The following is a 1,088,828-nucleotide window of genomic DNA, read 5'->3' on the forward strand; positions in this document are numbered from 1 at the left end:
ATTAGATCGCGACGATGAACTTAATTACCTCGCCTTGGCAAGTGAGAAAGTTCTCAGAATTTAGCGGAGTTATTGATTTAATCAGCATAGAGATTGGGGAACGCCGCGGCTTCGTTCGTTTGACCCGACCGCACAAATAAACGATTCAATGGAATTAAGGAAGATCTCTCTCAATATGAACTCTGGTATTTACGATTTATTCAACAATAAACGTGCTAATTATAGTCTCGGGCCACTCTCCGTAATGGGGATATCTGCTTACGTACGTTTGGGTTTTCTGTAAATGAGAAATTTATTAGTCTTCTAAACCATGACTCATTTATTTCCTTGATTGTCACTAATGAATATAAATGAAATCTTGCGCCAAAAATATTAAATAAATGAATAGTAAAAGATGAAGACAAGATATGTATCTATATTCCCAGATTGTCATTAACTGGTATAAATAAAATTTTATAGCAAGACAAAGATGTATAAAAGATAACAAGTACGATATAAGAATACGATCTATAAGAAACCAATTTGATATTGGCAGAAGATTGACTATATAATAATAGGTTATCTTAAACATCAACTATTATGACATACGATGTTAATTTATAAACATGTTAATGGCAAATAAAAGACATAAATGGTACAATTAGGCAACTCTCCTCTCTATCGTACAAATTAATTCTTACTATACCATGATCAATTTTCTAATATCAACTCGCTTGATGTCACACTACGAACGAGATTGTATCCAATTTAACGATTCATCCTCTATTAATCAAGATACCGTTTACTTTGAGATCGCGAGAATTGAACGAGATCGTAGTCGTATCGTATCGATTGGACGCGCAGCCTTGAACTCTAGTTGTCGGAGCAAATGTCAATGGCATTTCCGGTTAGGTATGGACGCGTATACCTTCCAGCATAGTACAGGCAGAGCATATTTCCTCTAGTTTACACGTTCCGCGATGTGGTATAATAACCTTCGGATCGGAAGACTGCTGCTGCTGCACATTTCCATTCGAAACAGCGCGAAATATAAACGACCCGGTTGGAACAATAATTTCTCCATGCAACAATGCAACCGTCGAACTGATATCGTATCAGATATAATCCTTAAGGATAAATTGTGCGATAATATTGCAATAATTCTCACGTAAGTTGGTATCTACTGAAAGGGAAAGATTGGTCTTTCTCGGATGAAACTTTCGATCGTTCGACCAACAACCAACCCAACGAAACTTTGGGTTTTGATCAACGAAAGACCAAATTTGGGTTTAAAGGTATAAAAACTGTTTTCATTTGAAGATAACAGAAGAAACACATGACAAGTACATTTCTTCGACGATTTTCTGATTTTAATACCACTTTATTATTAAACAGTAAAATTGTAAATGACATATTTGAAAATGAAGATAACGTGTTAGGTTCAAAGATATCTTGCAAGATACTGTCTTGGAAGAAGCCTTTTGAAGATATCTAACTGATCGATTGGGAAATCTTTATGAAAGACGAAGGTATAATTATTAATACAAGCAATGTTCTAATTTTATATTGCGATGAGTAATATTAGTAAAAAATTTGAAAGGAGTGAAAGAACATATTTTTAGCTCAAAAGCTAAATATAGAAAATTTTGGTAATATTAGATCCACCAACAACTTCAATAAGCCTGCTTTCCTATAAAAAATACAAAATTTAAGTTATCTAATTCTATAGCCTTCATCTACATTTTATCCAAAATGTACAACGAAAGAACATTTACAAAATTAGTATAGAAAAATAGTATAGTAAAATGAATTCAATTGTTGAACTGAGTATAATAAAGTTTTCTATTTTCTACAATTTTCATCTTTCGCATTCACGGTGGATGAATCATCCGTGATGGACGTCCAAAGTGTAAGAGAGTAAATTCGTCTTAATCTATAATAAAATCGATGCAAAATAATTACACTCTCTGAACGTAATGTTCTTTTGTAGGGCGGCTGGAAAGATGGTTTCCGCGATGCTCGCAGCATGCTTCCTCGAGTTCGTTGCCGCGATGTCGGATCGATATTTCATCGAATAACAGTAAACGATGTTTCGTCGCGATGGAATGCAGCCGGGAAGCGGTGGAAACGTCGCAAGGTCGGTCGTCGACATGCCCGATCGCTGTTACGTCTGTGCAGAGAGTACGGTGGAGAAAAGTGGCGTACACGAGGGCCGCCACTTGCACTTGCTTCGATTACGTTCAGTTGCTTAACCGCCCATGCGTTTCGGTTATATCGTTATATTGCAGCCACGTTATGTTTACGCTAGCCGATAAAACTCGAGATTAGATCTTGTGAAATTGTATATTGCGTGTATATGAGTGTTGTTGCTTTGGTAGAAGACTGACATATTTTTAAAAATTGTCAATTCTATCCATAAAGGATATTTATAAAGTTAAGTCTAAGAGTGTGATAGTTATTACACAATTAGATATCGTCTAATAAAATTGTAGAATTTGATAAGGGAATGTAAGAATAGAAAATAGAATTGCTTTAATTACCTATTTACCTAAATGTCTATATAATAATACTTTATAATAAGATTTTTTTCGTTTTATGTTGCATCATTAATAAGCTTGTTAGTGACATCATTTGAGACACATGCTATATGTAATTACATTAGATTAATTTATTTTTTTATCTACATTAGTCCCATTAATTTAGTTTTATTATTTATTATTTTATCGCGCAATTTGCTTGCTCTGGTAAATTTCAGAAAATCATGTGGTTTGTAAATAAAGATTACAGCAGATATTATTTCCAATAAACAACCGGGAGACAGGCAATTTATATTAAAAGAAAATTACATTGAATTATCTTGGTTCAAGAAATATTTTCTTCCATTTTGAATTTCCTCAATGTCTGTCGAACAGTTCCATGAAACGATAATGTGATAATAATACTTTGTATCAAGATCTTAGATAAAAATTCCAATATTAATTCCAATGAATAATCGGTATTAGTATTCAATTACTATGAAAAATGTTTTCCTAGATTCTCGAACTTCCTCGATTCTTATACCACTAATTCTTCGATTAATATTACGAACTGCTTCGCAGTACGGTCTTCATCTTATTATTTCCTACAGAGATCACGAAGGCAGGGCTCTTCCTTTCCGCAATATCATTCGATAAAACAATAGGGAACAATGGAACATAGCATCGCAAACTTTATGAAACATCATACAATAAGCTCCACGTGAACTCGTACGAGCCAATATAAAAATCGACGAATTAAATGCCTGGAGCTATCCAACCTACGCCTGTGTTCTATCGAAAATTTTGCCTCCCCTTTTAAAGAGGCATACACACGATTAAATAATATCGTCAATTAGCTTCAATTTGTTTGAGACTGCAAACGATCGATAATATCACTAATACCTTGCAATATTGTCAATATTATTCTCGTGTGCGGGTTCCTTAAGACTCGATCAACATTCTCAGCGAAGATTCTCTCTTCCGAAAGTCAAATTAAAGTTGAATCAGAGAGACGAAATGGAACCGATCCGATTGAAAGTCACCCAGAAAATCAATCGATTGTGAACTTGCCGCAAGGCCGGGGTCATCGAAGGTGCGGCCTTGACCTGCGGAAGAGTCACGTAACGACAGGCTGACCATGGCAGAGGAGGAAGGAAGCGGCGACGACGACCTCGCCGAGGCAGACACGAGGGAGAAAGTGTAACCGATCCCAAGAGTTCGAAATCGAAAGTAATTTCCTCCATCCCGCTCTTTCTCTCCTTTCTCCAGTTCCACGGTGCCCACGACGATGATTCTTTCTCCCAGCCCGTAGATTCAGGTCAAGTTCACCGACTGTCTGTCCCGACTGCCTGTCCTCTCCTCTCTTTCTCTCGTCTCACTTTCTCCAGGACGTTTTCCCCCGATATCGCCACGATTCTCCCTTTTCTCCTGCTTTCTACCTGATATGATTGATAGAAAAAGTACCAGACTTTTGGATCATTGGCTTGAGCTACTAGCCGGGGGAGATATGTTAAGTCATCGCTCGAATTTCTGATCTCTTCAATGTAATAATTTTTTTTATTTATAGATCTATTATTTTTTGGATGCGTTGTACTATATCTCTTAAAACAATGATATGTATATAATATTTGTAACATCATTATTTCTGTGCTTCTTCTAATTTATAGAATTAACCACAATAGCTTTCGAGTTTGGTTCACGTGACTGTATATAGTTCATCATAAAAAATGAGAAGTTCGTAAGAATAGTGGTAGGAATGACAAAATCATCAATCAGAGAAATTTGCAAAGTTAAACTTTGACAGAAATATCTGTACATCTCTGAACATTAAAACACATTACTATACAGTGACGTGCAAATATCTTCGGCCACAATGAATTTTTAATTTTATACTAATTTCATATTTCATATTCGAAAAGTAATATTACGTAATAATGCTATGATAAATAAAATAAAGATATGAAATGATAGAAAGATATAAAGAAAGAAATATTATGTAACAGTATGGTATGATAAGCAAAAGAAGATAATATAACACACAAATGCTACTGTATGGTTAAATAATATCGTTTAAAATTCATTAAAAATCACTTTCAAGCTTTCAGCAAAAAAATATATCTGCCTGGAAATCTTTATACACCACCGTACGAACTTATAAATCTTTGAAAAGTCATAATAAAATTCTTTAAATAAATGGAAATGATACATGCCGTGTTGAATCTAACACGAAAGCGTAGATTTCACCGGTTACACCAGCCAGTCGTAACTGACGGCCGCGTTTATTACGTCAGTGTCAATGGCACTGCGATCCGCGGAAGCACGACGGAGTTGGAGGCTCGTGAGCACAGGTAAGAGTCGCGTCGTGTCCGCGGTTCGCTGAACCGAATTCCCCCCTGGTTGGCGAAGAAACGCGAAGCGAGGTGAACCCAACTGGAAACGCCGTGTCTCGGGTGTCCCCAGCGTGCTCCAGAGGGGACCAACGACTGCTTTACGACAGCTTCTATACACTGGCCGGGATGAACTTCCTCGCGTCGCGAATACATTAGGGGACGGACACGCACGTATCCAGTACTTTCGGACGTGGCACTGCGTCACGTTGCGTCCAATCGAGAAAACGCGACATTAGGTGTCGAATGCCTTCTTCAACAACGTAGAAACGACTGATAAAGCGACATTTACATTAACTTCCTTGTCCTATCAATTTTTCTATATAAATTCGTGCTATTGCATTATTTAAAAGCTTCCAGCTTAATTACTATTCCTATTTTTTCTAAATGTCAATGGGTAGTTGCTTTCTAAATATCCAAGAATTTGAATGTCTTTTGAATCGATAAGTTTCTTACTTCATCCAGCAAATTACGAATTCTGCCTTCATCTATCTGAGATGGATGTGTAGAATGTGACTGATCTTCGAAATCAAACTTATGTCTTCGGAAGCGATTGGATCACTTTGGGCAAGTATAAAATAGCCAAATATCTCTATCTGATTAATTATAATCTGTGTGTCGATCTTATGTTGTTTAATTAAAAAGTTTATAATAAAATCTCGTCTTGTTGCAGTTTTATCGTCCAGAGTAATTAGTACGCTGCTTAAAATAATGTATTTATTATTTTGTCTCGTCATCAAAATTACTTACTTATGAAAGGCATTAGTATAAACTTTGTATAAATTCCATTAAGAAACGAAGCTTTGATACGATGGGAATCGTTTCCATTTAATGAAAATTCTATTTATACGTGCGGACGACGAGCGACGCTGAAAAGACTGAAAGTAACGTGGGAACAGAACTTGCAAAATTTTATGACTTCGTGGACCCAGAGGGAAATCTGCGGCAATCGTAAAGTAGAAAGAAGTACCGAAAGTTGGGCGGCAGAGCAAATAAACAGAAAAGCTTGTGACTCGTGACGGGGACGAATTCTCCGGAAGCCGGCCTTCCTAGACTCGTCGAGGTTTTCTTAGAACGGTTTTACGAGAAACTGAATTTCGAATCATCTGGCGAAGCCACGCGTTCTTTCGCGTTCACGCGCTGACCGATAATGAGTCAGCAGATTGTGGATCCAATGCGGCATTGACCACTCCGTCGAACAAATATCTCGAAACGAATTGTCGGATAGACCTTAACATAATTTCAACATCGTCCTTATGTGCCGGATACGCGATCTATGAATCATTTGACGATATACCGTAATGGTGCAATTAAACATTCAAATATTCGAGAGTGACGTATTTCGATCTAATTTCTTCGTAAATCCGGTCTCTTGCTTACCTTTCTGCACTCTGAATATCGGTCATGGACCTCGCTTGAGACGCAATGAAACGCTAGTTTGAGTGTATGCGCACAGTATGTCATAAATTGTATTAACATTCATTTCTTCGTTCATCGTAATATGTCATAATTTGTGAATCGTAAGCTTCATACTGTGGCATTCTATTATAGTCATATGTTGCTACATATTAGTTCTACATATAAAATTCGCATCTCTCTAGTCTACTTATGTATCACGTAAAATTGTTTCTTTCTTCACTGCAACGATCAATGAAGATATTATTGGGAAAAAAATTCCATGTCGATCGAATCCACTTATATGGATGTAAGCTTGTATTATCTAAATAAAAAATCATGAGAAGAATCTATTACATGAACCTTTCCCGCTCAAAGTGTTCAGATATCTAAATGAAGTTGTACCAAATGTTAGCAACATAAAGAAGAGTCAAGGATTAAAGAATCTTCTATTGTCTCTAAAATTACCACATTTCAAGCATATGTTCTTTCAATCTGGTTTTCCTTTAAGAAAAAATTTCGCACAAAATCGAAACGAGAAATTTCACATATCATCTTCTGTATTTTTCTCAAACTTCTGAAATCTTTCGATAATACGAATGAGTGAGAAAAAGAAAATAATTCAAAGAACGCAGCAGAGTAAAATCTGCATCGTGAAAATAAACTCTTATCATATTCACTAAAACAATTCACTACGCGTATATCCTAAAACAAAATCACTTACGATATCTCCTCCTCCATCACACGTTACACTGTAGGAATGAATTTCTAAATTCAGCATATCATTTCATTACTCTTCTAGGAAAATACCCTTCCAAACATTCTCGCATTATTGTTATATCTACATGAATCTTCAAATAGTTACTTCAACTGCGTACCTGACGATTGCAGCCAACAGTTCGAGCATCGTTGGAAGGATAAAGAAAAGGGACAACTCCACCCAAAAAGTAGATGCGCTCTCAAAGACGTGCGAAGCGCGAATGCGCGACGGGAGGCGCGCACCGCGGCTCCTGCGCCTCTGCGCAGCGGCTTTCGCGCACCGCACTTGTACCGGCTCTACGTAGCTCTTCCTCGTCCTCTTCCTTGGCGGCGCGCCGCGACACCGACCCTCGAGGATTCGCGCGACCGAGTCCAGCTACAAGCTGCATCGCGTGCATCCAAATCCATACACCAAAACCACATTTCTCGATAAACTTTAAAATAAAACCGCGTCCATAAGAACGCTACCCTCTTAGATGCAACGTTCCTCCCCATTTCGGGGAGATTTTAAAATGAGCGAAAGCAGAAGAAGAATAAAAAGAAATTCGAGTTCCTCGCACGTACGCGTGTTAAAGTCCTACGGATACGCTAACTCGGCGGTTGAATTACCGCGAAGGGAAATAGAAAGAGAAAGAGAATCGTAAGAGAGGGAGAGTTAGTCGCAGGGAGGCGAAAGAAGAAGACGAACGAGATGAGAGAAACGAAAGCAGAAATCCGGGGGGACAGAGAAAGAGGGAGAGAAACGTTTACAACGATGAGACGAAAGGGAGAGGGGAGGCAGAAAGAAGAGAAAGAGAGACTGAGAGACAGGATGGCGCGAGAGAAGAAGAGAGGATGCTCTGATGTAGCCGGCGGGCACACATCGGCTCCTCTCCCTCGCCAATCGGCGCGCGCGGCGTGGGGCGAGTTTGAGGTAGGGGGCCGCACGACGCACAGCGGTGGTGGCGGTGGCGTGCTGCGGCGGTGGCGGCGGCGGTGGCGGCGGCGCGGCTGCCAAGGTATTTAAGGTACCGTGAACCGGCGGCGCACGAGTAGTTCACTTCTGTTCGGTGCGGTGTCGCGGTGATTTTGAGGGGACAGAAGAGAAAGAAAGGGAGAAAGAAGAAACAGGGGACCAGGGAAAAACGGGAGAAAAGAACGGTGCTCGGGACTCGCACATCGCTCGATCTTCGAGGGTGCGAGAGACCAGCCAGAGAAATAAGAATTTCGGTGTGCAACTTGGATCCTTGTTAAGAAAAAAAAAAAAAAAAAGAAAAGAAAACGATAGTTAACGATAGTTTGTCGATCGGTAGTTTTTAGATCGCGATCTGCCGAACCCGTGTTCACCACGGGACATCCCCGTCGAGAAACATTACGCTATCCTTTCGAAGAGTGAGACCGAAGGTTCATCGACTCTAATAACAGTTCCACGGGAAGATCTCGAAGCACGATTACAACCGCGACACGTAAAGAATTTTCGAATCGAATCGAAACCGGCCACGCGTCCATCCGGAAGAACACGTCGCCGGACAGGATCGTCAGGGTCGTCTGCCGTTGACGACCGTCCTGGATAGGTAAGTCTTAAAAACAGTGTGGTTTATTCGTTAGTGCGATGAAAAAGCCGGCGAAAAAGGGTGGAATATAATTCTGTGAGCTCGATACGTTCGGTAACGCGCGCGCTCACGGAACGGCCTCTCCTCGATCCTCGATGGTGATACCAAGTGATCAAGATCAGTGATTCTGTTGCACTGTGCTCTCTCTCGCGATCAAACGGACCATGCTTCTCGCTGTTCTCCTGTTCTCGTCTTCATCGCCGTCTTCGTCGTCGTTGTTCGACCGTGGATTTTATAAACTGTGACCAAAAAGTAATATGTGCCTCGACGCAGGAATACGTTGATCTCAAAGTGCTCTTTCAATGGAAGTATGTATTGCTATGTACAAGGGATAAGGGAGGTCTTCGAAGAGTAAGGCTCTCGTTCGCTGTTGTCGAGCAATGATACGAACACGAACGTGCGAAGTGATCCGATTAACTTTCGAACGCGATCGCACGAGTCACGTTGAGTCATCGGAAAGAGATCGATAAATCCGCGTCGAGTGTAAAATCACCTTGTAACATCGTGGCCGGTCGAACTACACCTGTTATGTATCGGTTAAACTCGATAATTACGAATGAGTAGCAACGTAACAACGAAATACACCGGTCACGGTTAAACATTATCTTATGTCAAACGATCGCCTTCGTTCTTTAATAATAAAAAAAAAAGAGAGAGGGGAAAGGGAAAACGTATAAAAAGGGAAATTCCAACTTCGCTACGGGAAAACGGGTGACTAAAGGCGTCTTTCCGGCGTGGGTGAGTCGCTCGCAACAAGTCACGCGAGGATGGACCGGTTCGTCTCCGGAACGGAGTCAAAGAGGCCCGGGCCTAAATAATTCAACGCAGCGGTATAATAGGTATGCGTGTCGACTTGCAGCCGTGAAGGCTAGTCTCTGTCGTGCACGAACACCTCGTACAATTAAGAAACCGTGTCTGAATACCGAGGCAAACACCGTCGATACGTGAATACCAAGAAGCAACACAGCGAATCTCGACAACCTGTAACATCCGTATAATCGCCATTGATTAACATTACGAAACCTCGAAATCGATCGAAAGAAAACGAATAACAAAACGAACAATGAAACAGGAAAGAAATAAAGATAGAAAGTTCTTTCCTGATTCTGCCAACTATTCGCGGAAAGTTTGCTTAGAACGAGGGATCTTCAGAATCTATATAGTCGAGAGATCTGATCGTTCCCTTCGCCTCTGAACAAAGGGGAGAATAGTCGAAACGGTATCGATTTTCCCGTGGCGGGTCCGCCGGTTACGGAATATAAAATAGGGTCCGCAAAGGTAGAACGCGCGTCAGCATAATGAGTTAGAAGGAATTCCAAGAATCGAAATAATGGATCGTTCCCGTGAGCGACACGCCGGCAGAGACGAAAAATGTAAACTAGGAGAATCTATAGAGGCGCACGGGCTCCTTTGTATCCCGTCGGCGTAAAACAGACCTCGGGTTTCCTTTCCTCGAGAGCGCGACACGGTGTAACGCGCGTGAATGAGCCTCAAATGCCTCCGTTAAATCAAATTCTCAATGTTATATGCAACGACGACGACGACGACGACGACAAAATGAAGACGAAAATTAGCATGATATTGTACCGTTGCGGAGAGCAAAGATTAAAGTCGAAATCTCGCGTAAAGCTTTGATTTCAGTTTCGAAAATGTAAACATTTGCGATGAATGGTTCGCGAATTGAACGAAAAATCGTTCTAGAAGAAACGATCTTGTTTCTTCATCGAGGATAAAGAGAATGAATTTGTCACGGTCGAAGTACGTCGGAGAAGTTACGATTGCATTATGATCCGTGATCATTACGTTCAGCGAGCGTGCGCGTAGCCGATCCGTGGCATCCATGAATCACCTTTGCCAGGAAACGCGGGCTTTTTAATCAACGATTTACTTTGCTCCTGCGTACTATATAATAACAACAACCAAATTAATTATGCGACCGTGTGTTATCCGTTAATTATCGCCGACCGTGGAAGCCATCTCGATGTTTCTACTTCACGCTGTGCTACGAGTCTTCGTGAACTCCTTCTTGGGAGAGTTCGATAACCGATAGTGCTTCGTGCGCTTAATGAACGATGGCTTATGATATTATTTTTCATGACTTTGAATTTTTTATTAAAAATTTCAAAATCTTGAATTTATAACTCTTAAGGATTTCAAGATTTTCAAATCTTACCTTTCAGTTTATGCATGATGATCTCTGTTAAGTCTAATGCAAATAAGTGATGCTAGCGTATGATTAGACAGCTTTATGTTTCTGATAATGCAATAGCGCATGATCGTGTTAGATATATTAGAAATATGTACAAAGCTACCGAATTGTACAGTACCACTAATATATTGTGTAGATTATATTTATAATGATGGTATCATATACTTAGGTGCACCCACTGAATTGCAGAGATTCATTGATACTAAATGAGACATGAATCCATGATTTTGCAATCCAAAAGCATTAACCGCATTATCAAATTTCTTACTTCTCGTATGCATGAATCTTTAGAAATTTGAACCAATTGAATTGTAAAATATCACCGATGCGAAATAGCAACAACGTCGCATCGCTAGTGTACTAAAACGTTACATGTTTCTGTGCATTGCTTCGTTAAAGGTATACACGCAAAAATATAATCACGAAACATCACCAACGCGAAATCGTAACATCTGCAACAATTGCTCGTTCGCACTGATTTCCAAATTAAACACTTGAAACATCAATTTCGATAACTTACAATATTTACGAATTTCATCTCCAAATTTCTCATTCCTATATAATTCCAATATCACATGCTCGTTAGGAATGTATATGGAAAAATATGATTATAAAACGCCACAATTGTAATTCTATATCGCATAAACGTTTCATCGTTCATCGTGCACCGAGGTCCTCTACCTCTTCGAGACTCGTAACGGTTTTAATCGATGAAGAGAAAGAAAAAATATTGCTTCCAAGAAAAATGAAGAGTTAAACTACGTGAGACCTCGATTACATCGTACCATTTGCATGCGTATTTTCTTCGCGACGGAAGAAGGATCAGCGTATTCGTCGTACAATACGTTGATTACCCGGTTTCTTACTTACGGCTCGACCAGCTAATTGCTAATTACTAAACGCTAATTACCAAGACCATCTTCTGGTCGTGTATTGCACGAGAGGGCAGCCACGGTTCTGGCTACCTTGTTAGACACAGCGACGAAAATGAAATAGAGTAATGGAGTGTAAGTAAGGAGCTATCTCAGGCACGCGATCCGCGTGCAATAACCGTGGAGAATCGATCCTACAAGGGAGAGCTTAATTGCGATCGATCGCGGAAGAAGAAAAGGAGAAAGATCCTTTTTACGTAAGCCGTTTTCGTACTTAGGTATAACGTGTAATACAAAATCGAGTACTCGGGACATCTCCGTGAACATTAGAATTATTTCTGCAAAGTATCGTAAATAAATCATTTAAAATTACATCTAAATGACGGATACGATCTTAATTAATAGTCTTGTGCAGTTTAGGCTAAGTTAGTTTGATTATTAATAGATTTCTATAATGAAAAGTGTCGATAAAATGATCGATATACTATTGATAATTTTGCTCTATCTAATTTACTTCCATCGACTTTTTGACGTACGAAAATAATTGCTTCCATATTTATCGAATACGATATTCATATTAAAGCTTCAATATCATATTGAAAAACATTTTCTTCAAAGTGTATGCTTCGTAATAAAGCAAACATTTTTTACGAAATTTGCATCGAAAAATTGACATAGAAACCATTAATCTTAGAACGAAACCTGTGAAAAATCAGCTGACGCAAATTTATGACAATGTCAGTCATGATTGAAGTGCTAAAGTGCTCAGTGAATAATCGAATCTATTAAAAGTCAGAATGTATAAGCTGAATTATTACTTCACGTGATTGCTCTCGTCGTCGTGAACGAATTGCAAGACGAATTAAACATAATTGCAAAGGAAGAATAAAAACTGAGAAAAAGGTAATAGGAAAATGGAATGGTTCTTGTTTTAGAGAGAAAAGCCAACCGTGGCAGGTTTTGAGTTAGGTGTGCCACGAATTAATTATGGACGGTAATAGCTGGCTGGACTATAGTTGGCTGTGAGTTTTTCTTTTCTTCTCGTCTGCTTCGTAGTTCCCCTTTCGCATAGGTAGACGTTTTTGCTCGACCAGACGCACACAAGCTTTCTTTCGTTGTCGTTAGCGCCGTCTAGCTTTTCAAACAGTAGGCAACGCGATGAACCGATGTCGCACAACTTCTTGGTACGACACGATCACTTTTACACCCGCTTCGCCATTTCTTGCTGCTGCTGCTGTTGTTGTTCTTGTTGTCGCTGTTAAATAATTAACCGCTGATTCCCGAGCAAGCGGTGCGTGCATGAATCGCACCACTACCATTAAGAAGGGAGGCAATCTTCGCGCATTAAACGAGTCAAAACTACTCGATATTATCGCAGTGAAAGTAGCCAAAGTAAGACAGAGATCATTGAGCAAGAATTCGTGCTCTGTTGCTTGCGCCGTCATTGGGCCTCTTCTATTCGGCTCCTCGCTTGACCGACCGTTTGAATCACGTACCAGACCCACACGAAACGGTAAAAACTCAGAGATGCGGTTACTGCCGCGCCACGAATTTGGGTCGTGCGACCGACAGGCCGCCTTTGTCCAGAAAAAGGCGATCCTCTTCGATCGACCGCTTTTGTATAACATTCAAAAGTCCTCGTTTTAATTGATCTTCATAAATATCCTCTAAATTTCAGGGTATCCTGAAATTTAATTATCGGATTTTTATCGAGGCTACTGGCTTCGTGATGCAGCTTCCAGATATTCAATTCTACACGACAGGAATTTTAAATACTTCGAATCTTTATTCAAGGATATGCAATCGAAGGTTCGACGATTATAATAAAACTAAATATAAATCGAGGCTGTATTTATCTCCCGACTCGACGCTTCTAATTTTATCCATTATTCGATAAACGTATTATCCAATAGACTAAAATGTAGTTCGTTAAATTTAGATTCCATTTATAGAATCTCAGAGCGCGTTCGATCGATCATTTTCAGCAACTCGAAAGTGTCACTGAACGCTGTATACCTAGGTGGTATAACCGACAGCCAGGTTATATACCGTTTGACGAACTTAGTCGGGCTACATCTTTTGAACGTCAAACTATTTAGAAGCGATCGAGCATTAAAAGAGGCAGCGCTTCCTATCGACCAGGCTACAACGCTATATAGCAGTTCAAAAAAAAAAAAAAGAAGACGAACACCCCGCGAACGGCCGGCTCGTCGGCCACTGGCCTCCGGTCGCTATCCAAAAAGGGCTATTAAAAATATCGAGCACGAAGACTCGACCTATCGGCCCGTGAAATCCTGTATTCAACGTGTGCTAAGGCTGCTCAAAAGACACGACCAATTATTCATTCTCCCTAAACGTCCAGCAAACTTCGAAAATTCAACCGATCCGCCGGGAATTCCCCCAAATTACCGCAAGTTCTTTGAATTTTTCACATTCCATCGTGAATATCCTTTCTGTCGGCTAAAACGTTTACATTAAAACTCACCTAACCCTCGTAAATATTTTTACCAATCACAGGAACAGGAAGATCCGAAGTTTCCAATATTGGCAGATTTACCAATTCTATCGTTAACAGTTCCTTTACAAACATTTTTGCAATTCCTAAAAAATCGCTATATGCATACAAAAAAAAAAAAAAGAAATAAATTTACAACGAAGTGATGTTAGTCTACAGTTACCGATGATTCGAGACTCAAAGTTGGAAACACTACAAGTCAACGACTTGCAATCGTAAAACAGAGCGACAATAGAGTTCAGAAAGTTCTTTCAAACGAGGAATCGACACCGATCACGTTCGAATTCTATTCGCACGGAGCTTGCGGTACCGACAATGCGACCACCTCGTATTCCAGGCACGCGTGCCTCGTACACGAAGTGCTAATTCAACGTCACGCCTTGTTCCCCGTAGCCGAATCTTTCAAAGAGAGACCAACCACGATACGCTCCTCCGTCAACATACGGTTTCCTCCTACGATTATCGCGGAATTTGGATACGCTCGGGTTCGCATACGTGAATGCGAATGAACCAGCCCGTCGAAAAATCCGCCGGACAGGCCAATGACTCGTACAAGGGAATAGGAAGTTCAACGATTTTCATTTTGACGGCCCTGGTTCTTTTCGTGGATGGAATCGGTTCCGACGCTCTGCCGAGCCGTCACATACGAAAGAACAAGAAATAAAAATAAAACGAAAGACTGGATATATCGACTTTCTGTCGGAATCGTGGATTGCTCGCATCGTGTTCCATTCCCGAAGAAGAATTTCTAGTATCGCGGAAATGAACGTTCTATCAAGGGGAGGACAAAGAAATTCAATTACAGAATTGTCTGTTTTGCGAACGTTCCTGTCAAAGAGTTTTCATTTTGATGTTATCGTTCTGGGGTTACACGAGATGATACGATCTATCGATTGCTGTACCTAAATTGTGCTGTGTATGCAGCGACAGTCTACAATTGACACTTTTTCCTATGTATTTAAGTACTATGCAGCATTTATAGTTTTTTACATTATGATATAAATACGAATTCTTTTTTAGTCCTTGATATACAGAATGTTAGAAATAGAAGAAGAATAATACTTACTGTAAGGACCTATAGTGTGCACTGAGGGTAACAGAAAATGTTTAATCTAACGTAGATCCCTTTCAGTGTAGAATATAATTCTTAATTTTCTCGAAGAGATACTTTATCAACATAATTTTTAAACCATAAAGAATAATCGTGATAGAATATTTCTGTTAGACTTTTTCAGTGACTTTATTTTTAGATATGTTTCTTCACTTCGGAGATTTATTTGTGTATTTAAGTTATTGGACGTTTCCTAAAACAGAATTACAGAATTACATTTTTTTCTGAAAAAAAACAGATCCTGAATGAACCAATTCTTACATTTTCTACTATACCGCCTTACAGTCTTACGCTCTTATTTCTCAACACCCAGTATACAATTCTTTCGTGAAGAATGTAAAAAGAACACAACGAAACTTGCTTCGAGATTACGTTACTCCAAACGTTACACGACTTTTCGCAACCCTCAACAAACGATCGTCAACCCGAGCGTATTAATAGCCCAGACCACCTATCGATAATGCTCGTGATCAAAATCCGATACAACCATGATATTCACGATTAATAGCATGATTATCGTGGGGTTGTCGGTGACACGCTACTATCGTGCTGGAATTCACGCGGCACGGTTTCACGGTCGGCGTGTCGGCGCGTTCGTGGATTCGCGGTCTGAACGGGTTTCGAACGGTTTCTGTCTGGCCGATTGAAATACCACGAATGAATTTACCTTGTGATACTTCGTATTCCTTACGTGGTTACTCGTGCCTCGATGTCGAATGCGGTTTATGAGGTCTGCCCGGTAACCGGTCGTGTACTCGATAAAAATCGGCTACTCTGTCCGACGAGATCCAAGAGAATTTCAATGCGCGCACGAATCGACTCCGAGCTTTGGACTCGTCGCACGTATTGCACGAGCGCACGAACGGTTTTTAGAACGTTAATCGACGAGAGCCGACTCGATTTCGTTCGCTCCGAATTCTCCCATGGTGGCTGTCAATATTTTCGATAGCTGAGAAATCTTTTATGAAGCCGCGCAATCAAGTACGTTTGAAATATCATCGAAATAATTGAAATCTCTTTTAAATAATTAAATTGGTTAATAAATTCTTGCGTTCCAAAATACATGAATAATAATGCTGGTAATCAATCGGATATTGGTTTTGTAACTTTTGTATGAGTTATATATAGAATTGTTTGAAGCTGAAGCATAATCGAGGGTTGGTTAAAGTTTGAAGTGATTGTAATGAGAGGTTATATTAAAATTAGTGTAGTATAAAGTAGTTTGATTTTTCAGGCAACATAAATGTTCAATTCGTTAGATGCGTTTCAATGTGATGCAGAGGCAAACTCTTTTACATAGAAATAAAGCAAATGCGTAATTAAATCGAATAAAATTGAAAATCAGAGAATAATTGTATAAAATTCTATGAGTTATTAAAACTGTTCCTTTAGCTGATTTTGAAATTAAATATGCATGTATTTTCCTCACACTTCTTGAGCATTTAGAAAATACTAATTAATTATGTTACATGAAACGTGCTGGGCTTATATCGTTTCTTTTGACGCAATAAATTTATTCCTCTTATCAGCAGTGTTATGTTAAATTAGTCAAATGACATAAAATTTAGAAAATGAACAAGAATGGATATTTTTTATCCATGTGTGGTCTACATATATTACTTAGATAGTTCTTCAAAATTCTGTAGGATCTGCTTTCGTATGTTGATGCCATGCTTTTTTTATGCAGAGTTCAATGAACATCGAGAAGCCAATGAACCTGACTTTATATAATTACGAAAACATAAATTTCTTCCTTTAAGAATACATTAGTCGTTTTTAGAAGTTTATGCAAAATTCGCATTTCAGAATAATTCACGAAATACTGGATTCTCTGGAAACTCTTATAACACAGTTTACGTCACCCTCAATACGTAACACGACTCCGAAACCGATTACCATTCGATCGCCGTGTTGGTTCCTCATTAAATAAAAGTCACAATCGAACGTTCTTTCCGAATTGTCCTTCGCTGAATCATTCAACTGATTCACTCGCCTCGAAAAACCTCTGCCAAGAAAAACAAGAAAGAGAAAAACATCGAAATTCGTGAATCGTGATTCGTGCACAAAACGTGTCCTCTTGGATGACTAACACGATGCAAATCAGCTGTCGTCGGGTTTTACGAAATTCGGTTGACGGCTGACCTAAAACACTACAGATCCTTTGTTGTTCCAGAGCAAACGAAAATAAAGGTGTATAATCCAGTTCGCGGTGGTTTAGTGAACCTGCACTATTGGCCTAGTTCCTCCAACAATGTAGATATACCTGGACAGCGGTTGTGTATCGCGCGTTGGAATTGTCACTGACAACCGGTCGGTGACCTATCCGTCTTTGTTTCACCTCTTGTTCCCTTCTCTTTCAGCTTGTTTCCTCTTCGACGTATTCTTTCTGTCTCCGGTGTGGTATAAAGGCGAGGCACGAACATGCACGCGACACACGTCATTTTATTCACGAAATAATCCGGTAACCGGTAACAGGTTACCAGGGGCCGTTTTATTGAGCTGTGTAATGGCCTTTATAGATCGTTCCATTTTATAACACCGTCGACCGTCACTCTTCGTGAATCGTTAACAGGTGGTTCGATCGTAGATAAGACGCAATGCCTTTCACGCTTCTATATGGAATTTTCCGCGTCTTTTACTTATCCTATCGGTGTCATTAGTTCCGACAGGTCTTATCAAACCGTTCTCGATTTGTCACATATAACCGGTGTTAACTTTCGCGCATAAAACGATGGCACTCGTTGGCTAACCTGTAACACGGGCTGTAACATGTTACTGTTTAATGCTATTCTAGATTATATCGGATTAACTTGATACAAGTGATAAAGTAGAATGTTGGATTATCTTTTTAAGTGCTGTGTAGAATAAACGAATGTAAACGAGAAAATATCCACCTTTTTGGGTCTTCAACTGCTCGTAATATGGAACTCGACCTGTTATTTACTTATACCTATATTTTAATATCGTGCATGTACATTGTACATAGCTTGGTTCTTTAATATTGTACTTATTCTAAGCACTCAAAGGATTAAAATTCAATAAATTAATCTACTTCATTGCTTTCACACATTTTCTCGACTCTCTTGCATGAAGCTACTCTTTTCTGCACATTATCAGAAATTTTATAGCAAATTACCATTCTCTGAAATGTATGAAATTTAAGAAAGTCGTTTTGCAAAACGAACCATGACCAAAGCAGCTCGAAATAGTCCTGTTATTTTCCAAGCAGAAAACTGACGCGCGACAAACCGCTCGAAAGCACAGGCAGGGCCGAAAGGGAAGAATCGACTCGCTTCGCTATCAGCGAGAGAGTGCGATTCAATTCCAGCGAATCTTCCATATCCGGAGCATCCTCGAAGGCTGCTAGGTTTATTTATTAGAGTTGGCAATGAAAGAGCGACGTTCGCGAAGGGACGATGCCGATGCACGCGGTTCTGGCAAACAGGGTACCGTAAGAGCGCTGGAATTAAGTACAATAGCACGTAACATTATACAACGAATCAAAGGAGCACGCGTACGCAATCAGATCGACCAGGCTCCGTTTATATACAGGGTGTTTCGTCTAACTGTATCATTTAAAATATCCCTTGTATGAAAATAAAAATTTCAAAACAATTTTTCGCACACAAGTTGCAGAATTTTTCGTACACAGTTGTTTCATAGAAGCTAATATATGAGAAAAAATAATTATATTCTATAATAAAAATTTTTAATGAGATGGAAAGGCCAAGTATATTTTATTTGTCTCTATAATTTTGCCGATGATTACATAATTCCATTTTTCGACTTAATAATTTGACTTTATAGAGTATTATACAAGATTCTCAGAAAGATAGCGTTCCATAGAATATTAATTGATAAGTTTGCTTTCCGGGTGGCAATCCCAAACTCTTTTCAGTAAAATAAAAATATCGTTCCAACATACTGGTCTCAACAAGATTATACAAGTTCAAGTTAGGTGAAACACCCTGTATATCATTCGTTCTTCGCCTCATCGATTCATCGTGGGCTCGCTTCGAGGTCGAACGGTGTTCAGTTAATGAGAAACGAAATCGTGATTTCGTCCTCTTGGCTTTTTCTCGCCACACAACATGCGCAGCTTGACGCAAGTCATCGCGATCCTGGGAATTTTTTATGACGTCATCCTTTATCGAATGTAGGTATGCCACGAAACCGGTTTAACCGAGTGATATAAATTAAAAAAAGAAAAGCAGAAGAGGAAGTGGAAATAAACCGAAGAGAAAAAGGGGAAAGAGGAAGAGAAATAAGTGTAATGTAACTTTGTAGTAGCTCGTTCTTCCTGTAACCGACGTCGAAGAATCATCCGGCGGAAAGAAAAAGAAGAGGAAAAATAAAATGCCCGGCGTGCAACTCGAACTCTGACTCGATTACAGAATTTATGGTTAATTCGAGGCTCGAGAAAGATCGATGAGAACGTGGAGCAACGATTTATAAACTGGTCGGGGCTTTCGTGATACGATATCGTGGCATGCAGCAGATACAAATTCCCCGTGAATCGATGGAACTTTACCGTTGATGAAACGCACGCGAGGAGAAAGAGCGTCGGCCGATTTAATCGAGTTTAGAATGAAAAGAAAAAAGGAAAGGAGGAATGGAAAAAAATGGCAAGGCAGCCCCTAACATCTCGAAGCTGAAGCAGATATAAACGCGATCTCGGGCGAGAACTAATCTCCAATGGTAATCGGCCGGTGCTAACGGTAAATTTTCTAACCGGTGCTTAGTTTCTGCTTTAACGCTATTAGCTGATCTCGTAGAGCGATCCAAGAGACTGATTTCGAAGTATGGAGGCCTTAAGAGACTTTTCTGAACACGCTCGACCGTATTTCGCCGACATTATGTACTTCCTTCTTCGAATTGCTAACTGACATTTTTATCATCTCGTACGAACGAGTGAGATTGAGACAATCGATAGATATCGAAATATTTTAAATTAACGTGTCTATCGCTGAACAGAATCGATCCAAGTTTCATTTTTACTGGAAAAAATAATTACGGTATTGTTCACTGTCTTTTTATTTTAATTTAAAACCTAATTATTTTGAAGCCTGGAAGTCAAACGAATGGCAATTAAGTAGACGAAATAAGGCTTAAAATTTACTCAATATTTGCTTTCCATTTTCATCGTTCTTTACTTTAGCCTCTTGTTGTTTCATCTTTTTGTCGTTTATAATTTCTTCGCTGATTTCTTATTATCCATATTTAATGAATCATTTTAAAATCCAAGTACCTTTGGAGTAAGTTTGGTTTCTATCATCATCGTTCTTTAATCTTGTCTTTTGTCCTTTACACTTTTCATGGTCAATGTGATTTCTTCGCAAATATTTTTATTGCTTATCTTTAACCACTTATTTATTCTGCGGTTGTATCCCGTATTCATCCTATTTCGTCACGAGAAGAGGAGAAAATGGAGCGGAACCGTGACACATAGGAAATCCCCGTGATCAGTACACGTAGGTGATTGGTACATGTTGGCCGATCTTCGTATGCTCGTCTATACCCTACCCATTACTTCCTACGATTGTTGTCAGAATTTTCGCACGATTATTTGCGCGGGAGAAACGAGAAAAACTCGCTGGCAATGGGCTAATTGGAAATTATGTAACTGTCGGTACACGCTTGCCCGACCATGTTCTATTTTCTATAAATCCAATGAAACCGTTATCCGATGGGACGATATTCCTTTTATGCTGCAAAAAGAGGCAACTCTCGATGCAAACTATATAAACTAATCGGTATGACATTTTTCTCATAAGAGTGAAATTTCGCTCCTTTATAGAATGTTAAAATTCCAATTGCTAATTTCATGCACAGGTAAAAGATAGATGGAATTGCTACAACAAGTTTCGTAAACGAATAACGATCTGCAGTTATAAATGGTTAATATGAAGCAACGTTGATCTCGCGTCACCACTTTCACCAGTTGTCACTCTGAAATATAGATCAACTTGAGTAACCATATATATCGTTCGACGAATCCACGAAATATCGATGTGTAAGTAATAAAGGGAGAGAGAGAGAGAAACTGTCGCGTAGGACTCGTATCGTGGCGGACAATCAACCCACATCTTCGTCCCGGTTCGAAGGCAACCGGTCGTGATCCATGGGGAAATCGATTCCTACCTACCGACTTATTATTAGTCGTACGACCTTGGCTCTCGAGGACCTCTTTCAGATCGCCATCGTCGTCACGTACTCGATCCACGATTCTACGAAAGTGTCGCCCGATGCTCGTGCAGCTCCTTTGCCTCGTACACATGGCGATAATGTATCCAGCCCAGAGTCCGGATCATTCGTCTTCGACCGAAGGGATGATCTCGGTGTACCAGTTTCATCTTCTTCTCCTTCTTCTCATTCTTCTTCTTCTTCTTCTCTCTTCATTGGAATGGTTGCCTGGCCGCTATACTGGTTCATCTCGAAGGGAGAAGAAACTGTCGCTTAACGAGCGCAACGCGAGGTACGATCGTTAATCGTCCGGCATTCGCATATACGCAAAAGTCACCCATGAAGAATGAACTGTGGAACCCGTAGGCCACTTCGGTATCTACACATCTTGATGACCGAACTATCACGGTCATGGCCGCGTCTGAGCGCCATTCTGAGATTAATAACGTCGAATCGACTCCCTTTCGTTCGCGTCTTCGATAACTCTTCTTACGATGCTGTTCTCCGTGGGCCACTAGGAGCCGAAGTCCATCCACCTTCGTCCTCCTCTCACCAAGAAAACACGCGCTGAGTATAGTATAGAAACGATGGATGGAAAAAGGTCGAAGGGAATGAGCGAAAGAAGGCGGAGGGAGCATTAAGCTGGTAGAACACGGCCTTACCCTGATGAAGATCATTTGTAGAGATTCGTAATAAGATAGTAGCAGAATATGCTTCGTCTTGGTCGTTTTATTCGAACCAGCTAGTGCCACATTTCCTTTCCTCCCTTCGAATCTATTATACAGCGGTTTTTTCTTTTCCCTGGCTTTTCTTCGTAAGCTTTCCTTTCGATTCACTGCACACCTTTGCTTTTCTCGTCCTATCTGGCTTTCTTACGCTCTCGTCGTAAATCAACCATAGACGACGAGGGAGGAATCGATATTAAAGCGTAAATTCATATGGTTTCGATGAAATATCGAGATGAAACTTCTCGCCGGCCTCGTAAAGCCCCGATTGAGTAGAATCGATAAGGATTCGAGAGCAAAGAATCGAATAGGAAACTATAGGATTTGGTAGGCGCTTCTTAGAAATAATTTTCTCATTCATACAATACCACGATATCCGGCTGGTAGAAATTTCGAAGGAAGAAATCACGCGGCGAGGAAGATATTATTACAGCCCGGCGTCGCTTAAAGCATTACCTCTGCCGGTATCTTAAATCGGGTCGAAGGTTCGCCGTAAAACTTAATTACTATCGCCCCGGAACAGGCGTACCCTCTCTCTAGGGTCAAGCAATAAAGGAGTGGAAGAGAAAATACAGAGTATCGTACCACGATACCATTTATAAACGTATCGATTACCAGGCTTGATTGTCTAACGACCGCGACCCGTTTCGTGGGTGTCCTCGTGAAGCGACGATTATCATTCTTTCAAGGCTGACGCGTCGACAGTCGACAGGTTTTGTCTTCGCGTTGAACCTGTCCCCGAAGGTGGGCTCCGATCAAGGGGGACACGAATCGACGACGAAGATCGTATCTGGTTCTCTTACACGGGGTAAGACAACCACGCTACGGACCTATAACGTTGGGTGGCTGTTCGTGGTTCGCGCGATTCGTATCCGGTTCACCGTCTCCAACATTATTTCCCGTGAGTCTTGTCCCCAGGCCCTGCAGAGAAGTCGATCTTCACCGGTCCGGTACACGGTGTTGCCTGCGCTCTTCACGACGAGCGAGTAACCTTTCATTCCGTGGTGTTGGTTGCTTGGTAAACGGAGAGGAGGGGACGCGAGGGTGGCCCTGCACCTGGGCCACGGGGACACAACAGTGTCCCGCTGTGTGGCTCGTGCACGAGCCGACCGTTCTGTGCTTCTCTCTTTATAGTCCACTAACACCTCCGGTTGCCTCGTTCAAGTACACCGACAGGCATTATTCTGATCGTGCGCGGCCTATCTTCTCTCTGACGGTATATATATGCCGTTCCCTAGTCAGCCTTCTTCTCGCCGTAACAATGAGGCGTCTGGCGCGTTTACATACTCCTCACGGCAGGAATTCCTTGCTACGACTCCTGGAAATCACAGAGACACTGTTATACGTCAGCTGATGATTCTGCTACCGTTTTCGAATTCGATCGTTGTATCGTGTGCATTATCATTGATTCTTCCGTTTTAAGATTTGACGAAGTGTTAAGAGATAGTAAGATTTATGTAGGGTTTGATAGATGATTTTGTAGAATTGAATATAGAATTTGAATATAAAAATCGTCGGGAAAGAGCGCGATAGATTATATTTCTTATCTTCTATAGCTTAGCGATGTTGAAGAACCAAGTTCACATTATGAAAAGTATATTTCTATACTCGATATTCACGTTACAGATGAACTTTTGTCGCTCTTTTGGATAATTTCAAAATATTAATTGTCGTAACAATATCTTGTCCTAGATTCGTTTACCTTTGTGTTTATCGCTAATTTTGAAAATTCTAACGAAAGTCTAAAAATCTCTGAAACAACTTTCTTAGTTCGTGATACGCAGAGTATATTCACCGCAGACTCTTTTATTCCATGCGGCCATAAAAAATATTTACTTCTTATGAAATACAAGTAGGAATATCCGTCGGATCGTTCCAGCCAACCGGATGTACGAATATTGATCATCAAGCACTCCGCCATTCTATTTATAGAGGGCCACCGGAACAACGTTCCCGTTGGCCAGTTCGTACACGAGAGCTCGTCGATCTTCTCGTTTTCTTTGCGTGTCACTGACAACGCATCGCGCCGGCATAAGCTTCGTTACAGAACGCGCGCCGGTGAAAATTATTCCAGCCAGCCGGATGCGCGTATATTAATCACAACGCTGAGCCCGTCGTGCCTTTCAACAAGGGGGAGAAAGCTCACACCTGGACCACGAGGACAATGGCGAGCAAACGCGGTTGTGGCTCGTGCTCCAATCCCATACACATGTACCTTTTCCGCGTCTTTCTCCTTTGTACATCGCCGACTGGTCCCACATAAATCAGAAAATCGTTTATCGAGTTAGTTAAACCCCATTTTCCATTCCCTGCCAATAACCCGGGGATAAGTGAATCATTTCCCTTGGCACATGCCTCGTTACATCTGATTTACATACTCCCCTAGTTTACATGTTTTACATACGCGGAATCTATTTACGGCTACTTGTAACAATATTCGAAAATTTTTAATGAAGTTCGTTCGGAGCAAAACCTTGTTAGAATTTCGAAACGAAGGTGGAATGATTCTATTTGAAATATGGAACTTTTCGCGTACAGGCTACCATATTTGGAATGTATAGAATAGAAATTGATTTAGCTTCGAGAATTCTTATCACCTTCGACTTTCTGATGCATTTATCATATATATTACGGAAAGAAAGGAAAGAAAAATAGTAGTTGGCGTTCTAGATGACGGCAAAACTCGGCTAGTCACGTTCGATTCCGCGAAATCTCATGTACATTCGACGTAGCCACTTCCTAGGAGTGCAAGCTCTTCCAACGATCGTTCTATACTTCCTTGTACTGGTTTCCTAGTCGGGATGTCGCGTCGATCTGAAAACCTTGTACAAGAAGGTCCGGCGATCGTGACTCGCTAAGGGATCGGGCACGTTACATCGGTAAAGCTCGACACAGGTGCGCATGCCTGTTCCAGGGAGGACAGGATCACCGTTTCTTTCACTCTTATCCCGTCCCCTTTCTATCCAGTCATTAAGGTTCCTTCACCCCGACCTTACGAGGAATCACTAGACGAATGTGATGGTCTGTCTGTCCGAACGCGTGGCTGGATCAGACATCCTGTCATTTCCACGTTCGTTTCCTACGTCGATGATCATATCAAGCGTGATATTACCTTAGGACACGGTAACTTTAGCAACGAAATTGAAATACATTGTCCTGAAGGCCGAGTAGATTTCGTTTAGAAGGTAACCCCGGAAAGAAGGAATAAAAGACTAACAGACCTACCTAACGACCAAGACGTATTGATTAATCAACTTTATAGTCTCTCGCAAGATTCCATGACTACAGCACGTAGGTATGGCAAAACAATTGTACAATTTATAGATAAAATTTTATACCTGCCAGAATCTCCGACTCTTTGTCCATATTTCGTTTTCGTTTCAACAAACAAAAGTTTCAATGTTTTAAGAAGAACTATACTATAAAATTGGGAAAAGGAATCAGCAATGCTCCTCAAATCCTTCGTATGTTTCTCAAATTCAAGAAATAGTTCAACGTTCATAGAACACGAAAGGGTTGGAAATATCTCATAGGAAGTTAACAATCTGTTGAATTGTATAACGAATCTCCAAAATCGAAGGAAACATACATAAAAACCCTTCGCGATATGCAAAATTCCACAAGCTCGATGTTCGCGCGTTCGCCATCAAAATACCAGAGCATCAGGTGTCGCGGCTATTGATTCCCGTTGTTTGCAGAGTTGGATAATTGAAACACGGGGATTAATTGTGCCGGCCGAGCGAGACAATCCCAATATTAGCTTCCGCATCCACGCTAATCCAGATTAAGCAAATCCTATATGCAAAGGGGTATCTCTACACAATACATGCTTGCATACCTTGGCAACTTCGTCATAGCAATCTGCATACAACAACCTCTAAAGTGAAGTTTCGTGGCCGTTGTGTCGCGTGCATTCCCACGGCGAAGACAAACGCCGTGTCGAAAGCATCGGGCAAAAGATGCGTAAAGCCTTGTTTACTCTCAACATTGTCTCGCTAAGTGGCACGGTGTCTTGAACTTGGATATGTTCGTCTCGAAGGCAGTCACGTCGGCGACGAAACGCATGGAACGCCGCGCCCAAAGCAAACTCGGTATTTCAGGCTTTCCACGTAAACGCAGGGCAAACAGTGCGGCGATGCAGCAAGTTCGAGGGTTTCCCGATGTGCAAACACGGGTTGAAGAACGAAGTTAAAGTCACGTTCGATCCTTTCTTCGTTCATCGGAGGAACCCGTGGGGGCACGCCTCCATTATTATTCTAATTATTCCCTGTTTGGATACGCGATGCCTACGCCCGCTGTTATTTGCATCGAATCCCGTCTCGCCCCTGGACATACGTTCGCGTATCGAGTACGCCTCTAATTAGAGAGTAGCTCGACACACAACCGCCGCGTCCGAGACCGAGGCATCGGTACTTTGGGGGGAACGGTACTTTGAAACAGTATCGAGGTCCTCGTAATGTCAGCCCTGCACTCTGTAATCTCTCGAAAAACGCGAGGACGGTCCTTCCAAGTCGGTTGCCGACCATTCTCCGAGCTTTGCCATCGATATCTCTATCCGAGCAGCCTGCATGGTGAACGTGGTATTACGGATGAGAATATTACAATGTTCTTCCAAGCTCGATGAACATTGCAGGGTTTATCTGGCGGAGAGATTGGAAAGAATTGTGGCTGTAGAAAGTCAGCTTCGTTTTCCAGCAATTTGCGCTTACAGTACTCGTCGACGGGGGTAGAAAATATCTACTGAACATAGTGTAAAATCAATCCTTGTGATAAAAATCATAAAAATTTCTACAACAACCTGTGTACTACTAAATGCTTATACGAAGCAGAATTGTCTTCTTATTGCTACAATTCCTTTATTTCATCACAATACACTCGATATCCTTCAATCTCTTTATCGTAAATCTCGCGTTACTCAAACTCATTTTATAAGGAAACCTAGCAAACTTTCATTTGCGTATTTTTGTTCTAGAAGAAGATCAAAGTCATTTTAGTAGCTGTCCTCTAATTATTTCGAGCGTTATGTTTCACGTTATCCAAAAGAATCCAAATCAAACAGTCCACGAGTTGTTCGCCAGTTTCCGTGTTGCGTCAGCAGATATTTGCAATTATCCGTTTATTTCGCTTCGCGCACCCTCTTTCGTATCTCCCTGACTCGGAGGTGAAGCCAAAGGCGTCAAGAGACTCTCGACGCCCTGCTGTTGTACTTACTACCTAGCGCAAGCAACGACCAATCGACATTCCAGAATAGAAGGATGGTATGCTTTTCTCGACGGATAAGTCCCGAGAGCTCGGATTTGTCATCCTCTTCGAGGCTGTACCAACGTAGTCAGCCATCCTAACGTAAATCTTGCGTCGGCCCTCTGAGACGCATCGATTTAACAGCGAGAGAGCAATCGAGGATGTTACGCAACGAATCAACGTCGACGCGAATCCAATCGAGCCAGAGAAGATACAGAAACGATCCTCGGAATACAACCATTGCAGTTGTCGAGTTTGTTTTGGAACGAAGTAGCATGTCATGGAGAAAGATTGCTTCTGATCGTTATATCGCTACGTTCTCGTCGGTCGTCGCATTAAGCAACTTTTTATCGCGCGGAACGGGGTAAAGAAATATTGTGTTACGCTTTGGTAGTTACACCGTGCATAGCAGTTAGAAAAAAAATTAATCAGAGTCGAGGCTGAACGATGCAAGGTGTCAAACTATTAGCTTTTTTGTCACGGTCGAGTAAAAAGTTTGCTTAATATACCTGTCGATCGTATAATCTCTTCCGTATATTAAATCATCACTCGCCAATATCACAGACCACTATCCGCTATATTTAGTCGTTAGAAATCTTTTTCTGTTGCCACGAACATAGAACACGGATATTAACGTTCGCCTGAAACATGAGTTACCTATGAGGATAATAGTCGCAACAAACTGTAATCGCGAGCATAACGCCGGCAGGATTAATTGACAAGACATCTCCTTCGCGATACCATTTGCCTCTGAATAACCGTAACATATTGCCCATCAAGTAACGTTCTACAGTCTTCAAGGATCAGAGACGACAGGCTGCAATTGAACCACGTAGAAAAGCCCGTCAGAATGGCATTCCACATTCTTCTCGCCGTGAACATCGGCTATATGCTATTTCTGTCAAACGTTGCGGCCCAGCCGTGCAAGTCTAAGACACGCCATTACACGCGCTGCCGCAAGAGGATCAGCGGCATCTTAGAGACGCTTAAAGGATGAGAAACACGGATACCGCTAGTTTGCATAATAATTAATCACCGGAGCTCCTCATAACGGACAATTTCCGGCGCTCCCTGGATCGTAACTGGCCGCATCTGCCAATAATAGCAAAGGAAGAGAGGGAATACTTGATAACGGAAGAACGCGGTTCAAGTTGTCGAAGAGCGAGGAAAGAGCCTAGATAACTCACGAGGATTTTTCAACGAACGATCCAACTCTTAGTCCCATTACTTTACCGCATCGATTATTCAGACGAGGATCAGATCCCATTTGCATGGACGACGTTACCCTGTCGTTCGATTAGGGCTTTAGGTTGGAGCATTATCCCCAAAGAAAGTTAAGATAGCGGAGAAAGGACGTGAAACATTACGTAACGCTGAACGAGATTAGCCTGGTGATGGCATTGCGTTCGCATTACACTCGCCGAACGTAAGGAATGGCTTAAATGGCGTTATATCTAAATCCATACGACAATACTCAGGGGAGATATAATGACATTGAGAACCAGGAGAGACGAGAGTCGATCCCCTGCATATTTTTCCATCCAAACTGGATTCCTTAGAGATTTCGCGGCTAGCTTTTATAGAGATCGTGGAATAATCTCCCATCGTTGTAGAACAACGACGATTTCCCCTACTTCCAATATATTTCGGACTAACGCAAAAATATTCGCAGGGGGAGCAAGATATACTTGAACGTTCACATTTAAATGCGACATTTTAGTATCCATCGCATCACTTTAAATTCCGCTATAGACACTTCGTATTCAGCTTCGGAATATCAAGTATTCGTCTGTTATGAATTTATAGTGGCAATAAATGCTTTGAGAAGCGAAATAAATTTGCCATGAAAAGCAAACATTGCCAATTCTCAATCATAATCGAACGATATGAGATCGTTGCCACTTTTCAACTTTTCGTTGACGCTGTACAGTTTAATTGCTTTCGATCTTTAGCAATTGAATTGGTCACAGTTGCAAAATTAAGATAATATCGTATCGTTTGTTTGCATCGAAACTTGAGAAAAATCACTCGTATCGACGTGAACAAACGCGTAAATCGTTACGTTCACTATAGCGCTGCGAATCTATTGCCATGAAATCGCTTCAACGTAAATATTTTACATTCGTGCAAGAGGTCCCTTAGGAATGAAAGAAACGATCGCGTGAAAAATTGCTCTCGGTGGCAGAAAAGCTGTTTGCAGATAAAAACTGGACTATCGTCTCTACCATGTTATATCACCCACGGGAATAGACCTTGCCCCTGTCAACTAATTTCCTCGAAATCCAGCTACGATCAGAATCCATTATGAGAGCGGTGCTACCGCGATTGGATCATTAGGGACAGGACACAGACCACGTAGCAACAAAAAATTTTAATCGAGAACGGACCAGAGGAGAAGGATTCGCGAGCTGCTCCTCTAAATCACGTGCCTTTCCAGGAACCTATCGATTCATTGGCCATCCAAGGGACCATTATCGCGAAACACGTCCTGAATTATGCACTACAGATACCGGCCAGTGGATTCGCTTCAAGATGCGCCTGGTTAAGGGAGGGGAGGTTGTAATTGATGGGCTCTAATGGACTGAAGATTACAACGTGGTGTGTTTTAATTACCGCGATCACAGTGTACCTTCCTGTTATTACGCGATCTGATCGGCTGCGGCGCGTTCGAAACGCCCTGATCTTTCCGATCACAGGGTTAAAGAGGAACAGAGAAATAATGAGGAAGGGCGCGCGTCCAGCTCAAACAGAGCAAAAGAGATCATGAAAAAGGAAGAAAGAGAAAGAGAACGTAGGGAGAGACTTGGATGAGCATTCCTGTCCATGATCGCGATCGCGACACAGGGCTACACATCTGCCACCAATCATCTTCCTCGCCGATTACCTAGCCCCGATTAGCCCTCCCTCGCTCGATACCTCTTCTCTATACGTGGATCGTTGCCACTTTAATTTCGTGCAAATTGCCTCTTTGATCGGCTCTCCCGATCAGTGTTTCAATGCTATTTACTTACGTAGCTCTAATATCGCGCCTCGTATTATGCGGACCACGCGCAACTTGACAAAAAAATGTCCATAATTGGATTACTAGTCCTTTAGGAGGGAGGAGCCGGTAGAGAAATATATCGTAAAAAGTGGTAACCGAAGGAAAAGGGAAGACAGGATGGAGAGGAGACGTCAACCAGAGAGTCGCGGGAACCTGTTTTTCCACGGCTTTGCTTCACTTTGTGGTAAAATTAATTTTACAATTACCAGCGTCTCGGATCGTAGTCATCCGGGAAACGGCTCGAGGGGGAAATCTAAAATTACAGGGAGAGGCACGATCGACCGACCGGGGAAGAATCCTCTGAAATTACGACAAGACGTTGCGCGAATAAAGCGGAGCGCGTTCGCGGATGCGTGCCACGAGATCCCGGGAGAACTGCAACGCAATAGACACTGGCGTAACAGCAGCAACAACAACAACGGCACACGGACAAGGGGCCGCAGCCACTTATGGATTATCCGTGAAGAAGTCGTTGCATTCCCTAGCCGGGGCCGTATACGAACGGGCGTTGTTCGTGTTTACACGAGCTCTGGGCACTTCTCGCGCCGGAAACTCAGACAGCTCGGTGAGTTTGCCCCGTCCAGGCTGCCACCACGAAGGATGGAGAGGCATCTCGCATGGGAACGTGAAAGACGCCTGTGGAAAAAGGCTCTCGTCAAACAAAGAAGGGACCCTCGCTTTTATCGCGGCTTCTAAATTCCCTCTCTCTTCGGTGGTTTCGCCTCTCTGTGTTCTTCGTTATACACGCTACGTAGAACGATACACAGATAGAGAAGTGGAAAGCTGACAGGGTGACTAACGACGAATGACGGGGAAGAGGAAGCTGAGTCAAAGGAACTCTGTCGATAACGAAGCTCGGGCAAAGGAAAAGGATGAAAAGTGTGTTCGTGGCAGAGACGTTAACGGATTGTACAAACGCCAGACCAAAAAGCAGGAAGTCTTCGCCGAAAGGGGAAGACAGGGACTACGAAGGAGAAATTAGATAAGGAGCGACTTCCGCTATAAAAAAAAGACGAGCTGCGAACGGAAAAAGAAAATAACACGAGTCTTGAGAGAACATCGCGATAGACGAAACGGAAATTGTTTCGTCGTTTTGCATGAATTTTACCACGATCTCTGCCGAGGGAAAACACGACTTTCAAGAAGATGGAATCGTAAACGAGGAAGAAGAATAACGTCTGGCGTTGAAGATGGGATTAGGCCTTTATTACTTTTTCCAGATATATAAGGGAGATATACGGAGGCAGGATGCGAAGAATGCGAGTAACTTACGGCCGAGTTATGTGTGCGCGGTAATAATATCAACTTAATTGTACGCTGGCGTAAAGTTGTTTCGCATAGCAACTTCGTGCTGCGTTCGTATATAACGATAAAACTTTGCGATCCTTACAGGAACGGTGACTTCCTAGATCTTTCAGGTACACCGTGTTAAATTCTTTCGGTATTTTTTTTTTTCTATGATATAACGTTCATATATGAATAATTAATTAAGCATACAGAACAGTGAGAATTATAGCGGTGTGATCGTTCCATCCTAATGTGTAGCCTTTAAACTGAAACATTTTCTCGCAATTAGTGAGTAATTTAGCACACATTTTAGTAACAACATACGACAGAATAGTATGTTTCTTATGCAGTATTCATTGATAGCATATTGATCGTGATACTGATCAATATCTTCTTTATTATGGTATTCGCTGACCTCTATAATTGGAGTTGTTCCCTACTCAACAAAAACGTATCTGTAAAACTTCAATTTTCAAACACTCGTTGCCTCCATGATCCTTCGTTACGCTCAATCTTCTCCGACATGGAACATAAATGTCAATCGATTTGTTCGTCTCGTTACCTCGTGCGCTTCACCAGAAACATATCCGCTAGTTAAGTCGAAATTCCTCATCAATTCGGTTCAATTTTCGTAATCTTCCTCTTCGCGCAGGCAGCGTTCCGCTCGAGCAACTCCGGTCTAGCGTAATACAAGAACACGTACGCCGAAATAATTTCCCTTTCGTTTAACGAAAATGAACGCGCGGTGAGCGAGCGTATCTGCGCGCGCCTCTTAACGCGTATCCATTTTACGATGCGCGGCGTGTACCACCGGCAAATTGCTCAAATTTAATAATCACAGTAATGAATGTACACCGCGGCTTAAATAATAACAGTAACATTACAGTACGAAAAGAAGTATTTCGATGCATCGCGTTAAACGTGAGCGTAGCCGCGTGTTCCGTGACGAGGCATCACAGGGGATGAATCGAGAGATGGGAGAGGAGAGAAAAAGAGAGATACCTATCGAGGTTGCAGGCATCCAGCCCCGATGCGATCTTTCGACAAGATATTATAATACCAGGGGAATCGCCGCATCTTGCGGTAATACTCGTTATTACGTGCTGCTGAGCGATCGAACGATCGATCGACACAGAGGGGACGTTTCAATCGCGACGCACAACTCCATAGGATGGGCAAGATAAATGGGGAGGGGGGACTTTGAATAGCCTGATGCGCTCCTCCAAGACTCTCTTACGACATGCTCCAATGGTTTCGCGTCGTCTTCGAAAAACGGAATGATAGTAGTTCGAGGTTATTACGTCGAAAACGATTAGACTGTCCGGCCAGTGAAGGAATCTCCCCGTGCCTCGATTCGCGTATCCTGCAACAATCCATTCTACTCGTTTCGTGTTCGATATCGACTGGTAATTTGGTGATGAAATGTCTTTTTTCTATTTAAACGATGTTATCCGAAAGACTACTGAATTGATATTACACGGTATCCAAAATTACTTGATTCGTATGATTTGTTCAAAGTATATTTTTTGGGACTTACGTAGTTAAAGTGGAAAAATTCTTGAAATATTCCTAGAAACGAAAATACTTATCTGAAAATGTATTATTAACATCGATAAAAACAGACGATGTTATTTGCCTTAAAAATTTACATCCAAAACGTATAATTATCAAGAATCCTAAGGGTAAGGAACGCTAATGGACCAGGTAATCTTTTCTTCATCGTGGTTTATAGGGTCTCGCATTACTAGACGGTTACGTAGCCAAAATTCTGCGAAATTCGCACAACGAAGCTCCATGGAACCGATAAATTTCTGGAAGTCCATGGCGAGATAGAAGATGGGGAAAAACCCGGGAGGGTGGAATAAAAAAATGCGAAAAAGGAGTAGAACCGGTTGATCGGTCGGGGCGAATTCCTAAGAATCACCGAGTGAAACGCGATTTGCCGGTGCGAACGAACCAAATATGGCCGAAGAAGGGTAGCGACGAGAGCCTCGCAACAACCTCGTCGTGGATTCAGGTGAAGACGAGGAGTCGGCAGGCTTATCCTCGACCCCACGTAATTCTAGCTCAGGTAGATCTATAAATAGAGGCCCGTGTACATGATGCCGACCTGTTGCTCGAGCACCCTCGTGTGAACGTCGAGGCCCTGAGTAATCGAACCCCGTTGTTCCGAGAGTGCCTTCTCCGACCGTGCCGCTGCCGCCTCACGTTCCATCGTTTCATCGTGCCCAAAAGCACTCGCCGCTTCGAGAGGTCATTAGGCGTAATGAATACCCGATAGCCCCTTAACCCGCAATATAATCGCCTCGCGGAGCTCTAAACACGGCCAAGCCGAAGCTTGCCTCCGCTCTTAGCCACAGCTTAGCCCCGTGCTAATGATTTCTCCGGCGTAATATCCGCCGTACGGATATCGTGCTTTGCTGAACCTTTCTGCGAGGAACCCGCGTTCTCAGACTGACTTTTCTTCGTTGCGTGCAATTTGTGCCGTTTCATGCCAGCAGTCGGATGATTCTACGTTTTACAATAACGTTGATGAATCGGACGGACGGTCTCGTCGCTTGATGCTTCTTTGTGTCGGAGAGACCAGTCGTATATTCATCGATGATGGAAAATTGAATGTTACGCGAACTTTGAGAGGCACATAGCCAATGTAATATCCTTTACGTGGGGATCGGACGATCAGTGGTACGCAGAAGCCACTGCTAGCTACGAATCCTCGTTTGTATCGAACAGAAAGGGCCGTACGCAGCTCCCTGTAGTGTACGGCTCCTTTCGAGTTCAGATTGCCCGCCGATGATCGCGTAACGAGCCGCTCGCCGTCAACCTGTCGAGAAGCCTCCGGGACCAGTCTGCAACTGTTCAGTACTCGCGGCATGCGGAAACGAGATGGCTTGCAGGGGTGAGACGAGACAGGGAATTTTCTCCAGACCAAACCTTCCTCCTAAACACGCGACAAGTAACAGGAACGAAATGAACGGAGATCGCTGCAAAAAGGGAATTTTCATAATTAATAGCGCAAATAACACCCGCGAATAGGGAAGATTAGAGGCGTCTATTGGAAGAGTCCAGTGCTAATGCCTGGTGCAGAGTCCCTGCTAATGGTAGCAGAGTCACGGAAGTTTACAGTATACCTGACAATTTACATAACGTCATTTACTAGCTTCGACTTGACCGAGTGTTCACCTTCACGCCCTCAAAGAGAAATAGAGAAAGACAGATCCCTGATCTTTGAACCCGTTTGCGCCCATAAACTGAAACGTGCAGATCACGACGCAGCCGCTTTTGCATTCGGTCCACTCCCGGTTACCGGCTCGACCAGGATTCTTGTATCAGATACAGCGGCACGGAGCTTGTTGCCTGCTTCTTTGAAACTTCCTCCGGTATTAGCCATAAAATTACTTTTTCCTAGCGACCACGTTAAACCTCGTGTCTCTTTAACCTTTGGCCGCGATGTGCAGTGAACCTTGAAAAATTAATTTGTAATGTTAGCTTTGTCTCGTACGGTACTCTTGTATGGTTTAGAATTATAATATTTTCGAGCTGTGTATGTCCACAGATTATTTTGTCTATATATACACTACCGTTATTCTAAGATCTTTTAATGGATGTTTGAGCTTTTACGCATTTTAAATTAACACGCATGACAGCGAATGGATAGATTATTAACCTGTATTTGACGCTGTCGTTTAGACGATTCGATTCAGAATTCGCATTTAATCCTCAACAGCTAAAAAATTGCGAGAATTTCAAATTAGACAATTCTGTAACGTGTAGAACTTGTTGCTTACCATTTTTATCAAATATTGCTGCATTGAAAAATGAAAAAACGATAGAGGCGAAATCTAAGAAACCTATTGAAAGCCAGAAATAGCATACTACGTAATTTCCTATTTTATTTTCGTTCATAAACCGAGAATACCAGAACTGGCTCCAAACTCTTGTACCTTGCAAATAACCATTTGTCAAGAGACATAATAATCTCGACTATGGTTTGATTAATGTGGGAAGCACACATGATTCGAACAGGTTCCCAAGGACACTTTATAGCCAAAGCAGGACAACCAGTTACCGCGTAGGATTCGAGATAACCGACGAGCCTGGCCTGTCAATTATCGAGCTTTTGGACGTCGAATCATCATGTTGTCCCTCTAAGAAGATGAAGCATCGTTTCAACGGGCCAGTCTGCCTTTTAGGAGAGGCGGACAGGTCCGTTAGTCATTGCTCGATCGGCCCGATACTCATTCAGGGTATTACCATGTCGGAAGTAAGAACCTCGCATCGTGTCACCGTGCCACGTCCACTTCTTCCAGCACTTTATACGAAATATCACCGTTATGCGCACACTACCGATAACAAGTTAATAAAAATAACCCATTCTAACCAAGTCATCACGATTAAAAAAAACTTCGGTAGCCATAAAACAGGAATGGACAAAAGTAAAGAGAAGCTCTTCTGGTTCTCGAAAAATTATCGAACGTAAATTATTGAAAACGTTTCAATTAATAGATAAGAACGGTAAGGAACGTTTTATCGCGCGCTTCTCGAACTGGGACCAGTTCCAATGTCGCGATCTCGCTCGTTGCACGCATGCGAGTCCATTTGCATAACATACAACGCATACAACATAACGAAATCGAATTAACTGTACATGTAAACGATGCCGTATTTGATCTGATTTGTTGTCATATTCCGAAATCTATGATCTCTGAATTTCATGAGGTATTAAGGTTATGCTCGTTGCCGATTGTAATCGAGGAAGTTGACTTAGGTCAAATTAATTGTGAGTTATAAGTTCAAGCGTGAACCAATGTGATCTTGAACAATTCACTCAATTAAATTACTGATTGAAGAATCTTGCTGTGTTCGTACAAGAAAACATTTCTATATTCGCATTTGTTCGCTATTGCTGGTGTACAGAATGGTGAATATTTAATGTCTTTTATTAGATTCTGCGCAAAGTTACAATATCCGCGTGTTAAGACTGTGACGATCTTCGAGTTACAAAAAGACAACTTTTGGCAACATATTCCGCTCTATTGTTCACGGTTTCGGAACTTCTGTCGGAGAAAGATACCTTTCCAGAACAAAAAAGATCACTTTTGCTTCCAAAATTAAAACTATCCAAAAATAATTGACGAAATTTTACGCAACGTATGGATCAATGTGCAATACCTTAATTAACACTCGACTAAATTTAATAAATGATACGCGTGTTATAAAATCAAACTTCAGAGATGATATTTCCTATGCACGAACCTAATATAACGCAGACTTAGAGTCAGACCGCATGATCTCAATCTCACGGCCTGGAACGTCGGAAATCGTGCGGAGGTCCAGTCTTTACCTAATCACGATACATCGTCGAGTATCAACGGCTAACCGGGACACGGGTTCCGTGGTGGAAACTTCGCCCACGGTCTCCGCACCGGAGGGGATACGAACAGTTTGTTCCCAGGTGAAGGTAATCATATTCCGCGTTCCACGGTAATGGTGAACGAACGCAGCCTCCGGGCTCTAACGGAACCTCTGGCACCAGGCACCCCATTTCACCGGACCTGTGGGTGCATCTACCTGCACCTTATACTCAAACCAAACTCCTATGTTGTTGCAATTATCGCGCGAACAGCTGTTATCCGGGATAGAGGAGATCATTCCTTGATCGTTATCAGCCTGTTGTTTCTAACTGCGGTTTCTAACAGTCCTCTCCGTGCCCTCTCGATCTACTTCTAAATTTCCTGGTTAGCCTCAAATTTATCTGTACTTGGGCGCCTTATCGAACCACAGTTTCTATCAGCTCGATAAGAGAATTCTTCTACTTTAAAAGAGCATTTATTGCTCTTACTATCGACTACTACTTATTATCGAATTTGAATTAGCGTAATGAATACGCTTTTTATACGGAAGTGATATAATCTTATTGTTTGCCGTGTCAGTAAATGCTGTATGTGTCAGTAAATTACAGCGAACAATATGTTACTTACGAGGAGCACGAACTTCAAAATTCCATTTTTGAATCTTAAGAAATTATTGTAACATTAAAATCTGGCACATTCACAAGAGACTAATTATACAGCTAACGATGCGTTATTTAGAAACAACAAAAAATGTAATGAAAGAAAATTTCAAACTCCTAATGAGGAGCTCCCGTATGGAGCTCCATTCAATAATGTTCCACATATAGTGAATGACTTCTTAAAGAACCTGATCTAGTGATCCTAATTCGAATAATTGCCCATGACTCGCTAATTCCATCAGCGTTCCTATTTAAAAAATCACTTGCTTCTCACTATTGGAACGTGATTACGCTTATTTAGTTGTCAGGTACTCATCTGTATCCGTATCGCTTCGTGAAATCGGGTTTTCGGTTGCAGCACGGCCGTATCGAGAGCGTAAGTGAAATTAGTCGCGGTTCGGCGAGTGTGGCTGCAACCGGGTCCTGCAAGAAGGAAAGTAACGCGACTCGCGACGAATGAGGGTGAATCGACGCGAATGTCGATCTTACGACGAAAGGGAAGTAGACAAGACAGTGGGGAAAAAGGGGAACGATGCTATGAAAGAGAAAGAACGATCGGCCGGTGAAACGAGGTGTGCGCTCGCATTTTCATTCACGACGTGTCATCGTGTGGGCGTGCCGTTTCTAGCCTGCTAGAGCGTAACGGCGTCTACCTTGTCGTCTGTGTTAACAAACATACGAGCACGTTTAGCTAAGAATGCGATAATAGGACAATGGGACGTGAATTCATTGAATTTCGAAGAAAATAGGCGCGAGTAGAAAGTGGCGGCCCTTTTAATTTTACGGAATTTCGGTGGTTAGCATACATATCGTTGCGACGTGTCAAACAATTCCTCCTTTTCTTTGTGTACGCGTACGCCGAAGGGTTGTAAGCATTACTGAAATAATTTGTATGATCCCTGCTTTCACGCTTCTGTCAATCGATTATTCATTGAAAATCCGATAGCCAAATTTCTGCGTCAACTACAAAACTGTATAATATTAACATATTCACGATTCAACAAAATCTATAAATATTTACATATAACATTCATAAGAATCAATTATTGAGTTTCTCATAACGTTATTAAAATGTTGATGCTCATTTAGAGAAAGGTAGAGTAAAGAGTACACTGAACCACATATGGGTCAACGGACTATGCACTTGTTAAAGAAGTTCTGTCACAATACATTTGTCCAACTGTTGAATTTTCATCGACAACCACTCAATACAAACCGCAAAGGCTAACCCCCTTCCACTTCAACACTCGACAGTGCGTCTGCATTTATTCACCGATGAATACTTCGGCAAGGGATCGAGACGCTCGTCAATGCATGTTCATACCCATTCACCGAATTCCTTGGTTCAATGGGCCGTATCCTGAATACGCAATGACACGCAGCTTTTGCCGGCTCGTGAGGAACCAGGATTTTCGCATCTAGCCTCTGACGGTTGACTCCCTCGGTCGTTCGTTGCATATGCAAGGGAAAAAAAAGATTAGAGGAAATCCATCCAGCAACGACGAGGATTCATTACGATACTTGCAAGATGTAATTTACAGCGTCGTTAACGAGCAGGCACGAGCTTAGGTGTCACGAGTCGCGTTCCTTCCTCGCTTCCATCCTTTATTTTTCTCTGTCTCGCTCGTTCGATCAACAATGAAATTCCAGCGGAGGGAGTACGTAGACGACGAGAAAAGATGAAGTCGAAGACTTAAAAAGAGAAACTACCCACGCTCTTTTATCTCGGTGGCCCTTTGTATTAAGCCGCTGTCGCAACTGGTATGCGCCGGCTTCACCAAAGTCCACCTTCTCTTCCTGTCAATTCTTCCTTTTGTTCCTTCTCTCTTGCTTCGTTCTCCCTTCGATCCCTCTCTCTTTTCCTCTTTTTTCTCTCTTTAAATGGTTAGTCCTGTGAAACGCGTTCCTAACATACGTAATTCGTTCTTCATGCCGGCTCTTATCACATTCGTCGTTCGTTGACTCCGGATGATGAAATACTGAATCTTCTCTGACCTCTTGCTAAATCTTCGCAATTAATTCGCAATGTAAATTTTTATAGATTATTCAGCTACGATATTATCGATTTCGTATCTTTATTTTTGTATCTTTCGCAGCGCAAAGATCTGCAAAACACATCAAACGAGTTCCAATATTTCGTTAACATATTCTTCGATTCCAGTATATCGTTAAATTCTCATCTTTATCCTTGAATTTGTTAAACTTTAACCAGTTAACAGTATGTAAATTGTTCAAAACTTATGTTTTACCCAAACGCATAAATTTGGTCAGACTTTTGCTGAATATTATGCGAATCTCAACAGCTCCACGACAAATTCTTCGACTTTAGTACATCACCGGATCTTCATCTTTAATTTCAAATTTGATATTTTTCTCGTAAAATTTTTCCATTATCTACGTCATCTCTAACGAAATTCAAGCAATTAAAATTCATACGAAACACTGTACTACGTCATTCGGACACCCAAGTACTATATCTTCTACAATTTCTTATTTTTTTATTGAATCGATTTTGATTCCAATGCACTCCCGATTTTTCATGGTTATCCTTGAACTTGCCCTTGAATTTCACGAGAAATTCCTGCACACATCACCGTGAAAAGACAGCCGGAAATCACGCGAATCCAAACACGCATTCCCACGCACCCACATCTCGTAAATTCACGCCCCACGTACACACGTGAAAGGGACTTGGTATTTAGTAATGTGAATCGGTTTCACTGGCAACATACAAGTCGTTCCTCGTGTTCGTGAATTTTCACGTCTCGGCTGACACCGAAATACGCGTGCTTATTCATCCGTCAGCCTGATCTGCATACCACGCCGATGTATCGCGAGAACTAGCCGGTCGAAGTGCGAAGGTATGCGATTGGCTCGCTTCCAAGCACGTCCAGCTGTCACTGGACGACAGTTACACTAGAATGCCACGTGACAGGATAAATATGACCTTAACATTCAGCGGAGAAAAACGAACAATGGCTTATTACATTTTGCTGTTGGTACACGGTCGAGTTCATAAGAACGAAGAAACGCGATCGACCAATGTGCCAAGGTATAATACTTCTAACCGACGTCTGTTTACGGAAATCGCTCTTCACTGAATGCTTGAAAGAAATTGGAAGAATGACAGCATCTTCTTTATAGACATGCCGTGAAAAGAAATGTTTAAGGATGTTGAGTAATCCATTGGTTCGAACAGTAGTACACGTACACTTTTGGATTGTGTAATGCGAGAAAATAATGGTCTTTAAATATCATAAATTTGAGAAATTCATGAATGTACTAATTCTTTACTTTCTAATATTCATAGTTTTCCCTGTTTTTTTAATTCTATATTATTTACGTGTGCTTTGTGATAACTCTCTATAATTTTGAATGTAAGTCATACAATTTATGAAATAATTATTTTATGCTTATATGTAGAATAAAGATTGTGGCATTTTTAGCTGTATATTTTATCAGATATATAGTAAACTTTCAAACGTAATAAATTTATATTCTAAAGAATAAAAAAAATTCAATGAAATAAAAATAATAAAAATAATATACAATACAATACAATATAATACATATACAATACAATAATAGCAATAAAAAAGAAATGATAGAAAAATTTCTTCGTTCGAATTAAAACAATCAAACTTTATAGAAAAATATATTCAACTTTCGTTATATATTTTCGAATTAAACTTAAGTTTCAAACTTATGCTTCGTAGTATAAAGAATATCAAAAAGAATAAGAAATGTTATTCAAGAAGTTAAACACCCGAATAGAACAGATGTAGCTAACAATACTTCTTTCGTGGTTTCAGGAAACGGAAAAAGACTGCCGACATGTCGGCCTTGAACGCCGGGCCTTGTCGACCCGGGATTATACTCTGCTTGGCTGTTCTACTGGCATCGCAATCCAATTCTGGTAAGTTTTTGAGCGAATCCACTAGAAAAATTTTTTCACAAAAGAACCCACTCGCTCCACAAGACTTTTATCTTCCCTTCCGTCTTGCTTCAACCAACTGCATGTACACGCTCAACGCGTCGGAACGTAACTCATTTGGCGGGGAACAAGTGTACGTGAGATGACACGAAAAGGAAGTCCTCACGAGGAAGAACGCTGACTTTCTTCGATCAGACTTTCCATTCTTCACGCGTTCATTTAAAAAAATAGAATAATATCGGTAATACGCGATTATACGATTACGGTGATTTTTTGATTAAAAATTGTATTAACGTCACTATAAAAATTTTTAGATATCGTAAGAAAAGCGTACAAATAGCAGTTCTGAGAATAGCTGCTTCTAAAGAAAAACATTACAGTTGCACTATATTTGGATCATAATGAGTTAAAAAAATTCAATAAATAATTGTTACTTATTATTTACGTTACAATTATTTATATAAAAAATAGTAATAAAGGTAGTATTAACATAAAATTAAAAAAATACTATCCGACAAAGCGATCTATCCAGATAACCAAACTAAACACCTTCTGATAAATTTTCAAGGCACATCGGATAAATAACATTGTCGAAAAACAACAAGATACAAAAGAAAAGTTTCTCACGGTTGAATTTTGCCCGACATTCAACTTACACAAACACGCAAGGATAGAATTAATTCTTCGTCGACTATCAGCCCGATCGAATCTCTCCTTAATCTTCTTTTTCCAAACCACCGCTATGACTAACCCAACCAGGCAATCTCTGAATGAACAAGCCAGGCTCCGCCAGGACATCGAACCTATCTTTGTCCTCCCTTTCCCTTCGAGGAGAGAATAGTCTTACCTCATAATGCTCACCTCTGGCATCAGGCAAGTCGAGGGCCCCAGGGTGCTTTCCCATGGACCTGGCACACCATATTCGTTCTTCGACGGCACTCGGGTCGTCCCAGTGCGGCCACTCTTCTCCATCACAAGAGCCATGCTTTCTTCGGGGATATCGTATACGTTCTCTTCCGTTTACGTCAAGCCGGTTTCGAATTACGTATATACGCAGACTATCCCTGACCGCGCCTGCTATTCACGGTCAACGATAGATCGAACGTGGTCGACTGACAGATTCGATCGGGGACCGATTAGTCATCTCTGCCCTGTGGCCATGATGCCGTTGCTGCATCAGAAATCATTCCAAAAGGCAAGCAGGCAGAGACCACTTTCACCTGCATCAGGGTTACGTCACGTGAAACTCAAGGTCAAGTTCGTAGGAAAATACACAGTGTTACGTCGGTAAATTTATCTACTTCATTTGGCCCTGTACCAATGTTGAATTAAAATTGGTTCAGATTAATGGTTGGAGAAATAAATCGATTTTATTTGCTATCTTTTTTCGTTATTCGCGTACTCAATGCTAAATCTATAGAGGCCTGTTTCAATGAACGATCAAATGCTGACAATCTGATTTTGACAATCTTCGTATCTCTTAGTTTGCTAGATTACTCGTTTCGCTGATACTCCATCACTCCATCCATACTCAATCACTACATTTTTTATGAGATCATTGTTGGGTGATTACCTAGTCATCAATAAGATAGGCAATATACTCAAGATTGTTTCTTCTAAAAATTAGTCTAAGATCATACAACCGAGTTAATTACACTGTGTTCAAGAGCTAGACAGCTAAGATCACAATCTCGTCGACTAAAACACAAAATCCGTGGTAAGAAAGTCAGTAGAGAGAGTACTCTAAGAGCTGTTAATCCTCGAAATTATACCCGGACAAAATTATTACATAATTGAATTATGTATGTTCTGTACTATTATATCCAACACTATTACAAAGAGAGATATAAACTCGAACCTGTAATATCTGTGTGCGTCAGAATCTTCTATTTCTTCCGTGTTTGATCAATTTTAATTTCACTGACAAACAACTATCGGAATACAGAATTAACATTCGTCACTTCCTGAATTGGATCTCTGTTACGTTGATTTTCATTCTGTGCATTCAACTACCTTAATAGACACCTGTATCGAATTCTAATCAAGCGCATCGCACTTGATTCAGAATTTCTATTAACCTTCTCACAAGGGTTGTTGCAACATCTGATCAATCGATACATCTTCCGGTTTCACTCAAACGGTAAAAACGGATGGTAAAAAAATACGAACAACCACGATCACTTGCTGGATCTTAGTCATCCTTCCCGCGATCCATCAACGCCACGATTCAGCATCGATCCTGTTTCCCGTCGCAACGCGTAGCCATCGGGAATCATTCTCGGAACAGCGTGTTACCTCGAACGCAGCGACGTGCAAAAACGTTGCATCGTCAATGAGAACTCATTAGAGATGCAACGTTTTTGCCTCGAACCTGCCACTCCTCCACCCCGCCGACAATTGGCTGGTTCGACGAACAGCAGGTGTGGACAAATGGTCGTGGGGAGCGATTGAATTCCCCACGACTCCGTACATTTCTCTCTCTCTCTTTCTCTCCCTCTGTTTCTCTTTCCTCTCGCGATTCTTCCTTTTTTCAACTAGATCACTGGGTGATCCTGTCCCTCGTGCGCACCTATCGTCGCCGTTTTCGCCACAGCTTCCCTTTCGAGCGAGCGAGCATCCATCGAGATCGACGCGTTCTTCGATCCAATTCGATCCAACCAGCCGACGTGGTTTTCTTCCATCAAATCGGCGCGTTTGAGGGGCGTTTGCGGGGCGTTTGCATTCGAGAAAAAGGTCGATATTCTCGACGTATCGCCATCACCATGAAACGTTCCTTTGATAAAAAGCCACGAGTTTCGTTAACTCCTGGTTGGCCTCGGATATTCAAAGAAATCTTCTTGTCTTTCCATTCCGAACGACAATTTCGTTGAAATTATCCCCATCCTCGAGGGATTCGCCTCGATCGTTTCAAAACGAGACCGCGTGGAAAGACATTTTGTACGTATCTCGAGTAGCAAATAAGAAAAAGTTTGAATTCAATGAACCGAATCCAGTTCCCAGTGTAATTCATCGACCGCACGAGTAAGCCGTGATCATCGATCCTCGATCGATTCGACGTCTCTGATTGACGACGCGTTGGACGAGCGAGCTCGAAAAAAAGTTGACAGGAAAGTGATATCCGTGTCGTAACCGGGAACGAGATTTCGAAATCCTCGCGGAAACGATCTGTGGAACGTGGAGGAGGGAAGAAGAGAAAAATGCGTGTCGTTGCTACACAGCTGCACGAATAGCGGTTCCTGTACTTGCCTGCATTCACGTGATGCTGTGAATTCTGGTCAAACCTGTAGGTCCCGAAGAGATGGCTTCACGGATGTCACTGACCGCGTACCTCACCACGTTGCCCACTTACGGTCCATGTCGCCGCACCTGACCCTCGTTCCATATTTATGCCTTAATGCCGGCCAAAGTGTCGTTATCTTCGAGTATCACTCAACCGTCGGACCATGCACGACTTCTCTTCGACAGCTCTCGAACCATTCGTCTGACGTTTCCTGAAAATATTATCGAATAATTTAGTTGCTTCAGCGAATGCGACGTCATTCTTGGAATGTCTGTTACGTGAAAGAGTTATCTCATCGTAATGTTAGCGTAATTGCTCGATTTTTTAGTTTGCTAGATTTTTTAGATTTATTCAGTTCTATCGATAAATAGAAAATTCCTTGGTTATGGTTTTGTTAAGTTTGGTAGTTAACTTGTAATAGGAATGAGATAAGTTAGAAGGATAGAAGAAATTGAACCACAATTTGGTATTAAAAGAAATCTCAAGGTTTCTTTCGTTTAACTCTCACGGTAACAAAGAGATAACTGTGAACGACTACGGAATTAACAAGGGGAATGCAAAATCTTCAAACTTTACACATTACTAGATTTCCATTCTATTTATAAAAATACTGCATTGTAAGGATAGATAATTAATATACTTCATGTTTGTATTATTTTTAATTTTATTATTCACTCCTGTAATAAATAATCGAAGTTATTATTTTCGTTCCGTTGAGTTACTTAAACTCATAATTCAGTCTCAGAGTGCGACAGATAAAAATGAAATTTACTTAACATCGATTCATCTGTACAAACGTCTAACAGTAATAACTTTCCGGCTAATAATAACAAAATCGATTTTACATCCTTGCTGTTGGACACGGATATCTTTAATTAAAATCAGAGTAATTTCAAGACTCTTGGTCTTGGTCGTGTACATTTGCCAGACAAATAACACGCCGGTATCAAACATGCTCGGGCAAACACATTCGGTTTATTTGCCTCCTGAGGAGGGTCTCGGCGCCTGTTTGAGGATACATCTATCTTTCCTCGTTATCGCGGTAATTAATTGCTACCCTACTGTCTAGCAGCAAATATTCGAATCTTAAACGCGATTCGAAATACCGAGAGAAAAGGAAAAGGTTTTGAGGTTGTTCGCGCGTTTCAAACGGCGAATTCGAACGTCACTTAAAATTCGGGACGTGTAAAAGAGCGGTAAAGTAAACGTAGCGGTCAACCGTCATTAACAAGAGTACACGCACGCTGCGCTTGTACAAACACTCCTGCATAATTAGCTGGTTTTCCAAACGCCTTATTTTTCTTCTGGTACACGAGGGTTACATAATCCTTGTCGAGAATTCGTTGCCCCGGCAAAGAAAAGGGCATCGATCTGAATTAACCGTAAAAAGACCAGTTAAGGTATGTTGACCTATTAACGTTGGGATTTCTTCGGAATAACCACAACAATTAATCATTTTATTATAGAAATTTCAGTCGATTCACAACGGTGCATGTTTTAGGATTCCAATTCCCATAAAATAAAAAGTTAAAAGCATTTATATGTTGTATCTGGTAGCAGAAGTGCGAGGAATCTTGACGATAAAGTACCGCTCATAGTAAATTCTTCATTTTATTACACTGTTAAAAAGCCAACAACTGAGTGATTCTCACGAAGCTGAGTGATGTTTTATTTAAAATAATTGCATGTGATTCTTTGACGATTATTCCAACGGTATAAAAAGCAAACTTTAGTATTTCTGGCGTTAAAAACATCCGCCTACCGCGATAATTTCATTCCAATTACTATTTTCATTACCGCCATGAAAACTCTGTAACAACATAGCTCCAAGGTTTCTATATACCGTTCCCTATACACCCTCTCTATCGCGCCAGAGCATCGTCCCAACAAACGTTTACTTTCCTCTACTCTATTTGCGAACCACGGCTCCTTATCGTTGTCGTTTACGATCATCGTCACGGGCGTGAAAACACATTTCAAGACGGAAGTAACTCCTAAACGGGGAACAAGAACAAATGATGGAACAGCCCGGTTTTACTATACCGGTCCGAAGGATCCTCTTGGAAACTGGCAGGACTGAGAAAAGGGTTCCTTGTGACTGGTACGTCCTAACAGGTTCCCATATTTTCCGTCTTCGTTCATTCCTTCGCTTGATTCTCCTTTTATCCTCCTCAGCTCCTTTCTTCGCTACCTTACCGGAGGTGATGAGGTCAGCGGCGGTCATTCGACAAAAGGTATGGTATAACGGAACGCGTGGGTGCAACTTCGTCGTGACACGGATTAAATGATCGTATTAATTTCTCTCTGCCTCTGGCACGGGTCCTGGAATTCGAGGCTCCTCTCCTGGGAAACGGTCTTCGTGCTTTAAACGCGTGACACCGGACCTTTCTGCGAATTTGCCTAGTTGAACGTGACGCGCACAGGCTCACTAAAGTATTCGAACAGTTACGAGTACATTTTATGAATATATTATGCGCGCTGTAGGTAACATTTGAAATTTCATCAACGTCGTTACGGGACTCGATTATGATGATTATATTGGTAAAGTTTGGAACATATTATCGGAAAATGTACTTTGCAGTCGATCATATCGAATCTTCCGAGATTTTTCAATTTTGTTGAAATGCTTTCTTGAAATACCGTCCTTTACAGATCACAAATGATAGCTTGCACTTCGTTTCAGCTCAATCAAACAATCACATATTATTTACGATGAAGCGAAACCAATATTTCGTTGTGAATGGATTGAAACCATCGCTATAGCAAATCCTATGCCTCCATTAATAAAACATTATAAATCATTTCCTTTGAAGTTATTATCTCTAAGAAAACTTGTTTGCTAATAACCAAACGATGTTTCGAAGATAAAGAATAATACGTAAAACAGGAACCGATGAATCGATAGATTTACAAGCAGAAGAGCTTCCGAATCTTACGAAAATACGTTTTCATCTTTGTTTTCTGAAGTAACCAACGACGATGAACATCTGCATTCAGTAACCACAGCTGTGCCATCGTTCATAACAGAACCGCAAGAAGAAGTTGCACTTGCTACCAGTTATTCCTCTAGCCACCTGTCTTCGAATCTCATTCTCGTTTTACCGTAGCTTGGCGATATTGTAAGCGGCAATAAACTCGATTGAAAATAGGAGATAATTTATAATTGTCCTCGAAACAGCCCCGTTGCTGCGAGCGAACGTTCGCGATATTACGCCAGAACCGGTTAGTCAACTTCTCTTAATGCAACACGCTCGATACCAATGACATTGACATTGAATGTCGGAAGAGCACAAGTAGTGATACTTTCCGACCCATTAGGGAAGCTTTAATTTCTCACGTAAACGCTAACGACGATAGTCATTCGTCATCATTTGCCATTCGTACAATTTATCGTCGCGTGCGAAGAGCTTGTGTATGTTAATGTTAGAAAGTATCGTTCTAAACATGGGATAATGAACAAGTTAATCGAGCCTCTTTGCGAAAAATGGTAAACATAAATGCTAGAAATTGAAAATTATTAATCATGTTGATTTACGCGAGATTGCTAGATGATTTTTCACTGTTTTTGTAGCTTCTGTTGAGAGAAGAGCTTCCTTCTATGGACGACCTAATTATTCAGGCATTAGTGGGTATTTGATAAACGAGTAGCACACTGATGATTAATGAAACTCGCTAGTTAACCTAATCGTAGAACTTATCCTAATCTAACTATAAATATCAACTCTTCCATAATAAAGTGATTACCTACTTAAGGAAAATATTAGATCTCATCAGAAGGATGCAATAATTATGTATAAAATGCACATCAATGTACCGCCAAAAAGTTTGGCTTCACTTTTATCATCTCCGATTTATGGGAAGAATATGAAGCACAAAATATATTGTAGAATATAGTTCGCTATTTCATGTTTCTTTTCTACTACGTTATCATGTCCAGCTTTTATTTTAGTACAAACAGTAACATTTCATTACTCTTTCGTTTCCCATTTGAAATTTTCTTAATTCAATAAATCTTCCAAATCGCAATGAACCATAATGAACTTTCCAGAATCGTAACTTTATACATCATCCAAATGTCAACCAACAAACCAAATACTACCGACGAAATACTAATGACAGAAAGTTACGAAGTTCTCGGTCTTCCAGTTAAAGAGTCTGTTCGTAATAGAGCTTTTCATCTGACGCAACAAGGGTTGCAATTACTTCATTGTGTTTTTCATCTTCCATCGCCATGAAGAGAAATCCTCATGGCGGTTGCGGTGCAGGGTAACCGCGACCTTGGGAGACACGTAGTGCAGAATTTCGTGCACGCGATACGCGCCGGGAAGCAGAAAGCCAGGTGCTCATCAGAGCGTGTGCGGTTGATGGTAATGAACTTTCGCGAGGCAAGGCCGCCGGGATGATTTCATAACGCGCGCGCAATGCCTTTGCTCTCGCTCGCCTGACCAACCTCCACAAACTCTCTCTCTGTCTCTCTCTCTCTGGCTCTCTCCTCTTTTCCTCTTCCGAGACCGCAACAGCTCGTTGTACGAGCCGTTGAACACACGCTCGACCGAGAGGGAAAGAGAATCATAAGACTCGGCAATAAAAAGCTCGATCGAAGGAGCGAGTAAGAGCTAAATAACCGGAGAACATTGACTTATATAATGAATCGTCTCTGAGGATGAATAAGAGCTCGGCCTCGATTACCGTTCCTACGAGAACGTATGAATTTTTTCCTCGCCGCACGAGGCGAGATCGCCATTATTGTTCAGAGATAATTCAAAGGCCGTCTGTTTGTCCTTGGTTAATTACATGCAATGCAATTCCGTGGTCGAAGAACCTGTACGTGGAACGAAACGACCGGAACTTTCCTTCTTCGAGAAACATATGTACTTTGCAAGTATCTCAATTAATTTATATTAGTTTCTTGATCGAACTGTTACATATTAATGATAAATTAATAAATAGAGGCAGCAACGATTTTTTTTTATAGATTACAGATTGAAATGAAATATTATTGTTGTTAGAGTTCATCTTTCCGGGAACAGAAATATCTCTGACAGTCAATAATGCCGTTACTCCGTCAATTTATTCCACTTAATTCGATCGACTCTTTAAATCGATCAGGATCGAACCACTGGACAAACGGGTTACTTTTTTCGATCTTCTGCATGAAAATTGAATACAGAAGAAATTCACAACAAAAAGAACCGGTTCTCCGATATCTTTCGCCCTGCTGAGCGAACAAATTGTTTATCCCAACAATACAAAAACTTTCTTTGTGGCACCTGTCGTCCCTTCGTCCATTTACATGGCCGGATAATGTCAGTAAGCAGAGACAATGTAACGGGTCCTCGACAGACGTTCATCTAGGTTCTTGCAAATGCGGAGAAAAAAACCGGGCACAGTTGCCGTAAATTTGCTCGTTCATCGGTTGTCCGTTCCTGTTGAATGAATACAGAGTGATCCAAGATTGTAATCTCGTGCGACACGCCGACACCACGATGAAGCCTTACTTGCTGGCAAGGGCCGAACGAGCCGTAATAATTTAGCACGACCATCGTGCAAGACAAGAATCGTCTCGATGGAGCAACTTATATATAGTATGTATATGTAGATATATATGTATACGCGTAGTACGTGCTGGGTCCGTGTAACGTGGAGGCACGCGGCTGGGATCCGTTCGTGGGACTCGCGACAGAGACACGGATGGCCCTTCCATTCACAGACCACGGTGTGCTTCCCAGTACAATTCAATTCGCTGGAAACCGACGCCTGCTGCACGCTCCGCACAGCGCTGGAATGCTGATTCTCGAATATGCCTTGGCTTGCCGAGCAAAGCACGTAGGATGGAAACGCGAATCTTCTACCGTGGCTGGCCGGGAACACCGTGCGGAAACGCACACGCCGCGCATTTCAACCTCGCGCCTTCGAGTCGCGGATCGACTTCCGATCGAGCGGTCTCCACGTCGTAGTGCTCGTCAGCTGGGATATAGGTTTTTTGGTCGAATCTGGAACGAAATGATTCATTGTGAAATAGAAAGGAAAATTTTTGTATAAAGAAAATCATCTGCATTCGTTACGTTCTTTCGGAGTGAGTGCATCTTAACGATGAATGAAATAATGTAATAATAGAGTTTATGGAACATGGAAATTTAAATAAAAATGGATTGAACGAGCATACAATTTCATTCATGTTAGAAAAGTTATACCAATTCGGCAATTGTTTTCTATTTTTTTAGATATATAAGATTTGTAAATGTTTAAAGAACTATTACATCTTTTAGGTCTATTATGTTCTAAAGAAGTTCTAAGATAAATGTCAATGTTTGAAAGGAAGCTTGAAATTAATTTGAATTTCAACGTTTCGAAGCTACGTCATATGATCAATATTCAATGAAATATTGTCTGTCGAAGAAAGATTCCACTTCGCACTAATCAGGTCTATTCGACTCCAGTCTCCGAGATGATGGTATTAAAATTTATCAAGGTAGTCGATTTGAAAAAAAGGAGATCGTAATATGAGCCATAAAAGAGTTCGCGAAGCATCTTCAGCGCCATATAATAAATCTGCCAGCACGGTTCGTTCAATGAAGGGATCATGCTGGACATTCGAATCCTTCGCCTCGCAATGCACGTATCCGCGTACGGAGACGTTTTGTGCATTTCAAAGAGTTCCTGGACGGTTTTCAAAGAAAAAAGTACAAGCAGAGACTTTCGAAAAGAGGACGGCGCGTCATTTGCGAATTCGTACATTCTCCACATTCACGTCAGTAGCTTATGAAACAAGTATCTCGAAATCAAAGTACACACACAGAATAGATAGAGAATAGAATCACCATTATTGAAATATTAGAAACATTCGCAGTTCAAAAACTGTATAGCACAAAAATATTCTAATAAAGATTTATAACAATAAATTCTGAAAATATTCTGAAATATGAAACGATCACAGAAAGAAACAATTATTCCTCTATTCAGCCTATTGTATCTTTATTAATCTCAAATACAAATTCTAAGGAATTCAATTTTCAGAAAAACCACCTATCTAATATTAAACAGTAAAATCCTGTATCAAAAGACTTCTGTCTTTCCGTTCTATCTAAAGTCTCTTGCAACTAGTTCCGCCAATAATAGCTTCGTACTTTCCAAATTCTTTCGTAACCAATATCCAACTTTCATTCTAAGAAAATCTGGCTTCGTTGAAATTCGCAATAAACGCGAGTCGAAGACGTAAACCGGAAAAAGAGAACATCCTAGAAAGAGAAGATCCTATCGGCGAATAGAGAGGCTTATTGTTCGAGTAGGAAGAATGGCGAGAAGCGATTGTACCTTGCAAAGGGTGGCGTGTCGCGTTTCACAAACAATCGAACTCTCGAGTCGCGCGCGCAGCACTTCAATTCCGAAGAAATTGCGAAAACGACGCCGTGTAAGGCGAACGATAAAGACGAAACGAAAGCGAAAGATAGAGATAGAACGAAGCTTGTGCACGTGCGTTTCTACTATGGATTCGTCGACGGTGAAAACTAGCAAGGATATAAGGATAAACGAATGGCAAAGACAGAGCAAGAGATAGAGTGAAAAAAATAAAAGAATTCTGTATTCCATGCACACTCGGCATACAATTCGTTCGACTGGGGCGAGGGTGTTAACGAGAATTCGCCCACGTACGCTCGCGCCATATGACGCTTTGACTCACTCCGTTGTTAAAGCCCGGCTCACCCTCCGGACAAACGCATCCCGCCGGTAATTACTATGATAAACTGCATGCAGAGACACGACTCGTCTCCCTATGAAATTTCATGGGAAATAGAGTTCCTTAGATTATTTAGCCTCGTACATACGCTATTTCAACGTTGGAATTTCCATAATGAATTCCAGGAAATGAATATTATTTTCGTGCTATGCACAACTCTGTTTATAAGTATTTCCATGCGTCTGGAAAACTTAAGAAAAATCTGAGAAATCATTAAGGAATTATTAAAATGTTTAAAAATTGAAGAGTTCGATACGAGTAAAAAGATATATATTTTGTTAATTTTGATAAATTGATCGATAATTTGAGCGAAATATGTAAATATAGAAACAAAATTAATATTTGGTACGGGATTTACACACTTTTCCACTAAATCAATTATTTCCTATTTACATGTTTGGCACGCGTACTATTCATAATTTAAGCGCTGCAAGTATTATCACCTTTGAAATCTTAGAGTATTTTTAATATAGCTCTCAAATCAAAGAACTGTGGGAACTAAGTTGAACTATAAATACAAACTCCTGCTAATAATTTGTGTGAATTATTACGTTTGAATAGGAAATCATTGGATCATATAATGAGAACATGAAATGAAATGTATATATTTTTCTGTTACAGCGCCTGTATATGACCAGGATAGCACACAAGTAGCAGAATACGATGGAGGTATGTACGCCGTGACGACTTTCATTACTCCTAATCTAATCAATGTACACGCACGTTACCGACGACGTGAGGTTAATTGTAGCTTCTATCGGAGTAGAACAGACAACACGTGCCATTTTAACGATTCAATTCTTTCAATGAATATTAAGAACGTCGTGCACCGTTTTAACCTTCAATATCACATATTCACATAACTCTGTAATGCATATTCTTTAATAGAATGCAATCTTTCATTCTCTTTAAACTAATTAGAAAAATTCAATTATTCTCTTTAAATCCAGTTCAACTCAAAAAATTTAATCTCTATATAAATTTAAAAGAAAAACACAAATAAGTGTTCCAAATAATTTTGTTAATTTACAGCCACAGCTGGATGCTACTATAACTTTCAACACTATGCGGAGGGCGATAGAATCATAACGAACGAGCCATGCCTGAACTGCACGTGTCACAATCGAATGCTGATGTGTTACTTGAGGGTTTGTCCCTTCACCAAGGCGATTGGCCAAGACTGCACGGTTGAAAAACGCCCGGATCAGTGTTGTCCTGTCATCACCTGCCCAGAAGTGCCGGTACAACTGTTGACCTCGACTACTAGCGCGCCAGCAATTTCCGGTTCTACGGCGGTCGGTTTCCACGACAATTATGGATGTAATGTTGACGATCGGTTCTACGCGGATGGTGCCCAATTACCCACTGACCCTCAGAATCCTTGCGAACTCTGCTACTGTATCAGGAATAGGACTACTTGCGTCATGCAGGAGTGTACTTTACGTGTCGCTGGATGCAAGCCTGTTTATCAACCGGGAATTTGTTGTCCTGTCAAATATAATTGCGGTAAGTTTCTTGTAAACGGCATTAAACAGCGAAACATTGTGATAAAAAAAATGTGAATTTTTGTTACACCATGTTACTTGCGTTATGAAAGAAACGTAAGATATCGACAAAATTTTGAAAAGCACTAATCCTCCCAAAGCATTTTCGTCGACTATGTAAACTATAAACTCTAACTAAGCTTACTTGAAAATTTTCTCCCTTCATTTTTTTTTTATTTAATTGATACAATAAGATTATTTGTATAGTAAAGATTCACTAATTGTATTGATCAGTATTCGGCAATTTTGATCATTCATCAAGATTAATTTCTGTATATGTTTCATTTGGATTATAACTGTAAATCTTCAACAGAATACGACGAGGAACTCGCCACGACGGTTGAACCAACGCCCGGTCTAATTATGACTACCACGATAGCCCCAGGAGCAACACCGCAGTGCTACCACGAAGGAAAAGTTTACGAGGACGGTGACTTGATCTACTCGACCCAGCCCTGTCAGCATTGCTATTGTTTCCGCGGTGACATCGCATGCGCTGTGCAAGATTGCGGAACACCGATGAAAACTCATGGAAAGAATTGCACAGCCTTGCCACCGCCGGAAGGAGAGTGTTGCCCGACCACGTATCAGTGTGGTAAGAAACAACTTCCTTTATTACACTGCTTAAACGCAGCGAACATTCCAACGTTCGCGAAACTAGTTCTATATAAACATTCTTTATTGCATAGAAGAAGATGGACATGGTGGATTCGTTACATTACCTAGAGGTGAGGAATCATCTACCGAGGAACGCGTTCCAGAAACTACAGCTGCAACTGTGACAATAGCTGAGAAAGAAGCACTGCATCCTGAAACAGCAGAAGAGACCTTCCCAGGTTCTGACAACGTCATTCCTCAAGATCACGAAATTGTAACATCTCAAGCGCCAGTTGAAAACGCGCCGTCTACAGAAGAACCCAAAAAAGAAGAAGTTCCTTCTCTGGAAGAAACCGCTGCTCCAGAAACTCCAACAACTCAAAAAGAAACTGAAGATACTGTAGCAGTGACAGAAGCATCTAGCGCAGCACCAAAATTAACCGAATCTCCCGAGGGAACAAAAGCCGAAGCGACGGAAGCACCATCAGTAGAAGAAAAGGGCGAAGAAGTGGCCACTACACCTGCAGAAGAAACTACTCAAGAAGTCACCGAAATATCAGTTCCAAAAGAAGTACCAGAATCGTCACCAAAACTGGAGACTACACCGCAAGAGGTAACTACGGCAAGAGGGGAAGAAAGACCAGAGGTAGTTACTGAACAAGCAATGCCAGAAGAAACACAAACTGAAAGTAAAGTGCCTGAGGAAGCACAACCTGAATTGCCAAGCGAAGAGAAACCAACGAAAGAAAGTGTGACTGTTTCGGAGAAAGAGCCAAGTGTTACTGAAGAGACAGTACCTACAGAGGAGCATCCAGTGGAGGAAGCTAAGATGCCTACGCAAGCACCAGAGTTTCCAAGCGAAGCACCAGAAGTTCTCAGCGAAGAAAAGGGAACATCTCCAGTTTATGAAGCAGAAGCGACAACAGTTAAAACATTGGGCGAAGGGGAAGTAACTGAAGCAGTCAAAACGACTAAATCTCCTGCCACTGAATCAGAACAGGGACTGTCTACAGAGGCACCCATTGAAGAGAAACCAGAAGAAGCCGCAACGCCTGAGACTGAAATAACAACTGAGAAATCTATTGAAGAGGTTCCAAGTACAGAACAAGTTCCCCAAAAACCTGAGCAAGTTCTCGAAGAAGAAAAGGAGAAACCAATGGAAGTGAGCACGGAGCAATTACCTACAGAAGTGCCTGCAGCGCCGGTAGAACACGGTATAGAAGCAATACCTACAGAAGTTCCAGTGGAACAGAAAACAGAACTACCAATATTTGGACACAAGGTTCCTGAAATGCCTGGTCTGGCTCCCAAGAAGGAAGATATGATTCCTCCTGAAGTACCGGAAACTAGTGAGCATCCAGCTGTAACAGAAGAGTACCACATGGAAGAGGGAACTCCTGTAATTCCAGAACGTGGTCCACCAGGTATCTCGATTACGGAACGTGTACCAGAGAGCAAGGCAGAAGATAAGGATGCAGTAACCGAAATTTACGTTACGGAAGGTTATGTTGACATGAAGCCACCAGAATTCCATGTACCAAGCAGTCTCGTAACTGAAGCACCTGAGCAGAAAGGTTCGTCCATGTATGTACCTACAATTCACGAAACAACAATTGCTCCTAAACAAGAAGCTGTTCCTATAGAAGAAGGAACTACAGTGGAAGCGCAATTGCCCGAAGAAGCGCCTTCGTCCACTTCGATTGCGCCAGAGAAGGCTATAGAAGGTGTTCCTCCAGTTACGGAAGCTGGTGAAGTTCCGGGTGAAGAGAAAGAGGTAGCAGAAGCTGCTGCGAAAGGCACTGAATCTAGCCCTGCAACAGAGATTTCAACATCAGCCCCGGAAATTCCAGAGGAAGTACCACAAGAAACTGAACGACCTAGTTTGCCAGAGGAACAAAGTACGGAGACATCGTCTTCCGAAGTTTCACCGGCAAAAGAGTCTTCTGAAGAACGAGAGTCACCGACAAAGGGACTGACTATCGAAGAATCTGGAGAAACCTCTTCCGAAGAAGTGAACGATTCAAGTGAAGAAATTACTGCTTCCAAAGAGAAACCGGCTGAAGAAGCCGAGAAAGCACCTCAAGAACACGTATTTGAAATATCGGTTCCAACTCCAGCTATAACAGAAGAATATCCAACTGAGCAACCAGCCATCGAAGAGCAAACCGTAGAAACTGAGAAAATAAGTACAGAAGTCAACGCAGTTCCAGAGGAGAAACCTGCTACAGAACAAGAAGAACAAGGTACTGTTGCGCCGGGAGAAGCTTTGCCAAGCGAAAAGCCTGGTATAATTTCGGGAGCTCATGAAGAACAGGCTACTGAGAAACCAATTACTGAAGAGGAATCTCCAGTTACTAAGGAAGCTGACAAAACAATAAGTATAACACAAATACCCCCCAGCGAAGGTGAGCGACCTGAAGCAAGTGAAAAACCTGTCGTTGAAGAAATGCCAAAAGAAACAACGATTTCAGAACTCGAAGGTTCACCAGTAACTCAGGAAACGACGGAGGCTGAAGAACCAACGGAAGGCACTCTAACAATTACAGGTCACCCAACCATAGAGCCAGAAGAACAGAAAACAGAAGCACCAGAGGTTAGTGAACAACCAGCTCTTGAACAAACTGAAGCACCGATAACCAAAGAAACATCATCTGAAGGAATAGTGCAAGAAGAACAAAAAACGGAGCAGCCAACGAAGGAAGAGGGTCCAACTGAAGGACCAGTGACTCCATCTCCGACAGAGGAATCAATGACTGAAGAATTAGGAAAGGAAGGAACACAAATTCCTATAGAGGCGCATCAGCCAACTAAACCTCCTATTACTGAACGTAAAGAAGATGAAATGGGTGCAGAAAAGTTGCCTGAGCTGGAAAAAGGCATTCAGAAGCCATCTCTTGAAGAAGAGAAGCCAACTGGAAAGCCTGTAGAAGAAGAAGAAACTGCTGTGGCAGGAGAAGCTCAAATAACTGAAAAACCCCTTGAAGATCATAAACCTGCTGAGAAACAACCAATCGAGGGATCCGCAGAAGGAGAACAACCAGCGGAAGAAGAGAAACCAGCTGAAGAATCTGTTGAACAAAAACCTGAAGAAGAAGAGAAAACAAGTGAAGAAAAACCAGAGGAAGAAGGAAAGACAGTGGAAGAGGAGAAACCAACAGAAAGTTCTATTGAGGAGGAGAAACCAACTGAAGGACCTACTCTAGAGAAAAAACCATCTGAAGAGAACGTTGCAGAGGAGAAACCAACCGTGGGTCCTATTGCAGAGGAAAAATCAACTGAAGGACCTGCTGCAGGAGAGAAACCAACTGAAGGACCTGTTGCAGAGGAAAAACCAACTGAAGAAGCTGTTGTCGAGGAGAAACCAACTGAAGGTCCCGTTGCAGAGGAAGTACCAACTGAAGGACCTGTTGCAGAGGAAAAACCAACTGAAGGACTTGTTGCAGAGGAAAAGCCAACTGAAGGACCTGTTGCAGAAGAAAAACCAACTGAAGGACCTGCTGTAGAGGAAAAACCAACTGAAGAGCCTGTTGCAGAGGAAAAATCAACCGTAGGGCCTGTTGCAGAAGAAAAACCAACTGAAGAGCCTGTTGCAGAGGGAAAACACACTGAAGCACCTGCTACAGAAGAGAAACAAACTGAAGGACCTGCTGTAAAGGAGAAACCAACTGAAGGACCTGTTGCAGAGGAAAAACCAACTGAAGGGGCTGTTGCAGAGGAGAAACCATCTGAAGCGCCTGTTGCAGAGGAGAAACCAACTGAAGGACCTGCTGTAGAGGAAAAACCAACTGAAGGGCCTGTAGCAGAGGAGAAACCATCTGAAGGGCCTGTTGCAGAGGAAAAACCAACTGAAGGTCCTGTTGCAGAGGAAAAACCAGCTGAAGGACTTGCTGTAGAGGAAAAACCAACTGAAGGACCTGCTGCAGAGGAGAAACCAACTGAAGGACCTGCTGCAGAGGAGAAACCAACTGAAGGACCTGTTGCAGAGGAGAGACCAACTGAAGGAACTACTGTAGAGGAAATACCAACTGAAGGACCTACTGTAGAGGAAAAACCAACTGAAAGGCCTACTGTAGAGGAGAAACTAACTGAAGGTCCAGTTCCAGAGGAAAAACCAACTGAAGGACCTGTTGCGGAGGAGAAACCAACTGAAGGTCCTGGTGTAGAGGAGAAACCAACTGAAGGACCTGTTGCAGAGGAGAAACCAACTGAAGGCCCTGGTGTAGAGGAGAAACCAACTGAAGGACCTGCTGAAGAGGAAAAACCAACTGAAGGACCTGCTGAAGAGGAAAAACCAACTGAAGGACCTGTTGCAGAGGAGAGACCAACTGAAGGAACTACTGTAGAGGAAATACCAACTGAAGGACCTACTGTAGAGGAAAAACCAACTGAAGGACCTACTGTAGAAGAAAAACCAACTGAAGGCCCTGTTGCGGAGGAGAAACCAACTGAAGGCCCTGGTGTAGAGGAGAAACCAACTGAAGGTCCTGGTGTAGAGGAGAAACCAACTGAAGGTCCTGGTGTAGAGGAGAAACCAACTGAAGGTCCTGGTGTAGAGGAGAAACCAACTGAAGGTCCTGGTGTAGAGGAGAAACCAGCTGAAGGACCTGTTGCGGAGGAGAAACCAACTGAAGGATCTGCTGGAGAGGAAAAGCCAACTGAAGGACCTGTTGCAGAGGAGAGACCAACTGAAGGACCTACTGTAGAGGAAAAACCAACTGAAGGACCTACTGTAGAGGAAAAAGCAACTGAAGGACCTACTGTAGAGGAAAAACCAACTGAAGGACCTGCTGTAGAGAAAAAAGCAACTGAAGGGCCTGTTGCAGAGGAGAGACCAACTGAAGGATCTGCTGTAGAGGAAAAACCAACTGAAGGACCTGTTGTGGAGGAGAAACCAACCGAAGGGCCTATTGCAGAGGAGAAACCATCCGAAGGGCCTATTGCAGAGGAGAAACCATCCGAAGGGCCTGTTGCAGAGGAGAAACCAACTGAAGGACCTGCTGTAGAGGAAAAACCAACTGAAGGGTCTATTGCAGAGGAAAAACCAACCGAAGGGCCTATTGCAGAGGAAAAAGCAACCGAAGGTCCTACTGCAGAGGAGAAACCAACTGAAGGACCTGTTGTAGTGGAAGAACCAACTGAAGGGCCTACTGTAGAGGAAAAGCCATCTGAAGGGCCTGTTGCAGAGGAGAAACCAACTGAAGGACCTGCTGCAGAGGAGAAACCAACTGAAGGACCTGCTGCAGAGGAGAAAGCAACTGAAGGACCTGTTGTAGAGGAAAAACCAACTGAAGGGCTTGTTGTAGAGGAAAAGCCAACTGAAGCACCTGTTGCAGGAGAGAAGCCAACTGAAGGACCTGCTGTAGAGGAAAAACCATCTGAAGGGCCTGTTACAGAGGAGAAACCAACTGAAGGACCTGCTGTAGAGGAAAAAGTAACTGAAGGACCTGTTGCAGAGAAAAAGCCAACTGAAGGACCTATTTCAGAGGAAAATCAAACTGAAGGGGTTGTAGAAGAGAAACCAAGTGAAGCCACTCCTTCTCAGGAAACTGTACCAGTATCTGTAGAAATTCCAACTGAAATTCCAATCGAAAAGAAACCTTTTGAAACTCCTGAAACAGCACCTACGGAAGTTCCTAGTGTAGAAGAAAGTTCTAGTTCGTCTGCTCCGAAAGAGGTACCTGAAGTGTTGACAGAACTTCCAGAACAAAGTTCAGAAGCTGCCATCACCACAGCTACGGAAGAAGTTTCGCACACCGAGGAAGCACAAACAGTGAGTAGTATGTCACAAGAGCAAACAACAAAAAGTCCCACTATTCACGAAGGAGCTTCTACGGAACCAACCATACAAGCTTCAGAGCAGCCTACCGAGGAAGAAAAACTACCAGAAGGAATCACTCAAAAACCAGAATTACCTGCTGAAGCATCAACAGCAACTATTCAAAGTGAAACAACCGAGCAAGAAGCTAAAGTGCCTGAGGTTGGTATCATGACTGAAACCCCTGAAGTCTCACCGGTTGAACCTGGAGCTGTTAAGACAACAGCAGCACCACCTGAAGAAACGAAATTACCAGAAGAGGAACAGAAAGTATCTATTCCAGAAAAAGCTCAAACTGAAACTCCATTGAAAGAAGAGGGAACGACTCAAGCTTCTCAAAAGAAGGAATCAGAGGCTCCTATTACAGAAGAAAAAGTTCCAGGTGTATCGCTTGCAACACCCAAAGAAGAAGAAATTCAGGAGACCACACCTTATGCAGAAATAGCGCCGAAGGCTACAACTGAACAAATAGCCGAACAATCCACTCTAGCTGAAACAATTCCAGAAAAAGGACTATCTACAGAAGCTCCTTATATACCACCAGCAATTCCAGGAGAAGGCAATTGTCTCGTCGAAGGACAATCTTACAGCAACAACTCTATAATTCCTCCAGCCAATCCTTGTCAGCTTCAATGTCGTTGCATCAGTAGCATCATTCAATGCGACCTTGTTCAATGCCCACCGCCTCCCAATCATTTATCGAACTGCATGCCAATTTATACTAGCAAGGATGCCTGCTGCCCGATGTACACCTGTGACTCGACGCCTACAGCAGGGTTAGAGTCCGATAATCATATGATCGAACACGAAACGCCTAAATACGAAGAGGAACAGAAAACTGTATCACCGACAGCTGAAGTTCCAGTGAAGGAAGGCACAACGGAAGCTATCAGGGAACATTCGACTATGGCACCAGAAATGCACATATCCCATGAAGAAACGACTGAACAGACACATGCACCTGGTTTCTCCGAAGAAAAGCAAACGACGCCGAAATCTGCGGAACCTGAACACGTACAAACGGCTACCGTTGGAGAAGCTGCAAAAGAACCTGAAGAACAAACTCTTAGTCCAGTATCTCCACAGATAGAGTCTTCTAGTCAAATACCTCCAGGGGAAGCGAAAGAAACTTCACCAGAAGTATTAAGCACTCCTATGAAAATCCCAGAGGAACAGGTAACCAAGATTCCATCTACGGAACAGCCGATCGAAGGGCAGGCTCCTGAAGAGCAACCTTCAAGTACTGCTGCGGGTGGGGAACAGACAGTTGTAACGACAGAAGGAGTCCAAGAAGAACAAACTTCTGTTGGAATTGAAAAGGAAGCTTCTACCACGATAAGGCCAACGGCTGAACAATCATCTATTCCATCTGCTGAAGAAGGAGAAAAATCTGTAGAAGGCGAAGAACAAATAACTGTTTCACCTGCAGTTTCAGAAGAAGGTATAAGCAAGGAACCTGAAGTACCAAGCTCTTCCATATTGCCAGAGGTTGCAGTGACGGAAGGTCAACCTTCAGTGAATGTTGAAACTCAAGGACCACTAGAAGAAGGCACTACTGTGGGCCCAGAATCGGTAACACAGCCCGAAGAAGAAGGAGTAAAGGAAACTAAGCCAGCTGAAGAGGAAAAACTTGCTCAACCTGAACAACCTACTACAGAAGGTGGATTACAGACAGTCCAACCTGGTGAAGCAGAATCTGAAAAAACATCCATACCACCTGCTGAAGTGTCTACTTCACAAGAAGGTGTAACAGCAGGCGATGAACATGAAGTGACTCATGTAGAACAAGGAACTGTTAAACCAACTGAAGGTGAAACACCCGTAACGGCAGAAATGGAAATGACTGCGCCTAGTGTGACTAAAGAAGGACCAAGTAACACAGAAGCACTCGAAGAAGGAATAACCACGCCGTCAATCATGGGTGCAGAAACTACAAGGGAACCAGAAACTGTTTCAGAAACTACTCCGGAAGAAGAACATGCCGTACCCGAAAGAACTGAACAACCTTTGATACCTACTACTTTAGCAGAAGACGGAATTAAGGAAACCGTAGTTAAGATGACTACGACAACGCCCGAAGAACAACCTGTGAAGTTACCCGAAGAACAGTTATCAAGTTCTACCGAAGCTGCTGAGGTAAGCACTGAGCAACCCTCAACATCCACTAAAACGGAGGAAACGGCAGAAAAAGAGGGGGTCACTGAAGGACAACTAAATATCGTTAAAATGAAACCTGAACAGGAAACTACACCGCTACGTGAGGAGCAACAACCTGAAGTAACACCAGCAGTGAAAGAAACAGCAGGATCTGTTTCACCTGTTGCAGAGGAAACTACACCATCGTCGGAAGCTACGCAATCTCCTGTATCTCAGGAAACTATTACAGAAGCAACACCTGAAGCTAGTACAGTGAGAACAGCTCCTGAATTGACTTCTCCTCAAACACAAACCGAACAACCTTCAATGGAGAAGGAAACCGGGGCACCTGCTACTGAAGAAGTGACTACAGAAGGAATTAAGGAACAACCTATTGAACCAGAGGAGCAACCGGGTACTGAAAAAATAAATATAGCTCCCGTTGGAGGTGAAGTGCCTGAAATTACAGAGCCAACTGAAGTTCCAGAAGAGGTAACAAAGAAAGAAGAGCAAGTGACAGAATCTGTGGTACCATCTGAGGAAACTACAATGCCAGTTGTAACTGTGGGAGAACAGAAACATGAAGAGGGAACTGAGGAACCAATTGTAAAAGAAGGTGTGACACCTGCAGAGACGACCAAAATGCCTGATATGGTAGGTGAAGGAATCACAGCTACAAGAAAAGAACAACCTAGTGCAACACTACCTCCAGTTGTGGAAATCAGTTCCACAGTAGCACCAGAAGAAATTCCAATTTTGCCAGAACAGACAACGGAAGGGCAGAAACCTCTAACAGAGGGTGTAACAGAAGAGAAGGGTACGACTGTGCCGAGTGAAATGGGTTCAACTCCTGAAGAACAATCTTCTGTGACGGAAGAAAAACCGGAAGAAGAAATGACGCAGAAGACTGGTGTACCGTCTGTAGAAGAAGCAACAGGCAAACCAGTGGAAGAAGCAGCAACGAGCAAACCAGCGGAAGAAGCAGCAACGGGCAAACCAGCAGAAGAAGCAGCAACGGGCAAACCAGTCGTAGAAGAAGCAACAGGCAAACCAGTTGAAGAAGAAGCAACAGGCAAACCAGCGGAAGAAGTAGCAACGGGAAAACCAGTGGAAGAAGAACAGACGACTGTTGAAGAGCAAACAACTCCAGTAGAGGAAATCGTAAAGGTAACTGAAGTTGTTTCTAAGGCACCTGCCGAGGTTGGTTCTACTGAAATACCAGTGAAGATAGCGACTGAAGAAACAACAGAACAAGGACTATCTGCGATACCAGAAAAAGCACTTCCTACCGAAGGACCAGTGCAAGCTGCTGAAGGTCCTATGCAAGCTACCGAAGGACCGGTGCAAGCTACTGAAGGTCCGCAAGTTCCCCTTCAAGCTCATGAAGAAGAATATTCGACCGAAGCTCCCGAAAACGTAACTCCTGCAGGAGAAGTCCCGACACCAGAAGTTCCAGAGAAAGAGATTCCAACTGCAGTACCAGAAGAAGCAATTACTACCGAGGCAGCAGAGAAAGAACTTCCTAGCGAAGTTCCAGAGGTAGCTCAACCTACCAAAGCACCAGAAGAGGTTCTTCCAGAAAAGGAGAAACCGACCGAGACAACAGGGAATGCTCTTCCTGAAGAAGAGAAGCCTAGCGAGGTAACTGAAAAGACACTTTCTGAAGAAAAGAAACCCACTGAAGTAACTGAGGAGATTCCTGAAGAAGGAAAGCCAGTCGAAGCTGAACAGCAAACAGTTGAATCCGAAAAAGAAGTTCCTCAAACTACTGAAAGTATTTCATTCCAAGAACAATTCCCTGAATTAGTATCAAGTTTGACTAAAATTCCTCAAGTTGAAGAACACACAACTAAGCTTCCTATCACTGCCGAAGAAGAATTATCACAATCAACTACACCAGTAGCTAAAGCTGAAGCAACATCTCTTCAAGAAGGAGAAGTTCCAGTGTCTCCAGTTGAAGCTACGGAAGCTACAACAAAGGAAGCTGAACCAAGTCAACCTTCAGAGGAAACACAGCCTGCAGTAACAGAAGCACAGCCTGCTGTAACAGAAGCACAACCTGCTGTAACAGAAGCACAGCCTGCTGTAACGGAAGCACAGCCTGCGGTAACAGAAGCACAGCCTACCGTAACGGAAGCACAGCCTGCTGTAACAGAAGCGCAGCCTGCGGTAACAGAAGCGCAGCCTGCGGTAACAGAAGCGCAGCCTGCTGTAACGGAAGCACAGTCTGCGGTAACAGAAGCACAGCCTGCGGTAACAGAAGCACAGCCTGCGGTATCAGAAGCACAGCCTGCGGTAACAGAAGCGCAGCCTGCGGTAACAGAAGCACAGCCTGCGGTAACAGAAGCACAACCTGCGGTAACGGAAACACAGCCTGGCATTCCAGAAGCACAACCTCCTACCAAACCAGCAATCGAAACTTCAACACAAGAAGCAGAAGAACGCCCAGGAACTGAAAAGGCTCCTGAGGAAGAGCACGCAATTTCAGTGTCAACGGAACAGTCTCAAGAAAAGAGTACAATTGAACCACCGCTTCCTGAAGAGCACAAAGAAGGAGAAACTCACGAGCTGCCAACGGAACCATCGGTTGAATCAGCCGAGGAAGAAGAAGAAGAGGTAGAAGAAGCTGCATTGCCGGAAGCTCCATCGACAACCGAGAAAGAAGAGCCATCTGAAGGTCAACTACCTAGTGGATTTGGCGAGCATCTTCCACCAGTGAATCACACCACTGAACGACCTGTACAACCAAGTCTATACGAACGACCTACGAGTACTCTAGCTCCGCAAGTTCCTGAATATCCTGATCAATCGGTAACTGGAGAAGACAATCCACACTTCCCTCCACATGGTGGCAGTTACTTGAGTCCCGACGAAGATTACGACGAAGATGATCAAGCTATTTACGGACCAGGAACTTGCCGATATGGCGGCAAAGTTTATGTATCGGCGCAACAGATTCCAAGAGATGATCCATGCGACTTCTGCTTCTGCTTCAGAAGCGACATCATTTGTCTGCAACAAAGCTGTCCACCGCCGATCCCAGGTTGTCACGAGGAACCGATCAGTGGATTCTGTTGTCCAAGATACGAGTGTCCTGTGTCAATGGCCACGTCGCTTAATATCACCACAACGACAACCACGACGACAACCACGTTGCCACCGCACTTCCACGCTCATGCATATAAGGGAGCTGCGAAACGAAGCGGCTGTCAAATTCGCGGACAAGCGTATCGTGTTGGAGAAGTTATTAGGTCCGCATCAGGACCTTGCCTTCAGTGCACGTAAGTTTAAAGTCTCTTTTTAAGTAATCATTATCATTTAAGGCTACTGTGTGTAAGTTATACTCAATAGGAATTACATATATCCCAAAAATATTATATTTTAATCAAATTCTATGTCATGTTCTAAACCGTATGTTTGCGGCTAGATTCTTTAGGAATCAAGCGACATACTGGCATGATATTAAATTATACTTCCTATTTAAAAATAACTACATCCGAAAACTCTACATTCTAACTATAGCAATATATGGCATCAAATGGTCCAACTACCAATCACTATCAAAAGTAAAAAAGCCACGAGCGAAATACTCATTGTCTTATAAAAAATTGTCCTCAAACCAGTAGTTTATCTCGAGCATATTCACAATCCCTGATTTTCAATGTAATCGTATCACGAAGAGTAATCTAATGAAAGTCTAATTGTTTTATAATCCGTGAATAATGAGAATTTTGCAATAGGTGTGACAATAATATTAATGAAACGAACGATTTTGAATTTCAGTTGCGGTGGTGATGGCAACATGAAATGTGATCCACGAGTGTGTAGTCCGGAGCCGATGTTGAGGCAAATGATCGCAGCAGCTACGGCCAGAAGGAGGAGATGAGCCGACCAACACGATCCCGGGGATCCGTCGAACAAACATACGCACAAGGAAGTCTAGAGCAGGATCAGTGTTGTATAAAAGTGAATTAAAAATATTCTAAACTATCTAAATGTCGCGGAAACACAGACTGTAATGTGCTTCGGCGATCACGAACTGAGTGGCCAAAACCGTAAACGTTTATATTATAATATTATATTATGTTATATAAAGAGAAAAAAAAAGAGAGAAAGAATGAGATAGAGATAGGAATAGAGAACGAGAGAGAGAGTGAGAGAGAGCGCGAGAGAGGGAGAGATCGATGAGCACGTGTAATGGAAGGGACTAAAGGAACAAAAAAGAAAGAAACGAAGAATTTAGCTATGTAAAACAAGGCTCGTTTTTAGTGCCAAACGTGAAACAGAAACAAGCAAACCAGTGGAACGAAAAGGGATATTAGTGGAGAAATATTTCGTGATAGTTCCATGTCTTACGCCATTATCTTTTTTCTTTTTTTTTACACGTAAAAACGATGGTTATAAAGGAAGAGAAAAAGCGATTAATGAAAAAAAAGTTGCTGAACGTACGAGACTTATGACTGTGCCTTCGTCAGTGCCGACAACAGCGGCACTAAACTTTCGTTCCGTGACAGCCAGACACGGCGCTAATTTTAGCCACGATCATCGTCGTTGAAGCTTGATATTCTCGAGGAATCGTCGTTAGGAATTAAATGTGGTGATGGGATACAAACGATAAATGCGTTTCAATCGAACGCGACCAAAAAAAGAAATAAATAGATAAAAAAGCGAAGAAAATATACGAACCTTGGTACATACGAAACGATTTCCTATACAGTGACATTGTAACAGCAATATCAGAGATTGTACGAGGGATAACCACGAGATCTTTTTCTTAGCGTAAAGCCTTGTTGATTTCCCGCGTACGATCGAATGCGTGAGAATTCGATTCACGCGACAAGAAATGTAAGCGCCACGTAGCACATTGCTCTTGTAATACCACTGTAAAAACTTGAACAACGATGATCCAAGGCGATCTGCCGTACGATCGCGATAGATCCAAATCGTTTCATGGCTGACACGCGTCGTGCGCTAACGATCAGTCCACATCTACTCACGTCTGCTGACGTTCACGCGTGTTCGAATGCGATCGATAAGATACTAGAAATATCAACGCCGCAGATCCATGACAAACTTTCCAGTCAATAATTTCTTCCAACTATTTTTTACGCAACAACATTCCTCTATAGAATTTTTATAATATCCTTCGTCTTCCTATAAATCACGAACGCGATAATACACCGAATGTATAGAGTTGGTGGGAAAGACGTATTAAAATTATAAAATCCACTAACCATTAAAATTTAAACACACCATGTCAACTGAAAATTATTTCTTGCGATATATTTCAAAAAGTTTTTACAATATGCATATAATTTAGAATATAGATTCCAGACATACGTAACTTGTTATTCTTTTGATACATAAATTTGAAATATCATTTTATAATGTTTAGAGTTTGAGATTCAAGGCGACGTCAGTCGTCGTTTAATATATCGATTCCACCAATTGTACATACGAGTAAATCCTTTCCTTATCGCGATAGATCCGTGTAATAAGCTAAGATCGTATTCAAGCACGCGCGCCTGTATGTGTGCGTGCGTCTGTGTGCATGGTACATTTATATGTTTTAAAGATAAAATGAAAAGAAAGAAAAAGCCACAAAGACAAGACGAAAGGTACGCGTATCTCAAAGCTCAAACAGCGGCTCGCGCGGAGGACCGAACGCGAATTTGCTTCTCCGGCGAGCTGGCGTCATTATACATATATATATAAATATATATATAAATATAAATATATACATTTATACGATTCTTTATACACACTGTACCCCCTAAAATAATAACACTTAACGATGTTCTATACGTTTGTATGAAAGCATATTAATTATATCTATACGATGATTGTTCTTCGTTCTCTAGTCTCAAAGTGTCGCGGGGATTGTGGTTCTACGATATAACGTGTCCACCACTTCACTCCTGCGATTTATCCGTAAACAGTCAATTAGAATTTGATACCCATTTTACTAAGCCATACCGCGTGGAAAACACCCGAGGAACAAGCGGAAAGTGTTCGTTCACATATACAAGGAGTCGAATGTGGAACACATTGTCAGAAACGCTTTGAGACTCCGGAACTTGGGGCCGTTTAGGTGTAATAGAACGAACGCTATTATTATCACAGAAAGTACCGCGCAAGATAGCTGTCCCTGTAATTTATAATACGAACGATAGACCACACGTATTAAAGTTCTGTCTTCCTGAAAAAATTCTGTCTTCAAGCGAATCCCGTCGAATACTTTTCTGTATATGCGTTCGTTAATTTAGCTCGTAATTTTCGCGGACAAACAATCGAACGTGAAACATTCGCGAGTAAACGCGGTCTGAAAAACACGAGTATGAATAGGGAAGAAATTTCTGCCGGAAGGAATTAGGAGAACGTAGTGTAACCATAGTGCTTCCAATGGCAACTCGATCGTGATATAAATGGCCATATTATTACTGTCACTGTCTCGAAGATTATCTTTACATACGTAAACACATCCGATAATAAAGTTAAAATACATAGAATTCACGAAAACCTTCTTTATATCTAAACTGTCTATGCGTCGATTTAGTCCAAAGACGAATATTTAAGGAGCATTTAAAATTAAGTAGAATCTTTGTACATGAACCAATGCATGACTAATGAGATTAAACATTCAAAATGAACGATTTGGTTGGTGATGTAGAATCCAGGTTGGTCGATTGACACGTTCAATGCATATCTGAATTGACCTACTTTTACAATATGTACATAAGGGAATTGTACGTTTTTTTAAGATATTTTCCTAATAATTCATATTAAGCAAATACTTGAATTTTACGATATAGAAATAGATTTTCTAAAATAATTATTTGTGTATAATAGTTAATGAGAAAAGAAATCATGTTAAAAGTCACAAAATTTGGAAAAAATTTTTTTGGGATAGTCTCGCGAAGAGCACATACATAAAGTTTTATGATACCGAAATAGGACTGAAATGAAAATGATTCATTAGCATATGGCATTACAGGTAGTGGAAATTGAATCATCAATGAACGTATTAATGATATATTTTTTATAATTAAAACACGGTCGGGTGGCCACCTTGCGCTATCTATTCGAGGAATGAAAGTTTTTATTGCTATTCATAAATGCAGTCCATTAGGATAGTACGATAGCACAATATCTTTCTATAAAAAAGTTGAAGCTAACAGAGCTCGACAATCTTCAAATATAATTTCCCCTGCGATTAAACGTGAACACGTTTCTCGCGTACGAACCAATCGTAATTTCAGTACTTACGCGCAATCGAATCGGCTCTTTTTTAAACTAACGATTTTAGTAATTAGTCGAGCCTAGTATTTATCTTAATATCCACTCATAGCGATAGTATATTATACGGGCTAAGATGCAACAAGGTCGTAATTTGAATCGTCGAATAGTGTTATCGACTAATGTTTTAGGACTGTAGGTAGAACCACATAGAACCCTATACTAAATTCAAAATTACACAATAAAAACAAATGACGAACTATGACTAATCTATTTCATTTATTAAGTAGACAATTAAATGACTTTTTAATAATTAGAAATTAGATTATTATTAATCATCATCTAATATTATTAAATAAAAAGCTAAAAATACAAATTAGTACTTTAATATATTAAAAAACAGAGGGTTTTAACATATGTAAATATAAATTTTTATTCCATGTATTACATACATATACATACATGGCCATGACAGTGGGTCCTTATGTGGTCATATTTCTATCGATTCCTTCGTCTCAGCACCATCATTACTGACTAATGAATACTGTCGACTACTGATAAGTTTCACAATCTCATTATATGGTGGTTCGTACTATACCGAAGGTAAAACGAGTATCGAGTTGTTACGACGGTACGTTTATATGATATAGATGTGTAACTGTAACGTAAGATATATTAATTATGATGAACACATAGGATGCATGTAATTAATTAACGACTGCGTGCTCAGCGTTGGTAAAAATCTTCCCCGTCGTGTCACAATCGATCAATCCGTCGCGGCTGACGAACGTGTTCTTTGACAACGCAAACGAGCCACGCACCTTTATACATATTATATATATAAATATAGATATATATAAATATAAATACATGATATTTATACACAGAATGACCAATTTTTATCTGGTGCCAATAATCTTCTAGCGCGAACGTTTACCGCGTTGCGATAGTTCTTCGATTATAGAAATCGATTTTCAATGGAAGCCGAATTGTAGATTAGAATTGATCATGCTGTGAATAGCGAGACGAATATTAACTATGCACAGTACGCGAATATACTCAAGATGCTCGTGATAAATTTCTCGGATATTTCTTCTTTTTGTTTTCTCTTCTTTCATTTCGTTCGTTCGTTTACTTTCTTCCTGCATCCTCTATCTGTTTCATTTTTGTAATCAATTACGAACGACCACGATGACAGTTATCCCCATTATTATCAGCATAATTATCCATTATTCGCCACGTGTAATAATATGTGATACATAAAGAAACGAGCGAGCCGAGGGTATCTCGGTGGTTCTGACTGTATGGAAGTAGGTTAGATTTGACAGTACGTGCTAGTATAAAGTGTCCTTTTATATAGAATAAACGATTTTGTATGTCTAATTTCGATCTACTCTCTGATTCTCACTACCTTCCCTTACAAGGGGATTTTAATGATTCGAGTTAAAGAATATTTGAATAAAACATTATTCAAAAATGATACAACATAATTGGTTGTATGTAGTAATTATTAAAAAATTTGCTGATTTATTTCACACACCTGGTTAATAGTTTTGCTAAAAATAAACAGCCAGGAAATAGCAGCTAAGTTCAGTTACTTCTTCTTTGTTACTCCTGCCCACTTATTTTGTTTTCATTAAAATCGATCGTATTCCAGAAGTTTATGTTCGCGAAGTCGTTACTAGTTTCCATCTTTATGTTTCGCGGATTAGCTATATGAAGATATTGAAATTCTTTTTCATTGGGATCTAATGTTTGCCATTGAACATTGCCGGCACGTGGTTTACTGTATTTTGAAATTTGTATTAAGGATATATTTAAACAGCAAATCGAGATAATTAAAGAAAAAGTAAAAATTTAAAGTAACATACCCCTCTATAGCAAATGACGTGTAAAAATCGAGCAATATTTGTTGCATTTCCAAGTCATTCGGCCTCGAAACGTTTGAAATTCTAGTATCAAGCACAAGAAATGCATCATCTCCATGGCTTACCCCTAATCCATCCGGTAAATTTAAGAGAAAAATATTAACTTAATAAATACTAGTAAGGTTTAAGCTCAGAAATATATAGTATAATAATATGAAGTTTTAATAATATTAAATTTTACTAATACCATAATCTCGAGATTATAAAGTAACTTACCAAAGTTCTTGGTAGAACCACCACTCACAATTTCACTAAAACTATGCATAGATCTGTAACTGTAGTAATAAGTCCACACCGGACTTTTATTAATTTTCGCGTGCAAAATGACAGCTTTCTGCAAATCAACGCCGAACATCCGATCACCTATCATATGTGTCACCGACAATGATGTGTTACTGTCAATAGGTTTAGATCCCAAATAATACTTCCTAATTTTTTCCGCAACCTCTTTGTGTTGATTAAGAGGAAGAGTATCGTTATAGTCAAGCAAATATGGTGCAATATTATCCCAGTCATCGTTCAACTGCTTCAACAGTTGATCATTACCAACAAATGCTACTCGAACAAAACTATGTATTTTACATGGCAGTACACATAGAATTAATACTATTATTGCATAAAATCAGACCTGCAGAGATGAATAATCCTTCTTCGCTAACTACTCCAGAAATCCAGGGAGCATCGTATGCTTCGCCACTAACGATAATATCGATTGGCGAACGAGTGATAAAAGGGTTGGGTCCATATTTGTCAACAACTGGTCCAAAAGGTACATAAAGATTCTGTGACTAAGATTCGAAACTTATATGAAAATAAATATAATTGTAATTGTACAATATCAAGACGAAAAAATAGTAACAATTCACCAGTTCGCCAGTAACTTGCGATATAATTCGCGCAGGGCGAGTTTGAAGACAATCGATCATTTCTTTTGTATTGCGTGTTGGACATCCTAAGGTAGCTGCGAATCTTCTAGCCTTGTCAGGAGCATATTTTGTCTGTGCCCAAGGAGTGAGTGCCACGCCACTTATCGATATTCCTCCTATATAAAATATAAGATATAAAATATACAATATAAAATATAAAATTTCTCTTGTATTAACTCAACAATAACATAAAGAAAAATAACCACATACTTTGGAAAAGACCAGTACTTAAGCGTGACAAATAATGATAATGGACGCTGGCAGCACCTGCACTCAAACCAAAAATACTTATTTGGTTCGGATCGCCACCGAAATTTCTAATATGATTATACACCCAACGCAAAGCCACGTTCTGATCTTTCAATCCCATATTTCCAGGTACTACACTGTCACCGGTACTGAGAAAGCCTTAAACAAACATATTTTCTAGATCTTGTTATAAGTATAACGTGTAAATACTTTTAGCTTTTCGTGATCGAAAGGTCTACCAATTTGAGTAAACCAACAAAATCAATTAAAAATCAAGCGGCTTTTAAATTTATTAAATTAATTAAATCTTTTAAATTAGTTGTCAACTAGTACTATTAATACTAAATTTTTTGAATAAAACCTTTCCATTATTGTTTTTACCGAAGGATGCTAGACGATAATTAAACGTGACCAGGATAACATCACGGTCCATTACAAGCGTTTCGTTAACTTCGTTTCCGCTACCAAACTGATAAGCTCCTCCGTGAATCCAAAACATCACTGGTAACAAGGATTCATTGCCATTCCTAAACGGTCTATAAATATTCATATATAAGCAATCCTCACATCCCGTAACTTTGTCTCCATTTTGAGGGGTAGATAATATAACATATTGGGTGCAAACAGAACCTTTCTCCACGGCGGGTAACTCATTTATCCATTCTTGCACTGGCTGCGGTGGCTGTAATTTCACAATATTCTATTTAAGTATTGCGTTTCGTTAATCAAAAGGATTTTAGTTTCTTGACATAATCTTCCACGATTGTTCTACGTACTTTGAACCTAAGTTTTCCAACGGGCGGTTGCGCATAGGGAATACCTTCGTACGCCTCGTATTTCCTACCATGTCGAGAAACCTTATAATATCCGCGTATGTCCCCGAGAGACGTCCTGACTCTGGGTATCCGCTCATTCTGCCACGAAAAGTTCACAAATCCCAGCAGGAGCAAAGCGATAACTGATAGTTCCATTGTGTTCCTTTTGAAGTTACGTACATATCTGATCGGTAGCAAGCGTTTATAACCTCCACACAACTGCCGATAAGCATATGAAAATGCACTTTTTAAATTAACGATATGTTTTTACCGATTTACCAATATGTAAAGCATGTACATGAATAAATGTATAAATAGTATAGTATAGTAGTATATCTCTAATATATAGTATATTTTTTACTAAAATATAGTATCAAAATGTATTATACATAAATTGAAGAATGATTGAGCAATTACCGATAAATGATTGAAACATTGTTCTGCCGTGATGCACAAGCTAAGAAATAAATACCGCGGATACATAATCTTTAATAAAGCGAGCATTTTCTCCTACTATCGCCATTTTTCCGGCTGGCAATGCATTCGTTGCAGCCAAGTCGCAATTTTGATGTGAAACTTCCACCGGAATTCGGCTAAGTACCGTACAATACTATTGATGCAAGGTAAATATTTAGCGCTCGCATTCTGATGATAATATAAATACATCGGAAATATAAGAATTTCCGCTCTCTGTATTTGAAGTTGAGAAAACGAACATTCTATTCTAGCAGAAAATTGGAAAAAAGGCATAGCGAAATTATTGGGAAAAATTAAAACATTTCTTAATATACACATATACACTTGATATACACACATTTCATATATATATATATATGAAATTAAACACGAATAGCGTGAAATTTTTAAATCTTGGACACTTCCACTAAAAAAAAAACGAAATATGAAGGAAATGATCCAACTACTCACTGCTAGAAAATATATATTAATTTAAATAAATTGCCTTGATTGGTTTTATTACCATTTAGATTATTCAATGCGTGCATTCTGTAGATAGCATATCTTCAAGATAACTTCCCAACATTTAATGAGTTATTCATACAATAGTTACGTTACAACTGCGCAATTAAATTCTAACAAAGAAATTAACATCACACTACTAAAGATTATACATATGAAGAGGCTCCACTATTACTTAAACTTTTATAATAAATATCACTTTCCCGAAAATCGACTTCGTACGAAATATCTAAAAATTAGTTTTCTATGCGAAAAGATATGGTTGATGAACAGATCTTCACAATTTAATCGTCGTTACAATAAACTAATTGCGATCTATTATCTTGTGCGAGGGATCTTAAACCAGATACATAATTTAGATTGACAATATCGCAGCAGAAAACCCAACATTAATTGTAAGATCTGCTTCATTGCTTCATGAAACATACATCAAATATAATTTCAGACATAACTAATGTTATTCTATAATTTGTATTTTTCACAGTTTGGAGACATATTACTCTTTGTTACCTTTCTTTATATTAGTTTTTTCGATGCTAATACTAGTATGAATAAGCATTGAAAGCCAAAAAATTATCGTACATGATTCATATTATCGTTCAAAGTCAATAGTACATATTCAAGGTAGCTTTAAGCATATGTAAGTGCTTAGGCTGTAGATGTCGCTGCCGGGTACGGCCGCTTTTCTTCTCACTTTTATATTGTGGAAGAAAAATCGGACTCCGGTTGCTGGGATTCGAACCCGGGTTCCGAACGTTCGTAATCCGGTGTCGACACCGACACCGACGCCGAGGCTGCCACCGTGGCCGATGCCGCCTCTACCATCCGTGGCGGTACTGACAGCGGCGACGACATGCGGAGTGACGAAATGAGGATCGGACCGGTCGACAAGCAAGCAACCGTGAAGGACGAGGAACCGACTCACGATCAGGAAGAGGAGGACGTCGCATACCTACGAAGAAGGGTGCGCTTTCTGGAGAGAGAGGTCAGTCATCTTCAAGAGACGTTGAAACGGCTGATCAAGGAATGCACAGAGAGGGCAGCCAAAGTTGATAACAACGACGGCGAAGGACAAGAGGTGGGGATCACCTCTACGAGGGGGACGAAAGAAAATGCTCCCCGGGCCCCAACGGGAACGATTATGGGTCCCCCTCCCCCACCTCCCCACAACCCTGGTCGGCCGTTTCCGCTGTCCCGACGGGACGGGGAGTAACACACAAGAGAATGGATAGGTTCGGTGATCCAAGACCTCGAGATCCACTAGAGGATCTCAAGATCCTGTTCCACCGCAAGTTGGAGGAGTGTTGGCGAGAAATAATGCCAGAGGGAGCGATCCCCCCGGCTACGGACGCTGGCGCCACCTCAAGAACCGTACAAGCACGATTGCGGTCGGCGAGAGACACCTCGCGGTCGACCGTGGAGTCGTCGGCCGACGAGGCAGGATTTACTACCGTCATAGGAGGAGGAAGAGGGAGAGCGAGGCGAAAGAACAGGAAGCCCACGGCGCAACCTCTTCCAACGGTCCATGCGCCGATCGAGGACGTAAGAATCAAGTGACGGGTATCGTTGTCTTTTCCGTCGTCGACATTCCGAACAGGAGCCTAGGCGCCCGGGACGGCGACCGGAAGCGGCGGAACGAGGGCAAGGAGAGTGGTGGAGGTGGCCGCTCGGCCTCCGGTACGCCCCCGCACGGGAAGGGAATCCATGAGAGAAACGGGCAGCGGCGATGAACCCGGAGCTATAGGGGTAGGAAAAAGACGTAACGCTAGTGGGCGAGACGCGCACAGCGAGAAAGTGCCGGGCCTTCCCCGACCCCCACGGTGTGCTGTGGTATCGCTCACCGTGAGGGACGGCTCGGGCTTCACGTACAGAGATGCGATGTCAGTGGTGAAGAGGGAAGTCAAGCTCTCCGAACTCGACATCACGGAGTTAAGACCGAGGAGGGCGATCACGAGGACGCTGCTGTTCGAGATCTCAGTTCGAGATCGCCACCAAAATTACTAATATGATCATGCACCCAACGTAAAGCCTGGCTCTGATACTTCAGTCCCATATTTCCAGGTACTACACTGTCTCCTGTACTAAGGAAACCTTAAACAAATACAGTAATTAATTAAAATTTTTTTCTAATTACTTGCTAATTACTCTAATTATTAGCTACCGTACCGAATGGTCCTAAACAGTAATTAACCGCGACAAACACAATATCACGGTCCATTAAGAGTGTTTCGTCTGCTTCGTTTTCGCTAGCAAACTGGAAGGCGCCTCCGTGAATCCAAAACATTACCGGTAACAAAATACGGCTGTCATTCCTAATAGACGCGTATATGTTAATATACAAACAATCCTCGCAACCCTTAACTTTGTCGTCGTGTGATTTAAAAACCATAACGTATTGTGTGCAAACTGAACTTTTATTTATAGCGGGTAGTTCGCCTTCCCACGGTTTTACAGGTTGAGGTGGCTAAAAGTTCGTAGTATATTATTATTATTTTATTACGTCATAGTGAATAAGATTTTATTTTCTTGCAGACATTGTTCAACATACTTGGAATCTAAACTTTTTAAGTGGAGGTTGCGCATATAGGACGCCTTCGTAAGCTTCATATTTCCTGCCATGGCGAGATTCCCTATAGCAACTTCGAATTTTCCCCAGAGACGTATTGGCTATTAGAGGCTGCTCATCTTGATACAAAAAATTCACAAACGCTAAGAAAAGTGAAACGGTCGGTAGTTTTATCGTGTCCATTTTAAAACTGTTTTAAAACCTTTTATTACCTTTGCCATAACTTCCGATAAGCATGTGTGAATGTTTTTTCAAACCAGTACTGTATTTTCTGTATCGGTTATTAAAAAAAAGTAAGCATTAAAAAAATATATCTTTGGTGTAGATAATATTTTACAATAAAATCTTGTTAGATTTCAACGTACTGCGTATAGATTCACTGAAAAATCATTGAACAGATATTTATAAATAACTTATGTACTATTTATTTTCCCAAACCTTTACAACGTAAAACATATCTAAAGGCCTCTCTTATAAGAGAAAAAATATATGGTTACAGAACTGAAACATTATTAGTATAAATTAATTATAATAAATCCATTACGAATTCGACTGAAACTTAAATCAAAAGACAAACCTACTTACATTGCACATTGGTAATACTATAGGAGAAAATCAAACGAATAATTAAAATAGATAAAGCGATAGACGTAAAAGGTGAATAATTCGTGCATTCAACATAAAAATAAAGCTTCAATTTCAATTAAACCTATATCTTTCTCAACCTATCTCCATAACTGACATTACGTGACAAGCGTGTTTTTCTTTTTACATCTTCAAATGCAAAAGTTTAAAAAATACGAACTCTAAATGTTAGAATTTAAATGCGAGTAAACATTGGAAGACAACATATTATCAGGAAAGATTAGTATAATTGGGCATTACTGTAATCGGAAATATCCAGAAATCCAAGATAACGTACATGGAATATCCAAGAAGTGTATATAAAATATCCATTAGTTTCAAAACATCTTGTTTTATTTCATATTGATGCAGACCAATGTCAAATGTAGTTTTTTCTCCTTGTAATTATCTTTGACTTTCCTAATTATAAATAAGAAGATTTAACAAATTAAACGGTAATATACATATGAATATTGGAAAAACTAATCTATTTTATTATGAAAATATGCATATTTTTCAGAATGATTCAATGTAAATATCTATAGGACTACTTCATTATTTAGAGTTATAAATATATTTGCACCACCGTATTTGTTTATAAAATCAAATTTATTAATAATGTATTAATATAAAACATGTTCTTTATGACTAAAAGATAAGACATTATACATACGTATATTTACTTCACTTCTTCTTTCACTAAAATTATTGAGGCAACCATTAATTTTCGTGAGATTTTATTGTATCCCAAAATTTCTTTTGCGCAAAATTTCCATTAGATTCCATTTTCACATTTTTTGCATCAGCTATGTGTAAATAATGAAGATTATCCTCGCCAGATTTTAATGACTGCCATTTAGCATCACCAACACGTGGTTTTCTAATATAATTATAAATTCTTTGTCAACGTGATATTCAAACAATAAAAATTAATCATACATAAATTGTATTTCCAATCTCACACATACCCTTCAATAGCAAAAGAAGTGTAAAAATCAATTAAAAGTTGCTGCATTGCTAGGTCCTCTGAATTGGTCATATTCGAAGCGTCTTTATTAATCACAAGATAAATATCGTCTCCATGGGCTACCCCTATTATTCATTCATTTTACATACATATATTACTCCACACATTTTTCTCCGCTGTTATAATAGAACTCTACTTATTTGAACTCGTTAAAGATATACAACTCATATAATAAGAGTTCATTTCGGAGATATTTGTTCACAAACTTCTTCTTTATTAATTTATTACTTTTTGTTCACTGTAAGTCTACTGCTAATTTTCATAGAATAATATACTGTATTTATTAATATAAAAAAGCTGTTCCAATAAATGAAGTTCAGATAAATGAAGTTCTACTGTGATTATAGTAAATGGCGCAACAAAATTACCGAGTTTAGTTGTAAAGCTAAGGTCTTCTTTAATTTTGTATGTATAGTAATAACTCCACACCGGATTTTTGTTAACTTTCGCATGTAATTTAGCAGCTGTCGCCATGCCAACACCATATGATCGATCGCTGAGCATTTGTATCAGTGGTGCCACTGTATTACGGTCAATTTTTTTTGATCCCAAATAATACTTTCTGATTTCTTCCGCCACTTGTTTATGCTCGCAAAGCGAAATAGTATCGTTATAATTAATCAGGTATGGCGCGATATCGTCCCAATTATCATTTAGATATTTCAATAAATCGTCGTCTTCAACAAAATCTGTGCAAGTAAAACTCTTATTTCAATAATATTTTAATAATATTAATAATTTCAATAATATTACTGTTACACGAAATCAGACCTGCAGCTTGAAATATTCCATCTTCGCCAACGACTCCAGTAATCCAGGGAACATCTTGAACCTCGCCTGAAGTGATAATTTCAATTGGAGAGCGACTAATGAAAGGACTCGATCCTTGCTTCTCCACAACTGGTCCAAAAGGACTAGCAGGATTGTTCAACCAAACCTACAAACAGATTTTGTGATAATAATATCACATCTATAATACTATTCGATTGCAAAACGCAAATTAAAAACTACAGAGAAAGAACATCACAACAATTTCTATAATATATGTACTTAGTATAATATAAATACATAGTATCAAAAAAAGTTCAATCGTAAACACGTTAAACAGATAAAATTTCAATCTTGAAACTATACAATTTACCAAAAGCTTGTCGACGTTTTGTGATATGAGTCGTGGTGGACGCTTTTTTAAACAAGCAATCATTTTACTGCTACTATCAGTTGGGCACCCCACTGCCGCTGCCAATTTTTTAGCTTTCTCTGAAGCTCGTTTTGTTTGTGCCCTAGGATTAAGTGCTGTACCACTTATAGATATACCTCCTATGTAGTAGAAATTGCGAGAAAAGATAAGTATCATACAGTGATATGAAAATTAAAGAGTAATACACTTATAAAGCATCTTTGGTCTGAATGAATAGCGTGCTGTTATGTATTGAACTACCACGCCAAAAATTTAAAAATTCAGCTATTCAAATTAAAGTTACTCTATCAAATCGAACAACCTCCTTATGAACATTTTTCTCAATAATTCAAAAAATAATAGTCTGTGTACGTTTAAGTTGAACATATTGTATACGTACATATATACTTAATAAACTTACTTTGGAATAGACCAGCACTCAAAGGTGACAGATAGTGATAATGAACGCTCATGCCTCCCGAACTGAAACCGATTAAAGTTACATCTTTCGGATTACCTCCAAAATTCTCAATATTGTCGGATACCCAGCGCAGTGCCATGCTTTGATCCTTTAATCCCATATTTCCAGATACTACATTGTCTCCCGTACTAAGAAAACCTTAGGACGAAATACTGAATTTAATTTGAACCACAAAGAATATCTTTTATAATTTATTATTCTTACCGAAAGGTCCTACACGATAATTAAACGTAACCAATACAATACTCTTATCCATTAAATGACTCTCGTCTAGATCATTTCCAGTACCAAATTGGTAGGCTCCTCCATGAATCCAAAACATTACTGGTAATAAAGTCTTAGTATTGTTTCTAAGTGATACATAAATGTTCATGTACAAGCAATCTTCACAGCCTGAGACTGTATCTCCGTCTGCACCAGGCTTAATACGATACTGTATACAAATGGAACCCTTTTTCTTTGCAGGTAATTCGTATTCCCATTTCTGCACTGGTTTGGGTGGCTGTAAATTCACGAAGTACTTAAAATATTGACAAATATTCTATTATGATATACACATATTTTATTATATTATATACGTATATATTATATTATATAAAGTGCAGTTGAAAGTGTAGTATGTATTTTGATATTAATTTACATGAACATTATCGTTGTACGTACTTCGAACCGAAGTTCTCCAACAGGAATTTCTGCATAGGGGATACCTTCGTAAGCCTCGTATGTTTTCCCAGATCGAGACTCTTTATAATAACCACTGACGCTTCCTAAAACTGTTTTGGCTTTTGGAATTTGTTCATGTTGTAACGAGAGATTCGTAAATTCGAGGAGGAAAAATATCACTGATAATTTTATTGTGCTCATTTTGATGTTATACACAAGTAATTCGTCGTAATTCGAATATTCGTCTTTTATAGCATTTCTCACAACTTTTCAGCTGAATGTACATATACGCGCAAATATGTAATGTAAATATTCTTAATCTCGTGTTCGTTAATCAACTGTTGAAACAGTTGCCAAAAACGTTATATCGGACGTAAATATCTGTTTTCTTTTTATTTTTAAGATAGGAAACTTCACGTTTTGAAGAGTGAAGCATATGTTAAGGAAAATTTTAGTTTTAACTAATTATAAGATAGATATACACATTCTGTATATTGTTAAAATTTTTCTCGATTCACTTGAATCGTTCACTTCTCTCTTTTGGTTCTTGTTTTTCTTTTTTCAGGATGATATTCTTTCGCTGGTGAAAAATTGTCGCTATAAAATGTGGGGTTTGCCAAACAACAACAAAGAAAGTGTAGAAGAATTTAAAATTGTGTAATGGGTGCTATTTTATAACTCTTACTCTATTTCTGTTTTATCGCTATGATCTAATGGAAAATCGTACAAGCATTTTTCTTCGAGTATTTTTAATTGTAAAGGTGTATAATAAATAAATATGTATAGAATATGTTTGGAGTTAATGAATGTTATCGTAGTTTTTTCACGATTCATTTGAATTGTTACAATCCCTAACTACACATTGATTGATTCCAAGAAGAACTTGACATTTTATTTTATTACTATAATCATTCGTTACTGTAACGAAGAAATTTAGAAGATCTAGTATTTTTAAAAGAATTTGTCAAGTAGATACATTTGAAAAACATGTCGGTGCCTCTATATCTGTTGAATTGAATTCAACAGAAAAATGAAGCAACATAGACTAATTTTTTTCTAATTTTATAACGAATCATTCAGCAAGAAAGTTTTTATTTTATTTTTAAATCATATTTTAAAGTCACGCTTTAAAATTCTGTGTAAGCATGCTTCTCTTTAAAAGTTCTCTTTAAAAGTCTAATCATCAGAACCGTTCTTAAAAGTTGTTCAGATCGCTGATAAATCTTCCTTAGGTTTAAGATTTTAATCCTCAATTGATATCCTACGATGGTTTGGATGAAGTTATTTAATTCTAGTATACTCCAATATTATTTATACTTTACTCAATACCAAAAGTACTTATTATTAATTACACTTCCCAATTATATCTGAATTATATTTCACTAATGTAACATACCATAGATGCATTGATATGAACACCTAGTCAGTGTCGCAGCCAATTAGCTCATATTATTTGCCATGTAATTAATAATTATAGCAGTTATACAGCTAATTGTTTTACTGTATAGTGATACAATTAGTAATTATATATCAAATAATACTGATTGCCCAGGTCTCACCACGAGGATGTGCTGAGAATGGAGGCCCACCCTATCCGCGACCCATCCACCCTCTTTTTGCAAAATAAAATCTTAATAATTCATCATTAAATAAATGCTCCTTTTAGTGTGCGTTTGGATAATGTTTAAAACAAACAGCAAAAGGAGCTTTAAGAAGAAAAACCGACGCGAGAATTAGAAACCTGACAAGGATTCATGAAAACGTGAAATCTAAAAATTACATTAAATCTTAAGAATTAAACGAAAAAAACAAGATAATAAGATGAAATATGTGCCATATATAATTAACTAATACACAATATATACATTCTACAATGCCATGCTTTTACACTACCACACCATACTTCTTACTACCTATACTTCTACTTATTTTCTACCGGCATCTTACCCCATTTACTTAGATTACAACCTCAACCTTAGCCTACCTAAGCATAAATTGCATTTACATAAAAATCTAAATATTTGCTTACTCTCTATGTACGTAATAATCTAAATGTAATAAAGGGGAAGGGAAGGGATATTGTATGGAGTATGATAAGAGATGACCACAAAAGATCCTGAAACAAACTCAATCTGTAAAAGGTTAGTAAAATTCTATAAAATATATATAATTACTCCTTGATTCATATAAGACTCAAACATTATTTCATAATATTAGTTTCTTTCTTTCCTTTGTTCACTTCCTTTATTTCTCCCATTCTTTTGAGCCTTAAGCATACTACATATTTAAGATGCTATGAAATATCCAAATATATTTTAATATATTTAAAAAATAAATTTGAAACAAACTCATTTACAAGTGGATTTGATATATGAAAGAAACAGGTATCTCTAAAACGAGAACATTTTATACATGAAAAATATACTACTACTAATGGTCAATTATAGATCAAATTACTATTGATTAAATTTTTGCAAAATTAGAGAATCATTTGTATCTTTTTAATCGAAACTAGGGTTAAGTTGAAGACAAGAATTTTAAGTAATTGAATTTAAACTGAATTAAAACTTGAAAATTTCATTTGAAGTAACTAAGATGAGAGAAAATCCGATTATTATAAAATCACTTGCTTTGTCTCTTAATTTTTAGCACTATCTGTTATTTCCTACAACATAGTGACTCGCAACATAGTGAACCGAAAAATATGCGCATAAATTATTTTTTGCTTACAAACGTGACGATGATCGCGAATGAACTTTTGCTTCATGCAAATGAAATTCGAATATTTATAAAATTCTACATTACTGTTAAAAGATTGAAAATATCATGGTCGAAAAAATTCAAAAAGTCATGGTTCTAAGAACGAACAATCACCAGCATTAATTCTAATAGCAATGAATTAAATTTAACAAAATATTTCAAGCCTTCGTAGCAACATTAAGATATTTCATTATAATATTTTGTTACGCATAAAATCGCTCACGTATATATATACGTGAATGAAATTGTATATATATATTAATATATATATATATTACATTCGTAATAAAGTTCTGTATTTTAGCAGTCATGGCAACGTTAGCAATGACAAAGGAATATGTCTTATAGCAGTATTTTCAGTAATAAACGTAGTAATAAGGAGCGCATTAATAAGGGGCGTAGTATTAAGGGGCGCTGAAAATTCTCAAGAAGCAGAAAATTCTCAAGATCAAACGCGAAGAGTGCTTTGTTATATCTGCAATATCAATTAATCTACCATTAAAAAAAAAAGAATTCTGAAAATTTCCGAAATTTGATGCGCACCGCTAATAAATTTAAATCTACGCACTCGTATTTAAACAATACGCAACACTAATAGCGAGAGATCGCAGTGCAACCATTTAGGAAATTGCCGATAAACGATCACACTTGTACAGCTCTTACAGCTGTATCTTGTGATCCAGGAATAGTGTCCGACAAATGCAGTCGGAGGATTTGGGCATTTTGTATACGCAACTCTACTTGACAAAACGCGATCATTCATTATCGCAACGCTAATTATTACAGTGAATTCAATGAAAATTACTATTTACTATATGAAAAAGCTACTTCAAATATTCTGGTAATGCTACTTGCAATACTAATAAATTAATTAAAAACTAACATTTTTATAATGTAATTTCAAACAATAGAAAACAAGATAAATTCTGATACGTATAGTTCTATAAGAAATTATAAAAATTCATAATAAAAATTGTAAAAGACAATCGCGACATCGTAATTCGCAACTTTAAAGCAAACGCGATTATCATTTTATCGCAGCTATAATTCAAACCGTAATCATTCTCTCGCCACATTAATGAAAAGCCGCGATATTATTTCGCAACTCTAATACAACCCGTGATTAATTTGTCGCAACACTAAGAAAAATCGCGATTTGCCCAATGGGACGATGGACCGATATATACATCAGTCAAAAAAGAAAAAACTACTACTACTTCTACTACTACAAATACTAAAATCGAGCATAGTGACAAAGTAGTAACAATAATGACTTCCCATGCTCTGGATGACCCAGAGGATGGGCAGCCATTAGTAGTTGCCCTCTTGAGTGGCAGTTTGCCGGGCCTCTTCGGCTTATAGCCTCTTCTTTCTTCGGGCGCAATACCCGCTGAAACTCAAATCTAAGCTCGAGACTTCTAAATCGCAAACAAAAAAAAAACTTATAAAGGTAAAATAAAAGTATAAACCGCGGAAGCTGATTGAAGTGCACATGGACTGACCAACGATCACAGCAGTGATCGTTGCCCACTCGCATGTGCGTGCTCGAGCAATAAACGTTCGTTTCGACCCATTCGCGACCGCGACCGCGAAATTCGAAAAATCAGAAGGCAAAACCAGAGACGAGTGCATGCTCTACTCGTGCCAGTTTCGCCGTCGATTTTTCAAATAAATTTCCAGAAACAGGTTGGTCACACGAAAACGCGCCTACCCGAACAGAGACTGTGCCAACCTGCCCGGCCCTACCTACTTACAATTAACAGACATACCAGAAAGTATACTACCTATCCTACCTAGCGCTATATTTAAAAAATGGCAAAACAGGCACACCAACACATTCGCTCCACGGTTCTCACACAAACGCTCGGGCGCAAAGGTCCTACACTAGAGAGGACGTCCCGGGACGCCTCCGACACCCGAGCTTAACACACACCATGCACACTCTAAGGTACGTACCGTTTTCCTGAAATCGACTGACGAAGGCTAGTGACCATTGCGTAAAACGTGATAAAACACGTCTGAGAAAATGATATCGTTAAAATAAACGTAAGTAAACTTGGAATTATAATTGTAATTGACGGCAATATTAAAAGCGCGGGACCGATATGTGTCTCGACATTTTTAATATTTAAAGTTGTGACGAATGAGAAAAAGCGACGCAATTCCACGGCCTATCAACACACACACACACAATGTGGAAAATACGTCGTGCACGATACACTAATACATCGTCAGTCGCTGAGAAATTATTACATTACTTAATTCTAGATCATCGCGCCCAATGTCTTTCTGCCATTCAAGTAGCACCTGGGCACGTGAATGAGGTCCTGACAATGGGCACGGAAAGGGATAAACCTGAAAATCCTGAACTAAAAAGATAATTAGTTTGTGTAATTTTTATTTAACGGACTAACGTTCTTTGATTTTATATTTTACTACTTCGTTTCTGATTAACTCTACTTTATTAATTTAATAGTAACGAAGTAACTGTACTATATTAATTTAATAAATCAGAACAAAACTTTAATATTGCAAAAAAGGTAGCGTTAATTCTAAAAGACTGAGACTCGATCAAATGGAATAATTGACTCTAAATATATTACTAAGAAAAAAATAATCTCAGGCGATCTTTTTATCAAAGCACATACTCGAAAATGCAGAAGCAGTGTTCAAAATTATTGCTTTGATTCAAAAATCTGCCTGTCGCGAAGTGTCTTCTTGCACGTAAAATTTCACACATTCTTGTACGGATAAAAATGAATTTTAACTCATATTTTAAATTCTAGCCGAAGTGAAATAAACGAACATGACTTAATAGTGTCACGATCAATTCATTGCTTAAGATCAAGTATATTCATGTCGTACAGATATATTCGTGTAGATATTTGCCATTTGCAAATATTCATACGGAATATTAATATGCATATTTATAAATAACACGAATATATTCTCAAGTGTATATGTTTAAGCTAATTATTAAAAAACTAATTACTATAATCGCGCTGTGCAAGAAGACCTATCCTAAACTAATAAATTTAGAAAAGAATGTTACTACTCACGGGTATAAGAAATACCCGCGGTCACTATGCTCGCAACAAAATTCTACGTAATACAACCGGTCACCCGTGCCGATTCGGACCTTTCATCCTACGACATGATTGAGTGACCGGAGGAACAAAAATGCATGCGACTCACCGTTCGATGCGGAGAAACAGAGGACGTACCATGGATGCTGCGCCATCCCAGCGAATATCATCAGGGAGACTAACATCAGGCAGGAACCGTGTAAAGTCCAGTGGTGGAAATGGCGGTTGTTTAAGGGCGGGTGGGGGTGGGGGGGGAGGAAGAAGCGAAACGTCATTTCGACGATTTTCTTCTTTTTCCTATCGAACGTTTATTTAGAAAATACTGCTATCTTTTTACACTTAAAAATTATTATTAAGTGATTGGAACAAGTTTGAAAAATATTATTTAGTTGAAAATTGTGAGATATTTCTCGATAGCGAACAAATGCTTACGAATACCGTGAATGCAATGCAATCGTTTGCAAGAATTATACTGCTCGCAATTCGAATATATACTGTGAATTTTCGTTGTTAGAATACGAAATATACATTCCACTAATACACTATAGTCGCGTGTTATAAATATTGGAAAATATTTGCAAGAATTCAAAAGTTCGCCACTAAATATACTTAAAGAATACTGCACAAACGCGCGCGAAAACTTGTTTCGAGGTATTTGAATCCAACTGTTACTAAGTTGCAAGTTTATGAAGTTATAACTCAATTTGAAACAATAAGATACTTCGTTAAAAATTGGTTTGCAATAAGAGAATGATTTCATACATCGGGATCTTTCAAAGGAATCAATGGACTCACGCGACGCACTCCTGTGCACAAAATAAGAGCAAGATTTAGTGGAAAAGAAGAATAGATTTTTATATCTCGTTCCAAGTCAGGTAAGTATCATTGTACAGAATGGTCTCAGAATGGATTCGACATAGTCAAGACATATCCCACGGTGTCCCACGATGTCCAACGCCGTCCAACGCCGTCCAACGCCGTCCAACGCTGTCCAACGCTGTCCAACGCTGTCCAACGCTGTCCAACGCTGTCCAACGCTGTCCAACGCTGTCCAACGGCGTACAACGGCGTCCAACGGCGTCCAACGGCGTCCAACGGCGTCCAACGGTGTCCAACGGTGTCCAACGGTGTCCAACGGTGTCCAAAGGTGTCCAACGGTGTCCAACGGTGTCCAACGGTGTCCAACGGTGTCCAACGGTGTCCAACGGCGTCCAACGGTGTCCAACGGTGACCCGCGGTGCAGTCCAGTCTAGATCATCCAAAATTCTCTTAGAGGCTTTTGGTGTTCCAAACTGGACTGTTGCGTAGTTCTTAGCTTGGCATCGCTTTGCAAAGATTAATCAGCTGATTAATTTTTGGAAAAGGATGCCAATTACCAGGTCTCACCACGAGGAGGTGACTACGCACGAGACCCGCCCATGAGTTATTCAACATTATGCATCGGTCTCGACATTCAACCTACTGGCAAGAATGTCGAGTTCTCACTCTACTTCATGGGCCTGCGTAAAGAGATAATTGTTTCGTAGCCTAACTGCGAAACACATATCTCCAACGCAGCGCTTACATGAATCTTTACAAACGTAGAACAAAGCCTACGTAACGCAACATCCATCTCCCACACAACGATTACATCGATCAGTACAAATATCGTACAATAATTCGCATCCCTACTGGCATCATTCGGTATCAAACACACATTTATCTAACTTGGAATGAAAGGAAGAAAATGTAGCTACTGACACTGTATATACCATTTCGTGTCTCGCAGAAGGGGCATACGAGTCGCTGTACTAAACTAGTTATCGTTCTATTTTTGCGACACTGTACGATATTGAAGATACTGAAAAGTTATAAACTCTAACGTGATCTAAATACGTATCCCTTAAAAATGGGTAAACAAGAAAATGCCCGATGAATCAGATGATAAAGGAAAAAATCGCGGCGCGCCCGAAACGAACGAGATCGCGATCTCTCGAAAGAACTAACAAACCTACACGACGTACCCCCGTACACGAGATAACCCCGAGGTTCAGCGGAAAGCCCAAGAATTGACCGTAACTCGATTCCTGTTTCGCCGTTCGAAACTTACACGAGTCGCGGTCGATGCCGCCGACCGATGATGCTAGTGATCCATGGGTAATTCAGCCGTGGATCCAGCACATAGGCCAGCAACTTAACACACTCCAACTGAACATGTGGAACCCGGGGATGGACCGCTGATCAGGATTACAAAGGCAAGAGGCCTCAACTGAACAGTGGGGTCCACTCACGGGGAGGGACCGCTGAACAGGATTACGAAGGCATTAACCTCAACTGAACAGTGGGGTCCAGTCCCGCGGGCCCGAACAGAATTACGGAGGACGTGAAATTACAGGTCCCTGACCGAGTACCAAAGTACCAATCGGACAGGACTGCGGATCCACGACTGAATCCCCAACAGATTCGCAAGCATCACCGGCGCGACGACAACTCCCGCGATCCGATGCGAACGTCGAGCAGTCGTCGAGCAGTCACCAAGACAGAGGTTTCCTTGCGGCGACTTACGAATCCAAGGAGTTGTCCAGTGTACATTGACCCGCACGTACCCGGAATACGCACGAGCGAGTACGTCACGCTACGGTTTGAAAGAACTGAGTGATCGCGAACCGATAAATCGCGAGTACAATAAGTACTGTGTGGTAAGCGAGTGAAGGGAGACGAGATTTTTCTTTTTTTCGTTCTAAGGTGGATAAATGTCGTTGTACAGAATGAGCACACAATGCACTTAACATTGGTATCTACCTTATGATTAATTAAGGCTAAAACGCTCGTATCCCACGGTGTCCCGCGATGTCCCACGATGTCCCACGATGTCCCACGGCGCCCCCGCGGGGGGGTCTTAGTCCGGTCTAGATCACCAAAACTATTTTGGATGATCAAGACCAGGCTATGTTGAAGTAGTTTTTAGCTTGATATCGTTTCTCAAATAATAATACTAATATTCAAAATAGTACTTGGTTTATTATTATTTGGGAAACGATACCAATTACCGGGACCCACCACGAGGAGGTAACTACGCTCGGGTCCCATTTACATAAACAGCTTTTAAGCATTGGAAGCAGAGATGTAAAATTATTTTATAATAAAGCGATACTGTAGCGGCGATATTGTTTTGCCGATTTAATACGATATCCATTTTTATCATTTCAATAGCTTCTGCAAACTAAGACTAAATTCACACTTCTTTAATACTAGTTTCGACTATCACTTAGTTTGAACAGAATTCTCTTAGTGGCTTTTGGTGTTACAAACTGGACTGGTGCGTAGTTCTTAGCTTGGCATCGCTTTCCAAAGATTAATCAGCTGATTAAGTTTTGGAAAAGGATGCCAATTACCAGGTCTCACCACGAGGAGGTGACTACGCACGAGACCCGCCCATGAATTATTTAACATTATGCATCGGTCTCGACATTCAACCTATTGGCAAGAATGTTGAGTTCTGACTCTACTTGATCATGGGCCTGCGTAAAGAGATAGTTATTTCGTAGCCTAACCGCGAAACACCTATCTCCAACGCAGCAGGTACACGAATCCTTACAAACGTAAAACAACATACATAACACACCATCCATCTCCCACACAACGATTACATCGATCAGTACAAATATCGTACAATAATTCGCATCCCTACTGGCATCATTCGGTATCAAACGCACATTTATCTAACTTGGAATGAAAAAAGGAAAATGTAGCTACTGACACTGTATATACCACTTCGTGTCTCGCAGAAGGGGCATACGAGTCGCTGTACTAAGCTGCTTAACGTTCTACTTTTGCGACGCTATAAGATATTGAAGATACTGAAAAGTTATAAACTCTAACGTGATCTCAATAAGTTTCCCTTAAAAATAGGAAAACAAGAAAATGCCCGATGTATCAGATGATAAAGGAAAAAATCGCGGCGCGCCCGAAACGAACGAGATCGCGATCTCTCGAAAGAACCAACAAACCTACGCGACGTACCCCCGTACACGAGATAACCCCGAGGTTCAGCGGAAAGCCCAAGAATTGACCGTAACTCGATTCCTGTTTCGCCGTTCGAAACTTACACGAGTCGCGGTCGATGCCGCCGACCGATGATGCTAGTGATCCATGGGTAATTCAGCCGTGGATCCAGCACATAGGCCAGCAACTTAACACACTCCAACTGAACATGTGGAACCCGGGGATGGACCGCTGATCAGGATTACAAAGGCAAGAGGCCTCAACTGAACAGTGGGGTCCACTCACGGGGAGGGACCGCTGAACAGGATTACGAAGGCATTGACCTCAACTGAACAGTGGGGTCCAGTCCCGCGGGCCCGAACAGAATTACGGAGGACGTGAAATTACAGGTCCCTGACCGAGTACCAAAGTACCAATCGGACAGGACTGCGGATCCACGACTGAATCCCCAACAGATTCGCAAGCATCACCGGCGCGACGACAACTCCCGCGATCCGATGCGAACGTCGAGCAGTCGTCGAGCAGTCACCAAGACAGAGGTGTTCTTGGGGCGACTTACGAATCCAAAGAGTTATCCAGTGCACGTTGACCCGCACGTACCCCGAATACGCGCGAGCGGGTACGTCACGCTACGGTTTGAAAGAACTGAGCGACCGTGAACCGATAAATCGCGGGAACAATTCTTCCAGTGTGGTAAGCGAGGGGATCACGAGAAACGAGATTTTTTTCGTTCTAAGGTGGATAAATATCGTTGTACAGAATGAGCTCACAATGCACTTACAATGGTATCTATCTTATGATTAATTAAGGCTAAAACGCTCGCATCCCACGATGTCCCACGGTGTCCCACGGTGTCCCACGGCGTCCAACGGCGTCCAACGACGTCCAACGGTGTCCAACGACGTCCAACGACGTCCAACGACGTCCAACGACGTCCAACGACGTCCAACGACGTCCAACGACGTCCAACGACGTCCAACGACGTCCAACGGTGTCCAACGACGTCCAACGGTGTCCAACGACGTCCAACGGTGTCCAACGACGTCCAACGGTGTCCAACGACGTCCAACGGTGTCCAACGACGTCCAACGGTGTCCAACGACGTCCAACGGTGTCCAACGACGTCCAACGGTGTCCAACGACGTCCAACGGTGTCCAACGACGTCCAACGGTGTCCAACGACGTCCAACGGTGTCCAACGACGTCCAACGGTGTCCAACGACGTCCAACGGTGTCCAACGACGTCCAACGGTGTCCAACGACGTCCAACGGCGTCCAACGGCGTCCACCGGCGTCCAACGGCGTCCCACGTTGCAGTCCAGTTTAGATTATGCAAAATTCTCTTCGTGGCTTTTCGTAATCCAAACTGGACCGTATTAGCGTGGTTCTTAGCTTGGTATTGAATTATTGTGGAATGTTTGTACTTATGGATGTTGTGGTTTTCCAAAAGTTAATCAACTGATTAATCTGCGAAAACGATTACATCTATCAGCACAAACATTGTACAATAATTCGGTACCGTACTGGCAACATTCTGTATCAAAGATACATTTGTCTAACTTGGAACGAAAGAATGGAAATGAAACTATTGACACTGCATATACAATTTAGAGTCTTGCAGAAGAGACATACGACTCGTTGTACTAAACTTATGAAAATACGAAAAGTTATATACTCCAACGTTACCGCAATATGCTTCTTTTAAAAATGGGGAAACGGGAAGAAGCCTGAACAATCAGACAATGGAAGAAAAATCATTTCGGTATCTAGCATACATATTTAATATGCTATGAAATGTTTATGTATGTAATTGAAATCTACTTTCTGCTAGTTGATAAATTTGAAACAAACTCATTTACTTGATGTGGTATATGAAAGAAACAGGTATCTTTAAAACGAGAACATTTTATACATGAAAAATAAACTACTAATAATGGTTAATTATAGATCAAATTACTATTGATTAAATTTTAGCAAATATAGAGAATCACTTGTATCTTTTTAATCGAAACTAGGGTTACGTTGAAAACAAGTATTTTAAGTAATTGAATTTAATCTGAATAAAAAATTCAATATGAAATTCGAATATTTATAAAATTCTACATTACTGTTAAAAGATTGAAAATATCGCGGTCGAAAAATGTAAAAGTTATGGTTCTAAGAACGAACAATCACCAGCACTAGTTCCAATTGCGATGAATTAAATTTTAAAAAATATTTTAAGCCTTGATAGCAACATTAAGATATTTCATTATAATACTTTGTTGTGCATGAAATCGCTCACAGATTCATATATGTAAATATATATATATATATATTATACATTCGTAATAAAGTGCTGTATTTTAGCAGTCATGGTAACGTTAAAGCTGACAAAGAAATATGTCTTATAGCAGTATTTTCAGTAATAAACGTGCTAATAACGGGCGCTGAAAAGGAAACAAAGCAGTAGCCAGAAGGGCTACTAAAATTCAATCGTCTTCCACTCTATGTAAACCCGATCAACACGCCGAGAGTGGAACTGAATATTCTTATTTCGCAACACCAATTTACTACTAATATTTATGAAGCAGAAAATTCTCAAAATCAAACGCGATGAGTGCTTCGTTATATCTGCAATATCAATTAATCTACCATTAAAAAAAAAAAAAGAAGAGTCTGAACATTCCCGATATTTGATACGCAACGCTAATAAGTATAAATCTATGCACTCGTATTTAAGCAATACGCAACACTAATAGCGAGAGATAGAAGTGCAACCATTTAAGAGGTTGCTAATGAACGATCACATTTGCACAGCTCTTGCAGCTGTACGTGTGATCCAGGAACAGTGTCCGACAATTGCAGTCGGAGGGTTTGGGCATTTTGTAAACGCAACTCTAGTGAACAAAACGCGATCATTCATTATCGCAACGCTAAAGGGAAAAATTAATAGAACTCGCGATGGAACAATATCGCAACGCTAACTCTTATAGTGAATTTAATAAAAATTACTATTTACTATATAAAAAGGCTACTTTAAATATTCTGGTATTACTACTTGCAATACTATAAAATTAATTGAAAACTAACACTTTTATAATCTAATTTTAAACAATAGAAAACAGGAAAAATTCTAAAAATTGCAAAAGACAATCGCGATATCGTAATTCGCAACTCTAAAGCAAACGCGGTTATCATATTATCGCAATTCTAATTCAAACCGTAATCATTTTCTCGCCACACTAATGAAAAGCCGCGATGTTATTTCGCAACTCTAATACAACCCGTAATTAATTTGTCGCAACACTAATAAGAAAAATCGCGATTTGCCCAATGGGACGATGGACCGATATATACATCGGCCAAAAAAGCAAACTACTACTACTACTACAAATACTAAAATCGAGCATAGTGACAAAGTAGTAACAATAATGACTTTCCATGCTCTGGATGACCCAGAGGATGGGGAGTCATTAGTAGTTGCCCTCTTGAGTGGCAGTTTGCCGGGCCTCTTCGGCTTATAGCCTCTTCTTTCTTCGGGCGCAATACCCGCTGAAACTTAAATCTAAGCTCGAGACTTCTAAATCGCAAACAAAAAAAAAAAAACTTACCAAGGTAAAATAAAAATATAAACCGCGGAAGCTGATTGAAGTGCACATGGACTGACCAACGATCACAGCGGTGATCGTTGCCCACTCGCATGTGCGTGCTCGAGCGATAAACGTTCGTTTCGAGCCCACTCGCGACCGCGACCGCGAAATTCGAAAAATCGAAAGGCAAAACCAGAGACGAGTGCATGCTCTACTCGTGCCAGTTTCGCCGTCGATTTTTCAAATGAGATTTCCAGAAACAGGTTGGTCACACGAAAACGCGCCTACCCGACCAGAGACTGTGCCAACCTGCCCGGCCCTACCTACTTACAATTAACAGACATACCAGAAAGTATACTACCTATCCTACCTAGCGCTATATTTAAAAAATGGCAAAACAGGCACACCAACACATTCGCTCCACGGTTCTCACACAAACGCTCGGGCGCAAAGGTCCTACACTAGAGAGGACGTCCCGGGACGCCTCCGACACCCGAGCTTAACACACACCATGCACACTCTAAGGTACGTACCGTTTTCCTGAAATCGACTGACGAAGGCTAGTGACCATTGCGTAAAACGTGATAAAACACGTCTGAGAAAATGATATCGTTAAAATAAACGTAAGTAAACTTGGAATTATAATTGTAATTTACGGCAATATTAAAAGCGCGGGACCGATATGTGTCTCGACATTTTTAATATTTAAAGTTGTGACGAATGAGAAAAAGCGACGCAATTCCACGGCCTATCAACACACACACACACAATGTGGAAAATACGTCGTGCACGATACACTAATACATCGTCAGTCGCTGAGAAATTATTACATTACTTAATTCTAGATCATCGCGCCCAATGTCTTTCTGCCATTCAAGTAGCACCTGGGCACGTGAATGAGGTCCTGACAATGGGCACGGAAAGGGATAAACCTGAAAATCCTGAACTAAAAAGATAATTAGTTTGTGTAATTTTTATTTAACGGACTAACGTTCTTTGATTTTATATTTTACTACTTCGTTTCTGATTAACTCTACTTTATTAATTTAATAGTAACGAAGTAACTGTACTATATTAATTTAATAAATCAGAACAAAACTTTAATATTGCAAAAAAGGTAGCGTTAATTCTAAAAGACTGAGACTCGATCAAATGGAATAATTGACTCTAAATATATTACTAAGAAAAAAATAATCTCAGGCGATCTTTTTATCAAAGCACATACTCGAAAATGCAGAAGCAGTGTTCAAAATTATTGCTTTGATTCAAAAATCTGCCTGTCGCGAAGTGTCTTCTTGCACGTAAAATTTCACACATTCTTGTACGGATAAAAATGAATTTTAACTCATATTTTAAATTCTAGCCGAAGTGAAATAAACGAACATGACTTAATAGTGTCACGATCAATTCATTGCTTAAGATCAAGTATATTCATGTCGTACAGATATATTCGTGTAGATATTTGCCATTTGCAAATATTCATACGGAATATTAATATGCATATTTATAAATAACACGAATATATTCTCAAGTGTATATGTTTAAGCTAATTATTAAAAAACTAATTACTATAATCGCGCTGTGCAAGAAGACCTATCCTAAACTAATAAATTTAGAAAAGAATGTTACTACTCACGGGTATAAGAAATACCCGCGGTCACTATGCTCGCAACAAAATTCTACGTAATACAACCGGTCACCCGTGCCGATTCGGACCTTTCATCCTACGACATGATTGAGTGACCGGAGGAACAAAAATGCATGCGACTCACCGTTCGATGCGGAGAAACAGAGGACGTACCATGGATGCTGCGCCATCCCAGCGAATATCATCAGGGAGACTAACATCAGGCAGGAACCGTGTAAAGTCCAGTGGTGGAAATGGCGGTTGTTTAAGGGCGGGTGGGGGTGGGGGGGGAGGAAGAAGCGAAACGTCATTTCGACGATTTTCTTCTTTTTCCTATCGAACGTTTATTTAGAAAATACTGCTATTTTTTTACGCTTAAAAATTATTATTAAGAAATTGGAACAAGTTTGAAAAATATTATTTAGTTGAAAATTGTGAGATATTTTTCGATAGCAAACAAATGCTCATGAATAACGTGAATGCAATGCAATCGTTTGCAAAAATAATATTGTTCGCAATTGGAATATATGCTGTGAATTTTCGTTATTAGAATACGAAATATACATTCCAGTAATACACTACAGTCGCGTGTTTTAAATAATGGAAAATATTTGCAAGAATTCAAAAGTTCGCCACTAAATATATTTAAAGAATACTGTGCAAACGCGAGCGAAACCTCGTTTCGAGGTATTTGAATCTACCTGTTACTAATTTGCAAGTTTATGACGTTATAACTCAATTTGAAACAATAAGATAATTCGTTAAAAATTGGTTTGAAATAAGAGAATGATTTCATACATCGGGATCTTTCAGAAAGAATCAATGGACTCACGCGACGCACTCCTGTGCACAAAATAACCGCAAGATTCAGTGGAAAAAAAGAATAGATTTTTACATCTCGTTCCAAGTCAGATAAGTATCATTGTACAGAATGGGCTCAGAATGGATACGACATAGCCAAGACATATCCCACGGTGTCCCACGATGTCCCACGGTGTCCCACGGTGTCCAACGTTGCCCCACGGCGTCCAACGTTGCAGTCCAGTGTAGATCATCCAAAATTCTTTTCACGGCATTTGGTGACCCACACTGGACCGACGATGTCCCACGTTGCAGTCCAGTGTAGATCATCCAAAATTCTTTTCGCGGCATTTGGTGACTCACACTGGACCGACGATGTCCCACGTTGCAGTCCAGTGTAGAACATCCAAAATTCTTTTCGCGGCATTTGGTGACCCACACTGGACCGACGATGTCCCACGTTGCAGTCCAGTGTAGATCATCCAAAATTCTTTTCGCGGCATTTGGTGACCCACACTGGACGGACGATGTCCCACGTTGCAGTCCAGTGTAGATCATCCAAAATTCTTTTCGCGGCATTTGGTGACCCACACTGGACGGACGATGTCCCACGTTGCAGTCCAGTGTAGATCATCCAAAATTCTTTTCGCGGCATTTGGTGACCCACACTGGACCGACGATGTCCCACGTTGCAGTCCAGTGTAGATCATCCAAAATTCTTTTCGCGGCATTTGGTGACCCACACTGGACCGACGATGTCCCGCGGTGCAGTCCAGTCTAGATCATCCAAAATTCTTTTGGCGGCATTTGGAGACCCAAACTGGACCGACGGTATCCCACGGTGTCCCACGGTGCAGTCCAGTCTAGATCATCCAAAATTCTTTTGGCGGCATTTGGAGATCCAAACTGGACCGACGGTATCCCACGGTGTCCCACGGTGCAGTCCAGTCTAGATCATCCAAAATTCTTTTGGCGGCATTTGGAGACCCAAACTGGACCGACGGTATCCCACGGTGTCCCACGGTGCAGTCCAGTCTAGATCATCCAAAATTCTTTTGGCGGCATTTGGAGACCCAAACTGGACCGACGGTATCCCACGGTGTCCCACGGTGCAGTCCAGTCTAGATCATCCAAAATTCTTTTGGCGGCATTTGGAGATCCAAACTGGACTGGTGCGTAGTTCTTAGCTTGGCATCGTTTTCCAAAGATTAATCAACAGATTAATTTTTGGAAAAGGATGCCAATTACCAGGTCTCACCACGAGGAGGTGACTACGCACGAGACCCGCCCATGAATTATTTAACATTATGCATCGGTCTCGACATTCAACCTATTGGCAAGAATGTTGAGTTCTGACTCTACTTGATCATGGGCCTGCGTAAAGAGATAGTTATTTCGTAGCCTAACCGCGAAACACCTATCTCCAACGCAGCAGGTACACGAATCCTTACAAACGTAAAACAACATACATAACACACCATCCATCTCCCACACAACGATTACATCGATCAGTACAAATATCGTACAATAATTCGCATCCCTACTGGCATCATTCGGTATCAAACGCACATTTATCTAACTTGGAATGAAAAAAGGAAAATGTAGCTACTGACACTGTATATACCACTTCGTGTCTCGCAGAAGGGGCATACGAGTCGCTGTACTAAGCTGCTTAACGTTCTACTTTTGCGACGCTATAAGATATTGAAGATACTGAAAAGTTATAAACTCTAACGTGATCTCAATAAGTTTCCCTTAAAAATAGGAAAACAAGAAAATGCCCGATGTATCAGATGATAAAGGAAAAAATCGCGGCGCGCCCGAAACGAACGAGATCGCGATCTCTCGAAAGAACCAACAAACCTACGCGACGTACCCCCGTACACGAGATAACCCCGAGGTTCAGCGGAAAGCCCAAGAATTGACCGTAACTCGATTCCTGTTTCGCCGTTCGAAACTTACACGAGTCGCGGTCGATGCCGCCGACCGATGATGCTAGTGATCCATGGGTAATTCAGCCGTGGATCCAGCACATAGGCCAGCAACTTAACACACTCCAACTGAACATGTGGAACCCGGGGATGGACCGCTGATCAGGATTACAAAGGCAAGAGGCCTCAACTGAACAGTGGGGTCCACTCACGGGGAGGGACCGCTGAACAGGATTACGAAGGCATTGACCTCAACTGAACAGTGGGGTCCAGTCCCGCGGGCCCGAACAGAATTACGGAGGACGTGAAATTACAGGTCCCTGACCGAGTACCAAAGTACCAATCGGACAGGACTGCGGATCCACGACTGAATCCCCAACAGATTCGCAAGCATCACCGGCGCGACGACAACTCCCGCGATCCGATGCGAACGTCGAGCAGTCGTCGAGCAGTCACCAAGACAGAGGTGTTCTTGGGGCGACTTACGAATCCAAAGAGTTATCCAGTGCACGTTGACCCGCACGTACCCCGAATACGCGCCAGCGGGTACGTCACGCTACGGTTTGAAAGAACTGAGCGACCGTGAACCGATAAATCGCGGGAACAATTCTTCCAGTGTGGTAAGCGAGGGGATCACGAGAAACGAGATTTTTTTCGTTCTAAGGTGGATAAATATCGTTGTACAGAATGAGCTCACAATGCACTTACAATGGTATCTATCTTATGATTAATTAAGGCTAAAACGCTCGCATCCCACGATGTCCCACGGTGTCCCACGGTGTCCCACGGTGTCCCACGGTGTCCCACGGCGTCCAACGGCGTCCAACGACGTCCAACGGTGTCCAACGACGTCCAACGACGTCCAACGACGTCCAACGACGTCCAACGACGTCCAACGACGTCCAACGACGTCCAACGGTGTCCAACGACGTCCAACGGTGTCCAACGACGTCCAACGGTGTCCAACGACGTCCAACGGTGTCCAACGACGTCCAACGGTGTCCAACGACGTCCAACGGTGTCCAACGGTGTCCAACGGTGTCCAACGACGTCCAACGGTGTCCAACGACGTCCAACGGTGTCCAACGACGTCCAACGGTGTCCAACGACGTCCAACGGTGTCCAACGACGTCCAACGGTGTCCAACGACGTCCAACGGTGTCCAACGACGTCCAACGGTGTCCAACGACGTCCAACGGTGTCCAACGACGTCCAACGGCGTCCAACGGCGTCCACCGGCGTCCAACGGCGTCCCACGTTGCAGTCCAGTTTAGATTATGCAAAATTCTCTTCGTGGCTTTTCGTAATCCAAACTGGACCGTATTAGCGTGGTTCTTAGCTTGGTATTGAATTATTGTGGAATGTTTGTACTTATGGATGTTGTGGTTTTCCAAAAGTTAATCAACTGATTAATCTGCGAAAACGATTACATCTATCAGCACAAACATTGTACAATAATTCGGTACCGTACTGGCAACATTCTGTATCAAAGATACATTTGTCTAACTTGGAACGAAAGAATGGAAATGAAACTATTGACACTGCATATACAATTTAGAGTCTTGCAGAAGAGACATACGACTCGTTGTACTAAACTTATGAAAATACGAAAAGTTATATACTCCAACGTTACCGCAATATGCTTCTTTTAAAAATGGGGAAACGGGAAGAAGCCTGAACAATCAGACAATGGAAGAAAAATCATTTCGGTATCTAGCATACATATTTAATATGCTATGAAATGTTTATGTATGTAATTGAAATCTACTTTCTGCTAGTTGATAAATTTGAAACAAACTCATTTACTTGATGTGGTATATGAAAGAAACAGGTATCTTTAAAACGAGAACATTTTATACATGAAAAATAAACTACTAATAATGGTTAATTATAGATCAAATTACTATTGATTAAATTTTAGCAAATATAGAGAATCACTTGTATCTTTTTAATCGAAACTAGGGTTACGTTGAAAACAAGTATTTTAAGTAATTGAATTTAATCTGAATAAAAAATTCAATATGAAATTCGAATATTTATAAAATTCTACATTACTGTTAAAAGATTGAAAATATCGCGGTCGAAAAATGTAAAAGTTATGGTTCTAAGAACGAACAATCACCAGCACTAGTTCCAATTGCGATGAATTAAATTTTAAAAAATATTTTAAGCCTTGATAGCAACATTAAGATATTTCATTATAATACTTTGTTGTGCATGAAATCGCTCACAGATTCATATATGTAAATATATATATATATATATTATACATTCGTAATAAAGTGCTGTATTTTAGCAGTCATGGTAACGTTAAAGCTGACAAAGAAATATGTCTTATAGCAGTATTTTCAGTAATAAACGTGCTAATAACGGGCGCTGAAAAGGAAACAAAGCAGTAGCCAGAAGGGCTACTAAAATTCAATCGTCTTCCACTCTATGTAAACCCGATCAACACGCCGAGAGTGGAACTGAATATTCTTATTTCGCAACACCAATTTACTACTAATATTTATGAAGCAGAAAATTCTCAAAATCAAACGCGATGAGTGCTTCGTTATATCTGCAATATCAATTAATCTACCATTAAAAAAAAAAAAAGAAGAGTCTGAACATTCCCGATATTTGATACGCAACGCTAATAAGTATAAATCTATGCACTCGTATTTAAGCAATACGCAACACTAATAGCGAGAGATAGAAGTGCAACCATTTAAGAGGTTGCTAATGAACGATCACATTTGCACAGCTCTTGCAGCTGTACGTGTGATCCAGGAACAGTGTCCGACAATTGCAGTCGGAGGGTTTGGGCATTTTGTAAACGCAACTCTAGTGAACAAAACGCGATCATTCATTATCGCAACGCTAAAGGGAAAAATTAATAGAACTCGCGATGGAACAATATCGCAACGCTAACTCTTATAGTGAATTTAATAAAAATTACTATTTACTATATAAAAAGGCTACTTTAAATATTCTGGTATTACTACTTGCAATACTATAAAATTAATTGAAAACTAACACTTTTATAATCTAATTTTAAACAATAGAAAACAGGAAAAATTCTAAAAATTGCAAAAGACAATCGCGATATCGTAATTCGCAACTCTAAAGCAAACGCGGTTATCATATTATCGCAATTCTAATTCAAACCGTAATCATTTTCTCGCCACACTAATGAAAAGCCGCGATGTTATTTCGCAACTCTAATACAACCCGTAATTAATTTGTCGCAACACTAATAAGAAAAATCGCGATTTGCCCAATGGGACGATGGACCGATATATACATCGGCCAAAAAAGCAAACTACTACTACTACTACAAATACTAAAATCGAGCATAGTGACAAAGTAGTAACAATAATGACTTTCCATGCTCTGGATGACCCAGAGGATGGGGAGTCATTAGTAGTTGCCCTCTTGAGTGGCAGTTTGCCGGGCCTCTTCGGCTTATAGCCTCTTCTTTCTTCGGGCGCAATACCCGCTGAAACTTAAATCTAAGCTCGAGACTTCTAAATCGCAAACAAAAAAAAAAAACTTACCAAGGTAAAATAAAAATATAAACCGCGGAAGCTGATTGAAGTGCACATGGACTGACCAACGATCACAGCGGTGATCGTTGCCCACTCGCATGTGCGTGCTCGAGCGATAAACGTTCGTTTCGAGCCCACTCGCGACCGCGACCGCGAAATTCGAAAAATCGAAAGGCAAAACCAGAGACGAGTGCATGCTCTACTCGTGCCAGTTTCGCCGTCGATTTTTCAAATGAGATTTCCAGAAACAGGTTGGTCACACGAAAACGCGCCTACCCGACCAGAGACTGTGCCAACCTGCCCGGCCCTACCTACTTACAATTAACAGACATACCAGAAAGTATACTACCTATCCTACCTAGCGCTATATTTAAAAAATGGCAAAACAGGCACACCAACACATTCGCTCCACGGTTCTCACACAAACGCTCGGGCGCAAAGGTCCTACACTAGAGAGGACGTCCCGGGACGCCTCCGACACCCGAGCTTAACACACACCATGCACACTCTAAGGTACGTACCGTTTTCCTGAAATCGACTGACGAAGGCTAGTGACCATTGCGTAAAACGTGATAAAACACGTCTGAGAAAATGATATCGTTAAAATAAACGTAAGTAAACTTGGAATTATAATTGTAATTTACGGCAATATTTAAAGCGTGGTTACACTTAATCGCGTGGGTGATATTATCACAAATTGTGATTGTATCGAGACGTAAATTGAATCGATATATATTTCGACATTTTTAATATTTGATGTTTTAACGAATGAAAAAAAGCGACGCAGTTCCACGGCCTAACAACACACACACATAACGTGGAAAATACGTCGTGCACGGTACACTAACACATCGTCAGTCGCTGAGAAATTATTACATTACTTAATTCTAGATCATCGTGCCCAATGTCTTTCTCCCATTCAAGTAGCACCTGGGCACGTGAATGAGGTCCTGACAATGGGCACGGAAAGGGTTAAACCTGAAAATCCTGATCTAAAAGAAATGATTAGTTTGTGTAATTTTTATTTAACGGACTAACGTTCTTTGATTTTATATTTTACTACTTCGTTTCTGATTAAATCTACTTTATTAATTTAATAGTAACTAAGTAACTCTACTTTATTAATTTAATGAATTAGAACAAAATTTTAATATTGCAAAAAAGGTAGCGTTAATTGAAAAAGACTGAGACTCGATCAAATGGAATAATTGACTCTAAATATATTACTAAGAAAGAAATAATCTCAGGCGATCTCTTTATCAAAGCACATACTCGAAAATGCAGAAGCAGTGTTCAAAATTATTGCTTTGATTCAAAAATCTGCCTGCCACGAAGTGTCTTCTTGCACGTAAAATTTCACACATTCTTGTACGGGAAAAATGAATTTTGACTCATATTTTAAATTCTAACCGAAATGAAATTAACGAACGTGACTTGATATTGTCACGATTAATGCATTGCTTAAAATCAAGTATGTTTATGTTAAACAGGTATATTCGTGTACATATTTGCCATTTGCAAATATTTATACGGAATATTAACATGCATATTTATAAATGACACGAATATATTCTTAAGTGTATGTATTTAAACTAATTATTATAATCGCGCTGTGCAAGAAGACCTATCCTAAACTAATAAATTTAAAGAAAGAATGTTACTACTCACGGGTATAAGAAATACCCGCGGTCACTATGCTCGCAACAAAATTCTACGTAATACAACCGGTCACCCGTGCCGATTCGGACCTTTCATCCTACGACATGATTGAGTGACCGGAGGAACAAAAATGCATGCGACTCACCGTTCGATGCGGAGAAACAGAGGACGTACCATGGATGCTGCGCCATCCCAGCGAATATCATCAGGGAGACTAACATGAGGCAGGAACCGTGTAAAGTCCAGTGGTGGAAATGGCGGTTGTTTAAGGGCGGGTGGGGTTGGGGGGGGAGGAAGAAGCGAAACGTCATTTCGACGATTTTCTTCTTTTTCCTATCGAACGTTTATTTAGAAAATACTGCTATTTTTTTACGCTTAAAAATTATTATTAAGAAATTGGAACAAGTTTGAAAAATATTATTTAGTTGAAAATTGTGAGATATTTTTCGATAGCAAACAAATGCTCATGAATAACGTGAATGCAATGCAATCGTTTGCAAAAATAATATTGTTCGCAATTGGAATATATGCTGTGAATTTTCGTTATTAGAATACGAAATATACATTCCAGTAATACACTACAGTCGCGTGTTTTAAATAATGGAAAATATTTGCAAGAATTCAAAAGTTCGCCACTAAATATATTTAAAGAATACTGTGCAAACGCGAGCGAAACCTCGTTTCGAGGTATTTGAATCTACCTGTTACTAATTTGCAAGTTTATGACGTTATAACTCAATTTGAAACAATAAGATAATTCGTTAAAAATTGGTTTGAAATAAGAGAATGATTTCATACATCGGGATCTTTCAGAAAGAATCAATGGACTCACGCGACGCACTCCTGTGCACAAAATAACCGCAAGATTCAGTGGAAAAAAAGAATAGATTTTTACATCTCGTTCCAAGTCAGATAAGTATCATTGTACAGAATGGGCTCAGAATGGATACGACATAGCCAAGACATATCCCACGGTGTCCCACGATGTCCCACGGTGTCCCACGGTGTCCAACGTTGCCCCACGGCGTCCAACGTTGCAGTCCAGTGTAGATCATCCAAAATTCTTTTCACGGCATTTGGTGACCCACACTGGACCGACGATGTCCCACGTTGCAGTCCAGTGTAGATCATCCAAAATTCTTTTCGCGGCATTTGGTGACTCACACTGGACCGACGATGTCCCACGTTGCAGTCCAGTGTAGAACATCCAAAATTCTTTTCGCGGCATTTGGTGACCCACACTGGACCGACGATGTCCCACGTTGCAGTCCAGTGTAGATCATCCAAAATTCTTTTCGCGGCATTTGGTGACCCACACTGGACGGACGATGTCCCACGTTGCAGTCCAGTGTAGATCATCCAAAATTCTTTTCGCGGCATTTGGTGACCCACACTGGACGGACGATGTCCCACGTTGCAGTCCAGTGTAGATCATCCAAAATTCTTTTCGCGGCATTTGGTGACCCACACTGGACCGACGATGTCCCACGTTGCAGTCCAGTGTAGATCATCCAAAATTCTTTTCGCGGCATTTGGTGACCCACACTGGACCGACGATGTCCCGCGGTGCAGTCCAGTCTAGATCATCCAAAATTCTTTTGGCGGCATTTGGAGACCCAAACTGGACCGACGGTATCCCACGGTGTCCCACGGTGCAGTCCAGTCTAGATCATCCAAAATTCTTTTGGCGGCATTTGGAGATCCAAACTGGACCGACGGTATCCCACGGTGTCCCACGGTGCAGTCCAGTCTAGATCATCCAAAATTCTTTTGGCGGCATTTGGAGACCCAAACTGGACCGACGGTATCCCACGGTGTCCCACGGTGCAGTCCAGTCTAGATCATCCAAAATTCTTTTGGCGGCATTTGGAGACCCAAACTGGACCGACGGTATCCCACGGTGTCCCACGGTGCAGTCCAGTCTAGATCATCCAAAATTCTTTTGGCGGCATTTGGAGATCCAAACTGGACTGGTGCGTAGTTCTTAGCTTGGCATCGTTTTCCAAAGATTAATCAACAGATTAATTTTTGGAAAAGGATGCCAATTACCAGGTCTCACCACGAGGAGGTGACTACGCACGAGACCCGCCCATGAATTATTTAACATTATGCATCGGTCTCGACATTCAACCTATTGGCAAGAATGTTGAGTTCTGACTCTACTTGATCATGGGCCTGCGTAAAGAGATAGTTATTTCGTAGCCTAACCGCGAAACACCTATCTCCAACGCAGCAGGTACACGAATCCTTACAAACGTAAAACAACATACATAACACACCATCCATCTCCCACACAACGATTACATCGATCAGTACAAATATCGTACAATAATTCGCATCCCTACTGGCATCATTCGGTATCAAACGCACATTTATCTAACTTGGAATGAAAAAAGGAAAATGTAGCTACTGACACTGTATATACCACTTCGTGTCTCGCAGAAGGGGCATACGAGTCGCTGTACTAAGCTGCTTAACGTTCTACTTTTGCGACGCTATAAGATATTGAAGATACTGAAAAGTTATAAACTCTAACGTGATCTCAATAAGTTTCCCTTAAAAATAGGAAAACAAGAAAATGCCCGATGTATCAGATGATAAAGGAAAAAATCGCGGCGCGCCCGAAACGAACGAGATCGCGATCTCTCGAAAGAACCAACAAACCTACGCGACGTACCCCCGTACACGAGATAACCCCGAGGTTCAGCGGAAAGCCCAAGAATTGACCGTAACTCGATTCCTGTTTCGCCGTTCGAAACTTACACGAGTCGCGGTCGATGCCGCCGACCGATGATGCTAGTGATCCATGGGTAATTCAGCCGTGGATCCAGCACATAGGCCAGCAACTTAACACACTCCAACTGAACATGTGGAACCCGGGGATGGACCGCTGATCAGGATTACAAAGGCAAGAGGCCTCAACTGAACAGTGGGGTCCACTCACGGGGAGGGACCGCTGAACAGGATTACGAAGGCATTGACCTCAACTGAACAGTGGGGTCCAGTCCCGCGGGCCCGAACAGAATTACGGAGGACGTGAAATTACAGGTCCCTGACCGAGTACCAAAGTACCAATCGGACAGGACTGCGGATCCACGACTGAATCCCCAACAGATTCGCAAGCATCACCGGCGCGACGACAACTCCCGCGATCCGATGCGAACGTCGAGCAGTCGTCGAGCAGTCACCAAGACAGAGGTGTTCTTGGGGCGACTTACGAATCCAAAGAGTTATCCAGTGCACGTTGACCCGCACGTACCCCGAATACGCGCGAGCGGGTACGTCACGCTACGGTTTGAAAGAACTGAGCGACCGTGAACCGATAAATCGCGGGAACAATTCTTCCAGTGTGGTAACCGAGGGCATCACGAGAGACGAGATTTTTTTCGTTCTAAGGTGGATAAATATCGTTGTACAGAATGAGCTCACAATGCACTTACAATGGTATCTATCTTATGATTAATTAAGGCTAAAACGCTCGCATCCCACGATGTCCCACGGTGTCCCACGGTGTCCCACGGCGTCCAACGGCGTCCAACGACGTCCAACGGTGTCCAACGACGTCCAACGACGTCCAACGACGTCCAACGACGTCCAACGACGTCCAACGACGTCCAACGACGTCCAACGGTGTCCAACGACGTCCAACGGTGTCCAACGACGTCCAACGGTGTCCAACGACGTCCAACGGTGTCCAACGACGTCCAACGGTGTCCAACGACGTCCAACGGTGTCCAACGACGTCCAACGGTGTCCAACGACGTCCAACGGTGTCCAACGACGTCCAACGGTGTCCAACGACGTCCAACGGTGTCCAACGACGTCCAACGGTGTCCAACGACGTCCAACGGTGTCCAACGACGTCCAACGGTGTCCAACGACGTCCAACGGTGTCCAACGACGTCCAACGGTGTCCAACGACGTCCAACGGCGTCCAACGGCGTCCACCGGCGTCCAACGGCGTCCCACGTTGCAGTCCAGTTTAGATTATGCAAAATTCTCTTCGTGGCTTTTCGTAATCCAAACTGGACCGTATTAGCGTGGTTCTTAGCTTGGTATTGAATTATTGTGGAATGTTTGTACTTATGGATGTTGTGGTTTTCCAAAAGTTAATCAACTGATTAATCTGCGAAAACGATTACATCTATCAGCACAAACATTGTACAATAATTCGGTACCGTACTGGCAACATTCTGTATCAAAGATACATTTGTCTAACTTGGAACGAAAGAATGGAAATGAAACTATTGACACTGCATATACAATTTAGAGTCTTGCAGAAGAGACATACGACTCGTTGTACTAAACTTATGAAAATACGAAAAGTTATATACTCCAACGTTACCGCAATATGCTTCTTTTAAAAATGGGGAAACGGGAAGAAGCCTGAACAATCAGACAATGGAAGAAAAATCATTTCGGTATCTAGCATACATATTTAATATGCTATGAAATGTTTATGTATGTAATTGAAATCTACTTTCTGCTAGTTGATAAATTTGAAACAAACTCATTTACTTGATGTGGTATATGAAAGAAACAGGTATCTTTAAAACGAGAACATTTTATACATGAAAAATAAACTACTAATAATGGTTAATTATAGATCAAATTACTATTGATTAAATTTTAGCAAATATAGAGAATCACTTGTATCTTTTTAATCGAAACTAGGGTTACGTTGAAAACAAGTATTTTAAGTAATTGAATTTAATCTGAATAAAAAATTCAATATGAAATTCGAATATTTATAAAATTCTACATTACTGTTAAAAGATTGAAAATATCGCGGTCGAAAAATGTAAAAGTTATGGTTCTAAGAACGAACAATCACCAGCACTAGTTCCAATTGCGATGAATTAAATTTTAAAAAATATTTTAAGCCTTGATAGCAACATTAAGATATTTCATTATAATACTTTGTTGTGCATGAAATCGCTCACAGATTCATATATGTAAATATATATATATATATATTATACATTCGTAATAAAGTGCTGTATTTTAGCAGTCATGGTAACGTTAAAGCTGACAAAGAAATATGTCTTATAGCAGTATTTTCAGTAATAAACGTGCTAATAACGGGCGCTGAAAAGGAAACAAAGCAGTAGCCAGAAGGGCTACTAAAATTCAATCGTCTTCCACTCTATGTAAACCCGATCAACACGCCGAGAGTGGAACTGAATATTCTTATTTCGCAACACCAATTTACTACTAATATTTATGAAGCAGAAAATTCTCAAAATCAAACGCGATGAGTGCTTCGTTATATCTGCAATATCAATTAATCTACCATTAAAAAAAAAAAAAGAAGAGTCTGAACATTCCCGATATTTGATACGCAACGCTAATAAGTATAAATCTATGCACTCGTATTTAAGCAATACGCAACACTAATAGCGAGAGATAGAAGTGCAACCATTTAAGAGGTTGCTAATGAACGATCACATTTGCACAGCTCTTGCAGCTGTACGTGTGATCCAGGAACAGTGTCCGACAATTGCAGTCGGAGGGTTTGGGCATTTTGTAAACGCAACTCTAGTGAACAAAACGCGATCATTCATTATCGCAACGCTAAAGGGAAAAATTAATAGAACTCGCGATGGAACAATATCGCAACGCTAACTCTTATAGTGAATTTAATAAAAATTACTATTTACTATATAAAAAGGCTACTTTAAATATTCTGGTATTACTACTTGCAATACTATAAAATTAATTGAAAACTAACACTTTTATAATCTAATTTTAAACAATAGAAAACAGGAAAAATTCTAAAAATTGCAAAAGACAATCGCGATATCGTAATTCGCAACTCTAAAGCAAACGCGGTTATCATATTATCGCAATTCTAATTCAAACCGTAATCATTTTCTCGCCACACTAATGAAAAGCCGCGATGTTATTTCGCAACTCTAATACAACCCGTAATTAATTTGTCGCAACACTAATAAGAAAAATCGCGATTTGCCCAATGGGACGATGGACCGATATATACATCGGCCAAAAAAGCAAACTACTACTACTACTACAAATACTAAAATCGAGCATAGTGACAAAGTAGTAACAATAATGACTTTCCATGCTCTGGATGACCCAGAGGATGGGGAGTCATTAGTAGTTGCCCTCTTGAGTGGCAGTTTGCCGGGCCTCTTCGGCTTATAGCCTCTTCTTTCTTCGGGCGCAATACCCGCTGAAACTTAAATCTAAGCTCGAGACTTCTAAATCGCAAACAAAAAAAAAAAAACTTACCAAGGTAAAATAAAAATATAAACCGCGGAAGCTGATTGAAGTGCACATGGACTGACCAACGATCACAGCGGTGATCGTTGCCCACTCGCATGTGCGTGCTCGAGCGATAAACGTTCGTTTCGAGCCCACTCGCGACCGCGACCGCGAAATTCGAAAAATCGAAAGGCAAAACCAGAGACGAGTGCATGCTCTACTCGTGCCAGTTTCGCCGTCGATTTTTCAAATGAGATTTCCAGAAACAGGTTGGTCACACGAAAACGCGCCTACCCGACCAGAGACTGTGCCAACCTGCCCGGCCCTACCTACTTACAATTAACAGACATACCAGAAAGTATACTACCTATCCTACCTAGCGCTATATTTAAAAAATGGCAAAACAGGCACACCAACACATTCGCTCCACGGTTCTCACACAAACGCTCGGGCGCAAAGGTCCTACACTAGAGAGGACGTCCCGGGACGCCTCCGACACCCGAGCTTAACACACACCATGCACACTCTAAGGTACGTACCGTTTTCCTGAAATCGACTGACGAAGGCTAGTGACCATTGCGTAAAACGTGATAAAACACGTCTGAGAAAATGATATCGTTAAAATAAACGTAAGTAAACTTGGAATTATAATTGTAATTTACGGCAATATTTAAAGCGTGGTTACACTTAATCGCGTGGGTGATATTATCACAAATTGTGATTGTATCGAGACGTAAATTGAATCGATATATATTTCGACATTTTTAATATTTGATGTTTTAACGAATGAAAAAAAGCGACGCAGTTCCACGGCCTAACAACACACACACATAACGTGGAAAATACGTCGTGCACGGTACACTAACACATCGTCAGTCGCTGAGAAATTATTACATTACTTAATTCTAGATCATCGTGCCCAATGTCTTTCTCCCATTCAAGTAGCACCTGGGCACGTGAATGAGGTCCTGACAATGGGCACGGAAAGGGTTAAACCTGAAAATCCTGATCTAAAAGAAATGATTAGTTTGTGTAATTTTTATTTAACGGACTAACGTTCTTTGATTTTATATTTTACTACTTCGTTTCTGATTAAATCTACTTTATTAATTTAATAGTAACTAAGTAACTCTACTTCATTAATTTAATGAATTAGAACAAAATTTTAATATTGCAAAAAAGGTAGCGTTAATTGAAAAAGACTGAGACTCGATCAAATGGAATAATTGACTCTAAATATATTACTAAGAAAGAAATAATCTCAGGCGATCTCTTTATCAAAGCACATACTCGAAAATGCAGAAGCAGTGTTCAAAATTATTGCTTTGATTCAAAAATCTGCCTGCCACGAAGTGTCTTCTTGCACGTAAAATTTCACACATTCTTGTACGGGAAAAATGAATTTTGACTCATATTTTAAATTCTAACCGAAATGAAATTAACGAACGTGACTTGATATTGTCACGATTAATGCATTGCTTAAAATCAAGTATGTTTATGTTAAACAGGTATATTCGTGTACATATTTGCCATTTGCAAATATTTATACGGAATATTATCATGCATATTTATAAATGACACGAATATATTCTTAAGTGTATGTATTTAAACTAATTATTATAATCGCGCTGTGCAAGAAGACCTATCCTAAACTAATAAATTTAAAGAAAGAATGTTACTACTCACGGGTATAAGAAATACCCGCGGTCACTATGCTCGCAACAAAATTCTACGTAATACAACCGGTCACCCGTGCCGATTCGGACCTTTCATCCTACGACATGATTGAGTGACCGGAGGAACAAAAATGCATGCGACTCACCGTTCGATGCGGAGAAACAGAGGACGTACCATGGATGCTGCGCCATCCCAGCGAATATCATCAGGGAGACTAACATCAGGCAGGAACCGTGTAAAGTCCAGTGGTGGAAATGGCGGTTGTTTAAGGGCGGGTGGGGGTGGGGGGGGAGGAAGAAGCGAAACGTCATTTCGACGATTTTCTTCTTTTTCCTATCGAACGTTTATTTAGAAAATACTGCTATTTTTTTACGCTTAAAAATTATTATTAAGAAATTGGAACAAGTTTGAAAAATATTATTTAGTTGAAAATTGTGAGATATTTTTCGATAGCAAACAAATGCTCATGAATAACGTGAATGCAATGCAATCGTTTGCAAAAATAATATTGTTCGCAATTGGAATATATGCTGTGAATTTTCGTTATTAGAATACGAAATATACATTCCAGTAATACACTACAGTCGCGTGTTTTAAATAATGGAAAATATTTGCAAGAATTCAAAAGTTCGCCACTAAATATATTTAAAGAATACTGTGCAAACGCGAGCGAAACCTTGTTTCGAGGTATTTGAATCTACCTGTTACTAATTTGCAAGTTTATGACGTTATAACTCAATTTGAAACAATAAGATAATTCGTTAAAAATTGGTTTGAAATAAGAGAATGATTTCATACATCGGGATCTTTCAGAAAGAATCAATGGACTCACGCGACGCACTCCTGTGCACAAAATAACCGCAAGATTCAGTGGAAAAAAAGAATAGATTTTTACATCTCGTTCCAAGTCAGATAAGTATCATTGTACAGAATGGGCTCAGAATGGATACGACATAGCCAAGACATATCCCACGGTGTCCCACGATGTCCCACGGTGTCCCACGGTGTCCAACGTTGCCCCACGGCGTCCAACGTTGCAGTCCAGTGTAGATCATCCAAAATTCTTTTCACGGCATTTGGTGACCCACACTGGACCGACGATGTCCCACGTTGCAGTCCAGTGTAGATCATCCAAAATTCTTTTCGCGGCATTTGGTGACTCACACTGGACCGACGATGTCCCACGTTGCAGTCCAGTGTAGAACATCCAAAATTCTTTTCGCGGCATTTGGTGACCCACACTGGACCGACGATGTCCCACGTTGCAGTCCAGTGTAGATCATCCAAAATTCTTTTCGCGGCATTTGGTGACCCACACTGGACGGACGATGTCCCACGTTGCAGTCCAGTGTAGATCATCCAAAATTCTTTTCGCGGCATTTGGTGACCCACACTGGACGGACGATGTCCCACGTTGCAGTCCAGTGTAGATCATCCAAAATTCTTTTCGCGGCATTTGGTGACCCACACTGGACCGACGATGTCCCACGTTGCAGTCCAGTGTAGATCATCCAAAATTCTTTTCGCGGCATTTGGTGACCCACACTGGACCGACGATGTCCCGCGGTGCAGTCCAGTCTAGATCATCCAAAATTCTTTTGGCGGCATTTGGAGACCCAAACTGGACCGACGGTATCCCACGGTGTCCCACGGTGCAGTCCAGTCTAGATCATCCAAAATTCTTTTGGCGGCATTTGGAGACCCAAACTGGACCGACGGTATCCCACGGTGTCCCACGGTGCAGTCCAGTCTAGATCATCCAAAATTCTTTTGGCGGCATTTGGAGACCCAAACTGGACCGACGGTATCCCACGGTGTCCCACGGTGCAGTCCAGTCTAGATCATCCAAAATTCTTTTGGCGGCATTTGGAGATCCAAACTGGACTGGTGCGTAGTTCTTAGCTTGGCATCGTTTTCCAAAGATTAATCAACAGATTAATTTTTGGAAAAGGATGCCAATTACCAGGTCTCACCACGAGGAGGTGACTACGCACGAGACCCGCCCATGAATTATTTAACATTATGCATCGGTCTCGACATTCAACCTATTGGCAAGAATGTTGAGTTCTGACTCTACTTGATCATGGGCCTGCGTAAAGAGATAGTTATTTCGTAGCCTAACCGCGAAACACCTATCTCCAACGCAGCAGGTACACGAATCCTTACAAACGTAAAACAACATACATAACACTCCATCCATCTCCCACACAACGATTACATCGATCAGTACAAATATCGTACAATAATTCGCATCCCTACTGGCATCATTCGGTATCAAACGCACATTTATCTAACTTGGAATGAAAAAAGGAAAATGTAGCTACTGACACTGTATATACCACTTCGTGTCTCGCAGAAGGGGCATACGAGTCGCTGTACTAAGCTGCTTAACGTTCTACTTTTGCGACGCTATAAGATATTGAAGATACTGAAAAGTTATAAACTCTAACGTGATCTCAATAAGTTTCCCTTAAAAATAGGAAAACAAGAAAATGCCCGATGTATCAGATGATAAAGGAAAAAATCGCGGCGCGCCCGAAACGAACGAGATCGCGATCTCTCGAAAGAACCAACAAACCTACGCGACGTACCCCCGTACACGAGATAACCCCGAGGTTCAGCGGAAAGCCCAAGAATTGACCGTAACTCGATTCCTGTTTCGCCGTTCGAAACTTACACGAGTCGCGGTCGATGCCGCCGACCGATGATGCTAGTGATCCATGGGTAATTCAGCCGTGGATCCAGCACATAGGCCAGCAACTTAACACACTCCAACTGAACATGTGGAACCCGGGGATGGACCGCTGATCAGGATTACAAAGGCAAGAGGCCTCAACTGAACAGTGGGGTCCACTCACGGGGAGGGACCGCTGAACAGGATTACGAAGGCATTGACCTCAACTGAACAGTGGGGTCCAGTCCCGCGGGCCCGAACAGAATTACGGAGGACGTGAAATTACAGGTCCCTGACCGAGTACCAAAGTACCAATCGGACAGGACTGCGGATCCACGACTGAATCCCCAACAGATTCGCAAGCATCACCGGCGCGACGACAACTCCCGCGATCCGATGCGAACGTCGAGCAGTCGTCGAGCAGTCACCAAGACAGAGGTGTTCTTGGGGCGACTTACGAATCCAAAGAGTTATCCAGTGCACGTTGACCCGCACGTACCCCGAATACGCGCGAGCGGGTACGTCACGCTACGGTTTGAAAGAACTGAGCGACCGTGAACCGATAAATCGCGGGAACAATTCTTCCAGTGTGGTAACCGAGGGCATCACGAGAGACGAGATTTTTATTTTTCGTTCCAAGATAGATAAGTATCTTCGTACAGAATGAGCTTACAATGCACATAACATAGGTATCTACCTTAAGATTAATTAAGGCTAAAACGCTCGCATCCCACGGTGTCCCGCGATGTCCCACGGTGGCCCACGATGTCCCACGGCGCCCCCGCGGGGGGGTCTTAGTCCGGTCTAGATCACCAAAACTATTTTGGATGATCAAGACCAGACTATATTGAAGTAGTTTTTAGCTTGATATCGTTTCTCAAATAATAATACTAATATTCAAAATAGTACTTGGTGTATTATTATTTGGGAAACGATACCAATTACCGGGACCCACCACGAGGAGGTAACTACGCTCGGGTCCCATTTACATATACAGTTTTTAAGCATTGGAAGCAGAGATGTAAAATTATTTTATAATAAAGCGACATTGTAGCAGCGACATTGTTTTACCCGGAGTTTATTTGTTCTTACATTACTTGTAATCTAACGGTCTCGATACTCCGAGGCAAAAAAACAACATGATTTGAAATGTCCTCTGACTGATGTCCAGCTACAGATAAGATGTGGCTGCCTTCGGTTAAATTGCACTCGCTTCCTTGATTCCATGAATATGGTGTTGTTTCCTTAGTTTCGAGCAGACATGGAAAATTACATCTTAAGATTACACTCTGTGTTAAGACAGGTTTTATACGAAATAGTGAAATGAGAAATTAAATACTGTATTTAAAATTAAAAAATAATGCTATATAGAAATAAAATAGTACTTCAAAAACTTGATAGATTTCATTAATAAAATGAAACAAAATAAATCATTAATTCACTCACTACGAATTGATGGTATTGATTTAAATCAATGAATGTAGAGCTACAACCGATTAACGGTACAACTGTTATAAATTAAGAGCATAACTACTTTGAATTAATGGGAGAATGTGGTTATAAATTATTGGTATAACTGTTAAGAATTAATGGAGTAATTGTTTTAGATTAATGGCTCAAATGTTTTAAACTAATGGCTCAGATGATATAAATTAATGGTCTAAATGTTATAAATTAATGGCTAAATGTATAAAATAACAGTTTAAAAGTTACACATTAGTGGCCTAGACGTTAAAAATTAATAGCTTAAATGTTATAAATTAATAGCATAAATGTATACAGTAACAGTTTAAATGGTGTAAATTAATGGCCTAGACGTTATAAATTAATAGCATAAATGTATACAATAACAGCTTAAATGTTGTAAATTAATGGCCTAGAAGATATAAATTAATAGCTTAAATGTTATAAATTAATAGTTTAAATGTCGTAAATTAATAGCTTAAATGTTATAAATTAATAGTTTAAAAGTTACAAATAAATGGCTTAAATATTATAAATTAATAGCTTAAATGTTATAAATTAATAGCATAAATGAATAAAATAACAGTTTAAATGTTGTAAATTAATGGCTTAGATGTTGTAAATTAATAGCTTAAATGATATAAATTAATAGTTTAAATATTGTAAATTAGTAGCTTGGATGTTGTAGATTAATAGCTTAAATGTTATAAATTAATAGCATAAATGTTATAAATTAATAGTTTTGGCGTTATAAATTAATTCCTTAAATGTTATAAATTAATGGCTTAAATGTTATAAATTAATAACTTAAGTGTTGTAAATTAATGGTTTAGACGTTGTAAATTGCTAGTTGCAATGTTGTTATTTGATATTTTTTGTTTTATTTACCTTATATTTAAATTCTTCTTCGATGTTCACTCTCCGGAATTTCAGGCACAAAAGAGCTCGCGCGCGACTTCCGTGTTCCTTATATACCTTGACAAGATGCCGGTTTGTTAATCAAACGGTAACGATATTTTCACATAGCAGGCGACGGTTTTTCCATTATAACAAAATCAAATTGAACGATTTCTTAATTTTTATCGTAAATTGGCATCTTTAAAGATTTAATACGATATCCATTTTTATCATTTTAATAGTTTCTGCAAACTAAGACTAAATTCACACTTCTTTAATACTAGTTTTCGACTATCGATTAGTTTGAACAGAATTCTCTTAGAGGCTTTTGGTGATCCAAACTGGACTGTTGCGTAGTTCTTCGCTTGGTATCGTTTTCCAAAGATTAATCAACTGATTAATTTTTGGAAAACGATGCCAACTACCAGGTCTCACCACGAGGAGGTGACTACGCACGAGACCCGCCCATGAGTGATTCAACATTATGCATCGGTCTCGACATTCAACCTATTGGTAAGAATGTCGAGTTCTGACTCTACTTGATCATGGGCCTGCGTAAAGAGATAGTTGTATCGTAGCCTAACTGCGAAACACATATCTCGAACGCAGCGCTTACATAAATCCTTACAAACGTAAACCAACATACATAGCACACCATCTATCTCCCACACAACGATTACATCGATCAGTACAATAATTCGCAACCCTACTGGCCGCATTCGGTATCAAAGACACGTTTGTCTAACTTGGAACGAATGAAACAATATGGGGCTACTACGGAAAAGGAGCCCCAACAATCAGACTGTGAAAGAAAAACCGCGGCGCGCCCGGAACGAACGAAACCACGATCTCTCGAAAGAACTAACAAACCTACATGACGTACCCCCGTGCACCGGATAACCCTAAGGTTCAGCGGAAAGCCCAAGCATTGACCTTCGCCCGATTCCTGTCACGTCGTCTGGATCTTATCACGATCGATGGCACCAACCGATGATACCAGCGATCCAGCAAATAGGCCTGCGATTTAACACACTCCAACTGAACAAATGAAGGCCCGGGGAGGGACCGCTGAACAGGATTACAAAGGCAAGGCCCCAACTGAACAGTGGGGTCCACCCCCGCGGGTTCGTCACTTGAACAGGATTACGGAGGACGTGAAATGCAGGTCTCTGACCGAGTACCGAAGTACCAATCGGACAGTATTGCGAATCGCAGGCATCACCAGTGAGATGACATCTCCCGTGATTCGAGGCAAACGACGAGCAGTCGTCGAGTAGTCATCAAGACAGAGGTGTGCTTGGGGCGACTTACGAATCCAAAGAGTTGCCCAGTGCACGTTGACCCGCACGTACCCGGAATACGCGCGAGCGAGTACGTCACGCTACGGTTTGAAAGAACTGAGCGACCGTGAACCGATAAATCGTGGGAACAATTTTTCCAATGTGGTAACCGAGGGCATCACGAGAGACGAGATTTTTATTTTTCGTTCCAAGATAGATAAGTATCTTCGTACAGAATGAGCTTACAATGCACATAACATAGGTATCTACCTTAAGATTAATTAAGGCTAAAACGCTCGCATCCCACGGTGTCCCGCGATGTCCCACGGTGGCCCACGATGTCCCACGGCGCCCCCGCGGGGGGGTCTTAGTCCGGTCTAGATCACCAAAACTATTTTGGATGATCAAGACCAGACTATATTGAAGTAGTTTTTAGCTTGATATCGTTTCTCAAATAATAATACTAATATTCAAAATAGTACTTGGTGTATTATTATTTGGGAAACGATACCAATTACCGGGACCCACCACGAGGAGGTAACTACGCTCGGGTCCCATTTACATATACAGTTTTTAAGCATTGGAAGCAGAGATGTAAAATTATTTTATAATAAAGCGACATTGTAGCAGCGACATTGTTTTACCCGGAGTTTATTTGTTCTTACATTACTTGTAATCTAACGGTCTCGATACTCCGAGGCAAAAAAACAACATGATTTGAAATGTCCTCTGACTGATGTCCAGCTACAGATAAGATGTGGCTGCCTTCGGTTAAATTGCACTCGCTTCCTTGATTCCATGAATATGGTGTTGTTTCCTTAGTTTCGAGCAGACATGGAAAATTACATCTTAAGATTACACTCTGTGTTAAGACAGGTTTTATACGAAATAGTGAAATGAGAAATTAAATACTGTATTTAAAATTAAAAAATAATGCTATATAGAAATAAAATAGTACTTCAAAAACTTGATAGATTTCATTAATAAAATGAAACAAAATAAATCATTAATTCACTCACTACGAATTGATGGTATTGATTTAAATCAATGAATGTAGAGCTACAACCGATTAACGGTACAACTGTTATAAATTAAGAGCATAACTACTTTGAATTAATGGGAGAATGTGGTTATAAATTATTGGTATAACTGTTAAGAATTAATGGAGTAATTGTTTTAGATTAATGGCTCAAATGTTTTAAACTAATGGCTCAGATGATATAAATTAATGGTCTAAATGTTATAAATTAATGGCTAAATGTATAAAATAACAGTTTAAAAGTTACACATTAGTGGCCTAGACGTTAAAAATTAATAGCTTAAATGTTATAAATTAATAGCATAAATGTATACAGTAACAGTTTAAATGGTGTAAATTAATGGCCTAGACGTTATAAATTAATAGCATAAATGTATACAATAACAGCTTAAATGTTGTAAATTAATGGCCTAGAAGATATAAATTAATAGCTTAAATGTTATAAATTAATAGTTTAAATGTCGTAAATTAATAGCTTAAATGTTATAAATTAATAGTTTAAAAGTTACAAATAAATGGCTTAAATATTATAAATTAATAGCTTAAATGTTATAAATTAATAGCATAAATGAATAAAATAACAGTTTAAATGTTGTAAATTAATGGCTTAGATGTTGTAAATTAATAGCTTAAATGATATAAATTAATAGTTTAAATATTGTAAATTAGTAGCTTGGATGTTGTAGATTAATAGCTTAAATGTTATAAATTAATAGCATAAATGTTATAAATTAATAGTTTTGGCGTTATAAATTAATTCCTTAAATGTTATAAATTAATGGCTTAAATGTTATAAATTAATAACTTAAGTGTTGTAAATTAATGGTTTAGACGTTGTAAATTGCTAGTTGCAATGTTGTTATTTGATATTTTTTGTTTTATTTACCTTATATTTAAATTCTTCTTCGATGTTCACTCTCCGGAATTTCAGGCACAAAAGAGCTCGCGCGCGACTTCCGTGTTCCTTATATACCTTGACAAGATGCCGGTTTGTTAATCAAACGGTAACGATATTTTCACATAGCAGGCGACGGTTTTTCCATTATAACAAAATCAAATTGAACGATTTCTTAATTTTTATCGTAAATTGGCATCTTTAAAGATTTAATACGATATCCATTTTTATCATTTTAATAGTTTCTGCAAACTAAGACTAAATTCACACTTCTTTAATACTAGTTTTCGACTATCGATTAGTTTGAACAGAATTCTCTTAGAGGCTTTTGGTGATCCAAACTGGACTGTTGCGTAGTTCTTCGCTTGGTATCGTTTTCCAAAGATTAATCAACTGATTAATTTTTGGAAAACGATGCCAACTACCAGGTCTCACCACGAGGAGGTGACTACGCACGAGACCCGCCCATGAGTGATTCAACATTATGCATCGGTCTCGACATTCAACCTATTGGTAAGAATGTCGAGTTCTGACTCTACTTGATCATGGGCCTGCGTAAAGAGATAGTTGTATCGTAGCCTAACTGCGAAACACATATCTCGAACGCAGCGCTTACATAAATCCTTACAAACGTAAACCAACATACATAGCACACCATCTATCTCCCACACAACGATTACATCGATCAGTACAATAATTCGCAACCCTACTGGCCGCATTCGGTATCAAAGACACGTTTGTCTAACTTGGAACGAATGAAACAATATGGGGCTACTACGGAAAAGGAGCCCCAACAATCAGACTGTGAAAGAAAAACCGCGGCGCGCCCGGAACGAACGAAACCACGATCTCTCGAAAGAACTAACAAACCTACATGACGTACCCCCGTGCACCGGATAACCCTAAGGTTCAGCGGAAAGCCCAAGCATTGACCTTCGCCCGATTCCTGTCACGTCGTCTGGATCTTATCACGATCGATGGCACCAACCGATGATACCAGCGATCCAGCAAATAGGCCTGCGATTTAACACACTCCAACTGAACAAATGAAGGCCCGGGGAGGGACCGCTGAACAGGATTACAAAGGCAAGGCCCCAACTGAACAGTGGGGTCCACCCCCGCGGGTTCGTCACTTGAACAGGATTACGGAGGACGTGAAATGCAGGTCTCTGACCGAGTACCGAAGTACCAATCGGACAGTATTGCGAATCGCAGGCATCACCAGTGAGATGACATCTCCCGTGATTCGAGGCAAACGACGAGCAGTCGTCGAGTAGTCATCAAGACAGAGGTGTGCTTGGGGCGACTTACGAATCCAAAGAGTTGCCCAGTGCACGTTGACCCGCACGTACCCGGAATACGCGCGAGCGAGTACGTCACGCTACGGTTTGAAAGAACTGAGCGACCGTGAACCGATAAATCGTGGGAACAATTTTTCCAATGTGGTAACCGAGGGCATCACGAGAGACGAGATTTTTATTTTTCGTTCCAAGATAGATAAGTATCTTCGTACAGAATGAGCTTACAATGCACATAACATAGGTATCTACCTTAAGATTAATTAAGGCTAAAACGCTCGCATCCCACGGTGTCCCGCGATGTCCCACGGTGGCCCACGATGTCCCACGGCGCCCCCGCGGGGGGGTCTTAGTCCGGTCTAGATCACCAAAACTATTTTGGATGATCAAGACCAGACTATATTGAAGTAGTTTTTAGCTTGATATCGTTTCTCAAATAATAATACTAATATTCAAAATAGTACTTGGTGTATTATTATTTGGGAAACGATACCAATTACCGGGACCCACCACGAGGAGGTAACTACGCTCGGGTCCCATTTACATATACAGTTTTTAAGCATTGGAAGCAGAGATGTAAAATTATTTTATAATAAAGCGACATTGTAGCAGCGACATTGTTTTACCCGGAGTTTATTTGTTCTTACATTACTTGTAATCTAACGGTCTCGATACTCCGAGGCAAAAAAACAACATGATTTGAAATGTCCTCTGACTGATGTCCAGCTACAGATAAGATGTGGCTGCCTTCGGTTAAATTGCACTCGCTTCCTTGATTCCATGAATATGGTGTTGTTTCCTTAGTTTCGAGCAGACATGGAAAATTACATCTTAAGATTACACTCTGTGTTAAGACAGGTTTTATACGAAATAGTGAAATGAGAAATTAAATACTGTATTTAAAATTAAAAAATAATGCTATATAGAAATAAAATAGTACTTCAAAAACTTGATAGATTTCATTAATAAAATGAAACAAAATAAATCATTAATTCACTCACTACGAATTGATGGTATTGATTTAAATCAATGAATGTAGAGCTACAACCGATTAACGGTACAACTGTTATAAATTAAGAGCATAACTACTTTGAATTAATGGGAGAATGTGGTTATAAATTATTGGTATAACTGTTAAGAATTAATGGAGTAATTGTTTTAGATTAATGGCTTAAATGTTACAAATTAATGGCTCAGATGATATAAATTATTAGTTTAAATGTTATAAATTAATAGCTAAATGTATAAAATAACAGTTCAAAAGTTACAAATTAATGGCTTAGATGTTGTAAATTAATAGCTTAAATGTTATAAATTAATGGCTTAGATGTTGTAAATTAATAGCTTAAATTTTATAAATTAATGGCTTAAATGTTATAAATTAATAGTTTAAATGTTAGAAATTAATGGTGTAATTGTACAAAATAATAGCACAAATGTTAAAAATTAATAGTTTAAATGTTATAAATTAATGGCTTAAATGTATAAAATAAGAGTTCAAATATTGTAAATTAGTGGCTTAGATGTTGTAAATTGATAGCTTAAATGCTATAAATTAATAGCATAAATGTATAAAATAACAGTTCAAATGTTGTAAATTAATGGTTTAGATGTTGTAAATTAATAGCTTAAATGTTATAAATTAATAGCATAAATGTTATAAATTGATAGTTTAGACGTTATAAATTAATTCCTTAAATGTTATAAATTAATGGCTTAAATGTTACAAATTAATAGCTTAAGTGTTGTAAATTAATGGTTTAGACGTTATAAATTACTAGTTGCAATGTTGTTATTTGATATTTTTTTTTATTTACCTTATATTTAAATTCTTCTTCGATGTTCACTCTCCGGAATTTCAGGCACAAAAGAGCTCGCGCGCGACTTCCGTGTTCCTTATATACCTTGACAAGGTGTCGAGGTGTCAATCAAAGGGCAACGATTTTTTGACATAGCAGGAGACGGTTTTTCCATTATAATAAAATCAAATTGAACGATTTCTTAATTTTTATCGTAAATTGGCGACTTCAACGATTTAATACGATATCCATTTTTATCATTTTAATAGTTTCTGCAAACTAAGACTACATTCACACTCCTTCAATACTAGTTTTCGACTATCAATTAGTTTGAACAAAATTTTCTTAGAGGCTTTTGGTGATCCAAACTGAACTGTTGCGTAGTTCTTGGCTTGGTATCGTTTTCCAAAGATTAATCAGCTGATTAATTTTTGGAAAACGATGCCAATTACCAGGTCTCACCACAAGGAGGTAACTACGCTCGGGCCCCATTTATGTGAAGAGTTTTTAAGCATCGGAAGCAGAAGATGTAAAATTATTTTAGAGCAAAGAAGTAGCGTGTATTGAATTTTATTAATCATTAGTTGCCGAATTCTTATGAGTTGTTAATTGTTAAGTGTGAGTTATGAATTATCAATTTGGTTGTCTTAGTTACACATTAAATAACCCTCGTTTCTTGTTTAAATTTCAATTTATAGTAATTTTGATGATTCTATAATATTGTTATAAATTAAAATCATAATTGTTAAAAATTAATCGAGTAATAGTTTTAGGTTAATAATAAAATGCTATAAATAAATATCGCAATTACTATAAATTATTACCTTTGTACAAATTGTTACAAATTAATAATTTAATTGTGAAGAATTAATATATCAAATGTTGTTAACTAATGGTTTACATCTTGTACAGTAACAGTTTAAATATTATAAAGCAATAGTTTAAATATTATAAATTAAAAGCTTAAATGTTATAAAATAATAGTTTAAATGTTGTAGATTGTTGGTTCAAATGTTATAAAGTAATAGTTTAAATGTTGTCGATTAACAGTTTACATGTCCTTGATTAGTTGTTTAAATGCTGTTGATTAGTAGTTTAAATGTCGTTTATTAATAGTTTAAATATTGTAGATTGATGGTTTAAATGTTATAAATTAATGATTTAAATGTTATAAAGTAATAGTTTAAATGTTGTTGAGTAATGGTTTAAATGTCATAAATTAATGGCTTAAATGTTATGTTCTTGTTTCGCAATGATAACTTATTATTAATATTTATGAAGCAGAAAATTTTCAAAATCGAACGCAAAGGGTGCTTCATTATATCTGCAATATCAATTAACCTACCATTTAAAGAAAAAAAAAAGAAGAAATTCTGAAAATACCCGAAATTTGATACGCAACGCTAATAAATATAAATCTATGCACTCATATTTAAAAAATATGTAATGCCAATAGCAAGAGATCACAGTGCAACCATTTAGGAGATTGCCGATGAACGATTACATTTGTACAGCTCTTGCAGCTGTACGTGTGATCCAGGAACAGTGTCCGACCAATGCAGTCGGGGGTTTGGGCATTTTGTAAACGCAACACTACTTAACAAAACGCGATCATTCATTATCGCAACGCTAATTCTTATAGTGAATTTAATGAAAATTACTATTTACTATATGAAAAAGCTACTTTAAATACTCTGATATTGCTACTTGCAATACTATAAAATTAATTGAGAACTAACACTTTCTCAATCTAATTTTAAACAATAGAAAACAGGATAAATTCTGATACGCATAGTTCTATAAGAAATTATAAAAATTCATAATAAAAACTGCAAAAGACAATCGCGATATCGTAATTCACAACTCTAAAGCAAACGCGATTATCATTTTATCGCAACTCTAATTCAAACCGTAATCATTTTCTCGCCACACTAATTAAAAGCCGCGATGTTATTTCGCAACTCTAATACAACCCGTAATTAATTTATCGCAACACTAATAAGAAAAATCGCGATTTGCCCAATGGGACGATGGACCGATATATACATCGGCCAAAAAGCAAACTACTACTACTTCTACTACTACAAATACTAAAATCGAGCATAGTGACAAAGTAGTAACAATAATGACTTCCCATGCTCTGGATGACCCAGAGGATGGGCAGCCATTAGTAGTTGCCCTCTTGAGTGGCAGTTTGCCGGGCCTCTTCAGCTTATAGCCTCTTCTTTCTTCGGGCGCAATGCCCACTGAAACTTACATCTAAGCTCGAGACTTCTAAATCGCAAACAAAAAAAAAACTTGAAAATAAAAATATAAACCGCGGAAGCTGATTGAAGTGCACATGGACTGACCAACGATCGCAGCAATGATCGTTGCTTACTCGCATGTGCGTGCTCGAGCGATAAACGTTCGTTTCGACCCATTCGCGACCGCGACCGCGAAATTCGAAAAATCTATAGGCAAAACCAGAGACGAGAGCATTCGTCTCCAGTTTCAGTCCGTCGATTTTTCAAATTAGATTTCCAGAAACAAGTTGGTCACACGAAAACGTGCTTACCCGACCAGAGATTGTGCCAACCTACCCGGCCCTACCTACTTATAATTAACAGTCATACCAGAAAGTATACTACCTATCCTACCTAGCGCTGTATTTAAAAATAGCAAAACAGGCACACCAACACATTCGTTCGTCCTAGAGAGGACGTCCCGGGACGAGCACCCGAGCTTAACATACAACATGCACGCTCTAAGGTACGTACCATTTTCCTGAAATCGACTGACGAAGGCTAGTGACCATTGCGTAGAACGTGATAAAACACGTCTGAGGAAATGATATCGTTAAAATAAATGTAAGTAAACTTGGAATTATAATTGTAATTGACGGCAACATTAAAAGCGTAGTTACACTTAATGATAACAATTCGACAATTTTCTTTTTTTCCCTATCGAACGTTTATTTAGAAAATACTGCTATTTTTTATACTTAAAAATTATTATTAAGAAACTGTAACAAATATGAAAAATATTAGTTGAAAATTGTGAGATATTTCTCGATAGGGAACAAATGCTAACGAATACCGCGAATGCAATGCAATCGTTTGCAAGAATTATACTTTTCGCTATTAGAATATATACTGTGAATTTTCGTTATTAGAATACGAAATATACATTCTAGTAATACACTGTAGTCGCGTGTTATAAATATTGGAAAATATTTGCAAGAATTCAAAAGTTCGTCACTAAATATACTTAAAGAATATTGTACAAATGCGCGCAAAACCTTGCTTCGAGGTATTTGAATTTAACTGTTACTAAATTACAAGTTTATGACGTTAACTGTAGTAAGTTCACATAATATAGCAAAAGAAATTGAACTCGGTAAGTGAATTTTTGTGATGTAACTCAATTTGAAACAACAAGATAATTCGCCAAAAATTCGTTTGAAATAAAAGAATGATTTCATACATCGGAAATAGAACAATAATTTATTTAATCGTTTTTACTTCCATCTTAGTATTCCAAATAATAAAGAAATGATCTATTATGAAATATGAAATGTATTTTAACATAAATATAAATTGTATATCGAACGTTACCCATATTCGAATAAAAAGACTACAGAATTGTTCATACAAAGCTGTCTTAGTTAAAATAAATTCATCGGATTGATCATTAATCGTTTTTGCGTTTATATGTTAATATTCCTGTTACTTTTATATTATTTCTGCTATCGATAAATAACTTGCACAAAGAAATAACGAGAAATTAAAGCAAATGTATAAAATAATTAAATGAAGTCACAGTCAAACTTAAATTTTATTATAAAAGCTTACGAAAGAAGCTAATATTAGAAGTACAGTATCATTCAGTAAATAGACGACTGAAGAAAAATTAAAACAAGAAGTTTCGGAAAACCACTTAATTACATTATCTTAGTGTTCAATGAATCATTAAATAAATATTTATTAATTAAATGATATTAATATCGAGATATAAACGATAGTAAAAAATATAGCAATGAATAGTACGAAAAATATAGTAATGATAGTAGTGAAGAACCGACACCACCAATAGATTAGAATATGTTACAAATCTGACGCAACGCGACCCATGCTATTCGTAAGACAGGAGACGACTGAATGACTCCTTGTACCTTAGTTTCTCTGAGCAACTTCCAAAGCGATGGGGTAAGGGTGGGAGGGCGAACGAGCCGGCGGTACAAACAGGTACACAGTTAACGATTACATTGAATTACAGATTAACGATCTACACAAAAAACGTATACAACTACAAAAACACTCATCTTCTACGCAACGCTTACACAAATCTTTCCAAATTTCAAACAAAACATACATGCAATATCTACATCCTATACAATGATTACATCGATCTTTCTAAACATCGTACAATAATTCGTAGCCCTACTGGCAGCATTCCGCATCAAAAACACATTTGTCCAACTTGGAACGAAAGAAAGAAAATGAAGCTACTGACACTGCATATACCATTTCGTGTCGTGCAAAAAGAATATTCGAGTCGTTGTACAAAACTGTTTAACATTCTATTTTCGCGACACTAAACTTTTGAAGATATTAAAAAGTTATAAACTCTAACGTGATCTCAATAAGCTTCCCTTAAAAATGGGAAAGCAAGAAGAAGCCCGATCAATCAGACAGTCAAAGAAAAAATCGCGGCGCGCGCCAAACGAACGAGATCGTGATCTCTCGAAAGAACTAACAAACCTACGCGACGAACCCCAGTGCACGAGATAACACCAAGGTTCAGCGGAAAGCCCAAGAATTGACCGTAACTCGATTCCTGTTTCGCCGTTCGAAACTTACACGAGTCGCGGTCGATGCCGCCGACCGATGATGCTAGTGGTACACTGGTGATCCAGCCGTGGATCCAGCACATAGGCCGGCAACTTAACACACTCCAACTGAACAAGTGAAACCCGGGGAGGGACGTGAAATTGCAAGTCTCTGACCGAGTACCGAAGTACCAATCGGACAGGACTGTAGATCCATGACTGACTCCCCAACAGATTCGTAAGCATCACCGGCGCGACGACAACTCCCATGATCTGATGCAAACGTCGAGCAGTCGTCGAGCAGTCACCAAGACAGAGGTGTCCTTCGGGTGACTTACAAATCCAAAGAGTTGTCTAGTGCACGTTGACCCGCACGCAATTCGAAATACGCGCAGGCGAGTATGTCACGCGACAGTTTGAAAGAACTGAGCGATTGCGAACCCATAAATCGTGGGTACAATTTTTCCTGAGTGGTAAGCGAGGGAATCAAGGGGAACGAGATTTTTATTTTTCGTTCCAAGATGGATAAGTATCGTTGTACAGAATGAGCTCACAGTGCTACAGTGCTACAGTGCCCCCGCGCGGGGGTGTTAGTCCAGCCTAGATCACCGAAACTATTTTGGATGATCAAGACCAAACTTTATTCAAGTAGTTTTTAGCTGGATATTGTTTTTCAAATAATAATACTAATACTCAGAATAGTACTTGGTATATTATTATTTGAAAAACAATACTAATCACCAGGACCCACCACGAAGAGGTAACTACGCTCGGGTCCCATTTACATAAAGAGTTTTTAAGCATTGGAAGCAGAGATTTAAAATTATTTTCTAACAAAAAAATAGCGTGTATTGAAATTTATTAATTAGAATAGCTGTAGTACGTGGATCCGCATAATCATACTTAAATATTGAGCTTATAATCGACGAAATGAAACCATGCAACTTACCAATTCTAGCACGCATAGATGAATGATGAGATTGCACTTGTACTTGCTTCCTTGATTCCATGAATACGGTGTTGATTTTTTGGCTTTGAGCGAACATGGAGAATTACATCCCATCCATAAACACTCAATAGATACACTCTGCTTTACCACTGGTTTTATACGAAGTAGTGAAGTGAGAAATTAAATACTGTACTTAAAGTTAAAAAATAATGTTACATAGAAATAAAATAGCACTTCAGAGACTTGAAAGATGTCGTTAATATTAAATAAAACAAAATAAATCATTTGTTTACTCACTACAAATTGATGGTATTGATTTAAATGAATGGTAGAATTGCTTCCGATTAATGATACAACTGTTATAAATTAAGACATAATTACTTTGAATTAATGGGAGGATGTGGTTATAAATTATTGGTATAATTGTTAAGAATTAATGAAGCAATTATTTTAGATTAATGGATTAGATGTTATAAATTAATAGTTTAAATGTTAGAAATTAATGATTTAAATGTATAAAGTAATAGTTCAAATGTTGTCAATTAATGGCATAGATGTTGTAAATTAATAGCTTAAATGTCATGAACTAATAGTTTAAATGTAAGAAATTAGTGGGTTAAATGTTATAAATTAATGGCTTAAATGTTATAAATTAATAGTTTAAACGTTGTAAATTAATGACTTAAATGTTATAAGTAATAGTTTAAATGTTGTAAATTAATGGTTAAAATGTTGTAAATTAATAGCTTAAATGTTATAAATTAATGGCTTAAATGATAATGTAATAGTTTAAATGTTATCAATTAATGGCTTAAATGTTATAAATTAATAGTTTAAATGTCGTAATGTAATAGCTTTAATGTTATAAATTGATAATTTACTTCGCAAAGGTTTTTCTTCGATTTTTGTTCGATCTTCACGGTACGGGAGTTCACACGCAAAAGAGCTTACCTCCTACCTACGTTCCTTATATACCTGATGAGTTGCATTTGACAAGGTGACGAAAGGTGAAACAAACAGTAACGGTTTGCTGATGTCATAAAAGGTTTTTTCATTATAACGCAATGAAATTTAGTAATTTTTTAATTTTTATTGTAAATTGACGCCTTCAACAATTTGTTACAATAACAATTTTTATAATTATAATAGTTTTTACAAACTGAAACTACATTTACAGTTCTGTGATACTAGTTTTTGATTTAGAACTGTGTTAATTTATATTGAATGCCAGTTTATAATGAAAATAACTGTTGTATTATAAACAAACGATATAACTATTATAAATTAATAGCAAGATTATTTTCAATTAGTGAAAGCCTATTGTCATAATTAATACTATAATTGTTAAAAATTAATGGAGTAATTGTTTTAGATTAATAATTGTTATAAATAAATAGCGTAACTGTTATAAATTTTTAGTTTATTTGTTATAAATTAATGGCTTAAATGTTACAAAGTAATAGTTGAAATGTTGTGAATTATTGGTTTAATTTTTACAAATTAATAATTAAATTATCGATAAGTAAGTAAAAGTTCTATTTCGATCTACATATCTTATGTCTACCTTACCTTACGATCTACGTCCTTATATACCTCGTACAAGACGTAAAGAAGGAAAGCACGATATTTAGACATAAATCTACCCGCGCAATCTTTTGCAAAAGAAGTGGTAGATTGAACATTAAACCTGCTTGTTATTTTTAATAAAGAAAAAGATGTTTATATTATATGACATTTATTAAACATTGCTTACATAGAAAATAATACATAATAATCGTGTACGTAAAAGTTGGTATTTATTGCTTTTTCCTTAGATGCTATTCAATGATTCGTGAGTCGAGTACGCGACCGCCTTAATTAAGGAGAAAAAGGAAAAGACAGAGACAACCAGGTTCGAACTGTTTTTACACGATGGCGTCACATAACAAATCCTGGTCACTTGTATAGCAGGTTAATCGTAGTTAAAATAACCTATAACCAAGTGATAAATGGAAACCCGCCTAAGGCGCGTGGACGCCAGCAAAAGCGTCGCTTTCTTAGGGAAGAGAGGAATCGTCTGACAGAACCCATTAAGCAGCCGGAGAAAGTAATTGAGTGAGAAGTGCAAAGAATCAGCAAAAATTTAGTGTTTATTATAAACATTTGCAGTCATTACTCAAAAGGCCCTTCTCCGTCCTTTTGACTCCTAAAATCGTGTGCAAAATATGTACAGGTGACTAACAACCGCTATTCAGTTTTTTTCCCGCGAACAACTAAAGATACTTTACTTTTGCTAGTCACCAAGTCCTAATTTCTCGATTGAAGAGCCCTATTGCGGACAAATTCACACACATCTTCTGACCACTAAGAGCTTTACCGCCTCCACGGGAATTTCTAAACTTGTATATACAACCGTGGTCCCGATTCCCATTATTCCTATGTTATCAACCTTATATTTGTGTTATACATAATTAAATTACCAGTGGAGGGAATCGGCGAAAATAAGCATATGATAATGTTTATAGTACCATCACTGTGGTAGCATCCGTCATTTGTAGCGTACAATATTTCTCGTTCAGTGTTATTCGTACTAAATATTTAGTTATAATATTGTTATAAATAATATACCGATTTGTGCATTCATGTGTGGTTGTACGTGCATGATTCTTGTTTAATCAAGCATTCATTGGTCTATTATAATTATTAGTAAATTCTCTAAGCATCTACGTCTTAAATGAGGTTATGTCACAAAAATTTCATAATCTTAAAAAAAGGGAAATATTTAAAAACTACATATAACTTATGTCATCCAAATAAGCTGTCTTCAGAATGGATATCCTAGCAACGCAAATTTACGAAGATTATGATTCCACACCAACACAAAAAATTTCTTATTCTTCTCAACAAAGTGAAATAGTGGTAAAGATGAATCAAATACTTACGATTCCAATATTAATATTCTAGTAATACTCATATTTCATAACATTTTATTTTAACAATATTTATATTTTTAACGTTTTTCTAGACTAAAATTGTTTCTTTCACTTCTCTTTTATTTTTCATATTAACTCTGTATTATTTTATGTTTTAGATTGGAGTGTTATCTATTGATTCTAAAACATTTCAAATCAAAGAAGGAATTACACAAATTGGACGACATCACGATTGCAATGTAGTATTAAATAATCTTGTGAGTAACCTTTAAGTAATCCTCTATATGTATATATATTTAAATCTCTTTATTTTTAAATGAACATACTCAAATGCTTATAAAGTATATTCAAATTAAATAGAAAAAGTGATCACTTTTAATATGCTATCGCAATAAAATTGCCAATAAAATATTTTTATATCATATAAATTATATTTAAACATTTGTACTTTTATCTTTCATATATTTTCATATTGTTTTGCTATGTATATGATATATTAAATAATGTAGAAATAAAAACATCATTATTAATCTTGAATTTATGCAATTTTAATATTTATGTAATTTAACAGAAATTTGTAGACAATATTCTTATAATTCTTCTCTTAATATATCAGATGCAGTATATAATTTATTTTCGTTAAAGTTAACAGAATTCCAAAAATCTTTTTGATCAAAATTTATGCTCCTACCCATCTGAATTTTATCTGATCCGGCAATATACAAATAATGAAATAACTTTTCATTTGGATTTAATCTTGGCCATTGAACACCACCGATATTTGACACCCTGATCAGTTTAAAAGATATACATATATAAAATATAACATAAATGGCTATAAGTAAGATTCTTTTAAATCATTTTAATATGCGCAATTAAAGATATTTACTCGTTTGTTGCAAATGATACCCAAAAATCGGTCAACATTCTTTGCATTTTAATATCATCTGTTATTGTTGTGGGATGAAGATACTGAGTATCTACAACAAAGAATGCGTTACATGCATGAGTCACACCTGTATAAAATATCAAATAAGTACACTTGTCTTCTTTTCCTTTTCTAAGTTCTAGCCTAGATAATATAATCTAAATAAGATCTAAATAATATACCATAATCGTTAGTAGTTCTACTTATGGCATCACTGACACTGTATGTGCCTCTGCAGATATAATAATATCAAACAGGTTGTCGATTAACTTTAGCCTGCATTTGGCAGGTTTCTCACTATCAACAACAAAGAATCTATCATTAGCTACTTGAATCAAGGATTGTATCGTTGTGTCATCAATTTTCTTTCATCCAAAGTAATGATTTCTTATGAATTTGGCAACTTCAACATACTTTTCTCTAGGAAGGGTGTAATTACAATCCAAGAAATAACACCTCCTTGTAACTAACAATAATTACTTATCAAACATATATACTTACTTAATAATGGGTACATCCCCTTTATTTTCTATTACTTTTATTATACGATTTGGTATCGATTTATATAGTTTCTGGATATAATTTTGACTTAACGTATCCCATTCGCGTACAATTGCATTTTTTAATTCTTGTACGTGTCGATACTACTTTCCATTCGCGTATACGCCGTGAACAAGTTCTGCCCAGCAATTTTCAATAATATTAAGGTCCGAGGAGCGTGCAGGCCACGGCAAAATAGATATATTATTTTCATTAAAATATGATTGGACCAATCTTGATGTGTATACAGATGCATTATCTTGTTGAAGGATGTAATCAGGTCCAGAAATGCGTACTGCATGATTATCTATTTCTTCTTTTATTAAAATTTATGTATCGGACACTATTCATTCTCCCATTGATGAACTTGAAACTTGTCTTGCCGAAATAACTCAAACCATCACGCTGCCTCCTCCCATTTGTCGTCGAATTGCTGACATTGTCTCTTTTCTTATGTCATGAAAATAATATTGGAACTCATCAGGACCATCCAAGTTGAATCTTTTTCGTCTGAGGATAATACCCTTCTCCATTTTTTCCAATACATTCTTTCTTTTGCAAAGGTAAACGTTCTGCTTTGTGTTTCGTTGTTAACGAAGGTTTCTTTTTCAATTTTAGCCTCTTAATATCTTTGCAGGATAGTAGAACTCGACGAACACTTGAAACACTGGCACTAACACTAGATTTTTCCATTATTTGCTTTGTGTTAACGCGAGTTGCGTTAATACGAGTTGGAAACTACACGCAAAATTGCTCGCTTATCACGATCGGACGGCGACGGACGACCAGTACTTTTCTTTTTGCCGTAATCTTTAACATTTTTTAAGAAATTGTGTATTACTCTAAGACTTCTTCTTCTTACTTTCGATATTTTTGCTACTGATAACTGTTGCTGTTTTAGTTCAGGAATTTGCTTTTTTGAGTTTTATTTTTTTTCGCGTCCCATACTTACAAATTTATTGTTATAGAGTGTGTTATCATTTCGACCTTAGTATAGAACAGTTTCTCTTTGTTGTATACAAACATCTGCGACATTGTGACTTAATTCTAGCAAGCTGCATATCCTGAGCTCATAATGATTTGATAGTATATGTTACAGACGAATAACTTTACATGCGTCATTGAGAAATTAAAGATAACACACCTGGGTTATTTTTTTGACGAGGAGTGTACAAGTACCCGACTTTGTTTCTAACCGGAAAATAGGTATAGTTCTTTAATGAGTTTTCCCTGATTAAAATGTATATTAAATTATTTGATTATAGATGATTTTAATTTACATAGATTTGATAAAAATATATTTTTGAAGGCTAAAGATAAGGTACTATTAGAAATATTAAAAATTGATACTAATAAAAATATCGAAATATGAAATTTTATTTAAATAAGGCTACCTATTAATACAAATACATATTTATTTACATTTGTCTTGTCATTATTTCAAATTTAATCAAACAAAGAAATTACTCAAAAATTCGATACAAACATATATTGATGCATTAAAACAATTTTGTTTCTCGTATAAAGTTTTTAGAATATCCTTACTTAAAGCTGTATAATAAAACGGAGTGAATCTGTTCTGTTCGTATTTTCTACATCCAAACTAATCATATTTTTTGAGATAATATGATTTTTGCATAAATTATATTATCCGGTATTCACGGAGTGTACATTAAGATATGACATTCCTACATGATATGATACCTGATAACGATGACATAATTAGAAAAATAGACGTAGATATGTAGTTTAACAATTTTATAATTATGTATGTTCCTTATTTTCTAATTCTCTAATTCTAATTATCCTACGCAATGGATTTTTGTAGCTAAACCAGGTCAATTAATTTTATTGTAAAGAAAGTTCTCTAATTAAGTCATCAATCTCTCTCTTAATAATAGGCATAACATTTCGAATTAACAAATAATATACTAAAAATAAAGATTATCGTCAATATTAAAGTATTAAATAACGACTATAGACAAGCAAATTAATTTAATTTACAGACGGTATCAAAGAAACATGCGGAAATCGAAGCTAATTGTCAAGGAACTGAATCGTGGATTTGTGACCTGAATTCATCTAATAAAACAAAATTAAATAACGTAATGTAAATTTTATCTATATGTTACATTTAATTGATTCCTAACAACAGATACATTAGATTAGATCTTAATTTAGATTAGATTAGATTAAGATGATAGTTGTTATTAGCAATTATTTAGCAGGTACTTAGTTTCTCATTCAATTTAATTCGGATTGCACGAAAGTTATTCATTCTTGTTTAACATCTGAAATTACTGAAACTAACAAATCAACATGTTTAATTATATATTCAATTGAATAAAGTGAATATTCAATATTTCTGTTCAAAGATACTGGATATTTGCTTTATCTGCTTTGTGCATATTATTTATCGATATTATTATTAACTGACATAACAAAATTTCAGCATAATTTAATGTTTCTTCTCTTTCTTTCTTTTTTCTCTGTAGACAATTCTCAGGCCAAATCGATGCTACGAGTTGAAAAATGAAGACGTGCTGGAGTTTGGCGCGGTCCGGGCAATTTTCAAAATCTGTCGTTCGATGGAAGATTCTTTAGTACCAGAAACCCCAGCGGCAAATCATCAGAAGGCACAGCAAACGATCATTCCAGGAACACCTGACTCGTCATTTGTAATTATCATTGATTTCGTGATTATATGAATCATTATATAAATATATTATAAAGTATATTATCAAATGCAAATATATTATAGAGAATGTCACAGATATTTATGCGGAACGATATCAGCATATTCTGTGAATAGAAATGAGAAAAAAATATCATATAAACATATAAATAATTAAAACTGTATACCAAATGGTTTTTTTATTGTTAATGGATAAAGATAGCTTGACGATATCTCTATTAATTCCAATTCAAAATGTTGTCCAGTTTTATAAATATTGGATTGATTTCTATTAAGAATTTAATTTTAAATGAATTTCCTCTTGATCAAGGCACCTAAAACCAAAGGGATGCAAGTGAAATTTTTCTGATATCGAGGAAATTACATTTGAAATTCAAATGTTCTAAAAAAATCTCACATAATGTGAATATAGTGAATATATGGTATCATGTTATTAAAATTTAAAAAACAAATTAAGTTACATATATTTAATGCTTGTCACATGTATAGTAAGGAGCATATATGCAAGTTTCTAACGAATTTTATCTTTTAGTTTATGAATTGTTGGATATACGAAAAATAATGTTACAATAGAACGATCTTATTATATTTTACTTAATATTATTATTTACTTAATAGTCAATTTTTCTAGTCTTTAAATGAAGCTTTTATACAACAGTGGATTACTTAAATTATTTGCAAGATTAAAACGAATATTTAACGATTTCACGATCTGTTCTTGATTCGAAAATTTCAAAAATATCACTTGGATTCATTTGCTTCTAAATGCCTCAATTTTAATGGATACATTTCTAATGTGTATAATAAACTTATTACTTAATATACTTAATATACTTATTTCCTCGCGACTGAATTTATGGTAACATGATGTCTGATGAACTTAGGAACCAAAGAACGGATCCTTTCCAGCATTCATTGTTAAAATTTATTCTCATTTGGCCATTACATCAAATGAAAAACTTTTCTATTATTTTGTATTTTTGTTATAACTTCTTAATGAAGCATATGTACATGAGTCCATCTTTATTTTCACTCATCAGATATGCTAGCGTTGCTTTGTGGAAAAAACTGAAAGATTTACTATATATTATCTCAAATATAAGTATACATATATTAACAAATATGTATTCTTTATGTAGGATAATTCATCCACGGTGGGAAATGTCTCCGTAATTCCTGCCACTCAAGGTAAGGAAGAAAAGTCTGTATTTCGACACCCGACGTTACCTCCGAAGACCGCTACTAACAGCACTCAGAAAAATGGCATTCAGAATACCTCTATCGACGCCCAAGATAACTTGCAAAACTTCGATGTAGAAGAAAAACAAAACGTAGGTGGATCAAGAATTAGTATATACGATATGGAAACACAAAATTCCTCGTTTAATTTCCATGATGAAACGGACGTTGACATTGAGGATATTGACACTCAAAAAATTTGCATTTCGCGCAGCATCAAAAACCTTACAAAATCTGTACAGGAACAAAAGGTTGACATGCACGATATACAAGCGCAAGCAGAAGCACCAGAAGAAGTTACTGATATTCATGATATAGAAACACAGTACGATATAAATATTCAGGATATGAAAATATCCAAGAAGATTAATACTCATAATTTAAAAACTCGAGATAGTGACAAACTTGAAGCAACACGAATTGAAAAGGAAAGAAATTTAACGAATGAGGTGAGAAGTAATGTTAATAATACAGTAGTACAAAAAGATAAGGGTAATGAAAGCACATCCAATCCTAATAACACTGATGAAGGTGAGAATCAGAATAAGAAATTGCCAGGTATTGAGAAAGGTTTGCAAAACCGTCTAGAGGAAATTGAAACAAGCGAAGATGAAACTTCGGAACTTGAGATGAGTCGAAATTTGCTTGGTCCAAAAGAATTAGAAGATTTCATTGAGGATGACGATCTGTCTGATGAAGTAAAATCAAAATCACCGACTTTAATAAAAACTTCATGTGTAAACAACAATTGCGATGTAAACAATAAAAGCACTGATAATGAGAACATATTTGAAGCTGCGACACAGGTCAATAAAAGCGACGAAGATGCCTTTAGAAGCCTAAGTGAACGTAAATACACGTTTCAGGCGTCTTTAGTAGCTGATGACTCTGATCATACCGACAATGAGGCTGTGTTTCACAGGTATTCGTACAAAGATAGTCAAGAAAGTAAAAAGTCTTTAAACAATCAAGTTTCTGATAGCGAAGATTCAATTACGGATGAAGAAGGTCGTTTTACAGAAATAGCTGTGAAAATGAAACAGGCTGTAGAATTTTCGCAGCTTAATAGGAGTAAAGAAATAAAGAACAGTGCTAATTCAAGTAAAGACTCTGATGATCTATTTGATATGCTTACTCAACCAGTAAATCGGAAGGACGAAGATTCATCGCCCAAATCTAATGAAAAACCAAAAGATAATAAATATGAAAGTGAAGTAGATTCTAATAGCCCAACGCAAGTAATTAATAAGAAAGAAATGAAAAATAATATGGAAATAAATGATGAAATACAAACAAAGGAACTCAATGATATAACACCAACTCAAGTTCTTTCAACAAATAAATCTTCCTTACGAGAGGCTAGTTGTACTATTTCAACAGGAAACAATAAAAAATCTGATAAAGAAGATATTACTGAAATAGAAGACAATACACCTACCCAGATAATTAACACTAAAAAGAAACCGTTAGACGTGAGCAATAACGAACCTCCTTGTTCTTTAGATCCTTTGGTATTAAATGTTACAGATAGATGTAATATTGAAGACATCGATTATGAAACGACATGTACTCAACCAATTAATGATATCAAAAAGCAAAAGTCTGTATCATCAATTTCTGATAAGAGAAAAAACGAGTCAAACTTTGAAGCATTGACTAGAGTAAACTTAGATGATAGCGTAGAAAGAAATTTGAAAGCAATGTTTGCAGATATAAAGGAAGAACGTATAGAAGAACAATTAGAAATATCAACACAAGTTCTTGAACATGTGTTAGAATCGTCAGATTGTGAGAATATATCTCCCACACAAAATCATAAGTCTAACGTGGACAATAACTCATTGACAGATAAGAAAGCAATGAAATTATCAATATCGAACTCTATACCTACAAGTTCATCAACACCTAAATCCATACCTAAAAACCCACTAACTTCAAAATCTGTATCTACAGATTCATCAACACTTAAATCTACAATTAAAGATTCATCAACATCAATATCATTAAGAGAAAAGAAATCAAAAATATCAAACATAGCTAAAATGATTCAAGAAGAAACTGATATATCTAAAAATGGTACGAGTAAATTGAATAAATATTCAAAGAATATAGATGATCAAGCATCGAGTACATCAATCGATTGTGAGCAAATTCAACAAACCTCTAAAGCACTACAAAGCGATGATGAAGATATATTAGCTGGTTTACCTGAAGTTAACATTTCAGGTACTTTATCAAATCCAGAAAGTCCCACATCAACAACATCTTCTGAATATAGAATAAATATTAATCATAACTGGGGAAGACAAACATCTGTAAAAATTGCGCCAAGAAAGAAAGAAGCTTTACGAAAATCGTCGCGAAGAACGTCTAGTTGTAGAAACATGGAAAACGCTGTGTCTTATCATACTATTAGCGAGCCAAATTCTAGTAATATTTCGGAAACTTCTTCAAATTCGTATACAAACAATTTCGATATTAATAAGATACCTGTTTGCAAACATGATGAGAAAGGGACTAGCAGAAAATCCAAAAGATTGATAAAAAAGACAAAGAATTTATGTAAATCTAAAGAAAGCGATTCCTTTGTAGAATTAAAATCGGTAACCTCTATTCACTCGCAAGAAAAAGCGAGACAAAGTCCTCCTATTTCGAATAACAGAAGAACTCGTAATTCTAGCAAAGAGAATACTGATCGTTCGTCTGTTTTTCAGGTGGAAAAGGAAGTACCGGTTGAAATAGCACCCGCTGAACTTACGAAAAAAAATGTATCAAACGCGTCACGCGTTAGAAAAAGATCACTTAGCACAACGGATGCGATTGATAGTAACACTTCGAAAAAGCGCAAGAATGATGTTAATGAAGATAAGCCTGTTAGTAATAAAAGTAGAAAGAAAAATACAATAGATGATGAAGGCAATTCCGTAAATGTTGATAAAAAAAATTCATCAAACAGTATAAATGGTTCGAACAATAGAAGAATGTCAAATGAAGCAAGTTTAGATAAAGAAGCAATAGTAAGAGTCCAAAGAATTTCTCTATCTACTCCAACAGAGTCGATATCAAGTACGCCAACTGAACTGGTGAATGAAAGCGATAACAATTGTAAAATCAGACAAAATCGACTTACAAATGTCATTTGTGACATTCAGACATCTGACAGTCGAATTGTTTCAAGTATTTCGAGTAACGAAAATTACAGAACTACCAAAAATGTAGAAACACGAAAAAATCCGAAACGAAAGACGACAAAAAAAACCGAGCTTGTAGCGGACGACATTAGTTCTCAAATTGGTGAAGAATCCCAAGAGATAGAAATGATCATGAATAGTGCGCTCAAAAAACAAAATACCGGTTCAAATATAGAAAGAAAGGAAGATACGGAAAGAAATACAAGTACCAAAGCGAAAAATACTAGGAAACGTGGAAATACGGATATTAATACGGATGTAGATAACACGGAAATCAGCAGTACCTCTTCCATTTTATCCGAATCTGATAACACACATTTTGAAGTGCCTACATTACGGAGCAAACGAGCGAAGGTTTCCAAAAATATTTCAAGTATAATTAGTACTACGGTAAATGAATCTACCAAAGAAACAAAAAGAAATAGCAAACTATCGATTAGATCAACTCGAAGTCAACAATCAATTGTGGATTCTTCCCTAGAAGAAAGCGCAGAAATGATCGCAAATCAAACTACTTCGAATAACAGTGCAAATAAAAGGAATAATTTCAGAAAGAAACAGCAAAAACAGACGACAGGAAAGACTAAAAACAAGCGACAAAAAGAAGATTTCGTAGAAGAGACGTCTATTTCAGAAACTAATTCCAGTATCGAAACTACATCGGTACTTTCAACTCCCAATAGAACACGTAGAAGCATGTCTTCTTCATTTGCAGCACAATCACCATTCAAAATAAAGCATAAAATCTTATTTACGGGTATTTCAAGTAACGATTATAATAAATTGTTAACAAAGTTGGGTATGTATCCGATCTGTTTGCAGAAGAATTATAACTAAAACTAACCATAGTCATAATTAATGTCCCTTTTCTTTATAGGTGCATCTCAAGTCGAGGATCCGACAAAGTGCACTGTATTGGTTACAGACAAAGTTCGAAGAACTGTTAAATTTTTATGTGCTTTAGCACTACCTGTACCAATAGTTTCAGTCGATTGGTTGATTAACAGTGAAAAAGCTGGTCGTTTCATAGAATTAGAAAATTATATATTGAAGGACCTTGCCGCTGAAGCTAAATTCCGCTTTAAATTAGGAAAGAGCTTAGAAAAAGCAAAAGAACATAAACTTTTAAAGGGATACACACTTGTCTTAACACCGAACACCGCGCCGCCACCACTAGAATTAAAAAGTATGTTTTAAAACTAATAATTTATAGACGTGTATCGTATTTAACATATATATCTTGGTTCTTTATACTTTAAAAAATGTATTTTTTTACAGATATAATCATTTCATGCGGCGGTAAAGCCTTGCTTCGACCACCACCGAAGTTATGGCCTCAACAATCAGTGATTATCTCTCCCAAAGAGGACTTAACAGATGCAAAGAAATTTCTTGCAAAAGCACCTAAAACTGTTACCGTTCAGTCGACAGAATTTATATTAACTGGCATTTTAAGACAAGAATTAGAATTTAATGAGTTTAAGTTAATATAATTCATTTTTCAATGAAACAAGAATACTTGTGTTGAAAAATTGTGCAGAAGTTATTGATACATTTCTCAAATATTTTTACAAAAATGCATTTGTACAAAATAAAAAATATATTGTGTGATTCGTACATGCTTAATTGTATAATACATATACATATAGATATACAGGGTGGTTGGTAACTGGTGATACAAGCGGAAAGGGGGTGATTCTACGAGAAAAAAGAAGTCGAAAATATAGAATAAAAATTTTTTGTTTAAGACTTTGTTTTCGAGAAAATCGACTTTGAATTTTCGCTCGGTATGCGTGCACTTTATTACGTCTCCGTTATAACGGATCTCACTGTAGATCGTTGTCTCGATGGAAAAATTAAAAAAAAATGTAAAAAAAATTCTTATTCTTAAAAATTCTTATAAAAAAGGAAATTTTCTTTACATCCCTCTTTCAAATTGTTAATATAAAACATAATGTACATTTGACACCTATTTGTAATGTTTGTGTTAATGTTTAGTGTGGGTATAGGTCATAGATTTGAATTAATACTACTTAAATGTTTTTTTTAATAAATATAAATTTTATTGTTCACCAAAATTGTACAGTCACCTTTTTTATCTAATACTTCAACTTTCTAGTAAACTCAAAATTGCTCTTTTGAATATAACAAAAATTTAACACAATATCTTGGAAAACAAATGCAAGTGAAAATTTCTTCGATATTCACATTGAATAAAACGTTTTCACATAGTAAAGTAAATTCCTAATTTCTAAATTGAGCAATTGTGTTTCAATACCAATGAAATGAAACATTTATAACTAGATGCACTGTACCTAAAAAATTTGTATAGTGTGTGAATCCAATACAAATATTATTTAATTTCTTAATCTATCAAGAGAAATCCAGGTTCAGGTAGTTCTGGATCGAGTAGTCTAGAAGATAGTCATACATATATACCCTATAAGTTACAACATAACATGAATAAGAATAATGATTATGAAATATATATTTGTAGTAAGTACTAATTATCTTAGCCTAAGTGAGCATTTATGTTCAGTGACTAAATGCATTATTAAGAATAAAGGAAATGAAAAAGTCGTTTATTGTATTCAAGGATGTTCAAAAACTTCAATATGTTGGAATTGACAAATACTTTCTTCAAAAATTGGACAGCAACCCTGAGTCTGGAACAAATAATAATTAAATTATTAAAAATACGAATGATTACTAAAAAATGATTTTAATACTAAAGAAATATTTACAAATAAAAACTATTCTTCAAGGCATTAATATTTTTAAAAATACGTACTTCATATCCTTATACATACATTCTTCATTCATATACGTATTTATTTTCACATAAAACAAAAAGCATGTGTTTAAATAGGAAATGAGTCATCTCTGAGATATTGCGCAGCGATACAAAATCACAATACAACAATATTTACAAACCATTATAACATGCAACGAAACGCGAAAGAATTTTAACTTTCACCGAGTTTTAATTGGACCGAAAAATATGCGCTTTTGCGACTTAAAATTGCACGTAGATAAAGAAACAAGAGTATGTACAAACACAAAAACTGGGCCAAGGTTGCGGACCATTCCGACAACACTCGAATCAATAACATAATCAAACAAATATATTAAATTAGAAATTATGTCATAATTAAGTGAAAAATTTTTACTTACTCTTTATGCTTTGGTCTTTCCAACATTCCGTTTGTTGTGTTCAGAATTCATTAATTTGGTCAGGATCTTTCTGGAATGGCCGCACGGATCGAAATGATTTGTGTGTGCAAGAGCCTCGCGTTTGCTTCGCTGTTTTCCACTGTGACCGGTAAAAATATGCTTGTCGTAATCGTAGTTGAAGTGTTCGTATTCGTCAACGTAGTAGTCAGACATAGTTCTTGGTTTCCAAATGCTTTAGAAAAATAATAGCGTAAACGCAGTCAAAAAATCTCTCTTACTGTGCCTCTCGCAGGTTTACTTCGAATTATTTGGACGCAGTTTACTACACTTAGTTATATAGGCTACACAAGAATTACTGCGCAGGCGCAGCACTCAGTAATGTCTCTAGTATATTCAATGCCTGGTATAACAATCGTTTTAACGAGATAAATTCCTCTCTTATTTGCATATTTTCTATTGTAGAACAACTATCATCCAGTTTAAATGAGATAAAGCATATTTTAAATTTCCTAATATATTGAAAAACGTACAAGTAACATTTCAAGAACAAAACATACATATTAGAATTTGAAATTTCTAGAAAACACTTAATGTTTTCTGTATTACTGATTGCAGAGATTAATAAAAAAGATTAGCTGTCATCAAAAAAAGTTCCATTATCTATTTATTAAACAAACAACTTTATATCGTTTTGAATTTCTTACGTCTTTTACGTATGTATTTCAAAAATGAATATCGTTGCATATGCGAATCATAATATATGTATAATCTGAAGCAAATCTTTCAAAAATTAATGTCATCAAATATTGTTCATTAAAAATTTATAAACAAATTTAAAATACGTAATTTTGTAGCATAATATAGACAGCCCTGATAGTGTATCATCTTAGCTTGGCAACTGAATATATATTCAACAGTCATTTTATATGTACTTTCTCAGGCATTGTTCTGAGTTTCAATAGATTTGACATTATGTACTACTTTTTAAAAAATGCTTTTTTACGTAACAGATATTAATAAGCACTGGATTTATGTACCAAATCTCTATTATGAAACAATCCTATGTTTGGCAACAAACAGCACGTTGATCTATTACGCACGCGCAATCGGCAGCTTGTTACATTGACTTCTAGGAGTATCCCTACCATTGTAAACGAAATGTTCCACAAAATTCTGTATATCGCTGATATATCTCAAGAGAAGTGAGGAAAAAGAGCAGTACAAAAATGTTTGCATGGGGCGTGGTAAAGCAGTTGATATTAAGTATATTTTGTATGCTGCCTTGTAAGAGTCTGATGTAAGTTAAAATGATAAGGTGAAAAATGCGCAGTAGAGTATCCATGTTGAGAACATTTCAGGTTAACTGTACTTGTACGTATATGTATCTCGAATCCGATTGATAACGAGGTTCAAATATAGACGTATGAATTATCAACCCATTTGATTATTACTTGCCAATTTTGCCCAGCATGTAAAAAAATACATGTATATATGTGATACGTATACGTCTTATAACAGTGTGTCTGTACATATATCTACGTCCCGCATTTTCGACATACGTGTCTCGCAACGCAATTACATACATTTACACATCTGTGTTTATTTACGATTATCATGAAGCACATTTCTTCTAATCTTAATTACTTATCATGCACTACAAATTAATTTCTTTTTGTTAAAAAAGAATATTCGTTATATTGAAGTACATAAGAGACATTCTGTTTTTCTAAAAAAAAAAAAAATAAGAAAAAAGATAAGGATCATGGAGTCAGAGAGGAATTTTACGAATTCATACAGTAGGTTTTACAATGACTTTTAAATTTTGTTTCACCTTATCGACGATTATTGTGATTCAGCTCAGAAATATAGTGTCTTTCAAAGTTGTCAATAAAAAATGATTTAACCATCACTTGTAAATGTATCGATCAAAACGGTCACATTCAATTTTAGTATTTGAAGTAAATTCAACTTTTATGTTACTTTGTAACAATAAAAGGAAATACGAATGTTTTCTACTGCATGCACATAAAAATTTGCTCGTAGTATGTTAAATAAAAGATCAATCGAAGCTACCAGAAACTATCGACTTTGTGAAAATATAGTCCATTGAAAAGATGTCGCATACGTGTGAAATCCCGTTAATCGATCTGAACTTGTTACCTCAGCGCACAGCTAGAAATATTGAAAAAAAATATGTATGTAGTCGTTTATTCCATCGCCGAGTCTTAAGTTCATTACATATAGATTAACGACATCTACGTTATGAATATTTAGCATTATACGTTCATTCCGCGCATAAAAGCAGACGTCTTATTTAGATGAAATATTTTTATTATTTTAAATCTTTATTATTTTTTTAGAAATTTTCGAATTAGGTTGAAAATTACTTTCTACGAGTTAATAATAATATTGAATACTTTAAACAAATTTAGATATACTTCCGTGTTATTATAATTATTCTTTTTACAAAAGTATATATCTAGACGCTGGTATTATAATTAATCCTTTATTACAAAAACTTTCTAGAAAAAAATTTTATAACGGGCAATATCAGAAATATACAATATATGAAATAAATTTCACAAAAACATTTCTAGAATAATTAATATATGTAAGCTGAATGATCTATAAATTTTGTAAATATAAAAAATGTATTTATGTAGTAATGTACAGATTAATGACTCATTATTTATATATCAGCAACGTAATTGGATGTAACTTTCGCTTCTAGAATACTTATATGTATTAAAACGAATTATCAGTGCATGAGATACATTACGAGAAGTAATTAATCAAAGACTCGAATATGTATGGGATGGATGTTTTTTGAATATTTTAGAACATATTGATGTAAAATATAAAAAGAGATTAAAATAACTTCCAAAATTATGTTTGAATTCAGGCTGATTTCACTACGTGATATTTTTAACTGGGAAGAATCGCACTCTACGAAATTATTAAATTTATTGTCGTAGTTTAATGGTTGCTTAATAGTAGAACACCCCGTATTTCTGCATGGATCGATAGTACTAGGTAGAATCTAATTCGATCGGATAAGAGTTTACTACAAACTTCCTATATTGTGATTATTCATTGAATCAATAAGCATAATTAGATCGCGATTACGTTAAAGACATAAAAAAATACTTTGAACATTCATGTAGCATATTTCATAAGTTAAACTAGATCGAAATGTAATTAAAAAGAAATAATAATAATAATAAGAATAAGAAAATGATATTAAGAAATAATGTGTGTAAAATATTTATTATTATTTATTGAAGAACTTTAATTTCGCACAATTCAGCGTAGAGAAAACATCACATAACAAACATTATCATGGAAAGTTTCTCTTTCAAAAGATTTTTATATATTTTGGTGATTAAACGTTGAAGAGTTTAATACCGCGGGAACTTGAATAACACTTATTGCGATCAGTCGCCAGAACAGTTCAGCAATTTATGTATATATCTATATATTAGTAGGTTCACCAATGATCATTTGTTTTAATTAGGAAGAATTTAATCGACTCCATACACGTCTCCTTCTTTCCGGAAGTCCGCATTCCCGTATACTGTATTGTTCTTAGTGTAAATGATGCAAGCTACGCTACCACGAATTCTGTAACGAGCAGTCTTGTGGCCAATCTTTTTCAACCCATCAATTATTTGCTTTGGCACACCATACTCGTATGACACGTTTGGCGGGACCAATTGATGATGTATTCTAGGAGCATCCACTGCTTCCTTCACTGTTTGGTTCATCCATATAATCTTAGCCATTATCTAAACATAGAAAAGTTGAGAAATAACACATTCACTGGATTAACTTTATGTTAACACAATCTTTATGCGATGTTTACGAAATGCCCGATAAAATATTAAATTGATAAATGTTAACCTGAGAAACTGTCGTGGTGATCCTAGTACCACCAGAAGCACCAACGACCATTCTTACATCATCATTTTCATCGACAAGGATCGAAGGTACCATAGATGACAAAGGCCTTTTTCCAGGAGCGATATTATTGTTCGGACTAGGTGGAATACCGAAGTAATTAATTGCTGACGGTATACCAAAATCATTCATCCCATTATTCAATAATATTCCAGTACTTTCGCTAACTACTCCGCTTCCAAAACTGATAAAAGAGGCAATTATTTAATTTATCTATTAAAAAGTGACACGTTGAATATTAAGTTTAGTATCAAAATTAGTTATTAAATTTGTTTGTGTATTAACTATAAAAATAATAGAGCCTTTTGCAAAAGAGCCTGTTTACATAGTAAAATAGTTGAATTATTATTATTAATTAAAAAAATAAAGTAAAAACTATTTAAGAACTATTATCAATCATAATCAATTCCAACATAATAATATTGAAAAACTAGAACTACCAACGCAAATTACTCAATTCACTGCTGTATCTTATGAGCTTTTTCTCCAGAAAGCCTCGCAATTAATGAAAACTTCCATCTAGAAGTTTATTAATGTTAAAAAATAAACGTACTAGAAATTGATACTACTAGTAGCTGAGACTGCGTCCCCATTTGGCGCTAATACTGAAACATGAGCAGTTCCTTGATCCTTCGCGCTGCTCAGCATGCGTGCTCCATAATGCGCTGGATCATCCCACGTTTTATAATCATCTATCATCATTTGTGTTTCTTGTGCGCGAGTCTTCGACATTAGGTTCTTTGTTAACTTAAACAAGTAGAATTACAATGAAACGTTATGTGGTTACTTTTGTATGATGTTCTTAAATCTAATGCGCATCTCTTTTAAAAAATTTTACTGATAGAGTATCAGTATATCTATAGATCTCTGATAAACTACCGGAATAACAGAAAACGTGTTTGTTCATTAAATTACGTCGTTTACTCACTTCTTCCATGTCGACAAATTCTTTATCGGCCATATCGTTTCTCAACGCGTACGCATATTTAAACGTTTCTATCATTCGATGATACGTAAGTGCGGTTTTGTTAAAATCAGCTAAGCTATCAGGTGTAAAATTAAATCTATCAAAAATATTTAAAATGTAGGTGAGAAGTCCTCCACTAGCGGGTAAACCGACTGTAAAAAGTTTCATTCCATTGGAGAGACTCGACTCAAGTGGTTCATCCCATGTTGCTCTAGAGATAATTTCAATAAAAAGCTCAATGGTCGATAATTTGTATTTTTTTAAGTACTTTAATGATAAATACCTGTAATTGTTTAAATCTTTCATTGTTATTATTGCCCCTCTTTCTTGTAAGTCTTGTACTAAAAGTTTACCCAATGTCCCATTGTACAATTCTGAGGCTCCCTTCTCTGCGATTACTCGTAAAGTTTTGCAAAATACTTTGGGCTTAATAATCGAACCTGGTTTATAAAAGTCGTTCGTCTTTGGATCTACAAATAATTCCCTGAAATGGAAAAAATCTAGTGTTTTCTATCTTCAAGCTTATAGGTAATTAATTATGGAAGTTATAATACGTTTTTCGAATTATTACTTTAATACGTGATCCTTTAAAATATTTTTTGCATTATATCTGAATCCATCGTGTTGAACTTTTGTCAAATTATATCCTTCTTCGCACAATTCGATCGAGGGCCTGAATAAGTCAACCCATGGTAATTTACCGAAACGTTGATGAGCTTCCCAGTACCCTGCCAATTCCCCAGGAACAGCGATAGCCAACGGACCTAATGAAATTCGTGAACATACAGATTTCATAGCCTTTTACTTATTCATTAAAAATATAGGAAGTGAACGCTTTACTGGTGAATGCCGCCTCTTTGGGCTTCCCTTGGTACATAGTAGCGTTTGCAGCTAACGGAGCACGGTCTCTTGCGGTTAACGTGTATGCATGCTTGGAGGCTTTATCGTAAATTGTCATAAAAAATCCGCCCCCAATACCCATACTTTGCATATTCACGAGACCATTGCAAATCATTGTAGCTATGGTCGCATCCACTGCAGAGCCATTTTTTTCTAGAATTGATCTATGGGAACATGATATATTTATTTAATAATTCAGTCGTATATTTTAAGACATAATGCACAGGCTGCGGATGTTTATGCAAATTTATATTTTTATGAACACAACTAAAGAAATGAAACCCGCGCGAAGATTTGTTTCACTCACCAGATATAATGAATATTACACTTTTGATATTTTATATACCTTTGTCTATTATCTACATTGTGTACCTTAACATGTCCTATGAATGTATAAACATCCACAAATATAGTAATTTAATTTAAAGTATTGAGAGCAAAAGTAAACTAATCTTTATATTCAACAAACTGAGTAATTCGCGATATAAAATAAATGTTGACATAAGATATTCAGTGCAATAAGTGATTTCGTTGTTATCTGACTTCAATTTGAAAAAAACTGAATTTTTCCACCTTTGTATGATTAATACTGGAATAGATTAATATTGGAATAAAAAAAAGCTCACAGTTAAAAGCTCACATTCAGAAAAAATGTGGTCTAGTCCACTTTTGTTCTTAATGCCTCATATAATAGCAATATAATTTTACATACTTGCCAATGCTAGCACATTGTGCAGCATCTGCACAAACGGCACCACGTTTAAAAATTTTTAATTTGCTCCATGACGGAGGTAATAGTATTTCCGGATCGGGTGGTACATCTTCGTTTTCTTGAATTTCTACGTCCCTACTGGCTCCATAAACACTGCAGATTGCTATTATTGAAACAATTACTATGGCTAATATCATTCCTGCTATTATAATACTTTTCGCATTAATGTAGGACCTGAAAATAATAAATAACCAAATGAACTTAACATAGGAAATAGAAAAACCATATGTTTGATATGAATTTATGGAATAAATAAATAATAAAAATATTTTTCGCAATTTAATTAATCTTAAATAAATTTGTTTTAAACAAATATCATCTAGACGATTTGTGATATTTTATACTTACTATGTAATATATATAAATTTTTGTGAAGTTTCATCAATTTTACTAATTTTTAATACTTTTCACTCAATTTTGTTAATCATTATTTATAGTTAACTATTATAGTTAATAGTTAATAGTTAGATAACTATTAACTATTAACATTTAGATCTTTTAATTTTAATTAAATACAAAAATTAAAATCGATTTTAATTATTCTAAAGATAGGTGTTTATATAATTTTTTATTATAATAAATTTTATAGAAAAATTATAATACAAAAGGACAAGATATTTTATAACTTTTTATGATGCTTCTTTGCATTTTAGTTGCCGGTAGTACAAAATAATTGGTGGCTGTAAGTGGCTGTCAATAGGTGAAAAATTCTGTAACGTAAGCAATTTTTATAAATTACTTATGCATAAAATGAAATATACTACAATTTTTGCAGTAATGTATGACACACATATTATTTATAGCATGAATATATAGAATATTGATTAAAGGTATCTATAAATGAATCAGCATAGTGAAAGCAAATTCATTACGAAGGTTATGTGTAGAGTGCTCTCTGTTGCTAATCTAGAAATCTACATGTACATATAGAATATTTTGACCTGTTATTTAGAAAAGACAAATTATCTCGTCATTCAGACCTATTATTTCTTGGATATAACTTTATTACTCATAGATCCTCTATTTTTTAAATGTATTACTTGATTTTTACGCGTACATTATATTATATTTACAAAGATTAACAGATATTTGTTTGCAAAGACCAAAATCAAACTAATTGAAATTGATTCTTCTTCATTATCTTTTAATTTTATGGTTCTTTATTATTTTTAGCCTATGATAAAAACTTGTTGGTGAAGGGATGACGCGGTTAACAGGCTGATTTAAAAATTAACAGTTACAGATTTTTCAAATAAGTCTATATACATATTCCATGCTCATCTGCATAAACTACTTAATATCTATCCATCTACTTTTTGCAAAATTTATATAAAACAGAAACGAAAAATATTAGGCTTAATTTTAAACAAATTGTGACGCGCAATTCTCTTGTTTAAATTCACAGGACCTGAGCAGAACTCACTTGTCGATTCGCAGTGTCGCAAAGAATCTTCCCGCTTTGCTACGATGAGGTGAATATGAACGCAATAGCCGAGTTGTTCCGACATCGTCCGAACCAACGAAATTTCGTTTATCGTTACTGTAATACTGACGAACATCGTCAGTACTAGCGTATGCGGAACTGGTACTGGACGAAGGTGAGGAAGTCATATTTTTTCGCTGCTACAAAGAGGAACCATAAAATGTAATGGTTAACGATCTTGTTATCGACCAATATCGACAATAACCGTTACCAAAACATCAAACAACTGTCGCCACCTTTGGACGATTCGGGTAAACACGTCGCGTTTCGAGGCTACACCACCTACCACTCACGTATATCTAGTTTCTGTTGTTTAGCGCATTATTTGACACTTACCGTCAAAAACAGACGATTTTTTATCACCATTCACATTCAACTTTTCTCACACGGACTTTCGTCTCGTTTTGTCGAGGATTCTTGATGTATATCGTTCATGTTACCAAAGAAATTTATCCATCGATAATCGTGCATAAAATTAACCGTATCGTCGGAAGATGAACAACACCAGCTGACCGGAGAAAATCAATTCGAGTTTGCGCGTTTCACACCACTGGCACAGAATTGTTCCATTCGACGTGTAGCATGTACCATACACGATTTCAAAACGTTAACAAGTAAGGTAAATAACCATTGCAATTTCAACATCTTTACGATTACTGACAACATTCATTCTACGTTTTTCCAATCATTCAAAATTAAAAGATCGAGTAAAGTTTTAAGTAAATTTTATGATTTAAATGACAAATAACTGTCACAAGTTAAAGTCTTTTACAATTATTGACGATAATTATTCTAAATTTATCTAACCTCTTAGAGTAAAAAGGTAAAATGTAAACTTTTAGTTGAATATTACTTAAATGACGTAAAGGTTAATAGATATACGTATCTACATGCATATATTTATAAGCTACTACAGCGAAATAATTTAGTAGTACTATTATCTTCCGTATGCCATTATAGATTATCAGGTTTTTTGATGATGAAAGAAATTTTGCTACAAGTGAATTTTGAAATTTTTAAAGAATAAAATTTATTATTTAATATTTAAAATATACTTTTAAACTATAAGAAGTATAGAATACTCAATAAATACGTTACTTTATATACGTTCATTATATTACGACATTAAGAGTTCCATATTATTTTACGACATAGTATGTATTTGCTATCTGGAGGACTATAAAAAATTCAATAGAAATCGTGATATCAATATCGCATCTCTAACTACCTACACAATAAAAATCTACAAAAATTATCAGTGACAATATTTATAAAATATCTATTTAATCTTTATGTCGGTTTTTATTTAATCTTTATGTTGCCGCTATCATTCAATATTTTTACGTAACAAAAAGAAAGATTTGCGTTATAAGAGGAAAAAAGAAAGATAGAAAATAAAAAAAGAAAAACTCCTGTAATACGACAGTACTTAATTAAACATCCTTCGGAGAGTCATATATCTGGGTCATAAAACAAGCGGGGTGGACTATCGGGAAGTGGCATGCAATTGTGACAATTTATGGCTATTATAGGAACCGCTAAGCATTATACAATGTGATTTAGCAAAAACAAGTACACACAAAGTAACGAAATTGCACAATATCTTTGAGCAACTGCTCCGTTTATTTCGTTTCTAACTTTTATTGCTTGGTCATGTTCATTGATAAAACGTTAGATTAACTCATTGGAACTCAGTGTCAGATAAAAAGTGTTATACTTAGTAACAAGAACGCCATAATACGCTCAAGTTTACTTTTTTCTTTTATACGGAACAATATTTTTACTCGAAAAAATATTTTTTTATTGTAATGTTTGGTAATACAGATCGTTTGTGATCTTACCTTAATTCCTTCCTCGACTCCTCTATTTCCGCTAAGCTGTGTCTCCTCGTCATCTTCTCTACGGTTATATCTTCTCAAATTCAACGAACTTTATAAACACAACGTTCACCGATCGTCATTCAATAGGACGCATTTGATCGCTTCGTGACATTCTGAGAATTCAAAGAGTAATAAATGACAAGAACGTCGCCATGACAAGAAGATAGAACCACGTGTCACATGTTAAAAATACTCTTTCATACATATGAGGAAGGTAGCGGCTCGCATAAAGATTGTCCGACATATGTTTAAGGTAACCACACGTAAATTTAACACGGAAATAACGTGAAAATTACTGCACATGATTGCGTGATTCTAATTTGAAACAATTATCAGTTGAAACGTGCATATCTTGCAATGAAAGAGTCCCATGATCATTACATGCGACCACGAACTCAATCAATCCTTTATAAAACACGAACATTCCGCTATTACTCCATTGTTAAAGATAATAACAATAACGATTTCTGATACTTTTAACGCGACTCACAAATAGAAAATTGCCTTTCGTTACGTAAAAACGTACAATATGTTATTTATTTTAAATACCTTTCTTGAACATCGTCTTCTTTTTTAAAAATTAAGTTAATCGTATCATTGCCTGTTTCTCATCTTGTTACAGCGCGATTATTCACTGATAGGATAACGAGATACAAGAATAATTTCACAGTTTCTTCATAAAAGTAGATCGACGTTCGACTGAGATCGCGCGGGACACAGAACGCGTGTCGCTACGGCACACGATTTATCACGCAGTGCTCTGACCGGATTGCCGGCTTAGCTCTCGATGAAAACATCTCGAAACGCGTTCGCTGCGAGACCCGATCGTAGCAGAGAAGGGATTGTTGTTTCTTGCTCGCGCGGACGAATTTAGTTCCCCTTATTTCAATATTAGGCCAAGGGGGACAGGGTTATGGTTCAGACGACTTTGAATTCTAAAAGAAGGCCTTGTTTCGAAGTTACTACGCGTGCATCGTTTTTTCTCTGTAACCTCGTTGCCCTCTTTCGGCGTGAAACACTCTCGCGATAAGAAAACATGCCTCTTTCGACTCTGAAAGATGAGCGTGGGACAAAACAATATAATTCTCCTCGAAATTAAAATATTCACCAAAGAAAATTTCACATTAAAAATATTCCTTTGTACATGTTTGTCGTTCTTTCGGAAAACGAAAGAACACTCCTAGCATCTTTTACTTCTGTTCTAATTTTGAATATTTGATATTTTCTTTTTTTTTGTATTTCTTGAGATAATTATCGTTATGGTTACTGAAAATAATAATTACGGAAATAGATTAATCCTTTGAAATGCATCCTCGAGTTCTTTATCGAGAAAATCATGAATTTACCTAATCTAAATTTATCTAATGCTCCAAAATAAGTAGACATAGAACATTTTTCAAAATACCGATTCCATCCTATTATGAATCTTCTGATCATTAGATTATCTAAAACTTTGAAAAATTTGACACGGGCCGTTTTTGTCGTCAGCTCCTCAATTATTCGTGAAATAAATACTTTGGGAAGGGAAGAATAATTTTGTAGTGTCTCGTGGTAGATCTGTCACTTGAAATTCATTTTGTGACCTGTTTGATCGGATAAACAAGTTTGGAAAGTTAGTCCCAGTGGCCGCTGGCATGAAACGGAAGTGATCTTGCAAATAACCTTTGCTAAAATCTATTATAAGTTGGTCGACTGAAACTTCGGCACGTTGCTCTAACAATGATTCGAAAAATGTTACGTTTAATGGTATCGTTGAGTGCCTTATTAAATGACGAACTGTAACATTCTGCGCAATGGCGCCGTTGCTACTGAAGTATTTGCTAATAACATCCAATCGATTTTTTCTTTTCTTTAACAAACAGATAAAGATGAGATAAAGGAGAAGGGTGAATTGATGGAAATAATGAAGATGGAAATAATTGTTATTAATGATCATTTTTAGGATATTTACTAATTATAGTTTGACTCAGTTTGGCTTATTCCATTATTCTCTGATTTATTATAATTTAGTATTCAGTAATTTTTGATGGTATGCTATGAATCTAAAGAGGAAATAATTACGTAAGACTGTTATCTTTTTTAGAACATTTTTCGGTTTTATTTGCACTAACGACGTACACTCAAACATCATTTAAATCGCGATATTTTAACACCATTAACATTAATGTCACACGCGGTACCCGACTAAGTTCTTCACGCCGGAATGATAAAATATTTGTGCTCTATGTTGAGATCAACAAATGACGAGATCGTTTCATTAACTTCTAATTGACAAATTCGAAAGCAAATAGTCCAAGTACTCACAACATGAATTCGCTCCGCTCGTTATGTAATCTTGCATCGTGACTGTACACGCTGCAAATCGAAAAAATTGAGCACAATATAGCAAATTTCTGATGATCAAGATTCGCAGAATCACATTTATCGTATGTAACCTTGACATATTTTTCTTCGAAAACAATACTAAAGAGACATTTCAATTGAAACCATTAAAACAATTCCTAGAGGAAATTTCATAAATACGTTGCAAATTAATCGTTAGTCGAACAACATTTGTTTTCTAAATTTTTCGTAACATTCGCTTAGAGTTTAAAAAACGATAAATAATCTTCTTTTTTCCATTCCAACGATTCTTAAAAATTAGAACATTTGAACTTGACACTGTTCACACACTAGCACACGCTCTCATACACACGCGACAATCATGCATCGTCTACAAAATTCAAAACATCAATTCCAATAACCACCAACATTAATATCGGTTAATTTTTAGGTGATTGTTGCTACACCTAATTGCGAATAAATCCACCGTGCCCGTGTAAACACAGTGGTTGGCCACGATTGTACAAACTTGCTAGTAAAAAGTGTTCGTTCTGTCACTCTTTATTAACGTGTATCTGCTCGTCCACGTGATTGTATTAACGTAACTATTGTTTAATATCAATAAACTCACAACGGCCGTCTATTTTAATTGCTTCGCGCATCATTGATTAAATTTCTTTAATGTGTTCCTCTCGTTAGCTTGTTCGTTTCCATTCGTGCACGATTTCGTTTGAATTTTGACATATTTTCTTCTTCGCGTTGAAGTTTCGTTCCACATTTTTAAAATTTCTTAATGAGACGACTATTAAAACATACACATAGCTTCTAAAATATATAGTAATTTGCAAAACATAGACGTTTGAACATTGCCTTAGAACGGTTGAAATGCACTTAGTATTAATATGATTATAAAATTATAAAAGTAGATACAAAATTGAAAAATTGACTTCGCAACAGATTATCGTGTTTTTGTCATTTATGGAATTTATAATGTTCAAATTTTCGCCAAAAATTCTTTCAACTGTACTTTTTAAAAGTTAACAAAAGTTCCTTATGCTCATCAACATTTTACTCGTCATTATCTCTGAAGAGATAAGACGAAACCGTTGTACACGTTAGACTGCATAGATAAACGTTAATTTCGTACATTTATTCATCTTATCATCCACGACAGACGGTAAAGCAACTTTCGTCGATATTTAATATTTGCTTCTTCAAACTTCTGTCTTTCACGAATCCATTAATTAGGAACATCAGCGAAAGCGGTGAGGGAATTTATTGCCCGTTATATCGCGAAATTACCACGATAGTAATTCGTACAATTCGTCGAAACGACCAAACGATTCACGTGTCCCAAGTCAGACTGATTTCTTACGATATTTCATGGATTTCATCGAGTGTTCTACTATGAAGAGAACTCTCTCAGGTATCGTGATCGTTTCTTACCAGTACTTTTTCGCGAAATCTCCGATAGCGAGGGTGATTGCCGAAAAATCCACCGCGAAATTTTCGTCGCGAGATATTACCCGCGAGGTGACGAAGAAAATTATTATTATACAACGAGCTCTTTCGCGCGCGCAAGCATTTTTCTGTGAGAGTCGATGCCCGTACGAGGATGATCAACTTTCCTTCCCTCGAACTTTCTACGAGAGAACAAGTTTTTCATTGTGGTTGGCGTATAATGTAGATATTCGATCGGGTTTTCTTATTCCAGCGCGACCGCAATGGCCGCAAGAAATCCACGGTTTCCTCGTTAACGCTGCTGTGACTTGTCAGTGAAAGTAGAAAAATATAATTTGAGGATATGTCGACACATTGCAGGTGATATCGAGCATACGGGGACACGATCAGCTTCATCGACGCTGTTCTTCCTGAATTGAACGCGGATAATCGATCAGGAGTCTCAAAGAACTCGATTCTTTAAAAAATAACGATTGCTTGCGGTTGTTAATGGGTCGATAACAAATTTCATTCAGCGACCTTGTTTTACCAAGTTGCCTCAAAATGATCTCCATCGCGTTAAAAAATTGCAGTGTCGAACAATAAATTACGAGAAGAAAATGATAATAAATTAGGAACGATGAAAAAGGTACGTTGATCGATTAATCGAACTTAGGATGACGAGGTGAGAAGGGGCCTTCGTTGCGCGGTCTCTTTGCAATTCTGAGGAACATCCGGTTTGCGAATCGTTTTCGATTTCCGCCTCAATTGCTTGCACTTTTCTGCGTCTGCTTCCTCCTCGATTTTCTCGAAATCCTCTTCTATGCTCTTGTCCGCCATTTCCTTCGATTCGATCTCATCGACGCTGCTCCAACTGTTGTCGCTCTCGCTCTGCTGTCCCTCTTTCTTGTTGCCATTTATTTTTTCTTTCTCTTTCTCCCGATAGCCACCGTTTTCCTGCACATATTATTCGTCACAGTTAGGGTTGCCATTTATAAAATCACTAACGTAGGATAAAGACCATGGAAACTCTGAACTTCTCCGCCTGAAAACCGGACTCTTCTATCTAATTTTTGGATTATGTACAAAATATTAGGTTGTCCGAAAAGTGTCTTTCTTTTACAGACTCGTCTTTTACAACAATGCATCTTTATACAAACATGAAACCTAATCTGTCGAACGTTTTGATCTTTATTTTGATAGAATAAAATGGATCATACCTAATTCGATAAAATAATATAAAACGGGAAATGTTGTGCATCCATTATTTCCTTATAAAACAAAAGAAACTTTTCGGACGACCTAATATCATTAGGTACAAGATAAAAACTTCTGTAGATTGTACATTGAAACCGAATAGCTCTGCGTTTGCATTTAGACAGCTTCTATTGCGTCTAATGTGAACGTAACACTTGAAAATCACTTCTGGAAAAACAAATACATCGCTATCCAGTATATTAGTATAGGCGCTCTGACGTATGACAGATCACCGCTCATATAACATGGTAACATAAATGATCGGAAAAAATCAGGAAATCCCGGCGTACGTCCTCAAACGCCTTAAAAACAAAAACAAATCCAGGAAAACCCTGACGGATGGCAACCCTAGTTGCAGTGAACATGATGTAATCAGCTATTATGGTCTAGAATCGTCTTATGCGAATTGCATTTCCTTATCATGACTTGTCGTTTTCTCAAATTATAGATTACACGTGTGTAGCACGATCGTCTTAACACTTACACTGTACTTATCTGTTAAAAATTACATGCATGACATACTTTGAATTATACACGTGTCTCGATTTAACCTAAGGCAACGAAATATCTCAGAAACTAAGATTTATCGGAAGAAATGCTTTAAACAAAAATTGTAGAGTTTGGAAGGAGACATTTGTTGTCGACCTTATCTTGGGTCAAGGTCGTTTAGCTATATCACGGTCAGCTTAGTTTTTCTAAATGGAAACCCCGATCTTTTATTGTGCATTTCGATCGTACGACAAAAATTAAATACTTCTCGTTCTTATCGATTTTTCGATATGACCTTCTCTTTTCTAGACATTTGATCTGCTGATTAACCTTCGCGCGGCCAATCGTCTAGCGGATAAATACAGCGTCTATTCCGAGTATGCAAAGAAATCGCTATTTATGCAGAAATGTCCACTATAGCATTCACAGTCTGGATTTAACGTGCATGTTTATCTGGATTGATAAATTCTGAGAATTCGATTGAGGTAAGAGGAAAGAATAAACGTAAGTGACATATCGACATTCAGTACGGGAGCACATGAAATGCAGTGAGACAATGCGACTTAATACGACACGCTTGCAGCTCACGTCGAGACTCCATTTCCAAGAATTAGCGGGAATATTCGGAAGCTAAATTCGGCAACAGGTAAAATGGACGAAAGTCGGTACGTAAAGCGGAACTTCTGTATCTCGCTAAAGCGAGACTTTTGTATCTTATCTTTCCGCGCAGACGTACAGACATTGTCCCATCGCTCTGTAGTTGAAACAGGAGAGTAGGAGAAGTGAGAAAACTTTTATCGTCGTTACTTCGAGACAATTATCAACGGATTTATTTAAACACTGTATTTGTTCTTCGAGGAATATTGAAATCATACATTGGCGAAATCAACGAACGAGGTTTGCGTACAAGAACAAGCAGTCAACTACCGGTGATATACCAGCGAGCAAGTTACACTATTGTACTAATTATTATACTCCAAATGATGTAGTAGATGATTGTACTGATTCCCGGCAAATGTCATGGAAATTACCGACATACTTTCTGTTTTTATACTGAGCAATGTCCTAATCGTCACGTCGACATTCGAATGTTCAGCAGATAATAAATATTGAAAGAAGATCTCGATCGTCCATTACGGAGAAACGGAGAAATGAAATACAAAATCGATGATCGATGAAATACAAAATGATCCTAGAATTTTAACCGTATTAGAAATGGTCCATTTGAATCCACATCGAATGAACCATTCCCAATGGATCAAAATCCAGGTATCGAATGCGACAACACATTCATGTTTACCGCGTCAATCTTGTACAGTTGAACGATAGAGACTACAGATTAAGAATTCGATTTTATAGATGGGCACTTGATAATTTATGACAGACCAAATTCCTTTGAAATGTCTGTTTCAACGACAAAGCGACCTTTCATAGCAATGGGTGTCTCAATTGACAAAATTGTCATTATTACCTGTACATCCATATTAATCCTGACATGTACTCAATTAACATCGCTGTAGCTTACATGTTTGAGTTGGAATATTGAATGGCCAAGTTATCGAATCGCATTTTTTCGGATGGACTATTAACGGTCTAATTTATTCAGATTTTCTCCGAAACTTTTCACCAGGATATATCTTGACGCTTCCGCAAGATATTTTACAGAGATCATGGTTTTAGCAAGATATTTCGTTAGTGTCTCCATAGGATTAGGATATTCCTTGGTGTGAAATAAGTCCATGAATAAGGACCAGTTTTGTGGCCTCTGAGCTTATCGAATCTTAATCCGCTTAATTTCTACTTATGGACTATGTGAAAAGTGCTATGTAAAAGAATGTCGTGAACATGTAACATACACAGGAACATGTATTTAAATCAATACGAATCTTCTGCATTTTATTAGTCAGTTATCATCACCAGCTACACAGTTTTCTTTGAAACTGTCGTAATCGTATGGTCCAAATTGAAAACAAAAACGTTTTGAATAATTTAAGTTGATCTTCATTTCGAAAATCCCATTTCCAAAATCAAATAGCTGAAAAGCAGAAGGCCAAGTTGAAAAATTGATAAGAACAAAAAATGTTTATTTTTGTTCTTCTTTTTATTTTTAGCAATAATCTTAATTTCCAAAATACTTAAAATATTCTCTTCGTCACATTATCTGTTTATTACATCGTTAAACCAACAAAAAGATGTCTACATGAATACAATTCTTAAGGCTGGGAATCGTTTGTATACAGGTCATTGTAACGTATAGAGATTTTTCAAGTTGTACATCGAACACTTACCATCGCGACCTGCTTACTGGGCATCGTGGTGGTGGTTGTGGTAGCTGTAGTGTCCGTCGTATCGCTGCTCTCGCTGTTATTGCTCGGTCTGGCGCCAACCAAAAGTGGTCCTTCCTCTAAATTTTTTCCTCGTACAAATCTTCTCGACGCAGGCCACATGTCCGATGCGCTTTTTACATTGGCCTTGACGAGTTTTTGCGCAACACCCGTCGTCCACACGCTCGTCTCGCTGCTTCCCGTGCTGCTATCGCTTCCGGTGCTGCAATGTCGCCATCTCCGTTCTACGAAACGGGTTCAAAGATCCAGTACCAAATTGTTAAATAATTTATTTTACGTGAAAATTAATCCTTTCAAAAATGAATTTTTTAAGTTATGAGAACGATTATTTTTTATTCATTAGTAATAACGATACAACGGTTTTGTAAAGGAGACGTACTGTACTCAAATTTCAGACCAGTTTTACAGAAGATAAATATATTTATCGTTTGGTTAATTAATAGCTTATAAAAGTTCGATCAACATGGAGCGTGAAAGGATTATCAAACTTTCTATAGCTGATTTCGTATAACAGTAGTTTTTTTCATATCAAATCCATCAAATCAAGCATTCTTAAAAAATGTAAATAGTTCGCAAAATATTCGAATATTCGTTTGGAAGCAATTTTTTACGAAGCCTGAATGAAATAAAAATAATAATTCCAATAAAACAGCAAATAAAAGAATAATATATACTGTCGCACGGAAGAGCGTTGGCCAGAATAGGTTTCCTCAATAATGGACTTCCTCCATCTTGGCTATCCTCGCTATAAGCTCTCGTTATAAGAATCCTTGGGCTTCTTCTTGGTGTTTCATTCATTGCTATGGAACAACCAGCGCTCACATCAACTCCAATAAAATCGCTTCTGTAATGAGGACCCATCAGGCTGGCTGCGCTCGCACTTGACCTAACTAATTTACTGCTTTCACCTATATGCATAATATAAGTTATAATTATATTTTTTGAAGAGCAAGCAGAGAAGAATTTTATAATCGGAAATCGTAAGCCAAAAATCACATTTAAGTTTGTACTATTAACCTGATTCGGAAGTGGGTACGCGAAGTGTATTGCACGAGGCGGCAGGCTGCAATCTGCTTCGATGAAAGCCGAGATTATTGCTGTCGAAACTGTTTCCAGTTCTGCAGGATCCCAACGCCAGCAAGGCTTCGCTGAGTCTTCGTTGCAACGGCGGGAATGGAAAGAAAGAGCCAGTTCCGCTACCGGACGGTCTTCGTGATCCTGCTACGCTCGGTGTCCTCGCTTGAATCTCCTGAATTAGAATCCATTGTCAGCAGCGATCGTTTCCGAATATTAAATTCGGGGAAAAAGAATTTATGGATGACTTGGATTATTCGTTCGCTAAACAGAAGAGATTGAAAAGAAAAATTGAAAAAAAAGATTGTCTTTTACGCAGTTTATTGGAGTTAAACTGTACTGTAAACTTAATACTGCAGTTAAAACTTCTTATGCTACATTTTTTCATGTTTCAAGATATGTTGAAATATATCTCCGTGTCTTTTATCTTCCAAATTACATGCTGAGTAAATTATGAAAAGTTGAAAATTAATTGCGGGAAACAATTGGAAAATCTTCTTCAATTTGTATATAATAAATATTCATAGAAATACTTGAGAATCGGTGAAATACGATTTTCCAAAGGTAGCCAGATTGAATAAATCTTCTACTACTGTTACTTTGAATAATTCTCTTATTATTCATTATGAAGGAGAAATTCAGGAAAGGGTTGAATAAGTCTAAGAACTTTTTCTACAAAGTGGAATTTCAAACTTATTAATCTATTGTATTAAAAAGATGTGCATTTTTTCATCATAAAATATCATGGAAGAGAAGATTGCAATAGATTCTCTGTAGCAAAGTTATGAAATGAAGTTTTACTGACCTCCAAGGGGATTATATTTGCATAGATTTACTATGATAGAATCTCGAACATTCGTTGATCGACTGTGATCCTTTTGGCCATCATATGTATCGCACGAAATGTTTCTTTAGAAAGAAAAATTCATTGAAAGTGACTTGAACAACGGCACATACATATCTGGCAGCTATGTGATTGAGTCAATAATTATATAGAAAATGTTATTTCTTACACAATTATGTCGAGTAACAGTAGTCTTTAAGCATGTAAATTGCATCTATCGATACATTTTAGAACACGAATTCGTTGTACTTAATAGTATTTCTTTCATTCTACTTTCTTCAAATTTTCTATGGTCAAATATTTTCATGATTCACTATATTTAGGTACATATTAAAAGTTGATAGTTCTAATGTCTCAAATATCTCAAAGTAAATATAAAAGGAAAAAAATATTTATCAAGAAAGACATTTTTTAGAAAAATTCCAAACTAACTGCAAAATTATTTCAAATCGTTGATTATTACTTGTTGAAGTTCCGACTTGGTCGCCTTCTTCCGCCAATAATTCTGCACCGATCGTCTAAGGGTCTGCGATTTCAAGCCGTAGAGAAGGCCGTTGATGGGTGGAGAACAAGCGAGTAGAAGCGAGGCCAACGAAGCAAGTTTGGGATGATCGTAGAAATGCGGCTGATTACCGACGTCGCAAACTTCCCAAAGAATCAGACCGCAGTATGGGAAATAAAGCAAATATAGAGAACCAACCAGTTGCATTACCTAGAAATTCAATATAGCATCGTCGCTATACTCTGTATGAAATAATTTAAATTACAATTTAATTGCGTGTCGTTGAACGAATGGGACATTAGCAAATGAAAGGAACTCGTTAAATAGAATTATGTTATTAGTTCGTGATATTGATCGTCAAAGAGTTATTATGGAGGAAAATCAACGCGAGCACAACAGATCGTCCAGAATGTTTGTCGGTGTTATATCGGACAGACAAATTGCGTCATTAAAAGATACGCGGCAGATAATTGAACGTAAAACTGAACTAAACACACACGAATTGCCTGGAGGCGATTGTATTGTTCGGTAGAAATTCAATTTCTAGCGGGATTTTGATTTACGTCTTTCTACAAAGCTTTTGATTTAAAGTCTACCGGATAATCGATTAGAAATGATTAAAATTTCGATTCAATTTTTTGTCAATGAATTTTCCTTTGAACAAAGCTTAATCGACAAAAATCAATTAGAGATTCGTGGAATTGAATATTATACGTGGATATTAATTAGTTTGAAATATTTAGACGAAATACATAATGCTTATTGTTCCTTGTATTATGTAATGTTTAATAGCGTTTACACTACGTCAATAAAATCCCTACGAAATCGTTTACATTGAATAAATGCATCAGTATTTGGTCGATCAAATATTTATGCTACTATAAAATTTAACGTTTAAAGATTGAAACGGTTGCAATGTTATGAAGCACAAACACAAAGAAAGAATTTTAAAATTCTAAAATTATATTTTTATTTCAGTCTATAGTTAAATATGTATGTACATTTCTTAAGTATGTATATTTCTGCATATTATGTGTATACTATACATTTTTACGCTTCTAAATTTCGCATAAAATGCAGTCTTCCGGAAAAAATATCCGTAATATCTTAAAATCAATGGAAATTTTAAAAGATTCGATAAATCTTAGAAATTTGTGAAACGGCGCAGAACGGAGCACCGATTCTAAAAAAAAAACTTATCAGAATTATACAAATTTTTACGAACTCAACTCTAAAGCTAGCAGGAACCACAAAAGCCATCGAAAATTCTTGACGTAATCTTCAATCTGAAGCTGAACTAGTTAAAAAATTTGATCCGATACTATATATATGTCTTTAATCACCGACGGATTAAATGCCAAATATTAACTGTAAAAGCAACGCATGTATCAAATTCAAAGACCTTTCCTCAAAGAGATTTCCTCAAACACACCGTACGTGTCTCCACGAAATTACTGAGATCGTTTCCTTGCTCGAACACGGTTTGCCGTTTGAAATTGTCCACATGACATCATATTATGTCTATCCCGCTGACATCACGCGATGCGAAAATTATGCAGTGCAAACAGAAATTACGCTGATCTCTGGATGTACAAACCGTTTTGGCCGCGCTATGAAAGCGAGGTGGGCTGACGACCGAAGGTGCCGTGACAGTTGGTACGAAAAACGGATTTCGCTGGTGGGTGATGGTCGCTTGGGCGCTCAGGGTGACTTCGTAAATTGCGCTAGCGATTCGATGCCGGTGATAACGCGCTATGCCAAGCACACGCAAATTGCAGATAGTGACGAGGATGGCGGGCAGCGCCAGCCCCAGAATCGCATAAACAGCCCCGTAAAGCGCCGCCGCTAAACCCCACGAATCGTTGCTAAAATCTGGCGCGCAGCAGCCCAATCCTGGACTGTATCTGTGGTAACAATCAGCAGGTTGTGACCTTTAATTTTTTGTCATCCGTCTGTTTCGTTGTTCTCCTTGTTTTGGAGGGCCGTTTAAATTTGGGTATTTAGGATAGGGTAGTGATAATAGGAATAAAAAACGTCTCGTATAACTTATTTAAGCCATGTGAAGATCGAGGGAGAAAAACAAGATAATTACAGGTTTGTTCCAAGTAGCGGTTTTTTCGTGTTCAATTTCTTACCGCGTTATTTGAGGTATTGAAATATTATTAATACTATTAAACTAGGAAGAAAGAAATTATTTCATGCGACAAAAATTTAAAGAATATGGAATCTGTTCTAACTTTCCAGTCGTATTACGTGCATTATGTTCCGATTATTCGACGGTGAAACTATTTTTCTTTTTGCAGGATCTTGAGCAATTTTAAAATGAATCTAATTAATCCTAACCTTGACACAGTAACGAGCGCAAATAACGCGGATGAAATATTGCTTCGAATAAAGAAATCGAAACTCTATTAGGACTGCATTGAACATTCATCACGCAAAGACTGGCTGGAAAAAAACTATCTCCAATTTCTTAATGCTGCTAACAAAATTTAGCATCTTTTACGTAAGAAAGAAATGAACGAAGACCCATATAGTTACAAAAGATACATTGAAAATCGAATAAATTGAACAAATCGAACATCGGTGCTCTCTTGTACGGTGATTTATCAACTAATAATATTAATGAACTGACAAGTTACAAGATATAGGCTTTCTATAAATTTACAATGTTAAGATAAATATCGTAATCTATTGATTTTGTAAAGCTTACATACAGTGACTACAACAAGTACTAGCTTGCACACTTTACTTTCAAATGAAGCTTTTTTTTTGGTCAAATTTTATACTTCATTTTCATTGTATCAAATTTTTATCGTCGTGTGAAGGTATTACCAAATGGTATGAAATTTAATATATTCGGATCTAATTAATTAGTATGTAAATATTATAATAAACACACTGGTGTATCCATACCATTTTTAACCACTGTATAGAACTTTCTCTGTTTTATTATGCGATCTCCGTAATTTGTCGGCACAGATAACTTGTAACTTGTAATTAGTATATTAATTTCATTAATAACATTAGTTGAATCGTGTAAGAGATTTCGACCAGTTGTCAAACAACAAACGAACCTGTAAGGCGGTACCAGACCCCAGAAGGGCAGCACACATAAGAACAGAGCCCCTGTCCAAGATGCAGCTAGCCCAACCGCAACGCGTCGTGGTGATACTAATGCGGCGTAATGTAGCGGTGCAGCGATCGCGTAATATCTGCACAAAGAATCCCCGCCATTATGGTGTTCAATCTTCACAACTGTGACTATCAAACTCCGGAAAGGAAATTCCTCAACGACGTTCGAAATCGAATCTTTTTATGGCCCTGTCTCCCATTTCAGACAATCGCTCTTAAATGATCATCCTGGAATCGTTGGAATGTAACGTGCATGAGTGAATAATGAAAAAGTAGGTGGCTGAGTCGAGATCGGAGAGGAAAGGTCACGCCGCTGTCGAAAAGGAATGCGACAGTTTAAATTCGTATGGGCCATGAATAAAATATCGAACGCGTTCGATCCGGCTAGCCACGATATTTTCAAGTGGAAGAACTACGCGTGTCTCCTTGTATTTTTATCCTTAACCTTTCGCCATTCCGAATTGTCTCTCTTGCCTCCCGAACGTGACAAATATTTGTATGTGAACACGTGACTTCAAATCACGTGCAATTCTTTCCTCTTCTAAATTATATTAAATTGATTAAGAATGTTGTTATAATTACACTAACGGTTAAAAGTGTCCGGATATTTGCTTGTTTTATCCGATTGATTATTATATTTGAAGTAAAGTAATAAAATCGTAAAAGTTATGACTTGCATCTCGTCAATTCGGACATATTAGTTGCTGAACTATTGGAAAGGCGAGAGTGATTTGTTGTTTATACTGAGGGCACGCTATACATAGAGTATCAAAAAGGAAATTAAAATGTGTCGAATGTTCATGATAAATTCTTTCATTATTTATAACTGTGTATCGAATCCTGTAACCACCGTATTAAATCTATTCATGAAATGTTCCTCGCGTAATTTAAGAACACCATCTCTTATATCCTCGACATTTTTATTACATACTAACAACTTTGCTGACGCTGATAGCAGGAGTAAAATGGCACGATAAAACGTCCCGTACCATGTTCATTATCGATGAACGAGACGCGACGAGATATTATGACATTTACACGTTCCTACGATATGTAATTTGAAGGAGCATCGGTCCTTCTCTTCCTCTGGAATCGTAGATATGAACAGCAATGACGGGACTGTATGCCGAAGGGTTTCTGATTGAATCGAAGATCTGGTGTTGGTTGACGGCCAAAGAGATATCGGGGCTGAATGCTGGGTGGCTCTATTGACATCTTACGTTGAAAAGCTTGGCAGCTTTGTGCTACGTAAGGCTCGTTGAACGTCACCGTGGCACCGAATCGAACTCGATTTTTTTCCAAGGGATTTCCAATTCGATGGCCTCCCCGCTTTATGGATGAAGATACACAGATGCTTTTCGAATGCTGATTGATGCGATGCAACGAATTGATTTATTAAATATGTGTATTTGTTGAATATTGTATCCGTTAAGTAACACTTAATTATGGCAATGCGTCAGAATATATTCTCTACATTATCGTGATATAATTTATTGGACATTTGAATTTGTAATCTTTGTTCGCTTATTGTAAACATTATTTTAATTTTATCATTATTGTTCCTTTTACATAACATCTTATTGTGTCTCTAACACGATTAAATGAAATTAAAATTTGACACAAATGACCAAACTAAACAAATGAAAGATAATATTTTTCCACAATATGGGATCGAACAATATGATTTTCGTACTTTGAAGTGCTATAAATATAGAACAGCTTTTGAAACTTTATCGAAAATGTTTGTGTGAAATTCCTACTACATATAAACCGGATATGAGTCAGTGTATCAGAAATTCACCAAAAAATTCGACGATAAAAGAATTCGATTTCGAATACGAGTTTAATAAAGATAGAACATTTTGAAAGGAGAAAAAGAGTATGTAAAAGGCTTACCTGTCACAGTTCAATCCAGTGACAGTCCAAAGGGCGACTGGATGTAAAAGAGTCAAAAGAAAACCGTGTAAAACACACCAGGTGCCGGCGATTGGCCAGGAACCAGTAGTAAAGATCAGTAATATCAGGCACACAGCCGCCTCCACTGCACCCAAGTGTATCAGCAACAAAGTATTGGCGGTTTGTTGCTGCTGCGTCTGCGGACATCGGTTAACTTGTTAAATAAACTTTCCTATGGCGATCAAAAGTTCCTGTACACCGTGCAATCTTAATTTCCAGCTGGGATCTTGTAATTTAAACTTCTCGCTGTTTGCACGCGATCCCTCTGCCTCGTTCTTAAACGTTACTTCTCGTCGACTTCTTTACACCCTACTGTACAAAACAACTACGAATGGATAAAAGATAAATTTACACATCGTTGGTTTCATTTTGGTATTTATGTATTAAACAATCTATCAGCTATTAAACTTTCTTAATTGAATTAGAAAATATTAATCGTAAAAGTCGAACATAAAAGTTAGTCAAGAGAGTGTTATCGATATATAGAAGTGCCTGTAAACATTATTTTATCTTATTTTTAGCATATAAAACATAAAATATAGAATAGAGAATACATAATATTGAAAAAGAGAAAATCATATCAAATATATTAGAATATTTAATATAGGAAGAATTTTCCAGAATATAGAATGCAGAAAGAATGTTCGAATGTGTCGAAAATCCAATACTCTTTTACATTGATATTTCTACGTCAAACATCAGTGAAACTATAATTTCATAAGCAACGAACTTTTATCTAATCCCTTTATTAAACTCGTAGTCGATCGAAGATATACTTTCCAATAGCAAAGGTATTTTATTTGCCATATACCGGACGTATTTGCGGGAAACAATATAGCAAGTCTGACAAGGAGCCTCACAAAGCAAAGGAGCGCATTTTATGCGACCTAGTTCGCTGGCTGCCATTCGACGTGTCCACCTTCGATATTATATCGAAAAGCATGCGATCTTTTCTAACCACTGCGCAACCTTGTGTTGTTCAAACTGCCATGGTCAGCCAGTGGCACCCACTGAAATGGATCGCGTAAAAGCACAAGGCTATTTCCAGCGTGGCCACTTTCCTTCCGCGGGTTTCATTCCTTCGTTGAGAAATATGTCATACTTGCGAAAGGAGTGGCTCTCTTTCTCTACCCAAAAGGAAACTGCTTTAAAAGACGGGATTAGCCACCATCTTGCGTAGCTCGAAACTCGCGCAAGATTTCTCTGTCGAAACCTCTCAACTCCGTATTAATTTCTACAATGTGCGAAAGGAATTTTATAATGTAAAAAAAGATCTTAGAAAAATCTGCAAGGACATGAAGCCTACAACCGTTTTATATCCTTTCATAATTTTGAAATAATAAGTTCTACTACACGATGACAATATTCGCTGGTCGAGATCAGGATTTTAAACTAATTTTCTTCCGTAATTTTGTATCAAACGATTGCTACTTGACGTTTTACATATTTTTTAGTGATACAAATTAAAACAGATCACACAAAATTAAATCATATCTCTTGGACAAATATAAGTTATGTGTGAATGTATCCTAAATTGCAACAAATTTTCTGATGTTAGATCATGCTTTAATACTAATGGTTCTTTTATAAAAGGTAACTTGACAAATTTTAATCAGACATTCGTGATTACTGGTCCGTAATAAATCTTTAATTATTACTAGATTTAAGGATTCTTAATTACTAGGATGACGAAAAGTTTACCGAAACAAGTAGCAGATTCCGCAATATCTTGGCTCTTTGGCAAAATTAATTAAACGCTTATTCGCACGAACGTTTGCCAGGGGTCTATAACAATAGTGACCCCTAACTGGATCAAGATGCATTCAAACATAGTAGATAGCGCGCAATCAGTTTAACAACTCAACATGTATTCCCAACCGATACCCATAATTGCTTCGATTCTATTCGGAAGTGGCCAATTCATTAAGGATTCAGACACTTTTCTAATTCAATCAGAAATTCATCGACTCTTTACCTAAACATGATTCCAACGTTTATTAAGGCTGAAAGCTAATGACTTTTCATCGATTTATCGTCCAGCTTTTCATACGCTATCAAACTTCATTGTATGTCTCCTGTCGCCGATAACACGGGCATCGAAGAAGACTGATAGCCTGAATAATTCCTGCAGTGTCAGTGATCTATTGTCTGCAAACAACCACCCTTTCACCCGTTAAGAATATTCCCAGTTGGAAATACTATACAAATTTAAATTCTTCGATTCCTTAAACGATGCAACGTAGCTAATTTAATTATTCTCCTATGTTTCTCCAACAATTTTTGTTATACACGAATAAATTGACAGCATAAAATACAATTTTGCTAATATCTACACGAATTTTCTCTTTCTCGGAAAATCGAGTTTGAAAAGCCTATAAATACTAATTCACAATAGATTTCAATAGATTTTGGTAATTAATTTAAAGATCGTTTATCATTTGAACCAAGGAAATATTGTTTATCTAGTCAATTTTTTTCTTCAAATTAAAATTTACAGTTGACATAGTACATCGAACCAATTAATAATAATAAAAATATAATCTCTCGATACACGCTGTCAATCACGTATCGACGAATTATCTATCAATCAGAACAACTATTTACCTGTTTGCCCAGTCCAAGAACCACGAGTAGCACAAAACCATTGAGAATAAGACCCAGAGCAGAAACGAAGACGAGAGGCACGCCGAAGGCCCAAGGGACCATTCCTCTTCCAACGCGTGATTTATTCGTCCTCGAAGATGGTTAGCTCCGAGAAGTGGAAGCGGATCTCGGCGATCGTTGTTACTCAGGTGTCGAACCTTTGTTTAACGATCCACGGCATCATGATGGTGGATGCATCTCAAACATCTGCAACAGCCACATATAGATCAATTCATCGAAATAACCGAATTAAAGCGCGTTAATTTCATATGGCTGCCACTCGAGCCGGTTTCGAACATGAACAATAACGATTTAGTTATCGTAAATGGCTATTGTTATATCTGTACAGGATGGTAATTTTAGTGGGAAAATCGAAACCGAATCGCGTATGATATTACCGAACGACGTGCGCAAATGCGCATCAAATTTTTGAAACTAATTTCGAGGCTAATGGTAATTATTCGATGCTTTGCTTGATGTTGAAATTGCGATTCCGTTTTGCTCGTATTGTTTCTGCAGGATACAGGAGCAACATGTGCTTACGCTGTTATCATCAATCAACGATGTTTGCGCGTATGAAACGATATTGGATATGCTGGTCTTCTTCGATTGAGAATCTTTATAAATGATTCTTAGAATCGTATTAATTTCAAATATAAAGTACGGTAGAAGCTCGATTATACCAGAATACCGATTGACAAAACGACCGATCATCGGCGCATTGTTTAATAGAAAATTTAGGGATTGTACCTTGTAAGAATGATTACTAAACAAGAATAGGAAGTGAAAGAAATTATTACATTCTTATTCGTAAGTTTCCGCTTCTGTTTAATATTTATAAAACATCCATGATAAATGATCTTCTCTCATATAAAAATAAAATGATTCGATTACATCTGAACAATGTGTATCATGATTTGCGCGGATAATCAACGTTCTACTGTATTATGACATCTGAAGAGAATTTTATACAGAAGTCAAAACGTGTTTTACAACTGTTATCACGTTCTTACCACGACGTCGTATCGATTCATAAACTAGGTATCGGTTTGGTCAAGGTCGTTACATCAGGACACGAAAGGTCATCGGTTGTGTGGTAAGGTTCTCGATTCACCGCCAAATATGTCAATTAGCGATGCTCGTTACCACGGAGATATATTGAATAATACATCAGTTGTTGTAGAAACGAATATAGTAACGATTCACTTCCGATTAACATGGAATATTGCATTTTAATCCGGATCGTTACGTTCGAACAGTATAATGAAATAGGATACGGAACGTCGTGTACCACTTGGAATTCTCGATAGAATAACATAAAAACTTAATCGCATATCGAGTTGTGATATCAAGTTTGGGAAATACGAATTAAAGTTTAAATAGAAAAATATAGAAAAAGATCACGAAATTTCTATGAATTCGTTGGTTGCAAACCCCTGGAGGTTCAGGTTCAAGGAAAGGAGCAGGTACTTCTTGTACTTTGACTGCTTTTCCTCTTCTCAGAGATCGTTCATCTTATAAATACAGTTCAAAAATTCAATTCAATTCAGAATATTCTATGTTTGCTCTTAAAATTTACTTCCAACTCTAAATTGGAAAATCCAAATTTACATTAAAAAGTTCAAATTGTGATTTAAATAAAAAAAATTCTAGTTCTAATTCGTAGGCATTAGTTCGCGTAATCACGTCGTATTAACCGTATATACATAGAGATTGTCGCATCACGTGTACAATATTTGTGAATCTTTGATAACGCTTCAATTTTAAATCGTCGTGAAGTATCATCGTTAGCGTTTCAAACTAATGGAATTAGAAATAGAGCCGCTAATAACGGTTTGTCAAAGCGTAGGACTAACAAGTTTTAAGGTTGTCAAGACAGGGGAGCACGTGAATAACATAGTACAAACACGCTCGATCTATGGTATGATAAGTGCTACTAGTGAAAATTACAACTGACGGCTCAAGGTAATGCAAATGCCGGCTAATCCGCTAATGTCTCCTCGCTGAACGAAGCGAGTAAGACACGTTCGCGATAAATCCTGTCAATTGAAAACATTATTATGTACACACCTCGTGTCGGCATTCGTTCAAACAGTTTTTGTTCAAACTTTTGATTACGAAACAAATATATCTAGCATTATATTTTTAATAATACAGTTTAAATCTATTCGGCTAATTTTATATTTTGAAAAGAGATTTTATAGAAAAACTTGCGAACGTAAATAAACGTAATTGTGTAATTACAGAGTAATCGTAGGATCTCATCTCGAACGACGTTCTGCAATTGTTAAAATTTCTATAGAAAATAAAAATCTAAAATAAAAATCTGTTTACTTAAACAGAAACATTTTTTATTATAAGTTGGCGTTAAATAATCGGTTCATATTAATCCAAATTTTTGCACATTGGATCGCATTGGTCCAAATCGAACCATCAGATTACAAAAGTGCAAACGAAACCATGCATCACTAAATAAGATACGAAATATAAAATAAACGTACAAATCTGAAAAAAAAATACTTACGAGTATAAATGTGTATGGTTTCTGGAAAGCTTGATACAGAATCAGATTTTATAGAAGACAGTCAATCACGTAGGACGATTGTTTGACAGACTGTGAGTGAGACATGCGTGATATAGGGAGGCGAATGAAGAACAACGAGTCGGAACGAGAACAGATTTCATTGAATTATATATATAATGATGCGTTCCCCTTGTGAATATTGTTTTCCAGATCACGAGCAGCTAGTCGACAGTATAATTTGGTTATACCACCATTCAAGCAGTTCCATTATCGACCATTAGCCGGTTTCAACCTTTATACCGAGACAACTCACGGTACTGTCTACTTCAATCGTTTAGTTCCTTGTTTCAGCAGTCTCGATATTTAATGTACTATACTCGCGCAGAAAGTGGATAAACATGTTCAGTCGTCTACGTGCATGTAAAGAATCGTGTGTTGTGAGTCGTTATTATTAACGTTCAAAAGTTTCTTAATTAATGAGAAAACCAGTGAAAATACGGTAAAAATTCGTGTAAAATTAAATTACCATTGGAATTTTTTATTTGAAGCTTACGATATTTATCGATAATGGAACCTTATGCATTTTACAAATTATGCAAATTTACTTAAATCTTTTATTGAAGATATACAAGATTTATCGATACTCAGGCATTATATATTGGGTTGCCCGGAAAGTTTGTCCCGACTTTTAAGGAATTTTTAAGGACACGAAAGATTATATTGAAAAGTTTTTCATCAGAAGCCTGAGAGGTTCTGGAAGGATGGAATATTTAAGTTGCGTGAAAGATCGAGAAAGGTTGTGGGACAAAATGGCACCTATATTATTCAATAAACTTCTCAACGCGAGAACTGATTGTAATTTTAATAAATAAATAAAAAAAAACAATATTATTCAATAAATGTATATCGAATCGAAATGTAAATCGGAACGAATTTTGCGGGCGATCCAATATCTTGGGAACTTGCATAGTGGTAAATATGGAAATTTACGCGAACTGTTAATTTCTAAAAATCGAAATTTTCGGAATTGAAAACCCTGTAGACCATTCGTGATAAGAATCGATCAATTAAATAAATGAAGTGAGTTAATGTAAATTAATTACGTTGAAAGAATCCGTGGTAACGATTTCATTTAACGATTGAGCTTATAATTAGATGGTAGGGTTTGAATGTTTTATAGAAACATAAAGTACTTATTAAATTTGTCTCTCGCTAATGTTCCCGTCTCGCCATCGTGTTAGCAATTATTTACTCTACTTTCAGCCATTTCGATTCTTATACCATAAAATATTACTTCATTTTTACGGAATTCTGTCCGACTGTTTGCTTAAATAAAATAACGCGCACCAATATGGGTCACTTTTAAAAGAAGCAATAAAATTATGAGTCTCAAAGAGATCAATTTGTCAAAGATAAACGGAATCTTAAACGCCGGATTTACGAGAAAATCCGCGAAAAGCTGTGAAGTCACGCGACATTAATCGCCTTTCGTTTTCGTATTCAACATTTTCCTCGCAAAGTAACGCCGTTCCTTTCGTGGAATTGGAAAATCGAGATTTTCATACGAACGAGCGAACAGTGAAAAGAGGCGCGCCTGAAAAAGACTTCTCTTCCATTTTTCAATACTCGTCCACCGCTTTGACTTTCTTTCAGCAGCAATTGTAGGAATTTCTTATTTTTTCTTTTCATTAAAAATACATAAAGTAAAAAAAAACTGCATACGTTTAAAATAATCGTCAAAAAAATTCTACGTAGCATGAAATTTTTTAGATTCCAGCGTTAGGTTAATATTAAACGTTTTTTTACGATTCTCTATTAAGAGTCTGCTTCAAGCTAGTTTTTTAATAAAATAGGATAGAACGATAAAATTCACAGTTTCGCGAAATTACACAGATGCGTTCGCATCGGAGATTTTCTTGGTCGATGTGAATTAAAGGAATTCGATTTCCATAAAATTGACTGTGTTAATAAGATGTATACGCAAAGTGCTCGAAGCAGAAACGAATGATGCGTTCGCCTCGTTTTGCGATTCTATTGACGAAAGCTCGTTAATGCTTCTCGCACAGTATAAATATCTTGCTGTGCTTTCAGTCAGAGAATGAGAAAACAGAGATTTAAACGCAGCGAACGTTTCCATTTTAATGGACCATCTATAATATTGTAATGCACGAAGTTCTTAGCAATCTGAAGCTAATTTTTTCCGTTGGAAGTTAATTTATCTTAAAAATATGAAAATATAAAGAAGTCGTTTGTTTCATAACGTCTGGAGTAACAATCGCTGTTACATATTTCTATATCCTTATCCTTTGATGCTGTTTATTCGATATATTAATGTTACTGATGAATAATTTATTAGATAATACAGGCGTCCTTTGGTTCACAAAAAGGATTAAGAATCCATGAATTAGAGAAATTCATACCAAAGTAATAAATATCGTTACTTTTGCAAAATTTAATTCCATTATTTAATTCATTTAAATTTAGTTCACTTCGTATTTTGAAGATACCTAAATTGTTAGAAAAAAGTTAATGTCTTCTGTTAACATTCTAGTGATATTAATAGTTACAAAAAAATGCACAACAAATATCCAGAAAAATTTTATGTCATTCTTAAATGTCTAGATTTAAACATTAAATTCAACTAGAATCAAACATACGATAAACACTTATTATTCAAGTTATACTACCACGTCAGAATAATTTACTTATAATTCTCAATGAGAATTGATTGTAAAATTCTTCCAAATAAAAAAAAAGTTCTTAAATTTCAAATATGTACTGTATATTGTATAATGAATGATGTACCTGTTGTATAAGTTGATACATGTTGAATAAGTTCAATTAATTTGTTAATCGGTATAAATAATGGACTAGAATGAACTATGTATATTAATATACATATATAATAATATATAATGGACAATGTTTATCGATAAAGTCTGTATGTTACAACGAAAACATATGCTATAAAACAGACGCTGAGGAATACAATCAATCGGGATAGCTAGGAAAATATTGTTTCTGCCTGTCACGTATATTGTTTATAATTTTTATTATCATTATTATAAGTTGTACGAGAACTTTCATGACTGACTGTATATCACTTGATCTGAAGTCTGAGAAAGACAAACAAAATTGAAAACAAAATGATATAATACACGACGCAAATGATTAAATTGTTGTATTTGATACTGACTTCGCATTAGAACATAATCCTGCAATGGATTATGCCTGAATATGTAATATGTATATACATGCATGTTTCAACATATGCTAGAACGAACAGATGCTATAACAAGGTTCTAGAAGCAATTACATAAATACGTTCGTTCCTGCACATACACACACACAAACCCATGTGCCACCGTACTACATTCTCCAACCATTAAAATCTTCTCAAAATCATATTTCGTCGATTATGCTATTCCACATGTTACAAATATCGAGTCATTTCGAATTTGTCGAAAACAATTATAATCGGCAAATAGGGAAGACAAATAAGAGCACGATAACGTTGCTCGTTGAAAGTTTTCTCATTGAAGCTTCTTTTCACCCCGTGGTAAGCCAGCGAGCGGAAACCAGAGGAACGAAAGTGAAGCTACGCTATATGGTAACCACCACACATAACAAGGAATCCGAGTTTGCGAGTATACAGGATATAATTTCGAAACTACTGCCAGCTACGTTTCCTTCCTATGAATTTCCCAGCGTTAGGCTTTCATCTGTTTGTTCGGAAACTGAGGGAAAGTTTAGAAATAAACCATGGGATAGAGACTCGTTTCGAACAGAACGTGGACAAATTTTTTGGCGTTTTCTGCAGATAATGATTACGATTCCCTTCTCCAGTAGCTGCTATCCGTGGACTGGGATATTATGAGGTCAAATAAAATAGAAAGAAATAGGAAGAGAAATAGATTTTTGTTGACCCATAATCAGTGTGAATTGGTATGCGAGCATGGGAGTTTGAAGAAACAGAAATGTTTTTTTATAGTAATATTAACATGCGTTCAATATTAAATATAGTATAATAAGTATAAATATTTACATTAATAATTAATATAGAATTTTAATTAAATTAAAATAAATTAAATTAAATACATTTTTTTTTTATTAAAATTTACAATCAATTCTCGCATTGAGAATTTTCAGTAATTGTTAATTATTAAATAAATTTAAATTTAAATTAAATAGAATTATAATTAATATAGAATAATATTAAATATAAATGAATTTCTGCTTTTTATTTGAATTGAAAAATTCTTCCACAGCATAACTTTATATGTTCCGAGGAATTTAAAAGTTACAATTGACAGAAAAAAATTAGGCAAAGCACATCTAAAAGAATTATAATCACGATCATATCTTTTCATGTAGGTAACTGCACTTTTCATCAATTTTTCTGTACATTTTGGATAAACAAGCATTAGAATTCTAATCCATTAGAATGTAATATCACTCAGAATATTGCGTTTCTCTTGCATTCTTTTTCAAATAACAATTTCATGTTGCATCATTTTCGAAGAGAATTTCATATCGTACAATTTACGAAACGCAGACTCGTTGAAAAATGCAATATCGGTAAACAGAATATTATCCACTGCTGCTGCCATGTGTATGACAAAACAAATTGAAGCACTAGGTGACAAAATAATAATTTATATTTGAAACCGATATCCAATGTCATTTTATTTTATTTTATTTGTATTATCATTCAACGCAAAATTCACATCGATACGTTTATATCGATAAATCATTTTTAACAAATATTTAACTAATATTTAAATTACAAAAATAATATAATACTTCAGATACACTGTAATAAAGAGAACCGTCCCAAATAATTTTGCTGTTGTAAACTTATATTTAACGCACATTAACCGTGAACCATTACTTAACAAGTGTCGAAATACTTTATAAAACAATTAAATTAATTTAAAAAGCTGCAGAAAAGTTGAGAGAAGTTTTTATCAGCTAGAAAAGTTTCCTTTCAAATTCAATCGATTCACGTTATCAGCATCGAACAAATATTTCCTAAAGCGAGAACAGCGGTCCATACGCTCCAGTGGCACCTTCCTATCGATCTTCCACGACGTTCCACCGCCTTCGATTACACCCTTTCGTCTCGCCGTGCAAAGTGTTTCGCGCAACAAGTACTCTAACGATAAATGACACTCGACCAGGGTTTTGAGTATTCCAATAAGACTTTTCACGTTCTCCCAAGAGAACGAAACTCCCTTCAACCGCTACTCTTCGACCTTTTCCGCTCGACTAACAAAGTAAACGGCTGTACCATCGATTTCCTATGGCGATTTTACTTGACAAATCGGTTTAGTCAAAAGTCTGAAAAAACTAAAAAGATTTACAAGAATCGCCTTTTCAAGATAACCCTGTACTGTTAGGGCATTGATGGATTTTTCCCACGTTTTCTCCATTTGCTAAAATAAGAGCAAAATTGAAATTTAACCGATTGTAACAAGTATGAGTAATAATTTATGTTAATAATAATTAAGAATTGCCATTATTTTTAATAAAATAAAACCTATCTTTGCTACATTATCCCTTCTTTATAAAGAACATCGGAAGAAACGAATTTCTACTATTTAATAGTAGACGAAAAATGTATCTTTCGTCCTCAAGGGAATTCGGCTTTCGAGAAATTGATTTCATAAATTCGTTCAAATATCGTTAATAGCTTGTAAATCGTCTCACGGGCCACAGATTGGCCATGGTTTGCGGCAAGGACTTGAAGCTTCGGTGAGAACGAGCCAAATCCTGTTACGAAGCAGCGTTTCACTTTATTAGCCGGCACGGGGACGTCGATCGAACGGAAAATGGCAGAATGCAGCGAGTTATTGCACATCTGCCCGTATGGTGTCCCTTAAAATTCTGAAATGGAAACTGATCGAATAGGCAGATGCGCGACCTATTGAAATATGCATGACGACGTAAACTGTTGCCAGCTTGGAATTCATCCGCCTTCCTATCGCATATCGTTACATATTCCACGCCTCTGCAAAATTGATGAAATTTCAAAGTCTCGTTATGCACGTGTAAACTCGAATGACCACGAAAATGTAGCCTACGACCGGTTACCAAGATTATTTTAGGTATGCAGTTTTACCACAACTAATTATTCAAATCGTAAACGGCTGTGAAGCTCGTCAAAAGTTATAGTTTGCCAAATGTCCTGCCGGACAAATTGTAAAACACAAAGTAAAATAAAATAAAAGTTATAGATTAGGGGGAATAATGGAATAAGTGACCTTTTGTTTAGGCAAAAATTTAGAGGTGACCTACCGCCTAAAATGCCATTTTGAACGAGGTTGACCCTTTATACCTCGAACGACGCTTTCGTACCCTGACTGTCCTCCAACGAGTAGTCATCTGAGTCGTGTGCTTCCGTTTAGGATTGAGAATATCGACATGTATCATGGGTTATAGGATGGTTTATTGATCTACGTTTGTGAATGAGGGAGGAAACAACGGTGAAGCTTTAAGAGTCGAACTGAGATGAATATAACATGAATATGTTGAGAAAGTGATAGAGTAAATTTTGTTTGAAAAGGTAAATAGGATTAAACGTGCAAATCTGCTGCAATGATAATACTATAGTGTTTTAAATGCGTGATTAGTGTAGTAAACGCTATTTAACCAATAAATTCTGCAGATTTTCATCTTCCCTACATAAGCAGTTACTCCAATTATCTTTCAACTTGTTGTATCGTATAACGAAGTTTTATCATCTGTATCGTCTTATCCATGCGACAAGCCGTGAAAGCTCGCCCGATACTTTGAGTAGTTTACGTATAATCACACATTAAGTAGCTATTCACGAGTTTCAATTTAAACTCACGATGGAACTACGTAAAGTAAAAGCACCCTATTAATAATACATTAACAGCCCCGCGAGAGATCTCCTTCCAATTCAATTTGACTCCAGAAGACGATCTCTTCTATATTTATATAATTCGCTTAAATAAAACAAAAGAAAGATGGAGAGAAAGAAAAACAAGCGAACACTATTATAAAAGTATTAGGACGGAAAACAAATTCTTGTTGTTGTCGTTGAAAAGTGTGTAAATAAGTGAGGTGGATTACACGTGTAGGTTGTTTGATAAGAAACGAGTGGATGAATTTGTAATAGTCAGTTGTATTAAAATCAGTATAAGTACAAGAGATAATATATTCCAAATAATCGTCGCTCGCTCGATGCTATTATGCCGATCGCAGAAAGGATAACCATAATAATTTAGGGATCACGTTCATACATTTATATCAACGGACGTTACCACAAAAAGTTAACCTTCTTTTGTAACTGCGGCTGAAGATTACAAAAGACGGCAATAACAATCTGTTCCGAGTTCGTTTGCCTCTAGACCTTGTAAACCAGCGGAAGAAGAAGAGGAGGACAACTGTTCTTGCAGTGCAATCTTAACCGCTCCCGCCGGGCTCGGGACTTAATGTTCCAGAGCCTGACGGAGCGGCGGATTGCTCTGGCGGCAGTGGCCGAGCCGTACAGCATTCTCGACGCGTCACGAGGCGCTGGGGACCTGATCGGTTCGGTCGCCGTGTTCTGGACCGGGATCGCGGGGAGTCCCTCCTGCTCGGTGATCGAGCGAGGACGGGACTTTGTGGTCGTGAAATGGAGCGACCTGGCAGTGGTGGCCGTCTACATGTCGCCCAACATCAGCCGGACAGAATACGCCTCCTTCCTGGACGGGCTCGCGGCTTGCGCGAGGCGTTTGGGCGCCTGCCCGTCACTGGTCCTCGGGGACTTCAACGCCCACTCAACGGCGTGGGGCTCCCGCAGGACCAACGGAAGGGGTCGCGACGTACAAGACTGGGCGGCCGTACTCGACCTGCGGCTTATGAACCGGGGGTCGTCCAGCACGTGCGTGGCGTGGCGGGGAGAGTCCATAGTGGACTTCATATGGGTAAACCTTGCCGCATCCCGCCGTGTTTCCGGTTGGGAGGTTTCCCCGGAGGAGACCCTTTCGGACCACCTCTACATCTTCATGGAGGTGGCGGTTGGCGGTGTGATGGGCGACCGTTCGTTGGGTGCGCGCGGGCCCATCGGCCCACCGGGAAGGAGAAGAAGATTCCCGCGGTGGGCGGTGACCCGCCGCAACGAGGACTTCATGACGGCGGCCGCTATAGCTGTCGCTTGGTTAGAAGAATCCAGGATCGACTAGGACGCGGAAGCGGGAGCGACCCGGCTGTGGCACGACATGCACGCGATCTGCGATTCGTGTATGCCGCGGTCTGGAGCCCCGCGCCGCGCCGGCGCTGTGTACTGGTGGTCCGAGGAGATAGCTCGTCTCCGCGAGCATGCATCCGCGCCCGGCGCCGGTACACCAGATCCCGCCGTAGGCGGCGGGTGGACGAAGACACGGTGGCTCGTCTGTACGAGGCCTACAGCGAAGCGCGAAGGCTCCTGCAACGAGCCATCAAGGAGGCGAAGAGGCGGGCCTGGGACGAGCTTCTGGCCAGCCTCGACTCTGATCCCTGGGGGAGCCCTTACAAAATGGTATTGAACAAATTCCGTCCATGGACGCCTCCCTTAACAGAGAGCATAGACCCTCGATTCCTGGATGAGGTCGTCGGCACCTTGTTCCCGGGAGCTTCGAACGAGGGAGATGGCAGCCCTACCGAAGAGGAGGAGCAGGAGCCTCAACCGCCAGAAGAAGAACCACGTGTCTCCGCGGGAAGGTGGAGCCCGGAATTGAAGGTCACCGAGGAAGAACTGGCCGGGGCCGTCGGGAGGATCGGAGCGCGGAAAGCACCGGGTCCCAATGGAGTCCCGGCCCGCCTGTGGAAGGACGTCGCCGGCGTCTTGGCCCCGAGACTAATGCGTCTGTTCGACGGATGCCTGTCTCGGGGTGAATTCCCCGCGTCATGGAAGGAGGGGCGGATGGTCCTGCTGCCGAAGCCGGGGCGCTCCCCGGACTTGCCTTTCGCCTTTCGGTCGGTGTGCCTTTTGGACGAGGCGGGCAAGCTACTGGAAAGAGCGGTGGCAGCCCGCCTGGAGTCGCATCGGTCCCAGAGTGTGCCCGGACTGCACGACGGCCAGTTCGGTTTTCGGAGAGGGCGGTCTACGACCGACGCTGTCGCCCGCGTCCGCTCCTTTGTCGAGGGGGCCGAGCTGCATGGTTACGTGGCGCTGGCTGTGTCGCTGGACGTGGTCAACGCCTTTAACAGCATCCCCTGGGACAGGATATGCCGGGCCCTCGAATTTCATCGGGTGCCCGCGTACCTGCGGGGTGTGGTCCGGGCGTTCCTCCGGGACCGGAGTATCGTCTATACCGTCCGGGGCGGAGGGGTGACCGGGAGGGCTGTACATCGCGGGGTCCCGCAAGGTTCGGTATTGGGTCGGTTGATGTGGAACATCGCGTACGACGCAGTGCTTTGGACGCCGATGCCTCCGAACTCGACATTGACGTGCTACGCCGACGACACGTTGGTGCTGATCTGGGGCACGGCATGGGGTAGAACCGTCCACCTGGCGGAGTTGGCGGTGGCCTGCGTGGTCGCCGAGATTAAGGAATTGGGACTGAGGGTGTCCCCAGAGAAGTCCGAGGCAATGTTGTTTTGCTGCAAGGCCGATCACAGGACGCTTCCAGCGGGTTATCGCCTGAGGTTGGAGGGGTCTGAGATCGGGGTCGAAACCAGCATGAAGTATCTGGGCCTAACCCTCGACAGCCACTGGACCTTCAGCGCTCACTTCGAGCGCCTGGCGCCGTCTGTTGAGGCGACGGCGAACGCCTTAGGACGTTTGCTGCCTCGGCTGGGCGGGCCCGGCGTCGGAGTGCGCCGGCTGTACGCCGGCGTGGTACGATCGAAGCTCCTCTACGGAGCTCCGATCTGGGCAGAGGACCTGATGACCAACCGTCGCAAGCTCCTAGCGATCAGGAGGCTGCACAGGACGGTGGCCATCAGGGTAGTGAGGGGCTTCCGCACCATTTCGGCGGCAGCGGTGCTCGCCGGGTTTCCCCCGTTCGAATTGCAGGCCCTGAGGTGTCGCGAGATTTACCTCCACACTCAGGGTCAGGGTTCGGGCTCAGCGAACTTTGCTCTACAGATGGCGCGCCAGCCTCGACACGAGAGCGGGTGCACCGGGGATAAGGGTCCTCGGGGCCGTCCTTCCAACTGGGACGTTTGGTTGGACGGCGGCGGACCTCCTCTGACCTACAGGCTGACGCAGGTGCTCATCGGACACGGTTGCTTCGGTGAGTATCTGCACCGAATCGGGAAGGAGGCGACCGCGCGCTGCCACCACTGCGATGCGAGCGTGGATTCGGCGCAGCACACACTGGAATACTGCCCGGCGTGACCGCGGCCGCGCCACGACCTCATCGCGGAAATCGGATGGGACCTCTCGCCGCCGACGATCCTCGAGGCATTGTTGGTAAGCAAGAGAAGAAGGAGGGCCGTGACCTCCTTCTGTGAGTAAGTTATGCTTCGAAAAGAGGCCGCGGAAAGGGTGAGGGTGCGGAATTCTCACCCTGAGAGGTTTGACCGGCGAGGGCGCGGCAGAGGCCATGGGCGCGCTTCAGTGAGGCGCGCTAGGTCCGCCGCGCCCCCCGGTGGGGTGTAAACTTAGGCGCTGGCAATAGCTCAGCACCCCGGGGCCGCAAAGCAGCCCGGTAGGGGAACCGGGCTGCCTGGCACGGCGGCTCCGGCGACGAGGCGCGGTGTGACAATGGCCACACACCACTCCATCAAGCGGTGGTATTAGGCACGCGGGAGAGGGGGGGCGGTGTATCGCTCACACCGGTTCCCGGGCCCTTTTCGATCGCAGCCGGGACGGTCATCGTGGAAGTTTTAGTCGGTTGGAGTCCGGCACTACCACGCCGCTTTTCCCCAGAAGCGACCTGGTGTCCACGTTAATTCCTCCACGTTAATAAAAAAAAAAGACCTTGTAAACCAAAACAATCATTGGTATTAAAGGCTCAATAATATGGGTCTCTCCCGGATTCGAATTTTGCGTTGACTTTTTCTACGTTCAAGTGCCGCTACATAAGTTACAACTATACTGCGGATTTTGATGTATTTATAGAAATACATTTGAAGATGCAGAATCACGCAGAATGTACATATTATGAAAACATCCAAAAGTGTTTTATCCAAAGTATTTTCTACGATACTTGACAGGTAACATAATTTTCTATTGAAATTCCACTATTTACATAATATTTTGAAAAATTTGTATGAAAATCCACGGTGGATACGACTGATTCAAAAAACCGAATAGATAAATAAATAGTGAATTTATTTAAAAAAAAAAGAGAGAGAGAAACAAACCGCATTAATTTCTGTGCCTAATAGTGTACAAATGGAAGGATCGGAAAAAGCCAGAATTTCCCTCAATATACTTAGCAATAGGCAATGAAAGCATCGTTCATTTATATCTATTTTGTACCTATTTTTCATTGTTCACTTTGTCGCCAGTCAAACCTATATTTGCCACTCCTAGAATTCGTCCCGTAACGACAGCGCGTGATTAATCGCGATCGAACGAACAGACTGGAGTGAAAAAATATCAGGAGAAGGAGGAGAGAAGACAGACCCTCGCGTGTATGAACGATGAGATTCTTGTACGAAGTTAGCGGAGTAAAAGAAAGAAGAGAAGGGAAAAACAGAATAAACGGCAAACGAGGGTCGAGTTGGCATTATCGAGGATCGTACACGCAACTCGCGTGATCGTGACGAAGGAGGGGTGAGTTAACGCGAGGAATCCCAGTTCAATGCAAAGAAATAGACAGCACGAGTCTTTTCATCAAACGATTTACATCGATCCATGAAAATGGAACGCGTCAGCGGTAAATACGAAATTCCTAATACGTCGTTCGTAACTCGTGACCCAGAAATTGCGATCGGGAGCGTGACATACACGCAATGTGACCCTGAATACCTGCGAGACGATTCGAGATAAGTTCCATTAATAGCGTGCTAATAAGAAAGTTGACGTAGTTGGAATCTCTCGCAATCAGATGTAATCGTGTAAGTTGGGATTTATTTCTAGGTGATTGTTGTGTTGCGTTATTTTGAACTTTCTTTTACGATACTCAGTACATTATGAATGTAATTTGTGAGATTTTATTTGTGCAATAGTTTACGAACTAAAAATGACTAAAGAGTGATGGAATTGATGGAATGGACGAAAATTAATGATAATATGTAACGTTTTGGACAAATCTGCGCTAATTTTTGTAGTAAAATAGAAAAGACAAATGGCACATTTTCGTGAATTTTCATGAGTTGGTAAAGATAACAGAAAAATTTCGATGTCTATTTGCATAACTTTCTATGATAAGAAAGAATCTCGTTCTTTACAGGACGGTCATTTACATAAACATTCTGTACACAACACCACTTAATTTAATTTAAATTAAACCCACCTTCTGTGTACTATTTTATTACAATCTTCGAAATAAATTTATTCTTCAACTTTTAACAAAAGATAGGCGTATAAATCGTAAGCAATGCGTATAACTCAAATTTCACTTCTCTAAAAAAAAAAAAGAAAACCTCGAGACCTAAAATAATACCTTGTAAAAGAGACTAAATCCTGTCGATGTCAAATGGCTGAAAAATTAATAATTTCCTGTTTTAAATTGATTTACATTTTTTTTTATCTGTTTTGCCACTCTTCTAACTAACTGACCACGTGCGTATACATTATATTAGCTAGAAAAATTTGACGAATGTCCAGCTGGGCAAAGTAAAGTACATTAAAACATTAATGTAAAAAACAATAATATAAAGTACATTAAAACATTAATGTAAAAAAACATTATACGTACATGTGTGTGCGTACTATTCAAGATTCGTCGCAAGATCATCGGAATCTGAGAAAGTTGGCCGAATGAAATGGTAAGAAGAAAGGTCACAGACCAATCCGAGGGGAAGCAAGATACGCGCGCACCAACGTGGAAAATTTCTCCCCTTCCGACTCCTACAATATTATCTCTTAAAGTGATGTTCTCCTCCCGAAATTCAGAGATAGATCGAAAACCACGACGTACAACGTATTTTCAATGAAAACAGATCAAAATCCGAAAAGCCACGCTTCATTGTGTCATCCTGTGAGAGGCGATTTTTATTAGCGAATTTCTGGTGGACCGCCAACATGCTGAAAAATCCAAATCAAATTTAAAATCCAATGGACGACAAAGGTTTCCGTTGCTCGTAAACGTGACGCAATTAACGAAATGGAAATTCAATCGAAAAAAAATTATCAGTTGAGATTAAATTAACGTTGAAAAAGCTTCATAACGTAATATTCCGTTGTGGAAATTTGTTGAGGCAACTCAATTGGTAATGAAGTTTAAAGTTACAGAGCGTCATTAATGTTGAATTAGTGCGGAAACCTTTGAGTTGACAGAAGCTACTGATGTAGTAATTGTAGTTATAGAAGTTTCAGATCGGTATACATAACTAGCTTAAAATAAGTATTCGGGACGTATTTCCCCTCGTTTTCTCCTTCTAGAGAATCGTTTGAAACATAGGGTGTCCTGAATCGATGATATAACCGATAAGAAGAAAGTAATTCTAATTAAAAGATAAATCGGGGAGCATAGAATAAAATATTTTCACGCGACATTTTTTTAAAAAAAAGTGGCTTTAGACGCTAATCTCGAATATTTGTACATACTTTAACTCTCTTGCGATCCTTGAATATTTTACGTCACAATCTCGATTTCATTTTAACCAAGAAAAGAAATTTTAATGTTTTAGGAGATCTTTAGCGTAAGATTGAGGAAGGAAATTACGAGATATATTTAGAACGAATTTTCTCAGAAAACAAAATCTCGTATGAGAACGCTTTATTCGTAACATAATGTAATATAATATAATATAGTAACTTTATTTATTTGATAGATTTATTCACAGTGATGAGACAGGAAGCTATGATTATTTAATTAAAGCTACTTCTTAATGTAGTAATGTAATACAACTAAAACAATTAAAATTGGTACAACTAATTAACTTCTGAGTGACAACTCACAACTCGCAACTGACTACTCACGACTCGTGACTAACTCCTAACTCATGATCTACTACAAGACAATACCCTTTAGATTTAAGCATTAGATGCAACTAGAATCAAACATACTATAAACTCTTATAATCCAAGTTTCAGTACCACACCAAAGTAATTTACTTATGATTCTCAATGAGAATTGATTGTAAAAAATCTACCAAAAAAAAAAAAAAAAATGATCTAATACAACTGACTAACTCTCTCCACCAAAACATCCTTTTTTATCAGTTTTAGTATTCCTACCACGGACACGTGTTTCGTAACTGTCGTTGATCCTTTTTCAAGTACCTATTTTCCTAAAAGGCCATGGGCATATTGCTGGGTCGCATGGCCTATTCGGATTTCGCGTGGTTTCTGGACCGTCTGCACTTTGCTTTTTTCCTGCACTGTAGTTCATCGGGTTTTCTTTAATGATTTTTCCACGATAGTACAATAATAAAACAATAATAGCATAACAGCTTATGTAGGTGTTCAACGACACTTCGAGGTGGTTGTCACGTAAACTTAAGGGTTGGTTGATGAAATAAAATAGCTGAGTCGTAACACAACTATTAATTTTGCCTTAATTAAACTTTATTATGAATTCAGCAATCACAATGTAATACACACTGAATTAACATAAATGACAATTCACTCCAACCACGTTATGTAGGACTTAGTTACAATAATACGTTAAGTACGCGACTGTTATAAGGGTAGAGACCGGTAAAGATATGTTGACTATTCTAAGGATACAGAATAAGTGAGTGTTACTGACGATACTGTGTCTGAGGAAAGCTAGGGGTCGGTGTGTCTGAGGACACTGAACTGTCGGATTTGTTGATGACAATTTTGGTTAAGGAAGTGAGGATAGTAGACACCGTTTCCGATTGAATAGTAAGACGGTTAGTGGACCAGGAAGAGTTTTAGTCGCCCTCGCGAGAAAGTTGCTAACGGAACATACTAGATGTGAAGAGAACCAACTTTCTAGGTTAACACGTGGTAGACAATAAACGTAAAAGGGAATCTAAAACAAGAAATACTCGCTTGGTCCGAAGGACCTTAACTATGAAAATTCCAAGACCCCTGGTGGGTACTTAAGACTATTGAGGGTACGCGCCAAGGATGTGCAGACATCAGGGTGCCATCCTGTCCGCGGTGTGTGGCCTGGTCTCTGATGTGAATTGACGTTACATGGTCTACGACACTTCCTGGGTCGTGAACCGCAAATTTCTTGGCATCGACGAGGATGTCACGTAAACTTGAGGCTTAGATGATAAAAACAAGAAGGTTGAGCCGTAACACAACTATTAACTTTCTTTTTATCAAAGATTATGAATTCAATAATCACAATTGAATATACACTGATGCGGATGCATAAATTATGTACGCGACTCGTCCAAGAGTAGAAACGGTAAAAGATGTTGACTATTCTAAAGATAGAGAATAAGTCACAGGAATACGAGGCTGTCCGCCTCTTTTGCGAACGGGTTATGCTCGCAAAGGAGCGATGGAGAGGGATGGCGGTCAGGCGGCCTAGAGCCGCTTCATCGCCGTCCCAACGGACCGCGACTAGAAGGGGGATGACGCTAGGGACAATGCCCGGCCCCCATCCTAGAGCCAAACTCAACAGTTAGGGAAATTTTTAGAACTGGCTCGATCAAGAGGACGCAGGAAGGGGGGGGGTGCAATAGAAAGATAATTCGTAAGAGGTCCCCGAAGCACTCCTGTCACACGCGTAAGATGGTCATCGTGGAGTTTTAGTCGGTAAGAGTCCGACACTACTCTGCTGTTGCCGATTATTAGCAGCAGCGAAATGTCCATGAGGATTTCTCCACGTGCAAAAAAAAAAAAAAAGATAGAGAATAAGTGCAGTTCAGTAACGATGCTGTGTCTGAGAAAAACTAGTGATGGGTGTGTCTAGCACACGGTACCATCGGATTTGTTGATAACAATTTTGGCTAGGAAAGTAAGGCTAGGATAGTCATTGCTTCTGATTTTTTTATTTATTTATTTGTTGAAATTACAATCAATTCTCGCGTTGAGAATTTTCAGTAATTTTTCTGGCGTGGCGCAGTGACATGGCTGTTTATTTACAATAAGTTAATACTTATTATAGATAGGTATAATTTATAAGTATTATAAGTAAGTGCATATGCTTAATTTGGATAACTAAATGAATCTAGCGTTTAGGTCTAGCGGGTAGTGCCTCTTCAGCCTGCGAATCTAGTCCGTCGTATCAAGTAGTCCAGTGATTAGGTGGTTTCGGTGTTTGTTGACTCTTTTGCTATATCTGTCGCTATATTTTGCTATTTCCTCTTTGACTGTGGGTATCTTGAGGTCGCGATGGATGGTTTCGTTGGTAACATACCAAGGTGCGTCTATTAAGGATCTTAGCGTTTTCGATTGGAAGCGTTGAAGTATTTCGATGTTGGAGTTACTTGCTGTTCCCCATAGTTGGATTCCGTAGGTCCAGACAGGTTTTATTACGGTCTTGTAGAGGGTAATTTTATTCTGTATGTTTAGTTTGGAACATCGGCCCGTGAGCCAATAGAGTTTTTTTAGTTTGTCCTTTAGTTGCTTCGTTTTATCTGAGATGTGTTTCTTCCACGTTAGTCTCCTGTCCAGGGTCATGCCCAGGTATCGGACTGAGTCCCTGCTAGGAACTGTTGCATTGTTGATGGTGACGTGGGGGCAGGTTTGTTTTCGGAGCGTGAAGGTTACATGTGAGGATTTCTTTTCGTTAATTTTGAAGCCCCATTTATGAAATCACTTTTCCATGGAGTCGAGACTTCGCTGGAGAGTGGATGAGGCTATTACCGGGTCTGCGTGGGTAGCTAATAGCGCTGTGTCGTCTGCAAATGTCGCTATTGTTATCTCGTTTGATATAGGTAAGTCGGCAGTGTAGATGGAGTACAGTAGGGGTCCGAGGACACTACCTTGGGGTATGCCGGATTCTATTGGGAATGTTGCGGAAGTGGCGTCTAGGCATTTAACCATGAATTGTCTATTGGTTAGGTAGGATTTTAGGATGGAGTAGTAGAGGTGAGGTAGGATCTTTTTAAGCTTGTATAGTAGCCCTTCATGCCATACTTTGTCGAATGCCTGTTGGATGTCTAGGAAAACCGCTGAGCAATATTTTTTCTTTTCGAGTGTTTGGCTGATCGTATGGGTTATGCGGTGGATTTGCTCTACTGTTGAATGTTGTTTTCGGAAGCCGAATTGGTGATCTGGGAGTGTTTTCAAGTTCTCTAGGAGTGTAAGGAGTCGATTCGTGAGCATCTTCTCGAATAGTTTAGACAGGGTAGGTAAAAGACTGATTGGGCGATAGGAGCTGGTTTCGTATATCGGTTTACCGGGTTTAGGGATGAGGGTAATCAATGAGATTTTCCAGGCCTTAGGATAGTGTTCAAGGCGAAGGATAGCATTAAAAATCGATGTGATGAGTGCTATCCCTTTTATGGGAAGTTCCTTGATTGCTTTATTGCCTATTAGGTCGTGCCCTGCTGCTTTCTTGGGGTTTAGGCGACTGATTGTTTCTATAGTCTCTGCAGAAGTGAAGGGTTCGATAGGAGGGGACATTTGGAAGGGGGTGTGCGAGTATTCAGTGACGTCCGCGGCAACTTTGGGGGAATGGGGTTTGAATACTTTAGCAAACAGGTCGGCTTTTTCTATAGGGCTTCGCGCCCATCCACCTTGCGGACGGCGGATAGGTGGGATTATTTGTGGGGGGCGTGTGAGTTTCCTGGAGGCCTTCCATAGTGAGTAGTTGGAGTCGGCTGTGGCGGATAAGCTGGCGAGGTATTTTTGGAAACAGTCGTTTTTATAATTTTTTATGGTTTTGGATAGCTTTCTAGTTGCGTTATTTAGTTTGCGTTTGTCATCCGGTGTTCTATGGGTCTGCCATACTCTTCTTAGTCTACGTTTTTTTGCTATTTTTTTTAGTATGTATTGGGGATATTCTTGTTTGCTGATAGATGTCTTTGTCGGTGTGGAGAGGCGGATGGCGTTTATTATGCTCGTGTTTAAGTATTCCGTGGCTGCTTCGATTTCTTCCTTAGTTTTTAGTGGAGTTAAGGCTGAAGTTGAGTGTGTAAAGACTTCTCTAAAGAGCTGCCAGTTGGTGTGTTGGTTGTGAATGGGGCCATTAGGTGTATTCTCGATAATTGTTGAACTGACTATTGCCATCACGGGGGAATGATCAGAGGAGAGATCAGCCGAGGAGTTGGTTTGGACGTGTCTTGATGAGATATTTTTAGTTACGAAGAAGTCGAGAAAGTCGGGTATTTTGTTGGTGTCAGTGGGCCAGTATATGGGTTCGTATGTGGTGAGGTAGTTGAGGTTGTTGTTTATTATGCTGTTTAAGAGGTTTTTGCCTCTTGCTGTAATCAGTCTGCTGCCCCATTGGGTGTGCTTGGCGTTATAGTCTCCCCCAGCTATGAATCTATTGCCCAGGGTGTCCAGGAAGTTATCAAAATCTTCTTTGGCGATGGAGTGTCTGGGAGGGCAGTATACTGCTGAAGTGGTGATTGTGCCATGACAGTCTTCTATTGCTACGTTTGTTGCTTGGAGGTAGTCTTTCTGGAATGATGGAAGTTCGTAGTGCTTAATACTTGTTTTGATTATTATTCCGGTGCCACCGTGGGCCTTTCCGCTGGGGTGTTGGGTATGGTAGAATTCGTAACCATTTATTTTCAGGTAGTTTTTGTCGGTGAAGTGGGTTTCCGATACGAGCATTACGTCGATTTGCTGGTATTTTAGGAAGAGTTCTAGTTCAAGTTTGTGTTGCGCTAGACCGTTGGCGTTCCAAAGAGCTATGCGCCTTGGTTTTATTTTGCGTCGGGGCGTATTAATTTATCCATGATGAGTGTTAGTAGCGATAGCAAATTATTTATTTGCTCTGATTGTTTCTCTATTAGCTTTTCAAGCCTAGAGAAGTTGTCTGTGTTAGGTGGGTTGGGGACACTATTTTGGGAAAGATCCCTTTGGCTGTTCGGGTTATTTTGGATGCCTTGTACTGCTTGGGCATAGGAGGTTGAGGTGGTGATGAATTTGGTAGGACTGGGTGTTTGGTTGATTGAGGGGATTGGGGTAGTCGTGAATTTCGGCGGGCTGGGTGTTTGGTTGGTTACTTCTTTTGCTCTGAGTTTAGGGTACCTGTTTGTGTATAGAGTTTTATAGGCTGAGCAGCCTTTGTAGTTGGCAGGATGGTCACCTTGACAGTGGATGCATTTCGCTGGGGTTTCCGGTGATTTAGCGCACTGGTCAGTGGAGTGAGTGCCTGCACATTTAACGCAGCGGAAAGTATGGTTGCAGTATTTCTGCGTATGACCGTACCTTTGGCACCTTTTGCATTGCACTATTTCTTTTTTCACAAGCGGTGGTTCGAATTTTACTATTGCGTTCATTAGGCGACTGATATTGTAGATTTCCTTATTGTTTGGCTTTTGTTTTATATCTATGAAAAATAAGGATAACGGGTCTTTCGAGACTCTATTCCTTATATTACTTACGTTGATGACTTCGTGTCCGAGTTTTGAGAGTTCGTATTTGAGTTCGTCTATGTCTGCTGAGTGGTGGATGTTTCGTAGGACCACCCGGAAAGGCCTTTCCTGTTTGAGTTGGTAGGTGTGGAAGTTGGCGTTCAGGGTCCTAAGTATCTTGGTGAGTTTTCTGTAAGCTTCTGGGTTCCTCGGCAGTATTTTTACTTTATTGTTATTTATCTTTAAGTTATAGTCCTCCTTGGAGATATCTCTCTCTAGGGACTTAATCATTGTTTGTATGTCAATGACGTCATCCACAAATATTGGTGGGGGAGGGGGGATTCTCTGTGATTGTTGGTTTGGCAGCGGTTCTGCGATTTCCATGGCGTCGTTAGTGGATTGCAGTACGGCGAACCTGTTGTGGGTGTTTATTTGTATCGTTGATTGTTCGTTCCGGGTGTCGATTGTGTATGGTTTTGTTGTTTCTATTTTCCGTTTCTTTGTAATATTAGTGTCGTTGGTGCGGAGAGTTCTGCTACACTTCTGCCACGGGTGGGAGGGGGTAGCGCGGGGTAGTTGCGAGTCTGCTCCGGAGAGCCTGGTCGCGATTGCTGAGCTATCATCGAGCTAGTTGATTCAAAATGAATAACTAGTCGTGAGGCTATGAGGCTAGTATTCGGGTTGGGGTTAGGTGCGTGGAATTTTCTTCTCCCTAAAGGGTAGGAAACACTTGGCTGTGTTCACTTTCGACGGTTGGGCGACACGTGTTGTTTTCGGACTACACTGGGCACTGATTGCTTCTGATTGAATAAGAAAAAGGTTGCCGGGCAAGGAAGGGGTCTAGCCGCCCCCGAGAGGAAGTTGCTAGTGGGAAGCATCATACGTGAGAAAAACCAACTTTCCCGTATTTTCCCGATGTAGACAATAAATTTAAGGAGCACTTGAAACAAAAGATACTTGTTTGGTCTGACGGACCTTAATTATAAAAATGCCAAGATTTATGGTGGGTCCTTAAGACTATTGAAGGCAGTAAGGATGTGCAGACATCTGGATGCCATCTTGCCCGCCACCATCAACAATGCAACAATCCCTAGCAGGGACACAGTCCGATACCTGGGCATGACCCTGGACAGGAGATTAACGTGGAAGACACACATCTCAGATAAAACGAAGCAACTAAAGGACAAACTAAAAAAACTCTATTGGCTCACGGGCCGACGCTCCAAACTAAACATACAGAATAAAATTACCCTCTACAAGACCGTAATAAAACCTGTCTGGACCTACGGAATCCAACTATGGGGAACAGCAAGTAACTCCAACATTGAAATACTCCAACGCTTTCAATCGAAAACGCTAAGATCCCTAATTGACGCACCTTGGTATGTAACCAATGAAACAATACACCGCGACCTCAAGATACCCACCGTCAAAGAGGAAATAGCAAAATATAGCGACAGATATAGCAAAAGAATCAACAAACACCGAAACCCCCTAATCACTGGACTACTCGATACGACGGACCAGATTCGCAGGCTGAAGAGGCACTACCCGCTAGACCTAAACGTTAGATTCATTTAATTATCCAAATTAAGCATTTGCACTTACTTATAATACTTATAAATTATACCTATCTATAATAAGTATTAACTTATTGTAAATAAACAGCCATGTCACTGCGCCACGCCAGAAAAATTACTGAAAATTCTCAACGCGAGAATTGATTGTAATTTCAACAAATAAATAAAAAAAAAAAAAAATCTTGCCCGCGGTGTGGGGCCTGGTTAGTGTAGAGAGTCATTGGACGTAACAGTAGGTATCATGCCTGTCGATCAAGTCCATTCAATTATACTACGTATTATACGACATTTTGTATGTATACAATGAACATTATGGGATAAAGTAAACCGATTATAGCGTGTAAATTAGGGTGCAACAGAAACGAGGACAAAAATCGTACGAGTATGTATTCGCAAGTAGGTATTTCACATCCTTTAATTTTACTTGCGGTAAAAACCATTGTTCACACGTGGCCATGCATTCTAATCGCGATCCTCCGGTTTCATCGAGCAATGTAATTAGCCGGGGAAATTCAAACCATTAACGTATCGTTGTAAAAAAAGGACGAATAAAACTGCTGAAGATAGGAAAAAAGAGGGAATAATCTTGCTGGAAGTGACGAGCGATGAGATAGAGAGGGTAATGGAGCCGAGAAGCGTTGGAATTGTTCGAACGAACATCCTCTTAAGTAGCCATTTAAAGTCCGCATTCCGACCACGTGAAATCTCTTTGGTGACTCTCTTGCTCGTCGAAATTTTGTCGCGTTAAAACGGTCACGTTGTGCCAACAACGGTGAAATATTACCACTTCCGAGTCCCGGCGAGCTTAGAATGGAATACTATACCGCAAGCTAAGTAACTGTGCTTAAATTACACCACGCTAGTTGCTACAAAATGGAAAACTTTCGTCCTAATATTCTTAAGAGGCAATCGCGACACGTACAACGTTTGCCAGGCTAAATTGTGCCTTTGGTAAACTCAATGGACTGTGTTCTCTAGACAGACATCCTGCTGCGAAACAACTACTGCCCACTATGTGTTTTTGAGTGGGCTTCTCAATGACACATTCTTGGAAAGATGCGTGACAGATTCTGAATCGAGGATATGGCATGTGTCGTTTTGCCAGGCAATGAATACTATTTTCTATGGGAAATCTGTTTTTTCTCTACCTTTGTATTTTGTTTTCCTTCTTCTGTTCTCTTTTTTTGTAACCAATGATGTTTGGTATATGTCTAAACTACGTCTACACTGTACGGGACAAGCTATAGATCTGTGTATTCTCTGTAAAAAAAGGTATTAAGGCACTTAGATCAGTTTCTTTTTTTTCATTTACTTATTTAATTTGTATTTTACAATTTGTCCTAATGGATATTCGGTGAATTTTTCTATCTTTATTGCTAAATAACATGTGGATGGCTACCCCCAGCGGGATACCATCTTTTAGTTTGTCTATTTTATTTCTTTAAATTCTACCAAATGTCCAAATCGGACAAATTGTGAATGTAAACAACTAAATAAAAAAAAAATTTATTTTTTTAGTGAGGTCAGTGGGATGTTTTCTTTTCAGTCTTTTTTTATATGGGGTTTGCTCGTTTTAGCAGCCAACTGGTTTGGATGCGTTGCCATTTTTCCCTTGTATTTTTTTTTTTTTTTTTTATATCTGTCGATTTCTTCTTTGACCATTGATCAGATCAAAGATTTACCATCCAAACCGGTTGGCTGCTGAAACGAGCAAAACTCTCATAAAAGGAAGACTAAAGGGAAAACACCCCACTGACTTCACTAAAGAAATAAAATAGACAAATTCAAAGATGGTATCCCGCTGGGGGTAGCCAGCCACATGTTAATTACCAATAAAGCTAGAAAAATTTACCGAATATGCATTAGGACAAATTGTAAGGTATAAATTAAATAAAGAAAAGATCAAAGATTGATCAAAAGGATATTTCAACTTTAATTTTGTACAATTTATCGAAAATTCACAGTATGTCCAGCTGGACAAATTGTAAAGTACAAATTAAGTAATAAAAAAGAAACTTATCGTATGTATGAGAAACAAAGACAGACAACGTAGTACTTTTACACTCACGTTCTCAGATTTAAAATATTTATTTTATTTATTTTAAACTTAGCACTCTCAGATATCAGTATTCTAACACGCACTGTCATAACGTGTAAATATTGATTTCCATAAAAAGTTTATGACCGTGACATTTGCGATGGACCAATATATTAAGAAAATGTTCATAGTATATACACCCACACATTTAAGATGGTTTCCATTTCATTTTGAATTTATTTTATTTTGCTTGAAAGGAAAAAAGTTTCCTGACAAAAAAATTAAGAATATTCTTGTTTATACGTAAACAGTAATTTCAACTGTATATCGATATTTTCTATATAAAAATATGTACGTAATAAATTTGTATTACAAATCAGAGAGGAAAATACGAGTAAATAAATGTGTAGAATTATAAGGTATTAAAGAAAACGCGGTGGAAGCATTACATAACTGACACACAAAGACGGATGCGCGTAAAAGGACAGAGCAAAACAAGAAAAGGAAGCATAATAAAATGAACGATGATAGCTCTTTTCTCTCTCTTTCTCTATATCAGCCGATATTATTCAATAGTCGATATTCAATAGTCGAAGTAGGAGCATTGACTTTTATGCTATTTCAGAGTATCTTCAAAGAAAAATTGGTCAGATCACTTACCTACGTCCATTGTATCTAGTTATCTTATATTTTATTTTAGATAGAAATAGCAAAGCTTTTAGAATTTCTTTTCTTACGATGGTGAAAAATATATAGATGCTTTTGTGTATAGATGTTTTTATTGAAATCGAAACAGAATTTTCAGCATATTAGCGAAAATAAATTCTTCCAGCTATGATCACTACAAATTAAAATTTATGCTATATGTCTGTAATACCAGCGTTAACATTTAACCAGGTTTTTCACTTTTCTTCATTTTCTCTATCTTTACTGAAAAAAAACTGTAACCGTGTCTATTTTTACATAGATCTACAGCTGACCTATATCTGTATATGTACGTACATCGACGTAAGCAAAAGAATACAATGGATGTAACCGCAGGGTCGACACGGTGCGCAATTACCGTGGAATCCGGAAATTTTAATTAAATCGACACGGAAATCGTTGGTGAAACGAATATTCTAACAACTTGGTAAAAGTAATTTTCTCTCGATAGCAGATAGACGGTACATTTCTGTGAGTGAAAAATCATCGTTAGCATTTAACGTGTATTATAACATGTAACGTGTAATTAAGTGCTTGAAGATTTGTTTTAATAAAATAAAATATAAGTATAAATGAAAGAAGCACAAAAATTGTTAACATGTTTTTGTTTAACTGAAAACATATTACGATTGATCGCGAATAATTTGTTATACGTGGTGATGTGGTAACGAGAAAAATTTTAAATGAACTGTCCTCGATGACAAGCCTTATCAATAACAGCTCTCGCGAAAACCGACGCTTTTTATCTCCGTACAAATTTCTGTTCATATGGCGTTGAATTTGTTACAACCCACGTACTTTTTATTTTTGCTTTTAATCGCTACAAGAGAGAGAAATAGCATGTTTCAACAGGAAAAAGAAACTGATAAGTCTTCCTATAATATATATGAAGGAAGACTTATCAGTATTATATATATATCTTTTTTTATTAAAATCCTTTTTCTTCCATCGAACTCTTCGCTGGTGAAATAACGTTTGAACTTTAACGATTTACAACTTCTAAGGAACAAACCTTTTACAATAGCTTCGCGATTGATTCCTTGAAAGAAAGTACATGAAATTGATACTCTGGAGCACGGAAGGATTGAAGGTTACTCTCTGTCTACATATAAATTAAAAAAATTAACTTTTCTCATGTCCTCCTGTCCTTAGCCCATTTTTAATTAAAAATGAAGTTAAAAAAGAATTGAAATTATAGAGGAGCAGTTTTAAAATCCAGTATATTGACAACCAATCTTGTACATGAACACGCAAAGAAAAACTCAAATCCGAACAAAGTTTATAATTAACAATACAAATATGGACTGATTAGAAATAGATAACGACGAATTGAAAATTATTTATGAGCTAGAATTATTCACGTCGCATGCTCGCATGTGAAGTTCAACTAACAGCTCAATTAGTATAAATCATCCTTCTAACGTTTTTTCTCCTTTTTTTCTTTTTTTATTATTTAATTTGTACTTTACAATTTGTCTAGCTGGACATTTGGTAAATTGCTTCTAACGTTTCGTAAAAATTCCATCCGGTTATCGAGTTGACACGGTTCGTTCGCTCGGCGTTTTATTTGCTTCGTTTGTTTAATGTTTAACGAAACAATGAAAGAGAAAAAAATAAGAGAAGAAACTATAAATCTGAATAAAAGTATCGATAATTGCGATTGTTAGAACAAAACCATCAGGGTGGAAATGGATTACATAAGAAATAAGCCAGTTCAATTAATATAGCTCGTCGATTAAATTTACTTTTATTGAATTGGCAGAGGAATATTTAAGCGCGTATCAAACGTATTCGACCTGGTAACCTTTTGGCCGATTTCGTGACGTTGCTCCTCCAATAACAAATGACCGAAAGTTATCAAATCAGAAAGGCAAATTGCCAGGTAATAAGAAAACTCCACTTATCTTTGTGGACGTCAATACATAATCTTTTTTGAGGAGAAATAAAATCCACCACCTAACGATTGAATTTCCATATACAGTGGTTCACCAGAGTATTCAAACATCTGCCACAGAATTATTTTATGGATACGTTACGTGCATTACACGAGAGTTTTTCAGATTTCTTCGGCACTGTAATGAGTACCAAACACAACTATAATGGAAATTTACCGAATGTCCAGCTGGTCAAATTGTAAAGTACAAATTAAATAATAAAAAAAAAAAATAAACTATAATGGTAGAATTTGAAACCAGTCCGAAAGAGTACAGAAGTTACAAGACGTTTATTGCAAACAGATCTTTAGAGTACTGTAGCCCTTAGCAAGGACAAGAATAACATTTGCATGATTTTAACCAACAAATAATCGCTAATAACTCTGGAAGTTGAATACAACTTTAAAATAAAGAAAAAAGAAAAAACAAATCTTTGCAAGATGTGCTTCTAATAAATATCTTGTACATATAACTCCCATATACATTGCCAGATTCATTCGGAATTTTGCCAATGTAATGAAGCTAACCGTTATGATGCTAATTTTTTTCTTTTTTTTTTATTATTTAATTTGTACTTTACAATTTGTCCAGCTGTACATTTGGTAAATTTTTCTAACTTAAGTACTAAATAACATGTGGATGGCTACCCACAACAGGATACCATCTTCGAGTTTGACTATTATGGTGCTAATGAAATTTCAAAATGTTTTGTATAATATATGCATAAAAGGTTCCTAGTTTCTAGGAGTGTTCGAATAGTCACTGGTGTAGATACATACGTTCACATGTCATATCTTATCATCCAGTTCCTATATTGACTATATCTTTATTTTTGTCAATATTAGAAAATCAATATTTACTGTATTGAATTTTCACAGTACAAAATACATATAAATGACATTTCATCTGTTATTTATGTATTCCTATCAGTTGAGTATGTTTAATCGCTGCACTTTTGCCTTTTGTTGTTATATTAATTAGCTTATTAATAGATTATTAACTTGTCACTTTTATCGCTAATATTGCCTGTTAATTAACGTGAAACATGTGAGTTATATTTATTGATTCATTAATCGTTTCATCTTTCACTTTTGTGCCAGTTACCCACTCTGAGAATTTCTTTTTTTATTTATTTAATTAGTATTTTACTATTTGTCCAGCTGGACATCTTTCTGAGAATGCAGCAATCATTTGTCGCCTCCATAAGGACAATTTGAGACTCATTATGGGAATATTAATGATGATCAATGTTTCCCGTGTTTCCTTTAATAACAATCAAAATTAATCCAGCAGAAGCTCGATTATCAGAATACCAATTGTAGAATATCAATTAACGGAAAAGGGAATGGCCCTCGTGAAAAAATATATTTATCTTCCTTTATTTTGTATGAATAATCGAATAATTAAATTCCTACTGTAGTAATAACATTTAGGAATCGTTATCGATTGGTTTATTATATGAAAATGTGAGCGAGTGAAATTTTTGTATTTAAAATTTCATATCCGTGTTCGTTACGTTACGAAGATTCTCGGTTACACATCAAATAATCGCTCTTGTACATCGTTCAATAAACAAGCTGCAATTTCGTCGAAATTAAATATGAAACGGGTCCGACGAAAAAATGTTGAGATATTTTATTTACAAAGCTTTTTAAGTGAGTATGCAGCATCCTACTAGTATAATAATTTCTATCCCTTTACTGCGAAACCGTAGAATCACGGATAACAAATTTGTTTCGTTTCGCGTGAATCAAAAAATTTTTCTATAGAAAAGCGCGCGAGTAAAATCAACTTTTCCTCCATTCTTTACGTCGATGCAGCGTATCGTTAAACAAATACCCACAGCTCAATCGGAAATATCTATCTTTATAACGTAAATATTAAATATCTTTTTCATTTTTTCAAACAGAAGTTCAATATTATTTGTTACTAGAAGCAAATAAGCAGAAGAAAGCAATTTATAACATCAACATTAAATATTGTGCTTATCTTCGTCATATCAAAATTAATCATTTTTTTTATTTCTCCGTAGGCTCCGTTATTATGTGTTATTTAAAAAAAAAAGCAAATAAATTAAACGGATTTGTAATATGAATATAAATATCTTTTTCATGTTTATAATATAAAAATAAAATAAATAAAAAATCATTCGCTATTAAAAAGAAACTAGCAGAAAGTAACAAACTTTTCCATTTGTATTTCCATAATAATCACGATATTTCTTTTTCTGTCTCAATTTACTCATAAACTATCCGATTTTTCGCTCACCATTGTGCCCAAAATAAAGACATAATCTCAGTTCCATTGTGTCCTTTCATCGGAGTATCGAATGCGTGACGTTTACAGTTTTCACTCATCGTCTCTGTTGAGAATACAAAAAAAGAGAATATTAACAGAAAAGCCATCATCTATTCTATACACATTTATTCATTACTGTTTCACGATTATCGGAACATTGTTAGCCAATTTCGAACGAATCATCCTCATCGTTATTTATATTATTCTTCAAATTTAAATTTCCTTTAATAAATCTGCGTAATTTTCGTGAATAACAATTTTTTTACCTCCATTCTTTTCAAGCATATGAAAGTTATGGTTCATTTTTCAAAAAATTTTTTCTGGACTTTTTCCCAGACTCGTTTAATGGAGTTATGAATAAAAAACGACGGCTTAATTGCGTAATAGCCTTTTCGAGGATGAAGTTACCACGAAATACAGGTTGAATTTGTTTCATGAATAAACTTCTATTGAGATTTATTCGGATCATCGCGCGTCTTTATTTCCTTTATCTCCTCGCCTTGTCACCGTGTCTATTTCATCCTGTTCGATTCAGCTCTGATCGATTCCCGGGATTTTATTTCAGACAAGTGAATCGATTCGTGACTTTCCTTCTCGTTCATTTCGAAATACGACGTTATAAGGAAGAGGAAAATCGAAAAGAAAGAAAGACGCATGATCTGCGAATAAAATTTTCCATCAGAGGATTTTTCCTATCAGCCGATGCGTCTTTCATGTAGATATTAAAGTAGGGGATAACTTGTGAATAAAAGGGAGAAACCGTGGGAGATTAATGGACTGGAACTGGAGGATGTTTTTTTCAATTATCGTTACATCGTCGAGGAAATAAAGGTATCCCTGAAATTGGTGGGTTCGTTTGATATGAGCTGTTTTGGAAGAAATTTTGTACTTGGTACAAATGATATAAATTGTTCAATTAATAAGAAAAAGGACGAAGAAGAGATAGAATCGACTGATTTTCTTTGAGTCTATAGCCTACGGTACTTCTAGAAAAATAAAAGTTGAAGACGAATGAAGAAACTTGATACGAGCAGAAATTCTAATTCCTGGATCGTCGAGCGTCACAAGCTCCTCTCAGCAAGCGAAAGTTCAAAAGCTGAAAGCTGGAATCTTGCTTAAATTCATTGTTGTCGATGAAGCGGATAAAACTATTATTATATAATCGTGGAGGAAGCTTTTGAAAGTTCTAGTGCTTGAAGGTTTGAAGTCATATCTGCTGTGTATTAACGCGATAAACTTTCTTAACTAAAGTTGTGAGTAAAGTTAAGGAAATTCTGAAAATTGTACGTGGAAAGGTCCCAATCATTTTTATCGCTCAAGTAATACCACGTCAATGGTGAAATACAAGTTTTGACATAACAAGATCGTAAAAGTCAAAGTAATTAAACTTTAGATTTCGAAACAAGTAGGGAATTGATAGGATATAGGCATGTAATTGTACTTTCCGAAATCTTAGTTAGAGCTGTTGACAAGAAATTTTTAATACAAAATTTTTGTATGTTTTTTTATATACTAAAATAAAAATTTATTTTTATATTCGAATATTGTGTAATTATGACTACAGACAAGTTGCATTGAACAATCAAATACACAAGGTTTTTTTTTTTTTTTTTTTATTTACATTTTACAATTTGTCCAGTAGGACATTTGGTAAAATATTATAGCTTAGTGATATAGTATTATAACATGTGGATGGCTACCCCCAGTGGGATACCATCTTCGAATTTGATTGATTTAAATACACAAGGTATTTGAGTTATATAAAAAGAAATAATCCATTATGTAAATTATGTAACTCCAATGAAATTAAAACAGAATACAATGTACAAATACAGTCTACAAACTCTTAGACACGGTCTGTTGGTGCTGCTACTCGATGCTCTAATTTACGACCTCGTTATATCGTGGATCGTATTAATTATACGAGCAACGATAAAGAAGTCTTATTTGAATTTTTTCTCTTATGTCTCTAGTTAATACTTTATTGCAACTGGTAGAAAATTAAAATCTGTATTTTTGATAAGTTTAGACACAAAATTATTGCCATTTAGTTTTGTTAATTCTACTAGTCCTATGCTGATTATTAAAAAGTGACGTCAATCATTTTTCAATCATTTTTCGTATTAAAATAAAGATTTCATAGAGGATTAGAAAATAGATTAAAAAATTTTAAAAATTTATCGAACTAAAGAGAATTATTATTGATACTTACAGATATTATTGAGACATTAGATATATTATAGATATTTATACATATATATATACATATATATAGAGAGAGATTAGATATATAGATATTAATCTGAAATTAATAGAAAAATTAACAGGAGTGTAGAATTGCAATTGAAAAAATGAAACAAATGTTTGGTCTATTTACCAAATGTCCAGCTGTAAAGTATAAATTAAATAATAATAAAAAAAATGTTTGGTCAGTAGCATATATAATTTTATGTTTCTTTCGTAACAAGTAAATCCAACATCTGCTTTCTCAGACAATGATAATATAGCTTCTTTTTCTAATTATTTAATTTGTACTTTACAATTTGTCCAGCTGGACATTCGGTAAATGTAACATGATAATAAAGTGAAGAAAAATAGCTGGGGACGAGCTTACGCATTCTGCGAGAAAGATTATGTTTCAGCGCATCTCTCAAAGTAGAAACAGTTAATCTTCACTGATATTACAATATCCAATTAATAAAAAGAATCGTAAAAATTAAGTCTTTCCCAAGTCCTCTCGACTCATCATGTGCGATAACGATATTTTATCAACTTTCCTATCCTTCTTACTTTTACACCCCATTCGTTACTTCTCTTGCATGAGATCTTCTTCGCGCGACGTACGATGAAACAAAAATGAGAAAACTCAGGAAATAAAGGACACGGTCGAGTTTTGAAATTAATCCTCGCCGTCCCGCGAGATGAATTAGAGAGAGAGGGAGATCGATCGGTCTCAAGTTTCGATACATACACCGTCGGATGGACTATTATATGTCGGAGATGAAAGAGCACCGGAGCCTTGGAAATTTTGGGAAAATCCCGTAACATTGTAATCTAGATTCTACCATAGCTGTAATTAAACAATTGTAGTCATCCACCTACTTATAAATTATACTTATCTATAATAAGTATTAACTTATTATAAATAATTAGCCATGTCACTGCGCCACGCCAGAAAAAATTACTGAAAATTCTCAATGCGAGAATTGATTGGAAATATTAATAAATAAAAAAAAAAAATCTAGTCCGATTGTAATTGTTCGAAACATGTGATAGTGAGCTTGGGCTCGCGGCGACAACCAGTCGCTGAACGAGACCGCGGTCACGGGATGAACGCTTTGTCTAACAAAGTTATGGAGTGATAGTATAGTTCCCCTTAAAAAGGGAATAGTTGTAACACTCGACAGTAAACATTCCAATGGTCTCTGTCCCGTAGCTCGCCACACGCAGACCCTATTCTTCGAGTAAGATGATTGCCAGATGTCGATGCGTCTCCGCAATACATGTTCAGCTAGCCTGAGGGCCCGTCATAAATCTTAAGATTTAGTTATTCCCAATGCGAGAATTGATTGTAAATTTTGATTTCCTCGACGAATCCGAGGATCTCGTGTCCTTAGACACACCCCATATAGTTTTCCCTCTGTGGCATTATTATGTGGAAAGTCATTCTCTCTCGCGATCTCATCGACTAAAGAGTAACGTCTTTACGATCAGTGATTATTTCACGTTTTGCTAACAAAGAGTCAGACTTAGATTTTGTGAGAACGTTCATCTATCATCCCGTTGACCGCGGATTCGTTATCGAACCTGAGGCCATTGTCACTAGTGTCGCGAGTGCCTAATCGCCGTGATTAATTGTCAGAACTGTAACAATCCCATTATTGTAATAAACTACACCTGTGTTGTACCGCATCAATGGCTAATTCGCGTGAAGATTCATTTGACGCCCACAACCTTAATCCCTGTGCTCATCCGACATCAGAAGTGGGATCAGGGCCATTTATAACAATGGAACAACTCTTGAGGGTCGTGGACCGGTTAACTCAGCCGAGAGAGCAAGTACCGAGTGTAAAACCTGAGAAATTATCACTACCACGTTTTAACCCCCAAGTCGCAGGCGCCGATCCAGTCGCGTGGACTTTAAAGGGTTCTGCAGCACATTGGCTTACGCAAACGATGGAAGACGAAGAGATTACCTGGTCAACTGTTAAGGAACGATTCGTTGCGCATTTCGGTGGCCAAGAGACAACGTCCTCGTCGTTAATAAAGGTATCCAGGGAACCACGGGGGAAGAACGAATCCCCAGGGGCGTATTGCGGTCGTATCCGTTCCCTCCTGAAGACGAGGTGGCGACATTCTACGAGGGACGAAATACTTAACGCCATCGCTCTCTACCTATCAAGTTTGCGCGATCAACGTTTTAAACGATTGACTCTCACGAGTGACATCAAGAGGGAGGACCAATTTCGGAACGAAATGAGACTCTTCTGTTACGAGGAGGAGCCGACATCTTCGCCAGAAAATCCACCAGCGGACCCCGGAACTAAAAGAAGCAGGCCATCAGACCTCCGGTCCAAGTGCACTGTGCGGTCTTCGGGTATAAAGCGAGGGAGTGCCGCAAGAGGATGCGGAGCGAAAAGCAGGGGAATACACGACGCCAGGAAGAAAGCCGATCAGCTACACCGTCCAAGGTAATTTGCTTCAAATGCCGTGCGAAGGGCCATATTACACCTGTGTTGTACCGCATCAATGGCTAATTCCCGTGAAGATTCATTTGACGCCCACAACATTAATCTCTATCCTCATCCGACATATATATTGCACGTCAGCTACCATACATTGGCGTTGTTAATAGATTTTAATTAATGTCGTTTCTCGGCCAGGTGCACACTGGTCGAATCGCTTATTACAATATGTTCTCTCACCATCGCCACTACGGCTGACTGCGTAAATAATAGAACGAGTCTTTGATAGGGAAAAGCCTAAGCCACGATACCTCATACCACCACGAATTATTCACCTTATTCGATATATTTGGTCTCCGTAAATATTCAACGAATGATATATCGCGAGAATATCATCAAAATATTCCAACGTAAAATTAGCAAACCTCTTTAGGTCGATATTTCTGGATGGAGAAATAAAGATGCTTCCTTACTTTCTAATGAAACGAGCAAAAATACATTGATCTTACTAAATAATCAAATAGCAATATTTAAAGCTTCTTGATAAAAGAAAAGAGGATGACCGTTAACTCATAAATACATGCCCTGTGTATGTGATGATAAAAAGATGAGACCATCATACTGGTTAGGAATTAAATAGGAAATAAATATTGATATGTATTTTCATGCAGATATAATAAGAGCCATATTTTGATAATTCTTTATATGAAAGTTACACTCGAAATTAATCACTTGCCATAATATTAAGAAATAAACAGAGTACATAACAGTTGAGGTTTTTGTGTTTTGGATTGTGTAAAGAACCTATATGCACTCCTCAACACGTACATATTTTTTTTCTGTTATTATTTAATTTGTACTTTATAATTTATCCAGCTAGACATTTGGTAAATTACACGTACATATGTAGATACTTTTAGATTATGTATGACGTATGCTATCGACTTGAATGTGGTAAGAACTAAGATCAACCACGCGTTATATCAAAAGTGTTTGATGAAAAATATTTCATAATAATTCATATTAAATATATGTATATTATATTATTACATTATATATATATATACCTAACTCCCAATTAAAATGTGACAATTTTTCGTAATGATTTTCCTAATACTTTTGAATGGCAGTGTATATATATTCTCCATAAACCAAATGGTGTGTTAATGGAATTCGTCTTACAGCTTTTACGCGGCTTCATTGGAAAATCTGGGGACTGGAAACATTGTATCGACGTGGAAGGCCTGATCGAACTTTTCGATATTCGTCGAACTGTGTGACGAAACGCTATCAGACTACTTTTGAAAACTATCAAACGATTACGAACAAGGGGGAAAACAACGAGCACGCCTAAGGAGAGACCTAAACAATCGTAAAACTATTATCGTTATGGCAGTTCGGTAACAACCACCAATGGGGTAGCTCTCTACGGGCTATATTTTCACTTTTAATGGAGCGAAAGACTTTCCGACTAAAAACGTGCGCGAATTGCCGCATTGAGAGTTTTACATTTTACGCGAATCGGTGCCCACGCTCGATTCCGCTCGTTTCCGTTCGATGAGGGAGGCTCTCGAGCAATGACGCGTAACGAGCTATCATAAACGTTTAGAATCTTCTCGAAACAAATCGACCTACCAGCTTCTTCGTTCCGCTTTCCCCCGCTTGCTCGTATGACTGTGCACTTACGAAAATTGATTTTCTTCTATGTGTGCAAAGAGTAGAAGAAATATTTGCATTTATAGCCTTTTACGGAACGATTCATGATTTTTTTTCTATGACAAAATATTTTTATCGGAAAACGTTTCAAACACTTTTGACATAACGCGTAGTTGCTATGTCAAATATAAAACGGATATTGATAAGTGTCCGAAATTTTTGTTCGATTTTGTGAAAGCACAGAAAAGTAAAAAGTAGTTCAATCTGCCTAAGGAGGGTCTTTTCTGAACACTCTTTTTTGATAATTAAAAATTGCATTTAATTTAAAGATAAAAATTTGTTCATCGATGAATTAGATGGTACGATAATTGTAAAATAGTACAATTAAAAGTTATCTCAATTTGGATCGTTTACTTTCAAGCTCTCCTTCTCTATTTCTCTCCTACTTTTCTGCACTTTATAGATCATAAATTAGAGGGGAATGTTTTTCATAGGTACTTGAATATTTCAAGCAAATGAAATAATAACTTTAACGATAGGAGATAGAAGACTATATTTACTAGCGAACGGTAAAGACAAATGGGACAAATAGCAAAGAATTGAAGCATATGGCGTGATCGTAAAAGTGGGTTATTTGTGGCGTGATTTGCAGTCGTGGAGAAGTAGCCTCGGCTAGCCAAGATCTCCTACCCTCGCTATAATTGTCCAAGTGTCAAAATCATTTTTACTTCTGTTCCGCTTGGCACGTTTTCCGTTTCAAAACCTTTCCGATGTATATCTCTAGGTTACAACCTTACTCGCATCAAAATTGTAAAATCAATCAATGATACTCGAAGTATATTAAGCTATAAATTAACTAAAAACAACAGGAACAACGTATGAACAAACATAATAAATTTTCAAAAATTCCACCACATTACTTCGTCTTATGATCTCACAAAGACACGAAAGTTATTGCTGTCATAATTCATAGTAAGGAAACACGATCAAGATTTTTATTTCTCACTAGCGGATACCACTATTCGCTCGTCTATTCTTATGATTCCCTCAACCCCTCCGAATGCTCGTTATTGCTCGTTTGCAACGACGCACTTGGACATCATTAGTGAATTAGAAAAAGCGTAAAGGCCAGTCGAGTTTCTTTTTCTCTGTCCAAGTGTCTTTCCATCGTTATATTGCAATATATTTACCAAATGTCCAGCTGGACAAATTGTAAAGTACAAATTAAATAATTTAAAAGAAAAGAAAAAAATATTGCAATATTATATTATAGTGTCTAATTTTCTAAGATACTTGCTAACTCATTTACGTATAAACGTCATCAAAATTCATCAATCAAAGTGGATCAAATATTTTTTCAAACTCTACTTCCTCTAAAAGTTTCACCAAAATTGGTGATGAACGCTTGCGCGTATCTTTCCATTCCATTCCTATATAAAAATTAAACAAACCGGTTTTTAAAAGTTACTTGCATCACAAACCAATTACTTTGTTATGTTTTCTTCCCAATTGACATTAAAAAAAGAATAGCAGAATCTCCAACAAAAATGTTATCGGTCATCTTCCACGAGCAGGTTTTTCGAATTTTAGAATCTATTTTTACAAGAAATCGATTGCTTGTGTTTCTTTCAACCGAACTGGACACGTATTTCTTTTCCTTTTTTTTTTGTCCAGGACAAAGGGACAAACGTTTTTAACAGAAACGAATGCCAACTACAGACGCGCTCTGCGGTTTCCAATAGAAATGTCTTTCGATACGGTTAAAGCTGTGGCGTTTCGATGATGCAACCTTGAGGCACGCGCGCCATTGAACGCGAAACGATTGCAATTTGACACGTTCGTCCTTGGAGGGATGCAAATCAGAATTTCGTCCATCGTCCCTGTCCCTTGTCCGCTCGATAAATCCCGAAGATTATTTTTCTCCGCCTCCCCTAAGTGAATTTTTCAAGGTCCGTTCGTTCGAGCCAGACACCTCAAGGCCACACGAATCACACAACCTGCTCGCATAGCCGGTGACTCGGTAATTCGCACGAACGCGTTCTTTGATCTAGATTAGACAGCGATACAGATGGTGGTAAAATTAGGGATATTAGATGGCGATTAAGGGGTGAGATGCAAAGATACTTTTAAGTGCGAGGAAATAGTTCGATGATAATCCCGAAGATATCAGATTTTCTCAACTTCTATCTTGAATTTTTCACGTCTTTTTTTTTAATTATCTTATATTACATATTGTATTGTATATTGTATTAGTTGCAATGGATTATAAGTTAGAAATAAGGTTTATATATATCCATAAACATATGCAGAGTATGGATGGAGAAAGATAATAAAATAAATATCTCATATCGTGTTAATTATTTTTTCAATAAGTTTGTGTATAGGACTTCTAAAAAAAATTAGTCGGAAGTTTTGTAAATGTTTGCTTTTTTTTTGTCAAAATTGTTAGATAGACAAACCCGAAGATGGTATCCCGCTGTGGGTAGCCATCCACATGTTAATTAGCAATAAAGATAGAAAAATTTACCGAATGTCCAGCTGGACAAATTGTAAAGTACAAATTAAATAAAAAAAAATTGTTAGATCTCAAACAGTGTGGTGAAAGTGTTTTCAAGAGTTGACTACAAGAGTTATCTCTTAGCGAAATCTCGGTCTCCTGCAAAAGTATCCAGTTACTCCTCAATTAAATTCTACACCGTTGCTAGTCGACGTTGTTACGAAGTAGATTGAAGAGGATTTTTGTCACTAACGAGAAAGCTTAGCTTGATTACGAGCTTTAGCACTTCCTAGCTCATTAACAACATTATTCCAATAAAACGTACAGAGAAGATCTATTTTCTGTTATCGATACAAATAACATAACAAAGATATTTTTCTTTTTTCCATATTAGTACAATTTTCAATATCTGTTACAATTTATTGGTTTCTAGGAGCAACGTAATATCTTCAATATTCTTAGCATGTTTTACGTACACGTTTTAATATTAGCACAATTCAATAGGTAAATCGAAGAGCTGAGTTTCAATAGAAATGCATTCTTTTAAATCTTGCCAATTACGTCATTTATTGCTCGCTGGCTATAAACTTACAAATTTCCAGGGAAAAGTAAATGGCAAAAAACACTACAAAAGTAGATTTATTGGCAATTTACTTTACAATAGCTTTGAAAGCAAAAATAATAAATTAATCTAGCGCTTCTAACTTTTTCATCTTTTTTAACTTCTTAATTACGTAAGCGAGAGGAAAATATATAAATATATAAAAATATACGACAATGTTTCTCTTTAAAGCGCTGTTTTCCCTGTTAATTACACTTTCACTTCGATTCACTCGTCAGGCCGACAGATATACTTAGATAGAAAGATCTTCGCATGGAAGTTAGGAAAGTTATCTCGGTTAATTTTCTCCGGTTAAAGTTCCGCTGCCTCAGGAGGCGATCAAACTTCGCCTTGGGGATACCATCGACATCCTTTCATCTCACCAAATCCTTTGGATTAAACTTATTTCTTACGCTAAATATTTGCGGAATATGCTGCATGAAATTTCTACATTAGAATTATTAACCTACATTACGAATGAATATAACCATCAAAATCAATAATTTCCGGCGATCCATTGTATTTTACGATAAGATGTCCAAAATAAACTTTTTTTTATACACGTTAACATGTTTGCTACGGATTCGATTTTTATTTTCTACAGTGCTGTCTGCTAATGAAAAAATGTTATACGACACCTCTCTTTAGATGGATGTACTTATTTACAGTGATTTAAACAGAGAACTATGACTATTTAATTAGAACTTGATGTAGTAATGTGATACAACTAAAGACAACTAAATTTTTTTTTATTTAATTTGTACTTTACAATTTGTCCAGCTGAACATTTGATAAATTTTTCTAACTTAATTGCTAAATAACATGTTTCTACCAAATGTCCAAATCGGACAAATTGTGAATGTAAACAACTAAATAAAAAAAAATAACATGTAGATGGCTACCCCCAGCGGGATGCCATCTTCGAGTTTGACTATTTTATTTCTTTAGTGAGCTCAATGGGGTGTTTTCTTTTTAGTCTTCTTTCTATGAGAGTTTTGCTCGCTTCTGCAACCAGCTGATTTGGATATTTACTTTTTTTTATTTGGAAGAATTTTACAATCAATTCTTATTTGGAATTATACGTAAATTATTTTGGCGTGGTACTATGTCGTGTAGGTTTGGATATGTTGTCGTTTTTTCCTTGTATTTTTTGCGTTTTCTTCCTTGACCGCTGGTATCACTAAATTTGTTCAACTACTGAACTTACAACTAACTCACAACTCATGAGCAACGATTAACCCGCAACTACTCGCAGCTTACTCGTAGCTGCAACTAGTCGCAACTCATTCGTAATTCCTACTACGACTATTGACAACTGACCACTCTCTTCACCAAGACGTCCTTTTTTTTACCAGTTTTCAGTACTCCTACAACGCACATGTCCCAATGTCCTATGTCCTAATGCCCTAAATGTCCTAAAGGGCCACGGACATACATATAGCCCATCGGAATTTCCCATCATTTCCGGCCCGTCAGTGCTTTTGTCACGTAAAATGGATACTTGGGTTGCGAGAGAAAAGAAAGCTGAGTCGTAGCCCAACTATTAATTCTCTTTTATCGAACTTTATTATGACTTTGGCACTTACAGTAGAATAACGTTGAACAGAGAAAGGGGTGTTGTACAAGAACAGCAACTAGAACGAGAACTCCCCGGGCTGGGTGAAGTCTCGGCTTATATACACCCTGGCTTGGGGATGTTGGAGGGTTTGGTGTGGATTCCAAGGAGTCCGAAAGTCGGGGTTGAGGCCTTATCTCTGATGGGGACTAAGATGCGTCGCGGCGTTGGCGTTCGACAGTCGGGAGTCGATGTCTCTTCTCTGAGAGGTAATTGGTGTCACACTTTCATTGTTTTCTACCTATAATTCATCGGGATTTTCCTAAGGATTTTTCCACGATACATATATATGTCGGATCACGATTCGAATTTTGGGCGCGCGACGACTCTTCATGTGGACTAGCCATCGTTTCACAAAGCCGAGATTTTATTTACACGTATATACAGGTCTATCACTAAGCTTAACAAATAATAAGTACAACTAATAATAAGTCTAACAAACACTAAGCCTAATGAATAATACGATCTACGAATAATTAAATTAAATAATACTATTAGCAATGTTTGAGTTCAAACGAATCCACGGTCACCGGGATAACTCCTTACTAAGCGAAACTAACTTAGACGCAAATGCGATCGTCGAAAATGCTCGATGTATCACTCTCCAAGGCAATCGCAAGAATGCCAGCCTCGTGGAGATTTTTCTCCCTGTACGATTGCATTTTGTTTTCTATACCCGTTTGGAAGCATCGAGAAGGTTCCAAACGCCGTTGCTAGGCACACTCGTTGGAAGCATCGAGAAAGTTCCAAACGCCGTTGCTAGGCAGTTTCTGCCTGGAGTTTTGATTACTAATACAATGTATGTCCCATTGCATCGGCACCTCCGAGGCAACATCACACGTGGCTCGGCCCGCTCTCGAGGCCGCATGCCGCCACAACCACATTTCTCGGAAAACACATACAACCACTCCAGACCTCCGTTAGATAAAACATCCATCCCGTGACCGTGGCTACGTTCAGCGACCGATTGTCACCTCGAACCCAATCTCGCTTATTACAAATCTTAAGCAATTACAACTATAATAAAATCTAGGCTAAGGTACTAGAGGATGTTCCCAAAATTTCCAAGGAAAGGCTTCGGCTTTCCTTTCATCTCCGACATATATATGTCGGGTTTACATTAGAATTAGGGTTAGGGGCGTGAAACGAATCTTCGTTTGCGTTACACGTTGTCGTTATGCAATAAAGAAGACATCGACTAGTGCAAATACGATTATCATAGAACTGGACAAGTAACCGTGGTAATTAGATACTCGAGAAGCTAATAACAATGATCTTAGGTTCACTAACGAATGCGCGGCCAACGGAATAGTGGTGTACGTACTCGTAAGTCGGATTCTTTTCGTCGATGAGATCGCAAGCGAGAGAGTGAGTTTCCGTCCCGATGATGCCACAGAGGAAAACTATGATGGGGTGTGTCTAAGGACACGAGACCATCGGATTCGTCGAGGATAGCCTTCGTTCTGAAAGTAAGGGAAATTGGCGTTGCTGCTAATTGGTCAATCGGTGGTTAGAAACAGATGCTAGTCGCCCTCGAGGGAAAGTTGCTAGTGGGAGACGTCGTTCGTTGAAAAATAGGTGTCCTCTATTGTCTCGTAGTTGGGACAAGGACTGTTTGTCTGTTTGAAGGACTTTAGTGAGCTAAATCTTAAGATTTATAACGGGCCCTCGAGCTAGCCGAACATGTACTGCGGAGACGCATCGACATCTGGCAATCATCTTACTCGCAGAATAGAGTCTGCATGTGGCGAGCTACGGGACGCAGACCGTTGGAATGTTTACTGTCGCCTGTCGCCACGAATATTTCTTTTAAGGAGAGCTATAGAATTACTCCATACCTTTGTTAGACAAAGCGTTCATCCCGTGACCACGGCTACGTTCGGCGACTGACTGTCGCCTCGAGCCCAAGCTCATTATCACAACTCTCGAACAATTACAATCGGATTGAATAACTACAATTGTTCAATTACAGCTATAGTAGACTCTAGGTTACAATGTTGCGGGATTATCCAAAATTCCAAAGGCTCCGGTGTTCTTTCATCTCCGACATATATATCGCTGGAATCCTGTTACTAAAAAAATAAAAAACGGCTGCATAAATTTCAACCCCCCTTTAATATGTAGCGATATTCGACGACGGAGCTCCGACGGCTTCGCAACACAAAGCGCTATACCATCAAAGCGTAAGCCCGACATGCCTAATCTACCATCAATATCCCTACGGTTCTTCCGCCGAATATTCGGAAGAATGCATACGCGGCAACGGTCGCGGACATGTAACAAACGCGTGTGTAGTGGGGATATCGAGGGGCAACAAAAAAAAAGAATCCGTTTGGTTTTGAACAAAAGATTCATTCCGTTTCGAACAGCGAAGTGCGAAGGATGTAGCGTAACAACGAAGTGCGAAGGGTCTAGCGTAACAGCGAAGCGAACACATTGGAGAAGCGTGATTGTTGATTGTTGATCATTGATCGTTGATCGTTGATTGTTGATTGTTGATTGTTGACTGTTAAATAAACTTTTTTGTTGAACCTTCATCTTTGTTCACTTACACCTTAAACCACCTCAGATACTTAAGATGTTCCGCAAATGAATCATTTTTTAACAATTTTACCCTTAGCATTCTTTTATCGAAGATAATAAGAAAATTTGATAAAAAAAATTAAAATACATATAAAAAGAGAAATAACATAATGTTGAAATATACATACATCGATGCATTTATGAAAGAAATATCTTAAAAACGTAGTCGCCCTTGAACCATTCCACCGACGACATCATTTTCTAATTAAAATCAGGAAAGACCCGTGATTTGCTCCATTTGCGTTTACCATTTCGTATAAAGTTGATACATCAGGATGGAATTCAATGCGAATAGTAACGAAGCACTCATCCCAAAGACAAGCACGAAAGCAATTTCTGAACGTTGAAAACGATTGGGGGAAAGACGCTGAGAGCCAAGATCATTAGAATAGTTGGAATGTTAACGAATACGTTCGCACTTTCCAACTGCGAAACAGTTTCCCAATGTCGTTCCGAGAACGGCGTGGTTCAGCTACGGTAGAGCATTTCCGTGGATGTTGCACAATCCAAACTCGGTGTACATTTTACAGCGAGCGAATCAGACAGAATATCGGAATATTTGTGACGGAGAAGAAAGGGTTGATAAATTTATTTCTGGGCACAGCTCTATTCATCGGAAAGCATACGAGAAAGAAGCACACCTACACTTCTAATATGAATAATTCCAGGCAATATTTAACATAATATTTAGCTTTTCGCGCTCATGTCATATAACAAGTTTACGCATTAGATTCAGCTAGAATCAAACATACGATAATCACTTATTATTCACGTTATAGTACCACGCCAGAAAATTTACTTATTATTCTCAATGAGAATTGATTGTAAACTACTTCCAAATAAAAATAAAAGACAAGTTTACGCGGGATAAAGCTTTTGAAAGCTTATTTCACAACTCAACCAAGCTCAGATTTTGTTTATGCTGGCAATTTGACAATTTTTCAACAATTTTTTTATAAAAATTCGCCTGATTTCAGTAACTAATATACATTTCCCCTTGTAAATATATTAGAATAAGCAAAATTTTATCCTTGAATTTCCTGCAAATTTTTATTGTCATTGAAAAACGATGTCAAGCATTTGATATAAACGTTTATGTAATATAATACAGACATTGATAAGTTTGCTGGAATTTTTCCAAATTTTTTGATGGTCTAGGAACGTGAAAAAATTAAACTTGGATATAAACGATTCAGTTTGCCTGCGTAATATGAAAAAATGTTTAGCTACGGTGTTACATAATTCCATGTTACTAAGACCACATTGATGTTAAAATACTACACGCAAAATTGCATCCAGTAGGGATCGCAATTAACCTTTTCAATTTTATGGACGCTTATATGCATCAAGCCAGATTTATTCTCTTGGCCTATAAACACATATATGAGCCGGAAAAAATTGCTGTAGCTGTAGCCTATATGAAGTCTTATATACGCTCAACGAAGTTTATGATGATTTTCTTCCAGCCAAAATGTTCCGCAGCTTTGAAAGCTCAGTATAAATTCTTATAAAGGCGCTAAAAACATGTTCGCGATAATACGTGACACAAAAAACGCTTTTACTTTAACGAACGTAAAACTATTGTTTTTATATATATATATATATATATATATATATATATATATTACGATAGTTTTCGACTCGTATAATCGAAAAATGCAAATTTTAACTTTAAGACTCTCGCTTTAAACTAAGACTTTAAGACAATTGAGCATTATTAGCGTTTTACACGTTATTTTGACCCCATACTAATCGGCAATAGTATGTCCCCAAAAATAAAATTGAATCCGAAAAGCCAACCATATTAAAAGAACTACGAGGTGTCTCGTTCTTTTCCCCCTTCGTTTCTCTAATTCGACAAATCATATTTATTCATTCGCCTTATCTTTCCACGTTGCCAAATTTCTTCGTTAAAAAAAATTTGCCAAATGTCCAACTGGACAAATTGTAAAATACAAATTAAATAATAATGAAACAAATTTCTTCAATTTCCAAATTTCATCATGCGAAAAATATGTACGACGCTGTACGAAAAATCTGACAGTCAACTGACAATTCCACGAGCAATCCGTCGGAATGGAGAAACGTTCGTATCTTTTGGAAAATAAATTATGGCGATGAAATCGTTCGCCATAAGCGTACTGAATGAAAAGGATGTCGCTCGACAGTGTCGCGAGAAAAACGAGCTCAAGGTTAAAACTGCTCGACCGTATACACGGTGTTACGAGCCTTTGCGGCAGCTCGTATCGATCGTAGTGCCGATCGACATGCGATAGCGAGGAAAATCGAACGGAGGTCCTGTCACGGTGAAAGTAACCTCAGCTCACGACGACAAATCACGTTACTCGCGACCTCCTTCCCAGTTTTCCGCATATCGTGCTTCCACCCCTTTTTACAGACTTTTCTCCTTCGTCCATTATCGAGACAAACCGTCTGGTCGATCTTGATATGACGGATCAGCCCTACGCCAGACATCCGACCATGTTGTAAGCAGTTTTCCCCCTTTTCTGCTTGTCTGCGGGTACGCGTTTTAAGGATTATTCTTTCATCTTCCACAATTTTTTCAGAAAATTTTAAAAGGGATTCTCGGGCTAGGATGTCTTGGACTATTCAGGGAATCACGAGGAGAGTTATCAGTTATTTCGCTGATGAATATTTCAGAGGAACATCAGGTTCGCTTTACATGCTGACGCTTACTGAAAGTATTACTTTATCGAAAGCACTTATGAAATAGTTGGCAAAGACAAAGGCAAATTATGCAAATGTTTCTATAAGTGTCCAGATACTTTCACGGGTCGTTGTATGTGGTGGGGGATGAAGTATTGTACAGTTTTACAGTACAGAAGTAATGTATTTGTGCACTTTTAGAACATAGAATTAAGGAAATCAATATTTCCTATATCTTCTATATATTTAAATATATTTAACTCTGTACCGTACTTTAGTGATTTTTTTTTTTTGTTTTTGAAGTAGTTTACAATGAATTCTCATTGGCATGGTACTATAACGTGAATAATAAGTGTTTATCGTATGTTTGATTCTAGCTGAATCTAATGTTTAAATCTAAAGGGTAATGTCTTTTTAGCCTGCGGATCTGATTTGTCGTGTCAAGTAATTGAGTAATTAGTGGATAGTAATGTAAAATATTACGGTTTAGCCGAGACAAAAATTGCTAAGAACTTAGTACTATCCGTGCCCAATTAATTGCAGGCGGTTATTTGTTAAAAAGGAAAACCCATAAAATATTAACTGTAACACAGAACATTACTTAATGATACTAAATAACGTACGAATATTTTTATCGCAACAATATCTTGCTATTGAATCGCCTGTCATATATGTCGGAGTCAGGTTGGCATTTTGGGGCGTTCTATGAACCTTTACTTACTTTACCATCGCGGATGTAGCTAATGTTTATTGGTACAAATGTGGACACTACAAGAGGCTATGAGTAACAGCGGCGATAGGATGGTCGAGATGATGGTGTCAACGAATTCAGGTTCGATAACGAATCCACGGGAGAACAAGTATCAACGTAATACTCGATTCGGGTAACTTTCTCGATAACTCAATCAGCAATTCGTCCAACGACTAACTAACTAACTGACTCGTAATCCAAATGAAACTGCCCTTATATATTCCTGTCCCCACTTCTCGGGTCAATCTTTGTTTTTAAGGAGAGCCATATAATCATTCCATACCTCTGTCAGGTACACGTCTCTCCCGTGACCGTGGCTACGTCCAGTGACCCTCTATGTCACTTCGAGCCCGAACCCATCGTCATGAGACCAGATTGGAACATTAAAACTATTTCTTATTTTTATTACTTAAGTGTAACTATACTAAAAGTCTGGACTAGGGTATTGGGGTTTTTCCTAACATTCCAGACGGGAAATCCCGATGTTCTTTCATCTCCGACATATATATATATGTCGAGTCACGATCCGAGTCCGAGCTCGAGTCGCTATCACGGTGAGGGCTTGGGATAGGTAATGATTCTTCACTGAAGCTATCCAGCTTCTTACAGCACGGAAGTGACTTTTATTGACACAAATAAAGAGGTTATAAAGTTGACGCAAACCCACGGTGGTCACACATTCGCGACACTAGTGACAATGATCTTAGGTTCACTAACGAATGCGCGGCCAACGGAATAGTAGGTGTACGTACTCTAAGTCGGATTCTTTTCGTCGATGAGATCGCAAGCGAGAGAGTGAGTTTCCGTCCCGATGATGCCACAGAGGAAAACTATGATGGGGTGTGTCTAAGGACACGAGACCATCGGATTCGTCGAGGATAGCCTTCGTTCTGAAAGTAAGGGAAATTGGCGTTGCTGCTAATTGGTCAATCGGTGGTTAGAAACAGATGCTAGTCGCCCTCGAGGGAAAGTTGCTAGTGGGAGACGTCGTTCGTTGAAAAATAGGTGTCCTCTATTGTCTCGTAGTTGGGACAAGGACTGTTTGTCTATTTGAAGGACTTTAGTGAGCTAAATCTTAAGATTTATGACGGGCCCTCGGGTTAGCTGCACCACATGTACTGCGGAGACGCATCGACATCTGGCAATCATATTACTCGCAGAATAGAGTCTGCATGTGGCAAGCTACGGGACGCAGACCGTTGGATTGTTTACTGTCGAGGGTTGCAGTTATTTCCTTTTTTTTTTTTTTTGGAGAGCTATAAAATTACTCCATGCCTTTGTTAGACGAAGCGTTTGTAACGTCGCTTCATATTAGAGGCAGGATGTATGCAGGTCTTCAGTCCGTACCCTCAATTACCCCAAGGACCCACCATAAACCTAAACTTTTTAAGTTTATTATTTCTGCTATCTCTTTATGGATGGTCCTTGAAACAGCCCTTAGGTTGTTATACGTCCTTACTAATTACGGGAAAGCAGGTAGTTACTTAATGGGAAAAACCCAATACTCGACTAACGAAAAGGCTGGTTTTTCCCATAAACAATATTACCTACTAGCCGAGCTGGACGAAGGCTTTCTCTTCCTATCTTCATGACTTATAACCAATTGGCATCGTGGATCGTTACCCTCACTCTTCCTAACGGAAGGTGCGAACAGCCAACCCGTGTTGTTAATTAAAAAGGGCGCACCCATACCGAGCTTTCCTCCGTAATAAGACGAAAACACCTGGAGAAAAATAGATAAAACTACCGAACAGTGAACATCTCTCCAATCTATGTAAACCTGTGCTGTGAAATAAAGACGATAGTCATGTTACGACTCAGCTACTTTTTATTTTCATCAACTAACCCCAAAAATTACGTGACACGTTCATCCCCATTCTCAACGCGAGAATTGATTGTAATTTTAACAAATAAATGAAAAAAAAAAACGTTCATCCCTTGACCGCGGCTACGTTGGGCGACAGACTGTCGCCTCGAGCCAAAGCTCACTGTCACTAGTTTCGAACAATTACAATCGGATTGAATAACTACGATTGTTTAATTACAGCTATAGTAGACTCTAACTTACAATGTTAGGGGATTATCCCGAAGTTCCAGGGGGAGGCTTCGATGTCCTTTCATCTCCGACATATATATGTCGGGTTATCATTGGAGTTAGATACGTATAACGAATCTTCACGTGAATTGGCCATCGTTGTTATGTACTATAAATGATATTTAGTGATATAAATGTGATTATTACAGAGTTTAACGAGTAATAGCGGCGATTGGATAATCGAGATGTCGATGACAATGAATTTAGGTTCGATAACGAATCCACGGTCAACGGGATGACGAATGCGATTTGATCCACGATTTTGGTGTGACTCAACATACTTGTCCACAGTACAAGTAGAACTTATCTGACTGAATCTCAGTCCAAGTTTTTTTTTTTTTATTTATTTATTTACATTTTACAATTTGTCCAGTAGGACATTTGGTAAAATATTATAGCTTAGTGGTATAATAATATAACATGTGGATAGCTACCCCCAGTGAGATACCATCTTCGAATTTGATTGATTTATTTCTTTAGTGTGGTGAGTGTTTGTTTAGTCCAAGTGAAACTGCTCTTATAGACTCCTCTCCGTACCTCTCTGTACTCCTCGGGTCAATCTTTGTTTTTAAGGAGAGCTATTTAATTAGTCCATACCTCTGTTAGGTACACATCCCTCCCGTAATCGTCAGCGACCAGGTATGTCACTTCGAGCCCAATCCCACTGTCATAAATCTCGGGCACCCATACTCAGATTAAATCATAAACAACTATTTCTCAGTTTTATTACTTAAGTACAGTTATAATAAAAAGTCTGGACTAAAGTATTGGGGAACTTCCCAAACATTCCAAAAGAAAGGCGCCGATGTCCTTTCATCTTCGACATATATTGTTATATATAAGTTGCTACATAGTGTACCTAATACGTACAGGAACACATACTTGGTACATAGTAATATAGAAAATCTTTCTCTTTTTATTTTTATATTCCAACCGTACAAGTATACGATCTAAAAATGTCTTCCTATGAAAAAGTTTATGACCGCATGGAAAATATGATTATGTCGTAATCTTTGATATAATGTGTGATAACAATTGAACTTCAAGTTCCATTAGTTTGCCCATAAAATTTGTCGTCTCGATAAGCTTTTATCTAAACAGCAAATGCCTAGGACACCTGACAATCAACACGAGTTCCTCTACGTAGACCGCTTGGAAATTAACTATATTTGACTTAGACTATATAATATAACAGAACTCTAGGAAGGTAGGCTAAAGTAGGATCCTCTAGCTGATCCTCTTAAGTGACCTACTACTCCGCACGTGTATCGCATTTGTTACCGAGTTCCGTCGTCTGAATATCGCGAAAGACATTTTCAGGAGACTCTTATCCAAATGATGTTGAGTCGAAGCGATGGAAGTATAATGGATTTTGATAATATACAGAATGTTTCACGCAAATAGGACAGGTCATAGATTTAAAATGATGGCAGATAGGATGGAAGATTTTATTAGATACAATGAAACGATTTCAAATGACGTATATCGTGCGAGACACGTGTTTGTTTAAGAATTTGGCGCGTTTTAAAGATCCGAAAGTTATTCCTACTGTTAACAGATTTATGTATATTTCATACATTTTATGCGACTTTTTTATTCTACATAGAAAAGTATAAGAAAACATATAAAACACATCAGTATATATGAAATAATATAAAGAATACATAGAGAAATGTGTGCATAGTTACATTCGAAAAAAATGTTATCCGGTCTTCATTGATATACAAGACTTAACATTTAAAAAAAAATTTTACAATCAATTCTCATTGAGAATTATAAGTAAATTATTCTGACGTGGTAGTATAACTTGAATAATAAGTGTTTATCGTATGTTTGATTCTAGCTGAATCTAATGTTTAAATCTAATTTTTTTAAATATCCAAAGCCTTTTTAATCTTCAGTATTTCTGTTTAATTTCCTTTAGAATCTTACATTTCCCTTCACTATATCTTTCTCAGTTCAACCAAATACAAGTCAATTATGTTAGAAAAATTTACCAAATGTCCAGCTGGACAAGTTGTAAAGTACAAATTAAATAATAAAAAAAAAATACAAGAAGAATATACTATCTCTTACCAGAAACGTCACGGACCTTTCAAACGATTTAACAGTATATAGTTTTATTACATTTATAACCCTAGAATAATAAAACTACAGTTACTATGATAGTAAACTAGCCATATTAAAAAAGTAGCTCAAAATGTGCCAATATAAAAACTTATCGGAGGTTCAAAGAATTTTTCCCATTTGTGAAAGGTTTCATACACAGGATCAAAATTGATCTATAAAAGGAAGTTTTTCAGGAAAAGAATAAACACGCGCAAGTTGTCTATTGAACATAAATTGTATTATTAATTCCGTGTTAGCAGGACAAAGTCGTTCATGAAATAGAAAGGCTACGCTCTACACGGAGCAAGATTTTTTTTTTTTATTCAATTTGTACTTTACAATTTGTCCAGCTGGACATTCGGCAAATTTTTCTAGCTTTATTGCTAATTAACATGTGGATGGCTACTACTAGCAAGATACTATCTTCGAGTTTGTCTATTTTATTTCTTTAATGAGATCAGTGGTGTGTTTTCTCCTTAGTCTTCTTACGGAGCAAGATGACATAGAATAATTGTGAAATCGGGTCCGAAATGTCTGTTTTGGAAATAGTTAAATCATATGCAAAGTTTATATCGACCGTATAAGTATAATAAAGCAGCCATAAAGCAGATAAGTTGTCGTATAAACATCGTAAACGGACCAAATAATAACGTATACGTGTATACGCTTTACGTGTACATTGCTTTATGAGCGTTTTTATAATAGAAACATTCATTATAATGGATTGGGAATTCCAGATGATAACCGTGGGGTACAATTCACCCAAATAAATCGTATATTTTACAATTACTTACATTAGGAAGCCCGTACGTGCTGTGGACTAGACGCCGGTGCGGACACCAGATTCGTCGACCAAATTCGGCAACTAAAAAGTTTTTTTTTTGTTATTATTATTTAATTTGTACTTTACAAGTTGTCCAGCTGGACATTCGGTAAATGACTAGAAAGTTGTCAGTATAATAGAGATCGTCGAACAGAATGGATATAGAGAAAACCGTTATAATTATAAAGTAGCTTTAAAAAAATAAAGAAGGAAAGAAAATATTTGTCGCATGCCTTATTACAAGAACGCCGTATAAAAAGAACGTTCGCCATACATTTTAACAACGTTAGAAAATAAGAAAATAAATTCTTCAACTTGACAAGAATGTCGACTAAATCATTCGACGAACTATTAGGCGTAATAAAGGTATCGATAACAGGCACGGATAAGAATATGAGACCTCTGCCAACTGGTCGACTATGTATAAAATTATGTCTGGTCTGCAAAAAAATTGCTTGTCGTGTGAACACGTTCGTCGGTTTCAACGCACTTCCTTGATCGCCACGATCAAATGCGTACGGTCTCATATATTTTCTTGAACCCCATCGGTGGCAATTGATCGACAGTACATATAGGTCCTAAAGGCATTAAAATTTAACAGAGAGTTTGTGGGAGAACGAGAAAATATTTGACTATTATCAGATAAGACAGAAATTTCAACTTTTGCACGAGGTAAAACTAAAATGATATTATACGTTAAGATATAAATACTAGAAAATATATGATCTATAAACTCAAAGTAAGCACGAGACGCTTTTAGGCGTCGCATAAACATCGTAGAAACATTAAAAGAGAAGCATATTTATCGCCTGTGAAAAGTAAAACTGCTGTTATCATACAAATTCTACAAATGTCTTAATAGTCTAAGATTTCGAGTCGCTATTTTTATTTTTAAACAAAGACCTCGTCTCCTCCTAAGAATACACACCGTTTTCTACGCAACAATAGAAAGTGAAATATTTGATATATACAACGTAGGTATTATATTTATAACTATAAAAGACATTTTTGTAAAAAAAAAAGCAAGAATCATTAAGAACGCTTCTGCCATCGTGAAATTTATTAAATTTATAAACGTACATCAAAGTCTACATCTATTTTTTTTAATAATCTGATTTCTTATGATAATTCGTGCAAATACTTTATCTTCATCCAAAGCTACTAGAAATGTCTTCTTCGACAATATTACTTATTATTCCGAGAATCGTACAAAAGATACGAAATCTAAACTTTGGAAGCTTAAACCACAGAATAAAACGAACAAATTCACTTTCAAATTCAACGCGATAAATTGCAAAAAACTGTATACCATTCGTAACTATGCTACGGGCACGTACAATTTCGCCTAGTTCATCAGACAAAAGACCGTCTAAATCAAAAGCACTAAATCCACTCTTCGCGCTCGTATGCACGGGTTAAAACTGCTATTCGCGAGGCGACGAAAGAAAATAAAACTTTCAGAATATCCGTGAACGTTAGTTGGTCCGGTTCCCGACCCTTTCGCGTTCCTCGACCCCTAAGATTGCGCTTAACGAACTAAGATGAGTTAAAAAGGGTCTCTCTGTTGGATATCGTTTGATTCCGATAAAACCGGATTCTCGAGTATAAAGGAAAGGAAAAAATAAAAATATTAAAAAATGGAATACCTTAATCGAAGCAGCACGAAATTATAATTGGAGTTTTATCAAGGGGAAGGGAGAAACGTAATTCCTGAAATAGGATGAGCATATCAAGGGTGGGATGTAACGATTTTCGATATTTCACGGCGATTAAGTGACTCGTAATCGGACGTAGCCCCTGTAACTTATTACTCTGGCGCAGCTGAGAGAAGCGAAGGCGAGGGCGAGGCTAACGAGAATGCGACTGACAACCCAAGAGTCGAAGATAATGAAGAGAGAGAAAGGAGGACAAGCGTTGGAAGCAATAATGTCGAAGGTAAAAATCAATGTATATCTGATATTTTGGAAGATTACGATTTTGTAAATTGTACAACATGGTTGGATTTACGTGTGTATCTTGAATACATAAGTTGATCTTGTTTGGTGGTGGATAATGGATAGATGGTGGACAATGGGTGTGATGAGTCACTGTTCTTATTTCGCTCTATGAGATAGCTGGAGATAGGAATCGTTTGGCATATATCGAATTAAAGATTTTGTAAAGTGGTGCAGGATAGATATTATTTCTTTTTCGTGTTTGGAAATTCAAAATAATTTGATGCGATATCAGTGTAAATCGAAGAGGTTCTAAAATAAATTTATCACTTGATATTAATTTGGAAAGTTTTTAATTTGGGTGTTGTTTTAAACAACAACCTCTTCTGAAATATATTTTGTAAACTAGAATGTCTCGAATATTATTTAAAATGTAAATACTAAATGAAATTTAACAAACATAATTTTCATAAGAAGGTCAAGAAAAATTGATGAGGAATGTGCATCCCGAGCCAATGAAATTCATTTTTCTGTTTTCAATAGCCACTTGTTGCTTTATTACCGATAAACACACGAAAGTTTCTTTCGAGCATGGAGAAAAATTAATAATAATCATTTGATACATGAAAATTCTAAATAACGAATATTGAAGTTTAAACTGTAAATTTCGATTTATATTTGTCATCCACAAATATTTTATATACGTTTGAACAAATTAGCAAACAAATCTTTGGATATCGTTGATTATTACCAAATATCAACTATTTTCCTACATCATCGCAGTATGATGAATGTACTGTCGAAAAAGATTGCAAAATATGGAACAAAAATTACAAACATTAAAGTATACTTTTATTTTACTGAAGATAGGCAAAGGTTGTATTTGCTACACAAGCTTTTATCTTCCGTGAAAAATAAAAGAATGAAATGACCCAAGGAAACGTCTTTTCAAAAATGTCCGCAGAAAAACATTTTGTTTGTTCGTTCAGAAAAATCTGCTGATATTTTACAGTTTCCCTATAACGAATTTTGCTTTTAATACAAGAAAGAGAAACAGGAAGAACTCTTTAGTTTTGTCCGCCACCGATTCTTAACGTAATAAAAAGCAGAAGCGTCAGATTAATAAAATTGTCGTAACTATGTTACAGAAGGAGACGCGAGAGAAAGCATCACGGATAAAGGAACCAAACGAGAAGAGGAGAAGCTTAAAAGTAGCGCCGCTGGAAAGAAACGAAAAGTTTCGTTTGGCGAGAGTCCAACGTCAGGTCATTGTTATAATTTTGATCGAATTTTTTATTTGAACGAAAGATATTTCGTGATAAGCTTATACCAGATATACAGGGTGGGCTAGCTAATTGGTATCGTCCAAAATATCTGTCTTGTTTTTTGTTGTATGAAAAGACTTTTCAGGACAGAATGATACTATTTCAAGAAGTGCATGTATTAGTGAAAATACTTTCTTCTCAAGTTTACTTTTTTTTTACGAAACTTCAACGTTATCAACGAATATATTTAATGTTATACAATGTTATACAATTTAATGTTATACAATGTAAATTTTTACAACTGAAACAGATAAAAAAGCAATGAAAAAGAAAGTTTAGAAACAAAAGAAAGATGGAGAAAAGAAGCATCGATTATCGGTGATTAACAGTACAAGAATAATTACAGGTGGTTTTTACTCGAAAAGAGTATTATCGAAATTAGGGGGGGGGGAATTGACGACTACGGAAAAGATCTGTTTTACAAAGTTCTGTTCCTATTCGTTTCACGAAACAGATAGGAAACATAACTTGCCTAAACTATCGAGAAAGTAGTTTAAGTCTATTTCACCGTAGATAGCAGACTCGAGGATGGAAGGAAGGATGAGAAGGAAGAAGATCACGATGGCGATGATAATGAGAACTGTATAAGAATCGAAAGATTATGGCTAAGGCAATTTATTTATAGTTTGTGCGTTCATTTCGTCGCATATATAGCCTGTATTCTGATCGTGACTCTGACTCTTGTGATTGGATATTTTCTAAACGCATAGATGTAAGCGATTACGACAAGTAGCTATTGCAGTTTAACAGGTAATAATATTAATGCTATTGATGTTGAACATTTTTACCTTTGTAAATGTATCGTTATTAGACAGCAAATTTTTCTGCAAATTCATATTTTCATGATTGCAATTAAAAAAGTGAGGTTATCTTATTCCTTTGTATACAGGATGGTTGGTAACTGGTGGTACAAGCGGAAATGGGGTGATTCTACGCGAAAAAGGAAGTCGAAAATATAGAATAAAAATTTTTCGTTTGAGGTTTTGTTTTCGAGAAAATCAACTTTGAATTTTCGCTCGGTACGCGTGCGGTACGTTATAACGAATCTCACTGTAGATCGTTGTCTCCATGGAAAAATAAAAAAAAAAAATTTTATTCTATATTTTCGACTTCTTTTTTCGCGTAGAATCACTCCCTTTCCGCTTGTACCACCAGTTACCAACCACCCTGTATATCATCATCGAGAATTAACGAACATTTTTCTGCATCTAATTGTATGAAAGAAAAACCCGAATCTTGGAAACAGATCATAGAGCGGCGAAGAATCTAAGTTATACCGCCACGTTTGATTATGCTGGAAGCACGCGTCTGTTCGTGTTCCATGCACGGACGTTCTCGTTCACGTATTCGGTTGGTCCGTGGTCTCTAAACGACTTTAAGAACCGATTCTCTCGACCTGATCACTGCTATCGATTCGAATGCCGAATTGAAACTGGACAACGACTTGATGTATCGATTCCGTTGCATGTCCCAGTTCCATCGAACCTGGCACGTTCAGATAAGGACACTGGGAGTCAGCAGGGTAGCTCCTTCCCCTCTGTGACTTACTGACTTGATTTAGGCTTGATGTAAACGAGTAATACGATGCTATTGAGACTTTGCAAGATCTGCATTTTTGTTACTAGGTAGAACAAATATGTACTTTTAACTTTTAATGGGAAATAAATATTAACAGCAATGTTATGTATGATGACATTTAAGATGAAAATGTAAGACTTGGAAGATTTGTGTTTCTAATGACAGAACTGTGGATGGCTGTGCGCTCACGATAAATAGTGTGTGTAAATAATACAATATATCGTTATTAGCGTTTCTTAATATTTCTTAATGTTTCTTAATGTTTTTTAATAATTCAAATTTACATTGTGTTAAATTTATGAAAAGGTAGTAATATTTCTTCTAATTATTATTAACGTATCGTTTATTCGTGTTTGTATCCTTTGCTCAGATTTAACTGACTGATTTAACTGATAGTATTGTTACTAAAAATCGACCATAATGCTACTTATGAATAGTAATGTGAATAAAGCTATAAATCTCTGGTTTAGTATACATATTTAGTATACGTATGATATGAATACGGCTTGTAAACGAATTGTAGAAAATAGAATTTTATCCTTGGATTACATCTTTAGAAAGACATATATATCCATTGTATTGGAAATTCCCATCTATCACAGTGAAATCATATATATTCATATCCATTGCATCAGTAGATGCATAAAAATATAAAAATACCGAATTCTGAAGCGTCACCGATACGAAATCTTAATGACGTCGCCACATTTTTGACCGATCACGAGTAAACTCGTGTTTCTATGCGCAAACGTTTGTTCATTTCTCCATAATATAACTGATGGAACGTGTTAGTTTTTATACGAAATAGCCGGTCAACGTAGACAAATTTACCAAATGTCCAGCTGGACAAATTGTAAAATAAAAATTAAATAATAAAAACAAAAAAAAACGTGGACCTGGCACCGAGTCAACGATCGTGATCATGGCGCGTATTCGAATGGAATCAATGCACCTGGCTAAAGCAATCGAACGAACAGACTCTTCATAGTCTTCGTAGATTCTTCAATGCGACCTTGACACGTTTGCTACGGTCTACAGCGTGTTCCCTTTCGAAGCATAACACTGTTATTGACAGTGGTGGAACTTCATTTCGAAACTGAGGCACATTCAGAACCTCCGTTTTATCGCAAAGTTGTTCTTACTGGAGCAATGAAGAAAGGGTATACTGACGTGAAATATAAAGGGTGGGACGATATCATGGAACAAAAGTTCTATTAAAAATAATTTTAAGAAAGAGATAACAGATTGCCATTTGTTTTCATAATTTTATGAAATTTCTTATATATTCGAATATATTACTACGATATATTATTACGACGTGCCTTAGACTTCCTTGATGCAGACTTTATTGGACGAATTGCTGGGAAGCACGGAATAAATCGAGTGGTATGGATTTTCATGTCTGCACTATTATTAAGGATGTTGTGTTTGCTTGAAAGCCGTGGGACGTGAGCGTATTAAAATTGTACATCGTTGAAGCAACTGAGATACTTAATTTCTTGTAACCAAGTAAGTTCATTTGCTTATGATAGGAAAGAACGTTTAAATAATAATTTATTAAATACAAACAATTACAAAATTATATCTCCAAAATTATAATAGACAGCGATAAATGTTTCTTTCAATTCATTTTAGATATTTGAAAATTTTCATATCTTGTAACACGAGTATAGCGGGAACAGGTCAGTGTAGATTTTATAGCGGAACAATAAATCCTTATCCCGTAACTTTTTTTTAATTACGTGGGTTAAAGTTAAAATTAGCTGTTCGCGAGCTGTTTGAGTTTGCAACAAAATTTCATATATCAGAGCTGCAATTGAGAGCGGAATTAAAAATATCGTCTTTAGAAAGGGTAATTTGAAAATTTAATCTGAGGGAAAGAGTCACTTATCGAGTACAGTGCTGGAAGAATTGATTGATATGGATAGTTCCCCTTCAATCAATGAAATTGATAAAAGGATTCAAGTTTAATGAATGGTAATTACTAGGCGTGTCAGTTAAATAGCATTCGTACGTCACAGACTTTTACTGAAGTTGGTTGCCAACGAAACATCTGAACATTTTTCTTCTATGACAAGTTTCAAAATTTATATTCAGAAACATGGAACGTTTAAGTATAATTCATATGTAAATAATGATCTAATAGATATTATTAAAACATGATATTTTACAATAATAATAATATTTACAATAATATACAATAATAAAATAATTTATATCAATAACATTTTTATAAATATTATAACAATTATGAATTGCAATAAGCATTGCTTATTTACTTAAAATGCAATTTTATAAGTTGGAGCTCCTATCATCTTTAAAAGACCTGAGTATTGGAAAATAAAGCATTCTCCAATATGAAGAAAGATGAAGTATACTTATGTATATACATATATACGAGTATACTTATGTATATATATATATATATATATATAAACGATACAATACTAGATAGGATACTCGGAGAACACATGAAATTGCAACTTCTATGACGGATTTCGTAAACAAGGTCCAATATATCGATCGAAGGTAGAAATTGGTAGTATTGCTTCGAAGATTCAGTAAGATGCACGAAATGAATAGAAGTGATTGTAAAATGACATGATGAATTTTTATAAAGTTTAAAGATTTAAGCGAATAATTTAACAATAGATCTTTGTTGTTTAAGACCTTCGCTGCTACTGATAGATATGTTGCGTCGCTTCGATTATATCTAATTAATTGAAAATCTTTTCCGCAAATGTTTCTTATTTTTTGAAAATATTTTGTTTAACAGAATCAAACTTTCTAAAAGTATCGTTCAGTTCCTAAAAAGAGAATTTTCGAACCATGCTTTATATAATAAAATAATTATATTTTCGCGTATTTTACTAAAGCAGCCACTTTCTTTATTCGCATACTAAATTCAGTGGAACAAACTATGTACAATGCGACACGTTGGAAACGTAACGCTGTAATTTTATAAGGGTCTGAGTATTGTAACATCTTATCTTTCATGAAAATCAAAGGAAAAGGGGAGCTGCACCTGAAAATACATTAGCTCGTTAATTGCTCGACTAGGTATTAAACTTATCTGGTACAAACATCTTACCGAATAAATATTCATTTAATAATAATTAATTAACAAAAAATATTTCTTTTACTTGCATCGTTGTAATAAAACAAATCACGTGCAGAGAAAATCATGGTTAATCTATAATATAATCATCGTAAGTTGTGATAAGAAATCGATTGATGCGCCATTTTTTATATATTATATATTAATCAAGTCGATAGGTAAACAATGATACGAAGAAATTTATCTTTTAAACTACCGATTCAAGTAAACTCATAAATAAGCAAATCCACGTAATTCCTATTGAAACTTAATTTGATTCGCTATCCATTTAAGTCTTAAGGTAGATCTATAAATCTAATATTTTCAAAGGTAACTTTCTTTCCTATTGGAGCTATTTCTCTATATTTCATGGCAATCCAGTATTTCTCCTTAGGCCATGCGCGCACTACCGACAAAACTGTCACTTTAGCTGTTATACATATATGGCGCTATGCTCTCGTTCACATCAATCAAAAGTTCAATTTCTTTTTATTCCCATAACGCCATATACGTATAACAGCTAAAGCGACAATTTTGTCGCTAGTGCGCGCATAGCCTTAGGGGTATCATATATAACACCTAAATCTTTTAACCGATAGTATACTCGACTCGATGAAACAAGCTAAAACAATAGAGAGATAGAAAAACAAAGAGAGACGATGAAAAGCTAATGCACTACAAAGCCCAATAGTAAACAACGATCGTTAACAACGTTGCATCGATATTTCCTTTACAAACACGCAATTCGCTTGGCGGCTATAAATCTCGAGCTCGATCGAGTGACCAGCGTCAAAAAGGCGGAAACGGCAATCGAGATCGACGTGATCGCGAATCTCTTCTAAATATTTGCCGAGCAAACTAATGCATTAGCGTTCGTGGAAATACACAAAGTCGACGTAGCTGGTCATTAGACGCAGCAGAGGGGCTTGTTCCGTGTGCGAACCTTTTACAAGGCAGCCTTGACACGTTTCCGCGTATGATCGTCTAATTGTATACTTTGAGAGCACGCAAGTATATAAGGATGTGGAAGAGGGTTGATGATTTCGTGGCGAAACCTCGAAATTTAATGGGTAGCAAGGAGAACAAATAAGTCGCTAAGAAGTTGGCAAAACAAGCAACAACCGGGAAGTCCTCGATTTTTATGGAGATGCAATGTTATACAACGACAACAGTATTATGGCAGAATTTCAGAAGAGTAAAAGATGCAAAAGTACGTATCACATATAGAGGTAACATAAAATATCGAAAATATAATGATCATTAGAGAGCAGATTTTTATGTACGAATGAGAACATGGAGGATGATGCAAAAATGCACAAAATACATGTTCAGATGAATATTGTTAAATATAATACAACTTTACGGTATAACATAAAATTAATGAAATTACGTATTTTATTAACATTTTTCGTACAATCTATTTTTAGCCAACATTTTTTGTACAGATATTGAAATTGATTTATGACTTCAGCAAATCACCTGCCAATCTTGAAGAAAACCTCACTATTCACTCAGAAGTATCCACGAACTATGCAAAATTTCGAACAAAACTTCTAATGACTTTTTCATCGATGTAAATTGACGGATATCACGAATCAAAGAAACAGATTCTAGACGACAATAAACACAGTCCATATCTAAGCCCAGATAAATCCCTCGAACGTGTTTTAGGCGAAGTCCTGGATGTGGGTCCGGCGAAGCTAGATTATATACATCGCTCACCCTCAGCCAACGGGTAAATTGAGCATAAGACCCTTATGAGTTCTCTACGGGCTATCACCTATACTCCGCAACAACCCTTAACCCTCCTGTCATTAGTGTCTGATAGATCGATGAGGATAGAGAAGAAGAAAGAAAGTGAGAGAGGAAGAGAGGGTAGCTTGATTTACGATTACAATTCCATCGTGATCTGATTAAGGATACGTGTAAACGTGTTACACGATAGCTACGGTAACAGAGGTGATCAAGAACACGTATTGATCCGTGCGAGAGATGCTGATTGATATTTGGTCGGGTTGTTAATGAATCATTCGTGTGAATTGGTAAACCGTGAACTGCACGAAATGTGTAAGTACAGCCTAGCTCAAAAGTCTCCAAACACTTATTATTAGATTGAAAATGTTGATATCAAGCCTTACATTTTATTTTCTCAGTACAACATTTTTATAGCCGTATAAGAGATTTTGTATGTATCAGTGCTGATCGCCGTTACCGGTCGTCTAACAGGCGCGATGCGACGACCGGATAAGATGACAGCTAATCCAAACCTACATATGCAAATTACAAACAGAAAATAAGAATTAGGTTCGAGTTATTTTACCTGTGCGCCATGCCGCGCATACTACTGACGCATATGTTGCCAAGGATGAACATTTGTAGACAAAATTATTCATTATTCATTGAGAGGAGATAGCTTCCCTGCAGTTACAGCGAAAGTACTATTAAACGTTACGAAATTTAACGCACTAGGACTTAATTAATTAGTATTTATAATAAATGTAAAAGAGTTATGACTTGAGATAATCTTTGGTCATCCTATGTATTATAATATTTTTAAAAAATTGACCTTGAGATTTCATAAAGAAAAGAACGATTGGTGTGGCCAACGGTTTGACATGAAAGTGATTTCACTTTCGGTACCGCCAACACTTTGCGCAGAAAGGATGAAAGTCAGTGAAAGGATGCCAGTTTCGTACTTGTTTTTTTTTTATTTAGTTGTTTACATTTACAATTTGTCCGATTTGGACATTTGGTAGAATCAGTTTCGTATTTATAGCACAAATATCTGGACATAACTATCTTTGGAGCCAAGGTAGCGCGGATAACCGCCCGTCTCCGTGACACATTTTCTTCTTTTTTTTTATTATTTAATTTGTACTTTACAATTTGTCCAGCTTGACATTTGGTAAATACATATACAATATGAAACTGGAGGCATTGTCTTCAAAGAGTCAGTTAAATTCACGCAAGAAATCAGAACGGATAATACAAATCCCTTTCATTGGACAATTATTATATCGTTTTTACGTTATGGGACTTTAATTATATTATTTATTACTGTTTGTTACTGTTTGTTTTGTTGTATTGTTATTATCATTAGTAGTAAAAGTAGTAAACTTCAACGTCGCGATGCAATTATTACACCATTGACGTCACAATAAAATAACATTGGACAAGTTTCTGCGAGAAAATATTACGGACGAGTTCAGAGCAGTGGCATTTACAGTACGTGCTGTAAATTCGAAAATGCCGAACTCGTGTACTTTCGCTTCAACGTTCGTCCATGTCGATGATTGTACAAAGAATACCCGGAAATACCAGGTATCGTCGTCGTCATAACTGCGATATTAAAAGACAAAAATTCGATAATCTAATATCTAAACTGACTGGAAAGGAAATTGCAATGCAAATGTATTGATAAGACATGTAATTGTTCGACATTCAAACGACCAATTAAAATCAGTCGATCGACGATGTCGTTCATCATCTCCGATAACTTCGTTCAGCGACCTCCAGGTTCGTCTTAAGCCAGAGCATACAGGAAACGTGCACTGCTAACGGCCGCAAGAACGAAGAGGAATTTCAAGCGTATCTGGCGCGACTATCGGTCTCAGCAGACGTCCGCGTCCTCTCTTATCGAGAATAAGGTGCCCGACTGTCTGGCCAAGTAGTTTGCTCTGTATCCGAGCCAACTCGCCTCTCGGTGTACACAGAATAACCCTTCCATTTCGTTCTATCCAGCATGCGTTCTTCCGTCAGGAAGCTTTCTTACGCTTCGTAGATACGCGTCGTTGTGACTCGTTTACGATCGTTCCACCCTTCTACGTGGGATAAACAAGCAGTGTACCTGGTTTGTTAGCCTGTTTGGTGCACGAACCGCGCCGGGGTTTAATGAGTCGAAAAACTTGTTTCAACAGGGTCTTTGCTCACCTCTCTCTATTTAATGGTTGACCTCAAGGAAGAGGGTGAGTTGCCTCTTGAATCGGGCGAATGGTTCTTCCAAGGTTACACAACGTGAATAATTGATTTTTCAGATCTCTCTGGAGATCCGGAGGAATGACTGGTGGAATGGATGTTTTGCATCGGTAAAGTGATAAATACAAGGTGGTTCGTGTAATTGGATGGAACTCTATCTTTACGATAGTTAGAGATGGAGGAATATTTCACGGAAGAAAATGAATCATTTAAGCACAGTCATTTCGCTTAACTTGATTCTGTCTAACCTTTTAAATAGCTTTTCTGGATTTTATTTAATCGTACATTATAATTTCATTTATAACAAAACCTGCTCAGTCAGGAGATTAGGGGTGATCTTTATTTTTAGTTAAAAACTTCATCGTAACTCTAACTATAATTTGTAATATGTTATATTCGTATTTTATTATAATTAAACTATGGACTTTTATGCATTCATGGGAAATTAAAAAATCATTGGAGTGCTGGCCAAGGGTTATACGATAAACAGAAAGGCAAATGGGGAGAAAAGTTTCACACACGTTGAATTAAATTTTAAGAGTTTATGGAACTCTTTTTTTCAAATGTGAGTATGAAATTGAATACTAAAACAGGCACAATGGGACGAAAATGAAGGTATCGAGAGCAGTTACATCTATCCATTAAAGAGAATATTCGAATAGATACATATGTATGTACTTTAGTACCTACTCTACTATGTGATAGTTAGAAAAGGTAAGAAACATGGTAATGATTACGAAGATATAAGGTATATAAGGTACTATTATTCGTTGTACTTGACGTACAAGGCAAGCGACAAATTCAATTGAGATTCTTATCAGTTACCGCTGCCTATGAAATGAAAATCCAATTAGATGTAAAATGAAAATGTAATTCCATTAACGAAAAAATCGATCATTGCCCACCAACTAATTGTTTCGTTATGAGAAAAAGAACTATATGTAACAATCTAAAATTTAAACGAGCAATCACGTATATTATAACAAAGGTTCTTTCAAACCTATTTTCTTTAAACTCAGAAATATATTTGGATGATAGAGAAACGCGGTTTATTAGTCTTAAATTTATTAGAAAATATTAAAATATTTATTTTGGTGTATCTACTGCATCGAGCAAACAACGAAATAAGAAATCCTCCACTTCCTGTTACAAAGTTTTTCGCCCGACGACCGTGAATTACTGGTCGCGACTATTCTATCTGAAGTTTACGAGCGTTTCCGCCGTTCGATATTCGTCTTGGAGACAACAGAACAGGCGTATCGTGTCTGGTATCGCGTAACACCGCTTTTCTGAAGGAATTTTATATTGCGAAGTGGAAGAATGCAACGTCTATAATTCTGTGTCGAACCACGCTACTCGCTCTAGTATCAGACATTTTTATATTTTTATTTTTTTACCGAGAAACCACGTTGATCTTCCTCCATCACGCTTTCTTCGTGCAATTTATTTTCTTCACGAAGAGCAAACGAAACAAAACAAACATGAATTTTCGATTTTTGACTTGGTGCGAGATAAAATTTGCCATGTCACGAATGTTATTAGTCATACAAACAAGGAATTGTACCTTCTCTACTTTAATCTCTTACGCGTTGTACCTTTTTGTTGAATATCAATAACAATGTTATGAATAAATATCAAATAGTCAGCTGGAAGTGTACAAGGTGTTCCAGAATAAAGGTATGTGGCGGATCGGTATCAACAGGACGCCGACAGGTCGAGGCATCAACGCGGCGCAACACCTCCCGGGCGATCCGTTGGTACCAACCGCCAACACTAGAGGGCTACGACGACAACGAGTCTGTCTAACTCGCTAGCGGTCGAATATACGAGCGATTGATACAAATACCGCACCTAGCGAGACTCCCTCTACGTCTAAGGCAGAGACTACCGGGCATAGCCTTACTGACGAGTCCACCGGTAGTCCCGGGACGAAACGCTAAACTCTCTTTTCATCCGCCACAGGTATTTATTTCGATCAAATTGTCGAGGTACAGATTTAGGCGAAGGATAATTCAGTTGCTTCTTAATTATATAGTATAGGATTTTACTTATTCAGAAATATTAGAAATTAAGGTTTCCAATAATTTCTATCCTAAATGATAAGTTTATTGATAGATGGATCTATCGTTATTTAACATGAACTAAAAATACAGTAATGTGCTGTAACTAAGACAACTAAATGGGTAGTTCACAACTTACAACTAATAGCTTACAACTCATAACGACTCGGCTACTCAACTCTCGACCCCCCCCCAACTCGACTCTTAGTTAACGACTACCGATTAATTCCTTTTTGTCTTTTTTCATACGCCCATCACGTACATGTTTCATAACCATCCGCAATCATGATCACGCAGGCCTTCTTCAGCGTAACTATTCGACTGAAGGACCGACGACGCATTCTGGGCTTGGCCCATTGAAGTTTCCCAACCCTTTCGGCCTGTCGGAGGATTTCTCGCAACATTGTTTACAGTTCACCCGATATTTCTTAGGCAATCTGTCCACGATACTACAATAGAATTGTAAAAGATCATTTTTTAATCCATATTGACGATGGATGGATCCTGAAATATAATTAAAGACAATTATAAGGGATCGTTTTGAAATGGAGGAACGATTGCTTTAAATGGGAATTTTAGCTTCTTCTGGAATGAAATAAAAGAGAATATTTGTTCTGATATCCAAGAGACAGTGTAGCATAAAACAAATTAGAACAGTTAATTGACTTCGACCTTACGCTTGAATAGAGATTTGGTGGAAATAAAAACCAATGCAAAATTGAATTTGACACCTTAATAGCGTTCGATTTTACCGAATGTAACTTCGTCTTCTTTTTTTCATCTAGCCATATCTCTTTATTCGATACCAAATTTTTCAATAGCCAAAATGTAGACACACGAGGTTTAATAACTTTTCACGTTCAATACGTTCGTTACAGCTTCCCAGTATCCCACCATTTTCTATGCTATCAACTCGAAGCTTGGAAACAACAATTGTTTACTCGAAGAGAATCACAAAGCCCTGTGAAAGAAAAATAATCAATATTTTTTGATAGTGTTTCTTTCAAATTTAAATTATTTAATTACCCAAATTATTAGAATATCGAAGAGCAGCGTAATAGAGGAAGTAAACGTGAAAATAACAATTATTCGACTTTATATTTACACCGAATGGCATTAAATTGTATAAATCATTTTCAATTTTAAAATTATTATCCAATAGTTCAGATAGCTCATTGTATCGATAAAAATGGAACTAAAATTAAACAGGAAGCTTAGAACTTGTTAGTTTTCATAATGACGTCACATCGATGATAAATTTAGCATTATAAAAATATTACAAAATTAATTTATACACCTAATAAAATAACCAAACTCACGGAGGTTAGCTCACATTAAAAAAGAAATGTATGCGAAATGTCGCGAATATATTCCAGCGAAGCTAAAATAAAGATTGAAATGTTTTAAATGGCTCGTGTTGATAATAAAAATAACTGTGGCAACGGACACGAACACGTTGATAGTGGTCACTGTAGTCGCTATAGATAACAAAGAAAATCTCGGATCCGTTCTCGATGTAAATTCAACTGCCGACAATGCTCAATAAACTGAACCATAAAGCGAAGCATTCAGTCGCTCACACGTAAATACTTAGCTGCGCCTAATTTTCGTAAACGAACCAAGTATAATCACATTCCACGGAATTCTGCCTTCCATACCCTCTCTATCCTTGGCTCTTCCCATTCGCGAGAAATACGAACGCGTACTCCGATCATTTAACGGTGGGACACGGCGTATCTACGGGCATACGTAACTATAAGTCGGTTAAAAATAGAATCTCGCGTTAAATAATCGTAGATGAAATTCGAAAACGAAACAAGCATCGAGTTATCCATTGATCTTCCAAGTTCGATCCAAACTACTGTAATTACAGTTACGTAAGATCACTTACTTAACACTCTATAACCGGAACTTCGTTTTTTGTAGAATTGAAATTTATATAGTTTCTGGCTTTGGTTTGAAAACTAAGAATTAATAATCGGATAGTATGAACAGACTACTTAGTATCGAAATAACGATATAGTGGCGTACAAGTTTCCAGGCAGATAAATTTTTTGCTTTGACAAATCTGTTCTGAAAATAAGATCTAAACGAATTTTAACTAATGTTGGATATAGAACATGATAGAATTTATTTGTCGTAGAATCCTTTTTATTTTAAATTTTATGCTCTTACGTTTTAACGTGGAATTATTCTCAGGATTACTACGTTTCGTATATATGTGTGCGACATTCATACGATAATCACTTATTATTCACGTTATAGTACCACGCCATAATAATTTGCTTATAATTCTCAATGAGAATTGATTGTAAAATTCTTTCAAATAAAACAAAAATGTGTGCGACATTTAAGTACTTTAATTATAGTGTTCGGCTTAGTAGTAAAACGACAGAGATTTTGAACGTCTTATTTCATAATTGATATTAAAGCAACGAGTAGTTAATTAGTATGTAATAAAAGTAAAAATTGCAAAGCGACTAGCTGCGACGTACTTATTTCCTACCTTTGTGCAAAAAGAACTAAAACAAGAGTTAACTTAAAACTAGTTATTGATCCGAAGTCTTAACTACGTCAAATATTTAATATTAACGTGTTGTCTGACCATCGATTGTTTTCTATGTTTTATCACTTGCGCTCGCAGTGAAATTTTAATTTTCATACAGCATTCTTTTTATCGGGTTATTAAAGATATTTATTGTACTTTTTCGAAAGAACTTTGAAATAAAATTTGGTTCCATCGATCATATGAAATAGAGAATTTCTGAAACCTTGATATTTCTCTTTACCATATGATCCACCTTATATGGAATAATATTATTTGCTTAAAAACACAACAAACATTTTAAGCGATTTAAATCATTTTCACAATTCCAATCACCGATGATAAAAGATGAAACTTTCGACCAATAAATTAAAAAAAAAGAATGAAATTACAACAAACACTCAGCATAATAGCTTCCTACATTTAACTAAAAATTAATAAAAAATGAAATATGAAGAATACAACAAATCCAGAAGATACAACTTTCCATCTATCTATGATTCTGTATAACATTTGCTCTGCATACTTCAAAGTTTGCCCAAAGCTAAATATTAAATATCGAAAATTAAACATCAAAAACAAGTCAAATATCAAGGAATTCAGAGCGATGTTCCTCGCCCCACTTATCATTCCATACTCTCCCATAACATCTGTTCTCATTCCTCCAAGATTCCTCCAAAACTGTTAATTTCCTCCGGAACAAGAAGTGAATTCTTTGCAAAATCTTTGGAGAAATCTAAATTTCTAATCCGGTCAGAGATGAATAGCCAGAGGGATGCACCGGACCGTGCAGAATTGAAATGTAAACCAGACGAGTCTTGACTTCTGCGGGCGTAAAGTTTCGATTGCTGCAACGTCCCCTGTGATACGTAATCGTGGAAAGTGAAAAAAAAAAGAGGAAAAAGCTCGAACAGAAGGAAGAAGAGGCGAACGTCTTTACATCGAGGCTGGTTCGCGAAAGGTTGTAGACCTTGCTTGTATGTATTATTAACGCGGTGTACATCGATTTTGTCTGCCTGCCTCCGTAAACTCATTTCCATCGCCGCGGAAACGCTCTTCGAAACGAATCGATCTACCGTCGAGGATTTTCTCAACACCTCACCAAAGAGAAATCGACGTGAATCGTGGACATCGTGACCGATCGACGGACCGTCCGGTCAACGAAGCGATTTACCAAAGAACGTTTAAATCGAAAGCTTCGACGCGGAGGTGGTGAGTTTATTTGTTTGCACGCTTTTGCGCGCGGACGTTCCTTTATTGAGGATTAGCCGTATTGTTCATTGGAATGTGAAGTATAAGTGGTAGAAGAAGTGGAAAAAATGTATGGACGATGTAGTAGAATGAAATGAGTAAAAGGGATTATTAAGCTCTTTCGTACGTGTAACGATTTAGTAACATTAATGAATTATTGAATTTGAAGATATCGTTTGTAAATTTTGATGTTATTAGTTGTAAGTGTCGTAAGTTGTAAAACACGATGACAACGAGTCGAAAAGTTATAGAAACTTCTTTTTTTTTTTATTTGGAAGAATTTTACAATCAATTCTCATTGAATTATAAGTATATAAATTGAATTATAAGTAAATTATTTTGGCGTGGTACTATAACGTGAATAATAAGTGTTTATCGTATGTTTGATTCTAGCTGAATCTAATGTTTAAATCTAATAGAAACTTAGTTGGAAAAGTAGTTAGTTCTTGTAAGTTTTGAAATATTAGTGATTTTTGTTATAAATTGACGTTATTGGCTACTGATCTGCGATTAGTGTATTTTAATCTATTATTTACTGTTACTATTTCCTTGGAGCATTTACATTTTCTCACTATTTAATTTTATAAGATTAATGTCGTAAGAATAACAGTCAATATGCAAGATAATATAGAGAAAGGAAACAGATGAGTAGAAGAAATAAAGAAAGTTAGAACGAGGTATAATTACTCGTTTACTCCATTTTTAGGTAAAAAGATAAAAAAGAGAATTTGCATGAATATAAATGGACGTTAAGAATGTATGAAAGAAGGAGAGAAAATTTCAGTGTCATGGCCATGACAATAGAAAAGAAAATTTATAAGCAAAAAACGTGTTTGATCAATCGTAAATAATAGAAGAAGGACAATAGAAGGAAAAGAGAATTAAAGTTATCGCTTAACATTGTTCAAAGAGACATGTAATAAATTAGTATGAAGTATAGGAAGTATGAAAGATAACGATACACGAATAAGCTAGGAAAACATCGTACAATGGCGAATAAAAAATGTAAAAAGTTAGGAGAGAATCGCGGAACAAGATAGAATGTACAGATGAATTTCTTTTTCAATTTCCTCTGCGAGAGAAATAGAATCTATGTTGTCACTGAGACAAGATTATAAATTCCAGGAAGCATTACAAAGTAAAAAGTTTCAGTGGCATTACGAAGATTAACTGAGTTTACAAACGACCGTAATGCAAAAACACTCTGACGAGTATCATAATAACCATTAAAGCCGATTATTTTCAAAGAGAAAGATTAGTAACAATGTTATCACGTCACTGATTAATTTACTAAATAAATTAAAAAGGAATAATAAAGAAAACAACCGTTTCTTTGGAATAATATAATACGTCGATTAATAAAATGTTTAATTGTACCCAAATATTTCATTTTATATAGCAAACCTCCTCTCCCAAATTTTATATAAAAAATTCTTTTCTTTTTATAAAAAGCGCTCAAACGAAAAGCAAAAAGAAGTGTGCAAGAAGATCGCTACACTCTGCGCATAAACAAGGTTATATTTCTATTGTCGTAGCCACACAGACAAGATTCGCGTTCATCGGGTCACGTCGATCTATTTCGTAGCGCGTCCTAAAATAAAAAAAGTCGAAGCTTGGAAAGAATCGTGCAACTCAACTGAGAACTATTCCACGTTGCTGCGGTTCCCGCAAGAAAGAAGATGTCAGCTGTCCGAAAAACGCGTCGATCCCTTTGATCATCCGGAACTTGGTACGTCCGGATCCGATTATCGATTTTAGACTCAATCAAATTCGACGTTCGTACCAGAACTCTCCAGAAAAATAACAGAAAGAATATCTTCCATATTGTACATAATGTAAAGAGAATCTTCTTGACAGATCCTCTGATAAATTCGAAAGTAATATATTTTATAGTTTAATGATTGAAATACAATAGATTCCATACTCGAATAACATTAAACGATCTAAAGCATTCTGACTGTAATTTTAACTCATTTGGAGCCAATGACGTAATACAAAGACAGAATACAGAATTTAAATCACTCATTTACTTCCTTCTCAATCGTCTTAGAAAGAGATAAAATCTACATTGTTATTGCGACAAAATTATAAATTCTATTAACAGGAGCATTACGAAATCAAAATTTCGATAGTATTAAGATTAATCCTGAACTTACAAACATATGTCATGCTAAAAAGTATCGTATTAACCATTCAAATGAATTATCCTTCAGAAAGAATATTTAAAAAATCTCAAAGAGATTGTAAAGGATTTGTAAAAAAATTATAAAGAAATTATAAAAAAAATGATCTTCCCTGAGCCAGGCAACGACATACCAGTTGTGTGTAACTTATTCCCTCCTCCAACATAAAGAGGAACGAAAGACCCATTTTCCAAAAATCGTCTTATAACATCAATAGTTTCAAAAGAATCGAATAAAACTCGTATGGAAATCCAAAAGAAAGAAAAATCAGAAACTCACCCGAGGATGATCCCATAATTTGATCCAAGCTACCACCATCAACCACTGCAGCCCGTTGCGATTCTGCCGAGCATAGCGTCCGGAAGGTACACGAAAAATTCGTGTCTATCGGTGATATATTTTGACTGTTTCACCGCGACATGACAAATTCACTCGACAGAGGAACACGACAGAAGTTGCTGGCGCGTCGCGCGGTCGTTGAATAATTCCTGTCTCTCCCCTTGGCGGGGGTCCGTCTTGTGGCGCGGAAAGCAGGCTGACAGGTAGCGGCGGCGATCGACTCGTGTCTTCCGTCCGAGCGGATTCTCGAAATCGCGCGCGAGTAGGAGCGACGACGAGCGAGGGTCGTCGCCGTTTGGCCGGGAACAGGCGACCACCCCGCCGTATATCTTCCCTTTGATGCCACGTGCTGGATTTAACGGGCGCCGGGGAAACACGGATGGAGAGGAGAGAACCAAGGGTGGAGAAGGATAAAGATAGAGATAAAGAGAGAGGGAGATTGGTTGCGAGAACTACGTCGGCGCGAGGCGTCGCGACGCCTACACCGACGCGCGCAGTGCGCGCCTCTGTATGTTTCGAAGAGCAGAGGGAAGCTACCTCTCTCGATCTGTGGATCGCGCACGTGGATCGAGAATCAATTCTTTGCGGTTTGAAGAAGACGGTTTTCTTGGTAGTCCAAACCTGTTAACACGAGAAGATAAGTTAACTCGTTATTCGGTTTATTACTGTTTTGGGTTTATTTATTTAGAGATCTTCTGTTTTTATACATGTCGTCCTGTTTCGAATGAGAATTAATAAATTGTATGATAAATACATTCGTGCATTTAAGGAAGGATTTCATACATACAAGGACATTCATTATTTATGATGTATTCAAAAACATATTAATATGTATTACAATGAGTGTATGGAATCCTTTTATAAATATGTCCATTGTCTATATAATATTTATTGTTTATATAGAATTACGTTTGGTTCAAAGAAAAATTAATTCTATGTATACATGCACATATGTATGCGCCAGTATTTTTAAAAGGGTAAAGATTCGATGGTGAGTTGATTATTTAAAAAACTGAGGGAGTCTGTAACGAAGAAATCAAGATATTGTATAATTTTCTTATAATTGAATTTATTCCAACATTGGAACTACAAGATAGATACGTTAAGTTTTTATCTAATCTTAAAAATAGAATTAAAGAAGAATCTTCAATAGGATTATATAAGAAATTACAAATATACATGTCCATAAATACACAAAAAGAATTATACAACCTTTATTGGTGTTGAGAAATTCAGAATCGCACATTACATCTCATTTGAATTAATTTTTTATTTCAAAATAAACGTTTCCCTACAATGAGGAATCCTATATATTATTCGTCGAGTCGATTCCCAATGCTCACTGAAAATTTATGAAATAGCTCGTACTTTACCATATTCACTCGAACAGGAAACCTTTCTTTGCATTATGCATGTATCTATGTTCGAAAACAACATTTTTCCAACCAAACTTACGGCAAACTCTGTGGTACACGTTCGTACACGGAAGTCGATTATTTAATAATATATTAACGTATTTAATACATACAGCATGCCCTCCAATTTAATGTCAAAACTTCGGGAACCTGTAAGGGATCGATAAACTAATTGTAAATAAAGAGAGAAGAAAAAAAATTTTCGTTTGCTCATTTATTTATTTACACTTATTTGTTCGTGCTATCGTCTATTTTATGAAGATACTGTTCAAAATGCTCTCTGCAACAATGCAAGCATTACATTTAACATTGATCGTTCTAATTGCAGCTAGATATTGCCCTGGAGATATCAGATGCACTACAGCTATGATTCGGTCTCTTGGAATACACAAGTGTAAATAAATAATTAAAAGAACGAAAACGTTTTTGTTTCTTTTTCCGCGACTGTCCCCAGGACGAAGTGAAAAGGTCTTGACATTTAAATTGGGGTCACCCTATATATTACTTCTTCATAAATCAACAAAATATGTATGATTTAATACATTTTAAGTACTAATTGCACATGTGCAAAGTACCGTATTTATGATGCGTGACTAAAATATAAATAAAATGAAGTCGATTGTCGAAAATGAATCGAAAATCCATGCCTACATATTTTTTCAATGAAATTGACCATATAAATTAATAAATTTCATATATTATTTAAATTGATATTACATACTGCAGGTTCCTACTTTAAATTTTTATGATACGTTTTTTCTTAATCGTTAATGAAGATAGATATTACTATTATGAAAGAAATATGACATTCTATGAAGGCAATTTAAATAAGAAGACAGGGTCAACGAAAATTACTTATATCCATTGTAAATCTTTCACTTTTATTATGTCAAACGAAAAAACAATATTTCCAACACCATTGAAACAACTTCTAATTATACCCTTACTATCTTCAAAAGTATATACATCTCAAATCGCCATTTCTGAACAATCAAAATGAAAATCAATAGAATTATCGCGATGAAGCGAAAAAGAGTGGTCTTATCATTCGAGAAGATCGTTCAAGGATCCGCTTGATTCGTTCGCCAAATTCAATTCAGACTCGGAAGGCAGATGGTTGTAAGTTACAAGCGTAGCCGGTCTGATTAATTTGAACAATAGTTTCGAGGTACAATAGACCTATATCTAGTGATGACAATGGAAGTTTAAAATGCCCTGACTCTATTAAAGTATAACTGGACCGCGACATAAACTTTGTCCACTTCCCATTGACTAATTGTTTTCGTGACGTTATGGTTTACCGTTGGTGGAAGTTATGGAAATGAACCTAGGCTATGCATCAGATATCCTAGCAATTCGATTTTCTACGTTTTCGAGTTCCCACTGTCCTTGTTCCGTACCGACGACGTACGAGAAAGAATAGGAGAGGAGGATCTGCATTTCCAATGAAGACCGCCCGTCGACACTGCAATTTGGAATCGCGATTTCTAAGCAGAACGGATTGTTCACTTACTGCACGCCCTTTTTCTGTGAATCCACAAAGAGTTTGACACAACGAAAAAATCTGAAATCCCGATCGTGCCAAGAAAACTGAGGACACTGATCGATGTTGTTATTGAGAAGTTGAAAAAGTAAGGTAACTTCCTCTTTCCTTGTAATTTCTATCGTTTAAACTAATTAAGATATCAAAGATTAACTCTGCTGCATTCTTCACAGCGTTCTGAATTAATCATATATTTCAGTCGCTAAAAAGTTTCTTAACTTTGAAGAAGATGGAAAGAATCATTAATGACATACTTGATTTCCCGTTTCAACGGTATGATAAATATTTCCTTAAAATATTAAAAGATCTTTTCTTTGTTGAAATGAGAGAGAGACATCGTCTCCTGAGATTTTTCGTGGTTATAGTGGGCGTTCGGCAACAGCTGGTAGAAAATTTATGAGATGGTTCAATAAACCAAAATAAGAGAGAAATGGAGAATAACAGAACTCACGTTTTAGACTTCGTTTTATAGTTACTGACATTCGAAAATCGATGTGTATACGTGTTTATATCTGCGCATGTGTACCTGTGTTCGAATGTAACGCTGCACTTTCCTACCCGCCGAATTAATTAGGTAAAACTCGAGGGAATTCTTTTAGTTGATTCTCGATCAATGGAACCTTTATGCGTCATTAGTAATACTTTCGGAAGTAGCGTTCATGGCACGTTTGGTTATTGGAAATACGATGGACATAAAAAATAAATGAAAAAAACATTATTACAATTGATAAATGAAATTGCTCTGAATGCTAAATATCCAATTCAAAAATAGCTTCTTCTTTAAAATACGAGTGTCGTAAAATTATAATTATTTACAGAACTCATACTTTCGCTCCTCCGAACGATACAATATGTAAATATTAGCTGTTTACTATTTTAGTAATAAAGATTTAAAAATATCGTAGTTCGATGATCGACACACGTATATACGAAAACTGTATCGATACTACTTTGAATTGGTTGAAGAACGATAAATAAAAGATATAAAGATTTACGTGCATACATACACCAATGTTCTTCTCCCTTCCTTGATAACAAAAACCACGTTAAAAACGAAAAAACGACAGTTTTACGGAAAAGCCAATATTATTGTCAGCTGCTTTAATAGGTCACTTTACCATTATATTTGGAAATGTTATTTCAATCGGAAGAAAAGATCATAAGTTTTCGCGGACACTGGAATTAAATTGAAAGAGCTCAACTTTCGACATTTATAGAATCAGTTTTAAATATCACCGAACGAAATTCAAACGGGGAATGAGAAACAAATTGTTCATAGCTTAATGAAGTACTAGCAGCTTGATCTAGGATGCAGTTATCGCAAAAAGATAGTGCTAGACCGCAAGCAAACATGTTTACAGCCTGCATGTTGGAAATACTTTCTACAACTCGTCTAGAAAATCTTTTGTGGAGGGAAAAATAAACACGAACCACTTGTTCTGTGATATTTTCTTTTTTTGAGAAATTTTAGTTTGATGATATTTAATTTATTGACTACATAATCTCTCTCTAAAGCCACTTATTTTTGTCGTCCTAATTAAGAGTAATATTTCTAACGAATCATTTTTTTATTCATTGCAGTAGTTACTAAAAGATAAAAAATAAAAAATAATATCATACCTTTCATAAAACTTTACTGAATTCTTTCTTGCTACATACATATATATCTCATCCCGTTCATGAAATTTCGAAAATGTTTCATCTAATTCGTTTATATATTTTTGTTTCAGCATTATCTCAGAATAAAAATCCTATAAAAAAAATAGCAGAAGTGCTATATTTAAAAAAAAAGGTGAATCAGACTAAGGTCAATTCAGCTATTATTTTATGGAAAAAATAAATACCTGCCGGTCTCTCGTTTGATACCAAAAGAGATCTTCGTCGGATGACACCAAAAGTACACCGATCTCCGTAAAACATTCAAAATCAAATAAATCAATAAGCGATAAAATAAAATGAATTTACGAGACACAAAAGAAATAAAAATAAATTTCTTACGATATAAACCAGCCGCAAACAGTTTTGAAAATGACTGACATTTCAAATACGCAGCAACATGAATAATAGGACGTATTCAAAAATTTCGGAGAATGTCGATATATGCCACGGAATTCCAATTTTATCAGCCACAATCAATGCATGTGCACAAACATTACATATTGTTTGCTTAATTATTCAACAGCAGCGTAAGCTTGGAATTTAAATAGTTAATTACATTACCCCACAATCGGAAATGAATCATTGTATTCCACCAGTAGCTGATTTAGCTACTTCGTTCGTTAGTCATCGTCATAGACGTCGTGTTTGGGGGCTGATCTTATTTCTCTGATACTTATATATGTAATTATCTTCACGGATTAGTGACGACGTTATGATTAACAACCGATGTAACAATCGATGTAATCCACCGATGAAATCCATGTAAAGGCTTGATTATGATGAACGATGTGAAGAAAATAAACCATGACGAAATTTTGCGTGAAAATATACAAAATAGAAGTATTCTCGATGTGTGGAGACTTTCACCGAGACAAATATCACGGCTATGTACAGTATGCTGATTACAAAACCTTCTAATATCGGATTTAGTGCTTTAAGTAATATCGATTTCCTTTTTGTCCTCGTAGAATACGAGAACACTCGATTTTATCAAGTATTTTACTGGAAAATTAGAGTTTATACAATCTCCTTATTGTAAGATATGAAATGTTCCTTTTTTTCTAAAAAAGCCAAAATTTCTTATTATTTTTTCAACAATACAATTTCTTCAAATTTTTCCTAATAGCCGAAAATTTAATTTTTGTTCGAAAATATAAATTTAAAGAAAATTAAAATATAAAATGTTGAATATAATGAAAGTTTATGCTTAGAATCATTTAAGTTTCGTAGCATGAAATTTAAGATTTATGGCTAAATATTGTCGAGTAGTGTATAAAACGTTACGGTTAACCGGTGCCATTTGTTCCAGTCCCAAAGTAATTTTTGTTCTTAAGTAACATAATAAACCTATCTTCAAGTGAATGTTTTGATATCATTCAAACACTTTAAGGAATTGCTTAATCTTCGATTTCTGTGTTTTCAATTTTCGGAATTTATATCATTTTCCTTTCCGGGTGTTGCTTCCTGGCACACATATGTTTGGATTTGTAGAATCAGACCACTTTCACCGTATGATTCAAACACATTTTTATACAAACTTGAATATAATCTGTCACTTCAAATCACGAAATACATATAGTTCTTTTAAAAAAATTTACTTATGACCACGTGGCGGACATACCTCAAAATAGAACCAGACGACATGGCTTTTTTTCATTTCTTTCTATTATAATTCGTGAATCAAGCATGAATAGATTACAAAGATGGAAGCAATCCATTTCTTGCTATCACTCAGTAATAAAATGTTTATATTCAGACATATGTTATAAACCAAAAAATAAAAGTCAAGTCGTTGCTTTTAGTTTTTAAAATTATTATCAATAAAAATTAGGTGAGTAAAATCGAATGGAATCGAATGAAAAACTTCCTCCTCGCTGAAGCATTAGCTACCAGAATCTATAACCTTACAAATCCAACCCCGTACGCTGATCTCAATCATTTTTATCAAAAACATTATACGATAAATTTAGCTTATATTTCAAGGTGGTTGTACGTGAAAGTAATAATCAAACATCGGTAAACGGTAGTTACACGATAGTAAAAGCGAATTGTTGTTTGCATGTATAAGTAGGCAGAAAGGAGAGAAGAGGGTAAGTAACGGCATAACAGAAAAAGATGCAACGACAACAGAGTTGTCGTCATTATTATTGTATGAATCAACATCACGACGATGTCTTTGATGTGAATATGGTGGTTGAAGAGTGTAACAATGCTTCGAATGTGGATCTTTATAGGTATTTTCATGCCGGACGCTTGCGCTGGAAGTACGACACGCAGCCAAACAAACTTGGAAACGGTCTAGATTGCGAAGCCGTTTCTTCACTACATCTTGGTCCCTGTGTGCTTTATGATTGTCTCTAAGTAAACCTAATAGCACATCCTTCCTCCCCTTTATTTGCTGTTAATAACAATGCGTCATTAATACTTCTGTTATTCTCTATAATTAAAAAAAAAAAAAAAAAAAGGAAAAACTAAAAGCCACCTTGCCAGGATGTAGGCAGCAGGAAACACAATATTCATAGATAGCACAGCACCCTTGAGCATTACATGTTTTACAGCTATACCTCTCTTTCTTGGCTATAGTTGATGTATCCTCATTTTTATTAGAATCTTTTTGTTCCATATTACAACAACCATTAGGCAAAATTTCTTGTCTAGAGCATACAATGCCACGCTCATCTACTATTAGAACTTTACCCTATCAGAACGATAAGAAATCAGAATGTCACTTAATTTAACACATTATTTTCATTACTCCAGAATGTAATGTACCTGTATGGAATTACGACAAGGATGAACCATAGTATCGGTGTCATTTAAATTTGACACTGCTTCTACATTTAATGGATTCTCGTTTGCCCCTTGATCAACGATTGCCATCTGCCACAGTGGTGGTTTACCAGATGCTCTCAATTGCTCCGATAATGCATCATCATCAGAAATTAAGTCATCGTTATTGTCATTAATTAGCATAGGGTCCATGTCATCAAGATCATTATCCAAAGCAAATGTCTTTTTCTAGGGATCAGATAATATTCTGTTCTAAACTCCAAATCAAAATTCATATGTTTGATCATGCAAACTTTCATATACTTATAATATATATTTCAATACAATTTTCCGATATTGTTTACCTCGTTACGAAAAAGTGAAAAGGCGCAGTAGGTAAGAGACAAAGCAAAGATGAGCCCAAGTACGAGGCGCCGTCTAATGATCCTGAACAGGCTGCCACAACTCGGCATTCTTTCCACTTTTTGCAATTTATTCTCGTATTTTTATTCGACATTAAATTTCCAGTCTTCTATTCCAGCACATGATTGTAACTGATAGCACAAAGTAATTTTATTTAACTATTTCTGCTATAAAATTTTGTGTGATTAAAAATGCTAATCGCATGAAAAATATCAAAGTGTAAATTGATATACAAATTACATTCAGTATGACATGAGTTGATATAAAGAAAGTGTGGAAAATTTTTTTTTTATTATTATGTTGTTATGTTGTAGGTTATGTTGTTTTTGTTATAGTCACATTGCAAACGTTTTGTGAAACGCTTACCCATCTTCAAATGTGAATAGTTATAACATAAACTTTTTATCAGTCAATTGTATGATCAACAGGACAGACCGATATTTCGTTATAAAATTTATTAGGTTCTTGTCACCGAATGTCCAAATAGTGATATAAGAAGTGCATTGGCCTGCTCAATATGGCAGTAAAGTTGGCAGTACTTTATGTTAGATGTCACTGCTTGTTGAATTAACAATTTGATATCAACATATGATATTAAATTCTCAACGCGAGAATTGATTGTAATTTCAACAAATAAATAAAAAAAAAAATATGATATTATGAACTAATTAAATTTCAGTTATACATATATGTATGTACATACATATGTGAAATTTACTATTTTATAAAATAGGTTCATATTGCTAAAAGTTTATGACTAATAAAATTAAGCTTATGACTTCTTTTGTGTCGCATTACCATTAATCTTTCTAATACATATTTTTTAATTTCGATTATAGAAACTGAATGCATAGTTCTGAAGTTTAATTTTTGATATGAAACAAAAATACGATTTGCGATCATAAAATATTTTTCTGATTTGGGAAATTTAAAAAACATTTGCAATCTTTGAAACAACTGAACTTAGTTATTTTCTATAAATATACATCCCTATAATAAAGTAAAATTAGTAACTAAAAATTATGATATCCTATCTGAGAAATAAAAGGCTATAATAATGCAATTTGGAGTGATACAGTGGGCAATATCATTAACAATTTTATGCGTTATTTTTGTCATTATTATTTTTTTTATTATTCAACTTGGCAAACGAGACCGTAATCTTGAACTCCAGACCTCAACTAAACACTAAAAATCCTGGTGTGTTTGAAACATTTTTTCAACCCATTTCACGTTCAGATATAATTAACAATATTAAAAATTAATCTCTTTTGTTGTTTATGATAAATAAGTATAAAATAATTATTTTTTATTATGAAGTGCTTTTACAAAAATCAACCTCATTTCGAAAACAAACAATTCATCAATTTTTTAATTGTAATCAGTAGCATTATCTATTTTTCAGACCAAATGTTACAGCTGCCACCTAGTTGATTAACAACAACTTTATAGAATTAAATGGCAAAGGTATTACTAATATATTTCAACTATTCAGTTCATTATGTATGAACGATTGTTCGTGCAACGGCAATATCCTATACAACGCAAGTTAACCAAGTACGTAATAAGAAATTAAATATCAACGGTAATCAATTTTATACGATGTAAGTAATAAGAAAATACGATACAATTGAAGTAACAAGATTTATATCTTTATGTTGGGTTTTGCTACTTTAGAATTTTTTAATTTCAATATTATTTATCTTATACAATTTTATTATCGTTTTGTTATCGATTAAAATTGTCTCATTTAATTATAAATTTCACAAAAACAATTCGGCTTCGGAAGAATCACATATATAAACAAAGACATTCAATCGTCTTTTTTTTCGTTAGCGTATTTGAGCGTAAATCTAGAAATAATTTATAGTTTCAAGAGCTAGTCCCCACTAATAATGATTCTCTTGAACTCTATTATGTATATACACTTTGTATATTACAGAAGCAGAGCTTATATGGTTTACATTTTCACTTTTCTATGGTTATATTTAGTAAATATAATTTATATGCAAATTATCTAACAACATTAATCTCTAATATGTTATCTTAAGGTTACTTTCTATTCGGGGAACCATTATCAAACATAACGTTATATATATTGTTCAGAGAATTGGGTGAAAAATTCCTCCAAGTATACTTACTTCCATATAACGTCACAGATTTGCAACATTATATATATTTCGTACAAGCGGCGTTTAAGCGTAATAAAACACAATCCTTAAAGGAAAATACAACTGTAAAACGATAGACCCTATAAGTAATCTTAAACAAATGATATAACATAAAAAAATACACATCCCATTCCTTTGTATTTCAGTGTGGTCGTAGCAAACGTGACAAATTGTGACCAATTAGAGACTAGAAGTCGCTTCAAGTGGTTGGTTATACATCCCCACCAAATCATAAGGGTCCAGGTTCAGAATCTCTTCAGCAGTCAGCGTACACCAACAGCCGGGAAACATCAGGTGGTTGGATAGTACTGCATGCGAGATGCTACAAAAGAAGACATTTCAACTTGATATACCGGATACTAAATACCATAACGCAAATATCAGAATAACACGATTGTGTCCCGGTTGCAACTTAAACAGATTGGAGGAAAGGATCATAGTGTGCTTGAAACATTCGTTGCCGTGGATTCAACGAAAAGCATCGCTGCAAGCATTAGACTTTTGTAGGAGGTGCAGGCAAGCGTTGTACAAGGTATTATCTTTTAACTGAGAAGTTACAGGTCTAAAAAAGTGTTAGGTATAGTTCTTGTACTTGATTGCTTGATATAAAGAAAGAATTCGAAATTTCGAATTGATTTTTAATAGTAGTAGAAGAAGCCTATTCTTGAAGATTCATTAAAGATAGAGTATAAAGTGATATGTACTATATGTTTCTGTGATACGATTTTGTGAAGTTAAATGAGTGGATGATACTGGTAGAATTAGGCAAAGTGATAGTTCGTTTGTTTGCAAGAATAGTGCAAATTACATTTGTAATCGTTAATATCTGAGGCATCTGAAATCGTTAGTTGTTTCGTCTTTTTGTTTAATATATTTTTTCATTTATTCAAGAGTGATGTTCATTTATTCGTATTTATGTAAAAGTTGGAACTATTGGATATTATTAATTTACAAGTGAACAATTTTATTCGTATACATTTTCAATATATTATTAGTAATAATAAGCATCATGTAAAAATACGTATTAGAAATTGAATTATGTATTATTTCACAATTAATTGTGAAAAACGAACAAAAAGGAACTGCGAGACTTGGGTATCAGGGTGCTGTTAGCTTTCTGCATTGCTTTCGTTTTATTCGTAAAATAATTAATAATTAAAATATGGTCATAAGAATATCATTATTTCTACATTATATTTAGTGAATTTTATGGAAATTTTATTGGATTCTTTACAATTATTTTGTATGAATTTATGTAATTGTGTCGTGCAGAAAACTTCTGTTGGTATATACGTATGTACTGTTCATTCAAGGGAAGATGTAAGTTGGTAAACATATAAATTGATCACAGATGTTAGACAAATACTCGAATACTAGGAAGTAGTCAAACGTAGTGTTATTTGGTCTCCTGGTAATTTGCAAAATATTTAAGCCTGACATATATACTTTAGTTACTTTATAAGGTTCTTGTTTGGTTTTTCTTCTCTTTTTAACATCATTATTTGAAACTATCAGCTCAGTAAAAATTATTAAAAAAAATTTTTTTTTTATTAGTCTATTAATTACTAAGTATAAACAATCCAAATTCGTAGCTTTAGCATAATGGAAGATATTACTTTTATTATAGGATTCATAGAGTTTTATTGCATTATTATGTGCATATTTCTAACTAAAAAGTATTCGTATTTCGTTCTTCGCGTTTACTCTGGAGGATATACTGTTACATCAAATTTCTCGGAATTGTTTGTTGCTGAAGAGGAGTAATATGATCCTGCCACTCTTCTAATATGATACAATAAGCTTATCCCAAAGAATTTAGAGAAGAAAAAGAATTACGTATATACAAACCAGTTAATTTTTAAATACAAACCTATATATTTTTATAAATGTCATAGTATAGTTTTGGGAATTGAAATCATCCTTGGAAAAAATGCAAATAGTCAAGTGATAGTTCGTGAAATATCTTGGAAATGCTACTAAATCAATGCTGTTGATAAAGACCGATCGTTCTTACCATGTGGAGAAATGAAAAGTGAAGAGTTTTCTTTAGTCTAGATTCTTTAGCTAGGGAGTCGTAAAGTATCTTCTGAGGGACAGCAGGGATTATTTTTATTTGAAAACACTTGAAATGACACTTGTTTCAAATAAGTTATTTATTTTAATATGACTGCAGTGCTATATTAGATAAAAGTTGATTATATAAAGTATATTAGATTTAAATTAATTAAACAAAAATATATTTTTAAAATCGATTAATATTAATATCAACAAGGTTCTCTGAAGGGTTGCAGTTACTTAAAATGCAGGTTTTTCTTTATATAACTTTTCTTACAGAGTTGTGTTTGATTAAAGCAATTGTGTACAAGTTTGTTGTGACTAACTTTTTTGGATTCTTTGGGATTTTTTTCGGACTACTGATACTGTCTTTTCGGGGCTGGTATTTAAACAGACGTGCAGGTAGAATGTGGGGAAAATTGTTATGAATGTGAGGACCTTCCTTCATAGTGAGATCGAAGATAAGAGGGGAATAGCTTTTTCCCATCAGGAGGAAAACGTAGAAACTAGAAAAAAATTTAAACATCTTATATGTTGATGGTGAGAAAAAATGTGTATTTAGATGTCGTCATTATGACAGTAAGGATTATGTATTTAAGTATTCAACGTGCTACTGATTAAAACTTTTAGGTCTAATTAAAGAATTTATTTTTATCTCACAAATTTGTATTATGAGTAAAAGTTAATAGAGAATTTTCATCCAATACTTACACCTTTTACAATCAGAAAGAAAGGAATTCTCAATTGCTGATTGAGTCTTTATAACTAGATTGTTAGTATGACGGCGGACATCATAAGTTACCTCGGATATTGATGTAAACGTCACTGTGACGCCGTGAGATGTGTAACGCCTGTGTTATCAAACGTGAAGGGTTTTGGTCCGTTATTAGTTTTTCATCTGTCCTATCGTATTCTTTTATCAGGCGGAAGGCGGAAGACAAGTCTGTAAGAAAATGTGAAGCTTCGAACCTGAAGCTTATCATCTGTTTTCCTGGGTTGTATAGCTACATATATATGTGTCGGAGTCAGGTTGCCATTTTGGGGCGTTCGATGAATCTTTACTTACTTTACCGTCGCGGATGTAGCTAATATTTATCTTACGGTTAACCGACGTGCAGTGCACATCATTTTTATTTCTCTGACAAATACCTATCGACGGTGGTATACACGTTGCTGGCGATTTTGGAACAAAAGCATTTCGATGTGCGTGGTACGTCTTTCTAGCGCAAGTGGCTAAAGTCGCAGCTCTTTAGTCGATTCGTTTGAACACGTATTAAAACAACTTTGTCAAAAACATTAGCAATAGGTTATGGAACGGATGTGACTTCGCTACTATTTTTAAGTTTTATTTTTTTACACGCATTCTTGTCATATATTGTTAAGTTTCGCTTATGGTCAGGAAAACTTCTGATTTTCGAGGATTTAACGAAAATGTCTGAGTCAAACTTTATATCTTGCTTATCTTTAATCTATTTCCATATTGCAGTCGTCTTTTATATAATTCTGGGATCCACTGTCACCTTTGTCTTTGTGTTCTCATATTTTTCAAAATTCGGCGAATTGCCTCCAGTGTTCATCAGCTGTTTTCCTTCAAAATAGAACAATGTAAATTCGGCTTAAGGCACAAGGCCACTTGAGAATCGAGACAACTTTGTAGTATCCGTACATAGCTTAAAAAGAGAAAGCCAGGACACTTGAATACACCATAAATTAAGTCCTCTCCCATACTTTGTCATGGGCTAAAGGAACCTAACGTTTGCGCAACTGCAACTTTGTCTTTCGTTTTTGCTTACAAGCCAGACACCAAGTGTCTTCTTGATGCCATCTTCTTAAGTCTTCTCAATGCGAGAATTGATTGTGAATTTTAATAAATAAATAAAAAAAAAAATCTTAAGTCTGTCGACGATTATAATTTGAGCGAGCGTTTGTTCGGAAGTTTATGGGATGAGCTTAGGTCAAAAGGTAAGAAACTTAAGTGGCTAGCCGTTGCTATCTTTACTAGTTTTTGAAATGGACTTAATAGAATAAACTTTCATGATGGAGTTAAATATGGAGAATTCTACCGTCATGCTCTTAAAATTTCTTGAAGAGCAAGCAAAAGACAGAAAAGCCTTCTATTCCAAATATTTCTTATCTATGCAATGCAGGAGACAATTGCAACTGTGCTGAATATGTAGCACGCAGGGTACGATAATTTATGGGAAACATCTGAGTGTACCGTTCCTGAGAATTTTGAAGAAGTTATATTTTTCATATGCATATAAATAAACTCACGATCCATTCCACCATAAAACTTTGCAACATTCATAATATATGGGAAACCAAAAATATCACGTTTGGACAAAACGTCGTAACTTTATCGAATGAAAAGTCTGTGTGTTACTTCGCATCGCGTTTGTCAAGAGTCGTCAGTCTAGTGAAACTGGACTCGCTTACGAACTTGCCGCTAGCAGGTATAAATTCTGTTTGACATTACTTCAAAGTTATTCTTACTCCTTGCGTTGATAGTACATCAAAACTACAGCATTTACACACTTACGTAATATGCTGTCACTCATTCATTCGCGACATATACACACTTATTAATTATGTTATTATCGGATTTTAGCACTCTAGGGATCTAATAAGCATATAGCCTGAATTCCTGGATGTTTCTAGAGCGATCGAAAAAGATTCAAAGTTATAATATTATAATAATTTTTATATTTTTATCTACAATGATGAAACAGGAAACTATGACTATTTAATTAGAGCTATTTCTTAATGTAGTAATGTAATACAACTAAAACAACTAAATTGGTACAACTAATTAACTACTGCATGACAACTCACAACTCACAACAATCGACAACCAACAAATCGCAACTAAGTACTCACGACTTGTGACTAACTACCAACTGAGTCTAACTAATTTTTTTCTTTTTTTTTTTATTTAATTCTTTACATTCACAATTTGTCCAGTTTGGACATTTGGTAGAATTTTTTAGCTGTTTGATTATCATGTGGGTGGCTACCTCCGGTGGGATTAGGTTTCTTTGTGTTTGTTAGGTTGTGTCCTTTGTGAGGTCTGCTGGGTGTTTCCTTTTCAGAGTCCATCTAATGACTAACTTTCTCTGACAAAACATCCCTTTATCAGAGTTTTTGTATTCCACCATATACACGTGTTCCGCAGCCGTTTATGACAACAGATGGTCACGTATGCCTTTTCCAAGTAACTATTTTTCTGAAGGGCAGTGGACATACCGATGGACCACATGGTCTATTGGAATTTCCCGCCCCTTCTGGCACTTCCACTTTCTACCTGCACTATAGTTCATCGGGTCTTTCTTAAATGATTTTTCCACGATACGACAATATTATATCTAATATAAAGATAACAGTTTCATATTATTCAAGCATGTAATGTAAAAATATTTTCATAACATTTCGTTTATAGCATCCATTGCCTTTATTACTGTTTTATTTAACAATAGTTCATATATTTATAAGATACCGCATGAAATATGAGAGACGCGAATTCGCGTTTCCGGTTCCCAACCGTTGGTAAATGAAAGACGCGAATTCGCGTCTCCGGCTCCCAAAGCGTTAGTAGCAAAGCCTAAACATTTTACTGAACCTACTAGCATAATTACTCGGAATTGTAAAAATAAATTTTCGAATAATAAAGTCATATACAGGGTGGTTGGTAACTGGTGGTACAAGCGGAAAGGGGGTGATTCTACGCAAAAAAAGAAGTCGAAAATATAGAATAAAAATTTTTCGTTTGAGGTTTTGTTTTCGAGAAAATCGACTTTGAATTTTCGCTCGGTACGCGTGTACTTTATCACGTCTCGTTATAACGGATCTCACTGTAGATCGTTGTCTCGATGGAAAAATTTAAGAAAAAAAAATTCTTATTCTATATTTTCGACTTCTTTTTTCGCATAGAATCACCCCCTTTTCGCTTGTACCACCAATTACCAACCACCCTGTATATAGCAAGTATACATCTAAGTATAAATTGTGGAAGAATTGATGCTCATATAATAACAAGAAAAATTACAGTGCGAGTATCCTGGTTATCTATAATAATAACAATTCTAAGTATGCATCTGATATATAGATATATACATTTTGCTATATCAACAATTTTAGATTACCGCATCCGTCTAAGATCAAGCGTGACAAATTGTTGGCATTGATCTTACTGCCGTTTTCTGGTAATCGCATTATTAATTCAAACTAAAGCATTTTCAATCAATGATTGAAAAAAATAGAAGATTAAACATCAAAAAAACTCTTTATGGATTCTATTCCTTGAACTTTAAGAATGTATCTGCCTGATGCATACGTAATATACATTCTGCTATATCAACATATTCCTTAGATTACCGTATCCGTCTCTGTTTACGCGTGACAAACTGTTGGCATTACTCCTGCGTTTTCTAATAATCGCATTATTAATTCAAACTAAAGCATTTTCAATCAATGATTAGAAAAGATAAAAAATTAAACATCAAAGAAATTCTTTATGGATTCTATTCCTTGAACTTTAAATATGTATCTGCCTAATACATACATATATACATTCTGCTATATCAACATTTTTCTTAGATTACCGTATCCGTCTCAGCTTACGCGTGACGAACTGCTGGCATTGCTCTTGCATTTTCTAGTAATCGCATTATTAATTCAAATTAAAGCATTTTCAACCAATGATTAGAAAAGATAAAAAATTAAACATCAAAGAAATTCTTTATGGATTCTATCCCTTGAACTGTTATCCTTATAGGTAACCAGATTACTCGTAGTGCAGTTTATCTTGCTATATTTTGAGCATCAGTTCTTCCACAATTTATACACATTTAATTATATAATATACTAATTAGTATAGTAAAATAATTATTTATATAATTATATGTATAATGTACACGCGATATTTTCATAAATTTATCATTTTTGCGTCACTTCTAAGTATATACTTTATTTTGACAAAAACGCTCCATTGATCCAACTACAATTATTCTCATTATTATTTCTCGAGGATTGTTTTACGTATGCAACTTTGTTTAGTTATCTATTCGCATATTTATATTCGCATTATCTACTGCTACTGCAATTATGCGATTCGACCAAAGTTCAATGTGCGTTTGTATAAGGGGGCACGAAAGGAAGCTCTTGGTGTAAAACAGATAAAATTTTTGTTTGATGATGATTTCCGTGACGGTGACGTAATATTCCTATATAAATGGGGGTAGAGAGTTCGGAGAATTCAGTATAAATCGTGCTTCTTGACGAGTGATAAGTTTCATAGCAAAAGTATAAAATTGCTTTCGAATCACGATCAGGCTTGCTTTATAATTGTATCGACATTTTCTTTGCGAATAAAAGCCATACGGATTTAATACATCGAAGACTTTATTACAGTAACAAGAATTTATTCTAAAAGAAATGTCATGTTGCGTGCTGGCATTATGAAAATTGTGAACAATATGAATAATAATAATTTAACACTTGCGATATTGTCACTTTTTTATAAAAAAATCCTATTGATAATTCATAAAAAATAATTTTATGATCTTGTATGCGCAGAATGTATGAAGGATATATTTTATAATTAGAAAGAAAGTAGAAACCCTGACATAAACCGACACCACTTGCCAAATTTCATTTTCTCATTAAAAACATAATATTAGTGCGATAAATGTCTTTATGACCAGAGTGTACGCATCTCAAAATCTAAAAAGACGTCTGGTAAAAATATGATTATTATCTTGATGCTTATCACATGCTCTCAATTATATAGTTAACAAAGGATTTACCAATGTTATAACAGGATTTTATCTAAATAAAATCGACTTCTATCGCCATCTTATTTTCTCTTTTCTCAACTGCACGTTTCAAACAAAAGACGATTGGAGGGGAGAGGGTTATAAGGAAAAATCTCCACTAAGCCATCACAATCGTTGCACAGATATGATGATCGTGAGACAACTTTGATATCCGACTGGCAGATCGTTCGTCTGGAGCAACGTAACACTGTGTTTACCAACTTGTTTCACCTGTCACTAACCAGCTGAACTGCGTATGTCCTATTCGTCCGAAACGTTTAATATACGAAGGAGCAAGAGAGAAAGTATATCATTGGAATGATGTCCGAAAACACACAAACGGGAGCCACGAACTATGACAACCTCGCGTTAAAATGCTGGCTTTACTGCATCGGACCAGTTCGCCGTTGCGAAGAGCTGAAAAAGGTGCGGTTCATACTCACGATCGATCCTTCTGGCAAATTACAAAGATATTTTATACCTTATCCACAATGTCGTATTGTACATGTAAAAAGTGGAACGATCAAAATCACCTGACTAAAAGAAACGAATGTAACGAAAACATGAACGAGAGACGCTCGTCTTCTTTTTTCTTCAAGTATTTTTTTGGATATTTAGAAGTAGAAAACCGTTGACGATGTCGAGGGAATATAACCATAAAATACGATGGCGATTGTTTCAGTTGAAAGCAGACCTACAAAATCTCGGATTATCACGTAGACAGGTACATCAAGGCTTGATACAATTAGCGACGAAACCGCGTGTAATCCTTACGCGGCAGATACCATATACAAGATATAGGTAAGTTTGCAATAATTGAGTCGATAATAGGAATAGGATGAATGTTTTGTCCTTTTGATTCTTGTTGAGCAAGTAAGGCTCAATTATTCTGTATATATTGTAAAATAAATTATACCTACATATATTAATATGGTAAGAGGTCTTTTATCAATAATTGTTTGGTATAAGATATAGTAAGTACGCACATGTGCGTTTATTCGATTCGATCAGAGAAAATGATGTAATTGTAACTTTAATGTAAACAAAACTATAACACAATTATCAGTTGTTAATGTTTCTTTGAATTTTTTATAGATTTTAATAACATAAATGTATAAACCCTATTGTATTTATTATACAAGTTAGTGATTTAATATATATTCATGTAGTATATTGTGATTAGAAAAGATTCGTTATGCTATTACACTTCACATTATATGATGTAAAATAGATCTAAAATAGAAGAATAGAAATAGAATGATTTTTGTGATATTAATTGATTATAAATATTATGTGAGTTGTGTTCTAAATACGCTTCTTTACGTATGCCAACTTTTTTCCAAATTATTTGCTCTATTAAAGAGTGCAAACATAATTATTTTGAATCATACATATATCTTTCTTATTCAACAATATCGTAATTGAATCAGTGAAACGTTGACCAATATTCATCAACCGAAAGGTATATCGACATTTTTATTATTATATGACAATCAATTATTTTAATACAGACACATAGTTGCTGTTGTGAAAGAATATAAAGGAAAATTTAAATTTTGTCGCATTTTAAATTTCTTCTAATTTAATATTCATTGCAATTCAATATTCACTTGGAAAATAGTCATGTGTCAAATATCGTTTTCGAACTAATTCGAAATCTTGGAACTAATAATTAGTATAAATTGATTACTTAATCCTAGTATAATGGTATACTTATTAGATACAGTAATATAATAATAAGCAAATAAAATAAAATTTTGAAAATTGTATATATATGGGTACGTAATTTGTGTGATATTTCATGAGTGAATTCTAGACAATTCTCGAATAAAATATCTCTTAAGAAGTAACAATAGATTTTATATAATATTAAGTACCTTATATTCATTTGTAAAGACAAGTCAATTTATTTAGTGGGTGGTCTAAGTTTTTTACACATTATTGTATATGTTAGTATACATGTTCGATTTATGCATATATAGTATATACACATACATATATACATCGCGGTTATGTTTCCCAATTATCATTCAGTAAATAACACATTGTATTGCTGTAGCTTATTAGTTGGTCACTTTGAATATTGGGAGACAAGTGCTATTAATAATTGACGTATGACATTATACAATACCATGACTCACAAAAAGAACAAGGAACCATTTAAATGAAAATAATTGCAAACAACAATTAGGAACAAATAAAAAACATTTACCGGATGACTCGAAGAAATGCAATGTCCCGTTAAAATTTTTGGTTTTAGCTTATTGCGATTATTACTATGTACAATTTATGTACAACTAATGTTATTTCTATAATAATCAAAGAATTAAATTTTCTAAATCGTAGCTAAGAATTGGTTTACTTCCGATATGTAGTTAGGCCTTCGAAAAAAATGTGAAATTGAAGTTGTGAAAACTTGTGGAGCTTAAAACATATAAGAGAAATAAATAATTAAAAACCTGAATTTATTTATTTTCATGGTATTTAATTCGAAAATGATACGTTACAGAAAATTATTTTCAGAACTCTAGAGAAATGCTGTTAATCGTTTAAATTATGTTTTACCATAAATTTTATAAGCGAATAATATTACAGAATATATAAAATTTCTTAAGTTATTAAATGAAATTGATTTTAGAACAGCTTAATTTTATACATATCGTAAAACATTTTTAGCTTAATTTTGAAGCAGTACTCTCATTTTATTATATTTACGTTTCAGACTTAAAAACTTGTCGGAAGATGGAAGAGGAAAGAATATCATTGATAATCTCAGAACAAATGCTTTAAATTTGCGTCCACGAATTGAAGATATACATAAATCAAACATGACGGAAAGATTTATCAAAGAAGAGAGCAAATATATAAAAAAAGCGGATGGTGTGACAGCACATGAAACTGCATTGATAAGCAGCAATCGAGAATTATTCATACCAAACATAAAAAATCCATTAGCAACAATGCATTCCTTTGATGAAACGCTAAAACAGTTGGATAAAAGTATTTCCTCGAAAATGAGAGTGGATGAAAAATCCACTAATACAAGAAAACTGGAAAATAATGTAGTTTCAAGTAAAAAATGTGATAAAGATGAAAATCATCATTGTATTCGTAAACATAAAGATACTCAAAAAATCCGAGAAATTCCTAATTTAATATCAGACAAAGTAGGTTCAAACAGAATATTAATGTTTAATAAATATAAAAAAAACCGCATTGAACCTAAATTGAAACTAAAATCTTGTTTTGTCAAGAAGGTAAATGATTCTATAAAGTCAGATGATTATAAGAAAGTTTATACTAAAAGCATAAAATTGGATATCAACAAAAAATTACATAATGATAAGAAGCTTATAGATATGAAAGTGAATTCTATACCAGACAAAAATATATACTCCAAACATAAGGACAGTACATTAAATTGTAACCATAAAACTGAAGAAGTAACAAAAATGAAAAAAAATACACATAAAAGAAAGCTGCATAAACTAATGGTTTCAGATAGGCATAAGGAAATTGTCCAAAAAAGAAGAAAAATAAAAGATAGATTTCGAACATATTTTGGAGATTGTATAAGTATTAGTGAAGATGAACAAGAGCAAAATATTATAGAAGAAAGATTTAGAAAGACAAGAAAAAAGGATTCTGTTGATTCTTGTGAGTCTGGAGTGTATGTTGCTGAAAAAAATATAACTATGACTGCTGCCTGTGTTGATATAATTCAGAAATCAAATGAAGATACATCTCAAGGGATCATTGCTAATGTTGATGTAAGTCATAAACAAAATGATGATATATCTCAAGGGACCATTACTAATCTTGATATAATTCATAAATTGAATAAGAGTACATCTCAGGAGACTATTGTCAATGTTAACACAAATAATGGATTAAATGAAGATACATCTCAGAGGACCATTGTCAATGTTGGTGTAATTCATGAATCAAATGAAGATACATGTCAGGGAATCATTGCCAATGTTGATACAAATCATAAATCAAATGAAGGTACATCTCAGGGTACGATTGCCAATATAATTCAGAAATCAGATGAAGATACATCTCAGGGAACTATTGCCAATGTTGATACAATACATGAATCAAATGAAGTTACGGGTAATACAAATAATAAAACTACTAATCAAATTGAAGGTGCAACAAATTTTGTGGAAATTGAATGTAATAAAGTACAAAATAATACATATGAAAACAAAACACATAATATTGAAATAGAAAAAAAAGAATTGTCTCGAAATAAGTTCATCAATTTTTCTGAGAAGAATGATATTGAGAAAAGTAAGCATGCATCAAGTGTTACAGATATGTTCCAAATAACTGAGCAATCAAAAGTTAATGTTTCTACAACAAAAATGAAAGCAACAACAGAAATAAATAATATATTACCTTCTGACATTCCGGAAATTTGTATCCCAAGTCATGATACAGTGACTATAAGTAAAGATTTTTCAGGATCTGAAAGAAGTAATTTAGATACAAAAGATTTTAATGATCTTCTTCATATGAGACCTTTTAAAACTTGTCAGATCAGATCAAATGAAAATGTTCAAGAAACTGACATGAATGCAGATATTGGTGAAAGTACAAATTTAAAAAAATTGTCAGAAACACAAATTAATTGTAATCAAAGTATTACAGAAAGAATATTAAACCATACTAAAGAAAATAAAAAAGTACAATTATCTTCTAATACAAATAAAACTGATAATGTTATTTCTACAAACAATATATCTAATGTGAAAAATAATGAGAATGAATTAGCAGTGAAAAATTCTGAATTAAATATCTCAGAAAAGAAAGACATTCAATCCAATAAGTTACCTCAAGGTAAATTAAGAGTTTTATCTAGTGCAGAACTAGGTGCCAGATGGTGTCCCACACCTGTAAACAGTGTTACATCTACTGTTCAATTTTCACATAAAAATACAGAAACTGGAACAGTACCCAAAACAATAGTTTCTATTCCCGCACCTGTATCTGAAACTGCTAGTCGAACAATTCCTGAGAATATGAACAAATATCATACGGATTTAGAATTTTCAAGATCTTTGTATGCGACTCTTGTAAAGATATATAATTTAATTCAGATTATACGGAAATTTCCAATTAGTAATTTAAATTATGATAAATTATTAAATATGGAATTCCAAAACTTAAGAAAAATATTGAATACTAACGATTTTATTAATCTAACAACAGCAGTTGTATCTGTACTTAACAAAACAATGTTAGTAACTCCACCACTATCATTAAACGAGTTGTTTCATTATGCACCATCAGTCAAATCCTATTATGTCCTAATTTTAAACAAAAATAAGACTACAATAAATAACCTGAATGAATGTCGAACTGTAAAATCTGTAGGTGTTCCAAACCAAATAACATTGAATCAAAATAGATGTTTTGATACACAAGTATCACAGAATATATGGGCTTCATCTGTACAATCCAGGTTAGAATATTTACTTTCTATTTTTTTTGAGCAAGGTCAAACACTTTGCCTCAACATTGTTCCAAACCAACCGCAGCAGAATTTTCAAGAGCAAATAGTCTTACCCTTGCAAAATAATGTTCTTCAAAGCAATGTATTGATAAATCCCAATACTGTAAATAATAACAGTTATAATAATAATATGCATCAACACACTTATAGAATGCAAGTGCATGCAAATTTTACTCAACAAAAAGTTTCAAATGTTAATTTTGCTGAGCAGAATTCAGTAACAAATATGCATGTTAGGCAAAGCTATCCCTTGCAATATTCCTTATTTCCACCTACTGGAAGAAATCAATTAGGAGGAGTACATACTTCTGTACCAGTTAAAAATGCATCATCTATAAACCAACAATATGTTTCATCTGTTTTTATACCACAATCAAATACATATTGTAATGTAAATGTACCAAATTATACCATACAGCAAAATATGAACTCAACACATATGTCACAGGGGACTCAGTTACAAGGTGTCTTACGATCTGTATCACCAAATCGTAACATACCACAACCTGTACAGCAAAATACGAACTCAACACATATGTCACAGAGGACTCAGTTACAAGGTGTCTTACGATCTGTATCACCAAATCGTAACATACCACACCCTGTACAGCAAAATACGAACTCAACACATATGTCACAGAGGACTCAGTTACAAGGTGTCTTACGATCTGTATCACCAAATCGTAACATACCACAACCTCTACAGCAAAATATGAACTCAACACATATGTCACAGGGAACTCAGTTACAAGGTGTCTCACGATCTGTATCACCAAATCGTAACATACTACAACCTGTACAGCAAAATATGAACTCAACACATATGTCACAGGGGACTCAGTTACAAGGTGTCTCACGATCTGTATCACCAAAGCGTAACATATCACAACCTGTACAGCAAAATATGAACTCAACACATATGTCACAGGGAACTCAGTTACAAGGTGTCTCACGATCTGTATCACCAAAGCGTAACATACCACAACCTGTACAGCAAAATATGAACTCAACACGTATGTTACAGGGGACTCAGTTACAAGGTGTCTTACGATCTGTATCACCAAATCGTAACATACCACAACCTGTACAGCAAAATATGAACTCAACACATATGTTACAGGGGACCCAGTTACAAGGTGTCTCACGATCTGTATCACCAAAGCGTAACATATCACAACCTGTACAGCAAAATATGAACTCAACACATATGTCACAGGGAACTCAGTTACAAGGTGTCTCACGATCTGTATCACCAAAGCGTAACATACCACAACCTGTACAGCAAAATATGAACTCAACACATATGTCACAGGGGACTCAGTTACAAGGTGTCTCACGATCTGTATCACCAAATCGTAACATACCACAACCTGTACAGCAAAATATGAACTCAACACAGATGTCACAGGGAACTCATTTACAAGGTGTCTCACGATCTGTATCACCAAATCGTAATATACCACAACCTGTACAGCAAAATATGAATTCAACACAGATGTCACAGGGAACTCAGTTACAAGGTGTCTCACGATCTGTATCACCAAATCGTAACATACCACAACCTATACAGCAAAATATGAACTCAACACAGATGTCACAGGGGACTCAGTTACAAGATGTCTCACGATCTGTATCATCAAATCATAACATACCACAACCTGTACAAACTATGGTTGCAACGAATATATCACATTCTGTACCAAAAAATTCACAACACATTGAACAGAAACATAAAAAAATAATTCCTCAAAAAAGGATACCAATGGAAGTTCTACAAAATCGTACATCTGAAGAAGTAGCATCATCTCAACAATTAAAGAAAAGTACACTCAGACGATTAAAGAAGAAAGAAAATCTGCAAGTTTCATTAGAATCAACAACAAACCTATTCGATATATTGAAATATATCTCTGATATCCAAAAACTTATATTACTGAAACAACTAGACTACTACTTTGGTTGTACCACTTGGTTACAACAACAGTTTTCTTCAGAAAAATGGCAAGAAATTCATTCAGAGAGATCTGTATTACTTTATTTCCAAACACTCCTAAAACATTTAGTAGAAAAAACAATAAAAAACCTTTCACCAGATAACTATCAAATAAATATACTTAAAAATATTGAAATTGATGTTCCAAAAGTGATACAAATTACAGTAAAAGAAAACAATGGAATATGCTGTCAAGTTGAAGCATTTAAAAGTAACCAAGAACAGTATAATGCAATGAATATTAAACAAAATAGCACAAATTATGAAGAAAATTCAAATGTTACAATAACACAAAACCAATGTGAAAAAGAACATGAAGCAACTGATAATTCACAGACAAATAGTTCTTCGATTAAACAGAATTTACAAAGTCATCAAGCATCAGACGTTGATGTGTGTCAAGAGAATAAAGTAGAAAGGGAACCAAACAGCTCTAGGAATATACATAATTCAAATACCAAAGAACAGAATTTAGATGAGTCAAAAAAAATAACTGAAAATATTTCTCAAGTAGTCAAAGAAAAGTTATCAGCACTATCAAATATGAAATTGCTTGACACCCTGCTGCAGTTAAATCCTCATCTAGTTACTGTAGAAATTTCTTCTAAGAATGATCAAGTAACTGTTGTTGATACTAATGCTAATAGTGAAAATACACCAAAATCCGAAGAACCTGAAGAATATCAAGAACATCAACACTTAAAAGGTACTATTACTGATGACTTAACAGTATCTTCATTCAAATCTCCAAATAACATTGAGTATTTTAATAATAAGGAATCACACAACACTTCGTTGGAGAGACCTCCCACAACTTATATTAAGGATGTTAGAAGTATATCAATGGAAACATATTTAAAAATTGGTGTAACTAATAATGTTCCTGCAAATACTATGGAAGAAAATATTGAAGAGGAAGAAATTAAAATATGTTTATATTGTGGCAAACCTAGTACTGTAGCATGTATAATTTGTTTAGAAGCTAAATATTGTTCTAAAGAATGTTCTCAATTACATTGGGGAGATCATTATAAAGATTGCTCACCTGTAGAAAGAAGTATATCTTCATAATTGAAACTTAGTATTATTTTTTATCTTATTGTCACAAGAACCTATAGCTACACAGCTATAGTTTCGTGTTAATCAGTATTGATGTCTTTGGTTAGAATATAAGGATATTAATATAGATTTTCTTTATTAATGTTATAAATTATTATTTTTGACAAAAAATGAAGAGATGGCTGTTGTATTTAAATATAAAAAATAAACTTCTCAAATAATGGTTGAATTGTTTTTAGCATGTAATTATAGATATATGTGAATTTTGATCAAGTAAATATATATACACTTCACTAAATTCAAATTTATTTTTTTATGTTTTCAGCAATACAGATTAAACACATACAAACTATATATTAATTCTATTAAATAGCTACTCTTCTTCATAACCAATACCAGGTACATAATTCTTTTTCGTATTATGAAAGAGTGAATGTTTTCCATCCTTCCATGGGAAACCCTACACAAAGACAAAAATAATTAAATCTTGCGACAGTATTTAGTACTTTTGCAACTATTTTAGTATTTTTAATTATTTTTTTTTTTCCTATTTAAATCTTACCTTATTCATTATTTTCATATATGGATAGTGAATGAACTCTGGAGCTGGTTCATGATTTTCTTCAAGAATTTTGATATAGCAATTAACCATAGCAACTCCCAATAAAGGAACACCCACAAAATAGGTGATAAACTTAAATATTTTAACAGTATCTAAAATCAAGTGGAACGACAAATTATACTTATGTAACCACAAATTTCTAACTTTTAATAGAATTACAAATTTTCACACTAATGCTAAAACAAGATATCGATAAGGAGTATTCTTTATTTCAGATTTTGTAATAAAATACGCTTTGATAAAGCAGAAAGTTTAAAGAATTAGAAATCTTTCATTTTCACATTTTTCCGTGTCATTAAAAATCTTCTAAATGGAATTTTTCATAATTTACCGTTGGAAACAGGATGTTGACGTTCTTCCACTGTTTTTATATATTCTGCCATACCCCGTGTGAAAGTACGGCCAAATTGGCCTACCCTTAGTATTTTCGACATTTTGCCAGGAAGAGGAGTAGAACGCAAGGGAGAAGTACAGATACTGATTTTATTCAATTACACACGTCTCAATTCTCAATATAATTATTTTATTTCTCTACAGATGTCGCTTAATGTTTCTCCAGAAATAAAGTCAACATTACTCGTCGCTGATAAGTCGGTCATCTACCATGCAGTATCCTCGTCTCTGGTAGTATGTAACTATGTATATACTATTCAGCTATTATAAAAATTTTTAGAAAATTTAGAAGTTTCAACTCTGCTTTCCAGGTTGACTACAATCAATAAGTATGTAATCTAAATAATTAAGATAAATGAAAAAGCAGAAAAATTATAAGAGAGAAAGATTGATCAAAATAGTAATAAATTTCATTGAAAGTTTTATGTAAGTTTACTTTTTACAATAGAGTGAAAAATCAATCGTTTTCATTTCTCTACGAAGAGCACATAGATATTATTGTTAACATTTTATAAATATTAAATTACCTTTGTAACGTATTTTTATAATTAGGATATTAAAGTTATATATTATTTTCAAATAATGAAAGATAAATTTTTACATTAGTGTGTATATGTGTGTGTACATGCTAGTTTATATGGGAAAAATATATATTTACAAGAAAATAAATCCATTTTGTACGTCATTTGTATAACGATAAGTCACGTGACTTTTTATCCGTTATTTTAATTTCTGATAATTCAAATCGTATGCAGTACTCTATACAATATCTGTTTCATCTCTCCTCTTTTCGATTGAAATAGAAAAATTATTTTATTATCAGAGTATGTTTATAAAGTAATTTAACAGTAATAATACTTAAATGGCATGTTTTAGTAATATTACTTACATACATATATTTAAAATTATTCACTTCAATTATACTTTGGATAAAATGCATAGTCCTCGGACATCTTAAAATTATTAATACATATTTTACTAATTCAATGTATGAATAGTTATATATAATAGCTAAAATATTAATTATGATTTGTTTTTGGTGTAGTATCAATCCTTGAAATGAAAAATATACATACATATGTACATGTGTTACATACAGCAATACACATACAGATGCATAATAATTTTTATAATAATGGTTTTATAATAAATTTTATTATTAATGATAAAACTATATTAATTTAACTAAATATCAAACTTATTCTGTTCTAAAAATAAATATACATATGACACGTTTTATAACGCATTTAAGATAAATAAATGAACGTGAAAGAAATGATTATTTATTATACTTATTCAATGGATAAAGCAAGATGTTGAATAAAGATTAATATTTTTCAGTTCGAATGGGTAATTCTATCACAAAAAATAATTATCACAATAATCAGAAGTATACTAGTCAGGTATATATCATTTAAAATTCTAAATAAAACATAGGTTATAAATTATAACCTATATAATAGTAGATAATGTTATTAATAAGATCAACTACTTATATATAATTGTATCTCAATTGATAAAGATTAATAAATACTATTATAATATTTTTTATGCAGTATAGCCTTAGTGATATAATTGGTGGAAGTTGCATTGGATCAACGCAATCTTCGCAGAAAGAAACTAAATCATGGTCTCGTGCTTCTTGCAGAAGGTAATCGTAATAGTTTATAATTTTTATGCATTTAATAATCCGTATGTAATAAGTATTTGATTTTATAGCTGGAGCGAAGGTACATTATATGATCCATTGGGTACTTCGAAAACATTGTGGCCTGTATCACGTTGTCAGGCTATGTTTCTTCCAGAATTTCAAATAAGACAAGTATCTCTGCAAAATGCTTATATATTTTTAAGCATAATAGCCAAAGGAGCTTATGGAAAAGTATATAAAATTCAGAAACAGGATACTGGAGAATTTTTTGCTTTAAAAGTAATCAGTAAAGCTAAAGTGGTTGCAGAAAATGGTATAATGCAGGCTAAACAGGAAGTATGTATGCTTTTAAAATTGAAGGCATGTTTATTTTCATTTTGTATTGTAATTGAATTCATACATATATTCAATATTAGGTATCAATACAAAAATTGGTTGGTCATCATCCATTTATATTAGATTGCTCTCACAGGTGGCAAGGAAGGAAAACATTGTACATATGTAAGCTTATTGTAATTATGTTATTATTAGTTATTGTTAGATATGTTTCTTAATGTGCATTAATTCCAGTAACTAACTATGTTGGTGGAGGAGAGTTATTTTCATTAGTCGAGCAATGTGGTTCTCTGCCTGAAAATATAGTTAGAATATATGTAGCAGAAGTTGCTTTAGCTGTTGGTAAATATACATCGTTTTGAATTGATAGTTCAATATGAGATAGAATTTATATGTTTTTTTGTTATTGTGTGTTAAAGATTTTTTGCACAATGCTGGTGTTGTACATAGAGATATAAAAGCTACAAATGTTCTATTGGATGAGGAAGGTCATGCTATAATTATTGATTTTGGTCTTGCAAAGTGGTTAAATCATACAGAAAGAACACATACGCTTTGTGGAACTCCAGAATATATGGGCAAGTACAAAAATGTATATAAAATATAAAAATTATATAAAGTATAACTATTTTTCACTTGATGTATCTTGTTATAGCACCAGAAATATTCAGTAGACAGTATTATGGACAAGAGGTAGATTGGTGGTCATTGGGAGTACTAGCTTGTTTCATGCTTACAAATCAGGTATGTATGATATATATATTTTTTCTTTTTTCTCTTAAAGTAATTTTAAATATGACATGAAATGTACTATCAACATACTAATATTGGAATTACAATCATTTCAATACAAGAAGTAGAAGATAAAACCTGAAGTATAGTAGAAAAAATATATTTTTAAATATAAATTGATTCATTTATTAAAATCAAAGCGATAGTTCTTAATATGCTACTCTATTTTATATATTCTTATGTTTAATAATGTTAGTATCTATATGTTATAACTATCTTAAAAGATTGTGCAGTCCGTGGACTCCGTGGCGCAACGGTAGCGCGTCTGACTCCAGATCAGAAGGTTGCGTGTTCAAATCACGTCGGGGTCAAAGTCTATTTTTATAATTTCTTTTTTACATTTTTTAAATATTTAACACGCGTAATATGAAGTAAATTTTATAGGTTCATTTTTAGTTGAATAAAGATTATATTTATTGTTATTATTTATCATTTTATGAAGTCGGCAAATTTCTTTCTATGCACAATATATGGTAGAAGACCAGTTATACAATTTTTATGAATTTTTATATTTTATATATATAGCAAAGCTGAATAAATGATCAATTTTCTTTTGGTAATTGGCAGACGTTTTTTCACTTTTTAAAAATAATAAATGATTTTTTTTATATCATTTTATCCTAATATGCTTAAAAGGCGTATATAGATTACTATTAACTGAGAATATACAATTAATATTACAGGGAGTTATTCTATAATATATTTGCTGTTTTAACATTTAAAACTAATTCCTAAGAGTTTGTATCTAAGCAATGTTTAATATTTGAATAAGTATTTTTTTAGTGATCTACAATATTAATGAGTGATTGATATTGTTAATGATAATAAAAAAAGGACTGAATTACAGTAGAATTTGTTTAGGATCAAAAAATAATTCGCCCCCGGGTGGGCTCGAACCACCAACCTTTCGGTTAACAGCCGAACGCGCTAGCCGATTGCGCCACGGAGGCAGTTGAATGGCAAGTTCTTTTCAAGTCTTTTGTTGCCGTTTCCTATCTTTTCAATGTTAATTTTGTTTTATGCTTTTATTTTGTAATTTATTATTTACAATATTTCTTCTATCTTAATGACATATTTTATATAAGAACTACTTTTAATTCGTTGCATGTTGTAAGATTTTATGATAGATTGAATCTTATGATAGAAGTTTCATCGCGGTTCATAAAAAGAAATATTTTTGCTCGTATTTAATATATTTATTATTATATATACTTATACTCATCATTAAACGTTAATACAGTCTTTTTATTTCTTTTTGAATTGGATACTTCGTTATATATTTAGAATTATTTATTTAAGAATAGTTATTAAATAATTTACAAAATATGCATGTTGTTGAGTAGGTCTTTTCTAGAATATTGTGTTAGTATTAGTAACAGTATTAATATATATAATATAATAATAATTAAATTGAATTTTAAAACAATATGTGATTTTGATATGGAACATCGATGACTTTAATGGTTCGTCATTACTATGATAAAATCAAAATCATTGTCATTCATCAAATTAAATGATCTATAAGCGTAATTACACGAAATCAAACATTAACTGCAACATCTACAAAATAACATATGGAATGTTATTGGAACGGTTGTTTAAATATAATAATTAAACACCGTCATGGAACCACCGGTATGCAAATATTTATGCAAATTGATATTCTTATGGGTATTATTAAAAAAATGAAACCTGAATAGGAATTTGTTTCATCTAGTAAATCTTCTAACGAGTGTTTTGAATATTTCACATATCTTTGCACATTATATATATATTTTTGCATTTCCAAATTCTCAATAAATGCATAAAAGTCCGCAGTCAAATTGTCATATGTGTACATTTCAATTGTTATACGTTTCGTATTATATCGAGGAACACATAGACGTCGTGGAACTAAGTTCCAAGTAGAGACGTAATTATTTTCCCGTGAACCGTGTCTTGTACACTTTTCGTCGGCCGTTCTTGCGTAAAAGCATGCAACGGGCACTCGAATTGAAGAAATCCAACGAGCGTATCTCTCTGGCTCGTTGCAAAATCCTTCGGTGCCTTGACATTTTCGCCGGGTCCACTCACCTCGCGTATCCTCTGTTTACAAAGCGTGTTCTCGGGCACGTTAACTTTTCATACGGCCTTTTGATGAATCGACGTATGTGCCACGTCATGTCATGAAGAAATGTCGTCGTACCTGGCGCGATCACGATATCATCGTTAACCATGAGATTCACGCGAATCTTTGACTCTTGTGCAAGTGCAATCTCGATAGAAAACGATTCATCGTCACTTAGACTTTTTTTTCAGGAACCAGCCATAATATGTAAATTACGACAAAAGTGTAAACACGTATTTTACTTTAGAAGATCTTGTTTTATCAATTACTCGATTTAACATTTTAAGATTATTTACTGCTTTGATTTGAGATTTCAAGATTATATCCTGATCAATGATTTAGTTTGAAATTTTAAGATTATATTTTGGTCAATGATTTTATCAAAGATTTTTATTTTTTCCATTTTTATTTGATATCTGTGATTGAATATTCAAAGAAACAGGTTTGAAGTTATGAATTTTGTAATCTTGTCTTATCGATGATAAATAATGACACGAATCGAATGAATTGGATCGACTATCCTCTTACAAATGTTAGTTCTGATGCATTCGGATCCTTCGTTCCTAATTTTGTTTTTCCAATAAATGACAAGGAAGGATTTTTTAAATTCAAAGATAACTAGATGCATGCAAGAAGGGAACATTGTCAACAACACGTTGTCCACAGTAATAATAATAATTATTATTATAACGATGATAGCAATAATACAAATAATAATATTAATAATAGCGATACTGGTACTAAATCGTAATAATAATAATAATATTAATAATAATAATGACACGTATCTCTAAAAAAAAAGAAGACAGAGTCGAGCTACATACTAGTTTTATTGGGATGAGGTTGTGGTTGTGGTTCGTGTGTGGTTTTTTGAGAGGAAAAAAATAAAGAGGAGTCTTGGGGTTGGGGGATTTGGGGTGAGGATACTAAAATATTAGGGGCCGGTTTCGTCCCCGCGGACAGATCGCGGTGTCCGCCGGGACGAAGAAAAGGATGATCCCTGGCGTGTGCCAAGTCAGATCCCTAAGGGTGACCACGTGTTCCTGATAGGTGATTCTTCTTGTGTCTATTTCTTCTTTGAACACTCGATCGAGTCTTCGTTATATCCATCATCGTCGTCTTCATCATCGTTGTTCTCATGAATGTTATTCCGATGTGTCCTAAGTTAAAAATCCCCCACAGCCAGGCCGCCACGTGATCATCCTGCCCCGAGTCGATGAATTTTTTCTCTCGGAATCGTAGCGCGCCGGGGGAAGTTTTGGTCCCTGCCACAGAATTGATCGCGCAATCTCTCTCTCCCATTCACACCGATATACACTCTCACTCCGTCTCGTTCTCTCTCTCCCGTTCCCGTTCATACTTCCTCTGACGTACACGCTCTCTCCCGCTCGTTTTGCTTTATCTGGGCCGAAAAACTCGCGCATCCTTCTTCATCTTCTTATTCATCATTTTTTTTTGTGAGTTTTTTCCTTGTTTCTTCTTTTTCAAATTGTTTTATCCCATTTTTATCTGGTCGATGGTGATGAACGCAAAATGGTCTGGACGAGTGGCGAGCCAGTATCCGCGCTTCGTTCGATGTTATTTGATTTCTTCGGGGCTGTTGTTCTTCGTCTTCCCGCCTCTCGCTGCGACCGCTATTTCAATCGTTCACTTATACTGTCAGTTCTTGCGGTTTAGGCAGCAATTCCGGCTTGGACTCTTCAGCTGGTTTGGACTCTTGTTTGGAGGAGGACTCCTCGGAGGATTTCTCTTCCTCGCTGCCCTTGCTTTCCTTCTTCTCAGCCGATTTTTCTTCAGAAGATTCGTCTGATTTCGCTTCTTTCGCTTCTTTCGCGGGTTCCTGCTGTTTCTGTGGTTCTTCCTTCTTTTCCTCGGCTTGTTCAGACTTTGCTTGAGGCTGAGCTTCTGCGGTTTCGCGTTTAGCCTGGCTAGATTCGGCTGATTTGGCCGCCGATTGTTCCACAGATTCTTGAACGTTACTGGAAGCAGATGCTGCAGCAGATACTTCGGCGCTCTTTGCTTCCTTTTCAGGTTGAGCAGCGGCTTCAGCAGGCTTCTCCTCGGTCTTGGCCGAATCTTCGGGGCTGATTGCAGGTTGTTCGATCGCAGGTTGTTCAAGAGGAAGCTGAATCTTCTCGTTCTTGGCAGCTGGTTTGTTCTCTTCTGGGGATTTAGCTTGATCTTGTTGGCTCTTTTCAGCTTCAACAGCTGGCTGTTCTATTTTCTTCTCTTCTGGAGCAGCTACCTCGGCGTCGCGGGTCACACGGTCGGGTTTGTCCTCAGCCTTCTTTTCCTGTTCCTCTTGTGGCTTCTCGAGCTTCTTTTCCTCCGCAGCTGGCTGAGCCTTTTCTTCCGATTCGGAAGCTGCTGAGCTAGCCTCATCGTCTTTTCGCACGCTTGGTTTCGCTTCCTCAGCTTTCTTTTCTTCCTTTGCTTCTTCTTTAGCAGCTTCTCCGCTTTTCTCCGCTGAATCTACTTGCTCGGAGCTTTTGCCCTCTGGGACTACAGCCTTCTGTAATATAAACACGATCCAGTTAAGAAAACCAAATTCTATCGTCTACAACAGCAAAGAAACTCGAATATCGTAATGTATATCATAGTATAATTCAAACTTACAACAATGGGTTGCTCTACTAGAACATCAGCACTATCCTGTTTATTTTTTTGCGGAACAACTTGCACTACAGTTTCGTGAGATTCGGAAGCCGCCTGCTTCAGACCTTCTTCCTCCTTCTTGGCTTCTAGAGCCTGTTCAGGCTTTTGTTCTTGCTCAGGTTGTTGAGCCTCCTGTGGTTGTTGTTGCGGCTGCAGTTGCTCAGGTTTCTTTTCCTGGCTAGCTTCCTCCTTTTTCTCCTCGGGTTTCGCTTGCTGAGCTTCCTCTTTCTTCTCCTCAGCCTTTTCAGATAGTTGAGCGTTTTCACCCGCGGGTTCGCTCCTCACGCTTGGCTTCTCAGCTTCGGCAGGTTTCGCTTCGGCAGGCGCTGGTTCAGCGGCCTCCACGTTTGGTGCTGCAACTGCTTCAGGAGCTACTGGAATCCCGGAGTTGCTTGGGTTCGCCGATTTTTCCAGAGGAACTACTTGTAGAGGTTCCTGATTTTCAGCTACGGGCATCGAGAGCACCGTTTTCTGGCCGAGCAGGCACAGTATCGTTATTACGAGTAACTTCGTCATTTTGATATCTGTAAATGAAAACGGAGCTTTTGGTAACTCGTTCTTTTTCGATTTCTATATTAATATTAGGACTATCAGAGTGATGGAAATATCCGATTTATAATTTTGCATATAATTTTTTAAAGAATTTGAACGATTTTTTCTTTGCACTAGATTTTCAATTGTTTGGGGGTTAATTTCTTTGATACAAACTTCGTTTATATAATTATATATTTCGATATAATGCTTTTATATATCTTCTATTTTGATCTTTTTGGTACAAACTGTGTTTTATACAATTGGTTTGGTACATCATTTTTATATATCTTTTATTTAGAATAGATGATTAGTTTAGTTTAGTTTAGTTCTATTTTTGTAATGAATTACAAATATCAAGCTTAATAATCATCCTATTAATTCGAAGGACTATTCGACGGAATATGTAAAAGTCACGACTATCAGATACTAACGTAAATGAAAGAAAATCAAAGATAACGTTGTACCCTAATGCATAAATCTCATCGTAAACGATCATTTAATCTCGACCAACCGGATGTAGAACCCGAACTAAAGTTATCACGGATCGGAAACACCGTAAAGATTCAGAAATAATGTCATGTCGGACAGAAAGGTTCTACTATGTATGGAGCGTAGAGAGAGGAAACGAGGGACGTTTCTCGCAATCTTCCAGTTAGGAGAGCGGACGTGAGTACACGAGCTCCTCTTTCGTACTTGGCATGAATGGAGAACGCGGCCGCATGAATGGACCGCCGATAGACGCGCGAGACGAAAAGCAGGCTGCGCGTCAGAATGTGACATACAGAGAGAGAGAGAGGGGGGGGGGAGAAGGAAAGAATGAAAATTGAAAGATGGACAAGGGGCTGCTAGAGGAATCGGCAGGAGGGAGAGGGACGTAGGTGACATTGAACCGAATGCATTGAACAAGACGAGCGTTATGGAACTAATGACAGGATGCGTGTCCCTCGCGTTCGTTACGCGCGCACATTCGCGCGTTTTCTCCGCATGATCGCGTCTTCTTCTTCGTTCTACACTTTGTTCTTCGCGTTTCTTCACGAATGAACGCGTGTCGTACTCGCGTGTTCTTCAACGAATGTTAGGAATAGATGGAAGGGTGCTCAGAGCATCTGATATTTCATTGGACAATTATTTCTTCCAATAGAGAAACTTTGAATATTTTGGTTACTTGAAGATTTTCAGTGAGAAGGCTTCGAATTAATTATTTGAAGATTTTTAATAATAGAAGCTTTGAGTTGATTATTCGAAGATCTTCAATATGGGAATTGACTTCGAGATGGATAAATAGATAAAAATTGAGAAATTATTTGTTAATTGCCGTGAAATAAAAGGAGAACGAAAGAGAATGAACGTTGTTGCGTGCATCGCGAACGGAAAGTGAAACATGGGTGTAACTTCCGCAATAGGTGGAAACGGAAGGCGAGAGAGGACATTGTTTGGTTGGATGGAAATCGAGTCGTTGCAACGATCAAGATACGCCTCGAAAAAAAGCAGAACATTGTTCATCTGTCGTATCGCGAACCATGAAAGCACTAAAAGTATGTATATACATTCCCAACCATAAGTTCTAACTATTTTGTTATAAATCTGTTATTTATAGACTGTATCTGTATGTACACGTTGTTATTATACGAGCTTATGACCAGTAGTGTGCCTATATAAACCTACATGCGTATAATCGAACTCGCTTAAGTCTAATTATAAAACGTCGACCACTATCAGGAAGCTCATCGTCGTGTAAATCGATTCCGCTGCGCACATCGGTATCGTATGGTCGTTACGAAGCCTTTGACGAGCATCGAGGTACATAAGTAGATACGGCAGAGTGGGCAGACACGAAACCAGAGACTATCGTCGCGGTGTCGCGTGGACACGATTTGCTTCGCGAGTGCAGTTTGCGATCAAGCGAAACGCAAAACGCTGACGAAACTAAACGCAAAACGCTAAGGAAATTAAACGCGCGCATATACAAGCGTTAAACTGGTCCGCGAGCTATGTAACGGAATAAAAAAGAAAAAAAAAGAAGGAAAAATCAAGCACGATGGCATTCTTTCGATTCCACACCAGTGTAGAGCGACCTTCCGTTCAGGAGGCTCGAGCTTGCGTCCAATCAAGCGGGTAATTTATACAGAGAGGAAGCTGTTCCCGTTGCATGTACAGCCAGAAATGCTCGAGCGCGAACGTTCCATCGTAAAAATCGAAACTGCTGCAACAATGGCAGCGAACAAGTCCGAGGGAACGGTTCTATGTCCATATTTGTAAAACGACGATGCTCGAGGATCGCTTTTAAGAAGAGACGAGAAACTGTTCGTTCACGAAGAGAAAAAGCGGTTGCCGCGTTATCTGCAACACAGACACGCCTTCTGGAGAACGCAACCAACGTGGAATGCGCGCTGAGAAGGTGAACGCAAAAGTCAGAGAGGGAAAACGGGAGGATAAAGGGGGAAAAACTGGGCGACAGCCGCGACCTGGGCGAGGAAAGAGGCGACTGAACGGTCCAGTTTTTACGATACTAGCGCGCCACTTCGCTCTTGGCGTTCGCCAATTGGTCAACACGCAGGAGGTGAACCGTTCTGTTCTGTTATTACGCTCGTGCTCAACTTTAATTTTGGTACAAGCGATTGCTATCAACCGAGAACTTCGTTCCCGATAAACTTCAATTTTATGCTCTTCCTTCTTTCTAGAATTTTCGTCGTACGATTCAATTTGAAAAATCGTTCTTATACACATATGTAGGTTTCATAGAGCGAACAAAGATGGAGTATTCTCCATGTAGGAAAGAGGTGAACGTTCAGAGGCGGCTTGTTGAAGACGAGAAGCGAAATTAAGGGGCAAGTATACATTAGCGAGTCGCATAATCGACATTAATAACAATCGTCCAGGCCTGATCATGTTGCAAGCGGACGTAATGGGCCGCAATAAAGTTAATTGCAAATTACTTTGCGAGTCACGGACGTGGAGGTAACGTTTGCACGCGTATATAGGTGTATACATATACATATATATATATATGTATATATATTTTGAACGTACGCGCTCGGCATTTCGGCTAATTGCAATTCGGTCAGATTGTCATTTGATAGGGTAGTACAGGAGAGAGGAAGATGAAAAAGAAGTGGAAGATAGGAAGGGGAGGATCTGAAGTGCCGCAAGAAAATTAAAGTCACGATCTCGCGAGGGATGCAAACACGACGGAGGGATAGGTCGACGGAGAGGAAATGCCTGTGAAAGATGATGGACACCCATTACCTTATCAAGATCATCAGAGATGTAATAATGGTACGACGCTTACAAAGAAGACGGGGTCCATTGAAGTGGTTCACCGCTTCAATGCTTTCTGCTCCTTCTCTCTCTTTCTCTGAGCTCGACTCTATTCTGCGCAACACGGCATTTATTATATCGGCTCTATCCTTTTCGCGATTGTCGATCTAATCTGCGCACATTGAATCTCAACTGGACGGAGAATGCGTCGCAGTACTCGCAGTTAACGCGATCGCGCAGGAATGCCGGTTGTTGCCTCTAATCGGCTCTGAAAGAGGGGTTCCGCTGCCATTTCTCGACGTTGTTTCAATTACCATTTTAAACACTCTTTCGTTCTAATTTTATTCGTATGAGAATCACGGTAGGGAAATTATGCTGTTTCGAAGGAGAATACCGGAGACTTTTTTTTGAAGTACCGGATACTAAGAAAATGTTTAAATCGAACGCTGTTTCGAGGAAGAATACTGTTTAATTTGTTTGAAAGTAGCCAAAAAACCGAGTATGGATGTTTATAGTATTTTAAATCTTCTAGATTTAAAGTATGGAATGCTATTTCTACGTTTGGTGAATTTAAGTGATATAATAATTCTTCCAATTGATAGCATCGGAAATATTCACAATTTTGAAGAGTGTCAACGATATCAGAGTTTCTCTGAATTTCTAGCAGCACAAGATGGAGAACTGTTTTCAACTTCTAGATTTTTCAAATAAAGAGCACGAAACTATGATTCTCTAAGTAAAAACACGAAACTACGATTTTTTGAATAAAAATCACGAAACTACGAGCGTCCACGGGATAAAATAGTAATTTTTGTATAACCCGTTTAAAAGAAAACCGTCAAATAAATTACATAAACGTTACCACGATACCAGAAACTCGACACTTTCTACCTTTTAACGTTTGTGAAAACAAAATCTACTATATATACGTATAATTTTCGAACATTTCCATACATTTAATCGTCGAATTTATGCGTACATAAATTCGTTCTATTACGAACGAGAGTTAAAAGTGGAAATACAGGGAATAGATCGTAAAAAATACGAGCGATAGACGGTTCTGAGAGAAGATTCCTGGCAAATTAGAGGATCCTCGGTTGGCTTGTTCGCGCCTTGTGTGTGTCACAGCCTTGCTGACGTGCAGATTAAGTAGATTAGCGACGGGTTAATTAGCCGCGGGGAAATCTTCGCGGGTCTATGGAGCAGAGAGGACGGAAAAAGGGTACGGTTGCGAGAGGAGGACAAAAATTACGCAAACGCGCGGTCATACGTTGCGAAATATACGCAAATTGTATGTTCCGACGATTATTCCATTTAGCGTTTCCCTCGCTTTAATCATTGGGTTCGAAGACAGCCATTTCGCGAGACGCGATGGAGCTCTACCTGCGTACCGTGGTCGCTGATATTCTGATCCTTCTAGACACGTTTAAATACCATGAAAAATCTTACAATTCTTCGTTTCTCGTCGCAACGAAATTTCTATCGAGAGTTTAAAATTTTTGTTTATTCGTAGATGAAAAAAAAGAAGAATACATGCGCGATGACATCTGGCTAACCCCGAAAAATGGAATTTTAATTTTGTAATTCTATAAAATTCGAAGAAAGGAGCGGAGCAGCATAGAAAAATTACAGCAGGCTGTCAACGATAGAGATAGGAACAACCGTGGATTCGATAAAATGATATGTTCTACTCACGTCTTTTTCTCTCCTCCGTGGAACTGGTCACAGCGGTGGCTGGTCGTCGACTTGTGTCCGGTAGACTCTTCCTAGATGCTTCTTCTCCGCTTCAGTCGCGGGGGAATTACTCTCACCGATTAAACTGTCGCTCGGGAAGAGACCGGTTCAAGAAGTAAAACTCTCGCCGATGTTATATGTGTTGCACGTTGGTTGTTGCGCGGAGCAGTGAAAACTCCGTGCTGAACAAGAGCAAAAGACAAAAGAGAGTCGGAAGAGATACCCGAGAAGTAAGTTACCCTCTTCTCTCTCTTTTTTTTTCGCGCGCGTGCGATTACGCTCGTTCGCTCGAGGAAACCGTTTGGTGATATCGGGATGAAGGTTGGGTCGTGTGTCGAGATGGAATCGTCGGGGCCCCGCTTATATACCCATTTACCCACCAGCGGCACCACAGCCAGGATCGTATAGGGGGGCCCGACCCTCTTCACCCGGCATCGTACCAGGGGCCCCTCCTTTACTCTTCTCTTCTCTTCCTTCTTCCGTCGTTCTTCTTTTCTCCACCTCTGTACACCTTCCCCTTCACCCTTTCCCTACCCTCCCGCCATCTATAGTTAACAGCTATCTTTCTTCGCACCATTCAGCCGTGATTCCTACCGGTCGTGTTTTCCTTCTTCCATACCCTGAGCCACGATCACCACGGGACGTGTGTGCCGCGCCGATTCCTCTCTACAACGACCCACGCCGTCTACGAGCAGGAGCAAAACGAACCGGGGGCTGCGATTCTCGCGAGAGATTTTCAAGTATCGAATCGGTTAGGTGGTTCGCGATGCGATGACTCTTCGACCCGCGGATGACACGTACCGAGATATCCAACCTGTGCACCCGTTCTTCTTCTTGTTCTTGGAATTGCTCTTGGCTCTAGGGTACATCTTGTCAACGACAGACTTTTGGATATTCGACTTCACTCATTTTGGACAGCCCTTTGCTTTGGACTGATGAAACTTCGATGCTGATTTCGAGATCATCGATGGACGATAATACAGATAAACTTGGAGAATGCAACGATGATGTTGAAGGATTTTCGGTGGAATATCTTGTTTAGGGTCGAGGCAGCGGATAGAAGTTCGTCGCTGAAGAAGGTTCAATTGGTTGGTTTGGACGGTGATCGGTTAATCCGAAAAGAAGGTTCGAGGAACATCCAGACAAGGCTGTATATACGTGTGCTGTTGCTCGAAGTCGGCGAGTGGGCGAAACGTGTTAACTCGTCTTTTGTGAGATACGTTCGCGGAGTGAACGTTCGTTGTACCTTTGTCGGATCACGCCGCGTCGTTTCGTCGCGAGGTCGTTGATGTTCGATGGGTTTCGTTCGAGTATATTGGTTTATTCTTCGAGAGTTTGTTTCATGCCGAGAGTTTCCTTAAATATTAGTCAGTTTGGACACAAGAGTTATTTAAAGACCATCATTGTTTTTGAGAAGACAATTGTTTACTTTGTTTCATCATTTTCTCCAAGTTAATTCAGTTTTCCTACACTCTTTGTAGTTATTGTATAAAAAAATATGAACATTTTTTGGCTCTATTTTTATTGATCGATATTCATCGACATCAAGAAGGAATATCTGCGTATTTCCTGCACTTCTACGTTAAAGTACCATATCAAAATTTTAGATTTTAAAATAATCTAGTATTCCTAATGTCATTACTACATTTTTCAGTTTTCCTCAATTACATACTTAGAACCGGACGTAAATTGTGATCCTCGAATTTTCTTACGATTAATCTTCTCTCTTCTTCTTCTTCTTCTTCTTCCATTATAAAAGTGATCAATCTTTATCGATGCGTCTATGCAAAACATCGAATCTCGTTGATCTCTCGTTGACATTCGACCCGGTGTTTCATGACACACCTGCGTGTTTAGCACGGTTCATTTTTTCCATTGTGCAAGCAGGACGATGTTTTAAAAGCAGTCCGTTCAGCATGATTCAGTATCGAGCGGAAGTGCAGCGGTAGCGCGGTGCGAGCTGTTGATAAACGTGAAAAGGACCTTGATGTTTGACCGCGATGAGTGAGGCGATAGAAATATTAGGACACGTTGATTAGCTCGTAGAACGACGATCTTTTTGGCCTCCCTGATCGTTCGTGTTCCACCATATTTCATGCAAATGAAAGCAATTTTCTTTTTAAATAATTTTGTTGAACCTGGCAATGAGCATAAGCTTGCCCGCAGAACTCCGTTTTATTATCAAACCTGACATTATTATGCAAGAAAATTCAGTATCGGTAACCCGAAACTTGCGACTTGTACAATTTCATTAATAACATTGATTCGATTATGCAAGAGGATCTCCTGATGAACATTTTCTTTCGAATTAATCGCTAATATGAAATTCATATTATATAAATTAATGGCTGCACCAGGATCAGATGTACATAAATTATAATTAATACATTCATTAATATGTTTTTGGAATAAACTTTTGTAACCACAACTCAGGATAACGTAATGCTTCTCCTTTTTCTTAATTATCCACCAACCGCAAGTGTCTATCAATAACACGATGTTTCTTCTAAAGTGAAACGCAGCGCTCAATTAAGATTTCGAATTTCTTTCGCTAGGAATTTTTGAATTTTAAATTTCTTAGCTGGTGGCTTTTGAATCTACATTTAAATTTAATTAATCAACGAGGTTTCGATTCCCGATAGAAAGTCGGAGACGTGCAATCTTTCATCGACGTTATAAATCGTAAAAACGGTAAAGAGCAGCAAGGAACGTCAGTGTGTGTCAAAATGAGTAATGTTTCGCTTTTCGGACATGGCAAAAATGAGATCTTTTGTACTACTTGTCATGCTTACGAGCCTTTCAGGATTATTCTGTTCGTTACATAAAGTACCTCTTTCTTATTGTACTTATTATCTTTAGAAGAAGAATTATCGTTGACTCAACGTCTTAACACCTAAGGGCACATTTCGTTGCTTAAATCCACGAAATTTCGACCAAACGAGTTCAACGTGTTTTTCTCTCGTTCACCAACGAGGATGCTCATCTCTCAATGAGTGCAAACGAATCGTCTCGCACGTGTCCAACATATTCAATTACTCGAAAGACGCGCCTTTCGTGGAGCTTGTTCGCAGAACGGAAGTACGCACAGAATTTGTAACAGACCTTAACTAATTCTAATTTGGTCAGACTGGCGTCAAGTTTATGAACGGTCCTAAAAACACGACTTTCATATCGCAACCATTATTGTATGATTTTAGAATCGATTTTATGACAGCTAAATTTCCACGTTGCACTAAAAAAAATCCATTGGTTATCATTTTTACTATTTATTTTTATTGTATAGCCGCTCAACAACGATGAATTACGATGTTCTTGAAATTTGAATTCGTAAAGAATCGTATGTTTTACAGATTTTATAAGGAGACCTGATTAATTTCGGTATAATCGCGCTTCTATTTCGAGAGAAATTATTATAAGTTGTACCGAAAACAGATGTTTTTAGAAACCTGTTTTTAGTAGACAACTGCAACGAACTGTGATAAGTTTGCAAAATTGTACATCGAGTTTGGTAAGATCAAGCATTAAACTTTACATCAGTTATGTATCAGAATATCAAGGTGAAATTGTGTGAATAAATGTGACGAATATGATGTTTGGTTGGTAGTTTTATTTTCAACTGATCGTGCTGTTCACTTTCGCAATTCTAAAATCGTTTCGCAATTTTAGTACTGTTGGGATCAATAGGTAAGATTAAGTAGAAGTGTTTAGAATTTAAGATAGCTTCGAGATATATATAAAAGATTTTCTGTGATATTATCTAATGAGTCATTACAGAGATGTATCAGTGTGGGAATTCGTGAAATGTTACAAACATTTTTATTAGAATACCCATTGTGTCGTTCCTTGCAATAATTTGTCTGGTATTTTTGCATCGTCCATTCGTTGAAAAGTTTGTTGTTGCACAAGTTTGCAACTGATTGCACACGAAAAATAATTTCTCTTATCACGATTGTGAGGAACATGAGTTTTGAAGCATATTTTTGAGTGGAGTAAATGACGATTAAGCCATGAATTTGTATATTTCCTCAAATTTATAGGAAGGATTTTCTTACAGTCTAATTCTTTCACGATGAACACTTGTCCCAACGACAGAAATCTTCTGTTCCAATCATTACAGTGACTCATATGAAACTCGTTGTAATTAAATACAGTAGAACCTTCGTTATTTAAATACCATCTACGCGTTCTGTTTTTCGAATAATCCAACAGCATATTTTCTTATCAATAAGGATCGCGTTTCTTTACTATCTATTTACTCTTTACTGTATATTACTAGACTATTTTCTCCTATTTCTTTTCCGAATAATTTTTGTCTCAATTCTGTTATGTTTATCATCAAAGTATTTCTTAACATTCAGACAAAGACAAAAAAAATTCTTATTAATATCCTAATTTCTTGATTCAATTTTTTACCAAACTACTTTTTAAACATTCAAAACTTCCTACTTGTTAAGACGAAATGAAGTTCAAGACATAACAATTTAAAAACCGTAACATGATTAACTCAATGGCTAAACGAAAAGTTTCAATATGTCAATATATCAATATATCAAACCAACCATTAACCAAACAGCCTTCAAACGTTCGATCTGTGTATCAGTGCTACAAATCATCTCTTACAGCAATCTCCACTAGACTATTTGTCCCACCCATAGAATATTTATCCTAACTATGTCGATCGGTACTAATCGACATCGGATTAACGTCAACGTAAATCGTTTTTCGTAACGTTCGATCCGGCCGTGATTCATCGAGCCTGTTTCCTCCTCTCCTATCTTTCTTCTCTTTCTCTGTTTGCCTCGCATGTAGACACGCGTGCGTGGCCACCGCATTATGTAAACGTCGCGGGATACGTGTGAGATGCGTGCAAAAGACGGACGAGGCCGCGGCGCCGTGCCGCGACGAACCTCGCGATTTTCCATCGCGAAACGATTGGATTCGCGGGGCCGAGCGGACAATGTTGCCAAACGGGCCGACGGAGTCCGACGCGACGCATCTCGACGCTCTCGGACCGGTTCTCTTCAGGGCGAAGGTCGTCGGCTGATGTGAGGTCGTCGATACCGAACGCTTGGTGCTCGCCGGATTTTTGCTTCGAACGTTGCGCGTGGCACGCCTGATGGATAACCAGGACAGCAATTTTGGGAAGTGGGTCGCTGAATGATGTACACTATGCAAATTTATGTTTAGCTTCGTTTTTTTCTTGGTCTCGTTTTTTTACTTTGTTTCTCATATATAGTTCTTTAGCTTTGGTACGATTGGATGCTAGAGTGTTTGGGTTCCGACAGGGTAATGGGGTTTATTATGTTTTTCAGATTTTTTTTCTTCTTTCAGATACTTTTATTTTTGTATGGTTGGTTGACGGTTCGAATCGGTGAATAACGTGTTGCAAAATTGATCTATACTTTATGTCCTTCTTTAATTAGAAGTTTTTAGAGGGCACTGCTTTAAAAAGTGTCGAATCATGTTCGACATAAGAGTGTCCGTGAAGAGAATTGACTTCGACGTAGATTCGACGTAGGAATTCAGAATGTTAGCAATCTTCTTTTCATTTTAACAGAAACAAATTTTGTTATCTCAACGGAATTAAGAAGGTCGTTACCATAAAATAGTAGCAAGAGATTTCGTATATAAATTATGATTCTTACATATTTTTCTTCAAACTTAAGACATTTTTTAATGATCAAGAATACCATAAAAAATAATTGAAAGAAGGTAGCAGAGTTTAGCGCAAATAAAGGGTCAGGAAAACTGACTCCAGATCATTATTATTCGAAAAACGTTATGAACAAGCGTTACATGTCCGTGTTAACAGATTAACAGATTTTCCCGCGGTGACTACCGATTAAGATCGCATGCGATCAACTCGAGAGCACTGCGAATCGCCATAAATATTTCCTGATCGGCACAAGCTTCGGTTATTCCACGGAACTTGTACCACGATAGAGGGGGAAAAATGCGAGAATGAACGTGTTATTAGTAACACTTGCTCGCAACGGGAGCCAGAATCTCGATTATTCATCCGGCGCCTTTAGCCAACGGCGTCACGATAGTTGTTCGCTTGTAAAAAGTGTTAAGAGATGTTCTCAACTTGTTTTCTACAAAAGTATTCGTTTTCTAAGAATATTATCAATTCGTTTTTCTTCCTTTCGCTTTATAAAACGTACAGATCTTTTTCTTTTTGCTTTATACAATTATCTGAATACTATATTTGACGATTGAGATTCTCTATATATTTATAGCCTTGAGAGTTTTTTCTTTTCTCTTAATTCTTTTTTTCTTCTTCCTTTATTCTTTATTCTTTGTTCGTTTCTTCCTTCTCTTTTTCTCTCTTCGCCTTCTTCCCTCTTCCTTATTTTTTCATTCTTATCCTTCTCTCTTCAAATTTTTTTCGCAGGCAATTGAAACAACAATTAACAAGATAAGAAATATATATATGTATATTCATATAATGAAAATTCTATTCTACAAATTTAAAGTTAATAAACAACCACATCGATTCTACGTACATTACAATAATCACAATCGTGAAGCGATTGAACGCTACAGAATAGTCATAGTCAGTATCGAAGAAACCTATTGCTCCAATAATTCATCCTGAAGACAAATTACAGTAATCAGCTGAGAAGCAATTGCTCGAATATCAAGCAAGGTTAATAGGTAAACTTAGTACAATATTAGATAAACGCGTATTCTGAGATGGACGACGTTGAAAATATCTGCGCCCGTGTTATTCCGCGATGAGAACGAAAAATCGCGTACTCAGAAGCGGGACTGTCGTTTCAGCCAGGAATAGAAGCCCTCAGGAAAGCACGTAATGACGTTCGGCATTATAAACGCGGTGTTCTTGCCGGTATCGCGGTGAATCCGCGTTTCTTCCTGGATCCTCGTGGCAGTTGCCGAGGAAACGAGCACCTTACAACCGGCGATTCCCAACCGTTACGTACCGTTAGAAGCGCGATCGTCTATGTCGCTGCTGGCGAAAAATAAGCTTTTTGCTTGTGCATCGAGAGCCACCTGAAACGGTCCGGTAATTTTGCAAGATCTACGGCTTAAAATAGACACACGATTCTCGCGTGTCAGTGCAAACCGTAGATTTTTTCCTGTTTTTTCCACACCCTCGAGAATTTCTCTGTTAACAGGTATTTTAAGTCTATGGTTTACTCGTTCTAACTTTACGTATTTTATTTAAGGTCAGATGTTTATGGAACGTTGGGTAAAAGTTGGGAATCGTTGTAAGGTCGACGATGCGAAAGAATTCACGAGAAAAAGGTTTAGAATTTTAGATTAGCTTAATCTCTTCAGGGACGAATTTATTGAGGTTAGAAGACGATATTTGTTTTATAGCTCTTCGAAATATAATGTATTCATATAGATGTGGATATTTGGCATGATCTCTCTATAATCATTTAAAGTAAAATTCGAATTATTTATAACTCCTTATTTTCACGGAAGAACCGATTAAAGATTAATGGAAATAAAAATGTTTCAATAGAAATGTAATAATTTCTTATAGTCTCTAGTCTTGGTTTCTAGTCGTTCCTACAAGGGATCATCTCCAAATTTCCCGTTAATTGACCGTTCAATAATCGATTCCGTACATAAAATAAAAGGGAAAAGATATTCTTGTAAATGATTTTGTAGTGTCTTATGTAATTATAATAAACAATAAAGTAAATATCGTCGCTTAAAGTTCTCGATAGAAACAGAATACTCGCAATCTCGTGAAGAAACTAGCTGTCGTCCTTCGTTACCTCTGAACGAAGGATACTCCCACGGAGAAATATCACTTAGAATCGTAATAAAATTAAAGAATTCCATGTACACGGTCTGCATATCAACTACCATTGTTACTAGTGAATCAACAAAAAGCAAGAATAATTCTTATCTTTACGTGTTAAAACTTACATTCTTATTTATACATGAAACGATCCACTAAGTATTCTAAACACTGGAAACTGTTCGAATATTCATTCGAGTTTCATCACATCATCCTGTCATCTTGTTACGTTATCGACCAAATTGCGAAATCTGCTAATTTTCTTGTTAGCTTAGAATTAATGTATCCATCATACATATAACGTAGACCGTTCAAATCAAAAACTGACGTTCAAACTATATCTTTATAGTACTTGTACTAAATTTTCGAGTACAAGAAAACGAATGAAGTGGAGTAGACGAATTTCGTGAATGTCTCGTTAGAAATTTTGTCCTCATTTCTAATCTGTTTTAAACACTGTGAAATACGGTAATATCATTTTTCTATCGAGTAATGTTTTAATAGGTTTAGGTGTCCTTAAAGTCATTTATAGTACACTAAACATGTACTTCATATTCCGACGAGTTTTGTGCATGCCAAATGGTTCCATGGTGCCTCGAGAAATTCCGATCGCGTCCGAAATTCAAGATTCTCCGCTCGTACGTCGAAATTATAAATTATCGTATTTGAAGGAACGCGACCTTTGCTTGACCATTCGTGCTCATGGTTTCCTGGTGATAATACAAAACGTGAATCACGACCTAAGGTATCTAAAAAATATATTCATCAGTTCTTCTTTTAATGTTACGTAATAACGAAACCAGCGATTGTACAGAATCAAATTTTTATGCTCTCATGGATCTTGGAATCGTAAATTTCCGAATTCCTGCAGCTGGAATATCTTACAATTTATAGGTACCCAGTTATTTCGTTTTTTGAAACTGATGGCTGGATTAAAAGAAATCTAGAAACATCGACCATTTATCTTACTCGATTAGGAGATAGAGAGTAATGTATTTCTGGTCCTTCTCATCTTTTCGTGATCTATACTGCGATTAGTTAGTACTCTTTTGCCTTCTGGCGTTTACTAAAGTGACGTAATTTTAAAAGTACATACTTCTTGGAACAGATTTTTTTAGAACATCTGAGTCGTTCGGAAGCTATGTTGACCAAATCCCTTAAATTAAATAGTAGAGAAATATAGCAGTGTTACACCGTTAAAAATGAATTCTTACGGGATTGTCGTCGATGAATCTTCAAACTCAGGAATTTTCGATTTTATCGAAAATGAATATTGCATTCGATGTCGATCGCGATACGATCATGGTCGTGATTTGTCACAGTCGAGTACATGCATCAAGGACGCCGCGGAGGCGCACTTAAAAGCAGAAAGATCATTAGGCAGAATGCAAAAAAATAGACTCGAAGAGTTATTTGCTGTTATTCGAAAATCCTCAGGAAATTGCTGGTTCGTTAGATCACGATCTACGATCTGATTTACGATCTACAAGTTTTTATTTTAGATTTACATGGAGGACTGACGTTCACCTTTTTTAGAGTTAAAACAAAGTTACGTCGCTTCTGTTATTATATTAGAAACAAATGGATACTTGTATTCTTTAAGAGATAAAAATAAATAAAAATTGAATGCAAACTATAAATCTTTTCAGCACAATTATTATGTTTTCGTAATACAGGAACTAACAATAAGAAGAATGAAATACAAAGCGCGAATCTTCTTAACACAATGGCTCATTGCCAAATTAAAGTACCATCCTTTACAATTCAATACCTCAATGACATACTACGCGGTCGCAATAAAAAGTGCAGGTAACCATGTTTTGTACGATAATTAAAAAAGTGGCGTATTATCTCAGCCTCAGGCACTGCTTCATCGCCAAACAGATTAATTCTCGCGACTTGTACCAAAATCAATCATATTGGTCTGCTTGTAAATCACTGAAACAGTTATCAAAATTTACATTTATCGCTCTCTGCTTGCATATTTCACGAGATGTTAAACGATCCGCGAAAGGTATACCTTTTGGTACATCGACGGGGAAAGAACGTGGCGGAGGAATGAAAAGTCTGTTGGCGCTAGTTTGTCGCGAAGATGTTACTCGACGACAGAATAGCGAATGAAATAGAACTTCTGCTCGCTTGGGTTTCACGATTGACGAGTGGTTCATTATGCGATTTCGTTGACAGGGGATTCAGCTGGAAGGACAAATGCTTTCGTCATCCTACAATTGGCTTTGCCAATCGCGATATTGAGTAGCGTGTGTTCGCTAAGTTATCGCGTGCCTTTCAACTTTATAGTTGAATTGAAAAGTCACGATGGACCATTCAATTAGGGAGGCTCTGAATTTACGTTATTATCAACTTCTTTCATAATTGTGCTTTGGATTGTAGATTCATAGAATACTTGGTACATCTGAAATTTGTAATTTTTATCGTCTCTTTGATCAAAAATAGAAACGAAAGAAAGGTTCCTTTTTCACTTAGAAAGAAAACTGTATGTTTATTAAGCAAGGTAGATTACACATGACACAATATACACGTCAATTTTGATTCTCGCCCGATCTCACAACACGGCTCGTTATAATAGTAATATAATCTGCTGCATAGTTACACTGACGCTCATTAACAGCAATATCATTGATCTCGAACGTCCTTCACGCACGCTACAACGTAATCTCAGTTGATTAATGCGTGATTTACGCTCGTACCATCAGAAATCGCTGTTCCTTTCTTCGGCGATGCAAGAAAGCGGTTACCCTTGCTTCTTTTGCGTAGATTGTATTGAACAAAACTGGTATGTAGGTTTAATTAACTCTAAAAAGTTGAAAAAAATCCCAACGATGACTTTTTATTATTTTACACAGTTAATTATCTCGATTACATTATGCCTTGTTTGTAAAGCACATGATTTCTAAATAGGATCATCAGTAAGATAATAATCGTAAGAGAATAGGAGAGTTATGAAAACAGAAGATTGCTGTCAATCGTGGGAGTTCAATAGAAACATAAAGTTAGTAAAAAGAGAAATTACGATAAATTAAAATCACGTAAATAGGTTTGCGTAAAAATAATCAAATTTCGAATAATGATCGACGTCTTATCCGAATAAGAGTAGGAAAGATGTGCGAAAATTTATTTAACTAGTCGTCCTCGACATTGACTCTGCTTGATTTCTAATTTTATCCCAAACTCGAGCCGGTTTTGATACCGGTCGTGGACGCCTCTCGTATGCTACGATAGGGTTGTAGGGTCGGGTGCAGCGATAATTTATGGAACCATTAAAAATCTTACCTGGCGTCCTTTGACAAATCGAAGTCGTGATCTTTACCGACAAAAGATTCAGAATTTTTTAATTTCATGTGTGAAATCACACTGAATTATTTACTTATATATTATTTTTTTATTTACGCAGATTAACCCATTAAGGGAGAATGTTTCATTTATAATTTTGTTTCGGTTACATTAGCGAATTTTTTAACTTTTTAACATTCTTCTTTTTTGTCACTATTTTCTGTTCCATCTGAACATCATGATTTTATAAAGCTCAAAGGAATTAAATATGCCAAATCCTTTTTTAAATCGTGGAAACTCCTTTTGCGTTTCTGATTCATATAATGGGTTTTTGTAAAGTATCTTATTATTCTAATAGATTTTTTACTTTATACTTTAACGAGCAATATGCAAACAGTGTGTTTTCCAGTAATGTATACATAATAAATGCAACTTTACGTAACTTTAGTATATTATTACATTACTTGTTGCTTCCTACTGAATTAATAACTGAATTATAATAAATCAAATATTATTTAACCGATAAACTATTAAAAGCAAACGATAGTGAATGTCCATGATACTATATTGTATGGCGATTATCAAGCTATTAACGCGTTAATGTATGTTCCAAATAACCAGTCTTAATGATGTAGGAAGCAAGTTGATTTCAGTTGCTTTTGTTGCATGACTTCCCTTATATCTACCTGCTTAAACATTGCAAAATTTATCTTCTTGATTGAGACTCAGCTATTTATATTCGTTGATTATAAGAAATAATCGAGTAAAATCGCATTTTTCATTCTACTTTATTACCTTCCCCGAAATAGTATAAGGGGAAACCTGTTATGAAGTCGTGGCTAACATCTTCTGTGACATTATCAAGGTTAGATTAGAATATAAAAGAACAGAATATTTTGAGGACTTGTGTCAGCATGTTGGTTTCGATTTCAAAAAACTAAACAACACAGTATCCTACCTTTTTGAGGGAAAAATGTCATTTTACCAATTGATTTCCACAAATTGAATTTATTTATTTCGAATACTATGACGACAAGAATTGTTACTGTAAATATTAATGGCTAGACTGCAGATATCTTCGTAAATTTCTTGAATACTCCTGTAATTCTGTCTTTAGATCATTTTATTTCTAATTGTGTCTTTTTCTTAATAAAACTGGTAACATGTCTCAAAAAAAAAAAAAAAAGAGAAAAGAAAAAATTGAGGAAAATGTCTGGTTTTAAATGTATACTAAATATTTCTTAAAACATTAAAGATCTGTTCTTCTAACATTGATTTAATCCTTTTATCGTTCAAAAAGAACTGACATGGGAAACGATTTTCTAATTGTTTCAAGCACTATAGCTATATAAAAATAAATAAAGAGAAGGACCTTAATTCCAAAGTTTAAAACGAAAGAATTATATGAATCCAAAGACACGATCAAATTCAAATATAATATTCTGTAAAAGATCAATAATTTGCAAAATCTGAAAAATTCTATATACGCGCCACATAGATATCAAATCTAATGTCCTACGACTAATCCCGTGTCAATTCAGAGCGAGAATCGAGCAACGACGAGACCGTACAAAATCCACCTGGAAGTAATCCTCGCTGATCTCTTTTCTCCGCGGTCGCTTTTCTATATGAAGGTTCGTGGCTCGAATGTAATTACGAAATGACGGTGACGAGTTCAGCGCAAATGACAGGTCTCTGGCCATATCCTGACGGCAAGGTGGCTCCTTTTTCTTTCGTTTCCTCTCGACGATGGCCCCCTTTTCGCATCACGTCAAAGCATCCTTTTCCGCGACAGGCAATTACGCGCTCGCCAGTTGAGGTCGCTCCAATTTCGTATCGGCTGACGACCACTGTAAAAAAGAAAAAGAAGATTAGCGAGGGGATAAAGAAAAAAGGAGCGAATACAAAAGCGAAAAAAAAGAGGATGAAAGAAAAGATAGAATGGAAGGGAAGGAGGGATGTTTCTCTCTGGTCCCAGTTTTAGATGTAACCACGTAAATGGCCTGTCGCGTTCGTGCAATGTACGTCGTGCCATAGACATTATACGACATTATGGCGCGGATCGTGTAACGTTATGATTATCTCGCAAAGAGCCCAAGGTCTGTCTCTTCTTATCCTCTTGACGGCAACCATGTAATTGTTCTTTCGGTTAACGTTGGTGCATCGTTCGTTTTCCCTTTTCTTCTCTTTTCGCCAGCTTTCATCGCGCGCCCATGGGGTTTCTTGTGTCGCGTAAAGAAAGTACAGAGATACTAAAAAGATAAAGCGAAGGAGAAGACGATTTTTTGATCTTTTGGAACACGGTTGAAATTCGTTCTGATACGAGCGAATGAATTCGATGGTTCATTTGATAATATGATATATAGATTATGGATGTCTTTTTAATTAATTAATTAATTTATTTCATCTGGTCTATCTTGTACTGGTTGTAATAGTGGAAGGATGAAAAGAATTTTTTTATGCAATTAGGTTCCATTTCTTTAGCTTTATTTATAAAAATATGAATTTGGATGAAGAGCCGGTGTCTAGTGATATCTTTCTTGATATGGACATAAAATTGATTCAAACAGACAATGAAGAAATTACCGAAATGTCAGAGGAATCGTTGAAATAATTAATCAAGGCTTGAGTAAGAATGGAAGAAGAGATAAAACGGAATTTCATGAGATGTGGTGATTAATTTAAGAGTAGTTGTTTTTCATCACCTTTTTTTCAATTTTTCAAATAGTATGTGCAATATGTTTATCCTTATCTGAGCGGCAAAGAAAGAAGTGAATGAAGATATGTATATAAATATGTATTCTTCTCATAGGAAATATTCAGCGTTGTCACTGTGAAATCTTTCTCTCATTTTCTTCTGTGGCACAAATCAGGAGAGGCAATATGAAATATAAATTACTGTACGACTCTTATATCGCAATCAAGCGGCTATATTAGAGGAACGAAGATATATCTTTCTTATTATTCGTTCGTTTTACGCTTATCTCGTCGCTTAAATGACACGTACTTTTTCAATTTCACTACTTCCATTTACGACTTTAGTACCTAATGCGTATATACGCACAAACTCGCCAAAAATAAAATGTTAAAGTAGTTAGTTATTTGTATGAATCAAAACGTCCTTTCGTGAGATAATCACATACGTCGGTAGTAATTTTTATACCACTTTATTTGAAACACCTGTATACATACATATGTATATATACATTTCACAATATAACATTTGATTTTTTAAAAACAGTATTAACATTATATCAATCAGGACTGGATGTAAAATCAGCGTACTTTATTATTATCGCTGGATCTTGCTCAATCTCTAATCTCTTCTGAGCGGGAATTACAATTATTTCACAGCTTGGTCTACAAAATACGAAACACACAATATTATAATCTTCTATTATACTACCACACAAATATTCATTTTTTTCTTTGCAAAAATTAGCAACCAAATCAAAGTACTTAGCCAGCGAAAGTATATACACAATGGAATATCACGTCGCTCGATCCTATTCTGACCTTCCTACACTCCGCAATTAGTATTCCAATCCTCTTTACGTCCACGACCGCGTAACGACATCGAGAAACCAGGGAAGGATGGACGAAGAACGACAGAGAAAACGTTAAGAAAAAGAGAGTCGTATAATATTAAGAATCTTAGAGTAAGAAGGAGAGAATCTTGCGAGGGTGGTTACTAGGGGAAAGGAAGGGATTTGAAGGGGGTTGGAGCGGGGCGGAGTCGAAGATACATCGGCTAAGGCTAAGTTAGGATGAGGATAGCAGCGATTATCTTAACGATCCCCTGCAGCAAAACCTGAACAGCAACTTCGCTCCGTCTCCTCTCCTCGTTGGCGAGATGCACCGCGTACATCGGTTCCACACCAGCGTCGCTTTCCTGTTGCTGGTGGTGTTGCTGTTGCCGCGGCCGTTTCTGGCTTCCACGGTCTTCTTCTCGTTGCTGTTTCTGCGCTGCTACCAAAGAAATATGCCGCGAGGTGGAAAAAAAAAAGAAAAAGAAAGAAGCGGGGACGCGAAACGCTGAAAATAGCTCGCCGTGTGCTGCCTTTGGCGAACAAGTGGTGAAACCAGCAGGAATCCGCGTGGCTTTTCCCTTCCTTCCTATTTTCTCGATCCTCTTTTTCTTCGAGCGATCCACGCCGATAGGACTGGTTTAGGATAAGCGTAGGCTGCCACTTGCCTGTGTCGTAATAATGATGTTATAATATTGTTATCACACGCGGCAGGTGCGATGTGCGAACGAGAGAAAATGAGGATGCTGCTGTCTATGCGTTTTAAAGTGGTTTCTTGATCCTGATCTTGATTTCATCGCGTAGGATTCTTATCTTGGTATAAGAGAACATTGATGAAGTAAGTTTGTTTATGTATCACGAAGAATGTAGATAACAATTACGGCATGACTTTACTAAATTGTAATAAAACACTCAACTTGTCAGATGGAAGGGAGATTCCAGTTACAATGTACATTTTTGTTCAGAGAAACTGACTACGGACTCTACAAGAGAGCAGAGTCTATTTGATTTATACAGACATCCGTAGGATCGATAAAGTTAGTCTAACGATCGAATAAATTTTCATAACATAGGACTAAGAATAGCAAGACCTTCGAACTAACAAATTCGTCTCGTACTCGAACGATAATTCGACAACTCGGAAGCCAGGCGAGTCTGGCCAGCTGCCGCCGAAGGCAGGAGTAGCCTTCGATTCGTTCAGTGACTCCGAATCCAACGAGCTCGAGATACATCCACGAACGGCGCACACAAGCGTTGTATCAGCTCGGCTCCGCCTGTTCTTTCGACAGGATCGAGAGGAGCTTTCTCGACGTATATACCGTTGTAACTCGCGAATTCTAGATCCCGACCTCTTCGAAACATAGTTTCTCCATCATGGTGTATCCCACATAGACTTTAAATGTTCATGGTCGATCTTGTTGCTCGTCGTTGGCACACTTAGCCCATGCAAGGTTCTCGACTAACGAAGGACCAACCGAGAACCCTCTTCCTCTCGTCTTCAGATTTTGCATAGTCGTACGCGTGTCACACAGCGAGGATATCGTACAGTTGACCAATGACCCCGGCCGTTGATCCAGGGATGGGCCTAAGTCAGCTCTTGCATCGGCGCAGAACGCGAGGGAAGCTAGATAGAGAACGTTTGGTCGAATGAAACAGCCTAATCGGCGCTAGCGCGCAGCTGTCGTGACTTCGAGAGGAAAGTCGCGGAACAGCAAGGACGAGGAGGTGGCGACCGGTTGACGGCTGTTGGAAGCCGGTCTACGCTGGTGTGTAATGCATTACACAGGTATTACAGGTATTATCCGTATTACACGTATTACGAGTATTATACGGACGTACGTGCGACCTCGAGAGAGCAGAGGCCTGGTGAAGAACGGCTTCTTCTTTTTCTTTCTCCGAGCCCCCTCCTTCGTCCTTTGACTCTGCTGGTCCCCTCGATTCCTCTACATCCCTCGCACATGTGTCTGCCCTTCTCTCTCTTCATCTCCTTTCTTTTCTCTTCCTCCACCACCTCCTCCCCGTGTTGAATGCATGCAACTCCTTTGCACGTCTACACACGGCTCATCCTTTGTCTCTGTCTTCTCTGGCTCATCCTCTTTTCTTGCATTCTCTCCTCCTCTCTGTACCTCGACTCCTCTCTTCCCTTTACCTATTCTCCTTCTTCTTGTCGTTTTACCCTGCGGCCCCACGAGCGGGCGGTTTAACGTCCGCGACTTTCTCACCCCTCTCATCCTGCTACGTCCCTCTGTTCTCCACTTTCTGGTTCGCCTCTTGCACCTCCACCCCCTCCTTCGACCTGCTGCATGTCCTCTGCTCGCTCATCCGCCTCGGCCTGTTCCACGCTCGCTCTAGCGAGCTCCTTCGTTCGTGTTTCTCTCTCTCGTCTATCAATCTTGCTGCTCCTCTCTCGATGGGTTTTAGTTTGTTCCTTTGGAGGAATCTGCGCTGTCCCGGACCGGAGATTATCCTGCCACCCGGCTGAAACTTGCTACCCTCTGTGTAACGCGATTTGGGCAGCTCCCTTTTTGCATTTTTTGTTGATTTTTGCCGGGTCAACGTCGCTGCTTAGGGATGCTTCGTCATTGTTGGGTCTAGTGGACTGATGTTGTTGTTTTGGAAGAGTTAAGGTTTCATTGTTTTGGCATTGGTTTAGTGTATTCTTTTGTTAAGGTGTATGATAATTTTACACGGCGGCTAATATGGGCTGTCATTCATTTGCATTAGGTTTAGCTTAGGTTTCGTTTGCTATTATTTCTAACATATTGATTAACATATTGACAGTTGCAGGGTTCACTGTTTTGGATTAAATGCGATTTGGATATTTGTTGTTCAAATGTATAGTAGTTGGTTTTTTGGGATCTATTACACTCCATTACAGAGTACTATGCAACGTAATAGTTAGTTAGTGGCCTCTTAGGAGACGAGAAAGAAGAAAAGAGGATCGTTTCGCGCGAGATACAATATTCCTTGTTTATATTAGATGCTCGATCCAATATCTCGGGGATATTAAAGCCTCGTTAGATCTATCAAATTATTGATCTTAATTGGGAAGGATGTAATTAACTTCTCGCGTAAGCATTTATTGTATCCTGTTTGTGTTCTCAAGGAGTTTTGTTGCTTCGCTTTTTTCCTTTAAGAGAATATTTTAAGCTACATACTCTCCGAAGACTTGAAATTCTACTATACACTTGCACATCTCAAGCAGTAAGAATTATTGTTTTATTGTTTAATAATAATCTGTGCAAGTTTAAAGTGATTTAATATATTCGACTCGGTCGATAATCAGGATGCCCCATGAAATTCAAATCGATTAATGACGAGACAATTTTATGTTTCCTCTTCTTTAACAGGTTTTCTTCTTTCAAATTCTAAATTTAGATCTCATAATACGTATATAAGTATGTGATTATAGATTCAAGTACTAAATTATGTGAACTTGAGATTAAAATATCTTTTAAATTACTAATTCCAGACACTATAAATAGAAATGGAAGTAAATTTATTTCAGATAGTTTTTATTATCATATTATATTAATTATTACATTCATATTTTTTTTTTAGATATTCGCTGAAATGTTCAATTATAGTATTTATTAAATTCGTATCTTTTTTTACATGCTACTTTAATTATTTATCGAATTTACTACTTTTAATCAGAATAATCATGCGATTTTTTAATGTAGTCAGTAACTATAGGCAATAGAATAAAATCTGTGCGTGTATTCGTTTGATGATGCTAACTTATCAAATCCAAATTCCGAAGAACTAACATTTCATATGTCATATATTCCTCTACTTAATAAATTCGATAATTAAGGGCTATTAGCAATTGATGACAGTATTGTAGCTAGGAAAATGAAATTTTTGTACACAGTATCCTAATTTGACGGTCAGAAGTTATAGTATGCCAGTATATTAATGTAGAAACGCGGAATATTTCTACGGGGGTAAAATGCTAACGATTCGTGAAACTTTCGGTGCCCTCTAGCCTTCTTCAACGAGTTCCTGTCGCTCCTGGGGGCGGGCGAGTCGTAGATTGAACCGAGAGGAGAATCTAGCGTTCTATTGCAGAGAAAACGACCTCGGTGTAATGTTCGACCTTTACGAACCGGTCCCTCGGTACATTTGCATGCCAGCACAGGTGTATTGCGCTGCTTGTTGTGCAGCGTTGTATTCCGCGATGTTGAAGTACAGCAATGCCAGCTGATTGGCGTGTCCCGTGGCGCAGAAGGGATTCCACACTGTGGTCTCGGATGAGCAACGATGACTTCTTCAACGACGAAAGCAACGGTCGTTGAGACGGTATGAATTGTCTGATCAGTTCATTGAGTGTAACGGAGATACGTTTGGCGGCAGGCAAGGGAAGCTGTCTATTATGCTTCTGAAATGCAAAGTCGCGGTCGTGGTACCAGCCTATACGGAGCGGTCTCGTTACATCAGTACACGACCTTAGGCGAAAACCGGTCGTTGGAATCGATTTGCATGGCCGACTCGTTGCGATTAATTACGTAGCGCGCGCTTTGCCCGTTTCCTACGACACAGAGAATCAAGCAAACGCTTGCCACTCGTGATATTATTATTCTTTTCACTGGTCGTACAGTGACAGTACATTTGATTATGGTATTGAATCGTTTGTTCTTCACTCGTACCGCAATGAATCGTTCGTGTCGATGAGGAAAAAGTTAGGACGTGCTGTTTGTTTCGCTAACTTGTTTTCCTTCGTCCATGAGCTATTGCCTTATCGAGCGTTAGTCACGCGTATAATTACAAAATAGTTCGCAATAACCATAATTTATTTTGCTAAGAAGTCTTACGGAGAGACACTGATGCTGTATCAATGCGACGCGTGAGACACAAGGTAGATGATCGATAGAAAAAACCTGGAATAAGTGGAAAATAAAGAGGTGTACGATTTGCGTCGATGAATTTCGAATCTGACACTATACGGATGAATCAGTTAATGAAATACTATTCGCTGGCTTTCTAGTATTCGTAATCCTTTCACTCAGTTTTAACACGCTACAGCACAATCCTTTACTACAACTATTTCATTTCTGTTCACTTTTCAATGTGCCTCTTCTCTTTCCTTCTTTTTTTCATCTATTTTTTTTGCCTGTCAGAACTTTCGTATTGTATTTCACTAAACATGTTTAGCTATTCGTAGAACATCGTTTGGCTACGTCCTAGCACTTTAAAATCAACACGAAGCATTTTTACGCATGTCTGTGGTAGGAAAGTTGTTCCCCTACTGGGTACATTGTGCGATCGTTGACTTCTTAATTGCGTGATTAAGATCTTGGGTTTGAATGTGTAGAAATACTAAATAATAAAATAGTAAAACAAAAGAAATACTTCATTTGCAGCCTATTATTCTCTTATACCGAAATGTCATATCTTATAATATTAAATTAGTATTCAATCCATAGATAGTAAAAATCACGAATCAAATAGTTAATAAACAAGTAAAGTCTATGAACACACGTTGGTACCTACATTTGCCATAATTGTACATAGTTGATTACACCATGTTAAATGAACCACTATAATCTGAACCAAATAATAAGCGGCAGAGCTATACACAGAAACGAAATTGAAAAAAGTCACGTACAAAAGAATCTCAGTATCAATTTTCAAACATTTACCAGGACATCTCATTATCTCTCTCTACCATCAATTATTTCAATCATCAGAAGATCAAACAAATCACGCAGCATCTCGGAGATACCGGCGAACGTCCGGAAACGGTGGGCGATCTGAAAGAAAAAGAAGGCAGGAGAGAAAAAAAGACAGTAAATAAAAAGGGGAAAAATGCAGGAACTCATGCTCGTCACGCGCGAGACGACGTACACGCGGCCGTGGCTTGGATGGAGCCTCGATATGCTCATTCATACTTCGCCGTCAGCTGACGTCCACCGATCGCTGATGAATTACAATGCGTGAGTTTGCGCGACGCATGTGTGTATACGCCCCCGTTCTCGCTTCGTCTCTGTCGTTTCTCCTCACTTTTGCATATGCTTTTGCGGTTCTTCCTCCCTCTTTCTCTTGATCTACCTGCGGCTACGGTCCACGAACGGGGCTGTTCGCCCGTCCGCGACACCCGGTCTCGATTTACATTTGACGAGAGACAAGCCGTGTCGTAATCGGCGTCGCGTCGTTCTGTTGCGCGATCACGAAATCCGAGGCGACCGCGAACTTGTCTGTTCAGAGTCACGCGAATTCAACGACGTAGCTAATAAGCGATCGTTCTCACGGTTGCATTTTGATGTTTGCCGCGGCGTGGGATGCGCTTCGGGAGAAACGCCGGTTAATTGGTTGGCACGATTTTCGTGATTTACCATTTTGGTGATTCGAAGTGGGGTTTATGTGTGCGCTATATGATAGATGTTTGTTTGTTATAGAAAATTTAAGGGTAAAGCTACTCGGTATAATATTTGTATAAATAAATAAAATAAATCTATATTTAATTGAAAAAGCTACTGTGATAAAAAAAAGTAGCTCCGCTTTACAATAGCTCGAGTAAATAAATTAAATACTTTTTCAAACGTACTATAAATTCGCAGTCAATTGATATTTGTAATAATAAAATTTTGTACTTTACATGTCTTGTAAATCTTTTGAATATAAAATCTATGACTTTCTTTCCCTTCCATATAAATATAATTTAAATATTGGAGTTGTCTGTGTATTTTATTTTGTGTATTTTACTTGTAATGTATTTAAGAACCGGAAATTTTTCCTTACGATAAATCGTACGTGTTTGACAAACCGTTCGTTAATCAAGAGGTCAAACATTTCGTTCGACAAAGTTAATATTTAACGAATTGTCGCTTACAATCGCCTAGACTTGTCAGCGTTCGGTCAGTTGCGAGATAATCAGATAGAACATCTGGCAAAACTAATAAACTAACGTCCCTTTCCACGATTTCCTTGTCCTTCGGAATATTTACGTTTCCTGTGTCACTTTCGATTTCCTTCGACCTTCGAGCAAGCAGCCATCTTATTCCGCACGTGGCGAATTTTTGCGAAATATTTGGTCAGTCGCACCCTCGACCTCGACGAATTCTTTTCTTTGATTATCTCATTGGTGAAATTTTTATTCATATTATGTAATTAATTCCAATTTAGATTTTTCATTTAGATCCTTGATATTGAAAGGATCAATTGGATTGTTTCGAGACCAATTAGAAAATTTATTATTTCCATTATGAGCATTTCACTTTACAAAAGATAAAAATATATTTATAAATAATCTATAAAATTTATAATTTTCAAAATTAAGAATCCATGATCTAAAAACTATAGTCTATAAAATCAAAAATCTATGAGGAATCCATAATTTATAATTCTATAATATCCATAATATAACCTGTCCTTAATTATCCATAAAATCTATAAGATTTCTATGAAATACGTTAAATTACTCGTTTTAATCACTCTGATGAGTTCCATTACTAGTCCAATGTCTCTTTATAGATTTTTTATAGATTTTACCTGCATTCAGGATCATGCCCCAGGATCTATGCATCTTTTTCTTTTGCTGTCCTTTGTGAATTCCTTTCGGATCATTGTTACTCGATCTTCGTCCTCGGCGAACAAACGGGCATTGTTCATCCGATAGATATAGAACATGGTCAGACAACGATCTCGGTATTCTTCTATCCTTGGATGATTCGTCGTCGTGCTGTTCTAGTCTATCCTTTTGGTACTTCTCCTTCGGTGGTTTTCTGACAGGCCTGATATCCGGTCGATATTATTCCATTGTCGATCGTTATGGAACCTTACAACGAAGTTAAGACCTCGACAATAATCTTCGTACACTCATAATCAGCCGTGACACTCTCGAGAGGCTGTCAGGCTGGCAAAAGGGCCCCCCCATCTTTCAAGGGACAGCGTCGAGTAGGGTCATATCAAATGGCAGGCTTTCCTGTTCAATTCACAATCGGAATTAGGATAAAAGATATTCGCAGCGAGCTGATTACTCCAGCATCTTCGTAGTTATATCGATATAACGAAGTTGTAAAAATTTTCGTGTTTTTGACGTAGCATTTGGATTTGGAATATTTGGGACGACTTAAGGAACACGACATTCCACACGATACTGTTAAACGTAAAAGAAGAATATAATGAAGAACGTAATAAAGAGAAGTAAATTCTCATGCAGTCATTGAGTGTTTCTTAACGTTATAATTATAAAATACAATAGAACTTCGAAGATTCGTTCAGTATTTTCTTCCTTACTGTTCTTCTGTCAACCAAATCTTACAATTTTATGAAGTTTCGGGGTACTTGTAACATAAAATGTTTAAGATCCATTAGATACCTACATACAGTAAGACGATCAAATTTTTCTCCATCGTTAAATGCTCGAATTATTAATAATTTTATATTTTAAAACTTTCTCTGTAGAATAGATTTTCTGAAAAGTTCACTTTTCCCAATTATATTAACCAATGATTGATTTCGCGATTTTTTATGCTCATTTTCATTAATTCTTTTCTTCGTTACATGACGGATTATAATAAAGGTAATCTAGGTGATTCTAAGTAGCCAAGAAATTAGTTTTCTTTTATGCAAGATGAGGAATGAAGGTTGCTCGTTTTCTCATTTGGGACGTGTTAGCCAGTTTGACGGTGCTTCATGACGAACAGAGGATCAACATCGACACACGGTCCGACTGGGATGTTTAATTCATATGCGTTTCTCGAAAATACGTGGAAGCGTGATTCATACGGTAGCTCAAGGCTCCTGATATTTCTCATAAATACTCACGTCGCGATATTTATATACTTCCTCTGGTTTATTTTTCCCTTCTGTTCCACTAGTCTCCCCTTGATTATTGCGTTAAGATAATCATCACACATATATGGCGTCCTTTCATTACTGACTTGAGTTAATAGGTTTGAGGAATTATTATATAAATTTATGTGAAATTGGAATTATTCCATTATTCTTAAGTAGACTTCGTGATATTTTTCCTGTGAAGATTTACGATGTTTACAATCGAAGTTTATATCTGTTTAGTCAGAATCATCACGTGTCACGTACGAAATACGAAAACACTAGCAGATTTACGAGATTTTCTATTTACTTTTTACAACTTTTTGTGAAATACGATAATTAGATCGTAATTTGTACAATATCCTTGTAGGATTTTATTTGTATTTTCCTTGTTATCAAACTCATTACTTGTATTTAATTGCATCATTTAACGAAACTTGTATTCATTAATATTGATAGTATTATTTATAATACTATAATAGTATTAATACAAGAAGTAATTTGTGCTGCGTAAAATTCCACTAATAACGTCAGTTCAATTGTGCAAGAGGATCCTGATCGGTCTTTGTTCTTTTAAGATAAACTTTAGAAACAGATTCATTTAATTATCTTTCATTGTAAACTATATAAGCGAATTTACCATGGATTCCGTAGAGATAGTCTTAAATTGTTTAATATTTTCTGCACAATATTTCATTTAATCTTTCAATAAATCACATCAACTACCCACTTAGTAAAATTTTGCACAGTATCAAGTCCCGCGCGTTGATTCTTTGTTCTCTAATTCTCTGGACATTTTAACATTTGAGTTCAGGTCGATGGTGTGCAAAGACCCGCCCTTCTCAGAACTTAATCATCTTCGCGATGCTTATCGATCTAAACGATATTCTGAGCGCGATGTCACGTTGCGACTCTGCCAGCAGAGGCAGAGATAAAGGGAATTCTAATCGTGAATGAAATCCGTCACGTTGGCGCTTTTCAAATTTTTGCGCTGCATTCGATTAACCCCTGCATAAAGACCACCTACACGCAGCTAGTGTAAACATATACTGATTCGCGGATTGCATTTCAATCTTATTGAAATGTCATTGGGAATGAAATGTCATCATATGGGAAGTGTCATAGTGAGAATCTAAATTTATAGTTCTTGTCGAATGAAAGATTAATGAAAAATCGTAAATTTCAAACAGTCGTGGAATCCCAAAGTTCTCCGACAAATTCTTTCAAATTGTTGGGAGTAATATCAACGCAATTGATGATTGTAAACTGGTTGTAAATCGAAATTGTTCTTTATCCTTGCGAAAAATATGAATTTTTATTGTAGGATTATGATTATGGATCCATTACAATGATTGATAGAAGACACATGCATATCAAAAATTCATTTTCTTGTGAAGCTGCTAAAGCTAAGTCAGGCACATGTCCGCGGTCAATCGTCTGCCAGTGTAGACTTAGCTTAACAATCAGAAATTTCGGCGTAGGTTCTCTTATCTCCCAAAATTTTATTCGATTATGTTGAAATTTATCGAAGAAATTTAATTGAATCTTGATTAATTCACGTTTTGTATTTATTATTGATAAAAATTTCCTTCTTATACGATCTATCAGCGATGATGAACTATACTTTCTCCGCGGGTATCAATTAATTTTCTACCAATCATAAACATCAGCAATAATATCGTCTTAATCAGAACACCGTACTTACTTTGAGCAATTTTAAAATTATCAATTATCAATTTGTTCTATATTATCGACGCAACCGTTAATCCTAATAAGAGTATGTGAACAGTATAGCATTTAAGTAGAAAAAACGGAAACGCGATCATTATGATATGGTTATCCAATTTCTTTCGTATCCTTAACTGGTGATTTGAACGTTTCCAGTGTTACGAGGCACGGTCAATTTTCTCGGACGAATTGGTTACAAAAACTTGAAATATCGCGTGTTACGGGTAATCGGAAAAGCGAAAAGCAAGGAAACGGAAAAACAGCGGAGTGCCGAACCGCGTTGTATCGGCCACGTAACCGGTGACTTGAGCGGTGCTTTAATATTTGCAAAAGAAACAACGCAGGAAAATGAATCACAAGGCGGACGTTGAGCAGCGATTCTCATTCACGTGTTTACTTTTCGATGCACCCTAAATTTTTAATGAAGAGATTTAAATATTTAAAATACACTGTTTAATATAATACGATATAATGAATATATTACAAATTTGCCGCAACTCACCAAAAGTGTTTTAGCTTGGTAAGTAATACAAGTTACGAAACTTTTTAGTTTAATGAGCTTTTAATTCCGCGTCTTTATAAAGATACAATAATTTATGAAAATATAAAGATGTCCCTCGCTGTTCCTATGATTTACCATATTGTGTCGTTTCGAGTATTCATTTTCTACCCTCAATTCGAAATGTCCATCTTTCCTGGAACTACTAGCGCCAAGACAATACGTGCGCTGCGTAAAAATTAATACCGGAAAGATATACGATTCTTTGCACTAAAATTAATATTAAAGCGGTAAATCTTATAATTTTCAACTGTTGTATGGGACAGATACATATTAAAATGGTGGAATAACGATCAAGAAGTAATGATCGAACAATCGAACAATTGTCAGTGAAACATATTAGTCTCCGGAGGAAACGTAGATATTATTATGTTCGATAAATTTTCCGAGACTTTTCAGATGAAATTTTATCGAGAGACACAACTTGAGCTCCTGGTATATTTCCCTTTTGTTCAACCTTGGACGATGTCAATTAGGAGTAGCACACTAATTGCATAACGTGAGTTTGCAACGCGTCGAAGGAACTTAGCGTCGTTCGATAAAGATGAAAGATTGAAAATAACCAGGCGTTAATTTCGGTCCAAGGAAAAGGCCAAAGTCGTGGACTTCATGTCTATGAAGACGTCCATCTTTTAGCAACGTTAGAGGACTCGATTGAGTAATGTGTGTTTGTAGACGTTAGCGAACATCGTACATCTGTGATGAATTTCTAATATTTACCGTCTCCTTGGTGAACAGACAAATATTGTCTGTCAAAAGTGTGTATATCGAAATGTTATTAGAAAATATTGAAAGGTGTGTAATTTTCGTAACATCTTCTCATTGTTGATTCGAATTAATTATTACTGATACTGCCTTTTCTTTTTTAAACTAAAGCTTAACGTCGCATCAACTGCATACTTATTAGCAAATTATTTTGTCTGTTATTCTGGTTGCTTCTAAAATAACATCGAACAAAATGTTGATCTTTATTTGCAAATACTTATTAGAATATTTAATAGATTTTAATAATTTATTAAAACACGTACGCGTAACATAAAGCGAGAAAAGGTTAATCAGACGCTAGCTGAAATTTCGTTCAAATAAATGGAATTGATATAAACAAAGTATTGTTATATTACCAGACATACACAACTAAACTATTTTAATAATCGTCACCATCAGTGTTTTAACGAATCCATTCTACGGAGGAATAAAACTTCTCAGAAAGTTACCTGATCCTGCGTTTAATTCATCTCATTTATACTCTTTTCTTTCTCGAAGAAGAGGAAGTACATCCTTCTTGCGAAGATTAATTTTCCATCAATCAACATTTGCCCTAAAGCGATACACGTTGCTCCTGTAGCATCAGAGTCTCGAAAATCGCTGGAGGAAAATCGACTTGTACCATGAAACACGTAGTCGCGAAATAGAAAGAGAGAAATAGAGGGAGAAAGAGGTAGAAAACGACGAGGCAACGTGATCGTTAACATCCTGCTGTACGCCTCAAGCCGGAATGATGGATCGAGATCGGCAAACAACTTCGTATCGAGACACGGGACGGCGTTAAAAATAAGAAGAAGCCAGGAGTTGGCGGACACAGGGAGGTGCGATTGAGTAGAAAAAAGGTGTACAAAACCGAAACTAAAATGATCGACGGGACAGAGGAGTGAAGATTGGATTTACAGTTATCGTGAGGGAATAACGGGAGACACGGAGAACATGGGATAAGCATGATATTCGGGAGGAGAGGAAAAAAATACCGTTCGCTGTAAATACCAATCACGATTTGGCCACACATTATTGTATCTATTCGGCGGATCTGTTGTCATTAATATAATAGTTACATACATGTGTTTAAATATGGAAATGATAAAAGTCAGATGTTAAATATCACTAGGTATTTCTGATATGAGACAGAGGTTGGAGACTGAATAATTACAAAGTAGAGGAAGTGAACGAATTATTAAATATGGTTATATGAAATTTTATTAATGTAAATTAATATAGACGTTTGGGATGTGAAACGAATTAGACATAAGAACTGGTAAAAAAGAGGTCATAGGAATATGGAATTCTATTGGATGGATGTAAGTTGATATGGATATTTGTAAATGAAACAACTATGAAATAGATGTAAAGGAATGAATAAAAGAAAGGATTACTATATATAGAAACTTAACTAATAACTTATAATTCTTTTTCCAACACTTTTTGTTTGGAAATATTCAATTCAGCATCGTTGCCTGATGTCTATTGCCATGAATATTTATCGAGTCACTGTTAATTGCATTAGGCTACGGTAATAACGAGAGTTCGCCATAACTAATTGCTGTTAAAATAATATACTTACGCAAAGGCAAAGCATTTCATATTGCCGTTTACGAAGCATCGTTGTTAGAAACGATTGTTATTCGCTAGTGTTTTGCGAATGCTGACGAAACGAAGATAACCGGCGATTAGATGGAATTAAGGGAGTCTACGTAGTTTATTCAGTTGTTGCAATATGTATCTAATTTTTTACATGTCATAAAAAAAACATGTATTCTGATGCAATCCTACGTGCACTTTTTTTCCAAGTTACCATTTTAAACAAGAATAATTACGAATGGACTTACGCGAATGAAGAAACAAAAATTCTTTATAGCTGATAAGTAGACTGCAGTATTTTATGCAAATTTGTATAATTAAAACAGCGGAACGTAAATAGGGATTTGTTCCACCCTACAAATGTGATAAGTACTTTGTAGGAAATATTTTGTATATTTTTACATTTTAAATTAACTACGAATGCATAAACATTAGCAGTATGTATAATGATGCAGGTATTCGTAATAGAGGAGGAATAGAGGATACTTTATGAAGTTATCTATACGTATCTAGAATTTTTAAGATTAAGAATGCAATACCTGGAGATTATGAAAATTATAGTACAGAGGAAACAAGTAAATCGCAAATCTTTGCGTCCATAATAGAATTTATTTCTGAGAAATATGCTAATTTAATTTTATTTTTCCGACAAACTAATTGGTTAAATTATTCGTTAATTCTATTTTTGATAGAGTTCGCTATATTTGGAAAATTAAGAGAATTTCTGTAGCAAGAATTCTCGATATTATAACAAAATGTTATTTATTTTTTTTTATTAAAAAAAAAGAAGTTATAAACTCGCATTTGAATCTTAAAAATATAAAAATAATCTTTTGATCTTTTTCGAAGAGAAGGCTAAAAGTTTAAGGTGTCAACGATCTTGCGGAATCGTCAATTTCCAAGATCGACATCGAGCGTTATACAAGTAGAATGACGTTAATGAAAAGGGAATCGTTTCGAAAATGTTTCACGTAAAGCGGTTCGATTCGAACGCATTGACTCACGACGCAGTTACGGGTGATGCAAGTTGAGAGACCATTTGCTTGTTCGAACAACAGCGTCAGAAGGGAATGCAGGACTGTGCAATAAAAATTGCAATAATTGGTTAGTTACCACGAGCATTTATGGGTTACTACGAAGAATTTGCTTTGTTTGCTTGGGCAGTCACGTTTCGAATTATCTAAGTCAATCTAAGTATTATCACGTTATAAAAATATTTTAAGTTTCACTGATTAATTAATTGAAATGAAGATTAAAATTTTTTATTGTTATTTAATTCTGGACGGACTTTGAATTTCTATGTGTTCTTTATTTACATATTACGAATCTGATACTATGAATGATGTGTCTGTATTTCTTTATCGTTTTTAATTATCAAGGCGTCAGCGATCCTACGGGATTAAAAAAATAATTATATCTTAGATATGGACTATCTTTAATGTCAGGTGACTTGTCCGCGTAATTGCACATATAATAACTATTCATTCGAATCAGATTTATGAATGAATGGCCGTTGAGATTCATAACCGGCAATCAAGTGTATATTTTCCTGGAAATCAATTGTTGAAGTAAACATGATTGTTCAGATATTTTTAATTTACACCTTATTCTTGAGCAAATTGGTATTTGATTAATTTACTTGAAAACTGATTCGATAGATATGACCAATCATTCACTTATGAATTACTAACATCTCTATTGAATCATGAAATCAAGAAACAATGGAGCGTAAAGGACAAGGAATTTTTAACCATTTGAAAACCGACTCTATTTTAGCCTCTAGAAAAATTAGAAAAAGTACCCTATCTCGCTGTATAAATTTTCTTAACATTTTCTTCAACGAATAGTTTCTATTTTACGAAAAATCTCTTTAATTGTACAATTCAATGATCATTGTCTTTCGTCTAAAGAGAATTTAATCTTTTTTCAATAACCGCGTAGACAACAATTAAAAAAATAATTCTTTTACTTCGGTCGCTGCCTCCTTTACGAGCCTTACTCTTTTCTTTTTCCATTGCATAAAATGAGCCCACTGTTCTGTGCTTACCAAAAACCACGTTCCACGCGATCCTTCAGCCACGATCGACTTCGTTCGAAACTCGTCGCGATACGATCGATACGATCAACGTCACGAGCGTTCGATATTATCGAGTTCGCAGAAGCGGAAGAGAAATAGGTATTCCAGTCTGATCGCGATTCCTCCAGCCGGGGTCTCCCCACGCTTTTAATTGCCCTTCAATACATATCGCATTGACGTTTCGACGAAACCATCGTCGCTGGTGTCGGCAGGTCGCACACACGTTCTACGCGTTAATTCGCCGGTGAATTTACGTTCTCGCGGAGCGACGACGGAGGAGGCATCGTCGTTAATTCCCAGCGGCGTAGTCGTGTCACGTCGCATCGGTACATGGAGGGAGGAGGCGAACCTCCGTCGATTCTTCTCCTTTTTTTCCTTTTCCGGCCGGTGTGCTAGCTCGAGCTGACTACTGACATTGAGATCGTCAAGAAACGTCCATTGTGCCTCGCACTTCGCACCCGGACTGCTAATACACGCGACGCCCCCGTGGGCTTTCTACATCGCGACGCCGCCGTACAGAGGGAGAGGGAGGGACCATTTGGACATGATCGCGGGGATCGTACGGATTTTGACGTTTTATGAATGAAACGAACAGCATTTCTCCGCGAGAAATGATGATTATAAAGCTATATCTCTGATTCTTACGTGGGTAATACGAGTATCTGTTAAGGAAGAAAAGTATATTGAGAGAATAATACGTAATACGATACATTGCATTAGACCGCGGATTTGAAGAGAAATTGAAGATACGAAAATATATAGTATAGTAAAAAAATGTATAAAATATTTAAAATACACCACATGTTATAAATTCTGTTCGGTGGAACAAAGCTCTATTTAGATTTTATCTGTTGAATTTTGTTAATAAAAATATGATAAAATGTTAGCAGTGTACCTATGATATTGATAAAGGTCAGAGGAAAGAAACTGATCACTGATGTCCCGTTTCAGAAAATGACATTACCGGTCCTAAATACTGTAAAAATTTAGTGTAAGAATGTCAATTTTGATACTTATCTTCTTTCCTTTATTGCTTCTTCTATCTCGAATTTTTTAAAAATGGATTTCCAACAGTTGATATAAAATTCACTTACTTGAATGATCTTTTATAACTCCCAAAGAAATCACCTTTTGACACGAAGTTGGATAAACCTTCTATATTATATCTATATTTCATTTCTTAAACGCGTTGTAATAATTCAGTACCAAATTTTGAAACACTTTTATGAAAGGAGTTAAAAGATTGGAGATCGAAATATGTATACATATACAAATTTATAGGATTATATCAAATAACTTTATTTTTCAATTTTTTAATTGGATGTTTAAAAATAATATTAATGTATGATCTTAAATTATCGTAGAATAATTGTGACTTTCGTGATTGCCTTTTCGTAATCCCTTAGTCATGTTTCTCAACTCTTTTTCTGTAATTTTTCATTTAACACTTCAAAAATCTAATATGTATTCACGCATGCATTAAAAAGATCATTTTCTAAATTTAATAATATTCTACAAATATTGAATGTTACGTATAAGATGGATGTTCCGCTTCCTATTAGAAAAAAGCTTAAAATATAAGCATATAAAGAAGCACATGTTGAAGCATACATTTTGAATGATTTATTGTCACTTCTTCATTTCTGTTATTCTCCAGTTGATTTTGAACGCCTTCATCGAAGCTTTTGACATGTTAGCCCACAAAGAACCTTGATTTATTTTACGCACGACACCTTAATGGCTGGTTGTTGAATACAAAAGTTGCACGCCAGCAGATAGTTACGAGGCAGAAGACTTTTATTTATGAGTTGCAGAGGTATAATCTTGAAGTACAAACGGTAACTGCAAACTGAAATTTGATTACTCCATCTGTCCGTGATCTTCGCGGTTTTAAAGGTTTGTTGAGCGGAGATAAGCCTAATTGACGTGAGTTTATCGAATTTCATAATATCGACCTTCACACCGTAATTTAAATTCAAGCAAAATAGGATGAGTACAGCGAAGTTCATTTTATTCAATGTTAAAAAGAATAGTAATTAAAATTACTTAAAAAATATTAAGAAAAAAATTTATTCTACATAATATCTATATATTTTAACAGTTTAATTAAAATTTGTGATAAATCGACATTCTCTCGATGATAGAAGGATGTTCAAGAATTTTCAATAGATATTAAAACCATTCTCCAATCGCTGTAAGCTTGTGTGGAATGATCAACAAAGAATCGTCTGCTATGCAAATATTAAGCTATCCGTATCACGTTAGCGGCTTTTACAATTAAGACACACATTCGATGTATGATGGCTCGGCGCATTGTACGTCATTGAAATAGTAGATCCAATCTCTTCTGTTATGAATCTTGCAACTTAAAAAAAATGATTCATCGCTGAAGGTCGTAATTGTGTTCTCCAGGAACTGATTCATACGACCGTCAAACACTCGTCCTTTTTTTTCGGACGTTGCTTTACCTAGTTCTCGTGGATCAATTAATTTTTTACTCACATTTCTTGCGAATTCATTTCAGTAATTGACGTAGGTTGCGGCGTCTCCTTGAAGGTAAAATTACAATTGCCATTGTGAAAATTCTTATGCGATTTATTGATTGTTTGAGTAAGAGCAGAGAAAATGTTCAAGCAATAATCCATGAATGTTCGAATTAGAATCATTGGCTGCCCTTGATTTGTGAAGAAGTCATATTTAATCGTGGGAAGAATTTTTAAATACAGTAATTATTATTTCTAATTGCTCTCAAACTGTAATCAGTGGAAGAATTCCATGAAACTTTATTGAGTTCCTTTTAAATTTGTTTTTAACTTCTCTTTGAAATATATATACATTGATGTACTATGTTGTATACCACGTATACTATGTCGTATTTTTCCTATTTGCTATCATTTCCAGTGATTCTTGCTATTCTCTAGCGTGGTAAATTTACTTAAAGTCACCTTTTACATAACTTATATATTTTTCCAGATTACGTCCAGTCTATACAATTAAATCTTCCTTAAATGCATAAACATCCGCTGCACTTTATTAACGCTTCAGCCATCAAATCCGTCAAAATAACGGATTTCAGTTTCCTCTTCCTTACAATTAAAAACATGTGGAAGTTTTTGAGAAAATTATAATACAGACTTTTATTAACATTGAAACATGACCATATATATATATTTAATTTTCATATCATATTGACTATAATTGCTTATCTAAATACACATTGTAGGTATTTTATTTTACTGTTAATTATCAAATGTTGAAAATAATAAAGTCTACATTAACGAAAACTAAGTCGGAAGAAGAAACTACCCCCCTTTTCTCCACGTTAAACGAGTAGATTACACGTATAGTTACATGTTACAAGAGTAATCGATGGCTCTCGAAAATTTCACCTCCCGATCTTGCCCTTTGCAAATCGATGGGTTAATCTAAACTAAGGGTGGTTGAATGATTTCGTGTAGACTTATAGGTCGTTTCTCGTAGGGTTGGTCGGCGGAAGTAGCGTCTGTCCGACGAGACGGATGCCCGAAAGAAAGTTCTCGAAGTCAATTCTGTAATGGTCGGCGTAGCATTGAATTCAATTGAATAATGGTCCGCTGACGGTGGGGGAAGGGGCGCGAAAGGCAGCCGCCCCGATCATTATCCATCATTCGAGCGATTATCGTGATATTCCCGCGGCATTCGCCTTTATCGCCGTTATTCAACGCGTCGCTCGAGAGTGTCGAGAGAGTGATACGCGCGTGAAAGAAGTTTCGAGACGGCGAACTCGAATCCTCCTCCGCGATCGCGTTCTTTCCTCTTGGTCTTCATGCTGCATGCCATTCTTTCCCGCCATGCGTTTCTGCCCCTTTGCTCCTGATCGACGTATCTCGAACGTTAATCTGTTTGCGGTGATTGAATTGGCAAGCTGATTTATTCTAACAATTGACTAATTGGAAGACATTGGAGAGGAATAATTTATCGTTGTTTTAATTCTTCAGGTTTCTATTCTATGTGATTTAGATTTCGGTAATGGGTCTTTTTCAAATTAGATATATATATTTTTTACCTTTTTGTTTTTTATTACTAGCAAGTTTCCTTCCGGGTTCTTTCTGCCATCGTTTTACGTAGATTTTTTTTATAGAATTACATAATATATAATATATTTGCGTATATGTAATGTTATTAATAACTGTATTAAAATTTTATACAAAATAAGCTTCTACAATTAAATTCACACGTTTTACATTATACCTTTTCTTATATGTTTGAAAATATAATACAGCAATAATATGATGCAATAATGATTCATATAGTAGTATGATATAATAGTTTATATTACGAGGTGGTAATCAACCGTAATTCCTTATTCCATGACAAGAGAAATTATAGTTAAAAAAAGCAACACCGACCAAATCCATATTTGGACATTGTAAAATTCTAATCGAGTTTTGGGGGTCTGATTGGCCATCTCGCGATGGGCACGCCGATTCCGCGGTCGAATCTACCGTTAAGGATCGCCACGCTCCATTAAATCCGCGCTCGGCTAATTACCGATTCCTTCGTGACTGTTCCGATTCTCGTATGGGCTGCGCGTTTGCGCGCGATCGCGACGCATATGCTATCGCGGTGGCTCCACCCGTGTTCGTTCCATGGCCATTCTTCGCGTTTCCCGACCGCGTGTTGGCCGTTCCATCGATCCCGGCATCTAAATATAACCTGTGCGACATCAGTGGCCTGAATCCGATCGAAAGCAAACACGGAAGATTCGCACTCGTTCCACGGCCCCCGGGGTAATTGCACGGTTCCGAGCGTTGACTCGTGAACCTGCTTCGACTGGCAGCCACGTAGCTGATCGAGCAACAGAACTCCTTCGCTCGTTGTCTGTCGTGTTTATTCTCGGTGAAATGTGTCTCCTTAATTTTTTAATCGGATCGTATCCTAACTGTATACTTCCAGAATTAGAAAATTGATAAGGAAAAATTAATTCCATTTAAGTCGGTTATCTCTAAATAAGAATGTTATAATTGTAACTTTCATTTTTAAATATGACCATTTACAATTTCATTATAAACGAAGAATGATATTATGAATAATATATATATTTATCTAAAGAAGTCGTTTATTTCTTTGTACACTACCGTTCGAAAGTTTGACGAATGTTATGATTTTGAAAGAAATTTCCTTAAGTAAGTAAATATTGTACTTAGAAAATGTTACTCTTTTATAGTATCGAAACTGTAAGTAGAGTTGTATCTAAAGAAATTTGTATTTTAGACGATTAACTATAAAGATTTAGCGGTAGCATTGTACGATTACGTCGATCAGAAGTTGAAGTTGACATATTAATAGGTTTGTAGTCGTTCTTAACTGGATAATTGTATTTTTTGTATCTTTTGTATTTTTTCTTTTGTTTTATTTCCGGATGTAACATATCGAGCTTGATTTTCTTCTAATTATTGGGCAATTATCGTTTACGTCAGCATCGTTTATCATCCTATTTGCTCACAAATATTTATGCGGAATTGATCAATCTCCGATAAGCAATGCATCGTACTTGGTATACAATTATTGGATCTCTGATTTAATTGGTCTTATCTTAGCAAAGCGCAATATTATTCATCCACTCGTCATTTAAAATCGTTTTTTGACGTGATTCCCGATGTTCTACTCAAAAATAGTTAATATACCTACATTCTACAAGATTTCAAGATTATCGAAAAAATTATTGCTAATTATTAAACAGGTTTCAAGATTTATCACCAAGTATCTTATTTATAATATTAGTCGTTTCTTGGTACTACATGGAACACTCCAATCATATTTATACGTTTTATTATTCGTTATTGTATGAAATATCTACAATTTTTATGTATTATATTTACATTTTATAAACTCCATAAAAATCTGTATTATAATATCGATTCATAAGAAACCTCTGAAAGCTCCGTTAGAGATAATAGTATTATCTTCGTCTGTTTATCGATAAATACTTAAAATCATCAGAAAATACCAATCTCAAATACTAATCAATATTATCCGCCTTCATCCATCCATCAGCACATATCAGTAACATATCAGCCAATATCAATTCAGTACTCCCAATATCCAATATTAATCAATGATTATACTAGTCGTTATTTAATCATCTCCACCTGGAAGTGTCATCGATGAATCGATGAACTCATCATTATCGTCATCATCTGTTCATCAACGGATACTTAAAATCATTAGACAACAACAATTTCGTGCTTCATATCAAATATTTGCCAAAAAGAGTACAAAAAATTAATTCACGATTATTTCACAATCAAAAGATCGTTTTCTAAAAGAAGATAAAGTCTTGAATAATGTCTAGCTCGAGAGAGGAGCAGTGTCCATCGGTGTCCGTTGTAGGAATTGCGAGCAACAGGAGGGATCTGGGTGTGCCAACGCGTAGCTCGATCGAAAGAGACATGGGAATAAAAATAAGCGGCCGTAGGATTAACGGGTGTTCTCTCGAACGAGGAACCTGGCGCCAGCTACTAAATTATCTGCTTGGACGACGTGACGGGACGACTCACCGCGATATCCCATTCCCGCCTCGTGTACTACTCCTCCTTTTCCTTCTTCCACGTCTCCTACTTTCCGCCAGTCAATTTCCAATCGTGATTTCAATCGCCGTGACCGCAAGGTTCGCCTCCCCGAACACGCCAACTCTCCAGTTCTTGATAGATATTCCAGAGAATCTTGGCTCTCGATTCTCCAGGGATTTTGTCCGCTCATTCCTCGTTCTTATTTAAGTACATTTAGATTTTTATTGGAGCACACATTATAGTATTATTGCAGCTATAATAGTATTGCAGGAAATGATGCAGTAGGTGAAAAGTTTCAACCCTCGATGCTGGAACGATCATTTGCGTCGCTGCATAAAGCAACCTAATTTATCAAGAGACTTGTGGGCTAAGACAAGTGACGACTTCACTTATCAAAATTATATTGTTTTCTAATAATGATATTATCAAGTCGTAAAGATATCATCTTTTATTTCGAATTTCTGACCAAAGAAAAAATTAAATTATCTATTTGGACATGATTGCTTGTAAATCAACTGCAATGGGGGGGGGGGTTCATTTCATCCCCTCATATGAACGTTGTTCAGTGTGATCACTCTCACGTTCACTTTTCAAGAGAGAGTTATATAAGGAAATGACATCTCGAAGAAGTTTCAGTCGTCATCGTCGAAGAAAATTATATCACCAGAAAAATCGTATTTGATAAAAAAATACTCTAGTCGTTCAATCTGCAAGAAGCAGATCATTCGAAGATGCTTGAATCGCTATTGTAGAAGAGGATCGCATCAGGAGTATCGTTGTGAAATAATCGTCTGTTCGGTGCGTGTCCTAAGAGGAAGGCGAGGAAGGGTTCGGTCATCGACGATTCGAGAAGAGGAACGAAGATGGGAACGGAGGGTGGAAAGTAAAGAGAAGGAGGACCAGCGAGAACGGGGGACGATGGAAAAAAGAGGAAGATGCACACACGGTGGAGCAGGTTTAGCTTTTTGCTCGACCGTTCAGCAAGCGTATCGGTGCGAATCCCCGTATACGGCACGACGGACGGTGAACGAGAAAGGGGATTGGAGGAAGCTGAAACGAAGGGCAGAGGGATAGAGACAGGAAGAAAAAGAGTGGAACGGGAAGGGAGAGGAAGAAAAAGAGTCACCCTCCGTGGCGCCTGAAGGCGATGAGCAACCAACGACCGGTCGCTAAGGGACGCGAGTACCGTGGATCAGCGCTCCGAGACTTCGACCTTCGAGGTTTTGCTGCGTTCACCAGGTTCACCAACCTTTTCACGGATCATTCTGTTCATTATTGAATAACGCTGCGGCTGTTATTGCCGCCGGAGATCGAACGATTTCACTCGCAACATGTTGATTTGAATATTATCCCGCAATTTCTCTCGAGGCAAGTGCTTTCATCGTTAGGGGATTCTTCAAGCTTTTTTGGCCGGATTTTTTGTTGTTACTGCGATCTGATGATTCTTTTTTTTTTTCGTGGTTCGACGTGGTTGGATTAGGTAAATTATACCTTCTAGAAACAGTCTTTATATCGCTGTTCTCGGGCGCCACGATACTTGGTTTGTTCCTATTTTAGTTCGTTAGCTGGATTTTATGTGTGATTCTTAGAATCCTTAGGAGAGTAACTTTTTGATTTGACAGAGAACACATTCTGGGCAGAATGTCTATTTGGTATATAAACTACTCAAATTGGAATACGTAATATCTTCGTTATTTATCGTTGAATAAAAAGAACTCCGTAGAATAAAGTTACACTATTTGAAAGCATACACGTGATAGTAAAAAAGATTTTGTTCAAGATTACTTTCGTATGAGATTTCAAAAGTATTAATATATTTTTTAAATAGGATCAGAATTTTTGTTATGTTTTTATAGGGGACTAATCTTTTTTGTCATTTAAAATCCCTTTCCTTCACAAGATTCATTATCCCTGTATTTGTGAGTACGAGTAGCTTCTCACTTTGAACTTCATCCTTCGTAAACGTTTTTCGGCTCCCTAATCTCGTTTATCACATTCTCGATAGTTCTTTTCGTTTTCTTTCTCACTTCTATATAAAAGTCGATTCGCAAGGTGAGCTTAACGAGTTTTCGGGCCCTCCACACACAAGTTCTACACGATTCATCCGCACAGGACGAATTCTTAAAGCCGCAATAATTTCTAGCTGTCCGATGGGTCATGATATATACTGGCCATGGTCCTGCGTCGCTGTCGGCCCTCGAAAAATACGATGTTGCTCTCGCTAACCCGCGAGATTCTCTATGCAGATTAAGCCTCCGCCTCGAGGCTTGGCTTCGGGTTTGTAGATCTTAGATCTTGATCTTCGATAGTTTCAATCGACCAGTCAGAGATGAATTCGAAAGAGATGCTTGGTATCTCGAGGGTGTTAATAGGCATGTAACTTCAAGACGTCTGGCACCACGTTTAACTTTTCGTTTTTTCTTTAGTGTATATTGTCTTCGATGAGGTTAACAACCGTTATACTTTGAGTAGATTGATTTTCTACTGATTAGAAAGCTAACTGGGTGAACGATCAATTTTGACATACTTATGCTGCGTTTTAACTGATTTAAAAGATGGAAATATTTGAAACTTTTAGCAGATAACAGAAATGCGAGAAAGAATTAATTAATTGAGTTGGCCCGTCGTATAAGTTGACGCGTTATCTTTAAAGCGCGAGCAACGAGAATCGTTTCGCTCGAACTCCTAATTACCTCAACCGTTAATGCACAAAGTAGTCGTTTAGACACTTTGAATACGACATGAAACAACTTAACCAGCAACGATCGCCGGAATTCAATTGACGCCAATCCAACCAGCAATTCTCTCTGCTTCTGTTCATCTGCGTTTCCACGAACCACTGATGGGCGACCACGATGTTCCATCGAAGACAACCCGCTGCTTATCGCAAGGTTATGTTTCTTTCCCTCTTCTATCATCTTTTTAGGGTATATTCGGGTCTCCTTACGATTCATACATAAAAGCAAAAGTGGTTAATTCGTACAAACTACGGATTGAAAAATTTCCAAGTTGAACAACTTTAAAAACTTGGAATATGAAAATTTATTAATTTGAAAATTGCTGAACTACTATAGTAAAATTTTATAGTAGTATATAATACAATTTTATGGTATACATAATACATTATTTAGATTTTTAATAATATTTATAATAACATTTGTAATAATTCTGCGCTATATTATTTTTTATGGCTGCTATAAATTCTTCATAGTTGCCCAAAAAGACCATTAGAGTATCACACTCTCGATCGCTGTTCTTCCTCGTCAATACCATTAAAGTCACAGCGGATTGTGTTTGCGGAGTAAGAGACTGCCGTTTTATTGCTATTCTATGCTCTCTTTACGATCGTAGCTGTCGCCGGCAATCGCGTACTTACTTTGATCATAGCCTTGCTTTGTTATTCTACGCTGCTCTACGTATAACAAAGGTGTTTGTACTTCATTAATATTATAAATCGATTCAGTTTAAGCAGTACGGCTATCATTATAGAGTATCTGAACAAAATGTATTTGCCAACGAATTATAATAGAAACGCGGCCATAAATTTTGGATTTTTCAAAAATTTAGTCCAGTCTATGTAATCTACGATCTACTATTTACTCTAACATATATTATCTACTATAATCCATAAAATCTATAATTTACTACAGTACAATAATTTATAATGTGCTTATAATATATATATGTAATAATAATAATTATTATATATATACACATGTATGTATATCCTAATTAAGATAAAGATCAATCTACTTTTCGTTAATTTAATGAAGGTTGGGGAACTAATCATTAAATTTCTCCAGCTACACCCACAGTGACAAAACCATCTATCAGCACGGAATCTTAATTTCACCCATACTTCAAAACTGCTGATCGCGTGTCAAGAGCAAATCTCCGCAAATCCCGCGAGCACGTCCATCTTTGACTCGCGCGAAGCCAGGATCCGAGGAAGCCAAGTAAGCTTCTTGCGATCTCTAAATCGTTCCCTCCATTCCATTCTAGAACCGGAGATCGTGCGTTTGTCGCTATGTTTAGCCCGTGGATTGTCTGGTTTCAGACAAAAAGCTGTCACGAATGGCAGCTTCTGCGCGATTGCCGACAGGGCGACTGTCGAGGGTAGCGTCTCCGGGACGTAAGAAAACCTTCGCAAGGTAAACCGGCTTTGCATTGCTTTCGTATCTCCTTCTCTCTCGTTCTCTCTCTCGTTTTCCTTTCTTCCTCTCTGCGGGAGGCAAGTGTTACATGGAAAAAATATCGTCGACGATCAGTGACGCCTGGGGAGAACGTTCATCGCAAACAATGTGCTGTATACGTTGCTCCTTTTCTGCCCCTGGCTACCGCACGGAAACTTTTACAAAACGATTTACGACTTGCAACGAAACAATCTTCGTGGCACGTATTCGGTTAGTATGCATGAAAATTAATTTGATCGATGTAATTATCAGTTACGGCTAGAATGTTAAACGGTGGTTGGTTATTTGACAATATATCTTTGCTGTCTGTTAATTCCTTCTTGATTTATCAATGGAAATTATCACATTTCTTTTGCGATGAAAGGCAACTAACACATTACGGACGAAAGGAAGAGCAAAGAACATGTTTTGCCTCTGTGTCATCAGCCATCTTTCCAGTAATAATATAAGGAATGAATTTTTCTAGAGTCAAAACAGCTAAGATCGCGTATGGTCGTGTCGTAGGAAACAAGAAAACCTTCGCAAGGCAAACCAGATCTGTCCTGTTGTCCTCTTCTTCGCCCTCGTTCCCCGTATCCCCCTTTCGCGGATAAAAATTCGCTGCGGTTTGCAGTGCCGCGATACCGGAGCGCATCAAAGATGCACCGCGGTCGGTGCATCTCTGTAAGCTTGTCGGGAACGCCATCTCGTTACGCTACTTCCTTTCTGGAGGCCGAGCGAACAGAAGCTAGCCTACCTGTGTCCAATGCGGAGGGCCTCCGGTACAGTGGCGTAGAATAGGGGAATGAGAAATGCGACAGATAACGAAATGATTGCTATCTGCAAGATTCTTTATCTTATAAATAACTGTCTTTTTCTAACAAAATATGTAATCATTTTTTTTATAAGACGTAATTAGCATTAGCTACTTTTTTATACTTATCCTTTTATGTCGTAAGAAAATACGTGTTTTTTGAATCAGAGCTTTCGTTAGGGCGCACAGACATAAAATTAACATATCTTTCTTTGTATCGTACTTGAAGTGTACATCGAAGGATAAATTGTTTAAGATTAGATCAGATTCTTTCTTGTCTGTCGCTTGAATTTAAAAAGTATAATATTCACATGCCATTAGATTACTGGATATATAGTCTGTAGATCTTTGATCGATTTGTCCGCAATAAATACTGTTATGTAAGAAAGCATAACTTGTGTGTTGTTATGCAAAGGTATTTGTCCAATCGTTATATAAACTTGATAAAAGTACAGAAATGTATAAAACATAGTATGTTAGTATAGTGCTGTTCTTATGTACAATGTACTATTATATTCAAGTAATGCAATCAAATACTTTCATATTTATACCAACGAGTGGATCATATTTTACTGTAACGTACTTTATCTATCTTTATGGTACAATTATAATGTGAAAGGAAGTTGGTAATAGCAAGTGTCTTAGAATAACGATATAATTATCAAGTATAAGGTGTTTGAAGCCTTCGAAGCTAGTGTTTAGAAACACTTCTTAGATTTTTCGAGGCGTAACTGGAAAATCTTGATTCGAAATATCCTGCTTAAATATTTACATAGCATCTGTATATTTCATTAATATTAATACAAAATTCACACGTATAAATAGATCATTGTACTTAAGCAAGGAGAATATAAAATGAAAAGCATTTAATTTGATGACACGTAATTGACAACATTATTACAATAATATTATATTTATATATATAATATTATAATTATAATTGCATGTAATATTATAATGTTTAAGTCCTTCATTGCCGAAGAGTTTGAATGAAATCGTGATTCTTAATGATAGTAAGAATTACTTGATGATTATTCATATTCGCCTAATTCTTCCTTAGTATATTAATACATCATTTTAGATTCACAAATAACAAGCAACTTTATAAATATTATTTCAATTCGGCTACCCGCGTTACACGAAGCCTCGACACTCACATCGAGATTCTTCGAATCGGCCGAACGTTTGCGAACAAATGCACTTCGTTTATCCCTGTAATTATGTAGAATTAAGTTGTTCGATGGTAAAGCCCTTGTGGTTGGTTGAACACGGCCCCGTATTGGTCCCACTGCCGCGAAAAAACGGAGCTCGGCGATCTTCTGGGTTTACGATGCTCTGGCGCCTATGCCGAAGAAGGCATTCGAGCTGAACCAGTCGATCCTCCTTTTTCCTATCCTCAGGAGGAAAAGACACCTCGCGTGCAGCGCGTGCACCTCCCCTTCGAGATGCCTACTGCACCCTCGACAAGGCTATTTATAGATCTTGGGTATTACTTGCCCAAGTGTGTTTGTGTTCGCGTGCGTGCTGCATCGCGCCGATGCAACGATGCACGCCTCGTTTTCCCTGGAACGCGACCATATTACCCATTCTCGATCGACTACCATGTTATGGATTTTCGAAACCGCTTGGTATGGTCGTTGTCTTCTGGACCAAGGTTGAAACGGGTCTTGATCATTGAACTTTCGGGCTTCCAGTTCTCTCTTATCCTTCTTTTTTGGATGATTTGATTGACGTCTACTTAAAGAGAAGAAGGAGCTTTGGATTGGAGTAATTTTGGTTTTCGATATTGTATAATATTGTTGAATTTTGATGTACTATTGGATATTGGTAGTGGTGAATTTGCATTTTGTTGCGGGTCTGAGATTTTATTGTAGAAAAGTATTGGTATCAGGTTTTAATGGAAGTCACAGCCAATTAAAAAAGAAAAAAAAAGGAATCACAGATGTTCATCGACAGAAACAGTTTTATTGCACATTGTATATATGCGTATTTGAATCTTCACTGCGGAATTAGATATCAGCGGTGAATTTATATTTTCTTATCAGTTTGAAATTTCTGTCGGAGTGCATTGGAATTAGATAAATTTAACAAATGCTGTAGTTAGTTGCGCTATACAGTTGTGTTATAAAATTTAGTATGCAATCTAATACACTCTACAGTTGATTAATAAGGAAGCTATAGATTCCAATTGATTCAACTTCCATCATGTCCACCGATACTGAAGTACTCATCAAACATATCTAAACCTGAAATCGGAGCGCACATACCAGTGTCAATCTGAAAGTAACTTACCTCCTATCCGGTCGTATCATGACGCCGTTTATTTTCCTTGAATATAACACCGCGTAGAAGGAAGATTGACTGGAATAATTGCATAATTCATCCGTAAGAAGCAGGCAAACAGAACCTGCTGTAGGCTGCGTCGGCACACCAGAGGATACCAGTTCAGGCAAGGACAGGACGTGCGTTCTTCCAGGTCCATATCTTGCTATTTATAGATCCTAAATATTAGTTAGAACGAAGGCTGTGTTGGTTGGACTGGTAACTCGTTACACTTCTTCGGACCACGACACACACCGTTGAAACGCTTCTATCGTCTCTGTCCGTCCCTTCTCGCGATAATTATCCAACCGGCTCGCAAGTTCCCTCAGTCAGACTAGCTTTTCTCTTCTTCTTCTTATGCCACGAAATCCTTCGATCGCGCTTTATGCACGCCTCGGCTATTTATAGATCCTAGATCGTTGCGCGTTCGCGCGCGATCGTACGTGAGGAAATGTTGGCCACCGACCAGTTAAGGGGGGAATATCACGGTTTTCTGCGGCTTGATTGCCGCGTCCTCCGTGTGCCCCCTTTCCTCTCGTCTGCTCTCCCCCTTGACTTATCGATTTTCATCGAAATTACTGTCCTCGACGGCCTCGAGCCTCTCGCATGCACTTGCCCCGACTTCCCTTTTGCCAGAGGACGAGCGCGAGCATTCGAATGAGTCGCGATTAGGTACTCGAGTGTCACGCTACCTTGATGACTGCCTCTCGGCGACGCTTTGTCAGGTCGTCCTCCGGAATTGCCTCGAATAATGAATTCAATCCTGCCTTTTTGCGCGCCTGACTCTTCAATCATTCCTTCTTTCTTCCGATGAAATTGTACGGCCACTTCGGTGGTCATTTTAACTCTGTTTTATTGTAATAGGGTTAATTTACGGGTGGTTCTTCGAAAAATGGTTCTTAGGGTTTGTTAGTAATTGAAAATGAGTGGATGTAATTTGCTTCGTGTTTCTTTCGCGAGATATTTATATTTAGCTTACGCTGGAAGTATTTTTAGAAATAAGAGATAATAAATATTATTCATGCTGATGAAGCAGGTTTTGGTTCTGACCACTAAAGCGTCATTCGTTCTGTACGTTTTGCGACCAATGTACCTGTACGTCTTTAATAACCATTAGGAAGCAAGGATGTATTTTATGATAGATACTATTAAGATACTATATCCACATAATTGATTCAGCTAATTATTGTCTCAATATATCAACCAGTCAATTAATGTACCATGTTCCCCAAAACTTGAAATATGAATTAGGTAATCTCTCAACTTCGGCATATCCTCAGATATCGATTAATTTACCATCTACACTACGTTCTAAAATCCCCACATATCAATTAATCTACCACTTTCTCTGAACGTTCAAATTCTAATTAATCTTCATCAAAACCTAATTCCGAGGGTTATTACGCATCCCCTCGAAGTTAACGCTTTTTTAAAAATAATTGTCAATGTTTTCTAGTAATTCCGTTAAATTGGTTTTTTAACTTTAACAACGTCATAAACATCGAATTCCACCCCCTCCTCTTTTTTCTGTTTTCCTATTATAATCGAGGATACGATCAAGGACGACTCTAGCAACGTAGAAACCTGAGAACCGGTGGTGAAACTCATGGATCCTACTGCGATTTGCCGCCGAAAGGGGATTTTATCGCGGGTTTATCCACGTGAAGTTCGCCTGCAGCAACGGGGCAGGTTTATAAATAGCCTTGAAGAGTTGTACGCGGATAGCACGGGGCGCCTAGTACCTGATGCCGATTACTCCTGGCGCCAGCGGTGCGCTGCCTTCTCCTGGCTCCTTTAATGGCCGACAGTTAATGGGAAGTTAATGTCCGACGCTGTGTTAAGTACACGACCGGTCCTTCTTCCTCTTTCCTCGCTTTCTTCTTTTCCCCATGATTCCGCCGGTTTCTCGTTTTTTCTTAGATTTTCGCATCCTTCCTTCTCGCGTTCGTTGCTTCTCTTACACAAACCCCATTGTCCTTTATTTCTCTCTGTGCTATTCTTGATTTTATGGACTCGAGTCATTTGAAGCCGGGGTAAGGCTGTTTAAGGTAATGGAGAATAAATGTTGCTCGTGAGAGCTCCGTGTTTATTTCGGTCTAATCGTCTTGCATATTTTGATGCGTTTCACCTCTTCGGCTACGAGGATGCGATTCCTATTCATTGCAATGCTTCTTCGGTACAATTATATCGGATTATACCGTTTCTGTTTCACAGTTGTTACAGGGTGAATAACTATACTGTCAGTATAAATGAATAAATTGTAAGTAGGTACTTTTTAAAAGTAGTAAACTTCCTTTCTTTTAATTATTGAAAATATGCTATAAGGATTTTTAAAAAACAAAGTTTCTTCGAGCAGTATTGTTAAAACAAGTTCCTTGGTCTCTGTATACCTGAAGGAGTCATCGTTAAAGTTTGCTTAAGTTCTATTTTTATCTTTTTTCCAGTTGATCATGATGATAGTGAACTTGATCAAAAGTCGAAATGAGCTTATCATTTAGGGAAGTAAGCTAGAAACGAGAACGGGTTTAAAGATCTATTTAAAGATTTATTTGCAAGTATAACTTTTTCCATTATGTATGGAAAAATCTTTTCTAAACGTACTCTCTTAACTATTCACTGAAATATCAGTAGAAAGATGCGTGTTTTCTCCGCTCGTGCATGTATTTCTAGTTTCTCGTATCCTTTGACCGACAAGAAACCCCGCGACACAGGAATTCCTGACAAGGACTCCACCTCCGACGGTCGATGCCGATGATGGATTCGTAATCACCAGTTTCTATTTGCAGTTTCTGTCGTGAGAACACAGTCATCGTGACGGGAATAGAACCTGCCTCCTGGTCGATGCACCTTCGCGGGAAACGAGCCTGCACGTCGTAATGTCGATCGGTGATGGCCCTCTCTTACGCTCCCCTTTCTGTAAGGATCCTCCGGACTAACGTGAAATATTCATAGCAACAACGAAATTCGCCTGTGTATTTACATCGAGACGCGGAATTTTAACTGCTAATATTTCACGTTCGTATGTTGGATCAAGAGTTTGTCTGTCATGAATTCATAGCGACAAAAAACATCCCTCTTTTTTTTTTTTTAAATTAGCGTCACTTTTCGGGTAGGTATTCACTTATTATAACGTGATGAATCTTTCGCAGTAAAATGTTGCACGGTCGCTATGAATATTTTGCATCGATCTAGGGAAATTTTCGCTTCGTAGTTTAAGTTCCTTCGTAGAACCGCGCGAAATCGTCAATTTTGAAAACTCATTATCGATAGATCTCGACATGCATACTCGATGAGCACATCGATTCCTACATTGTTATTTTTTATTTCCTCTCTTGGATTCTGAAGTTAATGTTTTATTATCGATTGCAGGGAGTAATTGTATGTGTTCTTGACATGGTTCGACAAAACCGGTTGTTTATATTCATCTATCACGAAGATTTGTTGCGTATTGGAATATTCTTCGGGATAATTGTTTCTCTGAAATCGAAACTTGTCGATCGGTTTAAGAAAAGAAAATTTAATTGTGCAATTACCACCGTTGCAAATAATCATCATCGACTGATTCACATTTAATTGATCGGCATTGTGAAACAAATGATTCCGTCACAAAGGATCCTCAAGATAACCGACTCTTCTTTATAAAGAGACATTCGCAGATAATTAATGACACAACGAGTATAAGTGGGAGAAAGCATACGCGCGAAAATACGAGACCATTGCGATTGCAGACATAAGACACGTGCTCAGTCAGTCTATCTTCGGGTTTCCTCTCCGTTTCGTGACATCCGCTCGTCGCATATTCGATGCATCATTGCGCATCCCATCGATGCGTGTGCACTGTGCAGCTTCGAGACAAATGTCTGGTATTAACCGACAGTTAAAGATTCGTCTCAATAATCCAATAATCTTCTACTTTACTAAGCATCGAAGTTGATATTACTGACATACAGAAGAGAATCAGAAAACAAATTAGAAGAACGTAACGGTGTTGATGATTAACACAGTAAAACATTTGTTTAATATTAATATTTGAACTAATATTCATCGTTGTTGAAATTTCATCTCTACTGTCTGGAAGCGGCGTTCTTTTTTGTCAGATGTATCTTTGCCGTCTAACTTCGTTGTGAATGTTACTTAATTTAGTAATCAGAAAACATGGATATCTTAAATATTGACAATCTTTTTAACGTAAAATTTAATATAAATTATATTTGTAACTCAGCATTAGAAAAGTGATTGTTCTATTACCCCGGACATTTTTGATAAAATCGAATTCCAATCAATCTAACGCAAGCCAAACTTCTGTCTTTTTCATTCAATCATCAAACTATAAAATAACAAAACCATAGAACCATGAAATTACAATTACCACAAGCATTAAAAACACCAAACGTTTATTCTATCATTTACTTTTTTGCCAGAATGACAATAAGAAGCACATTCCAACGAGAAGAAAAGCATTTCCCGATGATAATCGCTTTCCCTGCACGGTTAGGCACCGCGAGCAATTCAACTGTGACAATTCTCACGGGAGATTGAAGTTGTACGTCTGTGAAAACGTCTATTCGCCGACTGGCCGTAGTGGCAAAGGCAGACGAGCGGAAAAGGTTTCGAGGGTTTCATAAAGATCCTGAAGGGCCCCCGCACTAAGCGCTATTATGCGTATGTTTGCACGATACTAACCATAAAATGTAGCGCGTCTCATTGCACAGGAAACGCTATCGTTTCAAACGTTGCGATTATGGCAACGTTAACGAATAAACTTGACTGGCATGCACAGGAAATGACGTATTAGTTTTATATGTGCAGTCCAGAAATCACGCGTTTCCTCTTTTCGCGCGAAAACCTTCCCACGATTGTTCGCAAACGTCGCGAGGTATACGAGGATTCTATCTTCTTCGAGCTACGTCTTCTAATTATGGTGTTCTATTGTTTTGCGCAGAAAACATTTTTTCCTCCGGTTTCAATTTTGATGAATGTCGTTGATTTCAACGCAGATAAACTTAAACGTCTTGTTTACGATGGTTTTCATTATAATGCCATCACCGTTTAAAATTAATCTTAAATTAAATTAAATGCTTGTATTACTGTTTATTATCGTTTTGTATACAAGCTAAAGAACAATATCAAATATAATCGGTGTTGGTTTTTCTAGGAAATACCGACTTCTTCTTATTTCGAAACACGCGCGATTGAAAATAACACGCTAAAATATTTCTTGAAAAATTCTTTTCACAGATATACCACGTACGATAGAGATTGTACAATCACAAAAAGAAATCTATTTAAGTTCTTCTGTCACTACGTATACTAATTCGGTACTGCTTTTAAGGCGTAAATAATTAATTCGAAAACTCCACCAAAAATCAAATATTGATACTTGGCATTCTCACGGCTATAAAACAACATTCTTCATCTTTGCGTCGCAGTCACAGTAGCAAACTCACACTTCCCTTCATTTTGATTTTCAACTTCGTTCAGTACAGCAACTACTTCACACTAAACCATACATTTTTCAAAATTACAAAACCTATCGTAAACATTGACTTCATCCCTGTTAATGCGCTTCTTCTTCTCGTACTCTTCTCATATTCAGTGAAACTTCACCACAGCTTCTCTATCTCCGGTAAATAAACTTACTTGCCAATATGGTGGACGTTTCCTGTAATCTTCAGGAGTCTTAACGCCGCGTTTAGAGCAAGACGAAACGCGAGTCCGACGAAGTACCGACTTGAAGAGTGCTAACGAACATATCCACGTCGTCGGTGAATGCAGCTGAGGTTTGCTCAGCAATTAGCTGGCCTAGCCTCTGTCCGACTGGAATTCACCGGTGAACGTGGCACGCTCGCGTATATCGTTCTAGGCTCGAAGCTTCTCCTTTTCTTTCTTTTTCTGCTGAAATTCTTTTTCGTCGGACGAGGAAAAAAATAAAAGAGTCGTTTCGAGAAACGCCGTCAGGTTCAACGAACTGCTGATTTTTTTTCCTAGTCTCGAGAGATGACTTCGACGAAGACGAGAAGCACCTCCAACGCGATATGGAGGTGCTACGAAGACGCGGAAGTCGTCACGAGAGATTCTGTTTACTCTGTTCAACCGCCGGAGATTGCCGGCTGTTTCGTATATTTGCCTCGTCAATTGAATGGGCGATTTAGGAAGTTTCGTGTTAGAGAGGATGGAGGAAGATTTGATAATGGGGCATTGGTATTTTAAATGCCTCTTCGGGGACGATTCATGAATAGTTCGCAGCGTTTGGGATTTAAGAGGCTGCATGAGCGATGATTTATTGCCATTCTGGAGAAAATAAGCGAGGCATAATTTTGTTGTTTGTTATTATTATATCTAGGTTTATTTTTGCGATTATTATTAATTTAGTTCTCACTTTTGCACTCTTTGTTAATGACATGCGAAGTAAAATAGGTTTGATCGGATACGAAACATGTGTCTTTGATTTTTATTAATTTTCATCACTGGATTCTTTCTAATTACGAGTTTAGTGATTCTTCTTTTATAATATAGCGATCATGCATATTTTAGGTAGCGAGTAATATAGCGCGTAAATATAAAAATATAAAAATAAAGAAAACATTCATCGTCAAGCAATCTTCAACTATCTTCCAACGTACCGCTTCATTCGATCCGCCACGTTCGGATACTCAAGGTCTGCAACAAAGTAGGCGATGATTCCCTGAAGTCGATCGATAATCAATTTTCATCGAGTATTTGTAGGGATACTGTTACTTACCTACTGAAAGACTGGGATCATCGAACCGAAGATCACGAGCTACAAGATATCGGTTGTTTGCTGGCGTAGATGAAACCGACTGGAACCGTTTTCATCGACTTTCGAATCGTTCGCTGATCTATGCAGAACCCAACCATGGTCGTTTAAAAGCGCCTCATCTATCTACGATCTCGTAATGATCGTTATTGTACCGTTACTCTCGGTCAAGGTTCCCGGCGAGATCGAATTGAAATATCACGTCCGCTCCGGTCAGCGATCTTCCGCGTCTTTCCATGCCTCTCTCCCGGTTTCCTTTCCCTACAGGCGCTTGTAAACAACGATTTAGGAACACCGTCATCGCTGATTATCGATTCAGCTTGTTCTGCTTATGATTTATACCGTTCAGTAGTAATATATTCCTTGAAAGATCGAACATTTCTATTGCCGATTTATGGGACAAGTTTCAAGATTTCAATATTTATCGTTATCTACTGCTCAGGTTTTAGAAGGTATTTTTGATCAACAGATTGGAAATATTTATACACATTCACATAGAGGAGCACTGTACTTTGGATATTTTATAGATTCCTGTATGTTATACGGATCTATGTATTTTTTAATTTTTATATTTCCTACAAATGTATAATAATTCACAGTTTAATGGGCAGTTTCTGCGATTCTCGAATGAATAGTTATGGTGAAATATTTTCGCTTTAAATTGATAGGCAGATATAATCGTTTGGTTGACAGAACTTCATGTTTCTCCGGTTAAGGAAATTTTCTTTTTCAAAACGAAGTATATACTACATCAGCGTACTATATTAAGAATTTCTGACTTACTTCGAAGAGTAGATTTGTGGGACGAATTTGTTTTTGAGTCGCAATTCTATAATCCCATTTGACGGAAATTATGCGAGAACGTAGGATTTGAGGAGATTCTCGTGCCAAACGATGGTTAAAATAGCGCAATAAAAGCGAATCCTGTTCCATCTGACGCAACGTTTTGATAAATTGCACCACAAGGAGTCAATTAAGATCTCGCTGATAATGAAGTACCGTGGTTTAAATATGTAATTAATAAACAAACTTGTTCCCTCGTAGCCTTGATTTTATCTCGTATGCAAAAGTACCGTTCAACAATTTTATGTTGAACCACTTTTAGAGTTCAATGGTACCAAAATATCTTACTACGATATAATGATACATAAAGGAAAATAATTATAGTGCCGTGCGTATGAATCCTAAATTCGACTATTATTTATTATTATTATTGTTTTACAAACACAGATTTGGAAACCCGAATAATATTTTTGTAGCACGAAACTGATCTTCCTTTTAATTTTTACCTCTTACTTTCAGTTCTCCAATCTTTACATTTTACGCTTCGAATCACAATCTTCTGCCTTAAATTCTCTTCCCTAACACCTCGTACCCTCTTTTACATCAAAATTCCAGTAAAATCATCCTCGGCAGAATCCGCTCCTTCATTACGCTCGAATCGTCCCAACTGTAACCACCGTTTCCATTAATCGTCGACGTTCTCGTTCTTTCGCTTGCCCATCCCCTATTACAAGCAAACTTAACCCAATCCGACATCCAATTCCTCTAACATCGATCAAACTCTGAAACTTATGCAACACGGGGAAGGAACGATCAATCTAATCCCAAAGTCGAGTTGTGAAAAGAAAAAAGAAAAATCGCGAGCATGCTATGAATAAGCAGAGAAATGCAACGCGTACGTCGGGATAAGGATAGAGTGGATAGGCTGATAGACGATCGCACGAGGTCGTGGCACACGCTCGAAGGATATGAACGAGCGAATAGGTTGAGGGTCGTGAGTGGCCGTTGACCCTGCGTTTGTACCTGCGCGAAGCGGAGTGGCGAGTATTGGTACCGACCACCTAGACAGGCTAGAGTACCACGTTGGTAATAGCTTCTCTAGTCTACCGACCTTCCACTCGTAAAAACAAATATTTATGGACACCGCACCGTTCAAGAGAAACGCGTCTCCGAAGCCCTTGAACGCTCGAGGTTCCATGCGGTCGGGACAGGTGTGGCTTGTTAATTGGTCGCTGAACCACGGCTTGTATTTCGGGGTTCACCAGACGTGGTATTAGGGAAAAATTCGCTCCGCGAATTTTTGTTCTGGTTGTTACTGGCTTTGGAAGAGATTGAGATGTTATTAAGGGTGTCTGGAATGATATACGTAACGAGGGTTAAAGGTTTGCAATTTAGAAAAGAGTTAATTTAGAATTTTGCTACTGCAGAAAGCTCTTGAATCAACAATTTCATTGAAGAAAGGGGGAACGATGTTCATATAATAAGGGAAATGCACCCTGTAATTATGCGATGATGTAGCAGGTTGCTAAGTTTGAAATAGTATCAAGGATTTTTGGATCAACAGACCTACGTTGTGGATTAACAGTTTGGAATTTGGAAAAGGGTCAACTTAGAATTCTACTATCGCAGAAAACTCTTTAATTAACAATTCTATTCGAGCAAGTAAAATAATGTTTACGTATTAGGGAGAATGCGCCCCGTGATCGATTATGTGATGTAACAGTGGATTATTGTGTTTGAAATAGTATTAAGAATCTTTAAGCCGATAGACGTATATTGTGATATGATTAGAAATTTGGAATTTGAAAAAATACTGACTTAATCTCTAAACGATAACAAATCTTAATACATAAATTAAACCATAAAAATGAAATCCAATTTCTTAATGGTGTTGCCGTTTATTCAACTAACAATCTTTAATTAATTACATCACCTGATCTTCTGGTTGCAGTATCCAGCCGGTGCATCCAGCGAACTTCTGCCAGAGGACAGAGGGACTGGTTATGCTTCACCTGGAACTTTGCCACCAAACGCGGAAAATATTTCCCCAGCTGCGAAGGATTTGTTAAAACGAATGCTCCAACCGGACCCCTGCTTGAGGTTGAGGTCTCTGTTAAGTCTGCAGAGGATCGCTTTCTACATGGGTTACGATGTGCAGAGTTACATGCAGAAGAAGGTACGATGATCAGATTCGTTGAAATGTTCTGTCGTTTGATAAAATAACGCTTTACAGAGCTCTTTTTTCTTCTTTTTTTATTTACATATATGAGAGTTACATATCCACGTTCACGTTTTTGAAGGGAATTTAATTTACAAGATAGTTGCGAGAGGCTTCCTGAACTGGATTCAAATAGCAGTTGTCTCTTTTTTGAAAGATTTACATTTTTCTATTCTACGCTTACGACAGAGCTTTGCAACATAACCGACATTTAAACAATCCTTCGTACAATTTATTCTTCAAATTTCTACAGGAATCTCCGTTTCGTCTGCTAGGACGAAAAGTCGAAACTGAGCAGGATGGCAGGATCAATGAGTTCTCCTGTTTCGACTCCTCTTTGGGGGATAGCATTTCTCACGCCGAGGATCGATGATCTCATCAATGTGATCGTTAAATAGTATTGTTGTCCTTAGTCATTCCAGCGTAAAGCCAGATCGATTTTGGCCGAAAGATGTTGTCCAATTATTTTTCTAACATTTTTATTAACGTTAGCTTGTTGCTCGTTGCTAGTTTTATATCGAGCAACGTCGTCGATGCCATCCATTACTTTTAAGCGAATGAATTACCGTGGATTTTAAACTATTTAGATTATTTTCTAGCTCGAAGAGTGATATTTTTTTAACTCTGACTTAAGACGCGGAATCTCCTATCCTCTGGTGCTATTTTTCAAGAAAATTGTTGCAACGTTCAGAGGCTTTTTTTATGAATTAAGAATAAATTGCGGAGCTTTTGTAATACGAAAAATCAAAAATGTTGATGTGTCAATGTGCGATTGTAGCTTCTGTGTGCAGTGTACTCGATACTTGAGTTCTGTTTTCTAACCCCGTTGCATCGGCAATGGGGCGCGAAAGCAAAGAAACATATGAAAGTGAAATGTATCTTACTATAGAATAAAAATAAATTGTCGTTGTGATGGTGATCTGTGCAATTTCTGTAATCTTTAATTTTTCATTTCCCTCTACTGGATAAATAGGATTAGTAAGAAAAAATATCCAAAGAAGCTGTTTTTAATATTCATAGTGATTATAAAGCATCAAGTGAATCTGGTTTGACGATCTTAAATTAAATAGAAAATACAAAATTTACTTGTTGTATTAAAAAATACTTGAAAAATAAAAGTTGCATGATATCAAGGATAATATGCAGTATAATAACCAGTCTTTTGTTACTTTGCCTTTTATAGAGATATGAAGATTTGTCTTACCGTAAAGAATATAGTGTTTGATGATTCGATTAAAATTATCATTGGAATCGTTTTCAGGATACAGCGTGAGAACGCGGTTGGTCTCAGTTTACAAAAGTTTTAATTTTTTTAAGAATAGTTAACAGTATTTTTGTTACAGTATTTCATCGATAATACAATAAATTGCGATAAATCGTAGTGCGTACAAACTAACAACAAAAAAACAGAACGAATCTGGATCGAAAAACGCAGCGTCTTTTTTTTTTATCTTATACATTTCTTCATATTTGAAATCAATGCGAGAACACTTCTCTTTTCTTCTTTTCATTTTTTTCTTCTTTGTTGCCGTTTCATGTCGTTTTCCCCCATTTGTATCCATTGTGTATCCACGAATGTACCATTTTGAGATTTGTTGCTTCGTCTTCGTTCATCTTCACACGTTTCAATTTTTGTTACTTTTCGTTTTTTGCTCCTTCTTCTTAGACGAGGGGAGACAACTCCTTTTTTCCCCTGGGAGTGCAATCAATCGAAGTTTTATGGTAATAATTATTATATATACATTATTATTCTTACACTTAAAGGGTTTCTCGATATATAATACAACGCATTCCTTCAAATTACGTCCCGAACGACGCGTCAGCAAGCGATCACTGGTCGAATGTTTCTTTCTGTCTCTGGTCTGAATTCAAACATCAATAAAAAGTGGAATAAAAGGAAATAAAATTATATTAACATTATTAAAAAGCGATCAATTCTTAACAGAAATCTCCTAAAAATAATAAAATTGATTGAAACACGAAGGATCGCAATAATTTCCTATATCATTACCGTCCTTAATCTTATACCATTCATAAAAAAAAAAGAAAAAGTTATTAAAAACTTTCATAGAATTCTACAATATAAAATTTCAAAAAACACGAAGAAACAAAATGTACTACGTTTCATTATTAGCCCAGCTCATGCAATGAAACCAGTTTTTCTAACAATAAATACACAATGATTTTATCAATAACAAACACATTAAAATAAAAGAATAACTAAAAAGAGACCTACGAGAGGAATGGCAGACTAATTGTTTAATATACAGAATTAAAGTCGCCGTTCGAATTTAATTTTATGAACAGTGAGTACGGCGGAAATCAAAGGATAATATAAATGACTTGAGAGAGAGAGAGAGAAAGAGAAAGAGAGAGAGAGAGAGAAATTAGAATATAGTTAATATAAAACATTGAAAAATTGGGATAGGGTTTAATTTTTACTGACAATGAGATCGTTGTTTCAATGTGCCAGTGATCGTTCGCGGGACGCGTCCGCGTTTTACAAAATTCAAACCACACGCGAAGCTGACGAAACACGTTGTCGCCGTCTTATTTGTCGACGACAACCGGCCCTTGAGAAAGCACGGCTCAATCGTCGGCTAGACACGCTTCGACTTAGTTTACAAAATTGAACGAAATTCAATAATTACGTCTAATTTTATATAACTGCTTCCACTCCGCTGCTCGCGGAGTCGTTTTGGTAAAAATCCTTTGGGCCGGCCGCAGGCACTGGTCTCGTGTCTTCTTTTCTTTTTAATTTTTTGGCGATATACCTTCCTCTTTTTTGGCTGTTTTATTGCATGGAGGAAAGAAATCATTGGTTTTTCCTTCTATCTTCTTAAGACGTTTTTAGAAGATCGATGGTTTCGTTGGAAATAAAGGTTGGACAGATACATAGGGTTGAGCAGAAGTAAATAAAATCGCGAGACCAGCAACTGAAAGCCGTGAAGCCCGTTCGTAGCTACGAGGTGCTTCTCTTAGTGATACAGCGATCACTAAATCGCGTACTCGTCGCACGAGATTTATTCACACAGACGCTCTTTCGCTCGCATTCAACTACTCGTTCATCCCTCTTCATACTCCCTTAAATTACGAGTTACCTTATTGTTGTTACTGTTTCGTTATTGTTTAATAATAGCGCTATCGTAAGAGATTATGATACAAGTAGAATCGGCCGTGTTTGGCACGGCCACCGATCGCGACAATTTCTTTTTACAGCCTGACTTTTTTCCCTCATGCTTCTTTATTTGTTCTTTGTTTTGTTATGTAGCTAGAGCGTGTGCTCGATTTTTTACACGGTCCGCGAATTTTATTTCTTTAGTTGGCTTCTTGAAACGATTATTTATTAGGATCATTCATTTCTCTCAATACATTTGTTTTGAATTTCACAAATATCCATCGTAATTATTATTACAATTATTGTTCGATTATTATTGAAGCGTAATTAATAGAATTATGAGAAATTTCGCATATTTAAATAGCTATTGGCGTCACAGTATTTGATTCTTACGATGTAATTGTAAAATTATTTCGGACGATTTGTAAAGTTTGGGCGAATAAAAATCTGAATTTGAAATAGAATGTTAGAAATGCGAATGTTCAAATGGCGTAGTAGAACGTGGTAAATACGTGGTAGAACGTTGAGTGGTGATGTCATTGCCACGCGTTGAAATCACTGCACCAATACCATAATGTCATAATCTTTTAACCCAGGACATCTCCGAATTTTTTCAATATATTTCATAATTTATTCATTCAAAAATGCCAAAATATCAATCTTTTGATTAAAAAATGTGGCATAGATAAAAATTTGTCTCAAATTTTCGAAATATTCCCATACAAAAATTATTCAATGAAATATTAAATAACGTCAGATGCTTTAGAACAGTGTTGATTGCCAAATGATATTTAATTTACAGAGGCGTTATTATGTTCCGATAATGGGAATTTCGCGGAACGTGAGTAAATCGAGCTTGTACACACGATAAGATGTACGAGGATCAAGAGCAAATCGAAATTGCACGGGGCGAAGGAGATGGAGAGCAAAAGTCGATGGCGAATTACGATGGGATCGACCAATCGATCGTGGCAGAGACGTCCGATAAGATGAAAGAGAGAGAGAGAAAGAGAGAGAGAGGGAGTGTGTATTTTTTTACGGAAGGAAAATTTCTGCATTTTCGGTTTGCTCAAAAATGTGGTCGGAAACGTACTGGTTCGATCGTCGCGAACGATCGACTCGACAGTGACGTTTGTCGGCGCTGATAAATAATTTTATCGCGCATCTCCTACATAAATCATGATAATAATAATAATAATACAATAATAATAAAGTTAAAATTATAATAATTAAAATACAATAATAATATAATAATATTAATAATAATAATAATCACGCAGACTGGACAGAGCGCGGCGAAAATATCCAACAATTGTTCTCCCTGGTTCGCTTTTTACGCAATTTTTTTTCTTCCTTCTTCTTGTTTCCGTTTTTTGTACACAAAATACCAACTATCTGTGCTGGAAAACGCACATACTGCTTGTACGCCTCGATATAATAATATATATAATATATATATCTATATATATATGTATAATATTTATATATGTATATAGTACTTATGTATCGCCCGCGTTTAGGGCACCAGTTTTCTTTTCTTGTTCTTCATTACCTAATATCAAATATTTATAAGTATTCATTCGTTCTGCCATGCGTAATATCGTTTAGCGTGTAGCGTGGATCACTATTGCGGTGTGTTTTACAATGTGTTATCTTTTATTTTTTCTTCTCCCCTTTCGTTACGCCTAAAAATCGTCTCAACTTATTATTTACAATTGTTCGTCTAATTAATCGTTATGTTTCGCATGTCGTGTCCTGTACACGTCGCTTCTAGATCATCCGTCCTCGAGAGTGGCTCTCACACGACGAAAACGGTGAAACTTATTCGAGGAAAGAAAGGAAAATATAACGAAAAAGGGAAAGGATAAGAAATTGTGAAATGTGTGCACAAAGAGAAATAGGAAAACCTCGAGGAGAAAATTTAAATGTATTCTCGTCGAGTTTTACCATTTTCACTCTCGTTTTTTCGCACCCCTAAAACTTTCGATTTCGATCGATTCTTCTTCTTCCGTTTACTCTATCTTCTTTCCTCTCTTTCTCTCGATTTAATTAAATATTCAACCACATAGTACATTCATACTACACACCAGACAACCCGGAAATTAATGGATACATTTGTTCGACTACACGGTAGCCACAGCGCTCGACCAATGGAACGAGAGAGACGCTTCATCTCCCTACTTTACATTGTTCCTTAATCACCTGCGTCTCCGTGGTTCACTAGAAGGTCTTCGTACTTTTCCCATTCTTTTTTCTCATCACCATCATCATCATCATCATCATCATCATCATCATCATCATCATCATCATCACCATCATCATCATCATCATCATCATCATCATCATCATCATCATCATCATCATCATCATCATCATCAATCATCAATCATCATCATCATTATCATCATCATCATCATCATCATCATCATCATCATTATCATCATCATCATCTTTTTCCGGCCTGACATCTTCGACGACCGCGAAGTTGACGAAATTTTTTATTTCTTTTTTTTTTATTCTTTGCTTGTTTGCTTATAATATCGAACAACTGAGTTCACCGACGGGTTTACGAGAGAGATCGATTATCCGATCCTCTCACCCCATTGGACGATCGTTAAAACTAGATTACTATTTAGAAGGAAAATCGACACATCATCGCGACTTACATCACGCAGGGAGAAACTCGTGTGATCGAGTTCTGATATCGAGGAAGATTCGTACAATTAAAGTTGAGAACGTCCAGAAATTATTAAGAAAATTCTTCGTAATTTCTCGACGTGAAAAACTCGTCGACAGAACAGATTATTAATTGTTCTTCTTTTGCAATCTCGTTTCTTGTTGTTGTTATTTCTGTTCCATTTTATTTTTTTTTTTTTTTAATTTCACGATGTTCATCGAAAGCAGAAGGCGTCAGCGACGAGTTCTCTTTTTATCGATTTGGTCTCGACGCAAGCTTACACGAGCGTTAAAACGGATGACGATCACATGCTTGCAAGGACAGGAAGCTTCGAGGGAGTGTGGGGATTTAAGCGTGCAAGACATCGAAACACGTTTCGATTCTTTCATATCTTCCCTTTTCTTTTTAAGAAAACTCCTATGAAACGTATTCTTTACGTCTCTTTGATCAATCATCTATCCAATTGATTACAATATGTCTACGTGCCGATCAAACGACCAATTCTGTCTACTCTACGATCAATTTTAATAGAACGATCGATGGCGTAACCGATATAATATAGCGTAGACAAAATTTATGTTTCTTATGTTGTTTCAAGACCGATGCTTCCACGATCGAAACGCGTGATCGAAAATCAACGAGGATCGCAGTGTCGCTAGCGATGACAATAACAATAATAATAACCACTAAAATACGCACTATGTATATTATTTCTGTACAAAGTGTGTGTAATTGCACAATGCATTTTTCCTTCCTTTCTCCCCTTTCTCTCCTTTTCCATTTTCTCATCGAGTTCATCGCTAAAACGGAATTTTACAACTATATATATATATATATTTTTGTTTCTTTTGTTTCCCCGCGTCCACTTCTCGCACGTTCCATTATTTTCCATTTCGTCTCTGTGTGTTTCCTCTGTGTATAGTAAGTCAATAAAGCGTTTGCTCCTCAAGGCAGCTCCGCAAATAGAGAAATAGTGATACCTGGCAGTAAAAAAGAAAAATAGTTCTTTCTTTTTCTTTTTCTTTTTCTTGTCAATTCGAACAAGATTGTCTTAGATATTCGCACACGAGTCGATTCAAAAAACACGTCTCTGTCCGCGCGCAAAAATGGAACAATGCTTAATTATAATAAATTCTACGCAACGTTAGCGCGATACAAACAACAAAGTCATCGGTTATTAAAAGTCGATAAAAATCACGATCCGTGGAATTCTATCGATAAATCACATAATAGTCGCCATATATACCACGAAGCTATGGGTTTTTTTTTCATTGTATTTCCTTTTTTTTTTTCATTTTTCTCTTACTCTTTGTTCGATCGTTTTGTCGATTTAAAAAACGAGGCTTTTATTTCGTTTGATTGAAAAAATCGTTTCTTTCGTGCCGAGTCGATGATAACAATTCTCTATCGGTTTTTTTTATTGAACGTCAACGTATAAAAATATTTCAAACTAACCCATCTTTAAACAACTAAATCGAAAGCTAAATCAATTTTTCTAATCGACGTTCTTCTCCATTTTTCTTTCATTTGTTTTTTAATCATCTATCGTGATGCACATTCATCTCACGTCGAGTTTGAGTATTTTGCGAACTATCCGCAAGATATTGTTATCACACGAATGCTGAAGGATTAAGACCTTTTTCTTTAGGAGTCGCTTTTTTCTTTACGCATACGCGTTTTGTTGCCAGGTGACACTGACGAGCTAGCCTGATGGCAAAAGGAGAAGTTATGATCTAAAATCTACGGAAAGACCCGTTCACCTACGAGCTCACGTGCTCTTTTTCCCTTCCCTCTATTAAACGAATTTCTTCTATCATGAAGAGGGACTGTTTGAAGAGCCACCTTCGTCGATCGTGCTATCTTTCTATCTTCATCTAGCTACTTCCAATGTATACGTTTAATTTGCATATTATCTTAGAGTTTATCTGAAAATGTACTTTAAGGATATATAAATCTGTCTTCTCAGTTACATCTCGTATTCCCCATAAAAGTCAAGTCAATGCCTCGCAATAAGAAATTCTGAGAGATGGCAAAGTTTCGTAGTCGACGTGGAGCATCAATCTTAAATGAAACAAGCAATCACCTGCTCTTTCATTTTTAAATAGTTCGAACTCCACGAACATTCGTACAAAAAGAGTCTCATATCATTATAGAACGACGTTTTCGATTTTCTAAGTTGCAAATTTCTAACGCTGCAATCTTAGTCTTCTATCAATCTCCTCTCCTTCTTCTTTATTTTTCTCTATTCATTTGCTTAGTTTGGCATCGAAAGAATGCAAAAGTGCTCAAAAAGATCGTCACACTGGACATTCCGACAATTTTATCCAAAGAACGGAGTAGTTTTAATAGACGCGTTAGGTGAGCTCAGGCGTGAACGAGTCTTTTTTTTTTCTAACAAAGAGAAATCAGCGAGTGACCCGACGCGATCGTTTTGTTACTTTTTCTCTTTTCTCAATTACTCCATAGGACGGGCCACCCTATATCACAATCTTCGTCGACGTCGTGGAGACGTTCGTCGTCAGCGCGAATGGCGGATGACCCCGATGCGTGGGTGATGGATAGGACGATCTACCGATGAGAGAGACGCAATGCATGACACGATGACGACGAGGACGATGACGACGAATGACAACACGACGCAGCAACGTCATAAAAAGAAACCACCGTCACCGTCGCCCCGAGTACAAACGGAGTATTAGCAAAAATTCCTCTTGTCGTGAAATACCCCCGGTAGCCACGATCAACCGAGAGAGATTTTATTTTTGTTATCCAGCCTCGACGCGAGGCCACCACACTGCACCTTCACCTATACCCGCACCACACTGTAGCACCTCAACACATTGCAATTGTCATGGCCTATGGAACCTGCAACCGAGCAGAATACAAATGCGCTACTTGAGTCTGTAGTTAATGGACCGGCTGGAATGGGTGGGATAGCGATTGATTTCTATCAGACGATATTGAATTTAATTTCGAGCAATCTACTTCGTTAATCCTTTGTAATCTTCAGTACACTTTTATAGCAAAATCTTCTGAAATTAAGAACTTTGTTTCGATAAGGTTTTCAAATTTATTTAGACTGTAGCCTTCTTTTTATTTTCCATTCTTTATTACAGAAGATAATACAGATATAATTTTTCTGTTATCTATGTTTCTGCAGTGGCACAGAAGAATCCAAAGGATTAAGGTTTTATTTGAAATTGGTTTCGTTGGAACGCAATAAAAGTACAATTTAAAGCTTCTATAGTAATTTCTTGGGGGTTAGAACATGAATTGCAGTATTTTGTGTGGAAAAGAACAAACACATTGTCTGTCTATCTTTGAAATCTTCATTTGTTTCTCGTGCCAATTCGGCATGTTATGATAAATATAAAAAAGCAGTGTTATTATCCGTGAATGATGCAAATAATCTTATGTCTGAATTTACGGAAATTTCATATTTTTACTTCTAATAAAATATATTAATTATCAAACATATTGAGTATCTAATAATCTAGAATTTCTATTGTTTTTAAACTAAAAAGATTAATCTGACTCATAAATAAATAAATAAATATACAGGACATGTCAGAATTATCTTTATATTTCTATCATAAATACATGAAAAAATAGCGTACCTGGTGAGGTGTCGGCTGTCTTCATGAACGGCCATCTCCGAACTCTTAAACTCGTTCAACTCCTTTCTAATGGCTGCTTTATCCTTTGGAGTCAATCGCGTCCAGGGTTTATCAGCCCTTCTGTCGTAATCGTGAGCCTGCGTGACTTCGATGTAGTCGTTGAACCTGATAATCTAATAAAATACAGAAAAAAATCCAACATTTCTTTCACTTTCCTGGTTGTTTCGATTTCATAGCACAACGTTATAACGGTAAAACTGAACGAAACGCACCTTCTTTTCCTTGAGCTCCTCGACGGTCGGTCGAAAGCTGAGCTTTCGCAGTAGATACCGCTTTTTCTCCTCTTTTTGTTTCTTCTCCTCTGCAGGACTTTGCTCTGTAAATAGATTACGCGGGCATCATATTTTATCCAAGATTTATCGTGTGGCCGAGAAAATGGAAAAATTGCAAAAACATCGAAGTATGCGAACAATCTTGATATTTGCTTGCTACGTATGAAACAATCAATTTTACAAAAACGTAAAATCTTACATATTTAATCTTTCGATATTATTTATCAATCATTATTAATAACACATTAATTAAAAATTTGAAACTAGCTGAATACAATATATTAATTGAACTTTTGTCAATTCTGACAATTATTTTATTACATAGATATTACGCGGAGAAAGCATCGAAGCAGCCTGTTTTTCTTAAACAAGAATTAAACTTGAAGATAATACGATTAAAAGTTGCTCGTAACATTGGGATAACTTTTGGAGAAGTTATATTAATTCTCCGTAGTACTCTTGGGTCCATTTGGACAGATGCAAAATTTCACTTTTGTTTCAATTCTGTGGAGAAAACCCCCTGTTTTATTACGTAATGAAATATACGTGTTAATAAATAACCTGGAATTTTTGCAGAATTCGGCGAAAATCCAGAACATTAAAGAAGTTTGAAAAGGTCAAAATAAATAGATTTGCAGAGAGAAATCTACCTTTAGTGTGAAAAATTTTAGTTGGAAATGACGGATCATACTTTAACATTTTGCTTCCCTGCTCGGTAATTTTTGATATTACTTTGATTAACAGTTTTATTTCCGATAAATCTATCAAGTTCAAAAAATAGCATCAAGTATTCGACCATTTCATCCGCAACAAGTTAATACATAGTTTCAATTTCAATTAACAAAGATAGATATTTTGCAAAAAGTTAACTGCGTTTGGAGCTTACTTTTCAAAATGTTTCTTTCCTCCAGTTCCTCCTGTGTCGGCCGCATACTCAGCCGCCTGAAACAAGAATTCCACGTGAATCAGTGTAAGTTTAAAGTCGCTTTTCTTTCAATCGGTTGGATCGATCAAGAGAGAGCGTAAAATACACACGAAGACAAATAAGTGAATCATCGGGGTTATCTTCTGTTTGCCCCGTGATTCGACGTATTGTCCTTAACGTCACATTTTTGTGAAGTATTAAATTCATTCTTGTAAATATTATAAATAGATGTTTTGATATTTCAGAAAATGAATCTATAATGATTGTTACAAGTTTATCGTTAGTTATAGGAGAGAAACTTTAGAATTGAATATGTTGTTAACCAAACCCATAGCAAAACTATCTTTGCAGTGAAATTCGTGTTTTTGTCACCTTCTTGAACGTTTAAAAAATATTATTATTAATAATATTTTTATAAATTATATTATTATTATAAAATTAAATTATTATTATAAATTATACGTAGATAGAATTAAATTAATTATTCGTTCCTTGACAAAACATTTTGGAATTTATTACTTATTTTCAAAAGACTCGTATTTTCGAGTTTATCAAGTTAATCCCTTCTTGAACTATCTTATACTAGCTACTCTGTTTAGCTACCGAGTGACATAAAAAGTCAGGAGATCAACAAAAATGGGGCTACCACATCTTCATAGTCAAAGTTAAAAGAAAAACACTGAACTGCCAGAAATGAAATAAAATTCTTCGTATAAAAAATTATTCAAGAAGTCGAAAGGTTAAATATGAAATGGAACCTAAATCTTTTTCAAGTTCTAACAATACACATACAGACTTCGATATCAACTGTTTTCTCATAAGCCAAAGATAATACGCATTGTGAACTTCCTCCTTCACGTAATGAGCGAAACGAAGTGCACTTTCGACTGTTCTATATCTCCACACGATTCAACAAACAATCTTTTACGTTTTAACATCTTCTACTTTAACATCGAAGCCGTACGGCCAATTTCAATCCACCAATGAATGATTAAACTTTCGCGAAGGAAAATCAATAAACGGAGGCATCAAGGATATTCGAAAACTACGCACGTACGAAGGTATTCGAATATTATATAGGATTTAGTATTTATATAGTATTACGTAAACAATTTTTATAAATTTATTTTGTGCGGTATACCAAACTTCTTGAAATTTCATTAGGTTTGTAATGAGACGCGACTATTGCGATTACATTGGTAAAGTCTGAAATTGTTATATTAAAATTCTCCTCTATGATCATGAAGTAATATTAAAATCAGGAAGTCAACAAAAATGTACCCATTATATTATCTTCTCTCGTGACGTTCATGTATTTATAAAAAGTTTCTACAGTAGTTATAAAAAGTGTTTGCGCCATTTTTGTATTCGTACCATTTACTATAGCATTTCTATGTCAATCAATTATGTCCGAGTATATCAAGTTTCATATCATTTGGTAGTACTTTCATATGTCTAGAGAAATTAATAATACACTATGAAAGTGAGATGTGGAACCTGATGAAAACACGCCGCATTGAAAAATTAGAATGTGCATATACAAATATTTTTACAAATTTTGTAACCACTGTGTAATACTTTCAAATACTCGAATACTTTCACGAGCAAGTGTAACAACATCGATTCTAGAAAACTCGTCAATGGCGATCGAGAAATTCGTATTCACCCTAAAGGGGTTAGCTTGTGGAGGCAAATCCTTCGCGTTCTTGGTTTAGTCCTGAATTTATGATTCGTAGCTACGCCAATGCGAGAGCATAAATTCAAACGAAACGTTAACTACTTCGCCGGCCTGATATCGCTAACAGTTCAGGCAATGCTTTTCTATGGCCGCAGACGTCACTATTCATGGCAAAGCGAGATACGCGAGGATTCAATGGCCGTTTCAATGCAAACAATCAATGGACCGCCCTCGAATAATGTTTGCCGTGCTTTCATCTATTATCACTTATTTTATTTGACCATCGCTAAGGACGATGAGTTTATCGAGGCTTATAACGAGCTTCTTTTTCTTTTTCTTTTTTTTTTTTTTTATATTATGAAAGTGAATCTGTTTGATTGAAAATTACCTTTCTTTGTTGGGATGGAAATAAAAGTTATTTGTTTCAGAAAGTTAATTGTACCTTGCCCTTTTTTATCTGGTAACTTTTAACGAAAAAACATTTCTCTGCTTTTATGGAAATGAATCTGTTTGATAGAAAATTGTATTTCTGTTTTAGGTAGACGTTGAATAAATTTCATTTGATTTCAAAAAGTTAATTGCATTTTCTGTTTGGTCTTCTTTATTTAATTTCTATTTAGATTGTATGTTATATCAATTTATTAATTAGTGTAATCTTCAGAGATCAATTGAGAATAAAAAAAGAAGAACAAAAATAATTTTATCAATTCGTTTCTTGTTTGTAATAAAAAATAGGTGAAGGAAAGAAAAAATGGGGAACATTTGCTCACCTGATAAGCTTGGCACCAATTGCCTCCTTCGTTTCCTGCCTCTCATTGTCCGTCTGTAGTTGAAGGATGTTCCTGTTGATGAGCTCCTGCCTATCTGGCCTGAGGGCGAGCTTCAGCGACAGCGACTCCTTGCGCGCAATCTTTGCTGCCAACCGGCCTGCAATTAGAGAAACAATTAGTTTCTTAATTAAACATGACTTATATGTTCACGAGACGCTAACTCATGGAGCTCCTTTTCGCAGATGAATATTACTTTCGAGATGACACTAATTAACTTTCTAAAGAATTTAATGGTAACGGGTAACTTAATTGCTATTAATAGCATCTTGTTTTTAAATATTGGATTACAGGAATTTTCTTCTTATTATAATAATTAATATTAACTTAAAATTAGATTCTTTTTATTATGCTCTACATGGTCTGTAACTACTTCCGAGGTGGTGTAACCTTTCTGAAGAATTTGACACTGACTTTTTGATCAAACTATACTAAGTATTCATCGTAACGTGATTCATCGCCGCTATTTTTGAGACATTTCTGACTACCCGATAAAAAATTATTCCAAATAAGAATTAATCAACATTAAATCGACAATAGATCGTAATATAAAAAATTGCAAAAAGTCTACTAAGATTACAATATATAAAAATATACTACAGGATATAATATAATATACAAAAATAAAATATTCTAAATACAGTACTCGTTATAGAATATAATAAGTAAAACAAATGTCTAATAAGAGTATATTTGTTTAACTGTATTCACAAAAATATATATCATAAATTCTTAGTCCACTAATAAGATTCCTCACTGTCGTCTAAGTCAACATGCTGTATATAGACAACCAAAGTACACGTTAATTTTTCATCGATTATTTTGTAATTTAACCACCGATTTAAATTCAATTTCGATTTACCACTGAAGAGGGAGGAACAGCTAAGGCTACGACGTATAGGAGGCTCGTGTTTAAAAAAATCCATCGAGCCACAGGCGATCGACAAAGTCGACGCAGTCCAGATTGACAGCATGGTGTCATCGCACTGTTAATTCTTCCCTTAATCTTCTTCAAAAACTAAAATTCCCTTCCGAGGTAATCTTCCTCGAATCAATCCCGGCCCGAGTCCGCAAATTCGCAAATGAATCGATTTAAATTAGGTTTAGATTGTATTGACAACTTCTTCAAGATTTAGATCTTTAGATTTAGATCTTTAGATTTAGATCTTTTAACAAACTGACGAACTTTCCATTATAGCTTCCGATGGTTCGATAGGACGATAATCTGCGTTTCGTAGGAGGATCGTTAATTCAAAACAACGCAACGGCCAGAAACACACTGAACTGCTTGCCAGCGATCTTCGAGGATTAATATAACCTTCGAGGCGTTTGCGTGATCACGCGTTTGTCTATGTGAATAAACGTATCGCGCCGGGAGTATAATTAGTCCGGACTGCGAATGCTGATTTCGTGTGTTTGGCAATCAAGCTATCGCCATCTTTTTACGACCCTTTCACGCCTCATATTTTATCCCGTAAAGTACCTGTCCACCCTTGTTCGAAACCACTTCACTTTATCATCGTCTTTCTTATTGGGAAAAACACAAAGTACATTCTCGCTCAAACATCTTCGAATAATTATTGTACCTGCTTTAAAGTCAGAAGAATTAAGTAAATAATGAGGTGGATAATAAAGTAGCTAATAAAGGTATGAAGAAATTTCTTTTGATTAATTGTCATGCCTGTGACTTGATGCAAGAAGTACCAATGTCAGTGTTCATAAAATTAAGATATTAGCATTGAAAGATATGTTAAAAGATTCGTTCAAATAATTTCTGACACGAAGAAAATAGAAGTTTCTGCTATTTCAAATTTCTTTTCTGATGCAAGAAGAGAGAACTAAAGCTTATGTTATTTGCGTGTTTCATGTTAACTTTGCTATCCTTTTGTAGGAAGTTGATTCTATGAAAAATGTTCACACTGGCATATACGAATGCCATTATAATAATTTTTAGGTAGAATTTGAAATCGTCGTTTTTCATATAGAATGCAAAATTATTTACAAACTCAACACCGGGTTTAACTTGTTTTCTATAAAAGTATAACATTTGACACTTCTTGCACCAAGCCACAAATATAATTGGAATTTTGTTTGTTTATGAACGTATTACGGATGTTTATACACATATGCAAGACTATATGAAATAAGTGAAATAAATCTCTTTGCATGCAATCAAAAATGAGAGATATCCTAAGATTTTTTAACGGAAGTATACGTCGCGTTTAAAAAGTTTGATTATCGCGAAGGGCTTTAAAGTTTTTAATTATTTTGGTTAAAAACATATATACGCAAGGATAATTCGGACTAGCATGCTCCTTCAGGATGAAACTAAGCAAACGAACTTAACGAACGTGATCTGCTGAGCTCTTAGTTGTAGAGATACGACTGGTTTGAGTTGTTGAACGAACCGTCGAGTAGTGTCTAATTGGATATACGAAGTGGAATTAGTCCAAGACCAGAAGTCATGTTTACGATGCAATATTTTTATATAAAATCTTCGTGCTATATTGTCGTATATTATTGTCATATTCGTTACAAAACAATTTTCACGCATTTAGTCTTTACATAATAGTAACGTAATACTTTTTCACATACACAAATGAATATATAGCAAATAAAATATTATTCGTTATGCATTATTCGAACAAAAGTGCGCTTTAACAATGCCCAACATTGTTGCAGGACACCCGTTTGAAATATTGGGTTATCGAGTTTTCGCTTTATTCAAACACATAAAAGTTATATTGAATTTCTGTCTCGAACTTTATTCTAAATTATACATGTTTAGTTCCCTTTACGAGCAATTTCGTTCTCCTAAAAATTAAAGCTATCCTTCTGCCTTTCTTCCACCAGAAACGTAAAATATTACAATAATTCTTGTAACACCATAACGCTAAATATCGCAAAAAGAACCTTAAAAAAAATAAAGAAGAAATAAAAGCTTCCTGTCTCATGATTTTTAGGCATTTATGGAAAATATAAAAGCGCAAAAATATAAGGAATGTATATATCCAAAAATATATAAAATGGTTATGTAATGGACGAAGTAAATTTCTCAGCTAGTATTCTTTCCTTCTTAATTTCTATAGCTAATTCTTTAGTAGATGTCTTCTTCTATATTAATTTCTCTAGCGAATTATTACTGATTATTACTTTCCATCGCGATCTAAAAGATCATGGGACATAACATGCAAAAATATATAAAATACTCCAAAGTAGAATATTCGTTATAATATCTAGAAAATGAAACAATTCTGTGCACAGATTCCATTTCTTTAATTGTGTCTAAAAATGTAAATCTGTATAAATATCCGTAACCTAGCGATCAGCATAAAGTAAATTAAAGTGGGATCGAATCGAGTAACGTTAAGATGGAAAAGTAATCGAAAGAATCATTAACGAATCGCCTTAATTGCCTCGGATTAATTGTTAAGGGGTTCACGTTCACATTTGCCCAGGCTAAAGTGGGGAAGAAATTTCAATTAGAAACGGTAGTGTTGCAGCTACATCGTTTATGTAATTCCTTCCTCCAGAAGACAAAAAAAAAGAAAAAAGGAAGAAAAAGGAACAGAAAAGAAAAGAGAAAGGAAAAAAAAGAACGACAAGGATGGTATTGTGTTTCTCATTAAGCTCGACCAACACCGAACGAATCTTCCATTGAAAAAAGCTTTTATCCTTTTTGCCCTCGTTTAAGATGTTATTAAAAAATATTTCTCATTGGACTTGCTCCCTTAACACATTCACCGCTACCAAAATACAACATGCTTAACTGTGAAATGGATTTCTTTTTTCCTAGAAATGAATTGAAAAATGTAAATAATAATTTTTGTCTTGACACACTGTGACTCGGTTCGTTCTTTGTCTTTATGTCAACGAAACGTTAGAAAAGACAAAAATGTGGCAATTACGTAAGCAGAATTATTTTCTTGGAGATAATTGAATCAACGCAACGTATACGTCGGAACGTGTTGAAAGTGACGTTTGCAATAACTGAACTACGTTAAACGAGAGAATAAGTTAATCGTCAAGCTCGTCGATGAGTTATCGAGGCCATCGGCCACACGTGGATCGAGCGGTGGTTATTCGATGCCTCAATGTTTAATAATATCGAAGTGGAGAGATGGAGAAAAAAGAAAAAAGAAGAAAGAAAAGGAGAAGTTGCTAATGGAAGCGTACGGCGAACCTTGGGCGTATAAAAAATTCACGACAGAACTTTGCCAACGCAGAGGCAAATGAAATTAAGTCGTCTTTTGATAATCCATTAATTAACTTCCCACTAAAAAATCAATAGTTGGCCGTAGTTTTTAATAAAAAATGGAGGACGAATTTAATACCAGTGTCTGTCAAATTCGCACCCTTAGAGCATCGAAATTTCAAAGTAGTTAATAGTCAATGAATTTTATATATAGGACGCTGGCTGTTTTTAATAGCCAGCGCAATTCACATTCTTGAGACGCCTCTATTGTGCGAATGATATGCACATGCAATTTGCGATAGACAGCTCAGTTATTGATATCACAGACTGTACTCAACATAGGATGAAATTTTATTATAGTTTTCGCAAATATACAAGTTCTCGCTACAGGTTTCACTGCTGAATAAATTTTCCTATTTCTGTTTTAATACAGTCTTTAGGTTATGCATATTTGGATACACGTTCGATACTTTATATTATTACTATAAAATTAAGGATACTAAAAGCTACACGAACATAACCATTTATTTAATTTAACCACTTCATGTATCCACTTCTCTATTCACCTCTATGACTCTCATAGCAGTCACTGCATTAAACTTTCCTCAACTTTTTTCTCACAATTCCCTGGGGGCTACCTACACTAAATTTCCACCGCACTCGTTTCCGGTACTTACTTTTCTCATCGTCGTACTCATCCCTGTAGAGTACCTGTCCGTCTCCGGAATCGCCGTCAGCGTCCTCCCTTATCACGTACGGCCGCGCGTTCTCCTTGTTCTCCAAAGTGCACGGCAAAGCGAGGCCAAATCTGACCGGTCGACTGCTGAAAGAATCGCCACGAAACACATTCAATCGATTATCATTTATTAAATAAAGCGCTGGTTGACGCTACTTGAATCAATGTTCTACTCTACGGCGATTCAAATACGAATATATGCGATTACGGAGGGGGATGAAATAATGGTACACGGCCTGGTCAGTATGCACTACCGATTATCAATATCCGGACACTTCGATCGATTTGTACTAACACCATGTGAACGTTGCCAAAGTATTCAAATTAATATCAAACTAATAATTAGAAGTAGCATTTACAACGTTTCTTAAAAGGTCATCATATCAGCCTAGTCCACTACCGAATTGGGACCATTCGAAATCACTAAATATCTTTCATTAACATTGGAAGATACAACTAAATTTGATGTATCACGACAATTCATATTAATTACCAAGATGTTATGTATGTTTCGCTTATACTCTTTTTAGCAGAATTTATATATTTATGCAATAGTGTTGCAGTTAAAAGTATGTATACATGGAGTATGTATACATGCAGTAAAAACTTGTATACATGGTCCTAATTTAATGGGCAGGGACTGTAAATCTAAAGTATCTGTTAAAAACATAGCAATAATATATCAAATATCACTATCTGTATCGATATCTAATGTATTCCTATCAGTTTAGAAGATCCTTTTTAATGACTCGTAATTCAGAAATTAAAATAATTCTGTAAGGTTTGACAAATAGAAATACTAATTTTATTATTGCACATCGCGCTTTTGACAATAATTTAACCGCGTCACAATATTCGATTATACAGTACTATACAGGTTATGTGGAATAAGTTTATTGCAACTCGATTTGTCTGTAATTTTGCAATCAGAATACAGAACCTTATTAGGAATAAGCAAGTGTCCGGATACTTTCTGGCGGTAGCGTATTTATCTGCACAGTGTATGTGTATGTGACACGTTGATGAAGATAACAGAAGCAAGTTACGGGTTCTCCGTGAAACGGACGTTGTCCTTGTCCGTCACGAAATGGGTTATCAAACGACGTCGACGCAGATAACGCCGTTTCCTTTCCGACGCGGATGCAACATTTTTTTTGTCATGTTTAACTTCGCGTTGCAGACTGGTTGTGATATTCGTGATACCGTGGAAAGGAAGCTGTGACAGCTATCTTCCTCTTTTTATTGTTTCTTTTACTTTTTAAATTTGGCCAACTTGTTGAAAAAGTGTCTCATCGCGGATTTTAATGGGACTTCTTTTAATCTTCGTTGATACGTATGAACGAATGGAAAAATGAAACGACTAAAAAATTGCTTAGAGCTTTTCCTCCGTCATTTTTCGTTCTAAGATGTATTTTTTCGTCATCAAGGTCATTCTTTTAATTTCGTCCGTTGTTTCTACGTATCGATGAAGATCGATTCTGATTTTAATTTGTTTCTGTTACCATTTTCAATTTATGAGCGAACAAGGAGATGGCAAGTACTGCGAAATCTCGAATGAATTGGCTGTATGCGCATTTGTTGCTTTGCGTTAATGGTAACACAGCTCCAGAAAGATTGGAGTATGTGACTCTTTGTTCTCGGGAAACTAGTCGAGAAGTTATGTTCTTGCTTCAGAAATTATTTATGTTTTAAATGCTTCTATTACAATCTTCACTTACAAAATGATAAAAATATCCATTATGATAAATAAAGAATAATCAAAAGCTAATAATAAAATAAGAAAGCTAAATAAAGAATAATAAAAAAGAATTTATTAATTTCTCGAAAACAAAAGGTCATGCATTTAAATCCTTCGGGGACTGTTTCACCATCAACCTAAAGCATCGAATGTACATGCAGCCTACTCATTCGAGATTTCGCAGTTCTTGCCACCTCCTCCTAAGTAAATCTGCTAAAAAGGGATTAATATTATTATTTTACGAATTATTAAAAACGGCAGAATACAAAATTGATCTTTATACATTTAGGCAAATTTACAAGGGTGTTTTTACAAAACAGAATAATTTCAAATTTATGCATCATAATCCTTTGCACTGAATTAAGATTTAGTGGTATACGATGATATTGTGGAATTATTGTCAGAACTCTATTGTTATTTCTTGTATTGTTTTTGTTTTCTGATGATGAAAATGATAGTGCGAAGGATTAGGATGCAGAATAATGTATAATAAAAAAAAACATAGTAACAGAAACGAGCACATAGAAAAGGTTTCAATATATTACAAACTCCAATTATTTAAACAGCTGAGTACCAGACAGACTTAGCGCCCCCAAGTTACATTAACCTCCAGCTGTTCAAACATTGAAATGCCAGCTGAATTTAATTAACCCTTCAGTGATTAATCGTTGTACACGCACAACAATTGTATGTCACAAACTCTAAAATATTTTAGTATGGTAATACTTTAAATGTAAAAGTAGATGCTAGCTACGAATTAAGGTGAAATGTTCGAATTGTGGAAATAATAAAATAACAAAAAACAAGGATAGTTTCTTTGTGAATAGATGGTCCATTTATACTCATTTATATCGATATTTTATAGTTTGATAATACTGATGTATTTCATGCATTTAAGGTCATATAAGCATTAATTATAATATAAATGTAACAAATTTCAAAATCACCAAGCTAATGTCACAGAAGGGTTAAAAGAAATTCTTCAAGAACATCGTGCACGAATTTTTAAAAAACAAATTGACGAACGTTATTTTCCTCGAGAAAACTTCGAAAAAGCTGTGAAAGAAGGAGTGAATCCGAAACAACGCGTTTCTTAGCCAAAAAATTCGATCGTCAGTCGTGAAAGCGAACGAGCGTAAAAAGCGTCGAAGCCGCGTGGCATTGGGAACGTAAGAAGACAAGAACTCGAAGCAAAGAACCGTCACGGACCGAGGTGACGTTTCTTAATCCATTACAGCCGACGTACGAATCGAACTGCTTTGTACCGTCTAGCTCGATTCGTTGGCAACGATAAGGAATCTCGAGATCCTCGTTCTCGTCGATCGATGGTTCGAGGTTCTCTGGCCGCGTGAAACGCAAATAATCGGATGAGTGAAGCGTGGGCGACAGTTTTCATGGGTTTCCCTAGGGTTTTCTCATGCTTAAGGTCGTAGGTTTACCATGCTCACGGCGTTCCTGATGCTGACACAGAGATAGAAAGAAAAAGAAATAGAGAGAGAGAGAGAGAGAGAGAGAAAAGGAAGAAAGAGTCTCCAGAGAAAAATAGAAATATACAATAAATATATAAAAAAAGAAAAATAGAGCAAATATGGAGAGAGCTAAAAAAGAGAGAGAAAAGAGATAATAAAAAGAGAATAATGAAAGAGAGTAAATATAAATACACTGTGCCTTGTAACAATAAAACCACATTAAAATTTTTATTTCTTAACAGCTACAATGCAACGAAACTTGATTAGAAGTATGCAAGATTAAATAGTTGAACTTGTAAAAGCTATTGTTACATATTCATTTTATTCTATCTTGAATTCAATTTTTTTTATAATTAAATATTATGCTGTATGTTATCAAACAAGAATAAACTGCGAGTACATTTCTATCGTTTCTCTTTTCTCCACTACATACAATCTATGTTTCGTAAGGAAAAAGACGATAAATAGTTTCTCAGTACAATATCAAACATATTCAACGTACAAAAATTGAAAACTTTTAATTGGTTCCACAGTTATGAGACCCAGTGTGTATATACAAGAGGTAGAAAAATATTAAGAAAAAGAGAGAGACTAGATGACTGTTGGTTCTCTGCGATCAACCGCCGTGGGTATAAGACAAATATTTATACATATATATATATATATTTAGGTATATATACCATATTGGTTCGCGCATGCTTAGTTAGACCAATGCCCAATTACCATATTCTCATCCTAGGCCTCAACGGTGGCCTTCTGGTTAAGCATAAGAAAAATACCATACTTTTAACTAGTGACTGACACATAATGTATTTTTTGTTGTATCTTTTTTTTTGTTTTTAATGGACGGATGCGCGAAGCTACCCCTTCGTGAGATTCGCCTCACCACCGGAGCATCGTTCTCGATCCCTTCGATCCAACCTTCGAAACACACGTCGCCGTCTCTTCTTTTGCTTTAACAATCGAAACGGAACACTCTCTGTACTTTACTTTGGATTTAGTATCTCGGTTGTTACGTATGAAACGCTGCCTCGTAAAGGAACCTATATAACGTTTACGCGGCTGGGTAAATGTACTGCCATAGTCTGACTGCTGCTCGAAATACGACGTCGTATAAAATGTTACTGCTTGATAGTGCACTTAAATTTCCTGTTACTTTTTCAGCTTTTTTCCCCAGTGCACTTTAAGTTAAAGTCTTTTGCCCGACGAATATTCTGATTTAAATATTTGGAAATTCTTTCCTTGTACAGTGATTTTAATAATAATTAATAGACGACATTAGCATATCGGTAATTAGGAGGAAGCTGCGAGTTACAGAAATCTGTTGGATAAATAATTTTGAGAATTTTATAAGTGCGCGTTAAGTTATTTTTTTGGTTTGATAAGACTTCTGAGTAAAAAATTTGAAAATTCATAATATTATGTTATTTTTTTTGTAAATATCAGGGTTTCCTTGCATAATAATTTGGAAACTACATGTTGTAGTGATATTCGTGAATTAATGAGTTGAAGGATATAGAGTCTCTTTGTACTCGGAGCCGATAATTGTTTTTGTGAAAAATGTAGAAAATTCGCAAAATCATTTATTTGTAAATACCAAGTCAATTTCATCAATATCAAGAGTTTTGTATCGACTCAGATTGCAGATTACAACTTAAAAAATGCGTTTTACTATGCTTCTACTAAAACATAAATGATCTATTTAAAAAAAATTGTAAAACTTCATTCCTTAAATTTTGCACCATAGCGTATGACGCTTAAATTCGACGAATGTAATGTAAAATAGTGCACGGAATCGAGAAAATCGAATTGTTACTACCGAAATTCGTCGAAATAATATCGAAAGTAGCACGACGCGCATCCATTTGAACGAAACGATGAGTGAAAGGGAACCTGCAATAGAAAAAGAAAGAGAGTATGCGGGAACACGGTGCACGTGCGCGTGAGAGAGATGACAAGGCCGGAAGGTGAAGAACGATGTTCCAGACGAGCTTCTCCAGAGTTTTCAGGCGTTTTTTCATTAAAACCAGCACGCTAATTAAACTCAAACAATTCGCCCTGAATTTCAGTCGAATCTTTTATTCTCTATACCAAAGTCGTTTGACTACGATCAAGAAATTCTTCCAATAAAATCACAATTAAACCAAAAAAGATATCTTATTATCGATGCTTCCGAACCCCGAAGAAGACTCGTTTTGTTTCGCGACGAATCTTGTGCTTGATCGAAAGAAAGACTCGCAGGCACTTTGTTGAATTATTCCTTTTCGAGAAATATTTCTTTTTCATGTAACATTTTTAACGATCGAAATTAGAAACTTTCTTATATAGAAATATATCTCTTCCCAAGAAATTTTCCTGATAATTTAAATTAAGAGCTTAATGAATCTCTTTCTCTGTTTTGTTGTATGACCATCGAGTCTTTCGAGAAGAAAGATGTCTGAAGGGCTTCCCGTCAGCAGAGAAATCGCTTGCTGTTGCACTAACTTGAAGGAGGCATGCAGCTCCTGACGAAGGGTCAACGGCCTGTTCTCCTGCGTTGGCGTGTTCTGCGGCGTGCCAGGCCCACTTCCGGAACCCCTCTTCTTCAGCACACTCTTCAGCGGCACCGCGTGAAACTTAGGCTCCTTCGCGGGGATCTCCTCGACCCTGGACGTGTCGATGGCCGGGTCCGGCTGCGACATCCTCGGCACGTACATGTTATCTTCTTCCTCCACGTCGAAGTCTTCTTCGTCCTCTGTAATAGGCGGAGGAAAAATGATCGTAGAATGTGTTTTTAGTAAATTAAAAGATTGGGTTTTCCGTGTGTTATTATTATCGATTTTAAAGAAAGACAAATCTTTAGATAGATTGTTTTTAAGGTGTAAAAAGGGAATATGCTTAAGAAGAATACAAAAACATATCGAATGTTTTAGTTTTGAAATCAAGATACTAAAATATTTTGGATACTGTTTTATTTATACTAACAGAGAAAAATGCCACATCAAAGTTTGACTTTGAGTAAAGTTTTAATTAAAATAATAGATGCTAATTTACTGCTAGTGGTGTATCCACATTTAAGGCCATACAGATTTTAGAGAAGTACCTCGAATTTTAGGTTCCAAAAATTTTTTGCCAGTCGAAGTTTAAAATTTGTTCGTAATAAGTGTAATAAAAATTACGCATTTCTGCTTCTCGGAATTATCTATTTTTAGATAGCCGTCTTCGAAATATATATTTTACAAAATACCTTCAAAGATACTGCAGGAAAAGAAACAATTCCAAATTTATATATATCATTGAGATAGATTCGATATCTCGAGTTAAACTGCAGTTTCGATACTCTAAACGAATAAACTTTAGTGTCTGACCAATTTTACGGCCTCACTATATTGATGGCACCGACAGTATGTATTTTTATGGTACGATTTAATTGAATCGATTTTAATATTGTTATTTAACGGTTACTGTTTACATATTTTAAAATTTTAGAAATTACAGCTTTTCTATCGTTGCAGTATATTATAGGTAGGTATTATGAAAGACCCTGAGAATTATTTTTGAATAATTTTCAAGACGTGGTAAATATAATCAATGAAATTCCCTTTTAATTAAGAAAAAGTCAATCTTGGAATATAACAAAAATTTGTTCAACCCTGAAAGTCTAATAAGAGCACAAAAATAAAAAACAAATGAAAAGATTTTACTAGACTTATAAATTTATATAACAACCCATTGATATAATACAATATTTATTATCAATATAGTAACATATTCAATCTAAAGTATATGAATAAAAATGAAAGACACCAGTGATTTATATATTATGTTAACAATAGCAGAATAAACGTTATATATAATGAACAGTAGGCCTTTGGTACATACCTTCTTCTTCGTAGTCGGACGACAAAGGATTCCGTATTTGCCGTTGCTTAGCCAACAAGAGGGTAGGACTCGAAGAGCTGAACATTGGAGGAGGCGGAATCGGCCCAATTTCGCTCAGAGGAATCGGCGGTTCCGGAAGTTCCGACAACATCAACGTATTCTGAGGTGGGAGAGGATAACACCTCTCGATTACCTGCTGGTTTTCGCTGCTTTGGTCTAGGACCCCCTTCTCCACTGAAAACGGATAAAACAAATAATTTGTTAGTCCACCTCGTTTACTTTATTTACTAATTACATTTTACTAATTATCTTTATATATAATTAATAAATTTTATTATATTTATTCTCTATAAAGTAATTTTATTTATTATATTTGTCAATATACTACTGTATTTAATTATAGTATTATATTGGTACTTATACCTAACAAATTATTCATAGCAATCATTGGTTCATAAATTCTAGATTATAATGAAAAGCTATAATCGATTATACATTTTTTATGTTATAAGCAAATAATTTTTTATTATAGAAGATTAAATTATATAACTGTAAACGCCAAAACATGGTAGAAAACTAATATAATATGTATGTATGAATTGTAGAAGTGGTAATACAATTATACGAAGTATAAAAGCAATTTAAATTAAAGATTCGTAAGGTAATAGAATTGTGGACGTATCTAGGCACTTGGAGAATCGTTCTATCGCATATTCTATTGGACTGAATCTCAATACTTCCGATTGAATTCGAATATAGAACGCCCTACTTCTCTAGGCTGGATCGAGTGACAAGGAACATCCTATGAAATTAGAATCTTCGAGATCGTTTTTATTATTCTATACCTTGAAAGGAAATTCTAGTTCAGCCTCGTAGCATCACGAATGATTAAATTTACTTAAAATTATGTTTACTAAAAACAGACATCGTATAAAATTCTTATAAAGAACAATACCAATAGAACCGACAATAAACAATTCTCAACATTTTTCCATTTTCAATCGTCTCTATGCAACGGCAATTAAACGAAGTTGACTCACTGTTGGACCTTTATTTGGTTTTATATCTTCTATAAAAATTAATTCTGCAAAATTATCGCAATCTTCGAGATAACGCAACACGTTAATAATCCACGGAAACGCATCATCATCCTATCGTTGTTAAATTTACTCCGCATGTTCTTCAATCTCACTTAACAGCGTCCCAATAACTCTCTCACAATTCATCAACTCTCTACGATCTCCACCAATCTATCAAGTGCACCTAATCAATCCTAACAATCTCTCGTTTCGATCAATTCGAAATGACAATTTCCCCTCTATTATACCATATTCACATAACGCAGTTGGAATGCAACGATGGAAACGAAAATGTCACGATCGGTGGACAACGTTATTCATGGCCACTTCTCTCCAAGATGGAGGAGAGAAAACGTGTGCCAATCCTTTCGGGAAATATGATTCATCGGGGAGTATAGATCCGGCGGAAGCTTGGCAAGTAAGTATGCATTGCTGGTTCCGTTCGTCGCCGTGACAAATTGTGAAATTCCACCTCCGCGACTTTTTCCCACGGATTCCCTTGCGACGCTCATATTCTCTCTTCTTTTTCTCTTTCTTTACTTCCACTCCTCCCGGTCCTCCGTTTCCTCATTTTTTATCCAGCACCCGCTGTATCATTTGCGTCACGGTTCATTTGTCACGAGAAATTCTCGCGTAAACCGTAATAAATGAACGCAGCGCGGATTCGCCAGACGACACAATGTAACAGAGATTTTTGCTAAATTTCAAATTCCTCTCTTTTTGCTGCCGCATAAAACTGTCGAAGCTTTCCTCACTTTTTCCTCTTTCTTTATTTTTGTAGCGGATTTGTCGCATTTTCGAACGTTGAGTGATTTTGGCATTGAAGCTGATGAAATGGGTTTAAAGGGGAAGTTTCTAGCGACATCGGTGTAAATGATATTTGGTATGTCATCCATATTTGTGAAGTAACAGATGCTATTCTTTATTTATTCTATAACAAGCAAATTTAGAATTTATTACAGATTCCAATGCATTTTAGTGACCACTTTAGTATTCATTGTTAAGTCGGAATACTGCTGGTTCTGTTTGTTCTACAATCAATTTTATCAATTATCCGTAAAAAAAGGCGTTTTATATTAATTAGTTAATTAATTAAAAAAAAGATATAAAGTTTACATTATTACACAATATCTTTATAACTGAAACGTCTATAATTTATTAATATCTTTCAAATTGTTCAATATTTACGTACAATGTATTAAATAAACTTGTAATTTGTAGTAAAAGTAAAGAAAGGGAAACAAGTGCTTGAAACGTGTAGTTTTGTATAGTAATTTTTCATATCGTATGGAACGTGTAATTTACACCATATTAACATCTTCTAACATCTTTATTCGAATTTATTCAAAAACTCAAGTACGATGTTCTGCGAACTTCAAGGGTAGCTAATTAAAAGCCAATCTAGCCATCTATTCATACTAATTTCTATCTACACACGTTCATAATTTGTTTATCCAAGTATTTCAGAATCAACAAGTTCTAACGTCGTCGCTTCCCAGAAAAAGTTGCTCGATATTTTATAAAGTGAGTCACTGAGCAACTTTCATTTAAACTTCATTAAAAACCTTTTTTCTCTATCCTGTCAGAAATTTCCCGAGGTTCATTTAAAAAATTGCTTTTTAAAAATGTAAAATGACCAATTAAATAGACTGCCGCTTTTATCAAGTGTCAGTAGAATTTCCTACGATAAATGTCCAAATATTTCCGCGGGTGAATGTATTTCTAAAATGTCAATTACAAATAAAGTAATATCCTTGGCAGTTTTAACAAGATTAACGAGTAGAAAATTGGTTCACAAACCACCAGCTTTCGGTTAGGGCATTCGAGGAATTCGTGCGATCTCGTGGAACTATGCGCGAAGTTGTTCCCGCCGAAATTTCGGACACTGGCTTGCGGTTAGGTGTCCAGAGAAGTTATTTAACATTTTTGCGACCAGCACGAGAAATTCGTGGCTCGCTCAGTTACTTGGTATTTGTGGTATTTTCTTTCAGGTGCACGTAACCCCGAAAATTTATATAGACGATGCGAATTAAGCGCGGTGGAACTCGGATTTGAAAATAATAAAAAAATTGTTAAAAGGAAATCATTATTTAAGAATTATCGCCTCATTAAAAATTTTATATCATAGTATCCCATTCAAATAAATATATACGTGTGCTAAATATTTTATAATACCTACGTATATTTTCAGATTCGTTTGAAACATCACCAGCATAATCTTATTAATTCTCGCACTCATTTAAAAATTATGATAGTCTCGTAACAGTGTTAACGAAATTTCAAAATATTTCGTATAAAACATATAATGTACTCATAAATATTCATAAAAGCTACTTGTTAAGTTGTAACATATTAAATGTTTACCTTTGAGTATAAATATTTTAAAATCTAAATCTTTCTCTTTTTAATAAATAGCTTTGCTTCTTTGTAGACCATCTTACATATTTGTATCTTCTACGCAAGTACATAAACGGGTGTTTTTCAAAATTCAATGAAGCGTAATTCTTCAAAAAAAAAAAAAAAAAAAAACGGACATTTCATGTGTTACAACTTTAATCACAAAGCTTTTATTATTAAAAATTAGTTTAATCAAAGCGAACTATTTAATAATACTAGGAAGTATTGATGTTTTAAATAAAATGAATATATATAATATAACGTAATAAAACGAATACATACATTTTGAAATTTATCGTAATATAAGTGTGCTTTCGTAATCACACACGTCTTTTATTTTCCCAACGCTCATATCATCACCTTCCAGCACAACTTATCCTCCAAAATAAAGCAAATTATCCTATTTACCAATTGCAATAAACGATCGACTCACGACAAATGTTTTGATTTCACGCGACCATCTACCAGCGAGAATCCTCAACACGTTCAAACATAACTCCATACCATCACGAAATAGTCACAATATAACAAAGAATCGTATCGTACACCGTGTCACCTAACCTCGTTTCCGTCTTGTCACGCTATTTTTCAAAGTTTAGATCGTGCTCTCCAAATGATGCAATTTCTCTAGAACGCGTCCCTATCTTTGAGAATCCACTGATCGAACGAAATTCCGTGAAAGGGAACAAACGACGCTTTCTCGAAACGAAAGAGGATCAGAGCGAGGATAAGAGGAGCTAAAAGGGAGCGGAAGCAGCCCTGGGGTGATTAAAGATAGAGCCTCGAGTCGCGATAGTCTTGAAATTTCGTGTCTCTCAAGGCGAAGGAGTAGAAAACATCAGACACTACTTACGAGGCTAAGAATAAGACGTACAAGTATCGCTCTTGTTCATTTAATTATAAAAGGAGAACTGATGGAATGTAATGCTGTTAAGAACAATCCTAAATAAAACAAGAATAATTAAAATCCTTTTATAGCTCTTATAAAATTCAAACTTAATAATTACATTTTTGGTAAGCAGGTTATTTTCGTTCGGAGTTATTTCATATTAAAATTCTCCTTCCTTCATTGACAATTCACAAATTGACATTCAAATCAGAAATTCAACAAAAATTTACTTATCAGATTTTCCTTCTGTTATCTTCATATGTTACCACATAATAATAATAATATTATACTATATAACTATAAAACGTGAGTATCGATGTTTCTTCTCAAACGTGCTCCAAGAATTAAATATTCAACGGGACACTTGCTCTTATCAGTGTATGAAGTAAAGAAGTTTCACCTCCCAAATGGAAATTATTACGAGGAGGAAAAAATGGGAACGTTTTCCTTACGGTCCTTTTAAAATTCACGGAGAAGCTTTTCCCAGAGATCTTGTTTCTTGATATCTGTCTATGTACCGGAGGAAGATTTCGTCGGAAAGTAAATTCGACAGTGGTGGACGTGGTTGTAGAGGGCTAGGCAGAAGTCGAAGATAAAAGCGAACTTTGAAGTTTCGAAGGTAAACGAGAGTTTTAAAGACGATTTACGTGACGAAAACCGACGGCACATGAAAGTTTATCGTTTCGCCGCCAGCTTCTCGGGAAAATTCGCCATCGAACCGACGGGAACTTCCGCGGCCACTTAAAAATCAAGACGTCTTTCTCTTTTATACTTGCTCTTGCACTTAATGGGAACTTTCGCGACAGTTCGAATTATCGGTACGTTGCAGTGTTCTTGTTATGAAACAATATTTCCTTAGTATGCTTGGGCGAGTTGATTCGATTTTAAGACATTGCCAACTTCATAAGCTTATTAAAAGTGTTCGAACACTTGTGGGAACTTATTCTGAATGTATGCATACTGTATGTGTTATGCAGAATATTGTTTATGATATAGTACACAATACAATTATCGAAGTCTGAAACAAACCCAAAAACGTACATAGAAGCTGTGAGATATTTTTTGCAAACATAACCGTCACAAGAATTAGAAAATTATTTATAGATAATAAATCTTGATATTTAATGGTAGTTCCCCTTAGTATTAATTATATATTTAAGCCAACTATTCATACTGCATATTACTTTTTTATTGCGTGTATGCTTGTGATAAACGTCTCATATCTTGTGTATATTAGATGTAGAAATGACTTCTTTTAGACAATAAAAACTTCCATTATACGCAAAAATCGAAAAGAATTTGTTTGTACATGTAATAAATTTCCTTCAGATTTTATCATTATAATCGTGATAGTATCCATACAGAAAACAAAGGTTAATTTAAAAAATGCTTTATTTACTTATTCTTAAATTTATACTATCTAACCTGGATGATTTTTCGCTCGAAGAATTTACTAAAGCTGAGAATATTAGAATTTACGAGCGGATATACTTCTCATGACTTATGACGCGCAACCACGTCTGACCATAAACGCATTACTTCCACTTGCGCTCTGTTCTACTCGCTTTAACATTTTACTACGTTGCTTGTTTCATGCTCGTGTAAATTCGTATACGTGCGTTATCTCTGGTTCATTATTTTATATTTACGTCGTTTTAAATTGTAACAACTGAACTGTCGTTTATTTAACGTTATTCTTTATTCTGCATTTTCATTAAATGTCTGGTTTACTTTTAAGCTTATCGTTCACCTTATATAAAATTCTCTTATTCCAAATTCGTTCTTTATACACTTCTGTATATCCTTTCTACTAAGGAGAAGTTTAAAAGTCTCGTCTAAAAAACTAGTCTAGTCTAAAAGATAGTTAGAATCATATTTAATTTTTCAACATTACGATAATAATTAAATTGCGGAATTTGATGCGGTTGTAGAATATGTAAAGGCGCAAAAATTCATAGAATAGATACGGTATCCAAACTAGAATCATTATAATATTTAGTAGAATTTCAATTTAATTATGTTCATAAAACTATAACCATCTGCGATATAATAATACTGAATTTCATATTTCCTCATAAGAACATATGAAAGAAATAAAAAGAGCGAAGGAAGGAATTAAAACGAAGAATTAAATGGCCAGGAAAATTTCATTTTCTTTCACTTTTATCGCAGGATACGTTCTACTAGTGACGCTATTTAATATTCAACGCGTTTAATCGGAATTAAACATCCTTACGGAGAAGTATTCCATATAAATAACATATAATGTTGCTTAAAAATTCATTATTATTTTTATCATCGATGTTCGCCTAAGGAATAACGAACGTCATAAGCGAACGATGCAATCATTTTCGATCGTGTCACATCGATATCGTCGTTGGAATTTAATAGCACGTCATAAAAAAAGAAGGGTAACGAGCATCACGATATTAAATTGGCTGAAAGTTTTCTGATAATAGTAAAAAATCGTAATTTCACCGCGGGTATAATATCGATGCGACGTCGTTTCATATAACGTCGAGTTATTCGTTGCTCGGCCATTCAACCCTTCCCGCCCTATTTCTTTTTCCCAGTAGTTATTATTTTAATCGTAGCACGATCAACCTGATAATCTGAAAACCGATAATCGGTATGAAAGTAATGGACGTTGGTCGTATTACTTTCACTTCATTCATCGATCCTTTCATTCGAAATGTTATGAATGAATCATATGCAATTGAAAGGATCAGTAGAAAAGCGATATAAAATACATTTGAATTTTCTAATAGAAGTTTTCTAGTGGAAAGTTTGGTAGAGTTTAGTCAGTACGATATTATCTGAAATTTTCCATAACAAAGTTTCTCCAAACAATCCAGCGTTTCTATGTTATGTGAGGTAGGAAAATCGTAAAACATATTTTTCTGGTATATTTCTGCTTTCAAAGGAAAATGATGTAAATTAGTTGGCACATGGACTATGGCGTTCTAGCCATTAATTATTTTGTTCCACATTTATGAGGAAGTTATTTTTTACTTTTAGTATTTGCGATTTTATTCAGGTCAGCCTTTCAGCTTGTAGAACATGTCTCGCGATACACGCCACTTCCTGTTAACGAGCTGTCGTAACTCAGAGTATTATTAGAATCATCTTGTTTTATGTTTCGCGAAACACGCGTGATTACGCGCTCGATTTTCTACAGTTTCCCTTTTATCGTTCAGTGATTACGTAATGGAAAAAGTTCTTTCGACTATTTCGCATAGAAATTAATGAAAAATCAGCGCATGCAACGAAAATGTTGGGCTACCTAAATATACAAGCGATGAGAAGAGTACCGTTCCAAAATTGTATACGAAACACGTTGGAAATAATTAATGAACGTAATAAAATTGACGCACGCATATGTGATAAAGCAATGAATAGAGAATAATTAATGATACTGCTAAAATTCAGAAATCCCGATTTTATGAATATTTCGGTGGAAATATTAAATTTTTCATTACTTTATTATAAACGCCATGAAAATAAAATAACTTGTACTTTCTGTTCTATTTCTGTAATTGCTTTCAAAAGTAATTAAATATATACTTATCGTACGTATTTTAATTTCTTTTTAGCTATCGAATAAATTTCAAACAATTGGTAGTAGTACCTCTACTAAATAAATGAAATTTTTAAGAAAACGCGAATTGTATCGCATGACCTGGAAACTTAGAAATTCTGCGCAATATCTCTCTATAAATTTTCTACTTCTCATCCGTCATATTTAACACCTACTCCTTATAATCTAATCTCTCCCATTTATGGAAGGCTTATTGACGATGATGTATTTTGTGGATCGTTGAAGACAATTAGCTCAACACTTTCAAACAATTTATGGCAGGTATTTATTGTTAGACCGCGTGTGCAATTGAGCAATAACAAGATTAGTAAATTGGAAAATAAATTATTAGCGATTCTTTCTTTTGTTTTATCATCAATAACATACTAATGATCGCGATAGTCATGTCTCGTTGCAGTGTTAATAAAATTTCAAAAATCCATAAAACTTTTCTATTATAAAAGTTAAAATATTTTCGTGAGTCGCTGCGCGTTACATTTATCGCACAAGATGCAATGTAGTACTTAAGGAGCTATTTTATATTCTACTGTTAATCTACTGATAATACATCACATACAGCGACACAGTGTTTTCAGTATGGTGGCGTTGCCTCTGAGTCAAGTAGCTAAAGGATCAGCCTGTGGCTTCTAATAAATTTTAAAGGAACGTTTAGATTAAAGGAGCAAAATATAGAACGAAAGCATCTATTCGTTCGGTGTAGACGGTCATCGAGCAATTTGTTCATAAATTCATTTACAATAATCGAATGTGCATTTTTAGAACATTCTGATGTCCGATTTCCCATTCGATGAGCAATCGTCAAATGGCAAACGAACGTTCTTCGTTTCTTTCATTTTTCTAAATTATTTTACTAAATTTTATTATCATTTATCCGTTTGGTCTAAATGCAGCATAAAAATACCGGAAAAAGTTGGAATTGCGCGGTGATACAGAATATCTGTACTCACACTCAGTGTCGAACAAGATCAGTCTCCTGGCTACCACCCTGGCTTCCAGGGTGTTCGGCCTACTCGGCTTTTGCTGGTTCCCCGAATTCGGGGGTGCCACCGAGATCGGCACGGTCGTAGCCGTGCCCTGATTCGCTTGCGGCTCACCGCTCGGCGATACCGCGCCATTTGCACTCTGTTCAGTCTTTTCCTTCTTCGGCTCTGCAACAGAAAAAAAAATTCCAGACCGGTCAGAGCGGGACCAGAGACAATGGTCGGGGATCGCGCGAGCGGTTTTGCCTTTTATCTATTTTATCGATTCTATATCTCGTGCACCTTCTACCTTTTAATCCAGAATTCTTTCTTTCGTTAATGCAGTATCTGGTTTTCAAGCGAATCGTTGGTCTTTCAACAGTCTTAAACTTTCGAAAGTTCTAGATCGTACCTTTCGTTCCGTTTGTTGTATTTTTGTTTCTTTTCTTTAACTTCTTCAAGCGTTCGTTTGCTTCTTTTTGAAGGAATTCTAGGTTGCATTGCGGGTTGTAATATCTTTGGAATATGAAATTGTACTTTCTAACAAATATTTGAACTTGGCGATTTGTGACGAATATCTGTATTCATTTTGGTTATTGATAATAGAGGAAAAATTCTTTTGAAGAAAATTCGCCCCCTTAGCTCTTAACTGTTCCAATTTCACTTTTAGAAACAGTGTAATTGACCAATCCACGTATGTCTCATTAATAGAAAGAAGACACATTTATGATAATATGATAAAAATGCTACTCAGAGAGAAACAAATATTCAGTCCTTTCAAGTCCTAACACGATCATATTACACTTCATTTAAACTCAGTTTTCTTAGTTTACAAACTGGTGGACAAAGAACAGTTGTAAAATAGGGTGGCGAATTGTATTGAAATATAGAGATTTACGTATTAAACGAACAAATGAACATTTTGCTTTTAAAGAGCCACGTAAAAACACATTTCGTTATCAACATTAAAATTAATATCATAAGGTAAATTATTTAAAAAAAACGTTAATTGTAAGTAAACTAAAAAGCACTGAGTATTTCGCTTTGACGCGTTTCACAGATGGAAACGGGTGTTTTTATCGGCGAAAGAAACGGCCGGAGATGGCTCGGCATTAAATCGTCGAAACTCGGGGCGACTTCGTTTCCTGGCATTGCGTCGTTCTTCTTCATTATTTCGTACGTTCTTCGTTTTACTGCGCTTTCCACGAGACACGTTTGGCTAACTCGGGAAATATCGTTGCGAGTGCGCCTCAAAATTGCCATTTCCACCTTTTACTCTCCAACTCGTGCCATACACACTGGGATAATAAGCTCGCGCGTTTAGGATTCACGCGTAAACTACCCTCTGCGTCACGTTCGTGACTATAACCAGCTTTATGAGCCACGGAAAAAATTGGTAACCCGTCGCGTTCATGCGAATTAGGCTATAGCTGTTACCTTGTCCGGTAAAATACTGCACGACTCCTCTTTTTCTTCATTTGCATCTCTTCTTTTTTTTTTTTTTTTTTTCGAAGATATCTTCGTGATATCTACGTGATTAGAGGAACGAGCTTTCCTACTTTTACAACGAGTTTTATGACAAGTTTGTAATTAAAATTTGTTTGTAGGAATTTTCTAAACGAATAATAAATCACGACAGAAAAAAATAAATGGAAATTTATTCGCCACTAACGAATCAGTTTTTATAGAGGTAACGATTGGTTCGTTCGATTTTTCGATCGTTTGCGACAGATAATTAGGGCAATTGATGAGATTACCTATTCGTGATTTTTAATTCATTTGAGGAGGATGGTTCTAATGGAAATTTGTGACACGTATTGAATAAATGAATACCGATAGGAGGTAACAGATGGAAATACGATTAGTATTACTATCCGTTTTATTCGAATAATTTTAGTTCAAGTGATAATATATGCAAAAAACAATAGAAGTTGTTATTTTAATTTCTCAAGTGGTAAAAATCGATATATTCTAACGTTTAACGTTAGTTTCAGAGTGAACGTATAGATAAACGTTGTTGTCGATGCATCGTGCATCACGCTTCAAATATGTACATAAAGCGGAAAATATTTACAGTGGTAAACAAAGGATTGAAGATAGAAATAAATCGGAGGATTGCCAGATGTTGATTCAGATCGTTGACCAGTGGCTTCGCGTCGTGATTCTCTTTTTATCTCATCCTTTCGCGTAGAAATCGCGAAACTTTATTTCGAACCGGACGTCATCGGTGACTAAACTACAGATTTCTTGCAGATCTTCATCTCGAAAATATACGAATCTCGGTCATATCGTTTTAAACGTTTCATTTTTAATAGTCGCCTGTAAAAAATCGTACGGACCAAGGAGAACTTACATATTTTAAATTTAATATTTTTATCTTACTATGCATTCTGAAAGTAACAGTTACCAATTTTACAAATTACATCAACTGAGTAATTCTTTAACTAACGTCCAGATTCGTCAGTCAATACCATCGATCATTTATTTTAACGACTATTTGTCAAACAGCTCTCGATTCATCGTCCTAATTAAGGATGTCGACCAAAATGTAGCTTTTGACAATTCAGCGTAACTCTATCGCATACCAAATCCTCGATTCCACAAAGCCGAAAATTGAAATCGATGCGAAACAACGCGCGGAAAAGAATTTCACGACTTCTATTTTACTCTTCGAAATCCCATCAAACGTTTCGTATAAATTCCACACACGATCCCCTCAATTTCCACGTACAAACATCGACAAACAACGAGGATCACGTGTCAATATTCTCCTCGATCGTTTGTCACCGCAACGGTTATTCGTCAAAAAGTCCGCAAGAACGTTTGAGATCGCGTGTAACTGATGCACAAAATAGCATTGGTGGAAGGAAAAAGAGACAAGATCGGAAAAAATTCGATGGCCGAGCAGTGTCGAGATCGTAATTAAAGGCTACAAAGCGTCAATGCAGAATAGCACGTGGATCGCAGCCGAGGATGAAATCATCTCGATTCGGCAGTGACAGATCACCGTGTGAAACGAGATTTTCGTCAGCTTTGGCCTTCTCCGCTGTCGGATTTTCCTCGCGGAGTTCCGCGATGCTTTGGAACTGTGCCAATGGAACTTCGAAAGAGGATCGTCGACGACGGCGACTCAACTAATAACGCCAACAACATGTAACGAATTAACGTGGAACGAAGGTCGACGGATATGAGAAAAGGAAATTTGACTAGATTAGAGGAAATGTAACGTTGCGACGAATGATATGCGGAAGAATATATTTTAATGGATTTTCTGGTTTTAGTTTTCATTTTTGGATTCCTCTTTTTCTATTGGGGAATGATATTGAAGGTACAAACAAAGGAAGGGTATCTTTGAAGGTCATACCTTCAAAGGAAGGCCAATTTAGTCCTTAGATAGTAAAACAGCCTTAATATTATATATTTTACATACACAATTAATGATGTATAGTTACACCTTCAGTCGAGCATAAATAATGTCAGCAAAAATAAATAACATTACCTTCGCGATATTATCAATTCTGTAACCTTGAACTACAGAATTTTATAAGCTTTAGAATGTAAGTGTCTTCAACTACAGAAAGCTTACCAAATCAATATACATCGTTATTTAAAGTATATGAAATTAATTTTTATATATGTAATATTTAATAAATAAAATCATTGAATAATTTGAAAAACTACATATCTATACAACGGGGAAAATATCAAACTTTCCAGTTAGGGGCTAAACAAGTATTTTTTCTGAAATTATCTGAAATCAAGCGGCTCAAAAATGCTTGACTTTACTACTGAAATCCAAACCTCGTGAGGATTCTCGCTTTTTCAAAGTCCACCCATATTTTCATCTTTACTTTACTATAACACTCATTTTCTATACAATTTCATAAAAAATGACTACAAACCCAAGCAAATCAAGCCATAATCACGATCAATTCATATTCTCAGTTATTTCTTTCAAACGCAATCAAATCTTCGTAACGAGGATTGAAATTAACGAGATTAAATATTTCTTTCGCGATCGCAATTCAATCGATAAGCACAAACACGAACCTGACAATTCTTTTCACACGCGATTGTCGTTCCGCATACCCAGCACGTTCAGAGCAGACTGTTAGAAACTAGAAACCTCCCGCAGCTCGAAATAGATTAGAAACGTCGGGCGGATTGCGCGACCATCGCGACCTTCTCGACGTGCGTGTCTCGTTACCCCAGATTCCTCATAGTCGCGAGCTGTCGCGAAGACAATCGAGTTTATTGAGCTCATTGTCTGGGATTTAGTCGAAGGATAACAGTGCTCGTGATTACGCTGTGATTTCAAAACACGATCTCAATATTCTCCAAATTTTCGTAATTTTCTAATAAAATTCTCTCTTGTATAATAATTAAGTAATAAATCAAATTAGGAAATTGATAAGTTACAAATTATACATCATAAACTTCTCTTTTATAATTTTACAATTTTAGGATACAGTTAGGATAATAAGCTAATTAATGAATTTATGAAATTTAGAAAAACTTACAGAACTTAACTTTCTTTATTATCAAATTTGCCTTATTACCAAATAATTATAAAATTGATTCCATCGTGCTAAAGAGCTTTGGAAATAAATTAAATCGATCGATTTATACGCGAAGGAAATTTATAAACTTGCTATGTTTTAGAGGCTCGTGTATATTTGGTCAATTGTATTATTTGAACGCCGTTTGGGAAATTCGCGAAAATATCGAGAAATTCGCGGTTTTGTTGGTTTATTTTAAATTAAATATCGGTATATTAATGTTTATTTTGATTTAAGATATGGACATGTTTCCTTAAAGCAAATTTACCGATAGGTGATTAGTATGATAAATATCCAATGATCCAATACTTCGTAAAGTTGCATCGTTCAAAATAGTAGAGTACTTTTATTCCAGAAAAATGTAATCAAAAGTATTTCGTTATGTATTGATTTTCGTGACCAAAGAAGATATGATCAATATGAAAATTTTAAGAATCGTAGTATATTGCATGCATCGAACGATAGTTTTTGTTGCGTTTTTTAACTTCATCAGTCAGTGTTAATCGTACGAGTGATTCTTTCACATAAATGAAGAAGAAATCAAAGACATATATCTTCGTAGACATAAATGTACAATACGAGTATTAAACATGCTTATCTTATATTTTAAAATATATACGTTTCTCTTGTTGAGAAATTATAAAATAGAATCAAAACGTTCAGTTTATCTATAGACATTAAGTTAATGTTTCCTATAATTCGTCATATTTACATCAGTGTACATTCGATTTTATTTTTATACATAGCTCCATCTACGGGACGTGTAGCGCCAAGTTATTCAGACTTATGTAAGCAATCGTGGTTAAAATATACAATAAAGCAGCGACTAATATGATTTCTAAATTTTTGAGCTTAAGGTATGAGTTTAAGATATACATTATATGTTTATTATACATTTACAATAGTACATTACATTTTTCATTTTATAAACATTCTCCATCTCTTTCGTGTCCCTTTTTTTATATTTAATTTTCCTCAGTATTGTATTGTACTGAAATTGCTGTACTTGACATCATCATCGTTTAAAATATCTCCTCTGTTCCTGACAATGCAATCTAATTTTCGAGGAAGTTCTCAAGCTACCATTAACCTTTTCTTCGAGAAACTCTATTGTTTAAATTATTATTTGTCTTTTTATACACTTGAAAACTTTTACATGTTCCTAGTTTTTAATATTTTTAATACCAACATTATTAATTTGATATTTAATATTTTTTCTCTTTTAAGAACAGACTTTTAAAATAATTTTCACAATTTCTTATGTACTTCTTAATATTTCTCAATACTTTCGCACATCTTTTACCAATTCTTTACCATTTTAATATTCAATGCATTTCTTCGAAAAAAGGGCGAAAATTGTTAAAAAAATTTCCTATTTTTAAACATTCCATCAATAATAATACACGCTTTGTAAAAACATTTGTCGAACGATTTTCCTTGTTTTAGAAACAGTTGGTGATTTATTGATCCGAGTTCAATGTCTCGAAGAAACGAGATTGGAATTAGAACGATACGAACGATTTACTCACTGGCAATTATATGTAAATTTGTCGTGTCCAAGAAGAGGCACGACCGAAATAATTCACGAACTGTAGCAGAACGGACGCAACAACTTTCTTGCTGGCTTAAGTCGGACTAACTTTGAGTCATGTTGCTCGAAATTCCATCGGAGTTTTCTATGCCAAGTGCAGCAGCCTATACGAACACGTATGCGTTGTCATATATTCATTTTTTCGTTTCAAATGACACTGTCAAAAATATATCTACGTGAAATAGTTGTATGTTCTTTTTAGATAAATATCGTCAGAAAAAATAACGTCTGATGCATAAACCTGAAAGAATCTCAGTAATGATTTGTTAAAAATTTTACTAATAAACCAAAAATTACAATTTAGCTACAAGGTTATTCTCCTCGATTCATCAGACATATAAGTGGTAACTGGCAGTACAGGTCAGACATTTGATGAAACAATTTTATTACGAAGTTGATTACCATACTGCGGATGCAAATTGATATTTTTATAAATAAAACTACAGAAATAGAAGCTAAATAACGGTTTGTTTTACCTTCCAAAACTTATACAACGTATATCATATCATCATATTTAGGACGTTTTACGTATTTCTGCACGTTTGGCTTATTCTCTGAATTTTCGTACCTTCAAATTTCTTATGGATCCATAAAAACTCGTAGTCCAGTGATTACTATAGTTAGTATTATAATATGAAGAAAGAGAAAAAGCGGGAAAGGACTCATTTGTTCTATCGATATCTCCCCGATTTCGTTTTTCTCGTACACGTGAAGATGGTGTCGCGGAGAATTATGTCGTGGACACGATATGCGCGACGAAACGACGCATAATAAACGAGGCCGTTTAACACGGTGAACATACTGGTTCGTCGTGAATTATTTCTGCCCAGCACGCGGTTGTTGAAAACACAGGAAAAACAGGAGAAACCGGGTGTGAAAATTACGGACGACGCAAACTCTCCAGCCGCGAGTTCTATAAATAATTCGACGCATCTTCGTACCGCGAAAATTCCCGTTAATATTTCATCGTCCCTTGCGTGGGCCCTGGTTCTCGAAAGGTGGAACGTATTAAGCTTCCTGTTTGGAAAAGGGAACTTCCGTTTAATGCTTGTTCGAATTGTTCTTTATTTTATGAGCCACGGTATAAAGGAAAGTACACGATATAGGGGAGGAAAAACGGTACTTCAGACTATAACAATGGAGGACAAAACAAAGTTTCAAATTGATGCTTATGTCCTGTGTAAAATTGATTCTTATGTTTGAGTAGGTATTAGCAACTTTTATGCTTTACATTTTTCACGATTTTTTGTAACAGCCATCTATCTTGGATTTTACAGGGAGGATCTCTCTCTGCGTGCAAGGAGACAAGAGACGATTATTTGTGGGGATAAAGCGAACCTGTGGAATGAGACTTTGTCAGAAACTGAGTTTCGAGTGATAAAATAGTATTACACGTTTTTAATTCATTTACGCACAATTTACATGACTTTAGTAGATTCAAAGGGATTTTTCTCATTGCATAGATGCAATTCAGTAATTTCAAACGCACAAATCAACCACCTTGTATGTTCGTGAAGCGATTCTCTATTGACGCAGATCCGGTGAAAACAGATCGCTTGTCGGAAGATTGCGTTCATCGCTTCGAAATTGTGATGACGTGCTTGTGGAACTATTCGTACGTCTTTCACCATTAAGATCATTACATCATCATCTGGAATCTCAGATACACATCACTATATGGTCTATTGAGATCACCGAGACTTTAAACTGCCGATTAAATAGATGAACTAAAAGTCGTCGTTTCCTACGGATTTCGTATTTTATATCTTTCTTTTTTCTTCTTGTGGACAAAATTAATGAAACTCAAGCTTGCAACAAGATACTCTATAACACACTAAATATTTATGAAATACATCTAAGATAAAAATAAATGAATATAAAGTAGTTAAAATGAAGTTAACCTTCAACTGGCGTGGTGTGCGTTAAATAGTTAAAAGAAAATAATATACGTAAAGAGTGAAAAAAAAAAACATAAAATATTGAGCATCTTATTTAGAAAAAAACACGGAACATCTTCCAAAAAATATTGCACAAAAAATCTAATAAAGAAGAATATAATTATTAACACTTTCTTTTTAAATCGTGACAATTTTATTCAACATCTCCTTCCCCTCACAGCGAATGCTTCACAATTAATTTCAAGCTGTCGCGTCGAGGCTAACCAATTCACCCACCCTAATAGAATTTCCATTTTCCCCAAATTTACATCTGTTACACCATGGACCGTATCGTTGGGAATGAACCGAGGATCGCAGGGTCGGGAAGTCGGTGGAAACCGAGTGGCAAACGTGTCTGTCGCACGAAAACACGACAATGGGGGTGGAGCGTACGTATCGATCGTTACCTCTCGTCGTGAGTTCCATCAGAAACGATAATGCTAAACTGCAGATTCGCGTCGTTGGGTCGGCAACGCGTGCAATAAAGGCCAACGTTATCTGGCAGTAGCATTGTTTACGGTTCGCTCGAGTTTCGACTATGCTTCGCCGATTTTTCTCTCTTTCTCTTTCGTACCGCCGCTTTTCCTCCACTCTTTTATTTTCAACGACTCGAAACTCGCTCGAAACTGTCTGCTCGAAAAAAAAAAACTCGACAACCCGTCGGATAATTGCGTTCAGAAAACGGAACGAGTCCGTATTTGGCTTCCGGCCGATCTTATCGTTTCTGATATCCTCCTTCTGTCTTTTGTTACCGTCGCTTATTAGCCGGAGACTCGAATGAAAGCAGACGAAATTCAATTGGACGGTGTTTATCGCAAATAGTGGAAATTGAATTTTGTGGCTTGATACGTTTTAGGGATTACGTTGTGAATTATAACCGGGTTAATCGAAGAGTTTCGAAAGAAATGCAAGGATATTACGATTTATATAGGTAACATTGTTACTAAGAATGTGAGATGATATTAGATGTGAAATATAGACACGAGAAAATTATTCTGTAAGCAGAGAAGGAAATAAGTAAAAGAATACTGGCATGCTATTTTTTCACGGCCGATAAGCCTTACATCTGCATCACGAAACAATTATTTTTCAATAGCAATGCGTTGTCCATTGTTTCACAGTTTCTAAATCAGCGATATATCTTTTTACCATAATATACCATTTCGTTTAAAATTAACGAATCTTTTCGACGTCGATAATTTCGTATATTTTATTTAAGATAATACTGTATTTAATATGAAAGCATCCAATTTTAAAAAATTACTTCAATAGAATATGATAATGATTTCATCGATACATTTCTAATGAGTATTTCGTCGTACAATTAAGAAATATTTAATTCATATTCAATATCAACGTCAGTTGCAGAATTAATTTTACTTCGAAATAACATTTTTCTAAAAATTCCTATCTTATCCAGGAACCGCCAATAAACAAACGATGCAGCATGACATATGCACTCGCGTTCATCCACAACCGATGAAATTTTATTTTACGAGCGCATAACATGCAATTGTTCCTGCCAAATTACTCTTCAAACAGTTGGCGAAATGGTATTCTGCCGGGGAACAACAATTTTTCGAAATATCTCTGTCATTCAACACGCACGACCCACTTTCTCGCTCCACCACATGTTCATAAATATTCTTCTCAAGAACGAACGAAACAACGGATGAGAAAACAATAGAACCGGTTAACAGCGTTCCCTAGTTTAAACAAGAGAATGTAATCGGTTTTATATGTACATTTTCTTTTTTAACCACGAAATATAAAAACGTGTTGTTCATCGTGTTTCAAAATTCATTAAAAATCCATTTCGAACGGGTGTATAAAATAATACAGGCCAACACGAGTTCGCCTCGTGACGGAGAAAGATGTTTTTTCCTTCAAGCCGCACCGTTTTATGACTGTTATTGAAGCCCTGCTCCGTTTTCCGATACATCTTTCATTATATGTGCACGCTGCTTTCGTGTGTCATTGAAAATTGGGTGATCGATTCGTCGATTTTTACCGGAAAGGAAAAGACGAGGCAAAGTTCTGATAGGACGATATTTTGCGGAGCTCCTTTTCGATGAGAAAACATGTAAAGCAGTTGGTCGTTCTAAAATTTAGGATACAGATGAAAGTATTTGGTATTTTGAGGGTCTGAATATTTAGTTTATTTTATACATATGGAAAACCAGTACAAAAAGCCGTATAAAGTTTTGACATTCTAAATTCTATAACGTTTTACCTCGTAAAACAAATTGTGTAATGAGAAATTGTACACATTAAATGTCCTCGTAATGAGCATAAAATAACAAAAGTACAATTCAACAGTTCAAACATAGTACTCAAATTTACACTAAAATAAAATCTCTGTTTTTTTTCTCTAATTTTGGCTCATGAACTAAATCCTAAACCTTGTTCCAAACAGTATTAGAAAACAGTCAAAGTAGGCACCGCTAGTTTGTAGCTTCGTTAAATGTTTGAATAATATGTCAAGATATTGCTACAGTTGATATAATATTATATTAAACTCACAAAAGGGAGCAGAAAGTGAAGACGATACAAGTTGAAAGTACCCATACTGTCTTCAAAGTTGGCAGAGATATTCGGTCTGAGCCGAATGCAAGTAGCTAGTGAATTTGTCGCGACGTTCGAGTTCTGATAAGCTGCCATCCGTTTGGAACTTAATTCTCGCCCGCTCGTGTTCCGTTTCACCGTGAGTTTTAGTTATTGCTCGAATTAGTGGAGTGCGAACACCGGCGAAAGTTCCATAGAACAGTTCAATTTACTCTACCCGAGGCCACACTATTCGTACACTTTCCTTGTTATACTTGTATCTTATTGCCGTGTCACTGCTCATATGATCTCTGTAATTTCCGATAGCGTGGTGTTAACTTTCTGCGAAAACGAATCTGGAGGAAAGTGCTCTCTCTCTCTCTCTTTCTCTGTCCCTCTGTGTTTAAAATCAGGAATTGCTTGTTGAGACTATCGCTTCTTTTCTTTTACCAGGGGTAAATTTTATAATAATGTAATATATAAGACGTAATTTATTGAATTTGACGACTAAATTATTTGTAAATTTTTCATCCCTTAATATACAATTTAATTGAGATTAGCTCGCCATTATACATAAGACGGTAAAGGTACGCTGTTTCGTTTCGGTTCCGATCAGATTTGTAAAGCAAGAATTAAACAAGACGTGAAGAAATGATACAAAAGAATGCCATGAAATTCGGTCTACGATAAATTCAATAGTACACCGGTATCAACTGTGGAATGATAAAGGAGGATAACAATACGAAATGCATAAGTATAAACGCGTAGCTTTATGTTTTTTTTTTTTTTTTTCATTTTTCTTAGAACCTTTTAATGAAGCATTTATCGACTTTTTGCCACATGATACAAAACTTAATCTTATCTTTCCCTATAAAACACATTAAATTACGGGACGCCCTGTATACTTTGTACAGAGTGATTATTGCCATTAGTTACATACAAATTTCAGATTAATCGTTTGTCGCTAAGAAATTAATTGCATAAAAAAATGCGTGATCTAATGATCTCAAGGGTAATATATCCTTTGTTTCTTTCCATCCTCTAACTTTAAAATTCTCAATATATCAGCTTCCTTTCACATCCAATCTTCTAACTTTTTGGACTGATTATCAGACTTCTATTCCTGCATCAGAGTTCAATGAAAACCATAAACGAGGAAGTTCAAGAAAAGAACGCAAAACATGGTAATCAATCAAACAGCGAAGTGTAAAAAAAAGCAACACGGATCATTTGTTCTGGTTTCATCAACCGCGGAAACTCGGTGGAAGAAAGTTGAAGCAAAAAAGAAGGATATGACGTAAAACTCTGAAGGAAACGGCGAGAAGAACATCGAAGAATAATCAAGGATAGTGAGATAACGGGGTTCATTGTGTGATCCCCGTGGGATAATTCAACTTTCATCTCGGTTTCGCTGATACGACCGGGTGAAGGAAGCCGTAGGTGGCAAGTAATCTTCGAGACGAAGATCGCGGTTGAACGAAGCGGGTAATGCGGCGTTAAACGGTCGCGAGAATTCTTCGGAATATGTGCCAATAAAAATTTGTGGCGTCTCGAGCTCTTTCATCTTTCTTCACTTTCTTTTTGCGAAGAAACGTTTTGAAAGAGATAAGGATAATCTTTGAATATTTTGTGTGCTGGGGAATTACGTTGAGCGATAAATTATGTTAAAAATCATATACCAACAGATACTTCCTATAGATTAAAAGAGATTATAATCAATATAATTTATAAAACAGGACGCATAATAATAACGTACATCTATCAAGAAATTAAAGAAGTTAAGTATGTCTGACTGGATACAGTTCGTTTCTACTTATATCGTATTCAATGTCTTCTTTCTAGCGTCTTAACCACACAGATCAATTATTATTCATACACGTATATAGCTGCCATAATATGGCATATACAAGTCACCACACTCTTGGATTGTAATTTAGAAATTAAAAGAATATTCGATCTTGCTTTGGTTAAACATTTTTCGAAATACAACGTTCGCGTAAAAGTAACTAATAAATAATTATTCAAATGTCAATCATCGACCATAAATGACGCAAAAGAATTCGTTATTTATCTTTGGTAAAACTACAAAGTTAAACGTAGTTAAAACGCGAGGAAGAAACAGAAAAATAAGCTTCATTTTCTTCACGTGTATGGAAAAATCGCAAGGTTTCGCATTTTCGATTCATCTATTCTTAATCTCTGGAATTTGTTTATTCAGCAGACGATGACGCACAACATTGATTCGACGAATTACTTAAATCGGCCCAGCGAAACCTCGCAAATATGTGGAGTCAGCGCGATCGATACAACATCAACAGAGAGGAGGAATTTCAGCTGGAAATTATCGTGTGCCATGAGCAACCCAATGCAACCGCAATGTTATCATTTCAAGAGGTTAGATGTCGTGATGCTATATGCCGTATGCCGCATCTTGTTTGCACCTTGGTCGATTTTACGTGATAAGAGCTTGTTACACGCCTTGAGATATCGCTACAGCAGCTTGAACGGAAAGCAACTGTACATGGAAACCTACCGTATGGAAAGTGGTGATAACCGTGTTACGATTGGAGGTAGCGGAAGTTTTAAATATCGAAGAGTATTTATATTTGATCGTGGCAGTTGTGTAAAACGGGAATTGGAAAATTCGATTTTATATGGGATCTTTGGGTCTCCGAGTCTGAGTAGTTGAAATAGGAGCCTTAGATTTTTGTTTTCTTCTTTATCAAGTTCTGTATAGTTTCGAATTTTAAATAATTTAAACATTTTATTTTTAAGTATCCGATTATCCAAAAATTTAAACTTGCGAGTTGCTTTCGAATTTTTTAAATTTTTGACTTTCGATTCGTCGATCTTCGAATTTGTAAATTTCCAGATTCAAATATCGAAATCTTCAAATGCTTGAACTTCAAATTCTTACGCTCTTACAGAAATGGAATTCAGAAATTTCGTAATATTTCTTGTTACATGCTGGATGTAATGGTAACAGAAAACAATGATTTCTTAATACGAACTTTCCTCACTGTAAGCTACCTGATATAACCATTGCCTGGCTTCCTAAGCGCTTTATGTGTTCCATGTTATCGATCATCGACTCAATTACAGGTATATTTTGCAATGAAATACACCAAGTTCTTAACGCTACTAAATTACCACTTGAGAAAAATATTCTACACAAAGAAATATTCGATGTAATTAACTACAACTTAATCAAACTCAATTGTCACAAATATAATTGGTTGGCTAAAATAATTAATAAAAAAAATCCAAATTAATCAAAATTATTTCTACTTTGAATCCATTCTAAGATGTAAAGCTATCTTCAAACAAAAGCTCTCGTTTTTCAGATGAAATATACGATGGCAGAAACGAGCTCACCAGCGTACTAATTACCAGCTGGAATATTAATATTTTTCCAGGTAACACCTGACGCGTATCGTGAATTTCAGCAATTATCTCATGGTATGATACGCTTGAATAGCCGAAACGCACGAACTACCCCTAGTTAATCGTCCGTAATTTATATTGGTCTTGGAATTTTCACGGTAGCCCGATATAGAATATCGTGTTAGATGGAACTATTTGACTCGGCAGTAGTATATGTCGCTCTGAGGTCAGACATGTCGTGATGCGGCTTCCACCTCGTCCTGATTAAACCAGACACCTCTACTTTCTGTCCCAGACGAAGCGAAACGTTTCAAACATCCCCGAAATTCTCAACTACGCTCATTGCCGCTGGACCGACTGTAATTAACGAAATTGCACGTGTCGGTCTGTGATGCGATTTCACTGTTCAACGAGTTCAGCGACTTTGAAATTTTGATGGGATTAAGAGATTTTGATGGGAGGAAGATTGCAATTTGAATATTTTAATATGCCAAAAGAGATAAGACATTATTGAGATAAGAGTTTACTCGAATAAATTAATGAAAAAATAAATTTTTACAAAATGAAGCAAAAAAAGAAAATAAATTGATAATCCATAATTCGCCCTTGAAATCTAATGTACCGCGAGCAAATAAATCGAAACACCGATTCGAATCTTTTAATAGCCCTAAGAGTTATCGCCTACAAGATCTATTTTACCACTTGTCAACAAAAGAAAGAGCTCCAGCTAAAGTGCAGGTTTTCTTTTTATCATCGGCATATTATTAATAAAAATAGTCGACCCTTTTATGATACAAAGTAGTACGAAAGGGCTTTGAGAAGGCTATAAAGAAACACGGCACACAATAAATGTTATATTTTAGTTTATACCATAAGAATTATTAAAATTTATTATGAATAAACATGTACATAGTATATTTTATATTACGAACATAAATTGTTTATTTTCTAAGTTCTTCCTGCTATTACTGCACTTTATCACATCCCGAAAGAAAATTGATTTTCACAATATCCGAACAGATATTAACTTAATTGTTACTATAAAGCATACATAAAATTGAAATGACGAGTTAACTCATTTTTCCCGATTAATCCCGTTCTGCGTACCAATTTCTATATTTTTTTCGTCTCTTTTTTTAGTTTTATAATTATAATTAAACTAAACTATAATTATAGCAGTTTGCGGACAAAAGAAAATTCATAAAATAAGAAGTATAAAAAACACCATAATTTCATAAAATGAGTCCATATACGTATATTATAAGAACAACAGATAAATATAACACGTACCACAGAATAAGTGACTGTTATCAATTCAGTACAAAAGTTTTTAGTACAGAAGTTACCGAGTTTCATAGTTTATCAATTTTGAACTTTCCTTTATCAGCTACCGTATCTTAAATCTAATCCGCCAAAATCTACTTTCCAAGTTCTACGACACGTACAAAGCGTGCACCCTAGAGGCACTCACGCACAACTGGCAAAACATTTCTCGTCCAATTATTAAGCTGGTTACTACAAAGCACCATCGATCCCGCGAACCGACTCAAAGGAAGAAAAAGTTGCTATTGTCGCGGGGCCAACGAACTCCGAGCGAATCTCGACAAAACCGACGACAAAACAGCGCGGAGAACAACGCGGAACGATTCAGAGGAACGTACTCTCCTCTGGCTGATAGTAGGTATTTTCGAACGGACGAAAGGGGAGTTGGTTGTATGCGTCAGAGCACGAGGTCGTCGACACCGGCGCGTTTTCCTCCTCCTGGCATCGATCGCGCTTCCTTTACTCGAAAAGGGGTGAGAAACGTCGGGTAACACAGCCAGAGGAATATAACGTTCTCTGTTCGGTCCCCTGCGTGCCACCTAATCTTTCACAGGCGAATTCCACCCTCTCGTTCATTCTAATTAATTATCCTGCCTCGTCTCGAACGTCTGACGGTGCGGTATTAGCGAACAAGAGGGATACACTGGGTGATTCGGAAATTCTGACCTGCTTGATGGATTTCTTGAATCTTCTCGGGATTTGGAAAGCCTTATTTTGGGACGGATAAAAAGGGATTTTTCTGATGGAGTTCTCTTGTCATTTATTCGTGACTAATAATAGAAGTATCAAAATGGTCTAAATGGAAAATTCATAATCTCGCATAGAAATGTAATAAATTATCTGATATCTTGGTAATATCTAAGAAGATATATAGAAATTATTTAAGAAAATATCGTCTTATTTCTTTTATAATATTTCTGATAACATATATAGTATGTGGATAATGTATAATCTCTATAAATTGAAATCAATGAGCAGAATTTTGGATTATGAAAATTGATGTTAATCAATTATAATTTTGTTCCTTAAGGTCTAAAGCTAAATTTCATATTTTGTATGAAGTTAATTCAATTTGAACTCGGTGTACAAATGAATGATAATTAATTTTAATTTCGTTCGTTTGATCACATAAAACGAGTAATATTATTGAAAAATGTGGTGACACAACGCGACTGTTTTAATTTGTTTCTCTTTAAAAATATACATAAAATGATAGAAGTTTAATCTTCTCGTTACGCATAAATTCGGATAACTGTGAGAGTTTCAATTTAATCTAAAGTAGCTTTCCCCCTGACTCAGCCTGTAGTCTAGTCAATCATACTAATGAGGATTAACGAGGAGACTTAACAACGGTGTCGAATTAATGAGCAGACGAATACACTCGACAAATTAATCTGGCTTCGAATAATACCTTTAACTACAAAACAAGATGAAAATTGGGGAATTACCAAATCTTAAAATACATTGACTTTAGCGAAACTTTGGCAGAAATTACTGTTTGAAATTAATACCTCTTCTACAATGATTGTACATGTTTTTTTAACTTTAGACTATGAATTTTATGAAACTTTTCTATAAGTATATTAATATTCATAACACAATCAGTATAAGTAAGTTTAAAATTTATGAAATTAATAGGTGTAATATTATAAATGTTAGAATATAACAATAATTATAACTTAGATTATAATATGATGTTTATAATATTATTAGCGTAATATAATATTGGTTTTCGAAAAATGTATAAAATTAATATAATAAATGTAATACTGTATCACACACACACTCAGTTAGAGATTTCTTATTTCTGTGTGTATTTGCTAATGAATTTCAGGATAATTGCGATAACATAAAATTAACGATATAACAAAAACGTAGGGTGAAATTGCGCACTTGAAATATGCTAGGTTCGCCTTCAAGCGCGGAATATTCGCGAAAAGCATTTAATTTTGTTAAGATGCAGATTCTTTGAAATCCGACATGTTGTTAAATTAAATAGGTTCCATCCTTGTCTATGGTATGCAGGCTAATGTGCACGCGTTAATTATAGGTGGGATACTTGTGTTTCGGATGGCATAGAACACGAAACCATTTCTGGTTTAATTGATTCTGATTGTATTTGCATTTTCTCATTTGCGTGTATTTACACTTGACTCAGTTGAACGAAATAATTGCGTAAACGCGCTTACTGTTTGTAAGAACATGTTGTACCAATTGTGTTTATAAATACCTGCGGAATTATAGGATCTTTTTACAAAATTCATAAGAGTAAGTTATAAAAATTCTTTAATTTTTTCTCTTGAACACATAAAAGTACGATTAACAAAACTAATAACTAATATAACTCTCAAAAATAAATTTAATCAATACCTGTAGAAACATCCTTTACCGTATAAAATGTTATGCTATACCCGAATCTCTCTGAGTATATAAAGAAAAAAAAAAAAAAAGAAAATCCTCCAAAGTATAAAAGTCCTGAATTTGAGTTCCAAACAAACTATATAATTATGTTAAAGCTATTCCTATAAATAATAACCAAAGAAATATCATCGATCATCTATTATATTATAATATCACAGAACTCCCGAACTACAAGCAACCTTCACACACGACACTTCTAAAAAATAATTATACTTGAAATCTAGAGAAATTCTCAACCGTACAATAATACCATAAAATTGTAAATATCAAACATCTGTAAAAAATAATTTTATCTCTAAAGAATAATTCTAAATAAAATCTAATAAAACACTCTGAACTTTAACACAATATCACGAAACTCTCGAATCCCTTTAGAATAGATAAAATTCCCAGAACTTTGAACGTTAGTTCCTTTAATCAAATCATATTTCATCGATTCGATTGTTGCGTTAATTCGTTAACTACAGAGTAAAAATCATCGGCCAATTTTCCAAGCGTAAACATTGCGAGGACGATGCGGAAGTTAAACAGAGCGAATCGTGTCCGAACTATCGTCCCTCATTCGATTCGGTATATTTATCATTCAGCGACGATTCCATAAACTAACCACAGCACACGGGGAGTAAAATGCAATTTATTACGAACGACCTTGCGTCCAGTGACAGCATTATTGCTACCACAACTACCGCTAACACGATCGTTGAAACAGGTGTGCTCGCACTTTACACGCGTGGTCCCGTGGAAAGTCGAGATACCGTGAAATTATGTTGACCGGGCAAGTCCATTATTTGCGGCCTGGTCACGAAGAAGAAATAGATTTCTAGATAGATTCCACAGGCAATGCTGCGCTTATTTCTCTCCGGTGAACGCCTCGATATACAATTCGATTAGCTTCTGATTGGCCGTCGCTACTGCACTGCGCATTTTGCTTCGATTACATCCTTTGCAGCTGGGCAATTTTTATATGGTCGATCAACAGTTGCAGAATAATTTTCTGGCGAAAGTTTGCGTAAATAAGGATTTTATTTTGAAAATAGAACTTGCGTAAATAAGAAATAAGAAATTTTTATATATTAATCAACAGGGAATTTAAATAAGCCAAAATGTATAGAACGTTAAATAAATTTCTTGCATTATAATATTTAATGCATTACTTATTTAATAAAATAAAATTTTGTAATACTGAATTATATTTCATTCTTTAATTCTCCTTTACTTTAATTACGCTCATTTCTATTTCTATTCTCTGACTACTTTCATAAAAATGTGATATTATTCATATAGTAAGCATCGTCTCTTTTTACTTCTATCAGTGAAAGCAGTACAAGAAACGACTTTCTGCTCATTTCCCTTTTTATTCTCTAATTATATTCATAGAAGTATGAAATTGTTTAAACAGTAAGTTCCATACCTTGTTATCGTTATTAGTGAAAGCAGTGCAAGAAATAATTTTCATAAGAATACGCGCATAATTATTAGATTAACTCGTAATAGAGATATTTCTCGAAATATTCCTTCACTTGAGGCAATAATAGGTGTCTACGTTTCTCATTTTTGAGAGTTGATAAAAGGAACTATTTTTCGAATAAAATAGTTTAACAGAGGATGAAAAATGGATCGTGTAAAAGGATATTATACCGTTGCAGACATCAGCCTGACAGTTGTTGAGTCCTTTACACTAATAAAATTCCTTTCAGCATAAAGCGAGCTAGATAAGGTCATAAATCACTTTCCAAATTGTCAAGTCTACCTTATCCTTCACGTTACTACATCTATATCCCCTTCTTAAAAAAGCAGACATAATCCTATAACAAACTAATCACAGAATCATACTTCCATTACAATGAATAATATTAAAGATGCTTTTTTCCCAAATTTAGTATGAGAATTCGAGAAATATATAATCAAACGAGAGATGTATTAAAAAATAGTAGAAAATCCAACTTTGTTAAAATGGGTGAAAAAGAGAATTAACAGTAAATTTTAATAATGAACTATTACAAGCAAATATCGATATGGATTCGATAGCAAAGAGATACAGCTGATTTTGAGTAAGACTTGAAAAAGAGCGGACTAAATAAAAATGGAAGTAGAGAAAATATCAGATAGAAGTGGAGAAAATATAAAGGAAACTTGAGAGAAAATAGAATCCGTTCGCACGAGCTTGGACATCACACGTATATTTCCTAAGCTTCTACAGGACGATGTAAAAATCCTCTAAGATAGAGAGGCAAGAAAACAGGAAACCAAGACTGTCTGAAGAAATCTGACAAGAGAAATACATTTTTTAAGGAAGAAAGATGTTTCTTCCATCGTATTTTTATAAAATGATTTCTATAAATCTTTGATTTTTAACAAGATGATCCGACTTGATGTAATATTTATAATAACAGAGTGATAATTGAATGAAGTAAAATTTCAAAAGACACGAACATATGAATATCTAATTTCAGATATTATGACGAAAAATCAAAGAGCATACTGACCATCATGCCTACTGCAATTAAAGCATAATTCCATATAAAAATTCCACCACAATATAAAACAAAAACGAAGCATAAAATAATCAATTTATCCCAATCCGCTGCAATGATAATCAAACGGAAAACATTCGATACCTACGTTTGCTTCTCATTACTCTAAAATAAAAAAGAACGAGAGGGAGAATAAAAAAAGAAAGAAAGAAACGGACAAATCGAACGGCGAGTTACATCGCGTCCCTGTTTTCTATTCCCGCAATGAAAACCGATCGACCGGGCTGACCGGTAGGAGAAGCGACCTCCAGATAAAACCAAGAACGTGTGGTATGTGAACACACGTACCAGATAGGAAAATAGGTCAATAGCGGCGAGAAGAGTTCCGTTTCTCGCAAAATCTGCACGGTGAACTCGTAAAAAACAACCACCAGCCGATCAGACCGAGCTTTTCGGCCTCTGTCTTTTCCCGAGCTTAACGTCTGATTAATGGCCCGTGGGTTTTTTCCCGATCCCCTCGTAATCGTGTCCCCTCTCCTCTCCTTTGGGAGAGACACTAGGCTCCTTGGATTACGAGAAACGAGTGAAAGGACGCGTTTGTACAGCAGTTTACGAGCGGGTTTCGTCGACTCTTTTCCAAACACACGAAGAACACATCAACGATAGATGGTGAACAGGGGTGAAAGTTTATTTCTGAAGGGTTCCGCTTAGTTTTTTACTTTTGGAGAAATCGAAGGATTGTGACTGAGCTATTGCTTTGGGTTCTACTTAGGTAGTTGTTGGAAGAGAGTCGATACTCGGGAATGATTCGGTGAAATATTGCTGGGTAAACTTGCTGGTGATTGCTTTGATCAACGTAAAATATTTCTTGTTGATGGATTCGTAAAGCTATTAAGCTTGTAAATGGACACATATACAGAATAATTTTAATTTCAAAGATGGTATTACCTATATGTTTTATTCTTTATATTATAATTTAATATTAGTAGCAATCTCTTTGGATTTTACTCTTATAAGGAAAAATGGAAAACCAATTTGACCAGATCTTTAATTAAAGCCTTCCAAGTAAAATAATAGATAGACGAAAAGTATTGTTGAGTTAAGAATGATTAAATTTATGATTTTACGATTTCAGAATGTATAAATTATAAATAAATAAACGTATAATCATGCATAAATAAGAAATCTATAAATCTAAAATAAAGTCTCGCTGAACAGTAACTTACTATCTGATAATCTAGTGATTCATTAAGAACAATTATTGCTTTCCATTGTTCTAATCGGAACAGAAAAGTGTTATTAATTGTAATATTTTTTATGAGACGAAAGAAAGATTTTGAGTTGATTCTTGTTCTTCTTTGTATAATAATTATGGCAAGTATTATTAGGACTTTGGATATTGAAGTTGAGTATGTTTTTTCTTCGCGAGACTTCTGTGTTATTTTGGACATTGATGGTAAAGTATAATGGGTGTATCGATTGCGTTGTCCGGAGTTTGAATATTCTGAAGTATTATGGAAGAACTTTAGACTCAACTAGGTGGAAACTTCTACCCGGTACTTTGTAACGGGTTGCAAATAAACTAGGACATCGTAACGATAAATAGCTCCTCTACGTATAGCACGAACTGTCATCAACTCTTTTCTAAGGAATATATTACAACTATAATTTAAGAGGAATCTAACTATTAACATAATAATAGTCACCTATGAAATACGAATTGTAAATATGATAAGGAATACAGTTTGATCTATGTAAGGTTAAAGCCTTGTTAAAAGACGATCTCCGTTCGACACTACCACGCCGCTTTCCCCAGAAGCGGCCGGGTGTCCGTGCGGATTTCCCCCACGTAAAAAAAAAAGAAAAAAAGAAAGAAGACGATCTCCAGGGGTAATAAATTTCGAAATCTTGACCGCTGTGATTGTGTGGACTATTTTCAATTTCCAGTTTAGCTTTAAATGTTTAATATTCGTGAATAATTATTTCTATCGCAGACTATGAATTATTAACCACAAAAAGGAAAGCAATAGAAAGAACTGCCTTTTGTATGCTCTCTCCATTTCTTTTTTCTATATTTATTTTGTCTTATCAATCTGTCACTGATATGCATTTTAATGACGTTCATATACGGTTGCTTCAAACTGATAAAAATATTCAAATCCCTATAAAAGACAATACAAATAATTTCGAATGTATACATGGCTTTATAAACCTCAAACGTGTTCAAACAAACATAACAAATTCATCAACAGTTCAAAGGTCTAGACCAACCTTCACAGAATTTCAAATCAATAGGAACGTTATACCTAATCAATAATCGAGATAAACGTCATTTAATGAACCACAGTTCAGCGCCAGTTTCATAATTAATAATTAATAATTATTGCGTATTTTCGGGCACAGTTCTCCTCTACTCTACTTCATTTTCCATTAACTGCCACCATTTCGCCGTATACATTGAAATACCACATATCGTAACCTTTCATGATCAAAATCGTTGTTCTCTTATTTTCCAAACAAAGTTGCAACGCGTGGGTCTTGAAAATTTCGCGTCCCATTTACCATTGAAAGGCCCACGCGTCTTTTTGTCGACGAGTTTCTATCAAATTCAGTACGTTTCTGTCGGTGGCCGTGATTTAATTAACGTTCTTGTCTCGTGATTTTAATTAATTGCACCCAAATGAAACGTTTCTCCACGCCCACGTGTACAAAGTGGAAATGACACAAGTGGACGACTGGTCTTGAAGGCACGATGCGCAGTACAAAGAAACTTGAGAAAGCGCTTCTGGAAAAATGGTTCGATAAACGAGTAGGTTTGGTCCGTTGCTTTAATGAGGAGAATGCCATTTTTATTACCTGCAAATGGTCAGCTGATTAATGGTATCTTGCATTAGATTAAGATAATATTAGGTCAAGTGATATGGTTCTCTGTCCATTCGATTTATTTTCTTGGGGAAAATGCCTCTTTTCCGGAATATACTGTGTTGTAGAAAGAACTCCTGTGTAACCTCTACGTCTTTGTTTAATGTCTTTTTGCGTCTTACCGTTTGTCCAGTCCGAATCTTTATATTGAGATTTGTTGGATATATTTAATAAAATTAAACGCAATTTTGAAAGTGTTTTGTGTTTGAAAATGAGTATGTCAACCCACTAAAATTTTTAATTCATCAGTATAGAAATATAAAAAAATAAATAGTCTTCCAAGAAAGATCTATGGAGAATTAACTTCTGTACTAATTATCTATTCATCAGAAACAACAGAGTTTTTCTATATTTTAAAAGTAACAATTTCAGAACGACAAAGATTTAATATTATCAAATTAATTTCAATGGCAAGCGTTTACGATATATCAATCTTAATCTGTTTTTTAGAGAGGAAATTTTTTTCATATTTTTCAAACAACAGAACAGGATTGAATAAATTTAATTCATTTTTAAATAACATTTTATGACAATTAATTATTATTAAATATTTATTATTATTATATTATAATTATTGAATATTTTCCTTGCACAAAAAATTTCTCACATTTTCAAAAAGACAATTTTCAAAACCACTAGGCTGGATACCGCTTAACAATTACTATAACGACGCCAACGATATCGTTTGTGATATCAAAATCGAACCGATATCTTTTACAGGAAAAAAAAAGTGGAATAAATAAAATGATATGGTAAAAATGTAACGCGAGCGTGGCGATCCAATATCGAACAGAATTTCTTTGCATTCCGCGCTTGAAATCGCGAACATGGTCGAATCCAGCGACTTGCGCAATATTCGCTGGTTAATGCGGCAAACGGCCATTCTTTTTATCAGTATGTTGGAAACAGCTGCGAGTCACAGCTGCAGCTGCGATCGGCAAAACGTTTAGTACGATTTGCGGCCATGATTCCCAGGAAAAAAAGGCGGCCAAATGAACAGTATAATCGAGCCTAACCGTCCTATCGATTTACGCGTTTTTCACTGTTGAAATTGTTTCCCGGATGGCACCATGTTTCTTGATTTCTACCCCTCCTCTTTCTTTGCCCATTTGTAGAAATTTGTGAAAAAAATATTTTATTAAAAAAGATATACGAGCATAACTAACTCTAATAAAAAATTGGACATAGCATAGACAAAATATAGTATCCGGATTGAAAGATTTCTGATCCGAATGCGTCGTGGCATTTTAGGTCGTTGAAATCGAAAATGAGGGTCATTTTCCACGGAAATGAACGGTTTTCAAAATTCAGTTTTATGAATATTTGACCGACAAAGGTCTTAACCATGATCATAAAGAGCGCTAATCGAAAGCTATGCGAAATTTATGGCACAACCCATGCCAATATTCCAAATGCCTATTTTGCCGTATACCATTTACTGCTCTCTGTATATCATCATGATCTATCGGAGAATAGACAGTAACAGAAACCTAATCCCATAGATTCAACTTCAATTCCACGATTCAAATGCATGCAGAGTAAGCCATACAGTAGGTTAAGAGCAATAAACTCTAAAAAAAAGTATCATGAAAATCGACGAGGACATCGAATATCAACAGGTTGACGGAAAATTTTGCTCCGTATTTTCATAAAAAACGACCCCTATTTTCGGCTATGACAACCTTAAAAAGTCCTAGAAGATGTCATTCTAGTCGAATCCTTTGCATTCCAGATACTATACAAAAGCCTGTAGCATTTTGGGTGAAATGATGTATTAAAGTTATGAGTAGATAAAAGTATCATAATTGATTGTATTGATGCAAGAGTGATGGAATCAACGAAATAGTTATAATAGAAAGTTATCATAAGAATAGCGAAATTTATGTAATTATGATTGGAAGATAAATTTCCGATTAAATATTACGACTATTACAATAAAATGTAACGTTGTCACAATTGAAGGAAGAATAAGTAATGGAAGAAATAAGAAAATTTTTGTTACTATATTTAATTCTATTGATCATCCCTATTAGAGAGTTTCTGAATAAACTCAGAATGAAATTTCTCAATATGATTCATCTCAGTTTTTTAATTGAATAAACTTTCAACCGGATCTGTTTAATTTTGTCACACATGTCGCAATTTAAATCTAGATAACGTTATTTAAATAAAGCATGCGTGCGTCTATAACGATGTATAGTAACATATTTATTTTTGAACACAAAATATATGTATAAATATGAAGTAATAATAAAACAGCTTTTAATCGTATTAGCACAGAACGTGTTAACTATACAGTGAAAGCTTGTGACATTTTATCTTAATAAAAATATTTTTCATACAGGATATGCTTGAAACTAGAAGGACTTTTGTAGATGTTTATATGTCTATATATTGCTAAGATATATTTTACTTTTCTCGATGAATACCACAAAATATTAGATCTTTTTTATGTAACAGTCCATATGCACGACGCTTAAATGCTTCTTATAGATGACATAAAGTTAATTATTTCCGTCGACGAGTGCGATTAAGCGACAAAAATACCTTATGCGGTAGACGAAGCGCGAATTTTAAGCGAAATATCCCCATCTGGCCAGTAATATTCACATTTCATCGTGGAAATCAGCGTCAACGGAGTCCATGAAAATGCGACACTAATTAGCCGTCAATGTCGCCACGAATGATCCCCTGGCTCGCCGTCGCGCTCTGACCGATAATTGCCCACAGTTTCAATTTCATGAAATGATTCCGTCGCGGGATATATCGGCGTTTCTACCATTGCTAATGCACGCACAGAATAATTTCATTTTCCATGGTAATACTTTTAATATTGATGCGTGCATTGATATTAGTTTAATATCTTAATACGTAGCATTGGAAGAGATTAATGAAATATTCGTTTATTCAATTTGTTGTATCTGTATGATGTTCTTTTACGTAGCTATTATGGAGTTATACGGACAGCTTCAAACTTTAATTAATTCAGATAAAGATATTTTTATGTACAGTGGCTAGAAATAGAATTTGCACACCATGGTATTTATTATACCATTTACATACTGATTAATATTTGGTGCAAGTATATTCTAATCATTTAATAATGCTTTTACGTGACTACGAAAATTTGATACTACGAAGATAAAATATATAAAAGCCAATAAAAAGATGCTTTATTGAAATATAGAGGTATGTACCAATATTTGTTGTAGCCATTATATGCGTGTTTCAATGACTACAATTTTTAAATAATAAAATACTCTAATTTCCCTATTGACCGATTATTCCAATATTCGAATCGTTTTATATACTCCAATTATCGATTGCACCATTATTCCAGTATCCGAACTCTTTCTTATCTACCTATAACAATACACACTGCGACCATTCTAGCATCCATTTTCCTAACCTGTGGTCGCTACACTTACTTTCCACAAATTTGCATCCATTTACTAAAATTACCAAGTACGCGCGCAGTGTTCTCGCGCGACGGCGAGACGAGACATATTCGCGGGAAAATTGTCTGTCAAGCAGAAAAGCCGGGTGTGTTTCGAGATTTCGTTTGTCGCGCTATATTTACCGGACGGCAAAGCGAGTTTGCAATTTCGCCGGAGACGGCCGTCGCAGCTGGTGGTTGCGAGAGGAATAAACGGCTGGTCGAGGCGCGACCAAACGTTCCACGGAAACGAAGGGAGCGCAAAAAGCTTTCAGCCGTCGCCGGTAAATAGTGAAGCGACTCCGGTGCTGTTCCACCAATGTGCATTATGCAAAACAACACGACCGCCTACACCGGTCGGATTCGCGGCGAATGAAAACAAAACGAAACCAGAGAAACAGAGAGGGGGAGAGAAAGAGCGAGAGACAGAGCTATAGGCGAATCGTGCGTATCGTGGAGCGTTCCTGTTCACTGTTGTCTGTTCTTCTGGGTGTAATAAACAGAATGGAGAATTTTCTGGAAAACATACGAGGGCATCCTTTTTTCCCCCTCGAATATCGTGGCGATAATTGAGTTTTGGATAAGTATGAAAGTTCTGAGAGAAGTTTTGTCTTGTAATTTGTTAGTTTGAGTGCGCGTGCAGGATTGTTTCTTTTCTAGAAAAAAGAATAAAGAATTCTGGATGAATATGAAAAATATTTTGCTTTTTCATTTGTCGTGTTAGATCAGATACGAGATCAGATAATTTATAGTCCTATTGGTTAAAATGTTTCACTTTTTACAATTCCACAATTTCTCAATTGATTTAGAAGAAACACCTTTCACTTTATCTTATTAAGAAATTTTATTCGTTTGAATTGGTAGTATTTTAAGGTATGTTTGTAATAAACATTATAATAGGCCTGACAAGGAAGTATAAGCTCAAAATATATGAAATATTTCGTTTATTTCATATCCTACATCTGTATCATAACCGCATTGGTATACGGTAACACACGGACCATTCGTTTCTTATGCTAGACTCATATTTTCCTTTATCGCAGCTCATTTAACTTCTTGCGACGCTATAGCCTGCAGAAATGGCACTGTGTACCAATCTTCGCTCATTTTCATTCACTTGTGCACACGACGTGGAAAAATCCCACGATATTTAATGAAAGGCATTCACGACGATTCTACGGCCATTTATTTCATGAAATCTAAACATGAGTTAAAGAATATTTTTTTAAGACATTCCAATTAACTTTTACTATTTATAATTGCAATTATAAAGATTATTATTACCATTTTTTTTACGAACTTATAATTTTTTATATATATTTATAACGGTAGCGATATTTATACGATATAAGTATACACACATATATATGTATACATAAAAAAAATGTATTTATACTGAAAATATACTGTGATATTTGTAGATATCTATATGTAAATAATTATAAACACTTGAAATTCTGCTTTAAATTAACTCGAATTATAATTGTTATAACGGAAATTACAGCCATAATAGAATGCTACGCCAATGAATTATCATTATGAAACAAACATCAATAAATTATTTTCGTTATGAATACGATTAATCCATAATATAAGCCCCTTAACGTTAACCGACATATCTGATGCAGCACATGTTTCCCGTATCAGAACGATGACGTGCTAGAAACTTCGTTTGACGTCAATTAGATAACATTTATTATTAACGACATATATTCTATTTTAATTTTGTAAACCTCAAAACAATTTTTTGCGAGCAGAAAGAGCATTACTGTTATATGTCAAGATAATTCAACAAAATAATTATACAGGAAAATGTTGATGTTAGAGATATAAAATTACAGCAAACTAAACCAATATTAAATCGCTTATTACAGAAGCCATGCTGATCATTCTTTGAAACAAATAGAATTTTTGACAATTTCATAGTTCTGACACATATTAGAAAACACGACTAGCGTTTAACTTTTCAGAAAACGAATAACATCGATCTAGTTGATCAATCTGACTTCAGCGTGACTCAATTATTAACCAATCTGATATTTTCACTATAATCGCTCCAAGCTGTTCAAACCCAGTGAATCGCATGACGTTGAATGATTATAATCACGTGCAAGAAAGATTAAAACCTGGTCAGAATACTACAGAACCTTGCTATATCGATTCGCTCAACTTGCTAGAAATTTTATTTCGCGACATCAGAAGAGCGAATCAAACGTTTTCTAGTCGATGGGCAGCCGTACGACTAAAAGCGTTGTGAAAGGAGGATAATAAAACGACAAATGGCCACGATCAAGATTATTATAAAGCGGTCAGGAACGAAAAGAAAGAACGCATCTACGGCTTTGAGATCCTCGTCAAACCGCCTCGCTCTCCGTAAAACTCTCGAGCTTTTGCACGCTCTCTCAGGCTTCATTAGCGTGCGTCATAAAGCACCAACTGCGCGAGCAACATTTTTTTCCACGCTATAAATCACCGCGAAAAATTATTTTTGCGCCCTTCTGTAGAGTATTCAGGGGGTTTGCGTGAATATCGATTGATCGTTGCCCCCAAAGAAACGAAAGATTATCTTCAGATGTTCCTTTCGTGGTAGATAGAACTACAAAGTGATGGACTTGTATGCCAAGGCAATAGAAGAAAATAATTGCAGAAGAAAGCTTTAATCTAGAAATATCCAAGTATAATAAATCGATTAATTAAAATTGAGAATTCGAAAGCCAAACTGATCAAGAGTTTTGCAATGAAAGATTGGAAAAATTAAGGTGTTTTTAGTAAAGTTAATTGTTATTGAAATAGAAATACGCTATCGCTTAAAATGGATACTTGCCAATTTTTGATAAAATGTATAATAATTTGGAAACTTGACAAAATCCATGTAACGTCTTCAAACATTATAAATTAAGGTTATCAAAATTTTGACAAGTAATTTACTTAGCTATATTCTGTAGTGAATAGTACAAAGTAAAACACATGAAGTACAGCGATATGTTCGAACTAGCCTAACCGCGAAACATTAACGTAGACAGAAATTTGTTTCGCCTATTCAGCATCGTAACGAATAGTACACTTTGGATATTTTCTGTATTTTTCCATATTATGAACATTTCCACGCCTCCATAAATATATAGAAATCCGCAATCAGTTAATGACCAAGAACAACTAACATCCAAAGAAACAGAATACCATCTTCCATTACTCCGTGCCGCAAACCAATTCCATCATCATCGATTAACGGCTAAATCTATTAATGAAAATGCAGCATAAATGTTCCCCAAATACGTATAACGGCAGCTAGAAACTGCGAATCGGCACGATCGTTTCGCGGTCGAAGTTTGCGGAATAATCGGGATCTTCGAATGAGAAATTAATAATAGGATAACGGCCGGTTCATAATTATCGCGATCAATATGTATCCGCCTGTATGCCGGATAATTGCAGGTTTAATTACGAGAATCTAACATTTCCTCGTGCTTGCGCATGTAATGCCCAGTCACGATTAAAACGGCGAAACAGAGGCAGAAATTCACCCACGTAGAACCGTCAAATACACCGTATATTTTCGCGACAACGAAATCACCCACTGAGTTCTTGGATGTCGAGCAATTATCTGACCGTGCGACGCAGCCACCTTTAATAATAACGTTGCGCGGACATTTCGTGAATTTTCTATTTAAACGACACAGAGAAGCAATATGAAAATTCATCATAACAGGATTACCTCGGCTTATTTTTCGTGATTCGAATTTTGACTAAAATTAGGCAGAATTAACTGAAATCAATTAACTAAAACAATCTGGTTTTTAAGAAAGTCAAGTTTAGTACGATTTATTATCGCACAGTGTTACGTCGATCATTTAGTGCAGAAGTATCGTATGCTCCCTTTTAACATTTTTGTTTAATAGTTCAATGGTATTTTATAATTAAATACGTTTTGATTTGTATTTATCTTTATCAATACTATTATAAAATACGTTGAAAATTGTGCATTGATTTCTTTTAGAAACATTATATGTGGATCGTGCTTCTTGAAAATATCTGCACATATAGACGTGATTTTTACACAACATAGAGAAACAGTCAACAACTATTTGCATATAAAGATTTAAATTTCACAAAAGGTGGACCTGCAATATTTATGCGGTGAACCGTCGATATCGTAAGTCTTACTGGGGTAGCCAAATCTACTTATTCCTTAGCTACATGTGTTTCAAGATTACCAATTTGTCTTTCTCCCTATTTCAATCTAATTTTCTCGTTCGTGATATGCAATCAATTTCATGAATACAAATTCGTGAAACAACACAATTATTGGTTTAATATACAAAGCGCAATTTACAACAGAAGGAAAATAAAGATGTGTTATATGTACAATAATATTTTCGCTCTTCGAATTTCATCTTGAAAAAGAATTCGATAATATTAATATATTTAACAATGTTTATAGTTCATAAATTTTGACATGCATTTAATTGTTTTTATCATATTTGATAATGAAGAATACAGATTTATGTACAATGTATTTAATTAGTTTATAAATCGTTATAAATCATATAAAAATGTACGTGTATTTAATGAGTTGCCACTCACAATTTTACACTTGCATATAAAATCAAGCCTTGAATTATATCTTTATTATATTACCACCTACACAGTTAAACTGCTGTTAAGATAACGATCATTCTCCAATTTCCGCCTTGCTTGATTATTAAATCCCACAACAATTTCTGGATAATCATATCAACCCTTGTCAACAAACTATTTCTCGTACACTGTCCAAACGTTATCAATCTTTGTCTAACGAAACAATAATTATTCACCTACAATAGCCCCACCATCTCCAACCCTCTTTTCCATCCAAAGAACCGTCTCGTTGATGTCCCTCGCAAATGAAAGCCAGGCCACGGTATTACGAATGAAGCCGCATAAATAGTACGTCCCGACGCGACGCATTCTCTCGTTGATTCCCATTCAGAGCATGTGTCTACGTTTCCGCGATTTCGTGTTTTCGTCCGTGTAAGAAACGAGTTGAACCGTAATTGGCGGCGAGCATTTTCATTCGGGGTGCAACGGCACCGAAGCGAGCCATTGTTGAAACAACAACGAATCGTTCTTAATGCGCCGAGTGCGTGCCTTTTATTGTATACGACGATGCCTCTTCGAAAGAGCTTCGACCCGATGGAATACGAGTTTGAAAAGTGATTGCTATTTCTCGATAAGTTTTTACGAAAGAGGGAAATTTTTTCAGAAGACTATAGGAAAAAACGTGATGAATAGAATTCGAATTTTTATGCATTTATGGGAAATTTGAAGGTGCAAAAATGTACAGATTGTACATAATACGCAAAAATATGTGGAATATTCAAGCTATAGTACTCATTGTAATATATAGTAGGGTTACCAATTTGTTACTTTTCCACAAAACGGTATTCGCGATTGTATAATTACGTCTGTTAATATTCTTTGATACACTCATGTAGCAAACATTCTGTCCCAGTTAAGTGTTTTGTTTTTTCGCTTGTATTGTATAAAAATATGAATCTGCGTAAATATCGGCAGTCCAATGATAAGTTACATCTTTTGTTTTTTATAAGAAAGCTATTTCTTAATTCAGTATACTATGAGTAAAAAGGAAGTGTTACTAAAGCCAGCATATATTACATAATATCAATTTATCTGATTTTAGAATTAAATATGTATCTTTGTAAACCTCTTGGATATTTAAGAAATGTTCATTGTTATAACATCAATTAATATCATTAATTTCACAAATCTTCATGGATTCTCCTATTTTCGAACAATTTATATTTATATCTTATATTCTCGAATTTAACAAATTTTTTCCCCGTTCTAAATATATCATGTCAACGTATTCCCATGTACCTAACAACTAACACCCGAGTCAAAAAATGAACAAAAATAAACTGAAAATGCGGTCGCACGGATTCCCGTACCGAACGCTTCACTTCAACGAGAATGCGGATTATCCTGCGGCGTACTGATAACTGATTGCGCGATAAATAACACGACCTTGCGATGAAAATTCTTATGAAACAACAAATCATACGCAACTAGCGTTGAAAACAATTAACGAAGAACGAAAACGTCGTTGATTCGTTTCGTGCACCGATTTCCCATTTCCAGAATGCTATACTTCTCGTTTGGTTAATTCGATTTCTCCAGCAACTCGATAATTGCACTTTATGCTCGTTGTTTGCTGCATGTTTGCAACGAACGGAACGTGAGTGTAATAAAATTCAAAACACTGTTCTGGATCGGTAATTTTGAATAGCATGCAAATTTGCAGGAATATTTGTTACATATTCGTCAATCTTCGAATACTGAAAAACCACTTTTTTTTTAGTGGCAAACGTGATGTGGTTGTGAATATGTATGTGGACGTGAAAAAGATGAGTATGGATTTGAAAAGGAACATGAATTTAAAAATGTTTCATATTTTTTTCACTGTTTTTCTTTTGAGAAAGATGGCGTTATATATTTGAACACTTCCGCTGTTACTGACGCATATGTTGCCCCGTTTCAAATGTCTAAATAATGTTTTTGACGTAACTGGCGCGTCTTTGTTTTGTGTGTTTTGACAAAATGACTTACGATTAACATTACAGGCAAAACACATGAGAAACACTTTTAAAATTCAATTAAAACAATGAACAGTGCATTAAAATAAACATTATTATCTGTATTATTTAAAATAAAAACGTTCTTAATGAACGAAATGTAGACGTAAATTTGGACCAGGAACGTTTTTAACTTTGTGCCTTTTCAAATATTTTTCCCCTGTTCTCGTAACGAAAGACGTTCCTTTTACGCGTGAATTTTATTTTTAGAGATTCTTTTGGCACGTGTTCGTCGACTGGTAACGTGCTTGGCAAAAATCAAGAAAAATTCGTTCCCCGAACGAATCGGCGCGTCATCGTTTACATAGCTTCTACCAAACGAAAAATAGCATAGACAATAACAGTTCGTTTGGAATACACGTGCAGGAACCAAGTGAAATAATGCAAAATTCATACAACCGAAGAATGTCTTCATTAATGTCTTCATCTATTTATAACTCTGCACGTGCCATATTTTCACTTTGTGAGTTTGCATGATTCATAGCTCGATTCGACACTGTATTTGCATTAAATGATATTTAAACTTCCGTGTTTCTGGTGCGATAAACGAACAACTTCGTACGATCCGGAGGCAATTACGAAGGTTGCAGAAAAATCGTTAGAAGCATCGTGACTGGCGTCGTTCCAGGCAGACTCGTGAACCTGGATTTTCGAACGAATTTAAACTTTTCGCATAGCGTATTAATATATCCATGATACATGGAAGCTTCCAAGCGTTCGTCTCGCTGCGTCATCCATTCATGAAGTTTTCCGAAGCGCTGAGACCATGTTCTACTTCTCAATAACTTCATTCTTCTCGCTATATTTATTGACGTTTACTCTGTTTTTGTCTGAAATATTTTAAGTCGAAGAAAATGTTCTTTGAACTTTGGTAACTTCTCTTTTTAAATACGCTTGATATATTAGGTGGATTCATAAACTCGTATATACACCGTATAATATAAAAGTCCCATTATATCAGGGACAGATCTTTGCTAACTTGTTTCTCCTAAATAAAAATTCCTGTTCTAATAAAACGAATAAATTCGGGATAAATGTTCAAAAGAAGGAAAGCACACCTCATACATTTTCATACATTCTGCACTTTCCGAAATACCAAATACCAAATAGCACATCCATTTCACCTTAATCGAAACAGGAATCGTGTGTTGTTATTCATTAAACGATTTTAAATAAAAATCTGACTGAAAAATTCCAGACTTTCGCATACGAAGAAGACACAACAGTTGGCGAATTTATCATCGGCATTGCAGATGTTGTATTTCAGTAGAAATATTAAGAGAAGGAGAACTGGGACGCACGAGTCTCGAAATTCGGTGGACGGCGCCTCGTGATTCATCAATGAAAAATTCGACCCAGTTGTCACAGAGCGGCCGGCATTAATAAGCTTCGCAAATCCGGCGAGGAACTCGAAGAACTCGAACTCGACCTCGACCCGAGTCGCGACTGCCAAACAGGCTTCTTCGTCACCCTACTTCGTTCTCGCGCCGATTTTTCTCGGCTATTTTACCATCGAACCAAAATTAGGCAAACATTTTTCTTTGTTTTTGCGAGACTCATAGGATCGTTCATGTTTATGATGAAAATTGTGCGACTTAAAATTCTGAGAAATTAAGAAATTCAAGTATTTCTGTCTGTTTCCGATCTCGTGCCAATATTATGAAGTTCTCGAGATTCTTCAAGTTACTTCGTGATTCATATTTTCTTGGAATTCTTGAATAATATTTTGGAGGCATTTTTGCTTCTAAATTATTATTTTACATTTATTAATAATTATTTTACATTTGGGATCTTCGCATTTTGTATTGTCAATCGTTTAAATTGAATATGGAGGAAACCTGGTTAGTTTCGTGATACTAAAAGTTACGAAATTTCAAATTTAAGTCAAAGAAAAAATGGTACTTTTTTTACTATGGAAAATAATCTCGTGAGATACTATTTTATAGATCATCAATTGTACCTTTAGATTTTTTTAAATTCCTTATACCTTTAAATTGACTGTTTTGTAACTACCTTTTTAAAGCATGTACCTAAACCGAAAATCTCATGTTGTTTCGCAAAATGAAGCTAGCACGTTCTATGAATAAAAATAAGCAAAAATGTTATATAAACATAGGTTCGCAAATGTTTTATCGAAAAGTTAATTTTCAGTTAAAAATTTATTTATCAAAAGGTTATAACAAAAATACGAAACGATTATATTTCACAGAAAAAGCTTGGGCTACGCTGTATAATAAAATATTTTTACTAGTTCAAACTGCTTTCAATTTCAATTTATCTGAATATAAGAAAAGAATAGAATTGAGAGACAACTTTAGGGGGAAATGACGCCCTGTTATTCACCACTCTGCTCGATTTTAATAATCGGTAATTTATACGCGTTCAGAGGAGGTGGTTTCCCTACAGAAGTTCGAAGGAAGCTTCGTGGATCCTTTCTTTAATCTCGAGGAACTTTTTGCCCGGCCGCGGCTATGAGACTGCGCTGCGCAATTCTTACGAGAAGCGATCGAATTAATTCAGCTTCGACAAAAAGACGAACCGCACCCTTCGAAGTTTCAGAACACTTTCTTCCGCTTTAAAACAGAACCACACTGGGTGAATTGTCGTTTCTTAAATCGATGCCGTAAATTAAAGCCAGCCAACGACTAAAATCCTTTCGAGATTCCTTTCGCCCCGGTTAAATGTTCCGAACGATCTCAGAATTCTCGGATAACGGAACCAGAGAGAAATTCGTTCTTTCTTCTTTTTATTTGAAATCTCCTTAGACCATTACGCCGAAAAGATTCGAGAATGCGAATCAGACTAATTAAATCATTTTTTTTTTCTTTAAATTGCTAAATGACGAAGTCTTAAATATATGACTTTCAGAATAAAATACATTTAAAATGTGTTAGTAGACAGAAATATTTTTAAATTACTAATTTATGTATCTGTGCACATATATTTTCCAATTCTAAAATATAGAATAGTGACCAAGTTTTAAATAATAAAATACTAATCAATCTTTCAATATCTTAAGAACTTCATCCCAATGTTTTTTTCATTTAAAAGGAGGTCTTGTTGTTCAACCATGCTCAGACAAGAATTCAATACGATCTCCCTCTTCATTAATGCATTTTTAAAATGTGCATAATATTAATTCTCTTGTATTTACTTGTTACTCGAACATAATTCTCTTGATACTTCCATAATGTTTTATTCAAATTCTTTCATTTCATTTCTTACAAGCTTATTATATTTCAGTCGCTTTGACGCCTTATAAATATCATAATTTACACTGCAATGCATAAATAAATACATCCAAACCGTTCAATAGCCAAATATCAAAAAGCCGAAGCATTTTTTTAATCGCCACCTGTTTTGCGCTCTAAAAATTCACAACTGTGAAAATCACTCAGGTGGGCAAGGGATATCGAATTCTAACATCAGCAATAAAAAAAGAGATCGTTTTTTAAATACCAATCGTACGGTTCACAGGTCAAAGGTGAACATATCAAAAGGTTCACCCTCAACATTTAACAAGGACAAAGGTTAGGGGGCGGGACATGTTTGTGATTCGTTTTTGGAATGTATTTCTCAGTTTCGTGATGAAATTCGATTGGAAATTTTCTGGATGGCCGAACAATCGATTAAATACACGATGACGCGACGAAGCGACGATATAGACGCTGTTGATTCTATATAACGATAGTTGATTAGAAGTTCAAGTTCACGAGAGTTCGAATTTTCCGCAGTTACTTCAATCATCCTTGTTTAGTCGATAATGATCCACTCCTATCGGTTTCAATGAAGAGTCATGATACGATGAATTGTTAAATTACATTAGCACCTCTATTTTGTACGAGAAAATCGGAATAACGGGAGAGAATTAAATTACATTTCGTAAATTATTTGAATTGAATGTTTCCTTGAACATACACGTATAGTTATAAAAATTGAGGATCCTTGAAAATAAAAATTAAAAAATTTAGATTTAAAGAATAAAAAAAAAAAGAAAAATCTTTTTAAGTTGGACACGTAAGAGTTCTAAGCTTCATAAGTTTGAAAATTTTATTTTGAAAGTTTGCAGATACAAAAATTTGATAAGTCGAAAATTTAGAAACCCGAAAGGTTGCAAATACAAAAAAAACTGGATTTGCAAATTCACGATCGAATTCTTTTCGTAAAAATTTTCCATTTCCTGTTCACATGCGTTATTCACACAAAAATTAATTCGACATGGTCATTTTAAAACATAGAAATGATTACCTGGCAATTTCACGCCAACAGCGGGCTCGCAGCAAAACGCTTTCAATTCCAGCGATTATTAAACCGCAATTATCAAGTGGCTTTTGAAAAACGGTGAAATCCATTTCACAGTGAGGTGTTTAAAACCACTGGCAATCACATTTTCAATTAATTGATATTCGGCGAGAATCGAGCTACTTTCAACGTTATTTTCGTTTGATGAACGACTCTGACAGACAGTTTCGTGTAATATGAATACTTTGTCAAAAAAATTGAAATCTATTGAACAGAAATTAAAGGCGGTAGACTATACTTTTTCACCTTTCTTTTTTTTTTTTTTTGAAGATAAAAAAGTAGGAAAAAAACAAATGTGTTTAAGGGTCGGTTTTGTTTTGATCCTTTCGATTCATTATAATTCGCCAAAAAGAAACGAGAAGAAAGATGTAGAGCAAAAAAACTGCACGCGAACCGATAAATAAACCTCCTCTCTCGTTAAATAATGAAAAACATCGTGCGAGAGATATCAATATTTGCTCTGCGGTTCAAAAGTGATCCGTTTTATTCCCTTCCATCGATCATTTATAGAACTTTGATGGAGCAAACTGAACTTTTCTTCTTTTTTCGATTTCCATTCTTGTTTTTCTCGTTTTTTTCTTTTAGTTGTTCAATTCTTCTCTTCCTTTTGTTCTATGCGTGAGCTTCATTTGGAAGAAAAAGAAAGAAGAACTCGGACGAACAAGTGGTAAATAAGTAATGAACTATGAACAAGTTGTATATGGGAATGCAAGTGCAGTTGACACACGCAACGAAAACCGCAGCCATGTTTTAAATGGAGATAAATGATCAAGGTCAATGGTATTGTTCAAGGAAACTGAAAAATGTTGCAGGAACACGAGAGGCATTCGAGCGAATGGGAAAAACAACGAGTAAGATGTACGATTAGCTGTTTGCCGAGTGTTACCTAGGCACCGTAATGCTGTCTGGCGATAACGTTCGTTTGTTAACAATTTCTGAGAATGCTGCTACATAATTTATAACTTAGGTATGTACGAATGTAATGTTGTGTTCGAGTAAGTTTCGAACGAAGCATGGAATTTTCATAACGATGTCGGTGTTTTTCAAGCATTACCGTCTTTTGTATTTGATACAATTTTTGACATTAGTAAAAAACTGTAATTATTTAAGAATTAGATTGAATGTATGAATTCGTAGGATGTTTTAAATAAAAGGATAAGGACAAGATTTTGGGATCGTTAAGACTCCGTGAAAGAGCAAGATTTGTTTCAAATTTTACCGATATAACTATGATGGTCCAGTCTCATAACGATGCTAATTTAAAATGGTCCATAGAAATGTATTCATAAAAGTGTCTACGAATGTTCGAATACTTTCACGAGCCTACATATGTCCATAACCAAATTCTCGATTGATATTCTACATCTCTCAATTCTGCCATTGTAATTTAAAATTATGCTAACAAATTATCCTAAATATGTCATACATCTGTCAATACGTAATAAACTCTAATTCTCAACTCTATCATCGAAGCCTAAAGTGTGCCACAGGAAAATCTTCGACTTTCTCCAAACTGATATATTTTTTTAAAGCAACCATAGTTCCTCGATTCCATCGTTATATACCGCAACTGCAAAGCACTGAAATTTCCTAATAGGACATTTGCCAACAACTAGATCCAAAAATCGGCTCACCTGGGAAGCCTTTCTTATAGCCAGGGGGCAAAAACGCAGCCGGTGGCGTGATCGGAGGCACCGCGTCCCAGCAGGGCACGACATCCGGCTGCATCGCGTACCCCGGCGGAAGTTCCAGCACCTTCTGCTGCTTCTCGCAACGTCTACGTCGACGGCCACCCGGCGTGAAGGTTTTCACGGCCGCCAGGAAACCGACGCCACTCATCTCCTCCTTTTGGGATTTCGTGTTTGCACCGTAGCTTCGTCGCTCCAATATTATATCCGGTCGATTGCTCTGATCGATTCGTTGTAACTACGTGACTCGATCGATGTGAGTTCCGATCAAAACCAATGGAAACTGGAATCTCCGTCTCCAAAATGTTTACCTGGATCGCGCTAATCGCAAACGCGATCAAGCGACTCGCGAATCGTTGCGGAATGCGAGATCGTGCGTGACAGGCTCTGAAACTTGCGTTCTGATGGCTTGTGTTCACGATTCACTGCTGGATTTGATGATTTCGATGATGTCTGTGCGGTTCATGGCGGATGATCAGCATGCCGACTGTTGACAACGATCACGGAAACCGTATTGTTACGAACATTGTTGATGTCATCATGATGAACCATGAAATATCGCTCCTTTGCATTCAACTTTTGTTCTTTTATTTATCCATATTAATAAATTCGACGATAAACAGGCTTAAGAATAGACTCGTCAGTTCGTTTTGGAATTCTTGAAGGATAGACTGGTCGCAATATTGATTTACACGAGACTGTTAATTGAATTCTTTAGAGGTTACCATAATTAGATATTCTTTGTTAATTCGAGTGCAAAGGATTGCAAAGTCGATCGGCATGAATCGAGCAGAAATACGGAAATACTGCAATGGAGTGATCTTTGCGAAAGTAATTGTATGTCGAGATATTGCATCGCTGATTGACTTTGAAGTATTCAATGCTGGTTGTAATTTTAGCCATTGTTTGCTATGAGCACAGTCGATAATATTTTTAAAAATTTCCAGCATTAATCAAATATTATTTGCAGGAAGCAATATCAGATGTGTTTGCTGATAACGACGAGTCGTACATATTATGTAGCTGATTGACGAAGGCAAAAGTGAGTAGTACGAGATTTTTAATTATTTTAAAACCACTTTTTTATTAAATAAAAACCGCATCAATCAAGTAGTACAACTTTAAATAACAAAATAATAAATTTTGCTGAATCCTATTGTTTAGAATTTGTAAAATCTTATTATAAAAGAATTTTGCAACCCCGATGGCTGGAAAAATTCGTCTAATATTTTACAGGCACAGCGTCTTTTATCAACGAATAATAACTTTCCTTTGCTACAAATCGGTATTTGATCATGCTTGAGCAGAAAATACGTCAAAAAGTGAAGTACATTTACTTGAAAACGAAAAAAAGTCACTAAAATGTATGTAAAGTACATGTAACAAAAATCTTTCCACAAATTGATCTCAATTTGCTCAAAATTTTACTCAAAATACAATTCACTTTTACCTTCTTTCAAGCATTCTCAACGCATCAATGCAACGACTTGCGAACAGGTTGACAAGCCATCGTTTTATTCAAACGAGCATTCAAATAAGAAGCACGAGAATGATGTTTTTGTCGCACAGCGACTGGGTGTTAGTGTGTGACCTCGTATCGACGATCACCATCGTAAACTACAGGTTTGCTTGTTCAAGTTTGTTTCGACGATCGACGCTTATAATTTTAACACTAGTTGCATCTATCCCGATGAAACTTAACGAGAAACTTCTTAATTAACTCTCATCATTGCTGATATATCTCTCCGGTATCTTCTCTGAAGATCGTAACTGCTCGATAAATGAAAATGACGCATGTGTTCGACAGAAACGGGACAAAATAACAAATTCTTTCAGATAACCGCATTTCGTAATTTCTTTCGAGTTCCTCGATCAAAAGCTAGTTTACTAAAGCACGCTTCTTTAAAAGTCTACGTCGAGTTTGTCAGTCGACTATTATTAGGCACAAGGTAAATTCCAATGCATAATGATTTTCGATTTTTCTTTGAACTCTGGCATGAGAAAGATTGAACATCAAAGGTTGAATCACCGAGTTCAATGAAACTGTTCCTTTAGGATAATATTGCTGTTGTATAGGATTATCGAGTTTCTATCTATGGATGTTTGCTTCTTGAAAGAAAAAGAGAGAATGAATAATCTTCTTTCAAAAATAGAGTTTAATGTATAGGAAACAATTGATTCCCTGTAAAGTAATAAAAAACGATTCTTGGAAAAAGTTATTATTAATCGCGATTTATGATATTTTCGTGTTTCGTTACGTTGAAGCTAAAAGTGCCGGATGGTGTATGAAAGTTTCGAGAATGTTTCGAATGACTTTTACATCTCATTTTCATCGTCATTTCTATCTAATAACAAATCATAAATTTAGACATTTGGTCATTTCTTTAATTATTTTTTGAAACAATGAAATTAAATTGAACATTCATTTATTTCATACATTATAATTTCTCTGCAGCTAATTCGATACCCTACTACACATTTTATCAATTTTTCTATAAAAATTTCACGTTTTAACGGTCGTCAAATATTCTCCATTGACGATTTTTCGTCAGGAAGATCATAAATATTTCTCGATACGTAAAACAAACATAACGAAACATTAATATTCTGAGTCGGTATTGTATTTACGTCAATATACGTTGCAACGTGTATCGGCGATAAAAAATGTCATATTACAGGTAAAGCTCGACATAGGATGTCAATATTTTTCGTTCAATAAACAAACCTCCATATAGCATGTTTATACCGCAAAGACATTTTTTTCCAGAAAAAAAAGATGAGCGGGACTTTATGTGTCAGCTTTCCGATCGTGAGAAACAGTTATTACTGCGAGTTAAACAAACATAAAATTTATGACTTCCGAGTACACATCACTGCGTGTTACGATTCAAGTACGTTAAAATACAATAAAATTTATACAATTATGGTGATCATTTCGACAAATTTCATGACAAACATGCGGAGGATAATCTCCAGTTTCAGTGACTAAATGTTCCTAAAGTGAAACAGACTGTCATAGACAAATGCAAATTGCGACTTACGTTACGACCAAATCCAAGAAGAATTTACTACAGATCAAGCAGAATTATTGACCAAACGACAACATGAAATTTAATATCAGATACGAATCCAAGGATAACTTTAAAATTTAACTAATGTTCCCAAAATTCAAACTACTCATCGTCATTTCGAAAGTCAAAGGATTTACGTTACAATTCCGGAATAATTTACTACAGATCAGACACAACCGCTGACCAAATGAATCTAAAAAATTCAATAACCTAGAACCGGAAAAATAATCTAAAAATTCAGTTAAAAAGTTCTTACCAAGAATAAAACAAAGGATTCATATTACAAATGAATTCCGAAGAAATTTACTTATAACAGCAAAAATTTCTTATCAATAATAAGAGCCCTAAACCTCCGAATCTGCTTTCTTCTCGAACTACATCCTTTAGACTGCGCAATACTTCGTCTTCAACAGATCGCGAACTTCGAAAACAGCCTAAACCTTAAAAAATCAGCCAGAATTGACTTGAAATAAACTAAAAAAGAAAACGAAAAAAGGGAAACCTCTTGGCGCCGAAGCGAACACGCGGACACCCAGTCGCCGTTGGCAACATGCACCTGCACGATATTTCGCTGTCACCGGATGACCTTGACAGATCTAGCAGAGTTCGAAGAAGGCCGACCGGTGGCGGAAGTGCGAATCGATCACCAGTTGCGCGCGTGCACGATGAAAGTGACTACAAACCACACTCAACTCGAGGTGCGCTCCGGAGAAGAGCGTCCACCGTACTGACGGGCTGCCGCTCTTCGTCTTTCTTTGTCGCGGGCCGGCCGACAGCGGCCGAAGACAGCCGAACGCTTCGACGAGGGGTGACGAAGCTGACCGATCGTCTCAGCGACTGCGCGCGCAACCAGGGCGAGATTACGGCGGCCGCGATCATGCCTCGAAGACGCGTGGGCGTTCGGCTGCCGCTTGTGGAGGCTGCAAAGAGGATGCGGGGGCTCCATCGAGGGTTGATGCAGGGGCGGATATGCTGGATGGACGATTAAGGGCACTCAGAGCAGCAAGTTCCCTCGAGAAATTGCAGTTTCATTCTGTTTTCTCTGTTTAAGAGTTTGCATTCGTTGATGGATACAGGAGAGTATTAGAATACTTTCTGTAGTCGGTGGAGGATATAATAAGAATTTCCGGTTTGCAGTTTTTGCTACGGAAACTTTGTGAGAAAGCTCATGAAGTGGAGAGAGGAGAGGTGATTTTAGTTTGGAAGTATAAATTTGTTTTATTGCGGTATAAAATTTGGACGATGCGGAATGTTTAAGTCGAGGAGATTCGTATTTTAAAATAGCAGCAGCTTTGCAGCGTAACTTTTATCTTTTGTACATTTAGGTAGTTTGGGATTTGTTTAGACAAAAATACCTTCAATGTTATATTTTGATATCAGAAGAAAAATATAGAAATAAAATCCCTATATTTGATAGGCTACTACTAATATCAAATATGAATGTGAGAATACTTGATGTAAGTATCCATTGTTAAATATTCATACTTCAGTTTTGTATTTTTCTTTTGGAGGAATGAAAAGTCATATTAATGTAGCAAGTAGCAAAGGTGAAAATAATTTTTCATTTTTATTTGCTTTCAATTGAATTATTTTAAAACGGTAATATACTAATATTTTCATAACTTTAGATAGGAGATATTTTAATATTTTTATAACGTCGACGCGTGAAAAAGCTTTTTTTATTCATCTTTCCCGCTACATTATACGTATATTAAAGCATACGAGATGTTTTTCGATAGGGGATGACAGGAAACTGCTTGAGCTGTTAAGACTGAGTTTGTTGAACATGGGCAATATTAGAAAATTGAATTATTCTTAAACGCGCGGGACGGAATCTAAATAAAAACCTTAATATTACCTGTTTCTGAAAAATAATTTACCTATTGATTAGTTTTCATAAGAAAACTTTTCAGAGAATTGTTTATAGAAATAAAAATATATTTTACGAACAATTCGTAGTTTACTATATATAAGTTTACTATATATGAATATTAATACTATAGTATATATATATATATATTAATATTATACTACTAGTAAAAATTTTCATCAATTAAAGGGAATACAAATGGTATTACGTAAACAGGAAATGAAAAATTCAATTTAGAATCAAAATACGGTTTGCAAATTATGAAAAGGAAATACAATAATATCCATAATAAATATTTATCGGACACTTAAATAACATTATTTTATATGAGTAAAACCAAATCTTTCCCTGTCTATTACAATCTTGCATTGCAAATCTATCCTAGGAAAAATTAAATCCAAAATTTTTTACCGGTGGATAATTTCAGTTCCTCAAGAAAAACATTGTTGTCACCCTAAACCGACCCACGCTCTTGCCCGTCGAAAAAGGTTAAAGCAACAAAAGCCCTCTTCGTAAACATCTCCCTGACTTTCCCTATATCCCATTCAAACTCCCCAAAAATAAAACAAAATGAGGAAAAAGCGTAACTTAGAACGAATTCTCACGTAATGTTCACTCCTAGAATTGAATGCTCAAACAATGTCCTTAAAAAAGTAACCTAAACCTTTCCTAAAACTTTCACTCCATTAATTACAAAGTTGCATACAAAATAAAAAGAAAAAAGAAAAGAAATCGTGTCAATTCCCACACTCTTTAACAAATTTTTCCGAAAATAGCCCTTAATCTTTCCCCATAATCCATCCAAGCTCTTCACGAACAAACCAAAATAAAGAGAAAGTCAATTCTCGCATAATGTGTTATCCCCTAAAATCTCCACTCTGTCACTTTCACCAAAGCTAAGTGCAGGAAAAATCATGATGCATTTCCACAGACAACAACGAACTTTCTCCGGAAACCGCGAACGTGTCCACAGCGACCGCATTCAAGGCTGCGATTCAATCGCGCGCGTGTGAATCCGCTAGGCGCGCGACGCGGCGTCCGGGCACGAGGGCGCCGCGTGACGCCGATCCGAGCCTGAGGACGAAAAGGTAGGGCGGCCGGCTGTGCTACGAGGGCCAGAGGAGGGCAGAGGGACGTCGCGTTATCCGCTATTCGTACCCCGGGCAAGGGAACCGATCGTTACTGGAAAACTCGGCGCGGTGGAGGGGCCTTTTCATTTTCCAAGGGGGCGCAGTTGCTGGTTTCGCGACGTGGGAGAGGTTCTCTCTGTGCCGGCTGCCGCTGCCAATGGAAGGAGGAACAGAAGACACGAAAATTCGTCCTTCCGTGGCTATGAGAAAGGGGAGGAGAAAGGAGGGGAAACAGAGCCAGCGAGAGCGCAGCCGTCTCCGATCGGGATCCGGCTCTCTGTATCAGCAGTATCGATCATTACTCCTGGACTCTCTTTCCGGTTGCTCTGTCGACGTCCACGTCGACGCGTGGCTCTATCAACCCGCCACTACCACTCTCCGTGTTTGGCCTCGACTTCGAGCCGAGGCCCGTCGACCTTGGGATCCGCCGCGGAAAAGGAAGGCGAGACACTGACGAGACGAGCTGACGAGAGAGGGAGGATCGAGGGCTGACGCGCTAGTCTAGTAGAGGGGGTGGTTTAGAGCACCCGTGTAGGGAGGCTGATGGATATTGTTTGGAACGTGGAGGGAATACCCGGACTGTAGTTACGCTGTTTTCCGCGTATGTCTGCGTTACCACTGAAATATCTGGACTTTGCATGTTTTTGAGAAGTTGTATTTTAATTTCGACGATTCTATTCCTTATAATCGTTGTACGTAGAATATCGTGGCATGATTAAAAACCACTAGATAATAATAAAGCAACTGTTTGTAGCTGATAAATCTCATAGAAAATAAATTTTATAGAAGAATTAAGATATTAAGAAAATGATACAGAATTTTAATTTCTTTTGCAGTACAGTTACAATTACTATCTTTCTTTGTAACTCATGTAGGTGTTTTACTTTTATGAAAATTTCCATCTACGACATATTTTAGTATCAATTAAGATCTAACTTTCGTTTATGTTGTAACTTCTACTATATAATAATACGATGATGTCATATGTCATAAGTCAAGCACCACAGGTCGTCAAAGATCAGGAAACTTTGGTTAAATATGAATAGCACAGAATGCGATATATTTCAGAATAAAACAGGTAACCAAAGAATGAACAAACATTCTTTTCATTAATCATTAAACGTTGTGTTAGAAACAAATAAAATCAATGCATATTTCTCAGCTTCCTCTATTTTTTCTCTCTTTTTTCGTTTTATTACATCGTTATAGAATAAATTGATTGATCCTAGGATGACAGGTAGTGTTATCGACACGAGATTGCAGTCGATAACTGTCAATATTTTTTTGCAACGCTCATTCGTAGAACGAGAATGTTTTTACATATTTTTGTCGGGCGCTGCTTGCAATGATGTGCGTTCCACCGTTTGCGTGGTTGAGTGTGAATTTTCCCAGACAGCATCTGTCGATCACAGCGGACTGCGAATGTTCGAAGCAACAGAGAGCAATGCGTTACGAAACGAGGAAACGAAGAATTCTGGCACGCGAAAGATTTGTTGCATTTGTCACAGCTCTTTTTCCATTAGGGGGAATCCTACTCGAAATGAATGATATTGAAAATATTTGCATCGTGATTCTATTTGCAGTTTTCAACCTGCCGTTTTTTCAGGAATACTGTTTTTTTTTTGACAGAAACATTTTCCCTCTAGCGATAAGTATTTGTACACTTCCACATTATTGAAAGACATATGTCACTTGAAAATATATCAAGAACATAAATATCTTAATCAAATTGTACAAAGTATCCGAATACTAATGGACTATTTTCAGTGAATTATCCCTCTTTAACAACTGTATCTTTGATTTCTTTCTAAAAATAGCTTTGAATGAACGATACAGGTAAAGAATGTAAGAGAAACGATATAGTGAAATTCCACGGTGCTACAGTTCGTACAACTTCAGTTCATGTTTCGCTTTATACAGCTTCCTACACGCGCGTTTCACTGCTCTTCTCGAAGTTTACAAGGTATTTCCATGCAAACGAATCTCTTAAGTGTTTTCCACCATCCGAGTATTGCACTGTAGGTAGTTGATTTTTCGATATGCCCGGGAGCATCGATGGAAACGATGGAATGCAAATTCTCGACAATATCGACTCACTATAAGGCATCCTGTAGTCTTCCTCTCTTTGTACCTAACTTTCCAGTCGTTAAATAGTTTTATTTACTTGAAGAATACATTTTCCGACGTTTTTTAACCTTTATAATGGCTAGAAAACGAATGTATATGTCGAATAATAAATTATCTTAAAATTCTTCTAAATAATAATACACGTAGATACATCGTTTATTTCATTGCTGTTTTATTATCCAAATATGTCAGTAAAACAATTACTATTCTCATTAAATAATTTAATAATATGACAAAGGTAGCAAGTAACGTGAGAAGAGCAAGGAAATCTGGAAATAATCGATGAATTATTCATATAACATACTAATAAAACAATTATTATTCTCATCACACAACACTATACAATAATTTGTAGTATGACGAATGTAGCATCTAATTTATCACACGATGCAACATATCTTGTTACGTGATCATATTACATACGTTTACATAGGTGAACATGAACCACGTAGGCGATATATCCTGAGAATCACAGAGCTATGATTTCACGACACACGATGGCTAACAAAGGAGCCATAGTTGACATTGTTCTACTGCAATTTCAGTGAAATTTTCCTGACATACGGTTAGGTAAGCCTTACATACGACGTGACGTTTACAACATTTGGCAGGAACGTGTAGGCTCAGAATTCGAACGTTTTGTGGGCTCGTTCGTTTCATTTCGCTTTTATAGCCGAAATAAAGCGGGTTTCTTTACGGCGCTCCTACTTTCACGAGCTTTTCCTGGGAAAACTGGTTATGTAGCACAAAGTGTATTGCCATGTTCAACCGTTCCTCACAATTAATAGAGATAGTTCGTTTTAATTTACTACGTGGAAATTGAAGTTCCCTTCGTCCACATTGAGAGTTATTTTTGTAGTTCTCTTTCTCTTCTCTTTTTATATTTTTTCGTACGATGCAATATATCGAAGCTCCAGGGAAAATTTGCGATCGAGTAGGAGAGAGTCAAAAGAATTTTAAGAAAAACTATTTTGTGGAAATTTTATAGTTTACTGCTTGCTTGTTAGAGTTTCCTTTGAAACACGTATGAAAAGTTAATAGAGAATCGCTGATAAAAAGTAGGAACAGAGAAGAGTAAAGAGTGTAGAATATAGAGAAAAATTAAATATCCTGAATTTTTAAAATAAATGCTATTTATTATGGTCAGCTATAACCAAACGATACTATCTGAAAGTTAAAACTAAATCATGACTAGGACTAATTAGCATTAATTAATAATTAACCCTCCATAAGGCCATTTCATCTATCTAGAAATGTACCAGACACAAACAATATTCAAATGGAGCTCGTTTTTAACATTAAATCACACGTACAAAATCTTTTTACAACCGAACGCATCGATAGATGAGGAGCAAAGAGAGCAAAAAGCGTAATGAATGGGCAAATGTACTTACGAGAAAAGCAAACGAAGATTTGCTTGTACGGAAATTCGAGCTGTGTCGCGTAAGCTTTCGTGAATGGGTCATTCAGAGAAGCTCCTTGTCTGGGGCCAGGCATTCTAATTGAAGAGTGCTTCCACGGAAGCCTACTTGGCCTCGCTTTTCGTCGATCCATCCTCTTTGTGGTGTTCTTACTTCCTTTTCCTTTTTTCCTATTTTCTTCATGGAGGCAATATTTCGTCGAAATCGTTAACTAACAAATTGTTAGTACTCGACGAAAGTGCGTTACCTTAGACAGTTTAATTCGCGAGACAAGTGTGTGAGACCTTGTCTGTAGAATTGGAAAAAAAAAAACTTCTTGAGATACGAGATAATGTATTTTTAAACTGTTATTCCATTCGTGCCAAATTTTTCAAATGATCTATGCTAGCTAGAGCATCAATCAGTTCTTTTGTATTTTATATATACGAATCTTTTATAATACTTGTAGAAATAATGGATATAATCTATTTGCGAACACTAAAAAATATATTATTAATAATGTAGTAATAAAATTTGTGGCATCAAAATTCTCAATATTTATGATACATATACTACATATGCACTCGACTAATAAATAAAACTATTTACCTCGTTTCTTCAAATCGAAACATATATCTTCATCCAAATAATATCGAATACGTCACTTTCATGCTACAATACGCAATTTCGCGAAATACCACTTTGATATAACCGCAATAGATTTCTAAAGCCCCATGATTTCTACCCTGCAGCAATATCTCAGATAATTCCAATATTCTAATTTAACTTTTCCTTCGACGATCATTTCTAACATACAATGTCAGTGATGTAAAGATTCATCAGAGAAATCGTGCGACTTTCATTCTCTGCAAATGGTTTCGTATACGACGTATGTACCTACTCGTTCGACGAAATTCGATGTGAATCAGCAGGTTCGAGATCGAAGCACAGCCTTTCTTTTTCCAGAATCGAATCATCGATCGTCGATATGAAATAAAGACGTTGCGACTACGATGTCGAGCTTGTTACGTTCGTAATATGTTCGCTAACGTTCCTCGATCAATCAACAGTGCACCGTATCAATACCTGTTCAAGGTGTGTATCACGAGGACGAGGTAATCTCTTAAGGTAGAATCGAGGATGAAAAATGATCGCCATCAGTTCCTATAGCATTTTGAAAGAAACACGTCGGTATTTCCGGAAGACGAACAATGGAAGCTTCATGGAGAAACTATTCAGATATTTATTTTGTTTATACAGTTGCTCGCAAAAGTATTCGTACACTTACCATAGAAAATTTTGATGTCGACATTGTGAGTGTTATATAAAACGTTTTAATATTTCATTAGCACTATAATGAGACGCGACTGTCAAGATTGTATTGGCAAAATTTGAATTTAATTTGAAAATATATGTAGAAGTTACATTTATATTTTCTGTGAATTTATATTTAGTAAAAAATTAGTATACGTATAGTATGAACAGTCATGTTAAGCATATAAATAAGAAATGTCAGTCAATTTTTATAATCTCTGCAAAATATATACGTACATTAAATATCCTAACTAATTGTATAAATTTTGTATACATCTTCAGAATCTTTACGCATTTTACAATATATTTTACAATATATGCATGATAGTTGGGTGTCATTATTCGTACTAATGGAATTTCAAAATGTTTGGTGTAACATACGTATTATGCTCATACACAATAAGGATACTATATATATTACATGTGGTTTGATAAAAGTCGATTTAATAATAACGTTATTTTTGAAACGAGATCAAGTAGCGGAAGTTCACATTTTTTATTATTACGCTCTGAAGATAAAAATAAAGACAATGTGATAAAATGTTTTAAAATGTGCTAAAAATAGATACACAAACAAATATATGATAATATTTTAAAATAAAAAGCTCGTTTTTTCGTGACTTTAGTACATTTCACTTCTTTTTCTCTTTTTTATTTTAACGTAAAGTCAGTCTCGCGACAGTTAAACGTTGAAAATCGAAAATTTCATCGTGAAATGCGAGTTCAGCCATTCGTTAGCGACGTTTCGTCGCTGAATTTTGATATTTCCAAGGCTTTTAAGGACAGAAACACGGCCAACTTTCGAAACGACCGCACTTCCCAGGCAGGCTGTAATTTTTCAATCATGCAAATTAACACACCGTCGACGTGGATTCGCGTGTCACGCGAACTATGACGGCTCGTCGACGACTCGTGACTTCGTTCATAAATGTCACTAACGTCAGAAAATAGCTACCCGTCTGGGTATTTTTTAAACTGAATTTCGAGCCTGACAGATGATGAACGTAAGTGCAATGAACCAACGCTATGTAATACTAGTTGCTAGAAGCTGCGACGATTGTCGTTTCGAAAAATAAAAATTCGACAAAATCAAGAGTTTTTTAATCAAATTTTATGAAGTTGTGAGAGGAAATTGCTTTTTTTATGACAGAAACAATTTCTCTGCGCGTAGGAAGTATTCATAGATAACAAGACGAACGATAAAAATGATTTGTAGCAAAGAATAATTTCTTAGGAGTGAACAAAGAAGAAGATTTTAATTAGATTTTCCTTTTATCTTTTGTCCTTTTTATTGAGGTAGTTTGACTCTCCACGAAGAGATTATTTTGCTGGACCATCTTGTCAAAATGTATAGTAATACTAAATTATAAAATTTGTCAGAAAATGTTACTTCGAACTGTAAATTACACTTGGTTTCTTCTTGTTGTATTATATCTTTTCTTGTACGTAGCAACGTAGCACAAATTTTTTAACTAACTTTGTATCATTTGAAAGAGGAGAGTTTGGTTAAATAGAGTCGGACTAAAAGTTAAGCGAAATTGCTCTTCAATTCTTTAGAACTCATTGAAGACCATACTTCACTCAAGACTGATTCTTGATACCAGCAAAGAGGATTACTAAAACACTCAAGAAACTTCGTCTTTTTTACGGAAATCTCCTCAAGAAAACAATATTTCTCTTCCGATCATAAAATTTTTAATAGTATCTGGAAGATGCTCTCATTCTGCTTACTGTACAACATTATTCAACCTAATAATTTCTAACTAATTACAAAATTGTTAATACTAAATAAATAAATATATGTAGATGATATTTTCGATCTAACCGATCTCCTCTCTGGTTGTTTCTGTTTAGATGCTCAGCTTTACAGTTATTTAAGTCTTCATGAGTTATTATACTTTAGTTTCTAATTTCTCTCTTTTTTTAACATGTACATTTAATATTGTAACTTTTCTTTTCTTTTTTGTGCCGTAGGGCTAATGCCCGTAAATTATTCAATGAATAAATAGATAAATAAATAAGAACTAATGATTACTAAATAAAACAAAAAACAATTACTTCTTCTTTGGGTCAAAAGCAAGCAAGAAAATCGAAATTCTTGAAGCACAAGTTGCACGTGAAATTTTAGAAAACACTCACAAAAGATTTTCCCGCTTTTCATTCGAAAAGAACCAGAGGAACCCTCGACGTTCGCGCTTGGAGAATTTTGATTCTTCGAATGAAGAGAACCAAAGCAATAGAATTTCACGCCTCTTCAACCACTCATCGTAGCTCCAGTGAACAACGAAAAGATGAAGAGTAAATGTGCAGGAAAAAGAAAGTCAAAATAGAAAGAAAAAAGAGAAAGGATGCGTGGAAAGAAACATGTGATTGTTCATATATTTACGATCGTCCACGGTTTCGATGAGTCGACAGGCGACAGTTCGAGTTAAGAATGAATGAAGTCGAAATGGCAAGGATCGCAAACATCATTCTACTCCTTGGCATCGAAATACAGGAGCCAATATTGTTTTTCTCACATCTTTGACGGCAGCTCGACTGGCTTCTTCTCGAGAAACATGCGTCGATTTTTCCTTATATCAAGTAAATTGACGTTTAGTTGTGACTGCTTTTCGATTATCTCGAACCTGAGTTGTAAATATTCTTAAAAAGAGTTCCATCGACAGTCAGAGGAATCAAGTGGAAGAAGAATACATACACGTATTTGTTAAAGTATCTTGTCACAACAAATTTTCGAAGAAATCATTTTATCCGGAAATTGGATTAAATTAGATTAGATGATAAATGGTAAGTAAATTAAATTTTCTAAATAACAAGTAAATGACAACTAATATAAAATTTTCGTTACAAGATTCAGTTCATTACTGTTATACTTTTTATTAACATGCCTTCCTTCTCTCGGAAAAAAATCATTTGAAAATTAATTGCAGTATTTAATAAAAATACATTGAAATTGAATGACATTGAATTTGTAATATTCGGCGAAAAGTTTGTTTCATAATAATCAGAGTAAAATGGATCTACAAAAATTTATTCTATTCGAAACCAGTTTCAAGTGCAGTTCTAATTTCAATGGCAGTACAATATTGCTTTTATTTGACTGAAATTGTATATAAAATATTCTATATAAAAATGTAATATTATAGTTATTTATCTGATGAAAACGAAAAAGAAACATAAAGACATTTTTTCCTTTTTTGTGTTCTCTTAATTTTTTATTCTCATTTTTATCATTATATACTTCACGATGTTTCCAGACATTGACCTAGATATACCGAAGATTTTTTTTCTTTCAAAATAATATCATTTCCCTTCCATTTGACAAAATACAAAAATTATACTGTAACTTTATTCTGGAAGGATATTTAAGCTAATCTAGGTTAACAGAACAAATCATTTTCTAAATTCTCCATATTCTAGTCCACACATTCTACGTATTCTAATGTGGTCTCCACTGGTCCATATTATCCATATTACGTTGCATATTGTAATCCCACCACATGTTCTATTCCACATTTTCACAAATTCTCATTTATTGAGTTACCTGGAAAATTCCAAGCATTTTCAAAACTGCAAGATAATTATCTATTATTATGGAAATACAAAATTTCTGGGAAATAACGAAATATCGATTTATAATATTGATAACTGAATAATAAATGTAACAATTAACGACGAAAATTCTCCGTGTGCAAATTCTAAATTTTTTTATCTTAAAAATTAATTTTTAAAATTTTGCTACAAATTTTTCAAATAAGTAGCCCAATGTATCATCTCACAACATTTATCCTCGATCTTACAACGACAGATCACCCTGAAAATTTCCCATCCTATATTTATTATGACAAAGCATTTTCTAGAATCCTTCCACTGCCTTATTTCCCACAGAGCTCACATAAATCCTCATTTTTAAAATCGCGCAACGTTTCTATTCGATTTCTTCGAACGATCAATCGAGTTTGTTTTTCTGGTTCTTACAGCTAGTTCCAAAGACCGGCGCTAAGGCGTTTGCCACTTAAACCGTCGCTTGAAAAAGCGATATCATCTCAGTTACACAAAGGCGGAATCTGGTCAGGGTCAATCGGTTCGCGTTGGCGTTCTTTGATACAACATTTATAAGCTTTGATGCTTCGCCACGTTGGCCAATGTTCGCTTCAGCATCTATGTTCTATCTCTTCTCCTTCTCTCTATCACCGAAAACTCGGTCAGGGTTGCTTCCTGGTTTCGTCGTTAAGAGCTCTGTCTATTGACTTCTACGAAATTTAACGAGCATCCATCGCTTTCCTCCTTGTTATATCTCCGTCGTCTTTCGAACGAGTTCGTTGAACACGTTATTTTTGTGGTTATCTTCTTCGAGATTATTTATCGATGCTTGTGTATGAGAAAATGTTTCATTTCACAAAGTGAAGAGGAAAACTTATTATTTGGTTACTTTCTGTGGAAATTGGAAAATGGTGACAAGAATTGAATATTTAGCTAGTTTCTGTGTACATCATTCAAACAGTGACAGGTTAGACCGTAGATATTTCTATAAATTTACATTTTCACAGAGTGATAAATAAGTGGAACTTGAGTAAAAATATATCTCAACTTTACTAAATTTTGTGATAGTTATGTATTTTACTTTCAATATTTTTAGATTTGTACCAACTTTCGTCCATTTTTGCATTGTTAATAAGTTCTTATTTTCTCTGAAATGTGCGAGTTTGTAATTTACTATTTCGTTTACAAATGTATACGATACTTGTTTAGGTATTTGGCAACGAAGTTTATTTAGGATATTAATTTATAGCACATCAATATATCTAATTGATTTAGGTTTATTTGAAGGTAATTTCATGCTCGTTTTAAATATTTGAGTATAAAATAAATTCCTCCAAATTGATGTATATTCAATACAAACAAACATAAATCTCACAAAAAATCAACATCAGTTTTATCAAAAATATTTGCATATTCTCTGATGTAGTAACTATAAAACAAATTTAAGTTTCATGATTTTTATTTCGATCGTTCGCGGAGAGACGCGATTGCGAGGTAGCACGTCAACGAGAGTCATAAATTCCCGTTGCGATTAAATAATCGACGCCACGAACTGATCGATCCTCTTATTTCTGTTATGACAATAGGGGTGGTTCAAATGAGGTTACACTGATTTAACAGGTATAAATTAATGTTTATTCAAACAACTTCTTGATTAGAGAGATATAATTAAGTTTCGATTGATATCCAAAGTTACAATGTGTAGTACGCGACGTACGCTTAGATAGCGATTCAAAAGGTGCACAAAAACTGACTTTCTGTGAAGATGATGCTGTGGAGGAAGCTTGTTGTGGGTGGGTCTAATCTATAAGAAAGAGCTGATTTGTTAAGGGCAAGATTTCATTGGGAGAGTGAGGGAAAGACTTCGCTGTCAATTGGTTAATTTTCTAGGTTGGTTGGTGAGGAAGGGCGCTAACCTCCCCCGAGAGAGATTTGCTAGTGGGAAGCATCATATGTGAGAAAACTAACTTTCCTGTAGTAACAATAAACCTTTAGAAAACGATTTAGTGAAGAGATGTTTGTTCGGTCTGAAGGATCTTAGCTAGAAAATTCCTGAGATTTATGGTAGGTGCTTGAGAGTATTGAGGGTACGCAGTAAGGACGTGCGGACATCTGGTTGCCATCCTGCCCGCGGTGGCCTGGTCTAGGTAGAGTGTCGCCGAACGTAACAATTTTAATATGTTTATCGGATTTAACATAATTTATAAAGATTTAGTTGTAATTAAATGAATAAATGAATGCATACATAGCTTCATTAGAAAATTTTATGCAGCACCCTCCCCAAAATAAAAAAAATTAAGAAGAAAACTATTTAAGAAAGTCAATATAAATTATTAACTTTCACTGACAGCGAAACTGTAGAATCTACGATTTCCCGCTGGTAAAAGAAACCTATGCCAGATCCAGCGGATCTTCGTTCGTTCTCAGGACCTTGACCGACTCAGAGATCCGTCGAACGTCGACATCGATGTAAAATTCGATATGCAAACGGCTTTCAGAGGAACATTTTTATCGGGCCATTCGTTCCACTGGAACGGACATGTGTCCTCGAACGTCCACCTTTTCTTTCGTTATGTTACGTTCAATGGTCAGACATACAATATGTAAGTTATCGCGTCTGAGGGAAATTCTATCGCTTTAATCCTTCGAACACTTGAAACTTCTTGCAACAGAAGGAAGCATTAAGAAGAAAGAAAAACAAGAAAAGCAAAATAAAAATAAAAGAGAAAATAAAGAAGACTTCTTCGCGAATTTCCAGCCCCTTTGCTTTGGTTCGAGCCCGTGGGAAACTTTGTTCTTTCTTCAACTTCGACTCGTTTGTCCTTGACACGTTGCATTGTGAATCGCATGGGATGGGCAAAGGAAAAATCGGTTTATAAAAATGGACGGCGGAAAAAGCATCCGTGGCTTAGCGCTGAGAGGAAAAAACGAAAGAATGAGAAGTACCGAGGATTTGCGGGGGAAGGAAGTTTGTTCGTGTATTGTTTATGGATTCTGCGTGGTTGGAAGATTTTTACAGTGGTGTTAGAACGTTCACAGTGATTTATATAGGTCTTTGTGTTTTCTTATAATTGCGTATCTGGAAATTCGATTGATTTAAAGTAGTAGTTGGTGGTATCATGTTATAGAAGTATTAATGATAAATTGGAAAACTGGGAAAAATGTTTGTGCATAGAAATCTATGAACCTACATTTGTCAATTTAGTTAGTAAATTATTATATGAGAAAAATCTTCTATTATTTAGTTCCAATCAAACACACAGAATTTAGGACAAAATTTTATTTTTAGAGAAAAGCAAGGAAGAAAATCGGAGCAAAATGCAGATTTGAAATCATCATGCGACTGGTGTGATAATATTTTTCTGAATTATAATAAAAAGAAATCTTCAAATATATATATATATATATATATATATATATATATATATATATATATATATATATATTCAGTATTTTACTGACAAACAAATTTATAATGTAAAGAACATAATATTTGTAAGTAAACTTGGAGTGTATATAGTACTCGACGAATTAGTAATTGTGTTGGAACATTCGCACATTCCCATGAAATTACGGTCGTATAAATTGATTGATTTTAGCTGCATCGATACGTATCTTGACAATGTAAACGATATTACTGCGTTTGATTTGTTTTTCCTGAATATACATAAATTATGAGCTAACTATACTATGACTCGATGACGATTGACATTTGTTTACCATGATTTCCGTTTGCACCGACTGTATTTTCCGGCGTAATGGTGTCCGGTTATAAATAACCGTTTCGATTAGCACAGGCTAATTACGTGGAACGTGTATGTTGTCACAAATTACTTACAATCTCGAGCAAAACCTATTCCTATCTTCTTATCTTCTTTTTTCTATCCTTCACCACTCTGTTTTTATCGTACGTGAAAGAAATTCTATTTCAAGTCTCTACACAGTACCATACGATTAAAAAAGCGATAATAAAGTGTTAAAAATATTTTACGAGTTTTAGTTTTTTGCCATTAATGTCGATAGAAATTCCTTTTTATGATTTTTGTCAAAGCTTCCTAAATTTAACAGAATTAATAATCCTTTGCTACTGAGTATTCATAATGAACATTTTTTGATAAATTAAAATTCGATGAGTACATCTAGATTTTCTGTAACTCACTGTAAACAAAACTGATAACTTCTAAGTACTATCCATATATTTTCATAAGAAATTTTTATGAAAAATTCTTTGGCAAACTTGAACGTTAATAAAAGTCAACAGTGACAATTAACGTGCAAAAAAAGTACAATATTCGCACATGTAGGTGTGCGTAATTATTAGAAACTTGGCGTAGGTGTTCGAGGCATTTCAGTATATAACGGTCGCGATGTGGTCAAATTAAAAACCACCACCTACCTACTCGCTGCCATGATTAAATTAACAACTAGCTAGATGCAACTTGCACGCTACCAAAACTTCTGTCGCGGCAACTGGAGTGTCAATAGACTACAACTCACGAAGGTGAATAAACTAAACCAGGGTTTGGTAAACTTATCCGTCGATATTTCACTTCAGCAAAAGCTAACGAGCTATTCTTAGGAACCAAAGAACATTTGCCAAGAAAGATTTTATGTCGATAGCACTAAATTCGTTTTTATTCGTTATATATATAATAAATTCATCATATAATAAAATTTATCCATTGAATTCATTCAAGATTAGAATAAATTGTATTGGAAATAGTAAAAATAAAAAAGAGAAGTAAATAATCAACAAGAGGCGGTATAAAGGGACCAAAAAAAGATATGGAAGGAACGTTGTTGGGCTCGAAATTCTACTAACAGGTCGAGGCAAATGCAAACATTCCTCGAGGGAGAATTTGAGTTCGTGGGTCCTGTAGATTCCCATGAAGCCTTGACCCTGTTTTTGGATTCGATGTCGCTTTTGGGGCGTTTCACGATGGTCCCTGCATCGATTTCGCTAGATGAGACCCCACCCTTATTCGTGTCGGAGACCAGCTACTGATGAAAGGAGACAGAATCGTTCTGTTGCCAACGAATTGTTTGGTTAATACACATACATAGGATGACTGGAAATTTTGTTTCAGAGTAAGAATTCTCGCGATCTTTGTATTTGTTAATACACATATATTGGATTTGAGTGTTCTTTTTAAATAAAAATTTGTGTTAATTTCTCTAAAATATTGTATATTTAATTAAAGTAATTTCTACACGATTTAATCCACTTTACAGTAATGATCGACTAGTTTTATTATTGCATATTTATAAGAATTATCAAAGCTAGAATTAAAAAATTCCAGGGATAGAGTTGTCGTATATACAATTTTATGTCATTTATTATTCAAGATAAATCAAGCAATATCAAATATTAGATAAAGTGTAGTCTGGATATTAAATGTAGATTTTGTTTTCTCATTCTTTGCTTTCAAATTATTTAATTTATTAAAACCTTCAGCTTCACTTCTAATTCGTAATCCTGGAATTGGTAATTAGTAGTTCAACATGTTTTCCGTTAAACGAGAAACTTTATCCTAGAATGTTTGAATATAATATACTGTATTTCTTAAATAATTCACATAAGAAAGAAGAAACATCAACAATGAAATAAATTGATTCAGAAATTGTCAATTACATTTCCTATAAACATAAGAGTCACCCAGTGTACTAGAACACGTAGCACACAAGTTAGTGCGTCGATATATTGGCATCAGGATTCGGTTCGGAGGTTAGAATTCATGCTCCAATTCATGTTCCCTATTCTCCTTAGAGTGAAACGATACTTTCCAGAGAACCCTAATAGCAAATTCCTGAATCTTTACAACTTCGATCTTTCCTTTGAAAATATATAATAAAAATACACAATCCATCAACACTTTTATTTTAATTATAAAACTATTTACTAAATCACAAATAGAATATTAATATGTGATATATATAAATAGTATATGATATAATTCCATATTACTATATAACGGCAAACGCCAGGCGAATGGTCGGTAGTCGCAGTAGAAAAGGAACGTCGCTAGTCAGACGATGACTCGTCTCTGTTATGAAATCAATTATCGGACACAATCCACATGATAAGCGACGTGAACAAAACGTGAAGAAAACGAAAATGTGATGAAGAATCATTTTAATACTTGTTATAGTGTATACTAAAATTAAAATTGTCAAAAAATAAAATTCAAATTGTAATAACTTTTGAACTACAATAATAGATACGTTTAAGGCATATGTAAGCACCTCGATACTTTCTCGGAGAAAATGAGAAAATGCATTGTTTAATGTATGTTAAAATGTAGAATGTAACTAAAACATAGATACAGCCACAGTTTTTAAATACACTGATATACAAAAGTATATGAAGTTGATACGGGTATATGTTCCATTTCGAATCATTCGATTTATGACTTATATCATATATAGCAACGACATTTTATGTCTATATCATATAGCACAATTAGTACAAGTATTTTATTATTGGTATCAGTTTTCAAGAAACGATTGTTTTACGAAGTAACGAAACCTTTTGTTGGATCCACAGTCTCCGAGTGTTTCTTCCTTCTCATATCTACGTTTCGAAATCAAATATTATAAGCGGTCACGCAATAAAAGGAAGTTATCCACCATTTATAACTCAAGTTCTTTTCAATAGCGAACGGCCCTGGCTTTTGTCTCGCGAGATACCAATTCGGATACTAATTGGATTCTTCAGCGACGATCCATCCGTAATTGAAGGTCTTTGCTAAAAAATCGTTAGTCGTCAAATTACGATCTACAAATGCTGTCCATTGGGAAACGTAATTTCTTTGGTAATTATTTTCCTAAAGCTGATGTAAGCGAAAGATTTGATTCGTTTTGTCGATTTTTTAACATATTCCTCTTTTTAAAAACTGTTTTCTTTCTATTTTAATAAACATTGCAATTAGAAGAATTTTTAACGAGTTGACCGTAATAAATAAACCGAAAATGTATTACGTTCGAAGTATTTTCTTAGAATATTCAAATATAAATACTGATAAGAATAATATGACAAAGATAATAATTGTGATTAAGCCTGTAATAATTTTTCTAAAAAAAATTATGATGGATATTTTCTTCTTTTCGTTTTTTTATCCTCAAAGAAAATTGTCTGGCCGGCTCATTTTCACGAAATTCCGTTGAAGACGGAGATTATAAAGTGTAACCACGGCATCGTACGAAAAAATTCATCTAAGGCACAAGTGGTTGCGTGGGCGATATATTCAGGTTTTCAGCTTATTAAAGTTGAGAAACCATGTTACCTCAGAACAAAATGGCCACTACAAAGCGGGATGTTTATTTTGGCTGACCCGCTGTTCTTCGAATATCCTTTTAGCTATAGTGTCCTTTTTGAGCTCCAGCTTCCTTGTACGAAGAAAAGTTACAAACTGTTACATTAATTATTACGATAATTATTTACCTACATTTCTGTAAACTACAAGTTACAGTAATTATTACGATCTTTGAATAATTGGAGTATTGTTGTAACAATTAGAAATTTTAATACCTAATTAATATCAAAAAACATAAAAGGGTTCAGCACATTCCCCAATTAATAAAAAATTGCCCATGCAAGGCCTTAATATATCAAAATACAAATTAAAAATCCAGCCACATTTTTATAAAATATTACAAAACATTGATTAAACGTCAACTTCGAAAAATTTTAATATTTTAAAACAAACACATGCTTTTCCACGTCTAACAGAATACAAATATTATCCAGTCGTGGCTAATAATCTGGTTGATGCGACTATGAATAAACAAATAACAAGAAGAAGAATATCACCCAACGATTACTTTAAAAAATAATAGTTAAAAATTCTCGGTTTTTTTTCGCAAATTTCCGCGTAATCCTAAGAATCATCAATTGAAATATCACGAAAGTCAAGCATTCAACTCGATCGCAACGAAGATCGCGTAAAAAGGAAATGTATCCGCGACTTTTATCCTGAATCACTTCTTCCGCGTTGTTCCAACCATGGTTCACGAAAATTATTCATATTTGTGACCAGCTCATCCGTGGGAAGTTCCGCCGTGAAAATGGCCCAGGCTCTCCTTTGCATACGCGAGAAGCCTCCCGGTGATATTCACACGACGATATTTGCATACGGCCATCGATTTATTCGCGTTCACCTGAGCAAACCTTCAGCAGATCTACTCGAGACGGAAATCTCGGAAACGTGGAGAGCCAAGTAAGTAATGAAATTGTGACATTGAAGTTCGCATGGGGATGAAGTACTACTTGAAATCAATTTCCCAAAGTTGTAGTACGTTTGAGTTTGATTTACATATGTAGTACATGTAGGTACAAAATGGTTAGTAATGAAAAACGTATAGTAACGACTACACCTACTGAAATTCTTAAGAAATTTGACATCACACCTATGTAATGAAGTGGAGATTTTAAGGGTATGATGCTTGAGCTTCTTTTGGCAGTCAGACTCTGATCAATTGAATGTTTTTTATGATGTTCTAAATCTAATTACCCAGGTACATACAGTAGCTAAAAATATTTACTATTCGTATCTAGCATCATTAGCATATACAGTATTTGCATATTGATTGATTAGATCTAAACACAATAAATTTCGTATTATTCTATTCTATCACGATGGTATTCGTAAACTGCTAGGCAAAAAGTCATAAACAATAATGGAAATTATTTTGATGACTTATCTGTTTTGATTTCTTCGAAATAAAAGTTCGACTGTACTCAAAATTCGGAAGAAATTCATTTCTATATTTAATGCTTATAGATAATTTTATATCACTAGCAATAATCTCCCAATAAATTCATCGTCTGATAAAACATTGACATTGACTTCTAGCCAGACATTGGAACATGTTTTAAAATAACAGCATTCGCTGGGTTATTGACACGACACAAGACGGTGATTTCTATTGACTACCTCCGGATTTCGTCGATGGACAGAGAAACTAACCCTCAATCTATCGACGAAACGGCTTTAGAATGGCCAGGAATTGGAATTACAAGGCTAAAAACATGACGAGAGGCTTTGTAAACGGAGGAAGACGATTCATACGAAGGTTCAAGGCACCCGTAACCGTGTGTAGCTATGGCAACCTGTTTTACGGACGAACCACCAGCTTTCCCAGGGGCACATCACGAATCAAGAAATAAATTTCATATATACGCTGTTGGCGTGGCTCGATACACAGTTCACGGACGAACGTTTACGACCACCCAGACGGATATTTTTCCACGTGGTCGACTGATTCACGAGGCATCTCCGTGGAACGTAATAAGTATCGATTTCTCATCGCGAAGGGTTACGAAGGACGAAGGTTCCATGGACAAATTTTTCTGAAACGATGAAGACGTGTGAAGGTTACAAAAGGGTTGAACGAATGATTCGGTACTTGAAACTTTCCTCCTCTTTTTTCAATTTGATTGTGGTTTTGAGAAATGTCGTTTCAACCCTTCGCAGACGCACATTGGAAGTAACTTTTCTCAAATTTGATTCTTATTTCGGTTTTGAGAAGGACGGTCTTTAATTCTTCATAACTTACGATTTATGGAATCCGTACTTTTATTCTTCCATCCTCAAACATATTGAATACTTTCGGGAATTCGTGAATTCTTACCTGAAACAGAAAATACACAATACGTTAGAGAAATTCACAATTTTGAAATCCTATGTGTAAAAGATAATTCCTTGTCGTTGTTACTAATTTTTACAAACCTTTTTCAAATTTCTAATAAATCTACAAATCTATATATCGTATGTTCGTATCCCACGGATGAAATTAGGTCCTTTAATTCGAAAGCTAACGTTCACACCATTTTAGATTTTTAAAAGGTGTGAAAAAATCGTACAATGCTTATCAATGACTCTATATAATACAATCACCATTTCATATCATAATCCTCTTTTATTTCCTTTATTTCAAAAAACTTTTTATTAAAGTTTAAAAGCGAAAGAACAATATTTTCTACAGTTTAAAATATTAAATACTACAAAATGGTAAGTCATAAAAACGTATTATGATCTCCATCTATTCTCCTGCATTTATCAAAGTTCAATTCGTTGGATGAAGGATCAATCAACGACAGCTCTATTTCTCGAGCCATTTTTCGCGATCACATCAACTCTATTCTAGTTGAAGAGAGCGAAAAGGGACAAGTGGACAGCGGTCTCTATATCGAATTAACCTCTAGAGAAGCGCGACCAGAGGAACAAAAGCATTCGACTTCCGGAAACGCGATCGGACGCGTCGAACTCTCGATGTGGAGGCGTCCTCTCGATCGTCGAGAGGAAACGTGTTTCCACTCCATCGTCCTCGGCCGTTTCAGGAACAGCGGCCTCGACCGGGACTTTCACGAGCGAACGCTTTCATAGAACTGCACGTGACGAGGGAACAACCTTTCCTTCTTCGTCCTCGAAAGAAAGATTGTCCGAGCTGTCGCCGATTAAATAGTTGAAAAATAGCGAGAGGAAAATATGAAATATTTTTCCTTTTACCTTACGTTGTTAATATTAGGATGGTACATGTGAAATATTTCTTTCGATAAAAATTGGGCATATAATCTAGTTAAAAGTATTATAATTTTCCTGTAATTCATTGTAATTTATACAGCGACTAATTTGGTTCGTTATTATAGATTTATAAGAAAATTGCCAGTTTAAGAATGGAAAAATTTTCGGAATGGAATTGTCACAGTTTCTCTTTAAATTTATGCATTAAAAATTGCGTAGGTGAAATAGGAGATATATTTAACTTCCCAAAAGATTAAGTTTAAATTTCTGACTCCCACGGCATTTTTTTCTAATACATAAAAATTTCACAAATTATTTATAACAGTCAATACAACGAAATTTTGATATTTTTATTATAAACCGTTTTAGCTCTTAATGTATGTGTTTTGTAGCAAATTTTCAAATAAATTAATAAAATTTAATGGGTGATATTTATATTTACCCATAAAATTCAAACTGCAAAGAAATGACACTTTATATCCATCAACCCATTTGTAAAGATGATGATAGATTAGAAAAAGTTTTATAGTAAGATTTTAGAGGCTGCGGAAGATGAATACCCTTCGATATTGAAAGGGAAATTTGATAGGACACATATTGATTGAAAGTGATGGTACTAAGGTCTTGGTGGAAAGTTAAATGTTCGATGAACTTTAGTTGGAAGCGTTAACTATTTAGTTTCGGAACAGCAATATGTATTATCCAAGTTAATAATTAGTAATTAAGAGAGTAGATCTAAGAAATTTTTATTTACAAAGAGAAAGAATTTTTAAAATAATACATGCAATATGCTCCATTCTAGAGGATAATTTAATTAATTACCCTATTGTGTTTAATTTTATACGATTTAACTTAAAATTTAACTTTCGTGTAGCGAATTCTGTTATAATTACATTTTGTTCTTATTTCGTTTATTCTTGGGGTGTCCTCAGACTATTAATATATGTCGGAGAAGCGTCAGGAATAGAGTTGTGGGCGTTTGCTAGATCTTCATTGGAATGGGCCATCGCTGGGTTATAACGAAGGTACGGCCTGGTAATACGAGTATGGATACTACCGATTCGACAATCAACCGCGGTGGTTGGGCACTTGCGATAATAATGACGTTGGTCTTCGGTTCGATAACGAATCCACGGTCAACGGGAGGATAAATATACTTGCTCACACAATACTCACAAATCGTAAGGCGCTACTCTCTTTGTCGATGAGATCGCAAGAAAGAATGAATTTTCGTCCCGATGATACCACCGAGGAAAACTATGATGGGGTGTGTCTAAGGACACGAGATCATCGGATTCGTCGAGTATAGCCCTCGTTCCGAAAGATAGGGAAATTGACGTTGCTGTCAATTAGTCAATTTGGGACAAAGGCTGCCTGTCCGTTTGAACAATCTTAATTACCAAAAACCTCACTTGTGCACTTGTGCCGTGTAGGTACCTCAACATCTGGTATTCATTGTCCGAAGGAACCGTTGGAATGTTTTACTGTCAGGTACCTCTATGGGTATTTCTTTCAATGAGAGTCATACTATCGCTCCATACCTTTATTAGATGAAGCGTCCGTCCCGTTGACCGCGGCTACGTTCGGCGGCTGATAGTCGCCTTGAGCCCAAATTTATTATCACAAATCGCAAACAAGTACAATTGGGCAGAATGACGGCAAATTGTTTAATTACAACTGTAAGCTTTAATTACAATTTTACGGATTTTCCCGAAGTTCCGAAGGGAAGGCTCCGGTGTCCTTTCATCTCCGACATATATATTGTCAATATTTCAAGGTTTTTAACTAAAAAGATCAACATTTATTGTCAATACAATATCGTCCATTGTCAATACAGTATCCTCTTTGAGAACATTGAAATATTGCCGATATTATTGATTGTCTGAGGGCACCCTTAAAGGTATTTCAGAAAGTACGAATGAGTTTTATGTTAGACCTTAGAGAAAGGTACGCACGCACATACCTTCATAATTATTACATAAAATTATTTTTATATTCTCATTTAGATTATCCTTTTTAATTAACTTAAGCCTATTTAATTGTAAAAATAACATTAAATGATTGTAAATTACTATTAAATAATTGTTGAATAATAAAAATACAACATATAAAATTCAAATGAATAAAGTATCGTATAAAAACAAAAAGATCATGATAAAAGTAAATATGAAATACACATAATGCAATTATTTTTTCTTTAATTCTGGTATAGCATGGAATCGTTTGCTAGCATGACGACGACGGTACACGCAATAATTGCATACGGGCAGTTTTCGATTCGCTAATCGTTTCGAACGTAAACAGACCGATAAATGCGATGTATATACGGGCGATCGCTGCAATGGATGGGGACAATGATTTTCTATGCTTTTTAGAAGATAACTCTTACACGATTCGGTGAACTTTTTACACGATTTCAGATTTCCTTGATTTGTGACTTTTTCGTAAAACATCGATCGTGGAAATGAAGATGCAATGTACGAATCTTCTTCCTTTTAAATCGAGGACGACAAAAAATATTTATATTTTTAATGCTTAAAAATCTTCGAATTGAAATAAAATATATGCACAAGGATATATACTGGCTCTCGAAATTATTTGAACGCTTACTATTAGTGAGCAAAAGTAACAGTTATTCTAAAAAATTGTTGTCCACCTACAAGAATACAAATTACAATAAAGATAATATATGATAATATAACCGTAGAAATATATAGCAATTAATACTAAAATATTCAATCTCTTGAAAATAGTAAATATTCTCCTCCCTATCATAAACTTTACGATGACAAATTATCTTTATTAACAATTATAAAAAGAAAGAACGAAAGAATGAAGCACGTCGAAGACATTTTCCGTGCCGAAAACGGTTAGTTGGAACGACGTACGTTCGAGTGATGAACAGATCGGTTGACCTATATTATTGAAACTCTGTTACTTTGCGATGAGATCTAATTAAACGCATCCAACCGCAGGACAGCCGCAATTTCGTTCGAATTTAAGGGCAACGAATGTAAATGTTTCGCGCGAGGAGTCAGTCGAACAAGCGGCCGTTACGTAAATCACCGTTCCCGACCGCAGCATCCTGGCAATTAATTGGTAGCCGTTGGAACCGATCCACTTCCTCGAGTTCGCGCCCAGATGCGTGCCGCACCACGTGAACAATCACCAACGATCTGATGTACGAGCGAGCACCGATTGCTCGTTACCGAATTTGTAGAACCGTTTTTTCGTCGTATCTCCGACCAGCAGATTTAGTGGTAGTTGATAGAGATTCATTCCAGTTACTCGATTTGCCTTTCTGGTCTCCCATTAAACTATTCCCTTTCCATTTTTTTTTATTCTCCATTCGTATAGTTTTTCTTCTTTTTTGAGGGGGAGTTTCTTTTTTTGGAACAATTGATTGGATGAGGTAGGACCATTTTTTAAGACCGTTGAACGTTTTGTGGAAATTCTATTAAGTATGAATTACAAGCTGTAGGTATGTTTAATTTGATATTTCATCATAATTAACGAATTTAAAATTTTTCAACAATTATCAAATAAAATAGTAGGATATAATTTTAATGCATGCAAGGTATAATTCAATCGTGAAATATCATAGAAAAATGTTTGGATAGAATAAACTCAGAAGAAATTGTGGAAATTGCATCGTTTCATACTGTTTGTTTATTGCAGTGTGCATTGACACTAACAATCAGACTCAGGAATACCAGAAATAGAGAGATTTTTAGATCGATTAATGCTGAATACAACCAAATAACGCAGTTTCAGCGTTGGAATAATTGCGTCCAATAAATCAAAGCTAGCTAGCCACCCGATGAAATTCTCAGAAGTACGTTTGGTATTCTATTGAACGTTTCTCTGTTATTGTTTGTGCGATCAACAAACTCGATCAGTTAGCAAGAAAATTGAAAGTTTGTTCAGTTGAAATGTCACCAAAATTGGTGCTGTCGGGAAATTGATTCTTTCTGAACCAACCGAAAAAAAAGAAATAGGCAGTGTAATAAAAACAACAAATCAATTTAATAATTTTCTGCGTAAAAATGTAATTGCGTAATGATATTTTATATTTAATATTTTTCCACTTACGAAAAAATTATATGAAAACGATATATTTATTGTCGTGACAAAAGTTTTTAGATATTAGAAATATTTCAAAACGTTAAATTTCTTATCATGTTTTATGTATTCTACAGCTTTCATGAATAAAGGATTTCAAAATTAAAAAAGAAAAAAAGATGGTACAGTGTTTCGCGAAAATATTCATATCCTTGTCGACGTCTTTCATGAAAATATTATGTGTTATACGAAATATTTTGAAATTTCATTAGCACTATAATCACACCCAACTACCGTGGTTATATCGATAAAATTTTAAACGATTCTGAAAATATATACGAAAGTTATAAGATATTTAGTACAAGTATTAATAAGTTTCAGTATTCGGTAGGGTCATCTTTAACACTTATTCTATATGTCGGAGATGAAAGAACATCGGAGTCTTGGAATTTTGGATATTCCCGCGGTGGTGGTACCTGGAACGGAGGTTTGATGGCCTGCTCTGTTTGGTTCCGGGGTTCGCTGATGAATTTCCTGGCAATGACATCGGCTGACCGTCGTCGGGAAGAAGTCTCATTTTATTATGAAATTGATCCTCCGTCTTGATATTATTCGCGAGTGTTAGTCGCTGAAAACGTTGGTCTCGGGAGCTCAACATATGAAGGGCGATGGCATTGAATATTTCGGGCATCGTTAAATCTCCCAACTTCGTCTGTATCATGGAACGGATGCGACTACCATAAGCTCCTAGGGATTCGGTCTCCGACGGTGGTTCTCTGGATATCTTTATTAACGCCGAGGCTGCTGTCTCCTTTCCACCAAAACGTGATAGGAATTGTTCCTTAAACGTTGGCCAGCTAAACTTTCCACTGCGCACTATTTGTAAAAACCAATGCGCAGCAGAACCCTTTAGGGCGCGATTTAGAGCAGAAAGTAACTCACTATCCTGTATCGGGTAGTTCTTCAAAATCATATCAGTATATGAACACCACGCGGATGGATCGGAGCCCGCGCTTTCAGGATCAAAACGTGGTAATGCTAATTTTATAGATTCCGTACTCGGACTTTGCATTAGCGTCTGAATTAGCTCGCGCATGTCAGCGACCTGCCCTTTCAGCTCTTGAAGCTGTCCTGATCCTACTTCTGATGTCACGGTAGCGTCGGGAATAGGATTGTGGGCATTTGATGAATCTTCATTGAAGGTAGCCATCGTTAGAGTATAACAAGGTATGGTTTATTAACACAAGTATGGACACCACAGACTTGACAATCAACCACGGCGATTAGGCGCTCACGACACTAGTGACAATGGCCTTAGGTTCGGTAACGAATCCGCGGTCAACGGGATGATAAATGCGCGTACTCACAAAATCTAAGTCTGACTCTCTGTTACGAAAACACGTAATATGCACTGATCGTAAGGCATTACTCTTTTCGTCGATGAGATCACAAGAGAAAGTGACTTTTCGTCCGGATGATGCCACAGAGGAAAACTATGATGGGGTGTGTCTAAGGACATGAAATCATCGGATTCGTCGAGGATAGCCTTCGTTCAGAAGGTGAGGGAAACTGGCGTTGCTGCTAATTGGTCAATCTTCATATCGGTGGTTAGAAAAGGATGCTAGCTGCCCTCGAGAGAAAGTTGCTAGTGGGAGACGCCGTTCGTTGAAAAATGTCTCTCCTATCTTCCCGTAGCTGGGACAAAGACTGTTTGTCTGTCTGAAGGAATTTGGTCAACTAAATCTTAAGATTTATAACGGGCCCTCAGGCTAGCTGAACATGTACTGCGAAGACGCATCGACATCTGGCAAACATCTTGCTCGAAGAATAGGGTCTGCGTGTGGCGAGCCATGGGACAGAAACTGTTGGAATGTTTACTGTCGCGTGCCGTCACAAATATTTCTTTTAAGGAGAGCTATAGAATCACTCCATACCTTTGCTAGACAAAGCGTTCATCCCTTGACCGCGGCTACGCTTGTGTCACGTAATTTTTTGGGTTGGTTGGTGAAAATAAAATATAGTTGAGTCGTAACACAACTATTAACTTTGTTTTAATCAACCTTTATTATAAATTCAGCAATCACAATGTAAAACGCACTGAATTAACATAAATCACAATTCACTCCAACCACGTTATGTAAGACTTAGTTACAACAATACATTAAGTACGCGACTTATAAGAGTAGAGACCGACATAGATATGTTGACTATTCTAAGGATACAGAATAAGTGAAGTCTTACTGACGATACTGTGTCTGAGGAAAGCTAGGGGTGGGGGTATCTAAGGACAAGGGACGGAATTTACGACAGGAAATACTCGCTTGGTCCGAACGACCTTAACTATAAAAATGCCAAGGCCCCCTGGTAGGCACTTAAGACTATTGAGGGTGCGCGCCAGGGATATGCAGGTATCTGGGTGCCATCCTGTCCGTGGTGTATGGCCTGGTCTCTGATATGAATTGACGTTACACTTGGCGACTGACCGTCGCTTCGAGCCCAAGCTCATTATCACAAATCTCGAACAATTACAATCGGATTGAATAACTACAATTGTTTAATTACAGCTATAGTAGAGTCTAGATTACAATGTTGCGGGATTATCCAAAATTCCAAGGTTCCGGTGTTCTTTCATCTCCGACATATACTTAAGGTGACTATTCACACTGTATGTTATTTTTTCGGTAAATATAAATTTGCAGAAAATATCTTGTAACTTCCATATATATTTTCAGATTAAATTCAAATTTTGCCAATATAATTTTGACAATCGCGTTTCATTATAGTGATAATGAAATACCAAGATATGGACGTAACAATTTTTTATCATAGTTGTGCGAATACATTTGCGAATATTTGAAGGTATTCCAATGTGAAGAATAATAGAGGGTAACGGTAGATTTAATTTAAAATATTGAAAATGATTGTTTAAAAACTGAACGACACGAAGAAATCAACAGAAGTTACAGAAATTCCATATGAGCCAGAAAACTTTTCTTTGCGAATAATCTAGCTTATTCACGTTTAAACACTCACCGAAACTTCTAATCTAAAATACACATTTTGGGTAATTCTCCAGACGGAAGGAGGAAACGTCGCAAGAATAGCGATGAGATGAAACAGCGTTGTCTGTCCCATTTACTGTCTCATCTAACTTTGACCAAGTTGTAATAGACCTAAGTATTTAGTTTAGTCCCGCTATCTAACCCACTGGCTAACATTGTTAACCATGGTGTCTGGTCGGGCTGTCCCGAAATCTTTTCCATACAGAATACGAATACATTTTCGTCGAATATCCCCAATGGTTTCGTATAAAATTCAGTCGCAGTTAGTCGAAAAATTATAGAATTTAGTTAATCAATAACACTTATATAGAGACTTTGGTTTGTGTATAATATTGACGTATGGCGACGTATAAGTTTGACTTAGAAAATAGATTAGCGTGAACTTTAAGTTTAGGTTAGTGGAGATATTTGAGATTTAGGTAGAGTTGGCAATCAGTTTGTGAATTTAAATGAGGCCCAAATTAATTGTTCTATCGAACCTTGAATTATAGTGAGTATTATTATCTATTATTATCTACTATTAATATCTATATATGCATACATTATTAAAATTAGATTAGACATTAAAATTGATAAAAATTTCTCCCTTTATTAAGTATAAAAAAACATGAGCAGGAAAATTTGATTCGAATATTTTTGTGCAAAGAAATTTCTCCCTTATATTTTTCATATTTTTGTGGCATAGATATCTAGATTACTAAGAAAAGTAATTGTCATTATCATGTAATTTTAACTAGGAATAAATATTTACGAAGCGTAGGTTATAATTATTTGGAATGTAGATTTTATCTTCCTTGATTTAGAAATTATTGCGTTGAAATCAGTTCTATCTTCGTTATCGAGAAATTACAGCAGTTCCTCTTTAATATTAAAATACGTATATAAATATTCATAAATTTAAATTTCACTTATAATTCATCATATCACATCACTCAAAGGGATCATTGAACACAGGGCTTTAATTTATGCCTGAAGATAATTAATCATATATACATGTTATGTAACTCATGGCAGTAAATGCAAATATTATTCGTATTAAAGTAAACTGAATAAATTTATATTTATTTCTATGGTATGAATTTGTATGTATGTCAGTATGTCAAAAATGTTTGGATATCAAGTAAAAGAATTGAAAGAAATGTCGGAATCTTATTCCATAAAGCAAGAATTATAATACAATCAAATGATTATTTTGTTATTACTTTATATTATTTAAGACAATTGTTATCATTTTACTTTCACAAATCAACAATAAGGTAATAGGCAAAAATATTCGTCGTAAATATTCGAATAAATAACAAAAAATATTGTTACGAGACTGTGCACGTTTATGTAAACTCAGATTCTTATAAATATGCAATGGCGAATATGTAGATAGAGAGAGCTCTTATACCACGTCCAATTTAATTTAGTTGGTAATTACTACATGTAATAAAAATTTCAAAGCCATTTTACATTTATATTGCTTCGAAATATATGTATACATTATGAAAATACACATAAATGTATTCTTCAAAAAAATCTTTCATTATAGGAAACAATAGAAATAAAACTTTTCACAATATGATTATCCTTAGTTGAATTTACGAATAAGTATTTCTCTATTTATACCCTTTATTCATAGGCTTCTTGGCCATCAGGAATCCTCTGATTTCTACAAAAGAGTACGGAAAAAGATTGGCTCCTTCGAATCGTTCCTTTAGCATTCGTCCGTGAATATTTATTGGCTGGAATTCACAAGGAATTGAAAAAAACGAAACGAGTCGGCGTTACATCTTTCGAATAGAAATTCATGGTATACATCGAGAACTACTGTCATTGACATCAGCGGCGAATGTGCAGAAAGCTCGTGCAACCCCTTTGCAATCGTTTTTTTCCCTCTCTAGTAACCCTTTTTCGCGCAGCTACCCTTTGCAGTTGAGTTCCATGAAATCATCGCGACTCTTTGAGATACAATAATTCTTTCGGGTTAGAGGACTCGAAACTCTTTCTTTTCCTCGACTCTCTCTTTCGCTGCAATGGATATGCATTTAACCTTTCGAGTGATACCGTACCTTTCTCGTTAGTCGAAGCTTTTATAAGTAGATTTAAGGGAAGAGACGAGCGGTGTAAGAGTCCGTAGAAAACAGGATTCTAGTGTACTCCGTGATGTTTTCTGCGACGTATTTGCTTTCAATCTCTGTGCGTCTCCTTTTCGATAAAATGTAAAAATGAAACTTAAAACGTATACCCACGTTATTGTAAGTTTCTGAGTGAGACAAACGTTCAATGGAGTCAGGATGTTTTTAACCCGGCGCTTTGTTACGGCAGTCTGCGAGAATATTTAATACATAATTGAAACTCTCAAGAACGTTTCAACGAAACGTTAGGAAAGTACGAACCATCTTCCACAAATATTTATCTTACGGTTCAACCCGGCTCGATTTTATCCGACTGAGGGATTAACCTTTGTATTAATAATATTTCATCAGGCAAGATATATACGTCCTGGTCATTAGTTGGACAATGTGTTCAAGGGAGAATATTTTAAGCTAAGAATTAGGCGAATTCATCGCGAAAGAATTGGATATGGATTAATGAGTGGTTTTTAAATGAACTGTATATATCCATCGAACCGGAAGCGAGATATTTTTAAAAACTTTATGAAGAAACGAAAAAAGAAAATTCGCAACGTTTCGTAAAATTTGAACTTCGCGCAGGGATGGGTTATTGATCACTTTACCGACATAGCGAGAACAATAAAGCAAGCGTTTACATTACATTGGTTAACAAGTAGAGAATTAAAGTCCATGCTTATTCATTCTTTCTCAGAATTTTCTTATACGATCCTTCCAAACCAAACATCACCGATAAGCTTCAAATTAAAATCCGTCGTCGTCCATCGAAATACCCTCGAACCATCGTGCATTCCACGATAACTGCGATAACACTCGTCCAACAATTAATCGTCAGAAGTGTCGGGCTACCCCTATCAATATCGCTTCCTGCTTTTAAATATTCATCGATGTAAAACAAGCAATGCCTTTGGCGTTGGTTCGTCGAAAATGGGTTATGCAATAGTCGAGGCCTTGACCTCGGCGCCTCCGTCGAGCTAAATTTGTTTCGTGTATAAAATTATCGACAGTATTGATACCTTCATCACCGCCCTTCAGCCGGTGCACGTTCATCAAGCTTTCGTGTTTTAATGAAAAATTCATTCTCAACTGTTTACACGACGTAACGACGTTTATCCCTCGATCCCCGTCTTTCGTATGGAAACGAGTTAACATCTGAACATAGTATGAAATGAAAAGGGTGGGAAAAGGAATTAAAAGCGGTCGATGAAGCAATCTTAGCCCCGCTTTTTAAACCTCGACGTTTTCTTTCTTCAAGTCTACGTGAATTTTCTAAGATTCTAGATACCCTGTGCACGTTTCACCACAGCACACAAGTAACACGAACCCTCGACGTTTAAACAGATAGAGGGTGTCACAAAATATGTGGCAAATATTTATAGGTTGATTTTAAACGTAAAGATGATGGGAAAACTTCATGGACAAAGATGGTATTTCACAAGAATTATGGGCAATTTCATTTTATACTACAAATATGCTGGTATTGATCGACGAATCTTTTTCTTTATCCCACTCATAGTTCATGTTTTTCACTGTAATACGAACCGTTCAGAAGCCACATTGATCAAATCCATAAATTGAAAAGCGTAAAAAAGTGATGACGTTACGGGCATTGCTTTCTCGGTTTATTTTAGAATTTACTATTACTTATGTCATAGCACAATGAATGAACTTATGGAGATAGGTAAGTGATCTGTTTCTTGAGAACTAAATATTGATCATGAATTTATGTAATGAAATTAAGAAACTAATGAAAAATAGAGTTGATCAATCTAGCTTCTGAGAGAAGAGTTTGTTAACTAATCCATAGATATCAGTATACATATTTCCAACATAAAACTACATTGTCTATAACTTGAAAAATAAACCCCGAATAACATTTCTGCCGCCTGAACCTTCTCCATCGTTTTGATATCTAGAATCGGCATATTTTGTGACATCCTGTATACGCGACGTTCCAGGTCCACACTTGAGTCGAATAAGGCAAAGACCAGCTAGCTGCGGCCGTAACGATTCTAATTGTTTCCTTTCGGGTTATTTAACCGGCCGTGAATTCAAAGACGTTAACGAGCTCCGTGAGAATGTACATACATGCACGAGTACCATTTATCCGGGTGGCAGAGGCTTCATCTTTTTAACCTGGCAGTGTGAATTATAGCCCATGTTCGTTCGTTAAACATTCATTTAGCCGGCCTCGATTGCACACACAACCATATACAGCACAACGGCACGTGCTACCGCGTGCACGCGCCTCCAAACGAAAAGGACGTGCGGAAGCTGTGTCCTTGGACCCAGCGCGGCCCTGACACTTTAGGGTCGAACGATCCTGCAACGAGAGCCAAGTTACAAAGCAATCTCGAAGCGGTCGCATGGAAACAGAGGAATTAACTTTCTTCGGCGAACGTTTCGTCAAAAGTTATTTCATAGGGACAAAAGGTGAGAAAGGGTTTGTGTTGCTTTATAAGAAAATGGTTGGAATAATTTTGTCGTCAGTTTGACCTACAAGTGGAAGGGGAATGGTTAAGTGTTGACGCTTTATTGCAAAACGATACCTGAGGTGGTATCTTGTTTGCTGATTTTGACCTAAGGGTGAATAGGGAAGGGTTGACTTGCGAGAGTATCGTAAACAACGGCAGAGTTAATTTTCATGTATTTGCATTTTGAGAAAAGAAATGTAAGAAATTTAGTATTATCAGGCAAAAAGATGGTTATTCGTTTGTTTTTGAAAATGAAAGGAATGGAAACGATGTTGTGAAATAATGTTTGAGGTGGTTCTTTGTTTGCTGATTTTGAAGGAAATATGGACAGGTTAATATTATCTTGTGAAGAATGATTAGAATAATTTCCCCGTATTTTTATCTTGGAATGGAAGAGAAATGAGAAAGAATTAATATTGTCTTGCGAGAAGACGCTGAGAATAATTTTTCCCTTTCCTGGTCATTGAATAAAAGAAGGAAGAAGAAGGACTCATATTGCCTTGTGAAGAAATACTTGGGATAATGTTACTTCCTTTTTTACAGCCAAGGAGAAATTTTCCAGCAACGCAAAAATACGATTCGATCGAAAACCATCCAAACAATGCAGAAGGGTTAATTGGAACATTTTTTATAGCCTGGTATAAGCAATATCGATTAGTATTTGTGACAAAAGTTAGGATTTAATCAAATCCTTAAAACTTTATATCGAATTCTCTTCATGTTACAATTTAACAGGTTCTGAAATCAAAAAGTATAGTTATCAATTTGTACTTCTTTTGAAACTGATATTAATTTGATTTCAGTTTAATATCTATTTTAGAAAGAGAAAATATTCGTTGTAAGTTAGACCGTTATTGTCAATTATCGAATTATCAAAGACAAATAATTTTAATAATATACTCCATAATCGTAACTATGTACTCTTAGCAACATTAAAAAAACTTCAAGTTTAACTATAAGCCAAAAATTTGAGTATTGTACATTTACCAATATTGCAATATACCTAAATGTATTGAAACACGTCTGATAATCAATTCAAATATCAATTTTTTCAGCTCCTTTAATCTTCTCTATTCTTTTTAATTCACACACTTTACCACTGTCTTTCTACATTACACATATTCTTAAAAACGATTCTAAAGAGCGAGGAACAAGAAGTTGGAAAATTCATTTTCATTCCCCGAACTACCTATGGGAATTAATCGAGAGTCCAATAGTCCTATCGATCAATTACGATATCAGTCTGTGCTCGGATTAATTCAATTTCCATCATGTTTTTTTCGCACCGTCAGACTTTCGCTCTTTCTTGAATTCGTTTCGCGTTCGCATTCAATCTTTTCCAACAGTCAGCTTCCCTCCGTCGTTCGAGCAGGAGCAGAGATTTTTATTCGCCCAGGAAATTAAAGATCCGGATCCGGCTTCCTGCTCCTTCCGACGACCTCTTTGCGCCAAAGAATGTTACTGTTATTGTTAATACTACGAACCTCGTCAGCATTTGCTCTCATCTTCTTGTATCATCCTGTCTGACGCAGGTTCTTTCAAATCCTCCAAAGACGACGATCTATATAGATCTTGGTTCGGCGTAATATTTATTATCCATGGCTTACTTTTAATTACTTATTCAATTTTATATTCATTACTACAGTTTAACGTTTGAATATTTCTATCCGCTAACAATTTATCGATACAAACTTTGCACTGTGAATAATGATTTTGTTTAATCCACGTGTAATATACGAGAGGTAGTAAAATTATATTGAATAATAGAGAATAATATATTCCATAGAGTAGATATTACATCTAATTTTAAATACTGCATTGAATAACAATTAATAATAATGTCGTACGTTTATATTAATATTCAATAATACTGAATGAAACAGAGAAACTGACAAAAAGTGGAGTAGATCAATTTGGAGAGATTCATACGTATCTCTATCTTCAGTAATAAAAATGATAAAAATTGATATAAAAAGTGATTCGTGGAATGAAGATAAGCCACATAAAAAATGGTATTTGAAAAATTCCGTTGCACAGAAAGAATCAAAAGAAATTCTCTGTGACATTTTTCTCATTTTTGCCGTATAAAGACTTTAAGACACAAGAAGATTATAAAAATTTAATGTTTATCATCGGTCTATTTTTTTTATTGACTAACCAAGACACTTTATTGCTTCAATAGATCAAAATTCGCATTATCCCGCAGAAAGTCAATTTCTTCTCCTTAACAATAGAAAAAGCTCGTGCCCTTCCCGCAAATGAGAAATTCCCAAGTGTCGGCACGCGTTCTCCCGCAACTTCCAAAAAAGTCCTCGCCACCGTTCAACTTCTCTCAACCTTCACCCTCTTCCCAAACACGAGAGCGCTTCAAAATTAAAACCGAACCTAACGGTACTACCACAAAACTCCATAGGAAAGGGGACCTTTTGACCCTCTAATAACAAGAAGTTTACTGAAAAAATTCTCTTTCCTTGCTATAATGCAAGAGCTGAACGCAAACTGTGTGAGCAAGGCAAATTGAATTAATTAATAAATATCCAAAATATGGTATTTTCTACAATATTCAGTAGGTAAAACGATTTTCTACCTAACATCTTTTTATTCTTCTTAATTATATTTCTATTTGTAAATATATGAATTTTTATAAATATCTATAGTAACCATTAGACTGTGAATAATTGCGAATATCCTATAATCGTATAATCGTAATAATTTAGGAATGTCACGTCCTTATATTAAGAAATAATAAATTAAACATATGAAAAATTAAAATCAGATTGTGATGGACTACCCTATATAACAAGGTACCGCTCCCTGGTGGTTCAGTTTTACAGAGCGTGATGGGGCGCAGTATCTGCAATCTCACGGTGGAGTCTCGTCGCTGACATGTATTTCATTTGCAATATTTATTCGTATCAAGCACTAGCAACCACCAAGAATACGCCGAACTCACAAAACGTTCGAGACGAAGTGAGAAAAAATTAGTTCTCCGACGCGATGAATTATGATCTCTAAATTTCATATCCCCGATGAAGAATCATATACTCGTAGAAAGCTGTTTGCTTTTAAATCTATCAAAAAGTATTGAATATACACTATCTGGCATAAGTACTTACACATTTTGGACCCTCAAATCCAATTTTCCTTTCTAATCTTATTTATTTTATATATTGTATAAAGTTAGTAAATATCGATAAAAACAATAGTTGATATTAATTAGTATAAATAAAAAAGCAACAACTGAATGTGAATGAAAATTCCTTCCGCGGAAACGTTTAAGCTAAATGACTTTAATTGTATCTGTCGAATGTTGAAATCTTAGAATTATTCGAATATGTGTTTCTAACCACGTTTCAAACGTTTATATAGACCTTACGACGTGTCAACTATTTACTACAGATAAATATGAAACTTGACTGATGCAGCTATATATTCCTCGTTTCAATTTCAATTTAATAGAACATTTGATCCTAGTTATGGCAAGAAGTAAAGAATTAACAGTAGAGAAACGGAAAATGATCAATCTTTTGATTGGTTTGTACCAAGTATCTAAATACTTATGCACGGTAGTGTACATGCCATACGACGTATAACAATTTCCATGAAAGAATGAAGAACAAAAAACATTGATATAATAAAACAAATAGAAAGGCCAGAAATTTGAAAATAAAAAAGTTAAGTGGTTGGAAGTCCAGAGAGACGGTACGTAGTTTCGACCGCTGCCTGTATCAAAGGGAAAGCATATTACAGAGAGATGGTACATTCTACAGAGGAGTCGCGATAATCGAAAACCTTTGGACACGAAGAGGAACCGCTCTCCGGACGCGACGCAAAAAGTCGAACGAAAGTATATATTACGCGAAGTCTATAGAGTATAGAGGAACTATATTCTCTATACTTCCCAGTAACCTGGAATCCACGTAGTCACATATTCCTGTCAGTGGTGCATCCTTTGCCCCGGTGAACTTGTCTTTTAGAGACGCAGATATAATGAAAGGCACGCCGAAAGCGTTTCGAATTCGGGCCAACGATTTCTTTCAGCCACTCCTAATAGACGCTGGGCGGAAACAAGCGCGGGACAAAGCCAGACTTTTCTCCTGGAAGCGTCTCTAAATTGTCTGATTACAAAAGAAAGGGGAGAAGCTTCTCCTTTTTATAAACTTTTTGTTATGGTTTTTTCTGTGGGTGAAGGTGAGTTCGTTTTTCCTGCAATTATCGAATACAGCTGGATGGAACTGGGACGCACTGCGCAATTGGAAATCGGGACGAAAAAAATGAAAACACCTGATGCGGATGTGCGACTTAAAGGAAAATCAATACATACGTATATAGTTATGTGAGTCTAATAAAATGATGATATTAAGACTAGCTTTTCGCCTGCAACCTCGCCCGCACAGTATTTAAATTTATGTTTATTACTCTTTGATCGAATACCCTTTAGGAGTTGGATTTCAGAAAACGTTCAAACATGCGTTTACGTTTAATGAGAGATCATATACCGAATTTCATGGCTCTAACTTTAGTGGATGTAGAGATACGCTTATCGTTTGAGAAAAAAGTATATCCCTTTTTCGCTTCCATAAGGGTTGAATTTCCGAAAACGCTCGTTTGCTTGTTAAACTCGTGTTTGCTTATCTTTAACGAAGAATTTATATGCCGAATTTTACGTCCATAAATTTAGCAATTTGTGAAATATGGATATTCTTTAAAAAAAATTGTACCACCTTTTCATCAATTTAGTTGTATTAAATTAATAAATTAATTTATATAAAAAATATATATATATGGATGTAAAACAAATGTGGGGAAATTATTGTAGAAAGGTTTGTTTTAAAGGCTGTTTGTTTAAAGGATGATGAAATTAAATACTGAAAACGACATTTATACAAATAAATCTTCCGATTTATTTATAATGTACTGTTAAGTCAAAATATTCTTTCTCCCAAGTTGCTTCAAATGGATGACGTCAAAATTGTGAAAAGTTAAATTTTTGGTGCTAGACATTTAGACGTAAAATAATAATAATATTAATAACAATTTTTCCAATTAAATCGACAACTGAATTCCAACATTTCCCATCTATTCCACAATTCCATTCCTATCTGAGGCTTCCAGTTGCCTTCAACCCCTTATCTGCATCCGCATGTGCATGGCGCGTCATCGAGCGCTAGTTAAACATGCTATATACCACTGTTCCGCAGCGTCGTAATTCAGTCAGGCCTAACGATGCCCTCCTTGTCTCCATTCTCGCCGGCCAAACAACATTCTGGGCAACGTGCCTCCGCGTTAATTTGAAGGAGCAGACAGTCGGTCATCGTATATGGCCGCTTCGGAAGAATACTCGCGGGCTTTAACGAGCTATTTAGCGTTTTCCACCGGGATACGGATCGTGGACGTTGTATCCACCCCGTCGAAGCAGTTCATGCCGCATAAATTCCTCTTCTCGCGAAACTTTGATATCGCTAAACGTGCGAAATTGTGCACGTTTAACTGTTTAGGAAATTCTCTCAATTTGTAGTTAAGTGAAGTTAATATTTCAGTTTGCACGCTGGTAATAATTTTCAGCCTATTTAATGCGTACAGCATTATAATACTCTTTTCCATCAATTATAGATCGATATAAATTGAGTAATCAATTGATTACAGATATATCAAATTCGGAGTTACAAATAAAATAGAAACTGTCAAGTGAAGATTGCAGTCCGTTTCCTCTAAATAAAATCTTATGAGAGTAATTAAAAAGAAACAAGATGATAAGCTTAAAAAGAAATAAGATTCAACTTTCTTGAAAGAAGAGAAACATTGGAAAGGAGTAAGGGAAGCAAGAAGGATATCTGCAATACCTATAAACGATATCTCATTTAGAAATTGGGAAAAGATAAGAAACGTAATAAAAATTCGTGTAAAATGTCACGACTTTCTAATTTTTCAAAGTAATTCACAAATTTAAAGAAGAACGGATTTTGCCATAAAATTGAATTCAAAAGACATTCGTACTAAGAAATTATACAGGACGAGGATATACAAAATAGGGATCAAAAAAGAATCGAAGAACGCTATCGCGATTGAACTATGCAATTTACACCGAGTGATATTTCGTTTAACGATCCAACATCTTCGTCAGAACGATTCATCCCTCTTTAATCAACGCTCGCCTGAGCTACGCTAGAATCTCGACGACGAAATATTCACAACGTTCACAGTCTTTGGTGCTGCAGCTTGGAAAGTTGAGGCGCGTGTAATCAGATTTTTAAGATGAGATTAACCATTCCACCGTGGCCTGTACGTGCATGTGTTCCACAGCACCAAGAAGGATCCCGCGAACTGAATTATATGCGAATTTCCATGCATTAAAATTCGCCAAGTGGGTCAATAATCGTTCCTCGCGCCCGAACATAAATCGAACTGGGTTGTGCGCTCGGAAATTGAGCGAATTTTCGCCGGTGTATCGCGAGCGGAACTACCACTACCCATGTCATCTCTTAAATACACTAACTTAATGGAACTAGAGCCGGTCGACCGTTAACGACTAACCTTGACATCGATCCTTTCAACGACGCCTGATACGTCCATTGCTGTGACAAATATACGTCCTCTCGTTTAACTTTAGATAAGTACATTAACTATAAAATCATCTTAAAATTGTCAATTTTTATACAGGTACAAGATGTTAGATACAGAAAAATCGAACAGTTGAAATGACGGAGGTTTCTCAGAATCTTCGACGGAAAGTTAGTATTCTAACAAAATAAACTAAACTTAGTATTCTAGATTTACGCCATAATCGATAGAAAGCATAGGAATCGGCAATGTAGGTATGTTTGGGATAATGAAAATTTAAATTAATCTCTTACTCGCCAGATTATCATTTTATTTTGCCGTAATCTTTCATTACCCGTGTGTTAGGTAGGGTTATTAAATGATAATTGCGCAGTAATATATTTATAGCACTCAGGGTGGCAATAATGGGGAGTTGGAACATATGTGTCCCACTGGTAGTATAGTCAAGACACAAAGGCACTAATATGGCACAAAATGGATTAAAAAGCTTGTATAATTCGTTTGTAAAAATAATAAATTTATAGTTTAAAAAAATTTATAGTTGGAGAAGTATGTTATATAAGACACAGAAAAGGATATAGATTCAATGCAGATAAAATTTTCACTCCTAGTACTCCAAAGTACAATAAATAAAAAATAAATAACAAGGAATAATTCTCGAAGAGAAGAGAGAAATATGAAATCAAACGAAGAAGAAAGTTAGAAAATATGGTGTTACAGAATAAAACAACAAAACGATAAAAATAGAGGACGAGAATTACGCGAACTTCGCGTAAGGGAATCCTGAGGAACTAGAAACGCAAAAAACCAATATTAAAGACTAAAACGAAGTGATCAAGACAGCAATAAAACAATCCGATGTTCACTGGTAACCCGGCATAGCGACGAAAAGTAGTATCAGACACCATGACGACGAAGTTAAAACGACGAAAAACGACAAGGACGAAGCAATGTAATACAACTGGATAGTGAAAAGGGAAAAGAGAAAAAAAAAGATGATATCGAAGCAACCGCGCTTTCTAGGATTACGAATCACGCTACAAGGACGACTAAAGTCCTGAGGTGCAGTTAGGTCATAATTTTCGTTGATTGCACAGATACTAGGAGATCGTTAAAGTTTTCGCTTCGAGACAAAGGATGAAAAAGGAGAGTGGAATACACGGTAGAAAGAAGAAACAATCGCAAGGACGCAGGAAATGGAAAGACTGTCAGAAAAAGGATCGGGGAGCCAGAAAAAGGAAGAGGAACGACATTATGGGAATGAAAAATGAGAAAAAGAAAGAGTTATTCATTGTCGAATTTCTCGAGAAATCTTCATTTTAGCGGTTCCACGCGATTTATAAAGAGCCAAGACGATCGCAATGTTTGAAAATGACTGTCTGGGTGGGAAAAGGTCGTAATCTTGGCCATTTTTTATTACCTAATTTTCTGTTCTTTTCTCTATTTTTTCTTAAGATTCTGAATCTTCAACTAAAATGTTATTTACCTACAAAGATTCTTTAAACAGGATAACGCATAAATGTGAAAGCTTATCGCAGAAAATTTGTATGTATACATTGCATGTGTTATGAAAAATATTCTAAGATATTGGTCAAATTTGAAACCAATCTAAAAATGTGTATGGAAGTTACAGTATAACACTCAGAGTTTCTTATTTTCTATTCATGAATATATAACACACGACACCATCTCACTGAAAAAGGAAACTTGTTTTATCTACGAATTTTGAATGTTTCTGTATATAACTAAAACTTCTTTTAGTATCCAAATATAATAGAAATAGCAATTGTTCAAATATTTTATTATTCGGTAGAAATTCGTAATAAAAACAGAGAAACGAATTTCCTGAAGAAAATGGTAATCCAAATAGTTATACGCACCAGATGATATTAATTTGTACAGTATCCGACGACTTTCTCGCGGTCAGACAACCATTTTAATGTATTGTGTGACGTGTCTTTGTGTTGGTGACGACAATAGGAACATGAAGAGAATTGGCGTTCTTGCTTGCGATTATGTAACTCACGAACGCAGGAGAATTGAATTAACCAGGAACAGAACGTTGAAATTCTGTCTAAGGTCGACCTACCTTGCCCGTTTGTGTAACCGAGGTCAATTAAATCGAAGGATTCCCAGAAACCGTACGACTTCGCTCGTGTCCATCGATTCGATTATCGATATCTCATTGAAAAGGAACATTGTGCGAGCAAACTGAAGGATATGAAAGTGTGATCATTTGGTTCATACTAGTTTTGGTACGTATAAATGGGTTTCTGTTGATGTTCCTTCAGTCGGTTAATATAAACATGATTTGATGATGAATGTGGAATTTATGGGAAATTAGGTTTTCTTTGCTTTGAATTTCGGAGTACATGTAATTAAGATATAGAAAATTAAATACACGTATTTATTGTTTTTTTTAGTATTAAATATTACATATATTTTTATTAAGTATAAAACACAGATAATATTTTAAATGTTAAATATTAAAGATCTTTTTATCTATTATTTTAAATTATTCGAATTAAGATTCTACAAATTTTTCTGTTCATTATTAAAATCAATAAAATGCTGGGTATCATGTAGAGGATCAGGTTTAAGGATATGTAAATGATTCCATGTACATATATTTAAATAAAATAATATAACATTTAAAATCTGAAGAAAAATAAATAAAATGGTAACAACGTGATGCCTCTCGTTCTAATAATAACGACAGCAATAAGATAAAAAGATCCAATTACCGAGTGAATAAATGTTTAGTCGAATCGAACGAGGAAGTAAAGCTCGCGAACTGACCTCTACCAATACTCAGCCAAGATACAAGTGTAATTAATTAAGCATTATGCCATTTAGTCCGAATCAAAGGAGGCCTTTAGCAAAGGAATAGCTCGTTACGTTTATCCGTGTGTGATGCACATCAAGATGGGTCCTTGCTAATGCATCTTCTCGCTGTGTTAATCCATGTTATTGCAATTGAATCGGACAACGCAATAGCATACTACTGAAAAGTCCAATTAAAACTGAAAATTCGAAATTTTAAATAAGTGATATTTTGGAATACTGTTACCACAGACATTTGAGACCTATATGAAATCTAACACTGACGTATCATATGAAACTTAACGTGGGTTTATTACTAAACTAAACATTTATTATGCCTTATTTATTTGCCTAAAATTCACTTTAGACTCACAGTCGTAGTTGAACCCATAAAAATCACAAAAGTGCTCATTTTGACCAATTCGTAACTTTTCATAAAAATTTGATAAATTTGCTACACTAGTACACTTTCAAGAATTTAAGTGATTTTTCTAAAGTGTATATATTGATGAAATACTTGTACCCTACATCTTTTCATAGAACTTCCGTTTGCATTTCTTCGTTACAAGAGATTTATGTTGTAATCATTAACAGTTCTAACGTAAAATTCAACTCAAACATCAAATCGTTACAAGAAGGAGCAAATTACAATGTTTTTTTAATATTGAACAAGATTGTTCGATTTGCTCGACTAATGACAAAACAAGCTACTTGAATTAAATAAGGAACAAGAATATCACCAATATCTTTCCGCAGAGAAAGAGAAAGAACATATATGTATATCTCGGCAAAAATTCTCGTAAACAAAATCTCACGCCTCCGATACTCCATTTTCCCGCGGAAATTGCGAAAAAAGCGAAGGAACTCGTAGGTTCTTCGCCGCTTGTAACCGGAAAATATTACGTTGGATTGAACGGTGCTTACCAGTTAGAAATCGACATTTGAAAGATTTCCGCTGGCAAAACGAATGCTGGAAGATGCAACAAAATATCCCCTAGTTTTTCGCTTGGTGCTCTAAACAGACAAACAAGTGCTTTCTACCACAACATTAGTCTTGAACGTTAAAAATAACGATCAAGCCAAGTGGGGAAACGTGTGCGATTTTACAGTACATTGTGATAGTCGTTGAAATTCGTTTATGGTGTGTTTGAAGGGATGTTATACAAAAATGTAAATATTAATCTACTTATAAGATACTTACGTATTAAGATACTTATTAAATAATCGATATACATACACACATAAAATTAGTACTAGTCCGATTAAATTTCATTAAACTTCCTTGATATCTACATACTTCCACTATCTGTGCACTAAATTTTGTTCATGACTACATGTTTGAGTTAAAAAATACAAAAGGGTACGGAAACACATATGGTCTTACGACCATAATGTACAAAACATGGAAGATGTAGCATACAAGGTTTATTATCTGGCTGGAAATTTTCCATATTGAACATCTTTATTCACGGAAGCGACGGGACAGTCTTTGAAAACGGGGCAGAGGGGACGATAAAAGCGCGCAAAGGAATGTAAATCTCGTACCCCTCAGTCTCGATTTTCCTTCCCGTTCTCCACGCCGAGCCGTGAAAATTTCGCATTTATATTCGACCCGTAAAACGAGCTTTGAGGCTGCTTCGTGTCCTGAAAATTGTCTTCAACAGGCAAGGTCAGAAGAACAATTTTTCTCCTCCTTTCTCCCATAGCGTTTTTTTTTTTTATTTATTTATTTACATTTTACAATTTGTCCAATAGGACATTTGGTAAAATATTATATACTAATATAACGTGTGGGTGGCTACCCCCAGCGGGGTACCATCATCGTGTTTGTTAAGTTATGTCCTTTGTGAGATCTGTTGGGTGTTTCCTTTTTAATCTTCTTTTTATGCTTGATGTGTCGACCGTTTCCGCTGCCAGCCGGTTTGGGTGCGTTGCTATTCTTTCTCCGTGCCTTTCTCCCATAGCGTGAAACAGTATAAGTACATGCATCTCTTCTTCTTCTTTCTCTTCTCCTTCTCTTTCTTTGTTTCGTTTCTTTTTTCATTGCCTTTGAAAGTAATGTGCCTGAAGGAACCGATTGGATCGAGCGCTCGAAATATAACGAGCTGAAATCTTTTAAGGGGGTGAAATAATGGAAGAAGCTGCTCCATCGAGAAATGCATCGTTGAACGAAACGCAATTCTTTTCGATGCATCTTTCTTTGGAGCGAAGACTGACTTTGTGGAATTACGGAGGTTGGGATAGATTGCAGAATGCACAGTCCATTTACAAATGTATAATGCATTTTTTGATCAAAGGATCGTGATATTTGGGACGGTTTAGAGCTTATATATTATTATATTAACTTGTCGAAAGTTGGATAAGACTGTTCACCACAATATCAACTTATTTGATCAGTTCCGAGTTTCTTTAAGGCACTCATTAGAATATATATTATAATTATTATGCTTATCATTAACTTTAATATCTTTTTTACTCTGTTTTTTCTTTGCCTGTATGCGTATGTAAATACATATACAAAAAAAGATATATGTGTATATATGTGTCGGGTTAACATTGGGAGTAGAGTTGTGGGAGTCAAATGAATCTTCACGGGAATTAGCTATTGATGCGGTACAACACAGGTGTAGTTTATTACAATAATGGGGTTGTTACAGTCTTGACAATTATGCCTGTATGCGTATGTAAATACATATACAAAAAAAGATATATGTGTATATATGTGTCGGGTTAACATTGGGAGTAGAGTTGTGGGAGTCAAATGAATCTTCACGGGAATTAGCTATTGATGCGGTACAACACAGGTGTAGTTTATTACAATAATGGGGTTGTTACAGTCTTGACAATTAATCACGGCGATTAGGCACTCGCGACACTAGTGACAATGGCCTCAGGTTCGATAACGAATCCGCGGTCAACGGGATGATAGATGAACGTTCTCACAAAATCTAAGTCTGACTCTTTGTTAGCAAAACGTAAAATAATCACTGATCGTAAAGACGTTACTCTTTAGTCGATGAGAACGCGAGAGAGAATGACTTTCCGTCCTGATGATGTCACAGAGGAAAAACTATATGGAGTGTGTCTAAGGACACGAGATCCTCGGATTCGTCGAGGAAAGCCTTCGTTCGGAAGATGAGAGAAATTGGCGTTGCTGCTAATTGGTCAATCTCCATATCGGTGGTTAGAAAAAGATGCTAGCCGCCCTCAAGGTGAAGTTGCTGACGGGAAGCGCCGTTCGTGAGAAAGTAAGTTTCCCCTATCTTCCCGTAGTTGGGACAAAGACTGTTAGCTGTTTGTAGGACTTTAGTTAACTAAATTATTTATAACGGGCCCTCAGGCTAGCTGAACATGTACTGCGGAGACGCATCGGCATCTGGCAATCATCTTACTCGAAGAATAGGGTCTGCGTGTGGCGAGCTACGGTACAGAGACCGTTGGAATGTTTACTGTCGAGTGTTACAACTATTTCCATTTTAAGGGGAGCTATACTATTACTCCATATCTTTGTTAGACAAAACGTTCGTCCCTTGACCGCGGCTACGTTTGGCGACTGATTGTCGCAACAATTAGACAACAACATTGATTGTAAACAATTACAATCGGACTGGATGATTACAATTGTTTAATTACAGCTATGGTAGATTCTAGATTACAATGTTACGGGATTTTCCCAAAATTCCAAAGGGAAGGCTCCGGTGTTCTTTCATCTCCGACATATGTATATACATTTTTCCTTCAAATTCTTATATTTCTTTTGTACCAAGAGATATATCCCGCGAATAAAAATAATAAATAAATAAATACGAGTAAAAATGCAGTAGAATAAGGATTGTCGAATGGAAGTTATATTTTATTTGAACCAGATTTTCAATTTCGATCTTGTCTTGCGATATTGAATTTTTCTTGTAATTATTTTGAAAGTAAATTATTTATAATTATATATAATTCGAAGAATTTTTCATCAACAAGTCGAACTTATCGAAAATTACATAAGATACATAGAATGAAACGAAGATTGAATTTATTAAATAACAGACGTATATAATAAAAGTAGTATATGACCATCATTTCCAATTTCATTACATTCCTGACCAACGAATTGGCTAGAGTGCAAATCCACTTTCCAATTACGAGTCTTTTATATCTGCCAACTTTCGTAAACACGATTCAAATGTCAGTGCTTTGAAGTTTTAAACGGCACTTTCCTCTAATTAGTAGTATTTTCAACTAAACAGCACGATATTTTAAGGTGAAAATTACCAAGTCAATACATATAATGAGGAAGATCATAACGGAGATCTATGATGGCTTTAAAGGATAAAAGGATATTACAACAATAGGTGAACCGAATATGAATTAAATCTGAAAAGAGACAGAATATCAATTATTATAAAAATTGATAGTATTAAGAACAATTATGATCACAAAAATGAGGGAAAAATTTTAGAAGAAAGAATGTTACTAACTATTAATTCATACCATAAGTTCTCTCGCACGTTACGATAATTCCAACCATTTTCGATTGAATACATTACCACCACTCAGTTCACTCGTCCGAAACGTTTCAAGGCACAAACGACGATGAATTATTCCACAACTTCAAGCCCCGTAGCTCGCCCAAAATTACTTTCCCAATAATCGCCTGAAGTACCATACTCGACGATTATCCGCGTAAACAAGGACATGTGTGACATTAACGAAACTATTAGAACTTTCTTCAGAGTTTCAACGCCGATGCAAAAACATCGATCGATCCAATATCCGCAAAAAATTATAGAATTTAATTTTACAAGGAACCGATAAAATCTATGCTTTTCATAAGTTAACTCTTTCAATAAGACGGATTAGATTATTAATATGTTGCAAATCGTAAGTGTATATTAGAGTTATTCTTAGCTGTAGGGAACAAAATTTCTTTCCAAGCTTTTTTTCGTGACATTCTTTAAAATTATGGAATATTTAAAATTAACGTGAAATCATAAAAGTCTGAAAACTTTAACTCACGTGGCAATCAATGCCCACCTTCATCCACTTACTCTAAAATTTTGTAGATATTATTTTCTCATCGATGGTCATTATAGGAGGCACTATAGGAGGTAGAAAAATTGAAAATAAAAAAATAAGGACCATGCTAGTGTACATTTCGACAAGGATAATTACAGTTGAAAGAATCTATTTTTACTATAGGTTGATCCATATGAAATGTCGTCCTCTCAAATAAAACTTTAGACGCTCTAATTTCTTCAAAATATCATACATTCAATTTACAGTATAACATACATTGATTTCTTTATTTAAGTTATCAAAAATGAACTAAATGAAAAGTGATAGTATCGCGTATCATTCCTATATACCCATAACATATATGTAAGTAACCATTCTGCTATCAAAGTATATAAGTCTGCCGTTCCGCCGCACATATGCATAACATAATATCTATTCGTGTGCAACGATACAACCACCATAATGGCCATTCATACGCCCAGAGATAAGCATGCAAAGCATCCTCACAATAGTCAGTTAGTATCAACAAAAATCAGCGCTCTCAGCTTTCCCAAAACGACGAATTTCAATCTTTTCACGTGTGGAAATTTCCACGTCAACAATTTTCATAGTACAACATACATTGTCAATATTCCCTGTGTTTACAATCACGGCATTCGAAAAGCAAATCACGCTGGAACGGAAAATTGCGAGGTCAAGGACACGAGAAATAGGAAAAACAGAGATAAAAAAATAAGGACACAGTGACACAGCGAACGTCGTCGAACAGTTTGCGAGCAATCTCCACCTCTTTCTCTCTCTTCTCGTTTCCTCTTTTCCTTCGTTCCTGTTTCGCCTCCGCCCGCCTGTTTCATTCACTTTTCTTTTGTCCGATTTATTCCGGTCGAAGAGAACCGGTACTCGTCGCAGTGTGTTCTTCAACCGACATTCCTCTTATGGACGAAATTCAATTTGCCTTTCCAGCCGAGGAAATGAAGAACCATCGCTCGAAACACACGATTCCATTGACAATGCGAAATAAAGATGCTTCTGCATCGCTTTCCCATGATTCATTATCTCGTTAGCGCGGTTCATTTATACTCCAGGCTACTTCAGCCTGGCGAAAACGGTGGCCATTTCGCTTTTTCTTTTCAAGAGGTTCCGCGCTCGTTCCCTGTTTTGTTCGCTGAAAACGAGCTCCATCGCCGAGGAAGAAACGTTCTCTTTGCTTTTTACCGCATGACAGAGCAGTAGCGATTTTTAGAGACATTGTTTTCCTTCCTTTTTTAATGTGATTCATTGCTTTCGTTGTGCGCCGTTCGATTGCGTAAAATATAGTACGTTTCTCTATGTTCTTTCGGAGGAATTTTACTCGATTCTTTATTTTTAGATATTATTTATTGTTGTCTCGTTTGGAGGTTTTGTTCGCGCAAAAGTGATATTTCACCAGGTGTTTGTTTTTCAGGTGCTTGGGTATGTTTCGTTTATGAAGGTGACAAATCATATTTTTCGAAAAAAAGGGGAGCTTCTCGTGTAGCGTAGTTATGAATTTTATAAGAATTTATATAAGAATTAATTTTGTAATTTTTGTTGATTTTAATGCCGCTTTATGATCATACATGAGGATTTTCTATTAGAAATGCAAACAAATTACTAGATTCAAAAATGAAAGTATTTAAAACATATCTAAGCATAATAAAATTTAATAATCTACAGTATTCGAAAATTTATCCATATTTTAACTTATTTCTCACATTTGGATGGAATCAATGTTACTAAATCGTGAAAATGTTTCTAGATGATACTCCGAGCAGAGCAAGTGTAAGTCCATTTAAATAACTTCAGGGCTTAGAACAATGCGTGAAAGCAATGTTTGCAGTGAAAATGGTCTGACTATTTCATAAGTTTTCCCGACAGATTTTCGAACCGTTTGTACGGTGGTAGACCGACGGTTCGTGGTCCATTGCGGTATCATCACCCAATGATGCGAAAATTCCCTGTTTAATTTACGTTCCAATTTCCATTTCAACTAAACCTTTAATTTCATTATCAATGATTCATTGGCGTTTTTCAATTTATTCTGCAATTTAAAAATCCACAATACACTTTACAAAGTACTTTACATCGAAAGATTATTGAAAAGATAAAACATAATAAATCCAAAATAAAGATAATACGACAGTTAAACAAAGCGTTAAAAATAAATACTGAGTACTGTAATTGTTTTTAAAGTATCGTATTGATGCATATATATAACGATTTCGTAGGCACAACACGTGCCAGCCCCATTTTCAAGGTCTAAAGACAGGGAATTAAAGTCATCTATTTATCTACATGAAAATATCTAAAAAATAATGCGTGATATTATCACTAAATAATAATAAATAAGAAATTGAGAGAAAAAAGGTTGCAGATAACAAAATCTTTAATTTTGGAAATTTGTTATTATTTCCTGCGTATATTTCGTATCTAGAAAAAGGTGGAAATTTCCCAAATTAATTTTTGATAATAATTCTACGAGAGAAAATACCGAATGGCGACGGGAATTATTAAATTAAGATCGAAACAAAATTTCATCACTTCATGTTGCGAAATTTCTCGTTTCGCAGTAAAATCAAATCGAAGTTTCCTCCTCTTCGTGGGCACGGTAATTAAAGATGTGCTATCAACCACGTTTGTTAAGAATAGTTTTCGCATTCGCCCACGTAACTCCGAGAAAACAATTTAAACTTAAATAATATAAATGTATATATATGTCGGAGATGAAAAGACATCGGGGTTTCTTTTTTGGAATGTTGGGAAAAACCTCAATACCCTAATCCAAACTTTTAGTATAGCCACACTTAAGTAATAAAATTAAAAAATAGTTTTAATGTTCTAATCCGATTTATTGACGATGGGCTTGGGCTCGAAGTGACATAACGGGTCACTGAACGTAGCCACGGTCACGAGAGGGACGTGTACCCGACAGAGGTATGGAATAATTATATAGCTCTTCTTAAAAACAAAGATTGACCCGAGAGAAGAATATATAAGGGCAGTGGATTCGTTATCGAACCTGAATTCGTTGTCATCAACATCTCGACTATCCGATCGCCGCTGTTACTTGTAGCCTCTTCTAATAACCACGTTTGTACCAATAAATATCAGCTATACCCGCGATGGTAAATTCGAGTGAAGGTTCATCAAACGCCCAAAATTCCAACCTTAACCCGACATATATATAATGTAACTATAAGAATATACAATAATACGTTATGTATATATGCGGTAAAAGTCGCCGCTGAAAACGAGCCACCTCTTTTTGCCTTTCTTTTTTCAGCAAACGACTTTTCTCTTTGTGTAACGGGTAATGCATTGTTTGACGAAACTATTTTACGATAAATATTTTACTTCAGACAAATACAATGGCGAAACGATATGTTCGAACCTTTCGATAAGTTTCACAAGAAACGGAAATAAAAATATGTGCTCGTTGTTTCCTTCATTTTCTTTCTTTTTATTACCTTCCTTTTTTCTTTTTTTGCTTTTATTTCGACGGTGAGGTTGTATCAGATTGAAATGTGGTGGTTGGAAAACGCTGTCGTCGGTTCGCAAGGTTATAGGAAAATTATGTTCTTCGATCTACAAGGTTCTATAATAACGGGCCAAATTTTTGAAAATTTTTTAAAGAATTTGATTAATGTGTAATTTAATACGCTTTGTCTGGAAACTCTCGGTAATTTTTTACAATTAAATCATAAAGTTTTTAGTTGTTTTTCAACTTACTCTTTGACACATTGAAATTTTAGAGAAACGTGTTTAGATAGGAAAGCTTGCGTTAATTCATTAAAACATTTATGCATGTCTGTTATGCACAGTTAGTAAACACAGTAGTTTACAATGGTCTATTATCATTGAATTTACTCAATGCAACAATCGATAAAATAATTTCAAAAATCTGGAGCGTCAATCTATAATATTGATACAGTGTAAACAAACCATGTCTAGATTTTATAGAAGTAACTAATTATTATGGAGATATAAAAATTCAAGCATTACTAACACGCAAACATATTCTTTCACACTCCATAAACAAACTAGGTCACTTAAAATCAAGCTTAATGTATTAACTGTCCTACGCTTTAAAAAAATCTGAAAAGCTTCTGAAGTAGCCTATCAACGTTTTCACTACATACATTATACAGTTATTTGGTAAGCAAAATTTGTGACACCTATTTCTACAGAGACAAAGATTTAGTAAAAAGAAAATCAAAAATGAAGCTTTACCGAAGTGCAAAAATTAACATTTTCTTAATCGTATATTCTTCAGTAAGTAATACGTTAAAGAAAGATGAGGAAAATAATATATATATGTGTGTGGGCAGGAAACTGATAAGTTCTGAATATTTTCTATTTATATATAACAGAAATTCAAACGATGATATAGGCTATAAAATTCATCAACGTGTCAAAGGAACGTTTGTCTATGATCCTCGCTTTAAAAAGCACAAACTGCAAAATGGAATAAAGCGGAATGTGAATTATTGATAAAACAGATTATCAGAGCGTGAGCTGATAAATCTGAAAGCTTTCGATCTTTCTGCTGAAACGTCGGATACACTGGTTCATTTCGATGAACAATCTCGGCCAATGAGCATCCCTAATTCCACGGTTGAAATGCCCCTGATGTTTGCCTTTAAATGCTGCTTCGCAAAATTTCAGTGCAGTGTATTGTATTCTGTACAATCTACAAATCAAAATATTCGAAGTATTTCACTAACAATTTTTTTTTTCAAATCTCAAATCTTATATTTGGTTTGTTACTTCTAATTAAAATAATTATAAGTAACTTATTATTGTATAATACTTAAATTATATAAATAATCTGAAATTATATAAGTAAAAGTTACTTTAATGATAAGTTCATCAAAAAATTTAGTCTTAAAAATGGATCCATCAACATCAAATAAGATATATTCCGCCTTTTAAAAATTTGTATGAATCTATCCTTGAAAATGAATTCATCGCTACTAAACGAAATACATCGTACTTTTATTAAATTCTTACGAGTCTATTGCTATGCTATCCTTAAAAATCGATTCGTTGCTATAAAAAAAAAAATAAGCAGTATCTGGAAACTTTTATGTATTCGGCCTTGAAAACGGATTCGTTGCTGCCAGAAGAAATACACCACGCGTCTTAAAACGCTACCCTTAGGAACCGATTCATCGCTATCAAATAAAACATATCGCATTTCCTAAAAATTCACATAAATCCACTATTGAAGATGAATTCACCATTACCAGGCGCAATTTCCAAATTACGAAAGTTACGTTTTTTCCAATGGTAAAAGATTAGCTCCAGAATGGAAAAACGAAGAGACGAACTGACAGGTATCCATGATAGCAACAAGCTCGATCAAACGAGTGATTCTGACGGATCGCCTGCTGATGTATACACGTGTGTGAGCGTCGTAACATGTTGCTACGGATTTAATAATGAGCACAAAGGTTGCGGTCGGTTGCAGCATTCCATATTGATTTCGCGTGGGACCGATTGGATTTTAAGCAGAAACGCACGAACAACTCCGCCTCCGCGTCAACTCGCTGAACGTTGAATATTAATGTTTGAAATCGCGCAAGAAATTGCGTTACCAAGGCTGGGCATCCTGCTAACTGATTCGACGTGTTGCTGATTCGGCTTTCTACCAGTCTTCCGGAACGAGAGATTGGTGAGAGATCAGCGGAACCATCTGATTTTCGTCGGTGAGGATGCCACGATGAATAGATAATGAAACGGAAAATAATTATAATGAAATTTATGAAAACCAGGTTTGACTTGTGTACTTGAGTGTACAGTGTACTGTCTATGATACAATATCTTAGAAATCATTTAATATCTCTATAAACTAATAGTTAATGAGACTAATAGTCTTATAGAGTCTTTCTAATAGAAAATTACTATTAGTTATTGGTTGAGTTTCTATAAGACTGTTACTAGTCTTTAATAATTAGATGATGCTAATAATTCTCTAAATCGTATTTTATAATGAATCACCATCATCTTTTGCAAAAATATAAAACGTATCATTATTGGATCGAAACCACAAACCATTTCAAGAATGTAACTCGAGCATATAAGGCAAAAGGTTAAAAGGCAACGTGTGTAAAGGTGGCACGAAAATTGAAAATTCGATCTTCGAAGGAAAGCAGAATGATAGTAACATTTGAGAAACATGGTTAATTTAGATGTCAACTGAAAAAATACGGTACTAATTCATAATATATAAAAGTAAACCTTGAAATGTTACACGAATCTCGCGTAAGACTCCTGTTCTCAAAAGGTTGCTTCCCACATATCTATAGGAACTGGGCAACAAAATATTGAATTTTATAGACAATATTTTATAACGTAACGAGTACCTCAAGTACTATATAAAGGTTCGCCTATATTTCAATCGATAAACAACTCAATAAAAGATTTTACGAACCTGATCAACTCCTAAGATCTACTGTAAAAAAAGATTTTAATTCGACGTTAAAATGAAAGGCACGTTGCATCCGTCGATTATTCTGATCCCTAAATGAAAGGGAGGAACTACACGAGCGAACACTTGTATTTTCATCCGATATTCGGTATAATTATGTAGGACAGTGGGCTATTGCGATGCAGCAATTAGGAAGGGGAATTCGCATGCGCTTAGCCTATCTCAATTGTTAAAGCGATTATCAGCTGTTGAGCTCGGAATCAATTCGATACGGCCTTGATAAATTAATATCAAATGGACATTTTCAATAGGCTCCCGTTCGGCTAAAAAGCTTCACAAGACTCATTATTAAAATAATAGCATAATAAAATCTCATTGTGCGTCAAAATTATTGTATCGAAGGAAATAGTCGTTCTTATTCTTCGATCATTTTTAAAAATGTGCGTTGACTTGAAATATTTCATAAAGGATATATCCTAACAAACACGAAGATGGTACCCCATTGGGGGTAACCATCCACATGATAATTAAACAGCTAAAAAATTCTACAAAATGTCCAAATTGGACAAATTGTGAATGTGAAATATTAAATAAAAAAAGAAAACTTGAAATATGGTTTGTCTATTAAGTTCCCTTAAATACTTAAATATTCAACGAGTTTTTGAAACTCCGAAATGTTCTAAGGAAGTTCGTAATTCCTAAAGCGATCTTTTCTGAACTTGAGATAAGTTCTTTAAGAGTTTTTAATAAACGCCTTGGAAATTTTTGGAAATTACGTAACTCGTCTATATACTATCCTTAACATATAATTTTTTATATTTATTGATTAAAAATGATAAAAAATTTAATCAATTATCACGAAATACAATTAATTTAAACACATCTAAGTAACAGTATTAAAAACTAATGAATTAAAATATCTACAATAGTAGACAATATTTATTCTACAAATAAATATTTTTAGAGATTTCCAAATTTAGAATATTTTCGAATTCTAATATCCTATTACAATATTAATGATACATAGTGTTCTACCTTACCAGTTAATATAAAAAAAGCAAGAATTCTAAAATTTCGAAAGTATCAAAAATCTTACTATCCCATTATTTTATTCATAATTACATCATCCAACAAAGTCTATGGATGTAGAAATTCACATGTTTCAGTACACAGTACGCTAATATCCTAGTCCAATAGCCGAATTTCTACTACGGAATTGCCAAGTGGATGCTACCTTCCACCGTTTCGCGTAACTTTCAAAGCGTTCCAGCCGAATTATCTCCCATTGTCAGCCGTTTCGCCGCTTTCAGAGAGAAACCAATAAAACATTAAGCCTCGAAGGGTAGGCTGCGAGCGAGTATCACCAAACACAATCGCATGCACGATTCCATTGGTCGCAACAGTTTAATCCCAAGCTGCGTCTACCAGTCGTATGTTACTCTCTTGTTTTCTCGCCCATGAAATAATTTAATGACTGATTGTCAATCGTGTCACATCCAGTTCACTTCTTTCCCCTGCTACACCATCTTTCGGTTTCTCCTTTCTGTTTTGTTCGCCGTTCGTCTCAAGCATATCCAAAGAGACAAAATTGGAATTCGAGATGACGTATATGAGACTTTGATCCGTCAACGAATAATCACATGGGACAACAGCGAGAATTTTGTTATTTTCTAATTGTGTAAAATCTTTTCTAGAGCAAATGTTGAAGTTATTTAGGGAGCAGAAAATCCATAATGTTCGTTGCTGTTTTTCGACTTAGTCGGCTTTTCTATGCTGACCGAAGAAATACATCACGTTTCATGGGAAGGCTCTTGGAAACCGCTGATGGACGATAACGAGGCGTTGCTTTTGGGTTTTGGTCAGACCTCGATCCTTTAAATTTGATAGCGACTTTGTTAAATGACAGTGTGACGGCTTGTTTTTGTTTATACAAGTGCCTGTACTTCGTGTGATGTATCATTCGAGTTATACAAATTATCTTGTATTATAGAACAGAATGCTAAGTTAAGTACAAATTTAGAACAGTAGATCTTGATTGCGTAGAATTTTGACGATAGATTGTTTTCAGAGTAATTTCTTCTTATTCTAGCGAAAATTTCACTTTCTTATTAAAATAAAATCCGAACTTATATTTAAATGCTCTTTTCATTTTAAGATGATAGAAAGAAATACAAAGTTAAATCACAAGTACAACGGTAAGTTGTACTTATATACTTATATATAGTACTTATATAAGTTAAGCACAAATATCAGCTATTCTTTTGCTTTCCTGCCTAATTAATATCGTACAAACAACTGAAGGAAATAGGAACATTGAAGAATTGTATTCAGATTGCGATTGGTTAAGAATTCTAAAAGAAAATGGGGGAAAGTTTCAAGAACCTGGATAGTCTTTTGAAGATAAGAAAAACATTCTAGAATCATATCGATGGGAATAACATAGAAATTTGCATAAAGGTAGGCTTAAATTCTCACGAAGTAAGAATTCTCGGTTTCTTTCAGTCGAAGCCTACTACACATTTCCATAAAACTGGATGATATCAATGTACACTTACATTATATATATTTAATACTTAACATGAGAAACTTAGCCAATGTGAAAAAATAATACGTTTACAGATATGTGCTATAGAAAAACTTCTAATAGATTAATGTCTATCATAATCATAATGTCAATCCTGTCTATCATAGGAATATTAGAAATTAACCTCTTCGATACACTAATGTTCTTAAAAAAACCCTCTATGTCATAAAAGCAAAACTTTTATTTTAATTTTACAACGAAGTCTTCAAGCGTTGCAAAAACATCAACAAATTACTTTGAAAAAGAACCCTAGCTTTAACTTTATAGTTTGAAAGCAGCGTAAATATTTCTCGTCTCTTCATCCTTGGTCCTCGAATTACGTTGAGAGCACAATGTTAGGATATAGAAACAAGTTTCCTCTTGAACTGCTCATACTAAGTCCTGGTATCGTCTTTTTACAAAACTTCTCTGACACTCGAAGCGATAAAAGAAAGTACTAGAAATCTCTCTGTCAGTTCTCTTCCGTGGTCTATTTTGTTTTGAAAAATCTATTCTAAAGTTTCATTTAATCATACATTATTTTTATGATAATGTTTTTACAGACTCTCTTTGCAAGATACATTGGTACACAAAAAAATTTGCCTAATTATAAATCTTCGATCTCGTTAGACATTTACCAGAGAGATAGGAGATAAGGATGTAACGATCGATTCTTATTTAATAAATACGGTTCTAAAATAATGAACGAAATGTGGTAAATAAAATTTGAATGATGAGAACCATCCATTATGGCATATTTTGCAAAGATATTTAATTTAGATAAAAATGTCGTTTCTATATTATTATCGTAAAAATATCGTATAAATTTCAAGCTACGTACATTAATCTTCTTCGTAGTGCGACTATCTACGACGCTCGATAAAGTTCAACCAGGATATGATACTTCAGCTTAACAGGTTAAAGAAAGAACACAGTATCATACCCTTTATAATATTTACCTTCCGTCTTATCCTCATTTACATAATATTAAAATACCGACCGTTTCATTCCACACTGTGGGAACGTACGTCAGAACACTAATGAAGATCTCGTAATTTATTCTGCAAATTATCCCAACATTCATACTGTCTACGAATAATTTACTCTATGAAAATTATCCTTTTACCCGACCTTAATATTCATCTTAAAAGGATTAACGTCACCAATTATTACATAGAATTCAAATTGAACATTTTCTATGAAAATCAACAGAAAAATATTCAAGTAATAGAAAAATTCTTTTAACCTGGAGCGTGTCATTCTCTGCTAAACCGACTCTTCTCCTTTTCATTTCTTCTTCGTCAAAGAAAAATCACGCAACGAGAATAATTAACGTTACCAATTATTCCATCTTAAATAGAACTTTTACCAAGAAACTCAAAAGAAGAATATTTACGTAAAAGAGACACCTCCTAATCTCAAACGTTCCATCCCCTGCTAAACTAATTCCATTTCTCTTTATCTTGCCTTCCTCAAAGGAAAATTACGTAACAAGAATTAAAGTTACCAGTTATTACATCTTAAAACATGCTCCACAAAAACAGATAAAAAAACATTCAAACAAAAAAATACTTCTCCCAGTCTCAAGAACTTCATCCTCCTCCCTATTCGTCTTAGTTTTCTCAAAAAAAAAAAAAAATCTCGTGACAAATCCCAGAAACCATAATAACGTTTCTAAAATTCCAGTTCATAGCTGTGGATTAATTGAAGAACAAGCACACGTATCACCGGGATTGAGATTAACTCGATTAATATTCAAACGTTTCCACCATTTTAAGGTCGGTCATCCCTTGGACTTTATAAGGCCCCCTAACCTAATTCCAGCATGAATTCACCAATTCAGAGAGAATTTCTATGAGGGAAACAGGCAACCACTGACGTCGGACGTTTCTGGTGTGGCCTCGACATTGGATCACCTCAGGCTCGACATACAAAAGGTATGCTTCCTCGCTTTATTGCTAGCAGGTGGCACGATTGAGCTACTGGGATTGGATTTTTGGGAGACAAAGAAAGAATCCCTAGGGAACCTTGGGTGCTTCTGGATCAAGGACTATCCGGGCAATCGAGAGTGGTAGCGCGGAAATTGGCGGTCAGCCGGAACGATGTGTCGCGGTTTCTCCGATGACGAAGAAGCCTTGTCCAAGTTTCATCCGGTACTGGTCCTTTACGACGATACATATGGTGACTCTTTGTTGGCTTTGAATGTTTCTGTCAGGTTTGTTTGATAGGTTGTCTAGCGTTACGAAGGAATTCTGTGGCGAGTAATGTGACTGAATTTCGTGTAACATAATATTTTCCCATCTTTTATTTCTTGCTCTATAAATAGTTGTTGCTATTGAATGTGAACGACTGAGAATATATCTAGATTGTTACAAATTTAAATTAACTGAGATTTGAGATTTGTTTTCGAAGAATTCGTTGGATGAATGTATACTTGCTTGTGAATAAGGTTTAATTCAATGTATCGTAATGGAGGATCTTTTTAATTATTTGGTGTAAGTATAGATGTTGCGATATGGAGGGTTTCTTGCGTTTTGAAGGAGTTGTCTGGGTAAAGGTATGATTAGTAATAAATAAGGTGATTTAATTTAATACAGTGTGATGGATTATTTTTTTTAGTTCAAGAAGTTAAGAAGCTGAATTATAAAATGCAGCAAAATAGTAACTTCTTCTATCTGATTTTATCAGGATTTATATTACACCTATTAAGATATTTTCAACCATTTTTTGTCTCTTTAATTGTCCATTTACGTGTATCTCTTCTGAGAGTTAGTATGTACCAACACCTTCACGATTTTATTTTTACTTCTTGTACGTTTGTTCGTTAACTACTTGCTATTACAAACGTCAGTCAGTGTAAAGCCCCAGTTACATACTTTCCTCGAGCTAACAAGACCGTTTAAACAGATGTTCTATCTTATTACACTCGTTCTTACGTTTAATTATCTGCTATCTAAAACCGTTTCCTTTAACGTGTTTCTATTATAATAGAAATTACCATCGACAAAGAAACTTTAGAATTACTACTTTAGAAAGTTCCACGCTCAAAAGAAAAATTCTGTTTTGCATACTCAGACCATAAAAATTGAGAAGAAAAAGGAAAGTGCTTTAAAACATAGTAAAGTGTTGTTAATATTTCTGTTTTATTTTGAAATATATGTAAAATATTCTGGATATTATTAATAGTAATTATTTTCAAAATTGCAGTAATTAAGAAAGGTTTTTTTTTTAAACAAATATCGCATTATTTGAAAGCCACCATTATACAATAATCTAAAAGTTAATTGTTGTGTCGTCTAAATTTCTTTCTTCAAAGAAAACAGACGTAGAAATTTCTATCTAAGTGCAGTTTCAGAAATAATAAACAATGGCCATTATTGGATTATCCTCTTCTAAATTCTGCTTATTTCTGACAGTTAAAATGACAAATCGAAAAAGAAATGCATTAAACAAACAATGTGCAAAAACAATCGATTCGCTATTATTTATATCCACAACAATATAGACATTTAAAATGAGAAAAAATCATAATATATATATATAAAGCACCACTAAATTGTAACTACTTCAATCAATCTCAATAAAAAAAGAAAATTAAAAATCTGTTTATCTATTATACCAATTAAAGTTACAATATTGCCGATATTAAATCTGTAATACCTATGCAAAAGCTTTAGCTTGTAATATACCGAGGCTAATCTGCATCTAAAATATTCACGGTACTTTTACTCGTCCGACCCAACGTCTTCAGGAATTTACCTAACAGGAATGTGAGCTAACCTGCAAGATAAAAGGATCGATGAATGTTTGCGCGCTTCAAAGGATCAAACAGCTTCGCCTGAAGCTACTAGCATTGAGTCCATGTATTAGGCGTACGGGCCTACACTGTATAGTAGAGGGATTCTATAGCCTGCTGTATTAGCAAGGAATTATTGGGGTTTATGGTACATTCGAAACGGATCAGCCTCCCGGAACGCAGTTAAGATCAATAACTTAAGATAAGATGCGTGGATAAAGGATTCCATTTGGTTTTTTACTATCCACCGAGTAATTTCGTCGTCGTGTAATTGTAGATCTTGTGTAAGACTTATAATAAATTAAAAAAAGATAGAGCATCTTGTATCTAGTGCAAATTTCGGCCTTTAAATCTCTACAATCTTATCTCGAGCTCGATTTGATATTCCATTTCTATTGAGAATGACCTCCATTGAGAAGATTTTTCCTGTATTATAAGACACTGCTTTTCGTGTTATAATTTAATTCAGTAAAAATATGTCACAAAATAGTATATATACTAAAAATTATATTTCCCCCGCTAAGAAGTCACGAACATACTTAGACTCACAGTTTGAAGAAATAAGCTTCTATGCTGTATCTAAGAACGTTGAATATTTTTATGAATGTATAGTCCTTTACCTGAAACAAAAAAGATACACAATACCTTAGAAAAATTGAATATTGGAGTAGAAATAGAAATTAATATATTTCGATTACCAAAAGTAATTAAACGTTTCAATCCCACTCGTTAACGATGAACAACATACCGCACATAAATTTCAAAAATGTCACCGCTCAAAATAATTTAGTCTTCGACTAAAACCAACATAACATGAAAACTAACAAAGGAGGATTTCAAGGTTTAAGAATGTAAAATTACAAAAACAATGTTTGGTTATTATTTCCTGCCCTTGTCGCCAATATTATATCTTTAATAAATAATTCTATATTTCTTCAGTTTTCCTAAAAAAAACTTGTTGCAGCTTGTTTTTGAAAAACTTGTTTTTAAAACATGTGCTCGCACACTTTCATCGCCATGCTTCTTCTCGTATCCTCGACCAAGTTTTGAGTTATTTAAAAATTCAAATTTACGAAATTATCTCTGTCTTTCAAATCTCATCAGAATTTATCGTTATATATTTTTCATGTTCTATTAGATTCAGTCTCTAACCGACACAAATATTCCACACCATCTTCAGAACTCAACCACCCTGATCGCTTATTCATTCTTCCGATTCTCGATCGCGTTTCGTACGCGTCAGGCATTCAAATTATCGAAATCAAACGTCAGAATCCGATTAAATTCTTCTTCTATCCAGCCAGTAAGATAATCTTCGTTGGAAAAGAGCTAGGAGATTCGTCGGTGCGAGGCGGCAGCGCGGTTAAAACATCGCGCGATAAATCAATAGCGAATGTCTCGTTCCGACAAGGCTTGGTCGCGGGGTGTGGTCGTTACACGCTTGTATCAACAGCGGACGGTGGATCGTTTGTTCTTGTCAGCTTCGCTAATCTGCCGGCACTCCTGCGCTCCGACATTATGAATTTATGCTGCCCTCGGAACATCTCGTTATTCGTATTCCTCTTTGCGCCACAATTTCGGCTTGCCGCTTCTTCATCGTCATTCTCATCCTCCTTTAGCTTTCCTACCATTCGTTCTTCCATAGAATAGGAAAACAGATCGAAGTTGATTTTTGAAGGAAAATTTATGTATATACGGTGGCCCGCAAAAGTATTCGTACACGACGATCATGAAAATTGTTATGTGAAAATTGCGCGTGAAACATTTTGATATTTTATTAGCACTATAATGGAACGCGATTGACATGGTTATATTAGCAAAATTTGAATCAAATTTGGAGATATATAGAGAGGTTGAAAGATAATTACTGAGAATCTATATTTAGTAAAAAATTAATATACAGTATGAGTAGTCATCTTAAGCATATAATAAGTGTTAAAAATGGTCCCACTGAATTTTGAAATTAATATCGTGGACGATTGCCTGTTTAAACTATTTTTGTGATCTTTGCACAACATATACAGACTTAGTTCTATTAAATGTTTTGCAACTTTCGTATACATTCTTAGAATCGTTTAAAACTTTGCCAATTATAATCACAGTAGGTGGGAGTCGATGCAATGCTAATGAAATTTCAGAATGTTTTGTACAATATACGTAATAGATTCATAAAAGGAGTCGACAAGTGGGTCACTTTCCCGACCCACTGCATACAATTACAAGTGTATAAAGAAATGTTTACTCGTAAATTTAGCTAGAGGAATTACGATAAGTTTTATTCCTATAGTATAAAAAGATTAATTTCGTATACATTTATAAAAATATAGTTTTTATACTCTGAAGCACTGTAGTAAACGTCGAATAGCTTTCGAATTTTTATTTTAAGTAATAGTTACAAGCTAAGTTAAATTGAATCTAGTGTAAGATTTCAGTTCTGAGAATATCATAGAAAGTTTAAAAACAGCGTGATTTTGTACAGTGATGAAAATTCGGAAATATTATCATTCACAGAAGTTAGCTGTTTAATAAATTACTTGGTGTATACAATTAGTTTCCGTATCTCCAACACCAGAAGCGACATTTACATATTGCAATTCCAATAAACTGTTCCGTATACTTTCTCTTCCATTAATATTAACTCGGTAAGCACAAAGATGAATTTACAAATAGTTTGCTACACCCAACTTCCAGCAAACTTTAATAATCTATCTTATGCACTATGTTATGCACATAATCACAAACAAGGTACAAAATAAACCTGATACAATGCTTTTTCGTATCTCACGTTTACCATTTCTGTATCACGTTAGACGTTAGCGATTTAATATAGCAGCGGTTTGAATTGAAACTAAATTCTACTATGAAATCACGAATAATTTAAAACAGAACAAAATATCCTGTTTCTCGCAAATCATAATCTAGAATTCTAACTTCTGCAATAATAATCTCATCAATCTTGCTAAGAACTAAACTACGCTCTTTGCGGTCCACTCTAGAACATTCAAAATACTCGTCCAATCTAAATTGGGCTGCAGTTATTGGTTAATAAGTGAAATATTATAATAATATAAATAAATGAAGCACCCGTTGTGTGATGCCATTGGAAATCACAGGGACATCGTGAGATGCGTGCATTTTAATTTTAATGAATAATAAGGCAGATATATGACTATCAGTGAATTAATACCACTATCATCCAACAAAAGATACTGCATTAGAAATTTCCATAACATTCTTTCCCTCTCCAATTTCCCACTCTACAATACGCCAAATATCATATACAACACAAAAACATACACTATCAATTACTTATTATCAATAAAACCATGTATCATATCCACAAACATTTCTTTTCCCACAAAAAGGTTATTTTTCAATTCAAAATCACGATCCTTTGCACGCGGATAAAACCTCGCTGCGTGACGTAATCGTACTCAACCACAGTTCGTTAGAAGCGGAAAATTCTACCCTTGAAAAACTCCGTTTGATTTACATCAACGCGATCTCTCGTTCCCGAGATATCGTCATTTAAATGGACTCGTATTTTTTAATGACCCTTCTATCTCTGTCCCACTCGCGTTTTCGGATCTCTCTTTTCCACTGTTGCGACTGACCTGCCCCAAGCACGCGACGCGTACACTGATCAGTGAGCCAGTTGTTTTTTTTTACTATTACTACGCGCGAGGTACGCACTTCCAGGAAAAGAAAGTAGGTTACGCTGCGACCTGGAATTCGGCTGTCATTCATGCGCGCACTCAGTATTTCTTATGTATAGCTTAAAGCAGGGATTGAAAGAGTTATGAAACTTTTTAATAGGTTCTATTTAAAACACGGACTGTGAAACTTTTTTAGAGAAGGTTCTCATATTGTAAGTTCCTATGTGAACAAATAAAGAAAAGTTCTTCACAATAAGAGTTTGAATTTCAATAGAACTCATAAAATATAAAAATTAAAATTTATCTATAACGGGAACAGACATTCTGTCCAGCAATATTAAAGATGTTCTCAATTATTGTAACAAATACTGAACATTTATTAGTAATGAATAACATTATAAGAATATTAAATAATTATTACAGTTAAATTGATATTCTGAATATGTTATTTATTTGTAATATTTACGACATAATAGATAATTCACAGTACAAAGCTTGTTTGTGTTTCTCTTTGAAATGAATTATTAAATACATACATGATGTTTATATACAGATATTATCTATATATTATATTATACAATTACTATGTCTTCCAGTTTATTTGAATTATGAAAACATGTTATTTAGGTACTATACTTGACAAGTTCTCTTTTTTGCACAATATCCTTTATGAAATTATTAATTATATATATCATGATTGAATATCTTTATGAATATTTATCTTATGGAACCTTTTTTAATACACATTCTAAAATAACTTCTTTTCATGGAACTTTTATTATACAAATCCTAAAATATCTGTTCCATGAGAACACTTTTTAAAGAATATTTTCTTCCTTGAGAATTCCACAGGAATAGATATTTTTCCAAACAAACCATATAATTTCGAACAGAATTTGTTTAAAAACGGTTTATTAATAACTTTTTATTTTGATCCCTGGTTTGGAGTCCTATCTTTACACGACTATGCTAGAAAGAGAGTATTATGTTTGGCTTTAACGTATGTATGCATGTATTACGTAGGTATGTACATACATATACATGTATGTTTGTTTGTGCTCTTGTAACTGAAAAACTGCTTAACCGATTTCCAACTTTACAGATTTCAATTGATTCATATCCGCCATGGGACTGTTGCAAGCTATTTATATTGAATATTGTACTTACATTGAAAGAAGCAAAATAGATATAAGCTGTAAAAACATTCATGTGTCTAAATCGTTGGATTCAAGAAGGAAATGTGCCTATTTTTTTTTTTTTTTTTTTGTAATAGCGCATTTATGTTTATGTTTCCGACGATGTCAAATAAGATTAAACGAAGTAGATATTTAAAAAAAGATGATAATTTCCTACGCAAAGTTAAAAAAATAAAAAAAAAAAGATAAGATGTATGTCACTCTAAAATATGAGGTACATGTTCAGATATTTTTAACCCTTCCGCTACCACGCGTCACACATATGTGACGCACGAGTTGCATTCCACAGTCCCAGCGTCACACATATGTGACGCACTGGTTACATTCCATAACCTCGGTGTCGCACATATGTGACGCATTGTAAAACTCGCTTGGATTATCTATTTATTATTTTCTATTATTATACGTGTAAAAATATATGTGATATATTATGTGTAGAAAATTTGAAACTTCGCCCATGAGCAGTAACTTTTTCCTGAAACGGTAGTAGCGAAACTGTTAAGTAACTTACATAGTTACCGAGTTTACAGATAAGTGTAGATAAAAATGCCGTAGTTAAACGGCGTAATCAGTATTTGTGGAGTTTTATCGTCATTGTGAAAATTCTTAATCAAAACTGATACACGACTACAGCATTTTTAAATGTTACTTATCTGTAAGTTCGATAACTATGTAAGTTACTTAAAGATATCTGAATGTGCATCTTATATTTTTGAGTATGATAAAATACATACATGCTGTTTTCTTTATTTTTGTCGTTTTGCATAGGCGGTTATTATTTTTCTAAAATATATGCTTTATTTGTAAGTAGATTTGGATATCCGACGAAGCAAAATGGCGTTTGTAAAGCGTGTTTTATACTATTTTTGGACTATGGTTTTTAGAATTTTATGTCTGTTATACAAAATTCTTTGAAGCTTTATTAGAAGAGTATTGACCAGATTGTGGATATTTATGCACTATATAATGTAATAATTAATATAATGTAAATGCTGAATTGAAAAATGTAATAAGTTTATATAAAATTTAGTTCTATATATTGCGTTTAATATTCAAATATGTTTAAAATATTCAAAATATATGCTTATTATAATATTTGGCGGATGAAGCAAATCTCTATTTAAGTTGAACTTGTGTGGTTATGAACATATGAATTTGCATAAGTATTCTACTAATTATTAACAATGTTATACTGAAAATTTTCTCAAAAATTTCTCCAGTTAATAAATATTATGTTCCTAATGAATATCGTGCATTATTCTCATCGTTCTATTCCTAATTTACATCATACTTGTCAAAGTAATATGATAAAATGTTTTTCATATTATAATAATATTAAATGATGATATATAATATTTATAAGACGCTCGTAATTTGTTTCCAGTGAATATTTCAACTTATAGATCATGATATATTTAAAGCATCACGTAACAGCAACTTTTTGCCATTTTTGTTCTTACATTCTGTGGTTACGCGATCTGCCAGTCGTCTGTTTCGAAAGAAACGCCATAAATCGCGGACGATTTCCCTCGACTGTGTGACGTTCATTCTGCCTGGCAGAAAAACCGGGAACAAACGTGGCGAAGGATATGAAAGAAGAACGGGACGGTTCTCTCGGAAGAAGAAATGGAAAATGGTATCCTGCAGCGCGGTTAGAACTCGTTAACAATTTCCGCCCATCAACTCACGTCGTGTCGCATTTCGAACTAAAAGAAATACTGACGAGAAGAAAATGGAAAAAATGCAAAACAATTGAGATGGATAAATGCAGTCACGCACACAAATCTTCAAATACTTTACAAGGCTGTTGTGTTTGTGAAAATAAGAAGCTACGAAATTGCACTTCAAAGTTAGTCTAAAAGTTTAAAACAAAATTATTAATAACTGTTTTACTAATTTCTTATGTGTTAAACAACAAATACGTTATTACATGATCCTTGAATTTCAATGTTTCAACCGTGCTTTGATTTCAACCAACAAAACTATAAACACAAAATTGAAATAATAAGCCATATATTGTCAATTACGATTCTTCCATATTTTTCTTAAATTGAAGAAACTTTTAACGATAGAAGAGTATATGCGTGTCGAAAATGACTCAAAGAATCAAGTAGAGTTAATATTTGAATATATCTCTCGATCTACGACTCATATATTACGCACAAATTTAACTTTCAGATCATTGACCACAACCCACAAGTGTGTAGATATGCGATAAAGAAAATAGCGAAGAATAAAAAGAGAACGCCATGATGTGTGGCAAGAATCGCGTAACACGATATTTCGTTATAAACGGTGTACGCTTTTCTCTACTTTTGCGAGGATTTCCTCTTTTTTCTACATTGTTGTGTGCAAAGAAACGGCGAAAACAAAGCGCACGATCGTGCTGAAGCGACGGTACTTCACAACGCAAAGCGGAATGCTACTATGCAAAGCAAGAACGAAGGAACTGAGTAGAAAGCACTTTTAAAGTAGAAGAAAATACTTGAAAACTTACGAAACTGTTTTAAGATACCGGTGGGGCAATTCCACCGTGTTTTGGATGGCTGCCGCGTGTTACATGTTTTTCTCTTTGTTCTTAAACGGAGAAATGGAAAGTTTAAAAGTTGGGAACTGTCTCTGATTAACTACGAATAGCTTCCGCGTAATTTTGCACAGCGTGAAGTGAGATTATGATACACAATATTTTTAAGTTGCAAAGAAATGAAATTCAATTTCCAAGAAAGGATAGAATGATTTTTTGTGAATTAAACAATTTATCGCGTTAAATTCCTGTCATAACAAACTTTTACAATTTGTATGTTAGTAATAAGTGTCTTGCAACTTCTACGTACATTTCCGGATTGGTTTCAATTTTTTACTATTATGGATTTAAAAATTACTATAACGTATATTTATTATTATAAATTTCAAAAAGTTTCGCACAATACGCATAATATATTCAAAAGGAGAGAAAAAAATTCTGTGGTAAGTGTTCAAATATTTTCGCGAGACACTGTATGATTTTACTTTTTCGATAACTTGATGTTAATACGAAATTAGTTTTTAACACTTAACGAAATTAGTAATCCTTGGAGGATTTGGAAGAGGCAAAAATTTAACCCGATAGAAATCCTTTATAATAATTTGAGTAGGCTCTATAACAAAGCTATTTTATAAATGATTCGATCGTCGATTTGCAATAAAAATTTGGTTATAAAAACGAACTACGTAACATTTTGTAATTTCACCCTTTTTTAACAAATATCGAAATTCAGCTGACGATGAAACAAGTTCGTCAAATATCCCTAGGGATGTTTCCCATGAAGAGATTCTCACAAGAAAACGGAAGTTGGATCGTGTTCTTGCCAGGATCTCTGTTTCCTTTGGCATGGAAACACTTTACAGCCTCCAGCAGACAAATCGAAGCGGGTCGAAGCTCCTCAACCTTGAAATTAACCCTTTGACTGCAGACCACCCACTGCAAAGCGTGCGTACGCTTCAGGAATACATTACATGATACATGATATTTTTATACATGGCAATATATGATATTTTCTCAATATCATATCATTAATTCACAAAAAATACAAAACAAAATGCAAAAGATACCTACTTCGATACGATATAATTCTTTATATTATTATTAAATAAAAAGCGTTTATATGATTATTGACGATTATTTACTTTTTCCTTATTTGTATTATATATATGAATTTTTCGTTCGACTCAAATAATCCAAATATTCCTTTTTTTCTCTGTGCTATATTTCGAAATAATATCTCCACCACTATTCCGTCTTTATATGTGCAATTTAAAAAAAATATCGAATATTATTTCTAATACTTTCATTACTCTCATTCTTTAAATATTCTTCGAATATTTTTGATAATCTGTATACTTTAATTTCAAGAGAAATACTATCGTCTTTGTTCTGTGTCTACTCAGCAGCACCATGTCACATAGAGATTAGAATAAGTGACCAGGACGATGATAATCTCGGTGTGAAAGTTTGAATGGTAGAGTTGAAAACGCATAGAAAGCCAAGCTTTCATCGTCGAGCTTATCTCGCTTTCCTGTATGACTGCTATTCGTGTTCAAGCGACGTTTTTCGGTACCGAGAACGTGTGAGCAGATCGCTCCCGAAATCATATTTCAGTTATGATCGCTGGGAGGCCAAGGTCGCTCCAACGACCAATTCTCTGCATTATGGTTTGTGGCAGACTGGCAGGTTGGAGACTGACAAATGATAATGTAGCTTGTTGACGCATCCTTGCGAATAATGGCGAGATAAATTGTCTGGTTAAACGATTTTGCACTAGACATCCTACCAGATTTGGTCCATATTTACGTTGAAGTTTGGAAATTTCCTCCTTTGGGAAAGAAGAACTATTTTGATGCTTATTTTGCTCGTGTTTTATATCACGATTGGTAGAATTTTATTTTTGCTCTCTTAAATATTCTTTAATTTAAGTGTTTTGATATATGTTTTGATAAAGTATGTATATTATCAAGTAGAAATTATATTATACAATTTTTATTATATTATACAACCGTGCAAGATTATAAAAATTTACAGTTTATACAACACTTCATATATGTAATATCTCCTTGATTTTGCTATTCTCTTTGAAACTTTTTAATTCACTCTCCCTCTTGTTCCACTAAAAACATTCTCTAGTCTCTATAAAAACTATGTTTATAAAACAAAGTTTGTCATAAAATTAAAACGAAAGGACACTCATACAGACAGCTAGTCAAAAGTCAAATTAATCAACTTCATATTCTAAAAGTTTCTCATATTTACTATTACTTAAATTAAAAATTAAATTGATTAAATTACATTAAAAATTATGCACATCGTATATCGTAAACGAACACAATAATTAACTTACTTAATTGTTCCACTCATCCCAAAGAACCATCAACAAAATCTCTAAAAAGTAAAGCGCTTCTCCCAGACCCATTTCAAAATCCCTCCTCATCTCCATTTCCATTCACCTAATCTCCTACCATTATTCACAATTGACCCGGCACCTTAAAACACTGAGAACCTTCGCCTATCACCATAATTACCCTGAACCCGTGGCAGGAAACAGAAAATGCGCGTTCACTTCGAATACACCGCCAAGAAGAAGAAAAAAGAACCTTAATCCCGCATGACCTTTGCCCTCGCGAAAACGAGATTACAAGCAGCCAACGATCCCACCGGCAACACCAGGAGAACCGAGTTTCCGCACGAATTAACGATTCTTTTTCTCTGGTGGCGCGGGTAATCCCTCTATTCGACGGTTTCCGTGCGAAACGTGTCTCACGAAAATGAACGTTGCGCAGCTTTGCCCCAGCGAAATTACACGGGGCAGGAAAAAAGCGCGGAGAACCAGAAAAGTTAACAACTATTTCGAGAAGATCGAAGAGGAGAGAGAGGTCGAACGAAATCGATTTCAATTTTGCGGGACGACCCACCAAACGTTTTCAACCCTCTCGTTTCACACCGGCACGCAATTATTACCCAACTGGTGATTTTGGTTCGAGCGATCGTGGCTGCTTCGCAGATTTTCATGTCGTATACAGGCTGTTACAAAATATACGTCTTATACAGGATATCGCAAAATATTGTGTACCTTATAGATGATTGACTAATTTAACCGGTGCAAGAAGATTGATACACTGTGAATATTTTCGGTTTTTGTAAAATTGGCAAATAAATGGTAATGGTAATGGTACAAATCGGTAAGTGAATTTGATAAATCTGAAACTTCAGTGTATTATGTCTTCTTTACAAAAACACCAACAATGATAAGTTTCTCTGAAGTAGAAATAGAACGTTTGATAGAAATTCGATTATAAAAGATTTAAGAATTAATATCATAAAATCTTGCATAAATATCATAATTATACCTTTATATATAACATAGCTCAGATCTAACTTAATGACCCAGTGAAATTATGATTAACCATGACCTAACAATAGTTGAGAGTTAACATCAATTTTTCTGAGGTACGTAAAGTTGGGAGAATTTGCATTTTTCTTATCTGGATCTGCAGCATTCGATAAAGCTATCACTCAGCACGAAAGCGAGTAAGTACGGGGGATTAAGGTCTGCAGAGGAATTTTTTTATGACGGCAGGTCTAGCTGCCAAAAGTTTTCCACGGCCGAAGTTGCGGCTGCCGAGATAGCCAAGTCAACTGCATGCAAGTACTTGGTGAAATATGAGCTTGAGTGAACCATGGAAAAAGTTCATTCCTCAACGTCACGGGATATAGCCGATCCGCCACTCGCATCCTTTCCTACATGCCACGATCTCGACTAGACGAGGCAAAAGTTCCACTAAACGTTCATTATCCAGTCTCGTTTCCAATTGGCAATGGCTGTTGTTTTCACATGACACGGACGAATAACAATGCATACGTCAAAATTTTTTTCTATTTTAATGATAGTTTAACAAATACTTGTTGATATTCTTGAAATGTTTATTTACTATCTGTGCACGAAGTTTTGTTAATTTGTCAATACCGTAGTTTCAAGAAAACCGGATAAATGTTTATTTTACATTGGTCATTCTTAGATTTAAATTTGAACTCGTGAAACTGTATAGAATGCAATTATGCATATAGACAATATTTAAGGTACTCGTTAAATAAATCTTTGTTTAAAGGTTATTTCAACATTTTCTCAAATTATGTCTGTTTCTCCAGTTCTGTGAATTTATTCTCGTTCATGCATTATAGTTGTAATCAATTTACTTTGATATAATGTATGCAATTTCTATACACGTGTAAATCTGCAACTTTTGAAATTAATTTTCACATTCAGTTGTATTATCATTCTTGTTTGTAGCAAATTTAAGAAAATAATTTTATAGAAGGAATTCAAGGATGACTGCATTCCCTTGAAAAGACATACGCTACATCAAACAATAAAATCAAATGCTGGAAAACATATATAATATTCCAGACAATAAAATCAACGTGTACAAATAATTTGGAGAAAATTGATGGACAGAATGAAAACACACTGTGATTTTAATGTATGTATAATAATATCCAAATAACCAGTGCGGTTATATATTCTTTTATGCGATTTCATACAAACATAACATTGTTACGGTTAGTGGTCTGTGTTTCAATTTCGAAAATGCACAGCATTTCCACATATTTACCTTGAAAATATCCATTTATCTAATGTACGTTCGAACCAAATAGTTCCGCATGTAAATTCCAAAAATTGAGATTCGGAGTGAAAGAATACATATTTTAAATTTAAAGTAGAAGTTTGTATCAGTTACCATGTAAAAATTGGCCAGAATTTCAGCGAAGCTATGGATGTCAGACATATATTTAATGTAACTGACGTGGCAATCAACATATTAAAGGAAGGAACAATAATTCGGTTTAAACGAATATTTTCCAACACTCCGATAATATTCTTCAATTCTATTCTTTCATTGTATCCCTCGTTCATCCATATTAATCGAACCAGTACAGAAACAAAGTTACACGAAGCGCGTAATATTTCCTTCGATCTATAGCAAGTGGATACAATGGAAAAGAAGTAATGCAACCCAGGAGAATGTTTCCATTCGCAACAGTATTCTTCACTCCACGTATTTCATCTTTTATTCCCTCTTCGCTGACATTATTCAGATTTTTTCATTTCTAAATTTCAGCGACGGAGTTAATATTCGAAATGGAGGACCTCTAGACGCCGTATTCTATTGAATTAACCAACAAGTATATGGAGACGTCGGTTTTGTTGGAAACTAGGAAAAAGACGTAATACGGGACGTCGATATCGGAAAAATCGTGACCGCGCGCGTCTCGGACAATAATCGCTTTGTAGAAGGAATAAGGACGCAGAGACGGCGCGGATGGTGTATTATTAAATTGAAAAACAATTAAATGCGCGCTGTAACCATAGCCATCGCCGGAAACCGGTAATAAACGTTTCCGCCGCTAGACAACAAATTGGTTTACGTGATCGAAACGAAGTGTTTCGCTCTTTTATTTCTTTTTAATATACCTACTAGAGGGCGTAAAAGTCTGTGACTAAATGGATTCTTATGAAAGCTAAATTAACACTACCCAGGCAACCTGGGTCTTTCATGTTTTACCAACTTTAAACACTTGGGGCTTTTATTCTTAAGCAACTTTTATTTTTCCTGAAAAATTTCTCAAACATTTGACTGAAAATTCATTGTGTAACGTAGTAAAGACTTCAATGAATGTTCCAGAACGTTTCTAGATTTTTTAGAAGCTAGAACATTGAATATAATTAGGCTCGAACATAAACGATTTAACTTGCCATTGTAGCTATAATGAAGAAACATTGCGGAAAGATGAGTATTCTTCGCGATTTTCCGTAGCCATTAGAGATGGAGAAAATTTACAGACAAAGTAATGAACTTGGTAATAGGAGGATGAATTTTTATTAATGTGTTTAATCGAAGAAGGGAGCCTGGCAGAAAAGCTTCTTAATAGGTAAGATACGGAGGTAATTTATTCTTATTTATATTTAATTATGCATTCGTGTGAAATTTACAATGTTGTCGAAAGGATAATTTCCTTCGGATTTAATTGTACTGAGAAATGGCAATAAATGGTAAATTACTTTTAGACCTTTTCTAGTTAACGTCATATTTCAGAGACACGGCTAAAATACATTTTATCGAATACAATTCGACTGTACACAGTAGATACTGGATACGGTATATTTCAGTAAGTTCTGCTGGTACTTTTATAATAAAATTGAACAAACTGGTATAATATGATGAATATTGTTCTTAAAAAATTGGAAAATAAAGACAAAGGACGATACAGTGTCTGTTTGCCTGAAAAGAAGAACCAAAAATTGTGAAATTTTACAATGAACTCAATGAACCCAACTCTATCCCCAGACATTTTCCACAAAACATATCATCGAAACGAACTCGAAATGGTACAAAACAACGACAAAAACGAGTCGATGGCGCGAGAACGAGATACGCAATCTCATTCATCACTCACCGTTCCCTGGTTATTATTTTCCCAGTTATCTTCTCTTCTCGGTCATCCTTTCAAAGCGACCACCGATTTTCCTATGTGTATACACTGTGAGCCTGGTAGTACCCAGCATGGCTCAAACTAAGGCGAAGATGAAGGAAACAAAATTACGGTTGATGTCTCACCTCCGAGAAAATCGAGTTTGAAAATTTGTCAAATACATACATATTTTCTCGTAAACGAGACATCAGGCGAAACAATGTTATTCCACGTGTTTGGTTTATCTGCGAATTATCCACTTCTCTTCAGTGGAGATTAAGTCAGATACAAGTACGTAGCAAAATACGTATAAATACGAATACTTAAAACTTATGTTTTACAATGCATCTATATCGAAACTTAATTTAACCCTTTAACTTCAGCCCCCAACTGTTGCATCGGAGCAACATTTACCTTAAACATCAAACTTCATCCCTAATTCCAACTTCTTTCTGTAGATTATGATGAAGTAAGTTTTCGCGTTATAAACAAACAAAATTTTTGAATCATTACCTCATATTTCTTTCTTTTTTTTCCAAATATAATATCCAATTTGAAGCTCGATTTTTTCAAAAACAATACCTCAACGCAATTTTATTACTCTTTGCTATCTCCTTGTTACGATTCGTATAATCTCCTTGGCTTCGCATATATTAGGTTGTCTGGAAAGTGTCTTTCTTTTACAGACACGTCTTTTACAACAACGCATCTTTATACAAACATGAAACCTAATCTGTCGAACGTTGTGATCTTTAGTTTGATAGAACAAAATGAATCATACGTAATTCGATAAAATAACATAAAATGGAAAATGTTGTGCATCCATTATTTGCTTATAAAACGAAAGAAACTTTTCAGACGACCTAATATTATGAATGTGGCTCTACAATGTGGATAATACACCTAGAACACGGTTGGTGGCGGGCAAAAGCAAAGCCCTCAAAAATCTCGCGTGGAAACGAGTCGAGCCCGCAGAGGGCGAATGGCAAGGGGCCAGGGTCGCGGCGAAACGTGCCAACGATACGGGAACTATCGCTCGTTTCTTGCCTTCTCGCCACGTGCCAATCCGGCATCGAGCTATCGATCCGTCGACGCAGCACCTCCGTTCCACTTTCGGAAGTCCGCAGGTTCCCTGTGCCTTCCGGTCGCGGCCACGGAGATTTTACTCGCCTGGTAAGCTCACACACTTTGCCCCGAAAACCCCTTCACGCCTCTGGAAAATGAACGTTCGCGCCGTTCCGTCGCGAAAATTAGAAGCGCGTTGAACGTTTGTTGGAAATGGTAACGAGGGTAGAGCACAGTCTGCCGATTACGATAATATTCGGTATTTAACGTGTTCCATGTTTTACAGAAATTATGAGCTTCAGGTAGGTGCGGCAGGATTACATGAAAAGTTTCTTCGTTTCTCCGCTCGATATTTCAGCCTTGTTTTCTATTTCTCGTTGAGACTGCTTCAATTTTTTACCAGTTTGTTAAATATTTTCACTATTTCGAGGTATTTTATTTATACATTTGTTTTTTTAAGTATCTTTTTTGGGTACACTTTTATTTTTAAGCATTATTTTTAACTTTACTTTTACTTTGTTGTTCACTTTTATTCATTCATTTCATTACTTTTATTGTTACCTTTATTTTTCATTTGTATCTTTATTTGATAATTAAGTTTAAGTTTTTTAACCCAACTTGACACTATTTATTTAGAAAGTTTAGATTTTTCATGATTTTCAAATCAGTCGATTTCTAGTTCGATTAGTAAGGGATTTACCATAAAAATTAACCAGTTGTAATGAAACCTATTTCAAATGACCTGAAAAAAGATAATTTATTAAACAATATTTAAATTGCTTATGTATGATTGATTTTCATATGTTCCATGTATTCAGCTGTAAGAAATTAACACGAAATTTTAGATAATTCCAATATTATATATTTGATAGCTACTAGTCCTAATAATATCATGACTGATATAATTTGAAAATTACTCACATAAAATCATTAAAGTTTAACTAAAATATTCAAAAACATCGTTTAATTAATATATAGTCGTCTATGTTTAATTGAATTAAATTCTTAGCATTTTCGTTATTCTTTATTTCCAAAAGATGTAGCTTTTTCCGTCAATGGAATCTTCTCTTTTATCAACCATCCCGGTCACAAATGACCCACGAAAAATGGAATGTGTTAACGAGGAACACTTTAAAATTGTAAACGAACACTTGACGTTTTGGCTTTAATTTTGTCGCCTGGTTTCTGCTTGTTAAATGAATTTTCTCGACTTGGATATTAGAAGGGTATACTAAGGGTGTACTTGATGTTAGCGTAGGCCGAGTTCAAGGTTAGATTTGCGCTTTTAACTCAACGATTTTAGATAAAATTTTTGATGAAGGAATTCCGTAGACGGATAGAAAGCAACGATGTAATTTGGCAGGTTAATAAACGAACGTTGTTGAAAGTGGAAATGAACATCAGTAGGCTAGCATCCGGTTAAAATCACGCTCCCAACAGGTCAAAGCTAAAATGAAAGTCTTTTTCTTAAATTTCTTTCTGTCAACATCGCCAAAAGATTTCCCAGCTAAATTCTAGAATTTATTAAAATTATGTGATATCTCATAAATATTAAAGTTATACAATTTCAAATATCTATTTGCTTCTTTTACAAATTTACAAATATTAAGCTAAAGCACGGTAAAGTAACAAATAAGATAATACCTAAAAATATATTGTCTTGCTATCTTGTATAGCATATTATCTAAAATATGAAATTCTTTATCCAAAGATTCCAGAAACCTTATAATAGTTACAATAATAGCATAATAATTTACTCTTATAATAAATCACGAATATATATATATATATATATATATATATATATATATATATATTATTCCAAAACGCATAACCTGAGAAATCCCATATATTTCATACATGTGATAAATTCTATTTTTCTAAATAAATTCATAGTTCCCTAACTTGACACAATTAAAAAGAATAAAAAGAATATGCAGCCGCAATTCATATTACTTAAATTTTTAACCATTTCGAAACAGTAATTTCATCGATTAAAATCAACTCCATAATAATGTCAATCCCATTTACCCAAGTATTTCGAAAGTTTCACGAATCTGGATAATTAAACGAGTATACATAAAAAATGACAGAAGATCGTGATATAGTGGCGTTTGATCGGAATATTCGCCGGTAAACTCGGCCACGTGTCTACGTCGCACTAAACCTAGCGAAATTATAAATCGACGGATAAAAATTCACCTCACGTTACTAACGGAACGTTTCTAAAATGCGAATTCATCGAAAGCATCGTGAACTAGATACATATATAATTCCGTGAAACAATGCAAATTTCGTAAACGAACAACGGCAACATTTAACTGAAATTACGGCTCGGTCGATTGGACTCGTCCTACGAACGTCCACTTCGTTCGCAAACACGACCGGACAAAAGGTGCAAACTCGTATCTGTAAATATTTAGAAACGGCCCAGGGCGCGGAGAGAACATGACGATCCTCTCGCCATCATCTTTTTTTTTTCAGATACTATTCCTTCTATTTCCTCGCGAACGTTTCCGGAAATTGTATCCGTGGCTGGACAGGAAAATAGATAGAGGAACGTGTCGTCGAGCGGGAAACTGATTTTCCCGTTTTATTAGGAAATAAGCGAAGATTGCTTAGAAAGATGTGTCGCGAGTCAAATGAAAATGAAAATTAAAGGTGGTGTCTCTGGTGGTAGGTTCGAGGTGATCGATAGTTTATAGAAACATATGCATACGATTTTTCTTTATGTTTTATTCATTCATCCTTTTGATTTTGATTTTAGACATTCGTGTTTTATGTTTATGCGGTTATTGTTTTTAAACAAATTGGCAGGCTTTAAGGTGTTGGGTATTTGACAACATCGCAAGCATATGATTTATCTTTGGATTACATTTATTTATTTATTCTTAATTCCAGATTTTCAAGTTTTAGACGTTCCACTAGTAAATTGAGCAAGTTCGAAGTATTTGATAATTAACGAAAACATTCAACAGATTCTGCAATAGTAACAGATTGAATTCTCCATTAAGTTGCAAAAATAATGCTTAAGGAATAAATACAGCACGATGAAACCATTAAAATTATTCTATATAACTTTAATACGTTATGTTACTAATATTGAGATAAATTATGAAAAAAAGCACTCCGTAAATCGAAATGTATAATAAACAGTTATCGTGTCGTAGCACAAAATTGCTAGAAATTCTGAATTCTCCAACGTAGGCGATAGAAATTCACCAAAAAAATCCTCGAACTTCACTCATCGCTGAGTTTACGAAAAAGAAAAAACAACGCTGGAAATTCTCATCAAGTCAGGTAACTAATTCTTTTTGGGAAACAAACGAATTGGAAGAGCACCACGTTATTGCCAGAAACTATTTGTAACGGCCAATAGGCCCTTTGTTCTTCGCTGATGGCGCAAAATGAATACCAAATAAGGGGCGCGCTCAGTTTTCAACGACGGTCGCTCTAAATTAAATTTCAATCTACAATAGCCAGAATGGCTCGCGCCACCGGAAAAACATTCGTTTACCTAAGCTCCGGGAAATCCGGAAGTGCTGGATGACCTTGACATTTTGTGCACTAGCGCTTCTTTAAGCGAGGCGCGCGCATCGATTCAACCCTAAGACACTCGCACACCCCGTTTATTTCGGTACCCATTTCCCACCAACGCCACGTGGTCGAACTTCTGTTCTCGAATCTTTTTCAGTGAAACGAGCTAGGAACCCGGGGGAAACAACAACATAACGTACCTCTGATCTTGGTAGATGCTAAAAATTACTTAGGGCTGGAATGATGATAGCGATATTAGTTCTCTGTGAATTTTATTATTGTTAGTATTCTTTAGGGGTAAATTTGGAAATTTAAGTATGAACTTTATCTGAATTATTAAAATATTTTATTCAGAATTAGATACGGGTCCCTATCTAAATTATTTAAATGCAGATTACAGATTCAATAAAATATAATCAAGATTACATAAATATGTTATTAATTGTGTTATATATTTCATTACGAAGAAATATAAATAGATTTTGTATTATATTTGTACATATTATATTGGATATTGATATATTTGGATATAAGCTAAATTATTTAGATATTATTTGTTTAGTTATGTGCTGGAAGTTAGAGAAATTATTAAATGGAAGATAAACTACATGTTAAAATATTTAACATTATACCATAGTAATTTTTCTTCTGCATTATTTATATTATGTAATGTTAATGCAAGTTATCTTTTGATTTTAAACTGTTTTCGTTATGTCATTCTTCATTCTTTTATTGAAGTTACTTCAAACAATGGTATTAACTTTTTGTTGCTAAATTATCACAAAAATATTTGCATGATACCCTTTGCTTCATAATAAGCACACACAAACTTAATTATAGTCGATTGAAAAAGTAGAACTACATTCAAGAGCAGTCTAATAGCTTCCAAAAGCGGTGACCATTTAACGAACACGCAACAATATTTCCCTTTGCATTTCACAGCAAACAGACAAGAACGCAATTATGTCTCATCCACTATCCCATTTCTCACAGACAGAAAACCCACATCAAAAACAAAAGAACACCTACAAATAACGGGCCGTAAAATTAATTATAAAATCATAAAAGCTTCTCCCAGGGAAAACGACTCATCGTTTTGCCAACAGTTACATGTCTCCATTAAACGCAGAAACAACGAACATCGCTTCCCTTTCATGTCTTTGTTTATCGTTATTATTAATTATTATTTACGAATATTTAGGACAAAATAATATAAGAAAAGATGGATAAAAGCGATAGAAGATAAAAAGCCGTTAGAAAAGATTAAAAATAAAAAGAAAGTTCTCTTTAAAGTTAATACGATAACCATTTACTTTTTTTATTAAACCGTACGTACGATTGTTCTACTGATTGTTTACTTTTATATAAAATATGGATACATTCAATGCTTCACATGAAAATACATTTTTCGCCATGTCGACCTGATTTCAAAATATTTTATTTAAAGAAAATGAAAAGATTCAATTACAGAACAGATTTCTACAATGCGATGAATGTTACCTTGAAAAATGAAAAATAATACAGACAATAATTAACTTTAAATATACAATACAGTACTATACTCTATAATATCATATAATAATATAATAAATTTATATGAACGTGTAAATTTAGAATATGATCATTTTTGTTATGAATCCCATGATCGATAAATATTTGATAAAATTTTAACCCTAATTCCAGACTTTTTCAACAAAACGTACTATCTAAGGGACAAATATTTAACAAATAGGTAGTAAAAAGTACGAATGAAAAATAAAGAAAACTATAAGGATGAATAGAAAGGGATAAAAGGAGATTAAAAATAGAAAAAGAGGCTTTTTTTAAAATCAGTCCGATAATATTCCACTCGAATTTTACTTGTCGATGGACGCACGTTCGTTCGAGAGTATCGACGAAGACGGAAGGGTGCACGCGAGCTGCGCGCGAGCTGCGCGCGAGCTCTGCAAGCCTGCATCCCTTGCAATTGGTCCCGGGGATCCGACGAGCAGAGCTGCACGACTTGCCCTGGCGTAGTTAGACAAATTGCATCGTCGTTACCCAACAACTCCCATTTTTCTGTCGTTTCCCGCATTTATTTCGAGGGGTTGCGAGAAAATTCATTCGACCGAGACCAGCCGCGATTCTGATCGATTCCGCGTGCAAGCTTGGACAAAGCGAAAAGAGAATGTCCTAATTGAGAGGGCGACCTTTATTTTATTGTTGCCGTTCAGCCGATGTTGAAAATCGTTTTTTTCTTTTTCTTTTCCTTCTTTTTTTTTTTTTTTTTTTTAATCAAGCAGCGGTAAAGGGAAATTGGTTGGAATTTGAATGATCGCGGAATTGGTGTCGCGTGTCAAGGTTCGCGTTGATTTGTGTTTTAATTGGCGGAGAATCGGTGAAAAGTTTATTTTTTATTAATTTGGAATATTCGAAAACTGTGGACTGTGAAAAGTTATTGGAGAATTTTATGGAATCATACGTGAGGTAATACAGATATATGTTCAATATATCGTTTATTGATGCGCTTAGATTTATTCGTCACAGTTACAAGTTATTTATTTAACGAACAAACAAAATTGAAAATAATCCTAATGCCATTGAAATTGAGTAAATGAATTGCCTTGTATGTATTAGATTCTTTCCAATTTATATATCGCTAACGATTACATTTGTTCGAAAAACCTGTCTTTTAAATCTCATATTCTATCTAAAAGCATTTTCGAAAATAGCTTCTACCGATAATCCGATCGCGTGCCGTAGCCTCTTTGAAAGGAAGACACGTAAAAGCACGGGAATAAATTCTACCTCTGAACATTGTAGAGGTAAGTAGTATCTATCGATAAAAATTGCACGATTGGAATTTGAATTCGGCTCCTCCTTATCTCGTCGGATCTTTCCCACCATCCGAGCTATTCCAGCCATTGACAAATTCTCTCTTATTCAGTTTAATCTTGCGAAATGACCACTGCCTGCAGTTCATTTTTATCCGACTAGGAAAATCAAACCTCGACATGATACGGAAACTAAATTCAACAGCTTGAAAACGACTTTCGAGAATTTAATGGAGACGCAATTTCACGAGTGAAACGTTGAGTGGGGTTCCGAACGAGAATTTCCTACTTGTTGGATGAATTGTTTTAAATCAGGTTCAATTCAGTAAAAATTCTTCTATTTACGTAGAATGGATAATGTAATTATTAATCAAGTTCACAGAAGTATTCGAAAGCTTTTTATAAACAGATTATGTGTGTTACATGAAACATTCTCCAAATTTCATTGCCGCTGTTATGAAACTTGACTATCATGATTATGTTGGTAAAGTTTGACGTAAATCTGAATCTATATATATCTATAGAAATGACAAGATATAACAAAACATTTAGAACAAGTATATACCTTTCACGAAGATCAGAAAAGTACTCAAACAGTCAATTATCCATTATAATAATAAATTTTCGTATTCAGTAGGACTATATCTAACATTTATTATATGCTTCAGATCGATAATCATTTTATCCACAATGAACGTAACGATTATGTTAATAAATACTTTTTATGCAATAGTTTAATGTGATAAAAATTCTATTTTGAAATTGGATTTTATTAAAAACTGTTAGTCTAAAAATTGTAAAAATTATAAAACAACGGAAGAAGTAATTCTTGGAGGATTAGGTAAAATCTCTCGAGTGTTGCAATAACAATTTCAGAGATTTGTCAAAAATCATTGTTCTCGATAAACGATAGTCGGATTTCGGATCGTGGATTCATTAAGATCGACTTATCTCGTGATAGTCTTAATTGAATCTCTCGTGAAGCATCGCACGCGCGAGTTTTCACCTCTTCGCGAGTTTATCGTTGCTCTTGATTGGTTTTCGTGCCAACGAACGTGCGAAACCATCGTTTCTTCTCCAGTACACTCACTATGGTTACGTGTAAAACATTGTCAGTCGATAAAATGGAGGATTATTGGTTCGTTCATTGGTTGGAAATCGTACAGAGGAAATTGCAGATACGCCAAATTCAATTTGTACAGAGTATTCCTGGTTGAAATACGATCGAGATAAAAGTCTTTTGTTAAAATAGATATTGTGGATCTTTCGGGTTTTCAGCCAACAAAATTCTATGGAAATATTAATATTGGTATATATACCTGCGAACTGAATTCATAGTTTTGTTGGCAATGGGATATTTGCAATAATATCGATTAAAGAATATTAGATGCAATTTTAATACTGATGACATCAAGGTGTAATTTTCATACTGACGACAGATAGTAAAATTAAATTTTTATCTATAATCATTTCATTTACGATGAATATAATTATTTCATTAATTCATATTACCTCGAGAATAGCCTTACGTAAGGAATTCATCTTTTTCTTATTGAATTTTATCCACAGATAATTAATAAATTACTGTAGATAAGTAATAGATAAGTTCATTACATTTTCGTAGAAAGTTTCTCAGAAATTAATTGGAAACGATTCTAATTGCTCCCGCGTAAATACACAAAGTAATAAAATTTGTTTATGTTCTTTGGAAAATTACGTTGCCCTGTCAGAAAACTTAGGGAATTATGATAAAATATTTATCCATGCAGGTTTAGGTGTTCATACTCGCGAGCATTATTTACAAGCAACAAAACCGATAATTTTGGATCTAGCCTGAAAGTGGATATCCAGGGATATCGAGTACGCTACATGATTTTCGCTGCATGGAAAATTTACGATTCGTAAGTTAAGCATAAGCAGCAATGAAGACTTTCCATGTAAAATGAAAATACATCAATATTTAGTTAAAAGGTAGTACATGTAAAGCTAATAGAACCATTTTCTTTCCATTATTTCGATGTTAAATTCGATTATCTTTCCACAAGAAATATCATTTATTTTCCAGAAGCTTCATCAAAAATAAAAGAAACATTTACAATCAAACGTGATAAATTGAATTATAGGTAACATTTAATATCGTGGTATTTTTGTATTAAAAGAATAACAAATGAAGCATGACATGTAAAATCGCTAATTGAAACTTGTAATGTTGATTCTTATTACCATATTTAATTACCGCGGGCTTATTGTTTAAATCGAAGCAGAAATTCCAATAACAGGCACACACGAGCATTGAATATTAAAACAAATATTGCAACACAACTACTTATGACGTAACGGCAGTGTGATCCTTGTGTGCAGTATTGCTACACGGGACTTTTTGTTTTCCTATACTTACTTTAGTAGAAATAATCAACTGATCATCGATTTTTAAATTTCGCAAGATATAGATTTTACAAATATTTTTATCTTTCGCAAGAACAATATCGCCTTTAAATGTAATTCTTTGAACCGTGTACAGTGTACGACCAAAAATCCATCCATCTAACAATATGAAGAGATTGTTAACTGCTCAACCGCATGAATAGACTTCGTATATGTGGCGAATCATACATCAAATGATAACAAAACTATTTCACTACTATTGGGTATAAAAAGCCTAGCTGTGAGACTATTCTAAACCTGAAAAAGCTAAGAAGAAAAGCCTACAACCTAATCAATATTTTGAATTTCACGATACGCCAAAGTTTTGTGGAAATTCTAACTTATGCAGGATAGAATTATAGAAAAATATTTAATAAACATAACTACATTCTAAATTCATTGACGTACGATTACTTATTATCTCAAGTTACCAACTTATATAATAGCAACAGCAATAATAATAACAGTCTGTTATATTAGAAAGCGTAGATCAATTGTCAAGTAGAAACATTATACATTCAAGGATTACAGAAGGCAATGAAAATATATTCAAACATCTACAGCATTCAGGAACAACAATTTCCTCGTGATGGAAAGAAAAAAAAAAAAAGAAAATAGCCGGAAGAAAGATCGTTAACAAAAGTCGTTAACATTAGGATCTGAGAATGAGATCATTCGTTTCTCAGCGAATTAATAACGTTGATTTGCAAGCAGTCCACGGCGCATTCGCACGGCCAATTGGCAGAGAAACATTCGTCAGCTAATAAGTAGTATAACCGGCTTCTAATTATTTCCTACCCATCCAGTAGTTTTCAACCCACGCCGACGTGATCGGAATATCGGCGAAATCGCGCGAACACTCATGCGACTAATTCGTCACCAACACGATCCGACCCGCCCTTATCCAACCGGATATCGAACATTCAGTATAACAGTACGTTGTCTATCGATCGTTCCAAGAATATATATATATACATATGGAAAGGTGACAGATCCAGGATGGAACCTCGAGAGATCGATAGAAATTGATGGATTATGAAATTGCTGGATAATGTGATCTATGTATCTGGAGGGTGATCACGTGGATGAAGGTATGTTGATTTTTAAATTGTAAATGATGCAGTGTAACAATAATGTAGGTGTTGTGTATACTTTTTTTTTTATTGAAAAATCGTAATTATCTTTTTTTTATAAATTTGAAAGGAATAATACTTTCTGCAGGAAAAATAGCTTGTCTGTGTATGACATGCTGGTAGATAACTAGGTAGAAAGGAAGTAGAATTAGTTTGTATACAATTACTTTTTAATAATAAAATGTTAAGATTATGGATTGAATTATGGATTGTTTAATCTTTCTTTCTCTACCATTGATAATATTCTAGTAATAAAATATAAGAACCTGAGCTGCTTAATTTTTATGAAAATTGCTTATCGATGATTTTAGATCCACGAAATCCGTAATTTCATTTATTATGAAGATTAAAGATTCGAGAGTGGAATTTAAATAGATCAACAGAAGTTGGCGATTAATGTGACTTAAAAGAAGGTTAATTTATTTATTCCATTAGAGTAAATATATCGAAAGTGGTGTTTAAATTACAAACTACAGTAAAGATGGTATGCTATTATTTATAAGCTTCTTTGTTTAATATCTCCTTCAAATTTTATTCATAGATTTAGAGGAAGCAATATTGCAGTGTTTCGAAAAATCGAGCAGGATATTACATCGGATATTGTGTGTCGGATCATCCGTGAAAATCAATGGTACAATTGACGACGTACGATGTAAGAATGTAAAAGCAGATAAGAATGATAGCTCTCGTAAGCTCTTGAAGCTTCGCTAATCTCGATCATATGAGATAAATCCACCTGTGTATCAAGCGAATGCAAATATGGCGATGCATCAGAATGAGAAAACGAAGTGTTAACTTATAAAGTTACCCACATCCAGCGAACTCTGATCTCTTAATATGCTTTTCACTCTGTTAATTATCTATCAATTAATTGAATATTTAAAATCTACCTACGCGGTAACAAGAAACGAAAGGTTCAAGAAATTTGAGGCGTTTAAGGAAAATATCAAAGCAGAGGTTGGCACCGAAATGTCTACGATCTTACAGTATTATCAAACTTTATGACATAGAATTAGTAACTCTTTAAATACACCATAAACTATTGCACGCATAAATTTCCACTTCAGATGTTTTATAGGAGTTTTTACGCTCATTCTAAATAAGATACGCGGATATTTTACGATCTTTTCACGTAAGCAGAAAATATTCCAAATTTTAGAAGGTATCGAGAATTTATGCAGCCGAGAAACATAAATTTCTGTTACGAAATGACAAACTATACGCTTAAACGAAGCACATACTGCTAGCGGAGATATCCGAGTGTATAAAATACATATATATAAAAAAAAATAACAAAAAAAAAATAGGAATTCATGTTGATAAATCATAGCCGTTAATTTGCTAACAGTGTATTAGTAAATTGAGGGGAACTATTTCTGTTATCCAAAATATTCATTCATCTAGAATATGAAATCGGTCAATATTCTAATATCAAAAAATTCCAATATACAATTTTGATATAGCGAACAATAATCCTGTGCACGAGTGCTTTTAGCAAGATGAATCTGATTAAGTAATTCCCTGGAAACTTGACGAATCACACTACTAAAACTAAATCTACCTCAAAATAGAAATTTCAGAAATTTAGCAATGCCATAAATGATACGTATTTGGCGAATAATTTAAAAATGCAATCTTCAAAATGCATGTATCTTGTTTAAAGTCTTGATGTTTAGACGTCTGAGTCGACAAGAGGTATTCGCGAGATAAGGAAACGGAATCAAAGGAAATTATCCGAATAATTATGGTTAAATATCGAAGCCGAATATCGAATTTTCAGGCAAAAATTCGACACAGCGATCCTTGGAACGTTGTTGAACGTTCTCATGATGTCTCACAACTCTTGCTGAGAATGTCGTTGAGAGCAATTGTTCAAGGTCTCGTCGATCATTTGTCAATCGATAGCACGCTATTGATTCCACGCTAGAGACAAGGAGAATTCTGTTCGCATCGATGCGACCCGATTCCACTATTCAAGAAAAGATGCTGCAAAAACCGGTAGTAAACAAAAATTGAATTATCCTGTGTCATTTAAGTTAGTTAGAGTGGAGTTGGTACTATTTTTTCAGCAGCGATACATTCCGTGTTTCGCTATATTTTCATACGATATAGAATAAAAGTAAAAGAACATAAATACAAAAATTGTTTATAATATTAACTTCTATAATATATCTATGCGTTAATATTTTATAAACACCTTTCTACGACTTTTCTTTCTAATTTTGTATTTTCTGAAGATTTAATGAATTTTAATTATTATCCATTAATAACTTTTACAATGTAGCTATTAAAAAATATTTATAAAAAACTTTCGCATACTGGGTGATTGAATACGAACGATCATCAAAAATAATTCGGCGTCTATTGATTTTATTAAAAGATATTTGAAATGAAATTTTTTGTACTTAAGAGAACTCGTTATATTGATACATTTCGGTTCTTTCATATCTTATGGTTTCTGAGGTATGGAGGGTCACCTTGTAGCTCTTTAATATTTTTACTCGATAGAAAGACGTATTCAATACATGCATTATGAATGAGTTTTCTATCGTAACAATATCTTTCATGGGCAAGGAAACAGGGACAGTAAATGAAAAGCTGGGAAAATTCGGTGAAGACTTAGAGATCGAACAAAGAGTGGCGCCGCTAAAATGCGCTCCACGTGAATCCCGGGATCCTTGCGCGAGATCCACAGCGATGAATGAATCGGGGTCACGAATACACGGACCCTGTCCAGCGCAGATGTCGTGCCACTGAATCGTATTCGGGCCGAGAACTTGCCTACGGCCAGAATCAAGCAAAAGACGAGAAGCAGTCTGAATTTTTCTGCTCTGTCTCCTTATTCTTTATCGCCTTTTTCTTCTATTATATCTTTCCATTGTGGATGAAGTGAATATATCGGTAGTAAATTCTAATTCAATTCTGAATTCGATTGGATTTCTTTCACCACGTTTAGGATTTTATATTTATATATTAATATTAAATATTTCTATGAAATATTTATGTATAAAATAATTTAATATAAAATAATATATATAAATATATGTATATTTTATGTATAAAATAATTTATATATAGAATATTTTATAGAAATATTTATATACAAAATAACAGGGATTTTTTAATTAATTTTCCGAATAAAACGTTTCATGTTTAAAAGAGGAATGCAATAAGACTCTAGACTGCTGACTTTGAAATTGTAAAACCTTAGAGAATACTTCGCGACTAAAAGTATAAAAATTCCTTCCTTTATACGAAACCTCGTAGGATTTTTGATGTTACTTCAATTAATGAATTAATCGTTTCATCTATTAAGGGATAAGCTTGTGTCAACGGAGTATTTAATTTGCATATTTTGCCGGTCAATTTATGAATTTTAATTATATCCGTACATATATACACTATTTGATTCTCGATAAATTAAAATAAGCTTCCAAATTGTTTCGAATCGTTTGATAAACGTTTCCTATAAATTTACCTACTACACCTCCCTTCTTCTTTGTTATCGCCTAATGAATAAATGCATAACATACGATCTCTAATAGCGATCACGCATGGAATACGCCGCTCCTGGGTCATCGCCATGAAAAATCGTCTCATCAATCGCCAAAGTTCCATTTCTCATTTTTCACGGTACGTAGAACTACGAACTAACCAAGATAAATCGATCCAAGTATAAGCGAATTATTTAAACAATTGAAAGTGACAATGTCTAACTACGGCCGATAATTTTCTATTTGAAAAACTTATTAAGGCACTGCCTCGCGGACTTGTCACGTTCGACTTTACGTTACTCCATCCCTCAACACAATTCGATAATTATGTCGCGAACAGCCGCAAACGACGCGACGCGGCAATTTTTCAACCCCGTCTCGCAAACTATATCATCTCGATCGTTTCGACTCGATTGGAATAAAAAATTCACGTTGATAGACTCTTTTCCTCTCGCTTGTGAGACAACGAAATGGACATCGAAATGGAGAGCGGTCGAATCGAACGTATGTTAAAATAAACCCGTTTAAATCCCTCACGTGTTTCTAATTTCATATAATTTTCGCTAATAGAATGAGATCATGATAAATTCTCTTCAACGAGTATTACCTGCGATATTTCCTCGAAATTCACGTTTTTGTTCCCCTTTCTACCCCGTTAGTTATTCAACTGCTAGATTTTGAGCTTTAACAAATGATAATGTCATGCCGTCCTCCCTCGTTACGGCGGATAAATTTTTACTCGTCTAACTGAATTCATCTACTTCCTTCCTTCTTGCTCTCTTTTCTCCCTTCCTTGCACGCGCGAGCGACAGACACTCGCAAAGGCAGGAAACGCGTTTCAACAAAACGACGAAATGATTCATTTTCACTCGGTTAACTGTATCGACCCTGATGGAACGACGAAGCAACGTCGTCTGATAAACCAAGTAACGATACGAATCTAATATACTCGGAACTTCGATTTCATTGGATAAGAATTTATGGAATGTTTCACGTTGTTATTCCTCCTCTAATAAATCGTGATTTATGAACATTATTCTGATAATCAAGCTTCACGTCACAACCACTTTTCTCAAGTAAGAGGATTCAAAGAAATGAAATATGTAAGTCTTTCAAGTCATTTTCCTATGATTTAGTGATACATAAACTGACAATCTCAAAGTGTTTTATCATGCTCAAAAGAAATTATGCATTTGATTATGACAATCTAGATAAAGAAATGATTACTACTGGGGTAGTAACATTACATAACTTATGGTTTCTCCAGTCTTATCAAATATCAATCAGAATCGATAAATAATTCTTCTATTCAGATATGTAATGTTACTACACCAGAAAAAAAGAATCGTAGGAGGAATGAAACGATATTTCGTCCTAAGCCGGACAATTAAAGAGGCAAAAATCACCCGAGAACGCACAATTAAGAGAAACAAAGACGAAGAAACTATATTCTTCCACCTTGAACAATTCCTCGTCACGAGGGCAGAGATTCTCGCTTCGAACAATAGCCTAAGCGTTTCCAATCGCTTCCAGCAAGAATACAAAGCAGCAACCATCAACCCTTCGCGGGGAAACCTTGAAAAATGTAAATTGAAGTGAAGAAAAGAGAAGGAAAGGGAAAAAGTAATTAAAAAGAAAGAAACCAAATCCAAGGAGAAAACATAAAAATAAAAAAAAATCGACCTCTCCCTACCAAATCTTGAAAAATGTAAATTAAAAAAGAAAGAATTAAAAAGGAAGAAATGAAATCCCAAAAAGGAAAAAGTGATCTCACTTTTAAGGTAAACAATAAAGGTAACCTCGCTATAAAGGTAAACAATTCATGGACAATCTAAAAAATCCTACTCGCGTTAAGTTCTTTAAATATTTCAGCCCTCGCGACCATTTCGACTGTCTGAAATTTCCTTCTGCGGTTTTATCCGATTGAATTAAACCGATAAATCGACACTCGTTCAATCCTCCGCCAACAAAAATAACTGGAACGTCGAACGATAGTCCTCGAGCGAAGCGCTCTGAATCAGATTAAAAAATAAGAAGCGGCCGATTGGTTAGCGAAAATACTACGGCGCCTGACAGCGACGAATATCTTGGTCGAACTTCCGGCAGTCGATGCAAGCACAAAGCCACACGGGGCCTATTATTACGGGTGTGATTCAAAGGTTAGACAGCTTGATTCATACGTCAGTGGTCGGTGTGAGTTAAGGACGAGCCTCGCCAGGATATCTCAGTGGCCGCAAGGCATTTCACAAAATTACGATACACCACATGCGTGCTTTTGACGCGCGTCGTCCACGACGCGGATGCAAGAGGCGCGAGTCGAGTAAAGCGTCGCCTGTGATCACTGTGCAACCGGGACGAGGCTGATGAATCCTTGAAAAAAGTTTGAAAGCTCGATATCTAGAAAGTCCTAGGTGCAGAGTTTTCTCAGTGAAATTACAAATTGAAACAGCTTCATTCATAATATTTATACTATGTAGCTTCATGACTTTCTACGACAGTGGAATATGTTAGAATGAATTAATTGATTCTGGAACCTTGTTCCAGGTTTATAGTTTAGAGCAGAATTATTAGCCAATACCATGATTTAGGTAGAGAAACCTGAATATAATAATAATAATAATAATAATAGTGTAAAAATATATCATATGAAATTAATTTATTTAATATTCATATCTCGTACACGTACCTAAATTAATTATCCTTCTCATGACGTTTTATCGGCCCGTGATTAACAATAAAATAAATAAAAATAAATAAAAATTGCGAAGTAATTAAAAGAAATATTTTCGCTGCTAGAAGTAATCGATAAGTAAATGGTGAACTAAATTAGTAATATTGATGTTTGGCGGTATTCGGGATGCAATCAGCTGATGGATTTTGCAATGGCACGCTATGCAGTGATTCTATGAATTGAACGAGATTGTTCAGCTCTCGATCTTTAAGAGGCTTAGAAGTTAGTTGCTGAAGTTTAGGAGATAGCGGATGATACTTTGTCATTAGCGATCTGTAGGATCTTTCAGCAAATATTCATGTGATGGAAACAGTGGATACGCATTCAGTAACCTTCGAAATTTACAACAAAGTTTTCAAAGTCGTGCCTCTATCGGATTTCACGTCATTTATTATTAAACGGACGTTGCATATGGTGAAGGACTATAATTCATCCCGTTGAAATTTCTACATAAAAGCACCATATAGACAGCTAATGTCTTTCTTTCATTCTCGATGTTACACATACACATTCCTATACTTTAACGAACTATTATCTAATGAAACGTCAAACGTATTTATTTTGGTTAAAGGCTGATTCTAATCTTAATAAACTGTCTCTTTCTTACTAAAACGTCAAAAAATAATATGTTTCTATTATTAATAATTGATAAAAAGGACATTTTTTCCTAGAAATCTAAGACAATACAATCCTATAACAGCCCCTTAAAAAAGAAATAAACATATTGCTTTAGCTTATGCATCTAATTACACGCCTAACATCTACATATACATACAGCAAACTTCAAAGCTGAATACGAAATAAGTCTCGTGTCATATTGATTTACCTACAGACTGGTCCATGTTTCTCATCTCTATTAATTCGTATTCCTGCGCGTTTTATATCTTTCCAATCGATTTTCAATTTATGCAACATATGTTCTTCAAGAGTTCTTGAATAAATTCCATGCCTTTGAGGCGTATACCGAGTGTATCACTGTATTTTGACTCTTCCTGTATAATAGGTACTATTCCATAATATTATATCCTTCATTGATCTTACTTCTACATTTATATAATTCTCCACTAAACGACTACTCTCCTTACAAGCTACAACCATCATCGGGTGAAACAAGATCGGGAAGCTTACACGAAAGAACGAGAAGAATACAACGTTACCAAACCAGCTTTGTTCCAATAATAAAAAGCCCTGATCGAAGCTATTTTTGATTTGATTCAGCGACAGAGAAGGCGTGTGCGGTCACGATCAGTCGGAAGAAACGAGCCGAGGGGACTCGAGAGACCCGTCCTCGAGTGGGAGAGTATCATCCTTACCGCAGGACGCTAAACCGATTGTAGCCGGATGTGCTGATAAATAATTCGTAGCTGAACGAACCCGAGGAACCGAGGGGTGAATCTGTAGGGAATTGGGTCATCGGTTTGCTTCGGGATGGAAGTCAATACAAAAGTCGTCCGCAGAATCTGTGCAGGCGGTTGAAGACGAGTGGCGAACTCTCGCGAAACTGGATTCTCTGTTAGCGTGTCATTGAAATTGCACCGTAGGGGTGGTAGTAAAAGCGATCGTACATGGGGAGGAAACCCCGTATGCACTTTCAGGGAGTTTGCGTGCTTTCCACGAATGTAAATCCGACTAAGTTGCCGCGAGGAAACACGGTTCCCTCGTCTGTCTTATGGATTTTTTCCCCACTTCCTCCCGTTTTCGGTTTCTTCGATTTCAATTTCTTTCCTCCAACTAACGCGCTATGGTCCTAACCGAGAATCTTTCGATTGAAGTTTCGAAGATAAGTAAAAAAAGCGTGAGGTGTATGGTACAGATTTCCACTCGAATTATTTCAAAATAAATAAAATGAATTAGAAAGAAATATACGTTAGAATGATCAAACATTTAAGAATTGTTTGAAGCTTATACAATAATTTTGTATGGCAAATTTCGAAATAAATTTGTTTATCTTCTCGAAAAAGAATCACAGAAACAATCCTCTATAATATTAATTTAAAACCGTTGAGTTAAAATTTTCAAATTCACAATTTTTATATATAGTTTTAAAACAGCAGCTGAAAAACTTATAAAATTAAATGTAAAAACCTAATGTTTCTTCCATTTATCAAACTGCTCAACTTCAAAAACCAACGTTGATAACGATGCATCAAGGTAAATTGATATAATACTATTGATGCACGTCTCTGGCTTTAAAATGATAGAGCTGTAATCCTAAAATCTCCTTATTAAACAAACCATAGTGATATTTTAATCAAAATATCGTCTCTTGTTTTAGATAAGCTGTTACATCAAGCTAGTAATTTACGTGAAAGCACGAGTCATGTTTCGAAGCTTCGCAAACCTAGTTTCATCGCTTATAACGGCAATAAAGGAAGAATAATGACTCTCCGCTACAAACTAAAGACAATAACCACGTGTAGCAAGAAAAATGATGGATTAATAAACTGCCGCCGGATAATCGGATACTATTGAAAATACTGCGTCCAGCAAATCCATCATCGTGTATGAAGGGTGTAGCACAGACACCTCGTAAAATTCATAATTTATAAAATAAACGCTGTTTGGAAGTTTTTTACTCAAATCTATAAACACTACATTCATCAATCATCCGATAAATTTAATGGATAAATTTCATTTTTTGTAATTATTCAATTGATCCGAGAGGAGAGCTTATAATATGTATTCTTTTTCAGGTAAAAGATTATTATTTACTATTACATTATTTTTTGCTGCATTAATTTATAAGAACATTTTGATCACATATCAACATTTTGACATTGTTTGAGATACATTATGTTTACTCGGTAACTTTTCATCCCTTTCTAGGGCTATTCTCTATCCATTGAAACTGCTTTACCGCAGCATGGTAACAGAATGTTCTGAAAAATTGCACAGAACCGTCGAAGAGATGTTAACTACCACACCAGTTTCTGCGTATGATATACGAAGAACCATTTACACTAACTTGTAATTATAATACGAGTATATTTGCCATCGTTAGGTGGCGCTAGTTTCCAGCCAGTTTCACTAACGTCTTCAGCTAGGGGAAAATATTTTACCGACCATCGGTACAGGTTTATCAACAGTATTATTCTTGGCGGGATATTTAAATTTTCTCAACCGCTAATTACAAACCTCTCGTATGAAGAACACAAACTTAGTAAGTTGAAAAAGAACGAATTTGACAAATATTTTACGCTATTAAACCAGCGTAACATCGTTGGATAAAGTTTCATCGATCGCGTGAATGTTGGGAGACGACATATGAGAAGCTTTCCACCAGATGGCAACGGGCTACAGTGCACAACGCGCGGAAAAAAAAGTACTAGGCAGGATCGATATCATGGAGATCTAACTAGAGGCTTTTACGAGTTCTCTCATAAATGGATGCATAATTTTTATGTCTGTGACAAAACTCCAAACGGCTGTGTACATCACATTCACGTGTCATTTGAAAATGTATAAAATAAATACCAATTAAGTCTAACTATAAGATACACGAAGAAGAGATCCATGTCTTTCATAAAATTGTCTGGTATAATAACAAAGGTGTCTAGCGAAATATTTAATCGAATTTTAGTCAACTTCTGTCTGAATGTCCTCGAGTTTTGTTTAATTCCTCTGAAGAAATCGCGATAAAAGAGATAAGATAATAAGAGATAGAATACATGACTGGAGAAGGAGAAGTGAAGAACGCGATGATAGCTTGCAATTAGCAAAGGTTAAACGAGCAATTAAGAATTGTTTCACTGAGATGGCGTACGATAATCGTCCATGTTTAAAGCTGCGCTTCGCGTAAAATGGCGAAACACGAATCGCAATCAGTTTTCCTCGCGTCTGTGTATGCTTGGGAATCTTTCATCGCAGTAATTAATTGCGACTCCGTTTATTACCATCACTGGAGTGGGGATAACAATCATAAACGGGTCGTTTAACATCATTAAAGATCAGCGAATGAGAATGTTATGCCAATTAAAAACGCAGTGACGTAAAATTTACAAATTTATACAGAATGTATAGCTTCGCGTTTATGTACTATGTTAATGTTATGATAATTAAAAGTTATTAATATAATTACTGATATCTGTCCGATGCATTCCGCATTATGCACAATGCATTGTTAATATCTATAAATTAAGCATTTGGTAAAAATATTGTTCAATGATAAAAATTCGAATTCTTTTGTTTCACGGGTACTATACTAACAAAGACTTACGTGAAAATGAAGATTATGTAGATACACGTTATCTTTCATCCAAGCATTTTTCTGTTTGTATAGTGATACATACCTGAAGCAAAAAGATAAAACACTATGTTAAATTCCAACATCATAATAAATAATAAATCATGAGTGCATACATGTTTTCTTTAAATTATCACGATATCAAAGACTCAAATAGGTTCATTCAAGTTTCACATTTCTACTGTTAATTCCATCTGCTTCAATCGTAAACATCGTGTTAAAGCAATATTTCGCACACGTATTACTATTACAGTTACGAAACAATGTCAAATTTAATCGCGATTACAAGTAATATATTTACATGGAAATTGCGGCACGTTTCTCTACACATTTAACGTCACTCATGCAATATATGCAAAATTACATAAAATCAAATCAAACTATTAGCCTATTACTAGCGACATTAGTATGTATAGTGACTGGAATATAGGTATCTTCTGTCATATCCTTTCAAATTGCATTTCGCTCGAAATGAATCAGAAAATTAGACGAGTTATATACTCTTTGATCTCCGTACTGTAACTCGTCGAACGTTAATTAATATTCATGCAACGGCATAATTTAAATTTAATTCGCGACATATCAAATGATCATTTCATTCTTTTTCCAAACAATCGCATGGACGATTAAATTTTCTGTTACATTAACGACATAAATTAATTGGATAGAATAATTGATACATTGGTCACTGACATTACTAGATTTTTTTTAATTTAATATATTAGAAATTTAATATTTAATATTTACAATTTCGATCATTAATGTTGTATTCGTATATTTTTGGTGGAAACTTTTTGTTATTGAATAATCAGATATTTTTACGGTATTAGTAATTATCATTTTTCCATTAAACTTTCTCTTCTCCACTTAGAAAATTGCTAATAGTAATCCCCATAGTCTTAAACTGAACTTTCATAAAAATCATATTACTTACTGCTATGAAGTACTATAGTGATATATACAAATACTTAAAAGATATAGACAGCTGTTACATGTCTCATGTCTCCATATTCAGGAACAAAAATTTTTAATAAACGGAAATTATGTTTTAAGTCGAGTAGATTAATAGACAGTAACAAAGTCGAAGCATGTAACTCATGCATTAAAGAGCAGAATATTTGCGTCACGAACGTGCTATCTTTAGAAAGTATTGAACAACAATTTCTTGCGAAGCTATAGCCAACGTTGTGGAAAACAACACGAATAAAAGTCGATAAAAAAGAAAGGAGGGAAGGTGGAGAATGAAAGGGAGAATCATACAGAAACGAACACGTTCAGTCGACGTAATTAAGATGTAGGCCGTTGATTAGCCGTTTCTACGAAAACCCACGCGTTACCGGGTTAATGAAAAGGAAGAAGAAAGAGAAGAAGAATTCCCCGTGGGAATTGCACTTAAACGAACGGTACTCGTGTTCGTATTTCGACACGATTCACTTCCACAATAAACTTCCACTGTGTTTATAACAATTAATGCTAATTATACAATATGTTAAATTGCAAATTTTTCTAAAAAGCTAGTGAGGAATTCGTTTATAAAACTAAACAGCATGAAGAAATCCAACTCTTCTGAAGATTAAATTAAAATCATCCTAAATAATAAAAAATTCAACACAGTCCCCGCTCAACGTTAGAACAATCAATTCTACTTTATATCTAAATATGTATACCACATCTATGTATATGTATAATCATAATTAGAATGGTGCATGTTATATAATGTTAGCATATATATATATAGTTACCCTCAAGGTATCTCGATCGCAATAAAGCTCTGTCTATATTAACTGTACCAAAAGCTGCTGCGTATTTTTAGCAATCGTAAATAAAAGAAATTGATCCTAAAATAAAAATAAAAGAATCCATCACTTTGACAATCTTATTTCTTACTTCCAGTCTTTAAAAAAATCATCGGAAAAAACGTTACATCCTTGCACACGTATGTATATGCATCGCATCTAATGGTTAATTCATCCCCAGCCACAGTTCGTGACGTTAATAATTCTTAAATACGACGCCTTCATCACGAGGTCGATCGTGTGTTCAATTTTCTCGGTCGTCAGATGATTTTTCACGATATGCAGGAACTCCAAGTAACATAAAAACGCGACACAATCCATTATCTCGCATCCCTCGCAACGCGAACGCCTAAACAGCAGGGGCGCGAGCCGGTGTGCTCTTTAAAATTTCAATTAGCGAGCAGACTCTATCCGGTAGGCATTGTTATCGAAGATCCGCCAGCGGAATTAATTATCACTCGCGAATATTCCATTAATGAGCGCCCAGGAGAATGCAACGCAGAAGACTGTCTTTTTGCGCGGTATTCGAGCGAGTAACGAGGGCTGCTGCCTGATCTCTGTTTCGATACAGAGAAAACACATGGGTGGACCGAGTTAGACGATTTCATCGTGATAATTGTTCGACTATCGTGCTTCTTTCTTTCTTTCTCGCGGACCTGCGTGTTGCGAATTGATCTAATTGAAGTGGGCTGGGGATAGGGATTGTTTCAACCTCTTTCGGACTTGTATAGTATTGTTTACAATGATATGAAGCATTTTCTGAATTTTTTTGGACAATAAGTGAGTGAGAATATTATCCGTAATAATAGTTTAATAATTGTTCTCGATTCTTTGATGACGGGATTTGTTTTATCCGTTTGGATTTAGTTTAAAAATATATAAAAATAATACTTTCACACTTTTTTACGACCTATAGCATTTTAAAAAATTTCAATAAAGAACATCATTGAAACAAGATATTTTAACGTACATCTATCCTTTTAGACAAAATCCACTACGATCGTGTCAACTTCAAATTGTTTTTTATCAAATAGTTTTTTTTTTATCATGAAATATACTTTTCTTGCGATATCGTTAAAACTAATAGCTGTCAAAATGATTCTGAACCAACAGGGACGTGTAAGCGACGAAAATTCAGAAAATCCTGCTTTGCTCTCTGAAAACCACCGGCTGGATACATCGATCGTGGCGATACCTTTATTTTCATCCGTTTCGTACGAGCAAAGACTATTGGTCATACTGTCGTCGTGCAACTGAATGCACCGCAAACACACACGAAAACACGCGACAGGTCAGTATGAACAGTGTGAAAGCACCTTTCGTCGTGATGCATTGTTTGCGACTGTTATTTGTCCAGAAATATTCGATCGAACGATTCTTTTTTTCTCGCCGATTTCCACGGAAAAAGTGGTAAATTTTTCAAAAAAAAAAAAAAACTCCGCCTTTGGTAAGCTTCATGTGCCGGAAAGCTTTTATATCCTGATGCATTGAGAAATAAAAATATCGCGTTATATAATTCGATCGGCGATGAAAAAGATCTGTTCTTTGGCATCGGTAATATTTTCAAATGGAATTTTCCTCGCGATTCAATATCGTAAATTCTACTTTTTACACTCGTAATATTTTTTGCCTAAAGAAGCATGGATGCGAAAGCAAATATCGCGCTAAAAAAACATTTCCTTGTCAATTTTATACTAGGTTTGGACTTTAAAACTCAGGAGTGTAATAAATCGTAGTTCTGCAGCTATGATCCTTCGCCAATGTCAAAATAAAACGGAAACTGGAAGATGTATCATCTAAATCCAAATGAAATGGATACTAAATTCTTTAAATAGATAGTCACCGCATATTGTAATAATTTGAAATTACAATAACTGAATCACAAGCTTAAACGTTTAATTAACGCTAAAATAAAAAGAAATCTGAAAAAAGCTAGTATGTGGAACACAACTAGATTGAAATTCAGAAAAAACCTGAAATTTGCAAAATTTCATTATCACTTTCCTACTCCTTTCGGACAATTTGACGAATCGAGTGTTCGTCTACAAGTTCTTAAATACATCTCGGTCAATAAAAAATTTTACAAAAATATAACAAATTCTACAAAATAGATCGTAACACTCGTTTCATAAATAATACAAACTTCTTAAGTCTAGCGTGGCAAGGAACATTTCATCTCGCGGGCCAACTAGACATTTCGTTGTGTGTGCATTCGAGCATGGTTAGCGTGCCGTGCATGGTAAGTAGTCACGGATTAGTCTAGCCTATGGTTTTCTTTGTAAGCAAATTAGGTGTGACTACATTGCTTGAATAATGATCTTTTCCGTAAGCAACGCGTGAATATGTCCGTGAAAAACAGAAGCTAAGTCATGGAGTTAAATATTAAGACAAGTAGCCGAGACAAACACGGCGTGTCCCTCGTATATTTGTAATAGGAAAAGGACTGAACACTTTAGAAAAATTCTTCCCTTGGAGGGGAATCTTAGTAAATACATCGTATTGAACGAGTTTCGAATATTTAATGATTTGAGGAAAATGGATATAGAACATTTTGAATTATTTTATTTTTTAAATACAATAATACGACTTATAATATGTTTAACGGTAATTATAAAAGGAAACATTATATTTTACGTGCTTTGGGATATTTCTATCATTATCTTGAATATTTAAAAGGTGTTGATTATTATAACAACGCAAGAAACTTCGTAAATTCGTAACGCATTTTACTTTATCTTTCAACTTCGGATAATTGATCTTTACTGTGGAATTTAATGTGAAATAAATGGATTCGTGGAACCCTTGAAACGTTCAAGAAGATCTAAAAAAAATTCATATAATATCTTCAAACACTCGAAATTTAGAATATCATAAAATTCTTGACAAATACACTTGCTGAGATACATTGCACAGTTAAATATCATAAAGTAAAGCTCAAAGTTATGTTCAGTTCAGCCTAAACAATAGACAATCATGTTTACACAGTAGAAACTGGCAAAAATGAATATATTAAGTCTTTCTACGATCTTCATACGTTACGCCTGTGTAATTTCAATCTGACGTTCAACGTGCGCAACAACGTCGAGAAATTTTCAGGCTGAAACACCACAACGTGCGATTAGGTCATTTGAATAAATGATTCGTTGCTTATTTCGAGCGGTGATGAAGTTTGCTCTCCCAAAGGAGATTTCACTGGGAATTGTTTCGACCAAAAAAAAAAACAAAGGGGAACGAAAGAACAGAAGGCATTATGCGCCTTGCAAAGAGACCTTGCCTCGCCGGCATTCTTCTCGTCGTCGTGCTCCACTCGGCCGGTATAAATTAACGTGCAACTCTAATTACCTACTTCGTGACCGGCCACGTGGAGTGGTCTCGTGGAACTTGCCAGAGGGGCACACGTTGTTTTTCCATCCGTTGTTGCGCGTTTCCAGCGCGAAACGGCACGCAACATCGACTTTCCAAACTGGCCGATAATACCGTTGCTAGGATCCTACCGTGAAATCTGATGGGGAGCAAGAATGAATTGTTGAAAGAAAGTCACGCCAGTCCGACAGCTTGGAATGGTTGTGTTATGTACCGTGAAATATGTTAGTTGGTTAACGCGCCCTTTGTAGTATTTATGAGATGTAAATAGAAATTGCAACGTGGTATAGATGTTTGGTTGAAGGGAACTTGAAATGGAAAGAAATTAGCGGATGCCTTGGAAAGGGGTTTTCTATTCATTGATGCTATAATGCGAATCTTACGTGGATACTTGTTTGTTTTCAATGGATTATAATTTAGTTATGAAATTACAGGTAGCAAGACCGACGACGAGTACATATTTTATTAAAGCTGTCGTAGAATAATTCAATATACCGCTATTTATTCATAAAAACTGTTTATTTTTGATAGAATATTGATCTTGGAATAATCCATGCGCAATATCTATGTTATTAGTAGATATTAATAGTTTACTTATTTTTTAATGATAATACTTGTCAGTACCTTATCGATATCTTATCCACAATCGCTAATACTATTTCTAAGAAAAAATAAATTCCAGCCTTTGATTGAAACATCTACGGTATGACAAATATAGTGGAAGAACTTTTCAAATCGATGAAAGCCGAGAACTGATATTTCCGCTCTCTGGCGATCAAATATTAATTTAATTATTTCATCGTTATAAAATTTCTTGATTTCTTCGAACTATTTCGATTTGCTTCTCTCAAGAAATGGACCACAGCGGAACTCCATTACGATCAGCTAAATGGGAACGACGTCGAAGTTAAATTAAATTAGACACGAATAATAACAGTAACTCCAGTGAACGAGGCCGCTTTCGCGAAGAATACTAATCACGACCACGTCTTCACTATTTCTACGGTTTGATTACTTTTTCAATGACATTTTTTGAAACCAAAAGTTTTCTTTCACAAAGTATAATTTTCATCTCGTTTTTCACTTTTATCGGTAAAAACTAAGTTAAAGAAAATTTCTTAAAGGAATAAAATTTAAAAACATAGTTCACCAACTTGCTTAAAAAAACGCAGAATAATTTTATGTCACACGAAAAGAAAAAGAACAAATGTAGCAAAAGAAAAATGAAAAATTAAAGCACCCTTCCCCCCCCCTCCCCAAAAAAAAGAAAAGGGAAAGAAATGGGAAGGGAAAGACGAAAAGAAAAAGGAAATTGGAGCCTCATAAACGAATTCCGCAAAAGTGTTGTTATTTTATCGACGAACATTCGAGAGCACTCGTCGAATTGATATGTAGCGATATCGATCCCGCCGTTCGCGAAGAAACGAACTTGCGGTTTCAAGGAGAAAGAGAGTGAAGGAGAAAAAGAAGAGAATAAATGAGAGAAACTTTCACGAGGGTGGCAGTTTGATGGGGGAGATGGTTGATTTAAAAATTTTAAATTGCTTTCGTGAAATAATGTTTCCCACAGCGATAACTTTTCGTATAAACTGCAGGAATTAATTCTACCGTGTCATTAATTATCGTTTCCGATTAACGAACGATCGCGACACAGTGAATGACATCGAAGCTTGCGAGCTTTTCCTATGTAAAATATCGTTCGTTGCCTTTTTTTTATAGGTATCGGTTTCCCGAGATTATGGAAAAATTCATGGCCGAAGAAAATGTAAATGAGTCTCGTATATATCGAGGAAAAATTTTAAGCTACTTGATTTATATAAAATTGCCTTACTGGTAGATGCACGTTATACTAACCGCTCTTTTTTGATTCAGATTTTATTCAGTGGGCTTTTGGCGTGATAAGTTATCATAGATGAGAAATTTTCTTCTTTTTTCTTTGCTTTTTACAGATCTAAATTCAGTATCTTAGAGATACGAGAATCAGATAGTTAGATATTATTCGCTTGCTGCGATTATCAGTTGTTATTACGCGAATGACTAATTAGAAAATATGCCATTTCAAGTTGCAAACATAAATTAATACTGTATAAATCTGAAGATTTTGTTCAATGAGACAGATACAAATGTGTAGATTTATGTGGAATTCAGTTAAACAAGAGACAAAGAAGCTTGAATGAATGCTCCGAGAAACAATTGCATTGAAAAATTCCAGACAGCTTAGGGTTAAGTAACATAAAAATAACGGATAGCTTATGATTATATAGCATATGATTTGGGAAACGAAACATAGTTAAATGTTAGTATTTCTTATGGATATTTCTTAGACACCTTGTTTAGATGTTTTCTCAATTGATTTAATTAATTTACATATCTGTCAAATCTACACATCGAGATTATCCATAAATCTCTTAAACTAAATTTTCTGAATTGGATCACTGCTTCCTTAATCATTTCAATATCGAAAATAAGCAATGCTGTGGAATTAAGAGGATTTAAAAAATTTTAAGGACAAAAAGAATGGAGTGATTGTATATATGTATGCAGTACTTAACCCACATCCTTTACTTCCAATTGCTCTATCAATCAATTTTATCGAGACCATCCACAAACTTTCTCCTTTTAGATCGCATTCTCTGTAGTAAAGCTAATTACATTGACATAGAAATTTAACAACCTTGGAATATAAAGAAATACGAAGGAATACAATTTCTAAAAAAATAGTAATAAGAACAGTAATTTGGTGCAAAATCCCTCACTAAAAGTAAAAGTGATTAATTTGTTCATAAGTAACAAGAAATTACACATAATTAGCTTTCTATCTTTAATATCCATATAAAGGAGTGTCCTTCCGAAAAATAACAATGATCTGCAAGAGCTATTTTCTCCATAAATAATAGAAGGGACAAAAATGTCATTTAAATAAATAAAACTTCATTTCGGTTTTCAAAAAAAAGAAAAAAAAAATGCACCGAGTCAATGAAATAAAATTGTAACTCCTGTCAGTGGCAACGGTAAAAAAATTTTATTTCGAGCTTCGATAAATTTTATCCAAGCTACAAAAACGTCCAACTAGCTTCAACTTCGACATACACACATATGCGCGCGTGTATGTACCTGCAATTCAACGTTACCATGTTATCGAACACGGAATCAAAAATTTACGTTGGTCTCAGATATTAACTCACGTCAACACAATAAGTTCGCGTGTCTCAACTCCTACTCATATGCGCATTTTTCCTTGCACCGTGTTTACACTCGCAATAAATTCGCCTGATAGGTGCCAATAGACATTGTACGTACAAAGCAGCTATCTGAAATGGTTACATACTACCTGTCGCGTGCGAAAATCTCAATGTAAGTGGAAGTACAGGTGTTCGTAGAATTCTTGTATTACAGGAACATGAAAATTCACTTGTAAAATTTCTCTTTTTGTGTTTATTATCGTTTAAATGTGTTTATAGCGTTTCTTCCTATGTTTGGAACGTGTATGATGAAATCCAGGTTGCTCTTCCTTATTGATGAGTTTTTATTGAATTTTACTATTCTACTATTAAATTCTTCTTTTAATTGGGATGTTTGAAGTATTTGTTAATTTTGGAAGAATTTAAAAGAATTTTCTAAATTTAAAATCTGAATAATTATTAAGGCTAAATTCAATATTGAAAATTTCTGAATGTAATCTTTCTTAGTTTTGGAAGAATTTACAAGAATTCTGTAGATTTAATCTTAGTAATCTTATTTATTTTAGTTGGCACCCGTAAGATCAGTTTGCCTTTTGAAGTGCGTAACTACAAAAGAAACCCGAGACTAATGTTCCGTTCAGTGACGTAAACACGAAAGTACGGTCATTATTCATTTATGACAATTTTTACATGATTGCGAATTCGCCTAACACGATGGAAATTGCAGAGGTTGCTAACATAGTTTATCTGAAGTTATAGAAGTTAGAAGCGAGAAAGAAATAACGATTACGAAGAAGTTTATCTAAGTTCCTGAAAGTTGCAGAGGTAACGATCATGGGGAGTTTATCTACAATTTTTGCACGTCGGGTAGAGAGTTTATATTTGCGAACTACTGCAATCATACATTTCTATTGCTCCATTTTTATGATGTCAAAAAAAAAAAAGATTGAAGTACGTGAGTTTTTTTTATCGAACGAATATTTTTCTCCAGCTTTCACTCTATAACAAATTCCAGACGATTTATGGTCAATTTACAGAGATAGTTTACAGAGATAGACAAGGTAGTTTCGTTTCGCAAATATTATTACATAACTTTCATCAAATATCACAAACATATTTTCTGAATTCTTGCTTCTTGCACAATCGAGTTAATATTATTCACGATATTTCACAAATTACAAGTTTCAAATTTCTAATGCTAATAAGCTTATTTACATAACAACAAGTTTGACAATAGAACAAGTAGATAGCTCTACAAACGAATTTTTAAATTTCAATTAAATTGTAAATATACAACTTGTTATTCGTACATTTCAAAATAATTTAGTCGACAATGTATTCAATGGAAAATATAATAATAAATTATCAAGCAACAATGAACAATAAGAATTATCATCCAACGCAAGTAAATAGCAGAAAATTAGCGAGATCGAGTTTCTTATAATCACATAATTGTAATACGATGCAAATTAACCAGACATGGATTATCCAAATATGTATTCATTACCAGGAATATCGATTGTATGGAAATTGATTATCTGATTGACGATGCTACTATACAAATTGGGACTTAAAATTATTAACAATCGGATAGAGAAAATAAAGGAATAAAAAGTGGTATATAATGTCTGAAAAAACTTAGGTAAATTTAGGACATGTTATTTTTTTAGACGAGGAATGTATTACACGCTTCTTTAGAAGTATATATACATACTTAACAGTATAGCTTACGTTATGGTACTTGAATTCCAAAACGATTTGTTTCCGGTTCTACTTAAGATACTAATGTGATTATCATATTAATTTCATCCATCGTGAAACATTACTTGCGTGGACATTTCATGTGGTCTCAAAACTAATTGACGATTAGTAAGCTATAATACTTTAAATAGTTATCGTATTCCAAATGATCGACATCAAATTAATTACTAAATACTAGTATTTCAAAGTACATATCGCATTTCAAAGTTTATATTTAGAATTATATGTTAAAAACTGGAAAAATGTTTAATTCTTGTCTATCGTTAATAAACTTTGAAATGCGATACTTTTATATTTTAAATAACTAACTTATAAAACTTTTATATCTTATTGACGGAATTCAACACATACTAGTTTCAATTTCTTAATTTCCTTACTGCGCTTGGAATCGTGTAACATCGTTGTCTCAGTGCAATAGATTGATGTATATACATTTTCTGCATTATCCTTCCTCTAAACACAGCATTGAATCTACATTTTGTTTTCAAATCAACAGGTCCAACATTGAGTCGAACCTCGGTTCCTCACTTCCCTGCTCTTTCACACTCAGTTACTAAACACTGCTTATATTTCGTAAAAACATAACATTTGAGATATTCAAGGTCCGTTTAAGAACGCGTTCGTAAGCGTCCTTCATTTGCGCATCAGACATCGAGTTTAATTCTCCTTAAATCGATGCTTCTTCAAAACCTCCTTACACGGAGCTTCATAATTTATTTTATAATTTTGTATTGCGTTATATATTTCAAAGTTCAAGGTCGTGAAAGTCATTCGATACCTGTCAGGTACCAGGTAATTTATTCATTATCTACCATGGACTTAATAGAATTAATTTAATGAAAAATTAACTCTTCATAAACAAACTGGGTCACTACCAACTTTAATAGAATCTCGCATTTTAATTTCTTTCCATCCGATCTTTAATTTTATTGGACTCTCGAACATTTTAATGGACAAATGACTATGCGATATACATATCGTGGTGGATAATAAATGGACAATAAATTGATACAATATAGCAAAAGAATGTAATACATACAAAAATTCCTCATAACTAACACCAATTTCAAGCTTTCTTTTATCCATTTACCAGAAACGTTAATGAGCATTCTAGAACTTTTTTCATATTTTTCAGAGCCTAAAATAGAAAAAGGAACTAAGGCTTGACTACGAATGACCCAGTTTACTCATGAAATACGAAACACTATGCTCACCTCTGAAGTATTAAAAAATCATTCTATAATTTCGAGACTATTAATCATACTCGCAAAGCACGCTACACAATCATCTTTCCACGATCTAATTTAACGACCTCGAATTTTCAAACAGTGGCATAAATGTTCGACAAATTTGTCACGATCTTTATCGTCAATGAACGAAAATTCACTGCCTATGGACGAATCTTTCGCTTCGCGTAATCACACGATACACGTCCCATAATTTCACAGTGTCCGTTAAAAAGCCGGAAAACCGCCATCGTCGGAATATGGAATAATCACTGAAGCACCAACCTTGAAACAGATGCGACAGGATGGCAGCTTTGAAGCACGTGCAGCCCATAATATATCCCATCATCGGCGCACGCTGCACGATCACGAGGAAGGCACAAGAGCACAAGAGCTAGGCATCACGATGATTTCCGCGGCGCGGTCGAGTAGGATCGAACGGACCGGAAGTGGCGTGGCCGCATGGCGCAGCACCGCGACCCGTCGTCGATACCGGTGCGTGTCACGCGCGAAACTGGCCGCCTATTTGGCGAACGGAGGCTAACGGATCGTTCAGGAGAGACCCATGCACGATCGGCCGCGATCGCCGGAACTCGACGAAACGAGCCGCTTCGATGAATCGTCTGCGACGAGCCGTTTCCGTGCTTCGCGTTCGTTCTCTAATGTTTCACGCAGACAAGAGAGGGGCGAAGAGACATTTATTGCTGCGTGTCAAGGTTCCAGCGGCGAGAACCAATTGCTTCCAGTGTCGTTCGATGAACGTTAACAGGCTCGTTTGTTCAAGATACCTGAGTCGTGGAAGATTTTAGATCGTTTACAGAAGCGATGGTTTGTAGAAATAATGGTTGAAAATATGTATATGTTTGGTTTGTTTGTTAACGTTTTCTAAATTTTGTTTTTTATTTTTTTAACCTTTTCAGAATCGAATACGTCATAGTTCGCGGGAAATATTTTTAGTAATCCTCGTTGTATAAACGCGGGTCTATGCTCGGCTAGTTCGAACATGATATATTTTGTACAATATATTTTACTTCATGGTATTTGTTATATAATCTGTTTAAACGTGTTATTTGCCAAAATTTTATGATAATTTTAATTTAGAATGTTTAAAGATACGAGTCTTGAGACTTTTTTGAAGATACAATTAATTCAAATATTTAAAATCTGTTTTTTCGAAATGTTACTATTTGTATCCATCAATTAACGCGTTGGTTAATTTCGTGCAAAATAGCATTTAAAACATCCCGTTCGTCGGTTTGAAACTGTGTTAATTAAATTCATACGATTTTTGGAACTAGTTGAAACAACTGTGTTAATTATCTTTAATACGAACTGCATTAACATGAATTTATTTCTGTTTTGAATCAACAAACAATCTATATGTTCATTCATATTTTTATCTAATTAATTAATTTCCTTTAAATCGAGGAAATTAATACTTTAAGAATCGAGTCGTTCCTTGAATTTCTATTCACAAGTTCTTGGAAATTTTCACTAATTAGTTTCATATCATATCATTTAAAATGTTTAATCGATTTTCCACTCTCATATTCTCTGTGTATATAATTGTATTTCTTGTTTCAACGATGACGTCTAGCAACGATGACATCAACTTCGTTATTTCCACTACACAGTTATAAAGTTTAACACAAGTAATAATTTACACATCAAATATGTATGTGTAATGCGTAACGCCAATTACTTCCAGAAAAAGATTGAAAAGGAAGAAGAAGAAGAAGAAGAAGAAGAAGAAGAAGAAGAAGAAGAAGAAGAAGAAGAAGAGGAATTGTATTCATCTGTTCCCAGGGATAAAATATTTTCACTGTAGCATGCTTTCTTTGAAAAGCATTTCCCCTGTAATTCTGAATAGTAGAGGAAACATTTCGTGTGTTAAAATTAATGAATGTCTCTTACAAAACTTGAGATGTGTAAAAACTGAGAAACTTCAAAGGAAACTGTAACTGAATTCCACAAAGAAACACCTTCAAGAAAAAACCTGTAATGTTATATTGTGTTACGTATATTCGTTGGAACTTATTACAACAGAAATTAACGGAATAAAAAATCAAAGTACATAAATCCTTTACAAAACGAAAGTTTCAGTATACCTTTAAAATTTCCATAAACTTCAATTAAACGTTAACAAACTTAGCTCGAAGCGCGGATTAAGTGGCTCGTTAATGACGATGCAGTTCCAGGCGGGCGATAAAAACTTTTGGAAAGCTTGATTTAATACCTAACTAAGTTTAGCATAATGATGCACGGAATAAAAATTGACTACTCCAGTGAATTTTTGACGCTGTTATATTCAAAAAGAATCTTAATAAACGTTGTTAGAAGCTTAACGAATCCCCTTCATTTTCGTTCCAAAGCAGCAATGCTGTACTTAATTCATTTTACTTTTATCTTACATTTTCTTTGAAAGACTTCAAACTCAACGATTATAAGAACAAAATGTGGTTTTTATATAACCATCATTTTAATCCTTTTCTATTTGAAGAACTTTTCGATACGATCATCCAGAAATTCAAACACAGTTTCATAACGAAGAGGCCAAAAGCTTCGATTGGAAAACAAATGGATCATCTATGAATTTATTTTTTATATTAGTCTTCAATCCCGCCATTCGGTGAGAATAAAACCAAATAAAATTTTGTACATTACAGATATCACCGTAATGGCGTTGACAGAGAACGAAGAATCAGAAGATTGAAAAATAATGTGAAAATTTCTATTCAACAATTAAAACTAAGGGTTTCATCCAATTAAAGAGAACGAGGTTACAAAATATCGATATTTGTCATTGATAAACAGAACAGGAAGCAGTCAGAGGAATTCGATGTGATGCAAGCAGGTCGTATACGTGATGTTGCATTAGCACGTGAAAGTGCAACACACGATCAATTATTCGCCACCGTAAATCGATCGCAATGAAACTGTTACAGAATTTAATAGTCGCTTCGCGTTCACCAGTGAACGTTCGATATCGCACCGTTACATTCGCATGAAAATCGAGCTGCAAAATAGTAAATGATCGTACGGAAGTAGGGGTTCAGAATGTTGTTATTTACATTTTGAACTGTTTAATAATAAACGTTGCTAACTGTATACTGAGAACTAATAACAAATAATTTTTATGAATTTTTCAAATTTTAGGTTGAGATTATTTGAAACTGAACATGAGTCAAAGATTTTTACATATGAATTCCGAACAAAATTCTTGCAAATTCTGGAATAAAGGAATAATCTCGGTAAACGTGAATACTCCAGCGGAAATAATGGACGAGGACGCGATCATTCATGCGAAATAGTCTTTCTAGATGTGAATCGGTATACTTAATAATGCTGCTACATATGTGTTTCTTATAGCTCTCTGTGCCAAGTAAATTTTCAAGTGACATAATCGAGGTGCACGCACACACACATACACAAAAGATGCGAATGTTCATGATAGTATTAAACTATGTACAATCAAATTTGTATCTGTCACACTTGTTGTGTAATTTGATAAAGCAATAAAACCATTGTTTTCTCGATGACGTTAACGTCGAAATTAAAATTGTAAGGAAAAGAAAAAATATAGGCTCGATTTTCGGTTGACAGTTTTCGGTTTGATTAATCGCGAGACGGAACGGATGAAATCAATATTCGAACTGTCCTGATAACGAGCGTAGAGCGATCACGCGATACAAAAATTTCATTTCGCGTAACAGATTACGAGTAGAAGTTGTGGATGGTTCTCTCGTGTTTGACGCTCTAGTTAACTTCCCTCTCTCATTGGCGTGTAAATATCGACTATATTTTAACCTAAATCGAGCACTTCGCTAAAGAGTTACGACTTGTTAATTTCGTCTGGATTCACTGATACGAAAAACTTTCCATCGTTATTTTATCAAAAAATGCGCGATTACATAGGTAGCTAATCAGTTAACCAATCTTATCACTAAACATCATCAGTAGGTTGAAAGTTGATTAAAAATAAAATAAATCCAGCGAACATCAATTGTTTTGGTTTTGAATTTATTATATAGAAGCGATATGTTTCATTCAAGTACTCGATCAGAGAAATAAATAAGAAAAATCACTTTCTAAGCATTGACGATAGTTTCGTCTCTAATATGAAATCAAATAGTGGGCAAATAACATTATTAATGAAAATTATGCATAAATCTACAATCTAATATGACGTAAGAAATAATTACAATTATTTCTCAATCTTACGTGTTGTCAATCTCTCTAACAGATAATTGCAAATTTCCTTTTATTTTATGGTATATATGAACGTAACCTCGTAGAAGTTTCAAGGTAAAGTCAATATTATCCATCTAATTTCTACTACCTTTATCTTCTCCTTGTACCTAAACTTTTTCCTCGTACAAGAGTATTTATAAATAAAAGTATGTTTGTAGATAAAATCTAAACAACTTCTAATCTTGATTGTAGAATTTTTCATTACTAACAGAACATAAACATCAAATAACGAAAATATAAACTATTCGTTGTCACCTGTTCAAAGCAACACAACGATCAGTCGAATACCTCGACATAACGATAACACAACATTCAATCCATTAGGAAAATCAACAAATTACGACAACAAAACATTGATGAAACAACTGCACGTGTCGATTTTCGTTGTAAAGCACAAGCAGATAGCAACGAACGAATTACTCGGTTGATTACATGCGAGTAACGAGCCAGCAAAATATTGGAGCAATGAACGGACACGAGATTAAGTTCACGTGAGTACAGTGGCTTATAGAAGTATTACCATGGACAATTTATACATATATCTACATATATGTTGTATGTGTTATATAGAACGTTTTGAAATTCCATTGGAATTGTTATATTGGTCAAATTTGAAACTAATCTGAAATGAATATAGAAGCTACAAAATATTTACCGCAAACATATCATATATTTAGTAAGAAAGATTAGCACACAACATGAAAAGCTATTTTCTGTGTATAATAAGAACTAAAAATGGACCCACTGTATATTTAGGTTTATCGATACAGTAGATAATTGACCATTTAAATGACTTTACAATTTCCACGAAATACATATTCGCGTTAAATATCTTGCAGCTTCCATGTACATTTCCAGATTCGTTTCAAATTTGATCAATATAATTATGATATACAAGTCTTGTTACAGTGCTAATGAAATTTCAGAATGTCTCGTGCAATGCACATAATATACTCATACAAGGTGTCCATACGTGTTGGAATACTTTCGCGAGCAACTGTACACGTGTTTCGCGATCTTTTCTACGGCCTAGCTTGGACGCTAATTATCTTGATTACTGGCTGCCGCTTCTAGTTCGGATTATTCGTCGTGATGCATTAACGACGATGCTAGAAGGACGGATCAATGGAGAATACGTGATGACCGGGATTCGATGCCGGTTCTGCAAATACGTGACGAAGCTTGTACAATACTTCGTTCACGAGTTGTTAATTAATTTCATGTGATGATGCCGTTAAATTCCGTGTTTATACAGTGTCAGCGAATTCTGAAGCTATGTTTAGATTGTAATCTATGTGAAATTTATAAAAACAATCTTTCCCATGTTTGTCTTCCTTCAGAAGAGAAAAGAAACACACCAGTAGGACCTTTTTCCCCAGATTTATCATTTCTGTCACTCTGCTAAATATTTACATGAAACATGTATATTGCATTAGGATTGGAACACCACATATTTGTCATTTAAAATTGACATTTAAAAGTGATATTTAATTTCAATGGAAAACCATAGAATCAATGCCACCATCCACAATTCGAAACAACAGCGTATCACACTTAATCCATCAATAGAACGTTATTAATCACACGCAGAACAGAGCCAATGAAATAACAAAATAATAAAAACAAAAAAGAAAGGACAGGATGAAAGAAATATCTAAAAATTTCCACGAACTGTGTCAATTCAATGGACCCATTCAATAAACGAACCGGAAGGCTCGCCTCTGTTTTATTCAATTTAAAAAATTCAGTCTATACACCTGATCAGTCCAAAGGCGATTAAATCTTCTCTCCAAAATATTGACATCGAATAAAAATACGAAAAAAAATAAAAGCTGACCAGAGAAAAATTTAATTAGCTGCTCTATATATATTTCTAGTTGAATTTTACAGCTTATCCTGGCGGCGTTTTATTAAAATATGTCTGTCGAATCGTCAGCACGCGATAATTTACGTCAAAATCACACGCTCGACGAAACTTCGAATCGCGTTAAATCGCCGAAAAACAATTCTGAAGCCGTGTTCGACAAGTCGACAGGCAGAAATCGAGTGTCATTAAATCGTCCACGATCCCGCTGTTTTCGTGGAAACGCATTGAGAACGTGTTGAAAATGCGTTGGAATCAGGCGCGTCTGATATAGCACGGCCTTACTCCACTGATGCTGGCAGGCCTGAGTTACGTCTCTACTACTGGGACTCGAAACTCACAGTGACTCCGACTCTTAAGCTCGCAGAATTATTGCTCCACCGGAAGTTTCAAGTTATGAATTCTGGCCCTCGGCAGAACTAGCAACGACAAAATATACGGAATGGTTCGCTGGAAATTATTTTTATTTTAGCGCGACTATGAAGGATCGTTGTAGCTGGGGAATTCTAGGAGAAGAATTACGAAATTTTTGATGACAAGTTTTGGAAGATTTCTTGATAGACAAATTGGTTTTCTTTCATATATCAAAAATAGAAATTTTATGTGGTGTTACTAAAATATTTCATTTAAATACGCTATTAAATACTGTGTATGAGTTGCAGATTGCTGAAATTGTCTCGTTAATAGCTTTCATACAATATGCAAAAAGTCACAGTTATTAATTTGATAGCATTTTACAGAAATTGCTAGATCTTTGAAATTAAAATCTTTAGAAAACTATTCATAATTTTTCTTTCATAAACAAACGAAACTTTGATTACAGAAATATTAATATCATGTGTTTGCTGAAATACGTACTGCTTCAGATTTTGATTTGAATTTGAGCAATAATACGATAAAAATATTATTAAAAAATGAAATACTACGAAAAAATAAATCAATACCAAAAATAACGACTAACACGTTGACTAAAATATAACGACCAAACAAATTTTTCAGTAGCAGATACATATTTCATAAAACGAGTGAAACTGATGAAACCAATAGTTTCAGATGTTTCATAGTTTTTATAAATTAAGTAACTGTATTTTTAAAAATAAATTTAAATTCCATAAAATATCGTCAAAGTTTAATAACTACCTATAATACATAGTTATATCTACTCAACAAAAATTGTCCCATCCATTTCCTAGAAAAATAGAAGCAATATAAGGTTGATTCGTACAATGAGAAGAACTCGTTGAGCCTGATGATATCTCGTAACACGTTATTGCTTTTAGTCCAATTAAGAATTATTGGATTCCAACAACATGCGGATGGAAAAATGCGGACCAAGAAAGCCTAGAATTCTGTTTCCGCACTAGTGACCCAGTTTTCGTACCTCCGTTGCAAGTGTTAATCAACATCGTCTAATGCTTTTTCGTTTGAGAAAGTTAATGAAGTTATTTCGCGCTGCTGATATGAAATTCGTTTACTACATGCATTTCCAAAATCAGAAGATTCTCTCGTTAATTGTGTTTCGCATTGTCAAATGGAAATGACTAAGTGCATATAAAGTAACAAAGGAATAATACATCATCGAAATGTACGGTCTCGAATATGTTTAACTGAAATTAATTTTCCTCGGTGAACAAAGGTCTTCGACAAGAGCTTTTTATTCTCGCAAACGGAGGGAGACAATAAACTTCTATTCGTGAATTAATAATTGTGACTAACAATAGAAGGATTCTATTTGAAGCAATTGTGCTTTAGTGCAGAGTAAATTTTAAATGTAAATAAAGATACTTCATCTCTCGTGAAAATAGAGAAAAGAAAATTAGAAAAGAAAAGAAAGATGGAGAAAGCGACAGACAGTAGTCTTTTATTCCTGTCTTATTTTTATTGTAAGAATTTTATTTAAGGCAATTTTATTTCACTGTAAAGTAAATTTGAAATTTAAATAAGGATATTTATAATCTCTCTTTATGTCTCGCGAAAATAAATGAAAAGCGAAAAAAAAAGAAAGAAAGAATTTTTAGTAGCCTTTTATTCGCGTTTTAATAAGTTTTATTCAGAGTATTCTGTTTCAACTAATTCCTCCTTTTCTTCTATTAACAACTGAATTTAAAATTTAAATGATGATATATATTTCTCAATACTTTTTAAACATAATGAAAGGAATTTTACGAGTCACCGAATTGTGTGAAATTTCTGTCTTCATAGAGAGAAATATCCAAACTTTTTTATCGATTTCTAGTAGGACACCAGATATTTTTCCGCACCACCTCCACACGTCAATTGTTCGACCGCTAGAACATCTATGGAACGAACGAGCTCGTGAAAATTTCACAGTCGATTTGCAGCAACGATTCCATTATCCCCTATGCGAAAAAATGGATTTCATTGCGCGTGGTATTACGCTCGCTGCAAATGGTTCCAATGGTAGAAACCGTGAAAGAATCGGCAGATGTTTATCATCGAAATACGTGCGAAATTTAACGCGAGAAATTGGTGAAGCAAAGTTTCATCGATTTATCTGCGGAATGAAGTCATCTATTACATCGATTGCATCTGGCTTCCTTTCGCTGAACCTTCTCCTATCCATTGATCATCGATTATCGATTGAATTCCCTTTATTACGCTTGTCGATTGTTGTATTCCACGTAAATTCGTTGGGCCGATGTTTCGACAATCACTAACATCAGACAATAATTCTTAATAATGGGATTTCGAATGCCTCGACAAAACAGAATGACGCAAGAAACGATTTTTCCTGAGAACTATCTTTACTGATCTTATTACTCTGATCTTTATTACTCTGAGAAATATTTTTTGCAATGTTAAAAAGGAACAATTTTAACGAACCAACAGTGACTATGTTCCAAAACATTGAAACGGGTAAGGATTCATGACACTGCTGAGTGGGCCCTTAGAGGCCCGAAAAACTCTTGAAGGGCCATCAGTGTCATAAACAACTCGGTACAAGAAGCAAACTTTTCACTTTTAACCTTCACCCTCATCTTGAGCAAATAACTGTGGGACAGATGCGAAGACTCCGAAGTCAATAACTGTTGCCTTCCGTCTTACGAGAATCAGAGGTCATGGTCTGGCTGCACACGACGGGTAGATACGAAGAATAATCCTCAAGAGCTGTTGTCTTCCATCTGGTGTAAACTAAAGGTCGTGATCTGGTCGCCACATACAAAGGACAGAGGCGCCAGGGAGCAGTCATCAAGAGTGGGGTTGTTCCCCCATCTTACGACACCCTCAGATGGTGGTCTGATCGTCAGATGCAACGAGGCAGTTCATCCAGGCAGATTCATCCAGTAAGATACCAATAGTCAGTAATCCAACCACCGGACACGACAGTCACTTACGAACAGTCATCGTTCGAGTATGGCTTGATGAAGGGACAATCCCTGGATAGTCACGCATTCAATAAATTCATACAGTCCACTTTGTAATTTATTTGTCTGGCTTGCAACTCCTTTCGTCCGTCAACCTGCTCACAACGGTGAGAGTTCGGACGCGTACAGATTAGTTTTATCAGAATAGAGATTTGTGTTAGAATAGACCAAGTGAAAATTGATAACACCAAGAAATTGTAATAATGCGTTTTCAATAATAATTAGGAAAACAATAGTTTTATTTCAAATTAAATTTCTATCCAAATATAAAGTACGACCAATTTGATTTGTTTCTTCAAAACTTTAATACAATAGGACTTTAATTAATTGTCCGAGTAACGTAATATGTTTGGAACTTTATAAAGCAAACTTAATTTCAAGCGTAAGGGAAGATGTTTCAGAGACATTAGCAAATTACTTTTTAGTAATAAATTAGCGAATTTATTAATAAATTAAGCAAATCACCCTTCTCACAAAAAATTCATCAATCTAAACCTCCCAGTAATCCAACGTCAAACGAAGTTCTTCAAATTAATCACGTATTTTACTCTAGATCCCCTTATCGTAAAGAAAATACTGTCGAACAAACAAGCCTCCAATTGTATCCTCGAAAATGAGCACCAATTAATTAAACCAGAGTAAAACTTTCGTCTCTAGCCTCGCAAGCGGGTGCAGCGCTATTTTTCCTTCGATTTGACATCGATGTTCCACACGTACTGGCAAATTGTCTTCCTCTTTTCAACCGAACGAACAAACACGAATCGTGTTCTATGCTTTCCTCTCCCTTTATTCTTCGTTTTTACGCCACTTGTACCAGACGTTTCTCGTTTCTTTCTCTTCTGTTATCGATGCACGATGGCGTGGAATTAATTTTCAGCCAATTATTGGTTATCTACGATACTGAGGTGAAAGCCTCCATTTGCAAATCGAACCCCGATCACACCTATTATTGAGCGAATTCTATTCGTTTGATCGGTCGTGGATAATATTCTTTGTGTGTCTGATTTTAGTTTGTTCATTACTGAAGTTTGCAATATAATTACGTTATTTCGTATTATGGAAAATAAATAAATGTTCGGGTGTCTCCAATTGGTACTGGATTTGTCTGTTTGATTTATATGCTGAAGGAGATATAATTTATATACTTTGAAGACAGTATAATTAACGAAAATTGCATTATGCATATTTTTAACCTCATCTATTATTCTAATCCTTATTAGAACAATTTTTACATAATAATTCGTTATTATACACGAACACCCTATCCCTAAAAAGAATAAAAACCGGCTGAATTCCCTCCGAAATACATCCACCTTTCGCCATGAAAAATTCAAGCCGACTATCAAAATTCCCAGGCTATAGCTTCATCACAGTTGAAAAAAGACACGGTCGCAGCATCTCCATGTGCCATAAAAATTCTATGCTCTCGACTGGGGCTCAAGAACTCTCCTAAACTCTCTCCACTCTCCACAAGAAACGAACTTCCACGTCGTTTTACATCACTTCCAGCGAATTTCCAACAAACTTTCCAGTATTCCCTTCTGACAGAAAATTAACATCTCCCTTGCCCGGAGATTGATACATTCTCCCTCTCCCTTTTCTCTCGTTTTGCCTTCGCCGTTCGAACTTTCCGTTCGACCAATAATTCTTAACCAACAATTTTCCTGAGAGTTATTCTCAGCCAATCAGAGATCGATAGATCCTTGTGTGGGGGTCGGATTGATATCGATCGCGTTCCTCTGAAGAGTCGAGAGTCGAGTCGCAATTTACGCGACTAGTACGGTATCCCTGAAAACTGATCGACCACCACGCAATTTCGTGATCCTTGCAGGCTTCCCAAGGTTCATCGGACCTGCAGCGTAATATCTAGTCGCATCTCGATGCATTTTACCAACTCGATATCCGCGGGACTAGGTTCGAACCGGTTACGTGACTCGTGTATACGGTTGAGTGTTGGGGATCGTCTAGACTGTTTCTACGATGCGATATACATATCGAGTACAATCGAGATGAGATATTGGACAATATCAAATAATCGTGGGGTGAATACGATTCTTGACGGTTAATTGGTAGTCATGATAGCGCAGGATTTTTAACTCTTGAATGGTATCCTTGGATCGTAAATAGATTGCGGATTTTTATGCAGATTTATATTTCTGTAGATACAATTAAAGAAAGGGAACTTAATCCTCTACAACCCGAAATTTTTTGAATATAAAAATCCGTGTAAATCGAAACTAGCAAATATCATCCTTCAGATATATGGTTTATCGCTTTGGAGTCGCAAAGGGGTATAATATCTGTCTAAAAATAAAAATAGACTGAAAGAATATCGATAAAAGTATGTAACTTCAAAATTACACGATGTTATACAGAGATTTATTTTAAATATGAAGACTTACGAGTGTTCTACTTTTAACATTTTATACAATTTCGTATATCGTATGCATTTTGTCCACTTTTTAAGCTTCGAATTTTGTATAAATGCATAAAAGTCCATAGTCCAGTCTATAAATAAATATAATAGTTTGAATTTAAACGCCAATATTTTATACCAACTACGGCAGTCCACTGTTACACAAGATTCAGTAATATATTTTATATGCATACGTTTATCAAAGATCAAAGGATTATGTTTGTTGTGGAGAAAATTTTTTTTGGCTGTGAAAAAATCAAATTATCGTTTAGCAAAATAATATTACGAAGGGAATGAAATATAGATTCAATAAGGATAGTCCTTATCGCATTACGATTGCCATCAACTGGGTAATGAAATTAATCTGACGCAAGCGATGATCGATTCATCAATGAGAGAGGAAAGCTATTCCGAGGGCCGAATAGACGAAGATTCATGGTCACTTCTGGTAATCCCGGAAAACCATTAAGCTCGGTCGGTATCGAGGGGCAACGAAGGGGAATTCTCGGATTTCCCGATTCCCCCCACGACCAGGAAAGATTCATGTAATTGTCGTGGAAATGAAACGGCTGTCGGTTAAGTTCACCACCAACTTCTCTGAGAATAGTTTGCCAAAGCTTGAAACACCTGTCCAATTGTGGATCTACGTCGGCTGATTTAACGAGATTTCATGTCGAGAAACGATTGTATCTCTCTCGGTTTAGAACATCCTACTGAATTTTACTTGCTTAAATTGCAGGGATGAATTACTAAAAATGATAGTACGAGCCGTAAAATGTAAAATTAAATATAGAAAGCGGATTTCAGAATTATACTGTAAGAATAGAAAATGCCAAAATTACCAACAAAATATAATAAAAAATTGCTCTGAATGTTCTTCCTATTTCAACGATAAAATTACGTGATAAAAGCGGAAAATATCATATCTATAAAAAAATATCGGACATTTTTCTTCCATTTATACGATAAAAAGTTTCATCTTCTATCCCACTTTCCAGGGGTAGTATTTCAAGTTAATTAAGTAATACAAGAGGCAACGTTATCGATAAAAATCGAAGGTAATAGAAACGGAAAAGTGAAACTTTTACATCGGAACGTAGCGAGTTCTTTTTTCGATGGTAAAAGACAAAGACTTAAAAGAGAACAGTCTCCCACAACGTGCCAGAAACTATTCCGGCTAATGCATAAACGAGATTAAACCGCATCGAGATTGCATCTTGACGGTAGGTGGTTCAAAAGGGTTGAAATTTTGAGTCCACTAATGGATAGTCCAAGGAAATTGCATTAGCTTTGCAAGTAACGCTAAAAACCCTTATAAACCGTTCGTCAGATAAGGAAGAACTTCGTTTGAATGAAGTAGCGAAGCGGAAATCGCGATAAAAACACACGAATGAAAAGAATTGTTGTTTTTCCCTGTGATAAAAATTGTTTCGATCATTGAGTCAGCGGATTTAAATACACACAAGGTTATTAATGATACTTTGTCCATAAATGTAGGTAACATTATAATAGGGTGAAAATACTGAATTAATTAATGAAATTAATTTTATATGAATTATATATTCCAAAGAAACATTGGAAATAGCTTTTTCTATTATTCTGTAGATAATGAACTCGTGTTCTAATGCGTGTCTAAATAGTTGGAATTCCAATTAAATTTCCAGTGAATTGAAATCCATAAATCAGAAAGAAAAATGTTAATCCAGAATCTATTTTATTCCTTGTATTGATAAATATGTATAATATAAATATATTCATATAAATATATAGACATTAATTACACATACACACAACTACAATGTCTAATTAAAATAGCAGTTGCTTCCAATTGAAGAAAGATAATTTTCGTTACGCAGACTACACACTAACCGAAGCATGATAATTTCATTTATGAGTCCGCCAGTAGTACGAGTCAACGATTTCAGAATGCAGATTCCATTCATTACGAAGAACGAAAGGGTAGGAGCACGGAATCCCCATAAAAATCGAATCGAGTCTTCTTCCCGCGCTTGAATCTATTCAGTATGCAACGTGGAGGCGTCTGGTTTATTCTTCGTGAAGAACTTTCGAGAAGAAACGAGGAGGTTGGGGGTGATTTACGTCGTGGGAACGCGGGCGCTGTTGGACCGTACGATTCCCTTTTATTTATTCGACCCTGAGTCCAAGGTTTTTTCTTCGTTCGCTGATATACCTCAACTCTCTCGTTAGAAAGAACAAAACGATCCTCGCGTCGATCTACTAGATCGCCATTATGAGTAGTCTAGACGTGATTTGGGAACTATTCTGAAGATGGTGATAAAATAGTTATTTGTAGTTAGATTGTGGAACTATATATATGTATATATATTTAGTAAGTTACCTATTGCGTGATAGCAATGTAAGTTTTACATTGTTCGTTCGTGATCTTCACGAAGAGATTAAAAACGTATTCAGTTCACGAATATCGTCAATGTTAAGGTACGACACAAAAATAACGATATAATAGAAGGTCCTGTATTTTGCTTTCACGTTTTTAGTTGGTTCAAACTATCAGATACAGAGATATTAAAAAAAAACACCGTTGAGGAGCTTTTTTCTTATATCCATGTTAAATGCAGCCCACTAAAAAACGTAATAATAAAATCCAAGAATATCTACAAATTTTAAAAGCAAACTGGAAAGCTTTCAGGAAGCTCTTTCAGAATTACGAAGCACAAGAAGTGCAAATATTGGCTCTAGAGATCTCCGTTAAAAGTATACTAAAATATCGACATTTCTCAACACACCACACAAAGAAGAGAATCTAATACTGGTCACAGGGGAGGAGCAGGCCGAAGGAAGATCACGAGGAAAAATGTAACGATTGCCAGCTGCACGCGTAATGGAGATGAAGAATATCGACGATACGTGTGTATGCGAAGAAAAAAATTGCTCGTGATAGCTTTTTAAACTGCGGCGATCGAGTCAACCTCGCTTGGAATGCCTCCAAGGGTTGCTGCAACTTCCACGAATTCCCCTCTCTGTCCATAACAAGAAACTTTTAACAATTACGTGAACAGTCCTGGATGAAACATAAACGTTCATACGATATCTGCATGCTTCTTATCGTTTCATGATGGAACGCCATTGCTGGCGTGCAATTAAACGAAGGCACATGCATAAATCAGTCCGCCAACAAGATTAACTCCAAGCATGTGGACGGCTACTTTTGCATTGAAGACTACGAAGCGGGATCCGTAAGACGTATTATTATTGACAGCCAGGCGTTTCGCCAAAATATCAACGGGAATAAAACTGCATGGCCGTGAAGAAGCTAGCGTTTTGATTGCAGATCAAATTGAAGGTGATGATAAATGCTTCGCAAAAGGATATGAAAGGTGTGTCAATAGAGCAGGCATCATGTGGTAAATTTATATTAGATGATGGATTTCCAGAATATTGTGTTTTTGATTGATATATGGGATGAAATTTTAGGAACGAGATATTGTGAATTTTATTTGATCGAATTTTTGTTTCAAATTGGCTAGAACTGACTTTTTACAATTTCAGGATTTATATGACAAATGTTAATTATAATATGTGAATTTTTGTCAAGGATTTGTAAATATATTTTCACATTTTGTCTCTTGTCTCCTTTAAAAATCTGCGATAGAAAGGCCGTCGAGTTTTGCTAGAATTAAATGAAAAATTCTTTGCTCCTCTTCTTTCAGCACAGCAGTCTAGCTTATTATTTGAAATTTGTCGAGATTTCACACCATAGCGAAGAGATTTTTTAATATTTCTCCTTCCGACTACCCACGATATCTCAAATATTGCCAGAAATCTATCTCGCCGAATTGAATTCTCAGTATTTTGTTAAAAAACGAAGATCTAGCCGAACATTTCTCCTCTCGACTTTCAATAACACCTCAAACATTTCACAATACAGAATTTTGAAGATTTCATAAGGAAAGGCAGACTAAAGCTCTACACTTTTCTCCTCCAGACTTCCAGCGATATGTCATTGTTGTCAGACGTTTCTCAAATCCTATCATTTTCCCATATCGAATTATTCAAATTTCTTCAAAAATCGTCGATAATTCCGCTCATCGCACGAAATCTTGCTTTCTAGTAATAGAAATTTCGCTGCTCCATTAATGTGTCAAAACATAACCCGATTGATTGTAGTTTAAAATATTTATTTATTTACATATTGTTCCATCCATATTATTCCGCGTTCGTTTCAGCTCAAACCAGACTACCTTTGATAAGATTTTAAACGAATCCTAAGGAGACGCTATTTCAACCGATATTTCTTCGAATTAAACTGCTACTGAATCAGCATGATCTGTAGCCTGCCACGCTCCATCACTATTCACATTTGCGAAGTCGTTGCTTTCTATTCACGGACCACTTGCACACACATACACGATATCGAGTTACATATAAAACCAGCAAAAAACGTAACTGTGGAAACACGCTGAATCGAAGGAAAATGGCTTTTCTACTGGATCATTTCAAAGGATACGGCGAAAGCGGTTAAAGGAATAGAAAAACGAGTTAAACTCGACCACGTGAAAGGGGTTGCAGATTCCAGGTCGACTTTACGACAAATAAAAGTGAAAACTTCTCGTGGCTACGTTTGGAGTGTAACGTGGCTTTGATAATATCGTAATAACGAGGTTACTCTGTGTGAATGACTGAAAACCTGAAGAGAAGTTTTGCCGATTTTGTCGACTGGAAGTCGCAAATTAAACATGCTTCCCGATAAACAGTAGCTTTCATCGACACATTGACATCGTGTACTTTTTGAATTAAAATTAATAACGAAATAATTAAAATTTACAATGAAACAATTAATTAACAAAAAACTTTTTTAACTAGATACCTTCGTTTAGCTACCCCGCTAGGATATATTCGTATAATGTCTCATTTCCTCACGTTGTCATTGTGCTAAAATTCTTAGCAATGAGAAGTCGATTAAAATATGTATGGCTTGTTTGAGTAATTATAGAGTGTGTGTATTCGATAATTCGTATGTAGTGGAAAAGTTCGAATAAGTAGAGTTATTAATATTAAATTCCTAATTTGGTTCAAGTTTTATTCAACTTCCACTTGAATTTTTTTATACATTACTAGCAACAACTATTTTCATTTTCGTAACATCGCCTATTCTCCAAACAAGATAGAAAATATAACAAAAAATAATATAAAACAGTAACTTTCATTATAAATGAAAGAAAAAAGCAAAAAGATGAAACGTCTTTTGTTTACCGGTACGAAATAATTAGTAGCAATTGGAGATATAAATTCTTCGGAATTACGATCGATCGGAATTGAATCGTTAGTACTTCCTGGTTACGGGATTATGCATGGAATTTACCAAATTCAGGCCGCAGTTCATCGACCTGCTCATTGCGTGCCGCGAGCCCCGCGATACATAAAATTAACGATGCTTCGATAATTAGATTTCCTCGAGCATAGCTCCAAAAATCGCGACAGAAACGGCCATTTGTCGAGTAATCAGATTACCGTGACATTTTATACAAGAATCTTTGTTCGCATCCGGTTTTAAAAGAAATTTCAGGAAACTGGAAGGGTGAAGGTTTGGAAAAAGTTCAAGTAGTAAAAGTTCAATATCTTGCGAAAAAGAAAGAAAAAAGAAAAAGAAAAGGAAGAAAGAAGACAGACAACGGAAGTTTCTTCGACCGGGCACAATCTGAAAAGGGAAATCTCGATTCTAATAAAACTTCTCGATTTCCAAACTCCAAAACTTACGAATGCAAATGCTTTGCAACAATGAAATTGTTGTGATTGCTGCGAAGGCGTCGTTCAAACGTTTCTATCTCCCTTTTTTTCTACTTGAGAAAAGGAGAAAAGAGGATAAAAAGGAAAGGTATTCAAGAGCACAAAAGAATACTAAAGCCATTGATGAAATATGCAAGCTGGCCTCTTAACTATTACCTTGGAAATGCTACATGGTTTGTCTGAATGAGGAATGGAGAAAGAGACTTCTAGAATTTTCATAGGTGGTGAGGCGAATATGACTTTCATATTTGACTTTGTATTTACAAGGAAAAGTCATCCTTGATAGAGGATTACAATTGCAAAGATGAAAGGGAAAAGCAAGGGCTATTACAAAGCAGATTTATTGACGAGATCGATCTTAACTTCCACGCTTAATTAATTAAACAATAAATACACTTGCTGCTGATAAAATTTCAATTTTAGCGTATTTATAGGAAATTGAAAAGTACGAAAATGTTCGTGATACATACGACATGCAAAAATATAGAGTAACATCTGATGTAAAATAATCAATATTTAGATTCCATCTCCTTAATAATTATCTGAATATGTACATTCGCACAAATATCCGCAGTCTGCTAATAAGATAAAACACGTCCCAGCTCGCAAATAAGCACGCAATCCCATGCAATGACCCAACAATCCAACCAACCCCAACTTCCACAAACCGTCGCGATGTATTCTCGACACAAAAAATGGTATATTAAAATACTAAAACTCATTGCCAACATCTCGAGGATCCCCAGCAAACAAAGCTTCCCTCTGGAGGCTGAGCGTAGTCCATTTTCCAGCGAATTCAAGCAAGTCGCGCTACGATGTAGCTAGCGTGCAAAATAAAAAGAAAGGAAGAGAACGCAAAAAAACAAGAAGAAAAAGAAAAAGGAAAGAGAACAGATGCCATTATGCTGGCACGATACGTTGTCGAAACGCGTGAGTGTTCGCGCGATATTCTTTGATCAGTCCTCGGTTTCTGACAAGTGTGTGATTCGTTCCCTTGGCGCGAGCGCGAGCGAGTGTGCGCGTGTTTAACTCTCCCACTTCCCTTCGCTGGTTACGTACGTTGAACTCTGACCCGGAAACGCGAGCGACGGGGGTGGCTTTGTGCTTGGCCTTCGACAACAGGTCCACACGCCGGCTACGCTATCGAGCCGAAGAATGGAAGGACGCGCGTTTCTGGAATGCTAGAAACTGCGAGTAGTGCGCGCATTCCCTCGTCGTCTCGCGTACTGTTAATGACTTCTCGGCTTTCCCTTTTTTTTTCACGAAAACGCGTACTCGCTGGAGACTTTAACACACGAGCTGCTGCATATTGATACTCTACACTTTCTTTCTTTTCTCCTTTTTTTCCCTTCTTTTTCTTTGATACTGTATGTTTCGCGAAGTTAGTTTGATGGAGTTGGGGTAGGTAAGCGTAAAACGGACGGTGAAGGGATTAGTTTGTGTAGATGAAGTTCGCATTAAATTAATGAGCAAGATTTTAAACGAGTTTGTAAGGAGAAGCAGGTTAAGACGTGGGTCAGTATGAAGACGGGCAGTAAACATGTTACATAGCATCATAACTTAGGTTATAAGCGAGGAACTTTTGTGTCTCAAATTGTTTAGGTAAGTAGTAACAATTGATGGAAATATTTTATGAACTATCGTTGTAAGAAAGATGTCAGCAAAGTATCAAATCGAGAACCACTTTATTTCTAAGATTAGACTGCAAATGTGTATGCAAATTCAGGTATTTACGAACACGTCACAAATTAATAAGCAAAAAGCTCTTTAATAAGCAAAAAGACTTTTAACGTTTTGAGATCAATTTTGGTACAAACTCAAAATCAAAAGTTATAAATATCAACAATAGCTTGGCACATTTTCTATGCTATATCGTAAAATATACTTTATTCCGATTCTTGCATACTTTTGGAAAATATATAAAATAGAAAACGTCTCAAGTAAGCAATGTATTAACAAACTCGTTAACGGCAATGAAAACGTGATTGAATGTAAAATTATTTTAAAAAATGTAGCAAAGTTAGAAGATAATTTTTGTCTCCCATTAACATCCCCTGTGCTCTTTCTCAACGATTCGCAGAAAAAACAAATACCAGAGGCTGCTTACTTCCTGCATCAACGCGAATTTCTTACGCGAAAATCTCGTCTGCACCTTGTGTCCACGAGGTGTGAAAAAGGTGGAAAGGAAGGAAGGAAACAGCGGAAAAACAAGGGAATAGCGTTAGTTTATCCGCCACGAGACGGTTCGTTGACGAATACACAAAGAGAGAACAAAGGTTCGTCGACGAGGCATGTGAAAATGGAAAAACTATAACAACTCTGAAGAACTTGCGGTCTGTCATTTTCCGTTTGAGAAATACGCTCGAGGAATTAATGAGTGATTTTTGTGAGCGTTATTCGTGTGTAATAATTTACACAGACTTTTTGGTTGTTTGGGGTCTGCCTGGAATCTTGTGAAAGGCGGAGAATGCAAATTATGAGATATGTACGGTATTGTGAAACTAATGAAGGATTACGGTAAATAGCAGCATGTTTGAAATATGTTTTGACTATTGGAGGATTTTTCAGTGATAGATACATGTGATTTTTTCAGAAAATTTACCTTAAAATTTATTACATTAAGAAGTTAAAATAACGAATTTTCCAATTATTCAAAATAATTTAAAGTTCAAGGACGAAACACGTGACTACTGCAATAACCATACTGAAGGAAAGATCGATCGAGGGAATTGATTAACGGTAGATTGACGGACAAATGGTACTGATGAATGGGAGACACACCTGTGACAATATACGTGAATGTGCTCGTATGTCAATAATGAGACAGCCTGTGAAATGCCACTTCAATCTTCTAACAAAGAATACTAAAAAGGACACTATATCATATAACTCCAAAACCAAAACATTTGTATAGTGTTCATAAGCAAAAAGTAAAAATATAGACAACTTCGTCGATCAGAAAGATTTAAAGATTTAGTACACTTTCATTCTCAACCTATTTAACAGTTACGAACAATTTTCTGCAATGTTTGACATATTATGCAATTAATATAAATCATTCATGCAAACATTTTAATATTCAGGAACGTATAAAAACTGCTTACAAATGAAATAAAGTTCCTCTATGATTTTTTTTACTTTAGATTAGTTTCTGGAACTGTAACGTTCTAATTTAACTTGTCGCTCAGCTTTTTACTATACTAATAATTTCTTTATTTACGAGTCTCCAAATTTTTAATACATTGTGTCACTACAATTAAAAATAAGCTGTATTGTATTTACATGAAAAACGTCCAAGATGAATTTGTTTTGTTCACTTTTAATTTTATGATTATCCAAATCTTTGGGATAAATTTTCGAAGGATGGCCCTGATTAAGAATTTGTGAGAACGAGAATTGGTAACTATGGCAACTTGTCGAACGGCCGCCGTTCCATGTGCAATCAGGTCTGAATATTAATTAACCCGATAATTTATGAACCACAAATACAAAGGTACAAATGGGAATGAATTAAAGCGACAGGACACACACGCATGCGTGTGCAAATCAACGAACCAAAGTAGCGCACTGTTCACCGATGCTACGACACAGAATTAGCTGTGGCTTAATCCGGCTGGGTTTGTTAACTTCCAAATTGAATTTCTCGTTCAACAATCTCTGGAGTGGAGAACTTCGCGACCACACGAATGCGTTTATCCTGATGCGGTCGTGGAATAATTTACACGCCGTAGAATTTCGGTTCTATCAAAATGATCTAAATTAATGATCCGTCTAATAATTGGAAACATATCGAGCTGTTTGAACTGAAAATTTATTATTGGTTTCGTCTATGGTAATCGTTTAGTTTCGAGGGGAAAAGATTAATCTACTTCGTTTTATTATTGAATAATCATATTGTTAAATTAGTATATATTTGTTAGTGTTAAAAACATATATTACTGGAAACCGAATTATCAATTTGTTACGTTAGTGCATTTTTCTTACGTAATGTTAGATTACTATATAGATAGAAATATAAAAATACTATGGTTATTCTCATATTCCTATATAATAATAATGCAGTTTATATTCTTTTTTTACGATTGTATTTCTATAATATTATTGTAGCTGCCATTGTATATTTTATCGTACTACTATATTTTTATGCTTCTGTGCGCTTATATTCCTATACTGTTATACTATAGCATCCATCGTTTCGTTATTCTATTAATCTATATTGTTCTAAAGTTTCTTCGAAACACGTTGCTGAGAAACATTTTTATCGTTGTTGTGGTTCATTGTGGCTGCTTCTTATAACCGCGTGACGCACCCCTTGCGTGATACTCCACGTCGTTACTCAAGGGTAATGCGTGCTTTTTGAGAGTGAGCTATAAAAGGGCCCACCCTATGATCTCAGACAGTCTCGAAAGTCTTCTACGTGAAGGATCTCGAAGTGCCGTTTCCGGGGAAACACGCGGGATTCGCTTTCGTTGCCGCCTCTCACCATCTTTGTTTCGCGACCGCAAGAACTGCGAGACACTTTAGATATTCGTCTACTCGGAAATGTCGTTTCCACGACAAAAAATGGAAATTTGTCCGAGAAAGAGCATGGAAATGCATTCTAAATGCTTGGAAATATATGGTAAAATAGGTTTTATTAATATTATTTTCTTAATACATTTTTATATTAAATATATTGTATATAAAATTCATCATTATACTGTCATTATTTGTTATAATTTTAAAATTTTATATGTAAAATTGTATGCTATATATAAAAATGTAAAAATTGTAAGACGTATTAAAATTTTGTATTTATTGGGTATTAAAACTTTAATACATGAAGGCATTAATGAAGTGGATTATAAATATTTGAAGTTTTAAAGGAGCAAAAATGGTAAACGATGATAATTGATAAATTATTTTATAAAGTAATTATGTTTGAGCAAAATGTAAGATGGAATTTACCATATTTGAAAATTCTGTATATTAGAAAAAATGAACTAAAACATTTAAAGTGTAAATTTATAGCTGAATCATATTAGAAAAGTATGGTTTACAAAGGATTGTAAATAAAAGGTTACATAATTGATTACAATTTTATCTGAATGGAAACTGCATTAAGAGCCGGAATAATTAATTATTCTTATCCCAAGTTCTGGAAATTCGTTGCACTTTGAAAACCCGGATTTCTTTAACCCTAACTTCTCCTCTATTACAACACAAAATTATTTAAATTCTAAGATTATGTTACGATCTTCGAAAAAACAATAAGGCACGCTGGCCGTTAATTTTCTAGAACACGGTAAGTCGAACAAACGGAAAAAGAAGAAGATGAAAAGAGTATTTATAGAAAAACGTACAAAAATCCTCAATCTAAACCTACTAAAAAAAGTTCGTTCATATTCAAAACTGTATCGTCTTAACCAGTATATACAAAATATGGCAATTTAGAATAAAATAATGATAAGAGTTAAATGTTAAAAGTTGTACAGTATACTATATAGTAATAAGAAGCGCCAGGTGTTAGAGAACAGGTGTTTCGTAGAAGCGCCAACGACCTAACGACAGCACACAACAGAAATCAATTACACGAAGAGCCTGCTCTTCCAAAATGGCGCACCTTCGTGGATTATTCTTGGCCTGGTATATTCCCGTTCGGCGCATTTTTCACGGCCGTTCACGGCTAATTTCGTCTCCGTTGTTTTATAGAGCGAGCCACGTCGGTGCACGCTAGCTCGTGTCACGTAAACCGTGCTTCGAGCCTCGCCAACGATAACCAGAGTCTCGTGACTTTCCATTCCGACGCTGTTCCCTGCATGAATCGCAACTGATCGATAGAAACGAAACCGAGCACAAGGTAACGTTGTTAACCGAATATGCTACCAGTAATATTCGGACAAATTGCTTGAAATCTCGTTTTATTTGCAACAGTTGAGCAACCGTTACCTTTAAAAATTGAATGTTCTGAATGTACTAAATATACAGGCTCACGAAAGTATTCGAACACTTGTGGAAACTTATTCTGAATCTTACTCTATGTGTTACATGAAATATTTTCTATAACATACGACATGATATAAATTATCATGATTATATTGGTAAAATTTGAAACAAACCCGAAACTACATATAGAAGTCACAAGATATTTATTGCAAATATACACTTCATAAAAATCACAGAAGTATATAAAAAGTCAATAACCCATTACATTAATAAACCTTAATATTTAATGGATCCCCCTTTACCATTAATTACATGTTTAAGGTGATTAATAAGGATATTTATAATACATATGTACCAGTTTTTTATTAAGTGAATGGTTGCAATAAATACATTGTAACTTTATATACATTACCAGATCGGTTCCAAATGTAATTATGATACTCATGCCCCGTTTCAAAGAGAATCTTAAAATGTTTAATAAAATTAAAAATAAAATTTACAAGAGTTTCTTTTCACGCACATAATATATTCATAAAACTTGTCCATGTTAAGTATTCGAATACTTCCATAAAATTATATATTCTACAGAAATACGAATGTTTCCTATAAACTATATTCGCTATTTCACATAACCTGTGAAAATATTGCGAAAAGAAATACATGATATATAATCATTTATTAAAATATTTGAAATTTACGCTCTTATGTAGCGTAAATAGTATGGAATTTTTAAAATTCGTAGTGCTATAATACGAGAAATTTGATGAAACAAATGCAAAATATACTCGACATATTTTATTATTTTATTTTAATAAAATTATACGCTGGAATATTGAACAGGTTTGTCCCATATATACGAATAAATATTGGAATTGATTTCATTCCTAGTTTCGCAGAATATTGTTCATTCGGGTAGGACTAGAATTTAGATTAAGAGAGCAGAGATGAGGGTGCACGAAAACGAAAGAGCATGGTCCGACGAAAAGCGAAATTCAAGAGGAAAAACAGAAGAAAAGCGGTGGACGCGAAATTAGGTCAAATGAAGACGCGGTAAAAGTTGTCGACAGTAGCCGTACTTCTAATTACTCGAAATTAAGTTAACGAGCAAAGGATGTCGAACGACGTGAGAGGCGTTCTCCACGGAACATCTTTCGATTGACACGGTTTCTTCTCCTTTTTTATTCATTTCGAATGAATACCACGTCAAAGAGGAGGAACGATCAAGGAATAACTTCTCGACATTTAGGAATCCAATATTGCTTTTTGATCTTAACGAAATTATCGTTTCATATTTCACGTACAATACATTATAAATCTAATGTAAAAAGATGAGCGTTTGTATCAAAGCATGATATATGACATGTACAATTTTATAAACCTTTTTCTTTTCAAACAAATATTTTCACCCTTCTGTATATCATTTTATTTATTAAAATTTATTATTAGAACTTCCTCTTTCCCTGTATCTCTATCGTGATCTGTTCCATTTTCTAAATATTACAATAAATAGGAATGTACTTTACTTTGAATATTTCACCTATTTTCGCATGCTATAATCCACCCTGTAAATTTGTTAATCCTTCAATTTCTTATTAAATGAATAAACATACGCAACGTATAAATTTCAAAATAAATTTAAATAATAATGCTTGCACCATTTCTACTTTTCAATACAGTGTAGAGTCAATCAATGTAGTTTCTGACTGACTCAACGTTTCACACAACCGCTTAGTCTTCCAAGAACCTCCATCAATTGGAACATCCAGACCAACCGCCGGTCAAATCTTAATTCCAATTAATTTCATTTCACCACGGAGAATTTCATTGTATCCAAATTACTCGAACGTCGACTCGAGAACGATCGTCCTAACGTTAATACCAATCGTGGGAATCGACGTTTGAACGAAGAAGGAGTACGTCGTTTCTACGATATGGTCTCGTCGTTCTGGAGGGTGACCCGTCGGGACTAAGTGGTCTCGTTCAGGACCATTGGCTGCGTCGATTCCTACGACACTCGTGCTGACACTTCACCGGAGGAGATGAAGCACCCCATACCCTCGTCCCATGCTTTCGGTAAGCTCTCCAGATGGAAATCGATCGAGCCTTCCTCCTCTCTACTAGTCGTTCTACTCTCTAACATCGATTAAACCAGGCTTGTCGATTTATTCGAACCTCGACTCGACTCGTACGCAAATTAATGCAACCCCTGGTTAACCCGTTTACAATTTCTCTTCAGTTACCGAGCTATTCGTGCGTGGAAATTCACGCATATACATTGATGCCACATTTGCTTTTCTGCATCGGGAAATTCATTTTAATTGGCCGGCAGTTGTCGAGTCGAGGGATTATCGATCGCGGAGCGAAAGCTTGGCTCTGCAACTGCGATTTTCGTGGTGAAAAAACAGATTGGAGGATGGAGGATGGAGAGGGGTAGCAGGTGTTCTTTGCACGATGAAAGCTGCGTCGAATGATGGTATTAGTTGAAACGAAAGAGCCTTCTTTTTGGATCCGCTATGATTTATGACCAGAAAAAGAGTTCAGTGGATGGAAGTGTAGTTACTGTACATAGGGTGGTAATTGTTTGGGAAATGAATTATATCTGAGTGTAGTTTTACAGGAAAGTGTGTAAGTTTTTTTAAAGTTAATTTACCATTATAGAAAATATCATGATTTTATGGAGTAGTGTATATAATATCATTTTAGTAATTTGCCAATTATTATTAACGTAAATTTATAAAATGAACTTCTACAATTATTCTTGTCATTTTTACGTTTTACTTTTACATTTACAGTTTGATATATCGAAAAGTCTTGTGGAAACTTAAAAAAAAAATAGAATATTTTTCATCCTCTCATCTCTCTTCATACCTTCCACTATGCAAACAAACTATTGTCAAACTTCTAAAACCCATTTCTAAAAGCATTGTAATCATTCTAATCGCTTCACCTCATACGACTAAATACTTTCTTTCTACTCCAAGAATCTTTCTAGTCATTGAAAAGCCACATAGACACGATGTTAAGAAACAAAATTTGATAATCTACACTGATTAAAAAAGACCATGATCAAACTTCAGATCCATGCCTATAAAAAAAAAGGACAACAATCCGGGGATAGATTCACACATGAACTCTAATCCTACAAAGCCTCCCAAATTAGGCAACAAGTACCCTCGATTAGAGCCAAAAATTCGCAACGTTCCCGTAAAACGCAGAAAAGCATCGCCGCGAGTCAGATAGTCGCGATCCCTTTTTTCATTCTTTGGCAAAGAGTGGCAGGTTGCAAAAATCGCGCGGCGGTATCAAGCGGCTGAATGAAGCTGGAAACGCGAAGGAGGCAAGCGGTTTATGGAACAGGATGGCGAACATATTCAGGTAGCTGTAACTCCGACTGCAGTCGGCGAGGGGAACTGGGTCAGTGGAGCGGATCGAGACGCGTGGGCCGCGGGATGCACACACCTTTTCGACGTCGCCGCATAAAACACCACTGCAGCATCAAACATCACACTCTGGACGGTGATTGGGGATGAGAGGTCAGTGACTCCGTGCACAGCCGCTGCTTCCTCGCCCCGACTGCGTCGTTCCCGGCCGCATTCGTCGCTCCCGCATACGGTCCACCCGATCCTTTCCAACTGGACACACTTGACACTTCCTTGCTTCCAACACTTCGATTTAGTTCAGTCGAATCTAATCGACTCGAAGACTAGTTTCTAGTTTATTCGAAGATACGATACGAGATTCGATGACACGATGCGTTATGTTTTCGATAAGAGACACTGTTCTTTAAGATCCTCTTTTTTAAGATGGTTCTTCTTAATAGATTGAGGGAGGCTATAAGGAGAAATCGACGATGCAACGCTGAATATCAAATGCAACGGCTGCAGTCGTAAGGATACGATTCAGTTTAGATGTTACGATGCGTTCTTCGTATGAGACGCTGGGATCTCCTTCAACACTTTTTCAGGGAGATTGGTGATCAAATGACGTACGTGAATTATAACGATTGTAATTCTAACGGTGTGGTAGTAGTTTTGATGTTACTATGCTTTGTGTTCTACATGAGAGACGTTGGTTTCTTTGCCTCTTTTTAGTAGATTGAAGGATACTGTGAGGGAAGATCGGTGATAAAACGGCGAAGGTGAGATGTTTGGCTTCTTTGATGTTGGAGTTTGAGTTGAGTTGTAAAAGTTTCTCAAGTCTTTAGCAGGTTATATCATGGAGTCCCTTTTTTGGGTCTTTTCGGCTTGTTTGAAAAGTTGGCGCATATTGCTTTTTTCTGCTGTAAGATTGTGAGAGTGTGATGTTATCAGAGATTGATGGAGCAAAGTGTGTATGTTCCGCCTTTTTTTGGGGGAAGTATTAGATATCTTTCGATGTAATGTGATTTGGTCACGAAGGAATTGCCCGAGATCTAATTTCTTGGAATTGGATTATTTGGTGGATCGAGGGTGTTACTTTTTTTGTCAGTTCGTTTAGGGATAGATAGATATTTCTTTTAGTCATGCGTGGATGTTCTTTTGCTCGTTAAACTGAATTATATCAAATTGTTCTTCACTCACTTAATTTTACTTATTTATTTTTGAAATTCTATAACTATTACTTCTCTTTCATCAGAAACGAGAAAATTCGTTTTCAAGTCTCTCTTTTCTATTTTTATATAACAGGTCCTTTCTTCGTCTTTTGGAAGGATTATTAGACACGACAATTTTCTACCCAGTAAGTACACCATGAAACGTTAATCTCCCCTGGAGTGTTGGTTTTCTTCCACTTCTTTTGAGAATATTAGATTAGACCTCAGCTCGCTAATTTTTAGCAGAATGTCACGATACAATAGTTTTTCGTTGGGGACAGAGTTTCATGGGATCTCAGTCTTCTAAATTTTTAATATTTAAGAATTCGGTTTTTCTCTTCCTTTTTTAAGAAATGTTTGTCACTATTTCATGAATTCTATAATTTATTTCAGTTAACATTTAATGCACTAGATCTTGGTAATCTACGTTTTCTTTGGAACACATTGGGTAGTATTTAATCTAATATAATAGCATACAGTTTATTATACACGATTATTTGTCTTGGTATATACTTTTGTTAGCTAATTTTAATAATATGTCGTCAAAATTCTTCCAAAAACTGCTGTCCTTAAATTTTATCTTTTTTCAATATATTCTAGCTCAGTTTCTCCCAAAACACGTGAGATAATATTTTTTTACCAATATTAACTTTTATTTAACAAAGTTGAAAAGTACCATCCAAATTAACGCGCTGTTATTGTAAAATTGCTAATAACGTTACATATCATCTCAACATCAAAACAATATTTTCCAAATGTCTAGTTGACACAATTCTGCCAATCCTACTTTTCGGCTCAAATGCTTTTTAACAACTTCCACTTCTCTGTCTCCCATATAGTATATACTGTCTTTCAACGTTTTCCCTCTACCAACACACTTCTACTTTTATTACTTCCTTTAAAGAACATTACCTTTTCTTTATTATTCTTTTTCTTTAAAAAATCCTGTATTTTATTAAAACACGTACTGTCATATGTTCAATTCGTTTGAACCAAAATGTTTTACAATTTACAATTCCCAATCATAAACTTGCTGTACACCGACAAACCCCTCTATAAATACATACTGTTATTAAAAGAACACTGGTATTCTTTATTATCTTTGTCTCTCAAAATTATCTGATTTGAGATAAAAATGCTTTATAATTTTCAACCCTCAACGACTAACCAGATGTGCATCTTTAAATCCTCCCTTCGATCGAACACTGTTCAATGCACTGCACTGAACACTTTTCCTTCCATTATCCCTTTATCTTAAAAAATCCTTTACTTTATCATCCTCTGCTTCACAAAACCTTCCACTTTATTGCCGGTCTCTAGCAAAGTCAACTACTTTTCACTCAACACTTTTTCTCACAAAAATGTCCTGTCTCTCACATTCGAGCCCGAACGAACCGGCATCTTCGTGGTGGGATGAGTCGCGCGCGGGAAACCGAGTCTCCTATCAAGTGCTCCACGGCTATAAAGTTAATCCGTGACTTTTCGATCGACTAGCTACATCACATCGTTCCTAGGCCCGTGTCCCGCCGACAACTGGCCTCGTTATTGCCGACGACATGTGCTCGTAGCCGAGCCGAAGTAAACAATGGCTTATCGACGAGTCACAGCAGCCAACCGAGCCGATAAGGTTCGCGAATCTATATCGAAACACGGTCTGACCTCCTCTGCGAATCCCCGATAAGCCATTATTGTCGGGACGTTTAATTGCCGGATTAAACAGCACCAATTGTCACGATCGAGCACAACGAGAACAGTTTGCCCCAAGATCGAGGGAAATATGAAACGTGTCCTTGAGAAATAAGATGGACGATGTCTTCGAGGAATATGATGAACGATGACTTCGTAAAATATATCAAATATAGCTGTGACTGTTCTTTACTTCGAATCTATATGGTTTGATACAGCTTGAAGATTCTAGATAAATTTGGACTTTCTAGTGCGTTTTGCATTTAATTAGGTTATTTTATGAGACATTTTCTTATTGAGTTTCGATGGAATCTTGTTTCTTATTTGTCAAATGTACATGTTCAACTTGCGAAATATATTTAAGAACACGTTAGAAGAATTATATTCTTATATTTAAACAGCCAGTAGTGTATCTTTATAATGTAATTTCTTGACTGAAGCAGAAATATATAATTAGAACAAAAGACGATGTCAAGTGGAGCTTGACTTAGAACCGCAAAGAGTTAATCTCTTAGTAGCTCTTAATCCTTTTAGTGGCTACAGGTGTTGCAGTTAGCTGTTCATTGCTGGGATATCGCGTATATCGTGTCTGCCACAGAACGTTCAGACCTGCTGCAGAATTTTGACAATATGCTGAATACTCCTTCAGCTGATAAATAAACTGATACTTTATCAGGATCCTACATTTAGTGTATTATATCTTTTCCAGATACTATTAAGATTCTAGGTTCTACTATCAATAATTTTCTTTGCAGCTCAAAAACGTTTGGTTTTGAAAGGGTAAGTAATTTTACTTACGTTTATTACATAAAATGGGAAATTTTAATTTACAAAAATATACAAAATATACATAAAATGTACAGAAATATACGAAATATTTAAAATAAAGTTACTTGTTATAGTACTTGTTTCGAGAGTGAAGCAAATTTCTGTTTAAGTCTTCCTTTTCTTAATGGAATGAATGAATGAGTGCATGTATTTGCATAAACATCCACAACCTAGTTAAGAAGTACCGCAACGAGAAAAAGAATATGAAATATTAGTTTGGAGTTTAAGTATATTAAAATGCAACGCGAGTGAAAGATAAAATGGAAGTTAGATGAAGTAACAAATTTCTGAAACATGAGCAAAAGCTCGAGTGCGTAGGAAGCAGAAGATGATAAATCAATTTAGAACGAAGAAAGATAAATAAAACTCTTGGTAGGTATTAATATGCAGTGAAAATATGTATAACACATAGAACGGAAGCTTTAAAAGCTATTTATATTTCCGACATAGTTGGTTATTAAGAGTAGATTGTAAGTTCTTACCCGGCTTATGAGAAGAGGCTATTTACGTTATAAAAGTTTATGCAGAAAATTCTAGCCCTCTAGATGGAGACCGTTATGCGGTTTCTACCATACTTGCTGCTAATTGTGAGATCTCGTTAAATATGCATAACGTTCCTTGAGTAGAATAATTAGTCGATGAAATAGGCTGATCGAAATTGGGTGAGAACTTATGATTAAATTCGAAGCAAGAATTCCTGATTAAACCTACGTCTTATTATAAAACTCGGTATTCTCTTCTTCGAAAACGAACAAAAATATATTTGCTTAAAAAGTTTGTTATCGATGAATGCAATGTGATAAAAGGATAAAACTACTAATAAAACATAACAATTAATTGAACTATCTTCGTCATTCGACTAATAAAATTGACAAATAGTTTCTTCGATCAATAAAATTATTGAGAACTCCAAATTAATTAGCATTGCAGTTCTTCGATTGCACCGAAGTAGAAGCTGCTGGACTGTATCCAAAGATCATCCACAACACTTCTCTAATTGAACAATTTTGGAAACACAGAAGGATTTAATTGTTAAGACGTACAATGTTGTACAGTTTGAGAGTTTAATAGTGTATTGGATCTTTTCTCAGTTTTTATTGTAATTATATTAAGATTCTGTATTGTAATTTCAAGTTTCCTGGTTCACAAGTTCTGTGTATTTACTAACATTGAAACTTTGTGTGTTGTCTAAAAAATCGATAAGTAAATCTGAGCATCGGCACTCGGATAGTAAAAGAGCTAAATTTAACTGTAATAAATATATCTGAGAACAATGTATCCTGACTATGTCATAAACCTTACTTAACGACAAAGTCTAACGTTACACGTACACAACACTCAATCGATCATCGATCGATGCAGTATACCGCGTTAAATTTCATCATAATTCTCTTCTTACGTGACTCGATCGCGACTGTGAAAACGTGGAAAAGTCGTCGTTCAAGCTGTTCTAAAGAATATCTCTTTACGGTCGAACGAGCCCGTTCGCGGAACGTTTCTGTGAAATCCTCAAATCCGGAAAAAACTTTCCGTGTCGCTCAGTAAATAGCAGAATAGATCAAGGAACACGGTCGTTTTAAAGATATCTGATCAAATTCTATGACAAATACCAAGAAACGAATAGTTTGAACGATTCATAAGAACTAACAGTAAAGGTGAAAAGTGAAAAAGGGAGTATAAAAATAGGAATAAAATGAAAAAATAGAAAATTGATCGAGTGGATGTTAGAATTGCCTCGGTATTGCGATGAAAGCATGGCAGAACGGAGGTAAAAGCGAGGAAATATGTGTCGAACAGGGAGGAGACGAAAGAGAGTATGAAAATAGAAAAATCATCGATCGATGGTGTCAGGGGAAAATCCGATTATGTGGTACGGTGTTTCGGAGAACGAACGGCGAGCTATTACCGTGTGCAATGAAACGACTGCATCGAATTTTGCTACACGTCGAAAAACGTGCGATTTACCGTTTTTACGATGATAAAATAGAAATTCCAAATAGTAAAGTTTGCTTATTCTTTCCTTAGTATTTTTCGTTCGGGGTCGGTTATATATCTTGTACTCATGCAGAAAAGTATTGTCATTTTTATTGATGAGCCTTGTCTGACCACATACAGATATACTACTTACTGCTGAGATATAGAATCCACTATAAACATAGAACGCACACTGAATATTTATTTCGAGTAATAATTATAGACTAAATCAAATTGCTTGCCATTGTACATACTACAAATGTTTAACTTGTTCCCCTCATTAATAAATAAGTACATTTAGATTATTCTTTCACAAATACAGACTTAATGAAAGCAAAAAATATTTTTATAACACAAACTTTGATTTTCTTTCAATTTTTGCGTTTCAAGCTTGGAATCATCATTTTTGCTATCAACTAAGAACATTTTCTACATGACATGTATATTAAACATTAGATTTTAGTTTCATTCTAACGACGTTTCACTCGCGATAAGATGGAAATATAGATACGTCGATGAAAAGAGACGATACTTCGTGGTTCGTTACCAGGAAGTTGTATTTTGCACGTTACGCCGTCTTACCGGAGCGATTCGACATGTTTAAATGTCGATAAATTACGACGGGGCCATAAAACTCATCGTAAAGCGAGCCGATACACTTACATTTACCGAAGTAACCCGTCGAACCCATTTGAGGCAAGGAATTTTGAAAGTTTCGCCGTATATCGTGTACTTTGAGTTATGCTGAAGCGACAATGTTTCAGCCTATAGAACCACGAGTGCGATAAAGACATCGCCATTCAGAAATAACGCTCCACGGATCGATGCAGTTCACCGACGTCAGCTTTGTACGATATTCACTGTGTAGAACGGTTAGTATCCTGCACGACGCGTAATTCTTCTCGACAAGCAGCCGACGCTAAATTACCGCGAGAAATTATGTGGATAACAAGGTATGTATCTCCTGCAGAAAGTCCCGAACCGGGACACGCAGCGTGTCGCATGTTCATTGTACCATGCAATTTGCAGCAAACGCGATATCTCTAATTCTCATTTGTACTTACTTTCATGAGTAACAAGTTGCTTTCTATCATTAATTTGAATTCCTTTTGGAAGATATTACAACAGAGGAGATTTTATTACTTATGTATACTTTGGTACATAAGTGAATAATTTATTTCTTTTTCGTAATATAATAAGCTGTGCAAGAATTATCGACCTTAGTTTACAAGTATACAATACAATAATTTGTCGCTATTTTAGACCTGTTAAATTATGATGACTTATGGACAAATGTGTATCTTGTTATTATCCTATCTGTGTGTTACAGTTTATAATTACTCTGACTTCTTCATGATATCATGTGAATTGATGTGAAATTGATAATAATTTGAATAAATGTGATAAATTGTATATAGGTACGTATATGTGATTTTACTAGATATTTTATTATTATCAGATGTAAGAAACCGTGATTTTATTCATCCTAGGTGAAGAAAATATTAAATAATCTGAAGAATACAATACAAGGAAAATGAGACAACCGATCGCCAATTATAACTTCTATATTTCCGAAATCACTGGTGAAAGCATGGCTGCAGTACCCCAAACGCGCTCAAGCAATCAGATTACATTACCCATTCCTTTATCTGCTTTGCAATTCCTTAACTACATGCGACAGATAAGTTTATATCACCAATCTCCTGAAAACAGACGTCACTCAGAAAGTAAACTGGATTCTGTAATATATTCAAGACTATTTCTCTACAGTATCACTTGAAAGCCGAGTTCTCCACGCTCATCCATTCATCCATCTTCATCTTAATCCAACTCGTTTCAAAGACTAATCACCAGCACCTTCTTCATTTTATTAGATCACTTCGAAACTAAATTCTGCATTTGAAACTAGTCCATCCGGTAGAAATAACATCGGCGTATCTCTGGAACCAAATCCTGCATCTTGTGTCTCCGTTTCGTTTTCAATTCGACTCGAGGAATGGGCACAGGACTTGGACACCGAGAAGATAGAAAAATAACGCGGAAAGGGTGTCGTGAGGCAAAGAAAACGAAGATTTATCGACGAATGCATCCGGGTGGGGTACCTAGTGACCTCAGCTACGCCGTTACGTAGGTCGCCGGGTCACGCGGATACCCGGGTCGACGCATGCCGCTCGGTCAAGGGACTCTGCTCGAAAACATTGCCGAGAAAATGGTATCGAGCGCAGCTGAAATATTCGCAATTGGATCACACGCGGTAGGAAAGCCGGATGACCCAATTTCGTGGCGCGTTACCCGTAGGAACCGCGTGCAGGAGGACCTGTCCGACACTTCAAACCGCTTCAAATTCTTCAAACCACTCGTTACTCATCAAGAGGGTTAACCAAACCAAAACCTCGACGCGATATAATTCTAATTATATTATATATATCGCAGAATAAAAACCAAGAAGTTTACCAATGTCTAAACGAATAACAATTGAATAACAAGAATGAAAAATTCTAAACTTCGCATCGATTCCAAACTTTCTCAAACGCACTTTTAATTTGCCTATAATTTGCCACTAAAATGGAGTGAAACAATCGTTTTCTTTCGAGCACTCTGGATTCCCTCGTTTTCCGCGCACGACGCGATCACGCTCTTTTTTTCTCTCTCAAGAGAAACGATAAGATTCAATCGACGATTTTTCCGTGGAGACGGCCACGATGCCACGTTTCCGGTGCCGCGACAGCCCCCGTTTCCGGTTCAGCGCGAGATAGAGAAGCAGCGCTAGGTTTCTGGGTCGACGAGCGAGGTTACGCGGCGCGTTGAGGTCGGCTGGTGACTGACTCTCTCCGGGCGTCGCGACGCCGACGCCACCTTTGCGCGTTCGCTCCCCCCCTTTCCAACAACCGCGACCCCTTCGACACACCGAACCCCACGTCGTAACCCTTCTCTCTGCTCTGAGCATCGTGTGCTTTATATCTGCGCCTACCAACAACTATGGTGTATCTGTCCGTGTCCACGGACGACGTGCACCTGCCGCGAGTCCAACAAGGTTGCTGACCGGTTGTCACCCCCCTCCCTCCACCAAATACCATCCAATATTGCTTCGAGAATCGTCCAGGAGACTGAACCGGTTGCAGGATTGCTTGGCAAAATGTGGTTTGTTGGAGAGTGAGATGGTTTAAATGCGTTGAATGTGCACTTGAGGGAACATCATGGGGCAATTATTGGAAGAGTGTAGATGTTTATAGATTTGTGGGAAATTTAAAGGTGTAAAAAAGTAACTGCAAATGTAAAAAAATATGCAGGGTTCTGATTATAATCTTCAGAAGGTCAAATAAGTTTCTATGTAGTTAAGATCAGAAGAGTATGGAGTAGTATGAAAGTCAATTATAGAACAAAGACGGTATTTAAACAAACGGTATTTAAAATATTTTTGAGGCAAGTAAATTTATGTTTCCGTAGTAATAAGTGCTGCATAAGAAATCAATCGATTAGAAGAGTAACATTTTTCGTTGCAAACATTTTTTGTGACGCGACGCGTAGCATACTACTGTAATTAAATAGTTATGTTACACATGATATATTGCACGCTCGATATACCGAGTTAATGTTGTGTAATAGGAAAATGGATGACACCCGATTAGCTCGAACGAGGTATAAATTCGAACTCCTTTCAAACGAATGGAAATTTTGTAACTATATGCAAACTTGCTCCAATAATTTTCCAAGTAAGTCAATTGTGATATACGTAGAATATTACGAGAACGTTGAATAATTTAGACTGTGAGATTGATGAAATATTTTTCATTTATTATTTCATATATACGTTTCATAACAAATAAAGATTCAAAATTGCAATACTCAACTTTGGCTATTTACGGATAAAGTACGAATTTTAAGTAGGATATGGAAAACACAGAAGTGTCACTCAGCACTGATGTAGTATCGTACAGTTCATGAGAATATCCATAGAAAGGTCAAAGGTTTCTTCCTTAAATTAAGAACACGAGCCAGTGCTTTGCACTTTCATATCTACACGCCTGCATGGTAATGTTACAAGATAAAATTTAGAAACTCAAAACAGGAAAAGAAGTATAATATTTAGATAATTTGTTTTCTGATTTTCACATATTGCGCTGTTGAAAAAATTTGTAGCATTTTCCTCGCGACATGAAACTATATATAAACAATGTTTCAAAAACCTGAAGAAACTATATCAAGAATTTCAGTGCGAAGATTAGATTTTCGTAAAAGTAAAAAAGACAATATTGTTCAATAATATTGTAATTCTACAAAAATGTATAGTTGCAAATTTGTTCCGAGATTTTTACAATTTTTTCGAAAAGAATCAATATTTCCTTCAATCACACAATTCACCGCGATGAAACTGAAATTCCGCCTAAAACTTCTCCGCACCTCGCTTTCATCCACCCAACACTCTCCACCTTCTACTCCAACCAACCTCTCCACATACTTAAACCTACCAACAACAAAATTCAACATTATCTCCCCGCAAATTCTCTCCAATGCCGTACGTACTGTTCCCAAGAAACGTACTCCCGTGCGATCTCGAACGATTCAGCGTAAAAAAATCAATACAACATGCGTGCAGTCGTACAAAACGCCGCCCTTCCACTGGAAACGACTCATAAAACAGGGAAACATCTCGCTCGCGTCGCGAAATAAAAGGGAGAACGGGTTATCAATGGCGAGAGCTTTCCGTGAAACACTTTCGTCGCATGCTAAGAGCCGTTGTGCGAGATCACCAAGACAGAGGGCCGTCTAGGGACGACGATGAAGGGCGTGCGGGGGTGGAAGACGGGGGCGAGATCAAAGAATTCCAGAGGGTCGACCTCGCGCTCTTGCAGCGCCATTAAACTCTCAATTAGGAAAGCTGCAATTAACAACGACAAAGCTACCGTACGGACGATCGGAAGGAAAGCCTCGCGGAGATGTCGAACGTGTCCGAGGAATTAATTCCGCTGAGTGAAACGTATCTCTCGTGATTATCGGAATGATCGGTGGGAAATTTTCCTGAACTCGTTATACGGGGCGTGAAAGCTGTAGTTTCTTGCGGTGCATATCATTTTTACATTTATAGATAGTTTCAATTTGGATTATTTTATAAATAATTTATATAAAGATATACTTGCACGAGCAAGAGGGGTAATGATGTTTATTTTTGGAGATTATACTATCGAGGTTCTAGAATGAAGAGCAGAGTTTGTATTTTACCTCTGTTCCAGAATTGGGAACCATTTGATTCTATTTATTGTATAGATGAATATCTTTAAAGTTTTCTAAAAGGGTTGTCTGTGTAATAAACCATTTATTTTAACGATTACAGTAACCGAAATAATTTAAAATTCTTTTTTCATGGAAACAATAAATTTTCAATGCTAATAAATCAGGAGTTCTATATCAGGCATCAAACCATGATATTTTATTTCTATAACGAACCTTCGCTACTGATGATCAAGTACAAAACGAAATTTATGACACCGTGATGTGCAATGTACTGAAGACATACGACGTAGTAGGATGAAATAATACTTTAATCAGTATTATTCGTAACGATTTTCGATTACTCTCTTTGGACCACGAGTTAGACATTTTTATCATTTCTTTCTTGTTGCATGTCATGGAGATTTACAATAGAAAAAAGGAAATTTTATCTAGAAAGTTTAGAATTTCAATATAGAATTACCACAAAATTCGAAGTCAACATTTATTTCCTGTATTCATGTAAAAGTATTGGGTTACAGATATAAAATATTTTATGTAATCGTAAAATACAAAACGAAAAGAAGAATAACAGCGATTTAATGCCAAGTGAATAATTACTGACCACATATTTATATTCTCCACCAGACTATAACGTACCATACTAAATGAATAAATTTATCATTAGATTACAACGACGGTAATATAACAGTTAATAATATAGATGCTCTGTGCAATTGCTATAATCCAATGTAATAAATCTTTAAATAACAAACATTAATAACATCAATAAATTTAATAAATAATATAACATAAATAAATTTAATGTAACAAGTAAATCAATGTCTACGTAAACAAATAATTGCCCACACTAACATTTAAAAATTATAATGTCAAGTACAACAAACAAACTCATTAAACGCTGTTTCAAACGTTCGACAATAGTTTTGCCCTACAGAAACGTTTGAAATATAAAATCTTGGTCCAGGCACGTGATTATAAAAGCACAGTGAATTAATGGCTTTGTTCTGGCCGCTGTTCTCATTTGACGCGAGAAACCGTGCATCCAGCGATCGCACGTTCCGTGACGCCAAGGCTAGCCGCTTGAAAATAATTCCGTTCGAACAGGGCGTTTCAATTGTCGCGCACGCGACACAACCGCGACAGTTATACAGCTTACGGTGGCTTTTTTAACGATCAACCCTCGTCTGAATTGCAACAGGCCAACGGGCGGGAAACTCTCGGACGGACAGCAATTAAAATTCGTTTCGGTATTTACCGGCGAAACAATTAACGAACGTCGCGTTTCTAGTTGTTCCGCACGACGCGTGCAGTTAGCAGCGGATAATAGTTTTGGAAACGGAGTGATTGGGCTCGTTTCACGGTTTGGGAAACGGGAATCTGTTTGCCCTCCGTTGGTTTTCATTTCGCCGATGATTGGATGCCACGTATCGGGGATTTGGAAGAATACGGTGTTGGTTTTTTTCGGGCATTTAACGGTAAGAGACGTGATGATTGATTAGTGACAAGTGGGGAATTGAGATGAGATATGATTGATAAGAAGATTTTGGATTTTGTTACACTGAAATGGATAACAGGTTTCTTTATTGATGATAAATTTTATATTTCTTAGTCTAAATTGTGTTTTAAAGCCGATATGTATATATATGTATTTTATAATTTTTTACGTGATATCTTTCTTTTAATTAAACATCTAACTCTTTTTCGAAGATTCTCTTTATGTTTGAAAATAATGTAAAATTATGAAACAGTGAACCGAATATCTCGCATCTTGAATTCAAAATTTAACAATTTATTCTGAATTTAAATTTTATGCACAACAAACTTTGCAATAGAACTTTGTAGAATTTTATATTAAACGAAATAGCCTTTTTATAGGATGCACGAAGATCTTTAGCGATACCGGTATTTATAGAGAATTTTTTTATGAATTCTGGGACCTTTATAAGTATGTGTAATAATATATCTTAATATTTCCAGCTATACAAATTTGTCTATTAAAATTTAAAACTTTCTACCACCATTGAGAAACATTCTGTCGTTATTCAAATCACGAAGAAAAACAATGCACATTCTCTGCTACCAACCAACACAGCTGAATTCCATGCAGCTGTTTTCCAGCATAATCGAACCCAGGCATCCTTTATACACGCGAAACCTGGTACTATACTGTTCTCCGCACAACAATACGCATCTCGTGAAATGCACGTTACGTGCATCGCCCGTGGCATAGAATGTTACGCTCCGTGCGAAACCGCCCTTAGGCTTGCCGTATTAAAAGATAATACCACACAACGCATCCTGGCACTCTTACACACCCCATCGATAGCATTTATCGATGCCTCCTGCTGAGAAATAACAACGATTTGGGTCACACGCATTCACTTCTATCATTTCTATCATTCTATCGATAGATTTTATCGGTTTCTACCATTCTATCGATAGATTTCATTGGTTTCTACCATTCTATCGAGTTTTATTCTGTTTAGAATGAACAGGGAGGCAATATGCCGTGGTGTAGTTTTAGTTTGAAGATTTAGTTCGCGGTATTTCTTTTGAAACAGTAGTTGGAAAAGGTTTTTGGATTTCAGCGATTGAAAAAGTTGCAGAATGTTTAGTAAATTACCATGCAACACTGTCAATGTAGAAATTTATTAATCTAACCAAAAGAATTAGTTTCCGTGATATAATCGATCGAAATGAAGTAAATAATTTGGTTATTTTTGATTTATAACAATGAAGAATTTGGTGAACCATTATGCGATACAAGAAATGGAGACCAAAAGATTTACAATCGCAACGGAAACAAAGGAATTACTTTTAGTAAGGTGATGCATCGGAATACGATAAATAGAAAAATCAGTAGATAGTACTATACATAGTCAGACAACTAATTGCAACGTAGACGTATGAGTGGAGGAAATTTTCAATAAAACATACAGAAATAAATACGATGGTCAAATATCAAATTTCATGTGTTTAATAACATTCTTGTAATAAACTATCCATTGAATACATAAATAAATGTAATTCCTTAAACATAGCTATACCAACTACAACCAATTTTTCCTACAATCTTATACAATTTTACTTTATCAACCCATTGTTTCCGGTAATATAATCAATATCAATTTAGAATGTTTAAACAAATACAATTCGTCCATAACGTTACATAATTCCACTTCATCGATTCATATTCCCAGTAAGTAACTGATACCAACAAACTTCAACATGCCCTATACTTATACATCAACTGCATACAACATCGAAGGATCACATTTCCACCTTTTTCCCTCCGGAAGTCAGTTTGGCAACACACGTTCGCGGTTTTTCCGTGGCGAAGGTGCGGATATCGATTTCCAATTTGTCGATGAACGAGCGAGGAATTATCGTCGACGCCGATGTAGACGCGATTAAAAAGGAAAAGGGGAAGAAAGAACGTCGGGGTTGATTTGTCCGGACTTGGCTCGAAACTCGAGCGTAATCGCTTAAGGATTATCGATCTTATTGGACCCTGGGGAAAGTTGAACGCCCGCTGGGTTTGCAATTACACGTTGCATGCCGGTTGTGAAATATGGGAAAGTCGAGAGAAAATTACGTTAGGAGGTCGAAATAACCATGACTGTGCGAAACAACTGCAGAAGGAATATTTGTTTGTCAAGATGCTCACTAGAAATTCGTTCTCTTTGAAAGGAATGTAAACGAGAAAGCAATATATGAACCGCCCGGAAGAAACGTTCCTATGAATTAGAAAAGCAGAGAAATACTAATATCATGAATATTATTCAGCAATATTTTCATTAGAATTTACGATTATTTACGTCACATTTTAGTGGAATTATTGTATCTCCTATGATATTCTATTATATTCTAATTACAACTATTATAATTATTTTAATAAAATTTATGGAATGATAATATCTGATTCCTACAAAGAATAACTTTAATTCAAAGGTTGCGATTTTAATATTAAAAAGAAGTTCCGAAAGAAGAAGCTTCATTCTCTGAATACCTCGAGCGCGGCACTCGATGGTAACCGCTTAAAGAGGACACTGGCGCTATTTCTTTTCGTAGTAAAAATAAATTTTGTTACTGATGGAACAAATTTAATTAAATTTATCCATTAAATGCTGCGTGTCCTACTAAAACTTGTGAAAAACACGTCAGACTCGGTTGTTGATTTATTAAAAGAACACACGCATACGAATATATTCAATTACGAATCTAATTTTTACAACTTAGAAAAACATAAACTAAAATGTTTACATTGTATTATGTAGATTATCTATTATCTACACATTTTCATAACTATTATTACGTCATTCTCGATAGAATATGTATAATTCAACTTTTCGATTGTTAATGCCAATATGTACCAATTAAGTTTAGATGTTAATTTAATTTTAGCCTTTGAACTTTCGAGTCATTAGAGCCGCTAATTTCGAAATATCCACGAAAATATTCCCATTCGTCGCGATAGTGTTACGCGCGTTTTCTGGGTAGCAACCTCATGGTAGGTCATGCATCCTACGGATATTTGTAGTGTCGTAAATGCAAACCCACACGGTTGCTGGGCAGAGAAATTCAAGTCGTCTTTAAATTAGAGACAAATATTCCAGTTTCCCACGATAAGCTACGTAAATGGCCGAAACGATGCAACTTCGTTGCAGCGTGACGGTGAATCTGGAAACGCGACTGATGCTGCTGTTTCAGAAACCAGAATCCCCGTTATTTAATGCAATTTCATAAGTATGCTGCGGGGGTTTATACATTTATACAAAATTTAAGAGTGCACATAGTATAGAAAAGTGTATAAAATATCCGAAGTAAAATACCCCTTACGATATTTAGCACGTGAAACAAATCTCTATTCAGATTTCATTCCCTTGATACTATTTAAAAAGACGTGTAATTGTAGTCGAATAACCGCAGTATGGAGTCTAGTTACAAGTGTCTTCTTTTTTTTTTTCGATGAATTTCTTATTTAGACAGTTTTTAGATTAGTGCGTTTTATGAATTCATAATTCTAAGAGATTAAATTAGCAGGTATTTTAACTTTAATCTATTAGGCTTGGTATATAATGTATGAAAGATAAAGATAATGTAAACACAAGAATAGCGCGTCGCGTCTTTCTGTCTTTCATACGTTAAATTTGACAAATTGAAGTTAAAATATCTAGCGAATTAATAATTTTGCGTCTTAAATAGGCCAATACTTTTTATAGAAAGTGTCAAGATGGGTCGATAATGTAAATATATGGTTCTATTTAAAGAGATGAAGTTTACCTGAAAATCTTCCCCACTACGGATAAAAAAAAAAAAATTTGCACCATATGATTTTGATCTTTAAATCAAAAAATTTTCGTTCGTGAGATATTGTATCGTTCCTACTTAAACTAAACACCCTATAGATAATAACTTTCAATCAGTATCTTCCTTCTCCGAGATTCCTTTCCCAAAATCTAATTCCCTTCCAAACATCTGATGTTGAAAAAGCGGAGCGGAGCTCTCCCTCCTGTAATCCAACGGAAACCAATTTCTCATTCAATTCTCCTCATTTTCTTCCTCTCTAAAAGCAAGTTCAGAATTAACCAACTACTATCCTGATCAAACAGGAATGATCAAAAACAACAAAAAGACCAATCCTATCTATTTCAATCCCTCCTTTCATTCATCTTTCGTTTTTCCTCAAATACTGTGCATCGAGAACCTCGCGTCTTTCCTCTTTAAAAGTGTGCAACTTTGAAACTCGTGCCTGATGTTCCTTTTGTGAAAGCAAAGAGCCGAGGGAAAGAAAGTGGGGAAAACAGACTTTCGGGAAACTTCCATGGACGATCTTTCAGCCGACGAACTTTCCAAATAAGGCATCTTGAACTCGAGGAAGCGAGGACACGCGACAGATGCCATTTTTTCACTATTTCGTGTCGATGATTTTATTGTATGTGACGAGAAAACACTTTGCGCAGCATACAGTATCGAGCATGTCCTTGTATCAAAATAAGATAATATTCCATATAATATAGTGCACTATATTATTTGTTACTATTACTCAAAATGAAAGTTTGCAAGCCGTTTTATATCTACAATGCTCCAAAATACAAGAAATGTATTTTGAAATTCTACAGAGTGAATTAGGCAAACAGGATCACTCGAATGTCTGCTTCCTTTATTCCGGTACGAAAAAAATTCTCACAGGACAAAATCGCAATATTTTAAGAGATACGTTTAATTGTAGAAAAAAGATTTTCTCGAGATCATTTTACACAATTTCAAAGCTGCAACTAACTTTAATTTAAAGGATACTATAGTTTATATAGTAGTCGATGTGTATCTTATTCTTTATGCGAAAGCATTAAGGTATTGGTTCTGAAAATGCTTAAATTAAAATATTTCACACACGATTTTTCCACTCATATTTATCTATGCTAACCCAACTAATGGAATAGACGATAGCCCCGGTCTTTAGAATTCTACTATCAAAGTCTGGAATTTGGTACAGCTAGTGTCTAGCACACACAATCTACACAAGAATGGAATTTTATTGACCGCTTTCGTGGTGACGAACTTTGGTCTGGAAGGTCGTCATCCGTGTCTCGATGCTGAACCCTTGCGGTCAGACGTCGCTCTTGGACTGAGCTTCGTCGTTGAAAGTTCGAAGAGCACGAAGCGTCGAGTTTCGTCTCTTTGGGATGGTCTTTTTGAAACTAATCAGATCGATTATGTGTCGAGGCGTATCCTGATACGTGATGGTTCGCGAGTGCTTGCTTCTTTGTGTTAATTGGCATTAAGGGTTGTGGTTGCTATAGTTTTAAGCGAAGTGGAATATTTAATCAGTTACGAGGATCGAAACTACGTTGGCCTAATTCTCACGTACCATTTTACCTTTATTTCGTTATCTTAAAGTTCTTGTCTCAAGTTTCATTCATTATACCATATATGCCGTTTATTATAAATTTAATTTAATTTGTTGCGCGTGACATATGTGGTTTAGAGATTTCAGTGTAGAAAAAGATTGGAGAAGCTCAGAAGAAAATTTATAATTATATTTAGTGCTTAGGTTAAGGGGAGGTTTGTGACACTGATAGACAGTATGACAAGGGACTGTTGGAGTTTAAGGCCGTGGTTTTGGAGCTTCTTTTGCATGATGGATGAGCGTCCAAACCACAGAACAGCCAGTTTTAAGGGAGATTAGGAGAGAAAATGATACACGTCCATGAAATTTTAGCACTCGCGAGTGAAAGAAGCAGTTGTGGAGCTTCTTTTAAACATTTTTTATCATCTCAAGTGAATTTGAAGAAGGTTTGTACATACATATGTATAACTGATATTCACCAGGAGTATTCATAGTAATTTTTATTTTATGCTATAATGTTACTAGCTATTGGATTTGAAGTTGACAATAAATCATTTTTTTTACTTTTCTATCGCTGGGGGATTCCTGATCAAGGTTTTCGTTTCTTAATTGAATAAAACGGAACAACAGTGTAATTTGCAACGATGCAATTGCCAATTAAAATTGTCGAACAAGCTAAGATAAATATATTGTTCTCAGTGAATGTGTAATCAATGTTCGTTACTTCAGTTAAGTGTGAGAAGGTTTCCAACAGCTAAAAATTTTTATAGAATTACAGCTAAATTTCTTTCTCAGTGAATTGTTAAGAGGCCCGCGAAAACAATTAGCCGAACGCTAATAATTAAAGGCGATATCGCGAGGAATGCTGCGTCGAAAATAAGAATAAAATATGGATGATAAATATCATTATAAAAAATAAGGATGGTAAAGACAATTTCAGAGGAAAACAACATTAGTATTACTAAATTAAAATATGCGCAAGTTAAAAATGTTTTGATTATAACATACTTCAAATTATTATTCTTATTCATCTTATAAATCGAGATTTCATCTCGTTTTATACTATATGATTCTATGCAATTTAAAAATTGTTACTAATGATATCTATCCATTTTAATTGTTTAAAAAATTGGCATTGCATTGTACTATTTTTTAAATAAAATGTGATACTTTAAACTTATAATATCCTACATGTTTTTTCTGCTTTACCCTATTTCTTATTTTTAATATTTTTCCAAAAAAAATGTTTAAATTAATACACACAGCTCGTTTCTGTTTAGAATTTTTACATAAATTTACTCTTCATATTTCTACACGAATAAAAACCTAAGAGCACAAAAACTGGTAACAAGAAAAATAAAATAAAGCAAGGAATATTTCGAAGAACCGTAGATATTTAACCAAGATATCAGATAAATAAATAAATAAAAAAATAAGGAGAAGGAAAACCTAAGTTCACGATGTCAGTGACGCGATCCCCTCATCTTTCATTCAGAGTTCCCCATCTGTAGTCTGACGAGTACTTTCTCTGGCTGTAGCTGGAAAAATATTTACGCCAGCGATGGCTGCCAGACCCGAGATTTTTAATTCATTCGCGACGGACACTCGTGCGGCTCGCACGAACGGTGTCGAGAGGAATGCTGATACTTCAGTGGAAAGCCTACAGAGGTATACTTTGCTTACGTTAATTCCATTTGCACTCGGGATACGTTGTATGAAGGAACGTAGCGAATGGGATGTTGCTACGATCGCGATAACGAAGGAAACAGAAATGCAGAATCCAGTTCTCGATTGGAATCGAAATATTCGAGGGAAGCTGTTTTCAAAACAGAAATAATGGAATATGATAGATAATAATACGATAATTTGTTTAAGAAAGAATTTGTTGATCCTCTTAAGGAAATTTCTCGAAAGAAATTTATTAATGGATTATGTGTTGCACATTTTAGTTGCAAGTTAAGCTTTTCCTTAGTTAGTTACTTTGTGGCTACAGTATATAGCTTTATCATTATGTTTCTAAGTATTATTTCATCGCGTGTTCCTTTTCCCTTGTATTATTCTGTTATTATAATACAGCCTGTTAGTAAAGTTAAAACAAGCTTATCAAAATACATATTGCAATAACTGCATCGTCATTATAACTGAAAAACCAGGAAAAGAAACATAAGAACCGACACGCAACCCGATTCGTCCAGCCATCAATCAAACATTTCCGACAATTACATTTTATGTCCAAAATAAGTTAAATAACTTCATAAGTCAAAGTTAATTGCTTTGGTCTTTCAATAGCACGAGAATACCAATATTAACGAAGCTACTGCGAAGGATGACAGGAAAAGAAGACAGCATACGGTGTTATGAAATATTTTCCATTCAGAATGATTTTCCAAATACGCTGGCAAACGTTGTCAATTTCATTCTGGAACACACTGTACAAACTGGATATTATACAATCGGCCTAAATAACTTTGCAACTGCTAAAAGCCAAAAATTAGGAACGATACAGAAAGGGGTACAAGAATTTTCGTGTAACCATGTCTATCCACGAAACGCTTGTACTTTCCAAGAGACTTTTAAACGACTTCATAAACCAGAACATCGCATTCATCGCGCATGATGGTGTAACCACTGGTTCATGCAAGAGACGAAATGGCGAAACGGTGGGCGGCATGTCCTGTTTCGTGAAATTTCCCGGCCGTGGAGAGCCTTGAAAAGGTTCACGTGCGCCCGGCCATAACCCAGAGAATTACACTCGATTGGCTCGAGAAACGACGAACTCGTAAGCGCGACGAATTTCACGGACTTGCTCCGTTCGCTTCAATTGTTATTTAACACGTTAACTGTCACGCAGTTTTTATAGATTTTGTGTGTCCTGGCAACCGCGATGTATTGAAATAAACTACACGATAATATTTAATTTTTGCGAAATATTATATGTATTGTATTTGCACACCTTCTTCTAACAATGATATCTACGTTCTTCACATTGTTGGACATTTTTTAATCCATGAAATTTATCATACTTTCATTCTACTTTCATTTATCATTCTACAGAATTTAGTAACGTGGTTCACCGATGACTACTGTGGCAGTCAGCGGATTAACATCGTTTTTCCGATTCGGTTATTGCATTTCTACGGAACTCTTTTATCGTCATGGGTATTGTACCAATGGAATCTGAGATACGATTGCGTGCTTCCGATGAAATTCATTCCACGGGTCTGTAAAACGATCGTTACGCCGCCATGGAACCGTGCGTTTGTTCGTTAACGAGAACCCAAATTTTTTTTATTGATTTTTCTATTTCCTCCCTTCCTCCATTTTTTTGGTCGTTTTGTACGAATCGGGAAATGTAACTTGAATAGATTGCGTGAAACATTTTTGACGGATTTCAGACGTCGATCATGGGATACAGGTAATCCTTTGTAATCGAATTTTGGTCTGCTCGTGAGGGACAAATTTACCTACAGATGAATGTGGATTCTTATACAGATGGCGGTTATAAATGGAATGTTTAGTAGCGTGTAATACTATTATAGAAGAACCTATAATAGTATAGAAATATGAGAGAAATAAAATTCTTGAATTATTCGTTACAAACCTAATAGTGGTTAATAGAATATACTTTTAGAAAAGTAGATATCTGTTTCTGATTTAATTCCTTCTTTCTACGTATTCTGGTAACTTTCTTTCCAACATAAAGAAATTTTTGCTAACTATTCACATAAGAAGACACGTATATCATTTGGCATTTCAAATTTTAATCGAATTATATGAATCTCGTAAGAGATACTTCTTCTCAATTCATTTAAATAATTCTTACGATTTAATTATCCCTGTTCCAAAATATGTGCAAATTAAAAATTCATAAACGCATTTGCTCGCAGTACTCGAATCGAACTTCGTAACTAATTCTTCGAAATTTGAACATTACTTGAAAACATATTTTAATCCACAAAATCTGTCTACCACCTTCAATAAAATTACTTTCTCCCGATTTTCATTTTCCGGTAAATAACATCAGTCTTCTTATTCCATACAAGTTTTCCAGCAATATACAGAAGTCTGTCCATTATATCTCCATTCATATAAGCCAACTGCTGAAGGTAGAAAAGGGATTTTCCGAAAGCTATCCAGAAAGCCCGCTAAAAATCTGCATTGAATGACATTTCCAGAGAATCCCCTATTCAAGCGATATTACTTCAGAGGCCGGGCGAGTCGCGTTCATTCGAGACCACTCGTTATCTTCAAATCTGATTATCTTCATAAATCATGAAAAACCGCTCTTCGCCGTGGATTCACGATAATTTTATCAAATTTCTTGGAGAAGGTGAGGCGTGGCCCGTGCTCCATGGAGCTGCTAGTCACCGTAAAAAACACGTTTTATAAGCGTTCCCTGAAATATCGCCAACTGTAGCCGACACGGAGACCCGCGATAAAACGTGGAAATCCAATGGGAGTCGCAGTGTTCCCACGGGACGCCGAACTTCGGCGGATAACCGCGCGCTGTTGGAGCCTTGGAATCGATTCCATTTTGGTCACCTACAAACGCTTTTCTGCAGCAACGAGTAACACGGCTCGGGTCCAGCAGGTCGTAATTCGACGAATTTCAACCAGGAAAGTCGACAATCGCAGGCCGGCTACGTGCTTGTTAGTTTTGTCGAGTAATCGGTAACGGCGATCTCGACTTTCGTCGAGAAAATCGTGAAATAAGAGCGATTAAAATCAGGTTTGAGGATTTCAGATGAAAGCGACAATTAAGACTAAGGATTTGCATTACGGGTTAGGTGATTTCTAGTATGTAATTATGAATGAGTTGCGGCTTTTCTTGCATTCATGAGAAATTTTACGCTTTCAGGTGTGTTATTCGATCGGTTATTAATGTTAGTAGGAATACGTTTTGTCATAACAGAACTTGAGCTTTGCAGGTTTGGACTGTGAGACGAGGGGACTTGCGATGTTTACTTGTCATGTAGCATACTGGCCACAAATTTTCACGTGTGTGTAATGATATAAAGTTAACAGACATGTTACACATTCTTTTCAAAGAGATGTGGAGTAAGTCGAAACACTACCCTGAATAATTTAGAAACAAATGAACGTAAAGTCGAAAAACGCTTTTCCAGCCCCGCATTTTTTTTTATCGGTACTTAATAAATAATTCTTTTGTACTATTTTTACTACTTACCTTATACTACTTACTTTTAAAACTTTATGTATTTAATAAATAATTCTTTTGTAATTTTTCACATGTTTTCGCTTTTTCTGATAAACTTGCTCGAGTCGTGTCATTTTTTAGATACACGGGCATACAAAGTTATACGACAAACGTTAATGGATCTTCCATTATAACAGATTAATCGATCTTCGATAGTATCAAAACCATGATTGAACTGATAACCTAGATTTTGTTCGAATGCACTAGAAATTTTATCCGTCAATTTTTCTGATTTCCTTTTTTCGTTCTAACTCGAAAATTCAAGATAAAAATCGCGCGACCCGTGAACAATGATATCCAGAGATATCCACTCTAGAGTGAAGAGCTTCTGTAACCTGAATCGCGAGACAACAAATCGATGTTGTTGCGTTACTTATGGTTTGAAATTTGTTCCATTGTTTTAGTAGAATCGTTACTCGGTGCTCGAGGAGGAAACTAGAATTTATCGCAGTTCTTAAAGAAAAATATAAAAGAATTTATAGAGAATTTTAACTCTTGACAGTAAGTTTAAAATTCCTACAATATTCGTAATTAATTCTAACAATCTAATGTTTAATATTAAAATGCGAATAATTGCTGAGGATTTACATAATATTAACCATAATTCACTATACGACTAGCAAGGTAGAACGGAATTTTTCCTCGATTTTAATTGCATTTCTCTGTAACTAATGACTTCTCAATGAAACAAGTTTACCCATTAGCAACAGTGAGAGTTTATGTAAATTAATTTTCTTTTCTTAATGGATATAATGGCCTACTACTTTCCAATGCTGAAACACAAACTTCCTTACGTCTATTATCAAATAACCAATGAAACATAATATAAAATTAAGATGATATAACATAAATGTTTTATAATACTCACTAAGCGCAGGACCCTATTTTATAAAAAATAGCACTAAGCTGACCTACATTACTACAATTTTCGACTCTAGAATTTTACGTTAAATTATTTTCTTAAATATTACAAACCTTTTTCATTGTTGAAAGAAGCGTAAAATTGAGTCGCAGATTCTAAAGAATCTGTAAAAAGCATTAAGGATAAATCAAACGCAGAAAATTCAAAATCTACCAGATTTCAGTTAAACCTCTGCTAGCGCCATTTCCTGTGGCGAAATTCAACGTTTTCGCGTCTGATGTACTCGACAAGATGTACGACACGAGCGATCAGAAGGACAATGTCCCAGCGTACCATCAGAAATGACAATCTAGCGCGTTCACTGGCCACGTTAACGTCTCGTCCCACGAAATTTCTCCATTAAAATGAATGCGCAAAATCCCCAGTACAATGCTTGTGTATACGAAATGCCGTGGGGAACTTCATGGAAGCCAAGTTCACGGGGAAACCCCGCAAAATCTGGTCAAATTTGCTAGCCAGGGCGACAGAAAGGGATAATAATACGGTGTACCCGTAATCTCTCTAAATGTTGCTATGTTGCATTCATTAATTCTCGGATTTGAGGCGAACGTTGTTTATCTTCGTAAATAGATTAGTTTGTTCTTCCCTTGGATATTGGAGTTTGGCATACAGAAGAGGAAGAATTACTTTAATTTAGATTTGATAACTCGTGATATTGAATGAGTGTTGTTGTGTAAGTTTTAGTTTCTGTGAAGGAAGTCTCTTTAGAATTGCAGTTATTTTGTTATCTATTTTTTAGTTAATTATATGTGGCGATAATGGCACAAAGGAAAAAATATTTATGGGCATAAATCCTTTGGAAAGATTTTTCAAACGATATAATTAGATCATTCAGACGCCACATTGATCGATATAAATCATATGAATTGGAGAAATACAGAGAAACAATAATGTTACAGATTTTCAAATTATCTTTTTGTTTTTTATTAGGTACTAGAGCTAAACATTTTTCGTGCACAGTGTGCTAGAACATAAACTCGGACAATCTTTGTAAATATGCGCTTTATGCGTGTGAGATATTCTTCTTCTCTTGTAAAAATAAAACGTAATAAACGACTACTATTAAAAATTAAATTTAGGTTGCACGAGTTAAAAGATAATATGTTTTACGTTTAAACTAGCTATAAACGAATGGGAAAAAGCAACAATATCTCGTAAAAGATAATTATGTAGTAACACACATTTTAGAACCCAATAACAAGTACGTTAAATTACCTAACTACTTATGAACCAAATTGCATAATACATTTTTCATATTCTTTAAAATAAGAATTTGTATATTAAAAATCTCGTATGGAAAATTTAAAAAATTTTGCATCTCCTTCGCCTTAAAAAAATATTTTAAAGTAAAATAGTAAAATAAAATAAAATCTTAATCGTAGAAAATTAAACGACCTTGAAGGAATATTAATAGTAAACCTAACAATTGTCCAGAGAAAGTGAACTCACATAGTGCCTCTCACTATTAATTTATCAAATTATTCATATGCTCCGGGACTTGCTAGGAGAAATATACGTCTCTGAACGTCTGGCAAACACGATATATATATTTTATCAACCAGCGTTGCTCTATCGATTCAGTCGTTGCAACGAGCACCGTATGCTGAAAACTAAACTGAAAAATATTTCACTACGCTTGGTAGTTTTAAGATAGTTTTATGTGCCTGGCTCGGTAATTGATATCGTGCCTGCTAACATTGAAACAGGTGGCTAGCAGGAGAATTGAGGCAACTTTTGCATTTAGCTGTTGGTCTCGCGGACTGAATATCAAAAAGGTAACGTTCTATGTTTCTTCAGTCATAAACTGGGAATTTCTGGATGTCTACCTTTCCCACTTTTATTATACTTATATCAAATTATTCTTATATTATTAAACTAATATTTCTAGTGCCACATGTTCTATAATAACAAATATAATAAGAATATACGACTAATATAAGAATAATATAAGAAATGAATGTAATATAGTTTTATTTTATATAGTTATTATTTAATATAATTATAGTTAACTTAGCTTTTTATTTAGGATATACCCATTAGCTTTTAAATTTTCATTCTATTTCACTTAAAATTCATTTACTCGTTAATTTACTGTTCATCCCATTTAAAATTCATTTATTTCCTAATTTACTTTTTATTTCGTTTTCTCTTTAATTACTTCATAATCTTCGCGACGTAATATTTTTCCAAGGTAGGACATCACAGATCGTCTCTATATATTATCTTCTCTAATTAAAAGTGTAATCAACTTCCACTTTCTCTCCGATTTTTCCTGTCACCGCAAAACTTCAATTTCCTCTAAGAAGGGAACATAGACGTAAAATACCACAAAAACCAAACTTCCAACTTTCCCATAACAATCACGCGAACTGCCTCCGCACGTATCAAAAATCCGCGTCATTTCTCGAAACTACATCAACAGCCAACGCTACCGTAGCGACGTAAAATATCAGCTCTGTGAAATTACTCTCGTTCATCATCGCTACTTTTGAGACAGCTGCAAGCAACCCAAAGAGGGTTGAACAACTCCTTGCAACAACAAAGTCTAAATGAAAAGCAAAAAACGCCATCAGTGTATTGACAAATACAACGCTTGTAAGCGCGCGAAATTCAAGAGATCGTACAGTCGAGTTCAATTAAACAGGGGTGAATTCATCGATGCACTACGAAGGGTCGGTTCTTTCAGGTAATTATTTAAATTATTCATTGAAATGAAAATCCAGACGAAAAGTCCACCCGAATCCCTTCAAGTGGATTTGTCTCTGTTAATTTGTACTTTCATAGCCGTACAAGTTTTTAATTGAGAGATTCAGCTAACAAGTTTAAGCGTTGATGTCGTTCTTGGGAAGATTACAAGAAGATCGCGGATATTTATGCAAATTCATATTCTTATGCGCACGAGTATAACAATAGAACCTAGTTAGAGATTTGTTCTAATTACCAAATATTGTTACAGCTACTATACTTCGGATATTTCATATACTTTTGAATATTAGTTTCGATATTTCCCATAAATGCATAAAAATGCATCGATGGAAAGATACATCGATTTTTTTTGCGCAACGAACTGTGAGTTTTGAGATTTTTAAAAATATTTAGTGTCGTTTCTACTTTACAATACTTTACTACAATACTTTCCAGGTTTTTTAAAATGTCAAATACCATTCGTAGTAACATTTTGATCTTACTATAGGGTGTACATTACAAGTAATAATTTTTGCAAAATAAGTAACAAAGTGATTCGTGGTGCACGAAAGAGATCTCTTTATCTGGCTGAGTTACGCATTCAAAATTATTCACTGCAAAGTATCGGGATATACGTGTATGTAGAGTCATGGGTTCGATCGTGCTCGTGCGACCGATCAAACGAAAATTCCTCTCGGATCCCCCACTTCGGTTTAAATTTCGCCGCTAGTTCGACGTCGACGACGACGACGACGATGCCCGTAAGGTTTCACTACAGGCCTGCGTCAATATCGACCCGGCTTCTCTCTCGTCATGCACCCTTTCCTCCTCCACCCTCCTATGCGAGGAGGCCCCGTTGCACGTACGCGCGAGAGAAAACAACGAGTGCCGCCGCGCTGAAATATGCACGTCGGCGACTAGCCCGAGAGCGCGGTACGCATGCTCTTTTGTTACATTGTTACATATTTCGGATAGCGTTTTTATCGTTGTTCCGGAAAAATATGTTTTGACGTGGATTAAGAATGGCGGCAGTGGTGAAGAGATCTTGAATTTTCTGGTTAATTGAAGTGGTTGAAACGATGTTTGAAGATTGTTAAGAATTGTTAAGGATCCATTTGAATTGTGAGGCTTCGGGGGATGGATTATATCTGAAGTGTTTTTTTATCGAATTCTGAGGAATGATGGTTTGAATGTTAAATTCACGAGAGCTGGATTCACGAGAGACGAGGAGGAATACAAATTGGAATGGTGGTTCTTAAATATCTCACTGCGTTATAAAAGAATGAGAATGAATGTTTGATTTAGGAAATAATTATTTAAAGCTATTGCATTTTTTATGTGAAGCGGTGTATTGTATTGAACGCCGAGAAATGGTAGTTTGAGTATTGGATTTTGTAAGCATAGAAGGAATAATATACGAGGTGGAATTATTAATTTAAAGACAATGAATTTATGAGCCGTAAATTTTGTCTGTAATAGAGATATTTTCATTAATGCACTAAACGTATTAATTAAATCTTTATATCAGATTTATTTTATCTTTATTAGAGTGTTATATTTACTTTTTTATTATTTATTACTCATCATATGATATTTCTATTACCTATACAAATAATGTATTTTGATTTCACTTTATAAAAAATTGCTCCATGCTACTTCAAAATGTGTCATTATATCTTATATCAAAAAGGAAATTAAAGATCCTCTTAAGGCGATATATGTGTAGATCAATATGAAAATATATGGAAATATGAAATATGACACATGATAAATTTATGATTGTAAAACTTCAATTCATTATAGTCTGCATGACTGATTTATAGATGTGTGGATTAAAGACTGAAACTCGGGGAACGAGAGCAAACTATAAGTAGAAGTGGGACATGTATGGTCAGACACGCTTTAGTAGCACCTTATACGAGCTTATTGTTAAAACCTTATATAAATTATTGTATTTATGTTACGTCGAGAATGTGTAATATAAAAACATTTCCTATATTACACAAAGAATTTTTGCTGAATATTGTTTTTTTATATTAACAAAACATCTAATCAAATTTGATTATGTTCAAGTAATTTACAGACCTGCTCGGATATGATTAGCAAGAGACACATATAAGAAATCAGTGAGTAAATTTCATATTACAATTAACTACTTTTGTGTTTGTTTCTCAGCTGACGTTTGATTTACATTTCTTCTTTTCGTCACGAAAATTTACAAATGTTACACGATAACACAATATTGTTAAATGTACTAAATACAATTTTCAATTTAATATCCACGCGATGTACGTGCATGATATTTACAAATAAGTATATATTCAAAACCAAAAATAAAAGAAAATACCATTAATTTGAACGATAAACAACAGAAAATCAGGGAAACTGGTATCATTCACAGAGCTTCGATGAAAATTACATCAATACAAGTTTCTCCATATTTGTCTTCCAATTCCACGCTCTAATGAGTTTGCCATTCACATTTCCCCCGAGAACGTTAGTTAAAAAGAAAACAAGGACAAAACCTTGGCCAAAGAAGGGAGATGCAAACAAACGAGGATAATCTTTCGTAAAAATATTACTCCTCTGAACGTTCTTTTAAACATCGATAAACTTCAACGAACCTCTAATTAAATCTGGAAAATAATTCTTACATAATTTTGCATGGAGCAATTCGTGGATTTTCAATTGGAATACGGTGAGGCAGTGACTGAATAGCCTAATTAGAAGATTCGCATAATTTCCCCGACGAAATCTGCATAACTATCCCCCAACTACCGAAATCTCCCTCGTGATCTTCCCTCAGATAACACAAACACTCAATTGCATGGAATAACAAACGTCTTCTTCAAACAGCCATCCCGAACGACGCAATAAACGTCCCATCCTTTAACGTTCAGCGGTTAGCAAAGTGTCACCCCATTCCTCTGTCTCCACCCTCCGCTGGATTCGAACGATCTCCTTAACCCGGAGACCCACCAACAACAATGCCTACATCGGGTCTCGTTAATGGTGACCCTGATACTCCCTATAGCCAAATTCTCCCTTATACCAACGATTCATCACCAGAAAGGTCTACAAGGATAGGGGTGGTAACGCGAACAGTTTTCGACTTCAGCAGAGTTCTTTTGCAGTCCTTTGAAGTGATGTTATGACGCTTCTCGTGCTCCTTTTCATTTGTCACCGCGTGATGCTCTCGCTGTTGGAATTCAGTTTGGGACCTTGGGGGAGGATGGTTGGGTTTAAGGTAATTTGTTAGATAGACTGGCGGAGAAAGGTGAGTTACTAGGTTTTCTATGCTGTCCGTGAATTTGATGTTGTCGCGCGGTTAAAAGATTGAGGTAACGTAGTGAGAACAAGGTGGAGTAAGATAATTGCAAGAAGGAGAATGAAAGGTAATTGCGAATGAGCAGTAGCTCTATGGTGAAGTTGATTGAGATCGTAATAGGTTTTTGTTGACTTGCAGGAATATTTTTAATGAAGGAACCATTCCATTTTTAATAGTTCCTGGAACCTTCACACGTGCCAAGTTATATTAAATTAATACGATTCTTGATAAATCAAATAAAACGTAAATAATAATAGGATTTGGTATTGTTACATGGTTGAGAGATTGATAAGCATTGAACCTGACGTAATCAACGATGACCGTAATCATGTTAAAATATATGATATAAACATAAACTCACTTTCCCAAGGAATAAAAGTTACCAAAACCGCGACCTGCTGAAAACCACCCCTCGCTTCCCGCTAACGACAACTCGATCTTCAAAATTTTAAGATCTCATCATCGAAACTTAGAAAGGCGCAGTTATCTAACAAGATCGCGTCTTCATCTCATTTTTCGATACTTTTGGACTACACGGTCTCCTGAAATGCACGAAAGAGCTGAAGAACCGAAGAATAAAAATAAATAGGAAGGATATCCAAAAGGAAGAAGAAAGAGAGAGAGAGAGAGAGAGAAGAAACGGCTGGTAGGCTCTTCAGTTCGTAATGTACGCAGAGAAGCGTATCGATCGTCGTTGCCTCCCATGGTTCTTGCCACGAGACAGACAAAGAGCTACGCTAACCCAGCCTCCACAGTCTGCACGACGTTTTATCCTCTGTTTGCACCCTTTTCCATCCTACAGCTTCCATCACTGCCGCTTAATTCATCCCACCCTCCACTTCTCTTCCACCTAACCGTCTCTCTACCCTCGAGGTTTCTTCGTCTTTTCCGTGTTTAGCTAGGTAGCTGATCCAAGGGTCTACCTGAAATATTTCTATGGCATCGGATCGATGGAGCAGTGACGAGATCCGACGAATTTTGGCAGTCTATCGGGGTACAGGATGTAATTTCCCCTTGGTACTTAGGATAATTGGAAGAACATTTTGGCTCTGGCTTTTGTTTGTTGTTTAAGAAGAGGTTGATTTAATACGGGATGTTTTATTTTGACAGAATTATATATTTGGGTTGATTGTGATTTTGGACGATGTTGTTTAATAGGAAGATTTTTATTAAGGTGAGGGAATTTCTAAATTTCGACTGCAGCTTCAAAAGACTCATTCAATTTTTTACTCCTAATAACTTTTTTTAGTCCGCAGAATTTTTAAACTTTGATCTCACTGTAACTTTGGGAGATGACTGGTATGAAAACTTTCACTCATGCCGATTTTCTTGAATTTTAGCTTGATTGTTGTTTCAGAGAAAGCTAATGAATATATGAAAGTTGCTGTTCAAGTGGAACAATTCTTTAGCTTTGTTAGCTTAATCATAAAACCGCCAAAGAGCGTAGTTTGTTTCGTATTTGGAAAGAGAAGCTTACTCCCTAGACACGAGATTTAGTTCATACGCTAGCGTTCATCAAAGTAACCACAAAAACTAAAAAAGAAATCTGAAGCTAGTGGCGTACAGTTCTCAAAGAGAAGATTCTCTTTCCCAGCTTGGCCGCGACATTAACGACTCACCGGAAAGCCAGTGAATATTCCTCGCCGGAAGCAGCTGCTACAGGAAGTGTATTATTCGCGTGTAACGCGCTTGCGAGTAAATTGTTCCGCGTAGTCCGTGCGCTTAAAAACGCGATTATGCTCAGTATTTTGTCATTCTGCATGCAAATTCGACTCTTGTTACGGGTCAATATCATTGAGAATCATACTGATCGTGTACGATCAAAGTTCAATACTCTTTTATTGGTTCGGTGCATATTATGAAATTAAATTGTAACTGCGCATAAAAGTTACATACATTTAATCAAAATAATTTTCACATATTTTTTCCCCTCATCAGTAATGTATAATATTTTAAATTTATGATTTCATCGCTGAAAATCTGAGCGCGATTCTTGTTGAAATTTTGTTTACACTAAATCTTGAACGCGGAGTGAATTTCGCGCTAACAGTGATCGTAACTCAGAATGTTATTTCAAGAGTAAATGTAAATTTATCGAACTGCATAACAACATTATAATATTTTTGTATAAGTTAGACATCCCCTTATATCAACTTGGCATTCTAACGTGATGTTCTTACACAGTTATACAATTCAAAGCATTCAGATTCGTTTTCCCTAAAATCATGATTTCTAAATTATGTCATTGTTACAGCAACCGAGCGAACATGTATTGTCAATAACAATGGCCGTGTGAAGTTTCAAAAAGATTAAAACGAATCGTCAATATTATTGATCGCGTGCTCCTTTTGTCGTTTAGATTTCACAGCCAGAGCATATTTGAAGGCGCTTCTTTAAACAAACAGCGAGATGGAGGCGTCGAGTTATACCGGTGAAACGCGTCAAGTAAATTCACGAATCGCAACAGGTTGCTAACCGACAAAAGGACTCGCGAGACATGCCACGAAATCTCAAGAAATCTTGAAAAGAGGTTGGAAAATTGGGGTTTGAGAATCGAATCGTCTGGATGATATTGCGTTACCAGTTCGCATGATAAATGTGCTTTTACGGTTTCCCTTTAAACCGCGGCAGAAACACGATAGGTTTGTTTGGCCGATGGTCAGATATGGAGCACGAAAAAGGGGTGAAAGATCGGGGATTGTTCCTTGAGCCCGGCAGATTTGTGAACTCGATACGACGCAAAGGGATCAGATGTCGTTCGTGGAAAGATTTCGATTCTGTCGTGGGGTGGATTGTAAAATACGGTTTTTGGAGTTTTCCAGAATGATGGACGTTCGTTCCCATCTTTGTCTTCATATACAGTGGCTATAAAAAGTATTTCTTTCTCTTATCCTTGTTTTCAAATGAAGCATTTTTTTATAGTAGTTCTACATTTCACTTTTACAGTATCAACTTTTTGTAGTCGTACGGAGGTATTACTAAATAATACAAAATTTAATATACTACTTGAACTTAATTAATTAGTATATAAATGCTATGATAAATACAATGGTGCACAAATACTTTTAATTAAAATACTATTAATTAAAAATTTTAAATATGTCTGCGGTTGTACCGACACCGACTCTTCTGCTGATTTTATCATTAAAGCCAAACTAATGCCACAGACTTTAACGAAGAAAATGTTTTGAAGTAGTAAAATTGAAAACTAGTTTGTCTTTAATACGTTTCCATAATATATATATATATATGTAATCACTAATCACCAAAGAGAATTGTGCAACCTAATAATCTTGCATCCTCGTGAAGGATGGACACGTCTGACATCTGGTATTAATTGAACAGGCATGATTAAACGTTGTCAAAGTTATTATTATTGCGCGACTCAGTTGGACGAGACGGAGATTCCATGAGATATTTAAGCGATCGTCATGCAGCACGACATACCACGATTGTACTTGGTAGCCCATTAATGCCGCCTCTAGCACGTGATTCCTGGTAATTAGGTCAACGCCGTACTCGCGCCATTGTGCGTGTTCGCATTAGATACCATGGGGACGAGGCTATAATTTCCCTGGCCTTTTTTGCAACCACTTCAACTCTCCTACACGTTAAGAAATTTTAATTTCAAGATAAACGTCGATGAGATGACAATTTGCGTTCCACACAGATATTTCACCTCATAATTGAAGAAGACGAGTTAATACGTCGCAGTGATTGCTAATCTCTTATTAAGAAACCTTGTATCTCTTGAAGAGTCGTTTTATTTCTGCTAACGATAAATTATGTCAATATAAACGGGCTAAAATTGTTCTAATGGAAATTGATTTGCTTTTATCAAATTTTAATTTGGTGATTACAGAAGATTTCGGCTAAGAAATGACCCAATTAACAGAAATTGGAACTCTGATCTGATATGATAGAAGATTTATTTTTAGAATGCATCGTAGTATTAAAGAGAGTTTTGTTACGGTAGAATCTTACACTATTATTATGAACCAGGATAGTGAATTATAAATATAAGCTTTTTGATTTCTGAGAATTTTGTTCGTTAAAAAGACGATGAAATCCATTTTCTGGATAGAAAATTCCTAAAATTCTCTAATAATATATCTGACCTACATGTCTGTTTATCACCTGTTGAATTAAACCTAATCTTCTATGTCCTTTTGAATCATACACACCCCTTTAAGCAACAATTTCCCCCTTCAATTCCCAAGCGACTCCTAACCAACCCCAGTGTCTACCACCGCGATCCTAACACACCCAAAATCCCGCAGAAACATCGCCAACCCTAACCTACGGCATAAAATCATTACGAACTTTCTACAGCCAATCAAACCTCTCGTCAAACCAAATATCAAACACCGCTATTCAATATATTTGACCATAAGACCCTTAATCCAGTCGGTAAAGTCAATGGAAACGATATAATCCGCTCGTAAAATCGGTCAGATGTTAAAATTTACATATTTTGAAAATCAAAGTAACTAATTTCAGATATTTTGAGAAGCATAAGTACTTAGGCTTCGAAAGACTTAGGATGTGTTTTCTGACGACTATTTACGTCAAAGTAATCAAATATACCATAGATACCTGAGACTAGTTATATTCTTCTTTAAATGTTTCGTGTTCATCATCTTCATTATATATTATGAATTTCAATCGTATAACTTATAATCAAACTAACGGATTTTCATGCATTTTTATATTACTATGAACATAACTAAAGAAACGGAATCTAAATAGAAATTTATTTCACCTACCAAGTATTATAATAAACACTCTATTTTGGATACTTGACATGTTTTCGCATATTATATAAATTATATGCATTTTTGTAGCATCAAATTTCCCATAAATGCGTAAAAATCCCTAGTCTAATTACAATCGTGGACAAAAATAATTGGACAGCCAAATTAGTTACTGAATAATATATATACCATGTGGAAGGATGTATATATATTTATTTATATATAACATGAAATACATAAGGATACATAATAAATAAAAGTTAAGCATATAACTGTAGTAAGTACCAAATCCATTACACGTCCATTTATTTTTTGTCCACGGCTACGTCTAAACGAAGTTCTACCATACGTTCGTATAGCTGAATTCCAATCTATACATCCCATACATCTCAATTCCAATTCCCACAAGAAAAGATGCAGCGCACACCTTCCCATCCTATATATCTCCATGAAATTCGAATATTTCGCGTTCGGATCATATCGATATTTGCATCTTACCTTGCGTGCTGCCGTTGGGCTGACCTGGCTGTGGTATCCCTGGATAAAGGGGCGAGGGATGCGGCGAGGGTTGATTGCTGGGCGGTCCTGTAGAATGCGGATTGGCAGTCGTAGGGGTCGGCGTGGCCGATGCTACTTGCTGGGATTGTTGGGATTGCTGCACGGTACCGGCTGACGTGGGTGTTGCTGCAGGGGTGCCACCACCACCAACGCCACCGGTACCAATACCCCCAGCGGCTGGTTGCTGCTGTTGCGGCTGTTGTTGCTGCTGTTGCTGCTGCTGGGGAGTCTGTTGCGGCGTTGGCGGCTTCTGACCGTCGGGAGAGTCGCCGGCCGTTTCTGGAAACGAGCAACGAGAACGATTAGCAGGAAATATTAATGAACACGGCGGCGTGTCTGAAACAGTCTGTACGCACGTTTCTGCTGGTTTAAGCGAATGGTTTTCGGGCAATGGTTCGTACTGGGAATGGATGGTTTCTGACGATGCGATTTGAAGAGGAGGATTGAAATCGATGGCGAGCGTGTTCAATTATTTCGGTGTACTATCGTTTGGAGCTATTTCGGCCTGCAACCGTTTGGAAGTGTTTTGCCGTTTACTTTTGACAATGTGATGAAGAGATCGATTGGCTCCAACAAGAGCGAAGTTTTCAGAGTTGAAAGAGGAATTTCGGATGTTTGTCACATTGATGTGTGTTTAGGCTTGATGGATGTATGTTTTATAAACATAAAACCAGTTTAAGTTAGTACAGTGAAAAGGAAAGGATAATATAGAGGTAATTTAGTACGGTACAGGAAACGACAAAAAACACGACAAAATCGAAATTGATACGTGGAATGTATGTAATAAACTTAAATTTCTGACAGAAGCTTGTCTTATCATTTTTGTCGGTAAGAAGGTCCGTATCATTATCGTCTCACGATAAAATAATCGTTCCACTTTGAAACTCATCTCTGATCTTTCATGAATTTTAAAAGATGGATCCGAAAATTTGGTCTATCAGAAAATCTAAAGGCAATTACTTCTTTTATCCTCAGTATCGATTCGGGCACACCATACAATAAACGTTACGTATTTGCGCTATTAAAAAATATATGAACAGAGAGAAGAAATATATGAAGACAATCTGCAGAAAATATGAAACAATCACGATAGCTATCCAAAATTGGCCACGTTTCTATAAAACGAAGGTAGACGCATCACGTGTCCGACGGTTCCGGAAATTGAGCCCATGTCTGGGTGATAACAAGCGCGGAACCTAATTACGTTCTTTAGCGTTTCGTCTTGCCGTTCGCGTCTCGTTCCCACCCGCAAATCATGGGCCCTTATTTCCTGATTAGCCGGAGGCTGGACAATTTCCACGGGACAGACGGTCCTGTACTCGTACATTCCTGAATTTGTCCACGACGAATAAAACTCCATCCCACAGAGATCTCATCCCCCAAAGTGACTCGAAATTTGAAACTTTAGCGATATTCGATGGTTGTTTCGAATTTGATAACATTCGTGCGCGTAGATACTGGTTTTATGATTTCATAGAGTTGGTTTATGGTAGTTCACGATGGTTGAAGTTCGTACAGATAAGAGAAATTGGGGTTGAAGAGAAACTTGAGATAAGTGAACGTAGTCTATGGCTGAGGGGAAACATACATATGTTATTCTGAAAGCTTGGGATGTTAGTACGTTCGTGAACGATGTCTATGGCTGTTAGGTTGATTTACCCGAAATTCAGAGCAAGTTTTAAATAACTGGAGATAATCAGAGATAATTTGATTATAGATATTAGGTCGTTACATATAAAATGTCATTTTGTTTAAAATTTGGAAGTAACAGATGGATATTGATCAATTGTTATGGGGTTGGATGTTGTTCAATTTTTACAAAATAACAATTATCTCTTCAGGGATATTCGTGGGTAGATGGATGTTTAATTTTTGTTTAAATAAAACATGAAGGTATGTGAGTTCGATCACAAAATGGAAATTTGAATTTAAATTGTACCATCGTAAGGAACAATCGCACGAATGAAATATGGGACAGTTCAATTTCCTCTCGAGCATCGACATTTCAAGTTTTCCTATAAAATCTCTGACATACGGTAAAAGCGGAAAGCTCACCATTTTCCGGAAACGACGTGGACCTTATGACGGGCAACAGGATTCCTTTCTGTACCAACTCGTCTCTGCTAGCACGTACAGAGATTTTCCTCTCGAGCGCTGCAATCGTGAAGAACAATCCCTAGTTAATATCCTGGCTTATCGATAAATCGCCACTAGGTCATTTAGTGTATCAAATGATAATCCTTAAATTATTTTTCAGTCTATCATTTCACATTTTTTAATATTTATTATTAAAAATATACTCACACAATGAGGCAGCTTCGAATTTATCCGATTTCTTTTTCCGTTTCCACTTCCACGGTTTAAAGAGTCTACCGAGGGCTGAAAATTTGCTTTTCCTCTCAAGGGGTGGTGTTCTTGCCCCCGAGCCCAAACTGTTCGTCCGTAATGCCGCCCCATTTTGCTTTTTCGCTGTAACAGACAAATATATTTACATATAGAAATTGTTTCCAGTTGCATAATATGTTAGAAGTATTATTAACCCCTTAACCTACGATTTATGTTCGAGAATTTTGGGCCGACTTACGTTTGGCCCGATCATCTATTACGGGCTATGCCCGTAATATTTACGTTCGGCCCGATCATCTACTACGGGCTATGCCCGTAATACTTACGTTTGGCCCGATCATCGTACTACAGGCTATGCCCGTAGTTGTAGGTTAAGGGGTTAATAAACTGCGAATGTTCATTTTAATCTCCTGTAATTGAAGAAACAGAATATAAATAGAGATTTGCTTCATCTACTAGATGTTATTACGAATTTTAACATATTTTTATATGTTGTGTACATTTTTATGCTTTTAAAATCACTATAAATGCATGAACCCGTCGTGTAATTATTAAAAATATATTTTATTAATGAAAAAATGCTAAAGGTAGCTGCATCAGAATCTTATCATAGAAGGATTATGTTACAAAATAACGTAGCGTCTGAAATCAAAACGATTGTCGGTAAAATAAAAGGGTACAACTTCATCGACTGTTGCATTCCACTCGTGTTATCGACTTGGGATACGATTGCCGTGTTTCCACAATTTTCCAGGAAAACGTAAACCAGGAATTTCTACGTTACCGACAAGGGATGAAACAACCCCTAGAAAGTGCATTTACCACAATCGCACTGGCGAATCGATGATAACTTTAACAAAACAATTCGAGGAAATATCGTTATCGTTTGTCGGAACACTTGGTTTCTAACGAATTTACACATAAAATGTTTATTTTACGAACAAATATTAAGAAAAGTATAATTAAACTGATTTATATACAATAAAAAAAGAACAAAAATTCATTCATATATTGAATGATATAACATTTCCTACTTACTTCTACTTTGGAACTTAAAGGAAGTTCCAAAAAGTAGACAAGACGATGACGCGACAATAAAAGATTCATATTAAAATACTTCCGCTTGTCTTTACCTCGAAAGGGAAAAGAATATAAGATAAACCCAGTCTTCTGCTAAAACTTCTTAAAGATTGTTTTACCAAGTTTTATTGCCCCCGCCCTTTCCGTAGTTTTTAAGAAGGAAGGTCTGTGTGGGCGGTGGACAAAAGGAGATAAAGCACGTAACGTACGATGATAATACGATGAAAGGCGACTTCGGAAGTAAAACTTATTTTCCAGGATTATTGTACCTCTCGAGATATGACACTGTTTACAAATGTTGGACAAATATTCGTGGAGAATTGTACTGAGCGTGGCCAGCTCTCTCCCTCTGTCTGTCTCTCTCTCTCTCACACACACACATGGTTCTGTTCCTCTTAACTCATTGTTAGACGGCCATGTCGATGTCACTATAAAATCAATACCCGACATCGTGGCCCCATAGATATTTAATGGCTATGGCCCTTCATAAAAAAAGACAATATCGTTTGGAAAATATGATCAAATAAATTTTTCTGTTGTATTCGGGAAAGGTTGGATAATAAAAAACTGTGAAAAATGGAATTGAAGAGATCCTGAATAGGGAGATATTTCTAATGTTTCTAGAATTAGTAAGGAAGCCTTGATATTAATATTCATGAAATATGATATATTGCGATCTCCGTAACCGCTTCTTATATTTAGAATTGTAAAACTTTAGAACTATTCCGCTCTAGTAACCGCCAATTGATCTCGCAATAACATCCTCTGTTAACAACTAATTAATTCGTATAGCAATTAATACGTTGAAATTACGATGACTGTTAAAACATTTCGAGTCTTCCATGTTCCATGCGCTACAAGTTTAAAAATTCTTCGGATTTCGTAAAGATTACATTACAACGTAATCGTTGGAAATAAAATACGCGGTAGATTAAGCGTGTAATAAATGTCAAATGAGAGTAATTTAGAAACCAATTCTGTTTGCCACGTCGTAATATGCAAAATATTTATCGCCAACTCTCAAATAATTAAAATATACCAGCTTTCTACGGTATTCGAAATAATCCACCTTAACGCAGAGCAATTTTATCAATTCGAAATTTGCTGACTTTATATCTACATCTTTTTCTTAAAAACTATTATCCACACATTAAAATACAACGTCACAATGTTACTTAATGCTCACCTGTTTAAGAAAATTTAAATACCACGCCATTAAACTTTAACCGCACAATCCAACGTCATAAACGTCGCCTCAAAGAACTTTGTCCACGATGCAATAAAACCAGCTCACAAAGGAGAAACTTCTCCGATATCCTGCTTGTACATAGATTTTTGTGAATGTCGAACGTCCATTAATTAATATCTGTTAGAACATCTCGAGCACGAAAACTAAATATAATATAAACCATGTGTTTCCAGATGATGAGGAACAACTGAAACAACATAAGAGGAATCGTCGTGGAAAGAAAATTTCGGGAAGCCCCTAGAGAGGAATAATGGACGATAACGTGCGGTAGGGCAGTTTCGTCGAGATCGACGATTATTATCGGTCCTGAACGTCCCTCAGGGATACTTCTGGTCGGCAGATCTTCTATGGTGAATTCTTAGTATGCGGGGGCGAATTTCGTTGGCCTATCGCATCGTATGGCCGTACTCAGTCCCGCAGCGTCTAGTTTAGGAGCAATTAGACCGAGTGACGAAGGTCGATCGGTTTTGCTCTTGACGATGTCTGTTAAAGGGAAATTTTGGGATAGTTGATATTCCAAAGAGATTACCAATTATTTTAACACGAAGGAATTGTTCTAACATGTATATCTGCATAATCACCCACTTGCAAGATTTTATTAATTGCTCAAATTAACAACTTATAATCCATTGTTCTGATGAGTTTGATATTTTTGATTGAAATAAGAAGAAGTTAAAATAGGAAGCCGTTGATGGCGTAGCGGCTTTTAGCGTCATGGTTGTTTTATATAAGATAATAATAGTTCTATGATATAATGTAAGCATGAAAGTATAATAGATAGGGTTCCTGGTATCGATGAAATAGATACCGACGAAGTTTTCAATTATGAAGAACGTGTACCATGTGAAGTGAATAATATCAGTGTTATAAAATGATAGAGAAAAATGTACAAGGCCAATTCCCACCCTCTTTCGCAGATACTATAATAAAAGTTTCTGCGATAAAGCTTCTGGAAAATGTTTGCATTCACGTACACAATACCATAACATTGTTTATTACGTGTATTTCATTGGAAGTTGTATTCCTCTGGAGGTAGATAAATGCAATCTATGGCATTTAAATATATAAGAAACTGTCGTCATTTGTTTAAAATTGTAAAATATAGAAGATTCTTATGCGTTATTCATATAGAGCAAAAATTGATATCGATATTCCAAGAGACGCCAACTTTTCCGTCAATCGGTGTTTTCATTATTCCTCTTAGCGTCTAGCTCGAAAGAAAAATACATAAAATCGACATAAAAACGATACATAAAATGGTCGTCGGTTTGTTATCGAAAAGCTGAATCAAGAGATTTTATCAGTTCCATAAATTCTATCGTAATTGAAATACAATATTTAATCCTCAATTAAAACCCTAATGTTACATTTGGTACATTCGTGATCAGTTTTATCAAAATCTTAAGATCGAAAGTCGATTACAAGACAAAGATAAAAGTTTACGAAGTTGAATCCTAAGTGCCACATTATTACAATATTAAAAATTCCAAATATTTCGTCGATACTTCTTACGAAACACGTGCGATATATCAATAACAATTTTCTAAATTTTCATTAACTAAGAGACACGTATCCTTTAGATTAATAAAAAAAAGTTAATAAAATTCTCTCACCCACACCAAAAGCGAGTTTGGATCTTCTCAGAAACAAATTCTCATAGATGGCAGGATGGCAGAATGTAATCTGGTTGCTTCTTGTTCAACGGACAATGCGAGGGCGGAAGTGTAAGGGATCAAAGGAAGAAAAATCTGTCGGATCTTCCGGCGTTTCAATAAGAAGCGACACGGTTCGAAAAATAGCAAGTTCGATTTCTGGAGGTCGAGACTTTTCTCTCGGGACAGGAGTAGACTCAATGCCATCAGAAATGGCTTAGTGGCGTCGAAGCTGTTGGCACGAGATTCGAGGAGAAGGCATTCCTTGGCAACGATCGTGGCTGAAAATTACTCGAAGAACGCTCGATCGATCGGGTATGCGATATCCGTTTCGAACAGCTCCGCGTTGATCGAACCACGTGGATAGTTCAGCTTCGAGAGAACTCGATCTTTTGAATATTTTTCGTGTCACGTGGATGAGTTCAATGAACAAATGTCGAGAGAGAACAGAGAAATTGGATAATCAAAAACGCGACAGTGACCCAGAAAGTTATTGATTTTTCAATTACAATATAATTGTTATGGTAGCGGTTTTTAATTTCGTTTATCGATCTGTGAAATACTATAATCTCGTAATTTAAGAAAATCGTATATGTGTCTGTAATTCGTAATTTGTACAAAAATTAGTGCAATGTACCGTAAAATAAATCTTTCCGTGGAAATTCAGATTGCTTCGATAAGAAAGTTGGTTCACCGATTACAATGCCTCGCGGAAGTATTCATACACTTGTCGACAACTTTTACGAATATATTACGTTTGTTGTGTAAAATATTGTGAAATTTCGTTAACATCGTAATGATACCTAATTACCCGGCAATATATTGGCAAAATTTTTGATTCTAAAATTTTATATAGCAGTTATAAGACATTTAGTACAAGTATATGTATATTTCGCGAAGATCACAAGAATTTAAACAGCCCGTCATCCACGATATTAATAAATCTCATAATTAGTATTCGTTAAGACTCTCTTTCGCATTTATTACATACTTTACGTAACCATTCATGCTTTATACTATTTTTTTACTAAATACATATGCTTGCAATAGATATCTTGTATAAATCTTATATAAATCTTGCATAAATAGATTATTCCAATATAATCATGATAATCGCGTTTGATAATAGCGCTGATAAAATTACAAAATATTTTACGTAACGCTTACAATATACACCTGAAAGTTTCCTCTGGTAAATATACGAATACTTCTGTGAGTCACACAGTATGTCATTCTTAAAAGTCGATTATATTAATTAATTTTACTTGAAATTAAGCACAATCTTGTCTAGTCATTTGATGTAATCGAACACCCTTCCATTCGAATTTGTTTAAAATCATTTACAGTTATAATACTGCACAGATACCATAGCAGTTGAGGGATAAAAGACGATCTACCACCTACATCATCTTCCCTTGTATAATGCCAAGTTGCCCAACCACGAGTAGCTTAAGCAATTACCAAACATTAATCTTGATCCTGGAATTCCATTAATCTCCAACTATATCGACGATTCACGTGCAAAGCGTGTCGTTGTCTCGCGTAGAATATATCGGTGTCTCGCGGGCCGAAGTGGAATAATTGACGCGACAAAGCGTTTCCGGTGCCTAGGAGGCCTATTCACGCGCGTCAAAGGCCGTCGAGAGTCGTTGCACCGATGTGCATCGTCTACCGTTCGCGGACAATGGCAATATTAACGCGACGATGGAGTGCAGTTTCCTATTGTTCGAGATCGCGATGCATCTTACTGCAAGTCCGCCTATTATCGTGGCAAGACGTGGTAAAAAGAGGAAGACAAATCGGCAGCAACTGTCGTTCCCATAGCGCATCGTCAAAAGTGATATTTTCTCGCTAACATTATTTTTCCATTTTCTTCTCTTTCTTCTATTTGTTCCATCTATCTTTTATTTATATCCGTAGTAAGATTTAGAGCAGACAACGATTGCTATAATATTATATATTGATAAGAGATAAGACTGAGGAAACGATAACACGATCTGTTGGTTTAGTCGATGAGCGGGATTTACGTCAATTGCGAATCGAATGATCGAAACTTGATTAAATATAATCGTATGTTATGATCGTATGTATTATGTTTAATTTGATAAACGATAAACTACTACGATGTTTATCAATGTAACTACCCGAATTTGCTCTCCTTTATGTCGCGATACTCGTGTCTTGATTTTAATATGTTTCAATAACGAAGCCACATCGTGTGCAATTAACTCCATAAATTGAAGAAGCTTCAGAAATCACATTGATCAACTCGATATATCAAAGAGCAGAAAGAACCGATGTTGCGAACACTATTTCTTAAATGTTTCCTGGAATTTGCTATTATTTATATCATCCTCGTACGATACGTATATAGATTTAAGGAAATAAGCATTTGTTTCTTAAGAATTGCATAGTAATCGTGTACTCGAGTATTGAAACTAAGAAGCTAATAAAATTCGAATTTGATCAATTTGATTTCTGAGAAGGTCGTATAATTCTCTTCATTACCAAACAACGCTAACAAAACCCCGACTATAGGCGAGACACGTAATACACCAAAATCTTCAGAAAGAAAAGGATCTTCCATACACCCTTTCATCAAAGTAGTCATAAAAATTATCCTTAAATCCTGAAACTCCACCAGGTTAAGACCCAACCACTTAGCCACTCACACCATCGCACGACTATCTACTTACACAGTTCCCCATCCTAAAAACATTATAATCCCTAAGCTCCGCCATCAAAAGTTGCTCGAAACAGCTATTCTCCTCGAACAAGCCATTGTTTAAGTATCCTCGAGGCGGGCAATAGAATTCTTGAACGCGTTATCGAATCACACGACAATTTAATTCTCACGACGGCATGTGTGCGTCTCGTAGGCATCGAACGTAGTCGATATCGATCGATAATGAACTACCGCCATTCGATACGTACGCAAGATGTGTCTGTACGCAAGATGTGTCTATACGCGTGTACGTGTGTGTAACCGCGCAGGGTACGACGCTTCGTAATTCCCGGGTCAGAGTGGTTAATATGCAAATGGAAGCGACGACCACCGACCCGCATAGATACTTGCGGTCGTTTAATCTGGCCAAACCGAAGGGATTCGACGAAATCCGCCTTCATAAACGCATTTCCGCCACGGGGATTCCGCTTCATCGTGTAAACAAACCGAATCCTTATTAGTACGCGGTCCCACGGACAAATCGAGGGTCGCTCGTCGCGGATACACGATTTTATACTGGGGATCGTTTTTTGCTAACCGGGGGATGTTCGGTTCGATCGAGCATCAAAGAAGGGTAGATGGAGTGCAAGTATGAGACTAATCGAATGAATAATTGATAAGTGTCGCTGGTTTTCGAGTGTTTGGCGAAGTTGAAGTATAGATCAAAGTACAGGTCCTGGATATTTTGGTGTCGATTTTATACAGTTTCGATCGTGCATCACGAAAAGTGGATGAAGTACGTACAAATGCAAAGAGCATTCGGTTCAATAATTGATACACGTAACTGGTTTTTTTCGGTCTGCTTGGAACTAAAGTATAGGTTTAAGTACAAATCGAGGGTAGTTTGGAATGGATACACGATTTTATACAGTTTCGATGGATCATCACGAAGTACGGATGTAGCTCGTTGTCTGTTGGAAGGGTGGGCGAAGTTGGTGGTACGAAGGGTGAATAAAGATGAATATGAAATAAAGAGATACAAGCATAAAATAAAAAAGATATTTCATCGAAAGAAAGTTTAAAAATTGCCAGGAGATATTAAATTTAAAAAAGTAACGAACCTTAACAAAATTTCTCAGAAGAGCGAGATAAACCGAAGAATTATTGAACATCACACGAATACGTGTCTATATCGAACGTAACATGGAATATCTTTTTAAAAAAGTAACGGACTCTGATAAAGTCTCCAGAACAGAAAAATAAGCCGAAGAGTTATTAACATTGTACAAATACATATATCAAACGTAACGTGCAACATCTTTCGAAACAAAAACCCTCGCAATGTCTGCTGGGAGGAAATTAATTATCTTGGTTGGAACGGAATACATGGGGGAGAGATGAAGACGATTCGCAGGGGCGGTGGCGGCTCGCCCCCGGCTGCAGTTACGGGTTCGATATTGCGAGCGGACAAATGGACTCGAACGTCCCTCAACTATGTCGTCGTGCGCCATAAGGGCCGTTGGCGTCGCTTTGACGCAACAGGCATTCCCGCTACAACAATGGACAAGCGTTATTGTTCGAGGGATCTTGAACCGTGCCGAGTGGCTCTATAATCGGTCGACAACCTGACGTCGTTGGTCGTTCGCTCTGTTAAACGGATATGTACACGCAACGGGACTTACCGAAGGCCATTGATGCGCGAATGATAAACTCAAGGGCTAATCCGCATGGGAGAAACGACGACAGATAACTTGGTTAGAAATTATACGATTTACGATTATCGTACTAGGTTTCCTTGTGTCGTGTCTATCTTCTTGGAATAATTATATTTTGAAAAGAAAATTAGATCGAAAAGTTTTGATGTAATCCGAGTTATTGAAAATTAAAAAAAGAAAAAAAATTGAAAGTAAAACAGTAGTTAAAATTTTGAACATACGAGCAATGTTTCAATTTTGAAGAATTTGAATCGTCTTGCTAGCTAAGCTGCGTTCTTGTCGACTTAATGATCTGTCGACAACATAATGCTACTCATTGTTCGCTCCACTAAGCGGATGTAGGAATCAGTGGAACATGGTGAAGATTATGGGTATACAAAGGGTGAATTTGAAGGGAGATTCGCAAGGGTCTATCCACGGGGGGAAAGTGATGACAGATAACGTCGTTACAGGATGATACAAGCATTATGACAATTGATATGTCAAACTTATGATGAAAAGCTTTAATTATTAATTTTTACAATTAACTGTATCAGGAATTTAATGGTACATGAATATTTAAAACGGATTTATTTTACTGTCAAAAAAACCTAAGAATCGCTAATTTAGATATAATTTTCTAAATAAACGACTACAAGCCACACGATGCAACGCATGAACCCAACTTGCAATTTGCTCAACTTAATCCTACATCTGCCAAACTCCACAAATCCACCATGAGACTAACTACAACCGTGTCTGAAGTAATACTAGAACCTTGTCTCGCCTTTCACGATCCTCCACCTGTATCCGTTCACGCATCAGCCTCTGCACATCCCATCTAATCCTCTAACCACGTATACTACACCCTGTAACCCGAAGTAACCTTGTTTGGATCCATATGGTACCCTACCTCTTGTACGAGGATAAAAGATATGGTTAACACATAGGCTGATACGGCGGTCAAACATGTTACTAAATTTTTTCAAGTGAGCAAAATAAAGTAGATCTCATGGATTAAAATATTATCAACAATGCGAATGATTTAAATAACATCGTCAGAGAAAAATCACGCAAGTACGATATAATATTTTGAAAAAAAGAAATCTTCTGATCTAATATATTTTAATTTATTCTAATTTATTGCAGGGCGAAATATATAAAATTTGCGTGGCAGTCAACGTGTAAATAAAGTAGCCAAACATTCTAGACATTGTCGCATCGAACACAACACATGTTAAGGATCTGTTCGAGTTGAAGTATAGTGCTGACAGAAAGAAATCTAAGGTTCTTAAATCAAGTAAACGAGAGAACCAATCATTGTCACTAATTTTTCACATAACTCGCATGATTGGTTATAGTAAAATTTGATAGCAAGATTTGCTGTGGTGTCGAATATTTTATAATAGAATTGCGTAGTTACAATACGCGATTGTTATTTTAAAATCGTCATAACACCAAGAGGAAAAAAATAACGACAAACCAAAAAGACGACGCTCCTTTCATGACACGTTGTATAATTATGATTTTATCCTTTTGCCTATTCTCATCTTCGCTAGTTAAAACGCTATATTAAAAACTCCTGTAAAATTTTACAACTTGAAACATTCAGATGACAATACGGTGATGTCACTGTCTGGTTGTTGCCGAGGCCGGCTGACGCCGTGGTTAGCGTTATCAGCACTCGACGTGCTAAGAAAAACAAAATTTCAGTCGCAATAAACTGCCACGCGACTTCGACCATAATCAGCATATTAAGTATCAATGCATACGGATTCGATACGTTCTATTTTCGCTCCATCAAACTCTAAATTCTAAATTTCATATCACCAACGCGTTCCCAATATCTGCTCAAATCGATAAACCTTTCTTCCGTCCAGCGGACTCGAACATCCCTGAAAATGACCATGTCGCCGCGATTAAGCAATCCCTGCAGAAGGACGAGATTCTCTAATGAAATAACGAGCTCCAGACATTTTTCGGTGCTCGCACGACGTTCGAAAGAACGGGGTGAAAAAACGCAGAGAGATAAAGCGAGGGTGCAGTCGGTTAGGGCACGTTGCCCCGGGCATGGCCAAAGGCCTCCTCCGAGCTGGGACTCCGTCGGTAAGGGATGCTGAGGGTGTTGCCATGGAGACGCCACAGTGTTTTCCGTTCCCCAATTACATGGCCGCTGGTTGTCAACTTGAACCCCTGAAACGCATTCCTGTGGCGGCCGAGCTGAGGTGAGATACAGGTGTGCCCTCGCAACTTCTTTCCTGGAGGCATACGCCTCGATAGATGTACTCGCTTCGTCTCGAGTACGACGCTGCATCCGGGAAGACAAAAGCTTCGTCGCGGATCGTCGGTTACTTTCGCGTATCCGTGAATGGATGCGTTGCTGGTTTTCGTGCGCGTTCCGTTCCTACCGAAATCCAGATGTGATTCGAGTAGGATTTTGATCGATAGATGTGGGTAGGTCGCTGTTTTTGGTCGAGGATAGTTAGCTGTTGTTGGTTTAGGTCTGCGGAGGCCTGGCCCGTTGGTTTAGGAAGATTGAGAAATAAGCAGATATCGACGAATGTTTGGGTGAATAGAGAATTGTGTAATTAGGATGATTTCGGTTTAAGCGTTGGAGATGATAAGAAACTTTTCTTTCGTAAAGGAGATAATATGGAGTGTTTGGTGTCATCGCTCAAGTTATGGGAAGATATGCAGAATGATCGCTTAATTCCAATGATTTTGGTTTTGGTTTAAGTGTTAGTTTTATGAAACTTGTAATATTTTCATAGAAATTTCATAGATGGGAATTTTAATAAACTTTTTTATGAAGAAAAAGAACTTGTCTCTCTCTTGGAATATTTATATGTACATTTTCTTATATACCTTCCATTCGAATTTCTTTGATACAAATTCCATACTTTAGTAGTCGATGGTTCTAGTGTTAAACATCTTTCGCCGGTTATTCTGTCAAGAAATTCCTCTTCATCGATACTCAAACCGGCTCTTCAAACTTCTACCTACTGATTCGAGGCTAAGAGACGTTCCCGCGCGGTTAGAAGGCGCCAGAAAGCATCGATCTATCTCCGTATAATTTCCTCCGACGGCTGGAAACAAGCAAGTGAACGGTAAACAGAAGTGACGGACGGGCGGGTGCAGAACCGACTCAACTGGAACGCGCCCAGCAGCACACAGTATTTCGCGGACACAAAGCACAAGAAACCATAAAGCCACCCCTTGGTTTGCCGTCCGCCGCACCTTTCGCCCTTTGCGCCGTGCAGGGGATCGAATCTCCATTATTCGCCTTTCCAGCCGAGCTAAATGCTCGTTAATCCCTAATTGCATCGCCTACACGCACATGTCCTTTTGCTTTTTATACATTCTTTTCTTTTCACGCAACCCTCCCATGATTTTATGGCTCGCTACCATCACGACTGTTTGCGCGTTTCTTCATGGAAAAATACGAAGTTTACGAAAGGTAGAAACACTTGCTTGCTTATGAGGATTGTTCGTGTGTTTTTCCTAATAATTTCTGCAGAGACGAGTATATGTCTGGCAACGAAAGTAAATATTTGACCGAAACAGCTTGTCAATTATAAATTTTTCTTCCAAGGAATTAATTAAATTAAATTTCCTTCGATTGAATTAATTTGCTTAATTAAATAAATTTCCTTCTTTTACGATTCTTATGAACTAACATTTTTATTCGATTCGTATATTAAATATTGCTTTAAGCATCTGGAAAAAATATTTATATTAAGTAACACTTTATTATAATACATTAGGCACATTATTTCTTCTCTTCTCCGAGAGAACGTATAGTTAATTCACATTTTATCGACAGGAATCGTAAATAAGCGTTCAGATTTCACAGGGAGAACAGCTTCCTTCGATCAAAAATTTAGAAGACTACGCAGAGGAGAGGGTCTAGCCCGAGACTGAAATTGAATTACAAGGATTCCCTTTCAGAGACTTGGATGAAGGATGGATCTTTGTAAGTTTAAACCTCCTAAGAATACAAATATTAATTTTATCGAAATAATACAGTCATACTAATGCTTCGATAATTAGGGATTAGAGAAAGCTGAGGAGAATAATGAATAGGACCTTAAACCTCGAAAGGATACAAACAAATATTACTCTTATCGAAATAATCCAGTTACGCTAATGTTTGGATAATTAGGGATAAGAAAAAGCCGAAGGGATAATGATTAGGATTTAATTTCGTTGAATAATACAAAGAATTAAGCTAGTGGTTAATAATAATAACAGATCACATTGTCATACTCCATTAGATGGATTTATTTATAAATTCAGAAAATTTGTTCACACGAATCTGTTATTTCATCGAATTACTCCTCTCTATTGCTCGTGTTACGTTATCTTAGGATGGTGTAGCATCTATATGACATTAAGTTTGTTAATTTAAACATCTCATATGTATTAAATTCCTATTGTTATGTGAATTGTAATAACATTTACGTTTTGTTTCGAATCGCGTTAAAATTTTGTCAAAAAAGATATAACTACATATGCAGCTGCAATTAAGAATAACATTGTTATTTAAGGAATTAATCTATAAAAAGGAAATAGGTAGAGACTAATTGCAATAACTTTCTTTATTTCACGATTTCTCTGTTCTTTTCTTTTTAAGATTTTTACTATGTATAGGAACTAATTCCAAATGCTAAAAAGTTCAAAGAAACGCCTAGAGGGGAAAAACAACTATAATCGTTCTACATGCACAATTAAACAAGGAAAACTCTATGTAATTAAAGTTTCTTGCAATTAAACGCAACAGAATAATGAGCCTCGATGTAACTGATTAATGTATCTCGCGAGAGATTAGGTTTTATACGAAACTATTTCAACATCTACGAAACGTAGAATTAATGCAATAAATTCAAAGATTAAAAAGTTGCAAACGTTAATCCCACTGTACACGTATGAAACGAACAACAAACCAAATCGCTCGAAACTAATTGTATTACTACCTTTTTTATGTAATAGAGATTGCCATTGTTAGCTGATTATGATAATGATGATGATGAAACCTTATACTAATAAAGAATCTCTGTATCTTATCTTAATAATCAAGCGTAGAATCAACGTAATAAATTCAAGGATATAAAAATTGCATCGTACAAAATGTATAATGAGACGAATTGCTTAAAATGAAAAGTATTATTCGCAGTAAAATCTCTTTCATTAAAAAGCAGAACCTTAAATTCCAAACTTCAAAGAATTCCTAACAGTTTATTATCCGTACTACTAAAATTTCCCACATTAAGTACATCAGAAAATCGTTCCCGTTGAAAACTAAAATCTACGACAGCTAAATTAGAAAATTCTTAAAAATTCTAACTAATAAATTGAAAACTTCCTACAAATTCTATTTACGCTCTATTTAATTTCGTCTATCGCTTAACAAGCTAACAGAAAAGATTCATGGAAATGGTATCAAAGCAAGTGGAAGGAAATCACAGGTGCCGCAACAGTAGGACAGGATATTGTCCTTGTGAGTTAGGCATCCGGTAATTACAGGAATCTAGTTGTACGCCGATCGGATTCGAGGTCGATTAAAAAGAGAGAGAGAGAGAGAGAGAGAGAGAGATTACTCCGCAAGTCCTTGGAACGTGACGACTTTCTCGACACGAAAACGCTCATATAATTGCGCTTCCTCGTGGATCTCGATTGCCATCGTTTTATTCTCTACATCACGCTGTTCCAACGAAACGCGTGACGACAACCGTAGAACTTAATGAAACGCCACGCTCGAGTGATCTTCAAAGAATCTACGAAAAAGTCTCGAAGCTTAAACCCGTTTCATTCGTGAACTACCGTCGTTCGAGCTCGCCAAGAAATGAGAGAATCATTCAGTGTCGCTCAACTCGACGAAGTTTTAGTGTAGACAGGTTTAAGGTGCATAAAAGTGGAACTGGTGGGCGCATTAAGGTGAGTTCTAAGACGGAACTGGAGTCTAAGGTGTGAGAGAGTAGAGAAATTGCGGTGGATGAGATAAGGAGTTGAAGGAAGAGATAAAGAAAGTGGTAATGTAATGTGTTAGGTTATTGTGGTCGAATGGAAAATTTATACATATTTGTGCTACGCTTCTGTTTAAAAATTTGTTTAAAGGTTCTTATTATATATCATGGAGGAGGAGAGCAACGATGCTTTGTGTAATAAAGGAGATTTCGTTTTAAGTGGATTTTCCATTCTATTCTTATTCAAGATTCTTAAAAGTGTTTATAATGATTCAATCGCCCACTATATCCTTTTATTTATCGTTTTTTACCTTATTCTATTGTTTTTATTATAAACATAGAAAACATGGAACAAATAATTGTTATCGATAGTGCAACGAGAACCACTCTGAATTCTTTTGTTACTTCAATTTATTTTTATTACAACTTCAAATCAATCGTTCAGCAACGGCGTGAAGTTATTTCCATATATCTTTATTCTGCAATCTGCATTTCGGGTTATCGATATCGACACAAAATACATAGTACATATATAGAATTTAAATACAAGCTAAAAAAAAAGATCAAATTTTAAGAAATGATTTCAATCAAAATAAAACCCTAACCAAAGGAAGCCATGAATTTTAAAGAAACGCATTTCTTTTACATACCAACGACTATAGGTATTAGAAAAATACTAAAAATAATTCTATAGTAATCTAACATAGTTTTCACGCAGTGTAACTACATTTAAAGAAAGATTACTTAATATATACCATAATAAATTTAATACTGTATAGTAATAATAAATAAATAATATGCACTAAAAATAAATTTAAAGAAAACCAAAATCCCTACGAAAGCAGTAACAGGAATAAAACTTCGCCTCGAACAAACAAACTCTTCTCTCCTCTCTTTCCCTCTCTATTTTCCAGCTACGATGCAAAAGTATTTCCGAATCGATCGAAACTTTCTCCCGGTGGATTCACATCAAGCCATCACTTCCCCGAATCGCTCTTCAATATCGCCCCTTTTATCGGCAGCGTGTGCTCTGCCACCGAATAAATATGCAAATAATTGCATTCAACCGAACTCTGGATGCTTTCGAAGTCATCGATAAAGAGCGATGATTCTCACTTCCGACCAAACGTGGTTGTTTCTTAACGCATCAGTATCGTCGAACACAGCAAGCATTATGAATCGGAAGAAGAAATATGAGTCAGCGATGGATATTAAGCGTAGTCGTTAATACGATGCGATACAGAAAAAGAAGTCTGAATCGAACGAAACGGATCGTCTGGCTTCTTTGCTCGTCTCGTTCGTCCTGTTTCGTTACTTTTTGCTCGAGGACCGGTCGATTGGATCGTTTTCTGTTGAGGTGCATGCAAGGTGAACTACCTTTTTGGGATTAAGAGTAGGAAGATCCGATGAGTCATTTTGATCCATTAACAAATGACCAAGAAATTTCTGTTTTTATTGACAAGTATAATTACTCATAATTTTTCGATTTTTAATAGATTAAGAGATACGATTATCTTTATTACTTTTGTCGTAAGGAATATCTTTGTTTTAATAACGTTTGCTCTGACACGTTGCTTTCTTTTTTCGTCCCTCCAAGTCATGTTGTTAAAATGCACAAAGACAGAAAACGCAACAGTTATAATTTGTTTGTTACAACAGAGAAGTTTACTAAACTGTTCTATATAATTTTAACAATTAGTATCTTGGGAGTCGTTAGGGCAAAGTCCAATTTCAACTTGTATCAACAAAACATTCTATATGTATACTCAAATGTTCCACTATTCGTATAATTATGGTGGAATATTCTGCTTTATCTCTAAACAAAACAGAAACATGTTATGCGAATTTAATTATACCACATATAGAATATACATATAAGTACAATGTATCTGCATGGCTGCATAATTTAATGTGAATTTAATTATTCCGGTCACAATTAATTAACCAGAAAATGAGGTTATTATTAAAACAATGATTGTAAGTAGATATTTACTTCGTATACGTAGTACACATATTTCAAGTTAATGCTACTCATACTTCTAATCACCCATGAAATATAAACAAATTAAACGCGTTTCTAGGATTAAATGGAAAGTTGAGTGAAAAGAATCTTCTTAATTTTCGTCACAACTGAATTTCCCTCTTAACATGTGTTCCCACTTTAATTAAGAATGTAATTTACAAATCTTAAATTAAATCGTTTTGTACGTTATTTAAATAAATTTACATGATTCAGTTAGTCTACAAGTCAATCAAAAGACTATCTTTCATAAACTATGTATAAAAAACATGTATGTATATTTATGTAGATGCCTATCGCCATGAGAACAATGATACAACTTCTCATTCGAAAGATAAAAGTTCGTGTTGAAATAAATAGATTCAGTCGGTTAGTCAGACACCAAATAAAATTTCGCTCCTATAAATGGACTTTTATGATGCATGAAATACTATATCACATGATAGATGAAAGTATTCTAATATTCAAATTATTTTATTTCCCGTTACTCGCTTCAATTTTCACATCACCTCCACAATCCAAATAACTCCACATCGACGAAAAAATCGTAGATGAAATTTTTTAATCGAGTTTCAGTAAATCGGGGGAACGTCACGTTCCAGTGCACGTTGTGAACGCAGCCATACAACGAGCACCGTTATTCCCCTGCTACTACGGTGTAAACGTACTGGAACGCGGTACGCGAGTACTACGCGTAGTGTGTTACGCAGTGAGCAATGCGTTTACCTACGTGCCCTGCCAGTCACGCAACCATGGTGAACACGTGACCGGATTCAATGCAATAGTTCGACGACCATTCCTTTTCATCCGGATTGCAACTTAGAGATACTCCCACTTCCGTTTCTCATGAGAATCTTTACACCTGCCACAGGTACATTGTTATATTTTTATTGATTTAGTTGGCTTTGATCAGCGATTATTCTAATAGTTTACCGTGAAACTACGTTACATTTTGCTGATTTAGCTGGTCAGTAATGTAGGAAATTTCTTAATGATGAGTTATGGGCAATAATTATCTTGATAGTTTCATCTGACAGCTGGTGGAGAAACTGTTATATTTTTACCGGTTTAAGTATATTCCATCAGTAATTCTACAGTTTATCGTGAAAAATATATAAATAATTCTGCATTTTGCTTTTAAGATAACTTATCGCTTACGAGCGATAGTTATCTTAATAATTTCATTTGACAGCTGATGGAAGAGCTATCACATTCTTACTGATCTAACCATGTTCGACAAATCATAACAATTTATTGTGTTTTGCAAATTTCGTTGATCAGGAGGACATTCCTTGATGATAAATTATGAGCAGATATTGCCTCGACAATTTGATTTGCTAATTCTACAGAAATTCTCTGCGGAGGAAATTATTTTTGAGTGTTATTAATTATTTACCAAGTATGTTTTACGATATTGTAAATTTTCTTACTCCTACCGTTCCATGTTACTTTAGAAATTTGATGCAAAGCGTTTTTGTACCTTCTTTATTAAATTTCAAGAATTTCATTTCTGAGTGTAGCTGTAAGTTGAAAACTTATAAAAATTGAGCCGAGTCGAGAATAAACAAAATTATTTGTGGGCCTATCATTCAACCCTCTATATGATTTTATATTTGTCAGCTTTTATACACGGGCCAACTACTCTTTTATTCTGACGTTTGGTTTGGGGTTTGCCCAAGGTAGCTCTACCGATTGGATCACGAAACAGAAATAGACAATCCGATGGACACCGCTAAAACGCTTCCTTTTGTTTCTGTGTACATTTAAACGGTACTCTGTATGCCAGAGTGAACGAATCCAGTAATTGTCAGATATAGTACAAGATTCCTGTCTATGGAGAATCGATCCTTAATCTCAAAACAATTTAATTTTTTTTTTATTTCAAGTATCAATATCTTCTAAGAAATCAAATCTCGTCGTTATTAACGCTCAAAGTTCGTGCTTTATATACAATTTTCTCGACTTTCCAACACAATGCAGGATAATACTGCGTGCATGATGCGCATGAAAATGCTGTAAAGGTAATTTTGAAAGTCGTCTTAGTGAATAGAGTCTCGGCGAGCGAATTCCAAGAAACAAATGGCTGAAAGGTACGCCTCTGAATGAAAGTAACGGCGCCTCGTACGACTATCATGAATATGAGAAAAGGTCTAGAAGACATCGTTGTAATAATAGCTGGTGAATAGGTTCGTGATAATCCGTTTTGCTTCAACGATCAATTGGTCATTGTCGTGAAAAAAGTTCGCGAGGAAATTTCGCGTGAAAGCTTCAGTCGAGTTCTTACGGTCAAATCGGGAACCTAATTTCAACGTTGCAGTCGATTGGAATAAAGGGATTCGAACGTACTTATTGATAATTTTGAGAAAGATTTGAATATTTCGAGCAAATTGCTTTAACATAGAATTGATTTGTTGCTAAGTATATTATTGTTTCGGTTACAAATCCTTTTAGAATTTCGTTGCACGCAAAATGTTTCAGCTCTCCTTTTCCTAAGAATACATTACACGAAACGAGAAAAACAGTTCGTTTCACTGTTGCGTATCTCGAACCGGAAACAAGGTTTGTTCACAGCTTTTAATGCGGGAAGTAGCGCACTTAACTGCAACGTGTTACAAAATTGCCTTCGTTGCTCGCTAATTGTATTACGCTTGCAAATACACATCTCGGTTTTTAATTCGTTTAAAGTTCCAACGATCAAATAACAGAAATATAATAAAGATACAAAATAAAAAAAAAACTTTGGTAAGTTACGAACAATTTACATATGAGATCGAGCAATCTTCGATCGAAATCCAGCCCCGAAAGAGCCATGCATGGACGAGCCGTGTTTGCTGTTGCTATACCCAGGCTGATGAGCGTGCAAATAAAGATTAATTTCCAATGTTGACGGAAGACATGTCCCGTAATCTTCGAGATAAAAGGCTGCCACGCGTAACACCTGTCGATCGTAATAGTGAACCGTATGGAGCGTTTATCTACGACTACATTTTCCGATAAAACAAGCGGATTATTTTTTACATTTTATCAGAAAGTTAAGTGCATAGAAACGCTAGTCACGCAACGCTCGTTAGCAGTTAATTACAGAACGACACGTGTTCACGGATGTGAGTTTTCGACCCTTTCAGGATAGAGTTTTTTAATTTGTTAACCAGAGTCTGCTAATTTCTCGAAAATAATATTTTTATTTAGATATGCTCTGGCTCTCTGATATCACTATTCACTATCTTCTTATGTGACATTCCATTTTTCTTAAAAATAAATTGTGCTGATATTATTGAAATTAATTAACTTTAAATATTGAAGTTAATTTAATTAACTTTCGTTGTTTAATAAAAGGAAAAAAAGAACAAAGTTCACTTCGTTAGAGAAATGTGGCATTTATCAAAATTGGTAACTAGAAGTTGGAACATTCCAGCTTATAGTTTACAATTTATTTTATATGACGCTGAATTTCTCTCTCATGTAATCTTTAGAATATTGAAACTCTTAGAATCGTAAGTTTTGAAGGCCAAAATCATTCTCATAAACCATCTGCACAAAGATTTCATCGGTCTCTCCAAAAATAAACTATCGAACAAGTAAAATAAAGGATTTCATTCGATTAGAAAAACAGGATACATAGTTTGAAAAACAGCAACGGTTTGCCACTGAGAGAAAACAAAGTTTTTTAATCCAATGAAATTTCTCGTAACAACAGTAGAAAGAGATGAAATGAGTATCAGGCACCGCGTTCACGGAACGCAAGGAAAGTGAATTATGCTCATCAAAGCATCCTAACTTCTCACTTAAAGTCACCATCAGCCTACGTGGAAACTGCGCCTCGCTTTTGCAGCGAATTAATCATTCCCGAGAATGAGAAGTTTTCTTCCAGGACTTTGCTGTTCGATGATTCTCCGAGAAGTCCCAAGGGAAATTTTGCCTTTTGAACTCCAGACAAGAGAGAAAGTAATGGACCATATAGTTCCTATTAATTCCTAGAAAAAATCGAGATACTGGATTGGAATTAACTCGGAATAAATGCATTCCTCTCGTTTAATAAATTTAAGACCCTGGAAGTTAACAAAAGAAGATTTCATTTCGAATCTGAACAGGCTCGTACAATTTGGAAATCCAGAAATTCAATGAATCGAAAAACTAAAAACTTGTACGGTCGAAAGTTCGAAAATTCAAAGATGCGAATATTCGAAAATTTAGACATTCAAAGATCCGAAGTTTGCTAATTTAAAATTAGCAGATCGTAGGATTAAAAAATTACAGAATTAAGAGATTGAAAGGTTCGAAGATAGCAAGTTGAAAGACCCTAAGATCCAAAAATTGAAAAATTAAAGAATTGGGGAATTGAAATAACCAAAGATTTAGATATTTGCTGAAGAGAGAGAGAGAGAGAGAGAGAGAGAGAGAGAGAGAGAGAGAATGGAAAGACCAAAGAGTTCAAACCGCTTCATCATTTCCGATTTGCAGCATCATCGACCAAAGAAACAAACGAATTTCCGAATTCTGAATGAACCACGGCATCCAACCTATCACGTAAAACCTTCATAAAGCAGGCAATCGTATTAATCATGTCAGAAACGGCGCATCCGTAGCAAAATGCGCGGAACGTTGAGTTTCCTCTGGGAATGCTCGCAGGTTAATTCGTCTTGCCAGCTTAAGAGATTAATTGACGACAGGTTGTTTCGCGTAACGGCCGAATAAATCAACGAGATGCGTGATCGAGCGAGCGCGCGATCGAGTCGCGGAATCCCGTTTCCACGGGAAATTACGAATTTATAACGGACGCATCGCAACAAATGGCTCTGCACACCAATTCGAGTTTTCCACCACGAGATATTTCCAGCTAGATGTATTCCTGAATTATTTATTATACCATTTGCATATTAAAACTTATTATTGTTAATCATTATAGCGTATTACGAATTGTTTAATCGCATATTCTATTGTAAATGTCAGTTACCGTGATCTTTTCCTCGATTGGCATCGAACTCACGATGATATCGATACGACGTTGTGATGCGATGAGTCTTGAGGTTTTGTACGTTTGCTGTTTCGTTACTCTGACAATTTTGAGGATTAAGGATAAAATATATGTACTAGTTCGCTTTTGTGGAATATCCTCTTTTATTACAGTGAATATTTCGGACTGACAGTTGATTGCGATGGCTGTTTTTTTTTTATAAGGTTTGTAAAAGCTAGCAACAACCAATCAAGGCTTGACAAAGGGTTGGTGAACAGGTACGAGCAGGTAACAGTGTACCTCACCGTGTGAATCACGGTTTTTGGTTATTTGCAACAAAATAAAATAAGATTATAATGTGCCTTAGAGGGCAACATGTTGTTTCATATATGTAAATTATATATACATATATATATATGTATAAGAATGGTAAAAACGACCGACTTGGAATAAAAATTGATTTATAACTTTTGACATGATTGAAGAATCGCGTCATTTTGACAATTTTGTTTCTTTTTGGTCGCGTTCTCGAAATTTATTCTCCGGTGGATCTTCGACAATCCCATGGTCTTCCAGTAGAGTCGTTTGTCAGTGCGGACAAAGGAATGTTAAACAACCTGGGCTGACGCGTCGTTTGGTTTTATCGGTCGTCCAAAATAAACGAACACAACGTGACGTTATTATTTTTGCGACAGGCCGACGAAACGTGCATGAGGATGTTTCTTTCTCAGAGATATTGGACGAAGAAACAGAAATACCGAAGAATGTCGGGAAACAAGATAAAGTGTGTTCGGCGTAGTTAAAATAGAAACCGTGAAAATGTGGTTGGATGAGTTAGATTTGCGAATACTTTTGTGAATCATTAACGTTTGCAAGCGCTATTGAGAAAGGATTCGTTGTTGGATAGTCTTTACGGAAGAAATTTTTGTTACAAATTTAGAGAAGTTGTGGATTATGTAAATATCAAAAATACAAATAAAAAATTGAATCATAATTCCCCAGATTAAGAATGATCAAAAATTTATTTCAATGCTTATCTAATATAATATCGATAATTATTATCCAGCAGGTATTCATGAAAGGATTGTATGGCAAGTGGTACGATATAAAGATTATAGCAAATACAATCCAGAATACAAAAGAAAACATTCTAATTGCCAGAACAATAAATACAAATAGCAAATGTAAATCTGTGGAAAAGAAACGAATCACAATTCCTCATTTTCTATTTCCACGATGGTTAGCATACCCATAATTACCAAAGAATTATCCTTAATTACCGCTTTCGTCATACCTTAAGATTCAAGCAAATAGTCAAATCGACCTGTGGATGGTACTTTGACTTCCCACAAACTGCTTTCAAAGACTCTGCAGCAACTTTGTCCAACAGACATCGTACATAAATATGTACTCGACAGATGCACGTCCCTGGAGTGGAATAGCAGTAGTTAGCGGTTACACCGCGTCTAAAACTCGGTTCAAGTATGCTCGCAACGCCAACGCTATTTCTTGGCGACCGTGGAAAAATTCTATAGCATGGAAAATGCTTATTTCTGTAACGAGCTGCATGCCAGTTGTTTAATAACTTCTCGATCAGATAAATCGAATACAAAGCGATTGCAGTTTTGCAAACAGGTTTGAACTACTATTTTCACACTTGTTTGAATATTTTTCTTATGGAATATTATTTATATATAGATAATTAAGTAATTAACTACGTAATTTAAATTCAATAAAGTCTTCGTTTATCGTAACCCTAACACTAACCTTAACTCAAATTACTTTACGACTGTGGAATAAAATAGATATTAACGTAATTAGATTAATTTATCAGTTGGGTTATTATAAGATTTGGAGGTTCGTATATCATCGTTTCAAGTGACGATCGAAGGAAATATCATGCCCACTGAATCAAACCACCGTGACATATCCAAAAGATATTTCATAAAATTCGAACCGTCGATCATCAGCTCGGTCACGATCCCGAAAATTTTACCACGAAAGACAAGCATCGCGCTTAGAATACAAATGCCTGGCGTAAAACTAAGAGAAAACTCTAAAGTCTCGTAAAATACCTTAACTTCCGAGTGTCCTGAATTTTAATGAACCGCGGGCTATTCGAATTCCAAGGAAAGGTGGAAATTTCATGAAAATATTATTTTCACATGTCTTGAAGAAATTCGGCACGAAGTTCACTCGTGCAGAACCTTAAAATCACATTCGACATACGATAAGTAAACGAAAATAGCATAATGCATAAACACTGTTATACAGTTATGCAATATTCCTCGCAATTCTTTGAAATATCGCTTGAAAGTCTTAAAAAGCGGCTAAAATCTGCATGATGATTTTTTACATGAGAATATCGTCGCTAGCGACATGTTATCGTTCTGACAGATTCCCATTGCCATTGTTCCAGTTACCTCGAACGATGGTTACATAAAAGTGACGATAAATGGTAACAGGCAGCCCCTGATTTGGCGATTTGCCATCGCCATCGACATTTCTGTCCATCCTTTCGACCGTTGTTATTTACCAATGCGCACTGTTCAACAATTACCACGAGCTGGTTTAATCGACTAACACAAAAGGCGTATTATATAGAGAGAAAGAGGGAGTATTTTGCGACGAGAAGCACGAGCAACGTGTAAGTGTCGCCATCGATAATAATGGAGCAAGCGAACTCGAAATATCAATCTCTGTGCACCACGTGTGCTATCGCGTTGTATGCTACAGTTGTACCAAGGTGTTATCAGTTTTGTCGTGAAAATTTCCTGTCAATCAGATTGGAGGATCTTTAATAGGAATTATTGGACTGCGAATTCCTTCATGAAAATTTGTACCTTCGCGAATATTAATGAAGAAATGAAAACTAGATACATAGTTTATCCTGTTCATTAGATATAATATAATAGAGTACTTCGTGGATATTTTGGATATTTAATGAATATGATTTTGGATATTGAATATAACGATAAGATTCGAAAAATTCTAACAAGATTTTAATTAATGTGATTAATCGTTTGTCTTCGTAGAATGCACTATCGAACCAAAGAACAAAAATAAAACGTTTAAAAAGCTCACGGTAACAGTAAATTAAATTTGAGAAAATTAGGTCGCTTCAGCATAAGCAATTAAATTCTAAAAGAATATTTTCTCTTTTAATTTGTAAAAAAGACTAATAACGATAATCACTTAGTCTGAATTTAACGCAAAAAGCAGTGTGCAAGATTACCGACGCTCGTGCAGTTCCACCCATGTATGAAGCAAGCCTAAATCGTTCCTCACTATACACGGTTCGTTTGCATAGCATCACGATCCACACTTCCATGAGGTGTATGTGTACGGATAGACATGCAGAGGCAGGAAAGCGTGCCCTTACGCGTCATGGTATCGCAACTGCAGTTGCAGATCGACAAACTTACAGTATACATCTAGACGCATAATCACTAGGGGATTAACCCTTTCCATGTAGTACGTCTCACATATCTACGTAAACCTCACTATGTATATATATGTGCAGTGACTTGTGCAGTGACGAATGGAAAAGAATTCATTGAAAAATTGAGATGGTACAGCAGTACAAAAATGATGAAAATCGCATATTAATAATTGTAAATTATTATATCATGTATTACAAGCTATATCTGAGTAGTAGTACGATATGAAATGAAACAGTGATTCAAAGGGATTGCTTCAGGAATATCATCCCTTTTATAAACGAGAGATATTTAAATAGAACGTGAAATCACAAAAATTGTTTAAATTCTAAAAGTTTCCCAAGTTCTCAGCTCGAATGAAAAAGATTAATTTTTTATGATCTGGTTTTTGACATTACGATGTTTCGTTATTCCAAAATTTTCATTCTGTATGTATCAATTAAGAACAATTATAATTCGATAACAAGTGACAACAATTGCAAGCTATTTAACATTTTCTACAAAATATAGTTAACAATAAAATGTCGAATCCTTTATGGCGTAAAGGGAGAAAGAATTTTTATACTCGAGTTATATCGAGATTCTACCTTTCCTTCGAATACTATGGAATCCTCTTGTTGTTAGAGGATATTAAACGAATATCAAACAGCTGTAACAGAATGAAATGGAATCATGCAGAGAAGCTATTTCTGAATGACATGGTGCTACGGTTACTTTTAATCTCATAGTTTACCCTTCGACTCTTAAGCACTTAACGGCGACCTTGTGTTCTAATGCACACACGTGCTCAGACATCGACGTTTTCAGAAAACCAAGTCAACCAAATTACCCATCAACAATGCATTTCCTTTAATGCCTTAACTATTCAAGCGACCGATCGATAGCTTGCAGACATTGGAGATCCATCAAACAAAGGGAGGACTTCTCTCTGAGAACACTGCAAAACCTAGAATACATCCAGTCCAACAGGATCAGTAAACACACTCGGAGAAGTCTTTCGATCGATCAATCTCATTTACAATTGAAGGAATTGAAGAAAAGATTTTTCTGTCAGACATGTTATACTTCACGTTCCGTTGAAATTGTTCAGAGACGTATGTCAACGGCGAAATTTCTACGTTTGGGTTTCATCAGAAAGTTCGATGGAAAGTTATAATAGAAAAATTATGTGGTGTACTGGAAATTTTGCTTTGTGATACTTATTTATAAGAATATTATTCATAGGAATTAGGACACTTATGAAAAATCAGATAAAGAAATCATTAGAAATGTATTGAAACCTTTGGGCTTTTTATTTTATCCGGGATCTTGCAATATAAAGAATCTACATATATTATGATAATTTCCATCTTCGTTAATTTTAGCATTTATACGATGAAATTTTACGATACTTCCGAGTAAAATATAATCAATTAATATATATCCATAGGTTGACGATTATAGAAGTAATAACTGAACCAGTAGCTTCATAGAACGCTATTTTTTCTCGTTACATCTTAGTTCCTTTTTTAGCGAGACTAATTAGAGCAGTCATCTAGTTATTTCCTCTCTTGAAAGAGCAGTAAAACATTAACTACTTCATGCACTAACACACAACACGATGCTAAATATTTCACAACCTAATGATCATCTACTCAACTTATATCAAGCACTTATAAAAACACTTCACAATTTTCCATCCACCTAGCTGGTTTCATTAAAATCAATGCGTAATTCCTTCCATATGCTCCTGTCGATAGTGATTTATACCTATCTATAGATTTAAAGATATTGCAAGCAAAAATGGACAAACTAAATATCAATAGTGGGTTTTCAGGATGTAATAATATGTAATTAATGTTAGGATTGACATTAATAAACCAATTTTAATGATATTAATGACTAGTTTGACCAGGTATGGAAAATGACATCTTTTAAATCAACTGCATTTGTCGCATTGCAAAATCGTGATCTTTCGATCGCATTGTTCACTAATTAATATTTGACGCTCTAACGTTCAAATTCCAGCACGGATGTTCACCATAAGCTATTCGTATCTATTTCAAAAAATGGCAACCCAAGATAATTCAGTTCTGTGTTAGAATAACGACAAAACCGTCAAAAGGGGATTTCAAGCGATAAGAAATTGTATTTAACCATTCTTTCCCAAAAATCTATTCTTTTTATCGACACTATGTGCTCGGTAGATAATTCTTTCGTAAAGTTCTAAATTTCTTGCTGTTCCTGAAAAATTTGTCGCTATTGAAATACATCTTCATCATTTTCGATCTGCAATTCTCTTTCCTGTTAAACAGTAATGCCCATGAAGATCGAACATTCCAGCTTCTTCTCCTCCTACTCTTTTATCTACTTTCGACGATTTCGATGGTACAAGTATAACGAAGCTGGCTTGTCGCCAACGCGACTGATCGGAACGAAAAAAGGGGTGTGGGCTGACTTTTGACTTCCGGCGGAGGCTCTTTCTCGCCGACGACGATGTCACGATGACTCCTTTTTCTCGCTCTCTCGGCTCTCGAGGTGATGCTTCTTTTTTAACCCTGAAAACGTGCCAAGACGAGGGAAAGAGGGTGAAGTGCTGGTCGGAGGAGAGGGACCCGGGCAAGAAGCTGCTACAGGGGAAAAAAAAAGATGAGGAGCGAACTGGGAGACCTTGGCACTGCCGTGAACGACGAATGGCAAACAGCGTAGCGGGTCGTTAAGGGGAACTTTTGGGCCAGTGTTTCCCTCTCGGTAGAGATTATACGGATGATGAAAGGGAACGTGCCTCTGACAGGGATTTGAGTTCAAAGCGACCGCAGTAGGCAGTTACTGTACGGGGAAAATGCGTGAAAGTGCATTGTGGTAAAATCACGTATACTCCATGAAATAAAAAAAGAAGAAAATCATTTTTATATCAGGTTTGTAAATTTGACTAGTCAATAACGACTATTAAATTGTGTCCTATCGTCTATTATTAAAGATATTTAAAAAGACAATTTACTACAAGTTACATATATCGAAAGTTGAAAGAATTGACAATAAAAAGATTAGAACTCTATTATCGGTTGTGAATGAATCATTGGAATATTTGTGTGATATTTTATATGAATTTTAATTTGCACAAAGTTCCAGACAGAATAGTAATATTTAGATAAAAAGAAGTAAATCTTTCAATAATATCCAACTTCTTAAAAATGTAAAAAGGTGAAGAGAAATCGGGTCAGATTCTTGTAAAGGCAAAATTATGTTAACGGAACTTTCGGAAGTTGTAGACTGAGTATCTTGAAATTTTTAATCCGTAATGTAAAAACCTGCCTTGACACCTTGCATTTTGTGAACGTGCAAGAAAGGAAACGAAATGAACTTGCCATCGTACGGATTCGCTATTAGATTTCAAGCAGAGTTATCAAAATAGGTTATCAGAAATTTTTTACTCAGCTGTTCCTTTCCCATCCACGAAGTTACAAGGAACTTACTTCTTGATGTTACAACACTTCCAAGTTGGCACTCGCCAATGTTTAACGCCATTGCCTCCAGAATTTAACCCGAATTCGAATAACGGGAAGCTACAAGTTTGAACACTCAGCAGCATAGAAAATTAGACTGGAAGTTGCGCAAAAGTATCGTTCGGGAAAGCAAATTTTGTCGCGATTCTTGCAGAAATAATAATTTGAAGAATTAACTGAATTCGACATTCTAGAAATGCATAGAAATATATAAATAAGAAGCATTAATCAGAAATTATTGGATCGATTGGGAAGTTTTATTTCTAAATTTTACTTGTAGCTGTAATGATCTTATAATTATATTTATCAATTCTCAAACAAAGAAATTCTATGATAAAATACATCTTAGACGTTGTATCTTGTAGTTGTGTCGGATAGAAGTGACGAATAGCAAACGGAAAAATCTGCGATAAAGGCGACGTTCACAATATTATTTTCTGAATAGTTTGACGACGTATTAAATCTTTCTAAAAATTGCTAGAAAAAAATTCAATTCTCAGAATTAGATTGTAAAACACTAGAAGAATATTTCAATTGGAAGAATGAGAAATTTTACGGCGATGGCAAATAAATCTTTTTTGAAAAAAAATCGCAGTCACAAGTAGTACCTGATTTTCTCTTCACGTAATTTACACTTTTACGCAAAACTAATGTTTCACTCTTTCAACATCGTTATTCATAATATTTTATTCGAGAAAATATCACGAAAATTTAAATATCCAACATATTCGAAAATATTCCACGCGATGCTACGAAAATACCGATTTCCACTTGTATTCGTATCGATGTTACGTAATGCAATCGAGACAATGCATCGAGTTACATCAACCGGTGCACAGGGAATTTCGCGGAAGTACAACGCACGACTGACACGGTCGCGTTGAATAACGAGGCCTGCAGTTCTCGCTATAAATGCTTCATTGTTTAAATGGAACGACGCAATACGCCGTTTCCCATCAGCTGCTGAAGGAAGAAAGGCTTCGAATCCTTTCGTTCGTCTCAGCTCACTCAACCGACGACGCTGCGAATATCGCGCGCGCTTATCGAATTCGTTTTGTTGAGAGCTTTCGAAAGGCTGGATAAGCACACGATAACAAGCGAACACCATCTTATCCTCTACTTTTCGTTGTAATTTTTTACGGTAGGTCCATTAAATTTTTACGTTGATTGAAATAAAATTGCAAAAAAATATCGAATATGATATTATTAACCCTTGCAGAAAGAAGAATTATTTGTAATACTTATGTAGATATGTAATGCTTAATAGAAACGTGTCTTTTCTGATGTTTTTGTAAGAAAGATATGAGCCAATAAAATTTCAAAGCAATTCTGCCGAAGACAAATATGTTGTTTAATTAATTGATCATTAATAAACTAGAATATTGCACATAAATATCCTACGAAGTCCTTCGTTAAAAATTCTTATTTAGAACTAATGAAGTCAACAAATTTTTTAATTAATATGTTCTCGTTTAAAAGTATCTTGCATTTTGTTTGAAATGCATTTTTAATTATCGAACAACTGAGAGCGTTCTGTTGTACAAGAAGTCGCAGTACTCAAAGGAAATTGCTGTTTACTCTTTAGCAGGCATGGTTAGTAAATTTACACTAAGAATGCTCTTGCAGCTCTTTGCGGGGTAAAATCGAATTACCACAACGAATGATCACATTAAAATATTTAGACAAAGGAACGAAGAAAACGAAAGAAAATAAAAGAAGTTTATACTTTAAGAAGATAACATTCAAGCAATAATGTGAAGTGAATTTTACTTTATGTGAGCTGATCGCAAACTTACGAGAACCTGTATAAAATAAATTAACTCGACCTCTGCATTATTAATCTCACACTCAACCTATACTAATTCAAAGCTAAGTCGAACTGATTGTTACCTGAACCATCCATATTATTAATTTTCCTTCGAACACCTATCGATAAAAAATTTGGAACTACTATCCGCTCCATGAAACCCAACAGTTCAAGCAGATATCAATTTTCCATTAGAAAAAATTAATGAAATGAAAAGAAACTATTATTGACACATTAATTTTCAACGACTAACAAAATTAGTAGCAATTAACGTAGGTATAATTAAAAAAATCATTTCAAAAATCACTCTCTGGACAGTAATATATACAATCACCAAATGTTATTTTCATTTTATAATACTTCATTTATTATAACTACATACACGTATACGTATTAAATAATAAATGTGACTTACAGGTAGAAGTATGTATAGTTTGAAAATTTTATTTCACTTTCACGGAATTGTCCACGAAATTTCACCGATATTTCGACCGCGTTCCCAAAATAGATGTGCACATCGAAATTAAAATACATTCCCTCGCTTCAAAAGAAAGTAAGACAAAGGGAACGAAAATAGTAGTACACGTACGTGGAGAAGAGAGACGTTGACAACGAACGTCATTAATCGAGAAAAAGTCACGTCGCGAGCCTACTCGGAATATGGAGCAGAAACGGTTCGTTTCGAGTGCGGCTGCATTTACGGCCGATGCAAATACAAACACAAAGGGTCTGTTGCGCGCGCGGAGAACGAGACGTTTTCCAGCTTGTGGCTGCTCGTGCTTGTTCAACCACGTTCTCCAGAGTATTTTGTGCGAAAGTAGGTGCAAAAAGGAGGCTGAGCAAAGAGTGGATTGCTGTATCGATTTTTCTCCATGAACGTCGCCTTGAGCATTCGACTTTATTCGACAAGATAATTACCGAAATTTCCATCCTCCGGTCGCTTTTGTCGCCTATAATCTCTCCAAACATCTATATTATAGTCGTTTTACAACTTTCTGCTAAGGGACCGAAGCTATTCAAACGAACGAGCGAAATATTATTGTGGTTGCTTATGAAGAATGGTTATTAGCTCGTTTTATTACATATAAATGAGGTGTTTAAAGCGGCAAGACAAACGTGAAGAAATATTAATGAGGACGAATACCGGGTAATTATCATTACGGCGCGACATTCTGCTTGTAACTTTTTCGAAAACTAATATTTTTTTGAATAATATTATCAATCGAATATATTATAGTTTTATAGAGAAGGCGTAATACACTAGAATTAGCAACAGTTTTACTATAAACAAACACATTTATCGCTTAACATGTGATAGCAACGAATATTCGATGAAACCAAGCACACAAGATTTGCGTCGGCAATAAGGTTGAAACAATACGCAACGGAATAGCAACGTGTGCATTAATATCAATGAAAACACTAACAAAAATTCTCATTATTTTTTATGATATAGCAAAATATTTGAATACTCACATTTTAAAATTTCGTTTGCATCATAATGACACATGATTATTATGCTTACATTAGTTAAATTTGAAACAGATTCAAAAATGTACGTAAAAGTTACATGACATTTATTGCAAACATTTTTTCTATAAATTTTCTACAAACAAATTTTCTATCATAAATGTCCGTATATTTTCGTAACTGACTATAAGCTTTGAAACTGTCAATAATATTTCTAGATGTCTGCTCATTAATCGATCTCATTAATAAAGTTAAACGCGAAAACGAAGAAGAAACGTATTTACGTTCCGTGAAAGCTAAGGGCGATATTTCGCTGGTCGACGTTCAGATGGTCGATCTAGAATCTAGACGACAGGCTAGCTCATTGTCTGCCACTCAAACTCGATCGATCAAGGGTAGATACCATTTCTCTGGTCTCCTTTACTTCCCTTTCGTTGCCTGGTCGTCGTATTATCTCTCTCGACACGCGCGGCTACGTGTCACAAAACTATTGTGTGCCTTCCCACGCAGTGCTGCAAAATGGAACGAATGCCGAAAGGAAAAAAGGAAACTCGGCAAAAGGTCGACAAAAACTCACCGCGGAAAAGCGCGAAGTTTCTACGAAGGCCGCGTTGAAATATGCTCTATAACGTGAAAGGTGCGGCAAGTGTTCAAAGCACAAAGCAAAAGTACCTTCTTCATTGTAAGTTGTTTAATAGTTATATACTTTCAGTGAGAAAAGCTACGTCTAAAATATTGCGCAGTACATATTTTCATGGTTTTATTAAAACCTGTGGAATTTATTTGATATAACGTTTCCTTGTATAACGTATAGTTGGTTGATTCGGATAAGAAATGCAATCCGAGGAAATTTTTCTTCATTAAGCTAACTTCTTTATTACAACTGAAATGAAAAGTCGTACATATTAATATTATAGTCAACCTGTATCTCCTATAACATGGTGAGTTCGTTCCGTGCTGTATCGACACTGTGTTTTCAGAGTACCATGTTATAGAAACGTTGCGTGCAATTCGTTCACATTTTTCTCCAATTGGAGAATTTTTTTAACAATAGAAAAACACGTCTGGATCGAAGAAGAAAAATACAAGAGGACAAAACGAATGCATTAAGATTAACAAACTTCATCGAGCTCGGTAAAAAGAAAACTATAAAACACTTAAGAGAAACGTTTTCCTTTTCGTGGTAACTTTTCCTTTTCCTGCAACTAGTTTCTAAAGAACAGTTTCTACGACTATAACACAATTTAGAAAAGCAAGTGGCAAATACTATCAATTTTTTTCGGAAACGCAATTCGTTTCGTTAAAAAACTTAGCCACTTATTGGAACTTCTGATGAGTTTTCTTGAACATTTTTTCCACAAATCAGATTCGCATGGCGTATTATCGATGGTTAAGTTGGCGAACGACAGGCGGAATGATCACCGGCTCGAGCACCAGCTACAAACAGGCGAAATGTGTGTCATCAAAAATTTATATAGTAGACCACTCGAGTTTGGAACAGTCTCGTTGACCTTTTTACGGTTCCGGGCAAGCCTCGGGATTATACAGACGTGTTTTATACAGGATGGCTCGATCGAACGCTGTGCCGTGAAATTACCCCAAACAGCGACGTGATTCTTTTACGATCATTGAACGGTCGTATTGTTCAAGAATTTACGACAAATCTCCCGAGAGTGTTCCTCGATTTTTAAATGGGACAATCGTGCAGGGTTTAGAAATGGCGCTGATGAGGAGGGAGGACTAAATCTGACCTTATTTAAACGATACAAGGGACCAGAGAATCCGAGATTTATCGTGAGATAAAATCTGAAGAAGTACTGGGTTGTAATATAAAATCGTCCAGCTTTTATATTTGTTATATATAAATGGAACAAACAGGATGAATATACACGTTAATCGATATTCCTGGAAGTATAGTGTTGCTACATTTTAGTGACATAATTAATAAGGAATTTAATCCATTTATAAGATATAATGCAGATAATAGATCCTAACGAAAATAATTGAAAAGTATTTCAATTTCATAATTTTCTATTTCGTTCACGTTACAATAATTAGTAAGTAAGTAAGTAAATAATTCTCTTAAAGATTCCAAAAATTAAAGTAACACACTTTCATACCAGTCAATTCTTTTCACGTAAAAGATCGAAGAAGAATTATGTAATTCCTCCTGTCAACCCAAACAAACCAAGTTTGTTAACTTCAAGTTTTACACGCCGTATCGATAATCAGACATGATCAACCTAACAACTCTACTTTTCAATCGATCCTCACTGACACAAATGCGAAAACAGTTTCTCATCATTAGTGAATGATTAAAGTTTCCCCAGCTGCAGGCTTTCCTCTTGATTTTCACTCGATTTTGATTGAGGAAAGTGGTCACGCGGAACGGAAACTCCACGAGTAGCTGATTACCAATCCGTTGGCCTGATTTCCATGGCCTTCGTTACGCCAGCATAATAAAGAAACGTGAGCAACGAGCAACGATTTTACTCCTCGAGGAATCGTTTCTATATCGATGTATCCAGCTCGCTGGTGGCCTCGATCTCTACCGGAAATCAAGGGAAGAGAAAGAAGATTGGTCGCCTCGCGAGAATTAATAGCTGTCAGCTGTTTACTACATAGTAAGCCAGAGAAAAACAATCTGGAACGATCGAGCCGTCGTTCTCGATAATCCACAAGCGGATATAATCGATCGATAGTGGTTCGAGACCGGTTCTATCGAGACGGCAACTGACCTAGTGACAAGGGTTTCCTTAAACGATGGAATTTGATCGATGGCTTGGTTAAGTCCACTTCCAGGATTTTTTTTTCTCTTGTGTGCATGGAAGATCATTGACTCAATAATATGACACACGAGTTGTGTTGAATCAAATAGAGCGATCCCATGAAACTGTGTGAAAATTTAAGATTGAAATATCAGTTCAGGATAGAAAGAATTGTTTGAAACGAAATTAAATACTATAAAGTGTTGAATAGCATGATATATATATCGTAAATGAAAAGATTTCAGACATTTTTCTAGATAGAGTCGGGTAGTCTCCCACGTTAATATTCCACGTTAATATAAGTATAGTTTTTTCATTGTAATCGTTCAAGTTAATATACTTGGACTTAATTGATAAGCATGTAAATATAATAAATATGTTAACGTGCCAACACCTTTGTAGCCACTGTAAATTATCCATAGACATTTATTTCTTTACAGGATCCTTCACGATTTCTCTACAATTTCTTTGTTCTTTTCATTTTCTATCCGTTCTCATCCTGTCTTGCTCGTACACGACGATTATCCTACAACAGGCAGAACCGTTACCTTACTCAAACCGGACAGGAGAAGGGCAGATGTCTACAGGTGAACAGGTGAGTGGGCAGACGACAAGATATATCGGTAACCTGCCGATAATGCGACCGCTTTATCCCACCGTGATATCAGTAATCATATCGACAATTCAATTATTTTATTGCTTCGAAAAAACACAAGCAAACATTATTTTTATAAAATGCTTAGCTTCTGGCACTCGTATATCTTGTTAGAAATATTTTTAGATAAATTTATCGTCATTGCTAAGTGTCTTTGGCACAATTAAATAGTAGTGATGTTTCCTGTAGTATCTATCTGTAGAAATTTGCAAAATAAGATTCGATATCGCAAATTGGAAAGATATCCTATTTATATATTTATTAATCGATAGTATTTTAAACTCGATACACAATTTAGATGAAAAATTTAATCTTCATGATAGTTATAAGATTAACTCGATTCATAAATTCATTCTGTAATTAAAATGGTATCGCTATCCGCATCAGTAGATACAAAGTACTTTACCTATCACCTTATCGAATCTTCCTTTGACCTAAAACCAACCGCTAATTCAAACTGAAACTGCTTACCACGAAAAGCTGAACAAACACTTTGATGCCAAATACTCGGATATTGCTGAACGCACTAAAATTATCAGAAACGTACTGTTCTGAAACAAACAATAATTCACGAGACAAACAAATTTTAATAAACTCGAACCAACCACTTTATTCTAATTATCTCAAATTCCGATAATCCAAATATGATATATTTCACGATGAAGAAGCAATCACGAATATTAAGGCACGCGTGGTGGTTCATAAACAAAATTTAGTAGCTCAACTACTATCTAGAAAATGATTTATTAGTTTACAGACTGATTAGTGTCTACCCTTTGGTTCACCTTTAATATATTAAAATTTATTCATACAAAAATTAATTTTTAGCTATTTAAAGAACCTGAGTCATCGAATAATAGGCTGACACACGATGAAGATCCAACGATGAATGAACAAATCTCTGTTCCTCACTCTCTCTTTCGATATGTCCATTCTTGAAGTCCGATTGCGGTTCGTGTGTTCGCATTTGAACGAGAACGAACCTCGTTCCAGTGACCATATACGCGCGGAGCTCACTGCTATCCATCATCAAGTAACCTTCATTCCAGGTGAAAAGATACGAAAAACGAAACGATCTATCAAGTTATCAACTTATCGCTTCGACATGCTGTTACCCGAGTGATGAAAGAAGAAAAGGTAAAAAGGTGAGAGCCTTGGAGGGAGAGATAGAACTCGGTGCTTTTTAGAATTCCTTGGGATAGGAAGTGAGGATGTTGTAGATTGAATGTTAGTTGCTAGTAGTTATCAGGTTTGATATAGTAAAAAATTAGAAATTAGGATAAACAGAAATATGGAAATTGGAAATCTTTATAGCTCAAAATAAAGAAGCTAAAAACGCAAAAATATCGCAAGACTATTTTCACAAACGTTAAAAGAATGAAAATTTTCGCTCCAAGATCGATATCGTCTACATCAATTACATCAAATCTTACGGACTCTTCTATTACATACACATGTATATTCAAGAACCAGCGATCCAACAGCTAAAATAACCGATTCTCTGGCACATCTCTCTGAGGTCACTAACTGCATAAAAAAGTGAACGACGTCCAAGCGAACGAGTGCATACCTTCATCGACCTAGAAGAAACCGTCTTAACGATATCGCATCAATCGGAGAAGTTTGTCCACTTGGCTAAAACCCAGGCTTCGTTTCCTTAATTTACCAACAACAATTTCCAGCTAACCTGAAGAAAACAAAAGATCTTCACGATACGAAACAACCGGACCTTCGAATGCTAATGTAACTACCGTGGAACGAAAAGCTCCTGGCACTGATTCGGCATACGGAGGCGCCCGGTGCTTATTTTCTTAGTGGAAGATCGCCAAAAGACACTCGACACACTTCGTCGGGCCGTATTTGCGCGTAGGAATTCGTAGAAAAATCAGTACAGATAGAGAAGGAAAGACAATTGTATGATAGTTGACATCATCGCGGATACGTTTATCGATGTCGCGAATCTAAAGCCACGTACTCGCTAGTTAGCAAGTTGATTGCCACACGAATTTCATATATTTTGCTCTGGAAGTTGCAATAGATTAAATTTACCATAAGATTTAAGTTTTGCCAAATATCATATCGTATCCTACATTTTTCTGACAATGTTATCAAAATCATTTTAGACATCTCTGAAGTAAATGTTGTTGAAAAGAATGATTAATATAAACTAAAATAAACTGAATTAATAATCCTATAAAATTGAATAAAGCGAATCATCGGTGACTGCAATGTCAATCGATGTGTTAAAAATTAACCAAATTGTCCGGATGCTTATGAATTTCAGAGAACTATGTTTCACGAACATATTTGCGAACAGTGTGCAAACAGATGACAAATAGACGAACTGTTAGCAAACACCAATGAGAGCTTCGATTACTACGACGTAAACATCACGTGTTACGTTCTAAAATTGATTGACAAAGACTAACAGAGGCCCAGAGAACATGTGGAGTTTACACGACCGCGATTTTGTACGCAGAACTGTTTGTATGCCAATAACGTGATTTAAGCAGTTCTAAATCCAGTATGTTTTCGCTTGGAGATTCAATGGAATTTAAACTGATCTGGATTTGTGATCGAATTCCTTGATGATAAATCGTATATCAAGTTTTTTCATTGTCGCCGTTTCTATTCTGGAATCTTAATGTCAAGGATAGAAAATAGCATATTAATAAATGGAGATTACGCCTGAGTGAAGTTACGAATGTTTCGACGAAATATTTCGAATGACCTTCCACGCTGAATATCTAACTTCGCAATCTAATTGCTCTTTCTCCTTTCAAACAAATTAAATTTGAAGATAAAAATTGTTACCAAAGTGAATAAGTAATAAGAAACCTATCTATAACCATACTGTTCTTTGAATGCCGAATATCATATTCATCAAGTAACGCTTGGAACTGGAAAAACTCGTTGGAAAATCTACTTTACTCAGCAACGGCATCAACGAAAATTTGATGCGAGTTCTAAGAATCAGCGAACCGAGGAACAGGTCAAAACTGTCAGAAAGCTTTCTACGAGCTAGCAGCTGATTTGTATTCGTGGAATTCAATCGCGTCGATTCTGTTCCATTGAAAGGATGGCTGCCAAAATTCCTCGCGTACACCAGTCACCCTCGCCGCACGCGGCCACATCTATTTGCAGCGATAGCATTCCGCCGGTGTGTTTTACCCGCCTCTTGTATCGGCCGGATAATCGCGTTTCTAAAATTACTCCCAGTCAGCTCGTTCGTTTCGCGAGGCCAACTACCGCTCCTCCGGACACGCGCGAATGGCAACCGCCACCTTGTGAGTGGAAAAATTGCTCGGACGAAGATACGGACGGAATTGAAGGAAATTTGATTATTTTGAAGAAAAGACGATGTGATGTATAGGCCGCGGACTTTTGTGCATTAACCAGGAATCTGATGGTGCAAAAATGCATAGGATGTATATGATATGCAAAAATATATGAATTATCCAAAGTATAGTATTCGTTAGAATATTCGATAGGTGGAACGAATTTCTATCTCGATTCTCTTCTTTTAATTATCTTCGTAGAAATATGAGTTTGCACAAATGTTCGCAGTCCAGTGATGAAAGATGGTGATATTTTTGTTGTTCGCGTGGGAACCTTGGATTTTAATGTACTTGTACGTCATTATCATGTGAATCATTGGTGATAAGATACAGTTACTAAACCTCTAAATAAAAATATCGATTCGTGATGGTGATGTGAAATAAATGTGAAAATATATTGTAGTGGTAAGAACTGGAACTAAGCGTTGTTCTTTCAAAATCAAGTGTTTCGAGGTAACTTCTCGGGTTGATTTTCAAGTTTTAATACCTTTAACGAACTGATTTGTTCCATCGCAAACTATTTGAACACGTAAGCACTATCGCGTGGACGATATCGTAAGTATATGCTTGAGGGACTATAGTTGAATATTAGAAAGATGATGTGTACTTTGAAAGTTGTTGTAAAAGACAATTGCAAACGAATGAAGAATATAAGCATTGTCGCGTGAATAACATGTGCGCTTGGGGAACGATTGTTAAATATTAGAAAGATAACGTGTAATCTGAGAGTTGCGTAAAAGACAGTACCATGTAAACAATTAGAAACAAACAATTAGAAAGTGTAAGCACTGTCGCGTGGATAACTGACTATGTACCTCAATATTTAATGTTTCACGAATATGATACTGTTGACAGTACAACTAGTTGTTCTGTTTATACTCTACGAATGTGCTACATACCTTCAAAAACAAACCACTGAAAACAGCGCTAAAGAAAACTATTAGAAACTTGCAGCTGACAGCTTTAAGAATATTTACAAGGTTAGATATTTTCCGGAAGAAAAAGTCTTTTTCGAATGAAGCACAAAAGAGTTGGATTAATTTTCATAACACACGATGATTTAATAAATAAAAGACCAAATGATCTAAAAGACTAAACCACACTAATAATTGAAAATACACGTTCATTCGTAGTCAAATGATACAAATTTCCTTTTTCTCACAAAGATAAAAAATCCAAAGAATTCAATCACTTTCCAACAATGCTTATTGAAGGTCCAACGAACAATGGAAGTTTGATAACTTGGACCGATGTAAAGTTACCGTGAAATGTTAGCTGACACTCGTTATAATTATTACTGAATGCTCACAGTGTTTGACTAGCATAACGTTTTTCTTTACATCGATTCGAAAGTGCTTATAAGCTATGGACCTCCATCCAACGTATCAATAGAAACTGTTTAACAACAACCGTGCGACAATGGGCAAACAATGGCCAACGTTGAAAACGATCGTCTAATAATAATATCGTTTTTAGTAACGATAAATATCGTTTCGAACGCATGGATTCAGCCTAAGAGTGTTCAGCAAATGAACTTGCGCGAACTATGTCATACGTGCAACGATATTAGAAACTAGCTTCGAGGGCCGATTAAAGAAGCCTTGTTTTAGCGCGTGACAAGAGGGATTAACGGAAATCTTCGCAAATTCCAAACGAACCGTTCGTTAACTTACAAAGAATGTCATGAAATTGATGATGTAATTGTAGAAATTTTTTACATTGCTCGGAAGAAAAGAAAAAAGCAAGAGTACACTTACAAAAATATTTTTAAAAATGATGCTGACAATTGAAAATTACAAGAAAATAGCGTGATGAGTACATTGTTGATTTTTCGATTACTACGTCGTGTTATAATTAAGGGCAAAATAGTTGAAAATGAAAAAGAACCAGATAAATCAAGACACAACGAAGTTTTTAACGAGAAGGAACATTTTCCAGTTATATATGCGAATATAAGACGTCACTTTTAACGTTGTGTACGCAGAATTGAAGTTTATCAAGAAGTTGTTTAAAAAATTGGCTACTCTGCTACACGAGTTATATTACATTTTTATCGTACAGTCGTTATGCTAAAAGTCTTTGAACGATGAAGTTACATTCTGGGAAACTTCCCTGAAAAATATTGATATTTTCAAGTAACTCGAGAATGTTTAAATAAACTTCTCCATTGTATTGAATTTTTATGGAACGTGGAACTTGTTTTTCTGCAAAAAATCAAATTTCGTATGCTTTTTTATCGTGTTTTAAAATTTCTGCGAAAATTGCACAATCCAATAAATTAATTCATGTCAGTGTATCAATTGAATGCTGCATTCTTGCTGTTTACTTAATGGTAAATAAAATTTGTTCAAACATTGGGAATATTTTATAAATAGTTCTATGTTTTAATACAATTCATGGTAATTTGTTTAAAAATGCAATTTCCTTTTTTACCAATACATACCCGTATATGATACATGTATGTGACTGTCTAAAATTGTCAGCATTATTAAAATATCATCGAATATGAAGCGTGTATAAATTTTCGAAAAATAGAGAATTCTCGATTTACAAATCATAGACTTCTCGATTTATTTATCCATACGATTACATTCATCTGCTACTTGTATCTTCCAAAATGACAGATAGGGCATTGCAAATATAACAACATTAAAAAATACGTAATTTACATTGTTATATCTGACAGTCTGCTAGCATTACGAGAGGGGTAAAGTTTAGTGATAGAAATTTGCAACTCCTGTCACGAAGTTAACAGATCAACTAACTATAGTTAACCAATATTACATCAATCTACTGGAATACTCATCTTGACGAATTTTTTCATAATTATCCATTATTATAAAACTCTCTTTAGACTTTGAAATTTACCCTATTATCTTTTTTTATATCTCAAAATTAAACGGGCTTTTATCAAAGACGACAGGGACGATTACGGGACTAGTTTCTTCTACCAGTTTTCTTTCTCTTCGTTTTTGCGAAGGAAAGGATCGTAGCGCGTAAAAATAAAAACGGGGCGGAAACGCTGATTCTACGATGTTGCATCCCTTGCAGCAACGGGAGTAACAAACCACGCATAATAAAATGTGTTAAACACCGGAATTGAAAGGTTCTTCGACCGCGAGATTGCATCCAGTTCGCTGACCCTTTGGAACCAGCGTATCGATCACGCTAGAGCCACTCCTTGCGCGTTCTGCATCGTGTTTATCTCCAACCGTGGAACCAATATCGCGGCAACGACACTTCGATTGTACCTCTGCGACGATTCAACGTGATGATACTCTTAAGAGACCTGCACACGATTGATCATATCGTCTATAACACCGTGTTGACAATAGTACGGTGTGATCAAGAAATTCCTTCTCTACCTCGTATAACGAAATGTGGATATAACAATGAAAATAAAGCGCTTCCTGAGAAAATGATAAGATTTATTTATTTAGAATTTGCGAATAACGAAAAAACTAAAGCTGAAGAAAATTCAACCAACGATGAAACTGTAGTCAGTACTCATAAGACAATGTCGGTGGAACTTAAGTCTAAGTGATTCTGGCGGTGGTCAGATTTTCTTTCCGTTCGCGTTTTCATTTTAAATTATTCTATACATATCCAATTCACATTTAATATTCAAAGCAGCTAAAAAATATTCCGAGTTTGGAACGACCAGGAGTTATATTCATCTCTTACACATGTTTTATCATCGTGACATAATTAACTCAACCTTGCTTCTATCTCATGCCACAGTATATGTATATCTATTTTTCCTCATACTCCTAAGCAGTCACTTAACATTCTGTCTATCCGTCGAAAGTATTATCCTTGAAAAAAGTTATCAACTAGAAAGCACCACTTCGCTATCACTTTACCAGACAAAGAGTTTTAGGCTCGGCCTTGGAACAGTTAGGTAACGGCTTGACTCGCTTCGACACCTGAAAACAGGCCACTTGGCCCAGCTGATGAATAGGGATAGCCTCATCGACACAGGAAATTGCATCGTAGTTGACTGCACCTACGCGTGGTTTATCATTCGACCAACTGTACGATCGCCGATACACTATCCAACGACAGCATTGGTTAGCATCGTGAACTGACAAAATCATGAAAGCTTGAAATGTACGATCGACCTTCCACGAACACCTACCAAAGCGCTGACACAAGCTTCTTTACGCGTGAATGTCACCAAGGTGTCGACAACGATTTTACACACGTTGTTTTTCGTATAATGCAATGTACAAATATCAAAATGATCGAGATAATTAAATTTTCAGTCTTGTTTGTATCCTTCACCCAAAAATTTGGATTTTATGATAAAAAAACGCAGTTTCATTTCCATCTGCCGTATTTATTTTTCGTGCATTTTTTAATCCGATACTTTCAGTCGGTTTCATTTCATAGGATTTATTTGTGAATCATAAAGTAATAGTAACCATAACTGTTCATAGGATTTCTCACATAAAGGTGCATTTCAAACGGAATTAATCTGAAGTTTAAAAGAATTTTGTTGAGAAGGTTAATACAAAAATAAAATTAATAGGATATTCGAAGGTTATTTGATGAAATTTAAATGTATTATACAGGGTGTAGTGTTGATGATAGGTGGAAGGGGTGATAGTACGTGAGAAAATGAGTCGAAAATATGGAATAAATTTTTTTCATTTTAGCCTTGTTTTCGAGAAAATCGATTTATGTTGAAATTTTACTGATTTATGTGGAAACTTATATATTAAATAAAAAGTTTATTCCGCAAGCAATATAAATCTTCCACAATAAAAAGCGAGGATCATTTTGGCGTTCGAAGAGGTAAATACGGAAAATAAATACGTTGGGAAGCGTGCATGAAAATTTAATTCGCAGAGCACACCTGTGTATGTAATATGTAATATTTCAGCAATTTTTGCATTAATATAGTAAATCTTAAGAATTACATGCTTTGTTATTACTCATAAACTTCCAACATGTGGTTTGTATCGCGATCCGTTTAACCACGACATAGTCAAATGTATGCGTATTCGGAGGAAATTCAAAATCGATTTTCTCGAAAACAAAGCCTCCAATGAAAGAAATTTATTCCATATTTTCGATTTATTTTCTCATGTACAATCAACCCATCCACAGTTGTACCATTAATACTGGGACACCCTGTATTTGAAAATACCGAAATAATTAGTGAATTGTTTAAATTATTTGAATATTTCATTTCAATTTTAAATTACATAAAAATCATACTTATATATTCTCTATAAATATTTAATTATTTAAATACTTTAATTAAATGAGTAATTAATTATCCTTCTGAAATATCACATTTTCACTTAAAAATGTTCATGTGTATCGAAAGAAGCTACCTGAAACTAAATTTACAATGAGAATCTGCAACACTCTAAATATTGAGAACTCCACTTTCAGGTTATTAAATTCTCCAATTCTAATTAAAATATCGTCCAAATTAAATTGGAAGTCGCTTTAGCTAAATGTGTCCCACTTGTTCGAGACAACTAATTATTCTAAATTCGTCAGCTAATATCGACCACTACCATAATGTCTCAATGAAAATAAATAATCGTGATGAACAGCTGAATTCCTTGGACATGTGTGCCCAGGCAGCACGCATCGTGTGCACGCTGTGCATACACGAGACGCGTGTGCTTACGCATTGTTGGTGGCTCCTCGGCAACAAGACCTCTCTCAGTAATCGAGACTGGCCTGCTTCTATTCTCGTGTCGGCTGACAGGGTAAACACTCGCGGTACCAACGACCCTGTCGCAACATGGCGCGGTCAAGGTTTGCCCAGACCTTTCCAAGGCTCCTCCCGTTCAAGTTTCGAGAAGGGTGGGAGACCGCGTATATAAGCGTCTCGCAAGTCAAACCGATCAATTACACTTGTATACATTATATAAGTACACGATTAATGTTCAATTCTCGAAAAAGCAATTATGTACTTAGGTTCATGAGTACATTGGCTGCAAGAAGGTAACGTAAATAATAGTAAATCTTAAATAGTGCCTGTCAATAATCTGAAATATAGTATCTATAGCTTTTTCAACTTATCAATTTTTGGTAATGTTGGGAAGATTGTAGTCACCTTTAAACATTGCTTGTTTTTTTAATTTTGAAGCCGTTTGTATGCAAAAGTTTACAAACTTTATTGCCAAATATATATTCTGTATCGTAGAATAAAAGGTTTCTGGATTTTTTAGAAATATTTGAAATATGTAGAATTTCTGCGTAAAGTATTTACAATACAGCACAGTTGCTTCCCTAAGTTAAGAGATCTCTCAGAATTTGAGTGTTATGTGAAGATTCAAAGTGCTTTAATTTATACGTGATATGTAAGAAGTATTATGTATAAATATAAATGTATTTAGTATAGATATGTATGTTGAAATTATGTTTTAATCATGATTTGCTACCACGAGTGTTGCTGTTATTTCTTGACTGACTTTCACGTAAGTGAGATTTAGCATTCGCACATTCGAAGTATAAATAAATAAATACGTTAGACTCGTACGCTCAAGAAACGCAACTTTCTACCAACTTGGTCTCTGGAAATTCTTGAAAGAAAATTGAACAGCTGCTTCGAGCGAGTGACTCACGCCAGCACGGAGAAAGGCCCGATACCAAAACGAGATGGCAAAACTCGAATTTCGTCTAGATGATTCAACGGAATGAAATCAGATAATCCAACCGTGATAATCGTCAGTTACTTCGTTTTTCGATAAAACGAGTCTGTGCAATCTGTGAATCTCTGAACCAAGATTCGCGATTAGCATTGATTGCTTTTTAATCATTTATCAATCGAAAGAATTTAATAGTTTGATAGAAGATATAAAAGAACATTTGAAAAATTCAATACAATAATAAAATTACGTTTGTTTCCATCAAAGTAACCGACGTAGAAATTCTGCGATTAAAGAATCTAATTTCACTTGCATGTTTATTTACAAAACACAGATAAAGATACACAAAAGAATAATCTTGGAATCTCGAGTCTCGATATTCATGCAAGCTGAATCTTATCGATGAATCGAAACGATTTAAAGGTCTAAAAAGTCTTTAAAAAAGTAATTTGTAAGAATAGATTGATTTTTATTTACCTTTATGCGCGTTATTGATAAAGAAAAGTTAAGAAGAATATTCAAAAAAGTCCATATAATAAAATTAAATTCACTATCGTCGTAAGTCTCGAAAAATTCCACCGACAAAATAATCCAAATCCGCTTTCGCGTATTTTCACTAAGCACGAAAGGAGTAAATCCACAAAGGAATAATCCTGTAACAAATTTCAAAGTAATCCTTTCGCAAACACAGTATCGATAATCCAGAAACAAAATAATCCATTTTCATATAGATCAAAAAACAGAAGTCCTGATGTTCACAATCACGATACAAATATATTAAACAGCCAATGGTTCACTTTCGCATAGAAATTGAAAAGCACAAATTTAAAAATGTCAACATTTCGTTAAAAAGAAGAAGATTATCATAATTTCCATCGCGACATTTGAACTACCAGATGACAGATCCTCTTAGTAAATACTTGGCAGCCTCCACGAAGATTCCAGGAAGATCATTTACTTTGTTGGACTTGCCTTGAGATCGACCGTCGGAGAACCAGTCAGCCAACAACAGGCCAGGTATAATGTAAAAGCGCGAGGCGTGCAGTTCGTGTTAATGGAATGCGGAATATACATTCCTGGCTCGGTTACGTAAGCGTGGACAGGTACAACAGCTCGTACCAGCCGATCATCGATCTTCCTACGGTGTTCTTTTCACGCCACCATGTCATCGCGAACCGTGTCCGTGAACACTATCTCGTGTTCTTGGTAATTAGTAACAGCCTTTAATTAGAAATATCGAACTTCCATCCAATGAACATTGATATAATCTTTCGTTAGTTAAATTTCTAATTATTTAGAGTCTTCTGTGCTCCTTTCAAGAATTAAATTTAAAATTAGAACGTGGATATTTGGAGAGCAGTACCGTCAGTGGATCGATCTGTACAACCAAATTGCTTCGTTAGAGTAAAAGCACGAAAGCATAACGCGCCGACCGTTATTCGAGAAGTGTCTCCGAGCGTCTGGCTGAAATTATTAAACCACATGTTCGACGTGCTCGTGGAGCCTGTTATTCTGTTCCAAAGGAGGAATATCAGCTCTGTAAAATATAAGGTGGCCTAGAAATGTATACTCATGTTTCAGTTGTTCATAATCGAATCGTATGTTAATTAGAGTCACGACTAGACCGCGGATTTTTATACATTTGTGGGAAATTTCGTGCTGTGTCATCATTGCGAAAGCTAAACGGTATCTTTCAGATGTATTAGTAATTTTAAAAGAAAAAATAGGGAAATTTTATGTGACGTATCAATGTTGAATAACGTTGTAACGTATAAAACTTCTGAGAACATCACTTCTTGAGAAGGCTCGATAAATCTTATTTTCACGTATAGTTAATATTATATCCAGTTCCTAATTATCTTGTGCCTATTCTCATCCTTATGTAAAAACTACGATCATGCAATCCTCACGGGATGCATTTACATAAATCTCTGAGTCACTTCGAATTGTAATGAACAAAGAATACAGAAATACTTATCAACCCACTGACGATGAAACTATGAAACTGATGACACATGGTTTATCATTTCCAATAAATACTTCGTTAAATATCTCATTGATGCTTTAAGCCAACTTTCGGCATTCGTCAATTTATTTCCTAATAGTGTTAATCTAGTTTCAAATTAATCGTCTTTTACAGTCTCTCTAGACTTTTAAAAACTGCTTCGACTGCTCGGAGAATCGCAAAATCATATCTCATTAATACATCGAACTATTTTCCAATTTTGGAAATTCATATTGCAACAACTCGTCACATTTCCAGACGTTCAAAAATTATCTAGCGCTCGAAAAATTGTCAAACAGTATCTTATCAATATCTCGAGCCACCGATTCTCATAAATCCATTTCCCGATACTGGCAATTCATTGTTCAACAATTTCTCTATTAGTCTTCCAAACTTTCAAAAACTTCCTTTGACCGCCGTAAATATTGCAAAATAATATGCCATAAATATCTCAGACCGTCTTCCAATGTTCGCCAACCTAGTTTCTAACTTCGCTAACCTACTTTTCAACACTGCGCGATTCTTCCAAACTTCGCGAAAATCCTCTTCGATCAGAGGAAAAATTGCAAAGCCTCCGGAACACAGGATGAATCGCCTGGAGACTCGAAATCGAAGCAGGAGAAGGAGCTAGCGGAGAAATTGAGCACTATTAAGTCTCTGACAATAGCGAAGAAAATGGAAGAACGTCTATTACCGAAGAAGACGAGCATCGGTGGCGAACAGGAACAGAAACGGCGGCAGCAACAGCAACGATCGCTCTAAATTACCCCGTGACTCCACCGGAGAACAATGCGGTGGAATGCACCGCGAACCGTCTTCCGGCTATGAGAGAAACGATCGTGGTCGAACCACGCTTATACGAGTTCGTATGAGAAATTGCAACGGTGTAACAATGCTTGTTCCATAGGATAGACGCGAACACGTTCGTATAAACATCGAGGGAAAGGTATCTTTACCTTTTTGCTAGAGTCACTTCTTGTCCGCGCATAGTGAGTCATAGATGCTGTAGAAACGGCGAGAAATCCCCTTGTTGAGGATTCTGTGATAATTTATTTAAGTACCTCTTGGTTACATTCCGAATTTTATTGAAATCTTTCATCTCGGTCTTTGTACATACACACATACACACGCATATATATAAGTATAAATATTTATCTGTTTAAACAATATATGGCACGCACATAATACAATATGCATATACAAATATATATACAATCTGCAAAATGTCTAAAAAAAAATCTAAAAAGGACGTAAGAATTCATAAAATCTGCAAAAACCTTCTACAATGAACTTTCAACAATCAAACCTCATTATCACAAATAGTCTAATCTTTTGAGTCAACTTGATGACGAATGTAACTTGATTTGAATGTAAAAGAGAAACTTGAAAAAAATTCCCATTAGTCAACGCGGTAGCAGCAGAGAGAATCTATTTTACAGCGAGTAAGCAAAGAAAGGAAATGATTGGAAGGGAATGAAGGGCAGTCAGACGAGCATTGTTCCGGTTAATCCTCTTACTGCGATTTTTGCCTGCCCCATCGACGCGGGTATCCGAAAAATGCAAACAGTTACACGAACGAAGCGAACTAACGGCGTCACGGCCATCCGAATAACGCATAGATCCGTTACTTTTGCAACGAGCAGAAGGGAACGAACAACCGTAAAATCGCAACTCTACATCAGCGAACGATTTCGAAAGTTCATGGAAACGATGTCAGCCTGGTGCCACGTGGAGAACGTAGGCAATGACATCGACGCGACATCGATGATACGAACGCTACGAATGTTCCATTCCTAGCGAACGTCTGGTAGATCGATTCCATCGCTTGGAATAGTGAAATCTTCTGCACGGTTGGGATTTACGGCAACATGAATTCTTGCTTTTTATACTTGAACTTATACTTAGCTCTCAAATCAGCGTTTCATAAAGGTAGCAAATCTTCTGTTTGTACTAGCAATTTATTTATTTTGACAATTGAAGAAAACAGTTGGAGATATTTGATTCGAATTGAAAAAGGATTCTCGTACTTCGTATTACATATATGCATTGCTGTCTTTTTAATAAAATGATATTTATAAAATAGCTCTTATAAAATAGTATTTATAAAATGGTACTTGTAAAAACAGATTAAAAAAAGATTTTATGTCCAAATTATTTCAATTTCTAAAAGTATCGAATTCAATTTACCACGAATCGTAACCAGAATTATTGACAGTTACGAATACTAAATGGTAATTTAAAATGGGCATTCGCGATGCCTTCGACGACGATAACGTATTTATTTTATCGATTTCGAAATTGCAACAGCTCACAGCGTGTCGAGTATTATAAGGCAAACGGAACATCAGAATCGTTGCCATAAGACGCTTCATTGCGTCGCTGATATTGGCTATTCTCTATCGCGTAGATACAAATAAAATTTGTACAGTGATTGACGAGGCAGATACCCGAGAGAAGACACTAAACCAGAAACTTCGCTGAACGAAACGATGCTCCGTTACGTCTCGAAATTTCGTGTATGACCGCGCAAACTAATCAAATTTCAATCGCAAATAGGATTTCGCCCAGGTCCCAGGTTGAAACCGATTCCGATATTGAGATAGAACCAACGTGGCAACGAAACAGAATAATGTTAAATTATATTTAATAAAGAAAATATATTTAAATTATATCTTGTTAAAATCTCTAAGTATGCACAAGTGTGCTTATATTATTAACGTCTAGCGTTAATTAACACGACTTACGGTCTGCGAAAAATGATTACACACGCGATTGTTTCATGTATCCTATCGTAAGCAGCATCGTATATCGACGAAATTCTCCATCGAAACACGTAAGCCTAGAGGAAGGCAACGTCTTTTTCTAGCAGCTGTCAAGAAAAATTTCAGGGCGATCGATCCATTGAACAACGTCCAGGCTGGACCTAGCTTTTCGTCGAGACGTGTTGAAGAAACGTGTTCAAAAGTATCGTTAAAAACTCGTGTGGAAGCCGTGCGACGTTGGTTCCTTCATGCTGTTTAAGTTCCATGAGTAATCTCGAAGAACAGAAATAGAAGCAACGTGTAACAGAACTCTCGACCACTTCCTCCCATTTTCCCTTTTCGTCGAGTAACTTTGTCAGGAGTTTCGTTTTTTATTGTTTTCCGACCCTTACAACCCTTCGAATGAAACGAGTAATCGTACCAACGACGTGATTCGAAACACTGAAATGGGCTGGAAGGTAAATGAGAAAAAACGAGCTAGCGTTTAGTTCGTCCGGGATAGATTTTTCTGGTAGTTCGGAAAAGTTTGTTGAAAAAAGCTGGTACAGGGAAAAAGTTACAACGTTGAAACGTGCTTCATGTCAAACGGAACTGCGGCGAACCAAAATTTTAGAGGAAAGACTTTTTCAACGAGTCTTTGAGTCAATAAAGATATTTTAAGCTCGACCAGTTTCCCCCCGGGAGGTTTAAGAATTTAATCACTCTCAAAATACAATACAAGTCCACGTCCCTTTATCGTAAGCTTATCAACCTTCTCGCGTCTCTATTTAGACCCCTTAAAGTATTTTAGAATTAATTACAGAAAATCAATCAAACATGAAATAACAAGAATCACAGAGAAGAAACATCAAGGGGGTATTCCAAGATTAACTAGAACAGGATAACCAAACGCGAAATAACAAAATTTATCTATCCAATGAAAATCTATGTCTAAACATCCTTCACTATTCAGTAATGAAACTTTGAAAATGAAGATCTTAGCTCCTAGAGACATGCAACCTCCATACACTATTCCATTCCATGAGACATTCGTTGACGCAAGAATTAATTAACTAAGACACCATTCACAGAACGTGTTTCAACGACAAATTAGTAAACGATCCGTCTCGCGAGCCTTCCGAGCCAGTCCTCGAAAATTACGGAGCAGCACTGAGACCATCAGGGAACCTGGGCAAATATTTACGCGGCCCGTTCGCACTTTCTCGCATTTGGCCCGTGATTCCTGCATCTGGGATTATTTATGGCTGCCTTGAAATTCCGGAAGAGGAAGCGGCCAGAATTCTCAGCGGGGACTACTAATCTTCAAGAAGCGAGTACCTCTCGTGGATTGCATGCAAATAGTTTTCCAGCGAACATTTGCGAGACGCTGAACGTCGTATTTCACGGTTCCACTAGTTCCAGCGAGACGGAGACTTCTAACTTCTTCGCGACAATTTCATGGTATTTAGGTAAGATGTGGACGAGAAATAGTTTTCGTCGTTGATGAATAACGTTTTATCAGAAAATAGTAGAATATTATATAAAACTGTGGAATTCTAGAACGCTAGGATATAAAGTACAATTATAATAATTAAAGTTGATAAGAACTTAATTGAACTTAATTGGTCATTCGAAGCCATTTTGCTCTGACAGTGTAGAATGATATGACGTGATTTCAAAGTTTAATAATTTTAACTAACGTCCCAAGTCAAATTATTAATAATTTGAAGATTAGTGGAACCATTCTATGTTTAAAATTAATCATACAAAATTATTTATCTCTATGTAATGTCATAAGATGATCTCTTTATTAATTTCAATTAACATTTCAACGATGCATATTTGCTACATCCGGAACGGAAAGGATAATGTATATAAAGAGTTTGCATGATTCAAGGGATGAATATATTAAAACTAAAATGTCTCACTTCAGGGACGAATTTATTAAAGTCAGAATGTTCCTCTTTAGGGACGAATTTATTCAGACGAGAAGAGAATAATTATCTTTCACTTACTAAGATAAATAATCTATAAATATAATATCATTGGGCTTATTGTTAAGCTTCACTATGCATAAACAAATTTTATACACGCAGGTATATTTACTCGTATTAATATTTATTGCATCATTTGAAATTAAATTTAAATTTAAAGAAAAACTGAATGTAATATACCTATGTATGTAGCGTTAACATTCTTCAAAAGATTAAAATACAAATAACAGATTACGATATAATAAAGGAAAATACAAAATTTATGTTGACAGAATAACAGTTTTAGATTCAACGAACGTAAGAAAAAACAGATAAAAATTATTTAATTTCGAAACATTTATCAGTTAGTCAGATACCAAATTACAAACTGATAAATCTAATTTTTCTTTTATTAAGCAAACAATTTAGAGATTCCTAAATGCGAGCATAAATTATCAACTAATCGGTAAATATTCCAAGGCAATTCGGATTAGATACGAGTATCAGTCTGATAAATCATGAGAACAACACCATAGGCAAGCTTCGTAGATCGTAGAGTGTAGAGAATCGCAAAATTTGTATGTGGAAGAGAAATTTCTTGTGGTTTTAAGGCGATGTGAAACTTGTATCGTAAGAAATAAAGCAGAAATGTCGAGGATATTGGCGAGAGAAAATTCACTGTGACGAGGGAGCACGTTGAACTCTCGAAATATGTTAACCCTTAATTAGAGAAGCTTTATTAGCGTAATAGTTGCGTGGGCTGACTGCTACGTTCCTAAGCATGGAGTAACACTTCAACCAGTGTCTTCCTTCATAAACCATTCATTTTTATTTAATCATTACGCTTTATATCCAATATATTGATCTTTATCTTACGTTCTTTTTTGTATTTTATTTAACGTTTATCACATACGTTAAATGAAGAATTTTAGAAAATGATCGAATTTTTAGTTTCGCGTACTGGATAAAGTACTTTAAAATATAAGGATTTTATCATTGTTGATACAAATTAATGATATAATTTATGAGACTAATAATAAGCATGCAATTCACATATTAACTTATAACTTACATTATGAAATTTTTATCCGAAATTTAATAAAAATAATTTTCCACTGTAATACCTAACACACTTTTTGTACTGTAGGCAAACTTTCTATTTGTATAAAGGATACGTGTTTCTTACATTCGTTACTTCACTTGATCGATGATCTGTTATTGACGGTACTTATTATATATTCATTCTACGATAGAGAATGTAACTAAAAAATATTGTATATGTTTAAACTATCGCACTTAGAATAATTTATAGTAAATGGATTTCTCTTTACTCCACGGTACTCAGAAATGAAATTATCCTAATGCCTTTACTGGCTGTCATTCTTAATTCTGAATTTTCCTCTCAGCCACGTCACTCTATTTATCAGATTGGCAAAGCTGTAGGCGACAGCTATTTCAGATATTTAAGCACGAGCAGAAAGAATTCATGGCCGTCTTGGATAACTTAACTGGTTAAAGCAGTTGGCCAACGAAAGGTCTAGCAGCCTTCGACCTTAATTTACTGCATTTCATCACAAACACAAAGAACTACAATAAAAATGTACACCTGAGTTAAGGCACAAGAGAAAGGCCGAACTTTAAAAACGAAAAAAAGTAAAAGTGACATAAAAGCTACCAAGTGCAAAAAATGATTTCTCCTTCAATTTACTTCATTTCATCGCTAACAGGAAAAATGAAAATAAAAATATACAGGATGTTTCACAAAATTACCTGTCAAACTGTAAGAGTAATCTGCTGACGAAAATGACAAAGAATGCCATACGAAATTTCATAAACTGCGCACGATCGATTTTTCGTATTCTGTAATACTGAATTTATTACCACATACATAAAGTTTCTACTTTAATTTTATAAATTGGACAGTGGGAAGAAGATGATGTCAAACCGTTATTTTTAAAATCCACTTACCATGACATTTCTTATAATATATAATCTTATGAGAATGAAATTTTGAAATTATCGAAAAACATAGTTCGAGAGTTCAACTTCTAAGAAATTAATATTTCAACTTTTATATTTATTTTTGTGATAAATTATCTGCAGCAAAAATTTCATATAACATTTTTTCCACGTTTTCACTTGTAAATTATACTTGCGTAACTTAACTAAAAAAATCAAAGACACCCCATATAAATTCATAACATTAAAAAATAATCATTTAATTAAAAAAGCCAACAAGCTCGAATTAAAAAGAAAAGGAAAGAAACATGCAATAAATGAAAAAGGACATTTACATGGAATAACAATTTTCTTCTTCAAAGGAGGTCGATACTGGACATCAACGACTTCCTATAAGGTTTTTCTAACCATACTTGGCACTCGATCAGCAGTCTATAATCCAGGATAACGCTTCCGTCGTTTCAGTTTTGCAAATTCCTCGTCTCTTTTTAAACCAATCGTCCCTTGGTTTCACTGTACCAACGGACGTAACATCTTAAATAAGTTTCTTAGGAAACGGCGGTATCCTATTTACGATATCGAAAGAATTCTAAACTTCATTTCGCAAGTACGATAGGAATCCCGTGGACTCGTGCCGCTCGAACGAATCGAAAGATATCGAATGGCGAGGTACGGAATATTGAATTTCCCGGGGAAACGGGAGACAATCCGAGACGGCCGGTTGATTTGCTGGTTCCCCGATCCTTCCTTACCGCTCTTCCGGAACGTTCCCGCGCAAACAGAAAATTTTATGAAATATCACTTCACGGGAACCTGGCTCGTTCTCATTCGGTGTGAGATTAACTTAACCCTATCACACACGTATGTGGGAAATGACAATTTTCGATCGACTCGAAAATGTAATATAATCGCGAAAGTATTCGCGTGTATGCTTGTTGACATCTTTTATGAACGTATTACGTGTATTGTATGAAACATATCTTGAAATTTCATTAGTATTCTAATGACACTCGATAATCATTGGTCAAATTTTAAGCAAGTGCGAAGATGTATATGGAAGTTGCAAAATATTCAGTACAAGTATATATTTGGCAGAGATCACGAAAGTATTTAAACAGGCAATCGTTGACACGTTTTGCTTTGCTAACGATTTATACTTAAGGTGACTATATATACCGTGTACTAATTTTTTACTAATTATAACTTTCTCTCGCTAAGTATTTTTACGTATCTTGTCAATACAATCTTAGCTGTCGCGTCTCATTATAGTGTTAATGAGATATCAAAATGTTTCATATAACACGCATAACACACACATACAAATTTTCTACGATAATCTACATATACGAATATTTCTGCGAGCTACTACAAAGTACAAATGACGACTAGCTAATTTTATAATCGTTATAAATTGGTCTGTGAATTCATATATTCCACAACGATGAAAATTATTAATATTAATTTTTTTCTATTATATCGTTAGTTTTAATAATATTTTTTGAATAATGTAATTCTCAATAGTATAACGAAATCGGAAAAGAAAATTCCAAAATATAGCACGAGCGGAATGGAATTTACTCCCGCAGCAGTCTCACAATACAACAGAGTGCAGAATGAAATGGAATACGGAAAGAATCGTATTTCGTGTCGCCGCAAATTAGCAAACGGTAGAAGATATTCACTTTCGTAACCGGTTAACGCTTCTCGCGGCGGAACAGGGGAGCCGGGATATACCTGTATGTTAATTAAACGAGCCCCGTTGCTTCTCGACTTTCTCGATATGCGTTACGTGGTTGAGTAATATAATCACATAATTGTCGCCTCGCGTATAACGGCGACCGTGTCCGCGAAGTAGAACGACCGGCGAAAGTCGAGCACCGAGAGAAAATCTCGTGGAATCTCGTTGGAAACAATGCCTCCGGCGAACGTACCAGACGCCAGGATGGAAGCAATACATTAGTCAACTAAATGGATCTATCTGCGAGTTGTATCAAAGAAAACGAAATGCTTCTATTTTTCCTCTGGTCTTTTTTTTTTTTGTCGAGAAATTTAGATTTTAATATAAAAGGAATAAATCGAAATGTCGAGTTTCTATATATTTTTCTATATATTTGAATATCTATCTTTCGTCCATATTTTTTCAATTTAGATTTGATAGATTCGATATTGTGAGATTTGAAAATGAAAAAAGAAATTAAAACGGTTTCTCCTTTCTCTTTCTTCCATACATTTTCTCTGTCTATGTTTGGATTTCATATCTTCAACTGCTTTGATTTCGTAAGGCTTGAAGTCTGAATTTTAAAATGAAGAAAGTAAATTGAAATGATTTCTTCGTTCTTATACCTTTGTGCTAATTCTTCGTTTACATTTCGATCCGATATTTCTATCTACTTTGATTTCGTAAGATTTCAATTGAAATGTTAATGCGAAGGAAAAGCAAATTAAAATGTCGAGCCCGTCTTTCGCCCACTTTCATATTTAATCATCTTAATTGCAACAGTCTTATGTAATAAAGATACGCATATTTTTAATACTCGACGTAGAATTAATTCACTTAAATGCCGTCTTATGAAAATACATCGTTTTTTAGAAATATGACACGACTATACTATACTATTTGCAAATAAAATATTACACTGTTATTCCTCGAATTTGACATGTCTGCAAGTAGTTTTCGTTTATCAACCGAGAGACGGATTTTTCATGTATTAAGAGATTAGCATATAATTCAAATGAGAAATCATACTTATTGCATAACAATAACAATTCTTTCATATTTTCTACAAGTTTAAAAAACTTTCTACAGAAACGAACGGCTTGATAGAAAATAGATACAGAAATTAAATTCAAACATCAGAAGAAGGATACTTGTTTCATTAAAAGGGCAGAAGATCCATCGGGAGTTTATTTTTTAGACTCTAAAAGATATTTGCTTCTATACAGCTGTAAAGTTCATGTAATTTTCATCATGTTATTAAAAATTTCGTTTGAGTTCGACTAACAGGTTTAACCAGTCAGTTTTTAAGAACTTGATCATAGTAGCGCGGTAATCTTGCAATTAGAGGCAACCTCGACGAACAAAGACAATAAACGTAGAAGGTCGGCTAGGTGAGTCTGGTGAAGACGACGTGGCGGTAAGAAACGAGAATAAAAGCTGGAGAAGACGGTAGAAAAGAAACTTGGCACAATTAGGACGCTCCTATCCGGCATCTCTCGAAAGAGGAAACGAATCCTCGTTGCAAACGATCACATGGAAGAATTCACGCCGATGGCCACCACGATTCTCTCTGTAATTGCACTGCGAAAAAAACCGATACTGGCTAGCTCCTTCGAATTACATAAAAATTCAACCCGTGAAGATTAAACGAGATAATCGATGGATATTCTTTGTTTTAGTTTAAAACTAATATTTCTTGTAAGAAACATTTTAAGAAATATTTTATGTTCATTGAAATTTTATTATATCAGCAATAATTACTCTTATGTAATAAAAAATGATTATTTTGGTGTATAGCTCATATATACAAATTTGTATGAAAAATTAGTTTAGAGTTTTGCTAGGAAAGGTTAACAAATAAATTCCAATTTTTAACAAGAATTTTAATAAGAATTTTCAATAAGAACGATTGCCAGTACAACTGCGTAAATTAATTTTTCACAGAACTGCTTCTTACGTAAATTTCATTAGAATCAATGTACGTGCTGATTGTTAATTGTGTCCAGAATTTTTTATGTTTTCAATCATCATATGATAATATTTCACGACGATGCTCGGAAGCTATCGTTTTTAACAGAAAATATTTTTTCTGAGGCTATAAGTACATAGGAAAAGTATATTTAAGCGCAGTCTTGCAAATGATTTCACCAGAGGATAATCGATATTCACAAGATATACCTGAGGTAGTATCTTATTTTTATCAGTTTATTCTACGTAGGAGGAAAGACAAAAGGATATTTTTGAGGAAGCTGTGACGTAATAATTCATTCTATTTCAGTAATCACTTTGTCTTCCTCTTTCGCTAGAAGCGAGAAGCGTCATAAGAGGTACTTTGAGGATAAAACGAACGCGTTATAAATTGCAAAAGAAGATCTTCCACTTCGAACGAAGAGACGAAAGTTTCCTCTACCATAATAATCCTTCTTCTCGTTAAATACAACCAACTTTTAATAATTCAGACGTTTCAACGCAGCCAATGGTTTCCGATATTTTCCCAGGAGTTCCAATCAGAAATACATATTCAGAAAGATGATTAAAAGACAGAGAAATGTGCATTCGTGCTTTTTCCTTGCGTCAGGTACGAACGAAGAGCTTTCGTTCTCGCCGAGAACGGAACTCGTTAATGCACGCTTAATGAGTACAATTAGAAGATAGGGTAAAACACGGCGGCATTAAAAGAGAAGAACGAGAGGGAATGTCATAACCTTTCTTACTTTCATGTTTTTAGAATCAGGATATTTCAATCTATTTAATTGTTCGTTAGCTTCAGTGCAAATACTTCACGACTTTTTCATTTCGTTAACTTTATTTCTTTATACACGTGTCTGAATCGTGAAATTTTCTTATGAAACTTATACATAATACTGGTAATGAAAAGAAACGCAATTTCTTTCTACTTCTTTAATAAAAAATATTAATATATATTTATTCTAAACTATAATCTATCATCTAACCCTTGCACCACTGTAGCCTAAAACAATCTACATGAATGAACAATCGTACACTTTATGATGAAAAATTTATTTAACAATATAGAAGAATGAAACACGATCTAAACATCTAGCCACGAAAATGTACAAAAATTGAAAGTCTATCAACATCTACTTCATATTCTAAGAACTCCAAAGCAAACGTAATAAAATGCTAAAAGAGAGCACAAGTACTCCAAGCAGTAAAGCATTCAATTTTCTCCATCGCATCTTGCAATTTCGTTTTCAATAACGAATACGAACAAAGTAAATTTCCAGCGGTTTATACGACTGACAAACAGGCCGGGGTACGAATAACCGTACAAATTTATGGATTGTTCCCTGACCGTGAGCAAGTGGAACGTCTGGAACCTGTTTCCCGAGGGGAATTTATTTCTCTCGAAACGTATCGAGACACCTTGCCACGGTAATTGCAACACGCTCGTCGATTGTGTCGATCTCCAGACGGATGACGCAAACGATGACTCCTTCACGCGTGAAAAAGCTTCGACGTCGACACGCCGTCGTCAAAGGATGACTAACATCATCAACGAGGCATTAATAGACGGAGTTAGCCGCGACAACCTTTTCACGGGGAATTATTGTGCACGAGCGTGCACGTCGATACCAAGAAGTCTCTACTGTTTCATCTAGCAAGCTACGAAACGAAAACCGAATGCTAAATCGAATAATGAAAACTACGAGAGATCTTTGATGACTCTCTGGATAAATGACATATATCACGAATATTCCGTACGGATGCTTGTTTTGTGAAAAGACAGCGAAGAAGGATGATTAGTTGAGTGTTCGTTAAAATTTCATAGGTTTCATGGTAAATACATGTTCCTCTTGTGTGTGATGAAAAATTTCTAATTCAGAAGGTAGAGAATGAAAGTCTCGTTGCAATTAGTTAAAACAGTTGTGGCAATAAATGATACATACACATGGCGGAGATTCGAAATAGATAAAAGAGGAACATTTTCTGACGATAGTAAGAAAATAATAGTGTTTGCAAGAGTGTCGATCTATAGCTACTAAAATCCTTCGTATTATATCGATTCTCTCATTTTTTAAGCATCGATATGACAATATTGTCGTTTAATTATTACAAAGTCAAATAGAAATATGTAAAAGCAATAAATATGCAAAAATGTATCTAAACCGTAATTATATTAAAATAATAAATACCGACGTATAATAATCTAAAATCCAAAATAACGGTCTGTAATTTGCAACAGCAAAATTTTGCACCCTCTGTTTCGAGCTCACTTTCGCACAAAAGTCCTCCGATACCATGCAACATTGGCATCAACCCCTCCGATCCTCGACACACGACCACATCAGCATAATATCCCAAAGAGGAACGATGGTCAGTCCATGCATCATCCAGGTTGCTAGGGTTTCAGATCACCATAAACGTATGGTCCCCTCGGTTGCAGAGGCGAACCGCTGCTGTATTCAGGAGCATCGATCAGAGAGTTTACGTCCGCGCGCTCAAGTCACCCCTTTTCCTGCTCCGGTTCAATAACCGGCGAGTATCACAACTAAAATTAACTCTCCCTTCAGCGGTGGCGTCAAGCTGCTCCTGGGACTGAGGCGGTGTTCACCTGGTCGTCCCGGAAACTCTCTCTCGTCCACGGTTGTCGATGTACAAAGAGTATGGAAGGAACAGCGTGGCCGACTTGCCCGTGTTACCGTATTAACAAATGTCGCTGGAGGAACGACAACGTTTCGTATAACTTTCCGAGCTACACTTTGATCGCTCGTTCGTGGATCCTCGATTCAACTCGCCCCGCTCGAGGATGAAATATGGAATTTTGTAGTTGATGGTTAAACCGTGGATAATGATACATTTATGAGAAATTTACAGGTGCACACGTATAATATTATAACGCATGTAGAATGCACAATTATGTAAAATATCTATATATTTATATTCGTAGAAAGAAATATTTATATTTGTGCTTGAGTTCGATCTCTTTAGTCGTATTCATAAAAATACGAATTTGCATAAATGTCAGTCTAACGATACTATACAAATTACATAAAAGTCATTATTGAGAGAATATTGAACACGAAAAGTAGAAAATCGACCACTCATCCTAACAGAGTAGAGTCTTTTGCTAGCAAAAAACATAGAATTACGAATATATGTGAATTTATCTTGGTTGAGAATATAATGAAGTTTTTGTTGTATCCTGTCTACTATTATCGTATACACGAACGTCACGCGACATATTTTATCGAAGATTCAAACAATCTGTCGTGAGTAATAAAATCCTACGCACGTATCCCATAGTCTGTTCCCTTCCAAGAAAGAAAAACATGGCGCCATGTCTTGACCCACGAAATTATTCTTTCATTCAAGAGACGTTTCCCTTGCTTACTTTGAAAGACTTGGAACAGGAGTTGGCTACATCCAGGCACCTGCCAGAGACAGCTTGCCACCGTGTGGCTGCGTTGTCGTTGTCTGATAGAAGGGTGCATGGAAAATTACGGGTGACTCGTCCTAGTGTAAGTGGAGGCCGATGATCGATATCGAACATCGTTGAAAATAACACCGCCACGAATGATGTTCGCCCTCTGCGGATTGTCAGACGCCCCCGCAAATAGCTTCGCGTTGCCATCATCTTAAAACCGATCCTAAATAAATTCTTACGGACATGAATTTTCCGGTATGATTCCAAATTATTTTCGATTATGATGCTCGAGAGCCAATTTCAAACTTGAGACTGAAAAGGAGAAATTGTTTGTAGAGTAACTGTTTTACCGAGAAACTATTATAATTATCATAACGAGGAAAATGTAATAGATGGACATATTAGGGTAGATGTAATAGAAACATTAGAATAACAAATAACAATAATTTAATGTATCCAATAACCTATTTTATATGCATGTAGTATGACCAAATTCTTCTTTACTTATAACGAATTGATAATTAACCATTGATGCAATAATATGATGATAAAATAAAACAGTAGAATAACTAATATGTAAAATAGCACCTAAAAATTACAGACGAGAAATTCGTACATGCATAAATTTAAACAATAAATTTCATAATATTATAACAAATGATCAAAAATATTCTGTCATCCTTGTCAATCATTTCTGAGTCGCTATGCAATGTGCAGAAATAAACACCGCTGCATATGTCTCATTAATATCTAACTGTCAGCACAGTGTCTTCCAATTTTGCATTTTAATGAATACTAAATGTGTAAACACCTAAATATTCATCAGACATTTCAAACGATGAATAAGTATTGTATAAAGAAGCTATGAATGTAGCAATTTAAATCTAACTGAAATATAACATCAATCTCTACGAAAAGGATCGACGCGTAGATTAGGTAAATTCTTTTATCGAAAACACGAATAATTTACGAGAAAACAATCGACCGAAGAAAAGTTAGTAAAAAGCTAGACAAAAAGCTAGTAAAAAAGCTTGCAAACAAATCGTTCGTGTTTCAAATACGATCTTAAGATTGATGATCTCATCTGGCCGTGAACGTGTCTCCATTGATGCCACGATAGCAACCGTGTGTGTTTATCGTTCCACGTACGAATTTATGTTCGCCTCTAGAAGAACCAGCCTTGACATTCCACGGGAAAGACGTGGCCTGGCGATCTCGCGAGGCTACGAAGATTAATCGATCCACCGCGACGTTGAGCAAATTTTCAAGATGCGTTAAAGACGCATTTTTTGACATCGACCATTTTAACTACCACCTTCAAATTTCATGAATGAAATTATTAGCCCCCGAGTGTTGATCTCTGCTTACTTTTTCACTCTCGATGACTCAGGCACGCGAAGCTTTTGAAAAGTTCTAATATTAAACCAGGCAAACTGGTTCTATGTCAACCAGAGAATTCTTGGCTTCGAGCTCCGCGAGTTCAGTTTGAAAATTCTTGGAAAAAATATGACGGGTAATGTGTGTGTGACATGTTTCTGAATGAAGGAAGTGAGCTAAGTTTCGTGAATGATGAAGAAGATATGTAGATTAATGTGGAAGAAGACTTTGAAGAAGATCTTTTCGTGACAATCTTCGTTTACAAGGAAATCTACTTTGAGAATCGTTAGGTACCTATGCCAACAGCTGGCAGAGAAACTGAGTTCTTCGTGTGCCTTTATTCGGTACGAGATATATAATTAGATCCACGAATTTAATTCAAGTTATCTATCATATTAATTTTAGTATATTTATAAATATAAATGTAAAGTATTAATATATTTAGTTATTTTGATATCGAATTTGTTGGTAATAGTACGCGGAAATGTAGACACTGTTTAAAAAACATCGAGTTAATTCTCTCGAATGTATATACACTTTATAAATATTCAAATTCGATTTTCTCGAAAAGTATCAAACTCAATTTTAACGTGCTATATTCGCCACGATATTTGAAACATTTGGTTACTATATTCAGAGATTCGTGTACTATATCATCACATCGTACATATGTTAAAAATAAATTAAAGTTTCCATATTATCACAAATAAACTTAATAGAAATTGAAATTTTTGTTTGTTACATAATACCTGGTTGCGCCTACCAAAAAACTAAATAGTCCAAACAGACACGTTTGGCTTAAAATAAATTCAAAGACAAAAAGTTCAAGGTATTAAACATATTATTTTAATCTAATTTATTCTTGAAAAAAGCAACTGCTCTCTATCACGCATCTAATATAAAATACAACTTCTCAATTCGAACAGGCATAGCCAAAAATAGAATACTCTGATCGATAAACCTACGTTTTCACACACTCCAAACTCCTGAATGAACTTTATTTATCTCTTTCAGGAAACGGGTAAATATTCTACTCCAATCTCTCCCTAAACCTCAAAGAAGCGAAGAGCCAATCCAATAAAGAATTCACGATCACTGGCCAGACGAGGCAACAAATTTTCTAATAAACTGGTGAAGAACTAAATATTCAACGAAAGAGGAACAAAATAAATACATCGAGAGCCCTGAAACTTCCGATCGTCCATTCGTGTCAACCTCATGGAATCGTAAAATAGTCTTGTGGCGTCGACATCCGGAACATCGACTTCCTACTCTGGCTGAACTCTTTTGACGAGGAAATCCCCCGGGTGTAGAAAGTTCCTTGCCTCGGGTTCTTTCGTTCGTTCAACGGCTAGTTCGTCAGACTAAACGAAGCCCGCGGCTACGTGAAAAAGCAGCCACGATCACAGATCTCCGCGCTTCCCGAATAGGAACGACCAGGTCGACGCTTCTCCAGGAAGAAGACGCCTTTTCCGGGCACACAAGCCCGCGAAATTAGACGATGAATCTTCTATGAGCGGGGTTTCCCGGACTCAACTCATCCCGCGTTTTTCCATGGACATCCTCCCAGTCATCTTTCACGCAAAACCGAAGAAGAAAAGGCGCAAGAGGAAGTGGAAAAGGGGTGAAGGCGATTATGTACTAACATCTCGATTATGGGGGTTGCGACGTAGGCTGCTGATGAAAGTAAGGCTGAAGATGCACTTGACAAAATATATTTCATAACGCAATTCTATATATAAAATAATAGCACAAACGCAAATTCTATAATTTCGACGAAATTTCACAGCGCAAAGTCTTACGATGAAACATCTTACAGCGCGATATTTCATAATAGAAAGCCCGTATTATTGAAAATTTATCCACGTTGACAAAATCTACATTTCCAAATTCGACATTTTCCTAAATTCTACTGTGGGAGGTTCTACAATACTTGTTCAATTTTGGATGAAAAATTCGAATTCTTTCCATGTGCATTTTGCGGTCACTGTTCACGAAAAACTGAAGAAGAGAAGATGCGAGAGCAAGTGGATGCAGGTTGAAGGGCGCTGATTACGAGCACCTCTATTACGCGGGTTGTGATCTAGGTTGCTGAGGCTGAAGATGCATTTCCGCGTGAGAGAAAACGCAGAGCTGCGTTGACCTTTAAATGTTGCGGTTATTAATACGATGCTTCCATCGATGCTTATTGACAGCTTGCTGGAGGCTATTATCTGTGGAGGCAGATAAGAGAAGCTTCTGCGCTGAACATGAAGTCACTTTTGTGAGAATCAGTGAATTATTACGCGTTGAATGCAGAAATGTAACTAATAGTAAGACCACAGCTGATATTAATTTCTGAAGATGATAATTAGGTACGGATGAAGTACAATAGAAAAATCTTGGGGTAATTTCTTTAAGGTTTTATATAATGATAAGTACAAACATGCAGTATATTTAAAGTAAATATTTATAAAAGGAAAAGAAGAAATGCAACATTACTCATCAAATTGGCTTTAGGTATTTTTCTAAGTGTCCCAAGAATTTTGTAATTCCTTTGTTGGAATACTTTAATGAGGGATGTGATTTTTATGAAGTTTTGTTGGTACATGGAGGTGATCGAGTTTGAATTTGATGCATTAACTACACGTGACAATATACAGTCTTCAAGGTAACAGATTGATGGTTAGAGTCGTGACCTAGTTATAGGCATACCTGATCCCCTGTTGTGGTTGGCCAAAATCGATGGTTATTATGTGGCTTCTTTATGAGGAACCACGAGCTTCAACTCAAATACCAATTCATTGTCTTTGATATCTGTAGTATTCAAAGTGTAATAAATGTTGCTAGACAATATACTTTTCAGGATTTAAGGAATCTGTCTATCGATTATTGGGCGAATTTCCATAAAATATACTGCTATAGTGCATTCGAAAAAGTTATTAATTTATCTTTGTAGGAGATGAAAGAATTCAAATTTTTATCATTTAAAAGGATTCAGAAGATGAAGAAAATTGTCGAAGAATACTTTTACTAAGCGCACGAATTTTATATGAAGAACAAAACGGTTCATCCAGCTCGAATAATGCATTACTTAACGCTCACGCATTATGCGAGCGTTTTAATTAGTCTCCAATACCAATGAACCAATGACGAAGTGTTTCTCAGACAAAAGTGTTACAAAGATCTCAAGAACAATGCACCCTCGCCATCTGTTACGCTACAGAACATCAGGAAGTAGGATGAAACGAAAGTGAATATTTTCTGTGAAATTCCTTATTCCTATTCACATACCTACTTTCCAACATCATTTTAAAGTTATTTGGGATAATACGACAAATTTTTCATTTCATATATCAATCATTTATAACGAATTAACTATGGGAATGTTACACTTACAAAATTGCAGATTTTCGTAAATAATCTCGAGATTTGTTCGTGAATTCGTTCTCTTTCCCAATCGTGAAGAAGGTAATTAGACGTTCACGAATTCATACGTGGCTCAGCCGGAAAATTAAGTTACTTCCGGTTTCTTTAGCCTTATCTTCTCTTCAGAGAAATTATACTCCGTTCGAGAAAAAAAATTCTAGTCTTTTCATTTCGATGCGAAGACCTTTTAAATGTTGCGTTTCAGCTTCTGCGAAGTATTTGTGAATGCGAGTGTGTTTGCAATGAACGACCTGTTTGTTGCGCATTGCACGTATTATATAATAAAATGAGAAATGTACGATGAGAATGAATAACTTTAAGCGACAGAAAGTTGAAAAACTATGACAGATATTTTCCTCTATTTCATTATTTTGTTGGATTTCAAACATTGATGATGAGTTCTTTCAATCGCTTTTCATTCAGTTTCACTTTCTTTTATTTTTCAGTAAATATTTAATTTAATACAAAACATTTATTTTCTATTAAGTACTTCTAATTTAATCTTTTAATGTTTATTTCATTGCCATTTATATCGTGTCAATTATTTCACTTCCTCGTTACCACAACCAATTATCTCAATTATAATTCTATCATTACCTGACAAGAAAATTATTAGGTACAAATCGTACTGTCAGTGGAAAAGTACTATATAATAGGTAATCGATGATACGGCTTGTAAAATCGGTCAGATGTTAAAGTTTATATGCTTCGAGAGCCAAAACGATAATTACTTTGAGGCACGTAGGAAGATAAGGTGAATCGGATCTCGTTCAGGATCCTATACTCATTTTATGTTCTCTATTTTATACTCTCGGACGTGTTACTGTATCTGTTCCATCAAATATACCAACATCGATAACGACATCGATAAATCTTCGACTCGAACAATATTTTACTCTTCCACAATGTCATGAAAATGGTTGCGCTAGGTACGCGAATGGTTGACGTCAGGAAGTGATTACGAAACTTGATGTTTCTTTCTACTCGCAACGCCGACAATAAAATCCAGGTAGATATAGATATCAAGTTCAAGAACGTACGACGAAAGATAGAACGGAAGGTTTACGATCATTTCGGCAGATTTACGAGGCCAGTAGCGGGCTAAACAAGCCAACGAAACTATTCATCCCTTTACGGTACTTTTGTGAAACAGAAGGCATGCAACTGCACGCGTGACTTCTCTGCCATAATTTCAATGACCTACTTCTCAGACTTAGACCTTAGAGAAAAGCTAGCAAATTGTAAGAATAACAATACTTTGAAATAAAACGATTGTAAAATCGTCGATCCAAAGTTTTGCCTGTTTTCAGCATTACTTCTTTCTAAGATCCACCATTTCCATAAGCTACAAGATTAAACCTATCAATTTTTATCGATACGTTCACATATACACGTTGATCGAGTACCGCAGACTTAATGTCGAAATTTATTTATTGCCGGTGACGTATTTCTAACCTAACTTCAACATACAATGAAATGCCTTCAAGCTTACCAAGCCGAGAGAAATATACATATATCACGCAGACAATCCACGCAAGCGATATACTGCTTCGCTCGCGAATACTACATCATGGCTAACACACGAATCTCAGGAGCACGATTCTGTATCATTTAATGTACCGTTCAAGATACGCGAGGACTTAAACTGACTGATGCTCGTTGCTAAATTTTCAGGCTCCAGACACTTATCTAGAATATTCATTAATGAAAATTTCAACAATAGTTGCGATCGTCAAATATGAAGTAACCATACAATATTTTAAAAAGGAGGTTTGCAAAGGTGGCAGAATATCGAAATTTTTATTCGATTGCGTCTAAAGAATACTAAGAAATCAACTTGATACTTTCTAAAATTTTACAATAAAAAATTCCACGATATTTCTCCGAATTCTACGATAGGACGATCCTCCATACTTTTTCAAACTATAAAGTCAAAAATTCCGCGACGAAATACCTTTCCATAAAAGATTTTACAACGCAGAAGTTCTTCGATACAAAAGTCGTTTGATTGCAGCTGAAGAATATTAACAAACCAACACTAAATATATATTTTCCCAAATTCTACAATAGAAAGTTCCACGATGATATATCCCCTGATGATATGTTCCCTGTATAAGAGAATTTTACAACATAGAACTCTCCAATACGAAATTCTACGATAGAGAATCATTCACTCGCAGTAAAAAAAATATTAGCAATGCAACAAGCGTCCACGAAAAGACGGACGATCCCATTTGAGTGTGCGACTGGAGTTCGCGGTTCGAGGATCCGAAGAAGCATCGCAGACGTCGAATTACACCGTCCTTTCCCTCCCATCGTTGCCGGGAACCATCGAGCCCCGGCCAAAGGTTTGCACGATGTTATCCAGCAGGCTGGCCAACCGGGAGCATCAGCAGTCGACGAGTTGGCGGCTCTCTGGCTCAATGAATGATTTCCGTGCGCTGTTGCCACGTTACGTCTGCATTCTGCACCCATTACTCCTACTGGCGTCGCGCGTTTTATCGTTTCCTGCAGTTTACTATTAAACATTGCGCAATTATGCCTCTACGCTGACCTAACAGCCGGACCCCGTCGCGCCGAGACTGCGTCATCGTTTTAGACCGACCCCCAGGAATGTTCCACGTTGTTGCACCACTAATCATCAGCGCAGGAGAGAAACTTCAAAGAATTGGAAACTCGATCGTGGAAATCGTTTGAGACAAAATTAAACGGGAAACACGAATAATTATTTGAGATTTTAGTTTCATTCGATATTTGAAATAGTTCTCACAGAAGGTCAACTCACTCCTGAATTCTATGTTTAATTTAATTTTTTAACTTCTTGTTGTTAGTGTTCATTTTCTCAAAAACAAGCTATAATTTCATTGAAATTCCTCCTGGGATTCTGACGATTTAATATGAAACAGCAGGGAAATGTAACGTGGCAGTAGAATAGCGAGAATAGCGAGATTCGCGTTGAAACGAATATCACGTCGTTAACGATTTGTAAATTGCAGGGATTAGTAAGGTGATAAAATATACGGATTATTTAGTTAGATAACAGATGATTGTAGTGATCTATTGATCATTTGTGCGATGCAAACACCATTGCAAGGAGATAATGCAAATTAACGATAAAACTAAAATTTATATTGATATTGCACTCGTAACAACCTAAAGGTATTAAAAAGGAAAAAAGATGACAAACAGCTGTAAACTGAATCGTGTAAATTGCAGTTATCATAAATATATGTCGCGTCACAAATTAATCATCGATATCTAAACAAACACGATTAGCAATTATTTGTACTCATACAAAATTGTCAGAAAAATGATTCATGGTTCTAAAACCTTGAAAAAATTTCCCAATTAGCACAAGAATCATTGCCAGTGAAGAAGGTTTTTCGCTATTTTCATATATTTACTAGCGCGACTGTGAAAATCAAATAACTACGATTATTGTCATAGCAAAGATAACAAGAGAAGTTGACGTAATAACTGATAATAGCCTTTGTTTCGCTGTCTAGTAGCAAACATCTAACGGAGAATAGCAAGTCATTTTGTAGCATACGTTAGTCTCAAAGAACCACTTAACGAACTCGCATTAAAGTAATCTCTCACATCCATTTCCGCGGCTATATTATTACAATAACCTACAATTCGCTATTTTACCCCAGAAACTTTCCTTCTGATCTGTACTCATGACGTAAATCGAAGTTGGGTTTGTTTTATTGAAACCCACATCCGCTTACAATTCCAATATATTACAGACTCTAAAGTTAAGATTTTTGCCGTAATACACGAGTTTCCTTATGATGCAAGCACGTTGCAAATACAATTCGAAGGTGAATTTTCCTCTAGAATTAAAATGTTCTAACAACTCAAACGAATAACCATCGAAACTGACCAAATTGATTCAAAATCGAATATTTATTTCTTATTAAAGTCTAAACTTTCCTCAAACATTGTATGTCTTTTTTCACAATTTTTACACAATTAAAATATTACATAAGAAATAAAATATCAAGCTTTATCCCACACTAGCCAGCTTTCTCCGTACATTTGTTGCACAATTCCCAAACCAACGTCCACGGTTAAGTGCTAATGACGAATTACGCGTATTAGGTACCCGTGGATGATTGATCGTTGGCCTTAGGGAGAAGAAATGATTAAACGGCAACGTTGGAAAGGCGCGGCTGCGTCTTACGTTATGTCTTGTGAAGCAAGCTCTCTTTTTCATGCAGCTCCCTTAATCCTTTTGATAAGTACCAATTGTGTTTTATCTCACAGAACACCATTTATGTTTGTAACATTGTTACGAATCATGTATACCATTGTTTTTAGATCATTTTCTATAGTATTAATAGTATCTCTATATCGTTAAAAAACTCGATTTTGAATAAAATATGAAAGAATATTAATATATCTGATTTCTCATCTCAATCTTGTGCAAGTCCTTTTATTTGAATAAGAACCGGGATTTCTTCTAACTTTCTAATAAAAGTGCATCAGGAAGACTGTAAACACTAATTACTTCTCTAAATTCTACAAAAACCTTGCCAAAAGAAAGACACTTTTACCAAAAGAAAATTACAATTTTCATTGAAAGCATATAGCTACCTAAGCTATGGAAAGTTGAAAGGATCAAAGTGATCTTGATACTTTTAATGCCGGAAGGATTAAAAAGAAGAGGATTTCAATGTAAACAGATAGACAGAAACCAATTGACCATATCGAAAGAGCAATTTGCAAAGAGGAAACGTAGCCGCGACACGCCCCAAACGGATAACCGAAATATCGATGAACGTGGCGCGAATCGATCGTTGACTATCGATTATCTGCACTAATGAATGCGCAAACACGGATGTAGGAAAGGTTAACGTTTCCTGTTTGGCGGTGGAAGTCGAGTGCCTATCATTGCGGCTACCGGCCATCGATATACTATACCCTGTCGATTGAGGTATTATTGGCATGATGTTTGCGGTTTGTTACGTTGTAGTGGCGATTTTCGTCCAATTTTAATCACTTTTAGATGTTGACAATGGCGATGTCTTTAATTTGCATCGTTGATTATACGAGTTTCGTTGTACCTACTACGAAATATTGAGGCATTCATAACGAAATTTAGGAAAAATATAGCATTTCGTCAAAGGACATATGCACTTGCTTCTTTCACTGACTTCTTGCAAAGATTACTATCTTTTAAGAAAATAGAACATTTGATAGATTTTTAACAGTTTCATCTTCAACAGATCTACAAATGTATCTAAGTATGTTATCCAAACAGTACAACAAAGAAAACTATTGTTCGTTTAATGGAAATTTTCCATTTGCCTACTTACTATCGTAAACTATCGATAATGATACGAGCTAAGGTAACCAAACACAAGATCTACTTTCGAACGGTTTAGTTTCAAAGATATCTACATAGATTTGATTGTAACATGTTTTCTTCGTCCCCTATCCAACACTTAGAGATTAACGCCGAAACGCCTAACTTCGTTAAACGTATTATACTATATTAACACACAATGAAAAATTGATATCTGCAAATGTCAAACACTATAGACCACTTTATTATCTAAGAAGTTCGTTATTTTCAGCTCGTTTGGTTATCAAATTACAGATAAGATAGGGACGGTTCTTTCAAATTGAGGGGACTATCTCGATTAATTTAAGCAATAATATTTAAACCGACTCACTATTTCGACGAATCGTATATTTTACTTTATTATACCATTGATAATGTTCTAAACGGACAATTTAAATTTCATATGATACATATCTGATATTGCCACAGGCATTATATTATTATTTATACTATTTTTATACTTCACGAACATTCAAGTATCCGTATGCATTAATTCATACATTTATGTAACATTCATAAATGTTAATACTTATGAGCAACAGTGTACACATTCAGTGTGCAATATCAACATAAATTTTCCACGAATTAATATTTCAATATCAATGTTTCTTCATTCGCCGTTTGTAAATATCGCAAACAAGACACGGTAAATGGAATTTTCGCTGCGCGAGACAGAATAAAAGCGAATTGCAACACGACTTGCGGAGCAACATAAACGCAGTTACGTTCGTTGCGCAGAAGACACTGGGAAACATATTAAAATCCGACCGTTCTCCATGTAAATTACTCGATGTTGCATCCGCGATGCACATGCAGTAAACCGCTTGGTTTAGATTTACGCGTTCCTACAGCAACGCACCGCGAAACACGTAGAACATACGTGGCACAAACATGGTCTATCGGTACCGAAGCTGGTTACTTCCAAAGTAACACGTGTTGCATGATCAAATAGTACACGAAAAGTGGTCGCACGAAAGCAGGAGCGGAAGGCGGATAACAAGATTCCTGATCAATATTCCTCGGCTAAGGAAATTTGAGAACGGTCGAACAGAGGATTACTTGTTCCAACCTCCGTTTTCTCCACGAAGAACACAAGTGTTCTTGGAAACTACGTTTCGAGTAGATACTCCGAGTATCTTTCACTGAAATATACCCTTGTATGTTTCCCTGTTATCGAAGACCAACCGTTTTATTAATATTTATGTGACCACTGGATGAAACGCGAAATATTCTTGATTTAGGAAGTAGATGATTTTGAAGTATTAAATGTAAGTTATAGAAAAAAATGTGGATTAAATAATAAAATAATATATTATTAATGATATCTTTATTTATATATGGAACTTTTTCTTCTCATTTTTTTGTCTAGTATATGTTTGTTATTTAGTAAGTATTTATTTGTAATATGGAATATATCCATACTTGTTTTAGTGTGACTGTTAGTTTAAAATGTAAAAAAACGTAGAGAATACTGCAGTACGTTCTTTCAATTTTCTACTACATTTACACGCATCCATCGAACGAAAACCAAGTATGCCAGCAAATCTAAAAGCAATTCAATAAACCAGCAACACACTATACCTACCAGAGAGTACTAATTCTCCAGACCAGTCGGTACAAAGGCTTAACCAAGCACGAACGATCAGAGACAACGAGAGAGGCCTAACGATCTATCAGGGCCGCGGGCGTTGAAACAAAAAGGCTACCACGACAATGGTAGAGGCATTTCGTGGGAGCGCGATAACAAAGCTCCCTTCGCGCAAACGTTCCCGTTAAAAAGAGAAAGAGAAAAATGCGAGTCCGCTAGCCCTCCGTCACCCTTTCTTTCTCTTTCCCTTAGGCATTAAGTAACTTACACACGGTGAGACTTATCTCGATGCAAAATTCGAAACTAGATCTAGTTTGAGACGGTTTCAAGTATCGCGTCTACTTGTATTACCTTTTAAGAGAAGTTCAGAAAACTATGACACTTTGTATCAAATAATTCATAATGCAAGTCTATTTATTATTTGTACTATTTATAAGAGTGATTGAGTATGATTTTAGAAGGTGAAATTGCTCTTACAAGGTACAAAGTCAATTTCAATGATTGATGGTGGGCATGACTTGAAAAAAAATATATAGATACATATACATATGCGCCCAGATATGAATATACGTACATCCGTATATACGCTAACATTTGTCTCAGAAATATTTTGAACCTCCCATGCAATGAACTCTTAAGTAGTTAACTGTGAATCTCGTACATCACACGAGCACGCCGAAAATTCTAAATTGCTAAAATTTCTAAGATTGCTAAGATTTGCCAAATGTTTCGACGATACATGAATCATTATGTATTTCCTATTTTAAAATCTATTAGATATACGTATGGGGAAAATATATTAACTGACAGATAAATAATTATATGCAAAATCTACATGAAAATTTCTTCTAAATTTTCCAATATAGTTATTGCAGCATACCAGTATTTTAATTCGTAATGGAATAACAAACGAAGGATTAACACGCTAATCTAATTTATACACTGGCCTAACTAAATATTTTTCGAGATATTCGTTATTAAAATTTCACTATCTTAAACAGCTTAACAATTGCATAGCGTCGTTGTATGAGTATGCATTACAATGATGCGAAGATTCAAAAACTTGTGTCTTGCTGCATGCGGCGAAGCGAATCTTTATACAGACCCCGCCTCCCTTTGTCCCTTCTTCAAGCAATGACCGACGTCTCGGTGAGATAGCGCCGGTCGAAGGAAACATCCCGGAAGGAGACACGAAAAAAAATGGAGGGAAAAAAGCACGCGTAGGTAGTCAGAGAACGGTGTATACGCGGGGTTTGTTTACAGGCCGTGGAACTCGACTCTCTTTCTACACGAGTTCCTTGACTCGTAATCGAACCACGGTAATTCCCTTTTCTATGCTACTACGTCTTCTTTCTTTTTTTCCTTGACTTTCCCCCTCTCCTTTGTTTTGTGTATCCCTTCCATTTGCCCCTTTGTAATTCTACCAGGAGAGATTTACTCGGTCGCGTGGAGTTCCACGATTCACGTGGAGAACGGTAATCGCGCGCAGCTGCACTGCCTTTCAGGTAAAAAGGCTCGTTCACGAGAGTCGCGATGCGCGACGACAATAGACGACGACCGGCGGTCGGTCGTTGTCGCGACATAATCGAAAGTATAGAAGAGAATCGTGACGATCGAGTCACTTGATCGCAACAGGGCGATATTCCAAGGTGGCTAGGCAGGTAGAAGGCTAGGTAAAATCTAGGAGCATCCTGGGTGCTAGCTATTGTTCCTTTGTGCGCGAGCATGGAGGTCTTGAAAAGTGGGTATCCGGGTAATAACCGATTCAACGGCTAATGGGAGAATAAATGCGTTTCCGCTACTTTGGATTCTACATGCAAATTTCTATGGGAATTTCGTTTTTTTAGAGTGGTCTCCATAATATAGAATCTCTTTCTTCTTATAAATATCTATTAATTAAATTATATACAAACATATATATTGCATATCATTTTAATATATAGTGTCAATCTACAATTTTCTAAAATGAAGCCCCTCTAGGCTTCCTAAATATTCATATTGCATACTAGCCACATTAGGTCAGTGCACTTCACTGACACACATTTCTCGGATATAGCCTCCCTACTCCGCCAAAGACAAAGGCAGAGAACCTTCCCAGCTTATTTACCTAATTATACTCCCTTTCTTCCAAACTACCAAAAAGGTGTTCTAAAACTCACCTATGACGGTGTTAGCAGCGACCTCTTTCGCGGCAGCAGCAGCAGCCGCCGGTCCATGAGCCAAGAAATCACTCAGAGACAACGAAGAAGCGATGATCTGCCGTTTCTCCTCGAAATTTAAATAATCCAGGCTATTGCTCCTCTGTGGTCCAGCGACGATCGTCACGGTCTTTGCCGCGTGATGATGATGGTGCTGCTGGTGTAAATTGTTCTCCACCGAGAGGTTACTGGGTTTCTCATTGCCAGACTCATTGTTGGCCGCTGGACTAGGCACCAGATATACACCGCTAACGCGTATGGACATCGTCTTGGGGCGATCCTTGAAACGGCCACGCTTCTTCCGCCTCCAGGGGCTGAGGATCGCAACCAGGCCCGGTAACGAAGCTACCGGCTGCTGGCCAGTTGAAACATCCTGACGGCTGCCCGGTCGAGAGGTCGGCTCGCGTCGCTTGTTACTTCGAGGCAGCTCCACGGCTCGGCGTTTAGTGCGTTCACGATCGCCGAGGAAAATTTATGGGCTCCACTGTGCGCTTCTGGCAGCGGCTACCGTGTACGCTGCACTCGATGATCGGTTGATTTTATTTTCGTCGATCTTTACGGCCTCTTTAATTCCCACTGAAATTCTTGGATTTAATTTCTTCGATCGTCATTTGCACTTTTACGACGAATTACGATCTCCTTATTTTCCTTCTTCCTTTTTCCTTACTTGTTTAGTTATTTTAGATGTAATTGATTACTACTAGATAGAAAAAGGTACAACAGGTATTCAAGATGGCAGGATTTCCGTATCACGCTTAAAAATTTCAATGGAGTCGAATTCGCTGATTGGCAAATATATTTTTCCTGTATTTGTATTTTCGACGATTATGGCACTCTGTATGAAAAATGGCCGACCCAAACGGGGTGACTCCGGACCGTTGCTTCGACGGTCTTTATTTATAACGGAAGGAAGCGAATACGAGCCTTCCGCGGTCTTTTTTTTCTCTCGTGACGGCCACGAGACACTCCGTGCTCGGTCGACGCTCCACGGAATCGTCCTGCGCAATAGGAATAGGGTAAAACGTTAACTCTCTCGCTAATGGCACTGGCTGTCATGAACGACGTGCATTGTATCGTACGAAAGAGGTCGCGAACGATTGTGTGTCCACCGTCCCACGAAATGTCTCGTTGCGGTCCATCGACCTTCTATCGCTTCGATTATCGACTGTTTGATCCGAGCTTAAACGAGTGAGAACCTTATATGTATTCTGGTCATGATTTAAAAGTCACTAAACTCGCATCGATCGTAATGCACACCTTAATAAAGAAATCGATAACTTTTAATTTGTCAATTTGTTTACAATCGTACAAACAGAATACACGATCGAATTTATATAGTAAACTTCGTATGATGAAATATTTTCATTATATCGAAACGAAACGAGGTGTCATTTATGAGTAGAAATAACATTTCTACGAACGGAGCAATCGTACCTAACCTAACCTGTACTCCATCTGTAAACGCGGCGAGATGCCGAAGGTCGAGATACGACAGCATTGGCTCGGCCAGAGAAAAATATCTAGTGACTATGGTACGTGCAAATAAAACGACATTCACGATTACGTAAAATACAATAAACGAGGCTGGTACGCGCAATATACGAAGCTTGAGACACGAAGCTTGAGGCACGAAGCCGGCTAACGCGAGTAACCTCAAACATCCGGTACTTATACTGACTGCCAAAAGAGTACGTACGTATAGTCATGTATACGGGACGGGTTACAGCGCACGCAGAAAGCATTCGGTTTTATCGATGAAACGGCACGGTGTAATGTCACCGAGCACGGCGTGATGGTGGTCGAGAGAGGAGCCGGTATTACGAGACGCATTTCGTGGACGCACAGAGGACACACGCAGGCACGTTTTGTTGTGACGAGAGACACACATACTAGATGATTCCTTAGGGCAGTGTGGATGGCTGTTTTCGGATGGCAGAATTTGAGGAGGAGCACGAACGCTCCTCTCGACGTAATATCACAGCGGTGACGATTCACGGCAGGCGTCGCCACTCCTTCACGGAACACCTGTGTGCCTCCTAGCTGCAGGTGAGAGGAGAGCGAGACGGAGAGAAAGGACGCAACGATTATAAACACAGAAGCACATACTACGCGCGTACGCACAGAGCCACGTAGAAGAGAGACAGACGGATGCAGGCACAATAAGTGGAGAGGTACAATGCCACCGATCTCTCCGAATAAACTTAGCACAGACGAGAGAAGAATAAGGCGAAGCTAAACGAGCCACGATATCACGACGACGAACAACGATCAGGGGTAGAACGAGCAACGCCGACGTCGACAAGGAAGCACGCACTCGTAAAGTTGACACACACGCTGCTCTCTCGGTATTCGCGCACAAGAGAGAAACACAAACGCGAGAAACGTCTCGCGTCGGGATGTTCGCGAAAAACAGACGATATCGCATAGACACGGACACACGGAGGACCGGATAGTTCGCGCGGGGACGGATTCGCGACGGAATTAATTACCACTGCACCGATGCAACGTGTAAAAACAAACGGATACCAGACAAACAGGCAACAACGACGACGACGACCGCGCCACGAAACACACACCGAGCGAGGCTCGTGAACACTGAGGGCGGCCATGCGATCACGGCGCCGCCACGCGACGCCGATAGGTATCATCGGCCACGAGACAACGCCGCGCCAGACGAGAATGGGGGAAAGTGAAGCTACTATACTACCTTCGCCGTAATTTTTCATTAATGAATTTACGAAGGGTCTGGAACCGGCTGCTGCAACAGGATGGGTTACGTGGTTACGGAACTATAGGGAATAACTATTTATCCAGGGAGAAAATATTTTGTTTAATTTATTTGATTAACTTCCTGCTTGTAATAATTAAACGGGACTGAAATACGATCATTATTTGCACACGTATGATCGTATCGCATGGTCATATTGATTTTTTATAATTTCAAATTTTTATAAAAACATGTTTCTGTACCTCAAATCATACTTTTAATACAATAATTTATGAAAAACTTACTCAGAAGTAAGTCACGCTTAGTTTATTGTTCCCGTTAATCTAACCCTAATAAGCTAATTAAAAACCACATGTCCACGTATGTATATCTTTCACATTATATTCGCGTGTATTCTGTATTCGTTCTTTTTTATCTTTAATTGAAGAAAATTATAGATCGCGTTAGAATGTCATTCGTACCTCCTGTTACGCTCCAAAAATGTAAACAACTTGCCACGCTCGTGATAGACTGTAAATGCCTATAACGACGACTATAGACCAAAGTCACGCGAACATGCGTTGCGATGGAAATCTTCAGGAACGATACCTCATTGTGTACTTTGTAAACATTAGGAATTTTCCTTCTACATACTTCTGTGTATATTTATCAAATATTTCGCTGCTGAAATCATTAAAAGAAAAATAAGTAAACAAAAATTAGATCTTAATGAAGTTGTTTTCAACTCACAGTCAGATAAACTTTTAGCGAAATCAAAATCAAGCCCATTTTCACGCAATTCGAAAAGTTGCAGATTTAATTAGATGCATCCAGTGTGATAGTTAATCGAAATCCAATGTAATGGTTAATTAAAACTTCTAAGCAAACAATTAGAGGAACAGCGACGTTCCAGTTTCCGGTTCGTGTTCTGCTTTATTGAGTTTTCGTTCTTCTAGAAATAATTCTCGTTGGAATGCTGAAGATAACTTTTATCTTCGATACTTAACAATTACAGATGAGAAACATGAAACTAAAACTTTAGATAGTTACAAAGTCTTAGAATTCCTAGTCAACCTCCTGACAGACACAGAAAACGGAAGAAGATCAAAGACTAAAACCATTTTCGAGAACAAGAAAAGATTCTTCGTATAGCGTCTACGCGGCCAACAACGAGAAATGCTCTAAAACGGAACTTCAGAAGAATTCTGTGGAACGTCTAGTTGGATTCTATCAAACGGAACCTACCATTACAAAGGACTCGGACTGTCTACTTGAGCGATATTTCCAGGGATTGTAATAAAGACACAGCTTCATTTTCTTCTATATTTTCAGTTATGTATCCTATCCTGGAAAGACATGCATGGCCTTTTTCTTGATTTAAGGAAGAATTCGATGCAGTGAGGATATAGCTTCATAAGTGGCAATAGAAATGGTAATATGTATATCTCGTGAAATGATGTTTTTGGTTCTATTTCAGACGACGGAGATTACTGATTTGCATATATACATGTTACCCTATTTACATAATTTTTATAGGCAAATAATATTCTACTTAACTTAAGAATTTGGAAAGTTACAAAAAGTATCTATTAGGTAATAGGAAATAATCAAAACTATGACATTATCCCAAACACACAATTGTCTAAAGACATTATATATTGGAAGCATCGAGGCGCGAACGTTCGAACTGGAAATTGCTGGACGGAGCATGACGCGAACCACGTGGTATTTCCGAGGCGTCTAGACTCCTTAATTTAAACCGACTCGCGAATCTACCGACGTTTCGGCCCCGTCTAGCCGCTGTCACAACGAAACGGCTGAAATATGAGAAACACAACCCTCTCCTCGAACCAAGCACCCAAATCTTTTTTCTACCATGTCCACGTGTAAATCCGCCTTTCGTTTGGAAACAAAGAGGCCAGCTGTTGGTTGGATTCGAGGGAAATCTGTCCGTCTGTTCGCGAAACAAAACATACGGTGAAATTCGAATTTAATTCGGAAGTTGGTTGTTCTCTTTGAAAATAGAACGGAAACGAGTATTACGTACTGCTTTGCTAACACCGGCGCTCTCATCTTTTACGCTCGATCGCGGCTTAAGCAATGCGCGTCTGCGTTGAAAGTAGTAGAAACTACGGCCAAGAGATGCGTTTATTGGCACTGGCCCAGTGGCGACTCTTCTTCTTCTCCAGCGTTCGTCTCTCGCCAAATGTAGCCTCGTCACAGGCCGCAGCTTCGTGTAATAGTGTTCGTACCAAAGCAGAAACAACTGTTTTAAATACTGTTCGCCGATATATCTTTCTGTTCTTATAATCTGGTGCGAATCACAGAAAGGCTGCGTTACGCTTCAGTTCAATAGTCAAAGTAGTCACTTCCGTTCAACGAACAGACGGTTCTCGTTGACGATATTAAGTGAGGTATAAACTGTACTCTGAACCGATCCATCGATCGCTGCGAATTAAGGTCAGTTTAATGAAAAGAAACATGATTAAGTGTTTTCCTAGATCTAAGAATATCCGTAGTGAAGAGCTCCGTCTTTGAGGAGGAGCGATACTGTCGCTATGTATATCCGAATAAAAGGATTCTAGCAGTAAGAAGATAACTTGCCATATATTTTTAGTTGTATGAAATTGTTGATTTTGTCGCTTTATGTTAGATAAGAATATGATTTTATTTAAAAAGTATCAATGATCTATTAAAAAAGTTCATTATTAGCAATACCACTTAACGACGAGTTTATGGTATATACATTTAAAAAAGTAGACGTATAAATTTTATTTTTTTTACTCCCTGAAATCGCTATAAAATGCAGCTGACTGCTGTAATCCGTTCAATTGGTACAAAGACCGTTCCCCGTGGCGGATCTATAATTATTCAGTATGTTTGTGAGCGATTCCAGGAACCATTCTTGGCCACTGGGCGAACGCCGCCCACTTAACAGTATTAATAATTGCAATAAGGAACGGGCATCCTTGCTGGGTCAAATTATCAGACAATTCACAATTAAGAGGCGGAGGGTGGAGACGTATAATTAAGGCAAAGTGACGGTACATCAGCGACAACCGCAAGCATCTACCAGTGGCAGCTAGCGTTGCACTTACGTTTCCTTGTGCTTTCACGGCTTTCTAAATGCAATCTGCTTGCAACAAGCAACCGCCATCAAGCAAATTGTCGTCCAGTTAGAAGAAAATTCAGTTTTTATGAATCACATTTACAGTATATCGACTTTCTTACTCATTCTATCACGAATATACCGCCGTCCATAGGAATTCGAACACTTTGATTGACTCGCATTAAAAATACACAAATGTTAATGAAATATATGAATTAATGGTAAACTAACGACCACAACCACTATTTACTATTTTCTTATGGAAACAACAAATATATATTATACTTAATTGCTTATTTTTGGAATCAATAATATATTGAAAGAAGGCTAGCCAAAGGGTAGCGTATGCAATATAATTAACTCGATCGAACACATTATCACATTTTGTCCGGTATACCAACATAAAAAAAGATTGTACTTAATCAACGAAAATTATATAGAAGCAACTAGGACTGTGAAATTATGTTCAAATGTATTGAATTGTTCGAAACATATCAATATTTTCCGTTCAATTTACTTAATATATAATCTAGCCTTCTGTACTTAATGTCACGTAAGCAGCGTGGTTGTTAATGTGCCAAAATATAATAAATCATTGCATTTTGATTTTCTAATTAAGGATTTAAAATCTCGATAGAGGTATGTTTCAGCTTGCACGAATGTGTTTGACTACATAGAAATATATGAGAATTATATTAACGAAAAAGAAGAGATCAAGAGTATATTATCTTGCTTATTGTAATTCAAATACATTTTGCCAAAAGTAGGCAAGTGTGCAGAATTAAAATAGACACTAAAACGGCAATAAAAAAGAATAGGCACAAAAAACATACATTAGTCAGAACGATAAATTGGAATTTGTTCAACGATTGTGCGAATAAAAACGCGACTCTGACAGATTCTACATTCCCATTCGCTACATTTCGATGCAACACGTCGTGCGCATCGCGCGTAACGCGTATCTAGCGACATGCGAACTCTGCTGCTCTCCATCATTGGTTATTTATAGCGGGCGCAATAATCATAAGTGCAATTCGTAACGATCTAACAAGACAGTCTATGTACACTATAACGTAAAAATTATAACAATTAATATGATAAGAATAGATTTCAATAAAAATTGTATGGCATCCTTAGTATTGTATATTCTATGGATATCGAATAACAAGTGGAAATGCCATTTTATCTTCCCTTTTGTTTGAACCACTACTTCTTAGAGAAATGGAAAAAGTGGTGTGTGTAAACAAAGGGTAGTGGCTACGACGACATAGTAGAAAAACGTAGAATTAAAAATAGTGAAGAAATCACATATGTTAGTTAAGCCATAGTACGAAAAACGTTTCTGTGATAGAAAGAGAAACCTACGAGGTGCAAGAGTAGTAACTACGAATATACTATAGGCGTTCACCCATCTTTCTGGTATACATGAAGCAACGTATTGCACACAAGAAAGAGAGACCTTAGCTCCGAACCATGTCGCCAATAGTAGCACGTACACAACATAGCATCTACGTTATATATTATATGAATTAATTTTTTATTTATATATAATGATAATTATACATTTATTATATTATTAAAACAGAAATAATTTTATAATAAATACTGAAGCAGCTTTAGCGTAAATATCAAGCGTATATTACTGCATTAACATTATAACAAAGTTATTAATAAAGTGCGGATATTTATACATTTTTATACTTCTATGAACATAACTAAAGGTACATTAAAACATAACTGTTCACCGTGAAAATATAAAACCAGGTAACGGGCCCATAATTGATCTAGACGTGTTGCAACATGGGTACCGTATCGATGGAAGAATCTGCGATTAACTTCGAAGCGTACTAAATGCGCTTATCGCAAGATCGAACGATAACAAAAGCCTGCGCTACGTCCGTCCATCAGATCGTTGGCCAACCGTCTGGATAAGACGTTGTTCGACGCGATAATGGCAGGAAATTAATGACAGCTAAGAGGGATGGGAACGACCGACGGAGTAATGAAGAGATTGCTTTCCTTATTACCGTGTAAATTCTTATTACTTTGTTGCACTAACGGGGACGCCAGCGAAACGTTCAAAGAAAGGGGAAGTAACGTGTCATGTGCTGTGAAACGTTTTAAATTGTAATTAAGAATACGATATACATATTTAACGTTAGTAAACGCTAGTAATTATTTAGAATTGCTGCCACCTTACCAATTTCGATGATTTTTGAATATATTGTAGAAATGAACACTTTGAGCAACTTTTTCCTACAGAAATAGCTTCCGCTTGGCCTTAGTTCCCGAGATATTCGCAGAAAATTGTCGGTAGCACTACACTGAATTTTGACTATAAATTATGTGTTCGCAGCAGTGTATACGTTAATATTGGTTACCAGCCGCCATACGGCGCGGCGGCTGGATAAAATAAGGTCTAACCCAAACCTAATTCTTATCTTTTGTTTACAGTTTATATGGGCTTAGATTATGCGTTATTTCATCCAAGCCGCCGCGTAGTACTGCGCAATTTATAAGCGAATTTCACCGTAGTGGTACCGACAATTTTTTGCAAATATCTCGGAAACTAAGACCGAGCGTCGGTTGTATGTATAAGAAAAAGTTGATCAGACTGTTGTATTTCTACAACATATTAAAAAGTCATCGTAATCGGCCAGGTGAGCAACTTGTAAATAGCTGCCGAATTATTTTTATAGCTACTAAGCATACAGAAGTGCTTGTAACGAAATTATTGTGGAATTTTATTGAAATAAGAAAATGATTATACACATTATTCATTTTCTAATCTATTTTGAGAAAAATTTCGACCTGATAAACGAGGCCTCTTCGGTAAACACCTGTCATAAAAGCGAAGTAAAAACAGATTAAAAAAAACAAAGAATTAATTATTGGATGTAATTTCTCATATTAGTAGATTTTTTAAATATTGCTTTACGATACATTTTATCTCTTTATCATTTTCATATCTACAATTATACCTAAAATGAGGATTAGGTAAAAACATTATAGTATCTCCCATAAATATACCGTAAAGTAATAGGAATTAAACGAATAATTCTCTCCATAGAAGGAAGATCCCATGTAATATAATTTCACCGACAAACAGAATATTCAGAGCCGCGATATGTACCAGCACCTAGCGTTTTTGTTCTTCACATTGCACATGGTGAGCGACTTAAGGGACCGCGTGTTTAATCGCGTATTTAATATATTTAATACATTTAATAAACCCGTAGCTGGAAATTAAATTCCTCTCTTTCCTGCTCATTACGACCACCGGAAGACGACGAGGTGGGAAAAGTTTAATCCCTTTATCGTTACGATATTACAAGTGAATCGGTATTCTTGATACAAAGTCCTCGCGCAAATGTATTATCCTGGAAGAAAAACCGCGACTTGGCGGGATATTAGCAAGGAATAAAAGTATGTATATCTAACGTCTGGTATCATCGTTTCGACGATAACTTCATAAGCGAAAGTGGCGATCTCTCGTCGGATTAACCTAATGGAATAAATTACTCGAAGCAGAAGGACCATTGCTGCTTTTTCCTCCTTTTGTTGCAAGACGCTATCGAATCTCATTACCCGCTGCTGTTCTCTCCAAGAACTTCGTTAACAAACGAACAACTCGTTGAACTTGAATTTGCCATTTTTCCCTCTTCGAAACTTAATTGAAAGACGATTTCTATCGCTTTTTCTTTCGTTACTGTGGCCATAGCAATCAAACATACATAGCGTATACATACGTAAAATGTGTGGTAAACATTTTGTCTATATTAAACAATCGTGTATTACAAACTATCTAATTACATTATACATCATTTTTATTCTGCAATATAATTTAATTTCGTAAAATCACAGCGTTTTTTCTCATTTTTTTTTTTTTTTTTTGGTCGTCACTGTAAATAATTATCGTGTTGTCTACTACTTTTATGCGAAGTTTGAATGTCTCACAAACAAGCATCATATCATTTCATTCATATAATATGAAAAAAAGAAGCATTTTGTTTTCAAATAATTTCAAGCAGTTGATTTTTGCCCGCTTTTTCAGGTTGAACACTCACTCCACTGTGCATCGTTTCATTCAAAGGGTCAAAGAGGAAATTTAAAACTTCATTTACCGGATCAGGACTTGCCCAAAGCTGTTGCAGAAGACATTTCCCATAGATAACACATCGTCTGGTCGATAGCGGATGTTCTTTAAAGCATTTTTCAGACAGGCCAGCACCTAAAAGCTTGCCCAGCCAAAGCGCCGTAAAGGCGGATCAGGATTTAAGAGCGAGGTGTGTGTTTGAAAAACAAAGCCTCTCTATCGAGAGATCCTCGACGGATTATTACGTGACAGGATACGACATTAATGTCGCAAAGACTTCAGGTTCATGGTTTCTCACGTGCAAACTGTATACCTTCACACGCGTTTCAGCGATACAAGTACCATTGTAAATCATTTTTCTTGATGTTTTCATCGCACACTTACTTCCTTCCAATTTAAACCTAATATAATATCTAACTGCTCTAAGTATCTTTTAAGCGTGGATGTATGTGAATTCTATATGCGTCCACATTGACTATTATTTATTTCGATGACATTCGACTAGCAACAAATCAATACGAACTTTCTGCCTAATGCGATATAATTTCACAATCCACTATTTGTCTCTTCGATCCTCCAGAAATCTACATGATACAATATCCATAAATAGTTGCTGATCATACTAATCATTGCTGTCTGTCTCAATTACCTCATCGAAAGCAGCGCAAACAAGCGGTCAAAAGGTCGAGATTTTAAAAGCACGAGCAGCCATCTCTCGCGCGACGCAAGGACTTTCATCTCACGACTTTGAGCCTTGTAAGAGCGCAATTAGAAAGCCAGAATGCCGTAACAGAACGCGACATTCGTTTCATTGACACGCTTTTATCTTTCAATTTACCCGCTCGTGTTGCACGATCACGATTTTCTCATAAAGAGGGACTCATCGGCGAAGATATTCGAATACCACGCACGGGTCGCCGCTGGTGCTCCGCTTTTCCATCTAGCCTTCGATGGTTCGCCACAAGGGCGACCGTAGGAAAATTCTTGGGATAACAGTCTTGTCACCCTCGAATTCCTGGTTGCTTCGCAAAGAGTATAAACGGATATGAAATTGGGACACTAGGTCTTGCAGTGATTACTATACCGATTCGTGAATATCCTTATGAAAGATGGAAGAATTAAAAAGGGGACAGCAATTTGAGTGTAGTTTCATTTAGGCGAATTCGGGACAAGGTTGTTCATGCATGCGTGATTTCTGCTCTATTGTGATCGGTTAGTGGATATTTTTTGAGTTGTGCGCTGAGATCAACGGATACTAAATTTTATTATTGGATTAAAATGGATGAGGAAGGAGTTAGCGTAGAATGATATGTAGAAGCACCGAAGTTATGATGGTGATTTTAAGTTTGCTAGAAAATTATGGAACTACAGTTTAAGTTTACATTTAACACGTATTTTAATTACTATGTTTTTAGATAGATATTTTTTAGGAAGTTTGCAATAAATAAACAGAATGCTAAAATGAGTTATAGAATTAAGATAATAGCGGGGAGAGGGGTGAGATTTGATGTATTTACACATATTATAGGTATTTTGAAATGCTTGAACTACATGATTCTACAAATGTCAAAAATCATCGAACTCCTTCCATTTTTGTGTGGAAACATCAAAATGGAAAGATTAAAAGAACTACAATATACCGAGGCTAGAAATTTAGGAAATGAAAATATTAAACTATTTTCTCAATTCCATTCAATACAACTTCCACTAAATAGTTCAATTCCCAGCATAATATTTTTCATCAAAATCATTCACGAACAAATTGAGAAAAAGTAGTTAGTAAATTGCCATAAAAATAATTACCATAAAGTTGAATATTCCCCTGCGTCTAGGTGGCAAGAAACAAAATGCAAGAATTCTCTAAAACAAGATTTTCACCTATAGATTTAATATATTCCTCACAATTTCCCAACTCTTCTTCTACTTTGCATTCTTCGATAAACTGCCAAGCAATTATCGAATCCCAATTAGAGCTTGACTCTCCTACCCAATAGTTAGGGAAACCATTTAATTGAACCCTGTCAGAGGATATCAACAACGCTAATTACAAAAACTGATACACTGCATCAAGTACAGTATCGATAGTTGACCACAGGATACACGAATATAAAAAATCCCAAGTAATTTCAACTCTACTGCGGTTATCGAATTTCAATGTATCAATTTCATTCTTGTTTTAATACGTAAAAAGATTTTTAATGTTTTAATAAAAAAGAAACGTCAGCATACACCCGATACAAGGAATTACTCTAAGTTACATAATATTTGAATACATGTATTTAATAACACAGAAAATATTCATCTCCTATGTATATAATAAACCAACTGTAGGAATAGGAATTTTATTTCACACTGTTTACTTTCTTACTCAACAACAATTCATACAAATCTTTAAATTCAAGAGGTTTGTTAATAATAAAAAGAACAATTTATTTGAGCCTAACATAATACAAAGAACGCAGTATGTTTAGCAACACATGGGATTTCCTCGATAATTTTCCGAAAAGCGAAAAAAACTTCAGCTTCTTCGAAACACTAAAATACCCGCGCACTTGGCAATTCGGGCAAATAACACGAATGTAAAGCGTTTCGCGATGCAGAGGCGTTTTCGCGCGGAAGCTAGGAACTTTCCAAGGGAGCAAACAGTCTATTGAGTAAATTGTGTGAAAGGATTAGTTTGCTAATGCCACCGACCATCGTGATAGTTTCCAGAAAGGCTCTTCACGTTCGTGGAAGCGTCATGAAAATTTCTCCTCCGTTTCCCTCCGACATCGCACGATTGAACTTGAAATATTTTTCCACGGGAAATAATCCTGAAGCTAACCCAAATCGTAAATTTCTCTCCCTTTATGGTTTAAGAAGAACAAAGGTATGACATGTATCAAACCAAGTTCACACTCGTTCAAGTAACTGGAAACTTATTTGATTATTATTTGTTTGACTTTGCACTATTCTTTCAAATTTCTGTTCTCTGGTCTTCATTGAAACTAGTCACTTTACAGAATTTGGAACGCTTCACTAATATGAGTTTATTGATACAATTGATTTAAATTTGTGCACTCAAGTTTCGAGTAAAATTGAGATAACATTACATGTAAACTATTACCGTTGTTTCATCATTCTGGCGACTTTTGCGAAATCAATGAATTTCGAAGACGATGTGAAGCATTCTGAAATGGGTTTTCGTATCGACCTGAGGATAAAAAATTGGATAGAGTTAGAGAGAGGGTGCATGATATATCGAAAAATAAACGTGCCAATAAACGGAATTTATTGACACTATATTAAAATAGAGTGAGCATCGATCTTCTTTATTACGTACTTTTTATATAGCTATCGAAAGTAAGATAAGTCGATTGATATACCGTGGGTGGCTCAATAATCGTCGTATAAATGGATGAAAGTAAATGTTTTCTGTTCCCTGTATTTTTGCAACGATATAAATCTTAAGCGTGTAGAAGAAAAATAGAAAAATTCAAACGTATTTAGATAATAAGTTTCGGTGAAAATAATTAGAAGATTAGATTTTTATTACGTAAAAATACGATTCTTTAGCCTTCTTGTTTACTAAGTTCCTTTACAATTCAAATTCTGCTTCTAAGATATCAGCATACTAAGTTACGAATATACCAACGAAAACGATAAATATTTAAATACATGTAAACAGAACGGTAAGAAGCTCCTCTTGTTAAATGGACATAAATCGCGACGCGATGTCCCATAAGAGGAGTTTGTCGGCAAAAGCTTTCGCAATGATTTACAATATCGCCAGGATATGCTCTCGAATGTTTTTACGAGGCATCAGTCGGCCGTAGGGGCAACGAACGCCGAGTAGGTTCTATTAGAACGTATGATATACCTCTCCTCATGCTGAGATAGCCGTTTCGTGAGGTCGTGTCTGAATAATTAAAGAACAAAATGAAGCTGCTCGGAGCTCTTTAAATGACGAACCTTCTTGTGGTAGCTAACGACTCGGCCGGAAGAAATCGGAAAAAGATAGAGCAGCGTTACAGCTATAATTGGTCCTCACTTTGAAGATCAAAGACTTCGCTCATATAGCCGACCATGCGTAATTACACTATAGTGTTCTTCGTTGTGAGCTTGATTACACATTTTTACAAAGTTTCGAAAAGAATTCTACTACGTTGAACGTTGACGCTGGTTCGCCTGGAAAATCGAGAACAAACTTCATTGTTGAGAATTCAATGTCGATAATTCATTTGTTTATTGTGCGAGTGTGAAAGTTCATGAATTGATAAGACTGCGTGAAAGAAGGAAGACCGAGTGCGAGACTCGTGCGAGACCGTCAGGGATACGTGTGAAAATGGGATTTCTTGCAAGAACTTGGATAGGTAAGTATCTTTATCGAATTGCAAATAAGTAAAAAAACGATATTTTTAATGATTAATAGTTATTGTAAAGCAGATACTTTCCAGAAGTATGAGGCTGCTAAAGAATAAAATATTATTAAAATATTATGTAGAGGGAAGTCCTTAAAAGAAGTTAATTGTTTCTTATGAAATCTAAACGGAAAATATCTTTAAAAACTGCACATTGTTTTGGAGCGAAATCTAGAAAATAATAGCAAACTAGGTGATGCAACTATTTGCACGTAACTGTAATCGTGAAATTTCTCTGGCTAGTGTGACTCGATTGCAACAGAGTGACCATACAGAAGGTTACGAGTGCATAACGATCGCGGAATGCGACACAAGAAGCGCGCGCGACCGCGCGTTATGTAGCAACCGGTTTGAAATAACTCGCGCAACTCTAGGTCGCTCTAAAATAAAGAAAGCACGAGGTTTCGCTTTGCATGTCAATGAAACGGCGCGGTTGTTCCCGCGGAACGGCAACAAGATAAATTACATCGTAGCAAGAAAACATCAAATGCGATATGAGGACTGATCATATATACAGGAGTTAATAGAAGAGCGCGTAGAGTAACAAGTTACAGGGAATATGTATCACGCGGTCGTTTTGTTACGTTAATTTTGCGCCTGGTATGTCACCCGTGTTCCCCGAAGAAAACGCTCTGCCGTGAATTAATTAATTAATAGCATCGGCCGTTATTGTTCGCTGCGCATCGGAATTTTTTCTTGTCTTTCGACTCTTTGATAGAATTGGAAACTGTGATAGTTTGAGACAAAATAAAAGGAGAATGGTCGAAAGCTACTAAATTTGTAGCCTTTTAGGCTAAAATTCTTATAAGACATCGTTCTATAATCGCCGAGGTACAACCAACATTTTACCGAAGAAATGTTATCAGAAGAAGAGAAGAATGAAATATAATAATAATTCTTTATATTCAATACGTTCCATCTTGTTTTAGAATACAAATTATAGTGATAATTAGAAATATACCTAATTCATAGAACATTTATATCGTACTAGCTTACTTTACTTCGTCGCGTTTCAATGTTGCCGATTAACAACATGCGCTATATATCTTTACATACAACCTACATATATAAATATCGACTTTCCTTTATCAAACGTTTGAATTTTTTCCATTTCGTGGATTCATTTCGTAGTTACGATCATCCGGAGTCGAAAGGTTCCGATTCTCTTTTCGGCACATCGTCAACTTCGTCAACATTTTTTACAATTTTCCAATCACATTTGCCATAATTGTACCTTAGATGCCCTGTTAGAATGTTGGCTACCTGAAGATGTACAAATTTAGCGCTCATCATGCAGAAATGTTAAACTTTAAGGTCCAAACAGCTTTTGCAATCTGCAATTCAAGACGTTTCTATAAAACGAATACCATCATGAGTGGAACTATATCAATCGATCTCGTCATTTAGAACAATGATCCTCATATCGAGATGGTTCAGACTTTCCGTGACTAAAACGTGAAAACTGCGACCAGTCTCACCGTGATGAAAAACAGAGCGTGTAACCACGAGCTTCGTTTCACGTCTCTGAGAAGCATAAAATTTATTATCGCTCTGCTCGTCGAACGTTATTGATGGCGTCGACTAAACTTAAAGCAGCATCCTCCTGGCTTATCCGACGGAGTTGCTTATTGAACGGATGCATTAGCGTCAAATCGTGCGTAAACGATCGTCGCTTTCTATCGAGTAATTATAGATAATGTGGTATTTCGCTTGCTGCTCTCCTTTTAAGAAACTTCGTTTTTCTTTCGTGCTAAAAAAAGGCCGGGTAATGGAGAAAGGATAATTAGAAAAAAGTTTATCCATGTATCGGTCGTAAATAGCCAGAGTGTTGTGTTAACACTTTGTCGATGGGGCGAAATTGATTCATAGCGCACCTTCGACAACCTGTTATTGTATAGAGTTACTCGTTGGTTAAATTGAAAATATGTAGAATATCTGTGCAGCCAGATAATTGTATAAAAGATAAAGCTTAACGTAGATTGAAAATAGAATTTACTTTAAGGCAGCTTGCTCGTGTAGAATTTTTTAAAAGAGTTCTTCTCTTCTTTAATTTGTGCTTTTCGATGGAGTCGTAGATAATACACAATTTATTGTTCTACACAGTTACTTGCTACTGTATTGAAAGCGTGTAGAACATCTATGAAATTGAAGGCAGCTACAGAAGATGGAAGCATCACAGTAAAATGTACTTCAAGTGAGTATCTCGTGTAGAATTTTACAAAGAATTTATAAAAACCGTGAAAATATTTTCTCCGATATTTGGTTAACTTTCTCGTTCCCACAGTAGCTGTATATAGGCGAAATGTTTTGAAATCATAAAATTAAACTCTTATTAGAAGATGTTCGTGGAACTGTAAATAAGTTTCATTTTCTAAATAATCCCTACACATTTAAACATTAAAATCTTCGTATGAATTGTTTATTTGTCATATAAATAACAAATAGAAAAATTACTGGCAGTAATTTGCGACTGTGAAATAACTTGAAAACGATTAAAATATTACATTCGTCCGACGACAGCAGACCAAGCACTATCAAATGCATGAAACTGAAGCTGATGTGTTCTCCAAAAAAGCGAACATTACTTACGTTTAAACAAAATCAAGAACGACGCAAAGATCGTTATCGCGAAAGGAACACGATAAAACATTCTTCCTGCATCTTTCATTAAAGTACTCGTAAGAAACAAGCAGAACCTTTGCCAGTGGTAATACTTCGACATGAGCGAAACAAAGATGATAGAAAATAAGGGGAAGCAGCGAAGGCAATTCTGCGATTTCCGGCGGGGGTGAGAGCCGGCCTGTTATTGAAATAGTTTCGTCGACGGTATTACGCCGGTTGCCGAGCTAGTTTTCGTTCTCCTGTAGAAGGTAAATATTACCAAGCCGGGTCGAAGAACCAACCATGTATTTCACGGATATCGAATGCGTTACGTCCACGAGTGGAAACTTCGTTCACGAAATTAGTTCCGCGGTTAGTTTTCGAATGCGTTCTCACCGTTTCGTAGAAAATTGGATTCTCGCTAATTTCCTGGACAAAATTCGATTCGCGGGATCGTTACGGTATCGAGGTGCTTTCTCGAGTACGGCGGGCGAATTTAAATTTTAAAACAGCACCTGGTGTAACGAGAAAGGGTGCGCGATCAAAGAGCCGTGCAACAGAGATTCTAAATGGAGATCGAACGTTAATATAGAAGCAGAGCGTACAGCCGAGCCCTGATTTTCTTTCCAAAGAAGATCGATGTAATATCGTAATTACCTCGCCGCTCTATAGGACATTCGATTATGCGCGTAAACCCCGTAGCTGACAGCTAATGTCAATGATAAACGATTCCGGCCTTGGTCGGCGATGTCGATACCGCTAAGAATATATTTCGAGGCGCAAGATCGATCTTATACGATTATCAAACAATGTTTGCAAAACTAAAAGGGCTCGAGGATCGTAAAGTAAGGCAAATTAAGGCTCGTTGTTTTTGACGTATTAATTTGAATCTTGAGAATAGTATAATACGATCGATTCAAGAATTCAACATATTTTTCTTTATATCGTTTTATATATCTTATCAAAACATACCTACTATGCTAATTTACTTCACAGATTTATTTACTTATATAATGGAAACTGAATTTTTCTTTAAATTGGATTTCCTGCTAAATCGACGTATATGATATATTTCTCTCCTCGTATTTCTTTTCGAATAACTAAATCAGATAGTTTCTGATACATACAAACTCTCTATAACTTCCTAATCTAAAAAACAGACACACATTGGAAATAAATAATTTTTCACGTAACGAGCGACAGTTGAAGGACTCAGAGACCCTATTATCGATACTTTGGTGACTACACGAACGGAATAAACAAGTCAGCAGCAGGAGAAAAGCCGGAGCATGGAAAATCCCATCGATTCGTCTCCCTCCTGTAAAACTTTCCAACTTTTCAACCGTTGGTACGAGTAGCTCCGACGCAACCACCATGAACACGCATTTCCTATCAGACCACCTTGCCGTTTTTCCACAAGCTACTTCCGATTCCTCGTTCAATATGCGATCGACACACGCGCCTTACACGATCAAACTTTCACGATCGTGCGAGAATGGCAAGAATACGAGAAAAACGAACGCGAATCCTCTGGCCTTTCTTCACGGGAACGTATTGGAAAAGTGGAAGTTCTTGGACGCGAAATACGCAAAAGGACAATTTAATTTAAGTTATTAGTTACAAATTAAACACTTAAAATGAATAATAATTTATGTGTTTTTCCGCTCGACAGTAGTTCGTATTCTTATTCCATAAATATTCGGAAAATATAAATATTTATTATAAAAATTACATGGAAATAAATCGTGAAACATGCGAATACCAACGTCAAACAAACGCTACATTTACCGATGTAGACTGCGATATCTACTTAAAGTTACGAATTTTGCAACCCTCGAACGAAATATTTGTCTATAAATCCATTCGTTTCTATTACCACATTTGGTAAAAGCCGAATAAATCAAATTGCTTCGAAATAAATTTAAAAAAACAGCCGCGTATGCAAATACATCGAAAGATTTATTTCGTGAAAAATAGTCCAGGACTTTTTCTTGCAATATATCTATTATATCCTGCAATGAGCTCAATTCTTCTTCAAGTAAAAAAGCACAGTTTCTTTGCGCAATATTCTACTCGTTGAGACTTTGACCCACTTTTACAAATTCAAAATATCTACCCCAAAATGTCCGAGACAATTTCTGTGAAATTTACCCTCACGTAACTAACATTACGAATAAGCACTCAAATGTTCACCGATCCGATAGAAGCTGGAAAGTCTTCCATCGACAATATACATACATTTTCAGCAGCTTGCTGAAGAAACAGATGCGGAGGGGAAAAGAAAGAAGGGTGAGTGTTTCGGAGCGTCTACGACGCCGCGACGTCTCATTGTTATGTAACCGTAGTCACCCTCTACGAGGAAGATCGTTTCTATCTCATCCCCCTCATTTTCCTTTTCACGATGTCGGGTTCGGCCTGCGTATTCATCGCCGAAGTGCTTCTCACCTTCAGGTTTCTCCATCGCACACCCTTAGGTTGAGAGAAATGTATAGTCGGTGAAAGAAACGTAATAAGAAGGTAAAACCAGTTAGATGTTAGGAACTAAAGTTGATACAATTCGAAGCTTGAGCAAGTGCAGATCATACTATATAACTGCAATTTCGTTCGCTTATGAGAGCGCAAATTTAGAATCTTTTCCTTTCATCTAAAAAACCGAGCAAGCAATAGCAATCATTATAATGCGGATTTTTATGCATTTTCATAGCAAATAATAGGAAAGAATGTATAAAATACTTCAAACATATGTCGTGTTTGTTGATATTACTTTGCTAGGTGAAACGGATGTTCCACTTTTTTAATTATATTCTCAAACATATGAATTTTCATAAAATCCCTCAGTCTTATTATCATATGAACGAATGATTTATATCGATAGTGACAAATACGTATTAGAAGCGTGTATAATTATTTGTATGATGTATGCTATTAAATGGCGTAAGTAATTAAAGGGTAAGGATATTATACTTGATTAAAGAAAAGTAAACATAGAATACGTAATTTCTAAATTGTTACTGAATGTTAAAATCAAATAAAATTGAAAAAGAATAAATAGAGAGGATATGTCACGGTGTATGCAACTTTTATCGCATGACATAGAGGATTAATTTTTGCTGATACTGCGATTGTTATTGAACCAGAGTCGACAGAGATTTAATAGCGTAAAGTTTTAATGAAACATTGTAAACAGTAAAGTTTTAATGAAACGCTTCCACAGCCAACAAGAAGAACGTAGGAACCTTAGGTCGTCGATTTAATACAAACTTTACACACTGATAAATTTCGTTATAGACTATTTACAAAAATTCCATCAAAGTGTCTAGTACTCAATATTTCACGAATTATTCGTAATCAAAATTGCGTTCAACTACGCTTGAATTGAAATATCGAAAAAGTGCCAGCACGATGCGAAGGTAATTAATTCACCTTGTGCGCTCGAAAGGAACGCTTAGCTCCTTATACTCCGTAATTACTTTATTCAACGTATAAATGTAATTGCTTGATTCAACAGAGATGTCTGTACAGTTCCAGGTACAGCTATATCAATGGCTATCGTCGTTAACTGTCTTCATTCTCTTATATACTTTGAGCAATTTACCACCCGATCACGTTTTTATTTCTGAAGAAACAAGAATTTTCTTCAGTTTGAAGCAAATAAAAAGAATCGTTAACAAGTGATTTCTCGTTTTAATTTTCTATTAAAATTTTGTTCAACGCTTTGGGATCTACTATTGTCTATTATTAGCCATCGATTTTCATTTTTTTATAATCTAATTTTATTTTTACACAGATATTGTACCCCATTTTGATTCCAAAGTTACAAACCTCTTCCTTTTAAATAAAATTTTCGAAAATTGTAGATTCATCTGAAGGTTGATATTCGCTGGTTTCAGTTTACCTAAATTCTGTTATACTGGCAAAAAAATTTGGGTTACAGAGGCTTAAAATATTTAATAATAAACTGACCAAAATGGTAAAAAACTAGAGAAGTTTAAGTTACTCAGAGAAGTACACCGTTTGAAATTAAACAGAAATTAACAATGACGAATTTTATTTTGACTCTTCGGACATTTTCTTCGGCTATATTATTCGTGTTCGTTCAACGAAAGTTAATTCCTAACAAACAAAAAAAAAAGGGTTGAAACATGTAAATTCTTTTCCTTGGGATTAAAACGAGATTAAAACAAAAATGGTCTAAAAATCTGAGAATTGGATTAGTCTATGATATTTCTATATCTGTCACAAATTACAACTACGTCGAACGGAGACGCTGTGGTGATTTTCTTGCCATCGCGTAGCGCGGCTAAAAACGCCGCGGAAACCTGAAAATGTTTGTCCTTTAAAGTGGCTCTTCCGGCGCCTTTCGCGTCGAGGTAAATATAAAGTAGGCCGGGCATTGCAAGCCGTGTTCCTAGAGGAAGTGCACCAAATAGCAGCCAGTCCCCGAGCCCGATGCCGTGGAAAATTGTGCCTGGTTCGCGGTTTCCGCCACCAAAATAGGAATTCGATGTAATGCTTTGAAATGTTTGGGACACCAATCGAAGCTTCCGCAAGCTTTCCGAGATTTTTCGATAAGTATGAACGATGGTAAAAACGAAAAATTCGATTACCGACATGTATGAAATTGTTGAAAGAAATATAAGAAATGATTATATTGGCTGTACAGTAATTTCAGTATAAATAACATTGGAATTTATGAATGCATAAGTATAGATTTGAAATTGTATTACTGTACGTTAATATTAAGTTATTGATACTTGTTAAAATTCGAAAAATATCGTTTCCGTTGTGCAATAAATAAGATAGTTGCAGCTACTTTTATGCTAGTTTATAGCAGCAGGATATCGTATACCAGAAGTGAAAATTAAAAAGTTTGAAAGAAAAGGACAAAAGAAATCAAGATAAGAGATATATAGAGATAGATAGAAAGTTTCGAGGGAGTGGTTTTATTGAAAAGTTTCATGATGTATTAAAAGTTGCGAGGTCTTTTTTACAGCCGTGAATAGTTGGGAATGATAATTACGTAGGATGCATAAGGGCGGCGACTCCTCCCGACGAGTCGTCTTATTCGAATTTTTGAAGGTTATAGAAAGCATTATTCCTCGGTCATGATTCAATCGATGACCTAAATGCTTCGCGTGGGTCGCCGCCAAGTCAATGCAGAATAGAATACTTCTCGTTCGAATAAAGTGTCTCTTCTCAATTCCTATGCATCGTACATACGTCGTACAACGTGGTTTACGTGGTTTCTTATTTGTCAATCAACGATTCCAGTTATTTGTATTTATTGATCAAAGCTTTGAGTTATTGTACATTTCAGGAAATATGAAAAACTTAAAAGGAAAATTAATATTATAGGAGCAAAATAAAATTGGTTAAAATATAGATACTTCTGGTTCATAAGTTTAGGCGAATCTTTAAATGAAATCTTTAATGTATTAACCGAGGAAAATGATATAATTCTCAATCTCTTAGATATAATCCTTTTTTTATCATTATTTTTATTATATCTCTATATTCATCGCATATTCTCTAATAAATTGTTTCGTTTGAAATATGAAAATAAATGGATCCTAAGTATATTTGGAATAATTCGAATCAACCCATGTTAAAAAATTGTTCAATAATTATATTCTTTAATAAGAATAATACCTTCGATCGACTCGTCAATGGATTAAAATGATCCAATCGATCTTTCTGTTCTAAGGATAAAGGACAATTGCAACATTGTCTTCCAATCGATACCTACAGAAACTAAATGAGATTCCATCTTTTTTAAGATCTAAAAGATATCAGCTTCTGACTGATGGCGAGGACATTATTTAGTAAATCAGTAAACTAGAATCGGATCGTTTCATTTTTATATCGTAATCAAGATGATCCTTGAGATAACAACGTAATGGACATTCGCATCAGAAATTCCGGAATGCGATACTGCATTATACATTTCCGTACATTTATATACATTTCCAGCGATAACCAGCTTTCCGTTTTATTTGATCCTTTATGCACATCACGTATTTTTGCGTTGGCAAGCTCGATGTACAGCGGAGCTGCCTCTATCAACGGGGATTCCATTTTATGGTTTCTCGATTATCCCATCTCCCATTTATTCGACGTACCTACGTATGAAGAAATAGGTAACGATGAAACGTCGTTACACCGATCAATGGTGTTATGTATATCCTTGCCTGTATTTATAAGTGCCTATAATAAGCGCCGAGCATAACATTAATACTGTAAATATGCTTACAAGGAGCCATGTGTCGAATAATAATTTAATAACGGGTAAACATTATTTTCATAGAAATTCCTTTCCAACTATGTATAACGTTTACGTGTGTAGCTAAACTTGAAATATTAATATAAATATTTTAAAAGGATAAGATAAAGAACCGTGACGAAATAAATAAATTACAAGTAAATAAATTAAAATATTAATAATGATCGTTGTTGATATTAAGGTAAAGTGACAATAACATGATATAAAATAACACATCGATATGTAGGTATAATATTTCACTCATACCGCATAAAATATAATTTTTAATTCCGTCACAACACGACGCATTTTGTATAAATAATCACGATCGATTGCTGGCAGTTAGCGGAAAGATTTGATAAATTCATTCGTTCGATGAATTAATTTGCGACACGCGTATCTCTATGTTGCAAGTGGTCGCAGCGATCAATGCAATCAGATTAATGGATTTACACGGTCGGCGGGCACAAAACATTTTGGATATTTTTTAACAATCAGATCGCAACGTCCCGCCGTCGTTAATGGAATGCAGGAAATGGAATTGTTCCGAAAGGTAGAACTTCCTTTTTTCATCCTGTCGCAAATTAAAAAAAACAGATTGTCAGTATCCCCGATCCGGTTGACAAATCGGCGTTTCTGACAATGCAATGTAAAATAATCGAATCCTCGGTTGTTATTCTGCTTTATATCGAAGCTGCCGGTATCGAAAGCACGAAATCGACGACGCTGTATGATATTATGTAAAACGATACGTTCTTTTGTGGTAGCGCTTCTCGTACAATGCGTGGACAATCATTTACCAATAAATTGTTTGGAAGAGATCGTATCGTATATAAAGAAATAAATGTGAAATATTGTTCATAAAATAAGCGAGAATTGTCAGAATAACACGTGCAATACAAGAAAGATAGAAAATGGCAAATCTATTTTTATAAAAATCTATGCAGTATATATAAATAACGCAATTAAAAGAAAGTATATTACTTAATGACAACAGATTATTCTCTCTAGTCACACTAGTATGTCCTTCACATTTAAGAAACTTTTAAAATTTCGTTTGCTTCATTTTCTACAGAATATCGCACGAGACAAAAACGAGCAATTCGATTGAAATCTCATTAATTTCAATTTCATAATCAAGGAATAAAATCTTACTAACAAAATCTGATGAAAAACTTGATGAAAAATGACATACCATCTTTAAAAGGCCCGAATCGCAACAAGCTCATCTCATCAAGCACCAGCGATGTTCCACGGTAGCGACAGTAGATCAACGAGTATCCCGAAACAATTCACCGATATTCACCGGTACTGGAACAGGCTGGCGAAAACAAGGTTCATGATGACGCGATCGAACTGTATGCGGCGTCATGCGAAATAATAAGGCCGGGCCAAAAGGTTCCCCGTTAAGTCGTTCCTCATCGTCGCGATACCGTTCGTCACTTTCCACACGGAAGTTCTTTGTTCAATCAATGGCCCGTTTCACCGAGTCCTGTTGAATATTCACGAAACGATCCCACGAAGACTAGCAGCGGCGTGGATTTGCATGCAGCGATTTTATTGCGCGTCGTGTACTCACGAGCCGACGACAGGTCGACCTGGACTATCTCTAGAGCTGCGTTTCAAGCGATAAGGCCAAGAGAGAGGTAAGGACGTCTCGCGGAAGAAGATTTTATCGAAGGTCTCCGAGTCGATCGATGAACATACTCTTTCATCCAGCCCAGGTTCGAGAGCAACATTGAGACGCCTCTTCAGATTCTACGATTCGCCTGACTCATAGGACAAAGAGAAATCTTTTTCACGAGTCGCTGCGCCAGTAAACGACCGCCTGTCCTTTGTTCCCTCGCGTTCGATCGTCGTCTCGTGACAAACCACGCGGTTTCACACGTGAGCACTTTTAATCGCCAGACGTTCGATGGTCAGCTGAAATGGCCTGGAACCAGAGTTTCGGTGCAATCAATCTAGTTGTACCGCAGAGGTGACCAGTTGATCAGTGTATCGCCTGTCTCTGAGTTGCAGACTTCGTGAACTGGTTAATGAGCAGTCCACACGTGAAAAACACATTCGTTAGCGCGATACGAGGGTAGGAACAGTATTTAAACAAGCTTCTTTAATCAACGATAGCTCGTACGAACTCAATTTAGAACGCGATTAGTAATTAATCAACCAACAACCACATTACGATCTCCGTGCGTGTCTACTTTCACACTGTAAGTCTATTACGCTATGAATGTTACCTTACACTATATAGGCTAGGAGAAATTGAAAGATTAGAACTTTTCTCTTATTGGTAGCAGATATGATTTCCCTGTTTGTTTTCCTCGACGATGCACTTGAACCGTATCGCGTAACGATACATCTTCCATCGATTCACGGAGTACGGCTAATCCAATGTATTCAACTAACGCAGTCTGATATCGCAAATTGTTACCGCAAGTGTAATCACACCTCAGAGACCGATGCTTCGCGTTGTTACGTCAATTTAATGTACTTAGCAGTCTCTCGATTTAATCACTCCACGTTGATTATTCTACGTTTTCGACGAAACGACGCTACGTCTTTTAGACGGAGACAGTCGTTCAGCGTCGCTCTTTGTCTTATCTGTCCTTTAACGTTTACGTTCACTTTTTCGTATCACTGTGTTGTCACCAATCTTTCATATGGCCACTAATAAAAGCTTCGCATAAAAGTAATCTTCGATAAATAATTCAATTAAAGAGATTCAACAAAACTTATCAAAAACACCTAAACATATGTGACAGCGAAAAATATAGGAAAATGAAGATAGAAGAATATGAAGAGTCTGAAGAATGACGAAGTCGATAAGCAATAGCGAACGATCCATTGACTACGACATCGAGAAGAGGCGTCGCGCCATTAACTAGCGTAACTCGTGGAAGAATGTCGAGTGGCAAAACCACGTACGGCCGTCTTCGTCAACGGTATCCGGTGCACTGGAGCTCGACCTGGTCGAGCTGTTTACATCGTGCAAGAACGTGGCCACCACACCTTGCCGGGCTTCCGTCACTTCAATTATACCAACACACCGGAGCCATCATGAACTATCCGCTTCACACAACGATAGAAGAGCACCTTTGTGGCCAACCGAGCGGCACTTGATTGGCAGTGAGCGCGCGACATGCTGTGTCGTGCTCGTACCAAGCTGAGAATAGACTGGTATCGATGCACAATCTATAGGGACTGAACTGACGCAAATAGGCTGTAGTACTTGCAGACTATCGCGGGGAGGAAGGTCATGGGATCTCGATCGTGCTGATCGATCCAACCGAAACATTTCATCGCGTGTCCATACGAATTTCATATCGTTTTCATGAAATTTCGTATTATTAGTAGGTTTCGTATCATTTCGCAATTAACGCAATGGAAGGATTGCGTATACTGGCTCACGAAAATATTCAAAGATTTATTATACAATGTATTATGTGGAATATACAAGATGTCCCGCTGTTTAGTGTACAAACTTTGCCAGTGTATTGCGTAGGCAAAAATGAAACTAAAATCTTGATTAATCTCTATCAAGAAGTTCTAACGAAATATGAAACTTGTGTCTGACTTGATGTCGATGTGTTATTGAATTTATTGTAGGTCAAAATCCATGACGATTTCGTCTAATTTCTTCACATACCAACATGATAGAACTATGCATAAAAACCGTAAACATATGTGAGTGTCTTATATCATCTTGTCTAATTTTGTATCAAACTAAAAGAAAGAGTATTGACATATATGTCTGACGCATTTCATGTTTTCGCTATAACTTTCTAACGAAGCATTTATAGACTTTCCGCTACATTATATTTTCATCTTATTTTTAGCCACGGAACACGTTGGCAAAATATTTGTACACTAAACTGCGAGACACTTTGTATATAAATATATTATGTGCGTTGAAGGGAACTTTCTGAAATTTTATTATCGCTACAATGAGACCATGTTGATGACGCTTTTACGAAGAACCACGTAATTTTTTAGAAGTATATAACTGTAAATCTGGAAAGTTGAGACCACGATCATTTGGAAATGCTAAAGTTTTCACGAAGAAAATAGGGCTTTAAGAGACTGCTTATTAGACTGTCCCAAAATATTGCAACTTCTTCACTACTATGCCAGTTCAGAACATGTTTCCTTCTCTCACGTGGGCTGATATCAGAGTAGAAATGACACATATTATCTGCTACTTTAAAACAGGGAATTCAACGTATTAGACATTGTCGTATTCGGTGCGTGTGTTTAATAACAATTCTGACCGGGACAACGTGCGAAAAAATAGTCTGTTGCGGGAATTTTTTTAAACCGAATTACTCATCGATCGATTTACAACCGAAGGATTAAATTAAAAAGTGGAGGTTGAACTAGCCACGATTGAACTAATAACTCGTAGAATCATTTGAAATTAACGGAATTGTTTATTATAACGACATTAACGAATTAAACCGATGATATAAATCACATTGTCGTAAACACAACAAATACCACTTGTAACTCATTCTGTGTCAGAAGAAACCGGTTCCTGTGGGTATTCTTAGGTTCAAACGTAATGCAATATTCTTTAAATGCACGGTGAATCGTGAAATTATGCAAATGCCATGCATGTTCCCCGTAACTGTTTCAGTCGTGCAAGTAACGCGCGATAATTGTACATCTTAGCTGTTCGAATTAATTGCGACAAAAGCTCGGTGGTACAGAAATTGTGGCACTTTCGAAATTAATTCATAATCGCAACGTGTCTAATAACGCTTTTTCTTTCATACTAAACGCGTTGCATAGCTGAACACACCTGTAATACGTAATTACTAATCAATTTTAGTGCGCGCCTCTTCCATCCATAATACGACAGAGGCAAGTAACAATAGAAACCAGTTCGTGTTGAATTGATATAGAATATCAAATACGATTTCTCGATAACTATATATCTACTATAATCGATTTATATTAATTAATTGTTGGAATTTTACAAAAATAAGATATTGAAAAATATCAATCAATTAAAATGTCAAGTATATATCTGATATCATAACATCGTTGATAAATAATGTTCGAAATAAACAAACACATCAACTCTCCTTAGCTATTATAATATTATAAATAGCTGAATGTCGTCGTAGTTAGCGATAAACATGACAAATATTTCAATTAGAGCATTATGATCAGTTTTGCACACTTCTTACGCACATAGGTGACGAATACATTGGACCAACATGTTTAACGTGTTATACAAGCTTTACTTAAACGCGTAAATTTTATTTATGCACAGACTTAAAACGCAAAACGTATCGCATCCTCGAGTGAGGAAAAGTGAACGGACTTTCCTATATGGTAAGAATGACCAGGATGTCTTTAAATGGTAATTCAAACAATCAAATTACCTTCTTACGAACAGAGCGAAGAAACAGGGAAATGTTCACTTAAAACGCTAATAGCCTCGATAAAACAGAACTTTATTTTTTATGTAAAATTGTGTTTTTACAATGTTTGAAAATTACTACTTAAAAGATAAGAATTTTACTGTTTCGAGTTTAAGATTTGCAAACTCTTCTGATTTATTTGAAAATTCTGACAAGGAAAACTAAATTACCGGAAGGAGAATGTGTGGGAAAAGATGTTGACTGGTTTAAAATTTTCCTTCATTTATGATTCCATGAAAAACAAGACATTCTAGACTGATAAGATCCTAGTTACTAGAAGTTGAAAAACAAGGCTTTATGTGTCAGTTTCCTTGAGCTAATAATGTTTGCAGTATTTCGTTGTGGCATATTTGCATGAATCATGCATCGCGTGCAAGATATGCAAAAGTGAGAATCCTACCAGAAAATCCACCTTTGCCTGCAAATGTACGCAAACATCTTCCAGAGGTAAATTAGAATATTTCATCTGATTCAAGACAGAACTTCGAATTCTCCGTTAATTCTAGAAACTTAGTAGCTCTACCGACTAAAACGAAATATGAGGAAAATGTATGTATAAAGATTTAAAGCGAAAAAATAACGGGGAAATTATGTCCACGTTGGAAACCAGGCTTGAAACTAACTACACAAGATTCGCGAAGTCGATGAAAGGGTATTAGAGGTCAAAGCACTCGGAGACTCCTTCGAATCCCCGAAGTGATCAGAAAATCGTAGAGCAGCCTCTTTCACGAAACGTAATCGGACTTGAAGTCAAAGACGTACGAGTAAGAAGATATTCCTTTCTTTTGTAGAGCGAGTAAGAAGAGCGAAGAAAAGGGAAACTGCTACAGACTGTACGAGTAGGAGAAATTATCGAGGCGCTGACAATGGGCCAGTTTAGGGAGAATCGGACTAGCATCTATAGCTGACAGACACGCGAGTAGATTTATCGTGCGACGCAATCTCTTCGTTTTTTCCTTTTCCCTGAAACGCGCGTGATCGCGTTCCTCGATAATGATGTGAAGGATCCGCTTTTGAGTTAAGTATGAACACTCCAGGAATATGGAGACCTTTGTGCACCACGCAACGCTTCGTTCTATCGATCTCGTGAAGATTCATGAAGCTTTTGTGCATTATAAAGACACGATATTACCATTTCCCATGGCACTTTGATTTTTATTTGTATCTATCGTTTGTGTCTGTATCTCTTTTAACCCTTTCGCTTCGGGTGCCGCTTATAGGCGGCGCCCGCGAGATGACCTGTGGGTACAAGCGGCCCTTATAAGCGACATCCACGAAATGACCTGTACGCATTTCTGGCGCGCGCTTCCATTCAGTGACAGTACTTCGGCGGACTGGACTGCCGAAGCGAAAGGGTTAATGACTCTCATGAAATCTTCGAAATTAAGTTTTTAGGACTCTTTCACTTCTCTTTACTTATATAGCTCATATGATATATTGGTTTGGCAACTAAGTGATTGCGGATTTTGTTATTAGGTGGTATTGACAAAATCCGTAATCACTTAGTTGCCAACCCAATAATATAATAAAATCGTTCGCAGTAATCCCGAAATGTTTCGAACAGCGACTACAATAACGAAAAATACATGTAAGATGATGTGATTTTGTAACTTGAGTCTCGAGAAAGAGAATTTGCAATATGAATAATGGCAATTGCTCACGTCTCAACCCAATAAGAAGGAATAAATTTCAGGTTAAATTATATTGTAACTTTCTTGAAAGAGGAATCTAATTGGTATGGAAAAACAGCAATTACCTATACTACTAGCAATTATTTACTCAATCCAAAACACAGTTTCACTGTTATACATTTTGCAATATTTGTTTATTTTATATCTTGTTGAATAAAGTTCGGTGGTTATGTAGAGGTGAGTTGAACGAGAATATATATAGGCAAGTCGAATTTGTAGAACGAGATACGAATGTGTGCCAAGGGCAATAATCTTTGCAATGTATCAGCCAGCTATCCGGCACAATAGCGGCTCTCACGATGATTACGCTAGCCCAGCCCACGGACATCATTGGATCAAATAACACGTGTGTTCAGCACGACAACTGCCGCGTCGAGTAATTTCTGACGGCGACGTGGATCGACGGAAACTAAATACGCTACGTAATTCGGGATAATTACTGCACAATGCTTGCCGATGTTTCTGTACGGATACATAATGGATCTGTTGTTTCCCGGCCAATTATTTCGTTAACCGGGCTAATCGGATCACCAATAATTTTGGATGGTTTTTGTAGGTTGAGTAAACTGGGTGAACAACGTGGAATTTCTTTGAAATTTTAGGACAATTTTATCGCTTTGAAACATTTCGGATACGTTTCACGTATGTTCGACGAATATCTTAAAGATCTTTAGTTCCTCAACGATCGTTGTAATTTATTTACTTTAGAATTCTTTTTATCCGCCTTGTTTAGCTTTTTGAATTTTTTTGTACCTTTTTCGTTCACTTTCTTAGATCTTTGTATTTCTATTCATTTTTTGCTATTATTTTCTATACTTTTATATATCTATTTACTTTTTGTATTTATGTTTTTTATTCCTTCTCTTTGCGTTGCGTTTTTCAAAACCTGCGGTAGTTTTCCGATACCCAGTTTAAAAAATATTTTCGTTCGATGTAGGATACTACTTCACGAGAACTCGAATTGATTGGAACTATTGTTTTATCTATTTCAGCAAGGCTATCTTTTCTATCTTTTTTTTCTTCTTTTTTTTTTTTTTAAACCCACTGCTAACCAAAAAATTATCTGACGAAACAAAAATTGAATTCCTTAAGCGCGTTACACGTCATGAACATGAAAAGTAAATTTATTTACTTATAAATATACATGTAAGTAGGTATATGTATAAAGATGATTTGATAAGAACCAGACTCCTTTAATTAAATTATTTTTGCATTATCTTCGATAAATTGTGCAAATTCTTACTCAAAATTCCACGCGATATTCTACTAGAAATATTTTTCCTAATTAATTTAATTACAAACTACTGCATTCAAAGTCTACTCGTGCAATTCCTCTTCAAATTATTTACATATTATAATATTCCACTCTAAAGTCCATAAAAATACTATTAAATAGAGTTATTAATGCGCTTCCTTACAAAACACTTCGGTTATTCAACGTACATTGCCGGTTATAATAATATGACATCTGCTTACTTTCAGGGGCTTTCATTCTCCAGGTATTTTGATATAAATCTATTATTTAATTCCCATTATACATGTCTTATAATTAGACTGCAGATATTTATGCAATTTCATACTTTTATAAACTATAAATATTTTTGTACAACTAGAAAAATGCAAATTATACAGAGATTTAGATATTTGTTCCTCCCATTAAATATCATATTGAACATTTCATTTTGAATATTTTATATGTTTTTACACTTTATAAGCATTATGTACACTTTTACATTTTTTATACATACATAAATATTTGCAGTCAACGTAAGTTCCACGCAACGTTTATGTGTAAAAGTTATAGTTTTATATAAAGTTTCATGTAAAACAGCAAATAAAATTTTTACTACAAAAAAATTAGAGTCTTCTGAATGTAATCAACAGGTGTCTCAATATTTACAGTCGACAGTGTATAAGATATATAATAGTCAATATTATCGTATCTCAACTTTAACACTTACATTCCTTCCCAAATGTATCCAAACAATCTACATACCTACTCGCTCAATATTTCATAAAGATACCACAAAAATACAGAAAAAAGTCTATATAAAGCCTCTGAATTCACATCACTCTCCCTATTAACGGAAAATCGCTTGCACACAAAACACTCGAGGCATTCCACGTCACCAGCACGTCGATTTTCACGGTGGAAAAATAAGAGAGCCGGCGACGAACCTGACGAAACAACAAAGCACGCGCGAAACACGCGTCGTCGTTAACGGCGGAAGCGCGCCAGCAGATCTTAACTATTCAATGAACGTTCGTCCATTCACCGTGTCGGCTCGTGACGCGATGTTTTCCGTTCTGTGCGAAACAATCGCGCGGGCGAAAAGCTCGTCTCGCGAGCCAGACCAACCACCGATGCACGAGCTTTCCATGCACGAGACAAAGCTGAGCTTGGTTCGTAACCACTTCTCCAGCTGCTCGTTGCCGGTAACCTAATAACGATAATCGATTAACGAAGCATCGCCACTCAACCATTCTGGGTAGCTTCGTGACTAGGGTTTACCTGTTTAAAGAGGCATCCAGTTTTTATGATATACCGATGAAACTCTTCAACGTGATGTTACGTTAGAGAAACATGGATAGTGCAGCCTCGTGTGCTTATACAGGATGTCACAAAATGTATGTTAATACCACTAGATATTTCTAGCGTAAAATCAATCGTTTGTAAGTCGAAGGATAAACTTCAACCGGAATATTCGTATACAAACTGCTTTCGTTGCTTTAATGTCTAAAGTTATCTTTAAAAATATCCCCCAACTCAAAAGAATATTTTTAGCCACTGCAATCCTGGACGTCGTATAGATGAATTTTCTCGACGAGTAGTAGCTTTTCTCGGGTAGCTTGATACTATGGTAATGTTAGGGTTTATGATAATTTGAGAGTAAGGATTTCTATGATTAGGACATTCCAGAGTAAGCACTTCCATGCTGTATACCTTTACTTTCTTTGCTGAGTAGCTGCTTGAGCATTCGAACAATGTGATTTGAATACTTTTGTAGAAAGTTTTTGAAATTTCAGGAGGTTGTTGAAATCTTTACGGATTTAATCTATTTTCGATGCCCATCACAACTTTTGAAATATTCAATGGTCTGAAAAATCAAATCCTATCGATGGCTGTTTCCATATATCCCTAAACCTATTTGGTCATGACGCGACGGAAAAGAACAGAATTATTGATATTCTTAGCTTTCCAAGACCCACAATTTTTCAGATTAAATCTGTGGGTCTGCCAGTTGACTTTCTAAATCAAATTTTGACGTACTGTCCAATGTTTGCAATGATGAATTCGTTTGATTTGTTTATTGATGAACAGCCCGAGTGTGTTTAAAACAAAGTTCAGTGCAGCTCAGACAGAATTAAAAGAGTATTATCACGACGATCGAAAGTTTTCGTTTAAAATAATAATCGCGTTTTCTGCAAGAAACTGCGTTATGTTCAATTTCCTTGTTGGCGCTAGCACTTCAATTAACTGGAGAGTTCCGTCAATCGGATAACCCGAACTTTCCATTGATCCTATTGTTCTTCTTGTGAAATTGCATTAGTAGTATAAAGTACGGCCACCGCAAAGCCCTAAGACCTTCTCAACAATTGTAATCGGATATGGGACTTAACAACAGCCGCGATGGCAACCTTTATTGAACAAGTATTTCGCAAGTTTCTATGGGGTTACTGGTACCAAGGCGTTGCCTTGGTGCGTTTAAACCGATGCAACGTATAAGTTTCCTTTCAGATGGTAGTGTCGCGGTAAATCGAATTTTCAACAACCGAATTATTCGAATTATTATTCGTACGTAAGATATGCTCGCTGATCTTGAAACAGTCCGCATTAAAGAAACGTAAGTGGAACGATTAACAATTTGATCGATCAGATGATGTTTCAACGCGATCGAAATGTGCATAAAAATTTCTAACTATTAAATAATTATTTCATGAATATATTAATTAAATAGTATATTAACAATTTTGTAGTCTTCAGATCATTTTCGCTCCAATATGATCCTATTTTGACAGGAAACTTTTCGAGTTTTAAAGAAAAAAGATATAAGTAGACACATATAAATATTATAACAATTTAAGTTCGTGAAGATCAATGATTAAAATAAAAAATTAAATCAAACAGAATCTCTGCTTTCATATATCACGAGCATATGCATTAAATCGTTAGCATACGAAATTTCTCGTTTCGATTCTATATCAGAGGTTCATTTTTCTCAGATTTGCGAATATTTTTTAATGAAAAGACAGCTTACATGGAAAATAATAAAAAAGCTAGAAAACTACGGGATGGTTAAAGAAGCTTAATTTGAAAATTAATTCCAATTAAGCTTAATATTCTATTTAAAAAATATCTGTATAATTACGATTAGTGAAGTAGTTGCTTCGTAGATTTTACTTCCAGATACGTAGTTTATGTCTTCGAACACATTTGAACATCTAAAAACAAGTGTTATTTTACAAATAGATACTACGATTTGCTAATTTCGCCCATGAGTTCGTGCAACTTGCTGATAATTACCGAAACTAATTACATGTGGCCGTTATCAGGAAGGCACGTCGAGGAGAGGGTTTAGTTATCGGTCGGACGAGCGTAGATGATAATGGAGTGCGTGTGCCTAAGTAGAAAATTACACTAATTTGGTAACGATAATGGTATCTAATGAGATTTGGCATTAATTTACGGAACGATACTAAACAACCAACTTGTATCGAGATAAGATATTTAACCATTAATTTGGACGATATGATAAGAGTTTATTAACTACCGATTACGTAGACCTGTTAATAATTTGCGGAATAATCACGAGAATTGGAAATGTCGGTTATATTGTATGTATGTATATGCATATGAAGAATACGTTCCGTGTGTGAGTACTGTCAACTTTGAACGTAACTACGTATTTCATTATCACCATTATATTTTATGTTTCACATACTTTGAATTTTTTAAACGGTTAAAATCTTTCTTTCTCCTTTTTTCCAATACGGTGCAATTATTTCTTGATACAACAGATATTGCTTAATATAAAATTATCTTAGAAATTATTTTATAAACGATAAGAGTCGTATGATTTTCAAGATTCTACGTATCCTTCATATTTTAATCCCATGAAAATATATCTTCAAGCACACATACTAAGAGAAGATTATTCTTCGATAATGATATCAAATTATAATATCAATCATTAAATTTCAATACCAGGTACATTATTGATCCTCTAAATTACCCGGTATACAGGGTGGTTGGTAACTGGTGGTACAAGCGGAAAGGGGGTGATTCTACGCGAAAAAAAAGTCGAAAATATAGAATAAAAATTTTTCGTTTGAGGCTTTGTTTTCGAGAAAATCGACTTTGAATTTTCGCTCGGTACGCGTGCGGTACGTTATAACGGATCTCACTGTAGATCGTTGTCTCAATGGAAAAATTAAAAAAAAAAAATTGTTATTCTATATTTTCGTCTTCTTTTTTCGCGTAGAATCACCTCCTTTCCGCTTGTACCACCAGTTACCAACCACCCTGTATAATATACCCGAATAAACAAATGTAAAAAATTACCAAACAACAAATGTAAATCATTAGCAGAATTTTTTTCTGTTGAAGGGAGCACAATGACTTCATCTTTTTTTTCTCGAAACGACGCTTCGTTCATCGAACTATTTTTCGACGAAATACAATACCCTGAAATGTAAGCGAGCAATAAGTAAACACACTTGTGAAACGTTTTACACGTTTCATCCAGAAATCTTAACTCTTTTCATATAAACGCGCAACGAAGAACAAATCAACAGCTTCCACGCCGCCCGTTCGAGATTGCTTTTTTCATTAGCAGTATTCGTCATCCTCAATGCGTTTTCGAATGCGAATTAACAACTTCTTTGTTACGGAACAAACAGATCACTGTGTCATGGTGCATGAGATTCTCAGTGGTATATAAGAGCGGATCAGACCATCGCGAATCAGACAAAGACTCGACTCCGATTTCGTCTGAGCTTGTTTTCTAAACCAGTAACATGAAGAAAGGTGTGCTACTCTTCTGGATGATCTGTTTGGCGATTGTAATCGTCGACGCGAAACCGTTTCCTCAACAAGAAAGTTGTAAGTTTAAGCTGAAACTGCAATGATTAATTATTTATTATTGATATATTGTTAAATATTAAATCAAATTCCGACGCATGGCTGACTGAAAATTGTAGCAATGCAGTTTCGAGTGTCTTAAAATTTTTAAAATTTGCAATTAATCGCGTAGTTCAAGATCTGAAGATGTCGTTTCTTTAATTCCATAATTGAAAAGTGCTCGTAGAAAACACTGTAAGTGCCACGATTGAAAAATTTCCATTCCTTATTGGAGAGATGAGAATACCGCAATATGGAATTTCAATGGAATTTCCCTTTCTAAATAGTTATTAATAATACTAGAACATGGTGTCACAATCTCGCCTCTATAAAGAAAAATATAAACACTCGCGAAAATTAATTGATCGTTTCTTGACTGTTGTCTATGCCATCTGTCTAAATTAATGGAACATTAAGTTTTCTTTATAGCTAAGTGCTGGCGAATACAGGATTTTCTACAGATACACTTCTTTTTTTCGTGAATTTGGACTACATTAACGTATAAGCTTTCTTCTTCTCCTGAAAAACTTGTTTCTTGGTGCTTGCTGTGTTTTCTACGTTATTCAAGTGGACTATAAACTTATTTTCTCCCGTGATACGTTTTCATAAACTAAAAACATATAGTGAAGTTTTTAATTACAAATAAACGTAAAACATCATTTTATGGAAAATAACAGTGAATGCGTGTGAATATTGTGAAATAATGGTAAAACGTTAGTAATTTAATTTCTCGCTTCGACGTGCAGATGATGACGAAGTACTTGTACCGAAAGATACCATACGTTATCCAAACATATTTTGGTTGGGCAGGCCTTTTTATGATCAAGACGATTATTATGGTGATAATACCGATAGGAAACCATCTACTCTATCGTATGCTAATGTGGGGTAAGTTAACAAGATTTTATTGTTAATTAAGAACTGCAGTAGAAACTACATTGATCGACTGTAAAAATTGAAAAATATAGAAACGATACGATATAGATACGATATTATATAAAACGTAAAATTAGAAACATCAAACAAATAAATTGTAATCAATTATTCCTTTTCCCGGGAATCAATCAAGTTATATTTATAGGAGTTTAATTAAGTTTATTTATTATGCAACTGCGTTTGATTGACAATTAATGTTTTTTTGGCGAACTTATATGAAATGTTAATCACGATACGATATACCTATACATATGTTATTTAATTTTATAGAAAAAATAATAGAACATCGTAGTATAACGTATATGTAATATTTTTAATTAAAATGTTTCTTCTTGCAGAGCTGGATGGGGTCGCTAAAAATCATCCGATCGAATCGATCGCTTCTTCGAATCAGTTATAATCGCCGCATGATAACGTAGAGTGCATCATAAATTTATATTAATTTTCACGTTAAATTAATATCATAATTCGTAAAGTACCGGGCTATCATCGAGAACGACGAAACTGTCACCGCAAATTAATAATAAGTCACTAATACGTACAGATAGTCTTGTTTAACAGAATTTTATATTTTCGTATTGACCAATTAACATTTAATCGTTCAATTAATATTTCTCGCGCATCACGTGCTTCTGAATTGTACGTCAAATAATACCAAACAAAACCGACATGAATCACTCTTTCGTAAATTAAACTACATTCGATGTTCAAGATTGATGGAAACCCATATAGTCCTTGGTTGGAAGATACGCAAAGCAATCGATCAAACCAACGCAAGGATCGTCGATCGCTAAATAGCAGGCAAATATTTGCGAACGCTAGGCCACTGACAGCGATTCTATATAAGACATCAAGCGTACTCCGAAATATCGGTAGATTTATTTAGCGACGCCAGAGGATACAATGAGCAATCCAATTTTAATCCCACCGCTACTAATTTTATCGTCGAAACTATGTGTGGAATCCGTGATCTTATATTCAACGATTATTTGTTTCGTAATACTAACAACATAGTGTTAAGGGTTTATGTTAATAAAATTGTTATATTTACGATACAAGGACGTTTAAAAAAAGTTTATAACTTAATATACGAAGAGCGCGTGAGAAGAACACGACTAGTCTATTTCTGTTAATTTCTTGATTTCGAACGACTGTTTAGGTTTGTAAATATATGTTTGCAAATTATTGAAAATAAATCGAGTACTAGAGAATCCATGTCTAATAATTATTCGAAACATTAACACTAAGGACAGTTTACTAAAACTCTCACGGTTTTTATCAATCGTAACCATAAAAGTCTTAAAACGCCTCTGTATAAGTCATTATAACTGGAAAAAAAATCTCGAAAGGAAGTACCGTGATAAAATACACTATGCAGAAGTCACAGAGATCATAACCCAGTACGTAAAAAACTACCCTAAAGGTACTTTAGAGTCTAGAGTATCCTTAAAACTCATTTCGAGAAGAAGAGGCGATAAAAAGGTTAAGGCCCGTCTCTAAGACTCCAAGTGGAGCGTAGTAGAGAAAAATTCGTCTCGATAATTCCAGAGCTCCTGAAATCCTGGTACAGTGGCCTGATGTATCGTTTCTATGGTTCATGGAACAAGCTGCACAAAAGAAGGGGCGATTACGTCGATTACTACGATTATGGCGACCCTATTCCGAATTCTTTGCCCGGCTCTCTGCATCTTACGTATGAGAGAGACTCGTTCCGTGCTCAGGGGAATCGGAACCGAGTGGTGCAGAATTATGGCGACAGGTTTTCGCTGTTGGATTCAGACTGCAAGAGGAAACCCTCCGGGAATTTGCAGAGCTAGAAAATTCAGGAGACGATCGTGAAGCGACATTCGATAAAAGAAATTGACATCTTCTGAATTCGAGAATCAGTGATGTCTATCTGAATAATAGCAATTTAGATGATAGTAAATGATAGTAGGTTTTATTATCATATTCCTCGGATTTGAGGGCTCTTGATTTTTTTTCTACAGAGTTAGTTGAATTCCACAAAAACCATGATCGAAGAAACAATGTTCTAACGATATGAATAATTTCTAGAAATAATTTCTCTTAGTTTCGTACATTTCCGACGAAACAAACCATAAAACCATGTAACTATAATTTAGGCTAACTTTCTTTCAAATTTTTAAATTTTGCGAAATACATAGTAATCCTAAACTTTCGGAACTTCGATACTACATAGCTATCCGTGGATCGTGTTGCTTTATACTAATGTGCTTGGAAACGTGTTTTGTTAAGAAACTGAGGAAAGCAAGAATTTATCTAAAATATGTTTTAGTCGTAGCTGCCTTTAATGATGGAATATGATATTTATTCAAGCATAACATATTGTATAATAGTTCATTAGTAAACAGATTATTGATTCCATCAACTGAACAATGCTCATCATTATCGACGGTTCTCCGACAATATTCATGAATTTGCCTCGAGTGAATTAATTAGTGATCAACGTCGTTTGAGAGGCTGGAATATTGAATTCATCTTGTCCAAGCGTAGCACACGCTATCGTATTATTACGTTTATTATTATTCGTATTTTTTACGTACGTGTATCTTTGTAAGTGTAAGAGTACTTTTCGATCAACTGTAGAACTTTTTTTATTAAAATACAATTACTAATATGTATTATAAAAATATAAGTCCTGCAAGGACATCATCATGGACCCAATCAAAACTCATACGAATTCTCGCATTCCTTACCATCTTTTTTAAACCGAACATACATGTTAAAACCAGACAAATTCCAATATCCATTATTTTACTATTCACCTTTACAACCTGCAGTTACAAGCTGCAGTTCAACTCTGAAGAAAAACCGTTTCTGTTTCTCAGAGAAACGAGATTCGCGCGACAGTTGTGTGGAACGCGAGCCACAGACCAGACGCATAAACAAGCAGTGGTAGTTGAAGGTTTAATGAAACCGAGCAGCCCTTTTAATCGGGCGCGCAGTAATTTCCAAGGAGGAAATCTTAACGAGCCTTTTGTCTGGTTGGCAAGGTAGATAGGCAAAGGAAAAGGAGAAGGAAGAGCAGGCAGGTTCTCAAGGGGCTCGTAGCTCGACGCCAGGTGAACCAGCTCGGGTCTCGCAGGTCCCGCAACTCGTCGACTCGGTAACGCACGCTCAAACGGCCGCTTCTCGTGAATATTTAACAGGTTGCTAAGAGGATGAGCTTTCTTGAAGAGGCTCGTCCATAAACGCGGAAACGGGATGCCGCGTAAACGAACGGCCCGGCCGCTTTTCCCTTTTAATCCCTTGCTCCTCATTCGCGACACTGTGAGATTATAACTCCAGCCTCGACACGCGCGACCAGTTTTTGTCTCTTTCTTTCCTTTGCTCTTCGTTTCCTGGATCTGTTTCTCCGAGCGTCGAGAGTGTCACACTTTTCATCGTGTCGCACTCTCGTTCTCGTTTCAACGGAAACAACGCACGCCACGTTGCTGCGATTCCAAACATTTGTGTCGATTCTTTCCTCGTATCATTAACGATTTGCTAACAGAGATAGAAATATCTATTCCTTTTTTTTCTTATCGAGAAAAATGTGAGCTCTTATGTAATGCTCTTTGTACGTCGTTCTCTCAGTTTCAATTTGTACCTTGCGGACATAGATGACTGTCACGGTTTGGATTAGGTACGGGTTACGTCACGTAATTTTGGAATATTTAGTTCGAATTTATTACGAACGTGACATCTTTATTTTGACCCACTTTCGAATATAAAATAAGAATTGGATAACCTAAATCTAATTCAAACTGATACGGTTACCTGCGACCCAAAAATGCCAATTTAGAGTAAAGGAACCTATATCACTGGATAAACGACAGATGAATAAAAGGATCGATTTAAAAGCTATTATCTTATTAAAGATCTATTTGACATTTTATATTTACTCTGGTCATCCGTTTCTTTTCATATAGCGTTCGTTTGTGTTTGCGTGAATTTTAAAACGTTCCCCTCGATCGCTTAATTAAATATGCACGTCAAATATTTGTATCTGTTGCGTTTTATAGTTACTCAGCAAACAACCAGCATTTTCACAGAAGTATCGTGTCTTTATTCTCATTTTCCAGCGTTTCGCTAATATCACTCATAAAGTAAATACGTTGTACAGGAAAAAGGAGCAGGATGAAAATTAATAATGGAACACTCGGATGTGGGTACGCCATTTTCACGTCAATTTAATGGAAACTAATGTTTTACATTCTTTCGCGCGATGCGGATAATTCGTCAAATTCACACTTTTGTTTGCACTTCGCAGAGTCAGTTTTTTTAGCGGCCAAAACGCTTTTCATTTTCCATTTTAATTACAGCGAATAAAACCTTACGCTTTTTAATCTCATCCGTGAATGGAATTAGATATACATTGTACAAATTTTTTAATAAAAGCTGTATCGCACTTATACAGTTACCTTTTATAAAAAGGAAGTGGATGTTATATAAATAGAATAAACCTGGTTCTATATTTTACCAGCTCTTTTCAACACAGAAAGGATATTATTATTTAGAAAATAATCTATAGAATGGTAATTATTAATGATCCACAATAGGAATCATTGATCCTATAATTTATATAACGTGTGTAAACATAATGAGCAATATGTTTGTATCCAACACAAAACGTGATCAACATTTATAGCACGATTAAGCAAGGCAAATTTGCTCAAAAATTAAGCTGTTGTGTTACTCGATGCTGAATAATGAATATTCATCGACAATAAAACACGAGATATCTCATGATCCACCTGCAAGCAATAAGGTAGAAACACGAGATATCTCGTGATTCCTATGTAACGTGTTAACCATTCGACAAACGAGGGATTGGCGCCAGACATTGTTCTTCACCCACTTTCAAACATTTAGATTTCAATATTTTTTGCCTACTTTTCCATTCTGTTCGATAATTATCTTTAATATCATCTTCCTGACAAGGAAAAACAAAATCATAGATTCCATTATCAATTCAAATGTAAGCCATCAGTATCCAAACTAAATAAATTCATCTTCTGAAAATTTGTAAATCTTAATCAGTGTTTATTTCTTTTTTTGTTTTTTTTTTTTAGGTATCACAAGATGTAGTTGATTATTTTGTTTCTCAACTGATTCATATAAGCAAACATACTCCAAAGTCATACTCCTGAAATATTTACTAATTAATAAAAATTACACATCGTACGTGTCTCTATTACATTGTAAGATCTCTCGTTAAATCAAATTCTTAAAACTGTTCGCAATAAAAATACAAATTTGGAGAAAATAAATACAGGGCTAGAATTTTATTTGATTTGTCAACTAATCAATTTTTGCCACGGAAACGGTAACTTATAACGATAATAACTCATTATGATTTATTTCTTTTTCTAAGAAAAAAATTATTACCGTGTTTTATATTTTTACAACGGAATAAAAACACGATATATAGGTTATCGTAGCATCGCTCATGAAGAAAGACAAATGTATAGCAGCGGACCGCCTAATGCAACAACTCGACGATCCAGCAAAACCCTTCAATGTGTGTTTTGAATATTCAACGCACGGCTCGCGTACTGATTAAATGCAAATCGGATTAATCCTCCCTTCGGTAAGCCTCGCCGCCTCGACACGAACCTGCTAATTTGCTGCTGCATCCGATGATGCGGAACCCCTAGCTTAAGATTCGTTTCGTTTCTCCGCTAACTTCGTTTTTGTTGCCATTAGTAAGAAAATCAGCTTGTGAAGATGTTTTGTTTCGTGATTCAAGGTGAAATAAGATTAGTTACTGACTCCAATTCCCTATGGTGAAGTATTCTATAAAAACCGGAAAAAGAAAGAAGTAGCACCTTGATACTTCTGCTTACGACACATAAGAGCAGGTTGAAGCGACCAGTACGTGTTAGCACGTGAAACACGCGAGCATCGTAGATCAGTTCACTCCTCCATGGTTTTCTTAAGAAGTTTCTCTACAGATTTACAGAATATTATTTGTAGAGAGTGTCTTTTGTATATATTTCAACGACAGGCGAGAGAGACAAATTTATAAATTCTAGGAAGAAATTAAATTGTTGAACAAAATAGTGGACCGCCTTGCAATCGGAGAATAATTAATACGCTAAAAAGGTATAATGAACTCCTAAAAGTAGCTGTTTGAATATATGCAAACAGATTTGTGTTGAAATGATAGGTTTGAAGCGAACCTGAACGTTTAAAGATTGAAATAAAATTGAGTGCTTAACGAATAATCTTAAGAACATACGAGAAAGCCGTAATGTACATCTGAAAGAAATTATGGACGTTTAAGATGCAAAGATATTTGTATGTTTTTGAATAATAAATTTAAGATAAATCTGAACGTTAACGGGCGAAAATAAAATTTAACGCTCAGCAAATAATCTCGAGGAAACGCGAAAAAGCCGTAATGAACACCTGAAAGGAATGATGATCGTTAGTGGAGGTGCGTTTGAAGTCACCGTATCGCAACGAGGCGTCAAACGTAAATCAACGTTTCACGGTCGCCGATTCCAGAGTCCGGTTTAATGAAATTCTCCAGAGAACACGTTCCCATAATGTTGAACGCGTGTCACGTCCCGAGGATGCGAGCTAAATTTCTCGTCCGCACGGAAGGAAGACGAATCCCTCGTGTGCTCGCGAAATAACACAGACGCTCGTCATGAAAATTAAGTCGTTGGCTCGATAAGGCGTCCGCAGTTTCCCTACGTTTCCAATCCGAGGACGAACAACCTTCAATTGGGGCAACTACGTAACTTTCGTCCCGACAAAAAAACGTGCTTCACCTTGGTCGGCTGATCGAACGAACAGCTAATTGCTTTTTTTCGTCAAATTCACGGATAACGTAGCGCCCCTTCGTTTAATCAGTTAATTACAAAAAACCCTACTCTGAGCAGACGGCGCGAAAATTTCGAAATATTAAAAAAGTTTCACACGAACGAGTCTCCTCGAAGGTTAAACATCAGTTACGACTTCCGGGACTTTCAGAGTTCAATGAATGAGCTTGTTCGATTCAATTCGAAACACGTGTGGAATACGTGCTCGCCTTTGTATTATGAAGCGATTATGATGGAGTGACTATTAAAGGTATTCCGACGATGAATGTGAGTGGTAGAATCGATAAGTCGTTCAATGATAGTAGGTTATCCAAATCGCTTAATTGGACAAAGTTAAAAGTAGGAAACATTGATGAAATTATAATACGAAATAAGTATGGATCAAGTTCCTTGGCATTAAAATTTTAAAAAATTTCAGAAAGTTAGCAGTTCAAGTTTGACTTGTGAATTTCTCGTACAAAGATCGCGGGGAAAAAGCACGGTTTCGTGAAATTCTTTATATTAATATCGTTTTATGACTAGAAAGAAATATTTCAATACGAAATAGCTAAAGAATGGAGGACGAAATTATGCAAAGGAATGAGATTTGGATCTTACTCCATCTCTGGATGCTTCGACAGGAAAAATCGTCCATTGCTATGGTCAGGCGAATGGAAGACTAAGACGAAAAGAGGATTCGTTCATATTCCACGGATTCATCTTTTAACTCTTAAATCTCTTTCGTCACGCGGGAAATCAAAGTCTGCATCAAACTCGTAATAAAAGCTCGGACGTTGGTGGAAGTTTGCGTGTAGCGAGGGTCGTTGAATCGATAAGTGTCTACCCCGATAGGAAATAACCAGGTTCGGCGGAAACAAAGGAACGGTGTTCGCGACGTTCCGTGAAAACGCGTGATGCGGACCGAAGCGGCCACGGCTCGCGCAATTAAACTTCGAATGCCGTTTGCGGCAATCCGACGCGTTTAACCAGTCACTTCGATTCGAAATTACGATGGGAATTCGAAGGTAGATTTACCGCGACAGATTTAGCCCGAGGAATACTAATCGAGTGGCGTATGACGGACTGACGATATTCTGCCGTAATTTCTAATACGTGCTTCGTCATTCTGCAAATCTATCGCGACGATCAATGAAAGTAATCGTACGAGTTTTGCGAGATAGATACCACATACTCTTTGTTGTATTGTTGTGAGAGTTTGTTGTCTTCGAAATCACACTCCGACATGTTAAATATTTGATAGAGATCTGTAGAAAAGGACAATTCGTATCCTGACAATTTTATATCAGAACTGTGTATAATTAATTCCTTTAATTAATAGAAGAAATTATCAAACTCCGTCGAATAAATTTTTAACACATGTTATTAATTATTAAGACACTTACTAATCTCGTAAAAAAAGAAAATGTGCTAATTTATTGTGCCAATTTAGATTATCAGGGACACATTGAATATAACGACTCAGAATACGCAGAAGAAGTTTATAGCGAACAAATTTATAGGAGATAATGAATTAACAAATTATATATTTCTGCCATGATTCATCGAGTCAGATTTAATTAGAAAATTTTAGGTATCGAACATGTCTTATTGAGTGTAAATCAATTGGAATCGAATTCCAGAGCATCAATTTATAGGAAAGTTAATTCCCTTATCTTACGGTAATCCCTCGAATCGATTACTGTGCTTCTATCTTATCAAACACAGTACCACTCAAGAACTATTCCGTCATGCACTTTAACTTGATTGAAGCCCAGCAATTTCTAATGCTATTAAATTCACGTTTAATGTTTTTCCTATCCTTATGTATTTAATTCTTTCATTTAACAAAAACTATTTGGCATCTTTTCATCTTTCCAGATATTTTCAAATACTTAAAGAACCCTGCGATTTTTGCCTTTCAAGTAAAGTTATAATTATATATTACATTACAATATACAGGCTGTTACAAAATAATAACTAAACAGCTTAGATCAAATAAAGAGAAACAAAGGTGACATCAATTAAGAAGAGTAGCGTTATTGCATTTCTCTCGCAATTCTCCCCTATTATCTGACCCATGGCACGATTAACAAGGCATTCTACGCTCATTAAGATCCATTATTTCTGTTAATACGAGTCAGAATGACGTTAAATCGGCGCAGACGATGATTGATGGCCAGGACAACGATAAACCGACGAACAGCCACGTTATTCTCGATCCACTTCCTGCGATAGAAGGGAAGGAAACGCGAGTTTGCTCGGAAACTTGTCTCGCTTAGCTGCCAACAACGAAACGACGCGGAAAACAAAATGCAAATTGCTTTTCTTTTCGACCTGGCCGCGTTTGACGCGCGATTTATCGACTATTCGAATGTGGAACGTCGCAGGATCGCATCTGCAACTTTTCTCATGCTATCCACACGCCGATTCCGGCCGCGATAAATCAAGCTTCTTTCGCGGGACTTCTCAACGTCATTCAGTGTCGACGAGTAATAAGTAACACGTCGAACATCATACAAGAAACTTGCCATGCTTCGATAAGGGCCTGCCCAACCAACAGCTTTGCGATCTTGATATATCGCCTTTGTTTGAAATTTTTCACGCGATGTTAGAACTCCTTGGAGGTCTGCGCTGGATATGTTTCATCATGACATACTGTACTTTACTGTGCTTTTGCTTTTCTTTTTATCTTTCTTTTATTTCTTTTTTTTTTTTTTTGTTTAATAATAAGAAGAAGGAAGATGAAAGATGGAGAAGGTTAACTCATTAACACATTCGCTATTGATTGCATATGAATTATTCAGTTCAGGGAAATTGTATTGATCCATCCTATTTTAAAGATAGAATAAATTATGATTAAAATATGTAGCCATAAAGGTGGTTATTTTGAAAAAAATAAATAGAACGACACTTAATTCCCAGTCCATTAGTCTGCCAAGTATTGAAACATTGAAATGAGACTAATGCAAAATAGGTTAATGATATTCGGTGACGTGTGAATAGTAAGTGAATTATGCAATTTTTGAAGAAATCTCTAAAATATCTGACAATATTTTAAAGTACAATGTCAGGAAAAGGATTTTATCTTCGGGCGCGAAAGTTTCTACAAATGGTAGAAAACGAAGCATTCGTTAACAAACAAAACATTTACGCTTTACTCGTTACGTTATTCTTAATTCGATTGCGAATAGTGATATCTGTACGTATGTTTTAAAATTTGACGCTTATTTTCTCTCGTATTTGCGTGTACTATCTCTTTGCAATTTAACGGGTAATTGGGTAAAAGCCTAATCTTACCAATTAACTTATATATTACGATCTTACTTTAAAATCATTATTATTCACTATGATCAAGTTACGATTATAGCTGGGAGTTTAACATAAAAGCAATTCCATCTAGAGAGTTTTTTGTATTTTATTTATCTTCGATATTCGGGTCAATATCTTACGATTAATTAAAAATAGTATCATTACGTTCGATGAGCACCGGATACGAATAAATTGAATCAAACAGCGGAAAACTAATTTTTATTCGTCAACCTTTTCCAGTTGACGATGGAATTTATAAGAATTACAATTCAGAATATTGAATTTCAAATATGAAAACGAAGTTATCTGTCATTTTTCCGACTCTGAATCGTTGTGTAAATTTCTCTGGATTTACCTGGTCCGCTTATCTATGGTTAGACAGAGTTCCGAAATTCCAATTAAAACCTGAAGCGCTTGGAGTGTCTTCTCACATTCCAATAAAAACCGACATACATAGTACCATAAATTCGCGAGAACACTGGATTTCAAGAGAAGGAAGCTGTGTCTCTTCCAGCTTGCAAATCTAACATCATTCGCGTGTAACATCTCTTCATGTTCCAGGAAATAAAGGCTGTCGAGAAATCCTTTATTCTAATTTTTAGGTTCATGCTTTTATTGAAAATCCTAAAATGCTAAGTGCAATAAATTGACATTTTTTAAATCAATTCTCCAAATTAACAATTAACAATGGCTTTCAAATAATTTGACAATAATTTTTCAATTTATCGAGTTGTGAAAATTTGTACTTCTTGCATAATTATTTCTGGTAAGTTTAATAGCGATTTTAATTTTCATAATTTAATCATTTACGTTATATTTTTTTATTTTATCGAATTTTCAGAGATACCTGAGAAATTATCGAGTCCAAAAGCTTTTATTGAATCAGATCGTCCTATTTTGTCAGCTATTAAATTTAATATCTTACAATTGCAAGTACCAGATGTAAGTTCCTAATAAAGAGACTGACTATATATATATATAACTTTATGATTTAGCTAACGCCAAATCGCCAATTAACAACTATCCCAATTATCATCACTTCTCAGACACGCATAAATCGCGTGAAATTTGTATTATTTCACAGCCGAAAGCGCACCGAAACTTCCACAAACCGATGAAACACATGTCTCGTTCGAACTCCAACAACTAAACATCATTCGAACTTTCGAAAACATTTATCCATTCGCGCCTAACTGCACAAAAATTCATTTGCACAAATCTCACGAAAGTTCGTCCTCTCTCATACAGGATCTCGTCAGTTTCTCAAACGAATCTCTGGATTCTCTTTTGTTACTTTCCTTAAATAAACTAATTTAATTCTCTACAATACACATATATACTACGCCTAAATGGTATTGATCTTTGAATGTAACACATAGACTGTTACGCATTGAATTATATATATTTTGCTGCAATAGACCGAAGTATACCATATCATAACATTTAACTTTTGCAAAATATCACATTATATTTGCGCATTTTTTCCGACAATATTAGCTACATAATTCACGCTATGTTAATTACATTTACTCTATGAAATGTATCTTATTCTAATCGTTATCCACAAATTTAATAACACGGATCAATCAACGTATTAAGAACGAATCAAAGAATGTAAATTTTGAGAAGATTCCATTTTAAGAACGGAATATACAGTAAAAAAAGCACGTAAAATCTTTACAGCCAAGTTCTTTTACAAGCCACTATATCTCGATGGTTAATAACGCGTTAGGAAGCGAGTAACCTAGCCACGTGACGCAATTGTGGGAGTAGGCGATCGTCGGCGGTGAATTTTCCGTTGCGTAAAACTCTGCAATTAAAAGTCCGCGCAAAAATTGATTACGCAGTCACATCCTCTGCTTATCCCTCAGTAGGTCGTCGGCTTGGAAGACGAGGCGAAGGATGCAGGAAACAGTGTTACGGCAAGCGCATCGCTGCGCACGTTCGCCTCTTAGTGACGTAAATTTTCGTTGCGGTGGAACCCGGATTTTTACCGGAACCGCGGAACGCACGCATCTGGAGCGGAGCGAATTTGGCAGTGCTTCCTCGCGACGAGGCTGCAACGTGAAACTATAACACGACGAAGAACACCCTGTGCAGCACGTTTCACGATGTATGAATTATTCGTTGTACAAGACAGTTAAAGTTGGAAACTAAAGTTCCGAATTAGTGTTTCAATGAGATTGTAATAATTGTCGGAAAATTTGTGGAATAATTTCTGCAACTTTTTAAGTGGATTGTTAATTCTGAAAGATTTTTGTAGCAGGTGACGAACATTTTTTGAAACATATGGATGCGTAACGTAAGAAGAAACTTAAGAAATTATTTTATTTAATCTTATAATAGAAATTATCATATTTCCCAATAACATTATTCCACGTTGCTCGCTGTCTGCCTCTTTTGTTTGTGTAACTATGAATTCAGCTTCGTGCATGTAAAATAAACTTTCGCTACGGAGGTTTAATTAAAAAAATGGTGCAGTTAGAACAGAACTTTCCTTCAGGAAATGCCTTCGGATTACATAGTATGTGTATTATTAAATTATTAGAAAACTACAAATATTTCATTTATGGTCACGCTAAAATCTACGATACACTAATATTTGCTCTAGCTGCGATAGAAATCCAACGATTGCTCGTTTGGCTTAATTATTCGAGGATCCCGTTACTGTTTCGATCGAGTTAGAATTAGGGCAACCGATGACCCATAAACACAGTTGGCATTAATACCGATAAACTCATTAGAATCGGTGTGACTGGATGTCCGGTTGGACTAATGATGGAAATTCAAGACGTGCTTCAGTGTTGCTGCCTATACATTACGAATACCGAACTGAATCGATGCGGAGAGCATAGCACGAAGATCAATTGAGAAATCACAGAAAAAAAGCCGAAGATACGGCAACGAAAGTTTCACTGGAAAAGTTAGAGAAATAGTTACAAGTTCAAACGGAATTATGAAAAATGAGTATCTTTTAAATATGACTGAATGTATATTTCTTAATTTTTGATTCAGTTCGTATACAACTGATACTGAAAGTTTGATGAATGTTGTGGCAGTTAACTACACGTATGAAAAAAAGAATGCCGAACTTTTACTTCATAATACGGCTTTTATAAATCACAATGACTTTGCTTCCTAGTGTGTAACGCCCTGTACTTTCACTTCGAGAGGTAGTACATACAACGATTACATACATTGAGACATAAGAATTTAGAACGTTAAAAGTATCAAATATTTTTTGTGAAAGGAAGTAAAAAGTGTTTTAAATGTTCGAGCAGATACTATAGAATTTTTTTTACATCGTATTAAATCTTTAGAATTCTTTTACTTAAATGATATACATATTTGTTAATTACACATATATATACACAAATCTCACTGTTTAGCAAATGCAATTCCTGTGAATTATATACCTGTCCCCGGCTTTCTATAATTCCTATGTTTTTAAACAAATGATAGACGTTTTACTCACGCAGATAAAAACCTAAAGCGTTATTATGAAATGCAATCATCGATCTTTTTGTAATAAAATTTCTTTTTATAAAAAGAAAATAGCAAGAAACATCTATGTATAATTATAAATCAGGAAAGTAAACGAAGTTCAAAAATTTACATCGCCAAGAATGAATTATCCAATATCTACAATCTATAAATCCTCTTTCTTTCTCACTACAAAAATAACACTCTTCAAAAACTACAACTCTTGACTAAGATAAATAATTTATACTTCTTGATTTCTTTACTCTTTTCTGCTTAATCAATAATTATCAATCAACAATCATATCATACAAAAAATTCACAATAAGAGACAGTAGAAATGATACTTTCCAGAAGTTTACAAATTATGAAAAAAAAGAAATGAAGAAACTAATACTAAATTCACTAGATTTCTTCGCTTAATCAACATTCAACAATCAACATCAATCATATACAACAAATTCATGCGAAACCTATCCATCAAAAGTTCTATAAATCTGTTAACAAAAACAGAAAAATTAATGTATTCTAATCAGAGTGTAATACACTCTAATTTTCATATCATTTTCTTAACTGACATTCTTATTTAAAAATTCGTACGAAATAAAATCCTCGAATTTTTTTCCAAAGATACTTACCATAAAGCATCATGAAATTAAATTATAACGTGCAACATGACCGACAACGATAACCACAGACAACGAGATCTCGTAAGGGAACTCACCCTGAGAATAAATCGGGAACTCGCCGTCGCTGTGGCTGTGCGTGAGCATCCCCGTGGAATAAAACTGCCACAGGGCTCTCCTCCGGTTTTCCTCAGACGTGCCAGCGAGGACCTCGTCGTCGTCGGCGTGGTCCAGCAGACTCAACACCTCGGAGAGCGACAGGTTGACGTTGATATCCTCAGCACGACGAACAGTTCGACGGGGCAAACGTAATCGTTCGTACGCACGATACCCGATTTCTTCGTCGGGTTCCACTTTTCCCGCGATCACGCTCGTCTCACCGATGCTCGCCTGGCATCGCGTGAAACTCGCGTTTCCACCGTACACTGGTATTCGATTCACCGCGAATATTGGTTGAACGCACCACCAGCTTGAACTATCGCCGGGCCGATCATCGACTTTCCCTTTCTTTCTGCCTCTCGCTGGCCCGCACACACACACCACCTACGAACGCGTTTTTTTGTTTTCTTTTCTTCTATCCTCCTCAATGATGCTGGCAATAGACGAATCGATTAAGGAACGTGGAACGAGACTCCTCTCGAAGCGAAGAAGAGAGGTCGAGACATCGATTTTGCATGATCTCAGCACTTCGAAGCTTCAGATGGCTTGTGCTGAGTTAGTTTTTGGTGAAGCATGCTTCCTCTACCTTCGATGTTGATTCCGTTTCGTGAGACGTATAAGCGTTTGGCGTGTATTCTTTCTTAATAATTGTGTTACTGTATGATAATATTTATAAATGAAGACGACAAGAAAAGAAGCGCGATAAATTACATTATATCGAATAAGACGTATTAATGCTCTTTCCATCCTAACATTTGCTTGATACTATAATTATCAGGAGTTAAAATATAGAACTTGACGGGAAAATAATAAAACGTAAAGTATTTAAAAAAATACAAACGTAAGATGAGAAGTAAGCTTCTATTCGTATATTTTACAAAAAAGTCATTCAAATTCTAAAAAACTATACATTTTTATAAAAAATTACAAATTGATTATTCCGATAATTCCATTGTTAAATTTATCCTGGTACTTCCAATGTTAGATCTGTTTGGATTTTTAAGAACACGTTATTTTGCTTTATCGGGCTTTATGAACTGAAAATTGAAATAAGGAAGTGCGCGATGAGACGGGAACGTGGGCCGCTAAATAATAAGAACAAACGAAGGTTATCTAAATTAGGATACTAAACATCCCCTAAAGAAAAATAAAGCTACAATCCCAATAATGTTGCACGGTGTCAGGCTGTTCTGTTAATGCGATAGAGCAGACCGCTGCATAAAGCGTTTACTTGGAACGTCGCTATCCAACTACCGCAATCTCTGTAATTCGATAAACAGTTACTTTATGTAAGCCGTTTTAATCGATCGTAGGACAAGCTACGCGTTTACATTAAAAATGTCACAAAAGCAATTTTCGCATAGTTATATATCTACACTACTGGACATTTCTGTTGGCACGAGTTCAATAGAAGTTTCTACGAAAAGTTTGCCAATAATGTAACGGGCTATTACTCTTTTAAAATCACTATCGCGGCTGTATTGGTCTATTAGGTCGAAAATTGAAATTAATTCCGAGGGAACTAAGGAAATGCTCGTATTTCGCCGCTCATTTTTTTAACTTACAAAAATTATATATTGGTCGTATTTTGTACAGGTTCGTGATGACTACGGGCTTTTTAATCACAATTTCGAGTTTTCTCTGCTAGAAAAATATCTGAAAATCATTACGGCGATTGTATTGGTTCGTTATTTCGAAGATTTTTATTAATTCTAAAAATATTACTAAACATACAAATATCATTTATCGATCACATTTTATATATTTTTAGATATAATGACGAAGAACGCTTTATGGACTGTGTATATTTGACGCTCAACATTTTACTAATCACTGACAAAATTTTAGCTGTTTTTATGCATCATAATCTACCAGAGGCAAGGCTAATTATCTCCCTAATTATCTCTCTTGTTTGATAGAGGTGTAAGAAGAGGGCGGGTAATGTTCAGCGCAGAAGTTGAAGCGTTATAGCGTTTTGTTACGAAATTAAACCTCAGTATCATCACAATATACCGGAACTTCCTTTTCTTAACACGCGTACTACAATAATTTGGAACACGAATTATAAACAGTACAGTTGTTCTACAAATTTGGTACGTTTGTAATTCTGTTCTACTTGAAATGTGACAAGTTATTATCCGAGAATAATTACTATCAAACACTTTTGAATTACTTTAATTCTCATTTACTTAAAACAATGTACCACGAAAATGCAAATACCATTCACATCATTAAGAAACATCCTAATACCTAATTAAGTAGCAAAATGTTTACACACCATTTCCATCGAAAATCTCAACGGCGCTACACAAAAATCGTTTCAGCAAAATTGCCCTCGCTTGCCCTCTTCTCATTTGCCACCCCTATTTCTCTACCCCTAAAGAAGATGATCCCCTAAATGTAAACTAAAAACTCAGTCAAAAGCATCCACTCACTTTCGTCTCAGTGAAAGCAGATTTGCCTGATGGTGGCAAACAATACAGCTTGGGCATTCTAGAATGAAAAAACAAAGGGAGTAATGTATCGAACTGACATCGCAGGGTGGCGATATTTCCCACGTCGCGTCGCAGCCACGAAGAGCATCAGATGTCGTCATCGAAACGGTCCAGCCGGCGGCGTATCGGTCTGAACAACAAAGCGAAGAGAGAATAAAACAAAACGAGTGAAAAGGAGTAAAGAGCAAAGAGAGAAAAAAGAAGGATGGCTGTCTCTACGCGTCGCGACGCTCGTCCGTTTCTGCACACGTAAATTTATACCGCGGCTATTAATACGTCGGGCCTCGCGGGTTGATCGATCGCTCGAGGGAAAGAGGAAGGGACTGCGAGCAGAGATTGAACCGCGCCTTTGTTGGTGAAGGGCCACGAGTTTTTCCCTTAGATAAATCGAGAGTACTGCTCTGCTAATAACGAGGCCCCACGGCCAAGCTTATCCGTGTCTCCCGGTTCGATTCGCGATCACCGTTACCTTTACTCGTTCGTTACTAGAATTTATTTTCCGTTTGCGATTGGAATCTGCCCGCGCTATCGTTGCGTGTCCGTAAGAAATTGAAATTGACTCGACCACGCTCGCCGCCGGCAATAAATCGATATTACTATTTCGGCGTGATGAAAAACAGCGGGAATGCGTATCTTTATGTTTCTTTCGTGAAATCCGCGACAGTTGATATATTGGACGTGGAAAACATTCTGTGCCATTAGTTTCGTACTTTAGAACTTTATTCTCTGATACTAGAGCTATCAAAATTGTGAAGGTAGACAATTTATGGTATTTTGTGACGGAATTTTGTTAATCTATAGCGACGTATTTTTGCGAATTTGAATTATTTCTTGTGTAAGATATATTTATATAAAATACGCTATCTTTTCTAAAATATATTTATAACACAGCGATTGGATAACCAAAATGATCACGTAATCTCCAAGAACGAAGTGATCTTTTAGATACGTCAATTAAAGAAAGAAAGAATAATCTAAAGTATCGCAGCGTATGTTTTATCAATCTATTCTTTCCTGAGATCAATCAATTTTTAATTTTATAAATTTATTTCAATATTGTTATCGGTACAAAGTATGCGGCAGAATTTGAATTACATCGTTCGTGATAAATAAGATAAATGATATAGAGAATGTAGGTTCTTGCCAAGAGATACATTTCAATATTTGCTGTATTATTCGTTTATGATAAACGAGACGAATCATAGGGGAAGTACGAACTCCTTTCAAAAGGCACATTTAAATATTTGCTTGCTAAAAATCGTACGATTCGATAGATTATATAATATCGTAAATGGTGAAAGGAAAAAGCGATATAATGGACCGTATATTAACTGCATGAGTTTGTTCGAGTAAAGATTGATTCGCAGTTTGAGTGCTGGAATTTATATGGAAGCAGGAAATTGTCTTTAACGACGTAAAATTCCCTTATTGGCTTTCGTCTTTCTTTGTACGCTCTGCAAATACAAAACATATACATTTTCGTGCCAATAATTTCTGCCTTGATCAGTATCTAGTAAATCATAATCGATTATCTCTAATAAATTCAAATTTTTATATCATCTTTTGATAAAGATTATACGTTTGCAAATTGCTAAACATTATTATCAAACAGTCTGTATATTTGTACCCGAATCATCACAGGATTATACGATCATTCAAAGCAATTTGGAAATATGATATTTGCAGAGCAAACTGAATATCAGATTGCAGATCAAACATCAGCAGCAATACCACAGTGCCTACAATTAACACGATATTTCTTTTAAAGTTTGCGTGGTGCAAACATCGCATCAATTCATCAACTTACGTGATACAGGCTATTGTTCGCAATTTAATAAAAAACTTCATATCAGTTCCTAAAATCTCAATTATCCCATTCAGGTAACCAAATCTTGCCTAACTCCCAACGAAACAATCGAAAAACGAGAACTGAAGAAAGAACTGAAAGTATCCGCAGGGAGAGACCACGTGAAGCATCGGGCTCGACGAAACTGTACGCGAAGTGAACCTTTTCCGGAAGACAATCCGTAATGACGAAGACAAAGGCTCGCATAGAGCGGTCGAGTTAAGGGACCCTCTATTTCTCGATCTCTCGACTTCGAGTCGTTCCACGATTCCAAACTTGCAATCCGCACGAGTGAACTTATCAACATATTTACCACGCACTTAGTCCAGGTTCGCAAGACCAGCTCAGCCTCGTCACCCTTCTCGAGCCAACAATCTTCCTTTCACTTGCAGTGGTTACGCAAAAACCTTCGATCGAGCCACGTCGATCACACCACACGCGATTTCAGATGCACGCGCGCGTCCGATGATTCGCCACAAATCGGAAATTCCGAACGAGATCAAGGCGACGACAGGATGATCCGACGGGAGGCGATCTATAGGATCTACGAGGGCGGAGAATGGGCCGTGCACGCGTGTCACGATGATCGTCGATCGAGTAGGTCGTGAAGGGTTCGATCACAAAGAAACGTGCGTGGTACGCGCGACGGAGCGGGAAGGACTTTCGTCCAGGACGGGTTCGATGCGCGCACTGGGGATGAGAGAGAGCCAGGGAGCAACCCGGAGAACAGAGAACGCCGACATCCGCGCTCGAGCGACAAAGAGGGTTGGCCAGGCTGTCAGAGCAAGCGAGAGGATAAGGGGGCGGTGCAACAGGGAGAGAGAGAGAAAGAGGAAGGCGAAACAGCGCAAGCTTAAGCCCGCTACCGGGCTTCGAAATACGCATACGACATAGTAGCGCACACCAGCTAACCGTGAACGAGTCCCGATTCCGGAATACGAATGCTCCAGCGACGTGTTGTTGTCCCGTTTCCGAGAGGCCTCGCTATATACTATAAACGTCGCGAGCTACGTTTTCGCTTTATTTTTTTAAATGACAATTTTCCGGTTGACATTTCCCTCGTGTTCTTCCGGATTGTTCGAATTTTAAGCTATAAAATTCTGCGTTTTGGAGTGGAGCAGAGAGACAGCGTGGTGTAGAGAAGCGGGAAAGTAAAGAGGGAAAGAGGAATAGGAAGAGCGAAGCTAGCGTAGAATATTGCGGATGAAGGATAAATGGAGCGAACGAGGTGGCAGGAAAGAAGATAGTCATAGGCTGTACAAAACAGCGAGAGAGGGTGCATCTTCCCCAAGCACGGAAACGAAACGTTTAGCGGCCGATTTTGAAAAGTGCACTCTTCCACGTCCTCTTTTTGTCTCTTCCTCTCTCCCTCTCCCTTTGCTGATGTTCCCATTCTGCGAGTCGCCACCTGCTATGACCCAGTTCCCCTAGGCGACCTTACAGCGCGGTTCGTCCTAAATTCGTGCGTTAACAACCCCGCCTCGCCGTTATTAATTATTATCGCGCTCACAGTTGAATCTCTAATTGAAGAAAAATAGTCGAGTGCAGGGCAAACGTTTTAATCGGTGCCGCGGTGGCGAGCGTTTAGGTACGACGATAATTAAAACTCGCACGCGAATCTGCCAGCTTAATTGCCCGCTATTTATTCGCATCGGCATCGTTCGGCAACGCGATGCATCCTATGAATCGACGACTGTTCGTAATGGTGAGAAAGGAGATTGTTTCTTCTTTTTCCTTTTTCCCTTAATTACCTTTAGACTGAAACTAACAATAAATGAGAATCCAGGATCGAAAATGTCGCGAAACGGGGCTACGGTGGCGAACATCGTTGGCTATTACGCTCGACTAGGTTTATTCGACGGTTCTGTGCCAAAACTTCCCAGTTCGTTAAGCTGTGTCGAAGAAGGGAAGAATATTAGAAGTCACGCCGCTCGCAGCGGCGCGGAACAGTTCGGGATAGAAACGGAAGACGGGACAACGATAAATCGCTCGTACGTGACGGCGCGACGGAATCGTATAAATATTGAAACACCTATCACCTTCCTCTTTTTGATTTTCTTTCTGCCATCAGAGAGTGGATTAGTGAGAATTAAATAGAACAGACGGAAAATCGTTAGTAGGGAAATTTTTACTGGGAAATTGTATATTGATGTCTGTTTGCTGTAACACTGTTGGAACTATATCGTAGGTTTGCTGAAAAAGTGGCGCAACTAAGCAAAGTAAACTTTTCAGCAAATCGGTTTGAAATAGAACTTCTTCCAATTATTTAGCAACAAACAAATTTTTTTGTTTACAATTCATCGAATGTTCCTTGGGCTTTCACAGTTTCTAATAAAAATTACATGTGCGGTTCTTTATATATTATTCTTTGATAAAATTAACGAACACTCATCGTTACGTATTAACGTCAAAGAAAATGGAAAATAAAATATTCGCTTTGACGAAAGACCGTAGCGAAATCAAATTCTACGAATGAAAACTATAATAATAAATTAATCCCGAAATCTCATATATTGCGCAGACATTCGAATCAGTTATCCGTTTTCCAATTTAATCCTTACTCCGATTTTGCAAAATTAACGGACACAAATCGAGCGTCGAAACGACAAGACACATTTATTATAGGCTGCATACGACAAAGCCAATCTACAGAAATGTTTCAATCATTTTCCAACTGCGATTTGACAGCGTAACGGCAGCGTAATAACAATTATCAACCATCCTGTATCTAACGATCGAACTCAGCCTTCGAATTTGTGGGATCGCGTGGAACATGTGAATCCACTTGCCTAACTGCATTTCGCGGATTAACGATGTACAACGTCACGGACATCAACCAGCGAATAATAGCGTTGTTGTGTCAAAATCGAAGCTTTCTCCTTCTTTTTATTGGAAATAAAAACGAAAAAATCCGTTGGAGAGAACAGAGTGGTTTACGGTTTACAAGAAGAAATGTAAAGCAGATATCTTTCTGTATTTCACTATTTTATGTTGAAAGTAAAATATTTACTTAGAATTAAAATTTCAAGACATATTAATATTTCAAAGATTATGATTAAAACAAATATTTCTATGTAATATGACATTTGTGAGTGTTTAAAATTCGTGGTGTAAAATTTATGAACGTTTAAAATTTGTCGTGTGAATGTTTGCAAAATTTTTTATATAAAAATTATATAGTTCAATTAGAGACGTTCGATGAATTCAAGAAAAGCTTCAATATTTCAGTATAATATTATACTGTACCATCAATCGAGACAAAGAGGAAATTTTATAAACATGGTGTCCAGAAGCAAAAAGATATGGATATCTATACGCTTTCAATAAGAGTTACAATTGACAAAAGTGTAAAATCCGCACCATTTCGAAAAAAATATGAAAGTTTGAATCGATAGGTAATCACTAAGATTTTGCGTACTTGCAAGGACTTTGCATCCCTACTCATAAAAATCACGAATCCAGAAATGATATCTTATTTCATGAAGTAGATTCTAACTGCGATCAACCAAATCCCTCAAACAGCTACTAAGGAATATCACGAAGAAGATTTTCCAACATCCTATTCTACTCCAACATCTCGACGACCCTTAGTTCTAGTTCTATCCTCCAAAACAAATATTTTTCGTTTAAATAAACTCGAAGGAGTTTGTAATAAAAATTCTCATCTCCTTGCGGCGATTCTAACATTTTTATGAAACATCGTGAAGAAAGTCTTCCAACATCTTGAAGATTCCGTCTTTCTAATTTTTAATTTTATTCTCCGAACCGAATACTTTATGTCAAAATAAATTCGAACGAGTTTATAATAAAAATTCACGTGTTTTTTAACGTGCCCTTGTAAAAAGTACAAGATAGATAGATAATCAATGTTTGATGGACGGATGTATCAATCTCTGTAGCTTTATCTAGCGTCGGAGATGCAACAGTCTGCTTTTCAACAATAACAGAGTTGCATTTTAAACATATGAAGCGTCGATGCACGTGGCAAATTATTTATTCCCACTTGCATAATGACAAATCGAAGCTCATATCGGGGATTGTTAATGATAAGCATGATCTCGCGTTAAGAGTTGCCGCGTAATTAATTGATTGCGTATTGACTATAATAATATTATAAACTACAATGAAGGCGATCGTTTCCATTTTGTTGTAAACCGCCGCTAGTTTCCACGGTGTACAAAGACAAATTTTCATTGCTGATACACCAGATCGATAGGTGCAACCAGGTGTGCTTCCATCTGACGTATCGACCAGAAGTGAAACACAGTAGAGCAAGAGCGAAACAGTTGTTGCCTTGGTTATCACTCACCGGTATCACCATTACTCTGTGTCGTCGTTTCCTCATTTTGGGTATCATCGTTGCTCAGCGTTGGCTTCGTTATCTCTTCTGCTGAAAAATAATTTACGAACATTATAAATTTCTATAATTAATTGGAAAAAATTTAATTCAAATGACAGTAAGGATGTAATTAAAGGAATGATGCTATAAAATCAAGAATAATTAAAGAATATTTAAAAAAATATAATTAATTCTATTTGAAACAAATGTTTGAAAATTTTATATAAATATTTGAGAGTAAAGATTAGAGGCGTATGAAGACAAGAACTTTGCACATGTTTATACTGGATCTTCAAAAATATTTATTTAAGAAAAATCTTCTATATACATAATTTTATTTGATTAACACTTCTTTGTGTATCATCGATAAAGTATCTGTTAGAGATTACCGATTTCACGCGTTCTACAATGTAGTCTAGACTATTCAAAATTCTCGTCGAGGTTTCCAGGTGATCTGGAATCTAGACTAGATTTCAGTTATTAACTTATAAGTGAACTACATGTGTATTAGTACAGATGAGAATAAATCTGACAATGCTTTTTTGTACTTCACGTTTCAGGATCACCTGATTTCTTATCATTTTCGTGTCGCACACGACATTATCAATTAAGTATAGTAATGGTTTGAATCAAAACCTAATTCTTGTATGAAACTACAAATACACTATAGAACAGGACATTTCGTAATTGCAAAATAAAGAATGCTGTATGCCTATAGCATTTCTGTTCATCGTTATACAAACTGAATGGAGAGCGGTTGATAAAAAGATAATTTTGAATAGAAGCTACCATGCTTATAACGTATTGTATTTACCTATTTTTTTTGTTTTTTTTTTTTGCTTACGATTAGAGTCAGTAATAGATATAATGTTCCAATCTTGTTAAATAAATCAAAATAAGAAGATAACTTAAATTAATAATTAAAGTAAAGTAATGCTTTAACGTAGTCTTATATGACATAAAGCAGAATTATATTCGTGTAAACATAGTAGATTCATATACATATTTACTACATAATTGTTGGACGACGGTATACGCTTAAATAAGTTAAAAACTTTATAAATTAGTATAAAGTATTATGGTAAATAATAAAAATTCGGAGCTTATAATAACACTCTGAAAAATCTAAAAGTCTAAAGTTTAAATAATATATCATTACTTTCCTCCTTGGAAGATTTGTATTGTAATTTTTATTTCATACCAAGTAGAATTTTTATACAGTGTGGACCAGATAAAGTGTTAAGTATAGGCTATTTTCCCCGAAACCATTACAGATATCAACTTGAGGTTTTTAAACTTTGAAGTTTTCGAACTTAAATGGTACAAAGAGGCTAGCATCTCACAGTGTAAGATATTGTGAGGGTGACTTTCTTAAGGCAGAAATATGTACTATTCCCATTTCTTTTTATCTTATGCAAGAAAATATCTTATGCAAGGAAAGTTCCACGAAGGTGTCGGGAAACATTAAAAAAAATTTATTCTGCTTTGAAAATTATTTCTCAAATAGGTCACCTAATTTAACGTCAGTTGATTATTTTTTATTGAGCTATGTAAAGGAAAAAGTGATTGCAACGACACTGACTATGAAAAAGGATATGAAAAAAGATATTTGTGGCGGATCGGTATCAACAGGACGCCGACAGGTCGAGGCATCAACGCGGCGCAACACCTCCCGGGCGATCCGCGGGTACCAACCGCCAACACTAGAGGGCTACGACGACAACGAGTCTGTCTGTCTAACTCGCTAGCGGGTTGAATATACGAGCGATTGATAGAAATACCGCACCTAGCGAGACTCCCTCTACGTCTAAGGCAGGGACTACCGGGCATAGCCTTACTGACGAGTCCACCGGTAGTCCCGGGACGAAACGCACTCTCTCACTCTCCTTCCATCAGCCTCATTGGTGACCACCGACAACGAACACGCACCTTCGGTGAAGGAGTCAGGAAAGGAGCCAACCACCGACGACAAGCCAGGAAGTGAATGGTAGCCATTGCAATAGTTCATGGGCATCACCTCCAGCAGCACGTCAGAGGCGACAACCACCTCGTCCCCACGACGATCAGCCTTCCATCATCGACGACGAGCCATTCCCTCTAACTTGTATCGCGCTATATAGCTTTGGGGTCACGCTATAGCGCTAGGGGGAGGCTGTGTGGCGGATCGGTATCAACAGGACGCCGACAGGTCGAGGCATCAACGCGGCGCAACACCTCCCGGGCGATCCGCGGGTACCAACCGCCAACACTAGAGGGCTACGGCGACAACGAGTCTGTCTGTCTAACTCGCTAGCGGGTTGAATATACGAGCGATTGATAGAAATACCGCACCTAGCGAGACTCCCTCTACGTCTAAGGCAGGGACTACCGGGCATAGCCTTACTGACGAGTCCACCGGTAGTCCCGGGACGAAACGCACTCTCTCACTCTCCTTCCATCAGCCTCATATTAAAAGATGAATTCAGACCGCATGTAAATCTATAATTCCAATAATGTTATCAAATATTGGCAAAGCTATTATCACAAGAATAGATGCGTGTTTTCAAAGCATAATATATTTCTTTTGATATCTTTCCACATCGTCACGAAACTCTCCTTACGTAAGGTATTTTCCGCTATAACTCTTTAACTATGTAAAGTAAAAAAAACCCCCTTCGGTAAAAGTTGTTAGATTTGATAACATCTGTCCGAATATCGATAAATTAATGTCACCCTATTAAAAAAGAATGGGGTAACATCCCTTTCATTTCCAAAAGACTCACCCGCACAATATCTTACAGCCTAGTGTTAACCCCTCTGTACTATTTAACACCAAAAAATGTCAAGTTGATATCTGCAATGGCTTCGAAGAAAACAACTTGTAATATTTTTATCTGCCCCACCCATATGTACATTTACCGTGGCCATGCATGATTGACGATAACTGGTCAACTTCATTTTTATAACATAATTATTTCCATCATAAACTAGCATTTAATATAATATTAATATAATTACAGGTGAAAAACTAATGACATGAAACTTTAAATGTAGTTGTAACTTGCAATAAATATGTAAATTATAATGTTAATTATTACAATAAATCGCCGAAAGTATAAATGTGTAGTAATAATCTAAAAATTATTGATTGCTATAATAGGAAAATCAGATTTCGACGTATCGAAAGTTTTGCCCTTTCTCCAAACATTCACGATGACTTTGAGTGATACTACAGCGGGAGATCGTTACTACTACCTGAACCTTCGCAGCGTACACATCGACAACACGGAAACTTATATTATCGTAAGCTGGGCGATATCTAACATTTCTAATACTTTATTTATAGCAATGAAATCACGGATTCATTTCTATAACATTCCTAAATATTATTTAACATTGTCAATAAATTATTTTATTTCAATAATATTTTCAAACATTACTTAACAATTTTAAAGATCTGTTTATAACAACATAAAATCATTAATTTAATTATTCACTACCTTTAAACATTATTTAACAATTTTAATAAATTCCTTATAACAATGAAATAATTATTCTGTTTCTATAACATTTCAAAACACTTTTAATATTTTAATAATTTATTTTCTGTTCTGTTTCTTTCTGCCACCAAAGCGTGTCCATTATAAAACCGATAGAAGGATTTGAGAAGAAAAGAAACAACGTTCATAGACTTGAGCAAAGAATTTGTTGCAACTAATTTCCAATTCTACGACGGTGAGTCGCGTGGTTTGGTTTCTTCGGTGATTGGTTAAAGATTCAAAGATGATAATCTGAACTGAAATGCGACCTCAATTTTAAACTGAAAAGCCATTCATTGCAGCGAGTGTCATCACACTCGTGCAGGGTAGGTCTTGATAATTAATATTTTTCAATAGTTTACGTCACAATAATCTACCTTCGTATGCATGCTTCTCACTTATTTTTCTTACAATTAGTGGATTTCAATCGACTACTGTAAGCTGTAGTATTCCGTGTTCCTGAGAACATAAAGAATAAAATTATTTGAAATTCAAATATAATACAAGTGTTCTTAAGAATTTTCATATATATATTCTAGTCTACTCTCTTTAATAAACTATATATTAAATTGTAGTTAATAATGTGATATAATATTACGTATATATACATATTATATACATATATCTATGTATATAGGATATATATTTTAGAGAGTCTGAATTTGTGCAATACATTTTAAGAACAATCTTTATGCTCACGTATATCAGTAGATATCATACTAAACTCAAGCTTGTGTAAATGCCACAAGCTTTTTCAAGATATTCAATTTCCAATCAATGGGATTAGGGGTCCAGGGTGGGTCTCGTATGCGTAGTCACCTCCTCGTGGTGAGACCTGGTAATTAACATTGTTTTCCAAAGATTAATCTTTACAATCATGTTTTTATATCAACAAATTAATCTTTAGAACACGATATGAAACTAAGAACTATGCTCTCTGTAATTCAGTGTAGATCGCAAAACATTCCCATAAATATCTTAGTTAATTTAGTCTGTACTACAGTTACTCGTTAACAAGTGAACTTGACGTGCAATGCCCTGGAAGGCGTGCATTTTAGTCTTAACTACTTATATGATAGGCATATGCAATATGTAATTAAAGAAACAAATTTTAAATACAGATTTTCGCCATCTATCGATCTAATCCTTAATGTAAATAAACGATTACCATTCGGCAAATTTTTATTTCTAATAGTAGGATTGCATGCTTGTATACATTATGTCATTAGAAATATACTCATGCTGGAAATTATATCACACTGCTCATCTGCTTGCTTAGAATAAAAATTTGTAACAATAAAAATATGTACTTCCATTTTAAAAAACTACTTTGATGTTGAAATTTCCTAATCACGATAGATGATTTCAATTTTTCAAAATATTTAGATATTATATTAACTTTCTCCTGTTAAGTGAAACAATTCTCATAGAAAATCTTCTTGCGTTTTTTATAGCTAGACACGAAATTCTATATAATGCCAGGTCTATCCTATAGTTAGTTAATGGTACTAGGACTATTTGTGTTGTGATTGATTGATTAGTTCAAATTATACTTTATCGAAAATTGAAATAAAACCTTCTTGCGGTAATTACGGCCAGCAACATAGTTTTTCCGATATGTTTCGGGAATTAGTTCCTTGGAACAACAGTTCAGTGATAATCTGTAAATTGCACTTATGAAACTCATATCTGTGCAACGATGCATCCAAGATAATCAAACCGTGAAGTTATAATCTTTAAATACATGTGAATGCTATACATAAGTAAAAGTTCAAGTATTATCAAATTATTATATAGAAACGAGGTTGAACAAATAAACATAAGCATTTGGAAATATCACATATACCTGTTATATAATTCAATAATTATAATAAATTAATGTTAAACGTCCTAGTATTTATAAATAACCTTAGTATTACAGGACTTTTTAATTTATAATTTATTTTTTTTCACACATGTTTTTCACAACTGTGTTTATAACATCATGAATTTTTTACAAACATATTTTACAAAATACAAAGTATAATAAATTAAAAATATTTATTACATCATTTTAAAACATTGCCCTTGTCATGCATGACTTGTGCTTTTTCCCTTGCTCTTTTAAATAGTTAAAGGTTTAACCGTTTAAGTAGTTTTTTGTTTTTGTACCTAAAACGATAGCAGTCTTTGCCATTTGATACTGTACGGTAACATCCTGGAAAATCCCTATATAGTAAATCCTTCCATAATTGTGATTCTGAGCATATATCACGGAATTCTCTACAACACTGTGCCATCTTTGTTACACTATAGGCATCTAGCAGTCTTAAAATTCTGAACTTCAACTCAATTGGAATAGTTTGAAGACTAGGACCCATTACACCAGCTTTGATAAATAGATCTTTACGCACTGGTGTAGACAGTTGATCCTTAAACCTATTAAACAATTTAATAAGAACAAATATAATCCTTTTTAAATAATCAACATAGCTATAAATTTATTATACCTGTGAGATATTGCTTTAAGATTCATGTACCGTCCACAAAGATCACTCGAGTAAGGATTAACATACTTCAGAGTCTGTACACTTATACTGTAGGTCGTTTTTCCATCCATAAGGGGAAAAAAATTCAAAATCAATGTGTCTCCCAGAGGGACTACAACTAGTTTGCATTCTACATCAGGAACACTTTCTAGTTGAAAATACATTTCATATATTCCCGTGTCTCGCGATTTCCAACTTTTTGGTATATAGAGTAGTTTTGGACTGTGACAGATGCATTTTATAACACACAATAATACAATTGATGACTAAAAAATACACGCTATCGATGATAATGCGTACCATTGTGGCCGGTCACTATATGACGATGACAAATAAAAGCCAGCCTCTGCTAACAATACTATTATTAAAGCAACAATATAATCGTGATGCGTGGATTCTCTGTCTAAATCGTTTAATACTTTTTCTAACGATGGTGCTAATTTGGTACGAGTACATTCTTCTACTAAAATTGATTTCAACATTATATTTTCCTAATATAATTTTAACCTCTCAACACACAAGTTATGATACAATGTCTATCACTGCACTTGTAATGTTTTGTTTATAGTAAGTTAGGTTACTATATGGTTGCGCCACTAACGCCATCATTTCATACTAAAAGATCCTACCGCGCCATCTGTTTCAATTTTATGAAATAAATGTTTATTCAATATTTATTTCTATATTTATTAAAAATATCCATTTTCTAAATGAATATTACAGAGTCAGATATTTATATTGGAATATATTAATTTTATGATTATATTTGTGTATTTCAAACGGTCCGATTATAGAATAGCTGGATTTTTTATATTTTGTGGCGACCTCTCTAAGAAAACATACAGATTGTAACAGATCAAAATCGAAAAGACAAAAAAATATCATACATTTAATGAATAGCAATTTATTTGTATATACTATACGTTCTAATGCAGTTTAATTTGTAATTACGTATAAATTAACATACGCAGTCGCGCAATACAGCAATTTTACAGATGTCAGAACATATCGGTATATGGTAACAGAAATGACAACTTATGGTTAATGTTTTGTCACGTTACAGGAGTGCAACCAGTTTGAGTGATGTAGATAGATAATGTGCAGGAAGTCCCGCGTATCTAATACCTATATGGTTTACAGCTTATCGCGGATAACTTATGAGTGTGTCATTTTTTCGTCGATAAAAGAATTTGTCATGTCACTTTCTTAATGATTAAATTACTGTACCCATTTACAATTGTATTTCTTAAATCAATTTTTCGATATTTAAAACAAAATTAACGAAATTAACTGCAGAAATTATAGATTTCTGCGATGCTTTCGATAAACAGCGCGTTAACAGCTCTCTTGTTTAACAGCGCCACCACGAAAATTAAAAATTCGAAGCCAGTCAAACGAAGATAAAATAAATAAAATAAAACCGGTATAGGAACTCGTTGCGTTTTTTTCATGGGAATGTCTCAACGAACTCGTCGCTAACGGTGAACAAAATCAATTACACGCATTGCCAGTTATACGTGTACATAGATTAAATTTAAACTTGCGTACTGCTTGAGGTAAACCAGATTTGTGCGTTTACGATCAATTTCAATCATACAAATAATTACTCTGATTCAGAAAGTTGTTTCACGATGTCTTATCCATCTGTCTGTCTAGCAATAATCCTTCCGCCAGTAACGTAATGTTAAATCTCTCAGTCATTACGATTTTCAATAAAACTCATGCATAAATATAATATTTGAAACCTAATGCTCGCAAACTGATCAAACAGAAAATCCTATCAGATATGAATCAAATAAAAAAGCACAGATATATCAATTTATTATCGGTAAGAGAAAGGACTGATAAGATTAAAAATGCAATGTTGCAATCAATCGTCATCGGGAAATCGTCATTTTAAAAGTAACGCGTCAAATTTTTTAACAAAACCTTTTACGGGTACCAGTTTGTGATAAATGTCATCGGTGATTCGCCGACATTTTTGACACTTAGTACGCGCGAAAATTAAGTCGTATAGGTGAACGATGAGTCACGTGATCGACGACGACATGTTAGTTAGAAAATACCGGGATAGTGAACAGGCCCAGACGGGCCCATAAATATCCCTGTACGCTCCTGTTCGGCATGCGAGAGCGCTCCGTACCACTTGTTGCATGGCCGCGCTCGACAGTCGCGTTTGAATAAAATAGCTCTCAAACTGCTACGGGTTATTTTAGCAGGGCTAACATACCGGGAGAACCGGATATCTCAGCGTCCTCCTGGCTCGGTGTTTCAGCCACTTTCGTCTGCCCATGGGACACAACACTAGTCACTACACTTGACACCACCGACTCGCACGATTCGGCCATTTTCAGGTTAACTCGCGTTTATCCGCACGACGGCTAGTTACCTCGCTGCATTCGAATCCGAATCCTTTTTCGAAACTTCCACACACGCTTCGCGGTTCATAACACTCGACTCCCATGACAGATGGCGGCTCCCGGATGGGAAGAATGCTACTGCCATCTGGTGGCCAATTTGGAAGCTAAAGAAGTCATTTGAAAGGAATATCTTTTAACCCCTATAAGAAATTTTTTATTGTAATAAATATTTATCCCCTCGAGTTTGATTTTACTTACTTCTACCAAAGCTACTTACTTCCATTGAAGCTTCCATGTAAGTAGACTGAACGTAATTTGTAAGATATTGTTTTTTTTTGTGATATATATTGTAAGGGTATAGAATTATATAAACAAGTGTAAATTGTAAGGCAATATTTGTAAAAAGTACGATAAAGTACGATAATTAAAAAGTAATTAAATACAAATTCGTTAATGATCGAGTAAGTACTTAATGTGTGTTGATTATTAAGTACAGCATATAAGGAAATTTGATGTATTTTATGTCACAATTATCAGCGATTTATCAGAAGATTTGCTGGCGGTAAAGACACGGTTCCATGACCGGAAACCGGATGCGGCAGCGCCGATACGCCCTTCATCCATTTTCCTATATCGCAACAATAACATTCGACGCTATTCAAGGTCTTCATGAATACCGTAGTTACTCCTCCAATTATCAGCAATTGATCACCTAAGGGAAGAAGACTTCAATTAGTGAGTCTATAAAATACAATACGTTATTTCGTTACGTAGTTACGTAGAAATCTGATACAGTAGAGTTTTCAGTACAAACGCTAAAGAAACTACTATAATATTTTATTTAATGGTTATTCCGTATATTATACCGTACTTAATACAATAGTTGTTATTAGATTATATTATAGTTGGTAGTTATTAGGTTTGTAGTTACTATATATATATTAGGTTATCCAATATATTGGTTCTGCTTTTTGTAAATACAAAATAACAAACGAGTAAGATGGCTAATTTTATACGATCGAATTTAATATGAAAATACATTTAAAAAGAACAATCAGTAAATAATAGGCGTTTTGATCTCTAAATATAAAAAAATTATAAATGAGACGCATGCTCCTTTCAAGCACTTCGTATTTTCTGAGTTTCATAAAAGGAAAACAACAATCATAAGCAATATTTGTGTTATTTATATGTAATATGTAAATGTTGCTTTTATATATTGTTTGAATATTATAAATCAATCGTTTAGTAGTATTTGAAAAAATGGATATAATAGAAAGAAATATACGGCACAGATTTATTCAATGACCTAATATTTATAAGTATACATTACTGTATCCGTAATATAATCATATATCACTATAGTATGATACTATAGAAAACTGTTATAAAATAATTATTGTATGAAGGAAGAAGAGAAATTTCCCAGGACACATCACATTCTTTGATATCATAAGAAAATAGTACAAACTTATTATTCAATTGACTATTTATGATTATATATTACTGCATTTACAATGACAGATATCATAGAAAAATGCTATAAGATAATCACTATGAAAGAAGAAGTTTCTCAGGATATATCACGTCTTTTGATACTATAAAAACCAACCTATCGAGCCAGTAGAATGTCCGTGTCTCGCGATCGACATGTTCGCGTGTTCCCTCCAAACGCAATCGTTCCCATCCCACACGTCAATGCAATCGACGCTCTGAGTGACGTTTTCCATAGTCGATGCTCCGCCGATCATGTAAAGACAGTCGGACACCACGTAGAAGGAGGCAAAGCACCTCGGTGACCTCAAAGGTATCGCTTTCAGCCATCTGAAAGATCGCATCGATAACAGAGCTCTCTCTTGCATTTACCGTGTATACACGCGATAAATCGAACGTTTAATCCAGGTAATGGGAAATAGGGAATGCATGAAGGAACTCTAAGAGACGGAATCGAGCTAACAAATTTTTGATCGGGTCATAGCACTCAACGTCCTTCGAGAATAGCTCTTTTTTCGATTTTGTCATTCCGCCAGCGACCCAGATAAGATCTCGATATTTCACGCTGGCAGGTCCAACCCTCGCGGTCTGCATTGGTTGCACTTCCCTCCATGTGGAGTCCGATGGATCAAAAGCCTCCACCGTTTTCAAAGCTCTATAACGAAAGAAATATATCTCAATCTCTCTTCTTATAGAGGAATTTATGTTTACATTATTTTTTATTGTAACTTTTTAATAAAGTTTCAAACGACCAAAGTTTATACAACATTTTTTACTTGATTATACTTTTAGAATACACTGACAAAATTTGGCTTGTTAAGCCCTGTGACACTCTGTATATTATCGAACATTAATGTTATTTATTATGGAATATGAAATCTCTTGTTTTTCTCCATTTCGTCATTACGTAACCGTAAATCGAATTGTTTCGTTTAAACCGCGATACTGATGACAATTAAGAAGACTTAAATTAGTGGCAATTAGCGTCGCATAGCGTAGAAATAAACAGCGAGGAAAATGAAAGAAAACGTAAAAGAAGCAAAGTAATTACGTTCTCCCCATCTGTATAACAACTCACATCCCGTTCCTGCCTTGCCCTCCTATCGCGTACATTTTCCCGTGGCTGACCACCAATCCGAAGTCCTTTCTAGCTGTCAGCATGCCAGGTTCATTGAACCAAGTCCTGGTAGTTGGATCGTAACTCCAAACGTTCCCAACCGCAATGCTTTTCCTGTGAAGTTTGTCTTCCAGGGGATCGGCTCCACCTGGTGAAAAATGTTTCATTGGCTTTTTTTAGTATCTTTAAATCCGTCCCACGGAAAGGATTGCACAATGAAAGGCACAACGAATATTTTTTCGCGATTTCGAAAACAAAGTCGTAAAGAAGATTATGCCGTAGCAGACTCTTTCGTTAAATGCTGCAAATGGACTGAGAATCCGTGTTGTCCTGCTTTTTTCAGTTTTTCCTTTTTATTTAAACATGCAATTCGTTGGCTGGCAACGTTATAAACTGCATTTGCAATTGTATTTCGTCACTGTTCGACTCACCCACTACGTAAATGCGGCCTCTTAAGTAAGCGACCGAATGATGGTGTCTCGCTCGTGGAATTTCCCCCACGAATTCCCAAATATTCTGGTCAGGTTTAAACCTGTATATGTCCTTGCCGGTGTTCCCGGACAGGCCATATTCCTCGTGAGGATCGACCCCGCCGAACACGAGAATCGACTCTCTGTCAGGAAAGAACAGAGAGTTGTTGAGAAAGTAACGGTCTTCGTTCGAAGCTATTATACTGTTGCTTATCCTCTGTGGACTGCAAATAATACGGAATTGCAAATTTTATAGTCGTTTTCTATTGATACCATGATATATATTTAAATTCATCTAATATCCGCAGTCTAGTTATCAGGTACTTAAAGGCACTTACAGAGGTCGTTTATAATTCGTAGATCGAATTTGAGCGTTTCTAGCGGCAGGATTCACTCGCTGAATATTATCATTCTCCGAATAATCTTTCTCGCTGTTTTTTTCATTGATTATAACATCGGCGAGATTCAGCATCGTTGATTTTGCACCGATTCGTGGAGAGGAAGGATCGTCCGCATCTGTGTTATCCGATGGGGAACTGGTTTTTTCGTCGTAGTTCGAGAAAAACATCGGTGATTTTATGGTCTTTATAGACTTTAATGTCTCTCGGTGAGTCATATTTTGTTTTCGTTTTTCTTCGGTCGTGTAACAAGGAGGACATATGTTGAACTATAATTTGAAACACGAGTTCTTCGAATAAATGAAATTTCTTTGTTCTGTAAAAACATCTTAAGAGGAATATTATTTTTTACTTGATTTATTTGATTCTCAACGTAGTGTTGATTTTGATTTCGAAGGACCGATTGTTCCCTGTTCCTGTTTCTAGGTGAGCATTTCAATGTAAGTGGCGTTTCGTCCTTCTCATTTCTCATTTGGTTTACTGAACTGCTTGATATTCTGATGGGCTCTATCGAAGGATCGCGAAGCGTTTCGTCCATCGGGATGGCCAAAAGTTCCGCTATCTTCTTGATATTCTGCTTCTCCCCTGATGTTGATTTCCTTATCTGCGGTTTAAGGGAACAACGTGTACAAAACGACTCGTGTTTGTACTTTGTAAAATAGTCTCGTCGACTCTCGAAGAAATACGCCACGGATCGTTGAATATGTATAATCCTACTATTTAGACTATATCTCTTTAACGATTTAGTAGAAAAATTGTTGTGCTTTCGAACATTAAAATACGTTATTATTAATATATATATTCAGTAAGGTTCGAAAATTCATAAGTAGACTGGAAATTTTTATGCATTAAATATCGGATAATTTGTAATTTATGAAATTTCATTTGTTTCATTATCAGATTTGTTCCAATGGTGTAAGAGAATCTATTGGTTCTGATAAATTGAAATTTGTGAATTGTACAATTTGCTAATAATATTAATTCAATTATGCAAGATGTAATTCCACTATTTCCTTCTTCCAATCAAGTAGATCGACGAAATCAAAGAATCAATCACATTTTCTCAACAGCAAAAATCCAAAAGTTTCCGAATGTATCCACTAACTTCGTCAAATCTCTTTCGAGCCTTGTATCCTCTATAAACGGCCTGTATCGTTGTGGCGGCCTCCTCCTCGGATTTGCAGGAGTCTGTACGTTCTTCCGGTTCCCTCGGTATCTTACATCTCGTCTTCTGCTTTCTTACGGAAAATATGAAATTCGACTCGCGCTGCTGCTGGCACCGGCAAACATCCGTCGCATTCCTCTCCTGCCGGCTCTCGTAATCCAATTTATCGGCGTCCTGAAAAAAAAGGGGGGAAACGTCTCGTCGAGCCGAGAAAGTTTCTTCTCACGAACGAGATTTCTCGTCGAGGACTTTACCGGTGAATTCACGCCGCGTTGACAGTGTTCATGCGTGTATTTTTCTACTGTAGGCAACCTACAGGACAGTTTCAGCGATTCTCCGCCACCGGTGAATCTCGTATCGAAGGCGACGTTCTTTTCATCTTTCTAAATCAGTAAACTTAATATAAATTTTTGTAAAATATCAGGTTAACGTTAGATTGTGCAATAAGTTCATCTTTCGGTTCATTCATTCTTACATTTTGAGGCGCATTATAAGAATATGTTACAATATAGTAATATAGATGTAGATATAATAATGAGAGAAGAAAAATAATACTACGAGTTCTGAGTGCAAACATTGATTGTTAGTATTTGTACATATTAGTAGATTATAAATTTTTATGCATTTATGCGAAATTGGAAAGTGCATATATCATAAAAAAATACTCGTTATAATTTTTATTATACCCATAATGTTAATTGTATTATAACGAAATGCGAACGAATTTATTACACAACCTAATAGAATCATAAATCAAATTTTAGTATTCAATTGTAAATAAAGTTTATTTTGGAATTCGTTGGTTTATTTCTGGAGCAACGAGGATGTTGTTAAACTAATTTGATATTTTGATGAACATGAAGTGATTTGTCAAAAACTTAGTGGCACAGACTGTTGGCATATCTTAGCTAGTTACGTGTTAAATTGACGACAAAGATTGTGCTCATTTTTCATTGTTGTAAGCTCAACGCGTTCACTGTTCGGTGAGTCATATGTGGGTCAGGGATGTCCTAACTAGGTAATCTATGATCCATAAATATTTTATAGATCATTTTGTAGTTGTTCGTGATTCAGTGGTGGTAATAGTTTCGTTTAACAAGCCGGTCATTCAGTGATACTTAGTTCTCAAATTATTTAACAGTCACAATCATGTGCCTGCAATTTTTCTATCTGTAACAATGATTGAGTGACAATAATTGAATAATGCATAAAGTCTCCTCGAAATTAAACTGATCAACTTCATTTTCGATGGAAACTCATTCAAACAAACAAAACAAACAAAATTCATCTATCAAGAAACGAGCATAATAATAAATTTCAAAATAGAGACCTAAAAGACTTTGAGACTTGGAAATTTTTCAACCTCAAAAATTGAAAAAGAAAGAAGAAAATGTTACATTAACAGTTGGAAATTTTCCAAATATCACAAAAGCGAGATTCATATAGTTGCTTGACAATTGTAAATTTATAACAAGAGCAGCGCAAGTACACATCATCGTGCTCCAGTTTAACCTACGATCCCAAACGTTTATGCAAATGCGGCCGTTTTGACTCAATTAACAAATACTAAATTGGTACGGGGTCTGTGTAATCTCAAGGTAAGAGCTTATACGCTGTAAGTGCTGTTTCCATGAGTAGCGTGATGCATAATGGTTTGTGGTACCCTGTACGCGAGGGTTTCGGAATTAAAGCACGGATATTCGAACGACATAAACTCTGACCTTTGACTACAGCTCCCTGATTTTTACCCTACTCCGCGATTCAACTTTGTTCCTTCAGTGAAATTTATCATTTCCACTTACAAGCACGTAAGCTTACCTCGAGATTTCTTTTGACGATAACCGCGTAATAATCCCTGGAAAGTAAGCAGAGCAACTTTTGAAACGGACACAAATCTGACCTCAGATTCTTGTTTCGATACTCAATTGCAAAACGACTCACCGTTGAATGTTCACAGCTATACCGCGACAACTTTTATTACTTTCAATACCTGTTTTACTAAATCACCTCGAGATCGCGTGAATTTGTGAAAATATTGTATGCACTTCTTGTGAAATTCACGTATGAACGTATATTTTCTTATATAAGTTGAAGTTCAATAAATAAATACGATATACGATATACTGACTAAATATTTGACATATAATATCAAAATTTCATTGATTATGCTTGTTGTCTATGCAAAGTTATGACACGAAGAATCTTCGATTCTCGATTGATAAAATGAAGTCTAAAATTATTTAAAAGTATCATGGTCACGATTTTGCAATTTCGTTCAATGAGGTGGTTAGTGAATCGATCCATCTTGAGGTTTCTGCGTCGATCTCCGATTCGCCCCAGGGTTACTCACCCCTTTGCTTCTTTCCAAGTTACTTAAGTATTCGTTCATAAATTTTGGAGGCATCATCATGCCCTCTGGCATCTCCAATGGTAAATAATTTGAAGGTAGTGGTTTCGTGTGCCTTGAATGCATTGCTGGCCCGTTATGAATAGCACCGGTATCTCCTGAAGGATTCAATTTCGTTAAATTCCACGTTAAAAAGTTCGTTTCATATATTTTTTATTTTAATGTGACATTCACTATACCTGAGCTTTGAACGTAGTTGTTCGGTGCTTTAGGAGCAGCAAATGTGTAATCGTTGTGAGGTGAATCGATTATCTTGGGTTTTGCGCGACTCTTTCGCATTTTCAACTCCGAAATTTTTGTTTTCTGATATTCTTCGAGGTAAAGCAAAAATTCTCGATACGTTACGTAGTTCTTGAAAGGAGAAATATAACTTTAAATTTCTTTGTGCGTTGAACGAAAACACTTAAATTGATGCTCTTAGGGAAAATTCGCTACTGTAGCATGGATTAGTTATTGTATCATGATCTCCGTAGGGTTTAAGTACCTTGTCCTCTCCAGCCCAATTTCGATTGGTTGGCTCCGTAAGCCCTAACAGATCGATCCAGTGATAATAATCTTCCGTCTGGTTACCGTACCAATATTTTATAATAACGAAACTGAAAAGGCTTAAATTAATACAAAAAGGCTCTTTTTTGTCTTCATCTATAAATGAAAAGAAATTTAAATCTTACGCTAGACCATCATCGACCATTTTCTGTACCTCAGGAGAAGACATTAGTTCCATAAATTCTGGGTTTTCTGGATTTCTTTTCACATCTACCAATTGCCATGGAGCGATCAACCCAAATCGAACACAGTTCAAAACTTCCAACATGTACTGCTTTCTGTTCGCCCAATCATGCATCAGCCATCGTACAGCAGACATAAGAACTTCCATTTCACTAGAGTTTAAAAATTCAGAAGTAAGGAAAAATATATTATTTTATCTGTACACATCAGTAATCGATTACCTATTGACGCAAATATAGTTAGACTTCAATAAAAGGCATAGTTCATCTACGGATAATTCGAGGAAATCTTTAGTGCTGACCAGCATCAAAAAGAATTTCATAATTCTCGGCACCATCAGTTCCATAACTGCGGTATTTCCGACTCTTTTCGCTTCCAGATATAATAAAAATGCGGTGTCTTCGGCGAATAATTCGTCATTGTCTATGAAAGCCCAGCATTGTTCCTCCAGTTCTGTTAAGAATCGAGAAAGGCATGAGAATTAAAAAGATTGCACTATGATGTTTCTCTTTTTCATGGTTCGTCGTTCATTGTACTCTAAATGGAAAAGGTATAATAAAGTCATAAATTGAAGCATTAAATGAATATACTGATTCATTTAGTTGTTTTTATTACCTTTATTAACCATTTATCGCCTCCTACTGTAGCTATACTAATAGCTCCGTTAACTAGATTCCACTCTAATTGCAATAATAGTAAAAATGAACTTGTTCTTGCAAAAAGACAGGTATATATATAGTTCTAAATTGACATCTTATGTCTGTAAAGACCCGAGCATTGATAAGAGATATTCCATTAGGTTTCTTCAAATTTCGGTGATCAAAATTCGTGTATTTTTTTATTAACTTCCCGACCTCGTTATATCTTTTCTATCAAGAATACATTCTCTGAACGTGAAAAATATAGATCTTAGCAACATAGTTTCTAGAGAGGAAGCTTGGATTTCCGCGTGTTTTGCTCGAAGACACGATGCACCACCATTTTCTCCGAGATCTCATATGGTTTATTGAAGTTTCAAGTTGGACAGTGACGTATTCAACGAAACTCGAGGTCGGCACCGTCGAGACTTTTCCGAATACCTATCATGGCACTGGAAACTTTTCATTCTTTTCCGCTAGCGAGTTCGAAGTTTTAAACTGTGCTAGAAAGCATCGGCTATATATTATGCGTGCAGTCGCGTTTTAAAAGATTGATGGAGATGGGGAAGGATGCTGGAAGCACCGATGTAAACAGGATCGTTGTTCACGAATCTTCCACGTTGATGAAGATGAAAGAACGTTTATACGATTTATGCGATAACGAAATCTTTCATCGCTATAGTGCTATACTCTTATCGGTATTCTTATTTAATACATTTTGTAATTATTTCTAAAACGTACATTAATGAATACTGAAATCAGAATTTTATATCAAAATTTGATAATCTATACACACATACATATATATTTTACGTAAAATTTTAATTATCACTGTATTTCTATGGCTTGTATCAAAGAGCTGATAGCTCATAATAATCATAATAATAGCATAATAATCAAGATAATTTTGAAATTTATGGAAGCGATAGATAATTTTTTTACCAGTCTTACCTTTAATTCCGAGATATTGGGCTGCGGTAAAAACTTCCAGGATGTTGTCCCTTTGCAAAAGCCTGTAGCTCTCGTTCTGTGGACTGATCATCCAGTCGTAAATGAGCGAAAACGCCTTCGAAGATACGTCACTCTGTTAGATGCAACAAAATTTCTTCAAATTATTATCATTCTATACTTATTAATTCTTATCAATTTGAAAAAACTAAACGTCCTATAGTGAACAGAGATCTGTAAAACATACACGTTAACTTAAAGAAGTTAAATATTCCGTAAAGAACAAAAATACACTTAATATTATACTTTTCAAATAATTTTGTCATTCTTTACTTAGACTTCTGCATAAAGGTATAAAAAACTAAAAATGTGTGAAATACATATATAATTCTAAAGTAATTCTATCATCCTTCCCGTATAAAAGTGTAACTTTTGTATAAAGGTCGAAATTTAGCTGATACGCAATTCCATCGTCCTTTCTTTATACTTCTTTATTCGAATGCGAAAGAGCAAGAGGCCAATTTATGTAAGAAACGCCAGGAATAACGATCTTTCAGCAGAGAGGAAAGCTTGGTTATTTTGTTACAAAGCACGTGTGTCCTTCTATTTTTAATTACACGTCTCCTTGACACGTGGCGAAGGAGAAAGCTGTCGCGACGATAGAAATGGCGGAGGCTCCCGCAGTAATCATTAAAGAGCGGCAGGTGGTGGTGCTGTTACTCGAGCGTTGCTATTCATCCTTAAGTTAAAAGAGAGTCAAATATAGCCTTGGCTAGGGAAGACAAAAAAAGAGTTCAAGGTCGGTTGGCTTCAAGCCCACCGAGTCACCGGTGGAGAACTGAAAACGAGGGGCCAGGATGCTGACACGAGAGATTGGGGTCGCTAGCAACCCCTTGTGTTCTCGCTGGTTGCCTACTTGGCGATCTCGAAGTCTCGACATTGGGAAATTTATTGAATCTCGCCGCTTCCACCACCAATGATTCATACCCTCGTATATTCATTCGGTTGTCATTATCGTCGACGAACAATTGCGAAAGTAGTAATTTATGAATATCTAGTGGTCGGTCTCTCGAAAGGCAGAATAATGCAACTTGCTTAAATCCCGCTGAATTATGACGTTTCATCGGTTTTTGAGAATATAAGCCAGTTTAATCGAGGACAGATTTCTGGTATTTATGTGATATAACGAAAAGTTGTAGATGATTGGAATCTAGGATTAAATCGATCCTCTCAGAAGTCAAACTGTCCAACTTCATCTTTTACCAATTTCTCAATTTTATCACGTAACTATGTATTCTGACGAAAAGAATAAAAACCATATAGAAAAAGATATGTCTGTCAGTAATTTGGCCTGCACTACACCATCTGAAAGTTAAATACTGAAAAGATTCAAAATTTTTCTAAAACTCTTCAATACTAGAAACATCGAGATATAAAATCAAACTCAAAAATTTCTTCTTTATACTAAAAATTTGGCATAAAAAATCCTTTCTCCGAGATGTCGTATACCTGGGAAGATCAACGAATTTCGAGTGGAAGCAAAAAGAATAGTAAACGGCCAGTTTATCGGGAAAAATCATTAAAGAAGAAACGAAATAAGAGGATGTTCGAGTGGGAAAACGTGGACAAAGGCGAGGAGGCGAAGATGAACGACGATTGGCGCACGATCGAACATGGACCACAGATACACATCCAGAGATGGAAGGGGAAGCGGAAAATCGGATCGCGCGAACAAAAGGACTTTATTCCGAATTCGCTAGACTGTTCTGTGTACCGATAAGTCCGTAATATATCTTCCTCGGTGCAAGCATGTATAATGTGTCGTTTTTTCCGGGGGTAAACTCAAGGGACGTGCGTCGTTTTCCGCTTCTGTCGGGTAATAAATTCCCGATGGGATACCCTTAACGCTATCGTATTGCACGGTGGAACGATACGACAGCGTTAAGGGTATCAGTGGGCGAAGGAACGTCTCGCGATCCGTGGTTACGACTCGTTTAACGCGCCTCGTTAAAGGATGAAGATCGATGACGGTCGAGTGTTCGTGAAAGCTACGGGGAATTTTCGTTCGCGTGCCTTCCATTTTCTGAATAAATGACAGCACACGGAAAGAAAAATCGCGCGGATCGTTCTGTCGCTCACAGGATCGTTGGTTGGCGAGCAGAATTGAAAATGGAAGTAAAAGGATTGGGTTTCGCTGTGTCGTGACTCTCGCAAGCCAAACTGATCGACTTCACATTAATTGCATTATGCAGTTAGACGATTAAAAACAGCTCGAGTTTGCTTATTGTAAGAAGATAGCATAGGTAATAATAGATTATAAAGTAAATTCCAAAAAATAAAGTTTATAATATCGCCACATTTCTATGCTTCCATATTTCTAGAGTTAATCAATATGACTCTTAGACGGATCAATTAATAATGAGTTACAGAACTGATATAAAAATTCAATCGTTTTTAAGTTTCTTACAGTATCTTCTGTATGGCAGAAGTACCAGCTTTTTAGTAAATTGAACTTTTCAAGTAAAAAACACGTGGCTTAGTTACCTTCACACGGGCAATGCGCAGTTATCAGTGATTCCCAGCAGAGCTGGAAGATGAGGTGGCGTTACTTACAGGATAAAAAGTTCAATAACTTACCTCGGTCAGATCGATCTCCTTGCAATTCTTCTCGTCGAAAAAGGTACTATAGCTCTGTAGCACCAGCAGATGGCAATGGAACTCGTCCTGATCGATTCGCACGATACAGTCAGCGTTCCTCGAAAGATCGATCGAATGAAATTTAGCCCGTAATCATGTCGTATGTTGATGCTCGACTTCGTTACATCGATCGGGTACAACTATAAGCTTACTTGTAATTTGTGATACGCCTGGCTAGCTCCTGATACAGGTCAGTCTTCTCCGGGAGAATTATGTTATCCCAATCGATTGGTTGTTCACTCGTAAATCCGAGTCTGCTCGAAATTACACGACGATCAAACAGTTTATTGAGAAACATCGAGTATATACCTCGCGTTGGGCGAGTTGGTTTTCCTTACGATTGAAAGAAAAATACGGGACGACGTAATTTTATGGAAATGTCTCGGTTCGCGATAATAAATAAACTTTGTATCGTTTTCCCTTGTAATGTTACGTCGACCTGATTCTCCTTTTACTACGTTCGTGGCTAACATGGTTTTGGCTTGATCGACCAATAAAACTCACGTGGACAGTGGCACATCTTGCAACACTGGTATTTCGTGAGACGCAGACGACGTTGACTGTTGTTGCTTGTGTTCCATCGCCTCCACTTGGCCGAATTTAGCTTTGAACGGATGCATTGCTGGTTTATAGTTGTCCTCGACAACCGGAAACTTTTTGTGACTCTGTTTAGAAACGAAACATTACTTTTAAGTAGCTATGATGGATGGTAGGTAGTTGGTGGTGATAAGGATATTGTTAGGTTTCTTTTGTATTACAACTTAATTTTGGTCGAAGTATGTCAATGACGTTATTCAGAGAATTCGGTTGAAAGTTAAAAGAATTTGAGTAAAATTAAATACTTTTTTATCTATAACTTCGCGAGTCATGATTTGAAACTGTAAACCTTTTTTCGGTAATAGCTTTTACCGGCTTCTGGAGTATTTGATCTCTAGTCGAAAGAAACCTAATCCAAATTTAACCTCATCCACGCGCTCGTGTACGTGAAAACGATCGATTAAGACCGTAATTATACAGAGAAGCGGTAAGCGGTAAGCGGTAAGCGGCTAAATTGGCATTTAGAGTATTGGAATTGGCCGCATCACTTGTTTTGCCGCTTGCATTCTGTATAGCCACGCCACAACTGATACCAGTTTGTATCGAACGAAAGTTATAATACCGAACCTACTTGCAACTGACTGATCGTCGATGACGATACTACACCTAGTGGAAAATCGATGGACCTCGGTTGTGTGGAAGACTCAGATATGCGTTCACCAAGCTCTTTTTGGGTTGTATTCAATTCGGCCTTGACGTTAACCTTTGTATGTCTGGGATCAGCAACCAACACACTGACCTTCTTCGATTCGAACACCACCTAGAATGACTACGCGTCTGCCTTGAGGCCAACATTCCTAAGGTTCGACGAGTATCTATCGACCCAAGGACCGATTGGGACATTTACCTGATTAGGAACGATCTTCAAGTTACCGCTCGGGGTTGCCTGGAATGGAAATACTCGTTTCGAGTTGTCGCCGCCGTTTACGCCAATAAATACACGATGATCGTCACCTCGTTCCCTTGGCCTTGTATGCATTTGCTGCATTAGATAGCTGAAGTTTGGGCCGACTGCTTCGTTTTTGCGTTGCTTGCAATCGCCGTCTATTCCTGGACTGCGAAACGCATCTTTTGATTTTTTTTAATCTTATTTTATGTACTTTTATTCTTTTAGCTTCTCTTCTTTGTCGTTTAGTCTTTCATATATATCTTCTTTCATGCAAATTGATTTATTTTTTAATCGCCACTTTATTATTTGATTAATTTGGATGATGTAATTTATATTAACTTGAAATCAATAATTTTGTTCCGCGTTTCAATTGTTTGAGACAAATAAAATTGGATGTTCCTTAACTAATTTGCACGGTACGAATAATTTTAATCCTTCGCACTGTTTGAAGTAGATAAGGTTTAATGTTGTTTGATGCTATGTGACGTTATAGTATAGTGTTTCTATGTATGTCTTTATCTTTCATGAGGGTAGTTTCATAAATCAAGATACTATTTTGTATATTTTTATGATCAACGTCTATAATTCATAACGTTGGTCGAATGTATACGCCATTAACGTTGAATACAATTGATGATCTCTAAAGGTAATGGTTAAGAGCTACTAAATGCTGTAATTATGGATCGTTAAACGTGGTAGGTAGTAATTAGTTCAGACTAATAGCAAGGGCTATCAAATGTTAAGTTTGATTATAAACGTTGATTTACGGACACTTCACATTATTATCAAGGTTTACTGTATATTACGATCAATTTCTGCTCACAACTCTAATCATATTATAGCTTTCGAATGTTGACTATTATCCGTATACAATAGTAAAGCAGAACTTGTACTTTATATTAACAAATATTTATTTTTACTTCCGTCATTTCACTCGTCATTTTATCAAAGAATTTACGAATAAAACAAAGATACGAAACAGTAGTAACCAATGTTTCAGAAAAATATGCGAGTCAAAGAACGTAACATTGCAAAATTAAAAATCATATTCTATTGAAATAACCTTTCCTTAACATCGTATCAAAGTACAATATAATTTCGTTACCTGGAACGAGCCATTAGTTTAGAAACGGAATTATCAGAGGGACAACATCGTTCCCCGAAGATTCTATCGTGTTTCCACTGTTTGTTCGTTCTTCTATCTTGATCGGGGTCATCCGAATCGTCGTCCTGTCGAGTGGAGGAGTCCCCTTCGGATCTAATCAAATTTTTCGCAGACTTGACCGTGTATTTAACCAGATCGGATCTCTGTTCCGCTAGCTGCACCTCTTTAGGTCCGACACGATGATCCTCCGACAAGGAACGAGCCTGTACTACGCGGCTGTCCTGATAAATGTGCACGTTGAGTGGTCTTCGCCGCTTCGATAAACGTCGACGTCTCAAAGTAGCTTTTCTTCGGTCAGTTAGATATATGGGAGGTCGGTGCTCTGGACTTCCAACCAGATTCGACCTGTCCGAAGGGAAAAGAGAGAAATTTCTCGGATTTCTTCGAAAATTCGATCATTTTGTTTTGATACCAGGAAGAGGAACTTTGATCCTCTTTCGACTTAAGCTCGCGTGGACGTCTTGGAATTGTCGGAAATTTAATTAACTTAGGAGGTTCATAAATTCCTAAGAAGATTTCGAAGCAAGTTTAAGAGAATCTTATTTCCTAGGGGAAATTATTTGATATTTAGAGCTCTATTTGTGTGTTTAATCATATTTAACTAACGATAATAATAACGTGTTTCACTGTTTTGAACATTCGCAGCAACGTTTTGAACCCTAATTAAGAATTAAACTAATATCATTCGTAAGATCTGAGAAGCTGTAATTTATAAACTACAACTGACTAGTATTGGTAAGTAATCTTATATAACATTAATCAATTAATAAAAAAATTAAGCTGTACAAATTAATTGTACAAACAAGAAGTGATCTAATTATGCTATTTGTCGAAATATCATCAAATCATACATGATCAATAACCTATATCACCTGATAGTAAATTATTCCCTAAACGGATCGCGAACTATCGAAAACCCTAACATCTCGATATCAGAGCCGCAATATCCACGATCATTATCTTCATAATTACCTTTGGTGACGTGGGGATCGAACAGTGTGGACAACCGATGGAGTCAGTTCGCGCGTAACTGTTCGTTCCGACTGAACGGCTCTGAGGGGTGGTTTGGGGGTTGTTGCGGCTGGCGCGACTGATTTCTCGTGATACAGGACAACGACGCTGCTCTTGCTGTTTCCGGGTCGCGGTGATTCCGATCGATCCTCGTTTGGCTCGACTACGAACCGCCCAGGAATTAAAGCGATGCTCTTCGCGAGGATGCTGGCCGCGCGAGTTCCGAGTGCGTGGCCGCTGTTCGAGCCGCTGTCCCCTTTCTGTTCACCTGTGTATTATCACGTTCCTTCCCGAGGAACACGTAGGCGAAGAGGAATAACGCAAAGAGGAACAAGTACATGGAATCAGGGGGCAGCGGATCGAGAAACGCGAGTTTCAGGGTTTTCGGGCCTTGGGGATGACCAGAATCATGGAACTGCTATAAAAATCGAGAAAACCAGTTTTGAAAATGTTCGGAATATTCAAGCTTCGTTATTTTATACATTTTCCTACGAAATTTGAAATTTCAAACGTTTACTACACAAAAATTTCTATTAGATGTAATCTCATTATTAATTATATTCTATCATTGTGTTCTTATTTTACAATTCGTTAATTGGCAGATATGTGAATGCGCGTTTATGTAATAAAAATCTTTTATCGTGAATTGTATCAATTTCCAAAATTTGATAAAACAAAATTAATTGAAACTAATGCCTAATAACAATTCATGTACGTTTGATATCTTTTTAGTGGGATTTCCAACGATCATTCCGTAGTCACCCCAAAACTCGAACGCGCGAATTAAATGAGTTAAATAATGCGCGATAATTGTACAGATAGACTGAAAATGTCTACATTTAACAACTTACATTTTCTACTTCGTTGACGGATTGCACGAATTATTCGCGGCGTACTTTTTCCCCTCCTGTTGTCAAGGGAATACATTAGGCGTTGTTATAACGATACGTGTTACAAGTATACGTGATTTAAGTACGTGCACGTGACTCGCCAAACTTTTTGGATAATTACCCAAGTTTCGTAGGAGATTTGGCGCTAAAATCCTTGCTGCCGCTGGAAGACCTCTTCGTGGCAAAGGTTACCTGGATCGTGAGAATATAGGGATGAAAGTAAATGAAAGAATGGAACTTTTCGTCTTTAATGTAATATCTCTCTGTGTGATTGTTCTTATTAAATTTCTATAAAAATTTCTTGACTTTTATATCTTCTATAATTGTAACTACGAACTGCGATATATATTATATTATATGCATATATGTTCCACTAATTATTTCCTTTTTTCCAAGTTATTTTTATTGTACACTCCGATAGTATTTTCTATTCGTGGCCTAAAATTCTTTCGAAAACTGAGTTTCAACGACGACAGGGCCAGCAATACGTTACAAAAAACGGTTTTAAAGTTCAAAGCCCGAAATGTACCTCGGAGCACTTTCGGATTCTAGATATTTTTACTGGTAAAACCCGATACATGATGTCGAGTGACGTAAATGGAAGCTTGTGAATATGGTTACAATTCTGTCGCACTGCTTGTTATTTTTAACAACCTGTGTCGTTTTCTACGAATTGGCTAATTCCTCGATATTTCAGGATATAGTTCGTTAGAAATAAATTACCTCATGCTTCTTTCGATGACTACAATCCGGAAAATATTGAAAACTCGATGCACGGTTGTTTTTGGTACTTTTAACTACTTTATCGTATACTGAAACATATTCAGAATAAACTAACGTGTAAGTTAATGTACGAAAAAATGTATACATGGCATCCCATTTCCACTTACATCACTTACGTAATTTTGTTTCGACGTGATCGTAGCTTGCAAAACAGCAACAGTGATTAGAATTCCTTCTGGATGCTTCGAAATAGTTTGCTGAATGATTCTTAGTTCCTATTATATTATGATGCAGATACCGCGACTTTTGATAAGAACGTCTGTAAAAAATTACTTATATAAACGTATTGTTTATGTTTATTAAGATTTTCCTTGGATATCTTGGATGGTACCTCGGATTTAACAGATCGAGTTCCGAGAAGAAGCAAGAATCGTCTTCACTGGATACAGAACTTCTAGATTCCTCCTAGAAATGTCAAAAGTCTCTAATCTTTTATAATCTTTCCATTAGAATTTTAAATTCTCTGATTGTGAAATTACTGACCTAACGACTATCATAAAGACTTGCGATTCATTCTGTATGTTTTATATTTATTTTTAATTAGCGTCAAAAGTAAAAACAATAGAAACAACATAAAAAACGTAACGTTAACTTTCAGCGTTTGCCATCTCTGCAAATATAGGAACTGAATATATCGGAGTAGTCAATTTATTTATTTGGAAATTATACTTTCATATTTTTCAATCATTTATAATCATATCTTTATCTTACGATTCTAGAAGTTAAACTAGCATAACCTCTTTTGCTATACTCCACGTGAAATTTACATTTTCCTTCACTAAGAAAATAATTTTTCATTCTTTTATTTTCCACAAATCATTTATCGTTTCAATTTCTTAATTATTGTATATTGTTCGAGCGATGCCTTCGATTTCTCAAGTCGGTGAAATATAATAATTAAAAACAATCGTGCGTAGAAACGGCTAAAAATATCCTCTTAAACAATCAAAGAGATTCCTCTACTATCAAAAAAGTCGAAGCAATTTCCCATTTAAAATTTATAAATCATTCGTTCAACATTTCCAAGCGTACTCACGTCATAACGCGTAAAGCTTGTTCGCATGGTATGAGTCGCATTAGGTCACGCAGAAATCACTCGGAGAACCGGCGTCATCGCAGAACGTGAACGTGATCTCCGCGGAGTTAGGTCGTTAACAATTCTCAAGGGATAAACGGCTGATTCGAAACGATCAGGACATTTACAAGATAATAGAGAACGAGAGAAGAGGGAGATCGTCGCGAGTATTGGGAGAAGAGGCCTTGGAAACCAAACAACACGCGGCAGGCAAGACGACGGGACGCGACCTTCGTCTGTTAAAAATTCGTCGTCAGTAAAATTCGACTCGAAATGAGTCCTTCCGATCGGTAATCGGTCGTGATGGATTCGTTTCGCGGTTTCGCGTAAATTCGATGGAAAACCGTCGAGACGTTACGGAGCTCGAAATCGAAGTGTTTCTCTTCCTCGTAAATTGCGGTTTTACGGGCGCTTTGAAATTACAAACGCAAGGAGTGGCTGAATCGCTCCTTCTGCTCGTCAATTTCATGTAAAGTTATTTGCCAGCTCTGAAAGCACACCTTAAGCTTAAGCGAATCATGCGCACCCTCCTGCCAGCTACTTTACTCGATCGACAGTTCGTAAACGCGACTAAGTTGAAGTAGAAAAGAATTTTTGAAGGTAGTATTCATTCATTTTGATTTAAATAGATTTTTGAAAGTTTGATACATCTATATGAAATTAGAAGTATTGTAGGATAATCTAAATTAGTTTAAGAAGGCAATTGATTTTTTGTGCGTTGAATTTTGTATGATTTGAGCTACTCTATTTGGATGACCTTGTTCCATTCGTAGGAATTTATTTGAAGCAGAGTCTTAAAACGATTCGGATTCTGTTCTCGGAATATCTTCAAATATGAACAGTATTGATTCGATGTACTACACATAAATAGCAAATATAGCGATATCTACGTTATCGTCATGCAATATGATATTCAACATAGAGTGACATACTTCTGACTCTGTACCTATGTATATAACAATTTCGATCAGACTTCGTATTATCGAAATAAGATTTCATATTCAAGTTATTTTCGATGTAGATACGTAAACTGATATCTTAAAATAGAAAGTCACTGATACATGCATCTTTGTACATATTTCAGTAGTTTTTATTGCTTTCAGAACAACCATTGAAATACTGCCACGATAATTTATTTAATAATATCCACTATATTTCCTTATTTCCTCATTCACTGCTATTAAAATACAAATACCTACCCCAAAGTGCATTTTTCTTTCATTAAAAATATCTTCATTTTAAGTAACAACCGTCGTTTCAGTACGTTGCTCTGTACTTTGTTTGACTCTCTAAGTTATTTCGCCCAAGCATACAAAAATTAAAATACAAAAGGCTTCCCGATATTTGAATCGAAGCAGTGGATGCGTCAACATCTGCGAGGGAATCACAAAGAATTCCTAACGCTCCGCGTTCCTTTAAAAATTATTTCATTTCGAAGCTTGCATTCGTTCCTCTCGAAGCGTAGCAGAATCTGGAAGCGTCGACGCCCCGGGAAAACAGCTGATCGAAGCTCGGATATGGAGCATCCACGTGTTGAACCCGAGCGCGAGTCTTTTCCCGGACGTCTCTGCCTAAATGCAACCAGACGTAAATAGAAACATAATGAACCAGTCTGGTGTATGGCGAGGGGAGAGAGAGAGTGAGAGAATCGAGAGTCGGAGATCGGTATATTCGGCTTCCACCGGAGAGAAGAGTGAAGATTTCTCGGCGGAGGGAGAAAGCGGAGAGGGTTGAAGCGTGGGTGGTGCTGCCTGGCGGGCTGCATCGATCGCTTCGGCGTCCTGGTGACCTCGACCTAATGCCACCCTCTTCTGCTCTTGAGCACGACCCCTCCTTCGCGCTGCCTCCGTGAGCCACGGGGTCAGTTAACACCCCCGTCAAAATACACAAAGTCCCGGGAATCGCGAAGTATCCAGGGGCGGAGGAAGTTACGAGGGTTCAACTAAGAAATGTCATCTATTGCTTTTAATAGATCGAACAAAATCCCGCGAAAGTGTTAGCAACAGTTAATTCCAAGCCGAATGTATGGCGCGGATACGATTTCTTTGATATTTTTGAGTGTTAGACTTTTTATAAGTATTTTTACCATAATTCGTTTTAATTTCGTTTATAGCTAGACAAATTATTCTTTCTAGGATTAACGAAGAATTCGGAATTTCTTCCTGTACCTTGGTAGCAATCAACGCAACGTTCATTCACGAAGTCACGAGACATGTGCAACCAATTGTTACTGTTACCTTTAATTTCTGCCAATTTTAGTGTCGAGTATGTCGCTCCAATATTCTGAGGTGGTCGTTATGGATATTTAAGAAAAGGAACAGTTCTTTACTGGTTAGCCTCGATCTATCAGGAATAGAATTTTCTTGCATCACAATTTTCTTGTTCCTTGTAGAAGGAAAATGAGGATGTTGGTTCGAGATTTTTCGCACCTCGATAGAATTCGTCCATGATAAAATGAATGCTAAACGACGTTTCTAGTAACATAGCAAAGTCTCGCGTTATACTCACCGTTCGTTCTAATCACATACTTTTACTAATCATACAGTACACTTTGCTATTTTAAAAGTTGCGAGTACCCAGCAACTCGTGTGAAGCGTACTTTCTGACCAACCGACGAACGAAGCGTATCAAAGCTTTCTGCGATCGAACCACGGGATGGGTTCTTTATGCCGATTGGTCGAGGTCCGCTGATTTCCGGGATCGACCCATAGAACTGGTAGTGGCTGTTCGATTTTTCAAAGCAGTTTTCCATTTCACTTTTTTCCAATTTACAGTCTACTGGAAAGTTTCATGAGCTTCGATGAAGTAGCTAGAAATGAAAAGTTTGTTGGGTAATGAAGGATCGTTAAAGTGGTATATTTGACGAGAAATTGGATTTCATATGGCTTATTTATAAAAACTTGCAGGTGCATGTGCCAGACTTCTCGAAACGTCAATTGCAAATATCTGTACGTATAAACGCTCTGATCGATAAAATTTCATTTTACATTTATATTATGTTCGGTTAGTGTATACTACTTTTCTAACGAGGTTGCGGATACGATTTTCATTTTCTACTGTGCCAACGAATCATTTTCACGTAACAAGATCTGTCTTTATATCGCCAGGCACGTATGTTCCACGCAGTAGGTATGATTCTAATATTCGCGTATTTCTATTTAACAATCTCTTTTACACACTTCAGCAAAATCACATTCAGCAGACACTCCCAAAACATACAACGACGTTTAGTCACGTCAACCTCAAACTTTCCATTTTTCTTTGACATCCTAATGTCAGACACCCAGCCGATCTACAAATCTCAATCACTTGCACTAAATAACCATCCAAAATTCCCATTGATAAATATCCCAAAACGATCGAAAATAGTCTCTCTATCGTTGAAAAACGAACGAACCGTGCATCGACAGCTTCCAATTTCTCCGTCGTATTGACTCTCGTTCGGGTAACAACGAGGCGTTCGTTGGTGGTTGGTTCGCGTTCGTGTATCGATCAGGTCCCGATTGTCCGCGACACGAATTCCTCGGCTGTGCGTCCGAAGCGGACAAATATCTCCGGGCAGGCATGCACGCGGCGTGCACGCGATTCTCGTTGTATCAGCGGAATTGCCGCGGAAACGAAACGCGGTAGAAAACGAGTCGGCTCGATATTACGGACCGGCTTACAGCCGACGATATTAAGTCTCTCCTGCAAGCGGCTACACGGCGGTGCAATAAACCTTCGCGAAACTGACGACATTATTACACGCCAGCTCTCATTCGGCCTCGTCATCCCATGCAGTCGGCCTTTATGCAGATGAGCGCACTGCCATGCGGAACCACCACTGTGTTTTCGTCGACGTTGTTAAGCAATCAGAAATGTTGCTGCAGGTTAGATGTCAGCTTATCTCGTTACTATCTACTGTGGAAGCCAGTTATTATAGTCATTCTTGTAAATATTTTGTACTCTTTATAAATAGTCACTTGACTTTTGTGTCTGCCAAAGATTTTTCTAGGTTATCCTTTCTGTCCTCCTTCCAATTTTCTCTTCGTCATTTTTACACTTTGTAACCTACAGTATATGTACAGTGTTGTAAGAAATTGACGTCAAACTTCAGAAACATAAATTTAGATACTAATAATTTCGGAGTTATGTAGATACACTTAACAATAATGCTTACTTTATTTGGTCGAGAGACTTAGGGGAAGCATATTTAGGATAATAGGATCGTTTTGATTATGGTTCGTCGTATCGACGCAGAATGGGTAATTCTGCTTTATTTCAGCTGGAATATTCGTGGAATTCTGTTGGAGGATAGGTGATCGAGATTTTGGAACGTATGCAGATAATTGAGATTTGCGAATGAAGAATGATAGAGGGTGGAATTTTTGAATGGTTTAAGCTCTTGGAATATTTGAACTATCGAAATGCAGAGCAAGGTTTTAAGCGTACGTTTTTGAAATTCTTAATGATTTAATTATTCAATCCATTCGTTTGTCTCTCTGAATAGTAAAAGTTTTAAAACCTTTCAAATGTATCAGCTTATGAACCGTTCTATACAGATAATCTTATACTCCGCGGCAATAAAGTTTAAGCGTCATTAGAGGACTTTCACAGTCCCTAGTCATCGAATAAAGGTTACAGGTAAAAGTTTTAATCGCTACACTATGTTATAAGCGACAAATTGTTTTTGATTATGTAAATTACTATTAAACACGTAGACGATCATGTATATACAGCGATTACACACGATATCACAGATTTCTTTTGATGTAAATCTTCCTTTCATAGTCAGACCTCATTAGAAATATCTGATGCTTACACAAATCACTTTGACGCTTATTTCTGTCCACAGCACTACAATTTGAAAAGAAAAATCCCAAATTTCTCAAAATATACGACATATTAATTTCATGCAATATCGAAGTCTCTCAATTTTATTAAACAGATGAAAAATATAAATTTTGATTGTTGATAAAATGGCTAGTACTGTACAGTCATTCCAGTGGTTAATTCTAATCTCCGTGCGCACCAACACGCGACAATTGTTATACGTATGTTCGTAAAATCGTACACTCATCTCGATCTATTACAAATCACGCGAAATTGTCGCGTGTGTCGCGCAACGACATTGCACAGAATTGAAATTTTTTCACTCGTATCGAGCAGGAAGCGAGTGTTTCCCTGTCGATCGTTTCATGAATAGATAGTCCATGGTAAACACGTAACTGCATCCCTAATCAGCCAGGAGGGACGTGATTGACGCCGTTAATGCGAGTCGAGGTAACGATCGATACGGTTGAAAACGAACGATTTTCGTAGTGAGCAGGCTGATCACCCATCGAAATCCCTCTTTCACCCTCTCGTTTAGCTTCTACGGACTACAGTTATCGGATCGGCCATGAATATGAATGCCTGCGCGATCTATCCATCGATAATGATACCTTGTAATGGTAATAATGGTATCTATGAACAATAGGGCATCGTAATTTCGCACGGTTCGATGAGACGCGCGTTACCATGACGCTGCTGGAATGTGGAAAGTGTCCGTCCCGTTGCATCGCAGTAATTCGTCTATGATCGATCGATTCTACCCCTTCAATTTGTACTTCCTCCTTTTCTCTTTTTGGCGATTATATAGAAAAGGCTCACATCTCGTTAATTTCATTGGCCTTGATATGCGTCGTCGAGGTCAGCATTCTGAGTAATTTTAATTATATATATATGAGGTGATATGTCGTGATAGGTACTGAAGAAACACTCAAATATACTTAACAATAAATATTTATTAACAATATATTCTGTGTGTACACGTGGCGTAAAACTAGCGGTTACTAATTTCGATTCGCGATTACAAGTTCGAACTCGGGTCGATGCGTTTTGATATGCGATTCAAATTCGGACTAAGATGTCGAGTAACTTGGATCCGTGACTGCTGCCAACTACCAACTATCAATTCGGACAGGCGTCAAACGACTTGCGTATTCCGAATTGGTCTGTTGCTTAGTTGGTACAAAGAATTCTGCCGGCAATCGTATGTCGGTGCCATAAACCATTTCGGCTGCCGTCGCGTTCAGGTCCTCCTTAATAGGTAGTATTCGTATGCCTAATAAAACTATTGGCAAGATTTCTAACACCCAGTTGCTCGTATCGTGGTATTTATCGTCTGAACTTGTATCGCATATCAAAACATATCGACCCGAATTCGAACTTGTAATCGCGAACCGTGAACAGCGAGTTTTACGCCACGTGTACACACAGAATATATTGTTAATAAATATTTATTATTAAATATATTCGAGTGTTTCTTCCGTACCTATCACGACATATCACACCTCAGAACTGGTGCCTCGACGTGATTTTCGTTCATTGTTTCCGTGTGCGTTTGTGAGAGAGTTCGGCATCTACGGATTTGTCTTTCGATGCGGGATAAAAGCATCGACGACCGCTTGCTGTCAAACCCGTGCAGATGTTGCGCGAAGTCTTCGATGTGGCGATGGATACACCCTGTCGGTACGGTGCGGGGCGTTCCGCATACGTTCGTAGGCCTCTGTTCCATTTTTTAGTATGATGTGTTGGCGATGATGCCCATGGAACTTTGCAATGGCCAACATCACTCCTGACTTGGTCATCGTCTCGTATCCTGTCACCTGCATTTGTGCGTCGATCGGAGGTGAGGTGTCGAGGTTTGTTAAAGATGGAAGGGCCGTTTTCCCGTGTTCGTCGTAGCGGTAGGTCCACCAGATTGCCACAGGTTTAGATTCGTGATGATGGGAGTAAGTCTCGGTAGCGCTATCACGGGTCACACCTTTCGCTGTTGATCACGTCGGGGTCACCAATTTGAGGAGTGTTGTCCGTGATAATTGCAACACTGCTGGCTGTAGGATGTCGCTGATGGGGTACTGCTGTTTTTTCTTCCATTTTTGATGCGTAGAAGAAAAACAGGACTCCGGTCGATTCGAACCCGGGTCCCGAACCGTTTGTAGCCTAAGGCGCTAACCACTGCGCTGCCGTCGTCCGACACTAGTTAGTGTCGAGTGGTAGTATTTGCTGTCAAGTGCCGCCACATATATAATCACCGTTGAGCTTTAATTTCTGAGATATAAATAGAAATTATTTTGACACTGTAGTATATTGTATCCTTCGGGTTCAATTTTCGGTTTGTCTTTGGGTTTGAACTTGTTTGGATGAGGTTTGGGTTAGATAATAAAGAAAAAGGTAATTACGATATATATGGAATTTGATGATATTTAATAATATAGAAAAGAGAGCACACCATTGATTTCATTGATTCTAGGAATATTATGCCGGGTATACGTATAGCAGAGTTTTTGTTTCGTCAATCGCATTTTGTTATATTGTAGATAACATTTTTCCAATTAAAGATAACGTACCATAAAATTCAATATAAAGTGTAATTATTTTCTTTAATTCTTACCTAAGCAAAACGTGGTATAACCAGTTCAAACTCCAGAAACAGATTTTCTTGCATAGCTCGAAAGTTGAAATCGAACAATAATTATACGTGTAAGCGAAATTGAGAATGTTGATCTTGACAATATATTTTAAGCTGATCAAAATCAGCGAGGTGTCCTCTACTCTAAATAAGTACCCTTTTTTTCTATTGCGTAGCGTGTGTAGTAGCGGAAAATGTACAGACGCGCACATGAAGTTCGTCGAACGGTTGACCGCGAGGCGAAACTCGCGATCCCTGTCGAGCATATTATGATGACGGCTTTGATGTTGGTAATGAGCGACAACTAGTTCCACCAGCAAGCGGAATTAGTGGCCGTGTAACTGTTGACTTCTAATGAAAGGTAATCATGGCTAGTGAGTAGAGTGCAGTTGCGACCGTTATGTTACATGTGGAATAGGTTGGATTAAAAATTGAAATACGTGTGCTTTGAGACGAGAAAAAAGGGAGATTTCACTGTCGACACATAAATCACGCAGAAGCTACACTGATAAATTCCATGAATTAGGCGATTAATGTAATATTGTTAGGATTATTACTAAGATTAACATTTTCTTGATCATTTATGGCTTTTCTTCGTGATAAGAAATTTCATGGTTTTTTGAGAAACTGTTGCTAATCTCATAACTGGCTACCGAAATTAGAAGTTTATGAAAAATGCAGTTGATATCCCATTACCCGTTATAAGCGATTATAACTTGGAAAATAAAAGGAGGGTAGGATAATAATACAACGCATCTAAATTTATGTTTTGAAAGCCATAATTTCCAGTAAAAACACTCCCCTTCCTAGTGGCTTTAATCCCATTTAGTTATCCTCTGAAAACATCGACACGTTAGAGAACGTAGCACACGGCTGGCGTATACATTCGCGGAATGGTAACGATAACATATGGCAGGGCGCGATATTCTTGGAAACAAAGCTGCGCTGATCGAAACGAGCGGAGGTGCGCGTGATCAGCAGCCATGACGAAAAGTTAACGCCGCTTAAACGCGATTTACATATCCGCGAGATTAAGAGCGCAGTCGTGTTCTCCACGAATGGTAGATTCGCTTCTACCACCCCTGTCTCACTCCCTCGCTGAGTTTGGTTCCCCTGACAGCGTCGGTGCTCGCGTAGAAATTCATTTTGACAATTCGACACCCCACGGCCGCCCGAGGCGGCGAGTTAAAAAAGAAACGGGGCTGAAGAAGAGAGGGGAGACGGGCTACTAGCGTCAGAAGAAAAAGATAAACGAGACACGAAAAGATAGAGACGCGGATAGAGACAGACGAATCGTCATAGGAGGTGAAGGGTTGCTGGTAGAGCATGCATGATGGTAGAGAAGGGTGGACGAGTGGATAGTACGAAACGGGTATGCATTCGAACAAGAACACGCTCCACTTTTGCTCCATTTGCAGATGTAGGTGGACTTGCGTGGGAGAAAAGGACAAACGTGTGCAACTGCTTTATCGATGTGTGCGTTACACGAGGGTGGGGGTGGTTGGAATTTGTAGTTGGGTAGACGACTCGAGCAAGATAGATAAGACAGGGACGGAGTTAGAAAGTTAGAACGAGACTAACCATACATACATAAGGGAAGGAAGATGGAAAAGTAAGGTTGGAAGGAAGGGCAGGACAAAACGGAAGGAAGAGAAGGAAAAAGAGAGAATGGTTGCGAGGGTGGAGGAAAGAAGGGAAGGAAAAAAGAGAAGGGATGAGGGTGAAAGAGGGATATCGAGTGCGTGTGAAAGAGAAGAGAAGAAAGAGAGAGAGGGAGAGGAGGGAAAGAGAGAAAGAGATGGAAAAGACATGGAGAGGATGATGCCAGCTACGTGAAAGGGGAATGCAGAGTTGCCAAGGTTACACCCACGTCATAACCACCCTATGGCCGCTCCACTAACCATCCCCCTCTTCTGGACCATTTTCCATCCCTGTCTCTTCAATTCTTACTGACGTACCTTCGATTTCCACCAACCTATCGCTGAATCGTAGTTGGCCTGTCCTTATCCATGTGCGTCTACTAAGCTTTCCTTAAAAGTTTCACAATAAATCCCCCACTCTACCGACCGCCATTCTGATTTATGGTGGGCCTGGCTCGTTAAAAACTCGCCATGGCTCTCTCTTCATGTTGTCGAAGTAACATCGTTTTGTCGTTCGTTTCTTTCTCGCCTTATTTGTAGGTGAAACCAGGCGATTTCTCATAAACGGTTGCGGATAAATTATTGCCAGCAGGTCGAATTTTTTATTGGTCTGCTTTTTTTAAAATGTATTTCAGCTTTTGCTTTTCGCATGAAAAAGTTATGATGCGAAAGGGCGAACCGGAATTGTAGAATAGATTTTTTTTCATGCAAATCCAGTTTGCAAAAATTTATTTTCGATATTTTCCTCGTTTATATTTTATCGCGTTAATTTACGAACGATTTTATCTATGTATCGTATTTCTAACATTTTTTGGAAATGTGGAAACGAAATGAAAAATAAATTGAATTAGCAAACATTCGCAAATAACGATTTAATCTGCAAGCTTTGCTTTCGAATACTGTTTACAGTTCTATAGATAATTAATCTTACCTCAAGGGAGAGCCTACTGTTTCCCAAAGAAATCCCTCTCTAATTAAACGCATTCGTCTTCTTTTTCCGAGGAAAGTCCTTCGTTACGTCAAAGCGTTATCTTCGATAAGTCCACGATTAATTAAACACGAGCCACCGTGAAATTATAAGCGTCCTGTATAAAGTTAAACAGTGTCCACATCGTTGGAGAGCAAAGTAAAGCTTCTGTAGAACGTCAAACATCGATGTCGGACAGTAACCACTTGGTTTCTTAAAGTTCCTTTTATATCCTGTCTTCGTGTTCTTAACTTTCGAAATGACGCGACGACTACATTTCCCCTTTTAAAAACATTTCTACGATAAAATCTTTCTTTAGTATCTCCCTGAGCGTAAGCTTTTCTGCGAACCTTTTTCATTTTTGACGATCAAGGTCCTGATGCACAATTAAGCTAATGTTATTACATTTTACAAGTCACGAATCAAAAATTAATTAACATCGATAAACTCTCTTATATAATTTCAACAACTGTAATAATAAAAGAGGTGACATTTTGTACAAATTGTAAATTACTTCCATCGTACTATTTGTTACGTAAAATTGTAAAATTCTAAAAAGAAAAAAGGCAATTGTCATGTCTCAATTTATAGAATGATATAAAGTACTACAAAGATGTAGTAATTTTAAGAGACAGATTTTGCTTAATATTTATAACCTCATACAGATATGTCACGTCTCGGCCAACATCGTTGTACGTGAACCATAGGTGGAATTTTCTTTTCCATTTACGTGCGACTGGTTTACGAACCACACGACTGCGGAAGGTATAAGTCAAGCAAGACGTTTGATCTAGCTTGCAGCTGTCGGAAGACGGTCTCTTAAAGGAATATTCAAGACCCAATTCCCAACAGCTGCGGAGCAATTTTTAGGGAAACTTCTTCTGCATGTAAATAACCTTGCCATGCAAAATCGATTGTTATATCCGTATATGTCCGAAATAACAATTTTACAAGGTAGGATAATTTTGCTGGCCGTTAACGACGCGGAAAAATTTGCGTTAACATAATTTGGGTTTTCTCAAAATTTAATATATCCTTTCGAATAATCATCGAAAAAGAAACGCCACTATAATTCTTCCTTTATGACTTTATCAATAAGACTTTTTTCAATAATTAAAAAGTAATTAGATTAATAATAGATAATAATTATTAAGTATGATGTCATATGCTATTATCATCTACAGCATTATGTATTTGTATTATGATTTGCGTATTCCTTTACGAAAATCAAAGTGCTTCTAACGTTTATATGTATGTCGCAATATGCACAATAAGAGTTTCGTATAAAACATCGACTAGCGTTCTTCCCAATTAGGATATTAATTGGGGCATACCTGATTAAAATACAATATAAAATATAAAATAGATATAATATACAATATAGTAAAATAGAAATTTTGATTTTCCTTAAACACAGAAAACCACAAAATTCTACTAAATATTCATTATATCCATTGTTATTTATCAAGAGAAAACGGAGATTCCATTACATTCGTTAAAGAACGAAATTCGTCACATGGATCAGCCTTTCTTAAAATATGTTCTCGTGCGATTACGAGTTTAATTGTAAGCGGATGCTACCTCGAGGCTGAATCGGCAATTAATTAAGCGGCTGTTCGACAGGCGAAGGGAAAGACCGGTTTAATTAATTGATAATCGGAGGAGATCGGTCTGCCGGAGATAGAGTAATCCGGGATTAGCCTTTCGCCGTGTCTGAATAGATTCGGCCGACGATGATGTTCTTCTTGCAAGACTCAAACCCAAATATTTGTTTTAATTGGCAAGATTGCATAGGACTAACGGATCACGTTAAAACGGTGAAAATTAAAGGACAAAGCTTCGTTCCATTTTCATTTCTAGGGAATTTGCATGAGCTTCATCTCGTATACCCATTCCCCTCACGGAGCTGCTGGCTGCAAAAATGTAACTTTTAGCCGGGTGTCCGCGGCTAAAATTTAAATTATGCACCCTTCACGTTTGTCATGCTTCAAAAGAACTTTTCGGCAGTGTGTGCTTCAAACGACGTGTCACGTGCGAACGACACTTGTACTTCCGCAGTGGGTTGAGAGCGGCCATGGTTTTTTGAAATTATCACCAACACGACGAGCAAAATTTGAGAGAAAGAGGAGGAACGATGTGCCAACGACGATGATGTCGATGGGGGTTTTTGATATTTTTATTCTTTTATTCGGATTTTCGAACTCCGAATGAAAGAAGGTCTACCGAATTAAGAGTAATGTTGCATAAAAGAACGTTTCATAGCTACCAAAGAAAAGATGATTAGCAAAGATGGTGCTTTGAAATTCTCGTTGACACGATTGCACACGAATGAAATTTTACATACAATTTTTTCGTTCATCACATTAAATTGGTGATAAGAATAACGATAGGGAGGCTGGATGTTTTCATTGTTTCGTTTAAATTTTGCAATTTATTAAAGCTGAGAAGAGTCTAGTTATTCGAGCATGATGTGGCGTAGAAGAAAATTTCATAGCGATTAAAGGCACGATGATCGGCGGAACGGGGAAGACCGTATACGGCTTAAAAACAGGCTGCTAAATGAAGTGCCTCGAGCTCTGCAGCAAATTAACTTCTTTATGACCTCTGCCGAAGAAAGCATCTCGTAAGCAGCTTAAAGAGAGAGAGAGCGTCTCGTGAGCTTCTAAAAAAATTGAGCTGCTCTTTTCTTCTTCGTTGAGGATTAGTAACGAGAAGAACATCTTTGATAATGTATATCCTTCATAAAATAATTCTAATTAATTTCATGGAATATTCTGTTTGCTTCCTTGAAGAATCATAAATTAAAGCCTCGTTTATCATCAAATATCGATTTTTTGATTGTTTAATTATTGATTTTCAAAGTCAATAAAAATTCGAAGGTAATCATTCCACGTCAAATCAAATTTTCCCTTAAATTACCGAGGATATTGGCAGAATAGTATCCATTAACTCGAGTTTTACGGTGGATGAAAGTTTCGAACCCGATTTGAGGCGCAAGTGAGGTTTCGCGCTTTCAGGAGAAACAGGTTGTTTTTCATCGTGTCTGACGGACGAGCAGTGGAATGCGATGCATTTATCATGGCGTCGCTGCTTCCCGGAAACTTGAGGTAAACATTTATCGTTCGCAACTCCGACAGGTCCACACTTGCTGGAAAAGAGGTGAACCAAAAGGGAAGGGTGGGTTATGTAAGTTGGGAGGGGTTGAAAAGAAGGGGAGGGTGAGAAAGAGACAGGGAGAGGATTGGTCCGAACGAAAGACCAAAAGGACGGTATCCATATTTCCCCAACAAAGCAAACAAACGGTCTCGTTCTCTTCTTGAAATCCTTCAGCCTCGCCTCATTGTTCATCATTGTGATGTGCCACAAAAGAAGGGGATGCGAGAAGAGAAGAAAAACGAGAGTGAGCGAACCGGACGAATTTCGCGTTTCTCACTTTCGAGTGCTCGCATTCATTGCACGTTGTGGAAGGTCCTGGCCTAGTTTCCCTTCGAGCGAAATATGAAAGTATTAGAGTCCTTGAGAAGAAAGCTACAGTTTCAACTTGAAATTGTTCAAGACGGGAGAAAATTGCGTGGAATGCTATTTTGGATACGGAAAAATTCAGGATATCTTTTCGCGCGATTTCCTTTCTTTTCTGTCAGTGTTTACACAAATTCATATATTTTCAAATACAGACGAACACCTGCAATTTGAATGAAAGAATGTTTTATTTTCCAAATGCAATAATAATAGCATGTACTTCATTTTTGATATTTTGTATATTTTTGCATTCGTTTATATCCACATACATTTCGATGTATTTACAATTGTCGTAAATGCATAAATACCTTCAATGTACCTATGTACAACAGAGAATTACACCGATCTCTTCGTAGATCTTAGAGTAAAAGCGTTTCAGTGATCGATCCCCCGTGAACTCGAGATTTTTCTTCCAATTATGGTATCGTGTTTATTTTCCTTTGGTTCAGCCTCTCTCCGATGGAGAGCTCCCAACTTCTTTCTCGGTGGGTTTGTATCATATTACGACATCGCTGAAAGCGTTTCCAAAGAGAGAACCAATATGGAAGGGAAGGAAAAGAGTATCGCGTGGTCGAATTTAGGGTAGGGAAGAACGGAGCAGCGAAGGGGCGGAGAAAAAAAGGTCTACTTTCGTAAATGGCACAAAAATATCGTGACTCGTCGAGGTTCTAGGCTAAATCGTCTTTTCTATCTGTATGGAGAATTTCGTGTTGGAGGCTACTGATGGCACAGGAGGGGACAGAGCGGTGACGAATTACGTACGAGGCGAGGACGAGAAAAGAGAGCAATATCTCCTAAAGTGGTCTAAGAATGCCGCTTAAATGACGTGTCTCGGTCGGTCGTGTTTCCACTTCATATACGAGGCCTGTGTGCAACGTGCGCTGCTGTTGTCTCTTCGCTCGTTTTGTCCAGGACCTCTGGAAACGTAATATCCTTCGATGTGGCGGACAATGGGCTTATTGCATTTCGCTGATGAATCATTCGCGAATTGTATTTCCGCGGAAGAATGCAAGTGCTACGTTCCTTTTTAATTTTGTTTGTCAGTTAGCTCCTATTGTTCGATGAACACTTTCTTGAAGTTTTCAAAAATTTTTGTTGTTGGTCTATATTATACGTATCTTTTTTTTTTTTATTAACCCTCTATATAGCTATATAGCGTTTCATTGTGACCTAAAAGTATAAGCGACAGTCATAAACAAATAAAACGAGGATTAAACAATGTAGGTAGATGGATCTATAACTTTCAAGTTATGCGATGTTATCAAGGGTTAAAGATGAGAGAAGATAAAAGACTTCAGTTATCGACATATTAAAAATATAATATATTAAATACATAGTACCTTCTTCGTTTTTGTTACTTAATTGAAGCACTGTTGAAACAAGTGTAGCATAATTTTCTAATTGACAGCATAACTTAAGAACACGTCTGCTATAAAACTTTCAACAACGAAGTTTCCCGTTACTACGTAATTCCAATGCAAGTTTCTTATTGTACTTTAAAACAAACTCTATTCTTCATCGAAGTTTTAGCATATTCGCTGAAAAAAGAAACAAGATGTAAACCCTGTTTAATCTTTTGGATTATAAGTTCTTCACCTCAAATTCTGAAAGCGATGTTCCTCTGGAACAACAAATTAAATATGATTGTACAATAAAATCAGCGAATTATCCTATAGAATATTGATGTGATATGATATATATTGATACGTAACATATTAATGTTGTTTTCGAATTTCTCAATAAATCAAGACACTTCGCTTTTTCCCGGGTCAATATCGCGCGAAACTCCTATTCAACGTGTTCAAAGCGCGCAACTCTTGAACTCAATCTCCATGGTAAGAGAATTTCCGTCTGAAAGAAGAGCCTAGAAGGGACAAGAGACAAGATGAAAAAGGAGCACGTGCTTGCAGGGAAATTCAGCTAGGTCGAGGACGACCCACTTTCGTTCAAGCATAGAAACCTCATCCTTGCCAGGGTTTCAGATTAAATCGCATTTCCCTGATCCTGCCTGGAACACGTTCCACGAGACAACTTATGAAGATGAATCACTCGCGGAGATAACACGTTATGAGATAACGTTCGCCCCAGAGAAAAAACGATGTCGCCGTGTTACACCGTGTAATCCCGTGCACTTGAAATTGAATAAAAACAACGACGCTGGAGTAACTGTAATCCTCTCGTTCCCTTGGGAATTTTCCTTCAAACGATTACACGAATTGACTTCGAGAATATCGGTGTGAGATAAAGGCTAAGGATAAATCGTTGACTTCTTCGATCTATTGATCCTTTTTCGATTTCTTTTTAACAAGAGATGAACTTCTCTTTTAACAAGGAACACGATAATATTTTTACAGGCTTGATTCTCTTTTATTTATATTATTCACCTTTATTCACCTTCTTTTTAAATAAGTGTCAGTCATTGTTAGATATTATTGATAAAACTGTTCTTTTTTTTTTTATTAAATTTACACTAGCTTAGCTAGTTCATAGCGTCCGGATCGTTAGCTAGCTCCGAATAAAAACATATTTTACCGAAAATAAGCGTCTTTATATTCCAACAAGCGTTACGATAATAAATTGCTTTCATTATTCCATTTCAACGAAACCATTTTATCATTTGGCAAAGAAATACGCATCTTAGCTATGACGATAAAACAGCGATTTCTCGCAACAACGGTAAAAACAGAAATACATTTCATGGCATAAATTCATGTTCTTTCAACCGCGGTATAATTCCAGCCTCTACCGCGAGCGTTCGCTAAGGAAAATACAAAAGACACAATATAATTTCTTCGCGTACCCAACCTCTCGCAATCCTAACCCTCTCTGGACGCAATCTCAGCCCTCGAAACAAAAGTAACCAAAAGGAAGGAAAGGAAGAAAACGAAAACAAAAATTAAGGGGCACAGACGGTCGTAACTGGAATTGGTGGACGAGTCCGGGAGACACGGGGATGTTCTCGCGCTTATTTTCATTCCCTGGGACCGCTCGGTGTGTTTACGAGCACCCAAATGGCAGTCTTAAGTTTCTCCGCGAATTTCGTTGATACGTCCAGACCGAGGGGCCAAACGGAAGGGCGAATAATCCTGAAATTTGTGGCGGCCAGACGAACTGAGAAGAATGGCGCGATGACTCCTGACGGGAGCATGCAATCCCGATATGAGGAGCGGCCGTAAAACGAGATGAGGAGAACAAAGTGGGGTTGCTGGCCTCTCTGACTTGTCGTTGACGTTCGTGCAATATTCGAAGAACGTCGGCTTCAAAAGAGGCCGGACCGACGGAATAGCGAGAACAGAAGCTGCCAGCCAAGCACAGGAAATTGCATATTCCGTCTGATGCAACGCCCACGTACAACGCCTCCATTTTGTCGTTCTCTGTGTTCCGTCGCCGGATTTCATCAGCCTTGGAGGGATTCATCGTCACCTGATCGACGATAAACGTAACCAACCAGTCATCGCTTCTCGTTTGTGGCCGGTGGAATCATATTTTATATTTCCAAGTATATCTTAAACGGCCATAATGCTGGATTATATAGCTCAGTTTGAAGGTTTATGGCTAGTATCATCTATTGGCAGTAATTTATTGCTCATAAAATTAACCTTGGTATAATACGAAATGTAATATACGTAGTGGTATAAAGCTGTCCACTGCTACTTTTCATAAGATAGTGTTCTGCATTCGTTATTATGAAAAATAGATTTTATTTTTTGGGATCGTGAAAATATATCGTGGCAGAGAATAAATTTAATTAATTATTAAATTACACGGATGATACTTTTAAAAGTTGGAATACTAACAATGCTTACAGTGCTTACGTGCAAAGTTTTTGTAGCAAATAGCCAAGAACTACTTGTTGCTGTCTTTACAATAGACTCGTGAACATGACCGATGATAGTTCCAGAAGTTGTCAAAAGAGTGCACCATGCTCACACGAAGCGCCACTTCTAGTCATGATTAATGATACACACAGTCTATAAGGATGGTTAACATACTTCTAAGCTCATACCGCAGCTGAGCGTTTGAAGTATACTCGTGAAAGACTCGTAGTCTTGAAATCATAATCATAATCGTAGTCACAACCATAATCATAATCGTAACCATAATTCCAGCCATAAACAAAATCGGAATGTCCAAAATTTTAATGCTGGCTATTTACAAACTAGAAACTAACTTTTATTAATTCCGCAAAAATAACGTATAGACGTGTATATTATACTCTAGTTATCAAAAATATTAAAAAAAAAGTATTTTAAATTTTGTCAAACGTAATTCATGAAATATGTTCTGCTCTTTACAAAGTAGAAATCAATTTTCATTGACTTCATAAAAATAAATACATCGGCATCATACATTTCCAATTGAAAATAAAATAAAATGAATATCATCGATCGTTAAAATGGATATTATTCCATAAATACAATCGTTGTCAAAGAACGCTAATATGCATTTTCTTCTTCTTCTTTAACGTTTGAGTCTCGCTACGATGTACATAGTTGGTACAATGCAAACATAGTCAACCATGTCGGGAATTTACGTTGCACGCGAAACTAGACCGATCGAATATGGAAAATACAAGTGACGGGAAATCAAACTGATTTTGCATGCGTGAAAATGTTTGTCACCGTCCTTCCGACGAGCGGTTACCGACTCTGGACAATATTTGCAAGTACAACAAGAACGAGGCCAGTGTTATTAGTCAAACAACACCGTAGTTGGAAGATCGTGGAAAGTGCCGGGGATAGAATCTGATGAAAAATGTGATGAGCATGGTAATCTGACCGCGCGGCTAAATATTTAACGCTGCCAACGCGTTACGTATCCAGGTACTTCTTTGATCTTGGAAGAAATTTCTCGACTGAAGAAAGAAAGTCATATAGACAGAACGATGCCACGCAATAATTAGTAAAATGAAGATTATTTGAGGAAAACATGTTTTATTGAAGTCACATCTACTGTGTATTTATTGTTTTATTATTTTTTAATTAAATAACACTGTATTATAAATATTGTTAATATTATATCTTCAATAATACAGAATGTTTCTACCAAACAACGACTCGCTATTTTAGCTACTAAATATTTGGCAACAATATAAAACGCTCTGTTGTCATTATTACATTATTCCAGAATTTTATATTATCTTTTCTGAGCGAATTGATAATGTAGAATTTTTCCATTAACCTTCTCACTGCTGAATATTTATTTCTGTGGTAAGACGCTCGGTGGTGAATAAAATAAATATTTCAATTGTTCCATTATACACTATGTGAAATCCATAAATTTACGAGTTACTCGTGGTAGGATATGCATTTCACAGAATGTGTTATTCCGGTTTCAGCAGTGAAAGGGTTAAACTACAAATTAGCAATTTAATTACCACATATCTGACACTGTAAAACATTCTGTCGCCATTAAATTTTTCGGAATTTCACATTAAATAAACATAAAATTATCGTCCATAATGCGGATTCTGCGAGAGCGCTAATTACCCGAACGATAATTACAGGCGACCACGGTGTTCTCTAATCATCGAACGCCTCATCAGCGAAAGCTGGCAGTACGTTAATTACATTCGCGCAGCCGCCTAGCTATCTTTTCTTTATTCCACGGTAGCGTATCGCGTACATTACGGCGAAAAAATCGCGGAACGTAATGCAGAGAAGATGCTTTTAAATAGGATGAAATCCGCGAGAAGCCGGCGGGAAGGTTCGAGACAAAGGAAACGTGTACCATGGAGGGTAACGCTCTCTATGTTGGGTAATAAATTAAAAAGAATGTAAAACAGACCCGCGGGATTATTATTCCTCCCTGTGGCCAAGATTTATACGATATTCCGTTTTTCATTTCCACTTTCTTGCCGGCGGCGTAATTGCCGTCGCAGACAATTTTTATCTCGCCCTCTGATCGCAAAAATCATTAATAAAAGCGGGTATCTTTGGCAAATATTCCTGGTATTCGTCTGCTGAATTCCACAATCCTAAATATGGCTATAACGTTCACGTTTTATTGAAAATCAATCTGTGGAAAAAAACAAAAGTATCTGTTGTAATAAGGCAGCTTGAAAGTTAGATTTTCGAACCCAGCAGACTCTTTCCAGTTTTACTTATTTTCCATTAGAATATTCATTTTTAGTTATAAAGTGACATAAAAATGAAAAAAGTCAACGAACATGTACTTATCGTTATCATGATTTTTTTATAATTATCATTCGTAATATGATTTCCTAGATTGTAGTTAATCCGCGTTATTAGTCCTTTAAATGAAGTAGCATGACATCTTGTCGAGATATTTAGACTGTAAAATTGTGTGGCGGATCGGTACCAACAGGACGCCGACAGGTCGAGGCATCAACGCGGTCGTAACACCTCCCGGGCGATCCGCGGGTACCAACCGCCAACACCAGAGGGCTACTACGACGACAACGAATCTGTGTCTCGCTAGCGGTCGAATATACGGTGTCACGATACAAATACCGCACCTAGCGAGACTCCCTTTACGTCAAAGGCAGGGACTACCGGGTATAGCCTTACTGACGAGTCCACCGGAAGTCCCGGGACGAAACGCAAATTCTCTTTTCACCTGGCAGCAACATTACCACCAAAATTGCAAAAAGTAGAATGCAAAATTCAATCGATGCCGTTATTGAGTTTTATTGTTACATTTACATTGTTCTCTATTTAATATCAATAAATGTTTGAGCGATATTTGTAAGTATTTATCTTTATGATAATAAAAAACTGTGTGTTCAAAAATCTTCCATATAAATGATTATAATTGAAATCACTTCTATAGTTTTAGTAATATCAGTGTTAAATACTTTACCAAAAAAAGAAAAAAGAAAAAGAATTTCCCATAAAAAATAAGAGTACAGCAGAGTAAGAAAGAAGAGAAAAGACACGCGGTAAGTTCTAAAGCATTTCATGTTATTCACACTAAACTTTTCTTCGAGGAAACTTACGTCGTTGTTACATCACGGGGATCTCGCGAAAATACCGTGCCGCGGTTTTGTTGAAGATCCTTCGACAGGCAACGAGACCTCTCTTAGTTTCCGGAACACGTATTGCACATCCCTTCGTAGCTCGTCGCCAGCAACCCCTTTTGAATTATTAATTTCAACATCCCACGTTATACCGGATCGACCATTTCCAGTGACCTTCGCAGATTTTTCACCACGCTGAAAATTCTAACGGGTCACTAAAAATTCCAAAGCGAGTTGTGCACATGGTAGGAACGGAAAATTCCCTCCGCAAAGCTGATCTTTCGCTTTTGACATTCCACCAGTCGAACTAGCAACGCGACATTTTTACCAATGTAAATTAACGTTGGCGGAAGAGTTTCTCATATCGTGCGGCCATATCCCAGGGATTTCACAGGCGACCTACTTCCAGCAGGTATTCTCGAATGGATGTCAAGAGGATCGATCAACGAACACCACGGCCATATGTTTTTTCATCCCGCGTGGCAAACACGCACGTGTGGAGGACGCGCGCGAGTGGTAATTGTGCTCGATATTGCGAGCAGTGAATTTTCCTAGATTTATCGGCGCGAGTTAAACGAGTAATAGGGCGATGTCGTGTGCCTTTATGGAAATTCGTTACATCGATTACGGCCGGAACGTTTAAGCCCCTGTCGCGACCTGTCGATTTTCGCGGATCAACCGCGTCCCCGGTATTTGCACAGCGGAAAGTCAAACTTGTGGCACGAGAACGTTGCGCGTGAATCTGTGTAGGTTGTGTAGCGTACTCCAAGATATATCTAGGATGACTGGCTGAGCTCTAGTTTGCCAATTTGCTCGGTATTAAATTCGGAGCGCACCCGAAGTTTCAAATTCTTTCCGCTGTGGAATGCGATTTTAAAACTTTCTGCACGATCATCCAGTTTGACTGTAATAAAATAGGGGTGGAGCGTAGAGGGCACTGTAATTGTTTGAATGGAAATTTATGATTGGATATAATGATAGTTAATTTGGGAAATTTTCTCTCGATAAATTATATCATATACGTGTGATGCTTTGAAATTAAACGAATAAAACAAATCTCTAGTTAACTTCCATTTTCTTAATTATATTAACAAAGATATTAATCTGCAGTCGATGAATCGCGTTTTCAAGCAAACTAAACATCAGTAGTCTGTCCAAATTTTATTTTCCCATTCCACAATTTTACTCGTATCTGACTTAACCTTTTACAAAACAATCCCTTTCTTATCTGAATATAATAGAAACTATACCAAAAAATTCTATCGCTGTTCTATAAAATTTCTTTCATAGTCTTGCGGATGAAATTTAAAGGTTCTAAAGAGAAGTTAAAGTAGCAGAAGAAAGAATCGTTCGATTTTTGGTGATAGTCTCGATTCCGCAGTTCACGTGTTAGTTTGCAAACTTGATGAACAGGTTTAAGGGGGCGGGTTAGTTGCACGCAACGAGCACGTGAATTCTATTTATCGGTCGAAACAGAAGTAGAGGTGGATGGTTCCGGGGTTAACTGGATCAGCGTGTAGCCCATTTCGCGACGGGACCAGGCTCTAACCGCGGCTTAACCCGATTTATGCTTCGCAGCTTCCGCGTTCGTGTGCTATTAACATAGAGCTACGACCGGGAATACGTAAAGTCCCGACGCAGAAGTCGATGAATTTAGGTATGAAATTGCATTTTAAACCACCCCGACAGGAGCGCCCACCAGATTCGATTATCATTGATTCCCTGGCGCTGCTGCGAGTCGGTCACCGGAAACCGATCGGTACCAGCGCGCCTGCACCGTCCCGCTATATTATTTTCCGTTTCGCGTGCGACAAATTGCAGAGAACAACAACTGCCCCGATTTGTGATTTTTCTCGTGATCGCTGTTCATTTTGCCATACGTCTGCCTTTTTCTTTCTTTCTCTTTACTTTTGTATGAGTGTGTTTGATTTGAGTGTATATATGTATATATGGTTAGATGTTTTGGTGATCATTCAGAATAGGATATGGCTCACCGATTTTCTATAATTCGACGATTTTTCTTTCTCAATTATATTAAGGACGATGATCAATGAACCAAGCTAGATTTAGCCGTATAAAAATGCAATAGTTGTCAAATGGTCACATACGTCATAGTGCAATATCATTATGTGATTATTTTATCTTTTGATTTCTGTTCCCGTTTCTGTTTCTGTTTCTGTTGCTTAGTTTCATCGTCCAGTTTCATGGCAAAGAACATGAAACTGTAGGCACCTGTAGATTCCTTATCTAAAATGCATTAGATAGCAGTCAGAGCGCGTATTGAGTGCGCGTATTATTTAACGAAATCGATATATGTGTAGAACAGGTATGTTCTTTATCCATTATTGAATAATAGTTTCTACATAATGGAAAAGAAATTTCTGTTTCAAATTTCAATTCGATGAAACATTAATAGAAGTGAAGAATACAAGTGCAGTTCCGCACTTTCTTTATTTTCGTCACTATTAAATGGAAAAGAAGCAAAACAAATAAGATAGTGATTTGAAAAAAGACTTGTCACTGAAGGGATTTATGAACAAAGAAATAACAACCGATACTCGATACCAGTTAGTAGGATCGTTTCAAACTGTTATCCGGAGGCTACAGAGAAATTTCTCATTAAAAGTTTGCCCAAGAGTTAGGTCGACATCTATTGTCACTTATCGCTTTTCCCCAGTTTCTTTTTTAAAAAGAAAAGAAAAGAAAAAAATAATAGCCAGAGACACTTTGGCGGGTCGAGGAGCCCTAACGAGTTCTTAATTTTAGATTTCTTTACGCCCTCTGGTCAGGGGTTGATGGACAATGAGTCGCTTCAATTATCGCAATTAAAATATTCATTACATCCTTCCTCATTACAGATTTCCTCCCGGAGTAGCACACTACTCTGTAGAAACCCTTTCGCTTCTTAACCGTGGTGAAATGAATTTAAAAATTTCCGCACTCCAATGAGTTTCCAAGAAATTGTCAGCCTTCTTCTTTTTCTATGTCTGAGAGGTTCCAGACTATTTGAATTAGAATAATTTCATGAAATCTCGTAGTTTTGCAATAAAATTCTTACTACTTTCATTCTTGAAATTTGGAAATATAATTATTGAATTTATCATTCATTAGCTCCTTAGAAAAAAAATTTAATTAATTTACTATTTATCAGGTGCAACGATAGGGGATTTTTCGAAATATAGATGAATATGAAATGTGTGCTTTGTACTTTCTGAAATTAAAATTGAAATTTTGAAATCTGTTGCTCTCAAGTTATCAATATACATATATTGTCAATATATCAAGGTTCTCAACTAAAAGGATCAATAATGGTCAATAAAATATTGTCAATATTTATTGACAAATTGCATTTTCGTTAAGGACCTTGAAATATTGACAATATTGTCATCTGAGGGCATTCTAAAAGGAATTTTACAGAAAAATAATTAGCGATAATTATCTATCGGAATAAAATTTACTTTGTTAAGCATTATAATTGTTAAAATATATAATTGCTCGAAAAAGATATTGTTTCAACCAATATTCTGTAACATATTCATGATCAAGATAATATTATTGTAGAGCATTGTGTGCCCCGAAGCTGGTTCAGTAAACTCTGTAATAATTGCATGCGAAATATATTCAGTTATTCTGAGTGGAATTACCTACATGTATTCTGACAAAGTGCATATGTAAGCGCTAACTTTCTAACTGGAGAACAATTCCTGCAGCGACAGAGAATACAAGAAATATACGTGATTTAATCGCTTAAAGCTTTGAATCTATGGCTTTAACTTCGTCCAAACAACAGTTATATACGTATTAAAATAGCAGAAACAGCCATGGTACGCACAGAAATTCGTATAAGGATCGAAAGGATGATAAATGAAGTAAGAAAGAAAAATAGAATTTTGTAACAAAACCAAATATTCCTCAATATCGAAGTTGCGAAACACAAAGCCAAGTTTGAGTGAGTAAGGAAGCTCTTTACAATAATTTGATCCTTACAATAATAAAATAACCCTTCGTATTGTCACATTTTTAAAAGTTTTCTACACTTATACGCTTGTAGAATTGAAACGATGAATAATCCACATAATATATAATTACGAGTAGAATAATAAAGGAATAAAAGCAGAACATTGTTTTACCATATTTTAAGCTTTGCGTATTCTTCATATACTTTTGCATATTATATACATTCTGTGCATTTTTCAATTTTCTACAAGTGCATAAAAATCTATTTAGAATTACCAAATCGCTTAACAATAGAACAAGATTGACGTTTGAAATATCTATTATTTAAAATAATTGACATAGAAGCAAGCAGCAGGATGGACATACTACCGACTCTCTTCACTGAGAACATTGCGAGATTAATCCGTAGCACTGATAGGTCCGCCGACTGATTAAGGTTTTGTGCCGGTTAATTAACGGTTCGTTAATGAAGATAATTACCATTAGCATAGCTAACTGGATAGATCGGCCCCGCGGATGGGCCTGGCTTATCGGAAGGGGCGAGAAACGAGGGGCTATGGACAAATCACCCCTGATCGTCAGGGGGTTGGGCAGACAGGGGTGACGGAACGAACGAATCGGTCCAGAAGCGAAATGCGTCCTCGTCCAATCCAATTTGCGTGCGACAGGTTTGGACGTGGTGGTGCGCGGGAAGGAGTAGCTCGACAGGGGAAAATCGAGGATCGAGGGGTGCAGCCTGTTACGCGAGGAAGTGGACAACGCGCGGCGGCGGATAGAAAATTAGTGCAGCCACGGATTGCAGCCGAATTGGATAATTAAATTTGCAGCCTCCGTCGTTCAGCCTCTGTTCTCTTCTTCTCCTATCCTCCTACTATTCTGAATCCATCGAGGCATCCTTTTTCGTGTTTTTGTAGCCTACAGAAGATTTCGCTATACCGTTCGACTATACCGGCTAAAAAAAATTGCAAATGTAATAGATTAGGTATGTAATAGAGAAACAAATGTAATAGAGAAACAATTCTACGCTTTGACGTTTATTTCTTTTAAGTTCATATTGACTTTCAATTCGAATCGTACCATTTTTCCATTTAATACCATTTAAATGCCATTTAAGATAAGCGCGTGAAACTGTTTAGCTCTTTAACTTTTGTTAAAAGTAATCAGTGTGTGTCTTGAAGAAATGCAGAGGCAAATGTTTCAAATGGACACACGTGGCGGTTAGAGGAATAATCGCGATGGTACGTTTTCATCGATCGCGTATTCATTCTATTAGCGACGTCGAGAGCAGGTCGTATAAGCTGCAGAGTACCGCAGCGTTAATGACACGGCACGAGCATTGTCACGTTAATTCAACCGTCGCATGGTGAACTGATGTGGGAAAAAGGAGAAGAAAATTGCGAGATATGAGTACTCTCACGTTGAATGTTTCAGTGATATTCATTTTGCCTCGATTGAGAGAAATCTTATATGAGTACCTTAAAAATCCTTCTTTGATTAATTTGAAACTTAAGTATGACTATTATGTAACTTATTACGTCTTTATATTCCCTTTTATTGATTTTTGTATCTTACGTGCGCTCAAATGCACAGAAATCTAAACATGACTATTCTGACAGTCTTATTCATCCGATAAATCTTGAGACAAATCCAAAAACGTATATGAAAATTGCAAGATATTTACTACAAACATACATTTCATAGAAGTTACAAAAGTATTTAAACAGTTGATTATCCATCATGTCAATAAACGTCAATGTTTAGTGAGCCCACTTTTAGTTAATATAATATTGGTTTTACATATATACTAATTGGTTTCTGTATTATACGGGATAAGGAACGGATTTTGCAAATATGAAATGAGATTTTGCAGAATGGATCTCGTAAATGGAAATAACAAAGGAAGCTCTGGTAAAGTGTGCTTTTTTGTCGTAATCCATGTGTGAGCATATGCAGCACGAAGCTTTTACAAATATTACATCCTTTCGATATTAATTTTGCCCACAGCAAAATATGAAAAATATATAGTTTAAAAATATCTGCACCTACATTCTCATAATTATGAACAACAGCATGGAAAACTCAAATTACTATCCTGTTGCCATTTCCATATAGAATATCATTTCTAACTTTAGCAAATTCATTTCGTAGATAACTATACATACCGAATGGATTCGAAATTGCAAGAATATTTCTGAAAATATATCGTCAATACTCTCCCCTTTTCAAACACATCCTAACCTTTTTCAAACATGTTATCATCTACATCTATATATCTATTAAACATCGCTTTATTACCCTAAAAACTTTCCAATATACATTATGTTTGGATTCCTTTGGATCAATGGTAAAAATCTTTGATTTGATAATGCAAATTTGATAATGCAAAAATGCACACAAAAATATATAAAATATCCAAAATAGAGTATTTATTCTAATATTTTCCAGATAAACAAATTTCTATTTGCAGTTCATTTCTTTAGTTATATTCACAAGAATAAAAAGAATGCATAAAAATTCGTAGGCTATTGCCAACATTCCTAATGCTTTTTCCAAAATGTCCATTCTCCATCCTCGCGTCCCCCTGACAAAATGCTAGCCACGTTTCCTTTCACGATTGCCATATGGAAATCTCGACCTCGAGCACGACAAACGCGTGCACGCGATTAGGTACACGTGATCCTCAGCAGAGAGTGAAATCGTGAAGCTGGTAGTGGCGAGTGAATAGCGTACTCACGATTCTGTACGCGAGCGTGGCGTTCCACGTGGCGTGGCTGATCGTTAATCCGGCTGCAAGGGCTAATTAGTCGCCGCGGCGCGGTGTGACAACAGCCACCGACAACGGGACGAACAAGCGAGCTAGTCGATTCGTCCACGCTCACGCAGCGAGGGTGCACGCGCACCGATTAATTTACTACTAGCCATTATCGCAGTTGCACATTCGCCGGCGTTGCAACGCCGCTAGTCAACGCGGAAGATGAACGGTGCAACTAGGACCGTTATTACGCCACATCCATTCCGCTCGTATTTCCGCTCGGGCGAGCTCGCGGTTCCGGGCACCAGTGTATCGTCAGAACTGAATAGCGGTCGTTCCAAGTGGATCATGGGTTTCGATGATGATTGCTTTCTTAGGTTGCAAATGGCTCATGGGGGAAATGGAGAAGATAATGGCGTTGTAAACGGATGAGGTTAAATGCTGGTTCGGAGATAGGATAGAATAGGATCTTTGTTACATTTAGGGTTACAGGGTGATCCGTTCTTTTCAATTTCTCAACGTTACAATTTTAAAAATGAACACATTCAATGCGAAAGGACGTCTACAATTTGTACAATTCCTTTCGTAGGAGAGAACGTTTTTCATGGACGAAAAATTGAGAACTTTTTTGATTTTACTTAAAAAATGGCTAGAACACGTGTTAGGTTTTTAAGAAATATAAAAAAGAAATTATGTCGATACATATATCGACATCGCATTCGTTAACGGATGTTAGGTAGGAAATAATTGAAATTAAAATTGTGTGTTTTGATTCGCTATGGTTATCGTATGACTAGCGTGATTATAGTCTTGATTTTATTGCGTTCGAATGAGTCTATGATAGTTCATCTAATATTCACAAATGTAGTACACTTAAATCATAAGCGTAGTTAGAAACCTTACTGACGAGTCCACTAACAAGCATCGGATAAGATTTATCTCTTCTCCTTGTACATTCTCATTCCCCCCTCTTACTCTCCTTCATTATATTACCTCGTAAATCTTATTTTCTAAATAGAAATGAAAGATTTACGAAGAATTAGATATATTACTCTTAGAAATTATTTTCTCGTTTGCACATATTTTCTAATTTTTACGTCATACGTTAATTTTACAATCTATATGGTTGCAGTTTTGTTCTCCGAAGAACATTAAAGTACACCGTACAATTCCTATTTAATACGATGCTTCTAATCTTTACCAAAAAATTATTGAGAAACGTAATTATTGTATTATTTCCGTTATTGCTACCGCGGTATGCGCGTAGCGAAATTATATTTAATTACCGAAACGTTGGAAACTTGTTAGACCGTGTTACCAACAGAAACCCCGCAAATGAGAAACGTACGATGAAATATTTCCACCGTGCGCCGATCACGTGGCCGATAGAGAATTACAATTTTAAATTTCAATTACCAGAATCCGATTTAGTTGACGATGTTCATTTGTCAACCGGCCGTTCATTATAGAATCCCGATAATTCGTCGCGGCAAAAAAATAGTATTTTCATACCTTGACGATCCGCCTTTCCTATAATATTTCTGTCACGCGTTTAAAACTAATTACGTCCTCGACATTTCGTTAAGCAAAACGGGTTTCAATTTTTGATTTCTAAACGGCAATAATTTCAATAATTCCAGCAATTTTAAAATTAAAAGCTATAATACCTAGACTCGGAGATTTAGTGTTTAGGTTGTGAGAAAAATTATGATCCTAAAATTATTTCCTGCGATTTATGACTATTTAAGCATTTCATTGTAAAGATTGAGTAATTTATAGAAGTAAGTCGTTGTTTTGGAATAATTAAACGCTAATCGTATATCGCAGCGATGAAAGTGAGAAATTGACAGAAAATGTAATGGATCAATTTGACTTTTAAATTTGACTTTCGAAAGTCCAACAAAACGGATAAATAGAGTGATAATATCTCATGAAAAAAATTATCCGGCGTGAGTAAACGGGCAACAAAGGAATTAATGCGCGTAACCCATTGCAATTCCATTGCAAGGGAGGCAACCAACACTCGTGGTGGATGAAACGGCGCAGGGTTGGAAGCACGCCGGTAGTACGACGTAACCTAATTAACCCCAGGCTAATTTACTCTACGTGTTCTAGGCGGTGCTCTTTTGTATGGGGCAGGGTCATCTTGATTATCCCGGAACGCCTTTTTTCCAAGAGGGTTGCCCGTCGTGGTCGGGGAAAACAGCGGAAACAGGAATTAAAAGAGCGTCAGAGCCAGGCTCTCGCAATTTGCGCGAGCTTATCTCGCAGAAGCAGAAGCGGCGTGCGTCTAGCTATTCGGTTTATCGGCTGGCATCGTTTGCTCCTAGGATTTATTTCGTACGCTGAGATTACGTTGCGCTTGTTGAACCACTGGAACATGGTTAACGCGGTGTTACTTTCGTGAACTATCTTATAAGTCTAACTATTTTATAATGTGGACTATAGCGCGATAAAATCGTTACCTTTTGACAGATGAAGTGAAATCGAAGTGCTGTGCTGTTTGCTTTTCTAAGGTTTTATGTAATTACAGTGTTCAGACAAGGTGAATGTTCTATGAGAAGATTAGTCGAATTCGTTTGAGGACGATAATTGTAACTAATTGCAAGTGATTGACACATCTAATAGATGAAGTGAAGTTATACCTGTATGCACTTTGTTTTTTAGGATTATTTGTAAAAGTAATGTATAGGAAAAGTAAATTCTTTGTAGGAAGATTGAATGAATTCAGTTGAAAATGATAGTCGGAGTAACTGAAGGACGACTGGTATAGGAGTGCTAAGTAGATTGCGTCTGATGGAGTCGCTCATAGTTCGAATAATGTACAACGTAAAAGAAACGAAAGTATAAAATATAAAGAATCATCTACACGATATCTATGCTACTTAATTTAAATTTCAGCATATGATTGTAATTTTAATTTATCTAAAATATAATTCACGTTTGTCGCGTATTTGAATCATAATTTATATCATGAATATTACTCGTTATAAAGTGAGAGTTCAAAACTTTCTATGCGGTATGAATCATTGTGATAAATTGCTTAGTAATATTCGCTGAAATGAAAGAAGTATTTTGATAGTTTTCAATTGTGTTGTTATTCAAGATATCTTGTGAAATAGAGAACATTTTTCCGTGCAATGCGATAAATATTCTCTTCTAGTTTGTTATTTTTCATCGCAGAATCCGATCCAAAAAAACTGTAACTTGTACTTGTGCTCGAACGCGCAAGTACTATACTTTTGGATCTCGTCCAATTGGCAGTCTTGTATTCGCCAAAGGAATATCGTTTCTCTCGTGTCTTACAGAGTTCCAAAAGTGTTATCGATTACCTGTTTCGATTTTCTTCTTAAAAACGATTATATTCAAAATGACCAAAACCACGTGAATCAAGTCTAAGACAAAATTCTTCCGCGAATAACAGTCTCATGTTTTATAAATATAACATTCTATATTAAACATTTTTTTAAATTTTGTGTTAATTATTTCAGTTAATTGATAAATAATAATCAAATTATTCTTTATCACTAGATCGTAGATATTCTATGCGTTTATGGGTGATTCAAGTACGAGAAACTGTACTTAACTCCTTAATTATAAATTATATTATAATTTCCGACTAAAAACGACCAAGTCAATAAGTTAATTGCACGCATAAAAAATGTGAATTTGTATAAATGTCTACACTCTATTTAACACGTTAAAGTATCACTCTATACAATCGTAGAAACATGGTCTTCCGATCGAAAAAACATTCAGGTCGCCCATAAATTACGAGAACCAGCGAAACTGTCTTGAAACAGGACCGAAGGATCTTTCTTCTATTCCATTTCCCACTCGTTCCATTCGCATGCAAAGGCGAATCGCCATTTAACGATAACAAGGAAACAGCCAGGCTGCTTGATATCGTTTCACGGCGTTACTTAACCGAAAGACGAGGAAAGAGCACGAGATGGGAATAATTTCGAGGCTGGGAACCGCTCGAGAATAGAAAACCGTTCGTGGATCAACGATATAACGCGCGACGTTTTCACGAGCGCGGATATCATCGCGAGATCCCCACCCGCTTTCATATGCAAATGCAAGGTGATCAACGGTACGGACCGTCGGGACAATTGAGCGGGCCGAATTTACTGGCGTTTACCGTAATTTACTTTCAGCCGGACCGGCGACACGATTTAAACGTTCCAACTGACCCATGGCCGCATTAAATCGCCATAAAATTGCCGTTACTGTTCTTCCTAACTCGCGACTCTATCGTTGAATCGCGTGATACGCGGTAACTGTTTTTCAGGCAAATTTACTGCGTCGATCGTGTACCATTCATGCACGATCATTCTTTTGCCATGCAATACGAACTATTAAATGGACGAGATGTGTGAAAGTCAAACGAGGATCATCGATATTCTCGTTACTCTTTGTTATATCTTTGATTTCGCGTATTTCTTTGCAAGATTTTTAAGCTCGATTCGTGCGTGAAATTCGGTGCAATTTTGCTGCAACATTTCTTAAGAAATCGATGTGTCTAATTATACGTTTTACGAATTCGAAATGTTAACACCTGTGAGTGTATGAGAAAATTGGTGTTTGAGAACGAGAGATAGATATGTATATAGATTAAAATCACACGGAATCTGTTTTTATGTACTCTTTTAATTTAAAGATGAGTAAAGCTTCATACAGTTCCGACGTAACTTGATGAAGTCAATTTTTAATGTTATGCCGCTGCATTATTTCTCACTTTACTAAAAGATCATCGATAAAAAGAAAATACATACGGTAAACGCATAACTACGTTAATTTTCAAGATGACATATACTCAGAACGGGAGCAAAAAGACACCTGAGCAAAGGTGTCCTTTAATTTACACGTTCTTAAAAGTCGTGTCAACTCGCAATTACAGGTAAGCGGAGGGCATCGTTAATTGAAATTCATTGTTTAACGACAACTTAGGAGCCAGCTGATAATGAAACAGCTTCCTCGACTCGCTGGGAAATGTATCTTCGAGACTTTGCATAACAGATTTATCTTGTTTCTTTCACCGTTTTGTAAATTTGCCAGAGTGAACGTATCAATAATTACTCAGACAGAATAAAATCGTTTTATGAAAGTCACATTTCAAACATTTTATAAATGTTCTTTAATTACTATACAATGTACTTAATGTTTTAATTCAATTAAATAAAGTTAGGTTATACTGAAAAAACGTAAGAAGAGGGAGAAGGAGAGCTGGGAAAACGGAAGAGTGGTCGTTTTATCAAATTTAAATATTCCGACAACTTTTTGTTTTTCCGAACAGCTCGGCGTAATCCGCTTCTCGCCGAGTCGGAAATGCAATTTTCTTGACGGGGACAAAGAGCGCGCGGCGACTTGTTACTTTAAAATTGCTACCACTTCATCGTGACGCGAGCAAAAGTCATCCCTCGACCGCGGGAAACTCGAGAAAATAAAATGCCACCGGGATCCCGTGCAAATTGTTATTTCAAAAGTATACGGTTTGCTGGAGCAATGATCACCAGAGCTTGCGTATCTCTGAACATCTGCCAGAGCGATGGCGGATATATTTACCGTGCATTCGAGTAATTGCGCCAGAGACCATGCCTTGTACGTTTATAAAAATATTCGTTACATTTTCTCTAGAGAATCGAAAGGGAAGAAAAATATTGTGTTATATAGAACTTTTAACTTCTCTGCCTTGTCTTTAGATTTATTAATTTTGCTAAAAATTTACAGATCAGATTTACTAGATTTTTTACATAAATTTGCTTCTGGGTCAGCGAAAAATTTCCATCGCTAAGTGTTTGTAAACTTATCCAGTTGATTTTCCTGTAATCAGAAAATAATACTCAGTTGATAAATCGCTACTACTTATGCAGAACTTTCAATAATATTCAAGTTCGATATGGAGAGATGCGGAGAAGAGGTTGTAGAATGGAAAAAGCAGGAAGGAAGGGAAGAAAAAGGAAAGAAAAGACAAGAAGCGAAGGATAAAAAAAGAGTCGGAAGATAAGAGGTGGTAGGATAGAAAAGAAAAAAAGATGGGAAGCTAATTTACTGCGACCATTAATGTTTCTGTACAAACTTATTAATTCCAAAAGTAATAGAATTGCAGCGATAATTTCATTTATTTATTAGCTTAAGCTATATATATCATTCCGATGACCTAATTTTATTTTATTCATCACAATAATATCGAGGATTATTCTTACAAAAGAGAACTGAACCGAAGTCTGAATCTCATTGTCAACTGCAGATATAATTAAGAAAAAGGCAGATCCAATTTTTTCGCTGGTAGTCATTATAAAAACTCGTCAACCTGATCGCTTCCCCGGCCGTTCATCACGATTCGCTAATCACCAGGTTAAAATGGATCGATTAGCTCACGCGGAACGCGTCCCAACGATATCAGCCTCTGGCCGATAAATTAATCTTCCAACGAACGGTCGATTATCAGCGGCTCCTTCGGGGATTTCAAATGGTCGCGCGCGCGCGCAAACGCGAGAGAGAAGATATATCCCTCCGGCATCTTTCGAAGCGACCCGACCTGTATTTCCTATTCGACTTTGATTAATTAGCGCGCAACGGACAGTGCGTGAGATCAGGCTGACTGATGAACGACAGTCCATGAACGCGTTAATCTCGATCGCCGCTATCGAATCTTGCTACGGACACCGTCAGCCTTGTAGACTTTTCACCCTCTTCGCCCTGTCACGCACAATGAATCGGGATTTCTTCTTTTTTTCTTTCCTTATTTTTCTGTCCCATTATTAACGAGCGTTTTAGGGACCCGCGTGGCGTCAGAGTGGCTGGACAGAGTCGATCGACGAATGATCGATGGGGATTTTAATAACGTCATCGATTAGTTGGGGCTGATAATTTGAATAATGTGTCTGTCAGGGGATTGGTGATGGAAGGATTTAGTGGTGAGACAGCTGATGTAATAAGGCCTAATAGGTAGCTTGAAACTATGGTTAGTAGATATTTAAATATATCATGTTTCTAGAGTGATTCTTTTTTTTTTGTTAAGGACTAAATATAATTAATTATTATTTGTTTCACGTAACCAGTATGATAGAGAATACATAGTTACAGCTGAATATCGAAATAGGTCAAACTTTTCTAACGAGTTAAAAGTTCATATTGGACGTTATAATTCATTTAGGGTAGCGCTATACACGCTTGCTCCTAAAATAAAAACCGTTCCGAAATACTGGTCCTATCAACTACGCCAAGAAAACGTCTTCTAAGCCGAGTGTATTCAACGTCCATACAAAAATGAACAACAATCGGCGCGCAATTTGTCTTATCCTTGACCAACCATCCCTGTCATGACCGTCACCCGTTGAATGGGATTGGCATCGTGGCGCGTGTTGGCCAGCGATTTCACTGACACGCGGTTCCACCGGTTCCATCGAAGCCAACCAACATTTGTCCGACCTTCCCATTCATTCGTCGCTTCGTTCTCGTTGCAAAAGCGAGTGTAAAAGTGGGAGAGAAAGAGGGGCAAAGGATCCGCGAGAGTGAAACGGTAGTGAGTGAAATAGTAGCGGGTCAAATAGAGAAAGAGAGCGAGAGAGATAGACAAAGAGAGGGAGAACCCGGCAGCTCTATCGACCGACTTCTCTCATCCAGCGTCCCAGCTACGGAGCCGTAGGTAGTAGTTGCAGCTGAAATCTCCTGCTCCGCCACCCCTTTCACCTCTCCTCCTTTCTCTCCAGCCTTCGGTCTCTGTCTCGCGCGCGCTTCACATCGCGCCCTCTTTGTCGCCACGCGTTCTCCTCTCGCTTTCTCCCTGACCATGGTGAACTCTTGACATTTCACCGTGGTACTGCGCCAGTTCCGTGTTCCAGCGAAAGCCCAGATGGCCTCCGATGCTTGTTGATGTCCGCCTGATTGCCAATGACGTTCCGTTCGTAGTCTGTCGAAGAGGGGAGCAAAAAGGCAAAACACTGGACACAGAGAGAGGAACGTGGATAAATGGCTGGAGAGGAGAAAGTGCAACGTGGGGTTGATAGGCAGAGGGTGAGGATATGCAGATAGGGAGAATCAAAGGGGAAAGGTGTATGGAGAAAAGGGGAGTTGGGACATTTGAAGCGAGTTAAAGAGGGACATTTTGGTGTCTTAATATTTACATCGGGTAAAGAAATAGTTGTAAGATTTACAATATTTTTTTCGAGACGATAAAAGAGTAGCTTAGCACGTTACTTTCCGTTCGATATAATTCGATTTTTTTAAACAGAATATTCATCGTATTACGTAATTGCTGCGAATTAAAAGAACTGTATTATGCTTATAGAACCAATTAATTTTCATCGGAGAATGAGTCGAGGTATAGATTATTTTTTATGCGAGTCTCTCTTCTAATATTGTGTGATATCTAAACTGACATTGTCGGCAATAACGACAAGGAAAAATGAGAATCTTCTGTATCATTCTACGCTGAATGGAGAAAATTGGTCAAAATTCCTTTTGGCGTAATTATTATATATAATCGTTCAGGAATTACACAAGCCGAAAAAAACCAACGCCTGATTCGAATAAAAATTATAAGTAAACGAAAGGGAGTGTAATCGATGTAAATACATACGGCAGACGCAGATTGGAAGTTGAAAAAACGAAATTAGCAGACGACAGAGAGCAAAAAGGGAGAAAAGATTGCACGAGGCGCGGATGGGTCACCTTGCTCGATTCTGATGAGATTCTATGCGGCGTTGATTGCTTCTCTCCTCTCGAATCATCGCAACGGCGGCCTGATTGGCGCTCGTGGTGTTTCGCCGACGGAATCAGTCAGCGCGAGGGTGAGACAATGGAAAAAAGGTAGAATCGGGCCGAATATTCGTTGGTGGACGCGTATACGCGCGGTACACGGTTTGCCCTTCGGAAATGGAAGGCTACCGGTCGAATCGGACACGCGGCACACTGGGGCGGAAGCTGGATTGAAATATGCCAGGGGTTGCAAGAGGAAATAGAGGAGAAAAAAGAAAAGTGAAATTAGTTGCTCGTCGATGGGACTTATCGGCTTCATCTTCTTACATTCGTTTAATTTTGATTATACGTTGTCGGAGGTCGTGATTGATCGCGTTTTAAACTACGAGCTCGAGCTAGGAAAAATATTCCAGGGGTGTGGAAGAAAACAGGACATTGATGGGGGTGAGGCTCGCTGTAAATATTTATTGAGCTATGCTTCTCAACTATGGATAATTTCACTTGGGATCTCGTGGAATCATTCGAAAATGCTTCACTGTTTATTTTATATAATCCTGCGTGCACTTTGTAGTAATGATCACTTTTCATCCAAGTTATGATTATAGCGGTTTTCTAAAATTTTTACTTCATCATCTCTGGTAAATTGGAAGTCACGAGTTACGTTTGTAAATGAAACTATTAAATATATAACGAATACATAATGAATATATTAAAATATTAGCTGCAGCTCTAATTCTCGAGATTTAGTGCTTCGTTATAATTAACTGCAGTAAAATCGCATTTGTACAATTTTGTAGAATACGTTTTGACTATATAATCTAAGATCACGCAAATGCTCGTATAATAACAAAAGTTGAAAGGATCTCAGGCTTCCGTCATTTAAAATATCACAAACAAGAGGAGATTCGAGACTCTGCGAACGTTAAAACGTTCAGTCGCGTTCCGTGAATAGTACTCTCTTCTTGTCGAGCGAATAGTACGGCTTGGTAACTTTCGCGCCGACGAGCCACGAGCAAATATAATAAATAAAAGAATCTCTAAAGCAACTTTGAATATTTTAGCCGTACAATGTCTTTCGCGCTGCGGAATATTATTCAACCACACCTGGTCGTGTTTTAAAACACTCCTCGAATTCTTTCATTCTCCCTGATGCTTTGTACCTTGGATATATTTTATCTCTTTAATTGTCCGGCCAGGAGAGGAGCCAAGAATAAAAATCCTTGCCGGACTCGCAGTATATTCTTTGAAACAATAAGAGCAACGATAATGCGTGCTGTAATAAAAATGATTAAAAAGCTGCTTCGTGGTGCATATATCGAAATGAAAAAATTATTATGTCGAATGCTTCTTGGATAAATTATTCTTCTTATGGTATATGTATCAATAAAATGATTTACAATTATTACAGAAAATCTACTGCGAAATTATCTAATATTATACTGTTGTATACGACTCATTCTCTGAAACTGCTACATTAATATCAATATATTAATAAATGATATATTATTATTTTTATATAAACAAAGCTTCTTATGATGCTACTGAAAGTAAGTCATTGAACCTGTTTGTTACCACTATCTTTTTCAAAAAGCATCGTGAAATGCAGCAAATTCCTGTAACATAAAATCTACTTCAACTATCTAATGCAATTACAACACGACACACTTTAAAAAACCTAATGCAATCAAACTCCCAACTACCGTCGCAATCAAAGCGTCTAAAAACAGCCAATGAAACTTCTACCACAGTAGAAAAATAAAAAAAGAAGCGACCTAACAACACATCCTCTCGTCCTACGGCCATATAGGTACACACCCGCTCATTGTCACCTTTCGCTAAAGTCGCAAATCGCATCACGTAAAAGTTGCAACCCCGATCTCCAGCCCCGGCCGGTCCACCGAGCAAATTAAAAGGGTTACTCCGGTGCATCAGATCGAGGAGGCTTTTAAGCGTCCACTCGAAAGTTAACTTTTCGCGCGTGTGTCAACCCTCGTCGCTTAGGGCGCGAGTCGCCGTGTCAGGGATGAAACGTCCCCGTGAAACCGACCGAAAACACGGCTCAGCGGGTGGCAAAGTTACGACGAAGTGGTGATGTTTTCGCGTCCGGAAGTTACATTATTTTATTCATATCGAGTCACGGGGGCCGTTGCGAGGAATACGACCAATTTCCATATGCAAAGCGAAACGAATCGCGATTTCCATTGAGAGATCGTGGATCGTCGTTGGACACTTCGATATCGAGGTTCTGAAAGCTCGAAATCTTCGCGAAGAGTTGGTCTTCGTGAGTCGGAGAATGCAGGTGGTTCCGACCATCGTTTAAACTCGTTACGAGCTTGCTGAAGCTTGTAGCGACGCTTCGAGTCGAGTTTCTTAAGTATTTGCTCGGGGACATTGCGGAGTGCAATCAAGCGAGAGAATCGTGTGTTTAAATTATTTTTGCCCGTGATGCGAAACACGGCCATTTTCTTTCGAAATAATTATAGGATAGATATGCAGCATGGAGTTTAATATAATTAAAGAAGGAAGAGAATAGGCTTAGTAATTACCTCGCATAGTGTAATCTGGACTGTGTTGTTAAACGTTAAATACGACGGGAGATGGAAGTATTCGTGCGTTTCCTGTATTATTAAATGTATTCGCAAACATTTACGGCAATAAATGCAGAAAATGAAAGATAATTACTCTCATTAATGTATGTAATGATGAATAATATATTGTTACATATATTTGAATATATTTGATAATGTAGAGAATATTTCTCTTCTTATGTCTACATTTTTCATTTCTAACCATGCGAATATTTTTGTTTCCTACTGTGAATGGGACGTAAACGAGCGTATACAACACTACCGATTAACATAACGAATTAATATTTCATCTTAATTCTTATGTGTCGCGATAAAACTACCGGCATAATTGCGAGGAGTCACAGTAGATTTACGAAACCACAAATTACAAAAAACCACAATTATCTAGATATTCTTCTAAGTATTTTCACTAATTTGAAGATGAAGATGCAGACGAAAGATTCGATCGGGTGAACGCAAATATTCAAATGAGTTCGAAGAGAGAAGAAGAAATTTTTCGCGACATCTCCTATAGGTTTCCGTGGAATTTCTTCGCGCGTGTAATTTCCATTGCATATTCAACGGCCTAAACGTTCTGTCGTTGCCAGCAGTCGCAAAGTTATTATAGCGACATTTCGCCGAGGAACGGAGACGCCAACGGGTGAAGAAAAAAAGAGGGTGAAAGAGAAGGACAGAGAAGGGCTGGCCCGAAGGATTAATTTTCTCTCACTTTTCCAGCGACGCCACGAGAGTTTACGGAACTGGATCAATTATTTCTCGTAATATTACGCAAAATTGTATTCTAGCAATAAGAGCTAGTTAAGTGCTATAATTGCATTTCGAATTGCAATCAACGGCTGATTTACTTCGCCGTGAAATTGTACATTCGTCGTGTTTCAGCCTCTCGTGGCGCATTTTTAGTTGCGAGCAACAGTTACTGGAGAAATATAACAAATTTTTGAAAGAAATTTCATTGCGGGCTATGTTTTATGTATTTCATTCGTTAGTCTATATTTCTTCTGCGTATATTTCTTCTTCTAGATATCCAAAATGATATAATATAATATAATATAACATAATATGATACAACATTATATACAACATAATATAATATTAGATATCTAGTATTAAATAGTATTGATTTCTCCATTTAATGGCGCGTGTTTTTTTTTCTCCTATATTATTAAAAGTAATAAATATTATCGCTATAATTTAGAAAAATTTTTATGTATACATAATACACAATTACATTTGTAAATTATTTGTGAGTAGAAATTCTTTTATTACTTGATGAAAGAAATTTATTTTATTTAGTCTATACTTTTATTTTATTAAATGTTGAAGTAATTACTTCAAGAAAAACTCTACATCTTTATTTATATATATCCGTAACCTGGAGACCGCTATTACGTAGAAAATAGAATTTTATGAAACAAAAATATTCTAAATAAGGAGAGGTCCATATTATTGTACCCTTGAATATAAACTATGTTTTCGGTTACAAGGTCTAGGAACAAAGGAACTAATAAATAAATTTCTATTTATGTTCCTCGTAGCCTTTAACTAGATCTATAAGGTTAACTTTTTTGGTAATGTCCTTTTGCTATAAATATGTGAACGTGCTCCCTATCTAATCTATTGTATTGTGACACTGGATCAGCATAAACTTATACATTATACTTATACTTATACCTTTATTTATTTCAATATATTTTTCTATTACAAATTCATCCACTCGTTCTTGTATCAGTCAATCTCAATATTAAATAATCAGATTCCACATATATATTTTATAATGATACACATAACTGATACGTGTTACAAGTGAAACATTACAAGTATGCAGACGACAAAATTACCCACAGTTTTACATTTCATCGATTAGATCCAGTTATCGTTAAAACCTCACGTTGCTGGTAATGCAGCTCGTTCGAAATTCTTCGCAGGGTTGTAGCATCGGGCAGAAGCATAATTTCAATTACACCGTAGGGATTCTCGTTACGCCGTCGGACAGGCGTCAGCAACACCTGGGCTGGCGTGCGATCGTAATCGAGGCGCAGAGCGCGTAAATGTCTCAGGGAAGGTTGGAAATTGAACGAAACGCAGCAACAAAACGGGAATACTCAACCAAACCTGTAATTTCCAATTCGACGTGCTCGAATTAATAAAGGCGACACCGGTAAACGGTTCCTCGGCTATCGAAATTCGAGATTTCATTTGCCACGCGGCACCTTCGGTTTCCTCGCGTTCGGGAATAACAACGATACTGTAGTTGCATCGGTAGAAAGATGATTTAATTGTTTAGGAATAGGAAACGTGGTTTATCATTCCAAGCGGTGCCCACAGGGAAACGAATGAAATTATTAAGTACCTTTTTGATAAAAATAAAAAAATAATTTGTTAGATTATACGCTGTTTAAGAGTGTGACGAGATGGCCAAGAATTCAGAATAAACAATTTAAGGAACAATTGTTTCTTCATCGGAAGGACTTTTTGTAATTAGTAAAACGAACAGTTGGAAAATTTTTAACTAGAATTTTGTAACTGGAATTATCGATTAACAAGCGACTCATGTTTTATTATCCTTTCTCTTCTTCCTCTTTCGACTTCTTCTTTCTTCGACTATATATATACTGTATAGAACTATAGTATTAAACGGAAAAAATTTACTTGAATCTGCTATTTATTCAGCGAGAGACATTTCAGAGGATCTAATATTCGACATGATCTGCGTCCTCAACAACCTCGTAATTTCCCTAATGGTCCAACGGAAACGACCAAGAGCCTCCGAATAACCCAATCAACACGAGAGCGCGTCATACTTGGTAACAAGGCCGCACATTCATTCTTTCCTTTTTCCCGCGGTGTTACAGAAACTTGGTAATCCGAAGCTGCAATATTTCTGTTATAAATGTGCGATATAAATTCTGGCGAATAAAAATTTACGTAGCTAGGAAAAAGATAATACAAAGTGGACAATTTGTCTACGTAATGATCTATCCGTGTCTTCTTTAACTTTGCTACGTTATTGCTGTAGAATAATTTTTAATGAACCTGGCTGCCAAGGACATCTTTAAATGAACTTCACCGAAACTTCTTCATGGCTCTCTTGTAATCTTAAATAGTCGAGTAATTAATAATTTTCTACTTGAAACATTCTAGTTCAAGCAGAGTCCCCAAAGCATTTACTTCTGTTATTGTTAGTTGTAGGACTCTTCTAGTAATTCGATATAATTTCATCCAAAAGTAACATATACCGATATGAAATCAACCAGTTGCTCATTCGAATTAAAATGAAGAATATACAATAAGCTGTCATTTATTCAGTTTATGTAAACATCAACAAGTATTACATATTTTAATAGAATTAGAACATTCGTGTTGCATCATAGTTATTATTAAAACACTCAGTTATCGTTTGTTCTCTTCTACATTTTCATTTGCATTCATTTATAATTCAATCAACGTAATTTGCCACCCAAGCAAAACTTATTGCTTTCTCCAAAGGAAATAGTTCGGCTAAGAGGCGCACGTCTCTTTAATTCGTTTGCTCGAAGGCTGCACAAAGCGTCGATCGTCTTTCCAAATCCGTTCGAGCGCCGCCGCGACGTTCTGCCTGAGACAAAAGGGGTAGAATCGAACTAGCTGAGCGGTGAATTTATTCCAGCCCCGCCCTGGTTAAGCATCGTCGGGAATGCTAATGAGTTGCCGCTGGCTTGCTGGATTCATCTGAAAAACTAATGCAGCTAGGTTTTTTTGTAAATCGCGGGCGACGCGTTCTTACGGAAACCGAGTTGTTCTACGTGTTTTCTACAAACTTTCGGCCACTTTACACTTTAAAAGTTAAGGATATTTCACAGACATTTCGTAAATTCCGTACAATTTTCTAATTCAATAGATTGAAATAATTCAATGGATCTGTTAAGTAGATCCTAGTAGTAATTTAGTAGTACATTTTAATAATAGATTACCAATAGAAGTTTGTGTAGATTTTCTTGTTCGATAGTGATTTGTTAATCTTTGATCGGATAAACTGAACGAAAGAAATTTGTGGAAAATTCAGAAATTTCTAAATAAATTAGAAAACTTACTTAGCTTCGTTTGTGACATCTTCAACTGAGAATTTATGCTGCTGCGATCCATAAAATTTGTATGTTTCAATTCCGTTTTAGTTTCAGCCAAGAAAAAGCTTCTTAATCTTTTAAGAAAATCTTACCACACAATTAAATCGAGAAATCACGCATATGAATAACGATTCTTTCATAGTTCCCTCAGGTTTAGAAAATTTTCAAACGATAGAAAAATACGACTTTTAGCCAATATATTCGTCTAGCAATTATGTATACTTATAGTAATCTACGCTATAAATATAAAAATTATCTTTAAAATATGAATTCCTTCTTCCGCCTTCTTCCTGTACGTTCGAAATGTATCACCAGCGTAAATATATGTCGACGATAATTGAAGACAGTTGCATGGTAACGTTGCACGGTACTTCGCATTCAAACAAAGTGGTGGCCCTCGACAAAGGGTTCGCTGATGAGGGTGCACGAGCGAGTTCACGCTCTTGAAAGTTCCTATTCCGGGGCAAACTATAATTGTCGGGTGTCCATGATTTCACGCGACGAACAATGGAATATTTAGTCCAGCGAACTCGACATGGCTTTCGTATTATCAAAATGACCGCTAATTCTGTTGCTGGACGATTATATATTACAGTTTTTTTCCCTTCTCTTTTTCAAAGCGTTGTTTTGTAACGAGCAGTCGATATTATTTTCATTATTCTTTTTTTTTTTTCATTGAAACGGTAAATCCTCTTAAGTCGTTCGAGCAAATTAGATCCACTTTTTTCTCTCTCGGCTATCGAAAACAATGGCGTCGGACTCGATCGATGTCCGATGTTATTACGTAACGAGGCGACGTTTCGGATTTCCGTGATCGCGAGCGCAGCTCCTGAAACGAACGCTCGCATTTTTCATTCGAGCAAATTAAATTCCTTTGTCCGTGTCGCGAGCACCGGCCCCGATCGATCAGAGTCTCGCTTATTATCGGCAAAACGGCGTTTTCGATTCATTCCCTTTTCTATGCCTCCGCTCCTCCCACGTCTCTCTTTCTGTACCCGGTTCGATTCGAATTGCAGATCCTGTTAAATCGCGCGAACGAGTCGCGATCGCTCGACAAGCCAGGAGAAACGGTATCATGGACGCTTTTGTGGCGCGATTCAAGAGTTCTTGATTATTGAAGTACGCTCGTTTAGAAGTTTCGAGTAAATGGCGGGATCACGTTCCAAGGTGAGAAATTTTATTTCGTTCCCCTGGAAAAGAAATTTCCCTTCTTCTCTACGTTTCTCAAAGGGTTTGCAATATTTTGACGATGATTGAAAATAAATAAATGTAATATCGTGATGTAATATGTTTACAAAACGTGGACAATAGAGATGTTAATCAGACAGAAGAGACGATTGTGGCTTAACTTGAACTATTCATACCAAACGTACAGAACACAGCGCAATCCACACTCTCTCGGCAACGCCACTCGCAACCTCCGTCTCCGCTCAACTCGCACTCGGCTCCTCGACTCGCACTCTCGTTCTCGACTCGCACACTGTTTCTCGACTAACTGTTGTCGCATTCTATTGCCCTTTTCCTAGGCCCACCGCACACGTGTTCTGCAGACGCTCGTGGCCAGGGTCACGTAGGTCTTTTCCACGAAACTATGCACTTGAAAAGACCGATGACACATTGATGGGCCCGACGGCGCCTCGGCTCTCGCGACACTGTTCATAGTTCGTCCGATATTTCCCAGGCCTTTCGTCCACGATACTACATTCGGCCATCCTGCAATAACATCTGCCCTCAGATGTTGCCTTCTATCTCGCTGTCATCAGATGCGTCACTTTCGGCATTTAGGACCCAAGGTTTCATAAAATCGAGGTGTGCACGGGTCCTTCCTCAGGTACTGCTTCGCACGCTTTCTTCTTTTCTTGTAATTTCGCAGGTTCCCTTCCAGCTTACCTATGTTTCGTTCGGTTAGGCTACAGTCAAGGCAGTTGGATACCACGTGTTCGACCCTTTCGCGTAACCCCTTGAACCAGAAGTCCTTCTTGACCATAGCTTCTGTTTTGGTAACCTCGAAATGCCCACGCTCGTGCGCTTGCCTGACTACCTGAGCCCGCATCGCCTTCGATACTACTATTAGCACATCGTCCTCACACTCCTTATACAAAATATTGTTTCTTACTACCTGCCCATCGGCCTGACTGCACGTTGCGGCGTCCAAAATCCTACAGACTTCAATGTCCTTGTTCTGTGCCCTTCTCAACCGTGCAATCAGCCCGTCTTCACTCTCCGTTACATACATAGTGCTCGGCAGGGGGTTCCTACTCGGAGCATCTACATGCTGCATACTTTTCCCCGGCCGATGACACGCCTGATACTTAATCTCGCCTAGTAACAAGGCCCATCTAGCCACACGCACACACAAATCTTTCTTTCTAACTACACCTATCGGACTCGCATACTCCGAGTCTGACGATTTGATGACACCCTCGTTTGTCCACGTTTCCATCAAATCATCTTCTTCCTTTCTTTCCGACGGCGCCAGTCTTCGCGGTCTTCGCGCTACCGGCTTGTCGCTTTCCAAAACTACTTTTTCGGTTATTCCGACGTCTCGCTTCTTCTCCGGCCTATACCCCCTAACGATATCGCGAATCGCTTCACGATAATGCGGTTCCTGTACGTGTGTTAGGTCTGTTTCGTCGGTCTGTTCTACCGCGTTTACCCTCAATACATCCGGCGCGTCCTCGTGACCGTCGGTCTGATCGTCGAGTCGTAAAAATGTCACCTCGCCCCGTTTGACTCGCAACTCTACCTGGTCTAAAAAATCGGTACCTAAGAGTAGACTGTGTCTTGTCATTACCTTATTCGAGACAACATGCAGGGTGACAGTAAAGTCGTACCCGTCGACCGTCATTACCCTTGTAAACTCGCCCCAGGTACTATTGCCAACAGAACCAAAACCATCGAACCTAAGTTTGCAATTTCCCAGAGGTGGTGATCCTAACCTCGCATACTCATCCGCTCGTATGAACGTAAGGTTACTACCTGTATCCACTAATGCCACAAACCTACAATCATCTATCGCCACTTCCTTCACATACTTCCCCTTTTCGGATCTTGACACTACGCAAGTCTCTTTCGGTTGTGCCGTACACCTCGCTGCAATATGTCCAAATCCGCTGCACTTGAAACACCTAACACCTTCTCCCCTCTCCGGACACTTAACACTTAGATGATCCTCACTACCGCAAATGAAGCATCTTCTTTTCTTCATTGCATCTACAGATTGACTGGGCTTCCCGTTCTTCTGGGTTTTAGCCGACTTCACAATCGACTTTGCTCTGCGACTCTTCTGCTCTTCGTACATTACTAACCTCTTCCTCAACCCTTTGATTGACGTAGCGCCATACAATACAGCCTTATTGTTCTCGTCGTCTATTATTCCATCCACTATGTATTCTACCTTTGCTTCCTCCTCCATGTCCACATGGCTAGCTATTTCGAGCATACGGTACATGTAAGCCAAACATGCTTCATCACTCTCCTTTTTTGTTTCTTCAAGTTTCTGATGAACTTGCCTACTGTTGACTTTCCTCGAAAATTCTTTCACTAGCCCCCTCTTCAACTCATGCCAAGTCCTGGCATGACACTCGAAGCTCGCAAATATTTTCGCTGATCCCTTCAGCAGCTTCCTCGCGTAGACTGCCTTCTGCCCATCCGACCACATGCACGTATCAGCGACTTCCTCGAACGACTCGAACCATCGTTCGACATTTTCACCTCTGTTGCCGCTAAACGACTCTAATGCATCTTCGACGTCTCTAAAACTCAGCGTCGAACCAACACATGCCCTTCGACAACATTCGTCACGGTCCTGATACACCCTTCGCGTATCTCTCTTGTATTCTCTTGCGTTTTTCTTGCCATCTTCATCCTCACTTTCGTCGTCGCTTTCTTCTTCCGACGATATGTCATTACCATCCATGGCCGCTCGTAGCCGTGCGCGTAATTCTACTTTTCTTCCCGTCGTTTTTAAACCCAAACTAGCGAGGCGCTCCTTCAACTCCTTCGTATTCATTTTCTCAACATCTTCACCTTCGTTACAATCACGCTCAGCTCTCTGTACATTTTCTAAATCTCGTTGACCGGTTAGCTCTTCACCGCCCGTCGATCCCTTACGATACGATTGTCCAACCCTACACGCCCGATTCAGCCTTGCAATCAGCACTGACCTCGCACCCGATATAGGGAGGTTCATTCGCGCGAGCTTATTCCTCAGCTCCTCCAGCGTCGAACCCTCTTCACCCGACAATCGTTCGTCCCCGACGTTGGCCATTTTTCACAAGAACACAGACTTAAACAGTCAACGATATCGTCTTTTACCGCACCGCGTACCGGTAAATTCACAACTAGCTCGAATAGCTCTGTTAAACCGTTCCGTTTTCTGTCTTGTCCAATCCCGGCTGAGCCCCCAAAATATGTAATATCGTGATGTAATATGTTTACAAAACGTGGACAATAGAGATGTTAATCAGACAGAAGAGACGATTGTGGCTTAACTTGAACTATTCATACCAAACGTACAGAACACAGCGCAATCCACACTCTCTCGGCAACGCCACTCGCAACCTCCGTCTCCGCTCAACTCGCACTCGGCTCCTCGACTCGCACTCTCGTTCTCGACTCGCACACTGTTTCTCGACTAACTGTTGTCGCATTCTATTGCCCTTTTCCTAGGCCCACCGCACACGTGTTCTGCAGACGCTCGTGGCCAGGGTCACGTAGGTCTTTTCCACGAAACTATGCACTTGAAAAGACCGATGACACATTGATGGGCCCGACGGCGCCTCGGCTCTCGCGACACTGTTCATAGTTCGTCCGATATTTCCCAGGCCTTTCGTCCACGATACTACATAAATATTTCTGAAAGTATATGAAATGTTTTGATATGATTCGTTTTTAACCCATTAATATTCATGGCTATAATTCATTTAATCGCATCTCATTCAACTCTATAACGATACACAAATTACAAGCTACCAATACGAGAGTCTTTTCAATCACAATGCATATAATTGCTTCTTACATGAGCAATTCTCAGACCTTCTTCTTTTTCGCTATCATAAAACAACTTCAACTTCCTATTCCACCGCTGAGTAACACCACAACAATACCTTCTAAGCCCTAAAAACCAAACTCACCAATCATCTTACATTGTATGACGTGCAGCATCTCCATCCCGCCATTAATCTCCTCGACGTTTCCTCAAAAGGAATCGGTTTCTCAATTCTATGAGAGCGCGCGCGAACGGAGAGGCTAACTATCATTATCGTTTATCAGTTCTCAGAATTATTCCCAAACCAGATTCCAGGGTGCTAGGGATACGAACGTCCTCCTTGGAACGTAGACAGGGGCGGCTGCCAGCGCGAGATAGGGCCAACAAGAGCCAACCAGCCCGGTGGGCCGACGCGGAGGAAAAAGGGGTGGAAGAGGGACGGGGTTGAGACGGGGCGCGAGTACTACGAGAGTAGCATCCTGGTTGGTGGGGATGAAAGCCGAGCTGTTACCTTCCGGTTCGGAATGGAGACCCAGAGAGCTAGGTCAGGGCAAAACAACGTTAAATCCGCGCTACCAACCCCCAGGCGCAATTTCCGCTTAGCAGCTCAGCTTGTCCGTCCCTCCACCCTCTTCTCTCCTCTCTCTATCCTCTCTTCTGGTCGGTATTCTCCTCTTGCTCCTTCCTCGCCACTCGACAACACCGTTATCCGACGACTTCTTTGAAGTATCTATCTTTACCCGGCGAACTAACGCGAGTTAAATGATATCGAGATACGTGGACCGGGATTATTGATTTTCCGATCGAGGCCGCTGGAGAATTCGCCGGTCGCGATTAAAATACCGCCCGAAGTGAAATACTTGTTGGCGGTGGTATGGCGTTTTTGGAACGGGGGAACATTAGCGTTTCGAGGGGCTGTTTCGATGGGCGCGATACTGTTATTTGCGATAGTTTGGGGACTCGCGGGGTGGGAAATGTCGCTGGAATTAATTGGCCGGTGGTGGGACGGCTGATAGGACTGTGTCCCTTACTAATCGGATAAAGCATGGCGTGGTTCTCAGTGTATGAATATCTAATCGGAAAGTCGGGTTTATCTGACTTCTTAATGCCCTGTGTAACGTACGTGTACTATGATTCAAAGGTATAGTGGCTCACGAAGCTGTTGGAACAGTTAGTATTAAAATATTGTATATATATAATTTATGCGTTATATAAAATATTTTGAAATTTCATTGAGACATGTGTTGCGATATTATATGTGTCTTATATATGTCCATATTGATTATGTTTGTTTTTAAAACGAATGAAAAGATGTCTACTGCAAACGTATATTTAGTAAAACATTAGTATACGGCGTAAATAATCATTTTAAACATGTAAGTGTTTTAATAATATATGAGACAGGAAAGAACGTAACGGAAATTTAAGAAAGAGAGTATGATAACATAGAGTGCCGTAAACGGTGTATCAAAGGGTTAGCCCCTTGAGTTACATTAAGAGCATCCTTGTTTTAATTACAGCAGCGTCCAAGCACCGTGCTATCAAGGCTTAGAAGTTAGCAGAGACTAAAAAACTAAAGTATAACAACCAGCTTAGGAGTTTGTGTACCGTAACAAGGGCTGTTTTTTCCTAAATGGTTGTTATACTATTAAGCTCGTCGAAAAAGGCCAGAAAATTCAACGCTTAAAATCGTGCCTTAATTAAAATTACTGTAACAGGAATTTTTCGAAAGATCTTGAATTCTTCGAATTTTTCTTCCATTAGAATTCAATAAAAATGTAGACGCTTGTGCAATTCTTGTTAAGCAATTCAGAACACGCGTTATGTTCGTAATGTGAATGAATACGACCGCGATAAGAACTTCTATAGCACGTGGTTAATACCGACGTCTTCCATTGTCAGCGAACCGTGAAAATTGGAATTTTATTCGTTGAGGAAGCGCGCCTCGATTTGCGAGCAACCGAGTTACCATTATGAATGTGATTCAGACGTGCAAGGATTCTACTCCTTTATCCAGTGTTTCATTCTGCCGCCTATTATACTTGTGAAAATGCATCTTTAATAGCCGAATGTCATACCGATTACGCATACTGAAACATAGGTGTATATCGATATGTATTTTTTAAGAAATAAAGAAAAAAATATATTTCTCATGCTTTTCTCTTATGACCTTCCTCCTATTTAATAATCATTAGAGCTACTCTGGTTAGTTTGTATATTTTAATAGTATTTTTATAGATGTTCCTAAGAAATTATACTGTAACATATTTTTCACAAAATTTCACTCAATTTTTTATATATCGCTTCCTAGTCCTTGATTTTAAGTCTCGCGTGAAATTCGAATGGTAATCAGCGCTACATTCGCCTCATTAAGTAATCAACAGAGAGTGAAGTTCAGCAAACCCGATATATTTCTCTCCAAAATGGTACACAGAAAATTTCAGCCGGACCCTACCTGTGATTGTATTACCAGGCTTACAATCCACAAATCTGAAACTCTATCCATGTTTCGATTCTTTCGTAACACGATAACAATACCTATGAAAAGCGATTCGTTATCCGAAATATCGAAATATCCGTTGGCGAATAAAGCCGACGCAAAGAGTGACGAATTAAAACCCACCCCTGGTCGGTTCGAACATTTTAAACTTCCTTCTATGTATTTCCTTTGAAAGTTGCAGCTGGAAACTTCTGGAAAGTAATATTCCCTCTCTTTTTCCGGCACCAGCAACTTGACACTTCGAATCGAAGCTGAGTATCTGGGCCAAAAGAACACAATGCGCGAAACTTCTCGCTTATCGAGCCCACGGCTCGTTTCAGTTCCCATTGCCACCGTCTTTCCTCCGTTTCCTTCCTGTTCCAGCTTCCATCTTTCGTTTTGCTCGTCGAATCCATCCACTGTCCTCCTCTTCCGTTCCTGTGGCTCGCGTACACAGATCTTTCCTCTCTTTCTCGCCATCGCCCCACCCTTGCTTTTTCTTCCTCTCTCTGTCTCTCTCTCTCGTATTCTGTCCTTCTTTCTTGCCACGCAAAGGTGGCTTGTAATATCGATCTGTCGGTATTCATGAAATTGCTGGTCGCGACACGGCGCGTTGCGATTTCATCACGCTATGGAAATCCCAGGTGGAACGCTCGCTAAGTAAACGCGTTGTCAATTATGCGCTCGCCTTCCTCGATCGCTCGCGCGAGGGTTAAACTGTACTCAACGAAACTAGTAATAGATTGCTGATGCGCACGTGTGTATGATACGTGGAATTTCAATGTATCTAATAAGAGAGACGGTGACTGAGGATGTTAGGCAAGATCGGGATTAGAGCGAAGGAACAAGTTTGTTTTGGTTGAGGGTGGGTCTGAATTGCGTTCGGAGAATGGAAGTTAAATCGGCGGTTTTGGCTTGGAGTAGACTTGTTTATCGCTAGTGTTCACTGGGCGATAAATCGGAAATTTTCTAATTTCAATGATTTCGAAATTCTGGCTTCCTGAATACGAGTTTTGGGACAAGACACTTTTTTATGACGACGTGTAACGGAAGATCGTAAAATACACTGATGAATCGTATTATGAATTATACGTTTCTGTATTCTGATAAAACTTTAGGTTTTAGCAAGGAATATAATGATAATCGAGTTAAGTATTTTCACAGTGCTATTGTTGAGAATTGTGGATCTTAATCGACGAAATAAAAGTAAAGGAACACTAAGGTTACACTTAGAGTTCATATTAAAATAGTTATAGATTTATTTAATAAACGATTTTCAGGATCTTCGTCGATATACATTTGCACGCGTCTCAGCACTCTCTTCGTCTCACCATCTTCCATACCGTACTGCCAACGAAACAGTTACATTCATCTGTTTTTCGAGATGCCGCGCACACACATACTTCCACACACTCATATTCACATACATTTGTCACTACTACGCCAATCTAGTCTAGCACATAAAATTATACATATCTGAATAGCTATAATATTAGAATAATATACACTAGTACTATATACTACGATACGTTAAATATAATAAATCAGCAGGAATCCTCAATGTGACTATATTCCATATTCTAAGACATTATCCTTAACATCTTTTTTTCAAAACCACAACACCATATATACACGCGCGTAAGTGCACGCGTAAGTGCTTACATAGTCCTACCTATAAAATTTTACCTCTACATTTATGGTGTTAGGTAAAACTGAAAATACATAAAACGAGATCGAGTAGATTTTTCCTATCGAGCTTCCGCCTCCATTATCTCGTGAACGTTTACGCGAAGGGGGATGGATGACAGGGATGGTATGATCAGATGGAAAGCGGAAAAACAGTGGTTACCGGTCGCGTCACCTGCTCGGTTCCCTCCGCAACAATTGCTGACGCAGATCGGTAATTGAGAGCATCGGCATAATTGCATTTACCGGGCTACCGTCGCGTCGAGCACGTACGAACTGTCCTGCGTCATGGAATACCAATGAACGTGTCCTCGTTACCGGGAATATACGCGGTCCAACCAACGGAACGTAAGTAAAGAGCACCGGCAAGAAGGAAAAACGTAGAGACCGACGAAAGAAAGAGGAAAGTGGTTGAACATATTACGCGACGCAGCACTTTTATCCTCCGTAAATGGCATTACGAAAATCTTCTTCCCGAAGAGAATAAAATTCTACCTAGTTCGCGGCACCGGAAACCGGTGAATTTCATTTTGAAACGGTATGAATATCTAACTGGCTTCGACGCTATGTCATTTTAGAATGTAACCTTTGTTCTATCTCTGATCGTGTTTTTTTCCCTAGGTTCGCTGTTCTGCGCGAAAACACGTTTCGGTGGATATATTATTGACCGAGAATTTTGAATCACTTTTCCGATTATTGCTATACCGAATTTTTTGCTAATTCGTGTTCTTAAGTAAGAACTGATATTGCAAACAGTTGGTAGTACTTTCTTTTTTGTCCATGGATTTTTGGCTGAAGAATTTTTTAAGGGAATAGAGTACTAAGCTGTTTCTTTTATCAAAAATCCTCGAGCTCTGTGAAACGCATAGTGATTTCACACTTTTGACCAAGAGTGTATCTTGTTCTTTTGTTTATAAATTGAAGAGTGTGAAATTAAAACACAAAATCTCTCTTTATACCTAATAACAAATTTTAGAAACGATATATCGTGACATTTTGCTCTGAAAGATTTTGAACAAGGTAACTATAACCAAAAAAGAAAAACGAAATATATATAACCGTTTCAAAATGTTACCACGAGTTTCACACCTTCAGGCTAATTCAATTTACCGGAAATTGTTATACATACGTCAGAGTAGGCACAAACGTGCTTTGAAGCATCGCGGGAAACTGAAAACCCACCAAAAAGCAAAATGTTACCGCATCAAAAAACGCTTCCGCGAAAAATCAGCATCGTCAAAGGGTTGGAATCAAAGGGGTAAACACTCGTCGATCGCGTGGAAGTCGTAATATTCGCGACGACATCCTTGCATCCTAGCGATGGTTTGTACGTGTTTGTACCCGGATAGTAACACGTCTACAGTGGCTCGCGAAAATATTTGAAATAATTTGAATATACTTAACATAAGAAACTTTCACGTATATATTGTATACGTGTTATATAATAAAACACCTTGGAATTTAATTAGCGCGGCAGCGAGATACGACTGTCACGATTATTGGTCAAATTTGGAAATAAATTGAAAACGTATATAAAAGCTACAGGATATTTAATTCAGATACATGTTTAGTAAAATATTTATTACACACTACGAACAATTATCTTACATACAAATACAATAAGTGTTAAATATGCTCGCACTAAATATTAAGGCTCGTTGTTATAATAGAAAATAATTGACTGTTTCTCTCAGCCTCGTGATCTCTGTGAAACTAAGTATCTTGTAATTTCTACTATATTTCCAGATTTGTTTCAACTTTTCTCAATATAATCATGATAGTTAAATAGCGCTAATGTTCAAAATGTTTCGTGTAACACTCGTAACATATGTATTCGTACAAGATATTTACTAGTGTTGGAATATTTGCTTGAGCTACTGAACCGATGTTGGTTGTACGTAACCGGTCGACTGGAAATTTTCATTGCCGGATCGAAACATTTTTAAATGAAACACGCGGCCATAGAAATGCCGGACGCGCGTTCAAAATGGGTGGTCAGAGATCGATTCGCGGGAGCGTGTAACCCGCCTAGAGGAGACCAATTAAAATTCCTTTCGAGCTTGCTCTCCACGTCGCGCGATTTTCCTCTTTTCCTTTTGCTCGTTTTTGCGGGTAAACTTCGCTAATTATTTCCGGTGACGGAGACCCGCACGTTTAGTCGCCCTTCCCGTCGTTATTCCGCCGATTCTTTTCCATGACGGATAATCCTGGTAAATGTATGATATCATGTTCAACAAGATTAAACAAAGCGGTCATTTCCAGATAAAGAGGCCGGTTTTAAACAGCTGTTTGGACATAGTTATTGGTTAAGTTGTTTTTAATGAGAATGGGATTTAATCGGTGGAACGAGTTAAAAAAATAAATAATTTTGGATTTTAAAGATTCGAGTAATCAATCTGGTTAAATGGGCAGGTCATCCTTTTTATGCATACGGTCACTCAGAAGTATTGTAGGATAGTTATTATATTTGCTACAAAATTGGAACATAGCTATTACATGTTATAAATGAATTGCGTTGTAATAATTCATTTAATTTTCTATTTTATACGATAAACAGAGTGTTCCGATCTGCAATTAATGTGGATTCTTATCTTAACGCATTATGTGCTTCTCTTTGCTTTACAAGCATCCTTAGAACACTCACTAAAATGACAAACTCCGCCATTAGCATTTCTCCTTATCTTTCTGCAAACATCAGGCAGCAAAGTCAGACGTTAACTCAACTAGCTGCTGAAATCCCTGCGCTTACACGAGCCTTAACCGAAACTTCCTGCACGTTCCCGAAAGCGAACAGTCGAAGTGAGTCTTTGAAAACCCCATTAGCACATTTTCTTGCCTGTGAACAGGTCCCAACTAAATCAGCCTGGCGCGTGACGAAACTACCAAAAACTCTCTGCTAAAGTACGCCTTCTGGATAATTCTATTTTCTGTTTGCAGCTAATACACGACCGCCAGATTTATCGTCTTCTATTTCTCATAATCAGCCTTACGTCGTTACGTTTCATCTTGTTTGCCGATTTACCTGTTTCAGCAACTTTGGATGCGAGAAACTTTTGCCTCGTGTTTTCTTTCGTAGCCGCGCAACAATAGCAGGCAGAATTGCACGTAGGGCTGTCTACGAGGCCATTGGCCGAAAGTTGGTCGTGCAAACTCAGGTGGTGCAGCGCGGTTGGTTAATAAGATTCGCGAGAAGTTCGGCCAAGAAGAGAAGCAAGAAGTATCGATGCAACGAACTCGGTTTACGGGGGTTGGGATTAAGAGCGTGGAAACGTTGAGTGGAAGGGCTCCGCTGTTGGTTAGACAAGTTACGCTTCCGCTTCTGGATTAAGTTATCTTGATGGTAATACGCTATAATTGCATTTGCAGAGAAAACGAAGTTGATGATATATAAAATGAATTTCGGAAGTGTATATATTAATGCAGGAGAAACAGAAAATAAATTGTATAATGTTTGCTGGGTAAAAGCGATGATCTTAGAAATCCTATCATATTTTGATCAACATTGTAGTATCAATTATTATTGCATTAATACGAATCTAGAACGATTTAATTGTTAGAAGTTTGCAAAATGGTCAAGAAATCGTTTACGTTATGGCAAGGCCAAATAATAACAGCTAAAGTATAAAAGGGTTACATTAGGCAGGCATTATATAATTTCTAATTGTGCGTTACATTTACCAATACTAATACAATTGATATTAAATTTACAATTTCTCGGTGTTTCCTTGATGATCGTTTGAGGATAAATTTTCTACATAAAAATTAGTACCTACATCGCAAGTAATTTATTATTAGAAAGCAACAAACTCTACAATCAGCTGACAATAATCCTTTATATTCTACAAAAAGACTGGACTCATCAGAAACAATCTATTATCAGGAATTGCTAAATCCTTCTAACGACCAATCACTCCCACGTAATCAGGCAATATCTCCTTCTCACAAAATTACTTTCTCTCGATGCCTGGACACAACTAATCGATCCTCTCTCAATCACCCACCAGTCGAATCTCCTCTTTTTTTTCCGGAACGGAATGAAAGACCTCGATGAAACGCTCGCTAGAGACGTTCATCGATCCTGCAGAAGTTTAATCGAGACTCCGGAGACGCGGCTGCTCGAAACTCGGTTCCAGCCATTTCTTGTATTTGTCAAATAACTCCGGGGCCAGATCAAACACACGCTGTCTCGACTCGGTGCTTGTTATTCCGCCGGTGACAAGTCACTTCATCTTGCGCGGAGATCGAGCAACGTCTGAGCGCTTCGTCGCGCGATTAATGGCGAATGGAAATGCAGTCGCGGCCCGTAGCCGATGTAATTCTAACGGCTACGATGCAGTCATTGGGATCCACCGTATTTATTGGATGCAAATCAGCCGGCGCGCAGACACGAGAACCTCGAAGCATCTTCAAGCGAGACGATTTCGTGAGACACGTCTGTTAACACGAAACTCGCTGTTGCTCAGCGATCGCTTGGCGTGGTTAACATACGGAGAGGATGAATGAGGCACTGATGAGCTTCGGTAGCGATTCTTAGGACGACGATGATGTTGCGATAATGATTTTAAGTGATTTGGAATAATTGCGTGTCTTAATAAATTCTATGAACCATCGTGTGGTCTGTCTCAATGTCGATTTTCTTCATTGGATTTTCTATATTGACAGTGATTGAATATTTGTTAGAGTGACGTTCTGTACAAATTTTTTACAACAAAATGTTAAAATACGCACAGAGTTACAATGATAGCCATACTAAGTTGTTGATATCAAATCTTTCTTTACATTCAAGGAGAAGATACTTACGATCAAATGTATAGTAGAATAATATTGTTTGACATTTGAGGATAAAAAGTTTTACTAATAAACTAACAGAAAAGTTTTCGAAAAGATTATTAAGGATTGTTCGATGATTAATTTAAAGAAATTTCGACGTATAGTTGAAACGTAGATTTGAAAGATGAATTTTAACCCCTCGAGGATTATGGCTTATCGGTGAAAGACCTTCTGAACTGTTAAGAATCGATCCATTGTTATGTACAAAGACAACAATCATTCTATAAAAATTACCACTTAATTGAAAAAAGAGAAAGGGAGGAAGAAAAGTAATTTCTATGAAATCTAGAAGACTGGAAAGTTACCACGGTATCTTTGATAGATCTGGTAAAGTGAAAGCCAACAGTAACGAGTCAATAGAATGGGAAATTGACATCGGGTTGAATTCGATCATCGATGTTTAATTAGTCAACCGTAATAAACGTCACCGTAAACGTGAAAGTAATTGAATTTTCACCAGAGGCGAAGATTCTGTTTCGTAACGATTATTACGATGACTCCTTGACGCGAAAGGCAAACCAGTCATTTTTCGGCAGCTGTGTACCACGCTTATCTGAATTCCCATCGCCCTTCAGGCGATCGTGCTGCTCAATGCGATACATTCGACAGTTTTCACTTACAGCGGAGATAATTTATGAACGATGCGTAATAAAATGCGAGGACCGAGGACTCTGGAGACGCAAACATCGTGACAGAAGAATAACGTTTCGTTCAGAAATTCATTAGTTCTTGCATTTTTTATTTTTCAGTATTTGGAAAGAATACAGGAACTTGGTTAAATTCATTTGTAAAGTTATTTTTAGCGATGAAAAGGTTTAGCTCTTTATGACCTTCTTATGGGCTAGAATATTTATATTTAGTCCGTATAAAATTTAAGAGTTTTATTAGTAGTACCATAAAGCTTATTTTTAATAAATGACGCTATTATTCAAAAGATTGGTTATTCGAAATTAACTAAATGAAAATAATTTCTTGACTTTTGATTTACTTACCGTGTATGTGCATTCATTATTCTGAACTTTCATCTTATTTCTTCGTAAATTCGTCAAATATTCAATACTCCCAGGCTTCTGATTAACATTTTCAATATCATCATTGTACCTTTTTTATTATCTTCATTTAACGTGAACTCAGACGTGTTATATAATTTTCTTTCGTTAATTCGTTAAATCTCGAATGGAAATTTTTTACCGTTCACGCGTGTCACGCAACGAAAAATTATGTAACTTACTTAGTTGTAAGCGACACGATCCTTCGAGCTTTCTCCCAGCGATTTATCTCGACGAAAAATCTTATTGTACAATCGATTGTTATCGAATCGCTAACAGTGACATAAAATTCCTTAACCGAGGACAGTGGTACTCGAACTGAGCAAATTGCGAGTCCTGATCATCATAGTTGCATATTTATACGCTTTTAAAATCGCGTCGTTTAGAGATGCATATCTGCTGTTTGGATTTCAAGTTGTCAGTGATGAATACGCTATGTAAACGAGGGTTGTATTATGGAACTCGGTAAACGTGCAAATAGCTGTGCTGTTTGTTTTGTGCACACGTAAGATAATCGATGCGATGACAGACAAGGAATTTTTTAAATGTTTGTTTTATTAAGATTGAGCAACGATATGCAGTACGTATTTTTAGATTCTCAAGTTTCATGGTCTACGATGTGGAAATGCAGAAGAAGTAGCACGTGTTGTATCGGATTTTATTAAAAGAGAAATGAATGAATAGTTGTAATAGAAATTCTTTTTAGGGTGTAACAAATCTTAATGTAACCAGTAATCTTGAAATTTTGGAAATCTAGTACTCTTAAAAAAGCTATAAAGCTTAATGAAACTCCAACAATCCGTAAAATCACCAGTTTTCTCGTGGTCCAGTAAAATGTTTGACAAAAGCAAACGACCAAACCAAAGAGACAAAGGAAACGCAAAGTTGGAGCGAAAAGTTCGTTGAGAACTTCCAGATCCACTGCATCTCGCCACTATGTCAATTTCAACAGTAAATATTGTTATTTTTCCATGAAACGCGATTATTATTAATGTACCGCTTACCACTTCTTCGATAAACCATCTCTGAGTAGCACGAGAAGGAACAATTTCGTTGAACAGCGAACACGATTGTCGATTTTGCATTGTTAAGATGAAAAATCTAATAACTCCATCTCGAGGTTAATAATGATAGAACTGGATCGAAAGAAAATTATGAGTGTTTAACTTATGTACGGATATTTAATGCTGTCGTGTGAAATATTCAATTTTCAATAATTCGTTTAATTTTGTCTGTATGGTATTTAATGTAAAAAGAAATTTGATAATTTAATGGAATTCGGTTGACGTAATAGCTACAGGGGCTCACGAAAGTATCGAAACACTTACCACAAATTTTTTTTATGAATATTTGCATTATATAAAACTTTTGGAAATTTCGTTAACGCTGTGGCAACACACGAATATCGGCATTATAAGACTAAAATTTCAGATCAATCCGAATACGTATATAAAAGTATTGCAAACATACATTTAATGAAAAATTATACTGGCATATAGCTAAAGGTGAACTCGTTAAGTATTTTGAATTATTAATAGTGAACAATAGTTCAAATGCTTTGGTGATCTTCGCCAAGTGTGTACTTTCAATAAATACCTTGAATTAATAAACTCGTATATATATATCAAGATCTATCTCAAATTGTACGTTGTAAAATTCCTGAATGTTTCGTACGATATGTCCATATAAAGTCTCTAAGATGGTCCAAATACTTTCCTGAACTATCGTAATGGCTAGACGTTTCATTCGTTCAATTTCATAGACATTTTCATACAATTTTTAAGAAATATATCAAGCTACTTTTAACACCAAATACAAAATATCATTTAATAAAGAACACCGATAGATTGACGTTTATCACTCAAGACATACCTTCGATTCGTCATATAACGTCAACAATACAAATCCTTTTAAACCCTCCAACTCCCTCATGGAAACCTAAGAAAACCCAATAAGACACCAAATTTACATCACAGTATTCACAGATACTCGACTAGCAAAGTGGTTGTACAAACTTTCATCCAATCACACAGATCCGATCTTTTCTGTTGGAACTCGAGTCATCTTTACCCTAAAACTCTTTCCCTCATTGAAACCAACGAAAAACCTTATCTCTTTCGGCGGCAAGAAACGAGCGGCAAATTCACCTAACAGCAGACAGACATCAGCAGGATGGACGAAGGAGTACGTGAGCCGCATTGCGACAATTCGACACGCTCGATAAACAATCGTCTGCGGCCGCTTAAGCGTCCGTTTGATTCCGCCGCGCTCGTTCCCGTCGTCCGCTTTAATTGGCTGCTCGTAATTACCGCTGAAGGGGCCTCTTCCTGCTTGTCCCTCCTGCCTTCCTCCGATTCGCTTCCCTCCGGCGTCTTGTTAGCGCACATCGGTAAACGGTGTCGTCTCGCGACGATTAACGAGACAATGGCGCGCGGCCCCTCGAGGCGCGTCTTGATCCGCGTCTTCCCTTTGGCCCAGACACCGTATCTGTCGCCGCTCGTCCATCCACTACGCTGCACACCAACGGCCAATCTCCGATAGTCTAATCGTCTCCACTCGAGATAACCTTTGTCGATCCTCCGGCCGAATTGCAATCAATCTTCCGCGTGACGTAAGTAAATTGAAATTCACCGTTTAGCACCGAACGAAACCCACCCCCTGAGGAAACGTATCGCGGAAAGACGCTTTGTTACCTTGTTTTCTCAGGTTACAGCGAAAGGATTGAACGATTGGATTGAGTCAAGTGGAGAAGAATGCGGAGAGTTTTACAGAGGTGGCGGAGTTTGTTTGGTTTTAGGTAGAGTTTACGTGTGGATGTCATTTTATTTTGAGCTACGTGTTTTTCTTTTTTGGTACAAGTGGTACAAGGAAAATAAATTGCGTTTACGTAATAAATTATGTAGTAGGTAATATGTAGGTATATTTGATCTGTGTAATAGTAAAATAGGTGGAACAATTTCGCTCAAACCTGCTGCGATTGATTGTCGAATCTTTATGTTTTTAATATTGCTCGCATTTTGCAAATAAAAATTAGTGAGGTTTTAGAAAGATTTTTAGCATGTGCATATCAACAAGATTTTTTTTAATCTTTAAGAGAAGCTTAGTTGGTGCATCATTCAATCTCAACGAAACCACCCTATCGAGCTTAATCAACTCTTACGCGAAACAATTAGGAAGATAGTAACTAAGAGTTGGAAAATTCGTTGATTCGTCGAAAGGAAGATCTGACGTTGATGATGCCACTCAAAATAAATTCCACGCCGTTTTGCTTGTCGTTGGTAGTGGAGCCACAATTTGCTCGAGCTCAACCAACGATTACCAGTGCTTTTCACCCGCATCCCTTTCCCCAGCGAGTAACTAGACCAGTTCACCGATACAAGACACAATAATGATGTAACGACGTGGCAAGTGGCCGAGTAGCCCAATAATTTGCCGTTCTCAGCCACTTGGAATTGTGTCGTCGACACTTAGCCCCGTTGCGACGGTGACGACTACCAATCGTACCTTTGGATTCGCAATTTCTCTCTTGAATCGTTTTCTTCAGCGTTTTGCATATTGCTGGAATTTTCGGTTTGCATGCAAAATTAATGTATTTAATTTAATTAATCGGTTAATTAACTCCATGTAGCTTCTCATACTTCGTAAATATACTGGGTCGTATATATTTAAATAATTTTTCGAATATTTATCGACGTCTCTATCGTATTATCGAGTCATTCGTTAAGTTAAATTTACGAGATCTTTTTCTAATAGAAATGAATATTCTTTTCGAAGAAATCCAAAGATGAAACCTCATTTAGGAATAGGAGGAAATTTCAGTTAGAGGGTTAAATTTTTTTCTGGATTTTACAACACCATAGTAATTAATAAAATTGTTATTTGACTTCGTTCGTGCTTTTACCTTTTTGCTAAAGGAAATAAAGAAAGGAAATAAAATTTTGAATGATTCTAATTCAATGGCCAGATATTGTAGTTCACTACATTAATGCAAGAAATTAACGCAAATTATTGTCAGAATTGATACGGTATATTATAGGAACAATTTCAGCTGTTCTTTACAGAAGTTTCAAAGGAATTATCGTTCTCTGCACTGGATGTTATTATCGTAGAAATTTCGCCATTTAGAGAAGCGTTAAATTACATGGTGGCACGAGCTTTTCCATTTATTTCAACGCCGGAGAAATCAATACGACTCGGCAATTGGAATGGCGTAAGTTTGAACGCTGGCGGTTCCTACGTTCGAGTTACAAATAATTTCAATGACGGCTCTATTGGATTGGAACTGCTCAAAAGATACGGCTTAGCGCGTTTTCCGCCTGGTAAATTATTATCAAACGCGGAATGTTATTAAAGTGTCCAGAATATCAAAGAAATGGACGCGCACTATTGACGGAAACTGTTCGATCGATATCGGTAAGTTACATTATTAGCGAACCAGCTTTTGAATCGAAAGCTCAATTTCGTGCTTGAATCGAACTTCTATTACTCTTCTGAAATATAGATTTGGGAAATATCCTCGATTACCGTGGCAAGTAGACACGAAGAACAGTAGCGTCAAGTTCTTGGTCTCTTGACAAATTTTCCAGGAGGTGTAAAAATAATTCTGATTGCTTCGAATTTCTAAACAAGGCTATTATCCATCTTCTAGTAAAGAACATTGATAATCAGTAGGAGATCTAATTTTTCGATAGACAAATTCGTTTCAGAGATATTGTGAAACAAGATTAAAAAGATTACTTGATTCTAAAAGAGGTTTCACGAAGCTGTTGCAGTAATAACGTAATGTAGAAAATTTCGAATACATTTAATTTCACCACACAAGAGCACGATTAATATTTAATTCCTAACAAATACTGATTTTAATAAGTTCATTCACTGCAAGATAATACGAGTAAGTTCTGGTAAATTCTAAAGAAAATTTATAAAACAGTATTTGTAACATCATTATTTTCTTGTACTTTCCAATGTAGGAAGTTGAATGCTTGACGAGCTTTTGAATTGCTCGTATGTACCTAAGACGCCTGGGTAATTTCGTTGATTTTTAATGAATTCTTTACTGTATAACGTTGTAATAATTTGCTAATAAATGGTAACAAGTGATAAGTAGTAAAAAAAAAAAACAATAAAAAAGTATCACTCGAAGGAAAAATATAATTTTCAAGAAATAAGGAGCTCAATCTGTCAGGAATCAATTACAGTTACTCGACGAGTTATCGTAAACACGTTCCCCGGGGGAAAACAGGCAAAAACAGGGAACAATCGAATGTTGTGGCCCGTTCTATTAGTTGGAAAAAGTCCATTGACCGGATTGCCTTGGATCGACGTGCACTTAAATTTCAAGCGACGCAGCCGACTGCAATCGGCAGCTCCAAGACGCTAACTTTCTTCGTGAAGTAGACGAAACGCAGTTAACTCCGGAAACGCAAGCACGAGCTAACTGAATTAAGCTCGCTCTCATCCACCCCTCTAACCCTCTCTGTTCTTCGCCGACCCTCTTTCGTCTACGATATATATATATATATCTTTTGTGGACGTTACGAGCAGACTGTAACGTCGTCCGGAAAATAAAAGCAAGATTACTCGGTCGAATCATCGTCCAGAACTTTATTCCATTCTCCTGCGCGCGTATATTCTTCTTAGACTCGTAAATCAATTTCAGACAGAAAGTTCAGCATCCCTTTTATGGCTCTATGGTTAATGGAAATGGGTAAATAAGCGCAAGTTGGGAGTGGAAGTAACAAGTTTCTATTGGATGGATGAAGTATTTGGCGAGAGATTAGAGATTGAATTAATATTGGCGATTGAAATCGAAAGAGAGAATAGATTTTGTAAAATTTCAGGGTTTAGCGAAGGAAGATGTTTGTAAGATAAAATAGATAAATACGAGTAGCGTTTGTATAATATGTTTTAGAAATTTAAATTTCAAGTAACTCTAGATCTAAAAATGATAAATAGGAAAATATTTGTGGAATTCAACGAGCTTTGATTCCCTTGAAATCCATTAGTAAGTTGTGAGTTATATTATGTTCTTCGAATTATTTCTGGGAAGGGAGTTTAACTTGCATCTTTCGCGGAGTGAGTTGTAAGCAGTTTAAAACGAAGTGATCTGTTATTAGTAATAAGATATATTTTTCACGCCATGACATTCTTCTCACAAGAGTTATGAATTTTTGCTGCTATTTTTATGATTACTAATATTTATGACAATTCATTAAAATATGAATTTCCATTCCATTAAAATGTCGTTTCTCAAAGAACTTCAGATTAAAGGAAAGTGCAGAATTAATTTCACAAATCTCTGAATCTGCATCCACAAAAATGCAACCCTACTAACTATTAGAAAATTTGTATAACGAAGGTGACTCTCATGAAATTACGTTTAATATAAAATTACGATATACGTAACACGTATCGTTTCCAGCAAACTTGTTCAACATCCTCGTAAGAACAACCATCTCTTGACCTACTTCCGGTAGTTTTAACATTCGTATACCAAAATTATTTAGCAGGCATTAAGCGTGTTGAAGATAGCAAAAATAACGCGACTGTTTTAGCGGTAGGTTAATTAAGAAGGCTGACGGGTTCCTTTCGCTCGGTTTTCCTTTTTGCCTGGTTCGACGAGAGTTCCTCGAAAGACGGAGTTTCGTGGCTTCTCCGACCGCGAGGCCGACGGAAAACCGGTTGTAATGAGGGACAAGAAGACCGCGTTCGCCGCCTAACGTCCCTGCTAATTACGAATTCGCGATGCGCCGGCAACTTCGAGATCTTCATTAAGGAAGAGCTCACGCGAGGCCGAGCTGTTCAGGATCCGTGAAAACGTACTTGGGATCGTCGACTCGAATACTTCTCTCTCTTTCCCCCTTTCTCCTTCCTTGTCTTTTGAGCTGCTGAGATCTGGTGAATGGCGTGTCGTTTGACGTAGTTCCCGCTGTTTGAACGTCGAACGTTCGAACGAATCCTACGTAATAACGCGTGAATGTTATGTAATACGAAAGCCGTACGATATTGATTTTGTATACGGGGGTAAGAGAAATGTGAGTACCTATGTGTGAACGATAAGTATGATTGATAGTATGAATGTAAAATAGGCGAAGGAAGGAATGGTAAGTGACTGATAAATTCTGGGTATTTAGGAAAATTCTATCCTGGCTGTTTCATGAAACACATAAAATTTCAAGAATTATATGTTCCATTTGTACTCTCACGATTTATCATTTCAATCATTTAACGACGATTTTTTGCAGATTTCAAAAGGTTTTAATTATAATTATCAATTTGTGGGATACTTAACCTAGTAATAAATCAGCCAATACAGTTCCTGCTCTATCTTTGTTATCTCTAAAAGCATTCCAACACGTACGTGTATCCAGCGATATCTCTTACATTCATGAGATGTTGCCACTAACTAAATTACCTTGCGCTCGGAGCCTCAGATGCAAACGGAACATCTATTTCTAATACCGTCTAAACCGCTAGCACCTTGCACCTCTGGTTTACAGTCGTACAGTCAACGGATACAAATCGATCGAATTTATTCTCGATCCCACCACTGAGATATACATATAGGCGATAAGAAAAACTCGATGTATTAACGCTTTGACGAAACGCTTTTTGACACAGTTGGAATAAATTACTTGTGAAATAATAACAAGTAAATAAATCAATAATACATGTATATGTGATATTAATATAAGCAAGATATTAAATTTCTTTAATATACAGAGTTTTGTAGTTTAATAGCCAAATTTTGTGTCAATGTATTCTACAGCTATAATTACATAACATAACAGAGAATGTTGTATGTACAAACATAGATGGTTAAAAGTTTGAATAATCTAAAATAGATAATGTAACAATAATAATGGAAGCTTTTTTAATATACCTTTAAATTCTCGTATCAGTGTCTTGATTAATTTAAAAAAATATACCCAATTTAGGAAAGGTCATTATTCATAGTAAGAGCAACCTGTCGATAAAGCATTAATACCTTTGAAGAAAATTAAATACGAGACGGAAGGAAAGTTCATAAATAACGAGATGTTCGAAAGAGTTATAAGTCCGTATCTCACGATCAGTATCGTAGAAGGAAGTTACAGAATTTTAATTTTCAAAAATCGACTTCAATCGAGTGGGTAGGTGGAACATCTCTGACTATAAATTTACCAATGCCATCCCGACCAGAATTTACTGCGTTTGATACATTGGTTATTGCATCGATCTATTTGAAAAGTTCTCAAGAAATTTACAAGATAGCTAGAGCAACCCAGAAAATATCTTGCAATGATTTCTGAATAGATTTCTTCATAGTTTGAGTTATACTTTTGAACTCGAGCCAGTTATCGATCATTTTTAATATTTTAATTAATATGTGTTGATTTTATTTTGATCTTCGTCAATTTATTTTGGATTTCGTAATATCCATCCCGTTAGCCGTAATATCGTTACCCGTTTTCTGTTAAAATATTTAGTATAGTCAACGTGTCAAACTTTTATTTACAAAAAGAAATAAAAAAAAAATTAAAATTTCGTAAATCAGGAAATACAGAAGGAAACCTAATTATTGAATTAAAAATAACTTCAAACAATTATGAGAAATTAAAAAGTTCATCGGTAAATGGTATTAATGATCGAATAAATAAATTTAATGGTACACACTTGAGCCAGAAAAATGGACAGTATAATTATTTGGTTAGCAGAATTTGTACGGCTTTAGGAAAATACATACATCTTGTCAGGAATGTAGCTTCGTGATTTTAGGATCGGCGCAAGCATTGGGGCACAAAGGCGCGGCAAACATTCGTGTTGACAAGCATCATGAATTAGGCCTAGAATTACAGCCGTAATTCCTCCTTGGTGGTTGCGCTATGTTGACTCGTCTTCAAAGATTCCGTCTAATCGCGTTCCTATTGCAAGCTGCTGTCATTTTTAAACGAAGAACCAGAGAAAAAATTTTGAACGAGAAAAGAAGAATAAATATATCAAATATTTTATTTGTGTAATACACTCTATGTGGTTTGCAAATATAGCTGCAAATTAATAATTTTCATTATTACACGAGGATTTGGGACTCGTTAACTTGAGATCTAATGAGAGTGTTTCACAATTAGGGGAATTTTATACTTATACTTATTGATCGTGGTACGTTTTGAATATGGCAACAAAATAATATATCAATATCGCTGGAATAATTACAATTCTGAGAGCGAAATATGTGTACCGGCGCCGTATCTGTGAACGCAAACAATTGCAAGCTCGTTGCAATTGCAATGTAACACGCAAACAATCGTGTGGAAATCTTCATTGTTGCCACGTCATGGTTTCCAACGACATGGAAGCTCGGAGCATCTTCGTTCTAGTAAAGAACCGGCCAAGTGTCGATCGAACAATCCTCGAAGATGTCAGACAAAAGCAGAAACTGCGAGAGCTCTGATGATCTCGTGAAACCATGTTGCAGGCTTGGTTCTTTTGGTGTTGAACTTTTTACGTCGGAATATTTTCCCTAACAAAAGTGACGTTTGATATACGATTCTACTTGTTCTCGGTTTTTCTATGATCTATTGTTATCTGATGATCTATTTGTGATATCTAATTATCATGAAAACAACGTACGTTTCCCAAAGAAATTGATAGAAGCTTCCTACCTTAACCTTTGTGAATTGTATCAAACTAAAAGTTACAATTACGATCACGATCATTTTATTACAAATATATTCGTCAATGTAAAGAACAATTGAATCTTCACCAGATTCTATTTCTTAGTTCTACATACGTAATGATTCGTCTCCTATGGAAACAATAAATTTTCATCAGAATTTCACTTCAAATGTAAAATTACGATCTCCTACAATCTTCTACATGTTCGACAATATGTATTACATATTTCCCATAGGAGCTTCCAACTCTAGATTCGGAATACTGTATCATGATGAAAGTTCCAATCATTTCCACAACCGCTTCGCTTCAAATTCATCTATCGATCTGAAAAGCCGAAAAAATCTTCCTCGCTCTCAAACATACAGCAAATCCTGAAACACTTGTCCCGAAAATTCTCAACGATCCCCTTTAGCATACCGAAAATCATCCAATCAACTTCTATCATCCCATAACCTGGAAAACATCAAAGTGGCCCGTTCAATGGATGCGAACATTCTCGGCGGAGCGTTCTCGAAACAGGACCATGACCATCCCTCGTTCCTGGCCGGTGACGTCACAACCTGATCCCGGGAGTTTCCTCGCAGCGGAACGAGAGAGCGAGCCGGAGAGCAAGCAAAGCATTTGGCAGACAGAGATGGGACTCGTAAACTGGGCCGCCGGTAGTGCAACCGAGACATCACCAGGGAACGAGGTGAAGAGGGAGAAGGAGAGTGAATCTGCGCGCGCGAGTTATGGGAAAGTAGGGGTAGTTTAGCTGGAACGGCCCGGGCATGCATCTCTTCGCACCCCGTCACCCCCGTATTGCCACACGCACAGCAGCCAGCCACTTTTCATCGGTGTCCGTGCTGGGATTTGCGCCGCCGTTGCTAGGCTACCGCGCAGTGACGTCATCGACTGACGTCATCGCTGCATCCCACTATCAATCGTTCAATTGTGTGGGGAGGGGTAGTATATAAAGGGCTGACGCTAGTTTGCAAAGCGTAGTCCGCGTTCCGACGCGTTTAGGTTGTTTTAGGATAGGGCTGATGGGAGATGTTTGTGGATGATGAGATCACTCCGGTATATGATAGGGGTGATTGTTATAGGGATTGGTAGCTGCAGAGAATAGAATAATGGATTAGCAATGATACAGAGGTCAATGAAGATGGTGAACGATTTGGAAGACTTTTAGAGGAATGAGAGGTTTAATTTTAGATTATGTTGATTAGTTATTAAAGAGTATGATTAGCGAAGAATGAAATAAAAATTTGTTTCTTCTTTTAAATTAAAGAAGCTCTTTTACATAGGGATTTTATTGATGTTTAACGATTAATTATTCAAAAATCTGATTGACAGGAAGGAGATAGGAAATTTTGTAAAGAGACTGTTTCTTCAAATTATAATGATTAATAATAAAGACTGTAGGTAACAATCTCTGCATATAGAATTTATAAAGTATTATTGTTATTTAGAATTTACAAGTACAGTCCTGTGAAAACCCAAATTTTGGTTTTCGTATGTCTAAAAAATTCTTTACGCTAAATACAGTCGTATTTTTCTGTATAAAGAAGTAGCAACACTAGGCTAGCGTCGTTATAAGATAAAAGATCAATAAATATCGCCGTAAATAACGGGACGAGCTCATCAATCAATTTATCGATCCTGCCTCGTTTTACTTTGCAAACCCTCCATCATCCACGTTCGGTATCGCTATTTTTATTCGAAAATCACCGCTGGTAGCACTCGTAAAGCTCACGAGTACCACGCTACCGTTTGATACTTTTAATAGAAAAGTGGAGCGTCGCTTTCAGCTTCTTACCTGACCCTCCACCCTCCGGGGGCACAGAGTCGCATTAAAATTTATACGGGTCTTGTGGAAAATCTGCGCTATCAGCGTTATCCGATTAACAACCGGTGTAAGCAGCGAATAAGCACTTCTGTATTTTTAAACGTTTGCTCTTTCGTAAAAGTAGTGAATCTTGTGTAGTTCCACCAGTAGTGGATCGTGACCTCTAACCTTTGTGTAAGGGTGGCGGACCACTCCCTCGAGCGATGCTAAACCGACCATCGATCATTAATTCCTACTCGATTTCTTTTCCTTGTGCATTGTTGCGCGGCTAGAACAATGCTTGTATCGAGCTGTATTCAATAACGGAACGCTTAAATTTATCGGCGCTTGTTGTAGCTAGAAAGGGGCCAAGGTTGAACCTTTTGTCGTTGTTCAGCGGGGAAAAATGCTCCCTCTTCTTTGAGGGTTGTTCGGTAACCCATTGTAATAACTGCTGGGGAATTGAGGAAGTGGTTACGTTGCTTTCGAGTGTTTAATTGACTGAGGAAAGTGTGCGTCACTAAGTGATTGGATTGGTTATATGTGTACATGGTCACGTTTTCCAATTTTCAGGTGAAACAGTAGGGTTTGTTGAAATTGATGACGTGATAAATGAGAAGACTTAAGCACATGTAAATTTGATTCTGTAATAGAAGTAATTGTTTATAAGAATTGTTATCGAAGAGTTAATAAAGTACGTTGAGTAAGTATATAAAAGTTGATTAATTAATTAAAAAAGTCTTTTTTATATGCCTCTGTTATGTAATTATAATTAGTTTGTTCATACGTGTATCTGTATTTCATCAGGATCATCAATAAATCAAGAACCAAAAAATAAAATTGCATTTGAAAGGCATACATGAAATATGAATATCACCCCTGTACACGAAAATCTTGCAACTCAAATTTTATCGAGTGAAATAGCATACAACTCATTTGTTCAAATCATCTCTTCCTAACGTATTTCCAGATGTATCTAATACTCTATCAATGTTATTGTACTCCATAAAGACTGTTCGCAGTCGATATTGGGGTTTAAGCACCCTTTTCAGTTTCCTCGCGTAGCTTCATCGCTACTGTCAAAACATTAAAAGACATGACATCCCCTTTGGCCGAGAATTTCGTGCAAATACCTCGGAGTCCATTCTCCGAGCCAAATCCTAAACCAACCCCTCTATAATCGACAGATCAAGTCATTCGAAAGATCGACTCGTTTTAGGGGGTGAAACCGTTTACCAGATATTTCGTGTGAATGATTATCGCGGTTAATCCTGCATTATGGTGTTGCCTGTCAGGGTTCCCCGGCCCTTTCAACGTATTCCAACCCCTTCGTCAAGCCTTTTCACAGCCATATCCCCCGTACCCGTATATTGTATACGTTGGAGGGTGATTCGAGGAAGGCCAATAGCTCGAAGACAGGTTGTGAGATAATCATATCCAACAGTATAATGGGGCTGTTTGATTCTGTTAGGCTTAGGGTTGAGGATGTTTTGTGGATGTTGTTACACTGTGGATGTACATTGATGCAATCGGCTTTGTAATTTTCGTTTATCAGGCGGTCTTCTTTCATTGCATACGTTTTGATTCTGTATTATGGTACATCTCCCCACTTCCTCGCTTGAGCTTGCACGTTTTCTGCGTCTGGGTACATGTTGCCACTTTCAGTGTATGTTTTCTGTGTTACGGTTATTTACATCTTCTCGCTCTTAATATATGTCCCTGTACATATGTTTTCGTTATCTAGTATTGAAAGATTAGAATTTTTTTATCTTAATGTCACAAGTTAACGTAGAGTTCAAATCATTCAGGCAATTTTAGGATATTGATACGTCTAGGCAAAAATCACTAAGGCAATCTGTTTTATTAAATCCGTTCAGGCTTTTTCATCTTCCTAACACAAATATCTTAATGATATTCGCAGTTGTTGTTTTTTCCTATATATACATATATATGAATCATTTGTTATTACACTAAAATTGTGCTACAGAACTATCAAATAAGTAACCATCATGCGTTCACAATATTTCATTCACTTATATTTGGCTAATAAAGAAGTGCAAATAGTGAAATAGGTTTTTAAAATTCCCTGACTTTGTGACACATAAGTTGGCGATTTTAGAAAACGTCTTATTAAATTAGGAAGAATCGTGCATTTGGGGGCTGTGCATTGAACTGAACCTTCAAACCCACGTAGGAGAATCTTTATCAACACCAGAACACCACATCGTTGGTCGAAAATATCGAGCGTGGCTCCTGAATCAGCTCCGGTACATGTGGGTTAGCTCGTCAGAGCGATTCCCAATCTAGGTTATTGCTGTTGCAATCGGCGCGACTGTTGCGGCTCGCCAATTATCGGCTCTCTCGTTTATTTCTGTCTCTGTTCCGCCGTTTCGTCAACGGATTTTCTCGTTGTTGGGCTCGCTTTGGAAGCGAGCCGCGAAGTTGGCCGAGCAGTGCTCGATTTTCCCTAGTCGCGGCCAGAAACGAAACCGCGGACCAGGCCACATCCGTTTGCTATTACGTGCCTCTCGTTATGTTTTAGTTAACGCCACCCCTGTTCATATCTCTTCACCTCCTTTTCTTTACCACCACCAGCTTCGCGACCAGGAAAACGGAAATCGCTTGGATCAAGATTTTGTCTTCTTGCTTTCAAATAGTTTTGAGTCGTTTCATCTGATTTGTTAAGTATTTCGGATACGTTGATTGAAGACTTCGATATATCTTTTGAATATAGAAAAAAACAGTTTGTGTAATTCAGTGCATATCGGCGAAATTGGAATAGGGGTACTTTGTCGAGTCGTTTAATTATTCTCCGTTGTCAAGTTTCAATATGATGTTAAATTGTATGTCCTTATCTTCTAAACTTGATCGATTCCTGATTCGAGATTGACACAATAATAAAAGATGAATATAATCAAATTTACAAGATTCTTCCATTGAAAGTAAGAATGATAAAATTTCAGCAGGTCAAGCATTTGACAGTTGTTAACTTAATTCGCAAATAGCAAAGTTGCTTGTTAGAATTATGCAGGTCGAATAAAGAACGAATGTAGGTTAAGCAGCATTTTGATATACCTAGTTGTGATTTTATTATTACATATAACTGTCTCGCAACTCTATTTTCTCTTTTCTAAAAATATCTTAATAAATAATAATTTCTATAATACAATACAATTCATCGTTATCCTTGCAAAGACGTATTCAAATTATAGATAATGTAATAAGCGCAATAATCCTTAAAATAATTATGTTCAGAACTCAAGGAAGCCACTGTGAACAACACAAGCACCTAGTATAATCGACCATCTCGCGTAAACTTGCTGGCGAGCAACGTCGTTTAGGTTTGCCAAGCGCACTCGGCGATATTTTAACTTAAATCCAGTTTCCATGGCACAGGGTGAGAGAGGGATGAGGTCAGAACCGTGGGTATCCCCACTTTCGTTGTTTAAGTTACACAGTGTTTCCCGTAGGATCGTGTAATTGGATCCTGGAGCACCTTACCTGGTGAGACACCTGCCGGCATTAATCTCTAAGACCCTTACTCTGAAAGGATCGCGTTAAACTGGTGGGAGAATAATCACCTTAAGAGCTTATAAGTATTTCAACTTAATTACACGTATTTTTCAACAAAAGCTCTGCCTCCGGCTTTCGACTGAAAGAGACTAATTTTGAGCTATGAAAACTCCCTCGCCAATTCCTGCAACGTTTAGTTGCTTCGAAGCCAACGATTAATAAAATTATTATAATTAATAAAAAAAACATATTATTTGTACCAAATTTGCTGATCGTATGAATTAACTAAAATTAATATTTTCTGGCTCATATTGGACGACTAAATTATGTAACGTTATGGGTGAAATTTTACAAGCCACAGATTCCAAATTATCAATATTAATAAATATCTGCGCAACACAGTGGCAATAAAACAAATCAAATTTTGCAAATTACAATTTATATTTTATAATATGTCAATTAACACCTATTAATAAACACCTATAAAACATTATATACATAAAATATTATATATGCGATAAATAGAAAATATTAATTATTTCCAAAGAGTACAGACATCGTTATTAATTAACGTTTACGAGATACGAATTCGACGAAGGGTCCAACAACCAGGAAATACGTCGAGTTAATCGGTAAGAACTAGGAATCGTAAATTCATCAAACACGTGTCGCGAGAAATAAGGGTCGAGTGAAGGCGAAATAAAACATCTTCTCCGCAGCATTTGTCGGTCGGATGCGTTCGTTGCAGACATTACTGCGACTGAGCGCGTGTCTACGAGTTTCGGATCTAATTTGCATGTTCTAGACGTTGGATCAGGAAGGAATCGCGAACGATGCAGTTTCTACGACATTCATGAAACACTGATACGCGATGGGTGTCTGATTTGAGTTCGACGGATATTTGTGTTAGTATGACGGCTGTGAGTGAATCATTGGGGAATTATTTGGAAATTTTCTGAATGATAGTTATAGAAACTGAGTTGTAGAAACTGAATTTCTAGATAGCGTAGCTTAATTTTTTAACTTGATTTGGATACTGTAACTTGATTTTTTTAATTAGTTTCTGGAAAGGAGGAATAAAGATTTTAATAACAAATAATTTCGTCTTTTCATTGGTCTGTGTTCTTAGAAGATCAATTTAGAAATGAATTAATAACATCGTTTTGTTAGTTGCTTTTCTGTCAGTAGTTTTAAATAGAAACTTGAACTGTATACGTATAAGTTGGTGTAAGAAATGGTTTCGTAAAGTCCAGTGTTTTTCATGGAAAGTTTGTTTCATATATATACTATAAGTAGATTTGACGAACATTAATAATTTTCGTTTTATATTAAGAGATCTCATAGAGTTCGAGTTTGTTGAAATAACTATGGAATTATTAATGAACTTTAGCATAAAAATTTCGAAGACTTCACCGAGCTGTACTTATTGACTTATACTACTGAAAATATTTAATATTCTCTTACAACTAATATTTCTGTTACAAATATTCTCTTACTGAAAATACGCTGGATAACGTCATAAGAGTAAAAAATTTATTGAACGAAATACACAAACAACGAAGAAAGTCTAAGCAACCGAAATGGTTGATCTATACTACTGAAAATCATTCCATAAATACCTAGCTCGAGGAAAGTGTTAAAATAAAAAGATTCTTGTATCATCCTTATGAAACGCACTTCACAGTCTTAAAAAGGAGCATCTATATCAGTGTTAATGTAGGCAACGCGACTGAATAAAGCGGGAAAAGGCTTTACTCCAGCAGTGCTTTGCAAACACGTTTAAAGTGTTTCGCGCGGTGCACTTGTGTAAACATGAAGAAATCGTTTCTTCCATCTAACAAACGACCATTTGCATTGACTCTGGATGCAATGGCGGCTGAGTGCATAGCGGAAGACTTGGATTTCATTTGCATATCTTCTGTGAGAAGACGTGTTTCAAGTCACTTCTGCTTGCACGAGCTTGGAAACGTGACTGCGGATGTTTATTATGTTAAACATCCCCATCGCGCCTTGATTACGAACCGTGAAACAATATTCTCTGTATCTCTCTCCGTATTCTTAACATTCCTAGAGAAATATTTGTTAAATATTTTAAAACACTGATGAATCGTCTAAGGAAAGATGACGGTGGCGAAGTGGAAGCAATACTTATGATTAAGAAATTTCTCGCTAATTAAAATATCCTATTTACCGCTTCAAAACTAAAGAAAACTAAAATTCTAGTTTTTTTTACTTGCATGATCCTTGTCTTTTTCCATTCAACGTAAAACGTTTAAAACTCCTATTCTTTATTTCATAATAGTCTTTACAATATAATCTTTCTTAAAAAACAGAGAAACGAGCTTCAAATATTTCAATGACAAATTGCACATTGTAACTAATGAGTGCAATGTAACATATACCGTATCCTACAAGATCGTAAACGTACAAGCTAGACTGAAATAGACTTACACTTCGACAGCCACTGCACTCATCGATACTTTTACACATAGAAAGTCGACTTATAAATGTTGCAATCATCGTGCACTGTTGCCAAGATATGCATTCTGATCCGTAGTGAGAACTGCATTCGAAATCAAATCTTTAGCGCATTTCCATTCACGGCATAAATGCAACCTGCCTCGTCTGAGCGCGTTTAATCTAATTTGCATGTTTTAGATGTCGCGTAGAATGGAAATTGCAACCGACGACGTATCCACGCTCGTACCCGTTCGTCCGCGAAAGAGCACGCCCGTAAGACAGCGAATAGACACGTGCTCAAATTATTAATTAAAGTTTAACCAAATGCGTCCGCTTTAAATATACGAAACGTCGACAGCCGTGCTGTTCGATGCCACTATGCAAATAAAAGCCGCCTGCGAGCGAGATAACGTGGCAAAACTCTTGGCCAAGTTGTAAAACTAAACGCTGCGTCGGATTTTTAACAAGCATTGACTTGAAATCTAAACATATTTACGGCAACCAGAGCTACGAAGCTCTTGGAATAAGAGTTGATATTACAGTATGTGGACTAATTATATTGAACAACATTTTCTGAAATCTTCCTGAACGAATGCATTCTTTTATTTTATGTTTAAGTATCGAGGTAAGTCTCCAATCTGCTCCGTGTCGCACAAAATGAGAAAAGTATACTGAACTTCTGAACAGCGTACTTATTAATTTTGGAGAAAATTTATGGACAAACAATTTTTTAAAGTCGAGAAATACACATAGCTATCTCTACTACAGTGGCCTACTAGGACTTAAATCCTACGCGGCATTTGGAACGACAAGTTTTTTCAAGTGGCCCCAATTTGAGGTAGTTGAGCTGAGAAAAACAACCCAGAATGGGAAAAAATAACATATTCGTTCTTCCATCACTAATCGATTCAGTGCCTCGTCGCTAAATGGGAGCTATAAAAATAGAGGAGGATAAATAAATTGCTGACAGAAATTTAAAGGGATTTTTATTTTTTTTTTATTTTAAATAACGTTTATTAGACCAAGATACATTTTAATACATTTGGGTATTCACAATAAACTATGAAAGAGATTTAAAGGGATGATCATTATGACATGAAACGTATATTAACCAATTTTGTACTTTATCTGGTGTAATTATTTCATTAATTGTTCTAAAAGATTCAATCTTGACTTAACATAAAATTGAAATAATTATTTAAAGTGATATTATTAGTTTTGTTTTTTAAGATACAAATTTAGTAAGTAATATAATACAAATTTTGTTTAAAGAAATATTTTATCATTAACTGATTTAATAATTTCTCTTGTCCGATATGATTACTTCATACAGTTTAGTTATAGAATTTTTTCATTTTTCAAATAAGATTGTCGCCTTCCATTTTACTTTGAATTTCACACAAGACATTCGTTTAGACATCCATTGTATTGTCTCTCATGCGCAAAACAATTTCAAATACTATCCAACATCTTCTTGCATAATCTATTATGTTATATTATAGACGATCAATTTAAGCGAACCATGTAGCAGATCGTTCTTCAAAATTCTACATAATCAAATGGGTACCTCGTCAGCTTAAAGCAGCTTCACGAGAATTTGCTGGACGATAAACGATCCCTCTGATGTTTCGGTTCAACGTAAAAGTAATTAACGTGCGTTTTAATGACGTCGTCGGGCTGAGCCGTGGCGTTTTCGGGGCAAAGCATCGTGGCGTTGGGACGCCACGCAGCCGAAACAAGATTATCACACAAAGTGCTGCCACGTGCAGCCCCTTTCCAGCCATGGTTTATCGATGCCAGAACTTCTTTCTTCGCCACTTTTCTATACACTGCACTTTAACCTTTTAACAGTAAATGGCCGCTGCATACTATCTATTCTTGCTTGTTATATTTAGGTGGCCAGCAAAGTGAACTGCTAATACTATTTGGTGCACGAATAATGTATACGTATGATCCTTCTTGACGTGTTAAATTTTAACGGTTAAGGTATTAGATAATGGTATTCCTTGAGAATTCCTTTCTTTGCAAATAAATTTAATACTTTGAATTAATTATACATCTAACCGTACACACAAATCACTTCGAAGTAAGCATATAATCTACAAAGTGTTTAATAACTTATTATGTGAGAGGTCAGTGAATTATTAAACAGTCCAACTTGTTAAGTATCATTAAATCTAATTACTGGATAGCATACTAAATATACCATGGTCGAATTTATTAGCGTTGTAATTGGGAAAAATCAAATTGGGATCAATGCGTTATAATAGAGTATGAATATAGAATTTCCATTTATCGATTTTAATTATAAAATGTATAATAATCAACAATGAACATCATCGAAATAGGATTCCTCTTCATACACTTTTTGCCTAACGATCTACTTGTACTATATTATACTATACACTAACTTGTACTATATAGTATACATTATACTAGTAAATAATTGTAACCAGATCTATGAACGTAGTCATGTAAGATTGTACAAAAATACACAAAGAGATTAATTTACAGAAGAGTTACGGAGAATAGCTCACGTTTATTTATACATTAATTTCCACAAAGAATTCTTTATTTCTCAATTAGCTTATCCTCATAACAACTCAATCTTGAATCTCGTCAGTTTTAAGATCAAAAATAAAATGTCTGAATCGGCTACAGAGCACGTGACCGAACTCCTTGAATTTATTATTTGCATTCGCAGAATCGATTCGATGCAATAGAGCACATTGTAACTGACACATTTCATGAGCTTCGAAACGAGGGTTGACGGTTCTGCAATAACGCTTCGAAGGTTGCGAAGAAAAGGATGATTTCCATGGCTATCAGCATAGAGATGTTCCCCTCCTTTTCTGAGACTGTCACTCGCAGATGGAATTGCTTTATATTAATCCATGGCGAGGCCTACGAATGATCGATGAGGACAAGTATGGAACTATTCTTGGGTAGAAAGTTTTCTTCATCTCCCGCTTGCGATTTCCTTCAGTTTTTCCTCGAGAGACGTGCACGAGGAAAAAGTTACTTGGTTCGGACATCAGGAAAGTAAGCTGTGGTTGGTTAATAAATTATCGAGAAACGAACAATCGGAAATGACGTGGCGTTTAACGCTTCTAAGAAAAGGAAATTTTCATAGGAATATTCTAAAGATTATTTTTAATCGCGCAGAAGTCACAATTCACATGCCAGTTACATTCAAAATCTTTCGATAAACATTTTTATATAGGCATGTATTTAATTATTAGAAATCATATACAAATCGATGTAAAATTATGAGTAAGTATTTTGTTGCAAATACACTTTCTATTTACATATAGACATTTTACATTTAATAAGAAAATGTGATTTATGGAGGAAAATATTTGTAACAAATTTTAAAGTTTATCCACTTATACATTCCAAGAAATCGAATAAATTCAAGTGGATCAATAGCAGAACAACTAAGAGAGATACAAAAATTATTTACGCTTGTATTCTATAATGGATTTTACAATACGTATCTCTGTTGCTCAAGTAAATAAGAAGAAAGTTTTCGCGGAAGATTCGCAGGGTTTGCTATGACCATAAAATTTCAAGAAAACGTTATCCTGGTTCTGCCTTTGGAAAGGATATCCTGTCTCCATGCAAAGTTCTACCCTTATCGTATAATAACTCGGTATTTTCTGCATTGTATTTCCAAGGGGGTAGACAAATTCTGGAAATCGTAGAGGGACGCGTTCTTCGTTGCTCTTGCCCTTTTCAGAACATTCATGAACACAATGATTTCCCAGTTTGGGACAATGGTATTTGAATAACGTTCGAATTGTAAAGTGGATCGATCTTTCTTCCCTTTTATGATCCATGCAAAGTATGGCGTTTAGCAAGTATTATTAGACTTCCGAATGTATAACCAAATTCGCAGGATCTGTAATATTTTCCAGATGCTCTTTCTTATATGCCCCGAACAATTTAAAGTTCTCATACGAAAATCACAGGATTTCATGTTTTACAAGGAGGCAACTTTTAAATTCACTACGTTTTGAAAAGTTAGCTGGTGCAGTCATTTTCAAAAGATATTCGTAACTTGACTATAATCTTCATAATAGATAAACATTTTTACTAATGAATTTCTATTGCGATTGTTCGTAATTCGAATCCTCGATATTTCCGAGCTATTTAAATCCAGAAACCCTGACCCACCAAGACCTCAACCTCTCCAAAGCATCACAAATTACCTTCGGAAGATCTCCAGCGACCCATCGTACTCCATCAGTTCTCACAAATGATTCTACCACACTCAACCCCCTTTTTTTGCTACAATTTCCCAATATTTCCATCGGGATGAATTCTGCCAAGGTTTCAGAGCACCGATACCTTCGATCATCCCCAAACCAAGGCCACTGGAAATATCGAATCTTCACCCCTCCGCGTTCTTTATCCTCGTTCGATTCTTCCTCCATGCGTTTCCGCAAAAATTCCACGATGTCGTAGCTCGAGAGCAAGCGATTCGTCGTAGAGAGTAGAACATGACTTATCAGCCGGCTGAATCACGGCGGGGATGGCTCAGCTTTTTTCTATTTCTCCAGCGTGGATCTGGTGGAAATGGCGAGGCCATCAAGCAGCAGGGGAGAGGACGACAGGGAAATCAACGCAGATTCGCCTCTGGTTACGCGTTTATCGCGCGTCCCAGCTTTTAGCCTGCTTCATCCCGTTTTTATTCGATGGCGCGCGTAGACGATGCCTCCGTGTATCTAAGGACGCTTCGATAGGATGGTTTACCGGCTACCGACCGTATAAATCCAGTCCCGCTTTCGATGCTCGTCCAACGAATGATGTCGTAAACGTGTCACTGACCGCGATGCCGTACCACGTTCAACAACTATTTATCGTGCCTGTGGGGCGAGAATGTTTTTCAACGTCACATTAGAAGATCGTTCGGTTCTTCCGTAGGGATGCATCAGGGTTTTTACTGGCCGTTTTGCTGCTACTTTTGAAAGCAGGAGGGGGAAGATTAGATGGGTTCTATGGAGATTGGCGAGATTGTTGGGCAAATTGCGATTGGTAATTTGCAAGACAAAGGGAAATTTTAGCAGAGATTCTTTGTAAAAATCATTTTCGGTTAGATAATTGGTAGATTTGATTTATGATATTTTATATTGACCCTCGTACGAAGTTGATATTTCCCGAATGTTATTTGATTTATCCATTACTCTATTATTGTAATACCAACACTAATAAATACAGTATCTTCCTTAGTGTATCATTGTCATGGTATTAATTTGTGTACGTGTAACAATTGCTGACTCGTAATTTTCTCATCGAAAGATTTCTGTGCTAAAATGATACTAATCGCGAGGTATTTTTTCAAAATTTAGCAGTTAGTGAAATATCGTTTTTACGTTGCACGGAGATTCAGTTTTTATATATTGCAACGTCATAGAATAGAAAAAAAGAATTCTATAATTCACAGTCGTCTGCAATTTTTACATTGAAATTCTTTATTAAAATAATATAATAATGTAATTGTATCGCAATAAATGAATACTAAATCTTAAACTTCTTTGATTTTACAAAGTGCTTAAAGCACATAAAGAAGCATCTTCTAAATATGTATATATCATGCGTTGCAGGAAAGAGAACGAGCCTACGGAATGCGAGTGTGATTGATCATTTCGTATAAACTCAACGCAATTGTAAAGGTAGGTACACGTATTGGACGAAAGTGTCACATATATAAACAAAATAATGAACAATACAGAGCAGTACTTCCCTTGCTCCTGTATCGTCCCCCCAATTTTCTTTCTAGCAACGCGCAATACAGAGATTCTGAACGTTTCAATATTAAACTTAAGTCTAGGCCATTAGAATTATAAATGAATTAGAGAAACAAATCTAGAATCGAGGCCATTGGGTAAGTTAAATAAAGTTATATCGTAGCATTTTGTTATTTTGCTGTCCTCGATCCATCTCTCCAATACTCTTCGTGTATCAAAAAACAAACTGAACAACTTCCAACTTTCCAAGTTGGAGCCAACTCGAATCTGAAATCCGTCTAAATATAAGTATCATTATTCTTCGAGTTTCAATAAAATTTATTTGTTCGAAACGCGTAAAATTTATTTGAATACCATCATATATCATTGCAGAATTAAGGAATCGTTATGCATCAATCCTGATCGCTTACAGATCTACTAAATCAAACCTAAAGTTTCCGTAAAACGTCACTGTCCTTTAGACAAAATTCATCTTTTTCGGAAACTCGAAGATTTGAATAATACGATGCATCGTTTAAGATGAAATCATCTGCGATCGTTTAGAAGCCGATCAAGGTGAATTTAAATTATTATCCTGCCAACTCTAATAAGATTTATGCCCGTGGAAAACCTGTAACTCTAATTTGCATACAACGATACATCATACAAAATTAAATCGTCTCTACACACCAACACAAATCGTTTACAAGAGAAGAGGGCAAAAACACGGGAAGACGAGTGTATAAAAGCGTGAACGGCGACGTCGTAACGCGTTTTTGCTAATTCGTAGCTCGCCGGGAACGCGAGTCGTCTCATTATCCTGGACGGTTTTGCGTTAAGTGGCAAAAAAGTCGGACACGCGCGAGAGATTTGATCGATGAACGCTCGGTTACGTTCCATTATCGCGATGCAGAAGGGACAAGTTAGGAAGAGAAGGAGAGGAGATCGCGAACGATATTACGTCATTACGAGGCGCCGGTTCCACGTTTCCTGCTTTTTGCTTCATTCCCGCCGTTTGTTTTTCGTCCTCTTTGTAGCCGCGATTTTCTTTCGCCAACCGGTCGCCTATTATTCGCCAGCCGATCGTGATTTCACGCCGTACACGTAACATCCACCGTCACGTTGTTTTATTTGAAACGATCTTCCTAATCGATTTCTCTGATACTATCTTTCTCTCGCTGTTTGTTCGAAGTTCTTAAAAGATTAAATTCAAATTCAACAAAACATATGAAAATTGAAAAATTTCAACACAAAATTTACTACAAATAAAAAAGGAAGCTACAAGGCAATAAAACGTACAAAATTTCAATATAATAAAATGAATATATACAAATTTCGATATACTTGAATTTTCTGAAAATATTATCTACAAAGAAATGACACTATGAGAATAAAATATAAAAATTAATCAACGATATAGATAAAATCTTCAATATTTTTGTACTTTAAATTAGACTATACAAACTGTAATATATAACTATATATAATGCTATGATATATTAGCTGTAGAGAATGGAGGAAGTTGAAACAGCTAGTCAGAGAATAACGGCAGTTTCGGAAAAACTGGATCGTTGATGCACTCAATTTAAGCAGCAACAAGCTAGCCTGATTTCCGGCCGCATCATCGTCGGCAATTTTCAAGAGGGTCGATTAATTGATGGCGTATTAATGAATTTCGATTATCGGCAGTGGCGTAAATGTGGAACACCGGGAGAGGAGGATAGTTCGCTCGATGAAGCGATTTGTTTCCACGATGGAAACATCGACGTGCGCCAGTCGCTCATTTTCCGCGCGTTGATGAGAATTGTTTGAGACTACCGGTATTGTTTACCGTTCCAGATTTATCTTCCACTGGATAAAGCAACCTTTCGTTCCGATTTCAATTTTACGAGCTCTGCAAAACTACTGTTTAATTGTGGCTGATTATTCTGTAACTTTGTAGATTATATTAAATTACATTATTAAAATGTATTTAATATTGAGAAGTATCTTACTTTTAAGCTGTTAAGTGGATTATGTTTTAATTAAAAATTTGTATCATGGATTTAAAGAGGTTAATACAGGTAAACTAATTTCAGATGCAACGATTTCCGAATTCTTTCAAATATAAATATGGTATCGTTTCTTTCCAGTTCATTTATTTTCATATTATGAAAAATTAAAATGTTTGAAACTATTGGTTATGATTAATGAAGTGAAAGGATACTTAAAAATATTACGATGCAATTATGATTTAACCTTGAAGTTTAAATATATTGCTTAGAGCTTTGAAAGAACTGTTATAAAGCCTACAGCAAAGTTCATTGTGGCAATGATATTTCATTCAGCCTTTGCGTGTCAGAACGTCAAATACTATCGTGATAAAAGCTACGTGACCTTCGTTCGTCTTTCCCATCACGTTGTACGAAAATAAAATATCAGAACTCGTGACAAGAAGTCAAGATTGCATAGGATAATTGTACGAGTGTAATCGTAGCAGATGTTTCGAGTTGCCTCCAACTTTTGTACTTTTCTTTGTCCTTTTGCTTTTTTCCGTCAATAATTGCATGATTCAAAAATTTCATTTCTCTTCGGCCACTTCTATTCTAATTTTTAGTTGATTTTCATATAATGAATTGAATTGATCCAAATGAATATTCTACGATTTATCTGATAACAAGTCAAATTAATAAAACTCCTATATTTGTATAGACATGTTTCGTTTGTAAAAATATAGAATATTTCATCAATTACTAAAACATTGGTCGTTGTGAAATATCGTTTGTGCTAAAACTATTCCCAGTCACTGAAATTTATTGAATATTCTCAATTCTCAGCTACGGAGCTTCGTAACCTGTGACGCATTTAAGAAATACGATTTCCGGAATCTCGACAGTAACATAATTAATCGAAAATTCAATGCAGTGATATTTTCTCTGTCCAATAAGAAACAATATGCAGTGACATGAATTTTTCAATAATACAAAAGGAAGGTTATTGTTCACAGCCATAGCCAAGAATTGTTCGTCCTTCTAACAAGAACGTAAATTAGAAATTTCAAATTCCAATTTCCCCCGTCGTCACGTTTCTCTATTTCCCGAAAACGCACGCAGCTTCTATATTAAAACTTCAATTTCCATTCAACTCGAGCACACCCAGAGATCCAACATCCGCGTTATGAATCCTGCCGGGGGCAACTTCTAACAAGATCCACCCCTTCTTCCGATTCCATGCTACCTAGCCGAGGGTATCGAGCCTCTCGTGTATCGAGGCAAGAAACTTCCTCAGAGCGTCGGGGTCTGGGATCTTGCGAGGCTTTTACACTTTCCGGAAGAAACAGGCCGAGACAGATGGCCGACGCGTGCCGTCTGTGAGGACAAGCCTGCCAATAACCGAGTCTCCAGGGGTGAGTCTACACCTCCGAGTTCGACTCACGATTTTTTCTTCTTCCTTAACTTTGTTTTTCTTTTTTTACTCTAATTTTTAGTGAGACCGTATTCAACCTTCGTTGTTTACGATGACTATTCACTATGCCAATTTTAATACTACATTATAGTAGATGTAATTATCGTAAGTATATTGATTCTTTTGCCATATATATATTTGCAATGAATGCAGTCGTAGAAAAATAATTAAGGGGCAGACAATAGAAATAGGTATCGATGAAGTAACATTAAATATGGCTTGTTTAGACAAAAATGTAAATATCCATTTCAATTATTTACTAAATATTTTACATACTATAAGGATATAAAATAAATAAATCTTAGATAGCATTAGTGCTAGTTCGATTAAACTTTATTGATATCTATCTTTCATTACCTGTCTATTTATTTTTGTCCATGATTGTATATTAGATTGGTTTCAGATTTAATCAATACAATTATGACAGTTGTGTTTCGCTACAGTACTAACGAAATTTCAAAATGTTTTATATAACGCATACATAGATATAAAAATTTTTGTGGTAAAAGTTCAAGTACTTTCGTGAGCCAGTATATTTCCATTTTACCGTACCAGTTAAGGGTTCTCACGAGCCAGTGTGCATACCGTATTTACTGTAATGTTACGTGTGTCGTTGCTACATCTAACACGCCTCTTCCTGTTGTCGGCTGCTTAACCTTCTAATTGAGGAAAATGAAAAATTTGTAATAATTGATGAAAATTTGAAACATTGGGCACGAGATGGATGGCGATTTTCCATTCTTTATCTTCATACGCGATTTCCACGCGACTATTAATTTCACCACCGTCGAACAGAGCGTCGAGAATTTCATCGTGCGCGGTGATGTTAATCGGTGGCTGGTATTCGTCGACAAAAAAGATCCCCAAAAATAGAAAACAGAATGTAAAATGGGGAAAAAAGCGTGGATGGAGGATGAAAACATTCCGTCAGGATCGGTGGCCCGAAGTGAGCAGGCTTGTTGGACGATACTCTCCTCTTTTTTTTTTTTGCCGCAGATATTTCGCGATATGAAAAAATTGTTTTTTCCACTCGTTTTTTCCTCCTTTCTTTTTCCCTTTTTGCCTTTCCACTCTGTCGTTTTTTAATGCGCCCAGCGGAACGCGTTAACGGTGCGCGTACGTCGAAAATTGAACGAACCGGTGAATTTTCGCATTGATTCGTTGGCATTTCGTTGGACATCGTGCTACGAAGCAAGTTTTCGCTACTTTGCGCTTTTGATCATTCCATTTTGTTTCTTTTTCGGTTATCATTGTTGCGTTTTTATTATAGGAGAACAGTTGCACGCAGGATACTCAGAGGGTAAATGATAAAATCGCGTGGGATTGACGTCGTTATAAAAATTTCGTTTTCCGATAGTCGCTGGTTGCAGCTTAAATCGGGAACGAAATTATGCTTAATTTTTATGTTTCATATATTTTTGATAATTCACACGTGAATTTAACAGTACTTATTCGTTTTGGCCAAGTATTTTCCTTTATCAGAATACTTATCAGTTTTATATTATTATATAATATATAATAATATGCCACTATAGCTCGTAATCATTTTATCTCCATTAGTTTGTAAAGTAGGAAAACTCAGTCTTTAATATTATTGTGTGAAGTTAAAACTTAAAAGAACTGAATATTTGTTGCTTCCTAAGAATAAGAATTTTCATCATACTGGATATCATGGATATCCATGGATATCATGAATTGCTTAATTACATTTTTTGAAACGTAGAGTTAGAACATTTAAGAACTGCGACAACGATATCTGTTTACACGTTCCATTTTCAGAAGATCGACCGGAAAGAGGGCCAAGCAGCGATATCGGGGACCGGTAAAGGTATTTTTTGACTATCTGCATACGAAAGGCGAAGAGGCGCGCATCGATGTTACGTCTGATGTTGGTTATGCAATGGCTGCTCTGAATCCGAGGCCCATCTTGTTACCTATGTACATATGCGGAGCTTGTACTCGGCACAACGTGAATATTTACATTGCTAATTCCGACCCTACGCCGCGCAACGGTGATTCGCGGTCGTTGACATCTTCAAAAATCTACGAGCCGTCCCCCTTTTGCCGCTCGTTTTTCAGCGAACGTTCACACCTGAACATATGTTTAGAATGTTTCGATACATATTCGATTTGCTAATTTTCTTACAATTTTATTAACGTAATTATAATGTCGTCGTTCAGAACGTTTTAATTTTGGAGCCAAGATGGAATGATGTGAAAGAAAATGAGGAAGAACCCTTATAAGTCATCTTATAAGTATCTATCTAGGAATAAAACATAAAGTAAATCGTCGATGATTTGTAACAAGTACATGATCACAATATTGCATCGTTATTACAATTCACGACAAAGATTCTCCACGGATTGATAATAAATCCACAAAACTTTTACATTACTCAAATGCCTAATTTCTCCTCAGACTGAATAGATATCATATTGCAATAATATTTTTCAATTTTGTTGAAGTAATTACTTCAACAAAAACTGTACATCTTCATTTTTGTATATCGGTGACCTGAAGATCACTATTACGCAGAAAATAGAATTTAGTCAAACAAAAATATTCTAAATAAGGAGAGGTCCATATTATTGTGCTCTTGAATATAAATTATGTTTTGGGTTACAAGGTCTAGGAACAAAGGAACTAATAAATAGATTTCTATTTATGTTCCTTGTAGCCTTTAGCTATAAGGTTGACTTTTTTGGTAATGTCCTTTTGCTATAAATATATGAACGTGCTCCCTATCGATTCTATTGTATTGTAACACTATGAGAGCGAGGATCTGGATCAGCATAAACTTATACATTATATTTATATTTATATCTTTATTTATTTCAATATATTTTTCTATTACAAATTCATCCACTCGTTCTTCTATCAGTCAACCTCAACAAATTTATTAAAAACCTAATAGAAAGTTTAAGAATGAGAAAGCTCTATAAATTTTGTCTAGAAAAGTATAGAATTCAAAGTTGAAATTCAAGATTAAATAATGAAACAAGACTAGAACACGCGTCTGGAGTAATCAAGAGAGACGAGACCCAGATTCGCACGCGCGACTCTGAAATTAAGTGTCAAAGCGTGAAATGAAAATCAGACGGGTGGTGGAGAAGCCGTGAAACAAGGAGATCGACGGACGGAATCAAATCGAAATCTCGTTTTCCTCCATTGTCGGCGGAAACGTTCGCCGAGAAATTCTGCAGGCAGGCCAAAGCGCGAACTAGGAAAACTCCATTGAAGTTTGAAAACGATTGCTTCGGGCGAAGTTGCAGCGAAACAGTTCTTGTTGTTTCATCGATAACTCGTAGTTGTGCCTTACGCGTGCAGCTTCCTTGCTCCTATTTTTCTTTTCCTTCTTTCGCGTGAAAAGCAATATGAGATTGTCGAGCAAGTTATTTTGTGACGAATTACGATTTTTATGCTTAATAACTTCCTAATATGGTTTCTCTTATTTCTAAACTTACTAACACCAATACTATCGAATTTTCTAAACTGACAGGTTCAGTAACTATCTTTTGAAAGTAATAGGAATATTTATTCTATGGGTGTCCTCGAAAAAAATTAATGTTAACTTAGAATCAAAATCTGAGGTTGTATATAACTATTTCATTTTCATCGTACAATCTTAATTATGATTAATTGTATGTATTAAAATATACGAATATTTGTAGCAAATAAGAAAAGTACTAAGTATTCAATGAAAAATACAAAAATACATGTGTTTGGTATAGTTACCGAGTACAAAATTAACATTTAAGTACGAAATAAGAAGAGACTTTAATGAATAAATATATTGTTGTGTGTTGAATTTTTATAGAATATCTGATATTACAAAATATAATCGCAAAGAGGGCAACATGAAGAAATAACTGAAAATAGTCAGGATCTGATATCTTGCAAAAGAATCTAGCGATATTTAGAGACATAAATTCAACATTGAATATCAGTATTTTCTCATTGCACGATTAGGTATCACCGAACATCCACGCCAAAATGCAGAACTGCTCATTGCTAAAACAATACATTTTCATGAATGTGGCCGTCTTTTCGGAGGAAGATTGGCTTGCCTTGTGTGTTCGTCGCGGCAAGTCCTGCTGTACCATGTCGAAAATTGAGACATCATCGTCATACGATCCTAGAGCTAGCGAGGTCAAGGTTGCATTTGACAAATCACGTTTAACATACTTGATATTTCGAGACGTGCATCTCAGATGTGGCCAACGATGACGCGTTCACCTCGATTTCACAAAATTTCCGGACATGATACACCGAACAGAAATATTATATTGTCTTCGGTTCCGTATAAATTGCAAGAATTTGAGATTACAGTTAGATGGAAATATCTTGACACTATAATTCGCTATATAATATGTTTATAATTTCACCTAATATATAATATATTCATAAACTAAATAAAAATGTCATGCTTCAAATATTTGGCTAGGAAATTTAATATCTAAAATGGTTATAAAAAGTACTGGGTACACCATTGTAATTACTGTACCATTTACGTGCTAACTAATTAGGACCAATCATATGTTTCGTAACATTTAGTACTCTCATGTAATTACAAAAATTGAATACTATGCAAATGAAACATATAGAACCGTATCACGTAGTAGAATAAATTAACAAATATGAGAATGAAACGTAGCACCTAATTAAAAAAAAACGCTCTCTCTCTTTTTCTCTGCATATATATATATTTGTTATAGACGTTTTATTTTTTTCCTCTTTTCAAAAAGCTTCTCAATTACTACATCTCAAACCCGGCATTTATCCCACTCGTAATGTATTCATTTTCACCGAACTATATATCATACATTCTCATCAATTTTATCTCCTCCTATTACACTATATCACGGTGAATTACTTTCATCCAGCGATCGTAAGAACGGCAAACGATACAAGTGCCATAATGGCTACTAACGGCACGCCGGAATCGCCGTCAACTCGAGAACTTTCGAAGAAGCACAGCGAGGCTGCGGTGTGCGAGCTGGCATTGAATCATTTTTACGTCGGAAAGTTGGAAAAAGTGGCGAGCAGAACGCGCAAGTTCTGGGCGTTTTCGAACGGCTGACGACGCCATCGTGCAACTTCGCAACAACTTTAATTTCCATGCGAAATTTACAGAATGCAGGTCGAGTCTCCGAGCGATCGTCGCGTTCCCGCTGTGTATCGAACATCGCCACGCTTTCGTGCGGACGAATGGTCGACGATATTATAGTAAAATAGGGTGAGCTTATTGTCCTTTGTGGTCCCATAAATCTTCGGAAACAAGAACTGCGCAAGATATTGCGGAACATAATATTGAAAATAACCGGTGGCGTTAAGGCTCGGTTCATAAGATGCAAGGAAAGAGATTTTGATATTGATGTGGAAAAGATGTCGCATGCCTTTATTTTCAGTTTCCTCTTGGTTTTAGTGGAGTTAAAATATTGTGTGGATATATCTAGGATTCACATTATTTGTATTTTATGTTGTTGTTATTATTGTTATTATCATTAGCATGTGTCATTTTATTTTTGTATAAAATTAATAAGCAGAAATAGGTGGCGGATGTGTTTGGAGATTAGGAAACTGGAAAAAATTAGCTTTTTGATTTTTTCTAGATAATAGAGGAATTTTCGAGCGATTCTATTTGCGTGCTGGTACATATAAATTGTTAAAATATTAGATTGTCCGAAAAGTGTCTTTTTTTTCGCAAACGTGTTTTTTTATAACAGTGCATCTTCGTACAAACGTGAAACCAAGTCTGTGAAATTTCACGGTGTTTATCTCAACATAACAAAATGGATTATACGTAATTAGACAAAATAATATAAAACAAAAACGTTGTGCGTCTATTATTTCCTCATAAAGCGAAAGAAACTTTTTGGACAACCTAATATATAAAATCGTGTTAGTTAAAGTTATATATACAAATGAATCATAGTATACCTGCAATTTAATTATTTAACGCAATATTAGATATATTAAATACATTTCAGATTAGAAACGGGTGATTTTTAAAGAAAATGAAAGAAACTTGGAGCATTTTTATTTTTACACTGGTAGTATTTAATGTTGAAATATTACGTAACTTCCTTTGAACCTGCCGTAATTTTATATAACGTGCATTAAGGGAATTTTTAGGGAAGGGTGAGTGGTGATTTAAAAAGAAGTTAATGAAACGTAAGATAACGAAAGAATGATTATTAAGAAAGCATCCCCATTAAACTGCCTCTGATAATTAATCATGATTTATGAAATATCGGCTCAGAGTTCTCTGTCAAAGAAAGAGATCTCTGAAAAAAACAGTTTCATTACAAAGGTGAATGTAAAGGTCATTAATTATCACTTGACTGCTCAAACCATTGCGCAACGAAACGATTCTATTGATACAAATGTGACGTGAGCTGTAACTAGTTGACTGTTTCTTAGTATATTAAAACGAATATTGTATTTAGTTGAAGCATATATTCTACGCACTTTTTTAAAATAGAAAACAATCAACTAAATAATACTAAAATTTCATATCGCAAAAATATTAACAATGTCTGAATATTAATGCGAATCACTGATTTTAATCTTCCTAAGCATTGTCATAAGATGTCAAACACTTTGGAAGTCAGAATTGGAAAAATAAGAAAGTCGACTGAAAGATGTCGCAAATGCGAGCGCTATTTCCCTCGCGAAACGAGGGCAACGTCTGCCGCATTTCCTATCTTCGCTCTCGCCCAAAAGTATGATATATGGCGAAAGTTAGCCAAAGTGCAAGGAATTACAACGCTCTTTCGCGTATTATGCAAATCACGATGTAAGGCGTTATCGTTACGGACAAAAGTCGTTCGAGACTCCAATACTGGTGTAAATCAGAATCTCAAAGAAAACAGAAACACGCCGTGGATCGTGGAAAGAGGCAAGAAGGGTGAACTGAAAAAAAAATAATGGCCCTCGAGCAAATGGCACCGCAAAACGTCGCGCAGCTCGTCGAAACTCGAGAGCCCATTGTTCCTCTCAACCGGCGTTTTGCCTCTCTGCGGGTCGAAAGTGAAGGAGGGTGGAAAAGCCCGCGTTTCTTTCACGAAGCGACCTTGCTCCAAGGCTACGACGATCAAGCGATCCCTTTTTTAGGCAAAACTAAGCTCTAAAATCTCTGAAAGTCGACTCGGACTCGTGCTCCGGAATTTTCAGTGTTCTGCGATTTTATGGGTTAAAGAGAACGTTTCAGATTGGATAAGTTAGTGGATAATTGAAACAAATAACGGGTAGTGAATGAAGAAAATGAAACTCGTGATGGGGAGGTATAGTAAACTCTGTGTTGGTAATTACTGGACTGTAAATGTTTGTGCAAATTTAGACTTTTATCAACATAGCTAGAGAAATGAAAGTTAAATAGGAATTTGTTTCAATATGAAGAGGAGACGTTTGTTGATTTTCTGATTTTAATTTCACTTTACCGTTAAGTACGAGGGTTTTAATATGACATAATTAAAGATAAAAGCAATCTGTTAAGCCCAAAGATGTAATTCTTTTAAAAATAACTGATAAATCTAACTGAAGCAAAAAGTATAATTATCTGTATATCTGCTAATTTCAAGATATTTAACTGTAAGTTTTATTCCATATAGGTACTACATAAACGTCAAATACAAATTATAATAATAAAATACGCTTAATTTAATAACTTCCCAAACTTTCGGCTATCGCCTACGAGAGAACGATACTAATAAAAAGTTAAAACGAATAACAGTCTGTACTACGTGTTGCGATCACAAGCTATTATCAGAATAAATGATGTAACACTCGATATCGATATAACTCTATCGACAAACTTTGCATGCTAAAATATACTTGACATAGTTGGCTTTTATAAAAAGAAAGATCTGTGTGTTCAATGATTACTCATTCAACGCTCGTAGACGTCGTTGTGACGATACCTGTATTTAATTGCCCAATACAGATACTTAGATAATACGTCAAACATTTACACGAGAAACAACACGCTTGTTTCCAAGAAATTCTTGCGTGAACAGTCGCATGCAAGCACGTGCGTGTTGCTGATAACGCCTGATCTCGAATATCTTGTTCTGGTTCTAGTTGGTTCCCTAAATCCGCTTAGAAGCTGGTTTCAACCATCGCGACGCTAATACGTCAATTACTGAGAAGACCGATTCGAATTTACTCGCTAATATCTCGCGGTAACAGCGCTACCAGTCGCCGTTGCCGGTGGACAGCTGATATTTGAACGTACTTGTTAATGGAGACGGCATTTTTAAGGATCTCCACTTAGTCTGACGCTACTTTGCTTTTATAGGACTCGTGACAGGAGTTTAGGCTGTGTGTGGTCAGACATAGTAATTATCAGAATGAGCAGTTCAGGTTTGAATTAATTCACGATTGAATTAATAATTAGTTACGAGCTATCAACATTAATAAATTTTCCTGTATACCAACAGCAAACTAATAATAGATTAAATCATGTTATAGAATATGAATTTTACAAATTACAAACCAATTGGTTATTCTGTTCGGTGTAAAGTTGTACCATTACAAAGAAGAGGTTTATTAATTATAACCTGCAACTTTTGTTTATGGAATAATATTATTTACTTTTGCGAAAGTGGATCTAAATATCCAAAAAATAGTAATGTAAGATTATATTAATGTTAGGTGTTGTTGCGTGGATTGTTGAGGAAATATACAGTCGCAGACAAACGAAAATTTTTAATTAGTATTCCTGTATGTGAATACTAGTTTATATATTTATGCCAGTAATTAAAATATTTATAGGATTGTTCTTAACAAAGCTAGAGACAAAATCCACGAAATTCATTATTTCCATTCTATACGCCTACACACAATAGCCTTAACCTCATCAAGAGATAGATCCCTAAAATAACCTACTATCTGCAGATTTATGAATGTCATTTAGAAATTTCTAGCCCCGTCACATCTTCCATCTACCTATCTGCAATTTCACTCAACGACGAATACATCCAAAACTACATGTAGAATCTCGTCAAAAGTTGTCAGAGCACCGCGTTCACCCTTCGAAACGCTGCTCTGCCCTTTCTTGGTAAGGATGGGTGCCCGGAGACTCGTACGAGACTGGCTACGGTCCCCTGTTTTCTTCTGGAAGAAAGTCACCGTCAGCTGTAGATGCAAGGAGAAGACGCTGCGTACTGATATCGTAGCTTTTCTTGAGATTGCCCTCGACGAAACAACGTCACAGAGATATAAAAGCCCCTTGGTAAGTGGCTCGGTCCTTCGGGGAAGCCCGTTCGCCGTCTTATCGGCAGACGAACCAGGGTAACCCGCTCGAGATCGTGCACGAAGAAGAATAATTCGATGTCGATAAGATTGCGCGCGCGGCTCAGGAGAGAAGCGTTTGGAATTACGCAGCGAGACCCTTTCCCACTTTCGGTCTCCCCGTCGTGAATATTCAGCACGCGGGTTTTGTGTTTCGCAACGTTGAATTTTGAGTATCACAGAGATCTTTGTGTGTCCTTTGACGGTGTTTTGTTCTGATTTTTACCTTTTTGTAGTTTCTTAGCTTCGACGATTCTTGGAAATATATCGTCACTGTTATCACATCTGAATATTTTCAATAAAAATTCTCAATAAAAATACAGTATGGAATTTGTTCCATAACAGTGGTTTGTTGGAATGAAATTTTAGTTAGTGCGATTAAATGAAATTCTACCGATTAAATTCTCTTATATAAATGCATGAGAAATCGTAGATATGTAGGAGGGTAAGAAAAGAATTCAAGTTATATAACTGACTGTACATGAACGCTGCATAAATGGAGTATATGAAATTCAAAGAATTTAGTGTTCTATTCCGTTAATGGAGTTCTACTATAATCTTAGAATTTGAATATGTGAGACGAGTGTCCACAAATTAAGAAAAAGCGTGGAAGATCAATATTAGGTTTAGAAAGTTTTAGAAAGGCGAGAGATAGAATTAAGTGTTTGAGAATATGGCGTGAACGAAAAGTAATGTTTAAGTGTAAGTGCCTGGAAGTCGCTACATCGAATAAAAAAGATGAAAAATAAACACTGTGCGCGTGCAAGGTTAATGGATTATAGTAGCGTATAAAAAGGTAAAGGTATAAATACATGCGTGGAAAATTGAAACTGGTCAGTCGAGGAGAAATGCATCTCCTTCCAAAGTACACTCATAATCCAGTAAATCCATCTAGCAAACCATCTCGGAACCCGCATAAATTCGGTGTGCCAGTTTCTCGTCAGAGAACAATTGATACGCGAACAATTTTCTCGGTGGACGCCGATCGATCTGGTGTCGTGCCTTCCTGCGGGACGTCTTAAAGGGATTCCCAGTTGATCCATTAACCATTAGATGTGTCACGAGAGAAGGAAGCGATTTGTGACCACCGATAGACATGCCCTCAGGGAACACATAGAGACAGAGATAGAATGGATGTCCCTATATGTGTGACGGATCATCGCCTGCAGCGCAACCAGAACAGCTCTCAACCACCCCTTTTCTAGCCCCTGGACTAAAGAAACAACTACCACCCTGCCCCTTACCAAAGCATTTTATTTCCCCTCTTTTCCTCAACAGAAAGAACAGTGAATTTATCGACGAAGATAATACATTCAATTCGATCGTCTGCATCGGCTGCTTGGACGTTCCTTGATCCCTGACGCTACGTACCAAGAAAATACAGTACACATGATGGATCCGTGAAATCTGGAGCACTTCCAGGGACGCGTTCGTGAAAATAAAAAAGTGGAAACCGGTGTTTTTCACGTAGTAGTGCATCAGCTCCCAAGGGACGAAACGGGCATACTCACGACTCAGTCGCGGAAAACGATTTCCGTCGATCGACCTGGAATTCACTCTCTTCCACAATCCTGACGAAATTTTCCTGTTGACCGGCCTTTGGTAATGAACTGTTAACCCTTCGTCGAATAAGATTCCATGGGATTTCTCGAGGGTCAGGTAGTCGAGATCGTTTGAGCTTTCTGGAGAATTGTTTTGTCGTTGTAGCGCTTGCGGGGGTTATAGTAGTTTGGGGGTAGTTTAAGGACGTGTAGTTTTATCAGGTTTTGTGATTTGGACTTGAAATGGAATTGGATGGAGATAGTGGAGGCGTGGCTAGACTCGATTGGTGAATATATGTATTGCGATATAAAAATGTTGTTGGTATTAAATGAAAATACTTTAGGATAATTTCGTAAGTAATTATGTGTAAAAATGTAAAAATGAAAAAAATGTATGAAAATAAATTATCAAAGTAACAAGAGCAATGAGACAACAGTTTGATAAGATCAGTTTTTACAGAAATATAAAGTATCGCGAAATATTTTAAATTGCGTCTGACCAAAACCACTCCAAACTGTTAATCGTTGCAGAACTTTAAAGAACTTTCGATAATTATCATAGTGATAAAAATGGAACTGGACAACAGACCGATAGAATTACTCCCAACAGGTATTTAGGGTCTTGCACGACGAGTTATGAATGCTATCGCGCCGCCCTTCCGGGGCCCGTGCAGTTTAATTATAATTGCGGAAGTTCGCAAGTCTCGGTCCGCGACGGTGGGGCATTCATCAGCCCCTTTATCTTCCGTGGAACTCGTGCCAGGCTGTTAGGAACGAAAGAAGAATATTCCAACTTTCCAATGCCTCCTGGCAACTTTCTCTCCCTCTCTTTGTCTGCCCACCCCTTCCCTCTCGCTCTACGTAGTTGGTTGCTCATTGAAATCGACAAAAAGAATTCTCCGGCATAAAAGAGAGACGAGAGACGGCGTGGTGACGGAGGATCTTAAAGGTCGCGAGGTGACTTCGAAAGTGGGTAATAAAAGTTGTAGAAGAAGTCGGTGCAAAAAGGCACGGAAGACTAAGAAGAAGAAGGGGATGGTTTGTAACGGTGATAAATCATACATGACGCAGCCTTGTTTTTTCATCCCCTTCGGACCGAGCTGAAATTTTTCTTTGCGGATCCTCGTATCGACGCGACACTCGGATATCGGCGGAAGTTAGGGTCGCGAATACGTATCTGCCGCGACGCGGAATATTTTATGGCGGCGCGTGACGGTGTTAAAAGATCGCCGGTATAAGAGGCACGACGATTTCCCAACGAGGGACACCCAGACGATAAATCTTTGGGTCGTTGGTTATTGACTATAAAATGAGAGTAACAAGATTTGGCGAATGGACGAATCGAATGTTGTTAGAGAATATATATCCTATATGTATAACTTCCTATATATTCTATGTATATACGGAATCTATTCGGAAAGTAATCATATACTCGTATATAACATTGAATTGGAAATTTGATTCGAAAATATCTTTCTTTGAATTTTAAATAGTTATCTCAGTGTTTCTTTTAATTCAAACTTCAAACGAACTTTGAAATCTCCCTTTGGGGGTCACATAATATAATTATAACTGTGCGTACGTTAAATAAAAATTATAATATTATTTTTAATCAATGTTTATCAAATTTCAAAGTCGTTCAAATAAATCGTGGCCAGATTACTGATTGGTTATGCTGTTGAAGGTAAAAGGAAATGCATAGAACGAATATAATATGCAGATACAAATAAAATATCCAAAGTATAGCCCACTCTGTAACATTTAATAGGCAAAGTAATTTTTTATCTAGCTTCCATCTTTTTAAACATCTTCCATAAATATGTGCACGTGCGTAAAAATTTTCATGTCGCAAGCATTTCGTCCTTTTGATATTAACGTGAATAAATTTCTTCTATCCTGCTGTAAAATTCACGCTATGTTCGAGCAACCGAATGACTTCTAAAAGCTAACTATCGTTCGTATCGATATCGAAGCTGAACGAAGCCAGGCCTGGTGATTGCATCGAAATTCCGATGGAACGCGTCGCGATTATCGTTCGATATCGCAATCACATCGACGCGGCTGGCATACGATGCACGATACGAAATTTTCAGTTGCTCGCTCGCGAAACATTTCGCCGTTCCGATTCGTCGGGATTTCTGTAAGATTATCGGGCGAATAACGTGCGCTGCAGACTGCACGAAAATACTGGATGCAATCGCGAAACAGCTACCAAGATTCCCAGCGTCATAAGCTGTTGCGCTCCAATTGCTGATCCGTAAAATCAATGGCTACGACTATTCGCGTTCCACAGCGCAAAATTTTCCTTTACGACATGCTGAATGTCGGGTAATAGTTATCGTTAAATTCATATTTTATGTGCTCCACAAGGAAAAAGTTTATGTTCCTGTCGTTTAAGGGATTATAGATCATCTGATTGTCTTTGAAGATAATAATGAGGATGTTAAGATTTTTTAACGTTCTGTGTATTAAATACTTATCTGAAAATAGCGAGATTAATTTTTATATTTATATTGCATTTTGTTATTTTAACTCTCGTGTATTGGAATTTTTATTTCTGAATGTCGCTCTTGCTTTGCTAAATAAGAAGACTTTTAGTGTTTTAATAACATCTTTAGTATAAATGCATGTAAATAATACAATAAAATTTAACTGTATTGGTATAATATTTGTATTAGGTTGTCCGAAAAGTGTCTTTCTTTTACAGACACATCTTTATACAAACATGAAACCTAATCTGTCGAACGTTGTGATCTTTATCTTGATAAAACGAAATGGATCATACGTAATTCGATAAAATAATATAAAACGAAAAATGTTGTGTATCTATTATTTCCTTATAAAACGAAAGAAATTTTTCGGACGACCTAATATTATAATTTAATATTTCTTTTGTTATACCGTATTATCGTATTCGTTCCAACTGATGAGGCGAAGATTTTCAAGTTTTTTCTCAGATTTCTAAAATTCGTTTGTTGAGGGGGAAACGTAGGACAAATGAGAATGAACTGTTCCGCGTGGTCAGATGGAGAAATTATATTTTAATTTATGCAGTTTGTGAAGGGGTTAATTTTCGGCGTGCATTATATGTCGGGGTGCGCTAGTTAAACTGCATTTCACGTGTCTACCATTGTAATTAACTAAATTTACAGTACTTTGTAATAGTTTGCTAAATGTACGATAGTACAGTTTTGTGCGATTTTCGCGTAATTAATCCCATCCTATTAACAATTTACGGCCTCGCGACAATCTAGTATTTTGCAAGTATCCAATTTCTTCGAAGATATTCATGCGGTTGTTAATTTCGTACAATTTTCCACAAGAAAATATAGTCAAGTAGGGTTATTTAAGCCTAAACATCTTAAAATTCAATTTCAAAATTTGCATAGAATAATCAAACTTGTTATATATTATGAGGTGTCATTAGTATACAACTGCGGTTTAATGATCATCATCGACGAATATAATAGTGAAATATAGCGAAATATATCGTGTACTTAGATTGACAGCTTGAAGACTATAGTTTCCTATGAGAATGTAACATCTACTCATAGAAAGGAAAATTTGTTCAACTAATGTTAATATTCTCGGTTACACTTATCCTAATTCAATAGCATGTGTATATTACTTTATTTTTGGAAGTTATTTTATCGCTAGTTTCATTAATGTCTATATAAGTCCTCCTCTCTGACTCAAGTAACCCTACCCTAGATTTCTTCGAATTATTCTCTCGTTCTTAACATTTTCCCTTGCTGCATTTAAAATACACGACATTTTCTCATTGTTCCCTCGTTTTATTAAAATATAAAGTTGCAGATTGAATTTTAAGACGTTGAAACTTCGGTAACTGAAATAACCCTATGTTACTACATTCTTTCCATCGCCTCGTTTACCTCGCGAGTTTCTCCGCTGTCCACCAGGTGTGACCCTTGTAAGGCGGTAGCCAATTTTCACGAGGAATCGTAACGACGCGAGATAAATTGTCGGCGCTCTTCTGGGAGCTCAGTGCTTGTCTTCCTTCATACGTCACGCCAAATCGAGCGAGCCTCTCAAAGCAGGTTTACGGGTCTCTCGTGAAAAATCTCGAGAGCCGGCGAAAACCGCTATAAAGGGATCGATTTTTCCAGGTCGTGCGCGCGGATTCGTCGGAAGGCGAACCTATTAAAATATTGCGCGCCCGGGGAAAGTACGCGGCAAGTCGAGATATTGGAAAATATGTACATATTTTCGAGAGAGTGAACGAACGTTGAAGAGCGTTTCGAGGATAAGTATAAACGTAAATGTTGCAAATTTAAATGGTTTCGTGTATACGCTTAGCGTAGTGTTATTGAAGAGCGTTGGAGGATGGCGAGGATGTAGATGTGCTTGACAGGTAAGTGCAAAGTGTGGGTATTGGAAATTTAATAGGTTTTTTAACTTAACCTTTTTGCGCAATTATTTGCGCTGCTTCATGGTTCTGAAGATCGATATAAGGAAGGCTGAGTGGATGGAAAAAGTTAACTTGAAATCTGTCTTCCACTACTTTTCTCAACCAATTTTCTTCCCAAGCATTTATAGGTTAATCGTTTTCAGAGGTATTTATTCCTCATGTTACTATAACTTTCCTTAACTGCCTCTTCCACTTTTCTCATTTGTTTTCTTTGCGCTGTTCTAAGTCAATTCTCGTTTAGCAGAAGCTTTTAAGTTAAAAATTCCTAACGATTAATATTTATTATAGCCGTGATATTATGAATTCGCATAAACATCCGCACTCTAACAAAAAGATTTTCCACAAAATCTACCTTCTCATATAAATTCTTTATTTCCAATTTACCCTCACACGTAAAACCATCCCTTAACCGATTATAAATTATTAATCATCATATGGTGAATGACTGTCATTTTTTAATTCAATCTCCCCCAAGAATTACCGTCTCCCGAGCAAATTTCATTCTATATTTTGAGTTTACCTTCGCATGTAAAATCGTCGTTTTAACTATCACAACTACTCATTCCCTAACACCTTACATATCCAACAAAAAATATCGTTTACATGCTCTTCGGACGTGGTTGAAAATTAGATGGAGGAACACAAGGAGCAAGGCAAACACTCGGTCAGGGTTAAAATGGCGTGGCTTTCTACAAAACGACCGACACCGTGGCACGAGGTCGTCGCGGTGTTTTACGGCGTTGTTTTCATAAGCGGCAGACGACGATATAATTTTCGTGTCTGTTCCCGCGGGAATAAACGGGCCAGAGGCCGCGTTGATATCGACCGGGACTCCGCCCTGTTCCCTGCACGCGTCTCCACTTGCTTTTTGGCTTATATTTGTCCCCTCGAGAACACAGGAAGTCACTTCTTTTTTCTCTCTTCCCTCGGCGAGATTCCGAGGAATAGGTTTGATTTGATCAAATTCTGTGACAAACAGGATCGCTATCCCGATGGTTATCCGGGATTTTAGCATTTACTAGACCATATGGGATTCGGTTAGTTGGATTTGGACCCGAGATTGCCGCGCGTGATCGTTTGCTTGTTTAGGTGTCATCGGTCCTCTACGACGAAAGTTGCTTAATTTGAGAAGTAATTTATTACTTAAAATTATGTAGAAAAATACAAATAATTAAAATGATAATGGAATCATGCTGTTTTCTTTATCAAATTTACTACAGAAGTATATAAAAAAGATAACATTCCAGGACCTGAAAATTTACATATTAAAGGAATTTTGGAAGAAATTCTTCGAGATTATTATTTGAAAATTCTATCTTTGCTAATTTAACTCTAAGCACCCTCTAATTTGTCGTAATAGCGAATAAATGATTGAGAAATCGATATGGAAAGAAGGGACGACGCTCGTTAAGTAAACATGTCATCTCATTCTGCGAACCGAAGAAGACAGCTTAAAATCCCCAAAGGGTATGGATACTGAGACGTATTAAGACTGAAATAACAATCATTAAACAAAGATGAACAAAACCTTTGAGAAAGAAAGTTACTCCCATTACCGCGGAAATGGCCCGACAACTGTAATCCGGCAGGCAAGAAACGTTCTCGTTTTCTCAAAGACAGAAACTTCGAGAGGAAGAGCGTCGTTGTAACTCGATCTTTCGCGTCAAAGCGGAATAGCCAACAGCGGAAAACGTATTTTCAAATTCCTCACAGGAATGTAATTATCAGTCGCAGCTGTTTGTTTTCGCTGTGACATATACCACCAGCGATGGGAATAACTTTAACGCGTGATCGCTATTCAAGAATTTCGCAACATTTATATGCAACAGATGTAAATTCGTATAAATACATTCGTTCTTTAAAACATTCGGCTATAATTGTGCAAAAAAGTTGGTAACATATCAAAAAATATTTTAACGGTAAGAAGTATTAATATCTACATCTTATTACAGGATTTAGTAATAATTAAAGAAGATAGTGATTATATAATATTAGAAACAATATTATTTTGGTATTAAAAATTTAATATCGAAATATTACTACGTTAATTTGATATTATAGACAAATTTTAGTATTAACATAGTGAAAATAACAATAAAAAAAGAAAAACGATTGGAAGAATGCTGGAAGGGGAAGATAGTGATTCAAAATTATAGCTATATATTTCGAATGATATAGGAACGTTAAACACGTAAATGCACTAACAGTAACTCCAGTTTCGAAAATAAAATTTATTACCTCATAATCTGTAGTTTATTGTCATGTATTTAAAATTATCTTTATTCGAAAATTTGCTCAAGGTATCGTAAATCACAAAATAAATAAAAGTTCTAACTTTCTACAGAGACGTGTTTCAACGATATTTTCGAACCTATTGCTGGGCTCGAACGGGACAGACGAGAATAAAACTTAGCATGTACCTTGGTTCGCTCTCCAGAGTATTTCTGGCGTGTGACCCTTGACTCGTGAGCAACGTCATGTCTTGCACTTGTTTACGCAATTTCAAGGGTTTTCTTGCGAAAATCACGTCATCATCTTGTTGAATCAGCCACAGGGCTCCGGGGAAATCGCGACAACGTGGAACAAAATTGAAAGGCACAGTTCGCGTTTTCCGGGCGTAGAATTGGATCGAAAAGCGAAATTGAAAACTTCGTAAGAATTCGAAGTAAATGCGTTACATGTAGCTGAGAGAAGCTGACACAATACCTGCACGTTCAATTCTCGAGAATGTTATTTCAATAGAACTACAAATTGTTACGAAGTATTATGCAACTACGACAAAGAATTATACATTTATGAAACTGTGCAACAGTTTGGAATAAAATTGAAATTCATGGAAACTTTAGGTCGAACACATAAATTTTCTGTACATTCGACTAAAGCGATTCCCATACTCTCAAATTTCAATACTTGCAATTAGTCAAAGTGGAAAGCGATTACACTAAAGAAACCAAATTATAAGGAAAAGATAGCTATCTTTGAAATGACGAGATATTTATTCAAACTATTCCAAACACCGACTTTAGTTACAAAAATAAAATAGAAAAATCAACTTTATTGTTTTCTCTACTTGTATTATTGCTTTTCGTCTCGAGAACAGATTATTATTTTATAGGACGCTCAATATTTACAAAATGAAATCTACATAGAACAATGCCTTTCTGACATTCCCATATTTCGTTGCAAAGCCCGAAAATTGGTTGGAATTCCTGCCAGCTTTCTCTCTCTCTCTCTCTCTCTTTCTCTCTTTCTCTATTCTATCCATGAACGTCGCTTCTCGAGAAAAGCAGGCATAGGTATAAACAACATTGATATTTCTCGCAAACTCGATTTAACTGAAGTCCATAGGAGGCTGAGAGGCGATCTATCATCGAAGAAGGATGCGGCCAAAGTGCCGTGAGAAATGCAATTCCACGACGTAAAGGAAGGATCAACAGGCTTCGATGCGAATCATCCCTTAAATGGCCGCCTTGCCATCCTCGAACAATTCGCTCGAACGATCCAACCGATGAAAAATTCAATCGGCGAAATTATCTCGGCTCGATTCCCCCGAATAATTCTGCGGGGAATCGAGTCGTTGGATAATTCTCCGCGGTGGCGGTTCCTTCGATCGAGAGGAGCTCTTCAGAATGGAAAGCGAGCCGACCGATTTCAGGGTAACTTTATTTCAGCCCTCGTTCTGTCTAGCCTCGTCTCTTTGCCTTCAACCCCCTTCAATCAAGATTTTTTTTTTTTGAGGGGGGGGGTCGAATTGGAATAATTTTTTGATTTCTCGTTCGATTGAATGAAGTCAAGTGGAGACATGGTTTGGTACATTTTTGATATGTGAATCGAGATGTGGACTTTCATTCATAAATGTTTAGAACGTAGACAGTTCTACAGTATTATTATAATTATGTGAAATATAGATTCTAGTCAATAAATTAGAATCTCTCAACATTTCTCCATACATTTTATTCTTTCGTCTTTTTAATGCATTTGAGAAACGTAAGTGAATTGTATGTGTATGCGGGATGATTCATGTAACTCGCGCGCCTTAAATAGCTAAATTATGTGTTTGGTAAAGCAGTTTTTGTATACGAAAATTTCATGGTTTCACGTATGACGAAGAATGGAGTATCGACTTTTCCTTTTTCAAAGTCAACTTTGTTTTTTTCAAATGAAATTGTATATTTCTTATATCATAATTCGAAGGCATATCAGACTTCAAGTAAAAAAAATACTAACCAATTATGGTCTTAAATCTAATATGCATAACGAGATATTTTATACAGTTTCTCAGAAATTTGCCTCGGCGATGAAGATTTCATAGTATCGTCAGAAGATTCGCTAAGTCGTTTTACTTAGATTCCTTTTGCTTTTAAATTCGATGCTTGAAATAATAGTGTATTAACATTGACAATTATGTATAATAGTAATGTTCATTAACATTAACAAATAGATGTTAATTTGTATTTCTTCTTCTCGTATTGATTATCGCTCATACTCTTCCTGATATTTTTCAGTATGCGCAGTATAATTATTATACTTCGTTCTTCACTCAAAGCTTCTATATTTTTAGGAAAAAATTAATAAATTCCCTTTAATAAAGGCAAATAGCAGAGCGTTGATAATATCGAACGATTCTCTGTGGCCTACTTTTCTTTTTCGCCGAGAGAAATAAATTACGCTACTCCGTGGTGTTACTTTAACATTGCGTTTTTCCTTCTTTTAAAAATACGATCACTTTTTAGCGGTACAAATAACGTTCTAGAAGTTCTTTCTGCGTTTTCCACCATGGCTGAAGAAAGGATTGCAGATTCAAATATTGACAGCGAGAAAGCTTCGTTAAATATATTATGTCGTAACTTCACGTTGATAAAACGCGTCTTTTCCGCAAGAATTACCTTTACCACAAATTTTTATTCCCTCTTTATCGTTTATCTCATAGTCTATGGTCTATCCCTAATAACATTTGTGTACAATATCTCATTATTTTCTTTCTTTTGCATAATACATTATGGTAATAAATCAGAATAGATAGTAATAAAAGCATTAGGTAAGTACAACGTCCAATCAATTATTTTTTTTCGTGTGAGATGAAAATCAACAGACCCAAAAAATATCTCCACCATGGGTCAACAAAAACCATACGTGTACGCCTCATGATTCAAAGGAAAGAACCCTTCTTTTAGCTCGAATCGTCGGGCATTTTTCTCGCCGGTACCTTTTACGAACCTTTGATACCGTATATCAAAGCCCATTACACCATTTCGGCCAGTTATTATTTCGTGATACGTTCGGATACTGAAAAGTAAACCGACGAGAAACGTCTCTCGCAGCTGCACGAATTCGCCGTGTCGACTTCATCTTTCTTACTAGCTCTTTTATCGAGCTCGTAAATTTCGTTTCGGTAATTGTTTACGGCGAAACGAAAAGGAAACGCAGCCATCACGTCATTATTACGCTTTTATTGGACGGATTCGAGTAGCAATAAGTATCGTTTTACGATCATATGGACGGCCACTGAATTATCGTAGCCCATCGATACTTAACCAATCGCCTCGTCTACGTTCTACCGTTGTTTCTCCAAGGAATCGAATTTTCTCGCTATTCGCGCGAAGGTTTGTTTGGGATTGAGATTCAACGAGGCACGAGTCAGTAAGTGACTGGATCTGGAGGGTGAAAATGGTGATCGATTTTTATCCTTTTCTATGCGAAATTCTGTATTCTTCCCTTTATCGGAAATAACACGTAAAATTAGTTTTTGTTGAATTTGTAGAGGGAAGTATTGATGGAAGGTACGCTTAGTATTATATTAAAAATATTTTCAAACATGTAACACATAAATTCTGTTCTTAATCTACGATGATTATCGCAGAATTTGTTTAACGCTAGAACTGGCCACATTTATTATTATATCTAACTCAATGTGTTATACATAGTAAATTAAAGAATTAAAGCGATATAACAATAGTAGTATATGTAATTATGTTCCTAGGTTAGTAAAAATAAACGTTAATATTACCAAAAACATTTGCATGTTCTTAGTAATGGCAAAAACAAAAAATCTGATACCACATCTTTTGATTGGTTTAGTAGGTCTATTGTTCAAATATTCACTTCTTTGACCGATTCAGAATTTTAATGTCTGAATTGTGGTGCAAATAGAGTGAACTCATAAGAAATCCACAAGGGAGAAATAGAAATCTCGTTTTAATATTTATTTGTAGAACAACGTTAACATTCCTTTGAAACTGTATTTTTATTTAATTTTGCGATTAAATACATATTTTTGCAATCTCTGAAGGGTATATTGAAACCGCGAAGCATACACCATTTTGTACTATCATTCTGCTGAACCTATTCCAATTCCCTTGCGCTCGTACATATATTTTAGAAGCGCGCTGGGCAGGCAATAGTCGTAAACAAGAAGAAAACAGCAGGAAGACGCAGGCTGTGATCACCGAACGATCAATGTTGTTTATTTAACGACCTTAAGTCCCGATATCACAATAAGCCAATAAAAGCACTAGCAATTTCATTTCCTAATCCCCCAATCAAATTAATTTTCCCCAATCGACTATACTCGCGTACAATTTCTCAATATTCTCTTAACACAATTAATTCTAATAAGGGGTGCATACAAAATATTAAACTGTGATGCTGCAAACAACCCTTTAACATAAATGTGCAAACAAAGGGAGCAGAGAGAACATTAATACGAAATTCAACTCACTATTCAATTTAATTGCTATTTCACATTAATTAGAACTGATATAGTGTTCATAAATATGATATAATATTGGAAGAATTAATTTTGAAATTTATGTTGACTTTTTTTTACTCTTCTCAGTGAATAATGATGAACATCAAATCTTAAAGCCTTTTTTTAAATATTTGCCATAGACTTACGGACTTATTTACGGACACTACTTAATTGAAAGTTTTATGACGTGTGTACTTTGATACAAAAACATTATTTGAATGTTTATCGCATATATGTTTCAAAAAATAAAGGATCGTATACAAGATATTGCAATAACATAAGAAGTATCAAAATTATACGCTTCATATTTAAATAAAATGAAATGAATGTGAAAATAAGCAAATTTTTCATATGTCCTGAAGCATGTACGCACCCGTCTGAAGTTTATCATTTCAAATGAGATTCTTTTCGTGACCTACTGTAGTCTTGAATAGGAGAAATTTCTTCCGCTATATTGTAATTTAAACTGCAAACATGTAACACATCTGATAAATATTCAAATAACGTCTTTGTACCAAAGTACACAACTTATGCAATTTTTAATTAAGTAGTGTCTATTCGTATATACATATAATATATACATATCATTATTAGGGCTTTTTAAAAAAAGCTGCTCAGTTTTCTTCGATCAAAAGTCACCCCTTCCAACATAAATTTTCAAACAAAGGGTGCGTAGGGAACATCAGAACGATACAAAATTCAGTCCAGAACCCAATTCCCTAATGTCATACCCTAATTTCTCTCCAGTGTACTACGTGCACGTACAACGTCCAAATATTCCTGTGTAACATAAATATTCGAACAAAGGGTGCATAGAGAATCTAGGGGGCGATCGAAGAAGCCATCGCGAGCGGACGAAAGAGAAGAAATACTCGCCCTTCCACGTTGGAAGGGAAAGGTGGAGCTGCGTAGGACGCTGGGTCATAGGGATGGTTAAAGGATGGTGGGTTGGTGGGCCAGTCGGTGTGCCAAGGGTGGGTCGAATTGAATCGAGGGGTGGTCTGTGTGTTGTCGGATGTCTCGCTGATCGATAACCTAACCTATTAACCCAGTGAGACAGCGCGCGTGCGTGGCCGCCACGTAGGCGTCACGGCTACTCCCGTGACGTCACGGGACTCGTCGCAATATCGATTGAAAAATCCGGGAAATGTCCCAGGACGTCGGTAACGCGTTGTTCTGGGATTCTGGGCCGGGCCAGCGGGAGATTCAGCCCCAGCACACCCGTGCCACGGCCTCGATACGCCTTTTTCGTGCCTCTGGCCCGCTTTTTCATCTACTCGTCCTCTCTGTATCTTTCTCTCTCCTTCTCTGTACACGGATCTTCGCTGTTAAAGCGGATGCCACTGTAGAAAGTGACGACGAGGAAGATTTCCGAAGAATTAGGATTTCGTGGAAAGTAACTCCGCTCATAAGCTGTTTTGTAGTTTTTTAAAAGGTACGTTTAAAAGTAAAGCTAGAGGATGATTCGTCATGAAGTTCCTTTTGGAATGAAATAATTTAATCGTTTTGGAAGATTAATTCAAAATGAGGTATAAGATATATTTCAGTTGCCATAGCGTGATTGAATAAACCAATACGGAATGAGATATGACTGAAATTAGTTTAAAAAATTGAATAAAGTAAAAGCTTACATAATAGTTTAATAACAATTATCTCTTACTTCCTTTTACCCAATAATTATTATACAAAAGGTATCCTGTTCAAATTATAAAATTTAAACAGCTTTTCAGTTGCGTATATTATATACAATCCCTCCAGATACACGTCAAAGAAGAGTCATTACATCAGTCATTTAACGTCGTCCGAACGTGCAAAATCCATTCCTCCAAATGTCCAACCGTGAATCTCTAAAGTACCATTTAACATGCCTCGTGCTATCATTTCCTAAACCTCGTGCAGTATTGCCCCGAAGCGAAGTTTTGACATCGCTTTGAAAACGGACGAAGAGGAAAGCACGTGCACAAATTCGGCATATTTCCACTAACACATCCCCTATCGGTAACGTGTAAAGCAACTCTGATTGCCTTTTGGCTATCTTGAGCAATCGACGTTGGTAAACCGGTCTCCCGATTCTTGACCGAGCTCGTGATTTCACCGCAATTTCTTCCGGCTTCTCGGCAATTTCCTGCGAAATTCCGTCGTGAGACCCTCGATATCCGTTACGATATTGTTTACCTCCATTTCTCTCAACGTTGTACACAAGCCACGCTCACAATTCACGTAACCATAGAGATGCATGCGCATCTTTTTCACGTGGATTTTATGCATCGCGTGACCCCGCCCCGGCTCGCTGATTATTCGCCACACAATCGTACCATGAATTATGGATCGATGCCCGCTACGTCTATTCGCGTTTGCACGTGTCCGAACATTCAGAATTTTCCTCGTTCCCTCGTTCCGCCCCCCCCCTTCGTGTAACCTATTTTTCTGATCCCCTTTGATTTCTTCCTATTTTCAACAGATTCTCCCTTTTTCCTTTTTCAGTATTCTATCTTCTATTTCTGTTTTGTCCGTTCTTTTCTAATTTTGTTTGCTGCTTTTCGTTTTTTTATTATTATTCGAAACACACAGATCTCTTTGATATTCTTTCTTGATTGCTTGAATCTTTGTTCGCTTTCCTTTTTTTCATATCAGTTCTAACTCCTATGATACTATGTTTCTCTATTAATTTTTTTACTTCTTCTTGTTCTTTTACTTTCTTTTTTATTTATCTATTTCACTTTTCCGCTGCACTTTTCTTCTCCCTTTTCAACATTGCTTGGACTCTTGTATTTCTTGTGCATCTTTTTACTATTTTCTATTTTTTACACTGTCTACTTATAGCGCATTGTGCGGGTTTCTATACTTCTTGGTACTTCATAACGGCAGATATCATCACACTGCGCGTAATGCAATCAATCCGCATCCCTAGACGTCGAAAGCCAAGTAACCGTTGGTTTTATTAGCCGTGAGTGCGTGTTTCGAAGCAGCCCCGATGCGGATCGATTTTCATAGTCCATTAAGTAATTGCGCTGCTGGACGACCGTGATCGTGCGCCGCAACCAGGATCGTTTCCTGGGTGCGCTTTCCACGCCGATTTCCGCTCGTCTATAGTTTATGACATGACGACGTTGGTCCCCAGGATTAATCGTTCGCCTGAATTAATCGATGCCAGAACGAATTAGTATCTTCTAACGATTTCTGAGCATCTCTGGAAATTACAAGACCAATGAATTAATTCTGATCGAACTGAATTTAATTTACAAGTCTGTTATTTGGTTATGATTTACCAGTTAAATGAAACTTGATATAAAACTATATATTACAAATTTCTTCGCACAATTTTTCAACTTTATTGCTCGAACTAGCTAACTAAACTAATTTACATCCAACGATCGCTAGTTATCTAAATCAAAACATCTATTAATTTTTAATAAATAACATTTTAATTTTTGATTAGCATCTATCGATGAATAATTTTCTAATAATCCGATTCTTCGTTTTTTAATGTATCTATAGAGAATGTAGGCTACACTAATATATTAATTCTATACTTTTCGGTATAATATACTAATAATCCAATTCTGTATATTTTAGTATACGGAGACTACAGGCTATTCTATACAAACTATATGTCTAAATCTATCACGACGTACGTACATAAATATTTAAGGACTTTCAAAATGACGCCCATACGATTCCATCTTACTACAACAATGAGCCATTGAGAAACGGTCATACATCACCCCGTCTGCCATTGACAAGACGAAGCTCTTCCAGCAATTACATTCAAAAGGTCGTTCATTCGTAATGCAATTCCCTGGCGATGAAGCATCGTTGTGCACTGTTGGAAGGCCTCGGGCGATTTTCTATCGTTCGAACGCATCTTCGTCGAAGAAGGCGGCTCGCTTTCCCCCTCGTTCTATTCTTCAGGCTACACGCGAACATAGGATTCATAAGTAACCGGGGCCGTCGTGACACGAAGATCGCCGATAATGTTCTGCCACTTGGTCACGAGTGACCCCCACGACTTTCCACCGGAAACAACGCTTATTGTTCCGGCTGTTGTCGGTTTTTATCTAGAACAGAATAATGGGGACGAGTTTCTTCGTCGTGAGTGAATATAGTCAATCGTAACGTTGTTATTGTCTTTGGACAAACGTCGTGTTATCGGTCGAGCCCTGTTTGCTTGCATGTCCCCGATAGTGAAAAATGATAATCCGGCAAGAAAACATAGGTGTGATGGGTTCAATGATGTTGAAAGGTTGTGACAAATACGAAGGATTTTTTTAAATTTTGATCCATAGTTACTGAGCGACTTTGTAGGTAATAGTTTCATAGATAAGTATAATACCATAAGTATTAAGACACTTGCTGTGTATGAATTTAAATATTGGAACATATTTAATACAAATTGAATCTCTTTCACTGCTCTTAGTTTCTATAGTTATTTTATTGTAGAACTACGTTAGAGATTTTACTTACAGTAAAATTTATTAGCGTTCTCCATTTTTCATTTTTGTTAATCTAACGAGTAATAATATAAATAGCTGGTAGTATCGAAGTTTGATTATTCAAATTAATCATGATACAAACTATTCTAAGTTAACTTCCTAATAAGTATTACTATCAAATTGAAACAAACACATTTGGATGATATTTTACGACTTTTTTCACTTTCTGCCCCTTAAAATGTCCTAATTGATATTCCAATAATCGATGCTCTGTGTGATGATTCTAATTATCCTTAAAGGTAATCAAGTCTTTAGAAACGATAAAATCTTGGTCCATATGACGAAACTAAAAATTACGGGGGCATCCTAAACACTCTTCCCATAACCGGCGTTACTCCAATTTACCGAACAAACAAAACTTGCCAAAGCACCGATTTCCGGCCTCTTCATAACAGGCTACGTCGAGAAACGCGCAAAGTGAGCATATAAAATGCGATCCTTGGCAATGCAGGACTGGCCGGGGGCCAGAATTATTCTCCACGGTTGGCCCGAACCGTTTGTGTTCGACGATGCTTCGAGCGAGAATCGGAAATTCTGCGGCGGCGCTCGCTTACCGAAAGGATTAATTTGATAATGTTACACTAGCTCGACGGTTAAGCTCCTTACGGCACACGGAGAGGCGCGCTTAGCCAACGGTGAACACTGGGAAATCGATCGGCACAATTACCGAAGTCGCTGTATCGATTCGCCCTCGAGACCGGACCCAAATGTTGTAAATCGCAGTTTAAGCTGAGGGTAAATACACTAACCACCGAGAATTACACCGATACACCGTCCCTCTGGTAATTGGTCAACGATAGCTTTCCTTTGGTCTTACGCTTTTTCACAAGATTTTTCCCCTCTCTCCCTTTCTTTCTCCTTTCTTGGTCCGTAGAAATTAGAAATGGGGATTATCGGTTTTAGAAACTTGTTTGGAGATTCGAGAATTTAACTACAAGTGGTACAAAATAGATTTCTGTAGCTCATGACGCGTTTTAAGCGAGTATTTTAATTTGGCTTTATTAAGTTTGAGGTAAAGTTAGTAGTTGAGTTAGAGGTAAAGTTTCAGGTAAGTTAAATTTAAGAGTCTTACATAAAAGGGTAATAAAATTCTGTAATTTATTTGTTTTATTTATTTTGGCTCTAGAACTTGTTTGACTCAAAATAATAGCCTTTACGGAAATTTGAGAGTTTTATTTCAAATAATTCCTATTAATAGATATGCGTAATTTATGAAGAATTTTAGCAAAGTGTATCCTGCTTTGATTACAGAAATTTGTTTCAGCTAAAGAATACGGTTCATCAAGATTCGAGAATTTACTTTCAAGTAACAGAAGGGTAAAATATTTTAAGAGCAGCTTTTCCGCTTTCAGAAAATATATCGATACAATATCTTCGAATCAATTATTTTATTAATAATTTATAATAGAATTTAAAGAGATCTGATTGTGAGATGAATACATTAAATTAATAAACATACACTCTTTGGTCTTTAAAATTAATCTTTAGCGAATATATTATATATTGATACGATGTGTTTGAATTGTGATTTAATAGTTTTGATAATGTATCGTTTAGTCACTGATACCGTTTCATACGAAAGAGATAAACGATATAGTTCATTTTTTAAATTAAACAACGGTACAGGGAAGACAAATGATCGTATCGAGGTAGAACAGAGCGAACCATGTTCATTAATATTGTTGGCAAATGCTTATTCGCGTGTCAGGTTATAATGGTTCGACGATTAACTTAGTCCTCATCCGGTTGGCATGGTTTCACGTCTCCCGTATCTCGGAGCTTTACGATGTCGCCTAATAAAACTGACCGATTCCAGCCCCTTCGCGATCGATAATGCAATTTGATTTGATGGCCGCCACTTCATCCTGATACGATGGAGCCAGATAAAAGGACGTCGCTTTCACGTAATGAAAAAAGACTTTCATTACGCCGATGATCCGATCGGGACGATTACGTCGTATTAAACAGTGTACGAGAGCTTGATTTGTTTACGTAGAAATCGGTCCTTGATGGCGGCACAGATTACAATCATAAGCTCTTATCGACGTGCATTGTCGCGCTCAAATGGAAAATAGGTCGATCTGATTTGGAATATAGGACTTGCAGGTATTTATAGATTATGTTGGTTATCGCGCGATTGCATCGAAGGACATCAACTTTGATTAGTTTTTATCATACTGCGAAATAAAATAAAGTGGATATGATTTCGTAGATATTAAGACACACGATGATTTCGTATGGAACGCGACAGATTACTATCAGGAAAGGGTTCATCGATCAGTATTGTAGATCCGTGCGAGAAAATATAGATGAAAATGTAATAGAAATTGTTAGACGAAGTTGTGGAAACGCAATAAATTGAACAACTTCATGTTAACCCCGTAATATCTTAATTCGTCTTTTTGAAAATATTTTGAGTGTATTCGATAGAAAAGTGCGACTAAAATCTGACAGTAATTTATAGAACCATTTATAAAACTCATGCAATCTTATGGAAACTGGTGAGGAAATTAAATACCAATATTAAGTGAAACAGTTTGATACAAGCGAAATGAAATTGAATGATTTATACGAAAGTACTACTACGTAACACGAAACTTGCTATACTTGAATCGGATTAATCAATACGTGAATGCTATAATAAATATCATAATATGCAAGTACCTTTTGTAGTTGCTATATATTGGTACAATGTATTCCAATTAATTATTTTAGAATTTATAACAAAGTTCAAAGGGACTTGGGAATTTCTTTCAAAATTCTATCAACAAAAAAACAAAGCTTTAATTTCTCCTCCAAACAGACTATACAATTTCAACATCGAAACACGTGAAAATTGCAAAATTTCGACGTGATGGAGCACCGTTAGCAGAGAATCGGTGCGAGAGAAGACGATGCAGAAGCGGTTTCCCGTACTCAGTCTCGGAAGATTAATTCAATTAAATGGTAACGGAGATGCATGCGCGAGAATGGGCGGCCACATTGCGGCCGTGGAACGGCGATTTTGCACACTCTAATGTGGTCGCGAGAATGCACGCGCTCGCTAATAATTACTATAACGACCAGGGATTCGACGATTGTGCGCGCTTAATGGCGTCTGGACGGTTCTTGTCGCGCGAGTCTCCGTGCGTTTCATCGCAAGGACCAGCCGGATCCGCGATATTACCACGCCTCTGCGAGAATCAGACCAACGGGAAATAATTTCTTGCACGCTGCAGGCGTATTGGTGTGTAGAGCAGAAAGTACGAGTAGTTCGTGAGGTCTTTGTACAATAATTTGGTGAACTCGCGATCCTTTGTGACCCTCTTGCGTAACTGAAGTAATGTCATTAGTACAATTTTATGAGCCACAAGTTACAAGCTATTATGCATAAATTCTATTTTATAATAGTAATACGTTTAGCAAGGAATGAAATTAAATTTTATAGTAAATTCTGCAAGTTATCATACAAGGCATGTGATTATCTTTGATAAGAGGATTATAAAATGATAAAAGTAGAGCTTATAACCAATAAATTGTATCCTGTTAGTCTATTAATATTGTTAGCGATTATCAATTATTTTCAAAGGTAGTGTATTTAGTACAGAGTCTCAGTTTGGTTGAAATTAGGTACACAGTGACTGAATCTCATCTCTGATTCTGGTGATGATTTCGTGTACCAAACTGACAAGTGACAAACTTGGCAGAAGTCCTAAGTGTTTATTGATCTCTTGCATCGCATTCAGTGCTACACCGTTGAACATTCATCTGCGTAAACTATTATGTTCACCGGTATAAAACGATATTTCTGTAAATCTAGCTAACGTCGTACAAATTTTCAAACTTTATCGAATCTTTTTATCTTTGAATTTTATTTTTAAAGAGTCTGAAGAACGATTTTTAGTTTGGACGATTATTATTTCATTTTCGTGCGTCCGTATGAAATAAAAGTATTCGCGAATGTGGTCGGAACGTTCTACGATTGAATGCAGTAATTTGGATAAAACGTTGTTGCACGAGTATTACTTAGCTCAAAACTGAACGTATCCCATGTGGCAGCATTCAGCGCGTTGCCACGAGCGCGGAAATTGATTCCGAAAGCTTCATTAATTCTCAACGCATCCATTAATACGGCAATTAATCATTCCGAATCCCATCAACATCCCATGCGTCGTCAAAACACGTTCAACGTCGCATTCCACCGTAACGATCCTTTCAGTTGTTCCCAAACTGAATGGAAGACACCTTCGTATCTCCTTGATGTTCGAAGATATTAACGTACGATCGTAAATTATATACCGATTACCGTTTGTATCAAACGTTTTCAAGTAAAAAGTGTAAAGAACGTAGATAACATTTGAATCTTTTGCCAACTCCCCTCTGCAAAAGCTAATAATAATATCAATCTTTTAATTCGATAATTTCTAAACATTCATTTCTAAATGGAGATGTCAGGTTTTTGGGCAGATTTCTTGGGAGTTTAACATTCTATGTGAATCTTATGATACAAGAAAATTTATTGATGTATTTCCAAGTAGCCATTTCTCTCATACATTGTCAAACCAAAGTAATCGAAATTCTTTATTAGGAAATTGTCATCAAGAAATATGTACACATAGAATATTCTTAATCCAATTTTCAAACACTCATTCGAAACAAAGTGATTTACATTCCTTACTTAAAGAATTTGCACCAAACAATACTCAGCAATGAAACGTTCTTAACACAATTTCTCAAAACCTTTGACTCTCTATACTTATACAAAATATTTATTCAACAGGATATTATAATACCTTCCCATTTAACCCACAGTGATACAAATCTCTTATCTAGAAAATTTATATTAAACAATACTCAGCACTAGAACAGACCTTAAGCCAGTTTCCAAAAATTTAAACCCCAAATCCCTTCTATGCAAAATGCACATTTCTTAAACAAGGTTTAATACTTTTAAATGTAAACTCAAGTGTCAAATATCCACTCAATTCACCGCATACCATTCTACACGAACTCCGCGAAACTAATTCTTGTAACCTGAACCCTTTCATAATCGTTTCCTTATTAACCGAAGAATACTCGAAACGTTCTCCCAAAAGACAGCATCAATAACCAATGAAGCAATAGAATGACGCGTTTCCCTAACGAGCCTACGACGTTGCGGAGGGCCCGGACGTTTCCAAATTTATACTCGATGATAAATAGCGCGAGCATAGCGTTTGTCGTGTCTCTGCGGCTATTTTTGGGGACGAGAGACGAAAAGGCAAGGGCACGTCGTCGAACGGCCTTGCCAAAAGCTCGATGACGATCGACTTAAGAGGAATTGTCGCGCTGTGACTGGCAACGAGTCGCTCGGAAGCCTGATATTCCGGAACGAGGCTTCGCTTTGCGACGATCGGCCAGCGACTTGGCATCGGATAACGCGAACCATGACCGACTCGTGAATCGAGCGGATAGACCTTCGATCGATGGGCCTGCTTTCGCCTCGACCAATGCCAACTGGGCTAACGTACAAACGTGAAGAGCTATCGTAAACTAAGAAAATATTGGCAACGTGATGTAATATTGGTAGGTGTGAGTTCGACTTTCAGCGAGATTTCTGTATTCTTTATGAAACAGTCAAGGATAGAGTGAGAATGTTGTATATAAAAAGCGACAAGGAAGAAAAATAGTTTCAAAGAAAGTATTTGATGAGATGATGAATTAAACTCCGAGAAGATAGACAGTGTAGTGGATAAAGCGAACGTAAATAATCAAATAGTAAGGTATTCATTTTTGAAACGAATTACATTAAAAAGTTTTTAAATTAATTTTTAAAACGAATTTTTTAGATAATGTAATAAGTTTGTTGTTTCCATATAAGGAAAATTGTTTATTGTGGACTGTATAACAAATATTAATATTAAAGACAGAAACAGAAATTTTTGGATCAAAATGTGATCATTTTTTATAGTTTCTTCCTTTGTTATTTAATCTGTACTATACGGAACCGATCCCCGATCGTTTTTCTCAATCGATGATGTGACATTTGTTTTATTGAATATTATAAGTAATAACGTCTAGACATATGTTCGTGCGAATGGATAGTGTACAATGAAAGAATGTAACTTGTTACAGTGAAACTTGTAATTATGCAACCAATGAAATTTCTTGTCCAATCTGTTAGAATGACGATTAAATTCCGATAATCAGGCTATAAATCGGTAAAAAAATTAATTGTACCTTGGAATAAATAAAAAAACACAGCGTAAATAAACCTAATGTAATCCAAGATTAATATAGTTCTAGCTATTAATGCTTCTCAAATATTAGGTTGTCCGAAACGTTTCTTTCATTTTATAAGGAAATGATAGACGCACAATGTTTTTTGTTTAATATTAAATTATTGAATTATGCACGAACATAATAATAGAAATAGAACGAAATGGATCACACCTAAATCAATAAAATAATATAAAACAGAAATTGTTGTTCATCTATTATCACCTTATGAAACGAAAGAAGCTTCTCGGATAACCTAATACGTTACTTATTACAAGACAGTCAATCCTGTAACTGGCTATCCCAACTTTCAAAATATCACCTTTAAACCACTAAACCAGATATCACTGTAATCACTATAAAAGAAACATTATAAAAACAAATTCAACAGTCAATAAAAGACGAACCCAGTAATTCTCCCTCGCCATCGAAATTACTGCGGGCGAATGATTCTCGGGGAAATCGTTCGGCGACGCAATATTCCTGGCTTATAAATCAGTCTCCCGTATCCAATGAGCCTACCGAGCAACAGTGTCTATTAAAATACAATTTGCAGAGTTTACGGGGGCGGTGTTTCGCGGTTGTCGAAGCGATATTCCCGGTCGACGTGACGCGTCGGAATTATTGCGTCCGAAGGGTCGAACGCGGCAAGGTAAAGATTAAAGGGCTGCCACGGGAGCGTTTTATTCGCTCCACGCGGTGGATTATTAACTCGCGAAGAAGCCGTGTGATAAAGTGGCGAGCGAAGCGTGCTCGCGTCGGATCGTTGCTCGAAGCCTGACCGTAATTGGTTATTTCATCCTCGAGGATTCAGACGAATCGCGAAACAATGATTCCATGGTACAACGAGTAAGATCATGTGGCATTTTATGGATTTTACGATTGCAAAAAGAACGTTTGTGCATCGTGTCGTTTCATGATTTCGTTCATTTGATACGCGCGTGCAACGAAACTCTGGCTGTTTCTAGTTCTTCCCCAAAGTATTTTTATTGCTCTGCTACTTGCTGTTAATGGTTAGAGATAAACGAAGGATTTAGAGATACAACAGAGGATAAACGTAAGTTTGAAATATAGCCGATACGAAAGGACATTATAATTCTACAAAACGGAAAAATGGTTGGAAAGCTGAACGCTAGTCTTACAAAATAAAAAGAAGGTCGTAAGATGAATGAATACGGTAATTAGTAAGATAATGAATAAGATGGTAACAGGAAAATAAGGACACAGATCGTTGCAAAGAAAAAGACACTTGCGAAACGAAAAGAGGATTTGAAAGGTAAGAAAATAGAGGCAAATTATTATGCAAGGGCACTTTGTTTCAGCAGAAGACTTTATTTTCTCAGAATTTTAAATTTTCTGTTTCAACTAGAAGAAATTGTTCATTTTTTAAAGACGTTCACTTACTAGTTCACTGCTGTTATTAATTGTTAAATCACTACGCTGTGAAAATGAAATTCGTCTCATTTCATTAAGTCGAATAAGAAAAGACAGGAAATTAAATTCAACAAGAAATTCTAAAAAAACCATTTCTTAAACGGAATATATTGTATACCCACAATCTGCAAATTATATATACACTCGATCGAGCATAACGTAACTCCTCGTTTTATCGATATTGCCAATTTTAATGACGAAGAGTTCAGCAAGTTCGCATCTTAAACGGGTTCGCGTGAAACGAGAACGAAACACGATGGCAATAACGCGCGGCGTAATTGGCGTGAAGCGCATCTGCTCTCGCGAATACGTGTGTATGCTCGTGATGCGGAATATTAATGAGTGGGATGGACGGGCGCGGATCCATCGGTCGTTCGTGCGCGAATTATAATGCGACGATGCGGACACGGTGTTTGCGTGTATTTCACCGAGTGAATAGCAAGCAGCCAGATTGTGAAAAGTTCAAGCGTCGTTTCGGCCTCCGCAACGATTTTGACTGGGTTGCGTAACCGTTCGCGGAAAATTCAGACTTCGTTCAACGACGAGGTAATTTTATTTCGATATGGTTGTCTATAGACTGAAATGTCTATCTTATTAATGTTGTAATATGAATTTAACAAAAATTTCTTTCTTATTGGTGAAGAAATTGCTTGCAGAGCGAGAAGTGTTTCCGATTAGAGGAAAAATGTTCTATTTGCAATTTTCTTACGAAGGAATTGAGAGAGTTGGTGTGACTTTTAAGGTAGAATTTTATATTCTATGAATTTTAGGTTTTAATAAACTCGATACTTTATCTTCCATTAATTTGCCTTAAATGTAACATTTATTTTATGTCTTTTTTACGAGTCATTAAATAATTTAAAGAATATAAAAATACATAAATATTTCATAGAAGGACGTTGAAACGATCAAGTAAACACTCAATCGATTGAACTTTTTAATTCATATGCGAAAGATAATACAACAAAACGATACATAATATTGCTGATTACATCGATCTCGCATAAATGAATTTATTACGCAATCTAATACGAAATAACAAGAACTTGTCTCATCGATCCATTTCACAAGCTCGCCATTCCGATTCCATCGAGATCGACTGATAATTCCGCGACCAAGCAATACTCGATCCCCTGTTTGCGTACACTTTTCCGATCAAATAGCGTATCGCCACCTGCGATTCGCGCAAACAAGATCAATACCCAAAAACATTAGCAAACGGTCCGTAGGGCTAATAAGCGATGGAACATCAGTATCAGCGTGACGCTATTTACTGCAACAACGACATTAAACGATATTCACGTATCTGTGGACTTAGCACGACATTATTGATAGCGACCAACGTTGGCAAACAATGCAGGTATTAACGTATAACTCGGAGAACGTTATTAATACTCCATCAAGTTTGCGAATACACACCTATTTACCTTTAGGTGCGAAGTTTATTTTATTCTAATTGAGTAGAAATTCATTTAGGGTTGAATTTTAGAACAGAAACATTTGTTTAGAAAAAAGAAAAAATATTTGCATAAGAAAGTCGTGGAGGATTTTCAAAATAGGGGATCTTGATTTATAATATAAATTAAGAGATTTATGCTTGTAAAATGAAGAACGTTATAGATTAAAGAATCTTTTAATTTTTTACCAACGAATTATTTTCTCTAATTCTTTAGACTTTATCATTGAAGCCTGAAGCAACGTTACGGAATGAAAAATATAACAAACATTCGAAAAAATGCATTTCTATATCGGTTTAGAAAGTAGATAGAGAAAGATAAGGTAAAATATTTCCATATTACGCAATAGATGATAATTTCTGAAAAGTATTAAGAGTAATCAGGAATATATAAAAAAAGCAATACTTAAGTATTGAAATAATTATTTCTAAAAATTCCACTAATCTAATTGATAAAAATATGCACTTGTAAAAATATTCACGGTATAATCGTATTATTTTGAAGAAATAAATATTGGAAGATGACAGTTCTCCCGCAACGACGAAAAAATCGTGGATTTACGAATCGACAGATTGAAGGGTCGAATTAAGGTAAAATCATCCGCTAATGAAAATGTCGACATCGCATTCCGACGGTGATGTCGTGGGACTCTGCTTTCGTTGACACTGATCGAGGCGAATCTGGTGAAAAGGTCAAATTATTTTACGAATTGTCGCCGTACCGAGCTCGACCAGCACCATGGCTATTATGCAGACTGCAATTTCACCTCCAGCGTGCTCTGAAAAACGCCGAATTGTAAATCTCGATCGTGCCCGGCTCGTAATAACTTTATCGCGTTGCAACACTGAATTCGCCAAGAGAATCGCTTTCCAGTGACGAAATTTTTAGTGACATAGGGCTGTTTGTAATGAGACACTTGGTGATGCTGGTTAATCACTTTATCGTTGCTTCATGGTCTATGCTGTAAAGGGATATATAGGTTGAACCGTGACGTGTATGCGGTATGATTTTTAACGTCGTGAGTTTTCCACGCGGTTTCATTTTCACGTTCATTTGGCGTTTAAAACGGAGTACAAAAGGATTCTATGACAGTTTAAGCGTTTATATTTGATCAGCTTGAGCGTTTATAACGCGATTGTTAATATTAGGCATGATTAAATACATTTACTTTTCTCTAATTTATTCCATTCCGTTGTAATTTCCTGGAATTTCAAACAAAATGAAAGCCTTGAACTTTGTATTCTTGTGTCACTCTGCGAACTTTAAACTTTCTATTTCATGAAAATACATTCGCATAGCTGAAGCAAATTACAAATTCCTATATGGTGGATAAATTCTAAAAGCATCAAGGAATCTGGACGAACCTAGCCAATCTTAAAAGTGTCGACTTAATTACGATCAGAATTAACATCAACCACAGAATATATTACTATTTCAAAGAAAAAGTCGACAAATTAAGAATTCCACTTCCTCCTATCTTGTTTTGTCGATATTACGGATCATAATAATTCAATTTAAGAAATGATGCGAATACAACGCAAGTTCTTCGATCTACAAACGTGTACGTTCGTCGTTGAAAAAAGATCGAGATACGAGTCAATGGAGACTAGTCAGTTACAAATAGCTCTATTGACGGCGTTGTTAATGACTGATAACAGTGATTTGCCGTCGTCGTTTCCTGTTTGTTCGTCGAACGTCACGACCTACCGATAGAAGCGTTCCGCGAACGATCCGGATGAACTCGGTCGGCCATTTAATCCCGTTGCTCAGTTGCGTTTCCTGCTTCGTTCTTCATGGCGAATTATCAATGTCACGTAGTGCTTCCTCAGCAAATCCATTTACCACGCATTGCTTGTTACATGACGTTCTTCGTTCGTCAACCCCTCGCCTTCCTACCCTAAAGAATTTGCAAGATAAATGGTCGGTTCGCTTCCGGATTCCTTGGACCACCCGTGTAGCAAAGCGATGAACATGATCTTTATTCAAAGTACTCCTTTTATGAAAGAAGCCAGCTGCTCCTAGTTGTTTTGTTTAAATAAAAAGCGATTTAAAATGCAGAGTAACGAGGACGAGAGATGCGAGAGTAATAGAAAATGGATGTTCTACAGTAGCCTTTGGAAAAGAAAAATTATTATAAGATGCTGTGAACAAGGTTTTAAGAAATTTAAGATATTGAATTATTTGTTCGAGATTTAATAGAAAATTGACTGAATACGAAAAATTGCTGAACTTAATTGATACCAAAATATACATAAGCTACTTTAATAATTTTCATCTCGTTAATACTACACATTCCTTTAATCATTCTAATCCTTGGATTTTCATATTTCAATCTTGCTCTCATTTTAACAAACAAAATATATTTGTAATGTTTCGAGAAGATGTTTGACATAAAATCGATATCAGGAGAGTCAAGTATACCAATAACAATTTTATCGTGTTTCGTTTGAACTGCGTAAATATTTGTTATTGTTCGAAAAATATTCTTCGGTCTTAAATAAACCGAAAGGCTGTAGCAGGATTAATATTTGAATACTGTAGGCATAAAGAATTAAAAATTTCGAAAATGCTAAAAAAGAACCAAAGAAAATGATGAACGAACAAGTCAAGTTAGAAGATTTCTACTTTGGCCAAAGTACTAAAGAGTGTCATCGAGAACGATGGTTGGAAAGTAGATGCGAAAGATGGATGAGATTTCACGAAGCGACGAGATATTGCGACAAGTGAGTCGGTCCAATAGTTCAACGGCTTTCGCGAAATCAACTCGCTCTCGCCAACGTTACCACACCCGCCGCATTATCGCCGCTGCTGTGAACAACAATCATTGCAGTTGTCAACGACCGTCGTCGTTGGCTCTCTCGTCGGGCTTCTCTCTGCGTCGACGATGACAACACCTCGTCGCGAGTCGACACGCGGGTTTTATCCATTCCGCGGCGTGCACCGTTACAAAACGCTCTCGCGTCCCAAAGAATCCGTTTGTAGTCGCGGCGAAAGTCGACTCTGTAATTCCTTCGCGGCAAATGTAACGTTGTCGATCGCATGGGAAAACGACGATACGACCATTTCTGGCTGGAATGACAGAGGTTCCTTTTTCGCTGAGATTTTATCGATCGTTTTGAGAATCAATTAAAAGGAAAATGACCGCATTTTTTGGCAGCTTGGATAAATAAAAAAAAGGGTATTTAGGATTTAAGACTCAACTTTCAAATATTTGAAGAATTCATAACTATTATACTATTGTTGGAGATAATTTACTTTCTCATTCCCGATGAGACGTACGTGTACAGTGGAGTGTAAAGATTTTTCGGTCAGAATAAATTGTTAACTTTATATTCGTGAAGCGACATGTAGAGGAATTTTATGTAATATAGGGTTTAAAGATACGATAAATAAAAGCGAATAGTATAATACACAAATGCCGTTACATGTATAATTGTTTAATATTATTTAAAATTCTTTTCCACTTTCCACTTTATAAAATGAAAGATCTACCTGGCCAGAAGCTTTCTCACGTCATCCTGTATGAAGATCACAGAAAAAGGCTAAAATTTCATCTGAAATTTTCCCTGTAAGAATAATTACATTTTTCCCTTTCTATACGCAAGCAGTTTTTAAATCAAACACTTTGACAACTATTCTTGAACTGCTACGAGTAGTTTTGTCAAACGTGCTATATGTATGCTCCTTTTGGAAAGAGTTTGAAACCTTTTTCAAACAAAGTCACCGTTTAAACGAAAAACGAACATAAAGTAATTTTTACAGAATTCTAAAGCATGCACTGCCTCATCACCTTGAAAACTTTTAATTAACACAAGAGCAGCAAAACCATGGCGACAAAAAGAAAAAGTTCATCGTGGCTAGAGTCAATCTGTGAGGAAAAGTAAAAAACTGTAACTGGAACGGTGGATTCAATCAGCCATTTTTTCGCACAACGAAAACGAGCTTCGTTTAATCCCGGTGGACCAGTTTTCTCCAGAGACAATTAACGTAACCTCGCCGCCGGAAATTGAAAGCGACGAACACGGAAGCGAACTCACAAGGCGAGGTTGTTGCAAGGTTTCGTTACGTGGCTTACCGCGGTTATCAGTAATTCGGCTAGTTTCTATATTTTATTTTTCATCGTGAGTTTCGTCGTATAGTCACGCGAAACGTTACGGTAATTAAAAGTGTCACGAAAATAGTCGAGAGACATACAGATTTTTAAATAGACATTACGAACTAATTTTTAAATAGACATATTACAAATAGATAATACCTGAACTCACTAATACTGTTAGCGAAAGTTTACAAGTCACAAATTACAAGTTGTCAATTTCGATATATTTTCTTACGATATAGTAACAAATTTAACACCAGAACTAGTCTATCTGTAATATGTATTTAAATATTCTATACATAAATCGTTATGATTATGTTTCTATCGAAAATCGATATTAGTTTTAGCAAAGTTTTACCAAAATATCTGTGTTTTCAGTAATTCTAAGAGAAGAACATCTGACATCGGTTATTTTGGTATGTTTGGTAGTTTTGGTGTTAATAATGAAATAAATAAAATTTTAGAAGTAAATTTTATACTACTTATTATTATTATTATTATGAAATATAATTAAATATAACCAACTTAAAACCTAAGATTATCTAATTATTCTCTTTGCAAGTGTAAAATTTCAAAATTATAAAAACGGACTTTATAATGCAGTTGAATTCTGCAAAAGTATGTTGTAACCATTGCATCCACTTGTAATATCTGCATTTCTATAAACGACCGATTATCATCATTGCTATAAGCAAACGTCGAGTAGAAAGCAGAAGCATCTAACGAAAATAAAGTCCGGAAATTGCGTAACCTTACCTGATAAAAATAGCGACTATAAAATCGTTGCCAGGCCCGAAGAAAAATTAATTACTTAATCGAAATCCCCCATGACTCCAACGTCGAGACGATTCCTCCTGAGCCTTGTGTCACGCTGTAAAATGGTGAAAGAAAAAAAAAACGAAAATAGACGAGACAGTTGCATCGGATAAGTAATGTTAAATAATTTAACGAGCTATCGTGATGTTTCTCTGATATTACGTCGGTACCGCACATAAATAAAATACTCGACCCTGAGTGGATATTATGCAACCGTTTTGCGGTATTCCCCTTTAGACGGATCCTATTCCTTTCTTGTTTCTTACATTTTTACAATTTGTCTTGTCTTGATAGAGTGTTAGGCGCTCGACGGGACAATGGAAGGTGATTTCACGCGATTTAGCGAAGGTTTACAGAGATATATCTAACATTTTCATACTAATAGAAGAATCCATCAAATAATTTCACGAGTTCCTTTTTCCAACTTATTAGTTTTTCAATCTTCAAGCACCATAGATTCTGTGATCGTCTTCTTTTTTTATATAGTGTTTGCCTCGACTCCTAAGAATTCCTATATATGTATAGAGTTCTTACATATATACTATTAAAACACGATGGCTCGCAAATGTGTTCGTTCACCTACCATAGACAATTTTTAAGTGCATATTGTGAGTATTCTATAAAACATTTTGATATTTCACTATCATTATAATGAGACGCGAAATTATGAATTAAATATTTTGCAACTTGTGTATACATTTTCAGAATCGTTAACAATTTTCCCAACATAACCATGATAGTAGCGTGTCGCCACTATATATAATTGATACTAATGAAATTTCCAAGTGTTTCGTATAACACACGTAATATGTCCATGAGGGGTGTCGACAAGGGGTACGAATACTTTCGCTAGCCACAGTGCGTGCAAAGTATCATTTGACTCCTTTCATTTCATCAATCTATGAAAACTATCAACGAGAAATACAACAATTCACAGTAAGTTTTACATTGATAGTAGGATCATACGACGAAATACGAAGTCCACAAAAAACTGAACAACGTTGCTTAAGATTATTTCACGTTCAGACAATATAGCTTAATAATAGCTTTCTTGCAAAAAAAAAAAGAATTCTCCTTATTCCTTTTGCTTGCATCACCTTTACATTTACGACAACGACGATTGTTCGGAAGAAGAAAATGTCGAACAACAAAACCTTTACATGCATTCGTGTCGATCGATCCGTTCCGTAGAATGCAAGGAATTGTCGGCACGCAAAGTGCACTGTATCGCGAATGAAAAGGAATCCGCATGAACGATTGCAACGTTGTTCCACGTTGAATAATTGCTTAGGCACGGATACGCTGGCAAATACTTGAATACAACAGCTAATATATATTACACCATACAAATTACCGAATAAATTTCGTACTAGAATAGACGCCGCAAACAAATGAATCCGTGCTTCACAAGATAACAGGCAGCATCATTGTTCATTTCAATTTAACTCGTATATAATTTCTCGTTGATTGAATATTATTCCCTTCGAGTATTCGCGTTTTGAATCAGCTAACTGGTAATTTAATTATTTATTTGTTATAAATATATAAATAAAAAAAGTAGAGCAAATTCTCATAAATCGAAAGTTAATTTCCTGCATCATGTGTACTTTAAATCATCTAACTCTTTAGCTTTTGGACAGTGTGAATCTTTAAATTTGAAATAGAAATTATAGAAATAATGGTGCAGAAAATATTTGAAAAGAAGATAAGAAAATATATTGAAAATTGCTTTTTTCAAGTACCTGTAATCATCGTTGTAGATTATCCAATGAATGATTCAATTTATGGATAACTTGAAATAGAAATCATAGAAATAATCATCGCAGAAAATGTCAAGAAAGAAGACATAAGTTCGAAGATACTTCCATAGAAGGTATATGTGTACACATATATTACAAGAGAGAGATCATATTTGTTCGAACTATCTGTGAGTTATCGATCGAGAAAGAATCCTAGCTACTCGATAACAGGTGAATCACGTATGAGGCGAGGTCGTGCAAATTGATCGTAGTCGTAACAGAACGTCACGTTCCCATTGCTTGCGTCCTGTCTGTAAAATGGAACGCGGAACCTTGACACCGCGTTGACAGAACTCATTTAAAAAAGACAAGGCACCAATAAGGAAAAATAACAGAACTCCTTGTTCTACTTCTCTTCGCCTTGTTCCGATACTATAAGATTCTCATAAAAAAGGAACAGATCATTATTACGACAGTTATGGTGTTTTTGTTGCAGCTAATTAAAATAATTTAAGAAACTAAAAGAAAAAATATCTAGATCATGAGATTATTGTTTAAATCTTATTTACAATATTTTTCTTTTATTATTTATTTCTTCTTCTATTAAGAACGTGACTGCTATCAATATTTGTTGATACATTGACTCGTTAAGTTTTATCAAAGCTGCCAGTTATAAAAGAAGTAATTAAAGTTATCCATAAAATTTAAATATTCTATTTCTATTCATTAATTAGTTATTTCTTTTGCCTCAAATACAAATGTAAATGTCTGTTAATCAAATTGATTTGTGAGTGTTGTATAATACCTGTCAAAATTCTGTGACTCGAGAAGAGAAAATTATAAAGATTTACGATAAACAGTCCCATATTTCAATGATTTCACTCAAATGAAATTCTACTTTAATTACGTACATAATTTATATTTGTAGCGAAAGTTTCATTAATTTCCTTTTGTAAAGCACATTGCATACTTTAATGTCGCGACTTTATGGCTCATAAAAGACACCTAACATCGTAGGAACGTTGAAAACATCATGTTCACACATAGTCTAAGGTTTATATATAATACTTTCTATTTACCAATGCGTCTATTGTAACAATTTTGGCAATGACAGGAATAGAAAGTTGAATAATAACAAGGGTACTTAAACATCTGTACGATGGATTACAAGATTCACAGGATTCTCGAGGATCATTATCGCGTAGGTCGGAGTTTGTGCATCGAGGAGCAACAGTGGCTTTAATGAGACGGTGAAGACGATACTGCAATCCATTATATAGTTGGTATTCAGTTCTTGATACATAATGTATAAACATTACGAAATATTTCCTCCGATCTTATTATATATTCAGCACTTCCTTTGAATCAGATGCTATTTAGAAAATAAGCTGCTTCCTACGATAAAATCGGAAAATCCAGTGCGCTCAAAGAGACCACGAAGATTCCTTTTATTTACGACAAGTACCACTTGCACTTGAGAAAGAATAGGGAGAAAGAAGTAAATACGTTTCTAGCTTGCTTTTCTTTCTTGAATTTTACTCCCTTTTATCCTCTTCTAACAGACTTTCTTATGTGTTCCACTTTTATATGTTATATATCATGTAAAAATAACTTTTAAATTTCTTGAAAAGGAGTTTCTAAGGGATTAAATAAATTTTGTTATTTTATATATCGATAAATAGATGCAGTGTGTTGTTATATGGAAAATTGATACTGAACGATACTGGAATATTGGTAGGGTCATTGATCGACGCGTTTTATCGATCGCGCAAATATTATGTTCGATAATAGTTGCGGGCATATGTGTGTATACGATGACAGAACGTGTGTGCTCACCTTGACACACTGGCGTGCCGATTTGTAGCATAGTCATGCGCGTCCCGGACTCCAGACAACAGTCAGCCGATAATAAAAATTGAGGCTAGCTGGTCTAATTATGGCATTTGCGTTACGCGTGCTGAAAGATACCGAAGTTGCGAAATAATTCCGCGAAACGCTTCGCATTGTCCCGAGGACGATACTCGAGCTTCAATGCCTCTCGTGAAATTTCGCTTAATACTTCATACTTATAAAAGTTTACTTCCTTCATAGGTAGGTAGTTCGAAAATATCAGATCGTACGAAAGATTTGTAGCGAAAGTTTATTAAATCCTTATGGAATTGGATTCTTTTGCCATTTATAATTTGACGACTCTTTTCTCCAAAAATTGTTTCTCTTTTTCAACGATGAATTTCTTTACACAGTTTTTGCAAGAGTAATTTAAACTCCTGGAGTATTTAAATTCTTGTCCATGTCGTTTGAAAAGTTTCACAAATACCACAACAAATCATAATGAGACTGATATATTCGCTGAGTATAACAGATAGAGTTAAACCTTATTAAATGCATTCTATATCAAAGTAGCAACACTTTGTCCATTTAATATTTCAGTCGTAAGCTCGAAATTAGTCAAATTGCTCCTGATTAACATATTGCCTCTCAAAAACTACAAACTCTCACATAAAACTAATGAGAAGTGATTCTCAAAGTTAAAGTTTCTTTAGCCAGTAAACCAGACGACCAACACGCCCCCCCTCCAACCCTGTAAGGGAAACGGAAGTCGGAACACGTACACGACGAGCCAATAAATCTCGGTAACGGAACGAGAGGTCCCGTTCGCAAAACACGGGACGAAATTAACCCGCGATTTCCCGCTACGTAAATCAAAGCGGCGACGAGCACGAAGGGAGCCCCGAAGGCGCGTAAAACCAAGCGGAGTTTTCCGGAATAAGTTGGAGAACCGTTTCGAGACTCGTCGCCAGGCCCGCAGGTGCAATTGCAATTAACCAAAGACGTCTTGGAAATTGAATTCGCGCGAAAGGTAAAGAAACAAGCGCGTTCCCTTACTTCTCACCCCTTGTCTACCACAATCCACCACCTTTTATCCTTTTCTCTCTTTAATACTTTCGTCTTGTATATACTCTCTTCTCTGCGCTTTTAGCTTGTTCACCGAGGCAGAGAGTCGTCCAGAAACCAATCTGGCGAGTGTAATACAGGGTGTCATAAAGGAAGTATTACTATTTTGTTTATAAATCAATTTTTAACGAAGCAGCATAGATCTACGTATAGGTTTGTTAACATGTGTATCGCTCAGAATAACAGCGATGTATCTACAATTTTATTACAATAAAAACAAAACCATACAGTATACGTGTTCGAGACAAGGCTAAAGTATCAGTATGATGAAAATGAATTATCTGCATATATACTATTTTTATTGTACTAGAAGAGATGATATACATATACATTGCCAATATTGAACATTTCATAAAAGCTTACTTTTCTCGAGCAATCAATAATGGAAGTTACATCACTGTGATTTTGAACCACTCATATAATATACAGCAGCGAGCAAAAGAAAGTTTTAATTTAATTTATTTGTGTATATAGATATATTGGCAATTTTTATATTACATATTTTTCACCATATTGCTTGTAGTCATCTATTGTGGAGTATGTGCTATGCGATATCTATTCTCTTCTCATTTCGAATAAAATTCTGTTTCGTACGATTATCGTATTTCCTGTGTCACTTATATTTAAACTTTCTTTAGTCTGCTACTGTAAATAATTTGCATTGTATTTGTTCAACTTTCGTGGCAAATATTATCATTCAACTGGTCAACCGTGGTTGACTTGCTTACAGAAACGTTCCGTTTTTATACAACCTCAAAGACAAAAAACCGGATCCGTTAAATCAGACGAAGGAATAGTTTCAACGATCGATTTTGATAATAACATTTTGTTGCTGCAACACGCTGTTGCGACGTCAACACTATATATGACTGTCATCACGAAGTTGCTATAATATCAACAGAAAAAAAAAAATGATGAAACAGAAACGTAACGCTTCTTTTATAGCACCCTGTAGAAAACCCACGCGAAAGAAAGGTGAGGAGGACAAAGAGGAAGCGACAGAAACGGAAGAACAAGGTAGACAGAAAGAAGAGGACAAGAGCTTTCAGGTTGTTGGAAATGCGATATCAAACGGTCGGAGAATGGTCGAGGGATATTACCAGCGGGGGTAAAACAAAATACCAGCCATGCAGCTACACTTGAACCAGAAGGTTCGAGCGAAGCTTGAGATTTCAATTCAATTTCCAAGCTCGGTCAACGTAAACGCGTGACTCGACCGCGTGCAATCGAGGGAGAGATTCTCGTTTCTGAAAATTTTATGAAACGAGGTTGAGCGGGATTAAGTGTTCATGTCGGTACGCAAGAGATGCTCGCGGTTACCTGGGAAACTTTGAACCTTGCCTACTCAAACATCTGTTTATTCTTGCCTTCGCCGGTGTTGGAAAATGGAAATCGAATAAACGTTCGATTATTCCATGGGAATGTGTTCGGCGTTTGCATTTCGCAGAGAATCGATTCGGGAAAGTGGCGATAGGTGTGGTTACGTTTTATGACTGTTTTCACGCTTCAGGTGGCTAGAAAGTTGGAACAAAATTGGAGGTTCGTTTCTGCCACTAATTGGAATTTGTGTTTGCGAAATGGTACGTGGAATATTCGATTAGACGTCGAATTTTAGATGTAGATATCTTGCAGCAGATATATCACTATAATTTCAAAAAAGTGTTCGAAAGGATATTTATTAATATTTGTAGCTGCGAAACATACAAAGTTTTAGAAGTCGTACGTCATAGTTTGATATTTGAACCTAATATTGTACTATATTCCCTCACAAATCATTGTTTCATTGACACGTTAGCCTTTATGAGGGGTGAACTGTGCACTACGTGTTTCGCCAGTAACAGCCCTTATTTCGACTCTACGAAGGATATCATAAACAATGTTACTCTTAAACGCAATATTTATTACTTTATTACTATCCGCCGTTAAGTGACATAATAATCATCGTCGACTATAAAAATTAGATATCAATCATCAAATTCCATAGAAACAGAATTTCATATGCACCAATCTAATATAAGAATTCCAAGACTTAAATTTAAAGTAAAGCATTTAGGAATCCCTGAACGAAATTCATATTCTGCTACACTTCGCGCAAGTGGCACATTTTCGCGTAGTCGTAGCTAACAGCTCGTCAATTTCTTTGAAGGACGAGTGAGGGAAATTGAAGTGTGTTAACGCATCGTGCTAAGCGTGTAAGTATAAATAAGGTGTAAGTACTTACTTGCTCGCGATAATTCTGGTCGCGCGCAATTCGTGCCATGCAAAGAACGTACGTAACGCATGATCAGTAGGATCATGTTGACAGGTTGTTTTTCGTGCGGGGCAGCCAGCTACGCTCGTTAAGGTCCACAGCTGAAGACAACGCGTCGCGAGTTCGAATCCTCGGCATACGATGTTCACACAAAGGAAGGAAAAACCAAAATTTCTCTTAGAAGTAACATACAATAGGCAAGCGGCCAGCCCTCCCTTGCGTGTGTTGGTGTACTTTCTAGGAGTGCTTGGTTAAGGTGCTTGGCATTAAGCACACAGGAGCTTCGATGATATATCAACTCGCACTGGTCTACCGTCCCGTCCGTGGAGGTTTTAGCCGGTAAGAATCCGGCACTACCTGCTGCCCGCCCCTACGGGTGGTAAGGTGTCTATGAAGATTTCCTTCACGTAAAAAAAAAAAAAAAATTTTTTATGCTCGTGAAGGAGCGAGCAGAAAGGAAGAGAAGAAGCCATCACCATCCCAACGGACCACGACTAGAAGGAGCGACAGCGCTAGGGGCAATGCCCCTCCCCCTAACGCCAATTCAATAGGCAGGAATTATTAGGACTGGCTCAAACAAGAGGAGTGCAACAGAAGTTAATTCATAAGAGGTTCCTGGAGCACTCCTGTCATACGCGTAGGATGGTCATCGTGGAGTTTTAGTCGGTAGGAGTCCGACACTACTCTGCTGTTACGCGATTATTAGAACAGCAGAGTGTCCATGAGGATTTCTCCACGTACAAAAAAAAAAGTTGTTTTTCGTGACATTTGTGGCGCTTATTCGCGAATTAGCGCACGAGCCTTGGCTCAATTTTTTAGTCGGTGTCGCCGTCGTGCAAATATTTGCGAGAGCAACAGAACTGCCACTTCTTCTTCCTTCTTTTTCCCCCTTTTCACTCATTTTTCCATTTTCAAACTCACCACAGTGCTACATCCTCGTTTTCGATTCTCTTTTGGTGCACAGTTGCAGCTTTGACTCCCATCTTTTTTGAATTTTTTCGACGCGGTTTGCTTTTGCCAAACGACTGCCAGAGGTTTGCCAGCAACCGAGTTTAGGCTCAGATTTTTTGATGTGCAGTGCTATGATTGATTTTGTGTATGTGAGGATTTAATAATTGCGATGAATGATATTTCGTGTATTTAGTTTTCTTTGATATATTATCTTTCAAATGATTTATTAATTTATCAGGTGTATCATATTTTTTGATTTGAATTGCAGGACCGTAGATAATATAGAGTTTGATTCAGCAAATTGAAGTTTCATATGCGCGGATTTTTTATTTCTGTAGCTACAATTCGTGTATAAATATTTGCATTTGAATTGGTAAAATTATTCTTTGAGCTATAACTTTTACCAAATGAACAGCCATAGCAACGTAACAGCTTCATTGTAGCTAACAAATTCAAAATTGCTTAATGTAAACTGTACTGATAAAAGGATTGACTAATGAACGTAATCTTCTCTGTATTTTTCTCTGAATATGCCAATATACGCAGTAAACGTATTTTGTACTGAATGCAAAATAACCATGTATTTTGAATTATAGAGAACACATTTTTTCATACACGGAAACTTGCTGTTACGAAATTTCAAAATAGAAGCTTCGTCGTGACCGCAAACGAGTTCTTCTCAACTATGGAATTTGTTATCGCCGCAAATATGTCTCTACTTCCGCGAAAACATAACGGCCAGCTTCAAAGCCCACTAACGAGTTTGCACCCGATGCGATAATTGCCTACCGGCCTCGCCGTTGTTGCGTTTCCGCTATTGTTGCTCTCGATAGACGTTTAAAACGCCAGAACAATTACGGCACAATGTAATGAGGAGAATCTGACTTCGACAGTCACATCATGTCTGTATTATTTTATTTTCCTTTTCTGTTGTAAACGTACAGAGTTTGTTGCTTTATAAAACGAATGCCTATAGAACTTAATTTAACGTGTTGGTCAACTTATAAAAATGAATTATTTAAATTTTCTTCAAATTGAATGTTCTATTTCTCTAGATTTAAATTATTAATTTTAGTCACACTACTTGTTTGCAATTATTTATTGTTGTTAATATCGTTGCTATATTATAAAGTAACAGTTAGTCGTAATTTACGACTGTCGTCGCATGTAACTTAAAAATGTCAAATATAACAATCAACTACTTGTAAATTAAACGACTTTCAAGTTTCTTTGTCTTATTAGACATATGGTGCAAGAATAATACCGTAACTCGTCAAATTTCACAAGGCGTTGCTACAGATTTTCATGTTATCATACTTTCTCCTTAAAAAGACCAGCAACCATATTGCGGAGCCTTCAGTCGCTCAAAACACAAATGCTTCTATCACATCAAAAAGCGCCTCTCCTAATAAATACCTATTTTGCACAAACGTGGTACAAATTCCGTCACAACACGTGCAAGCCATCTTAACGAACAGTCCGATCCATCGCTTTAATCTCTTTGACGTTTCCTAGGCGAGGTATACTCATCGAAGATAGGATTACTTCCCGCAGAAAGGAAACAGATGAAAACGTGAATCATAACTGAAGAAAGAAGAAGGAGAGGAAGAGGAATAGGGAGAAGAAGAAAAAGAAGATGAGGATGAGGATAGAGAGAGACATCACAGAGATGGATACAGAGTTGGTAACCAACATATTTACAGGCAGTAGGCGTATTTATGGTGCGTTACGGTTCTGCAGCCGTTTACACGGGTAATTATGTTTGGCTTGAATTAATGCGCCGTCCCATCTTTCACGATGTTGCTCGTCGTTGGCCCCCACTGAAAGAAGCTATCGGCCCGGGCGCACGCAAACAGGTTCTTAACCGGCCTCACCAGGCGGAAGGCGGTCGACCACGGTTCGTTAATCTACGTACACACCGGGTTCCCCGTCGTTCCATTCAGTAATCGAGAGTGAACGTTCTGAAAGGACTCGTAGTCCACCTGGCCCGCGTTCATTCGCGGTACCGTTCGTCGTGAACAAACCACGGTCGACTTGCTTGCTCGACGATGACGAAAATGATGATGCTAGATCTCCATGATGGGAATAAAAAGTAATGCAGGAGAAATAAAATTGCGAGGACGGTGTGGTCACAGCTTTATGATTTTTCCGGCACTCCTTGTGAGGAAATATTAAGAAAAGAGATTGATCGGTACATTCATAAATGTAGTATTTATTACATATTTCTTCTTAAACAGACTGGGGTTAGGATTTCTATATTTTTTGAATTATTCATGATAACGATGAAGATGATGATGCTGATTCCTTATACTGGATATAACACATGGAGCAGAAGGAAAAGGAATTTTGAAGAACGGTTTCTCATATTTCTATGGTTTCTATGATTGCAGTTTTATGCAACTCATGAATATTAAGTAGAATCTATTTAATGTAGACATTAAGAAGGGAGATTGATCGGTTCATTCGTAGATACATTATGACTTTCAAGAAAATCGTTTCTCTATTTTTTAAATTATTTATAATGGCAAAGATGATGATGCTAGCTCTTCATAATGGAAATTAAAAGTGGTAGACGAGGAAAAGAAATTGTTGACCGAGAAACCTTTTTCGTCGACCAAAGCTGAAAAGTTTCAATTGATTCCCGATATTAATCAAGAGTAATTAAAGGCGTCATTTGGTCGATGGACATAGCAGAGACTTTTGGCAGCAGAAGAGAGGAAGATATTCTAACGGGAGATGCGCGCAGACCTTATTAACGCTTGCGATTAGCACGTGGACCTGAATTGAAACGGTCGTCGTGAAAATTCCGCGGCTCGTTAACGCTTGTTATCAGCGCGTAATTACGCGTTCGTGTGACGAGAGATTTATGTAAGAATCTACAAAGAGCCGTTTATCCAACCTTGCAACGAAGTCAAGAGACTAACTAATCCAAACGAGTCGAGACGGATTCAATCGTGGCCAAATTTTGTGTATACTATTGGCTATCGCACACTTTATAACTTGGAAATTCTATGTGTTTCTTTCAGATTGTGGACCAAAATTTTAGAATATGCATATGTTTTGAAAGAACACCTAGAAGTTTTAATGTTAATTCTTCCATTTTATGCTCATATATGAATTGATGTTTCATTTAAACATATATATTTTGAACACAAAGAAGATTCTCCTTTTAAAACTCACCTCATTGTTATGTATAAGACTAATTTTTTATTTTAGACAGCAATTATTATTTTAAACACTTATTTAAATTCATTGACAAATACCCACTAAGAAATAGAAAATTTATCAACGTATGTCCACCAACAGATATGTCTGTACGATAGAAAAATTTTAATAGCCTTAATTTTTATACTGATTCTGTTCTTTATTATTTGGAGAAATTTTCAGAGAAGCTTTTACTTCATATTGATACTTCATATCTAATTCATATTGATAGACAACATCTTACCACTGAAAGTTCAGCTTACACTCGACTCGGTTTCTCAAACTCGTCCGGTCGATGAGCTCAGAATCATTCGGTTCCACGAGCATTCCGACTATAAATCCTTCCGTAGAAATAATTAGGCACAAGCAACAAAAAGGATAAATAAACGCGACGCCGAAGGACGGAGGCGGTGAATTGTATGAAACGTAATTGCAGGGAGAATTCACGAAGATTGCGATGATTGTTATGCAACGTGCCAACAGTAATAATAATTTGGGAAGCTGTTTCTGGCACGTATTCGTGCATATTTTAGACACGCGTAAATTTATATTTGCCCCGTACAAACGCTCCGATAAAATACTAAACATTTTCAGCCAGCGATCGGTATGAATTATTCATTATAATAAACATACTTTTGAAATGTATAATTCTGCACGATTAAATGACCATTTATTAAACGACTAAATATGTAATTATACACGATTGAATCAAGATTGTGAGAAGTTTCGAAGAAATTGACCTAAAATTAATATCAAAATTTACGACATGATTAATTCTCTTGTACTAGAGAATCTCTGAAAACAAACTTCTCTTCAACAAATAATGAGTCTTTTCCAAATTAATTAAACAAAGATAGACGATACTTATACTATTTTGTATACTAATTTGCCCTTATGTGCACTGTTTACTATTATTTTATTATATTTCCAACGAAAAAGTTCATCAGTTAAGAAATCCATATATTGGTACATGTAAAAAATTGATAAGCTAAATGTAAAATTTGATTTCTCCACAGATGAACAAACAAATATTAAATTAGCAAGAAGAACAGTGAAAGGACTACACAAATTACTCCAAATTTATATAAATGATTTGTGGAATGTGTTTTCTTCACGATACAAATTATCCACTATCAGTAGAAAAATACGATCGATCAAACCAAAAATAATCGTTGCTTCTTAAACTTCTGCGAGTAATCGAAAATTGAACGAATAAATTATGGAGACGACGATCGATTTCCTGTTTGCTAGACTTTAAAAATACACACGGCGATCGTAGAAGGGGAAGGGAAGAGTAACATGGTAGAAGAGGCCCACGTAAGCAAAACAGAACATCATCCGCGTTCTAATGAGGGTCGGGTGGTCGGTAGCAGGGGTGGCATTTGTTACTTTTATCGTCGGGCTTCCGACACGAGCCCGAAATAATTAGCATTTTAATGTATGTATCTGCTTATCTAGGCGACGGCTAGTTGCTCGGCTCGTAGTTTTGCATGTTAATCTCTATGGGAAATTACATGCACCATTGCACCATCCGGCGACAACACCCGAAACTACTTCGACGACGTTCTATTTTGTTCGTCGGGCATTAAACGAGATCCCGATTCCCCAACGTGATTCAACTGGCAACGCTTCTTTTCGAAAGTACGTAAAGCAGTTACCGAAAGTTCCCTCGCCTGCCTGTGAAATGCAGTTAAACGAGTTTATCTGGATTTACCGTGAAAAGTATGCCGTGAAACGATGTTTCGCTTTACGGTGAACGGGAAAGGGGATGAAGCATTCGTGTGAAACAGAAATAAGAAACGTTGTTAAAGAATTGTACCTTTTTTACACGTTTTGTCATTTGAGTATCCTTTTACGTACCAATTCTGCGTTTTTAGGATAATTCATTGATCGATACGGGATCTTGGTTTTTTGATCGTGAGTGTGAAGTTTTAATTAATTCATAAATCCAGTGTTAGAAAGTCAGACGTGACTGTATTCTAAATTACAATATGATAAGTTTGCCTTATAAAGAATGTTACAGCGATTAACGTCACCTTTTAACGACGTATTGGAAGTATTTTATAGACATTTTTACAATCAGCTTTGACAGGTCTTGGTTTTAATAAAGCATCTAGGGTTTATCCTTTCCCGGGATCTAACGGTGTCTGCTGCTACGCGATTCTCACGTGTAAACTAGCGATAACCACCGTGCAACGTGTCAATGTGATAAAGTGGAATTCTTGGACGACCATACACTACATTTATCTGGACGTTAAAGAAATCGAACGTCTGTGAACTTTCGACTCTGAAGAATTCTATAATTATACTTAAACGGGGAAAAATGGAAACTTATGCACGAATATTCATGTGATACTTCGCTATGGCACAAATTCCTTAAATTAATTTGTCTATGTTAAACAATCAATTTTTGCTTGCAACTTTACTTTCGAAATTTCCACTAAGAAAGAATAAATTAATCATCCTATAATATCCTGTAACATCCTATAATATTCAATCCATTACTACACATTTTCTACCGCATTATTAATCGAGACTATCTAATAAGATAATTTTCATAATTTTATTTTTATATATTTTGATATATTCATAGTAACAATGAATAATATGTAAAAAAACTAATTAATTAAAATACATCGATTCAATATTGTCCTTATCAAAGGACAAAAGGCAAGAAAATTTCCTAACCAATCTAATGGAAAGTAACTAGATGAAAGATATATGATTCGTTGATGATCGAAGAACTTGAGAGAATTGCCAAGAAATTGTTATCGAGCCGTAACTGCGGTAACTTGAAGCTGGTTTTCGAGGAATCCTGCAATTAATAGTTTTAGACGGTGCTTGCCTAATGATAGCTACGGATGGTGACGTTGATTACAGAGTTCGACGAAGTAACGCAGTAACTAACTTGCTACAGGGTTGATTAGAGAGGCACGTCGGTGTGCCAGCACGATAATAACGTGACTACTAATGACGATCGTTCCACTTGTTCCGCGCTAGTCATCGCGATTTCTGACTGTAACTTCTCAGGTGTACGTACGATCGACAAAAAAATCGACGAAAATCGATTTCAGGAGGATTATTCCATGCTCTGACCTTCATCTACCTCGATTGATTTTCTAGATTTGTGAGTTATAAAATAGAAACGCGATTCTTTAGTAAAAGTAGGAAGAACATCGGAGAAAATGTCGTCATTTCTATAAATAGAGTAAGAATGAGAAGAACAAGGAAAAATTTCATGTCGCTGTTACTTTCCTATGATAGAATACTCTAGGATGGTATCCTGATTTTAGATAGAACTGACTGTAATTTAATAATAACTGAATAATCAAAGAAGAACATTTTATGGAACTGCAAGAAATAAGTGTGTCCGTTAAAAATGTAAGACTCGATGATGCTTCGTGGACCAGATCTCCTTAATTGCAATTCACGAAGTCAGACAGGTCGCGAGCCAGAAACAAACTAAACCTGACTACTTAGAATATTTAAAACGATTTTAAATAGAAGTAATAACCTGTTCGATAAGGTTGGTCCAAGAATTTCCTCTATCCACTTCAAAACCTAGAATCATCTGACACTCGGTTGAATCTAACGAATTTGAAAAAAACCGCTGTATTGATAAAAAAAGTGTTTCGTAAAACGCATAAGGGTAAACCAGAGACATTTAAGCGGGGAAATATCGAACAGGAGTAAATAAAAATAGTTGAAACCACAGTTAAATCAGAAGATCAGCAATTTTCTATATCAGACATAATCACGTTCCTCGATCGTTGCGCTGTAAATCAACAACGAACATCGACAAGTTCGCCTCTCGGGGATAAATCATCATAACGAAATGGGGTTACGTAAATGTTATCGCGTCCATCCGCTAAAACGTTCCTCGTGGTGTTTGTCTAAGCTTGTTGCACGCGATCGAGCTAATCAGAACGAGAGGCCGAGCCATCGAGTTCCATGGGGAGTCGATATACCCCAGGAAAAACCATTGGGGTACCATCGAAACGTGACGTTGAAAGAAATACAGTCGGTATAAATGTAGGTATATATATATATTGGTTACGCAGCGATAAATCAACGTCGAAACGGCTATAGATCGTTTCTGTCCCCACGATTATTGGCCAAAGTATATCGGTGATATTTCATTGCTGCTCGACAACCACTTACCACCCCCTTCCCCTTGATTTCTTTCGAGTTTTTCTTTCTTTTCTGGCAAGTGTCTAACTCGTGAATGTACAAAACGATATTCAAAGATTGGTTTGAGCTTCCTTTCAGTTACATATATATATATGTTTAATGCTTCTTCAATTTAATACTTCAAAAGGAGAGATTATTAGCAATGCAGCACAGTTAACAGGCTATAATTTCAGGTAGAATTTTATAGGTCTCAGAAATTGAAGAACGTCCAGCAGATTTTGGCAAGAATCCAACAATTCGATCATACACGTTCGCAAGTGAATTGGGTGTCGATAGAGTAGTTTCGAATGTGATTATTTGGATGTTGGTTTTGGATATTGCAGTTTAAGATGGTTAGATGGTAATTAGAAGAAGATAACTCAGACGAAAATAAAGAAACAGGAAATAATTCGACGTTTCGAATTGAAAGAACATTGCGAAATCTTAGAAAAAAGTTCCACGCTCGAACTTCATGAACGAAAGTTCCCAATTCCCAGAAAAAATCAAGTGCTTTTTCCTGTAATTTATTCAGCAGCAATTTAACATACACGAAACTAACGTATTTAAAAATATCATCTACAACTGCAAAAAAAGCATAACCCAGTTTCGTCCAATTAAGACGGACGAAATTCACAAATTCACGGCGTCCAACTAATTTTGTCCGTTCAGCCGTTGTCCGCGTATTACTCGCAATTGTTCCGACACGCGTTCATTCCGAGCTGAATGTTTTCGCGCAACGGCCGTGCATTTGCGTCAGCGAGCCGAATATGGCACGACTAGGATTAATGACGAACCATTGCTAATTACGTCGAACGATGGGATGCGGCGCGTGCACAGTAACTTTCGCGATGTAACTGCATCGAAATGTGACGACAGCTACTATAAACAACCGGTTAAATGGCACACCGTATCGGCGATACAACGCGCCATCGTTGATACTTCTCTCTCGTACAAGCGTATTAAATACGCATCGCATTCGCGCGCTTTCCTCACGCACGATTATCCAGAAAGAAGAACAAGGTTATTAATCATTGTCGAATTGTATTTGATGACTGTGTTTCGTTGGTAATTATCCGTTTTTAATTATATCTTATGCGTAACAAAATTTATTGGAACCGAGTGTTTCCTACTTAATGAGACAGGCTGTCAGCATATTGGAAGGGAAGTAGAAAAATCCAAGTAGAAAATGCTTTCATTTATTAAGTATTATAATAAGTACTATACTTTGAATATCTTAGATTATGGTTACGATGAATGCGCATTCAAACGAATTCGTGTTCTGATGAACGCAGTATGCCAAAGTTAATCGAACACGCATGTAAATTTGTATGAGTTAAGTATTACAGTCTTCAGATGTTTCATTCATTAGTATGTCATGCCAGTTCGACTGAATACGTATCCACTGTAACCATGACTTGATTTTTTATATTCTATAGCTTACATATGTGCGTGACATATACATACATATATATATTTTTTATATATGCATTGCTACGCGTTCGAATCTTTTTAGAAACGCATAAAAATCCGCAGTTTGTTGATAATTTTCCTAACAAATTTCCCGAATTGAGCAAAATCAAACAACTGCCTCGTTATCACACGGAGTCAGACAACTCTATAACAATAGCCAACGGCACAATGCAACCCCCATGATCTCCATTTTGCTTACTCTTCCATGTTTCGACGCCTATCCTGGCACCAATGAAAGGCAAAAGCGGTCGATCAAACCACGCTCCCTTTGCTGGATCTATTTAATCGACATCGAGGGGGTCGAGCCACGATGAAATTGGGTTATGGCGGTGCCGGACCCGCGTGTTCCCGCGCGGACACTCATTATCCGCCGCGAGCGAGCCTGTCGTCAGCCGCGTGCACACCTACGCATGCAACTCGACGACCGTGGAAATGCCCTGCGTCTGACACAATGACAGATTATGCAGCCGACTGTCTCTCCCACGAACGCCGTGACACCGTAATTTATTTAATCGGACGGCCTCGCTTTGACCGTCGAATTTCGCCAAATTCCGAACGACACGTGTTACTGAATTCTTTCGAGCAGGAAAATAATTGACATTTTACATTTAAGGATTTTTTGATACTCCGGTGGAAATACCTGGTGAAAATCGCTCCATTTATTTTGTAAAATTCTACTCGCTTCTCAAATTTCATGGGCTAGATTAGTATTGCTTCATAACATCTTGTATCGATAAAATTTTCAATTTCTTCGGAAATTTTCGTTTCCCTTTTTATTACCCATTAAAATGACATTAATTAATGAGTCTAAATTAGTTAAATCAGCTCACAACTCTATATAGAAGAGTAGAAAAATCCTCTGTGGGTAGAGAGTCCATTCATGATAATATATCGATTAACCAGTCAACAAGGTATAGTATTTTAAGAATATTTTTCCCGTGAAACGCCTCGAAGAGACTCGGCGGAAGCTTCGTAGCAAAGAAAAGTGAAAGTATAAAGATGCGAGTTAAAAAGAACGATAGACATCAAACAAGAGATTGCAAAGACGCAATGCATCATAACTGCGGCAAACGAACATCGGCTGGCTTTCCCGATTTTGTTCCCGGTAGCTGGACATGCTGAAAGTTTCCGCATATAGAGAGGAGGAAGATAGAGACGAACATAACTCCATAGCCGAATACATTGACTCCCACGTTTGTTTGATAACTTTATGACGCATGGATCTCCCGTTGTCGGGCTGGCAAATGACCACAATGGAGTTGCCGCGACATCAAAAGCGGTGCCATCCAATTTGCTGGCCGAATCGTGAATGACTTGTCTCGTTAACCCAGTTACACGTGGTGGCGGAGAAGCGAGGGATCAAAGGAAGGGATTGTTAAACATTCTATTGTACTTCTCTAATCTTGTCTCTGTTTTACTTGGTTTCTTCCATTATTTATTTTTGTGGAAAGAAACCTTTTTACATGGTCGTCCGCTCCATTCGCTTTTGATAATCAGTTGGGTATGCTGGTAATTTTGTTTTACAAGTATAATATATTATGCACATATGTATGGTTCTTCTGATCATACTAAATTAGTTTCTCATTTAATAGAAATATAATTTATAGCTCTATATGCTCGTGCATTTCTTTCGAATGTGCTAGATTTATTTCTTAGATATTTTAGATATTTTAAGAGGTGATATAATAATAAATCTTTGCAAATTAATTGAATTTGTGATTGAAGTATTTATATAACATTTGCAAACACCATTATTAATTTCACATGACACAAATATTTTACTCAAAAACAACTAATTAAAATATCGTAGAGAGAGGACTTAATGATTTAAAAATAAAACGAGTCACGTTCCTTTATTTAACTATTTAATATGGCGAAGTCTCGAATCTGGACCTCTCGACATTTGCTCGGCGACTGACTGAAACCGATCATCAACGGTTCGATGTCGGAGAATGTTTCGATTATCGGCGTTCGGTCTGCCGTGCACACCGATGACCGACACGGATCCTCGAGCGAGATTTCCACGTTTTACAATATCTTTTCCACACCTACAATACTTACAAATTCTGTGAATCAATAATAGAAATATATTTTCTTTTAACTTAATTTTCCAGCATCCAAAAATGAAACAATAAAAATACCAAAGATTTCTATCCACGGAATTCGGATCTCGGACCAATCTACATCTTAAACTCACGAAATTCACCTTTCATTTGCCTCCATCATCGTTCTTCTTCTTAAGAATATTAGAAATTCCTGTAGAACATTAAAACGTTCTGCGAAGATGCACGGAGTATGCTGCAACAGCGGCATAATGGCTGTCGTCTCGTTAGAACACGTTAGAAAACGGTGTGTTTTCACAGTTCGTTAATCCAGGCTATTTCCAGTAACACGAATAAAATTTCGCCGGCGGAAATCGAGAATAAAAAAAGTGAAGGTTGCCGGCTGTAGACAGTGCCCGGTGAGTTGGTCGATATTACACGAGAATACGGTTAGAACTCTCGACGTTAATGCGGCCTTCGTACGCGATTCTTTCCTCTTGCCTGGTAAATAACTGCGATTCCATACGCCGCTCGCAACCACGGATGGACTTCCATCGTTGGCCCGGTTCCAACTTCCGGGTCAGCAACTTTGGCATCTGGGATATCCGCCATCTGCCATCCTGATACTTTTAACCCTCTTGCAGCGCTCGTGAACCTTCTTCACGCAAACGAGATATCCTGCTTTCTACTGAATTTTACGTATTTTCGTTTTATATTTCCTACTACTTTTTATGGTAACGCGAAGATCAAACGTTGGACTCGTTGCTGTTCAAGATAATGATGGTGTTAATCAATAAGTCGAGGATTATTTGTAATTTAGGATACCATAATTTATTCATCATATTCAAATTGAATTTTTCATATATATTTATATTTACATTAACGTTTAAGCGTATATAGTTAGATATATACGTAAAATAGCAAATTCATAAATTACGTCCTATTGATAACTGTAAATACATTACAGCTATCGTTATACTGTAACGATGAAAACAAAAATCGGTTTATTAATAAGAAAGATATTTTTCCCGTTTTTTAAATATTATAATGAGTATTCCATTTTCAATATTTTGTCTGCTTCTTAGCATTATATGTATGTATTCTGTAAATTTTTTCACTGTCAAATCTGCCATAAATGCAAAAAAATCCTCGGTTCATTTATTACACTTTCTTTCAATTTTGAGACCGAAATGTCCAATTTTCGTGCAAAACTGGCGCGTTTTTCATGGCCACAAGCGAACAGAGAAAGGAAAAGAGATAATGGCGTGGGTGGTGGCGGTTGATTTATGCTCGGTTACGACGCTACCAGTGTGACGTAAAGTCGTACGCGACTCTAGTGAAGAAATTCTTCTTCTTCTACGCAGCCTGATCCAAAAAAACGCCATCTCGTCTCTTCTTCTCTTTTTCCTCGAGATAAGAGATGCTGGGAGATACGATGAAATATCCATTCTCGTCAGTGCTATTCTGGTATCGATGAATGGATTCCATCTCGCGACGCGGATGCGAAGATTCCTTTTCCGCGTATGGAAAATGGCCTACGAGATTTCTGATAAAGCTTCGTCCTGGATACATTTATCGATAGACTGCACGAGTTTCTTCGAAGTCAGCAGAAGAGCAATACGAAATAAAATAGCTTTGTAGAAAGATCAAATTTCTCTTTTTCAGAAACAATCTATCACTTAGATAGTAAATAATAGATTTGGTAAAATAGCAACCTGTGAAATTAGGTACTTTACACGCGTTAAAGTTCCTATCATTGATGCAAAGTTGAATATTTGAAGATTTTTCATTTTAACGTGGATTATTATTGCAACAATCTACCCAAACGAGATAAACAGCGGCCAAATTTCACAAACGTGATCTTGCACGAAGCTCTAAAGCAGCATAAATGAAAGATTTAATAGATAATCTTAATACCAATGATAGATAGCTGTCGACGGATATGTATAATAGAATATTAAGTATTAAAACTTCGATCTGGAAAGTATTTTATCACGCAAAAGCCTAGGAATACAGTCGACTATAGCGGCCAAACATGGAAACTTTGACATTAAAAACTTCAAGAACATCATCTAACCTGCGATTTCCATTTTATATAATACGCAATAATACGCATCCCGTAAGTATATTCAACCGCGAAATATGAAAATTCTATTTTTGGAAAATCCTTTTACTCGCAGTTGACCCCTGAACCCATCGTAGAATCGAATCTATACGCAAACAAATCGTAACCAGCTCTTTCACCGAGTATCTAACCCACCTTCCACGTTTCCACGGTTTTTCAGATATTCATTTCTAAAACTTGGTCGCAGACTCGCGGAGCAAAGTGTGTACACACGTATTCCGTTGCGAAGGCATAACGCGATGTTAGCGTGGAACGATATTACGCGCTCGGTGAAACGACGCCGCTATTTCTGGAATTATGGTAATCAGGGAAACGCTGGCTTATCGTTGGTTGATACGGTCGGCTGCAATTCGAACGTTCCGCGTAGGGAGATGATCCAGTTTGATAGGATTTCGAGATTTCGAATACGTCCCGTGGAAAAATTGCCCGGGCCGGCATACACCGAGCTCGATATTGCGCGGGATTTCTCGAATTTCCTGCGCTCGTACCACTTCCTATTTTTCCCTTCTATCGCGTTTCATCCGATGAAACCGAGCAAAGGCATCCTTTTCCGAATTACCTTCGGGCTATGATGTTCGAAAACATTGGCTGCGTTGAGGTTCCAGCGTGCGATGCTCGTCTGTTTCACTTACAGCTCCGAATGTATATCATCGTTTCGACGGCATCTGCCCAGGAAATATTGTTAGAAGGTTGTATAGCGAAGGGTTGAACCTTTCTTGGGGTTGATCTTTTTGAAAATTGCGTCACGTTTTATTGTCATTTCGAGGATTTTGTGAGTGGGTTGCCAGGCGGAGAGAATTACTTTAGAGATGCTTTTCGTTAGTGGGAATTGTATTTTTATTCCTCTGATTTACATATCATTATAGTGTTTATCGTTTTTTGTTACTATGAGGAATTTATTTATTTCTATGTTCCTGCATGGACTTAATTAAATTATTACTTATTTTCTTACATATTCAATTTCCTTTTTGTTTTTGGCATATGTATATAGTTATCAAGCAAGTTAGGCTGGTATATAATAGGATATGTAGGTACATTTTTTATGGAGTTAGCGAACAATATTTGCCAGAATTTTCATCTTCTTTAATGTAGCTACAATCATAAGAACTATCTAATTTACCCTTTTCTCAATATTTTAAAGTGCCCTACCTAAAACTAATTTACTCGTTATTCAGTTACGCCATTTAATTTTAGCATTAGGATACACTTCAAATGTTTAACTTTTCAGAAGCTGAATAATAATTAGCCAGCTGACGAAGTAGATTAATGAGATTTCTATATTTAATGTGGCTTCGATCAGTTTCTTAGCTATTTCAAATATTTTTAATATTTTCTAATTCTAATTATTTAGCACATTTTCTTTCTTTCCTCCGTCAATTGCAACACTGAAGTTTATAAAATTCAAACAAAGATCGCGGTACAGTGAAATTCCTCAGCGCTGATCCAGTGAAGAACTGAAGGGGATATTTCGTAATTAATAATTGACAAACTGCGAGTTGAAACAAAGTCGCCCGTTTCCTCTATCCATTTCCAGATGTTACTGCAATGTTTCCCATTGCAGTTTCGCAATTTATTTCTTAACAGCCGAGCCTTACCGCTAAATTCGATCTTGCTCCTCGGGAAACCTAATCGCGGCACGGAAAGAACGGCGTGGGAATCGATTCGCGACCAGACACGCCGGTCCGCTTAATCGCTCCACGACGGCAGCCGCGAACTATAGCTAAACGTTTCGCGTTCTAAGCTGCCCGATTAAGAGGATTACACGCTGGCCGAATGAACGTCGGTGATGTTAATTGTCGAGGTGGTTGGTAATTTCAGTTATTTATGAGGCCGTTTCACGTTGATGGCTCTTTTCAGAAATCGACAATTGAAGGTTCTGTACGGAGGTCTATTGCGAGGAAGAAATTGGATGCACCAGGGTGCTATTACGTCTCGCGTTTCTAGTATTTTCTTTAGATTTTGTAAGATGTTTAATACGTTAAGAACGAAGCATTGAAGCAAAGCATGACATTACTGAATAATGTGAAAATGTAAATAAATTATTGTATCAGAATGATAGTAAACAAAGATGTTTAATGCATTAAGGACTAATCATTGAAATAGAGCACAAAGCATGATGTTATCGAATAATGTTAAAGCGTGAATGAATTAATATACAGGGTGGTTGGTAACTGGTGGTACAAGCGGAAAGGGGGTGATTCTACGCGAAAAAAGAAGTCGAAAATATAGAATAGAAATTTTTTTTTTTTAATTTTTCCATCGAGACAACGATCTACAGTGAGATCCGTTATAACGAGACGCGATAAAGTGCACGCGTACCGAGCGAAAATTCAAAGTCGATTTTCTCGAAAACAAAGCCTCAAACGAAAAATTTTTATTCTACATTTTCGACTTCTTTTTTCGCGTAGAATCGCCCCCTTTCCGCTTGTACCACCAGTTACCAACCACCCTGTATATTGTTAGACATCGTGTTGAAATAATATTACACTAATAATTAATAAATGTATTAAAATAATAGATAGTTTAAAGAAGCGTATTCTACGATTCAGTGATGGACAATTTTCATGACGCGGGGAACATAGTTTATCATAGTACTATAAATAGGTATTTCAGTTTCTTTGTAATTTGTAAGATTATAGGATCTATGTGAAAGAAGAAAAGTTATGATAAAATTTGAACAAATCCTTGGAAATCCTTCTCATTATCACAATGTTAAAAAATAGAGTTTGACAATGTAAATTGACTGAAAAAGGTTGCGAATAAAATGTTATTATTATAAATGCCATAACCATAGCATTAATCTTTAATGAATTAAATGAAATTATACATTAGGTTCGAATATTGTCAAAATTAAAATAGTTGGAATTATCGTAGATCATTGATACAGATTTGTATTTATGAATATGAAATATAATTGAACTAAAAACAATGAGGTACCACGACTAGACATATGTAAAATGTGATTATACCATAATTAAATCTGTTTATTCGATTTCAATTAGACTGAATTCTCTGAATTTGAATCTAATAAGGAATTCGATTCAATCGAATTAAAAGAAATAAGATTTAAGAGGTACTGTGTAATTTCCACGTGCAAAAATGTTTCAATTAGAACACCATTCAAATTTTTAAATTCACAAAGGAAGATGAAAGAAATATTGAATTCGTATAAATTTCTCCGTACTTCTGTCAGGAATCATTGTCTCATGCAACCTGTTTCGCGAATAGACAACAACGAGCAGTCGGACGTGAACAACGGACGCAACGGTACGAGAACGAGAGTTCGTTTGCCAGCATTTTTTCGCGAGTCGGCAAACGACAAACGAGGAACGAATTGTCCCATCAATTGGATGGACGCCGCGGAATGCAATTGTCGTCCCTTTCGTTTCGAAACGTGCGGATTGCCGCACGAAGGAAAGCCTGCGCTTTAAACAATTACAGATCATTGAAACGCGAATTCCAAACGAATCGCTATTACTTCTTATGATCGTAAGCAAATAATTGTCTCGTTTGTGGTACGTTTGTGGTTTTGTTTTCTATTTCGATTAGAAATGTTTTCTTCGAATCAGAGAATTTTATATAATTCACAAACTCTTTCTTTCGAACAACTGGCAGAAAATAAATATACATATTGAAACTCATGAGAGAATATTTGAATATTTACAGCGGAAATTTTTTATGATAAATTATGTAAAATACTTGGAAATTTCATTGCAAGTATAATGAGATGTGGCTGTCATGGTTATATTAGTGAAATTTGAAAGCAATGTAGAAAGATTACAAGATATTTACTGCAAAAATATACTTCATAAAAAATGATTATGCGAGCATACAGCATGTATGTTTGTAATAAATATCTTCTCATTTCAATATGCATTTTTAAACTTGCTTCAAGCTGTACCGATATAATGAAATAACCGTGTCTCGGTACAATGCTGGTGAAATTATAAAAAGTTGTATATAGCTAATAAGTATAATATATTCATAAAAATTGTCTAAAAGTTGAAGCACTTTCACGAGTACTTGTCACTGTTAATTTTCATATGAGTAAATAACATTTAAAATGAATTTTATTTTCCTTCATACTACGTGAATTCTGAAACCTCTTAAAACAGTTCATGAAATGTCTCGTGTCTCATCCTTCAAACTTAATTATATTAATTTTTCCTTCTCATAGTAATCGTTCGAACCATCTGTAACTTTCATAAGAAGATTTCATAATGCTAGAAACCCGTTCCCCCTGAGAGTTCGCCTTGCGATCCAAGGATCCCACTCTTGATAAATAACGACGATTGTTTTAATAACAATCTAACGGCGATCGTTTCTCATGAATAGGACAGAAACGAGCACCTTTCACCCGTCGGTCAACCAACTGTCGGCCATGGCGTCGGGTTGCGTCACTCGACACCAACGTGCACTGTCGCTTAGGCCCGTTCATTTGCATTTCCTCTCTTTCGTTACTCCTCAAATGTTTTCTTAATTTTTCCTGACAGGCCGACGTCTATCCCTTCGTACAGGAAAGAAAATGTCGTTGCAGATTCATTTTGTATGTTACATGAAAATTATAGAAGTTTTCTGCCACATCTTTAAACGTCTCTTTCTCCTGTCAGTTTAATGTCTATCAATATCTGTCATCTGCCAGTTATGTCTATCAACAATGTACCAAAGCGTGGCTATACATAGAAACTAAGGATCCTGTGCGTGTGTCAGCACATATTATTGAACGATTTACACTTGTTAACGTAGCGTCAGACTGAAACGGTCTATAGATTTCCAAAATCATTTTTAAGTATGTTTCTTTATTTCATTTGAAGAGTTTCGGAAAACGTCATAGAGGATGGTAATGTTTCGCGGTTTCAATTCGCCATGGCAGAGCTTGCGGGGAAATATACGAGGAAACCACACGCTCGTTTCTTCGACCGTATCGTTCGCATCATTAATGCAAACGGGATGGAATCACGCGATCGTTCGTATTTTCCTGACGAGCGTTCCTCGCGTACAACACGTCGTCAGTGGGAATAGGAAAACTGGTAACCAGCTGCTTGACAAAATACTCGTGTCGCTCTTGACTTCTTACGATCAGATATTCCTTTGTTTATAGGAAAAGAAATTTTAATTGGTTTCAGTGGTTCATTTCTATGGCAGAACGAGAAATTGTTACAGATGGAATGATTTGTTTGCAGGGTAATGGTACAATGATAGAACACAGTAACAGAGTAAACTTCATAAAACATGGATACGTAGTATTTGTTACAGTATTGTGGAGAATTAATTTCATTTATATTGAGTTTGCCTGTCTTTGTGGTCGGTTAATTGGAAAAACAGAAATATTATTTATAAAAATAATTATTATAAAAATACAAAAAGGCAGGCTTCAGAATATTTAAATAATACAAATAGAAAGTTTCGTACATACGCTACCGTGCATAAGTGCACGTTTGGTGCAATTCAATCGAAACATTTATATTTTTACTATATTTTCAACATTATGATATGTAGCAAAATATTTCTCTATTGTCAATCTTCTACTTCCTGCCCTAAGTGAAGTCAAATGTTCTGCCAAATTGAAATTGAAACATAAAACATACGTCGATCAATCAAGTTCTATATTTATCTCTAATAAATAGGTGACACTTCGTAAAATCTATATATAAACTTCTAAAACATAGCTGGAAATTATCATTCCAATCATCGTAACATCTCAACAATCTCGATCAGATACACCTAAAGTCATTTAACTTAGGTTCGTAGATCAAAGCATTTTTATTTATACCAATCGATATCAGTTATCGTCTTTGTCTATATTTATTAATTGTTCGTGGCTGCCAGAGACAAGATAAGAAGCGAAAGAAGCATTGAAGTATACTTTACATATTCGCAACACTTTTGAAATGTCCAAATACTTAGTCAGGGTACTGTATAAATTTATATTTTATAGACATTTATCGAAAAACGCTTATGAATACCTAATAACAAATATCATATTAAACTAATAAATTGATTCTTTCTTCATCGCGTGAAATAAATCAAATGGATTTCTTTTCAAGCAACGACGCGAACCAAAGGGGAGGAAGCAACGTTCCCAAGGACAGGACCAAAATTGTTGGCCGATTAATTATGTTTTCGGGGCATTGTCCCTTTCGCGGAGAGAGAATTGATCGTGTCCGCACGCAGTCGCATGCGAACGCGCTCTTTGTGAATCGCGTTAACGATTCCCGCAAGCGTGGAACATTAATTGTTCCCTGGAGCACAATGGGGCCGCGAATAGAGGCGAGTTCCGCGACTGACCAGAGAGACCACACCGAAAATTAAAAGAACCGAGCGCCCGAAAGAGGATGAAAAAAGGCTGCGGAGCGATCGTTTGTCTAATTGAGTCGCGGAAACAACGGGCACGATGAAATTTTCGATTTTTCCTTTGCAACGATAATTCTTTATCTAGAGGCGATCTTTTTCCAACAAAAGTTGTATTTTACGATAAATTTTAACCTCTTTGGATATCATCTCTGACACATCGGTTTCATTCTAAGCATTCTCTGTATACACTTGCATGGAATTTGGATGTTTAATAACATATTTGAGAATTTAATGCGAACCATTTGAATAATTGGAACGATCGAAGTTGATACGTGAATTTAATATCTTTTTATTTGCAATTAATGATATACCAGTGATGGAAATTGGTTTATCGTAATTGAGATACCGTACGACATCATGGAGATGATCATGATTAAAATCATGGTGTCGAGCAGGAGAAGGCGCCCGTAACGTAATTATTTGTCGACGGAACAGTGACACCCTGGCGTTTGGCGAGTCACGGTATGAGGATTTTAATTATAAGATACGCGAAAACCCGTAATTAGACCGCAATATATCTTGATCTGGCTTCGAATTCGTTTCTTGTTTGCTATGTTATCAAGGGAGAAGAAGATCTTCGAATTTTAAATGAACAGTGGCTCACGAACGTATTTAAATAAAACATTTCGAAATTTCATTATCGCTGTAATGAGACACGGTTGTCGTGAATATATTTGTAAAATAAGAAACCAATTTGGAGAGGTATGCAAGCTTCCAAGATATTTACACTGAAAATATGTAATTAGAAAGAAAGTAGTAGAGCATGAACAACCATTTTAAACATTAAATACAGCTCCATTGAATATTCTTGTAATTTTTGTGAAATATCTACTTGCATTAAATACCTTGTTGCTTCCACGTATTTTTTCAGCTTTCTTTCAATCTTTACCAATACAATGATAAATAATAGTCTGATCTCATTAAAGTGTAAATTTCGAAATATTTCATAGAATACACATAATTCACACAATATACATAATTACGAGAAGCTTTTACAAATATACCGATATTTTTAGAAATCACTGCCTGCGAAAAAGTGGAAAGAAATGTGAGGCGCGTTACGCTTCTTGAATTTCTCAAAAATAAGACAAAGGCTTTATTATGCAGATTGGGAAATGTTTATCTTGAATACTATCCTGAAAGAAGTTTCCAACATTGGAAACCGCTAGGTATTTTCTTCAGGAAGAAAATATTTTTCACGGTATTTGTACTCTATGTTTGCCTGGAAAGCGAAACTCTTCGTTTCCAGTAAACATCGGCATTGAACACGATATTGTGTATCATTGGTGTTATTTACTGCAATTTATTTCTCGCAGAGATATTGAAAATTATATAACCTGTGTAAAATGTCTTGCAAGATATTTCAACCTCGTGATCACAATTAATTATTGACATAAATATCCAGCGTCATGGTTTAATAAGGAAGTATAACCTTTCAACAATATTATCTACGTAATTTTCGCAGTTATATTTATTCAGTCATCGCTTCAAATTGATGAATCTTATTTTTATGTAGGGTTCTAATCGTTGAAAGAAACGACAGGAGAAGTTTTTAACTGAGACTACACAAACCCGAGTTTACTGCCACTTGAGTTCATCCAATTGAATAGGATACTTAATGCAATTTTAACGCCTTGACGACCGCTGTCACGTAAACGTGATTTCGCTCAGCCATCTATTGTCAGCCGCAGTCACGTTTACGTGACTTCAGTTTTTTTCTTTTTTTAATTTAATCGCTACTTACGCGTGAGACAAATGATTCCTGGCCTTTGATAGCGTCCTATCGAAACGAAACGATTTACAAATGCGCTGAAAAGACCGGCAATTTCTGAGCTTAATGATCCAGTGAAAGTTAATGGTCAGAAGATGATTATAATCTCGATTTCTGTAACTACGCGGGACAATCAGGAAATAAATAAAAAAAATTCATATAATACACTAACGTACGAAATAAATGAAGATAATATAATAAAGACTGGATAACGATAATGAATTCAATGCGATTTTCTCAAAAAGAGCATCATAATTATAAAATAATAGACAAAAGTCAAAAATAAATGCGATTGACAGTGAAGATCTATAACACAGAGTGTTAATGTCGCTTAATAAAAGTTTCTATTTTCAGTATGCTATGTATCTCGCAACGCTACTTAAATTCATAGCGAATCTAGTTATTACGACAAACACCCTTTCAAAAGCTACCATCTCTTCTTTCGAAACTAAATGTACTCCACCAGCTGTCTGAGCAATCGAAAATGTGAAAAAGAGGACAAGTATCATTGTTATTAAAATAACATTCCCCCAATGAATGAAAGCTAAAGATCTTGCAGAACTTCAACGGAACTGATCAGACAGATGGATCGAGAGAGTCAAGCAATTTGTTACCGTCAGTCAACGCGATGATGTTCGAGCGTCGCGTCCTTACGCAATTTTTTTCGCTCGTGGAAGGAGTTCGTTTGTGATACGTTTGCCGCGGTTGAATTAGTGGTGCTTGAAACACGCGAAACGAAGAGCCATAGCAACGGGGATGAGGAAGAATCAACGTGAAAGCTGCTCGACGAGAGGAGGTTCTCAGGCGAGCGAGCTGCGTGAAAAGGATCGATTCTTTCAAACAAATAAATCCTCGGCGAGGATGAAAGCGCGATGCAAGTGGGCAGGCGCGTGTTCCGCGCTGGTGTTTCGTTCAGCCAACGCAGAGAAATGGCGAAGACAAAGGGTGGCCCCGGAAACGAAAGTGGCGAAACGCCAGATTATAGACGCGGTTGTCTGCTCGTCACTAATTTCAGATTATTCGATTCTGATCTGGTGAAAAGAATTTTGTTTACCACCCTAAAGTGATTCTATGTGATCGTAGAACTCTTGGTCAGTTCTTTTAGTATCGTTTTGCGTATGAATCTCTCAGGAACCAAACTTATCATTTCTACCTGTTATTAATTTCTTCGTTTCCTAACTATACGTGTTCAATATTCAGTGTTTTCAAGAAACAGATGATTTACTTCCATAAGTTCGTTCATTGAAAAAGGATGACACAGATAACGACCAGTTCTAAGATAAATTGAAAAAAAAAAGAAACAGTGTTTGTAAAATAATCACTTCCCCATACTAAAATGCTAAGCGATCGTACAAAATGATTATATGTCCTAAATTGTATTTTTGCTTCTTCGTTAGAGACAGAAGTACGAATTTGTAGATTCACCTGATACGATCACGAGATACTGAAACCTTTCAGCGTGTTGCCGACGTTTGGATCGATCTGACGTGTCACTAAAAAAATATTTAAGTACATGTTGCAAGAAGAAACGAAAATGCGTCTCGTAACAGGACTTGTTCGGCATCGTTTCCCAGTGAATCCTTACAAATCGCGAGATGCCTGCGGCGTCTTCGTGTCTCAAGCTCATTAAATCGTCACGAAAGGAAACTAAGAAAGAGGAAAAGGCGTAAAGATGGAGCCTCGTACAATGGGAAAAAGATCGCGGCTCTTTTGTCGGAACACGCCTCTTTCCGCGATTGGTTGCTCGCAAACGGGGGAAAAATACGTCGACGGTTGGATAACAACCCTAGAACTGCTTCCGGTATCTTCCACTCGTACAAAGGTAGACGTCCACCTGAAATACTTTTATCGATGTTCGCTTATGTATGAACAATTATACATTTAAAGAAGCATTTCAGATTATAAAGATTTTGCCAAGCATAATGAATTATTAATGAAATAGAATTATACGAAAATAGCGTTATTTGTACCCTTTCGTAGTTTCTTTTATCAGACTCCTTTGATTTTTATCAAATAATAATGCAACGACCAACTCTTGGAATATCTTCGAGTTATCCATTCAGATGATTATTTCAATTGATTATATCTACGAAGTTATTTGTGGATCTAAGTAATTGTTTAATTTTGAGAAGTTTAAAAATAGAAAATATAATACAAAGCATAAAAGAAGAACATCCTGCTTCTCTGAAAGAATGTATTAATTCTCGATCGTACAATTTGCCACCGGTCTGTTTTCAGAATGAGATACACAATGCGATCCTCGTTGAGAGCCTTCGCTTAGAAAGAAAAGAAAGAAATTGATCTTAGGAGCAAGTAGAGTCAAACTATTGCACAGATTAGTATCCGGTCTCTTCTGTGGTTAAATTTCCATAGTTTGTGGTTGTCTTCTATATCATCTGATACCAGCTTGAATTATCCACCTTCAACTCCAGTTACGTCGTCTTTTTTGTAGACGAATCTTTTTTTAGTCGTCGATTTCGAAGGTCATGGTCAATCTCGAATTGCAAGTTTGACAATTTGTGACTCAAAATTTGTTTAGTTACATCAAGAACAATAAAAGATTCTCATACAGGATTTCTAAACGTAGTAACTTTCTAGTAGTATTTCGAAATGCTTAAAAATGTTGTAAAATGCACATGTTTTTAACCAACTGGAACATGGAAATTGTTATCAAAAAATGTATCTTCTGCGTGGAAGATGATCAAATTTTATCGCTCGCTTAAAAGGCTTCATTTAAAGAAACACAAATATTTAGAATTCGACGCCCTCAGACTAATCGCGTACCTGATCACTACCGCAGAATGCACTGCTCGCTTCTATTTACGTGCACTAATTCAACCACCATGAAAACAACTTCCGCCCTGTAACATCTATAATCTACTTTACGCGTGATAGTGAATGATTACTTGCAAATAAACAATTTTTAAGAAAGAAAATTACAGTACCTTTACACTTGAGCAATAGAAACAGGAAGAACAGCGATCGTTACACTTGTCAATTGACCGACTCGATGGTCGACAGATAAGACATAATTTAGTTAACTGATGCTAGAACCAAGTTGATCTTGAAACACAGCACGTGCTACAAATGCACACGTAATCTCTGCATCTCGACACTTATGTTCGACGATCTTCATTCACAAAGAACCCAAAGGGTTAATTAGCGTGAGTTTAGTCTCATAGCGATGTATCTGGCTTCCAGGATCCGCTATGCTATCGGGCTCAGACAAATTGCCGTGCTTCGACGATCTTCCACCGACAGTAAGCGCAAACGAGTAACGCGTGTCATAATTACAGGATTTATTTTATTTATATGTAATTAATGCACCGCACAGTGCCACGTGAACTGTTACATTCAGCTCCGATGGGTCAGATGTGATCTTTATCGCGAGATTAACATGAGTTTATTGCGACAAGTCAGGGTAAAATATAATAATTGGAAGTATAAAAAAATCTTTTTAACTTTGTGAGGTTATTGTTACTTTTTATATTTTTATTTCATTTTTATATTTTTCTTTATATTTTTCGTGGATTATTATAGGTAACCTACTTCCGGATTTATTCGAATCTCGTGATACTGGAATTATTTTTAATACAATTTTTGATACGTACTTCATCAGGAGAATAAGAAAATTTACAAACGTAAAGAAATTTTACTATAAGGAAATTACGACGGAAAAATATCAATATAAGGGATTTGTCATCAAAATAATAGAAAATTTCAATGAATAAAGACAAAATTAAACTGAGAAGGGGTTAAGAATAAATAGAGAATAAATAAAAAAATTATTAACCATCATTACAACATTGCTACCATACCTCCGATTATCAAAAGAATATTTTACTCGAACCAATCACGCTCGCACAGAACCCAATACATGAAAAATGAAACAAAACGAAAGTTGCAACTCTGAAAGTCGTCAGCACCCCACGGTATCGAACGCTTTCCGATTACTCGACGAGTGGCTCGACACAATATCGTCCAGACTAATTAAACTCGCGTCAACAGGCGGGAAATTCACACGTCGCAGAGTTCCAGGCTCTGAAATCGAAGAAGCAAAGAAAAAAGAAAGGCTGTTCGCTTCCGGCAAGAGGTCCTCTCGACTCGATGCGAGCACCAAAGGAATCAGCGCCGTGGTAGTCGAATAATTTTGCCAATATTCGATCGGACACGGCAAACATCAATTTGCACCAAGAGTCTCTTCAACGCTGATGGAGTATCCTGGTAGCAATCTCGGCTTTCGCGGTTCCGAATTCTCCGGATAACTCCGTGAACCTTGCGGACTTGGCCTGCTCCTCCTACATTCGCCTTAAAGGGAAGCCGTGTAAAGGCGAGGGGCACAGTTTCCTCGGCTTCCAACAGTCAATTTGATCGTCTCGCGGTCGAGAGGTTCCATGATCTGTGACTCCTTTGTGTCATACCACCACCGCGAAATACGACAGTGGAGATATGCGAAGATTTAAGACACGCTACGAAACCAGAAACGAGATCCTTATGGTTTTTAGGGGAGCTTCGTGGTTTATCTGATAGAGGTTTCTAATTAGATGGGGTCGTTTGATTGTACACGAAGGGGAACTAATTGGGGTGTTTGGATTGTAGATGGCTTGCTGATGTCTGAGGCTCGTTTTTCGTCTGGGTTAGTCTTAAGAGTAGTAATTGGTGCAGAGGGTTTTTGTGGCTGAATTTTCTTGATTGATGTTGCTGTAACGATAGTAGCATGTGGAGTGTGATTTTTAGATCTTAGTAAATTTCTAGCTAAAGAAGAACGTCTCACGATGGAGAAGAAATACAGACGAATGGATTTTTGTCGATAAATTTTTGTAATTCTTATAGTTGTGACAAGGCGAATGATTTTTAGATTTTGAAGTTTCAAGTGGGAAAGAACTTTCAGTAACTACCTTTAAGTAAGAATTTTGTCAGTCAGACTTTCGTCAGGCTATAATGCTACTTTCTATGTACTGCTTGTTAGATTTCTTCTGACATAGTAGTCTGAATTTCCTTATCGATAACGTGGATTCGCGTGATCTTCGACGGAATCCGTGTTCATGAACAGTCATCGATTTCGTGGATAATTCGAGGCGACAACAGAGGCGTCAGTTGCAGCTGCAGCCGGCGACGTAGTTGCCACTCGCAGTCAAAGATACACCGCCACGCTTCCATGATCCGATTAGGATTTATTATTCGGGCGGGTGCTTGCACACCTGTGCCTTTCCACCGATTGGCCAGGATATATAAAGCGCGAACCCCACGCGTCTTCACGCGCGGGCGTCTTCACCTCGATCCTTGATCTTCTTACGAAATCTACCAACCCTTCGCTGGAAACTTTCTTTATCTTTTCTATAGGAATCTAGACTCTTTTTTTTTTAAATAATATCCTTCTCTCGAGAGAAAGGACTGAAAGAGCAAAAAGCTTTCATGGTTTATTTTCTATTCTCCTTCGAGAGGAATTTATCTTGGAAAAATGATCTTTTGTCAAAATGATTCCTATGAATGTGATTAAAGGGATAATTAAAGGCATATATTCTTAAATTATTAAATAGTAATAAATCAGTGATTGAATATAATGGTTGGAGTGCACTTTGATAGGAATATTGATAGAGATTTACGATAGACGTGTGACCATTTATATTAAAGTTTCAGACATTTGTACTGTTTCAGAAAGAAAAGTGGAGAAGTTTCTAGAAGATTTTGAATTTCGAGACAGTAAACGATAAATACGTATAATACAAAGTCGTTATACTTCCTTCAAGACACACACAACAAAACTCAATGTAATCACAGCACAACCAAGAATTCAAAAGTTTTTCCAAACTTTTTCCAGTAACTTCAACCGTCTCCTCCCCATAATTACCCCCCAACAATCAAGATAACCGAGAGCAAGCACGATGTAATCGGAAAATCGAAGTTCCAAGATCTAAACAATGCTTCCAAACCTGAACCAACTCCAAAGAGTAAGAAGCGCACGGCTTATCAGTGACACAACTAATCGTAGAAGGAGTAATTGGTCGCGTGACACGTCAGAAATTTCTCTTCTTCCGCGTAGTTTCGCAATCCGCGACGTGTAATATGAATGAAACTCGTCTTTGTTCGCCGCGAGCAAGCGTGTTTTCCTCGTGTCACGTTCGCCATATAAATTCGAGGAGGAAAGGGCAGGCTAAAAGAAGAAGATACAAGCGGCTGTTGGGTGGATGAAAAATCTGAAGATGGACGGGGCCAGTCACGTTGGAGCAGCTGACTGAAACGGCTGTCCGGCTGAAAGGAGATTCAGACAAGAAACGATGTTATCGAGACGACGGGAGGCTCGGCCCGGTTCCAGGATAATTGAAAGTTATGACCGCGGTCGAGAGATCCTGCAGGACGTTCCGTATCGTGGTGATATTTTAGCGGCAGCCCTTTGCCCATCGAGAACGAAAGGTCTAACGCTAATCTGATGCTAATGGAAACAGGTTCGCGCTACTTCCGTGAATGTAGTTATGGGTATTAGGGTCGGAGTTTAAAGCGTTCTTTTATCGCCTTTCGGAGCGACTTGCGTGGTAAGTGAGGATATCTTGAGGATTTGATGGTTCTCGACATGAACTTTATATTGTTGAATTTAAGAAGTTTTGAAGAATTGTAGATAGTGGATTTATCGAACTTTAATACAGTCTCAGGGAAATATATTTTATTTAAAACAAGATTCCCGATTTTTCCAGATCTTGAGGTCTAGACTTTTCTGAAGGTGTATCTTGCATAGACTGAGGACGGTAGTTCGTTGATTCATTGAATTTTGAAAATGATTTCACTTTTTGAACTCTGAATTTATCACATAACTTATTCCGAAATATATTATAATAATATTATATAAAAATATATTATGTACGAATTATATTAGGTTATATCAAAAGTTTCTTTCGTTTTATAAGGAAATAATAGATGCACAATATTTCTTGTTTCATATTATTTTATTGAATTATGTGTTTTGTTCTATTGGAACAGTTATTATTTCCTTATAAAATGAAAGAAATTTTTGGGACAAACTAATAAATTGTTAAATTTAAAATTAAATAGATCGTATAGATAATGAACGTCAGATCAATTTTGCAACTGGCTGAAATGACTATAGGCTAATACGGCGAGTAATGTGGAATATATCGTTGATGAATTTAAACAAAGGACAGAAATAAGAAGTTAACAGTATGTTCTTGAAATAATGTTATCTAGAATGTAATAAAAATATAATCGATTATTATTTCATATAATAAATGACAAATTTTCATTTCACTTGCAAATTCAATCTGGAATTCAATTCGTATATGAAAAACACAAACTCTCATTTTATTTCCAAGGAAATTTTCATTTCCTTTTTAAGAAACTCCATCAAGAATTTATAATTTCAGAACAACATTTAAAGCTACGTCGTTGAATATTCAATAATCTCATCCTTGATGACGTTTCTCTTCAACGTCAACGACCTCCGTAACTTAGTGCTGACTTGGACGACAATAGCGCGACGACGACAGAGGGAATCGCGTATTTTTCGAACGACATGATGACGTTCGAACTCCCACGCGTGAACATTTTCACGTGTATCGAGTCGTAAGCTCGTTTTTCTCTGCTGGAAAGAACAACGGTGCAGCTGCTAGAAGTAATTTCCGATTAGTGGCTCTGAGAAACGAGCTGAATCTGCGTCGCGAGTAGGAGAATTAAATTAACCTGTCTCTTGGTCACGCGATTGCTCGCGGGCACCGATCTCGTGTTAGTCACGAGTTACTTTATCACGATTTTTGTTGTTGCGAATAGAGGCTCGGTGACGCGTTGTTTTCAAATGTGAGATTCCGTTTCAAATTTAACACAGTAATTGAAACACGTTGGTCAGACTCAACTATGGTGATTTCTTTCATTTTATATTTGACGTTAATTCGAATCATACAGAATTAAATTGCATAATAGAAACTGGCGACTCTACATCCTAAGGCCAATAAGGGATGATATGATTGTAAAATTCAAAAGTAAAAAAGTAAAATAAAGTAGTAAAAATAATTTTCCTGTATCTTCAGTAACAAATACCAAAATAACTAAAATGAATTGAATTGCAATTGACAGTAAAACTTGACTATTCCGCCTTCAAAGACCAACGACGATAATACAATGATAATCCAAATGCAATTTAGTTTTAACTACATCGATGATCTTTCTACATTTGCAGTAACAAATGCCGGAATAATAGTCAAATTTTCAAAATAAAATCGATAAGAAGATTTCCAATCGAACCTGATATGAAAGAAGCGATAGAATAACGAGAAGAAGAATCTTTACGAGGGGGTAAAAGACGGAAGTGATCGTCACGAAATAAATCTGATTTATTCAAGCTCACAAAGACGGGCATTCCTGTCTGATTTGATTGTCAAACTAATCAGAACGGAAAGTTATTATGCGGGCGCGTCAGACTCACGGAAATGACAAGCCAACGCCCGATTCGATTATTTATCGCGGCGATCATGTAGCAATTTATCGACGTCGTCCGACAGATTCCAAGCTAAACGAGGTCAGACGACATCGATGTCAATTTCCTCGGTGTTCCCACTGCATATTCGATCGACGATTTGCCGTCCCTGTCACGATAAAGCCCCGCTGATAAAGGCTACGCGAATGAAATTCACGGATGTATCGCCCTGTACAGGCGATTCGTGAGCAACCAACGACAACACGCAGCCGTGTTAGCAGCTTCCATTCTAAAAGAGCCAATAATTTGGTATTTTTTAATTTGATTAAATTTATAATTATATGATTTAATAATGTCGAATACTTGCACTCACTTACGAAAGACACCGTACATTCTATAGGAAAGCTATCTTTATTGAAATAAAACTTTATCATCCACCATATAATTAGTATGTTCTGTAGCAAGAAGATGAAGAGGTGATTTAGATAAAAATTTACAGAATATTAATGTACGTTAATGGCGAATTCTTAAGATTATAAGATGAATATATTAAATCACTTTTCCTATTTAATGTTTTATAAATTCTTAACGTCAAGATATTTTATCCTATTCGGGAAGATCATGCTTATATAAAAGGCTTAATTATTCTCTCTTACCTGTTTTATTATATATATTTATATAATTATTCGGTTGAAGACATTTTAGATAGTTATAAGAAATGATCGTCGAGTCGTTAAAAATACTTGATGCTCGGCAGGTCTCTACATTTCCTCGGCGGAATTTTATGATTTTTGTTTACGACGATCGTTAAATTCCACTGACACGTCATAAAAATTAGTATCTATCCTGCCCGAGGTTTATGTGCCATACGATACGAGAATGCAAATGCATTTACGGGTGCTATGGATTTATGTATGAAGATAGAAGTGGATTTCGGTTCAAGGAAAGCTTTACGTTCGAATATATTGTCGTTTCCCTAAGGATATTTATGATTGTTTATCGATATTTCAACGAGATAATACTTCTTTTTATGGCTACTAAATGTTTTTAATAATTTAAAAATTGTAAATGTAAGCAACTTAGTAAATAATTTATTGCACCACTCATATACTTCAATGTTTCTGGTTATAATACATAAAAGTTATATGTATAATCATCCTTTAAATGAACGCTACTCAAAAATAATTAATCAAATAATTTGTCAAATGATGACAGAGAAATGAATTTACGTTTTTCTAACCACATTAGTTATTTTAAATTAGTAAAAAAATAAAACACTCATAAAAGTCAGTTGATCAAATTATACTGACCAATTCAATTTCTTATATTATACATCAACAACGTTATTAATAAACTGCGGATTTTTCTGCAAATTATCATATCAAATTATCATACTTTCGAGAACGTGAAAAAGAAAAGTAGAACCTCGATAAAAGGTTGTTTTACCTACTATGTATCTTAGGAAGCACTATACTTTGAATATTTTACACATTTCTTCATATTATATGCATTCTGTGCAATTTTGCACTTTCAAATTTCTTACAAATGTATAAAACTCCGCATTCTAGTCATCAACGTTCAAGCAACGAACTATCCAGACGACTTAAAAAATTCTTTCCATCGGCATTAACCAAGATAAAAAAAATCTCATCCGAAGCGTTTCTTCGACGTGGTCCCGCCCTCTAGGACGTTTAATTTACTCATTTGAACGTGAAGCTAAATAATAAATCCCCGTGGCCGGCAACGTGCCTGGTCTCGCTGGCAAAAGCTGATTACCCTTCGCGATAATCCGTGAGAGCAGCTCTGTTGCCACCTGCAACTCGTCTGCCTTCGTCACTTCCGACGAGACACTCTTCTATAGGGGTTAACGAGGTCGGCCGCGAAACAACCCAGTCACCCTCGTCTTGCCTGTCGATCTCGTTTCCCCTCTGCTTTCTCTTTTTTTTTTTTTTTGCCTCCGTGTGTCCCTCATGCATATTTAAATTGGTCGACCCGTGGAAATTTGTAGCCGGCTCGTATCGTTCCAACATGACTCCTGTATCCGTCGAATCTCTCGATTGGACAAGGGTTGCTTGATTTCGTCCAACCGATTCGATCGAATGATCTTTGTTTCCGCGATCGTTTGTTGATTTCGATTGCACGAAAGAAATTTGTTGATTTATTGTGCGAATTTTCTGGTTGGTTTTTTAAAATTTTGTTTCATCTGCTGGTGGCGTAAAGTGATTTTGAGTTATACGAGAACTGGACTACGGTCGGAAATTATATCGATATTATATCGATCATTTATATCAAATAAGTTGGAACATACGGATCCATAAATTGGTTTGCCGGTGCCAACGGAAGGACCGAACACAGTTCACTGAAGCAGGTATAGTAGGAAAGATTAAGGAAGAAAGTAGAATATTTTACTTTGGATTAGTACTAATTCAAAACTGTTTTGTAGAAAATATCTTCTTGAATATGTTGAATATATGACCACTAATATCTTGAAGATATGTCCTACTGATCGTGGGATGTAATTATCAATGAGTGAATGAAACATTTTCTTATTCTCAGAATAATTTCACTGTTCCATATTAAAATTTAAAAAATTGATAGTTTTTAAATAATGTATGCAATACGTCCATTCGCAATGAAATTTAGCTTCAGCCAACAACTAACGTAAGTCCACTAATTTCAAAATCAACAAATTACGACTATTCAAACAAAGTAATTCTATATAACATATGGAACCTGTATTTTCTTTGAAACGTGGGTCACTTCACTTCCGGCGATAACATGGAAGAAGATAGAAAACTTATCTCAATCCTCCTGCTCGAAGTTCGACGTCTAATTTTTGTTCGTTCTAGTTTCCTGAAGGCGTCGATGCTTCTAGGAAAGTATCGATACACCATCGATACGACGAGGATTGAGTAACCTCTTTCTCGTCAAAGTCGTTGCGTACGCTCGAGCCTCGACTCTCGTTGATCCGGATGGAATTTCATTTTCTACGGATTTGCCTGGCCCTTGCCAACTGTTAATTCGGAATTCAATTCCTCGAATTACGCATTCGGCTGCACTTTTACGCTGGCACGCCTGGGAATCGCGTCAGGACAAATCTCGTTAGCTCGGAACACGATGCTCTTGTGCTGCTTTCCCGATCGAATTATTCACTCGTTCGACGAGTTTTTATTCCATGAACCCTCCTCTGCCTGGAGTCTATGCAGGTATCATGGATACTAGCTAAAAACATGGAGATTTTTGGCTGTTCTTGATGTTCTGTTCTTTACATTCGTTATTGTAGATAGACCGTGAAGCACTGAAATTTTTATGACGGGATCATTTCACGTGGATACTGTTTGTACAGAGTTATGAGTAAACGTAACAGAAATTGTCAGATATAGTTTCATTTTCTGAGAATTGTTGGATATTCTTGGAATATTAGTACGTTAATAATAATTCCAGTTAGTATATAATAACCAGTATATTTAATGATGTATCAATATTTAGTAGAATAGGTAGAATATTGTTAATAGATACGTATGGCAGTAATTTATTATAGTGGAATATCGGCTATTCTTAGAAGGCAGTTGAAAACAAATTTATATTTGGCTTATGAAATTTTACTTCTCTCAACACGTGTTCTTGATTGCTTCAATAATTAATTGCGCTAGAAAATGCAGAAAATTATAATTGCTGGTAGAACATATTAACATTGGATATTGTATTATTATTGTGATCTATAATTGAAGAGACCAGAAATAAATATATCAGGTCGTCCGAAAAGTTTCTTTCGTTTTATAAGGAAATAATGGATGCACAACATTTTCCGTTTTATATTATTTTATCGAATTACGTATGACCCATTTTGTTCTTTCAAACTAAAGATCACAACGTTTGACAGATTAGGTTTATGTTTGTATAAAGATGAATTGTTGTAAAAGACGGGTCTGTAAAAGAAAGATACTTTTCGGGCAACCTAGTATTTCTTTAGAGGCAAAAAATGAAAAGTTAAGTTTGGTAAAGTTAAATTTGAAATCAAGTTTGATTAAAGCGGTGCGACATAGGTGTTTGCCTAATTATTTCTGTTCGACGTTCCTCTCCTTTATCCAAAGATCCGTCTGCCAACTCCCGGTCAACAAAATGAAGGATTCCGTTTGTATGTCTCGCGTTTTCGGCAACTCTAAAATCCTTACGACGTTCGTTTACAAATCCTCCTTATATTTGCTCGATTCCCGCACTTTCTCTCCGCTTGCCGACGAATAATTTATCTTCGTTAGTAAATGTCTGGACCAGAAAACGTGCAACTTTAAACTCTACGAAACGCAAAATTCGCGTCAACGTAGTTCTGTTCGCCAAAAAGATAATTCGTTTTTTAATAATTTCTCATTAATAATCTTTATCCTTTTCTATGACAATCTTTTCATTATCTTATGAACACTAAATTTACTTTCCATGTAAAGTTTCCGTTCTTATTATTTCAATGTATGTTTACTATCACAAATAAAATATTTCTTATATTAAGGCCAAATAATCAAATCACTTATTATTAAATAATAATATTATTAAATAAAGTATAAATTTAATATAAATTAAATAGTTGATTTTTTAATATCGTTCAAAGCTTGTAATTGTAGTGTCTGTAATAATCAAGAATCCATAGACACATTATGTTCGCACATTTGCATAATGCACCAAATACGATCATCAACTGTAATCAATTCTAAAATCTCATACTTGAGACTATTGTCCACCGCCTCGAAATCTGTCACAAAATATCATAAGAGTTAGATCTACAACTGAGTGAAAGATCCGAAGGTTTAGAACCCCTAAAAAGCACGTGTCTTATCCATCACTAAACCAACAGTTCTACCACCTAAAGCGTCAAACTATAAATGGAAGAGAAAATGAAGAAAGAGAAAGGCAGGATGTAAAAGTTGTGTAGTTTCAAAAGCCGTTCGCCGAGTTGGGTCGTTTTCTTGGAGAATTGCTAGCTGAAGAGGCAAACTGTTGGTCTGCAGCTGGTCAGGGTGACGAAACGGAAACGTTCGAGATCAGTTGGTGCAACGGGGATTCGTGGAAACCGACCGAACAACGAAAAGCAACGCCGCGAAGAGGAGATTAAACGGCGTCCCCTGCGAAAAGCGTAATTCCGCTTCTTTCGAGATTTTAATCAACGATCGGTTCTCTCGCGTAATCCTAGCAGAGGGTAGGGGCGCGCCTCTGCCAAAAACTATCCGATCGGATCCGTTCCACTGGCCCGACGAGAAAAAAGGAAGAAGAAGAAGATACGAGGAGAAAGGGACACGAATAACCGAGCTGGTAATCCGAGTTGAAATGTTTTCTTCGACTCCTCGCTTTACCCATCCCCAGACCGTCGAGTTTCGAACGAGAAAAAACAGACGACCAGCAGATTCCAGATCCTTTATTGAGAGATCTTATTGATGCTGGGATGTGTTTTTCCTGGATTTCTCGCAAGATGATGGATATCGAAGGACGAACCTTTGTTTTTCGAGCAAGAGTTTTCTCTCGATTTTACGATTTTGATAGGAGTTTAAATGGCACAGTTGGAAAGTGTAACGAAGAACTATCTTAATATGAAAGTACTGTTGCACGTCCAGAGGAAGCACATTGTTCGTTAAGATTGAAATAATATAGATAGAATAATTGAAATTTTAGTGGAGATTTTGGTCGGAGCTTGCAATGTATAAATGCAGTAGATGAGTTTCATAGGACTTTAAGGTGGTGCCTTTGAAAACATTTGGAGAACGAATATCTTAATTCGAAGACGTTGTTGTATGTCTGGACCAAGAATGAGAAGGTTTGTTGAGAGTGAAATAGCGTGGGAAGAAAGATAAGCGAAAGAATAATTGCAATTTTAGTAGAGATTTTGGTTTGTAATGTATAATTGTAGTGGGTGATTTCGATAGGAGTTTTGAAGGCTTGAAGAACAAATATCTTTATCCAAAGATATTATCATATCCTTTTAAGGAGGATAGCAACATTTCTTAAGTTTGAAGTAACATAGAGAGAAGGAAAAAGTGGTAGAATAATTGGTATTTTAGAAGAATTGAAAGTTAATTGAATGGCATGCTCTCAGCTGAATTATACATGTTACAGATAACCACAATAATTTGAGCTACAGGTTCTTTAATTTCAGAATATCCGATCTTATCTGGTATTCTATATTTTGTACGATAAATTTTATTAATAGTCCTCGTATACTTTAAATGAAATTCGATGAAGATTAAAATTAAGTAATCCAACCTAACTCTAACCCAAATTGTGGTTACCCATGACCCAAGAATATCAGTCAAGGGTTAAAAGCTTTTAAGGTTATAGTGCTGTGGGAAATGAATTTTCACAAAATGTAAACTAGTTTACATATATACATTTTTAGATGTATAATAAATTTGTGTAAATATAATAAATATGCATATACGATATACAATTTTTAAAAAGATTCTATAAAAATTTACAGAATTATGCGACACTAATTTGTACGACACACGTATAAGAAATGTATGTAATGTAAGATTTTAATCCTGTATAAAATTATATAGTTTTATGTAAAATGCTAATTCTATTAATTAATTCAAATTGCAAGGGCTTGAAAGTTTAAGACGGAAGAAAACTTGAAGATCAAATTCATTTCTCTTGGGTAGGATATCGGGGAAAAACGATACTTTTGAAGAAAGATGTCTTGAACTTGGCTAATAAAACTTCAGGATTTTTAGGATTTTTTATCTACTGTTCGCGAGGTGCATCTCGAACACAATTATTCGCTAGCTACAGACCACCACTTGCTTCTTTATTCTGATGTATGCTTGCTACGCCAAACTTTTACGAAACGGAGGATAAAATGCGAGTTTTGCACTTTCAGCGCTTCTTTCGCGTCTCGACCAAGCAACTTTTGATCGATATTTTCTACGCTTCTATTTATTATCTCACAGAAGAATCAGTAACAACATTGACTTACAGCTTACTTAGATGTTACAAGATTATTTACATCGTGTATTGTATATTATTAATTAAAAGATCAATGGAAATTAATCCCTAATCTTCGTTCTTACCCTAATTCCTTAATAGCTAAAAATTTTAAGGGCGGGTCCTGAATTAGAATATTCTAAAACAGCGAATTTTTGTAATTTTTTTTAGAAGGGAAAGAAAGAAATGAAGTTATTGAATTTTGAGGTATGGTTTTATATATATTTAAAGAATAGAAAAAAATTTTTTTTAAAGAAAAAAAATTGTAACAGATTTCTAAGCCTATTTCATGGGCGTCTTGTCGCCGCAGGGCGGGAAAGATCCACTTCGTACTTCTTGACGGGAACAAAAACCAAAAAAGGATTAAATTATTATATATTTTTCTTCTGGGTGAACTAAACAACGGTAGAAAAAAATATGAAATGAAAAATTTTGGCGGGTACAAAAAAAAGTGTTTTTAAAAAAAAATAGACTTTAAGGTGTTATAACAATTATTTAAATAAACTTTTTTCTGCCGTTGTTTAGTTCATCCAGAAGAAAAATATATAATAATTTAATCCTCTTTTGGTGTTTTGTTTCTGTCAAGAAGTATGAGGTGGATCTTTCCCGCCCTGCGGCGACAAGACGCCCATGAAATAGGCTTAGAAATCTGTTATAATTTTTTTTCTTTAAAAAAAATTTTTTTCTATTCTTTAAATATATATAAAATCATACCTCAAAATTCAATAACTTCATTTCTTTCTTTCCCTTCTAAAAAAAAATCACAAAGGAAACGCTGTTTTAATACATTCTAATTCAGGACGGCCCCTTAATCAGAAACTTCTTAGTCTTGAATTTTACAACCTTCAAATTAAATATGACAAATACTATATCAGTATTATCAATATTATATGATTAACGCTGAAAGAAAGTACGAAACTATATGCTTAAACGGAATTAATTATATATGTCACATCGAAAGATCGCTTCTGTAATTTCCAAAATCCTAAAAAGCTCTGCTGATCGAGAGCCGATCATGTTCTGCTACGTAATTAAGTTGGTCGTAGCAAGTTCTTCGAAAAGGAACGACCCTTTTCTGTCACACGACGGATATAATTATTGACTAGGTTTCATCTAACGTGACACGAGGCTAGATTTTTCGATGGAAATCAGGTTACGTCTATCAAAAGATGCGAGAGACACAGCAACGGGACAGATAATTAACGACTGGTGGCTTCGAACATGCAGAAATGGAACGTCAAGCCCGGAAACGTTTCGAGAAAATACGTTTCTCTCGTGTCGAATTTGTTTAAACAAATATGGACTTTCGATCGTTTGCTCTTGGCAGCGGTTCCATTCGTTATATCGTGTCGAGCTCGCTTGTTGACTGACGCTCTCAATTCAATCTTTTGTTTTGTTTATTACAACGTACCATGCGGAAAAACACAGCAAATATGCAATGGGATTGTTTAAAAATGTTCCAGTGAGATTTTGGGATTGTTTCAAGAAATTTTTCAATTCGAACGATAGAGTTGCAATTGTTGGATTTATAAGCTGAGTTTAATTCCTTTAGAAGTACAACGTATAAAATGAAATAATGTACACTCTAGGTAACAAAATATAAAATAAACGAAGAAGAGAAACAAGAATATTTTTAGTGAACAGGAAGAATGGTTTAAATTAAAATTGAATTATTTTTTTATTATGGAACAATGGCAGTAAGTTTCTTCTGATCTGAACGTACCATGTATGTAGATTAAAATTTAGAATCAGTGGTAATGACTAGATAAAATAAGATAACAATATGAAATAATAATTTATTTATCCAAAGATTTCTCTTAATTATTTCATTTGAATTAAGAATATGTCGTCTCACATTTATGTTACTAAGGACTAAAATTAGAATAGCTACAATTAATTTGCCTTCGTCAATTTCCAACTCTATATCCAAAGGAGTTTCTGATTAAGGAACGTCCCAGTTAAAAGGTTAATATTCAAGGGACCTGCCATTCTCATTAAAATGGATTTCGTTCGCGCTGAGATTTGTTCTTCATTTCGAAAACGATTACGCCTGTTCTTCTGGTTCTCATTTCCATGTAATCTTCGAAGTTACTGCTGCTTGCATTAACAAAAAGTCTATCGAAATAGTTCAAAAAACGCCAAACGCATTAAAAATTTTTCTAACGCTTATATTCCTTTATAAATTCAAAACGTGTGAATAATTTTATTTTCCAATGAAAATAATTCCTACTGTTTCAATAATGACCTGATATAAAAATTTCACTGATCTTTCTTAAAATAATCTTAAACCATAAATTTATAAAAATTGTTGGAATATAATGATAGTTGCATAGATACACGCATACAGATACGTGCAGTCACACACATGCAACAGCGCGAAAGATATTAAGACTCTTCAGGATACAAAGACGACTATATAGCTCTTTGTTATTCTCGCTTTTTGTTTGTTACTTACACGTGGAAGTTCTGTTCTGATGATATTCTGTTTTGATAAACGTTTTTAAAGAAAAATTCGACAAAAATTCATCAAGATAAACCCAGTGAAAGTAGCGTTTTTCGTGGATTTCTCGCGTGAAAATTTCGTCATGGCGGTCGTCGACCCCGGCGCATCGTTGAAACACGGTTTCTTCAAGTTCGACCGCGTAAAATCGCTGCCAGTTAAACCAAAAAATTTACGCGCGAAGGCTGTCGCATCGTAGCTCGTACACTCGTCGAGTTACTGGTGATGCGGAACGGAAATGAGAAAATTCCTTTCTTCGTCGTCTAACGTGTGCGTCACCGTGCTTTGCTGTTTTCCCAAATTAATTCTCGCTAATCTTCGCGCGAGAAATAACCACTTGAATGATAATGGCCATTGCCGGACATCGGATCGAGGACCTCGCGGAAATCTGAGAACATGCAAGATGGTTTCTTTCAAGAAATACGAGAACGTTTGTGATGGTGTAACAACAAAGAATGGAAGAACCAGTAGACGTTAGAAGAATTCATTAGTTTCTTAATCACTGAGAGAAATTACAGTTTTAAACAGCTTAAACATTTGTTTGGTCACTTAATCCTTTAACTGTATGTTGTGTGTGTAAATACTCGTGTTTCTGATAATATCGTGCTATGAAATATAAAAAAAAAACTAATAGAATACTAGAAAATGAAATACTAAACAATTCTACATATATCTATGAGTTATTTAAAAGAAGAGAAACAAAGGAATAAGCAGCTTCATTCTTTGTTCAGTTTCTCCGTTTCGAAACATCATCTCTTGCTCTCATAACAATCCAAAGATATATAGACCAAACGTATAATCAATCAGTCCATCATAGAACCATGTTACAGAAATCCCGATAAAAATACATGACACATACTAGTATTCAAAGGATAAGTAGAAGGGGAATGACATATTTAAGAAATTTCTAAAACGATCCATGGCGAATCAGCGAAATTTCAAGCACAAGACAGCGATTGATCGGTGACTTGTTATACTAATAAGATAGAACGACAAAAGGGAGTCTACATCCACCCTGCTCGATGGCCTAAATGCGATTGGCGAAGGGAAGACCGTTGAATCGGTGTAATCATCGTGACGTGGATGAATTTAAAATGGATCTCTTCATATTAAGGCACACCCTTGACGATCGTTCCATTTCTTCGGTAACAGACCCCTGTCGCGCCGATTTTATTCTCCTGTCATTGTTACTGATTCGAGGGTGAGCTACCCTTGAAGATTTAGAGGGATCTACTGCGAGATTCTCTCATAGGAAGCGTTAGTGAATTGCAGAATTTTTATGCAAGAAGAATTGAATAACACAAAATCGTCTTTATAATAGTGTTATAATATCTTAGAATAAATTTTCCATTTATATTTTCCAATTATATTTTCCATAATTAAGAAGTCTACCCACTGACTATTGTACATAAGGGGCACTATGTTTTGGATATTTTATATATTTTTTCATATTACGTGCATTTCATGGAATTTTGCACTTTCAAATCTCTATAGATTAATAAAAATTCACAATCTGCTAATGGTATATAAAACTGGTAAAATAATTCTAAGCGTTAATTTGAGATTGATTAACCTCTTAGGTACGGTGCACCACTATAGTGGCTTTCGCGAATGTCACCTTATATTACGACGCGCCACTATAGTGGCTCACTCCGCTACTCATTCGCTCACCGTTTAAACTGCATGATATTTTTCATTTGTCTTACTTCACACTTTTCTTGTCCTCGCAACATAACGTTCTATAACAGTGTTAACAATACACAGGCAGAATATATGGCCTTTGTTTTTGATACGCCAGTGTCAAATATCAATTGTTGCTTTCCGTTAAAAGAAATATACCTTTATTAGATACTCTTTTTAACATGCCGATCCGTATCCTTCTAATTTTTTAGAATCTTCAACCTCAAAATGTCTGTTCAAAATAGAAAACGAAGAGCTATTTGAAAAACACTATCGCGCTATGAGTATGAAATTTGTGACGTGGATCTATGCGTCGTGCTTTAAAATATATCACACTCAATTATATTATTAATTATTAGAGTACATTATTAAAGTTAAAGTATATGCATCATATCATTAAGAAAAATTATAATTTAATTATCAAAAAACTTCAATCCAATGTGCTTGCGTAAAGAACAGCGCTATCCGTCACACATTGCAGTGCTGTATCGTTTACGCGTAATTCGCATCAAACTCTGTCTTACAGAGAAACAGCCCCGCACAAAATTCAACCGTACGTAAGAGTTTAATGAGGAATTAATAAGAAATTTATGAAAATGATAACTAATTAAGAAAATTAATGTGAAATTAATTGTGTAAACAATGACTTGGCGTTGTTACGATTTCTTTAATTTAAAACTTTCAAGAAATTTCACTCTCTTTCCCAACATCAATTTCTTACTTATCTTCCTCTTTTTAGTTTACTCGCTATATCACGAATTTTTCTACAAATTCTACTATATCATAGAAAACACCGTTAAAATAAACATCAATATCTATATGATAAAGTATGCCTCTGTTATCTAATCTCAAACATCGTATCGTTTGAAGGCATCACGCATAAATCAAATAACGTCAAACCAAAGGGAATAATTTTTATGAATGGCGTAACAGGTTCGGATAAAAGACGTTCATGCGATAGATATTGAAACTCGCTGCTACGATTCTCGAACGTTCCCGGCCACGCTTAACCGTGTATTGAAAAATATATCGCGGCGCGAAATCGCGACTGGCAGGATAGGAGTTTCAACATTGGAAACCGGTCGACCATGCGGATCGAATGTCCCCTCCGATGGACGTGCGTAATTGAACGATGCTGCGGCTGATCGAGGTGACACGCAGAAAACGCCCGCGTCCGCTTAAAATTCATACCCTGCGTTCGGCTGATCCTGCGATTTCAATAAACACGCTCTGCCATCCCTCTGCGTCGTCTTTTAAAATATTGAACAGCCCTCCTCCTCCTATTTTCTTCCTCTTCATTTTATCTTTTACTTTTGAATCATGGATATGGAGAAATTGAGAATTCAAAGTCCAGACAGACCGATAAATTTCTCTTTGAAGATGACTCTTTCATTCTAATCGAATTTTGATAATTTTTTGATTTTTGACAATTAATTCAGTAATAGTAATTAATTATTAGCGGTAATAGTAATAGTTGCTAGAACCTTTCGGTATTCGTTCCTGTTTGGTATTTGAGCGTTGATTAGTTAACTAAATAATATCGTCTAAAAATTGTTATAATCTTAGCTGAAACATAGACGTAAAAGAAACATGTATTGTCTGACCCAAAGAATAGGAGAATTTATACTTAAATATTTCTTCTGAAATAGTTTCTTTCACAATTCCGGTTTCTATTTCGGATTCTCTCTAAAATCTTATTTCTACGATGAAGATTTTATTTTATCTACTCAGCAGTAGTTTCTAAAATATCATTTTGCACTGTAATTTATTTTTAACTTATCGGAACAGTACTGCGATGATGAATATTTGTCAAACATTCATATCCTTCAGACTTTCTTTCCACTGCCTTATTTCGATAAAGTATACTAAATACTTAATTCGGCTAGATACTTTTATGGCTGATTATATATAATGCAACGATTCGTATGTAGAACATTCTGCAGGTAAAAATTATAATATTCACAGTATATTTATAAATACATGTTTTAAAACTACCAACATATTGTTAAATATATTGTAACACTTCCAATTTCAGAAATTGTTACGTGCTCTAAAGAAAGTGGAATTTGATAAAGAGAGAATGAACGACACCCTCGTAAAACACAAATAACTAGGCGACAGTAGGTCGTTTGATTCATTGTTTTCGCGAGATGCGCACCTGAAGCGGCCTGAAGATAATTGGCCGCGTATCTATTCCTGTCAGTCTCGATCCATCTTCTTTACGAGGTCGTTCGTCACTGGCCATTCATTGGCGGCGCTTCGTTTCCCTGTGAGAGACCATCTCGAAACGTGAACCCTGCTTGAGGATGAATAAAGTGGATGTCAGAGGAAGACGATTTGCGCGATGAACTCGCTTGCGTAATCCTTATACGTCTCCGACTTTATACTGTCGAATACGCAAACTACGTTTATAAGTATTCAAACATGCTGCGTAATTTTTAGTAAAAGTGAATAAATGCCATTATTATACTTCACGGAGTTTTATGTAAATTTATACTTTCATGGATACAGGCAAAGGACCTAGATAAAAATGTGATTTATTTATTAAATATTATAATACCCGCTGTACTTTATATGTTTCCACGTCTTTGCATATCACATGCATTCTGCGTATTTTTGTATTTTTAACTTTCTCAGAATTGTACAAAGATCCGCAGTCTAGTTATTATATAAACTAGTGGCAAGTTAACGAATAAGAGAAATATTCATCATTCTCATACGAAATTAATAGATCATGTGATTAAATTTTTTCTGCAAATTTATCGATAGCACAATATGCTAAAATCAAACAAATGATATGTGGATATATTTATTAATTTTAGTAGAATTTTTTCGGTAATTTAAATATGTACATCTAATGTAATAATATATAATATAATATGTAATATAATAATATTTTAATAAATTTTATTCAAAATAATTGAAACCATAACTAAACGTTTTATCTTCAAGCAACAGAATTTTTTATTCGGTGTATGGAAGATAATTGAGTTTAGTGGAATTAAAGTTGAACAGATTTCCGAAATACATAGGTTCCTATTATCGGATGTCGCGGTATTGTAAATTCTCGATAAATGATCGAAGAAACTTGGAAGCTCCGAGTTTCAAAGTTAAATTGAACTTCGATGTATGAGGCTGGAACCTATTGGATAGCATTGTTTGCTCTCTGCCAGAGCTTCGATTTAGACTTGATGGTTTAGAGGAGATTCCTGATGTCGATATTGCGTTTCATCGGTATTTATGATAATGAAAAACAAGCATACTATTGTCGATAAGAATAATCCGAAACAACAGTTGCGTCCTTGAAAAGCATTTTGGTTTCTCGTCGCCATTAAAAATTCATGTTATAAACATAAATAGTTTCGACTTCAAGCTACATATTAAACTCTGGCTTCCTCTTCTAACAACGAAATCTATCGACGAAATTCAAATTTTTAACAACATAGAAAAACACCACTGATATGTCTAATACATTTTACATGCAAAACATTTTCTGCGCATTGTTAGAAGTCACGAATACCCTAACAAAATTTTCTCTATATATTTCGTTCCACGTACCATGATACAGCCGGCAACGAACGTTCGAAAGAAAAGTCAGCTCTGGAAAAATCGGGAAAAACGACAGGTAACACGGAAGGCTAGCGGGGTGAGTGGTTAATGGACCACCCTTTGGTGGTCAAGAGCTGGCTCCAATCAAACGGCCGTGAAAAAGGGGGTAGGCTAGACGCGAGAACGGGGTGAGTGGGTGCAGTGCAAAAGTTAATCGTTCGCGAGGTGACATTTGAAGAGGAAAACGGTGCGCGAAAGCGAAGGGAAAATAGACGTGGCATAGAGGGCGAATCACGTAAAATGGAAGTGCGAGCTCGAGGAGGTGAGAGACGTGTGTACGAAAGAGAAAAAGAGAAAGAGAAAAAAAGAGAAAGAGAGAGGAGAAACGGGAAAGGAGGGTGTCGCGAAGGGTGACGAGAGAAGCAGCTGGCTGGTTGCGAGAAAGAGAAGGAAAGAGGGGGTGAAAGCTGCATTGCAGTACCCGACCCTGGCTAACAGAAGCGCCATCCATTGGTCTGTCCGTGTGATTCCGGGATCGTTCGGCAAGTAATTGGCTCTCTTTGAGCACGAAAGAAACGCCAAGGCAACTGGTTCACGCTCTGTCACACCTTGGCCTCTTCTTGTTGCTCGCGGCTACCAGGAGAGCCAGTTGTCTGATTCAAGCAGTTGTAATTATCCTTAAAAATTGCGTAAACATTTTTGAAACATATAAATAAAATAGCTTGCAGACAAGGACCACGTAAGAAACGTATGATAAGTAGATTTTTATTGATTTTCTAACTTAATTCCAATTTATGGTCAAACAGAAGGATTGTAATATCGCATTATCGAAAATGAGAAGGACTTGTTAGATTAAAAAATACGTGTGTTTTAACTTCGAAAAATGCCACGTTCCTTGCAAAAATTCGTGATCTAGTGGCGGGAAATAAAATTTAGTAATGATTGAAATTCCAATTGTTTGAAAGATGTTGCAGATTAAATGTCACGTGAATGCAACCTTTCATCTCTTGATAGGTTAACGGGTCGACTCTCATTCGGGATGGGATCGACGATAAGTAGAATTGAAAAGGAGTAAATGGTTAGTTGGAAATTTTCATATATGATAATAGTATGTAAATAATTTGTTATATGATGGATGGATCGGTGATTTACCTGCAGCAGAGGGTGAATATATCATTTGGGATTGCTGGTAGTATGAAGGCACTTGCCGTGATTTACACTGAAAATTATACATATATTCGATATGGGAATATTTGTACTATATGTTAATCATGCAATCAGTGGCTGGGTGAGTTATCGACTAGTACGTGTTGATTTTAGCTAATTCGTAGCGTTTCCAATAAATCTTCTGGGTATATTCATAAACGAAATTGAAATTTAGTATTAGATGGCTTGGTGAAAGATATTATTGATGGTACTCCTGATACCTCATAGTCGATGAATGTTCAGTTTCTATTCATATCTTAATCTTCGTCACAAGTTATAAAATCCTATTTTAGAATTTGGTGAATCAAAATAACAAGACTCGTATCAATTCGAGACAAGATCAATATTCTTTTTAATTGTTGCTTTCTGGTTGATATGATAAGCCAAATAGTTAATAATTAGGCAACGAACACATTCGAATTCTTATGACATTTTTTACAAAAGTATAAAAGAATGCCCTTTTCTATTATCAATTATTAATATAATTATTAATTTCGAAAGAATTAAACAAAGCTAATATAATTAAATAAAACGAGAAATGTCTTACTTACGAAAACGTTTGGAAAAGTGTTTTATCATTAATAACTTAATAAGAAAAGTTTCCCCGCTATCCAAAAAGCATTCTATTGCGAAAGATTTAAACAAGAATCACAGGAAACTAGAAGAAAACTCTGTAACATTTCTAACATCATCTAATTCCACGGTAATTGCACTGCTATCTATCTATTTAAATTTCAACTACCGATTCTAACCAAACTCCTGTCAATATCCCACGCCTTGAGAAGATTCCATCAGCGGAGTCGTGCGTCAACGAGTTCCGCAATTGCTTGCAATTTCCAGCCTCGAATCGCAGGGATGAGTGTTCTCGGTGAAAAGTGGAGGGTGCATCGTGTCGCAGGTTCACTGTGCTCGTTACTTTTTCAGGCAAATTTATTCATTGCCGCGGAGAGGTAGAGACACGTAACGCGGGGTAACCTTCCACGGGTCGGATGAGAACGATTCTAATTTTCTGAAAGACACAGCCAAGGGCAACGAGAAACTTTCTCGCCGCGCTTCTTCTTTTTTCTCTTCGAAAGAAAAATTCGACGCGAGCCTATAGAACATCTTATCGCGAACAGTCTCACGGAACTCGAATGAGACTGCAAGAATAATTTGTATTCCCGACGTCCTTTTCTCTGTCGAATTAGCTCAAATCTTCCGCCATGAAATATTAAATTCCTCCGAGAAGGATCCCTATCTATTTGCTGTTCGGTACGTATTCATATCCAGTGAGATCGTGCGAGAACGTCTGTCCCTCAAGCCCTTGATTCTACGAAGTCCATATCGATGTGATAAGACAAATAATCGATTCGTTAAATTTGTTTTCGAAAATTCTTAATAATAGAAATATATTTATTTTCGTGCTTTTGTACGTCGTACATAATCTAGTAAGATTTTGAGTCAATTTTATCAAAGAGAAATACGTTTATTACTCACAATGAGTCAGGAAAGTATTCGAACATCCTTAGAACCTTGTTATGAACATATGTTATATAGGGTGGTTGGTAACTGGCGGTACAAGCGGAAAGGGGGTGATTCTACACGAAAAAAGAAGTCGAAAATATAGAATAAAAATTTTTTGTTTGAGGCTTTGTTTTCGAGAAAATCGACCTTGAATTTTCGTTCGGTACGCGTGCGGCACGTTAGAACGGATCTCACTGTAGATCGTTGTCTTGATGGAAAAATTAAAAAAAAAAATTTTTTATTCTATATTTTCAACTTCTTTCTTCGCGTAGAACCACTCCCTTCCGCTTGTACCACCAGTTACCAACCACCCTGTATATATATTAGATACATAACGTTTATTAAAATTTATTAAAATTTATTACAATACAAATACTATGGAATCGTTTTAAAATCTCATTAGCAGTGACGAAAGAAATATATCGTGATTATAATAGTAAAACTTGAAACGTATCTGAAGATGTATACAGAAGTTACAGCATATTTATTGGAAAAATAAACTTTATAAAAATCAACAAGTATTTGAACAATTGATAATTCATTATATTAGTAAGGAAAATATGTAGTCTCTGTATCTCTGGCACTAATTCCATATTTATGACTGCTATTCACGCTGTACGCTAATCTTTCACTAAGCGTATGTTTGCGATAAACGTCTTGTAACTTCTGCGTACATTTTCGAATTGGTGTCAAATTTTACTATTGTAACTACGATAGTACAGTGTTAATGAAATTTCGTAAAGATTCGTATAAATACACATAATATAAAAGCGTTCGAATATTTTCGTTAGCTACTACAATTAATTCAAGATTAATAAAACAAAACTTAGCAGGAGATTCAGCATTGAGGCAATGGAAAAAGTGATCAAAAATGTTCGGTCGATAATGTACATTTATATCCTTCAAAAAACTATACTAATCTGAAAATTGGTATATCTCGCCTATTCCCATTTAATTTCCCAGCTCGCTTAAATCATCTTGTCAAGAAAATGATTGAAAGAACTGAAACGCAAGAACCGAAGAATTCTGGAAAAATAAAGAGAACGAAAATCATTACTCATTTTCTTTCGTTTCACGCGATCGTACAGTTAACAAAACGTTCCAGCAGCAGAACGCGTAAAACGGTTCTTTGGCCTGCTCGCGGAAAACCTATTAAATTTCCTCAATGAGTTTTTCCGCGTCCGTAACTACAAAGTAAGTACGTGTCCTTTCTGAACGTGGTGAGGTCTTCGCGAGATCGCGAGAGTCGCGGCAGAGCAACGGTTTGCCATTAATCAAAAGAATTCGTCGTTCTGTGAAATTACTTCGCTGGAAAATTTCATTTATACCGGCGCGGCGTCGTAATAATGTCGGGAGCAGTTCGACGCCGTTCGCCGCGCGTTTTTATTCCGATCCGGTTTGCTAATCTCACCGTCGGCGGCCATTAATTCGGACGTCGAAGGAGAAATGTATTATACTTCCCCGTCGCTATAGAACGCTTTCCTCATACAATTCGAATTTTAATTGATGCTTTGTTGCCGCAAAAAACAGAGGATAATCGGGAATTTAGGTTCATAAAGAGATACGTGAGTTAGTAAATAAATTACTAGTTGGATCTGACAATAGTAGAAATGTTCTCAACTGTAAGAGTGAATAAATAATTGAAAATAATAATTACTGCTATATAATTATATAGATTTAACCTCGTGGACAGATTAATATATTTTTTATGGTACGATATCGTTCTGAAAAAATGTAGATCTATGATACTAAAAACAATTCCAAACTCAGACCTCCAATTTTCACAAGCACCAACAGCTCCTACCTTCTATTTATTTTACTTACAATACGAACAAATTGAGCATTCCATGTTTGATTCTCGTTTATTTTTCAAACGTTTTCCGCTTTTTTGGTAAAATGTAACATTCCTTTATCAAAATCCTAAAGGAAAATATTTCACATGTACCTATTTCGAAACCATGTTATTTCATATAAATAGAAATAAATATTAGCAAATTTCTCATATCGCATTATAATCTGAGCTCCGGTAATCGAAGGGTTAAGCTACCTAAAAACCACATCTTCAAATCAGAATCAAATATGATTATTGAAAGAAATTTCACCATGTAACGCGATCGTTCCAATATTGAGATCGCAATGAAATTTCCTTTCAAAAGTATTCCTTCGTTTCCAATTCGCAAATGGCAAATACAATTGTGCCAAGACATCAAACTCCATCTTTGTAGATCCTGCAACGCTGGGTTCGAATTACGTGCACGGTTTTATATTCAAATTTCGCGGACAAAGGGTGTCCCCGATATAGGTACGTGGACGTAAATTTAATTTGCCCTGAGCACGGTTATCGGTTAGTACGGTGCCGCACAAGAAGTTCGACGCGGCGGAAACGTAGTCTCGAAATCGAGCGGTCCGCAGCTTCCGCTTAATCGGCAGAAACCCGAATCGACGCCACGCTATCGACCACCGTAGAAATACATCGCGAGAACGGCCTGAATGGAACTCACAATTTAATCGAACGAAGGCTGGTCGAGTTTAAATCGAAACCTGTCGTATCTCGTTCCCCCTATAGTTATTGCCTTTTCCACCTTCTAGCTTTTATACCTTTCTTCGTAGCACTATATAACGAAATCTCCTTCTGTCCCTCGATACCTTTTCTTTTCTTTTTTTTTCATCTTTGAAAAGTTTTATATATTTTAAGATACCTTGTTTTAAGAGACTACAATTTCTACAATAATATTCCATTCTTTGTTTATTGTTTCCTTTTTCTACTAATCCTACACATTAGATTTTTCATAACAGCATACAGATTAATCGACGTTAACAATTTTCGTTATGAAAATTTCATTTCTATATGTGAATGAATCTCATTTCGATATAAAATACGCTCAAATAAATTAATAACAAATAGTTCTCTGTACGGGTATAATGAAACATCTCATAGTATCATATAAATTCGAACGAATTAAATAAATTTGAGAAGAATCGTATAAATTTAAATAGAGTTACAAGTGTAAACTTGGAATAAATTCTCCTCTTTTCAAATTTCCAAATTACTTCGGTTAAAACTCCTTTCGAAGCCAATAATTTTCCCTTTTCTTCTGGTTAATCTACCACCTACGTTCTACACAGATCATTTTTCTTCGTGCTTAATTGCCAATCGAATATTAATTCAATTCTACTGAATTCTAAAATTCCCTCTTCCAGGTGTACCACATTTATCCGTGTTATTTGCTCAAAAATTCCGTAACAAAGCGATCGATATTTGTCTATTTTTTCATCGGTTCTTTTTCTTCCTCGGTGAATCGTCTACCTTTTCAGCCGTTCGTCTCCCGTTCCCTCGTTTCCAGAAGTGCCTGCTCGTTAGAGATTCATCCGAAAGTGCCCTTCTCCTCCCTCTAACCAGGGATGAGACCGAGATTCAATTTATTATTCGCGAGGATCATCCTCTGCGAATAAGGTCGAGAAAACTGAGAATGGAGATTTGGTGTTTGTAGCCTGCCACGATGGCTTGGAAAAGCTAGCGGAAGAATCACAGCAGAAAAGGGTGATAATTAAAAAAAGGGTAGGCAACAACATGGCGAACGGAACGACGTCGAGTTAGGTGATCTTCGTCGATCGCTTTCTCTTTAATTAAGCTAATCCCTTGTCTCTTTTTTCCTCAATAATTCTCTTCGTTCGTCGGAGATTATACGAGCTTAGTTTTCGTTTATTTGTGCGCGAACTGACCGGCTTATAAATCTTATAGTTTGTGAAACTTTTGTTATTAGTGATTTCGAAAAAATGTTCAAAATACTAATATTTCAAGTGATATGAGAGAAACGTATATATATGTTACTTTTAAATTGAAACGGAAGATAATTATCCTAGATTGTAATATGTCGATATCTTATTTTATTTTGTCGATAAAAATTGATATTGGAATAATATAAATTCTCGATAATGAGTTGAAATTAACGCTTCATCTGAATACTGGGTCGTCATCGACCAATAATTTTAAATGATTTTTAATTTTTCTTATATTTTTGTTTCAATTTCGCTTCGCTTGAGAGAATTACGTTAACACGTAGCACTAAATACCATAGCATGATATTCTAGAAACTTGGAAGAGTATTCATAATTTTTTCAAGATTTTTTGGAATACAGAAACCTAAGGAAAACTGCATGGTCATAAACGACCCAGTGTTCAGATAGCGTCATTAGAAAGGTTGCAGACGACGGTTTAATCTCTAAGCTAATTATTTCAATTTTAGAAGATTAAATATGTACTAATTATACATCCTCGTAAGAAGATTAAGAAATCTTCCGAAAGTAATGGATGAGTTTGAAGTAATATAGCATTATATTCATATAGCAATTAGAAAGCAAAATTCATTTTCTTTCAAAATCCTTTAACCCTCAACTGGTATTTTTAGGTTAAGACACTTCACTGTAGAGTATACCATTTTATAATCAATTAGTAAAAACTCTTTTTAATAATCTTCAGCCGTTTATTCCGAATTATTCGACATTTTGTTGCGCTGTCAAAGTGTTAAACGTAGAGACACTTACGCTAAAGAATTTCAAAGATGATCCTCAGGATCTCGAAAGCCATCGACCCGCGAGGAATTCCTTAAGCTCGCAGCCACGAATTTAGGGGCGCGTACAAACTCTGCCGCAAAGATATTTCGGTCACACAGGCGAGGAAATAAAGAATGTGGGTTAGTGGTGGATATCGTTAATCCGTGGCTAGCTGAACGGTGATTAACGCCGACGTTTGCCGGCCAATTCGCATGCGAACTGGTTGCACGGATTTTCGAAGTTTCGCCACGGGGATTCCCTTGTGGCCGTTGTTGAATTATGCCCCCGTTCCGGATATGGCCGACGGGGCCAGATCGATGCAGCCCCTCTGTTTATGCACGCCTCTAACCACTCGCCAGCAATACACCAGTGAGGATCAAGCCGGAGAAAGACTTGACTTTTTCCAGGCTTGTCCGTTTTATCAGTGAATTATTAATTTCTCTGAAGAATTTACACTTTATCAATTCTTTTTCTATTAATTGATGTGATATAAAAAGAAGAGAATTAGAATATTTGATATTGGATAAATGAAAACAAAGATATAACATTTATTAAATAAATGTTGGACGTGTGACCGAATTTCTTGAGAAGAAAAGGGAGCATCGTAATTTCAAACACATTATTCTTCTCAAGAAATAAATCATCTTCAGATTTCCCCATTTCCTCGCCAATAGCCTTCTAAAGTAACACCGACCTCCTAATTAATTAAACTTCTAGCCATTCAATTCTTCTACCTCTACAAATCTCCGCGAATTTATTCCACCCTGAATCATCCGACCTCAAAGGAGCCTAGCCTCGTCGATAAATTACAACTTAAGCAATTTCAATTGCAAGCCTGAAATTTTCAACACTTTCTGATATACGTTACTCCACGTTGGGAATAAAATAACGTACCGAGTCAAATAATATTTAACGTACAAAGGTAACTTTCTTGAAATAAAGAATGTTGTCAATAAAATAATGTATGTTGATAAAAATATATCCTGCCAATTTTTATTAATATCTTATCATTGAAAGTATACTTTATCAGAATAAAAATAAAGTAAAAAAACCATAAATAAATATCTCTAAATACATATCAGTAGCGTGTACAAAAAAAAAAAATCTGTTTCGATGATACAAAAATCGCGCGGTAATTTGGAAAAACGGGCTCGTTTTTCGCGCGAAGAAAGACAGCGAACGCGTCGCGTACGCCTCGTAATTTTTACCGCGATATCGGCCACGGCAAGAACTCGGAAAACGCGGGTGGATCGGCGAGAAAGTCGCGAACAATGCGGCGCGAGCATGCGAGCCTGCTTCGAGAATAGGGTCGACCAACGTCCCGGACGAAAGTAATGCCTGCAACGTGGTTTCCATGCCGGGTACACGCCGAAACCAACGTCTCAAATAACTGGCGAAGCGATCGTGCTACTGGAATAGGGAACGAGGGCTCCGATCGCTCTCACGACAACGAGTTTCCTTTCCTCGCCAAGTGTTATCGCGCGATCTTTTTAGAACTTGTAGGAATCCCCTTTTCGTTCCTCTTTTTACGTTCCTACCCGCTTCTACACGGAAAAGAGGACCAGGGATGAGATTCTTTCGAAATTGTTGATGGAAGAATTTTATTAAAACGATCAGGTGAGAAATGTGGATTGATATTTTGCAGTGTAGGATGTAAATTTATGCTTCTTAAAAATGCTTTAATAATTCTTTAACAATTGATCGATGGATTAATTGCTGTTATCTGTTTCCTTGAGTATCTTGTTTCTTCTTTGTTATTTGCGTAGGTGTGCAAAGTCGAGAAATCACATTTGAATCTGAACGTTCGACTAACATTCTAAGAATTTCGATCGGAGTTTGAACTCTCGTCAGAATCTTCCAGAAAGCTCGGACAACGCTGACAAAAAGAATCTCGAATATTATAACCGACATATATAGGTTGTAGGAAAAGAAAAGCTGGAAAATCCCAGGATAAGATCTCAAAGACCTTAAAGGCAACTTTCCAGCATCAAGATTCGCCTCTCTAAGTCTATATCTTCTCGAAATTCTGAACCTCGATACCAGTCGTATTCGATCGTACTTTGAATCTTCGCAACTAATTTAGCTTCCAATTTCCTTCATCAACAATCTCTCTAATCCCTGTCTCCGCTTTTTTTCTCCTCTTAAGCTACGCAGTTTAACTCAATCGAGAAGCATCGCGACTCGCAATTTCGATCGGTTGGTAACCCTGGCTGTGGAATTACGACGCAGGCTGGAGGACAGTTAGGTCAGGTATGACGAAGGAGAAGGACGACGAAGAGGAAGAGGCGGGGGCCCCTTTGAGAGCAACTCGATTCGAAGTAATTTAGCGGCCTGGTCCTAACTTGCTGAGTGGCAGAGCCTGGAAGTTTCCAGCATTGACGAGGATGAAAGCTACTCCCTTCCTCGCTATAGCCGCGAGAGGCGACATTAATCTATTCCGCATTGGCGATGATGAATTTCTCGGAGCCCCGGCCGGAAAACGGCTCCTCGCCGCCATAAGCTGTTTCGCGTGAGCGAGATTGCCTTTGAACGTGGCTAAAAATTAATTACCCCTCTGGCGAACGCCCCTTTTCATCGCAGAGGTCCGATTGTTCCGCGGCGATTGGACAAGTTCAGTTCGAGATGTCTTCTTGTATTTAACTTGAAATGGAAGTTGCGATTTTTCTTTTTCGTTGTTGGTCCCGAAGGAAATGTAAAGATGTCGAGGTTTGATTCATAACGTACTTTACGCTCCAAATAGCATCTGATATTTAATTCTATCTAGTTCACAGTCAATGAACTTTGAAAAGCTATTTCGAATTTTAATATACTCTTATATTTTTCCGATTAATAATGTATCTACGTTGATGTATTTTTATTAAATTAACGTATAGTATGGATGAAATATTGAAATCGAAGAAAATTAAGCGAAATAAAATATCGAATCGACATAGATTAATCATTCGTTATATTCAACAAGTATTCTTGAAAGTGGCAAAGTACGAGGATTCGTTGACACTACTGAAATAGAAACGACGACGGGAATAAAAGTAATAACAAACGACAAGAAAGAAATACCAAAACCAAGAAGAACTAAAAAGCAATACTAGAACGACCAGAACTAAAGAACTACTTTTCAAATGTTAAAAAAATCTCCAGCAAACCGAAATTATATCATTATCTTTAACGTGACTTTACTTCTGAAAGCAAGACAAACAAATTTAATAATCCTTCCTCGAGTTGTCACATCCTCGACACATCACGTAGTAACCTTCTTTCTCCTTTCTCCCAACGAAACAGACATGATAAATCTCTTTGTTCGTCGACAGTCAAATCGTATTTCCTCTTTCCGGAACGTCGTTTCACGTGACTTTGATTTTAATTAAACTTCTCCCGGAAACTCGTCGAAGACTCTACCGGACGTGATCAGGTAGGAATACTTTCGCGACCGCCGCGACACTATAACAAATACCGTTCACACGGCACGGGAAAAAGAGAAGGCTGATCGAGTGAGAAAGAGAAAAGGAATTGCAGCTGTAGCTGGTGACAAGTTCGCTCGCAATAAGTCCGCTTCGGCAAAGAGAATAAACTTTCCGACGACGCGACGACGCGACACGGAATTCGCTTGTGCGCCTCGCTTCGTTTGCAGCCACGTGTTCGACAGCTCTTCGATCTTGTATTGCTGGAAATTCGCGTCCAACTAGATCTTCGTCCGAGCAATTTTCGCGCTTTTCCTAGTCGTGGCGTCGAAGTAGTGTAAATTCTCGTACGGATCGATGAAAAACCTATCTCTGTGATAGAATACTTAATTTTTCTGGAAAGTAGGATTATAGTTGGATGACGTTGAATTTTTTGAAATAATTGTACCGAACGAAGCTGGAAGAATTTTGTAGATGAAATAATCAAAATTTAGTCACAAATTATTATTATTATTAGGTTGCAGATTTTTATACGCGTATTGAAAATTTGAAAGCGTAAAATTGCAGAATTTGCTTGTACATGGCCTATAAAATGTATAAAGTGATCAAAGTATAGTATTTTCTATGATGCTTTGGTATCTAGTAGAGAATATTCTACCAAGATCCTATTTTTTAAATAATATTTTCAAAAATATGAATTTACATAAAAATCCGCAGCTTGGTAATTATGTTAAAGGAATGAGGAAAAATTTAGTAAAAAATTGAGTTTCTTTTTAACGAGAATGTAGGAAACAATGGTAGCTACTCGAAATTGTGAACGAGTGACCACGAATAAGAATATTATCTTCATCTGAAATAAAACTTCGAAATGCAAAAATCTGTGAATCTATATTGAAAAATGATAAGGTAAAATTGTGCACTAGAATAGAGCAGTTTTTGTTCTATGCTCTTTTAGCTGATAACATACTGACTCAGCAATCCCAAATGGAATTTTCTGGTCAGAGCTGCTGGCTACTTTCGTTTGCCTTGAGCAAACGAACCTGTTAGAGATAGTTTTTACAGATGATTTTTGGGACTTCTTTCTTTGAATTGGAAATTCGTTAGGATTTAATTAGAAGAAACTGCAATTGAGATAGGAATGAGATTTATTTTCTATCAATTTTCCGGACGAAAGTCAACAGGTTACACGTGAATTTAGGTATCAATTGACAAGTTTGGATCTACTGGAATTGAACTATTAAATATTAAATTAAATTAATCGAATCAAATTATATCAAAGTATCCTTTGATGCAATAAAGCAATCAGTTAGTCGAAAAGGATAAACTTCATTTTAATTTATCATTAATTCGATCCGGATGTAATTGTAAAATTATCATGTTTACAAATTTCCGACCTCAATTATACAAATTCCTTATCTTCCACATTACCACAAGCCATCGCCAAATTCCTATAAACATCCTCACCATTTAAAACGCTAAAAACATATTCTATACGAAAGTATACTCAGCTACATATATAGCTCACTTCCATCAAATTACCACATTCATAAAACCAAAAAACTATCATCAAGCCATCAAACGATCGGCACAACAAGACAATAACAATCCCAAAGAGAATTTTGAAGTCGATAAAAGAAAGTCGACGAACCAGCATCCTTATCGTTTCCAAAACTTTCAACGCGGTTCTGTCGAGTTTACTAAACCGACGAAGGGCGAGGGAGCGCAGCGTATAACCTCGGTTCGCGGCCGGTCGATTATTTAAGGGTTGTTTTAATTACAAGCAGACAAACAGCGACGAAAGGAGCGAGGAGTCGGCAGGAGAAGAGGCTGCCAGTATCTCGATGGCGGATTAAGAGGTCCCCGCGCGTTAATCCGCGCGGGAGTCGTTTGCCAGGCGTGCCTCGAGTGAAACCTCGAGGCGAACTTGCCGATATCCAGTGGCAAGGATCGGCTAAGAACTTAAGCCAACTTCCATTTAAGCGGCAAACTCCACTCGTCAGCCGTCCCGATACCGGATCTGCTCTAACGGCACGTTGTTGCGGTATCCTCGCGATTACTGTAATAAGCGGCCATGTAACGATCACCTCGATTATCGACTAGTCAATTACATCACCAGTTTCTTTATTGTCGTCGAAGATGGTGGTTATATGGCGTTATGTACGTAGATTGCATATTTTTATGCAGTTTTATATTTTTATGGATGCAGCTAAAAAAGTGAAATTTATATTTTATTTCGCCTACTGAATATTCTAACGAGCACTTTATTTTGGATATTTTATGTATATTTTTCCATATCATGTGAATTCTCTATATTTTTACGCTTTTATAGTTTTCATGAAAGTATCAATAGTTTAGTTGTATGTTCGCGTTCTAAAAAAGTTTCTTTTACAAAGTATGTACAGTCGGGAAAAAATAAGCAGACAGGCAGTGAAAATATTAGGTACGAATGGAGTTTCGTTGAACAGGATCCGTTTACATAAAAGTATTAATTTCATTGACACCTATTTCCATTATTTGTCCATTTATTCTTGTCTGTATACTTTCCTGAATTCGTTCCCTGAATTCGCGATACGATCAAAGTCGAACAGGCTGTACGGTTCGAAATAAAACGAAGATCAAGAATAACACAATCACATTGCAGTTGCCATTCGTTAGCAATATAAATTTTGAGAATTTCTGAAATTCTTTGTATTTAGGAAAAGAATCACATGAATCTAACATTTAATTATTATGCAATCTTTTCGTTTATCGAAATATTTTAAGTACATCGAAATCACGCCGAATAATCTTGCATTGTATCAAATTCCAAAATCCTCGAACCGTGTGACAAGTACAAATTCACGAGCCGCGTGTAAAATTAGTCGAAAGCCACAGAATGTCCAAATCCAATACGGTGAACCTGACTGGAACTACAAAACCCATAGAGGATTACCTCAGGGTATAGGATACCAAATTTCGTAAGACTTCCATTAATCTTTCAAATGCTCAAGGACCTTCGATTCAATCACTCTAAAGATCAGACCACAAGAGATCTCTAAAGATCAGACCCCAAACCGCCACCATGTTTCTAATGCCACAGCCAAAACCTTGCATTTAACGTTCTAGATTCATGATTATATACACCTTCGTAAAAAAAGACAGTTGGGAAAAAATAAGCAGACAGGCAATGAAAATATTAGTTACGAATGGAGTTTCGTTGAACAGGATCCATTTATATAAAAGTGTTAAATATTAAAATATTAATTTCAATTATTTATTAGTTGTAAGTAAACTACACATGTATCATAAGGATATATAATTAATAAAACTTAAGTAACAGTTATTATTAATTTCATTGATAACTATTTTCAATATTTGTCTATTTATTCTTGTCGTGTCTATACACTTTCCTGAATTCGTTCCTTGAATTCGTGTAAGAATTCGTGGAGGTTTTTAGATTTTTAAATTAATGATATTATGGATTTAACTGAATACTTTAGAATTTGACGATCTATGAATTCGATCGACTCCCCACGATTCGTAGGATTTAGTGTTTGGAGTCCCAAGGTTTAAGGTGATCCAGAATGGATTCTGCAACTCCTGGATCTTGAAGTTGTGAGTTAGATGGTCTTGGAATAGTCCAACGTGGTTTCCACAACTCCTGGGTCTTGCAGTTCGATATTGCCAGCACACGGTTTCATCCAAGCCACGTGCTATGCCTCGGGCAAAAGCACGATATATCCTTGTTCATTGGATTGACTCCTGTTCCGATTTTCATATTTTCCCAGCACGAGGTCTATGAATAGGAGGTTTGTCGAGTAATAGAAATTTCATTACTTTTGAAATTGGATTAATCCTTGTAAGACCAAGATGTTTTTAGAAGGAAATTTGTGTTTGTCATATTTTTTCAGTAATGAAAGTTTCAGGCCAATTTTGTCGAAACCAAATATGTTTATTATTTAATTAATAATTATAATAGTTAATATAATAGTTAATAATTTGTAAAGATGTTAAACAACTACCAATCTACGCGTATATTTTAAGACATAAATCTGTCTTTTCAGACGACATTAATTTTACAAATTTTACAAAGTAAAAATTGTAACGAAATCTGTATGTTTCATAATCTACGCATATAAACGATTTCTCAATTATTTTTGGTTCAATAGTAACCTGCGGAAAATCCTTTTACGACTGCTCTTTCCTCCAACAAAATGTACACGGTGATTCTTTAACGTGGTTTTACTACCTGTCTGATCTTTCTAGCTGACTTTGCGTGGTTTAGCAAAAACGCCACACGAGTCACGTACGGTTATCACAAGCGAATCGGCTACACGCCGCTCTGCCCGTCTCGACGCGGATCTCCGCTTAAATAGAGCGTAACAAGTTGGATATTTCAACAGAGAAAAGATAAATATAGTCGGCGAAAAGGGGTGGAAAAGCGGTGAGTTTGGACTTAAATAACGAGCAAAAATGGCATTCCCGCGCTGTGGCTACACTTTCCGTTTCTTTCGACAGAAGCATGCAAACTTCGTCACAACGAAGTTTGAGCACAGTCCAGTTTCTTGTAATTTTATTAGCAGAGCGATAAAAACTTTGGTTTTTTTTAGAAAGCCAAATAAAAATTAAATTGAACCTAAGCTTTGTTTCATTGGTGATGACGAATTTGGTTTCAAAGTTGATAGCATATCTGCATTAAGAAATATATCTAAAAATATTATCAAATGACAATGCATATTATGCGTTTGAAGATTAAATTATTCGAAAAATTTGATACTTGTATTTTGGAGAGGGAGAATTGCTATATAAAGATATCTTGGATTAAAGTTTAATTGTATCCAAATTTGGATGCGATATATGGATGAACATATAATATATATTGATAGAACGAAAATATAAAAAAATTCCAAAACAACAATCGATATAACCATATGTATAAAAATTGTTTAATTCAATGCTGAAACTTATTTCGTTCGTAAAGAGTGAACATTCTCTCCAACGAAATAGTATGCAATCGAAAGTACAAACTTGGAAAGTGCAAATATTTATCCTAACGAGAGCATGAGCTTTCTTCCGACAGTTGAAACGCTTTCCATCGCTGTGAGAAATTTTAGGTAAGAAAATATTAGGAAATTTGTTACGGAAACACGTCGTTCTATAATTCCTCCTTCCGACTTTGAAGCGCGATATCGATGTTTCATCCATTCTGATGACGCTACCCTTTCGCGATAACTTTAGAAACACCATCAACTCGTTCGATGATACTTGCAAAAGTTCGAACATCGTTCCGGTGGATCTAGGTTAAACTGAAATTAGACTCGCATTAGATATCTTGGATATACAGACCTCAAACCTACCTCCAATTTATATTAAATACACGTTACTAAGTTTCAACTATGCAATAAATCCGTCTTATACTTAGTATACGTCAGTTCAGAATTAATTCTACGTGTTCCAGGCCTCGAACTTAATAAACCGACCTTCTAATCAGTTTTAAACAGCAATTTAGGTTGTAAGAAAATTTCTATTCAACTTGCAGGAGCAAATTTAACAAAAATATATGCGATTTTGACCAAATAGTAATAATATTGATAATAGTAGGTGATCATAGTACTAGGAATGAAATAAAACTAAAGAAGAACGAATTGGCGTACTAATGCATTTTAAACATCAATTTATACCCATTTATATAAAAAATTAAATGCTTCTGTTCATTATATGTATATATATCACGAATAACAAATTCATTAGAGAAAACCATTTCGCAAGTGAGAAAAACTCCAAAAATTGATTGCACGAATAGATGGTAGCCACCAAACTTGGACTCAAACAGAATTAAACAGGGATAACTCGATATTGTAACCAACCCTAAACATCAACCTAAGTCTAATTGAAATTTGTGTAAATATTCCTACTTTGTATGCATCATACAAGATGAAATTCGATCAGATAGTCTCTTACTGAGGAAAAAATCGATCCTAGAAACGGACGATGACCACAAAACTCAGAATTAAACAGAGATAAAGAATTAAGGAGAAAAAAAAGACATAGGAACAAACGCACGGTTGCGACTTTCCGGCTTTTCTCCCCCGGTTCCTCGCGTAAAGAACCCGCCGCCTTTTAACAAAACGACCGACTCGCTCTTCTATTTTTCCATTTGCATAGCTTAAGCGATTTGCCCCGCCATTTTTCCATTTACATAGCTTAAACGACCTGTCCCTCTATTTTTCTCCATCCTTCTCACCAACTTCCTCGCAACGAAATTCGATTCCCGTCCTTTTTCTTTCCCTTCTTCTTCTTCTTCTTCTTCTCCTACTTCTTCCTTTCCAACTTCTCGTACAAGACGATCTATCGGAAAGTAAAATGGCAGGAAACGCGACGGCCGCGAAGAATGTGACGCGCGGAAGCGAACGTGGGAAAGAGAGAAAAGAAAAGCTACGGAAAACGCGAAGATCAATACGTCTGAACCACGCGGAAACTATTTCCGCAGGCTTTCGTGCCTCGACAAATAACCCCACTTTCCAGGAGACCGGCATTGTGACCGGGATATATCGTAACTCCGTTTCCAACTGGGACAGTGCCACCCTCCTCCCCATGAAAGCACGTCGCAGGGAATTCGTCCTGTAAGACCAGCAGATAACCGGTTTTGCGATAAAACACGTTTTATTAACGGCAGGGTGAACGAACCTTCTGTACCTTGAGGCGTGGGTCGAAAAATTTAAAGATAACTGCTAGACAAAGAAGGGTAGAAGGCTGGTTTTCCTTGTTGATACTTTCAAGGAGTGAAGTTTCATGTTGGGTTTGGGTAAGGACGCTTTTAGGATGATTTCGTTGTTAAAGGGTGAATTTGATGCGAGGATTGTCTATAGAGAGTTGCCTTTATGAGCAATCTTCAGGGGTGCGAATCTTATTGTATTACTTAACATGTAAAATAATACCAAGGGATGGTCTCTAAGCGTCAAAGTTTGTATCAAGGGATATTCTATTTTCTACAGTTACAGTGGATGGTATTAGAACGACAACAATAGTAGATTTTTATACATGAATAATAAATATGGCTATGGTCAGATCTTCAATATAAAAGAAACAATTTTTCTAAGCATCTTTATAAATAGAATTGATATGTTAGCATTAAATATGTATTTTAATATTTTTTGGCGTATAAAAGAATTCTTTCAGAACATTCAATGAAGAAATATGAAGATTTTAATCGTAGCAAATATACAAAAAAAGTGAAATTGTTCTGGAAATGCCCAGGAATCAACAAATTAATTCTGTTATATCATTGCTATCATCTTTTCCTTCTCCTCCTTTGATTAAATCCTTCTTTGAAGATCTAAATTAACAAAGTAAGAGATCTCCTATTATTGCTCAGCCTCAAAATGAAACAATGAAATTTCATTATAGGCGAAAATAGATCAAATTTCTTAAATAATTTGCACATTCCTAAGGTTAAGGAGTTTCAGATAATAGGGACAGGGATCGGTCTAAACACTCATCGCTAGTTTAAGAGTTAATCATTCCCAGAGATCGACAGCCCTGCGTGAATTTTGTATTCGATGAAATACTATATAGCCACGATGGCTCGTTTAAAAATGCATCAACTTTGATTACTTGCTAAGAAATTCGTATTACAGGAACTATGCTTCACTTCGGCCTACATTTTCCGCTGAATAATTCTCGAAGAAACCCTCTTTAAGAAACGAAGTTCGTATTTTCTAAGGGAAAGGTGTTTGCCTTTTCTTTAACAAAGGATTTCGAGGACGTTGGACAACGTTTACCAGAGTTTCGCAAAGGACTGTGTGCTACAGATACACGTTGAGTGCTTGGAAGTACAACCCCTGGACGAAGGGTTGTTTGCACGCTAAAACACAAGGGTTAGCGATTTTTAACTGCTTACGCGGTTCTTTACATTCTGCCGTTAATCGTCCCATGTGCTTTTTCAGAGGTGTATAATCGTGACGTTTGCTCCAGAGATACAAACTTGTGCGTTTTAGGGTGAAAGAAATTTTACTTCCAACTTACGATTTTATTACTCACTGGACTCAAATTGAATTTCTAAATTTGCTAGATATTTATCGCAAATGTGTATATAAGAAAAAAGAAGCGCGAATAGTCACTTTAAGCATGAAATAAGTGTTAAATATTACATAACATGTATTAAATATGATATAATATATCAAATATATTACGGTCTCTCCGAATATCGAGATTTATTAATATAATGAATAATTCACAATTTCAATATTTTTGTAACCTGTATGAAATATAGCTATGCTTGTACTAAATGTTTCGAAAATTCTATATACATTTTCAGATTGTTTTAAACTTTATCGATGTAACTATGATAATCGTGTCTTATAACATGCCAATGAAATGTCAAAACGTTTCGTACAACGCACATAATTTACTCGTAAAAGGTATCTCTAACTATAACAATATATTCATAAAGATGTTCCAATACTATTATTAGTCAGTGTAGTATTTTGTATTGGTAGTATGCGTATTAGAAGAATCAATCTCAGAGCCGCTGAAGAAGTGGTGTACATGGGTTGGTGAGTCGCGGTCCGTTCAAGGCCGCTCGATCGAATCGTCCGTCGTAATTCCGACGCTCGTAACCGGTCGCAGCTGGTCGTCTTTGTCGAACAAGTGTCGGAGAGAGACGAGTGTCGGGACGAGGAGCGTCGGGACGCGCAGTTACCGAATACAGGTCACAGCGCCTCGTCAATAACGGCGCAGCTACGTCGACGCGGCATCGTCGTCGACAATAGACCAGCTCCCCGAGAAAACCCGTAAGAACAAGCCGGTTATGAGAGATAGCGCCACGCCGCGACAATGAAACCACTGACACGGTTCCAGAACGCACGCGATCAACCCTTTCAAGCCCTTTCGTTTTGACATTCTGTGTGTGTTTGCTTAAATAGAATTATTAATTTCTCTTTATCGATGAAGATTATCTTTATTTCATGATTATCAATGAGAGATTCATCGCTTAGATATTCTGTAATTTTTTTTCAAATTGAATTAAATTCTTTCCTGTTGATGAAGAGCCAAGGAGAATCGAATTTCCGAGGTCCGGAGTTTTTAGGGATGAATTTATGAATCTTTTGAAGTTTTGTGTGTGCATGTGCGTCGTAAAGAAATTAAATTTGATATTTTCTTTCAGTATACAAAAAATAGTTAATCTGCATTCAAGAAACAACAAAGATTGTCTAACTTTTACACTGAGAGGGACTTTTATTCTCAATTAGAGCGATAAAAGAGGTTTCCAGAATTTTTCAGAATTCATGTCGAAGTAATATTTGTTATATCCGGTTGGTTTATTATTTGAACAACCCTTCATTTTCGTTAAACTACTATTTTCTATTAGTAAGATTTTTAAAGATTGATAAACAATACTGCACACTATACACTTCAACAAGTTAGCAAATCTTTATACCCTTACTTTATTCTAAATTTGATATTTATTTCTCTCATATATTTTCTTCTTTTTCTTAATAATAAAAATAATGATAGAGAATCCTCCTCCCTTCGAATATAAAATAAAGAAGAATATCCTTCGAAACGAAAATGTATATTCGCATCGTGACAATGAAATGATTAAAATCGACTCAGAACTCACCAACCCTTTGGCCAAGCCTTAATTTCATTTGGATCCCCATCATTGCCGCCCTTGTGGCCGTGACAGTGGCTCGACGGATTTATTTACGGGTCATTAACGTCGGTGCCTTTCGCGAACCAACCTCTTAATGGCTCGTTACCGTTTACTAGCAGAATTATTGATTCACGACAGGATCTTACAGCTTGGGATACTCTCGTTTGGGGTCTTTGTGGTCGCAGATGTGATTCGTTCTCCCGAAGAGGGTTGTTTCAGGATCATTTCATTGTCTGCCGAAAGTAGGTCGCTTCTCGACCGAACGATTTTTGAACAGAGGACGAATTGAATTGTATCGGATGAATTCAAACGGATTGCAGAGTCCTGATATTATTCGAAGTCTATTTCCCGAAAGATTATTACGAGGCATTTTGTTAAAAGATCGACTATTTCGAGAAGATGACTTAGGGACGTTTGATTCTTAGATTATTCGCAAAGTTCTGCATTATATTTGGAAGAGAATTATTTATTCTAAATTTTTGCCAAATATTTAAATGTTCTGTTTAAGACAATTGTTACTCGTCCGAAAAAGAAACCTGAATTGATTAATTAATAATTGATCGATTTTCCATGCTGCAACAAGATGACATTGAACGATAATTGATACCATTATTAATTTCTGAATTATACGTAACTTCAAACTTTCCGTGATCTATTAAATATTCACCACTCGTACCACTTATTTCCACAAGAAATCATCCAAACAAATTCACCCTCGAAGCCTCCATCCATCAAGAAACGAGTCATTAAAACAGAGCAATGTATCAATGCCATAAACACAACGCTCTCCCATACGCTGAACTACAGCTCCAACCCCTTCGCCACAACAGAACACCCCTAACTGACCGCTACAACCCACCTACCCCTACGATCACCCCATTCCAAGCTCACCTCAGAATTTACCGAATCTACCTCATTACCAAGCATCATCCGCAAGAACGAGTATCCCCGTTCGAAAAATCGCAATCTTGTCTCGAAATCAATCCAAAGGTACATCGTTTTGCCATTAAACGAAGTCACGTCGGCGGTGCATCGGGTGTTGGAGAAGAGGGGTGAGACCGAGGGAAGGCGAGAAAGTGGCGCCAGTGTTTTCCCTCTTATGCAAAGCTGGCCACTTCTTGCCCCTCGTTGTCGATCCGTGCAACGAGGCTGACGCAGCTAGCCGCCGGAAAGGGGATGAAAAAGCGGTAGTGGTGGCTGCAGGATCACGTGGGCGTGCACTCGCTACGTATCGTCAGCCATCTTGCCGGTTTTAAAGGCTTCCCGGGGGCTCCGGGCAAAGATAACCGGAACTGGCCGCCTCGTTAAATCCACGTTAAAAAAGGGCGTTTGATGCGGAAAGGTAGAAAAAGGAGTCACAGGGTAGATACTGTGTTGCACACAGGCTTCCCATCCTGTCTCCGCCGTGAAATTTTTATTTACGACCGAAGGTTTCTGAAACGGGACACTGGCGATGTAAGGTTAAAGAATGTTCAGGCAACTTGCACAGTGTTTCGTTACTGAAAGAAAGTGTACAACAAAGAGTAGAAAATTGGGAGATGATAATGAGTTACGTTGGAGGTACGGCGGTAACGAGATTGGATATAGAGGTGAGCATCGAACTATTTTTGGCTGGGTGTTAATGGGTTGTGCATTTTGATTGATGTGGTTTTGCGAAGATAGAGTCTGCGGTTGTTTCAGTAGGTGGTTGTAAATTCTATTGTTGTTGCAGGATTTAATGGGGGTGATTAAGTGGTAAATAGTTGTGTGTGGTAATTGGAAATTTGATTGAAGTTTTGGTTCGTTGGTTGACACAGCCGTGTCAAATTTCTGTATTATGCTTAAATTAATTGATGCGGAAAATTACGTAGTTAGTATTTATTGCATCATCTATTTTATCTATCACGGGGATAACGCGCTTTGTAAACTGCACTGAGGTGTAATTCCCGAATAAATCACAATCCCAAATAATTTGACGAGGTACATATTATTTATTTTATCCGTATATAGTTTAAAATATGTTCGTTTCAAAATGTATGAAAGTAAAAAAAATTACATATTTCATTAATAAATTCTACGATTGTCTTCAGATTATCGCGATAAATTTTTTAATACTGAAACTTCTAACGAAGTGCCTTCGAAAGATAAATAAACTTTAAAGTTCCCGAGGAACCTTTAAAAAATCAAACGAAAAATTTTGAAATATAATATCATATCGATGAAATTGATTCCAACTTTCCTGGAATTTCATTCCCCAATCATCGTAAATGAATCTCAAATAAAAAGGCTGGAATCACAAAATACCGGGTATCGCGTAGCTCCTTCCTTTCGTTAAGTAAACGCCTCGCAAGGATCGCGTCTCGGATCGTTGAATTATGAATGAGGATAAATTGAACGAATCCTGCCGTGTGCTTTCTGCTACGAAAGAAAGCGGACTTCGTTGTCTGCTTTACGAAAACACGACTTTCCAACGAGGAGACCAGCGATCACGTAACTCTATTTCTGTTCATGTGCATTCTACATTCATTATTCCTAAATTACATTTCCAATATGCCGTATCTCCGAATAAAAATATTAATAATAAAAAAAATGAAGAAAAAACATGTATAGTTTATATTTAAAAATACTTTTTGTTCAGTTAGGAGGAAATCCTACCATCAGTCTCACCCTTTACTAGAACTACTTTCTTAATAAGTTAAATAACTTATTTTCATAATAAGAACCTTACAAAGAGAACTAATTGTAACAAGAACAAACATGGTCGAGAGACAAGAAACTTATTGTTAATAGACTTACGGTACAACTTTCTTATATTATCTTCATCGATTCGAACCAACTCTACCATTTATACCATTTTACACTAACCATTCGTTTAATATACTGTCATTAACATTCGAGACAAGAACGACAAATGAGAAAGACCTAAGAATAAAAAAAAGAAAAATTAAAACATTCATCGCTAGATATAATCGAAAGAAGTAATTTTGACACGATCAATCGCAAACTACAACCCTGCGCGACGTGTCTTTCGCAAACAAGGTGTTCAAACGAAGTTGCTCGCGACATTTTGCTCTCGCGATACAAACGAGCCCGCGGGATGCTCAACAACCGCGGTATTTTCTTCCCCTGTGTCTCCTTGGCGTCTTCCTCTACTTTTCTCGCTGCAGAAATGCCCCTGTTGGATGTAGAACAGGGGGCTGAAGGGTGGCGTTGAGGATTCGCTGCATGGGTTGAGCGACGCTCGTCGCAGTCTCATATTTTACGACTGTTTAAAGTGTTCTGCAAGCCATAACTTTGCATTTGCCGGCTCTAACTCACGTTGCCCTCTCCTGACGTCTGCGAACTTCCACGGAAGCCGCTTCCGGTCCGTGATTTCTTTCGCGGTTCTTTGAACTCGCACGCCTTGGATTTCGAAACACTTGCGGTTGTTTATTTTCTCGCTTAAACTCGCAGCTACCACTTTTTATTCTTGTTAGTGACTTTCTCAAATGCCTGAAGTCTAAATATCATTTTAGACTATTTTCAAAGTTTCACGTACACTGGTTTAGAAAAGTATTCGCACGATTAGTATGGAAAATATTTATATCCATGTTGTGTGTATTATCCATATGAAACATTTTGAAATTTCATCAGTACTATAATGAGGCACGATTGTCATATTAGTTAAATTCAAAATCAATCTGGAAATGTATATAGAAATTACAGGATCAAATGAAATTCAACATGCACCAGTTTCATAGGACAACCAAATTTCGAATCCACCCCATTACGATATCCACTATAAATAATAATTTTTAACAATACCGTTAAAAAATACACTATCAACAACTAAATATAAACCAATCCAACATCCGACAATTTCGATATCATTCCCCGAACACCCATTAACTTCACTAAACCTACCAGACTAGAAACCATACCAACTCCCAATCGTATCAGCAAAAATAACAAACAACAAAAAATATCACGTATTTTCCTTTATTCCCCAAACGCATCAGAAAGAAAAAATGCCTCAAAGGGGTTTTCCAAACCGATCGATATCGAACGACTTCGTTCATCACATCGTTTTCAGTAGCGTGTCCCGCGTGCCCACGCAGTTTCATCCCCCGTTTTCTCGGCGGACCTTCGTAGCCCGACAGATTCGAGGTTCGGTCGTGCAGGAAATAGCCCGGCCTTGACCTTTAACCGTCATCTCACGTTCTGGCTCTTAAGGGTGTCCGGAGGTGGTAGAAACGAGGGGAACGAAAGGGTGGAAGGACAAGGGGTGAGGATGCAACCCCATTTATCGATTCGAGCACAGCGTAAAGCTGGCTCTTCTCTTCTGGAACTGTCGAGCAGCCGATTTTTAAACGTATTTCGGAAGGGTGGCAAGGTCGTCGTCAACCATCGTACCGCAGCGGGAAAATACGAACCGCCATGCCCTTCGACTCGGGATTTAACCCCTCGAGCCGAATGTAATCTAACGCGACGTGAAATATTCATCCCCGTTGAGACGGTAATTTCCAGCCCTTTGGAATTTTAACTTTCACCCCGCGGAGAGGAAAGGCTTGCAGGCAGGAAGATTGCTCGACGGTCAATTCAAACGGATCGTCTCCTTGACCAAGGTTAGACACTTTCACTTGCATATTTTAAAGAGCCGGCAAGGACGAGACCTTTCGTATTTTTAGGCGGAATATTTACGAAATGCGAAAGAGTTTCACAAGGATTTATATATAGCTTGACTTCTGTGTCACATTATGAACGATCATCGTTTTTCATATAATTAATACAAACAAATCTTTCAAGTATAATGTCGATTACCAAACTCCTTCGAAACTACCTCAAAGAAATATTTCAGTATTATTTGCTGTTATTAACTGTTATTAAAAATTTCATATTCATCTTATTACTCATAACGCATACCAGCAACTGTTTTATTGTATCACTGCACTGATATTAAATAGTAAAATTACTCCACCTTGATTCCTAGTATCCAAATTAAAATAAAACGTTATATTCGATTATATGTATAGCGACTCCTTTATTTTAGAAACAAAGAAAATTATGCGTATAGATCGCCAGCAATATCTAGGAACTAACAAAATTTCCTTAACTCTAACAGAAGCTTCTGTCCGCAAAAACTTCAAACTACAATGCTCGCCACCTCAGGATTTCTTCTCCTCTCTCATCCTCGAACTGTGCGAAAAACTCGAATAAATTAAAACCATTAATCCTACTGACAAGCAACAACGGATGAATAATCGATAAAATGAAACTCAGTAGGAAGAAAGAAATCTGGAATAGTGGTGTAGGATAACGAGGGCGGAATTTTCCATATTTTATTCGAACGAACGAGCGTGGGTGGTCGAATAATCGCCGCTTCATTTGCACGCAGAAACTGCGCCCGTGTGCATCCGTTATGCGCATAACTAAACCGGTCGCACTTGGTGCCGCGGGTTGGAAGCGCCATACCGGAAGTTTGCCAATTAATCTACAGGCGACTCGTTCAAACGCGGCCGCTGCACGATCACCGATAACATTATTCGCTGGCGATACACGCGCTCGTTTTATCGCGCGTTTATTTACTTTCGGGCAGCGATGCGATCGCCTCGATTGTTGAATCCAATCGACAACCGACCGGTATCGCCCCCGCTTCCCTTGGTGTATTCGTTCGATCTCTCTTGTGAAAAATTGTACGAATTTCCTTTTTCTCCCTTGCTTTATTTTTTTTTTTTGTCCGTGTTTGGTTTGTTGCCATTTCTTTTATTTGGTTTCGTTCTGTTTTACGCGACGCGATACGGGCAGAAGGGGGTGGCTTCGCTGGAAATTCGCCTGCGTTTGATGGAAAAGTAATGGAAAAATAAATTTATTAAAAAAGTACATGTTGGATGATTCTGATTGTGTTCCAGTGGAGATTGGCGGTGTATTTAAAATGTTATATTATAACAAATGGAAGATTCTTTTCATAAATGAAACTGGGAATCATGGGAAAGTTCCTAATAACTAGACTGCGAATTTCTATGCATTTATGAATAATTGGAAGTTGCAAAAATCCATACGATATAAATAAATACACACACACATACATATAACAATATAAATATGCAAGAATAAGTAAAATATCCAAAATAAAGTATTTATTACGTATTTGCTAGATAAGATAAATTTCTATTTAAATTTCATTTCAGGTTTATCAATAACAAAATTCAAAGAAATTAGAAAAACGTCATGTCTGTTAATTTTATTAATGCATAATTTATTTAATGCATATTGCATTATTATCAATTTTCATTTTAAATGAAACGACGAAAAAATATTCATTGCCGAGCAATACGTATAATTGCACAATATTATGCAATATTATTGATCAAGATTAAATATTATTGGATGCAACGTAATTAAGCCAGTAATATTACATCGTTTAATATTTTGCAAATTTGATAGTATGGTTGGCATTATTGTTTCACACCTAACGTCGTTACAGTTGTCACGTGAAATCCCAATACGTACGATATAAAATAACAATTAGTAAAATATTTCATCTCGTTATAAGGCACAATATTAGAATATTTAATATACACATATATTGGACAATTTATTACAGTGACCAATAACATTTAACAATTTCATATCAATACTGCTATTGAAGCTTAATATCCCCTATAATCTTCATAGACACTTCAAACTGTTAAATTTTGTAGGAATTTTACGGATAATTCATCGTTTAATATCATTTCATCGATTACTTTTGTACAAAACATGTTCTTAGTATTAGAGTTACTCAAACCTGAAAAATTATATTAATCAAGCGTTCTACTTCTACCACGTTTCAGTGGAATGTTCCTAAAGAAATAGAAACTTTCTACTCAAATTAAAAATTCTTCAAATACGTTCTAAATCACAATTTATACAAACAGATATAGTCAAAGATCCATTGTTCAACGACCCTAATTACGTCTAACAATCGAAAAACGCTCGTGTATCGTTCACCCTAATCCACGCAGCTTTCTTCAAAAATTATTTCTGTAATAAAGTCTTAATCGCCATCCACCCCAAAAATCCTTATCGTACAACCCTTACAACGAACCACTAAAATCAAAACCAGGGGTCCGCGAATCATCCACGAGGAACAAATCCAGATCATTGTCTTGTGGAAAGAAAACGTCTTGATGGGGGGACCGAAGACAAAGTCCGCCTGGAAAAGAGCATTCTGGAGGGGTTCAACGATTATCCAGCGGCTGAAAAGGGGGAGCTAAAGCCATGAATACTAAAGGCACGTTATTAATACCATCTGGCAAAGTCACCGCGATATTAGGAGGGCCGCTTATAGCGGCGTTTTAGCGTGGCCGGTTTATTATAGAGATCGTTTCTAAAGAAAAGAAAGCGGACGCGGACTGGGCGAGAAAACGCAGAGGAAGAAGAAGAAGGGGCCTAATGGTGGAAACCAGGAACGCGCCTGGCTATCCTGGTAATGGAGCCCACCGGTCGCCATTATAATAATCGTAAATGCGAAACTACGGCAGCGTGTCGCTCCTCCTCTCGAAGAGCAGCCTACGAGTTTCTTTAAGGTAATAAGAACGACGATATTGGCCTTTTGCCTGGTTATCCCCTCTTTCAATTCGTAAGTTGGCGAGTAAAGCACGTTGGATATTGTTATTTATATGTAAATGTTATAAGATGATTTGCTATGGTGTTAGAATATAAGAATTCTCTGGTGTATAAACATATTTGATTACAGACGTGCATTCAGCTATTGACATGTAAGTGTTGTAGTTATTGGAGTGTCGAGTAAGTTGGATTTTTGAGTCTTGTCTGATAAACACGAATAGATGAATGAATGAATGATCGACAGATTTGAATGTAGCTATTGATATGCGAGTTTCATAGTAGGTGCATATTGGAAACATTGAATGAATTAGAAGGTATAGATTGTTTAGTTTGGTAGGATCGTTAAGGGTGAATGGATGAATGATTACAAAATTTGAGGACATGAGTGATTAGGTGTTTGATACTGTACATCGTTAGAAAGTTAGCTAGTGAGACGATGCAAGGGCAAGAAATATGCTCTAATTACCTTTCGTCTGATCTGTAGATGCAGATTCGTAGATACGTATGTACTAATTTACATTAAACTCGTATGTCTCATTTTCAAGATTACGTCGCTAAATGCTTCCATTAATCCACATTTTAACCAGCAAAAGTACGTACGACGAAACAATTGTTTCGATAATGGCAATTTCAAATGTTTCTATAAAGTCGAATTTAAGTTAAAACTATATGCATTATAACTAAGATACGATATTCAATTATAATTTAACATCTCGTGATTCATTTAAAAAATTGCCTAATAATTACCACTGCCATAGCAAGGTTAGAACATTTTTCACTGAAACATCAACTTCTGACCTCGAAATCTCTCGAGCACGATATTTCAATATGGGAACGAAAGAAAAGGCAAAGCACCTACTACAAGAACTAAGAGTCGTTAAAACAAAAACACGTATTACAATGCTTATACGTTAAAGATACGCCTGGGAACGAGCAAAATTTCAGTTCTTTTTTTTACGCTGCAATTGTAAAGGAGGGCTGACTTTAAATAAGCAGCATCTCGACAAAGACAAAAAAATTTCGTTCTCTGGGCGAACGCTGATGAGCTGCTCCAACATTGCCGCCTTTGTCGCATTTTATACTTTTCATTCGCTTTTCAGCCACCTTTCCTTTCGCCCTCGTTCACGTCTTCCGCCAGCTTCTTTCACACACGCTCACGGTGCCTGCGTTTTCAGCATTACGGAGTTTCTAGACCAATCTGGCAATCTATTGTAGTCTACTTACGTTTCGTTGCACACGTAACGTTCGGACTTAGTTCACGGTTTACCTCCACGTTCTTGTTCGTATGCTGCTTGCGTTCGTTTCTGTCGCGTATCGCGTGATTTCTTTCAATACTCATTGAGGTCTCCAGCGTTGACAGTCGTCTATCATTCTATATGAAAATGCTAATGGAACTGTTATGAATTTGATTTGCAAAGGAGATTGATGCGTAGCTGACAGTATTTAAAGATCACATAAATAGATAATCTTGCGAAGATTTTATTGTGTTCACAGTCACGTACAATATAAAAGGGTAGATTTAAGAATAAACTAAAAAGATATAGTTTCTATGAATATTGAGTAATTGTAAAGCTTAATAATCGTGAAATACCTTTGTTCATCTTTACCATTGCATTAGAAAGATATGCAGAGAAAATATGTTTGATTACCAACTGCTTTATGTTCTCTCTCCCAGATCTGCTTGCTTTTACTTGCCGTTTAAGAATAATAATTTAAGCTCTTCTTAAAGATCACTATGATATTTCTATGATGTTTAAATTACAACAATTTTGGTCGCGTTTACAATTTTTTTGACGGAATTTTGTAAAATGTTTGCTATTTTAGTAGACTTTTTGTGTCTTAATAAAATAACAGATAAATTAGCTTCTAATAATATCACATTCGTACAACTTCTTCATTATTTCATCGTTCGTCTCTTGGTGAGCCAAAAAAGTTTATAACTCCAAATTTTTAAAGCAATGATAGCAGATTATGACTAATTTGGAACAGACCCACGTATTACTGGCATATGGCCAATTTCATTCCTTTGCCCTATGCTATTGTTCGTTATTCGAAACAAATAAATTTCAAATAGTTATCACTGTTATTCGTTACAGAGTACTCGAAGTAATTACTTCGAGCGCCATAGCGAAGGATACAACCAGCACCAACTGCTCCTCCATAAAGTAACCTGCAAAAAAATAGGAAGAAAAATTCTTCCACCTTCTGCCTTACTCGGTAGCCAGCCAGAGATAAATGAAAACGTTTAACATAACGTTCTCATTCCAGGTGAAATTCTTCTTGTCGACTTTTATTAGTTCATCCCCCGTTCAGAGCCGACGTGGCTTCTCAACCCGCTTACGCCTATGCCAAGACTATCGAGACGATTCTCTTCCGTCAGCTCGTCTCTAAACTAAGTGATACGCGACCATAAAGCTGCTCTAGCGGGAACACGCAAAATAAACGTGCCCCGGGTCTCGTGACGCAAATTGCACCATCTTCCCTCGGGAGAAATGATCCATTCAGGATAGAGAATCGATATTCCAGCTCGTTCCGGCGCAATGTCGATTTTATGACTTAGTAAAAGACGAAGATTCGAAAGCTCGGATTCCGGCCGATTCGTCGAGATCTTTTATGAACGTTACCACCGCGAAATCATGACCAGACCACCTCACTCTGAATCGACACACATACGCGTTGCAAGGAAGTCACGCAATCTTGCAGAAGTTTCTCTGAATCCGTTGCATCGCCTTTCATTCTGAACTCGATTGGCCGAGCGAATTTTTCGTTTGCTTTATCGTCACGCGAACATGCTTCGGGGAAATGCTTCTCTTGACCTGAATCCGGCTCGAAAAACATCGAAGTTTCGGATGATTTTCGAATAATCGAGGCGGGAATCGATTTGGTGGAAGAAGCTTTGAGCTGGATGCGAATTTTACTTTGGATTTCAATCATTGGTCGAATGGTTTAAAATAGAATGTGTTGGGATAAAGCGATGAAAAATGTGTCAAATAGAATATTGTAATAGAGGAAGAATAAATATGTTTATGCGAATTCATACTCTTATAAACACAATTAAAGAAATAGAATTTGGGCAGAGATCTGTTCAACATTTTAAAATGTAACTTGTATTTATTTTATATTAATCACCTACGTTTAGGATTCAAACTCGTTCTCATTTCGGCAAGTAAAAAGACTTTGAATGACTTGGAGACGACTTTAACGTGAAATTGAAATGAAAACTCACAATGAATCAGGGAACATCCATTTGTTTATATCGTTTTTGGTTTTAGAACCAAATATGGTTTTAGAAGGAGTAATGTCAGGAACGATTGACATTTAAACAAATTTAGCGGCAGCTGAAACATTTAACGTTAATTATAGCACGCTTTGTAATCTCGAGAGTGCATCTTCAACGGAGTGCTCAACTAATTTAACTCGAACAGCGTACTATACCTGGGGGATTAATACAAATTCGACACTCGAAACGAAAAGGTCACTTGAATCATAACACGGGGGAAGCAAACGATCCTAAAAAGCATAAAAAAATATATGAATGTCATCTGTGATTGCTTGTATAGGTGGGCGCTTATGTTCCATTTTAGCGAATGGCTGGCGAATGGCCACTCTTATCAGTAAATATAAAAAGACTATGAACGGCAGGTAAATAAAATGCGCGTCACAAAAAGGACCACCCACTTTTATTGGCATATTTACGATGTACAAAATTGCCATAAGAATATAATGAAAAGCAAATAGCTATTTGGCTTCATCGGCGCACTCGTGAAAGATATCGCGACACGATTAAAAAATGATAAAACGAGGCGAAACAAAGCCCGAGTTTATCCTACTTTTATATTTATCACCTCGCAGGCAAACTGCGTCGACTCCGTTAAAAACTGATAAAACCGAAAATGTATCACGGAAAACGTTGCACTATCGTCACGCCTGTTCTTTTTACCAAAAATCTAATAACTTCATCAAACAAAGCGGTAAAACGCAAATACTGGAATTTAGAATAGTGTTTTCAGCGTTAAAAATACAATACCAGCGCAGTAGTAAACGGTATACAGAATACTATAGTATGTATAGTAACAACATTTCGGTCATTGAAAATACAGCATTAATTAATTTAACATAGTATCGAGTGCCAGAAATACGAGTAGCAATACCGCCTGCGATATTAAAAACACAATACCACGAAGTACAATATAGAATATGTTACAGTACACTATTAAATACTAATATTTCAAATAATAATTATGTACATATTCCTTTCCATTATATGTTATAAATAATAATAATAACTTGCTTATCTAACACAACTTCCTAACTCTCAATGGCAAAACCTCAAACGTATAAATCTAAAACGTATAAATCCGAAACGTATAATTTTCCATTCCCCGTATAACAATTCTGGAAAACTACCCTACACAGCAATCGAACCACAAACAACCCTCCTTACAAACTCCTGCCGCAATCGTTTTCCTAACTCAAAGAAAATATCCTTACACCTATTCGAAAGCACGAACGACTGTAACAAAACGAATCGGAACAACATCAAAATAATAAAGGCGAAAAGAAACAAAACGAGAAAAGAATAAAAACAGAGGCAATGGAGAACGAGAAGTAACGAGTCCTTCTCTTTAACAAAGGCAGGTCGTCTCCACGCTTGTTTACTACCACCCTCGCCGGCGACCTGGCAAAAGTCGAGCTCGTGGGACAATCGCGATCGATGTACGCCACCCCCGCCATCCCTCGTCATTCTCGTAGCCCGTTGGTATTTTTCTCCGCGTGCCCCGCAGCTGGCTCGTGACCTAATTCGTGGTAGTAGGCGAGCGTGCTTTCTACGTATCACGCGAACGCCACCCCTATATCCCCTTCTCAGCCCTCCCTCGTCGTCGTTGTTAGGGGGTGCGCGCAGCGGCAACTCAACGGGGCGTTTTCATCATCCCTCCGAGCGAGATCCAACTGGAAAGAAACGGCGGAGAAGAACCGTGACGGACTAACGGAAGAAGCTGCATTACCGGGATAATCCTTTCTGCGAAAGGGTTGAACCCGCTGCTGGCATGGATTAATAATATCCGAAAGGAGAAGATCCTGCTCGTCGATTCACGTCCGCGTGTTCTTTTCACGATCACATCGGCAACCTTCGACGGGCCTCTTTCTGAAGCTTTTTCTTTTGACGAATGAAGGTCTTAGGCAGGGATTCCAGAGGGATGCGATCTCGCGTAAAAGAGATGGCGAGTTGATGGGGAAGGAAGAAAATATGATTTCGATTTTCGGAGCTTTATGGGGCCACTGTATGGAAGCTCTGATAATTACGCGTGAAATTGGAATTATTCACTGTAAAAATCGTATAATTTTCTAAAATTGTGTAATTTTCTAGAATTATACAAAATTTAATATTTGTTTCCGGATTTTGGGAATATTATTTAGAATATAGTTCTCGTTTGGATTCGTCAGAAATATTTGTTATTCTCAATAAAACTCCTAAGAAACGATTTAAATTGATAACTCGTTGGCCCCATCTTTTATTACTGGTATAATAGAAATTTTTGCTTCTAGGTTTTGAAAATTCTATAGTTCTCGTTAAGGTTGATTACAATCGGCACTAAAGGCATCGATAGTGAAACTGTACTGCAGCATTCATTATAAAAATTGCATGTACGGTTGTTTTGAATACATTGAGTCCGAAACTCAAAGCTCCGCACTGCAATGCTAAAAGAGAAAGTCAAATATCTTCAAAGATCTTCGAAAACCCTCGAGGCTATCGAAATAACTTGAAAACTACTCTGCCATTGAAATTGCGAGCCACTCGCTTAAGTTTGAGCTATGATAACGAAAAACAAACAAGACCTAAGCGAAAAGTTCAAAAAATACCATTTTACCGATTTACCGTGAAAGAGTTGGAGAAAGACGATGAAAAATCGAAGAAAATAGTGATACCGCGAAGCGTTAAACTTCGCTAAACCATTCAGCCCGCTCTCTGTTCCCGTTTCCACCTCCCTCTCCCTCCCTATCTTCGACTGAAAAAGGGGTATAATCCGACGTCGGTTGCGTGAATCGTCCGCTACAGTGTGCGCGTACAAGCGCCGAGTCTCCATCGTAGCTTTCGGGAAGGGAGAAAAGCTGCAGAGATTAAGCTCTTGTTACCGTTGGGCGAGGGTAGCACGGTGAGGGCGGGGGGTGGCAATTCTTTTTCATACTCACGAATGTGCCGTGTCCCGCCAGGCAGAAAGAGTATCGTTTGTTCGCGAACGCTGCGTCCGGAACGGTCGGGGGGTTGGGACAACGAGGGGGTGGATAAGCTGAAATGGTCTGGTGCGTCGGCTCTTGCGATAAACAAAGCGACCTGTCGCCAGGACCGGGCTTACACTTGTTTCAGACGGATAAGGAGCGCTGTGATTTTCATTGAAAATTGATTGTTGCTCCATCTTTTCTTCGGCCTCTTTGTTAATGCATTATTTAGGTTGCAGGCTGACTGTTGTTGGGATCTTTTGTCATGAATAATTGAGGAATCTCGTGGAACAGGGGCCCGTAAGATAGGATTGTGAATTGGGAAATTATTCGATACATGAAGTTTCTGGAATTTATTCTGTTTTTACTCGCGGAGTTACTGCGATTGTTACCAGCAAAAGAGCGAAATAAGTGAACAAGGAGGATTATTTTGACCCTGCCATCCACGACTTGAAATTTTATTTTAATGTACGATTCTGTTACAATTTAATTTAGCTTATATCTATTTATTTCATTCACTATAGCCACTTACGTGCAATTATCGCAAATATCAGTGGAACAGTAAGTATTTTACTCGATGTATCGTTTATGTGCTTGCCGTAATATTCTATCTAACGTGCGAGGTTAATCCTTTAGAAATGAAAATTGTTAAAACATTCTCAGAATTCTAAAGAAGCAATAGTTACTAAGAAATAAATATGTGAAAATGCGTGCGTGTGTTCGCTTCTTTTATCACAAATGATTAAGAAAATTTCACAGAATTCGTTTTATTATTGAATTTTGTATCCTCTTTGTTGGAACATCGGCGTGCTTGGCCGATTGCAGAGAACAGGATTCCTTTATCCAACGATTTAATAATAGAGAACGTGGACTATGGAATCGTTATTCGGGTCGAAAGAAGCACTAGCTCACCGTCCACACTTCGCCGCCGTTTAAACCTTTCAGCACATTAAACTCTACTTTACTTAACTATCTCACGGTTCGCCGATTCATCCTAATATAATAAAGTTCCGAGGGACTTTAAGCGATGCAACGCCGTTGGTCCCTTCGTCGCCTAACGATTTCCAAGTAATTAGCATCTGGGAAGTTCCCTTTTATTACTTTCCGATCGCACGGTTCATCTGCCGTGCGAGAAATTATTTATTCCGGAGATAAAGGAATGCAGAAGCGTGGAAACGATTAATCGCATCTACAGGCTAATGAAGCTTTGTAACCTGATTTCGATGTTAAAGTATTGCATGCAGATACAATACAGCAACGGTGGATATTATTTGAAATTAGTCATGCAATAGATAATGAAATTCTGATTAAATTTTTGAGAAAGAGTAGCGAGAATCGAATTATGAGAAACTGGAATATTTCTATAATAATATTCTGCAATAATGTACAAATTTTAATACTTTCAATGTATTGCAATTTTATCATTCGTTGCGTATATTAATATTTGAAATAGCAGCGATCGTGCCAATTATATGCCAATTAAAACACGCATTTATTAATAGAAGAACGATAAGTAGACAATTTAACTAATAGAATAATATAGTATAAACCATATACTATAATTTTTAATTTCACCTTCTAACAGTAAACTTATTTTTAATGGCGTTTCCCGCATACTTGGTCGTTTAAGTCTATGCAATTCTTTCTTAGACTTCTGGGGTTTAAAATCCCCCAAAATTCTCGAATACTCTCCCAAGTTTCTAGAATATCATCCGTTAGTTTTTATTGTAACATGCTACCTCGGTCTTTTTAAGCGAAGCAAAATTCAACCAAAAATTTGGGAAGAATAAGAAATTACTTAAAATTACTGTTTGAAAACGACCCAGTATGCAGATGGCGGATTAGGCGAATTTTTATCTGTGGTATCGATTCAGATTTAAAATTAAAACTTAGTTCTTTTCCTTAAATTAATAATGAAGAATTTTAACGATATTCATAAAATATACATATTTCATATTCATAATAGGAATATCACGTCTCAGTCACGTTGAACTTCAGCTGGGGATTTTTTGTAATGAAATATTAAGTGTATGCTCGACGTCTTAACAATCGTTCTATGAAAATGACGTAAATAATTGAGAAGCTTTGAGTCACGGACTAATGGTCGTTATTACACCGGTTCGCGATAATTAATTCATTAATTAAATGGGTTTGCTACGCGGGAACGAGTCCGTTTGATGTGGCTACGGAAACGGCAATTCCTGGATTAAATCTGGCCGAAGGAGGCTCGACGAATTTTGGTTTCCCGGTTGCCAATTATAGCTTGTTTGAAATATAGGGTAATCTGTCTCTGCTCATGTTTAAATATAAATTCGTGTAATCTGTATACCACGTATAAATGAAACCTACGTGACTGCAGATATAAATCTCCAATAATAAATAATAGTATATTAACAATAAACTATCGACGAGCTGAAAATTTCATGTCAAGAGATTGAAAAAAATTATTTCACGAATTAGATGTAATTTAAACAAAATTGAAAAGAGAACTAAACTGGGTTACATGAGACCATCGTGTAACTTCATGACTTGAACAATCATTTATAAAGAGCGGAATCAGAGGAAAACAAATTTAATGTAAAAAGTAGCAACACGAATGCCAAAATATTTGCAAAAATATAATAAATATATACATATGCATGAATACATAAATAAGTCAATAATTAAGAAACAGGTGTAGAGCAGAAAGAAGGAAAAAATTCTATTATTTATCAGAATTTACGAATGCTTCTTAGCTCAAGGTTATAAACCAAACAATAATATCGAAGGTTTTAATAAATTCCTAAGGATTTCCCAGATTTAGGTAGTTTCAGTGTTAAAGAATTTGAAAAATACTAAAAAACGAACAAAGCGTTCTATTTTTCTCAACGAATTCCACAACAAGGATGATTTATGGAAGGTGTACGTTGAAGAACTGAAAGACTCATGGAACGAGATGTCCCGAATTTCAGAAATGATGACGCTGGAGAAACCACAAAGTTGAACAACATGCCCGTAGCAAAATCACGAATCTTCGCTGATCCATAGAACACGACGCTCCACTTTTCCTGAACAAAGAGAACATTCCGTACGAAACAATCTCTGCTACCCTAAAGAACAGAGGCTGCTCTCTGATCAGCGTACTCAGCAAAGAATACTGTTGTTAGACGCGTATACGTTTTGAAAAGAAGCTCCATAAATGAAGGTATCTCGTTAAGGATCATATTTGTTTCACGTACCTTCTACAATTCAGTTCGTATGTATTCTGTTTAATCAAGTGGCAAAAAGTTATATTATTTTGTATGATAATAGCCTCGATCCAATGATATTTATCTAATCTATTACATTACTGTATATTACTGCATTTGTTCCTATATTACATTCAGTTTATATAACCAAGTTACAGGCAATAGAAAATTATATTATTCTGTATAATAATAGTTTTGATCAAGTTTTAGTCTAATATATCAGTATATTAAATAAAGAAAAAGTAAAACCACTATTAAAACCGTAATTGCAACTTATAGGAAATGACATGACGTAGTCTATACGTCTACATATATTCGATACCTCACTTTGCAATAAAAATCATTTCGAAGAAGATCTAGAGATTGAAGAAATTAAAGAATTTTCACGAAACTTTTTCTCTGATGCTATAATCTAATAACAAAATGTAGAACGTATTTTGCGATCCAAATAAATTCCAGGACTTCGCAGAGGATGAGTTACTCATGATTCCCTGTTCTCCAGCTCGTTTTCTCGTTCTTTTAATCGCCTGATTTATTCACCGCGGTGAAGGCACAATTAAGCATTCCCGTATGCGTGATTTAACAGGTGGCCCTGCAATAATTTACTGGGGAATTGGGTTACGTAAATGGCCGGGATAATTAAATGTGACAGGAGGGAAAAGGGTTGAAGTCGAAGGGGTCGCGAACACAGCGACATTTTATGATCTGACGTGTGTCATGTTTCCACGGGAACGATTTGCACCAATTTGAATAAAATTGCCGTTCGCTCCGAATGAGTATCGAACAATGGTCGACGGTTTTGACGTCATTTACGGATTAAAATAACGAGTCGATTCTAGCTGAGGTGTATAAGAATAGACGATAGAATTCCAGCAGGAGTCTGAATAAAATGTTGTTGCGAATTAATCCTGTTTGATGTGAGATTAATTTAAAATTGAGCGAAAAAGCATGTGAAAATGAAATATCGTTTTGACTGAGCCTGATTTTTTATTTTCATGATTTTTTGTCGTTAAAACATTTTTATCCTTGTGACTTTTATCGTATTTTCTCTGTTATCTTTTAACGATATTACCATACTAATATTTTTCAATTTTACTACGAAGTTTCACTACGAACCACTCAGAAGTCAAACTGATCCACTTCTGGTAAAGTTCTTAATTTTAATTATACTAATATAGATATGATTTTTATTTAATCTTTCATAAAACGAATAATTACAATTGATAAAGTTGATATTATTTGGCTTTTACATGGTTCCTATGTATTTGTTAGACAGCTATTTAACATTATATTTTCATTCTAAATTTTATGATGATATATAATATGATGTTAAATAATATACGTGACAAATACATATGAGCCACGAAATAAATTACCAGAACGACGTAATACTTTGCTATTATATTAGAACTGACACAAATTTTAGAACCGACGTTCGACAAAAACCATCAGTGTCGAACAGGAGCCAAAACCAAAGAGAATGGAAATCGCTTTAGTGAAATTGAAACTTCATTTCGAGTTTCATTCACGCGTACGAAAAACTGTTTGACCAGAATTTCAGACGAACGAAATTTATACGTTCACGTTTATTTCCTGTCTACTAAAAGAAGCACGCGTCGCCGATATCGTGTACCATTGAACGGAAGGTGGATCCGAATTCAAATGGCAAAAGCAAAAAATGTGGTTTTCAATCTCCAATTCGGAGAAGGGAAAAAGGCCACAAAGCGATTTCTACGAAGCGTCGATGTCGAACGAGTGAAATTAATTTCGGGGGCACAGTAAATTGTTCGTGCTCGCGGCTGCACCCGCTCGTAGCCTCGGGATTAATTGCCGCCACGGGGACTATGGAACCCGCTAATCTGCCGTTATGAAATATCTCGTTAGTATGTACGCGTGTACAACGACCAACATACGATCATGTGCCACTCGCTATGCTCGATGATATGGTGTTTGCCCAATAGACTCTTTCTGGCGATTTATAATCTGAAAAAGCTTTTTTGTTCTTGGTGATCGTAATTCACCGATATGAAAGAAGGACATCTTGCGTGGAATTTAAATTGGAAGATCTTATTGACTTCTCTTATTTTGTAATTTTTAATCTTTCTGTTTTCTCGTTCTTTTTCTCTCTCTTTTTTTTTTAATTTCTATGGAAACAAGCTGTGAAGTTTCTTTCCGAAAGAGAACTAGGTCGTAATTTAAAAAATTAGAACATGTCACACAAGATTAATCCACTTTCGAAGATAAAAGAGATACTTTGTCGTATAACATAGACTGGTTTTTAAAATAATTTCATCACCAACTAGATTCTATCTATTCGTGACAAACGTGACAATTCATCGAAGTTATGATTGTCCGATTTTAAGCTCTATTCATTCGTAAGTAAATGAAAAATAAATTGTCACAGGAACGTTGATTCCACAGAATTAACAGATATAAAAATTGTTTTAACCTACATTTTAAAATAAAGAAAGAGAGAATAACTTTGCACCTTATAAATACTTCAAACCACCGCAAACAATACAATTATAATCCAGTCTAACACACATTCGAAAATATTTGTACAATATAAAATCTCTCGACTATTTAAAAACAGTATTCCCATATCTCTTTTATCAAATATCAGATTTTATTCACTAGTGATAAACGTGACAAACTATTCATCAAAGATATGACACCTTAACAACGTAAACTCGGTTGGCTCCAAACAAGCTTCAATTTCACCGACACGGAAAAGCGAATTATTTTGCAACAACGGACGGATCTGCATTTCAGCTCGTCGACGTCCTGGAAATCCCAGCTGGATACGCTGCACTGTTCCTGGATACCTCAAAACGTGGACCTGACACACGCTTTGACCTCGATTATCATGCGTATACAAAAAGGGAACGTAAATCGCGAACGAATAGGAAATTATTATCGATTGTTAGCCAAAGCGAATTTATCAAATTTTAATAGACGAAGACGAATTAACCGATCAATCACATTTTCAATTTCTTATAGACAATACTGTTGAACCTCGGTAACTCTAACTTCTAAGGTTACATCGATTATGTATTCCGATAAATTGACGTTCTAACGAGCTCAATACGTCAATGTAATCAAATCTGAAATAGATTTTTGTGAATATATGCGCTGCAGTCTTCAAACTTTTTGTCGTGTTTCGTTCATCGAATATGTGTACGAATACGTGTCTACTACAACGATGATCAAACTCAAGAACGTTTCTGCATCTTACACATTTCACGAACAGTGGCAGACAAAAGAAAGTTCGTAAAATGAGAAGTACGAGAAGACACGATAATTTTACAAAATGGATTTATTTTAAGCAAAAGCAACGAATAAATGTAATATATCGAACAGAATACACAATTGTTATGAAAATGATAAAACGCGTGTCGATTTTTAATTATTTTCTATCCGCCACTATAAAATTATAATAATCCACAGTGTAACGATCATCTATAAACCGACAATATCAACTACGAATTAACGTAATTTACAAAATTCAAAATATAACGGATCCGAATGACAAACTGCTAAATCTATTTCCTTCAAACTACGATGCAACTCAAAGGGAAGAATGTTCAAGAAAAAAATAATACAATGCAGAATCGGAAAGAAACAGCGAGGAGAGTTGAAAGTTAGCAGGAACTTGTCGAGTACGTTTATTTTCCATCTAGTGGCCGGACCCGCATAATCGTCCGGAGGGAGGAGGAGGCACGTCGACGAACGCCAATACGATTGCTTTCGAATGTGCACTCTTCGTCGTGATCGGGATGAGTTTCGAAACTCTGGACGCTTATCGTGGCCCCGTAGAGGAGTCCCGATGGATCCTAAACTGCAGAGGGAAACAAGGGGTCAGGAAATCGAGCAGTAAGGGATGGGTGCTGGCTCCGGAAGCATGCGGTTCGAGAGGCAGCTTATATCTGTCTGCTGGGATCGTGTGCCAGGATGCTGAACGCGTGGTTGTGTGCACGCCAATTTCGCCTGGTCACGGTGAACCGTTTGGTAAAGGAGATAAGGAGCTTTCGATTATTTGATCTCGGGCTCTGGGTTTTCAGTTTAGATGAGTTGGCTTCAACTGGGTAATGAAACAAGCGTGAAACGTCGAAGGGGAGAAGTGAACGACTGTGAACCAGAGGAAAGGAGGTGGCATAATATGGAAATAGTGTTTGGTTTGGAGGGTTGAAAAGGCGGAGAGCAATGGGATGATCGGAACGATGGAGACTGTTTGGACAGGAGAAATAGCTTTGGAATTTATGTGGAGCATGTCACACGTGCATGGGATTTTACATTTTCTTGTGTCTAATTTTTTTGAAATATATTATTGAGGACTTTGAAAGAATATATTACTTCTTTTGCGTTAAGAGATATTAAAAAATATACTGCTTAGTATTAATGTGTTATTTTAATGTGTAAAGATATTTCAAGAAAGGACAGACAATGCGTCGATGTCTCTTTGACTTACCGCAACCACAAGAATTTTCAAATTTCCTTGCTTGCTACGGGGATGTTTAATTGCAACAAATTCAGATAATGCCGGAGCAATTAACTACATGTCAATATAATAAAAACAAATATTAATTCAACAGAAGATGGTTTTATTATAATCTACAGTTTCTCATTACACCTTCCTAGTTCTACGAACCTATATAACTAACTTTGATACTTCGATGTACATGCACACAAGCTTTCAAAAGGGATTACGATCATTCGAGGTAGCATTGGTACGTAACGAGAATGAAACCCAATTTCTCACTCTAATTCTCAGAATTTATGCGACTATATGCTATCTTAATGGAACAAAACCCATTGTATGTCTCTCTTATGTAAAGCTCGTATCTCCAACTACAGTTAATATTTTGTTTCAATATCATGAACTTTACTTAACTCTCATCTATTCTTTATGTCAACGAAACACATTACTATAAATGTAAACATTCTTATTTATGAACAATACAAACAATCTTATACCCAAATATATAAAGATTCACTTTCTTAATATTTATTTCTATTTTCAATAGAAGAATTTTTTATCGTTATGTTAATTTAACCTTGTTGCGTTCTTCGTTTTCTCGGCTCAACTGTATTTCCCTATTAGTAAAAAATTTCTTAAGTTTAGGAATAAAATTGTTATTAACATACTAAATGCACAAGTACAACAGATATATTAAATGCACTTAAGTTTGAAAATGAAATTCTTATCGATATAAAAATGTCATTTCATTTGTTAACACAAGATTAAGATTGAAACACAACAATTCGAGAAACGCAACAGAATTAACAGTAAAGAAAGATGAGGGAAGAATAAGAAGTAATGCAGCGAAGCTCACTAACAATAAGTTTTACTAAACTAAATTTCCTTCAAATTTATTAAAATTTATTGCTCAATACACTGCAAAGTTTCCAGTTTGAAACTTCTCTAAATTACCAGTAACCTGATACTACGACACTTCGTTGAAAATGCCACGCTCCTTCGCCAACAGTACAAGGCCGATTTTTTCTTTTTCCTCGTGATCCGCTGAGTAAATTTAACGTAATAGGAACTCCCTTTTCAACGAAACCTATGGAAACTGGATATGGGTCAACCGAAAAGCGACTATGCATTATCGCGAACGGTGCTGCTCGCAAGGTCGCACTTTTCCCCAGAATAATTGCATGGCCGAAATTCCCAGTACACGTGTTCCGTACCGTTGATCGATCAAGTTCGCTGAGAGGAAATTTCGAGATTAACCTGGACCCGTCTGAGCGAACGATTTACACGCGGTCAGGTATTGAATACACGACGACCGTGATAAGAAGTTTATTCGCAGGCGATTAATATTCAACGGGCATCTTACTAGTTCGCGAAACATCGATAGTGCAAATTATTTGTTTCTCCTTTGAAGTAATTTTCCTGTATGAAAAAATGTTGAGCTACATGTTAGTTCATCAGAATTTGACTCATTTTTCATTATTAGCCCCCATTTGGGGATTTAAATATTTAGTAAATTAATAAACGGAGCATCATAGTCTAATGGTATTCTCTTTTGTAATAATTTTAATTTCAATTTTCTAAGCTTATAGCGTTCTTTATAGTAGCGTTCTTTATAATAATTTTAATCACATAGAACATATAGATTTGCATACTTCATTTTAATTTTGTTTCAATAAAGCAGTCGTGTATATAATGGATTTATTGCAAGATGAAAGAATTGGAGAAGATGAAAGAAAAAAAGAGAGAATATTGATAAAATAAAGCTCCTCCAAATGTAAAAGGAATTTCGATCAGTCCATTAATTGCAGAATAATTGAAGGTCATCACGTATCACATAGTGTACAAAAGTGGCTGGATATGATCGTCTTTAACCACTTATTTTGCGTCTCTTCTAATATATACATTTCTTTGAATCAGCTTTTCAGTGACTAAATATTATAATTGTCTAGATTAAAATAACAAATAGGACAATTTAAAATATGAAACGTATTACTCATATTTAATAATCTTTCATTGTATTACTGTTAATTTATTCGGATAGTTTATAGCGTCGCGTTTCATTATTAAGGATCATTAAATTCTGCTGTATATTTGAGGGAGAATTATTCTGCATATCTGCCAAATAATTAAATATGGAATTTAGATAAATACTGCTCCTAGTTGCATAGTAAATGCAACAAGATAGGATTGGATAGTAGTATCCGGAAGTAGTCGATAGAAACAGTATTACGTTATTATACAAACCAGTATTTCGTGTATCGATGAGAAATAGGTGAAAATTATTAAACTTTCATGCATTCATTCGTCGAATAATAACATAGATCCATTATCATTTATATTCTAATAACGGGCAATTGAATACCTTAAAACTACTTTAAAAAATGCATAGTTTAGATGTGAAAAGTTAAAAGTTAAAGGTGAAGATACCTGATATTGAAAGGTCAGCAAAATAAACAGTATCATACATTATTCAGTGGAATGTTAGTTCTATGTATACATACTACGCTATATTCTACCAAACAATCCATACTTCAATTTCATTCTGAAATTATGCTAAAAATTGAACTTGATCGTGAATGCAACTGCTATTTATCACACGAGACAAAAGTTCAACAAAAGAATGGTTCAAGAAATTCCCGCTTAAATTACTTCACACTCGCGTTAGAACGTAACACATATGATATTCTAAACCGACAAGCTTTTTCCATCGCGGTAACCAACAGTCTAGCAAATCACAAGCAACGGGCTGTTTAGCATACAATCAACAATCAACAGCGTACAAGGAACACCGTGAATTTTCACGCACGTTAACCGCACCGTTTCTAGTCGTTCCGTTATTCACGCGAATAGCTCGCGAGAGGCACGCACGCCGACCAACGTTAATCGTATGCATATGAACAGAGCGTGTTTCAATTAAATTGCACGTTCCATCGGCGACGCTCTCTTCGCGTATTCGTGAACATGCACACCGATGTCACGCAAGTGTCGTACGCCGCTGCGACATGCGTTGCTTGTAACAAATACTACGCGAACTATCGTAAACCGTACGATATTTTCAGAACTCCTCTTCGAAAATCTCGATAAATTTTGGAAATTCAATGCATCAATGCTTCCCAATGAGAATCAGTTTAAAATGATTTTGGCAATCGATTTAAGCTTTGTTCCATTTCAAATGTTACATAATAAGGAAGAATATAAAGCGTATCTTAGTCTGTGTTAGGTAGAACAATAACATTTTCCTATGAAGGAAATTCTAATTACTATGAATATATAAATGAAAGTTAATACGATGCCCTAGAAATATTGTATTAAGAATTATTTCTTCCTGACTAGGAAAGTACGAATGTTTGACTTACAGCTTAGAAAATCTCAAATTGTATACTTTACCAGAAGAGTTGAATGTTTTTGTAAATTCGTAAATTCTCACCTAAAACAGAAAAGTGTGTTTGTTACAAATATTGAAAATAGAAGATAATTGGTAGATTTAAAAAGTAGTATATAGAGAATAATAATTACATTGGTTTTAAAAATATCTACTAAAAGTATGCAAATGTTTCTGACAAAATTAATCTTGATTTTCATTTGGGTACAAACACTGATCAATTATATTTTCTAAGGATTTTTCAATTTTAATATTTTAATATCAGATGTTATGATTATAATGTTTAATTCGTACTATAGATTCCTACTATGTATAATTCCTAGTAATTCCTTCCTATATGTATGTCATATGTTCATCGTACTCTATTACAGCTCGGTAATTATACAGGATGTGCCCGAATAACATGAACGAGCGAATATAAGGCGATCCTTTATGGAAAAAGTAAGAAGATGTAGAATAAAATTTCTTCGCATAATTTTTCGTTTTCAAGAAAATCAAATTTAAAAACTTGTCAAGTATGCTTAAACTTGGCTAATTACCGACTGGATATGAGTAAACAATCGATAAGAGGTTATCCTAGATGTAAAAATAAACAGAAAATGTGAGAAGAAATTTTTCCGTTTGAAGTTTCATTTTTAAGAAAATAGAGTGTGAACATATTTGGTCAAAAATTTGTCTAATACACGTGTATCGGAAAAATTTCAGATTTATTCTTCTCGTAGACAAAGCGTCTTATGAATAAACTTTATCCTACATTTTCGATTATTTACTTCTGTTCAATCCAGAATTAGCCACTTTCGAGCGTATTTGATAAATTTTCAAACCCGATTTTCTCAAAAACTAAATCGGAAATAAAAAGATTCTATCCTATATATTTTTCTCATTTTTTTCGTAAATAATCGCTTCAGGTTCGTGTAGAAGAAAGAATCACTCCATGTGCCACTTGTACATGTTATTCCGCCGCATACTGCATGTAGTGTTACTTTGCATTACTTGGTTTCATTCTATGCGTTAGTTATGTCGTACATTTACTTATATATATTGATGAATATTGTTTATATGTCGAACGTTCATGACAGTATATTAAAGACCAATAAATAAAAGACAAATAAATTTTTATAGATTCAAAACCTGATATGTGGAACTTCCAAGAAACATATCGATAATAATTTCACTCGAATTTATCTAGAAGAAAATAAGTACACAAGCAGACGAATTTTTCGTAAAGTGATAGCATCGGCTAATTCAACGGAGTATCAAGCAATGCCCTTCTCAATCTTCATCACATCTTGGTTTACCGACAAAGCCGCTAAATCAGAAACCAAGTCCACTCTACGTTGGTCGATCGATCAAACGAGTAGAAAGCAACGTTCTCCCGTTGAGCAACGAAACTTCGCCTATCAGCAAAGGCAGGTAAACTTGGAGCTAAAGCACAAGTGGACAGCCCACTTTCGCTACGTTCGTTCGATGTTCTCTAATTAACGCGCGAGCCTAATTATAGAATTACAGACGGCGACGGTTGGACGTCGTCTGCCAATAGACGGAAACTCAGAATCAACCTGATTCAGCGAACGACGGGAATCACCTTGAGAAGGGTGGACAAAGGCGTTCGAGGGTGACAGTATTGCAGCCTTGACCCAAAACCATCCACGTTTCTCCCTAGTTCGACTCGGCTTAACGGTTATTCCATCCGGAAACTTTATCACCAAAAACAGCCAAAATCTCTGTCTTCGATCAACCGAGAATCCATCGTTGTTAACTGCTTCCGCCTTTATTACCAATTACGTTTTATGATTCCGGAACTTGGCCGTCTTCCGTGGTACAGTATCTCACTGAGAACACTGTTTACCATCGAACAATGTTCGAAGTTATTGGCAGAGCTTAGAATTTGCAGTTTAAGCTGGCGACAGTTTGGTGGGATACGGTTATATTGTGGATGTTTATATATGACAAGTGTAAATATATAAAATTGTACAAGGATGTACACGAATGCAAAAATCTGTAAAATATCAAAAGTAGAGTACATATTGACACATTTGGAAAATACATTAGAAACATGCATATAAAATATTAAAAAGTACTTGTAACGTAATGTCATCACGTTCCTCTACTATTCATTGTATGTATAATCTTAATTAGTATGGCTTCTAAACGGTGGAACTATACTCTACAATCCGAGACTTTGGAATCAGTAAATCTACCATAGACACGAAGAACGTAAACAAAGGAGTTAACTCAGACTGCGGTTGCCTTAGAAAATTTTGTCACAAAACTCTACCGAAACAAAGAAAATTATTGTTGATACTTTTAATACGAACTTCGATTTAATAACAAAATTAACAGAAGATCCGCTTTATTCATAACTCAGAAGTATAGTACTTGTATTATGCCTAGCCTTGAGAAATAAGCACATAAAGATGTATCATACACCAGCTGCTCTTCATCAGCAAGCTTTACGAGGTCATTCAAAAATATTTATTACAATATTTCGTATGTATCAGTGGGATCAACCTCGACCTTCGCATGGTTAAAGAACAACCCTTGCGTCTCCATCACTACGATCTAAATCTCCGTACAAAACGAAACTGCCAACGCTCTAGCGGAGTACATGCAACCGCTTTCGCCGGGCTCTATCAAATGTCAAAGTTCAGTACACCAGTTCAGCTGATCAATATTGCTGGGTGTTCATTCGGCTGCCATTGGCGCACTTTGAAATGCGATTATCTTTCACAGTGAGAATAGACGAGCGGACGGACGTCGTTTGACCTTCGACAGGCATCTTCCGCGGGATTTCAGCCGCAAGGATTCCTCGCCACGCCCAGGCACGCGTAGGCTGAACCCTGAGCACCGTTGAAAGGGTAAAGGGCGCGTGCAGCCTGGAATTCCAGCGACCACCGGCAGGAAATCAATTACGGGCCTTTAAATCCCACGACGACCGGCTTCCTATCGATCTTTGCCTCCCACGGAAGTATCCGCGACTGCTTTGCATCTGCTTATGGAAATCTCGCTACCGAACGATTATCGGCCACAGTATCAATCGGCCGCCGCTAATTTTTCTATTTCGATTTAATAGATGGAGCTTTGGTATTATGGCTTCTAAATGATCCATGATACAATTAAGTAAGTCGATGTAATCTAAAAATCACTACAACATCCATTAATGGGATTCTTGGATCCCGTCGACTTATTTAATTGAAAGAAAATTCGAAACTATGTATGAAAGCGTTAAATGACTTCTTCTAATTGATTGAATCTATTAAAATATAAAAACGATTTCGACCCACAAAACAGAATTTCCAAAAATCTCATATACGAAATAATTTGCCTAATTCATTGACTCACGATACGTTATGCATCATCGGCTTACAACAGGCCGCACGTCCGTTAAGCGGTTGGTCGTGGAGCGTAACCCGCCGGAATCGTCGACGAAGCGAGCCCGGCCACAAAGCCGTGGACCACGAAAGGGTCAACGCATTCCATGCCGCGGAAGCGTACCGTTTCAAAGAAACCGCGCGCGGCGAACGAGCGAGCGAGCGAGCAAGCGAACTAGGAGAAACGAGCAGACGGACACGAGGCAACGTAACGGCCCCGATCTTGGCTGGCAGGCAAGGACGAGGTCGCGAGCGCGGCCTAATCGTGTTCGTGCTCGTAGATGTACTCTCTCGTAGTTGGCACAGAGATCTGCAAAAGGGGGTTGTATGCAGCTGCAGAGTGCAGGCGCACCCCCGGGCCGCTCGCGTTATATAGATAATACACGGACGCGCGAGGCGTCGCACAGCAAAGAGGGAGAGGCGAGGAAGAGCGGAACGGAGCGCGGAGGAAGACGAAGCGGAGAGAGACACGAGAGGGAAGAAAGAGAAGAACGAGCGTGGAAAATACATACAGGGAGCGTGAGAGAACCGACAGAGCGACCGAGAGGAAAATAGAAAAGAGTGGGTGGTTACTGGTGCCGGGTCGCGAAACGGGCCGCACGGAGAGGCGGGGAGGGTAGCGAGGATTCGCTTCCGTGTCCCAGTAGCACTAATGACCGCCATCCTCCCCTCCTTCCGTTTACTGCTCCCACTACCGCGCCCTTGCACTCTCGCCCCTCCATGGTGCGCTCCCCACTTCTTCTCAGCGCCACCGTTGTTTCCCCGCCGTCTCCCCTCCACCCGTAGCACGTACATCCAGGATGACTCGAGTTACGTCATAGCGCCTAGAGCGTGCGCTTTCCCCCCAAACCCCTCCGTGCTTCGCTCCACACTGCTCTAACTCGTTCGCGTTCTCCCTCCCCCTCGAATGGATCTCTCTCCTTCCACCAAACCGTTGTACTCCCCGACCGTCACGATCAACCCCTCCACCTTATCCGCGTTGAGAATCCAGCAGCGCGGAGCGTATACACACGCTACGAGTACGCTATATATCTTTCCACTATAGCGGCCAGCACTTGGCGAAACCGTGGGGGACCCGGCAGTCTCCTCTGGTACACCGAGCTGTGTGTTACCGTTCCTCGCTTGTTGTATCACGTTCTCGCCGTAATCAGCGTCGACGCGCGTCCGATCTGACAGACCTGTAGTCGCGGCGGCACGTCGTCGTCTACACACGCGCGCACCCTATATACATATATATATACACACACAAAACTTACGTATATGTGTATATATACGTAGAGGCAGAGAAAGAGAGGGAGAGATACACACAGGTGACCCAGCAACATACACGCACACGCGAACGTATACGAAGTCCGTGCACACATCATCCACCGGCATACGCACCTTTGCGCGCACACGGACCACCGACCAACAGAAGATCCTAAAGGAAGGATATAAGGAGGAAAAATCCGACGCGGGTGTTCGAGCAGTGCGAAGACCAAGGCAATCGCTTGTCGCGTTTAATCGGACACGCGCGATCGCGGCTCTTAAGTGAAAAAGGATACGGGACGCACTGGAGAGATACACGGTGTGGCCAGGTGCAAACGGTCCTTCCAGTTAGTCGTCCGTACCTCGGCCTTCATCATCGAGGAGTAACACGTGCAGGTGTGTATCCGAACGCGCGCACGTGTACGACGTACGCTCGTCACGCTACATACCCGTGCATACATACGTATCACGCTGTGTGTGCGTACGTGTGTTTGTGTGCTTGACTGATTTAGGCGATCGGAGCAGGGGAAGAATCTAGCACGGCACAGACAGGTAGGCATAGGCGAGTTCCTTGCAACTTGAGATTTCTCTGCTGAGAAATCAAAGGAATCGAGTTACAAATTAAAGTTTCAGACGGTCAGGCCCAAATATTTTCGATTTGTGTACGATCATGTATAATGTATCGCGTCGTGGAAGTTCGAAAGTGTTTGTTGTTCCTTCAATGTCGGTTTCCAATTGGTGAGCCAATTTTATGGTGGTGTCCTGCTGTTTTTTTGTAAAGCTTGGACGTTCGAGGATAACCAACCGTGGCGAGTGAGTGTGCCTCTTTAAAGACGTGAGTTGCACGCTTCTCCCGCGAGTACACGTTGAAAGAGATCGTTGCGTAAGCATTGGGGGTGAACACGGAGTGAAATCGGAAAGGCTCGTTCGAGGCCGCTTCGAGCTCCAGAACCAGGGATTGTTCGAGGAAAACCTAGTGAAAATGTAATTAGAGTGGATAAACTACGAATCGAGTTTGATTACACATAGTGGATCTCATGGTTCCGTTGTTCTTTTGTTTCGGATGCATTGTCATGGATCAGAACGAAGATCTTGTATTTCTTCTTTCGATGGAATGTTGTTTTGTCTAGTTCGGATGCAATTTATAATAGTTTTTTATTCGTATTTTGACCGATTTATTCCATATAAGCCATAAATTATTTGGTTCCCATTTTTTTCATTCATCGTCGTTAGACGATCACGAGAAATTTATCTAATTAGAAGTCGGAGAAAGCATGTTCTAAATACTATCAAACTGCAAAATACAAATTGATAACTCGCATAGTTTCAGTAAAGCGATTTGTATATAGTAATACAGATATATTGCGTCGTTGAAGGTTGAACTATGCATATGATAACACATATGGCTCACATAATGTTTGAATACTTTTTCATACACATGTGACAATTGGAATATTTTAAAAATTTAATTCACAATAAAATCATTCCGTTTTCATATTGTGAAAATGGAAATTAGTGTATCATTGTCATTTAGTAGGAATTGAAGTAAGGGAAGTTGATGTTTCATCTCATAGAATACAATTCCAAATTGTCTATACTTTTTCGTCGAACATATTCGCTGCTATTCAAATTCTACTCGAATTCTTTGTATTCTCGTTCCATCAGAAATGTTTTTATCTTAGATAACAATGTCTTTTGCAACACACTGTTCAGTGCTTTGCTTACTTCCCTATGTTATTTCATGATCATACAAAAAAACCAAAATGTAGTAGTTGTGTCGTTATAATAATGAAATAATTGTATCAGCGCTCCATATGAGTCAGTAGTAGTAAATATGTAGAAAAATTCCACTGTCTGCAGATTGAAGTAAGTACTTAATGAAAATCATATAAAATATTAGGGGGATCTGTCAAGAACGATTATTTATCTACGAAACCATTCAGCGTTAGAGGGCAATAAAAGCAAGGGGGATTTCCCATCCTCGTACACGCCTCGCCCTTTCACATTAAACGGTTCGTAAATATTGACTTACAGTCGAGTAGGCGTGAAGATCGGTTCGTCATTTGTGCTCCACGAGTGGCTTCGTTGACAGCTGTAATTTGTATCGTCTGCAGTTTACATTGTTCGCGAGTAAACCGTTTCTCGGTGCCAGCATAACCGTACAGCCTTAAATCAATGTATGCCACGTAACGTTATTGATAAAAGGGGTACGTACGTATGTATCACGTTGCACGACAGTTATATATGCATGAGCTCGTGTTTTCCTCTTTTTCGTACATATATCTCCGATCCGTGAAACACAGAAGGGATAGTTTAAGAGTTTGTGTATTAGGAAATATAATATCTTCGATCACACGTGCACTTTGATACTATTACGCTACATGACATGTTTGCTGAGATGAGATAAGGCCGTTTGTCAATTTGACACAATCTTCTGATTATGAATTTTAGAACGCCCGTGGATGGATTTCACAAATCCATAGGGATCTGAATCTATTTAAAAATCCTCTCTAAATTATATTACGTTAAACAAAAAGAAAATTCTATTTATCCCTTCTACTATAACCTTTTTATTCACAAATTCGCTTTATCACAACTCCTATACCCCAGAAACAAATGGTTTCAAAATACCCACTTAGTAGAACCCTTCTCCGCCGACTTGCGAAACAATCGGCAACGGAGCGGAGCCTCAGATGAACCTAGCACAATGCGCGCGGCTAAGTATCGTAATCATCCATCACCGGATTCAAGCCAAACTCGTTGGCTTTCAACGCTAATTGTGTTATCGTTGATCTCATCCCTCGACGACCATTTATTAGTACGCGACCGTGTCTCAGAACTCAAGCAGAATCCTGCTTCTCATTTAAGAACGTTTCGTGGTCGTGTTTACGACGCGAAATTTGGCATAGGAGCTAAACGACAACGATTCAGCGTGGACTACGCTGCGACAGGTGTTGTAACTGTCCCAGATTCCGGTTCGTTTACCAATAGACAGTCTCGCTTAAATATATCAGCAGCTGCGCGGTCGATTTCACAACGGTAGGGTCTGCGGAATCCTTGCGAATCGATATCGCGATCGGTCAAATCGATAGCCGAATCGAGCCAAGCCAGCACAGCCAGCCCCCGTTGCGAAACGAAAAGGAAAGTCGATCTACGTTTGCATCTTTCGGCAGCAGAATGCAATCTACCGACATGGATCTGCGGCCGAGGACCGCCAATTAAGTTTGCAAAACGCCTCGCGTGTATTCACCCGTTTTCTTTGATTGCGTTTGTGAAAGGACCAGGAAGTTTATCCGTAGGATTTTTTTGTGAAAGGACTCTGTAGAGGTCCAAGAGTTGAATCTACCGTTCGTGTTAATTATTCATCTTTTGGGATTTGTGGCTGGATGCTTTTACGGTGCATATCGCGTATTATCTCCGTTGCTAGTTTCCGGAGCTACGCGCTTAACGAAGCGCGTAATTCGAAACTGAAACAATGAGCGATGAGAATTGTTGATACTTGACGCTTGGGTTAGGGTTGTTCTTACGAGTATTGAGATGAAGGTCCACAAATGTCAGCAGCGTTCTTTTCGAATAAGACATTGATAGTTTGCGAAAAGTTGAATGTCTTTGGCTGAATCTTTTGTAGTCCTGATGCTGGTTTTTTTTTAGGATAGTGGATATATCGTGAATATATCGTTTGAGTGAGTTGTTTTGGGTTTTACAAGTGGCGGAATCGAGGTCTTCAGGGACGATGCGTAAGTAAAGTGAATCTGTAATTCTTTCTCTGTTCAAGAAATTTTATGCGGATTTAAGAAAGTAATAATTGATCGACGTAAAACCAAGAGTGTATAAAGGACGATTTGTTATTTCTCACTGATTCTTAAGAAATATTATCAATGGAATCTTATTAACAAATAATTCAATACATCGCCGTTTTCCGGTTTACGCTCTAACAATTAAAATAATCTTAGTTGAATTATGTAGAAAGTGGGGAAATGCGTTAAAATGTCTTGAATGTTCAAGAAAAATGTAATGAACAAACGTTTTCTTCACCTTAATAGTAACGTGTACGTGGTGTAGAATTTCTAGTAATATCAGTAATTTTTTCAATTATAAATGCTGGATATTTCTTTCTGTCCTTTTCTGTAGATGTTTGGTCCGTAGGGACGAAGAAATGGCGGAAGGTTGTTCCTTGAAAATGCAGAATTCTTCTCGAGGCATTAGTAACCGTGGCAACCACTTAATTTCCGTAATTTTCTGTTTATTACTCGCTGAGTTATTGCGTTATCAAGGCAGGAATACGGCACGCTATTTTTGACACGTCCACGTGCAGCATTTAAATGCTTGCCTTGTTTTAGGAGCTCGGTCGTTTCAAGTACTCTGATCATGATGCGAGTTGTAAAAGATAGTATGAAATTTGATTAAATTGAAGTAGATATATATATACGTTTAAATGTGGTGTGCGTATAATTTATGTAACATGTAATGGTCAAGATAACGATAACGATGATGGTAATTTTGTAAGAGACAGATTAATTAAGTTAAAAATTATGGATCCTCAGAAGAGATTAAATTTATCAAAAAATATGTGCTTGAGTACCTTTTTATAAATTTATAGATACCTATTACTTGGACATATAGCAATAAAAATTCGTCAATTATTAATATACCTAATTATCTTTCTCCGTCGAATTAATTATCGATAAATGTCAATTAACATCCAATATCACTGACAAAGCGAGCGATTCAGTATCTAAAATTCCCATATAATCATAAATATCGTCATATTAATATCATAAGATTCATATAAATATGTATAAAATGTATTGAATAAGAATTTTTACCTCTTAATACTCCACAACGAAAAAAATCCAAAATTGAAAAAATAAACTTCCATCAAAATCAATTAGAGGTTTCAAACATCTCGTAAATCATAGCGGACGCACAATGCCGCGAAATTAATTAATAACCACTGGCAATTAATTACCTGCACCGAATAAAACAGAAGAAAGTTGGCGGCGGTTGGTGGGTTTCGAACAAAAGAGAGGCGTCGCGACGTCGTCGTTAATCGTCTTCGGGATAATTACGCGATTCAACCATTGGATTTTTGCGCGGAAACGCCGCGCTGCCCGAAAGCTCGTTGTTGCCGCATCGTGATTTCAATTCGCCGCCGAGCCTCTTTGCTCTTCTATATTTTTTTTATTTCTCTCTCTTTCTCTCTCTCTCTCTCTCTCTCTCTGTCTATCGCCACGAGCTCGAGCTTTTGTACGGTTCTCGCTGCCTGATTTTTGCATACCAAAAGCCACGGAATGTCGCTGCGCGAACGTTTGAACCCGCCTCGACCAATTACGTTCCGTGAATTACATCGCGACGCATCGCTTACAGAAATGTCGTTTTTGATTTTCGCGATGATGTCTCGTGATTCTGAAACGAATCCACCAGTCATGTTACACAGGTTAGCGTTTTAGAGTTTTAGAGGCTTTAGATTCTGTGTGTAATCGCAGACGAATTGTTCGATAAGAGGATTTTGTGATAAATGAGAAACCTAGTTTTCTTCTCTTAAATGTTCCAGAGCGCATTTAGCTGTGGCTTTTTCTGAAAATCAGTGCCTTCGGCATGTTATTTTTAGATAATTGGCGATTGTGAAGAAATCGACGACGAAATGACATTTAAGCGTAGCAAGGCCAAACGTGTTTAATTTCAAAGCTAATTGCGTAGATAGGTGACAAGTGATATCAAAATGACTTTGAAATCGCTTCTTTCATTATCAGCATAATTACTGACAAAGCGTTTCGTGTTTCCTTAATGTTACAACTCACTTTCAGTTACTTTCCTCATCTTTACTTAAAGACGCAACAAAATTCTATGTCATTCTCCCGATTTCATTGCATTCGAGATGATTTATTACACAAGTTGTGCATGAAATTTTAACTGGACCATATACGAAAATATACATATATATCAAAATATTATCCGGAAGTAGAAATAAATTACGGAAATTCATAAATTATACAAAAACCATAAACGTAACGCAAAAAACAAATTTAGCATAAAACTTGCTACTTATATATTTAATTCACGTACATGTATCCTGACGAAGATACTCGAATTTTTATGATTCAATGTCACTTTTGTTTCAACAAGCAAACAAACATTTAAAATAGCACAAAATTAAAATAAAAGGATTACAAATATTAATGTACCTATTAAAAGAATAGTATACAATTATTAACCTACACTTACTAACGTAAAAGATATTATCAAATGAATACACTAAGAAAAGTGACAAAATTCTTAATGTATTAAGAAATTTAACAATAAGATAGGAACGTAAATCTCAGGTATATGAACATCAATTCTTTCACATAATATTTTCCTATCGAATTGAAAAAATTGTTTAATGATATAAAGAAGATACAATTGGATAGTAAATGATCGAAAGAAGGAAAGAACTTCAGACTTTAGATCTATGATTTCTTTACTGAGGTTCTTGATAAGCTAACAGTAGTCGTCATTTGTACAGCAACTGTTTCTCCTTCGAGCAAGGATGACACGCGTCGAAAAGCAACAAACACCTTTCGCGCTTGTTGCGTCTTCAACCATGCGCAGGTTACGTAATATTACAGATATTACTGATACATTATCACAGCGTCATTACTGCGTTGCTCGTAAACTTGGTCGTCAGTAAATCGAATACCATCTGCGTCATCTAACGCGTTGCTCTTCTGTCGCGATAATTATGAACCGTGTGATAATCAACAAGAAAGTTGCTGCATAAAAACTGCTTTGTGTTAGCAATTACCTGACATTTTATAATACTTGTTATCTCTCGAAATGCGTCATTGCCAGGTAATTAACGGTTCGAGCTTTGATTCGAGGTCATACTTTGATAAATCTATCTGCAATATACGATCTGTGATATTAAGGGGATTTTGATATATCTAAACTCCATCTTTCACATTTTTAATTTAACAAGATTTTTTCATTTGTACATTTTCAATTTGTGTTTGCAGTACAGCACGGGAATATTTAAAAGTTTGCTAAAATCAACGTTGTATTCGTTCGTATTCCTAATTCATTTAAGTATGAATTTTTTATTAAATTTGTGTTTGGAATAATACTAATATTTGGTAGAATCGACAATTAATTTATTAAAATTTATAGGTTTGATAATTGAGAAGTTGTGCATATTGAAGCATTTATTAGTTTTAACGTTGTAGGACAGAACAGTTTAGAAAATACTATATGACAGATTGTGAGGTTCTTTTCAAGGTATTATAAAGATTGATAAAATCCATGTGTAAAAGTAGATGACATAAAAATGATGTAAGCAGGAAATCAATCAGTATCGTTTCCTTATCAGTTATCGAAATATACAGCGAAAGAAGTTATCAGATACAAGTAAATCGTTGAACAATATTTCGATTATGTGCTGATGAAATTGTAATTGTAATTGGTTGCAATGAAAAATAACATAGGGAGGAAAATAAAAGCTTCTTTTAACCACACTATAATCAATAGCATAACTGAATCACAGTTGCGTGTTTCAAAAAATCTCATACCACAAAGCAGAAACTTTTCCAATATTCTTAAGCGATATTATTATTATTATAAGAACAAACATTTATACTCTAAAAAAATATTGCAAAATCCAATCTGACATTGCATAAAGTCTCCCTTAATAATTTCTAAATAAATTTAAATAGCTCTTCAAATATCTAAATACTAAATCTGTCTCCTAAATTCTAAATAAATAACTAAATATTTTAAATACGAATTATTTCACTTATTGTTAGAAAATAACATCGTTCATACACAGAAGAAGTCAGTCGCATGCTTCTCGTTACTAAACTACTCTAACAATAAATGCCGACATGTATTATAGAATCTATTTTTGTTAGTATATTTTATTTCCAAAATTCAAATAATCATCTGTATTTATATTTATAAAGAATATAACACGAAAAAGAGAAAGCGAAAAGACACATCTTTGCAGATCACGCGTTTCTCTTCTCACGGTCGCGGGCAGATCCAATTTCGCAATCCTGTTATTTCGGATATTATTATCGTTGAGGAAACAGTCGTAAAAGTCGTGCAACGAAGGTGCTGCGATTAACACGTTCCACCTAAAATTTGCACGCGTTCCGCGAACGTTTTTCCCTTAGAACTGAGATAATAATAGCCATTAGCGGCGTTAATTATCGGGCTTATCGCGAAATTTATCTCTTCAAGGTTGCCCACATTGGTGTGCATTACCGGAATAGGTATTATCATAAGTGACCTGCACTACACTTTACCCCACGTCTCGCTCGTTTGTGAATCAGGGTAGCAACTAATGCCTCGTTCTTTTCCCAGTCAACGTCCTAATTTACGCATACCTGTCTTCAAACACGTTTGACATCCACTTCACTCGATTCATAAAGTTTATTTTGACGAGTGGAGAAAAATGATGTTGCAAATAATTTCCCAAATTGGTTAGTACCAAGGTGATGCATAAGCTCGTACGATTTTTACATATATTCCTTTGTATTATTATGTCGAACGACTAAAGTTATTTGATTTATACGTGGAAAAATATACTATTTTCTTCGTCGCTCCTGCTTTGAAGTTCTACCTCCAGTAGTGAAACAGAAGTATACGTTTTTCTAATTTTTCCATATTCCTTTCTGAGCAAATAATGATGAAATGCAATGAATTAATCGAACGAGATATAGGACACCAAGAAACCAAGACCGACATAGCATTAACATATAAAACAAATAACTTTATTCGCTCTAAAATATAGTAGAAGGAAATATATCAAGAAAATGCACGAGCTTATGAACCACCTTAATATATTCACCATTTTATCAAACAAATTATGCAACACAATTACATCAATTCCCATATATAAATTGAAAGTTTCGCGATTCTACCGCAGCTATGCAACAAGCAAAATCAATCCACCGACAAAAAAGCGATAACTACTCTTAAAAGTGAAAATTTCATCCTCTGGTGTATAATTTCGCAAGATAATAAATAATCCATTTCAATTTGTCTGGACTGTGTTCGTTAAATAAATAACGCTACCATTAATACGTCTCTGACATCTTTCGAAAAGTTGATCTCCGGTTTGCTCAATTACAGAGCGCGGTGCGCTGTATTTTTCACCATGAATTCGTAATGCTTCCCCGTTCGTCCGACAACGATAGCTCTCCGCGCGTTCAAGTACGCGGCAATGGATCGAAAACACCTCGTTTCCTATAATTGCACGGCAAACAGTGGTTAATTACCTCCTCGACTGGCTTTTAAAACATGGTTACATAATGCAAACGTGCCGGAGAGTTCGGTACCGTTATTCGTCCGGCCATCACTCGTGCAATCTCATATTTTCGATGAAAAAGCAGGAAAGAAAAATACGAGTATGTAAATAGCAAAGAGCGTATCCATCAGAGAAATCAGTCTGCTGCATTATTCCGAATAAATCTTCAATTACATTTCTTTCATTGTCGCTGTTAGGATCGTTTTTATTGTTCGAAGCTTTTCAACGAGGTTAATTTCAACTCGTACAAATATTGTAATTAAATTTACCGAGAATATCTGCTAGCATTGATAATTACCACGTATAATCACGGATTGGAGTTGAGTGATTTATCACAGAGATATCAATGTTGAATTTATTTCACGTTTGATTTGGCGTGTTTGATTTTCGGCTGTTGGATTTTTCTGGGCTGCACGTGTTATTCGAACGCCCTGCTATTCTGGCACACTCGATTTCATGATAAAAAATTGATAATTATTTACTAAGGTAATTCATTTTGTCATTTCATTATACCCTTGACGCAAGTTTCTTTTAATTGGAATATGACGTCTGTTCATTGTTTGCTATATTCTCGCCGATCGCATAACTGCCTCATGTAACAACGAATTACTCGGTTAGTGTATTAAAACAGGTAATTCCTGAAGTTGACTGAAGACATGTTAATGAGTTGCTCAAACGCGTCGGGGAATAATTGGAAAGAATACTTCCAAGCAACTGGTTAAAGACCAATTAACAGTCGATAACAGAGAATATTATGTACACATAGCGCGTATTATAGGTTTATAAAAAACGAAGAACGCTAATTGTTCACCTGTTCAAGGCTCGAAAATTTCCTGTCTAGACTCTGTGGCGGTAAACTTTCCATGCACAAACAAAGAACTTTATCTGGTATCTGGCTGAATCTCTTGTTCCACTAAAAGCAATTTAAAGATACAAAAGTACATGAATACACTCACAAGTATTAGAATATTTACAGAAAAGCAATTAATCCGAGAAGATATTTAGAAGCTGTAGAAACTTTCAGGATTCTTATTTCGTTTGAAGGATCTCGTAAATTATAAACGATTAATATCTTACCTTGTATATATGTACGTTGTATAGCCGATGAATTTTTATATTATAATATTTCGCGTTCTTTGATCCCACATAACACGTTTAGAATTTTCCGAACTTTTTCTCTACTTTATTTAAAATCTTTTCGACGAGGTCTCAGCTTTAAATCAAAGAATTGAGCACGCCAATGTCTAACTCTCGATTGATTATTTTTCTATAATGGTAGCAAATAACTTCTACAAATCTTCGTTGCGTGTTCTATATCAATCTTACTTAGGTTTTATCTCATTGATTGCGAACCCATTAGAGTCGATCTGTAACTGGTATGGCTGATCATTTCGTCATATTGGTAATATGTTCAGAAATCCACAAATATGTGATTAAAAAATAAAGAAGTATTCTATGTTATACGTATTATATTATTTCATTCCATGTTAAACGTATTGCATTATTTAAACACTATTAAATTATACGTACATCTATAGATTATTAGATATTGATACACACAACACTTTACGATCGATATTTATTAAATTACCATGAAAGTAAAAGTTATTGAAGTCTGATAGACTTCGCCCTTACGAGTTAATAATCGGTACAGAGATTGCCAAAAGTAAACCACCGACTAATAAAAGGAATACCTAATGTAGGGAAAATGGGGAGAAGAGAAGAGAGGAAGGAATCACGGACAACGTGGAAAGTGGAGCAATAGTGGAGAGTTTCCGGGACGAGCGCGGAGTGGTTCGCGCGATAATCGATCGCCGGTCTAATCGATTCGATACACCCACGCCCGTTCCAATCAGTGGTCGCACGACTTACACAAGACCGCAGCGATTGGTCGATGCACGCCGGTGCACTTCGTTTTCGTTTCGGCATCATCCATCGCGTTTTCCGGCAAGCCATAATTTTTGGCCACGATCACACTGATATCCGCGCGAATTTATAGCCTATACATATTTTGCATCGGTCGCGTGCACCATGTGCTCCATGTTTCCCTTTCCGCTATTCGATTTTTTGGAAATTTCCGAAGCCTGTTCTTTATTAGCATAATATGCACTTTCACGTTCTTTAACGATTAAACTTTTGTAATAAAACTTGAACTGTTGGATCACACATTCTATGTTTTATGATTTATCGTTGTGTCCATCCGATTCAAAGGGGTACGAAAATCGCATTTTTATTTATGGAATCACAAAGTAAATGACAATTTGGAAACACTTCGTTACACAATTATAATTATAAGTCAAAGGATAATTTATATAATTACACAACTGTAGAGTAAACGCTATACTTCTAAGCTGTTTTAGCTGTATGATGGTTTTGGTAACTATTGGGTTGGCAACTAAGTGGTTGCGGATTTTGTTGTTACCACCTAATGGCAAAATCCGCAATCACTTAGTTGCCAACCCAATAGTTCTTCGTTATTCGTTGGAACTTTTCGCGAATCTCGAATTACATTTTAAATGGTTTACATATCGGTAATATTACACCGTTAACGTATCACACCTCTAAACTATTGTATTCTCTTATTTGTACGTGATAATTTCCAACTCGAAAGTCGAGCAAAGAAAAGAATTGGCGTTCACAGGGATAACGGAACGAACAGTAGATATACGATAATAGGTCGATACAACTCGGTAATAGCGGTATTAATGAGCGATAGCAGGAAAAAGGTAACGGTACCGATAACACACGGTGACAGATGCAGCTGGTGTAATTTGAGGCTGGAATGACACACGATTATTAATTACACACGTGTCATAGGATCGTGAATTTTCATGTCGATTCGACACTTTAACGGGACTCGTATTTGACTGGATTGGATTGGGAATATTGCAAGTAACTTGGAAACCGGATAAGACAACTGACACGATGATCGACAAGATGACTTCTATTGGAAGGATGAATTGTGCGTTTATGAAGAATTGTGGTCATAATGTACGTTATACATTTTTAAGAATTTATATTATTTACTAAGAAGTATATAAAATAGCTGGATCACTATAGATTTTAGAATCTCTACTCTCAGTGTAAAATTTAATTTCATATGTCTTTGTAGAAATATTTAATGAGCTTCATTCATTCATCTATAATGAATAATATGCTATATTTTTAATACACGTACGTACTTGTTTGCCTTGTACATGTTTCATCTACAAACATTATATTACAGCGGGTGGAAGATACGTTAATTGAACACCTTTACTAAATGGAGAAAGAAAGCTTTCGTTGATACTCATTACGATTGTTGATACTCATTTTTATTTGTGAATCAGTGTATCTATTATCGTTTATCTATCATCGTTATTATCGAAGAATAAATTAGACTTAATTTAGCAGCTTATAATAAAGCAACTTATGGAAAAAGTAGATAACGATGATAATCGAGAAGGCGGATTAATTTAAAAGATAAATATCTTGCGAGAGAAATAATATTTTGAAGAAAAATCGTATTTCTGTCATACTTTATTTTCTACAACATTTTTAGATTCAAACAAAAGTGCAACAATTACATTAAAGAATTAACTAGAACTACGTTCAACGAATACCATTCCCAAAACTTACAGCTATCTATAGTCACCTAACTCTCAACAAATTAATAAAACAAAAGATAAAAAAACGTTAATCTGATGTTAATAATACAACAGTCTACTCTAAATTGTATTAATCTTCAATATTTTTCAAATAACCATAAGATCCATTAAGATCAGTATCAAATCTACGATCAAACTCGCTTTAATCGTCAACAAACAATTAAGCATCTAAATTACTCGTCTCTTATATCAGAAACACTGACAATCGATCGTTCAAACGAATCTAATACACAAAGAGTTGCTTTCAACCGCATCATCGATCTTCACGCAGCGTCGCCGTTATTGAAGCCATACTTCTTCGCTGCGCCTCATGCTAATGAGGTTAGTATATCATAACGTCTAGAGAACGAGTGCAGGTCGCAGATAAGTCCTTTATTTATACAAGGAATTAGTATGGCCTCCGTGTGCGCGCGAGTGTACACGACCGCAACACGCGGGTAATGCGCTATTATTCAATGGAGTTGCACGTATATGTGTGCTTGCTGGCAATAAATTGCATCCAGGTAATGCGTATACCCTGCCGTCGGAAGTAAATCTTCGAAGAGGTTACGCCCCCTTTCCAGCCGCATCGAGAACGTTTTCTCGAAACTCGACCGGTTCTACCGAGAAATCGAGAGTCACTCCAAACGTTTCGCTCTGTTTTATAGGTTTTTTAAGGGCTGCGTCTGCCAACATTCGCTGTTCGATAATTTAAGGTTTGCGGTAGGCGAGGAATCGTGAGTTTTGTAAAAATTGGTTTTGGATGGATTTGCCTTACCTAAGTCTCGAGTCGCGAGCGATTTTCATATTTTTCTGTACGAGCTCGCGAACAAAATACATATCTTGTATAGGTTTATCATTAGGAGATTTTCAATGCAGCAAGGAAAAAGAATGAAAATAAAGGAAGAAGAGGGAAATATTCTTTTTTGTATTAACTTGCAACATACAAATGGCGTGGCCTGATGAAATTAGCAGAGTATGTCTAATAGAAGGCGATTTCAACATCGTTGGTGACTGGATGGTTAATTTGCAAAATTAAATCATTTATCTCAGCGTGCAATATTTCAAATACAATCGTTGGCATTCGTCGTATTACGATCATAACCTTAAGCATATATAGAGAGTTGCCGAGGAAATATAACGCACGAAATAAATTGGCTTCATTCGATCAATTCTTCGGTATAATCGTAACAGACTTTCATCTGAAAGAGCTAACTCGATTGCTCTATGCAATAATTCCTATGTAATATTGTTTCATTAAAAATTGATTGACTCGCCAGTCGTCACGTTATTATTGGATTTTTGGATTTCATGTTTTATTAAATGAAAAACGAGCTTCCTTAATTACCTGATTAGTGGAATTATAATTAAACGATTTCAACTAGTTCGTTTCGAAGGAGCACCGTTTCGTCGAAAACCATTTATTTTTAGTAATTACACACTTGTCGCCACTGCGCGAGACAGAACACGGTGACAGAACAGCGTTCATTAGAAATACAGTAAGATCGATAATGGAACCTGCGAACCTTGACCCAGCCATAGTTACGTCAATGACAATGTTTCAATAGCACAATGGAATCCGGAAGACGCGGCTGAGAAATTCATTCGATTTCCAGGCAACGATGATTTTCATCTTTCATTTCGTCTCGATGAGGAAATCGATGGTAGTCGACGATAAGGCAGTGTGGTTTGTAGGCAGAAAGCGTCCTTTTCGAGCATTCGAGTGAAAGTCGGTCAAGGGATTGGTGAAAATTGGAACGAGGCGTTGACTTCAAAAAAACAAAAAGCGAAGTTGAAGAATATATAGCGACTTGCGAATATATTTCAAGAGTTTCATGAATATACGCTGCTCAAAAAACTTACAATTAGAGTATCGTTTCTCGTATTTTTTATTTTTATGCATAACGTGCGTCTGCGGATTCTTTTCTTTTTTCAATCTTCATACAAATCTTTTTGGTTTCTTTCATTTTTTTTCTTTGCTGGTATTTCACAGCTTTTTTTACGAACAAGTAGCTGTTTCAATGCTCTCGCTTATGTGAGTGATAATTATCTTTATTCACGCAGAGCGCCTTGTTTTCTTCCAGTTTTTTCTACGCTATTTCACACCTGTTTCCTACGTAAATTTCGAAAAATTATTAAGATTCAGCACACAGGTTTTATCACTGTAAGAATTATTATACTACGTAAAGAATAAGAATGAAATGAAAAAAAGTTCCACGCATTGCCGTAATCTTCGTTAAGTCTGGCCCCTTGTTTTGTTCCTAGTTTTTGCCATAGCACTTCGTACATCTGTTATCTATTGTATAAACAATTGGTTAAAAAGTTGACGTGTTTTTGCTGTGTTTAGTCTTCCTTGAGTACGCTCGAATGAAAGTGTGCCCATGCGAGTTTCATTTCAAACGAGCGAACTTGATACGCGTTGTCCGGCCGCAACCGGTATAATCCACTTTGAGTGTATTCTTTGCTCTGCAAGCTTCTTATTGCGTAAGCCACAAACATTTTTCTGCAAATGGAGATTGTTAATGATTCCATTATTACTCATGGTTACAAATATTAACTATTTTCATTTATTTTTGTCTATCTCGAATTGATTATTACTTAGCTCGAATTTTAATCGAAGGTATTAGAGTTTTCCAAAGAGAATAATTTCCAGATAAACTGCTATCAATATTTTATGCATGATGAATACCTAATTGGAATATGATACGTCTTTAAGCGATACGGTCATGCATCATTAATGTTCTAATGAAAGTACAATTGATATTCCCATCTGTCACATTCTGTATGCTAATGAGCTTATACGGTGTCTTCGTATATCATTAATTCACGTTGATATTGCTTTGCGTCTCATTTCTACCTTTCAAATTACAATTTCCAGAGGGGTCAAAAGCAATACGTATGAAAAATTTAAATATCGTAGTTGCACGACAGTATCGATCGATCCAAGCGGAAACCTAGCATCTTCGTTATATACGAAATATACAAATATCGTTGTTACAATATTCCACACGTATTAATATAACGCACATATTGTTATTCAAACTTCGTGCAACGCAAAAAATTATACAACTTCACGGACCAAATAGAATTAATCGAAGCCCTACGAGGATTAGAAAGAGATTCTAGCAAAAATGCTGTTACTTGCAAAAATATCCAACGTTAGAACTGCTAATAACTGAAGTATAAAACTTGCGTCCAGCAAATGGAAATAAAAGTTGCATGAAGAAAACGTGCGGTATAAGAAGAAAAAGAACCTTCCGTCTATATATTTTACAAAAAGAGTTACTCAAGTATTCAAAAATGTGGCAAATTTATAAAAATTTCCATGGAAAATTACTAATTGATCAATTTTAGTCATTGGTCATTGTACTACTCTGGCGCTTCTAATATCAACCTTTTCTGAATCTTTCCATATTTTTGTTTCAAGGCTCATATTTAAACAAACAGAAGGAATTTTTATTTTGATATTTCGCAAATAATCTCAACCATACCAAAAATTGGAAAACAATACGTAATTTTATGCTGCATAAAATTTAAAAGACGTTGGAGTAATAAATGAAGAAGAACGGGTCGAGAAAGATCCAAAGAACCAGTATAGTAGAGTTTAGAAGAGAATAATAATAGAAAAGAATGATAATTGTTCTGTAGAAGAGAATAATAATTGCTCGAGAAAATAAAATGAATGAAATTATTTTACGTTGGATACAAGCACGCAGAGGAGAAGAAAAGGCTCAGAAAAAGTAAATAATCAACGTGTTTAACGGAGAAATCGAGGGAAAATAGGGACAGAAGGGGAAACCTAGAGAGTATCCTAATCTACCGCACGCGGAATTAATGTTAGGTCTATTCTAATAGTAATCCTCCACGTCTTCCTCCGCATCGCATATGTTGCCTTGATGCGCACGCGGAACTTTCCTCGTGCAAATAAGGAGCTGGAGCGTAAGTTGCCACCCATTACGCGATACACACTGGCGCATGAAACTATATTGTTACGACCTTTCCTGATGAACCTTTTTGTTCTGGAAAGGAAGTTGATATTTGGGGCGGTAGTACCACGATAAAATTGATTAGGACGCGGAGAAAATATGACTGATTAATTGTGACAGTTCTATCCCTATATTTTATAGTCTTCTGATTAGGTGTGGGTTTTAAACGAATTGAGAAAATAAAATGGTAAATATAGATTTTAGAAATAAATATTGTCAATAAATACAAGAAATGCATTCCTGTTACATGAAAACTGTGGACTTTTGATATTTACCATGTTTGGAATTAGTTAAATTTACTTATTTCTCTATACACCATACTCTTAACATTATAATATTGTAATAATATTATTCGTGCAATAAAATTGATCACCTATTCTATTGGCTAATATTACTAGACCGTAAATAATTGTGCAGGAAGACTCAGAAAGCAAAAATTATTAGCAAACAATTCCATGAAAGAAGCATGAAAACAATGAGAGTATTGCATAACTAGCAATAATCTTTGTTATCTTATCTATTGGATAAGAAAACAAAAGCTGTGTCGCTTATATTTCACAGACTTAATATAGTTTCTAGATTAAGGATAATTTCATATATCTTTATATTATTTCTCAATAAAACCTGCAACCCCTTTATTTCCAATTCATTATAATTGCTATCCACGCAATTAACGCCCACATCAATCGTTTCCGTTACGCGCTTCCTCGATTCACACAGATCCCGCTCATCGTCCTTCGTCTGACCAGACACTTACTCATTCTACTAACAAACTATCTGAAGCCAACCCACGCAGTTCTATTCTCAATTTCAATCTTCAAACAACTTCACCGTACTTTTTCCATTTATGTACAATTCCTGCAAAAAGAACTTACAAGCGCATTTTAATTGCCAACTTCATCCATTTATCGTAAATAAAATAAACTATTGCCTCTTCTTCGCTAAAATAAATTACTCTCTCTTTCTCCGTCAAAGAACAGTAAAAGATTTTCATTCTTCTGCCACTTAAAATAAATGCATCTCCGATAAAAAAAAAAAAAAAAAAAAAGAAAAGAAAGGAAAGAAAACTACAGTTCGAAGAATAGGTAATTGTATTTTAGCTGTAACGAATGTGCTAACGAGAATTCCCTTTCATGGGAATTAAAAGCGTGCCAGGAACTCTGGATGAGAATTAACCAAATTGCAGCGTTGGTGATGGGAGACTTCAACAAACTCTGCGACGAAATTAAGACGTTGAGGGAACCCGTTGAATTACTCCACGTAGACGTCCTAGACGTAGGTCGTCGAATATTTCGCTTTTATATGTACGTGTGTTTACATGTGTAAGGCTTTGTGTGAAGAAATGATGTTTCGGATGGCGCCACCGGCAGCGCGGCACCTACGGGCGGGTCCACACTAGGTCACGGGTCGATTTTCACCACGTAACGTTCCAATTCGCGCTTGATATTGATCTGAGCTTTTCCGCCCACGTTACAAACCGCCTTCCGGGCTGGCGTGGCTCCGCGTGCTCGCGCGAGAGGGTTGAAAGCGTTCTCTCCGGCCGCGCGGCCCCAAAGGCTTCCGGAGAATTCGAGAGTGGTCAGAAATCGAGATCCGCCAGCTTTTAGGGCGTCGCGGCTCTCTTTGATGCATCCTTAGCCGCGTGTAATGGAGCGAAACTCGGGATACGAGAGAAATTCAGAGTATCTTCATTTCTTTCTGCCGTTTCTTTTTCTTCTCAGCTTTTTTCATTCTTCCTTTCTTTTTTCCATTGTTCAGGGAAGAAGTTTCGAGAGCTTTTGTTTCGAGAGAGGTTAGTGTTCAACAATAAAATTATTTTTTTATCGATTACAGATAATTTGACGAATGATACGGAAGACATAGAATAAAGTGAAAAATATACACTTCCGTCGATAAGTCATTTGCCTAGTTTGTGCAAAATTTGTTGGAATTAAACATTTGTATAAAAAATTCTTTTCACGTTGCATCGTCCATTATTTTGAGACTTGTGCCGGTGATTATGAAAGTGGCCTAAGTCACAGATTTTTCGTCTCGAGATATTTAAAAGTGTTGCGTTTGATGTATGAACTGAATTCTGTTGAACGATGCAACAACCAATTCGCTCCACCAGTTGAATTTTTACAAAAGAGCTTTGCAAAGATAATTTCACATTATTACAATGCAAATAGACGCGAAGCAAAATGAGCGATAAATTCATTTTCTTTTTCGTTACTGATTTAGGCCACTTTCATAATCACCTGCACATTTGACGTAAGTGCTGACTTTATTTCACAATACAGGTTATTTGATGGTATAAAAACTTGCATATTTTAATTCGACCAAGTATTCGGTAAATAATCCAAAAGATCATGCGTTCACTCTAACAATCATTTTGCTCAATACAGGCAAGCGTACGATTTATGAACAGGACTGTACGTGATATGATTAGCGAAGGTAATTTAATTATTTGATTTCGATCTTATATTTACTTTATCGTTTTATCTTCTATTATGTTATATTTACTTTATCTTTTTATCTTCTATTATGTTATATTTACTTTATCTCTTCTTGATTCTCTTTGCGAATTTTAATTCTTTTTTCCATTATTTTCCTTTATCGTTGGGAGAAGAATTTTGGAAGTTTCTGTCGTAAAAATAGCCTCAGTATTTAAATTTCAATAATATGTTGTTTGATGACATAAAATATAATTTTATGAATGATATAAAGAAAACATCGATAAAAATGGATCTCATTTTCACGATCTCTGTTGTATGAAATAGAATGACACAGTGTTATTATGTCGCGAAGATTCTCGAATGACTTGTGACACTGGTTTCCGGAAAAAGACTTCGAGCGTGTAGTTCTATTTTAAAGTACCCGTAACCTTAGATTATAGAAGACTTGCTTGATTTTATGGGATCGCGTATTACGTCTATACGAAACAAAAGAAAGTGGAAATGCCATGAAATATCATCCACGAACAACTTGTATGATACATCTGTATGTCCCATATTTTTATTTTTTACTCTTCTTCACTTTTGGTGTATTTATATATTCCATACATATAAATACGAAAAAAAGATTGAGATTTTTTAATTATCTTATCATAATATAACCCAATTTATCTCGAAATTTAATTCCAATACCGAAATATAGTTTGTATTGAAATTCACATATGTGAAAACGTTAATTTTCGAGAAATACGAAGAAATAAAGAAGTTAAGATGATAAAGTACATAAACTACATAAACTACATTAACGCTACAAGTCCACAACATTCAAGGAACAAATGCCATAAGTATCGGAACGAATATAAATGTGTTTTTTCTTCCCATTCAAAATCTCCATTCCTTGCATTTGCATGACTTACCGCTTCCATTGTGCGATGCTTAAGACGTTAAAACCGCTCATTAAGGCCCATTTTTCTATCCACCAGCCTAATTCAAACCTTAACAAAAAATGATCGACGTTATCGTGGGAATCACGCGTTCTGGATGCAAAACAGGGAAGTTCAAGTTGGAAATTTCAGTGGGGGTCCGCGCTAGATAAATCCTCGAGATACGGGGCCCACACTCCCATCGGGTGGTCGATCAATCGGCCGTGCGAAGTAGAAGTTCGCCATGGTGGTTGAAGTTACCCTCTTGCGGAGTCAGTCACGCCCCGAGTTCGACGACCTCGCGTGGCCGCGCGGTGCCAAATCACCAAGGATGGGAAGCAGCACGAAATACTTCTCTGTGTTCCGTCACATCGGTCGACACGCCGTCGTTAATTCGAGTCGATCGATCGTCCAGGGTCGCCTGTTAAAATAGCACCCCTCCCCCTTTTCCACGACGTCACTGACGTGTCCTTGAGAGAATTCAACCCCCTTGCTCCGATAGGCTAAATACGAGCATCCTTTGTAGCTTGTGTGGAAAAAGGATCGTACCTTGGTATGGGGTTCGCTGATGGTTTGCGAGGGTTTATTAAGCGTGTATTGGTGTGTTGGTGTGGGGTGTTTGAGGATTGAGCGATTGACTTTGTTTAGATTTGAAATTTGGGAAATGGTGGACGTAGGGGATGGATCGAGAGTTCTGTACTAGTTGGTCTGGAGTGGCTGTTAATAGAACTTTTGTAATTTGACATTTAAATGGAAAATGTGGTTAGCAAGTTTAGGAAGAAAAGCAAATGTTTGTTTCGTAATCTGATTAAAAGTGGTAGAGGTTTGATCAAGAATATATTAAAGTATACAATGTATCAAAACCAATTTAACTAACTGAAACTCGTATTATTGTCAATATAGAATTATTATAACTCGAGAGGAAAGATAAACGAAATAAAAGAAATCGATTAAATTAAGGTGCGAACTGACAATTTCATGATGATCCTTGTCGATCAGAAAGGGTTGTGGATAATACAATTTTTATAGTTTGGTAAGAAGCATACACAAGATAAACATTGAATTAAGATGAACTAAAAGTTTCATTAGATTGTTGTCAATTAACAAAGTTTGTGTGGTTTCAAAAGACAGATGAACAGAACAGATAAGAAGTTAAGTGAGCTGAGAGACGAACAAAATAAAAGATAAATTAAGACATAATAATTAAGAGCGTCCCTTTTTTCAAATTTCCTGATATTCTAATATTTGTTTGCGTCAACGTCCGAGACACAAATTGGTTTCACTCGATGTACAAACACAGTCTCATCTCCATTGTCGAGATTAAAGACTTTTATACCCCAGTAGCTCGATGCTTGATACAATTATTCATGGAGAGGGAAACTTTAACTCTTCCCTGTGCACGCCTTTTAATAGAGATTGACGTATCGTAAATCCACAGTAACGCGGAGCTTTAAACAGATTCCACGAGTTAGGGGTCATTTAATCGAGTCAAGGGTGTGTACAGCATCCCTTCGTTACACATCATGCAAGTTTGCGTACATTGTATGCAAAATACAGCCGTAACTTTGAAAAACCTTCTTCGTAGCAATTTTCAAGAATATTATTCGAAAAAAACTTTACGATTGACTCGTAACTTTACATTTAAATTTACGCCTTGGATAAGACTGTTATTAAAAATGACAAAGATTAAACTGTCAGACTGAATCTTGATTAAAATTGAACAATCAGACTCGTATTAATTAAATGATTAGATAATTTTATTTAATGTATATATGTGTGTGTGTGTGTGTGCATGTGTGTGTATAATAATTGGATTATGATAGAATTTATAAAAGCGATTAAAGATAGATTACAAAAATTAAAATTCTTATCAGAAGATTAAAATTCGTTTCCAATGCTTCTGCTCGTATATCTCCAACTTCCTATTCGTACGTCACGTGTCTGGCTTCAAATATTACAGGAAAAAAATTTGAAGTAGACACAGACGATCGATGTAAGCTTGGACGGTAAAAAAAAAGACTCTCTAAATGCGTAGTTGCTACGATGAGAATATAAACGTATGTGGAACGCCTATAACTGTTAAATCGTTATCTCTATTATAGCAGTATCTTTCGTAAAGCGGATAACACGGCACCCCTTAACAGGTTAGCAACCCTCTTTTTTTCGGTGGATTTTTTGTGAAGCGTGCATGCAAAAATCGAGCCACGTTATCCGACCGTTTTCTTGTTTTCCTTGTTCCGTCTCGTGGAAAAAAGTCGGTCGTCGAGAGGGAATGTTTTCCGGCGACCGATCAATACCACAACCTCTCGGTTTCTTCTCACCCTCCGAGATTCCCGCCGCTCCCTTTCGCACCCCTTTTCGAAGAATCGCGACGAAATCACGTCGACTTCTCTCCCTCGTTGTCGTTCGACCGGATCCCTTCGAAACTTTCGAATCGCTTCACGCTATTATTCGAAATTAGGCATTCTCGAGGACAACGAGGTATTTCGAACGAGCCGATTGTCTTGGAACTTTCGAGATCCTGGCGAGAGTCCATAAGGAATGCCAAAGCGTCTTAAGTGGTGGCTGTTCGAACGATTCAATGGACTAGGAAAATTACGCTATCGCTGCAGCTTTCGCGAGTTTATGGAACAGTAGTTGGGAATTTCCCTTCCTTTAGGGAAATACCGCGGCATTCCAAGTTTGGCTATGGTATGGGTAGTTCGTGTGATTGAGTGTCGAAGATCGTAAAGAAAGAAATTTCGGCGATTTTGGTTCGCGGTTAGTTTGGAGTAAACAGTTTTATTCTCGTGAACGATGACGCATAGGTGGACTAATGGAGTTTCGAAGAAGCCTCCGTTGCGTGACCTGTATTTTTGTCGCTGCTCCTTGAATATTTCCGTGCGTTTCTTTCCTACGTAAATTTCTATTTTTCGCCAATATTTTCCATAAACTATACAAACAATCGTCGATAATCTATTATTATGATCAAAAACAATCTTTCGAACAACAAAAGAATCTAATCGAAACCAATCTTTCTCGAGAGATATAAAGTTCAGAGATTTCAACTAAATCGCTAATAATCCATTATACTGCAGCATACAGTTGATAAGTCCGTAAACGATCAACGAAAGAAACAAATTCTTCGAACAACGAAGGTACTTGATCCAAAGCAAGTTTATCTGAGAATGACAAAACTCCACCTAAAATATCAAGTGATTCGCCGACGATTGATTATAGTAGTTAATAGAAGCAGAAACAGCCAATTAAAAAATCGAATTCTTCAAACTAAGAAAGACCAGGAAGACACTTTCCACCGGAAAAGGATTAACATATCAAAAGAGAAATCGTAGGAATGATGGATTCATCTACGAAGCAGCTTGAATTGCGAAACGAGGATTGTCAAGCTGGTTCGATGATGCAAAAGCAGCCAGGTTCACGAGAATCCCTCGTTATCGTGCCGATCAGCTCTTTCCTCGAAACGAGTACGAGAGCCACGATGGAATTTCACTTGGAAGTCGTGGCTGGACTCGTTGCCCATTGTTCGATCGTTTTGTTGTCGTCCAGCGACGATTGTGTCGAGTCTGAGTGACAATGGAAACAATGGAGAACGCTCGGTGTCATCGTGCCGCGAGCCGACTTTCCCTGTCTTTTCTTATTCAAATCCCGACCTCTGGAACGTCATGGTGCGTCGAATGATTTCGTCGAACGGTTACGACCGCCTTCCACGGCATAAACGATCGTTTCGGCGAAGACTTTGCACCGATTTTCCAATAAAGCTCGAAAACGCGCGTTTACCGTAATGACGTCGCGATCGATGTTTAATAAAGCTCCGCTTCCTACAGGGTACGCGTTGGAAAATGAAATTTCTGATACTCGTTTGGGTTTATTGAACGTAAAATTTATAAACTACTTACGACGTTTCCCGCAGTGATGGAAAGCGTAAGATGTTAGAAGGAATAGAATTCATTTCTAGTTAACCCACTGAGTGAAATAATTTGTGAAAGTTGCTTAAACGCGATATTATTGAGAAATGTATATAAAGTAGTTCGCGTATTGTTTTGTCAAGATGAAACAATGTAAAAGAATAATAGGTACATTATAAAAGGTCTCTTTATATAAGTCAGAAACACAATGACTTAACGTGCTTATTGTGAAACTGCTTACTGTGAAATACAATGGTGTGTTAATTAATTTCACTTATTTTCCAGTAAATAATAATATTTCCACATTTACACAATAAGTATTTTCAAATAAACGAACGAAGTTATACAGCCGGCTGTTTATTAAACATTTCAACGGAAACGGAAAAAGAAATACAAATTTTGGGAATTTTCAAAAACCATTCAGGTAGATTTTAAGCAATTTTAATACAAAAACACATATACATATTTGAATTTTAATACATATTCTTACATCTATATCCTATAATTCTATTTTCTAAAATTTCCATTACACGTTTCTCAAAAGTAGACAATTGCTTCCAGAGTAGTTTTGGTGAAAATCCAGAATGATAAAGTTCTGAGGATTCTTCCAAATTCAGTTTCGCCCCAAAGCACCCTAGTATTCTAAGCTTGTCAACTCTCCAAACATACTTTTCAACAGCCGATCCTCCACCATGATTCGTTCCACGATTTACATCCACATGCATGTTACATTCCACGTAATACGATCCCAGCAATTACTTCCAATATTTCGGTGCGCGGCATCGAGTCTCATACAACTCCATAATTGGTGACAGCCGACGAGTTCGCACGTCTTCCGAGAACTTTTATTACCGCGCCGGCTATTTCTGATGCTCGGCCGCGTGCGATCGCATCCCGACGTCGATGCACGCATTCGTTGCACTCGATTTTTTCGCGCTTACACCCCCTCCATCGCTTTTTCAGCTGGTTTAAAAATTGAACCAGGTCGGTCTGGCTGAATCATTTGTCTAGCGAGGTTTCGCGACAACGAATGGAAGTGGCTCGCCTTCCAACGTTCTTCCTGATGAATATTCTTGGTAGCATGGTGAATGTATGTACGGTTGTTCAGCGGAGATGCGTTGCAGAGGTATTAAGCTGGGTTTGATATATTTTTGGAAGTGGTTTGAATGTTCGAGGAAGAGGTAATGCAGTTTTCACATTTATATAGGTTAGGCTTTTACGTTTAAGAGGCTTTTTCATTTGTTGAACGATACGAGGGTTAATCAAGTTGAGATGGTTTTTCGAAAGAGCTTGAACGTTTGAAGATTGGGCGATTAATTACAATGCTTAATTACAGGAGACAGGCTTCTAGGGAGCATTCTGAAATTATTCATTTCTTTCGTATTCAGTTTATGTCTACAACTTTGCAATAATAAGTAGATGGATTAATCGAATGAAACACGGTTGTTTGAAAGCAATTTCTTTAAAGAGAATCGAAGAATCGGAGGAGTTAGCTCACAATAATGAAGACAATTCTCTAAAACAATTTAAACGAAAGCAATTTCTTTCTTTCTTGTATTTTATTTGCATCTAGAATTTTATAATATGTAACAGTTAAGAAAAATTTCAAGCACAATAAACATGAATTAATCACAATGGTATTATTAAAATTAATTCATCTTTAGAATGATCAACTGTAAATTTCAATATAAATAGTTTACTTAATAGGTCGTATTTATAGATGTAGCAACATTTGTGGAAGTAATATGAGGGAAATATACGCTGATTGGTGGAAAGCGACCTATATATTGGGGTCAATTGTTCCGTGGCCAAGCGACATAGGTATAAACATTCATGACCGACATACACGAAACTCACGCATAGTCGTTCGAACTTTGACCCGTGAACTTGAGTAATAACGCGTAACGCCCGGCTTCGTTAGTTCACGGTCAGCATCACTATGTACATCCGTCGTTTTTCTTTCAGTTAATTCAATCAAATGTCACATAACGTTCAGAAGCAATGGACTATACGATGATCGGGTACAGTTAATTATTGTTAAATTATTATTCCCTGTGTAATTAATTTCTTTTTAATTTCTACGATTTCATACATTTATAATATTCTTATTTCCTATTTACATAATACTTAATATTGTTAAATATATTACTCAAAAAGATTTAAAGTTCAAACTGTCAGTAATTCTTATACCTTTTTTCGTATGTCCTGTAACAGTAACATTAAAACAAAATTGATGTTTATTAAATTAATAAGATAAATTAAGAATAAAGCGAAACGAGAGAATAGAATTCTAAGATTATATTTACCATTGACTTTTGTTTGCTAAGTTCAACTATGGTCGACATAGTTTAATGCAGTTTCTACTTTCCAAATGAATCATGGTAGAATACTATTTGCTTGTCGTTCATGCTTGTTATCACACGAATTGTGAAAGTGAAGAAACCATTGTAAAAGGTTATTGTCGTTTTACATGACAGCGTACGTTAATTAGTAGTGTATTTGCCGATCCATCGTTACAAATCGGTTAGCGGTTCTTTTAATGTAAAACAAGAGTCGTCGATCGCCTGTAACCGTGTCGAGATTTCGCGCTTCTACGATCGCTATTGTCATTTTTCTATCTATTGTGGCATCCAGTGAAAGTATTCTTCGAACGTAGCGATATTAAATCGCCGATACGATCGAAACGTTTCTTTTCATAGAGTTTCAATCGGTTTCAATTATGGTCACAACATTCAATTTGCGTTTAGATACTTTTACTGAAATAAGTGATAGCCTATGAACATTAATTCTTTTACAATGTAGTACGAGAGACGCTTCAGCGAAATGGTTTTAGAAATTATATGTTTTTAATGCTTTTGTATGCAACGTAATTATTAAAATGTATTGACTCGAAGAAGCAGAAAACGTGTCAGAAAAGATGTGACGATAAAAAATAATTATTCAGTAAGTTATTCTGTAAGCTCATTCTGAATTCTTTTCCTTTTACTATCCATTAAACCGGTCAACGGTATTTCGTTTTAAAATTTTTAATGTTGAACATTCTTAAGAATTTTTGGTTGATTTGTCAATCTTAATTCTTGGGCGATGTAATAACATGAGGCATACAAAATACATACTTTCAACATTTTATAGGCGATAAATATTAATAATGGTATTACGTATGATGAAATTTAAGAAGTGAGATTTATAATCCTACATTGAACAACTTCACTAAGTCTCTCTTGTACTGAACTGAGAGAGGAGTAATCTTATTAAGTAATATCTCCAACACTTGTGTGATTTTCCTCGTGAGAAAGACTTAAGAAACTCACAGTACGTTATAAGATGGAACAATAAAATTTATTTTAAATATGCTAATAAAATCGCCTGATCGTTGAACAGCACGATCGAACAAGAATTTCAATGTTAATTTTCTTCGACACTTTTATAAAGCTTCTCTCACCTGGTTCTAAAAAATGTCCAATTTATCTGTACTATCCATCGACTGTCTGTGATCATTATTTTTTTTTTTTTTTATACAGAAGTGTTTCTTATTTTTACTCATTTCGGTAAATCAACTTGGATCGTATATATTTTTAAAAAATCGCCATCATTTGCATTTTCGCGAAAGTTGCGTGAAAACGGCTTAACCTGTTCTTGCCCGGCGAACAAAACGATCGACCTAACAAACTCCGTTTCTTCTGTTTGCAGATCGTACAACGATTCGAGGCGGTGACCGAGCACGGCAAAACCACGCAAGGTAACACTGCTTTCACTTTATTTGTCGTACCGTTTAAGCAATCGCAAAACACTGAAAAATCGCTGAATTATCCAACGATGCACGGGAACATTTCGCTAACGTAACGAAGCGGAAAAGAATCGTGGAACCTGACATAGAAGAGAAACATTCGGGTCAATTCTATGAGAAGAGAAAAAGCTGAAACTATTTTCGATTTCGGCCCGTGTTACATCATAATCGCGTAGAGTAATATCGTATAACGTTGACTCACTTCCGGCCGCTTTAGTTTAATATTCCGGCTGTGACGCACGCCCTTCCTCCGTTCATCCCATCGGTAATGCGTTCGGTAAATATTCGAAGGCTGAGAAAGTAATTCATCAAAGTTAATTTATCAAACGAACCAACCAACCAATAAATCGTCAGACGGCCACCCATCGAGGACTACCGCAAAGAAGTTCAGTTCCATAGTTTCTGTCGACGATGAAAATTTCCTACATCGAGGATTTTCAAACTTTTCATAGCACCAAGTCTAAAATTGAAGGATCTAGCGAATGAAACCAAGTAGAACGAGTAAAAAGTAAAATCAAGTAAATGGTACTACCGACAAAAATACACAAGATGTCAAGAAATTTTATAAAATTATACGCTAACTCACTATAATCCTTAATAGTTATCATCAAAGGAAATCATTGATACTATTATCATGTGTGAAGTTCTACGTTATTTACTTTATTATTACTTTACTATTACTTTATTATTACTTTAGTGACGAATGAAATAAAATAAATATAATTAAATGTTTTGCTATTATACAATATTAGATACAAAGTAGAAAGTGAAATTTCACCTATGGCAACCTTTAAGAATTAATTAAATGACAAAAGTAACTTGAATTCGAATATGTTATTTGAACTTCGTGTCCATACGAATTGAAGTTATTTGAATTCAAATTGTTCCGATGCGAAAGCAACTTGAATTCAAGAAATATGACTCAATGTTCACGTTACGTGAGAACATGTTTCTGAATGGTGTGAAAAAACTGTAAGTGCAATTCAAAGCAATGAATCACATGGTAATCGATAAAATAGCTAAGCTTTCATAAGTAACATTTCGAGTCATTCTTGCTCGAAGGTGATAGGTTAACGTGAATTTATGTACATTTCGTAGAATGATGGAATGCAAATGTCGTTCTGAGTTCGATGATTTTTGGTATTCAGCCGAATGGAGGTCGACGATTAATCAATGAAGAAAGTTTCGTATGGAAACTGTTGGCAACAACGTTTTATTTTTCACGTGATCGGATTGGTAGTGTTTAGTGATATTTCTGGACCACTGTCAAGTTAATTGCACGGTTTTGAAATATGCCAGCTTACGAACGACAATGGCATTCAGTATTATACTTAACCGATGTTTACGTAAAGTCTGGGCTTTCAACGCTGTTTCTTTGTACATATTAACGCTAAGAAGTATTAGTGTAACAAACAATAACAATGAAAGTCGACTACTTTACTACGTTGAATGAACGCCAGGTCCATTAATCATCATCAGTTTCTTGAATTTTGTGTGGAAAAATAAGCAAATACATTGTAGGAATCATCGTTGAATTGTTCTATGAATCATGAGAATTTTAGCGTTTGTTAAATATTAAACAATTGAACATACAGAATTGTCCCATAGAATGGATGGCGATGAATGATTAATTGGAAGGGCGTCGAAATGTGATTCCCAAACGTTTAATGCAGTTAATGTATCGTATTCCCAAATCGTTCCAAAATATTAATTCGTACGAAATGAATCTATATCATCAAATTTAGTTTCAGAATAATTTATACAAGGCAGCGTCACTGAACTTCCATCATACGAAATAAAGGTTGATATTCAAATTAGAATGAAATTCAAACTTTTTGACTCAAATTTTAAAGAAGATTCAAATTCACATACAAGTCGAAGTTCTCAAATTTTCAAGTTCAAGTTTTCAAATCCAAATAAAAATTTTGATCGATCATCCTTGATGTTAATTGAATCAATCATTCAATTAAATCAAACGAAACATTCTTAAAAAAAACTTCTACGAGCGCAAGAAATCCAAGCAATGCAAATCTTGAGACGTTTATTAATAACTCCTTTTAATATCATTAAAAATTTTAATGTCCAAATTAAGTGCCAAAAATTGCCTGTGCCAAAATAGATCCAAAACTCTTGGAACGAGACCAAGGAAAATTCCAATTCGATTTCAAATTTAAATAAAAATGCATGTCAACAGCAACTCATTCCTGAAGACTACCACAAGCATGACAAACCCAAAATACGCAAACCTCAAGCACCTCGACGCGCCACATAATGTAAGCTCACAGCACATTACGTGTCCGCGCGCCAAACAACGTTCATCTTCCGCGTGTTTCCGCGGTGGCCGTGTTTCACAGCGATTTCGGCCGTGTCGCGTGTTCCTCAGAATTTTCATATTCCCTCGGTCTGCTTGTAATAAAAGACAATGAGAGCCAGCTTGGTCGCGCGTCCTGACAAAGCTTGTGAAGCTGATTTATCGGCGCGTCATGAGGACGCGTTAGGCCGTCTGTCGACGTTCCTCGAGTTTCGAGCAACGGAACGTGTCGTAACGAGCCGGCATTCATGGTACAGCGAGAAGAACGGCCTTGCTACATTATTAGACACCGCGCGGCATTAGGCGTGCAACAAAAGCGGCATGCACACGCTTCGATCGTGCCACGGATCTTTACACGCGTAGCTGTCGTTCAAATATCGATCTCAGTCGATTGTGGATTTTATTTATTTTTAACCTTCTATCGAGCTGTAACGAATAATTTTTAATGGACTTTGTTGATTGTATATTTGGAGGAAATTTATTGCATACTTACAGCAACAGTAACGATCGATTTGTTGCATAACCTGCACGTCGAAGATGTTTCGTCCCGGCATCGAGGCCTTGGAATTAGAATTCATACAATACATATGTATAATGCAGTGACTCGCGAAAGTATTTGAACAGTTACCATAGGCGATTTTTACTAATATATATTATGTGTGATACACGACATTTTTTGAAACTTCGTTTCCATTGTACAAGACAGGACTATCGTTATTATATTAATAAAATTTTATATCAATCCGGAAATACGTGTAGGAGTCGCAAAGCGTTCATTGGAAATATACACTTGTAAAATTAGCGTACAGCATGAATGCTGATCTTAAACATACAATTTGTGCTAAAGATAGTCTCGCTAAATATTCTGGCTTATTAATATAGTAAATAATTCATAATTAATAAAACATAGATAATCGTTCAGATACTTCAAGGATTTTTGCAAAGTATATGTTTCCAATAAATAACCTAATAACATCTATATACATCTTCAGATTCGTTTCAAATTTTTATCAATGTAATATTACCAATATAAACCGTAGCCGTGTCTCGGTTGCTGTGTTAAGAAGATTTCAAAATGTCTCGTACAACATGCAGTATCAGTAAGCAGTTTCTACGAGTATTGGAATATTTCCGTAAGCCACTGTACATTCATAAGAGATGTCATGCAAGTGTAAGAATGCTTTCGTCAGTGTGTGTATACTTGCACTAACTGTTTAGTAACTCTTATGTACATACATTTTTAATTATGTTTAAAGCTCTAATGTAGTTGTAATAGTTGTTTCTCGATATAGTAAGGCTGTTCTTATGAACGACACTCTACGTAACTAATCATACTAATATTAGCACCGTTTGACTCACCACGGTGATTTTCCTGTACCAATACAACTTTTCATATGTTTCACCACGCTCATGAATTTTTGCTCTTGCGGCCTCTAGATGGAAGTGAAAAATACCATCTGGAGCCAGGCCAATCGGACTATTCGCAGAGCAAGTGGCATAAATAGCTTTGTTGTCCGGTGAACGAGACGGTGCGTTAAGTATCTTGTCCGCTGAACGGGAGCTCGTTTTCCGCGTGGAGAGCAAATTACGTCAACGGTTGTAATAACATTTTGATATCCGAGAATGACGTTTTAATGACTTTCTTTTGAATTTCTGAAATTTTATGTGAATTCTTTGGAACGACATTTAACACGACAAAATTAGTAATAGTCGATATCTACATTTACATTTACATTTACATTTTAAATATTTTTCGATTTTACAAGATTGTAAAAGAAATATTAGAAAGTTTGCAATCGACGAGAATAAGATCGACCTCGTCATAATATTTAGTAGATAAAACGATTATTTACCTAGGTTACACATTTTAAATATGAATTCGCATAAATATTTGCCTTCTATTCATCAATGACCATCACCGCTCCCAATTGTCTTCAAATAATCTTAACACATCAAAAAAAAAAAAAATATTTTACCCTAGGAGCTGTAATAAGTTGGAATATACTACATAAAGTTTAATTTTTCCAAAATATCGTATGAAGATGCAATTTTAATAAATATCTGCGCCCCTTTGCTTAACATTGCTATCTGAGTTATTAACATTATGGACAATTTTTTAGTCCACGAAATTTATCTTCTTTTAATCACTTCAAAATATCTGGTAACGTGGGTCACCGTGACATTCAACGTGTTAACTAAGAACTTCCATCGAAAGAACCATACAGATCTCATTCTGAAACTATACCTCAGCTATCCACTCAAATGACCATCGTCTCTATTCATGACCACGACCAGCGGTAAACAACAGGCTACGGTAAGACGCATTCATGCTGCTTCTGCTTGTGTTGCCATTTGCTACTAAATGATCGACGTTAATCGTCTTTATCCACGTCGTAAAACTTACCCTTGGGAGAGTTCGCAAGTTGCTAGGAGTACGCGCGTGAAAACGGTTTACGAGCGGTTTTTCACGCGAGGAACCGGTCGTTTCCCGTTTCGCAGAGACGACGGCCCATTCACAGCGACGCGGTCGGTCACTCGGTCGAGCGTGGTATTCCTGGGGTGACACACACCGCGCCGTCACCCCGACGGAGACGAGGCCTTCTCTATTTATAAATGTGGGTCGACGTGGCTGCGCAGCCGGCTCGTTTCGTCATTATTACGAGTCCGCGCGGAAACCGACTATTCTCCTCTTTCTTTCTATCGCTCTATCCAACTCGTTGACTTCGATGCATACCGCGGCAGAATGACGATTAATTGGCTCGACGCCTGGAATAGGGCGATTGTTAATCGTCTCGCGACTATCGCTTCTTCATTTTGTTTGAGGAAAGGAGAAACGTTGGGAATTTTTGTAAACTCGATGAATTTCGATGAATCTTGATCGAAGGAAGGAAGATTTGTTATAATTAGACTGTGGATATGTTTATGCACATTCGCATCCTTTTTTTAAATAGGACAATTTCTGGTCGCCTCGCGACTACTGCTTCTCGATTTCGTTTGAGAAGAGGAGAAATATTGGGTATTATTGTAAGTTCGATGAATTTTGTTGAATTCTGATTACGGAAGGAAGATTTGTTATAATCAGGCTGTAGATATTTCTGAAAATGTATTTCTTTGTTGAGCAGGCCGATCGCTGATCGTTTCACAAGTACTGTTTCTCGATTTCGTTTGAGAAAAGGAGAAATGTTGGGAATTTTCATATGTTTGATGGATGAATTCTGACACAAGTAAAACGTATTTGTGAATAAATTATAATGTTATTATAAATTTGTGCTTTCGACTTTCTAAATGTTGCTCTTTGTTGCCATAAATGGATGAAGTGAAAGTGTCACCTTTATCGTAGATTTTTCTGATCTTTACGGGATATTTATCATCTATTATCGGAATATTATTCGCGATATTGTCGTTCAGCATTTAAAACTTCCAAGATGTAGCTTGTAGAATATCTCTTCTATCATACCTGTCACGTTGCCTTTTTGTTGCCATTATAAACAAATGATAGAAAATCCTTTACTGTTACATAAAACAAACTTGTATCCTAAGTGCAAAAAGATACAGGAACTCCGCTTCAAAGGACAAGATATTTCTTGCCGCAGACAACCTCGATCGATCCGACTCTTTTACGCCGTATACGTGTCATGCTACTTCGAACTTCTCTTTCAACACTAACATCGACCATATCGCCTCGTTTGTGCACCATACATAGATATGAACCATATTTACGAGGTATATAGAAATTTTATGAAATCCGCCATCGAATCTGTCTAGACGCGAGACAAGTATAATAAAGAAGTAAGTTACCGACTGAAATTTTTCCAATTCAATATATTCCATTTACCGTTTCCTATCAAAAAACACATAGCAACCATTGTACAATTCACCAGTCTTCGAATAATGATTCTCGGTGAAATTTTTTTGACACGTTGAATGCGAATGTTGAACGAGTTTTATATTTTTTGCTCTAAAAGCTGCTATACATTGAGACATACAGTGCACTATAAATTTCAATTTTTACAAAATAGTCACTGTTATTTAAACAATTCACATTGTTGGACATTTCTCAATCCATGAAATTTATCTCATTTTAATCATTGTAAAAAATTTAGTATAAAGTATACATTTATAATAAAGTAGAGTTTTGATGATCATCATAGCTGTCAACTGTTACATGTTTCTTAAACATCGATTTCTCTGTTGCTGGATTATCAATTCTTAGGCAATTTCGACTTACATGTAGAAATTTAAGAAAGACACGAAAGGAAAGTTTTTCATTAGATTAAAATGTTTCAATCATCAGTATTCATTATTATATACACGGCTAATTCGACCATTAGGATGTCATCGTTCCATTCCATTTGAAATCACAACAGGGGACTCGCAAATACGATTAAACTGGGTTGGCGCGGAATTCGCGCATAGATCGCAAGGTCGATTTCTTGAATGGCTTGGCATTATAGAGGAGAGACATCCGTTGTTCCGTTCCGTTCGTTAAGCTCGTAGAAGCTTGATTAGAACGGCGAGAACGTATGTATATATATCAATCGGTTAGCGCAGCCTTGGTCGTGGAACGGTCTTTTATTTTTAGAAAATTATTGGTCCGCCCTGTAAACAAGAAACTGATACTCTGTTTATCTTTACAGTGAGCAACCGCGTTCCCTCGCCTAGTTCTGTTCATACTAGATTCTTTAGCGACCTATTGGATTATTTCAGAATCGATTGAACCCTTTGCTATCCGAAAATACCATGATACCATCAATCGACAACTCTGTCACGCTTTTGCAGGCAAGTTTTTTAAATTAAAGATTTTTGAGTAAAAGAAACATTATACACTTCTATGAACTATATTATAACTACATATAATGCGATACTTTTCTTTCTTCCTTTCTTTGCTTTCCTTGTTATGCGTGAAAATAATAATAAAGTGCTAACATTTTTTTGAAGTTTAATTTTTGGAATTATTGGATTAATTGGTAGGTGAAGAAAAATAAGTTTGAGCATATTGGTATATAAATTCCAAAAATTACTATTCTATTCTAGTATTTCTTTGGTAAAAAAAAAGGCGATTCTTCTAGTAAAAATGTTCTTTCATCTTGTCGAGTGTAATAAAAAATTATAAACTAATTTTAAGCATTCGAAAAAATTGCGTGGGGCCGACAGAAGATGGCAGAAGTTGACAAAGTTTAAAGAAAGGAATGCCAAACTTTCCAGCCTTTGTTTCAGCATTTTTGCTTGCGAATGCTTTGTCTGGACAGAAAGATGCTTGTTGATCCTCGAGTATGTGGCAGTGTTTAGATCTTATTTTTGGAGGCACGTTCGAGTATGACATCGAAAGAGAATAACAAAACTGTAAAACATCGGGATCGTTCTCTGCATCTTTCTAGAACCAGTCTAAGCAACGTCATACCGAATGTGAAAGAAACCATCAAATGTTACCAAACTATAACTTCTTCGGCTTTATTTCTCTTATAAATAACATGCACGTCTCTAGAGAAACGAAAAACAACGAAATGTCTGATTTCACATTTTCTCATAATATCACTAATGATTAAAACCAATCACAATAACGTTCATGTTCTTACATATTAACACAGTTCGTTACCAAAATATTATTTATCGTACTGTTTCAAGGTAGCTTGCATAATATTGTTTCCAAAAGTTCCGAAAGTGACTCATCGACCGAGATACGTCGAAAAAAGAGGAAAACGCCGCGTGTTTTCAGTTCGACGTCGAGACGGTACAGAACGGAATGTGTATTCGTGACATTTGAAGGGGTGTCTTAAATTAAAACGATGGCAGGGCGGTCTGGGCTGGCAGCGGCTACGAAAGAACACGGCGATTGCCACATCGACTTTTTGGCAGTGGCCATTCTCGAGCTCTCGTTCGCCTTCTTTTTTCTCTGCTCTTGTTTGACACCCAGCCGTTACGATGTATATACGATAGTGTATACAATATAAATACACAATATACATGTGTGACCTACGTGTATATATAACATACAATCTAACGTATGTGTATACATAAATATGTATTTAAACGACTTAGCAGTCGTTTAACGGTCGAATGTTGTTTTTTTTCCCAAAAACTACTATATTTTGAACGCAGCACGTTTATTCGCGGTCTTGAGCGTTTCCAGTGACGCGAAATCGTTGCGTTGTTCGCTCGAGTTTTTACGAGCCAGCCTGTTATATTTCGCTCGAGACGCGGACAATATGCTTCTTATCTTTAGCATGAATTTGCTTTAAACGAACTAGACTTCGGAGGAAAAAGAGAATACGCCGCTTAAAAAAAGAAGAAGCAATTTTGTCTGAACTTTTGAGAAGGAAAAAGGCGGTGCTGTTGCGAATTGGTTTTCACGGATGAAGAACGAGATACGATAACTTTGGACTGTTGACGATAATTGGTTACTGTGTTCATGTTAATCTTTATGTATTTGCTAATTTTAACGCATTGAGTATACACGAACGAAATTAGGTCTTGAAAATTTGTATTTCGACGAAGGTTTTACAGAGGGACAAATTTACGGAATTGATTTCGTTTGTCTTTGCAATTCTGTAGAATTAAAGTAGTACCTGTGTCTAATTAATTTTTCGGTCAAATATTCTTAAGAGTGCACATATAAAATTTGGCATTTTTCTTTGTTTCGTATCTTTTTGTTGTTAAATTTATCGTTTCTTCCTCTTTACCACTTTTCATAAAAAATATTTGTTACATCGGAGTTACGTAAATCAAACTTTATCGACAATTTTCTACCATAATAGCTACTTCTGTGACAAACATTGTCTATCCTAGATGAAGAATATATGTAATAAACAATAATGGAATTAGAAATCGAATTTCTATTAACAAATCTATGTTCCATTCCATTGAAGCTTAAATCTGACTGACAAATTACTACGATTTAGTCATTTTCTAACTTATTACAATTCATATTTTACTCGACTACTGTTGGATCTCAATTCAGGATCGCTATTTTTATCCAACAATGAAGCTAACGGAAGCTTGCCAACGATCAAAGCATCGATCTTTCAGGATAGCGAGGAAAACTCTCATGGACGAGTTTATCGTGGGAGATGATTATTGTCGGATTAATCAAATGAAAACATCGAAGTGTCAGTCGTGCAATCGATTTATTAGATGCCCGGAAAAAGAAATTCAAGGACGCGGATAGAACGGCAGAGGGGACAGGTTATAACATAACCTTGTAAATTACGCTGTCGTTACGTCGACGATAATTATGCCGTCGCGTTAAATAATCGTCGGCCCACCACGGACACGCTCGGTTTCAAGGTTACTGAAACACGAGTTCCTGAACCCTTCCATAATCGGAAATTAGGAGGCAGACTGATTATAGACACTGTTACGGGTCAAAGCACCGTGTTCAGTTACGTCTCGACGATCGATCCTCTGGTGATATTTGACCTCGTCGATCAAGACCAGCGTTCATAATCGTTTCTATTTTATTGTTAACAGATCGTCAAGGATTAATAGATTATGAAGACCGTTTCAGTTATTTGCCATGTGTCGTTCGTAAAGCGATAATAAAAATTAGATAAATGGGATATAAATTGGGCGCTATAAAACTAGAAATATTTAATAAAATACTAGAAAGATATAAGATTATAAACATAAAAGAATATAAGAAATTCTGTTAAAGTATCTCAATTATTTTGCACGTTATTTGTGATTTTTATCTCAACGACATAGTAAAATTACACTTCTACCGAAAGCTTCTGACAAATATTGTATATCATCTTACCAATGTTTAATACGTTTATCGTAAATTTTAAATTATCTCATAATTCAGGTTAGATAACGTCTAAGACACTCCATATTTTCCAGAAACTATAGAAAACCACAAGACATCTCGTCTTAGAGAAAGATTACTGCAACAGGCTGGAAATTTATTGTATAACTTGTCTTTCATTTTTCGTTTACGATTGTCACTTGCCATCAAACTATTTTACGTAATGACGATTTCTCAGTTTGAGTATAATATTCAGTAGATATGACATTGAATACAAGAAGAAAAATTTCCATTCGAATATAAATGTTCACACAATTGGAAGATGAAACCTTGCAAACATAGGCAAGGAAAAACGTACGAGGCTATGACTATGAGGTACGAGAAGTCACGGGAGTTTAATCTATTTGGCGCGCGAAACAAATCGTTTTTTCGCGATAATAACGAAGCGAGCCCGATTACTGCTTTTCAATAAGAATTCACTAATCAATTCCATGCTCGTTGACGGCTCGAAAAATCATATCCAGTTAATTTTACCGATCGAATCTACCGCTCTCTTTTCCTATATTCCCTTTCTCGTTCGTCATTCTCTTTATCGAATGTGGACCGAGATTGACTAAAAATATATCTCGATATTGCCGAGTATTTTCCGACAGAACGCAGAAAAATGATAAATTATTTATTGAAATATTATTTCTATTTTAATGAAAATACCTGTTTATTCATTTTCCGATATGCTAATTGTTAGTCTTACGAATTTTGTTTTTTTAAAGATCAGTTTTAATTTGAAAGATTGATTATTCAAATTATATTAATTATTAGTAATTTAATATTACAAATATTAAACTGGCGGTTGATTCTGTTCAATATATCGATATTTATAATCCAGAATTTTGCGAATCTCTTCTTTAGAAAACTTCCATAAAAGTGTCATTTCTTCGAATAGAAATTAATATCACAACCCTATCGTTTTACTTGCTCGTATTCAGATACGAAGAAACGGTTCAGGTTGGTGAGAAGCCGAAACGTCTAGAACTAGAAAACTGGAAGCGGCTCGTAGGAAAATCAAAGCAAACGAAACGGTCATCCGTATTTGATCGACCAAAACAGTTTCACTGGTGCCGACTGACCCACTAATAATAAGAGCTCGAATTGACGCGAGTATGTCGCGCTCGATGTTTCATCGCTCGAAGGTCGATCAATCGTCGATCGATTATTGCCAGGATTATACCGACAATCGGCGGTCGCTGAAGAGGAAAACACAGGGAACAGAAATCGATTAGAAACTAGACGAACGGCTTCGTTTGAACAGAACCGTGTCGAATTTTACAGTTTCCCCTTGTTAATCAGAGAAACAAGCCGAACGATGCCTCCATTGTTCCAACATCGCGTTCCTCCGATCCGTTAACAACGATAATCGCGATCGAACCTTTGCTCGTCTCGAATCGTCAGTTACTTTGTTCCTCTACCATCGAATAAAGTCCATTTTTCCCCGGAACAATTAAACTCGTTGTTCTAAGAAACGCGTTAAGCCTGGGTGATTGATCGTTAATCGAGGATCGAAATATTTATGACCATCGTTGAGGTGTCAACCATGATAGATCTCGATTATCTCATCCTTTGTTTCCATGAATCTCGCCTTCCACGACGTTTATCAGTGAATGAATATGTTACAAAGGCTAAAAATATATAATCGTCCCTTATGCAGCACGATGTTTACTTTGTTGCAAAGTTATTCGTGTCGGTAGCAAAAGGAGGAAGAGATAATAATAGGAATGTACAGGGTGTTATACAGTGGCATGTATTTTTTCTTTGCGCCTTTCTTTATCTTTCATACGTTAAGCTTCACAAAGTTGAAGTTAGGACATCTTTTAAACCAAACACCTTTGGACACAAGTGCCTCAATGCTTTTATATTTGTAGTAATATTTCTGTATTGGTTAAGACCGTATATTTTTCTTCTTTTTTCTAAAAGAAGCTAAAAGGAATTTTATAGTAACGAAAGAAATGAGATTCTCCATAATATTTTTATAATATACCCAACACATTTCTTTTTCATTTTCTTGTAAAGAACGTATTTCTGTTTTTGTGTATTAATTATCGTATTTAAGTAAAATGTCCGTATAATCAGTCATTAAAAAATCCGACGATTTATAACGAATTATAATTGAATGTTTCCAACCAAGCCTTAATTGTGTCTAAAGATTATTTATAATATATTGGCTAGATAGATCGTCTAAAGCCTTAATCGCTTGAATATTTATTAACTGCAACGTCGAATATTGAAAGTTGAAAGATTGCACGACCAAAGTTTCTGTCGTCCGTTATTTATTACGTCTTAATGGTATAAACCATAAATTCTCGTCAAAATGCGTTTCAATAACGAACATCAAACGAAACAGAACGACTCTAACATAGGTATCGCTGAATTATTCAAAATCTCAACTGATATTACGTAATAGCAGTGTAATAGGTTTCGCTGCGATCGTACGCTTCTTCGAGCGTGGGTTGCTTTCTGATAACCTACGTGCCAATCGATAGTCGCATTCCTATAGTTCACTGCTCGATCGAATGTGTAACTGTTTGTTACACTCGTTTTACACCTTCGACAAACTTTAAACTAGCGTTGTAAAAGAAAGTAAAGATGAAAATTTCATCGAATCGAAATATTCGAAATATTATTAAGGATGGAAAAATTTGCAAAGATATGTTTTACTTGATTTCACTTTTTTTTATAAAAAAAACAACAAAGCTTTCCTCAAATGAATCACTTGCTCGATAAAAAGTTTTGTGTGCATCGGAAATAATAATGATGTAGTTAATACCGATTTTATTTTTTATAGTAGTAATAATTGGAACGCGATTTTTGTGCAAATTCATATTTTTGGCAATATAATTAAGAAAATAGCACCTCGGTGGAACATTGTTTTTCCTCGTAGTTATTATAGAAAACACTATAATTTGAATATTTTACATATTTTTTCATATCATGCACATTCTGTGCAATTTTGCATTTTCAAATCTCCTATAAATGTATAAAAGTCCGTAGGCTAATAATAATATATGATTTTCTCGGAACGTTAGCTATTCACGTGATAGAAGAATTGGGATATTATACTCAATTTGCAACACATTAACCCAGCATCCTGGGTTCCGAAGAGGTCAGGTGCTAGCACGTGACGAAAGGAATCACGTCAAAACAGCGAGCAAACGTACAATTCCACGGTCACGTTAACGGAACTGACGCAAACGCAAACGATGATTACGAATTCAATTAGAGTCCACGCTTTTTTTTTCTCTCGTCGAACAACGGAAACTTTTTATCCACGACGCATTTGCGTGTCTCTCCTCGATGTTCGAGGTTCGGTCATAACCAGACCGCCGGTCTTATTAGGCTTCCATCATTTCGTTAAGCAATCTCGATGATTGGATGACTCGATAGGTCATGATTAACGAAATCTTTTCTGTAATTTATAGTCTTCGTCTCGTTGCCGAAGACAGATCACCTCGTTTAATTTATTCATATCGTGAGAAGACGCGCTAAGTGAAAGTTATCTTATATTGAGAAGAAAAAAAAGGAAAACAAAAAGAAAGAGAAGAAATTATTCTTTGCAAAAAGCATTATGGAACTATATTTTGCTCTAAATTTCATTTACATATTTTTTCTACTATATGGGCATTCTTTAGTGAGAAAGCTATTTACATGTAAAAAGCAGATATTGTAAAAAGTTAAACCACTAAAATGCTTCCTTCGTTTATAGAAACAGATAATTAATCTTGTGTTATACAATGGCCAATGTTTTAACAGACAAATGCTTACACGTGTAAATTCAACTAATTATATTATGAAAAGTCTTATTTCTATTTTTTTTTATAGAGAATTTATTAAATGTTCTTGTATGGACAAATTGTAAAATATCCAGGAAAAGAAAATAATATTTTTTTCTATGGTGCAAGGTTTAAAAATATAATTTTTATACTTTCAGGTATTATGAATATAGAATGAGTTGCAGATTTTTAATTGAATTGTAAACTGAATTAAATTGAGTTTGGTATTTCCCTATTTATGTAGTCGACACTGTATGTATAATATTGTTTTAAGTTTACGATAACTGTTGCTGCATAGTTTACTGCTCCGTTGCACGCTGACTGATTTATTTTGAATACCTCTGAACTTCCGAGCATGACTTAAACGCACGAAACCAGGAACGGAGATTGACCTTTTATCTGAATCGTACTGACACAGATTGACCTTTGAATATTATAAAATCTCACAGCATATAATATTGAAACAAGATTTAGTTATACGTTGACAGATAGATACAAAGTTTGCTTTCAGATTTCATGTATTCTTTTAATTTGTTAGAGATAACGACGAAATAAAGTGGTCGTTCTTGTTTAATACATTTAATGGACTGATTTTGAGAATCTTTATCTTCCGTATTGCATAAGAAATACAAGCTTATTCATTTTGAAACCCTGACCATCTGTAAATATGTCGAATGTTTTTATTGTTTCAATTTTACGTAATGATACCCTTGTTAAAAGACAAACAGGATGTCCTTCCTCCCAGCAACGAGTAATTTATTTTCTTTTTAAAAGTAAACTGTACAAGACTTTCTTAAGATACCCATTTCTTTAAAGAATATGTTAAAAAATAAATAAAGTACATAAAATAGTTTAATGTTAAAAATTCATTGGTATATTATATATTAATTATATGGTATGTTTGTCAATCTTTCCTTAAAAAACGAAAAATCATTAAAAAGAACGTCTTCATATCGCGATAGATATTTATAAGTGGACCAAAAACGTGTTCCATTCATGGTTTGCTTTCAACATTTCTGTGATACGAAGTGTAACACTTTATCGATCGACTACAATGCCGGTCAGATAAAAGAAAATATATACAAGAGTTACAAAATATTCCTATCAGCTTTTTTGTAAAGTCGTAACTCTGTTACGTATGCGTATAAATTTCCTGAGATTTAATGAGCAGATTCGAAACGAACATTGCAATTTGCGTGACACAAGGAAACGCAATTAATTGTCGTTCGCTTCTGTCGAATGTTGTTCGTATCGTTTCGGAGTATTAGCCGATTGTTACCTAACCGTCACGCAACCGGAAAACGAAGAGTAAAATTATATAACACAATTACAAAAAGGAAGGCGAAATCGTGACTTAACATATCAACATTTGCCGATGTCCCTTTGTAAACAACTGCAAAACGAGTGACATCGCTCGTTGTGCTCCAAACAATAAAACAAAGAGAAAAATTACTCGTATAATTAAAAATCAATAAATATATCAATTAGTGCAAAGTATACGAAAAAGGGGAAATAAAACGTTGGTTTAACAAACATAAAGATTTTACGATGAGTTACCAAAATTAAACGAATTTAAACTTCTTGAACATGTTTAAATGCTTTGGCGAAATTCAAATATATGACAATAATATATATATACCAAATAAAATACAAAAATTACTTTTATGTTCATTTTTCTTAAAAAAAATAATAGATGAACGTAAAGTAATTATAATCACGTACAAATGTCTGCGAATATTTACGACTACAAATTTCCACGCTGACTAATCTAGCCGATAAACAGCTTTCTTTAACCTTCGGCAAAAGTCCGTCGATAAAAGGTCAAGACCTTTTCCATTGCAAATTGCTGAGCGAGCAGTGGAATCTTCTAAGATTAGAAATAGACTTTGAGAGGAAATTTCGAGTCTGATCTTATGGTTAATGAATGACAAGACTGAATCTCACTTGAAATACGTCTCAGTGGCAGAGTGTACGGTTGTCACGCACATGCGTGGCCTGTTATCAAGGCAGCGCGCGTCTACGCTGCAACGTAGGCATTACATTTAACGTCGCATCGTAGCATTGTGCTGTACTTGGCCCGGCCACGCAATCGCCGCGTTATGTAATTCCTAGGGATGGAAACAACAGACAAGATACACGATATTGCGGGTCATACAGCTGATATGACTGCATTTTACACGATGATCCGTCATATATACGATTTATCGAATTGATTCGTGGTATTTTAACTAAAGCAAAGATTGAATAATTAAAGGATAATCTTCGAATTATTGCTGAATAGACAAACGTTTGGAAATTTAATAATTTCTTGAGTTTAATGTCACGTCGGTAAAGGAATACAAAAGAGTAGTGATTTCTAGGTTCTTCGTAGCAGTGACGTACGATTGTACTTGTATGAAACACGACTGAGATGACGAAGAACTTGTGCAATTTGCCTCGTGTAAAATGGAGGATGCCCCGAAGACTGACACAATGGAATTAATCGAGAAAACCCGATTTTTTCTTGTTTACGAGCATCATGTGTATCTACAGGTTAAACTGTATAATTATTTACATTTATTCTCTTCCTAAAATTCTGTAAAGGTAGCTGAGTCTACAACATTCAAATAATAGATGACATGGACGGTACAATTAAGATAAATGTACATTTTGTTTCAATTAAAATCCTTCATTTCTGGTAACGTTCAAAGTTCGTCCCATCAGCTTTGTACACGGAAAAGAGTTAATTTCATCGTTCCCTTTGGTAAAGAGGAAATCACACAAGGTCGACGGTGACACGAATACTTGGTAAATACTGCCGATCGGCGGTGGTAAATATGGCCGTGAAAATAACCGAGGGAATGATATGCACATTTTCCGCGATAATTGTAAGCCAGTTACGAAAGCCTCGATATCAGCGTGAGCGCATTTCGTGCGCCACGTTGGTGACATTTCAAGAAGTTCAAGATCGCGTGAAATAAAAAAGTCTTCTTTCATAGGCGGTGCTCATGCAGCTACAGTACTGCGCAAAACTCTTGGACTTTCCTTGAGCTATGCAAAAATTCATCTATCTTAGTAATCTCATAATGGCAACGATTATCTTTTTAAAAAGTTTGTTACGCAGAAACGAATCTTTAGATATCTTTTTTATGGTGTTACTTCTTCATGACTTCTCCAGGGTCTAACAAACTTTTTCAGAAATATTTCGATAAATAATCAATAGTGTTTTAAGTTCTCCAAATATAATGACAACATATGACATAACTTATCTTAGACAGAAATTAAATAATATACTAACAACAAGCTTAGTGTAATATCAGTTACCTTTATATTTCTTTATAAAAAGAGAATACCTCCATTTAGTCGGTGGCCAAAAACTTTTGCACAGTACTGTATGTCGAACAGCATGAGGTATGCATGTGTTATGTAAATCGCGATTCTCTAACGAGCGGAGGACATTGAAAGAATTCTGGTTTTGCAACACTGTTGCTCGCGCGATGTAGAAATACCTGTCGATGTGCTTCTATCCACCCGCCTGGAATGCTATCCGATACTTTTTTAAACACATCCATGTTGTTCAATGGGCTGATGGCGAGGTATGGCATGTTTCTTCGAATTATCGTCTGATATTCCCGCCAGTAATACTCGTAATATTACGAAATAATTCACTGATGTTAGGAGAAGAAGGATGTTGCTAGAGTTTACAAGGTTGCATTTGTTGGTTGAGTGAAAGCTAATTGATCTTAGTGCCTAATGACTAACGACTATATTGTGGTTGTTTATGTATTTGTAGGAAAGAATATTTAAAGATGCAAACATGTACAAAATGTATACAAATCGCTTTTTAGGTTCTTTATCTTTGGTTACGTTTATAAAAATATAAATTCACACAAGCATCCATAATCTATTAATGGTACTACGTATTAAATTAGAATTTCTATTTCGAAATTCTTCCGAACAAACATCATAAAAATAAGAAGCTGCTGATTACTAGAAACTGCTAATTCTGAATCTGCATATCGATCAGATTTCTTCTAATCAAAATTCATGTATCGTGTTTCAGATAAACAAAAACAAAATATCTTTCGATTCTATGAAACTAGCAAAACTTTACGAAATATTCAGCGAATAAATTCATACATCCTATAAATAGTATAAATATATCGACAATTGTTTATATAGATAATTAAAATGTCTAGTAACCAAAATAACAGTCAACGTGAGACAAAACCTTTTCAACAATATGATTAGAAGTAACTGTTTAAAAACGCACTCCTGTCACGCATTAATCTTTCTTTAGAACGGAGTCAATTAGCTTTTAGAAATCGACAAACATTTTACCTCGAAGAATCGAGCGTCGAACGAACGAACGAATACGGAAATGAGACGAGCCGGAGAACGTCCGTCGTTCTGTGCATTGAAAGCCGGGGAACTCTGAAGGTAGAGGAGATATTAATGAGAAAGAAATACCGTTTCCCGTGATGTAATTAGCAATGTAAAGGCAGTGGTGACAAGACACGTACAAGGGAGGGAAAGAGGCAACAAAAACGAAAGAGAAGAATAACCAATTGGCTTCTGTTTCTTTCCATGCGCAATCGTCGATAAACTTATCGCGTCCTATTCTAGGAAATTCGAAATTTGCAATTTAAACGGGTCTAGTACGTTTCGACTTTCGCGAGTAGTATATTATCTGATAGAGGACTTTCCTGAATACGTTCCACGTCACGTAAATGATCACGTTAAAATTACCATTAAATGAACAGAATAAAGTTATATATACAGGGTGGTTGGTAACTGGTGGTACAAGGAAAGGGGGTGATTCTATGCGAAAAAAGAAGTCGAAAATATAGAATAAAAGTTTTTCGTTTGAGGCTTTGTTTTCGAGAAAATCAACTTTGAATTTTCGCTCGGTACGCGTGCACTTTATCATGTCTCGATGGAAAAATTAAAAAAAGAAAAAATTAAAAAAAAATTTATTCCATATTTTCGACTTCTTTTTTCGCGTAGAATCACCCCCCTTTTCGCTTGTACCACCAGTTACCAACCACCCTGTATATTACATATCATACAGAATACCATATATTAAAAGTGAAATACAGAAGATTAATTGGTAAAGAAGAATGAATGTTCCGCAATGAAGGTCTCATGATGATCATAGTCGAGCAAACGAACGCTCACTCGTGTACCCACTCGATTCGCTTGGAAATTTTAAATCTTGGAAACGGCTAGGTAAATGTGAAACTGTCGTTTCTAAAAACTCGGACACTGCCTCGAAGGTCCTTTTATTCATAGAAATTGATTATTCATCGTTTATGTGGATACGTTTTTATGGGTCTCCTTTTTTCAAGGAAGATCTTATAATTCAGATTATAATGCGAAATTTCTAAATATATTTCTTATCTTTCATCTGAAGATAATATTTCGCAAGTCAGATTTCAATTTGAATGACACTTTTCTCAAACTGCTTTCAACACATTTGCATCACAATAGTCGCATCGTGGACTTTTGAGTTCTACGTTTGAGGACGAAATATCGAAGAGATTAGCGATTCATGACCATGCTAGAAAACGAACGAAGGGGAAGTCTCATGCATTTAACGTGCAAGAACGTTATTCGTCATGTTAAGCGGTCGCGACATGTTTCCTTGTAGCAAATAATCGTTTCTCTGACGTATGCCATGTTTACAATACGAAATACCATTTCACGCTTGTACGATTTGTTACGAAACGAACTGTTAAAGAAAAAGAATATCTGAAGCGGCATGTAACGTCAGCGCGACTTTTCGACCATCGATTATGCATAATGCTCTCGTGTTTTATGAAAACAATTTAGAAGACGTTTACGTAAAGAGGTGGAAAAAATATAGATTATGATATAAGAATTCCTTGCAAATTTTACGCACAGAAATCATATGCGATGACTAATTCGTGATTTTTTTATTTAGAGAAGAGAAAGCAGGATAGATTTTATGTAGCGCGGTGTTCTATTGAGAAATCAATACATAAAGAACTATCACGGTAATAAAATTAAATGGAAGAAATGAAATGGTAAGGAAGTATAATAGAGAAAATTAACATTGACTTACAAGCGAAATAAAACATGAGCCGTCTACAATCAGAATTATCAGAGTATCTAAAATGTATCATTTCCTGGGAATGACATTATCCTGCAATAAGATCTCTCGAATGTACTAAATCATAATAATTAAATCCACGATAGGATGAAATTTAATTTAGCATTAAAATCATCGAAGGCTATAATTAAATTAACAGAAGAGAGATTGAAATAAGAGGTACATGAATAATATACATATAATACAATAGCTTGTCTATATATTATACTTTACAAAAATCAATTTAAATCGCCACATATGCATTAAAATAAATTCTACACCTAAAATTTCTGTGAATAATTACGAATTGACCAGTTTGATTGGTAGTTCTAATATTAACCGATGAGTAATATCCGAGCAATATTAAAATTGAAATTATTTATACATTTATAATAATATTTTAATATAATTATAACAATTAAATTATATTTAATTTCATCGGTTAAAATAACATTTTCTAGCCACATCATCCTCCAGCATTCCATTATTCGATAGGTACATACTCATTCTTTTGGCTTAGCTCCGAACAGCTTTTTGTATGGCGTTAGAGCGTCGCGACGACGCGCATTCCCGAGGGCGTTCTTTCGCGTGGTTTTAGCCCGCGAGCCGTAGAAAGCGGAGAAATAGGAAGTCCACGCACGAGAACAGCCTTCCACGATAGATTTATGTAACGCATGACAGCCGTGTCACGAAGAAAACAACCTCGGAAGCGTTTTATGTAACGGTAAAAATATCGATTATGACACCGATAAATTTGCAGTGGCAGCGTCACGTTGTTGATCTATCGTGCAGTTGCGTTCCACCGGACTTTTCTCAAAGGTTCGATTTATTGTCCCAGGATAACGCTATCGCCCATAAGTACTTCGATATTTCCAAGTCATTTTAGATATAGATATAAAATACATTTCAAGAATGAAACATTTTCATTTAATTTTAACCTCTGATCCTATCTCAAACGAACAGCATAAAATTATTAGATATTGACAAAAACAGTAATTAATACTAATTAGTATAAATAAAAAAGTAATAGGTGGATGAACATTGATCCTGCGCTAAGTGCATTTCTGAGTTAAGTGACTTTAAGTGTGTCCGTTCAATGTTGACATTTTAGAACGATCGAGAACTGTATTTTCAGTCGTACTGTAAGTGTTTATATAGATTTTACGAAATGTCATTCATTATAGATAACATGGAATTGGAGTTATGTAAATATATTTCGTATTTCAGTGAAATTTAACAGAGTTTTCGATCTCACATATGGCAAGAGGTAAAAAACTAATGGTAGAGAAACGTTGTTTAATCTTAATTTTGAAGATATAACAAAAGTTATCGATCTTCTGATCGAATTATGTTTCTTATCGAATTATCAGCTGTTTAAATACTTATAAATGGCACTGCGCCTGACATCGTAGTCCTTTTAATGAAAGTGACACGTAATTCAAGATCGTGACGTGTATTCAATGAGATTGCTGATTTCAACATTGCCGCGTGTGATCGCTTGTTTATGAAGCTTCGTGACCCGGAAATCGAGATCCGAATTTGCGTTTTGTAGATGTGTGTGATGGATTCTTACCATTGGCAAATCTTTTAACTGACTACGTTGAAAATAAAGAATATTTTAACATATCATTCGATCGAGATTGTGGAAAGTTCGACGAAGGCAGGCGAGGCCTCGTTTAAAGTAATTGATCAGGAACCAAGATACGAAGTAAAATGACGTTCATTCATAACAGGCAGCTTTCCATTTGTAATAGGAGTATTTCTAAATGATGTTGACAATCGTCCAAAAATTGGTACACGTAGATAAAGATGTTGGGAAAGATTCGTTTGAATCAGGAAGTTATCAATTTGAAGAGGATGATAGTAGAATCGGCCAAATAGAGTTATTTTCGATTTCTGTTATAATTCTGATTTCCTTTTGAACTTCATTGGCTACGAGAGTATAAGCAATTATTATTCTTTAATTAGTGTTTTATTTTTCTTTAATTTTATTATGTTATGTGCAAAGCATTAACATTATAAATAATAATTTAAATATCGATATTTGATATTTGAATATCGAATAATGAATTGCAAGTACATAAATTACGAAGTTACATAAATTTAAATTGAACTGTTGTGCTACGGTAGTTTGTAACAAGTGGTAATTATCGCTAATAACTAAGATAGTCGGTACGACATTAAAACAATAATAAACAGTTTAACGCGTATATACTTTCCAAAATAGAAAACTGAGCAGGCTTTTCGCTTCCTATACGTACATTCTCAGTAGTTTATTATTACAGCTTATTATGATATGTTCTATAATATATATACTATTTCAGTATTGTATTCAAAAATTCAAGAAAATCGGAAAAAATATTCGGTAACATAAAACTGATATCTAATATGTGCAATAGATCTTTAATTCATAACAAATATTTTATCAAAATTCACATGAATCACACAAAAGCTAAAATGATCAACTTATTTAAATAAATCGTTAAGCACTGATATTAATAAATCAAGAAATTATGAGTTGTAGAGTATATATTTCTACTGTGTAAATAATACTACCATTTTAAATCGAATAGGAAAATTAACTGACTTATGGACTGTTACTTGGTTTCGAAGCTGTTTATCATAGTCAGTTTATCAATTATTATTATACGAACAAACTTGTTATTTATTTGAGACGTATAAATATGTTGCCACGCGAAGTAAATATACAAAAATGTTCAAGAGTAGATATAGACGCAAAAATATATAAAATCAAGCGTGAAACATACATTACGTTCAGGAAATATTCCATTTAACTTCAGTTTCTTTTCAGTATCTAGAAAGAAATATATTTGCTTAATCATTCTCAGTCTAAAATTAGACTATAAACATTCATAACCTATTTATACATCTCAAGTTAATAATATCTAAACTCGTTCTAATTTTCTAATTTTAATAAGAAAATTGCATAAAATACTATTATTAATATTCTACCAATGTGCCAATCGTGCAAAAGGACCCACATACTAAAATTGAAAAATTTATCCAAAATCGACTCGCTAGACTTTTAAATGCCTTCTATAAAGTTGAATGGAATTACGAAAGTATTAAAAAGAAGAAAGACATCTTCTTCAGTTCCTTCGAATCTGTGCGTTCTAACGGAACAGCATAGCGTCATGTCTGACTTTCACACGCCTCGTATCACTTTCCATGTCAGCAACAGCAAGTAGAAACGGAGAAATGGCAAAGACTAGCCACCAGCTGCAGCAGTAGAAACAGCGGCTGCAGTACGAGACGAGGTAGGCGAAAGCTCGACTCTCGAGTACGAAACCCGAGACCTTGAGTGCGTGCACTCGTGCGTCGGTATGTCCCTGAGCCGCAAACAGGAACACAACGATTATCCGGCAAATGAATGAAATCGAGTGAACCGGTTCACCGGCGTACATACGCGCGCTACTGCCACCGCTTCGGTTCGCTGCGGATCCACCTTAAACCAGAACCACTTCTTCGTGAATGGCTGTGCACGGCATGGTAGGCTCGTGCTCCGCACCGAATTACGCAACGGAGTTAACCGGCTGTCGTACGATCATTAATCTGACTGGTCACGTGTCGTCGGCCGCGTCATATTAGTTTTGATGCGACGCGTGGTGGCTTTCGAATGAAAAATTGCTGCTTCATCGCTTGAAGTCGGATCATATAAGGTCGTAGGACTCGGTGTCAGTGGAAAATTTCTGAATAAATTTCCTCGCGTGAGATTTCAATGAATTCTTTTTTTTTCAAAGAATCGATGTTTCTAGTTTTGGTTTGTTTTTGAGTATTGTACTTAAGACTGGATTTTCAAATATAGCTCTTCGCGTACATGAAATATTTCGAAAGAATCGACATTTCTAAGTTGTGGGTTGTTTTCAGGATTGTAGTTAAGATTAGATGATACTGAATTATGCGAACTTTTATATATAGAAAATGTTCAAATAGGCAATTTTGATGGATTTTTAAGACAGTATATGAACTTTGGCTTTTTCTTCCGTTTCGTTACTTGGTATTTTTTCAGCTTCTGGTAGATATTTTGTCGGGTCAATTTTCCATCTAACCTAAACTGTGAATTTGACATTTAACGAGAGTACCTCAGTGTTTGTAGTGCGTGTTAATTATAATTCCATCGAGGATTAATTAATCCCATTGTGTAAACATCTCGATTAACCCGCATTTGGATTAACCCAAGCGAATTGAATAATAGAGTATTGACTAATTACTTCGTCTTGAGAGGATGAGGTCACGATTCATTCCTCGTCGAATGACCGAGAAATAACGTTGCTGTTGGTATGGCAATAGTATCTCATAGTACGTCACGCTTTTATTTAGCTCGATACTGTCAATGAAATTTCCCAAAATCGACCTTGTCATCTTACGATTTCGGTATGAAATCAACAGCGTAAATAGCAAAGATCATAACCTTTTCTATCAACATCCATTACATCACTGACCATAGGTATTAAGAATGACTTATGAATTTGTGATAGAAAATTTCGTATGTATTTTATCACAAAGTAAACATTAGTCACACATTAATAATTAGAAGCAGTGCTTATTACCGTATTATTGCAAATACACGCTTTTCTAGAACATTGCATAATCCACCAACGTGCATACCATGATTTGCAATCGTAAGAGTAGCATATTAGACAGATCAAGGAAACCAACAGATATTTTACTCGAGTGATTATTTTAAACAATAGTCATTCATTCCTTAAAAAAGATATTGCAGAAAATCTAACTTAGCTTAGGTAACACAACCATAACGATAAAAAACATATAGAAAGTTCGAATCAAAATCTGGTCCCAATATTATAGCGCGCAACGTTAGAACGTCATTTTCGTGATATGAACCGACATCCATATTTGATCCCCAATGTTCCGTGTCATGACCAATTCATGTGTTTGTTACGCAGCGTTTAAATCATAATTAATTATATAGCAATGCGATAAATAAGCAGCACATAGCTCACGGGTATTTGTCGGCGTTTGCTCGTTGAATTCGTAATTAGTTGCAATTACAACATATATAGTGCAGTATTTCCCAATCGATAAGATAAAATCAGGGGCCATGAAGGAACTGGGAAAAATGGAAATTGTTTTTCAACGGGGAAAAACCGGAACTGGTGGACTTTTTGACGCGAGCGCGCGCACGTTATGGCTTTGTTCGTGATGTGCAATTTCACGGTCGTGACTGGTCTGTGTAGGTCGCTGATAAAAGCTTTGCGCTATCGCCAGCGGTCTTCGCTTATCGCCGCGAAAAAGCCCGAACGGCTGACGAATGACTGAATTCTGCATTCGCGAGAATTTTTGCACTCCTGTCGTTTCGAGTTTCCATTTCGACAAATTCATGCTGCTGGAATGCTACGCGAGCGTCGTATCTTATACCATCGAATGGAAATTTGGAGTCACATATCTATGTTTGGAAAAGTTAGTTCTATTTCATTTAAACTTGGAATCTCAGTTTCACATTTGGAAAATTTAAATGCCTTTTCAATTTCAAAAAATCGCAGTTTATCATTTGAAAAATTTCAATTTACATATATAATACAATAAAATCGTTCATGTGAGTAATTTCCTTGTGGCTTTAATTTCCACTATGTTATGGATGTGCGTACCTACACCATTTCATTTTTATCTAAGCACTAAATATTCAATAATAAAGAAATGATTTAAAAATGTCAGTCTGAGATACAGTTATACGATATTCGAGATACAGTTTTCAATTACGCCATTGTTCAACGATGTATAGGAAATTCTATAGAAGAGACGTCAATCGAATTAGATCGTTCGAATCGATACAGTGAAACGAGTTCTTCAGATAAGATACGCGTATCGATCAACAGTGTTAGAGTTTGTGTTGTACACTTGTGTTTCGATAGAATTTACCCGCAATACCATGTGGAAACGTTCCCTCGTGGAGGTGTTTACTTTTATAATAACACTATCGATTTTTTCACGCGATGGCAAACAATATTGATCATACGTGAACATAGAAACAAACAAGGTATTATAGATATTGTTCCATGGAGGCTTAATAATGACACTCACTAAAAGACCTAATCTTATCATGAAATCAAAGAAAGATTCAAAAACTTGATCGAAACGTCAAGAAGAAATTTTTAAAAAGATGTTGGATAATATTTATGATATCTGTAAATATACTCACAATATTGAGCTTTCGGAACTAGCTAATAAAATTTCAAAATATTTATAATACACACGATGTATTCATAGAAAATTTGCATAAACTTTCGAACATTTTCGTGATATTATGTATGCACATACATATATATATGTATATAAGGTATAAAATTATTGATTTGCTGGTGTAAATCCTATTTAAATACATTTTCTATTATCACAAACATTGGAATATCCTGTTAATATTATACTTGAAAGAGAATTGTGAACAGGGAAAGTCTATTGAAATTTATTTGTGCTTATTATTATGTGAGTTGGATGCAGTAAATTGAGATTTCTTCCGTATAATACTGACGTCTTTAAATAGAAAAAAAGAAATAAATAATTGCTTATAAAATAAGGTTCGGTCGTCACTATTCTCGTTTCCTGGCAAACTATGAATATGCATACACGTGGAAATACGATGTTCGCACGCGCGAACTCACGTTATCGCATTCGCCTGAGCTCGCGCACATCTCGCGCAAATATTTGACTTCGCTCGATCGGAATGTCTTTCCCGTCGTTTCTTGCCACGAATTTTCACAAAACCGTATTTTTATCGCAAGCACGCCAAGATCTGAGAAGGACACGTACGTTTCATCAAATTCCTCGGCAACGAAAGAGAGTGAATTGAACGTGGATTTTTCCTCGACTCACCGGAACGAATCGCGATATTCAGGAATTGTTTATCCTTTGCGAAAACGATCGCAGCTCGAACGGCGAACCTCGATATCGATTGTTGTAACATCGATTTGAAATGAATGTGAACTAAGAAAAGACGTTTCTGTTTTTTTGAAAATATTGAGAAGATCGGAAAAATTTATTCAAAGATTAGATTAGATAATATAAGCAAGTATATTTATAATATTAAATTTGCGTATGTTAGAATAATAAAACAAAAATTAGCATGTACACTGTATAAATAGGAGTGTTACAGCATATAAATAGGAGCATTTTGTTTTATCAATTTGCTAAAATGTGTATTGTTTTTATGCAGACTGATATTATTGTATTTTGGAACAAAATATTATGACTTAAATATTCGACGAATACACTGCGTTTTAAATTAAAAATACATCTGAAATGTACGAGGAAGAAATAATTTCAGTTCGTTTGTCAGAATTACTTGCATCTATTTTATTGTCTAATTATATACATTTTAATATTATACATTATATATTATTATATTGTTGTATGTATATTATTTATAATATCCAGATTTCCGCATTTTTATTAGTTTAGCCAGTACGATATTGTAAATGAATGAAGAGACTTCTGTAAAACATTTTCCAATATTTTTGATTTCTTTGAAAGAACATAAATATCTCTCTTCAAGAAATATTTCATTCACGAATCTCGAGAATCTCACAAATAAAACTTTGCTAAGAAAACTGGTCACAAATCATCACCGCGGATTATCATAAAATTCTGTATGACTTCTCCTGTAACCGTATTTCACAAAATGAAATTATATTATGTAATAAATGAACTGCTTCGATAAGTCTATTAATCTCGATTAAACCAGATAACCGTATGTAGAAAACGGAAATTAAGATGGAAAATAGAATTCGTATCGCTTGGTAGGAAGTTTTACGGCTCGATCGCAATAGCTCACTACATAGTTCAATTCTGTTCATACACGTGCCACGAGGTCAGCCGTAAAACGGTGCTGGAAGAACGTTAGCTTGTTACGCAAAATAACGACGAACGAGCGAACAGGCGAGCGAATACTAATACGAGTGTTTTCAGCTGGTTGGCCGTGACCACGAAAAGCTTACCTCTGGAAAATAGAAACTGGCTAGCAGCCTGGCGCCTTCGTATAAAAGACAAACACGATTATCGGCCCGGTTATCGGTGGCTATTAATCAAGTCACGATTTACCGGCGTACTGAAGTTGCATAAATTTTTACGCGAACGATTACATACGTCTACGAACACTTAATTTCCTCTAACATTAGTTACGCGGAAGCGTACAACTGTTCTTCCTGCCTTTTGTCTTTTTCTATCTTTTTTGTGTTTCTCTTTCTGTCCTTCTTCTTTATCGAGTAGCAACATTGTCAATTAATTCGTTAATTATTTTCTCTCCTTTTTACGACGAGTGACGAGAGTAGTTGACTCGTCTTTTACGATCAACTTATGTCATTAAATTACATTTCTTAATTAACATTCCACCTTAATCCATTTTTTAAGATCGCGGCTATGGAAAATAATTCGAAGGATTAATTTTTTTATTCTCCTATTATTAATTCTCCCATCTACGATAGGGTCTACAATTATATGAAACCTCAAGAAATTATGATAAATTATAGCTTGATACTTTAATGAGAACTTTGATTATGATGCTTAATAGTTATCTCGTTCGTATTTATTCATCAGTGGATCGATTTCTACGTGATCGTAAGTTAAGTGCTTGTAACGCTTGCAGATTAATTGCTGGACGTGTTCAAGGTGAAAATAATCGTGGCAATCGGAGAACGAATTATTTCCGTTTCTTTCACGCACAACGCGGTTGCATCAAGGAAACGAACTTTTCCGTTGCTCGTCTCGCAACCAGCTAATGTTTGCTCAGATCGTATCGCGATGCTATACGTTACTCAAACCGGTGGTCCGCAGTTACATCTGTAGGAAATGTTAATGCAATTACGTATGTTATTTGCAATTAATTCATTTACAATCGTAATCAACTAATCTCGTTATTCGATCATTTTACTACAACTGATTGGCAAACCGAAGGGATTTTATTCAAAACTGTTAAAGTTATTTTCCTCCAAACATCCTGCTAAACGTGTATATTCTACACCGACGTAAATTAAAATTCGTACGAATATTTATAAAATTGTATGAATATCTCCTTGCTGAAAATGCTTCTATCGTTGCAGTTTATAATAAGAAAGTAAATATACGAATCTTTTCCTTATTTGCTTAAATTATCCGTAGTATACTAACGAATAATACCAAATTATTTCAAATAATCCAATATCTTTCATTACATCCACAATATCAGTAGGTTGGTCAAAAATTCGACAAATCACCCGATAATCCCAAAAATTGTTCCAAAGTGGAATTCCTTGAGAAAAAATGAGCCTCTAATTTTTGAAACACTATACATTTCTCGTTACCAAGAAGCCAAGTCCTGAGGTGACTTTCGGACTGCTCCCTGTTAATCTGTCACCATGGGTAGTATCAGCGTAAGACGGTACGGTTGGTTTCCTGTTCGCGGCACGTATTATCGGATTATTGCGTTCGCGGGCTGTAACGTAAAAGTTCATACCGGTAATCCTTGGCATACTTAGGCCGGACAGAGTCGCGAGCTACATGCTCGCTCTTAATCTCGGTCGAAAAACCTGCTCGAACAATATGCGCGACACGTACATGTGTATTGTACGCCGGTGCACGCTAGAGCATGTAGTACGTAAAACGTTGCACATCTAAAGCAACTGCTCGCCTTCTCTCCTCCTGCTATACATTCTTATACCAGTGCTTCTCTCACGTTCCTGCTTCCTGCGTCAGAAAAATTGGCTAACCTGTTTACTGATGCAACAAAGGAAAGGAAAACCGAGCGAGAGCGTCCCGAGCGTGGAACTGCCGTAGAAACCGGAAGGAAGGCACACAGGGAAGGGGGAGTATGCCCCGGGAAAGGTTAAAATATGAAGCTATAAAAGACAGCCTGGCTGTCGTATATTTAACTACGTCCGCTTGGGGAATGGTGGATCAATTTTGATGGTGGTTGAACGACTGGTTTATCTCATAAGAGAAAATCGGTGAGAATTATGTCCTAATACAGGGGTTAGTGATTACAGGGCAGAAATATTCAAGTTTCTATGAATAGATATGCAACTGATGCAAGACAGAATATCTATTTAATATAATATCTTATCTAATTCTGTTCTTCTCTCTTCTTTTTGGCCATTTCTGTACAATGGATCTTTGTGATTAATGTTTAAGAGATTCATTCAATCAAAGGTTAAAGTAAGTAATTAGGGACAAATGTATGAAGAGGAAATATTTTTTCAAGTGGACTGGAAAAAGTCAATCGTTCTGAAATCACTGTTTCAAGTGGAAAATGATGATAGACTAAAATTCATGTCTGATATGTTAACAATTGGATACTTTAATCGCTTGTGTAAATCTTCCCTCTACTATTTTCTTTCTAAACTAAAATTGATGGATTATGCGAGCACCGCTTTTGATAAACCATCGCCAAACTCTATACCAATGACGGGTCCACAATAATATTATTATATTGGCGATGCTTTCGATTGAGAAGTGCGTCCGTATAACTTATCCCAATAACTAACAATACTACATATGTAACATATATAATATCTTACCCTCTATGTACGAATTATTTGTCGGAAAAGCTACAAATGGAATCCTCCATTCCCAAAATTATAAACCGTGTTTTACTACACTAGCTCTGACATTGAAACTGAAAAAGCATTCTCCCCAATACGGTTCTCACCTTTTCGATCTTTCAAACGCTAGCAAATAAAACGAATCTTGTAGCGAAGGAAGAAACGTGGAAGGAGAGTGATTTGGAGGATACCGGTGATTCGCACCAGATACTTGGCAAGGCAGGGATCGCAAACACGGTGAGAGTGGTTGCAAATAAAATTATATCGAGCAGCGGGAGAAACAAGTAAGGGATCCGTAAATACGGCTAAAAGGAAAGTCAACAGGGGCTAGGACCGTACGGATGTGCAAACGAGGGTGTAACTGGATCGAGCGGGGGTGCCTTTCGCAGTCAGCGGTACGCCGGGTGGAAGAAGGGGTTTCTAAAGAAAAATTGATAAGAGAAACGGGATGAACGATAAGAAAAAAGAACAAATATGCGGCACCGATCGATAGTGCCGGAGAAGAAACTAAATCGAATTCAATGGAGCACGGAACTGGGAAAGGGTGGTTGAGGGGTAGCCTGGTAGAAGAAAGAGGAAGACATAAGGGGTGGCTAGCTGATGGGTGGGCGAGAAAGCAGTAGAAACCGCAGATAACGCCGCAGATAGCCGTAGAGAGTCCTTAAACGCTTCAGAAACGAGTCGACGAACAGTGCAATGTGCCCTGGCCTTTATTTACTGAGCGCGTGCTGCTTTCCATGGGACCTTTAAAAGGCACGCGTGAAAGGAAAAGTGAAATGGAGAGATGAAGGGTGTATGTGTGGTGTGCGTTTCTGATGTTTCCTTCCTGTTGAACTTTCCACGTGCCCGAGCCTTGTACGAAGGGTGCGCTCGTGCGTGCTCTTTCTATCATCCCTGTTCGTGTATGCGTGACACATTTTATTCTATACCACGAATGGCAAATACAAAGGGGGCATTCTTTAAAAACGTTACGCTGGGCTTCTGATATAAATACACGCTGCGAGTAGCAAACATCTTCTTGTCGTGCAGAATGTTCAAATTTGGCGCTGGAGATTACGTAGAACTTCACTGTTGAATCTTTGTGTATCGTTTTGTTGCAATAATTTGTCACAATTTGAAGTGTGAAACATTTTGAGGTATAAGTGATGCGATATAGTATTTAAATGGAGAGTAGAGTTTCTAGAAGATTCTGAAGAATGAGTCAAATATCCTCAGTTGTAGGGGAGTCACCATTTTTGTGAGTCAAGTATGATTCATTCAATGGAGTAACCAAATTGCGTGTCCTGTTTCTGAAAGAGAATAGCTACTTTTACTGTTACATATTACCAACTACCGGTTTTATGAATGTTTCTGGAAACTCACAAAACCACTTTTCTTTTTCGCTACCTTAACACGCAACTTTGATATTTTTATTGCAAACTTATGTAACCTATTCTACCACTACTCTCTTGAATTTATTCATTATGTAACCTGTTGCTTTGATTTAAAATATTGTTCTCTGACCCACATATCGAATATCTATCGCCTCAATACCATTACGATCGACCGATTGTGATCTTCAGAATATTGTAACTAAATAATCTAGACTCCACTTGTCTTAAATATACTTGAACCGTTAATCAATTCAATAACATTTATACGTAAAAGACGACGCAGTTGTCGCAAACAACGGATACTGATTTAAGATAATTCATTCGAAATACCATTTACTTGCTATCAAACATTCCATCAGATAATTGTAATAAAGTGTAAAACTAAAATGAATAAATGTTCAAATACTCGCAACAATGACCATGCAAGCGAACGTGTCGAATCGAGAAGCGATTGTCCAATCCTTATGAGCGATTTACAATAACTTGCATCGCAATCATCCTGCTTCTCTTCTGCGTTACGCGGAGAGAAAAATGGATTCCTCCCCGAGCCATGGCCGACGGCCGACACGACTTTATAATCGCGATTACGTCTCGCCGGTCTTACCTCATCGCGGAAGTTGCGATACAAATCTACCTTGCGATTTGTCGCGATTGTCTTTAGATAGCGGGCTTCCTGCACGTTCGGTTTGTCGGTTCGTGCTTACGCGTAAGTGAATCAAGGTCTTCCTATCTAGACATGATTAAATGATACTCCGACATCGAGGTGTTCCTTCGTGAACATCTCTCTTTGGCCGAGCGATATATTTAATATGTCATATACATGAGGAAATTTGGAAGATTTAAGTCCCTTATCTTCACGAACAGTTTAATAAAAATAAATTGGTTAAATGATATTAACCTCTTAAATCTTTCGTGATCCCGTGCATCGTTAATGACAGATAAGTAAACTAGGCTCGTTTAGAGCTCGTGTAATAGATCCATGGATAACGACGAGATTACAAAAAGGTTTAAGTACGAAAGGCAGTAGCGATAATTAAAAATTGCTAATGATTTATATTTACGAGTAGATAACAAAAAAGCTCACTTTCATCTAATAGTAGACATTGTACATAGGTATTACTCTATTTTGCTCGATACATTTCAACAACGGATAGAAAACGAGGCTCTAAATATAGTTAACCAGCTCCAAAAGGAACAAGCTCTCACCTTACTTCTTTTACTATCTTTAACGTTTGCAATGATTTTCGTATACGTTTGCACAGATCAGAAACGCGACCCAAATGGAACAACCTTCTTTCTTTTTTTCGGTTATTCAATTTTAGGTCTCGAGAGAAGAGAGCGGCACCCGATAACTTCCCTTATCAATGTGATCGGGAGGAAAGCAAGCAGGAGTGTTAGGAAAAAAGTAGTACGTCGAGCGACCGCGACATGTCGAGGTCTCGCGTCCTTGCCAGTTACCCCACTCGTTGTTCGAGGAGTGGGATCGTCCCCCACCGCTCGTCTCGTTCGTTGGTGGCTCCCCCTACTCCCCTCCCCGACTCCCCCTTCGTCCACAGCGGTATGTAAGAGGCCGCACATGTTTCCCCGCGTTCCAGTCTCGCAGCGGCACTCGCGAGTGACTGTTCGTGTGGATTCGCGGAACGATAACTGCTCTGATCGAAGAAAAGAAGGAAAAGGAAAACGGAACGAAGGACATTACAGGGGCACGCGTGTTGTCTACAATATCTATATCTGTCTCTATATACATATATGTATATAGATATACGCGTGTACAGTAACGCGCGCGCGCAAAGGACGAGTTCTTTCCTCAGTGCTGCGTTCGAGAACTGACACGACACACACCGCGAACGTCGTTGCAGCGAGTAACACGACCGAATATCGATAGAAAAGATAGTGAAGAAAGGGGAAGCAGTACGGTAACATCGTTACTGCTCCGATCGTTTTCCTTTCTTCCCATAATCTCCGCGTCTTTCTTTTTTTTACTTTTATACGTAACCCGTGTAGCGATACGAAACGGTCGTGTACCATAACCTTATTTCTCAACGTAACATCGTTTCACCAAAAGTGAGAATCGATTGCGCGAGTGACAGCTTGTTCTACCTTTTGGAGCTACACGATCTGTAAAGCAGTGTGACAGCAAGGAATATTTCGTGATCGTACCTTGCAGGAGAACTCAGGAGCACGGTGAGAAGAGGACTGTGGATACGCAACGAGGAGGATATTCCGAGGGTATTACGGAACTAGTGATCTTCCACTGACGTCATTTCGTACTTTCGTGCTTCATTCGAGGGACGAGAATAGTGTTTGCTGACCCAACAAAGACACGTGAGTATCGAACTCTTCTTCATTCGAGACAACTCTAGACGTTTCTTGATCATGATCGCGAAACGGAACCGTAGCTCGCGTGAGCTCGCCACTCTGCTTCTTTTTTTCTTTTTTCCATGCTCTGTGTACACACGCGTCACACGGTCAGATAATTTATGCGCGGAACCCGTCACGGTGCGAATTCCGTAATGTGTCACGCGATCGGAGCACGATTCCACTTCGTAACGGTTCAAGAGCATTTCTGCCGCGTCTGTGGCGCAGTAATCGCGCCTTTGATCCTTCGATTATCGCAACCACCACGAAGCTCGATATATCGAACTAACTACCTTGACCAATCACCGTTTAAGATGACACTAAAATATATGTATGTTTCGTTTCGGTTTTACGATCTACGTCTCAGTCTTTATTTCTTAAATTAATAAAAAAAGGTGACAGTGATGTGTAATGTCTTAGAAAAGCCTGCCTACACTCTTTTAATTAGAAGGTTAGTTCTAAAAATCTTTTTGTTCCATATTTTATATTAATCGGATTTAAGGACTTTGTTATATGTTACATGAGCCATTCAGAAGACATATTGATGAACTTACAAACATTGCTTTCTAAATTTATCTCGACGTATGAAAATTAACTATTTGTTTCTCAAGAATTGTATATTAATCGTGTATTTATGTAATGAAATTAAAGAAGTAAGAAAGAGTCGATCAATTTGACATTTAAGGAGGACATTTGACAATATTCGAAACACAAAAAATATTAACATAGAAAATTTTGATGAATATATTACATGCATCATACGAAACGTTCTAAAGTTTCATTAACACTATAATGAGACATGACTATCATAATTCTATTTGTAAAATTTGAAACGAATCTAGAAGTGTATATAAAAGTTGCAAAATATTTGCTGTAAATATATATTTAGTTTAAAACGTACTATGCAACATAACGGTCTTCAGCATATAATTAGTGCTAAGAGCGATCTCAGTAAATATTTTTTAGTTTACTAGTATAATAAATAACTGACCGTTCAAATACTATGATTATATTCTTCTATGTATACGTACGTATATTTCCCATTTGTTTCAAATTTTATTAATATAATAAACGTGTTCCATTATACATAATGCTACTGAAATTTTAAAATGTTTTATATAAGACGCATAATACGTTTAGTAAAAGATTTCTGTAAGTGACCAAATACTTTAATAAGGCACTGCTTGTGAGTTTTAATGGTCCTAATGCAAAATACGTTTCTAATTTCTTTCAGTAAATAATACATGTACAAAGAATTCATTAAGTATACGTATATAGACTTCTATAACTGACTGCAAAATCGTTTTAAAAAATGTCATTTATATGCGATTGGAGAATAGGATATTTAGTTTATTGGTATATTAACAAATGAGATTATCGTTCGAGTAGATACCAAAGTTGTGCTTCTACGCTAAAGGTAGAGTTATGGTGTGAGAATATTGTGACGACAATCCGAATCGTCCGTTGCAATGCAGCTTCGTTTAAAAGGTAAATAATAACATTGGTTCGACACATCGATCTAGAAATTGTATTCGTCGTCAGTCGATGCGAGGCGTTTCGCTTTTCTTCAAGGTCGCTCGCGATCTGGAACGATCGTAGTGACTCAGTCTCTTGGTATTACATCAAACAAACATGCCTATTACGACAAATTACGTTGAGGTCGTAACGCTGTCTGGAACATGCTTTTCCTACTGCGGAAATGACGATTTCCATTCGCGCTTAGGAATCGTGTGCGTGTGTGTGTGTGTGTGTGTATCAAACGAATTAGCAGATTAGGCGCGTTAATTAATTAATGGGTTAAAATGCGGTATAGAGGTATTTACGCATTTATTTACGTCAGATTTGCCCGAGCTGCTTATGAAAATAGTGTGACAATAATAGCAAGGTCGCCGCTGGCTATACGAGATGGCGCATCGCGTCAGCGACTCGCGTTTGACGAATTAATTGATTGAAATTGCCTGTTGGATTATAATAAAACGTAAAACCAGAAAGCTTTTGTTTTCGTTTAAGTGATGGTTTCTATTAGACTCTTTTTTAGTTATTTATTATAATAGAAGGTGTAATTAAAGTAATAATCCAGTTATTTATAAGTACATTATAATCGTTTTCTAAATTTTTACTACTCATAGTATTTGTAAGGTTGATACTCAAAATGATTAAATCATTGAATACAGTTTGTAAATTAGAATGTATATAATTCTCATTATTATTATTAGTATTATTCTCATATAATGAAATTATTACTTTGAATGATCCATGAATGAAGCATTGAGTATATCAAGTTCGTGAGAGTGACAACATCGTCTGGGTATAGGTGATCTTTCGTTTCTTTCTTTACGCAAGGAAAACATTGCAAAATAATTTCTAGTTCTTGGAGACACTGTTTAATTATTAGGGAATCGCCAACTTAAACACCTTTATTCGCTCGTAAAATACGCTGCGAAATGTTTTATACATTATGCAAACGAGGCAACCAGTTTGAGGATGTTATATAGCACATACAAATGACTGTTTTTAATTTAATAACGCTGTCTTACATGTTACATTTAGATATATGTAATGTAATTCTAGTACTATATCCATCGTTTAACATCATTCATTACATATTTCTCCTTTAGAATCATGTTTTTATACAGTACCTATGACCGTATATTAGTTTTCCCACAAACACAATTTCTCTATTTTCCCAACTATCGCGACTAAGTAAATCCCCAAGTTAAGATAATCGGAAGATCCAATAAGAAGTAATTAATAAAAATCGCAACGACGAAACCATTCGATAGAAGAATTTTATCCTCGAACTATTTCGTAGAATGTAAAGTCATTTCGAACGATCGCGAAGCGCTTTTCCTCTCTACGCAGTTCGAATTTTTTCGCGATTCGAGTCACGCGAGTCGAGGAAAACGGAATTCAATAGTTCCATCGATAACAGAGGTAGAAATACAGAATAGCGGGATGAAGGACGAAGATAGAACACACTCATCTTTCTCCTCTCCTTCTATTTCTCTACCTCTCTTTCTCTATCTCTCTATCTCTCTTTCTCTACCTCTCTATCTCTCTTTCTCTATTTGGAGTGGCACGAGGCAAACGAATTATCCAACTCGTGCCGTCCATCGAAATCGGATTATCGTCGATTCCTCTGCACCCAAACCCTACCCGTTACACCCTGCCCTCACTGTGTGTATCGATTTTCCACGCTCTGTATACCAGCAACTTATTTCCCCTGAGCCGTAAACATTCGGCCCTAAGCATTCGTCGCGCGGATTAATCACGGTTTAATTGGAAAATCTCGCTCGGCAAATAAAGCTTTCGAGGTCCGGGCAAAAACATGTTAGTCAGACCTGGTCACCGGAACTCTCATCTCATCCCTGTCCCTATCTCTCCCCCCCCTCTCTCTCTCTCTCTCTCGTTTGTATCCACGAAAAAACAAAAGCTCGTTCGAATATTGTTATCGCCCTTTCGAGAAAAACTTTTCGTTAAAGGTTAAAAGTCAAGTTTGTGTCTTGTTGACTGTATATACGTAACATTGTACTCTAGTAAATTATTCATCAACTAAACGGTAAATACACCTATCGATCTTTGATAAAACTAGTTTAAAATTTTAGTATATTGTGCCTTTCTTAGTAATTCGTAAAAAAGATAATTTTTCTCGCAGGTTAAAAGCAGTTCGTTTCTGAAAACATCAATGATACTTGAATTTTGCACTTTCAATCTTATCGTTGCTGAAAGCATCGTTGTTAACGCGCACGATCTCCTCTTTTAAATTTTACGATAAAGTTTTTCTTTAAAAAGTTAAGTGTTTCTATGTATCGAGGGAAGAGCGAGATTAGAACATACAAGTTCTAGGACTACGACGAGGTCGAAAGAAATATCGATCGTTTGACATATTATTCTTAAGTACGTATAATTAGCGTAAACCATTTATCTAATGAGAATTTTGCGTGGATCATCACAATATTTCTAAAACTCTTACAGTACTTCACATCGTTATGTCGGCATGAATTTCTGCAGGTCTTAGCCTCGAGACGGTGAAAAATCGGCTAATAATTAACGAAGCGATCGAACGTCTCTCGTGCGCCAGCCGAAAATTAATATGCCGATATTGAAGGCTGAGAATTCGTACTGGCAATAAATTCCGGTAGCTATATTTCTTTACGACGGAAAAAGATGGGATTAAACGTCGCCATGATGAAAAAAGGAGATTGGTCAGGTGCACACACGGAGCGTAGATGAGTTTAGTTGAGTATAAAATCAATCGTGCTTGTCCTCGGAATTAGTGTCATCTGCCAATTATTACGTGACGATTCGTCGTCTCTTTATTACCACAGTGTTGAAACAACGATTATTGAAAATTAATGCGTTTTGTTCTGATTAATCGCGATATGTACAATAGTATTACTTTGACAATTTTTTTAATGACTGATGGATTAAGTGTTCGAAGTAGAAGTTTATATAGGTGTATATAATATATTATTATGTACATGTATAATTATATAGAAGATTTTGAGATTTGAATATGACAGGATTCTGAGAAAATGTAGAAGCGATTGAATTAGGACTTGAATTGTGGAATGTTAAGTTTCAGATTTAAAGATTCAGTATTTCAACCTTAGTCCCTTTTATTCCATTGATTCACGCGTTCTCATTCCCGTACCAATTAACAGAAATAAATTGCAACATTTATGAAGCACTTTCAGGGAAATTGCATTTTACGCTTTCGACCGATCTCCACTATAATGCGAATTCAATCTCGACGAGCTCTTTTTGCACTATAGAGGCCAAGCGTATATACATATATATTCATCGGGAAATTCGCGGAAAAACGAACGCGGAGAAAGCTGGAAACGTAGAACACAAATTCTACAGGCAGAGAAGGGAGAAAAACGAGACGAGTTCTCGCTGACGCTACAATTCATCCACCCTCGTGATCGAAATAAATTTTCTTGACACATTCGGCCTTTACTAGGCCATCAAGCAACGCGTGTAGACACGTTTTACCAGGGAGTGAGAGAAAAGTCGAATTTTCATCGCTTCCACTTCTTTCGCATTCCCTTCTGAACGAAATAGGGTGAGAAACAGCGTGTCTATCGTCCCTTAAAAGGGTCTCGGACCTCCGCTTTGTTTTACAGACTTTGCTAGACGCGATAAACGCTATTGGCCTTGTAAATCAGCGTCTGCTTTTAGTCCAAGCTGAGAATCGACTACTATTTGCACGCTCCGGTGCAATTTCTCACGTTTTTTGCTCCATGTAAAAACCCCGGATCCCTGTAAGGAGGAAACTGATTTTCTATGTTGAATCCACAAGCGAAAGTCTGATAATTATTCCTGCATTCTTCCTTTTTTTGTTTCGAGGAACGTAATGAAAAAGTCTTAAGAAAATAATGTGATGGATAGAAGAAACGAGTAAAGTTATTTTCTGTTGTAATGTGTTTTTCTGTAAAGTTAGTTAGGTGTATATAGATATAATAGAATGTAATAGATTATTTGTATTTTGCGAATAATGTAGAAATTAGGCGCTGTTTCAAATTGTTCTTTTTAATTTCGCTTTGCTAAATTTAAACAAACGATACGACTTGAAAAGTATACTGTCATGTAATATAAAGTGTTCGTAGGCATTTATAATATAATGTACCTACTTATTGTATATTATACCTTGCCTATTTTGTTTTTTTCCGATGCTATTTGTACATATGAAAAACGACATTATACAATATCAATGTATTTCTTTTATCCGTCATAGGCCGAAGGGGAACTCGGAAAGAAAATCTCATGAGAAAAATTTCGGAAGGCAAAAATTAATGGTTTGTAATTAACATGATTTATGTATGCAATACACCGTGACTAGAATAATAACGTAATATTAAATCTCTAGTTTATTCTAAACGAATAATTTATAGTCATTTATATGTCATGTCGTTTTCATTAACAATTTTCAAAGAAAACGACTAAAATAATCTCAAATTCTAAGATGAAAATAAAGAAAGAAAAAGAGATTTCTCTACAATTTATTCGATTCGTTGGTATACTTTTCTTCAGCGCGTTAAAATTGGAAACTTGCGATTCTCTGTTTAATAAAATCAAACAAGAAGTAGTAAACGATTTTCCACGACGTTCCAGCAAGAAAAAAGAGAAATCTCGAGCTTTTCGAGCCTTTAATCTGATCTACAAGCTTGGATTTGTTAATTCACGAAGAGTTCTGGCAATCACTCCCTTCCAGCCGCGATACGTCTTGCTTTGAACGTCGAAGGAGAACGAAGTTCGCGGAAGCACGATCGCTTTTCGCGCGTCACCAACCGATCCATCAACTTCAGGATCGCCTCCCGGGTTGGCCAAGAATAGCGCTGAAAGCCGAATGCGAGACGCGCCATTGTTGGTCGTTGTTTCATTCCGAACGCGTAACGCCGTTCTGCTAATAAATCGCCTTTCGGTTGGTCCATGAAGGCCTCGTTGGTTTCCGTTTTTATGAAAAAAACCGAAACGTGAATGGACTCTGAATAGGAAATTAGACGTAGGTAAACATCTCTGGAAATATGTTTCGAAGATTCTGCCAGTTTTGGGTAACTTTGCTCTTCCTTTTAGACAAAACTAGCTGCATGAAAGGATTACGAATAACAAATTGCAAGTACTTACGTAAACATCTCTGGAGCCTGTTTGAAAAATTCTGTGATTGTTAGTAGTTTCTGAGAATTTTAGGAAGAATGGAATTTGTGGAAGTAAATACACGTAAAGATTTAGAAACTTTAGATTTTTAACCCCGGGAAAATATTTATAGTGTACAATGTTACTCTTTATTTCGATTGAGATGGGTAGCGTTTTGTTGTTTGTGAGATTTCTGGTAAATTTCTGGCGTGGAAACACCGAGATTATTCGATATTAAACCTGAAAATTCTTTTTCTAGAATGTAAAAATATAGATGAAAAGAAGTATAGATACACGTGTACGTAATTTCCAAGACACACGATGATAGAGATTGTATGTAGTTGTAGGATTTTAATTCTTAAGGTGATATAATAAGAGTAATGGTCTTTTTATAGGTAATGTAGGGAAAATGGTAAGAGGGAAAGTCATTATTCATCGGATCGTCAAGTATGATTATAAAGCTGACGGTGAAAGCAGTGACATTTAACAAGTGTTCTCTTTTTAGTGATCATCCGTGAACTCTGTTTGACATATCGTTTTTCTCAGCTTTGCTTCCTCACGACGAAAGGTTGCAGTCCTTAAATATTGCCCGTGGCTCGTTGTGAACTTTGTTCACAGTTGAAATTTCCTGATGTCATACAAGAGCAGAGATTTAATTTTTCCCACGGTAATCACCGTTTAACTCTTCATCGATGGGATAACAGTTCAAATTTTTTTACAAACGCCTGCTTATTTCATGGAAACTTCAACGTTTTCGCACGAAATCAACAAATATTATTCCTATGACGGGAATGACTGAACAAATTCAACGAAACGTCTGAAACAACACGTGATTTAAAAATAGAAAGTTATGTTTACGCGTTGCTTTCTCATCGATTCTTCTAATAAGAAAACTTCATCGTTAAGTAAAATAAGAAAATTTCCGGATAATTATAAATAATCTCAAAAAAGACATTTCCTAAGAAATTCCTTACAGTTTAAAACATAAAGCAGTCGAAAATTGCAAATTTTTATTTAACACGTCATTGACCTTTCTTAGTCACGCTATCTACACTAATACATTTTAAACATAGCTATAATACGATAAAAGTTACTTTGTTCCCAACATGAGTAAACATTTTGTTTTAGTAACAAGTACGATATGTATTATCTTAATTTGTACTCGTTAATTTGTATTCGTTTTAACGAGTGGCATTTCTACCTACTGTTAGAAACTCTTAGAAACTTTTCAGAATATACTTAAAAATATTTTGTTTAATGCAATACTCAAATTTGATAGAAAGAAGCACAATGATGGAAGAATTACAACTTCCATTATTAATACCTGAAATAATAAACCACGAGTATTCTATGTGAAAAACGAATGAAGGCAAAGCATTCGTTACAGCGTGTGCGATCAACAAACGAATCGAAGATTCCTCTGTTCTGTGCAGAAGCGTTGAAACACGCGTTGCAAGCTCGTTGCATTAGGATCAGCATGGTCGTGACGCAAGCGAGGTTTATTGATTCGCAGAATCCAATATAACGAAGCCAAACGCGGGGTAGAGAGGTATCTGCTGTGGTTTTATAGGCCGCTCGTATTGTTGGCAAAAATCGTCTGAGCTCGCTTTTAACGATCGATTTCGAGCGTACCTGAGATTCGACAGCTTCCACGGACTTCGTCGACCCATTTCTTCTCGAGCCTCCCACGGACACGAAATATTCCCTGCAAAAACGGAACCATAACTGTTCGTCGTTGCTTTACGTAATCGATTATGAAACGAAGAAAACTGCCTCTTAATGCGTTATGAAGTGCTTCGGTAGAACCAGAAGTACCACGATGCCGCGTAACGCTCGGTCTGATCAGTGGCGGTAGTTTTCTACTTGAAACTTGGGACAGTTGATAATCAGTGAATAGGACGAGCTATGGGGGACTGTTAGTTGGATTTATTGATTTATCGTTGGCTGTTATATTGATTTTACTATGCGTAGAATTGTAACAAGGATAAATTGTATTATATATTGTTTAAAAAATTGATAATGGTTAGTTGTCGTTTCGGTATTGAGATGAAAAAAGTAAAATTTTAAGGAACATAATGTTGATTAATATAGAATATATTGTAATAGTTGTGATCGTTAGTTGATTTATTATTTAGGATATTGGAAATGGGAAAAGGATTATATTGCTATTATTATAATTCTTTCTATGCAATCTAGAATATTGGCAGATAGTAACAGGGGTTATACGTTATTGATTACAATACATCAATTCTGTGGTCATACAATTGTATCTAATATTCCGAAAATATATAAGCTTTCCATTCAATCCAAATCTAATAAATTCCTTAATTGTACAAATAGTATAAAAAGACTACGTAATGAGACTTAAAGAAAAACCTAAATGAATTCTGAAGAGGAGATCTGTATGGAAAGAGTTTGAAAAGGTTTTCAAGAGAAATTTACTTCTTGTCTTTTCCCAGCGGGAGCAAAGAAGTACGAAAGGGCAAGCAGGGCAATTATTTGGAACGCGTTTTACTGCGCGATCGCTATGAGCAACGAGGCCTCGGGATGCGCCCGTGTTTACCGTAATAAATTTCCATGCGACGTTATTGCTTGTTCCGAGCTCGTTACCGAGTGTAACAGCTTTTATTTCACCTTGGCTCGAGAAGAGGGGTTGCTTTTTTTCGAGGGTGACAGGGATGAAGAGGAAGGTAGGGCCGGGACTCGTTAAGGGCTCTCGAGGAAAATGACAGGGTTGCCAAACGAATCTCGAGCCTGACCTGTAGTCAGAGCGTAATTTTAACCCTCAGCTAGGTGGTACGCGCGTATGTCGACCGACTGTGTGTGTTTGCTTTGGCAATTTCGCCCTGTTTTATCGCCGTAGCTCGTGCGATCAAAATTATGAGACTTCGCGACGTTTCGTGCTTAAAACAGTCTTGCATATATATATATATGTATATATATATATATGTACGTCGTGTATACATACATACAGTGGAACATTTTCGTTGTGGTTACGTGACAAGCGTCTTTATTTTCGATTTCATGCGACACGAAACGCTTTCCAGCGATATTGGTAAATATGCAGTCCGATTAAGTTTATAGCCGCCTATTTAGGAAGCTAGTCGCATTTCGAATTGGAACATTTATGGAGATTGATCGGTGTACTGAGCTTTTAGCTTTGTGGGTCAGGTAAGTCTCACCATATGCCACAACGATAAGATTGTAAGAATGTTCATGTTCGAATGTTTATTGACTAAGAATGGGATCAAGTACAGTGGCTACAAAAAGTATTTGCGTATACCCTTATTTTCCAACGAAGCCTCTTTTTGTCAGGTTCTATATTTCATGTTCATAATATCAAATTTGTTCGCTTATACGAAAGTACTACTAAATAATTCGAAATTTAATTATATAATCTTAGAGCTAGACGAAGTAAGATTTTAGATGTTTATAAGTACTTCGATAATTACACATATGAAACACTATCGCGAGTAGTATTCGTCAGATATATTTTTTAAATACTTTAATCAGAGGCTTAAGATAGATTTCTGTTTACGGTATTGAATTGTAGCGAACATAGTGCATGTCGTATAGTATGATATATCTGTGGTATAGTTTCTAATCTTTCAAGGTTCCAGTACTACTTTTATGAGCTTCGATTTTTTCAAATGTCAAAGTTCTCATAAGTATATTTTTGAACTCTACAATCACTCATCTCGAAGTTCGAAACCAACTCTTATAAACTAACTGTTTTATGAATACAAACAATGAAACGTAACATTCACACGAAATGAAAGCTTTTTATTGGAAACGATTTTAATTCGTCAGTAGATATTAACATAGTTTCCGCTCGTATTGTTAACTATAGCGGAACGTTTAATTATCTTTTGCTGGCCGAGTGAGGAATTAGAATTTTAGATGAAATTTAAATGAGTTTTTAACGAACGTGAGAATTTCTGATGTAATCGATCTTCGAATTTACAACATAATACGTTATCAGGTAACATCCTCTCTCTCTCTCGGCTTACATATTAACTTTATGTTTCACGAAGTTTATCCACGCAAATACATGATAAGATACCCGAAAAATAAGCTTACAGGGATGTCGAAAGAAAAAGATCCCGTTCCCAGTATTCGTTTTAAAAATAAAAATTTCATATACACATGTCATGCAAGTACCATTAAATCCTGAATCATCAACGTCGCCAGATATCGAGTGTAAACGCGAACGAAACGATGGCGGCGCCATCGAACTGCCAGCTATTGCCAGCTATAAACGTAAAAGTAAAAGTGGATAAACAAAGGAAATTTCTACGGTATGTTGAACGTGTATCGTGGAATGTAACGGACGAAAGTAGGGTGACCTACTAGCCCGTTTTCCATGCGATTTACACGACCCTCCAAGTTCAAAGTGGTTGAAGCAAGTCGTGCATAAGCATTATCGACTATAACCAGCCAGGTGCTTCGCGTCGAGTTTAAAACGAAGCCTTTCGCTGCCCTGACAGCCTCGTCATGGGCTTGGACAACTTACAAAGAAGATCGTTAAAAAAGTTTCGATAATTACGGATTTACGTTCCACATAAACGCGTTAAGATTTTCGTTCTCATGAATTTTTGCGGAGCACGTGTGTTATTTTAGGAATTCGTGTGCTGCCTTGAAGTATAATATTTTGTGAGTCTACCTAACAGAGTGAAAGCCGAAAAAAACTGTCTAGAATGTTAAAATTTCCTTTGGAACTGGTTGGAAATTATTTGAAAATTTCATATAATAATTTCTAGAGTAGATATTTGTTTTGGTATTAAAGATCCAGATTTTTGTTAATAAATGTACAAGTCATCCTTTTTTCATATACTCGTTCAAATGTTGTTTAAATTGGAATTTTAGATTTCAAAATTAAATATCGTAAGACGTGTGCCATTTGTCTGGGAAATATCTGGTGATGTAAATATCTCGAAAATAAAAATATTTGAAACAAATATTGTAGGATGTCCAGGGGGACATATCGTACCGATATTTAATTTATCAAACAATGACTTTGGAAAGCCCTATAAATGTCACGTTTATATTTTTAAATGGAAACTATATCTTCTTTTCCTGTGTTCTTGCAATCGACACTGCAACATTTTAAACGCTTTACTTTAACGCTTTACTTGTATCTTTCGTATAAACTATCGAAATATTAATTCCTAAGAAGGGTAAAAAGTCATATTATTTTATGGTAAATACGTAGAAAAGAAGCGACTAACTGTTTTAAGGATGGTATTTAGTATATACACAATGTGTATACACACAATCAGCTCTTTTTAGAACCATTATGATGCACAAAGTTTGTCAAAGCAATTTTCTCGTGATGTACACTGGATGACGCCAATGCCGGATCATATCAAAGTTGAAATTTAATATCTCGATAGTGGTTTATGTGAAAGATATAGTTTTCATCTAAAAATGTAGCCTTCATACAGCTTTCCAATATAAAATAAATATTGGTATGACATTTGTTTGGAACATATTTCCGTATCGCTCATAATGCTCAAGATATTTGCGCGTTTTCAGATGAAGGAACACATATATAATATATTATTGTGAAAATCTTAAAAAATACACATTAGTAGGAAATATAACATTGTAAAATAAAGTTAAAGAATATATGGAACATTCTTTAGCCAAATGTATTTTTAGCAACGAAAAAAGGTAGTCGTCTTTTATATAGTAGACATTGTATAGGTACTCTCTCTCACAGTTGACATTTTGGGAAAATGTTTTGTCAGTTCGCCAAGATAGTAGTCAGATCTGGCAGTTGGTGATATAAAAATCCACTGTATCACATATCTCTATATTCTATCTACAAATTCCACTAATATTAGTCACAAAAATCTTCCAAAAATTGCTCATCTACTTTGAACAAATATCTCCAGATTAAAAATTCCGCAAGAATAAAATACACACAGTCTTATCGAATTTTCATCGGCTATTTCATAAAATTTCGCAATTCGTTCGAATATCTCGTCAGTTCGATCAGCTTTCGTCATACATAGTCCCCCTTCCCTTCCTTTTCTCCAATTGGTTTACCAAAAAACTTTATCAAGAACAGCCGAATCTTATCGTTCGTATCTTTTTACTGAGGACACGCGTCACGATAGCAACTTGCGAACTGAATGAGCGTCGTTCGTTTCGCGGAGCAGAAGAGAGTTACTGCCGAGGATGAAATTAAAACGGTCGTAAAAAGGGAAGCGGACGGATATTAAACGCGAAGAGTATTATCACCGGGTCTCGGGAAACGCGGCGAATTGCGCAGTTGGTAAATTTATTGATGGAATTTCGTGGATTCGCATTATCATTGCAGCGCTACGTAATCCTCCGCGAACCGTCCGTCTGATTCGCTCGTAGATAATAGGAGGCGACATTAAAGTTAAACGACGTAAAAGTTAATAGGTCTGTTTCATCGGTTTGCTAGAATAGTGACACATTTGAGAAATCGTTGCTACCGACGTGTCCACAAAAATTACTTCTAAAATTGCCATTTTGTGTGATAGCATGTCAAGGTTATACCAACCTTTTTTATTGCTGAAAGAAAAATTTACAATTTTGATATATGTCTGTAAAAACTAATTCTAAATGTGAGCCATTTAATGGGATCAAGACCATGGTCATTTAATGATATTATACTAGGAGGAATATTTGAGAAATTTGAAGAAACCTAAGTATGGAAATCTACAGCTTTCGAATTCCTCTTCTTTTTCCGACTATATGTCTTTCACAATTTTATTATGATTCATTCAATAATGATTCAGAATACCTTCATACCTCTTCAAAAATCCATTTGTTGAAATCCCTCCAAATAACTGTTTGCTATAAACGATATTTTATCGACTTTCTATCGAGTCTGAGCGAAAGTCTGAAAATCTAAAAGCTGTTAGCTCAATTGTAAAACAAACAAAATTTGTTCTTATTAAATAGTTGAATAGTTTATAATTTTCAATTCCGCACTTTCAGCTTCAATTTAATTTTCTACTTCATGAAAGAAACGTACTTTTGCACCTGTATCACCACTCCAGGAAACCGACGCGACGAGATCCGTTGTTTTCCGTAAGCGTCGTTTTATGGTCGCGATCGAAGGAACGAGTGTCGTAAAGGAACCGTAATGAAACGCGAACAATGTGCCGAGATTACGTCTAGGATAAGTGGAATGTATGCGATGCACTTTGAGAGTCGTGGCTTGGAGATTCAGTGATTTCTTAGCGTCTTTGACGTCGTTTTCTCTAGTACTTTGGAGTTTTACAAATTTGATGCGTATCAGTTAGAGTTTTTCTCGTTTCAACGTATTCTTAGTACTTTGAATCTCGTACTTTCGGGTTATGCAAAACTCGCGTCTTAATCGAGTCTATACGAAAAGGTTTCTTAAGTCTGCTACTCGAATATTTTATAATGAAGTCTTTGATGATGAATAAAAATTCTTATTTTCTAGTAAAGAAAATTTCGACGAGCAGTAGCTGTCCATAGTTATCGAGTTTTGCGTTTAAGTTAAATTAATCTTGTAGAATTATCAAAAAGATTATGACAATCTTATGTGATAATAATTAACAACAGTTTGATAATTTTTTCAAGTATAATATACATATGTATATACACATATACATATGTGTGTATATATATATATATATATATATATCTTGTTGATAATATTTTCGAAACGTGTAAAATTAGATTTCTGTTCTTACTACGTTGCTTATCTGTACTATTCGACGAAATATCGTCGATTAATTTTATTGGAATGCATCGTGTATTAGCGATAATCAACTTTTATTTTCTTCTGAACACAATGGATAAAAATACCTATATTTTATTCCATCCACCTCGTGCTTGTAGATAAACGAGAATATAATACAATTGCTCGATTTATTAACGCTGATAACGTCCGTAATATTTTTCCTTTCTTTTCTGGTTTACGTTCGTACGATAACTGACGTATCGATTTTCTTGTTATCTTTATTCGAATCAATGCTACAATTAACAACGACTCCATGTTTATTACATAATTGACGCTTTTGTTACGATTCACATTAATAAAATTAAGGTCTACTCCGACAAATTACATTGTCTGTTCGCGTAACGTATTCGGTGTAATCTCATTACGATTAAATAATTGTAAATATTCAGTTTCATATATTCATTGAATTTAAATTCAACGTGTTATATTTGTGGTCCACTTAAAGGACCATTAATTAGTTGCGATGTAGCAACGGAGAGGCCGAAATTCTGAGTAATGTTCAAACCTTTAAATTCCCAATATATCGAATAACCAAAAGTCTTTCTGTGACTCTTCCAAAATTTAATATTAGTTAACCGAAGAACGTTTTTCTGAAGTTTTTCATATTTGAGTCTTTTTCGTTCAATTAAGAAGCTTTCAATATGAAACAATCTTCATCAAGCTTCAAATCATTCAACTTTGCTAGATCTACAAATTTTTTACAAGCTAGTCGTAAATCGAATTCTATCGGAATATTTTCCTTAGTACAAAAAATACTTTTATGTTTGAAAGAAAACGAACCTTCGCTTTCTTTACTCTTTTTCCTCTCATAAAATGCAAACGAGTCTGTTGCCTAGAAAATGAAGAAAATTTACGAGAATTTTCCCTCTTCTACGAAGTTAGACAAATTTTCAAAAATTTATTTTCCTTCAAAATTAAGGATACTTTGTATCAGCCACGAGACAAAATCGAGTCAAGAATGACTCGATGCTCATGAAACACGATCCGTATCAAATAATCTTTCGAAATCCAGCCGAAAATGAAAAAGTACTCAATTACCAAATATCAGTGGTGTTTCCACGCGAGAACGTAATCCACAATCTGGTTGGGCTCATGGAAACGATTCGGTCGAGCGTACGCTTATCAGAAGTACTTTGCGCGCGTGCACGCACCGGTTATCGCGATGTAACGGCTCCATCGCGATGAACGTGGTCGCGCGATATTACGTAGCTCGAGATCCGCCGTGTCGGAGAAGGACGAACTCATACTGATATCATAATGAGGAAGAGGGGCGGCGAAACGTTATCATGGAGACGGTATCGCGCATCCACGATCCCAATTTCGTGATAACATCGATCGTGAATCGCAACCCTTAACCCGCGGGGGTTATCTCCCTCGGTTGAGCATGCCGTGTTCCTTCTCTTGCGATTTCGTCGAAAGTTCACATGCCACGATCGAACGACTCCCTTCTTCCTCGAGTACTCTTTGCCTGTTTTTTTTCTCTTTATTATCGTTCTTCTCTCTCTTTTCTCTTTGGAGATGAATTTCGAATAGCGTTTCGTTGTGATATATAGAGTAATTTATGGTGATATTAGGACGATACTGTACTATGGGATTATGTAATGGTTCGTAACAGAGTTTACGAACGTGAATAGATTATATGTATACAGAGGAATTAAAAAATTAATTTTTGTTTCATTCTTCTTAGTGCCGTGAGTGAAGGGAGAATGTTACTCGTTTATGAGTAACATTTTATTTACTCCATTTTCAGCGTGCGAACGAAGCACTGTACAGCGAGATAATTAATTTTTTTTGGCCAGCTTGTCTCTCCTTTTACGGCGTTGCGACGCGTTCAACACCACGGAGGCGGATTAAAATTTTAGAAGCAATCACGGATCACTGTGAGAAAAAGTTTTAGTATCCTGGAGAGTATTGCAATTTCTATAGTATAAACCTCGAAGTCATAAAACCTGATGTTGGATGAGAGATGTTAAATTTGCTCGTTAGGTATACTTTACCACAAGTAACTTCGAAGATATTCTCATATAAGGATAGCATCTGCTTTCTAGTATGAATTATTATAGTCAGTGATTTACAATGCATGATAAAATGATTGACGAAATTTATAAAATTTAATTTTATTATACGACAATTGAATATTATTTTTAACTTTGTTAATTGATACTTAGATATACATTAACTACGTTAAAATTTTATTAAAACAGTAGTAAAGCAACGTCACGTAACGTCTAATATGTTTCTGTTAAAACGCGACGCGTTCATATTTTATTAAAGAGAATTAAGTTCGTCAGATGTGTTTAATTCATACACATCTAGGAATTAATTGAAACAAGGGAACAAAAATGTGGAGCGAGGGAGCGGAATAATTGTTGTTCCTGTTAGCGTCGTTATCGACAAAACTCACGCCATCGTGGAAATTGACATCTGTCGCAACTTGTCTCCTCTCTGCTCGTTGGGCGTTATCACGCAGACTGCCAGTAATATTTAAAACTGCACGATTTCCATCGAGCTTCATACAGATTAACTTTGAACCTCGCTATGGAACCCCTGAATTTTTATTTATATTCTGTAGATTGCTATTTGGAGAGAATATAATTTTTAAATATGAAAATGTAGGGAAAAAATTGATTCCCGAAGTTCCAATCATTTGAATAAAAATTTCTTTATTCCTTTCTCTTTTCAGTAATTCTATCCTTTATATTTATTTCCTTTTCTAATCTTTTTCTTTCGAATAATTTTTATCTTCATAAAACTTCAATAGCTTTTTTGTTCCGCAAAATCTCGTTAAAACTACGTCAAAAGTTTGATATAACAGAAATATTTCAAAACCTTAGCGACTACAAATCTTTCTGTTGTTTCGTAAGCACTGTGCAATTTTTCAAGCTAATCTCCTGTCACTACAGAGTGCTACGCAACGTATAGTAAATTTCGAATCTTACTCACGAACCTTATCTTCTCTAAAATTCACGAAATACGCGTGTAAACAATTTTTCCCGACTGTCTTGCACGAAACTATTACACTTAGGTCACGCTGATAGTTCCGCTTTAGAACATCTGAGATCATTGAGTAACTGCAGCAACTGTTTTTCGCTAACATCTAAAGTACAAATACGTGTGCCAAATTGTATTCTGCAGACACGCGTTGTGCAATTGATAATTTATTGCGAATAATTACACGTGGATGACGTGCGTATTGCATCAGTGCATTTGCATACGAAAAGGCGTATGTAGGTGCATCAATTATGTAGGAAATACCGTCCCTAGTGGAATAAAGTTCAGTTTCAATAGCAATTCTATGAAAAGTCTGAAGTCAAGATTCATTATACTTTAACTCAAATTACGCTTAACTCTGTGTAACACAAAGTACATACCATACCAAAAACCAAATCAGAGTAAAAATTACAGATTACTTTTGATGCGTTCCTTTCTCGATCCACGCGCAATCTTGTTTTTCTATTCTTAATATATTGTTCAAGTTTGACAAAAATACGATAGATTAATTATCGATAGTCATAATTTCTCATTTCAATATCGCACTGGTATTATATTTTGAACAATTAGAAGTTCTTACTTGAAATTCTTCTTGAAATTAAAGTGAAATTGGAACGTAAAAATTGGCGGATTGCAAAAATTACAAACAAAAATTCTCATTATCGATATAACAAAAGAAGAACCAATAATTACTATAACATGAATGAACCATCCTGTAGACGATACAATGGCACAATGATAAGCCTACAGAAACAAAGCTCTAAAAATATAGAGACACAGGTAGCTTCCAATTCACAAGGAGTTGTAAAAGTCCAAAGGAACGATAGTCCACCCTATCGACTCCCTCGAGCTCTAATTTAGGCCTCGTTCTCATCTCTGTCCCATCTATCGATTCCCGACCCGCTGACCTAGATCATGGGACTCGATATCAACGTTGAGCACATAAAACGTCAGCTTGGATGAACTCTATCGAACTCGGGCCAACGTATGTCGTCGACGGGCCAACGCGAAGACCTCTCGTGTCTCAGGCATTCCGCGTTCTCGTCCGGCAAACAAAGCAGAACAAACACGCCAAGCCAAGGATCTTCGATCGATAGACGATCGTTGAACCTTCGACTATAAGCGAACACGCTTCCGTTGGTCGAAGGTCTTGAATCTCTCATGAAACAATCCTCTTGTTTTTCTCTTCAGACATTCCAAAGCCACGTGTATGTAAAATCTATGTAATTGTATGTGGATACATGTAAAGGTATCGATTTGATACTTATTAAGATAATGATGGTAGTAAACACAATTAGAATTGAAGATCATAGAACGAGAGAACGTAATAACAATGCTGATGAATTTAAAAATTCGATAATCAGTTTCACGTTAAATGTTCTTTTGTTTGATCGTGGGATTAAATACGAATTTTCCCGTCGAATTGAGTATTTCAAAAATACCGATTGTTGTAATATTAAGTATATCCTTGATTGTTTATGGAATTTTATAGATTTATCGTCTATTTATATCTTTGAATCTAACAAGTTGTATTTTTTCCTACTATCTTATCGAGTAATAGAAAATTGCCTTGTAATCCAAATTTCCCATTGTCATTGTACGAGAATTCATATTTCAGTTTCGATAATCCTGTTTGCGAACAATCATTATAACCGCTGAAATATATATACAGGGTGGTTCGTAACTGGTGGTACAAGCGGAGAGGAGGTGATTCTACGCGAAAAAAAGTCGAAAATATAGAATAAAAATTTTTCGTTTGAGGCTTTGTTTTCGAGAAAATCGGCTTTGAATTTTCGCTCGGTACGCGTGCACTTTATCACGTCTCGTTATAACGGATCTCACTGCAGATCATTGTTTCGATGGAGAAATTAAAAAAAGAAAAAAAATTTTCATTCTATATTTTCGACTTCTTTTTTCGCGTAGAATCACGCCCTTTCCGTTTGTACCACCAGTTACCAACCACCCTGTATATTTTTCTTGTTACTGGTGATTAATATCGGTGATAGAAATTATCTTATGTTACTACCGATAGCTGTTATCTATGAAGAAACATTTCATTAATTATCAATAACAGTTATCGATGACGAAACATTTTCTTGGTTACTTTCCTTCGTCATAAATTTTAATTAACAATGTTCGTTACCTATGAAATGGAAATACTTGCACTCTTTATTAGTCTTTTTTTAAGGCAGCTTAGTAAAAAACTTAAATATGAACCATAGGCTGTCAGTGAACACTTTCACAAGTCGAAGATCCTGGAACGCTCGTGAAATGATCCTGTTTCTCATCTCTCTCGTCAGAAATTCTCAAGCATCGTGTATGTAACGTCGCGATAACCGATCGTATCGATCATTCAACGTCGAACACGAAGCGTAACCCTCGAACGAAGCAACCGCGGTTCAACGTGGCTGCATGCCACGTAATTATTTTCCACGTTGGACATGCTGATATATGCTCGAGCGTAATTCCTGCCAGGATTTTTGCGAACGCTGCAAAGGTCGGCTTACGAGCGTGCTCGAGTCTCTTGAAACCGCGGCCACGCAGCATCTGACGATCGTTAATTAACGAAGCGAGCAGCGATTTTGCGATCGGTTTTTACAGAAGAGACTACGGTGTCGAGCGAGTTTCGTTGGCAAAGTGTTGCACGTTATCGCGCCGTGCTTGATAAAAATTCGTCGCTCAACGATAACAAGGAAAGACGTTTTCCAACGTGACATTCCGCGTTACTTGGAAACATTATCCAACCTCGATAAGTGCCCCCTTTTTTTTCTTTTTTCTTTTCGAACGCTGCGTTATGAGAAAACGATCGTTATCGCGCAATTTCTTTCACGTTCTATGTTGCCTTATTTCTTGGTTTTGGGAAAAACATGCTGATGCAGTGGATGTTTGAAATCGGGGCATTCTTGAGAATGATTTTAATTATATATTAAAAGTTCTTTATAATATTGACAAATGGAGATGAAGATTTACATTATAACGCTATAATAGCTTTTTAACCTTTTTTAAGATCAATCAGCAATTCTTTTGCGTGTAAATATGGCTGATGCGAGGGACAGTGCTATCGGAAACTTCTTATTGGAATTTCTTATAGTTTTGCTTGTTATAAAGTTTAGGAGAGGTATAACAGTTTTCACTCGTTTTACAATTCAGTTTTTTAAATGTGATTGATATTGGAGGATGTTATCGATTTATTTTTCGCGGAGTCGTTCGAGGGTGCGTTGCATCGACTGTGGTCGCCTAAAAGCCTGAGCAGTGGCCAAGCAAGTCGATTGCCAAGTAAATCGCGCCGCAATTACGAGGGAATAAAGAGCCTGAGCTTACAGAAAGTCTGGCCAAAATTCGTGCAATCGATAGTACGACGATTACTTAGCTCTATATTAGGTAAACATTCTCGAATTCTCTAAACATAGTCGACCTCGACCGGAATAGATCTCGGTCTTGCTGTCTGTTAATTAATCTCACGGCATAAAATCCTTCTCGTCGTGACATCGCGCGTTTCTGATATCTCGGAATGCATGTCATGGAAAATTCGATTCTGAATGGAAGTACAAGAGATCATTCTTTCTTTTTCAATTCGGTTTCTCTAATTTCATTGAATTATTCAGAAGTTAGAAATCTCGATATCTGACATCATGGAGTGTTGATATCTTTGAGATGTAAATAGCGCCGTTTGAAAATGACATTTTTCCAATATTATACCAATATATTCGATCCTCATTAAAAATGTCCAAAATATTTCATCTGAAAATAGACATTGACGAAGAAACGGGGCAATAACTCGAAACGTATTTTTAGCAAATGTTTATTATTCCAGACTGTACTATCAACGCGGTGGTTTGAAAATAAAATAGAATGACTAGCGAGAAATTGTATATTAGTCATCGTATACAGAATATTTAGCCAACTAGATATTTCTATGACATTTATAAATTCTAAAACAAATTTTTTATTCTGCAATGAATAGTTTCGTATTCTTCCCAACTGCTTGAAGAAATGTTTTTCAAACGTCTCTCTTATTAATCCAATAACGATATCTAGTCGAATATCAGTTTAACAAGCAGCATAATTAAATAATTCAAATTCCATCAAAAGTCGGATGAAACGTTTGAATTCTTGGTGCAGCATGGATTTTCCAATTTATTCGAAAAATGTAGGTCATCCACGAAGCTCCCTCGCAATTTAAAGTGCGCATTCGCCAGCAGGAACAGGGAAAAAGCAATTTATTGCACTGGTTAATTGGCGTGCCAAAGAGACGTTATTACGACTAAGATCCCGCCTGATAAATTTTACAGCGTGTCGCGTCATGAAAATGCTTTATTGCCGTGGCTAATCGACGTATACATAGAGATGCACCACGTACCTCGTCTCCAGCAAGAATTCTCTGTGTTTTATAGCGTACATCACGTCTCTCTCTTTCTCTCTTTTTCTCAATGTTTGCACATTCAAGGGTTCGGTTCACTTCCGTGTTGACCGACGACACGAGGATGCGACATGCAAGAAACTTCTTGCTTAAACTTCTACGTGCACAACTTCTATCTTATTAGCATCGTTACATTTCTTTGGACATTGCGAAATCGAGAGAAGATTTCTTTAAACTTACAACTTGCTACATCTAAATGCATAGATCGATAAGATCGACCGTAACAATATAGGAAATTGGTTATATTGGTTTTAAGACATCTTTTGATAAAATTACGTAATAGACCAATTTATAAATAATTCCAAACATAGGAGATCTTAAATATTCTTATGAATTTTATTTTCTCAAAGGTGATCAATTTCTAAATATCTTTTAACTTCATCCGACCTTACTGACCTTAAGACGAATTTTGGTAAAATTACATTATCGGTCAAGTTATAAATCGTTTCGAAGATGCAAGGTCGTAAAGGTCTTGAAAATTCATTTCCTCGAAGTTAATCGATTCCCAAGAAATATTGTATCCAACATTTACTCCCATAATTTAATTCAATTTTCCATTGGACAGAATATTTTGTTCCTGATTTTGATTTCATTATTTAGAAGCTAGGTTATCGTGTTACAGAAGTTACAAGATTCTACTCTAGTTTATTAGCGCATGAGATTTTAAATACCACGTCGAAGTGATTAATGTTTATGCAATGTCTGGCTCCTCGGGTGTTAATTACTCGGTTATTGCAGTTCTATGTCGCTTCGACACGGTGACCCTTGGTTGGTATTAGCTGGTACTCGAACGATGACTAAGAGGTCGGCATGCTCGTTCGTCATTATTAATTGCTACATCGAATTCGTGTTACTGGCTCGTATTTGTCAGCTACGTGCACCTATTATATATAGCACGACCGCGAGCATTCTATTTTCACGGGCCGATAAATAATTGCATTTGGATGCGTAACAGCCGCTGTGTCTTGCCAAGTGCCGTGGCAGGAGCTATCGATGACGATAACGTTATCGATGAACGCCGATAAATCTACTGAGTTCTTGTTCATTTAACGATAGATATATTAAATTCGAGGTAACAGGATGTAGGACGTAAATTCTTCCAATATATTTCTATTAAATTAATTTCTCCAATATCAAAATACCGTTGGATCGCAAAAAGCAATTTATGATTTAAATTCGTTTTAAGAACGAACGTTTATAATATAAATTTCCTTTTCAAAAAATGTTCAATTGCGCTGATATATTTCTGATTAAATTAGATATCGAAATAACATTGAATCACGAAAGACACTTTGTAATATAAATTTATTAGAAGATTATATTAAAGAGCGAAAATTCATATATGTTTCAAATATGTTTTTATGCAGACAACAACGGTCAATTGGAATTGTATCAGCAGATGGGCTCGTTGTTCGACCATTTCCCTCTGCTTTCACAGAGTAAATCCCCGGTAGCTCGTTGTCGCCGTTTCCATTCCGGATCCGGAGCTTTCGAAAGCTTCCCTCGCGGTGGGCATTAATCCTGTCTCTACCGCCAAACTTTACCCTCGTTCTTTTGTTTCACCGATCCTGTTACAAAAGGGAAAGGAAGCTTAAGGCCGAAAGCGCGATCAGAAGCCATAGAAAAACGACAATTCTGTTATTTCCACGGTTTCCGCGCAGTCGGCCCGCGATTTTCACGACTTCCGTCCTGACATTTTCCACGAAAGTTCCGTATGTTCCGATTTAAAATTGTTCGCTCGGGATCGCCTCGAGTATCCCACTTGAATATGCGTGCAAACTTTCGTTCGAAAATTACACATAGAAAAGTTGAAATACCTATTTATTTTGTTCACTTACTTGTTACTCTGTTACATTTTTAACCTTATTTTTGGATTATACTTGCGAAACATTTTAATTGATGCTGATATTTAAGAGAATTTCATTCTTCCATTTATACGGGTAGTAAAATTACGGAGAACTATTTGATACGATTTTACCTGAATAAATGTAACTGGATGTAAAATGAACTTAATAAAATTAATGTGAATTTTAATGTAAAATAGAAGACTGGAATAAAAAGCTTGCAACCAAGGAAAGAAAGATATTCTTAATTAAAATTAAGAAAATAATCAGCATAATCGCAATGCATTGGGCAAGGACAAACATAACTTACTAATTAAAAAATGACGTTTCCGATAAAATATGAATACATTTTATTTTCTAGAATGAACAGAACACTCCGACCAAATATAATTTTGCCAACACTTCGAGTCTAATTCAAACTGAAACAGCTCAGTCGCCCAAAGAATATCTTCTATCACCAAACACATTAACAATACACTTCACTTGCAAAAAGTCAGAAAAGTTCGCATCTGTAATCCTAAAAATTTTCATTAAACGACACGATACAGAAGCTTTACTCGTAACCTAGTACGATTATTCGCGATATAGTGACGGGTATCCGGGTTAGAGGAGCCGGCGTTAACACACAAGAATTAGAAGAGGCCGCGAGCAACGCGGTGGTGGCGATTGTTAGAGCTCCACTTGGCAATGGTGCCGGAGTTTTTGCTCCGAATATAAAATTAGGTCTGTTCGAGCCGCGGGCGCTGGGATCTCGAAGAGCAAGGGACGTAAATAGATCACCGTTAGAATGCGGCACGTCTTATTCACACTTACGTAAACAGGTCTTGTGAGCGCGTCGCGTTTTAGGTGAGCCTCGTCTCTTGTGTGGTTACGCTAGGAAAAGGTTGCGCGACTCGAGCCGTTCCTTCTTAGAATCGAACGTTCGATTTGGTCGCGGATACCTCGAAGAGGGAATTCGTGAGGGGGTGAATTGAGATTGACGAGTCACCTTTCATTTCTATTATCGTATCAAAGGCGCTTATTAATAGGCGGATCGTTCATGAAATGTTTGTTTATAGTGACATATACATATAATACAACTTATATGTACATGTCGATTCGTAGTATTCTAAAAACGATTTTAAAAATGCGTCTTGAAAGAAATAATTTTTGCAACAGGTATTTTTATTAAAACTATATCGTTCGTATAAATCAAGCACGCTTGTTACGAAACTACCATGCGCTAATTTTCTTACAATAGCAAATTCAAAGCTACGTCGAACGACCAGAGTCCAAATCCGAATGCAAACTAATGTACCAACTTTTACAACAAATATCTTTATTAAAGCTACACTATTTGTATAAATGAAGCACGCGTCTTACAAAATTACTTCGTATGAAATATTTTAAACGATAATAAAATTCGAAGTTACAACCAAGAGTTAAAATCTGAAGCAATTTACCCGAAATTAGAATCCTCGAAATCAAACCGTCAAAAATTATCCAGTCGCATGGTACAACAACTGGTGAACTTAAACAGGAAACAGTCTGTTCGAGGCGCATCAACGCAGCCTGCAAAAATTCGTCGTACGATCAGACAGTTTTTATGACAGGAAACTGCCGGTATGTGCCATCCGTCGACGAGAGGATAGCAGACGGATGGCGGAAGCTTTTAAGGAACGAGACCCGTGCCGCGCCTCGCCAATAGGAAATTTTAATACGTTCGGTATATCGCGAAGGAACATGGAACAGGTCAAAAGCTGGCTACGGTGTTCGCTTCGACTATCGTCGATGCAGGGCTGCGTTCGTTGCACGGGAAGAAGCTATCGATCGGTCCGTGTCTTGGAAACGTTTTATTTTTCGCTCCCGTTCTCGTTCGCGTTCGACTCGTGTGCCATTCCCTGTGCTGGCTGGCTGGAGAGTCCGGGATTAATTCCCCGACTATTACTTGTTTCTTATTCCATTTTTATCTAGAGTTAAAACTCCGTAGTCGACGGTTTATTTCTCTGGAGTATCGTGCCGCGGAGGGACTCGCATATTTCCTATGGTTTAGCGAGCGAAAGTAGCGATAATATTTAGCAACGATTTTTTTAACTACTTCTCTACCACGCTAAGAATAAATTTTTGAACAGAAATTGGCAAAATCAGACTCTAGAAGAATGACACAGTTAGAAACGGTGATGTTTTCTAGGAAATCGACTTGAAATATAGTAGAAAGTTTAAAATAGATAGTTATTATTCATTTGAACTTTCGTAATGGGCAGATTTTCTGTTTTTACGCTTTAGGTAATAGCCTCTGAGCTCTGACTACCTTTAATAAAATATTGTTTATATATATTTCTTAGCCTCGAGAGCGATGTTAAAATAGCTTTTGGTTTGTAACATTCTTCTCGTTAAACGCGTTAAATTTCTTAAGTAAAAAACTGACACTCCTAGGGAATATATAATTCATTTTTGGAATTAATTTTTCTACATATTTTTAAATTGGTAATTTCCCTTTTCTAACAACCTGACAATGTGTATAACCTTTCGATTACTGATTGATGATTACTCATATTCTTTAATATTGTTTTATATTATGGATGCAGCAAATAGGTAAAGGATATAATAATTAAAACGAAGATCGAAAAGCTCGTATATCTGTGAGATTGTAGAAATCAGGAATTATAGTTATTATAAGTAACAATAAAAATGTTGAAGGCATACTGTGAGTCGAATTAATTTGCTTAGTTTGCTTAATTAAAATAATTTCGATTTCGTGACAGGTTAAGGTCCTCGTTATTTCTTTCCTCTGATCTGAACAGTTTTTTAGAGCCTCAGTCAATGAACTTTCGGCTGAAATATTTCTACGAAAGTAATCGGGGTTAGTGCAGCCTGGTGTCAGAGTTATTGCGTCCTGCTAGCCACAAATCTCGATTTACGAGCTCAGGATCTAGGTATCGGTGAGATATCCACCACATCCGAATCTGGCTGCCCTTTCCGTAGCTTTTCGTTTCCGTTTAATGATAACCTATATTTTTTCGATAACTCGTAACACCCTGTCTGGTGAGGGTGGCGAAGAAAAAATTTGTTTTCTAAAGAATAAATCGAGGATTTATAGTAGCGATAGTAAATACTGTTATATCTAAATTCTAGAATTACCTAAAAGTATAGGAGAATATTTCTTATCTTTAATAACAAAATTACAGTTTTCTTCCTTATTTCTCCGTTAATTCAACAAATTTGCATAAACATCCTGGGCTGCTTATCACGTAATATAGTCTAACTCTTCACCATTCCATCGAGCTTCCTTTCTCGCAAATTCCTTGAAACCTAACTAAGAATCCCTGATGCACAGGTCCGAAAGGTCGCCGATTTCGAGTCGTACATTCGGTACGCAGCGCGGCAGTTATCGATTTCCGAAGCGTAATAAAGCCGTTTCGAGAGCATACCGAGTGGCGTGCGCGAAGAATCTATCTCGAAGGCGTTCTAAAACTTGCGACTAACCCTCGAGCGTCCCACGTGGAACAGGATCGTCGCTTTTTTCGTCCGCAAATCACTTTTTCGCCTCTATTCTCGGTCTATCTAGCAGAAGTTTGTCCCGGGAAAGTTCCGTGAGCCTTCAGCGAAGAGAAAAGCCCTTTCTCGTTTTCTCGATCGACCCTGGTGGTCGTTGGAGTGCCGCGGGCGCGGCTTCCGATCGATCATCCCGCCCACATCCTTTTCCTTCCGCTTTTCGCGATGGAAATCGCGGCCAATCCAAAAAGGACTCCCTCCTTTGATTGGATACACCGATCAAAGCAGCCAGTTTTCGTGGAAAACCCGCGGAAAACTGTCGGCCCCGCACCAACAACCCTTTGACCGGCTTTCATCGTCCAGGCCAAGCCTCGTTAGGGGCGGCCTTTTCTTTTATGCAGTCCGTGTCAGCTACTTGAGAGGAACTCTGCGGCTCCCTTTAACGTGGTAATTGAAATTACACTGGGCGCTTCTCCTTTTATTCTTTATTCTTCTCTTCTCTTTCTTTCTTTTTTTTTTGCCCCTCCTTCTTTCGCTGTCTTCTTTCGATTGGTTTGTTTTTGGCGGTCGGTCGTCGCTGCTCGTTTAAAGCGACGAGGGCTCTGTTTCAGTCTACCAGTGGTGAAGGTGAATTATGTTGCAGGTTTGAAGTAATTTGAAGGTGGATTTTAAAGCTTTTTTGGACACTGAAAATTAGTGCAATCCTGTTTTTTTTTTCTTTTTTAGTAGACCTGTGCAGAGGATGTAGGTTTCCCGAAGATAGAAAAAATATAAAAATATAATGTTGTTTGAAAATGGAAGTCTCTTGAATAATTCTCTCGATAATCACTGAATCTTCAATAAAATCATATGACTTTAATGTTACTGCGAATTTTCTAATTCTCAAACGATGTTCCAAAACGGTTCATCCAAAATCTCTCTCTCTCTCTCTCTCTTTCTGTCTTAACCAACACGAGTAATTCAAATAACTTATCAACTTCTTCTTAATTTTCCTCCAATCAGACGAAATGAAAATGTTTCAACAGAATTCGATGAGAAAGGTGTGACTCGTTTACCGCGGAGATACGCATGCGTTCGAGATGATTGTCGAAACAACGGCAGTATCCGAAACCACGATACGGAAGAGCAAACACCGATAGGATTTCCGTGAACGCGCGGTTTCCGCACGGATGAACGAAGAATTTCTCTGTTCCCTGGCAAGGAGCTACCTTTGCTTTCGAGCTCGTCTCGAAAATCCTGCGAGACGCGCCGTTCCACCGCTAAGACGACGCGGTTCGACGCTTTCGTCGATCGTTCCGGCGTAGGATCGCGAGAAACGGTCGTGAACAAGATTTCACCTCGCGAACCGTGGAAAATCACGTTCACGGGAATTTCGTCGAGCTACAACTCGTTTACTGATTTCTTTCGGAATTCGGCATACAATTGTTTGAGATATAAACCGAAATCAGTTGCGACATATTCACGAAGAATATTCCCTTGTTTTCCATTTTGTACAATATTTCTCAGGAATATTCTACTCTTGTTTATATTTCATTTTTGTAAGATATTCACAAAGATTTTTCTACCTTTATATAAAATTAAGTAGAATCAGTAAAATGATCTTTCGGGAAATATTTCATACTTTTTAGCACAGTGGATATTTATTCTGCAAGAATTTATACCACAAATACCGTTTCTTTGTTGTAACTCTGTATTGTAATCTTTTTATCGATGCATTGTGTAGCAACTTGCTGTCATGCGATAATGAACAAGTGTTTTTCTGACGTACATGTCTACCAATAATTAATCTTCCAAGTATTCCAGAAGCATTTGAAGTATGAAGAAATTGAACTGGAAGAAGATTAAAATGTTAGACTGAACGTTCTTTCTTCCTATATGCCTTCAGGTATGGAAACATTCTATTCCTTCTCTGCTCTCTTTCCACATAGATCAAACAGTTTAAAAACTTTTTACTGCAGCCTCGAGAAGATACTCATTAATTATTTCTAGCCGACCTCTTTTTCTCTAATCGGTTTCACAAAACAAATTCCAATAAATTCCTCTCTCAATTACTGGAACGTAAATGGAAAACATTTCGCAGAACTCTTTTTTTCCATATTTCCTTGAACGCTTCTCGAAAGAAAAATCCAACATCTCAGTTGAGTGATCGCGAAGCGATGTCAATCGGCGACTGGAAGCCTTTAATCAAGATTCCGTGAACGGACGTTCTCTCAGACCGGTTGGTGACTAATTGCGAATTAACAAAGATGAAACGTTTTTGTCTCATCCATGATCAACACGGATCAATAAAAGTGTATCTATTGATATAAAGTGTAAAGGATAATGTTAGAAAGGCTGCGTTAAGGTGACAATTTAAAGAAATAAACTGGATTCCCATTAATATCAATAATGTATTTTTGTTTATATGTATACATATGTTCTTTTCTCGAATATATGTTCTTTGAATCTTTTTCTACTATCAAAAACTCGTTTTATATCGTATCTCATTGTAGTTTTAATAGTAGTTGTGTTATTTGTTTTTATTTGTAAATAAGTATTATTCACTTTGCACGCTTTAAGAGACTATTCTCGTAAACGAGAAACGATTATAAGAGTAAGCGAACAAAATAATCATTTTATAATTTCTCATAGAAAGTTCCTACATTTGTAGCTTATAACAGTTAGCATTTTTTCAAATTTTAATGATTTTTCACTAAATTTTCATTAATTAATGATAAATCATATTTGGTAACAATTTTATTTCAAGTGCAGGATTTTTCTAAATCTCTCAACTTGATTAAACAAAATTTTAAACAACCATATATTCACAAATTTCATTTTAATTAACAATAAAATTTAAATCTATTTGAACAATATTGTAAATAATCATATAACGATCGATGTCTGAAAATTTACTCTTCATTTCACAATTCTAACTTGTTAACCGGCTCATCTCTCCAACTTCCATAATTAAAACTTAACGAGGATAGATTCATCTCGATTAGGTTAACAAAATTGAAATAACAGATAAAGAAGTAATAAATGTTTTTTTACAGCTGTCAATATGATTTACCATAGAATTCGATTTATTGGAACAAAATCTTAGCCGATGCCCATCCTGCCAATTAAATTCGATATGAGTTCAGATAAACGAAATTTTACTGCGATTCATCTTGAATGAAGATAAAACGATGTATGAAAAAATGAAGGATCCTTAAATAAAGATATCATTACGTGCAAGAGATTGAAAGTGCAATAGCGACGAATTAATTCGTCTAACTCATTTAATCGGTTAATACGCCTTCTTTTCCGATATTCTCCGTAATTTCGCGAATCCGCATAACGAGAAGCGATCTTTCCATCGCAGCAGACGAGGCCTGCCCTAAAATATTATCAATTAAGCCAGCGAGCATTATCATCCTTTGAAAGTGCCCCGCGAAACGAGGAACAGAGCGACCGCAATCGGGAGAACAGTGCAGAGACAGGACACTTGGGAAATCCCGGGGAGAATTGCTTCACCTTATCGTTCCTGGTTATTGCAGGAAGTAGTTGAGAAACGGCGCCGTTCGCTCGATAATTGTCAGATAACATTGAGCCGAAACAATTGATTTTCGTGGAACGGAAAGAAGAGAATATCAGGCACCGATCGAAGAATCTTGTAAGCTGCGCTTCGAACGCTAAAACTACCGAAGACTAAAGGGTACCATTTCTTTCAAAGTATTGGTTATCGTATCTTAGATATTAGATACTAGGTGTACCGCTAGATTTTTTCCAGAAAATTTATGAATCTGGCGTTTATTGCTAGAAGGTTTATATCTTTGAACCGAATAGGTTGTTGCTCTTTTTAATTGAGTTACATTGATACGCTCTCTTAGCCACTGAGAAGCCAACAGTTTAATGATATCAGCTAATTCGAGATACAAAGATTTTCCAATTATAATCCCCATCAGAGCACGAAACTAAAATCAAAAGGAAAACTAGTTCTCTAAATACTTTGCAAAACCAATCATGTAGAAGAAAACCAGCCCTCTAAATATTTCTTAATTCATCGATCATCTTCTTATAAATTCATTGCCGATTCCTTTCCAGCAACGCAAACTTGCCATAAATAACTCCATAGACCCGTTCATCTGTCGAATATCGGCACAATATTTATCCACGCCGACGAGAACATTTTCATTACCCTCGATTCATCGTTCCGCACCAAGAAACGCGCGCAAACCGGTGCGAATTTCGTCGATGAACAGAGAAAACAGACGACCGGCGAAAAGTTTAACGCACCACGTGTCGAAAAATCAATAGGTAGGGAAAGCAACTCTTTCACGATCGTTGGATCATCGTTTCTTTTCGATCGTTTAGAAAATCTAGGATCGTCCGTGAAATCGTGCAAGCGCGGACAGTACGAAATAACAGGCGAATCTTGGATCGTCTGGAGCCGAGTCCTGAAGATGACAACCGGCCGTATTTTCCAGGGATAATGGCCTTGCCTTTCTTCTTCGTCTTTCCTCTTTTATTCCCCTCTGCATTGCCCAAGGACCGATACTCTCTTTTTAGCTATTAAGTTTGCAGCCACCGATTCAAACGTTCGCTGCAGACGACCAAATTATCGAGCGACCATCGCGTCGTCGTTGCTTTTACTTCCGCGTCCGTCAACGAGACTCGATGATCTTTCAAGGACTCGACCTTTTACTCGTTTTTCCTACAAGCTTTTTTTCCAGCAGATTTTAGTCAGTTTTAGCGTTGATTGGTCGTTAAACGTGAAGGATGATGTTTTATGATTGCCAGATTTTTTTGGGTTGAGTTTGTTGGTTGTTTTGTGGAATTGAATATTTCAGGTTATATGTAGAATTCGGAGTAAAAGAAATAGGTTCTTTGTCGGTTATCGTAATAATCGACTATTTCTTACATCTTTTTACGAAGATTAATGTCTTTCAATGATGAAAGGACTTGATTGTTGAAATTATAATTAAGCTTAAAACTAGAACTGAATATTGACTGTTTCAATCCATATGTGTTGGATTTTAAAAAGCGTAGGTTCATTATTAATCGAATATGTCACAATATTATGACTATTTTATATTTACTTAAGAACATTAACATTCTTTTAATGAAAAAAGATGTTGATTACTAATACAGCGTTGGATATCTTAATTTCAGCCTCCATTTAATAAAACAGTTATTATTAAAATGTATTTATAATTCTGCTTCCCTGCCCAATTTTAAACAGTTTTTATGCGTTTACTTTTATCTTCCGGGATTAGATTAGTTTATTGTTTAAATCGGAAGGTCTGGGTTGATAGATTGTATACTTAAAGGCTATCCCTGTTTCTTTTAACTTTTTCACTACGTTAAATCGATCTTCCTTGATCTAAACCAGAAAGTCTCAGTTGAAGATAGCTATCCAGTCTCTGTGTGCTCTATGAGTAAATTCATCTTACTTAATCATTCAAATGAAGAAACGAATTATAAATGTACAAATTATAACATATTTCCAATAAAAAAGACACCTTAATCCAATATTCTGTCTCGAACAGAAAATCAACTTTCCCATACTATTATATCAATAACCGACAACAGCTTATTAAATAGCAACGTAATACGAAATACCTAATTTCGAACGATCACTGGATCCTAACAGGGATTTATGTATGCGAATATTAAACAATTCAAATGATACATGAAAGAGAAAATGTCCAATATTATCCATGACCAACGCCAAATTACTAAATTATAACTTATGAAATACATAATCCTAAACGATCTATCTATACCTCACTGAATTCTATCAGAGATGCCTTTATGTATCTGTATATTAAAAAATGTTCATCATATATAGAATGCAATAGAAAATTCTCGATTAAATTCAGATTAAAACGACATAGCACGATAAGCATGAGATGACGATAAAAGAGAAGATTTCGAAAGCCCATAGACCGAAATTATATTCAGTCGCAATCTAATATCGTCTGTAAACTCCAACCAATCCCAAAGAAAGCGAGCTCCATTTTTCCACCAACTCCACGCGATCATTTTCCACCGCGCAAACACTATGTATAAAATCCAGGCTCTCGCGAAAAAAGGGAACGCGTTCCAGCTCGTCGATATTCAATCCGGCAAACGGAATCCCCATCGCATCGGTGGCACAGTAATTTCCGGAAGAGGCCGAAGTCGAACGGATTGACCCAGGTCGGGTCTGTTCCTTCGTTTCGAGGGCTTTTCTCCGCCCTCTGCCTCTCTCTGTATCTCACGAGAGGGCGTCCTCCCTGTTGGATTTAGGGCGCTATTTAAGTAGAGGCTTATAGGGCAGCTTCTGTTTCTCTTTCTCTCTCTCTCTCTCTCTCTCTCTCTTGCGTTCGCAGTGACTTTATTTCTCTTACTCTGTCTCTCTTTCGCCTCTTGTTATCTGGAGCAGCAGCGACCGTGTCTGCGGAGGCTGTGTCGTATTGATCTGTCGCTCGGTCGGTCGCTCGGCAGCGCGGAGAAAGAGAGGGAAAAGCGGAGAGTCTCGGTAATTTATCGCGAGCCAACGGCAGCGAGATGATTCGAGCGCGACGCCTCCGCGAACAGATCCGATCGAAGACGCGCAGTGACGCCTGCCTCTCTTTCTCTCTCTTTCTCCCTCCCTCTCTCTGTCTCTCATTCTCTCTCTTTCCCTCCCTTTTGGAACCGATAATTCGGTCACGCGCGATCGATCCGACTGAAAAGCTCGACTGACGATTAATTGGAGGCGCGAGATGAAACGCCGTTCCAAAGCTCCAGCTTTCTCTCTGTACATATATATGAATATCTATATTCTTCTCTGTTGGCCAGATTTTGCGTTTAGTATGTATTTTACAGTGGTTCGGATTCTCATGACTGAGATATTGTTCATGGATTTTTGATACGCAGGTTGGAACTTTTCTGTGAATTAAGTATGCCTTTGGCTGCAACTTTCTCTTTCATTATCTATCTATGTGATTTATTCGCTGATGGAAAACATGTTGTATTTAGCATTGTAGTATCTCCGAGTGACGATGATGAGTAGAATTTAAATTATGGGTTCTGGTTACAGGAATAGGAAGTATTTAGCTTCAGCTCTAATTTTCCCTTTTTCTCTCATTGTATATCGAGCTATAGTTCTCTTCTGTTAGCAACAGTTTAGAATCTTGATGTTGTACTTTACAATGATGCGAATGTTCATGATGTAGCTTATGGATTCTAATTGTAAAAGTAGGCATTCTTTTACAGTTTAACAGCAAATGCAGTTTAATAGCGTGCGTTTTGTAGAGTAATTTATTCATAACATCCAGACGAAGAGGGAGAGATAATAAAAAATATCATTGATTTAAGATGTTACAATAACAAGATCGTTTCGTATATACATATGATATACATATTTTGTTCAATTATTTTGTTTGAGAGGTAACATTTTTTCCAGAAGCTATATATGTCCTCGATTTAAGGTATACGAAAAATTTCCAGTCACTTTAATATCCCTCACATTAAAACGGTACTAAAGTAGTTAAAATACACCTACACCATAATAAATACTAAATACAACCAGACCCATAGCGAATAATTCCACGATTTCGTCATCGATGATCGATTCCATTTCGTTCGGTTCACCGTCCTCCGTTCGAACTCATCAAAATTCAAGGGCGACGCGATTGTAACGATTGAGCAAGTCTCGATCCGTCTACAATGTGGTAAATAATGCGTCGATGAATTCCGAGAGGGTTCGTATAGCGACTCTGCAAATTGGGTAGTTTATATTATTCACCATACTCGAACATATACTACCAAATTGGTAAAACGATTTAACGCGACAGAATCGAAAGACTTTGTGATTGTAATAATAAACGTAGACAAGCTGATAAAGTAAACGTTAACGAGCAAAAATGTGGACGTCGACGAGTTTTCGGTCGCGCGACACGCTGTCACGTGCGTCGCGTCGTCGAGGCACGCGCGCAGAAATTATTAATTACGTGGCGCATTCAGCAACCGACGAAGGAGTCGTCGACTCGTTTTCCAAAAGTGGACTGAAATACTGAAAACGAGATTGTCGGGACGCGCCACGACGTCATGCGACTCGTTTCGCACGTGTCTCTCATCTAATGTCAGAGTTGACGCGAGGAATGTTGATCGTGATGCGTCAAAGCGTACTCTTAGTTGGATAAGACGGAAATTATGGAAAGTACAGATATAGCTGCATTTTTACAAGAATTTTCGTTTTTGATATATCTTTGATCGTTGTATTCTATAGTATTATATTATATGGTATTATAGTATTATTATATAGTGTTGTATATATAATTTATTATTTATTATATAGTATAGTATTATATAGTAAAGTGTAAGAGAAATGAAATTATTCGCAACGTAAAGAATAACAAATATGAAAATTCGTGACTACTTCAATATTATTTTATCTTACATATAATATCTTGAATATTATCCTTGCTTCTAAAGTAAATTCAGTTCTATTTATTCTATTTATATTTATTCTATTCAAAATTTATTCTATTCGTACTGGAAATGAAATAAACAATCACAAAGTAAGTACGGGTGTGAGAATTTACGTTTACTATAGTATTATCTCACTTTGTCGTGCTTTTGAAGCAGAATTATGTCAATTTTCGTTGGATTCACGGCAAACATAACAGAAACAGAATTATTTGCGAAATGAAAGATAACAAATGTATTATCCACGTTAAGGTAGCAAAGAAACGAAGGTACAAAAAAATTGCTTTACATATTCTACAATATTCCGTTGGTCGTAAAGTTGGTTTGACGATTCCTTTGTGGCCATAAAATCATAGAGTAAACTACTACTATTATCTCTTCCTATTATTATTGTTACCGAAGAAACAGGTTTCTATTAAGAAGGAATAACTAACAGAGTTGACGTTCGCATCTACGTACAAATTTGTCGAAGGATTTTAAAGGAATCACGCTTGCACAGCAAAAAAGATTTCCCTCGGCGAGACGAACGCAAGAAACTTCATTCTGAAAATAGTATTCTACGCTTTAGAGTATTCTTCGAAAGGTAACTACTATCCCAAAAGATTTTATCGATAGATGTCAAGGTTCCGTAATTGCACGAAGCTTTGCTGAAAGGTTTCATTTCCTTGAACAAACCTCTGGTAACTCGATCGGTAAATCCTCTTAACATAAGAAAACAAGAAAATTAAAAACGTCTTACCAACTATCGACATCGTATCAAACACGATATTATGATTATTGTTTGTTATTACACAGTAACGTCTTTTATGGAAAATAGGAAAAACAATGTAATCTGACGCTTCACATTCGATTAATTTTCTACTTTATATTCATCATTTCTTCTAGTCCGGTTACTGTTTTCCTCGAAGTGACGTCTTTTCAATTCTGGAATAGCTAGAAGGAAACTAAAAGGAATCTGTCGTTTCATATTCAATTAATTCTCTACGTGTAGCACAAATTAATCCTATCAATCATTTTATTTATTCATTCCTATCCAAATACAAACTTTTAAACGCGATTTCCTCGAAAACAAACTGACGTATAAATAGTCTGCGGATTGCTGTCCATTTATAGGAAATTTGAATGTGTAAAATTCCACAAAATGCGTACAATATGGAAAGATATATAAATATCCAAAGTATAGTGCTTTCTATAATACTTATTCTTAGTAGGTAAATCAATATTCTATCGTTATTTTATTTTTTAAATAATATTCCTATAGCAATCTGCAGTCTATATGTGAAACAATTTTATTCTACACTTTTCTTCAGTTTATATTAAAATACAACAATCACACAGTATCATTTTAAACTGGAAAATATACCTTAAGCTTTTTTTAGGTCAACAGTTCGTGTTTAAGCATAATCCATTTTGTTACACAATTTTAACGTAAATGATAACATATTAAAAGAAATAAACGGTAATTAATCTCGCGATGTTTCAACTTTAAAAACTCTCAGCCACGTGCCCAACAATTAGAACTGAGCAGGAAGTTAAGCGTCAAGTAAGCGGCCTATCAACCTATGCGACTATCAAACGAACTAGTTGTGTCGTATGATAACACAAACCACCATCGAAAATGTCTGTGCCTGTTACCAGATAGAAATGTGATATCTACAACAATTTTCAACTTACTTTTTCACGCAGAATCGCTCTCTTGCCTAATACCGCGATCACTAGGACATTTGTATGAAACATTTCTTCTACAAACGCGATAAAATGTTCGCTTATTCCATGAATTTCCAAAGTGCAAGAACATGCGAGATACGAGAAGCGATCGATCGATCCGCTGCAAAATCGGGTGGCGCAGACCAGGCGTCTGGATGCGTCAAAGGGTGGCATAAGGTCGTCGTGGCAGCGGAGTCCGCGAATCGATATTTGCCTACCGGCATGTACCTGATGCGATTTGTTTATGCGACGTCAGGACGACCTTTAAAATATCGCCATGACGGCTGGTTCGCGCACGTGAGCGCAGCGATTCGTTGTATAACCGGTCGTTACGTAACGTCGATTCCGCACGGTTTCCTCCCGTCCGCCATCTATTCATTGTCAGAATAGAGTAATCGGAGAGTTGCCAGTGGCAGTCGAGAGAGAACATGCCACGTCGTCTCTCTATTCAACAACTGTCCTTCACGAACGAGCTTCGGCTCGATGAATCGACCCTCGAAGATCCCGTCATTAGGTTGCCAGCCTTGAATTTTCCGAAAGACGAGCAGCAAGACGACAGGCCAAACTGTAACTTTGTAAACTGGTGTGCAGCAACTCGGGCAGGAGTCGGATCTCCTTCCAGCACCTAATTTTAACTTGTTGTGTCATGTTGTTCGCCTCGTGGTGAAATACACCACGTTTTAGGGGGATAGTTTCGGAGTATTTTGGGGTTGTTGCAGAGATACGAGGAACAGGATGAGGCGAATACAGTCGGGATTAATTCAGCGAAGAATTCGAACTTCTAGCCGACATTATGAGACTCGTAGTTTTATTGGATTGTGCATGCTGTTGGGATTTTTCTTGGGAATTTTTATTATAGGACTTATGATATTAGTATATAGCATTCCATCGGGGATTCTAAATCCTTGGTATCTTTACGAAATGTGTAGTTCAATTGAATTGCGAATGTCAGCGGGAATTTGGATAGGAATTTTGATGATTCCTGAATTGGTGATTGGTAGATAGTATTCATAGTCATTGGTGATACTAAATTCTTGGTAACTTTGTGAGGTGCGTAGTTTTACTGATAAAGGGAATTTATAATAGTTAGGAAGTTTTATTGTAGAATTTATGATGCCGGTATATATCATTTCGTCGATAATTTTCTAATTGCAATAATTTTTTAATCGTGATAGTAATTTAATGTAGGATGTTGATGTTTCCCTGGATCTTTGATATACTTTCGCATCAGCTAATTTCAAAATTCAATTTTCTTATTCGTTAAAAAAATTATTTGATTATTTGATTCGAGTTTTTTCACGGGTTGTCCCTTTAACTACGGTGGTATTTTTACGAGAATTGTTAGTTTCCTCGTTTGACGAGGAAGCAATTTAAACACCTTTCCACTCGAGCTACAGAAGGCAGGGGCGACCAGGTCGGGTCGAGCACCCGTGTCTTGACCCTATTTAGGTCGAGCTGTAATTAAATCCACTTTCCACCGCTTCTCGGCTGCATACTTCTCTCTTCATTCGACGAATACTTTTCCCTCGGAATTTGTAACCTTCCCTTTCGTGTCCTCTGCGTTGGTGGGAAAAATGCGCGAAAGAATTGTCATCGTTAGTATCTCGTGGTAATTGCAGTTAAGATATTCATTAAATCCTTCTCCAAGTTACAAATCAAATTACTCGCAATAAATGGAAAAAAAATTATGTCAACAATTTCATTTCCACTTTTCTTGTAAACTTGTATCTTCCGTGAATAACATCTTTAATGAAGAAAGTAAAGTTCTGTTTTTTAACAAATATAGCAACTTGAATATTTTCTCGTATATATATTCGATATTAAAGAATAATCAGAAAATTGCCAAAAATAGATTTCTACAGAACTCGTATTTTTGGTCTTAACACGATCCTTGTATTTCGAAACTGTTCTTTCTGAACCACTAAATGACATCAGCATAAAAGATCGCCAAAAATCAACCTCTCGTATTTCATTATAACCACAATTTCAAAGCGATATATTGAAAAAAACATTCCATAAATATCTAGCAGTTATGCTGCGGAGAAATGAACGAACGAAGCAAAACGAAAAACGGAGCCTCGCCTTCCCAAAATCGATTCTATCGCTGGCAATCTCCACGTGGAGCGCTCAGCACAGTTCCCCCATGCACGGATGCGCAATTACGCGTCGTTCATCGAAACGACGCCACCAAGCTCTCGATCGAAGCGAGCACTCAACGCGCGACGTATCAAGTGACATAATTATCGTCAGACTTCTTGGTCTCTTGCATTTGTCCCTCTATAACGTTGTAAGGAAGCGGAGAAACGAAAAAAGGAAAAAAAAAGAAAAAATACGGGAAACAAGCTAAGGAAAGAAATGATAAAATCGGATGGATCTGTGCTCCATTGACTTGATTCGCTGAAGAACACTTCTCTGGCCCACATTCAGTGCCCCTTGAGCCACGTGGCCTCCATTCAGCAGACGGGAAAGGGCGTACTCGTAGGTCTTTACGCGCACCTGCAACCAACCCCGGAGTTCTCACCCCCCAAGGTTTCATGAAGGCCGGAAAAAAGGCTGTCCTTTGAATCACGTCACCCTTCAACGTGGCTTCTGCAGTCGGCTAGTTGACAGATGGGGAACGCGTCCACAGGGTTGCGTGTAATAATCGACACCTGTTTTGTTTGAATTGTTTCTGCAAAGTCAAGAGCTCTTGAGAGTAAGTTCTTGGGGATGTAATAGTTACATCTTTGCGTCTAAATATTACGATAGGATACTTGAGGAAAATGAGCAAAATCATCAAAATGACGAACTTTTTTCTTTTCACTTTGCCAAAAATATAGGGATGCTTTTGACTTTAATGTTGTTTTGTTAGATAGTTTGTTGGAAGACAATTAACTAATTTGTTCGCGTTGTGATATTTTAATTATAATTACTTATATATTATACAAAATATTTAGTATTATTCGATATTAAATGTTCGAAATATCAGGCTTAAAAGAATAATTCTATTCAAACTTGGAAATTAAGGATTGCTATTTCTTCTTTTCAAGCAATTCGTAGATCGCTTTGAATTAAAAGATCTACTCGTCCCAAAGTTCAACGAGTACCCTCGTCGCGCGGAAGAAATAATTAAAATCTCGCTCTCAATTTTTAGACGCTTCCTGATTATCATTGGCATCATTGGCCCACTTCGGCCTTCCTTTCGATTCGAATCGACGCGACCCACTTCGAGTCCTCTTTGGGCCTTTCAGCCAACTTCTACCCTACTTGCATCTTATTTTCAACGTACTCTCGCAGTTCTCGTGTTCGCATCAGGCCTAGTTCGAACCTACTTTGGATCTAGCCCAGTTCCATTTCGTTCCGCTTACTCTACGTACCCTTCTGTACATCGAACTTTTCTTAGAAACAATTTGCTACTACCTAAATCCGCTAGCAGAGGCTATCAACGCCGTGAAACATACACAAGCAGCATAACCTCTTTTCCTTTCTTCGTATTCTAAATGTACAGCCTTTCTATTACGAAGTGATTTGAAAATTTTTTGTATTCGTAGTATCGTGATCAAACCCTAACCTCTTCCAAATCAGTTACTACCACGTAAACCCACTAACAAAAGCTATGAACGTCATCCAACATACGCGAACATCACCAATCTCTTTCTTCCGACTTCTTTCTCCTCAAAATATAAAACTCTTAATAAAACTCTAAAAGTGTCTCGAAAATTCTCTACATTTGTAACTCTAGGATCGAATCCAAACCTAACCTAAATCATTTACTATAACCTAAATCCTCTGACAAAGACCATCAACGCCCCTCTAACATACTCAAACATAATAACATTTTTCCCTTCTCCGTTCTCTACCAACAAATCCCTTCTGTTATAAATATAGTTTGCGAATCCAAACCTAACCACAATCATTTACCATCGCCTAAACCTTATAAAGACCATCGACGCTCTTCGAGCCTCTTCTCTATCCACAAATTCCTCCCAAAAGTGGCTGTAAAATTATCCACGTCGCTTTCAGAAGTCACATTTCACACGTCCACAGTAGCTCGTCTCCGCGATTCGTTTTTAATTACAGTCAGTCGAGGTGAACCCAAGTGCCTTGCCTCTTAATTAGTAGTTACTCTGTGGTGCAGTTGTTTGATAGTTGTTAAGACCGCGTCGTAAAGCGTTCGAGGTCGGCTGAACTTGGTCCACCGCGATCTTGCCTCCGTGATAATTATCGGCTACCCTTAATCGTCCCAAACCTTCAACGCGCCCTCTCTCACCCCTTGTACGTCCATTGGGTAAGGAGGAAAATATCCAACGACGAAAGGGAGCCCACGAAAACGCCTGGTTGCCGCACGATTCGCAAGGCCGTGTATTTTTAACTTGAGAACCTTCCGGCAACCCTGGTCGGGATCAATACCACCGGCAACCCTGTCGTCGTGTAGTACTACTGGAGGCAGAAAGGGTGCAGCGGGGTTAACCTACATATCCAGCCACTGGCTGCCAGAGGAGCTGGCTGAAACGAAAACATTTTCCCTTCGGACGGTGACTCGGCCGCGGTGGGGGTTGGAAACGAAAGGGGAAATTCCGTGAGGGGAGAGATGGTGTATAGGTAGAGGCGTTTCAGACTCCACTTCCGTTTCTTGGCAAGTATCGACGGCTCTTGAGGAATGAGCTCTGTCGCGTTTCGAAAGATACTCGCCCCGAGAAAGATGGGGGCTACTTGCCGGAGATGGTTTTGGTAATTTTGTTGCGCGCTCGCCTGGAAGAGAGCTAGCTGATGGTGAAAGAGTTGGAAATTGTAGAACGCAGAGTTGTAGCGAGCGATGTAGCTGTTTCAAGTGGCTGATTTTAGAATGTTTTTGCACTTTCGGTGTTTTAGTTTTGGAAGAAAAATTATACTGTTACGAATTATTACGGAAGTTTGTGTATTTGGTTTGTAGTGCTTTAAAGCGGTCGTCTTTCAAATATCCGTATACTTTCGGTGTTTTAGTTTTGGAAGAAAAGTCAGTTTATTATGAAATTATTTGATTGTTTGTATACATACTAAAAGAAAATGATATTATATTGTATAGTAGCGTAGGAAAATTGATGTAGTGTTTTGAAGTGGATGGTATTTAATATTTTTGTATATTGAATTTTTTAGTATCGAAACAAAAATTGTACATTTACATGAAAATCGATGAAACATTTCGAAGCCTTTGTTTCTTCTTTTTTTTCAGTATTCCAATGTTTTATATATTTCAGTTCCAAAGTAAAAATTTATGATAGAATTATACGATTGTTTGTTACGTTGAATGGAAAGAAAGCATCGATGGAAATTAAAAGTAACGTGCATGAGAACGGAAACAAACATGGTCCAGCGCATTGTGAACGAGTTACATAAATCAAGCCGGCTAATTTGTGCAAGTAGTCGTGTGTAAAGGTTGTACAAACCCTAAATTGTAACGTCAATGCCAAACGAGAATGAAGTGTATGTGTTCAATTCATTCACATCCTATTCAACTTTGATTCGTCCGCATACTGATCCACGCGCTATTAATCCTCTATAGAGCAGAATATAGACTTGAAAATTGCATACACGTTTCTTATTCCTTATAAGCAATTATATTAAATACATATATCAATTTATCGCAGAAATTCATACTTGAATAGAATTATTTTGAAAACATGTTGGTTTACGATATATTATAGAAATTACCAAGGAAAAGTAGTGTCAAACCGTAATTTTATTATGCAGTCAGAACAAAAAATTTCCTCGAGTAAAAATCTACCGTACAAGTATATATAGCATGTAGTACATTATATAAAATATAATATTGCAAAAACTTGGCAGAATAAATTTTATTAATATATTTATAACTTATGCCGAAATACGACTACAATTTGGCTGGAAATTTTAACATCGTCCATCCATTGTAAATGGAAAACAACGACGAAAAAAGATATAAATCAAATTATTGAAATTCCCTTTTACAGTTTTAAAAGCTAAAATTTAACAAATTGTGTTGACTACAAAGGGGATTGTAAATAGAATATCGTGTTAATGCGAAATTCGCCTTTGATAGATGAAGAAATTTGTCTGCTCTTGAACATTTTCATTCCCCTCGCTTCAACGCGAGTGTTCGCGACTTCCGGCGGAAAATTTAAACAGCGCCGGTTATTTATTCGCTGATAAAACGCCCGTGGTGGCTGGGTATTTTTTCACGCTTAGACCGCAAACAGGGGGTGCGAACTAGCCGCGCACTAACCACAAAGACGGTCTGTAGTCGCGTAATTGAAAAAATACCCATGGTCCCGCGTTGTCTGCAGCTGCGTTTCGGCTAGAAGGGACAAAATTCACCCCTGTACCTCTGTGGTGCTGTTATGAGAGGGGAAAACAAAGTAAAAAAAATCAGTTTATCCTTTCATCCTTGAATTACATTTTATAGACATAAACGCTGCCTGGTAATATTACTGTAATATACTAAGCGAATACATCGAGGCGAATAAAAATTCACGCTTATAAATTTCGATTTTCCAACGTTGAGAAACGCTTTTAGGTTTAGAAATGCGTACGGTGCGTTGGAAAAAGTTTCGATGGTGATTGACAGACGTACGAAGATCAGAATAAAAATAATATGTGTTGCTTCAGTTTTTGACGGGAGTAACATACCGCTTCACGATTAATTAAAAAAAAAGAGAGAACTGTAATTCTACGATCCGTTTCTAAGCAAAGTACCAACTATACCTATGTTTCACGATTCTGAATCCGAAAAGAGCTGTAAGAGGATAAAAAGAAAAAGAGAAAGAAGGAAAATGTAAAAGTATCAATGCTACGAACGTTCCGTCGTCCACCGTAACAAAATGGCAGCCGGTCCAGTGAATTCCTTAGAAACTCCTGCTTGCTCTCTCCCTTTCTTCCTTATGTCATGAAAGAAGGAGGAACATCGGCGTGTCGGAATCGAGTTTCCAGAGACAGACCCGAAAGACATACCGTAGAAGATCCTCGATGGTCGTCCAGCGATTCTCAAGAAGCGAATAGGAGCGCGACTCCTAGACGATGCTCGTGATGAAACGGTGAAGAGTAGAGCGAAGGAAGAACAGACTGACTTATAACGGGAAACAAAGGGAGCGGAATGGATACAAAGGGTGGAAAGAGGGGAAAGAAACGCAGGAAGTGGCTAGAAGTGAGGGAAAAGGAGGACAAAGAGGGCAGGCAGCAAAAGGAACGGCTTTCCCTCTCGATGCCGTTCAGGTTCAGAGAGCAACTTCCGCAATTGCGACGAGATGCTACCGTGGAAGATGTCCACTCGGCCACGGCAGTAAGGGCAACCCTTTTTATCGGCGTTCGTTTCACGGTAATCGGGCGGCCAAGCTGAATATTCCTCTCGATACGATGTCGAGCGTTCACGAGAGTTGCAAGAGAGTGGACGCGTTTCAAATCGGTCTCTCGAAGGGACAGTTTGGCTCTTCTTCGAGTCTTGGCGAGTTTCTCGGGCGACTTTTAACCTGACAGCCCGAGCGGAAATGAGGATCTTGAGGAAGTTACGCTGTCTGAGTGTCTCTGTTCTCGAGCATTTTTGTCGGATGTAGACACGGAACTGATTGTGACTAGACGGAACTTCGCCGAGTGGATGGGTTTTTGGTGGATACGTTCAATGTCGTAGATAGATGTTGGCAGGGGAAATCTAAGATAGTCGAAAGCGAAGTTTCAGGGTAATGAATAGGTGCTGAGTTGACGGAATGTACGTGTGTTCGTATCGTTACTCTCAGATAGCTCTTGGAAATTCATTTTGTTTGGAGATTTGTTTCAATTGGCAAGTATTGGAACTAGTGCTACCGCTTTAGATATTTTACATATTTTCTCATTTTAGATATACGCGTTATGTGAATTTCGCACTTTCAAGTTTCCCGTAAATGCATAAATATCTTGAATCTTTGCAACACCATCTGCGAATTTCTAACTTATCATCATCTTCGATCAAACTAGTTAAAATTCTTCAAAATCACTCACGGGAAAGACGTTTCTACTCTATCCAAGCCAATCATTAAGATTCTCTTGGCACGTAAACGAGTTCCAAATTACCGAGCAGATAAAGCGAGAAAGGGTGAGAATTCAGATAAAAGAGGGCTTTGTCGCGAGGCGCAGAGAGCCTGGAAGGGCATTATGCGAATACGGGAACGATTGGCTCTCGTTCGACGTTCTGTTGAGAGGATGAAAGAGCGGGCCGAGTAACCGGAAGCGGCGTTCCGTATCAATGCGCGATCGTGAAAAGGAGCCGATAACGCAGGCCCAGCCGTGGTAAAAGCGACCACCTTTCGAAGATACTCGTCCCGGCACTCTTTTAATTTGATTTTGCACTTATTGAAAATCACTCGAACGCTCGATAGAAAGAGCTCCTTTGTGCGTGAGTCGTGAATTTTTATACGTGACTTTTTCTTCCTGGAAGCTGGTTACAGGCTGCTACGCTTTTGGAATTGTTTACGATACTGTCACAAATGATAGATTGCAGTACGATGTATAATTATTAGGATATTTGTTTAGAAACAAGTTCAAGAATTTAGGATATGATTGATAAGATTGATAAACGTATTAAATTATTATACAGGAAACGAAATGTTTTGTTTCTTGGGAGAAATTATTAGGATTTTAATTAATTTTGTTGTAAATCATCTCGTATCATCAACTGCTTCGTAACTCTAAAAATTATTAAAATACGTTGCTAAAAATATTTTATCTGTAGCGAACGTGTTAACTTCTGTCTTTACAAATTAGCGTCTCAGCTTCTCTACAAACCATTATTATGAAATATTTTTGAACATCACTATCACTGTTGAAAAACGACGTGTCCATCGATTGAAAGACTTAAAAACTTAAAGTCGAAGTTAATAATATAAAAGTTCTTTTCTTACGATACGTACAAAATTTTTAAAGGTAACATGTCTCTTTACAGTCTCGTGAATCCGAGAGAATCGTCGAACGATCAACCAACACCAGATCTAAATCTTCAACGCCACTGTCGACGTTGCTGTCGTCCAGTGGCGCATCATCAAGGAGTCGCGAGGCGTCGGCGGCAAAACGGCCGATCGTGCGGACGTGCTGAGTACTATTCCGCGGCTGCGAGTACCAGCAACAGCCCGAAGATTCTCCCAGCAAAGGGCAAGATGCACATGGAGGTGCAGGTGGCGCTCAACTTCGTGATATCGTACCTCTACAATAAGCTGCCGCGACGGCGAGTCAATATCTTCGGCGAGGAACTGGAAAAGGCGCTGAAGGACAAGTTCAAGGGTCACTGGTACCCGGAGAAACCGTTCAAAGGATCCGCGTTCAGATGTCTGAAGACTGGCGACCCAGTGGATCCGGTTTTGGAACGGGCAGCCAAGGAGAGCGGCGTGCCTATTCAGGATATCTTGGAGAACCTACCAGCCGAGTTGGCCATCTGGGTCGATCCCGGAGAGGTGAGCTATCGAATTGGCGAAATGAACGCGGTGAAGATCCTCTACTCTGAAACCGGAGATCCACACGACGAGAGCTCGGCCGATCGAGAAGTTACCAAGACCTTCAATCCCGAGGCTCAGTGCTTCAGGCCTATCGAAGCCGTAGGCACTTCCTTGGGTGGGCTCAGTCTCAGCCCCAAGTCCACGTCGCCCTTCCCAAGCTCGCTCGGAAGCAATGCGAGCAATGGATCGTCAAATAATCAGCAAAGTGGTCATGGGTCCGGTTCCTCGTCGGCACCTTCGCCGACGCCTATCACCAGCTCGTTCAAGGGCTCGCCTAGTCCCGTCCCGGCTTTCATCCCACGAACTACCGCACCGCTCACATTCACCACCGCCACATTCGCGCAGACCAAGTTTGGTAGCACCAAACTGAAAACCAGCAGCAAACGGGCGAACAGGTTGGTTGATTACTGGTGTATCTTTTTGGGGATTGAGTTGAATGTTGTGGATGTTGAGGTGAATTTGACATTTTATTTGACTCTCTTTTTAACTTTCAATTTTAACATATGTGATGAGAATTCACGGTCACAGTCTCAGTGTCTCCGTGTATCGTTCAATCCAAAGATCAGCATCCCGACAGCAACCCTAGCCACAATTCGCGTAACCAATCTACCGATCGTACAACTGAACTATGTGTAATCGTATAATTTCAGGATGTCCCCCACCGAGTTCTCGAATTACATCAAGCAACGTGCCATGCAGCAACAGATCCATCATCATCATCATCACCAACAGCACCAACAGCAGCAGCAACAACAGCAGCAACAACAGCAACAACAGCAGCAGGCTGGTGCTGGTGGCTTGCCAGTGTCGCAGAGTTCTCCTCGGAGTCGCAGCCTGTCACCAGGAAGCTTAGTGACTGGTGCCGGTCAACAACACGCAGACCCAAGCGCGTATTTCTTCCAGCACGGTCCAGCCGCGTATCATCCTCAATTTCCTCACCGCAACATCTTCGATTCGTCCAGCCACGGTGGTTACCTCTCCGCTGATCTATACACAGGCGTGAACTTCCCGTCATCTTACCTTGATCCAACGACGATCGCTGGCCACCAGTTCTACGGTGGCAGCGTGAACGGAACCAGCAACGCTGCAGGCAGCAATGGGAACTCGCAGAGCGCCGGCAATCTCGGCCCGGTTGGCTCAGCCGCGACGAATAGCAACGTGAATGGGTCTGGTCAGCAACAGGATAAAACAGCGCTTGTCGAGGGTCTGAACAACTTTGGCCTCGGCTCTGTGGCGCCGTATCCGGCCAGCCAATACCAGCATCTCCTCGTAGCTAACTAATACCCCGCGCGAGTGAAGACCGAGCGACTGGCGCGACTCGATTCGCGCCTGCTCCTCTGTTGCTTCGCCGGACAGGCAGGAGGACAGTCGGAGGATCGTCTGAGAGACCGGGTCGATTGTAACCGTTCCTGGTCATCATGACAACGTTCCAGTCTCTCCCTCATGCGTCGAGACGTCGTCCAGAGTCTAGGTTCCGTAACCCTAACACACATACACAAACCCGATTTCGCTTGCACCATCTGATTGGAGGGCTTCTCGCGCACGCAGCGGACGATGCCGTCGAGATTCCTGCTCACCCACTAAATAGTTCCCACTCTGTCTCTCTCTGGCAAAAGGAGCATCCAACCGGAAGCTGCCATGTTACCTCTACATAGCCAAATCCTTAACGGATCGGTCCTCTTAAACATCTTCGTCGTGATACTCTGACGGTGATGAATTTTTCATCGAGGAACTATCCAAAACTCATCGACTCCTGTTTTCTCATTCGATCCTATTCCGGATGGCCGAGAGAGGATTCTTACGCGATACTCTCTCGTACGATGGACAGCCAATAGTATATGTATGATCAGCGTGTAGATTAAGGCAGGGAGACAGGGAGCGGAAGAAAAGAGATACCTTCGGCGGAAAGGACGCAATCAGCACTGAGGAAGAGGCACCGGGTCGACGCGCGCGCGGGTCAAGACGACGAGACTATTCGCGTGATAGACGGATAATGAGAACGAAAGAACGTAAGCGGGAGAGTGCGAAATAGAGAGAGAGAGAGAGAGAGAGAGAGAAAGGAAAGAGAGAACGTGCGAGAGAATGAGAGTGAGATTATACAGAGCGTGTATAGAGGGATTCGAATTCGGTGCGCCTGTGTGCTGATGCGTGCGTGCAAGACGTTCATAGGAGAGGAATGGTGGAGGAACAAAGAGGAGGAAGAACTGTTCAAAGCGATGGGACTCGCGAACGCGAACTTTGCAACCGACTAACGTAATAGAAAACCGCGTGTATCTAATATTCTGTAACTGTAAAACAACAATACGGACACCATGGACACCGATTGAGATGGCGCTGGGCGCCCGTTCGATGAATGGCTGCTCCCTGTGTGTCTCGTTTAATCTACTGGGCGGGCCATTTTGAAACAAGCTGGAAAAATAAAATTGTCGAGAACAGAATGTACACGTAACTCTATATAGATCACACAGAGAGACCAATTCGTGATTTTTGTTCGGGGTTTCAGAGAGGTAGAAAAGAAGAAAGAGAAAAATATAAAATGTCGAACGATGCGCCAAGCGCCCATACCTGGGACAGCGAAAGAGCCAAGAGACATACACATACACACAGAAACGTGCAACAGCGTGCGTAAAATTTCACACGGGCCAGATTCACACGCAATGGGCACACTCAATCCCGAAACATTTTACCTGGCGATCTACACACTTACACAACACATAACGTCTACATTCAACCACACGGAACGCCCCGCCTGGCTGGTGGCGCGCTGGCGACACTCACGATCGCATACACACATATTACACAGAGACACAGGATACACACACGCGTGCATCACGCGTCCGTGCAAAAGACACAGGAGGGCGGGGTGTGCGGACACTTAATATCGCGCACGACTTCACCAACACGTACACACAGATATTACCAACGTGTAATAATTTATTTTTTCACTGGTATAGTCGGAGAATTGATATTGAATATATCTGTAGAGCCTATGTATTATATTCAAAATATGCACTCACTTCGCGGGTTGTCGCGAAACGGTATAGGGACGGCCTGTATCCGCTCTGTCGAACCATCGACGAACGAACACCCCCCGTCGTAGTCGTACACGCATTTCCCGTTTATTCCTCTTGTTCGATACGAAGAACGATCGAATAGAAAATATACGCGAACGAGCAAATAGAGGAAAAGAAGGAGGACAAAAGGAAGACGAAGAGGAAAGTTGTTAGAAGCGGTTTAAAATGCGACGAAGAACGCGAAGACGGCTGCCGTGGGATTCTTTCTCGATCGAGACGCAGATGGTGCTCGCGGTTCCAATACCGTTCGGAGAACTCGTCCTCGGTACGATTTTACATTTTATTTTTATAATAAATGCAGTAGAGCGTAGGAGAAGAAAAAAAAGTGAAAAAAGCAAAGGAGAGAGAAGAGAGCGGAAGAGGTAGAAAGGGAAAAAGAGATAGAGAGTGGCGGTGTGTTCGCACGAACGGGAATATGGCCGCGTTGCGTCGCTGCCCCGCTTATGAAACCGTACCGCTTCCGGTCCCGAGTTTAATCTCTCCGGGCGCGATTTCCTTTCAACGTGACGTCCTCTTCCCCATTCTATGCACCTATGACGTTCAACC

At 36.6% G+C, this 1,088,828-nt stretch overlaps 20 protein-coding genes, 4 long non-coding RNA genes and 2 other non-coding genes across 58 annotated transcripts in view; 9 read left to right on the plus strand and 17 right to left on the minus strand.

Moving 5' to 3' along the window:
* The first annotated feature begins 8,084 nt into the window (after positions 1-8,084).
* LOC117165757 (uncharacterized) lies at positions 8,085-68,617 on the plus strand. 2 transcript variants are annotated; one of them, XM_033349117.2, is made up of 8 exons: positions 8,085-8,245; positions 8,329-8,589; positions 41,640-41,743; positions 53,401-53,448; positions 53,812-54,285; positions 54,637-54,918; positions 55,013-66,152; positions 66,655-68,617. In XM_033349117.2, the coding sequence occupies exons 3-8, from the start codon at positions 41,662-41,664 to the stop codon at positions 66,755-66,757; spliced, it is 12,129 nt and encodes a 4,042-aa protein (XP_033205008.2). In that variant the 5' UTR covers positions 8,085-8,245; positions 8,329-8,589; positions 41,640-41,661; the 3' UTR covers positions 66,758-68,617. The 2 variants fall into 2 exon arrangements, with proteins under 2 accessions (XP_033205008.2, XP_033205009.2); XM_033349118.2 differs by having other exon boundaries at positions 8,085-8,589; positions 55,016-66,152.
* On the minus strand, positions 68,217-74,191 carry LOC117165823 (carboxylic ester hydrolase). 2 transcript variants are annotated; one of them, XR_013061917.1, is made up of 9 exons: positions 73,987-74,191; positions 73,592-73,892; positions 73,172-73,369; positions 72,902-73,077; positions 72,664-72,823; positions 72,252-72,590; positions 71,979-72,102; positions 71,648-71,893; positions 68,217-71,407 (listed from the first exon to the last, which is right to left on the minus strand). XR_013061917.1 is itself a non-coding variant. In XM_033349219.2 (8 exons), the coding sequence occupies exons 1-8, from the start codon at positions 74,179-74,181 to the stop codon at positions 71,716-71,718; spliced, it is 1,671 nt and encodes a 556-aa protein (XP_033205110.2). In that variant the 5' UTR covers positions 74,182-74,191; the 3' UTR covers positions 68,217-71,715. The 2 variants fall into 2 exon arrangements, 1 of the variants encoding a protein (XP_033205110.2); XM_033349219.2 differs by having other exon boundaries at positions 68,217-71,893.
* Positions 74,192-76,224: 2,033 nt separating this feature from the next.
* On the minus strand, positions 76,225-77,752 carry LOC117165933 (venom carboxylesterase-6-like). Its single transcript, XM_033349462.2, has 3 exons — positions 77,552-77,752; positions 77,170-77,467; positions 76,225-77,094 (listed from the first exon to the last, which is right to left on the minus strand). Exons 1-3 carry the CDS (start codon positions 77,750-77,752, stop codon positions 76,952-76,954), a joined length of 642 nt encoding a protein of 213 aa, XP_033205353.2. The 3' UTR covers positions 76,225-76,951.
* A 1,124-nt stretch (positions 77,753-78,876) lies between these two features.
* Positions 78,877-81,745, minus strand: LOC117165772 (venom carboxylesterase-6-like). The gene is made up of 8 exons (XM_033349139.2): positions 81,545-81,745; positions 81,086-81,383; positions 80,822-81,019; positions 80,362-80,540; positions 79,992-80,157; positions 79,589-79,909; positions 79,162-79,285; positions 78,877-79,073 (listed from the first exon to the last, which is right to left on the minus strand). The coding sequence occupies exons 1-8, from the start codon at positions 81,743-81,745 to the stop codon at positions 78,914-78,916; spliced, it is 1,647 nt and encodes a 548-aa protein (XP_033205030.1). The 3' UTR covers positions 78,877-78,913.
* Positions 81,746-131,357: 49,612 nt separating this feature from the next.
* On the plus strand, positions 131,358-143,368 carry mu2 (mutator 2). Of its 6 annotated transcripts, none has more exons than XM_033349423.2 (8): positions 131,358-131,713; positions 132,299-132,399; positions 132,572-132,670; positions 135,888-135,986; positions 136,377-136,559; positions 137,716-141,805; positions 141,884-142,192; positions 142,285-143,368. In XM_033349423.2, the coding sequence occupies exons 2-8, from the start codon at positions 132,310-132,312 to the stop codon at positions 142,497-142,499; spliced, it is 5,085 nt and encodes a 1,694-aa protein (XP_033205314.2). In that variant the 5' UTR covers positions 131,358-131,713; positions 132,299-132,309; the 3' UTR covers positions 142,500-143,368. The 6 variants fall into 6 exon arrangements, with proteins under 6 accessions (XP_033205314.2, XP_076473556.1, XP_076473555.1 ...); XM_076617441.1 differs by having other exon boundaries at positions 131,358-131,595; XM_076617440.1 differs by having other exon boundaries at positions 131,358-131,587.
* Positions 132,695-134,928, minus strand: LOC117165913 (carboxylic ester hydrolase-like). Of its 2 annotated transcripts, XM_076617449.1 has the most exons (3): positions 133,843-134,928; positions 133,303-133,761; positions 132,695-133,202 (listed from the first exon to the last, which is right to left on the minus strand). In XM_076617449.1, the coding sequence occupies exons 2-3, from the start codon at positions 133,347-133,349 to the stop codon at positions 133,004-133,006; spliced, it is 246 nt and encodes an 81-aa protein (XP_076473564.1). In that variant the 5' UTR covers positions 133,350-133,761; positions 133,843-134,928; the 3' UTR covers positions 132,695-133,003. The 2 variants fall into 2 exon arrangements, with proteins under 2 accessions (XP_076473564.1, XP_033205325.1); XM_033349434.2 differs by having other exon boundaries at positions 133,303-134,928.
* LOC117165914 (nuclear protein 1) lies at positions 143,047-144,498 on the minus strand. The gene is made up of 2 exons (XM_076617450.1): positions 144,181-144,498; positions 143,047-143,672 (listed from the first exon to the last, which is right to left on the minus strand). Exon 1 carries the CDS (start codon positions 144,391-144,393, stop codon positions 144,184-144,186), a length of 210 nt encoding a protein of 69 aa, XP_076473565.1. The 5' UTR covers positions 144,394-144,498; the 3' UTR covers positions 143,047-143,672; positions 144,181-144,183.
* A 619-nt stretch (positions 144,499-145,117) lies between these two features.
* LOC143302509 (uncharacterized) lies at positions 145,118-229,132 on the plus strand. 6 transcript variants are annotated; one of them, XR_013058096.1, is made up of 4 exons: positions 145,118-145,477; positions 151,430-151,493; positions 152,182-152,374; positions 172,120-172,189. XR_013058096.1 is itself a non-coding variant. In XM_076617448.1 (4 exons), the coding sequence occupies exons 1-4, from the start codon at positions 152,351-152,353 to the stop codon at positions 228,658-228,660; spliced, it is 330 nt and encodes a 109-aa protein (XP_076473563.1). In that variant the 5' UTR covers positions 152,286-152,350; the 3' UTR covers positions 228,661-229,132. The 6 variants fall into 6 exon arrangements, 1 of the variants encoding a protein (XP_076473563.1); XR_013058094.1 differs by lacking the exon at positions 172,120-172,189 and adding an exon at positions 163,109-163,225 and having other exon boundaries at positions 152,182-152,878; XR_013058093.1 differs by lacking the exon at positions 172,120-172,189 and adding an exon at positions 159,957-161,261.
* Positions 147,438-154,932, minus strand: LOC117165911 (scoloptoxin SSD14). Of its 4 annotated transcripts, none has more exons than XM_033349427.2 (10): positions 154,689-154,932; positions 154,101-154,252; positions 150,717-150,950; positions 149,945-150,168; positions 149,676-149,868; positions 149,388-149,588; positions 149,066-149,315; positions 148,691-148,884; positions 148,081-148,321; positions 147,438-147,965 (listed from the first exon to the last, which is right to left on the minus strand). In XM_033349427.2, the coding sequence occupies exons 2-10, from the start codon at positions 154,151-154,153 to the stop codon at positions 147,702-147,704; spliced, it is 1,854 nt and encodes a 617-aa protein (XP_033205318.2). In that variant the 5' UTR covers positions 154,154-154,252; positions 154,689-154,932; the 3' UTR covers positions 147,438-147,701. The 4 variants fall into 4 exon arrangements, with proteins under 4 accessions (XP_033205318.2, XP_033205316.2, XP_076473560.1 ...); XM_033349425.2 differs by lacking the exons at positions 154,101-154,252; positions 154,689-154,932 and adding exons at positions 152,200-152,399; positions 152,596-152,735; XM_076617445.1 differs by lacking the exons at positions 154,101-154,252; positions 154,689-154,932 and adding an exon at positions 152,596-152,735.
* LOC117165912 (beta-3 adrenergic receptor) lies at positions 156,210-172,230 on the minus strand. 2 transcript variants are annotated; one of them, XM_033349431.2, is made up of 9 exons: positions 172,108-172,230; positions 169,444-169,640; positions 167,490-167,627; positions 166,010-166,316; positions 164,374-164,622; positions 163,010-163,241; positions 162,667-162,900; positions 161,936-162,216; positions 156,210-158,858 (listed from the first exon to the last, which is right to left on the minus strand). In XM_033349431.2, exons 1-9 carry the CDS (start codon positions 172,207-172,209, stop codon positions 158,574-158,576), a joined length of 2,025 nt encoding a protein of 674 aa, XP_033205322.2. In that variant the 5' UTR covers positions 172,210-172,230; the 3' UTR covers positions 156,210-158,573. The 2 variants fall into 2 exon arrangements, with proteins under 2 accessions (XP_033205322.2, XP_076473562.1); XM_076617447.1 differs by lacking the exon at positions 156,210-158,858 and adding an exon at positions 161,541-161,682.
* A 22,426-nt stretch (positions 229,133-251,558) lies between the features above and the next one.
* Positions 251,559-253,443, minus strand: LOC117165812 (SREBP regulating gene protein). Of its 2 annotated transcripts, none has more exons than XM_033349205.2 (5): positions 253,276-253,443; positions 252,852-253,076; positions 252,490-252,759; positions 252,200-252,415; positions 251,559-252,115 (listed from the first exon to the last, which is right to left on the minus strand). In XM_033349205.2, the coding sequence occupies exons 3-5, from the start codon at positions 252,697-252,699 to the stop codon at positions 251,696-251,698; spliced, it is 846 nt and encodes a 281-aa protein (XP_033205096.1). In that variant the 5' UTR covers positions 252,700-252,759; positions 252,852-253,076; positions 253,276-253,443; the 3' UTR covers positions 251,559-251,695. The 2 variants fall into 2 exon arrangements, with proteins under 2 accessions (XP_033205096.1, XP_033205094.1); XM_033349203.2 differs by having other exon boundaries at positions 252,490-252,735; positions 252,852-253,040; positions 253,276-253,441.
* Positions 253,444-254,219: 776 nt separating this feature from the next.
* On the minus strand, positions 254,220-268,378 carry LOC143305190 (uncharacterized). The gene is made up of 4 exons (XR_013061944.1): positions 268,297-268,378; positions 267,785-267,844; positions 267,350-267,418; positions 254,220-255,402 (listed from the first exon to the last, which is right to left on the minus strand). It is a non-coding gene; the product is annotated as an uncharacterized LOC143305190 (long non-coding RNA).
* LOC117165697 (uncharacterized) lies at positions 255,334-271,816 on the plus strand. 6 transcript variants are annotated; one of them, XM_076628091.1, is made up of 4 exons: positions 255,334-255,612; positions 263,628-263,746; positions 265,668-271,165; positions 271,237-271,429. In XM_076628091.1, exons 1-4 carry the CDS (start codon positions 255,400-255,402, stop codon positions 271,281-271,283), a joined length of 5,877 nt encoding a protein of 1,958 aa, XP_076484206.1. In that variant the 5' UTR covers positions 255,334-255,399; the 3' UTR covers positions 271,284-271,429. The 6 variants fall into 6 exon arrangements, with proteins under 6 accessions (XP_076484206.1, XP_076484202.1, XP_076484205.1 ...); XM_076628090.1 differs by adding an exon at positions 263,089-263,371 and having other exon boundaries at positions 255,481-255,612; positions 265,668-271,816; XM_076628088.1 differs by lacking the exon at positions 255,334-255,612 and adding exons at positions 262,169-262,868; positions 262,951-263,371 and having other exon boundaries at positions 265,668-271,816.
* LOC117165704 (cytochrome c oxidase subunit 6A1, mitochondrial) lies at positions 271,803-272,630 on the minus strand. Its single transcript, XM_033349033.2, has 3 exons — positions 272,472-272,630; positions 272,081-272,232; positions 271,803-271,978 (listed from the first exon to the last, which is right to left on the minus strand). The coding sequence occupies exons 1-3, from the start codon at positions 272,572-272,574 to the stop codon at positions 271,892-271,894; spliced, it is 342 nt and encodes a 113-aa protein (XP_033204924.1). The 5' UTR covers positions 272,575-272,630; the 3' UTR covers positions 271,803-271,891.
* Positions 272,631-272,844: 214 nt separating this feature from the next.
* S6KL (ribosomal protein S6 kinase like) lies at positions 272,845-340,252 on the plus strand. Of its 3 annotated transcripts, none has more exons than XM_033349029.2 (10): positions 272,845-272,862; positions 273,875-273,936; positions 274,090-274,184; positions 274,253-274,520; positions 274,601-274,685; positions 274,755-274,862; positions 274,940-275,098; positions 275,176-275,264; positions 339,058-339,282; positions 339,578-340,252. In XM_033349029.2, exons 2-10 carry the CDS (start codon positions 273,880-273,882, stop codon positions 339,695-339,697), a joined length of 1,206 nt encoding a protein of 401 aa, XP_033204920.1. In that variant the 5' UTR covers positions 272,845-272,862; positions 273,875-273,879; the 3' UTR covers positions 339,698-340,252. The 3 variants fall into 3 exon arrangements, with proteins under 3 accessions (XP_033204920.1, XP_076484212.1, XP_076484213.1); XM_076628097.1 differs by lacking the exon at positions 272,845-272,862 and adding an exon at positions 273,339-273,357; XM_076628098.1 differs by lacking the exons at positions 272,845-272,862; positions 274,755-274,862 and having other exon boundaries at positions 273,758-273,936.
* TRNAW-CCA (transfer RNA tryptophan (anticodon CCA)) lies at positions 275,552-275,623 on the plus strand. The gene has a single exon. It is a non-coding gene; the product is annotated as a tRNA-Trp (tRNA).
* TRNAN-GUU (transfer RNA asparagine (anticodon GUU)) lies at positions 276,189-276,262 on the minus strand. Its single transcript has one exon. It is a non-coding gene; the product is annotated as a tRNA-Asn (tRNA).
* Positions 278,076-285,942, minus strand: bnb (bangles and beads). Its single transcript, XM_033349026.2, has 3 exons — positions 285,562-285,942; positions 280,036-280,598; positions 278,076-279,931 (listed from the first exon to the last, which is right to left on the minus strand). Exons 2-3 carry the CDS (start codon positions 280,588-280,590, stop codon positions 279,071-279,073), a joined length of 1,416 nt encoding a protein of 471 aa, XP_033204917.2. The 5' UTR covers positions 280,591-280,598; positions 285,562-285,942; the 3' UTR covers positions 278,076-279,070.
* A 357-nt stretch (positions 340,253-340,609) lies between the features above and the next one.
* On the minus strand, positions 340,610-731,132 carry LOC117165699 (phosphatase and actin regulator 2). Of its 6 annotated transcripts, none has more exons than XM_076628094.1 (14): positions 730,951-731,132; positions 722,645-722,722; positions 587,662-587,826; positions 587,413-587,511; positions 585,298-585,636; positions 373,408-373,608; positions 364,498-364,731; positions 363,121-363,370; positions 357,371-357,516; positions 352,442-352,598; positions 349,955-350,010; positions 349,009-349,112; positions 348,737-348,909; positions 340,610-347,984 (listed from the first exon to the last, which is right to left on the minus strand). In XM_076628094.1, the coding sequence occupies exons 1-14, from the start codon at positions 731,066-731,068 to the stop codon at positions 347,969-347,971; spliced, it is 2,136 nt and encodes a 711-aa protein (XP_076484209.1). In that variant the 5' UTR covers positions 731,069-731,132; the 3' UTR covers positions 340,610-347,968. The 6 variants fall into 6 exon arrangements, with proteins under 6 accessions (XP_076484209.1, XP_076484208.1, XP_033204909.1 ...); XM_076628093.1 differs by having other exon boundaries at positions 722,645-722,725; XM_033349018.2 differs by lacking the exons at positions 722,645-722,722; positions 730,951-731,132 and adding exons at positions 662,224-663,260; positions 664,153-665,097 and having other exon boundaries at positions 357,371-357,513.
* On the plus strand, positions 670,752-673,545 carry LOC143302478 (uncharacterized). Its single transcript, XR_013058028.1, has 3 exons — positions 670,752-671,247; positions 671,318-671,504; positions 672,133-673,545. It is a non-coding gene; the product is annotated as an uncharacterized LOC143302478 (long non-coding RNA).
* Positions 698,417-700,819, plus strand: LOC117165705 (uncharacterized). Its single transcript, XM_033349034.2, is given in 3 exon segments — positions 698,417-698,654; positions 699,419-699,560; positions 699,947-700,819. Coding segments are annotated over 3 exon segments (345 nt in total). The 5' UTR covers positions 698,417-698,470; the 3' UTR covers positions 699,966-700,819.
* LOC117165703 (F-box only protein 7) lies at positions 724,098-729,340 on the minus strand. The gene is made up of 6 exons (XM_033349032.2): positions 729,021-729,340; positions 728,682-728,942; positions 728,344-728,610; positions 727,769-727,853; positions 726,892-727,027; positions 724,098-726,651 (listed from the first exon to the last, which is right to left on the minus strand). The coding sequence occupies exons 1-5, from the start codon at positions 729,200-729,202 to the stop codon at positions 726,956-726,958; spliced, it is 867 nt and encodes a 288-aa protein (XP_033204923.1). The 5' UTR covers positions 729,203-729,340; the 3' UTR covers positions 724,098-726,651; positions 726,892-726,955.
* Positions 731,133-731,484: 352 nt separating the features above from the next.
* On the minus strand, positions 731,485-747,556 carry LOC117165698 (uncharacterized). The gene is given in 23 exon segments (XM_076617020.1): positions 731,485-731,792; positions 732,693-732,904; positions 733,038-733,229; positions 733,653-733,839; positions 734,123-734,385; positions 734,500-734,828; positions 734,912-735,163; positions 735,665-735,909; positions 735,912-736,107; positions 738,075-738,229; positions 738,311-738,482; positions 738,616-738,727; positions 738,803-739,012; positions 739,082-739,313; positions 740,450-740,582; positions 743,084-743,201; positions 743,296-743,397; positions 743,648-743,808; positions 744,312-744,500; positions 744,588-744,795; positions 745,735-746,139; positions 746,767-746,968; positions 747,502-747,556. Coding segments are annotated over 23 exon segments (4,509 nt in total). The 3' UTR covers positions 731,485-731,613.
* A 228,576-nt stretch (positions 747,557-976,132) lies between these two features.
* LOC117165784 (uncharacterized) overlaps positions 976,133-1,088,828 on the plus strand; it is a 124,804-nt gene continuing 12,108 nt past the window's right edge. The window contains exons 1-5 of one of the 2 annotated variants that reach the window (XM_033349160.2): positions 976,133-976,716; positions 1,004,166-1,004,214; positions 1,038,320-1,038,477; positions 1,084,662-1,085,603; positions 1,085,859-1,088,828. The exon at positions 1,085,859-1,088,828 is cut by the window's right edge and continues 12,108 nt beyond it. In XM_033349160.2, the coding sequence (XP_033205051.1) occupies positions 1,084,873-1,085,603; positions 1,085,859-1,086,489 (1,362 nt within the window). In that variant the 5' untranslated portion in view covers positions 976,133-976,716; positions 1,004,166-1,004,214; positions 1,038,320-1,038,477; positions 1,084,662-1,084,872 and the 3' untranslated portion in view covers positions 1,086,490-1,088,828. Of the gene's footprint in view, positions 976,717-976,740; positions 976,873-1,004,165; positions 1,004,215-1,038,319; positions 1,038,478-1,084,661; positions 1,085,604-1,085,858 lie in introns of those variants that run through there. The other variant, XM_076617292.1, reaches the window with a different exon arrangement.
* On the minus strand, positions 1,006,049-1,009,103 carry LOC143302485 (uncharacterized). 2 transcript variants are annotated; one of them, XR_013058045.1, is made up of 3 exons: positions 1,008,978-1,009,103; positions 1,007,067-1,007,133; positions 1,006,049-1,006,999 (listed from the first exon to the last, which is right to left on the minus strand). It is a non-coding gene; the product is annotated as an uncharacterized LOC143302485 (long non-coding RNA). The 2 variants fall into 2 exon arrangements; XR_013058044.1 differs by lacking the exon at positions 1,008,978-1,009,103 and adding an exon at positions 1,007,933-1,008,660.
* LOC143302486 (uncharacterized) lies at positions 1,061,381-1,062,835 on the minus strand. Its single transcript, XR_013058049.1, has 3 exons — positions 1,062,465-1,062,835; positions 1,062,149-1,062,288; positions 1,061,381-1,061,878 (listed from the first exon to the last, which is right to left on the minus strand). It is a non-coding gene; the product is annotated as an uncharacterized LOC143302486 (long non-coding RNA).

Source organism: Bombus vancouverensis, chromosome 3, assembly GCF_051014615.1.
Source record: "Bombus vancouverensis nearcticus chromosome 3, iyBomVanc1_principal, whole genome shotgun sequence".
NCBI classification, from domain to species: Eukaryota; Metazoa; Arthropoda; class Insecta; order Hymenoptera; family Apidae; genus Bombus; species Bombus vancouverensis.

What these genes read in the sequence shown, in the direction of transcription:
- LOC117165699 (XM_033349017.2), bottom strand. Translation starts at nt 662,527, where the DNA reads ATGTCCATACGCGTTAGCGGTGTATATCTGGTGCCTAGTCCAGCGGCC. An exon ending in GTCCGACTACGAAGAAGAAG is followed by an intron (nt 363,371 to 364,497) that starts GTATGTACCAAA and finishes CGCCTATTACAG; the next exon opens with AGGACGAAGAAGACTTCGAC. An exon ending in GGAAAGAAACATTTTGAAAA is followed by an intron (nt 349,113 to 349,954) that starts GTAAGCTCCAAA and finishes ATCTATTTACAG; the next exon opens with AGCAAAGTCCTGCAGAGGAG.
- LOC143302509 (XM_076617448.1), top strand. Translation starts at nt 152,351, where the DNA reads ATGCGGAACTGGTACTGGACGAAG. An exon ending in GGAACTGGTACTGGACGAAG is followed by an intron (nt 152,375 to 226,634) that starts GTGAGGAAGTCA and finishes ACTCTGGCGCAG; the next exon opens with CTGAGAGAAGCGAAGGCGAG. An exon ending in TGGCGAGAGTCCAACGTCAG is followed by an intron (nt 228,013 to 228,585) that starts GTCATTGTTATA and finishes ATTTCACCGTAG; the next exon opens with ATAGCAGACTCGAGGATGGA.
- bnb (XM_033349026.2), bottom strand. Translation starts at nt 280,590, where the DNA reads ATGACGAAGTTACTCGTAATAACGATACTGTGCCTGCTCGGCCAGAAA. An exon ending in TAGTAGAGCAACCCATTGTT is followed by an intron (nt 279,932 to 280,035) that starts GTAAGTTTGAAT and finishes TTTATATTACAG; the next exon opens with AAGGCTGTAGTCCCAGAGGG.
- LOC117165697 (XM_076628087.1), top strand. Translation starts at nt 255,400, where the DNA reads ATGCTACAAAAGAAGACATTTCAACTTGATATACCGGATACTAAATAC. An exon ending in GCAGGCAAGCGTTGTACAAG is followed by an intron (nt 255,613 to 263,627) that starts GTATTATCTTTT and finishes CGATTGTTTCAG; the next exon opens with TTGAAAGCAGACCTACAAAA. An exon ending in ATACCATATACAAGATATAG is followed by an intron (nt 263,747 to 265,667) that starts GTAAGTTTGCAA and finishes TTTACGTTTCAG; the next exon opens with ACTTAAAAACTTGTCGGAAG.
- LOC117165704 (XM_033349033.2), bottom strand. Translation starts at nt 272,574, where the DNA reads ATGTCGAAAATACTAAGGGTAGGCCAATTTGGCCGTACTTTCACACGG. An exon ending in TCAACATCCTGTTTCCAACG is followed by an intron (nt 272,233 to 272,471) that starts GTAAATTATGAA and finishes ACTTGATTTTAG; the next exon opens with ATACTGTTAAAATATTTAAG. An exon ending in ATATGAAAATAATGAATAAG is followed by an intron (nt 271,979 to 272,080) that starts GTAAGATTTAAA and finishes GTCTTTGTGTAG; the next exon opens with GGTTTCCCATGGAAGGATGG.
- mu2 (XM_033349423.2), top strand. Translation starts at nt 132,310, where the DNA reads ATGGATATCCTAGCAACGCAAATTTACGAAGATTATGATTCCACACCA. An exon ending in TAAATTGTTAACAAAGTTGG is followed by an intron (nt 141,806 to 141,883) that starts GTATGTATCCGA and finishes TTTTCTTTATAG; the next exon opens with GTGCATCTCAAGTCGAGGAT. An exon ending in GCCACCACTAGAATTAAAAA is followed by an intron (nt 142,193 to 142,284) that starts GTATGTTTTAAA and finishes ATTTTTTTACAG; the next exon opens with ATATAATCATTTCATGCGGC.
- LOC117165703 (XM_033349032.2), bottom strand. Translation starts at nt 729,202, where the DNA reads ATGTTGAAATCAATTTTAGTAGAAGAATGTACTCGTACCAAATTAGCA. An exon ending in CTTAAAGCAATATCTCACAG is followed by an intron (nt 728,611 to 728,681) that starts GTATAATAAATT and finishes ATTGTTTAATAG; the next exon opens with GTTTAAGGATCAACTGTCTA. An exon ending in GCCGTAATTACCGCAAGAAG is followed by an intron (nt 727,028 to 727,768) that starts GTTTTATTTCAA and finishes GTTAATTACCAG; the next exon opens with GTCTCACCACGAGGAGGTGA.
- LOC117165911 (XM_033349425.2), bottom strand. Translation starts at nt 152,625, where the DNA reads ATGGTGATAAAAAATCGTCTGTTTTTGACG. An exon ending in CAATGTGCTAGCATTGGCAA is followed by an intron (nt 150,169 to 150,716) that starts GTATGTAAAATT and finishes ATGTTCCCATAG; the next exon opens with ATCAATTCTAGAAAAAAATG. An exon ending in TCACCACGACAGTTTCTCAG is followed by an intron (nt 147,966 to 148,080) that starts GTTAACATTTAT and finishes TTCTATGTTTAG; the next exon opens with ATAATGGCTAAGATTATATG.
- LOC117165933 (XM_033349462.2), bottom strand. Translation starts at nt 77,752, where the DNA reads ATGGACACGATAAAACTACCGACCGTTTCACTTTTCTTAGCGTTTGTG. An exon ending in TTAAAAAGTTTAGATTCCAA is followed by an intron (nt 77,468 to 77,551) that starts GTATGTTGAACA and finishes ACGAACTTTTAG; the next exon opens with CCACCTCAACCTGTAAAACC. An exon ending in TTACTGTTTAGGACCATTCG is followed by an intron (nt 77,095 to 77,169) that starts GTACGGTAGCTA and finishes TATTTGTTTAAG; the next exon opens with GTTTCCTTAGTACAGGAGAC.
- LOC117165772 (XM_033349139.2), bottom strand. Translation starts at nt 81,745, where the DNA reads ATGAGCACAATAAAATTATCAGTGATATTTTTCCTCCTCGAATTTACG. An exon ending in TTGGAGAACTTCGGTTCGAA is followed by an intron (nt 81,384 to 81,544) that starts GTACGTACAACG and finishes GTGAATTTACAG; the next exon opens with CCACCCAAACCAGTGCAGAA. An exon ending in AAAACGTCGACAAGCTTTTG is followed by an intron (nt 80,158 to 80,361) that starts GTAAATTGTATA and finishes ATCTGTTTGTAG; the next exon opens with GTTTGGTTGAACAATCCTGC.
- S6KL (XM_033349029.2), top strand. Translation starts at nt 273,880, where the DNA reads ATGGGTAATTCTATCACAAAAAATAATTATCACAATAATCAGAAGTAT. An exon ending in AAGGAAAACATTGTACATAT is followed by an intron (nt 274,686 to 274,754) that starts GTAAGCTTATTG and finishes CATTAATTCCAG; the next exon opens with TAACTAACTATGTTGGTGGA. An exon ending in TGGAACTCCAGAATATATGG is followed by an intron (nt 275,099 to 275,175) that starts GCAAGTACAAAA and finishes ATCTTGTTATAG; the next exon opens with CACCAGAAATATTCAGTAGA.
- LOC117165914 (XM_076617450.1), bottom strand. Translation starts at nt 144,393, where the DNA reads ATGTCTGACTACTACGTTGACGAATACGAACACTTCAACTACGATTAC.
- LOC117165812 (XM_033349203.2), bottom strand. Translation starts at nt 252,959, where the DNA reads ATGCCGAGTTGTGGCAGCCTGTTCAGGATCATTAGACGGCGCCTCGTA. An exon ending in TTTCACTTTTTCGTAACGAG is followed by an intron (nt 252,736 to 252,851) that starts GTAAACAATATC and finishes TCTGATCCCTAG; the next exon opens with AAAAAGACATTTGCTTTGGA. An exon ending in GCTGCCTACATCCTGGCAAG is followed by an intron (nt 252,116 to 252,199) that starts GTGGCTTTTAGT and finishes TGTTATTAACAG; the next exon opens with CAAATAAAGGGGAGGAAGGA.
- LOC117165913 (XM_076617449.1), bottom strand. Translation starts at nt 133,349, where the DNA reads ATGCAAAGAATGTTGACCGATTTTTGGGTATCATTTGCAACAAACGA. An exon ending in GTATCATTTGCAACAAACGA is followed by an intron (nt 133,203 to 133,302) that starts GTAAATATCTTT and finishes TAAACTGATCAG; the next exon opens with GGTGTCAAATATCGGTGGTG.
- LOC117165912 (XM_033349431.2), bottom strand. Translation starts at nt 172,209, where the DNA reads ATGGTCCCTTGGGCCTTCGGCGTGCCTCTCGTCTTCGTTTCTGCTCTG. An exon ending in GGTCTGGTACCGCCTTACAG is followed by an intron (nt 166,317 to 167,489) that starts GTTCGTTTGTTG and finishes TTGTTACCACAG; the next exon opens with ATACAGTCCAGGATTGGGCT. An exon ending in CAACGCTCTTCCGTGCGACA is followed by an intron (nt 162,217 to 162,666) that starts GTATATATTATT and finishes CCCGTTTCGTAG; the next exon opens with AACGGAGATGGCGACATTGC.
- LOC117165823 (XM_033349219.2), bottom strand. Translation starts at nt 74,181, where the DNA reads ATGGAACTATCAGTTATCGCTTTGCTCCTGCTGGGATTTGTGAACTTT. An exon ending in CGCAAGTTACTGGCGAACTG is followed by an intron (nt 72,824 to 72,901) that starts GTGAATTGTTAC and finishes TTCGAATCTTAG; the next exon opens with TCACAGAATCTTTATGTACC. An exon ending in AGGATTATTCATCTCTGCAG is followed by an intron (nt 72,591 to 72,663) that starts GTCTGATTTTAT and finishes TTGTTCGAGTAG; the next exon opens with CATTTGTTGGTAATGATCAA.
- LOC117165757 (XM_033349117.2), top strand. Translation starts at nt 41,662, where the DNA reads ATGTCGGCCTTGAACGCCGGGCCTTGTCGACCCGGGATTATACTCTGC. An exon ending in GGCATCGCAATCCAATTCTG is followed by an intron (nt 41,744 to 53,400) that starts GTAAGTTTTTGA and finishes TTTCTGTTACAG; the next exon opens with CGCCTGTATATGACCAGGAT. An exon ending in AGTAGCAGAATACGATGGAG is followed by an intron (nt 53,449 to 53,811) that starts GTATGTACGCCG and finishes GTTAATTTACAG; the next exon opens with CCACAGCTGGATGCTACTAT.